Here is a 1,153,433-nt window from a genome sequence, read left to right as displayed (position 1 = left end):
AGCGTGGTTTTGATATGCGTTTCCCCGATGATCAGTGATGTTGAGCATCTTTTTCATGCGTCTGTTGGCCACCCGGATGTCTTCTTTGGAGACATGTCTGTTCGTGTCTTCTGTGCATTTTTTGATTGGATCATTTGGTTTTGGGGTGTTGCGTTGTTTCATTTCTTTTTATACATTTTGGATACTAACCCTTTATTGCGTGTCATTTGCAACTATCTTCTCCCATTCTGTAGGTTGCCTTTTAGCTTTTTTGATTGTTTCCTTTGCTGTGCAGGAGCTTTTTAATGTCCATGTAGTCCTCATAGTTTATTTTTGCTTTTATTTCCCTTGCCTTAGGAGACACATCTAGAAAAAATGTTACTATAGCCAATATCAGAGAAATTACGACCCATGTTCTTTTCTAGGATTTTTGTGGCTTCCAGTCTCACATTTTAGGTCTTTAATCTATGTTTTAAAATTTAAAAATTTAAGATTTTTAAAATAGATTTTATATATTTATTTATATATTTGAGAGGGATTGGGAGTGAGTGTAAGCAGGAGGAGGAGCAGAGGGAAAGGGACAAGCAGACTCTGCTGAGCACGGAGCACAGCGCGGGCTTCCATCCTCCTACCTGAGATCACGATCTGAGCCGAGATTAAAAGTCAGACCCATAACTGACTGAGCCACCCAAGCACCCTTTTAATCCTTTTTGAATTTATTTTTGTGTATGGTAAATGATGTGTAAGAAAGTGGCCTAGTTTCATTCCTTTCCATGTAGCTGTCCTGTTTTCTCAACACCATTTGTTGAAGAGATTGTCTTTCTCCCACTGCATATTCTTGCCTCTTTTGTCAAAGATTCACTAACCATATAATTGTGGGTTTGTATTTGGACTTTCTCTCCTGTTCCTTTGATCTATATGTCTACTTTTGTGCCAGTGTCCTACTGTTTTGATGACTATAGCTTTGTAATATAACTTAAAATCTGGGGATCCCTGGGTGGCGCAGTGGTTTGGCGCCTGCCTTTGGCCCAGGGTGTGATCCCAGAGACCCGGGATCGAATCCCACGTCGGGCTCCCGGTGCATGGAGCCTGCTTCTCCCTCTGCCTGTGTCTCTGCCTCTTTCTCTCTCTGTGACTATCATAAATAAAAAAAAAAAATTAAAAAAAAATCTGGAATTGTAATACTTCTAGATTTGTTTTTCTTTTTTCAAGATTGCTTTGGCTTTTTTGGGGTCTTTTGTAATTCCATAAAAATTTCAGGATTATTTGTTCTACTTCTGTGAAAAATGCTGTTAGCATTTTAATAGGAATTGCGTTAAATCTATAGATTGCTTTGGGTAGTATGGCCATTTTAACAATATTTGTTCTTGCAGTCTGTGAGCATGGAATATCTTTCCACTGGTTTGTGCCGTCTTCAGTTTCTTTCATTGATGTTTTATAGTTTTCAGAGTACAGGTCTTTTACCTCCTTGGTTAAGCTATTTCTAGGTATTTTATTATTTTTAGTGTAATTGTAAACAGGATCACTTTATCAATTTTTCTGTTGCTTTGTTATTAATGTATAGAAATGTGATGGATTTCTGTACATTGATTTTTTTATCCTATCCCACAACCTTTTTTTTTTATTTTTTATTTTTTATTTTTTTTTCTTTTTTAAAGATTTTATTTATTTATTCATGATAGTCACACAGAGAGAGACAGAGAGGCAGAGACACAGGTAGAGGGAGAAGCAGGCTCTATGCAGGGAGCCTGACGTGGGATTCGATCCCGGGTCTCCAGGATCACGCCCCGGGCCAAAGGCAGGCGCCAAACCGCTGCGCCACCCAGGGATCCCTCCTATCCCACAACCTTAACTGAGTTCATTTATCAGTTCTAGTAGTTTTCTTGTGTGTGGAGTCTTTAGGATTTTCTGTATATAGTATCATATCATCTGTAAATAGTGGAAGCTTTACTTCCTCCTTACCAGTTGGGAGGCCTTGTTTTCATTTTTCTTGCTTGATTGTTGCGGCTAGGACTCCCAGTAATATGTTGAATAAAAGCCGTGAGAGTGGACATCCTTGTCTTGTTCCCAGGCAGGAGAGATTTTAAGGTCACATGGCAACATAGTGGCAGAAACTGGATGCTGGTTTTTTGACTCTGGAGAAGTGTTCAGACCTGCTGAACTGCTAATTTATAATTAGACTGTAGAAGAAGAGTTCTTCCCAGCTTTGTCACTTTGACACAGGCTGCCCTTGAAAAGCCTGTCTCTCAGAGCACTTTAAGAATGGGAAAAATTAGGGATGCCTGGGCGGCTCAGCGGTTAAGGGTCTGCCTTTGGCTCAGGGCGTGATCCTGGAGACCCGGGATCCAGTCCCACGTCGGGCTCCCTGCATGGAGCCTGCTTCTCCCTCTGCCTGTGCCTCTGCCGCCCCCCGCCCCATGTGTCTCTAATAAATAAATAAAATACTTAAAAAAAAAAAGAATGGGAAAAACCAGAACAGGAGTAGGCACCACCAATTTGGACTCTCTCCCGTCAGGCAAAGGGAAAGTGGTAAATAAAAGCAAAAAAGCTTGTGTTTTCTTCCATCAAGCCTCAGGAAGCAGAAACACTAGAGAGACCTCAGAAGATGAAGTAAATATGGGTACAGATGTAAGTGGCTGTTCCCAGAATAATGTGGCTGTCCCACATTAGCTGTGATCACAGCATCCTGGGTGACTCCGTTGCTGTCACCTCAGGAATCAGGTTGTCGGCATCTCATGGGGAATGTTCCTTTCAGTTTGCTCTCTGCCTCTGGCCAAGGCTGTGTAGACATTTGAACCAGTTTCAGAACAACTCTGCCCTCTTGGCCCCCGGTTGGAATTAGGGGGAAAGTGTGTACTCATGCCTGGGTGGACAGGTAAAGGGGAGGAGCCTTGGACATACCTAAGAAGGGGATCCTGGAGGCAGGAGCAGCTGCACCCCAGAATGTTGGGGTTGTCCCTTCTCTGCCGACCTTGGAAAGTCTTACTGGAGTTTTTAATGCTGAGTAAGCAAGGTGACTGTGCCTACTTAATGTAGTTATTCCTTCATTTATTTATTCAACGAACACGTATGAAGTGCCTACTGGGTGTCTTGAGCTGTTTATAATATCCCCTTATATTCCATCCAGTTGACTCAGTTCCTTCAACTAAATCCAGCTTGCCTGTTCCAGTACGCGACAGGCATCCCCACATACTCTCTGGGTTGCCGTCTCCCTCCCTTTCTCCTACCTCCCCTTCTTCCCTTGGGGACTGTGTCTTACCCATTCCCCACCTCCACTTCTGGTTCCGTAGCCTAGTTCCTTGTATCGTGGAGGCTTCCATTTGCTGTTTGTTTTTTAACCTACTGTATATTTATTTTTTAAATATTTTATTTATTTATTCATGAGAGACACAGAAAGAGAGAGAGAGAGAGACACAGGCAGAGGGAGAAGCAGGCTCCATGCAGGGAGCCCAATGCAGGACTTGATCCCGGGTCTCCAGGCTCACCCTGGGCCGCAGGCGGCGCTAAACGGCTGAGCCACCCAGGCTGCTCTAACCTACTGTACATTTAGTATTAATCTAGAATGTATGTTCCACGAGGGTAGGAATTTGCTGTATCCAGCGTCTCCATCAGGGGCTAGGATTTCACACGGCAGGGGCTCAATATATAGTTATAGAATAAATAACTGAATATTAGAGCAATTTAAAAAAATGCATAGGGCAGCTCCTCTGTTCTCAGAAGGCTTTTTAATTTAAAATTAATATACCAGGATTAGGAGCTTAATTCCCTCCCTTTGAGCATGAGCTAGAATTAGTGACTTGTCTCCCAAGAATGAATATGGAAGAGGGAAAATAGGAACTTTTTGGGGTAGAAACCTGGCAGACATTTTAACCAAGTGCCAAGGTTAATGTCATCTATGTTCACATTAGGGGAGATTGGGTGAGGCATATATGGGAAGTTTTCTGTACGTCTAAAATTGTTCAAAATAAAAGCTTATTAAAGCATAAATGAAGTAGTATATTCTTAGTGTAAGAAATTCAAGGAGTTTGGAAATGAAGTAAAAGTAAAAGGCCCTCACCCCTCTACCATCCTATTATTTCTACCTTAGAAATAATAACCATTGGGAGTTCGGCATCTAATATCCCACATCTTTCTTCATGCCAGTAAGTTTGTCATGTTGCATATCACACAAATAGTTCTCTTGAAATTAAAAAACAGGTTATAGAGAACCAACTGATGGTTACCAGAGGGGGGATGGGTAGAGGAATGGGTAAAACAGGTGATGGAGATTAGGGAGTGCACGTGTCCTGACGGGCCCCAGGTGTCCAACGGAAGGGTTGGATCACCATATTATACACATGAAACTGATATTACACTGTATGTTAGTTAACTAACTGGAATTTTAAAAAGCATGTGTGATTTAAAAAACACTGTCAGGGATCCCTGGGTGGCGCAGCGGTTTGGCACCTGCCTTTGGCCCAGGGTGCGATCCTGGAGACCCAGGATCTAATCCCACGTCAGGCTCCCGGTGCATGGAGCCTGCTTCTCCCTCTGCCTGTGTCTCTGCCTCTCTCTCTCTCTCACTGTATGACTATCATAAATAAATAAAAGATTAAAAAAAATAAAAAAACACTGTCAGGGGCAGCCCTGATGGCGTAGCGGTTTAGCACCACCTTCAGTCTAGGGCGTGATCCTGGAGACCTGGGGTCGAGTCCCGCGTTGGGCTCCCTGCATGGAGCCTGCTTCTCCCTCTGCCTGTGTCTCTGCCTCTCTCTGTGTCTCTCATGAATAAATAAGTAAGTCTTTATAAACAAACAAACAAACAAACAAAAAACCACCGTCAGTGGACCATGGTGTACATATTGTTCTGTTCCTTGTTTTTTTTTCACATTACAGTATGTCTTGGATCTCTTTCCTTGTCTCTACGTATATTGGACTTCAGTGGTGTTAAGGGCTGCACGGTGTTCCGTGGCGGGGAATCAGAGTGGTTAGCACTTGCCTGGTCGTAGGTGTGACTGGATGCAGGTGTGAACTAGTTCAAGCAAGAAGAATGTCTCAGGGCGCTCGTGAGAATGAGGGACGATGGAGCCGGGGCAGGGCTCTCGGCTTCTCTACTTGCTGGTCTTCTCTGCATCTCGGCTTCACCACTCCGTTCACTCTCCCTGTGGCCGGGCCAGCCGTATTTGTCAGGTGCATGGTGTCCGAACTGTGGCTCGAGAACTCCCCAGCTACCTCCTAAGCTTCATACGTCACACCGTTAGACTGGCTCTCTTTCTTTCAATTCCAGAATTTCAGGGGATGTGTCTAATTGGCCTGCTGTGGGTCAAGGGAACCCCATAAACCCCATCATCTGTGGCCAGGAAGGCTGATTTGTTCTAACAAGAATCATGTTTCAGGGGATGGAGAAGCCGGGACACGAGGAACAGTGATTCAGAAAAGTAGCCAATCTGGGCAGGTAGTATTTTTGGTATAGGTGAACCATAAGTTATTTAAACATTCCATCGTTTGATTATTTTTTATTTTTTTTCTGTTACAAATAATGTTGCATCAAATACCCATGTGCACGCGTGTCTGTAAAGTGTGTTAGTATTTTTGTAGTCTGGAGTCCTAGATCGGAATTGCCGGGTCCATGGGTATCATGCATGCTGCCAAATCATTTTCAAAAACGATTGCAATTTTCCCTCCTGCCAGAAGTGTATGGGGGTGCTGCTTCCTCACTTCTCACGAATCTGTTAATTTTCACCAATGTGATTGACAAAAATATATTTCTTTTTTGAAGATTTTATTTATTTATTCATGATAGTCACACACAGAGAGAGAGAGAGGCAGAGACACAGGCAGAGGGAGAAGCAGGCTCCATGCACCGGGAGCCCGACGTGGGATTCAATCCCGGATCTCCAGGATCGCGCCCTGGGCCAAAGGCAGGCGCCAAACCGCTGTGCCACCCAGGGATCCCTCAAAAATATATTTCTGATTTACACTTTAAAATTGATTCATCATCGTATTTGAGCCCATCTTCTTATGTTTATCAGCCATTCGATTTTCTTTTTTGTGATTTATCTATCTTTTGTCAATTTTTTTCAATTAGATTGTTTCTCTTTTTCTTATTCATCTGTAGGAGTATTTTATATGTTGAGGATTTTTAGCCCTTCTCTGATCTGTATGTTGCAAATGTTTTTGCTCAGCCAGTGACTTGAATGGTTGGTTCTCCTCGTACAAAAGTATACATTTTTAAGTGGTTTAATCTTTCAGTCTTTTCCTTTGTGTCTCCTGGGCATTGTGTTAGGTTTAGGAAATTCTTTTCCAACCTCAAGGTTATTGAAATAGTTTTATATTTTCTTCCAGTATTTTTATAGTTTTAGTTTTCATTTTTGAATCTTTAATCTACTTAGAATTTATTTTTGTGAATGGTATATGCATAGATAATCGTCCGTCCCCATACCATTAAATAATTCATCTTTTTTGAGGATCCAGGATCCTCACCTCCAGGATCACACCCTGGGTGATGGTATGTGTCCGCATACCATTAAATAATTCATCTTTTTTGGTTGGAAATGCTACTCTTAGGGTATATTAAATTTCCATTAACTTGTGGTTTCATTTCCGAACTGCCTATCTATTCCATTAATCTGCCTTTTTACTCATGCACCAGCACCATACTTCCTAATTAGCTTAGCTTTGTAGTATGTCTTTTTTTTTTTTTTAGCTTTGTAGTATGTCTTGATCTTATGAAGCATTTCTCAAAATTATCCTGCTTAATTTTGCATATTTATTCATTCAGAATCAATGGCCAAGTTCTTCCCTCCCCCTCAAATGTCATGAATTCTAGATAAATGTAAGGAAAACCCCATCTTTTATGATGTTGTCTTCTATCTGGAAACATGGTATGGCCCCTCATTTTTCAGTTCATCTTTCATGTCTCTTAGTGAAGACCTACAACTTTTTTTTTTTTTTTTTTTAAACAAAGACTTTGCAATTTCTTGTTGGCTCCAGGTACTTCGGTTTTTATTGCATTGTGATTATTATGATTTTTTTTTACCACTACATTTTCTAAACAGGAAAGCTTTTTAAAAAGATTTTATTTATTTATTTGATACAGAGAGAGAGAGAGAGAGCAGGTGCACACACAAGGGATGGGGAGGAACAGAGGGAGAGGGAGAGGGAGAAGTAGACTCCCCACTAAGCAGGGAGCCTGACAGGGGGCTCAATTCCAGGACCTTGGATCCTGAGCTGAGATGAAGGCAGACGCCTAACTGACTGAGCCACCCAGGTGCCCTAAATGGGAAGCTTTAAATTTTCTCGATTTGTCTTGTATTCAACTTCCTGAACTCCATTATTATTCTAATAACTATTATGTTAACTATCCTGAAAAGTTTGGATTGATTATCATAGGGCCTGCAGTAATGGTGGTTTTGACTCCTTTTATTTATACTTCACTTCTTTTTCTTGCCTGATTTCAGCCTTGTCATTGAGTGCCTGGGCATGGGGTCTCTCTTTGGGACAGGACACTGGGTCTCTGCCTTCCTGCTGCAAGTCCCTCAACCGTGGGTGAAGCTCTATTATTATTTTGTGTGTCTGTGTGTGTGTGTGGGGGGGGGGACCCATCCCCTGATCCAGCCTCCACTTATCAGAACATACCCTTCCTGCAAGCATGGCTCTCATACTGTCTTGTGGCTGCTGCAGGATCACATCACACAAGAAAATGAGCAGCCAGTTGAGGAAACACCTGCTATGCCCCGAGTCCCAGAAAACATCTCACTTCCCTTCACACTGCCAGTTTTGCCTTTGCTTCTAGCTTGTTAGTACTGGAGAACTGGGTTGGTCAGTCTGGTAGTCTTTTGCTTCTAGCTTCCTGTCCCCGTTGTCATCTCCTCATGTCCCATGCTCTCTTTGTCTCAACTCTCATTGGCCCACTAGGATGCCAACTTGTGTTTCCATCTTCGGCCACACCAGACTTGAGCCAATGATTGGGAGAGAAGAACAAGAAGGCTGGGCAATTGCACTGGAGTCTGGCTGCAGAAACTGGTGAAGTAGGAGGGATGAAGAAGGAAGGAGAGGTTCCAGAAACTCTTGGTCTGGCTGAAGTAGTTTCCAGTTATGAGGAAAACGTGCTAGGATAACCCAGGGATACCCCTGCTGGCCAGGATCCCCCAAAAGAGGACCTGGAAGAGTCATAGGAGTCAGACAGACACTGCCAAACACCATGAAATCCAAGCTTTCCAGCTCCCCACCCGACCCCACCTTACCCCAGCCGCTCCTCAGCCTCATTTCTTTAGATTCTCTTCATTTCTCTAAGCTCTTCCTTCCAGTTTGGCAACTGTCATGGCCCAAAACTAGCCTGGACTCATCAGACTGTTAATATCACAAAAGACCCTGTCCCCCAAAAGGAAAAGGCGGGGTACTGTTCTAGATTAAGAGAAACTAACCGGGGATCCCTGGGTGGCGCAGCGGTTTGGCGCCTGCCTTTGGCCCAGGGTGCGATCCTGGAGACCCAGGATCGAATCCCACGTCGGGCTCCCGGTGCATGGAGTCTGCTTCTCCCTCTGCCTATGTCTCTGCCTCTCTCTCTCTCTCTCTCTCTCTCTGTGACTATAATAAATAATAAATAAAAATAAAAAAAAAAAAAAAAAAAAGAGAAACTAACCAGACCTAACTAAACATAAGTTATTTTCCTCAGTTGGAATCTTGATGGAGAGGAAAAAAAGTAAAACTACAAAAGGACATTATTAGGACAACTGAAGAAAATCTGAGTATAGATGAACTGGATCCTACTGTTATCAATGTTAAATTTCTTAAATGTGATAATATAGCGTCATGGTTATGTAGGAGAATTGCCCTATTGCTTTGTTCTTTTGAAATAGATTCTAAAATATTTGGGAGTCATATGTCATGATGTCCGTCTGCAACATACTTTCAAATGACTCCGCCAAGTGTGTAAGTGGATGTGTATTAGGGAAGGCAAATGTGACCAACAATTGACAATTGTGACTCTAGATTATACTGAATGGGTGTTCATTATACTCTTCATCTTTTCTGTAAGTTTGAACTTTTCTCAAGCTAGAAATCTGGAGGAATAATATCCTATCTATCTTTGAATCTGTGATCCAAGGCAGTGACCTCCTCTATGAACCCTGTTGCTTGGCCCCAATCGGAAGGAACAGCTCCCTCTTCCATCCTCCCAGAGCTGGTGGAATCGCCTGGTAGTGGCACCCCAGCTGCCCTGGAGTGGGTAAGCTGCAGATGTGTGGGCCCCCTCCTTAGACTGTGAGCCCCGGAGGGCAGTGATTGCAGGGACAGGAGGAGAAGGAGAGGGATTTTAAGGACTTTGGCTCTTGATTATGGAGGCTTCGAAAGTTCAAAAGCATCAGCATAGGCCCGCAGGGTGGAGCCCCAGGGAAGAGTTCAAAGGTGGTCAGGAGCAGAATTTCCTCTCCTGAGGAGTCCGTCTTCTATTAAGGCCTTCGGTTAGCTGGGTGAGGCCATCCATGTTATGAAGGGTAATCTGCTTGACTCAAAGTCCACTGACTGAAACATTAAATTCATCTAAAAACACCATCACTAAAGCGTTCAGTATACAGTCTGACTAGATACACGGGCACTGTGGCTAGCCAAGCTGACATATAAAATTAACCTTCAGCAGCCACTCCATGGCAACTAGGCATCCATACGCACCTCCTTAAATCATACCTACTCTCCAGACAGAGACAGTAACATGACAGGACTATCCTGTATACAACTGAAAATGCACTAACCCTTTCCCTAAAGAGGATGCAAAGTCCTTGGGTGATGTCCACTCTTCTCCTTGGTATCCCATAACTTAAATACTATGCTGTGAGGTTAACAATACTATGGTAAATATGACATAAAGTAAAAAATAGGGGCACCTGGGGGGCTCAGTGGTTGAGTGTCTGCCTTCAGCCCAGGGTATGACCCTGGGGTCCTGGGATCGCGTCCCGCTTAGGGCTCCCCGCAGGGAGCCTGCTTCTCCCTCTGCCTGTGTCTCTGCCTCTCTCTCTTCTCTCTCTCTCTCTCTGTGTCTCTCATGAATAAATAAATAAAACCTTTAAAAAAATAAGTCAAAAATATAGTTTCCTCTATTATGTTACCTAAGGGGATAATAGAGGAAAGACAACAAAGATATTAAACACACATATGTGCGTAACAAAATACAGAAGAACTCCTTATGACAATTACAATCCTTGTTTTCTGTAACTGGTCACGCGGTTGTAGCTGGTATTTATGATTACCCTTCCCTACTGCCCATTCCATATTCCCTTTGTCCTCGGCTGGTTTTACTTCTTTGCCTGGTAAGATGCCCTGCACTTCACTCATGGAGGATCAAGGTCATTGGTAGTCCCGCCTGAATTTGATGGTCATTTTCCACTGACTTCAATCACAGGGTAGGGTAATCCTAAGGGTCACCTTTAAGAGGCCCCCTGTACTCCAGACATACTCCTCCTTACCTACATCGTGATGGTCAAGGGGTATGTTTGGTCCTCCCTTCTCGCAGCTAACCCTGTCCAAAGCTACTTGGCCATCTTGAAATCTTTCTCAGGTTCTGATTCTGGGTCATGCTCAAGGCATTCTCTGGATATTTCCGTTCAGGCCAGTTCCCATGTTCATTTATGCCTACATATACCTGGCAGGAAATGGTTAAGATGAAGTCAGCTGGAGCTGCCCTTTGGCATAAATTTTTTCTTATGTGTCCCTAAGCAATGGCATTTATTCTTGACCCTCTGCTCATCAGAGTGCCAAACTCACAGACATTTTAAGCTTAAAACAAACATTTACAAAGTTGACCTTTGTCTATTTAATGACAAACGCACCAACATCCAGAACTCTAAATATTGTGATTTATCATTAGTTGGTTTTTTTCATATGAACATGAGAATTTCCCTTCCCAGCTAAAGGCGAGAATTGAAATAAGACTTATACATTTCGGGGATCCCTGGGTGGCGCAGCGGTTTGGCGCCTGCCTTTGGCCCAGGGTGCGATCCTGGAGACCCGGGATCGATTCCCACATCGGGCTCCCGGTGCATGGAGCCTGCTTCTCCCTCTGCCTGTGTCTCTGCCTTTCTCTCTCTCTGTGACTATCATAAATAAATAAAAAAAAAATTAAAAAAAAAAAAAAAGACTTATACATTTCGGCAGAGGTTTCCAGAGGTGTGCCTTACACCCTATTAACTGAGCATTAAGAGGATTCCAGGTGTATCTGCCTTGTAGCTTACCTGGAGAGTACTCTGCATGCTGATAGCTGAGGAGGCATTGCTATCCTACCACCAGCTAAGGTGAGTCAACACTGAATGTGAGAACTGTCAACAGAAGGAAAACTTTCAAGTCTCAGGAAGAGCCGGGTGGAGGGGAAGGAGTTGGGGAGGACCAGATATACCTTGGGAAGGAAGCTTTGGGAACCCCAAATTGAGAGGAAGCAGCTTGGCAATTTGATTTCCCTTTTGAAATAGCAGGTTCTGTCCTTGGTAATAAAAAGCAGAAAATATTTTTAAAAATATATATTCATTTGAAAAAAAAAGGAAAAGATATCAATAAAAATAAGCATATGGTTTGGTATCCTGATTTTTAAGAGTGTACTATAACAGTCTTTGAAAAAACAGCATTTGAAGGTCAGGAAATTAAATCAGATTTAGATTGAGAATCTTGTCCCATCTTTTTCTCTTTCAAAGTTCATATGGTCAATTAGAATTGACCTGTAATTACTTTTCCTAGTTGAGGGCATCAGATCTTGGCATCTGTATTGTGTTTGTTGAAAAGAAATGTCCATGTAACAAGGCATTGGAGCTTCTGTGAGATCACTCACCAAAACAGTGGTTTAATGGGTCATAAAAAATTATCTACTCCAAATACTCTTATAAACTGGATTTTTTTTTTAACAAAGCAAGAACCTTAGGACAACTGGTGGTATGCTTAAAGAGAGCCTTGGGGGGCCGGGGGGCACCCGGGTGGCTCAGTAGGTTGAGCATCCAGTTTGATTTCAGCTCAGGTCATGATCTCAGGGTCTTAAGATCAAGCCCCATACTGGAGCTCTGTGCTGAGCATGGAGCCCGCTTGAGACTCTCTCTCTCTAGCCCCCACAGGCTCCGCTTGTGAGCACTCTCTCTAAAAAAAGAAAGACTTTGGAATAGTACAGACTTATGTAGGATCTGTCTCTGCCCCTCGCTAGTTGCGTTGCTGTGGGCAATTACTTGACCTCTCTTGGCCTTAACTTCCTTAGATGCAAAATGGGGGTGATCTTAGGTCACTTTTAAGAGTAAGCAAAATAATGCACACAAAGCTCTTGACATAGTATCTGGTACATAGCAATTAACTGCTAAATTGTGTCGTTGAAAACAGGGACCCAGCATTTGGTATCGCTGCATTCGGAGAACAAAGCATAATGCCTGCGATAGAACACAGCTCAGATGTAGACTGAAAGAAGGAAGAAAGGAGATGTATGGGTTGCTCCAGCTTGGGGTGAATGGGCAGAGGTGGGGACACTGTTTTTTTTACCTTTCTCATACATTCCCTCTTCAAAGGTCCCAGTTACCTCAAAGAAACTTTGTTTAAATTTCCAAACTGCTGGAGCACCTGGCTGGCTCACCTGGCAGAGCATGTGATCTCAGGGCCCTGAGTTCAGGCCCCACGTTGGGCATGGAGCCTACTTTATTTTTATTTATTTATTTATTTATTTTTGCCTGCCATGGAGCCTACTTTAAAAAAAAAAAAAATCAAAAAAAAAAAAAATCTAAACTACTCCTCAGGGCAAACTGTGGTTAAAAAAAAAATTAGTTAAATACATTGTAGTCAAGAGACAGAAAGAGAGTGGGGATGTGGGTGCCTGGTACTTTTCCAGAAAGGTCCAAGCTCTTGTTTTCCTTGCTCTTTCACTGCAGGGAAAAGGCTGGGCCTCCAGTTCTCATTCAGGGGAAGAATTCAGAATTATAGTCACATCACGATCCAGGGCTCTTTTCAGCGCATTTGGATTCTGAGCACCACAGCTTTTAGAATAATCCATTGGGCTTTTTCTTTGTTTCACTGTCTATGATAGAAGAAAGCTGTTCGATACTTTTAAAATTCTGCAGAATTAAGATAAGAGCACATTTCTAGGCCCCCCTCCTTTTTTTTAATCCATTTGTATCCAAACAGAAGCCCTGCAAGGTTTGGAATAGTAAGTGGTTTTACTCTCCTCTCTTCCCCAGCAAGGCTCTGCCTGGAGGGCTGCACAGGTGGGCTTCCAGGGGGCTTCAAGGTGGCTGGCCCAGGGCAGGATTTAACCTGCATCACTTGATATTCAACACTTAATGCTGAGGGCAGAGGAGGCCCAGGGCATTCAGAGACAGGACAGGGCCAGATGTAGAGGGGAGGGCTGGGGCTAGGAAGAAGAGGGAATGATCAGCTTGCTTGGGATTCAGGAAGGGTGTGAACCAGGAGGCAATGAGGAACTGGAATGAACCGGAGCTGTCACTGGGGCTCTGTGCAGTGGGAGCTCTTAAGAGGGCTTCCTTCCAACTGAGAGTCTTTCAGGATGCCATCTCCTCTACAAAGCCCTTCCTTTAGTCCCATTATACTTACATGCCCCTCTTTTAGAGGATTTACAGGACTTCTAATGATTCATTAACTTATGTACATGTCTCATTTCCTTCCTTGAAGGGAACAGCTAAGGGCTGTTTCCCTCCCCAGACTAGAAGCCTTGGTGTTGCTGAAAAGTGCTAGGTGCCCAACACCCGGCCTGACACCTTGTATCTGGGTAGAGAAGCAGCTTTTGCAAGAGGGGAGGGGAAGAGGCGGGCAGAAAGGAGACAGCATGGGAGTGACTTGCATCCCACGTGGCCTCTGCTTCCCTGTTCAACCCCAGGGCTGAGTTTCTCCCGTTTCAAAGTCAGCAGCCAGCACCTTGGAAGCAGGGGAGAAGAGGTTTAAGAGGGGTGCCCAGTGTGACCTTGTCAGGCTCTCACCCGGACCCAGGCCTTGGCTGGCCCAGCCGATCTCTTGGGAGCCCCAGTACTTCCTGCCTGTCTCTGAGAGCTCCTTAGTGAGGCCCTCGAGGGCAGGGCAGCTGGGAGATAAAGGAGCAGAAGCTCAGGCTCAACAAATGGATTCCTCCTTAGCTGACTTGCGAAAGGTCTGCTGAGAATAACCCTGAAAGGTGGGCAGGGATGCCTCTTCCGGGTTAATAATCGGCTTACTCTGGGTTCCCCAGAGAAACACCGAGCAACAATTTTTGGTACAGGTGGTTTGTTTTGGGAACAAGTCGGAGGGAACAGCAGCAGAGGGGCAGGAAGCTCAGGCAAGCAAGGAAGAACAGAGAAAAGCAGTCCAGGGGTGCGGTACTGAACTGAGGACGTTGGGCCCCACCGTGGGCAACCGGGGCTCTGTCCTCTTAGGAGCCACACAGAACGCACCTCAGAACTGTCCCGTCGGAAGACGGGAAGAGGGGAGTATTTCTCCACCAGCTGTTTCTGCTTCAAAGCCTGTCCCCAAAAAGTGTTAGGTTCTTTTTGCACTTGCAGGCACATGCGTGTGTCAGAATGGGCAATGATTTCCTGCTGGGGTCCCTGGCTGGTGTGACCCCGAGGACCCGAGGCAGGACGCCAGGTGCCGCGGAGGCAGGCAAGGTGCTCTCGGGTGACACCTGAATGCAGTGGTTTGCCTCAGCAAAGCTGGAAGAGAAAGATGGGCTGGGAAGACGTGAGGCCAGCGGCGGGCGCAGTTTGATAGACCTTCAGGCCAAGCGTCCTTTGTCCTTTCCCTGTCTTCCATAAATAGAACCACATTTCCATTTCATTCTCGGCCCAGAGTCAGGCCCTCTGGGTTTTTAGGTGGAAATAGAAATTCTTCCTTTAATTAAACGCCTTCCTAGCAACGTATAACCCTCAAAGCAGCAGCCCAGGGTAACGATCTTTGGGCTGTGGCTGTGGCAGGTGCAGGGGGAGCACTCTGCAGAGCGCGCTGCCGCAGGTGGTCTGTAAAATGGGTACAGAGACTTGCGTGCATCCTGCCTTTGTGACCAACACTGTGTGTGTCAGGAGCTGGGGATAGAGCACAGCCACTCCCAAGAAGCTGACAAGTTTTTTTAACCCCCACCGGCCCGCGCTGGCCCCCGGTTCACCTGCGTAGCCCCCCCCCGCCAATCCGCGCTCCTCTGCAATTGGACCCAAACGAAGCTCGGCCACTAATGGGTCCCGGGAGTTCGCGTTCTCTCCTCGGCCCGGTGTTCATTCCGGAGGCCCCGGAGCTGCGGCCTGTTGGCCCCACAGGTCCCGGGGCTGGAGCTCTGCGGCTGCACTGCGGTTAAGGACCTGCGCGGGTTCGCGGCGCGCGCTCTTTAAATGCGCTTCGTGCGATCAAGAGACAAATAGAAAAACCACCCGGTCGCCTCCGACCGGTTCCAACGTCGGCAAACACGCTCGGGAGCTGCAAGGACGCGGGCTCCTCGCCAGGTGTCCCGGGTCCGGGCGCACCTGCTCCGCCGCGCGCGAGCCCGGCCGCTCCCGAAGGCGGTTGGCGCTGGAGGCCGACGCCCCGCAAGGGGTAGGTCTCGGGCTGGGGGCCGGACTGGGGGTACCCGGGGGCTGGCCGGGCCGCGGGGGGCGGGGGGCCGCAGGCGCGGAGCCCGCCCCCCGCGGTCACCCCGCCCTGCGCAGCCACCCCCCGCCGCGCTCCGCGCACCCCTGCACAGCCGCCCTTCCCCCTCCCCGCCCTCCTGCATGGCCACCCCCCTTTCCCGTTCCTCCTGCACAGCCGCCCCCCCTGCACAGCCGCCCCCTCCCCGCCCCCCTGCACGGCCACCCCCCCTTCCCGTCCCCCCTGCACAGCCGCCCCCTCCGCCCTCCCGCCCCCCTGCACAGCCGCCCCCTCCCCCTCCCCGCCCCCTGCAGAGCCGCCCCCTCCCCGCCCCCCTGCGCAGCCGCCCCCTCCGCCCCCCGCCCCCCGCCCCCGCAGCCCAAGGGCGGAGCAGCCGCGGCGGGAGCGCCGACTCGGGGAAGCGCCGTCCGCAGCCGGGAAGCTCCGCCCAGGAGGCCGGGGGCAGGAGGGGCCGCTCCCCGCAGCTCCCCCGCCGCGCCCTCCGCTCGGGTCCCCGCGGCCCTGGGCGGCCCCTGGCCGGGCGGCGGGTCCCGGGGGCGGGTCCGGGTCCGGGGGGCGCCCGCCAGCTCCGTCTGGGTCTCCGTCCCGGCTGACGCGCGGCCCCGAGGCTGCAGGGTGCAGAGGCCCCCCCGCCCGCCGGAGGGACGCCGCCCCGGGCCGCGGAGGGGGAGGCCGAGCCGCACCCGCGGGCGCCCTGCCCCGCCACGCCCCCGCGAAGCTCCCGCCCCCGCTGCGGCCCCGGGAGGTGCGGACCTGGGGCCCGGGGCTGCGGGGCGCGGCGGGGACGCGGGGCCTGGGCGGCGGCGCAGCCTCAGCCAATGGGAGCGCGGCCGGAGCCGAGCCCCCGCCGGGGAGGAGGGAGGGACCCGGGCCGGCGGTGGCGCCCTGGCCTCGGCGTGCGCGGAGCGGGGCGGCGCCTGCGCGTCCGGGGCGTCCCCGGGGGTGCTGGAGCGCGCGGCGTGCGGGGGAGGGGCCGGGGGCGGATGGGCGCTGGAGCGCAGGGCGTGCAGGGGAGGGGAGGGGAGGGCGGGGGGTGCGGGGGAGGGGTGCGGGGGGAGCAGGGGAGCCGGGGAGGGGGAAGAGTGGGTGCTGGAGCGCGCGGCGTGCAGGGGAGGGCGGGGTGGAAGGCGGGAGGGGGGAGCAGGGGCGCGGCGGGTGCCGGGGAGCAGGGGAAGGGGCGGGGTGGGGGCGGGAGGGGCAGCGGGGTGGGGCGGGTGCTGTTCCGGCCGCGCCTGGCGCCGTGCGCGTGGCTGAGCCCTGCGCGCGTCCTGCAGCCGGCGGGCGCCGAGCGGCCTGAGGTCAGCGGCCTGGGGTCCCCCCGGGGCTGGGGTGGGGGCCGGGGCTCGTGCGTCCCTGCGGAGGCGGCCCCGGGCGCTGCTGCACGCGGCCTGGCCCGGAGCGACCCGCGGGGAAGCCAAGCTGCGCCGGGAGCTGGCGGCTTCGCGCTCGGCCCGCGCCGCGTGTGGTCCGACCCCGCCGGGCCCCGGAGCCGCCCCTGGGGAGGAGGGGGCAGTGGCCGGCGCCCCGCGGGGCGCTCGCGGTCCGGGTGGGGCCCGGGGGTCGTGGGGGAAGCTCGCCCGCCGGCGCCCGCGGTACCGCCTACTTGCAGGCGCGGAGGGAGGGAAGGGCCGAGCTGGAAACGCAGCAGCCGGGAGCCCGGGCCTGTAGGTAGGGCCTCAGGAGCAGCATCGTGGAGGAGTCCTCGTGGAGGAGCGAGCTCCCGATCAGGACTTGGCCGTGTGGACAAGTCAGATGTGGCATAGGGTGAGCAGCCCTGGAAAACCGGAGGGTGCGGCGCTTGCTGAGCGACCGCGGGGCAGGTGGGAACGCGGAGACGGGGTTCGGAGGCGCCCGAGGTCTGATGTGTACACTCGGATTTGAAATGTGGTGAGCACTTACGAGTGGAATGGCTCTTTGTCAGTTGTACTAATATTTTTATTTCTTTTGCGTACGCACCGAAAATCTTGGAAATATCTTTTATTTTTTTTTTATTTTTTTTTTTAATTTTTATTTATTTATGATAGTCACAGAGAGAGAGAGAGAGAGAGGCAGAGACATAGGCAGAGGGAGAAACAGGCTCCATGCACTGGGAGCCCGATGTGGGATTCGATCCCGGGTCTCCAGGATCGCGCCCTGGGCCAAAGGCAGGCGCCAAACCGCTGCGCCACCCAGGGATCCCATATCTTTGATTTTTTATTCTTGCACGTCCTCCTCTTAAATTTGTCAGTTAAGGAGCACCTGCGTGGCTCAGTCCGCTGAGCATCTGCCTCCAGCTCAGGTCATGATCGCAGGGCCCTGGGATTGAGACCCAGCAGCCTGAAGTCCACACCATGCTCACTGGGGAGTCTGCTTCTCCCTCTCCCTGCCACTCCCCACCCCTTGTGCTCTCTCTGTCAAATAAATAACATTTATTTAAAAGGCGTCAGTTAAATCATACTGGGCTCTACCTTCCAAATGTAGCCAGATTCTGACCACTTTTTGTTACCTTGGTAGTTTCCACCGGGGTCACGGTCACGGTCAGAGTCGGGGTCGGCAGCCCTTCTATCTCCAGAGAGCTCCTTTTCACCATTCACTAGAGTTGCCGTGCACAACCTTTTTTCTTTCTTTTTTTCTTTTTTATTTATTTACTTTTTTGCCATGCACAACCTTGAAGGCTATAGAGGATGGTCCTGTATGGCCACCCAAGCATATAATGGTCCCCCTACTTCCACTTTGTTCATCCTCAGTTTCTTCTTAACCCAGTGAGACGTGTTAAAATGAAAGTCTGATCACACTAGGCCTCTGCTGAAAACCCCCTTAAGTAATTAACATTTTATGTGCCCACTGTGTGGCGGGCACTGTTAGGTGTTGGCTAGGACAGTGACCAAAGCAGACAAAACCCCCCCACTCTCAGAGCTTACATTCTCCTAGGACTGAAGATAACAAATAAGATAAATAAGTATAATGTATATACTGTTATAATGTAGTAAGCCAAGGAGAGGGGAAAAAGGGAAACGGGAAAGGAGGAATAGAAAATGTCAGGGTAGGGGTGGGATTGATGGACCAGCCAGGGAATGTCTTACTGAGTAAATATTTGAGTAAAAGACCAAAGTGGGAGAATGAGCCCTATGGATGGGGGCGGGGGGAGAAAAATGTTCCAAGTAGAGGGAAAAGTAAGGGCAAAGTTCCCAAGGCAGGAGGTTACTTGTCATGTTCTAAGTATAGCAAGAAAGGCCCTGGTAACCAAGGTGTAGTGAACAAGGTGGGATGAGGCCGGTGAGGTCATGAGGACCCAGATCACGGACGGTCTCGGGGGCAATCCATAGTGATTTTGGCTTTTACTCGGAGCAAGAGTTTGTGCAGGAGGGACATGATCTGCATATTTCACAGGATCAGGCAGGCCACTGTTGAGCAGCGTCCAAAGGGGGACAAAGGTAGAGGCAGGGAGCCAGTGGGTGGCGACTACAATAATCCAGGCAAGAAGTGAAGACGGCTTAGACAGAGATGATCATCAGAGGGTCCTAGATATACTGAAAAGGTGGAGTCAGGATTTGCTAACAGCCTGGCTGTGGAGTGTGCAAAAAAGAGAAGATCAAGAATGAAGAAGAGCTGGAGAAGCAGGTGTTCAGTGCCGTGGCACGGGCTCAGCTGTGGACAGGTGCTTATAACGGATCAGCTGTTGAACATTCCGGTGGAAATGATGGACGGGCAGGCGGATGTGTAAGTCTGGAGTTGGGAGGAGAAGGCCCTGGGAGGTAAACATTCAGGAGTTGGCATGTAAATCCTATTTAAAGCTATGAGAGTTCACCGTAGGGGGTGTGAAGAGCTCACCAGCGGGGCCGGAGACGCCCACCGTTTAGTGCTCCCCGACTCGTACTGAGAGGCAGAATTTGACTTTGGTTTCGATCTGGTTATCCCAGGGATGGAATGCCTGCCTCGTCTGGCAGTTGTCATTGTGATTATGGCAATTTTGACAGCTCTGGTAACACTCGGGGAGGGACAGATGAGAAGTGGAGAGGAAGGGACACGGGTTCCTGGTGTCGCTGCGAGACCCAAAGCGTCGCAGTCCCAGAAGCGGGGAAGCTGAAGAGTCTGTATCAACGCTCCGCGCGGAGACCCGCTCAGTGTAGTTGGTGTCATCTCCCTGCGAGGAGGAGCAGACACCTGAGGCCTATTTAACACGGAGAATAAAGACCTCACAGCCCTTACAGAGCTGAGGGCAGGAGGGCAGATGGTCCCAGAAGCAGCTGTGCCCCGAGGAGGCTGGGGTGTGTTTCTCTTTCATCGCTGCATCCATCTCCCCTCCTCCTCTGCTCCTGTGCTTGACCCTCCTCTCCGCGGACTGGCCTCATCCATCTCTCTGGCCTCCCGCCCTCCCCACTACTGTGGCCGTGTCTGATGGTCTGATGGTCTGATGGTCTCCGTCACACGTAGTCCTAGGAGTCCCCGTTTATGATCAAATGGCAGTGAGATCACCGTCCATCATTAATGCCCCTGTAAAATGCTTCTTGACTTTGGTTCCAGAATAATCCTGTCTCTGAGGAGTAACTGGTATCTTTTTGGGATTAGGGCCTTGAAGGCGGTCAGCTTTCCCCGTGCACGGCCTTGAGGAGGCCCTGGAGCTCACAGGCACCTCGTGTCGCTGGGCTGGGCTGGCACTTCTAGGCCGCTACCAAGTACTCGGAGGGAACCCGAAGGTGATAGCTCTGTCTCTCCGGGTAGGGGTTCCCCACGCAAATGCCCGGGGAGTGCAGGGAGTCAACAATGGTGATGGGGGTAGGCCTAACAGGGTGAGTGTAGGCTTCGCACTGAGGTCAGGAATACCTTAGCTGCCTGGTTATTTAGCCTTTTAAAACGCCGGGCTCCAAACAGCCACGTAGAGCACGGTGGCGGCAGGCTGCGGCTCTCACGCAGAAGCTGACTGTCCTCTGCACCTCGGGGTGGGGCCCTACTCAGATTTCCTGCCGAACCCCAGCCTGGCCTCCTCCACAGGACGGGGCCTTCCCTTCCCACTTGGATGTGCTGAGGCCCGTCCACACTGCATTTCTAGAAACCTACGCTCTTCCCTGCCTGGGGCCTGCCTTCCGGGTGCCTGTTTCCATCTGATGGCTCGCCGTTTCCAAGGATGTCAGCATTGGGAGCGACTGTCCCTCGCAAGGGAGGCCTTGATCCTAAGCCACAGGACCGCAGCCAGCTGGGCCTCTGCAGGGAAGCCTGTCAGAATGCCATGGGGAGCCCTGCTTTGGGCCAAGGATGCGCCCGCTGCTCTTTTTGAAGAGGAGGTGCCTTCCCCAGGTAGCGCATGGGTGATACAGTGACTGTGGAAATGGGGCGCCCTTGAGAGTACACCCAAGTGTTCTCAGTGTCAGAGGAGTTTCTCCCAGATTACAGATGGACGTGTGAGCATCTTGGTTTTGTGTCATCATCTTATAAATTTGGTCACTGGCAGTCCTCAGTGGGGCAGCTGAGGTCAAGGCCCGAGAGACTGTCCCCCACCCCTCCCCACAAAGTCACCCTGCCTCCTTGCAGCACCCACCTCTCACAGCCACCTCCGTTTCCAAACCAAAAGACAAGTGAGAGCTTTTCAAGTTTGAGAACTTCACGTTCACAGAGAAGAAAGCCCAGCACAAGGCATTAAAATTGACGGCAGGCAACTCCCAAGACCGCACGGGCGTCCCACTGCCTCTAGCAGGCATTGCGTTTGCTGTGGAAAAAACACATTTAAGAAACTTCAAAAACAAGAAGAGACCTAAAGCCCTGCCTCTTGGTGTGTAAGCGACGACCTCGTGAGTAGCCAGCTATTCGAAGGGCTGAGTTCTCATGTACTTTTTTTTTTTTAGTTTTCATGTACTTTATTTTTTTTAATTTTTTAAATTTTTATTTATTTATGATAGTCACACACAGAGAGAGAGAGAGGCAGAGACACAGGCAGAGGGAGAAGCAGGCTCCATGCACCGGGAGCCCGACGTGGGATTCGATCCCGGTTCTCCAGGATCGCGCCCTGGGCCAAAGGCAGGCGCCAAACCGCTGCGCCACCCAGGGATCCCAGTTTTCATGTACTTTAAGCTATTTTGACTCTAGCACTTTTTGATACTGCTGACTTGAGGGAAAATAAAAATTGCAAGCAGCCCTCTGGAGAGAATATTGAAGCGGTCTCTGCCGCAGGCACTGAGCTCAAGGGATGGAGGGGCTTTAATTAGAGACTACTGGCTTTGGAGTCACCCGGTGGTGGTGACCTCAGCCTCTAGTCCCAACGGGAGAGGGGGAGATGCGGGGGAGATGCGTGTGCTCAGCCTGCCCAGCCGCTTGGGGGCTGGGGGGGCGCCCGGGGTGGGGTGGGGGGGCGCCCAGGTAAAGATTGAGCCACGTGGGCGTGTGCCTTCTGTGAAGGGCCACCTCGGGCTCCGTTTTGCTGTTGCCTGCCAGGTGCTTGCTATGGAAACTTCCGTTCGGGCCACAGGCTGACTTTCTACTCCCAGCTCATCCCCACCCACGACTCACTGAGTGCCTCCTTTGTGTCCGCCTTCTTCTAGGTGAGAAGGATTTAGTGGTGAACAAGATGGACAAGGCCCCTGGCCCCACTGAGTTTATGATTTAGAAGGGGAGGATGAAGTAAAGAAACACGGTGATTTTCGATTAAAGAGTGGTCTTACAGGGAGCAACCTGCGTGTGCTGCGTGGGGGATCGGGATCCGCCTCCCTTATGTCCAGAGTCAGAAGGACTCAGCCATCTGGAGTGAGGGAAGAGTAAAGGCCGGGGCCCTGAGGCAGGAAAGAGCTTGGCACACACAAGAGGCTTTCAGAAGGTCAGAGTGGCCGTGGAGCAGTGAGCAGAGGAGGGCGGCACCAGACAAGGTTGGGAAGGGAGACAGAGGCCCACTCCCAACAGGCATGGAGAGGAGGGAGGCTTTGGGCAAAGGAGTCGCATACCTTGACTGGTATTTTTTTAAAAAGATTTATTTGAAAGAGAGAGAGCGTGTGTGTGAGCAGAGGAGGGCAGAGGGAGAGCGGGAATCCTCAAGCAGACTCCCTGCTGAGCCCAGAGCCCAGTGCAGGGTTCAGTCTCAGGACTCCGAGATCCTGATCTGAGCCGAAGTCGGACGCTACCCGACTAAGCCACCCAGGTGCACCACTTGACTGGGATTATAAAGATCTCTGAGGCCACAGTGCTGAGGATGGCCTGGAGAGTAGGGAGTGGAAAGAGCCTGCTGCATAATCGGGGAAGACCCACAAGCCAAGGGGTCCCCATTTGTTTTCCTTTCTTGAGGATTAAACGGATTAAATACCTCAGCCTGCCACCCACAGTGAGCAGTGCAGTGCTTGGCTAGATAACGAATATGTTAGAGACCTCGTGGCCCAGGTGGCCGGTTACGGGTTAGGTTTGGGTGGCAGCACAAGGGCAGGAGGGAGCTGCCTCCCGAGCAGAACCGTAGTTCCTGACAAACCACAGGCAGGTGTGCAAAGGGCGGGGGCTCGGAGGGTTCAGCAGAGAAAGAGCAACAGCTCCTCTGGCTGTGATTGCCTTGCTTGGCTCCCTCTTAGCCACCCCTTCCTTCCCCTGGGCCAGGAGGGCTCACTGTTCACCACAAAGGCAACACACCAATCAACAGTTAATAATGCACAACTGGTCATGGTGCTGAGTAGCTGGAAGTGACCCCACGTGGTACATGGCCTGTTGCAGTAAAGTTGATTTGACTTCAGAAGAGACCGGTAGGGTGTTGGGAGGGACTCTGTGTGTGTGTGTGTGTGTGTGTATGTGTTTAAGTTGATGGAAGGGTGTCGTTCTCTAGCTCCCGTCTCCACGTACTAGAGCTACTGATGAATTGCGCCTCAGAGCCAGGCCCTGTCTGTGCTGGGGGCGGAGAGAGAGGTGGAGAGTGGAGTCTGGTCGATCTGTGCCACGGGCCAGAAGAGCAGCCTGTGGAGGCAAGTGGCCAAACAGTGCAGGCTGATGCCCCGGGTCACCACAGATGGATGATCTGGTTATAGGGAACAAGCGGATGGGGCTTATATAGTTGGAATTCCCGGGGGGGTACGGTCCCCAAGTCCTCCCTGTGGTTGCTACTTAACTTTGTTGTAGGATCAGTGGTCTGGTTCCACATGTTACAGATGGGTGACAGCTGGCCCACGCTTCCCCAGGGAGTTGGTGGCACAGCTAGACCTAGAACCCAGCTCCTGACTCTTCTCATCATATGAGGCTGCAGCTCGGTGAAGGCGGTGCCGGAGGACACTGCTGGGTACCACGACCGGGCCTGAGCCCGCCAGCCAGAGCCCAGCTAAGGCTCACAACCTGGAGCCAAAAACGACCCCTCCTGCCTCAGCCCCTGAAGGGTCCAGCCATGAAGGCAACCAGGCAATGCTGAGGGTACATTGTGTGTTTCAGAACCCACCGCGAGGAGGCTGACCATCCCACCTCTTGTGGCCACAATGCTGACCGCCCGCCTCTTCAGACCCCTGTCACAGCTCCCGGGGAAATCTCTGAGGTTCTATGATAGAGGAAACGGAACAAGGTAAGAAACAAAAGGGTGGAGGCCCCCTTGAGGGTCACACCTGCTGGGCAAAACAGCTCTCCACACATGGACGCTGCGGGAGGTAAGAAGGCTTGACTCTCAAGGATGTCGGTCAGTACTTGCTGCCCGCCAGCAGAGGAAACCCAGAGATGTCCGCAAAAGATAAAGACCTTCACAGGGCACAGAAGATGATCTTTCACCCCTGCTTTATGTTTTTCAGCTTTTAATGTTGAAATGACTGCCCTTCTGCAAAAGTTGCAAAAACAGTAGAGGGTTCCTCTATCTCCTTCACCTCCTTCCCCACATGTGAACGTCTGACAAAACCATAGCACAATCACCAAAACCAGGAAACTACTGCTGGTGTAATAGGGTTAACTATCTATAGACTGGATTCAAATATCACCACTGGCCTGCTAATGGCCTACTACTTCCTGGTACCAGGTACAAAGCAGGGTCCCAGGTTGCATTTACTTGTCGTGTGTCCTCAGTCTCTTCCTACTGGGGACAGCTCATGACCTTGACACTTTGGAAGAATGCCTGTCAGTTTGGGTTTGGGTAGTGTTTCGTTGCGTGTACATCGAGACGTGGATGTTGGAAGAGTCGCCCCTAAGTGGGGTGCTGCCCCTCAGGAGGCGTAGGACGTTGATGTGTCTCGATGCTCTGATCACCTGGATAACTGCTCTTTTTCGATCTTACACACGAAACCAGTTAACCAAAAACATCCTGAGGCTTCCCTGGTAGGTTGTGTGATTTAGAGGAAGCATTAAAAGAGCAGCTCTTCTTTGAGAACTTCTGGAATTGCCTTTTCCAAAGGGAGTCCGAGTGCTCTGTTGCCTCATTTTCTTCTTTTGCAGCCAGAGCAGGGAAAGAATAATACACTTTTTGTGCTTTTATATTTGACAGGAGTGAAATTAAGGGTCAGGTTAAATTCAACGGCTCCAAGATCAATGGATATTTTCTATGCCTATGAAGGAGTCTGTCTAGAAGAACATGCATTTAGGCTTTGGGGACCATTTGCTTAAAAGCATTTCCATCGGGGATGCCTCGTGGCTCAGTGGTTGAGTATCTGCCTTTGGCTCAGGTCATGATCCCGGGATCTGGGATCGAGTCCCGCATCAGGCTCTGCAGAGGAAGCCTGCTTCTTCCTCTGCCTGTGTCTCTACCTCTCTCTCTCTCTCTGTGTCTCTTATGAATAAATTGAACTTTTTTTTTTTTTTTTTTAAAAAGCATTTCCATGGGCCACAGAAGCTTCGTAGGAAACGGGCTTCAATTAACAGAAGCCATCATATAAGAAGAGTATAAAATGGCCCTTCCCACATAGGCCACATCCCACTGAAGGGGGAACGGGGCCTGGCTCCCTTGAAGGACTCTGAGCTGACAACCTGCCCTGCCCACTGGCTCTGCACAGCCCTCGGATTTTGAATTTCTGGCTTTGGCAGAAGGCTCTGTCCCTGCCCAGGACAGGAGACTCACTGATGCATTCCCCGCCTCCTGGATCCTGGTTGCACATACAGCTGTGGCTTAACCCCAACGCTCGGCTTTGCGGCCTGGGCAGGACGTGTAGTTCCAGGCCAGCCTGAAAAAGGTGTGGAGGAGGGCTCCGTTGTCCCTCCAGCCTTGGCCCACGGGGATCTGTCGGCAGGCACATCCCTGGCGATTCAAGGTTGACCAGACTACGTTGCTTTCGCGTGTGCTGCCGTGTGAGGCCATATTTCTCCCAAGCTGCACTGTGTCAGTGACATTTGTCCCTCCTAGGCCCCATCTTGTTCGGGTCAGCCTGTTGACTCACTTAATCATGACTCCTCTCAGCAGAAAGCTGGGTTTCTGGCTACTGCTGCTGATTCATGGTGGAAGAGACGCGGCCCGGTAAGACGGAGAGGAAGCCGGAATGATGCCCTGGCCGACGTGGGGTGGCATCTCCAACGTGGCCTTGCAAGTTCCTGATGACAGTGCTCTGGGGCCCAGGTCCTGGCCCGGGAAGGCCTTGGTACCTTAGTTCTCTAACTTTAGTTGACAGGCACCTGGGAAGCTTGTTAAAATGCAGATTGCCAGGTTCCTCCCACGGACATTCTGGGTGCAGCAAGGGGCGGCAGCGAGCTGCAGGTCAACCAGCCCTTCCTCCAGCAGCTGCGCTAGCCTCGCAGGTGGTGCACGTTCAGCTCCGGAGAGTCCGTAGGTTCTCTGAGGGGAGGAATCCCAAAGGGGTAGCAGCCACATTCAGAGAAGAGCTCACTGGCTGTGGCCCTGACCTACAAGTGCAGTTGGATGGGGCCGAGAAGGTACAGTCTGGCCACGTGGAGGTTGGGTGTGGAGGGCTGGAGCTCTGTCTCTGTGCTCTCTAGAGAGGAGCAAGTGGCCATTGGCTGCTGGGTTTGAGCAGCAGAGCCTGCCCTAGCGAGTACACCCACAGAGAGTCAAGTTTGGACCTGAATGTATTTGACAATGGGTTAATGGGTAGGTTAGAAAAAATCTGGCAAGTCAGTTTGAAATAAATTATTTCTCTTGCTGTAACCTGTTAACTTTTTATTTATTGTTTATTTTTTAATTTTTTAAAAGATTTTATTTATTCATGATAGACATAGAGAGATAGAGAGAGAGAGAGGCAGAGAGAGAAGCAGGCTCCATGCCAGGAACCCGATGTGGGACTCGATCCGGGGACTCCAGGACCACGCCCTGGGCCAAAGGCAGGCGCCAAACCGCTGAGCCACCCAGGGGTTCCCTCTGTTAACTTTTTAAAGTATCAAGTAGTACAAAGGGGACTGGCAGCCGGGGAAAGAACACATCTAATCTGGCCCAGAAGAGTCACCTTGTTTCTTCCCAGGGGTCTTGGGAAAACAGCGATTCTCTTTGGATGAAGTCATTTCACTACCTTTGGGTGTACTAACCACACCATTCTGCTCTCATCTGAGACCACCATGCACCAGGACTTAAAATCCAAAGAGATTCTTCTGTGGCAATTCAAAGGACAGGAGTTTACCTTGGTAGACTTTCCTAGGACCCTTGTTTCCGTCTCGTGAGCCCATTGTTCTTTAAGAATGTTGGATAATACATCTTTTTTTTAAAAAAAGATTTTATTTATTCATAAGAGACACACAGAGAGAGAGAGAGAGAGAGAGAGGCAGAGGGAGAAGCAGGCTCCATGCAGGGAGCCTGACGTGGGACTTGATCCAGGGTCTCCAGGATCACGCTCTGGGCCGAAGGTGGGGCTAAACTGCTGAGCCACCTGGGCTGCCCTGGATAACACATCTTTATGAACATTTAAAAAACTTTATGTTTTGGGGGTCCCTGGGTGGCTCAGTCAGTTAAGCATCTGCCTTTGGCTCAGGTCATGATCTCAGAGTCCTGGGATCGAGCCCTGCATCGGGCTCTCTGCTCAGTAGGGAGTCTGCTTCTCCCTCTCCCTCTGTCTGCCGCTCCCCCTGCTTGATCTCTCCCCATCTCTCTGTCAAATAAATAGGTAAAATATCTTTAAAATTTTTATCTCAGTCTTTTTTTTTTTTTAATTTTTATTTATTTATGATAGTCACAGAGAGAGAGAGGCGCAGAGACACAGGCAGAGGGAGAAGCAGGCTCCATGCACCGGGAGCCCGACGTGGGATTCGATCCCGGGTCTCCAGGATCGCGCCCTGGGCCAAAGGCAGGCGCCAAACCGCTGCGCCACCCAGGGATCCCTCTTTAAAATTTTTAAAAGAAAAAGCCAAAAATAAAAATAAAAAATTTAAAAGAAACAAAACCTTTACATTTTCTGGAAGGCAGTCTGACGGTTTCTTTTTTTTTTTTTCTTTTTTTTTTAGTCTGACGGTTTCTTAAAAACTAAATCTGCATCTACTGTATGACCCGGTGACTGTTCCCATGGGCATTTACTCAAGAGAAACACAGATTTGCACAAAAACTTGTACAGGAATGTTCATAGCAGCTTTATTTGTCATGATCCCAACTGGAAACAACGCAGATGCCCTTCAATAGTTGAGTGGTTAGGGACACCTGACCTGGCTCAGTCAGTAGAGCGTGGGACTTGGGGTCTCGGGGCTGTGAGTTCAAGCCCCACATTTGGGCGTGGAGCCTACTTAAAAACAAAAACAAAAATAGTTGAGTAGTTAGTTAAACTGTGGTATCCTCGTGCCATGGAATACAGTCCAGCAATAAAAAAAAGAACAAATTATTGATCCCTGCAACAATTTGGATGAATCTCCAGAGAAATGTGTTGGGTGAAAAAAAAAAAGCAATCTGAAAAGGTCATATACTGTGTGACTCTATTTATATAACATTCTTGAAATGACAAAATGATAGAGATGGAGAACAGATTCGAGGTTAAAGAGGGTGTGTGGTGGCACGGAAGTAGGTGCGGCTGTAAAGGGTAACACGCGGGATCCCTGTGGTGATGGAAATGTTCTAGATTTTCCCTGCATCTGTGTCCATATCCTGATTGTGATATGGGGCCATAGTTTTGCAAAATGTTACCATTGGGGGAAATTGGGTAAAAGGTTGCAGGGCATCCTCCTGTGTTATTTCTTAACTGCATTTAAATCTACAGTCATTTCAAAATAAACATTTAATGAAAAACTCCCAGGGGCGCCCGGGTGGCTCAGTCAGTCAAGCACCTGCCTTCGGCTCAGGCCACAATCTCAGGGCCTGGGATGGGGCCCTGCGTTGGGCTCCCTGCTCACGGAGTCTTCGTCTCCCTCTCCCTCTGCCTCCCCCCTCCCCCCCTGCTCGTGCTTTCTCTCAAATAAATAAAATCTTTTCAAAATAAGGAACTGTCAGGAAGCACCATGAGACCTAGGGGTGAGGATGCTGCGTTTGCAGAACGTTTGTGGACCTCGCTGTACTTCTGGGGGATCCCTGGGTCCCGGCCTGGCAGCCCCGCTGGAGGGCTTCTTTCCTCAGCAGTGTGGTGGCTGTCCTCGGGGCGCGGGGTGGTGAGTGTGCCCTGGTGGCTGAGGGTGCTCCCATCTGCCTGCCCTGGACCGAGGCCCCGTGCGAGCCTGGCCTTTGCTCACTGCTTCCTTCTCTCCTGCAGGCCTGAGCCCCTGGGTCGCGGCGCCCCCTTGCTCCCCGGCAGCCGGCGTGCTTTCTCCAATGAGGTGAGGCCGGTGAGTGCAGCCCAGCCGCCTGGACCCCGGCCCACTGCGGCCCTAACCTCGGCCCTAACCGGGGCCCAAACCTGGGCCCGGTCGCCCTCCGAAGGGCTGCAAGGTTGGGGGTTCAGGGGGGAGGCTCTGGAGCCCCGGCCTGGGTTTGAGCCCCAGCTCCACCACTGCCCGACTCCTCAGGGCTTGCAGGAAATCGGTTTCCCCGCTAACATGGTAACGGGGTGTAAGAGTCCCGCTCACTGTGGGCCTCGCGGTGGGTATTAAACGCGTGCACTGTGCCTTGCACGTGGTAGAAAAGGACAAATGCCGTGTGACAAGGGAGGTGATCATGGGGATTGCGGAGGAGGACACCGAGGTCCAGGAGTGGGGAGTGACGCCCCACGTAGCTCTTTCCCCGGGTGGCAGCACCTGGCTTGGAGCCTGGCCTCCTGATTCTGGCTGCCAGCCTTCTCCGCCCTCCCGCAGTGCCTCTCTAACCTAGAGGCAGGCTGCCGAGTAATCGTTACTGCCCCGAGGATGCTTGGTCGCTGTGCTTGGGATCCTCGGTTCCTAACGTGGGGTCTCACCTTCTAAAACAGGTTGGCAGCAAAGCTGTCCTGGTCACAGGCTGCGACTCGGGATTCGGGTTCTCCTTGGCCAAGCATCTGCACTCGAAAGGCTTCCTTGTGTTTGCCGGCTGCTTGATGAAGGTAAGAGATGCTCGTCTTTGTTATTGTAGGGTCTTAAAAATTATAGTAAAATACACATAACATGAAATTTGCCTTAACCTTTTTTTTTTTTTTTAAGAGAGAGACTGTGGGGTGCGGAAGGGTGGAGGGAGACCTTCTCTTGACCCTGAGATCGTGACCTGAGCTGAAATCAAGAGTCAGACACTTAACCAATTGAGCCACCCAGGAGCCCCTGCCGTCTTAACCATTCTTAAGTGTGTCACTCAGTGGCATTAAATACATTCACGTTGTCGTATGTTGTTCGACCATTACTCCCATCCGTTCCCATAACACTTTTCACCCTGTAAACCTGAAAAATCTATACCCAATAACAATAACTGTCCGTTTCCCCCTCTGCCCGCCCCCCTGGCCACCACCATTACAATTTCTGTCTTTATGCATCTGTCTATGCTAAGTATCCCAGAAAAGTAGAGTTTTACAGTATTTGTCTTTTTGTTGACTGGCTTATTTCACTTAGCATAATGTCCTCGAAGTTTGTCCATGTTGTCGCACATTACAGACTATTTTTCCTTTTTAAGGCTAAATTCCATGACATGTATGTATATCACATTTTGCTTCCTTCATATGTCGTTGGAAACTTGGGTTGCTTCTAAGTTTTAGCTACTATGAATAGTGGCACTTTGAACACCAGTGTACAGGCATGTCTGAGACCCAGCTCTCGGCTCTTCTCACCGGAGAGCCAGAAGTACGATTGCTAGGTCACCCGGTAATTCTATTTTTAACCAAGGAACCACCGTACCGTTTTCCACAGTGGCTGCGTCATTTTTCCATTCTCACCAACAGTGTACAAGAGTCCCAGTTTTTCCACATCCTCACCAATATTCCTTTTTCCGTCGCTGCGTGTGTGGTAGCGATCTGAAATGCCTGTGAGGCGGTATCTCATTGTAGTTTTGACTTGCATTTCCCTAATGATTAGTGATGCGGAGCGTCTTTTATGTGCTTATTGACCATGCATGTATCTTCAAAGTTTGGAGAAGTCTCTATTCAAGTTCTTCGCCCAGTTTTTTTTTTTTTTTTTGGTTTTCTTTTTTCTTCACCCAGTTTTAAGCTGGATTGTTAATTTGTGGTTATTGAGTTTTAGGACTTAGATATTCTGAATATTAATTCCTTATCCGGTATATGATTTGCAAATATTTTCTCCCATTCTATGAATTTTTTTTTTTTTTTACTCCATGGGTATTGTCTCTTGATGAACAAAATTTTAAAATTTTTATGAAGTCCAGTTTGTCCATTTTTTTCTTTTGTTACCTGTGCCTTTGATGTCATGTCCAAGAAATCATTGCTAAATCCAAGGTTGTGATGCTTTTGTCCTGTTTTCTTCTAAGTGTTTTATTTTTGGGGGCCTGTAAACCCCCCACGCACATGCACACACATATAATCCATGAGGTTACACTGACCTCCAATTCCAGTTCAGCACAGTAGCACTCTTCCTCGCTTCCCTCATTCCACGTTGGTTTCTTCCTTTTCCTGCTCTTGGGACCCAGCGCTATCAATCCACTCACTCATTAGGTTGATCCTACAATGCAGACTCCATTGCTTCAGAATCACTATAGTCAATTGCAAACGCGGACGTACTAAGTTGTGTTAGCTTGGTTACTCCAACAAGCAGATGTCAAAATAGGCTAGGATGCGCAAGAGATTGATTCGGGAAGTGCCTGTAATGGCTAAAGGGGAAGAGGGCAGGAAGAGGCAGGACCTGGGGTGCCTGGCTGGCTCCGTGAAGAACATGTGACTTGTGGTCTCAGGGTCATGGGTTTGAGCCCACTCTGGGTATAGAGGTTAGTTGAATAAGTAAAAACTAAAATAAATAAATAAATAAATAAATAAATAAATAAATAAATAGATAGATAGATAGATAGATAGATAGATAGATAGATAGATAATTTAAAAAAATTAATTAATTGCAGTGGCATTCTGTGAAAAGCAGTAGGGAGGAAGGAGGATTAGGTAGGCGGAGTTCTCACTTTGGTTCATCTGAGAGGCTCTTTTGGGACGATGGGGCATCCTGAGGCAAAGCTTACCTGCTAGAGAAGACCTGCCTGGGGCAGGAATGGCCCAGTGTGTCTGCGTGCTCTGCTGGCTGAGAGCAACCCAGGCCAGTGTGGCCTCAGCATGACATTCATGCTGTAGTGGATCTAAAGATGAGGCAGCCAGAGACCTGTCATCTGCTCCTACGGGAGGTTGTCCTGAAAGGAGATCTATTAGAGTAGAGCTTTAAGCTTTCTGTAAAGTGTTTTTTATGTATTGACTGCCAGTACCCAAAGTACTGTGTTTAAAAGTTATCTGGACAATATCCAAGAAATAGTCATAAAGAAACAATCAGAAATACAGCCAGAGATTTATAGTATTTATAGTATTTCAATCATGGTCGAAATACTATTTGTAATAGTAAAAAAATTGGGAATATGGGACGCCTGGGTGGGTGGTTCAGTGGTTGAGCATCTGCCTTTGGCTCAGGGTGTGATCCTGGAGACCCGGGATCGAGTCCTACATCGAGCTCCCTGCATGGAGCCTGCTGCTCTCTCTGCCTGTGTCTCTGCCTCTCTCTCTCTGTCTCTCATGAATAAATAAATAAAATCTTAAAAAAAAAATTGGGAATAACCTAAATGACCAGCAATGGAGGAATCGCAGAATAAACGATGGTAGAGCCATAATGGGAACTATTAGGATCTTCATTATGAAGGAATAAGTGAATGAATGTTACTTGGATTAATTTTTAATTTTCTTTGTCATTATTTTATTCATTTGAAATACAGTTTGATTCATTTATTTGTTTAGATTTTGTTCCCTTCATTCTCGTTGATTTTGGAACATGTAAAACCTTAAGAAGGCTCTAACGTCAAATTACATTAAAAGGTACAAAGTAGTCTTACTCTCCCACTCCATTCTTTCCCCTCCATTCTTTCGTTTTCCCCTCCCCGCACAAGTGTTTGTATCCTGCATGGACTCTTTTGAGCTTTTTAAAAAAAGGCTTTACGATATCTTGGAAATCACTCCCTGTAAGTACATAGAGACTTCCTCGTTTTTTTTAAACAGCATCATTGTGCTCCATTGTGTGGTTAGACCATAGCTTATGCCACCAGTCTCCTATATTTAGGATATAGGAGATAACGTTTAGGGTAATTTTCAGTGTTTTACAATTATACGTAATGCCACAATGGATTACCTTGTGTGTATTTATTTTTGTATTGCTCGGAGTTTATCTTAAGGGTAAATTCTTAGAAGTGAGATTACTCTTATATCAAGGGTTAATAAAATATGTCATGATTTTTTTTTTAATTTTTTTTAAATTTTTTTTTATTTATTTACGATAGAGAGAGAGAGAGAGAGAGAGGCAGAGACACAGGCAGAGGGAGAAGCAGGCAGAGGGAGAAGCAGGCTCCATGCACCGGGAGCCCGATGTGGGATTCGATCCTGGGTCTCCAGGATCGCGCCCTGAGCCAAAGGCAGGCGCCAAACCGCTGTGCCACCCAGGGATCCCTATGTCATGATTTTTAAAGATATCCCCACATTTTTCATCATAGGGGCTCTGTAATTTTACCTTCCCACCAGTAATATATGAGAGTATCTGTTTCCACATAATTTCTTTTTTTTTTAAATTTTTATTTATTTATGATAGTCACACACACAGAGAGAGAGAGAGAGAGAGAGAGAGAGGCAGAGACACAGGCAGAGGGAGAAGCAGGCTCCATGCACCGGGAGCCCGACGTGGGATTCGATCCCGGGTCTCCAGGATCGCGCCCTGGGCCAAAGGCAGGGGCCAAACTGCTGCACCACCCAGGGATCCCTGTTTCCACATAATTTCACCAGCGGTGTATTTTAAGCTTTTGATTTTTGCTAATCTGATAGGTGAGAAATGTATCCCAATGCAATTTGAATTTATATTTCTTCTGTTGTGAGTGCATGCAGTAAGAATCCAGAGAAGGAATTATTTTTATACTAAGCTTAATATCTCTAAAAACAATGTCTGTTCAATGCAAAAATTTCAACAATTAAAAACAAATAAAAATAATAGTCATTTGCATTGCCATGATTTGAACATATTTTCAGATCAGAGAGGATTTATTTGTCCTGTTAATTTTTTCCTTCTTTGGAATTATGAAAATGATACATATTTCTAATAGATTCAAACCACACAGAAGTAGGTGGTATAAAAAAGTGAAGTCTTTTTACTGCAGTCTCTTGCCCCAAGGTAGCTAAAATGTATGTGTGCACGTTATTTGTGACTTTTACTATTATAATCAAAGCCACGGTGAACAGTCTTACTCCTATCTTTGCCTGCTTTCCTTAGTAATCCTTAGGAAAATTTTCTAGGTGTGAAAATATTGGGTAGAAAGGTGTGCAGGTTTTAGGTTTCATTCAGATCCGTCAAACTGCTGCTCCCCAAAGCCATCCCAGTGCTTACTCCCCCTGACCGTGCATGCAACAACCTGCTTTGGGGTGGATTCCCGGGTGATGGGTGGGGCAGGCTGGGAGCTGGGTTCTCTGCATAACGTGGGCCTGCTGCAGCAGGTCCGGGCAGGCGCTGCGATGCCACAGAGTGTTTCATGCCGCCTGTGCGGTCCTGCTGGCTTGTCCGGTGATGCAGGGGCTCCATCCTGACCACAGTGGGGGGCAGAGGCTGCCCAGGGCTGCGGAGAAGCCTTTGATAGAGAGAGAGAGTCAGAGCCTTGGATTCTAGTCCCGGATCAGCCGCGAGCCCAGGGACTAGGCAAATGCTTCCCATCCCCGCCTTTACTTAGAATTAGGGGGTTGGACTGGGTGCGCCCAAGTCCTGCCAGCCTCTAGTGCGGATTCTCCTGTAGAGACTGGTGTTTTCTTTTCTTTTTTGTAAGATTTTATTTATTTATTCATGAGAGATACAGAGAGAGAAGCAGAGACACAGGCAGAGGGAGCAGTGGGCTCCATGCAGGGAGCCCGACGTGGGACTCAATCCCAGGTCTCCAGGATCACGCCCTGGGCTGAAGGCGGCGCTAAACCGCTGAGCCACCTGGGCTGCCCTGGTGTTTTCTTCAAAATACCAGACGAGGTCACTGCCAGATTATGTCTGTTGGTGCTGCTTGTTAGCTATTTTTGTGTCAGGGTGTGTATTTTCTGGTCAAAAGCTAGGAAGTCAATAGGGGTTTGAATTAATTATGCAGATCGGAGAGTCAGAGCCACTGGAGGCCATGGATAAATCTTCCAGCCTGCATCTGCCATATTAGGCCACATGGTGGATTCTGGCTACATCTGTACCCAAAACTCAGCCTGCTTCCTCCTCTTGTGCTTCAGATCGCAGTGCCTTGGGCCAACGCCAGGACTTGGCTCCAGCAGATGTCTCTATTCTCCTACATCAATAACTGCTCACTCTCTACTGGATCGTCTGCACTCACTGACAACCTCACATCCCGTGTGCATTTTTCTGCCCCCCCCCCCCCCCCGATTGTTTTATTAGGTATTTTCACCTATTTACTTCCTGTTTTCTTTTCAACCCATAGGGATTGGGCTTTGGGCCCCACCACTCTGTTCTTTGTTCTTTCATTCATCAAATACCTATTGAGTACCTACAAGAGCCAACAATGTTCTCCTTTGGAGGTACAGCATGTACCAATTCAGTGAAAAGTTCTTGCCCTTGTGGAGCTTACATGGGGGAGAGGAGACACACAGGGAGGTAGATAAATAAGTTAATTGCTTTCCTATGGGATGGTGAGGCTATAGGGGGTCTTTGGTTTTAGAGAAGAAAGAAAGATCTTACCTGGAAAGTGACATTGGAAGGAGTAAGGGAGCAAGTCTTGTGGATAGGAGGGGTAAGAAGGGCAGCCAAGTCAAAGCCCCAAAGGAAAGTGTGTGCTTTTTTTCTTTTTTTTTAAAGATTTTATTTATTTATTCATGAGAGACACAGGCAGAGAGAGAAGCAGGCTCCATGCAGGAAGCCCAACGTGGGACTGGATCCCGGGTCTCCAGGATCACGCCCTGGGCCAAAGGCAGGTGCTCAGCCGCTGAGCCCCCCAGGGGTCCCAGGGTGTGTGCTTTTGTGCTAGACAACAGCAGGAGGCCTCTGTGGCCGCAGTGAGGGGGGTGGTGGTGTGAGGTGAGAATGGAGTTGGGGGACAGATCTTATATCATAGAGGGGACAGATTGCCTCTCTGTGGGTGCAAGGGAAGGCTTGATGGGCCAACGTGGCATCTCATTGCCATCTGGAAGGACAAACGGAGTTCCCCGTGATGGATGGTGGCAGCATATTTAGACAGCATCGGTAGTTTGAGGAAGCTGAAGCCCAGAGCCCTCATGGAGTAAGAGGAGACCAGCTGGGAAAAGGAGGCAGGGCCAGCCCCAGAGGGGCCCAGGGTGCCTCTGACACGGCTTTTATCAAGGATGCCGGTGGCCCCCATTTTGCTAGATCCGTTGGCCACTTCTCAGACCATATTAATACTGACCGTATCAGCAGCTTTAACCAAACAAGCTAGCCTGTGTGTTACACTTTGAGTCGTGACTTTCGGGCGCCCCGTCTTGGTTTTCCTTCGGCTCCCTTGCCAGCTGCTCCTGCTGCTCATCCTGTGACTATTACCGTGGCCCAGGCTTGCTCCTCTTCCGTGTTTCTTGTACATGTGATAGATGCTCACGCTTAACGTGCTCAGTGTCCTCCCTCCTGCGTCGGGGTGCTAGGCCACCTACCAGGGCCTGCCGAGAGTCCTAAACCCTTTCTGCCAGGTTTAGTCCATCACCTGCCTCAATATGGTACGAGACGGAGGTGGAAGAGGCTTGAGAGGTTGGGCAGAGTTGTTAGCTGTGCTGTTTCCCTCTGGTCTTGGGTGAAATGAGGTGACCTTCAAGAAAACCACTTGGAAAAACAGACTCTCCTTAACTTGAAACTAATGGAGCCCTGTACGTTAACTCATAGGAATTAAAATAAAAACCTAGGGCAGCCCAGATGGCGCAGCGGTTTAGTGCCGCTTCAGCCCAGGGCCTGATCCTGGAGACCCGGGATCGAGTCCCACGTCGGGCTTCCCGCATGGAGCCTGCTTCTCCCTCTGTGTCTCTGCCTCTCTGTCTCTGTCTCTGTCTCTGTCTCATGAATAAATAAATAAAATCTTTAAAAAATTATTAAAAAAATAAAAATAAAAAAAATAAAAACCTAAAAGAAAAAAAAATCTGTTAGCTTACCATTTATGCCCTGGCATCCGAAGCTACGGAATGGTAAGCTAATATGCTAATATTTCCTTAAAGAAGTCTAGAGGCCCAGAAATGAGGCTGGAATGGCTCATCTGAAAGTGGAGCAAAGAGAGCTGCGCGGGGGGATCCCCGGGTGGCTCAGTGGTTGAGTGTCTGCCTTGGGCCCGGGGTGTGATCCCGGGGTCCTGAGATCGAGTCCCACGTTGGGCCCCCTGAAGGGAGCCTGCTTCTCCCTCTGCCTGTGTCTCTGCCTCTCTCTCTCTCTGTCTCATGAATTAAAAAAAAAAAAAATACAGATTAAGGAACAGAGGAGGAGGAGCTAGAAAATAGGGAGACAGTCCTCACCACTGCACCCCCACCCTGACCCCGGCGTCCCATGGGCTTCCCGCTGTCCCTCAGGCCTGGGCCAGGGCAGCCTTTAGATTGATACAAGTTTGAGGGTTCGGGTTGTGAGAGCAGGCTGGGCTGGAGTTACTTGATCAGTGGCCTGACGTGGACTCTTTAGGTCAAACAAAGAGACTCTCTGTTGTCTGAGAATGTGTGGAAACACGGCAACAAGTGCCCACAGTCTCATCCAGGGTAGAAAAAAGAGCTTACAGGTGAAAGTTAAAGGGATAATGAAGGAAGTGGTTTTATGGGTGAACCAGCTGCCTAGGCCCCAACAGCAGGACTGAGAGCTTGTCCCTGAGCAGCAGGACAGGACGACGGGGACGGAGGCCCTGGAGCAGGGAGGCCGCAGACCTGGAGGGGAGGCTTCTGTTGTGCGGGGCAGTGGGACTGGTCTGCTCCCTCCCTCCCGTGCCCCCCAACGCGCTCTCCGCGTGACTGTCCGCAGCACCTTCGGCCGCACCTGCCGCGGTCCCCTCGCGTTCTCTCTCCGTGTCCCACTGACCTGACTCGACGACGTCCGCTCCTGGGGTCGGGTCCCCGGCTCAGAGCACTCACGAGGCTGACACACGCCGACGTCCTGTCTTCCTCCTCCCGTGCCAGCCCTGGAGCCGGGAGCAGCCTTTCCCTCTGCCTGGGCCCTGGGCAGCTCCTGCCGTCCCCTGCCGGCTGCGCGACTGTCCCTACGCCGCTACCACCGTCCCTGTCGTTACACTACAGCCGAGAGTGCTGACTTTCACATGCGTTGTAGCTCGTCCCTCGCGTGGAAATGTGGAAACGTGGGTCCCGGAGTTGATGGAGCTGGGTAAGGGAAGCTGCCCCACGCTGGGGACTAACGGGAAAGGCACGCCCGGCGCTCCCACAGTGAACGATGCCGGGTGTTATTCGTGCCCCCCAGTCGCTCACCACTGGCCCCCAGGGAGACCCCTGCCCGCCTCCCCGCCTCCTGGGCAACCTCTGCTCCGCCCGCAGACGCCTTACCTCTCCCTGAAATGTCCTGTTCTCGGGGCACCTCTGGTCCACGGCCTCGGCTGTCACTGCCTTCAGAGGCTGCCCTGTCCCTGCCACCTTGTGGGCAGCGTCCCCCCTCCTGCCAGCTTTCATGCCACAGATACCGCCCACATCATTTGCTTATGCATCTGCCCCCTTATGCGTCTGTCCCCTTATGCATCTGCCCCCTTATGCGTCTGTCCCCTTATGCATCTGCCCCCTTATGCGTCTGCCCCCTTATACATCTGTCCCCTTATGCATCTACAAAAACACGCCTCTTTGAGGACAGGGGCTGAGGTGTTTCTGCCTCTCCAGCGCCTAGCACAGTGCCGGACCATGATGTATGCTGAGTGGTGACCCTTTCTTAGGTTTCATAATACCTGGATTTGCATCGTGCTTTATAGTCTCACAAGTTTTTAGTAAGGATAATTTCCTTATTCCATTAACCTGGGCAGGTTAGGACAGGTGGCAATGTCCTTATTTCTAAGCTGGAAAAACTGGGCACCTGTTGAAGGGCCGTACCTGAGGGCACAAAGCCTGGGTAGTGACCCAACTGGAATTAGAGCCTGCTCTGGCCTCTGGTTATCTTGGCGGTGACGGGCCCTTGACTTAGGACAGAGGTGACAGGCCGGCGGCCCACTAGTCACATGTGGCCTGTGGGTGTGCTCTGGCCTGCACAGTGGTTTTTTTTTTTTTTTTTTAATTTATTTATGATAGGCACGCAGTGAGAGAGAGAGAGAGAGAGGCAGAGACACAGGCAGAGGGAGAAGCAGGCTCCATGCACCGGGAGCCCGATGTGGGATTCGATCCCAGGTCTCCAGGATCGCGCCCTGGGCCGAAGGCAGGTGCCAAACCGCTGCGCCACCCAGGGATCCCCCCCCTTTTTTTTTTTTTTTTAATGTAAGTTGCCAACACTTAAAAAATTGGGAAATCCTAGTTGCCAGCTTCAAATCTGAGCACGTGGCAGGCCCGATTACACCCGCACCCGCACAGGCAGCGGCTGGTGGGGATGAGAGGAAGGTGTGTGCCCCATTCCCAAGCCCCTGCCCTCCCTGTTGTCTGATTCCCACATGCCTCGTCGTCGGGTAGCTACTGACTTTGCAACTTCCGCTTGGAGAAAGCCTCTTGCCAGAGGGGCCAGGGGCCGGGGGCCAGTGTCTCTGGCACTTGGTTTGGCTTGAGACGCTGTCGGCGCTAGGATTGAACAGAACCACGTGCGGTGGCGCAGCCCCAGTGGGTCCCCGGAGCCCGCGGCTGGCCACGGGTCGTTGTGAGTGGGCCGCAGGCTTCGGCAGGGCCCCGGCCCTGGTCCTCGGGCTGGAGGCAGGCGGCGGGAGTGCATCCAGCGGCCCCCCTCTCCTCCCCAGGACCAAGGAGGTGACGGGGTCAAGGAGCTGGACGGCCTGAAGAGCGATCGATTAAGGACCATCCAGCTCAACGTCTGCAAAGGCGAGGAGGTGGAGAGAGTGGTGGAGGTCGTCCGCTCGAGCCTGGAGGACCCTGAGAAAGGTAGGGGCACCCTGGCCAGCGGGGTGCTGCAGCAGCCGTCCTCAGGGCGTCTCGCCCCCCGTTGGCCACTGTCCTGCCAAAAGTCCCCTTTCGCTGTAGTTGAAGCTCTTCCTCTTGCGCAGTGAGGAAATGTGAAGGCGAGGGGTGGTGGGGCGCCCCGACGCTGACCCACTGAGGCAGCGCCCACTGAATGCCCACTCCAGACCAAGTGGTGGGGACGCCCAGACGGCCGGGACGCCGTCCTTGTCCCCAGGGCCCTTCCAGGTGGATGGGAGGCTAACCCAGGGGATTTCCACAGCCCTCTCGGGAAGCGGCCCGGGGCGGAGGGAGCCCGGCTGGGGTGGGGTGGGGAGCCCGTTGTTGAGGGCAGGTGGTGGCGCAGGGCCGGAGGCGATCCGGAGGGGGCAGAGCCAGCAGCGCTGGGAGGCGCACGGGGTGTGCTGGGGGCCGAGGTGGTGACAGCAAGTGCGGGGGAGGAGGGAGGTGGCCCAGGACGGGGTTCCGGGAGAGGGGAATGCTCTGCCAGCCAGGGGAGGTGGCCGAGTGTGGAGGGTGGAGCCTGAGTGCTGGGGCACAGACCTGGGGTGCTGGGGGTGGAGGGGCGGGCGCAGCTGGGGCCGGGTGGTGGATGTGCAGGCGTGGGGGCCTCTCCGATGCCTGGTGCTCTCCTCCTCAGCTGGAGGGGTGTCCGGGTGGAGGGGAGGCTCCGGGGGCAGGTGCAAGGAGAGCCTCCTGGGCACGTGAGCAGTCAGGGGCTGGGGACGGGGCAGGCGGCCCAAGAGATGTCCGGGGGCGCAGGCTGCGGAGGAACGGGTGGGGGGGTGCTCGGGACACAGCACCTGTTGGCCCAGTTGCCACCACCACCCCGAGGCGGGCCGGGTCAGGCCACCCTGCTGTTGGAGGAGAGGCCCCCGAGCGCCCTCCCGGGAGAGAAGGCAGACTGGACAGCGGGCCCACCGCCCGTCCCCGCCCCCCGCCCCGCGCACCCTACGTCGTGGAGATTTACTGTGCCCCGAAGGACCGGCTCCGCAGAGCTGGGCGCTGCTAGACCTCTGCCAGGGACGGAAGCGCCTGCGAGCCGGTGCAGCCGCGGGGCGGGGTGGCAGGCCTGGCAGGGTGCACCACAGGGGAGGCGCCCCCCACACCCCAACCCCGCTCGGGCTGCGCTCAGGCCCCACTGCCCCCCGGTGCAGAAACCTTTCCATCTTTAGCATCTGGAGACACGGCGTTTGTAGACATGCATTCATCTGACAAACATTTCTTGAGCGTCTCCTGTGCCCCAGTGTTGCAGGGATGGAGCCAGGGGCAAGAGGCGGGTTGAAGTTGCATAAAAAAGGAAGAATGAGCCCTGGCTAATGGTTTGGGAGGCGGAGGCTGAAAGCTTCAGCCCTGGCAGGTGGTAGGAGGCCGCTTGCTCTTCCTGGGAAGCAGAGAGGGGTGAGGGCCCCCCTGGAGAGGTCTGCAGGGTGGGGTGGGGGGGTGTAGCGGCTGCATCAGCACGAGGTCACTGGGGGACCTGAGGGCCTGACGCTTCAGCTCAGCTGCTGTGGGGAGTGGGAGTGAGAGCTTCATGAACACTTTGTTAACCAGCAATTTCCTTCCCTAATAAATGTCCTGAATTCCCCATAATTGAAGGAGAAGGCGCCAGAGGTCAGTTGAAGCTTTAATTTGGGTAACGCGGAAGGAAAGCAGCAAGATACCAATTACTCTGTCACTTACACAAACTCATTTCCATGATTAAGTGGGAAGGAGAAGCAGGGCCGGGTTCCCGCAGGCAGGAGGACCCGCTGGAGGACATCTCTGCCCTGAGGCTGCAGGCCCTGCAATCCCCACGCCCCACAAACGAACCTGGACGGCCCTGCAAACAAGGCTGCCCCCTTGGTGCTGCCTCCCCTAATCCGGCTCTGCCTCTGATTTCCTGGGTGCACTGGAGCCGTCCTCTTCAGGGCCTCGGCTTCCCTGGCTGTAAAGTGGTTGCCAAAGCTCCAGGGATCCTTCTAGCACCGGTGTCCACGGAGTCCACAGAAGCCATCTATCCCCTACCTGGTCTTACAGGAAACGTTCAACCCAGGTGTACTCAGTGTACGTGTGCTCCAACGCCATGCTCCACCCGGGACCACACAGGGCGATAGGTGTTCTCTACCTGCAGAGACCAGGTGTATACACGTGGGCTGCGGGGCTCAGCAGTGACAACCGGGACAACGGGCAGATAGTGTGTTTCAGCGACGGGAGATGGGAGAAAGGAGTAATGGCCCGGGGGTCTCCGGATGGAGCAGGACTGGGGCTCTACCTGAGGCCAAGTCTTAGCTGAGCCTCTAACTGCTGCGTGACCTCGGATGCTGGGTCCTCTCCCTGGTCCTCCGGAGACCAGGAGGCCTGGCCTGGAGCACTCCTGAGGTTCTCCTGGCTTCTGGTCGAATGCAAGCAGAGGTGCAGAGGCAGGAATGCTTATGCAGCACAGGGTGCGGGATGTGACCGCGTGGAGCAGAGTGGGAGTGAGCCAGCCGAAGGGGGGCTCCAGGCCGGGGACCCCTGGTGGGCGGGGTCCAGGTGGGTCCCGAGAGTCTGTGCAGGTAGGTGGAGATGATAATTGGATGTTTTAGACTTAAGGGAAGGTCACAGCCAGCACTGTAGGCCTCTCTGTCTCCTGTTGTTCTTGGTGACTCTAGAAAGAGTCCCGAAAGCCTTGGACAACAAGTGGCAGGTTTTGGGGGAAAGGCACAAAAGCGAGGAGGGGAACGGGCTGCAGGCTGGTGCGTGATGTGTGAGGCCAGGCCTGCGTGGTGACTGCGGTCTGTCCCATCCCGTCCAGGCATGTGGGGCCTGGTTAACAACGCGGGCATCTCGACTTTCGGGGAGGTGGAATTCACCAGCATGGAGACCTACAAGGAGGTGGCGGAGGTGAACCTCTGGGGCACCGTGCAGATGACAAAAGCCTTTCTCCCGCTCATCCGGAGGGCCAGAGGTGAGTTGGAAAGGGATGTCCTCCCGTCCCACCTCTTCAGCTTTGCTTAGAACGGAAAGAGGTCCCAGCGGAGCCGACATCCACACCCCAGTGAGGCTGAGCGCAGGACTGTCAGCTGCTGCGCGGGGGTCCTGGGGACGGTGGAGGTGCCGCGGCCAGGCGGGCGGAAGGGGACGTGTGGTTCCAGAAAGGAGGGCAGCCAAGAGGTCAGCAGTCTCAAAGGCTGAAAGCACAGCAGCATCCCACTCTGGGAACCTAATCTAGAACCTAATCTGGGAACCTTGTGCACAGAGCTGTGGGTGTACGTCACCTGTCGATAAAGGTGTGGTTAAGTAAACTTGGGCTCATCTGTTCTATGGGTTACTGTGGCATAGTAACCCCAAAATAAGACAATTGCCGTAGCAGCTAAAATACAGTAATAATAATAATAATCAAGATTAGGAATTTGGAAAAGAGACAAAACACTCAAACCGTGTTAGGGAGCTAAGAAGTCACTTATTTAGATTCCCCCCCCCCCCCCATGATGGCAGAAAGGGGATGATCCATAGATCTCTCCCAAAGGTGCAGCAATGAGGATGAACCCAGAGAGCAGCTGTAGGGTTTTAAAAGAAAACCTGACCTTTCAGTGGCTTCCAACTTCAAGGTTGGAAAAGGGGCCTCCCCGCGGTGCCCAGGATGGGGCTGGGCCCCAGCTTCCTGAATGCACACCCAGGGCCAGCAGGTCCGGGTGTGCTTGGACGTACTTGGATGGGCTCCACCTCCATCCCGCTACCCAAGGCTGGGCCGGTGGGAAAGCCTCTAGAAGTCACCACTCACTTCCAGGGCTGGAGGCTCTGTCCACATGTCCTAGCCCTGAAATCAGATTCAGAACCCTGGTCCTGCCTGCTTGCAGCTGGAGCCCTGGTGGGGGCTGGCAGTTCCCCTCTTATGCTGGGCCCTCCTGGTATGCAGCCCTGCTCATTTCCCTTGCCCTGTCTCGCCTGGCACAGTCAGGGGAAATCAGGGGGGTCAATCCGGACATATGGGCCTGGGCTGTCCTTGATTATTCAATTAGAAGGCCCCCTGACTCTGGGTAGTTCGGAAGGCCGGGCCCCAGCCCAGCAGGTAACGAACCAGGTGTCCAGCCTGGGGCCCGGGTTCCGGCCCGGCCTCTGGAAGCATGCCGGGCCCCAGGAGGGTCCTGAGCAGGTGTTTGCTGTCTTCCTGTGCAGGCCGCATCGTCAACATCAGCAGCATGCTGGGCCGCATGGCCAACCCGGCCCGCTCCCCATACTGCATCACCAAGTTCGGGGTGGAGGCCTTCTCCGACTGCCTGCGCTACGAGATGTACCCGCTGGGCGTGAAGGTCAGTGTGGTGGAACCCGGCAACTTCATTGCTGCCACCAGCCTCTACAACCCTGAGCGCATCCAGGCCATTGCCGACAAGATGTGGGACGAGCTGCCCGAGGTGGTGCGCAAGGACTACGGCAGGAAGTACTTTGATGAGAAGATCGCCAGGATGCAGGCCTACTGCAACAGCGGCTCCACGGACATATCCCCCGTCGTCAGTGCTGTCACCCACGCTCTGACCTCTCGCAGCCCCTACACCCGCTACCACCCCATGGACTACTACTGGTGGCTTCGAATGCAAATCATGACCCACTTGCCCGGAGCCTTGTCGGACAGGATCTACATACACTGAAGAGTGTGCCCCGCCGGGAGGGAAGAGGGATCTTGTGCAGCCACCTCCTGATTACCTGCTTGTGCATTATCCACAGTCCCGGGGGGGACCTACTACCACTTTTAGCGTTAAGCAGAGGAGACAGCCCAGCCCCACCTGTGTGCGCAGTGAGCGGTTTGGGTCTTCTCAGCCAGGTTCGGCATGGTGGGCAGGGTCCCTCAATCTCAGGGCAAACACGGTGCAGCCGTCTTTCTGAAGTTGATCTCACACAAAGAGTCTTGGAAGACCTGTTTATATGAAAAACAGATTTCTTATAAAATCCAATACAAACCCTTTACGTTTTATTTATTATTTATTTATTATTTTTTTAACCAAGTCCTTTACATGTTAAAGCCAAAACATTGGTTCAAAAACCGATTGCCCTTGATCCTTAAACCAACCTTGTAAGGTAAGGAAAAAGGACAGATGCCGCCTTCTGTACGTGAAGGATTTGCGAACCAAAGAGGGTACACGAGTAACCTACTTCTGGCTTATAAATGCTCCAGGGTGGGTGTTTCCGCAGCTGCTGCAGAAGCACTTCCCATTTTGTGTTCCAGGGCTGCTCTGGATCCAGGTGCGTGAGGAGCCTGTGGTGAGCTCGGTGTCCTCGCCTGAGCCGTACATACCGCGTGCCCGGTGCTGCGGTGCGTGTCCCTGGTGCCCTGCGTGTGGTGTTGGCCCTGCGATTCCAAGGGGTGGGGACATTCTGGAAGTTTCCGTCTGAGATTTCCGCAGCCTCTCTTAGGACTCGAGTGGAGGTGCTTGCTGGCTAAGCGGTTGGTTTGTTTCTGGTTTGAGTCTGCTTAGGTTCTCCTGGGGTCGGGCCCTGTTGATGGGGATCCTGGGCAGGAGCCATAGAACAGCCTGCACCTGGGGTGGTCCCGGTTCGCTGCCTGTGTCAGGTGGTGCATGCACATGCACACACACACACGCACACACACTCAGGGGGCCTTCACTGATCCCTTGCCTCATGCTTAATTAAGAAGCAGGTCACTGACAGCCCGTGTTATCACGTCTTGGCTTTGGGGTTGAACGTGCCCATCCCTGCCATGGGCCAGAGCCTGGATGTGTGGACCCGAAGCAACCGTGGCTCCCGGTCGGGCTCCTGGGCCTCGGGGTCCCGCGAGCCCCGCTGGCACCTTGCCCCCCCCGCGAGTGCTGGGCCCCTGCAGTTTCGGGGTGCCCCCAGCAAGCCCGAGGTCGCCATCCGCACCCCGGCGCACCCCGGCCAAGGACGCGTTCCTGCCCGGTGAGCAGCTGCCAGCAGACCCGGGGCGCCGGCGCCAGGGGAGGCCCAAGAGCAGCGGGCAGCCAGGGCTGGGCCCGGCCGGCCGCCGAGAGCAGGGGCGTCACGGGACGAGCGTCTGCCGGCCCTGGGCCTTGGTGGCCGTCCTCAACACGAGTGCCCTGCGAGGGCCGTGGGGGTGACGCTGGCAGGCGGGGAGCCCTCCGGGGCCGCTGATGGCCGTGGGGTCACACCGCAGTCCCATCCTTCTGGGTCACAGGCCTGGCCTTTGTGCGGATGTTATGAGAGATGGACGCCGCAACCCCTGGAGCCCCTCGTGCGCACGGCGCCCCGGGACCCGGAGGGAAGGGGAGGCCGGCACCCGAGCCCTGGCCGGGCCATGTCCTCCTCGGCTGGTCTCCGCGAGTAGGGCCGGCCTGCACATCCTCTTTCCTGCACCCGGGACCCGGGAGCCGAGAGCTCACGCTCCCCGGAGCCCATGCGGCAGCAGGCCGCTCCGGCCCTTGCGAGAGAAGCGACGTGCCCATTTCACAGATGACCTGACTCGGCCCCAGAGAGGGAAAGTGAGTCACGTAGTGTCACAGTGCCTCCGTGACAAGGGTCTGCTGGTCACCCCACAGGCCCTGGGAACTGAGCAGAGCAGGGTCCCCCCACGCAGACCCTCACTGCTCGCCTGTCCGCAGAGCTGCCCCTTCTTGGGGTGGCGGTGAGGGCGGCCCCACGCCTGGAGTAGGAGCAGGAGCTCTGCCCCCCAGGGCTGGACGCTGGGTGAGAGCTTCCCGCGAGATGCTTCTGGCAGGGTGAGCCCGGCTTCCCCCCGGGGCCCAGAGCCTGTGAGCAGCGGGGGTGCGGGGTCCGCTGGCTCCCCACTGGGGGGCCTGTTCGCTCCCTGTATTTCCACCGGGCCCGGCTCTGCGAAGCCGCGAGCTCCTCCGGGTGCAGGTACGACCCGAGCGAGCAGCGGCTCCCTCGGCTTGGGCGGCACCAGGCTCAGGCTGCCGGTTAACAGCGGGCACGGCCTCCCCGGGTCCAGCGGCAGCCCCGGGGGGCGGGCGGAGGCAGAGGGGTCACTGTCTCCTTTTACGCATAAGGAGACATTCCCCCAAGTCTCTGGCCGAGTGCGGGATAGGACTGGGGGGGCCGAGCCAGATCTAACCTCCAGCGCGGAGCTGGCGGCGCACGACGAGCAGGGCAGATGGCACCAGGAGCTAAAATAAGGAGGGGAAAAAATACCTCCTTATGTAAGAGGGTCCGTAAGCGCACGCGGTAGCGCTCGGAGCGCAGCCACATGAGCCTCCCCCTCCCGCCCCCTTTGGGAGAGAGCGCCCCCCGGGAGGGGACAGGCCGGGGGAGCCCGCTAGTGTCTTGACGGGGCCAACGTGCCCCCCGGGCGTCTCCGGGCCTCGCTTCAGGAGCCCCGAGACCCAGCTTCGGGCTCGGCTGTGCTCCTGCGGCGCCGGGGGTGGTTGGAGCACAAGGCTCGAGGGTCCTCAGACCAGGACGGGGAACGGGGCGCGGGGTGCGGGTACCGGGGGCACTGGTCTGTGGGGGCAGCTTCAGGAGCGGGGAGGGGGCCAGCTCCCTGGGGGCGAGGGCCAGGGACGGGGCTTGGCTCAGGCCTGGGGAGGCCGCAGGAGGGAGGGGAGCTGAGCCTTGGAGCCCCGCAGTGATGGGGAGCTCATTACTCCCGGAGACAGCAGGTCCCTGGTTTAGGGCGAATTTCCCCAAAGCCCGAGCTGAGACCGACCTCCTGACGTAGCTGCTGGGGCTCGGGGCCGTGACCCCGAACCGCGCAGACTGTCGGGTGTTGGGAGACCGCCGGGCCAGGGTCGGAGGCCCAGCTCCCTCACTGGACAAGCCTTCCAAACCCCCCCCCGGCACTGGCTGAACAGGGGCTCCAGCTGCGGCCACCCCGTCCTTCGTTCTTGGTGGCACGCAGCAGCTGAATGGCCCCCGTGCCCCCCCAGCAGCAGGAATGTCTCCACCGCGGGAGATGCCGACAGCTTCTGCCACGAGTGCCTGTCCGCGAGGCGTGACCGAGCCTCCTCCCTCCCCTGACCCGCCGACAGCTCGGGGTCGGCTGGCCCCCCGGGCCGCAGATGAGGCAGCCGAGCCTGGGGGGGCCGAGCCCGGGGGGGGGGCCCAAGCCCTGGGGGGCGGTGAACCAGGCCTGCCTTCGGGCCCGGGCCCTTGCTTTGCTGCTAGGCTGCCTCGGTGTCCCCGGCAGGGCCCTGGCGCCGCGCAGCCCGGGAGGCGGTGAGGGAGAGCCCTGAACTCTGTCCCAGGCCGGGCTTGCGGAGGCAGCATGGAGGGGAGGCCGGGCCTCGCGTCCCTGCAGGTGTGGCTGTCGCGTCGGGGCCCGGGCCCTGGGGCAGGCCGGAGGGTGGTTTCCCGGGCCAGGGCTGCGGACTGGCCTGCCTCCACGCATGGGTGGGTGGGTGGGAGAGGGGAGAGCGGGGCGGGGACCCACCCCGGGGGATGTGGGGCCCAGACACACCAGGAGACCTAATTACTCTCGAAAATGGGAGGCTGCTCCCCCTTAGCAAGTCACACACGGGCCTGATTACAGCGCGCTGAGCGACCACGGGGGGCTCATCGGGGCTTCGGCTGCAGCCCCCCAGCTTCTGGGGGCGGCTGGTGATGCTGCGCCGTCGGGGGCCGGGCGCCCTGGGACCCGGGGTGCTGCTCCGGGGTGTCCCGCGCCGGGGCCCGCTCGCCAGCCGCTGCTCCCCTCTGGCCCCACACTCCGGCTGTCGTGGCTGACGCAAGGTCTACAAACGCGCGGTGCTGGCCGAAGCGCGGGCTCCGTGGGGCTCCGGGCACCCTCCTGGGACGGGGTGAAGGGCGGCAGGGCCCGAACAAGGGCCCAGTAAACCCCCGCAGCTGGCGGGATCCACACCCTGGCTCCACGGAGGCAAGAGGCGGAAGGCGTGATGGGGTGGATTCCGGGGCTGTGGTGGCCCCGGAGGAGCAACTGCTGGTGGCCATCCGGGTCCCCTGGCGCCCCCCGTTCAGAGGATGAGCCCCGAGGGCAGTGGCATCGGCTCCCCGTCCCCATCCCCCCGTGTGATTCGTGCCTCTCTGTGCCAGGCCCTGGGCTGAGCCCACGGCCCTCCAGGGGCGCACAGACTGACCCAGGAAGCCAGAACTGTCAACCCGGGGTGACAGGTTAGGGTTAAGGTTAGTTGGAAATTTCATTCTGGGCAAGGTTGGGTAAAAAGAACACAGGTTTGAGAGCCGAATAGACCTGACTTTGAATCCTGTTGGGCAACCTTCCAGGCCTACCTGGCCTAGCTGTCCAGTAACCAGCCCCTCCCGGCCCCCCGCCCTTTGCATCTAAAACGGGGATGACGGTGGGTCCCCTGCAGGGCTGTGGCATAGGCTGGTGAGTGTGTGAGCTCCGGTGTGGGAGGGACCCAGGGGGCTCCCCCGTCCGCGTAGCCAGAGCCTAAATAACCCTCTCCCGTCCCCACCCACATCTCGGCCTTTCAGAGAAACGCATAGGCCTTCGTCCAAGGGTATTTTGGGGCCAGAGACAGAATCTGGGAAACACTCAGGGCTGAACCACCGTGGCCGCAGCCCACCCTCCTGCTCACCGTGCTCCCTCTGGGGCCTGGGGCACGGGAGGTAGCTGCCTCCTCCCAGTACCCCTCTCTGATTGCTAAACACAGAACAAACCCCACAGCCCTACACCTCACCTCCTTACCAGAAATCCTGGAAGGAGATGCTGCTGGATGAAGGAATCCCTACTGGCCAGAAGGGCTTCAGCCTGGAAGTACAGGCAGCAAGTGCATCCCAGGCAGAGGGGATTTCCCGAGCACAGACTCTTGCGGCTGTCCCAGGGGATCACCCCAATCTTTCGGCCTAGGAAAAGAGGACGACGCACCAGTTCCTCCTGCCCCGGCTGTGTTTGGGCTCTCCCTGTTGCCTCTCAGGGATGCCTTAGCCAGGCCTGGCTTCCTTCCCGTCTTTTCTTCCTCTACACCGAGTTCTGAGGGTCGAGTGCAGTCTGGAGTCAGGCCGCAGGGGCTGTGGCGGGGTGCCCTCTGAGCCTCGAGGTGCTCCCGGCTATGTGGGGCAGGGGCCGGCCCCGGGGCCGGGTGGGGGGGTGCTAACCATCGCTAAGGACAGGCCGGGCCACGCCGGGCGCGCCGCCGTTGGTGGGGGCCCGGGAGAGGGAGCGGGGCCTCCTGACTGGACAGGTTACAGGTGCCTCCCCAGGGAGGTTGCATTTCAGCAGCGCCCCGCGAGCGACAGGAGGCGGGGCACTCGGCAAGGCGTGGACGCCCCAGGGAGCGGCGTGGGACAGGCCCACCTGCCCCACAGAGCCTGCGCTGTGCTCGCGTCCTGCCCGGAGCTGCGGGGCCGTCCTGGGGAGGACATCAGACAGGACGGGACTTCCCTGACCCACAGCGGCAGGGCTGGGCTCCCGTTCCGGTGCTCAGGGGCGGCTTGCACCCCAGGAGTGGCTGAGGACAAACGGCCCGTTCCCGTCCCTGTGTCGTAGTGCCCGCGTGCCTGGCCGGGCCCAACCTGGAGCAGGGGCAGAGCCGCGAGAAGTCCCCGCCGTCCACTGTCCCTTCTACAGGAATATGCCCACCAACGGTCAGCTGGACCCCCGGCTCTCCAGAGGGGAGGCCTCATTTCCCAGCTTCCCTTGCTCACGGGGCTCTGGGGTGGCCAATGGTCGCGCCCCAGCTCTCCGGAGCCTTAGGAGCTGGAGCAGAGGCACTCCTGGGCCCCTTCCTCCCTTCCGTCCTTTATTCTGCTGCCCGGTTGGGACTTGGGTGCAGCCGCGTGGGACCCTGAGGTCGAGGCCGCCGAGGTGTTACGGGGCCGTGTCTCGATCCCGATTCCGGCCGGTGGCGAACTGCTTTCCTCCCTTGACCACTCGTTTAGGTTTTGAGAAGCACTAGCCTTCTATCTTTTCTACATTACTGCTATCTTGGGGTTATTTCTTTGCAGGCAAACCAGATCTTAACTAATGCAACCCCTCGACGGACAGCAGACGATAATAATAATAATGGTAGTAATAATAATAATGAACAGTTACTGCGCGCTTCTTCCTTGCCAGGCCCTGGTTAAGCACTTTATATGTGTCATCCCATTTGATCCTCCCAGTGATACTATGAGGCAAGATTTATAATCCCAATTTTATAGATGATTAGACTGAAGCTTAGGTTCAAATACCTTGCCCAGTGAGTCAGAAAGCGACAGGATTCAGAACCAGACTCCAGCTGCTGGGTGCAAGCACTGACCGTTCCTCGGCCAATGATGAGGGTCCCTTGCCAAGCTGACCGTGGCCTCCCTGACCTCACCTGGGCCACTAGGGCCTGAGGCTCAACTTAGATTGGGAGGAGACATTCCTGAAATTGCGACTGCGCTGAACTTGACCATAAGTCAGGCTGAGACCCTGGGCAGCCCAAGTCACAGTCCTACTCCCCGAACAAAATTCTTAGATTTGAAATATTTTTAAGGTCTAACCCCTCCACCGAATGAAAGTGTCCCCTCATGAGCATCCCAAGTGAGATCGTCTGCTATAGCCTGAAAGGGTCCCCCCCTCTCAATTCATATGTTGAAATCCTAACCCCCAAGGCAAGAGTATTGGGAGGCCTTGAAGATGGAGGTACACCAAGCCGTGAAGGTGGAGGTCTCCGGAATGGGATTCGTGCCTTATAAAAGAGGCTCCCGAGAGATCCCTAACCCCCTTCCTGCATGAGAGGACACAGAGGTGCAGCCTGAACCAGGAAGAGGGCCCTTATTGGACAACGTAGTGCTTTGAGCTTGGACTTTCAGCCTCCAGACCCGCGAGAAACCCATTTCCGTTGTTCCTCAGCCACCCAGCCTGTGGCATCTTGTTATAACAGCCCGGGCTGATTAAGCCCCCGTCCCCTGTTGGAGGGCTGAGCTAACAGGGCTCCCGGACCTCTCTTCCTCCACCCCTGCCTCCTCTCCCTGCCTTCCTTTCCTTCTCCCTCCTCCTCTCCAAACTCCCCCTCCTCCTCCATTTCCTGAGGTTCACGGAGGTTGTACCAGGAGCCCCTTATACAGCATGGTCTCTTCCAAATGGGCGTTTGTGTATCTGCAAAGATTTCCATGGAGCATCAACCACAAAATGCCTAACACAGTAAGGAATCATCTAGATAGTCAGGAAACCTTGATACTACTCCCCACTCTACTACCAAGTCTCCTGGCACGCGGGCAAGTCCCTGTCCTCTCTGGGCCTCACTCTCCTCATCGTAAAACCACTCTCTTTCCCATGACTCATGTTCTTTGTGCATTTATATGCATTAATTCATTTAACCCTTATAACAAACAACCCCACAAAAGAGGTACTCTTACTATTCTCATTTCAGAATGAGAATAGGTGTAAGGTTCTGAAGTTGCCCAAGGTCATGCACAACAAGATGAAATGTGAACAGTCGACTTGAAAGAGGAACCCAGGCTTGCGTTTAGTAACAGTCTCCTGTTTAGATGGCATCCCATGCACCCCATGCATCCCACGCACCCCATGCACCCCATGCATCCCATGCACCCCATGCACCTCATGCATCCCACGCACCCCATGCACCCCACGCACCCCATGCACCCCACGCATCCCATGCACCCCGTGCATCCCATGCATCCCATGCAGTGGGGAAGAAAGCAGGGGTCTAAGCCCTCGCGCTTTGGCCTCCCCTGGGCTCCAGAGCAGAGGGAAAGCCACAAAGCTTTCCAGGGGCCTCCAGCTGGAACATCCCGAGTCGCTCACGGCAAGGGGGTCTCAGGGGCTTGGAAGGCCCTGAACAGAGCCCGTGGTGCCCTGCTGTCTCTGCCCTGCCTGGGACCCAGGGCTTGACCAGAACTCATCTGGGAGCCCCCTGCACAATGGTGAACTCCCCCAAATGTCCAGTTTTCTGGGTGAGCAAAGTCTTCACCTCGGAGACCTGGGAGCCCCGGTTTGCTTGACCACAGCTCCTTGCAGAAAGCAACTCTGTTTCAAACTAGTGGCAGCATTTGCACTCCGGTGGGGAGCGGCTGATGGAGGCAGTGACATCCCTTGGACAGACCCTGGGCCGCCCCTCTTCGGACGGCGACGTGGGGCCTGGGTCACAGCCACCGGCCTGGGTTCAGTCCTTGCGGTCCTTGCCTGTCCCGTAGGCCGTGGCCTCCGGTCAAGCCCCTTCCCGTGTGAACACAGTGAGGGGGTTTGCGGGTCTGACTCTGCACCCCCCCCCCTAGGGTGTCAGCTCCCGTTGGCAGGGAGCCTACCCCAAAGGCCCACCAAAATGCCCATCTCTGGCTCGTGGCTCCGGAAAGTGCCCTGGACCATTGGCGGGAGACGCCAGGGCCTTCTGCCCGTGGGTCCGTCCGAGGCTGGCCACGGGCCGCCTGGCCGCTGGTGCTCCAGGGAACCGAGAAGGCAGAGCCGCGGCAGCTGGAAGGAATTTCCATCCGTCCGTTCTTGCCAGGCCTGCGTCTGCTTTATTTCAGCAAGGGGCTCGGTGCTTCAGAAACATCCCGCCACACATTCTTGTTTTCAAAAAAAAGATGTTGACTCGGTGCCTCCCAGCCAGGTTTATGACAACTGGGTCAGTGCATCCCCGTCCTCGGTTTACCTCCTTTAAGGGCCTCCTTCCTCAGGCTGGGGGATGAAGGACACTTTCTGCTTCTCTCTGACGCCACACTGAGCTCGGAATACCTGTGCTGGGGGTTGGAGACCTCCACGGAAGCTGGTTTGAGACAGTTAGGGACCATGGGACCAAAACCCCAATGAAAAACATCGTGTACGTAGGGCACTTTCTGTTGGCTGTTACCTGTTTTTTTCTTTTTAATAAGTAGGCTCCGTGCCCAGAGTGGAGCCCAACACAGGGCCTGACCTCAGGGCCCTGAGATCGAGAGCTGGCCACTTAGCCAACTGAGCCACCCGAGGACCTTTGGCTGTTATCTTCAAACCACCAGTCTTAGCAGAACCGGGATCCGGCCAGGATCCGGCCCCGTAGACAAGTGGATGGACTTAAACCAGGGGACCGTGGCTCCAAAAGCCTCCAGTGAGCTGTGAGAGTTGAAGATATAGACCCATTGAGACGAGGCCCTTCCAGCCAATCAGGACGTGGTCCTTTGTGCCAATCGAGATGAGGCATTTCCCCCCCTTTCCCTTATCAGCACATTGGGTGGGGGAACCTGAGCGCACCTGAGTGGGCCCCGTCCCTATGTAGGCAGGGCCTCCCCGCTGTCTGGGAGGCTGACCCAAGTGGTGTTTGTTGGTATCGGGTCTACCCGCAGCCTGAGTTGTAACCTCAGGACACCCTTGCTAGTACCTTGGATTTTGGGGTCCAGCCAACCCCAACCTTATGAGCTCAAGAACCAGACCCCAGTACGTTCCTTAGGTTTGTTGTGTGCCAAGGGCTTCATTTTCCACGTCTGCACAACACATCAGCGGTGCTTCCTGGAGTCTCAGCCATTCTTCAGAAGTAGCTATTTGCTTTAAGATCTTGTGAAGAAAGTACTCTGTTTAAAAAAAAAAAAAAAAAGCTTGAAAACCACTGACCTAGATGACCTCATACCTGCGGCAAGGAATTGTCTGCTTGGGTTTCTGACTGAAGGCTTTTCTTAGGCTTAGTCACGGGAGGTCCCGGGGCCTGGCGCGTGATAGTGAATGTCTTGTGCTTGATAGTCACACGGTAGAAATTTCTTTTTTTTTTTTTAAGATTTTATTTATTTATTCATGAGAGACAGACAGACAGAGAGAGGAGAAGCAGGCTCCACGCAGGGAGCCTGACGTGGGACTCGATCCTGGAACTCCAGGATCACGCCCTGGGCCGAAGGCTCAACGGCTGAGCCACCCGGGATCCCTGCAATAGAAATTTCTTACTGGGGGATGAGGGACAAAAATGTGAAGTGAACAGCTAGCGGGCCGGCCGTGTCCGTGTCCTACGTTGGGCTGGCTCCTCGAATGCAGCCGTGCCAGTTCTCGTGACCTGGGGCCGTTAGGTGGGGCTTCTTAGGATGTAAAGTATTAATGATGGGAAGATGCACTTTGAGGATCAGGTCATGATTGCGATCATTTGGTTAAATGCGCTACAAACAGTGAAATGAGAAAGATGAAGGGACGAGGAGCATCGTACGACAGAGGGCCTGCTGCCCCAGAGCGGCCCCAAGTAGAGGCAGGAATTCGGTCCTTCTGCAGGGCTCTCCTGCCTCCTGGATTTGCAGATTATTGCTGTGCTCACCTCCTCTCTCTCCCTTCCCGGGCCTCTATCTTCTCCTGCGAGGTAATGACCACAGAACCCTCCCACACCTGCTCTCTCAGGTGACACCACAAACTTTCAATGGAGGTGGGGGACAGGAATTATTCCCCCCATTTTACAGATGAGAAGACAGGGTCAGCGAGGGGGGGATGGAGCAAGGTGACAAGGCAAATTTTTGGCAGACGGGTGTAGGAATGCTGATGACTTGAGGAGAGCCGGGACTCCTGCCAGCTGGGGAAGTGGCTCTGAGACGTTTGACATGGCAAGACGCAGATACCACGTGAGCAAATCCACCCTCTTGAACCTGCTCTAATGGGCTGTGGCATGAAAGGGGTGTGTGTGTGTGTGTGTGACCTCTCTTGGTCCCCTGGGGTCCTCGGAACACCTCCCAGGGCTCCTGAGCCAGGACGCCCCGAGAGATGGACAAAGGTTCCCGGCGGGACCAGAGCGGAGGTAGGAGAGCTGACCCAGTGCCCCGGTGCCCCCGCCGGGCCCGCTACACACTCGCGCTGGCAGTGGCAGGGTCCTCGTCCATGCAGGCCCCGGACCCCGGAGCGCTGTGTACAGAGGGCCCCCTTGGCCAGCAGCCGTGAGGCTCTGAGAACAACCCCGCCCCCCCAGCACTCCTGGCAGCCTCTTAGCTTCCTCTGCTGCCTCGAAGAGGAGCCCCGCACGTCCTCAAGGGACCCTGAGTGGAAATCAGGATTCTGGTCACGTCCCCAGCGTCTGTAATCCCTCCTGCTTGGGCAGCACGTGGGAGTTTACAACCCCCCCCCCCCCCCAGAGGCCAGGAGGTGGGAGGGGAGACCGCGGATAGCACGTCTATCCCCATTTCATGAACTGGACGAAACAGAGGCTCGGGGGTGCACGCGGGGTGTCGCAAGCCCCAGAACCGGAACATGCTATCGTGTGGGGCTGCGGCCCGGCTGGGGCTCTTCCCGCCTTGGCCCATGGGGCCTTCTATGGGCTACGGCCGCGGGAGCCTCGCTGGCACAGACTAGAGCAGACCCATCTCTATTTCCAGCACTTGCCCACGACAAGCTGCACGTCTTACAATCAGAAAAGCGGGGGCCTCGTGAGTGGCCACCAATCTGGTAACTGGCTTTGGAAATAGGCACTTTCCGTGTTCTGTTCTCACGCCCGGCAGCCTAGGCGAGCGGGAGTCAGAGGCCCGGGCGTGCCGTCTGGCTCAACAGCTGACCCTCCGGGGCCCTTGGTCAGGAGGACTTTTCTTTTTCAGTTTCAGGGTTTTTCCCCCTTTGTATGATGGGATGAAGGGCTAGACTAGGGTCACTATTCTCGGACAACTCATCTTAGGATCACCTGGGAAAGTTTGTACCAAACCGAGGTCTTAGGGTGTCACCTTAGATCTGGTGTATCAGCCGTGGGGATGGAGAAGTCTGTGGGAATCCACCACACTGGTCATTAGTTCCCCGGGTGATCGTGAGGCCCACTGATGCTTGAGACCGCACGACTAGCTGGTCCCAAGGGCCTTTCCTGCTCTGACATCCTATTATTTGAGGCATCAGGAAGTGTGGTAAGTGCACTCTGACTCTCCGCTTGTTTCCTTCCATATTTTGTTCTTTATAGTGGACTCAGGGTCCTAGAAGTGGAAAATACCTTGAACAGATTACCAGAGTACAGCCTCTCCAGGAAAAGTACAACAAGTACGAGAAGGCCCAGGAGGGGCAGGGCTTGGCATTCCCACGGGGCCATGAGCCAACTGTGGGTTCTCGGAGCCTCCACCTATCAGGTGTTTCCCAGGCCACCGGTCTGGGGTGTATTAGATGACCTACCCCATGGGCATATCCCAACAACAGGATGAGTTCTGTGATGTGGCCTTCACTCACGGATTTGCAGGAATTCTGATTCATCCCAAAGGCTCCAAAGTCTAGCTCAAAGTGGCCACCCGCCCTCCCTGCTCCTGAGGAGCATCTCACTTCCAGGCTGCCCCATCAGTGCTGCCCACTGCTGGAGGGTCTGCCTGCTTGGCATCCACACGCATGGCTTCACGGAGGCGCTAGATGCCATTGCCCTGCTGGCCCTACACTCTGCCAGTCATGGTTCTTGGCTGAAAACAACAGAAACGGATTCCAGTTGACTTAAGCTGAAAGGGAATTTATTCGAGGATAGTGGGAAGCACTGAGACTCGCCAGCAAGGCTAGAGAGCCAGACTCGGAAAACAGGTAGAAACAAAGTCGGCTACTTCCCATAGAGACGCACGCTGTGAGGATTCCCAAGAACTAAAGAGGGGATTTAGATGCTGTGCACCCCACAAAATGACAAATTCTCTACTCATCTGTAGATGGAGCAGGTGAAAGACTCTATGCTCGGAGAAACACTGGCGATTTTTGCCAGGGCTGGTGCCAATAATGGCATTTCCTATTCTTCTAGAGAAGTTTCAAAATCCCATGTGCATCCCATCTGAGCAGGGTCCTACCGGGAATCATCTCCTTTGCTCTACCCCATTTATTCTTAATGATGCTATAGTCATGTTTTCCACACCCAACTAGTGGAGCTGCTAGCTTCTGGCCTCTGATTCCAGATCAACCCTTGTCCCCCTGCCCAAACACTCATGCACAACCACCCTATCCCATGTTTCCTTGCTCTGCCCCACTGTCCCAGAGGAAGGGCAGTTGATCTCTAAAACCATCAACTAGAATCATACATTTCCCTAATCACTTTTTTTTTAAGATTTTATTTATTTATTCATGAGAGACCCAGAGAGAGAGGCAGAGACACAGGCAGAGGGAGAAGCAGGCTCCATGCAGGGAGCCCGACGTGGGACTCGATTCCCGGACCTCGGGATCACGCCCTGGGCCGAAGGCAGGCGCCAAACCGCTGAGCCACCCAGGCTGCCCCTCCCCACTCACTTTTGTCCTTCATCCAGCCACACGTTAATGCTTACTTGTTAACTACTATGTGACAGTGACTGTGCTGGGTGTTGAAGGATAGGACAACACTGTCTGCGTGGATCTCATAGTACAGGACACGGGCATTAATCAAAGAATCATACCCACTGAGAGAAACACTAGGAAGGGAAAGTTCACCCAAACTTTGAATGTGTTAGTAAGGGGACTGGGGTGCTTCCATGGAAAGGTGACGTTTGACTTAAGATGTAAAGAATGAGCAAGAGTTAGCCAGGAGAAGGGAAAGGAAAGAAGGAAAGGAGGGAGGAAGGGAGGGAGGGAGGAAGGAAGGAAGAAGGGAGGAAGGGGAAGGGAGGGCATCCCTCATACAGGGAGCAGCATGACAACGATTCTGAGGCAGAATGAAGCTTACCTCCTCCCAGAAGTCAAAGGAAGCAGGAGCTCCTGCTGCAAAGGGGAGACTCATGCCCTCTGGGGACTGGAGAGGTAGGCATGGGCTGGACCAGCAGGACATTGAACTCACGTCATGGATTTTAGTTTTTCCCAAAGAGCAACAAGGAATGGTTTTAAAAAAAAAGAAAAAGAAAAAAAAAAAGAAAAAAAAAAAGTAAGGAGAGGTTGGACTCAGCAGAGTGGAGACCAGATTGGAGACAGCAAAGGTGGATGAGGGGGCTCGTGAGGATCCAGGTGAGAAACAATCATGTCTCGGCCTACTGAGTGGTGACTGTAGATGGAACAAGGAGAAGAGATTCAAGACATATTTAGCAAGTGACATTGATAGGACTTGGTGATGACGGGTTATGGGTTGGGGGGCAGGTGCGGGAGGGCATGGCTAAGCTGACTCCCAGGTTTGTGACAACGCCGCCAGGTGGATGGTGTTAGGGGAACACTTGCTCCCCACGCCTCATGTTTCCAAGTGGAAGGACTCCTCTTAGAGGAGCGCTCCCGGGCTCTGTCCCAGTGGCTCCTCCTTGTATGATTGGAGCTTTAGGGACGAGGAACTGGGCTTGTGTGACTCAGAGCCTTCTGGGTTTTCTGGTCACTTCTGCCCGCCCCAGACAAGTGTGATCCAGTATGTTCTTTGAGGCCCCCAGTGAGCTTACTGGGGCCGGCTCTGCCCCCGTGGTAGAAGCCTGAAGTCCAGGAAGCCTGTGCCTGGCCCCAAACCATGGCTCCGACCTGGAAATGGAGCCACTCCAGGCCCAAGCCCCCACAATGAGGCATGTTTCCTGGGGTGGGGAACACGAAGGCTTTGGGTGAGAGCTCACGAATTCAACGTTGGACACCTTTCCCAGCCACTTGCAGTTCTTGACTTTGGCTAAAATGTTCTACTAAATGTGTACACTTTCCCACGTGCCTCTTTATCATCATCATCATCACCACCATCGTCATCATCATCTTTGGGACACGAACTATGTCAAAACAAGGATTTCTAAAATCTTGCTTTGCCGTGGTAGCTCAGTCCAGACTTAAAAATGTGAGCTCAGTCTCCTCTGAGAGGTGGAAACCTTCACCTCATTCTGGAGGATCCTAACAGTACCAGGTACGCTGACTGAGCACGAACCCCCTTCCTGTGCTCGCTGCTAAGAGGACCTCACTTAATCTTCGCCGCACCCTCTGGGAGAACCACTTTTTCAATTCCCACCCTGCAGACGGAGAGACTGAGGCCCAGTGGGGTTAAATGGCCGAGGGCAAGGCCATCTGGTTGGTGCAGCTGAATCCAGAGAGAGATTCCAAAGCTCTTGCCCTGAAGCACTGCTCACATGTAGGATTTTCAACCACCGGTTAAAAGTAAGAAGCACAGCCGTTTTGCACACTCTCGCCCCAGGGTTCCTAGGACCTATTAGCCTCTGCCTCTCTTTCCCCATCCCCGCTGTGAGCCTTTGAACTCCAGGCTCTCCTTTCCTCTCTCCAGGCAATTTCCAGACGTCCCTCTGCTCCTCCAATGCAGAAACAACCTGTCTGGTAAAGCCTCGCAAATCTAGCCAGAATCATCTGGAAGAGTTTAGCAGGCAGGAAGGCCACGGGAAATGGAGTGCGCAGGGACTCTGCCCGAGGCTCTCACATCCACCGTGCAAGGGAATCGCTCTGGCTGTGCCCGCTCCCGCCTAGTCCTCATGTGCATCAGGAAGGTGGGCTACTGGTCCCTCAGCTCCAGGGGGAGGGCACATGGGGCCTCGGCACCCCACCCCCTACCCCGCCGTGGGCAGTCTCAAGCCCCCTACACCCACCCCAGCCGAAGCCGGCAATTCGTGCTGAGCCCAGCTCTGCAGCCTGCGCCCCTGGAGCCCGCGGCCCTCCCTGGAGTCTGCAGCCTGTGGCCTGCGCCCCTGGAGCCCGTGGCCTGCAACCTGCAGCCTGTGCCCCTGGAGCCCACACCCTCCTCCCTGGAGCCCGCGCTCCCCCAGGCCCCCACGCAAAACCATAACTGCGCCAACCCCACGGAGCCGTCGTGAGAGTAAGTGACTTAATGTATGTACAGGCTTTGGGCGCTCAGTGAGCAGTCACAAAATGGGTAGGTGACCTTGTGATTGTCATCGGTGCTCAGGGTCCCACCTTCACTGTTTAAAAAAAAATCAGGGATCCCTGGGTGGCGCAGCGGTTTGGCGCCTGCCTTTGGCCCAGGGAGCGATCCTGGAGACCCGGGATCGAATCCTACGTCGGGCTCCCGGTGCATGGAGCCTGCTTCTCCCTCTGCCTGTGTCTCTGCCTCATTCTCTCTCTCTCTCTGTGACTATCACAAATAAATAAAAATTAAAAAAAAAATTTAAAAAAAGATGAAGAGCGAGTCAAAGCATTTAAAAAATAAATAAATAAAAATAAAAAATAAAATAAATAAAATAAAATAAAAAAAATCAAAACCAAGTACCATATGTAATATTATTTATTTGATACTTTATTTACATGAACTTTAAATAAATTGACTTTTGAAACAGTATCCTCCTAAGCAACGGTATCCTCGAAACCGCAGGTTTGATGGTTTTAGTTACATTTTTATTTATTTAAAAAAAATTTTTTTTTCGGCTTAAACATTTATTTCTCATGGTTGTGCAGGCTGGGAAGTCCAAGATCAAGGCTAGTTGCATTTTTAAAGGCGTATTACAACCAACAAGTGGCATGGAGGTAAAAATGCGTGTCCTGTAGCCCTCGCCCGGCCCCTCGTCGCCCAGCAGGGCTCTTCTGTCCTTGCCCTGAGGCCCCGTCCGCAAGCGCCCAGTCTCCGGTTCCTCATCTGTAAAGCAGGTGCAGCGCGCTGATGACTCTGCTTCCCAGCCTGTTGTGCTGCTCTGGGCATGTTGAGTGTGACCACACGGGAGTGACCACACGGGCCCGGGCCGCCAGCCCCACGTCGGTGCCCTGTGCCTGCTCCCTTCCAGGTTTGCAGAAGAACCGCTTGTCCTAGGCTTCCCGGCTCCCAGGCCTCCGCTTCTTGCAATGTATTGAGCTGTCCCCCAGGGCATAGGTTTTTTTTCTCCTGTGTTTCCTTTCCTCAGGCTAGAACCCCGCCCCCCAACCTATTTTAATCCTTCATTTGCATTTTTAAAAGATTTTATTTATATATTCATGAGGGACACAGAGAGAGAGGCAGAGACACAGGCAGAGGGAGACGCAGGCTCCACGCAGGGAGCCCGACGCGGGACTCAATCCCGGACCTGGGATCAGCGACCTGACCCGAAAGCAGACCCTCAACACCGAGCCACCCAGGCGTCCCCTTCATCTCCATTCTTATCCCTCCTCCTTGTCCTGCCTCCATGGAGGGTGTCAGGCTGTACCAAGGGGAGACCCTCCCCAGCCCGGGTCCCTCCACCTGGCTCTGGAGTCTGCCCCAGGGTTCAGGAAGCAGAATTTCCAGGAGTTTTAGCCCCACTGGGTGAGCCCTCCGCCTAACTCACAGGTCTGGAAACGCCTTTTCTGTGGACCTTTCCAGCAGAGGCAGCTGTTCAAATTCTGCGTTTTCCTTCTGCATGATGACTTGGGAGGCCTTCCCTCTGACCTGGGCCTCTTCCCCTCTTTCCACTTGGGCCAACGGGGTAAATCTCCAGGAGAGGTCTCAGGGTGCCCTCGGCTCCACGTAGAGAAGGCTGAGGCCTGGGGGTGCTGTTCTGTGGGCAGAGGAGAGGATGGGAGCAAATTCTGGGCTGATGCCTGGGATGCTTTGCATTTCTCTGAGCTGCCCTGCCCAGCCAGCACCAAGGCTTCGTAACTGTCCATTTAGAAAGTTCCATCCTCCTTGTGGTGAGGTCCCTGAGACTGTCTGGCCCCCATGAGACACAGGATACATAGAGGAAGTTGGGTATGGCCTTCGGAAACTGATGACACTATGATTCCCTTAATTGTATGAGAGCTAGGGGGGAAGGCCTACAAACAGACCCAGAGGGGCACTGAGCTGGCTCGGTCGGTTAAGTGTCCAACTCTTGATTTCAGATCAGGTCATGATCTTAGGGTCGTGGGATGGAGCCCTGCGCCGGGCTCTGTGCTCAGTGTGGAGTCTGCTTGATTCTCTCTCCCTCCCCTTCCTGCTTACACATACTCTCTCTCGCAAATAAACAAAATCTAAAACCAAACCAAACCAAACAGAAGACCCCAACCCAGGGCTTTTCCTTGAAGAGCGGAAGAGAAGAGCACCTTTCAGTTCTATAGTTTTATTCTTAGCCTATCTATGTACCAGGGATCCGAAGAATGTCCAAAAACAGCCCTTCAAGTGTGAATTGTATCTTCTAAACCAGTCAGAAGTGAACACCAATAAAAAATAAATTTATAAAAAATAAATAAAAAATAAAATAAAAAAATAAACCAGTCGGAAGTGGTGAGGATGGAGATCAGAAGTGGCTCTTTTACTCCAGGAGGGGGTAGTCCCTGGGCCCTCAGCCCTTGGTCCTTTGAGCTAGGCCAAGGTAGTAGGCTGGGTGGGGGGTCCTTCCCATTTGGCCCTCTTTCCTCCCAGCATCCCTTCCCCAAATCCTGCTCCTTCTGACTTTCTTACCCTACTCCTCCCCCTCTGACTTTCTTACCCTACTGCTCCCCCTCCCCTCCATGACTGCATCCTCAGCCTCTAAGACAGGGGAGGCGTTAGGTCACCTTGGACTCTGCTCTCCCTGGGGGCCTGGGCAGGGGCTGGCAGGAGAGACAGGCCATGGGTTCTGTAAGGTGAGCTGAGCTTGCTCTTGGCCAAGCTGGCCTCCTGGGTCTATCCCCTGTACATTGAGGTGCTTATGGATCTCTACTCTTTCTCCCCTTGAGTTGGCCTCACTTTGGTTTGTCAGGCCCCAGGAGAAGGCAGGAGAGTGGGGTGAAGGTTTGTTATCATCTGAATGTCTGTGCCCCCTCCCCCCAGATTGACATGTTGCAATCCTAACCCCCCCCACCTTCCCCTACCCCCCCACCCCTGGCCAAGGGTATGTGTTGGTAGGTGGAGCTCTGACAAGTGATTAGATCCCTGGGGGTAGAGCCTTCATGAATGGGATTAGTGCTTTTATTTTTTTTTAATTTTTTAAATTTTTTGGGTTTTTTTTTTTTTTTTTTTTTTGGATTAGTGCTTTTAGAAGAGTGATCCCACGGAGGCCTCTGCCCCTTCCACCATGTATGGATCTCCAGACCATGCTAGCACCGCGAGCTTGGACTTCCAGCCCCTGGAATGTGAGAATGTGAGCCATATGTATCAGCTGTTTCTAAGCTGCCTGGTCTGTGGTATTTTATTAGAGCAGTCTGAATGGACTCAGGGCTAGAGGGATATAAAACCCATCCTGCCCGGCGCATAGATTTAATTATTTGACCAGAACACTAAATTTCAGTTTTCCACGGCATCTATTTCATTAGATCAGCAATTGTTATCTCTTAATAAATGGGGCTCGTAACTCGTGGGTCCGGCTTACAGAATCCTGGGGAAAAGAGCTTCCAGAACAGTGACGTAGTGTACGTCCCATAAAATTCAACCAGCGGAAGCTGTGAGCATCAGCCCCGTTGTGACAGCCTCAGCTGCTGGCACAGTAGGTGACGCAGGGACACTCCTATGGGAGGTTAGAGCAACAACAGAATGACAGCTCTTGTTATTAAAACACAGACGGGGTGCTGGGCTGTGTCAGATCGTGAGGACTCAGACCTAAACAAGGTAAGAGCTCTGTCCTCAAGGGCTCCGAGTCTCATCATTTTGACTCAAAAGTTTGAAACGCCCCTTCAGATCCAGTCTTCTCCCCCTATCAGCCCAAACGGACAGCCGCCAGCCTGCGTCCGGGGTGGGGGTGGGGCGTGCTGGTCCCGAGGGGTGCGCGCCCTCCCCTTAGTTCCTTCGTGTGTTTCTACCCCCAGACGTTATGCACCTGGTGCGTGTCTGCAAGGCTTCTTACATTTCCATCCACACCAGTTTTTGGGTTTTTTGCTTCTTAGCTAAATTCCCAAAGATGAGAAGGAAGTGTGTTTATTCATGTAAATCACTTTGTGCCAGGATCCGCTCAGCTGAACACCTGGATCATATTTGGATAATGATGATGTTGATGTTGACAAAGCTTGATAATCCAGTAGCTATGTAACGTGTCCTATTTTTCTGAGAAGCCTTGGCTAGAGCTTAACTAAACCTGCAGAAAATTCTGAAGAGGGTTTTTTTTAAGAACACAGCCAAAGGGGATCCCTGGGTGGCTCAGCGGGTGAGTGCCCACCTTAGGCCCGGGGCGTGATCCTGGGGACCCGGGATCGAGTCCCTCGTTGGGCTCCCTGCATGGAGCCTGCTTCTCCCTCTGCCTGTGTCTGTCTGTCTCTCTCTCTCTGGGTCTCATTGATAAATAAATAAAATCTTTTAAAAAAATAGCCAAAGAAAAGAATTTGCAAGCCCACCAGGTGAAAACTCCTCCTCCTGGCAGCTCTGCCCGCCTTTGGCACTGCCTGGGTGCCCCCGCCCCAGAATGTGGCCTCACTCCCTCTGCTTCTGCCCATCGTGGCCCAGGGCCCCTCAGTCCCTAAATGCCACCCTTTGTGCCTCCTGGGCCAGCCGGGGCTTCCCCTGCGAGTCATGCCCACGTGCCGTGACCGTGACCGCGCCGTGACTGTGCAGCAGCTGTGAGCGTCCCTGTGACCTCGGTCGTTAGCCTCGGGGTCCATCCCGACCCTTCAGGAGGAAAGTGCAAGAGGCCCCGGACGCCTTTTCCAGAGCGGACCTGCAAAACCAGAGCTTGGCCACAGATGAGAGCCGCCTGCAGAGCTAAATGCAAAGCCGGATGGATTGGACCCTGACGGGGTCTGTTGGCCAAGCTGGATGCCTGGGTATCAGCCGGTCAGACCCTTGTGTCGGGGCTGCCGTTCAGCGGGTGCACAGGGCGGCCAGCCCTTTCCCACCAGCTCCCGGGTGGAGATGGAAGTCTCTAGAGTCATTTTTCACCACGGGACTTGCAGCAACTCCACAACCACCCCTTAACCGCCCCTGGCCGCGCCCTGCCTCTGGCCGGATACTCCGGGTGAACCAGGCCGTGAAAAGTGCTGGCAGCCCCGGGGTTCTGCACCCCGGAAAGGGACTGGCTAGTATGATACCTGGCACCTCCTCTGCAGACGACGCAAATGTAGGGCAAGGACCTTGAAAACTAAGTTCTAGAAGATAGCGAGAAGAGACAAGTGTAGGAAAAAGGCGAAAAGACAAGTGACCAAGACTGATGCATAGGCCTAGAACCGGTTAGGAGCTGCTGGTCTCCGGAGATGGTTGTTCCGCTGGCTCCGACCCCAAGCCGCAGCTTCTAGGGGACTGGGAAGGCGTCCTGGGCGCGTCCAATGACCTGGGGACCCTCTTTGCTCTTTGCTGGGTTTCAGCTTGAGAAAGAGAAGAAGGAGTATGGCTGGTGTGGAGGGCATGAGTGAGGGAGAGGACGTGGATGTTAAGGGAAGGAATTCCCCAGCTAACACCTGAGATTTGCCACCTGCCAGGCGCAGCCCCGGGCCGAGGGGTTCTGTACACCCCTGGAACGATTCCCATCGGACAGCTTCTTCCCTGGCCCGTATTTCGTATTCCTGAATTCCGAGCCAAGGCAGGGAAGGTGGCAGGTGGACCGGGTGGGCCTGCACGTGGTCTGGACCAACAATCAGAAAGGCTGTGAGTTTGGTGCCGGCTTACACAGCAGTCTAATCTGTCTCTCGTCTGATCCCTGTTGGATTCCCTGGACTTGCTGGAAATAATCCCCGACAGCTCCGGCGTGCTGTGCTGGCTGAAGTAGCCGGGAGGATGGAAATCTGGAGAGCAAGAAGCAGGCCACAGCACTGTCTCGGCCACAGCAAGCCACGCTGCCCGCTGCCCTTGAGGCAATGCCAGTCGTCATTTTTCACTCAGTCCGCTCCGTGGATTACCTGCTGACGGTGGGAACAGACGCTCTAATATGATGGGAGCAGCACATCCTTTGTTTTTGTTCTTGAGAGAGGGAGAAAGGGAGAGAGAGAGCGCGCAGGTGCATGAGCACGTGGGAGAGGCGCAGAGAGAGGGGGAGGGAGACTCTTCGGCAGACTCCGTGCCCAGCGAAGAGCCCGATGCTGGGCTCAATCCCAAGACCCTGTGATCATGACCTGAGCTAAAATCAGGAGTTGGAAGCCCCACTGACTGGGCCACCTGAGCTCCCTCCAGAGCAGAGTTTGAATCGAGAGGATCCCAGAGTATCGGGACCAGAGCTCCTTGACTTACAGATGGGGAAACTGAGCCTCAGGGAGGAAAATGTCGCAGTTACTGGTTCACATCTCTGCTTCCACTAGACCATGCGGGTCCCCAGGCTCAGGACTATGTGTTTGAAGCCTCAAAGCCTAGCAGAGGGTTTGGTCATTAGACAATGCTCAATAAACGTTTGTGCAGAGGAGGAAGTGAGGGAGGAGGGCAGGAGGGCAGGAGGACCAGCCCGAGGTCACCCGGTTGCTGAGGCAGAGCTGGGCCTCTCTCCTGAGGCGTGCTGGCTGCTGGGGCACTGCTCACCCCGACTCAGCCCTGCCCACCCTAGTCAGTGCCCTCAGCAGGTCAGGCTGGCTCCCTCTTAGCCCCCCAGACCCCGGGCGCCTGCTGTTCCACGAGGGGGGGCGGGGTAGGGGGAGGATGGCCCAGCCGGGAGCCTGGTGTCACATGGGAACAAATGCAAGGACTGAGCCTGCTTTTCAGCAACTCTCTTGCCAGGACTAGGCCTGGGGCCTCAAGTCAGGCCGTGTCTGGTGTCCAGTGTCCGCGGCCTGCAGGACCCAGGGCTGGGCCAGGAGCAGCACGGGCAGGGTGGAGCCTCGCAGGGATCCATGCAAAGGGCTGGAGTTCCAGAAAACCTGGTGAGGCAGGACATCAGAGACAGAGGACCAGAGAGCGGAGGGGACAGGTCACACTCAGCCATTATCAGGGGCGGAGCAGAACTAGAGGCAGGGGTGGGGGGTGGTCTCTTCAGAGGAAGAGGTGAGCTCAGAATGGAGAGGGAGAGGGAGCCTGAGCCACAGAGGAAGGGCAGTGCAGCCCAGGGCCTGCGGGCAGGGCAGTGACAGCTTCACCTGGGCTGGGGGGGGGCTGGGGGGGAGCTGGGGGGGAGCTGGGAGGGGAGCTGCAGAGGGGAGCTGGGAGGCAGGAGCTGGGCCATGGGGAGCTGGGGGAAAGCTGGGGGGGAGCTGGGCCTTGGGAGCTGGCAGGGGAGCTGGGGGGGCAGCTGGGCTTCAGGAGCTGGAGGGGAGCTGGGAGGGGGGAGCTGAGTCACAGGGAGCTGTGGGGCAGCTGCGGGGGGAGCTGGGCTGCGGGGAGCTGGGCGGAGCTGGGCCAGTCTGGATCACCCGTGTGCTCTCTGACTCGCCAACCCCGGGAGCGGCCCCCACTTCGGGCGGGAGGCGGCAGGGGCGGGACCCTCTGGTGGGCGGCCCTCAGCCCTGGACCCTGCCAGTGCCCCCCCCGCCCCCCTCCCCGTCTGCAGTCCCAGGGGCCCAAGCATTCCGTGGCCCATGGGGGCTGGGGACAGTCCCGCAGCCAGAGCCCAGCGCCGCCGGCCCGAGGTGGGCAGGAAGGCGTCCGGGCAGCTCCGGCCGTGGAGGTCCGGCTTCCCGAGCATTTTTAAAATTTTGAGCAGTAGAATCGTCGGCCAAAGGAATGTACTGAGGGTGTGGCGACCTGCCCGAAGCCGAGCTGCCGCGTCCCCCCCAACTTAGTGGCGGAAAGTGAATGGAGCTTTACGGCTGGGCCACCTCAACCTTCTCAGGCACCAGCAGGGAAACCGAGGCACGGGGCCGAGAGGCACAGGATCACTTGCTTTCACAAGCAGAGGCGGCTAAGACTGGAGCCCTGTCTGTCCCCTAGGCCAGGGCTCTGGCAGGCGGGGCCCACGTCCCCAGGAGGGCCCAGGCTGGGGAGACTGCGGGAAGGCCTGGGGCGTGGCTGGGGGCCCCGGGGTGCTCAGGTCCAGGCGTCCTTCCTGGCCTTGCAGGCACAGCCCCGCCGGCCCGTGATCTCCTGGGTCCCAATCTGGCACTTTTGAGAAATAGCTGACAAGTGGCTGCCACCATGCGGGGTTAGGGAGACTGGGGATGGCGGCTCGGGTCTGGACAGACAGATGTCACCGGTTAAGTTTTGGTAAATAGATGAATCGGTGCTTCCTTAAGCTGCAGGGGAAATTGTGTCCATTCGTTCATTGCCCTGATGGTGTGGCTTTAATTAGGAGCTCAACAAGGATTGTTAAAGCCCCTCATGAGCGCACAAGTGGTGCAGACAACTAATCAGTGCATTGGAAGCCAGACAAGACTCCCGGCTTCCGTCTTCCCTGCGGGGTCGTCTCGGTCACGCCTCCGGGTGGGGCGCCTCCACCTGTCTTTAGGACAAATCTCAGTTTTGGTTCCCCCGTGGCCCGGAAGGCTAGCTGGGACCTGGAGTGAGGTGAAACATCTAAAATGGGGATCCCATTCGATCCTATTGATGGCTCAGCGGTTTGGCACCTGCCTTTGGCCCAGGACGCGATCCTGGAGTCCCGGGATCGAGTGCCGTGTCGGGCTCCCGGCATGGAGCCTGCTTCTCCCTCTGCCTGTGTCTCTGCCTCTCTCTCTCTCTCTCTCTCTCATAAATAAATAAATAAATAAATAAATCTTAAAAAAAATAAAGTGGGCAGCACATGCATTTCTTCTTCTCCTTTTTTTTTTTTTTTTTTTTGGCTACTTTTTTTTTAATGTGACCAAGCTGAGAATTGCTTATCAAAGAACATCAGTCGCTTGCTAAAGTCTCCGCATCAAACCGCCCCTTCCCAGTCACCCAGGAAAACTGCTCTCTGGAGCCCTGACCTCTGCCCCCCACCCAGCACCACCTGGTACATTATACGTGGGGAGTGCCGTACAGTTTGTAAAGAGCTTTCAGGTGCGATCTCTCATTTGAGCCTCACAAAAGGGCCTGAGGCCAACCGGGCAGGTGTTGTCTTGATTTTAGCAGTGGGAACCGCCAAGGTCAGAGAGGCAAGGACGCTTGCTTGAGATGGTGTCACTAGTTAGCATTTTATTCAACAAATATCCATTGTTTTATTTGTACGTACTTATGAATGATATTTGTTATCCCAGCATGGAGCCAGATCCTCTGTGTTGCTTCTCAGGCCTCTTTCAGCCACACCAGGCCCTTTCTCCTAAGGATATAAATAAAAATGGATTTACCAGTGGAAACGGGTCAAATGACTTAATACAGCCACAGATAATTCAGAGGGACCTGGTAAATCCTAAATGAGTCATGCTTCATTTGAATAACAAACCAGAGGAACTCTCAAGCCTGCAGCAGAACGAAATAGAATTATAGAGTTGGAGGGAACTCGATTATGAAGAGCAGTGACTTTTGAACATTTTTAAAGCCAAAACTCATTCTTAAAATCTTACCATGCAGCTCAATGTGGAAACCTATCAATGCAGCATCTTTACAGAACGTGAGGCCTGGGTATCCTTAGAAAACCCTCTTCTGTGTAGATGAGAAAACAGGCCCAGAGGCCCAGGGAGAGGTCCCTTGGGAAATCGGAGCCTGACTAGGGCTGGAACCCCACTCGCCGTATTCCCACTGGAGGGTCCCCATGAAGGATGAGCTGATTGCCTAACTCACTTATTCATCGTGTCCCCCGCATTACTAACACATCCAGTCCTTTCTGGTCTCCCTTGCTCAAGCGGTTCCTTCTTTTCAGAATGCACTTCAGCTGTGAAACTTGCATTTTGTTCCCTCCAGACCAAGGTCAAAGGGACTTCCCCTCTTCTATGAAGTCTCCTTAAGGACCATAGCGAGAATGCCTCAGTCTCACTTCTAAATCCCTCTGGATGGGGTGCCTGGGTGGCTCAGGTGGTTAAGCATCTGCCTTTGGCTCAAGTCATGATTCCAGGGTCCTGGGATCAAGCCCCGCATCAGCTCCCTGCTCAGTGGGGAGTCTGCTTCTCCCTCTCCCTCTGCCCATCCCCCCACCACCTTGTTCATGCTTGCTCTGTCACTCTCTCAAATAAATAAATAAAATCTTAAAAAAAAATCCCTCTGGAACTCTGATGACAATTTTAGGGTCTTGTGCTTTGTCTTCGAGCCAATTGGGACTTAATCCCACTTCTGAGATGTCATTCTGCTTGAGGGCAAGGGCCTCTTCCCTCTAACAGTGTCTTCTAGCCCTAAAATACTATGAAGCTGTGATCTCAAAAGGTGTTACTCTAAAATAGAGTTTGCTTTTATAAATGGAATTGAGGTGCAGAATCAGCCTCATTACTCAATGCCCAAGCCCTGCCTGGCTGGTTAGACTCTATTAAAGCTAAACCGGGTTCCTCCCCTCTCGCCTTCTTCCCCGTTCTGGAGCCTTTATCACACAGCTCTGCACGAACACGGTCTCGCGGGCCTTGACCAGGGCCTGTGAGACCAGCACGCTGGCTGCCTTCAGGGGCACTGGCCCAGGAGTCCGCCAGGCCGGGGCCCCATCCTGGCCCGGCCATTTCCAGGCGAACCACGTCCTCCCTCAGAGCTTCTTGCCCCTTCGGCTATTAGGCTTGTCCACTCCTGTGAGAAGCTGGAGACAGGTTATAGGTAGAAACATTTATAAACTGCAGGCCGCCTTGATGGCTAGCTTGTTGGAATCAGTGAGAAAAGTTCTAAATTCAGTTCCTAAGATTTTCAGGAACGGCATAATACCAAAGAACTGGTTTATGGGAATGTCTCTTTCTAGCGAGTTGCTTTGGCGTTGATATGGTGACAGACTTCCTTTCATTTGTAGATGGGGTCCTAGGCCCTTGTGTTTGTTGCTCTGCAAATCAGCTTACTGTAGTCCAGTTGAACACATTCATTTGCAACATGTTTTTTGAGCACCTACTATGCCAGGCTGTTATGGGTTGAATTGTGTGGACTCCCCCACCCCCCCAAAGGTATGTTGAAGTCCTAGCCCCCCAGTATCTGTGAATGTGACCTTATTTGGAAATACAGTCCTTGCAAATATAATCAAGTTAAGATGAGGCCCTATTGGAATAGGGCTCCCGTGTCCTTATAAGAAGAGGAGACCCAGACTCAGAGGGAAGAGAACTGTGTGGGAGTGGAGGTGGAACTTGGTGCCATAAAGGAAGCCCTAGGGCTACTAGAAGCTGGAAGAGACAGGAAGGATCCTGTCCTAGGGGATCCTAGGGGATGACCCTATAAGACCTTGATTTTTGATGTCCAGTCTCCAGAATTGTGAGAGAATACATTTCTGTTGTTTTAAGCCACTCCCTCTGTGGTACTTTGTTAGGGCGGCCCTAGGAAACTAATGCATTGGCAGCCTGAGGATCTGATGGAGAATAAGACACACAGCCTGCCTCATAGAACTCACATTCCAAAGAAGGAGGCATGACCGTAAACGTGGAGGAATAAATAGGAAAATGGCAGATTCAGGTACTGAGCCCATTAAGCAGGGACACGAGCTAATTTAGTTCTTACTTGAAGGAAGAGAAGCCTACTGGGGGGTGGGGTGGGGTGGCTGGAGCCAGATCACAGAGGGCCTTGGGTTGGGAAAAGGGATTGTCATGGAGCCAGAGTGGCTGTAGACACACTCAACTGGGTTGTTTGGGCGGATTACGGTGGCTTGGAAGAGGATGCCAGCAACAAAGATGAAGCAAAACGGGCAGATTCAGCGTATCTCATGATGGCAGAGAACCAAAGGAACTTGCTGAGGGGTTGGCTGTGGGCTTGGGAGAAAGAGGGGAATTGAAGACCAATCTAGATTTTTGGTTTAAGCCAAAACCACTTATTTTTGGGTGGCTGGTGAGGTCATTTATTAAAATGGAGAAGATTAGGATAGGCGCGTGTTGGAGTTGAGAGGGAGGGAGTCAAGGGTTCTGTGAGCTCCAAGACGCTCGTTCAACATCTTTGTGGAGATGCTGGCAAGTCACTGGCTCCGTGAGTTCAGTGGCACAAGGTGCCCCTCATCCAGGGTCTTTCTTCCTGTTCGGTGACAAGACACCTTTCCAAATCCCAAGGCCTCCAGGGAGACCGCAGAGAGGACCTTCCTTCTGGAAGAAGCCTCGCTTTCTCCAGCAGTGTGGCGGGGCCTCAGCACCCTGGGAGCTCCGAGTCACGCGTGTCTAGGGAACCTGGTAAGTAGCACAGACGTTTTCAAACTCCTTCACAAGGATTTCCTACTTCAAAAGCTTCCTGCGGAGTCTTCGGAGCTGTGTGTAGCTTCATCAGCAGAGTGAGGTCTCTTGGGGCTTCTAGGATGAACCGGGCGGAGGAGGGGGAAGCTGCAGTGACCCTGGACGGTATTCCCAGGACTCCGGGCTCCAAGCTGCTTGGCTAATTAAGAACGCAGAAGCAACCTTTTGCTTTGCACAGACCCCCTTCCTGCACAAAGAGCTTGGGAGGGAAAAAAATAAAAAAGCCAGAAACGCCGGCACTGGGAGCAGGCCAGGCCTCTCGGAAGGGTGCTGACTCAGAAGCTGACTCAGAAGCAGCGGTTGCTGGCGCTGGAAGCTGGCAGTTGTTGGCACCGTCCAAGATCAATTGGATGCCGTCGTGGGTCGTGGGTCCTGCTCCCCACACCAGTCCCTCCAGGGCGCTGCTCTCACTTTCAGCTCCTCCAAAGCCCTCTCTGCTGCCTTATTAACCTGGAGCCCGGGGCCTGAGCAGTGGGGCCGCACGGGAGGGAGGGGCTCTGCGCCAGGAGCCCGACACCCAGGGCTGGTCCTGGCTCCGCCACCCACCCCCTCCTCTACCCAACCCTGTACTCGTCCTGGGACGGTCCGAGCCACTGACCTCCCCGGACTGAGCTATGCTTCCCCACCTACAAGCAGACCCGCCCTGCAGTCTTGGGCTTGCAGGGGCCACCCTGACAGCCAAGAGGGAGGGCACAGGGCCACACCGTTCATTTGTGAGCTCCTCTCCAAGTTCCACGGTTCCTGTGACAATGGAGCATCCAGGGCAGGGCACCGCAGATATTTTTAACCTATCTTAGAAGTAACCCTAAAAAAAAAAAAAAAAAAAAAAAGATATCCTACTTCTCCAGTTGCAGAGTAGTTTACAGGGGCAGAGAGTCACAATTCCAAAACTCCTAAAGTTTCTTGCCCTTGAGACCGCCTCTCTCCGGCCTCAAGGGCCTAGAGGGGGAGCTGTAAGTGGGTGCCAGAGAATGACCCCAAGAGATGGTTCCAGGATCTTCTAAGGAAGTGTTGCCAGACTGAGCAAATAAAAATACGCGGCCTCCAGTTAAATTTGAATTTTAGATAAACAGCAAATAATTGTTGGTATAAGTGTGTTCCACGTATGGCACGAGATACACTAAAATATTTTCATTGTTTATCTGAAATCGAAATGTAACTGGGCGTCCGTCTTCTATCGGGCAGGCCTGCGGGATCCCCGGCATCCAACAGGGGCTTCGGCGGCCTGGAGGGCGCCCGGGTCCCTCTGAGCGCACCCCCGCCTCCCGCGGAGAGCCCTGCCTTCAGGGAAGGGGGGACCTGGACGCAGTTTGGATTGAGGCCTGGTCTGTCTCTGCTGATTCAGTCCATCTGTTCGAGGCTCCCGCGCGCACACGGCCTCGTCCAAACAGGTGACGCCGCGGACCCAGTGGCCAGAGGCTCAAACCCCAGCGAGTGTGACAGGGAGCCCAGGAGACCAGACTCAAAGGAGAGCCGGGGTGCACGGCCAGGAGGGGGGCCGAGGCGACCCTGGGGACCTGCGCCTGGGTGGGTCATGGGCTTCGGGCACAGGCTCCTCCGTGAGCGGAGGACCCCGGGGGGGGGGCATTACCTCGGGCAAACGCCTCACCCCCAACAGCAGATTGCACAGCCTCCGCGGCCGGGTCGCACGAAACAGGCCTGCGGGGCCCGGTGGGCTAAGCGGCCGCCTTCAGCTCAGGGTCCCGGGCCGGGGTCAGGCCCCACGTGGGCTCCTGCTCAGCGGAGCCTGCTCTCCCTCGGCCCCAAGCTCATGCTCTCTGTCCCTCTCTCTCTCTCTCTCAAATAAATACAATCTTAAAAAAAAAAAACAAAAACAAAGCAGAAAACAAAGAAAAGTGGCCCGTGGCCCTGTCGGATCCCAGACTCAGGAGACCCCTGTCTGGCCCCGGGTCTCCTTCCTGCCTTTCCTCATTGTTTCTGGACCAGCCACCACGGCGGGGCCCTTTCAGCCTCAGGAAGAACCGGGCCAGAGTCCCGCGAATGATGTTTGGAATCAGAGGTAGGAAAGTGGAGAAGGGAAAGGACTGAGGCCTGAGAGGTCATGCCCAGTCAGGGAATCCAGGGCGGCTCCCCGGAGGAAGTGGCGGTTTGTTCCGAGTCCCGAGGACCACGTGGGACTTGGACACATGTAAAAATGGGGGAGAAAGAGGGAAGAGGGCGAGGCGAGGAGCGCAAGCGGAGGAGCCCGGAGCTCCTGAGGGAGGCGGTCCAAGGTGATTTCGGACCGTTTTTAGGTTGGCTTCAGGGGTTAAGCCCGGGGCTCCAGGGGGAGCAAAGTGTCCATCACCTGCGGTGTCGGCGAAACCTTCCGACCCACTTGTTCACGGTGGTTCTCCCTCCCGGCTGCTGGCGGCCTCCTCCGGAGGGAGCGGGCTTCTCTGGGATGAGCCGCCTTGGGCCGCAGGTTGTCCGAGTGGAAGAGGAGCCCGTCACAGCGCAGCCGGGCAGGGGAAGCCCGGGCCCAGGAGGCCAGTGGTGGGGCCACCGGGCGGCAAAAGGGAGAGTTGTTCCCTTCCGACCCCCTCCTGGGTCTGGATGCACCGGCCCGGTGTGCGGGATCCTAGCATTGGAATGCTTTTCTTTGAGTCTTGACACCTCTTCCTTCAGGAGGTCCACCCCCCCCCCCCCCGCTTTTTTTAAAAAAGATTTTATGTATTTATTCATGAGACAGAGAGAGAGGCCAAGACCCAGGCCAAGGGAGAGGCAGGCTCCCTGTAGGGAGCCTGACGGGGACTCGATCCCAGGACCCGGGTCATGCCCTGGGCCGAGGGCAGACGCTCACCTGCCGAGCACCACCCCCCCGCCCTGGCGCCCCGAGAGGCCCCTCTTAAAATTCCCATCCTCTGAAGGGCTGTGCCCGTCGGGTTCCTCAGCAGAGGCGGCGCGATCCTGGGAGCTGGAGGAAGGGGGGGGACCCTGGGGGAGCCGGGGGACAGGCCACGGCTTGGAGGAAACTACAGCTGCTTATTTTGTGAGACCATCTCCTGAGGGGACGTGCGATAAGCAAACGCAATGTCCCTTCTGCATCTAGGGAGGAGGGAGAGAGCAGAAAGGGCTTGCGGGCTCCGGGCTCCTGGGGGCAGCTGGGCCCGGGCCCGCGTGCCTGCACTCCCCTGTGTCCCCTCTGCCGTGTAGGCGGCTGGGCGCTCCGGGATCAGCAGGGACCCGTGGCCAGGGGCAGGCGCCGCCTTAGGCGAGGCCCGGGGGCAGGCCCAGTGTCCTGGGGCCATGCGGCCGACATGTCACCACGGTGCAGACTGGGGTTGGAACACAGGCCCAAGAGCTTCAGGCGATGCTCCGAGATACGCGGTGGGTCTGGTCCCTTGCCTCCCCCTGAGCGGCTCCGCCCAGCCTACAGCTTGTTCTGCAGCAGGTGCCTGTGGGCAGGGGCACAAGCAGGACACAGGCCGGGGGCAGGGGTGGGGGGGTGCGGGCCAGCTTACCTCCCCGGCCCGGGTGGCCGGTGCCTGGGAGCCCCCAGAACAGTCTGCAGACAAATACAACCCCCGCCCCCTCCCCCCCGCAACAGAGAGCATTAAAGGGACTCCTGGGGACCCAGCATTGCTCCTGGCCTGTTCCAGTCGGGACAATCAATAGCTTTTTAGAAACGGCTTCAGGGAAGAAACTAGTTCTGATTAAGAAAAAGGAAAAGCGAATACCTGCTTTCCACGAGGATGAGCGAAGGAGCCTGGATTTCCCCCAGGGAGACCGTGTTCCTACGCTCTCGAGAGTCCCCCGCCAGGACAGGCTCTGCGCGTGGGTACAGACCTTAGCGACAGGACAGATGGATGCTGTAATCCGACTCTCCCTTGCCTCTTCCATCCCTTACCTAGTCCGCAATTCCAATTCCAGAAGAGAAAATACAGTTTTCTGAAACATATTAGGACCTTCTTTCCCACAACATGCAGGAAAGGAAGAAGGCTTTTCAAGCTCTGAGGACACTTTTGAAATGCTGTGTGCTTTCCAGGGGGCAATGAAAGTGGAAACAGGGGATCCCTGGGTGGCTCAGTGGTTTGGCGCCTGCCTTTGGCCCAGGTCGTGACCCCAGGGTCCCAGGATCGAGTCCCGCGTCGGGCTCTCGGCATGGAGCCTGCTTCTCCCTCTGCCTCTCTCTCTCTATGTCTATTGTGAATAAATAAATAAAATCTTTAAAATAAATAAGTAATTAATTAAAATAATTAAAAAAGAGAAAGAAAGTGGAAACCAGCCCGATTCCATCCCACCGGCACGGCGTTCCTCTCCTGCGTGCCTCCCTCCGGCCCCCAGCTCTGCGGCCCTAGGGCTCCCCCCGCCAAGGGAAGCAGACGGCAGCGTTCCGGGCTCTGCGTGGCAGGGGGCGAAGCCCAGGCTGCCGCGAGGAAGCAGGGCCAGTGGCAGGCCGACCTGTTCTCTGTTTTCTGTCTTCTCGATGAAGTTGCTGTTTCAGCCTAGAAGTTGCTGTCACGATCCCTGATCAAGCACCGCACGGCGGAGGCTGTGGCGGGAGGGGGCCGCCGTTTCGCTCACGGAGGGCCACCCCACGGGGGCTGGAAATGTGTGGGCTTGCTCTGCGGCTCACCCCGCAGCACTCGGGCTGGGTGCTCGTCTTCGCCGACAGGCCAGCAGCGCGGCACCCGGTGAGGGCTCCCCTGGGCCTCCCGAGGCCTTCACCCGCAGCCAGGGTGCTGGCTTCACCCCGGCGCCCTAGCGTGGCTTATATCCTGACCTGATGACGCACGAACTCCGTTCCCCTCTGCTACGGGCCTTCCAAGTGCCATCCCGAGCAGGGCCCCGAGTGGCCACTTGGCAGAGGCAAAGGACCGAGCCGTTGGGTGCTGACGCCGGGGCCCGAGGCCCCTGAGGAATCGGTAGCCACAGAGGAAGGCCGCGTCGCATGTGTGCGGCTCCCCGCTTCGGGTCAGACCCCGACGCCCTCATAGCTGTGGGTCTCGGGGCGCCGACCTGCTTCGCCTCGCTGAACTTGGGCTTTCTCATCCGGGAAATAAAGGAAGTGCGCCCTGCCTCAGGGTGCGAGGATTACCCTGTACCCACAGGCACCTTCCTGGCGCCAGGAGCGTTCAACAGCCCGGGCGCCGTCAGGCCTGGTTCGGTTCTGAGTGTTTCTGGGTGACCCTGCCTCATCAGGCTGGAAGCCGCCTCCCTCGTTCCCTTTGTCGCTCCTGTTTGGGCTTGTGTCCTTCGGGAGGGCCCAGGTGGGACCCTGCAGGCATTCCGGAGCACGCCTCCCGTCACACCCCCTGTTCCCACAGGAAGACCCGGAAGCTTCCAGACTGGAGGGCCCAGGTCCCCCATCTGCAGGGTGGGGTGCAGTGGTTTTGAACACACTTGTTTTCTTTGCATATTTTGCTGGGAACCTGAAAGGGCCGAGCCCGTTGCTGATGAGACCGTGTTTTCCATCTGTGTCTTCCCCACGAGGTGTGGCCTGTCAGGCCTGGGGCCGGGGGAAGGGGTGACCTCCAGGGCCTCGCGAGCTCTCTCCGACCTTCCGAACTGGCCAGCAGCGAGTCCTTCAGGGAAAAAAAAATATTGTCAGGAGGAAAAAGAACCAACACGGTTCCTGGACAAGCAGCCCGGCCCTCCTCCCGCCTTCCCCCGAGCCTCCCCACTGCTCCAGCTGCTGTTCAGGTGCCCGCGGCTCACCTCAACGTGACGCACAGGCCATACGTGCTCCCCGCCATGGGTCCCCACGGGGCCACGCCAGCCCCACGAGTGGGCTAAACTCACACTACAGATGTGCCATTTGGGCAGCACAGGATGGGAGTATCTCTGTCCTCTGTTGGTATTGCGGGGGTCACCTGTGGCATTTTACTATTTTATTTTTTAAAAATATTTTATTTATTTATTCATGAGATAGATTGAGAGACAGAGAGAGAGGCAGAGAGAGAAGCAGGCCGCATGCAGGGAGCCTGACGTGGGACTCGATCCCAGGTCTCCAAGGTCATGCCCTGGGCACTAAACCACTGAGCCACCGGGGCTGCTCAGCTTTTTACTTAGAGGCTACATGAGGCCCCAAGTACCTTCCTTTCATGGGCGGAATCATGTCTCCACTCCCCACCCCTACAAATCTATACGGTGAAGTCCTAACCGCAGAAAGTGACTGTATTTGGAGATAAAACCTTTAAAGAGATAAAGTCACATGAGGTCATATGCCTTGTGTCCTCCTGAGAAGAGGAAGGTGAGACACGGGCAGGTACCGAGGAAGGACGCAAGGAGACGCTGGCCAACCACGAGCCAGGGAGAGAGGCCTGAGTCGTAACCCACCCTCCTGACCCCCACTTCTAGCCTCTAGGACTGTGAGACGATGCCAAGGGGAGCCACCTGGTCTGCGGTGGCCTTGTTCCCGCAGCCCCGGGAAACTTCCTCCCCGTTTAGAGGCGCTATCACTTGTGGTCTGTTGTTTTTAAGATGTTATTTATTTATCCATGAGAGACACAGAGACAGAGAGAGGCAGAGGGAGAAGCAGGCTCCTGCAGGGAGCCCGATGTGGGACTCGATCCTGGGACCCCGGGATCACGCCCTGAGGGAGACGCTGAGCCCCCCAGGCATCCCTGTGGTCTGTTGCTTTTAACTGGCAATCTCTCTTTCCCTGGCGTTTGAGGGATATATCCAAAGGGAGCTTGTTTTATTGACGACTAAGGTGTATTAGAAACCACCTCATGAAGCTCTTGGCAGCCTTAGAAAAGGATGAAATACAAGCCTTCTCTCCAGCGTCGGCACATTTGCACCGTAGATCTTAGACCGTATTGATAATCCGGAAGGATGGATCTATTTGTACCGACACAGAAGGTGGTGAGTTTATGAGATTTGTCCTGCCGGGAGAAAAATGAATTATGATAGCCAGTTCTTCATCTTAAATATTGATCTATCAGCATCATTAGAGAACTTGATATTTGTTTCATTTAAACAGCTCTTTTTTTTTTTTAATTTAATGAGAAATATGTTCCTGCCAGTTGTAATTCTAGTTAACCTAATGCAGAGTCTTCTGAGCTTCAGTTTTTCCTTCGGTTGTTGATAATGTGATAAACCTTTATTACATCTACAGTTCTTTCTGGGGCCAGAAGATCCCCCAATTTTTTTTTTATAATAATGACTTTCTTTTGAACAGCGCTTTCAAAGAAGTCTCCTAACAATCCTGTGAGGCAGTAGGAGTATCATGACCAAAAACTAGCGTTTGCGTAGTATTTTATCTTTTACAAAGCCCATTCATATACACTGTCCTGTTTAATTGCCAGGGAAATGCAATGAATTGGTTGAAGATACATAGCGATTTTTTAATGCTGAGCTGGGATTAGAACCCAACCAGAGCTTTCTCCACTACACTATCTTCTTTTCCCTTAGAGTTTTGGCCTCTGGTGGTCTAAAAATCCTGTAACTAATTTCTACCCATCCTTCGAGGCCCAGTCCAGACACTGCCTCTTCCGGGCAGACTGCGCAGGTACGCACAACGCAGATCTAGTCGCTCTTTCACCTGTAGCCCCAACATACTTTCTTGGGTCCTTCCTAAGCGCTCTCACACACCGTCGCTTGCATTCTGGTTATCTGTGTGCTCATCGCACCACCTCGATACACTGAGCTCCACGAGGTCGACAGGAGGACTTAGCCTAACCAACCCAGTACTCGACCGACAGTGCTCAATGCAGGTTTCAGGTGTGAAGCCGAATGGAACTTCCATGCCCTCAATGTCAGGTTCAGGGGCGCTCCTTGGCCAAACAGGAGTGTGTTGCTTCCCCGAATAGATGGGAATGTAGACTCCCCACTCATGGAATTGGATACATGTTGCCCAGTGGGAGGGTGTCTGATTCAAACCACCCTGCACCTGAGCCACCTTCCTGCTACTCCTCAACTGCATCCTTACTTTGATTTCTTCTTCCGTCTTTTCCTTGGTAGGTTTCTGAGGTTCTCCGCACCCATCCTGCCGCCTGAAGCCGCACCCCCTACCCCTGCCCCAACACCCCCGCCCTGGCCCTGTTCTGCACACCTGGGGTGGCATCCAAAATGCAGACCTATTAACCATCAAATCCCAACCTGGGGTCATCGAGGAGCCAGGGGCAGCAAAGACTTGGCCGGGCTGGGCCTGTTAGTGGTGATTACCACTCTATTAATTAATCTCTAAAGTGTAGCCCGTGCTTCTCGAAAATTTTCCCAGAGGGTGGAATGTAACTCACGGTTACCCATTACAGCTGCTCAGTGTTCTTTACCCATATAAATATTTCCCATCGCCGGTCTCTCTATAGTCCCTAGGTTCTCTGAAGGTATTAGCTGGACAATGATAATGGAACAGGCTCTAAAATCCAGAATACTGCCCCTCCCAGGACCCGGTCCCCCATCCAGACCTGACCCCTTCCGTCCCTCAGTCTCCTCAGTCATGCTCCAGACTCTCAATAGCTTCTTTGTTGGGGGGCGGGGGGGGAGGGAGGTTTTCTTAAAACTGCAGGTTGAGCTGCTAGTTCCTGACACACAGGCAGACAGCAGGCGGCACACGACTCTTCCTGGGCGATTCACTCAAAGAGTGATCTTTTTTGAGGCCCCAGAATATCAATATGTGGCTGCTGTGCTAAAATGCTTTCTGTCTCTCACAGTCAGAGAAATCTGCTTGCCTTGAGCTAGCCTCCAGTTTCTTGTTAAGAGCTAATTTTAGAGCTAATTTGGGTTCCATTAGTATATGGTTCTGTTGCAAATCTGACATTAACATTGGCGGCTTGATGAGTAACAAAGGGAGGAAAAGCCTTTTACCGTAACTGCAGCAATGCAGCACATATGGTGCCATTTTTCAAGGAACAGATTTTCGTCTTTCATGCCATTTCAGAGCTGTTTCCCTCTGAAATTACCAGCTCTAATTTAATGCAGAACATGTCTGGATGTCACTGCGGAGATCTAGTTAAACTGAGAGGGCTGGCAGGTCCCACAAATTTGCAAAAACAGTGTTCATTTATACAGTATAATGCTCCCTCAGCTCACGCTCATGGACTGGGAACCAGGGCAAATCTGGGGCTCAGCTCTTGGAATAAGGGCCAGTGAGTGACTCTGTTTCTGAGGCTGGGGCTCTACTTCCGCAGACCTCCATGAGGGGAGGTCAAGGCATTTCCCATCTCAGCCTCCCAGCCAGCGGCTACCCCCCGGCTGCCCATGTGCTGGGGCGCACGTGGCTGTAACTTAGATCCGAGTCCATCTGTGCTGGTGGCTGGGGAGACATGAGGCCCGCTTGCCCTTTGAGCTCTGCCAGTAGCCGGCTGTGGACCGACTCTTCTTGAGCCTCCGTTGCCTCGCTTGCAAAATGCGGGAATCTGAGATCCTCTGATAACTGAGTTCAAGGCACTGGAATAGTAACTGGCATTTATCTCACTTTGCACACGTTTCTTATGTCCTGTGATCATCACAACACCCTGTGAGGCAGGCATTCCTATCTTACAATTGGGAAATTCTGACTCAGAGAGGCAAGGAAACTTGCCCAAGATCACACAGCTGCTGAGAGGGAGAGCTGAAACTTGAGCCCAGTTGGCCTCGCTCCCAGTTCAGAGCTCCCCGAAGTCAACAGATGGAAATCAGAAACCAAGTTTGAATGCTGGGCCTTATCATCTGGGGTCATCTTGGAGAGCAGATAGCCATGCCCAACAGGCCCACGCTGTTCAGACTTCAGATTGCACAATGACTTGGGACATTATATTCCTGCTTTGAGACATGCAGGATCATGAAGCAGCGCCCCAGAAGGGGCTGAAGTGTCAGGGGAAACACACTAGAACGGCTTCTAGTCTTAGCTCTGTTTCAAGTCGCTGTGTGACCTTGAAGCCACTTGTCCTCTCTGAGCCTCAATTCCTAAATGAGACGGTTGTGTAAACTGCTTCCACTGTTTAGACGGATAGGTCTATGGTTCTACGGCTGCGGGTTCAATGCCAAAGGCAAAGAACACAGCAGCAGCGCTAAAACTTTTGGCCAGGGAGTAGCCTCCACGTCTAAGACATTCAAACTCTGAAAAGAAACCCCAAAATGCCCCCGGGCAGTTAAAAAAGGAAGCTGATATAAAGAGTAAGCAAATGCTAAAACAGTGGTTGCGCTCAAATCCTTAATGTCAGAGCCCGACAAGTTTGCAGAGAGAGAGGCAGGCGCGGTACCGCGGGCTCCGGATGACGAGGCCTGTACTCGATGGGCAAGCGCTGCCTGACCCAACGGGACGGGGACCTCGCGGCTCCCGGCAAGTGTTGTCAGGCAGGAATGCAGATGGAGTGCAAACCATGTTCCAATTTTTCGAGAGAATTCGAGATCTGAATATTCATGTGAAATATCCTAATTTTTAAACATTGGAAACCAATCCAGGGACTTAAAAACCTTTTCATGCCAAACGAAATGTGTCTGCTAGCCATATGCTGCCCAGAGCTCCAGTCTGCTAATTCTGTGCTAACATCTTCTGAGTTGGTTTGTGTCTATCTTTGCCTTAAACAGTTCCAGAGGGCCTGTTTCCTGGCCCCACTTGGGTGCACGCTGCAGAAGTGACCTGCTGGTGCCGTGTCAAGTCAACAATACTTTGCATCACACACAAATCTCATTTTCCTGTCCCCGGCATCTGGGGCTGGACCCCTGACCAGGGCGCAGCACGCACGTCTGGTTCCCACTCTGCTGGCCTGAAAACCACCTTCTCCGCAGAGATAAACAACAGGGGGAAGAGGAAAAACAAAACAGGGGGATTTGGCCTCCAAAGGAGGGTAAACAGATGCAGTCATTTCATTCTTAACGTCAGTTCTACTCTATTGGATCACATAACCATTTTTATAGTTAATTTAGGTACAAATTAATTGTGCAAACGAATGAAAACATAAATGACTGCCCTCACCGTGACTTGAAGCTTAAATGCCAATTCCTGGGCCTTGCAATCCAATACAGCAAATATCAGCGCAGCTGTGGGGCACCCTCCTGCCCGGCACGCAGCTCCGTGGCAGAGTGGCCTCCCTGGAGACTCCCTAAGACCCTGAGCAAACCTGCCAGGAGGGTGTGGTGCTGCTGGTCCCCATCCCAGTGCTATCGAATAAAGGCGGTAGAGGATCCGCGGCTACTTTCGGGGACCGCCGCTTCCTCTGGGGGATGGATGGCACTGCCCCTTTACCTGTGCTTGTCTTCCCCGCCACCTGCAGAACGTCAGTCCCAGAGAGCGCTCCTGGGAGGCTCGCGTCCACCCCTGGGCCCGGCCTGGGCACCCAGGACCAGTGTGCGCCCTTAGGTCCCAGCGCACTGGGCTGGAACTCTCTAGCGATTTGGCTGAGTCTCCCCTGAAAGGACAAGGAGCTTCTCGAAGTAGGGGCTGCGTCTGACGCACCTGAGCGCCCGGCCCCTGATGCTGGTGCAGGGAGACATGAAACAAAATAAGTACCCGGCCCCCCCACCCGCTTGATCTGTCTGGGGCCCCTCCTCCGAGTACCCGCCCTAGCTGTATACACTCCAGAAGGTTCCTTCTCTGTATCAGAGACTTTTGTAATTTCCTGCCTAATTTTTGTCATCTTCCACGTAGCAATGAAAGTGAAAATATCCTTCTAGAAATACCTCCTTGGTTTCCATTTGCCAAATCGATCTCATCTCCCCTAGCAAGTAAGACGCGCCTATCTTTTGACCAAATGAAAGATACGGTGTGAACGATGGGATTGAGGAAAGTCCCTTACTGGACAGCGGTCAATACCAGACTCCAGATCAGATCTAATGACTATTTTTTTCCTCATCCTTGAGATTGTTGCATCGGAGGCTGTCTGGAAGTTTTCATGTGGCAGATTTTAGGTTCCCATCACCAAGAACTGAAGGTAAACTGTTTCATTACTAGTTTTTGCCAAACACTATAGCTGTTTGAGAGCTTGTGTAGAATTTAGAGAATTTCTGAGTCACTTGCAGGAAATTTCCTTAGTCTGCATACTTTACATTCCAATAAAAGAGCCCTTACTTTTCGCCTAACGAGGTTTAAAGCACCAATTGTAAGCCAATCATAATGACTTTCTTGTAGTGGTTCTTGATTTCCTTATGGAGGTTAGCTGCATGGGTTTGTGGTCAGTGGGTTTTTTTCTGTTTGGGAATCCTGTGCCCTATACAGAGCCTAGCACAGTCCCATAACATTTGATCAGTGTTTGTCGAATGACTGAATGCCTGAATGAATAGATGAATGTCTTTTATTTATTCCAGAGAGTGCTTCCTTTGATGACGCTGATACAACTCATAGATTTAGGCTGATAGAATGTCAAAGATAAACTAGTGCAGAAATATCTGATTTTTACTTTTCAGATTTACAAAGTGAGATTCAGAGAATTCCAAGATCACCTGAAACCCTCAAGGGGAATTTCAGGAAAATTGTACCAGATTTCAACCTTAAGGTAAGCATGGTTTCCATGGCAACTTAACACAGGGAGGGGGAGGAGGAGGTATTCATTATTTTCTGTTTGATTTTTTAGTTTGGCTGGTTGGTTTTTTTTTTGTTTGTTTGTTTGTTTTTACCTTTGTGAAATTTTCACAAACTGACTGGGCTTCAGAAGTATATGAAATGATTAGTTTGTCAAAGCTCTTAAATACTTCTGATACTTCTTCATCCACCAGTTACTATGGGTTGGAGTTTGGTATTTTGTGGGTCAGATCCCTCCAGGGTTTCTGTTACTAATGCAGGAGGAGTGGATGGAGCTCTGGGTCCTGAGTCAGAAGATGGGATCCAGGACTCAGCCCTGCAGGCAATAGATCCACGCCCCATCCCCATTCATAGAGTAGAAGCCCTTCTTCCTCTCTCCCTGGTGTTTGGAAGAGCCAACGAGATAATGGATGTGAAGATGTCTTAGGAATTGCAAAGCGTGCAAATGCAAAGGTTAAGACAATTCCCCGCAGTGTGTCCCTAGGAACAGACCAGGCCATCCAGAGGGGGCATCAGGCCACGTTGGGGTGCTGTGCCTCTCTGCCGAGTACTGAAAATTGTGAGAATTTATCTTTCTGAGAGTCAAACCAGTGGTTCCCAACTTTTTCCAGGATATGTCCTCCTTTTTATCATCAAAACATTTCCCATACCCATTCCCAAATGATAATGTCTGGAGGTTTATTATCTGTCGATTGAGAAAATACATATTGGCAGAAAGTTATTATGAATTATGACCACTTTTCAAATTGTGTCTTTTCATTAATTGCTATCTCATATGCTTTTGACAAACATTGGTACTAGATTAGAGCAAACTCTGTTAATTATTGGACCTCCAGGCACTTGGGGATGAGCTGATTTCTCAAAACAATTCCCTCAGCTCTCAGCTCAGGGAATTCCCACATTAAACTGTACAATGTAAGGATCCCTGGGTGGCGCAGCGGTTTAGCGCCTGCCTTTGGCCCAGGGCGTGATCCTGGAGACCCGGGATCGAATCCCACGTCGGGCTCCCGGTGCATGGAGCCTGCTTCTCCCTCTGCCTGTGTCTCTGCCTCTCTCTCTCTCTCTGTGACTATCATAAAAAAAAATAAAAAATAAAAAAATAAACTGTACAATGTAGACACGATGAATGGGTCAGAGCCACGTAACGCAAAGGGCCTCGGGTCCAAGTCAGACTCTGCTGACGACATTAACACACGCAGAGAAACAGGGTGTTGGTCCCGAGAAGACTTGGTTGCCAGCAGAAGCTCCAGCCAGGGGCACACCAGGAGCACTTTCCCAGTTCTGCCCAAGGAAGACATGCAGTGACCTGGGGACTCAGTCTCGAGTCCTCTTGGAACAATTTAGGTTTCACTCCAGGCTCAGCTGAGTGCGTGTGGGCAGCAGAGCTCTGGACACACCAGTTGTCATAGTTCAGTGCAGATGAATGGCCTGGCTTAAGTCATGTGACCACGCTCAGAGCTTGGGCCGGGTGAGACTGGCCGGGCAGTGGCTCGCAGAGCAGGCCCGGAGCCTGGCCTGGAGGCCGTGAGTAGCCTCCGAGGCCACCCTCCTGGCCCTCACCTTTTGTTGCATCATCACGAGCCGTGATTCCTCAGCCTCAGCCCGGCTGACAGTCTGGGTCCAACGCTTCTTTGCTTGGAGAGCTGTTCTGCGCAGGTAGGACGGTGAGCAACATTCCTGGGGCCCGTCTACTAGAGGCCAGTGGCCTCCTTCTCCCACCCCCTAGTTGTGATGACCAAAAACATCTCCAGGTGTTGCCGAACATCCTCTGGCGGAGGACAGAATGTTCCCCTGCCCCCAAATTGAGGACCGCAATGACATTCCAGTGACATGTCTACAGGGTGCGACCACACAAGGTTCTCAAAAGAAGTCTTTCCTAAAGGTGTAATACATTCAATGCATATAGTGTTGCCTTCATCCCAAAGGCTGTAGGATTCTGGAAAAATCCATCTCAAGGAGCTTGTGGTTAATTTAGAAAGACAGTCATGCTCTCCTTCCCTATAACGCAGAGGAAATTGGGATTCTAGCAGCTGAGGGAGCTGAAACTCTCTTTTGATGACCTGGTGATTTGAGGGTCATCCTTTGAGCATCAATTGTCCCTGTTATCAAAGTGTAAATAGGGATGGATGGTGCTGCCTAGGAGAGTCCCTGGAAACCGTTCCGTTGTTTTTTAAAAATAAATCTTTGGGGCACCTGGGTGGCTCAGCCGGTTGGGCGTCTGCCTTTGGCTTGGGTCACGGTCCAGGAGGCCTGGGGTCGAGTCCCACATCAGGCTCCCCACTCAGCTGGAAGTCTGCTTCTCCCTCCCCCCTGCCTGCTGCTCCCCCTGTTTGTGCACTCGCTCTCTCTCTGTGAAATAAATTAAAAAATAAATCCTTGATTTGTTTTCAACTCATTATTATATACCTCTTCCTCCTAAAAATAGTGCAAAGAAGATATTCCAGTTACCTGAGAAATTCAGTTAATCTTGTGCTGATAAGTTGAGGATTTTTGCTCAAATGGCTCCGACTTTTCCTAAACTGTTCTTTTTCCTTTTTAAAAAGATTTTATTGGGACACCTCGGTGGCTCAGGGGTGGAGTGTCTGCCTTTAGCCCAGGGCGTGATCCCGGGGTCCCGGGATCGAGTCTCACATCGGGCTCCCTGCGGGGAGTCTGCTTCTCCCTCTGCCTGTGTCTCTGCATCTCTGTGTCTCTCATGAATAAATAAATAAAATCTTTAAAAAAATTAAAAGATTTTATTTATTTGACAGAAAGAGAGAGCAAATGAGCACACAAGCAGTTAGCAGGGAGCCCAATGTGGGGCTCGATCCCAGGACCCTGGGATCATGACCTGAGTCGAAGGCAGACATTAACCAATTGAACCACCCTGGCGCTCCGAAACTGTTCTTCCATCAAAAATTCCTTCATTTGGGACACCTGGGTGGCTTAGCGGTTGGGCGCCTGCCTTCGGCCCAGGCGTGATCCTGGGATCCGGGATCGAGTCCCGCATCAGGCTCCCTGTGAGGAGCTAGCTTCTCCCTCTGCCTGTGTCTCTCTCTTTCTCTCTCAGTCTGTGTCTCATGAATAAATAAATAAAATAAAATAAAGAGCCAGTTGTTAAACGTTTAAAAAAGAAAAAGAAAAAAACTCCTTCATTTGAGGAGAGCATTCCCACCATAGTCAAAGCCCTTAGCAGTGTACGGTCCATCACTACTCCAACTAACAGAGAAATTTCTACCTGGTTCTGTTCAGGTGCAAGGTTTCCCACACCGGTGTCATCCCCACTCCCGGCTCCCAAGGCCTCCATTTGCTGTTTAGGTCCTGAAGGCTCCCGGCACTGACGGTGGGTGGGGGCCACACGGGCCCGGGCTGAGTGCCCTCTCCTCGGCTCCCTTCTTCCTCGACCCCGGCCCACTTCAAGGACTCGGGTGTCTTCACTCCTCCTGCGTGGGCCCCGCTGCCTCTTCGGCTTCCCCGAGCCCAGTTTTGCCTGGGGTTGGGGAGAGGCTGGTCTGGGTCTGCGAGCACGCTCTGGGCCTTTGTGTCTGAGCCCTGGCCCCCCACTTCTGCGAGTAGGCATTTCCGGTCCGTGAGGCCTGGGGCGCCCTTGGGTGCCAGCGAGAGAGCAGAGTGAAAAGCGAAACACAGATGAACTCCGGGAGACAAGGAGATGAATGGAAACCTTTCTGCCGTGAGGGCGCCTGGCGGCTCAGTCGGGTGGGCGCGCGGCCGTGTCTTGACTTCCGCCCGGCTCGCAGTCGCGGGGTGGTGGGGTCGAGCCCCGGGCTGGGCGCTGGGCGTGAAGCCGGCTTGGGTTTCCCTCTCCCTCTGCCCCTCCCTACGCGTGCTCTGTCTCTTAAAACACACACACGCACACACACACACACACTTCACCCCTCCCTCCCCGCCCGACCTCTTGTCTTGTCTCATGTCTTACAAACTACGTGAGACGAAAATGAAGACAGAGAGGGTCGTGGTCAAGGCGGCCCGCGCAGGAAGCCTGTCCCTCTGCGGCCACACGCTGAGGCTCCAGCGTTTCGGGGTGGCTGAGCCTTGAACTCCCCCTGGGGTCTTTCTGGCTGGGGGGGAGGGGAGAAGACCCCTGCTTGGCTCTTGAATCGCAGGACTAGAGATCCGGAGTTGAGGCCCCGTGAATCACCCCCGGGAGAGCCCCGCCGGGGGACGGAGGGTTGCGGGAGCCCAAGCGCAGGCAGGCAGCCCCCCGGAGCAGAGGGGACCCCCAGGCACGCGGGGACTCTCCCCCTCACCAGGGCCTCGGAGGAGGAGGAGGAGGAGGAGACCCTGGCCCGGCGGGTCCGTATGAGCGCTGCTCTGGGAGGTGCCAGCGTCTCCTTCCCCCGCAGGGCGGCCGGGGGCTGGCACGGACACCCAGGGCTGCCGCCGGCCCGCGTGCAGGGGGGACACGGCCTTTGCGCGGGGAAGCCGCCCCGGGGCACCTGACCCGGGAGGGGGGCACCCAGGGCCTGTCGGCATCCACGCAGCTGCTCGGCTGGGCCCCGGGTGCGCGGCCTTTCCCCTGCGGCCCGGCGCTCGGGGGCACCCCCCCCTCCGTGTGAAGCCAGGGCCACCACGGGGTGCCAGATGCTCTGCAGATGGCCGGGGACGCATAACACGGGTGCAGGTGTGAGTGTGTGCATAACCCCCGTGGGCACTCCCAACCGCGTGAAGTAGCATCTCGTGCCCGTTGCACGGTGAGGCGACCGGGACTGCGGCAGGTGGAGCGGCGTGGCCGGCCCCGAGCACCCGAGAGGCTCCCGCCTTCCAGGTCCCCCAGGGCCCGCGTCCGGCCGCCCGCTGAGGCCCAGCTGCGGAGCGTCTCCTGGAGAACCGCAGGGCACACCTGCACCTGCCTTCTGAGATCAAAAGACTCTCCCCTCCGGGGCGCCCGGGGGGCTCGGTCAGGGAAGGGTCGGCCTTGTCCTCCGCTCAGGTCTTGACCTCGGGGTCGTGAGTTCAAGCCCCGGGTCGGGCTCCACGCTGGGCGGGGAACCTTCTTAAAAGCAAGAAAGTCTCCAGTTTGCTTGTGGCCCGTAACGTCACAGTGGTCGGGCCCAGGGCTGAAAGGGGCCCCAGAGGGCTGCAGAGCAACGAGCCTGGCCCTGGGTCTGAGGGAGGAAGCCGAGAGGGAGCAGGAGGGGCTGGGCCGGGCGCGGGGGTCGCAGGAGCCGCTGTCTCTGCCAGGCCGCAGCGGGGAGCGGCGCATCCGGCCGGAAGTGCGCGTCTGGAGCCCGGGGCTCGGCAGCTGCAGCTAGCTGCTCCGATCCGCACAATTAGGATTCTCCAGGCGCTCGGCGCCCACAGGAATCCAGTCACGTGCCGGCGAGCCCAGGCGGAGAGAAAGAACGTTCCTTCCCTCCGAGCCACAGCCTGCCCGCGGCCACCCCTGGGCTCGGGCTGGGCCTCTGGGTCCCGCCTGGGGGCGACCCGAGAAACCGCTTCTCCCGAGCAGGCCTTCCCAGTCTACTCTCCCCGGGCTCTTCGCTGACACGCCCTCCTCTATTACTATTATTATTATTTTAAAGATTTTATGTGCTTATTCATGACACACAGAGAGAGGCAGAGACGCAGGCCGAGGGAGGAGCAGGCTCCCTGCGGGGACCCCGGGGTCACGCCCTGGGCCCGAGGCAGGCGCCCCACGTCCGCCTCCTTGACCTCCTTGACCTCACTTTCGTCGCTACCACAGCGCCCACTTGTCTCCAAGCGAGGGAGAGGTGCCCCCGGGGAACCTCAGGGCTGCAGCCCTGCAGAGGCCGCGACTCTCCTCTCCTGCGGCCCCGCCAGGAATCCGTGGTCAGTCAAGAGGCTAAAGACTTCATTCGAATTTCCTGAATGGAAACCAAGGCTTTGTTATTTCTGGGCTTGGGGCACCGAGGCAAGACCAGCTCCTCTGCCCCCTCCTGCCTCCCCCGGGCGTCCGCTGGGAGGCACTTCCCGGCCGTGAGCTCTCCTCTCTGGTGGGAATCTCCCGCTTTCCCTCCGGCCTTCAGTCCGTTAAGTGAGATACGGGACCCAAGGCCTCGTCCACTCTCGCCTTCCCTGACCGAGCTCGACCTCACCGAGGAGACCTCCCCCCGGCCCCAGCCCCGGGCCTGGCAGCTCTTTGGGGAGGCGATTCGAGTCCCCCGTTGTTTCCCGCTGTTCTGTCGTTCCCAACCGACACCTTCACTCCTGTCAGAAATCACTACTCTCCCGCGTAACGGCCGCTAACGTCCTGTTAGAGGTCCGTGCTCTGCTGTCGGCGACCAGTGCCTTCCCGTCAGAAATCACGGTTGTGTCAGAAAATGACTACTCTCCTTTTAAAAATCACTTTTTAAAAATATTTATAAATATTATTTATTTTTATGATAGTCACAGAGAGAGAGAGAGAGAGAGGCAGAGACACAGGCAGAGGGAGAAGCAGGCTCCATGCACCGGGAGCCCGACGTGGGACTCGATCCCGGGTCTCCAGGATCGCGCCCTGGGCCAAAGGCAGGCGCCAAACCGCTGCGCCACCCAGGGATCCTAAAAAAATCACTGTCATAAGAGAAATCACCACTCTCTCCAGAAAGCCTTGTTCTCTTGTCAGAAGTCCACTAACATCCTGTCAGAAATCACCATTTTCTGTCAGGAAATCCCTGTTTTCCTGTCATAAACCATTGCTCTCCTGTCAAAAATCCCTGGTCTCCTGTCAGAGATTCCTGCTCTCCTGCTCCCTGTTCCTTGTCAGGAGTCATTACCCTCCCACAGGAAATCATTGCTCGTTGCCTGATCCTTCTCTCCACAGGATATCGCTAGGACACAGGCAGCTTTCCCGGGACCTCCTCACTGTTCGCACCTGCTCTGCCGCATCTCCGTAGGCTCAGCGCCGGCCGTGGGCACAGCACGGGGGGTCCACAGTCCCTTATGCTCCTCCCGAGTGATGACAGACAAACCCTTTTTCTCGCCTCTTTGTTAGGGATGATGATGTCACCTGCCCTGCCTGTCTCACAAGGTCATTTTAGAATCCGCGGCGGTTCTGACTTTCAGGAAGCTGCTGCTTTGCTTGGGCTGACGTCTCTCCTCCTACTTTTCACTCAGTGTTGCCCCCGGGACGGTCTGATACTTCTGTGCCGCAGCTTCCGACTCCACCCCTAAACCTTCTCCACCCACTGGAAGTGCCCCCAGTTCTCCCACAGGCAGGTTAACGGGCTCCGTTCCTCGGGGACACGGTGGATGGCTTGGTTCCCAGGCCCGTTACCAGCCCCCCTTCCCCGCCGCCGCTGACACGCTCTAGGACGTCTGGGCTTCCCTCGGAGTGTGGGCGGAGCAGCTCGGGGGGAACAGGATTATCACCCCCTCCTCCTAAAGCAGAGTATTAACGGGGCCCAAGATCGCAGGAGCGCTTGTGCCATTCATCACGTAGAATCTTCCCAGCCAGAAGCTCCACTTATTCAAGTAATTTTTTCCCCTATCAGAGGCTTGTAATTTTCTTTGAATAGATTTTGCATGTCCTTTTAGGTTGATTTCAAAATACTTAATGTTTTGGAGTCTTTAAAGAATGAGATGTCTTTTTTTTTTCATTGTATTTTTTCTAGCCTTCTCCCCTGGACTCTAGAAGTGGCATTGATTTAATTTTAATCTGATAATCTGCAGTGTTGGTGAACAGATCCGTCATGTCTATTGCTGTTCCTAGGATGCTCCGCACCTTTCTGGGAGTCCTGTTCATCCTGTCCAACAATGGGGAAAGCTTTGTTTATGGCGAGCTGGAGCAGTGCTCGGCCTGAGGTATTTCCTCCCAGGAGACTCTCGTAATGGGTGACAGCACTCTCTTCGGCGGGAGTTTGGCTGGCCACACTAAAAGAGTATATCAGGAAAAGAAAACGAGGATGACATTATTAGAGATAATATATGTATATTTTTTAAGTAAGCTCTATCCCCGATTTGAACTCACCACCCCGAGACCAAGATGCTCCACCGACTGAGCCAGTCAGGTACTCCTACCTAGAGGGATAGTCTTTAATTAATTCTGATTTCTATTTTTAAAAATCAATTTTTAAAAGTAAATCATTCAATAACTCTGGTAATTCAACGATTCATAGCAACAGATTGCTGACCACGCACTTCACACCTGGGCACGGATCACACCAAGGTTGAGAACACCGGGCCTGATGACTAAAGCAGGATCTTCACTGAATTATACACTTTCAAAATTGGTGGATTTTGAGGTATGTGAAGTGTACTCCACCACCCGCCATGCACCCACCACCAAACCCACAAAAACACGGGAAAAATAAAAAAACATAGGCTTTGGAGGCAAAATGTTGAGTCTACATCCAGCTGTGCCTCTAATAGGCTCCACAGCTTTAGGAGGTTACTTAGCCAACCGCGTTGAGTCTCAGTTTCATCCATGTAAGTGGGGTTCTGAACTTGCCACCCCTTCGTTCCACTGCTGAAAGAAACTCTTCTCCTGCACCCTGTGGAGATGGGGAGGGGCCGATCAAAACCTCCCTTTTTCCTAGACCTAATGATGGGTGCAGATGTGCTCACAGGATCCAGAGAGGCTCAGTCAAGGTCTCGAAGAGGGCTGATGTGGTTGTTGACTCCGGGGGCCCTCCCTCTAAAATTGTAAACCGTGAGGCTCATGGGATCTGGGACTACTGGATGTCACCTTTTATAATCCCAAGGAAAGAACATACTAGAAAGTAAAGCTAACACAGAGGAGTTGGAAGGAGAGAGAGATTCTGACACCATTGCTTGAGCACGTGGATCCAGATGCGCCAGAGCTAGACAACTCCTGGTGTTTTCATTTCTGCGTGCAAATGATTTCCTTTTTTTCTTCAGCTTGTTTGAGCTGAGTTTCTGTCAGAAGCAACCCAAAGAGGCCTAATTATAAGGCCGTTGTGAGAACTATTTGTGGTAATACACGTAATGTACCCAGTGCTTGTGTACAACACACATTCAAAAATGGAAACTTACTATTATCACCATCAGGACCATGCAACAGAAAGGGTCAATGTTGTGTTTGCTTTCTACCCTGCAGTAGTTAAGACAGTGCTGAGTCTAATATAAAATCTCAATAAACATCCTTATAGACAAACTGATATCTTTCTCTTAATACAGAATTTAAACAATGAATCAATCAGAATTTTTCTCTCTTTTCTACTCTTAAGAGATAGAGACAAATCTACAAAATGGAAAGAGTGTTGAACTGGGGGCCAGAAAACAAGGCTCCAGTTCTTTTTTTCTTTCTTTTTTTAAGATTTATTTATTTACTTATTCATGAGAAACACAGAGAGAGAGAGAGAGGCAGAGACACAGGCAGAGGGAGAAGCAGGCTCCATGCAAGGAGCCTGATTTAGGACTTGATCCCTGGTCTCCAAGGTCTCTAGGGTCACACCCTGGGCCGCAGGCGGCGCTAAACCGCTGCCACCGGGGCTGCCCCAAGGTTCCAGTTCTGAAGATGCTCTTCACATGCCGTGTGCCCTCAGGAAGCCCCTTCCCCTCTCCGGGCCTTGGTTTCTCCATTTGTCAAATTAGGCTCTTGGTGCTAGATGATCCTAGTCCCTTGTGGCTCTAACCCTGAGATTCAGGGGAAGAGACATCAGGGAATTCTTTCAATGCCCCATGGTTTTGGGGAGCTTAACAATTCAGTCTCACGTCCCTTTTGCATCCTTCCCCATGGCCTCCCCCAAGGCCACCTGGTCACGGGTAGGGTACTTGCTGATGACCACTTGCAAGATTCTGTGTCCCTGTAGGAAGATGTAAGTAGTTGGTCCCCTCGCTAATGTAGAAATGTCACTGAATATGTGTCCGGGCGATTTTCAGCCACAAGGCCTGAATATAATGCAATATCCAGAAAAATCAATGGAAACCACATCTATCACTCATCAAGCATTCATTTAGTGCCTTCTAGACGCACAGTGGGCCAAGTACCAGGAAAACAAAGGGACTCAGTCCCTGTTCCTGAGCTCAAGGAGTCTTAAAAGAACTGTTCCCTCAATGTCTTGTTCATCAAGATTTCACTGGAGTTCAGGGGCAAAGAGGGATTTTGCCAACCTTGTTGGCGCCCACTGTGTGCCAGGCACTGGACAGAGCCTGTGTTTGTTGCTTTGTCACTTGGTTATGTCTCCCCTGTGCTTGCACCTCCCAGAAACACTGAGCTGGCTGAGGCACGGAGACGTAATAAATCTTTGTAAACGACCTCTCCCTTCCCACAGAGGCCCTGACCCTCCCAGCCTCAGTCCTCTCTCGCCCGTACTCTCTGCTCATAAATGAAGCTTCCCTCTGTGGTGGAGGCTGGAGCTACCCTCTGTGGTGGAGGCTGGAGCGTGTACAGGCATCTGCAGCCCCAGCTTTGTGGAGGACACGAGGCATCGATTTTTACTCAAGTATTTGACTAATCATTTTTATATTAAAAATAAATATTGATAGATCGTGGAGTAAGCTTCAAGATTTGTGCAAAATTGGGGGCCTGGGTGGCTTGGTCAGTTAAGCGTCTACGTTCGGCTCACGTCATGATCCCAAGATCCTGGGGTCGAGCCCCGTGTTGGGCTCCCGGCTCACTGGGGAGCCTGCTTCTCTCCCTCCCTCTGCCTACTGCTCCACCTGTTTGCTCTCTCTCTCTGTCAAAAAAATAAATAAAATCTTTTTTTAAAAAAGATGTGGACATATTTAAGATTCATCTATTTTTCCCAACAACTATTTATTGAATGACTACTGTGTACCAGGCATTGTCTGAGGCCCTGGGGATTGAGCAGTAAATAATCCAGTTAAAAAAAGAAATTCTCACGGGGCTCACATTCTAGTGAAGGAAACAGCCAAAGAGCATCATGGCATTTCAGGGGCTGGCAAGTGGAGAAGGACAGGGCAGCGAAGGGGCCTTGGCAGGATGTCCGGCTGGCTGGGCTCACCTCCACTGCCTCCGCCGGCTGCCCGGGCTCCCTGTCCTTGCCTCTGTCGCCCACTGCCCGGTGAGCGGTGGCGTCCAGGCTGGTGATGGAGAACCAAGACATCAGCTGGCCTGAGAGAAGCATCTTGAGCGTGTTGACCCGAAGAGCAGAGGCGCAGAGGAAGGGGACACACAACTGGCCCGGATGCACACGCTACGGGGCCTCGCTCTGGCTTGAGCCCTCTTGGGGTCAGCCCTCTTTGTCGCCCTGGGTCGCCATCCTTCCGTCCCACCTCCTGTGGCTACGGAGCCCGGGACCCTCCTAGCATGCCCAGTGGCCGTCTCTCACGGCTCGGGGCACAGGAGAGGGGAGCCTTGCCACACAGGACAGACACTGCAAGCCGGCGGCCTCCACCTTGAGGCCTCAGAGCCACCCGCTTGCTGGTTAAAATAGAGGCTCTGGGCCCCCCACCCTGAGTTTCTGATTCAGTAAGTCTGGGGCCCCAGTGGTTGAGCAGGATCCAGTCCTGGGCTGCTGGGGCTGGGCTGCAGCATGGAGCCCCCTGCCCCGGGCCACCTGGTGGGGCAGGCTGTGGCCTTCCTTCCAGCCCCAGCCTCCTGCTGGGCCCTTCCTTCCCTCTAATTCCTGATCCCTTCTCTCCCTCCGCGGTCCTCCCTTCCGAGGCCATCTGGTTTTCTCTCTCACTCTAAAAAATGCTTTTGGAATGTGATCTGGAAAAAAAAAAAAATCTACTAAGTGGCAAATGGCTGGCCAGAGCCATCGTCCCCTCCAGGAATATTTGAATTTGGACCGTCCAAGAACCCCCAAAGCCAAATAAATAAAACTCTGATGGTGGACTTCAGGGGTCAGCTAGTGAATGGTGGCTGTGTTTGGGGGCCGGGAGCCTCTGACTCGGGGTATGTGGCCACTCATCACACCTCCCGCTGTGTGCCCCCCGGGGAGAGGGGAAACCTCCCCCCCAGGCGGGGTAAGAACTGAAATTCTGTGGCCCTCTTCTCCAGAAGCAGTGAGGCAAAGACGCCTCTACTGAAGGGGAGAGCAACTAATGGCAATAATTAAATCCCCCAAGGAGACCGGCTCCTCAGTGTCCTTTGTGTTCTAGGAGTGTCTCTTGCTTTGGTGGAAAGAAAGAAAATGTGTTGTGACAGGCTCTGATTCCCCTGCCGAGGGAGGCCCCGCTGTGTGTGCGTCAGGGCCTGAGTCTGACTCTGAAAAATAAACAGAACAGGATTTGAAGAATTAAGGTCATGCCTCCCCTACCCCAGGTTTAAAAAGAAAAGAGTGGGCCGGCTCAGAAGGGTTGGGGAGTGATGCATAAAGAAGAGACTGGAAAATAAGGTGCATGGAGGGAAGTCAGCCATGGGCACACCCCTCATCTGTGCAGAACCTCACTCCTGAACTCTTGCCCTCCAAACCTGAAGGGCATGTCTTGGCCTCATTGCCTCTGACTCGTCTCCTGGAAAGAATGAAAATGCTGGTGAGAAAGAAGCAGAGAAGAAGGAGCAGGGTCTGTGGGTGGGCCAGACGAAGGTGTCCCTCCAGGCTGACTTGAGGACGGTGGGTGGCACACAGGTGGCACGGGTGGTAAGCACTGGCCTGGGAGCCAAGGCCTGGGTTCTCGTTCTTGCGCAGCCTGGTGCAAGTCACTGTCCTCTTCACCACCCACCGCGGAGTTGGCTGCGATGACTTCTAAATGTCTCTCCGACCCTGAACTTCTTCTGCCATGAGAGGTGCTTCAGGTAAGGGTTCGTGTGTGAGGACTACTCAGACGACGTGCTTTTTGTTTTTTTTGTTTTTTTTTTAAATGATTTTATTTATTTATTCATAGAGACACACACACAGAGAGAGAGAGAGGCAGAGGCACAGGCAGAGGGAGAAGCAAGCTCCATGCAGGGAGCCCCATGTGGGACTCCATTCAGGGTCCCCAGGATCAAACCCCGGGCTGCAGGCGGCGCTAAACCGCTGCACCACCGGGGCTGCCCTGTTTTTTTGTTTGTTTGCTTGTTTTGTTTTGTTTTTTAGATCTCTTCTCTCATCTCCAGGTGGAATCGCACATGATTCCATGTCTCCACAAAGCATTTCTCTGCTCTGTCTCCAGTGGTTATTTCTGAGCCTTGTCACGTATTGGGAAGCCTGCCTATTCTCTCCCTCTGCTCCACCTCCCACCCCGTCTCCTCCTTGCCATTCTTGTTGGTTTTACCCAAGGACCTCTGCGATCATCCCATCTGTCCTCGTCCGCACCTGAGAAATGCCTTTCCACGGTGCCCTTGACAATCTAGGTTGGAGGCAACCGGAGTCTGAATTTTTTTCATGACGTGTAACCTGGGTAACATGCCTATGTGAGTGTGCATGTGTGTGTGTGCGCACGTGACCAACTCTCGATTTTAGCTCAGGTCACGATCTCAGGGTTGTGAGATCAAGCGCCACATCGGGCTCTGGGCTCAGCAGAGAGTCTGCTTGAGACTCTCTCTCCCTTTCCTTTTGCCCCTCTCCCTCCCACTCTCTTGCAAGGGTGCAAGGGTCCCACCCCTCTTGCATATTAATCAACCTTAAAAAAAATTAAATCCTGCCTCTGCCACTTATTACCTTGGGCAAACTGCCTAACCTTTCTTAGCTTCAGTTTACCTATCTGCAAATTGACAGTGATATGCGCCCTAAGAGTTTGCTGGTGGCCACCTCCCTCTCAGAGCACAGCATTCATGATGGAAGTGTCTTGGGCAGGCCTCCTTTCTTGTGGATGGTAGTACTTCTTTCTATGGCTATTGTCTCTTTGTGGGCCACAGTCCTGTATCCCCAAAGACACCTGGAATTCTGGGCCAAGTTCCCTACATAGGCCATGGCATCCAAGAGGCAACAGAGTGGAAGAGGCCCCTCTTTTCCTGACCTACTGGCCCATCAGATGACATGTCAGGCACGTGCAGATCTCTTTCCTGATGGTTGAGGGTCACTTCAGAGAGTAGGAGCAGAACCCAGGGCACTAGTATTTGGGGACTTTTTTTTGAACCCACAAGGAAAGACTTTGATCTTCCTATGGAGGGCCCACTTGGATGCCATCCCTCCTATGACTTTGGAACCTCAAGTGCAGAAGCCCACTGTCCTCTTTGGTCTGTGCAAGGCCCTGCTCTCTTGCTAGTTACTTATTCCCCTTCTCTCCCTGCACCCCTCCCATCCTCCTTCCCCTATAGGCAGTCGTGGATTTACTCTGCATCGTTTCTACTAATTTCCTGTGATGTGTGTTTATTTTGCATAAATGGTTCCGTGTCATATGGTGCATTCTTTTTTCTCCCTTCTTCCCCCGGCACCATGCCTATAAGGTCCATCTGCGTTGCTGTGCTCTCTTCTAGGCGGTTTACCTCCTCCACTTATCCCACACTGGACTCTGGGTGACCTTCAACTTCCCTGCCACAGGTTGAAATGCTGCAACGAGCTTCCTCTGAGCAGCACCTGCTCCCTCTGCTCACCTGACTCACCTACTTTTAGATTGGTGGGCACAGTCTCTAATCTTGGAGTCCAACAACTCATAGAGAGCGCTCTCTCCCTACAGCCTTCTTGAATCATGAGGACCCTGGGCAGAGAATGGAGGTGTGTGACCCCTTATCTCATAGGGCCCTCAGGGAGGGGACCGTAGACCCGTGGTCCTCAACGACAGGAGCTCTTCAACACAGTCCGTATGTGGCCTCACCCTTCCTTCTATTGGTTGACCATTTCAAGGAATCCCGTCTCCCAAAGGCAAACGATCCCCCCCCCCCCCTCAGAAACAGTCAATGTCTCCTTCATTTGCAGCACATTTACTGTGCTCTTGGGGTCATCTTGAGGAGATGTTGGTTTCTTTTCTGGGGAGAGAGGGCTGGAGGAGGCACAGGTAGTGTTGCTGGCATCTCAGAAGAGCTACATTTGATTTCCATGGCTGCTCTGAGCTCTTATGGGGAAGGGCATTGGCCTCAATTATTCTTTCATGAGTAATTACATTCTAATGAGAAAGGCTCAGTGGTTTGCCAGTTTGTCCCAAAGCTTTATCAGGATTAAATACTGTTCACTGAATGATATCTATTATTAGTCAGCAAACTTTCATGGATTTCCACTTTTTTTTTTTTTTTAATCCTCCTTGTCCTTCATCTTTACTCTGGCTACTTCCTTAGTTTGAGGGAGTGTCGAACTGTCTCTTCTTGGGGGTTCAGAGGTGCTGCGTGAGACTTAAGGAGCACCGCTCAGGGGGCCTTGACCCTGGCCATGCCTCTATATCCCTGGGTATTGGCTTGTGTGGCCCTGATCTATTGGCTTGACCTCTCAAGGCCTCAGTTTTCTTGTTAAAATAAAGTGGAGTGTTGGAGAGTTGAGGCCTCTGGCTCCTGATGTCCAGGGTTTTACAAAGTGTTCAGTATTCCTTGGCATTTCCGACGTAGAGCGCCTTTTCTCTCCTTACATCAGCTGTGCCCCCCAGGCTCAAACCACTATGACCATAGCCTTGTGGTATCAACTCTTTGTCATGTTCTCCTGCCTTTGTAGCCCCCGCGCTTTCCGAGGACCCTGCATCTCTCACCTCCTTCTCCTACTTGCTCTTATATACCTTTCCTCAAGGAATCCCCATCCCTCTCTAGCCTCCCTCACTGAAATGACTGCTCAGGCATGTGGGGTCTGTCCCGCCTTTCCGAACCCTCTCTGCAGCCCCACATTTCCCCCAGGGGTCCTTGCTAGGTAAGAGGAAGCTAGTGTGCTTTAAAGCACTTACCTAGGGACACCTGGGTGGCTCAGTGGTTGAGCATCTGCCTTCTGCTCAAGGTTTGATCCCGGGGTGCTGGGGTCCTGGGATGAAGCCCTGCATGGGGCTCCCCTCAGGGAGCCTGCTTCTCCCTCTGCCTGTGTCTCTGCCTCTCTCTGTGTGTCTCTAGTGATTAAATAAATAAAAATCTTAAAAAACAACAACAACAACAACCACTTACCTTGCCCTAGAATAACCCCAGATTCCTGAGGCTCCTCTTCATCAGAAGTAATCTGGGCTACACTAGGGCCCTCGCTGTCATGCCAGCATCTCAGGCTACCCCAAGAGCCTCTCTAGCTTCCCTAGGCCCATTTCTCAGACAAGGAGAAGACAGGGACCAACAGATCCCTCTATGGCAGACTGATAGGCCTCTTGACTTTTCACCAAGCAAATCAAGCCCACAGGGGTTCACTGTCGTCTAAGAGCTTTGGGCTACTGTGTCTGTGCAGACTTCTTCCTGCATGTTTTCATGTATCACTCATCCATCAAACCTGGGGACAAAAGCAGAGACGGATACACCGCAGAGACCTGGCCTTGCAGAGCTTGAACGGGGACGCACAGATAGTGATGGATAGCGACATGCAGACGGGTCTGTCCCCTGCTCCACATGCCGTGCTTTTTCCTGAAGAGGGGGGACCAGGAGGCAGGCTGGGATTGGGGAGGCTTTGACTGAAGCTCTTCACCTAGCTATCAGCCCTCGATGGCAAGGCTGCTCACGAGAGCACTCCTTCCCCGAGATCCGGTGGCGCACAGCGCAGAGCAGACACCTACCGGAGGAAGAAGCAGCAGGACCGGGCCATGGTGACAGCCAGGCTCATCAGCTTGCTCTTCTGCTGGAGCTTTCTCCCTTCCAGGCTGCCTTGCCTTCCCTTTCTTTCAAGAACCCATCCAACCGCAATTCACAGGGGAGGGCAGGAGGCTGGAAGACACCCCCGAGGGGATACCTTAGCCCCCATGGGTCCCCACGTGGCTCTGCACCAGCCAAGCGGGTGATGTCCCGTGTTCTTAGGAGAATGGCATAGACCGAAGGACTCTTCAAACTTGGTGTCACCTTGGAACCACATGCATGTGCTAGATGTCAGTTTTTCAGAGTTCTAAAGACACCCACAGTTTCTGGTGTCAGCGGGCAGTTTTACCACTAGACCATGCATGGTTTTTTTAAAGCTTTAGATAAAGAGAGAGCAACTACTTGGCAAATATGTAATCCAGCTGCAAGTCTATACACAACTTCTCAGAGAGGAGAAAACGTGGGGTTTTGTCAGTGACTGATCTCCTCTTTCTCCTGAGTCCTGTCCCCGTGGGGAATGGACACAGAAATATCGGTGGTGGCTTTGCCAGTCCACAGTTTCGCAGTCTCCTCCAGTATGGAGAGGCTCGTTGGGGTGAACGCTTTGAAGTTCTGACTCCTTTCTGGCCCCAGGGGGGGCATCCCACTCCTGGATGGCAGCAGGGCGTCTGGCGCATGGCCTTAGAGCCCCTGCTCATCATGCACTGGCCTCCCGGCCCCTGTGGGTGCCTCTTGCGGCCACGGGTCTGACCAGGGTCTGGTTCCCACAGATGCCCTTATGGTTCAGCGGGGCCTGGGTTGCCTCCCTTGTGGCCGGCCCCCTCTTCCACCATCACCCCTACAGCCTCCGATGTGGACCTCACTCCATTCCTCACCATGGAGCCCCCTGTCAGGCCCGCAGGCTTGTACCTCAGCTACCATCTCAATGTTCCCGGGGCGGGGGGGTGGAGGGGAGATGTGGGAGCTCAGGAGCCCTTCCATGGCGCATGGACCTTGAGTTTGGTCTGGGAGCACTGAGGCAGGCCATTTTCTAAAGGGGCCGTTCTTTGCTCTCAATGTGGCCACTTCTGTTAGCAACGGGGGCTGCAAAGCTGATTTCCTCACAGAGCGCCACCACAGTGTAGAAAGCTCGTAAAAAACCTTTGCTTTTGGCTTTCCCTAAATCCTACCTAGCATTCCCACCCTCCTGGATTCCAAACTTGGGGTGTAAGGTGAACTCTAAACTTCCAACCTGATTACTTCCTTCCCCAATTTTAATCTCTCTTCCTTCTCCCGAGGCCCACTGGAGTGGGAGGGGGACGATCTCCACCTTTTCTTCTCGGATTATAGCCTCCGACTTCCATAGGGCAGCCGCCCTCACAGCCAGGCCATCGTGCAGAAAACTGGGCTCTGCTCTACACTTGGAAGGAGTCAGGAGCTGAGGCCCCCGGGCCTGGCTTCAGATGTGGGAGCTACCAGAGAACCAGGAGCTAAGGACAGAAACGCACTGCTTTACCATTCCCTCAGGATCTCCGTTCCGTATTGTATTATGCATGCTCCCTGGTCTTCTCTAGATCAGCACTGCTGCTTAGGCAGATTATATATGTGTGTGTGTGTGTGTGTGTATGTATATATATATATTATATATATTTTTTTATTTTTAAATTTCTACTACACAAAAGTCACTGTGCTGGCAGAGGAGGAGACAAAAGACCAGATGTGTTCTCTGGCCACACAGAACGAATGTTCTATGAGTGGTGATAAATGTAAATCAGCAACTAACCTGCAATAGCAAGTGGTAGGTGCTTGAGAGGCTCAGTGCAATGGCTAAAGCGAAGGGGTCTGGAGAGGACAGGGTGCGCTTCGGATGCGATGCCAGTGAAGAGAGTGTTGAAGCTCTGTTTGACTGAAATTTCAAGACTGGCTTCAAGAGTACAGAGGTTTCTGTGAAGGATCTGCTACCCTCTGCTGCTGGACTTGCAGCTAATTCCCCACCACCCATTGGGCCTGGGTCCAGGTGTTTCCCATGGCTCGTTGCATCTCCTGCATGGATTCACGCTCTGGGTGCCTGACTGGTTCCTCATGAGAAACTAGGTCCATGGCAAAACTTGACTCTTTCGGAGTTTGCCCAAAGGGGAGAAGATGTCTTTAAAGGTGGAGGTAGCCTGTGGGATGTCTCCAGAAGCTACCTCTCCTTCCCCCTAGCAAATGGATCACCTAGCCGCCCTCATCAGTGACGGCAGCAGCAAGAGCTACAGCTACAAATACAGCCATGTCACCCAAGATTGTGGATTATAAAAAGCCAGCAGGATTCCACAGCAAGATGGACCCAGGAAGGTGGATGATACACTCTTTAGACGCTGGTGGTGAGGCTGGGAGGCCCTGGGCAGTTGGGGGCGTGTTAATGCAACAAATATTTACTGAGTACCTACTATACACCAGGCTTTGTTCTAGACATTGAGAACACAGTGGTGAGAGGGAAACAGAAAAGGGCTCTGAATATAAACATTACTAATAAAAAACAGGGGCAGCCCGGGTGGCTCAGCGGTTTAGCGCCGCCTTTGGCCCAGGTCGTGATCCTGGAGACCCAGGATCGAGTCCCACGTCGGGCTCCCTGCATGGAGCCTGCTTCTCCCTCTGCCTGTGTCTCTGCCTCTCTCTCTCTCTCTCTGTCTCTCATGAATAAATAAAATCTAAAAAATAAAAATAAAAAACAAACTCTGAACAAGAATTATAAAAAATCTCAGAGTGGTAAGTGCTACATAAAAAATCAAAGCCAGTGACAGGCTAAAGAGAAGCTAGGCTGCCTCCTTGGGGGAGCTGATCAGGGAAGCTCATGCAAAATGTATAATGGTTCTTGTGGACTTCTGAATTGAGCATAAATGACCCTGTAATTCTTATTGGAGTAAATCATGTTAATCGTCTCCACATGTCCTGGAGCATTTATATGTATTATTCTTGATGTTCACTGTTTAACTATTTAGCAATAGTTCAGTAATAGGCCAAACTCACCTTGTTTTCTTCTAAGCTTCTGTTAGATTGGATTAAGATAGTTCTGTCTACTTCTAATTGATGTGAGTGGAGTTAAGGAAGTTGCTTCTTTGGCTCAAACTGCAAAGAAGTCTGATAGCCTTGCCTAAAGAGCAGTTGCCACGAAGGAAAAAAAATGGGGGAAGCAATCCATCCATTAAAGAATGAATCAGAGGAGAGGAAATGGAGGTGTTGGAGATGGGGACTAGGGACCATACGTTGTGAGCAGTCTTCTGATTTATAGTGGATTAGAACATTACACCTTCTTTCAAATTGGTCATTTGATGGAACCAATAATCAGCCATGGGTCATTTCCACCTAAAATAACCTCTCGTTTTCGCGAAAGGATCCTCTTAAGAAAACACGAAGCGGGATCCCTGGGTGGCGCAGCGGTTTGGCGCCTGCCTTTGGCCCAGGGCGCGATCCTGGAGACCCGGGATTGAGTCCCACGTCGGGCTCCCGGTGCATGGAGCCTGCTTCTCCCTCTGCCTGTGTCTCTGCCTCTCTCTCTCTCTCTCTCTGTGACTATCATAAATAAATTTAAAAAAAAAATTAAAAAAAAAAAAAAGAAAACACGAAGCTCGGTCACTAAGAAGGACTGATGATAACACCCTAAGACAGTATCAGCTGCTGCAACCTAAGGATTCTAGGTTCACAAAAAGAGAAGAAATGAGTGCAGGGATTGGTCGGTCCATGCCAGTCTGGGTGCTGGCCTGGCACAGGCGAGGCAGCCAGCCGTCTCCTCTCTCAGGGCCGACCGCTCCTTTGCTCTGCTCCATGATTTAAAGTGCTATTGATTTGTCTGTGACATTCAAGTATTTCTGAAGATAGGATTTAAAATATTCAATTTCAGAGCATTTTGCCCCAGATGACCAAACCTAATGGAAATTAGAATGATATATAGAAATGAGAGAAGACTTGAGCAGTATGCCTTAAATTGCATTATCCTTTTGATAAACTGCTTAGCGTTCTGTTCAACATTCCATTTAATTTTCTTTTTAGATGGTGAGATCAATAATTTTAAGTATTATTTCTCAAAGTTTCCATCACCAGTGGGAGCCTCAATAAGCAAACAGCTACCACATGCTTAATAGCTTAAACTCACAATACCAGATGGGAGGGATCTAATTCTTCCTTTTTGTTCTATGAAAGGGAAAATTCACTATGACTTCAGAGTGGAAAATCTAGGTCAGGTTTTGCAAAATCCATCTTCTAGTATGAAGACATATTTGTGTTTTGGTTTCTCAGAGCACTAGAGCCAAGCAGAAAGAGGGGGGTTTGATGTGTGTGAGAGAGAGAAAGGGAGAGGAGTGCATGTTGGTCCAAGGAAGCCACCTTCTTCATGCCATTTGAGCCAGTGGTGGGAGACACTCCTGCTGAGCAGGGAGGTAGAGCTGAAGCTCAAAGTGCCAGAGTTGACTCATTGGAAACCTAGGTGGCTGTACATGGCATACCTTGGAGATATTGCGGCTGCCATTCCAGACCACCACAACGAAGCAAATATCACAATAAAGCAAGTCACATGGAGCTTTTTGGTTTCCCAGGGCATGTAGTAAAAGTTGTGTCTACATTATACATAATATAGTCTATTATGTGTGCAATAACATTATGTCTAAAAAAACCCAACAACATAAGTACCTTAATTAAAATACTTCATAGTCATTGAGCCCAGGTGACCATAATGAATATAAATAATAACCAAAAATTCTCAAATATTGTGAGAATTGCCAGAATGTGAGACAGAGACACAAAGTGGGCAAACGCTGTTGGAACCATGGTGCCAATAGACTTGTTCCAAGCAAGGTTGCCTCAAACCTTCCATTTGTAAAAACAAACAACCCCCCCCCCCCACTACGCCCCCCGCACAGTATCTGTGAAGGACAATAAAGCTAAGAGCAATGACATAGGCTCCTTCTCAGAGAATCTACTCCCTGCTAAGACCTCCAATCACCCCTCCCTTATTTCTGCCGCAGCTGATTTGCCCATGAGTAGACAGGTGACCCAGCGGGACCAATCGGGTGCTCTCTCCAGGGAATGTGGAATTGGGTCTCAGAAATTTTGCAGGTTTCTGCCTGGCGCTGGCACTGCTTCAGAAATGAAGCTGGGATTGGGGCTCCCAACCCAGATTGGGTGTGACTAAGTGAGCAGAGGAAGATGATCATGAAAGCTAACACTTGCAAAGTGCCAGACACTGTTCAAAGAACTTTATGTATATTGATGTATTTAATCTCATAATAATCCTATGAGGTAAGTACACAATTACCTTCAATCACACTTTATAAATGATGAAACTGAAGAAGCTTAAGGAACTTGCCCATGGTTATGAGCAATTAAATGGGGGGGGGTAATATTTGAATCTAGGCATTTTGACCGTAGATACTGTCTTTAACCATATGCCAAACTGCATTCTGGAGCAATGGAGGGAATAAGAGAGAAAGAAAGAGAGAGAGAGTTGAGGCATGTGCCCTAGAGTCAGATATAAGAGATAATATGGCTCTAGAGAAAAAAATTTGGAGAGACAAACCAGCCTAATTATCATCAGTTTTGCAGTTTCTGGCTTCAACCCTTATGAAACCTGACCACACTTCCTGCCTTTGGGTTCCATCAGATCCATCTATTTCTTTCTTTCTTTCTTTCTTTCTTTCTTTCTTTCTTTCTTTCTTTCTTTCTTTCTTTCTTTCTTTCTTTTCTTTCTTTCTTTCTTTCTTTCTTTCTTTCTTTCTTTCTTTCTTCTTTCTTTCTTTCTTTCTTTCTTTCTTTCTTTCTTTCTTTCTTTCTTTCTTCTTTCTTTCTTTTTCTTTTTAAGATTTTATTTATTTATTCATGAAAGGCAGAGAGAGAGGCAGAGACACAGGCAGAGGGAGAAGCAGGCTCCATGCAGGGAGCCCGAGGAGGGACTTGATCCCAGGTCCCCAGGTTCACGCCCTGGGCTGAAGGCGGTGCTAAACCACTGAGCCATCCGGGCTGCCCAGATCCCTCTATTTCTAATCAATTTTCCTTTTTGCTTAAGCCAGCTTGAATGGGTTCTGTTCATTGCAAACAAATGATCTCTGACACAATTAAATGGAATAGGAGGGAACATTTTCCAGCAGGGGGTATGAGATTAAAGAAAATTGTTATGTTAATCAGCTAGAGAAGTATGTGAGAGATGTTTTAATTTTGTTCTTTCTTAAATTCACAAAGTATACTAAGCAGAGATGATATAATTGCTTTAATAACCAAGATTAAATATCATACAAAAGTATGGTTCAGAAAAAGGAATGAAATTTCTGCTCAATGACTGCAGCCTAATACAATCATAGCTTCACTTCTATCTGATGAATTGGACCTAAACTATAGGGATGACTTTTTAGAATGACAGTAAACCAAGTACTGATCAGTATACAGATGATACATTCTTTTCTTTTCTTTTTTTTTTTTTTTAAAGATTTTGTTTATTTATTAATGAGACACAGAGAGGCAGAGACACAGGCAGAGGGAGAAGCAGGCTCCCTGCAGGGAAGCCTGATTCAGGATTCAATCCCAGAACCCCAGGATTATGCCCTGAACCGAAGGTAGACGCTCAACCACTGAGCCATCCAGGTGTCCTTAGATGATACATATGCTTAATTATCTTAATTAGTCTTAATTTTTGTTTTTTATTGATTGTATTTTTGATTATTGCATGAATTCCCTATTGCTGCATTACAAATCATCCCCCAAGACTCAGTGGCTTAAACAAATATCACTTTATTCTCTTTCATGGTTTCTGTGGGTCAGGAATTCAGATAGGACAAAGCAGAGATGGCTCACCTTTGCAATGTCTAGGACTTCTGTTGGGAAGATATGAAATTTGGGTGTAACTGGGGACTCTAATCATCTGATTTGTGAGGTGGATCTGCTTTTGTTGCAGGCTATTGGCTGAGACCTCACCCAGCCTGTCATCAAAAGACCTATATGTGACTTTACCATATGACCTAGTTGCTCTTCCTCACAGCATAGCTGCTGGGTACCAAGAGTGAAGGTCTTCAAAGAGGATCTTTGGAAGTCATATAGCATCTCTTCTTTTCTAGAACGTCCTGCCTGCCCAGTTTAAGAGGTGGGAATATAGATCCCACTGTGGAGGGAAGAAATGTCAAAGTCACACAATAAGATTAAATTGGATTGGAGGTATTGTTGCAGACATTTTTGGAAAACTAACACAGAAACAAAGTACAATGACAAATGTTGACTTTAAAAAAAAATATATATATATATAATTTATTTATTCATGAGAGACACACACAGAGAGGGAGGCACAGACACAAGCAGAGGGAGAAACAGGCTCCATGCAGGGAGCCCGATGCAGGACTCGATCCTGGGACTCCAGGATCAGGCCCTGAGCAGAAGGCGGGCGCTCAACCGCTGGGTCCCCTAGTGTCCCAAATGTTGGCATTTTAAAATAGACATTCCATGTACGTCTGTAAACTCTATACTTCAAAAAAAAAAAAAAAGCTGAGCACTTAGTAAATCTTTTGTGGCGATTGAGAATTTCATCACTTGAAGGGAGCAGCTCGCAGCAAGGGGGATTAATAGGTCAGACTTGAGTCTATCAGCAAGGGGGCATCACCCACGAGAGTTCGGGAGACAGTGCCCATTCCACTCCGGCAGATGGACAGCTTCAGACTTTCAACATAGATGATCTCATGGTGAGATCCTCTGAAAGGGAGTATGGCTAAAAAAAGGATGGCTCTAAAAATAAAATTCTGAACCTAAAATTGTGAATGATCCTAATGAGGGAGGAAAGGAAAAGATATCTAAAGAAAACAGCGCTTCTGCTGATGAGCTCCAATTTTAAGAGGACACACATAAAGATGGAAGGATGTGTATAGAAGAATGTCACAAATTTTTCAGTTGTCAGAGGAAAACCATAGCACCTGAGAAGTCAAGGTTTCAAGGGTTGGGGAGAAAACTAGAGATCACTAGCCAGGAAGATTCTTCTGATTATGTAGAGAAGAACAGGGAAAGGACAACCCATTTCCAAGATCGTCAGATAGTCTGTTAAATAGAATTAAGAAGGAAAATCTTCACAAAAAAATACAATTTTGTAAAATTTCCTACAATCAACAGAAAGGAAGCAGAATGTCTTTGCTCCTATTTTGCTTTCTTCTTGACCATCATGGATTTTCGGATTTAGGAAGCCTGTATGTCCTAGGCTGTTTAGGGTAAACCCACCTTACACCTGTGGCCCAGGTGTAAATGTGAATAGGGTCCCATGTCATTCTCAGAAGTCCCAGTGAGAACATAGGATAAAATAGGTTAGAGACAGCTGCATAATTTATTGGACCCCGTGAAAAATTAAAATGTTGGAGACCTCTGTTCAGAAAGTAGGAAAAAATACTGTTAAAAGTACTAAAATATAAGGCTTTTTCCTTTTTTCTGCATCCTCTCTTGTCAGGTTTTCTATGGGCTCTGATGTTTTAAGTAAAGAACAAGTAAAATTTTAAATTATTATTATTATTTTTAATTTTAGATTATTAACATGAATTTTACCTTTCATCTTTATATCATGTAATGCCAGTTTTAAAGGCATTTTAAGAGCTTTTTTTTTTTTTTTAGAAAGAGAGAGCGAGCCTTGGGCGGTGGGAGGGGGCAGAGGAGGAGAGGGGAGAAAGAATCTTCAGCAGGTTCCACACAGCCCGACCTCAGATCTCACCATGCTGAGATCATGACCGGAGCCGAAATCAAGAGTCAGATGCTTAGTTGAGCCCCTCAGGAGCCCCTGAATGCAGCATGAAAGCATTTAGCTGGCACGCATAATGGCCAAAATGACACAATTCCTATTTTGTAGTTCAGACATGTATAGGTCTTGCATTCTTATCCAAACAGTGGAGATGCAGCTAAACACTGAACTGAACTGTTTTTATTTAACCTTTTGAAACGTGCACATTCTACTACTACTCACTGTTGGCTTATTGAGGAGCAAGAAAGGCTCCAAAGGAAAAGGAACTATAAGGTGTCCTATCTTTCCGCTTCCTCCTGTGCCATAATCTGCAGTGTAATTGGCTGATATGGGGAAGTAACATGAGTATAAAAGGGTAGGATAGAGTTCCTTGGTCATTTGTGGTTTTTAAAATACCATTGCCTGGGCACGGGGGTGACTTAGTTGGTTAAGCATCTGACTCTTGATTTGAGCTCAGGTCAGGATCTCAGGGTTGGGAGATAAAGTCCCAAGTCAACTCTGAGTTTAGTGGGGCATCTGCTGGAGGATTCCCTTCTCCCTCTCCCTCTTCCCCTCCCCCCACTCATGTACTCGTGCTCTCTCTCTCTCAAATAAATAAATAAAATCTTTAAAACAAACAAGCAAGCAAACACCATTGTCTTCTTCTTTATTTATTATTTATTTATTTATTTATTTTTCTTTTATTTATTTTTTTCATTGCCTTCTTCTGTACCCAGAGCAAGTCTGGTTCAGAGGGAGAGTGGAACTTCTCAGATCTGTGCTTACCCTACACCCTCAGTCGTGGGCGTTACACACCTTGTACTAACTTGAGTCTGCCTGAACTCTGTGCATTTTGGGTCCATTGGAATTCTGCTCTCAGGGCCTCATGAGCACTATTTGTGAACGGAGGGATGAGAAATAGTGATGGACACACATATGAGGCATATCTCCTTTGTGTGCGTGCTCCACCGTCTCATCAGACTTCACTTGCAAAACGTGAGTTCAAAGGTAAAATCAAGACCGTCAAGACAGTGATAAGGAGATTCATGGTCATAGGCCCATGGAGCCGCTTCTGAGTAAAGTAAGGATTGTGTGTGTTTCCATGACCTCCCGTGTGCATCAGAATCATGCGGAGGGCCTGTGAAAGCACAGGTTGTCGGGTACCACCCCAAGTTCCTGACGCAGCAGGGCTGGGGTGGAGCCAGGAGTTTGCGTTCCTAACAACTTCCCGGGTGATGCTGATGCTGCTGGTCCCAGGACCACACTCTGAGCACCACTAGTTAAGAGCAGGATGTCTCACACTTGATCGTGCATACGCATCATCAGGGTGTTTGTTCCAATGCAGACTCCAAGTAAGCAGTTCTGGGGTGGGGCTGACCCAGCTGATCTCCTGCCACACTTGGAGTAGCAAGGGCCTAGGGTGGATAGGGAGCACCGTAGGACGGCGAGGGGTGGGACCTAAAGCAGGGGTAGGAATTGCTTATGTGACAACGAGGACATAATGTGTCCCAGGCAGGGCAAAGGGGGATGTGTAAAGAGAGGGGGCAGCAGAACAGGGGTAGACGGACTTGGTTGGGGCAGAGGCTCTTACTGGGGAGTAGGAAGCAGGCCGTGCCTGGCGGGGCCGGAATGCGGAGTGTCCACAGGTGGGTTGAAGGTCTCCTGAGAAGGGGCGGTTTGGGAGAGTACGCTGGGGTATGGATCCCCCCAAACGGTTCTCCCTACCAATTCTCATTAAACCTTGAGCTGCTAAGGGGTCAAGCTAGCAGTGCTTGAGGGACCAGACACTCCAGGAGCGTGATTTCCTTTGAGGGGCACGCTGTGTTGAGCGGGAAGGCGGCATGGGGGGTAGCCGAGGCCTGGGTCAGGAGACAAGGCCTCAGGAGCCGGCTAGGGAAGGGTCCTGCTTCTCTGCAGGATTCATCTATGCCACAGGGGGTCTTGGATGACCCTTCAAGTCTCTATAAACAAGAAGTTCCCACATTGGGAACCTTTGTGTTTCACCGCCCCCCCCATCAGCGCCCCATCGTCGTCGCCAGGGTGGGCCCCAGCAGACCCTGCTGTGCTGGCTCAGGCGGGGTAGGGGCATGGGCAGTGGGCTCGGCAGGTGCTCCTGCACTCGCCTTCTGGGTGGGGGGGAGGTTCTCTGCACGAGGAAGTGTTGAGGCCCCAGGGACTGAGCCGGTTCCGCTCTCAACGTTCTCAGGGAATTTACCTTGACCGCCAAGACCTGAAGCAGAGCCAGGTGCCCCCCCCTCCAAGGTGCAGAGGGTGGCAAGGAAAACAAATCGCTGAATGGATGAGGCTGTGGCCTGAACGGACAAGCCCTGCAGCTCCCTCCCCCCTCCTTCCGGGCTCCCCAGGTGTCTCAGGCTCGGGGCCTAGGGGAGCCACCACGCCTCTGGCGGGGCGTTCCTTGGGTTCATCGTGGGTGGGAGTGAAGTGACCGTCATTGACCAGTAACTAAACCTATTCTAGCAACCTCCAGATATTAACTAAAACTGCACAAAAGATCAGAGAATTTCTCTTTGAAGGCTGGAAGACAGAAAATGTATGTCTTCTGCTGCAGGAACAGAGAGAAGTCACCTTAAATCATCGCAGCGCCCGTTGGACTCTGTTCTGCAGTCCTCCAGAAGAGGCTCCCGACCTCCCCCTACAACACCCCCCCAGAGGTGGGTAAACCCACTTCATTGAGGCTTTTAATTCCTGGGGTAATCCCTTCCTTCCGAGCAGGCTGGGGGGGTGAGGAGACCCCTTGCATCCAAATCTTTGATCTGGATTGAAGCAAAAGAGAAAGGCTTCCATAAAACTGTCAGGGAGATGGGGAGGGGCCGAGAGAGAGGGCTAGTGGCGGCCACTTCACCTTTGATCAGTCGCCCTGGCCCCCTTTTTACAGCCTAGGATTATGGGTTGAAGTGCCCTCCGGGTGGCCCCACAGGCGTCACGTGACTCTCGAACAATCAGATTATTCTAAACGTTTAGAGGGATTGTGCACAAAGGACTTTCATTTTCATTAAAGGAGAAAGAAAACCAAGAAAGGGAAAAAAATAAAGCATCGATCCCAACCGTGAAGTTGATTCCTGAGTTAGTAGCACGCTGGAAACCCGGGTGGGGGGGGGGGCTCTTTCTTTCCATGTGATGGATACTGTGGCCTGGCAATTCCGCTAACCTCTCCTAGTGACAGGGGTGGGAGATAGAATTTTATTCCCTGCTCCCCCACCCACCCCAGACAAAGGACACAAAGCACTTGTTGTCTCTCATTGTTGGATTTTTGCTTCGTGCTGTTAAAGTGTCAGAAAAACAGAAACTGAAGAGTCTTTCTCCACTTGGGTTTCAGCAGATCCAGGGCTCCCGATGATTTCCAGTTCACAGGTGGGGCCAGAGCCCTCACGGAGCTGGGGCTCCAGGCCGGCAACCCCCCGCCTCCCTGCGCCCCCGAGCCCCCCAGGCCGCTCGGGCACCTGCTGGGGGCAAAGGTCCCAGCTCTGGAGGCGGCAGGCCGGCCTGGCACCCACCGCACCCAAGCTGCCCATCCCACTCTGGGCCCCTCAGGACCCCCCAGCTTGGAGCCACCTCCCTCCCGCCGAAGCCCCCCCAGACAGAAGGGGAGCCGACTACTCCAGAGGCCGATGCTGAGCCCAGGGCTCCACCTTTTCTGCAGTGGGTCCGGCCCTCATCGTGAATTCACCTGATGTATCTTCATCCTTGAGAGGGGACAGCAAGGGTCTGGGGCACAATTAGGATGCTCTTCCTCATGGTGGGAGGACCGGGGAATGAAATGCTGTCATCATTCCTGCACAAGTGGGCACCACCCTCTTGAGAACAGGGGGGTCCCGCAAACCCAGGGCAGGCCGCAAAGACCGACGGATGGATGATGTGAGCTGCTAGGGACGGGGCCTCTTCAAGGGACCTGATTACGAGAGTCCTAATTAAAAAAATCGTTAAAACTCAGAATTTTCCTTTAAAAAAAAGATATTTATTTATTTATTTATTTATTTATTTATTTATTTATTTATGAGAGACACACAGAGAGAAGCAGAGACGCAGGCAGAGGGAGAAGCAGGCTCCACACAAGGAGTCCAACGTGGGACTCGATCCCAGGACCTGGGATCACGCCCTGAGCCGAAGGCAAATGCTCAACCACTGAGCCACCACCCAGGCATCCCTAAAATTTCCCATTTTTAAGATGATTTTTTAAAAAATTTTTTTAAATGATTTTATTTTCTTCCCTGTCCTTAGCTACGCACATGCTCATCTCATGATTATCAACAAGCACCAGAGATCTTTTTCTTGTTTCTGACCCATAGAGCTTAGTTTCCTATGGTGCAGTGACAAGGAAATTGGGGATTTCTATATACTTACATACATATTTAGATATTCAATGCCTGGGTCTTTACGACCTCAGAAACCTAAGGCAGTTGGAGACCAATCAGTCTAACTAGTCACATATTCATTTGTTCATCTAACAAATAAATGCTGAGCTCGTGCCCGTGCCAGGAGCCACCCAGGGAATACGGAGGCGAAGAAGACATAGACAATTGTTTGGTGACACAAAGATAAGCCCTGGATGAGTGCGTCTGACGTCTCCCATTCTGGCTGCCGCCTTGGCTCTTTAAAGGGCCTCCTTCTGTCCCCAGTCCTGTCTCCACCACAGGCTGTCCGCTCGTGTCTGGTGTGCACACAGTTTGGGCTGCTTGGCAATGGGGCGCATGGCCACTCGCTCTCACTGCGATGGGATCTGTGTGCATATTAGTTTCACATCCTTTCTGCTGGAGGTTACCGGGCATCTTAAGCCTGTGGCTGGGAAGGCAGATTCCAGAATGAGCTCTCAGTGATAGGCAATGAGGAGGCCAGAGGGCTGGATCCTGGCGGGGAGACGATGACAGGGCAAGCTGGGAAACGGGTGCGCTCCTTAGAGGCTGTTATTCCTGTCGAGTCCAGACTCTGCTGGGCTTAACAGAAGTACGACCCGGAGCCCTACGTGATCTGCTCCAGGAGGAGGCATTTTACAGCAAACCTGGGAAGTGAGTCACCCCAGGGTGGAATGGGATGGGAGGTGCAGACTTCCCAAGTGAAAGAGGCAAAGCTGAGTCTAAACCAGAGGGAGCGGCTGAACCAGGTGAGATAGAAGCAAAGGCCTCTCATCCCAACGATCCCTCAAGGCTCGTGGCCCAATGGGACAAGCCTCTCAGGTTCTCACCAGGGAAGGCTTTAACGGCCCTGAGCTGCCATTGGCAGGTTCTTAGTTACGGTGGCTTGGAAACTTGGAATCTTCATCGGGGGATCCTTTCACAGCTTTCTACGGTTAGCGAGTCCTGAGGTCTGTACCTTGGTGAGCAGATGTCCAGGCCCCAGGTCCTGGAGGAGCTGGGAGCCCAGAGGGATCGCACTGTCCCTCATCCTCACCCATGGAAAACCCAACATGCCAATGCCACCATATTGGGTAAACCAAGAGTGAATCCTATCGTGCCAGGATTTGCAACGCAGATTAGTAAATCTTCGTGATTTATGCATTCCATTTCGATTGCAATAGGGGCCAAAAATACTTGCCAAGCACCTGCCTGATAAGCTCTTCCTCGTTCTCCTCCTCCTGTCGGTCCCTGCTCCTTTTCCTGAGAACCTCATTTCTAAGTGAGGGTAGGCTTCCTCACCTCCCGCCAAATCCTCCTACTGTCGGACCTCGCTCCTCCCCATCCGGGCCCCTTGTGGTCTGGGCCCCGGGAAGCTCCTCCACCACACTGTTCGGTCCCTGGTGGTGAAAGCCCTGGCTTGTTTCTCTCTCATCCCCTTCGGTGCCTGTGCGACCCTCGGCAGAGAGCAAGGGGCGCCGTTAAACATTTGCTGGACGAGTGAACGATGGATATCCGGGGACGGGGGCACACGCCGACAGCCAGGTTGGCACAAGGGTGCCAGGTTGTGCCAGGCGCGGTGCTGGAAGGACATCACTGCAGCTGGGATCCCCTTCCTCCCGGCCAGAGGGCTTCCATGCCCTTGGGGTGGCCCCTGGAAGGGTACAGGTCCCTGGCATTCCCAGGGCCCTGGTGAACACAGAATGAATGCTCCGCAGGTGGCATTCTCATCAGTTCCCATTCCAACCGCCCCCTCGCCTGCAAATTAGATTGTCTCTTCTTCCCCCGGGGCATGATAGTCCCTGCAGCAGATTGTTTCCTGTTCCATAAGACAACTCCCTTCTGCTTGCCACATCCCTGCCGTGGCTGTACCTTCTCCCATGGATTTCTCCAGTCCTCTCTTAGGCTCCTTCTTCCTTTTCAAATAAGCCTCTCTGTGCCGGAGTCTGGGCACAGCTCTCCCAGCTGACTCTGGAAATCCCTGCCAGGCTCAGATTAGCATCTCTTGGCTTCGCGTACAGACGATAAAAGGGGGGGTGGGGACGCCTGGGTGCATCCGTTGGTTGGGGGTCTGACTCTTGATTCCAGCTCAGGTCATGATCTCAGGGTCATGGATCAAGCCCTGTGTCAGGCTCCGTGCTCAATGGGGAGTCTGCTTGCGATTCTTTCCCTCTGCCTCTCCACACCCCCTCCCCCCCATGCTCGCGCTATCTCTCTCTCTCTCTCTCTCTAATACATAAAGAAGCCTTCAAAAGAGGAGGATCAACTCTGTCTCCTCATGTGCAATCCTCTCCCTGCCACTTCCCCAAGACTTCAGCTCCGGGATTGTTTGGCCTGGGCAGTTTCTTCATGTAGTTCCCAGCAAACTTGGACAATTAAAGATTCAATCAGAGAACGGGGAGGTTAACATGCTGTCCCAGGGGAATTCGCTTAGGTCTGGACATCTCAGCCTGGGAAGAGTCCCCTGCCCTGCCCAGAACCCCCTGTCATCGGCCTACTATTATCTAGAGGGGCACCAGGCACTTGTATTTGGCCCACAAAGAGAAACAGTCCTGGAGTGGGAGTGGGGTGGGGTGGGGTGGGTGGGCAGATGTGGGGCGAGGTAAAGAAAGAAGAGGCTGGGGTGGGCCGGGCAGGAATCAGGGCAGGATTCGAGGGGTCCAGGCCACCTGCTGCACTGCGGGTCCCCTGTGCAAGGCCAGAGGCACAGAGGCACGGGGGCTCCTACAAAGGGCTAATATTGAAGGAAGCACGTTCTGGGAGGGACTGAGATTGCAGCACATGTATGTTTGTGCACCCACATTGCACACACACACACACACACACACACACACACAAAACTACCGGAATTCACCTCAGGCTAGAAACCCAGATGGAACTGAGGGGTCTGGGTGGGGGGTGCCCTGTGATCGTGCCCACTCGGTCACCGTGGGGGGCCAGGACTGGGCACTGGCTACCCTAGGAAGGAATCGGGTCACCAGGCTGGCTTGGGCTGAAGTCACACAGACGTGCCGGAGAACCACTTGCCCCTCCAGTCACTCTCCCTCCACTGGGCTGTCCGCCTGCCGCCCTCCTCTGGCTTCTGCCCCCCTGGTTTCAGCCGATGAGGAACCTCGGCTGCTGGAGGGAGAGGGGGGCTGTCCGCTGTTCATTATTCAGGCTCCATCTCCCCCCGCTCCAACAGCCTTAGTCTGCTGCTCCCTTCCTTTCCGTGCATCTCCCTTTCCTGGTTCTGGGAGCCTATTGTCCCCCTGGGCCGTGGGCCCATTAGTGGGCGCTGCTGGCGCTGGGTTTCTGACCTGCTTGGTGGGTGTCCCGCCCTCCAGTCTTCCATTTGCCATTGGCCCCTTTATAAATAAAACCTCCTTGATTTATCCCAGGTTGATGGTGCTGCTTGTCTCCTGTTGGGACCCCGACTGCTGCAGATGGAAAGTTGTATTTCAGTAAGATTCTCATTTTATCTCCAAAAATGCAGTCAGAAGTTCAGCTGAGAGAGAGAGAGAGAGAGAGAGAAGTGAGCCGTCAGGTGTGGAATTAGCTGGTTAAAGCAACAATGAGCCCAGATGACAGTCACGGTGTCACACTCTAAGAAGAGGCCAAACCCAGAGGAGACGCTGACCCCTTGTGCTTTGCTCCCCCCGGGGAGGGGCCCACAGGGGGGTACAGGGGTCAGCGCAGGTGTGGGGTCTTCTTGTGGCGGAGGGAGCCCCCCAGAAAAGGCTTGGGCAGTTTTAGGGCCCTGGTGTGGGGCAGGGCTGGGGCTGCAATCGCTGGATCTGAGCCACTGCGGGCCGAGGGACTTTGAGGGCCTGGTGCTCCCTCCAGGGGGAAGCCTCTGCCGAGGCCCAGGAGGTCTGCAGGCCTCGGCCCCCGGAGGGCCGAAAGCGAGGTGGGGGCCTGCCTGGCTGGGGAGGGAGGCCGCGGGCCGCAAGTAGACCCCAGGCCAGTAGGCTGCGGCTGCCCTGGTTCGGGGGTCCTGTCCCCTAGTCTCTCCTAGAGAAACAGTGAGTCACCCATGGACTGTATAGGGGCTTAGTAGCTATAGGGAAAGAGAAAGAGGTGAAATTCGTTTTAATAAATTTTAGTTAAGTCAATATGTTCAAAATATAATTGAAGCATGTAAGTATTTTTTTTTTTTGTTATTAATGATATATTTTCTATTGGGTTCACTTGGTCCCACCTTGGAAGCTCACGAGCAGGAAGGTGCAGCTTGGCACACAGGCCTGCAGCGCGGCGGGCACCGAGCTGGTGGACGAGCGCTCCCTGCACGGCCTGAGCACCACCCCGGCCTGAAGCCACGCTGCCCCGGAACTGGGATCTGACCCACTCGAAAACGTGCAACTCTTTCCAACTAACTCTAGGTGCTTTTCAAGGAATAAGTGGGACACTACGTTTCGGTTCCAGAGACGGAGGGAAAACTCGAAGATGCGGGCCAACTCTGCTCCACCCCAAAAGGTGAGTGTTTGCTGTTGCACTTTGTGATGGTGAAAAAATATATATCACTATTTGCAACAGCATGTGGAGTCCCAAGCTCGTAGGACGCACGGGCAGGTCAGTGAGCTGGTTGGCAGTCTGGCGGGTTTGGACCCAGCGGCCCTGGGAGGCGGGCGGAGAATCGGCCCTGGGCTGGAGGCCCCGTGGAACTAGGATGAGCCCTGAAGTGGACGTCAGGATCCCTTCCCCACCTCTGCGTGCGACCTGGAGCAAGGCTCGTCCCTAGCTGGGATGCCTCGGTTTCCCCACAGACGGGGATTCAGGTTCAGGATCCCAAGCTGATTTCTGAGACGGTTCTAATGAAAGCATTTTATGATTGCCTCTGGAGGAAGCATCGAAGCGTCAGGCAGCCCGAAGGTGAATTTGAAAACGACTTCCAAGTGCGGGTCCTAGGACGGCAGAGGCCAGAGGAGGGGACAGCCTGAGGTCATCATTAGGATAGGTGTCAGGTGGAAAAGCACCGCCCTGGAGCCAAGGACCCGCGTAGGCAGGATTCGGTGAGAAGGGCCTGGGCCTTCAAGGACAGTATTAGCAGACACAATACTGATGATTTTTTTTTCCACTGGAAAAATCCATCTTTGTCTGAGGCAATGTTTTCCACAGTTCCAGGGGGCTGTGGTCATTTCCTAACAAGATTTTTCCTATTTCGTGCAGCTGTGGTCTGGCATTTGGGACACTGAGTGTTTTTAAGCTAAAGCTCCCTTGGGTCCTCCAGGGCTGAGGGCTGGGGGTGAAGGCAGGCCCAGGGCATTCTGGGCTGGGTCCTCTGGCCCTCCAACAGCGGGTACTCCCTTTTCTCCAGTCCCTTGGGACCATGGTGTTACATGTATGAACTTAGAAGGTGACAGAGGTGTAAGGACCTTGAGAGGCCATTTAATAAATTCTTCTTAGTTCACAGGAGGAGAAACTGAGGCCCAGAAGAGGAGAGGGATCTGCGCCAGGCCACGTGGTCGTTAGACAGAAGACAGCCGTCCTGATTCTTGATCTCAGTCCCCTGGGTGCTCAGCCAAGGCCCTTCCTCCTTCGCAGATGTGGGGAGTGAGGTGTCATGGGGAGAGAGAGAGAGAAAGAGAGAGGGAGAGGGAATTTAATTTGCTGGGAACGGTTTATTGTGTTTTGAGATTCTACTCTTGCTTCCTTAGCCCCGACTGCTTCCTCCTCGGTTTCCCCATCACTCCCCTCCCGTCCTGGGGCCGCCCGTGTGCATCAGGGGTGGAACGCGGGGTGCGTGGACGACAGGCTCCGCAGCAGACACTTGCCAGGGGCCTCGCACTGCCGGGGACCCGGGAGAGGGCCCTGTCGCCCGTCCCTGGTGGCCTGGGAGACTTGCCCTTCCTGCGGCCACAGTCCTGGTGGCAGCTCAGCGCTGTCGGGTGGGGACCAGGGACACAGCCGAGCCGTCCTGGGTCGCCAGGGAGAGGCCTCGGAGTCTACCACGGGGCGGGACCCTGCTCCTGTGCCACAGCCGCCGGAGTCGGCCGCGGAGGGCGAGGTGTCCATGTCTAACCTGCGGCCACCAGGCCACCAGGCCCAGGCTCCAGCCCGCGGCCCCTCTGTGACTTCGCAGCCCCCGCGGGTGTTGGGCCCCCGCGCGCCTCGGCTGCCTGTCCCTCCCGCCAGGACCCGCCCCGGAGGAGCGGCCCGAGCCAAGGCCCGGAGGCCGCGTCCCCTCTGCCAGCGGCTGCGGCGCAACTGGGCCGCACTGATCCCCCGGGCCCTGTGAGTGGGAAGCGCGCCTCGGAGGGGGCGCCGCGTCCTGGTCCCTCCTGCGGGCTGTCCCCGCTCGTGAGAGGAGCCCCGCGCAGGCCCTAAGTGTCGGCCTGTCGCCCGTCCGGGGATGCCCGGGCCCCGGGAGGTGACTGCGTCTCCCTCCTTCCCGACTCCTTCCCCTTGCACCTGCCAAGCTGCCGACCCCTTACACACGGCCACGGCCCCGGCTCTCAGCGGCCTTCTGTTCCGGCCGAGCGGCCTCGGCAGCCCCCAGGCGCCAGGTGCCCAGCGACACCCGGGAGAGGGGACCGGCTCCCTCGGCTGTCCTTTAGCTTTTGGGATGTCCCAGCCCCTCCGTAGTGTCGGAAAAAAATAAGCCCAAGGCAGCCAGAGAGCTCAGGGACCTGCCCCTCCCGGGGAAAGGGAACCCGGGCTCCGGCCCTTTGCAGCCGACTGGCCGCGGCCCCCGCGAGCTCAAAGGCAGCAGCTCCGTCATTGTCCTTTGCTCACGTCTCCTCTGCCGCCCGAGTTGTCTTCCTCCAGACACACGGAACCAGGACTTTCTCTCAGGCGCAAGACATGGTGTCTTGTCATCGTAAATCAGCAGAGTAATAGCTCGACATTCGCGGCAATATCAATCTGTGCCATCTGGCTCGCTGTGCGCTGGTGTTACCAGAAACATCTCCAGTGCAGATTATTTTAAATGTGAGAAATCTTTTTTTTATTGTGTCCTGTCCTTTCAGATCACAGACTGATCATTATTGACTATTAATGGACTCCAACGATACTCACAACACATGAGATTCCCACTCAAATATTTCCAAACTACTACTTTAGATGAAACACACATACGGTAACGAGCCAGTTTTAGGAGAAACAGCTTACCCTCCAAGTCTTACATAACTGCACTATAATCTTGGCTTTGTTCCTATCCAGATACTGGGCTGAACACTGAGACAACCAGCCAGCCAATTCAAACCAAGATCTCATTGGGCTGTTTCCCCCTCCCAAGTCCCGACCCCCAGAGCACACACTAAATTAGCACATTTCTCAGGCATCATTCAGAACAATGGTTGTCAATCCTGGCTGCAATTAGAATCATCCGGGGAGCTTTAAAAAAAAAAAATCAATGCCCAGGCCCCACTCCAAATCAATTAAAATAGATTTTCGGGGGTTGGGCCTCAGGCATGGGAATTTTTATAAAGCTTCCCTGGTTATACCAATGTTGAGCCATGGATGTGAATCACAGTTTTAAACACGAACAAAATTTAAAAAAATAAATAAATAAAATAAACATGAACAAAATTAATGATTGTCGGTTTTGTTTGCATAACCAACTGTTAATATTTGCATTAAACTTAACATAGTCATGCTTTAAGTCAAATAAAGCCAACAGGAAGGCCTAGCCATCTAGGGAAAAGTAGAGAGCCTTGCTCCAGTGCGATCTAGATTAGCCAGATCGTTAGAGGTCATAAAACAATAACGTAAACAAGTTTGACCAAATAAGTTTTAGCAACCGGTTTCCTATTTGGCATGTTTCTAGTGGAGCCGGGGCTGTATGAATGTGGGAGGCAGTCATGATTCACTCTTTATTCCCTCCATTGAGGGAGCCAGGACGAAAGCCAATCTGCAGTACAGGGGATGGCGACAACTGAGATTACACTCTGGACACAACTTCTTCCCAGGGACACTGGACCTCAGACAGTCGACTATGTCATCTTTTTGAGATTTCCTTTAAAAAAAAAAAAAGATTTTATTTATTCATGAGAGACACACAGAGAGAGGCAGAGACACAAACAGAGGGAGAAGCAGGCTCCCTGTGGGGACCCCAATGCAGGACTCGATCCTGGGACCCCAAGGTCGTGACCTGAGCCAAAGGCAGACGCTCAACCACTGCACCACCCACGTGCCCCTCTTCTTGAGATTTCAATGACAGCCTAAAGCATCCTGTTTCAAGGATGTTTTCCTAGCTACCGCCTTCCCCCACCCAACACACATCCCAGGCCAGTCCTGAAGACTGTCTCTTTATTGGGCGCCACCACACTCCCGAAAAGACATTCTGGCTGCTGCAGGTCTGCAGCTTCCCTGCCGAGGCACAGCCTGCTTTCCTGAATTTGCCAAATTCACGTGTCCCCAAATGGTCCTTCTCACGGAGAGGTCCGATCTGCAAGCCTTACAACATCTTCATTGCTTTGAGAGAATGGAAGAAATGTCTGCCGCTAATTACCACATTTACAACTCCTTTTTTTTTCTCTCTCTCTCTCTCTCTCCACGGAAAACAGACCCAGCTCCCTTTGAGAACTTGCAAATATTTCACATTTGTTTGGAGAGCAGATTTTTTTCCAGGTTTTTGGAAAGCTGAAGTCACCGACACACGGCTGCTGGGAGATATTGCTGCTGAGTGCAAACATCACTTGTTCCTTGCACAGCCAAACCTGCCTTTGCAGCCCTGCTGGTGTCCGGGAGGGAGAAGCAGGGTGTGGAACAGTCCAACCGGCTGCGGGAGTGGTGTCTCCTGTCTTCTCAAAGACAAGAACTGAACAGGTATATAGTAGTCTGTCTTGAGCCCTGCCCGTACCCCAACTCTGTCCCAGGCATCAGCTGATTCTAGTTCAGACCTCTATTTAGCGTGGGACTGAAGAAATACCTTGTGACCCTTTAGGAATAAAAATGGAATGGCATAGATCCCAGGACATTAGGCCTCTGGTCGTCTTCCGTGTCCATTCTGAGTCTGGTCCCAGTTACCATTCGGCTTCCATTAAACTGTTGGATCCTATTCTATAAAGGGCACCGATAGAGCAAGGCCTAGCCTGGGGTAACTGGTTACTGTTCATTGTTGTGATTACCTCGGTCCCCGGGGTCAAGTGTGCATCAGTGCATATCCGTGGTGATCAAGTGTCATGGGGATTGCAAGACTAGTTAATAGGACACCAGACTGTTAGCACTAGAAGGAACCTCTTATGCTAATGAGGGAATTGTAAGTCTCGGCCAAGAGAAGTGACTTTCTCAAGACCATACGTTAGCTAGTGCCAGAGATAGGGTGAGAACCCAGAAATCCTAACGCCTTTTCTTTCTTTTCTTTTCTTTCTACCGCCTTTTGCTGCCACATTTTAATGAGAACCAGCATCCATGTATGATTTGATCAGCATACTCATTTCCCAGAAGAGAAGGCTACGTGGGGGAAATAACATTTTTAATAGGATGTTATTCGGAATATACAGAAGGCTAGTCCAGGGTTCGTGCTGGAAAGAAACGGATGAGGCCAAGAGACAGGGGCTACAAGAACACCATGGTGAGAAAGCCACCCAGGGAGACGCTCCCTCCCCACGCTGGGCCCAGGGAAGACCAAGGCGGCCAGGAAACTTTCTGTAACTGCAGAGGGTAGTCAGGCGAGAAGCAGGGTTCCAGCAGGCACCTAAATCCCTGAGTCAGAAGTGGAATTGTTCTGAGAAAGAAGAGAGAAACCAACGGAGGGAAAAGTTAATCGCTCCTTAACTGCTCTCTGTTCCTGGACATGAGCTGAAGCAAGTAGGAGGAATTTTCAGCTCAGAGCCCCCAGCGAGAAAAGTGTGGTCTGTCGATTCACTTAACCCACAGCCAGGCCAAGAGAGGAGCACGGCAGCGACTTATAGGAACGCTGCCGTTTTATGGGGAAAAAAACCCACTGTGGGGTGAAGTTACAGTCATGTTTGTTTGCAGGTCAGTCCAGGGGCCACAGCTGGGCGGGGGCGGAGCCCGGGGTGCCGTTTGGGGGACAGAGTTTGCGGGGGCCGCTGGAGGATGTGGCTTCTCCCCGTGGGGCTCTCTGGAAAAATACCAGCAGGGACATCTGAACTTGGCTCTTGAATGGGCTCATTTTGTATATCAGTGTAACCTGAGCACCTGCTGCCCCCCCTCCCCGGGGGCCTGGTCTCGGATGACTTGCCCCTTCAGCAGCTCTGGAGCCTGCCAGCAAGCGCTGGCCACTCCGAGCCCCGTGTCCTCGAGCTGGGCTCCAGGCAAACCAGGGACAGTGACTGTCCCAGCCTGTCCCAGGGGCTGGAGGCCAACCGGAGGACGTAGCCCTCCACTCCAGGCAGGCACCAGAGTCATGTTTGTTGGGATTCCCCTAAAGCCATCCCAGTAAGAAGGAAAATGAGCTCAGAGGAACTGTGTGAGAAGATGGTGAGGTGTGCATCGTCCATGGGTGACGAAGCGGAGCCCCGGCGGCCCGGCCTCGCGGCAGGTGCAGGGACAGGCTGCGCTGCGGCCTCGCCTCGTGTGTTCCGGGGGCTGGGAGGGGACCGGGCTCCCCGGGGCAGCCCGCAGCGCTGGGCCTCAGGACCCGCTCGCCGCTCAAGGCTCCGGCGCCCTGACGGCGGGGAGAAGGCGGGGTGGGGGCCACGGGTCCTCCGGCGGCACCTGTTGTCCTGCAGGCAAACCCCGAGCACCGGGCACCGGCACGGAGGTCCCACGGCGAGGCGCCCGGGCCCGGGATGGTGCTGCTCGGCAGCGCGGCGGTGGCCGGTCATCTGGGCGCCGCCCGGGGACACTGGGGGCCACACACCTCCCGCACCCCGCATCTCCGCGCCAGTGAACCCACAGCTGCAGGGGCCGCAAGGATGGGGAAGGGGCCTGAGGGGACCAAGGGGCAGTGGGCCCAGCAGGGCCTCCCAAGGAAGTGACATAAATCTGAGATCTGGGGGTCCAGGCACAGATGGGGCACCTGGGGGCTCAGCCAGCGAGGCCGGCCTCCCTCTCTCTCTGCCCCCCCACCCCTGGCGCTCTCTCACTCTCAAATAAATAAGATCTTTTTTTTTTTTTTTTTTTTAAGTCATTAAACAAAGGACCGCTGGCAGGGACTGTAAATTGTCCCTCGGTATCCACCTCCTCTGGGTCGGCCTTCGCCGAATTCCCGGCTGATTTCGGGGCCTCTCGAGCGCCGTGTTCCCTGCCCGGCCCTGGCCGGGACCCTGGGGTCCCCGCGGCCCCCGCGGCCCCCGCGGCTGGGAGGAAGCCGCGCACCAGGGCCGGGCTCCCGGGGCTCCCAAAGGGCGACCAGCGTGGCCGTGGGTCGGAGCCATCGTTGTTGTGGCCCCGCCGTAGTGGCCAAAGCGCCACCCTGACGTCTGCGTGGCCCAGGGAACCGCAAGGGCTTCTCCATCCCTTAGTTGCATCTGATGTTCCCAAGAACCCCATAAGCAGGGGTCCTCGGTCAGCAGTTTAGTGTCCCAGAAACTGAGGCCGCGAGAAAGAACCGCCTCCTCCAGGGTCACAGGTGTCAGGACCAGGGACTCCCAACTGGCCTCCATCCTTCCCGCCCGGAACAAGCACTGGGCCGAGCCGCCTCCCTCCCTCCCTCCGGAGGGGCTTCCAACGCCTTCTCCATCGCTGAGATGACTTTTCACCGACCACCCACACCCCACACCCCGACGCCCCCCTGCCAGTCCAGCCCCGAGCAGCCCCACCAACAGGTCGGTGCCTGATGGGCTGGTGTCAGGTCAGGGATGGAAGCCCATCGTCACTTTTCTCAGGGAAGCTCTTACGTTTGCTCCTAAAGGGAGTGCTGGAATGACCCCCACCCCAGCTTCATCCGCCTGCCTGTGTGCGAAGAGGGGACCCAGGGATTCTGACCCCCGCGGAGAGCCCAGGGGACCCTCTGCTCCCCCTTTAGGGCAAGTCGCATCCCTCCTTATTAGGACCGCCTCGACTTCTCCTCCGGGCTCTCCTGAGGACCCCGGTGAGAACCGTGAGAACCGCTCACTGTTTTACCCTTGGTTGGTCCTTGACCGATCGCAAGAGGGCCTGGGGCTAGGCCAGTTCACATGATCCTCAGTTGCCACTCTTCTGAGGCCTCCTCAGGTTATAAGTCACCTCTGGGGTACAGGACCTGAATAATTCAGATTTTTAAACACTGGTTCTTGCTCCTCCGGCCAGGAGACAGCCTCACGCATCACGGGCTCCATCAGGCCATCGTGTGCCCCACAAGGATTTCATGTGGCCTTCAGGGTGCAGGAGAGTGAGCAGCTGGGGTGAGGGGGGCTCGAGGGGACGCCCCTGGGAAGCTTCACGCTGGACCAAGGGGTAGCATGAGGGCCCAGGCCGCGTCCACGCCCTGAGCCCCAGAGCGGGAGCAGGCCTCCTCTGGAAGCCTTCCTCTTCTCTTTCATGAAGTGCCCTTCGTGCCCCTTTGTCGCACCCTGAGGAGTCCGGGCTGTCTCTGCACTGCTGTCCCCTCTAATTCCTCTTCTCGTGACTTGTCACATTGCCTCGGGACAAGAGGCTGCTCTTCATTGCTAAGATTTCTGAGGCACCCAGTGGGTTATTTAAAACATTTTAGGAACCTTCACAGAAGATGACTGGGACCCGCCCATGGCCCCTCCTCTTCCCAGCCCACATCCTCTCCTTGGGTGATTTGCACCCCCCCACAGTTGCACAGGCCCCCCCGGGTCTGCATGGTGACCAGCTCCCTCCTGGAGCTCCTGACCCACACGTGCGCCTTCCTCGTGGATGCGCTGGATGGGCGACCCCGCCACGCCCCCGACGGAGCTCGCTGTCTGCACCCCCAGCTCCCCCCCCCCCCCCGGCTCTCTCCCTCCGATGAGGGCTCCACGCACCCAGTCACCCAAGGCTCAGCGTAGCCACCTCCCCGGTCACTGAATCCTGGCGGCCACCCAGTAACGTCCTGTACGTCTGCTCTCCTCGATGTTTACTTTCCAAGTCCCCCCAAGTCCCTCCCGGCTGCTCTGTCTACAGCCTCCTGGCTCCCTCGAGCCACGTTCCACTCTGCTAGAAGAATCATTTTCTACAATGCAAATCTCATCATGGTGGGATGTTAGGGTTCTTTCAAGGGCTCCCTCATGCTTTCAGGGCAAAATCTAAATTCCTCAGCAGGGCCATCTGAAGCCTTTTCCGACCTGGCCCCGTCTACAGGGCTGTCTCTGGCTCCCAGACACCGTCCCCCCAACTGCTGAGTTCTCAAATCCCCGTGCTTCCGCCTGTGCTGTTGCTCCGCTAGAGCAGCATCCCTCCATCTCCTACCTGGATGGCGTCCTCAGAACTGCATTCGGGCACCTCGCCTGCCAGGGAGCCACCCTGACCCCCCAGGACCCACAGCAGCCTCTCGTACTGTCAGACATACGCATCCCCATCTAGTCTGGGAGATCCTTAAGGTTGGGAACCGTGTCTTGTTTGTCTTATCCTATTGCATGGGAGCTGGTTTAGAAAAATTAGGAAGAATTTTCTGTCAGTAAAAGCTATTCTGTGTTAGGATATGGGGACAGTAAATAAGGGATAACACAGACACTTGTAGAGGAGACTCCTAAAGTGGGTTCAAAGAGGTTAAGCCAAAGGACCTTTAGGTCCTTTCCAAATCTGAAATATCGTCATTTGAAAACAGTGACGTTTGTCCAAAATGTTCAGCCGTCAACATAAGGGGTAAAGTGCTCATTTTCTCTGGAAGGGGAAACAAGCCAACATGGTCACCACGGCAGTTTCACAGCACCTTTACCTTCAACAATTGGGTATGTGGGGACTTCTATATCCCTTGGAACCTAAACCTCGGCTCCTGACCAACTCTACCTCTTCGAAGGAAATCAAAGGGCAAGAGGATGCACCGGTGTTCACGAAAGGAGAGCAACCCACTATCCTCCTGGGCTGAATGATAAGTCCACTTGATAAACTATTCTTTAGCTGTTATAAACAATAAAGAAGATTTCTATATACATGAAAGATATGAGTCAAAAAAAGAGCCAAGAACAGGGATCCCTGGATGGCGCAGCGGTTTAGCGCCTGCCTTTGGCCCGGGGCGTGATCCTGGAGACCCGGGATCGAATCCCACATCCGGCTCCCGGTGCATGGAGCCTGCTTCTTCCTCTGCCTGTGTCTCTGCCTCTCTCTCTCTCTCTCTCTGTGACTATCATAAATAAATTAAAAAAAAAAAAAAAAAAAAAAAAAAAAAAAAAAGAGCCAAGAACAAAGACCAGATATTCTGGGTTCCAGTGTGACTCCTCAACTGACCCAACAAGGAAGAAGGAAAAGAGTGGTGGGGAAGGGAGTTAACATTTGCAGAAAGCCTACTATGAAGGCATTTTATACAGTTGCCAGCCAACTTCTGTCCTTAGAAAGCCTTTAAAAATTTTTTTTAGGGAAAAAAAAAAAAAAAAAAATTTTTTTTAGGGATCCCTGGGTGGCGCAGCGGTTTACCGCCTGCCTTTGGCCCAGGGCGCGATCCTGGAGACCCGGGATCGAATCTCACGTCGGGCTCCCGGTGCATGGAGCCTGCTTCTCCCTCTGCCTGTGTCTCTGCCTCTCTCTCTCTCTCTCTCTGTGACTACCATAAATAAATAAAAAATTAAAAAAAATTTTTTTTAAGATTTAAATTATTTATTTGACAGAGAGAGAGAGAGCAAGCACAAGCAGGGGCGGGCAGCAGGCAGAGGGAGAGGGAGAAGCAGACTCCTTGCTGAGCAAGGAGCCCAGTGCTGGGCTGGATCCCAGGACCCTGGCATCACGACCTGAGGTGTTCACTAGCTGGGCCACTCAGGCATCCCCTCACAAAGCATTTAAACAGCCAGATACAACTATGATCTTCCCGGAACTAAAGGTTTTTTTTTTTTTTTTTTTTAGAACTAAAGGTCTTAAGGAAGGCACAGGAGTTTGCTATCTGGACCCAGAAGGAAACACAATAAACATGGTACCCACGCCAACTCCCGGACCACGTAGCGGGAGCCTTATTTTTCCTGGGGATCCTATTCTCTGCAGAGACTTGTTTGTGGAACCCGAGGCTGGTGTTTCAAGATCTTTCATACAGAGAGAACTGAAGAGGGAATGGTCTGGGCAAGTAAAGGTTAACCTGGGAGTTAGGGCCTGCTGCCGGTCAGAAGGTTCAGAGCAGGGTTTTTGGTCACTTTGATATTCTGGGCTTCTCTCTGTCTTCCCAGATCAACTCTTCTCTGCATCCCAGGATCTTAATCTCTGTGTTCCTTACTTTGGACAGGTAGCCTGACCTTGGGTCCTCAATTGCTTATGGCGTAGAGCTGGGGACTTCGGGGACAGCAGTCAATGTTTGGAATAGCCACCACAGGGAATGGGACCCAAGACCAACTGATAAGCCCATTGCTCTTGTAGTTCTCTCAGGAGCTCCAGTTTTTCAGGGACTGATGGGTCTTGCAGGATCGATTGCACACATTCCCCATTTCCCACTTGCAGAGAGAATTCGCCAGGCCAGGGGATCAAAGTGAGCCCGTTTCCCAGGGGGAGGAGAGTCACCTCCCTGTTCGGGGCCCTCTCCCAGGTGAGCAAGATCTAAGACGTCGCTCTGAGGTCGCGTGTTGCCTCCGTCTTTCGTACCAGCTCTTGTCAAGGAGGGGCATTGGTGTTAGTCGTGTCTACTGCACCTCCTTCGGCTGATGGCTTTGATTAGAATCAAGGGTAGGGACGTTCATGTCGTCGAAGATGAAGAGGCGTCCTGTGAGCAGAGCCATTCTGCCCGGGGGATGCGGGAGCCTTTGTGCAGGTGCCAACCTTTTCATCCCATGGAAGATCGGAGGTGGATGTCCTTTCATTCACAGGTAAAAGCAGGGATCTGTGTGTGGTAGGGCTCTGCAACTTTCCAGTGACTCAGCCTGTGCCCTTTCGGGAGAGATCTCGGAGAAAGAGAGGGCGAAGCACACGGGCTTGCTTCCCCAGGGTTCAAGTGGTATTTGTCGCAGAGGCTTGTTGTAGAGAGCCCGTCGGGACCCGAGGGAGTCTGCGTGCGTCCAGGATATTTGTATCACTGGTTCCTGTGAGAACCCTCTCCTGGATTTATTTATTTCCTTTTACTCCCCATCTTGCCATCCCATTCCCCTCTTTCACACACAATGATTTTCGTGTCTAGTGTTCATCCTTTTTGTTTGCATGTTTTCATACAAACAGTATTTATTTGCTGTATTTTTAATTTACATCAATATTCTATCTCCTTATTTCCTACCTTTTTTCACTGTTTGTCCCCATGTTCTTTCCGCTGCCTCACGCACCCATTTGCTCTGCGCACCCCTGACCATTTGCTTCAGTCCTCCTGCCCAGTACTCCCCGGTGTGTGTTTGCTAGATTTTATTTCTCGGTCTCAGTGCTGGAAACTCAGATGGTCCCTGGTTCCCATCACAAGCAACTGTGCGTGAATCATCTGTACACGTGTCTCCTAACCCGAGTCGTCTGAAGATTTCTCGGGATGTACACCTCGTAGGGGAATTGCTAGTGAGCTACACGGAAAATACGACTCATAATGCCGGGTCAGTCCCCCAGAATGTTCGCCAGCGCACTGCTCTGCTGTCCGTCTTCCCACCAGCAGCGTGTGAGCGCGACCATGTCCCACGTCTCTGCCAATGCTTGGTGTGACCCTCCTTTCTACATTTTGCTAACATAAAAGGCAGATGGTGATATCTCTTTGTTGTTTTAATTTGAATTTTTCATAGTTAATGTAATAAACCTGCTGCTCACGACTCTTCATCTCGGAATCTGCTTCCCAGGAAAATTGGCCTGCACCAACTTATCCACTTTTTGGAGTTCTTACTTTTGTGTGATGTTTATTTACATCCTTTCCCCACTTTTTTATGGCAGTCAGAAATGCATGAGGTCCTTGCATTCTTTGTATCAACCCCTTGTTGGTCTTAAGTGCTACAGATCTCTTTTCCTCTTTTGTCGCCATTTGTTAACATTGTCCAAACGGCCTTGTGTTGATTGGAAACCCTTACGTTTGATGCAATCAAGTTCATAACATTTTTTATTATGGTTTATGTTTTCAAAATTTCATTTTAAAAGAGCTTCCTGGAATCACAAAGATATTTTCCTGCACTTAATTCGACTAACTTTATTTCTACTATTTTTCTTTAACTTTTTAGACTCTGGTCTTTAAACTGCTCAGAGCCCTCTTCGTGTGTCGTATTAAGTAGGGATACAGTTGGGTTTTTTTCTCCAAATAGTAACTCGGTCTCCCAAATGCCATTTACTAAATGTTCTAACCCCCCTCACTGATTTGTGGTGCCACCTTCATTCTGTATTAAGTTCTGACACGTACATGGTATATCTGTGCTCGCTCTTCTGTTCTGTTGGTCTGTTTGTATGTTTTCCTCATGTTGGCTTTATAATATGTCTTCATATCAGAGAGGGTAAGAGCCCCTCTTCTCCTCTTTAAAAGTTGACTTGGCTGTGCTTCTGTCTGACCTGTCTTTCTCTGTCCTGTACTGCCATAATTTGGAGCATTACTTTAGTTTTAGTGTTTTGGTCGAGCCGGGGGCAGTGCGCCTGCCAGTCAGCGGCCAGAATGATGACTTGTGTCATCAGCAGTGCCCACAGAGGCATAGGGAAAAACCCCAGGAAGAAGTCAAGCCAAGAGATGGTATCGGGCCTGCACTGAACACAAGAAAGTCCTGACAGTTCTCTGCAAAGTGGAATCTAATCTGATCCAAGAAATAGTCAAAGGCATACAGGTCTTAATGAGCCTGGGAACCTAATCAGAGGCAGTAATGAATGATAGGAACAATACAGTCTTGCCAAGGAGAAACCCTATCTGCGCCCTCAGTTGCTTGGCCCGTGCCTCTGAGGATTACAAGGGCCTGTCAAAAGGTCAGCTCATTGCTACCTTGTCTCTCTGCTGCTTCTGTAGCTCTTCAAATGCACTGTTCCCAAAACCTCCGCTTGCAGGCATGTAGCATTTTTATTTTGTGATAATAAGGAGACTGTGAGCAGGCCATGGTTAGTCATCCACGGTGTGAAGATGACGGGTGCTCCAGCTCTGGGGGTGCTTACGGGTTCAGACACGTCAGGCTATAAAGACAGAAGCTGATGAGGGAGAATGAGGTGACTCATCGTCAAAACCTTGAAAACCAAGTTCAAGGAGAGGGCTAAGGCTTTCCAAATGTAGAATCTGCTCTCTGGTGGTGCGGAGGCCTCATCGGGGCATGGGTTATGCTGTTAACTTCCATTTTCTCTTCACCAAGGCCAGGAGAATCACCTCTGTTGGGTTGAGTCTGAACAGCTGACCTAGCACTGACCCGGTGCTGCTAAACCTGTTCTGATGGTTTGTATCTGCCCCCTCCCCTCAGCCTCATGATGTTCTCATCCTCTGATGCTGTAGGATGCCCACACTCCTTCCCTTTTTCGGAGCTCTTACTTCTAAGTTCATCCACTTTGAGAACAGACATTTTCAAGTGATTTAAATGAATGCTGTTTCTTCCCCCAAGTGGCTCTACAAAATGCTGGTGTTGGCTTCACATGTTTGCATTAACATGTGTGACACAAGTCTGATTGCTTGGTCCATGGCTGGCTCTGTGTGCGTCCCTGTGCTGCACCCATGCTGAATTCCACACTGGGGCACGGGGAGGCCTACATCATCTGCTCCTTTGGAGAAGGGTCACATCCCGATTGGGGGTTGCCCTGGACAGTGCCCTCATTTGACCTGTGTAGCTCTTCTGAACCCCAGAAGACTGCAATTCAATGGCCTTATTGTTTTGCTTCTCTGCACCTGGGGAATAGAGCAAAGGCTCTACGTCTCCTTAATGTCTCCTTTTCACTAGCTCCTCTTTCTTTTGCTCTGGGTATATGTCAATAGCTCAAGGAAGTCCATTAACCATCCTTCTCTTTCCTTTAAGTCTTCTTTATTTATTTTTATTTTTATTTTTATTTTTCCCTTTAAGTCTTCTTTAAATACAATGGTCAGTATTCAGGACCTCTACAGGTTGCATCAGAGACTAGCACTGTGTCTTGAACAAATTCAGGCTTGGCTTGGCTGAAAGACTTTCAGTGGCCTTTTGGGGTCCTTACTCTGAGGGATGTAGGAGGGCTTTATCCATTGTTAGCCTGCCTGGAGTGACAGAAGGTAGGAAAGGGACTGGGGATGGCTTCCTTTCTCAGAATCAATGAGGGAAGGAAGCAGGCTAGGCTGTATTTTAAGAGACTTAGTATGATTGTCTAGGAAGAGTCGGTTCAGAAGCCCTGGGATCCAGTACACATGTTGGTAAAATATTCACAAAAAGAGATATCTCAATGGGGGGGGGGGATCAAGTGGTTGATTAACCCCGTGGAAAATTAGATAATCCGTTCCCCATCTCTACTCTCCTTCCCCTGATCAGTCCCAGCTTCTCAGGAGGAGAGGAGAGAAGGATTACAGTCTAGCCTGTGTCGGGCCACTGGATAGGATGCTGGGCTGACAGCCTGCCAGTCAGTCTGCCAGTCAGATGCTGAATCAGATGTAGTAGGAAGACAATGATCCTGTTTAGGGCTTTGAGGATTCTGGAATGTTCCTGTACCTCTAAAGACTCTGCTTGTCCACGTGTCTTATTAAAACCAGAGAATCTGAAGCCCAACTCTAGAGGGCTGTGAGTTCACCAAATACTTAGGCAGAGATGCTTCTTATGAAAAGAGCAATTGCATCCCACAAATTGGCTTTCCCATATTTGGGCTTCTCCCAGGGATATTAAATATAACTTTTCATATGTTGTAGGCTTCATGTAGCAGACCATGTGGCCAACAGACTTCTTGGTATGGGCTCTAAATTTGGCCTAGCAGTCCCTGAGGGCATCTCTGAAGGTTAGGCTGTACTAAACCACTCTGAAAAAAGTTGCGTGTGGGTGAAAACAGGTGGGCAAAGGCAGAGATGGGCCCAAGTAGGGGTGTAGCAGTACTCTCCCTCTGGCCCACCATTTCTGCTTCTGGGGCCATCATTTTCTCCCCTCAGCTTCTAAGGAGCTCAGTTCAGCTCTTGTCACTTGGCTGGACCAAATGCAACCAGGAAGATCTGTTTTTCCAGGAGTGGCACTTGGTAGCCACTCAGCTATGTCTTTTGTGAGGTGTGGATGCTGAGAAGCTAGTGAGGAAAGGTACTTAATGTTCCTTTCTGATTTTTGATTGAGAAAGCAGGGGAAAGAGACCTCAGGACAAGAAATCAATGATGATGCATAGAAGGATTGCAGATAGGAAACTATCCACAGAAAGATGCATAGGCTGGCTAAAAAAGAAAAGAAACGCAAAGATAAAAACAAGCCTCAGTCTCCACTACACATTTGCTAAGCTGGTGTCCACTCTGACTCCAAATTTTCAACCCAGGCCAGTCCACCACATACCCAAGGACAAGTGGCCATAAAAGATCCCTCTAATTCACTTTGTCTCATGTGGAGCATTTGTCTTAGCTTCTTCACAGTTCTGCCTCTTGGCTTCATCTTGCAAATCCTATCCCTTGACTCTTATCCTATATTCCTGATGGTTTCAGTCTCCCCAGTCTGACATAACAAAAGTGACTATAAATGACAAAACTCGGTGAAAGCACAGTTCTGTGTGGGGAAAATGGCACATTTAAATGGAGCTGGAGACCTTACAAATCAGTTGCATCTTTCTGGAGAATAATCTGACAATAACAAGAGCTGAGCCCTAGCCATGATCCATTCATTCCATCTAGGAAAGCACATCTGGAACAAATAAACACGAAGGAATAAAAGGACTATTGGTATGAAAATAGCCATGTTGATGTTATTGATACTAATGAACTAGAAATGATACACACATTCACCCTGAGGCAAAGTATGATGTACCCACATAATGGACACAGTATCACACTCAAAAGTGACTAATATGAGGACCTGTGGCACAAAAAATATGCATATGAAATAATATTAGAGAAAAAACTCACTGAGGAATGTGCTCACACCTATTGCACAACGTGAAAACTTGACAAGCATTAGAAGGGCATGAACAGAAACCTAAGCACCTAATAACGTGCAACAGGCTTTTGCCTCTGAAAAAGTTGTATCAGTTCATGAGAAAAAAGTGTCCTGGATAAAATGGAAGGTGGCAGGACAACACCACTTTCTGGTGGTTGTTCCCACGCTGGCATGGTGGGGGTGTGTGGCTCCTTTCCCTTTAAGTTTTGTTTTTGTCCTAGATGTCCTCAGCTCAAGGAGAGGACAGGAGCCTTTGTAAGATCTCTCACCTCAGTGGCACTGCCCTCCACCCTTGGCTTCTGCGACCCAACAGTTTGTTCTGCAGAGAATCTTTGGCTTCCTTTTCCTTCTCCTGAGTCAGTTTTTAAAAATCAAGCTAAGCCAAAGGCGTGTTGGAAAACACCTGAGGATGTTAGTCGGCAGCAGCAGGTGGTGGAGATGGTACCGAACCGGAAGTCAGAGGGCCACGGTTCTAGCCCGAGCTTTGCCGCCAACCTGCTGGGTAGCTGTGGTCAAGTCATTCTAGATGTGAGCAAGTCGGGGCCATGGTTTCTTCACCTGTAAAATGGAAATGTTGGGCCAGGTGACTTCTAAAGTCTTTGAATTTCTAACATTTCTATGGCTCTCTCTTCATTGACCCAGGACTACGGAAAGAGTCCTGAAGTGGAATTCACATCATGCCGAGGCTGAGAAACAACTGTGCCACCCAAAGCCAGCTGCCTAGAAATGCTGGTGGCCGGGGTACCTCTCACTGTAGGTGCGACGGCTCATCAAGGACTAAAAGAAAAGAAAAAAAACACATTTTGCATGTTTTGGTCCTTTATCAATTCATAACAATTAATAATTCAATGTTTCTTAAAAGGGGGAAGTGCCTGAAGTTTCCAGCAAAAAGCAGGTCTCCTGGAAAAGAAGACCAGAAGAGGCCTGTTTGACCTTGAGTTCCCAGACGGAGACGCTGACCCGCTCTGAAACAGCTTATGGGGGGGCCAATTGTCAGTTTGGTGTCAAACTCTTGCTCTCAGTGTGTCTGCCCAGGGAACCAAGCAAGCGACACAGGGGTGGAGCCCAGAAGCTTCAGCCAACCGGAGAACGAGCATTAAAGGCAGGTCAGAATTCTTCCAGACACACGGCGATCAAGAAGAACAAGATGGGTAAGAGGAGGTTAGAAACTAAGGAAAAGTGACTGGCTCTGGTGCCCAGGGAAGGCCCTTACAGCTGCTGCAGTCCCTAAAGCTAATGAGCACATCTGTCTTTGTGCAGGGAAAAGTGGATGATGCAGGGCAGACAAAGGGATGGGAAGAGGGGAAAGCTTTTGTCTGCTTTTGACAGAGATGATGAATGGCCTCTTGGCTGCTTTAGCGGCTGGGCTACAATAAAAGTAGGTAAAGCTCTTCTCGCTAAGGCGAGGGGTGTGGGGGCCCAGAAGTGTCCTGCCTACAGCAAAGATCCTATGGGAACAATGAATAGGGCATATTTTACAGCATGGAGCTGTATGAGTAGTTTTCACTAAGTAACAAATCATCCCCCAAAGTGGCTTGAAACAACAACCATTTATTTAGGTCATAGTTCTGTGGGCTGGCTGGACAGTTCTTGTCTGGGCCAGCTTGGCCGAGCTCTGCTAGGTTCTCGGGCATCTGTGGTCAGCTGGTGAGTCGGCTGGCATTTGAATGATTGAGGATGGCCTCACTCACATGTCTGGCAGCTAACAACCTGTTAGTAAGAGTTATGGAGCAACCGGGCCCCACGCCTCTCATCAGCCAAGAGGCTACCGTGGATTTGTTTATGTGGCAGCAGATTTCCAAGAGCAGCAAGAGAGGAAGCTGCAAAACCCCTTGAGGCCTATGCTTCAAATCTGTACATTGTCATTTCCAAAGTATTCTGTTGATCAAAGCAAGACACAAGGCCAACCAGAGTGACCAACTGTCCCAGTTTGCCTGAGACTGAGGGGTTTCCCAGGATACAGGACTTTTGGTACAAAAACTTAGAAAGTTCTGGACAAATTGTGTCACACTAATGGTCAGCCCAGATTCAAAGAACGGGGAACCGCACCAGACATTTCTCCAAAGAAAATATACAAACAGCTAGTGAACACATGAAAAGATATGCACCCGTCATTATAAAAATGCAAATCAAGCCACAGTAAGAAACCACTTCATACCCATTAGGGTAGCTATTATCCAAAAAACACAGAAAAAGAAGTGCTGCAAAGGATGTGGAAAAATCAGAACTTTGGTGCATAGCTGGTGGGAATGTAGAATGGGGCAGCCACTGTGGAAAATAGTGTGGTGAGTGTTCAAAAAATTAAATATAAAATTACTCTATGATCCAGCAATTCCAGTTGTGGGTATATACTCAAAAGAATTGAGCGCAGGGGCCCAAATAGATATTTGTATGTCTATGTTCATGGCAACATTACTCACAATAGCCAACAGATGAAAGTAGCCCAGGCGTCTAGTGGATGACCCAGGTATGAATGAATAAACAAGATGTGGTATAAATAAATACATGTGCACACTTGGACATCATCCAGCCTTCAAAAGGAAAGAATTTCTGACCACATGCTACAACTTGGTTGAAACTTGAAGACATTCTGCTCGATGAAATAAGCCAGGCGCAGCCTGACATACACTGCATGATTCCACTTACACGCAGTACTTGGAGGAATCAAATGCTCGGAGCCGGAAAGTAGAGTGGTGGTTGTCAGGGGGCTAGGGGAGGAGTTAGTATTTAATGAGTATAGTGTTTCTGTTGGGGAAGATGAGAAAGTTCTGGAGATGGATGGTGGTAATCGTCGTACAATGTAAGTTTATGTCACGCCACAGCGCTGTGCATTTCAAAATGGCTAAAATAGTGAATTTTATGTTTTGTGTATCTTATCACAAGAAAAGAAAAGGAGCAGAGAAATGGGCTCCGCCAGAAACGAGAGGAACTGCAAAGTCTTGTGGCCATTTTTTACCACCTGCCATCGGGGTGAGAAGGAATATAATGAAATAAGGCTGAGCTACTGCAGTAGATCATCGTTTAAAAGCTTTTAAATTAAGGTCTTCTACTGTATTTCCCGGTCAACTGCCCCACTCAAGTCCATGGGGAGAAGTTCTTTTTGGGTGTCACAGAAAGTACGGTGCAGACCAATTCTATCTTCTCAGCTCAGTGATTAAGGTTTAGCTCGCTCTGGGCTTGTTGCTTAACACTTACAGGTCAATGGTGGGTGGGCATGGCTTGCCGCAGGAGGCTGAAGTGCGGGGGGATTAGGTAGGGCTGATGCCATAACCCTCTCCTTTCCTTTTTTTTTTTTTTTTTTCAAGGAGGAAAACTTCTTGGAAAAACCCCAATCGAGAAGCATCTGGTGAATTAATTTATTGATCCAATTGCCTTTTCCAGCTGGGAAGGTTTCAACAATTGGTAAAAGCCAGTAACAAGCCGACTTCACTCTGTGATGTCCAGGACTCGCTGTGGTCCCCTGGGAATCCCAAGATGTGAACCTACACACCTTGATTAGGGACCTACTATGGACGAGTTACCGGAGGCTTTTCAAGAGGGGACAGGTACAGTGCCTGCCCTTGGGGAGCTCACGTCCGGTTGCAGGGGGATCGGGGAGGACCCAACTCAAGACAAGCGGATGAGATAAGGGCTCGGGAGGCACCAAGCCCTGGGTGTCGGAAACACAAGTGGTGAGGGAACCAGCAAACAATCTGGAAAGGCCGGCTCCACCGCCACCACCCTTTCCTCACCGCTTGCAGCGCCAGAGAAAGGATCTGGGGCTCCCTGGGAGGACGACCCAAGGCGCTGGGAGGTGGCGCCAGGGGCTGAAGTCAGCCGGCGGGAGGCCAGACGCAGAAGGGCCGTCAGGCGTTCAGGACACTGGCCCGAGTTGGGAGGACACCCAGGTCCCTGCCGTTTGTTTAAACAAAATAGAAGCGTGTTTCTCAAAAGAGCCCTGAGCTGATAAGCCGGTCCCGCTCGAGTCACCGGGGCTCAGGCCCCGTTCGCGCCCCCTCCTGCCGGTCGCCCCGCCGCCGTCCCACCTGGCCCCCGCGCCCCCCGTGCAGCTGGCAGGGGAAGGCGCCCCGGCCCGAGCCTCCTTCCGCCTCGCGGGGCAGGGGTCGCCCTTGCCGTCCCCACTGTCACGGCCGGCCTGAGCTCGGGGACACGGCCACGTGAGCCGCGGAGGACACCGGGCTAGCCGCCGCCTTACCGGGCCAACCGAGCCGTCGGCCGAGGAGGGGCCAGGTGGGCAGAGGGGGACACAGCACTCTGCCACAGAGTGACCTGAGTGACCCCCCAGGAAGGGCTGGACCCCACCATTTCCCCGAGCACGTTCGGGGCCGAGTCGCTGCCCGGGCAGCCCCGCCTCTCCTGTGTAGTGGGGGAGCTGGCTCTGCCCCCTCATGCCCCCGGGCCCTGGGGCAGGTGCTTGGCATCAGCCGTAACCTGCGGCTCCAGGGGGCAGCGGGCGGCTCCACGGCCACGGGAACGAGGAGGGCGCCAGGCTGGCATCGCTGCACCCGCGGCAGAGCCGACGGGCAGGAGCCCAGAAGGTTCTGCAAGGCCGTTCGCAGGAAACGCTCGTTACAAAGAGAAAGCCACCTGCTGTGCCGCACCGAGGAGCCGGACGTCCCGGGCACGGCTACAGGCTGCGGGCCCCCCGACCGCTCGCGCCAGCACCCCTCCGTCTCCGACCTCGCTGCACACCCAGCTCCCCTTCAGGTCTTCAGCCGAGGAAGGGTTAGGACGGCAGCAGGTAGGGACAGGTGTGGGGGCCTCCCTCCGAGTGGAAACCAAAACCAAACAGTCATGGCAAGGCCGGCTGGGGAGCTGGGCTGCAGCGGTCACCCGAGCAGATGGAAGGGCCCTCCTGGACTCTGCCTCTAACCGGAGCCGTGGGGTCAGCCCAGCTCATGTGGTCCGGAAGAGCCATGGGGCCGCGGGGGACCCAGGACCAAGGGGATGGTTGATCCTGTTTCAGATCAGAGCGATCATCAGAGGTACATTCAAGAGGAAGGCTCCAGAATGGTAGGAGAACCCAACACTAGGGAGATGACTTAACTGAGACCCTGTAGCCCGGTGGACCCCCAGAGGGCCCACGCATTATAGATGCTTAGCATGTGTTGAATGAATGCCTGACTGAAGAAATGAATGAATAGATTTCAGCCACGGCCACGGGAACGAGAAGGGGCGCCAGGCTGCTTTCCTTCCTGCTTTCCCTTGCTTTTCTTCCCCCATAGAGCATGCGAGAGCATGAAACCAATGGCATTGGTGTAATTTGGGCGATTGCCTAAACCCCGTGTGGTTTTTCAGTGTTATAGGTTGAGCATGTGATGCTGATTAAGTCTGAGGTCACAGGTGCCCCACAAACCCCCCCAGATACCAATTTTTTTCTCCTCTGCGGCTACAGGCTCTACACCGCATCCAAGGCGCACCACTGTTCAAAGGGACGACAACTGGCCAACTTTTCCTTAAACATTTTGATAAGCAAGCCTGCAGAGCAAGTCTCTCTGTACTTGGTTACCTCTGCCCTGGCTCACCTGCCTCACCTCTGGGTTTGTGGGGTGAGAAAGGAATGTGCTTCCTAGAAGCAAAGAATGGCGGAGCTTGGGGGTGTGGGGGAGGGAAGGCTTTGATATTTAGAAACCATCTGGCCCTACTGTCCTCATTTTAACACCAGGAAATAGAGGTCAGGAGGGGGCGTGTCCTGCCCAGGGTCGTGTTGTGAGCCACTGAGTGGGAGGAGTGGAACTCCAGCCCCTCGGCTCCTCTTCCACGTCCTCTCCAAGGCATCCAGCTGTCTCCTCCCCCAGCGAAGCCAGCCCCTCTCCAGCCTCCTGCCCGTGGCCACGTGCCAAGGGTTTCTAATGCTTATGACAACACGGCAGAGGAATTAGGCGTACTTGGTTTTCCTTATGTACAGAAGCGTAAAAAAGATCAAAGCATTTACAGTGTGATGATGTTCCCAAATGCAAGTTCAAATTGCTGAGTTAAACATCCAGCAATTTTTTTAGAGGGCTTTCTGGAGTAATTACTCAAGATGGAATTAAACCGTATTTGCATTTGGCTCCTTCCCATCCCCTCCCACTGCCTGGAAAGGGGAAGAGGGCGAACCAGCAAAGAAAAGCTCGGGAGCCTATTGCTAATTACACATTTTTACCTGCCTGATGTTCTTTTGCTTTACACGTTAATTAAATCAAGACCAGGTGTCTCGCAGATGGGCTAGCTGCTGGCTATCGCAGGAGATTAATAGACCCCAGCGAACGGGTAGGGGGAGAAGCTCTCGAGTTTTATGGGTCATTGATGCTGCTTCTCTCAGCAGAAACCAAGAGGGGGGAGAGAAAGAACTTGAGCTGAAGTGGCCTAGTTCGTTAGAGACGCCAGTGGCTGTGCACGTGCTCACCGGCCCCGGCGTCCCGGAGCCCCGAGAAGAGGCAGGTGCCCTGGGCCCCCGGATCTGCTGAAGCCATCAGGTCGGAAGGAAGTCGGACCTCAGGTTCTTGTTTTTTTTTTTTTTTTTTAAGGTTTTATTTATTTATTCATGAAAGACAGAGAGAGAGAGAGAGAGAGAGAGAGAGAGAGAGAGAGAGAGGCAGAGACACAGGCAGAGGGTGAAGCAGGCTCCTTGCAGGGAGCCCGATGTGGGACTCGATCCCGGGGACTCCAGGGTCATGCCCCAAGCCGAAGGCAGGCACTAAACCGCTGAGCCACCCAGGGATTCCCTAGGACCTCAGTTTCTGAAGGAAGTGGGTTCAGGATCTGGGGGTTTGTAAGGGGAGGGGAGGCGGCCCCCGGGGCTCTGGGCGGTGGGCTGGGGTTGTTGCCACGTGGTCAGCAGCCCAGGCCCCCCGGCCTCCTCTCGGGACCCTATTGAAGCTCCCACTGCTGTCGCGGCTCAGAAGGAGGCGATGCCAGGACCAGGCCAACACAGCGCCGCAAAACCCAGCCATGCCCCCGTGCCCAGGGCTTTTGTTCCCCCCCCCCCACCTTAGGACTTTGGGCTACAACACGCAATGACGCCTGTCGCAGCTGTGGCGGGCTCAAGGCGCTGATTCCACGGGCGAGGCCAGGTGGGGTTGCCTTCTGGAGGCCCCGGATCCGCGCTGAGGCCAGGAGCGGGGGAGGCTGGGCAGAGGGAACAAAGGCCACTTACATTCACAAGGGACGCATCTGGCCTAGCGTGGAGCCCCGCACTGGGCCGGTCCCTGGAGCCCTGAGCTCACATTCGCAGACTAATCGGTTCCACATGCCCCTAAAAAATCTGCCTGCTTGGTGCTGACTTCTGATTCTCTGCTGCGGAGACTGATTTCTGGGTGAGGCCAAGGATGAGCGCCCAAGAGGGGCCCCTGAGTCCCGCCCACACTCTGTCTCGGTGTCACACAACAGGAACACACGCTGGTTTGTAGGACTTGAGTCCCTCTCTCCAGGGCCCTGGATCCAGTCCCCCCCAGTGAGTTGCCTGCTCTGGCCTGGCGTCGGGGACGGGGGTGGCTGGTGGAAATGACTAAGCTGTGTCTTGCAGCCGGTAGTCGTGTCGGGTCATTCTTGTTCCGAAAACCAGCAAAGCACTTAAGGTCAGGATTTGGTCTGTTCATTCTTCGGTTTTCTGCCCGTGTCTTCCCAGGACAGGTCCCCTGGCCCCATGACACTTTTGTCCACAAGGGACAAGTGGGCTGAGTTACGTCTTCGAGTCAGGTCAGGGACGGAGCCCGCGGGGCCGGAGGGGGAGCAGAGCAAGGTGGGGGGCAACGGCACCCGGGGCCATCGGAGGAGGAGGAGGCGCCCACCCTGCACTTGCACACCCCTCCCTGGGCTCCGCGTCCTGCGCGCTCACTGGGCTCACCGCGTCGGGCACCCGTGTGGAGGGTAGTTCCAACCCCGAAGGAAGTGGTTTACTTCCCTGGTTCACAAGCCCAGGATGCTTTTTATTTTTTTATTTTTTTTATTTTTTATTTTTCCAGGATGCTTTTTAAAAAAGATGCCAGGGCCACAGTTTCGCCCGGACCAATTAGCTTAGAACCTTTGGGGGTGGGGCCTGGGTTCCCGCATCCCAGGCAACTCGATTGTACGACGACGTGGCTGAGGGAGGCTGCTCCCAGGGTTTGCACGGGGCTGCAGGGCCAGACGGATGGACAGACGGACGCACGCCCCGCTGGTGTGTGCTGCAGTCGGCCGCGGCTGGGGGCCTCCGTGCCTACTCGGCCCCTCCAGGGTCCTCTCTGCCCCGTGAGCCTCGCAGGCCGACCGCAGCCGCACTGCCACCTCCCCAGCCACACTCTCAGCCTCGCCGCCTCTGGGAGCCGCTCCTGGGACACGGCCACAGGCAACCCCGTGGTGGTGGGGACCGTGGAGGGGGTCCCTGCAGACTCTGGAAAGAAGACCAAGTGTCTTCGTCAGCTGAGCGGTCACGTCTGCCCAGGCTGCGACCTGGCCTCTCTGGCCCCCTCCCCTCACCGGCCGTGGAAACCAGGGGGGGCTCCTCCTCCTGTCCCACCTTGTGGGGACCGCTCATTAACAACGTTCCAAAGTTGGGGCCCCCAGGCCTTGAGAAATCCCTATCTACTCAGTGCCTGACCCTCAAGCCTGTCATCATTTGGGGGACTCCCAAAAGTCTAACATGACAGTGACAGCTCAGGAATGGCAGAGATGAGGCCCCCCCCCCAAATGCACAGGGAGCCCCAGAGCAACAGGCAGTATAGGACGGAGACACCCTCCCGACAATATCTCGAATGACGTTGTCTCCACCCACACACTTTGTGCCAAGGGTCACGTCTGTGCGGCGCCTCGGGCAGCATAAGCTGCTGCTCCAGCCCTGCTGGCTCCCTGGGCATCTGGGGGGCAGCTAGAGGGGCTGCCCTACTCCCGCCTCCCACGGGCGCCCCGAGATGAGGAGTGAGTTAAGGGAGGCCTGGGGCCCTGAGGGCAGGGGGTGGGGGCGTCCGGCCAGGACGACAGGGCGCGGGCTCTAAGGGGGTCCTGAGTTTCCGTGAATGTACTTACTAATTAGCCTCCCGAAAGCTCTCAGCACATCTGGTACGTTTTGAGAAAGTTGAAGTCTTTGTCTCAGCTATGAAAACGGAAAAGTGCATGACCCGTGTCTTCTTAGAGCTGGGTGAGCTGTCTGGGCGACGTCATGGGTGCCTGGCTCCCCCTGCACCCCCACCCCCGCGTTCTGTTGCTGGCGATCCCTTCTGCTAACCCTCCCGTCAGAGGCTGGCCCAGGCCCACCCCAGTCTCTCCAGAGGGCCCGGCTCGCCTTTCACTGTTGTCTCCTACCCTGCCCAGCTCCGCCCGCCCCCCCCCTCCCCCGCCAACCACAGCCTGGCAGGGCTTTGTGCCAGCCCACAGGCCCCGTGTCTATAGCTGCACAAATACCACTAAACCCCTTGGGCTTCTAGGAGCTGGGCCTGCACTCCGCAGGAGATTAAGGGGCCTCCGTGATTCAGCAGCCCGGCTGGGCTGGAAGCCCAAGACTCTTGGCTGGGCCTCTATCAGCTGAGAGCTTCCCATCCCCTCCTCGCACCCTCCCCCTCGTGGACCCCTTCTCCTCTTTCCCCCAGAACTTGGGTGGGCCTCTGCCCCTACACACAGCTGCCAGAGTCCCAGTGTGCCTCCCTCCCCACCCCACCCCAGCTCTGGAGCTGTCTTGCCCAAAGCTCTTGATGGTTGGCCACAACTGTAAGGCAGAGAAGCGCAGGCATTCTGGAAGAATGGGGGTGTGGGGTGTGTGCGTACCTCCTCTCCTTGGCTGTGACTCTTTGGCTTCCAGGAGGGAGAGCAGAGTAGCTGCCAAGACTCACCCACAGGCCTTCGGTGCCTACACTGTGAATCACAGCTACTGTACGGTGTCCTGAGTCACCAGGAATCTGGGGAGACAATATAGGCCTATTTTTAAAAGATTTGCTTGTATGCCCAAGGCTCTTACAAAATACTTGATGATTATTGCCAAAAATAAGTATTGGCCTATGGACTCCAGGGCTGCAGCAGGCAGCTCTTCTAATGAGGGGCCTGGACACCACGTGTACAGCCCAACCCTTGCCACGGTGGAAGGGGGTCTGGATTTCAGGAGTAGGGTGTCCCTGGCCGCACCGGGGGTGGGGGGATTGGGGGGTATCAGGGACCTGGCCTTTGCTTGTTGAGGGGAGGAAGGGGAACTACTGGAGAAGCCCTCAGCACCACCTTCAAAGAACAGAGACAGCATCTCTGTGGCAACTATTCTCTGAGTCACCTATTGCCATTGCCATTCAAGGAAGAGAGGAATCTGGTACCTAAGAGTAACTGGTTCGAATTTCCAACTTCTTGGCAAACCAAGAATTTTTAGGGGTCAATTAACAGAAGTCCCCAAAGCCCTCCTTCTTCTGGTGGGGCACGTCCTCCTCCTGGGTCTTCTAGCCCATCAGTGAGCCCTCAGTGGGCTATGGATCATAGTCCTCAGAGCCACCACGCTCCTAGAGATCACCTCATCCAACCCCTCGTGTACTGTTGGGCAAACTGGGACTCAGAGCGGGGACAGGGCTTGTCCAGGTTGCAGAGCTAAAATACCAGGTGCTCAGCCCTGTAGCGAACACCGTGGGGAGGGAGTTGGGTACGACACAGCCTCTGCACTCAGGGAACCCCAGATTAGCAGGGGAAGCAGCCATTGGCTAATCTAGTAATGATATGGATTTGCATGGGAGAGAAAAACGCCGGCTCACTCCTGCACGAGGAATCAGGACAGGCTTCATGGGGAAGAGTGTTACAGTTCACCTTCAAAAAAGGTTAGATGGGGATCCCTGGGTGGCGCAGCGGTTTGGTGCCTGCCTTTGGCCCAGGGCGCGATCCTGGAGACCCGGGATCGAATCCCACGTCGGGCTCCCGGTGCATGGAGCCTGCTTCTCCCTCTGCCTGTGTCTCTGCCTCTCTCTCTCTCTCTCTCTGTGTGTGTGACTATCATAAATAAATAAAAAAAATTAAAAAAAAAGGTTAGATGGACACACAGGGATAGGAGGAGAGGGGCGGGGTGTACAGATGAAAGAAAGGCCTTGCGGTGCCCAAGCAATGTAGGACATTTCGGTTGTCGCACAGGATGATGAAGCTGAATACTGGGCGGTGGGGAAGGGAGTGGGCTGAGGGGCTGGGCTGGTCAGAGGATGGAAGGTCTGGGATGCCCAGGGTGGGAAATTTAAACTTTATCATCATTACAATTGTCTAAAAGCACCGGGTGGCAATGTGCCACGCGTTTTACCGAGCAATATTAATCATGTAGGAGTCGGCACTTTTCTAGGAGCTTAGAATTCAAGACAAAGAATGGAATTATGGACAGACAGTAAAGGTGTGTATTAAACATATGCATAAATCAAACACTATTTAATGCGTAAGTATTTAAGTGCAAGTCGAGGAGTAAGCGCATTTAATGAGCTAGTGAGGGAGGAAGTCATCTGGGGATTTGTTCCTGGAAGGTCTCTCTCTCTCTCTCTCTCTGTCCTCAGCCTTCCCTGTGCTCCGTGGCTCTGAGAAAGGCCCAGAAGGGCCAAGACCTCAGTCTTCATATCAGACACTGGCTTAGTGTGGTGTTGTCTTCCACACGGTGGATTCTGATCCAGAGCTGTCTCTGGAGCCTCCCGCTCAGTCTCATTAATTGATCCAGTTTCCTCCGTGTCGTGCTGAGCCCGCAGCACACGGGCGATGCACTCGGAGGGGGCAGGGCAGGGGCCAGGGCATAGGACGGCGCGAGCGTGGGGGCTGTGTCCACCTAGAGGAGGGGCTGCCTGCTTCCAACCCACGCGGACGCATCGTGCGGCCTTATGGCTCCGACGGGGACGTGGCCGGACACTTGGTTTAGATAATATTTTCTGTCTTGTCCTCCTCTCCGCCTCCCACCATGGGACGCGGGAAAGATTTCCAGCCTGATGCTCTGGGCCGGGGGCCAGCCAGAGATGACGCTCCTCCTCCCGGCTCCACGCCGGACCCTGGCTCATTTCGTGCTTCATTAGGCTGGAGATCTGAGAAAGGGCGGAAGAAAATCTTTGCTTAAGTAAATCAAAGAACCAGAAGAATCCACACACACGCTGCAGGCACCGACTGAGTCAGGCCCTTTCCACAAGCTGTGAAGCAGCCTCCGAGCGTCCTGGTGCTCAGTGGTAGACACAGCACTCAACACTGCAGTACCTCGCAGTTAGGGCCCCTCAGAGCCCCAGGAGGCACCCCCACCCCCACCCCCACCCTGCCAGTCCTGCCTGGAGCCCCAGCCCCTCTGGGTCCGAGCAGCTTAAGTGACCGAGCCCACCATCCCCTGGGCAGCCCCTTCTATTACGAGTGCTCTCCGGCTGTGCTGGCGTCTCCTCTTTGTTCGGCTGCAGCCCGACCCCTCTGACTTCCACTATTAGCTCTGGGTCTTGCCCTTGTTGCCATGCAGATCTGTAGGTAAGAAAGAAAAAGAAAAAAAAAAAAAAAAAAAAAAAGACACCATCCCCAAAACAAACCATTTCTTCTTATTCCTCATGCACCTGTCCCCGAACCAGAAAGTCAAACCCCATAAGAAGCAGCCCTCAATACTCCGGCCAAACCATTGCCTGTTGCCCACGCAATGTGCCGTTCTTTGCCCTGACCTATTCCCTATTCCCAGCTCCTGACTCTTGGGCTGGTTTCCTGATTACAGGCTGGCAAGACTCATTTGGACCTGACCTCCTTGAACATGTGTCCCTCACTTCCTTCCTCACAGCCTCCCACCCCTTTGTTTCTGCTCCTCCGAGCAGCACATGGTAAATACCTTGCCTGGATCAGCAGCAGGGCTTTCATGAACAGTTGCACAGGTTGTGCATTGCTCTGCTGCACATCAGCCTCTAGATCCTACCTTTATTCCCTCAAGGCTGTGCTGTGGCAGTCAGTACCCCCGCGGAGTTCACTGCATCCCTTCAGAGGAGGCAAGATATAAGCAGAAGCAAACGAGAGCTCCTTCTCTGGAATCTCTTGGTCCTCTAACCACCCACCTACTCTTCTCAGATGGGTTGTGAACTCTCGGAGGCGGAGGGTAGAGTACACGCTTACCTACCTCTGGGTCCTGAACAGCAACTTCCACCACCGGGCCCTGGCCTCAACATTCAAGAGTCTTACTTGAATGGCTGGGACGATGAATGAGTCCGTGAGTGACGGAGGAGTAAGATCTGCCTGCGAGGTGACGGCGGAGCGGTTGAACAGCAGGACAGGAATGTGTGACCTCCCTATGCTTTAGAGGCTCTGGCGGCCAATGCAGGGCACCTGGGTGGCTCGGTCCATTAAGCAGCTGACCGGATTTGGGCTCAGGCCCCGATCTCAGGGGCCTGGGATCGAGCCCCACATTGAGCTCCATGCTCAGCATGGAGTCTGCTTGAGGACCCTCTCCCTCTCCCTGCCCTGTTCCCCACAGACCTCTCTCTCTGTCTCAGATAAATAAACAAATCTTAAAAAACAGAGGCCCATGCACTTTCTGTACCAGTATTAGTAAGATTTCAGCAAAGGGCTGATCTAAGACACACACCTCAGAGAAGTAGCTTTCCCATAGGTCAGCGATGAGCAGCTTCAAGGTCCAATGATACCCTTTGTCCCCCAGGGCCCCCCCTGGGCCCCCCTGGAGCCCCATGCTTGTGCCTTTGGCCTGCGTGCTGGGCTGGGTGGCCCGCACGCACCCAGCGGAAGCCTGGGAGGTCTGATTGCGAAGGGAAGCCTCAAGCTGGACCTTTCTGTGGGGTGCTAGGCCTGTCTAACATGCTGGGGATGACAGGCAAGACCTTCTCTGTCATTTCAGCTTTTTCAAGGCCCGGAGGGCGGGCGCCGGCCACCCCATCCTGCGAGCCTGCCCGCCTCCCTGTCCTAATCCCCAAGTGGCTTGGGTTTGCCCGGTGGTTTGGTTTAAATCCCAATTGCTACCTCCCAGGGTCCAGGGGGCAGCGTTGGGCTCCAGCAGAGGGAGGGGGTGCCCGGCCGAGCCCCGGGGGGAGGCCCTGCAGGGAGGACAGGGACGGCAGCGGGGCTCAGGGCTCCCCTCTGGGACTGGGGCCCTCAGTGACCTAGTGGCCTGGCTGTTTGGGGGCCCCGCCCAGAGCCCCTGACTCAGGGGGACCTTGGGGGTCCCCCGCTGAAACCGCCGGGTTCCCAGCTGACTGTGGCGGGAAATGTGGGTGGCCCGGGGTGGCCCTTGCTCTGGCCTCTCTGTCCCCTCTGTCCCTGGGGTGCCGGCGGCCCCGGCCCGGCCAGCGTGCGCTACCCTGGGTGAGGACCCCACCTGGGCGCCCGCTGGGGTGACATCCCGGCGGCTGCAGGTGGACACACGCCCCCAGCCCCTGAGCCGCCCGGCCCCCGGGTCCTCCCCGTCCCCCGCCAGGCCCGCACGTGGCCTGGGAGCAGGACTTCTGGTGATGAGGGCCACTGGCTGCCCGCACATCCCCGCACGTCCCCGTACGTCCCCGCACGTCCCCGCAGAACTGCCACTGCCTGCCCCGCCCAGCCTGGCCTGGCCCTGCAGCCCCCGCACCCCCTGGCTGTCCCACTGTCCCGCTGTCTGCAGCGCGCTCCTGCTGCGGATCCCTCTTCCCACCCCGCCGGCCCTCTGTGCCTTTTCCGTATTTCTGTCCCCCCCTTCCCTCTGTGCGTGCCTCTGTCTCGCTGTCCCTCTTTGAGGTGAGGTCTCCCTGGTTCAGTCTCTCTTCCTGACCAGCCCTCCCTGCCGCTGTCCTCGTCCTGCAGGGACACTGTCCCAACCAGACGTCCAGCGGGACCAAAGCCCCGGGGCCCAGGGGATGAGCAAGGTGGCTCGTGGCCGGTGCTGTCCTGGCGCCGCAGTGGGGCCCGGGGTGCCCACGTGCAGAGCTGGGCTCCCTCCGGCGACAGCAGCACCCCCCGCCCCAGGAAGGGAGGAAGGGCCTGGCGGTGTCCGGTGCCCCTCAACCAGCCAGGTCCCCCCAGGAGCCTGGTGCTCCCACCCTGTGCCCCTTGCTCTTTCCCGGTGGCAGGAAAGACCCGAGACCAGCGTCTGAACGAGATGCCAGCGGGAGAGCCGCAGGTCGCTGCTTCTCTGAGTGCAAAGGAGCAAAGCTGTGGCTGAAAAATGGATAAAGAATGGAGACGTTGTTTTCTTTTAAGATTTTATTTATTTATTCAGGGAGACCCAGAGAGAGGCAGAGACCCAGGCAGAGGGAGAAGCCAGCTCCGTGCAGGCAGCCCGACGCGGGACTCGATCCCGGGACCCGGGGTCACGGCCTGGGCCGAAGGCGGCGCTAACCGCTGAGCCACCGGGCCTCCAAGGCTGGAGACTTTAACGGGTGACACAACGCAGGGCCCCCGCCCGGATCGCTGCGAAGGCCACAGGCGCCAGAGCTTCCGACTTCGCACACTCACACCCCCGGCCGCGGCCTCCCAACCACTAGCATAGAAATCAGAGCAGGAAGTCAGGGTACGGCCGGTCGCTCTTCGTGAGTGACCTTAGTCCTACCAAAAACCCCAGTGCGTAGTCGCCTCTCCATTTTACAGAAGAAGAAACTGAGGCTCAGGGACATTAAGTAACTTGCCCAAAGTCGTAACTAGTGAGTAGAACAGCTGAGATTAGAGCCTAGGACTGTCAGACGCCAAACCGCATGTTGCCCCATTTTTGCACCCAACGAAAATGTTGCATCAAGCGGAGATGGTCCTTTTCCTGAGGACCCTTTCCGCGGGCGGATCAGAACAGAGAAACATCGGGATGCGGTTAAGCATCGGGTCAGGCCGACCTCCCTTCCCTGCCCCAGGCAGCAGGTGGCTTCTGAGCGCGGCCGCGGGCAACGCTGTTCCCAATTAGTCCAGGGAGCAAAGGCCCCCAGGGACGGCTGCGGCGCCTCGAAACATGTTCCCACTTGCTGCGCCTTCATCTTACCAGTGGTCAAAAATGAAAGCCAAAAAAAAGACGTGGAAAGCTGAAGGAAAACGTAGGGAAGAAAAATGTACAATTGATAAAATTGTATTATTTTTTCTTTTCCTTGAATTGGGATAAAACTGCTATGATTCTCGTTGTGATAGAACACTTTTTCCACCAGATTTGATCTCGAGTCAAGAGAGGAGAGAAGGGAGAGAGAAGTCACCCCCTCCTCGCCCCCCCACCGACATCCTCCCAAATTTAGCACCTCTTTGGCTCAGCAGTGAGCGGGGGCCTGATGTGCCTTCCATCTCTCAAGCCAGAGAAATCTTCCGAAACAAGAAGATACGGGGGGAAGACAAGACATTTGACCCATCTCCATCTAGAGTCCCCATTACTTCTTCCAGGGGGGACAAGACTTCCACCCACGGCGACTGCTTCTGCAGAGACAAGGGCGACAGGGCAGCTTGAGAGGAAGCCAGGCCGCGTAACATGCCGCACACACTCAGGGATATTTAAACCTGCCCAGGCCCTCGGAGTTAATCTCCCTCTGCAGTGACCTCACAGGGACAAGCTGTGTACATCTGGTGCCAGGATGAGGCTGTGGTTTCACACAAAAAAAGTTTACGAGGTTTAAAAGAACTCACGTCTCTAATCACAGGGCAGTGACCCGGAGAGGACACGCCCAGAATGGATTTGCGCCCAATCGCCAATTTGGCCATCTTCACTGAGACATAAACTTGGTTCTGTTCCATTCCACAAACATTTCCTGAGTTCCTACTGTGTGCCGGCGCGCTGCACTAGGCCCTGAGGAGGCAGATATAAATCAGCCAGGCCCTCTGACCCCAAAGAGCTCATTAACTCTGGGAAAAGAGCTCAAATAAGGAACTTGAAGAGGGAACACCACTGAACATTCAACAAATGTGTTTTGAGGGCCCACTGGGTGTTGAGCATGCAGAACTAGGGATTCCAAAAAAGGGTTTTGGGAGGATGTCTAATGGCCAATTGACTCATTTTTTTTTTTTTTTAATCAGATAAACCATATTCGGTTCAATTTTTTGGACAAGTCTTATTCAGGAATTTTTAAAAATGATTTTAATGGCTTTTAATTTTGATTTTTAATGTCTTTCTTGCTAGACCGTAAGCTTCATAGAGCTGGGCTACAGATCGGCCTCGAGTGCAGTCTGTCTCCAATGCCGAGATGGTGTCTGGTCTAGGGAGTAGTCAAGAAAATCATGAACCTGGGGAAACTCCAGTCGGGGAATGGACAGGAGACGCAGGAGTGAGGAAGAAAAGTCCTACTTACCAGTTATCCTACGAAACAAGAGTGAATAATAGCAAAGTCTCTCTCTCTCTCTCTCTGACACACACACACACTACAGTCACTTAAGGGCATGGGATGATTGTGAAAATGCCGTGGTCACTGAATATGCCATGGTTTTCAAACTTTGAACCATCAAATGGCAGACACTGGCTGAACCTCTCAATGTCCCCCCTTCAACCTCCTTTGTCTTGTCATCTCCAGCATAGTCTAGACATCTAAAATACTAAACCTACATTCCTGGCAACTAGAGATGGTTACAAGAGGCGCTACAGGATCCTTCAACCATGAGAACAAAGCTGCACCGAGCAAGTCAGGCACTGAGGCAGTAGAACCCCCCCACCCCACCCCAGGGGCCCCAGGAGGCCTTTGCAGAGCTGCCGCACCAGCCCTGGACCACTCAACCCTGGGCATCTTGTCACAGGAGGGAAAAGATCCTTAATTGTCCAAGTCACTCTAGTTGGCTTATTTTGCTCGTGTCTGAGCACACACCTAATACATATAAACTAGCACCGTTGAGCCCTTTACATGGGTCAGAGGCTTTACATTCATCGGCCATCACATTGAGAGGCGCAGATAGCGGACATTTACAGAGCATTTACTTTGTGCGAGAGACTATTCCAAGTTATTTACATGGACCAACTCTTAACCCCTCATTTATTATCAATCCCACTTAATAGACGAAGAACCAGGCCTGGAAACGCTACGTGACTTGCACACATCGGTAAAGAACAGAACTGCTAGGTGAGCTCTTCACCACTCCCGTCACCCTTTGGCGTCTCTTCCCAATCTCTTCAGTGAAGTCATTCTCAAAGGGGGCCCCTCTGGACCTGTAGCATCAGCAGCCCCTGGGAACTTGCTAGAAATGCAAATTATCAATCCCACCAGACATCAACTGAATCAGAAACTCCAGGGGTGGGCCCAGCACTCTGGAGTTTTAACAAGCCCTAAAGGAGCCCCTGATGTGTGTGAAGCCTTGAGGAACCACTGCTTTAGAATACGCGGGGAACCGTTGTTGTTCTCTTCTGGACATTCCTTGTTGCACTTGCTATCTCATTCTCCTTCTTAGGTTCTAAATCTTGCAGCCTTTTCTTGATCCTGGATGCTAGTCGATCTCCACAGCTGTCTGTATGCAGAAAGAAAAAGAATTCTTTGCTTTTATGACCTCAGCTCTACCTCAGACCTCAGGTCTACAGCTATCCCAGCTCCATCCGTGCAATGTCAGGAGCAAGTCCTCCTAAGGTAGCCCAGCCACGTCCAACCCAGGCTGGATCACCTGCTGTCCCAGGCACTCCGATCTCTTTCTCATACTTGCCGGAACACCTTCCGGAGCCCATCTTGGGAAGCCCCACCAGGAACTCCCACTTCCTTCTCAGGTCTATCTTTGGCCCTGGTGGCCTTTATGAGTCTCTGAGTTAGGGTCTAGAGCCACACCGGTGCTTCTGATGTCCAGGTTTTGTGACTTTTTTCACAGCCTCAGAGCTAGAAGGGGCCATCCAGTTCGATCCCCTGATTTTACCAAAAAAACTGAGGCCAAAGAAGAAGCAATAGGTTCACATTTATCAGAAAGTTGGTGGAAGAACGAGGTAGATCCTGAGTCTGCAGGGCAGGATGCTGTGTCTCTGACACCCAAGAGCAGCTTCACGTCACCTACTCAGGACACATGCCTACTAATTGCTCAGGGGGCAAATAGGCCCCAGCTGCTTTAGCTTCTGTTCAGCAATATTCAAGACCAAACCCTGGACTAGCCCACACTTACTGATGCTCCTCATAAGGGCGGAGAGAAATCTCAGGTCAATGGAGCAGAAAGACGTCAGGGCCACTCGCCTGGTTGGGAAGAGACCAAAAGATTTTCTGCAGCGACGATGATTGCCTTTAGATGTAAACTAGCCCAAGTTTGAGCTGTCCGTGGGGAAATAAATGGATATTTATGATGGTGCAGTTAGGAAGAGAATACTGGGAATCATAAGGAAAGGAGACTTTAAGAGAGGGCAAGAGTTTGTTTCCCCCTGTTTGTTTTCTCCAAGGCTGCTGTGAAGAGAAACACAGGCTGTTTCAGGGTGGCTATTGCCTCGATCCCTTAGCACAAGATCCCATTTCTCAAGGTAACGAGGGCAAAGGGATGTCACACCACTAAGGTAAGTCCCAGCAGAGAGGGTCTGCCCTGGAGTATGACTCAACAGAGGCCAAGTTAATTTACTTAAATTAAATTGCCATACCTGGGTGCTCAATGTGATTTTAAAGTGATATGAACATCAGAACCCTTGTTTCTGGGAGGTTACCTAGTCGTGACGCCTGCTGGCATTCACAGGCAGCCAATTTCTTCCTGAAGAATTTCTACTAATCTCTTCTACAGGAATAGACCTTGGCTCCCAAGGCAGTATCAGTAAATTCAAGGCATAGCTTGACTCCAGCCCTAGCATTGCCAACGCAACATACCCCGCTTATAGACAAGTGGATGATTTGCAGAGCCTTCCTCGAGCCCCCCCAAACCAGGATGGTCACAGTGGTCTGTGAGCTTTGGACTCCTCCCTGCTTCAGTCCTCCCAAACTTGGCTCGGGGACAAAACGTCTGAAATAGAAGAGGGTGACAGTAAGGAAGAGTAGAAGTTCATGCACATGTGACAAGCCTTAGCCACTCTGACCTACTTCCCCTTCCTCATCCACCCTTTCTGTGGCAGCTTTCCCACATCACTTGTACTTCACCTTTATGCCAAGCAGTTTAAGCTATTGAGGGTGATTTAGGATCGGTTTCCAGGCTCTGATCCTCCCGGGGAATAAACTTCAACCAAATAGAAAATATAGTTTATAAATTACTCCATTCAGATTTGCTTCCAAATAACATGGAAGAGGAACGCGGTGGGATTACAGATGAAACTGGGTTGTCTCTGAGTTGATAATTGCTAAAGCTGGGTGAGGACATTAGTCACAAACCCAAAAGGTGGAGGCAACTCACGTGTCCACTGACAAATGAAGGACAAACAGAATGTGGTATATGCATGCAATGGGATATTACTCAGCCTCAACAGGGCAGGATGTCCCGGCACAGGCCCCAGCACAGATGGAACTTGAGGACGGATGTTAAGCGAAATAAGCCAGTCACAAAAACAACTAATACTGCTTGACTTCACTTACAAGAGGCACGTATGGTCATCAAATTCACAGAGACAGAAAGGAGGGTGGTGGTTGCCAGGAGCTGGGGGGGCTGGGGGGAGAGAAATGGGGAGTTGTTGTTTCATGGGTAAAGAGTTTCAGTTTTGGAGATTGAGAGAGTTCTTGAGATTGCTCGTGGAGCAGTGGGAATGTTCTTAACACCACTAAACTGCCCGCTTAAAATTGTTAAGATGGTAGATTTTATGTCATGTGATTTACCACAATTAAAAATTTACAAGAAAAATATTTTCAAGCTGAGGGATGGTCACGTGAGTGTTCATTCTACCATTCTGCTTACTTCTGACAGTACTCCGAATTTTCTACGACAAAAAGATAAACACGTTTCATAATACCGACAGAATTTACTTTTAAAATCTAGTAATAAGCTTAAAAAGAAATGTGCAAAGTTTGTATTAAAAATACCATAAAACCTGGGGTGCTCGGGTGGCTCAGTGGGTTGTGTCTGCCTTCAGCTCAGGTCATGATCCCAGGGTCCTGGATGGAGCCCTGCATCAGGATCCCTGCTCGGGGGAGCCTGCTTCCCCCGCCCCCCACTCCTGTGCATGCACTCACTCCCTCCTGTGCTCTCTCTCTCAAACAAATAAATACAATATATTTTTTTTTTACTTTTCTATTTATTTATGATAGAGAGAGAGAGAGAGGCAGAGACATAGGCAGAGGGAGAAGCAGGCTTCATGCACTGGGAGCCCGACGTGGGATTCGATCCCGGGTCTCCAGGATCGCGCCCTGGGCCAAAGGCAGGCGCCAAACCGCTGTGCCACCCAGGGATCCCTAAATACAATCTTTTTAAAAAATACCATAAAACTTTACTAAAGGATATAAATTAGGTCCTGAATAAATCTAGTTATCTTGTTCGTGGATGGGAAGATGTAATCTTGGAGTGATGTCCATCTTTTCTTTATTTGTCTTTAAATTTAGTTCAGTTTTTCCAAAAGAGTCAAAAGGAAGCTATTCTGAGGAAGGACAGGATGATTCTAATATTCCTCAGGAAGAGGATGTGCAAAGACAGAGCCAAGGAAATGTGAAAAAGAGAAGCAAAGGGACATGGGAAAGTGGGAAGACATGCGTTGCCGGAGAGCAAATTTGACTTGGATGCTATGGTGATTAACACTGTGCCGAGGCAGACCGAGCACACAAAGACACCAGAGAAGCTTGGGAAAGAGTGAAGGGGGGATTCTGACCCCTTGCCTTCCATGTGACTCCTGTGCCACCCACACACCTCTTCTGGGCCCAGTAGCTGCAGAGGGCTGCCAGGCATGCCAGGGCCTGCGGCAAACAAGTAGTTGAGGCAGGGCTCCCTCTCCCTAAGAGAGCCTCATGTGAGGTTCTGCAGGAAGCATGACTCTGGCCACATGTACTCAGCCGAGTCCCCACCCCATCCCACCCCTCGCCCTGCCTCTAAGAAGCTAAGGAGGGACCCAACAGGTGAGCCAAGGGTGCAACATCTTTGGGACCTTGAGACCCAGGAGCATTGAGTTCCTCCCGTGACGTCAACAGGAGTTGCCTACCTGTCTGTCTGTCTCCTCCACAACCATCAGCCTTCCGACCACTGAGCCGCAGGGAGCAGGCAAAGAAAGTAAACAACATACCCCAGAGACCTGCCGCCCCAAGGAGAGGAATGTCCCAAATATCCAGAACAGGCATCTAAAGAGCCACCAGAGGTGAAAGATGACAACTTTAACAACAAAAAGACCCTAAAGGAAAACATCCTGAAACCAAAAAAACATGCTTTTTTTTAGGCAAAAAAAAAAAAGAATAATTTAAGAGAAAAGGTATAGAGGAGACTCGAATTGGTTTGGCCTGGAAGATAAAGTGGGAGAAATACCACCAACCACAGAAAAATACAAAGAATTGCAATCATGAAATTTTGAGGGCAGTTCTAGGAGATCAAACGTGGGACTAATTGAATCCTAGAGAACAAAATAAGATGGTGGACAAACATCTACAGACTCTTGGGGTCAAGGAAATGTGAAAGAACAGCAGCCCAGAGATCCTACACCTAGCCAAGTTGTCACTCAACCATGAGAGCTGAAACACACACACACACACACACACACACTTATAAATATGCATGGATTCAAAAATTATAAGACTCCCTGAAGAAACTAGTTTTAAAAAGATATCAACTAAAACCAAATGATTTGTGACAGAGAAGAGAGGAAACAGGATGATGGGTAAATCCTGTTTAACTATGTATGCCCCCATATATATATATATAACCTATGCAAATACACACACATATGTAGATGTGTGCATAGATACATACACACACATATATATAGTTTGATACAAATGGATAATAATAGACTGTGAAAATGTGTAATGCTGAATAAGGATTCTTAAAATAGAGGTGAAATACTGCAAAGGAAATGCTAATAAGATCTAGAAAGAAAAGTACTGTGCAATTTCAGCAAAATCTAAAAGTTAGAGGCAGGGTATGCAGAGTAAAAGCATCTTACAGGCTCTTGGGATAAAGAGAAGAAAATGGGGAAAGTGAAAGTATTCTGAATATCTCATTGGTGGAGGGAAGAAGCACCTAAGGGGAGAGATATAATAAGGGAACAGAGTATCTAAGTGGGAGACAAACATCTCCTTTCCCTTCTTTTAATTTTAAAAACTTTTTTTTTCAAGATTTTATTTATTTATTTGAGAGAGAGAGCGGGAGGGGGAGGGGGAGCAGCAAAGGGACAGGGAGAAGCAGGCTCCCCGCTGAGCAGGAAGCCCAACATAGACCCATAGGGTCCCAGGACCCTGAGATCATGACCTGAGGCCAAGGCAGGCACCTAACCAACTGAGCCACCTGGGCACCCCTCATTTCCTACAATAGCATTTCTGTAATAGTAAAGAAGAAGGGCACCTGAAAACAAAAGGGGAGATAACTATTAATGAGATGGAAAGAGTACATCGGAATGCCCACGTTAGCAAGGGTGGAATGTAACAGCAATTTGAGCAAACTAGGAAAATCAAAGAAAAGGAAAAAGAAAGAGAATCATCACAAGCATAAGGAGGCGAATCAAGTATAATCGTTATTAGGCAAAGGATGAATGAACTGAATTCTCTGTTTAGAAAAACAGAATCTATAGACTGGGCTAGGAAAAAAACCTCAAATCTATCTTAACACTGTTTAAGAGAAACATACTTAAAATGACAGCGAAAATTTAAAAGTCCAGGAGCAGATCCATGTGGGTAGGAAATTTCACTATCTGACAAAAGATACACTTCACACACTCAGAGGATGGATGAGTGTTTCACAGAGTGTTGGGACTCAGATATATACTGAGGAAAATTCAAGGTCGGATCAAAAAGAAAATAGCTTTGGCAAATGAGGCACCCTCAAGAAAATTAAAAGGCAAGCAACCAATTCAGAGAAAATAGTTGTCTAATGTCCAGAATTGTAAAGATAGCCTACAAATCAATAAGAAAAAGACAACTGCCCAGTTGGGAAAAGGATAATGATCAAAGCCAAATAAATGGTCAAGAGCAAATGGAGGAATGCACATTATTACAACACAATGTCATTTTTCTCCCATCAGATTGGCCAAACGGTTAAAGATTTATAACATCAAACCACGGCAAAGGTTTGGGGGGAGTCAAATTGACAATATCTAATGCAATGTTTTTGGTTTGAATCACAGACAATTGTAAAAGTGCTTTTCTTTTGACTCAGAAATTCTATTTTTTTTCATCCTTATTCTAGAAAAAGGCACGTGTGTGCAAGGAGGCATGCTCACAGCAAAACATGGGCAATAACGTAAAGATCCGTGAATAAGGGAGGGGTGAAATAAGCTGCGGCACACCCAGCTACGGAATCTTGCAGCCGTTAGAAAGCACAAGGTACCATTTACCGAATGTAAAGAAAAATGAAAAGATATCTGTGACATACTGTAAAGAGAAGGAAGCCAGCTGCAGAATCATTTATATAGTAAGTAAGTCACTGTTGTAAACAAAATCCCACAAAACCGTATTATACCCCTATTGTACGAGTGTGTAGATGGAGGGGAGGCGCCTGGGTGGTTCAGTGAGTTAAGCGGATGCCTGGATTTCTGCTCCGGTCATGAGGTCAGGGTCCTAGGATCGAGCCCACCTACAATAAAATAAATAAATCTTAAAAAAAAAAAAAGTATGTAAATGGGGAGGGGACTGGGATTGGGGACAGCAAAGGGAGTGTTAGTTTCATCCATATTGTTCGAGTTTTTACAATAAAAAAAGTAATCATGGACCGTGTAGGTGTAACTTAAAAATAGGTTTCCCCATAACAAGAGGAGCTATTCTCATGCTTTGACGGGCAGGTGTGTGCGTTGCCCCATTCCTGAATGCCCGCTGCAGGCCGGTGCTGCCGCCGAGCCCCGCGCGAAGCCTCGCCAGGCAGCGGGTGACGGGTGACAGGTGTCCGCGGAGGCCGGGCTGAGGGCGCTCGCTCCCAGACGGGGTTGGTCCCTGGGGCAGAAGAAGGGCAGAGAGAGAAGCAGGAAGGTCTTCGTGGTGCAAGTGGCGTGAGTGTGCGCGTGAGTGTGCGCGTGCCCAGAGCCCCGGACAGCAGTTGGGAAGGAGTGACTGTTGGGTTGGGAGGGACCGTGGGGGGCCTACGTGTGCAGTGCAGATGGGGGCGGGAGAACAGCGAGCCTGGCGGCGGGGGGCAGCGGGGGCAGCGCTGGGAGACGCGGGCAGGTGATCCTCTGGCCAACACCTCCCCAGAGCCCTGGGCTTCCTGCGGGGGGAGGGCGGGAGCAAGCAATACCTACACAGTTACGCACTTAGCGCCCCACGGTCACCTGTGTGCTTCACTGTAAGGTCCTTGGGGCCAGGCCAAGAGATTTGGGTTCGTTTCACCAAGTGCCCAGAACCACTTTTGAGGGGAGGAGTGCGTGACGTGTGGCAGGCCCCTCGCTCGGCCGTGCGGGCGGGCTACAGCAGGCCCTGGTCCAGCACCGGGCCTGGGGCAGCCGGGGGCGACAGGGAGTGACCGGGAGGACAGGACAGAGACCCCACCGGGCCTGGGGCAGCGGGGAGTGACAGGGAGTGACCGGGAGGACGAGGAGAGAGGAGAGCTGAGCAATAGTAGGAAAGAAGCATCGGCCGGAGGAGGTGAGCCCGGCCTCGGGAGCACGGCTGCCAGGGGCCCGGGACGCCCAGGCAGGCCGACGGGAAGGCCGACGGGAAGGCCGACGGGAAGGCCTCGGGCAGGCCAGCTCCGGGGGAGCACACTCAGAGGTCCTGTCTCGGGGGGAGGACGCGGCGCTGCAGAGGCCGGTCCCAGAGGGCACTTGGTGTGCGACGAGGAAAGGGGGCGTCCCTCTGGAATTTCTTGGGATCTCAGCCGAGCAGAGACGATCCAGGAAGCGAGGCCGGGATTTCAACTACCCAGGAAGGTCACAGGGGAGCTGAGAGAGGAATTCAGTCCTGGCCTCCCCCCTCCACCTCGTGCTGAGGCCGGAGGCCCATGGATTCTGCGGGCCGAGCAGCGCCTGGAGGCTGACCGGGTGACACGGAGACTAAAGGCCTCCACACAGCGCGGAGGGAAGGTGGACACACACTGGACGGTCCGGGCGGAAGGGCTGTGTCCCCGCAGCCTCGGATTAGGGGCCGCATCCCCGAGGTGGTGCTGCCGCTCGCCTTCCTACTCTGGTTCACTGCCTCCCCTGTGACCTGTGGGGGGGCACGGGCCACCCCCAGGCCCCAGAAGAGAAGAAAAGGAACAGACAGCTCTTCCTGCCTGTACGTGGGTGCAGGACTTTGCTTCAGGTGGGCCACAGGCAGGTGGTGAGTGACGGCCCCAGATTGAGGGCTCCTTCAATATATACCTCTGTCTTCATGTCACTCAGATCTCATTTTTCTACGTATAAAATGCAAGCAGAGTCGGCATTCAAGGCTTCCATAGTCTGGTTTCATACTACTTAGCAGTGGCTGATATCTTCAGCTTGGGCCACCATTCTCCATTTCACTCCTGGCCGGAAGCTCCGGAAGGATACACAAGGGAGGGAAGACTGTGAAGTCAGCGCATTACTTCCTTGGGGTCTAAGTGTGACTTGGCTTTATGAGACTAAAGCTTGCCATTGTATTGGTCCATAATTATGCATAGAATGTTAGGTGCAAAACTGAGTATCTATTGAGAATGAGGAAAGGCCTCACGGCAAATTGCAGATTCTAAAAAGCTTAAAAATACCAAAGATATCACTAAATGCAGAAAAAAAGCAGTCTTTTTTTTTTTTTTTTTCCTTTTTTAAGTAGGTACCATGCCCAGCGTGGAGCCCAAAGCCCAACACAGGGCTTGAACTCAAGACACTAAGATCAAGACCTGAGCCAAGATCAAGCATCGGATGCCTAACCGACTGAGCCACCCGGTGCCCCAATGGTATTTCTCTTAATCAATTGTTTGGAAAGCCTCTGTAATACTTTTTCCCTATATTTTTTTAGCAGCACACCCTTTGCCTGTTCATATGACAGCTTTGCAATGTAATTTTCTAGAGACAGAATGGAAATAGGATCCAGTCTTTCCTCTCATAGGTTTGACTGGAATTTTTTTTTTTAATTTTTTTTAAATTTTTTTTTTTTATTTATTTATGATAGTCACAGAGAGAGAGAGAGAGGCAGAGACACAGGCAGAGGGAGAAGCAGGCTCCATGTACCGGGAGCCCGACGTGGGATTCGATCCCGGGTCTCCAGGATTGTGCCCTGGGCCAAAGGCAGGCGCCAAACCGCTGCGCCACCCAGGGATCCCGAATTTTTTTTTTTTTATTGTGGGTGATGTAGAATCATTTCAGTTTCACACGTTACTGTTTGTAAAATCATGTAAAACTTGAGATTGCTGCCCGATTCGGGAAGGTCTCTATCATTTACTTCCATATATAACTAAGATTTAGGGCATTTCAAATTTTCTTGTGCAGGAACTAATCTTAAATACTTTGATTTGCTAACACAAACTAGCTCGTCTGTGATGTCCCTTTAATACTGGCATGTTTATGAGGTTAATGCTATTTTTTTAAAAAAGATTTTATCTATTTGACAGAGAGAGGGGCACAAATAGGGGAAGTGGCAGACAGAGGGAAAGGGAGAAGCAGGCTGGCTCCCTGTGGAGCAGCGAGGTGGAGCCGGAGGTGAGATCAAGACCAGAGCCTAAGGTAGATGCTTAACCCACTGAGCCTCCCAGGGGGCCTGGTTTGTGTTACGTTCTGTGGAGCGCGCTGTGGGGCTTTGCCCGCCTCTTGGGGCCAGCTCGGCCAACCCTCTGCTGCTGGGATATCGGATCCGCGGAGGCCACAAGCTGGTGGGCCGCGCAGTCCTGCCGGCTTCAGTGCCTTCAAGCGTAGCTCCTGAGAGCTTCCTGCACTAAGCCTTCCACATGCAGCTCTCCATGTCACAGGCAGTTTCCAGGGAACCCGATCTAAGGCATCTTTGTACATATCAGGATTTGTGTTAAAGCAGCAAGAAATACAAATCTTTTCCCAATGAGTTCATATGCTTTACTCCTCTTCATCGATAAGACCATCAAAGAGGCGCCTGGCTGGCTCAGTTGTAAGAGCATGTGACTCTTCACCTTAGGGTCGTGGTTCGAGCCCCAGAGCCCCACGCCATGTGTAGAGATTCCTTTTTGTTTTGTTTTTTTTTTGTTTTTTTGTTTTTGAGATTCCTTTATTTTTATTTTTTTTGAGATTCCTTAAAAAAAAAAAAGGTCCTATACTTCTATTTTGCATTTTCTTCCTTCCTTTTAATAAGTCACTGATTTTGATATAATCTGAATTTTTGTAATGCTTACAGGCTACAAATGCCCATGACGGCTGCAAAGCCACTCAACATATGAAGAGTGTGATGGAAGGAAAATGGGATAGAAAATCTCCTACTTTGGCAAAATTTACCCCCCAAATATCAAAAAAACATGTGACATAGGAATATATTGGTAGAGCTCTTCTTCAGGCCTGGGAAGGGGCCCGTGCTGATGTGGGGCCCCCAGCCTAACCTGCCTCTGCCGGATCTTCCCCTCAGGCTGCCTCAAGCTGGATGTGGCCTTGACCCCTTCGTTCCTTCTAAGGCAGCTGCCCTGCGTGATTCCTTCTCTGTGCTGCTGCCTCTGCGCCCAGAGGTCCTCATGGCACCTTAGTACACTACGGTCTGAGGCTTCCCTATGGCCATACCTTTGCAAATAAATCCTCCGCTGGGCATCCCATTCTGGGTGAGCCCTCTGTTGTCCGTTGGCCCCTGGCCAATCATCACTCCCTCCTCCCCACCAAGTACCTCTGCTCCCCTCCAGCTGCTCCCTGATTCCCTCTCTTCCTTACCCCACCCCCAGGCCCTGTATTCCCTTGTGTCACCTCCCAGCCTGCAAATCCTGAGCAAATCCCACCCATTTCGCCAGGCACAGCTCCGTCCCAGCCTCCTCCCCAGGCAGAGTGGAAGCCCTGTGGGGGGGTGAGCGGGTGGCTTTGCAGGCCGCCAGGGGAGGAGGGGCTCCAGGAGCTATCGATTTCCTAATTAACCCCCGGAAAAGGAGGCTCTTTACAGCATCTCTCCTGGAGACTAGAATCCCTGTTTACCCCACCACTTAGTGAGGCCCTGTCAGAGTGAGGGAGGTCCCTCCATCCCCCCATCCCCTCCCCGGGGCCAGCGGGGCAGGACTCCCTGTGTCTGGGAGCATGTGAGTGATTAAAGCGAAGCTGGCCCAGTGCCCCATACAAATCATTTCCAGCCACAGTGCTCCAGGGACTTTGCTGGAATGCAGGCCAGGAACACGGATGGATCCTCACTGGGCCGGTCATGGAGAAGAAAGTCCTATGGGCCCAGAGATCGGGGATTCTGTGGACCGGGGCCAGGGCAGGCGCGGGAGCACCGATCCCCAGGGGGGAGGAGTCCAGGCTTCCTCCTCACGCTCCATGAAATCCCTCAGGGCAGGAAGCTTTGGGAAGCAGGCCTGGCCTGGGCTCTGGGAGCATGGGGGGTGGGGGCCGCAGCTAGGACAAGGAGGCGGGGGCTCCCGAGGGCAGGGCCGCCTGTGTGGTGCTGGCTGGGCCAGGCCTGTGGGGCCCATTCCCCCGGGGGCCACGTCGGCCCACCGGCTGGGAGGACTTAGCACTTGGGAAGGAGCTTCCTGGAAAATAGGATGGAGTTTGGAGCCAACTCTGGTCCCACTTTCCGAGGCTTGCGCCCAACCCGTAGGGATCCTTCAGCCAGCAAAGCGTCCGACGACGTCTGGGGAACGCCTTTCCCTGGCTGAGGCGAAGGGAGGATGGATTTCTATCTCCTTCATAAAGTTAGGGAGCCATCGGCTGAAGGTACGGCAGTCCCCCGAGCCGGGCTCGTCCCACGGAAGTAGGTGGGGGTGAGGCCACCTGAGGTGCGGGGGGGGGGGGCACGCTCTGTGGTTGTCGTGACCAGACCCCACAGGCAGAGCTGGCCGGTGGGCCTGTGACCTTGGGCCGTGACCTCGGGCAGGACCGTGACCTCGGCAGGACCATGACCTCAGGCAGGATCGTGACCTCGGGCAGGCCTGTGACCTCGGGCAGGGCCTTGTGACCTCGGCAGGACCGTGACCTCAGGCAGGATCGTGACCTCCTGCAGGCCTGTGACCTCAGACAGGGCCTTGTGACTTCGGCAGGATCGTGACCTCGGGCAGGACCGTGACCTCGGGCAGGACCGTGACCTCGGGCAGGGCCCCGCCTCTGAGCTTCCGGAGTCTCCCCTATAAATGAAGGACTGGGGCCAGAGGACATTAGCCATCACCTCAGCTAAGATTCCCCGAGCCTCATAAACCCAGGCACAGGTCCGAGGTGGAGATCGTGTAGAATCCGCCAGTTAAGTGAGTTTGCTCTCCCCGGAGCGCTAACAGCCCCGGCTCCGGCCCCCCCGGCCTCCCTGGCCCGAGGAAGTCAGCGGGCCTCCCTGAGCCCCAGGCCCGCCCAGGCCGCCACGTGGGATGTGGCCTCTGGTGACCCGAAGCTGCGCGGGCCTGGCTGCGCGGGGCCGACGGGACAGGATCGGAGTCTCTCTCGGACCCTATCATTAAAAGAAGGTCCATCCTATATCCTGACCTCAAAATGTGAGACCCGCCTCAAAATGTGATCTCCTAGGACTTAAATGGAGCAAACGTCCTTCGAAGTTCTGCTCCAACGCGTCCCTGCCTTCTAGCTGGAGGTCCCCGCCTCTCCCGGGTGGCCACGGGGCTTTGGCTGTCTCGCTCGTCATCGCTTTCACGTTCCACTAGAAAGAAGGCTGAGTATTGCCCCCGCCGCCCACCGGCAGACCGGGAGTGACCACACTGTACGCTCAGAGCAGGACTGACGCAGAGCAAAGACTCAAGGAAATATTCTCGATTAACAGAGGGGACAGAGGGGAAACAAAAATTAACACTATTTGCATACTATGGTGTGACACGCATATTACAATCCCCAATTTACAGGGTAGACCAGGCAGCTCGTGGAAGCAAAGTCCTAGTGTTAGTGGCCGTTCCCCACATCTCCGCGCGCGTCATTTCATTTAAAACACACAACAACCCTTATGATGGCGTGTTATCCCCGTTTTGCAGATGCGGAAACTGAGGCTCAGAGAAGTTAAGTAAATAGCCCAAGTTTACAAAGTTCCCCTGGGGGTGCTGGTGTAAGTTCATAAACTATACCTCAAGTATGCGTCATCGGTGGGATCCTTTTTTTTTTTTTTCCATTGTAACTGATTATTTTGTTCCCAACAGACCCAAATCCCACTGAGGAACAGGGAGGAAAAAAACTAGTTGAGTTACAGCACTCAGAGATTTGTTTGTTTGTTTGTTTTCCCGTTTTCTCAGTTTCTCTTGAACAAGTATTCAAGTAATTCCAGGCTCAAACTTTTCCTACCAAGCTATTTCCCCTCCACCTTCCGGGAAGTTCCCTGTTCTTTTCTCTGGGGTTATCTCGGCGCCAAATTGGAAAAGCCCCTACTGTGTTCACACCGGTAGCTGAAGTCCATGCTGTGGAAGCCTGTGGTCTGTTCCCTCGGCCTGGTTGGTCCCGTTGTGATGTCCGCCCCCTCCTTCCTGCGGCTGGCTGCGTGCACCCCAGCTCTCACTAGTACAGCACACCTGGGTCTCAGCCTGTCCCCTGTGGCATGGGCAGTCCTCATGACAGTCTCTGCTTCGGGTCACTTCCCCCTTGTCACAGAGGCCCACGGCAGGCCTACTGGCCTCTGCTCTCAGTGACCTTATGCATCCCCCACTGGGGGCCCTCGGGATTTTCAGGGCCAGCTGGAGAGCACCAAGCTGAGGGGTAGGTCCCACCTCAGGCCGGGTCTCTGTTCCATGAGCCCCTCCAAGTCATGCAGGGTCTTCTAAAGGTGCTCTCCTGCCAGAGTCTCTTACACAGGAATGGGGTGCAGAACACTTCTCTAGAATCCCAATGAAACGGACTGCTTCTCATCCTCCCCTGGAACCACTTGCTCGCCTTCCCATCCCTCTTCACCTCCCACTCCTCCTCCCTGTGGTGAAAGGGCCTCCCGTCCCTCCCACTGTTTGACTGAGGCCCTATATCCCCTTCTCCTCCTTGATGAATGAGGTGCCATTCATCTTTTTCCCTTAGAGCCATAATGGCAGATGACTACAAGAAGAATTAGTAAGGAAGGCATTTTGAAAAATATCACCTGCATTCCACTTGCAGCTCTAGGAATTAAATCCAATTGTGTCCAATTCTAAAGCTTCGCTTTCAACCACCACACTATGGAGCCCAATACTACAAAACGAGGGTGGGGAAAATCTTGAATTTGAACCCAGATCTAATCCAACCTCAAAATCCAAGCTTTCCCATGTGAAATAAATCAATCAGAGAAAGACAATTATCATATGATCTCACTCATACATGGAATTTAAGAAGCAAAACAGGATCATAGGGGAAGGGAGGGAAAAATAAAAACAAGACGGAATCAGAGAGAAAGACAAACCCGAAGAGACTCTTAATCACAGGAGACAAACTGAGGGTCGCTGGAGGGGGTGGGGTGGAGGATGGGGTAACCGGGTGGTGGGCATGGAGGAGGGCATGGGATGTGATGAGCGCGGGGTGCTATATGCAACTGATGAATCACCAAGCTCTACCTCTGAAACTAATAATATACTATATGTTAAATGAGTTTAAATTTAAAAATAAAATGGTAAAAATTCAAGCTTTTCCATTAAACCATTTTCCTCTTTCTTTGTCCACCAACAGAAAGCATCCTCAGACCTCGCCCCTCCAGATACATCCTGGGGCCTCCATTCCATGCCACAGCAGATGCAGGAGTCACCGGCTCGCTTCCTCCCTCCTGGCCGAGCAGAGTCCGCGGTCCCTCCCGTGTTGGTGTTGGCTCTCGGCGCGTTGGGGGCAGAGATGCAGAAGACCTGTCTTTGAAGGCACCTGCGCTTGCCTGCTTTGGATCCCTTACGGCGGCCTTGAGCAGTCCCTTCAGAGGTTAGTTTGTGACTGGCCTACTCCTCCATCAGGGTAAGCGGACTTCTAGCTGTGGAAAGGAGGAAAGGCAGTCCACGGGCCAAGTGGGGCAGCAGACGTCAGATCAGGCTGAAGGACCTGAGGTTTCCCACCCACCCAGAAACCCTCTTGAGAAACTCACTCTACGGGTTTGGTGCACACCTTGTTTTATTTTGTTTTCCCCTCAACCACATAATCACAATCGGTTTCACTCACCTGGAAAGTGGCATCGTCCTGACCAGCACAGGCTGCGGCTGTTAGCAGGTGGGCCGCTCACAGGTGCCTTCACTGGTAAACGGAAATCCAGAACCGAGACAACTTCCCGGAGCGTTCTGACAGTTATGAACTGGATGTCCCCGAAGTATTTCGGGTAATAATTTTCAGATAGAGGCAAAAGTGACGTATCTCTTGATCAGTTCTTTACTACAGGCTTGGAGAAACCCAGTCTCAGGATTTAACTCAGCAGCCATTTATTGAGTTTCTGATGCAGAAGAGAAAGGGTCTGGGCAGGTGAGCACTTTTACTGCAAAGGCAAAATAAGACACGGTCTTGAACCTCCTGTGGCTTCCGGCCGGTGGAGGTGTGTGTTGGGGGCAGGGGGCTGTGAGACATATAGCGCCTGCTCATTTTAAGAAAACGCTCCATATCTTAACTCTGCTCCCTACTCTTGCTTCCTGGCCTGATTTCTAGAAAGATTCGTTCACGTGCCTTGTCTCCCAATCCCCTCCTGCTTCTGCTCTCTGCTCTAACTACCTGCTTTCACTACCACATTTATATACTTTTAGTCTTTATCCTGCTAGGGATGACATATTTAGCAAATAAAAATAGGGGACATCCTTATACTAAAAATTCATTTCTATCTGAAATCCAGATTTAACTGGGCCCTCTCTAGTGGCTCTGGCAATGCCATGTCTCGTATGACTCCTCTGCTAGCTCTTACCCAGCAACTGTTCCTTGTTGAAATGATTTCCCCTTTAGCAGATGCAACATTGGCCGACATCACTTTTTCCTCATCTTCATCCTTCTCCCTGGGCCACTCCTTCATCTCCTAAATGTCCATCTCCCTCGGAACTCCAGCCTCTATTCTCGCTTCCTCACTCTTCCCGCACACCTACACGGTTGTGGCCCCAGCCGTGGTGGGGTTGTATCGATGAGTCTACTCCCAGTCTAGAGAGCATGCTTGCTGCAGTCACTCCATATCTCTATACCTCACGGTCTCCTGGGCAACTCCAAGATGTTGCAAGCTCAGCATGTTGCAATTTTACTCATCTGTTCTTCTCTATTCCTGCTCCTACTAGTTCAGTGAATTGATAGCGCCATCCAATCCACCGCCAAGCCAGAAATCCAGCACTCAGTTTCGAGTCTGCCTTCTCCCTCCACCACATCCAATTTGTCTCCACGCGTGATGGATTCTATCTTCTAAAGATTCCCCAGCTGACCCCACTCCCTCTCTGCCATTGCCCTATTATAGACCATCATCATCACTCACCTAGATCACTGCAGTAGCCTCCTAATTGGTCTCTCTCCTTCCCTTTCTCTTCGCTCCCATCTTTCTTCCACACTGTCCCCTGAAGGACATTGCCAACACAAAAGTTGCATTATGCCCTTCATTGTTTTATTGGTTTCACATCAACCACTGGGTAGCTTGTCATATCGGCCTCTTCACCACCTGGTGAATAGCCACTTCTCCAAGTTCATCTGCTGACACAGAAAAACCCCAGCCATACTGGAAACACACTCTCTTCCTCGAGCACACACATGGCCTCCATGGCTTTTTCTGCAACGTACTTAACGCTTGAAACCACAGAACACTACTCATCCTCCCAGCCACGGGTCAATCTTTGTCTCTTTGCCGAAGCCTTCCCATATTCTCTCAGAGGACATGGCTGGAAAGGGAAGTGGTGATCCCCACTCTGTGTTCCCTTAGCTGCTGGAGTCTAACACTTGTACTAGCCTTTGTCAGAAAACTCTCTAAGGCAATGATCTGTTTGCCAGGTCTTGAACGTCCTGTAACAGTTTGCACGTTACGTCAGATCCTAAGTTCCTTGAGCGCAAGAACCATACCTTTGGTTTTGTTCAGTTTTGTTAATATTTAGAACTTTAAAAACACCGTATAAGGATACAGAAACTAATACAATCAACCCCCCGTGTTCCAATTGCCCTGAGTTGACCACCATTAATATTGTGTTGTATTTACTTTCAATCTTACCCAGTTGATCCTACTCTCACCCCTCAGAGGCAAAACTGGAAGCAAAAGAAGCAGATGAAGGGATCCCAGAGTCGGTATTTAAGAAGTGCTAGAGTAGGATGGAGGTTGATCTGGGAGAAGCAGGAAATGAATGAATGTAATCAGTTAAGACATTCTTATTATGAGATGTAGAACAGCAGAAATCCACATTTTTCTTAAAAAAAAAAAAAAAGCCCATTTCCCCAAAGACTGAAGGCCCACTTCAGCTGTATACTGGTGGCAAACTAAAAATGTCACATGAAAGAAAAATCTTACTTTATGTGGATTTGACTTTTAAAAAAAAGAGATTTCGAAGAACATGACAACATGTAAAGCCTTAGTGAAGCTAATTTTGACTTTGTTTTGGTGATTGTTCAAAGAATTCTTTCAACCAGCTGAGAAGACTGCACCAAAATATTAACTGTGATTAATAGGACCTGTGGATGGAAGAATTGGAGGTAATTTTTTTTCTGTTTGCCAATTTGCATTTTTTACAGCAATGAGGAAGACAAAAGTTGCTTTAGAAACTATATTGAAGGACAATTAAATAGTTCAAGAAATTTTTTTTCATGAGAGACAGAGGATTTGAAGAGAGGGAGATTCTATGTTGACAGCCTAGAATTTGAAGCTTGAACTTTAATGAGATTTCTCCTTGTCAGTATTGTGGATTGACTGACTGTACCATCCAGGGAACAAACAGCTGACCTCAAATCACATGCCAATAGATTCACAATTAAACAATCACTCAAGAAACTATAAAGCACACAAAATGCATAGTGGCTAAAAATAATAAACAAATGAAGCTTCTGTGTTTTCTTGCCTGAGAACAAGGGGCCTGTTCTTTTAGTATTTATAGTGAAATAGTGACTCTGTGGGAAAAAAAAAAATACAGCAGTTGGTAAATGTTCTAAGTGAAGCACTGCAACTGTGTCATCAGATCTGAGGGCCTCTGACTTCACCTGTGATCGGCTCAGAATAAAGGATTGGCTATGAACACGTGACCAGTGGACCTCCGGATGATCAATTCAATATGGAAAATGACCATCCATCCCGAAATCTCTTTGCTTTTCCTTCTTCATTTTTTCCTTTCTGAATTTTAAAACAGGAGAAGTTTTCCATAAAGAGAAAGTGATTTATTTAGAGTTTTTCCACATATGCTACTAAAACAGGTTGTGCTTTCTCCCCTGAAGGTAACATCTCTGTTCTGAGACAAATGATGAAACGGTTTAGAAAACCTTGCAAAATTTTGAAACATTTTGAAAGCAGAACACTTTTCTCTATGTATTTTGTCCTGTGCATTTGGCATAGAGAGAGCAACAGAGCAAAATGCCCAGTTTGGTTTCTTTTAATTAGATGCTCACTTGGGTTTAGTTGTTTTTAGTTCCCCTGGCTTCCTGGGGGAGGAGAGCTGTGTTAATGCTTGCTATTTGCACATCCAAATGGCGGGGGTAGTCTTTGGCAACGTCGGCACTCACCAGTCCTGAAATGCCTTTGCAGCGTGGGGTCAGACATCCACATTTCCCTGAGGACACTTGCCTGGACAGCTTGCCAGGACGCCACGGGGTGCAACCAAATCCTATAGCGTGAAATGGAAGAAGAATCGGTGGCGGCTCTGGTGTTTGATGAACTGAAGATGGCAGGCCAGGCGGCCAGGCTTCATTCCAAAGGCTGCCCTTTAGAGAGTTGGCCTTCTGGTCGCCAGGCCTTTCTCTGCTAGATTCCAGGTGGAATTCTGGAGGCCAGAGGAAATCATTTAAGGTGTCCATTTGTTTACTCTGTCAGTCAACAAATCTTTCCTGGGCATCTACAAGGCATAAGGCACTAGGAGATACAAATAATTTTACAAGAATAGAAACTGAGACCCGTGAAAGCATTTAATAACTTAGACTGATCTTTCTCACCTGCATTAATTCAAAGAGGATAAAACAGACATGACATGGTCCTCGCTCTCAAAAAGTTTACAATATAGTAGAGGAGATGAAGCTTGTAGATATGTTTCCGCATTACAAAACAGGATATGGTACATGTCATGAGGAAAAAGGAGTGAGCAGCTCTCCTGGAGTCACACGCCAGAACTTTCACGGTTCAGAGAGTTTGAGGGAGGGAGAGGCTGCCTCCAGCTTCGGGTCGGGGCTGCATCCAAGCAGGACTCCATGGTGGAACTTGGACGTATGAATACGGAGGACCAAGTGGCCGCGCTTTTGTTACCTCCCACGTACTTGAAGGTGTGCTCTCTTGGTGTTGAGACTCAACAGCTTTTTCAGGACATTCATACCGACCCTTTGATTGTCTTCGTGGCACCTGTGCTTTGAAAGTTAGGAACATTTTTGGAGCCTAGGAGACAATCATTTGTGGGCAATAATTCATGTAGAATTAGACCTACTGATAGCAGGTCTAAGTCTCACACTTGAGCCATTTCGAAAGCCACACAATTTAAGGGCAGTTGGTGGGGGAATAATTTGCAGCTCTCCGTGGCTTAAATTGTTAACCCAGTCCTAAAATTCACAACTCTTTAATTCATTCTCATAAAGGTTTGTCCTACTGCCTAGGGAATGAGACTTCTCCTGACTAAAAGACAGTTATCCAGTAAACTGGTTTCACTGTTTTATTCTGATATTTGTTCTAATACGGTGTAGAAAGATTTCTTGCTCTGATAATAAGTGTGTTATTTTTTTCTTTGGTGATTCAATATCTTGTGGTGTCTCATATTTCTCATTTTGAATGCCAGTTGCCATTGAACAAGACTTTAAGGAAGATATGGGTATTTTAGGTAAATGTGTACTGATACTAGATGATTCCTTTGGAAAAAAAATTACTAAGTCCCCCCAGTATGAGAGAGAGAGAGAGCTCTTCTTTCTTCCAAAAAGATAACAAAAATTAGAATTTTTAAAATAGTAGCTCATTAGGGATTCTGATTAGTGTGGTATTTTGCATTTCTGACTTTACATTTACTCTACAGCATTCATCTAGTTTTCATGAGTCTCAAGTCCTGAGTGTCTTTGTTTAAGAAGCTGCCTTAGAAAGTCTTCCACACTCTTACACGAAGAACAGTTAGGGGACTTGCCAAGTTCTGGTTTGACACAGGCTTCTTTTCCCAACTGATTGAAATAAACAAACAAAAGTATGCCTCTTAAGAATGTGTACGATAATCTGAAGTCTTAGTTTGATTGCATAAAAAGTACAAATTAGTCATGTCTATTTCCAGATAATTTTCATAAGCTTCAATGCCAAAATCAACTATTACTGCCCGAAGTCAAAAGCCGTGTAGGATGAATTTCGTTCCAGTGGGTCAAAACATTTCTGTTGATCTCTAATACTCTTCTGTGATGAGGCAGAAATGAAGAAGCAAACTTCAGTCTACTGACAAATATAGAAAATGTTTCACGTACCAAATGAGTGTGTCCATGTTTTCCTGTTTCCATCTGGATCCTTTTCAGTGTGATTACTTATTTTTAGGTTGGCATTTTAGAAGGAAGATGAAATGGCTTTAGGAAATGATGTGAAAGGTTAAAAAGATGGATGAAAAGGGTAAGTCGAGGGCCATCATGAAGGAAAATGTAGCCTCACAGTTTAATGCGCAATGTACTTCTTAGAAAAACCAGATACCCTTATTTTTGCTAAATCCATATTCTTGAAGCCTGTAAACATGAGTAACTATGCCAAGGTGTAAAGGACTTCAAGAAAAAAAATGTAGAAATTTAAGCCACATAAGCATAGGGGGAGGCCATGTCACTAAATAATGAGGTGGGAACAGGCTGACACTAACTTTTTTTAAAAAGATTTTTATTTTTAAAAAAAGATTCTGTTTATTTATTCATGAGAGATGCAGAGAGAGAGAGAGGCAGAGACACAGGCAGAGGGAGAAGCAGGCTCCATGCAAGGAGCCTGATGTGGGACTTGATTACAACCTGAGCCAAAGGAAGAAGCTCAACCACTAAGCCACCCAGGTGCCCTGACACTAATTTTTTTTTTTAAGATTTGTTTTATTTATAAGAGAGAGAGTGCGTGCATACACATGAGTATGAGTGGGAGGAGGGACAGAGGGCGAGGGAGAGAGACTCCTTAAGCAGACTCCCCACTGAGCAGGGAGCCCAGTGCAGGCCTCTGTCCCACAACACTGGGATCATGACCTGAGCCAAACTAAAAAGTGGGCTATTCAACAAACTGAGCCACGTAGGCGCCCCAGGCTGACACTCTTTAAAACAGAAATCCTAGGAGTCCTGGGGAGAAGGAGGTATGAACTAGAACAAGATGGCAATTTGGTTATGTTACTCACGTAACAATCTACCAAAGCCAAGTTATATAATCTTCAAAACAGTGTTGAGGAGAGAAGCCCTAAGAATCTGAATAAGTATTAACTATTTTACTAACACTTTGAGGAGTCCAAGATAGTCTAGAAAGCTTCATATTCTTGTAACTCTTACAAAATATGAAGGAGTCAGCCCTGGCTGTGTCTGTAGGTCAGCCATCAGGGGGGCCACATGGACAGGTGAGGGCAAGGAGTGCCTCCCCAACTATTTAGATGCTTCGCATTTGTCTTTGATCATGCCAGTCCTGTCCCCTTCTGACTTCTGGTTCTAGGTTCCTCTGGGTTCCACACTGGACTTCTGAACTGGTTTGGAATCTGTTCATCTTTGGCGGAGTCTGGGCTCTTTGTTAAGACCTCTGTTCATTTTCATCCTTAAAATCTTCCACTACAGATGGCTTCGATGACTTCGTCAGGCCTCCCCATTCCCGGCCTGGCTCTAGTCTCTACACGTGCAGCCTCAGCTGGGCGCACTTGCCCCTGGCAAAGGGGAAGTCCAGCAGGAGTTAGGATTCTCATTGTCTAAGGATGTGGAGTTTCACCAGCGGACCTGCTCCTTCCTTGCCCTCGCTCCTTCCATTACATGGAATTGATCCTGTACACAGATCTGTCATATCTAAACCCCACCTTCTACACTGACACAAAAGAGAAGACACTGTTCGAAGTCAATCAGAGGTTTCTTCCCTTTCTTTGCCCTTCTGTTTTCCTCTCTCCCTATCTGCTTCCTTCCAAAGACCTCTGCTGGGCTCCTCCTATGAACCGGGCCTTATGCTAGAATTGTAAAGACAGTGTTCCTGACCTCTGTAAACTCACATTATGGTGCCTTCTGCCTTGAAGAAATACGACCAGTCAAGACTACATGTTCATAGGTTTGCTCAACATTTGTGGGGTTTGCTTTTGTTTAATATGGGTGGGAATATGAATTGGCTTGCTCTTTCTCTCATACTGGCTAATTAAAGAAGGTGTTTAGGAAGGACCTTGGGGGATAAATGTCTTAGGAGCTTTAACTTCACCAGCCCAACCTGAAGTCTCCAGAAGAGGTTGCTGTTGGTGGTGGTGGTGGTGGTTGGCTGTTTTCGAAATCTCGGGATCCCTGGGTGGTGCAGCCGTTTGGCGCCTGCCTTTGGCCCAGGGTGCGATCCCGGAGACCCGGAATCCAGTCCCACGTCGGGTTCCCGGTGCATGGAGCCTGCTTCTCCCTCTGCCTGGGTCTCTGCCTCTCTCTTTCTCTCTCTCTCTCTGTACATGACTATCATAAATAAATAAAAGTTAAAAAAAAAAAAGATGTTTCCGAAATCTCCATTATGCATGTGTCTAAGCTTTTTATTTGGCAATCATTATAGATCACAGAAAATTCAAAAAATAGTTCATGGGATCCCTTGAACCCAGCTTCTTCCAGTGATGACATTTATAGGACTGCAGTACAATACCAGAACCGGGAAATTGGTATTGGAATGTACTGCTGAGTAGACTACAGACCTCATTCGGTTGTCATCAGTTTTTACACGCACTCATTTGTGTGCATGTGTGGATGTGAACAGTTCTATGCAATTTGACGCCACAGTAGGTAACCGTTACAACAATCAGGATACAAAGCTGTTCTATCACCACAAAGGAACTCCCTTGTGCTACCTCTTTAGAGTCCCACTTCCCTCAACCCACCCCAGCCCCTGGCAACCACTAATCTGCTCTCCACCTCTATAGTTTTGTCACTTGAGGATGATTATAAATGGAATCATATGGCATGTAACCTTTTTAGATTCCCTTTTATTACTAAGCATAATACCCTTAAGATCCTTCCAAGTCGTTACGTATGTGAATAATTCATTCTTTTTTATTGCCGAGTAGTTTGCCATAGTATGAATGCACCAGAGTTTGTTTAGCTACTTACCCTTTAAGGACATTTGTGTTGTTTTCAGTTTTTACTAATATGAATAAAGCTGCTGTGAACCCTCATGTAGGGATTTTTGTATAAACATAAGTTTTCATTTTTCTGGGATAAATGCCCAAGAGTACAACTTCTGAGTATGGTGAGTACGTGTTTAGTTTTAAGAGAAACTCTCTGTTAGCTTTTTAAAAACAGCTTCATCAAGGTGTATCATTGACATATAATAAACTGCAAGATTGAAAGTGTACAATTTTATGTTTTGACAGAAGTTTATATACCTCAAAACCATCACTACAATAAAAAATAATATAAAAATAATAAACTTTATCCACCGAAAGCTTCTTCACGGCTTCATAATCCCTTCCTCCTGCCCCTACTTGCATCCTTCCTCCACCAACTCATCCCAAGGCAACCACTGATCTACTCTCTGTCATGATGGTAAGTTTGCATTTTCTAGAATTTTATATGAATGGGATCATGTTCTTTGAGGGGATGGGGGCTGTCTGGCTTCTCTCATTCAACATAAATGATTTTTATATTCATCCATGTTGCTGCCCATAGCAATAATTAATTCCTTCTTATTGCCGAGTAGTAATCCATTCTACGGATACACCTCAATTTATGTATCCATTCTGCTGCTGATGACCATTGGGTAGTTTGTAGTTTGGGGTTGTTACAAGTAAGGCTGTTAGAATACCGACACACGAAGTCTGTGTGGACGTGCTTTCATTTCTCTGGGGCGAAAGCCTGGGAATGGAAGGGTAGGCTATGTGGCAGACGCGTATTTAATTCTTTAAGAAACTGCCAAGCCATTTTCCCACAGTCATTGTAACATTTTCCCTTTCCCCTGAAAGTATATGAGTTATGCTTGTTCTACATCTTTACCAACACTTGATTCAGTCAGTCATTGTAGACATCCTGGTAGGTGTGGTATTTCATTGCGGTTTTAATTCCCCTTTTCCTAATGGTTGTTGATGTTGAGCATCTTTTCACGTGCTTATTTGTCACGTACATAGCTTCTTTGGTGAAGCCTCTTATCAAATATTTGCCCTTTTTAAACTGAGGTGTCTGTTTTCCTATTAGCAAGTTCTAAGAATTTCCCAAGAATTCCCCTAATAAAAGTTCTCCTCGTCCTATTTTTATTTTCTATTTTTGTTGGCAGATTAAGCTTCTGTGTCTTTATTTTTTTTTTAAGGTTTATTTATTTATTTTGAAAAAGAGCATAAGGGAGTGGGGGAGGGCAGCAAGGGGGATGGAGGGAGACGCTCAAGCAGACACCCTGCCGAGCACAGAGCTCCGTGAAGGCTCCATTCCCTGACCCATGGGATCATGACCTGAGCCGAAATCAAGAGTTGGAAGCCCTAACTAATTCTGACCCCACTCTGTGAGGTAAAGACAAGTAGCATCGTGGAAACTCAGGGAATGAGGAGGCAGCAGATCTCGGCGCCAGGTGAGCCCAACAAGACACCTTCCTTGAGGAGGAGACACCTGTGTGAAGTTTTTTCTGCCTTCCCCACCTGCTTGCTTGCTTGCTTGCTTTTTCTTAGATTTTATTTATTCATGAGACACACAGAGAGGCAGAGACCCAGGCAGAGGGAGAAGCAGGCTCCCTGCAGGGAGCCCGACATGGGACTTGATCCCAGGATCCCAGGATCACAATCTGAGCCAAAGGCAGATATTCAACACCGAGCCACCCAGGTTCCCCCCTCACCTGCTTTCTTTTCTTTTCTTTTTTTTTTTTTTTTAAGATTTTATTTATTCATGAGAGACACAGAAAGAGACAGAGAGAGAGAGAGAGGCAGAGACACAGGCAGAGGGAGAAGCAGGCTCCATGCAGGGAGCCCAACATGGGACTTAGGTCTGGACCTCCAGGATCGCGCCCTGGGGCTAAGGCAGGCGCTTAACCACTAAGCCACCCAGGGCCCCCCCCCCCCCCCAATCTCCTTTCTTGATCTCCTTTTTCCCTTTAGTCTCAGAATTCTTCTTGTATTTAGCCTCAGCTCCTCAGGTTTCTTTCTCCTCGTTCTCTGCAACATTAATCAAGCACCTGCCAGGTGCCAGAAGCTCTGCTACACACCGTGGGGAAAGTGATGGAAAGGGCACCATCGGTGCCCCCCGAGACAGGGATGTACACAGACACCTTACAGAGCAGATGGCGAGGAACTCAAGAACAGAGAAATAGGCCACACCGACGGCCACAGAGAGGAGAGCATCGCCCCGCGGAGTTGGACCTGAGGGTCGAAGGCAGCACAGAGACCTCGCAGGTTTCCCAGAGGCGGTGGGTGAGCTGGGTTTGGAAAACTGGGTGAGGGTTAACAGGGGAGAGAAGGGAAGAGAGCAGAGAGCAATGAGGGACGGTGTGGAATGAGCTCACACAGAGGCGGCTCAGGGAGTGCCAGCCTGGGCCCCAGCGTGGCTCTGCAGGAGGGATGGGCTGGAGCCGTGGGGGGGTGGCGGGGGGGAGGCCTGATGCCCAGACAGCACCTAGAAAGCCCAGCAGAGGAGCCCCGGGAAGTCTGTAACCAGGCCCGTTTCCGATCTGCTATTCCTTTCAAGCTTACCCAAAATAAAATGAGTACATGGAAAATTTAAAATAGTATTTTACCTGCTGTTTTTCTTTAATGTTAAAGATAATGACATTTTTTTAAAAAATCAAGGTAAATCACTTCCTGCGATTTGTAATGATGATCTTTTATTTTTCTTAAGGTTTTCTCTGAATGCTCAAGGAATACGTATATACGTGGAAACTTCAAAAGTGTTTTTTAAAAAGCACGATGACAGCTTCGAGCAGAGATAACGATCGTGTATTGACCTTTTTCTTGTACGTTTCAGCAGGAGCAAGGCCCCCTCCGTGGGTCTCGGCATCACTGTTGCATCCTGTGCACTTCAGCTAGTGCCCTCAAGTCAGGATGATGCTCCCAAGGCCCTTGATCTGAACCTCTGTTGTGCGTGTAGCCTTCCTACCCTGTACTGCAGTCCTTTGTGGATCTGGTCCTCCTAAACTGTGAACTACTTGAGGTGCGTCCTGCCTTCATGTTCTCCCCATTATCCCTTACGCCTGCCCTCTCCGAGATCTAACACGGTATCTCACACAGAGTGGGGACTCAGTAAATATTATTTGCATAAAGGGAAGGATAAAAAGATGTTTTAATTTTATTATAGAGGCCAGTGTTTTTCCCAGTTCTTTGGAGTTCTGGGGTTCAACAGAAGGGCCTCAAATTTATCACGTGAGAGCTAAGGGGCTTGCCAAAGAGCTGAGACTCTGGTGGCTTCACTTTCCCATTTCAACCCTGTTAACCAGATCAGTTCCACTTCTATCTGGGTTATGTAGTTGGGCTCCATATAATATTTCTTAAAAAGATATTCTTCTGCTACAAATAAAAAGTTTTACAAGTAGTGATGTAGATACTGATTGGCTGGTATAATTAATTGAAAAGGGAGAAAAGAAGGAATGAATCCTAGTGCAATCTATACTACACTAGGTATAAATCACTCAACCATTTTTAGACTAGACTGTCCAAAGTTGGAAACGAGGGCTGCAAGGTAACAGTGACACAAGGCTGATTAATGACCAAAGGTGAGGCAGATGTCCCAGGATCATCATAAGACATCTGTGGACTCCCTGCTAGTAAAGGCAAACTTGTTTATGAGAAAAGCACTAGAATCCTAATCGACTACACAATGTCTTTCATGCCCTGGGAGAAGCTAAGATATTAGTGGTGGTAGCAAATATCCTTTAGTCTTCCACAAATAATTTAACAAAGGAATGGAGGCAGGTTCAAGAACTCTGAGAATCTATCAGGTTTGCAGGTGCCTCAAAATTTCTTGAGGCAAAGATTCTAAGCTTTTTTCTGAATGGAAAACATCATAGGTCAATAAGAATGTTAACAAAGAAGTCTCTTAGACTTCTGAGCATATGTGAGTTGGGCCAAGTCACTTAAATATGTCTGAGCTCAATTTTCTCACTTGTAAACTGGTAATAACAATATCTGTCCCAATCACTAGGAAAGGATGTCCCAAAAGTTATGGAGGGTAATGAAGGTGAAAGTGCTTTGTAAACCTCAAAGTGCCATACAGATGAAAGACACTATTGCTGTTGCTTCTGCCCAGAATCGTGTTGTTCTAGATCTCTCTTTGACAGAAGCCTGTATTGCTCCTTCTTACTTACTCAGGGAGTCAGCCCATTCCTGAGCCGGCATCCCGACATGGGAAAAAGCCAGAGAATATGACCTATAACCAGAAGAAAAAACAGTAAATAGAGATAGGCCCATAAATGGCAGAGGATGGAATTAGCAGACAAGGACCTTAAAATAGCTAATATAAATATGCCCAAAGATTTGATAGAAAATTAATGTCATGAGGAGAGAAATGGAAGATACAGTAAAAAAAACCAAATGGAACCTTGTGGAGTTGAAAAATACAGTATCTGAGATGAAATGATTGTAATTTCATGTGATTGACAGCAGATAAGACACGGCAAAATGAAGGGTCAGTGGACTTAAAAACATAGTAATACAAACTTTCTAAACTGAAGCACAGAGGAAAAAAAAGACAGGGGGGAAAAAAATCAAACCAAGTCTTAGTGATCTGTCAGACAATATCAAGCTGTTTAATATACTTGTAGTTAGAGTCCCAGAAGGGAAGGAAGAAAATCATTGAAAAAGCAATGGCCCAGTATATTTCAAATTTGATGAAAACTATAAACCCACGAATTCAAGAAGCTCAACAAATCACAAGACAGAAAAAACGCAAAGTAGACTACACTAGGCCATCTCCTAATCAAATTTCTGAAAACCAGTGATAATCTACTAGAGAAGCCTTTTAATTATCTTTTTAATCAGCCAGCAGCAGAGAAGGCTATCTTCACTCTGGACTTGTTCTGCTTCCATGTCCTCTCCTCCTCAGGATACACAGGAACAGTATCATCTGGGTCCTCAACACTAGCAATAAGTCATCGTGTAGGAGGCAGTTAGCATGTGCTGGGCGCTCACATGATCTTATCTAATTTTCACAACAATCCAGTGAGGTAGGAGTTATTACTATTCATTCTATGGGTGAAGAAACAGAAGCACAGAGAGGTTAATTCATTCAGATCACATAACTTGTTCTGGAAACCCAAGATTTGAATCCAACAGGCTGACCCCAGAGCCCTCCGTGCTTGACACTGCACTATACCATAGGTCGTGAAGAGCATCACACAGTTCCGGGGGGGAAAAGGGAAATACTGCTTGTATTTTTGTACTATGTATCAGTCACAATATAACTCTGTATTATATCACAGCTTTCAGTCACTTTCTTCAAACCATTACCACCTCCTTCTAGCTTGAAAAAAAAAAGTCTGAGAAATGTCTATACTACGCTTACTTATTATGATTAGATCTCAGAGGCTGGTAAATGAATCATCTGTAATTTGAAAAGCAATGAACTTGGAACCAGAAGCCACTAATTATCAGGTCTATGACCTTAAGCAAGTCACTTCTCTGGGCCTCATTTTCTTCATGTGTCAACCAGGGAAAAATAATAACTGGGAATATAGAAGAAAACATAAGTGGAAGTGGCTTATAAACTGAAAAGTAACATACAAATTCAAGGGGACTTTTCATGTTTAATTAGGGAGGACCATTTAAAAATGGAATTGGTATTACTTCATTGAAAATGTAGTCAGCAAGATCTGATCATTTATTTTGTTTCTTATGACTGATGACTTACATAATGCCTTTTACTTCTGAGAAATAATTTTGGTATAATGATATATTTTCTTTGGGGGCAAAGTTTAAAGAGATCACAGGATCCTCAAGCTGCTGCACCCTGCCCTGCTAGTAAAGGGTACCGGAAACAGAGGCTTGACAAGTCATACAAAGGAGCGTTTAGAAGCTTGTGTGTGCACTGTAACACTGTGTATCATAGCCTGAAAAATGTCTACCCCTTAACCTTGTAATTCCACTTCCAAGAATTCACCTTATGAATGGTTACTTGTCCAGCATTGTTTTTTTTTTAATTTTTATTTATTTATGATAGTCACAGAATGAGAGAGAGAGAGGCAGAGACACAGGCAGAGGGAGAAGGAGGCTCCATGCACCGGGAGCCCGATGTGGGATTCGATCCCGGGTCTCCAGGATCGCGCCCTGGGCCAAAGGCAGGCGCTAAACCGCTGCGCCACCCAGGGATCCCTCCAGCATTGTTTTTAATAATGCAAAACTAGAAGCAACCAATTAAGTATAGTTACTTGATAAAATGCAAATAATAAGTCATTCTGTAAAAAAGTAGCTTACTGTTAATCTAGGAAATCATTACTCTGGGGAGAAGAAGTATAAGAAAGCAAAGTTTCAAAAGGAGACAACAAAAATAGAATTATCATAGGATCCAACAATTCCATATCTGGTTGTATAACTCCCCCAAACAAAACCAGGATATTGAAGAGGTATTTGTACATCCATGTTCATAGCAGCTGCATTCACAAGAGCCAAAAGGTGGAAGCATCACAAGTGTTCATCAGCAGATGAACAGATAAATAAAATGTATATACATACAATGGAATATTATTCAGTCTTCAGAAGGAAAGAAATCCTGACACATGCTACAAAATGAATGACCCTTGAGAATATCACGCTAAGTGAAAAGAGTCAGTTACAAGAAGACAAATAATGTATGATTCAACCTACAAGACGCATCCAGAGTAATCAAACTCATAGAGACAAAAAGTAAAATGATAGCTGTCAGGGGCTGGGGGGAAGAGGGAATGGACGGTTGTTCGATGACTAGGGAGTTTCGGTTCTGCAAGATGAAAAGAGTTCTTTTGAGATTGGTTGTGTAAAATATAAAAATGTGAATGTACCGAACACCAATGAGCTATACACTTAAAAATGGCTAAGATGGTACATTTTGTGTTATGTGTATCTTACTACAATCAAAAAAAAAATTTAAAGCAAAGAGGAGTTAATAAGGCATATGGGAAGGAGAGTTTCAGGTAAAAAAAAAATCATGTTTAAAAAATATGCAAACACGGGAGAGCATGATACATTCTGGCAACTGCATGTGATTCTAATATGGCTGCATAGACCATACAATACAGGACCTCATACATCATGTTTAAGAATTTGGATTTCGGGGCACCTGGGTGGCTCAGTCGGTTAAGTGTCTGCCTTCAGCTCAAGTAATGATCTTGGAGTCCTGGGATCGAGCCCCTCGTAGGGCTCCCTGCTTGGTGGGGAGTCTGCTTCTCCCTCTCCCTCTGCCTCTTCCTCCACCCTCACCTCACCCCCTGCAGGTTCATACTCTCTCTCAAATAAATAAAATTTTTTAAAAAATTTAGACTTCATCTAGAAAAGCAATATTGAATTGATTTGCATAAGGTTGCTTATTGAGCCAAGGGCAAGGCATTGACAGGATCACTCAGATCTCTTGATTCCCAGGCTGCTGGGTGTGTATTTGTGTAGATACATGATTTATGTTTAATAATAATCTTAAATGAGTAAACATCTAAATGAAACACTGATACTGCAATGTTTAATGTTTAACCCATCAATTAAGTTGTAGCACATTTTCCAAGGAACAAATATCACTCATATAGATCCTTAATTTTCTGTTATCGTCACTCATTAAGTCCTTTGGAGCTGAAAAGAAAATATAAATTCCCTTTAAAAAAAAGGCTACAGAATAACATGTATGATACTATTTTTGTAAGAAAAGCATATATGCATGACAAATATTTGAGATGTCTACAGCAATGATCATAGTTACGTTTGGGTTGTGTGATTTTATTTAATTTTTGTCTTTTTCCTCGTGCTTTTTTGTTTTTTATTTCTTGGCTGAGCGCATAAACTAGAAAATGTTAGTAATGAAAAAGTAATTCTAAGGCTCATTCTATCAGATGGCAAATTTTTCAAGAATACTTGGGCAACTGTGTCAATCTATTCTATTGAGTCAAAAGCTAATAATCCTCTGGTGAGTCAGCTTGGATCTGCAGAAGTTGGAAATGTCAGAGAACAGCTACTAACCCCAAGAAGATCTCAGGTCTCAATGCCCCCATCTTCCCCTGCTCCCTCCCTTCCTCCCAGTGCGATCCATCCCTTTCATTCTCCTGCTCAAGTAGGTGGTCTTCCTAGAACTAACACCTACTTGATGGGATCCCTCCCCATATAGCCTGACATCAAGGTGTTTAAGGGGCACCTGGGTGGCTCAATCAGTTAAGCATCTGACTCTTGGTTTTAGCTTAGATCTTGATCTCAGGGTCATGAGTTTGGGCTCCCACATTGCTAGGGACCCCCCTGGGAGCAAAGTATGCTGGGAACTCCGAGGCCTCTCACAAACAAGGCCATGTTAGAGAACTACATTGAGCTCAGAATGCTTGAGGTCATTTGGGGGGAGCAAAAGAAAGGGAGTGAAGTAAGATTGACAAAGAAATGTCAAAAGGACTGAGAAGATTATGGGGAAGGAAAGATGGAGGGAAGGGTGAAGCCTGAACCCCAGCCCTGTGCGTATGAGGACGTAGCACTTGCTTTAACAGGGGCTTAGTAAGATGCTGACCACAGCTTCTGATTGTGAAGGTCCATCATTGCTATCATATGTGACTGGAGACACGCAGACTGCCGCTCAGAAAACAGAGAAATGTAGACTTCTAAGGCCCCTCGCTGTGCCTATCTTGCCCCTGATGTCCCAGGGCCTGGTTACTGCCTTCCATCCTCTTTCTACCTTTCTTCCTTTGGCTAAGTTATCCTTCAAGGCTCAGCCTGGGTTTGCTTTCTAATCATGGATCACATTATACTTAAGTTCTTTGTACTGACTTCATTTAACTATAAGCTCCTTGAGGGCAAGAATTGGGTTCTATTTACCTTTGCGGTCACAGTGCCCCAAACATAACAGGTGGTATTAAATACTGCTTGAATCAAATTGACCTGATCAAGGAATGATGGCCCTCTTGTTGCTAACACTTACACTTTTTTAAAAAAGGATTATTTATTTATTTATTTATTTATTTATTTATTTGAGAGCGAGAAAGAGCGAGCAAGAGAGCACAAACAGGGGGAAGGGCAGAGGGAGAGGGAGAAGCAGGCTCCTCCCTGAGCAGGGTGTCTGATGTGGGGCTCCATCCCAGGGCCCTGGGATCGGGACCTGAGCCAAAGGCAGATGCTTAACCAGCTGAGCCACCCAGGCCCCCCACTTTGACATTTCCTATGTGAAACTGGGCAACATTTTCCCTGACACCTGAGCGTGGTACATTGACTAACCTCCAGAACCTCCAGAGACTCAGCCTCCTTCTAGAGCCACCGACAGCACTATCCACTGGTGCCATTCCAAGAGCATCCTGTGCTGAGCCCTTTGGACAGAAGGGTTTTCCTTGGGGCAGGAGGACTCATGCAGTTCTCCTGCTGCTAGCACTAGCTCTGCGCTGTCTACAGCCTGTATTCTATAATATAAATCCCTGACCTAACCACTTCTCTAGGAAGCAATATATTACCTTTAAGAAGACCAGATTAAGAATTTTAAAGCGGCTTCTTCCTTGAGTCTGGAAGATTCCGGAGTAAGACCTTTCTCTGAATAGGGGTCTCTCCCTTGCTCGCTTCTGCACAGCCCTCTTTTGCCATGACCAGGTTTATGAGCTGCTCAATGAGATTCTGTACTCAGAGCCCAGATCCACCCCACAGTACAATTTTGCTGACCAGCCAACTGGTTAGGCTTTGGAGAACCACTCTACTGATCCCCAGTAGCCTGTGTTCCTCAAGTGATCCCAGCCTGAAAAAGTACCTGTGAATAGGCTAACCTCAGAGTCAACCTGGCCTGAACTTGCCCTGGACCTGAGCTGAACTTTCCGGCACTTTGGGCCAAAATAGCACCAGTTACACCCATGTTTCTAGTATAAGGCCATCGTGTAAAAAAAGAGAATCAAAAGCACTGGCCTAAGGAAGTCTTCCTAAATGCTGTGTTGTTTGTTTTTATTCTCTCCTGATTCTCTCCTTAACTTTGCGAGTGTGAAAAGGCAACTTCAGGAACAGAGATAATGAAGCCTAGAGACCAATTATAAGAATTGTATACCCTTGCAGCATTTCCTTGGAAGTTCCCACAAATTAAGCCATGAGCTGGCTTTTTAATTTTATTTTTATTTTTATTTTTTTCCTGGCTTAATGTAGAGTTACCAAACTGTGGAACAAGAATGATTCACCCAACAAACTTGCCTTTCTCTTTCTGGTGCTTCATCTAACTGGCTTATGCCTCAGAGTAAAGCTATTATAATGACATTATCCTTCTAATGAGCAATGGTGCAATGCTTTGCTGATGGCAATACCCAGAATTACACAGTGTTTAAAAGCCACCATGACTTTAGGGAATACTCACTAATTTTTCTATTGCAAATACTGTAGTCATATTCAAAATGAATGAGTGTAATTCTTTTGGCATCTTTTCAAACTTTTAATTCTTTTAATAAATCACAGCTCCCTAAAGGAATAAGCATAGTTCATTAGCAGCGCTAATGAAAATGTCATCTTCAGTAAAACTTACTACAGTATCATCCCCTGGATGTTTTCAGATGCTTTTGCTTGCCAGCTTTATTAATGAAAAACTTTGTGGTCTGCATTAGTAAACTGAACATAATTCTTTGGTGGTGGGGGGAGAACAATCATCCTTAGACAAGTAATTACTTATAAAATTTTTAAAAAACAACCTAACAATAACACAGTAGTGTTACCAACCCTCAGGGGTACCAAGAGATTTTTTTTAAATAAGGCTAGCATGAAACACATTATTGTTAGTAATTCTTTTCTGCCATTAAATTAATTGCCCAGGCCTTCTCTTCATTCATACTTAATGAAGGTACTTCAGAAGTTTGAAGCAAATAGTTTGCCTGCTTTGGACCATAAACAATGACCGAAGATTTGAATTTCTAACTCCCAAGACTTCGGCAATGTAGTGTCTGTCCTTAGATAAGTGGGTTCTAGTGAAATATTATTTATTTTAGTGTCTGGTTCTTATAAGCATGATACATATGCGTTGAACCCAATGAATGAAGGTTCTTTTGAAGTAGCAGACTAACAAGTTATTCCAATATCATTTTTGCTCCTTTGATGAACTTTTTCTTGTCATTGCAGAAATAAATGATGACAACCTATAGATTGAGTATAGATTCAGAGCTTGCTACAGCTTGGGAGTCAGCTACTCTCACCTGTGTTTGGCAAGCACTCAAAGGTAGGCAGAGGAGTGGAAAAACTTCATAACAAAGAAAGGGAAAGCTTCAGCTATGCTTTAACTGGAGGTTGTGGACATGGGAAAGCTGAAAGCAGGATACATGGAAGTAGGACATTTTATATTGATTGGGGGAGCATATTTACTTGTCTCGGGTTAACCCTGAGTTAAAAGCAAGGGGGAAAAATAGGGAAGTGGGCAGTCCTTGAGCAAGTCCTGGTCATTCTAGACCAATTGCTATAGGGATTGTCACCAGCCTCCCTGGATTGGTTGTGCAGAGGTTGTGGCTCAGAGATCTATTGTCATATATAGTCTAGCCAATATCTGTGTGTATATTCACTCTCTCATCATAGATAGCACTCATTGTCTTGAATTGCTTTCTCCTCTCCATCCTTTTTGAAATCTCAAAATGTAGTGGCATGCAAAGTGAATTACCAAGCTATTGAAATCCACTCAGAGGTCCGAGAAGGGGGACAAAAATAGGAATGAAGGACAAATTTTACATTAAGTATATACATGTTTCTCAACTGTTGGAAGTTTTTTTTTTTTTTAACCACAAACAGGTGTTAGTTATATAATTTTAAAATTATATATTTATTTAAAGTATATACTTGGAAAGAAAGCATCAGAATATGAACTAAGGCATACTAATATTTTATTTTATTTTATTTTATTTTATTTTATTTTATTTTATTTTATTTTATTTTATTTTATTTTATTTATCTGGGTGGAGGGATGGGGCAGAGGGAGAGGGAGAGAGAGAATCGTAAGTAGGCTCCATGCCCAGTACAGAGCCCAATGTAGGGCTCAATCTCACAGCCCTGAGATCATGACCTGCCTTGAAACCAAGAGTCAGACACTTAACCGACTGAGCCACCCAGGGGCATCAGGCATACTAATAATTTAATATTGGATGCTAATAAGGACTGATTGTACTTGGAGTTTTGTGATTTTGGGGGGAAGAAATGACATCTTCACTCTCTAAGGATCTACTTGTGTCTAAGAATTTTAGAGATTTATACACATATTAAGTTGGAAAGGTTCTAAGAAGTGATTTTACAATTGTCAACAAGCAGAACCATGTATAAACCTTCCTAGAGAGAACATCAGAAACCCCTAGAAAAGGAAATTCTGTATTCTTGTCACTCTGGTCCTGTGATGGCCACTTCCTCCAGCGGTCTCATTCTTCAGGAAGGACGGCCGTCACAGCAGTGACAAGAACAGACGGCAGCTGCAATTGGAGTTTCCAGATTCTTTACATCTATATTTAGCAGTGGAATTCTGCTTAAGGATTCAATGTGGCTTGGAAGTCAATGTGCATCATTTGACTTCTCTTTATATAGATTTTAAGTAATCTTTATCATGAATCCAATTACTACATGCAAATAGTTTCTTAAGGGTCAAAGAGTGCTAAAGCATTACAGTAATAATAATTTTCCCTGCCTTCTCCCCCTCATCTCACTCTGGAGAAAAAAAAAATCTTCAGTTCTTTTAGCTATTTCTTCTGGAATTTACTTCTATATTCCTAAATCACATAGGAGACTGAGACTTTTGTTCGTCACTTGAAATTATCAGTTGCCTTTCTAGCTATCTATTCTCTATATGAAACTATCAGTTTACTGATTCTCATCCTATCACAGTTCTCTTTTTGTTGCTGTCGAATCAGTTTACTCTATTGCTTTCATTACTCTATTGCTTTTCATTATCGCTACAAAAATATTGCACTTTTGAGCCAAATAGCGTATGGTGATTATAGTTTCTTTCTCACACAACTTATTTTCCTGGAGTGCATAGATGTTTCTGCTTGTTTAGTTTTCCTTGAACATCTCAAGTTTTCCCACACCCTGCGACAGCTCTGAAAAACTCTTGATACGTTTTTACATATGATCAAAACTGTCAACTAGCCTACCAATTCCACATCTATCCTGGATACATTGATTCTGAAGCCCTCCAACCTTCCAATTAGTACTGCTTCCTCCCAAAGTCACGCTCAGCAGCTCCTGGCCTGAAATTGCCTTAAATCCACATTCTGCCCCCATTCTATGTTGGATTCTATTTCTTGGATCCCGTGTCTCCTTCTTTTTTGCTTTACACCCTCGTTTTACTAAAGCACATTCATCCAGAAGCCTCCTAAAAAAGCATGCATGATTCATGGGAGGTCAGTTTTTTGAGACATTGAAAAAACATTTTTTTTTTCAAATTGTACTCAGATTGGGAATCTGGTGAGATATATAATCCTGAGGAAAAGTAATTTTTCCTTAGAATTTTATTTTATTTTATTCTTTTAAAAGATTTTATTTATTCATGAGACACACACAGAGAGAGGCGGAGACACAGGCAGAGGGAGAAACGGGCTCCCTGCCGGGAGCCCAACCTGGACTGGATCCAGGACCCAGGGGACACGACCTGAGCCAAAGTCAGAGACGCTCAACTACTGAGCCACCCAAGCATCCCATCCTTAGAATTGCAAATGCATGTTTTACATTCTCTGATATGTACCTAGTTAGTCTTCTAACTTCCAATGTGATTGAGAACTCTGATGCCATTCTGATTTCTGATACGGTGTACATGGACTGTTCTTTCTCTCTCTGGAAGCATTTAGGAGCTGCACTGCGTTTTGAGTGTTCCAAAATATCACAATGTGTTTTGATGTGGGTCTCTTTTCATTCATTATTGCTGAGGCTCAGAATAACTTTTTTTTTTCTTTTAAAGATTTTATTCATTTATTTGAAAGAGAAAGTACAAGTAGGGAGCAGAGTCAGAGAGAGAGGGAGAAGCGGACCCCTGCTGAGCAGGGAGCCCAATGTGGGGCTGAAGCCCAATGCAGGGCTTGATCCCAGGATTCTGAGACCATGAACCATGACCCATGCCAAAGGCAGGTGCTTAACCCACCGAGCTACCCAGGCACCCCAGGAGACCTTTTTTGCTTTGTAGATTCTTGTCTTTCAGTTCTGATAAATGTCATAGGATTTGCTTGACCTCCTCCCCTTAAGTTATTCATTTCCTGTATTATTAATTTCCTCGCCTGATCTCTCTTCTGGAATACCTATCATTTGATGTCCTTTGTTTACCAAATCTTTCACTTGCCTGTATTTTTTTCTCATTCTTTCCTTCTGGAAATTTATGTAACTTTGTCTTCCAACTTTTTATTGAATTTTATGTTTTGTTTCCAAATTTTAGTTTCAAAGAACTTTCTTTTCATGATCTTTACTTCATGGCTTTAAGATCTCTGAAGATATGAGTTGTAATTTCTTGTTTTTTTCTCTGTTTCTTGCATTGACTCTGAACCATGTTTCTTTTGAGTTTTTTTCCCCTGGGTTTGTCTATTTTTTGGTCTCCATCTTTCGTGATGGAGGCATTCTCCAAATGTCTGGTGATCTTGGTTGCCTCTTGCTGTTGAAAGCTGAGTTGATAGAAGTTCTGTGTATGTGGAGGGGCTTTGTTGACTGGTCACCATTCTTGAAGGGCAACGAGGTAGCCGAGCTGACTTTTTAAAAAAACAGCTTTACTGAAATATAATTCACATACCATACAATTCACCCATATAAAGTATACAATTCAGTGGCTTTTTAGTATATTGACAGGGTTGTGCATTTATCACCGCAATCAGTTTTAGGACATTTCCATTAACCTCAAAACAAAATAAAACAAAATAAACTGTCACCCTTAGCTTTCTACCACCAGCCTCTCTCCTCTCATTATCCCTCAATCCTAGGCAACCACTAATCTATTTTCTGTTTCTGTAGATTTGCCTATTCTGAACATATATAAATAGAAACATATAACATGTGGTCCTTTGTACCTGGCTTCCTTCACTTAACATAACGTCTTCAAAGATTATTCACTTTGTAGCATATATCAGTACTTCATTTCTTTTTATTGCAGAATAATAATTCATTGTATGGATATATCACATTTTATTAAACCATTCAATAGTTTGTGGACTTTTCGGTTGTTTTCACTTTTTGGCTCTTATGGATACTGCTGCTATGAACATCTCTATACAAGTTTTCCGTGACATATGTTTTCAATTCTCTGATATGTACCTAGGAGTGGAATTGTGTCATATGGTAACTATGCTTAACCATTTGAGAAACTGCCAGACTTTTTCAAAGTGGCTGCACCATTTTACATTCCCACCAGCAATTATGAGAGTTCTGATTGTTTCACATCCTAGGCAGCACTTGTTAAAATAACATGTATGTCTTAACAGATATGTCTCTTTTGGTTATAGCTATCCCGATGGGTGTGAAGTGGTATCTCATTGTGGTTTGGATCTGCATTTTCCTGACGGCTCACCCTAACTTTTGTTGTGACCCTCCCAACTCTTAAGTGTGTACTGATCTTTTTTTTGCATTGGCAATTCAGTTTTCAGCCTAGCTATGGCTCCTGGGAATTGAGCTATAGGGGAGGAATGGAGCTTATGAGGGAAACACTCTGTTTAAGGTCCAGATTTCCCCTCAGTCTCCTGGTTTAGTACTACAACCACCATCTTCCTCCATGTCTGGTGTCCCCAAATCTAAAGCCTCTCATTTTCTCCAGTAAATGGAGCTCTTTTCTTTTGAATTAAAGGGGGAAGGTGGTAACCTCTTTGAGTGTGTAGGAACCTAGCATCTAAGCTCTCCTTATATAGATATTTAACCATTCTCGTTTTCAGATCCTGCCCCACCATTCCTACTGACACTTTATCCATCAGTGGTATCTGGAGTCTCTATTTCTTCAACTTCTTTAGGGTTCTCCAAGACAAGTATACCTGTGGTTTATTTTGGGTTTAAATTTTTTAATTAAGAAATATCTCAAATATTCACAAAGTACAGAGGATAAGTAGAAGAGACAATCTTGTATTTACCACAAACATGCTAACATTACACATACACACATACCCCACACACATTTTTTTCTCCCTACTTGGTTGTTGTGGGGATTTTGCACCTTTTTGGGGGGGTATTTATCGCTTCCCCAAATCCCAACTCAGGCATCTACTTTCAGTCCTGTTGGGGTTACTAAGCACTCTAATTTCATTGAAGACAGAGGAACAAGTTTCTTCTTGTTCTAATATTTTGAGAGTGATTTTCTGACGGAAAAAAAGAATAAAGACATACATTAATTCTGTTCCCTTGAATCAAAGCTTCTCTACATTATTATGGCACCGTTTCTTTTTTTATATTTCTTTTTTTTTAAGATTTTGTTTATTTATTCATGAGAGACACAGAGAGAGAGAGGGAGAGGCAGAGACACAGGCAGAGGGAGAAGCAGGCTCCATGCAGGGAGCCCAACGTGGGACTCGATCCCGGGACCCCAGGATCACGCCCTGGGGCTGAAGGCAGATGCTCAACCACTGAGCCATCCAGGCGTCCCAGCAGCATTTCTTATTAAATATTTGTTCCTCCCTTATTCTTAACTTTATTCATGTTCATTAGCAATTGATAATGCCTTCTCCTTTTTACTTCTGTTCCTATAGTTATTATTCTGTTGTTTCCCACCAGTCTTGGGTTTTACTTTTATTGATTCACAGAGTGATTTTCATAGCAAATTTGAAATCATATCCAACGGGGAGAGTTTTTGCAGGATTTTTAAAAAGCATATTTGGAAGTCTCCTCAAATGTCACCCAATTTATCTGAAAAAAAGGTAGAGAAGGTTTTGATTACAAGTAATTAATCTTAGTTGACAAAATTTTCTTTTGAAATAAATTAATCTAATTTAAAGAAAGTGTAAATAGAAAGTAAGATTTAAATGATTCTTTGTCTTTCCAGTTCTTGTGAACTTAAAATAAGGGAATAATAAAGAATTCAGGGTTACAAAACATGAGGAATAGGAAAATTACAGCTCTAGTGAGTGTCATTTCCCAAAAATGAAAGACTGGCCCATAAAGCTTTTGGAAAATTCTGGCAATTTTCTGTGCTCCACGAGATTGGTCACTGGACTCAATTCATGTCCAATTATGAAGAATCCTTTGGATTCTATTGCTTATCAGAATTCTATTAGCCAAGACACATGTCAAAAAATCGAATACAAATGACTTCCTAAAATTCTCATAGTTTCTTCAAATTCCAATTAGGTTTCCAAATTTGTGTTCTCTGCCTATAAAAGGATAATCTGGCCAAGGGGCCCTAACCAGAACCTTCTTTGAATAGACACTGGTAATCCTCTTGGCAGGGAGTAGGGTGAGGAGGTTGTCTCATGTAAGGAGATTTGAGTATTAATCCTAAGGATTTCAATATGAGATCCCACAGTTTGGTCGATATCCCAAGTTCTTCAAAAGCATAATGGCAAATTTGGTTAAACTTAGAAATATATCTTTAGAAAAGATTACTAATGCCATTCTCTCTCCCAGCCAAGAGAAAGATCGATTATTCCTGAAATGCCAGGAGCACGCTCTTATCACTAAAAAGCCCTTTGATAATTGTATGTTGATAATGTTTGGGAGCTCTTCTGGAGCTTACTTCACATGTCTGTCAAATGAGAGGATGGCACTAGACAGTGTCTGAGGGCCCTTCCAGGTTCAATGTCCCATACATTTGAGAAACCTCTCATTTATACTCAAGAGTACTTGTCAGGATAAAGGAAGGAGAGAAGGAAACTTCGGTTGTTTAAATAAATGCTTTTGCATTGAAAAACAACAACTCATTTAGTTGTACCATATAACTAGGACGCGGATACTTATTTCTTTGAGGTCAGAGGCAATATTCCTATTTCCATCAAAATTGTCTCGGCTGTTACAGGCATTTAAATATATGATAAATGAGTAAAGACCAGTCTATTATATGCACTTTATTTTATCAGAATATCTCTGGGTCTAACTCCGTCTTTCATACACACACACACACACACACACACACAGAGCTTCAGTGCCCTTTTTTTTTTTTTTTTTTAAGAAAGGAGTCAGGTAGAGAAAAGGAAACATAGTCTAATGGAAGAAACAGTGAGCTAATGTCAGTCCCACCTCCATTACAGCTGGCTGTAGTGTCCTGCACTGCATTCTTTCTTTCTTCCTCAGTGTCTTCCTCTGCAAATGGGGAGATCATAGCCAATAAATTTATCTCCTAGGTTGCTGTGAGACTACAATGTGTTAAATCTGTCTTTGAACACTATACAAAGGGCTTAGACTTGTATAAAAGTATACGAGTTTAGTCCTACACCCACTTAGGAATCCATTACACCATAATATAGAAATTTGAGGTAGATTATCCATTAAAAAGCATGAGTTCAGGGACTAATTGTCAAGGATGTGAGCAACTGTCCATATTTTAAAGGGAATTTATTTCAACTTGTACCTTTTATTCTGATAAGAATTATCTAGGCAGAAGGAGATCCGTCTCAGTACCACTTCAACTGGATAGCATGGATTCTTGATGTAGATAAAGTGGTACTAATACCACAGCAGAGACTGAAGTTTCAGATGCTTAGAACTGGTCTCAGAGGTCATGGGGAAAGCCCAGCTTTCTAGCCTGAGTATCGACCTCCCTCTGACAAGGAAGCTTTGCTGGATTCTTTTGGTCTCCGCTTGATAGATAACTCTTACCATTTGGGGGTGACTCTTAAGAATTTGGAACAGTTCTAACAAATCACTTTAAAGAAGAACTTTCTGTGTCTCTGTAACTTTAGTCCTGCCCTCCCCCCCAAACACAGAATAAGCCTCTTTGAAGATTGAAGTCAAGATCTTCAGATCCCTCTCTTTTCTCAAAGAAATAACACTAGATCCTACAATTGTTCCCCTTGGGTTAAGGCTTCATATCCCTGATTGTTCTGGCTACTTTCTTCTTTCCAGATGCTAGTTTATGTAGACTCTTCTTAACAGGAAATGCCCTCTGAACAATTTGTGGAGATCTGACCAACATGATTACTCTCGTCATTCTCAGCACTATTTTTTTTTTTTTTTTGTAGCCTAAGCTGGCATAAGCATTTTTTACAGCATCAAATTCCGTCCTTTTAGTGATTGCCTTGGCACAGGCAGTGTACTGGCACTCTGCCAGAGTGAGAGAAAATGATGCAGCAGGGTCTGGCAGGACCTGAACTCTTTACCAGAGGATAGGCTGGGAACCTGAACAGGGAAAAGCACAAAGCCAGAGATGTGAAGTTGTAAGGGTGGCTTGGGTAGAAGAACAGCAGGAGAGGGAAAGTTTAGAACTGACAGACAATATTCTTAGAGATCAACTCTCTGACAACTCAATAGAAGAATCTGAGCTTCAAGCTTTTCCCTGTGATCCTCTGGCTCCTTTTTTTTTTTTTTTTTTTAATTCTTATTTACTGGGATGCCTAGGTCTCTTAGTGGTTGAGCACCTGCCTTCTGCTCAAGGCATGATCCTGGGGAGCCTGCTTCTCCCTCCGCCTGTGTCTCTTCCTCTCTCTCTCTCTCTCAGTGTCTCTCATGAATAAATAAATAAAATCTTTTATAAATATTTATTTATTTTTTTGATCCTCTGACTTTAAGTCTTTTAAGTTATTTGAAAGGAAAGTTAATGTGGGGCTGGAAAGTTTATGTGTTAAATTTTTCTTTAAAATGAGAATGTTAGAAAAGTAATCAGATGCTATATTGGATCCTGTTCCAATAGGCAGCTGGTACCGCATAAAGTAAGGAAAACTTCAAGGAAATAAAAGGTGTTTGGAAAAATCCAGTTGTCATTGCTTTGTGTGTTGTGACGTTGGGGTAGGCAGCCTCCAAGATGGCACCTAATGATTCTTAGGTACTGGTTTTCCTGAGGGTAATCTAAGTAACCAGTAGGTTATGTGGAAATGATAGTTACTTCTGAAATTAGGTCATGAAAGACATTGTGGGTGCTGTCTTGCCCTCTTGGATGACCTGCTCCAGAGGAAGTCAGCCACCACGGCATGAAGATGCTCAAGCAGCCCTATAGAAAGAGCTTCATGGTGAAAAAAGGAGGCCCCCTACCAACAGTCAGCATTGACTTAACAACTATGTGAGTGAGCCACGTTGGAAGAGCCTCCCTTAATCCCCATTAAACCTTTCGATGACTAGTTCTGGTAGACATCTTGACTGTAATCTCTTGAGGCCCTAAACCAGAGAACCATCCAGCTAAGGTCCTCTTGAATTCCTTACCTGAAGAAACTGGGAGACCATGTTTACTGGGGCATAAGTTACTCAGCTACTAAGTTTTAAGCTACTAATTTTTGAGGAATTTATTATGCAGTTATAGATAACTAATACAGAGGAACAGAAAGGAGGAGTAAGGAATAAAGACCTCTCCTTCTAGGTCTGCATTCTTCCTGGCCCGTAACCACGGAATGCTAGCTTCCTTTTGGCTTCTGGACACTGCTGACAACCGAGAGAGCTAGAGGTTGACAAGAAGGAAGGGCTTCATGCCTCTTACCATGCTCTTCCTCCTCCCTCTTCTCTTTCTTTTTTTTTTTTTAATTTTTATTTATTTATGACAGTCACAGAGAGAGAGAGAGGCAGAGACGGAGAAGCAGGCTCCATGCACCGGGAGCCCGACGTGGGACTCGATCCCGGGTCTCCAGGATCGTGCCCTGGGCCAAAGGCAGGTGCTAAACCGCTGTGCCACCCAGGGATCCTTCTCTTTCTTTTTAGAGGGAGACCAGGATGACATTGAGAACTTACACACATTTTGCTTTTGACTTTACAGTGGCCCTTGGGAAAAGCTGCACTTGCCTTTATCCATTTGTTACTAGGCTGTGGTTCCTTGACAGCAGGGCTTGGATCTTAACTATTTCTATCCTCATTGCCTAGCAAGTGAACATATATGAATAATGAATGATACTAAGAGTGAGGGCAAAAATCCCTCCTTCCTCCTGAACTCTGAAGAGATTCCATTCTTAGAATGCTTCCTTGAGTGGAGCAATTCCATTCATAGCCCATCAATAAGTCTTGATAATAATAGCATGCATGCCATCAGCCATTTTCACTATTACAAACCTCCCTAGTCCACTATTATTTATTTATTTTATTTAAATTCAATTAGTTAACATATCATGTATAATTAGTTTCAGAGGTAGAGTTCAGTGATTCATCAGTCTTATATAACACCCAGTGCTCACTACATCACACGCCCTTCTTAATGACCATCACCCGGTTACCCCATCCCTCCCAGTTTACTATTTTAACAATCTCTCTAGTTAAGCTCCTTGTTTTTAGGGGCTTCCTTTCACTTTTTCATCCCATTTCTTCTACGGAATGTTGCTTTCAACTGTTGCTCAATCTCCCAAGATGGTTGAGCCAGGAAAGCATGCATAGACGCCTGCTGCTAATAAATCAACACACCACTGCCAAGTTTTCCAAAATCACAGTGGGAAGAGCCCTGTACTGGAGATAGGAGAACTAATGCTGGGCTACAGGTCCCTGGGCAGGTTGTTTCCCCTCCCTGAACCTGTTTATCTTAAATTGAAATACTGGGTCTAGATGAGGCTCTAAAGTCGTTGGGTTCTGGCAAGTTAGAATTCCAAGGTGCAACCCAAAAGTGAAACCCAGTGGTCAGACTTCTGAGTAAGTGTCATGATTACAGTGCAAGGTTCCCGGGACTTCCCTTTATCAGCCCAAGGATGTGGCCTCAGCCAAAGGCTGGCAGGTTTACAGGGAAGTCTTCCGGTTTAGAAAGACGATCTTCTTCGTGTTTCCAGTTTTGTTACTAACTCCGGGTGACCTTGGGCAAACTCGCTCAGGACCTCAGACGAGGGAGGTCCCTGTTACCCCCCCCCCCCCCAAAAAAAGGTCTGAACTTTGAGAGCTTTTCGCAAAATTTCTCTTCCTACAACCCGGGCGGCTCAGAGCCGGAGCCAGGGTCTGGCCCAGCCAGAAGTCCCCGCTGGGACCTGCGGTCTACACCCAACCCCGCCGCGCGCGCCGGAGGAGGTGGCTCGGTTTCGGTGGAGGTAGCTACAGGTGAGCTCTTAAAGGGGCCGCCACGAGCTCGGGTGACAACCTGAGACGGGTGACTGGGCGAGGAGTGCAGACACGGGCGTGTGGATGAACGAGCAAGGGAAAGAGGGAACCAGGGTTTTCTTCCCTCCCTTCAATGCATTCACGCTTAGACTTAATCAGACTTAAAAACCCTCCAGGAGCAAACGCCTCAAACTCTCAATCTAGTTTACAAGCCCTTCTTTTTTCAACCCCTCCCCCCCAAAAGACTTGTACTGACGGGCGAATAATTTATTTTTTAAAAAAGATTTTATTTATTTATTTATTTATTTATTCATGATAGACATAGAGAGAGGGGGGGGAGGCAGAGACACAGAGAGGGAGAAGCAGGCTCCACGCAGGGAGCCCGATGCGGGACTGGATCCCGGGGCTCCAGGATCGCGCCCCCAGCGATGCCCGAGAGTTTAAAGCATCAGTACGTAGTGGCGGAGAGCGCGCCCCCACCCAGGCCCCGCCCCTTCCCCGGCCAGGCCCCGCCCCCGCGGCGGGCAGGCCCCGCCCCTCCCCGCGCCAGGCCCCGCCCCTTCCCGGCCAGGCCCCGCCCCCCGCGCCCCTGACGTGGGCGGCGCGGTCTACTCCTCCGCGAGACCGCTCCTCGGGGCCGGGGATCCGCTCCCCGGGGGCGCCGGGACCTCGCCGCGCGCGGAGGCGGAGGCAGCACGCGTGTAGGGACGTTACGAGGTGTGTCGGCATGTGTGTCCCGGACCTGCTGTAGGTGAGGTCGCGTCGCGCTCGGAGCCGCGGGCTGCGGCGAGGTGAGGGCGGGCTCCGGGGGCCGCGCCGGGCCACCTGTGGAGCGCGCGCCCAGTCGTCGGGCCGCGGGGCCGCGCCGGGGCCGCCCGTCCGCGGGGAGGCCGGCGGGGCCGCGCGCCGGGCCCCGGCCCCTCCGCGCCGCCTCCCCCTGCCGCCCCGAAGGCAGCGGCGCTCCGAGCCCGGGGTGGGCGCCCGCCGCCTCCTCACTTCCCATTGGCTGGGAGCGCGGTCACGTGGGGCGCGGCCGGCCAGCTCCGGGGCCGCCATCTTGGCGGAAAGTTTGGGGGCCGAGCGGCGAGGGGCGCGGAGGGAGGGAGGGAGGGAGGGAGGCGACGCTCCGGGGGTGGGGCGGCGGCGGGCGCGGCGGCGGGGGCGGCGGCGGCGGCTCCTCCTCCTCCTCCTCCTCCTCCTCCTCCCCGCGCCCCCCGGCTCGCTCACCCCCCGCGTGCTCGGCTCCTCGAGCCCCGGGCGGGGCCGGGCGGGCGGCCCCCGAGCCCGTCCCGAGCGCACGCCGCTCGCGGGAACTTGGCGCCGCAGGTGTGGGGCCCGCGGGCCCGTGTCCCCGCAGCCTCCAGCCTCGCGCCGCTGCGCCCCCGCGCCCCGGAGCAGGTGGGGCGTCTGCACGCGTCGGCCGGGCCCGCGTCCGGGCACCGAGCGCCCCTGGGAGCCGGAGCTGCAGGTCCCTGTGCGGGGGGGCCCTCCCTCGGGGGCAGCTTCCTGGGACCCCCCCGCCCCCAACCCTGCTGTTTCACTTGGGAAAACTTGGGCAGCGGGTGTGGCCCCTTCTTCAGGTACGGCTGGGAGTTTTCCGCGATTTTGAGAGTTCAGGGGAGGAATGCAACTTAGCACCACGATCCTCTTGTTTTGCTTCGGTTGTTCCCTTACTGTGTTTTTTTTTTTTTTTTTTTTTTTAATTTATTTTTAAAATTTTTTTAAAGGTGTGTGCCCTCTTTCCGATACTGGAGGGAAAAACAAAAAACAAAAAACATGCCGGTCCGGAAGCAAGGTGAGAATTTATTTCGGGACCTCTCTTCTCGTGCGGGTGAGTGAGTGAGAGTGTTGTGTCTGTGTTCTGATTTGTGTTTTAAAGATGTTGGATTAGGGGATCCCTGGGGGGCTCAGCGGTTTAGCACCTGCCTTTGGGCCGGGGCGTGACCCCGGGGTCCTGGACTGAGTCCGCATCAGCTCCCTGCAGGGAGCCTGCTTCTCCCTCCTCCTGTGTCTCTGCCCCCCCCCCCCCGCCCCCATCATCTATCTATCATAAATAAATAAATCTATCTTTAACAAAATAAAAATGTTGGACTCTGATAAGACGGCGTCGTCGCCCTTCCCTGCTTGTTAGGAGACCGAAGCCGCCTATCCTGGAGGGGAGGGACCCCTGTCAGTGTCGTTTTCAAACTTTTCTTTTCTGGCGTCGCGGTCTGTAGTGGCTCTCGAGAGGCAGGTTCCTGTTCACTCCTCTGAAAGGTCTTCGTGAAGACTCTTTAATTGGTGTTTTGATATTTTAACTTTATTTATTTATTTATTTTTTGATATTTTAACTTTATGATCTTAGGCACTCTTTTGTGAGCAGTCATGGGAACCTGGCTATAAGAACTGGTGTTTTGAAACAGTTAAGATTCGGATTATTATTATTATTTTTAAAGATTTTATTTATTTATTCATGATAGACATAGAGAGAGAAAGAGAGGCAGAGGCATAGGCAGAGGGAGAAGCAGGCTCCATGCTGGGAGCTGATGCGGGACTCTATCCTGGACCCCGGGGTCATGCCCTGGACCAAAGGCAGGTGCTAAACCGCCGAGCCACCCAGGGATCCCCCAAGATTCAGATTATAATAACAAATTGTAGGTAATCTGCTTTTGCATGTCGGATCGGCTGAAGCTGTGTTAACTGATACTTTGATCAAACAGCCTTGTGTTGTTTTAGACTACTACACATTTATCACCAACTGTTTATCTTCCTCCTTTTTCTGTGACATACATTTAGAAATGTTTCAATTATTCTAAGGAATATATGTGTGTGTGAGTGTAGCAGCGTTGATTGACCTAAAGGATTTGGGGAGGTGTTGAGATGTCTTGTAGGATGATTTGCTGCATAAGTAGTGTGTAATAACTGTATATGTGTAATTTTAATCAAACTCTTGTTTCCTTCCCAGACACCCAGAGAGCACTGCACCTTTTGGAAGAATATCGTTCAAAACTAAGCCAAACTGAAGACAGACAGCTCAGAAGTTCCATAGAACGAGTCATTAACATTTTTCAGAGCAACCTCTTTCAGGCTTTAATAGGTGGGAATTAAAACTTTATTTGTGACCATTATACATCAGCTAGGCTTAATGCTCCTCTGAATTCATTTATTTTATTTTATTATTATTATTATTATTTTTTAATTTTTATTTATTTACTTATGATAGTGACAGAGAGAGAGAGAGGCAGAGACACAGGCAGAGGGAGAAGCAGGCTCCATGCACCGGGAGCCTGATATGGGATTCGATCCCGGGTCTCCAGGATCGCGCCCTGGGCCAAAGGCAGGCGCCAAACCGCTGCGCCACCCAGGGATCCCTTCATTTATTTTAAAACTTAACAGAGTGACGTATTTGGTTCTCTGTAAGGCACTCAGTAACTTGAACATCCAGGGAGTTGTATGTTTGATAGGCCAATATCCTTTCCAAAAATACCTAATAACCAAAAAAGCCATTCAGTGTGATTATTTCAGTGGTCTTTGGTGACAGTGCTTTATATCCCGAGCATTAATTACTAGAAGATGGAGAAGTTGCAAAAATGTTTCAGGATCCAAAAAAATAAAGGCTGAATAACTATTAGGTTGTTTCTATATTTGACCTCTATTTCTCTGGAGTTCCTGAAAATGTTTGAAGAGTTCTGCTACGTTTGAGGATATACATCTCCTTAATATAGACTTCTATTGAAACTTGGCATTCAAGGAGTTAGAATTTTATTTTATTTTATTTATTTAAAGATTTTATTTATTCATGAGAGACAGAGAGAGAGAGAGAGAGAGGCAGAGACACAGGCAGAGGGAGAAGCGGGCTCCCAGTAGGGAGCCGGACGTGGGACTCGATCCTGGGTCTCCAGGATCACATACCTGGGCTGAAACCTCTGAGCCACCTGGGCTGCCCAGGAGTTAGAATTTTAGGCCTGGGAAATTATCATAGAGATGATTCTGTCTAATATTATTTTGTAGACAGGAAAATTAAAACAATATCATTCATAACTAACTTAAATTTAAGGTGGTCCATTGTTTTAAAGTAGGCCTGGGCAAATAGTCAAGAGTCCTAAATTCCGTTCCTTTTACTGCTGTTAATTGAATGATGTTACACAAGTTTTTTAACCTTTTCTAAGTCACTATATTAGTTATAGAATGTGAATGCAATAGAACAATGGTTTTTAGCCCCTCCACTCTGATTTTAAAGTAGCTAGATTCTTTTTTAAAACAAAATCTTATATTTTGTACACAGTTCCCAATTTATGAAACAAGTTGATTTGTTTTATCTCTGGCCTCTCCTCTAGGTACCTAGAAAAGTGTGTAAACCACTGAAGTAGAAAATTTCTCCCTTTCAATTCTGAGAATGAAAAATTTTTAATTAATTGTTGACTCTGTAAATAGGACATGTACTTCATTATATTGCATTTATTTCCTTAGTAACTTCCAAGTCGATGTGACCTAATATTTCTTGATAGAGCAACTTTTGATGAGTTTGTGGACTACCTTCAAGTTAGCGTATTCTGTCAAAAAACTTAATGCTAAATTGATACTCTGCTAAATTTGTTTTAAAATTAAAGAAAGTTTAAGGAAGATCAGTACACCCGAATAATTTTTAAATCTAATATTATCGACTTTGAAAAACCTAAGAGTAGAGAGAACAATATAACTAACTGCCATATGTATAATTAACAATATAACTGTGACCCATCTTAAAAAATTATCGACATTCTGTCTTTTTGGTTTAAATTGATGGCCTTTTTTTTTACAATTGAATTTCTAAGCCCTGATGTTTGAGGTACAAATGGATGATCAAATTAGATTCCTCTTAAAAAAAACAGCAAAAAGGGAAGGGAAACATTTTTAGTTATTTGGTTTTCTAAATCAATGTTAAACCTAGGAATGTTTTATTTAAGAGTCACTGATTAGGAAAAAAATAGTATGACTTGTATGTCCTCGTTTACCTATAAACATAGATGGATGTAGTCCTCTATGTGAAGTCTGAGACTTAAGAAAATTAAATAGTCAGTAAAGTAGCTAAACAGAATCTACACTTCTTAGACTTACTCTGTAGATTGGAGATAGATTTGGAAGGTATGTTTGAAGGGCTTTTTAAAATATATCCTGCCTTGCCTGTTTTGAATGTTTATCTGTTCTTATATACAATTGAATCCTAATAGAATTAGTCCTGTAGTAAGTTTATATTTGTCAATCTCCTTAGTCCTGTGTAATTTCATTGATTGTGAATATACCTTGATATTTGGATTTACTTATGTTTTAATGTTTTATAGGAGGCAATATCAAATTTTGGTCTAAGAAAAGTAAAAGATTTTAGGAATTTTGAAATGGGTAAATTTAGTAGAGATTTTTGTTTCCATACTGTAATTAAATTAATTGTTTACTGAATTAAGTGCATTCTTTTGTGTTTATTGAAATTGAGTTAATTTATTAACCTTTATTACTTTTTTTACGTTGATGAAAATTTTTAGGTCAGTAAGATTTTCTTTTTGCTTTGTACCTGTACCAATGTTCTTGAAACAGCATAGTAGTGTACTTTAAACCTGTACATTCCCCTGAGCTAGCCTAGAGTCTGATGTTCATAGTATGTGCTGAGAAATCCTGGATTAACTGTTTTTTCCTTTAGTAGGTGGCTTTCTGTTTTCTGAGCTGGTACCTGTGGACTATTGGGTTTAAGGAAACGTGGGTCTTTTTTTTTTTGAAACATGGGTCTTGACCACCTGAGTTGTTTAAAAGTCATTTGGTGCTTAGGTTCTTGGCTGCCAGAATTTAGAAATCATTTCCTTAGGCTGTAGTGAATTGTTGTAGTTACTACTTTGGATTTGCTGTCTGCATAATTATTTATTGATTCTTTGAGCTAGTAGTTTGTATTGACTGTTTTCATGCATTTAAAAGAAGTTTGTGTGGGGCCCTGGGGTTTTGGTGTTATAGAAATGTTGATTTATTTTCTCCTTTCCTCCGTAGTTGATATATGTATATAGATGAGGTTTCTGTACCTGGGGGTTATTCAGAGGAATAAGCATGTACATACTGCATCACATCTGTTCTGAGATAACAATTTTTAAATATTTTAATGCCTTTGAATTTGGGATACATTTTACGACTGATGTAGGGAATGATTTTACATTCTTAGTGGCACATGAAATAATGGTGCATCCTGGAATTGATATCCTCAGTTCAATGAAACGACAATCATTGTCCTAGCTCTGATGTTTGTTAGTAACCTTAAAGGATGGCTTGAAGATTTAAAAATTATTGAAAGCAGGAAAGATTTTACTAATTTTGAGTTTCAGCTGATAAGTAGTTTCTTTACAGCTGAATATTTAAAGTTATATTTTTAAAAATCCATAAACTATATACATTTCTTTGAAATTTATTCCCCCAAATTTAAAAAATTTCATTTAAATTAAGTTTGCCAACATATACTATAACACCCAGTGCTCCTCTCCTTTTGTGCCCTCCTTAATGCCCGTCACTCCGTTATCCCTTCGCCTCATCTACCTCCCCTTCTACAACCCTTCGTTTCCCAGAGTTCAGAGTCTCTCATGGTTTGTCTTCCTCTTTGTTTTTACCCACTCAGTTTCCCCTCCTTCCCTTATGGTCCCTTTCACTATTTCTTAATATTTCACATATGAATGAAACCATATGATAATTGTCTTTCACCAATTGACATATTTCACTCAGCATAATACCCTCCAGTTCCATCCACCTTTGAAGTAAAACCTAGGTATTCGTCTTCTCTGATACTGAGTAATATTTCATCATGTATATATCACATTATCTTTATCCATTCATCTGTCGAAGGACATCGTAGCTCCTTCCACAGTTGGGCTATTGTAGACATTGCTGGTGTGAACATTGAGGTGCAGGTGTCCCGGCGTTTCACTGCATCTGTATCTTTGAGGTAAATCCCCAGCAGTGCAATTGCTGGGTCATAGGGTAGCTGTATTTTTAACTTCTTGAGGAACTTCCACGCTGTTTTCTAGGGTGGCTGTACCAGCTTGCATTCCCCCCAACAGTGCAAGCAGGTTCCCCTTTCTCCACATTTGTTGAGACATTTGTTGTTTCCCGTCTTGTTAATTTTCACCATTCTCACTGGTGTGAGGTGGTATCTCATTGTGGTTTTGATTTGTATTTCCCTGATGGCAAGTGATGCAGAGCATTATTTCATGTGCTTTTTGGCCTTGTATAAATCTTCTTTGTAGAAATCTCTTCTGTCCATTTCATGACTGAATTGTTTTTCTTAGGTGTTGAGTTTGATAAGCTCTTTACAGATCTTGGATACTAGCCCTTTATTTGATGTGTCATTTGCAAATATCTTCTCCCATTCCCTGGGTGGTTCTTTTAGTTTTGTTGACTGTTTTGCTCTGCAGAAGCTTTTTATCTTGATGAAGTCCCAAAAGTTCATTTTTGGTGATTATTTCTGTATAAATGGGAGAAAAACTCTGCTTAATTTTAATCTCTGATTAGGTGAGAAAAATGTGAAAACTTAATATATTTGATTGTGTATTCTCATTTTCTGTATTTACATTTGAAAATTTGTAAGTAAAGTAGACTGGATATGGTTTGATTATAGGTCAGAGCCCAGGTGTTTCAGGTCCATATTGGCTTGAGGTTATTTATGATTCTTAGATTTATCTGTAATTTGAGACAACTTTAGTAGTCTACAAAGATTTCATACTAGTCTAGATCCCTGGAGTTATTTACAGGGTCAGGAATTCATCAGCTTTTCTTGCACACAGGAGAAAAACCTGGGCTCAAGATCAGTCTGACTTTAGAGACTTGAGTAAGTTGAATCATGCACATAATTCTAGAATCAGACTCAGTGCAGTGGAGTATAGAGATGCTCACGTTATTACAGGCGCATGAAAATGGAGACTACCTAGGGGAACAGTCTTCTCCCTTCTCAGTTTTAATGTGTGATGTTGACCCATTGGGTTGACTGATAGGCCAGAATTGCCCTTTTTGGTTAAAGGAGGTGCTGAATTTAAATTTGCTTAAATGTACGTAGTGTGCATATACATATTAACTATTCATGTCTCAAAATTTATCATTGGATATCTTTCATATCAGATTTGCACCATCTTAAATGACCGTATTTACACTGTATAGGTGTATTGTAGTTTTATTAATGATTTCCTAGGAGTACTTAGGTATATACTTTTTCTGAATTTTAAACAACGTTGCATTTGTATATGCCTCTTTGTTCTACATTGTTATATCCTTTGGATAAATTCCTGGAAATTAATTGCTTGAGGGATTTGCATTTTTATTTTATTTTTATTTAAATATTTTTATTTATTTGAGGCAGAGCAAGTGCATAAGCAGTGGGGAGGAGCTGAGGGACAGGGAGAAGCAGACTCTGAGCAGGGAGCCAAATGCTGGGAGCCTAACGCAGGGTTTATCCCAGGGTCCCTGGATCATGACCTGAGCTGAAGGCAGATGCTTAACTGACTGAGCCACCCAGGCACCCTGGGATTTTTCGTTTTAAAAAGGCTTTTGGTGTAATTTGTTAAGTTACCCTCAGAAAGATTATATTCCATTTAATTTTTTAGGCAGTATGTGGAATAATGATTTCTGTGCCTTAAACAAAATAGGTATCATCCTTTTTAATATTTTCTATTGTGTTATATGGAATATATTTTATTAATTTTGATGTTTTATTATATATTTGATTGCACAAATAACCCAATGGTATAAGAATTTTCAGTTTTCTATTTTTACCACCTTTTTTTCCCTTTTCTTTTTTGAGTTATAAAAATCGTAGAGCTATAATTTCTACATTAGGGGTATTAATTCTGTCTGCCAAGTTGCAAATAGCTTCTCTTGTTACTTGTTTTTAAACTTTGGTTTTTTAAAAAAATATAGGTTTTTTTTTTTTAATATTTATTCACAAGAGACACACAGAAAGAGAGACAGAGAGAGAGAGACAGAGAGAAAGAGAGGGAGGCAGAGGGAGAAGCAGGCTCCATGCAGGGAACCGGATGTGTGGGACTCGATCCCGGGTCTCCAGGGTCAGGCCCTGGACTGAAGGTGGCGCTAAACCCCTGAGCCACCCGGGCTGGCCCACGGGTTAGGTTTATCAATACTCTTTGTGCTTTCTGCGTTTGGCATTATGCTTAGAAAAGCTTCCTTACCCCCAGGATAATAAGAACATTTACTTATATTTAAGTTCTTTCATGGCATCTCTTTTCAACATTTAAATCTTTAATACATTTGGCAATTGTCATGAAATAAAGTGATATTGCTTGTTTTTTTAAAATATAAGTTGCTTGTTTTTTAAAATATAGATGTTACTTCTTATATACCCCTTATACATTTTGAAAAATTATTAGGTTTTAATTATTATTATTTTTTTAGTACTAGGTTTACAGAAAAATTGAGTGGAAAGTACAGTTCCTTTACAAACCCTTTTCCGTTTCCTCTCTTGTTAGCATCGTGTGTTGGTGTTACAGTTGGTAAGCCAGAATAAATATATTGTTATTAACTGTAGTTCATAGTTTACATTAGGGTTCACTTGTTTTGTTATACATTGGTAAACTTGACATATTTGTTGCTCTGATGTTATCCCTATTACAGTATCATTCAGAATAGTCACTGCCCTGAACATCTCTTGTGCTCCACCTGTTCATCCCTTCTTCCCTCCCCTTGAGCCACTAGCAACCACTGATCTGTTCACTGTCTCCATAGTTTTACCATTTCCAGAATGTCATACAGTTAGAATCATAAGTATGTAGCCTTTGCAGACAGGTTTCTTTGCCTTAACAATATGCATTTAAGTTTTCTTCATATCTTTTCATGGCATGGTAGCTCATATTTTCTTTTATTTTTTAAATACTTTATTTTTTAGAGCAGTTTTAGAGTTCACAGCAAAATTGAGAGGAAGATACAGAGATTGCCCATTTTACCTCCTGTCCCCATTATCAACATCCCCTACCAGAATAGTATACTTGTTATAATTAACAGACTTAACATGGGCACATCATTATCCCCCAAAATCCGTACTTCACCTCAGTGTTCACTCTTGTACCTTCTATAGGTTTAGGCAAATTTATAATGAAATGTACCCACCATTCGTGTCAAACAGCATAGTTGCATGGCCCCAAGAATTCTGTGTATTGTGCTTTTTCACCTCTTTCCCACGCCTAGCCCTGGCAGTCACTGATCTTTTTACTGTCTCTGTTAGTTCGCCTTTTAGAGAATGTCACGGTTGGTGGTGGTGGTGGTGGTGGAGGTGCCTCTGCCAGCTCAGCGCTGGTGTGGATCCCATTGATGCTCTGATGTGCATTTCTCTGGTGACATAAGTGCAGCATCATTCATATGCTTGTTTGCCATGTGAATAATGTCTTTGCTGAGGTGTCTGTTAAGGTCTTGATATTTTTTCCATGAAATAAGATATTTTCTCATAGATTAGAGATGTTGTCTATACTGTGTTAAATTATTACAGATTCTTAACTATTTAGACTTCTTACTCTGATCCTTATTTTTTTTTTTGTTTGAGAAAATGGTCAGAAATGTTTCTGTTTTACTGTTTGGGATGATAAAAGTAATTAAAAGCTAGAAAATTTTTTTCCTCAATCTCCTTTGAGGGTATTTCTGGAATTCTGTACTTGCCTTACTCGTAGTGTTTACTAACTTTGAATTCTTTAAGAAAGTAACAAAGATAAATGAACATGTTTTACTTAAAGTTTTATTTAAATTTGGAGAGTTCTAAAAAAAAATAAAAGTAAATAAATTTGGAGAGTTCTGAAATATGTGACTGTAAGTGATTTCCCCAAAATATATATTTTTTTGGTAATAGGAATGATTCTCTATTCCATTGGATTAGTTTTGTGTGTTCAAATTTAATTTAGAATTTTCAACTCTATAGAAAATTTCTATTGTTCCATTGTTTCTATATTTCTAATTTTATATATCATAAGTGTTGTAGCTTTTATACTTTACATCTTTGTTCAGGAACTGTTTTTCTGGGGACCCGGTTTAGTTCAAAACAGAGGAAGCACTTCCCAGACTATAAATGGCAAATAGGTATAGACTGTTAAGATTGATACAGTAGGATCAATTAAAATTAACATTTTCAATTGTGAATCAACTAAAGGGTAGTTTACTCTGATGCATGTCTTATTATTTCTCCATTTTCTCATGCTTGCTTTAGTGCATTATTTTAGTGTCATTATTTTAAAAAGGAAATAAGTGTTTTTAGAGTAGTAAATAAAAATATAATCAGTCAATTATATGTCTGGTATATATCTGGGTCAGCCTTTCAGATGAGTGGAATTAGTCTTGTCTGTTAAATGGCAGTCATTTTGACTACTTCTATATTCTCCCATTTTCTGTACATTTTTATATTAAAGACTTAAGATTAGAGCCGACTCAAGTGAAATGTTTGCATAGGTTTGTTGAAGGACTGTCATTTTACATGTGATAGTAAATTTAGCAATTTCTGATAAAATAGTATTGAGAGATGGGACTTTTGAAGTATTATTTTGCTGTGATTACATTTTTCAGTCTATATTTTGGTATAATTTTGAGTAGCCCTTATTGATATTGGATATAATTGGCATAGAAACATATAAATAACTTCTATAAACCATAATTGAAAAAGAATTTTTCATTGTCTTATCAAAGAGCTGATTAATTTTCAAAAATTTTAATACATGTGTAGTAATAGAAATTTAAAATAAATGTGTGTAAGGTTCTGTAGCACCTTAAAATACAGTCATCAAGTTTTATAGAAATCTTTTTTTTTTTCCTCAAGATTTTATTTATTCATGAGAGATACAGAGACAGAGGCAGAGACACAGGCAGAGGAAGGAGGAGAAGCAGGCTGCATACAGGAGCCTGATGTGGGGCTCAATCCTGGAACTCTGGGATCACGTCCTGAACCTAAGGCAGGCACTCAACTGCTGAGCCACCCAGGCGTCCCAGAAATTTACCTTTTTTTTAAGTGTTTTTAAATGACGTTCTTTGGTTTTTTAGCGTTAATATATTTTTTTCTCAGTATTCTTCTCTCAGACATTATTGTTATATCTCATCTCTTATTTCTTTTATTCCTTTTCCAAAAAGAGTATTCACTCTGTTAGTATTCATTGATTTGAATGTCTTAAGCGTTCAGAGTAGACTCATTGGTTTAATTCTTTATTTTTATGAGGTTGGTCTTTGGGAATAATTTGGAATTTCAGACTTAAGCACGTTAAACAGGTTTTCAGGAGAGATTGGGATTATACTAGAATTTGTTTTTGTCTTATATTTGACTTCTGTTTGTAGTAGTAACATCTGTTTTACTTTAGGCTAGTTAGCTTAATGGAACTCAATATTATACTCCCCAGTTTAGAAAAATCTAAAGAAGAAGTAGAAAGTAAGGTTTTGAATCTTAAAATGTTATTGTAGAAATATTTTTCTTGTCCTAGTAATAATCTAACTTTTTTTTGCTAAATCTTTTTAGTTATGATCAGTGATACAATTATCTTCTGACATATAAAATGTAGATTATAAAGAATAGTGACTGCTGATAGCATGGGAAATATAAAATATAAGTACTTTGGACTCCTAAGAAAAGCTCGGTCTGTGTCCAGTTTTTCCAGAGTACCCTTTTTGATTAGGTGCACCTTTGAAAAATCTGTACTGAAGTAACTGAATAAATTGTGATGGAGAAATCATTTCTGAAGAAGTGTTATGTTGCTTATCTTTATAGTCTTGAGATATCCTAAAGATGAGGTGTGGTCGACAAATGAAAAAAATATATGGGATGTTGGTCAAGATGAGATATAGGTCAAAATTAAGGATGTGTGTGTGTGTATATTTTAAAGGAAGGCGATAAATAACTGTGACAGATTGTCATATCAGGAGCAATACCACACTATACTACATGTGTTAACTATTTCAGTCCTTTTGCATATGTTTTTAGTTAGCCACGTTTGATAAGTCTCTTTTTAAGTTGGGGATAGATAGTAATCTAGTAACAGTCTGGCAATGTCAGTTATCTTGATCTCAGTAAGAAACAAAGATAACTAAATAGCTAAAGTAGATATTACAGTTCCAACAGACTAAATTCCATGCACTTTACTCACTTAAGCTCCCCTAGATTCTTCGATTCAGCTTACTTTTTGTTGTGATAAATATATGTAACAAAATTTACCATTTTTTAAGTGTACAGTTTAGGGGCATTAAAGTACATTCACATTATTTTGTGACCTTCACCACTCAGTCTATCTTCTGAACCTTTTTCATCATCCCAAACTGAAACTCTGTACCCATTAAACAATAACTCTCCATTCCCACCTTACCCCAGTCCCTCCTTACCCCATTCCTTCCTTACCCCAGTAACAACTTTTCTGTCTCTATGAATTGGAGTATTCTAGGTACTTTATATAAGGGTAGAATCACACAGTATTTGTTTTTTTGTGTCTGATTTATGCCAGTTAGTGTAGTGTCTTCAAAATTCATCCATCCATTTTATAAAATGTATCAGAATTGTATTCCTTTTAAAAGTTGAATAAGGGGATCCCTGGGTGGCTCAGCAGTTTAGTGCCTGCCTTCGGCCCAGGGCGTGACCCCAGGGTCCTGGGATCAAGTCCCACATTGGGCTCCTTTCATGGAGCCTGCTTCTCCCTCTGACTGTGTCTCTGCCTCTCTCACTCTCTCTCTCTCTGTGTCTCTCAGGAATAAATAAATAAAATCTTTAAAAAAGTCAAATAATACTATGTCCTTTGTATATACCACATTCTGTTTTTTAACTATTCATCTGTAGATGAACATTTGAATTGTATTCACCTTTCGGATACTGGGAATAATACTGCTGTGATCATTGATGTATAAATATCTGTTCGAGTCCCTGCTTTCACTTCTTTTGGGTGTATACCCAGGATCTAATGCTGGATCAAATGGTGATTCTATGTTTCAACATTTTGAGGTACCACTCTACTGTATTCCTCAATGCTGCATCATCATTTTCTCCTCCTAACAGAGATGGATGGGGTTTGATTTCTCTACATCCTCATCAGTATTTGTTTCTTTTTCTTTTTTTTAAAGATTGATATATTTATTCATGAGAGACACAGACTGAGGGAGAGAGAGAGAGAGAGGCAGAGACACAGGCAGAGGGAGAAGCAGGCTCCTCGCAAGGAGCCCGATGTGGGGACTTGATCCCGGATGCTGGGATGATGACTTGAGCCAAAGGCAGGCGCCCAACCACTGAGCCACCCAGGCGTCCCTATTTGTTACTTTCTTTTGTTGATAATAGCCACTCTAATGGGTGTTTACTCAGCTTATTTTGTCTTAAGCTTGATATAGTTAAAATTATATGAATATTTGATTCTTCAGTCCGTAAGAGCTCAGATACAGCAAATTAGAAAGGACTTTTTAATAGAAGAATCATTTCAGTTGACAGTAGCAGGATGTGAGTGAACTTTTGGAAAATTCACATAGGGAACGCTTTGTTCCTTGATCTTTCTAGATAGTAAAATGTTACTCCAAATTATACTAGTCTATATCTTTGTTGTACTGTATGATAACTACTAGCTGTAGGTGGCTATTTAAAGTAAACATAAATAAAATTATAAAACGTGTTCCTCATTCACACTAGTCATATTTTAAGTGCTGAATAGCCATATGTAGCTAGTGGCTACCATATTGGAGAGTGCAGCTATAGAATGTTTTCATCATTGTAGAAAAGATCTAGATATTCGTTAGTGATGTTTTTGAAGGTTAATATAGCAGTATTTCTCTTTTAAGTGTAGAATAAAAGGTCACAGAAAGTTAAGATTTCAAACTTGACTTACAGTAATAGAAAATATAATAAAGTTTTTACATAGTGATGTGGGCTATTTATTTTGAGATTGGTAATCATCCAATTAATACTTAGTTGCACAACATTTAGTGCACTTGGACATTTTCATTTTTTTGTAGGAGATAACTCTCCTCTCTATAGATCTATAAAATATGTGTTTCTTATATATTTAGAAATATATGTTCTACTGAAATGTATACCTACTTACACATGTATATCTTCTACAAAAAAATCTCAAGTATTTTCTGGAATAGTCCGTATTTAAATTTCCCTAATTATCACAATCTTTTTTTTTTTTTTAAGATTTTATTTATTTATTCATAAGAGACACAGAGAGAGAGAGGCAGAGACACAGGCAGAGGGAGAAGCAGGCTCCCTGCGGGGAAGCCCGATGTGGGACTCGATCCCAGGACCCCGGGATGACACCCTGAGCCAAAGGTAGATGCTTAACCGCTAGACCACCCAGGCATCCCTATCACAATCTTTTATATCCCCTACTCCTACTCACTAGTCAAGTCTCAGATATTGCAGTTGATTGCTATGTCTTTTTTGATTGCTGTGTCTTTTTTTGTTTCCTTTATACCAAAAAAAAAAAAAAAAAAAAATCCTTTCAAACAATTTTTCTTCCCTTGCATGACATTGACTTTCTAAAGAAACTGGCCAGGGACACCTGGGGGCTCAGCAGTTGAGCATCTGCCTTTGGCTCAGGGCGGGATCCTGGGGTCCCGGGATCGAGTCCCACATCGGGCTCCCTGCATGGAGCCTGCTCCTCCCTCTGCCTGTGTCTCTGCCTCTCTCTCTGTGTCTCTTATGAATGAATAAATAAAACCTTCAAAAGAAAAAAAAACTGTCCATTTGTCTTGTGGAATGTCCCCCTTCTGGATCTGTTTTTTTCCTTATTTTTTGGTGGCATTTTAACTTGTTTCTCTAGCCTCTGTATTTCTTATAACTAGAAGTTGGTTCTGATGGCTCGATTGAGGTTCAGGTTAAACAATTTTTGAAAAAAAAAAATAAAAAATAAAAATAAACAATTTTTGGTAAGAACACTTTGCTCTGATGCTCTGAATTTTGAGTTTATTTTTTCATGATGGTCATGTGAACAGTTTTATTTAGTTACTCATGGTTTACAAAATCATTTCACATGCAGTTTTCTCTAGTAATATTCTTAACACCTTGCAAAGTAGGTTGATACTATCATCTTAGTTTTTATAAACTCTTAGAAAGTTCTACAGTTCTGTTGGTTATTAAAAGGGAATTACTTTGTTTCTATTGTCTTCTGACATTGTTTTTTTAAAGGAGATATTGATCTTTTCATCATAGAAATAAAGTAAAGGTATTTTATCTGAATGTTTGCATCTGTGCATGGTGCTGTACAGGATAATGCCCCACCTTTGCTATTAGAATAATAATTTTTCCCTTTTGAAAAATCAACTCAAAATACACTGCTATGTGAGTAAAGAACTAATCGTGATGAACTTAAACATTATATAACTACCATTCAGAGCTTCTGAATGGCATGAAGAATCAATTAGTATTAATATACTAAGTTTGTATAATTCCAACTGACAGCAAAGTAACATTTTGTGCTACTTTAAGTAAATTTATGGATTCTTTTTAGAGTTTTGTCATGTTTAATCAATTGTTTTAAATATAATGTACAGTCTTTAATTTAGTATTTAACTTTTTTGTTTGCTTTACTTTGGTTAAAAGGATAGTTGAAACTACATGAGGGGTGGGACACCTGGATGGCTCAGCGTTTGAGCATCTGCCTTCAGCTCGAGGCATTTGTCCTGGTGTCTGGGGATCAAGTCCCGCATCAGGCGGACCGGACGAGGAGCCTGCTTCTCTCTCTCTCTGCCTCTTTCTCTGTGTGTTTCATGAATAAATAAATAAAATCTTTAACAAATAATAAAAGTAAAAGTAAATAAAACTACACTATGGGTTTATATTGAGATATTGGTGGTATAAAGGTAAAATACCAGTAATGACTCATGTCTTCAAAATTCATATTAATGATATTAGCTACCATCTGTTGGAGCCTATTATGTGCCATTGTGTACTTTATATGTATTATGCTCAGTCCTTGTAACAATCCACATGGTAAGAGGCAAGTTATCAGAGGTTAAGTAACTTGCTTAAACAGGTAACTAATTTGTGATGGAATAGAGATTTGAACTCAGCACTGACTTTGAAATGTAAAAAGCATATGATTTTTATACTATGCTCTGCAAGTTCTGGTATGATTATAACATACTAAAATGAGAAAACATTCACTGATTAAATATAAGATTAGGCTTATTTTACTAATCTAGACTAAAAGTTTGCTTTTGAGTTTTACTGTTTTAGCAATGAGTAGTTTAATTAGAAAATCTAAATACTTCTGATTTTTTTTTTTTTCCTCCTTTCTGTACCTCTAGATATTCAAGAATTTTATGAAGTGACCTTACTGGATAATCCAAAATGTATAGATCGTTCAAAGCAGTCTGAACCAATACAGCCTGTGAATACTTGGGAAATTTCCAGCCTTCCAAGCACTACTGTGACTTCAGAAACACTGCCAAGTAGCCTTAGCCCTAGTGTAGAGGTAAGATAAAAAAGTTTTCCTGAGGCTAAAATTTTTCAATAATCAATTTATTGGAGTGGCTACGTTTTTTCACTTTATTAAAATGGGTATTATGTGGCAATATGGGATTACAAATAATTTTGAAGAGAAAAGCTCAGAATCTCTGGTGTGCCTTTCCTAACATGTGAATGATTCGAGATCTGAAATACTTGCTTTAGACTCCTAAAAATACTTTGTGTGAGAGACCTCAATGAAATCGTATTTTGAAAAGATGGTTTTGCTCTGGTGTTTTTGTTTGTTTGTTTGTTTTTTAGAAATAGAATATAGTCCTGGGCAGATTAGTTACTACATTTACCCCAAAGATTCTCTGTATTTGGCTCAAAGATTGCAGTATTAAAACTCACTAAAGATTGATCAGTAAATTTTTTTTCATAATAAATTTATTTTTTATTGGTGTTCAATTTACCAACATACAGAATAACACCCAGTGCTCATCCCGTCAAGTGCCCCCCTCAGTGCCCGTCACCTAGTCACCCACCTCCCGCCCCCCCTCCCCTTCCACCACCCCTAGTTCGTTTCCCAGAGTTAGGAGTCTTTATGTTCTGTCTCCCTTTCTGGTATTTCCCACACATTTCTTCTCCCTTCCCTTCTATTCCCTTTCACTATTATTTATATTCCCCAAATGAATGAGACCATATAATGTTTGTCCTTCTCCGATTGACTCATTTCACTCAGCATAATACCCTCCAGTTCCATCTACATTGAAGCAAATGGTGGGTATTTGTCATTTCTAATGGCTGAGTAATATTCCATTGTATACATAAACCACATCCTCTCTATCCATCATCTTTCAATGGACACTGAGGCTCCTTCCACAGTTTGGCTATTGTGGACATTGCTGCTAGAAACATCGGGGTGCAGGTGTCTTGGCGTTTCATTGCATCTGAATCTTTGGGGTAAATCCCCAGCAGTGCAATTGCTGGGTCGTAGGGCAAGTCTATTTTTAACTCTTTGAGGAACCTCCACACAGTTTTCCAGAGTGGCTGCACCAGTTCACATTCCCACCAACAGTGTGAGAGGGTTCCCTTCTCTCCGCATCCTCTCCAACATTTGTGGCTTCCTGCCTTGTTAATTTTCCCCATTCTCACTGGTGTGAGGTGGTATCTCATTGTGGTTGTGATTTGTATTTCCCTGATGGCAAGTGATGCAGAGCATTTTCTCATGTGCAGGTTGGCCATGTCTATGTCTTCCTCTGTGAGATTTCTGTTCATATCTTTTGCCCATTTCATGATTGGATTGTTTGTTTCTTTGCTGTTGAGTTGAATAAGTTCTTTATAGATCTTGGAAACTAGCCCTATATCTGATGCGTCATTTGCAAATATCTTCTCCCATTCTGTAGGTTGTCTTTTAGTTTTGTTGACTGTATCCTTTGCTGTGCAAAAGCTTATCTTGATGAAGTCCCAGTAGTTCATTTTTTGATCAGTAAATCTTAAATTGGTTTCTGCATTTTTCTATAGTCAAAACTATTTAAGTTTTAAAAACTATTTTAATAATCTTTTTTTGTTGTGACATACTGTTGCTGGTGGAGTTAGGTAAAAGTATTAGAGTTAGATATGAAGCATTTTGTAATGAGGATTCTGAGAAACATTAGTCATTTGAATTTTGGTTGTCTGTCTGAATTTGATTCTAGTCCCTTCTAGTTTGTACTAGAGAATTGCCTGGAATATTGAATCAGCCTCTGTTTGGTGAGTAATAAATCAGGGGAAAGTAGTGGTGGGAGCAACCAGACAGCCCTTTGGTAATGAAGTAGACTGTAAGTTTTCTTTTTCATATTACATCACGTAGGATTGTAAAATTTCAGAGCAGGGACTACATCTAATTCCTCTTTCTCATTTTAAGGATCAGGAAATCGAGATCCAGAAGAAAATTAATGATTTGACGTAGCCTATTTAGCTAGTTTGGGCAAGTCTACCCTTGAATTTCTCATCTCTTAATACCCAGTTCACAGTTCTTTTTACTAATCCTGGTCTGCACTTATATATATTTTTTTGATTAGAGAGAGAGAGTCTAGGGTTGTATTGTCTTTGTGTCTTTATTTTTTAAATTACTTTTCTGTCACTCTCTGGGATCATTTCAGTTCCATTCCCTTTTGTTGATATATCATTTGCACTTATGATCGATTCCAAATAGATTTTTTAAATGTTAATCAGTAATACACAATTTATATTTCACATTTATTGTCTTAGGTTAAAAATTTTGCATTTGAGGAAACATGTTAACTTTTAAGAGAATTGAGTTTCTTATTTAATCACTTTCTGATTTTTTTTCTAGTCTGATTTATTATGTTCAACTATGAGTATAAAGCTTAGAGTTCTTATAGTTGATTTGCCTGTTTTTATAGATAATATCTGGCTCAGTAAAAAGTAAAAGTAAATGGTCATTAAGGTTAAATAAGTAAGTGGATAGTTCTGCAAGTTGGAAGTTAATTTCCGTAATAGATTTCAGTCAGAAAGATCAACAATGCGTTGAATTCCATCAAGAGTAGTATTGGAAAATTTCAGGTGTGCCCAGCTGGCTCAGTCATTGGAGTGAACAACCCTTGATCTCAGGGTTGTGAGTTGGAGCCCCATGTTGGGTATAGAGATTACTTAAAAATAAAATCTTAAGAAAAAGAAGTATTGGAAAATTTCAACTTTTATAAAATGAGGTGCTGGTACCTAGAAATGCTCTGTGTGGTGTTGGTTTCTCCATCTCCTAAAAAAGTGTAATATGGACATATTAACAGGAGAATAGGGGAATAAGAATTTTCAGATTACAAATGACAGATTTTACTAGTTAGGAAAATGGATGAGAAGGAAATATGGTTATAAATGTTGCTTAGGGCTTGGCACAATGAAAATGCTCCAGTATACTTGAAATTTATACCCATTCATGGATGGACTTAGTAACAAGAACAGGGAGATGTGTTCATCAAATGCAAGATTTTCTTAAAAAGGGGAAGATCTGTGTGTATCAAATCTGAGTTCAGTTAAAGAGAAAGTAGTTTTGCAGAGAAGACACAAAACCCTGATAGATACTAATCTGAAAAATGTAAGTAGTTTTGAAACTGATGGAGGATAGACATAAGGACTTAGAAAAAAATAAACCTGGAATGTTTAGAGATTTCATTTCTACTTTTTTTTGCAAGTCCTCTAAGAGAAGGAAAGTATAATCCCCTACTCCCCATCTATGCTTAATTTGGACAGAAAACTTGGCTAAGTGACCTTTGATTTGATCTCTTTGGACTCTTAGAGGCATGGTATTTAGGACTAAAAAGAGACTTAGATCATTTAATTCACCTTACTTGTTTTGTAGTTGAGGAGAATCCATTGACCCAAATTAAAACAAATGCAGAGGAAGTTTTTATTTCACTATAACTTGAAAAATAGGAAAATCATGAAAATATTTTGTCTTATACAAAATTTAAAATTTAGGTTTTATTGCACTTGTCCACTAATTCTTGGATAATAAAGTAAGATAATGGGGGCGCCTGGTGGTTCAGTTGCTTGAGTGGCCAGCTCTTGATTTTGGTTCAGGTCATGATCTCAGGGTTGTGAAATCCAGCCCCTAGTTGGGCTCCACACAAGGTGGAGCCTGCTTAGGATTCTCCTTCCCTCTCCCTATGCCCCCCCCTCCTTAAAAATAAATATAGGTAGTAAGGTAATGTTTTGTGACAAAGTTGCATGCAACGCAGTCTTACTGTCTCTCTTTATGTTCGTGTAGGAGTGTCCTAAGGAGGGTTTTTTTTTTTTTTGGAAAAAGTATTTGAGATTGAGCAATTTCCAGGGCATGCTTTTCTTCCTCTCTTAAAGTAAAAATCTTTTGTCTTTTAAAGCATTTGTTCACTTCCTTTCTTGTCCATTTTGTTGTTGTTGTTATAGTTGGTAACTGATCTAACTTGCCAGATCCTCATTTGTCAATTTGTGCCCTTATAACTTTATTTCTTCTATTTCTTTTGATGTAGTAAAATGAAAATTCATGCCATTTATTTTTATAGTGACATCTCATTTTCTTAGAACTTTTTTGTGTTTCGTATTTCTGTCTTCTACTTTGAACATATACCTAGTTGAGATGTTTGGAATAATGTTTGCATTATATTAATGGTTGTTTCTGGGTGATGGGGATTTTTTCTTTTTTTAAACTTTTCTGTTACTTTTTATTTTTTAATTTTTAAAAAGATTTTATTTATTCATTCATAAGAGACACAGAGAAGCAGAGATAGAGGCAAAGGCAGAAGCAGGTTCCACGCAGGGAGCCCAGTGCAGGACTGGATCCTGGGACCCCAGGATCACGCCCTGAGCTCAACTGCTGAGCCACCCAGGGGTCCCTTCTCTGTTACTTTTTAAAAATAATGAGCACTTGTCATGTTTATGGAAACAGATCTATCCTAAAATAAGAGTGAATTTTAGAAATGGTAAGGAAGAGTATTTGAAAGGAAGCATATTTGAAAGGAAGCAAGATGTGAGAGTAGGAGAAATTGCTGGATTTAATGAGAAATTCCAACAGAAAAGGATGCAGTATCCTGTTTTATTTAGTTTCTGAGTTGCTGTAACAATATCACAGATTGGGTAGTTTACAAACAACACAAATTTATTTCTCATAGTCGTGGAAGCTGGGCAGTCCAAGATCAAGTCACTGGTAGATTTAATGACTAGTGAAAGCCCATGTCCTGGTTCATTGTTGGCTCTTTTCTCAGTGTCCTCACATTGAGGAAGGGGTGAGGGAGCTCACTGGCATCTCTTTTATAAGGGCACAATCCCATTCATAAAGTCTCCTCTCATGGCCTAATCCCCTCCCAAAAGCCCCACCTTCTAATGCCATCACATTAGAGTTTTAGCATTTCAACATGTGAATTTGGGGGAAACAATCATTCAGTCTATGGCACTTCCGGTTTTTTTTTTTTTTTAAGACTTTATTTATTCACTAGAGACACAGAAGGGGGCGGGCAGAGACAGACAGAGGGAGAAGTAGGCTTCACACTGGGAGCCCCATCCCTGGTCTCCAGGTTCAGGCCCTGGGCTGAAGGCGGCGCTAAACCGCTGAGCCACCCGGGCTGCCCGGCACTTCTGTTTTTGATAATACTTTGTAGGCCAACCAAAGAGTCAACGGTTTAAAGAAAAAAAAAAAGGTGAAACCATAAAAGTAATCCTATTAATGAATTTTGGATAGGGAAAGCTTTTCTGAGCATGACGACAAAATCCTGAAAAATTAGAAGAAAACTGGATGCTGAGTTTGGAGGCACCAGAGTAACTCAGTTAAGCATCTGACTCTTGATCTCAGCTCAGGTCTTGATCTCACAGTCTAGAGTTCAAGCCCTGTGTTGGACTCCACTTAATAAAATGAAAAGGAAAAAAAAAAGAATACCGACTTTGTGGAATTTATTTGTGGACATCACAAAGTTTGATTGTTTAAGTTTGATCATAGAACTTCTGTATGAAAAGATACATTAAACAATTGAGAAATATACTGGGGGAAATTTGTTACATTTATGAAAAAGGACTAATTTCCAACCTCAATTCAAGAAACCTCTTTACAGATAAATAAGAAAAACATCAACATTCAATAGAAAAGCGACTAAAGGATGTGAATAGGCAGTTTAGAGAAAAAGAAATGCGGCCAGTGGACCAAATAAGTCTTTGAAGAGATGCTCAACCTTACTTTAAAAGCAGGCGTATCACATTGACAATGGGAGTACTTTTAACTAATTTGATTGTCAAAGGTTAATTAAATGTGAGGAAACAAACTCTTTTACTGTGTTGGTAGGAGGTACAGTGGTGCAGCTTTTCTGAAAGACAACAGTATATATTCATATCCTTTAATATAGCATGTGTTACAGCTGCAGTCACATAAATTATTAATATATATCCATATATATGCTTGTTTATTGCAGTATTATTTGTGATATTAACAAAAATCAATGGGGAAACAATCTAAGTGATTATCAGTAAGAAATGATAGGAAACTGGATAGCTCCACATTGGTCATAGAGATTATTTTTAAAAGATTAATTAAAAAAAGAAGTTGGATAAACATTATGGTACAGCCACTTAATGCAATATAAGTAGTAGGCATAAAAATATGGCTTATATATCCTCTATATTTTATTAAATGGTGGCATATTAGGAGGTATAGTATGATTGTAAAAAGAAAAAATATTAAGTTAGGTACATTTGGAAGAATACATACTTTGCTTTCAGTAATACATTTTCAGTTATCCCTGCTGTCTCCAAGCCGGGTGTTTCAGCATTGTGAATATACCAGGTCAAGAAAAAGAAAATGGAATGACTGCTAATGGTTTCCGGAATTAGATAGTGATGATGGTTGCACAACACTTGAGTATACTAAAAACCAGTGAATTGTACATTTTAAAATTTGGTGAATTTTTTGGAATGTATGTTATATTTCATTTTTAAAAAGAAATATTCCTGTACCCCAAAAATCTTCCTTGTACCTTTCTTAGTCATTACCTATATCCTCTTCCTCAAAGGACCATCTTAGTTTCTAACACCATAGATGAGTTTGCCTCTCCTAAAACTATATTTTAACAGATTGGTGCAGTATGTACTCTCTTATATCTAGCGTCTTTTTTCTTGTATTTGGGAATTTCATCCACAAGTGGAAGTTTTTTCATTCTCTCTGCTATATAATATTCCCTTGTATGATATATTGTGGTATATTTATCCGTTCTATTGATGGCTATTTGTGTTGTTTCCAGTTTGGGGTTAGTGCTGCCTTGAACATTCTTTTACAGTCAGTTCTGCCATAGCAAAACATACATGTTCTTAAAAATCAGTTTTTACAATGTAAAATGGTGCAATTAAAAACTATAGGGCTTATGTAAAAAAGGAAGTTAGAGATTCAAAGCTCAAAACTTGGTGAGTGACATATAAAAAAAGGTAAAACCTTAATAAAAATGGCAGCATAGTTTCATACAAGTTAAATGGTTAAGGAGTATGTAAGTACTACAATAAATATGGCATTTTACCTTGAAAACAACTCTTGTTTGCTATGGAAGTGTGTGTGTTAGGACTGTAGCTCGTGAATTGTACAGTGCTGATCTAGGGATTTATTTGACATTGGATGTACAGTTAGCACAACAGGTGTGGATGAACATGAATCCTAACATTCAATAAGCTAAAGTATGAAATATGTGTATTTTGTGTATGTCTATGTGGTTCATTTCATCTGGGTGCAATTTTCTGTTCTTACCTAGTGTTTCTCATGGACAAGATTGAATGTAAGCAAATGTGAAATTTGTGTCACCTAGTATTGTTCCCTAACACATTAGTTGCATTGGAACAAATTTACTTTTTCAAAGTGTTCTAGCAGAACTGTATGTGTATTTTTGGTGCACCTGTGTATGTATTTCTGTTGTTTATATACCTGGTTGTGAAAACGATATGCATATGTTTAGTTTTGGAATATAATGACAGCAGTTTTTCAAAATGGTTGTGCCTGTTTTTTATAATTACCACCAGTATATGCAGGTTTCAGTTGCTTCACAAATTTACCAACAGTTGTTATTGTCAGTCTTTTTATTAATAATTTTAATCATTTCAGTAGGTGTGTAGTAGTACTTCATATTGTTGTATTTGCATTTTCCCTATCATTAACAAGATTAATAGTTAATACCTATTCATGTTTCTTGTTCATTTTTGTTATCTTTTGTGAGATGTCTAAGTTTCTTGTCTTTTTTTTTTTTTTATTATCTTTCATCTTATTCATTTATCTGCATATGCTTCTTTTGTTGGATATATATATATAATATATATTTTCTACTACTCTGAGGCATGCTTTTCCTAATATCTTTTCAATATTTCTTAAATCTAATATAGTTCAATTTCTGGTTAATACTTTTTGTGCCTACTGAAATGTTTTTCAGTTCCAAAGTCATAAAGTTATCCTACTTTATTATTTGTCAAAAACTTTTTATGTTGCTTTTCACGGTTACATACGTAATCCATATGCAATATGCACAATTTCACATGAATCAGTATTTCATTGCATCTCCATTTTGGCACTTTTAGTCTAAACCATCCTCATTTTTTTGCCTAGATTATTGTAATGGTCCCTTTAATTGGCCCATTTGCATTCATACTTGCCCCTTTTGAATTTACGATCACTTTGCCTCCAAGATTATTTTTATAAAATGCAAGTCCTGTCATTACCCGTCTTTGACTTTCCATTCCTCTCAGAATGAACGGGGAGATCCCTAATGAGACTGAGAAATCTTAAATTATTTGAACACTGACTGTTTTCCTACTCATCTTTTAGAACTTTTTCAGTCTTTGGTCCCTGGTTCCTCTTAGCTAAGGGTCCCCACATAATAATAATTACTTTGCATAGGAAGTTTTCTCTTTCCAACTCCTACTCATTTTTAGCATTTTATTTTAAATGTCAGTTCTTCAACAAATATTGAGCCCCTATTACGTATCATGTATTGGACGAGGTTGCTTGAATAAAAGCAAAGATCTCTGTCCTCATGGAGCTTACATTCTAGCAGCAATGCAAATAATAAACAGTAAATTATCTAGTATGTTAGAAGGTGATAAGTAATACGGGAGGGGAAAAAAAGGGCAGCAGAGTGAGGGTATCAAGAATGTCAGAGTCATTTGCAATTTTACAAAGTACATTGCAGTGTACTTTGCAGTTTTTAATAGGGTATTCATGAAGGGCTGATTGAGAATGTGATATTTGTATAGAGAGTTGGAAGTTGATAACAGCTATTTGGGGGAATAACCAGTGCAAAGACGGTAAGGCATAAGGCTGGAATGTATGAGAAACAGCAAGATGCCCAGTATGGCTAGAGCGTAGTGAGTAAGGGTAAAAGTGATGGAAAGTAAGGTCAAAGGGTAAGGCAGGGACAGATATGTAAACCTTCTGCAGGATTTTGGAGTGGAAGAATGACATTATTTAACCAATCCGGCTGTTTTGTTGAAAGTAACTTATGGTAAGAGTAGAAGCAGGTGACCTGTTAGAAGTCTGTTTCAGTGATCCAGTTAAGGATGTATGTAGGCGGGAACCAGAGTGGTAATAATGGAGGTGCTAAGTGGCTGAATTATGGATATTTTAAATGTAGAACACAAGGATTTGGGACACGTTGGAAATGGGGTTGAGAGTAAGATGGAGAGCACTACAAGAGAAATTAAGGATGACTGCGAGGTCACTTCCTGATAGAAGCTGTTCTTTACCTCTCAGTTTGTCAAAGCCTCTATTATAGCACTTTCTGCCTCTGCTTGATAATATTCATCATTATTGTAATTAAATGCTGTGAATTCTATACTGTTTTGTGTTATTTTGGTGCCTCTACTAGACTGTCCTTGCGGTTAGAGACTATCATAGTTACTAATATATGTGTAGTACTTGCACAAAATAGCTGTTCAATAAATATTTTCAAATGAAGTGAGAATTGTGTCTTTTCCATATTGTAATTAAGTAATAGACTGATATTATTATATTTTTTTCTAACTTCATCCTAAAAATCTTCCAACTCCAGTAAAGTCAAGGGAATAGTACAACATACCTCCAATGATAGTCAACAATTACTAACATTTTGTCATAGTTGCTTTTTCTGTGTATGCGTATTTTTGGGAAACTGAAAATCATTTGCAGGCATCAAGCACTTAAACTATGAAAACTTCAGTATATATTACCTATGAGTAAGAATAGTCAAAGCGTTCTCCTGTGTAAACAACCATAGTACTGTTGTCACTACCAACAAAATTAATAATTTTATTTTTTCCTCAATTCATTCTTACAGTTGTCCCCAGATATATAAACTTTACCCTGCCCTTGGAGGAACAAAGGTTTCTTTCTAGTTGACAGGGAAGTTTCCTTTTACAGAAGAATACTAGCTAATAAATACAAATGAGATGATAAAATGGGGTGCAGGGAATCTATATTTTGAAAACTAATGAAATAAGTTATTCAGGGAAGGATCATTAATGGGTCAGTCAAGTAAAAATTCACTTAGTACAAGTTGCTGAAGTGCCCACCTACCTACAGATACTTAATAACTACAAAGAAAAAAACATACCTGTACAATGGAATATTGTGTACTTCTGGGGTGACACAGTATGAAATTGAATATATCATTATGAAGTCTGCTTATCAAAAATGGGTCTAATTGCCCTTTACACTAACTTCCTGTTACCAGAAATATAGGACTTCATGGAATGACTTAATGTGAGGAGACAAATAAAGAATGTGTGGTACTCTAGAAGACAACTGACATGGTCTCTTCAAAAAGTTAATGTCATTTAAAAAAGGAAAAAAAAAAAGATGGGCAGGGTAAAGCTTGTATTTTCTTTTAATGCTATTATATAAAATTTTTGCAATATTCCTTTTATTTTTTTTAAAGATTTTATTTATTCATGACAGACAGAGAGAAAGGCAGAGGGAAAAGCAGGCTCCATGCAAACGCAAAGAGCCCGATAACGGGACTCGATCCAGGACAACGGGATCACACCCTGAGTCAAAGGCTGATGCTCAACCACTGGGCTACCCAGGTGTCCCTGCAGTATTCTCTTCTAAAACAGGCTAATAAGTTTTTTCCTTTTTTGTTGGTCTCTCCTTTTTTTTTTTTTTTTAAGATTTTGTTTGTTTTGTTTCTTTGGAGGGAGGGGCAGAGGCTGAGGGAGAGGGAGAAGCAGAAGCAGACTCAGACTCCCCACTGAGCATGGAGCCCAACACAGCCCGATTCCAGAACCCTGAGATCATGACCTGAGCTGAACCCAGATGCCTAACCAAAGTCCCCATTGCTCTCTTATTGAGTGACTGAGAGATTTTTATTAATCAGTGGTTATAGGACACTCAAGTTATTCCACATTTGGGGGATCCCTTGAAGGGATCTGTGTCCTTCTGACATGACTGCATTAGTTTTTAAGCATGTCCTTGCTTTCTGGCACAGTTTTCCCAAGTTCATTTTGAGCTTCCATTGACTCGGAACAGAATCAGCCAGCAATAATGGCTTCTTTCTGTTCCATACAATTGCCTTCTCTTTGAGGTATTATCTTTGAGAGGTAAGAGTATATAGAGGCAGTTGACAGTCTTCTAACTGTAGCCTTTTGCCCTAGAACTGGTAAAATAAAATTTGAGAAACTTTAAACATTAAAAACATTAAACATTACTGCTCTAAATACATTTAAAATATTAATATTTTAAAACTATTTAATATATTCTTTCTTCCTTCCTTAAAAAACCCTCATGTATGTATTCCATAAGAATGGATAATAATCTTATTTTCAAATTACATAGTTTTAAGAGGGCATGTTCACAGACCTAATATTTTGAGGTGCCATAGGAACATCTAGATTCTTGTATAGTCTCCTAACGTGTATGAGATAAGCCAGGGTTTGGTCTAGTATTTGGAGCTAATACTCACTTTAAGAATTCAGCAAACTGTCTTTCAGGGGTGTTGTGACTGCCCAAACTTCTATTATTACTATATGGAAAAAGAGAACTCAGAAGTTCAGGCTTCAAGGCAGGTGTTTCTATCTTTATTTAATAACTTTCTTGGTAATTGGATTTGTTACCTAGACAAATGAAAATATTGCAGTGAAGTTAATAAAGTAAGGAAAGAGCTGATTAGAGATAGAAACATAATGGAAGGTTTGTTAAAAAATATTTGCAGAAATATTGGACATAAGAAAATGAAATCCTCTCTGCAGCAGTGGCTGCTAAAAATGATTTGGTATAATCTGCCATGTTTTTCTTTCCATATATATATGTTTTTAGCTTGTACTTTTGCAGCTTTGTGTTTCAGCATATCTTAATGTGTTAGATATCTTTCCATATCTATCCACGGTTGTCACATTTTTATTGATTGCTGCCTGGTATTCCTCTAAAAATAGTTGTCTTTTTTGATAGGCATTTGGCCTAAATCTATAATTACCAACTGCTGAAGTGAACCTGGAGCCAATTGTTTAATTGTGTTTAAGCCATTAAGAAAATATCGGCATTTTATTCTAAGATTTTTTTTCTGATAATAGACATTAGACTGATTTAGAATATTTATTTTACTGTCTCCTCTGAAATACAATGGTTTTTAAATTTAGCTTTTAAAACTTTTGCTAAAAAAAATACCCAGAAAACAAGAGCTATTTTATTTTTAATCATTTGTATCACTCTTTCATTTTTCTTTTTTAAAGATTTTATTCATTTATTCATTTATTCATACAGAGAGGGAGAGAGAGGCAGAGACACAGGCAGAGGGAGAAGCAGGCTCCATGCAGGGAGCCCAACATGGGACTCGATCCCAGGTCTCCAGGATCACACCCTGGGCTGAAGGTGGCGCTAAACCGCTGAGCCACCTGGGCTGCCCCACTCTTTCATTTTTCTTTTCTTTTTTTTTTTCTTCATTTTTTTTTTTTCTTTCATTTTTCTTAAAACCACTTCACTGTTGAGAGCTAGGTCTTTAGTTTACAGTAACATTTCTAAAACTCATTACGTTGTAAGCAGGAATAGATAAGTTGCAATTAAGGTTTTCATTAATTTTTAAGGTTTTTAGATGTTAGTTCACACCATGAATTGGGAATATGTATTCAGTTTTCACTGCCTTTTTTTTTCCTCTGAAAGATAGAATTAAACACTGTTCAGTGAGACTGTATTTGTTAGCATAAACTGTTTTGGTTCGTTTTCAGGAAGAAAGAAAAGGAAAAAAATTTAAATAGTTATCTCATTTGCTTTATTCCTTAAAGAAAGTAAGTGCTTAGCTCCTATTTCCTTGGTTAAGAATATTTAAAGTTATACAAATACTACCACCACTACCTTTTACAGATTTGCTTTTGAATTGGAGTATTTGTTTTTCCTTAAATTCTCTGCTTCAATGTCCTTTGTGCCATTCCTTTCAACTAGAATGTCCATATCTTTCTCCATCTTGGACGGCCCAGCTCAGAAACCTTCCATGTGAGGTTCTCAATCCATCTTTTAGCTGAAACTAATCTGTTCTGAATGCCTGTGGCAGGCACTTTGTACCTTTTTTATGGGACTTACATTTTACTGCTATTTGGGCTCTATTTCAGTCTTTCTCTTTTAAATAATGTAGTATTTTGAAAAAAATTTCTATATTCAGAAGAATTGCAAGAATAGTAAGATACACTGCCATCTTGTCACGTTTGTTTGCTTTCTGTACATACACACACATATATAAGCTTTTATTTTTGCTGACCCATTTGAGAGCAAATTGCAGGCCTCACGAATCTTTTACCCTTAAATACTTCATGTACTCCTATGAACAAGGGCATTTTTCTTTAAAAAAAAATATTTTATATGACTATGTTTAAAAACACCTAGTATGCAATTATAAGACAGGAAATTTAAAATTAATATAATTCCATTATCTATACAATGCTATTATCAGTCCATATTCAAAATCAGTACATTTTTAATCTTTGACCACCTATCCTATAATTCTTTATCCCTGAAGCAAACTTCCACTTTAGTTCTTACTATGGACTTTGGAAGACAGCTGACAAAATTTTATAATACAACTTTATGAACCATCACAATTTTTAATCCTTGCCTTTGAAATAATTGGCAGTCAGGTATTGATGATTGGTGCCTTTTTCTATTTCCTTTATCATTGAACTCAAGGTTCTTATCTTTCTTCTTGATGTTCTGTTTTCCTAGCAGATGTCTCTCTCTCTCTGAGACACTAGTCTGAACTCTACTTCACTCTTCTACAGTGTTGTCTCTTTCCAATTTTTAGGCGAAATGTTCTGAAATAAATAGAATATGCGAAATTTGAAATGATGTACAACACTTACGCAAAGCCCCTATAATTAAAAAGCTGATAGGTATACAAGGGAACTGTACATGAGATATCTGCAGGTGATTTTTGATGACCACTATGCTGTTACTTTACATTCACTATTACTTAATATCTTGTATTTTCTTATTTATATCTTAGGACAGTCTTATCTCATCATTTAAGTGATAGTTGCAAGTACTAGAACCGAAGGACATAGCCCTCCTTGAAATGTAACTGGAATATAAAGAAATGCTATGAAAGAAGTGAAACAACTGCCATATTATGCCCAGCTGTTAATCTAGGAGAAAACTTGGCAAAGTTATCCATTTACTAAGAAAAAAAGTCTTTGTTAAAGCTTAGGTATGCCACAGTAGTAATAGATTTATATGCTGCAAGAAGGCGGCATCCCAATATATCTTGAATTATGAGTTATGATTATATGACGTTTTCAGTAGCTAATTTAGGTAATTTTGATTGTTCTATGTATGTGTCAGGATCTGTTACTATCTTCAGTATTAGAACAATGATATCTCCTCTTGTGCTCATAAACCCTGCCCACCCCCTTTTTGGATTAGCAACAAGCTACAAGCTTATTGTAAAAATTGCTAACTTTATAGAAGTAAGTTTTCAATTATGTGAAAGTCACCTTCTCAAATAATGCTAACAGCTTCTGTTCTGCTCTTAATCTTTTTCTCTTTGGAATCTCATTCTCTACTCTCACTTAATATCTGTAACCTCTTTCTCTTTCTCAGACCTTTGTAACTTTCTTTCCTTTATCTTATAAATATATTCAAAGATTCTACTAAAAGAAAAACAGAAAAAAAGTTCTTCTTTGTAGGACCTGAGAGCTTGCTTACCTTTTTTTCCTAGCTAAGCTTCTTGAAAAAAGTAGTTTACCTTTTTTCTTTCTTTCCTTCTCATTCTTAATACACTGTAACCTGGCTTCTGACACTCCTTTTCCACGGTTAACTTCTCTCTTATTTTCAGTTATTTACCTTAAAAAAAAAAAATCTGTGATTACAATAATTCCAGCATATCTTAAAATATACATATACAGAAAAGTGATTGAAAGTCATCTTTTTTAAACATTCTTTCTCTGAGGTAGTCTCTTTTAACCATTTGATACATATTCAGCTAAATCCTATATGTTAATGTATTATTTAGCTCATACATCTTGAAAAATGAGACATATATACATTTGGCTTTCTGAATCTGTGTACTTAGATATATTGCACTACATTGTATAATAGAGAGCAAATTGCTTAATTTAACTTGTTTTAGTTTCATCTGTAAAGAACAGCTCACCTAATATGGCACTTTTAGTACGAAATAGGATAATTTATGCAAAACTTAGATCAGGGTCTGACACACATATTAAGTGTTCGATAAATGATAGATTTTAAAAATAAATCTTTATATCAAAATGTTGCATACTCATTAGTAATTTATTAACGTAGCAAAGGATAAAGAACCTTTTTTTCCCCCCCAGTCTTCTCTTGTGTTATATTTTTGACACTACTTTTCATCCATTAAAGTTTTGTCATGAGGCTGTAGCAGTTGAATCACATCTGCAGACTTCACTTATAATTCTGGTTCTCTTGCTCTTTCCACCACATCTCCAGTTACTTCCTGCACTGAAGTCTTGCTCCCCTCAAAGTCATCCTTGAGGGTTGGAATCAGCTTCTTCCAAACTCCTCTGAATGTTCATATTTTGAACTCTTCCCATGAAGAATTTTTTTTCCATACCACAGAGGTTCTTAATGGCCTCTAGAATGGTGAATCTTTTCCAGAAAGTTTTCAATTTACTTTGCTCAGATCCATCAGAGGAGTCTATCTATGGCAGCTATAGCCTTACAAAATATATTTCTTAAGACTTGAAGGTTGAAATTACTCCTCAATTCATGGGCTGCAGAATAGCTGTGTTATTAGCAGGTATGAAAACATTAATCTCATTGTACATTTCCATCAGAACTCTTGGGTGATCAGGTGCATTGTCAATGAGCAGTAATATTTTGAAAAGAATCTCTTTTTTTCTGAGCGATAGGTCTCAACAATGGACTTAAGATATACAGTAAATGATGTCGTAAAAAGATGCTGTTGGGCACCTAGGTGGCTCAGTTGGTTAAGTGCCTGCCTTCAGCTCAGGTCATGATCCCAGGGTCCCAGGGTCCTGGGATCGAGTCCCACATTGGGCTCCCTGCCCTGCAAGGAGTCTGCTTCTCCCTCTGCTTTTCTCCCCCGTCACCCTCCCACCTCCAAATAAATAAATGCTTTTTTAAAAAAAGATGCTGTCATCCAGGCTTTGTTATTCCATTTATAGAGCACAGGCAGAGTAGATTTAGCATAATTCTTAAGGGCCCTAGGATTTTCAGAATGGCAAATGAGTATTAGCTTCAACCTCAAGTCACCAGATGCATTTGCCCCTAACAAGAGAATTAGCCTGTCCTTCAAAACTTTCAAGTCAGGCATTGACTTCTCTAGCTATGAAAAGTCTTCAATGACATCTTTCTCCAGTAGAAGGCTGTTTCATTAATATTGAATATCTGTTGTTTAGTGTGGCCACCTTCATGAATTATCTTGGTTAGATTGCCTGGATAACTTGCTTCTGTATCCATACTTGCTGCTTCACCTTGCAGTTTTATGTTATGCAGACAGCTGCTTTCCTTAAACTTCATAAACCAACCTCTGCTAGCTTCCAACTTTTCTTCTGCAGCTTCTTCACCTGTCAGCCTTCACAGAATTGTAGAGAGTTAGTAGGGCTTTATTCTGGATTAGATTTTGGCTTACAGGAATGTTGTATCTAGTTTGCTCTTCTATTCAATAAATTTTTTTAAAGGTTTTATTTATTTATTCATAGAGATGCAGAGAATGAGAGAGAGAGAGGCAGAGACACAGGCAGAGGGAGAAGCAGGCTCCATGCAGAGAGCCTGACGTGGGACTCAATCCAGGGTCTCCAGATCACGCCCTGGGCTGCAGGTGGCGCTAAACCACTGCGCCACCGGGGCTGCCCTTGCTCTTCTATTCAGACCGCTAAAACTTTCTCCATGTCAGCAGTAAGGCTCTTTTGCTCTCTTATCATTCATGCATTCATCGTAGTAGGATTTTTTAAAGATTTTATTTATTAGATAATGACAGAGATAGCGAGAGAGAGCACAAGCTGGGAGGAGAGGGAGAAGCCGACTCCCCAAGATCGTTACCTGACCCGAAGGCAGACGCTTAACCGACTGAGCCACCCAGGTACCCCTGGAGTAGTAGCACATTTAATTTCCGTTGAGAACTTTCCCCAGCATTCACAACTTGCTCTTTGGCACAGGAGGTCTAGCTTTTAGCTTGTCTTGGCTTTTTGGCTTGCCTTTGTCACTAAGCTTAATCATTTCTGACTTGATTTAAAGTGAGAGATGTGTGACTCTCCCTTTCACTTGAACACCTAGAGGCCATCATAGGGTTATTAGTTGGCTTAATTTCAATATTGTTGTGTCTCAGGAAATAGGGAGACCCAAGAAGAGGAGAAATGGGAGAATAGGTCCGTGGAGCAGTCAGAACACAACAACATTTGTTAGGTTTGTGTCTTATGAGCTTGTGGTGCCCCTAAACAATTAAAATAGTAACATCAAAGATCAGGGATCACACATCACCATAACAAGTAGAATTATAAAGTTTGAAATATTGCTAGAATTACCAGAATGTAACACAGGATTACAAAGTGAACAAATGCTGTTGGGAAAATGGTGCCAGTAGACTTGCTTGACTTGGGATTGCCACAAACCTTCAATTTGTAAAACAAACAAAAACCCACAGTATCTGTGAAGCATAATAAAATAAAGTGCAATAAAATGAGGTATGCTTATACTTTTCTGACTACTCTACCCAGCCCTGTATATTAGGAGTTTTTCCATTTTCCTTGGCCTTGTGAGAGCTCTTGGGATTGTTCTGCAGTTCATTCCCCACCTATCAAGATCTATGGAGCTCTCTCTGTACAGCTCTCTTCTCCCTGGTACTCTTACCTGTGAATTTGAGACACCTGGGCCTTCCTGAATTCTCATCTCTCTCCTTATCTTAGATTGCTTGGCTTTGTTTATTTCCCCCCATCTGCTGCCTGGAAACTTTTTTCAGGCAGTTATCTGAACCATTTATGGGGCTGACCTCATTTGTTTTTCTTTTCACAAGGATTTCTGTTTTGCACTGCCTTTGTTCAATATCTGAAAATAATTTTTTTCTTATATGTCTAGTTCTTTAGTTTTACGGCAGGAGAGTCGATCCTTTTTCTGTTCTGTCATGGTTGGAAACAATCGCCTGTATATAGAAAGCTGTTGGTATTCTAAAATACTGTATTATCTTATGTGCCTGAATATTAGGTGAGCTGTTTCCATCCCAAAAGGCTTATATTTGAGACTTCTAAAGTTGCTTGTATTATAGGGTAATTTCTAAATTATTTTGCACACAGTTTAAGAAGAACACATTGGCTTGAAATGCCCTTCATGCAAGTTTGGATATTTATAGAAGATGCAGGGAGTGTTGAATATAACAGATTAAATAATCATTTCAAGTATGACCTTAAAAATTGTCAAGTATTGGATATTATATACAAGCTTTTTTGAAAGATTAAAAAGTATATTGATGAGTAATAGTAAATGGTTATATTCTAGAGATTCTAATATAATTTCTACAGAGCAAATGTGGAAAATTGTCTATTATGTGAATAGGTACTGATAGTGGTTTAAGATAAAATGTCAGGTGACATTTTAATATCTGGATTCAAAAAGTGCAGCATCTAAACGACTTACATAAAAGTGAAATTGATGTTTGAGGTCAAAATGATTAGACGATTCAAAAAGTGTCCGTATTACAATGATGACCCTAACATTTAAGGTGAATATGAAGAGCTTGTAATTGTTTTCTGAATGTGAGTGGAAAAAAATATTTTAGCCATATTATTTTAATAATACGTGTTGTTAAATATATACATTTTTTAAAATATATACATTAATAGTCAATTTAAAGTAGGTATTTGATTATTTCATCTATATTCTTTTTTTTTTTTTTTAACTTTATTTATTCATGAGAGACCCAGAGAGAGAGAGAGGCAGAGACAGAGGCAGCGGGAGAAGCAGGCTCCACCCACGCAGGGAGCCCGATGGGGGACTAGATCCCAGACCCTGGGGTCATGCCTTGAGCCAGAGGCAGACGCTCAACCACTGAGCCACTCAGGTGTCCCTATTTCATCTATATTCTTACAGGCTTAAATTTGATTTGGCAAAACAATTTTAAATTGTTTTTAATGGGAAAATGGAGTATCTAATTTTCAGGGTCATTTCAGAACTCTTTAATTTTGTAATCACCAATAGTTTAGATTTTAGAAAGGCTGTTCATTAATTCAACAAATGTTATTGAGCCCCTGTTATATTCTGGTTACCAGGTGCTACGGATAAAGTGCTAAATACATGAGACATTCTTGAGTCTTGCCCCATTGGAGCTTAGAATCCAGTGAATTGAAAAATTGAGACATAGGAATTTTATAAGTGGAAGGTCTCTTAGAAACCACTGAGTTTTATTCTGTTTTTATAAAAGGAGAAGTTGAGGTACACCTCCTGCCCCAAAAGAAAATGACTATTTAAAATTACACAGCCTGTTTCTGACTCTTAGTATTGTGATTTTCAACCTCCACTGTTAGAGGCCTGTCAGACTTAGGAATATGTTCTCTCTGGGCTAGACTATTTTAGATATAATAAAATTTGCACCTAAATATCGGAACACTAAGAGAAACCAGCTGAAGAGTTTCATACACCTCTTTATTTTGCCAATTACCTAAATTGTTTTCAGTATTTTTCCTAAAAATGATAAAGTTTAATTATTTGAGGAGTCATTAGCTTTGAGTGGGCTTTACTCTTTGATGTTCAGAGCAAAAGATTGTTGGGGTGTAAGGAGGGGAAGAAGAGGGTACTCTTTTTTGTGTGTGTATTTTTTTTATTGGAGTTAGAATTGCCAACATACAGCATAACACCCAGTGCTCATCCTGTCAAGTGCCCCCCTCAGTGCCCGTCACCTAGTCACCCCCACCCCCTGCCCACCTCCCTTTCCACTACTCCTTATTCATTTCCCAGAGTTAGGAGCCTCTCATGGTTTGTCACCCTCTCTGATATTTTCCACTCATTTTCTTTCCTTTCCCCTTTATTCCCTTTCACTATTTTTTATATTCCCTGAATGAATGAGACCATATAATGTTTGTCCTCCGATTGACTGACTTCACTCAGCAAAAGACCTTCCAGTTCCATCCACATCAAAGCAAATGGGTATTCATCGTTTCTGATGGCTGAGTAATATTCCATGTATATATAGACCACATAGAAGAGGGTATTCTTAAACTCCAGCCAAGTGTATAATTTCCAGGCTTTCTATTCTGCTTAGGGAAAGGATTTGTTGGCCCATGGTGAAATTTACTTCTGCCCACTCCAAGCCCCTATAGCTACATTTATGTCTATAGATTTATAGCTGTAACTGGCATTTGGTGAGCACTTAACAAGGTTGGCAATGTTTTTAATGGCGTGCACATACTGTTTAATCCTTGTAATAGTACTGTTAGACTCTGTTTAAGGTAAATTTTCACTGGATGTGTCTTAAGTGTACCTTGTTGGGATTGAAACGAGAAGCTATCACCTGAAAGCCAATCAATAATAATAATGATGATGCTTATTATATGATAGATATAAGTGATATGTGTGTATTAACTCTCGTAACCCTTCCAGTGAAAGTTGCTGATGATGTAGCCTTTGGTATTTGAAACATTAGGCATAAGGGGCAAATGGTAACAGTTTAGTAATTTGAATTTGAGGTCCTTCATAATACCTATAGACCATGAGGAAACCTGGTGGACAGAAACTGTTGGTAGTTCTCTTCTTTACTGTATGTTTCTAAAGGAAAGTGGCAAGCTTATGACACTGAAAGCCAGCTGTACCCCTCTGCCTTGTCTCCTAGCAGCCTATCCAGCTCCGTTTCACAGTGATTTTGAGGACAGAACATTAATTCACAATTCATAAGTAGTTAGGTTACTGCTGGGTTAAAAACCAAGTCTTATTGAGGAGTTTGAAATGATGCAAAGTTATAATTATCTTTTTGTGGTGTTAGTTTTTTTATTTTTTTGTAAGGGATTAGGTGAAATGGATTTAGTAAGGCACTAAAGTTAAAATCTGGCTTCATTGGTAAAATGTTGGGGTTTCTTTTTAGTAAAGAGAGAAGAGGTAAGTTTTAGAGATAATATTTTAAATTATTGCATTTTGTTCTCCTTTCTCCCCTTCTGAAAAATACCACATGGAATATTCCATTCATTACTGTCTGAGAAAGTCATTACTTTGCAAGCTGCAGTTGCTGAAATGGTTTAGTGGAAGAAATGTTTGCTTGCATTTGGGTTTTTTTAGTGATTTTTTTTTTTTTTTGTGGTGGTAGTTTTTTGAATATTCAAACTGTAGCAAGCAAGAAGCAGATTTAAATTTATATCGGGAGAAACCTCTTTGTGGAACATTTCATCAGATGACTCCTTGTCAACCTTACATCTTGGAAAGAGGGATTAATGAAATAGCATCTGAAGAAGCAGTGAACTCTTGTGGAATAAACTCTGACATCTTCCACGGTGTTTTATGGGATAATTTCAAGTTCTTCAGATATAGATTACATAAAGAAGATTGTAGGGCACGTGACACATTCTGGTTTCTTGTATTTCAGAGAGTAGAAAAATTGATACCTCTAAGAATGGATCCTGGAGAGATCTGATCACAGTTAGAACTTTTTATCTATGGTTTTATCTCACAACTTAATTTTTAATTTTTTATTCATATGGAGCTTAAAATAATTTGCAGTAAACTGCTTTATGTATAAAATATTGTAATGGTAAAGTAATGGATTGCCTGTGCATTGTAACCACAAAGGTAAGATACAGTATGCTTTCTCCATTTCCTTATTGTGACAGAATGAGAGGCCTTTTTGTTCATTACAGATTTTGAAAATAAAGTGTAACATTGTTATATATTTGAAAATAATTGAATCTGTGTGATGCTTAGTTTATATTCTTTCGGGAAGTAATATTCTGAAATTTGTTTCAGATAGCTAAAAATAGAGTATTGAATGGATTTTTTTCCCCTCAGATCTATAGGAAGCATTTTTTCCCCAACAGCAAAGGTTTAGAAGGCCTTGATTATATTTAAGTCTTGTAAATATATTCTGAAAGCTCTCCCCCTCTATTTTTTTTTCTGCCCCAACATGTCATATTGGTTTAAAGTATAACTCTTTTTGAGAACATTTCCTAGACTCTTCCATCAATTGTAAAAATGTTAATTTTTTCCCAAGAATTAGAAAATAGTCAAGTTCTGATTGTGTTGCCTTTAGAAAGATGTTGATTTGGATTTAAAATGATTAAACTTGTACAACTACTCCTTAAGGAACTACTTGTTTTTAAGTCTGTTTTACTCATTGTCCTCAAAGTGCAGCATACTTTACTTAATCTCTGAGTTTGGTTTCTTTTGGAGCACCAGTTTGTGAACATTGTGTGATTGTGTAAGATTCAGAATGCTTACATTTTCAATTTATACATTGGTTTTTATGGAATAATTTACTTTGTTGATTCTTATTTCTGTACACTTAAGATGACAGTGATTGTTAGAATTGTTGAGATTATAAAATAATGTTCAGTAATAAGAGTAAGTAAATTTGTAAATTCTGAAAATTTACAGGATATGCTGTTCCTGTATAGTGAATTATTGCTTACAAAAGGAAAAGTGAGAAAATTTTTGGAAATCAGTTTTGTTTGCTTGTTGCTCACAGTTATAGTCCAAACAGTAGGAGTTTTAATCAGATACAAACATGTCAGTTACCTGGTCCCATCCTGTTTATAAGGGAATGTGTACCTCTAAGTAAAATTCTTAAATATTTAAAGGGCAATAAGTCTGGAAAACAAGGTATTGGTTTTTGTTTTCTCCACAAGTTCCTTTCATGGTTTTCTGTGGTTAGTTCTTCCTGTGATTCACCTTTTATCACCTCACTCATTTTGGTTTGTATTTCTGATTTAATAGCCAGGTTATTTGAAACGCTTTCTCTCTTTTCTCAGCCTTTTCTTCTTAACAAAAAGTTTGTATTTAATTCTTTATAAACAAAAGAGACTACTATTAAAAAAAAGTTGTATGGAATCAATATCATAAAGTTTTTATAAATTTTTATTATGTAACCGTTAAAGTAAAAATAGAAAAAGGTGTAGGTGTGTAGGTTGGAAATTAGGAAGCCTAAAGCATTATTTGTAGTTACTTTTGAAGGAGCTAAATTAAAATAATTTCTTCTATTATTAGAAATAAAACCTTTGAACATTTAACTAATGACTACAGCAGGAAGAGGAAAATTCTTAATTTTCTTTTCAACTAAATTGCTACATGTTTTCTCTCAAGTCTTTTTTCTGATCTTGAGAGAGCTTTATGGTTTTATATGTGTTTTTAACGTCTGACACTATAGTTGATGTAATTCTATCATGTTAATACTGAAACACCTTTCCAAGTGAGATTTTTTTTCCATCATCCGCCTCCCCTCTCTCCCACTTGTGTAGGCACGGTGAGCTAGGTAGGCAAGTTGCATCACTGCTACCATGGATACCCTTAAGAACAGGCATGTGGGTTGAGCTAAAGCAGTGATGATTAGTTTTCTGGGTTTTTTCTTCCCGTAACTGTATGTTCTTCACAATGAAGACTTTTATTTTAAAACGTTTGCAAACGACTAGGTTGTGAGATGTGATGACTAAATCATCACTGCTACTGAACTGCCAAACCTTGGCCTCTATTTACAGTAGTATTAATGTTGTTTACTAATTTAAGATGATCATAAATAGCTCTACATTCTTTTTCTGATTAATATGTTTTAAACACAGATGTTTGTTTTACCTCTTAGTGAAAATGAAAATATACTTCCCCTTTGCATTTTTAAAAATATTGTTCTGAATTTAGATATTTTGCAGGGGAAAAGATCCTAGTGAGCATTTCTATCAGCAGTATTTATGATTATTGTTAGTATACATGTATAGATTTTTATGTAGTTGAATCAGCTTGGATACAATATTTTGTATTTCACATAATGTCTTTTTAAAAGATTCTTATTTCTGTTTGTAAATTGTGTTCTTAGTAGCTTCTTTGTGATATGTATCAGGTGGAGTGGAATTAATATTGTCAGGGAGCCATGCGATTTTATCAGACTCCTTATCACTGTAGGAAATTAATTTGGAACATACAAGGTCCAACAAGAGTGATTTGGTAGTATTGTAATATATGTTGTTTTCTTTTGTTAGCAGTAAAGCATTATGTAAAAACTATAGCTAAGGGCATTCATATTCTTCAGTGTAGAGGTTTCCCAGCTGTCCATTCACTTCTGAGAGAAGGGAGTTGCATAACTTTAGTACCAGAATTTCTTGCAGTAGAATCATGTCCTTTTCCATCTTTTGTTATACTGCTTCTTTATCAAGTATAAAAAGGATGTTCTTTATCTCTATTCCTTTTAGGCTCATTTAGCAGAAGTTTAGGTGGCTGGAGAAAGACCTGAAAAGAAAATAAATTATTCCTGGATGTTCTTAATTAAGCTTAGAAAGGAGAAAAGAAACTTTCTATTTCAGGAGACTCTCTTATACTCAGTATCTGTTGTTATTTTATTATTTAACTTATTTTTCAAAACTTGGAGTCCATATTAACTGCCATTAGGGTGATATTTGAAGTTGATATATGCAGTCTTCACAGTCTCTTCCGGGTAAGGATTACCAATACATGTGTTTTAGGAGTTGGAGATCAGGTTTTCATTATTTTTGTTATCAGGTCTCCCCCCTTCCCCCCAATTCTTTTGGGGAAAGGTCTTCTTGCATAATAATTTCTTCTTGAGATCTTCATGCATAATGATTTTCTCTGTTTACAAGTACTTACCCCCAAATCTTATTGTTCAGATTCCAGCTTACATATGACTTCTCAAGGAAGCCTTTCTTAATGCCTAAGATTAAATAAGGTTCCTCTACTTCTATAAGTATACTTTACTATTTCTTTATAACACACACTGTATCGTGTATTTATGTGAGTCTTTATTTATTTATGTTTCTCTCACTGTATGATAAGCTTTAAAAGTAAGACTTTTTTCCCTCCAAGGTATCTTGGATGCCCAAGTGTCTGAATATCTATTTACAGTGGATACTCAGTAAATAATTATTGAATGGATGAAGCTTTGGCACAGATATACCAAATTTGTGGATTAAAAAAAGAATATTTTACCTTATAATGGATTTTAAGTCCCATTTTGAATATGGTTACATGTTGACATCCTGGAAAATTGTCACTGAAATTTATCTATTTATAATGGATTCCAAAGGATCCAAAAACTGGCCTATCCTTCCCAGTGTTTTCCACCTTTTTGTTAGTTTATTGTAACATATCATCCTGTTTTGACACTTGACTACTAGTTAATTAAATATTGATAGTATTTGATTGCCAAATCAATAATTTGATTTGTTGGCTGTATATATAAAGTATGTATTTTCTTCATGCCTTATACATAATTTGGGAGAGACAGATCCTTTTCTGGTTTTTAGGGCTTCTGTCTCTAGGCTGAAAATATTAACTAACAACTTCACTCCAATAGAACTTTTGTGCAGTGGTAGAAACGTTATATATCTGTCCAGACCACCAGCACATGAAATGTGACCAGTTTGACAGGGGAACTTAATTTTGATTTTCACTAATTTAAATAGACTTAGTAACAACTATTCCCATCATACTACCAGCCAAATGGACTAAGTAACAGCTATTGCCATATACCAGTCAACCCTTCACTTACCTGTTTCCCTTGACTTTTTAAAACTTTTTTTTTGAGTGGGTAATAAACTTACGTATTACTCAAACTCAAGTATCAAAACTATCATTAAAGAGTTTATATAGCTTTTTCTCACCTCTTTCTCCCCCAGCCCCCATAAGAAACTGTTTTTGTTTCTATTTATCGTCAGTGGGTTTTTTCCTTCCCCTTTTTTTTTTTTTTAAAGATTTTATTTATTTATTTGAGAGACAGTGAGCACTAGTGGGAGGGAGGGGCAGAGGGAGAAAGAGAAGCAGGCTCCACTGAGCAGGGAGCCCAATGTGGTACTTGATCCTGGGACCCTTACTTAGATCATGACCTGGGCCAAAGTCAGACTTGACCGACTAAGTCACCCAGGCACCCCTATCTTGAATGTTTTTATTTCTCCCTTATGCAATAGGTCCTGTGTTTTTCATATTTTTACAATCTTGTGCCCCTCACTGGTTTTACTTACCACACCCCGAAGTTCTCCATTTTAGCACACAGAGCTTTTCCTCATTCATTTTTACAGAAATACAGTATTTTATTGTGTGGCTATATCATACTTTTTTTAATCAAACATGAACTTTTAAATAAATGACATATAACAACTGATTCTACCTGGAGAAAGATGAAAGTTGGATCCACACCTAATACTGTGTATCATGAGAAATTCCAAATACTCAGAAAATATAAATGTATTTTTGTTGGGCATTCTTTTACAGTTTGTAAACAGTGCTTTGGCAAACAACTTTGTATATATGTAATTTTATATTTGTGCAGATGTATCTATTATGATATTAGAATTGCTACATTAGAGAGTTAAGGCATCTGTAATTTTATTTTTTTTTAATTTTTAAAAAGATTTTATTTATTTTTTCATGGGGGGGGGGCAGAGACATAGACAGAGGGAGAAGCAGGCCCCCCCGCAAGGAGCTGGATACGGGACTCGATCCCGGATCCTGAGATCAGGACCTGAGCCTAAGGCAGACACCAAACCGCTGAGCCACTTAGGCTTCCTGCGTCTAATTTTAGTAGCTAATGCCCTACTCTCCTCCATTGGAATTGTGCCATTTTGAATTGCCACCAGCAATTTATCAAAGTGATCATTTCCCTGAAACTTTGTTGATGGAATATATTTTCAAATTTTTGTATTTTTGACAGTTTCTTGGGTGAAAAATGTTGTATAAATATAGTTTTAATTTGCATCTCATATATTCAAGCAAGATTTATTATGGTTTTTCTTTTGGGTTGTTGGTCTTTTTCTTCTCAATTTTTAGGAGCTTTTTATATAGCAAGAAGATTAGTCTTTGTGATAGGAGTTGCGCGGTTCCCCCCGCCCCTTCTCTTTCTCCCTCTCCTACCCTACTCTAGAATTTCATTTTTAAATTTTTGGGCCATTTGAAGATCTTCCTGGTGTATAGTGTTAGTTAGAACCATTTTTCCAGTGATTACCCATTTTCCCAGTGTTTACTTAAAAAATCTGTATTTACTCCCACTGAATTGAGATGCCACTTTTTGACAAATTCTCATAAGCATTTGTGTCTACTTCTGGACATTCAATTCTGTCTCATTGGTCTGTTCATTCATGAACCAACTTGACAGTGTTTTACTTAACAAAGCTTTTTAGTATGCCTTAGCATTCAGTATATTCTCTCTCATTGGTCCCTGTTTTTGAGCTTTTCTTAAGGAAGAGGTGGACTTACCTAGCCAAGAAAAAGTGTTTGGGTATTAGAAATACCTTCTAAATAAGTAGTATACCTTAAGGAATGTTTTTGCCCAGAAGAGAGAGGCAGGAAAGCTGGTTATGTTTGTCTCTTATATACCTTTGCCAATATTAGTATAAACACCCAAGAAGAGGCTGGATGATAGTCTTGATTTCCTAGCCTGGGGAGCAGCATTTTAAATTCATCTCTTAAGAGTTTTTAATAGTTGGTTTTGTTTAATCCAAGGCACATTTCACCTATTTCATAAATTTTGCCTAGTCTTTTGCTCCATGACTTTACCAGTTGACTAAAGTAATCTGCTTTCTGATTAAATGAAATAGATTTATTTCTAGTGCCAACTCTGGTTGGTGTTGGATGCCCAGAGGTCTTTCTGTATTGAGAATTCTAACAGGTTGAAAGGAAGAGTGCTGCCATCAGGCAGTCTCTTCCATGGCTGAGGGATTAGAGAAGTATGGGGGACTTGGCAGAACAATGGGGTCATCTGTATTTAGTATATTTTGAGAATCCTTACGCATTAATGAATGATCACCTAAAGCATTTAAAATGACTCTTGCTTGGATGCCTTATAATTTATTTAATCAGTAAGCATTTGAATTTTTTTTTTTTTCTTAAAATGATGTACTTGATGTTTAATCTGTGACCATAACCATGATTCTTAAGTGAGGAATTTCTAGTATAAAAGGTATGGGCATTTTCAGTGTTTTCATAAATATTGCCACAATATCTTAACTCTTATCACCTTCAGACTTTTCCTAGTTAAAATGCCCTATTTTATATTAAATGTATTTTCATTACATTGCTTCTCCATTTACATCTGGAAAGGCTCATTACAGTTCCTGGTCTTATTCATAATGATTGAATTTCTTTGAACTTTCCAGAATATTTCATCTTGTTTCTTGACTACCTTTTTGTTTATTTTTAATATCTAATCAGTGTTTATCTGGGATTCAGCCTTTTTTTTTTTAAGATTTTATTTATTTATTCATTCATGAGAGACACACACAGGCAGAGACACAGGCAGAGGGAGAAGCAGGCTCCATGCAGGGAGCCTGTTGTGGGACTCGATCCTGGGACCCTGGGATCATGCCCTGGCCGAAGGCAGGCGCTAAACCGAAGGCAGGCACTAAACCGCTGAGCCCCACCCAGGGATCCCCTCTGGGATTCAACCTTATTTGGGACCTACTGCATTGGAATAATAGAGCTTGCTTTTCAAGTACTATCCTTTCCTTTTACAATCGGACTTTCAAAGCAATGAGGATAACTAAGACTTCTGTTTTTTCTATTTTGTTACTTTCTGTTTTAAAATTTCTGGTAGTCTGCATTCTGTAGAATCACTCAACTGAAGTTGTGTCACTTAGCCTGGGCAGAGAGGATAAAGAACAGTATTTAAGAGCTCAGGCTCTGGAGACCTTTGAAGTTCCAGGTCTAATGCTTGATTCCTGGACAAGTCACTTACTCCTGTGTTTCAGTTTCTTCATCCTAAAATGGGGAAAATAATGGCACCTGTCTTACACGGTTTTTAAAGATTAATTGAGCTAATTAATACCTGTTAAGTGTGTGAAATGACAACTAGTACACAGTAAGACTTTACTAATTGTTAGATCTTTTTACTAATTTTTATTAAATAGTAATACAATATATAATATTGTTGTTGGAAAGAACAGTCTTTCTCTGAACCATTCACTTTGTTTTCCCGCTTTTATAATTTGCGTTCCTTCTCTTTTATGACTAGTGTGCTGGTTCTTATTAGGGATGGTGGATGGTTTAGGTACAGCTCTTTAATTAAGGCATTCTGAAAATAGGAATATAAGAATGAAAAAGGGTGAGATTTGAAGATTTTACTTCCCTGTTTGACAGAGAGAGAAAGCGAGCACGCGCGCACACACACACAAGTAGGGGGAGAGGCAGGCAGAGGAGGAGGGAGAAGCAGGCTCCTGGTGGAGCAGGGAGCCCACAGTAGGGCTCTATCCCAGGACCCTGGGATCACGACCTGAGCCAAAGGGCTATGCTCAACTGACTGAGCCACCCAGGCATCCTGAAAAAGGTTGAAATTTTATTAAAGACACTTCTACCCCTGCCTTTGTCTGTTTTATCTACCTCCTCTTTTGCTAATTGGATATTAGAGTTAGGCGAATGCTTGATCTTTGGAGACAGCTTGCTGAGTCTTTGGTTGCCAAAAGTTCATGACTGTAATAACTATGATACTTCTTTTGGTGATTAGTATGTAGCTATCTTACAGGAATAGAGAAAAAGGATTGTCCATATGTGGGAATAGAAACTTATTTTGTGATTCCAGTGGGTACTCAACTATTTGTTTTAACTAGATAACTGATAGAGTGGTAGGAAATAAATCACCAGAGAAATGATGACTTGTTAGCTCATTAATACTTGGGAATTATGAATAGAAAATTTGGCTTCTTTGGGTGAAACAACTGTCTTTTATTTAAATATTCATATTTAGATATGAAAAGTCAGGGCACTTTTTGTTGTGCTAGGTTGTATTGAAGTTGTATGTTAGCCAGCAACTTTGAAAGAAGTGTTGTAAAACTTTTTAAAAGAAGGTCCCATGCACAGATATCAGATTTTTTTAGATTTTTAAAAGCTAAATTTTAATAGTGAATAGAAATACTGCCCTCTACTGTTTGCTCATTGTTTTACTGCCAGGTAAAAATGTTCAATAACTTATAGGATGATTTTTCAAAGTATATATTAGATTGGAGTATGATTGTATAAAACATTCTGATAGTTGTTAAAGTGTATATTTTGCTTAATGCCAACTCCCATTAAATATGTTCATTGTCATTTTGGCTTTTAGAAAAACTTGGATCTTGGAACAAAGTTTAGTTTAGTCTTAGCTTCTTATTTTATGTGGTGAGCTTTAAGTAAGTGGACCGGCAGAGCTGAAAATATTAACTGCCTGGCCCTTTACAGAATATATTTGTTGACCACTGCCCTAGATGAACTTCTGATCCAGTGGGGATGATTTTGAGTTGATGTTTATAAAGGACACATAGAAAAAGTGCCAAGAGTAGTTTAAGTAGAGTTAGCATGCAATAAAAAAACATGCTTTCATTATTAGCACCGTTCCCTCAGTTCAGAGGTATATTAACATCTTCCAGTAATTCCTAGAGATTCCTGTTCATCAACCATTAGCAGTATCTTGCTTCATAGCCTTGTTAGTGTCATCATTGTCATGACTTTTTTTTTTTTTTTTTGTAAAATGCACTAATCATAGCATGCATCTCCATGCCTTTTTAGAACTGTGATCACTATCCACATAAAGATATAAAATATTTACAGTACCCCAGAAGACTCCCTTTGGCTTTTTACAAACTTGTTTGTCCTGTTAATTTGGGAATTTTGATTTCCATTTTGGAGTTATTTTGAATAAAGCTGCTTTGAACATTTTTATACAGGTCTTTTTGTGGACATATGCACTCATTTCTCTTGGGTATATATACGTGGAAGGTAGAGGAGGAGGAATCAAAGACGTATTTCACCTACTTTATAAGTTTGACTCTTCCTCCATTACGAAGTGATAACTTTTCAGTTCTTCATAAACCCTGTGACTAAGATACCTACCTTTTGTCTACATCAAACAAGTTTTATTTATAGTGTCAAGTTTGGTTGATATTGGATGTCTAAAGGTCTTTGCTGAGAATTCTGATGACAGATTGAAGGAAAAAGTACTATCATCAATTAGTAGTCTTTGCCATGACTGAGGGATCAGAGAAGGGTCAGAGACTTGACAGAACAATGGGATCATTTGTATTTAATATAATTTGAAAATTCCTTTATGTCATTGAATACAGTTCTACAGCATTTCAAATTACTTTGTTTTGATATGTCCTAAGACTTCCTTTATTTCATTTATTGTACTTTTCACTTTTAGAATGTCTATTTGCTCTCTTTTGGAAATTCCATATCTTTCTTCTTGTGTTTTTATTTTATGTATTTAAAATTGCCATTTTTGTCTTATGCTAGTTCTGATGTCTGTATCATCTGTGGTTCTAGTGTAGGTCTTCCTTATTCATGTGTTTCTTATTCATGTTTTCCTGATTCTTCTCATATCTTGAAGTTTTTGTTGTATGCTTTACATTGTAAAAAAACTCATCGAGATTAAACTCTTGTTCTTTCCCTTTCAGGAAGCTAGAATGAAACTAATCAGCTAGGAGTTGAATCTGTTTATGACCAAGTTGCTATATTAATTACTTTCTGCTTACTGCTATTCTCAAATATCCTAAGAATAAGATCGGTTGTGAGTATTTCATAGGTCCTTTCAACCAGCAGGACTTTAGGATCTAAGAACTTTGAGACTACAGAAATGTTTCTCTGCTTTTCTAGCCCAACTCCCAGCCTCCTATACTGTAGTACCCTCAGTAAATGTCCCAAGAGCATGATCCAGGGTGTAGGGACAACAGACTCTCCCATTTTCGGCTCTTCTAGGTTCTGATTTGTCATGCCAACTCACATGTCACTAAAAACTCCACTCCTGGGGATGCCTAGCTGGCTCAGACAGTAGAACTTGCAACTCTTGATCTCAGGGTTGTGAGTTTGAGCCCCAAGCTGGGGATAGAGATTGCATTAAAAAAAAAAGGGATCCCTGGGTGGCGCAGCGGTTTGGCGCCTGCCTTTGGCCCAGGGCGTGATCCTGGAGACCCGGGTTCAAATCCCACATCGGGCTATCGGTGCATGGAGCCTGCTTCTCCCTCTGCCTGTGTCTCTGCCTCTCTCTCTTTCTCTCTGTGTGACTATCATAAATAAATAAAAATTAAAAAAAAAAATTCACTCCTTACCCCCCAGCAGAGTTTCTTATCCCAGCCCAGCCAGTCCTTTGCCTCCTTGAGTCTAAATTTGCCAGATACTTCATTTACATAAGTGTCTGCCTTCTTAAGAAAAGGCTCATTTCTTTGGGCTTTGGATTCTTCAGATTAACTTGTATTCAGAACGTTCCTTTTTTTTTCTTAATTAAACTTTATTTTGTGATGATTTATGTGGTGTAATAAATAATAACAGAGGTCTCATGTGCCCTTTACCCAATTTCCTGCAATGATAACCATAGTATAATATCACTAACCAGGATATTAACATTAATACAGTCAAGGTGCAGAACATTTCCATCACTACAAAGATCCCTCAGTTACTTTTTTCTAGCCACACCCACTTCCCTCCCACCCCTATCCCCTTCATAATTCATAGCAATTACTGATCTGTACTCCATTTCTAATATTTTCTTATTTCAAGAATTTTATATGTAGGTGGAATTTTTTTTTTTTTAAGATTTTATTTATTTATTCATGAGAGATACACAGAGACAGAGAGAGAGAGGCAGGCAGGCAGAAGCAGGCTCCATGCAGGGAGCCTGACGTGGGACTTGATCCCGGGTCTCCAGGATCAGGCCCTGGGCAGAAAGGTGGTGCCAAACCGCTGAGCCATCCGGGCTGCCCTGTAGGTGGAATTGTAAGTACATAATCTTTTGAAATTGACTTTTAAAACTCAGGATAAAGGATCCCTGGGTGGCTCAGCAGTTTGGCACTTGCCTTCGACCCAGGGCGTGGTCCTGGAGTCCCAGGATCGAGTCCTACATTGGGCTCCCTGTGTGGAGCCTGCTTCTCCCTCTGCCTGTGTCTCTGCCCCCCCCCCCCTCTTTGTGTGTGTCTCTCATGAATAAAATAATAAAATCTTAAAAAAAAATAACTCAGGATAATTTTTTGGAGATTTCATCCAGAAAATGGTTGTTGTGTATCTCAGTAGTTCCTTTTTTGTTGCTGAGTGCTATTCTATGGTTTGGATGAAAGACTGTGTAACCATTCACCTGCTAAAGGATATTGGAGTTTTCCCAGTTTTTGGCTATTACATATAAAGCTCCTGTTAAACATTTATGTATAGGTTTTTCTGTGAACATAAGTATCCGTTTCTCTGGGTAAATACCCAAGAGAATTTACCCAGATTGCTGAGTCATATTATAGTTGCATATTTATTTTTTTAATAAACTTCTAAACTGCTCTCCAAGGTAGCTGTACCATTTTACATTCCTATCAACAATATATGAATGATCCAGTTTCTCTGAATCCTTGTCAGCATTCAGTCTTGTCACTATTTTTTATTTTAGCCATTTCATAGGTGTGTAGTAATATGTCATTGTGGTTTTAATTTATATTTTCCTTTTTAAAATTTTTTTAAAAATTTTATTTTCTTAATGGCTAATGATACTGAACATCTTTTCTTGTGCTTATCTGCCATCTATATATTCTTCTTGGTGAAATATCTCTTCTTGTCTTTTGCCCATATTCTAATTGGATTTTTTTTTTCTGTTGAGTTTTGAGAGTTCTTTATATACAGAATCTAGTATATTACTCCTGTGTCAAATAAATCATTTGCAAACATTTTCTCCCAGTGTGTGCTTGTCTTTTCATTTTTCTACTCTAAGATCTTTCATATGGAGCAAAAGTTTTTAATTTTGGTGAAGTCCAGTTTATTAACTAATGCTTTCTTTATAGGTCATATTTTTGGTAACAAATCTAAGATCTTTGCCTGGATCCAGGTTCTGAAGATTTTCTTTTTTTAAATAAGTCCATGATTTATTTTGAATTAGTTTCTGTGTAAGATATGGGACTTAGATTGAAGTTGTTGTTGTTGTTGTTTTCCTGTAGATATCCACTTGTTCCACTACTATTTGTTGAGAAGGCTATAAAGTTTCCTCTGTTGAATTTCTTTTACAGACTTGTCATAAATTGGTTGGGTATTGTATAGATCTGTTCAGTTCCATTAATTTATGTGTTTATTCACCACAAATACTACATGGTCTTGATTACTATAGCTACATATATGTTTTGAAATTAATAGGCTGATTTCATCCATTTTATTTTTTCTCAAAATTGTTTTAGCTTTTCTAGTTTTTTGCCTTTCTGGATTTTATAATCTACAAAACATCATGGGATTTTGATAGGATTTTGACTGTGTTAAATCTGTATGTTGAGTTGGTGAAATTGACATCTTTGCTATGTTGATTAAATCTTCTGGTCTATGAACATGGTTTGGCTCTCAACTTACTAATTTCTTCAACATTGTGTAGTTTTCAGTATACAAGTCTGGTACACTTTTATTAGATTTATAAACTAGTGTGTCATTTTTTATTTTGAGTGATTGTAAATGATACTGTAATTTTTTTTAAGTTGGCTTGACACTCAGTGTGGAGCCCAATGCGAGGGCTTGAACTCATGACCCTGAGATCAAGACCTGAGCTGAGATCAAGAATTGGATGCTTAACTTGACAGAGCCACCCAGGCACCCCAATGACACTGTATTTTTAAATTCAATATTCACATGTTCTTTGCTAGTTATATGAAAATACAGTTGACTTTTGTATTTTTATTTTGTATCTTGTGATCTCACTGAACTCAACCTCCTAGTCTAAGAGTTTCTTTGTAGATAATTTGAGAATTTGAATTCCTTTTAGTTTTTGTTTGTGAATTTTTTTTTCTTTTTTTTTAAGAACTTTAACTTAATTTCTTGAAATTCACTTCTTTGGTCGATGAGTTCTCTTAGCTTTTGTTTGCCTGGAAACATATTTGACTTTATTTTTATTTTTTTTTAAGATTTTATTTATTTATTCATGAGAGACACAGAGAGAGAATGAGAGGCAGAGACACAGGCAGAGGGAGAAGCAGGCCCCATGCAGGGAGCCTGACATGGGTCTCGATCCCAGGTCTCCAGGATCACACCCCGGGCTGCAGGCGCTAAACCGCTGCGCCACCGGGGCTGCCCTTGACTTTATTTTTGAATGGTATTTTTGATGAATATAAAATTCTAGATTGACAGATTCCCCCCCCCCCCCCCCAACACTTTAGGGACCTTGCTAGTAATGTTTCTGATGAGAAGTCTGCCATGGTTCTTATCTCTCTTTTCCTATAAACAATGTGTCCTTTTGCCTATGGTTGCTTTAATCTTTGTTTTTGACAGGATTTTAGTAATTTGATTATCATGTATTGGCATATGTATGTAGGGGTGTGTGTTTTGGGGAGAGTGTTCTATTTCGGATTGCTAAGTCCTTTGGAGCACTGTGCTTATGATTTTATAAAATTTGGAAAATTTTTGGCTATTTAAAAAAACTTTTTTCCCTTCTTTCATTTTGTATCTGTCCTGTGATTTCAATTACATGTTAGTTAGATTTCTTTTTTTTTTTTTTTAAGATTTTATTTATTTATTCATGATAGAGCGAGAGAGAGACAGAGACACAGGCAGAGGGAGAAACGGGCTCCATGCCAGGAGCCTGATGTGGGACTCGATCCTGGGACTCCAGGATCGCGCCCTGGGCCAAAGGCAGGCGATAAACTGCTGAACCACCCAGGGATCCCCTAGTTAGATTTCTTAATATTGTTCTATAGTTCACTGTGGCTGTACTTATTTATTTTTGTTTTACTTTTTCTCTGCCCTGCTGTTTAGGTGATTTCTATTGTTGTGACTTCAAGTTCACTCATTTTTGGTGTCTAAACTGTTGTCAGTCTCATCTAACAGATTTTTCTTTCAGATAGTGTGTTTTTCATGACTAGAATTTCCATTTGCTACATTTTTATTTTTGTGTTTGTCTCATTGTGTTGATTTTTAAAACTCTTTAGAAAAGCATTTCAAAGTATTTTGTGCTAATTCCACCATCTGGCATTTCTAGATATGTACCTTTGGACTAATTTTCTTCATGTAATGGGTCAGTTTTATTCTGTTTTGCATGTAGACTCTTTTCATTTTTCATTGGGTGCCAGACATTGTGAAAGTGGTTGAGTGTTGCTGAATATTGTTTTTCTCTAAAAGAGTACCAGGGTTTTTTTTTGGCAAACAGTTAAATCTTTTGCAGATATGGTTGACTTTTCTTTTTTTTTTTTTTTTTTTTTTTTAAAGAATTCTTTTTAGCGGGAGGCCTGCATGCATGGTTTTGTGGTTGAGCATCTGCCTTTGGCTCAAGGCGTGATCCCGGAGTACCGGGATCGAATCCCACATCAGGCCCCCTGCAGGGAGCCTGCTTCTCTCTGCCTATGTCTCTGCCTCTCTTTCTGTCTTTCATGAATGAATAAATAAAATCTTAAAAAAAAAAAGAATTCTTTTTAGGCTTTTTAAAAATTGAGTCTCCTTTTTTGGTGTTGTCTTGCAAATTCCAGCTGCTTCACACTCCCTGAAAACTTGTTTTAGTTTCTTTAATTCAGTGAGATGGTTGTGTGTGTTTGGGTTTCTGCATTGTGTGCCAGGTTTCCAGATCTGCCTCTTGGCAGAAGGCCAGGAAAATAGTAGAGCTCAACATCATTACTTTTTTCTCTCAGGTATCACAATTCTGCAGTCCTGGTGTCTGGAGACTGTTGTCGTGTGTAGTTTTTCCTCATTTTCTAATTGTTTCAGGCAGGTTCTTTTTTTTTTTTTTTTTAACATTTTATTTATTTATTTATGAGAGACACAGAGAGAGAGAGGCAGAGAGAGGCAGAAACATAGGCAGGGAGCCTGATGTGGGATTCAATCCTGGAATCACACTGAGCCAAAGGCAGGCACTCAACTGCTGAGCCACCCAGGTATCCCAGGAAGACAAGTTTTTTTTTTTTTTTTTTTTTTTTATTCATTCATTCATGAGAGACACAGAGAGAGAGAGAGAGAGGCAGAGACATAGGCAGAGGGAGAAGCAGGCTCCATGCAGGGAACCCGATGTGGGACTTGATCCTGGGTCTCCAGGATCATGCCCCGGGCTGAAGGTGGTGCTAAACTGCTGAGCCCCACCCGGGCTGCCCGGAAGACAAGTTTTATACCAGTTATTCCTTTGTGGCCAGACACAGTTTTTCTTTCTCCTTCTCCTCTTCCTCCTCTTTTGATAATTGAAAACAAGAGTGTGTGTGCATGAGCATGGGTAGGGGCTGAGGGAGAGGGAGAAGCAGACTCCTCACTGAGCAGAGAACCCAATGCAGGGCTTGATACCAGGACCCTTGGATCATGACCTGAGCTGAAGGCAGATGCTTAACCTACTGAGCCACCTCCTGACACAGTTTTTCTTATTTTATTTATTCAGATCCTATTTCTTGTCACAATAGATTTAAGATGAACTATTCTGGAGTATGAACTCTTATTTAGATAATTTCCTTGATGAAAAAAATAACATTCTTGTTCTTTTGAGATGAAAGAGGTATAAAAGTAAATGTATATTATTGGAAACTACAGAAATATGTAACGTTGTATATAGAGTTGTATATAGAGTTACAATTCATTTTGAGTACATAGATCTCATTTGTAAACTCAGACTCAATATCTTCCCATTTATAACATTTTGTTCTAGTCATTTTTTAATGTGCATATGTAACCTCTTATACACATAATTAAGGGCTACATATACATAAACATATCCTCTTTGTTCCTCCTATTTGTAATTTTTTTCTTGTAGGAAATAAAGGTTAGAAGAGCTTTCTGTGTTCTTAGATTTTTCTAAAAAGTATATGTGTTTATTGTATCTATTTGTGTGTGTTATAATTGCAGTTTAGGATTTCATTACAGTAATATACAATTATTTATTTAGCCAGTGTGGGACTGATTATGATTAAACATCTGTTGTTTCCAAAAGTAAGAACTTTAGTCAGTAAAGACTAAATTTAATTGTTTATACTGAATTCATCTTTTTATTCAGGATAGTTTGTCCTGAATATATCTGTTCCCTCTTCCCTGAGAAAAGTAGTCTTTGTAGAAATTTGGGACTCATTATGGTTTGAGAAGTGTACTTTTTCTTTTCTTAATTGGATAATCTAGGTTCATAACCTTGTCTATTAGAATCACGTAGGGAGCTTGTTAAAAATAAAGATTGTTAGTTTTTAATTAGATTGAATTTTATTCGGATATCTGGGAATTTTATTCAGATAGCTCACTATTTGGGAACCACTATTCAAAACCTGATCTTTGGTATTCTAGGATTTCTTAAAGGACTCTGTGTTGATCAGTTCAGGAACACATACTGAGAACTTATGATGGGTTTCACTGGTTCTAAACCAGAGCCTCTCTGCTTTTATCTGTTTTGTTTTTGGGGACATCTACCTAAGATATAGTTTCAAAGAAGTTTTATGCTAAAAAGCATATGTGTTTACCACAGATAGAGCTTATCAGAGCTCTGCTTCTGATATGTAATAGGCTTATCTCTATAGAGAAGCCTCTGCAAACTATGTAAGATAGGAGTTTTGGCTTCTTGAAGCTTATTTAAAATTTTTACAATGGTTATGTGAATATGATGTTTCTCAAATAATGTACTCTAAGTTATAATTTTCACTTCATGGTTTCCCTGAGTATACTCAACAAATTTTTCAGTTTTTAAATCTAATTTTTAAAAATCTTTGAATAGAAGTTGAAAAATTATAGTTGCTACCTTTACATGGTAGTTCTTTCAATCCATGGATATAGAATGTATTTAAATCTGTCGTTTACATTAATAATGCTTTTTTATAACTCAGTGTACAGATCTGGATGTTTTAGTACATTTTTCCTACATATTTTATGCTTTTTGATGGTAATGTGAATGGAATTAATATTTTTAATTTCAGATTGTTCGTTGTATATAGAGTTACAATTCATTTTTATATATCGCTCTCGAATCCTATGTCTATATTGAACTTATTTATTCTAGGAGGGTTGTGTTTTTTGTGTGGGGTTTTTTTTTTCTTTCTCTCTTTTTTTTTTTTGTGGATTTCTTAGGCTTTTCTACATGTAGGATCATGTCATTTGCAAATAAAGGCAGTTTTACTTCTTCCTTTCCAATCTGGATGTCTTATTTTTCTTCTCTGATTGCACTGGCTAGAACTCCAGTACAGTTTTGAATAGGAGTGAGTAGGGCAGCCAGGGTGGCTCAGCAGTTTAGCACTGCCTTCAGCCCAAGGTGTGATCCTGGAGACCTGGGATCGAGTCCCACATTGGGCTCCCTGCATGGAGCCTGCTTCTCCCTCTGTGTCTCTGCCTCTCTATCTGTGTCTCTCATGGATAAATAAATTAAATCTTTTAAAAAAAATGAATAGGAGTAGCTAAATTGTACATTCTTAACTTGTTTCTGATCTTAAGGAGAAAGGGTTCAATCTTTGATCATTGAGTATGGTGTTAGATGTAGGTTTTTTCTGTAGGTGCCTTTTATCAGACTGAGGAATTTTATTTTCCGAGTTTGTCAAAAAAATTTTTTTATCATGAATGGATGTTGGATTTTGTCACATGCTTTTTTCTATGTCTATTAACATATTTGTGCAGTTCTTAAGTAGATGTTTCATTTGGCACAAAGAATGTTTTCATGTTTTATTTTTTAAAGATTTTATTTATTTATTTATTTATTTGAGAGGGAGCGCATGCTCCAGCAAGTGTGAGTGGCAGAAAGGGCAGAGGGGGACTGAGAGAGACAAGTAGATTTGCGCTAAGTGTGGAGTCCCACGCAGGGCTTAATCCCAAGACTAGAAATCATGATCCTAGCCAAAATCAAGAGACAGACACTCACCTGACTGAGCCAGGTACCCCTTTGTGTTGTGTTTTTCAACATAGAGGTGGTGAGTTTTTGGATCAGCTGTGCATTGTATATTGTATAGACTTAAATGAGAACCATGGAAGTTGATTTGCTGTCATTCATTCAACAGCTATTCATGAGATGCCTGCAATATGTGTTTCTAATCCGTGCACTAGAGTCCAGTGAACACTAAAGATTTAGATTTACCAGATTAGTTTCAGGCTTGTGAAAATAAAGTTTTTTTCCATGATTCTAATTTTTAGAAAAGTTTAAAAATACCTAAGTAAGTAAAACCTAAGTAAGAAAGAACCCAGTTCCACTTTTTTTCTAAAATAATAGCTTTTTAAAAAATTACCGTGGACAGGGATGCCTCGGTGGCTCAGCTGTTAAGCATCTGCCTTCGGCTCAGGGTGTGATCCTGGGATCTTGAGATCGAGTCCTGCATCAGGCTTCCTGCATGGAGCCTGCTTCTCCCTCTGCCTCCTATCTCTCTCTCTCTCTCTCTCTCTCTCATAAGTCTTAAAAAAGATGACATGGACAGTATCATTAGCAGAGCTCTTATGCATATTTTTCTTGTGTTCACATGGTACTAGTTTTCCTTTGAGAATGCTTTCTAAGGAATAGCTGTATGCACGAAACACGTTGTTTGCAGTTATTTGGTGGTGCTCCTGTAATTCCACTGTCTTACTCTTTTTGGCCACAAACACTGAGGTTTCATGGTACAGTGGGCAGCATACGGATTTGCCCTATTACTTGAAATTGTATGTAGTTATATTTTAATTTGTTCATTTCTGCTAATTGATGGTCTTCAGCTGTGAAAGCAGTTGAAATTCTGTGATTAGTTGAAATCAAAGTAGTGCAGTTTAGTCAAGAGCGAATATACTATTTGTTTTGACATTAGTTTTAATTTTCATTCAACATTTTGACAAAGTAACATTTTAGTATTCTTAATTACAGCAAAATGTATTTTAGTTTTATAGTGCCTTTGCTACATCAACATTTAGCCTTACTTAGAGTTGTCCACATTATTTTCTTTGCCAGAAAAATTTGATAGCAAATTCATGGGTATATGATGTTATTGCTATAGTCTTACTATTTAAAAAAGAAAGCAAATAAGCAAAACCCCAGCATTAATTCTTCCTGTATGTGATTTAAGAAAAACAGTGTCTCTCTAACTCCATTAACCATTTGAATCCCATAATGCTCACTTAAAACATTGTGATCTTAACTGCATTTTCTTTATGTAAAAATTATTAGGCGTTTCTCTTGGAAATAGTTTCTAATGTTGAAATTATCAGTGAATGTTCATTGATTTTTCATGTATGAGTTATTACCATGAAAATCTAGATGTTACATCAACTAGTTATAATCTATAATTTATTTACATAGCATTAAGATGGTGAAAAAATTAATATATATACAGCAATTGGAAAAGTCCTGGCAAATAGTACCATTTCTTAGCAGAGATTCTATTGTCTTCTTTTTTGACAAGCATGAAAATTAAATTCGGATACCCTTTAAAATTTAAAGTTTTATATTTTAGAGGTGGCATCTCTTTATAAGAATTATAGTGTTCATTTCAAAAAAGAGGCTAGTACTGTCTTTAGTGATAGATTGATGTGTCTTAATGTGTTCAAAGTGAGTAGGACAGGGGACTGGGACATGTCAAACCCATCTAGGGGTCTGAAAAAAATGTACGTCTCCAATCATTTAAGGGTTGGTGGTCTAGAAGTTTAACTTCCTGTGTCCTTAATAAGGAAAATTTGTTAGCCCAACCCAGCTGTATGATATTAATAACTCAGCATATTTTAGTAACTAGAATTTATATATAATGAAAGTTTGCATGAATAAATAGGTAAACTCATTTTCCACAATATTGAACTCTGATCTTTTGTTAAGAGTTTGGTTGGATATTCTTCTTGTGTTTTAATCTCTCCCCTTTTTATAAGATTTTAAATGAAAATAAAATCTTAAACATGGAACTGCTGTAATATTTATAAGCATTTTATATCATTTGCTTATTATAAATGTAAACAAGGCAGCTTTGAATAATGCAAACATTTTAATATTATTAGACTTCGCATCTATTATTTTTCTGTTACACAGTATTGAGAAAACCCCAACTTAAACAGATAAGTAACTGATACCAGTGTTTTAAAGCTTGCCTTATAGTCTTAAATTGTCATTCTAGCAGCTAGAAAGAGTAGTAAGAAGTTGACTCCCTAAATACTTAACCATTACTTGAATTTAGTAATTGTTGAAAATGGGCTTTGAAGTCAAACATGATTTTCTTTTCTGCTAGCTGTGACACGTTGGATAAATTACTTAACTTTTGTAAGCCTTGGATTCCTCATTTACCAAATGGACATTATGATAGTTTTTACTTTAAGAGATATTTGGATTACATAAGTTAAATACATGTGTTAAAGTCTCATTTAAAAAATGGAAAGTCATTTCTCTTAGGCAAATATAAAATAAACATGTATAACAAATTATATTTCACCTATTTATTTATTTAATTTTTTTATTTTAAAGACTTTATTCATGAGAGGGGGGAGAGAGAGAGAGAGAGAGCGAGCGAGCGAGCAGAAGCAGGCTCCATGCAGGGAGCCTGATGTGAGACTCAATCCCTGGACTCCAGGATCACGCCCTTGGCCAAAGGCAGGCTCTAACCTGCTGAGCCATCCAGGGATCCCTCACCCATTTATTAATGAGGGAACCAGTATGATGTTAAACCAGCCCAGAGTGCATTGGTGAATCCAGATGTTTATAGGCAATGTTGATATAAAGTTGCTGAGTTAGATTAAGAAATTAGTTGATGTCCAGCAAGATCTTGGACATAATCTTTGTAGTTACCTTGTCTACTGGGCAAAAATGATTTACTTCTCTACTTGATAAAAATCTACAAGTAAACATATAGCTTCACTAAATCTGATATTTTTAGTCAATAGCAGATAGTGAGTTGAAATACATTCCCCTAAATCAAGATTTCTTAATCTCAGTGGTGTTCACACTTTGTGCTACGTAATTCTTTGCTGTGGGGCACTGTCCTATATATTGTAGAACTTTTAGTAGCTTGGCTGCCTTCTAGATGCCAGTAGACTGTCCTTCGCTGAGTTGTGGCAACAAAAAATTTCTGCAGATATTGTCAGATGTTCCCTGGGGGGCATAATTGTCCTTGATGGAGAATTAGTGCCCTTAGATAATTGTAAGTGGCCTTTACTCCCATGCTGAAAGAATATGCACTTATGTTTTCCCTCTTTTCCATGTTTTCGATAATTTTTCTTATACATGTAAAGTATTTTATACAATTTTTGACAAGAGCTAATTATTAAATAACTGCTATTAATAGCTATAAGATAACTGTTACTTGTATTATTACAAATAGCATTTTCCTTGGACAGTTATCTGTGAAATTTTTTTTTTTAACCTGTGAAATTTAATCAGAGTTTCAAAATGGTCAGAATTACATTTTTCATGTTAAGACCCAAATTCATATTTCTCACATTCTCTCTGCAGTTTTAAGTATGGTAAAATATGACCTAGAATATATAGATTGACCTCATTCATTTTATTTGAAAATCAGAGAAGAACCACTCATAAATTTCTAATAATCGTTAAAATAATTATAACACAGTATTATTATAACTCTCTCTCTCAGATGGATAAATAAGATCTTAAAAAGAAAACGTAAACAGTTGTGCTTGTGGGTTATTAAAAGAACAGTGAAAATAAAAGTTTTAAAATGAAAGAACATCGGTGGGACCCCTGAAGCAGTGCAGTGAAATATCCTGAGAATTATAACTTGACAACTCTAGTTCTGATTTAGTAAATATATCTTTCAATATAGACAGTTCACCCTTGAACAGCATGGGGTTAGGGACACCAACCTCCTACATAGTAAAAAATCTGCATATAACTTTTGATTTCCCAAAGGCTTAACTACTAATAGCCTACTTTGACTGGAAGCCTTATTAATAATATAAAGAGTCAACTAACCCATATTTTGTATGTATATGGATTATATAGTGTATTCTTTCAGTAAAGTAAGCTAGAGAAAAAATGTTATTGAGAAAATAAATTTACAGTACTATATTATAAAAAAAATCCTGATATAAGTGAACTTGGACATTTCAAACCTGTGTTGTTCAAGGGTTGACTATAGTCTTCTAAATAGCACAGTTTACTTTTTATTGCCTTAGTTATATTTGACATTTAGCCTTTCATTTAAGTTTCACAAAACTCATGTAATTTGCAACTGTTTACCTATTGGAGTCATTAAACTGGAGAGCCAGCCATTTTTTATGTTGTTTTAGAAATTTAACCTAGTTTAATCTTGTTTTTCATGTTCTTATAAAATTAAGTAGGAATAGAACAGAGTAGAGGATCCTTTAGGAAATTAGAATAAAAAGTATCTTTGGCGGGTTTGGAATTGGACTAGTGATAGATGATAAGGGAGTTGTCTTGTATTTTGGCCCACAGTCACTGGGATGTAGTCAAGTTTACATTTCTATTAAAAACTTATTTATTAAGTTAGAGAAGTAATATCTTTGAGGATAAATATATGAATTGATAACTTTCGTTTTATAAAATTCAGGAGTCTTCTTTAGTAGTTACCCTGGTCATTTCCTGACTGCTTAAAAAGCCTCAAGTAAAGTAGAGAAAGGAAAATAATTGTTACATAGATGAAGTAGTAATACGCCTTTCACTGTTACCCAGCTTTTTGCTGTCATTGGTTAGTACTTCAAAGTTTAAGTAAATATTACCCATTATAATTATAACAAAGCTATGGCATAAAATGTAACATATATAAGATTTTAAATATGAAATATTCTAAGAATGACGTTTTCACAGTATTTTATTTGTTGCTTTGGATATAAATTGGTAATTGTACTTGTCTGCTAATAGGTTGATTAAAAAACCAAAGTACAGAAAACAGTCTTTGGAAGATCAAATAAATCCGTGATACATAAGTGAATTATTGCCTTATTGCATAAGTGAATTATTGCCTATTATTGTATATAGTTGCCTTTAAACTATATACATGGTATGGATATACATCAAAATTGGTTAGTCACGTTTCCAAAAATAATTATTTTGATATATTAAAAAATATTTTTACTTCACTAAGCTTCATTACTTTCCAACTTGAATTCTGTTATTATTGTTTAATTTTGCCAGATCATTGATTTTTTTTTGTTTGTTGCTTGAATGGTTTAGAGAAAGGAATCAAACTACAAAGTATAAGTGATTAGGTACTCTTTTTACCATTGAAATATATTTTAAATTAGCCTACAGTGTTCAGTGTTGTTGTAAGAAAGTATCATGTACAGTAATCTCTGAGCTCATCTCTTATGGAACTTTGTAATAAGTGCCTTGCTGTGCAACAGCTTGCCCCTCCTCCAAAGCAGCCAGCATATATTTGAGCATAGTGGTTCTGCTCATGGTGTGTCTTATTCTCATGGAGGAGATGGCAGTGCTTACATTGCAGTAGGTGGAGCTCCCGTGATGAATCTGATCCTGGATTAAATTTCAAGGATATTAGCAAGGCTTTGGGCCCTTCAAAGTGGTGCTGAATGAGTACTTTTCATTTTGGGGATTTGATTATAATTTTATTGAAACAAAATTGTTACACAGAAAAAGAAACAGCATCTTAATTCCATTCAATAATATGCCTAAAATGGGATGTCTGCTGTGGGGGTAGAAACAGCTGATGAATGCAACATTTAATATAAATCTTTTTATTATTATTTTTAAAGATTTTATTTATTTATTCATGCAAGACACACAGAGAGAGAGAGAGAGGCAGAGATATATGCAGAGGGAGAAGCAGGCTCCATGCAGGGAGTCTGACATGAGACTTGATCCCAGGTCTCCAGGATCGCGCCCTGGGCTGAAAGCAACGCTAAATGGCTGAAGCACCTCGGCTGCCCAATATAAATCTTTTTAAAAGAGTACTTTGGATCTAGATTAAATGTTCAAGACAGCAAGCAACACTTACCAAGGCTTTTTTTTTTTTTTTTTTTGAATTTCACTCTTGAAGTGTTCATGGTCTGAAAATAACTTCTAGCATCAAAAACTTGGATTGTTTTTCTCCGATGTTATGCCACTGTAAAGTAGCATGTACCAATAGCACAATATCCTTAATATTTGGATGTAAGGTGGGTTTGAATACTTCTAAAAAAGCTTAGTTTTAAAATCCAATGGTATTTCAGCAAAGAAATAATTATGATTTAGGTTAGGTGGCTTGATTGACTTTATTTCATGCCATATAATTCCCTGTGATTTGTGTGTCTGACACAAATAAAGGATTGGTTTATGTACAGTTAAAGTATAATGGAAAAAGCTAAAAGCTCTGATTTTTATGAAAGCTCTGATTTTTCTGTGTGTAAAATGTCATCATTCTCCATGAATGAAGATTAATTATTGACTTGGTTTTTATGTTTTGCTATTATGGGGATTATGTATACAGGGAACAACATTGATAGGCAGGACTGGAAATGCCTTCTGATGCCATTTTGATGGGAAAAAAATGTTGGTGGCAGGTTTTATGTTTAACCTAATGCCATTGGCTTTATGATTTGGTACTAAATCAAGAGTTGGTGTTCAGATTGTGTAGAGGGGAAAAAAACAATGAGAAACATTATGTACCTATCCCCTCCCTATAAGTGCAATAGTGGTTGTTAGTGATGTGATCTAAGTAAAGGAAATAAATGCAAAATTTGCCTTAAAATTAAATGGTTTCTTTAAAATATTTAATGTCACAAAGAAGTGATGTGTTTTTTTTTTTTTATTACCTGATTTGTGCAACTAAAAACAGCATGGTTTAAAATCAGGTTCAAAGCAGGAAGAACTTCCTAATGAATATAGTATTTGCAGAATAATTACTTACTCAAAAGTATTATTTTCTTAGTTTTTTGAAACTTCACGGTAACTTGAAGAGGTCTCCAAATTGCCAGTTGACTAAATAAGTTATACTGAAATAGTGTTTTGCCTCTTTACTAAAGAATATATTACTTTTCTGGGAACTTGAATTCCTTTCCATTTTGCTCCTTATTTGAATTCTTCGCAGTGTCAGAGAATTTTTATTTTCCTAGTGATACTTCAGAAATTTTCTGAAAGTTTCCTGAAATACGACACAGAAATGGTTGCACAAGAAAAATATGCCACTTACAGAAACAGATTTTTACCAGTTTGTTTTTAACACTTGTATTGGTTATTTAACTATCAACCAATGTAAAATTCATATGTATGATTTAAATACCTTAAGCTACATTTTTGTTTCCCCCTGAACGTTAAGCCTGCTTTTTCATTTGATATGTACAATAGGATGTCTAGGAAAAGGGTTTAAAATTTTTTAAATAACATTTTTAAAAAGTTTAACCACACTAATTTTCCCTCCTTTTATATTTAGGCAAATTAAACATCTTAATGAAATATTATAAGATGTTTTAAGAATGCTGCCCTTATCATAAAACTAGTTTTAAGACAAATACCATTGCTTGTAATTAATATAATAATTTCTATGAACTTTGAATCTCTACCACTTCCACTCTGTAAACTACTTGAGATCTTGTGTTATTCATCACCAAGTACTATTTGAGGTTTTTGGTTGCCCCCTGGTGGGAAAATTGAAAAAATATTTTATTGAAAGCTGTGGTCCTACTTGGCAATCAAAGGTAGTTAAAAGAGCATCTGCTTATCTTCTCAGGAAATCATTAGATAATTTGTATAGTAAAGAGAATGTTTTTTCTTTGCTTCAACTTTTTTTTGGGGGGGGGGGGTCTTTGCTTCAACTTTTGTGGATAAAATTTTTAGAAACTTTTTTCCAGAATGTTTGAATTTTACAGCAGGTAGCCTTGATAAAAGACTATATGCAGAAATACAGCATCTAAGATTACAAGTGTCCTAGTTGTAGTTTTCATTCATTTATTTTGGTGTATTCAGAATTCATTATTTAAAACTTTGTATTTAAATACAGCCAAATTTAAGTTAAAAATTTTAATATCCAGTCAAAGCAGGACAATTTTGGAAGGGGGAAAGGGGCACTTTAACAAAAAGGGGAAATCATCTTACAACCTTTTGGTTTTAATACATATTAGAAATAGCATGAAATAATAAGGGTAAGCAAATCTTTCTTCTTAGCGCATAAACATAATACCAGTACTGCATATATGCAGGAGGTTTATTTTTTAATACCACTGGTGCTTTAGATAGCAATTACTGTTTGCTTCCTTAGTTTATTGGTGAGCATCAAGTAATCTAGCTATGTAAAGCCCAATCACATTTTAAAATAAGCTTAGTATTTTCATATATGGCTGTGAACTTTTAAAAAGTAATAAAGCACCACCTTGTTTGTTGGAAATGAATTATCTTTGAAAAGCCAGATTTTTGTGTAACTAGAGCTAACGTTTATACTGTTCCATACTAGACATCCATCCAAGACAGTTACATTAATATTAGGCTGTTATGAAGGAATCATCTGTTTACTATATATAGTCAGCACTTGAACAACTTGGGGCTTAGGGGCACCGCCCCCCCAAAGCAGTCAAAAATCCACATAATTTTTGATTCCCCCAGAACATTAACTACTAATAACCAATGTTGACCAGTAGCAGTTACAGATAACATAAACAGTTAACACATAGTTGTATATGACATGTATAGTGTGTTCTTACAATGAAGTAAGATAGAGAAAAGAAAATGTTCAGGAGATCACAATAAAGAGAAAATAACACTTCAAATACTGTCCTGTATTTGTTGAAGAAAACTCACATGTAAGTGGACCCACGTAGCTCAAATTTATGTTGTTCAAGGGCCAACTGTATAATCTTAAAGCCTGTGTGTGTGTGTGTGTGTGTGTGTGTGTGTGTGTGTGTGTGTAGAGGTAAAAAGATAGGTAGAGCAGTTAACACCAAAGAGTTAATTTATTTCTAGTGTCAGTCTTCAGAAAGAGACTTTCTTATCTCTCAGCTCTGCTATTAGAACTCAGAGAAAAGACCCTTGAGGAAGAATGCTGAGGGTCTTCACATTCCTAATCTAGAGATTACAGAGCTGTCTAGGATGCAGTTCCTTGAGGGTAGATGTTAACAGAAATGAGCAAATTCAAAGTGCTTCTAGAGTATGTTAACTGTTTAGGTAGAATTAGCTATTTCAAAATAGTAAATGCAATGAGACCAAAGCCTGAGATTCCATGGGAGTAAATTAACTGTTAGGATCAGAAACCTGTATTTTGTAAGGGAAGTTACTTTGTTCTTCTTTGATATATACTAATTGTCCCTAAGGGTAGCCATCATAAAGCTCTTTGCAGTAGAGAAAGTATATTTGATGGCAGCAGTTCTGAAAGTGAGAGAATTCCAGAGAGAAGGTGACAAACTGAGGAGTTTATAAGAAGTTTAAACCTTGGTGGTTCTATTTTGTTAGAAGAGGTTGCACAATTCGTGTTGCAACAGGAATTGTGCAACCATGCTTCTTGAAAAAGTCCTCCTATAATATCAGTTTTTCTCGAACTTCTTTTTAAATAAGAAAAAGACTTTAAAATCTTATTTTCCTATTGAAACTTGTGATATATCATTTGAGTAGGTTAATTTGTATGGATAATTTGTAAAAGTGTCATTCCGTATGTGGGATTCATATAAAAGATAGGGTTATCAAGAAATATTGTGCATGTAGCTATGTCTTCTCAAATCATTAGAATAATGCTTTGTCTTTTGCTATGAGAAGACATTTAGTGGAAAAGTTTGAGAAGTACTGTTTTAAAGTTATATAATTAATTACTCTGCCCTCCTCACTCCTCCCTTGGGGCAGAAAATCTTACAGCATAGATTTGAACAGTATGGCCCATTTACTTCACTTAGTTCACTCATGCTTAAGATTGTGTTTCCAAATAATTAAATACTAAATTAACAGTGGTTTTGAACAAGTTGGTCTTTATATTTTCCTAACTATAATCAGTTTGGAAGTATGCAGCTGCTACAGCTGCTGACATCTCTGCCTTTCTCTTGGCCTTTTCCTCATTGGAGCTCTAGCCCTAAAAACAGGAAGAAGAGGTGGAGAAGAGAGAGGGATGTGGTTTACAAAACTAGAAAGCATCGGCTTCTATTTCATTTATTACACTGTGTCGCAAGGACCCTCATGGTGGTATGGGAGAATAGGAAACCAACTATTTGGGTATTTTAGCTCCTATAATAGAGGAAAACAAAGAAAATAGATTGTAGGGGCGCCTGGGTGGCTCAGTTGATAAAACATCTGTCCTTGACTCAGGTCATGATCTCAGGGTCCTGGGATTGAGCCCCACGTTGGGCTCCCAGCTCAGTGGGGAGCCTGCTTCTCCCTTTCCCCACTCTCTCTCCTGCTTGTGCTCTCTCTGTCATTCTCTCTCTCTCTCTCTCTTTCTCTCTCTCTCTCTTTCTCTCAAATAAAATCTTTAAAAAATAGATTATAGTATTAGGTGAAGCAATTTACAGTGGCTGTCTTAGTGCTAAGTATTTTTTTTACTGAAGTCTGATTAATTTCAGAGATGCTAATTGATACTGCTAATCAAGTGGTATATCTGTTTAGTGAAATAAAGCAGTAAAGTCTAATTGAGGCTCTTTTTACTTTCACTTTGGTCCAACCTTCAGAAGCAGAAAGCTGCCTTTGGATTAGTTCTGTACATACTGAAGTGTAAGGAACATGTCCAGTTAGTCTTAGGTTATGATATATAGTATCTAAGGCTTTCTTGAAACCAATTTACTAAGCATTAATAGGTGACTCAACTATCTTTAAAAAGAATGGTTTTTTTTTAAGATTTTATTTTATTTATTCATGAGAGACAGAGAGAAAGAGAGAAGCAGGCTCCATGCAGGGAGCCCGACGTGGGACTTGATCCCAGGTCTCCAGGATCACACCCCAGGTGAAAGCAGCACTCAACTGCTGAGCCACCGGGGCTGCCCTAAAAAGAATATTTTTCAAAATAGATTTCAAATTGAGAAATATTCTGTAATGACTAATGACCAATAGCACACTGCTCTTTCTAACTGGATTAGAATAATTTTATTTTTTTATTTATATTTTTTGGATTAGAATAATTTTATTTTATTTATTTTTTTTTAGAATAATTTTAAAAGTAATTAAAATTAAATGCCTTTTTATGCTAAAGCACAAGCTTCCTTTAATATCTTCATCCCTGTTCTAAGATTAAATGTACTTTGTCTTGGCAGTGTTGCCAAACTTTGACATTGAACCAATATCTTTAGTGTACTATTCTATTTTAGAATCCTTTTTTTTTATTGATTGTATGGTTTCTCCAAAAGAGAAAAATTATTCTTCGGTGATTTTGGGACTCCTCTCCTCAGCCTTTTGGGATGCTAATTAAACTCCTTCCTTAAAGTGAATGGATTAAATAATTCTTTCATGTATTGGTAAATAGTTTTTAGTAGCTCTTTACTGATAGCAATGGGCCCACAAACCGGATATAGTTACTTGTTTATTGCTCTCTTACATCCATTTAGGACTATGGTATACTAATAATTAACCTTTTAGTTTAAAAATCTATCACTTTGGAGTGTAGCTTTTCTTACGTTCCTTTAAGAATGTGTTTATGAGGACACCTGGGTGGCTCAGCAGTTGAGTGTCTGTTTTCAGCTCAGGGCATGATCCTGGGTCTGGAATCGAGTCCCATATCGGGCTCCCTGAGAGGTGACTGCTTCTCCCTCTGCCTGTGTCTCTCGGCCTCTCTCTCTCCTTCTGTGTGTGCATGCGTGTGTGTGTGTGTGTGTCCTGAATAAGTAAATAAAATCTTTTAAAAAAGAGAATATATTTATGGAAAAAAATGTATTTATGAGGGCACCTGGGTGGCTCAGTCACATAAGTGTCTGACTCTTGATTTCAGCTCAGGTCGTGATTTTAAGGTCCTGGGATCAAGCCCCATATCAGGCTTCATGCTAAGCACAGAGTCTGCTTGTGATTTCCCCCCTCTTCCCCTGCTTGCACACTCTCTCCCTCTCTCAAATAAGTAAATAAAATCTTTTTTAAAAACCCAAATGTATTAATGAAATGTTCTTTTTCACAATTCTGTTACAAATTGAAAACCTGACAATAAATTTTGAAAGACTATTTCACTTTTTTTTCTTTTTTTAAAGATCTTATTTATTTATTAATGAGAGACACAGAGAGAGAGGCAGAGACACAGGCAGAGGGAGAAGCAGGCTCCATGCAGGGAGCCCGACGCAGGACTCAGTCCCGGGTCTCCAGGATCACGTCCTGAGCCAAAGGCTGACACTTAACCGCTGAGTCACCCAGGGTCCTTCACTTTTGTTTTTTAAAAGATTTTATTTATTTATTTGAGAGAAAGAGAGAGTGTGTGTGCGCAAGCAGGAGGGAGAGGGAGAGAGAATCTGAAGCAGACAACACAGCCTGTGCAGAGCCTGACATGGGGCTTGATCCCACGATGGTGAGGTCCCGACCTAGTGGAAACCAGCGGGTGGATGCTTAACCCACTGAGTCACCCAAGCACCCTTAACATATTTCACTTTTAAACAAATACCACTTGTTTAATATGTAACATTAAAACAGGAAATTATTTCTGGAAGATAAAACAGGATATATGTATTTCTAATTGTTACAAAGAAAACCATAGTCCTTAATTGATTGACTCATTCATTCTTTCATGCAGTTTCTTATCATCCACTCAGTAATTATTGAGCATCTGTATGCTGGGGATATAACAGTAAACAAAGGAAATCTTCATGGAGTTTATGTTCTAATCATATTTCATATTGTAACTTCTTTATAGCTCTTAATTTAGAGATTCCATCAGTGAGAATGTTGGAATAAAAACTCAGGAAAACCTCTACTATGTGCATAACTAGCAGTTCCTTTTTAACCTCTGTATTAGTTTGCTAGGTCTGCCATTACAAAACAGCACAAGCTTGAGTGGCTTAAACAATAAAAATTAATTTTTCTCATTCTGAGAGGCAGGAAGTCCATAATCAAGGTGCTGACAGAATATATTTCCCTTGGCTTGCAGATGACCATCCTCTTGCCACCTTTTCTGTCCTCCTTGTGCACATTGCCTCGCTCTTTCTGTATATTTCCTCTCAGAAGGAAACGAGTCAGATTGGATTCATACCCTATGGCCTTGTTTTAACTTTAATCACATCTTTAAAGGCCCTACTTCCAAATACAGTCACATTCTGATATACTGAGACTTATGTCTGCCACATATGAATTTTGGGAGACAGTTCAGCCCAAAACAATGTTTTTATTAAGGAATAATTAGGACTTCAGAGTTCCATAAGCATGTGAGGGAAGTTTTGAATGTAAATTTTCATGACATACCACATTCTTGAGAAACATTATAAAGTTTACTGAGCATTCATAAACTTGAACATATTCTATCAGAGGTGATTAACAAATGAGTAAGAAAGGGTACTCTGATTTAAGAATATACCATTTAAAAATTACTTGAATTTTCAAATTAGCATAGTCAGTGTGACCTGCTGCTCAGTTTGGCCACCCTATGCCTATTTGCTGCTACCAAAGAAGAAATATCTTGAGCATGTATTTGAGAATAGAAGGTAGAAGAATAGAGAAGGTAGAGAATAGAAGATAGAATATTTTGTATTCTGAATTTTAATTTCATAACCGTATTATCTGTACACATGCTTATGTGCATATGTATATGTTTGATGGCCACCTACGTTTGAATTAATATATACCTCTTGTGCATGGTATTAAGTGGACATTTTATGGCTTGACTTTGGGAATTGAATCATAATATATATTGTTATTTCAAGTTGTTTCAAACAATCTGAAAGTACTGATTTCTGGAATACAACCTATTCATCAATTGGGAATTGTCTCATGCTCCAACAGAAGTTACAGTTCCTGGTTACTTATTAATCTTGCAGAAGTAGAAATTATGATAGCTTTTGTTTGATAGTATGTTTTGAGGAATGAAGCAAATTGTCTATGTTTTTCTTGACTTCAGGTCCAGGAGTGGTTTTGTTCGGACAGTACAGCTATGTGTTTCATTTTGTTTGTTTTTTAAAATCTATTTTAAACTATCCTTGGCATTTGCTGGAGTAAAAGAAATTTTCTTTTAAATTTCACAGCCATTAAGAAGTGTGATACACAGACCTCTAGAAGCTCCTAGCAGAATTTTTAAAAGGTATCCTCAGTTAGTTTTATTTTTTTTTTCTCAGTTGGTTTTAGAAAGAAGAAGCAATGCAAGTTTGACAAATTTTACAAATTTGAAATGCTAAATTACGATTGACATAAATTCCATTATATTCATTTCATTAAAGTCATTTTTATAATTTGCAGAGGAATAAATTACAAGTTTTTATTAAATTTTAAACACAGCAAACTATTTTAAAAATCAGTTTTATGGAGTTAAAATTGCCATAGTATATACTGTAATACCAATAGGGTACAACTGTCCACGTTTTGACATATGTATATATTTGTGAAACCATCACTACAATCAAGATAGTGAATATATCGGGATCCCTGGGTGGCGCAGCGGTTTGGCGCCTGCCTTTGGCCCAGGGCGCGATCCTGGAGATCCGGGATCGAATCCCACATCAGGCTCCCGGTGCATGGAGCCTGCTTCTCTCTCTGCCTCTCTCTCTCGCTCTCTTCTCTCTCTGTGACTATCATAAATGAATAAAAAAATTTAAAAAAAGACCAAATCCTTCCAATTTAAAAAAAAAAAAAAAAAGATAGTGAATATATCCATTACTCCATGTTTCCTCAAGCTTCCTTCTTCTTCCACCCCTCTTCTCTCAGGCTACTACTGGTTTGATTTCTGTCATTATACAGTAGATTAGTTGAAGTTTTCTAGAGCTTTATATAAATAAATAAACTATGTGCAATTTTTTAGATTCCATATTTTGGATTCTTTCAGATTAATTATTTTGAGATATCATCTACATTACTGCCAGTGTCAGTAGGTTCATTCCTTTTAGTTGCTGAGTTGTATTCCATTGTTGTATATAAAACATTTGGTTTTGGAGATACTTTTTTTTTTTTTTGGAGATACTTTTTTTAGTTTTGGTTTTGGTTTTTGAAGATACTTTTATCCAAAATGTGCAATGTAAGTAATCACTCATCAACTAATATACGTGAACATGCAGTATATATCCATTTGGTATATACTGTTTCAAGATACCAAATAGGTTCTGGTTTTCACTTAATATTAAAGCAGGATACTTTTATAAACTTTGATGGCTTGTAATTTTGTAGTAGAGAAGACATTGATTTGTCTTTGATCCATAAGTGCTAAGAGTTTCATTTCATATTTATTTTTGCAGCATTTGTTTTCTTCTGTTCACCTTTGTATATAGCTTAAACATTGGTCTACTTACAGACTTCATGAACCAAATCATGGTGCATAAATCTAAAAAAAGAAGAGAAATCATACTTCTTTTAGAGTGCTGGCATAATCCAAATCGCGACCTCTTAATATTTCTTTAAACTTGATAGAACCAGTTGCTTCTCATGACTTTTTAATCTAGAATTTTCTTGGCTTCTTACATGCTAGGTTTTGTTGTCATATCTTTCAATCTTAATTTCTTTCAATAATATTCTATAATTTTCATGGAAAATATCGTGAACCTCTTTTGTTAAAATTTATTCCTAAAGTTTTTATGTTTTGGAATTTGTGTAAATAGGATCTTTAGAAAATTTTGGTTTCCACTTATTTGCTGTTGGTATAAAAAATATAATTTGATTGATTAACATTGTCCCTATAACTGTACTAAATTCAGCTATTAGTTTTGGTAGTTTTGTAAATCCTTGTGGTCTTCAGTGTAAATAATTGTCATTTGTAAGGAGAGACAGTTTGCATTTTTACTGGCTTTTACACTTTTTATTTCTTTTATTTGCCTTGTAGCCATGGTTAGAAATGAGAAGAATGAGAATCCTTTGCCTTGTTCCCTGTTTTAAAAGGGAGAATGTTCAACATTTCACCATTAGGTGTGTTAGCTATAGGGTTTTATAGGCGCCCTTTATATCAGGTTAAGATTGTTCTGGATTTTTAGTTTGCTGAGAATTGTATCATGAATCAGTATTAAATTGGATCACACATTTTACATATGCCGGTTGAAATGATCAGAGGATTTTCCCCTGTATTCTTTTAGTGTGGAGAATTATGCTGTTTTTCCCCAGATGTTAAACTAACTTACTTAGTCCTACTTAGTCATGGTAAATCTTACTTAGGGGATCCCTGGGTGGCGCAGCGGTTTGGCGCCTGCCTTTGGCCCAGGGCATGATCCTGGAGACCCGGGATCGAATCCCACGTCGGGCTCCCGGTGCATGGAGCCTGCTTCTCCCTCTGCCTGTGTCTCTGCCTCTCTCTCTCTCTGTGACTATCATGAATAAATAAATAAAATCTTTAAAAAAAAAAAAAAAGTAAATCTTACTTAGCGATGATATATTATTCTTTGGATTATTCTTTTCACATGCAGTGTGCTAATTTTAAAAAAGGATTCGTACATATATTCAAAAGGAATATTAGTCCATCAATTTTTTCCTTTTAATGTCTTTATCAAGGTTTAATATTAAAGTTATGCTGATGTAGTTGAGAAATCTTATCTATTTTCTGAAAGAATTTGTGTAAAAATGATACTTCTTTCTTAAATAGATTTTACACCTGGGCCTGGAATCTTCTCTATGGGAGGAATTTTGATAAAAAATTCAATTTATTTAATAGATATGGGGCCATTCAAATTTACTGTTTCATATTATCAGAATATTAGATTTGCTAAGAAGAACTTACAGAAGGAATTTTAAAATTTCATCTAACCTGTTGATTTAGTTTTCCTAAAGTTGTACATAATTATGTTCTTCCTATCTTCTTTTTTTAGATTCATAGGGTTTTTTTAAAAAGTGATAATCTCTCATTTTTTATATTGGGGATTATATTCTCTTTTTTCTGAAAAAAGGCTTATCCACTTTGTGGATCATTTGACTTTTTAATATTCTCAACTGTTTTCTGCTTCACTGATTTCTGCCCTTTATTTAATTTCCTTCTTTCTCTTCCTTTTGGGTTTACTTTAGTCAATTTTTTTGTTGCCTGTTGAGGTGAACCCCTAGGTTACTGATTGTAAACCTTCTGCTCTAGTTACAGGCATTTAAAGCTACAAAGTTCATTCTAAGTACTTGTAAAGTTCAGGAACAACCCACAAGACCACTCTTGTTTCTGACATCAAGTACTAGTTTGGGCATCCCCAAGACGGCTCTTAAGTTCAAGAATTTGATAGGACTCACAGAATTCAATGAATACTGTTAATACTCACAGTTGTGGTTTATTACAATGTAGGATAGTAATTAAAATCTTCCAAGGGAGAGACACATGAGGCAGAGTCTAAGAAAGTTTCAAACGAGGACCTGATCATTATCCTTTCTCTGTGGAGTTATGGAAAACTTTAACATTCATGGCAGCAATGTGGTAATACAGACTGAATATTTCCAGCCAGAGAAACTCGCCTGAGCCTTGGTGTCCATAGCTTTTTGGAGGGCTCAATTACATTTACATGGTTGGCTGCACGTGGTGCCGACCTGTCTCCAGCCCCTCCTGGAGATTGAGCTGGTACTGTGTGACCCAAACTCTCCACCATAAATTATGCAGTTATACCACTTGGCCTGTCCCAGAGTCCCCAAGTAGGCAAAGATACTTTGTTAAGCAGTACAAGAGCTTTGACATTACCTACCAGGAGCCAAAGACAAAAGAGCTCTCTTTGGACAAAGTTAAATTCTTTACTACACAGTACTGCTTTAGCTTCATTCTACAAATTTTAATGTTTTGTTTTCATTATCATTCAGTTCTGAAATATTTCTAATTTTCTTCTTAAGCTTCTTTTTATAAGTTTTTTAGAAGTGTATTGCTTAATGTTCAAATATTAAAAGTTTGACTAGATATCTTATTTGTTGCCAAGTTAATTCTGTTTTGGTCAGAGAATATACTCTGTGATTTCGGTCCTTTTAAATTTGCGTTTTGTTTTATGGCCTAGCATATGGTTTCTCTTGGCGGACATATAACGTGCCCCAAAAGAATACATTTTCTTCATTTGTTAAGAATAGTTTACTATAAAGGTTGACAGTTTGTTTAGATTGTCTGTCTCTCCTGATAGTTGTATAGTTCCTGTCAGTTGCTGATCAAGGAGTTTAAAATCTCTTACTAAGATTATGGAATTGTCTGTTTCTCCCTTTAATTATTTGTGCTTTGATAGTGTATTTTAAGGCTGGGTCTCTTAGGTACACACATTTGTGGTTATATCTTCTTGGGGACTTAGATTTTTATCGTTTTGAAATCTCTTTTTCTTTAGGGTGGGCAATTGCCATTGGAAAATATCACCAGGTAGACTTGCTTGACCAAGATTGCCATAAACTTTGTTTAAAAACAAAAACCTGGGGATCCCTGGGTGGCGCAGCGGTTTAGCGCCTGCCTTTGGCTCAGGGCGCGATCCTGGAGACCCGGGATCAAGTCCCACATCGGGCTCCCGGTGCATGGAGGCATGGAGCCTGCTTCTCCCTCTGCCTATGTCTCTGCCTCTCTCTCTCTCTCTCTCTGTGACTATCATAAATAAATAAAAATTAAAAAATAAAAACAAAAACCTCAGTGTCTGCAAAGCATAATAAAGTGAAGCATAGTAAAACAAGTTATGTGTATACTTATTATATTCCTTCCCAGGTATAGGAGAGAAAATTGGAAGGCTTTCTTTTTCATAGGGTTTTGAGGTTTTTCATATATATTTGTGGAATTAGTCCTTTGGATTAATGTTACAAATATTTCACTCTTGATTTTTTACCTTTTGATAGCTGTCATACATTTTTAAAAAGATTTTATTTATTTATTTATTCATTCATTCATTCATTCATTCATTCGAGATAGAGTGTGCGTCCACAGAGGGGGAGAGAGAGAGAAGCAGACTCCCTGCTGAGCAGGGAGCCCTATGCGTACCTCCATCCCAGGACCTTGAGATCACGACCTGACCTGAAGGCAGATGCTTAACCAGTTGAGCCACCCACGCACCCATATACCTGATCATATTTAGAAGTCATGTTTTTTAGAATGACCTTTTCATTTTATAATATAGTTATATGAATCTCTAAACTGTAGTTATAAAAGATTTGGCTAGAAGAATCTTGGGTTTTTATGTTCGCATTTAAAAAATCTTTTCATGCATTTGGAAATTTTTATGTTATAGCTACCCATTTTTCCTTTTGTTTATTTATTGAATAATCTATCTTTAATCCTGTGATATTGGTTGGAAATGTTACCTTTATCAAATAGTACTAAAATTCTATTAATATAAAGTACTGATTTTTTTTTCTTTTTTTCACTGAACTTTCTGTTCACCCATCAGCAATACCATGTTTTAATGATCAAGGTTTTATAATAAATTTAAAAATTTGTTGAAGATAATTCACACTCATTACTCCTTATATCTAGCTTTTCTCTTTTTATGCTGGTTAGTTTTCATGAATTTTTAGTTACCTCTTCTAAATAAATGTATAAGCGTTTAAATAAATGAATAAATTTCTTGTTACTCTCTGTTGGAATCATGTTAAAAATATTTTAAAAGCTAGGATGAGAGATAATATCTCGAAGTTGATTTCTTCCTCCCAAGAACATGTTATGTCTTCTTTTTCCACTTGGTAGTTGGGACATTTGAATACCTCAAATGTATTTATTCCTGGATGTTTTATGTTTTTCATTTCTGTTGCAGTCTTTTATTTCATTCTGTCATCTGATTGATTGTATAAGTTTATTTATTTTTTAAAGATTTTATTTATTTATTCATGAGAGACAGGCAGAGACATAGGCAGAGGGAGAAGCAGACTCTCTGTAGGGAGCCTGATGTGGGACTCGATTCCAGGACCTGGGATCATGCCCTGAGTGGAATGCAGACCACTGAGCCACACAGGCATCCCTGTTTATATAAATTTAAATTGGGGGTCAGCAAACTTTTCTATAAAGGGCCAGAAAGTAAATATTTTAGGCCTTGCGAGCCATTAACTTCTCGGCAACATCATTGTATTGAGAAAGCAACTCAAAAGCAGCCTCCAAATAACAATAATCAATACATATATTACAAATGAGTATAGCTATGTTACAGTACAACTTTAATTACAAAAAACAGGCGGCAAGTCAATTTTGACAGTAGGTCAAAATAGTTTATAAATCCCTGACTTAAAACTATTGATTTCTATACATTCATTTCTGATTGGATAGCTAACAGAATTTACAGTTTTTCTGCATTTCTCTTGGGTTTTCTGGGGTTACCATTAGTTTGTCTACAAATTGTGATCATTTTATTTTCTTTATAATTTTTGTGTATCTTAATTTTTTTTTCTTAGAATTCCTAGGCAGTGTTAGCAGTAGTTATGATAGTGGTATTTTTCCTTATTGCTAACTTTAATGTGAATGACTTTAGTGTTTTTCCATTAACTAGAATGTTGACTTTTTGGGTGGCTAAAAGGATATTAAATTTGGCAGTGGTGGGAGGCACAGAACTGTGCACAATTGAAAATTACAGAACTTTGACTCCTCAAAAACATAATAGCCTACTGTTGACAGGAAGCCTTACTGATAAACAGTTAACATGTTTTGTATGTTATATGCATTATATACTGTATTCTTACAGTAAACTAGCTAGAGAAAACTAAATTATTAAGAAAATCATAAGAAAAATACAGTACTGTCCGATATTTGTCAAAAATAAAAGTTTATATAAGGTGGTCCACTTTTAAGGATCAACTGTATTAGTGTTGCCAGCATTTTCAGTCATTTGTGCTGTGGCTCTAGGCTGCCTGAACTTCAAAATTAAATCCCTATGTCTTTGTCTCTGAGGCCATTTATTTTGACCTTGAAACTTAAAAGTATATTTTAACTCTTGAAAATAATGATTTGTAGCTGTTAAAGATCCAAAAAGTTGAAGTAATGCTTTTTGAGAAGGAATATAGAACATTTCTGTGGTTTTAAATGAATGTATTTCATTGATTATAAGAGACACCTTTTTTCAATTTTTTTTTGTTTTCCAAAAGTGCATAAAAATAGATTGTGATATTGTTTTCTAAATATTTTATTAAGTGGAAATTTAGATCTTTACTATTCATAAATAGTAAATTTTGAAACTACAAAATAGTTTCCTTTTAAGCAAAAAATTTTAAATAAGAAAAATACCTCTTTTTTCTATTCGATTGTTCTAGAATTGATCATTTTAAAATTCAAGTTTTTGTTCTTCGTAGTTGTAATTTAATAGGTGAAGTGGAAGTTATGACTAGTATAATGACTATCAGATTTTACCTTTTTTCCATCTGTAATAACTTCTCATTACATAAGAATGACTTATTTATATATTGTATTTTAAAATTCTTACACACAGTATTCATACACGTATTTTCCCTTCCCCACCTTACAATTAGCCATTGCTTTTTTTTTTTTTTTTTAAGATTTTACTTATTTTTTCATGAGAGACAGAGAGAGAGAGAGAGAGAGAGGCAGAGACACAGGCAGAGGGAGAAGCAGGCTCCACGGAGGGATCCTGACATGGGACCGATCCCAGGTCTCCAGGATCAGGCCCTGGGCTGTAGGCAGCAGTAAAACACTGAGCCACTGGGGCTGCCCCAGCCATTGCTTCTGTAGCATATCTAAACGTGATCATTCTGGGTCTTTCTCTGATAGGTACAGCAGCTCTTGGCCTTTCCTCTCCATTCCCCCCCCCCCCCCCAAACTTAATTATCCCAAATCTCTTCAAGAAACTGATTAAAACTCTGAACAGTTCTTCTGAAAAATGCTCACAGCTCTTTGCAATTTTCTTTGTTGCAATTTGGGGGAGGAGTTTTAGAAAGATATATATATTAAGGTTTTATTTATTTGAGAGAGAAAGAGCAAGAGAGCATAAGTGGAGGGAGGGGCAGAGGGAGAGGGATAAGCAGCCTTGTGGCTGAGCAGGGAGCATCTGGGATCATGACCTGAGCTGAAGGCAGACACTTAACTGACTGCGCCACCTAGTTGCACCTTTTCTTTTTTTGCTTTTAGAATATAATTTAGAAATGCTAGAAAAATGTTAATGATAGTGCCTTGATCTTCACTTTGTAGAAATGCTTTTAATGTTTCATAATTAAATTTGATGATTGCTGGTAGATGCTTTAAATGTTTTTTTTCTCTATTAATAAGGATGGTTCCCACCCTACTGCCATAATTAGGAATGGATTTAACATTGTGGCAGATACTTAGATTGTTCTTTAAGCATCTACTTAAGATGATCATATGAACTTCGATCTGTTCATATGGTCAAAAAAAAAAGAATACATGAACCATTGTATTTAATTTGCTGCTTTTCCTTCTAAAATATCTTTGTCAAAAAAAATAATAAAATATCTTTGTCTTCATATTTGAAGTAAGATTGGTTTGTTTTAAGGTTCTGTAAACTGTGTAATGAATTTAGAAGCTTTCCATGTCCTCAGGAATGCAGGAATGAGCTATTTCTTGATAGAATTTAAAAGTACTTATAATACATTTACATTTATTATAATCATTCATTTTTTAATTCTTCCCATATTTTATACTTATTGTAGTTTTCATTCATGTATTTTAACTTTCTTCCCATTTCCTAACTTTTTAGTTTCAACCTTTTCCTGCATGCCTGCCTGCCTTTCTTCCTTTTAATTTCTTCTCCTAATGATTTGTGGGTGTTCTTTCTAAACAGGTCTTTACCATTGAATTTTAACAAATATTTGAAATATTTGTATCAACATCTTAAGTTTTATTTATCCCCATATTTACAAACACCCACTGTACCAACCCAGCATGTAAGTTTTTATTGAAATTTAGAAATTGGGTTCCAAATTGGTGGTGGTTCTGTCTCTGCATTCCTCAACACATAATCTTCATCTGTTTTAGAAATGAACATTAAAGCTCACCACGGCACTTAATGCTGATGTCTTACTGTTTTTCTTGTAACAAGTATGTTGGGGAACAATGCTAGGAAAGCATATATGGTGCAAAATATTTCTTTTTAATTTATTACAAGAACAACAAGTATTTATAGATTGAGAAGGTAGGTAAGAGGACATTTACAAACTAACAACTATGTTTATTCTACTGATCAGCATTAATTTAAAAACCTTATACTAGTAATTTAGTACCTTTTTAATTTTAATTTCAGCCATTTTAAATTTTCTAATAGATTCAGGAATCTGCATGTTTTCCATTATCAGAAAACTGATTAAGAAACATTTCTGAAAAATATGTGACAGCAGTGAAGTAGTAACATACTTACATTCCAAATTAAAATAGTTTTCAAGGGGCAGCCCCAGTGGCGCAGCGGTTTAGCGCCGCCTGCAGCCCAGGGCCTGATCCTGGAGACCCTGGATCGAGTTCCACATCAGGCTCTCTGCATGGAGCCTGCTTCTCCCTCTGCCTGTGTCTCTGCCTTTCTCTCTCTCTCTCTGCATCTCTATGAATAAATAAATAAATCTTTAAAAAAATAGTTTTCAAGTCGCAGCAGTCAGTAAGTAATGTTGCCAATATTGTTAACCAAGATTAAGAGCAATGGAAGTTTTGATACTGAAGATACCAACCTTAAAGACATAGAAAACAATGGGGAAATTTCTAAATGGGTATTTAGAATGTTCTTATTGTCATTTTTGAATCTCCCTCCTTCATCGCTAGCTAATTCTTTTCTAGTATAAGTGTTAGCTAAGTTAGACCATCCTTGTAGGAGGCTTAGTTCTGTGCATTCTTCTGTATTAGCAAACTGGTTTTATATGAAATTTTCAGTGTTAAATTTTTTTGGTAATTGGTTGAAATCAACCTTTAAATTATAAGAAGTGCAGATGAATAATACTGTGCAATGTAATTAATGGTGGGCCTGGAAAGCTACTTGGAAATACTTTCTCAATACTTTCCTTGTACCTCAAGGAATCCCTTTTTTGAATCATTAATAAAAAACTGAATTCTCTTTCTGGGAACCGTATATTGTTGTGTTCTTAAAATTGCCAGGTATAGGGGCACCTGAGTGGCTCAGTGGTTGAGCATCTGCCTTTGGCTTGGGTAATGATCCCAGGGTCCTGGGATTGAGTCCCACATCAGGCTCCCTGCATGGAGCCTTCTTCTCCCTCTTCCTATGTCTCTGCCTCTCTCTCTGTCTCTCATGAATAAATAAATAAAATCTTTTTTTAAAAAATGTGCCAGGTGTAAGGGGACTCAGAGTTTAGGAGATTCCTACTGGCTATAAATAAGACAGTTTGAGCTTTCAAAAGGATATTTGCACTGAGTTTAAGCCAATTAGCTAATGTGTAATCCATCCATTTATAGTGATATTTTATTATTTTAAATTTTTTAAACAATTTTATTTGAGTGAGAGAACGAATGCGGGAGGAACAGAGGGAAAGGAAGAAGCAGACTCCCTGCTGAGCAGGGAGCTGGATGCGAGGCTTAATCCCTTAATTCCTAGGACTTTAAAGTCATAACTTGAGCTGAAGGCAGCTGCATAGCCACCTGAACCACCCTGGAGCTCCTATAATAACATTTTAATAATTTTTAAATTAACATATTCACATACCATAACATTAATCCTTTTAATCCTTTTAAATTGTATAGTTCTGTGCACAAGGTTGTGCAGCCATCCTCACTAATTCCAGAACATTTTCATGACCCAAACAGAAACTCCTAACTCACTAGCAGTTGATTTCCATTTCTCCCTTTCCCAAGTCTTTGAAAATCACTAATCTACTTTCTGGTTCTATGAATTTGCCTATTCCAAACGTTACATATAAATGGAATTATACAGTACATGGCTTTTTGTATCTTTCTTCTTTCACTTAGCGTAATATTTTCAAAGTTCCATGTTGTAAAATGTATAAATACTTAATTACTTATTATAGCTAAATGTTCTATTGTATGAATATACCACATTTTATTTATCCATTTATAAATTGATAAACATTTGGATTGGTTTCCACTTTGGGGCTATTATGAATAATAATACTATGAATATTTGTGTGCAAATTTTTTTTTTTTTTTTTTTTTTTTTTTTTTTTTTTTTTTTTTTTTTCAGGTTGTGTGCAAATTTTTATGTGGATGCACCTTTTCAATTCTCTTGGATATATATGTAGGAGTGACATTACTCTTGTCATATGGTAACTCTTTTTACCTTTTGAGGAACTGCCAAACTGTTTTCCAGAATGGCTTCACTATTTCCAGAATGGCTATATTCCCCCCAGCAATGACAGTTCCTGTTTCTTCACATCCTCACCAATGTGTATTATTATTATTATTATCATCAGTTTTTTTGATTATGGCCATTCTGGTGGATGTGAAGTGATAGCTCATTGTGATTTTGATTTGCATTTCTGTGATAACTAATGATGTTGAACATCTTTGCATGTGCTTATTGTCCATTTGTTTATCTTCTTTGGAAAAATGTGTTTAAATCTTTTGCCATTTTAAAAATTGGAGTTTTTATTGTTGAGTTGTAAGAATTCATTATGTATTCAGGAGACTTACCAGATACCTTATGTATTCTAGATATGTTATCAAATACATGATTTGGAAACATTTTCTCCCATCTTGAGGGTTATCTTTTCACTTTTTTGATACACCCTTTGATGAACAAAAGTTTCTCATTTATATCAAGTCAAATTTATCTGCTTGTGCTTTTGTTGTTGTACGTGGGAGACCACTGTTGAATCCAAGGTTCTAAAATGTATATTTGTGTTTATTTCTAAGAGTTTTATGTTTTAGCTCTCATATTTAGGGCTTGATCCATTTTGAATTAATTTTTATACGTAGTGTTAGAATGAGGTCTTATTTAATTATTTTGCATCCAGTTGTCTCAGCATCATTTGTTGAAAAGACTATGCTGGGAATCCCTGGGTGGCTCAGCGGTTTAGCACCTGCCTTTGGCCCAGGGCACGATCCTGGAGTCCCGGGATTGAGTCCCATGTCGTGCTCCCAGCATGGAGCCTTCTCCCTCTGCCTGTGTCTCTGCCTCTCTCACTCTATGTCTATCATAAATAAATAAATCTTAAAAAAAAAAAAAAGACTATGCTTTCCCATTAAATTCTCTTGGTACCCATGTTGAACATCAGTTAACCATAAATATGATGATGTATTTCTGGACTCTTACTTAATTCTGTGCTGTTGATACGTGTCTGTCTTTGCACCAGTATCACAATCGTGATTAATACAGCTTTGTAGAATGTTTTTGAAATTGGGAAGTGTGGGTCCTCCACTTTTTTCTTCTGTTTAAAGATTATTTTGACTGTTCTGGGCCTTTTGCAACTCCATGTGAATATTAGGGCCATCATCTTGTCAAGTGCTGAAAAAAGGCAGAGAGCATTTTGATCAGGATTGCATTTAGTAATATCTAAAAACCTCTTAATTACTTTAAGAGGATGATAGAAAACCATTTTTTTTTTTTTAGTCTTCTTGAGAATGGTAAATAAAGGAACATTCATGTGTGAACCATATCAGTAGGTAAAGAGAAATACCCCATTATTATGTTTGCTATGTTTTTTAAAATGATTTATAAGGGTAGCTAATAGTGGCTAATAATTTTTTGGTTTTTATAAAATTTATTTTGGCTCGTTTGTGTCTTTTTCTTTATAAGTGTGTTTCTTGGGGGAGGAGAGAATATTACAGTTTATTTTGGTTTGGTGTTTATGCATACACATTCTCAGCCTGAGTTGAAAAATATACTTTTATTTTCTTCTCGTTCCTATAATTATGATTTCCTTTACTTTTGTGTAAGAGGTAAGGTAGATTTGGTTTTCTTAAAATTATGTTCCTTTAAAAATAGATTGCACAGAATTATATGTGTGTGAGAGAGTTAGAGACAAAGATTCTCTTGTAGATGAAAGCAAAATACCGTTCCCTAATGGACTAATATTCAATTAAAATTTGAAAAGACTTTTTCGTTTTTATACTAGTTAACTGAATAAGAAAACCAAACTAATTTTAGCCAAACAACTTTGGCTTTTCATTTTTACTTCACTTAACCAATTGTGTATTTAGAAATACAGCATTCAGCTGACATTGGGTTTAGAGATGAGCAAATCATTATTCAGGTTTCTTGTTCACCTAGTTCTGAATTACTAAACTTTTTTCTTTTTTGTAATGAAGTATAGATTACAAAAAATTTACCATTTAACCATTTTTAAGTTTATGGTTCAGTGGTATGAATATACATTCATTCACCTGATTGTGTAACCATTAGAACCATCCATCCCCATAACTGTATTCATCATATAAAAGTGAAACTCTATTAAATAATGTCAAAATTCTCCCCTCCCTGCAGCCCCTGGCAACAACCATTATAACTTTAGATCTTTATGATTTTGACTACAGTTGAGCCTTGAACAACATGGTTTTCAACTGCCAGGTCTCCTGATATATACAGCTTTTTTCAAATAAATACATGGGAAAATCTTTTAGAGATTTGCAGCAGTTTGAAAAAACTCACAGATGAACTGCATAACTTATATTAAAAACACTAAAAGTATTTATGAATGTATAATGTATGTTGATACTAGTGTTTTCATGATTAGAAAATTATAACTATATCATAATTATCCTTTATGATTTTCTTATCTTCTTTCTAGACTTACTGTAAGAATACAGTATATCATACATATGACACATAAAATATGTGTTAAGTGTTCATGTTAATAAACAATCAGTAGTAGGCTATTAGTAGTTAAACTTTGGGGGAGTCAAAGTTAGACACCGAGTTTTGACTGTGTAGGTGATTGGTGACCCTGACCCCTTGTTCAAGAATCAGCTGTACTCTGAGTACTTCATATAAGTGGAATTACACAGTATTTGTCTTTCTGTGACTGGCTTATTTCATTTAGCATAATGTTCACAAGGTTTCATCTCATGTAACATATTGCAGGTTTTTTTTTCTTAGGCTGAAAACACTCCATTGTATGTATATACCACATTTTGCTTATTCATTCTCCATTGATGAACACTTGGGTTTCTTCCATGTTTTAGCTATTTTGAGTAATGCTACTGTGAACATGGGTATACAAATCTCTCGTCAGGACCCTGCTTCCAATTCTTTTGGGTGTATACCCAGAAGTGGAATTGCTGGATTTATATGGTAATTCTATTTTTACTTTCTTGAGGAACCACCATCCTTCTTTCCACAGTAGCTGTACCGATTTACATTCCCAAAAATGCACGAGTGTTCCAGTTTCTCAGTATTCTCATCAACACTTGTTTTCTGTTTTTTGTTTTAAAGATTTTATTTATTTATTCATGAGAGACACAGAGAGAGAAAGGTAGAGACACAGTCAGAGGGAGAAGCAGACTCCATGCAGGGAGCCCGATGTGGGGCTTGATCCCGGGACTCCAGGATCACGCTGTGCGCCAAAGGCAGGCGCTAAACCGCTGAGCCACCCAGGGATCTCCATGTTTTCTGTTTTTTTTAATAGGAATCATCCTAATGGGTCTGAGGTGATATCTAATAGTTTTGACTTGCATTTCTGTAATAATTAGTTATGTTGAGCATCTTTTCATGTGCTTATCCATTCATTTACTTTAGAGGATTCTCTGGTTTAATGCCTATGTTTGAATTGAGTTGTTTGAGGGTTTTTTTGTTGAATTTTAGTTTTCTGTATATTTTGGATATTAATCCTTTAGATTTGCAAAACTTTCTCATTCTCTGGTTTAATGCCTATGTTTGAATTGAGTTGTTTGAGGGTTTTTTGTTGAATTTTGGTTTTCTGTATATTTTGGATATTAATCCTTTAGATTTGCAAAACTTTCTCATTCTGCCAGTTACCTTTTACTCTGTGGAGAGTGTCTTTTGATATGCAAAATTTTAAAATGTTTATGAAGTCCAGTTTGTTTCTTCTTTAGTTACTTGTGCCTTTGTGTCATACCCAAGAAATCATGGCCAAATGCAATGTCCTGAAGCTTTTGTGTACCATGTTTTCTTTTAAGAGTATTACCGTTTTAGGTCTTACATTTAGATCCTTGATCCATTTTGAGTTAATTTTTACCTATTGTAAAAATTAGGTGAGTATCAGCTATGATGAATACAAATGGTGAAGTTAACCTGAAGCAATTACAATTTACATCCCAACTTTCTCCCTTAGAAGTTGTAGGCCTTCAACAGACTCCAGAGTTCCAGAATAGTTTAGGCAGATTCTGCCTGTGTAATTGTTGTCTAAGTGGAAAGACAAATTCTTTGTGCTTCCTACTTGGCCATCTTCTTATAATCTGAATTATTTTTAATAATCAAATAATTTTATTAAAAATTGGCATGACTTTAAAATGGAAGCCTATTTCTCTCAGACTTTATGTATTAAGCCATACAATACACTTTTCATATAGTTAAATATTATTGAGTATTTGGCTTCATTAAACCATGATTTGAATTGAACTCACTTTGCTTTTCAGGATATTTTCATATTTAATCATTTTCTTTACAGAAATACCGGTATCAGGATGAAGACACACCCCCTCAAGAGCACATATCTCCACAAATCACTAATGAGGTGATAGGTCCGGAATTAGTTCATGTCTCAGAGAAGAACCTGTCAGAAATTGAGAATGTCCATGGATTTGTTTCCCATTCTCATATTTCACCAATAAAGGTAAGATGGATAACTTTGTTGCTATGAACTCTATATTACTTTTGTTCCTAGTATAGCTCATGCTCAGAGAGAACTCTTCTTTTGTGTAGAATTTTTACCCCTTGGTGATGATGGTTTATTAGTTAGAAGGAATTTCATAATATTTATTAGCATTCTAAAAACATTTTTAAAGATATATTTTATAAATGAATTTTATTCAGTGATACTATCTTTAAGCCTAATGATGCTATCTTGAAGCCTAAACAAAAGGAAATAACTGTAATATTTCAAATACTTCACAATGAAATATTTTTTAAATGTTTTGAATATTAGTAGGTATAGGGTGCTTGGGTGGCTCATTCAGTTAATTGTCTGCCTTTGGCTCGGGTCATGATCCCAGAGTCCTGTGATCAAGCCCTGCATCAGGCTCCCTGCTCAGTAGGGAGTCTGCTTCTCCCCCCCCCCCCCCAGCTTGTGTGCTGGCACTCTCTCTCTTTCTCTCTCTCTCTCAAATAAATAAATAAAATCTTCTAAAACTAAGAAATAAATATTATTAGATATAGAGAAAGAAAGAGTATTAACTCCCCTCAGAAATAACCACAATCCTGGTTTCTTATAAAGCTCTACCACATATTTAGATCTCCAGTCAATATATTGTTTATTTTGCCCATCTTAAATTTTATATAAATGGATTATACTGTATATAATCTGAACTTGACTTTTTGGCTCAGCATTACATTTCTGAGATTGTTTTCACTGCTCCAGGATTTTTTTTCTCTTACTATTATAATTTATCTTACTTTTGATGGATGTTGAATTATTTTCAGAATATTACTAATATAGAAAGTGTTGTTAAAAACCAGGTTATGGGGACACCTGGGTGGCTCAAGCGGTTGAGCATCTGTCTTGATCTCAGGGCGTGATCCTGGAGTCCCGGGATCAAGTCCCACGTCGGGCTTCCTGCATGGAGCCTGCTTCTCCCTCTGCCTGTGTCTCTGCCTCTGTCTCTCTCTCTCATGAATAAATAAATAAAATCTTAAAAACAAAAAAAAAAGATTCTCTTCTAAAAAAAACAACTAGGTTATGTATACCTATCTTTGTGCTTGTGTATACTTATCTTTCCAAGTGGTTATATAATTTACATTCCAGCAGCAATGTATTTAATGGTTATTCAGGTTTTCTATTCTGTGATACAACCTCTGAAGATTTTCGCTCATTTTTGTCCTTAATTCTTTTTACTAATCTGTACAATCTTTTTTTTTTTTTTTTTTAAAGATTTATTTATTTAGAGCAGTAAGTAGAGGGAAGGACAGAGGGAGAGAGAAAGAGAATCCTTAAGCAAACTCTGCTCTGAGTATGGAGCCCAAGATGGGGCTTGATCCCAGGGCTCTGAGATCATGACCTGAGTTGAAATCAGTAGTCAGCCACTTAACCAGATGAGCCACCTATGTGCCCCTACAAGTTCTTTATATACTCTGGTTACTAATCATTTGTTGGTTGTATGTATTGTGAGTAAGGATAATTTTTTCCTAGTAAAACTTAACCTTTGTTTTATAATTCTCTCTGGGGGATCATTTCTTATTTCTAGTAAATATTTTGATGGTTATAGTACCATTTAGATTTTCTGTTAATACTTTTGCTAGGTTATTTCTTCTAGGAATTTGTCCATTTTATATTTATTTCAAAATATTAATATCATGGGAGTTTTGTCTATAGCTTATTTAGGTATGGCCCCCTTTTTTTGTTCCTAATAATGTTTATTTGTGCCTTGTTTTTTTTTCCCCTTGATCAGTCTTTTTTTCTTTTTTTTTTTTTAGATTTTATTTGAGAGAGAGTATGTGAGTATGAGCAGGGGGGAGGGGTAAAGGGAGAGGGAGGAGCAGACTCCCCACTGAGCAGGGAGCCTAATGATGCAGGACTCAATCCCAGGGTCATGACCTGAGCCAAAGGCAGGCGCTTAACCAGCTGAGCCACCCAGGTGCTCCCCCTTGATCATTCTTGCCAAATAATGTTTTTTTCAGAGATTCATCTCTTTTTCAAAAAGTCTTCTTGGTTCCTTCCCCCATGTGCTGCGATCCCCACCCTCCCTGTTTTCACACATACTTTACCTGCATAACATGTGTTCATGCACATCTATAAATATAAATGTATGGATAGCCTACATATAAATTAAGGTTGTGTTTGGTAGAAGCAAGCTGATCTTACCTTGCAAGACAAAATGAGAGATACAGAGAAGAAAATTTTGGTTGGCTATTAGTGACAGAGACTGTTCTTTTCTCTTTCTTCCCTTCCTTACCATTATTATTTTTTTCTCTTCTTTCTTTGAGTGTATTCTGTTTGGGTTTTTTGGTTTGTTTGTTTTGGTTTCCTGATTTAAGTTGTTTGCTAATTATAATAGTATTAGCCTTTTCTAATAATATTTGATTTTGTAAACTTTTCTTTAAATACCACTTTACTGGGATCCCTGGGTGGCTCAGCAGTTTAGCGCCTGCCTTTGGCACAGGGCATGATCCTGGAGTCCTGGGATCGAGTCCCACATCAGGGTCCCTGCCTGGAGCCTGCTTTTCCTCCCTCTGCCTGTGTCTCTGCCTTTCTCTCTCTGTGTCTCTCATGAATAAATAAAATCTAAAACAAAACAAAACAAAAAAAAACCCCACACAAACCATTTTACTTTATCTCACAAGTTATAACATGTAATGTTTTTTATCGTTCTAACATTTTCTTTTATTCCCTATTGTGATTTTCTTTTGCTCTATGAGTTATTTAGAAGTATGTTTCTTAATTTTTAAACATAATGATACAGGCAGTCTGGATCTGACATCCCAGAAGGGGGTGTCCTGCAGGACCAGCCAAGAGAGTGCTTGGCTTCATGCAGGATAGAAATCAAACATAAGCTGGAGAAAGTGAAAGAAGAAGTGACAGAGAATAGCAAGTAGAGTGTCTGGAAGACTCTGAAGGGAAAGGAGAATGAGTCTCTTTATCATGTGGGGCCCAGGGATTGTATTGGAAAGGGGTCCAGAATAGGTGTTCCTTCAGGAATCCTGGGTAGGGTCCAATCAGAGGCGAATAACAGGTGAATAACAGGTGTTACTTTATAAATCATTGAAGTTAGAAGGTATTGATATTAGTGTCAGCCGCAGTTTTTTCAAAGCTAATGTCCTGGAACATGTTTGGGATTCGACTCTTCTTAGATGTTATCAGGTGTTTGGGGGCCTAGGACAAACTTCAGAGAATGATTAGCTTTCTTGCTTCCCCTCCTTAGATTGGGAACATAACTTCTTTGATTTTTACTGAAATGCAAAATATGGAACATAAGTAAATGGGGCCTAGCAGAAAAACAGCAGAAATGGAGGCTTTCTAAAATGTAGTTCTTTCAGCTTCTCTATCTCAATAGGAGACCTTTATTCTTTTCATATCTTTCATCATAGATTTTTCATCATATTTGCTTGGAAGTTACTTGTTTCTTTTCTTTTAATGATTATCCTAGAAATTTTAATATAATTTTTAACTTAAAGCTGTAAAAAGACTTAAAATCTGAAGTTAATAGTTAATCTTCTGTCCTCGTTCTGAATAACAGGACTTTAAAACACTTGAATTCTAAGCACTGTCCTGCTTTATATGCTGTTCTTGTCTATTCCTATTTTCTCTCGACTGAATTAACATATAACTTTAGTCAAGAAACTCTCCCAGGTTAGTATAATTCTTTGTTTCTGGTGTTTTGTGTTTCTGGTCATTCTGATTGTTACACACTATGCAAAGCCAGTTTGCACACACTCAACTCCTCACTCTTTTGGGTAGAGTGTTTTGGTAGTTACTTCCATGTGTACAGATTCTGACAGGAGTGTGGGTAGTAAGAGTCCCACCTCCATTTTAAAAGCTGAATGTAAACAAACTGGTGAACATTTTAGCAAATTGACAACTTAAAGTAAAAATGAGGAGTCCTGTTAATTTCATTTCAGGAGAAGATTGATAGCCTCTGGCCCTTGGATTCAGTGCTCATGGTCACTGTTTTTTTCTTTTTTCTTTTTTTTTAAAGATTTTATTTATTTATTTATTCATAGAAACACAGAGACACAGAGAGAGAGAGGCAGAGACACAGGCAGAGGGAGAAGCGGGCTCCATGCAGGGAGCCCAATGTGGGACTCGATCCCAGGTCTCCAGGATCATGCTCTGGGCCGCAGGTGGCGCTAAACTGCTGCACCACTGGGGCTGCCCCTCATGGTCACTGTTAAAGAGGTTTAAGACAAACTAGATTATTTGTTCACTTATGTACCTATTGTCTGTTTCCTATAGAAAGTAAGCTTCACAATGAAGCTAGCTTCATCTTCACAACAATGAAGAAGGTTGTGGTAAAGATTAAAAATCCATGTAAAGCCTTCATGGTTGATCATGGCCATTGCTTAAGATTGAATGCACCTATAGCCAGTATGAGTCTCTGGCAGATGTGAACTTCTGCATTGACTTGTCAGGTGTAAAATTTTTTAAACTTTTGATAAAGTTGATTATATGATTTTTGGGAAAAAAACATCTGTTAAAATATTAGTTTTGTTTATCAGGTAAGAACTACATTTAGTAAACATTTATTAAACATCTATGCTAATAGCTTTGTTAGATTTCAGTGATTAGTATTTTTTATGGAGAGATATAAAGAGAAAAAAATTTGGAGTATTCTGAAAAAAAGAAAATTGACATTTGGACAGGGTATTAAAGGTGTGGACAAGATGCCAGTTCAGAGGAGGAGCCAGTTACTGAAGCAAACAAGTATAGTAGCAGGGTGATAATCAGAGGAAACTGTAAAAATGCAGGAAGGTTTATGGTACTGTAGCTTAGGGAACTGTTAGCAAATGGGGGCCTCAGTCCTAAGCTGATAAGTGGCCCTGTGAAGGGTTTGCCACCATGAAATGGACTATGAAATAATCTATCAGGTTCTTGTGGAACTGGTGCTGATTCTCATTACTGAAATAATGAAATAAGATAGTGATTGAAAGTTACTTTATTCAGGTTTTATTTGGCCTAAAGGTACTATGATTTAAGACTCTGAAAGGGAAGCTTTTTTGCCAGAGCTGGGCAGTTTCAAGGAAGAAATTGGCAATATAATGGTGAAAAATTGTGTGGAAGAAAAGGATGCAGTGCGTAAATTTTTATGGTATATAAGAATTCTTTAAAGAAAGCTTAATTTTAAATAGTTACGAATATGATAGTATATCATAATAATAATAATAACAGTGTCAGGATTCCTAAAATTGAAATTGAACTGGGAATTAGGGAAAATGGTCAGAACAGTAAATCAAACAAATAAAACTGAGCCTATTTTAAAATAGATTTAAATCAGGGTGAAGTGACAAAGAAGAGAGTAGGTGCTCTGCTTATTACGGGATGTTGTGTTGAACATTGAGGAAATTAAAGAATTCATATTTGGCTTTTGTTTTCAATGGCAGGGAAAATTATGTTCCAATCAGTATGTGCAAAGTAAACATAGTTAATTAAGCAGGACTTGAAATCAAAGATAGAACAGAGTGTGTGAGCAGATAATTATTTTAAATAAGTATGTCTCCTAGCCTGGATGCATTTCATACAGTCATACTGAGTATACTATCAAATAAGGTCACCAGCACTAGTTGGTAGTTTTTCAAATATTATATGACTTGAGGGCAGCAGAAAGATAGACATAAGCAAATACATGCCTGTTGAATATAGAATCCTTCCCATTTTGAGTATATTAATGGGTACTTTTTTGAAATCAATTTTGTTTTTACATCTCTGGAATATATTAAAATGTTAAATTTTATCTTAGCTTTTTTGGATGGCCCTGGTATATTAAGGTAAGCTTGTAGCTTGCATATGATTTGACCACAAGATGGTGCTCTTACAGAAGGATTTGTGTGTGTGTGTATGTATGTGTATATATATATATATGTGTGTGTGTGTGTATATATATATATATATATATATATATATATATATATATGAACAGAGTTTTTCTAAGCAAATAACCAGTCTGTGTCATAAATCTTCTCAGCTTAGTCTTATCCTAGGAGAAAACTCCTAGAAGAAAACATAGGCAGCAATCTCCTTGACATAGGTCTTGGTAATGATATTTGGAATCTGACACCAAAAGCAAAAGCAGGAAAAGCAAAAACAAACTAATGGGACTACATCAAACTAAAAAGCTTCTGCACAGCAAGGGAAGCCATGCCACCAAGAAGAAAAGACATACTACTGAATGGGAGAAAATAATGACAAATCATATATCTGATAAAGGGCTAATATCCAAAATACATTAAGAATTAATACAACCTCCTAGCAAAAAACTGAACAATTTTATTTAAAAATGCGAGAAGATCTGAATAGAATTTTCCAAAGAAGACTCACAGATGGCCGGCAGATATATGAAAACATAGATGCTCAACTTCATTAATCATCAGGGAAATGCACAACGAGATACTGCCTCACACCTGTTAGAATGATTATTAACAAAAAGACAAGAAATAGTAAGTATCAGCAAGGATGTGCAGTAAAGAAGCCCTCATGCACTGTTGGTGGGAATGTATATTGATGAAACCATTGGGGAAAATAGTATAGGAGTTTCTCAAAATTGAAAATAAAGCTACCATATGACCCAGCAAATCTACTTCTTTGTATTTATTTGAAGAAAATGAAAATGCCAATTCAAAAAGGTATATGCACCTCCATGTTCATTGCAGCATTATTTACAGTAGCCAAGATAGAAACAACCTAAGTATCCATCAATGGAAGAATGAATGAAGAAAATATTGTATATGCGGTAAAAGAGAATGAAATTTTGACATTTGGGACAACATGGATGGACCTTGAGAGTATCATGCTAAGTGAAATAAGTCAGAGAAAGACAAATACCAGTGATATCTTTTATAATGTGGACAAAAGATTGGTGGTTGGTTATATGAGGCAGGGGAGTAGGAAAAGTGGGTGAACTGTATGGTTTTTGTCTTGTTTAAATAAATTGAGTAGAAAAAAATTTTTTGAAGTCTTATATTAGTATAGTTGCACATTTTGAAATTGAATAGGCCAGATCATAAAGATAAGAGTGTAAGGAAAATCCGTTATGTTGCATTTATAGTATATTCGTTACTTTTAGATTATATAATGATAACAATAATAATCCACTGAATGGATGTACTCAGTCTACTTAAGCTTTATTGTTTAGAGTTCTAGTATAGATAATACTATCATTTGTGAAAAAAAGTTGAACTATACAGAAAAAGAATGTATTTAAATCATACTAAAATGTTAAGTTATTCACTGATTTTGACATTGTGTATTTTTTTATTCATTATTTTAAATAAACTTTCCAGATTCAATAATGAGCTTAAATTTTGTTTTAATGGAATAGAGTTTATTTTTCAACTCTGCTATATGAGTAGGGCTATTCTAAAGTAGAAATCAGTGAGGAATTGATCACCTTTCATCTCCCAATCAAATCATATGAAACCATTTGTGATTTACATATGGCTTTGCATGTATTGACTACTGGGTAATGGATGAGATGATGCTAGAATTTTGTAGCACAGGTAATTGGTTATTTTCATAAAGAAACTTTTCTCAAAACTCGGAGTTGCTTTGTCAATGGATTTGAATAGGAAGTCTGTGCACTGAAAAGTACTTAGGTCCCCTGTCAGCTTTAGGATAAGAAATCTCTGTACACAAATGGCTTACTATTCATTGTGTATGTTTTTATTGTTTGCAGTGTGAGTAGGAAATTTGCATTCAGCATTTGTGTACACTATCCTCATCCATACCAATCTATAATAACAGAGCCTCTGTTACTTCTAGGATCCCCCCCATTTCAGGTTTTCATCAGACATGGTTCACAAGGTACATCTTTTGGGGCCAAAAAAATTACTGGAGCATTCGTATAAACTACACGAATCAGTTGTTTATTAAGTACCTGGTCCATATTACTGTTTTGTTTTTTAGGAGGTTTAGTATTTTTCCTTTAGAGGATTTTTTTTTTTTTAAGATTTTATTTATTTATTCATGAGAAACAGAGAGAGGGAGCCAGAGACACAGGCAGAGGGAGAAGCAGGCTCCATGCAGGGAGCCTGATGTGGGACTCGATTCAGGGTCTCCAGGATCAGGCCCGGGGCTGAAGGCGGCGCTAAACCACAGAGCTACCTGGGCTGCCCCCTTTAGAGGATTCTTGATTCTCTGTTTACCCTTTGTATTTTCCTCTGTTTCCTTGCCCCTAAATGGACAGGACCAATCCGTCTAGGGTCACAAAATTGCCAGCTACTATCTGCAGAGGCCTAGGGAAGAAGCAGCAAACTGTGCTGTAATCTCTGTCACAAAGCATCTTAGCTCTCAAGAGTCCCACGTGACAATCAACCCTTGTTGGGTATCTATCTGTATCTTATGGATGGAATAAGAGAGAGGGTATTAGCATCTTTGCTTGCTGAATCAGGATTTGCAGTGGACCTGGAGGTCATAGTTTGCCAATACTACTTTCTAATAGGCTGCATTTAGCTGGTGCTGGTAAACACATAATAAGTAAGTTTTTGTTATCAGTCCACATCTGAAAAAGTAATATGGTCAAGATTGGGACTTGGGATGTGCTTGTATCAATTTGAAAACTAAATTAGTCAACCATTAGTAAATTATCAAGTAACATTTTTATTCATATATTGTTTTAAAATGACCATATGTTGTATGCTAATGTAGCAGTGTTAACAGGACAGACTTAGGAGTCTGTGGCTCTTAAGCTTGAGGTTGCTTAAGAGTCACTTAGGGGTCTTTTTAAAAATGAAAATTTCAAGATCCCTCTTACCCTAAAACATTCTGATGAGGAGGGGATACCAGTCTGTATTTTAACCAGCATCCTAGGTGATTCTGAGGTAGACTATTATGTTGAGAAACACAGACTTAGATATATTAGATATTAGGAAATGTCTATCTAGTAATCAAACAATATTATTTAGTGAACCCCAGAGTATTATTTATGTAGTGTTGGATAAAAATGCTTTGCTGGTTATAAAACAAAAAATTTACCTTTAATTCTTTTGCATTTTAAAAAGTCCGTGACTTGCTTATCTTAGTGTTTATAATGTATGAGAAAGATGATGGTGATAATTCAACAATTATCAAAGCATTATCAAAGCATTAAGAACCAGTATATTATATAAAATGATCATGCCACATTTTACATGGATTTTACTCTAGCATTAGATCCTCAGAGTTGAATGTAAATACCTTTTAAAAAAAAAACTTAGAATCTAATTAATGTGAGCTCCTTCCTGATGTGGAAATTTATATGTGAATGACAAAGCCTCCTTTATTAAAATTATTTAAACAGTCATAACTATTGGCAAGAGAGTCTTCTTGTATTTTTAAATTCAGTTCATATTTATAATTATTTAAGCAGTGAAGATGCCATTGGCTTTTACTACAGACTGTGATTGAAACTTCATAATCCAGAGTTTTTCCCACCCTGTGCATTAAATCAGGCAGCCCCGAATGGTCTTGGTAGTCCAGTGTTTATAACATCCTTCTTTACCTGCTAATCGACCTCACTTCCTGGATTTCATTCCGTCTAGTTATCAGCTAACAAAAGAACAGCTTTTGATTCCTGCAGACGCTGGTGAAAAAATAATCATGAGAAAGACATCAACCTTATGCCGTCTTTTTTGTCTGCAAATATAAACTCAGCCATCATAGAACTAACAGGTACAGAAGGAAGATACAAGCTCTTTCATGGGAAGAAATTACAGAGAAAATGAGCATCATTTTTCAAGGTTTTTATTTTCCCTGATCTACAAGTGATGCTGCTGTAATTCTAGCTGCAGTTTTTACTGATCATTCACCACTCAGCAGCTGGTAGAGAAGTAAGCCTGCTTGGCAACCACCTGCAGGGCTGCAGAGATGAATTACATTTTCGGGAACAACACACTTCTATACTCTCGCGCCAGTCGAGGAGGCAATACTAGCTCTAGCCATGGCTCAGTAGGCCCAAAGCAGAAACATTGGGCAAAAAAGGGCTCATCAGATGAACTGCAAGCTGAGCCAGAACCTTCACGCTGGCAGCAGATAGTTGCATTTTTCACTCGAAGACACAGCTTTATTGACTGCATCTCGGTAGCCACCAGCTCCACCCAGGTAACATACCACTTGTTGAAATTATTTTCAATATATTTTGGTTTACGTTTGCTTTGCAAATGTATTAATATAGATTTCTGATTATTAAAAATAGAGTCTTATGCACTGAAACCTTGGATGCGCAGAAATGTATGTTTTCAGTCCGTCTATTTAGGTCTTCAGCATGAAAGGGGAAACAAAAAATACTTTCCCTTTTGCTCTTATGTAATACCAAACAAAACAATCTCTGATTCTGTTGAGGGATTTCTCTAGAAATACAAATCATTAATACATAAATTACAATGTAAATTAATAATGCTTGTCTCCTTATTTTTAGACTGTTAAATACTATGCAGTATGATGTCTAACCAAAAATTACCTATTTGTTTAGCTTTTGTATGTCATTAGATAACCTTCAGGAGATTGTTATGGTAAAGAAACAAGATAATTTGAAAGATTTTTATTTTTTAGTGTTTTGAGAATAAATTGAATACAGTTGACTTTTGCTACATATATTTACAAAGTTCTACTAGATTATGGTTTATTCAAGGCATTTAATGAATCCTTCGGTTTTTATAAATATATATTATCTAGGATTAATTTAAAAGCATTAAACTTGTGTAATTACACAACGTAGGAATATTTTTCCAAATAGTTGACATTTTTTAAAAAGATGAGCAAGCACTAAAAATCTCCCAAATTTAAAAAAGAAATCACATAAAACCAAGTCTTTTTGAGGAAATGAGTAGTGAAAATAGTGGGGGAAGTAGAAAATAATTAAGTGAAATATTTATTTGGCATTAAAGGAGATTAGGGGACTATTCATATTTTAAAATAGTTTCAATAGATATTTATGAAAGGATAAGAAATAGTCTAATTTAAAAACAAAGGGATTGCTTTTGTCCTTTGACATCAGTAATAATAAAATTTATACACATATTGTGCTTTTTAGAATAAATTTCTTTAAAATCACCTTTTAAAAATAATAAGCAGCACAATAAATATAAACTGTCAACAGTTTCTTGCTTTTGGTTACCAGAATTGTCTTTCAGTAGTTTTGATTTTAAAATAATGTCAGATTTTTTTGAGTAAGATATTATACTTATTTTTCTTACATGTTTGAGAAAAAGGAATTACTGGGCTAAGGAGAGTCATTAATTGTTATGAAGGCACTGATGTTAGTTATAATCAAAACTTCTTCTGAAGCAAGGATATGATTTAACTCTTAGATTGAATACTTGAACTTGATTTTGACTACAATTACACATACCAAAAAAGCATGCAAAGACTAAGGCTTGGTGTTGTTAATTCATTACAAATTAATATTAAATGATAATTTCCATGGTCAGTAGAAAAAGATGTGCTAAAAACTTTTAAAAATTTCCATGTAGTTTATATATATATACACAGTAGTGTATTTGTATATACACACTACTACTAATACATAATTCATCTTATTAGGGGCATACAAATGAAAAAGCAAGCAAAATAGTTCACATAAAAAACTATTGAAACCACAGAATTACATGATAATTACCTAGGAATTGGAGAAAAAGTTGTTGTATTGCACTAAAATAGTCATAATTTCAATAGAAATTCTATTCACAATCCTACAAAACCATTTAAAATTTTATTTTCTTCCCATTTGGTTCAAATCATTTGTCATACTGATAAATGACTTAGTTTTTATTTCTTTCATACTTTTTTTTTTTAACTTTTCATTACCTTTGTATTTCATTTCTAGAAGTATAGACATTAGGTCAAAGGTTTTAGCTTTTTTTTTTCTCCTGCTCTAAAGTATCATCCTGCTATTTTTCATTCGATATATTTTTCTAACTGATGAGTTAGATATATCCAAATCTCTTGTTATAACTCAATGGAATTCACTTTACTGGATAAAATACAGTAGAACTGAGAACATTAGACTGATTTGAACTTTGGTTGATGCTAGAATATGCTTTTCAGTTTGATCTATTGACTCATGGCTGGCAGTTTTTAATTTGTAGCACCAGAAGGATTTGCATATTGTTAAAAACAAGGTGGTAGATTAATGAAATTTCATGATTTATTGAGCATATACTACATATCTGTGAAGATAGTACTATGACAGTGTTTTGTTCTATGATTGATAAATAGCAACAGTGGTTACCAGGTTTTCTATTTCACTGTTAGAAATATCCTTTCTAAGATTTGAGAACAGATTAACTTTAAATCTAATTCCTTGTAAGAATGCGGCATGATACTTTTAGCAGTTTGGAGACTTGCTATTAAATCAAATTTTATTAATTTGAAAGTCATTACTCTGATATAATATCCCCCCAAGTACCCTCTATGAATGAAAAGAAAATTTATTTACTTTAAAGATTCATTTAAATTGCTTATATGTTGGAAATAATCACATTCACAACTCAGATTATCTGCCAGGTTCTACTGCAATGTCTGGAATTTAGTATGAGTCATTAATTTTTTTATGATAAGGAAGCTAAGTATTATAAACTTCTGCAAAATTCCCAGCTTCTAGGATACGACTTGGCATATAGTTGGTGCTCAGTAAATGTTTATAGAATTGATTATTTTCCATTTTAGTCACCTACAACCTTGTTGGCTTAATGGCCTTCTAAAATATAGCACCTAATCCAAAACCTCCTAGGTACCAGTTTTTCTTGGATCCACTTTCCTTCCCTCACCAGTGCCTTTAGTTTTTCCGAATTTTTTTCTCTGCTCTATTATTTTCCTCCATTCTTCGTATTTCCTTCAAGCAGCACAAATCCCCCACGTACCTGATTTCCTCACCCCTTTGGGTCCCCACACAATGATGATAACTGTGCAGCTTACAAACTGGTTCTCATTTTTGTCATTTGGTTATATTATCCCAGAAGTTTACATGGGGCTTTTTTTTTTTTTTTTTTTACTGGTAAATTTAGAGAAGTTTAATTATTTTACTTCAGTGTAAATTTTTTATGTTTTGTGCTTCATACTACTTATGTTCTTAATTTTGAGTAATTATTACAGAAAAAAAGAACCTACATGTTGCCAAACCCTCCTCATTTCCTTGCCTCAGAATTCCCTCTATTCTTGCATTTAAGATCACTTGATACCAGTCTGCCCTGTCCTATTTAGCGCACTCAGCTTTGTTCCAGTCTGGGACTAATTTTTATATTCATGAGGGTTTTAAAGAACTCCAGCGTATTTCTAGTATTTGCTACTTGATTAGTCCTTAGGTAAAAAGTTTTGCCTCTGGTGATGAGTGTTTATTAAAGAATATAGTAGTCATATAAACTTTTTTTTTTTTTTCTTCATATAAACTTTTAACAGCTGTGAAGTGGCAGGTCATTTTGAATGTGTGTTTAGCAACTGAGCCTACATTTTGGGACTACGTGAAAATCCCTGACATGGATCATTATAAATGATCAAAGTCAAACAGGATTCCGCCCTCTCCCAAACAACTGACATGCCATATTGAGCTGCAAACAACAAAATTCTTTTCCTAGGAATGAATGGAACAGACATAATGACTTGTCATAACTGAAGTAGAACAATAAAATTTTCGTAAGGGTTGAATACTCTAAGAGGAAAAACCCTATCCTATCTTAAAATGCAGCAAAACACTTTTCAGATAACCATGTGGAAAAATATGTAGGCTAATTTGTATAAAAAGAATATAATGTGTCCTAAACAAATGCATTTTAGATTATAAAGGATTTAATTTTGTAGAGCTGTACATTAGACATATTGTCCAAAAATGAAGATAATAGTATCAACTTCACTGAGTTAAATATACTAAATGATTTAATATATGTATCATACTTAGACAGTGCCTGGCCGCTATTACTTCATTATATTATTATTATATTTTTATATTGCTTTACTTTTGATAGTCCGTGGACAAATTCAAATATAGATAATTAGGAATTACAGCTCTGGGCAGCCGCGGTGGCCCAGTGGTTTAGCGCCACCTTCAGCCCAGGGCGTGATCCTGGAGACCCAGGATCAAGTCCCACATTGGACTCCCTGCGTGGAGCCTGCTTCTCCCTCTGCCTGTGTCTCTCTGCCTCTCTCTCTCTCTCTCTCTCTCTGTGTGTCTCTCATGAATAAATAAATAAAATCTTTTTTTAAAAAAAGGAATTACAGCTCCTAGGGTAGTGCAGTTGGGTAGGATAGACATTCAGTAAATTGTTGACTGAATAACTCTTAAGTACAGCGATGCACTTTTTTTAAGAACTCCAAACCTCAACACCTTTAACTGTAAGATTTAAGGGGGGCCACAAAAGAGTACTTCACTTCTCATGAGACCACCAGTTCCCTGACTTTGCCTCTCTTCCCATCATTCTCTTTGTAAATTATTAAACCAGTCACAAGTAGACAACTAAATTTAACTGATTATTCATCTTTTACCAAGCTTTTCTAAGTATACCATCAAGACAAATTTTATACTCTATTTTTTTTACCCTTAATCACCACAAAAAGTCCATACTTTCCAGATCACTATCATTTATTTCCTTGTCTCTCAGTGATTCTGGTATATCTCTCATCTGTTTTAAACTCCCATTTCTCTCTGGCCTCCCAAGCTCTTCAGCCTTTCGGAACTCCCAATTTATCGTCAGGAAAATTTCCTTTATTTTCAAATTGGTGTGTGATGGTTCACCCTTTTTCCTCTCATAGACCCCTGACGATACTGTTATTTTTCTCTACCCCACACAAAAGTGGAACTTTATCTGTCATACCTCATGCACCATGGGACCAGCAAGTGCAGTTGATGTCTTGCTTATCATTGATATTTATGGACGATTGTACCATATAAAAAAAAAAAGTAGATGCCATCAGGTAGTATAATTCCTTGATACCCTTATCTCTAGGAATCTTGTATTTTATTTCACTTGACTGTCCTGCTTAAATAGTTACACTTAAGACCTCATTACTATTGACCATATACCACCTACAGAATTTCAGTTGCAAGCATTTCAAACTAACTAGCACTTCCTTTCATTTTAGCTCACTTCCCCTATTACAATGATTTTTTTTTTTTTTTAAGTTATCTTCTGAAGACCTTCAGCCTAACTTTCTAGTATCTATCACTCCTTTTATGCTCTCACTTCCCTCCTTGCCTTGCTCAGATTCCTTGGTCCGTGACTGTAAGTACTGCCTTTCATGATCTCAGCTCTCTTGCCCCTCTGACACTTCATTGGTAAGATTCCACCTTGGTGGATTGCAATTTTCTCTCCTCCACACTGGCTCCAAAGCTGCACATTAAATTTCCAGTACTCATTTCCTTGTCCTCATTCTCAGTTGATGATCTTACTCTGTATTCACCCTGTTAAAACAAATGATCCATCTGTATTCCTATGGCTCACCCTTCACTTCTTAGTCCCTTTGACTATTGAAGGACTTCTGAAATTCTCTTTTGTTCATTGCATTATTGTCTTTCCTCCTATATTGAATTATTCTCATCAGCATATATACCTCCTGGAATACCTCTCATTGAAACAACCAACCAAAAAATCCTCTTTAGGAGTGGATTGTCAAATCCAATGATCAGTTCAGAGTTTTTGTTTTACTTGACCCCACAACAGCTTTTACACAATTGATTATTCCCTCTTTTATTTGTTCTATTTTTATTTAAATTTAATTAGCATATAATGTATTAGTTTCAGAGGTAGAGATCAGTGATTCATCAATCTTATGTAATACCCAATGCTCATTACATCATGTGCCCTCCTTAATGTCCATTACCCAGTTACCCCATCTCCACATTCCTCCAGCCCCCTTCCCCTCCAACAACCCTCAGTTTATTTCCTGTGATTAAGAGTCTCTTGTGGTTTGTCTCACTTTCTGATTTGATCTTCTTGTATTTTTTCCTTTTTTCTCCCACACCTCTCTGTTTTGTTTCTTAAATTTCACATATTAGTGAGATCATATGATAATTGTTTTTTCTGATGGACTTATTTCGCTTAACATAATACCCTCTAGTTCCATCCACATCGTTGCACATGGTAAGATTTCTTTTTTTTTTTTGATGGCTGAGTAGTATTCCATTGTGTGTGTGTGTGTGTGTGTGTGTCCATTCATTTGTCAGTGGACATCTGGGTTCTTTCCATAGCGTTGTTGCTATAAACATTGGGGTGCAGGTGCTCCTTCATATCACTGTTCCCTTCTTTAAACTCTTTTCTCCTTTAAACACTTTTCTGCCTTGACTCTTGAATATTACCCTTCTAATATTTTTCCAACTTCAGTATCTCCACTTGGATTGTCTGAAAGTTAACATGTCAAAAACAAGTCTCTAGTTTTATTGTTCTCCCCATCATCTTTCATCATCACTCACTGAGATGCTGAAGACAAACTCTTGGAATTGATTTTCTGTTATTTTCTCCTTTGGTTTACATTCAGTGTAACAGCAAATCATATTGGCTCTATGTCCAGGGTATATTTATGATCTGACCACTTAATTTGTTGCCTGAACTACAGCAAACCTCTAACGGGTCTCTCTCAACAGTCTGTTCACACCACCAGCCAGAGTCATCCTTTCAGAATGTCCTATCTTGTTTTTAACACTTCTGTGGCTTCCAATCCAATTTTATAAAATCCTAAATCCTTCTTAATCATAGACCAAAACGCCAAATAATCTAGCCCCTGGCAATACTGCCAATCTTCTCCCTCACTTTTTGTACTCCAGCTATACTGGCCTTGTTCCTGTTCTTCAATTATATCAGATGTGGCCATCCAAGAGCCTTTATCTTGATATTCCCTTCTCTCTGCCTGAAACATTCTTTCCCCTAGATACTCTCATGATTCATTCCCTCACTGCCTTCAGATATCTGCTTATTTGTGCCTTTTCACTGGGCCTTCCAAGATTCCTATCTAAGATTGCAAGTAGTCTTTCACTCCAAATGATACTGTGTCTTCTTACGTTGAAAAATTTTTTTTCCTTACAGCATTCAATACTGATTCTTTATTATTATAAATTTTTTATCGGTCTGAATTTCTCCCTTAGACCTTCTATGAAACATACATCACACTTTATCTAATGTTATACTGATCCTCTGACTGATCATTCTCTCCTTATTTACCCATCTGGGAAGAGTTACTCATGAGGTGGTGAGACAGAGAAGGAGAGAGAAACCATTCAATCTCCTTATAATTAGGACTGTGTAAATCATCAACCAAACTGGGGTACTTTTGATGGAAAGAGAGAACTATTAATAATTAAAGTGGGACAACAGGCATAAATATAGACTTACGAGGCAAACAGAGGCATATGGCACATCATTTATAGCTATTTATGTGCTGATTTTTCCCAGCAGGCAGCAGGGTCTCAGTAGTCACACCAGGACATCTTTACTGGGACCATTCTGAATTGGCCTAATCTTCTTCTATATTCTTCTATACATATTTCATATATTTAGATTCATGCCTATTGTATTTTGAAAAGTTAGATCAAATTTATGTATCTTCATCTCCAAGGAATAAAATTGGTTATAGTCAGCAATATAATGCCTTTTTATTAACTACAATATAGAAAAAGTAGGTAGACAGTCCTCTTAAACCACTTTGGAAATGCTAACTATGATAGGATAGTTCCTAGGAGAATAGTTAGAAGTAGTCTTCTTTGGGAATTGACTAACCAAGCAACCAAGATTAGGATAAAAACTCTTTTATACTCGTTATGAGATGCTGCCTCTTGGCAAAGTTTAAATACCTGCTCAAAAGGCCACTAAAGGCTAAATGGTAAGATTGATACCGTGACTTAAATTTAGAAATTAATTGTTCCCCTTTTCACCTGCAGAATATTGTGGTATTTCTTACAGGGAACGTATATGTACCCACTAAAAATTTGTTCAAACGATGTTTAAAACCCAGTCATTTGTACAGTAGGACACTTTAGGAAAGTGTAGAGATGAAGATTAAACAAAAAAATAATTGTTTACAATGGTTATATAAGCCTTTAAAACATACCAAATTGGAGGTGCCTGGATGGCACAGTCAGTTAAGTGTCTGCCTTCAACTCAGGTCATGAACCCAAAGGAGTCTTGCATTGGACTCCTTGCTCAACAGGGAGTTTACTTCTCCCTCTGCCTCAGCTCCTCCCCTTATTTGTACTCGCTCACTGTCTCTCAAATAAAAAAATGTTAAAAGCTATTGTAAAAAATACCAAACAACCATACAGTCCAGCAGTTGCACTCCTTGGTATTTATCTAAACGAGTTGAAAACTTAAGTCCACATGAAAATCTGCATGCATATTTATAGCACCTATATTTTTGACTGCCAGAACTTGTAAGCAATGAAAATGTTCTTCAGTGGGTAAATGGATAAATAAAATGTGGTACATCCCGACAGAGAAATTTATTTATCACTAAAAAATGAAAAAGACATAGAGGAACCTTAAATTCATATTACCAAGTAAAAGGAGCCAGTTTGAAAAGGCTACATACCCTATCCTTCCAACTATATCACATTCTGGAAAAGGCAAAACTATGGAGACAATACAAAAATCAGTGGTTGTCAAGGGTTAGGGAAGAGGGAAGGATGAATTGGTAGAGCACAGAGAACTTTGAGAGCAGTGATACTATTCTGTATGATACTATATCAGTAGTTAAATGTCTTTATACATTTATTAAAACCTATAGAATCTCCAATCCTGAACTGTGAACGTTGGGTAATAGTGATGTGTTAATGTAGGTTCATCATTTGTACAAATGTACCATCCTGGTGGAAAATGTTGATAATGAGCCAATGCATGTATGAGGGCATAGGCTATATGGGAACTCTATACTTAATGCTCGATTTTGCTTTGAACTTAAAGAATAAAACCTATTAAAAAACTAATATCTTAATGGAGATAAGATTGGCTATGCCTCAAGGAACTAAATAAGTGAAATTTGTTTATATAAGCTTTTTATAAATAGGAAGTATGTTGTGTTCATTTTGTAGCTTCTGTAGTGTCATGATTGTTAGATGGCCCTTTTGTCAAGGACAAATAGGTAAAAGGAAATTTCATAAGCTGCAACTTATGTATTTTTAATATATTCAAACAAGTTTTCAAGTTAGCCTTTAAAATGATGTGTTAATAACAGAGCTGAAAAATTACCTATATTCTCATGGGGTCAGGGTAAGAGAATCAGGGACGCCTGGGCGGCTCAGTGGTTGAGCGTCCACCTTTGGCTCAGGTCGTGACTCTGGGGTCCCGGGATCGAGTCCCACATTGGGCTCCCTGCATAGAGCCTGCTTCTCCCTCTGCCTGTGTCTCTGCCTCTCTCTCTCTCTCTGTCTCTCATGAATAAATAAATAAAATCTTCAAAAAAAAAAAAAAAGGATAAGAGATTCAGCCTTTGTAACATTTTTGCTTATATTTCAAGCAGTGCTTGTTTTCATGAGTTTCATGCTTTTTTACTTCATACCTCTTAACTATAATCAGTTTATTTCAGGTCATCAGTTGGGTAATGATTTGTTTAATATTAGCTGCTGAACCATAAGTTTCACAAGAGCTGATAGTACAAGATGTGTATTTTCTTGTATCCCCAGAGCCTTCCACGGTGAATGCACTTGATAAAATTTGTTGGATGAATAAACAGATGTTTATTTTCATTTAATCTGATGCTGGCTATAAGGAAGTTTGGAGCTTTTGAATATGGTTTGGTACTGTAAATTTCCCAAGCCATTTTTATGTAGAACTATGGCTTAAAATTTTTAAAAATATAAAAAAAATTAAAAATCATGTATATTTCAAGAATAATCCAAAGCTCTCTGTGAAAAAAGGCATATGTATTCTTATGTATAGGAAGAATTTAAATTCTTATCATTAAAATTTGACTTAGATTCATTTTCTTTAAAGATTTTTTTCCGTTTTATTCTTTGTACTTCCTGGCACTCTAATTTAGATTACATTTCAGTTTTCCATTTTTATATCAAAATTTAGAATTTTTATAAAGGTAAAAATAGTTGTTCAGACCATGTGGAGAACAGTAGCCTACAATTATCACCTTATTTAACAAACTTTAAATAAACCAACTGATGTAATAATTTTACAGGCATATGCAAATCAATCAAAAAAGACTGGACCTTTTTTGTGCAAGTATAAACCAACTGGCAATGACATCTGGAGGCAGTGGAATTTTAGGAAAGCCTACACACAACTTCTTCCGCCTTTAGCTAAATGTATTTAAAAGATTTTTCTCCCTTACCTCTTAACAGGAGTCCTGCCTATTCTTTATTCTTTAGTAAACCCCAATTTAATCCCACTTCTGGACAATATTTTTTAGTTTTTGTGAAATTTAAACTGTAGGTATTGATTCAGGCAGCTCTGAAGTGTGCAACAGTTGTTGTTATGACAAAATGGGACCAATTAATTGCCTTACACATTTTTTGTTGGTCCTGAGAGGAATAACTAGAGATTATAATCTGAGATTTGGATCAAAACAGATCCCAGCATCATTTTTCTGTATTTAACTCTGACTGATCTTGGTAGAACAGTCTAATGTATCGAAGTGTTATAAATTTGAAAAAGAAATCAGTTTGAAAGTATTTGGAAAGCTAGAGGAAAAACAAGATGCATACCAATTTTAGGAATTAATTGCTTCATCTATCCTAAATACTGTAAGCAGGATTTTGGAGGGGGGCAGAACAAAAATCATGTCATTTTAGTCTCTTTTCCCAAACTGAAAGGCCTAAATTCTTTTGATTATACGAACAGTGCCTTATTACATAAGCCTTTTTTATAAAAATATTTTAGAGAACTATAGATGAAACTTGAAATTTCCATATGTATTATTTGTTTTATTCTCACTTCCATGTTTTTAGGGGAGGAGTTGCATATTTTTATTATCATAGATTAAGCATTGCAGCAGAATTAAAGCAATTATACTTAGTAAAAACTAGCCTGAGTATCTTGAAGTCATTTTCTATTTTATTCACCAATCTGATCAGCCTTTTTTTCTTTTTTTAAATCACCAAAGTGGGAGTCAGCACGAATCAGCCTGCCATGTATTTTTATAAATAAAGTTTTATTGGAACACAGATATGCTTATTTATATATTGCCTGTGGTTATTTTCAAGCTCCTGCAGCACAAAGTTGGATAGTTGCAACACAAAAACATGGCCCATAAAGTCTAAAATATGTATTATCTGGCCTTTTTTGTTTTATTTTTTTAAGACTTTATTTATTCTTGAGAGACACAGGGAGAGAGGGAGAGAGGCAGAGGGAGTAGCAGGCTCCATGCAGGGAGTCCAATGTGAAACTCGATCCCGGGACTCCAGGATCATGCCCTGAGCCTAAGGTTAAGCCTCAGATGCTTAACCACTGAGCCATCCAGGCATCCCAAGAAATACTTCCTAATACAATTTTTAAAAGAGATGAAGGACACTTGGCTGGCTCAGTTGGTGGAAGAGCATGCAACTCTTGATGTTGGGTAGTGAGTTTGAGCCCCATGTTAGGTGGAGAGATTACTTAAAATCTTTTTTTTTTTTTTTTAAGAAAGATGAAAACCTATTGGGCAGATATACTTGAGCAAGACATGTTTCTTTTCAAATAGGAAATTATTAGGCAGTTAGCTATTGCTAAATAGAGAACAACATGAAATACAATTTTTTTGGCAGTTTTATGTTTTTGAGACTTCTTTTTTTTTTTTTTTTTTTGAGACTTCTAAGTTCATCAGGTGATAGAACATTTTGAACACCTTCTAACTGGTAGTGACTACCCAAGCACATAGAAAAATCTTTTAGCAATATCTCTAAGTCATGAAAGAAGTAATGGAATTGAGCCATGTGGATATCTGGGGCAAGAGCATTCTAGGCAGAGAAATAGTAAATAAAAGACTGAGACCAGAACATGTTTAGTATATTTGGAGAACAACAGGGAGGTCAGTATGGGCTGAAATACTAAGTGGTAGAAGAAGAGTAGAAGGCAGCAGAGGCAGGAATCATTAGGGAATTCTAGAAGAATGAATAGGATAGGGTAAATGCATGATTACTAGGAAACATTGAGGGCCCATTTTAAATTAGTAATCATGAAGTCCAGTTTCTCTAACCATTTTCTGGTTTAAAAATCAGGCTAAAGTATATTACAGTTGGTAATTTCATACCCACTTGTTATAATTACATAACCATATCTTTAAATCCAAGTTTAAGGTCTCTAAATTTTTAGTGGTTGTTGACTCATCCTTCTACCAGTACAAAGTGACAAGCTGAATGATGATAGAATACCATCTTTTCATAATAAAAGGATGATAAACTTTAACTCAGTATCATGAATCTTGCAAGCAGAAATAGATTCATGAACTAGGTGATCTGTCTGTGTGAAGCAACAAATTTGTACCCATGTTTCTATAATAGGATTATTAATCACTAGATCTATTTTCTGATCTCCCCTTTGTTATTTTAAAATCAAAACTCTGTAATTTAACAATATTAGTGATTTGTTTTAAAATGTACCTGGTTTGAAAAGAAAATGTACCTGGTTTATTGTTATTTGCTTTTGAGATAATTATGACATGGATGTCACATGCAGCTGTGGGTTCAAATAATATTTTCCCCTGTACCAGTTTATATTGAAGGTGTCTTTTGCAGTAACTGTGGCCCAAAAAAGTCATTTGAATCAAGTGAGACTTAAATAATGAAAAATACCTTTATTCTGAAGATACTAGACCCCTGTTGAGTACAGTGATTTTCAAGCAGAGTTTTGATAAATCTACTGTGCTATATTTTTTCCTTCTATAAACATGCAGTAGGCTTGCCAGGTTTCTTTTCTGTTTTCTCCCCTCTTCTTAGATAGCTTCTTTGACATTTGATCAGAGAAACATATCTCATTACAGCATAAGTAGATCTTTAAACAAAGGAAATTGGATTAAGAATATTAACTATGCCGTGCAAAAACAAAATATGGTACTTTTTGACCAATAGTGACACAAGAGTAATTACTTTTCCTTGTTATCTAAGATAGTAACGAAAGATTTCCTAATTCATGTATTTCATTTTCCCTGAATATGGTATAAATTTATTTAGACCTTATTGAATCTTTGTGTTTATTCTAAGCTCAGTTTATTTCATTCATATAACATGTTAATACAAGATACAATTTATAAGTTATCCTGTAGTATGATTTCAGTTATCTTTCTTCAGTTTCATTTTATGCTATGAAAATCATTTTAATAAATAATTCAGTGAGAAAATGTTTTAAATGTATTCAGATAGCCTTGCAAATCTTTTATGTTTGGATCTAACAATGATGTAAAATATCATTTTTAGTAGCCATTGTGGGTGTTATTCTTAATAGTCCTTCCTCACTCCCAATTTCCCATTAGTCACTAGATAATACCAGTTATATATTTAAAATCTATCTTGATTTGACTACTCATGTACATTTTTACCATCATTACAATTTGATTGAAGCCACTGATGACCTCTCATCTGGATTATCACAGCAGCCTAATTGCCCTTTCTGTCTCTTCCTGTATCAGTCAGGATTCACATGCACATATAAAGAACACTTTAGCTATTTTAAGCAGAATGTAATTTAATAAATGTGGGCTCACTCAGTATACGTTCCTGGGTATGTACTCAATTGGTTACTACAGCTGGATTGGTTATTACCTGTGGCTAAGAAATTGTGTGTGTTGATAAGTCATTTGTTTTTGAAGAGTTTCTCAGCAGGATTTGCCTTCTTCAGGAAGAGGCAGGGGCATTTATTGTTGTATGAATGGCAGTGAAAGAGGGTGGTGCATAGTCATAAATGTTCATGTACAGTGCACATTATGCATCATTATGCATGTGACTGTACCTAATAAAGCTTCAGGCCACTTTAATGAAAATCTGTTATGTTTTGAAAGCTGATTTCATAATTCTAAGATCTTAACATTAAACTTAAAATATAAAATGAAGAAATTTAATAAGAATCTCTAAAAATGATTGTTAAAACACTTTACCAACAGCTGTCAATTTGATACTGGCATAGAAAAAGTACTTTTAAAATATGTACAATCCAATTATTTTACAGGAATTTACAATTTTCTGCAATGTTCTTTGAGACACTGTTAATATTATAGCCTCTGTTGTCATGGAAACAAGTCTCTGAAGGCAGCCTCAGAGGCTAATGATGCCATGGTGTTGCTATGGATAGAAACAACTGAGACTGTTGTTAGTCACATGGTCTTGATTTAAAAAAAAAAGTCTTTCGAGCTGATCTTACTGAGTGATACAAATGGAGCAGGAATAGGATGATGGTATAATAGTCACCATTGTCTAATGAAATATGTATATGAGATTGTTCAGATTTAAAAAGCTTATGCTGAATTCCTCCTTGTCTGTAATAACCCAAATAAAATGGTTACTGTAATTTGCTACCTCATTATTTATATTAGAATCTAAAGCATGACATTTTCCAATTTAGAGTCTTCAACTCTCCAGAATTTTACTCTGCGCTTAAAATATCCTCTCAAATCTAACATCTATGCTGTTCTGCATCACTCAGCCTTCATTTGATTATCTATTTTGTTAGGGGCTGTATTTTTGTTTCAAATGAACTTAATGAATTATTTTGTTGTTCTATAATTCTTTGTCACCTGAATTAGTTATCAGCTATGACTAGGAAGTTATATGTATTTGTTTTTGAAGACTTTCTCAACAAGATTTGCCTTTCTTAAGAAACTGGCAGAAGCATATGTTCTTTTGCAAAGTCCTTGCTCATTGTCCTATAGAGATTGGGGTGGATTAAGATGGCATAAGTTGTTTTAGGATTTTTTAAAATGGTATTCAGATCCTTATCTAAAAAAATAGATTTTTAGTAGAGGCTTAGGGCCAAGGTTGCAGTGAGGTTTAAATGTAATATTAGAAGATTTATAGTTTATCATAAAGGGTTTTGGAGAGCAGCTGCCTAGTGGAGGAAGTTTTTGTGCTTGACCTTGAAATTTAATATAAGCATTTAGCTCTGTCTTATTTTTATGTTAAAATAGATTATTAATCAGCTAATATCTGACCCTACTAAAGAGGCATAAGGAAACTTTTGAGGTGATAGATACATCCGTTACCTTAATTGTAGTGATGGTTTCACAGGTTCATGCATATGTCCAAACTCATGAAGTTGTATACATTGAATATGTGAAGTTCTTTGTATTATACCTCAATAAAGCTGTTTTTAAAAAAGTGAAGTTATAAAAAATAATGATAAACTTTAGGCTTTTTTTTCTTTGATACTTCGGATGACTGCAGCCAGTTATTTTGTAGTGTATCAGTCAATTTGGGTTTGTCTCATATTCGGTGATTGGATTCAAGTTATGCATCTTTGATTGGAATTTCTCAGAAGTGATATGTCCTTATTATATCCTGTCAGGTAGCATGATTTTAATTTGGCCAATTTCTGGTACTGTTAACTTTAAAATAGTATCTGCTAGGCTTCTTCACTATAATTAATAACTGTTTTTAAGAGATACTTGTGTGGGTCATTGTGTCCTATTTAAACTTTCAACCACTGGAATGAAATGGAAGGTTCATTTAGCAACAGTGGAATTTTTACATCTATTGACATTTTTTTAATGCATTTTATTACTATGATGGTTGCCAAATTATGATTTTGTAATTCCATAATTCCTTCTACATCTTTTAGTTGGCATTCTACTATAAGGAAATGCTTTCTCTTTTCATTTATTCTTATAATTATTAAATCAGTGTGGACTCTTGGAATCCTGTTTTTAGTGTATGCCATTGTAATCTTTATTTTGAATTATTTTGAATCTCAAATCTCAAATCGGTCTTGACCGATTAAAAACCCTTCAAACTAACTTCTGTGTCTTTGTCATGCTCTCATTATTCCTTGAGCACTTCTATATTTTCTGGTACAGCAGGATATTTTAGGTTTATATTGCACTTGATAAGCTCTAGCACTGGAATCAGCCATTTCTCCGAAGACTCCTGCTTTTTGTTTTTTGTTTTTTTATTAAAGAATGGGTATTTAGAAACCATGATCTGAATGCTAGGTGTGTTCATACTATTGATATGTTACTGCCCCCAGATCTTTGTGGGCAGAACTAGGGAATATATGTACATATAAACACACATTTATATCTCTGTTCCTTTGTCTATTTACATATATTGAAAATTATGCATTAATACTAATACCTCCAGTTGTATTCTAGAACCATAGGTATCATGCTAATTTTTTCCCTTTCTATATTTTTAACTCCTTTCTCTGACATGAGGAATCTTGTCCCCATTTATCCTTTATATATGTATTTATTAGATCAAAACCTCCTGTATGTAAGCAATCTCCCATCACCATTGCTCTTGGTGGACACCCACCTTACTCTGCTCAGGCTCCAACAATGACCTTTCTACTCCATTAAGGTCCCTACACTTCATGCTAGATGACTACTACTGCCACATTTAGGTTCCAACAAAACACATCAGGCTGCTGCCACTTGCTCTGCCCATATGGACACCTTCCTCATCCTGCTTAGGCTCCAAGCACCCTGAGCTAGCTAGACTGCTGTCATCTTTCTACTGCCTGGATATTGACACTCTCCTCACCCTGCTTGGCTTCAGCAATCGGTACTTTCCTGTTCAAGTCTTTATCTCCACCGAGGTCTTAATGATATTCTGTCATTATTGTCTTCTAGAAATCTACTTTTTGTACTTCTCTCAATTATGTCAGCAAACAGTCTGCAATTAATCTTAAGTGTTGTTTAAGGTAGAGATGGGATTCATTTCATTTTCGGCGGTTCTTTTATTTTTATTTTTTTTAAGATTTTTTTTATTTATTCATAGAGACAGAGAGAGAGAGAGAGAGGCAGAGACACAGGCAGAGGGAGAAGCAGGCTCCATGCAGGGAGCCCGATGAGGGAATCGATCCAGGGTCTCCAGGATCACGCCCTGGGCTGCAGGCGGCGCTAAACCGCTGCGCCACCGGGGCTGCCCTCTGCGGTTCTTTTAAAACTCCTTTTCTCACACTTTGTTATAAATCTGGAGTCAGAACCTCTGGGTTTTCAAACATTTTTTAAAAGTGATATAAGTATTTCACTGAAATTTAGTTGACATTTAAGTGCTTTATTTTAAACTCATAATATAGAATTTAAAGTTTTTTTTAATGGAAACAATATGTAATTAGTGACTAGAGTCCCAAGCCAGACCTATAGACCCCTTCTTACAGATGATTTTTAATTATTGTGTAATACTTAATCTTATGTAATTATAATTATTTATAAATTTAATCATTCCAGTACCTTTGGATATTTAGGATATTTGACATTTCCAGAAGTATAAACAGTGGTCAGTAGAGTGTATTGAGACTAGTAGAACACTGTTTTTTTAAATCATTCACTTAGGGTAGGTTTCCAGAGTTAAGTCTAAGAGCTTAGACATTTTTAAGGTGGTAGATAATAACTGCTAAATTGCTTTTCTTAAAGCTTGTATGAATTTATATATCCAACAGCAATGGGAAAGGATCTGTTTCCATACATTAAAATTGACTTTGAGTTTTTTATTGTGGTAAGATATATATGACATAAAATTTGCCATTTTAACCTTTGATGTATAATTCTGTGGCATTAATTGCATTCACAATATTGCAGCCATCACTCTTAGGTTTCCCAAACTTTTTATCACCTCTGACAGATTATGTAACCATTAAATAATAACTTTCCATGCTCCTTTCTCCTAGCCTGGTAACTGCTATTCTATCTCTATGAATATACCTATTGTAAATATTTCATATAAGGGGAATCATACAGTATTGTCCCTTTATGTCTGATTAATTTCACTTGAAAACATTATGTTTTCAGTATACATCCATGTTGTACCATGTGTCAGAATTTCATTCCTCTTTATGGCTGAATAGTATTCATTGTTATGAATATACCACATTTTGTTGGTCCATTTGTCTGTTGATGGACACTTAGGTTGTTTCTACCTTTTTGGCTGTTGTAAATAACGCATCAATGAACATTGTGATGTAACGTATTCACATCCCTGTTTTCAGTTCTTTCGAGTATATATACTCAGGAATAGAAATGCTGGGTCATATGGTAATACTATGATTAGCTTTTTTGAGGAACGGTCCAACTGTTCTCCATAGCAGTTTACACCATTTTCCATTCCTATCAGCAGTTTTTCAGGATTTTAGGTCTCTGCACCTCCTAACACTTGTTTCTTTCTGTTCTTTTTTTTTTTAATTATTATTACAGCCACCTAGTAGGTGTGAAGTGATATATATTGTACATTTATTTGAATTTCTCTAATGAATAATAATTTGTTGGGTATCTTTTCATGTGCTTATTGGCCATTTGTGTATCTCCTTTAGAGAAATGTCTACTCAAGTCCTTTGCCCATTTTTTAATTGTCTTTTTGTTGTTGAGTTTTAAGAGTTCTTTATATAGTCTGGCTATTTTCTCCCATTTTGTAGGTTGTCTTTGCACTTTCTTGATAAACGTCCGTTGGTGCACAAAACATTTTCATTCTGATGAAGTCCATCTCATTTATTCTTGTCACTTACACTTTTGATATGATATTTAAGAATCCACTGTCAAATCTAAGGTCATGAAGATTTACCCCCATGTTTTCTGGTTTTATGAATTCTAAGAGTATGGTGCTAGCATTTAATATTTCAGTTACATATATATTTATATTTATATTTCAGTTATTGATTAATTTCTCATTAGTTTTTGTATATGATGTGAGAGTGGTAATAACTTCCATTTTTTTGCATGTGGGTATCCAGTTGTCCCAACACCATTGTTGAAGAGAATCCATACATTTTTGATAAATTTTGATTGATTTGATAGACCAAGAAGGTCAACATTGTAATTTTATTTTGTATTTCTTTTGTTAGGAAAAGCATAGTTTTGAGTTCAACAAATTTGTTCTTCTGTTTTAAGTCTTTTTAAATGTACCTTGTCCTGTTATCAATTTGATATTAATGTTTTTCTTGTGCATGTAGGACATGTTATTGGTATAGTAAATGTTTATGAATTAATTCAACTTAGAGATGAGAACAAGTTATGAAACACTTCTTTTGTTTTCCATTTGAATCTTTGTAAAATTAATTGAATCAAGCCAGATAGACTGTAAATCTCAAAGCCTCTTAGTTTCAATTATGTCACTGGAGTTCTTTTTGAATTTTTTCTAGAATATATCTGGCACATAATAGTTACTCAGTGAATATTAGTTGTATTAATGACTTTAAAGGCAATTGTTTTAAAATATTTATTTATTTGAGAAACAGAGTATGCACGCAGTGGGAGGGGAACAACAGGAGAGGGAGGGAGAAACTTAAACAGGCTCCACACTGAATGCAGGGTTTGATCCCACAACCCTGAGATCACTACCTGAGCTGAAACCAAGGGTTGGCACTTAGCTCTTTGTGCCACTCAGGCACTACTTTAAAGGCAATTTTAAGGCAGGTTATTACAATTCTTGATAGTAGAGGTCAGTCAATAGCATAGGTTTTAAAAAATGATAATAGATTCAGTTTTTAAGTCCTTTGAATTTTTTGTGAATTTCTAAGCCTAGGTTGCCTGCCTGATGGGCTTATAAAATTGCTTTTGATTCCTTGACTGCAAGGAGGAAAGTATTCTGAATACTGGAAAAATATTTTGTAGTCTATGAAGTGAGTGTTTTGTCTCCTAGAGGAGAAATATTCTAAGTCATTATCTTTTATTATTTTCATTTAAACATAAAAGTAGTCATTCATTTGAATTACAGTTACTAAAATTATTAATGGTATAATTTCTAAAATTTCTGGAGAGCATTTTCTCATTTACATTGAAGTAACAATATTTTACCTACTTCTCAATTTTATTTCTAAAAACTATAATTTATGACAAAATTTTCTGTTATGTGTTTTTCTTTTATTTGGTATTTTTCCTGATTTTTTGTCATTGATGATTTTTAGCCAACAGAAGCTGTACCTCCCTCTTCTCCCACTGTCCCTGTGATCCCTGTCCTGCCAGTCCCTGCTGAGAATACTGTCATCCTACCCACCATACCACAGGTTTTTATTAGTTTCTTTTTTCTTTATAAAAATTTCATTTGCTTTTAATATTTCATTTGTATTCTTTTCAAACTGTTTTAACTATTTCTTTGTTAGATTTAGTGATTGAGCTTCACTGGGGTTTTTAGGGAATTAAGTATTTGGGATTTAATATAAAATGGGTTCAATATGTGCCACTGTTTAGGTAAACTGAAATAGTACATATTCTAAACTTCATAATGAACCTCCTTAGACTGCTTACCATGCCTTTTGTACATGTAAATCTGTTTGAACCAGTTTTTATTTGCTTTAGGAAATTTTGTTTAATTTCTAAAGATAATAAAAATCTTGTTGTCATATACTGGATGTGTCATTTATGTAACTTTTTATCTCCCAATATATATTTATCTTCTTGGAAATATTTTTCTATCATTTGATTAGAAAATACATGTATTAGTTAAAAATAAGAGCCTGTATGTGTAAAGTATTTGGAAGCTCTCTGTGCTATCTCTGTAACTTTTCTGTAAATCTAAAATTATTCTAAAATAAAAAGTTTATTTTAAAAATGGTTACATGTATGTATACATACACACATATTGGAATATTACTCAATATCAAAAAGAATGAAATCTTGCCATTTGCAACAATGTGGTTGGAGCTAGAGTACATTATGCTAAGTGAAATAAGTCAGAAAAAGACAAATACCATATGATTTCACTCCTATGTAGAATTTAAGAAATAAGACAGATGAACATATGAAGGGGTGGGGGAAGCGAGGGGAAAAAAAAACATGTGAGATTCTTAAAGATAGAGAACAAACTGAAGGTTGATGGAAAGAGGTGGGTGGGGGATGGGCTAGATGGGTATGATTATTAAGGGTAGCACTTATGATGAGCACTGGGTATTATATGTAAGTGATGAATCACTGAATTTTACTCCTGAAACCAATACTGTACTGTATATTAACAAGTAGAATTTAAATACAAATTTGAAAAAAAAATTAAAAGGTAACGTGACAATCAAAAAATAAAATGAAATGCTAGACAAATGTCAAAGATTCTGTAGTTTCAGAGCTTCAATAGTTCCAAGGGATGACTTATATTAAGACATTAACTACCCTATCAACTAAGTCATCCAAAATCAAAATAATGATAGTATTTTTGCATATAACAACTCAGATCTCTGTTGTAAACAATCTCAGTATCATTTAAAGTATAAATAAATGCATCTTTAGCTATTTTTACTATTACTGATCTGTGCATAAGATATAAATAAAAATAGTATGAATATTACATAAGTTCCATTGGGAGTAAAATGAGATATTAATTGTGATTACTTTCTCAATGCCTTTCCCCTCTCCTAAAAATGAAAATCAATAGGACCATTATACAAAATAGGATTCTAGAGGAAATTACAGATCCTATACTAAGACTTCAGTATATGTTATTATATTACTACTTCTACATAATCTTTTGCCGTTTATGAAAATCATTAAAAATTAATCATTGAAAGCCAACAAGAATTGAATAGATCCAGAGAAGAAATTCAATTTATAAGTAAATACAATTCTAAGTAAGTAGCCTGTGTGTTTTGGTAATATTATAATAACATAATATCTCTCCAAGCATCTAGGATTTAGTAGTACAATATATTTTAAGTAGGGGATTTGGAGGTTTATTCTACTCTCATTTCAATTAATCTTTTAATGTTCAAATAGTTTCCTAAAATCCTTTGGAATTTTGTAGTAGTTTCTGTTCTTGTATTCCATAAGGAACCTCTTCTGACTTCCTTACTCCAGGCATCCCTTAACAACATCACATTATATTTGGAAATTGTTCAGACATTACATAGCCTTGTAGTTATAAGTGAGAGGTCTTAGAGGTAGATTGATCTGGTTTGGAATTCCTGTCCTCTACCAGCTGTGTAACTCTGAGCAGTTTCCTTAACCACTCTGAGCTGTTTACTCATCTATATTACTGAAGATGATAGTACTAGTTTGAGATGTTGTTGGAAGAATAATAACATATGTGTAACTGGCACATGACCTTGGCTATTCATATTATTAGTGTTATCTCATATTTTGTTGAGACAGTAATCCAGGAAACAAGTTAGAAGAACAAATGAAGATATGTCCACAAGAGAAAGCCTTATTTATTCTACTTTGCCTCATTTTAAGTTTTAGATACACTATGAAAGTCCATGCAGGGTAGATTAATGACTTACGTTGTATAATGTGAAAAGCCTATAGTTGTGCCTCATTTTCCAGAATCAGTAAAGTGTGTTCTGATTCATCAAGTATAACATGGACATACTGATCAAAATATTATCCTCAAATAAATTTGAAAGCCATACTTAATATATAACCCAACTTTAACATTTTAAATGGAAATAATTTTTCTTCTAAATATCTACTGCTGTACATTTTAGATGCATCAAGATGTAATAGAAGTTGAAGGCATAAGATTTGGAATCTAGTCCTACCTTTGCAATTCAAACAAGTTATTTAATTCTACATTTTATACTCCTTCATCAGTTTAAGTGGGGGATAATGCCTCCCTGACTATTTGAAAATGAGTTTGAGATTAGGCAAATTAGACAGCCTATTTAAAGGTCTATTTATTTGTCTAATTATTTGTAGAAATTTTATACTTTTATACTTCATACTTTTTATACTTTTTTATTGATCTTTTATATTTTATGAAAGCCCTCCACAATAGGAATTACACTTCTTACAGCAGTACAGAAAAAGGCATAATGGCTGCTTGAAATTACATGAAGAGCATAGACTTTATAATGAGACCTGACTGCCTCTTCCTGGTCTCACTCTTTTCTGGCTGTGTGATAATGGAGAAATGACTCAGCTTCTCATAGCCCCATTTCTCCACATAGATACTGACCTATTAAATGTCTTTTTTCACCTCAGAGTAAATCCTATGCTTTAAAACCCAGGTGCGTTTTAGACCTCTGTTTCTACCAATTGTGGGGATTTATGGGGATTTATGTTATGTAATTAAGGTATTGTTGAAAATGCTTTATAACTAATTTGTGCATGTAAAAATCTTTGCACATATTCACATACATAGGTCCTTTGGAGGGATTGGTGTTCATTCAGTTTTTTGTTATTGTTCTAATCGTGTAGCTACTAAGATGAATATAACATTGTCCTTGTCCTCTGGGAGCCTACTGCCTATGCAAGAGACAAGTTAACTCCCACAGACGTAGAAGTAGTTACATTAGGGTTTACCCAGTGCTTTTGGACTATTTAAGTTTCACAAAACATTTGAGTATTGAATCTCAAATCATTTGATCATTAGTCTATCTAAAGTATGACTTGATATATTTTCATTTTACTGGCAATCTTAAACAGAGGAGCATACTTCAAGTTACCTTAATGAGCCTTTTTAACCATACCCTAATATCTGACTGTGGTGCCCTTATTCTGTTTCTATTTTGAGGTTTTTTTTTTTGTTTATTTTACATTCTTTTCTTTTTTTTTTTTTTGAAATTTTTTATTTATTTATGATAGTCACACACACACAGAGAGAGAGAGAGGCAGAGACACAGGCAGAGGGAGAAGCAGGCTCCATGCACCGGGAGCCCGACGTGGGATTTGATCCCGGGTCTCCAGGATCGCGCCCTGGGCCAAAGGCAGGCGCCAAACCGCTGCGCCACCCAGGGATCCCCTATTTTACATTATTTTCAAATCATTTCAGTAATAGTTTCCCATATACCTTTACCAGATCCCCCAATTCTTAATATTTTTACCTACTATATTTGCTTTACCATTTTTCTTTCTATGTAATTAGTTTTTATGAATCGTTTCTTTTTTAAATTTTTTAAAAATTTTATTTATTTATTTGTAAGAGACACAGAGGGAGAGGTGGAGACACAGGCAGAGGGAGAAGCAGGCTCCCTAAGGGGATCCTGATGTGGGACTCAATCCCAGGACTGCAGGATCACACCCCGAGCCAAAGGCAGATGCTCAACCACTGAGCCACCCAGGTGCCCCTATGAATCATGTCAAAAGAAGTTTCTGTCATGCCTCTTTTACCTCTAAATACAAATATTTTATAACACTAAATATTTTTCCTAAGAACAAAAACATTACCATAATACAGTGAACTATATCAGAAAATGAATATTAACATAAAACTAGTATCAGATTAATCTGCAGACCTTAATTATATTATGCCAATTGCCCCAATAATGTTCTTTATGGGAAAAACAAAAATAGGTCCTTTGGCCAGTCCAGGATTTCACATTGCCTTCAGTCTCTTTTAATCTGGAGTAGCCCCACAGACTGTCTCTCATGAATGTGGCATTTTAGAAGAAAGCAAGCTAGTTATTTTGTAGAATATGTTTCAATTTGTCTTTGATGCATTGGCATAATTATTTTGAGGTCATACATTTTTTTCAATTTTTTTTTTAGTTGTGGCAAAATACACATAATGTAAAAATTTACCTTCTTAGAAACCATTTTTAAGTTTACATATCAGTGATATTTTTTCTAAAGATTTTATTTATTAGAGAGCAAGAGGGAGCCACAGGGAGAGAAGAAGCAAGCTCCTCCCAATCAAGCAGAAAGCCCATATAGGGCTCAGTCTCAGGATCATGGCCTGAGCTGAAGGCAGATGATTATTAGCCGACTGGGCCACCTAAGCACCCCTCCATATCAGTGGTATGAAGTACATTCATATTGTTGTGCAACCATCACTGTCACCCATCTACAGAATTCTTTTCATCTTTCATACTTGAAAAACCCACTGCAAACATTGTACTCAGTGGTGAAAGACTACAAGCATTTTAACCTACAGGACTCTCTTTAGCAAAGATTTTTTTTCAGGGCATCTGTACTGGTAATGAACCCACCCTCCACCCTGCCAGCTTTTGTTTATCTGGGAATATCTTAATTCCTCCATCACATTTGTAGGACACTATTGCCAGATACAGGGTTCTTGGTTGACAGCATTTTCTTCTTTTGGTATTTTAAATGTGTATCGATACACTGCTTTCTCACTTCCATAGTTTCTAAGAAACCTGTTGATAATCTTATTAAAGATCCCTTGTATGTTATGAGTCACTTTTTTCTCTCTGCTCTCAAAATTGTCTTTGTCTTTCAACAGTTTGATAATAGTGTGTCTCAGTGTGAATCTCCTTGAGTTCATCCTACCATGGGTTTGTTGAGCTTCTTGGATGTTTGTATTTAAGTGTTGTTGTGTTTATCAAATTTGGGAATGTTTTGGTCATTATTTCTTCAGCTATTTTCTCTGCTCCTTGATCTCTCTTCTGGGACTCCCATGATGTTTGTGTTGGTCTGTTTCATGGTGATCCAAGTTCCCTTAGTGTCTTGTCATTTTTCTTTAGTTCTTTTTTTCTATTCTGAGACTTAATCATTTCCATTGTCCTGTCTTCAAGTTTGTTAATTCTTCTGCCCACTCAAATCTGCCTTTGAGTTGCTCTAGTGAATTTTTCATTTCATTTATTGAACTTTTCCACTCCAGAATTTCCTTTTGGTTTTCTATCTTTCATTGATTTTTCTATTCTTTTGTAAATTTTCCCATTTTTTTTCATTTTGTTTGTCTATCTTCTTTAGTTCTTTGAACGTCTTTAATATGGTTGTTTCAAAGTCTTTGTCTAGTAGATCATACCAGGTTTTTTCAATTTTTTTATTTTATTTTTTTATTTTTTATTATTTTTTTACCAGGTTTTTTTTTTAAAGGCAGTTTCTTTTTTTCTTCCTTTGAATAAACCACACTTTACTGTTTCTTTGCATGCCTTTGGATTTCTTCACTGAAAACTGGATGTTTTACCCTTATGATGCTATAACTCTGGAAATCAGATCCTTCCCCTTTCCTAAGGTGCTGTTTTTTATTTTTACTTTTTTGTTGTTTGGGGGGATTTTTAATTGTTGTAGACTATCTCTCTGCCAAGAATCAGTCTGCAGTATAAACTTAAGGCCTTCCTCAGGCCTTTATTGGGGGTATGCACAGTCATATTCTAATTTCCCTTGTACATGTGACTGCTTTTGAATATCTTAGGTTTCAGTGTCTGACTCTCAAAGGGAAAACGAAAAATGAAATGGTGCAAGTAGATGCTTGCCTTCTGGACGTCACTGCAACCAGAGGGAGAGGGACTTGTATCAATTATGGGCAGCTCAATAATGGCCATGGTCTCTTTGTCTGTACCTCTGTGATCAGAAGCAGCAATGATCCCCTATATTTGGAGGATAATTTTTTTGTTTGTTTTTGCGTTTTTTTGGTCTTCCTGGCTTGTGCAAGTTTTGTGCCAGCTGCTCCAGGAACGCTTGCCCAGCTAGCTGTTACAGGGCAGAGGAGTGGGAGTTCGATAGCTGCTATTGTGCCAAGAACTGAAATTGACTGAATTAACCACAGTTTATCATCTAGTATTTCCCATGGAAGTTGCAAGCCTTCAATAGACTAGTCTGAAATTCAGCAGAATTCCAAAATAGATAAATCACATAGATTCTGGCAATGCGGTTATTATCTAGGTGACGAATTTGTGGAGCTTCCTTTTCTGCCATCTTCCTAGAATCCATCCTTTTTGTTTTTATATTTGCTCTAATTACATTGATTCCCTACGTGATAGCATTTAACTTTTAATGCAGTGTGTCTCAAATTAGAATCCAGGATGTGTTCTCTGGGGTTTGTGAGTTCTTCATATGAAAAACACTTGTTTATAATTTAGTAGGGAAGAAGGAGACAGACATTAAACAAATAACATAATGAAACTTTGATAAATGGTTAAGAAGGAGAAATACAATGCACAGCATAAAAGCATTTTCTTAACTCCTAACTTTGGCCCGTTTTTAAATAACTGGATTTTAGAATTATTTTATGTGTTTGTTTGTTTTTTTTATATAATACTGCTTTCTGAAATTCTTTAAGGATGCTGCAGTGTGTTACAGCCATAATCCCTGAGGCCCATTATTAATGAAATGGAATAGTAAAAGTTGGATGAGCAAAATTATGTTTGTCTTCTTTTAAAAAAAAAAAGATTTTATTTATTCACGAGAAACACAGAGAGAGAGAGAGAGGCAGAGACACAGGCAGAGGGAAAAACAGGCCCCACGCAGGGAGCCCGATGTGGGACTCGATCCCGGGTCTCCAGGATTACGCCCTGGGCTGAAGGTGGCACTAAACTGCTGAGCCACCTGGGCTGCCCTGTTTAAGTCTTCTTACTGATATTTGGTCAAATTCTTTAGGGGTTTGTTAGTTCCTCTTTCTGGAATATCCCTGTCCCTTTGCTAACCCCTGCCCACAAATCTGATTGTGTTATAGGATTTCATTATTGTTCTAGTTGAAACATACACAATGGTAAATATATGATAATAGATTAACAGTAGATTTCTGTGGTTTACAATAAATTTTCCTTTGTATTTGCTGGATCATCACATAGTCGTCCTCTTAGGTGAAGGCATGTGTTGCTGTCTCTTTATAGATGGAGAAAATGAGTTTCAGTAATGCTTGTGACTTACCTATATACTATCTAGTCAGAGTTACTGAATAGTACAGTGAGATAGACGCAGCACTAGAACCAAGTCATTCAGTAGGTGTCACTTGAAGCAAGGTTCAGGGGAAGGGGTTTTTCATTTGAAGTAACTTTCAAGTAGATTCTTCTCAAGTCCTGTTGTTTGATGGACTCCTAAGCAGAGCTGATAATTTCATGTCACCTGTTCTGCTACCTACTGTCCCAGTCACAGATCCCAAGTCTTAAACTAGCCAGATGTTCAACTGTTTTAGTGCTCTTTACCTCAGCTATTTGAGGGTAGTGCTTTCTGTGGGCAGATCTTTGTGTGTCACTCTTCTTTAGAACTAAGTAGCCTAAATAGCTTTGTTGCTAGGGCACTTTTTTTTTTCTGAATTATGTATCATATCCTCCAAACCCATTCAAATTGTTCTATCCATTTACTTCCTACCTCCTCCGAATTGGAGAACTAGGGAGTATTACTTTGTCAGATACCATTTCTGTATTTTGTAATACAAGAACTTAGAAAATCACAAGCTTTTAAATAAGTATAGTTTATTCCAAGTCAAATGTTCTGATTCTATACCTGCTAACACAGTCTTAAATATTTTTATCTTTATTTTAGACAGCTAAACCTGAAACAGATCATGCCACTTGAGCTTCATATAAATAAATAAATTTATTATGAAATTTTTCAAAAATACTTATAGGTAGAGGGAGTAGTACAGTGAACTCCTCCCATGTATACTTATCACCGAACTACAGTCATTAACTCACGTGCATTCTTAAGATCCATAATACCTCCCATTCCTGACTTCTCATGGCCATTATTTTGTTTTGAAGTAGATTTAATGCTTTATATTATTTTATTTGCCTATATTTCAATGTCAAATAGACTTCTTATATAACTAGAATCAAAAGATAACTTCTATAAAATTATGATTAAAAAAAACAACTTTTTCCACTGTATGTTTGGTAATAAATGGGCAAAGGGAACCCAAAGACTTCATTGCCATAGTTTTCGAGGAATATAACTTGCTTTGTAACTTTAAGTACCCATTCCTTTCTTGCTGTCCTCTGTAATTGCTTAAACAAAATAAGGTGAAGTTGTGCCATTGATTTTTATAATGATGTGACAAAACATGAGAGACTCCTAACTCTGGGAAGCGAACAAGGGGTAGTGGAAGGGGAGGTGGGCAAGGGGATGGAGTGATGGTGACGGGCCCTGAGGGGGCACTTGAGGGGATGAGCACTGGGTATCGTACTATATGTTGGCAAATCTAACTCCAATAAAAAATATATATTTTTTTTAATTTTAAAAAAGAAAAGACTTCTAGGAAATGGAAGTTCATAGGGCCTGAATCTAGCTCACTTTTCCCCCACCAAGAGCAGAGTCCATTAAACCTTGTTCCACTTTATGTATGTTAAATAGAGTCGGGTAGATCTGTGGACATTTTATCAGCACCAAAAATCCCCCATGCCATCAGAATCAGAAGACCCTGAGTTTAAAATGACCCAGAAAAGAGTCTTAAAAAGTATATATTAGGACACCTGGGGGTGGCTATATATTAGGATACATGGGGGTGGCTCAGTGGTTGGGTGTCTATCCCAGGGTCCTGGGATTGAGTTCCACATCAGGGTTCCCCCCAGGGAGCCTGCTTCTCCCTCTGCTTATGTCTCTGCCTCTGTGTGTCTCTCATGAATAAATAAATAAACATCTTTAAAATTTTTTAAAAATTTTTTTAATGATGTGAGATATTATCAGTTTGAGGAATCTATAGATCATTGAATAATTTCAGATATTCATAAAATGTCAAATGTCTGTAAGTTGACTAATTTTACTTAAATAATCTTACAAATAGTATTTATATTATGTTAATTGAATTTAAATTAAAAAAATTTTTAAAGCAATATTTGTATTTATTAGGTTCAGTTTTCACTAAATCATTTGAAGATAGATTATTACATTCAAAGGTAGGACCTGCATATAAAGTAGTTAATGTCATGTTTGCATTATATAATAATGTATATATAATAATACATATTGATGTATATATATATAATATATAATAATGTATATAATATTCTCATTTTTAACCTGCTGCTTCATGTAGCCTAAATGCATATAATTATATAACCATGCAACTGTGTTGTCTTTAAGCATTTTATAGTATCATCCAGGTTTAATACTTAGCTAAATATAGTGTAAAACACTTGAACCTTTTAGAAAAGCCCATACACTTCAAGAAAATTGTTATTTTGTATGTTTCTTTCATACCGTTATTTTTTTTCAGACTGTTTTTATGTATAATTCCTTAGTTAGTTGGAATAGCAGAACTTATTAATGTTTATAAACATTTCTCCTAAAATTTCTTTAAAGGACAGTCTTTTTTTTGATTCTCTGAAAATGTCTTTTGATATGGTACTTTCATACTCTTAAATACACAGGAGAAAGATAATTTTGAGGGGGATCACATCAGTTTTCTGATATGTTCTGATATGTTTTTTATTTGATATTTATTATATTTTATTCTTAAAATTTAATTTCACCTATATAATAACTTTCCAGTAACACCAGAAGACTAAGCTTCCTTCAATCCATACTTAATCAGACATGTATTATTCTACTTGTTTTCTTGTTTTGCCTTTTTTTTTTTTTTTTGAGCATTGTTATTCTGTGAGTTGTCTAGAATAAAAGGTAGAGAGCAGTAATTGGAGCTGAAAATAGAATTTGTTTCTGGGAGATAAAAGATTGGAATCTTTTCCATGGTATCCTTGAGAATAGATAAAGGTAATGATTTCTGAGCAATTTGGGAAGCATTCTTATGCAAAGAATATTTGTGGACTTTTTAAGAAGGCTGGTAAACTTTAAAATCTTAAGAAAATTTTGTCTGTTTTCGCAGAAATAATTTGTTTTTCAAATGCAAATTAAATGTAACTGTTTATGTCTGTTTCTTTTCATCTGATGCTGAAAACTGGAATCCTTGATTAACATATGGAAAGCTCATAAAATTATAAAAAGTATAATTTAAGAAATAGCAAATCTTTCATTTGCTTCCAACATGTGTGAACATTGATATGCAATGTGTCAATTTTCCTGTTAAGCTAACACATTTGCAATTCTTTTCTTTAAGGCAAATCCTCCTCCAGTATTGGTCAACACAGATAGCTTGGAAACATCAACTTATGTAAGTTCAATTTCTTCCACACATTTAAGTAATTCTGCTTTTCCTGTTCAGTTTTGATACATACACAAAGATCACAGCTTCATTTTCTCTAATACATTGTACTCGTGCTGTTTCACTGCTCTGTTAATTATTAAAGAAGGTAAAGCAATACTGTCCCTTTCTGGTGGTTTTTTCCCCATACCTGTATAAAGCAGAAATGTTGAAATAGAAATTTATGACTTATTTTTAAATTAAAATGATTAATTTTCACTAAAGGCTATCGCTGACTAATGGTCACTTACACAGTGCGATATGTCCAGTCAGTTTAGAAATCTAGTTGATTGACTAGAATTTTAGTATCCAGGTTTATATGTACGTTCAAATGTTAAAGTAGTTATAAGTTCATATTAAAATGATTAGTGCTTCTTTATAAACTTACTTTGTTAAAAAGCCCTTAAAGATAAGCAGCTAGAACAGCAGAATCTAATCTAACATTTTTTACTCCAAAGGAAAATGCCTTTGGAGATGTTGAAGTAGTAGTAGTAGTTCTCATGCTTTTTTTTTCCCCCCCCAATCAAATGGTACATAATTTTATAGACTGTAAAAGTACTTTTTTCCCATTTTTGAACATAGTTGATTTCAATGTGTACTTTAAAACATTGCCTAATCTGGGACACCTGGGTGGCTCAGTGGCTGAGCGTCTGCCTTTGGCTCAGGTTGTAATCCCGGAGTCCTGGGATTGAGTCCTGTATCAGGCTTCCCATAGGGAGCCTGCTTCTCCCTCTGACTGTATCTCTGCCTCTATGTGTGTGTCATAAATACATACATACATACATACATATTTTTAAAAAATAAAACAAAAACATTGCCTAATCCAAGGTAATGAGGACCCTTAGGTTTTCTTCTGAGAGTTCTGTAGTTGTAGCTGTTAGACTTAGATCTTTGATCCATTTTGAGTTATTTTTATTCTGGGAGGTAAAGGTCCAACTTCATTCTTTTGCTTGTGGATACCAGTTGTCCTGTCCCATCACTATTTGTTGAAAAAACTTCTTTCTATGTTGAATGGTCTTGGCATCCTTGTAAGAAATCAGTTAGTTATAAATACATGATTTGGGGCACTTGGATGCCATGGTCAGTTAAGCATGCAACTTTTGATCTTGGCTTAGGTTATGATCTCAGGGTTGTGAGATTGAGCCCTGCGTCTGGCTCCGTGCTAGGTGTGGAGCACGCTTAAGATTCTCTCTCCCTCTCCACCTCCCCCCCACACCAGCCCCACTCACGTGCACTCTCCCTCTCTTTAAAAAATAAAAATAAATAAAAATAAATAAATAATATGGATTTATTATGGATTCTTAATTCCTTACTAGTGATCTGTATGTGTATCCTAGTGCCAGTACCACATAGTATAATTTTTGAAATCAGAAGGTATAAGTCCTGCAACTTTTTAGGTTTGTTTTGGCTATTCTGGATTCTATGTGTTTTTATATGAATTTTAGGATCAGCTTGTCAATTTCTGCATGCAACAAAAGAACAGCTAGGATTTTGATAGGAATCGATTTGAATCTGTAGGTAAATGTGGGCAGTGTTGCTGTCTTATGGATATTATGTCTTCTAATCCATGAACACAGGATGGCGTTTCATTTGTTTACATCTTTAATTGCTTTCAATAATGTTTTAATTTTTAGTGTACAAGTCTTAGACTTATTTCATTTAATATTTATTCCTTAGTATTTTACTCTTTTAATGCTATTGTAAATGGAATTGCTTAATTTTATTTATGGATTTTTTTATTGCTGATGTATTGAATATACTGGATTTTTAAGAATTCATTTAGAACTATAATAGATTTTGGGGCATCTGTGTGACTCAGTGGTTGAGTATCTGCCTTTGGCTCAGGTCATGATCCCGAGATCCTGGGATTGAGTCCCACATCAGACTCCCCACAGGAAGCCTGCTTCTCCCTCTGCATATGTCTCTGCCTCTCTCCCTCTGTCTCTCATGAATAAATAAATAAAATATTTTTTTAAAAAAAAGAAGAAATATGATAGATTTTGATCTTCTATCCTGAAGCCTTACTGATCTCATTAGTAGTATTTTTGTATAGATTCTTTTAATATTTTTACATAAAATCATGCTATCTGCAAATAGTTTTACTTCTTCCTTTTGTAATCAAGATGCATTTATTTTTGCCTAATTGCTCTGACTAGGACCTCCATTACAGTGTTTAATAGAAGTTGCAAGAGCAAATATCCTTGTCTTGTTCCTGATCCATGGAGAAAAGCTTTAAGCCTTTTACTATTATGTATGATGTATTATACTCAGTATAGTATTAATTGATATAATTTCATTGGCATTGGGGTTGATTCTGTCTCTCTGCATTCCTGTTCTTTTTTTTAAAGTAGTGAAAAAGGTTAAGGGAAGACAAAGTTAAAAACAAAAATTCTAAGTTCTTACTGGTTTTAGTAATAAGATGGAAGTAAAGTAATATGTTGAAATCTCATCTTTTTTTTTTTTTTTTTTTTTTTTTTATTCGAGAGAGAGGCAGAGACACAGGCAGAGGAAGAAGCAGGCTCCATGCAGGGAGCCTGATGTGGGACTCAATCCCGGGACTCCAGGATCACGCCCTGGGCCGAAGGCAGACACCCAATCACTGAGCCACCCAGGCGTCCCTGTTTGTCTTTTTGTTTTTTTCTTAAGACATACTACAAATTACTGATGCTTAGGAAAATTCATTCAATTTGACTTTTGTAGTTTTCTTACATACTAAAAGCTTCTTCACTTTTTCCATATGTGATATAATTGATTACTCCTTATAATTTTAAATCAACATAAATTTGCTGCTCATTATTTAGTAAAATCTTATAAGTAAATTCTTTTGGGGTTAATACTTTGTATTTAGTTATGTTAATTTTTCATTAGGAAGAACATTTTCTTCTCAATACATTTTTATTTTTAGATTCTTACCTTGTGATGGTAATAGACTTTGAAACTTTTAATTGCCTGAGATTATGCATTAATAGGAACTATGAGTCACATGAATGTTGATAGAATATTGACTTTCAATATATTAATCTTATAGTTAGAAAGGAATTACTGAATTGAACCTAAACAATAAGGAATTAGTAAATTGGGCTTCTTTTAAAATCTTCCTTTGGAGAAGTCTTATACTGATTAGGTAATAGAATTCTGTCCTGTTTAAATATATTGGTATAGGCTAATGAGGAAATGAAAATATTTGGGCCTATAAGGGACTGAGGATATCTGTGTCATAAATTTTTCTCTGCCTATTTATGGCATGCATATATATATATGTATATATATATACACACACACACACACACACATACATACATACACACACACCCACAATTAAAGCAAATTGTATTAAAAAGAAAAAATTTGTACAACTTAAAAATTCATAAGTGCTATTCCAGTATACTAGTAATAGTTGTAAATGAGTCCAATAACTCTTATCAACAAAATATAAAATACCTAGCAATCAGCTTAACAGGAAATTACAGTTTTTAGTAAGAAAACTATAAAATTTTACTGATGGCATTAAAGAATACCTAATTGCAGGAAGATAATGTGGAGATCATCATTTTCCCCAGATGAATCTCTAACTTTGGTGTAGTATCCGTTACAGCCTCAAAAAAGAGAGCGAGTTGGGGGGGGGGCAGGAAAGGAGATGGGGAAGGGAGAAAGAAGGGATGAGAGAAACAAAAAGGGAGAATTTTAGGATTTAGTTTCTTTTGCAGTAGCCACATTTCAAGTGCTCAATAACCATATGTGGGCAGTGACTCCTATATTGGATGAGGCAGATTTAGAGAAAATTTTATCATCACAGAAACTTCTGTTGAACTGTATTGTTGTATAAAAAAGTAAAAAGTCCGGGCGCCTGGGTGGCTCAATCGGTTAAACTTCTGCCTTCAGCTCAGGTCATGATCCTGGAGTCAATTAGGATTGGGGAGAGCGTGCTTAGCGGGGCTCTGCTTCTCCCTCTGCCCCTGCCGCTCCCTGCTTGTGTCGTTTGTCTCTCTGGCTCACACTCTCAAATAAAGTCTTTGAAAAAAAAAATAAAAGAAAAGTAAAAACTCAAGTATAGTCAAGTAAAATTTAAAATAAAAGTAATTGTGAGATATTTCCCTACCGGATAATAAAACATATTATAAAACATCTGTAATTAAAGCAGCATACTTATGGTCCAAAACTGGATAGATCAATGGAATACAACTTACTTAAACATATGTTGTATAATCTGACTTTTTTTTTTTTTTTTTTTTGGTGGTTAGGTTTCTTTTAGATTGATTGCTCTTAGTTACAGCTCCGTAGGGTTTTTTCTCCACAAACGTTAGGACTTTATTTTTTTAATATTTAGGAATTTACCACCTGTTCTTAAATGCCTTTGTAATTTGTGCTTTTTACCCAGACTACTGCCATAACTTCCTCACCAAATTACTTTTTTCCAATTGCTCTCCATTTCTGTTCCATACTATCATAGTTCCTTTTCTGGAAAATCTGTTAAACCTACTTGATGCTCAAAAACTTTCAAGAATATTCCTCATTGCTTAGTACCTTTCACAGGCCCCAGTTTACTTCTAGTTTCTGCTCCAGCTTTGATCCCCTACACAATCCCATTTTGCTTATGGGCCTAAATTTAAAAGCTAGAAAATATTAACAATGACAGTTCTCAGGAAGTATTCTAGATCTACTCTCATATTATTAAAGAAGAAAATTATTTTGTCAATAATACGTTCATTTTGCCTGAAGATCAATCTCCTTGGGTTTTATTCCCATGCTAAGTCTCACCCTCTCATGCTAATTGAGAGTAATAAACCTTATATAATATAAATAATACATCAGGCAAGCATTTCATTCCTATTGGAAGCCACATTTTGTAACGATACAAAAGGAAAACTAAGCAAACTATCCATTTTGTAGTCTTGCTAAAAAACATTGCCATATTGCTGTTGAAAATATTACACCGCATTGTTCAGGTTTTTTTGTTTTTTGTTTTATTTTCATTTTTACTGTTACTGAAGTGATACCTACAAAGTAATTTTTGGTTTTGGTAATTAATGTACTCTTGGTATTTTGAAGCCCAGTTTGAGTATGTTTAATGTTGTTATTACATTGTCTCTATATCTGAAATTATCAGGAAATTTCAAGTTATTGAAGGTTCAGCAAATAGTCATTTAAGGTCCATATGGTCTTTCTACCTTTTTATAATCCCTCTATGTTACCTGAAATCCTTAGCAGATCTTGATGACTTAGCATTAAATTAAGCACCAAGCACATTTCCCATATACTTACCATTCAAGAAGGCCTAATGGTGAAACTCAAATTTCTTAGAGATCATAAGGTACAGAAATTTGACTTATTAACACCAAAAGGGCCATATAAGCATAGTTATGTTGAAATGTTCTCCAGAATAAAATTTCAGAGTATTTAGAAACAAACACATGAATAAAAATAGAGCCCAGTGTAGCAGCTTTGGGATTTAGCCAAAGCCATGTGCTGAAGAAAATTTATTAACTTTAATGGATGTTTTTAAAAATAGAAGAGTAATCAGCATAAATGAATTGGGTGTTCAGCTCAAAAATCTTTAATAAAAAGTCTAAAGAAAGAATAAAGAACTGATAAAAATAAAAGCAGAAAGTAATAGCATAGAATGTGATAGATTAATCAGTAATATTAAAACTACTTTGATAAAACAGACTTTTGGCAAGTCTATGCAAAGAAAAATAAAGATGATCAGATAACCTTTACAATAAGAAAAGTGGTATAGCTGCAGGTATGGGTTTTATTTTTATTCATGACAAATGACTTCCAGTCAAGTTGGTAGGAATTCTAGATGCACAGAAATCTGTTAAAGGTTGGGGAGGGACAGTAAAATATCCCATAAACTGAAAAGGCACTTGGAAACCAGAAAACAAAGCAGGCCATGCCATACAGTTTACAGAATTTTATTCAAGGTAACTTACTGACTAGGGGGGAAGTGGGTGAGGGACTCGGATTTTTGACAATCCATGGCAGCTGTATGGCTGTTCTCCATAAAGTCTGGACCTTAGTTCACAGATTTTCTAGGACGAAGGGACTTGCAGAGGGCATTGTAGTGAGATCAAAGGGCTCATGTGCACCTAACTGACTACTAACCTTTAATTATATCTTGTGGCACCACCTATACATCAGGGAGAGAAAAGACTATAATCCCTTAACAGATTCATGGTAGGCCAAAGCAAGCCTTCCCACATCTAGGTTTTAGTGGGCATTTCTAAGGTATGTATATTAATCTCCAAGGGGCATGGAACTTGTGGCCCTGAGAGGTCATCAAGTGAACATATGAACAAGACAAAGGGCCAAAGATGGAGTCAGTATTGTCAGCACTCATACAAAATGAAAGATTAAAAAAATTACATGTGTATATATATGTATCATAACATAATCTCAAAAACAAGAAGAAAAGCTATTTAGATGAGAAAGGAAACAAAGCAATTGGGTTTGAATTGATTAATGCCAAGAAAACCCCAAAAGATGGGCAACCTGGGTGGCTCAATGGTTTAGCGCTGCCTTCAGCCCAGGGCATGGTCCTGGAGACCCAGGATCGAGTCCCATGTCGGACTTCCTGCATGAAGCCTGCATTTCCCTCTGCCTGGGTCTCTCTCTCTCTCTCTCTCTCTCTCTCTCTCTCTCTCTCTCATAAATAAATAAAATCTTGGAAAAAAAAAAAAAAGGCAGCCCGGGTGCTCAGTGGTCTAGTGCCGCCTTCTGCCCAGGGCCTGATCCTGGAGATCCCGGATCGAGTCCCACATCAGGCTTCCTGCATGGAGCCTGCTTCTCCCTCTGCCTGTGTCTCTGCCTCTCTCTCTCTCTCTCTCTCTCTCTCTCTCTCTCTCTCTTCTGTGTGTGTGTGTGTGTCTCTGTCTCTCATGAATAAACAAATAAAATCTTAAAAAAGAAAAGAAAAACAAAACCCAAAAAGAGATGAATTTCAAAAGCCCTCAAGAAAAAACTCCTAAGCCCTAAACTGGACCTGAATTATGGGTGCTTTCTTTTACAGTATAGTGAAGAAAAAGCAAAGTAGCTTACATAGATGTCATTATTCTGTTGATTCAGAATATTCAGAATATTGCTGTATAACAAACCACTCTGAAACTTCAGTGGCTTAAAAAACAATTCATTATTTCTCATGATTTTCTGGGTTAACTGGAAGGTTCTTCTGCTTCATATTGGCTGGGACACTGGAAAAGGCTGGAAGATCCAAAATAGCCTCATTCATGTGACTGGCAGTTGATGCTTGTTGCTGGTTTGGAGTGCAGCTGGGACTTTTGGCCAAGGGCCTTAATTCTCCTTCATTTGAATCTTCTCATGGGCTAGTTGATCTTCCTCACATTATAGCTCCTAATTTCTAAGAAAGTACCTTCTAAGACAAAGGTATATATTACAAGGTATCATATGACCTTTAGAAACCACACAGCATCATTTGTGCCACATTCTTTTTAACAAAGTTCATCTAGCACCTGCCTACATCCAAGGGAAGGATAAATAGATGACATCTCTTGATGGTAGGATGATTTCGTCATGTTGCAAAAGAGCATGTAGGATGGAAGAGGGGAAGCATCTAAAGAAATGCAGTTTATCACAATCCCTATATGACTCCGGTATTTTGTACAGCTTCATATCAGAAACGTTAAAGCAATGGGGCATGAACCTAGATGAATCCAGTCCCAAGGATTATTTACCTTTCACCAATGGCCTTCACTGTGAAAATTACTGCTTCCAGGAGGGAATAGGGAATAAATTGGAAGTTGTAAAATAAAGTGCTTGTCTATAAGATGTGAGCAAGAACTTGAATGAGGAATCAAATTTGAAGATGGAATATATAAGTGAAATTTGTGACAGAGGAAGCACTAAAGTAAGAGGTGGGAACTTACAAGATATGCAAAGGAAGGGGCAAGTCATTTAAATTTGATGGTATGTAACGCTCATGAAAAAGTGAGTTATATCTTTTAGGAATGAAGCTAAGTGAAAGATTGGGGTCAGTTCATACAGAGCCTTGTATGAGAGTTTCTGAAAGTTTTAGAGCAAGTCTGTTATTAGACATGGCCTTCAAAAATATTCATCAGTGTAAACTCTTAACACGTTAGAGTTATTTGGGCAGCAGAGAATACTAATGTAAGAGATTAGGTAGGTTACATTGGCACTTGTCCAGAGAAGATTAACAAAGGCTTCAATCAGGGTAATAAAGATGAGAATGAAGAGGTGATGGTTTTCAGAAAAATTGAAGTATTCGAATCAGTGAAAATTGGCAACTGATTATATGTGTGGATCCAAGGCAGTGAAAAGAGTTTAAGTTCCATAATATAAAAAGCTGTATGTACCCTTTCTGTATTTGAAAGTCATAATATCATGAACGTCAGCTCATTACTCATATTTGTACTCTTCTATTCCTTGAAAATTTTATTTAAAATTATTAAAAATGAAGCCAAATTATATGATTACTAGCACATTTAACAGGTTTGCATTAATAAAGTCATACAAAAATATAATGTCTTGACATTTCAAATTTTATACGCTAAATTTCTATGCTACTTCTTTTCTCCCCCATTAGGTTAATGGCACTGATGCAGATTATGAATATGAAGAAATCACACTTGAAAGGGTAAAAATTTAATTATCTTATATTTTTATGCATAAATCTGTTGCTAAAGAATTCTTTAAATATACTGCTCTTTCACATAGAATTCAAGAGAAAAAAGATTTTTCAAAAACAGAACCATGTAATATTAGTTTCTTTTAGAGGTACCCATATTATAATACTGTGGTATTTTTAGAACATGCTGCTTTTCTTTAATAACCTTGTTTTAAAAAAATAAACTTTTTATTTGAAATAGTTTTAGATTTACAGAAAAGCTATACCAGAAATTTCCATTTATTTTGGCCTCAGTTTTGCCTATTGTTAACATCTTACATTACTAGAGTACATTTGTTTCAACTGATGAACCAATATTGACATATTATAATTCATTAAAGTTTATACTTTATTTGGATTTCCTTAGTTTTTATGTTTTTCTCTTTCAGAGTCCTAGAATACCACATTACATTTAGTTATTTATTTTTTATTTAGTTATTTATTTGGTTATTATTTATTACATTTAGTTACCATATCTCCTGGTCTAACAGTTTCTCAGATTTTTGTTTTTAAATTTCATTTTTATCTTTGATATAAAACATTATTGATTTAAAGCATTAGTATGCTAGTAATATGCTTATTGTTAACAGTTTTCTTCTTTAGCAAAGTGATAACCCATGGTTCTAGTGGACAAGATCCTATTGATAATTTATGTACTCCCCCAGACAAAAATAACTTAAGGGTACGATTTAGATTTGTGAATTTTTCTGAAATATTTACCCCTTAAGAGTATCTGCATTTAGATGATGATGTATTTCAGTAATGTCACCTTGTCTGATGAGCGTTTTTAAGAAATGAATTGTTTCACACAAGAAAATTGCCTAAGTAACTGAATGTTTAAGACTGAAATTCTAGATAACTAGATTAACTTCTTTGTGAAGCCACAGTGGACTCTGAGTGGAAATAGACCTGAAAGGATCTTTTATATGTATACTAGATCTTTGTTGCCCACTATCCAAATTTGGGTTACCTGTTTAAGTAAAATAGGTTAATAACTCTCAAGTGTAATATTAATGTAGTATACATATTTTAATATGATATTTTTTCCAGCTTTATTGAGATATAATTGATATATAATTAACTTTTTATCTTACTCATTTTTCATTCTTTCCCAGTGCCTTTTAAATTCATTTAGCTTAAAAAATTTCATTTAGCTCAGACTGGACATTGTTTTTTTTCTTACTTATAAAACTTGAGTACCAGGAATTGGAGAGATGTTGTTAAAAGATAAAAACTCGCAACTAGGAGATGGATTGATTTCTGAAGATCTAATGCACAGCATTCTGATTATAGTTGACAAGACTAGATTATATACTTAAAAATTGGCAAAAGGCTAGATCTTAAATATTCTCACCACAGAAAAAAATGACAATTATGAGACATGATAGAGATGTTAGCTAAAGCAATAGTTGTAATCATATTGCAATATATAAATGTCAGATCAACACATTGTACACCTTAAATTTATACGATGTTATATGTAGATTTTATCTCAATTTGTAAAAAAGCAAAGAAAAAATCTTTGAGTACCTGAGTAACTTGGTAACATGACATAACTTATTGATTCTATTACCAAATTCTAGTAACTCTTAAAGAGTTTAGACCAAAAAAATTATTAAAATAGAGTTTTAAAATACATCATAGTAGAGGGAATGTTTAAGCTATTTAATATTTAACAGTTACCAGTTTAGATTTATCTGCTTATTCAAGTTGCCTAAAAGCCAGAGTATAGAACATTTTTGCAAAAACAAACATTTTTTAATACCATTGATTAGAACAATTGTCTTTAAAGATTTTTGGTAGCAGTAGAAACTTTTCTTCAAAGAAAATATTGTTCAGAAACCCAGTACGTGAAACAAGTAACAAGTAGCACCTCTTTGGCAAAATTGATTTTGTTAACAAGAAAACTCACCAGTTGGCTTCTCAGGTTGAACTTTCGGAATTAAAAAATGCCGTTTGCTCTCCAGGTATCTTGGTTAAACATGTCAAGGATGATGACTTTTAATAGATACAATTTGGTCATTTTAAAGTCAGCTGATGGAAAGGTTAGTAAAAGAAAAGTAGCACCCTCTACCCCATTTTTAAAAGGCTGAGATAATGTTAGTTTTACCTACTCAGAAATAATTGTACCAGGAAGATCACCTCAGTACTTTTCTCCTAGGAGACATTTGCCTTACCAAACATGAGTGAGATACATTCTAAAAGAAAGAGACCTAATAGTGACCTTGCAGAGGGGTGACTGATCCAAGTATGATCCACATACTTTACTTCAAAAGAACTTAGTACTTACTCAGAAGTAATGCCTTTGAATTCTACATAGAGAAAAAAAAAGAGCTTTCCTTATATTTCTTAATTTAGAATTTTCATATCCCCTATATATACACCTTTATAAATGTGTTCCCATGTTATTTACAGTTCCTAGGTCCTAAAATGACTGGAATCTATCAAGAAAGGTAATTCATATTCAGGCTTAATTTTTTTTTTCCTTTATCTCTAGGGAAATTCAGGGCTTGGTTTCAGTATTGCAGGAGGTACGGACAACCCACACATTGGAGATGACTCAAGTATTTTCATTACCAAAATTATTGCAGGGGGAGCAGCTGCCCAAGATGGAAGATTACGGTATGTTTTGCATTTAATGTTGTGATGGTGAATATACCTTGTATATTTTTCCTTAGGCAGATGGAACCAAGGCATCAATACAAATAAGCACTATCATAATAACCAACATAAGGTAGATACTCTAACAAATGAGACAATTGTACACTAAACATTGTTTCCCTCTTCATTTAGGAATTTGATATTATAACATGTTGAATCATAAATTTGATTATTTTAAATGTTTGTAAGCAAATGTATAGAAATCATAGAATGCCTTTTGTATTTTTAAATATATTCACAAAATGTTTTCCATTTATTTTCTGGGTAAGAAACATGTATACAAACTTAGGATATACAAGCGATGATATATATATATCTGAGTTTGTATCCCATACCACAAAAAGTAAAGATTATGCAAAGTTTAAATAAATTGATACATTTTCTTAATTGAATGAATGAAAGTAATACTGGTCTCTTGTTTAAATGTAGTGTTCCATTGTAGATATCTTCTACAATCATGTTTCCTTAGACCATAGATTATGGCACTTTTCCTGTTCCCTTTTTTGTTGGGGGGTGTGTGTGTGTGTGTGTGTGTGTGTGTGTGTGTAGTAGTAGTAGTAGTAACAGTCTAAAGTAGTAACAGTCTAAAGTTTTAGGACTAAGGATTTCTATATGGTCTGTTAAAAATAACGTCTGGTTTTAAGGTTGTTGATACCTTCTGCAGCTCTTCAGTTTCTAAACTTCTCATTGGATAGAAAAGGTGATATGTTATTAATGAAATCATTTGGATATAAAATTAATAATTTGACCATTCATGTAAATGCAGACAATTCCCAATTGTGTTTTTATTTGTGCTTATGTGAAAATTAAGCACAAATAATTGTTTCACTAAAGAACATACCTTTAATACTTACTCTAACATATAACTGTCTTCACATAAGTTTCTTTCCTCTTAAGAAAGCTAATTACAAAGAAGCTCATCAGGATCAATTTTAATATTTTAATTGGGTTTTGTTCTCCTTCCCTGCCCAGTTTCATATGATTTTTCCCCTTAATGAAATGCTATGCAATTTAAACTGAGACCAGAGCTAGGGGAGAAGTTAGGACTAGGAACAAATCAAACTTTAAAAAAAATATATTACTGTGTCAAATTTAAATAAATTATTTACATGAAGAACCTTTTAATTAAGTAATGTAATCATTAGCTTCATATAAATTTCAAGATATAACTTTTATTTTTTTTATGTATCATATTGAAAAAGCAGTCAAATTATTTTTGGATAAATCAATGAGTTATCTCCACTTTGCCACCACTGTGTCTGTGACCTTAAACTTATTGCTCAATCTGAACCTCAGTTTTCTTTTCTGTGAGTCACAGCTCTATCAGTCATTATCTGGGTGACCTTAGGAAAATTCTAAACTCTTTGTGCCTTACTTTCTCCAGGTTGTCGTAAGGGTTAAAACACTAAAAAAATAAAAAATAAAAAAAATAATAAAACACAAAGAAGTGCTTGGCATGTGGTTAGTGCTAAATAAATATTTGCTATTTTTGTAATTATCTTAATGCTTACACATAATTAGCATACAAGAACCATACAAATTACAGCTATCATTATTATTTAATATTATTGTGTGGTAATCTGTTATCTGCACTGTTTATTTGGTTGGCCCTCAGGAAATATTTGTATTTATTATTTATATGACTATTTGATACGGTGGAATTTAACCTGAAGTTTCTTTGTATATATTTTTTTTGTATATATTTTCTATAGTAAATAATTCTCTACTTTAAAAATGAAAATGACAAAAAATTGTCAATGTGTAAGTTTTATATTTTAATATTTAATTTTTATTTTTAATATTTTGGGTTTCTTCTCAGGGTCAATGACTGTATATTGCGAGTAAATGAAGTAGATGTTCGTGATGTGACACATAGCAAAGCAGTTGAAGCATTGAAAGAAGCAGGGTCTATCGTACGCTTGTATGTAAAAAGACGGAAACCAGTATCAGAAAAAATAATGGAAATAAAGCTTATTAAAGGCCCTAAAGGTATGGAATAGTGAAACCAAGACAGATTATCAAGTAAGAAATTACTGAGATAAATGTAACTATCAAGTTACTAGTGACACACATTCTAAGATTAACAGTACTAGTAATCTACAGAACTTGTGTGGATTTTTAGAATTTCTCTTTAATTTCTGCTGATTTTTGTCTTAGGTAGAATTCTATTTAGCACTTGGAACTTATGTATACTGTTGCTATTAACTTGTAATCATCAATCTACAAAATGTATTAAATGCAGATACACGGGCTAAGTTAAAAGAAAGAAGTAATTATGAGTATGTCATTAGCCTCATCTGTAATGGGGACAGTTAATACTTGATTTCTGAGTTTTGAAAACATTGATGGAATTGAGGATAATTACTTATTCTAATTTGTAACTTTATGGAAGAAGTAGTATTCCAACAAATGAAAAAAAGAATAGAAAGCTACAAATTTGTCTAGTATTGAAGCTATGGAATTTATGAATTACAGAAATTCTTTAAAAAATTCAGAGGGGCGCTTGAGTGGTAGTCTGTTAAGTCTCCAACTCTTAGTTTCAGCTCAGGCCCTGACTTCAGGGTCATGTGATCATGCATGTCAAACTCTAGGCTTAAAGCTCTAGGCTCAAAAAAAGTTCTAGGCTCCACACAGAGGCTGCTTAAGACCCTCTCATACTCTCCCTTTCCTCCCCCACCCCCCATCCCTCTGACTCATGTGTACTTTCTCTCTTTCTAAAATAAATAAGTGAATCTTTAAAAAAATAAAAGTAATTCATAGAATATTGGAAAAGGAACAAAATTATCCACATTGTGAAGCCTATTAGTTCTGCCTACTACCAAAAAATTTTATTATTTTTCTCAATTGTTTTACTCTTATGAAGGTATTAAAAGTGTTAGAAACACAATCATGATGGGAACAAAATTGAAACATAATTTTGTAATGCCTCTTTGAACTAACAAACGCATTTACAAACAGACCTTAAGAAGTAACCTGGGCAGAGAGGACAGAACTTATTTCTAACTGTAGGAACATCTATATAAAAAATTGTTCAATGACTACAAAGTAAACACGTAAGACTTAAAAAATAGGCAAATAGGTGTGCTTGGGTGACTCAGTCACTTGAGCATCCAACCCTTGATCTCAGCTCAGGTCTCGATCTCAGGGTTTTAAGTTCAAGTCCCCCCTCTGGGCCCCATGCTGGGGGTGGAGGCTACTTTAAAAAAAAAAAGTAGACAAATAGATTCGTCTGTATTTAAAAAAAAAAACCAAAAAACATGAGTGTGATAAGACTGTCACCTTCTAGTTTTCAACCATTTCTGGACTTAAAAATACTTTAAATGATGAAATTTCAAAACTAGTATTTTCCAAACAGGTCTTGGGTTCAGCATTGCTGGAGGTGTTGGAAATCAACATATTCCTGGGGATAATAGCATCTATGTAACCAAGATAATTGAAGGAGGTGCAGCACATAAAGATGGTAAACTTCAGATTGGAGATAAACTTTTAGCAGTGAGTATAAGAAAGCTGTTATTTTAAAAATCATTTTCATGTCTCCTCTTTTTTTTTTTTTTTTTTGGAAAAACTGAAATTTTTCTTGCCAAAAATGTTTAAACAATATTTAAATGAATGAACACTAATTTTTAATCAAAACCTGAAAAATGGTTCTTGGTATTATTTGCCCCTTTGTTCCCCCTCTACTAGCTTCTCTCTCTTTTCTTTCTTTTTTTTTTTTTTTCCTTCCTTTTCCTACTCTTTTTTGTTGAAGGGCTAGGGAGTTGGATGCACAGAATTGTTTAAACACAGTATCACCCTTTGTGTGTGACTTTCTTTTTCTTGTTACTTAATTATAGTATAATGAAGACTGCTAAAATCAAAACTAGAATATCAACAACTTGTTTTTTATTCATTTGCTTTTAAAAATTGTTTAATCACATACCTATGCCTAAATATCTTGTTTAATATTAATTTGTTCTGAAAATGTTCTTAAAGGCTGTTGTGAAAACAAAACAAAAAAAAAAAAAAGGCTGTTGTGCTGAATGTAGTCTTTTAAATTTTATTTTTTACTCAGAATTGGTTTACTGAGATTTATCCAGATTGTTGCCTAGAGCTAAAAATTTATTCATTTCACCTCTACATAATATAGCTCCAGATCTATACTGCAGTTTATTTATCCAGTCTTCATCAATAATGATCCTAGTCTATGTTCCCTAGAAAAACATCTGAAGAAAAGGTACCGTGCTAAGGTTTCATTGGGAGATGTAATCTCAGAAGCTAGAGTGAATGAAAATGAAAAGTGAGGGAGAGAATAGGGGAAAGTCAATACAAGGTATTATGTTTCTGAGCTGGCTATAATTTCATAAGAAAATGTCACTAATTGACATATAGGACAGCCTTCCAGTCAGGTGATGTGACACTATTAAACTTTAGATCCAGCCATCCAGGGAAAAGAAAATATTTGTCTCCCTATCTCTTGTTAGATAGAGTCTATTCCATGAATGGTAACTGTCCCTAATTTCTGCACTGTTACTCAGCTACTCTGGGCAAATGCTAGGGAAGCCAGCTCCCATACTCCATGGTATAGCATTTCCTCTGAACTGAGAAGTGATGGAAAGAACCAGAGCTTCAGTGATCTAGACAGACCAGAACACAGGCTTTTGACGTGTTACAGCTCTCATTTCTGTGTAACACATTAGTCATGCCAAGTGCAGCCCTTACCCTAGAAAAGATTAAAAGATCTGGTAATGGTAGGAGACAAGGTGAGAGAAGTGGTAGCCAGGACTCTCCAGTAAGCACACAGCCAAAGCCTAGTAGGCATGTAGGCTCAAGAAAATCTGAAAAGGCACATAAACTAGATCTGATACAGTAGTAAGTTGGGTTATTGCTTTTTTTTTTTTAAAGGATTTATTTATTTATTTATTCGTGATAGAGAGGCAGAGACACAGGCAGAGAAGAAGCAGGCCCCATGCTGGATGCCCGATGCGGGACTCAATCCCGGGACTCCAGGATCACGCCCTGAGCCAAAGGCAGGCGCTAAACCGCTGAGCCACCCCGGGATCCCCATCTTTTTTGTTTTTTTTTTTTTTTTTTTTTTTGGTAGTATGAATAATTCTAGGGAGAGCTGCTTTGTGTCTGGTGAACATGTACATACAAGAGTTTCACTTAACTATTTATCCTAAAGCAGTGGTCATTGAATATCCTCTTAGTAACATTATAGCAAAAACATCTTGTTTTCCAAACCAGTTATAAAAATGTACACTCCTGTGAGCAATATATAAATGATTCCTTTGTTGTACATGCAGTCCATTACTGCTTATTGCTGAAGCAAGGAGATTGTTTTCAGGTTGATAATGGGGAAGAGGAAAGAGCTGACTTTGGACTGCTTTTCTTTTAACCCTAACTCTAGCCCCTAATCCTAACACACACACCCATTGAAAATAGCTGCCTTTTTTCACTGAGTTTTTCATTTGTACTGTTTAATTTCTTAGATACTATGTTTTCTTTTATGGTTTTTCCAGAATCCATTTTAGTGGTTGGAAAGCCAGCAATGTGTCCTGATTGACATTTAGTTAGGCTTTGGTTGTCATAATTCCACTGAAATTACTGAATTCTTAATTCTCAGCCTAATTGCCATCAGGCATTCAGCACAACTTCCATCTTCTTCAGACCACTTCCATTTTCTATAACGGTTACCCTCTTTCTTGATATTCCTCTTATGTCACTAGTCATTCCTTCTCATCCTCCCTTTTGGTACATCTTCTCTCTAACCTCTAAACATTGAAGTGAGAAAGGACTTGGTCCTTGTACGTTTTTTCTTTTTGATAGGTGGTCAAATAACTTACAGTATCATTGCAAATGATAGGCGTAAGTATTATTTTCTGAACTTTTGTTTTTACATACATACACAATACATTTTGTGCTTGGCTAAACTATAAAAATTTTTAACCATGGTTCTTAGCAGAACAGTTGAAAAGCCCTAAGAGATTTCACCTAGTCTCCTTTCATAAATCTCAAGAATCATGTCAAATTTATTATATCTAAAAAGGAACTTTTGGGGTGCCTGGGTTGAGCATCTGCCTTTGTCTCAGGCCGTGATCCCAGGGTGTTGGCATCAAGTCCTGTATCAGGCTCCCCACTGGGAGCTTGCTTCTTCCTCTGCCTGTGTCTCTGCCTCTCTTGCATGAATAAATAAATGAATAAAAACTTTAAAAAATAAAATAAAAATAAATTTCTGAGTTTCATCCTAAGCCTCACCCACCATCCTCAAATCCTGTTCGTTGCACAGTCTTCACATCTGTTTACCCAGGTCTAAAACTTCAGGCTCATTGTCCTTTTATGCTCCATATTGAATCCCTTGACAAATCTTGTCAGCTCTTTATCTGTTATCTAATGCTACTTAAGAAAATACAGAAATTAAAAAAAAAAAAAAAAAAAGAAAATACAGAAATTAGTGGCTAAAACAACAACAATAATTATTTGCTGACACTTCTGTAATTTGGGTAGGGTTCAGCCAGGACAGCCTCTGTTCTGCATAATGTCACCTGGTAGCTCAACTAGAGATCCAGGAATCCACTTCCAAGTTCACTTATATATGGCAGACAAGTTGGTGTTGGCTCTCAATTGGAGCTGTTAGCCAGTGGCCTCTCCACGTGGCTAAGTTAAGCTTCTCAAGGATGGTGACCAGGTTACAAGAGGGGCATACCAAAAAGGCAGGCTCCAGTGTGTGGCATTTATCAATCCTCTCTTTGCATCACAATTATTAATGTCTCATTGGCTAAAGCTAGTTACATGACCAAGCAAGGTTCACTGTAGGATTGGATTTTATAGGGTCGTGAACACCAAGATGCAGGGCTCCCTGCAGACCACCAAAGGAACAGTATATCACAGCTGTATATTTCAAAATCCAAGCGTCCTTCACTTACATGGTAGTGTGGGACCATAAAAATGACCATATGGCTAAAACTTTGTGAAGCAGTATTATAATCTGTGGCAAAAATTAATGATTGTTCTGTGATCTTTAAAAATTTTTGTCAGAACATTAAAATCTTTCTTGTCAATTATACAGGTACAAATTAGGGAAATGAAAAATATACTAAAATGAGTATTTGTTGAGTACATTCGAAATTTAAAACATTAGAAATATTTTTAGTGTTTTATTTCTTTGCAAAAAAAAAAATTACCAAAAAAAAAGAACAAAGTTAACCTAAAGCTAGCAGAAGGGAAGAAATAATAAAAGATTAGAGTAGAAGTTAATAAAATAAGGAATAGGAAAACCAGAGAGAAGATAAACCAAAACCTGGTTCTTTGGAAAGGTGAACAAAATTGACAAACCTTAGCCACACTGATCAAGAAAAAGAGGAGACATAAAGAAATACTGGTATTTATGAATAGGTATATGCCAGCATATTAGATAACTTAGATGAAACTGGACAAATGTCTAGAAAGCCACAACTACCACTTTTATTCTGACTGTACTGAAGAGTCTAGTCAGGAACAAAAAAGAAAAAGACATTCAGATTGGGGAAAGATTACATCTGCAAATAAGTTTTACTTATATATAGAAAATCCTAAGGAACCTACTGATAAACTAGTAAGTTTGGCAAGACTGCAGGGTATATATCAGTTATGTTTCTATAACAGGAGATAGATGAATGATTAACAAATAACTGAAAGAAGTCTCAACTTGAGTATTTAACAGTGAAAGTGAAAACGTAATAATCTACAAATTGAAACATGCTTTTTTATAAATTGATACTGTTCAGTGTTGGCAAAAACCTGAGTAGATGGGTATGACATTCTCACATTCTATGACAGCATAAATTTACTACAGTCCTTTATTTAGAACAGTTTAAATATCTGTTAACTTTGGAATGGCTTAATAAATTATGATATAACCACACAATGGTGTACTGAGCAACAGTTTTTGGGTTTTTTTAAGATGTTATTTATTCATGAGAGAGACACAGAGGCAGAGACACAGGCAGAGGGAGAAGCAGGCTGCATGCAGGGAGCCCAATGCAGGACTCGATCATGGTATTCCGGGATCACGCCCTGGGCCGAAGGCCAGTGCTCAACTGCTGAGCCCCCCAGGCATCCCTTGGGCAACAGTTTCTTAATTCTGTGTGTCCCAACATGGAAAGATGACTTAAGATACCTTATATTATAATTCCAGTAGCAGAATAAGAACTTTAGTCTCATTTTCTTAAGAAAAAATCTAAAATATTCCCACAGATACTCATAAATACCTAAGAGTAAAAGGAACATTAGGCTTGGGTATTGGGAGGAATAAGGACTGGAATTAAGATTGGCTATTCCATTAACATACATAAACAACTTCCTGATGTGATGGACGGTAAAAATGGGTATTTTCTTTTCACATACCTTTATATTCCTTAAATCACTCCTGCTTTTTCCCTGTGTTTTGGTAATTATTTATAACCAAAAAGCAGAAAGCAAGTGAAAATGTCCTAAAACAAATGTCTTTGGAATTTTCTTTTAGGTGAATAGTGTGTGTTTGGAAGAAGTTACTCACGAAGAAGCAGTAACTGCCTTAAAGAACACATCTGATTTTGTTTACTTGAAAGTGGCAAAACCCACAAGTATGTATATGAATGATGGCTATGCACCACCTGATATTACCAACTGTAAGTGTGTTTGCTTAAATCTATCTTATTTCCCTATTTTTAAATATTTTTAAGGAACGATATTAAATATTTTAACCTAATCAATTTTAAATCAGAATCTTTATAGTAAGAAGGGTGTCCTTTTTCAGTTTTATGTAGGTAACAGTCACCAAAGATATTTGCTAGTAATGCACATCCTGCTTTGTTCTAATAGTTCTGGAGTGTAGAACAGAAATTTACTCTAACAAGTAATTCTTTTAATAACCAGGGCAATTTTGACGCTTCTGATATTAAATATTTCTAAAACTTGGGCTTTTCTGTGCTCTGTTATGTGAGCACAGATACTACTTCTGTATAAGTTCCTAATGTATTACTTAACTATATTTGTATACCGTACAATTGTGTTGCCTAGAAATGAACTGTTACATGAAAGGTACTAACGTAATTTTAAGTTTCTTATGTGATTCAGTGTTATTTTGATGTACAACTTAGCATAAGATTTAAATAATATGCATGTATTTATTGAAAATTTTATTTCTTTGGTGCATTAAGTTGATATTAGAAGCACTTGCACCCATGTGTCCCAGAGATATTAAATATACTCTCTGTAGTGTGCTTTTCCAAGTTTTCCTCATTTAAATCATAGAAATTTAGAGAGATTTGTGGTTTTATATATGGCAAGGTTCTCAATTTTATTTTATTTTATTTTATTTTTTTAAAGATTTTATTTTTTAATTCTTATTTATTTATGATAGTCACAGAGAGAGAGAGAGAGAGAGAGGCAGAGACATAGGCAGAGGGAGAAGCAGGCTCCATGCACCGGGAGCCTGATGTGGGATTCGATCCTGGGTCCCCAGGATCGCGCCCTAGGCCAAAGGCAGGCGCCAAACCGCTGCGCCACCCAGGGATCCCAAGGTTCTCAATTTTAAAGCTGTCAAAGTTCATTACTGTCACTGATCATTACAAGTTAAATATCAGTTGTATTTTGAAATGAATATACTGTCTTCCAGTGATACATCTTCATTATCTGCCCATTGATTTATTAATTACTCAAGTGTAACTGAACTTTCTAAAATAGTATTCAGTCTCTTTAATGGAGAGGGATGATGTCTTTTTTTTTTTTTTAATACTTCATTTGTGTCAGAACAGAACTTAGCAACTTGATTAGAATTCTCACATACAGTTGGTCTTACACACCAACTTTATATGTGGGCTTTATGTATTTTTATTTGTAATTAGACATGCTGATTCACTGATAAGCTATTTTACACACCAGTGTAAGTATCAGTCTTATTTATCATGCTGCCTTACTTGTAACAGTTCTGTGAACTGAGAATTAGTGTCGTAATTCTAACCAAATATACAAATAATCAGGCTGCTTCTTACAAATATGTTGAAATGAAAAAAAAATTATTTTTAATTGAATTATCCCCTTTTATATATACTAACATGACATATAAAAAATGGAAGAGCTTGTCCTAAAGAGTAATAATTAAATAATGATTGGTTGTTTTCCCTATAGGTATAGATAATAATCTTTTTCTCATCTATTGAACTAATAAAACATTGTGAAAAAGTTGAAGTTTACCCTTGCTAGTTGACTTCTTTTATAAGATTCTATTTCCATTTCCCCTCTTCTTAGGTGACTGTGATTATACATTTTGTTATATACTTCCAGCCCATGTTCATACTATATATACTGTTCATAAATAATTTATCTGCGTATTTTTAAAAGAGCATTTTTTTAAAGATTTTATTTATTTATTCATGAGAGACACACACAGAAAGAGAGGCAGAGACACAGGCTGAGGGAGAAGCAGGCTCCATGCAGGGAGCCCGACGGGGGACTCGATCCTGGCTCTCCAGGATCACGCCCCAAGGCCGAAGGCAGGCGCTAAATCGCTGAGCCATTCGGGCTGCCATAAAAGAGCATTTGTCATTTGGGGTGCCTGGGTGGCTCAGTTGGTTAAGTGTCCAACTCTTGCTTTCAGCTCAGGCCACATTCTTGGGGTCATGAGATCCAGCCTGTGTCGGGCTCCATGTTCTCTCTCTCCTAATAGATAAAATAAATCTTTAGATCTTATCAGTATCTTCACCACCTCAATTCTTTGACTGCACACCTCACTTCATTTATCCCTGTTGTAACAATTCATCCTCATTTTGACCTTCGATCCTTTGACACTACAACTTGATTGCCCCCCTGTGTCTCCATTTGTCTGTTGTTTTTTTTTTTTCATTTGTCTGTTTTTTAGCTGTGATTTGTCATAATACTCTCATCCTTGCACATATCTTCTATTCCTTTGCTCCCCCTCCTACTACTTCCTCCTTGGTAGAATCCCAGTTGAGTTTCAACCTGCTGTCTTTCTCCATTCCTGCTCCCTAAAAAGCAGAACATGACTGGAGAGAAAAACAAAATTGTTAAGTTATGACCATAAATTTCAGATGGGGCCATACTTTTGTGGTTGTAACTGAAATAGAGATAAGAACCAAAATAGGGTACCCAGGAATAAAAGTTTCTTATTGAAGAGGGAAGTAAGTCCATTAGATCTAACAGTAAGTCCATTAGATCTAATAGCTGACATTAGAATTGTGATGCATTTCATGTCTTCTCACTTAAAAAAAAGGGGGGATCCCTGGGTGGCGCAGCGGTTTGGCACCTGCCTTTGGCCCAGGGCAGATCCTGGAGACCCGGGATCGAGTCCCACGTCGGGCTCCTGGTGCATGGAGCCTGCCTCTCCCTCTGCTTGTGTCTCTGCCTCTCTCTGTGTGTGTGACTATCATAAATAAATAAAAATAAAAATAAAAAAGAAAGGCAAAGAGGCATTTAAAAAAAAAAAAGATTTATTTATTTATTCATTCATGAGAGACACAGGGGCAGGAGGGCGGGCAGAGACACAGGCAGAGGGAGAAGCAGGCTCCATGCAGGGAGCCCAATGCAGACCTCGATCCCGGGTCTCCAGGATCACGCCCTGAGCCAAAGGCAGGAGCCAAACTGCTGAGCCACTCAGGGATCCCCTCTTCTCACTTTTAATTTACATTCTTTTCAGCTGGAAGGCCTTGTTAAACTTCTGATTCGGTCATTCTTTCCACTTTTACTTCAATTACTTCCACTTGTTTCTCCAAACCTTGGAGAGCTTAGATCATTAACCTTGATACCTAAGAACAAAAAATTAGGCTCCCATGTTTTGTAGTTCTCTGGGGAGTCTTTTTACTTAGGATTTGGGGTATAGGAAATAACATTGTTTTATCTGATCCTTCTCTGGGGCTGTCATTTCTTTGATAAGAACATCAGTTTTCAGTCACTGCTATATTGAGACCTTATGCCTTACGTGTGAGAATGACTCTTCCAGAAAAGATTCATTGAATAAAGGCACAGTCTGGATATGGCAGGGGGAAAAGTATCTCTTCTGGTTTGGGCAGTTGACTGAACTTCTTGTCCAGTTGTATTTTGTTGTCATTGTTCCAAACAACTGATAATGTGGCAAAGAAATTTGAGTCAACAATCAGAAACTCTAGACTTTAAATGCCAGTAATTGTAGAAGTTCACATGAGTGTCTGTTGTTTTAGGGCAACATGGCTAGTTCCCTTGAAAAATCACAGTTATTCTTGCATTATCACCCAGGAAAGACTTTTTGACTTTGAAAGTCAAGAGCCACGGTAGAAAGCCATTTGGCTTGAATGTAGAAGAACATCTTTAAATATGAACTAGATAGGAAACAGTTACCATCGGACACTGCAAACCTCCAAAATGAAAGATACACGAAAGTCCCAAACCCTATACTGTCAATAGACATTGTAATGTTTTCCTTTTTGTATGATTAGAGAGAGAGAGATTCACATGCTGATAGAGCATACATTTTTTTCCAGTATGCCATGGTTGTGGTTATTAATGGTTGTCTTTCACATAGGTCACTTCACTTCTTTTACCTCTCAAGCCATTATAATAATTCAAACTAATTATGCTTACATTTTTGTACTCCTGATGTGTATTATAATGCTTTGTGCATAGAAAACAGTATACAAAAAAAAGAAAACAGTATACAATGAAAGAAGAGACAATCATAAAGCCTCATAAGTTAAATATTGCTTTCAGTGTGCTTTGATAAAGATGCAAATAATTCAGATGTGTTGTGTTCTTAAAGCTACAACTGAAATGTGTTGCTTACCTAAAAAGGAATAGCTTTGTAGTTTTTTTTACAAAAAAAAAAAATTTGTGATTTTTTTTTTTCTATTTTTTTTCTTTTTTTAGTGAGAGAGAGAACAGGCAAGTGCAAATGGGGGAGAGGCAGAGGAAAAAAGAATGTCCAGCAGACTCTATTCTCAGCATGGAGCCTAATATGGGCTTGATCTCATGATCCTGAGTTCGTGACCTGAGCCAAAATCAAGAGTCAGGCACTTAACTGACTGAGCCACTTAGGCATCTCTATAATTTTTTATTCTTATCTCTCACTAGAATTACAAGCTATGTATGACATTTATTATTACTAAAAGGAACTAGTAGATAATTTTTGCTTATTTTTTATTTCTGCTTTGTACCAAGTTTCCAGTCTTTTTGGGTGCATTAAAAAGAATAATTCTAGGGGTGTCTGGGTAGGTCAGTTGGTTAAGCATCCATCTCCTGATTTCAGCTCAGGCTGTGGGATCAAGCTCCACATTGGGTTTTGTGCCCAGTGAGGAGTCTGCTTGAGATTCTCTCCCTCTCTCTCTTCCCCCCACTCCCACTCATGCATGACATGTGCACACATATTCTCTAAGATAAATTTTTTTTTAAGAAGCATAATTATAAAATTGAGTTGAAAGATCAGAGCTGGTGTCAGGGCATAGACTTTTTTTTTTTTCATAGACTTTTTTTTAATAGAGTTTATATTTTAGAGCAATTTTAGATTCACAGAAAAATTAAACAGAAGGTATGGAAATTTCCCATATACCACCTGCCCATATCCATGCATAGCCTCCCCTATTATCACCATCCCCCAAAAGAGTGATACATTTGTTACAGCTGATGAACCTACATTGCTATATCTTACAGCTCAGGTTTTACTTTTAATTGTACATTATGTGGGTTTGGACAAATATATAATGATCTGTATTCACCATCATGGAATCATACAGAGTAGTTTCACAGACTTAAAAATCCTATACTGTACCTGTTCCTTTCTCTCCTCTAACTTGTAGCAACCACTGATCTTTTTACTGTCACCATAGTTTGGACTTTTCCAGAATGGTGTATAGCTTATGTTATACAATATATATAGCCTTTTGTGGTTGACTTACATACATAGTATGCGTATATAGTATGCATACCCAGCAGTATGCATCTAAGGTTTCCCGTACCTTTTCTTGGCTTGATAGTGCCTTTCATTTTAGTGCTGAGTACCTCTTTGGAGTGACTGCCATTTATTTATCCACTCACCAATGGAAGAACATCTTGGTTTCCTCTAAGTTTTGGAAACTATGAGTAAAGCACTTTAAATATCTGTGAGCAGGTTTATGTGTGGACATAAGTTTTCATCTCCTTTTGGTGAATACTGAGGAGCATGATTGCTGGATCATATGGTAAGAATATGTTTAGTTTTGATAACATTTTCCTGGTGACATATGGTGGGAGCATCTTTTCATGTACTTACTCGCCATCTTTGGTAAGGTGTCTCTTAAGGGTCTTTGGCACATTTTAAAATTGAGTTGTTTGTTCTCTTACTGTTGAGTTTAAGAGCTCTTTGTATATTTTGGCCAACAGTTCTTTATCAAGTATGTCTTTTGCAAATATTTTTCTCCCAATCTATGGCTGGTCTTTTAATTTTTTAGACAGTGTCTTTTTCAGAGCAGGAACACTTTAATGAAATCTAGGTTTTTTATTCTTTTTTTAATGGATCCTGCCTTCGGTGTTGTATCTAAACAGTCATTGCGGGCAGCCTGGGTGGCTCAGCAGTTTAGTGCCGCCATCAGCCCAGGGCATGATCCTGGAGACCCGGGATCGAGTCCCACGTCAGGCTCCCTGCATGGAGCCTGCTTCTCCCTCTGCCTCTCTCTGTCTCTCTCATGAATAAATAAAATCTTTAAAAAAATAAAATAAAATAAAATAAAAAATAAAATAAAATAAAATAAAATAAAATAAAATAAAATAAAATATAAAATAAAATAAAATAAAATAAAATAAAATAATAAAATAATAAACAAACAGTCATTGCTACACCCAGAGTCATCTAGATTTTCTATGTTACCTTATAGGTTTATGTCTAGATTCTTTTTTTTGCATGTGGACATCCAGTTGTTTCAACATCATTTGTTGAAAAGGCTCTCTTTGCTCCATTATATTGCCTTTGCTCCTCTGTCAAAGATCAGTTGGCTATGTTTATACAGGTATGCTTCCTGACTCTCTGTTTTGTTACATTTATCTATTTTTCTATTCTTTTTCCAATACCACATTGTCTTGATTACTCTAGCTTTATAGGAAGTCTTGAACTCAGAGTCAGTCCTCCAACTTTGTTCTTCAATATTGTGCTATCTGTTGTGGATCTATAGCCTCTCTGTACAAACTTTAGGATCACTTGGACAATATCCATAAAATAATTTGCTGGAATTTTGATTGGGATTGTATCAAATCTGTAGATCAAGTTGAAAAGAACTAATATTTCGACAATATTGGATCTTCCCACCCATGAACATGGAATATCTCTCCATTTATTAACTTTTTTGCTATCTTTCATCAGAATTTTGTAATTTTCCTCACATAGATCTTTTATACATTTTGTTAGATTTATACCTAAGTATATTGTTTGGGGGGTGCTGATATAAATGGTATTAGGCTTTTAATTTCAAATTGCACTTGTTCATTGCTGTTATATAAAAAGCAGTTTAGGGCAGCCTGGGTGACTCAGTGGTTTAGCGTCACCTTCAGCCTACAGTGTGATCCTGGAGACCCAGGATCAAGTCCCACTTCAGGCTCCCTGTGCGAAGCCTGCTTTTCCCTCTGCCTGTGTCTCTGCCTCTCTCTCTCTCTCTCATGAATAAATGAATAAAATCTTTTTTTATAAATAAATAAGCAGTTTATTTTTTCTTCTTTTTTCCTTTTTTTTTGGCAATTGAATTTTATGTATTGATTTTGTATCCTGCAAAAATGATTGCTTACTAGTTCAGTTTTTTTTTGTCGATTCTTTTCAGATTTTCTACATAAATGATGATGACATCTACAGACAAAGAGTTCTATTACTTCTTTCTCAATCTATATATCTTTTATTTCCTTTTATTGTCTTACTACATTAGCTAGGACATTCTTCACTTGTTCCTGTTCTTAGTGGTAAAGCTTCAAGTTTCTCACTATTAAGTTTGTAGATACTCTAACAAGTTGATGATACTCCATTCTGTTCAGAGTCTACTGAGAGTTTGTATCATAAATTGATACTGGATTGTATCAAGTGCTTTTTCTGCATCCCTGCATCTGTTAATATAATCATGTGACTTTTTTCTTTAGCCTGTTGTGATAGATCATATTAATTGATTTTCAAAAGTTGAACCAGCTTTGCATACCTGGGATAAATCCCATATGGTTGTGGTGTACAGTCCTGTTTATACATTGTTGGATTTGATTTGCTAATTGTCTGTTGATTTTTCCATATATGCTCATGAGAGATACTGTTCTATAGGGTTTTTTTTCTTTGTAATTTCTTTGTCTGGTTCTGTTGGGGTAATGCTGACCTCCTAGAATGAGTTAAGAAGCATTCCCTTGGCTTCTGTCTGCTGGAAGAGATTATAGGGAATTGGTATAATTTCTTCCCTAAATATTTGGTAGAACTCACCAGTGAACCTAGCTGAGCCTGGTGCATTCTGTTCTGGAAGGCTACCAATTATTGATTCAGTTTCTTTAATAGATATAGGTTATTCACATTGTCTGTTTTCTGTGTGTGGGTTTTGACAGATTGTATCTTTCAAGGAATTGGTCCATTTTATCTAGGTTATCAAATTTGTAGGCATAGAGCTATTCATAGTATTTCTTTGTTATCCTTTTAATGTCCATGGGTTCTGTTGTGATGTCCCCTCTTTCATTTCTGATATTAATGTTTTGTCTTTTTCTTAATTAGCTTGGCTAGAGGCATACCAATTTTATTGATTTTTTTTTTTTTTCAAAGAACCAGCTTTTGGTATTACTGATTTTCTCTATTGATTTCCTATTTTTTAATTTCATTGATTTCTTCTTTAATTTTTTATTTCTTTCCTTCTGTTTATTTTCTTGCTCTTCTTTTTTAGTTTCATAAGGTAGAAGCTAAGATAATTCCTTTTTATAAAATGGAATATATTCCATACTATAAATTTCCCTCTTACCACTGCTTTCACTGTATCCCACAATTTTGATCCATTGTGTTTTCATTTTCTCTTAGTTCAAAATATTTTTTAATTTCTCTGGAGATTCCTTTTTGATCCATGGATTATTTAGGAGTATACTATTTAATAACTGCATTTTTGAGATTTTTCAGCTATCATTTTGTTACTGATTTCTTTTTATTCCATTGTGATCTGAGAGCAGACATTGTATGATGTATTTTTTTTTTAATTTGTTAAGATGTGTTTTATGGGCCAGGATGTGATCTGTTCTGGTGATTGTTCCATGTGAGCTTAAGAAGAATGTACATTGTGTTATTGGATAGAATAGTCTACAGATATCCATTATATCCTGTTGATTAATGATATTGTTGAGTTCAACTATGTCCTTACTGATTTTCTGCCTCATAAATCTGTCCATTTATAAGGTAAGAGTGTGGATCCATCTGTTTCTCTTTGCAGTTCTGTCATTTTGGCCTCGCATAACTTGACACTATTGTTAAGTACTTACATGTTAAAGATTGTTATGTCTTCTTGGAGAATTGACCCTTTTATCATTATGTAATGCCTTTCTTTATCCTTCATAACTACTTTTGAGTCTCTCTGTCTGAAATTAATGTAGTTACTCCCACTTCCTTTTTGGTAGTGTTAGAATGGTAGTACCTTTCTCCATCCCTTTATTTTTCATCTATATGTGCCTTTATAGAGTGGGTTTCTTATAGAGAATATGTAATTGGATCTTGTTTTTTAATTGACTTTCATCATCTGTCTTCTAATTGGTGCATTTTTAGACCATTGATGTTCATAGTGATTATTAATACAGTTGGATTAAGATCTATCTTGTTACTGTTTTCTGTTTGTTGCTCTTGTTTCTGTATTTGTCATCACTCTTTTTCCTTTTTACAGTTTTATTCAAACATTTTATCCCATTTTCTCTCCTTCCTTAACAGTTATAGTCTCATTTTACTTTTTTCCACTGGTTGCCCTAGAGTTTGCTACATACATATCAACCTATTTAAGTCCACTAACAATATACAGGTTCATAGGTACTGTAAGTACCTTAAAATAATGCTTATTACTCTCTCCCATCCCTCGTACTGTACCGTTGCTGACATTCATTTCACTTATATATACACGCACATATATACATAAGCTAGTATAGTTGAATACAGTGTTACTACTATTAGTTTCTGAAAAGTTAGATGTAACTCTTATCTTTGTACCTCTATCAGTATAGTGGGTTTTTCCCCTGTGACTTATTTTAGGATTTTTCTCCCCACCCTCAACCCTGCCTTTTTTCCTCCAGTTTGAAAAAGATATTTCTATGTGTAATTTTCTTGGCATTTAACCTAATTGGTGTTTCCTGATTTTCCTAGGTCTATGGTTTGATGTGTGACATTAATTTAGGGGAATTCTTAGTGATTATTGTTTCCAAATATTGGAAATATTTCTTCCATTTTTTTCTCTTCTTTTATATTTGGTATCCCTATTTTATATATGTTACACTTTTTGTAGCTGTCTCAAAGTTCTTGGATATTTTGTTTTGGGTTCCTTTTGTTTCATTTTTTTCTCGTTGCTTTTCTCAGCATTAGTGGTTGCTAATTGAGATATCCTCAAGTTCAGAGATTCTTCTCTCAGCCATTGCCAGACTACTAATAAGTCCATCAAAGGCATTTTTTATTTGCTGTTACCATTGTTTTTGATCACTAGTATTTCTTTGTTTCTTTCTTAGAATTCCCATCTCTGCTTACATTGCTCTTGTTTTTGCATACTATCTGCTTTATCCACTACAGCCATTAGCATGTTAATTGTTATATTTTTTAAGATTTATTTATTCTAGAAAGAGTTTGAGCAGAGGGGAGGGGCATAGGGGGTCTTAAGCAGACTCTACACTGAGCATGAGCAGAACGTGGGGCTCAATCTCGTGACCTGAGCTCACAGCCTGAGCCAAAACCAAGAGTTGAACATTTAACTGTACCCCTAATCATTGTTTTAAATTCCTGGTCTGATAGTCCAAGGTTGCTGGTATATCTGAATCTGTTGTCATGCTTGCTCTATCTCTTCCAACTGTGTTTTTGCCTTTTTTTATGTCTTGTAATTTTTTCCTGATGGCCAGATGTGATGTTGTACTGAGTAAAATGAACTGCTATAAATAGACTGTTAGTAATGTGACGATAAGGTGTTGGGGAGGGAAAGTGTTCCTAGTCCTGTGATCAGGTCTCAAGTCTTTTAAGAGTTTGCACCTCTGGAATGTAGTGCTTTTCAGTATTCTTACTTTCTTCCTTCAATGGGATAGGATGACTAGAGCGGACTGGAGTTGATTATTTCCCTTACCCCAGGTCACTAGTCCCTGATAAAACCCTAGCAGATTAGGTTCTGATAGTTTCTCCTGAGGGCAGATTCTGTTAAGAAAAACAGAATGCTCTTGTGTATTTCAAATTGTTAGTTCTCCCTTCCTCCTGCCAGAAGCAAAAGAAGATTTTTCTCCACTATTCACTGTGAAGTCCTGGTAGAGTTCCAGGAGGTAAAACTCACAAATGTGTGGGCTCCCCCAATAACGGGGTCCCTGAGGAGTGTTTTCACGCTCAGAGTTGCCCACATTGAACCTCCAGCAGTTTGCCAGTTACAATTCAGGTTTCTCTACCCTAGCACCTACTAGTTCCCGGAGGTTTCTGCCCTGGTAAGTTATAATTCTCTGTATTAGCCTATCATTTTCTCCAATTTGGGGGGCAGTGGTTTGCCCTGTGATCCCCCTTAAGGATCTAAGAAGAGTTGTTGATTTTTTAGTTTGTTTATTAGCTTTTTAGTTGTTAGGACAGAGAGTGATGACTTAAAAATTTACTTGCCAAACTGGAAGCCAGATGTCCCTTAACTTATTGTAAAATTTTGTCAAGCGTAGTCTTTTTGAGCCTGTTTTTAAGCATTTGGTTTTCGTTATTCACAATCAAATTTTAAGTAATATGATTTTTTTAACTTAATCTACAAAATGACTTCTTAGAAAAATTAGGTTACTGTACTTTAGATTTTTTATTATAGTCTTTTCTAGGACAGTCTTTTAAATGACCTTTCCTGAATTTAACTGTGCATATCAGTTAATGTAAAACTCCATTTTAGTTCTATTTTCTAAAGAGAAGCCAGTTGGTGTAAGTTTGCTTTACTGATCTGAATGTCTGACCTAGTTTTCACCTGGAAACTTGAGCTTGTCTAATTTTTTACCTGATAAGTCTTTTCTGCCAACTTACATAAATAAGCAGATATGACTTACACATTAACTAGCCTTGAAATTGATAATTCACAAGTGCAGTACTGAGTGGTTTGTTTTACTTAAAGTGTTTTTTACTTTATTTATTTTGAAGCTTCTTCTCAGCCTGTTGATAACCATGTTAGCCCATCTTCCTACTTGGGCCATACACCAGCATCACCAGCCAGATACTCACCTGTTTCAAAAGCAATGCTTGGAGATGATGAAATTACAAGGTAAGGAACTGAACATTCATCCTTCTTAATAAAGCCAACTGTTAAAAGGAGTTATAATCAGCCAAGTAAGAAAACCACAATTTTCAGGACTAAAAGATTTTACTGACAGATAATGAACTTAAACCTTAACTTTTCGTTGGAAGGTTAAAATATAAAAATATTTCATATGCCAAATAAATGACTTTTTTAAAAAACATATTACCTTTTTTTTTTTCAGGAATGGTAAATTGTGCTTAGAAATTAGCATAGGCTAAAACTAAGTTAAGAATATACTAATGTAAAGCTAACCTTTCATATATTCCTATTTAATATATATCATAAAATTTGTTAAGGCAATCATTTGGTTCATGTTTAGAATTCAACAAATGATATTTTCTTTGCTTGATATGTATCCTTAATATCCTCACTCTTAAAATTTACCTTGATCTAACTTTACTGTTCTAAATAAAGTTTGTAGATTAACTATCTTTTTATTCCCAAAAAACTCTCGACTAGGTGAGGAAAAATAAGTGAAAAGTATTTTAGGTCTTTTTCACATTATTCAAATTAATAATAAGACATTAAGTTTATACAGATTGCTTTATAATTTGTACAAGTATTTCATATTATAACATTTAACATTAAATATCTGCCAATTAATGTTTATTTTTATGTTTTTATTAATTGCATTATTGTTGGTGTTACTATTTTTGAGCTTTTGTAGTTATAATTATTCTTGTCAGACTCCTGACTCTAGGCGATGATCTCTTTAAGGTCAGATAGGAAGAAATATTCATCTGTGTCCTCTTTTTTAAGAGTTAGCAATATTGAAAACTTATAATATTTGCTCAGTGTGTTTGGAGTGAAAAATAGCAGAAAAAAACAGTGTTTGTGGTTATTTCTTTGTGACACAACATTTCAAGGCTGTCAGTCTTTAGGCTGTGTTCCTATACTGATCTGCATGGTTTTGCTGTTTTTGCTAATAGTGCCAGTTAATTGAAGTAAAGAAAAATAGATAACATCTTATCTAGTCTTTAATCTGCATATTTTTCAAACTAAAAAATGCTATCTTGGTGTCTTGATGTTCCTCATCTTTTTTCAGTATATATATTTTTTCTAGAATATTGTATCAGACTTTTTTAGTATTACACAACAGATCTACCTGTTTTCTGTACTTTTCTGTGAAAATCAGGTGGCTGATTACTGCATATGCTTTCCTTTTTTTTTTTAAGATTTTTATTCGTGAGAGACAGAAAAAGAGAGGCAGAGACAGGCAGAGGGAGAAGCAGGCTCTTCACAGGGAACCCGATGCAGAACTCAATCCCAGATCCTGGTATCACTCACTGAGCCGAAGGCAGATGCTCAACCGCTGAGCCACCCAGGCGTCCCTGCATATGCTTTCCTAAAACGTGTTTTATCACTCCCTTTTGATGATCACACAACTTTGTCCAGATAATGAAGTACAAAAATCTTTACCCTCACATTAGAAGTTCTCCACAATTTGACCCTAAGAAATCTTTCAGAAGTTATTTCACATTACCATTTTAAAAAGAAAAAGAGGGGCGCCTGGGTGGCTCAGCGGTTGAGCGCCAGTTGAGCATCTGCCTTCAGCTCAGGGCATGATCTCGGGGTCCTGGGATCAAGTCCCATATTGGGCTCCCTGTAGGGAGCCTGCTTCTCCCTCTGCCTGTGTCTCTGTGTCTCTCAAGAATAAATAAATAAAATCTTAAAAAAAAAAAAGAAATCTCAACATACAGAATATTGATTATTCTAAACTTCATTTTTTAATAGCTTTATTGAGGTATGATCCATATATCATACACTTCTCCCATTTAAAATAAACTCAGAGGCACCTGGGTGGCTCAGTCTGTTGAGCATCTACTTTAGGCTCCGGTCTTGTCGAGCTCCCCGCTCAGCAGAGCCTGCTTCTCTCCCTCCCCCAACTTGTGCTCTCTGTGTTGCTCTCACTCATTCACTCTCTTAAATAAATAAAATCTTTTTAAAAAAATGTAAACTCAGAAGTTTTTTATATAAATGTAAACTCAGTGATTTTTGATATATTACATTATTAATTTTTTTAAATGTGTGATTCAGCGGCATTAATTGCATTCACAGTGTTACACAATCATTACCATTATCTATTTACAGAACCTTTTTACCACCTCAGACAAACTGTAGCCATTATGCAATAATTCCCATTTCCGTCTCCTCTCAGTCCCTGGTAACCTCTAGGCTAGTCTACTTTGTGTCCTATGCATTTGCCTAGTCTAGATTGTTCATAGAAGTATAATCTTACAATTCTTTTGTGTCTGACTTCTTTCATTTAGCATAATGTTTTCAAGATTCATCCATGTTATAGCATGTATCAAAACTTCATTCCATACGGCTGAGTAATATTCCATTATGTATATATACCACATTTTATTTATCTCTTCATCTGTTGATGGACATGTGGGTTGTTTCCACCTTCTGAGTATTGAGAATAAAGCTCTGATAAACACTGGCTTGCACATATCTGCTTGTATCCTTGCTTATTACTTCCTTTGGATATATACTGAAGAGTGAAATTGCTGAGTCACATAGTCAATATATGTTTATGTTTATGAGGAACCATTTGTTTTTTATAGCAACCACACCATTTTACATTCCCACCTTCAATATATGAGGGTTCCAGTTTCTCCACATCCTCACCAGTACTTGTTTTTTCTGTTCTGTTTTATAGCCATTGTAGTAGGTGGGATGTATCTTGTGATTTTTCATGCATTTCTCTAATGGCTAATGATGTTGAACATGTTTTCATGTGCTTATGTTATTTGAAAATTCAGAATTTATTTTTCTCTGAAAGACTGTTGGAGTTTTAGTAGACTATTTTAAATTATTATTTGCAAATATAAAACTAATTCATATGTATGTGTGGTTTTTTGCTTCGTACATATATATTTTTTAAGTTTTTCTTTAAATTCCAGTCAGTTAACATACAGTGTAATATTAATTTCAGGTATAGAATTTAGTGATTCATCACATACATACAGCACCTAGTGTTCATCACAAGTGCTATTCTTAATACCCATCATCCATTTAAACCATTCCTCCCCAATATATATTTTAAAACATAGTAGAAACCCTAAACTATGATTCCGTCATCTAACAATGAAAACAAAGCATCTCCAATATAATGAAATACAATGAAAGCTATTTTGTGCCCTGATCCTACCCTGCCTTTCCTACACTGCCTCACCAAGTGAACTCTTTTCTTGAATTTGGATTTATTATTCCATTTTTTCTTTTATATATGTGTTTAATATTTCCTAAACAATTTATTATTTGGTTTTACTATTTTTGACAAGAAAATTTAATTTTGTTAACTCTGTAAGTAAACTGGCAAAGCTGATTAATGATGAAAACCTGTGAATGACTAGAAAATGCCAGTTTGGATTTTTAGCAAATACTTAACATTAATTCTACATTATATGGAAGGATCTCAAAAATTCATTTTTTAAAACAGTTACCTCTGGCAATGCCTGGATGGCTTAGCTGGTTAAGTGTCTACCTTTGGCTCAGGTCATGATCCAGCCCCATGTTGGGCTTCCTGCTGAGCAGGGAATCTGCTTCTCTCTCTCCCTCTGATGCCACTCCCCCTGCTTGTGCAGGTTCACACTCGCTCTCTTGCTGTCTCTCTCTGTCAAATAAAATCTTTTTTTTTTTTTTTAAGATTTTATTTATTTATTCATGAGAGACACACAGAGAGAAAGAGAGAGAGAGAGAGAGAGGCAGAGGGAGAAGCAGGCTCCAAGTAGGGAGCTCGATGCGGGACTCGATCCTGGGACTCCAGGATCACACCCTGGGCTGAAGGCAGGCGCTAAACCGCTGAGTCACCCAGGGATCCCTTCTGTCAAATAAAAATCTCTTTTAAAATATTACTTTGTTAAGCATTTTGTTACCAATAGCTTTTTGAAATGTTCTAGAAAAATCCAATTAAATTTTAAAATATTTACCAAATACGCATTCTAATTTCTTTTTTTTTTTTAACATTCTAATTTCAAATGATGTTCTCTGTATCATATCTGCTGCTGGAAGTTTCATGGTCTCTAACTAGAGTTATAAGTGGTATTCATACAACTATTTATAACTGGGAGCTAAAGTAAAACCTTAGTAGTGGTAAGATATATTCTGATTTCAGGGATTTTATTTTTTTATTTTAAAGGTTTTGTTTATTCATTCATGAGAGATACAGAGAGAGAGGGGCAGAGACACAGGCAGAGGGAGAAGCAGGCTTGTCGCAGGGAACCCGATGCAAGACTCGATCCCCATACCTGGGATCTCACCCCAAATGGAAGGCAGAAGCTCAACCACTGAGCCACCCAGGAGTCCTGATTTCAGAAATTTTAAATGGAGGTTGTGGGGAAAGGCTCATCTTAAAATGGATGAACAGCAGAACAAGAGTGAGCGAGATGTGACTTAAGAAGTAAAAATATTTATTTTATATAAAAGGTTCAGAGATGGGCAGTTCCCGCATTTGTATAGCAACCCTTAGGTCCATGGTGTATCTGAGACTCTTCTGCTCTTACTTTCATGATTATAATATGTCTAAACCAGTAATGGGATTTTAGTGTTCATTTTTTGTTCAAGGTTATCTGTGTGTATGGGGTTAGTATGGGTGGGGAAGGGCACAAAGGTACTTTGGTATGGGGACAAAAATGTGCTTTTTTGTTAGGATCTGTCTTTGGGAAATGACAGTAAAATTTACCTTTATTTCCCAAAGGACAGAATAGCGTCTTAACCTCAACTTAGCAAAGAGGAATGAGATTGCAATGACTGACTTAGGTTAGTCATCGTGACTCATCCTTTTGAGACTGGAAAAAGGACCTGGCCTACCTTTTCTAAGACAAAGGTTTTTCTGCCTTATACAGGTTCTAGGTAAGGGCAGGGACTGCTTTCTGGATAATAAAATACGTACATTGACTTTCCTTAAGTGTATATATTTCTTGAATAGGTTCTTTATGTCATTTTTTTTAAAATACCACATTGTTTTCTCCTTTTTTGTTTCATGTTTGTTTTTTTAACAAAAATCATTGGTTTTTAACATGAGCATTTAGTTTTATATAAAATTAGAATTTTTCCTTTTAATTTCTAAGCCTAATTTGTAGGCTTAGAATCTCTACTCATTGTTTTGAAAACCATTTTAACTTTGATCTAGCTTTCTTAATAGTTGGATAATATAAGAGTTATGAATAGGGAATTCTCACTGATAGTATGTCAAATTCTATATGGATTTTCTAAGGTGTTCGATATTTTCTATTTTTTTTTAGGGAACCTAGAAAAGTTGTTCTTCATCGTGGCTCAACAGGCCTTGGTTTCAACATTGTAGGAGGTGAAGATGGAGAAGGAATATTTATTTCCTTTATCTTGGCTGGAGGACCTGCTGATCTTAGTGGAGAGCTCAGAAAAGGAGATCGTATTATATCGGTAGGATATGTTAATCAAAATAATGTTTTTATTGTTATAGCTATGACCTATCATTAAAAGTTTGGTTTTTTTCATCCTAGTTATAAGAGATATTTTAGTTATTTTCTTACCATTTTACAACTTAATTGTAGCATTGCAGTGTTGTCAGAGAACATGTTTTGTAGGATACATTTTCTTTTGATATTTGGCTTATTTATAAGGGGGTCAGTCTTTATAAATGTGCTTGAAATAAAGTACATAGTCTCTATTTCTTGACTGCAAGGTTATCTGTATGTTAACTACATACATGGTGTAAATCTTCGTTATACTCTCATCTGTTTTCTTCTTGATTTATGATTAAAAGAATTTTTTTAAGCTGTCTGAATGTAATGGTAGGTTTAGCAGTTTGTTCTTACAGCGATTTTTAATTTTTATATCTTGAAACTATGTTATTAGATGCATCTAAGTTTAGGATCTTTATTCCTTCCTGGTGAGTTGAATTTTTTACCATTATGTAATAATACTCTTTTTAATAATGGTTCCTAGAAGCTATATTGCCTGATATTAATGTGACTCTTTTTTGCTTGATATTTTGCCTTCTCCACTTTTTACTTTCATTTTGTGTGCTTATGTGGTTATTGCCCATACATTTTTAGACTTTAAACTGATCAGTAGTCCTGCTGTCTTCCCTAATGACACATAGACTTTGGGAAACTTTTAATTCTAGTTGCACTGTTTCTAGTATTTTACTAAGATTTTAATTTTATGTCCCCCAAACTTAGTCATTTTGATTTTTGTTTTTTAACAGTTAATCCATATGTTCTATTTTGTTGTTGTTATCATCTCTTCTTATATCTCACTTCTTTCTTCGTTTCTCAGTAGGCCACTAAGAGCATTGGGATTGGATTTCTTGTGTAGGACTATTTTGTTAATTGTAGAAAATTTAGCTTTTCTAGCTTCCGTCCTCTACATGGTAGTAGAATTCCCTGGTCATTTTAAAAAGCAAAAATATTTCTCAAATATCCAAATGTACCCTAATGGGAGCCCTTGGATTGTTTTTTCAGCAATAATTTCTCAATGATAAATACTCATAGAGTTTGTCTGAAATTATCTTTATTTCACCTTCGCTTGTAAATATAATTGTGTCTTAAGTACTAGGTTGACAGCTGTTGTCCTGCACTACTTTGAAGATACTGTTTTATGCTGTCTTTTGTTGCTAATTTAACAAAAAAAAAATCTGTACTATGTCTTGTTTGCAAGTGATTTGGTTTTTCTTTTTTTTCACTGACTGTTTTTTAAGGTCTCTTACTTTTTGACAAGAATTTAACTAACGTGTTTATGTCTAACATTTTATTTATTATTTTGGGGATTCATTGGATCAGAGGAGTCTTGTCTTTAATCAGTTCTGGAAACTTAGCCAATATTTTTTCAAATTTTGCCTTTCCCACATTGTGTAGCTCTGTCCTTCTTCCTGTGAAAGGATATTATCCTTCTGTTCTGCATGTCTTTTAACCCAATTTCTTATTTCTTTTAACCAATTTCTTATTTATCAACTCTCCTTTTACTTAATTTTCAGTCAGATCTGTTTTCTAGTTCATAAATTGTCTTCATCTGCTCTTTAAGCCAAAATGAATTTTTAAGTTGCAGAGTACTCTTGGCTCTCTAGAAATTCTTTCTACTTTTTTTAGTCTGCCTTGTTAGTTTTTGTGGAATCTTTGTTATTTATAGTTTCTAATATTCTTTTAGGTTTTTTCTTTTAAACCTATTTATCTTAAGTACCATAAATAATAGTTCTATTTTTTGAAATTTATAGGTAACTAATACATGTGACTTGTGATAAATTGTTTTCTTTTATTCTAAATTTTGCATTGTGAGTTTATTTTCAGTAGTAATTGATAGAGTGATTGGGAGAAAGAGAATAGATGGGGATGAGAGACACCAGCCAAAACTTTACCTAGCGTGTAACGGCATCATTGGACTAGAGAAACTAAAAAACTCTAGGAAGCCACAGACCAAGTCTTTTTTTTTTTTTTTTTTTTTTTTTAAGATTTTATTTAGGGGATCCCTGGGTGGCTCAGCAGTTTAGCACCTGCCTTCAGCCCAGGGTGTGGTCCTGGAGTCCTGGGATTGAGTCCCACGTCGGGCTCTCTGCATGGAGCCTGCTTCTCCCTCTGTCTCTCTGTGTGTCTCTCTCTCTCTCGAATAAATAAATAAATTAATTAATTAATATCCTTTTTAAAATTCTATAAAAATAAAATAAAGATTTTATTTATTCATTAGAGAAACAGAGAGAGAGGCAGAGACACAGGCAGAGGGAGAGGGAGAAGCAGGCTCCACACAGGGAGCCTGATGTGGGATTTGATCCTGGGACTCCAGGATCACGCCCTGGGCTGAAGGTGGTGCTAAACCACTGAGCCACCCGGGCTGCCCCAGACCAAGTCTTAAACCTATCTGTCAACTCTTTCCCGTTGGTCTTCACTTAGTGCTCAGATGCAATAAACCAAAGGTTGGGAACCAACAGAAAAGAATTGAGAAAAAGTCATTCCTGAATCATACAAGGCACCTGCTCAACAAAAATAGGGGACCTTGGGCAGAAGATCTGTAAAAAACAGGCCTGGAACTCTGCACTTGAGCTGTTAAGAGATAGAGTAGGAGGCAAGAGAGTTGAGAAAAAGCTCTCTGAGACTGTGTGGATGGAATGGTATCTCCAAGACACAGCAAGCCTGGGACAGATCTAGAAAACAAAGAGAAGTTACCATCAGCTCAGAAAGCTGGCAGCAGGTTTATAAAGCATTCAGTTTTAAAAGTCAGTAGGTCAGGGGATCCCTGGGTGGCGCAGCGGTTTGGCGCCTGCCTTTGGCCCAGGGCGCGATCCTGGAGACCCGGGATCGAGTTCCACGTCGGGCTCCCGGTGCATGGAGCCTGCTTCTCCCTCTGCCTATGTCTCTGCCTCTCTCTCTCTCTCTCTCTCTCTCTCTCCCTCTCTCTGTGACTATCATAAATAAATAAAAATTAAAAAAAAAAAAAAAGTCAATAGGTCAGCTGTAAAATACTAAGTGATCCTGGTAATCTCCAGGATCTAGTGCTAGTATTCCTGTCTTATATCCCTGAGGGGAAAGAGTCTTAATCTTGCTCTCAAAAGATATGAAACTAAACTTAATTAAAACTACAATAAAATGCAGTTTCAGCTCCCCCACGGTCGTGGCCCAGACACAATGGTTTAAATATTATTTGTTTCAGCCTCTCTTGTTATTTTATCTGAAATTGTCTACTTTACAATTAAAAATTACAAGACATGTAGAAAGGAAGGAAAGATTAGTCAAGACAGAAAGCAGTCAATAGAATTAAATCAAGAGAAGGTTCAGATGTTGATTTTATCAAACAGGTACTTGAAAATAACTACGATAAAATCATGATGACAATGATAAAAATACTAAAGAATATAGGAATAAAGGTAGAAAATATGTATGAAAAGATTAGAGAATTTAGACAAAGACATTACTACTACAAAAAAGAATCCCAGGGATCCGTGGGTGGCTCAGCGGTTTAGCGCCGCCTTCAGCCCAGGGCATGATCCTGGAGTCCCGGAATTGAGTCCCGCATCGGGCTCCCTGCATGGAGCCTGCTTCTCCCTCTGCCTGTGTCTCTGCCCCCCTCTCTCTCTCTCTCTCTCTCTCTTTCTCACGAATAAATAAAATCTTAAAAAAAAAAAAAAAAAGGATCCCATGGAATGTCTAGAAATTTTAAAAAACTACCACAAATGAAAAATTTTTTTAAGACTTACTAGCACACTGTCAACAAAAGAAAGAATCAAAAAAAAAAAAAATCAGTGAACTTGAGCATAGGACAGATAACAGTTTCCAAGGTGAAACATAAGAGGTGTATAGAAATTTGGGAAGAGCAAGCAGACCAGAGTATCCAAGATCTATGGAACAGTATCAGTCTAATAAAGAGGAGACAGTCTTTGAAGACAATGACAATTTTCTGAAACTGATGAAAAATACCAACCCACAGGTCTATGCAGCTCAGCAGACTAGACCAAGATACATCATAATTATAGTACTAGAAAGCTACACTAAAGATCACTTGTTAAAAGCAGTCTTAGAAACAACCTATTACCTACATAGGAACAGTACAAATGACAAGTGACCTCTCGATAGAAATATTAGAAGACAGAGCCAATTGAACAATATCTTTAGAGTGCTTAAGGAAAAAACTGTCAACCTAGAATCCTATATCCAGTGAAATTATTTATGAGAAATGAAGTTAAAATAAAGACATTTTCAAACAGACAGTAGCTTAGAGAATTTGTCCCTGGCTAAACTACAAGAAATTCTGGAAGAAATTGTTCTGGGTAAGGAGAAACTATACAAGATGAAACCCTAGATCTGCAGAAAGAAATTAAGAATAACAGAAAGGGTACCTGAATAAATACAAAAGATACATTTTTAAAATTTTTTAAAAATAATTATAGATATTTTATAAGACTTTAGCTATTTAAAACAAAAATAATTGCATTATATACTACGGGGTTATGACATGTAGAAGTAAAATATAAGGGCACTAGAGCACAAACTGACAGGGAAGATGGACTTATACTAGTGTTTCTTATACATTTGTGAAGTGATACAGAATTCTTTGAAAGTGGGCTATCATATTTACATGTTATTTCTGGCGGAAGCCCTAAAAATACTTTTAAGGGCTATAGTTTTAAAAATTCAGTACAGGAAATAAAATGAAATATGAAAAAAAAATACATGCTTCTGACAAACAAAGGCAGAAAAGGAGGAAAAATGGGGTAAATAAAAAGCAATATGACAATGTGAAATTGAAATTCAACTCTGTTATTATCTACATTGCAGTTAACAATTAAGATGCAGAAATTGTCAACTTGGTTCAAAAAAAAAAAACTAAGACCCAAATATATACTCTTTACCAGAAATTTACTTTAAATATAAAGACTCAGGATGCCTGGGTGGCTCAGTGGTTGGGCGCATGCCTTCAGCTCAGGACATGATCCCAGGGTCCTGGGATCGCGTCCCACATCAGGCTCCCTGTAGGGAGCCTGCTTCACTCTCTGCCTTTGTCTCTGCCTCTCTTTTTGTGTCTCTTATGAATACCTAAATGAAACCTTAAAAATAAATAAAAATTTGTAAAATAAATATAAAGACTCCTGTTCTAGATGAGTAAAAGAAAATAAATTATATAAACAACATATGAAAGATGATGTGACATATTCCTGTGAGGCAAAGTAGAATTCAAGACAAATAGTATTATTGATAGATTTTTATAATGATTAAAAAAAAGACAACAGTGTTGAATGTGCATGTGCCTAATAATCCTTTCAAAATATATGAAGCAAAAATTGCCAGAACTAAGGAAAGAAATCAAAAAGTCTACAGTCACAGTTGAAGATTTAAACGCCTTCCATAATTGAATAAGTAGACAAAAGAAGAAGAAAAATTTGTGTCCTTACCACTCGTCATCTATAAAAATTAATTTGAAATGGATGGTAGAACTAAATTTCTAGGAAAACTACATGAAAACTTAGTAAACTTGGATTAGACTAGGAATTCTTAAATAGGACTAAGGGGCTAAATTCTGTGGTGAAAAGAGAGTCCTTTTTTTTTTTTTTTTTTTAATTTTAGAGAGAGAGAAAGTGCAAATGGAATAGGGGAGAGGGATAGGAGAGAATGTCAAGCTGACCCTGCTAAGCAGAGAGCCCAGTGCAAGGCTCGGCCTCACAACCCCAAGATCATGACCTGAACCGAAATCGAGTCAAATGTCTAACTGCCAGAGCCATCCGGACACTCGGAAAAGAAAGTCTTTTTAATAAATGCTGCTGGAACAACTGAATGTCTATATGGAAAAACATGAACTTCAACCCAATCTTACTCCAGATGTAAAAATTAATTCTACAAGGATTATAAATCTAAATATAAAGCCCAAACCATAATCCTAGAAGAAAACATAGGATATCTTTGCAACCCTGCAGTAAACAACAATCTCTTGGACAAGACACATACAATACTAACCATAAAAAAGATGCATTAAAAAACCAAATTGGCAAGCAACAGAGTAGGAAAAAATATTCTTTAAAAAGATGCATTAAAAAACCAAATTGGCAAGCAACAGAGTAGGAAAAAATATTCTTAGTGTCTGTGTGCCTGACAAAAGTCTTGTATCCAGAATACATAAATATCTCCTACAAATAAACAATAAAAAGATATGAGTAACCCAGTTTTTAAAATGAGCAGAAGAATTAAACAGATATTTCACAAAACAATATATATGAATGACTTACAAGCACGTGAAAAGGTACTTAACGTGAGGCATCAGGGGAGTGTAAAAAAAAAACAGTGAATAAAGGTGTTCATAAGAATTTGGATGGGAAAAAAATTTTTTTAAAATAGAATTTGGATGGGAGTGATTTAACTTTTCTGTGTCTTGATTGTGACAGTGTCTGTGCAACATGCAGTTGTCAAAACTCTTAACTGTAAACCAAGATTAATTTACTGAACGTAAATTATGCCTAAATGAGATACAGGTGATTCTTGAACAACACAAAGTTGAACTGCACGTGTCCACTTATATCCATATTTTTTTGATAAATACAATGTAGTATGGTAAATGTATTTTCCTTATGGTTTTCTTTTAAGATTTGTTATTTTAAAAAACAAGCAAATGCATGAGTGAGGGTGTAGCAGAGAGAGGGAGACAGTCAGACTTCCCACTGAGCAGAGAGCCCAATGCAATGCAAGGCTTAACATGAGCTGAAATCAAGAGTCAGATGCTTAACCAACTAAGCCACCCAGACCCCACCACCACCACCAATTTTCTTAATGGTTTCTTTAGTTTATTGTAGGAATAAGGTATGTAATATAATATATATAACATACAAATTGGTAAGACTTCTCATCAACATAGGCTATTATTATTAAAGATTTAGGAAAAGTCAAAAGGTATATGTGGACTTTTAACTGTGGGAGATCAGCACATATCCCATATCCCACCCAGTTGAATGGCTAAAGAAAAAAAATTGATGACAAACATTGGTGAGGATGTGGAGCTCTGGTAGCTTTCATTCATTACTGGTGGGCATATTGTACAATCACTGCAAGAATTTTGGAGGAAGTTTTTGAGAAATTAAACATAGAACTAACCATATCACCCAGATTTTACCCAAGAAATCATGTCTACAGAAACACTTAACAGAAATGTTCATAATAGCCTTAATAATAATTAAGATCTAGAAATGACTCAAGTGTCTATCAGTAGTAAAATACCTAAGTAAATTGGAGTACATTTACACAGCACTACTCACCAACAAAAAGTAACAAACTACTAAAACACAACTACCTAGATAACATTATAAAACATTACATTGAATTAAAATACCACAAAAATACATACAGTAAGATTCCAGTTACATGATAATCATGAGTAGACAATAATTTCTATTGGTAGAAGTCAGTTGCTGATGACTGTACTGATTATAAAGAGGTACGATGGACATTTCTGCATTGGATGATGGAAAAGGTATATATCTTGTTTGGAATCGTGGTTTCATGGGTGTATACAGTTGTTGACACAACTGAACTGTTCACATTTTTACATCTTACTGCAATTTTTTAAGTAAGTTATAGTATGATAAGGACAAATTGTTGGAAAGGAATGAATTTGTTAAAAATAAATGTTAGACAAATTAGCTAGTTGTTTAGGGGAGTAAAATTAGCTTAGAGCCTCACTTCACACCTTGTGTTAAAATAAGTTTTCAGTTGGCTTAGAGTTAGGTGCAAAAAATTCAAAGCAAAAATAGATGTTTTTTTAAACTGTCCACGTGGGACAACTTTATATGGGTCACTGACATACTGCTAGACTATTAGCCTGACCAACACAAACTCATTCACCCAGAACTTTCCCAGTTTTAGCACTGAAGGCACCATGTCTAGAATTGCCTTTAGTCTCAATTTTAAAACTGAAAATCCCAGACACTCCAGGCCACTTGCTCACCCTTATGTGAGTGTAAGTTACATACAGCTTTATGTTAGACCGTAAGCATTAGTAGTCTTAAAATTTTAATGTTTACTAAGCTTCTTTAGAGAAATACCCTGAAAGCAATAGGAAAAACCTCAGGAGAAAAACTTGAGAAAAGATATTCAAAACTAAAGCCTTGTTAGGAACAAACTAATTTAAGTACCTCATTAGACAAAATTTAGCTGTTTTCAGTCTGCAACTTGAATCAGGTTCACCTCCAGGCCTTGTCCAGGCCTTGTTAAAAAACAGATTCTTAGACTCCATCCCGGAAGTTTTAAATTTACTATGACTTGGGTAGGATTTAAAATTCTGTATTTCGGGATCCCTGGGTGGCGCAGCGGTTTGGCGCCCGCCTTTGGCCCAGGGCGCGATCCTGGAGACCCAGGATCGAGTCCCACGTCGGGCTCCCTGCATGGAGCTGGAGCCTGCTCCTCCCTCTGCCTGTGTCTCTGCCTCTCTCTCTCTCTCTCTCTCTCTCTGTGTGTGACTATCATAAATAAATAAAAATTAAAAAAATAAAATAAAATTCTGTATTTCAAAAAAAAAAAAAAATCTGTATTTCTAACAAGTGTTCAGGAGATAACTGATGTTGCTATTCCCAGGACCAAACTTTGTGAACTACTGCTCTAAAGACCTTCCCTCAAATTGATGTTCTTAATGATAACCCACATCACTGGGAAAATTATAAATAAGTTATTTAGAAAAGCATGGAGGGACCCCTGGGTGGCTCAGTGGTTGAGCCTCTGCCTTTGACTTAGCGCATGATCCTGGTCCCGGGATTGAGTTCCACATCAGGCTACCTGCAAGGAGCCTGCTTTCCCCTCTGCCTGTGTCTCTGCCTCTCTCTGTATCTCTCATGAATAAATAAGATCTTTAAAAAAAAAATTTTTTTTTTAAAGGAAAGCATGAGGGGATCCCTGGGTGGCTCAGCAGTTTGGCGCCTGCCTTTGGCCCAGGGGCGTGATCCTGGAGTCCTGGGATCGAGTCCCACGTCAGACTCCCGGCAGGGAGCCTGCTTCTCACTCCTCCTGTGTCTCTGCCTCACTCTCTGTGGCTATCATAAATAAATAAATCTTTAAAAAAATAAAAGGAAAGCATGAAAATAAATCATAGGTTTTATAAAATATTCTTTTTGATAAATTTAATGTTCTTGAAGAAAGAAGCTTTTGAAATCAAGATTCATTACAGATATAGAACACTATAGTTTTCAGTATGGTATAAATTAGGTATTACTGTTATTTCCAGTTATGACAAGTATGATATAGAATAATTTACATGTGCCAGAAATTTTGATCTAAGAATCTTAGATCACAAGTGACTCAAAAGACTTCAACAAAAATTCTCTTCTCTGAAAGTGAGAAAAGTGGCCCAAATTCAGAAGTTGTTCAAAACTTGAAATTAGGGGATCCCTGGGTGGCACAGCGGTTTGGCGCCTGCCTTTGGCCCAGGGCGCGATCCTGGAGACCCGGGATCGAATCCCACATCGGGCTCCCGGTGCATGGAGCCTGCTTCTCCCTCTGCCTATGTCTCTGCCTCTCTCTCTCTCTGTGACTATCATAAATAAATAAAAATTAAAAAAAAAAAATTTAAAAAAAAAAAACTTGAAATTAACCAAAGGCTTGCAGCAGTTTAGGAAGTTTATTTAAAAAAAAAAAAAAAGACTGAATCTTCATAAGAGTGAGCTTTTGGAGTTTTAACTTGCTTAAGTCCCATCCTCTGCTCTCCAGCATCACATTAGCCTTGAGAAATAGTCCATATTTATAGTGAAAACCAATAATCTTACAGCCACTAGAGAGCAGGATGGGAATAGAATTTTCAGAGCCTCTTTCCCGGAGAATTGTCATAATTTGACCTGTCTGGCGGTTCTTTAAAATCCCACATGCAAGGCTCTCTGTATTGAACTGAATCAGTGCCCCAACGCAAAAGCCTTTTTCCCCTTTGGTACTTGTCAAAATTATAGGCACATTATGGCTGCCTGAGACATTGGATGAGGCAAACAGTAGGTTAATCAAAAGCTCAAAAGGATAAATGGGAATGGGCTCTCCATTAGGGCCTTTGATAAACTCCGACATATGCTCTTTGGAATCTCCCAGACACATGTATGTCCTGGACTCTACATACTCAGGAAAGACCTAAAAAGGTCCTAACTCACCTGTGACTGACCATGAGGCTCTCAGTAGACAGGAAGTGACGATTAAAGCAGAGTTAACAATTGCCTACCTGCATTTTAAAGGCATTACCCAACATGCACACAGAGCCCTTCAGCAGAGAGATTTAACAAAATCTGTTTCTAGTCGTTAACTGATCACCGAGCTAAACTAGGCAGAGGTTTCATTGGCATACACATCAAAAAATACAAACTTCATAGAATTTAGAAAGATCACCAAAAACAACTATAATAAGCAACAATAACAAGCCCTGGCAGGAAGACAGATCTGATTTCCAGAGTTCCAACATTATATAATTTTAAGTGTCTAGTTTTCCACACAAAAATCATGAGACCTGCAGAAAAACAAGAGAATATGGCCTTGTACACAGGGGAAAAAAGCCATCAATAGAAACTATCCCTAAGGAAGCTAAACATTGGGTTTACTAAACCAAGACATTAAATCAGACATTTTAAATATGTACAAAGAACTAAATAATGAGAGAGGAGGGAAAAAGGAACAATAGCTCAGCAAGTAGAGAATACCAATAAAGAGATTTCTATTATAAAAACGAAATAGAAATTCTGGAGCTGAAAAATATAATAACTGAAATGCAAAAATGCTCTAGACAAACTCAACAGTGGCTATGGCTAGCAGAAGAAAAAATCAAACATTTTTTTCTTCAAGATATATCTCTTGAGATTATCAAGATGAACAGGAAAAAAAATTAAGAGCCTCAGAGACTTGTGGAATATCATCAAGTATACAACAAATACATAATAAAGTCACAAAATGACAGGAGAGATAGGAAATGGCAGAAAGATTATTTGAGTAAAGAATGACCAAAAACTTTCAAAATGTGATGAAAAGCATAGTATATATCTCTGAAGCATATTGAACTCCAAATAGAATAAACTTGAAGAGATCCATATCATACACCTATTATAATCAAACTGTCGAAAGACAAAGATTGAATCTTGATAGTAGAGAAAAATAATTCATTACATTCTGGGGATCTACCATTCACATTGTGAACCACCATTCACAAACAACAAATCAAGACATTCCCAAGTAAACAAAAGCTGAAAAAGTTCATCTCTGCTAGATCTGTCCTACAAGAAATACTAAAGAGAATCCTTTAGATTAAAATAAAGACAATAGACAGTAACTAAATCCAAATGAAGAAATTGAGAGTAATTAAAGGTAACTACATAGGTATATGTAAAACAGTGTAAATGTATTTTTTGTTAGTAACTCCTTTTTTCTCCAGTCTGACTTAAAAGACCACTAAATAAAGCAATATAAATCTGTGCTGATGGGCACACATTTTATAAAGCTGTAATTTTTGTGGTGATAGTATCTCAAGGCGAGTAGAGGGACAGAGTTATATAGGAGCAGAGTTTATATACCAATGAAATTAAGATGGTATTAATCCAAAGTAGATTATTATGTTGTTTATAATCCAGAGGAACCACTAAGATAACTGAAAATAAATATAATAAGGAAGTTAAAACGGTACACTAGTTACTACTTGTTTAACAAAAGAAGGTAGAAATGGAGGAATAAAGGAACAAAAAAGATCAGATGTGAAGAAAACAAATAGCAAAAATAGATGACATAATTAACTTTTTCAATAACTACATTAAATGTAAATGAACTAAACATTTTTTTAAGATTTTATTTATTCATGAGAGATAGAGAGAGAGGCAGAGAGAGAAGCAGGCTCTTCGCAGGGAGCCTGATGTGGGACTCCATCCCAGATTCTGGGATCACGCCCTGAGCTGAAGGCAGACGCCCAACCACTGAGCTATCCAGGTATCCCTGAAATAAACATTCTAATTAAAAAATAGAGTAGATGTTAAAAAACATGATCCAGGGAGCACCTGGGTGGCTCAGTCAGTTGAGCTGACTCTTGATTTTAGCTCAGGTCACAATCTCAGGGTGGTGAGATTGAACCCTGTGTTGGGCTCCGCACTCCCTGGGCAGTCTGCTTGAGATTCTCTCCCTCTTCCTCCACCCCTCTCCTCCCTTGCACACGAACTTGAGTGCTCCCTCTCTCAAACCTTTAAAAAAAAATCAACTATATACTATGATAGACACAATTTTGATTCAACAGTGGTTTACTTTTCAACAAAGATTAAAACTAAAAGGTTGGAAAAAATATACTATGTAAGCAGTAATCAAGAAACAGAGTGACTATACTAATATACAAAGAAAGCAAAGATAAAAATTGTTATTAAAACCAGGGACATTTATAATGAATGTGTTCTATAGATTATATAATGTATATATTATATATACTATATATATATCATTGTTGATTTATTTCTAAAAAGACAAACTATTAAAACTGACTCAAAAAGAAATAGAAAATCTGTATAGTTCTGTTACAATTAAGGAGACTGAATTGATAAAACACTTTGCAAAGATAAAAGCTCAGAACCAGATGGTTTCACTGGTATGGTCTACCAACCTTTAAAGAAGAATTAACACCAGTCGTTCACAAACCTCCCAAAAAAAGGAATAGACATGAAGAGTCTTCCCAACTCATTTTATGAGCAAAATATTATTGTTTTATCAAGCCAAGGACCTAATGGGAAGAGAAAACAACAAACCAATATTCCTTATGTATATAGATGTAAAAATACTCTTAAATGTATATATATATATATATATATATATATATATATATATATATATATATTTTAAAGATTTTATTTATTTATTCATGATAGCCACACAGAGAGAGACAGAGAGGCAGAGACACAGGCAGAGGGAGAAGCAGGCTCCATGCAGGGAGCCCAACGTGGGATTCGATCCCAGGTCTCCAGGATCGCGCCCCGGGCCAAAGGCAGACGCCAAACCGCTGTGCCACCCAGGGATCCCTTAAATATATTTTTATACAAACACACACACACACACACACACACACACACACACAATGGAATGTTACTCAGCCATAAAAAAGAACGAAATCCTGCCATTTGCAAGACATAGACGAAGCTAGGGCAGCCCGGGTGGCTCAGCGGTTTAGTGCTGCCTTTGGCCCAGGGCATGATCCTGGAGACCTGGGATCGAGTCCCACATCAGGCTCCCCATGGGAAGCCTGCTTCTCCCTTTGCCTGTGTCTCTGCCCCCCCCTCCCCCTCTCTCCCTCCCTCTCGAATAAAGAAAATCTTAAAAAAAAAAAAAAAAAGACGAAGCTAGAATATTATGCAAAGTTAAGTAAGTCAGTCAGAGAAAGACAAATACCTATGATTTCACTTAAACGTGGAATTTAAGAAACAAAACATGAGCAGAGGGAAAAAGAGAAGCAAGCCATAAAACACTCTTAACTACCGAAAACAAACCGATGATGGTTACTAGAAGGGAGATAGGCAGGGGGATGGGGTAAATAGGTAATGAGGATTAGGAAGTGCACTTGTGATGAGCAATGGGTATTATATAGAAGTGTGAATCACTAAATTGTACCCCTGAAACTAACATTACGCTGTATGTTAACTGGAATTTAAATGAAAACTTTCTTTATGTGTGTTTATTTTAACTTACCTGCATAATGACATCCTTTGTAGATAATATCAAATATCTGGTCTTTATATGGTTAAAGTGTTCTTTTATATAAATTTTATAATCCCAAGAATTTCTGGACTCCTAGTCATTTTTTCCAAAATTGGTATGTGGTCTTTAACAGGTTTGAGACTTGATGTTGACAAAACATGCTTTCATATAAGAATTGCATGACAGTTCTTCCTTTCCAAAAATATTTGATCAAGGTTTCAAGCATTATTGTAATCCATTCACTGCTGGTTTTTAGAGGGAAAAACAACTTGATTTTAAAGTTACTACCATTTGAATATAATGCTACCATGAATTTCCATTTAAGTTTTGCTAATAGTGGGAAAGGTACAATGTCTTAAGGTAGTGTGCTTGCAGTATATACTAGGTATCAGCAGCATTTCAGAAATAAGAATGAAGTTGTTTATTCTTGAGTTGAATTGATCACTAATTATTTCACTCAAGGAAGTGCTCTGTCTTCAAAACATGTCTCCTTGTTCATTTAATAATATTTACTCTATTTAAATATCAGTCCCTGAAATCTGAGCTGTATTAATACTTTTAAATACTTGCCTTCTTGTTACTCCAAAAGAATGGGACCTTAGTTTGAGAATTGGAACTGAAATGAGTAGTAGGAGTGAAAGTAAGGCAGAAGTCAAAAGGATGCTGCATACAAAATGAAAAACCCTCCATTGCTTGAGTTTCTAGTGAAATGAACTAGAAATGAGTTTCTAGTGAATGAGTTATGTATGAAATAATGACATTTATTGAGATTTCATGTTATCAAATTAAGGTATTTTTCCCAAGAGATTGGTAGAGGACTTCCCAGAAAACCTAGAAGAAAATGTTTCGGCATTGCTGACTTGATGTTAAGCAAAGTACTCTTCGTGAATAAAATTGCTTTCATTGATAGTAATTTTATCTGTGCTTCTCAGAATGTAGGCTATTGTGGTTTCTAATCAGTGTGAATAATTTCTTTGAAATTTAAGATTTGATTTGATTTACAGGTAAACAGTGTTGACCTCAGAACTGCCAGCCATGAGCAAGCAGCAGCTGCTTTAAAAAATGCTGGCCAAGCTGTCACGATTGTTGCACAGTATCGGCCTGAAGGTAGTAAAATTCTTTATTGTTTATTTCAGTTTTTAGAATTCTTCCTTTTAATAATGTTTAACTTTCCAAGCTTAACTTTTTTTATATTTTGATCTCTTTTATTAATGTAGCATTTGTTTAGTCTGAACCTATAGTTCACTACCCATGTCAAAGTGTGGTCAGTAGGCTATAGGAATTTGAGTATTTCACTGTTATTGGGTTAATTTTCAAGTGTTTATTTTTTAAAATCTGTCCTCTAATCAAACACATATCCGTGTTATTAACTCAGTGATCCCAAAGGATCATAAAAACCATATGCAATGATAGGTAGCATTGCCAAAGAAAATTATGTCATCCCCTTTTCTGACTTTTGAATTAGATTATATTGTTTATATCAAGATTTAAGATATGTTTTTAATAGCCCTTGTTGCTGTTTAAAATAAAGAGAGAAAAATACAAGTTTGGAATGTAATATGTTTCTAGATAATGAAGTATCGTGGACGTGACCTAAGTTCCTAGGGAAAGAAAGTGGTAATGGAAAATTTGAGGTCATGCCATGTTTAAATGTATGTAAAACTCTAGTGTACATCAACATAACCACTTCTCCAGTAAAACCTCAGTGGAATTTTAAAAGCTTAAACACCCAGAAGAATACATAGCATAGCAGGTAATGTTCACAAACAACAAGGTGAAGAAGGAAGGGATGATGTGACTAAAGGAGTCAGTGAAATAATTTCTGATTTAGCAACTGTTAATATTTATTTTTTTCTTAGGTCAGGATTTATTTTTGTAACAAAACCAAATAAATTTTTTTGGCTAATCAAAGTAGCATATATGGCTTTCCTTGCTATTTCATAATATGTATTGTTGTTAACCTCAGCATTTTAGGTCCATTAACTGGACAGAGATAAATCCATTTACATAATAGATAAGTTCCAAATAAATTCACACTAACCAAACAGAGACTAATATATGAAATCAGAATGTCAATTTTTTAATTCAGTGAAAAACAAAACCTCCATTGGGACCACACATGCCTTTAATCTTCTGGCCAGCACATTCTTGCCCTATAGGTATACTATATGGAAGCCAAGTTATCAATATGTACTAAGATACTGGCTTCCCAGTGTAATAGAAGGCCTCTCATTTATATATGTGCATAAGGAATCTAGACTATTTAGGTATGTTCAAAGGTAAGTCAATATCTGGCCTCAGAAAACATATAAAAGCAACAAGGAAAATAAAATATACATGCTCTTCTGATACAACTCCACCTCACATTAAGCCCCCTTGACAACAAAATATAGGCAAAAGCTTGCTTATGCAACTTGAGATCCAGCAGAAGCTACATAGAAAGAGAGAAGAGTAAAAACATGGAATGCTGAGAATTCTCAGTGGTGGCAGAACTTAGAAAACGACAGAAAATTACTCACTCTAAAGGTGAGGAACTTTTTTTGAGGTATAAAAACCTCATCCTTTGGTTTTGGCAAGCTTCATGGGAATTGGAGTGAACATGCTAAAACAGAAGCCCATCCTTGATGTGGTTTGGTTTAGAGAAGAAGAGTAGTTTTGGAGTAAAGGAATATGTCTTAATACAAGTATCAGATAATGTGACAGTCCTTTGGTTTCAAAGGCCATGAAGATACTGTGCTTCCATCCTTCCTGCACCCCTTAACTTTCTAGTTCAGCTACCATAGCTGGTCCAGCAAAATCCACTTATTCAGTACTAAGCAGTTAAAAAGTAACTGTCCCTGCATTCATACAAAGATATTAATAAGAACCGGTGAAAACAAACAGCAAAACTTAGCAACACATAAAAGTTAGTTACATACACACACAAAAAGCATTGGCATAGATGAGATAAAAATTTGATCTTAATGTTTTCAACAAGTAATGCATTCATTTCTTTGAGAGAAGACCACTAAATAGAAGTGTAAGAACTGTATGGAAAAATGGCTTCACAACCCAAGAGATTGATTTTGAGATAGCAAAACCCAAGAAAGAAGAAGAAAGTAATTTCTTAAATTGAGCTCAAAGACAAAGAGACACTGCAGAAAAATCAATAGAGGATACAGGAGGAAAAATAAAATGAAACAAATAAGGAGATTTTTAAAAGATTAGAAAATATTAGGCAATGGAAGACAGGCAAGGATATATATGAAATATATACATAATTAGACTTTCTAAACAAAATTTTGTAAAGAAGAGAATAAATGCTTGAAATTATATGTTCAAGAAAACTTTACTGAATTAAAAGGAAGTGAATCAACACGATAGAAAATTGATTCAAAATCATCTAAATTCAGACATTCTATTTAATGTTTATCAAGAAAGAATCTTCTGAGACCCAGGTGAAAATACTGAGTTGTATTTAATAAGGAGTTAAAAATTGATGGAAAGAAGAGCTATGCTCTGATGTTTGGTAAGCATAGACCAGAACCAGGATAGTTAACTTTACCATTTTTTTATGTTTAGCACCTTTTAACTAAGCCTAACTTCTATCTGTCTGCACTAGATATACTTGGCCATTGATGGTTGGGAAGGGTGGACTACTGTTTTCCTTGAATAGTTATTGATTGGGCCCAAGAATCTTCCTTTTAGATTATCTTTTTCTGTGCTTGTACTCTAGTCTTCTTCTCTTTTCTTTTTTGTGATTTCTATATGAAATCTATATGAAGCTTCTATATGAAGCTTTCTGATTGATATTTTAGTTGATACTTTTTCTTCAGTTGTAATTAAAATTTAAACTGTTCTCTTGATGGAGCCATTCTTTTATCAAGGAGATTTTGCATTCTACTTTGATTATTCAAGTAGCTACTGTTCAGTTGGTGTTTCTCTTTCTAGGCTAGACCCTTATGTTAGTTACTCTTATAGATGTGGAGTTTTTTTTTTCTGAATATCTCCTGAGTGCCAAACTTACTATTATCTTATTTGATGTCACCAGCTGTATTTCTCTATGGTGTTTGCAATTGAGCATGCCTGAAACAATTATTTTACCATTTCAGTCCATGACACTTCCACTGATTCTTAAGCCAGAAGCCTCAAGGTCTTCCTTGACCTCCCTTTCCTTTCTGATCTCTGTGTCAACTAGTTACTTCCCTAGCCAAACCACTATCCTCTCTTACCTAAACTATTCTAATAGCCTCTAACAAGTTCTTTCTTGATTTTCTCCAATCCTTTCCCTGCTCATTAAGCAAAATGATCTTTTTAAATACAAAGTTTGTGTGTCATTGTGTCATTTCCCATTTAAAACATTTTCATTGAACTCTGAATAAAATCTAAACCCTTTAATAGGACCTGCAAAGAAGGCACTGTGTGACTGAGCACATCAAAACACGTGTGATCACTGCATGCCCTCTATTCCTTCCTTTTCTTCTTAGGCTCTAACAGTACGGGTCTTCTTTCAGACCCTTTATCGCATCATATACTATCCTAATTCTCGGATCATCCTGTACTTTCTTAGAGTCTTCTTTTTCCCTGTTCTTTGTATGGCTGGCTCTTTCTCATGGTTCTATTTCTGATAGCACTGCAGTATTTTTCTTATAACACTTAACACAGTTTATAATTCTATGTTTAGGTGCCTGTTTGTTTATTATTTATTTAAAGCTTGCTCTAGAGCCTTATTAAATATGTAGCTGTATCTCTACATACAGATAATGAGATAGACTAATAACAAAGCTAGTAATAGGATTCAGTCCTCTATCTATTACCTTCAAAATCTAAATACTTTTCACTGGGAATATTTTAGTGAGTGCTTAGTCTGGCAGTGTTGACATTTACTGTATTCTTTTAACATAGCTATGGTACTGTTGCCTGATAAAAACAAGGTAAGTACCGATAGAGCACAGAAGGCAGCCTTTGCCTTAGGAATTCAAGGAGAAGTACTTTATGTTGCCAACATGAGAAAAGAGATCATAAAGTAGGATTGGGGTTTAACTGGCAATCTAAAGAATGGATAGGATTTAGATGGGCAGAGAAGAAATGACATCATAGATTAAAAAAAAAAAGAAGACCAAAAATAGGAGTTAAAATTTAAAACTTTTGGGTACTTTGAAAGCACCTGTCTCCTCCTTGTTGTATTGCTTCTTATACGTTTGTTTATAAGGCAGTAATGGTATAGTTTTATGTTTCATTTTATTATTATGTATTTTTAATAAATGTATTTTTGTTGTACAGCACTTTATAAAAATATATATTCCACATCATCAATGTGTAACTGCTATGAAGGCCAAAGATATAAGTTGAAGGCTCAGATTTCTCTCTTACTGACCATTTTAAGAAGTATAAAGTAACACTGATAATCATTCATCTCTCTGTAGTTAGTATCTTCACTTTACTAATGATGAATCCCTTGGGATTCTCTGCCTCACTGATAGTCTGACATACATGTATTCATACAAGCAGACAAAGAGCAAAGAGGTAAGCTTTTGGTAGGAGTAAGTTTTTATCTTTCAGAATCTATAGCTCTAATCAAACACAGGCCCTGGAATTACTCTGCTTGTTTTTGACTCCATATTCAGAAGTTACAATATTTTGGCAAATAGTTCCTGATCTGTCAAGAACTTCCTATGAGTTAAGTAATAGAATATAATAGAAAAAAATTGTATGCCAAATATGGTGCTAGCCATAGTTACATTGTTACATTTATGAACTCTTTTAATTCCCATGAAGCCTATAAGGTAGGCACTGTTTATCTCCATTTTACATTACAGATGAGTAAACAAAGGCACAAAAAGTTTAAGTAATAATGGCAGTTACACAGCTATTAAGTGGTTAAGATTTATTCTAGCCTCTTTGTAGAAGAGGAAAAACTTGGCTCTCTAACCTTTTAGTTTCACTTGCTGGGGCCTGCAGCTTAAACTGACAGAAGACAGATTCACATGAGAAAGGATTTATTTTATATGCCTAGGAGGAGCCAGCAAAAGAAGGTAGGGCTCATTCGTGGCTTATATACCTAACTTAGTATGGAGAAAAGAGTGGAAAGAAAAACCTTCTACGGTATAAACAAATAGATTTTTAGAAGAAAGTTTGTGATAATGTTTGTCTGTATACCTAAGAGTAGTCTTTCCATCTCAAAGCCATAGTACTCTCCAGGAGAAGGGATTTATGACTGCCTTACTTCCCAAAGTTGCTTCTTTTGTTTAGATAAGGGAAGCTCCAGGAAAGCTTTTTTGTTTTTATTATTATTATTATTATTATTATTATTATTATTATTCGTTGAATCTCTAATGTCTTCAGTTTAAAATAATCTTTATGACAACTCTGGGTTCCAGGTGGGTCCTCACATCCTGAAAAGCCCTAACCTCAAATACTCTATCTTGTTGTTCCTCAAGTGTACTAGTACTATATCAGTTTTCAGACCTTTAATCTATATTTTTGGTTAAAAAAATAATTGATTATATTGCAATGACACTATTAAAGGAAAAAGAGATAAAAATAATTAAACTTAACATGAAACTTACTTTTTCTTTCCTATTGGTTGTCTTAATTTTTTTTTCTGCAAGAAAAAAACATTTCTTGAAGTTTATATTATTCCTAATTTTTAAATGGCTAAAACGAAATCTAGAAAAATTGAGAGGTTTAGTTAGAGCCACTTGTCTGAATTCCAAAGCTTTAATTTAAATCTCAACTGCAGGGGATCCCTGGGGGGCGCAGTGGTTTGGCACCTGCCTTCGGTCCCGGGCGTGATCCTGGAGTCCCGGGATCAAGTCCCACATCAGGCTCCCTGCATGGAGCCTGCTTCTCCTTCTGCCTGTGTCTCTGCGCCTCTCTCTCTCTCTCTCTCTCTCTCTCGAATAAATAAGTAAAATCTTTAAAAAATAAAATAAAATAAATCTCAACTGCATAAATCAGCCAATCTCAACTGCAGAAGTAGAGTTTTAATCCCAGCTTCCTCATTTTATTTCCCTTATTCCTTCTGGTAACAACCAAAGAAAGTCGAAGTACAGACTAAATGGAAAGGTTTTATTGTGGACCAGTGGCATTTCTTTGTAAAAAAGCATTTGTCATCTCTTATAGTGATTTCCTATAGTGGCTTCCTAATTAAGTTTTGTTTTAGTGTCTTACTTTCCTTCCTATATCTTTCTACTACCTAAGCAGCCTGCTTTCTTACTCAAAACAGTTCCCTTTTTCTTTCTTTAAATCAGTCCTATCTATTCTCTGAGAGGTACTGCTCTCAGATGTTAAGTTCTATATTTAATTAATATATTTCATTATAGAGTTTTTAAATTAAATAAACTCATTAATGAGTTTTATATTTCATAGTTGGGATTGGAAGTTTCAAAGAGATTGGGGGAGGTACAATTTATTTCCACTCTCTTCCCCTAATTTCTTCCATCTTTTCACTTCTGGCAGGGTCAAAACAAAGATTAGAAGTTGAAAAGGGGGGGGATCCCTGGGTAGCGCAGGGGTTTAGCGCCTGCCTTTGGCCCAGGGTGTGATCCTGGAGACCGGGGATCGAATCCCATGTCGGGCTCCCGGTGCATGGAGCCTGCTTCTCCCTCTGCCTGTGTCTCTGCCTCTCTCTCTCTCTCTCTCTCTATCATAAATAAATAAAAATTAAAAAAAAAAAAGAAGTTGAAAAGGGGAATAAAATGCAGACAATCATCTATTAAACATTATCTTCTCCTCTTATAAGCATATATATTATTTAACCTGTAGCCAGCAGTTCAGAGACTTCCCTAAATATATTTGATGACAAAGTTCGGAAATTCTGGAATATTGAATAGAGAAAACTTTCTGTGTAACATTTCAACTCTCTCCCAGTGGTAGCTTTCCTAGACTAAGTTGTGATGTGATTTTAATAGTAAGTAAAGAAGATCTGAATAAAGTAAACACAGTACTAAATTTGAGACACAAATTTAAGAAATTAACAAAATTGACTTAATACTCCAGTATCTTAAATGTTGAATATCTGAGACTTTAACTGCTACTTGTAATAGCTTAGTTACTTCTTAGGAAAGAGTATTCTTTACTATAAAAAAAAAAGAATGTGGGGGAAAAAAATGTGTTCTTTTTACAGAAGGTTTTTAAATTTCTAAAATGTATAATGTTTTAAGTCATTAGAACTCTCATTAATTCAACTGGCAAAATCACTGAAAACAACTAGTAATGCTGTATGAAATATAATGAACAAGAGCTGTTAAGTCAGTAAGGGATTATCAAGCAAAAGTGAAGGAAAACTAGGAACTCAGCTAAAGAAGCACAGACATCGCATTTGTATAAGAGCTGTGATACAATGGCTTACAAGAGCCAAATTGTCAGATTTTCGGGAATTGTGCAAAGTAGTTGTTAAACAGAGTCATTATTAAAAATGAAATTATGGGGCAGCCCCAGTGGCGCAGCAGTTTAGCGCCACCTGCGGCCCGGGGTGTGATCCTGGAGACCGGGATCAAATCCCACGTCGGGCTCCCTGCATGGAGCCTGCTTCTCCCTCTGCCTCTCTCTCTCTCTCTCTCTCTCTCAATAAAATTTTTTTTAAAAATCCTTAAAAATGAAATTATGGAGAACCTGGCTGGCTTGGGAGAGCACGTTAACTCTTGATCTCAGTGTTGTTAAGTCAAGCCCCACATTGGGTGTAGAAATTACTTAAAAAATAAAAGTTTTAAAATGAATGAATGACTGAGTAAATGTACAAATTAGATATTTAAAAGATTAGAATAAGGGCACCTGGATGGCTCAGTGGTTGAGCATCTGCCTTTGTCTCAGGTTGTGATCCCTAGGTCCTGGGATGGAGTCCTGCATCAGGCTCCCCACAGGGAGCCTACTTCTCCCTCTTCCTATGTCTCTGCCTCTCTCTCTCTCTGTGTCTCTCATGAATAAATAAAATCTTTTAAAATTTTTTAAAAAGATTAAAATATTAAAAACAAAAGTATAAATATTGAAAACTTACCATTTCCTAATCATTTTCTAGGACAATCACTAAACTAATGGATTAATAGAGCAGTGGGACAAATAGAAAATTAAAAATAGGATAGTAGATTTAAAGTTGAATTGCCCAGAACTACCGCCTCCCCTATTTCCAGGAAAAAAAAAAAAAAAAAATGGATAGCAAAACCAAAATTTATTAACAGATCTCTGACAAAACTAGATAAAAGGATATCCCCATGAGCCCCAAATACAAGCAAATATAAACAAGTTCTCAACAGCTGTGAGACCCTATATTACCAGGATCTGTACAAGGGGAAGCAGCACAAGAAGCCCAAAAGCCAGTCAGTACTCACTAGAAAAGGCAGTGCCCAATTTGAGAACAGCACCTACAATTGTAAGGGTTTTTGCACAATCTACATTTTAAGCACAGGGGATCTACAGTAAGGTATAAGAGAGATGGAACAGTCTGGGCCCTCCAACACAATTAACCAATGATAGCTCCATTTCAGTACAAAACCCCAAATCAAGGGAAAACTTCTAAGAATAAAATCCAGATTCAGGAGTATAAGGATAATAGAGCCAAAGGAAACAGAAGGTACAGACAAGTAGGAGGAAAATACACCACTAGGAAATCTCAGTGTGAGATAGTATCTTTGAACATTTGTCCGAAACAACAAATGAGGGAACTCCAGACCTGTGAAGACAGAAAAGGCATCCTGATCCAAAATAGGCTTATCTAAAAGTTCAGAAAAACTGAGTCACCTGGGTGGCTCAGTCAGTTAAGCATCTGCCTTCAACTCAGGTCATGATCTCAGGGTCCTGGACTCCAGCCCCATGTTGGGCTCTCTGCTCAGTAGGGGTCTACTTCTCCCTTTCCTTCTGCCCTTCCCCCCCCCCTTGTGCATCCATGCTTGTGTGCTGTCTCTCAAATAAAATATTAAAAAAAATTTTTTTTCAGGAAAACTAATTTCACGTAAAAATTAACAACAGAAACAGACAATTGAATCCAATTGTAATCTGTTGGAGGGCAGCCCAGGTGGCTTAGTGGTTTAGCGCCACCTTCAGCTGGGGTGTGATCCTGGAGACCAGGGATCGAGTCCCATGTCAGGTTCCCTGCATGGAGCCTGCTTCTCCCTCTGCCTGTGTCTCTCTCTCTGTCTCTCTCTCTGTCTCTCATGAATAAATAAATAAAATCTTAAAAATATATATATAAAAGCATGCTAAAAAAAAAAAAGAAAGAAATCTGTTTGAAATATGAAAATAAGGATCAGAATAACATCTCCACAGTGAAAGTATGCCAGAAAAACATGCCCATGAAATAAATGAAAAGTGTAACCTTAAGTATGGAGTATTTGAAAGAACAATGTAAATGAGTTGATAAAATTTTGAAAATTATTAAAAATAAAAATGTTATTTCAAAAATTAAGTTTAACAAAGAGGAGCATGATATTTCCTTAAAGTAAGTAGGTAAAAATGAGGATATTTTTTAAAATCAAAAATAAGAGCTCCTTACCTTCCATATCCTGATCAACTTAGTCATAAAAGCCATTAGTTGGAGTATAGTAGGGTAGTTATCTGCATTACAGATTTGGGAGTTTGGAGACAGCTATGGTGACCCATTAGGACTTAATCATGAAGAGAGGACTTCTGTGTGGGGTATTGCTCTGGTGTGAGGAGTCAGAGTCTGAGCAGAGTGAGGAGGTAACACATGAGACTGGTTAAAGCCCAGTCAAGGTAGTAGAGACAGAAGACTCCTTACATACAGAGAGTGATCCAATGAATACATATATGCTGAAGGTAATGTTATCTGTAATTTTCATTTTTAGAATAGTGCTAAATATGGAAAGGGAGAAAACTTAAATATAAACCTATATTAGATTAGAATTGGAGAAATTGGTATAAGCATGTTTTCAATTTATATAAACATAACTATAGTTATAAATGTGTGTCTATTTTACGTGTGTGTGTATAAAATTCTCTAGCCCTATGCAGTGAGAGAGCCTGCGACCAATAGCAGTGAGTACACCTAACACTCAGATCTTGGCCTCTAAATACTCTTCCCCAAGGCTGTTTGGATTAATGGCCAGTTCCAGGGGTGGGACAAGGAAACTACTAGAATTACTCTGTAATATTCTGTGCCAGAGAGCAAAGAAATGCTCGAGGAATGATGGAGATATGTCAAAAGGACAGAATACGGGCAGCCCTGGTGGCGCAGCGGTTTAGCGCCGCCTGCAACCTGGGGTGTGATCCTGGAGACCCAGGATCGGGTCCCGCATTGGGCTTCCTGCATGGAGCCTGCTTCTCCCTCTGCCTGTGTCTCTGCCTCTCTCTCGCTCTCTCTGAATGAATAAATAAATAAATCTTTAAAAAAAAAAAAAAAAAAAAAAGGACAGAATACCCAGTTTGAAAGTGTTCACACTGGCTAAATTGAGCAATAATTTGAGGTTATACTGTACTAAGTAAACTTTGAAATCATGAGTCTTTACTAATAAAAAAAATAGAATTAGCTGGAGGTTTGATGAGAATGGAGGAAGTGTATATGATTTCAGTGACTTGTCATTTGCAAAGGGAAAAAGTAATTTCACAGAGAATCAAGTGCTAAAAGTTGATAACATTAGTAATGAGACAAAAAAGAATTGTAAACTACCTGCTAGAGTGCAGTGGGGAGAACATAACATCTCTTCCATGATTCCTGCCAGATTTGCATAACCAGAATCTAGTCATGTGGAAACATCAGACAAACCTAAAGTGCGAGACAGTCTACAAAATAATTGACCTGTAATCTTCAATAGTATCAAGATTACAAAGCCAAGGGAAGACTGAGGAACTGCTGTGTCTGAAGGAAACTAAAGAGATACGACAACTAAATGCTCATATGCTCAGATATGACAACTCATGGTTTCAAACTAGGCCCTTCTGGGCAGTCCGGGTGGCTCAGCAGTTTAGCACCACCTTCAGCCTGGGGTGTGATCCTGGAGACCCAGGATCGAGTCCCACGTCGGGCTCCCTGCATGGAGCCTGCTTCTCCCTCTGCTTGTGTCTCTGCATCTCTCTGTCTCTCATGAATAAATAAATAAAATCTTTAAAAAAAATAGCCCCCTTTGAGGCACAGCGCATTCATCATTGGGGAAACTTTAGTGGGGTGTGGGCATTAGATGTATTAATGTTACTTTTTTATTTTGATGGCTTTGTTGTTAATATAAGAAAATTTCCATTATTTATAGGAAATACATAGTATTTCCTATAAAGTATTCAAGGGTGATGAGACATCAGGGAGGCAAGTTACTCTCAAAATGTATTAATTTTTAAAAGCAGGGAATTAAGAAAGATATGAGAATGACAGATAAAGTAGGCAAAGAATATTCAACATATATGCAGAAGTCTCATAGGAAAAAACTAAAACAAAGCATATAGGACAAATACTAACAATGTAAAAACAAGAAAACCTTCCTAAAATTAAATAAAAAACAAACTATATATCAAAAAGATATTCTATATACCTAAGATGATAACCAGCACTGAGAAATATTCTCATAAAATTATTGGAATTACAAGAAAAATACACACATCCTGCTCTCCAACCTCCAGCAAGCTCCTCAGCCTCTCTGCTCTTCCTTTTCTGCTGAGTTCCAATCCCTGGGATGCTTTCCATCTCCCTTCTCCCAGGACTGGTCTGTCCTGTTCCATCTGTTCAGGACAGCAATGAAACTGAAAACAAATTGGGAACAAACCAAAAATTGTATGGCAGCTTTCAATTTCTATCACTCATTTTTAACTTCACAAATAAATAATAAAAATCTCAAAATAAAAAAACAAAAATTTCAGTGGAATTCCAGGCCAAAGGTTTAAAAAAAAAAAAAGCTCTTTAAAGGAAAGAAAATGAGATAGTTATTAGAATTTCATCAGCAATAGCTTATAGGAAACAGTGGGAGTCAACATACTCAAAGAATCAAAGAAATTGAATAGAATAGACTCTCACATATAAAGGCGGAAGTCAAATGTATAAATAACAGATTGATATTCAGTGATAATTGTTCATATAAACACTCTGAGAAGAAAATAAATTTCAGACACCCAGAATGATAGAGATGCTGATCTCTAAGGACTAGTGCTAGCAATTAATATAGTTGTAAGGAAGAGAGTATATGATATGAAAAGACTGTATGCTTTGATAGTTTGGATACAGTACAATTATCAGAAAATGGGGAAAATTTGGAGATGCTATGAAAATAACATAAGCTTTCTAATTACTTTAAAGTTTTAACTGTATATAAAAGGATATTTCAGTTTAGCTCTGAGAGATTGCTCATGGTGAAGGGGGCAAAAGCTAAACAAAAGGTTACCATTAGAAGAATAAACTTCCCTAATTTTATATTTATGTATTTATTTTTGAAAGTGTATAAAATTTATTTAAATCTGTTTTATGAAATATCTGAATATTTTATAAGAACAAAATATTAATGTTTGAAATTACTTAATACATTTATAAAATGTATTTATATAATTCCTTGTTTTAGGAATTAATGTATTTTTAAATTTAGGAAGGCTTCTTCTTTTGTATTTGTGTGTGTAAACAAATGAAATAGACTGCATAGCAAGAGTATGTTCTAGTTACTATTGTTTCATAACTTGTCCAAAGCTTAGTGTATCAAAACAGTAACCATGTTATGGATTCTGTAGATGAGGAATTCAGTCACGGTTTTGTCTGGTTGGTCTTTGTGGCATAGACTGATGTCACTTAATGGGATTCAGCTACTGGATGAGGGTCCAAAATGGGTTTACTCCTTTTGTCTTGAGCCTCGGTGATAACTGGCTAGAAATTTGGGCTCAGAACACCATCATGGGACCTCTGCAGCATGGTGCTATGAGGGTTCTCAGACTTTTTCCATATTATCTGTCTTCCCCCAGGTCAAGCAAGCATCCCTAAAGAAACAGGCAAAAGATTTATGGCCTTTTCTAATCTTATTTTGAAAGTCACATTTAATCATTTCTACCATATTCGTTTGCTTGTGAGTCATAAGGCCACCCCAAATTCAAGGAGAGGGTGATTAGACTGCACCCTCCTGATGGGGGAATGTCAAGGCCACATAGTACAAGAACATGTGGGATACAAGCACATATCTTTGGAGAATAGAACTGAGATCAAACAACTTCAGTCATATCAAAAGTTATCTTAATTGTTCAAAGGAAACAATTTTCAAATTTACTGATAAACCAGAATCTGACTCTTTACCATATTTTGTTGTAAGTAAGAGATAATGGTTTAATGCAGAAGAACTATACAGCTATTAAAAAAGAGTGAGAGGCATCTATATATGCTACTATATACAGTGTCCTTACTATTAGTAAGACTACTGCTATACTTACTGTTAAGTAAAATAAGCATATTGGAAGAAATGTGTAGGTTACTGTTTAAGAAAGGAGCCGTATGTGTATGTATGTGTGAATAAGAAATGTATATATAATTACATATTACACATATTGTGTGTAAATATATTTGCATATACATGTGTATCTGCTTCTGTTACTTAAAATGGAAGAAAAAAACTTTTCTTTTTTCTTTTTTCTTTTTTTTTTTTTTTTTTTTTAGAAGGAGGAGGCAGAGGAGGGTTTGGAGGGCCAGAGGGAAAAAGAATCTTAAGGAGACTCCCATGTTCAGCAGAGATCCCAGTGCAGGGTTTGATCTCATAACCTGGAGATCATGACATGAGCCAAAATCAAGAGTTGAATTCCCAGCCAGCTGAGCCACCCAGGCACTCCTGGAAGAATAAACCTTTCTGTAAATGTCTATATATAATGAAGACAGAGTAGGGTAGGAGAGAACTAGAAGCTAAACTTTTTTAATATCTTTATTTTACAGATATGACCTTGGAACTATTTTACCTACCTATTAAAAACAATGAAAAACTTAAAAAGCAACCCCTAGAAATTGAAGGTGGAAATAAATAAGAACAATGAACGTAAATATTATATCCAGTTTGCAACAGTAATACCTAGGGAGAAGCTACTCTGAGTAATTTAGCCATTAAGCTGTTTGTTTATATATATATATATATATCTCCCTACTGGACCATGCTCTAAATAAGATAATAAGTAGGGAAAGTAATATCTCCCTACTGGACCATGCTCTAAATAAGATAATAAGTAGGGAAAGTAAATAGCTGTTTTCAATAATGATGTCATGGTCTTAGTTGTTGTTATTTTAAGGCTGCTGTGAGTGTAATATTGGATAAAATGAAGTCACCATCCAGTACTCTGTTATTCCTAGTGTCTTGGGAACTAGGATAATTCTTATGCAATAAAGCACATACAGATATAAGAGAGAATAGACTAAGTGTTAATTAGAAGAACCAGTATAAATAAGGGCACCTGGCTGGCTCAGGCAGAGGAGCATGCGACTCCTGATCCCAGGGTTGTCAGTTCAAGCTCCACCTTGGGTATAGAAATTACTTAAATAAATAAAACTTTAAAAAAAGAACTAGTATAAACTAGTTCAGAGTTCACTTTATATTTTTATCTATATCTCCATCAATCTGTCTATATCTTAGCTGTGTCTACACAAACCAAAGTTTGCCATGAATTGTTAATTGTTGAATTATAATGGATACATTATACAGTCTATAACGTTTATATTTTATTTTATTTTTTTTTTACGTTTATATTTTAATTTCTACTATATTTTAAAGGATGATAAAATAGCATTTTATTATATATTAATGTGAGCTTTTAAATGTTTTTGAGTTTTTGATGAATTGTTGATTCAGTTAATCTTAGTATCCACAAAACAAACTTGGTGACTATGGTGAAAGGAAGAATAACTCCACAGTAATCATACTTATTCTTACTCTATAAGAGTATACAAACTATGCAAACTCCCAAGCAAGGTATTTGCTCTTGCTATAAAACCAGTTTTACAAGAAAATCTCATGAGATCTACCCAAATTTCTAGAAAATAATTTGCTTATTACAAATAGAGAAGAAGATATAAGAGTGTTAAGTGTGTAATTGCAATGTATTTGAAAAAGTGTTTAAGGTTTTACTAATACTTAGTAGTTTTTATTATGATGTAGTTTTTAAAATAGTTCATCTTCCAAATCATACTTGTTTTTACATAAAAACAATCCTAAAATGTCTATTCAAATTACTTTGTGTCTTATTTTGGCATTTTGAAAATTTATAAATTATAAAATGAGTTGAAGTAAATTTAATTTTTTAATTTTTATGGTATGTTTTTGCTATATTATTGACTACACACAAATTCTGTGTTTAAGCACATAGAAGTAATGATTTCCTCAAGGGGAAAAAGGCAGTAAACAAAGCATTGGTTACAAATCATTATAGAATTGTTCTTTTTAAGTATAAAAATTAAAATTATGAGTTTTAATTTTTTAAAGTTACAGTTAAATCGACAGTAATACGAGATTGATATTAGTATTTGATGAATGAAAGTTGTCTTTTAATTGATTAAATGTGATAAGAACTTTAAAATAGCATATGAGAAAATTCTAATTCAGCCAATTCTAACTTACAGTACATTCAGAAAATTGTTAATTTTTTTTTTGAAATTTGCATTTTGGCCAAAATCTTATACAGGTTTTACTCTTTTAAGGTTCTAACCACATTTAATCAAATATAAGATAGCTAACATATTTAATACTTTAATTTCAAGTAACTTATTTTTTAGATTGTAAATATAAATTTTTTTTTCCCATCTAGAATACAGTCGTTTTGAAGCCAAAATACATGACTTACGGGAGCAGATGATGAATAGTAGCATTAGTTCAGGATCAGGTTCTCTTCGAACTAGCCAGAAGCGATCCCTCTATGTCAGGTAAATTTTTTTACTTCTAACTATGACAGTCCTTTTATGCATGCAAGAAGTCTTCACATATTTTACTATGACTTAGTTTTAATATAGAAAAATACGTTGCAGGGGCTCCTGACTATACTCCATTGCACTGGCTCAGTCACTGGAGCATGCAACCCCTGATCTTGGGGTTGTGAGTTTGAACCCCGTGTTGGATATAGAGATTGTTTAAAAATAAAATTTTTAAAAAAGAAAAATATATCACATACCAAGGAAACATTATTTTATGATTCATTTCCTATATGTGTCTTTCAAGAGTTGAAATGTTATTATTATTGTATTAATGAAAGTTATACAACCCCTTGAATAATAGTGAGTGACTATACTGTAGTTTGGTATGTCATAACATCCAATACTTACTTTTATTCTTTATAATGTTCTCTGAGTAATTATGATTAGATTTCTATGGCAATTTCCATAATAGCAAAGAGAACCTATGTAAATAATAGTTTAAAATGTGAATAGCCTCAGTAAATAACACAAATTCAGGAAATTTCTGCATGTATTTTTTTTTTTAAGTACTTGGGAGAAGACAAGCATGTTATTTTTCTATAATAGATTAATGTGATAGCATAAATCTAATAATAGTAAACAGATACCATTAGTACATAAACTGTTCTTTTTTACTTCACTGGCTAATAGGACTTAATACAGATGACCAACTTGTATTCTGTTTACTTTTTTTTTAGCTGAGCTTTTATTCAGTACTTTATTATACCATTATTTTAATTTTAGTTGATGACTACAGGTAATCTGTACCATTCTTCATTATTTTTTCATTCCTTCTGATCCTATTGGGGAACATTTCCTTGTGTATTTTATCTATTCTTCTGATTGGATGTGTTTCATAAAATAGACACATATCCCATATATGTTTGTATATGTGTATAAAAATATCTCTACAAACAAGGAGTGTATTTATTTACATATGACATTATATTGACATTGTCTCAAATAATACTATTCTGTGATATATAATAAAAGGAAACTTCTATCACTTTCTTCACTTGTTCTTTTCCTACCCCTTTCATTCCTTCTGCCCTAGCAATGTTCTGGGAATCCTCAGTGTATCAGATTTTTCTCTCCTTCCACCAATTCTTGCAATATTTATTAAATTCTTCAGTTCCAGAGTCCTTAAAATATTTTATGTGATTTTGATATCCACAGAAAAAGGAAAAACTTTTTTTTTTCATTTTCTTCTTGTCGGTATTTTCTAATCTTAGTATAATTAGGTGTTGCCTTTAATAAGTGATTCATTAAAAACTTATAAAGCCATAAAAATCAAAACATTAGGTTGTATTTGTTTTAGGTACATTTAATGAATCATCTTTCCTTTTTGTTTTTTTCCTTTTTGTTATTTTTTAAAGAAGTAAATATTTTTGCAAATTATATATTATCAAAAAACTTAATGAAAATAGCTGTCACCTCTCAAGAATCCCCAATTTCATTTTCTGAAAATAATCATCCTCCATTTTCTTAGCATACCCCCTTGCTTTCCCTCCACGTTTCTAAATGTGCATATATTGCTGCTTTCAGTTTACCAATTTTGGACATTATGGACTTAACTGCCATAGTACATAACTTTCTCTTTCCATTCTGCCTCTTCCTCTATCACTCAAGCATATAGTACCATCATTGTTAATAAAATTAATAGCATTTAGAGTCATGTGACTGTGTAGTATCTTCATTACTCAACTAGTATATTATGACCATGCTTCCTTTCTTTTGAAACTTTTCCTTTTTCCTGGGCATAATAATTGTGTTATTTGCTTAATTGTCCATGTACTTATTACTAAGTATCTTTCTTTATTTTACAGTAGACTGTATAGTTTTTCACATGATGAAACCTGTGGTTGCACATATGATCTTATGACTTCAGATTTTTTCCTTTTGTTTTTTGTTTTTTGTTTTTGTTTTTGTTTTTGTTTTTGTTTTTGTTTTGAGAGAAAGAAAGAGGAGATGCGTGTGAGAGCCCCAGGCAGCAGGGAGGGGCAGAGGATGAGAGAGAGAATCTTAAGCAAGTTCCCTGCCCACGTGGAGCCCAATATGGGCCTTAATCTCACAAAAGAAATCTGCCCATGAAATCAGTAGTGGGATGCTTAACCAGTTGAGCCACCCAGGCACCCCAATTTTTTCCATCTTTCTGCTCCAGTCTGGACTGGTTGCTCTATAGACTTGCTGTATAGGTCTCACATGGGACTTGCCTTTGCCACTGTTGTATTCCTTTTAGCTCTCTGCTGGGTCCGTCTTTTTTTAGATGCTAAATTTTCTTTCTCAGTTTACTTTTATTTTACCAGAGCACATTCTCTAATAAAGTCTTGAGGAAAGGATGTGGGAGGGGATACTTTTTGAATCTTAGCATGTCTGAAAATGACTTTAATTTGCCTTCTCTTTGATAGAGAATTTGGGGTATGGAGGAGGGCCTGATAACCTATTTTATATTCTGAGAGCCCCATTTTATTTAACCCTTTTTTTTTGTCATCCTCTTTTTTCAAGGACACAATATCTTCTCATGTTTCTCTAGTATTTTCTTCTGCTTCTCTAATTCTCTGCTTTCTCTGTATTTCTTTTTTCTAGTTTACTTGTTTTCTTGTTTTTTATATGTGAGGCAATCTTTAAATATTTAGTGATCCTTATGACTAGAGAATGAAGCTAGTGTATTTAACTAAAAAATAATTATGTTTTTGTTTACTGCCCTCTCCCACCCCAGGTCATTCTTTTCTTTGGGATCATTAAATATCTCTAGAAAAGAATCCTTAATCCCTTACCTACAGGATAAACCAGGTTGCTAGAATTTCAGTCTTCAGTGTGCAGATTTCTTTTTAATCTATCTGTTTTTAGCCTAGCACCTTTCCCCTCCCCACCAAGTTCCAGAGTATAGAGCTGCTCAAATTCAATTTCTTTAGAAACTAAATCTCATCTTCTATGGATTTAGGAACAGGAGAAGGAATCTGGAAGGTGTAAGTGCTATATGAAGTGTTTCTACCAGTTCTTCTGTTTTCACTGCTGTAACCTATCTCTGCCTACCTGGATTCTGTACATTTCTACTTCCTGAGCATTTCTAGGGTTTTAGGGAGTAAATCTTATTTCAATATCCCTCTCTTCAGACACCCCATTTAAGCTTCCTCTAATCTTCGACAATAAAGAAGTCTACGGGGATCCCTGGGTGGCGCAGCGGTTTGGCGCCTGCCTTTGGCCCAGGGCGCGATCCTGGAGACCCGGGATCGAATCCCACGTCGGGCTCCCGGTGCATGGAGCCTGCTTCTCCCTCTGCCTGTGTCTCTGCCTCTCTCTCTCTCTGTGACTATCATGAATAAATAAATAAAATCTTTAAAAAAAAATAAAAAATAAAAAAAATAAAGAAGTCTACGATCCAGCAGTAACACTACTAGGTATTTACCCAAAGAATACATAAATACTAGCTTTGTAGCAGCATTATCTACATTAGCAAATTAGGGACACAGCCTAAATGTCCATCAACTAATGAATAGATAATGAAGTTATGGGGTGTGTGTGTGTGTGTGTGTGTGTGTGTGTGTGTGTAATGGAATATTACTCAGCCATAAAAAATCAAATCCTCACTTTTTGCAACAACGTGGATGGAGCTAGAGGGAATTACATTAAGCAAAATAAGTTAGAGAAACAAATGCCATATGATTTCACTCATATATGGAATTCAAGAAAGAAAGCAAATGAATGTGGGCCAGAGGCAGGGAGCTGGGGAGGCAAACCAGGAAACAGACTCTTAACTATAGAGAACAAACTGATGGTTACCGTAGGGGAGAAGGTGGTGGGTGGAAGGATAGGTTAAACAGATGATGGGGATTAAGGAGTGCACTTGTGAAGAGTACAGGTGTTGTATGGAAGTGTTGAGTCATCTTATTGTACACCTAAAACTAATATTACATTGTGTATTAACTAACTGGAATTTAAATAAAAACTTCAAAAAAAAGACAGTTTTAAAAAGTTGGTTAACACAAAAAGGAATATGATTTGTATCCTAATTTTTAGTTGCCAAAGTAGAACCAAAAAATGAATAAATTATATCATAAATGTAATTGCTGGGATTCTTTCCTTGAGAGAACTACTTTGGATAAGAATTTAAGCATTGTACATTAATCAAGTAATAGAACACTTTTTATAAAATTTTTAAAGATTAACATTCTGCAAAGTTTTTCCAAAATATTTGACAGCGGTTAAAGTCATCTGTGGTTAGTTTTTATCATTGTTATTGACTCTGAAAATTCTATTGATGCTAGTTTTGTGAACAAATGCAAGAAATAATTAACTGACAAAATAATCACTCTGTTAATCCAGTCTCATAGTCTGCAACTAATGAATCCAGTCTCGGGGAGTTTTATTTTCCCCAGTGTGTATAGCCAAAATAAAGAAAAGAGTACCTCTTAATATTTACTTCTTGTTTATTAATTTAGAGTAACTCTCTAGGTTTGCTTCATTTTAGAATTCAATATGGCTTGCCATTATTATACTAAAAGCATTTTTTTTAATTTCTCATTCAATATTGGGAGAAATAAGGTAGTATACCTCATTTTAAAAACCTACCATAAGTCAGTTTGGGTATTTCTCTTTTGTCTGTCTTTCTGTATATAGTGCAAATTCTTGAGCTTGGCATTATTTTGTATACCATAGTATGTTGTTTAATTATTTACCTGGATTATATACACTTTGAGAATCCTATGTTAACTTAATATTGGTAATATGATAACAATTTATCATGGGGGCAGCACCTGGGTGGCGCAGTCCGTTGAGCATCCAATTTTTGGTTTCAGCTCAGGTCATGATCTCAGGATCATGAGATGGATTACCTTGTTGGACTCTGAGCCCAGTGAGGAGGAGTCTGCTTACTTTAAGATTCTCTCCTTCTGCCCCTCCCCTCACACATACACTTACTTTCTCACTCTCTCTAAAATATAAATAAAACTTTAAAACAAACAACCAGCAAAATAATCATGCACTTTTTTCTTCTTAATCTCTATAGAGCCCTTTTTGATTATGACAAGACTAAAGACAGTGGCCTTCCCAGTCAGGGATTGAACTTCAAATTTGGAGATATCCTCCATGTTATTAATGCTTCTGATGATGAATGGTGGCAAGCCAGGCAGGTTACACCAGATGGGGAGAGTGATGAAGTTGGGGTAATTCCCAGTAAACGCAGGTAAGTAGAAGTCTATTACAGTCTTACCACTTGAAAGTACGGCAACATAAAATAATTGTTGATTTTTTTTTTCAATACTTTTACTGAGGTGGTAATTTTATGCTTGGTTTTCCATATTGTGTTTCACAGTCATTTAATTTTGTTCACCTTATATGTAACCAGTGATATAACCAAAGAATATAATGCCCCCAAAGAGAAATTTCTTTAGAGCTCCTACTAGTTGCTCAGAACAAAATAAATATATTTAAGTAACTTTGCCATTTATTTGTACTATTGGTATAGAGATTTGAAAGCCTCTTTACTTTTTCCATATAGTTGGTAATGAAACGTACTAAACTTTCCGGATTTTTGGTTGTGTGAATTGCCTCCTTTAGACTTAAAAATTGAAAATGTAAATCAAAATTTTTAGAACTATCTGGTAATTTGCTTCACATCTCTTTTTTCTTAACTTAGGAAGTATTGGTGCATTCACTGGTCTTTCCTCTTCGCTTTTAACCATTTATTATAGTGATTCATACTTACTGTCTACTGGCAAAGTGGTAATAAGTAGATATAGTCTTGGAACAGGATGCTCCCAGCATAAAGAACCCTCTCTAGATCTATGAAATGCTGCTGAATGTCCCTACTTTTGTAGGAAAGGTGTTAAAACGTCAGTTCATAATTCTCCCCTAATAGCTTGTGAGATCGGGGATCCCTGGGTGGCGCAGTGGTTTGGCGCCTGCCTTTGGCCCAGGGCGCGATCCTGGAGACCGGGGATCGAATCCCACGTCGGGCTCCCGGTGCATGGAGCCTGCTTCTCCCTCTGCCTGTGTCTCTGCCTCTCTCTCTCTCTCTCTCTCTCTGTGTGACTATCATAAATAAATTTAAAAAAAAATTTAATAGCTTGTGAGATCGGATTCATGCAAATCATTGCCTGAAAGTCTTAAGTTTTAAGATAGCAAAAATCATTAATGAGACATTAATGTTTACTCTAGCTAATTAATTCACTTCAAGTCAAGCTTGTGATGTAATACTTACGAGTCTATAATTGAGAAGTATGCCAAATCATATACCTATTTAAAGACCTCTACCAATATATATTTGTATAACGTGTATAGAATTTGAAGAGTAGGAATATTAAAGTATTACTAAGGTTCGTAGTTGTGGTTTTGGGATTTATGACTGTTCTTGGCTAGATCCATATATTTAGCAAGATCCAACTATTTGGCTAGATCATACATTTGGTGGCAACTCCTCTTTTAGCAATGCAGCCCTCAGCATAACTTTTTTCCTAGAATAGAACCTAGTCTGCTTAAAATTCAGAAATGCTTCCTCTGCCTCTGTGCCTTGTTGAGTCAGTAAAAACCTCACATCTTAAATATCAAAATCAGAGTTCCTAAAAATTGTCTTATCCTTTGGCACCTCCTATCTTGCATAGGCTTTATGTGTGCCTGTAACAAATGAAAAATACATTGACTTTGGTGGAAAGAGATTCTTTTCATTTTGTATAAAACTTCTATAAAGTTGGGTTTTTAAGTCAGAAGTGATGTAAGAGACTTAAGACCTTTAAGACCTAAGTTTCCAAATTCCTAAATTATTATAGAATTAATTATTATAGAATATAACTTTCTTCCTTAAACTACAGTATGAAACCACAACTAATGATGCCATTTCATTCTTGAATGTATTCAAAATTTGTATTTTCTTAAGTAGAACTATCTCTTTCTTAGACCCCTTTACTTCTAATAAAAGCACAAGGAATTGTAGTCATAAGAATTCTTAGCTTTTATTCAGGAACAGTATTTACAAATTGACACAATTTATGTCAGTCAGCTATTTAGTGAACAAGATACTGCTGAGAAAACAAAGCCATTTTGAGTTGTTAACATTTACTCACTAAATAATAGTTTTGCAGTGCCCTCAGTAAATGCCTAGGCAAAATTACAAATTAGTTATTCATGTCGTGGACGTTCTAGTCCTGTCATGGATTGTTCTAGGATAGTAAAAACAAGTTTTAAATCCACGACTGCGGGCAGCCCCGGTGGCGCAGCGGTTTAGCGCCGCCTGCAGCCCAGGGTGTGATCCTGAAGACCCTGGATCGAGTCCCACATCAGGCTCCCTGCATGGAGCCTGCTTCTCCCTCTTCCTGTGTCTCTGTCCCTCTCTCTCTCTGTGTGTGTCTCTCATGAATAAATAAATAAAATCTTAATAAATAAATAAATAAATAAATAAATAAATCCACGACTGCAAAGGTTCTTCTGTACCCACAGTAAAACTGTATCACTTATCACTAGATAATAAATGAATTTATTCGTAGACTATTTTGGTAAGGTTTTTTGCTATATGCTAACATAATTGCTGTGTTGAAATTTAGGATTTATAAAAAGCTTAATTTACATGAAATTTTACAAGGTTCATATTGATATTACAATCTACATGAGACATTTGTTTTCATGTAGTTTTGTTGGCTTGCTTATTTTGAGTAGTTAGCTCTTTAACAAAGTTCAAAATTCAGAAGATAGAAACTCTATATAGACTTCCTCCTAACCATGTACTCCTGGCATCCTTTTCATTTTTAGAGGATAATGAAGGTTACCAGGTCTTGTATATCCTTCAAAAAATATATTTTAAAGCTCTTTAAAATTCTTTTTGTGGTACTATAACTGGTTACTTTATGTATTTATACAAATCTATCACTGGAGTTAAATTTTGTTTTTCCAATTTTTAATTACAAATTTCAGAGCTACAGAAAAATAAGTACAAGAGGAAGAGTAGTACAGGGAACACTCACATATCCTTCATCTACTTTCACCAGTTGTTAACATTTTGCCCTGTTTGCTTTCTCCCTCTATGCTTAATTTTTAGCATATTTGGATGCCCCATGCTAAGCTAATATTTAAACAACAAATCAAACAAAATCTAGAAAATTGCTAAATTCAGAAGTTGGTTCCTCATAATTTCAGTATAATTACGGAATTTGAGTGCATTTATAAATACACATGTACAGTATTTTGATATAAGTGGTTTTGTTTCATAATGAGCCCTGTATTTCATTTTCAGAAATTATAATTAATTTTGGGATGCAAACTTAAGATTACTTCTGAAGATTTTAGAATATAAAAATGCCACATACTAAAGTATCAGTTCTGACGATTTCTAGTTAGACGCTTAGATATTTTGACATACTTTAAAAACAGCATTTTATACTTTGACAGAGTTGAGAAGAAAGAACGAGCCCGGTTAAAAACAGTGAAATTTAATTCTAAAACAAGAGGAGATAAAGGGGTGAGTATATGAAATGTCTTTTTTCCAGATATTAATAATTGAGGATAAAAGGCTTTTTCATAATTCTTGCCAGAACTACACTATTAAAATCAGAAGGATTTTGCTATAAGAGTTAACTATCAACAGCTCTTGCCATGATGCTTTGTATTAGTAGATGCTAAAGTTAAGTAATAAATTAAAGCACTCATTTTACATACCTTTCCAGATTATTGAAACTTATTTGATATATTCTTAACAACATGCTTTGATGAGGTTATTTTTACAAGTGAAACAAATTTGGCCTTCATTCAGATGTCCAGTTAGAAACTTGGATTAATCATAACTAATTTAATAATGTATCTTCTAAGAAAATATGCCCCAAAATATTATTAGCTAGGTCATAATACAAGTTTTAATTTCCCCTCTTCATGCCTAATATAATTTATTAAGAGAATCCATGCTTTAAATATTTGAATCAATATGAATTTTTATTCTGAAGGAATAAAGAAAGGGACAGTCAAGGACTTTATAGACGTCAATAAATACTTCTAAATTCTTTCATATATAATTTTAAACGTGTTTTTGTTTTCATTTTTAAATTCTGCTTGAATCTAATAGATGCCAACCGGTGAAAGAGATACTACAGGCTTTGTCCTGTACTATGGTGGTGTTACTACAATACAATATTGTAGTAATAAGCTTGAAGAAATAAGACCATATGAACACATATATTGTCTTGAAATACTAGTCATAGGAGTGTTTTATGTTTGTTTTTTTATCTAAAGCAAAAGTTTTATACATTTTTTGGTCATATTTCAAATGAATGTGGAAAGTTAACTCAGCAAATTAATTAACCCTATCATCTGTACTTCTCTGATAGAACTAAGGACTCAAACGCTTAAAATTTAAGAAAAGAACTATCCTTCATCAAAGAAATCTAAGTAAATTATATAATGTATTCAGTTATTTTAGAAATGACAATTTCCTTTAAAATTGCAGCTTTCAGAAAATAAATTACATAGTGTTATCTGAAGCAATATTTAAAATAGAAATTTGGGAGAGGAAAAAATCCTGAGTAAATGCTTAGGATTTGAAATATATATAGTAGTTTTTGTGGTTGTTTATATATGTCTTTAAAAATAACTTAGTAAAATACATGGTCATTGTATTGAAAAAGAGGTTGCATGTTGTAACTTTTCCTTCATACTGTAAGAAGTTAACTGAATTAACGACATATTTAAATCTTAGTCTTGTTTGTTGACTGTAACCAAGCTTATACACAGTCACTGTGTCCTAACACAGCACCAGAAGGATGCATGATACTGAGTGGGGTAAAAATACGCTTGCCATTGACGCAGAACTGCATTTCTTTTGTACTACCATTTCCCATTCTGAGTTCCTCTTTTCCTTTCCTTACATGGTGGTTTATGGACTTATTTCCACTGCAGACTTATAACATTTCAGTTTCTCGTTAACATTTTTAACATTCATTTAGCTATTTTGACATATCACATATAGAAATTATATATTTAATATATATTATGAATTTGACATTTTATTCTTATATTTATTACACTAGCTCTCTTGCAATATAGCATTAATAACAATAAGTAAATAGAGTATTTTTGTATTGAAAATGTAGAGAATCCAGGGGTAGTATGTTTCTTCAGTTTTGTGTTTTCTCTACACATATTTGTCTTCTTTGCTTTGTGTTTTCACTTTTAATACATTCTTCACCTGGAAGACATTAAATGTAATACAATTAATTCTTTTCTTAACTAACAAGCATTTCTTTCTGTCCTGTATTATGATATCTTTATGATATCTCATTTTGGCTAACTGCGAAGATATCAAAAATCAAAACATTTTAAACTTCATGTTTCTTTTGGTTGTTTGCTGTGAAACTGACTCTGACCACTATATATGCAGTAGGAGGGATAAATACCTTTATTAAAAACATCAGTTTTATTCAATACCATAAAAATTATGACTAAATTCAGTAATGATTTTCATGAACAAGAAGACTCAGTTCTTCCCTAAATTAGATTACCATAAATTTTTCTCTGTGGAAACTTGTTTTCTTCTATTTCTCTTTTCTAAAATTTGGATTGAAGCAGAGTTTTATTCCAAATTTTTTTACAGTATTTTTCTCATCAGCTTAATTTTTAACCTCTGCTTAGCATTATCAGAGACTTCAAATTTTAGGATTGAAATCAAGACAATCTGTTGGACTAATGAACTATGAATTTATTAATCCTGAATTATTGATTTGAAAAGGTAAAAATAAAAGTTTAATCTTGTTTTTGTGTTAAGATTCCTACCAAAATAAGTCCTTTCAAGTAATAGAATTTGAGCAAAAATTGCCTTTCTCTACCTCAGCACCTTAATCCCCTGGCATCATGTGCTTCAAAATACAGGCATGCCAAAACATACTTCCTGGTGAGGATATACTTCAGAATAATGATAGCATCTTATGACATGGATTAAACTCAAGAAAAGTCAGAACAAGATTTCTGTCTTTCATATTGTCCCTACTTCAAAAAGTAATAATCCCTACTGTCATTGGTAGGTCAGACCATTTCCTTCGAGACAGGGATGTCGTGACAGAAATTACAAAAGAAGTTATTCCTCTTTAATGACATCACCTTTCTTTATGCAACATGGTTTTAAATCTCTAAAGGCACAAATGGGACATTGAAGAAGGGCAAAAATCTGTTTCCAACATCTATGCAGTAAGAAACATCAAATCAGCTATGTAACTCCTCCATAGCAGTTCTATATAAACTATTAGAATTTTTTTTAACTATATTAGAATCTTAATTGCCTTTTTGGCTTTTATAAGCATCTAACTTTTTATTCCCTGTTCAGGATATGATGCCAATAACTAAACTGGTTCTAGTTTATTTATATATACTTTAAAAAATAAATATAGTAGAGCTTAAAAACCAATAAATGAGTTAGGATGGCATTCAAGCTGGCCAGGAGAGCTCTGACTCTTTCTTAGATAGCATCGATAAATCTTTTTGCTGGATTCTGTGTGCTTGATGGACCCCTCTTAGTTTTCTTATTTTCTGATTCGTACCATAGGCATTTCGTTACCTTTTTTCTCTTCCAAAAAAAATAAGATTGGTTAATTGTTTTTAAATATTCAGAACAACTTTCTCAATTGTTTTGGTTTTCTTTTTTAATAGTGGCTTTTTGTTAGTTCGTTGAAGCCACACAAAAGGGGAGGGAGGGAATATGCTCAAGCCAGAGGAAAACGAAGATTGTTACCTACTGCATAAAAAAATACTTGAATAGCTAGAGTAACAATTTAAAATAACTTGCTACAGAGCACCTCATACCTGGGAATCTTCAAGAAGAATATGGATTGATAAGAACAGATGTTAACTGGTTTGTACTATATAGTAGTAACTATTTTGAGTTACTTACTCTTCCCTTTTTTATCAAGTAGCACTTACTCCTTATTTCTAGGTATTCCTGAATTACACTGTGAATTTTTTCAATATTTTCAGTGGAGAAATGTTAGAATTAGAGGAGTTAATACAAAATTAGAAATTCACTTTGTGATTAAAAATCATATACAAACTGCACACTGTGGTCACAAGAGTCAGCTTCCACAGAGCTGCTAGGCTGGGCCTTTGTACACACAGATAGTAGACATCCCTTTGTTTTGCCCCTCCTTCTCTTCTTCAGCAGTCATTCAATGACAAGCGTAAAAAGAACCTCTTTTCCCGAAAATTCCCCTTCTACAAGAACAAGGACCAGAGTGAGCAGGAAACAAGTGATGCTGACCGTAAGTATGTGGATCCAGTGGTCAACTGAAAATAAATGTAGAGGGACCTACTGCCCTGCAGTTGGTTGTTACCATGGAGACAGTTTCAAGAGCTGCAACAGGTTACTGATTGTCTTAACCAGGATCAACTTAACAGACATAAATTAATTTGTATGCCAATCTTAATTTTTGTGACACCTTAGGAATTCTTGATTTAAAGTAATTTTTCAAGTTATGTGTTTAAAATAGAATTATTTGATGTAAGTGTTCTTAGAAGAAACACTTAGTGTAACCTCTGTATTTTAGAGGAAAACTATGGATACCTGAGAAGCTACTTACTGATTTCTAAGTATAGCATTGACAGTCTTAACAATAGATCTCCTGGAATCATTCCATTTTATCCTATGTCTTCACTATATGTAGACAACATGAATTTTACTTTTAAAATAGCATAATAATAGGAAACTCAAATTTTGCTTCTCTACCCTAAATCAGCCTCTAAGCTAGAACTTTCATTTCTTTAGTACCTTACATTCAGCTGCTAGCTTATTTCAAACTTTCAGAAATCTACAAAAATGCTCTAAAATATGTGCACCTGTAATGGTCTTGGAACTGTCTCTTATTGTAGCACCAATTTTATGCATTACTGACAACTATTTTCTTTGATTATCTTTTTATTGCTTGCTCTCTGGGAACTACTCTCTACAGGAGATCCCTGACGACATGGGATCAAAAGGCCTGAGTAAGTGATCAAAATACTCCCAAGTTATTTTTTAACCTCCATCTACAGACCTACCTTTTTCAGATACATTTTGAGATTCATGGTAGTGCCTTTCTGGCATGAGGAGGTATATGATTTAGATTGCTTTTAGACTTTTCATGTTAATAATGTGCTTGGGATTTTTATTTCTATAGTACATACCTTTTGTTTTTCTAATGCTCCATTTTTCACATGTCATTTGAAAAACTCATAATTACATTTTCCTTTTTGTAATTTTTACGGCAATTACTTTTGCTGGGGATTTTTTTTTAAATAAAAGACTTTTTTAAGCTTTTTAAAATAGTACTACCTGCCCTCATTATTAGAATGTAGAAAATAATCTTGCAGTTTTATGTCCCCAGGATTTTTTTTCGTTAAAACAAGTTAAAATCACTTTGGGTCTATGTTAGAAAAGCATTGCTATAATGTGAAACTATAAAATGCAATGAATCTTTAGTTAATAGAGAAAAATTGTGGGCCTCAAATTCAAATAGCAGTCAATATAGGGAGGTAGAAATTGTAGATCTCTTTTTCAAGGAGGTTGTAAGTTAGGGAAAGAATTATAAGAAATATTATCCCTTGTTTTTCCTTTAACCAAGATGTTGTCAGTGGTTTAGGGTTTTGTTTTGTTGTTTTTGTTAATTTTTTAACTGGTACTTAATCTATCAGATAAAACTTGGTAAAGTCATATATAGGAGTCATTCAGCAAATGAAGTGACTGGATGAAACAAGTCATTTTTAGCAAACAAAATTTTAAATTTAGGTGTTCTCAAATTGATTATATATGAAAGTTTACTGAATATTACTAAGTTATTTTAGGTGACAGTGACTCATAGAAGTAATCTCTTAGGCTAAAGATCTTTCCTATTTCCTAGGTAGTTCCTTCCATTTGGATTAGTAAGCATTTTGAAAACTTACTTTTGTAATCCACTGGTCATTAAAGATATAACCAATATTGGGGCACTTCGGTGACTCAGTTGCTTAAGTACCCAACTCTTGATTTTAACTTGGGTCTTGATCTTGGGGTTGTAAGTTCAGGCCCCACATTGGGTTCCATGTCCAGCATGTAAAAACAAACAAATGATATCACCAATATCTTTTAACTTTTCTAAGATCTACATTAATAAATGTTATATGGCATAGAAGGTTTTTTCCCTTGATTTATGCTAACTTTATACTGGAATTTTAATCTAAGATCTAGGTATTTTTATTCCTTAGCACTTAAAGGTTTGTATTAGAGTGAAGGCAGTATGCTTTATATGTAATTATTTCTGTAAAGACACACTTGGTTATTTTTGCCTATGCTTTTTTGGGAATTTGGCAAGAACCACAAATTTACTATCTTTGGGGAAATAATCAGTTAAAATCTTTAAAACTGGAAAATATTTCCATAGATTCTTAATGCTATAGAATTTACTTTGATAATGTATTTTAGAGGTAATAGGAATCAGCATAAGGACCCACAGATTTTTATTATTTGCTGAATCATTTGAGACCTGTAGAAAATTCATTGGAAAGGAACTAAATGAAGAATTTATTTACCTTATTGATATTGTTATGATGGATAATTACACCTTGACCACATCTTATTTGCATCTCTCATTTTGACAATTAGAACTTGAAAAACCTGGGATCCCTGGGTGGCGCAGCGGTTTGGCGCCTGCCTTTGGCCCAGGGCGCGATCCTGGAGACCCAGGATCAAATCCCATGTCAGGCTCCCGGTGCATGGAGCCTGCTTCTCCCTCTGCCTATGTCTCTGCCTCTCTCTCTCTCTCTCTCTCTCTCTCTCTCTGACTATCATAAATAAATAAAAATTTAAAAAAAAAAAAAAAAGAACTTGAAAAACCGTAACTGATTATCAGACAGTATCCTTTAGAAAAGCATTTAATTTTCTGGACACAGTCTTAAGATCCCTTAAATGATGGGTTTTGTGCTTCATCTCATAGGAACTAACACAATTTATTCACCTGGTAACTTGATGATCAAATCAAGATTTAATTTGGAAGATACTGAGGGAGACAGGAAAATATCAGCAAAAATTTTAAACCTGGATTAAACAGATGACTGGCAGTTGACAGGGTGCCCATTATTATACAAGGGAAAATGCTGGGTAAGGGTGGTCAGGGACATTATTTGTAGCCTCGGTAATCTATATTCTAAAGTTCCAGTTACAAGAAATAAACTAAGCAGAATCCTGTGAGATTTTAATATAAAGAAATAAATGTGAGTTCTATAGGTATTCATCAAGCTTTATTGGAACAGGACTTATGAAGGGACTAAGACCAAAAGTCATAAATTATTTCAGAGAAACAAACCCAATGATGAAATGGAATAACACTGAATATAAAGAAAAATGTATGTCTATATGTAATTTCATATAACTTGTGAAAAAATAGGGTATTTAATTGAAGAGGAGAGAAACGAAAATGATACCCTAGAGCACTTATCATAGACATGAACTCCATGATTCTACAAAAAAGAGAGCTAAATGAATCATTGATTTGCCTTGTTAAGAGTGGAGGAAACAATGAGAAAATTTGCGTTTCTGATCCTAATTTTGACTAACAGACCTAAGTAGAAATCTGAGAGAATGCAAGTAAATCATCATAGCTTGTGAAAAGCTAGAAATAGAAACATGTGCAGCTTGTATGTCTTAAGAAGGCAACTTTGAAAAAGATCAAAAGGAAAAATGTAAGATTCCTTTAACAGAGACTAAAAGGAAATAAGTTCAGGAGGGGGCTAGATAGGGTGCTTAGAGGTAAGATCATGTATACAGTTTTAGACGAGATTTGTACTTTACAAGCTCAGTTTTTATAGCTTTCCATTTTGTAGAACACCTCAAAAACTCTGTCAGACATGTAGGAAAGAAATACGTATTTGGAAGCCTTTCTTTTCATCTCAGAGACTTCTAGAAACAAAGTTGTGTGAGCTCTTAGATGCCCAAACCAGACTTATTTTTATTTGTATAAAGAATAAGAGTAGTAGTATTGCTTGAGATTGGTGATGTGTAGGTAGTAGTTAAGGAGAACAAAGAGAAAAGACATGATACATTCTCAGGAAGGAGTGTTTGATTAGAAGTGAGACTTGGTTAGAGAAATTTGAAATGGTTGTGGTCATGCAACATCATAAACAAAATCAAAACTAAAACTTGAAGAATATACCATGTATGTCAAAGGGATAATATCTTTACACAATGAATTTCTAACAGATCAATAAGAAACAGACTAATTCTTCATTTGATAACTGAACAAAGGCTATAAGAAGAACACTCAAAAGATAACAAATGAAATGAGTGTATAAAAATACTTAATGTCCCCAGTAATCAATAAACAAAATGATAGTTTCTATCCATTATCTTTACAAACATTCTTTTAAAGGAGAACTCAGTGGTAGAGTTGTATGGAATGACTAGTTTTAATATATTACCATTATGCATATCTTGGAAAGTGCATCTTTTGACCTACTAATTCCTCTTCAAGGAATTATCCTAAGGATGTAACCAGAGATAGAGATTAAGGTTAATATATCAGGAAATTTATTTTAATCTTATTCAGAAATTACAGTCAAAAAAATTTTTGAAACCATCCTAAAATGTCTTACATTTGGGAAGTTATTAATGAATTATTTATTCATATTTTATCATACAACTTTGAAAATCATATTAAAACATGACATTGTTTTAAATGCTCATATAATTGAAAAAATACAAAACTATGTGTATTATCTCAGATTTATAAATAAACCTATATTTAGGGCTATTTTGAATAATGCTGATTTGAACATTCTTGTATTATGTCTTTTGGTCAACATATATATGCCTTTCTGTTGGGGAAATACTGGGAAAGGAATTGCTAGGTCATGCATACTATACATCTGTTGAGCTTTAGTGTAGGTACTGCTAAATAATTTTCCACAGTGGTTGTACCAATTTCGCCACCCCCACCAGTACCAATTTTGCCACCCCCAGCCCTTACGAGTTCCAGTTGTTACATTTCTTTTCTGTATTTGGCATATCTCTTTATTTTTTCATTTTAGCCATTCTGATGGATGGTAAAGATAGCCATTTTGGCTTCTTTTTGCATTTCTCTGATAAGTAATTATAGGGGAAAATTACAGGAAAAACTTGCACACCTTTTTATATGTTTATTGGATATTTGAATACCTTTTTTGATGAAGTTTCTTTAAAAATGTATTTTTAATTATCAAGGAAAAAAAGCATTTTACCTTTCTAATAAACTCCCAAGCCGTGATGATGAAGGGCCATGCTTTGAACAGCAGAATTTTATTATAGAGTTGCATGAAAAGATGCTTGAAAGAACTTGAAGAATTTGATTTCATAGCAACTATTAGTATATTTAGAGAACTTGAAATGAGTAGAAGACAGAAAAGAGATTTGTAGTAACTAACTTTTTACTATATAACATAGCCAAATATATTCGATAGTAGAAGAATAGTAAAATAAACCCTATTGAGTATTCAGTTGTCAACTCAGAATTTTGTTAATTTTGTTTCTTCTATACTTCCACTTTACCTTCCCCCTTCACTCACTCCATTGCAGTAACAAATGTTTCTCTCTTTTACATATTAGAGATTGTAGTATAATACTAATCCTACTATAAATTTAAGAATTTTGTGTGTCGTTCCTACTTCAGGGAATGAACTTTAAGGAAATGGGACAACGGATAAAAAGCTGTATAAATGAAGACATTCCTAATAATTACTGATGTTTGTGGAAAATAAAGCAAACTAAAATGTCTGAGTAATAAGTAGTAAATTATGATTTATCAGTTCAATAGAGCATTATACAACAATTTCAGATGATTGTTTTAAAATACATGTGATAACATGGGAAGAAATTTTTAAATATAAACTTTTAAAAAACATTTTACATGTGCCTGTCATGTTGTACAATCATAATTTTTAATGTCTCTGCTGTATTTAAAATATACATAATCATAATTAAGAAAGTTACATCCTTAACCTGAAACTAAGACAATATCTTATGTCAACTATACTGCAATTTTTAAAAAGCGAGAAAGAAAATTATATCTTGTTTTAACAGGTTAGAATAGCAGACTTATTTTTCACTATGACAGCAATTCAGGAACTATTACCTTCATTTGAAATCTTTAAATTCTACCACTCTCAGAACTTTTCAGTAGTGCATCTTGATTTTAGGAGATTCTGTGGGTGGTATGATACAGCAGATATTTCTCCTCAAGCTGTTTCCTTATCCTTTAAAATTTTTTTCCCTGCCTCATGTAAGAAATGTAAATTTCTCTTTCTCCTATGGAAAATTTTGTTTCTTAGTTTTTATAAATAATTTTTTTATACTCAACGGAAGATACTTATTGAGAGAATCAAGATTACATTTATATGGGGAAAGTACCTGGTATTTACCAAACAAGTTATAAAATGGGGTTGCTTTCAAGGAGATGCCAGGCAATTTACAAGTAAATGTATTTGCTTAATTTTTTTGTTTTGCAAAGCAGCCATTGTCAGTTTCATCAAAACAGAGTTTCTCAGAAATACTAGTCTGTTTTAAAATACAATCCCACCTTCTATAATTACCTTCCATTTGACTTTTTTTGAAGTATATGAATCTATAACATCTAAAATGTGTTATCCGTATGATCTCAAAAACAAGGATTTCATTTCAGGAACAAGAAAGAAGCTGAACTTAAAAAGCAAAATAAGATCACTTATTTTTTAAGATATCCCTTCATTAAAATGGGTATCTGCTCAAATATAACTTGTCTCTCGTCGGTCATTACTGTTTCATAAATCAAATGGTGTCAACTGCATTTTCTCTTTTTGGGTTCTGTGTCTACATTTGGACTAATTTAGGATCACTTTGCCCTGTTATATTCTACTGGATATTTGTCATAGATTTTGTTCATAAACTGTGTTGTACAAAAATGGAGCATTGTCCTTAATCACAGGTTTTTTTCCTTCCTAATTCCTATTTATTTGGGGGAAAAAACTTTTCAAAGAAAATCAGAAATGCTTTTTAAAAATTCTTTGAGTATGTGTGATTTATATCTCAACATTTGTAATGTCGCCTTGTGTTTATCTTGATAATTTGCTTTTTTAATTTTTTCCATTGTCCTCCAATTTCAGAGCATATAACTTCTAATGCCAGCGATAGTGAAAGTAGTTACCGTAAGTGTTTTAAGTTACTTGTTCTTTTGTAATCAGAAGTAATATATATCCTTTGGGAGGTTTTTGTCTTAGTGATACATTCAAAAAACTGAACATTAGATGCTTAATATTTTAAAATCAGGGAAAGCCAACTAATATCTATACTTGAAAAATAAAGTCATACTATATGTACAAAAGTTAATTTCCAAAATTTTAATAAATCTCTAAAATCCTTTTTACAAGCAGTGCTATTTGTGTACATAGTACACATGTGTGTATGTGTGTGTGTATCTTTTACAAGAAAATATCTAGTTAAATGAGAAATAAACTTGTATTTTTGCCATTTTCTTTAGTAATTGTTTTTAATTTGAGAATTAAAGTGTTTTTCAGTAGTGCTAAATTATAGTTAGCTTTATTTCCTTTTTTATTCTTTGTCACCAGTATTGATCTAGATCAAGTTCTTGTTTATTACCAGCTTCTAGTGAACGTAAAAGATGAAGGAAAAATCTTCAACAGTTGCTCAAACAATAATACTGATATCTTTTTTGGTATCCTATGTTACATTCTTGTATATAATATTGTTAAGTGAACTATACAAGCATGTGAAGTTTTTTTAACAGGTTTGGGCATGGGAGGAGGGGGGAAATACATGAATATTATCAGTTGTGGTATCTTAAAAATTAAAATTGCTTTTCTAACTTTTTTTTTTACTGCTGTCTAATATGAAAGTAATCTTGATTACAGATGAGTATGGCTGCTCAAAAGGTCTACCCTGTTAACATCAGTCTCTGATATTTTTCATGTTCACAATATATACTTTTAACCCTCATTTGATTGGTAGTTATTTTTTGCGTTATAGTTACATAATTTTGGTTTTTTGGTATGGGAATGTGATTTATTAGTGTTTTATTAATATATAATTAGAATTCACCACAGAGTAGTTGAGTAGCTTTCCAGACTAAAAAAAAAAAGAAAGAGGTAATGAAAGTATATATTGTCTGTCTCATCATTTGCATGAATTATTAGGTGTGGAATTTCATATTGCATGTTTTTGTAATATGTAAACCATGTTTTACATACAATATTTTTTCAAGCAACTTGTAAGTATATATTTTATATATTATGATAATAAAACAGTAAAACACACTTTTAAGACAGGAAAGGACACTTTTAAAACAGTAAAATACACTTTTAAAGCCAGTATATACATTTAAAAGATCTACAGCTGCATATATATGATATAAACCAATGCCAAATTTAGTGAAAAATTTGCTGTGGAAGCTCGATAATCAAGGAGAAAATCCTCAAATATGTTATCCAACATTGTTTTCATTGAACCACTTGAAGTAAAAGTCCTTCCTAGTTTGTTTTCTGTACGTGTGTGTGTTGAGAATTAGCATTTTTAACTCGTTGAGTTCCTTTTACTGAGTCCAGATACAATTTGTAAAGTTTTTTATTGAGTATATTCTTAAGCTCTAAACCTTTAATTTAATCTTAGAGGACTTAATTTCTAAAGTGCTTTTAAATCAAAGCAAAATCTACTTTATTTCATTTACTATCTTATGTGATTCGTAGTTGGAGTTGAAAGGAAAGGATTTAGTTTTATCCAAAAGGTTTGGGTTGTTATTGATGTTTTTGAAGATCTAATTGGCCTTATTGAGAAATTCATAAATTGTGAGCATCCCATTCTAGAAGAAAGGAATGCTCTTATCTAAAGCTTTTTAAAACTCATTTTAAATGTTATTTTTAATTGAATAAATGAATTATTAGAACAATTAGTAAAGTTTTTTCATCAGTGAAATAGTAACAATAGTTTGACCTTTACATTAAAATTTCTTATTATAAGATAGCTGTAATTACAAAAATATGTATATATATCCTATTAAATATTATATCTGGTGGGATCAAAATAGCAGCATATTCTTAATAGCAGTAAATTACATAAATACACACTTATGTAGAACTGTTCTTTAAAGTATTAATCTTTAAGAGATTTAATAGCTTCTAAATAAAGTAGTATCATGACATCACAAATTAAGGTTTAAATGGATCTAATTAGAATTTAAAAGACAGAATAACAGAAAAGTAGTTGTTAACACAGTTATATTTTGTTTTTACATTTATCAAATTTATGACTTCATAATTTGCCACTTCCTTCTTTAACTTAATCTTGCCACAAATAATTTATAAAGTATCTTTTTCCACATTTTTGCTATTTTCTCAGGAAAGTCCTAGTAATTTATATGTTACATATGAAGAAATAAATTAGCATTAGTTATCTTAATAGACTTTCTCATCTGTATTTTAAACTAATAGGTGGTCAAGAAGAATATGTCTTATCTTATGAGCCAGTGAATCAACAAGAAGGTTTGTGAAGCCTTTTGATGTTTTATAATCTAGAAAAATATGCCTCTTAGCTTAGAAAATAAGTCTGACACCTCAAAATAATGTTTTATTAGAATTTTGCTGTATATTTTTTTCTGTATATCTATAGAAATTTGTTATATGTATTTTATGAAACATGGTTTAGTTCACAGTAAGTTAGATCTGGTCATTTTAACTGTTTTATATTGCTATTTTATTTCCTCAGCAACTTCTTTCCAGTGCTCATGATTGCATCACTGCCCTTCAGTGACCCTTGTTCAAAATTTTGGAAACATCTTTGATCTTTCTCTGTTTCTCCTCTCCCTTGTCCAATCACTTTCTAGGCCCTATTTATTCTTCTCTCATATCTTCCTTACTTAAAACCTTCTTTTCATCCCTGCTACCATAATGTTAATTCTGATTCATACTGTCAATCTCCCTGCTTCTAGCATGATTCCTTACAATCCAGTGTAAAGTGTAACCCACTTTTTCCCCCCTTCTTTGATCTCCTTCCTAACAATTTCTACTTCAAAAAGGATCAGTAAACAGTAAACTGTCTTCTCATTTGTAATGAGATATTAGCAATGTATAGAAACACTATCTGCTAAAATTCTTAATTTAACTTGATTGAATTATCAAATGTGTGACTTCCAATAGGAGAGATTGACTTAAGTTTAAGATCTTAGTAAAGGGGAACACACCTGGGTGGCTTAGCGATTGAGCGTCTGACTTCAGCTCAGGGCGTGATCCTGGGGTCCTGGGATCAAGTCCCACATCAGGATCCCTGCATGGAGCCTGCTTCTCCCTCTGCCTGTGTCTCTGGCTCTGTCTCCTGTTGTGTGTCTCATGAATAAATAAATAAAATCTTTAAAAAAAAAAAAAAAAAAAAGATCTCCGTAAAGGTTTATAAACTAGCAAGTTAGGCATCATTGGTGGAGAAAGAAAAACATTTTTTTATAATATCTAAGGATACTTTTGTTCTCTAAAGTACATTGTTGTTTGTTGAGTGTTTACTCCTTTTAACATGCAGTTTATCTTTATAGTTAATTATACTCGACCAGTGATCATATTGGGACCTATGAAAGACAGGATAAATGATGACTTGATCTCAGAATTTCCTGACAAATTTGGATCATGTGTTCCTCGTGAGTAAACCACATAAAAATTCTTAATTATTTCTTTATCATTTCGTCACCATGTATGGTAAAAAGAAACAGTACCATTTCTTTAATGATTTTATGCTAAGTTATCAGTTAATTCCTCCATATTTTGCTTTTAAGTTTCAATTAATTCCCATTGTGTTGAACTTTACAAGACAATTATTGAAGCAGAGAATGGATTTGTTGTGTTTTTAATACTAAACACATCCTCAAGTTATTTTCTATTAAAGATACAACTAGACCAAAGCGAGACTATGAGGTAGATGGAAGAGATTATCATTTTGTGACTTCAAGAGAGCAGATGGAAAAAGATATTCAGGAACATAAATTTATTGAAGCTGGCCAGTATAACAACCATCTGTATGGAACAAGTGTTCAGTCTGTGCGGGAAGTAGCAGAAAAGGTAAGCACCAGGGGTGCCTTACTGCCTCATTTGGTAAAGCTTGCGACTCCTGATCTCCAAGCTGTTAAGTTTGAGTCCCATGTTGCGTGTAGAAATTACTAAACATAAAAACTTTAAAAAAAAAAAAAAAAAAAACCACCAAAGTGATCCCAGAATATATTTTCTTTTTTTTTTTTTTTTTTTTTCAGAATATATTTTCTAATCAGATATGTTTTTGACAGTATAAAAGAATGATGGCAGGATCCCTGGGTGGCTCAGCGGTTTGGCGCCTGCCTTTGGCCCAGGGCGCAATCCTGGAGACCTGGGATCAGATCCCACATCGGGCTCCCGGTGTATGGAGCCAGCTTCTCCCTCTGCCTGTGTCTCTGCCTCTCTCTCTCTCTCTATCATAAATAAAGTTTAAAAAATTAAAAAAAAAAAGAATGATGGCATAGAAACTTTTAATTCATTTTTTTAAATATAAATGTTATAGCATTGATCATTTTACTTAGGGTAATGAATTTATTCAACTGAATATTTAATTGTGGTGGCTTAGAAAAATGCATACAAAATAAAGTAGATCCAGGGGTACTTGGGTGGCTCAGAGCATCTGACTCTTGATTTCAGCTCAGGTCATGATCTTAGGGTCGTGAGATCAAGCCCCATATCAGGCTCAACACTGGGCATGGAGCCTGCTTAAGATTCTCTCTCCCTCTGCTCTTACCACCTCCCCACAGAAAAAAATAAAGCAGATAAAGATTAACAAAGAAAATGAGAACAGAAATGGTAACATGAATTTAAGAAGCGAGGTTATTATTTTAAGGCCTATACATTGCTAGAATAGACCTTGTATTTAGCAATAGCTTTCCAACATCTAGCATAATTAAAGAGCTAAGACCAACAGTGTTCATTAATAAAAATGAACCAGATGTTCAAGATACATGTAGTTGCTCCTGTCCTGAGACTACACAAAAATTCCTCCTGGATAGTCACACTTAATTAACAACAGTGTAAAAAATACTCAGCAGCACTGTAACAGCAACAGATTTTCTGAAAAATCCTTCAGAGTAGTCTGATGATATTAACATTGGGTTAAAGCAATTTTATGGTAAAGCCAAAGCATTGTACTCCAGGCACACTGCTATGGTTAAATTATTCTTTGGGCCTAGAAAATAAACATCAAAAATATTATTTTATACTGGGACACCTGGGTGGCTCAGTATTTGAGCGTCTGCTGTTGGCTCAGGGCGTAATCCTGGGGTTGGGATTGAGTCCCACATCGGACTCCTTGCTGGGGGCGTGCTTCTCCCTGTGTCTGTGTCTCTGCCTCTCTCTCTGCGTGTCTATCATGAATAAATAAAATATTTAAAAATATTTTATACCTTTAAAACTAGTAGTTTAAGACTCAGTAATGGAATACCTATAAAACATAAAGCAGTAATTCAGCATCTCAGTTTCCATCTATAAATACTTCTTTATATAAGAGGTTTAATTAGCTCTGATAAGTTTTAAAAATTGAAAAAATGGAAATGTCTAGTGATGCCAAGAACTTGGGAAAATAGGAAACTTAGGTATTATTAGTGGGGATATAGTATATGTGCTGCCGAAGCGAGCACTATTAGTGGGGATATAAATTAGTAAAACTTCTTTTAAGACTTTGGCAGTATCTAATAAATGCTCATACCCTATGAGTCAAAAACTTCTTTTTTTTTTTTTCTAAGGATTTATTTGTTTATTTTAGGGAGAAAGAGAAAGCATGAGCAGGAGGGGCAGAGGGAAAGGGAGAAAGAAACTCAAGCAGACTCCATGGTGATTGTGGCTGCTAACTCAGGGCTGGATCTTCACAACCAACCTGAGCCGAAACCAAGAGTCAGATGTTTAACAGACTATACCACTCAGACACTCTCAAAAATTTGCTTTCTTGGTATCTAAGTAGAAATTTACTCAAGATGAACATGTATAAAGATGTTCATAGTAGTTCTTTATAATAGTAAAAAATTGGAATCAACAAAGGAGAATGATAATTGTTACTTATTCATGCAGTGTGCCGTATAGCAGCTGGAGTGCATAAACTAGATTATTCACTAGTGCAACATATCTACATTAATAAATCTCAGAATACAATGGTGAATGAATAAAGTTGCAAAGAAAATATACAGTATGATACTATTTATATAAACTAAAATAACAACAGGCTATACAGTTTATGGATACATATTTAGTAACATAAAAACATGCATGGGAATGATACACATCTACTTCTGAAGTATACAAAACCATTTTGCAGTGGTTTTTCTTTGGGAGGTGAGGGAAGGAATTTGTAGCTTTAGCTTTATTTATAATGTTGTGTCTCTTTTAAATTTTTAAAAAATGTAAAAAACCACATCTTCACCCTACCTGAAAGATAATGTTCAAACTTCAAATTACTGACAAATGGAAAAGTAAACAAATCACAGCAAGCTATTTTTTTTCCTTTAAGGTTTTTTTTTTTGTTTATTGTGTTTTGTTTTGTTTTTTGACAGAGAGAACAAGCAGGGTTAGTGGCAGAGGGAGACAGAGAAGCAGTCTCCCTCCTAGCAGGGAGACCAATGTGGGGCTTGATCCCAGGACCAGGATCATGACCTGAGCTGAAGGCAGTTGCTTAACTGACTGAGCCACCCAGACACCCCACAGCAAGCTGTTTCTTACGCAGACCATGTAGAGAAGAAAATATTAGAAAGTTCCACAAAGTTAGAAATATTATAAATGATTCGAAAATCAAAAACAGTAAGGCAGGGCAGCCCTGGTGGCTCAGCGGTTTAGCGCCACCTGCAGCCCAGGGTGTGATCCTGGAGACCCGGGATTGAGTCCCACGTCAGGCTCCCTGCATGAAGCTTGCTTCTCCCTCTGCCTGTGACTCTGCCTCTCTCTCCTCTCTGTGTATTCTCATGAATAAATAAAATCTTAAATAAAAAAAAAAATGTAAGGCATAGCAAACTATAAATTTTAAAACTACCTATTAACTCTTATGTGAAAGAAAATATAAAATGAAATTATAGATTTTCTTAATGAAAATACATACCAGAATCCACAGGATACATTTAAAACAGTAATCAAGGGCACCCAGCTAGCTCGGTTGGTAGAGCATGAGACTCTTAAAACAGTAATCAAAGGAAAATTCATAGCCTTAAAAACTTTTCCAAACAAAATTGAATAAGAATAAATGCCAAGTGTAAAAGGCTAGAAAGAGAGAAATGGAGGACATACTGTAAATAAAAACAGAAACTATGTAATAAGCAGACGGAAGAAATAATAAAAATCAGAAAAACATAAATAATGAAACCAAAAACTGGTTGAGATCAAAATAATTGATAAACCTTTAACGAGACTGATCAGGAAATAAAGAAAAGACAGCAAATTACCAATATAGGGAATGAGAGAGATGATAGAATATATAAATATTAAAAGAAAAATCAGAATATTAGGAGCAACTTTATACCACAAAGTTCAACAATTTAGATGTAATGGATAATATCCTTGAAAGAAACTACGTAAGCTCACATAAGAAGAAGCAGACCACTTGAATAGACCTGTCTACTAAAAGAGATTGATTTCATTTACATTTAAAAATCACAACAAAAAAATCTCCAGGCCCAGATGGCTTCGCTAATAAATTCCACCAAACACTTAAGGAAGAACTAATACCCATTTTTCTACCATAAAATTTAAAAAGAAGGAATACTTCCCAATTCAGTCTCTTGAGTCCAACATTACCTAACTTTCAAAACCTGAAAACACAGATGCAGAAATTCTAAACAAAAATTTAGCAAGTTGAATTTTAACAATATATTAAAAAGATAATATGCCATGACCACGTAGGGCTTATGCAGTGAGTGTAAGGTAAATTTAAACATTAGAAAATCAGTTAGTGTAACTCACCATATTAAACTAAAAAGGCAATCATACAGTCATCTCCGTAGTTCAAGAAAAGCATTCAACAAAATCAAACACCCATCAGAAACATGTCAAGAATATCCATTTTTACCACTTGTTTTCAGCATTATACTATATACTAGAGGCCCTAGCCATGCAGTAAGTCAAGAAGAAAGAAAATTTGTTCAGATTGGAAAGGAAAAAGTATAATTGTGTTCATTTGCAGATGATATGATTGTCTATGTAAAAAATGTGATAGAATCTACCCAAAAAAAACTACTAGAATTAATAACTTTAGCAAGAATGAAGGATGTAGTATCATTCATTATACAAAAGTCAATTGTATTCCTTTGTACTTAGACCAGCCATAAGTTGACATTTTGAAAAACAGCATTATTTATAGTGGCATCAAAACATATTAAATACTTAGAAATAAATCTGCTTTAAAGACCTCAATACATGGAGAAATACATCATGTTTGTGGTTTCTAAGCCTTAATATTATTCAGATGTCAGTTACCTCTGATTTGAACTTTTAAATTTAGTACAACCCCAATCAAAATCTGAGACCTTTTTATAAAAAATGACATACTAATTCTAATTTCATAGGAAATGCAAAAATCTAGAATAGCCAAAACAACTTTGAAAAAAATTAAAGATCTGAAGGATTCACAGTACTTGATTTTGAGACTTATAAAAATACATTAATCAGGATACTATGGTACTGGCCTGAAGACAATTAGATCAGCAGAACCTACTTCTAAGAGAATCCTTAAATAGACCAGCATATATATGGACAACTGTAGACAAAAGTGCAAAGGCAATTCAGAGAAAGTGATTTCAATAAATCATTTCAATAAATGATACTAGAATGATTGACTAGCCATGCCTCACATCATATACAAAAATTAACTAAAGGGCAGCCTGGGTGGCTCAGCGGTTTAGCGCTGCCTTCAGCCCAGGACGTGATCCTGGAGACCCGGGATCAAGTCCCATGTTGGGCTCCCTGCATGGAGCCTGCTTCTCCCTCTGCCTGTGTGTGTGTGTTTCTCTCTGTGTGTCTCATGAATAAATAAATAAGATATTTTTTAAAATTTTTAACTAAAAATAGATCATAAATGTAAAGCCTAAAACTATAAACCTTGTAGAAGAAAACATAGAAAAATCCTCAGGACTTTGGGTTTGGCAAAGATTTCTAAGATAATATATACTGAAAGCACAATCCATAAAAGAAAAAAAATAAATTGGATTTCGTTGAAATTAAAACTTCTGTTCTTGAAAAAAACTCTTTAAGAGAATAAAAAGACAAGCCATATACTAGGAGAAAATATTTTCAAATCATGTATCTCATGAGACTTGTATCCAGAATATTGTAAAGAACTCTTATGGGACGCCTGGGTGGCTCAGCAGTTGAGCGTCTGACTTTGGCTCAGGGCCTAATCCTGGAGACCCAGGATTGAGTCCCACATCAGGCTCCCTGCATGGAGCCTGCTTCTCCCTTTGCCTGTGTCTCTGCCTCAATCTGTGTGTGTCTCATGAATAAATAAATAAAATCTTAAAAAAAAAAAAAAAAAAGAACTCTTAAAACACAGTAATAAAGACAGCCCAACTTAAATGGGCAAAGTATTCAAAAAGGCATTTCTCTAAAGACAATGGCCAGTAAACACATAAAAAGACATTCAGCATAATCAGTCATTAAGGAAATAAAAATCAAAACCATAATGAGGTTCCACCACACACCCATTACAATGGCTAAATTAGGGCAGCCTGGTGGCTTAGCAGTTTAGTGCTGCCTTTGGCCTGGGGTGTGATCCTGGAGACCCGGGATCAAGTCCCATATCGGGCTCCTGCATGGAGCCTGCTTCTCCCTCTGCCTGTGTCTCTGCCTCTCTCTGTGTGTATGTCTGTCATGAATAAATAAAATCTTAAAAAGAAATAGAATGGCTAAATTAATTTTAACTGTCTGTTACCAAGTTTTGACAGAGACATGGAGCATTTGTAACCCTCATACTCCACAAGGTGAGAATATGAAATATACATCCACTTTGAAAATCAGTTTGAGGATGCCTCAGTGGCTCAGTCAGTTACACGTCCGAATCTTGATTTCAGCTCAGGTCATGATCCTCATGGTTATGAGATTGAACCTGACATCAGCATTGGGCTTGCACTGGGTGTGGAGCCTGCTTAAAATTGTCTCCCATCTCCTCCACCTTTTCTCTACCCACCCCCCCACGCCTGCATGCACATGCTTTCTAAATAAATAAATAAGATATAAGAAAAACAGTTTAAGCATACACCTAGCTTATGATCCACTTCTGGATATTTGCCCAAGAAAAAGGAAAGCATATGTCCATACAAAGATAATCTGTGATAACAAAAAGGAGACCAGCAGTTGCTTGGGAAGGGACTCGAGGGAGAAGTTGCAAAGAGGCATGAGGAAACTTTTGAGGGTGATTAATATATTATCTTGATTTTGATGATGATTCCAGGGTACATACATATCAGAACTTATCAAATGTGTACTCTAGGAATGCCTGGGTCGCTCAGTCAGTTAAGTGTCTGCCTTCTGCTCAGGTCATGATCTGGGGTTCCTGGGATCTTGCCCCATGCCAGGCTCCCTGCTCCAAAGGGAGTTTGCTACTCCCTCTGCCCCTCCCCCACTTGTGCTCACACTCTCTCAAATATAAAATATTTTAAATTGTATACTTTTTTTAAAGATTTTATTTATTCATGAGAGACACAAGAGGCAGAGACACAGGCAGAGGGAGAAGCAGGCTCCATGCAGGGAGCCCAATATGAGACTCAATCCCAGGTCCCCAGGATCACACCCTGGGTGGAAGGCGGCGCTAAACCGCTGAGCCACCCGGGCTGCCTGATATTCTTAGTTTTAAATCCTTAATATGAGAAATACAAGGCAAAATACGAGGCAATTCCATTATTGAGGAACAAGACAAGGATGTGTATGATCTCCTGCTATTCAGCATAATACTCAAGGTATTCATTGTACTTAAGGTGTTAGTCAATGCTGTTAAGGTTGGAAAGCAATTAGAGGCATAAAAGTTGGGAGAAGTAAAACTAGTTCTATTTTCAAATTATAATATACCTGGTAAACCATACAAAACCTATCATAAAATATCATGAAATTTGTTTTGTAAAATATTTTATAATTTTATAAATTCATTATAAAATTAAAGACTTATAAAATGAAAGACATGTTTAAAAAAAAAAAAAAACAGAATAAGGTGGCAGAAGGTAAAATTCAGATGTAAAGCTCATGGGGCGCCGGGGTAGCTCATTCAGCAGGTGTCCCACTCTTGATTTTGGCTCAGGTCATGATCTCAGGGTTGTGGGATTGAGCCCTGCACTGGGGTCTGTGCTGAGCAACGGAGCCTGCTTCTCTCTCTCTCTCTCTCTCTCTCAAATAAATAAATACAAACATACATATATACATACATAAATAAAACCTTAAAAAAAATGATGTGCTCACCTTAGCAGCACACATACTGAAATTGGAAAATAGAGATTAACATGGCCTCTGCACAAGGATGTCACGCAGAATCATGTGGATATGTAAAACCCCAGAAGCCACTCTGTGGAGCCCCCATGCGGCCAACTCTGGGTAACTTGAATGTTAAAATAAATGATGATGATAACTGATTATAACATAAAGAGTAAAATATGGATCCAAGAGTCCATAATGGTATCATTGCATATACACATGAATAAATAAATGAGATAGAAGAGTAGCTTCGCCTTAACATTAGAATATCTCCTAATAAAGGTAGAAGGAATGATGATATTGACAACCACTGTGGTAAAAACTGTTTCAAGCAAGAACTCTCAGTGTGTGATAATAAAATCAGTTAGTGAATTAATATCTAATGAGAAACAGGTTATTTACATCTCAACATACCCTCCCAAAAAAAACTTACTAGTTACAAAGGGGAAAATACTAATTTTATAATAGAGAGGCATGGTAGATAAAACCTTAAACAGGTGATCAAAATTAATATCACTAGTGGGATCCCTGGGTGGCGCAGCGGTTTGGCGCCTGCCTTTGGCCCAGGGCTCGATCCTGGAGATCCGGAATCGAGTCCCACGTCAGGCTCCCGGTGCCTGGAGCCTGCTTCTCTGTCTGCCTGTGTCTCTGCCTCTCTCTTTCTCTGTGACTATCATAAATAAATAAATAAATATAAAAAAAATTTTAATATCACTAGTAATGGGACAAATAGATATCATATGCCTCTTGATCTGAAAGATATGGCATCACTTCTGTGGTATTCCTGCCAAAATGTGTAACATGTCATCTGATGGGAAACATCAGGCACACCTACGTTGAGGCATATTCTTTGAAAAAAAATAATAATACCAAGATCATGAAAGACAGACTAAAGAACTGTGCCAGCCTGATAGACTAACAAGACATTATACAACTAAATGCGGTGTATGATCTTGGATTGGATCCTGAACCAAGGATTTTCTTTTCTCTTGCAGTAAAGGACATTACATGGCCAACTGAAATTATACTGTGGTTATGTAAGAGATGTCATTGTTTTTAGGAAATAGGGGATGAAAAAGTATTATGTCTCCAATTTACTCAGACTGCTTTGTACATATATAGGGAGGAATAAAATAAAGCAAACATGATAGAATGTTATTGTTTCAGTGTAGGATTTTTATAAATTTGTACATGATCGTGTAAAATATTAATATGTAATAAAAGGTGGTAGGTTCGTGTGTATCTATTATTTTCTCTGTGTTTGAAGTCTTAATAATTTTTTTATTTTAAATATTCCTACTGGGACATGTGGGTGGCTCAGGTGGTTGAATGTCCAACTCTTGGTTTTGGCTCAGATCATGATCTCGGGGTTGTGAGATTAAGCCCCACCCTGAGCTCCCTGCTCAGTGGGGAGTCTGCTTGAGATTCTCGCTCCTTCTCCTTCCTCTCCCCACCTGCTCTTGCTCTCTAAAATAATAAATAAATATATATTAATATATATATTTATATATATTTATATTAATAAATATATACTAAATTGAAATTGTTCATTAAAGTATACCTAAGCCCTTGGATCACAAAGTGCATTATGAAGGGTACCTGGGTGCCTCATCTGGTTTAGTGTCCAGCTCTTGATTTCAGCTGAGGTCATGATCTTAAGGTCCTGCAATCAATCACTGCATCAGGCTCCACACTGAGCAGGGAGTCTACTTGAGGATTCTCTCTCTCTATCCCTCTGTCCTTCCCCCAGCTCATGCATGCTCTTATTCTCTTAAACAAATGAGTCTTTTTTAAGAAATGTATTATGAGGCAGTACCTGATTTAAAATGTTATAATAAAATTTATTTGGTAAGTTATGATTACTATTACTACCCTATTTAACATGGAAACACCCCTCATAAAGATAAAAATCCACACGGCCTTTGTAAGTGAATATAAGCATGTCAGAAAAATATCTTAAATCCAGAAGTGGGGTTCCCAGTTGCCAGTGTATGCTCAAGTTTTTGCTAGTCCCCAATAAAATAAGAAAAAATTAGTGGTAGTGAGGTTTTATAAATTTAAATGTATTTAATTTTAAAGATTCTCCTTCGTTTTAGGCTTTTTACTGTCTTGTTGATTGTATATTCTTTTATGAAATTATGGTAATGGTAAGGTAGCTTAGGGTAGTTGTTTTTCTTGGCAAAATAAAAGTTGGAACCCCATATTTGTTGCCATTTTGAGATTGGTCTGTGAAAGCTAAAAGTAAGGTAACTATATTTTCATTCCTTTTTAAATGTAATATTTGAAAATAGAAATTAATTATTCATAGCCATTATTCATTGTCTTTATTTCCCCTCTGAAATTTGCTAACAGAAATGACAAGTTTGCTTAAAGTGAACAGGATCCAAACATACCGTAATCCAGATTTTGTACCTGTAGGAAGTGTACCTTTAATATCATTGAAAATATTTGGTTCACTTGTTTTTCTTCTTTATTTCCTCTATTTTAGGGCAAACATTGTATCCTCGATGTGTCTGGAAATGCCATAAAGAGATTACAGATTGCACAACTTTACCCAATCTCCATTTTTATTAAACCCAAATCCATGGAAAATATCATGTAAGTGTAAATGCCTAAGGCACAAGCCTCTAAGTATAAATCCAATTTCTGTCACTTTTTAGATTGGATAGTTTACTTACCTTCCCTGCATATCAGTTCCCTTATCTGTAAAATGGAGATAGTATACTCACTTCATGTAGTTATTGTAAGGATTAAATAAGTATTCTGGGGTATTAGCTATCATTATCCATATTAATATATTAAAGTACGTAAGGTAACGTGATAGAATTTTAAGTCTAGTCACATGTGGCTCGTAATTACTGAATTGGGACAGTGTAGCTCTGGGTAACCACTAAAAGAATAAAATAATGTATAACTACTTACTAATAGAGGGCAAATATCTAATATAAATAAAAACTAAAAGAAGAAAAAGATCAAATAGAAGCATTGAACAGATGGGATAAAACGGATACAGATAGTAAGATGGTTTAAATGAATCCAGATATTTCGTTAACTAAATATTAGACTAAATGGTCTGATTAAAAGACAAAGATTAGGAGCACCTGGGTGGCTCAGTCGGCTAAGCATCTGCCTTCAGCTCAGGTCACGATCCCAGAGTCCTGGGATCAAGTCCCGTATCCGGCTTCCTGCTCAGCAGGGAATCTACTTCTCTCTGCCCCTGCTCTGCTCATCGCACTCTCTCATGTGTTCTCTCTCTCTCTCTCTCTCTCTCAAATAAATAATCTTATTTTTAAAAAATAAAAGACAAAGATTGTCAGAATAGTTGGAAAAAAATAACTAGATGTTTTTGTAGGAGAGAAAAAAATTCTTTTCTCTTCTAGGTTTTCACTCAGACCTCTGTAACAAAAGACAGATTAACATACAAATCTATTGAATTCAAGTTTTATATGAGCTGGGAGCATTCATAAGGAAATGACCCAAAGAATCTGAGCATATACTAGGTTTGATGACAAATGGGCAGTCATGGGAAAATGTGATAGTACCAAAGAATATAAGCTAAGAGTAGCAAACTAGGGAAACTTAGCAAGGTCTGTTTGTTCAAATTCCTCTTGGTGTCCCTCCATCTTTGTGAAGATAAGGATGTTTGTTTCCTCCAGGTAGAGGGATGCCACTCTCACATGAGGATCTTTGACTTGCTTCAGGGAAGGTCAGAGTCCTTCATATGCCTGCCATTGCCAAGGTGCCATATTTTGGAATATGATGCCAATCAACTATATATTGCTTTTATAAGGCACACCTTAAATACTAGGCTATGGAAAAGCTAAAAATGAGAGACTAGAAAAAAAAGATACACCATACAAACATTAACCAAAAGTAAGTTTGTTTATATCACCATCAAAGTGTATCTAAAGGCAAGAAATTATTACTGCAGATTAAGACAGACATTTCATAAGAATAAAAAAATGGTTCACTCCATCAAGAAGGTATATTTATACATTTGTCTGTACTTAATAATACAGTCTCAAAATATGTTAAGCATAAATTGATAATTATATGGGAAACAAATAATTCCAGAATCCTAATGGAAGAACTTAACAGGTCAGGAAATAATAGAATAAGAAAACAAAAAATCAGTATGTACATAAAACAACACAAAGTAAAAAACTTAACATACGTAAAAAAATACTGCATTCAACATCTGCAAAAGTTTACACATTAATTTCAAAAACATATAGGACAGTTACCAAAACTAATTATGTGCTAAGCCACAAACTTTCAGTGATTGAAAACAAATATTCTCTGAGCATGGTAAAATTAAAATAGAAATAAGTAATAAAAAGATCACTAAAAAATCCCTATATATTTTGAAATTAAGCATTTTACTTTGGTTGGGTCAAAAAAGAAATCACAACATAAGTTAATAAATGTTTTGAACTAAATGGTAACAGAGGGATGCCTAGGTGGCACAGCATTTGAGCACCTCCCTTCAGCTAAGGGTGTGATTCGGGAGTCTGGGGATCGAGTTTCGCATTGAGCTCCTCACAGAGAGCCTTCTTCTCCCTCTGCCTATGTCTCTGCCTCTCACTCTGTGTGTCTCGTGAATAAATAAATAAGCTTTAAAAAAAATAAATGGGGGATCCCTGGGTGGTGCAGCAGTTTGGCGCCTGCCTTTGGCCCAGGGCGCGATCCCAGAGACCCAGGATCGAATCCCACATCGGGCTCCCGGTGCATGGAGCCTGCTTCTCCCTCTGCCTGTGTCTCTGCCTCCCTCTCTCTCTCTCTGTAACTATCATAAATAAAAAAAAATTTAAAAAAAAATTTTTTTTTTAAATAAAAAAAAAATAAAAAAATAAATGGTAACAGAATTGTCAAGTAAATGAATTTGGAATATAGTAGCCTTGGTGATGGAAAAGCCACAGGTTTAAATATTAGGAAAGAATATAGGAAGTCAAATAAATGTTAGCAATCTAAGGTCTTGAGAAATTAGAAAAAACTAGTCAATGAAATGCAAAGAAAGTAGAAATATATTGAAATAGAAAACAAACATGGTAGGATCAATAAAATCAAAAATGTCTTTAAAAATATTATAAACTGGGGCGCCTGGGTGGCCCAGTTGGTTAAGCGTCTGCTTAGCTGGGATCAAGCCCTGCATTGGGCTCCCTGCTCAGCGAGGAATCTGCTTTTCCCTCTGCTCCTACCCCAGTTCATGCTCTCTCTCTTTAATAAATAAATAAAATCATGATCCCTGGGTGGCGCAGGGGTTTAGCGCCTGCCTTTGGCCCAGGGCGCGATCCTGGAGACTTGGGATTGAGTCCCACGTCGGGCTCCCGGAGCATGGAGCCTGTTTCTCCCTCTGCCTGTGTCTCTGCCTCTCTCTCTCACTCTCCCTCTGTGACTATCATAAATAAAAATACCTTTAAAAATAAATAAATAAATAAATAAATAAATAAATAAATAAATAAATAATATATCTTTTTAAAAAAATATACTGTAACCATTAGAAAGATCAAGAAATGAAAGTACAAAAGGTATAATTAATATCAGGGATGAAAATGGGAATATCACTGCACATCAAATGACCTTAATAAGGTTAACACAAATAGGACGCCTGGATGGCTTATTAGCTAAAGTGAAAAAGAAAATAGCAGTTGTTAGCAAGGACATGGAACAACTGAAACTCATAGTACTAGATAGATGTATAAATTGGTACATCCACATTGGTAAACTGCTTACAGTTTAAAACTGAACATTCACATAACTAAAGATCCAGAAGTCTTATTTCTAGATATTTACTCAACAGAAATGTTTACATATATTCACCAAAGACATGTACTATAGTGCTGACAGAAGTACTATTCAAAATAACCAAAAAGGGATCCCTGGGTGGCGCAGCGGTTTGGCGCCTGCCTTTGGCCCAGGGCGCGATCCTGGAGACTAGGGATCGAATCCCACGTCGGGCTTCTGGTGCATGGAGCCTGCTTCTCCCTCTGCCTGTGTCTCTGCCTCTCTCTCTCTCTCTCTCTCTCCCCCTGTGTGACTATCATAAATTAAAAAAAATAAAATAAAATAACCAAAAGCACTATCCACGTGTCCATCGGTGAATACATAAATTACGACACACACAATAAAATATTCTACAGTAATGAGAATGAGCAATCTCTAACTACACGCAAAAGTATGGAAGAACGACACAAACATAATTTGAATGAAAAAAGAATTCCAAACCTAGAAGTATATGTTGTCTAGGATTCCTTTATACATATCCTGTGATTCCAATTTAATCATTGCTTATAGAAGTCAAAGGGATGTTACTCTGACAGGGTAGAGAGCACACCCAGATTCTAGGATATTGGCATAACGTTCTAGATCTTGATCTAGGTACTAGATGGTACACAGGTAAGTGTAAGTTGGTTCAGATTCATACAGCTGTATATATACAATATTTTTCTGTGTTTGAAAGTTATACTTAAAAAACTTTTTTAAAAAGTCTAAAAGAGGGCAGCCCGGGTGGCTCCAGTGGTTTAGCACCGCCTTCAGCCCAGGGTGTGATCCTGGAGACCCGGGATCGAGTCCCACGTCAGGCTCCCTGCATGGAGCCTGCTTCTCCCTCTGCCTGTGTCTCTGCCTCCTTCTCTCTCTCTCTGTGTCTCTCATGAATAAATAAATAAAATCTTTAAAAAAATAAAATTAGAATTAAAAACTAAAATAAATAAAAAAGTCTAAAAGAAAAGGAAAAAATAAGATAAAAATCTAATCCTGTTCCTATTAAAGAACTTGGAACTCTCTTATGAAAAACCTTCCCAGAAATAAAACACTAGCCCAACAGGACTTACTGAATTCTACCAAAGCTAAGTAATATGACTCTTACACAAATTCTTCAACTAATTTTATGGACATTAATTTAATACCAAAACCTCACTGAGACCATGTAGGAAATGAAAATGGTAAGCCAATCCTAAGAAGAATATAGATGCAAAAATCTGAACCAAAATACAAATAAAATGAGTTCAACAGTTTTTTTAAATAAGGTAAAATATAACCACCAAGTTAGATTTATTCAAGAATGCAAGGAAAATGGGCAGCCCTGGTGGCTCACCGGTTTAGCGCTGCCTTCAGCCCAGGGTGTGATCCTGGAGACCCGGGATCCAGTCCCACGTCGGGCTCCCTGCATGGAGCCTGCTTCTCCCTCTGCCTGTGTCTGTCTGTCTGTCTCTCTCTCTCTCTCTCTCTCTCTCTCTCTCTCTCATAAATAAATAATAAATAAATAATAAATAAATAAATAAATAAATAAATAAATAAATAAATAAAATATTTTTTTAAAGAAAAGACTGCAAGGAAAATTAATCAGTGGTAGAGCTAGAGAGAAGATGGAAGCACCAAGAATCCATTCCGCCCCCTAGACACAATCGAATTTAACAGAATCTGTCAGAGGTAACTACTTTGGAACTCAGGAATCTGTTGAAGGCTTACAGCTTTGGGTGTCTAATTGTGGTTAATTTGAATGGTCAATTTTGGTTAATTTCAACTATTAGCCTGATAGTAGCAATCTCCCCACCTTTAGCCCATAGCAGGCAGCCATTCATGCCTTTCTTGAGCAGCTTGTGGAGACCAAGGTGGGTAGTAAAGTTTGGTTTTCTAAATTTCAGATGCAACAATTATCAGCTATAAACTAATCTTGTGGGCAGCCCTGGTGGCGCAGTGGTTTGGCACCGCCTGCAGCCTGGGGTGTGATCCTGGAGACCTGGGATCGAGTTCCCACATCGGGCTCCTTGCATGGAACCTGCTTCTCCCTCTCCCTCTGCCTGTGTCTCTGCCCCTCTCTCTGTGTCTATGAATAAATAAATAAAATCTTTAAAAAATAAAATAAAATAATCTTGTTTCCTCTATCCCCCTACCTCCCTACCCATCCACACCAGATTATTTTGAAACCCCAGACAGTATATGATTTCACCCATAAATTTCAGTATGTATTTTGAAAGATTAAGAATTCTGTTATTAGAAAACATCTCTCTGGGGACGCCTGGGTGGCTCAGTGGTTGAGCATCTGCCTTGGGTTCAAGTCGTGATCCATGGGTCCCAGGATCGAGTCCCGCATCCGGCTCCCCACAGGGTGCCTGCTTCTCCCTCTGCCTGTGTCGCTGCCTCTCTGTGTATGTCTCATGAATAAATAAAATCTTCAAAGATAAAAGAAAGAATATATCTCTCTGATATCACACTAACATGATTTTTTATGTCATCAATTCAAATTTTCCTGATTGTCTCATAAAATTTGCTTACTTTTTTTTTTCAATTTGTTTGAATCAAATTCCAGATAAGAGCTATTTGTGACAATTAGTTTTTTAATTCTTTTAATTTATCGATTGATTTTCCCTGCACATCTTTTTTTTTTTTTTTTCCAATTTATTTGTTAAAGAAACCATGTCATTTCTTCTACGGAGTTCTCACCAGGCTATATCTTACTAGTTGCCTTCTCATGGTGCTGTTTGATATGTTCATGTGTTATCTTTGTTATCTGTAAATTGGTAAATAGGTCTCTAAGCTATATCTTTTTTTTTTAATTTACTTATTATTTATGATAGTCACAGAGAGAGAGAGAGGCAGAGACACAGACAGAGGGAGAAGCAGGCTCCGTGCACCAGGAGCCCGACGTGGGATTCGATCCCAGGTCTCCAGGATCGCGCCCTGGGCCAAAGGCAGGCGCTAAACCGCTGCGCCACCCAGGGATCCCCTCTAAGCTATATCTTAATATGAAATTTTCATCAAAGTAAAAAATACCAAATTAATGCTTAGTTTTTTAGCTGCTTTGAGCCAATGCAGAAAATGTGTTGAAACTCTCTGTCATTCCAAGCTTAAAGCTATATACTTGGTGACTGAATCTAATTTTTAATGACATATTGTCAGCAGAGCTCAACTTTTCATGATTTTATGTTTTATGTGTCTCTTCTCCTTTGTCATCTTCTTTCCAAAAAGTATTATATTAATTGCTAATTTCTAAATTTATTTGTGTAGGGAAATGAATAAGCGTCTAACAGAAGAACAAGCCAGAAAGACGTTTGAGAGAGCCATGAAACTGGAACAAGAATTTACTGAACATTTCACAGGTTGGCATCATGTGTGTCAGTGCCCTGACAGGATTTTGATTTGAAGCCATATGAACTGACGCATTGAAATGCACTTTGAACGTATGACCACATCTACCAGTAATTAATTACTATGTAATTAATACTATGGTTTTCAGAATAATTCATCTAACCTAGCCAGTGATGATGAGGAATCTTAAAAGTTAGTGTTTCTTAAGTGGTTGATTAAGACCTACTAGACTGGAGAAAAATAGAATCAGACTTGCTTTCTCCTGTGAAACTGACTTTTTCCTTATGCTTTATACATTTTGATCTGTTTTAAGATATTTGTTTAAAAAGAAACAAGTGGGTAGCAATGCCCAGTGAATGAATCTCTCATTCATTTTGTCCTTTAAATTATTTTTCAGGTGTTCACACTAAGTACGTCAAATGCCATGGTGTTATAAACCATGTGCTTTTTTTTCTTTTCTTTTCTTTTTTTTTTTTTTAATAATTGAGACTTCTAGAACCTTCAAAGAATAGTGCCAGCAATTCTCATATACTTATCACCCATATTTTCAAAATGTTAACATTTTGCCACGCTTAATTTTTTTCTGAAACATTTAAAGTGGCAGGCAGATGCCCATTTGCCCCTAGGTACTTTAGTGTGTAACCTCCCAAATATATAATACTAAGTAAAAATCACCAAATCTCACTTTTTAATCAATATTTAAAATAAAAATTCTTGTGGTTTTCAAATAAGAAAATTAATGAAATGAGTGGTTATTACTAAGCAAACAATATGTAAGCAGTCTCCTGCTAGATGAGTAACTAGTTCTAAGACTTAGCTTCTACTCCACCAGTAGTTGTCATGGTAAAGATAGACAGCGGAGGTTTCTAATTTTGTTTCTGTTATTACAGCTATTGTACAGGGAGATACGCTGGAAGACATTTATAACCAAGTGAAGCAGATCATAGAAGAACAATCTGGTCCTTACATCTGGGTTCCAGCAAAAGAAAAGTTATGAGGACTGATGTTTCTGTTTCTCTTTTCCACAATCTCATTTTCTCTGACACTTCTTTGCCCTTTCCTTTTGGAGTCTGTCTGCAATACTCCTTCCATGTTGAATCGTATCCCACTCATCATGATCTACAGTTGTGCTTAGTTTTGACAACTAGCGTCTCCTTCAAGTTGTAGCATCTGTATTATTTTATGTCACTATTGGTTTGTGGCCATTTTTCAGAACTGAAGATGGAATGGCCTGACCAGCTATTAAGGATTTGGGGAGACTGGGAAATTGTGGTAAAATTCCTTAATGTTTAAGGGAAAGTAACTTTAAGAGATTTTTCAGAAAAGCTTTATATACATTCTTTTCAAATTTCAGTATAAATGAAAGAAAAGTGGTGTTAATCAGTGATTTAGTAAACTTTGAGCAACAGTGCACGCTTAACTTTAATAGCATGGTTTGGCCAATATATTAACTTTCAAGTCCTTTTCTCAATTGACTTGTGTTATCAAAGCAAATATTTCATTATAGACAAATAAGGAAAATGTTCTTTAATTTCAAAGTTAATTTCTGCATTAACTTTCATAATTTCACAAGGGATACTCATTTTTCATAAGAGTTCTTCATGTCTTACTGTTTGAGGGGTTTTTTTCTCAGTACATTTGCTAGGAATAGCAGTGTTATAAATGTTTTTAATCTACTTGTGCAGGACTATTTATAGTGTCTTACAAAAGTTCATACATAATGATCACATTTTCTGAATTGAGGCCATGTTTAGGTGCTAGGGGAGCTCACCTTTTACACACAAGGTTGAGAAAATTTCATAGACATAAATACAGAGAGAGAACAGACATTACAGTGGTGATGTAGTAATCATTATGGCAGTGGAAAAGGAGTCCAATTCATAGTCTAAAACTTTAAATGTATTCTTAGGGATCAGATTTTAATGAATATTTTACCCACAGTAACTGCCTATTTTGTTATAATAAAATATATATATATATAAATATATATAAAACTTTCTTTAACTAAACTCTGTAACTATGGGAATTATTTTCTTTACATAGTTGCACACACACACAAACATATATATATATTTAAAATATATTTTTTTCTTTTGCCACCTACTCTTAACTTTTTGTTTGGTTTTTAAATTAAATATTAATTGATTAGACTTTATCTTCCTTAATCATGTGAACTGAAAATGGGGGTATGGTGGTTGTGGAAAGAAACCTCTAGGGAAATTAGATTACATACAGAAGTATAGGCGTGTTCTCCTCTTTTCTACAAAAATTTTCAAATGGTTCCTGGTTTTGTTTGGGGTTTTTTTTATTACTGTTGTTCTTGTCATTGGATTTGGATTTGGTCTTCTGCCTCTCTTTCCATTTCTCCTTTCACTAATAGGCAAATAAGCAAAAGCCTCATGTGTGTTTGTTTTCCCCTCAGACTGCACGCCTTTCACCTCTTGTAGCTGCTCTGTCCTAGAGTTGCACAGATCTTCATGGTGAGGAATTTTAAGAAATTTTCGTGAAAGGTAGATACGATTTCAGAAATCATCTTCTCTGGTCTTTTAATAATATTGTTTGGCTTCCCTTTGCTTTTTTGGAATTGTTGATTAAATATGTGTTTTTGACAACCTCCTCATTAGAGTTTCTTAAATGAGTACTGGTTTGTAAAGGATTATCAACATTATCCATTCCATTTATGAAAAAGAGGAGAACAGCTAATAAACTTTATTGTAAAATCCATATGTTAAATGTGTCTTGAATTCTGAGAGAAGATACTATTTTACAAGCTAACGCTTTTTTGAAACATCTTGGAGCATCACGGGCCATTGGGGAACATAATCAAATTTTCTTCTGTAGGGTTTGGAATTGAGTATGTTAACACATTGAAATACATACTATGGCTATAACAATAACTATAGTAGGTTGTTACCAAACATAAAACAACGAGAAGAATATTATTATGAAATGATCTCTAGAGTCCCAGATCACTCTACAGCAAGGCCCCAGCATAAGCCATTTTGAAGTACTTAACTGGGGATCCCTGGGTGGCGCAGCGGTTTGGCGCCTGCCTTTGGCCCAGGGCGCGATCCTGGAGACCCGGGATCGAATCCCACATCGGGCTCCTGGTGCATGGAGCCTGCTTCTCCCTCTGCCTGTGTCTCTGCCTCTCTCTCTCTCTCTGTGACTATCATAAATAAATAAAAATTAAAAAAAAAAATGAAGTACTTAACTGGTTACATGTTCTAAAATAACAGGTGATTCCATTTATCTGTTACAATATGTATTACATTGCTTTTGGATGTCCTTATTAAGTGATATTTTTGTAAGAAAATACAAACTTTAGTGCAGCTTTCTAGATTGTATAGAATCATTAATAAAAGTACTAATTGCTCAGTACTACTGTGTAGACAACCACTTTAGTATATTATCATTAAATTTTAAAAGATAAGAATGTAAGAGTTCCTAGCCCCACTGTAAGGCTTAAGCGAAATCACTTGCCCAAGATCACTTAGCTAGGAAGCAGCAGTGCTTAGTATTTGTATCCAAGTCTTTCTGACCCAAGTTCTTTCTAAATAGCATGCTGCCTTGTTTTTCTCAGCCCCTACTATGTAAGGCACTAGGACGTAAGCTATGTTATGTTAGTGCCGCTTTACAAAGACAGACTTAGATGAAGGCCCTTGCCTAGAGTCACACAATAAGTAAGAACGGACCCATAGAAGAAGTCATTCCCGTCACAGCTGAAATAAATGACTTTCTGGGAAGGAAATCAGCCTACCATCATCTCAGTGACATACAAAAAACTTTTTGGAACCAAAAGCAGGGAGGTGTTGTGGGGGAGGGGAGGAGTGGACAAAAAGAGAACAGTGTTCAGTATATGTGCTGCTGAAGCGAGCACTGGAACAGTGTTCATTAGGAAAAAAGCCCATTAGTCCAATACACAGGGAATTACAATATTTCTTTTTTTTTTTAAGTTTTATTTATTTATTCATGAGAGAGAGAGGCAGAGACACAGGCAGAGGGAGAAGCAGGCTCCATGCTGGGAACCCAACGCAAGACCCAGTCCCGGGACTCCAGGATCGCGCCCTGGGCCAAAGGCAGGCGCCAAACCGCTGAGCCACCCAGGGATCCCCAGGAATTACAATATTGCAAATGTTTTATGAGATACTCCATGTTTTTAATGTTCTTCATGTTTTTAAGTTGGCAAAAATAAAAGTGCCCCTTAAATGTGACTACACATTTCTAGCTACTTTTCTATTCCACATCTTCCCAGGGCTCTTCCAAAATGATGGAAGCAAGCTTGCAGAAGAGACTCTAATAAACACCTGGTAACCTGCTACATAGAATTTAAATTCCAGGGACACCTGGATGGCTCAGCAGTTGGGCGCCTGCTTTCGGCTCAGGTCGTGATCCCAGGACCCGGATAGAGTCGTCCATCGAGCTCCCTGCAGGGAGCCTGCTTCTCCCTCTGCCTGTGTCTCTGCCCTTCTCTCTCTCTCTCTCTCTCTCTCTCTCTCTCTCTCTCTCTCTCGTGAATGAATGAATAAATCTAAAAAAAAAAAAAAAAAAAAATTTAAATTCCAAAGATGGCAATTTGCGGGCTTTACTCATGAGAAAATTTTGTTTTCTGAAGTATCAAAGTAAGCAATTTACCTTCCAAAATTCTGTCTTGAATACTCTTCATTTACATGCAGTAAAACAAGCCCAGAGATCCCCATGTCTTAACCAGAGTTACACTGCAAAACAGAAACAGAGCCAGCATTAGAACCTTTGACTCCTGGCTCCTGGCACAGTGGTTTTTTTACCATCCAGTTCCTTTTCTTCCCATGCTATAAGATGAATTAGTGAGTTACTCAGTTCCTCAAGGAACTTTAAAAAAAATCATTTTTTAATTACCAATTAAAAGAAAGTACCCATAAACTTAAGAGATTTTATTGAGGAGCTTGAATTTGAAAGATACCAGGGAAACATAAAAATGGCACTTTTCTGACCTAAGGTTAGATTATCTGGTTTTCTAGTCCAATGTCAAAGATTGCATTTATCTCCCTCCAGAATTGCACAGCATAACTCTCATTGGCTTTGGCAGTGGAGTACTATAATGTGAAGAATGTGGGCTATGGAATCAGAGCTTGATTTGAATGCCAGCTCCACCACTCACTGGTTATGTAACTAACTTTGGACAAGTCATGCCATCCTTCTTTCTGTTTATCTCTAAAATGGAGATATTTTGGGCCATCTGGGTGACTCAGTCGATGAAGCCCAACTCTTGGTTTTGGCTCAGGTCATGATCCTCAGGGTCACGGAGTTGAGTCCTGCATCAGGTTCTGTGCTCAGTGGGGAGTCTGCTTCTTTCCCTCTGCCCCTCCTTCTGCTTGTATGTGCTCACTGTCTCTCAAAAAGTCGTTTAAAAAAAGAAAATGGAGATATTTTGAGAATAAGATTATAAATAAAGGAGCTTAGCACATAGTACATTCTAAAAGTTAATACCCCTTTCCTTAGGGATCCAAAGCCTGTAATTGTTGCAACTCACTTTGTATAAATTACCTTGAGCCTTCAATTTGCTGTATTTTTTTTTTTAAGATCTTATTCATTTATTCATGAGAGACACAGAGAGAGGCAGAGACACAGGCAGAGGGAGAAGCAGGCTCCATGCGGGGAGCCTGATGTGGGACTCGATCCCCGGTCTCCAGGATCACGCCCTGGGCTGAAGGCGCTAAACCGCTGAGCCACCTGGGCTGCCCAGATTTGCTGTATTTTAAATGGGATTTGAATGACTATACCTTACAGGATTGTTAAAAGCGTTAAAGTAATGTGTCCAAAACGCTGATCACAGCATCTGATACTTGGCTCTCACGATCTTGCTCTGGAGTATGTTTATGATTGGTAGAAGACAGAATAATACGATCCACCATTCTTCATCAGCTAGAAATTTTCTTTGATGGACTTTAAAGAAATTGTCAGCCCCTACGATCACGTTTACTCCTCTCTTCTAAGTATCCCTACTCTGTCAGAGATGTAGCTACTCTACCTCAGCCATGAAGCTGGAAGACCTCAAGATTGCATAAGCCATTCCACATCTGCTAGACCCAACAGTCCCTAGCAAATCTCCAGAATGTTCCTGACAGTCTAGAAACAAGCCTGGAAAAGATTACTTAGATCAGCCAGGTAAGACATGTTTTCTTTTATTCAGTTTGACTTGGAAGAGTCCATACTTACCAGTGATTACTTTGTGGCTTTCCGCTATCAGCTCTTTTCTTCATTCCACCGCAAATATGGCTACCTCAGCGTTGGCAAAACATCCTCATCTGCCAAACAGCATTAGGAACAGTCAGGTAAACTGATGTTGTTTGAAACTTTTAGGAACAGGTACCAAACCTGACCAGGAAGTTTCACACTACAATTTTTCTAACAGTTTCTATTACGTATAGTAGGTATACTGGTGGAGAAGGCGAGAGGAAGGAGACTAGAGGACAGTGAAGGCTGGAATTCTCTCCCGTTGTCTTCTGTTGTTGTTTACTTGTTACTGAAGTATAACATATAAAATGTAGGAACAGGGATCCCTGGGTGGCGCAGCGGTTTGGCGCCTGCCTTTGGCCCAGGGCGCGATCCTGGAGACCTGGGATCGAATCCCACATCGGGCTCCCGGTGCATGGAGCCTGCTTCTCCCTCTGCCTATGTCTCTGCCTCTCTCTCTCTCTCTGTGACTATCATAAATAAATAAAAATTAAATAAAATAAAATGTAGGAACATCATAAATGTACATATACCTCGGTGAATTTTTAGAAACCAACACCCGTGTAATAGCATGAAGCTCAGAGCATGACCAGCACCCCATGTACCCTGCCTCATCGCCCAGTCGTTCCTCCAAGGGAAGCCATTATCCTTTTTTTTTTTTTTTTTTAATTCATTTTAGTGAGAAAGAGGAAAGGGAGGGAAGCAGGCTCCTGGCTGAGTGCAGAACCCCATTTGGGGCTCAATCTCACAACCCTGAGATCATGACCCAAGCCAAAATCAAGAGTCGATGCTTAACCGATTGAGCTAAACAAGCACTCCCCTAACTTTCTTACATATCTTTTAAAATTATGTACAGTAAAATCCTCTGTGGTGTCCAATTCTATGAGTTTTGATCCATGTATATAGCATGTAATCATCTCCAAAACTAGTCCATAACTCCGCCTATTCCCAACTTCTGATAACCCCTGGTATTTTCTCAGTGCCTATAGTTTGGCCTTTCCCAGAACGTAGTATAAGTGGAGCCATATCCTATGGAGTATTTTGGGTGTGGCTACTTGGACTTAGCAAAATATATCTGAGGTTCGTCCGTGTTGCTGCAGGAATCAAGTTTGTTATTTTCATTGCAAAGTAGTAGTCCATTTAATGGTTGTATAATTCATTTATCCCTTCACCGGAGGGTTTTTGGATTGTTTTCAGTTTTTTCCAGTATATTTTTGTGCTTCTTTGCAAATTTAGGTCTGCAGGAACAAGGATCAGAACCAGAAACAAGTTTCTGATCTGACAGCTGTGACAGGCCCTCCCCCACTCCACCTCCCTCTACTGTGAGCATCCACACATTTGGGCAGTTGCACAGGAGCTTATTATCCTAAAACAAACTTTAAATGCAGGATAATATATCCCAAGAGCCTGTTTATAGAACAAAATTACGACTAGAATAATAGAGTACATGAATAAGCAATTTGAAGTTTTTAGAATTTCAAATTCCCAGGAATAACACTCAAATGGTCCAAAAGCTGGATGTGCCGGTGACCAGTGCCAGATCCTCATTGCTAGTGTCCTATGGGAAGTAAATGTCTACTTAGGACAGTAGTAAATGAGAAGAAAATAGTCTGAGCAACAAATAAAAACAGCCATTTGTTAAACCGGAGACTTAATAGCCTTACAATTTAGAAAACAATCCATGGAGACAGTCCTAATCTTTCAAGAAAATCTAGTTTGTTGACCACCAAAGGATTGTAGCTTGCTTTTTAAAATTAATAACTACCAATTTCCTCTAGCTGGTATCTTCTCTGTATATTAAAAATTACTAATATTCTGTAGTTAACAGAAATCTAATTCTAATGCAACATATTTAAGGAATCCTTGAACCAGAGCAGCCCATCCCCTTCCTTGATGGCATGTGGATAGCACAGTTGGCCTTGTCCATGTTTTCCATTCGCACCATAATAAGACTTGATTTCTCTTGTGTGTTTTCAAAAACAACAATAACAACAACATTAGGTCATTCCTCTTAATTGGCGCTAAACTAAACCCTAGGAACTACTGGTGTTACCCAAAACAGAAATAAACTATTCACCCCTGTTTCTGCAAATCAGCCATTAATGACCAATATCATTTGGATAGTTTTTACCTACGGTAGAATGATTTTTTTTTTTTAACTGTATAGAAGTCTAGGCCCAAAACAATTGCATGTGAAACAAGACATGGTGAATTTTCTGATGGAAGGAAAGATTAGAACAAGTGATGTAATCTTTCTTTAGGATGTCTAAAATCAGGTTCATTCACCTCACAGATGGGAGGGCTAAAGACAAGATGAGAGTCCCATATGTTTCACACTATGAATCTACGAAAAGGTTTTCTAAATCTTGTGACAGTCATTTGATCAAAAATATCTACTTCCCTAGTGATATTTAAGACTAGAAAAGATATGTCTTAATAATAGATCCCTTTCTTTCTCTGTGAAAGTTCAGTGCTTGCTTCGGATCTAGTTTATCTGACATTCCTCACTTACTAGGAAAAAACTTTACTAACTTTTTAACTATTTTTCTACCAGTAGCTAAAAATGGTTGTATTTCTTAGAATAGTCTCTCCATTATCCACATTTTAACCTTAATGCTTCTTGACATTTATCTTCCCCAAATATTCAGCCACCAAATACTGTTGATTATTCCTTGATGTCATATTTCTCTTGCTGTTATTTCCACTGTCATCACTCTGTCCCTTAACCCACCTTTACCCCCAGGCCTGGATTGCTAAGGTGGCCTCTTCGATCATCTCTCAGCTTCTAATTTGCCCGCTTGCTGACCGAGCCATCACCAGATGAGTTTTCCTAAAATACAGCTTGCTTGGATTGTGTTTCTCCTCAGTAACCTTCATGGGTCCTAAATACAAACTAATTAACTGTCTAGTGTAGTTCTGGAACATCTCCCACCACCTACCTCTCCAGCCATACCTGGGCAGTTCTTGTCTTGTGACTGTTGGTCATATAAATTCCTACCTTTTCTTCAAGGCCCACCCCGAATCCCTCCTCCCTACGGAAGACTCCTCAGTTACGGCCCACGAAGCCTGAACTCCTGCGGTATATACACTGGGTGTCCACTTAGCACTGAACATGTTCTCCCTCCCTGCTTTTACCTCTTTAAGTGTTTGGTTTGTCTCAGATTAGGTGGCCTACTTGTATTCCTCTGCTCCAGTAAGTCACCCATGGCAGGCTAGGACATCCTACTTGTTGCAGGCCTCTGGTACAGCAAGACTGTCTTCACTGCCTTGGCTTTTCATGACGTGAAAACATCGTGGTGTAAGGGTTCCTTAGCAGCCACTCCATTTGCAAATTGGTAGAGTTGGGATGGAAGAGTGGATGGGAGTGGATAAAACAGTCTGACTACAAATCTCTAAATCAGACAAAAAAAAATGTTTTAAGATTTTATTTATTTATTCATGAGAGACACAAAGTCAGAGATACAGGCAAAGGGAGAGGCAGGCTCCATGCAGGGATCCCAACGCGGAACCCAATCCTGGGTTCCCAGGATCACACCGGGGACCGAAGGTGGCACTAAACCACTGAGCCATCCAGGCTGCCCCAGACAAAATGTTTAATTATAGTCCTTTCCTCTCTGGTCCCTAGTATGGTAATCTTCCTTCCTGAATATGCTCTGTGATTTTTCACTTTGTATCAGTGAATATGTTTTCATGATAAGTCATCTGAAACCCTCCTTGAAAGTAGCTGGGGTAGGAATAATTTCTCCGTAAGTCTCAGTGACAGAGCCAGATATACTACTCTTGGTTTTATCTCTTTATTCTTTAGCTCCTTTTATACTGGCTTCTACTCATTAAATCTTATATTAAGTGAAACAGATGGAGCTTTATTAATGGCTTTAAAGCTGTATCTCCAGGGCTAATCTCAGAGCCTTCTAATCCTCTACATTTTATATTTTGGGTTGCAAGGAAGTTTTCGGGGGGGGGGGGATATTTCTTGGTTTGATATTCATACATCAAGCTCTGAGATGCTGGACTTATATTTGAATGCAGGTTTGACTCAGAACTTTTTTTTTTAAGATTTTATTTATATATTTGAGAGAGAATGTGTGAGCAAAAGAGCACAAACGGGGGGGCGGGGGCAAGGGGAGAGGGAGAAGCAGACTCCCCACTGAGCAGGAGCTTGATGCAGGGCTCGATCCTAGGACCTGGGATCATAACCTGAGCTGAAGGCAGATGCTTAACCAATTGAGCCACCCAGGCGCCCCAACTTTTCAACCCCTCTGCACTCCACTCCAAGGAAAAAGCATTCTCCCTTTTTCCCTTAAGATCAGCTTTTCTGCTTGTCCTCCTGATAGTCCTTACATCCTCTTTTCCTATATCCTTAGTCTCCTTCCTGCATGGGCTACTTGTGCTCTATGTGATCAAGTCTCTCCTATAAAAACTTTGTTGACTCCAAATCCCTTTGAACCAACCTCTCTCCCCTGCCTTTCTTAAGCCAGGTATCTTTAAGACCTGCCCACTTTCCACTCATTCATAATCATACTTTGTTGACTACCTACCGCGTTCTAGACCTGATGCTAGGCATTGGGCGTGATGGCGGGCAGGACAGCACCGCGGCCTCGCGGAGTTCAGCCTCCCGGCCAAGGCTGAGCCCTCGCCAGGCCACCGAAACTGCTCAGAGCTGTCTGTACCCCACATTCTGTGGCTCTTCTCAGCCCTTCCCCGTCAGCGGCACGAGGCGCTTGAGCCATAATCAATAGCACCCTAAAACTTAACAGGAATCCTCCTCCTGGGATCCCTGGGTGGCGCAGCGGTTTGGCGCCTGCCTTTGGCCCAGGGCGCGATCCTGGAGACCCGGGATCGAGTCCCACGTCGGGCTCCCAGTGCGTGGAGCCTGCTTCTCTCTCTGCCTCTCTCTCTCTCCATGTCTATCATAAATAAATAAATCTTTAAAAAAAAAAAAAAAAAAAAAAAGGAATCCTCCTCCTTGCTCAGGGCCCTGCGATGAGTACAAGAGAACAAGCACAGAATCTACCTCCAAAGGACATACAAGAGCATCGCGTAGCCCAAGTGGAACAGGGCTCTGCCTAAGCGAAGCTTCACAGGGAAAATGCTTTGTTTTTTAAAGATTGTATTTATTTATTAATGAGAGACACACAGAGAGGCCCAGACACAGGCGGGGGAGAAGCAGGCTCCCTGCAGGGAGCCCGATGCGGGACTGGATCCCGGGACCCCAGGGTCAGGCCCTGGGCTGAAGGCGGTGCTACACCACTGAGCCCCCTGGGCTGCCCTGGAAAATACTTTTAAAGAGGCAAAAGCTTGTATTCACAAAACTTGCTCAGTATATCCACCATGGATGTCGGTAAACAAATTCAGATGTATTAACCCGTCAGCAAGTACGTGGTGGATGATCTCAGGAGTAGGCGCGCAATACCTCATAATAACACATTTACTGCTGCAGATGTTCGCCACTAATATTCTGTAACCTGCCCTTCCAAGTGTCCTCCAAATAAAAATTGTTGGGGCTTGTTCTTAATTAGTCAAAGACATTACAGCTCATGGAAATAGGTAAATATAAATCATGGTTTATAGTGATGAAAAAAATATATGAATTTTCCTAAGATTCTGGGTAAAAGAATTGTTCCTATTTTGCTGGCTCATTAGTCCATAACTGTCAACACAGGTTTCCTACCCCCTGTCAAAGGCCCCCTCTTCTTTCTGAGTCCCTAGAAATTATCTTTCACGTCCTCCATCCCATGGTACCTGCTGCTGTTCCTCAGTTTCCTGGCAAGCAAGCTCCATGGTTGGGGCCTGGGGGGCAACCTGAATCCTTGGAGAGCCAGAGCTGTGTGTTTGGCAGAGTAGGGGAGAGCTCTTTGTATCTCGTATTCTGGAATAGAGTTGGGAAGAGAGGTGGTCCCAAAACAGTGTTGTTTAGGTCCCCACGCCTTCTAGGAGTCTCCGTGAAACTAGTTCTTGTTTCTAGAAGGAAGCTCGGGGGCACTCTCCCTCTCCTCAGTGGGAGTCCAGAAAGGGACCAGACTATCCTGCAGCCCTTCTCCTCTATAAAGCTCTTTCCAGGGGCAGCCCCGGTGGCGCAGGGGTTTAGCGCCACCTGCAGCCCAGGATGCGATCCTGGAGACCCGGGATCGAGTCCCACAACAGGCTCCTTGCATGGAGCCTGCTTCTCCCTCTGCCTGTGTCTCTGCCTGTGTCTCTCTCTGTGTGTCTCTCATGAATAAATAAATAAAATCTTTAAAAAAATAAAAAAGCTCTTTCCAGGGCCCCCGAGTGGCCCAGCGGCTGAGCGGCTGCCTTCGGCCCAGGGCGTGACCCCGGGGTCGTGGGATCGAGGCCCACGTCGGGCTCCCTGCATGGAGCCTGCTTCTCCCCCTGCCTGGGTCTCTCATGAATAATGAAGCCCATTTATCTATATGAAGCTCTTTCCGGGTTGAGTGACCGGCCCCGGATGCTCCGATTGCCTCCCGACCGTTCCTCCGACCCCCGAAGTGGCAGGCCCCAGGCCCAAGGCCCCAAGGCCAGGGTTCCCCGTCTCGCCGAGGACCCGGGTGCGTGTGTCATGGGCAGCCCCTCCCGGCTGAGGGCCCGGCAGAGCGGGGCGGGGGGTCTCACCGGTGGGTCACGGCGGGGCCCAGGCATAGGGAGGGGCCGCGTGGCCGAGCCGCTGCCTGGACTCCCGGCGTGTGTCCTCCTGGACGGATCGTGGGAAGGCCGGGGGCGCTCAGGGTGGGGGCGCCCAGGAGGCTTGCTCCCCCGGGCCGGGCCAGGCCACCGCGGCCCCAGCCGGAGACCCCGCTCGACCCCCTCCCCGCGGGGCGGGGCAGCCCCGGGACGCGCACACGGGCTCCCGGCCTCCAGCTTCCTGGGTCCTCGACGACGCGGGTCAGCCCCGGTGCGGCGGGCGGGGGGGACCGGGTCAGCCTGGGGTGCGGCCTGGGGCACGGCCGGCAGGGGGCGCAGCGGGCCAGGACCCGGGCAGCCCCGGTGGCGGGACGGGGACGGGGACGGGGACGGCAGGGCCGGCGGGGCGGGGGCCAGTCCCGGGGGCGGGGCGGGGCGGGGCGGGGCTGGGCGCGCACTTAAGCGGCGGGGCGGGGGCCTGGCTGCGGGGCCGCGGAGCCCGACGGCGTCATGCGGGGCCCGAGCGGGGCCCTGTGGGTCCTCCTGGCGCTGCGCACAGGTGAGGCCGGGCCGCGGGGCAGGGGCAGGGGCAGGGGCGGGGGCGGGGCCGAGCGCAGCCGGGGGCGCTGGGGGAGCCCAGGGGGCGTCTGGAGGGCTTCCCGGAGGGGGCGGCCTGCGCCTTCGAGCGGCGGGGGCGGGGCGGGCAGGCCCGGGAGCGGCCGCGGAGCCCCGAGGGACGGGCGCCCCAGGGCGGTCTCCTGGGCCCTCGCCGTGCGTCCCCGAGGGAGCCGGGACCTGGGCGAGAGGCGCCAAGAGGGGCGGGAAGGGCCGGAGCCCACGCGCCGTCGCCGGTGCCCCCGGGCCAGAGAGCAGGGCTGGGCTGAGCGCGGCCCCGACCCCCGGCCCCTCGGCCCCCCCCCGGGTCTGGGACGCCCCTGTGGCGCGGACCTCCCAGGGGAGGGGCAGGGCTGGTCGCGGACTCGCTGTGCACGTCCGCGGGTGACCCGGGAGGCCGCGGTGCTGGGGCAGTGGGCAACCCCCCCCCCCCGTCCCCCAGCCCTCAGCGGGGCGCAGGTGCGCAGGTTAGGGCAACTGGACCCCCCCCCCGTCCCCCCAGACCTCAGCGGGGCGCAGGTGCGCAGGTTAGGGCAGCTGGACCCCCCCCCGTCCCCCCAGACCTCAGCGGGGCGCAGGTGCGCAGGTTAGGGCAGCTGGACCCCCCCCCCGTCCCCCAGCCCTCAGCGGGGCGCAGGTGCGCTGGTGCACCACCTCAGACCCCGAGCAGCGCAAGTGCGGCGACCTGAGCAAGGCCTTCGGAGCCGCGGGGATCCAGCCGCCCGTCGGGTGTGTGCAGGCCCCTTCCGCCGACCACTGCATCCGGCTCCTCGCGGTGAGCGCCCCACCCGCTGGGCCGGGGGGGGGGGGGGGGAGGGGTCCGACGGGGCACCACAAGGGCTCCATTCACGGCGAGGCTCCGGGTGGCCCGAGTCTCCAGGCAACGGGGCCAGGGCTTCCTGGCCAGCCGGTCCCGCCCAGGTGGGGCCCGGGCACAGTCCTCCCTCCAGGAGAGGCCCCTGCGACAGTGGGGACGCTGGCACCGGCCGCACACCCACCCCGGAGGGGCCCCGGGGGCGCCAGGAGGGCTCGTGCAGTTTCCCAGGAGAGGGCTGGTGGCAGCCCCGGGCGCAGGGAGCGGGGTGCGGGGTGCAGGGAGCGGGGTGCCAGGGGCAGGGAGCGGAGTGCCAGGGGCAGGCAGGCGACCTGGCCCAGCTGGCACCGCCCCTGCGAGCTTGGCCCTCAAGGCCCGACTCCGGGCAGGCACGGCCGGGGGGCCTGGGTCCCCTTGTACTGGGCCCTGACTTCTCTGCAGACCTAGTGCAGGTCCCACGCGGGCCACGGGCTTGCGTGAGGCTCCACTGCCAGGTCCCCCGAGCTAGACGCCATGGCGACCCCAGGACGCTGACAGCATCCTGCCATTTGTGTTTTAGGAGAAAAAAAAAAATGAGGAGGGCATCCGTGGGCCTCGGTCTGCGTCCTAGGAAACCTGAGAAACGGGTTAACAGCGGAGTCGGGGCTCAGAAACAGGGAAACGAGGGAGATTCACCATCTCGCTATGCACCATTTTGTACCATCTGATTTATTCATTCATTTATCCTTAGTGTGTAAAGCCATTAGAAGCCCTAGAAAATTAATAATTTTTAAATGACATAATTAGGAAGCCAAGGCAAGCCTTGACCTAGGAGAGCTGTCACCTGGGACCTGGTAAAGGGTGAGCCCCCTACTCTCGGGGTGCAGGCTGAGCCAGGGCAGGGGACCGGGCCAGAGGACCAGGAGGGACGTCCCGGCAGGCCAGCGGATGGCCCGAGCAGCTGGTCGCGAGGCCCAGGCGGCCGGGCTGGCCTGACCACGTGTCCCCGGCAGGCCCAGGAGGCTGACGCCATCACCCTGGACGGAGGAGCCATCTACGAGGCCGGGAAGGAGCACGGACTGAAGCCCGTGGTGGGCGAAGTGTACGACCAAGGTCAGCAGGCGAAGCGGCCTGGGGGGCGGGAGGCGAAGAGGCTGTCCCCGCAGCGTGTCCCTGCTGGGCCCCGCACAGCCTGCAGCCCTCAAGCCGGTCGGTAGCCCTGTCCCCATAGCAGTCCTGGGGTCCAGGCCAGACTGACCTACACAAGCCCCCCCCGCTCAGAGCAGGGGTGCCAGAGACACAGAGAGCTGACTCGAGTCCGTTCTTCCTTGCGGGAATCCCATCACCCCATAACTTGTAAAGTGGGGAGAGCGGCCTCAGTCCTGTCCCACAGACTAAATGAATCAGCAGGTGCGCACCTGATGCATGGTATGTGCATAGGACTGGGAGTTCCTTTGCCCCAGTCCCTGCGCCTCACACCCCCACATGCTCTAACCCGGCTGCCCCCTGGGAAGCTCACCCAGGACCTGCACGTGTCCAAGGGCTAGCCCCGGTCACGGCCCGGCTCGCTGTCACCTCTAAGGGTGACCCCTGACCCCTCCCCTGGCCCGAAAGAGCTTCTCTTTCCTGTTTTCCCGGAGCTCTGACCCACTCTATCAGGATCCCATCTTCTGTCCTGTTTTCTCTGTCCCTGGCACAGTGGGCCCCTCGAGGAGGGCCTGGTCCTCATCTTTGACACCCCTAGGTCCCTGGTATCCCGCGCAGGCGCTCACTTGGCCCCTTGGTGAATGGGTGACTCAGATGGCTCAGGACACAGCCTAGCGCCTGCACTCAAAGGCCAAAGCACACCCTGCCTCACTGGCCCCAAACACCGCTCTTCCTCTTTAATTAATTCAGCACACTTATTGAGCACCTACTGTATGCCAGGCATGAGCACAGAGTGGTAAGCCCAAGAGAGCAGCCATCAGGTAGTGAACAAATGAACACAAGGAAGCGTAGTTGTGACCATGGAAGGTGCTGTGAAGGAGGTAGAGCCCACGAGGAGGAAAGGAAGGCATGTGGAGGAACCTACTGGAAGGGAGCACTCGGGAAGGCCTCTCGAGGAGGTGGCATTTAACCTGGACCCTGACAAGGGCCCCAGGGGGGAAAGAACTTGGGAGGTTCGAGGAACCGGGAAGAAGGGCACGGTGGGTAAATCAAAGGACGGCAGCAGGCCAGGCTGCTCAGGTGGGCAGAGGCTAGCTTGGGGCACGGGACAGAACCCCGGCTTTATTTTCTAGAACTCAACGGCATTCTGATCGTAGGCATCCCACCGTACGGGGCGCACGGGGGGCGGGGGGGATGCGATGCCCGCTGGTCATCCGTCCCCGTAGGTAAATCATCCCCATCTTGTCTGAATGGCCCTTGTGGGTCCCCTTCAGCCCGGGGAATCTTTTGCAAGGCTGGGGACCCCTGCCCGCCCACATGCACCCCATTCAAGTTTCTGGGTGATTCGGGACCGCACTGCTAGCTCCCCGTACACTCTCGCGCCCCCTCCCTCCTACCACCTCAGCACCTGTGAGCCCCTCTGCCCATCTGGGTGACGATCCTGCCTGCCCCGCCTGCACCTCCCACTGCTCCTCTCCCCATGACCGTGGTGCCCTTCCCCTGAAGGGCCTGGACTCAGGAAGACACAGGACTGGGGGCCCCCGTGTCCCCCGCCAGCTGCAGAGCTGCAGCACAGATGCAGACCCAGCTGCAAGTACCGGTGACTGGCAGGGAAAGGGGAGAAAGAGCCTCTCGGGGGGATGTCCACCGCGTGAGACCGGGAGCCTGGGGTCTCGCGATGAGCCATGTGGGTCGTACCCACGCGCTCTCTCGGGAACCAGGAAGCGTGCACACACGGGTGTACATTCATGCACACATGCGTGCACACACACACGCACGCACGCACGCCTGTCTTCCCTCTCGGCTGCTCCCCGGCCGCCCTCACGCCTCTCCCGTCCCTCCTTCTAGAGGTCGGCACCTCCTATTACGCCGTGGCCGTGGTCAAGAGGAGCTCCAACGTGACCATCAACAGCCTGAAGGGGGTGAGGTCCTGCCACACGGGCCTCAACAGGACAGCGGGCTGGAACGTGCCCGTGGGCTACCTGGTGGAGAGCGGCCGCCTGTCCGTGATGGGCTGCGATGTGCTCAAGGGTAAGGCTGCCCCGCGGGGCTCTGCGTGTCCTTCCCTGCTGCTGCCCCGCCCGCCCTCACAGGGGACTCCCTCAGGCTGCCCTCACAACACACGCAGTGCAGGCGTGCACACACGCACAGGTGCGCGGTCCGCACATGCACATATGCACAGGTGCATGCACACACGCACACACACGCACAGGCGCGGTCCACACATGCCCACGGACAGGTGCATGCACACACGTGCACACGCACAGGCGTGGTCCACACGTGCCCACAGACAGGTGCATGCACACACGTGCACACACGCACAGGCGCAGTCCACACTGCCCGCGGACAGGTGTGGACGTACCTGCTGCGGCAGCACTCGAGGCCAGCCCAAGCCACAGGGCCTGGACGCGTGTCCTCCGGGGTTCTGGGTGCGCAGGGTCGGGGGGCCCGCTCCTGCAGGCTCGGAGCCGGGAGGCTGGAGTGGGCCAGGAAGGGGAGCCCCAGTGGGGACCCCAAGCAGGGAGCCGAGCTGGCCCGGGCCATCCTGCTCCCCCTGCAGGTGGCGGGGACTGAGGCGCAGGGTAAATACTTGCCCACGGGGGGCCACGGGGCCTCGGTGCTGGCGGGCACCCCGAGCCATGAGGCGCCCCCCACCTGGCCCGGGAGGCCCTGTCACCGTCACCTGCCCTCCCGTGTTGTGAAACGCGTGGCCTGTGAGGTCATAGTCGCGACGTGGCTATTCCTTTGCCGCCCTCATCGCACGGAGCTGGCCTGGGGGGGCGCGGGGACGGCGGCCTCTGCAGCCCTGGGGACACGGGTGTTCCTCCCCGAGCCACTGTCAGCCCCACCACGGCCCACCGCCACCCCCCCGCTCCACCCCCCAGCCTGCAGGGCCCCGCGGGTGGCCTGGACTGAGCCGTCCGGGGCCTGGGCCCGCCTGTGGCTCTCCGGCCTCCCTCCCGGCCTCCCTCCTGGCCTCCCTCCCGGCCTCCCTCCCGGCCTCCCAACCTCCCTCCCTCCCGGCCTCCCTCCCAGCCTCCCTCCCGGCCTCCCTCCCGGCCTCCCTCCCGGCCTCCCAACCTCCCTCCCTCCCGGCCTCCCTCCCAGCCTCCCTCCCGGCCTCCCTCCCAACCTCCCTCCCGGCCTCCCTCCCGGCCTCCCTCCCGGCCTCCCTCCCGGCCTCCCAACCTCCCTCCCTCCTAGCCTCCCTCCCAGCCTCCCTCCCGGCCTCCCAACCTCCCTCCCTCCTAGCCTCCCCCTCCCAGCCTCCATCCCGGCCTCCCAACCTCCCTCCCTCCCGCAGCCGTCAGTGACTACTTTGGGGGCAGCTGCGTCCCCGGGGCTGCAGAGACGGGCCATGCGGACTCCCTGTGCCGCCAGTGCAGGGGCGATGCTGCCGGGGACGGTGTGTGCGACAAGAGCCCCCTGGAGAGATACTACGACTACAGCGGGGCCTTCCGGTGAGGGACGGGGTGGGGGGACACACAGCGGGCACCAGGCCCCAGGGCGGTGGCGCCCCAGGGCGGTGGCACGGCTGCAGCTCGGCCTGCCCAGTTGGGGGACCCCCGCCCGAGCACGACCCGCGGAGCGCACTTAGGGGCGAGGGCTTCGGAGGAAACGACAAAAAGCACCTTGCCACCCTCCTGTCCTCTCCCTGATGCCTCGGCCGGCGGGGAGGGAGGCGGGGGCGGGGGGCGGGGGGGCAGGAGCCCCCAAGTCCTGACACCTCGAGGGGGCTGGGCCCCCGATTAGGGCCGGCCCTGCCCTTCGGAGCCAGAGGAGAGTCCCCACCGGCTGGGGGCGGCCGCCTCGGTCCGCAGATGAGGGAACAGGCTCAGCGGGGCCGGTCGGAAGCCTCCGGAGCCCCTGTAGCCGCCTCGGCCTCCGTGTCTCCACCTGGACGCGGGGAGCCTGCTAGTGCCCCTGCCCCGGGTGGGATCCGCGTAAATACGGCCTGGGGCACGAAGAGAGGAGCAGTCCTCGGTCCTACAAGCAGCAACTTGGGCCCCTCGGTCCCGGCCTCGCCCAGGGGCCTGGGCCTGCCTCCCTCCGGGCAGTGAACCCTGCAGGAGGGAACACAGAAGTCCTGGTCCCTTCCACTCAGGGGCTTGGTGTCGCATGAGACGTCCTGTCCCATCCCCTCCCTCGAGGCCGACTCCTCCAAACACCCTGAGCCTCACAGCTCTTGACAACGGCAGCCGCCCTCCACCCGCTTAGGGCCCCAGGCGGGCTGTGCAGCGTCCACACTGATCATAAAGCCGCTCTCCCTGTGCGCAGCGACTTTCTCCCCACCACTGTCCAGGTGGTAGAGGCCCTCCACGACTTGGCGAAGCCCCACAGGAAACAAAGCGGGGACCTAGGCCCTGGGACCGACCCTCCGGCCGCGCCCCCCACGGGCACCCCGGGAACAGAGCTCCAGGGGGCGGATGCGCTGGGCCGGCACTCACGGATTCCCCCTCTGCAGGTGCCTGGCGGAAGGGGCGGGGGACGTGGCCTTCGTGAAGCACAGCACGGTGCTGGAGAACACTGACGGTGAGTGCCCCCCGCAGCCCAGCCTAGGCCCTGGAAGTCTCCCCGAAAGGAAGCAGTGGGTCTTAGGAGTGGAGTGCAAGCTGCTCCGCGAGGGAGCTGCTGGAGGTGGCTCCACCCTGCTCTGGTTTGGGCTCCGAGTCTCAGCAAACTCTCACCCGCTCCCACCCCCAGGGAGGTCTTAGTAAATCGGGGCAGTGCTGCATGTACAACCATTAGATCGTTGTCATTTAACATTTTTTATTTTGCAATAATGGAGCTTTGGAAAAGTTGCGAGAATAATTCAACTCCCATTTATTTTTTTTCCAAAGATTTATGTATCTATTTCTTTTAGAGGGTGGGGAGAGCAGAAGGAGAGGGAGAGGGAATCCTCTCTCGACCCTGAGACTATGACCTGAGCTGAAATCAAGAGTCAGACCCTTAACCAACTGAGCCACCCAGGTGCCTGCCCCCCTCATTTATTTGTTATCCAGATTCCGACTTTTAGCATTTGCTGTATTGGATTTATCATCCTTTCTATACTTGCGTATATTCTTTCCTTATCGTTCTTTCCACACCTGAATGTATCGTTTCTGGGGGAGTACATTAGCCTGCAAGGCACCCTTCAATATTTTAGTGTGTAGCTCCAAAAAAACAAGGAGATGGAGACCTGGCTACCGTATAGTTACGATTTCCAGAAACGTAACATTGACATAATACTATTATCTAGGGATCCCTGGGTGGTGCAGCGGTTTAGCGCCTGCCTTCGGCCCAGGGCGCGATCCTGGAGACCAGGGATTGAATCCCACATCGGGCTCCCGGTGCATGGAGCTTGCTTCTCCCTCTGCCTGTGTCTCTGCCTCTCTCTCTCTCTCTGTGACTATCATAAATTAAAAAAATAAAAAAATACTATTATCTAATCTGCAGCCCGTATTCCAGATTCATTAACTGTCCCAATTCTGTCCTTCGTAGCAATTTTTGTCAGGACCAAACCTGTGATCACACATGGTTTTTAGTTGTTAGGTCTCTTTACTTTCCTTTAGCTTCTAAGCAGTTTCATAATCTTTCTTTGTTTTTGCGGCATGGACATGTTTGAAGAGTGAGGCCAGTTATTTTATAGAACATCCCCTAATTTGGATTTGCTTAAGGATTATTTATTTCTTTAAACTGAGGTATAATTCACATGCAGCAAAATGCACTCTTTTGGAAATAGAGTTCCATGCGTCTTGCCCAAAACACAGTTGAATAACCACCACCACAATCAAGATGGTGACCGTGCCTGACCTTCCATCCAGAAATCTCCTGATGCTCCCTCGTGGCATTCAGCAAACACTTCTGACTATAGTTTTGCCAGTTCAGTAATGTCTGATCATTGTCTTTTTTTTTATCCTAATCTTTTTTTTATCATGACCTTTACCTTTAAAAGCAGAAGGTCCATCATGTGGTCTGACATTCAAGAAGGCAAACAATATGAACCAGATTTGAAAAAGAGGGGAAAAAAATGATTTGAAAAAGGAGGAAGCACATAAGATTAGCTCCAGAGCAAGATGTTCCTACAAAAATGGGCAGCTGGGACTTGGGTCTCAAGATCAAGCAGAGGAAAATGTTAAAGGTGGAGAAAGAATAGGGATATATTGGGTTAAAATTAGCTCTTTTATTTATTTATTTTAAGGAGGGAGGAGGCAGAAGCCGAGAGAGAGAAAGAATCTCAAGCAGACTCCTGCTGAGTGCAGGGCCCAACGTGGGGCTCGATCCCACGCCCCCGAGATCATGACCTGAGCTGAAATCTAGAGTCAGATGCTTAACCAGCTGAGTCACCCAGGGGCCCCTAAAATTGGCCCTTTTAAAATGTTGATGATGGGGCAGCCTGGGTGGCTTAGTGGTTTGAGCACCTGCCTTCAGCCCAGGGCGTGATCCTGGGGTCCCGGAATCGAGTCCTACGTCAGGCTCCCTGCATGGAGCCTGCTTCTCCCTCTGCCTGTGTCTCTGCCTCTCTCTCGCTCTCTCTCTATCATGAATAAATAAATAAAATCTTTATTTTTTTTAATTTTTTAAAATGTATTTATTCATGAGTGACAGAGAGAGAGAGGCAGAGACACAGGCAGAGGGAGAAGCAGGCTCCCTGCGGGGAGCCTAATGCAGGACTTGATCCCAGGACCCAGGGATCACACCCTGAGCCGAAGGCAGATGCTCAACCACTGAGCCACCCAGGGGACCCATGGGGGTTTTGTTTGGAAATAGCTTCAGAGTGAAGAGTTTTCATAACCCCACAAATTATTTTTACCCCTCCTATTTCCTAGCAGAGGCTTATTGTTCTCATTTGAAATTTTTTAAAGTCATAAAAATATTGTTGTGTAAGACCATCTGTTGAGTTACAGTCTTAAAATTAGTCTTCTTAATATTCCTATCTGGTGTTGCTGTTCACTCTTTCAAATAAATCTGCCTATTATAAATGAGCTTTATGGAAAATTTCCAGAAGGGTGGGAAAAAGACTTTAAAATGACAAATGAGGGATCCCTGGGTGGTGCAGCGGTTTATCGCCTGCCTTTGGCCCAGGGCGCGATCCTGGAGACCCGGGATCGAATCCCACGTCGGGCTCCCGGTGCATGGAGCCTGCTTCTCCCTCTGCCTGTGTCTCTGCCTCTCTTTCTCTCTCTCTCTCTCTATGACTATCATAAATAAATAAACTTAAAAAAAAAATAAAAAAAAATAAAAAAAATAATAAAATGACAAATGAAAAAAAAAAAAGTCAGATGCAAGGGTCCCCTGGCTGGCTCAGTCCGTGGAACGTGCGACTCTTGATCTTGGGGTCATGAGTTCAAGCCCGATGTTGTGTGTAGAGATTACTTATATAAATAATTTTTTTAAGCAGTAGGGCACCTGGGTGGCTCAGTTATTTGAGCCTTTCTTTGACTTATGATTCTGACTCAAGTCATGATCTCATGGGTTGTGAAGTAGAATCCAGTATCAGGGCTCTGTGCTCAGCAGGGAGTCTGCTCAGCACCCCTCCCCCCCAGACTCTCTGTTTCTCTCTCAAATAAATAAATAGATCTTTTATCTTCTTTTTTTTTAAGATTTATTTACTTATTCACAAGAGACACAGAGAAAGAGGCAGAGACACAGGCCGAGGGAGAAGCAGGCTCCCTGCTGGGAGCCCAATGTGGAACTCGATCCCGGGACCCCGGGGTCATGCCCTGGGCCAAAGGCAGGTGCTTACCTGCTGAGCCCCACCAGGCATCCCAATAAATAAATATTTAAAAAAAAAAAAAAAAAGAAGAAGAAGAAGTAGGATGCAAGAATGCCAATCAGGTGTGTCCTTAACCATGTTAGAAATGGTTAGAAAATAGAAAAAAGGACTTGGGGGAAATGTCCCAGAATATCAGTAGGTGACTATTGGATTAATACACGGGCTGACTTTGGAGAGCCCCCCTTTGCTCTGGGGTGCCGCTCTGGGCCGGTGTGTCCGGCTGGGCCCTGCCCTGGCCCCTGCCCTGCCCTCTGCTCAGAGCCAGATTCAGCGCCCCGGGCAGCAGGGAGCTCCCGGTGCATCCCTCTCTCCCAGCCCGAGCTCCTTGGATTCTCTTCTCTTTACAACGTTAACGCGTAGTCCTGTCCGTCTGTCCGTCCGTCCGCTCCCTCAGAGCCGTGTCCTCGGGAGAAGCTGTGGGGCAGGAGATGCCAGCAACAGTCCCTGGAGACCCGGGGCCCACGGGGCCAGCTCCCGGCCCCTCTGCCTCCTGGGTTCTGGGTCTCAAGCTCCTGGAAGAGGTCGCAGCCTCCGCGCCCGGCCTCCGCGGCCCGGCCTCCACTCCCAGCCTCGGCTCCTGGCCTCCACGCCCCAGCCTCCAGGCGGCCGGGCCCTCCCGCAGCCCCCCGCGCACAGATGCTGGCTCACACGGGCTTCCCGTCTCCCCAGGGAGGACCCTTCCGTCCTGGGGCCGGGCACTGCGCTCCCAGGACTTTGCGCTGCTGTGCCGGGATGGCAGCCGGGCTGACGTCACCGAGTGGAGGCGATGCCACCTGGCGCGCGTGCCTGCCCACGCGGTGGTGGTCCGGGCCGACACGGATGGGGGCCTCGTGTTCCGGCTGCTGAACGAAGGCCAGGTGGGTCAGGCGGCCCGGGGGCTGAGCCACAGTCGGGGGACCGGGCGGCTGAGTGACGAGGGGAAGCCCCGGGGGCGACGGAAGGGGGTGGCGCGTGCCCTGGTCCCCAGAGGGCGCAGGAGGGGGCGCTGGCGGGGACCTGGGAGGGGGGGAAGGCCTCAGCAGCCCCCCGCCCCCCAGCGCCTGTTCAGCCAGGAGGGCAGCAGCTTCCAGATGTTCAGCTCCGAGGCCTACGGCCAGAAGAACCTGCTCTTCAAAGACTCCACCTCGGAGCTGGTGCCCATCGCCACACAGACCTACGAGGCCTGGTTGGGCCGCGAGTACCTGCACGCCGTGAAGGGTCTCCTCTGTGATCCCAACCGTAAGTCCGCCTGTGTCGGGTCCCAGCGGCACAGCCCGGCGCCTCTGGGGAGGCCGCTGGCAAAGGACACTCACCCCAGGAGCGGTGCCCCTTGGCCTCCGCGAGAACCAGTTGCTTCCACCTCCTGCTTCTGGGGTTCTGGGGAGGAGGCTGCTCCCGAGTTGCATGGGCTGCTGTATCCCCGATGCCCCATATGCTCCAAGGGGTGGGATCCGGACCACCCGGGACCATCTCGGGGAGAGGCCCTTGCCCTCCACGCGGAGCTTGGCAGATCCCAGCATGTTCTCCGCTCAGTGCCTCACTCCTCCTCCTCCCACCCTGCAGCCAAGGCCCTGGCTCAGGGGTTGACCATTGCAGTGGTCTACAGATGGGCCTCCCGCCCCCCGCCCCCCGCAGCCAGGGAAGTGCCGTGACCCTCACCCTCGGTTAGACACGCGACGGCCACGATCTGCCTCAGGCCCTCTCACAGCGCCTGAAAGAGGCACAGTCCTCCCCTTTCTGTAAGAGGAAACAGGCTCGGAGCGTCAGACAACTCCGTCCAGCCAGGGTGGGGGTGTGCGGGGGGAGAACCAGGACTTCCGACGGGTCCTACGAGCTCCTGGGCCGCAGGCCCCACCTCACAGGCCGGGCTCGGGGCAGCCCCTGCAGCAGGCGAGTGACCGCAGCTCCACACGCAGGCCTGCCCCACTACCTGCGCTGGTGTGTGCTGTCCACTCCTGAGATCCAGAAGTGCGGAGACATGGCCGTGGCCTTCAGCCGGCAGCGGCTCAAGCCAGAGATCCAGTGCGTGTCGGCCGAGTCTCCCCAACACTGCATGGAACGGATCCAGGTGGGGGCCGCACCCGGACGGGCAGGGCAGGCCGGTGGGCGGGCAGTGGCAGTGCCAGGCCCTTCGCTGCTCTCCCCCCGAGCCCCCTGGTCTAGAGCAGACAGCCGCCTGGGCAGGAGTGTCCTGGGACAACCCCACAGAGAAGAGGGGAGGAGGAAGGACTGGCAGGGGCAGGGCGGGTGGGGCGCGCAGAGAGGGGGAAGGCTGCTTCCTTTCGGGGGCTCCAGGAACCCTTCCTCGCTGAGCGGGGGAGGTAAGGAAGCTTCCAGCTCTTGGGTTGGGCCCAGGTCATGATCTCAGGTGAGATGGAACCTCGTGCTGCCCCTTCTCCTTTTTTTTTTTTAATTTTTACTTATTTATGATAGTCACAGAGAGAGAGAGAGAGAGAGAGGCAGAGACACAGGCAGAGGGAGAAGCAGGCTCCTTGCCGGGAGCCCGATGTGGGACTCGATTCCAGGACCCCAGGATCACGCCCTGGGCCAAAGGCAGGTGCTAAACCGCTGCGCCACCCAGGGATCCCTGCCCCTTCTCTTAAGAGGAAGGAAACTGAGGCTGGCCAGCGAGGCCCTGCCGTCGCGAGGCCTTCAGTGGCAGGCCTGGAGCACACCACACCCTGCTGTCTCCCATTGTGTCCTGTCCTTGCCTTTGTCTCTAAGCTGTCACGGCCCATGGCCTTGGTCCGGCTCCCACTAACATGCTCCCCACTGGGAGTTAAGAGCACTGGCCCTGCTGGAGGCCCCTGCGGCTCGCCTTGCTTCGCTTCTCAGCCTAGGGGTTGGGACCAGGACTTGCACCTGGCCCTGGGGCGCTGCCGTCAGGATGCTGCCGAGCTCACGGGGGTCCCAGCAGCCCCTGGGTTCCTGGGCTCCTTCTCCTTCCTCTTTGTTTTTTTTAAGATTTTACTTATTTTTTTAATTTAAAAAAATTTTTTTTTAAATATTTTATTTATTTATTCATGAGAGACACACAGAGAGAGGCAGAGACACAGGCAGAGGGAGAAGCAGGCTCCATGCAGGGAGCCCAATGCAGGACTTGATCCCGGGACTCCAGGCTCACCCTGGGCCGCAGGCGGCGCTAAGCCGCTGAGCCACCCGGGCTGCCCCTTATTTATTTTTCTTAGAGAGTGAGAACATGAGGGGGGGGGGGGAGACTCTCAAGCAGGCTCCTCACTGAGCCCCGCACCTGAGGTCACGACCTGGGCCCCACCCAAGAGTTGGAAGCTGAACTGGTTGCACCACCCAGGCTCCCTCCTCCCTTAAGGGCAAGTCGGTGGGGCCTGTGGTCAGGAGCCCTTCTCCGGGCCACCCCCAAGTGCAGGCCACGCCAGTGCCACTCAGGAGTGTCCGCGCTGCCCCAGCCAGGCAGCCCGTGGACGTCGAGGAATAGCAAGAGCCAGGATCGGGGCAAACGACACCCCGGGCGTGCGATGCCATGTACCACGCGCTGTGCTAAGACTTCCCGTGGACCCTTCACTTACCCGCATGGGGCCCTGGGGGCGGGTGTGATCACCGTCAGGTGTGGAGGCTGAAGCTGGGAGAGGCCGGAGAAGCAACCCGCCCCCGGGTGCCCTGGCTCAGGGTAGGGGGGCCGCTGGGGCGGGGTGGACGCGGCTGGGACGGGGGAAGGGGGGAGACAGGCTGGGCCGCCCCCGGAGTGGCTGGGTCACAAGGTTCAGCGCCTGCAGGCAAGGGGACGGCTCCTTAGATGGTTCTGGGCGCAAACAACAGGCCGGGGGGCTGCCCAGCAGGAGCGGGGCGGCCGGGGCGCTGCCAGCCGAACCCCAGCCACAGGCTCAGACACGCTGGCTCCCAAGGCTCTGGGAGGCGCCCAGTGGCTCGACCCCCCGCAGCCGCCAGCCCGAGGCCCAGGAAGGGAGCGGCCGCTGACTGGGTCCCGGTGGGGTCCTGGGTCCGCGGCCCCAGACCCGGCCCCTCCAGGCTCAAGGACCCACGCCGCTGCCTGTTACTGCGGCCGCGGACCTCGCAGCCTCGCGCTGGGCCTGAGCAGCCTGGGGCACCTGCCTGGGCGCGGGCGTCCCCCCGCCGCACGCCTCCCCTGGGGCCTGGACGCTGCAGCCCCTCTTCGGGCCCAGGGGCCTCCTACCCAGAGGCTCCGGGATGAGGCGGTGGAGTGGAGCGTGGGAGACGCGGGGAGCCCCGGGAGGACGGGGGGGGGGGGGGCACACCTGGGGCCGAGCTCTGACCACCGAGCCGCAGCCGCAGCCTCCTGAAATGTGGCCGGTCGCGCAGCCGCTGCACACGTACACACTCGGCGCACACGTCCTGCGCCCGGGCTGGGGGTGCCGTCCGGGCCCCGGGCGCTGGCCTGAGAACCCCCCACCCAGGCGTGAGCCCCGGGAGGGCGCAAGAGTCTGCTGGGAGCAGGGCCTGGCAGCGGGCGATAGCGGCCTGCGTCCCTCGGGGGGCTCCCGAGCAGCACCTCTCCCGCCCACACCTGGGGAGGCTCCCCGGGGCGAGCACCGGCGCCCTCCCTGGTCTGTGACCTCTCGATGTGTCCCTCAGGCCGGGCAGATCGACGCCGTGACCCTGAGGGGCGAGGACACCTACCTGGCGGGACAGAAGCACGGCCTGGTGCCCGCGGCGGGGGAGCGCTATGCCCGTGAGTGCGGTGGCCGCTTCCTGCACGTGCCCGGGCCTCGGGCCTCGCAGGCCGCATGCGCCTTCTCCGGTGTCCTTGGCTGTGTGACGGCCCCTCGCAATTATAAAGACCCCGTAGTGGCCTCGCCGGGCCACCCGGAGCAGGCGAGCGTGTGGCCACCCCAGCAGGTGCCTCCCCGGGCTGCGGCCCAGCCATCGAGGCTCCAGGGAGGGCCCAGCCCCCTCCACGTGGTGACCTCAGGGATGTGGCAAGTCCCAGGGCTTAGGAAAGCTGCTCCTGCGGGAGGTGAGAGAAGTCCCACCGGGGTGTCAGGAAGGACAGGCCCTCGGGGAGGAGCGTCAGGACGGAGGCTGGTGGAGACAGAGCCGAGGGCTGGGGTGGCCCTGGGGACCAGACAGGCCGGGGCCCACGGCAGAGCCCACAGCGGAGCCCACGCAGCTGCAGCTCCGTGGCAGGAGCCACCGAGGGGCAGGGTGAGGGTGGCAGGGGTCCCTTGCGCCGAGGCCCGGGGAGCACGACCGGGGCCTCACTGGCGTCCCCTCCTCACAGCGGACGACACGAGCAGCTCGTACTTCGCCGTGGCCGTGGTGAAGCGGAACAGCTCGGACGCCTTCTCCCTGGACGAGCTGCGGGGCAGGCGCTCGTGCCACCCGGGCTTGGGCAGCCCCGCGGGCTGGGACATCCCCGTGGGCGCCCTGCTGCGGAGGGGCTTCCTCCGGCCCAGGGACTGCGACGTCCTCACAGGTACCGCGGCCGCAGGGACGCACCCGGGCCAGCTCCCTCCGGGGTCCACGGGGCTGGGGGCGAGGGCTGGGCCGCCTGTCCCCACGGAATCCACACGGCAGGCCCCCCTCCTGGGAGGGGGCCAGTGTCCCCTGCTCTGCGGAGGGGGAGCCGGCTGCAGGGGGTGCAAGGGGCCCAGCGGGGTCACCTCCCGGCGTGGGGCTGTCCCCGTGTCCCAGCAGCCCCCGGCCGCCACCTGCACGAGTGCCGAGGAGACGCGCTTGCCAGGCAGCCGCCACATGCCGCCCCGGGGCTCCCCGCGTGCTAAGTCACACGCAGTCGTGGGGAGAGGGAGGCAGCAGGAAGCTGGCACATCCTGGGCTGACTGTGCGCGCACCTCTGTCCCGTCTGGCACCTCACAAAAAACCCACGTTTCTTCCTACCCACCTCGGCGAGCACCCAGACAGGGAGCGTTAGGGCTGCTCTCCCGCTCCCACGAGGAGTAGCTTACAGGTAGTGAGCTCCCCATCCCCGAGGGAGCCCAAGGGAGGGCTGGCCGACCACCAGCGGGGGCCGCCCATGGGGTTTGTGTCCAGAAAGCCTCCACGTGCCCGCTGTTCCCGCAGTCACCGAGGAGAGGTGCCCCGCTGCGCTGGGGGAGCGGGTGGGTGGGCGCAGGGCCCACGGCCCCCCGCGGCCCCTGACCCAGCGCCCCCCCCCCCCCCCGCCCCAGCCGTGAGCCAGTTCTTCAGCGCCAGCTGCGTGCCTGTCAACAACCCCAAGAACTACCCGGCCTCGCTGTGCGCCCTCTGCGTGGGGGACGAGCGCGGCCGCAACAAGTGTGTGGGCAGCAGCCAGGAGAGGTACTACGGCCACCGCGGCGCCTTCAGGTACCGGCCCGGTGGGTGGGCTGGGCCCGCTCGCAGCCCGGGGGCCCCCCACCGCCCCCGCCACCCCCACCTCGGCCTCCCGCCCGCAGGTGCCTGGCTGAGAGCGCAGGGGACGTGGCCTTCGTCAAGCACACGACCGTTTTCGACAACACAAACGGTAGGTGCGGGCGCCGGGCCAGAGTCTCGGGGGCCGCCGACGTGACCCGGCCCCGGCCTCCCAGGCGCCCTCGGGCGGAGCAGGCCCCGGGCCCCCAAGCCCACACCTGGTCCTACCGGGTGCCTCATCCCCTCGTAGCGCCTACGCCCTCTTGAAGACCAGAGACTGTTTGCTTCCAGCACCTGCTGGTCGCTCCTTCTCTGTGCCTTGCCCCCAGCCAGGCTCTGAACCCCCGATGCTGGGGGTCCAGTCTTCTGCACTCAGAACCTCCCCCAGAACCTCAGGGCAGGAAGGCACCTTGTGCCCCGGTGGGGGTTGGGGCTCAGCGGTTCAGCCCCTGCCTTCGGCCCAGGGCCTGATCCTGGAGACCCAGGATCGAGTCCCACGTCGGGCTCCCTGCATGGAGCCTGCTCCTCCCTCTGCCTGTGTCTCTGCCTCTCTCTCTCTCTCTTTCTCTCTCTCTCATGAATAAATAAATAAAATAAATCTTAAGAAAGAAAACCCCACAGATTGCCAGGCCCCACCCCTAGACCTACCTTTGAAACTGCCATCTCACAACTTGATGTTGTACCTCGTCCAGTTTGAGAACTTGGGCTGTTGGGGGAAGAGGGCAGCCACCTTCAGAAGCGCCCCCCACACACCCACACACACCTCAGGTCCAAGACCTGGAACACACAGTTGGGGCTCTTGGCCTGGGAGGGATTAAGAGTCTCAGTTTTCCCTCCTGTGAAATGGGGGTGACCACGCTCATCTGACGTTACTGTCTTGAGGACAGGGCAGGTGCCCGTGAAGTACCTGCCCCGTTACAGGTACCGCCTCTTCCCTCCAGCGGTGGCTCCTGCCAGGGTCATGGCCCTGCTGGGTCCGCGGGTCCTGGCCTAGAGCAGAGCAGCCGGGGCATGGAGTTGGGAGCTGGCCAGGCTTTGCCACCTCTGCCCTGGCAAGGATCTGGGGATCCAGGAGCAGAGCGGCTTGTGTCTTCCCCTGTCGTTCTGCTCCATCCCCTCAGGCCACAACTCTGAGCCCTGGGCTGCTGGGCTCAGGTCCGAGGACTATGAGCTGCTGTGTCCCAACGGGGCCCGGGCCGAGGTGTCGCAGTTCGCAGCCTGCAATCTGGCCCAGATACCACCCCACGCCGTCATGGTCAGGCCGGATACCAACGTCTACGCCGTGTACGGGCTGCTGGACAAGGCCCAGGTGAGCCGGGGCGGGGCGACGGCACCGGGGGGTGGGCGGTGAGGTGACCCCGGGCCCTGCGCCTCGGTTTACCTGAAACAAACCGAGGAAGCCTGGGGGAAAGTTCCGAGGTTTTCACTTCGTCAAGCCTCTCCTCCAGCTGTCCCTCTGTGTCCGCGCCGTCCCCCCTCAGCGGCCGGTTCTCACCAAGCTACAAGCGTGCCGTGGTCTCTGCCATCCTTAAAAAACAAAAACAAAGGAGCGCCCTCTTGGTTCCATCCTATAGTGGCCATGACCCCCCCTTAGAGCAAGGCTCCTTCGGGAGTCCTCTCTCGAGTGTCACCTGCTCCCCTCGGGTCCCTCTGCTCCAGACGGGCCCTCACCAGGGCTCGAACTGCCCCGAGCAGTGCAGTGGCCCGTGGGGCTGAGTCCCATCAGCTCCCTGACCCTAGCAGCACTGGCCCCAGCTCCCACCTGCCAGAGGAGCTTCCCCCCACCCCGTTCCAGGTCCACACCTGCCCGGGGCTCCTCCCAGGCAACTCTAGCTACCCCTCCCGTGCCCCCGCCCCCACGGCCTCCCCACCGCCCCCGAGCGCCCCTGGGCTCAGTCCTACACCCTCTTCACCTGTCCGTGCCCTCCGGTTGGCATCACCCAGCCCCGGGCCCTTAACAGCCGTCTGTGTGTGGACGTCGTGGGCCCTGCCGTCACCGCCCCCTCCGTGTGGACAGCTGCCCACCCGACTGCCCGGAGTGGCCGCCTCAGACTTCCCGTTTCCTCAGAGGCCCTCCTGAGCTCCTGTCCTTCTTTCACGGCCTACATCTAGTCCCCCTGCAGATCCTGTGGGCTGCACGCATACCTGGAAGGGCCCGGCTCCGACAACAGGGCCCTTGGTTCCCAAGCACCGGGGCCCCACCTCCCCACGGCCCCTCCTCTCTCTCATCCCCCCCCCCCCCCCCCCCCGCCCCGGAGTGATAGGTGACGTGGGGAAGAACTTTGTGTCCGTGCACGTTTTCCTGGGAAGAAGGCCGACCTGGCATCAGATATTGGAGCGTCTGTGAGCCCCCGAAGGCCTGATGGCCACTTGGACCCCTCATACTGTGGCACTACCGTCGTCTCGTTACTCCAAGTCCCTTTGATGCCGGCTTGAGCTGACTGGTTGGGCTTAGGGTTTCCAGTCGGCCCTGGTGCCCCGAGGTCCCCTGCTCCTGGGTTCACTGTCTGTAGAGCCCCGCGTGGCAGCCAGCAGCTCCTGCATGAGCCCTGCTGAGGCCGGAGGAAAAGCAGGTCTGCCTGTGGTACTTTCAGGACCTGTTTGGAGATGATGACAATAAGAACGGGTTCAGGATGTACGACTCCTCCAACTATCACGGCCAAGACCTGCTCTTCAAGGATGCCACCACCCGGATGGTGCCTGTCGGGGAGAAGGCCACGTACCGGGACTGGCTGGGCCCTGACTACGTGGCAGCTCTGGAAGGGATGCTGTCTCAGCAGTGCTCGGGCGCAGGTAGGGCCTGGCTGCCGGGTGGGCAGGTTCACGCGTCACAGGGGAAGAGAAGGTGCCCCGCGACCCCGCGTCCCGCCCCACAGCATCCCTCCCAGCCTTCCACCCCAAATCCTCGAGTGCAGGGGGGATGCTCCGGGGGGTTACCGACCCTCCAGGTGAGGCGGGGGTGGGGAAGGGGGTGCAGGGTGGTGAGGACAGGGAACACCACAGACAGCAGAAGCCGGGCCTGTGTGACCCGGACGGACCTGGATCCAGGCTGTCGGTGCCAGACGTGGCGCGGAGAGATTATGGCAGCTGCATAGATACACCGGGAGGCGCATTTTGAAAGGAAAGGGTCCGCGGGGAAGCAGGGGGAAGAGCAGTGGTGCCGGGGCAGACAGGGAGGCCGGGCGCGGGGCGGGAGGCGCTGCGGGGGCTCCGAGGCCCTGAGCGCCTGTGCTTGGTCCCGCAGCGGCCCCCGGGCTGTCCTCGCCGCTGCTGCCTCTCCTGCTGGGCCTCCCCGCGGGCCTCCTGCACCCCGGCCTCTGACGCCGCCGCCCGCCAAGCCCGGCCCTCGGGCCCTTCCCGGCCGCCGCCAGGGACCAGGAGGTGGCCGAGGACGGAGGGGCCCCGAGCGGGTGGGCGCCAGGGAGCCCAGCCCCCGCGTCCCCTCCCCGCACCCGAGGCCCACGGGTGCCTCCCGCCCCACCCCCGCCGGGCAAGGGCCAGTCCCCCAGGGACCGGGCTTCCGCGGCCTCCCTGCCCAGGGCCGTCCCCTGCTGTCCCCTTCCCCTCGTCAGGCCCCCCCCCACCGCCACCGGCCTCCGTCCTGGGACGCGGGCTCTGTCCCGGGGCGGCCACCGGGGAGCGGGGCCCACGCAGCGCCGCCCTCTGCCCGTCTGCGGCGCTGGCCACGGCGCTGCCCACGGGGCACCCGGGTGTGCGGGGCCGGGGGGCCGGGCTGACCGCGGGGCTAAGCCCCCAGGGGGTCCTCCGACAGGCCCCGCTCCCCAGGGCGCACCCCTCCTGAGCGTCCGTCTCGGCACCCTGGGGCCCCCACGACTCCTCGGCCACCCCCGCGCCCCCAGCAGAGCGGCTGCCTCCAGACGGGGCCCGGCCTTGAGGACCGCCCGGGGAGCCCTGGAGCAGGGCCAGGCCCCCGAGGCCGCAGCGGGAGCCCCCCCCGGGCGAGCAGGGGAAGGGCCGCCTTCCACCCCCGGAGTCAGGGTGCCCGTTTGGCCGCGGCTGTCTGGGGAGCCAGGAAAGTTTCCAGAACTGCCAGCGCTGCCTCCGAATTCTCCCCGAGAAACGAGAAGCAGGAACAGGAGCAGCCGCCCTCGCAGCAGCCCGGGAGCCGCGTGGGCCTGGAGCTATTTGCGTCGCGGTCTGCGGGGGCCCCGGGGACGCCGATGACAGGCCGGCTCCTGGCGCTTCGCCCCCGTCCGCGCCGACGACACCCCCGGCTCCCCACCGAGGAGGCCCCTGGCAGCGTCCGGGCCGCGGTCCTGCCACCGGGGAGGCCCGGTCCCCACACCGGGAGCCGCAGGCCGCCCACCGCCCGCACGCGAGGCCGCAGCCAGGCTTGTACCCTCTTCCCTGACGGGAGCCAGTGACTCTCGGACCTGAGGATCCTTTGATTTCTTTTCTTTAAGGGAGATTTATGCGGGGGCGGGGGGGCCGGGCTCGTGTGCGGCCAGGTGTGCAGCGGCGGCCGTGGGCACGGGAAGAGCGGCCTGCGGATGCCAGCTTTCCGGGGACAGGGCCCCGCCGTGTTAGTGCAAATAAAAGATAAAGAGATGCTGGTTGGTCGGTTGTGTTTTTTTGCAGTTTTATGGTTTTATTAACACGAGTACGACACGCACATAAGCTGTCTGTTGGTCTCCCTCGCTCCGCAGCCTGGCTGGGACTGGTGACTCGAGCGGCCTCGGGCCTGGGACATGTGGCGCCTCAGCCGCGCTTCGAGCTCCCTGAGCGGTGCCCTAGGAACCTCCGGGAGCCTCCGGGCGGCAGCACGAGCTGTTTTCTCGTCGCTCCCGTGACCCACGTTGGGCACCAAGATCTGGCCCTTGAATCCCCTGTGGTCAGTGCCTCGGGGTTTCTGCCAGTTGTGCCCGATTTTGACACACCGGTGTGACGGGTGCCCGAACTTCTAGGTCCTCTCCTCCGCGATCCTGGGCCTCACCGGGGGGCAGAGGGCAGAGGGCAGAGGGCGGCCGCGATGCCCAGCGATCGATGGCTGCGCCCGGAAGAGCGGGTTGGCTTTTTAAATAAAACCAAAGAACCCGGAACCTGCTGAGGCTTGGACTCTGCGAGACGCTCGGCGCCGCCGGTCTGGGGGGGAAGCCGGCCTGCCCCACGCCAGCCCCGCCGGCCCGGCCCTGCTCGGGGCCCTGCTCCAGGCCTCCGGCTGCTGAGCCCCCCGCCCCCTCCGAAGGGGCCCCCCGCACACCTCGGCTGCCCCCTGCCCCTTGGGCATCTCTCCTGGGGACCCGACAGGAGGAGGCAAACTCCTGCACCCCCACCCCCCGCGTCTCCAGAACAAGCGCCCACACCTTTGCTTTGGCAAGTGGGCTGCTAAGTCCCTGGAGGGGGGAAGCCGCACCCCCCGCCCCCACCTGCCGCTCGGGGACGGGAGGCCCCCGGGTCCCCGGCACCCCCAGGCCTCTCCAACAGCTGGGGGACCGTCCTCAGGAGCCGTCTGCGGCACTTGGGGGGCGCCGGGAGGTGGCGGGTGGCCCTGCAGGCCCCGAGCCTCCCCGAATGCCGCTGTGGCCTCGGCTCCGGGCGCCTGGCGGGCGGGGCGGCCTCGGTCCCAAATCCCCGGGAGAGGCCCCGGGGCCGAGGTGGCTGCGCTCAGCCCCTCCGGGGGAGGCGGGGGCCCTGGCCGGGGACAATGAGCCACCCAGAGCGGACCTGCACAGGGGCCGGGGGCGGGGCCGGGGTGGGCCTCGGAGCCGCGCCGTCCAAGCCTCCGTGTGCACGTGCGTGTCCCGGGGCCAGACTGTGACCGCTGGCCCTGAGCGAGGCCGTCGTCGTCGTCGTGTCACCGGCGCTCTGGCGGGGCCCACCGGCCGCCCCAGGGCCGCGCTGGGAGAAGCAAGGTGACAAGACGGAGGCCGCCGCACCCCGCCTCTGACCACGCACCACCCACGGGGGACAGTCCCGGGAAAGGCCGTGGTCCCCGAGCCCGTAGCCACCTCTAGAGCAGGCTTTCGACTTCTTGTCCCGAGGGCCCCGAGCCAGCTCCAGGGTTGCGACTGGTTCAGGCCCCCCAGAGGGTGGGCAGAAGGTCGCCGTCCGCCAATGGGTGAGCTCACCTGAGGGCTCACGCGGTCCTCGAGGAGTGGGATGCAGCCTGCGTGGGAGGGGGCGCAGGTGAGCCACGCGGCGGAGCCCGCTCCCTCGGAGCCTCGTACCCCGGTGGGCCACGTCTTTATAAGGGACGGCCGGTCAAAGTAGAAGGACAGGTGCCATCTTCTTTAAGTTTTCTGCTTTGTGACCCCTGAATCTGCAGCCCCGTGGGAGGAGCCCCCGGCAGCTCTCTCGTCTCAGGCCCAACCCAGGGCCGGGGCAGCGGCCTGCTGTGCACCGACCGTCCTGTGCCCGCGGCCCCGGAAGACACGGGACGTCAGGGTAAGGCCCGCTGCGCCTGCCCTCGCCTTCACCCCGAGAGGCCACAGCGCTAGTGTGCTGGAAACGGGGACAGTGACCGTATGAGCGACCCCCTCGCCTCCCGGGGGACAGGCGGGTCCTGCAGGCCCTCAGCGCGTCCAGGTGAGGCCTCACCCCTACCCTCGCCTCCTCTCCAGGGCCTCCTTGGCAGGCTTACGTCGAGGACGGCGCCTTGGGGCCAAGTCAGCCAGCAGGTGCCTGCTCAGGTGTAAAGGCCATGACTTTTTTAAAAAAGATATTTCAAGTTGGATAAAAGGATAGATCACTTACCTCGGGTTCAGGAAACTTGCCTTCTGGTCCCACTTTTGCTGTCACCGTAGTCTCTGCTGCCCCGAGCCCAGCTCCCAGATCTGAGCACGGGAGGTCTGGGCGGCCCCGCGGCCTCGAGCCCCCGCAGCTCTTCTCGGCCCATGTCGGCCCGGCCCGGAGAGCGCTCCTCCTGCCCCTGCTGCTCCCGCTTCCCGCCGGGAGTCGGTGCACCTGCAGCCCCAAACCCCAGCGCGTCGGAACCACCTGGAGGGCTTGTTAAAAGGCAGGAGCCGCCCCCAGCCCCAGCCCCTGACCTCTGAGCCCAGGCCCAGGAATGAGCACGTCTGGCCGCCGCTGCTGTGACCAGGCCGCCCGGCTCTGAAGGGCGACCTTGCAGCCCCGAGGCTGGGCCGGGCAGAGGGCGCAGGGCCTGCCGTCGGGGGGCAGCCGGTGCCGACGCCCAGCCCGGGCCCAGCCAGGCAGCCAAGGGCCTGAGCTCAGTCCCCTCCCTCTGGCCGTGCCCCTCCGGCCGGCGGCCCTGGGGGGGGGGGGGGTCCCCGCAGGAGAGGGCAAGGTCAGAAGGAGGCCGTGCCCAGAGCGGCCCTCTCCCTCCTCCCAGCTGCCCACGGCCCGAAACCCCCAGCGCGGGAGGCCCGCTCTCCCCTGGCCGCCGCAGCTGCCTTCGGGCCCTGGGGGGGCTGCGGACGTCCGGGCAGGGCATCCTTAGCCAACACCCCCCGCAGCTCCCCGCGGTCTGCCCGCGGCCGCCCCCTCTCCTGCTGGCACCTCCTTGCTGGCAGCTCCGAGCCGGCCCGCGACCCACTCTCCGTGGCTGAGGCCGCCCAACTCTGGCTGAGGCAAGCTCCGCGCAGCTCCAGGGCGTGGGCTGCAGGAAGGGGGGGCGGAGGGGGCTTTTTGTTTTTTTAAGATTTGTTTACTTGAGAAAGCATGTGAGAGCATGAGCAGGGGGAGCAGAGGGAGAGGGAGAAGCGCCCCCCCCTGCCGAGCCAGGGCCCAGGTGGGGCTCGATCCCAGGACCCCGGGATCCCCAGCTGAGCCGCGGGCCGATGCTCAACCGCCGAGCCGCCCAGGCGCCCTGGGAAGGCATTTAAAAAGCAGCAGGGTGGGCACGGGCCCCCCTTCCCTGCCCAGAAATCAGCCGTGAAAGCCAGAAAACGGGGCGGCCGCCTCCTGTGCGGGCCGCAGGGAAAGGGGGGTGAGCAGAGCCGAGGGGAAGGCGGGGCCCCGGGGTCACGCAGCAGTTCCCAGGCCTCGACTGGTCTAATCCGATTCCCCGACTGCTGAAGGGTGTTGTGTCAGCGGAATGTACCCCTGATGTTGACACCGGTGGAAAGGCCACGATGGGCCCCGGGACTCGTCCTGGCTGTGGGGCAGGCTGTGGGACTCCGGGAACGTCACAGGCCCTCTCTGGGCCCCTGTTTCTTCATCTGTGGGTATGAACCACCCGGTCTGCGGGGCCTCCGGGGTCCCTTTTCTGTGGCTCAGAATCAAGACCCAGAGCCTGTCCCAGAGGAAAGCGCTGGACATCAGGGGGGGATCTCAGGGACAGAGCAGGCCGTCACCTTGGGAATGGTGACATCGTGGGGTTTTATCAGCGTCAGCCAAAGGGAAATCCTAAAACAGAATGAGGGGCACCTGAGTGGCTCAGGCAGTTAAGCACCAGACTCTTGATTTCAGGTGGGGCCGTGGTCTCAGGGTTGTTGGGACGCAGCCCTGCGTCGGCCCGTGCTGGGCATGGAGGCTGCTCGACATTCTCTGTCTCCGGGTGGCCCGGTCAGGTGGATGCCCGACCCCACGGTCTCAGGGTCGTGAGACCAGCCCTGCACGGGCCCCACACCCAGTGCACAGTCTGTGAGGGACTTTCTCCCTCCCTCACCCCCCTCCTCTCTCCCTCTCGAGTTAATGAATTAAACACAGAATGAGAGGTGTCAGCACTAATTCAACACGGCATTGCCAAGGGGGTCACATTTGTCCCTGGAAGAAGCCCTACAGGAGCTTTGTAGGCCTGTGTGCCTCTCCCACGGCCCCCGGAGACGGGTGGGTGGCCGTTCAGGGACAGAGCCTGCGGAGAGAAGGCAGAAGCCGAGGCCCTTCTGACTTGTGTCGGCCAGGTCACGGGTCAACCCCTGTGCCGTGCGGCTGGCTTAGGACCCCGGGGGTCCCTTACCTGGAGCTGCCCAGGGACACAGGCACATCCCAAGCGCCCGTCTCTGCGGATCCGCCCGGGAGGGAGGCCACTGGATCCGCAGGGAGGAGCCCTGGACAGCAAGACTCGGCTGCTGGAATGAGGCCACGGGGCTATGAGAGTCTTTGTCTAGGATCAGCCTCCTAGAGTGTGCCCGAAGATGGGCATATTCCAGGTGGACAGGTGGCCAAGAAGACACGTAAGGGTGCTCAACCTAGACTTTCTGTGACAGCGTGACATCGGAAACCAGGTAAATCCCGGCCGTAGAGGGTTGGGTCCGCAAGAGATGGTGCGTCCTTTAATATGCAATGAAATACACTGGATAGTCTGCAGCCGTCACCCGAAGGATGGAGCTATATTTACTGAAGTGGAAAGATTCTGTGACATATTGTTGAGTAAAAAGAGCAGGTTATGAAACAGTATATGATCCCATTATAAAATCACACACACGCACACACGCACATGCACACGGAGCCGTCTGGAAATCTGTTCACCAAACTGTTAGCAGTCTCTCCAGTTGGTGGAATTTAGGGTGATTTTTACTTCGTTCTTGAAACTCTACATTTTGAAGTTTAAGGATTCAAGATACCTAATCATTTTCACTTGGGAATGAATAAGTAACCGGCAAACAGAAAACAAAACCAAACCTGCCCCTGCCCGGGTCACTGTCCTACTGCATCACGGCTCCTCAGGCCAAGCCATGCGGTTGTGCGCCGGCCCCAAGCGGGAGGCGGGGGCTGTCTGGGAGCCAGGCCCGGAGCCACGCAGTCCCGCACGTGGATGTGGATGTGGATGTGGCTCCAGCAGCAGCTGTGACAACGGTTCAGAGCCTCCACTTCCTCCGTGAGCGTCTGCTTCTTGGGCTGCTTAGGAGCCGTGACTCAGAGGAAGGTCGAGAGCCCATGTGGGCCTCGGGCTAGGACGCAGCAAGGCCCCGGCCTGCCCTGGCCAACCCAGGAACTCGAACTCAAGGCCTCACAGACCAGAACCAGAAGCCTTAAGCATCGGGTGTCTGTACGATTGTTGGCAGTAAAGTGTGGACCGTAGTTTTGAGCTTTCCGACTTTTGCAAGTCCCTGTGACCCTGAGCCCACGGCCTCCCGCGGGCTGTGGTCAGGCACGGGGGGAGGAAAGGGAAGTCTGAGAGGCCGAGGTCATCCTGAAGGACGGAGATGAAAATCCAAGCTCAGCAGCACCAGCCGCAGGTGCCCGGGCACCGGAACCCGCTGGAACCGGGAAGGACTGGGGGACACGGGGGTGGGGGCTGAGGGGGGCCCGGAGCCCAGGATCACACAGGCGGCCTCAGGCTAGGTGGGCCCCTCCACCCAGCACCCCGATTATTCACACCCTTGGCTCCAGGGTACTCCCAGCACATGCCAGGCCACCCCAAGCTCGGGGCTGGTGGAGGATGCGGGGAGTGGAAGGACTCGGGGAGCCCGCCGGTCCGGTCCGTTTGTCCCCCCGCCTCCTGCTCAGGACCCAGGCGTCCCAGACTCAGGGCTTCGCGCTCCAGGCTCAAACTCCGAGTAAAGGGCCTCGGCGCAGCGACCTGCGTGCCCGGGCCGGGCCTCCCACCGGCATCCCGCCCAGGTCGCACGGGAGACCGCGTGTGTGGGGCCCTTGCGGCCAGCGCACCCAGGACATCCGCACCAGGTCCCATTCTGGAGGCGGGTCCCGGGATCCCCCGGCCCCACTGTCAGAGGTTGAGCTCCCAGCAAACCTCTGAGACGGAGATTTGCGCGCGGGTGTTTGGAGAGCACTTTCAGCGGCGACGGGGACCTGCGGCGCGCAGAGACGAGCCCACGTGCAACACACCCAGGGGGCCCCGGCTAACCCCGCCCGGAGCCCCACGTCCCTGCCGAGGGGTCCTGCCCCGGGGTGCAAGGGCCTGGGTTCGGGGCCTACCTCCACCATCCAGCGGGCACAGTCGGGAGGAGGCCGTGCATTAGCCCAGGCGGCTGTCTGCGGCCAAGGGTAAGTCCCCGAGAGGAGCCCAGCGGGACCACTAGTCACAGCACCCCAGCAGCAGGGGATGGGGGCTCTGAGCAGCAGGTCCCTCGGCCACCACGCACTGGGGAGCAATGAGCCCGAGATCACTCGGAGTGAAGGGTGGAGCTGAATTCGAATCCAGATGGCCGAAGCCCACAGTTGATCCCAGTAATCACATGAATGTCTGACACTCAAAGGGTGTGCGTGCTGGCCCGGGCGGCGCACTAGACACCTCCTGTAGGTCACGGGGTCGGCCTCTCAACCCCCCAGCGTAGGTGTTAGTATTAGAGCCACGTTTACAGAAGAAGACACTGAGGCTCGGAATGTGAGTAAATTGCTCAAGGTCATTCAGCTCATGAGCCGGGGAAGGGCCCAGGCCGCGTGGCCCCAGAGCCACCACGACAAGGCCATGGCGCCCCCTTGCCTGGCCCAGGAGCGTGTGCAGGACGTGCATTTTCCTGAGAGCGTGGCGAACCTTGACCTCCGCGGGGTGCCCACTGCTCTGCAGACCCACAGCCCACGGAGGAGGCCGAGGCCGCCCTCTGCCCGCTGCGCGCCTGTGGCCACGCCGCCCCTAGAACGAGCCGGGATCCTGCAAGGCACCTGCTGGGTGAATGAATGAATGAATGAATGAATGAATGAGAGAAGATGCTGATGATGCTTTTGGGAAGGCCAGCCCCTCCCAGGGGGAGTTCCGGGTGCCAGGTGGCCCAGTCCTCCCTGGTAACCCCCGGGCTGTGGCGCAGGTACGGAAAGGGTCTGCTGGTCTCCGGCTGGCCGCAGCCACCGCGTCCTATCAGTCCCCAACATTCCCTGTCACCTCATCTTCTCCCTCCCTGGGGCCCCACGCGTCTTGCCCCCATCCTACGAGAAGCTGGGCCCTGGTGGGACGTGGGTGCAGGCCCAGGCAGCCCCGGAGCACGCGGGGTGAGTCTGCCAGCGTCAGGCCCCCCAGCATCAGCCCAGGGCCACAGGGGTGCCTGCCTGCAGCCGCGGGACACCCCAGCCAAAGTCCGGGTGCAGTTGCCCTTATCGCCCGTGCTCCGGTGCTCCAGGTCCTCGTGATCATCTCCGTGCCCCAGTCCAGCGGGGGGGGGGGGGGGGGGGGGCCCTGGCCCTGGCCCGGAGCGGGAGGCCCAGGGAGGCAGGTGGCAGGGCCTGCACTCGATGGCCCAACTGAGGCTGGAGAGGGCTGTGGAGCCCTGAGCCCGCTTGGAGGGCTCAGATTTCGGCCCGCCCCCCCCTCCCCCCCCCCCCCCCCCCCCCCCGCAGGGGACACCAACCAGAGCCCAGAGCACTTTCTGCCTGCAGATCTGCTGTGCGTCAGCCCTCCTGGCGAGGAGTCTTGGGCCCACCCCAGGGCGGAGCTGGCTAGGGAGGGGGAGCGGCACTTGCGCCAGCTACTAAGGCCCAGGACACGGTTTGAGTAGCCCATGTCGCAGGCATCCGGTACACAAACGGAAGGCCGGACACCTGTTCTCCAGGCCTTCCTCCCGCAGGATGGAGGAGCTGGGTCCTGCTCGTTGTTCTTCCCATTCCCATTTCCAACAGAGGCTAAAACAAGCCTTTATATATTTATTTTCTAAAGATTTATTTACTTGAGAGAGGAAGGGAGGGAGAGGGAGAAAGAGGGACAATTCTCAATCAGGGGCCCTGATGAGCACGCAGCCCGACTCGGGCCTCAATCTCATGACCTGAGCTGACATCAAGAATTGGCCGCCTAAACCCAGGCGCCCCTAAACAACCTTTTTTTTTTTTTTCTTTTAAAGATTTTATTTTATTTATTCACAATAGACATAGAGAGAGAGAGAGGCAGAGACACAGGCAGAGGGAGAAGCAGGCTCCATGCAGGGAGCCGGATGTGGGACTTGATCCCGGGACCCCAGGATCACGCCCTGGGCCAAAGGCAGGCGCCAAACCTCTGAGCCACCCAGAGATCCCCTAAACAACCTTTTAAAAGCCAGGCTTCCTCCCTTGCTTCCCAGCCCGACCTCAGATTTCCTCCAAGACTGAGAAGGACCCCCGGCGGGGGGGGGGGGGGGGGGGGTGCCTTGATTGAAATGCATCTGCTTTGCACAGTCTCCTCTTAGTCACCTCTGTACTTGGTCACGGTGCTAGACTATATGAACATAAAAACTTGCCATTTCAACTATTTTCAAATATACAGTCCCGTGGCAGTGATCACGTTCACATTGCTCTGCCCCCATCACCACCGTCCATGTCCTGAGCTTTTCCATCTTCCCAACTGAAAGTCTTTCCTGTTACACACGGTCTCCCCCCAGCCTCCGGGAACCACCACTCTGCCTCCCGTGTCTATGAGCCTCAGCGGTTGGGCACCTGCCTTCGGCCCAGGGTGTGATCCTGGAGTCCTGGGATCGAGTCCCCATCGGGCTCCCTGCATGGAGCCTGCTTCTCCCTCTGCCTGTGTCTCTGCCTCTCTCTGTGTCTCTCATGAGTAAATAAAATCTTTAAAAAAAGAAAGAAAAAGGGTGGGGGGGATAAGTAACATTGCACTGTCTGGACATACTACGCTTTGCTTGTCCATTCAGCTGTTGGTGGGCCCTTGGGTTGTGTCCACCCTTTAGCTGCTGCGAGTAACACTGCTGGGAACACGGGTATACAAATACCTCTTTGAAATCCGGCTTTCAATTCTTTTGAGTATATACCCAGAAGCGAAATAGCTGGATCCATATGGTAATTCTATGTTTAATTTTTTGAGAAACGACCATACTGTTTTCCACAGTGGCTGCCCCATTCTACATTCCCACCAGTCATGCACAATGATTCTAATTTCTCCATGTCTCCTCCAACACTTGTTATTTTTTCTTTTTCTTTTTTGTAACAACCTTCCCAATGGGTGTGAAGTGCTACCTCGTTGTGGTTTGCATCTGCATCTCCAGGATAGTGATGCTGAGCTTACTGGCCACTTGGATATCTTCTTTGGAAAAATGTTTATTCAAGTCCTTCAGGAATTTTACGTTTTTAAGACTCCTCCTCTCGGGGATCCCTGGGTGGCGCAGCAGTTTGGCGCCTGCCTTTGGCCCAGGGCGTGATCCTGGAGACCCGGGATCGAATCCCACATCGGGCTCCCGGTGCATGGAGCCTGCTTCTCCCTCTGCCTGTGTCTCTGCCTCTCTCTCTCTCTCTCTCTCTCTCTCTCTCTGTGACTATCATAAATAAATAAATAAAAATTAAAAAAAAAAAAAGACTCCTCTTCTCGGGGCGGCTGAGTGGCCCAGATGGTTCAGGGTCTGCCTTCTTTTTTTTTTTTTTTTTTTTCAGGGTCTGCCTTCAGCTCAGGTCATGATCCCAGCGTCCTGGGATCGAGCCCCAGCCCCACATCGGGCTCCCTGCTCAGCCAGGAGCCTGCTTGTCCCTCTCCCTCTACCTGCTGCTCTACTTGTGCTCTCTCTGTGTCAAATACATAAAATCTTTTTAAAAATAATAAAAATATGAAAGACTCCTCTTTTTGATGCTCTGCTAGTTGTCACTTGGGACCATTTCTCTCTGAGATGTCTTGCCGGACCTACTCCTCACTCGTACCTTCCTGTGGGGACAGAGGTGAGGCAGAGGGAGCCGCGGGAAGGAGCCTCACCCACCTGGGAGGCTGGCCTGGAGGACTTTGCTCTCAGGATTTCCCACTTATTGCTCAAGAAACCCAAAAGCTCAAGTTGAGCCAGAGTCAGTTTCTGGATGGTTCCAGCTCAGCATGTGTGGTTCCCGGAGACAGAGAGGCACAGTTTGAGAGGACTTTGCCTGGGCTGGGAGGGCAGCTGACCCAGTGCCTGGGGCCTCCAGAGCTGCATCTGGGCCCCCGTTACTTGTGATTTTCCAGGGAGGATTTGGGGGTCTGAAGGTCACGTGACTGCTAGAATCATTTACCACAAGCACCAACCTTTCTGCTGACAGGCAAGATTTGCAACCAGGTACGTGTCGGAAAGGACAGGGCTGAGCTTATCACCGTCCTCAGCTCAGAGTTTCATACCATCAGCTGACAAGGCCCCTGTCCTGTGCTACTTACTTATCATCTCCCTTTATCTCTTGGCCCAATTCCTGGGGAACTCCTCCCCAGCCTCACCACGGGCATCCGGTCTGATATGCTCAAGGGGCATCTTTGCATCTTTGTAAAGCAGGCATCTTTTTGTGTGCATGTGGTTTTAACTAACATACCTTGTCCCGGGCTAATAAATCTCATTCTCCTACTCACTTTATCTTTCATTTAACACGATGTTTTAATAACCAGTCCATATCTATAATGTGTTTCTAATCCAGAGGATCCCATCCTGCCTTTCGCCCCTGGGAAATGGACAGTGGTGCCTCCATCTCTCGATACAACTTCATTCTTAAGATTATTAACGGAGTCCATCAAATAGTGTATATCTCCCTCTGCCTGTGTCTCTGCCCCTCTCTCTCTCTCTCTCTGTCTCTGTCTCTGTCTCATGAATAAATAAATAAAATCTTTAAAAAAAAAGGTCTCAGTTTTGGTAAATGTGCCACGGTCACGTAAGATGTTAGCGTGAAAGGACACTGTGCTACCTGTACTGTCTTTACCATCCTTCTGCAAATGTGAAGTTCTTTAAATAAAAGTTTTAAAATACAGCTATATATAAAAAGTTTAAAACAATCACGGAAATGAGAAAATAAAGCAATCACAGATCATCAGACACGAACAGATTTTTAAGAAATTTTTGAAATGAAGATATAATTCTTATAATAAAGCGCCAATTAGGCACAAAGACAGAATGGGGGAACCGAGAGTAAATAAATGAGCCAAAGGCAACACAGAGACAAGTAGAGGGGAAACATTAAGGATGCTCTGAGTAAGAGACAGGAAGGTGAGAGCACGGTGCTCTAATAAATTCTATGTACATAACCTCAAAAACGGAGAATAGTGAGAATGAAGGAAAAAAGTATTTTTTTTTTTTTTTGGAAAAAGGCATTTATTTTTTTATTTTATTTTATTTTATTTTTTTTGAAAAAAGTATTTAAAGAGATAATGGCCATGAGATTTTCAGAACTGGTGGAAAACATGGTATCAGGGGTCTAGAAAGGAAAACAGGATATACTTAGCAAGATAAAAACCAATCCACACCCAACCCTGCAAAACTGAAAACTGAAAACAAAGATAAGGAGAAGATGGTAAAGATAGCCAGAAAGAACAGGTCACCTGCAAAGAACAATTAGAAGGACAGCCAACCTTTCAACAGCAACATGTCCGAAGACCGTGAATACAATCTTGCAAATATGGATATAAGATAACTGCCAACCTAGAATTATGAACTCTGTGAAACTATCTTTAGTTTGAGGGTGGTAAAAATTGAGAATTTATCATCAAGAAACCTACTGTATAGGGGAAAAATGATCTCAGAAGAGCAGTCTGCGATAGAAGATAGAGGAGGGACTGCAGAGTATATGTATGGAAATAATGTATATAAACCAAAACTTGTTTTTAAAAATAATAATAGTCATTGTTATGGATATTACAGAATTGCAATCCTCAGAGATTGCCCTGATTGACCAACCCACCGACAACACGTGGGAATACTCATTTCCTCTTCTCTCTGACAACCTATTGCAGGACTTTATGATTTTTCCTCAACAGAGAGGTAGAAATGGCACCTCAGTGAGTTCTAATTGCCATTTCTCATTGATATGTGCATGATTCCTTTCTAGTTTTTTGACTTTGCCTGTGGCTGTGATGTCTTTTGCTGTAGTGAATTTCTTCCCTTGTAGGTGGCACTGCCTTCTCCTTTTCTTTCAAGGCTTACAGGTGTTGTGCCACACTTAGGAGTGCTTCCCCATGCCCAAAGTTATTTTTTTAAGACTTTTATTTATTCATCAGACACACACATACAGAGAGAGAGAGACAGAGAGAGAGGCAGCCACATAAGCAGAGGGAGAAGCAGGCTCCATGCAGGGAGCCCGATGCGGGACTCGATCCTGTGACCCCGGGATCACGCCCTGGGCCAAAGACAAACGCTCAACCACTGAGCCACCCAGGCATCCCCCAAAGTTACTTTTTAATTCTTTCATTGCTGCTTCAGTATTTTGTAGTTTCCTGTTTTAACATTTACATATTTGGTCCATCTCGGAATTATTTTGCTGTGGAGTAGAAGTTGTTGATACAATTCTGTTTTTTCAGATGACCACTCTGTTTGCCCAGAAGTTTTAGATTGAATAGTTTTCCTCCACTGATGTGAAATGTTACCATATCCTAAATTCCCTTGTATTTCAATCTATTCCTGTACTTTCTCTTCTGTTCCACTGATCTGTCTGCTGCTGGCCCAGTATCACACTAGTTTAATGATTTTAGCTCTATAAGATAAGGCACTTTTATCTCTAGTAAGCCTGGTCCTTTTCTTTTGTCCTGGATAATTTTAGTTGTTTGGTTACCAAAAAAAGATCCTGTTGCTATTTTTATTGGACTTGTTAAGTTCATACAACCTAGAATAAATGGACTTTCTAAAAATGGACTATGTCTTTCAATTTGTTCAGATCATCTTTTGTATCCCTTAGTAGAATTTAAAAATGCTTCTATAAATATAAGGCATAAATCATATTAAGTTTAATCCCAGTTGTTTCATTTTGTGGTTGCTATTGTTTGTTTTTGCTTGTTTTTGTTAGTATACGTAGATTATTTTTTTCCATTAGTTTTTTTAACTAGCTATTATTGTTTGTAAATGTGAAATCCAAAGTTTCTGAATATTAATTTTTTTAATATTTCATTTTATTTTTTCTAAGATTTAATTTATTCATTCAGAGAGACAGAGACCAAGACAGAGGGGTAGGGAGAGGGACAAGCAGACTCCATTCTTGTGTGTGGAACAAGTCAAGTCAATTTCTTAAAAAGTAGCTATCTTCCAGAAATAGAAGAATAGTTTAATATTAAGAAATCTATCAATATCATTTACCATATTAATAGATCTAAAGAGAAAAATCATATGATCACGGACATAAAATGCTGACAAATTCAACAATTTAATCTTGATAAACACGTTCATTCAGTAGGAATAGGTATATGCTTCACTAACACGATAACATTTATTTTGGTATCAAAGGCAAAATTGTGCTTAATGGGGCACACTTCTGGCTCTCCCCATCTCGAAGTCAGGAACTAGAGAGATATAGTCCTTCCTCCAGCTATTATTTAACATTTTTCTGGATGTAATAGCCAATGTGATTTGATAAGGTAGAACACAGAGCTATAGAAATCAGAGAGGAAGAGGAACCATACTATTATTTGCAGATGGCAAAATTTTATACCCGGGAAACCCAAAAGATCTGACTCAAAATCTATGAAACATCAAGTGCTGGTGAGGAGGTAAAGCAGAAGGAACTCTCATTCATTGCTGCTGGGAATGCAAAATGGAACAGCCACTTTGGAGGACAGTTTGGTGGTTCCTTACAAAACTAAGCAAAATCTTATCATAGCAATTGTGCTCCCTGATGCTTACCCAAATGAGTTGAAATGTACCCCATAATAACCTGCCCGTGGATGTATCTCGCAGCTTTATTTGTAATTGCCAACACTTGGAAACAACCAGGATATCCTTCACCACGTGGATGCATAAGCAAGCCGTGGCACATCCAGACAATGCAGCATTATTCAGAGCTAAAAGGAAATGAGCTCTCGAGCCATGAAAAGACACCGAGGAAGCTGGAATGCATATTGCTAAGTGAAAGAAGCCGATCTGAGAAGGCAACTGCATAGCATTCTGAAAACGGCAAAACTATAGAAATAGTAAAAAGACCAGTGGTTCCCTGGGGGTTCATGGGAGGGAGGGATGAACAGGTATATTCAGGATTTTTAGGGCAGGGAAACTTCTGTATGATATTACAAGATAGATACATGTCATTGTACAAACCACATCTGAGGGTGGTGGTGGTACAACCACCATCGTACAACCGCACTGTACAAACCACATCTATCCAAACCCACAGAACATGCAACACACAGAGTGGCTCCTAATGCAAACTATGGACCTTGGCTGATAACATGTCAATGTTGGTTCATCAGTTGACATTGATGGGGAGGGAGGCTGGGTGTGGTGGGGAGGGAAGGAAGAGAGGGTTTGTGGGGTCTCTATACTTTCCATTCGATTTTCCTATGAACCTCAAACAGTTCTAAAAAAAAATCTGTTAATTAAGAAGAAAATATTACAAAGAGCAAAATGATTCAGTAAGATCAAAAACTTTCTCATCTGAATGAACTCTTGTCTCTGAAAAAAATGCTAAATGCACAAATACGGAAAAGCTCCTATTCCTTCAACAGATCCAAGTTCATCTGTAGATGAAAACCTGGGCCCCCTTTCGCTGGAGACCCACAGAGCGAGGGCCCAGGGGACACCCCCAATCCCATACAAATATGGAGCTTTGCTTAGCTTTGGGTCAGACAAGCTGGGCTCTTTGCCTGAGGACCTGCCGGGCCAGGAGCCTCACCCACCCTTCAGGTGAGCCGCTCCCACCTCTGAGGGTCACCAGTCAATTCTGTTAATGATCTAAGATCTTTCTGTTTCTCAACTTCTTTCACAATGCTGGAGGTACAAGGCCAGCATCCCTCGTGAGACACAGAGAGCACGGGAAGCAAGGGACAGAGGTCAGGGTCACCAGGGCTTGGCGTAGAATGTAGACGGGGGACCTCCCTTCTGCAGATCAGGTCCCATGATCCCCAGCCTACCACCTCTCTGTGTCTGGCTCCGTCCTTAAGTCTGATGCTATCTTTCTGGCTCCCTTTCCAGTTTGGATGGGTCCTTGACCCCAAGTTTCTAGCAGCAATTCCTGGCTGGCAGCGAGTGGGGGCACTCCACGGGCTCAAACAGGGGAGCCCAGCCTTCCTCCAAGCCTCAGGGGGCGACTCCCCATCCAGGGCCGGGGCCTCGCTGAGACCAGCCAAGATGAAACAGCGGGAGCAGCCGGGCGCACAGCGCGGGGTGGAGCTCAGGGGAGCTGCTCATCATCCTAGGTTTTGACCTCCAAAAGCTGCGCAGCTCAAACACAAAAGCTGCCTTTGAGCAGGAACCAGTCGCAGAATCAATCTGCGGTGCCACCCAGTGGCCGGAGCAGGTGTCAGCACTGGTTCCCTTAGCGGGGTGCCCTGCAGCAGCCCCCACTGCAGCCTGGGGTCAGGAGCCCCGCAGGTGCCCCTGGCAGGAATGACTTACTTTGACGTGCCCCGAACAGCTCCCCGGTAGGCCGTGTCCCCACCGTCGAGGGGAGAGGGACGAGGCCCACCCAGCCCCGGGGGCGGCCCAGCTCCAGCCCCCAGTCGCCCTTCGCATTCAGCGGTTTCCCTTCCCTCCCAAGCTGGAGACCCGCACACAGGAGCAGCGGAAGAGGCAGCAGACCCAAGACAGGCCATTGAATTCATAGTGTTTAGAAACTATTGAAAGGGGGCGCCTGCGGGGCCCAGTCGGTTAAGCGTCTGCCCTGGGCTCAGGTCATGATTCCAGGGGGTCCTGGGATCGAGTCCTGCTCCCTGCTCAGCAGAGAGCCTGCCTCTCCCCCTCTCTGTGCCGTTGCCCCTGCTTGTGCTCTCCTGCCCACCCCCTCCTGTCAAAGACATAAATAAAATCTTTAGAAGAAAAAAAAACAGACCGTGAAGGCTAGTGCAATTCTTTAAAAAAAAAAAAAAAAACCTGTATTGAAAGGAGTTCATTAAGGCGTGCCCGGGGGGGGACTCAGCTCCTCGAGCACCCCACTCCTGATTCCAGCTCAGGTCATGGCCCCGGGGTCCTGGGAGGGAGCCCCGAGATGTGGAAGTCAGGCCCCTGCTCAGCAGAGTCTGCCCCTGCCCACGGCTCACGCTCGCTTGTTCGCTCTCTGCTCCCTCCCTCCCTCCCTCAAATAGATAAATAAAATCTTTTTTTAAAAAGAAACTTAAAAAAATGTCTTTTAAAAACATAGTTCGTCAAAAGAAAACTATGCTAAGAAGAACATTGATCGAAGCGGCCGAGATAGCTCAGTTGGAAGAACATTGATCGAGTAATTGTCAGCTTCGTCAAGTTTGCTCTGGAAGATTCTCTGTCCAAACATTAATCCATTTTTGCTTGATTTGGATTAAATGTGTTAACTCAAATCTCCCTTGGGGGTGAAAATGTCTCACGAATGAGATGGTGTGTCCAAATGGCCGGGTCCAAACATCTCGGGCCCTGCAGGGAGCCTGCTTCTCCCTCTGCCCGTGTCTCTGCCTCTCTCTGTGCCTTTCATGAATAAATAAATAAAATCTTTTTTAAAAAATGTAAATTAAAGCAGGAAAGACTTCAGTTTCGACCCAAAAAACTGAAGGGCGACAAACGTTACCCTGACAACTAGAAAAACGAAGATCCCCGGGGGCAGGTGCCTGAAAGCTCCGAGGAAGGGCTTGAGCCTGTGCCTCCTCCTACCCTGGTGCTGTTCCCATGGATCTACCACTAGACACTCCCAGTGGTTCCTAGCCCTCGTAGGGTCCCAGACCCCTCTGAAATTAGGAACCATTATGCACCCCAGGAAAAATAATACAGATATATGCATGCATGCAAAACTACCCATTTAGGGATCCCTGGGTGGCGCAGCGGTTTGGCGCCTGCCTTTGGCCCAGGGCACGATCCTGGAGACCCGGGATCGAATCCCACGTTCAGGCTCCCGGTGCATGGAGCCTGCTTCTCCCTCTGCCTGTGTCTCTGCCTCTCTCTCTCTCTGTGTGACTATCATAAATAAAAATTAAAAAAAAAAAAAAACTACCCATTTAATTGCCTGCGTCTTGAGACCCCACATTAGGAACCACTGTTCCACCAACCAGAATGTTTTTCCAACCTAGAACCTTTTTTTCTGAGATTCAAGCATTCAACTGTCTTCTGCAAACCTTCCTGGCAATCTCCCAAGTGCCAGGTAGCCAAAACCGAACTTAATATCTCCCCGCTAAAACTGCTCCCTGGGAACCCTGGGTGGCGCAGCAGTTTAGCGCCTGCCTTTGGCCCAGGGCCCGATCCTGGAGACCAGGGATCGAATCCCACGTCGGGCTCCCGGTGCATGGAGCCTGCTTCTCCCTCTGCCTGTGTCTCTGCCTCTCTCTCTCTCTCTCTCTCTGTGACTATCATAAATAAATAAATAAATAAATAAATAAATAAATAAATAAATAAATAAATAAAACTGCTTCCTCCCCAGACTCCCTACCGAGGACCTGGAACCTTCTTAGTTCATCAGTTCCCTAAGTCTCCAAGACTTGCCATCAGCCTGGACCAGTGGTCCTCAGTGCTGGCTAGGAAACTGGATATTCAAGTGGGGGGAAAAATGAACCTTGATCCTTACCTCCCATCATATACAAAAATAAATAATTTTTATTTATAAAAATAAATAAAATAATAATAAATAATAAAATAAATAAATAATTTAATAAATTATTAAATTATTATTAAATAATTTAATAAATTAATAATAAATAATAAAATAAATAAATAATTTGAATGTATCATAGACATAAACAAAAAGCTAAAATTATACAGTTCTAGGAGAAAATCTTTGTGAGGTAGCAAGGTAAGCAAAGACTTCTCACGGCAAAAAACATAAACCACCATGCAAAATTTTTTATAAACTGGGCACAGCCATAATTAGAAACTCTGGCTTTTTGCATTTAAGAAAATGCAGAAATAGGGATCCCTGGGTGGCGCAGCGGTTTGGTGCCTGCCTTTGGCCCAGGGCGCGATCCTGGAGACCCGGGATCGAATCCCACGTCGGGCTCCCGGTGCATGGAGCCTGCTTCTCTCTCTGCCTCTCTCTCTCTCTGTAACTATCATAAATAAATAAAAAAATTAAAAAAAAAAAAAAGAAAATGCAGAAATAGTCTGCAATGGATTTTCACGCATTGCTAGTGGCAGTATTAAAATAGTGTAATCAGGGTGCTTGGGTGGGTGGCTCCGGAGGTTAAGAGCTGACTCTTAAAAAAAAAAAAAAAAAAGCTGACTCTTAATTTGGGCTCAGCTCAGGTCTCAGGAGAGAGGGCTGACCTCAGGGTCATGAGGTGGAACCCCGGGTTGGGCTCCCCGCTGGGGATAGAGTCTGCTTAGGATTCTCTTTCCCTGTCTCTCTACCCCTCTGCCCCCCGCTGCCCCGCCTCACACACACACACACATACACACACTCTTTCTCTAAAAGTAAATTAATAGTATAACCACTTTGAAAAGCAGTTTGACAGTGTAGAGAGCAAGATGGGGCCACTCATGTCAAGCAGAAGCCTGTGTCAATGGGCAGCCCCAGTGGTGCAGTGGTTTGGCGCCGCCTGCAGCCTGGGGTGTGATCCTGGAGACCCAGGATTGAGTCCCACGTCGGGCTCCCTGCATGAAGCCTGCGTCTCCCTCTCCCTCTACCTGTGTCTCTGCCTCTCTCTCTGTGTCTATGAATAAATAAATAAAATCTTTAAAAAAAAAAAAAGAAGCCTGTGTCAAGCAACAGATGCAGGCAGTTACGACACTGCAGCTATGAGCTATCACTGAGAGCAGCGTCAGCTGACACCCCAGAGCTTCTAATAAGCAGAACCAGAGGCTGCGGGAGCCCAGCACTCATCAAGTCCCTTTAAAAAGGGGAGGATTTTTGCAGCAAACTGTCAGGCTCTTCAGACACGACCCCTCTGTGTCTGACCACTTAAAAAAGACAGCTGCCACCGAGGCCTCCGAGGCCCGATTGATCTCGGGACAGAACTGAGATCCTTCACTGCTTGAACATTAGTGCGCAGTTAGCGCCGGGAGCTGACCCAGCCGGGCCGAGGCCTTATCTCAACCGCACGCTCGACTCACTTTGAGTTTGGTTCATTAACCTCCTACACCCTCCTGTTATCTTGTTGTGTGGCCTGTCCAGTGTTCTGCTCTGCGTGCTGCGTAAGAAGCCAAGTTAGTCACATGGTGAAATGTCATTGAGTTTGGAATCGTGAACCTCCTTTATAATTATGTTAACTTTGCTTTATGGTTGAATAACGCTGACGTCGCAGAAAGACCCACTCCTGTGTATGCCTCCACGAGTGCCCAAGACAAGACAGCTTCCTCAAAAGGTAAAAACGCCGTACAACCAAGGCCTCCTACCCACTTCCAGGTATTTTACCCAAGAGAAATGGAAACACAGGTCCACAGAAAGACTTTTTTAAAAAATATTTATTTATTTATCTATTTAAGAATGAGAGAGAGAGAGAACACAAGCAGGGAGGAGGGGCTGAGGGAGAGGGAAAAGCAGATTCTACCCACTGAGCCCGATGCAGGCCTCGATCCCAGGACACTGAGCCAAAAGCAGAGGCTTAGCCAGTGGAGCCACTCAGGTACCCCAAAGACTTTTTAAAAGGGATTTATCTGTTTGAGAGAGAGAGAGCACGCATGAGCAGGAAGAGGGGCAGAGGGAGAGGCAGAGAAGCTGAGTCCCCAGGGGCCAAGCCCAATGCGGGCCGATCTCACAACCCTAAGATCATGACCCTGAGATCATGAGCTGATCTGAAATCGAGAGTCGGATGCCCAACTGTGCCACCAGGTGCCCCCACACAAAGACTTTTATAGGAATATTCAAGGCAGTTTTATTCACTAAATCTCAAAACCAGAAACAGCTCAGATGTCCCACAAGAACCCAAGTGTCCTTTGGGATCCTCGGAGGATACCTCCCACCGGCCAGCTGGGCCTCCCAACCTACCCACCAGTGTCCAAGAGGATAAACAGCTTATGGTGTATGGGTACAAACTTATACTACTCCTCAGTGGGAGGAGGCAACCACTGGTACAGGCAGCCACGGGGAGGACTCTCAAAAGCAGTGTGCAAAGCGGAAAGACGCCGGGCACGAAAGACCACGACCTGTATGGTTTTATTTATGTGAAATTCCTGGTAAAACAAAGAACCGTGATAGAAATCAGATGAGTGGCTACCTGAGCCCAGGGAAGAAAGGGTAAAGGATCGCCTGCGAGGGGCTGGAGGGAACTTTCTGGGTTCTTGGAGCCGTGCTGTAGCTTGAGCTGGGACAGGGGCAGCCTGGGGTTTTCATCTGTCAACAGCTGTAGAACCGTATGCAGTATGTGAAGTTTCTGGTATTTACTGTATGTGCATCAAATCCCAATCAAGCAGGGGTTTTGTTCTGTTTTGTGTTTAATGCGAGGGCTGCTGTGGGCCTGAAGGAGACCCCAGGTGAGGGGCCTCCGCTAGAGGCCTTTCCCGCGGGCACCGGCTTTGGAAAAGGAGGGAGGGTCTCCTGCTCTCCTGGGCGCCAGGGCAGCCCTGACCCCGGGCTGAGGGGAGCCTCCTCCCCAACCCGGGCAGCGCCGCAGCCACCGCGCCCCGCACCGGGCCCACCGCGGAGGCCACCAGGGCAGCCCGCGGTGGGGCGCGCTCCCCGGTGGCCGGCAGGTGGTGCTCGCGCTCCCGCACCGGCTCCTGCACGCGCACCGGCTCCTGCACGCGCACCGGCTCCTGCACACGCACCCGCTCCTGCACATGCACCCACTGCTGCACGCGCACCCGCTCCTGCACGCGCTCCCGCACCCACTGCTGCACACGCACCCGCTCCTGCACATGCACCCACTGCTGCACGCGCACCCGCTCCTGCACGCGCTCCCGCACCCACTGCTGCACGCGCACCCGCTCCTGCACGCGCACCCGCTCCTGCACGCGCTCCCGCACCCACTGCTGCACGCGCACCCGCTCCTGCACATGCACCCGCTCCTGCACGCGCTCCCGCACCCACTGCTGCACGCGCACCCGCTCCTGCACGCGCTCCCGCACCCGCTCTGCACATGCACCCGCCCCCGCCGCCGCCCCCACCGAGGACCCGGTGTCCCAGCAGGCTCCCGGGCCCAAGATGCCCTCGGCCGGGGCGGCGGAACGCGGGAGGTGAGCGGCGCCCGCCGCGGAGTGCGTGCAGGGGGCGGGGGCGGCTGCGCCCGGGTTGGGGGGGTCCCGGCCTCCGCTCGCTGCTGCGGCAGGGCCGGCGGAGAGACGCGCGGCGCCCCTTCCTGCGAGCCGGCCTCGGGCTCAGCCGCTCCCCGCCCGCAGGGACCCAAGGGCTCGCTGTGAAGGACGCAGCGGGCCGGCCTGGAGCGACCTCCGCGCAGCGCGGCGCCGGGCGGGGCTGCCGTGCCAAGGCCCGGGGGCCCCCGCCGCCGCAGCCCCCGCGGGGACCCAGGGCGCGCCCCGCCCCGCCCTCCCCGCCCGGCGCCCTGCGCGGAGCCGAGGCCCGGCCCCCAGAGCGGCTGCGCGGAGGGCCCGCCGCACCCCTGCCCCCCCGGGTCCGCCGGCCGGGCGCACCCCAAGCGCGGGCCTCGCGGGGGCGACGCCGTCAGCGCCGCAGGTGCAGCCCGAGGCCGCCGCCGGTGAGTGGGTCCGGGCGGCTCGGGGGGCCTGGCGGGGGGCGGGGCGCGGGCTGCCGAGGCGGCGGGACCTCCGGAGGGGAGAGGCTGGGGGGCTGGGCGCCCGGATGCAGGCCCGGGCCTCCCGCGGGCCTCCTGGGCTCCTGGGCCTCGGCCCGGCCCGCTCCGCTCCGCTCCCGAACGACGGAATCAAATGCCGCGGCCCCGGCCCCGGCCCCGGCCCCGGCCCCGGCCCCAGCGCGGAGCAGGGCGTCCGGGGGGGCGCGGCCGGCGGTGGACTCCGCGCACAGTGCTCGCCGGGGCCGCTGCTGCGGGGGGGGGGGGGGCAGGGACGAGGCTGCCGGTGCGGGAGGGCGGGGCGCGGACGCCGACCGCGGGGCGGGGGGACTGCAGGCGGCCCCGGCCCGAAGGAGGGGAGGCGCCGCCGCCGCGGCAGGTGCGCTCAGGGGAGCCCCCGGGCCGGGGCCGGGGTTCGGGGCGGGACGTGGCCCGAGAGGAGAGCGCCCCGCGTCCTACGCGGAGATGCCTCCGGCCCCTGCCCCTGCCCCTGCCCCTGCCCCTGCCCCTGCGCGGCTCCGCTCCAGCAGCCCCCGCCCTGCGCCCTCGGCACCTGCTCCATCCCCGGAGGCGGAGGCGCAGAAGGGCCAACCCTGGGGCCGCCTCCCTCCCCGTCAGGACGGAGTTTAAGTTTGAAGGGACAGACATTCCTTGGAGGAAGCCCCCGCACGAGGCGCCCCGGCCGTGACCCCAGGCCCACCCCACCCCCATCTCCCCCATTTCCCCCATCCTCCCATCTCCGCCATCTCCCATGCTCCCATCTCCCCATCACCCATCTACCCATCCCTCCATCTACTCTATCCCCCATCTACCCCATCCCCCACCCCCATCTACCCAATCTCCCCACCCCCATCTCCCCACCCCCATCTACCCCATCCACCATCTACCCCATCCACCATCTACCCATCACCCCATCCCCCATCTCCCCATCCCCCATCTCCCCATCCCACATCTACCCCATCCCCCACCCCCATCCCCCATCTACCCATCACCCCATCCCCGTCTCCCCCATCCCCATCTCCCATCTTCCCCATCCCCCATCTCCCCCATCACCCCATCCCACATCTACCCCATCCCCCACCCCCATCTCCCCATCCCCCATCCCCACCCTGGGGCGGGCTGCCCAGCCGTGGCCGTGGGGCTGGGCCTCCACGCAGGTGGCCCCTCCCCCTCGCACACCTGGACTGGAGGTCCAGCCCTGCGCCGGCCTGCCCTTGGGTCTTTCTTGAGAACCTCCTGTGAGGTCCAATGCCCTGTTAGGTTGTCACCTCCTCTGGGGAACCTCCGACTCTGTCGTTGACCCTGGACTCAGAGTAGCCCCAACAGGTGACCTAGAGGGGCTGAGATAGATAGGAACGGATCCCAGACAGAGTTGCGGTGGGGGTGCGGGTGCGGATCTCAACGCGACCAGGCTGAGAAGCTCTCAGAAGGCGCCAGGGGTGGGTGCGCACGAAGCCCAGGGTTCTGTAGAAGTGAGACTGCTGAGGACTTCTAGGGGCTCTCAGCGGCTGAAGCACAAAAAATAACGAGAGAAGCCGTTAGGTTTGTTTTTCACGTTTTCTTCACAACAGCTAACTTCATCTTACAGATCGAGTACTCTTTTGCCACGAGCAAGTGACAGCAAGGATTTGAAGCGGCCTACGGCGGCGCCAGAGAGGGTTTCAACCCTTATGCGAGAAGCATATCCAGCAAAGGAAGCAGCATGAGCAAAGACGCTGTGGTGAGAAGAGGGTGAGAAAAGAGTAATGTGTCTGCAGGCCAAGTTCTACAGGCACAGAGGTGAGGGTGGGGCAGGGGAGGACCGGCGGGCCTCAGGGTGGACGTGGTCCTCAGGGTGGGAGGGTGGGAGAGGGGCTGACCCCCCCACCCCCACCCCAGAGAAATGAATGCTGGGCTCTGGCTGCAGCAGGAGGGCAGATGCAGTTAGGGGAGGGAAAGGACAGCTGGGTGCCATCTACTCTAGATCTTGTCTCCATATTTTCCTTATTATGCATTCACAGAAAATGATTCCTTTCTGTATGACACGTGGGGGTAAAATGGGAAGAGGCTGTTTGTAGCTAAAGGCAACCAACCCTGGGGTTCCAGCCACCTGCGGTCCCTGCACAGCCACCCCTGGGGCCGAGGAATCTCAGGTAGCATATACCCCAGTCACAACGGACCCAGCTTAGGACAGGAGAGGACCAAGCACAAGAGGTGGATTTAAGAAATGCTTAGAGGGTTGCCTGACTGGCTCCTTTGGCTCAGCATGCGACTCTTCATTGTGGGCTCATGGATTTAGTGAGTTCAAGCCCCACCTTGGGTGTAGAGATTACTTTTTTTTTAAAAAAAAGGGAAAGAAAGAAAAAAATGATTAGAAAGCAAAGTTAGTATCATTTAGTGAAGGGGTGAAGAAGGAAGATGACTCCTAGATTTCTGGACCGAATAATCAGACAAACCGTCATTCGCCCACTGCTGCAGGGGATGTGGGGGGCAGGGCTGGTTCATGGGAAAGTGAGGAGTTCTGTTTGGCTGCCCTGTGTTTGAGGTGGGTGCAAAAGCCCCCACAGACAGTGGCTCAGGGCTCTGGAGTCAAACAGACTGGGTCCGACTCCTACATTCATCAACCTACTAGTTCTATCACCTTGGGCAAAAAGCTTGACCTCTTTAAACCTGTTAGTTCATCTATCAAGTAGGAATAGGAATAGAATTTTAGGGTTGTTATAAAATGAGACAATGTGCAGTGTCTGGAACACAATAAGTCTCTAAAAATGGCAACCCTATTATTGTTGTTATTATCTATTATCAGTAAATCTGCAGCTCAGAGAAAAAGCAATGTCAGAAAGTCATCAAATGGAAACTGAATCCATGAGAATAAATGAGATGACCCAGGAAGAGTGTAGATGCTGAGCAGGGTGAAAGTTGAAAACCAGGAGCACCGACATTTCAGAAGTAGGCAGCAGAAGAGGTACCTAAAAGTAAATGGTTAGAGAAGAAGGAAGGAAGCCACCAGAAGCTGGTGTCATGGAAGCCACAAGCAGGAGCCACACAGCTCACCCTGTCTTACTTCCTCCTTCCTAGCAGAACCTCATGTTGTTAGGGGTAAACACCCTCTGGATTCTGTGCATCTCATAGGAGGCAGCCCGCAGCCCCAGCCCCAAACCAGGAGGTCAGTGGCCACTGATAATCCCAGTGCCCTTGCCAGTGACTGCGGGTGTATGAAGGCGTATTTGATCCCTTTCTGGCCAACAGGACTTGATGGAAAGTCTATTGAGGGACTTCTGGAAAAGATTTCTTTGATTAAAAAAAGAAAAAAGATGCCCGTGAAAATCAAAGCCACAATGGGATACCACTTCACACTCACTAGGATGACTAGAATCAAAAAGCCAGATAACATCAAAGGTCGGCCAGGATGTGGAGAATTCAGAACCCTTATACACTGCTAGTGGGATCGTAAAAAGGAACAGCTACTTGGGAAACAATCTTGCAGTTCCTCAAACGATTAAATGTAGAGTTACAATATGACCCAGCAATTCTACTCCTAGGTCTACGCCCAGGAAAATGAAAAAATTATGTCCCACAGAAACTTAGACACAAATGTTTGTGGTAGCACTATGCGAAATAGCCAAAAGGAGGAAACATCTTGAATGTTCATCAGCAGATGAATGGATACACAAAATGTGGTACATCCATGCAATGGACTTGTATTTGGCCATAATAACTAATAAGAACTGATACAGTCTATAACATGAATGAACTTTGAAAACTTTTTTTTTAAGATTTTATTTATTTTATTCATGAGACACACAGAGAGAGGCAGAAACATAGGCAGGGGGAGAAGCAGGCTCCATGCAGGGAGCCTGATGCGGGACTCGATCCCTGGACTCCAAGGTCATGCCCGGAGCCGAAGGCAGGCGCTCAACCCACTGAGCCACCCAGGTGCCCCAGAAAACATTATTTTAAGCAATATAAGCTAACTACAAAAGGCCTCATGCTGGATGATTCTATTCATATGAAAGTCCGCAACAGAAAAATCTACACAGAGAAAGTAGACTAGTGGTTGCTTAGGGCTGCGATGGTGGCAGGAGGATGGGAGATGATGAAGTAAGGGGTATGTGTTTCGTTCTTGAGGGATCAAAATGATCTAGAATTGACAGGGGTGATGGTTGCATATATCTGCGAATATACTAAAAACTATTGAACACTTTTCTTTTTAAGATTTTATTTATTTGAGAGAGAGAGAGAGGAGAGAGACAAGCAGACTCTGTGCTGAGCAGATGCGGGGCGCGATCCCATGACCCTAAGATCATGACCTGAGTCAAAGGCTTAACTGACCGAGCCACCCAGGCAGCCCCGAATTGAATACTGTAAATGAATGAGTTCTTTGTTAATTATGTCTCATTAAAACTGTTTAAAAAGGAACAACCAAAAAGGTGAGTGACCTAGAAATAAACTCTTCCATCCCCAGAGGACTGCAAGGAATCCTGAAGCTGATGGAATCTGGGTGCCGGTGAGGGAATCTCCCCTGAGAATGTATAACCACGGGCCTGCCCTCGTAGAGATTTTCAGCCTGAATTCACATGGCGACGCACCACCTCCCCTAAAAACAAAAAAAACGAGCCCCAGACTTTTGATGCCCCCAGGCCCCTGACAGAAGCAAGTGTGAATCCCTGTCAGTGGAATTCAGAAAGTTGCCTTCATCACTGGCCCCAAATCATTCACACAGGTTATGTCCAAGGAATACATAAAATAATTTGGTAAATATAGAAGTAAACAAGGCACCATGAGTGAGAACCAGCAGAAGCAAGACAGCAGATTCAAACCTAAAAACACTTTAGATGTTGGAATGACCAGATCTCCAATACCAAATAAGTGTGCTTAATGTAATATAATGAAAGGGGCTTGAGAATATGACACAAGAGCAACAACTGTGGAAAAATCGAACAACTCATAGGAAAGAAAAACATAAAATTGAAATGTAAAATTCAATAGAAAGGTTTAAAAAAGAACAAAAAGATTTTGGGACGTCTGGGGGGGCTCAGTGGTTGGGCATCTACCTTTGGCTCAGGTTGTGATCCTGGAGACCCAGGATTGAGTCCCGCATCGGCCTCCCCACAGGGAGCCCGCTTCTCCCTCTGCCTGTGTCTCTGCTTCTCTCTCTCTCTCTCTCTCTCTCTGTCTCTCATGGATAAATGAATAAAACCTTTAAAAAAGAGAGAAGAGATAATATTTGGAAAAAATGATGGAAGATTATTTTCTATAGTTGGAAAAGGACCGTTGTCCACATAGTCAGGAAGCCAAAAAAGTTTCCAAATGGGCTAAAAAGAAATGCCACCCAGAATCCTAACATAATGAAACCACAGAACATAGCGTATTAAATATTATGGTAGTGGCCCCTGCTGGCAGCCCTGGGGTGCCCCAGCCCCAGAGGAGCTGCTATGGAAAGGCAACGCCAAGAGACTGAGAAGGAGCCAGAGAAGGAAGATGACAAGGAGCTGGATGAGGCCATCAGAGAGACTGTGGGGACCTACAGATGTTCTCAGAGAGGGGCCTGTCTACAGCTGGAGCCACTTTTAATCTGTCATCGTGGCCCAACGATTGTACAGATTTTCTAGGGTAGCCTTGTGGGTTGGGACCACTTCCTGCACGATCCCAGTTCTCCCTGTTGTCCTGGAGCCTGAGAAGTCTCAAGTGGAGTAGCAGCAGCTACAGCAGTGGCCGATACTTTGTAGTCCTGACCTAGGGTTCCCAGGAGGCAGGCCGGGGCCTCTACCTTCACTTCCTGGAAAGATCTAGATTGTTACTGCTCTATGACTTGTCTTGGTGGGACAAGTCTGAAAATTCAACAGCATTTGAACTTCTCATTATTTGGATTTTTTTTTCAACTTCGGCACGTTGATCTATCTATACCTGGGGGGGATAATTCTCCCCAGTGTCCCACAGAGCCCCCCGACTTGCAGCTGTGCCCTCCATGCTGTCCCGTTTCTTCTGTCCTCACTTTGATACCAGAGTGCAGCAATGCAGACGGTTACTCCACCGCTGGCCATCCCGCCTCCTTCCCTAAGTAACTCGGTGACGGGAAGATCTAACTATCCCAGGGTGGCACAGGAACTGATGCCATTGGGAAGGGTGTCCCTCTGGCCACTTTTGTTTTTAAGCATGGAGACGTTGGGAAGGGACACGCACACAATATGAAATATGTAATGTGGGCAGCCCGGGTGGCTCGGCGGTTTGGCGTGGCCTTCGGCCCAGGGCCTGATCCTGGGGTCCCGGGATCGAGTCCCACGTCGGGCTCCCCGCATGGAGCCTGCTTCTCCCTCTGCCTGTGTCTCTGCCTCTCTCTCTGTGTCTCTCATGAATAAATAAAAAAAGTCTTTTTTAAAAATAAATTTTAAAAATAAAAATTTAAAAAAATAAAAATGTATAACCTTAAATATTTCTCATAGAAAATGGGCTCAAAAAATTAATGAGCTCAAAAATAAAGGCTCAAAATTAATGAACTAAGTGTCCATATGAAAAAGTTTGAAATAAAACAGCAAAATAATTTTTCCAAGAAAGTAAACAGAAGGAAAAAAAATAAAGGTAAGAAAAATTAATTAAAAGGAGATGAAACAGAAAAAAGATGAACAAAGCCAGAAGTCAATTTTTCAATATAGATTCATAAAATTGACAAAATGCTGGTGGAAAGGATCAAGAAACAAAAAGAAAGCATAAGAAACCAACATTATAGGAATAGAAATGAGTTGAGAATGCAAACCACAAGTTGGAAAAGGATTTTGCCATGTAGGAATATAGAAAGAATTCCTACACAGAGTAAGAAAAAATGATCAGAAGAAGTTCCACAGAAGAAACAAAACTGTTCCACCAACATCTGCAAAGGTGTTCGGCTACATCAGTGATCAGAGAAACACATGTAAAAAACCCACAAGATTCACAAAATCAAAATGGTAGAGTGTCCCAAGCATAAACGAGTGCATGGAGCCGTGGGCACTGAGCCATCTGCTGGCTGCCAGGACCTTTGCAGAACAGCTGGACATTGTGTAATGAGGTTAGAGGGATGCACACCCAAGACCCAGGGATTCCATTTCTAGGAATGTACTTCAGGGACCTGTTGTGTAAGAATGTTTGTAGCAGCATTCGCAGGAAAAGAAGGATTTGTCGACACCTGGAGATGCCCTGGCAGATAAACAACAGTAAGAAGGACGCCTAGATTGCGGTGTAGTCATCCAGTGCCGACCACAGAGCACCGAAGAGGGCCTGCAGCTACGGGACCAGCAGGAAAGCCATTAACAGACTCTTGAGTAAAAGAAACAAGCCACGGGTAAGTTACATGAAGAATCATCCCATCGAGCTAAAATTCAAACACAGAGGGGCGCCTGGGTGGCACAGGCAGTTAAGCGTCCGACTCTTGGTTGAAGCTCAGGTCCTGATCTCGGGTCTTGAGATCAAGCCCCGAGTCGGGCTCCACACTCAGCGTGGAAGTCTGCTTGAGACTCCCTCTCCCTCTGCCCCTCCCCTTACTCTCTCTCCCTCTCTCAAATAAATCTTTTTTTTTTTTTAAAGATTTTATTTATTTATTCATGAGAGAGACAGAGGCAGAGACACAGGCAGAGGGAGAAGCAGGCTCCATGCAGGGAGCCTGACATGGGACTCGATCCCAGGACCCCAGGATCACACCCTGGGCCGAAGGGAGGCTCCAAACCACTGAGCCACCCAGGGATCCCCTCAAATAAATCTTTCTAAAGTGTACATTTAATTTTTTTAAAGATTTTATTCTTAAATAAATAAATACAGATTTTATTCTTAAGTAATCTCTACACCCAGTGTAGGGCTCAAACTCACAACCCTGAGATCAAGAGTCACATGCTCTATCAACTGAGCCAGCCAGGAGCCCCTCGAAATCTCTTTTAAAAAAATCATAAATAAAATTGAAATACAGCCATAAACCCTGAATTATTTAGGGCATGTTGGTCAGTTTTTTTTTTTTTTTTAATTTTTATTTATTTATGATAGTCACAGAGAGAGAGAGAGAGAGAGGCAGAGACACAGGCAGAGGGAGAAGCAGGCTCCATGCACCGGGAGCCCGATGTGGGATTCGATCCCGGGTCTCCAGGATCGCGCCCTAGGCCGAAGGCAGGCGCCAAACCGCTGCGCCACCCAGGGATCCCTGTTGGTCAGTTTTTTTGTGTCAACTTGCCTAAGCGATGATCCCCAGCTGATCAAACACTAAGCTGAATGTTGCCGTGAAGGTATTTTGTAGAAAGTGCACAATCAGGTGACTTTAAATACAGGAGGTTATTCCAGATAATCTATGTAGGCCTGATGGGATCGGTTGAAGGGACTTTAGAATGAACCAAGGTGTTCCTGAATTAGAAACTGCCCTTTGTGGAGGCCGCCTCCCATCCTGCCCCAGCCCTTCCTAAATGCCCTTTAGGTTTCAGATTTGCCTAGCCAGCCCCCCAAATGCATAAGCCAATTCTTTTTTTTTTTAATTTTTTATTTATTTATGATAGTCATACAGAGAGAAAGAGAGAGAGGCAGAGACACAGGCAGAGGGAGAAGCAGGCTCCATGCACCGGGAGCCCGACGTGGGATTCGATCCCGGGTCTCCAGGATTGCACCCTGGGCCAAAGGCAGGCGCCAAACCGCTGCGCCACCCAGGGATCCCCATAAGCCAATTCTTAACAAATCTTAGTGCATATCTCCTACTGGTTCTCTTCCTCTGGCTGAACCCTGACTCATACAGATTTTGTTCCTGCAAATGGTTCTAGAGGAACAGGATCTCATGGGTTTTCTGAATAGGGGTTCTGGGTTTTATGGAACTGGTTCCCTATACGGATTAGATCTGAAGGCACTAATGACTATTTCAAGTGGGAAGGGGGGCACTGGGAGTGCATGGTGTGCTGTGGCATTAGAGGGCCCCCAGGCAAGGCTCTGGGTGACCATGTACATGGTACCTTTGCTGGGCTTCAAATCCCCAGTTCAAGGTCCTCATAAAATGACCTCTGTGTGCCCTCAAAGAGACCCTTATCTCCTCTTACTTGCAGGGCTGAGATTGCTGAAAACCAAACCCACACTCTCATCCTGTGAACTGCTAAATTACAATGCACTTTGAATTCCAGCCTGGAAGGAAAATTAAAGTGAGGGCATGTAACCAGGCTGAGGGGTGCAAGCGCCCCTGGCTCCAGGGCTCCCAACAGACCGGTTCAGCCACTCACTGCTGACAAAATCCAAAGAATCCAAAGACAGAGAGACAATTGGTGGTGAAACAGGAAAGGAATTTATTTCACGGAGGCCAGCAGCGGGAAGACACTGGACTGACGCTGTGGGTACGTGCAGGTGGGCAGGAAAAGTCAGGTCGATCATTGTTTCGGGGACAGTCACTAAGGGTCTTGCTGGCTCAGGGCAGTCCTTATTGCTTGAAGGGGGAAGGGGTAGGAAGGTTTGATTCCCATTAAGGGACGCTTTGCCCACAGGGCCTTTTGCCTGAGTTAAGAGATAAGCTGGAAAGAAGAATTAATTAGTTATGGAGTACAGACTAAGGTCAAAATGGAGGAGATTGAAGTTCTCTTTTAGGCATTGCTTGGGAAGGAACGGGTCCTTGTTTGACCTCATCTTACCTCGATTTTTTTTCTAAAGATTTTATTTATTTATTCATGAGGGACAGAGAGGGAAGCAGAGACCCAGGCAGTGGGAGAAGCAGGCTCCCTGCGGGGAACTTGATGGGGGACTCGATCCCAGGACCCCAGGGTCAAGCCCTGAGCCCAAGGCAGACGCTCAACTGCTGAGCCACCCGGGTGTCCCAAACTCATCTTACATCTAAAAGTCAGGATATTCATTCACTGGCTCTGGAAAAAGAATCTGTACAATTCAGTCCGAAAGCTCAAGCAGAGACTGCAAAAGCTATCTTCAAACTCCTTGATGTGTTTAGTTTTTTGTTTGTTTTTGTTTAACAGATTATTTATTCATGAGAGACACAGGGAGAGAGAGAGGCAGAGGCACAGGCAGAGGGAGAAGTAGGCTCCATGCAGGGAGCCCGACATGGGACTCGATCCCGGGACCCAGGGGTCACCCCTGAGCCCAAGGCAGGCACTCATCCGCTGAGGACCCCCCACTCCTGACCCGGCGTCCCTCGAGGTGTTTACTAAGTATCAGGAGGCTCCTTGTCCGCATCTGCTGGAATCCTATTCTGTTGCTTTACGCTCTCATCCCCTCGGCTACGATCTATTCCACTGGAGGACAATAGCTGTTAAGATCAGGTTTTAAGGGCCGCCGGGGGGCAGGGGAGCTCAGTGGTTTAGCGCCTGCCTTCGGCCCAGGGCATGATCCTGGAGTCCCAGGATCGAGTCCCACGAGTCCCATGTCGGGCTCCTGCATGGAGCCTGCTTCTCCCTCTGCCTGGGTCTCTGCCTCTCTCTCTCTCTATTTCTCTCATGAATAAATAAATAAAATCTTGATATCAGGCTTTAAAATAGCAAAGTCAGGAGCAAACAGTCACCGTCTGTGTTCTTGGGGGAGAGTCGGACTGTTCCTGTTCACCGGAGATGATAGGGAAGTCCTGATGTCTGGCACCTAGGTCCTGTTGGGCAGCGGGCTCTGATTCCTACAGATCTTAGGTCGGGGGCGTAAGAATCCCCACCAGGGGAAAGTATCTCGTGTGCTCAGGCTTCTATAACAAAATACCACAGACTGGGGGAGGGGGGGGCTCATAAACAAGAGACATTGATTTCTCACAGTTCTGAAGGCTGAGAAGTCCAAAGTCAAGGTGCCGGCATGGTGAGGGCCCTCTTCCTCCTACTGTGTCCTCACGTGGTGGAAGGGGTGAGGGACTTCTATGGGGTCTCTTTTATAAAAGCACTAATCCCATTCAGAGGGCTCCACCCATGAGGACTCCCTCCCAGAGGCCTCCCCTTTCTGACTCCATCACATTGGTCATTAGTATTTCAGCCGATGAATGGGGTAGGGCACAAACCTTCCGACCATAGCACTCAGTTCTCAGGACCTTCCAAAGGGAAATTTCAGGGTGTGTGAAGGTTGGAGGGAGCGACTGGCGACAATGGGGTCAAACATAGTTTATTTTTGCAGGGAAGTGGGTGGAATGCGTTGAGGATCCAAAGTTCTCAGAAGGGCAAGAGACAGGCTACTGTGCTTGCCCGTGGGCAGGAACTGGTGAGCAGGATGGGGCTGTGAGACCCGTATTTGGAGGCCACCCTAAACCCTATGTGCAGATGTCATATTTAGACACTTAGCAAATATGGTTAGCAGTAACCAGGTCACTCAACAGAGGCCTCAGTTTCCCTATATGTAAAATGGAGATAGGAAGACCCACTGCCCCAGACTGTAGAAAGGATGAAATGAGATATGCACGGGACGCTCCTGCTGCCTCGTGGGCCCATTTTGTGTTCGTATAGACAACTGGACATATTATAATTTACCTATAACAACTAACCGGGATGCCTGGGTGGCTCAGTAGATGAGCATCTGGCTTTGGCTCAGGGTCCTGGGATCGAGTCCTGTATTGGGCTCCCTGCAGGGAGCCTGCTTCTTCCTCTGCCTGTGTTTCTGCTTCTCTCTCTGTGTTTCTCATGAATAAGTAAATAAAATCTTAAAAAAGCAAAAACAAACGCAACTAAGCAATGCTATTCTCAGCAGATGCAGGTCTGTGGAACCAGAACAGCATCTGAGGCGACCGAGAAGCCATTGGAGGCGCCTGGCACAGGGTCTTGGCCACAGCTGGATCTGAAGATGGCCCTCAGGGTGCTGTGGGGCAGCCTGGGCCTGCTCCGCCTGGTGTGGTGTCTCCTTCCACAGACGGGCTACGTGCACCCGGATGAGTTCTTCCAGTCACCTGAGGTCATGGCAGGTAAGGCCCCTGTGTGCCGTTGGGATAAGTTGCAGCAAAGTCTGGGTGGTTGCCGTTTGGAGAGTCAGTGGGAAGCGGGGAACCACGCCTGTGTGGCTGAGCAGTAAATCCGTGAGCCTCTCCGGAATGAGAACTCGCCCGTGGGGATTTCACATCTCCTTCCTGACCCTGTGACATTGACCCTCTGGATGGGACGAATGAAATGCCAGCCTCTTTGGTGTTTTGCTGCTTGGACCAACAGTGCTGGCTGTTCAGAGTGGATGCTGTTTTGTACTTCTCAGCAAAGAGATTTTAGAGTCGGGCCTCCTGAGTGCTTGGGGACACATACACACGGCTGTGGCCTGAGGTACTGAAATTTGTCTTCTCTAGGTTTGTCTGAGAGCTGAGGGCATCCAGGCCTGGAATGCTCACTGGTTAGAATTTATCTGCCGAAGGGCGTAGGATACAGCCTGAGGGTGGTTGCCAGGGACTGTGAGGCTTTTCAGATGCTGTGGGCACTTGGCTTCCTCCTCATGGTTCAAGATGGCTGCGTTAGCTCCAGCCATCAAGTGTAAAACCAAGTCTTTCCAGCCACTGGAGAGGTGATGGGCGTGAGCCCTACACCCAGCACAGGGCTCAAACTTACAACCCCAAGATCAAGAGTCACATGCTCCTCCAACTGAGCCAGCCGGATGCCCCTTTAAGGGCATATTTTGAATGTCATATACTTTTTGCTCGTTTCCATCCAGTTGGTCAGAATGTATTACATGGACACACCAGCTGCAAAGGAAGCTGAGAAATAGTCTTTATGGCTGACCAAAGGCCCAACTAAATAAATGAAGGAAGGAAGGAAGTGATGGATACTGGGGAGACAGACACGCAGCTGTCTCTGCCATAGGGCTCACAGCTGGGTTTGTTTCTTCAGGTGAAAGTTTGTTTTTTTTTTTAAAGATTTATTTTTATTTATTTATGATAGACATAGAGAGAGAGAGAGAGGCAGAGACACAGGCAGAGGGAGAAGCAGGCTCCATGCAGGGAGCCCGACACGGAACTCGATCCCGGGACTCCAGGATCACGCCCTGGGCCAAAGGCAGGCACGAAACCGCTGAGCCACCCAGGGATCCCCCTGCCCTTTTTTTTTTTTTTTTTTTAGGTGAAAGGTTTTTAACCTGAGCCAGTAAAAAAAAAAAAAAAAGCAGCCAGATTGATCTGACCTTGATTTTGTTTCCCTTTCACCTTATTTTTTTAGATTTATTTATTTATTTATTCATTCAATCAATCAATCAGTTATTCATTCATTTCAGAGATAGAGGGTTGAGGGGGAGGGGCAGAGGGAGAGGGAGCCCCAATCTCAAGCAGACTCCCCACTGAAGGCAGAGCCAGAGCTGGGCTCCATCCCAGGACCCTGAGATCATGACCTGAGCCGAAGTCAAGAGTCGGGTGCTTAACTGACTGAGCCACCAGGCGTCCCTCCCTTTCACCTTCTGACATAGAGAAAATGGCCAAGAGGGCGTGGGGATACACAGGAGAAGTAAAGAGCCCCAGGCAGCGGGCCGGGCTCCAAGCCTGAGGTGTGGGGCCTGGAGCTGAGATGCAGAACTTAAGAGCCCGATGTCTGCCCCCTGCACACCCCTGCCCCCGCCTGCCCCTCAGAGCTCTGAGACACCGCAGCACGCAGGCACAGGCCGGCCCCAGGCTTTTCATTGCGTGACTACCGCCTGAATGCATCCTCCTAAACATCCCACGTGCCACAGACGACACCATAGCCGCTTCTGATCGTAACCGCCATCGCTCGTTCCCTTCCCTGGTCTCACATGCGTGTCCTGGACGACAGCCACCGTCACAGGGATGGGTTTTCGACCCTGACTGTGACTCTGCCTCTGCTCTTGCACCCCAAGGAGAGGACTGGAGCCTCCCCCTGCCACTCCCCACACCTGGCCCAGGGCACACTGTCCCCTGACTTCCCGGGCGCCGTCCCTCCTGGCCTTGGAAGGCCTGAGCTTCCCTACACTCGCCCATCGCTGCCTAACCAAGCACGTCCGTAATCCAGAAGGCAGGTCCGGGCGCTCGCTCAGGCCACATCTCAGGCTCGAACTCGAGGCCTGGGCGGCGCCGAGCACCCGTCGGGAGGCCACGGGGACTGTGCCGCAGAGCCCGGCCTTCCCTGCTGCTGGGGGCCTGGGGGCCACCCGCGTCCCGCCCGGGCCCCTCGCTCTCCGAGCCAGCAGCACGCTCAGGCCCTCGGGGTTGGGGTCCCGGGTGTCCTCCCTGCCACCAGCTGGGCTCGGGTGGCGGCATCGGGCCCTGGGTCCCTCCCGAGGCGCAGCTCACCGAGCAGGAGGGCCCATCGCCCTCGGGCCCAGGGACCGCCGGGCAGGCCGGGGGGACGCGGCCGCTGCGGCCCGGCTCACTGCGCTTCTCCGTCCACAGAGGACATCCTGGGTGTGGAGGCGGCGCGGCCCTGGGAGTTCCAGGCCGCCAGCTCCTGCCGCTCGCCGCTGCTCCCGCTGCTGACCTCGGGCTGCGCCTTCTGGCTGCTCCGGCTCTGGGGCCGCTGGGGGCTGGGGCCCGGCGCGGCCAGCGGCTACGCGCTGCTGGTGGGCCCGCGGCTCCTGCTCACCGGCCTCTCCTTCGGCCTGGACCTGGCCGTGTACCACCTGGCCCCGCGCTGGGGGGCGGAGCGCTGGCGCGCCCTGGTCCTGCTGGCCGGGTCCTACGTCACCCTGGTCTTCTACACAAGGACCTTCTCCAACGCCATCGAGGGACTGCTCTTTGCGGGGCTGCTGGTCCTGGTGTCCCCCCGCGTGGCTTGGAGCCCCGCACCCCGGAAGCCTGCCCCGGGCCCGCGGTGGTGCGGCTGGCTTCTCGGGGGTGTCGTGGCTGCTGGCTTCTTCAACCGGCCCACGTTTCTGGCCTTTGCTCTGGTCCCGCTCTTCCTCTGGAGCATTTGTACCGCCACCAGCCCTGGCTTCAAGTCGCCGATGAAGGAAGCCCTGGTGCTGCTCCCAGGGGCCACCCTCGTGGCAGCCGTGTTTGTGGCCGTGGACAGCTGGTACTTCTCCAGTCCATCCAGAGCCAGCGCCCTCGTTCTTACACCTGCCAACTTCCTGTACTACAACCTGGATCCTCAAAACCTGGCGAGGCATGGCACACACATGCGGCTCACTCACCTGGCAGTCAATGGTTTCCTGCTCTTCGGGATGCTGCACGCCTGGGCCCTGCAGGCGGCGTGGCAGCAGCTGCAAGCCGGCCTCCAGGCCTTTGCACAGGCGGGCTTCCTGAGGGCTCCGGGGGGCTGGAGCCTGCTGTCTAGCCCCAGGCCCTGCCTCCTGCTCCTCTACTTCACGCCTCTGGCCCTGCTGTCTGCCTTTAGCCACCAGGAGGCCCGGTTCCTGATCCCCCTCCTGGTCCCCCTGGTCCTACTTTGTAGTCCACAGACCCAACCTGTGCCCTGCAAGGGCACTCTGGTCCTCTTCAATGTCCTGGGTGCCCTTCTCTTTGGCTGCCTGCACCAGGGGGGCCTAGTGCCTGGCCTAGGGCACCTGGAGCAGGTGGTCCATGCACCTGCACTCCCAAGCAGGCCCACCCACTACACACTGCTCTTCACGCACACCTACATGCCCCCCCGGCACCTTCTCCACCTCCCAGGCCTGGGCTCGTCCGTGGAGGTGGTGGACATGGGTGGGACCGAGGACTGGGTCCTGTGCCGTGCCCTGAACAACCTCACCAGACAGCCAGCCTGCCAGGTGGCCGGTGGGCCGTGGCTCTGCCGCCTTTTTGTGGTGACCCCTGGCACCACCAGGCCTGCCACAGAGAAGTGCCACTTCCCTCTCAAGAGTGAGACACTCCTGTTTCCCCACCTGACCCTGGAAGACCCTCCAGCCCTGTCCTCTCTGCTGAGTGGGGCTTGGAGGGACCATCTCAGCCTTCACATCTTGGAACTGGGGGCGAAGCCTGACAATGTGACAGAAAAGCCACTGGCCAAGATTCAGCCGTAGGGGAAGGCGCCACTCCACCGCTGTGGGTAGCTGGGCTGGGACACAGCCCTGACTCTCTTCCTTTCCTTTCCCTTCCAGAATTCCCACTACTGCCTCTCCTGTGCATAGGCTTTGGCTGCTCTGCCTTCTGGGTAAGCTGTCACCCTTTCCCCCTAAAGACCAAAGATCTGAGCAGTCACAACCCTGATGAACCCGTGGCCCATGCCCGGTGGCCATGCCCGGTGGCCAGTCCGTGCCTGCCCCGCCCTTTCCAGCCTCCGTGATGTTCCGAGGTGTAACAGCAGCTGTCATGGAGGCAGATCGCTACTGGCGGTCCCGAATGACCTCCCTCAGTCCCCAGGAGGCCCTACCTCTTGCGCCCGACAACCCTCTGGCGTCCTGGGTGGCCGGGAGGGCGCGACCGGCGAGGTGCGGCAAGGAGGCTCCGAGGCCTGAGCCCGGGAGCGGAGGAAGGCCCTTCCCCTCCCGAGCCTCAGTGCCTAAGAGCAGCGGCGAGGGCCCGGCGGCTAGCGCTTGGTCCCCCGTGTCGCCGTGCGGCCGTTATCCGGCCCTCCTGCTCCTGGCCCGGGCGCGGGCCGGTTCTGCACCTCGCCGCTGACCTCGGCCTCCGGGCTCAGGGGCCACTGGGGCCGGGAGCCCGCCCGGGCCCGGGAGGAGGCAGGAGGCGCTGCGGCGTAGTGGGCGGCCTGGGCCCCGACACCCGCTTCCCCCTCGGGGCGCACGGCCGGTCGCCAGCCTCCCTCCACGGGCTGAGAGCGAACCCGCGCTGCCCCCGGTGGGCACCGGCTCCGGACGGGCTGTGGCCTGACGCTGCCCGCGCTCCTCAGCTTCAAGTGCCCCCGCTCCAGAGATTAAGGGGCCCCCAGGCACTGCAGTCCTGAGCTGGGGACCACAGTCCTGCTCCTGCTGCTCGGGTGGGCCCAGCTCCAAGGCCGGCCCTGCCGCTCCTGCCGCTGCAGCCGCACTCAGCTCGCTGCCTCCTCGCGACTCCAACCCCGAGCAACAGGACAATCAGCAATATGTTGGTAAACGGTTAGCACCCCGCTCTCTGGGGGCAGAAACCCCCATCTGTAGCACTGGCTGATTGCCGCGGCCTAAATGCTCCCGCCCTGGCTGATGTCAAGCGGCCAACATGACGTCACTGACCTCCAAGTTGGGAAGAAATGCCAAGAGCTGCTCCCAGGAGCCAGCAGGGGTTGGCCCAGGGCGCCGGGGAGCTCAGCTGGCTAAGCGCCTGCCTTTGGCTCCGGTCATGATCTCCAGGTCCTGGGATCGAGCCCCACATCAGGCTCTCCGCTCAGCGGGGAGTCTGCTGCTCCTTCTCCCTCTGCCCTTACCCGTGCTCGTGCACGCGCTCCATTAATAAATAAAATCTTTTAAAAAATTCTATAGCACTCACGTCAATTCATTTCTCTCGTGCTTTGTTTCTATGAACGCTCTAATTTGTCTTCCTGTCCCTAGTGCTTAGCATCATCTCTGGCGTACAGTAAGCACTTACTGTTTTCTGCCGCCAAGTGCCATCTTGTAGACGACACCCCAGACTCTAGAGTTCCGAACTCATTGGGGCCTCTTGCCTCTTCCCTCTTCCGGTTGGATCCACACTCTCAGAATTCCCTGGAGGAACTGTTAGTGTTGCAGTCCATGTAGATTGTTGATGGTCTGACCTCTAATAAACGTGTCTATGGAGTATGTAGGTCTATGTAGGGTCAAGGGGTGAATCCGAATTGCCCTGCAAGACAGCAAGATGAGTTGCTCCCCTGCTTTGCTCTCTGGCAGAACTCAAAAGCTTGACAGGCGTGCTGGCAGATTGCCACTGGGGGTGGTGGGAAGACTTTGATGTTTCTTTAGTGACAGGGTGACTGGTGGGACGGCAAGCCCGTGAGGACAATCCCCGGAGGCGTCTCCAATGAAGCAGGAGGCATGCGCGTCACCTGTAGCTGGAGCACAAAGGACCCAGTCTTCTCTCTGCTCTGAGTCCCTCTGCAAAAATGGAGGGAGCTTAGTTCTTGCACACTTCTTCCACGAGACATGAACAACTGCCCCCTTTTCTTGCTTTCTCTCCTTTCTTACCAAAATGACCAGTTTAGGGACGCCCAGGGGGCTCAGTGGTTGAGCGTCTGCCTGCAGCCCAGGGCGTGACCTTGGAGACCCGGGATCAAGTCCCACGTCGGGCTCCCTGCATGGAGCCTGCTTCTCCATCTGCCTGTGTCTCTGCCTCTTTCATGAATAAATAAAATATTAAAAAAAAAAAAAAAAAGACCAGGTTGTCCAGGAGCTTCATTGCTCCCTATGCCGCTTCCCTTCTTGCCCCTGCCAGTCTGGAAAAAGACCTACAGGTAAGCGTGCTTCCCTGTGTGGAGGGTGGGGAGTCAAGCTGGGGACTGCTGACACTCTGCAGCTCTGAGCCCCCGAGACCAGCGGGTGGGATGGAGACCAGGGCGGCAGGAAGGCCGGGATGGGCCAGGGGCCTCTGGCTCCTCACTGGCTGCCCCCAAGGAGAATCCAGAGTTGCCTCTGGTCTGGGAGGAGCGTCTGGCCTTTGCCAGAGCAGGGAGGGGGCAGGATGCCAAACCCGGCCTTTGGTCATTAGAAACGGTGGGGCTTCCGGCCTTGCAGGCTGATGCGGCATCAGAGCATAAGAATGAACGTTAGGAAGGTTTTTTTGTTTTGTTTTGTTTTGTTTTGAAGGCTTTATTTATTTATGCATGAGAGACACAGGCAGAGGGAGGAGCAGGCTCCATGCAGGGGGCCCGACGTGGGGCTTGATCCTGGGTCTCCAAGGTCACGCGCTGGGCTGCAGGGGACGCTGAACCGCTGAGCCACCCGGGCTGTCATTTTCTTTCATTTTTTAAGATTGTATTGATCTGCTCATGAGACACAGAGAGGGGCAGCGACGCAGGCCAGGGGGAAGCGGGCTGCACGCAGGGCCCCGACGCGGGGCTCGATCCCGGGTCCCGGATGCACGAGCCGAGCGAAGGCGGGCGTCCGGGTCCGCGGGCTCCACGGTGTCCTCGACGGTGCCCTCGACGGTGCCCTCGACGGTGCCCTCGACGGTGCACGCAGGCGGGGGGCGGAGGCCTCGCGGGCGGTCCTGGCGGGGTCGGAGCCTAGGCCTGGGCCTGGGCCGGGGCCGGGGCGCAGGCGCAGCGCTGTCCGCGGAGGGCGCACGTGCCGCGGCCGGGCAGGTGCGCGGCGTCCTTCGCGCGAGCCCCGGGGGCGGCTCAGGGCGGGGCGCCCGGGCCCCTGCGGCTCCGCGGCGGCGACCCCGGGCGCTCCCGCAGGTCGCGGCGCAGCTCCTGGGTGAAGGCGTCTCGGAAGCGGGCGGCGCGGCGGCCGAGGGAGCCCGCGGGCCCGGCCGCCAGGGCTCGGAGGCGCCGGGCCGCGTCCTGGCCGCGCAGCTGGGCCCGCAGGAGCGCGAAGGCCGTGAGCTGCGCCGCGCGCCGGATGGGCCTCGACTCCGACAGGCGCTCCACCAGCCGCGGGCTGTGCAGCAGGGCGGCCAGCAGCCGCCGCAGGACCATGGCGGGGCGGCCCGGACCCCGCAGCGCGCCGCTCTCGCTTCCGGCCGGCGACGCACGCCGCCGGACCGCGCCCCCCGCGTGACGGCGCTGCTGCTCCGGGATTGGGCCGCGCGGGCCGCCCGCCCTCCGCGCTCCCGCCGCTTCCGCTTCCGGCCTCCGCGCGCTTCCGCTTCCGCCACGGCCCCGGCGGCCTCGGCGTTCCGGGAGCGGCGGCGTCTGCGGGCGGCCCTCCGCACGATGTCCGGCGGCCTTCTGAAGGCGCTGCGCAGCGACTCCTACGTGGAGCTGAGCCAGTACCGGGACCAGCACTTCCGGGTGAGGGAGGCCGAGCGTCGGCTTCTCTGGTCTCGTTCTCCGGCCTCAGGAGACGCGAGGCGGGGCCGCGGCTGACGGGGCGTCGGGCTTGGGGGGGCGGCCCGACGGACGGCGGCCAGGCCTGGCTGCTGGGGCCCCGCGGACGGCCTGCGCCTGCGGCGTGTGGGCGGCGGCGAGGACGCCTGGGAGATGCTTGCGCTGGGAAAGGAGGCGCGCGCGGACGGTGGCTGTGAGGGGCGTTCGCGGCCGGCGGGGCGGGCGAAAGGACGTGGGGACGCCGCACTGAGGCCTACAATTTATGGGGCCGACTAGGGGCCCCGCGGTTAGCGCCGCCTGCAGCCCGGGGCGTGACCCCGGGGTCACGGATCCAGTCCCACGTCGGGCCCCCCCGCAGGGAGCCTGCTTCTCCCTCTGCCTGGGGCTCTGCCTCTCTGTCTCTCAGGAATAAGTAAATAAATCTTTAAAAATATATATACGTAGTTTATTAAGGTAGCTTTTTTTTTTTAACTTATTTATGATAGTCACAGAGAGAGCGAGGCAGAGACACAGGCAGAGGGAGAAGCAGGCTCCATGCACCGGGAGCCCGATGTGGGATTCGATCTCGGGTCCCCAGGATCGCGCCCTGGGCCAAAGGCAGGCGCCAAACCGCTGCGCCACCCAGGGATCCCTTAAGGTAGCTTTTTTGTGAAGATTTTGTTTATTTGGGAAACAGAGCACAAGAGGGGGAGGGCAGAGGGAGAGCGAGAAGCAGGCTCCCCGCTGAGCAGGGGCCCCAAGAGACCCCGGATTGTGACCTGAGGGCGCCCCGTCCCCCAAGGCCGCCGTTTTCCAAACGCGTACGTATGCCCAGCGGGGGTTTCACTTGGATCACTTTTTGCAGTTGTCACCACTTTAGGAAGTTACACATCACGACCATGTTGAGTTTCAGGCATCTTAGCAGAGTGAAACCGAAGGGTTTCAGCTTTCTGTTATTCACCTGCGCAGTCCAAGGCCCGTAGCGGTATTTAGATGGGAGTAAACCACCCCCCAGAGGGACGCCGAGTTCCCGGGAGACGCCCCCAGGCACCTGGGCCACAGTTGTCTTCAGCGATGGGCTGTCTGTCTGGATTACTCACATGTGTGGGAAAAGTGGAAGGAAAGAGAAGAGGCCTCCTGGTAACTCTAGTAAATCATTAGCAGCAGTGAGAGAAATAAGGTGAATCTACTTTATGCGTTGTCTCATTGCAAAGTCGTGAAAACTTGTTTTTAATGTAGAGTGACTCTTGCCCGTGGACCTGTTAAGGAACTACGGGATTGAGCATAAGGCTGGCTTGGGGGTGGAGGGGTGGGGTGAGACCGAGTTGGGCTTCCAGCTGCAACAACTGAGTAGCTGTATGACCTTGAACAAGCTGCTTAATTGTCCTAGGTGTAAAATAAGGTCAGTAAATTAGGACCCACCTCATTCACTGTTTTTTTTTTTTTTTTTTTTTAAGATTTTATCTATTTATTCATGAGAGACACACAGGCAGAGGGAGAAGCAGGCTTTCCTGCAGGGAGCCCGATATGGGACGTGATCCCAGGACTCCAGGATCATGCCCTGGGCGGAAGACAGGAGCTAAACCGCTGAGCCCCCCAGGGATCTCCAAATGCAATTTCATACATGGAATGTGGCTCCTTGATTCTCCTTAGAGGAAGACCTATCTATTTCTTGTGTATGAGATCTTTTATACTCATACTTTTAAAGATATTGAGAAGCAGGCTCCCCACTGAGCAGGGAGCCTGACATGGGGCCGTATCCCAGAACCCTGAGATCACAACCTGAGTCAGAGGCAGACGCTTAACCATCTGAGCCACCCAGGCGCCCGTGTATACATACTTTAAAAAAATAACTTGGAGCATACCTTTCACGTTGTTCTGTACCTTTTTTACTACGCTATCTCAGAGATGTTCCTTAGCACGTGAATGTACACTTTTCTTGGTGCTGCATAGTTTTGTATTTATTGACATACTATAATTTATTTCATCATTTTCCTTTTGATGTGAGTTTAGATGGTTTTCTCTATCCCTCCATTCTGCCGCTGAATGAGATCCGTTAATCTGAGCCGTGTGCAACAAAGCTTTCAGAGACAAGTAATGCAAAGTCTTGTTCTAAGAATGAAGATTATATACAGAGCAGTAAATGAAGAAGCGAGGCCTCTTGGGAAAGTGCTCTAGGGGCCTGCGTGGATCTATTCAGCTACTTTCCAAACTGGAATATACTGTATGGTTGATGTTAGAGCCTTAACCTGAGAGCATGTCAGTGGGTAGGCCTTCTATTTAGTTAGCATCTGTCCTCCCAATGTGGAGGCTAGAAGTGAAGGTCTGAGGATTACCAACTGGTTTCTGTGCATGTGTGTAAAATACCATACCTAGCCCATGATGAGCCCCGGGGGATTGTCAGTTGTATTCCTGTCTGTAGCTTCATCTTGTCTTCCAAATTAGGAAGCCTGTCAATGTAAGCTCTAGTTTTTAGTGATCACTACATTTTCTCCTAAATTCACAAAAATATATGAGCATCTAAACCATCTAAGCAGTTATTGTGAACATCCTCTATGAAAATATTATAAGGGATACTGTATCTCTGAAAATACATTTATTTTTCACTTTAAAAAAAGTCCTTTCTTAGTATATTGGTTCAAGGTTCAGAAGTTAAACTCGAGCACAAGAGGAGGTTCTGGTGCTGAGGATACCGAGTGTGCAGAGAAAAGGCATGCCCTTTTGCATGGCAGTATGGCACGGGAGGGGACCTACACGCAACATGACTCTTAAGCAGTGGCTTTCTCCTGAAAGCAGTCTGGACATGCATCTGGACATGCAGAAGTGCTTCATAGAATGTGACTACCTTTTTCTTTTTGGTAAAGGATTTGCGGTAGATTGGGATGATGAGAGAAGCTGATTCCCAAATCAGAATTAATTATACTTTTAGTCATCCTTGGGAATACTATTTAAGCAGGATTCTTCTTAGATTGTGTTGCTTAATTTTTTCTCTATTTGACATTCCAGGGTGACAATGAAGAACAGGAAAAATTACTGAAGAAGAGCTGTACATTGTATGTTGGAAATCTTTCCTTTTACACAACTGAGGAACAAATCTATGAACTCTTCAGCAAAAGTGGTGACATAAAGAAAATTATTATGGGCTTGGATAAGATGAAGAAAACAGCATGTGGGTTCTGCTTTGTGGAGTATCCTTCCTGTGTGTCTGGCTTAGCCATTGTATGAGGGTGGGGCCAGAAGTGGCTAGTCACCTGTTTAAAAAAATGAGTGAGGCCATCTAATCAGTGTCCCTATCCTCTCCCTCTCCTTCCTTCATCTGTCTCTTACCTTCTGCCCCATGTGTCTACACTCTTGTGTTGTGAAAGCTAATATTTATATTCTGTTCTGAACTCCATGCTTGGTTTATTATTGATTCTTTAAGAAACGGTGTTTTGAAAATGTATGTTCATGATATTTATAGAAGTACAAAAGGGTTTAGTGAAAACAAAATCTCTGTACCTTTCTAAACCTAGATAGTTACCAGTCTCGGTATCTTTCCAGAAGTGATCCTATGGATGCGTGGTGGCATAGTACATGCACGGTTTTTTCCCCATCTTGGAGATTGTTTTATGTTAGCATGTGTAGGTCTACCTATTTTTTTAAATGGCTGTATGGTATTTCATTACGTAGATGTATACAGCTTGATTTTTTTTTTTTTTTTTTACAGCTTGATTTTATATAAGGTCAAAACCAAACTATTCTCTCCCTGGAAATTCTGTAAATATTAGACCTGGATTTTTTGTTTGGGGCTTTTTTCTCCTGATATTTTTTTTGGCCATATTGTTTTATATTTTGAGAGATTTCCCAGACCTCATCTGACATGTTTAAAAATTGGGGGGGGTGCCCAAATTACCTGGATATTTGGGGGGGAGAAGGTTGTATTTGTGCTGTAAATTTTCCTTTAATGTCTGGATTTCCTATCGTAGTTAGGGAAAAGAAAACTAACTTGAGGGCCCTGGGCAGATCTCTCAAGTTGCTGCCTTGCCTTTGGGATATGTGGTTTTCCCAGATGCCAGAATGAAAAGAGATTCTATTTTGACTTATTAACATTGAAGACACTGCTATATGGGGTTCCTCTAGACTTCTCAAAACTCTGTCATTTATTTTTATTTGCTTGGGTCTAAGTGCATTTTTGCTAGCAGGTTGTCTTCCCACATACAGACCTTTAATTTAACCCTATTTGCTGGGACGCCTGGTGGCTCAGCGGCTGTCTGCCTTCGGCTCAGGGTGTGACCCCGGGGTCCCAGGATCGAGTCTCACATCAGACTCCCTGCATGCAGCCTGCTTCTCCCTCTGCCTGTGTCTCTGCCTCTCTCTGTGTTTCTCATGAATAAATAAATAAGGTCTTTAAACAAAAACAAACAAATCCTATTTGCTGTCTCACACCTTCGTCATCAATTTTGAATTAAAAGCCTCATCTCATGCACTTGTTTTCTTCTTCTTTAAGCACCTTGAAGAATATTTCAAACTGACTTTGTGTTATAAAACGGTTGACACTCTGACATGGCGTTTCTTGAATCTCTAGTTTGCTGATGGCCTCTTTTATTCTTTGGGTATTTGTACCTATTCTGTCATTTTACTGGGGTCTGGAAAAGGAAACCAGAAATGTGTTTGCTCTGTCAGCTTGAACTGGAAGCCCTACTTTCGAACCTATTCCAGACTTTGGATTTTGATGTGTGATTTCTGGGCTCTGCAAGCTTCTTCCATTTTCCCTTCAGACACAGGGAACAAGAGTGCCCAGATTTTACCTTTGCCTCAGGTGGCAATAAGATAAACTTTCACAGGGTACAGAGAGAACGGTGAGAATACAAAAAGCAAAGGAAATCTGCCTTTTAGGTAATAGTCTCTGAGAACTGGAATGCTTGCTTTTGCATTTGTCTTGTGTGTCAGAGATCCACAATCATAATAGCAAATGGTTGCCAAAAGAAAGGCTGCCATTGCTAGTGTTTTTTTCTTTGCCTTTTTATCGTGTCATTCATCCAGCAAAAAATTATTAAATGCCTATTGCGTGCTACGTATTGTGTAGGTGTTGGGGCACTGGAATTTCAGCAAGTGCTTCCCTACCTGTGTAATTGAAGACATAGGGGAAAAAATCTAGATCCGCATTTCCCTGAACCCAGCTAATGATCACAATTGCTTATGGAGTTTTTTTTTTCTTAATATCACCCCAAAGAAAGATGGAGCGGATCTAGTTAAATGGGTTTGAGAACAATTAACCTGAGTGACATGATACTCTTTCCTTTTAATGAACTGCAATGGCAATTCCATATGCACTGTAACTTTCTTTTTTTATTAAGGTTATTGAATATACAGTTCAAATTTGGATGCTTTTGTTTCCTTGGATAAGAAGTTTGCAGTTTGTGCTCTAAACATATTTATATTTTACAAGATTGCTGAGGAAAATCACAGTCAGCAGCCATGGATAAATCATAGTTGACTCCGTCAGTGCCTCCAGACCAACCTCAAACAGGCTTGTGCAAACCCGAGTTACTGTCCTTGAAATCCATCTGGTTGGGTTCTTTTTTGTACTCTTTCTTATTGCAGCTTCATTGAGATGTTGCTTCCTGTATTTCCAACAATGTTTGGAGAAATGCTATATAGTGTTCCTTAATACCTACACTTAAGATACTACTCGAGAGCAGATGCAGAAAATGCCATGAGGTACATAAATGGAACTCGTCTGGATGACCGGATCATTCGCACAGACTGGGACGCAGGCTTTAAGGAGGGCAGGCAGTATGGCCGTGGGCGATCTGGGGGCCAGGTATGCAGGAAGGTTCTCTTGGCTCAGTCTTTGCCTGGTGTTTCAGTCCTAGTGACTACGACTTTGTCAATGTGTGTTTGCTCTTTTAGAAAATAATTTTGTGCCTGTAACCCTGGCTTGAGGTGAATCTGAAAACTACCCATTAGGATTGGTAAATTATAGATTCTGTACATTTTCATAAGCAACCATTATTGGACTTCTGCTAGAGGCTTTGCACCTGCAAGTGTCTAAAACTAAAGGAAAATGCACTGAAATTGAAATAAGTTTTAAGTTTCTATTTTAAAATAGCCCAACTTAAGTACTTATTTTTTGGAATATGCTACTTTTGAATGCTGGTATGAGCATGATGTATGGTAAAAACAAACAAAAAACCCCACTAGTAGGGGCACCTGGCTGCCTCAGGTGGTAGACCATGTGACTCTTGACCTCAGGGGTCACGAGTTCAAACCCCATGTAGTTTTATTATTAAGTAAGCAAAAGCATTAGGTCGTCTTAGATAATTCTGTAAAGTAGTTGAGCTTTATGTCCATTGCTCAAAAAAATGTTATGTCCTGCTTGCATGTTTTCATTATGACATCTGAAAAGGCTAAACAGTTTGCCTGCTGGTGTGTTTGTGGGAGGCATGTCCATTACACCAGTCATCTCTATAATGTAACTTATGTTCTTTTCAATTAAGGTACGAGATGAGTATCGGCAGGACTATGACGCTGGGAGAGGCGGCTATGGAAAACTGGCCCAAAACCAGTGAGTGGTGAGAGCCCCATCATGAAAACTCACTTCTTTGGCCTGTTGAATTTGCCATGCATTACCCAAGGTCTGCGAGCCTGCCCATTTCTGCCATGCTTTGATCAAGGTCTCTATTGAGCTGGAAGCCTTTTCATGGTTTTCCTTTGAAAACTATTAAAGGACAGAATTCAAAAGAATGCCTTTATTCTGTAGTCTTAGAATCTTGGCTGTAGGTCAGATTACTAGAATGATTTTATGTTACCAGGTCAGAATTTGTGCATCATGGCAACAGATTCGATCTATTGGCCCAAAACCCTATGCTTCTTTTAGGAAGATAGGAAATTTTTAAAATTGATAGTTGGTTCATGGTCTTAATTGGGACCTTAAAATTTGTGTTTGCAGGAGATAAAATATAAGTGAGGTTTTGCTATGTTGTATAGCTTTGCTCTAAATTAGATGTTTGACAACTATTTGTTTTCTGTGTTGAGTTCTAATCTCTGATGGCAAACTTATGAGTCAAGGGAACTTCCTAAATTGTTGGTGCAAAAGTAATTAAGCCTTAGACTGTGCCAGGAGGTACCACCAGCTTATGTGTTTTATGTATTAGGACTTGGATTTACTCTATACATTTTCAAAAGATGTGTTGTACCTAAAAATTCATTGTCGGAGTGATCTTAGGAATGGACTAGGTTTAAAAAGAGCTTGAAGATCAGAATACTTAACGAGAACAATCAGAATTGCTTCCCGCAGGAAAGGTGTCTTAGCCAATTCTCATCTGAACTCTGTCTTGTTTTTTCCCTATTTGTGCTGAGTTTTGGAGCCTGGATAGTGAGCTACTTGTCTTTACAGAGAAGGGGTCTACCAAATTTATTATGCATTTGTAAGCAAAAGGTGATTTTTCTAATACTAAACTAATTTAGTCTAATGTAATTTTCTCTTACATAAGTGAGATTTTTTTTCATCTAGCAACAGATTATCTCCTAACTTCCACTAGAATCTCAGTGTGAACATCTTTCACGTTACAGTAAGTATAGGTTCCCTCATTAAGTTCAAGCTGATTATTTGGATTATTAAGAGCTATAACTAGTTTTAAGTGCTTAGGAAAGAACCATTTGCAGATGTTTAATGAGGACAATCATTGTGACATAAAAATTCTTTTACACTAGTTTGAATTAATTTATTTTATAATTTTGTAGTAAAATAGAACTCCAATTTCTGCAGGCCTTAAAACTACAGACAGTGGTTCCTGTTTGAATTGTCAGACCAAATTATTGTCTCTCCTCATTATCTCAACCTATAAGAGACATTAGAACTCTTACTCTTAATTATTTATTAGTAATAAGGTACAGATTTTGATATGAATGTGGTAGCTACTAGCAGTGCTCAGAAAATTGAGCCATCATTGCAGAAAATGCTGTTGGGTAGTGTTATTTAAGAGTAGGCTGCTTAGCATCCATCTGAGAAACTACTCAACCAAACAGTACATGTTATTCAAGAGAACACACAAGTTTATAAAGGCATTTAGTTTATTTTTCAAAAAAATATTTTTGCTAGAAGGTTTGAGTAATTTTACATGATCACAATCTTTAAATAAATTCTTTTTCTGACCAAAAGGTACCATTTAAGTGAACAGCTTATCTAGGCCTGCCATTGTAACACTCGAATACAATTAGCATTTCTCTGATGGTGTATTCCCTAGGTCTTAAGGCAGAGCCTCGTATATAATAAAAGCAGGTGCTTTACAACTGCTGATTAGTTCGGTTTCTTAAACATAATTAAGCAGAGCAGGTAGTCAGTATGGTAGTCAGTATATTACCACGCCTGAAGGTTCTGATTCGCCCAGAGCTCTCCCAGTCAGCCCTTCTGACCCAGGGAAGCAGTGAACCAAGACTGCAGAGAAAAAGGGCAGCTCCTAGACTAGTGCTGCTGTGTCCCAGTTAGGGCTGTAGTTTTGTTCCAACTATGAATCCAAGATGACTGGTCTCACGCATATTCCGTAAGTAGAAAATACAATGCAAAACCAAAAAGTGACTTGGGGATTTGGGGCAGTAACTGCTGCTTTTTCCCTTAAGGGACCTCAACTAAAAGTTGAATTAAATCCACATTGCTATATATGTAACATAAGGACAAATCACTGGAAAGAAGTTTGTTGATGGACAGGACTGGGCACAGCTTGAAGGCACATCATAAGCAGCTTTTAGTTTGTACAAGGCCTGCACTTAACCCCAAAAGCCTGCCCATCTTGTGGGCACCCAAACAATTCAGTGCCAAGCTAGTGACAAAACAATGCCCACCCTCTTCCACCAGCAGCCCAGACTACATTTCAAAAATGTCTTTGCTACAAGGAAGCAGATGTTGCAAACATTAGGATAAAGGCCCTTCTGATGTAGGACTTGGGCTAAATAGAAGTTTACACCTAATCACAAGAGTAGGGGGGAAAGCGACTGTGTGCTAAAACCAAGTTTCATGAACAGAAGAAACATTTGAACCAGATGTCTTCAAATATTTGACATGTAGGGAAAAGCATACTAGACAACGCACCTCAAGGTGCCCTATCAAACCAGAAGTGAAAAGGGAAGCTGGACAGTTTAGTTACCTCTGTGCACCCCTGCTTGACTCAGCACTGAGAGGGCGACCATTTCTATTTCTCAGACTGGCGGAAACGGCAAGTCAAGTTTTGGGCATGAAAATTCAGAACACAGTTCTGGTCTTTCCTCCATGCCTGGTTCTGTCAGTGAGGAAGGGAGATGGACCTCTAAAATTAAGACATTGTGAATCCACAGTCTAGTTATACTAGCCACTTGGTGTAACTACTTGCCTCCCCACAAAAGTTAGGCAAATGTCTTACATGTAGATCTGAAAAAAAAAAAAAAATTCATTTGCGTAATCATGTCGGAAAACCTCAAGAATATCTCCCCACTTAAACTGTCATCTTTGCTCATAATGCTGACACAACCCTAACTGTAGCAGCATACAGTGCCTCTGATCTCAGGCCTTTTAGTGACTTGAAGCACAGTAGGAAATACTGACCTGGCTTTACAGTAAGTCCAGAAGACTCTGGAGAGTGCTGGGGCTTTCTACATGTAAACACTGGTATGGGTGCTTGGAATGTCTGGGGATGGGAACCCTGCGTGTAAACATGTTCTGACTCTACCCTCAACCACTGGCAACCTTACCTTATGGCCAAATTAAACTGCACGTTTAGCTTTTTATTTTCAATACCCCACACCTAACCAGGCATACGTCTAAGTATGTTGTCATTTACTGGGTATTCTGTGTAAGCGTCGTGAGATTCTTACATACACCTTTGTACTTTTTTCTACCTCGGTTCAGAAAAGATAATTGGGTAATTTAATATGCATCCTTCCTCATTTCCTTTCTTTTCAAATATCACAAAAGGCTAGAATAAAGATGCAAGGTCCATTACTTCAGTCCTAATGCAGCTAAAAGCATCAGGACAGGGTCACTTCTGCTTTACCCCAGAAGATGAGGTTGATAGAAGTGAAAAAAGGACTCCAGCACTGGAGTCTGAGGGCTGGGCAGGAGAGGCCAAATGAGGAGCCCCACATGCTGCCGAGATCACTAGAGGTAAGAGCAAAAAACCTCGAATAACATCTGCTGTGTGCTCCTATGCTGTCAAGTCTTGTTACTCTTCCTCTTCTCTCCTCCCCCACCCATCTGCAAAAGACCTGGTCAGTCTTCAGGTTTGAAAATTTATATTTTAAACACCCTTGGGGGGAAAATAGGTGTTTGGCAAATCTTAATTTCTTCCAAGGGGAGGCCACACGACGGTAGTGACAACCTGTAAATTATTCTTAGGAAGGCTGAATTCTCAGATGTTCGACCACTAGCTTGATGGATATTAATGTTTTTAATGGGCCAAAGCCAAAAAATCCAGAGAATTCAGTGTTCCAGCAAAAGCCTTTTGTAAGATGATCAAAGTTTCTCATGTGTTCATATAACTAGCCCCAAAGTTGTCTTTTTCTCACACCTTAACTCCTCTCAAAGTAGGCACTGCGCTTATAAGTGTGCCCTCTATAAATGGAACACAGTAGTCAAGTTTTGACCACTATCTTCTCACCCCTCAAAAGGAATGCAACTCATTCTGCAAGACTCACTTGGAGAGGGAAGTCAGTGAAAGGTGCAGCAGGTAAAACAGGACTGGCTTTGTCAAAACCACCACTCCTAGCTACCCTTTATGCCCCAGGGAACAACTATCATTCTCAGAGTTATATTGTATTGAAAACATTCTGCACTTTTAGGTTCTGGGATTAAATTTTAAACCTGTATTCAGTTCATGTCTAACTAAGTTTCAAAAGCCGCACCAAATCTACTAGGCTTTTTTTTTGTTTTTTTGTTTTTGTTTTTTAATACTCTGCACTGCATGCTCTGTCTATATGCATGCGTTTGGATAATAAATATTAAATATGGGGGGAAACACAGAATCCATAAAATTAAAAATGAAACCAAACTGAACATTAAAAAATAGTACACGGTAGCTAGAGAAATGAATAGGGCAAAAAAACAAATTTGAGGTAACAATAGTGGCCCAACACCACTGATCTGAAATATCTGTAAAAATTCAAATAAGTGTTTGGAGATTCAAGTAACAAACCATCTGCTTCAACTTGGTCAGACCTCCCAGAGTCCCTGCTGAGTTTCAGTCCATGAGCCGGCACTCACACAGCTCCTTGTAAATCCTCTTCCGCACTCGGGGCATGTCCTCTTGGGAAAACTGGAAAGGCTGCTCTAAGGCGAGGCACTTGCAGTACTGTAAAAGTCCCAGAAACGCTTAAGTGGCATGTGGAGCTATGAAGCAGCCCACTGTATTTTCCCAGATGCAAACCTAATAGACCAGGCTCTAAGGTAAAGTTTTAAAGTTCGGTTGTAAGACACGTTGCTTTAAAACATTTACCTCCAAATCATAGTCCCCTTTCCAGGTAAGTATACGGCTTGGGGTCTCCCCTCTTTCCCAACACAATACTGAGAAGCAGAAACTGATGAAGAGGCTCCAATTCTAAAGCTGTAACGGCAGCTAGACCTAAGGTCTTTAGGGGAGAACCTCTGTTTGCAAACCCCAGGCATTCCTGAGTCAGAGGAATGAGCCCATCTTTCATGATCTGCAAATCTCTAAGCTCGTGGGTTATATACAATTTCCTTCATAAATATAATGTCTAATAAAATTTTTCACATTAGCCCTTTTTTTGGACCATTAAGAGAACGCACAGCAAGAGCAGTTTTTGAATGTGGCCCTTATTTAAAATGTAATTAGTTTTTACTCTGTAGTTAAAGACCACCTGCCACTTTAAGAAAATATAGTTAGTTCTGCAGTACCAAAGGTCTTCAGTACACAGAGATTCAGGTCAGTCTCTGGTGTGCCTTACTAACAACCTTTGATAAGACGTGGATACCAGTTGTTCATTGTTGGCTTTAGAAGAAAGTACAAAAGCTACAGCTCCCCAGCAGCAAAGGAAGGGAAATAGACTTAATCTGTTTCTAGTGCCAGGTACATACACCACAGGGGGTCCCATCTGTCTAAGCCCACCAAACCTAATCCACACATTCTAAAGTCTGGGAAAACAGGTTTCTCTTTACCTGGAGCACAAAGACTCCACAGTCACTGTCATTTTTCTGTTGTGGAATACACTAAGGAGAAAAACAAAAGGACTGTTAAAATAAGACCCAAGTACTTGTCTTCATGTAATCTGTTTTTATGGAAATATGAGCAAGAGACCAGAAGTCTGTCTCTGTCCACGACAGCTGGTGTACTGGTATATACCTCTGGTACTTAAAGTGGGATTTTATGGAGGCATCTAGCCACATCAAAAGAGCAAGCAACCAACTGTAATTGATAGAACATTTTGCCTAAATGGCAGAAAATAGGCAATCAAAATCCTAATTTAAAACTTCCATTTGGATAACTAGTTTTGATGTCAGATTATAGACCAGAATCAAAATGGAATTGTGAATCAGAAAGCATATGCCTGGACTCTGATTACTTACTAACAATCCTGCTTAGCAGTCTGCTTTTCCTCTCCTACTACACAACTCTTACTCTTTGAAAGAAATCCTAAAGATAAGCAGTATTTTCCAAAAGAACTGGTTATGTATCCTGCCTAAAGTGGGAATATGAATGCTGACTAAATTTAGAATATCTGGGTATTCTAGTTGAGTAAATTTAGAAAATTTACAAGTTCAATTCTGGTTTGAACTAAAAGACAACTGTAGCATTTGGTGTAGTTCAAGGATGAACAGATCTGGTCCTTTTGGGTTTGGGTTAAAGTTTGTTTCAAGACTGCCTCTTTAAGGTTTGTGTTCAGTGGTCCAAAAAGACCTGAGTTCAAGGACCTGATTCTAGCAATAGTTTTGGTAGCCTTGGGAGAAGGTCACACCTAGGCTTTGGTTTTCTCATCTATAGAAAAGATGATGCTCATCCCTAAATGACCTGCCTACCTCACAGATTCTAAGGATGAGATGAGATCACACTTAGAAGCACACTTTGAAAACAATAAAGCAGTGACCATAAAATAGGACCCTGGTAATCTGTGACACCAGTGAGAAAATGTGCCTGGGCACTCCCCCCCACATACAGCCTAAGTGTCTACAGGGCAAACATGGTGCTGCTTTCAGGCTGAAACACTCGCCCAGTACACTTGCTCCCTTAGTGGATCCAAATGGTCATTTCAGCATTTCTCTGGGTCTTTGTGGTTCATCTGGAAATAAGAGGCAAGAGGCAGGTGCCACCAAAAGAAAAAAAGTTACATATCTTTTTTCCCCACTGTAACAACCATATCATTAGCAGCTGCCCCAAGGATGAAATGAGTGAATTGGTTTTCCACAAGCACTAGGAAACTAAACAGATGATCGATAACTAAATGGAGGTTTATTCTAAGCCTGCCTGTGGCCTCCAGACACTCACCGGTATCTCCATAACCAGTCTTTGAAGCTTTGAAGCATACTTCTAAATGCTTCTATACACCCACCCCTGAAGTGATTCCATCCCCTTGACATGCCTGAGTTTTCATTTTTATCACATACTTACTTACCTTTGTAACAGCAGTCTGCCAACCCTGAAGAAATTCAGGTCTATTTTTTTCTCTGGCTTCAGTCAGCAAATACTTTCTTATATTCTGGTTAAAAAGAAACCACAACACAGATGCTGTGTTCCATCAGTTGGTGAAAAATGGAACCTGCCCACAGCAGATAGAAGCAAAGGAGGAGGCTGTGGTCCCACCATTGGGCAAAGTCTGCATTAAAGAGTTTAAAGCTGGAACTTTATTTCTGACCTTTTGCTTCATAGTGTTAAGGACTCAGACCTTCTATACTCAGGTATGCACTCAGGCTATGGACAATCCATGTTTTAATTAGAACTTTTTATAAGATGGTCAGGCTTTTCCAGCAGTAAGCCAACTTGCTGAATTTGAAATTTAAATAAATATTGGCAAGACAAAAAGAAAATCTTGATTACTGTCAATGCTCAATACAAAGGAGGAACCCAGATCAGAAATCGGTAACTGGAACTAAATAAAAAACATTCCAGCCTTAGATATACTCTGTATTTTGAGGGCTGTAGGTAAAGGTATCATGCAGTTTCTAGAGAGTTCTACCACGACCCATTCTGGATACTAAATGCAGTCAAGTCCCCTGCTGAAATTTACCAGGATGAAGCCTATCAGACTTTAAGATTTTCCTTTATGCCCTCTACTTCTTTGCCTATCTCTGCATCTCTTCCAAGGGTGAAGTCAGAGGTGATAGGACTTAAACTAACCCCCACTGAAGATGGAGAAGAAGTATGTTTATATATACAACTGTGTGTTTATACACACACCCACACATATTACACTGCATCATTCTGCAACTTGCCTTTTAAAATCCAATGTCTTTGAGATCTTCCATTTTAGGACATGGAAATCTACATCCTTTTTAACTGCTATGGTCAGTTTAATAGTATGAGTATACTATAGTATACTTAGCTATTCTGTTGGTAGAGCTAAATTTAGGTGGTTTTGATTTTTTCCTATCAGGAATACTGCAGCGAGCATCCTGGTGCATGCCCTATCACTTTGCACATACACTTAAAAGTATTTTTATGGAATATATGCCAAGAAATAGAACTGGCATGCAATTTTTTTTTTTTTTTTTTTTGAGTAGGCTCCAACATGGGGCTTGAACTCGTGACCCTGAGATTAAGAGTGCATACTCCACCGACTGAGCCAGCCAGGCACACCTAGGACGTACATCTTTTATAAACTTGTAAACTGACCAGAATTAGAACTGACCAGAATTTTAACCACCCCCCCCCCCAATTTACTAACTCCCCCAAGTTACTATGTCACTTCATAAGCTCCATCAGAAAATACAAAAGCTGGTTTCCTTATACCCACATAAACGTGAATACCATACAAAAATGGAGTCCTGATAGTTTCAAATTGCATTTCCCATATTTTTGGTAAGACTGAGCATCTCTCCACATGTTGGAAGGTCACTTGCATTTTCCCTAAAACTTAGTTTAACTTTTATCCATTTCTATTAAATCATTTTTATTCATTGGTAGGAGTTCTTTATATATTCTGGATAGTGATTATTATATGTCACAAACATGTTCTTCAAGTCTACCCTTATCTTTGAACTTTATGGCATACAGAAGTTTTAAATCATGATACGGTCCAATTCAGTCTGTTCCTTTAGGTCTTTTTTTGCCCTTATGGTTCTGTGTAATTAGTCCTTCCCTAATCTAAGAACTTAACATTTTCTGTACTTTATATTTAAGTCATTATTTTATGTGGCATTTGTTCTTATAAACAGTATGAAGGAGCTGTATTTTACTTTTCCAAATGACAGCTGCTTTTCACAATGGCACATATTGAATAGCCTATCTTTTCCCAACTTTATCTTGTATCAGGTTCCCTCATATACATGAGTTATTTCTACATTCTCTGTGCTGTTCCTCCACTCTACTTGTCTATGCTAATAAGTGTACAGTTTTAATTATTAAAACTGTGTGTTACAGTTTGATATCTAGTAGGCCCTAAGGATTCCTTCCTTCACTGTTCAACCCGTGAATACTGCAATAGGGATTCTAGGATGAGCTTATCAAGTTTCATTCAAAATCCTCTTGGGAGATTGATTAGGACAAATTGGTATGTATTAGTTTGAGAACTGATATCTTTCCAATACTGAGTCTATCTTTCCATCTGCTCAGCGTTCCATTTTTAATTAATTAATTAATTTACTTTCAGAGTTCCTTTAAATATAGAGCTTTCATCTTAACTCCACAATTTTTGCTAGGGTATACTCCTGAGCAATTTACATTTTACATCTTTGTTGCTTTTGAAAAGTGAATCCTTTGTTTTCAGTTAAATTTTCTAACTGGTCCTTGCTAGTGAAAGTTGGGAAACCTATTGATAGTTCTTGCTTTGCTTCCCACCATATTGAACTCCCGTTAGTTGAGCTCTCATATCTTGCCAGCTGATTCTCTTGATTAGAATTCATTCTATGTAAGTTATTTTGAAGATACAAGCCAATTTTAGCTCTAAGAAAAACCAAAGACCATGATTTCTATCCACATTCAAACTGTAGCTTTATAGGAAGGCAAGAAAATCTGTGACAAAATCTAAACAGGGCATGTATCTCAGAGGGGGGATCCAGATCACAGAGGGCTGCCTCCCTAACCTGGGGATTCCTCTTCTCTGCCAGCATCTCGGGACATTTTCACGACAGAAACTGATCCTCTAGGAGACTGCTTCTGCTGTTCTGAGCTAAGATACTGCGTGATCACAAGAGAAGTGAAAAAATACAGGCAGGCTAGTAACTTACCTCTACACAAAACTTAAAATGAATGCCTTGGGAATCATAGAATGAAATAATTCGATTAGAGAGCGTCACAGTAATGAGAGACCAGTGGACTTCCAGGTGAATAGGAATCAACAGAAGACTCTTTTTAAACAAATCCACCTGATCAAAAAAAAAAAAAAAAAAAAGAGAAAGAAATGCAGCCATCACCATAGACTGTCCAAAACAATGGCAGCAGCTTCCACTTACTGACCTTTGATCTGCCCGTGGTCATAAAAGCAGAAAGTGGTGAAGCCAAAATTTGAACCCAGGTCTGAGTCTAAAGCCCATGCTTGTAACTACTAAGCAATAATAAACAGGAAGAAAGCGGAAGATCTAGGAAGCACCATTTTGCACTTAACCTGACACACCTCTGCATACATCTTTGCAAGTACTTAATGTGACCTGGCCTCATTTTTTTTATTTTGGCCTCTTATTTTTATGCTTAATTATCTTGTGTACAAATTTGACCTTGACTCAATTCTTATTTAGGAAGGAATCATGGGATTAGAAAACATCACAGGTTATAAGCCTTGTATCTTTCTATAGACTCAGTATTATAGTTAAGATCATGGGTTCTGGAAGGGAGTCTGGTCAAGTTCAAATTGTGCTTCTTCCACTTACTAGCAAGAGGACTTTGGCAATTTTGTAGCTTGTTTGTACCTTGATTTCCTCAACTATAAACTATAGATAACCACAGTACCTACCTTATGAAGTTGAGAGTGATAATACATGTAAGATGTGTAAAATTGCTTTCACACATTATATGCAGCCAGTGAATCTTAAACTATAACCATTATTACTACATCAGGTCTCCCAGATGTTGAAATTGAGAATTAAAGATATTTATCTTTAATAATTCTTTACACATGCTTTACAATCTAGAAATAGTACTCTTCCACTCAAAACCCCAGTGTGGATTGGATAACAAAGTAGTAGGTGCTCAACAAACGTCTAAAAATACGAATGAATGAACTTTTTTCAGGTTTTTTTTTTTTTTTAAGTCTTACAGTTTTATTTATCCATGAGAGACACGGAGAAAGACACAGGCAGAGGGAGAAGCAGGCTCCATGCAGGGAGCCCGATATGGGACTTGATCCCAGGTCTCCAGGATCACACCCTGGGCCAAAGGCAGGAGCTAAACCGCTGAGCCACCCAGGGATCCCTTTTCAGGTATTTTTTTGAGGTTTTCTTTTTTTAGTGATTCCTTGGGTTCAAATAATCACAAGGCTGTTTTGAACTACGTCAGATTCTTAGAAGGTATTTTTCAAGCCTTCCTTGCGTTCTGATATTCAGATAATGTCCTGCTCTAGATGTATCTTCCACTGGTCAACATGATCTTGGAGCAGAGCACTTTAGCACTTCTACTTTTCTAGTTTCTACATTCATAAACCGGAGAGGTAGGGTAGATAAAAGAAAATATAAGGACAGTTGGTCCTTTCCAATGCATTAATTCTGAGCATCTAAAACAAGGAACCACACCTAAAATGTGGTATTGAGAGGCGTCTGGGCGGCGCAGGTGGTTAAGCACCTGCCTTCGGCTCAAGTCATGATCCCGGGGTTCTGGGATCAAGCCCTGCATTAAGCTCCCTGCTCAGGAGGAAGTCTGCTTCTCCTCCCTCTGCCTACTGCCCCCCCACTCCACCCCAGGCTCATTCGAGTGCTCTCTCTCTCTCACTGGGTATCTGTCTCAAATGAATAAATAAAATCTTAATTTAAAAAAAGGTGGCGAGATCCCTGAGTGGCGCAGAAGTTTAGCGCCTGCCTTTGGCCCAGGGCGCGATCCTGGAGACCCGGGATCGAATCCCACATCGGGCTCCTGGTGCATGGAGCCTGCTTCTCCCTCTGCCTGTGTCTCTGCCTCTCTCTCTCTCTCTCTCTGTGGCTATCATAAATAAATAAAAATATATTATAAAATAAAATAAAAAATAAAATTAAAAAAGGTGGTATTGAGACCAAATTTATATTCTTTTCAAAAAGAAACTTTCTTAAGAATTTTTAAATAAAAATTAAAACATACAAGGCAGCCCGGGTGGCTCAGTGGTTTGGGGCCGCCTTCGGTCTAGGGTGTGACCCTGAAGACCCGGGATCGAGTCCTGCGTCGGGCTCCCTGCATGGAGCCTGCTTCTCCCTCTGCCTGTGTCTCTGCCCCCCCCCCCCCTCATAAATAAATAAAATCTTTAGGGCAGCCTGGGTGGCTCAGCAGTTTAGCACCACCTTCAGCCCAGGGCATGATACTGGAGACCCGGGAGACTGTTGGCCCCGAGACAGGATCGGGTCCCACGTCAGGCTCCCTGCCTGGAGCCTGCTTCTCCCTCTGCCTCTCTCTGTGTGTCTGTCTCTCATGAACGAATAAATAAAATCTTAAAAAAAAAAAAAAGATCAATTTGTAGCAAACATTTAAAAAATTCTGTTTATAGCAGTTTCAGAAATGAAATCCTTAGGGTTATATTTTTTTAAATATGTGCAAGACCTGTATACTAAGAATTATAAAATTTTGCTGAGAAAAATTAAAGCCTCTAAATTAAGGAAACATAAGCCATGTACATGGATTGGAAGACTTAGTATTGCTAAGAGGTCTGTTTTCCCCAAATGAACATACAGACAATCCCAATCATAATCCAGCAGATTTTCTTTAAAAAACATAAACAAGCTAATTCTAAAATTTATATGAAAATGCAAAGGACCTAGAATTCCCAAAACATTCTGGAAAAAGAATAAAGCTGGCCAACTTAACGCTGATTTCAAGACCTAGTATAAAGATTCAGTAATCAAGACAGTGTGGTATTAAGAACAGAGATCAATGGAAGAGAACATAAAGTGCAGAAATATATATAAAGGAAATTAGTTCTGTGACATTAACGGCAATTTTTTTCACCACTGTGTCTTTTTATAGTACCCCTTTTTACGTGTTTTGGTGGGTTTTTTTGAGAGTGTGTGTGTGCATGAACCTGAGCTCAGGGTGGGTGGAGGGGGAGGCGGGACAGAGGGAGAGAGAATCTTAAGCAGGCTCCAAACCCAGTGTAGAGCGTGCACATGGGACTTGATCTCACAACCCTTAGATCATGACCTGAGCCAAAGTCAAGACTGAGATGCTTAACCAACTGAGCTACCCAGGCCCCCTACACTGCTCCTATTATAAATGCAGTTATTCTTCTTTTTATGTAACCAAATTAATTCATTTTTCTTTTATAAACTTTTAAGTTGTATACACAATGGACTTAGCTATCCTGAGATTATTTTTTAAAAGTTCTTTCATGGATTTCCTTAGTACTTTAATTACTTATTTTTGTTACATTCAAAACCTTGATCATTCTGTAATTTATCCTGATGTAATCTGATTTAGTGAGTACTTAATTCTTCTATTTTTCATTTTTTTCTTTAATGATAAAGGCATTTATAGCCATTAACTTTCTTCTCAAACCAGGTTTCATTATGTTCCACAGTGCCTGGTAAGATGTGTTCCCCTTTCTATCCCTTTTTAGATAGTTTGTATATAATTCATTTTTTTATTTTAGATTCAGGCGTGATATATCCAGTAATATGCATATCTGTAAAATTTTAAGATTGTTTTTTTTTTTTAAATTTTAAGATTGTTAAGGTTTTTTTGGCCTTTTATTTATTTTTTACTGAATTGTGATCAGAGTATAACATAGATAATAATTTTCTATGTGGCCAAATGCATAATCACTTTTTACAAATTCTAGTATATAGCTACTAAACCAAATGTATTATTTTTTATGACTTTATGTCAACCTGATCTGTCCAACTATGAGAGGCCTCCTGCTATCACTATTTTTTCAAGATCTCTTTGCTTCTGCAATTTTGTTACATCTTCTATATACTGGAATTTTATCACATAGTTTACTTTTTACCTTAATATCTATCTTATCTGCTCCTAACACTGCCATTCCTTACCACTCTTTTTTTTTTGGTTTACATTTGCCTAGTACTTCCTTAACTGTCACTTTATTTTAAACCTTTTTTGTTCACTTTGTTTGTTATATGGAGCATATAAAGGCATACCTCAGGGATACTGTGGGTTCAGTTCCAGACCACTGAAATTAAGGGAGTCAAATGAGTTTTTTTGTTCCCCAGTGCATATAAAGCTTGTTTTCACAAACTGTAGTCTATTAAGTGTGCAGCATTAGATCTAAAAAAATATACATACCTTAGTTAAAAAATACTTTACTGCTAAAAATGCCCACCATCATCAGTGCTAACTTGCTTTCATGAGCTGTAATCTTTGCTGGTGGAGGGGTCTTGCCTCAATGTTGATGGCTCCTGACTGATCAAGATGGTAGTGTACTGACGGTTGGGTGGCTGTGGTAATTTCTTAAAATTGGAAAACATTGAAGTTTACGGCATCGATAGCATCTTCCTTTCACAAACAATTCCTCTGTAGCAGGTGATGCTATTTGATAGCATTTACCAACAGACTTTCAGAATTGGAGTCAATTCCCTCAAATCCTGCTGCTTTATCAACTAAGTTTATGTAATAGTCTAAATCCTCTGTTGTCATTTCAGCAGTTTTCACAGCATCCTCACCAAGAGTAGATTCCATCTTAAGAAACCACTTTCTTTGTCCATCCATAAGAAGCAACCCCTGGGGGTGCCTGCAAGGCTCAGTCAGTGAAGCGTCTGCCTTTGGCTCAGGTCACGATCTTAGGCCTTTGGGATTGAGCCCTACCTTGGGCTCCCTGTTGAGCAGGAAGTGTGCTGCTCCCTCTGACCCTCCCCCTGCATGTGTGCTCTTCTCTCACTAATAAATAAATACATAAAATCTTTTAAAAATTAAAAAGAAAGCAACTCATCTGTTCCAGTATTATCATGGGATTGGAGCAATTCAGTCATGTCTTCATGCTCTACTTTTTAAAAAGATTGTATTTATTTGAGAGAGAGTAGGGGGTGTGTGTGTGTGCAGAAGCCTCTCAAGCAGACTCTGCACAGAGCCGGATATGGGGCTCCATCAACAGATCATGACCTGGGCTGAAACCAAGAGCTGGATGCTTAACCAACTGCACTGCACCACCCAGGTGCCCCCTTCAGGCTCGACTTCTAAATTCTAGTTCTCTTGCTATTTCCCCCACATCTCTAGTTAGTTCTTCCACTAAAGTCTTGTTTTTGTTCCTATTTTGACCTTCTCCCATGAATCACAAATATTCTTAATGGCATCTAGAATGGTGTTTCCAGAAGATTTCCAATTTACTTTGCCCAGATCCATCTGAAGAGTCTATCTATGGCTGCTACAGCCTTATGAGATGTATTTCTTAAATAATACAACTTGAAAGTTGAAATTTAAAAAATTAAAAATTAAAAAAAAAGAAAGTTGAAATTACTCCTTGATCCAATGGAGGTTATGCAGGCATGAAAACAACAATCTTGCTGGACATCTCCATCAGAGCTTTTAGGTAACCAGGTGTGTTATCACTGAGCAGTCTTATTTTAAAGGAATCTTTCTGAGCAGTAGGTCTCAAGAGTGAGCTTAAAATATTTATAGTAAACCATGTTGTAAACAGATGTGCTGTCACCCAGACTTTGTTGTTCCATTTACAGACACAGGAAGTAGATTTAGCATAATTCTTAAGGGGCCTAGGATTTTCAGAAGGTAAATGAGCACTGGCTTCAACTTCAAGTCACCAGCTGCATTAGCCTCTAACAAGAGAGCCAGCCTATCCTTTGAAGCCAAGTATTTCTGACTTCTCTCCTTTTACCATGAAGGTCCTAGAGGGCATCTTCTGCCAATAGATGGCTGTTTCATCTGCATTGAAAGTCTGCTGCTGAGCATAGCCACCTTCATGAATTATCTGAGCTGGGTCTTCTGGATAACCTGCTGCGCCTTCTGTCACAGCACCTGCCGCTTCCCCTTGCACTTTCATGTTACAGAGATGACTTCTTTCCTTAAACCTCATAAACCAACCTCTGCTTGCTTCTAACTTTTCTTCTGCAGCTTCCTCACCTGTCAGCCTTCATAAAATTGCAGACTTAGGGTCTTGCACTAGATTAGGCTTCGGCTTAAAGGAGTGGTGTTTCTGGTTTGATCTTCTATCCAGACCACTAAAGCTTTTGTTAAAGCAACAATAAGGCTATTTTCACCTTCTTGTCATTCATGGGTTCACTGGAGGAGCACTTTTCATTTCCTTCAAGAACTTTTCTTCTTTCTTCACGCTTGGCTATTTGGCACAAGCAGCCTAGCTTTCAGCCTATCTTGGGTTTTGACAAGCTTTCTTCACTAAGCTTAATCATTTGTAGCTTTTGATTTGAAGTGAGATATCTGACTCTTCCTTTCACTTGAACACTTAGAGGGTTAATTTCACTTGAACACACTGTGGTGTTACTGGCTTAATTTCAATATTGCTGTGTCTAGGGAATAGGGAGGCCCAAGGAGAGGGGAGACAGAGGAAAAGCCGCTGAGTATGACAGTCCGAACAGACATAATATTTATTAAGTTCACCATCCTACATGGGTACAGTTCATGGCACCCGAAGACAATTATAACAGGAACAAAGATCCCTGATCACAGATCACACTATAAGGAATAAAAAAGTTTGAAATACTGCAATTACCAAAATGTGACAGAAAGACGCATGTGAATGAATGCTGTTGGAAACACAGCGCCAACATACTTGATACGGGGTTGCCACAAACCAATTTGTAAAAAAATGTATCTGTGAACTGAAGTGCAATGAAAGAAGGTATGCCTGTATGTGGCTTGTACCACTGGACAGGCTGTGCTGGTGTTTATACAAGAAAAATTAAGGATAACTATTAAGGGATTGGTCAAATTAAAAATAGGTACCCATATAGTGGGATCCTACTTAACCAAAGAAGAGTGATGTAGATGAGGAAAGAAGATGATCATATCCTGTACTTGAAAGTCCTTTCACATTTCCTTCTCCATCCCCATAATCTGTCACCCAAGTTAATTTCCTAGATCATATTCATACTTATGTACATATCCCATCTGTCCTACCATTCTAATCTAAAGTACCATCAACGGTACAACGGCCTCCTATATATCCACATCAGCTCTGCTCCCATACTCACCCATCATCTTCACAGTGCTGCTACATCAAAGACTATAAACTGGATGATGAAACCCTTCAATGGATTACTATACATTTAGGGTAAAATTCAAAACCCAAACCTCTGGATCAGGTCTACTTCATGCCACGCTCTTCTTTGCTCTCTGGCTTCCAGCTACACTAGCTGCCTCACATGCTTCTACCATCATAATGATTATCACTGTGTGTTTACCATGCACTTAAGGGTTTATAAGAATTATTTCATTTAATCCTCTCAATAAGGTAAGTAGTCATGATACTACCATTTGACAGACGAGGAACTGAAGCTTAGAAGAATTCAGCAATCTGCCCAAGGTCCTACTACTAGTTAAGTGGCTGGACTAGTTAAGTGGATAGACTAGGATCTGAATCCAGCTCTGAGTCCTGAATTCATTCTGACTATTCCCCTAGATTTGCACTATTCAACGACATTTCATTTATTTGGACATTACTGATGATGCTTTGCACATATTACTTAAATAGCAATGTTCAATCAGGTGTTTCTATGTAGCAAAAAATTACTCAGCTACTCAAGACAAGACTTTTAATTTCTATAACCCACCCAGTATAAAAAAGTGAAATGCTACAGTATTTCTAGAATTATGACTGTGGAATTTGAACTCACTGGCAATTTTGTTAAAATATCAGAAATAGAATGTAAACAGGCTTTTAAAATAATATTTCTGGCATCAGTCAATGACTAGAGAGAGAAATTAAGGTCGGAAGGAGACTTCGGAATTATTGACTTAGCATTTTGTTTTATAAATAGCATTCTAAAGCCCAAATCATCTTGTCCAAGCTGTACAGCAAGCTAACAGCAATGCTGGAACCATAAACTTTCAGCTTAGTGTTTTCAGTTAGAGAATATTTCAATCAACTGGATAGACTGAGAATTGTACTAGTATCCTATGTTTCAAACAATAAGATGTAAAAAACAGGTAATATTAAAGAGGTTTTTTTTTTAAGAGTCTGTTTCCAATTAATACGCTATTGACTTTAAAGTTATCCTTCTATTTGCATTTGACTTATTTGCATTTAAAATTTAGAATAAAAAGAAATAAAGGAATACCTTTTTAGTCCATCTTTTTACTCCATTATATCCTTTGGTTACCAGCTGTCTGTGAAAAAAGCTGTTGAAGAAGTGAACCTAGAAGAGACATTAAATACAAGCACCCAGATTATATTAAGCTATCCCCAGATTTAACTTCAAAAAGAAAATGGAAATTTAAAATCCCTTGTATGTAAGGCAGACCAAAAGGTGAGGAAAAATTTCTTCTATAGAAAATGCATTACATGATTCACAAGATTCTGTTCCAAATTTTCTTAGAATAGCACTGTGGTCTATAGCCAGAACTGGAATGGGACAGTAAGGAAATAGATCACCTGAATTCAATCAAGTAGAGAAGCAACCTGACAAATCTCTCCAAATTAGGTGATAAAACTGAAAAAGGCTGAGAAAGAATGAGGTAACAGTACCTTGAACTCAAGGGGTATGGATTACAAAACTAACCTCCTCTGAAGGATGTGGATTTGCAGACTCTTTTTATATAAAAACTGTAATAAGGCCTTAACATGATCACTTCTAGCACTGAAAGAATTACCCAGTCACATGGAACTTCATGTCCTGGCTTCGAATTTCTGGCTTATAAATTACGATCAGCTCATCTGAAATAGTAAACATCTTGGGTCTTAAACTGTTCACTCAGTAACTCTGATCTTCTTGAGATGAAAAAACATTCCTAGTGCTGAGATTATCAGGGTGTGGTTACCAGATCAGCAGTTTCAGCATCACTTGGAAACTTGCTAAAATGCAAATTTTCAGGCCCCACCCCAGACCTCCTAATGCAGAAACTAAGGGTGGAGCCCTGGAGCCTGGTATGATAAACCTTCCAGAAGATCTGAATGCATATTTGTTTTTAGAGCTCTGCAGCTTTGGGGTGCCTAGGTGGCTCAGTAAGTTGACCTCTGCCTTCAGCTCAAATCATGATCCAAGAGTCCTGGAATCCAGCCCCAAGTTAAGGCTCTCTACTCAGTGGAGTCTGCTTCTCCCTCTCCCCACTGCTCATGCTCTCTCTCTCAAATGATATCTCTAATTAAAAAAAAAAAAAAACTGCAGCTTAAGATATCAATAAAAAGAGCTTGTAGTAGCTATTTCTAGAGCAGTGATTCTCAAACTTTGTGTGCATCAGAAACCTAAGGGCTGGGCAGCCCCAGTGGCTCAGCAGTTTAGCATCACCTTCAGCCCAGGCCTGATCCTGGGGTCCCGGGATCCAGTCCCACATCGGGCTCCCACGTCAGGCTCCCTGCATGGAGCCTGCTTCTCCCTCTCCCTGTGTCTCTGCCTCTCTCTCTCTTTCTCTCTCTCATGAATAAATAAATAAAATCTTAAAAAAAAAAAAAAAAAGAATCCTGAGGGCTTGTTAAAACAGATTGCTAGCTTTTGATTCAGTATAGGTGGGCTAGAGTTCAAAATTTTGCATCTCTAGTAAATTTCTAGGTAACACTGATGCTGCTGGTCTGGGGACTACACTTTGAGGACCACTGCCTTAGTAAGTGTCCTTTTAATCCAGTTAAAGGTTCAGAATTAAATGTAGAAGTAATGAAGGTAAATTATACCCTTGAAATTAATACTTTTATGTTAAAAATCATGTGTGTTTAGGTTTAAACTTTCTGGTGATTAAGAGAATTTCACATAAGTGAGAAGTTATAAGACATTTTGTATATTCATAAAGTGTTGAAATCTCAGCTGCATTTTATTTACCTGTTTAAATGATTAGATTTATAAAAGTTTATAAAGTACTTGGAAAGGTTTTGTATGTTGAAATCAAAGGCTGCCCATCAGGCAATCTGGATACTCTGAAAAATTAACACATTAAATTAAAAAAATATTTTTAATAGTAAGTAAGCTCTTATGGGAATTGAGAGGCTAAGGGAGGGTTGGTTTGTATCTGAACACAGTATCAAAGATTAATCCACAAAAAAAGTGATATTTACTACATCTTTAAAGAGAATTAAGACTAAGTTAAATTTAAAAGCCTGACACAGGGCAGCCCCGGTGGCCCAGCGGTTTAGCGCCGCCTTCAGCCCAGGGTGTGATCCTGGAGACCCGGGATCGAGTCCCACGTCGGGCTCCCTGCATGGAGCCTGCTTCTCCCTCTGCCTGTGTCTCTGCCCCTCTCTCTCCCTCTGTGTCTCTCATGAATAAATAGATGGAATCTTTAAAAAAAAAATAAAATAAAAAAATAAAAATAAATAAAAGCCTGACACAAGTAATACATCCCTTTTGTGCATCTCCCCACTATTAAAAAAGAGAAAACAAGCTCAAAATGGAATCTTAGTGGACTTACGCTTAGCCCATGTCACCAAACCCAAAATACCTAACCTAATTACAACTTCAGCCTCTCCCAGAAACATAGTCTTAATAGAATTACCTGATCAGACTAAAGAGATAATCTGCCCATCAGACCCCCCGTCTTCCCCTAAAGGAAGGTAACTTTGCTGCAATCTACTCTTTGCTAGTAACTTCTTGTCCTGCTCCCTTCTTCCGTACAAGTCTTGCACTTCATACAGCTCTTCAAAGCTCCATTTTACTTGTTAGTGAGATGCTGTCCAATTCATGAATCATTTTAATAAAGCCAGTAAGGTTTTTAAATATACTCAATTGACTTTTGTTTCATAAGACCATTTATTTAAAAAAATGGGGCGCCTGGCTAGCTCAGTCAGTGGAGCATACAACTCTTGATCTTGGGGTTGTGAGTTTGAGCCCCATGCTAGGTACAGAAATTACTTAATGTTGGCATCTGACATTCTTATGCAGAAATATTTTGTAGAACTTCTGCCCAGCCCTAGCACCTGAACAAGACAAAATCGAACCCTTTTAAAAATCTAAGGAATACCAAATAATTACATAAAGTTAAAAAAAAAAAAAAAAACATTTCAATACACAAGGAAGGATTCCCTCTCCTGAAGAAGAGTAACTTTTCACTTACTTTGTCTGGGACTGCATCCATTATCAGCTCACCATACATATTAATGACCTATAAAAAGTCAACATAAAACCAGCTTACTACAATTCTGAACATCCCACACAGAGTGAACAACACTGACAACATTAACATTTGGATACTGGGGTTGGTGAATGAGTCACTTTACTAAAGGGTAAAGAATCCTACATTCCAAAAGATAACTGTGAGGCCAACCCAAAGGTTAATTATATTTTATTGTCCAACATCCTCCACAACTTTTCCACACCGAGAACCTACAATATACTAACCTGGTCATTCAACCAATTCTGACCATCCAGAGTTGCCAGATCATCCATATCCAGCATGTGCTTGTTGTAGAAGATGCGGAAGTTGCATTTTTGATGTCTGGCCCGATAGTTTGTTATTTCTCTATTGATAAATGGTTTTCTGAAAAAGATTTTGAAAGAAAAGAAACATGAGTTCCACTTCATTTATTGCTAAGTATCTTATTTTTTTAATTAAGAGTAAAGTCATATATGCCAACAATTTTATTTTCAAGAGCTTAACTTAAACGTCATTGACAAACCTATTAGAAAAGTCTTCGTTAAAGACATCTTTTAGTCTTCCAAGGACATCTTTTTCACTGAGTGGGACCAAACTGCCATACTTCTTCATAACCTCATCTAGGAATCCTTAAACAAAGGAAGAAAATTTACAATGGAAAAACCATTTTCAGAAAAAGTCATTCTCCCAATACTTAACCTATATATTATGCTACAAAGAAATCTTTTTTTTATTTGTTTAAAATATTTTCATTTATTTATTCATGAGAGACACAGAGAGAGAGAGAGGCAGAGACACAGGCAGAAGGAGAAGCAGGCTCCATGCAGGGAGCCCGACGCAGGACTCGATCCCGGGTCTCCAGGATCACACCCTGGGCTGCAGGCGGCGCCAAACAGCTGCGCCACCGGGGCTGTCCCAAAGAAATCTTTTAAAAGTTATGTCTTATAGAGGATAAAATAAATCAGGCCCTTACCATTCCAATCTAAAGAGAAGTTCCCTAAGGTATCATTTTACATTGGCTTTTTTTTTTAAGACTTTATTTATTCAGGGAACCCTGGGTGGCGCAGCAGTTTAGCGCCTGCCTTTGGCCCAGGGTGCAATCCTGGAGACTCGGGATCAAATCCCACGTCAGGCTCCCGGTGCATGGAGCCTGCTTCTCCCTCTGCCTATGTCTCTGCACCCCCCCCCCCCCGCCTCTCTCTCTGTGACTATCATAAATAAATAAAAAATTAAAAAATTAAAAAAAAAAGAACTTCCTTTAAAAAAAAAAGACTTTATTTATTCATGAGAGACACAGAGAGAGAGAGAGAGAGAGAGAGGCAGAGACACAGGCAGAGGGAGAAGCAGGCTCCATGCAGGGAGCCCAACGTGGGACTCGATCCAGGGACTCCAGGATCACGCCCTGGGCCGCCGAAGGCAGGCACCAAACTGCTGAGCCACCCAGGGGTCCCTTCACATTGGCTTTTTAAGCTACTGATGCACTGTTAGAGAAGGAATGGCTAGCTCAAATGAAAGACTGACATCTTTCAATAGCTTAACCTTGAATGAAAACAAATCTTACCTCCTGAAGAGTGCAATCTAAAGAGTTTAATCACTTGGTTAAATGTGTATCACATTTGGTAAGTGAAGGAGTTATCTTTTTAAAAATCATAATTGTTGAGATTGCTGTCACTGTATTATTTGTTAAATGTGTGTAAATTTCACATTTCATAGCAAGGGATAAATTCTAAGGTATTTTTAGTATCATATTATTTGGTGGATTATAGTTCTGATACTTAATAACCCCATCAGGTGAACTGAGTAACATCTGGTTAGGCACATTTTAAGAGGGGAAACAAGGGTGTGACCTCTTGGCCAGAACATAGGATAGTCTTCAGGTGGCTTCCAAGAGGATCCACTGAAGAAACATACCTAAAAAAGTCCTAGGAAATAAAACCAATACAAAAGAAACGGAGGAAAGGCTGAGAGGCTCACAAAAGTGCTGACTTAGGGTACCGATGATGCTGAATGGGGAGAGCAACAACTTAGTTAACCATCAGTCTGACAAGTCTCCAGAATTCAGATGGGAAGAATGAAGAGTTAGCCACTTATTTTACCCGGCTCCCTTTCTAACTTCGAGAATGGCCTCTGGTACACATGGATACAAAATGGACAGAAAAGAGAACAAAGTGATTGTCCCGGGAACGGAGTGGTGTATTCTGCTGTTATTTTGAGGGGGGGGCAGAAAAAGGGTGTGAAAAACCTATCTTCCTTCTGTTAGTCTCCCAATTTGAAAGAGGGCTCCCAATTTGAAAGACTTAAGAGCAAAGGTCAAGGGCAGCCCCAGTGGCACAGGGGTTTAGCGCCGCCTGCAGCCTATGGTGTGATCCTGGAGACCCGGGATGGACTTCCACGTCAGGCTCCCTGCATGGAGCCTGCTTCTCCCTCTGCCTGTGTCTCTGCCTCTCTCTCTCTGCATCTCTATGAATAAATAAAATCTATAGAAAAAAAAAAAAGAGCAAAGGTCAGGATATAGTAGACAGAAAGGGACCCTTGTTGTAGCTTGATAAGAGTAGGAATAAAAGATTTAGGGCTTCTAAACTAGAAACAGAGCATGTATTTGCCTATGAGTGTTTATAAGATACTGTAGTTACCTAAGAACAGCCATGTGTCTACTGGGGAGAACTGAACAAAGATATGGAATCCCAACATCTGAGATACTGCGTTTGAGGAAATTTCATAGAAAATACTGCCACTAATAACAAAAGATTAAACTGTAGGCCCAGCAACCTTAACTGAGATTCCTCAAGTAAGAAAGCAGTCTCTATCAAAGGGATACGGACCCCAATTCTAAACCAGTAAAATGGAAAAGAGGTGTTAACAACAGTATTTTTATCTATGGATATTAGTGTTTGGGGATATTATTGTTTTCTTCCTCTTATCTGCATTTTTGTTTTCACCTTCAGATGACAAACATGGACTTCTAATGTAGTAGAAAGGCCCTACCTGGATCTTCAAGAACCCTTCACAGAGATACACATCTTCACTGGGACCAGAAGTAAAATGGCAGTCAAATAGTACGATCATAAACCAAGCATTAATACATCTCATTTCCCCCTTTTATCTACCCTGTGTTAGATAGCATCCCTGTTTTCCAAATGGAGATAGGAAGCTTAGGGAGGTTAAGGAACTTTCCCAAGGACCCTTAACTAGAATATGGCAGAGTGAAGATTCTGATTGTGGTTATGTGGGTTTTTTTTTTTTTTTTTTAAGATTTTATTTATTTGGGATCCCTGGGTGGCGCAGCGGTTTGGCGCCTGCCTTTGGCCCAGGGCGCGATCCTGGAGACCCAGGATCGAGTCCCACATCAGGCTCCCGGTGCATGGAGCCTGCTTCTCCCTCTGCCTGTGTCTCTGCCTCTCTCTCTCTCTCTCTGTGACTATCATAAATAAATAAAAATTAAAAAAAAAAAAAAAAAAAAAAAAAAAAAGATTTTATTTATTTATTCATGATAGAGAGAGAGAGGCGCAGAGACACAGGCAGAGAGGGAGAAGCAGGCTTCACGCCGGGAGCCCGACACGGGACTCGATCCTGGGACTCCAGGACCGCGCCCTGGGCCAAAGGCAGGCGCCAAACCACTGAGCCACCCAGGGATCCCCTGGTTATGTGGTTTTAACCACGGAAAGTGAACCATTAACTATTATGCTGTACTATATCCAAAGCAGGAAAGACGTATTAGCTTTTCTCTATAAAAGCAGCTTGTTCTTTATCTTTCCCTTTAACACCTATTGGCCAAGAAGTACCCAGAAAACTTCTTAAAATGAGAATTAAATCCATTATTCTTTACCCACTTGCATTCACCAAATAAGCCAAAAAGGAAAAATGCATCTGGAATACATAATTTCTCTTACTCTCAAAGTGCTAAAACTTCAATGTGACCAAGAACCAAAGGACAAAATGTTAGGGGGGGGGGGGGGACTAGAATTCAAATTAGAGTCCATCCTGCAAGTACAAAAGGTAATGATATTGCTCTTTTCTTCACTGGCTGATTGAAGCTTGGCCTTGGCCGCCATCATGAATGATACAGTAACTACTGGGACCAGAAAGTTCATAACCAATGGACTACTTCAGCTGAAACAAAATGGTCACTGTTCTTCATCCCAGAAAGGCAAGAGTACCTTAGACAGAAATTTGGTAAACACTAGCCAAAATGTACAAGACCACAACAGAGGTCATTTTGCATTTGAATTCACAACCCATTTTGCTGGTGGCAAGACAACTTTTGGTAAGATTTATGATGCCTTAGATTATGCAAAGAAAAGTGAACCCAAACAGACTTACAAGAAATGACCTATAGGAGAAGGAAAAAAACCACTCAAGCAGACAGCAAAAGGAACACAAGAACAGAATGAAGAAAGTCAGGGGGACTGCAAAAGCAAATGCTGGTGCTGGCAAAACGGAGTAAAGATTCTGCAGTGACTTTATCTGTGCTGACTGTGCAGATTTTTCATGAGAGGATTAATAAACTAAGAACTTAAAAACAAAACAAAAAACCCCCACAAAAGGTAATAATATGAAAAACAAAACCTAAAGTGTCATTTCAGAAGTTAAATTGTTCGTGTTTGGGAACCCTGGATGGCTCAGTCGTAGACAGTCTGCCTTCGGCCCAGGGCATGATTCTAGAATCCCGGGATCGAGTCCCGCATCAGGTTCCCTGCATGGAGCCTGCTTCTCCCTCTGCCTGTGTCTCTGCCTCTCTCTCTCTCTCTGTGTCTCTCGTGAATAAATAAAATCTTTAAAAAATAAAAATAAAAAAAATTGTTCATGTTAAACCAACTGTATCGGACAGTTTTTTGTTGAGGCAAATGCCAGATCACATCCCACCATGAATGTGGAATGGGATTCACTGTGTTGTGCATACAAGAAATGTCCTATCAAAAACAAGGAAGGTGGGGGGTGCCTGGCTGGCTCAGTTGGTAGAGCTTGCAACTCTTCATCTTGAGGTTATAGGTTCAAGCCCCACATTGGGTGTAGCAAGAGATTACTTAAAAACAAAATCTTAAAGTAAAATAAAAAAGGCATGAAATATCTAAGACTAAACTTAAGGAACATGCAAACCTAAATGAAAAGCACAAAATTCTAGTAAAGGACATTGGTCAAAAATGCAGTAATTCTTTGTTTTCAGACCAGAAAACTCAGTATTGTAATGACTGCAATTTTCCCTAAATTAGCCTATAAATGTAATGCAATACCAATCAAAAGCCATTATTTTTGTTTATTTAATTGAAAAAACAAATCTTGGGGGGACCTGGGTGGCTCAATAGGCTAAAAGCACCTGCCTTCGGCTCAGGTCATGATCCCAGAGTCCTGGGATCAAGTCTCACATGGAGCTCCCTGCTTGGGGGGGGGGGGGTCTGCTTACCCTTCTCTTTCTGCCCCTCCTCCCTGCTTATGCTCCCTTCCTCTCTCTTGCTCTCAAAATAAGTAAATCTTTTTTAAAAATGTGAAAGGAGGGATCCCTGGGTGGCGCAGCGGTTTGGCGCCTGCCTTTGGCCCAGGGCGCGATCCTGGAGACCCGGGATCGAATCCCATGTCAGGCTCCCGGTGCATGGAGCCTGCTTCTCCCTCTGCCTGTGTCTCTGCCTCTCTCTCTCTCTGTGTGACTATCATAAATAAATAAAAATAAAAAAAAATGTGAAAGGATTAAAAAAAAATGAAAAAACAAATCTTGGGACCAAAATGTGAGAAATTCCTAGAAATTTTTGAAAAGGATTAATGAGAAGAGATGAATAAGGGAGGACAAGAGAGAAGGAGAGCCTAGTCCCATCAAATTATAAACCTAACTACTGTAATTAAGGCAGACTAGTGGTAGCACAGAAATAGAAAAACCAAGTCAGAAAGAGACCCAACAACAGGTAACTATTCATAACCACAAGGAAAAGATGAATTATTCAACTATTAACTAAATCTCTTATTTACAATTGGAATTCATTTTGATGTGAAGAATGTGGTAGGGATCCATCTTTACCTTTTTCCATATGGCAAAATGTAAAAATTACACATTAATAGTCTAGAAGAAAACAGGATTGAACATTTTTATAAACTTAAAATAGGAGCAAGCTTTCATTTTAAAATTAAATTTTAAATTTTATGACTTGTTATATGTCCAAGATTTTAAAGTTTATGGAGTCAAACTGGTATACTGCTTCTGAGTTTCCTATCTATACTTTAACATATATTATCAATGTAAGATTATAAAATGGTCTTATATTTCTTTTTAATAGCTTTATTGAGTTGTGATTTACATCCACAAAATCACTCCTAAAGTGCACAGTTGTGTCCCCCCCCCTTTTTTTTTTGTATATTCAGAGCTGTGCAACGGTTACTACCACCTAATTAAAGAACATCTGCATTACTCCACAAAGAAAATGTGTACCCGTTAGTCACTCCTCATTGCTCCCTCTCTCCAGCCCCTGGCAACTATTAACCTACTTTCTCTATCTCTATTTGCCTGGACATTCCATATCAATAGAATCATATAATATGTAGCCTTTTGTGCCTGATTTTTTTCACTTAGCATTTTTTCCCCAAGGTTCATCCACACTGAAACATATAGCAGTACTTCATTTCTTTTTATGTCAGAATATTCCATGTAAAAATGCCGAATTTTACTTATCAGTTGATGGACATTAAGGTTGTTTCTACTTTTTGGCCTTGATGAACAATGATACTATGAATATCTGTGCACAAGTGTGGCTGTATTTGTTTCTAACTAAATTTTTAATACATCAGGAATATATTGACAGAGGAATCTATTTCTTTTCCTTCCAAAACCAATTCTATGCAAGATTTCATACAATTATAGAAACAATAAGTAAACTGTAGTAAGTATAACTGGCTCATGAGAAATGTATCCATCTACTGCAGTGAGCCTAACTTGCAGTTGTATTAGAGAAGAGCCAGCATTCAGCATACCGTGGACTTACTATTAGCCAACGCTATAGAAGTCCGTTAAAGGAGCATCTACTATACTGCTGGTCCCATATTGATTTCCATTCTAATTGCTCTCTTAATCCTGATTACTCAGGTCCTTTTATTTGTTGAATTAGTCCTTTTCATTGTGCTGCGTTTCCTCAGATGTTTGGTGACAGACTGTGGACTTATCTCTACTTGGATAATTTGCTGATGTGGGGATGGCTGTGATGGACAGTAGCTTATTGCTCTGCCTTTAACTCTTTCCAGCAGGCATGGAAATGCTAATAAGCAAACCCCCAAAATGGTGCTTCTGGTTCTTCTTTTTCTCCTTTAACCTAATAAAATAATGAATTACTTTACAGATCATCATGTGTGCATTCTGTAAAAATTCCTATTTCCTCATGTCATCCTATAGTTTCACGGATGCCACAGCCAATGTATCAATTGGAAGTGCTACATCTCTATAGGTTAACTGTTAATTGGTGTCTGTGCATAAATGCTCACTTTTCCAGGTTCATGTATAACATCATAGTTCTGCTAACTTTATAGTAGGGAAATTTGTCTTTCCCTATTCTAGTACAGTATAAACACCAGAAAGTTTTGTTTTTAAAAGATTTACTAGGACTCTTTTGTGGAGAAAAAATTTTTATACACATTTAAGGGTTAGGAAAACAAAATGTTCAGAAATGTTTAAACTACCAAGAATTAATTATCCTAACTCTCCAGAAAAAGCCCTTTATAACAATTTGATAGGGCCGCCTGGGTGGCTCAGTCAGTTGGGCACCTGACTCTGGGTTTCCACTTAGGTTGTGGGATCAAGCCCCATGTTAGGCTCCAAGCTCAATGGGGGAGAGTCTGGTTCCCCTCTCCCTCTGCCCTTCTGCAGCTCTAAAATAAACAAATCTTTTTAAACATTTAAAAAAGGGGATCCCTGGGTGGCGCAGCGGTTTGGCGCCTGCCTTTGGCCCAGGGTGCGATCCTGGAGACCCGGGATCGAATCCCACATCAGGTTCCCGGTGCATGGAGCCTGCTTCTCCCTCTGCCTATGTCTCTGCCCCTCTCTCTCTCTCTCTCTGTGACTATGATAAATAAATAACAAAAATTTTTAAAAAATAAACATTAAAAAAAAACTTGATATCTTTCCAGCTATGACACATACAAATGCACATGCACACATATACTTATCCTACATGTATGCATCTATCTCTTAACAAAATGGCATCATTCTGTTTTGCAACTTGCTTTTTTTCCCTTTATATAGACAGCTTTCAGTTTCAAAATATAGCCTGAAGTTTTTTCTTTAACAGCTTTGTAGTGTTCTATAGCCTGGATGTGCTCTAACTTATACTTCCAGAGAAACTTTTCTTTTTTGGTTGTCTCCAGTTTTTTACTACCAGGAGAATACTCTAAGCCATACTGTCTTCCAAAAATGTTTACATCAGCTTACTCATGGGGCAGATTTTGACAAGAAAATGTTTTTAAAGTATGATGTAAAAGCTAGAAGCCATAAAGACAGATAAATTTCACAATGAAGAACTGATTTCCTTTAAGCAAAATTCCTCCATACAAAGTCCAGGTACTTTTACCTTTGGGAAAGGAAAAACTTAAAATTCTTATGATATTCATTATAATTAAATTTTAACATTTCAGAATGATGCCAAGATCCAGGAAGGTAGGAATCAGTGCTCACTGCTTAGGACTAGCATTACAATGCCTGGCATATTAAAAATTCCCATAATCAAATAAAATATAAATAACCCAAAAGAAAAACAGGCAAAGGAATTTTATATACAAACAAAAAACGAAAACAAAAACAAAAAATGGCCAATAACACAGAAAAGGATGTTCAAATTTTAAACTTAAAAATGCAAATCAACAAAAACAAAACGCAAATCAAAACAACTCTTGGGGCACACCTGGGTGGCTCAGTCAGTTAAGCATCTGACTCTTGATTTTGGCTCAGGTCATGATCTCAGTGTTGTGAGATGGAGCCCCACATCAGGCCGGAGTCCATGCTCATAGAGGAGTTTGCTTGAGGTACTCGCTCTCACTGTCTTTCTGCCTCTCCCCCGCCCCCCACCTAGCAAATACAGCTCTCGCAAATAAATAAAATCTTTAAAAAACAAACTCTCATGATCTAGAAGATTAATAAAGTTTAACAAGTGTAAACTGGTTCCAACTTTTTGGAGGGCAAGGTCACAATTTTCTTTAAGTGTGTTCTTTCACCATCAATTCCCCTACTACAAATTTACATTAAAAAGTATGCGGAAATAATTTCATTGCACCATCATTTATAGAAGGAAACAAATGGAAGCAACACAAATGTCTATCAACCGGTACTTAAATTATGGAACATCTACATCATACAGCAATATAGAAGGCTTCAGAGAAAGTCTAACTGCTTTAAGGGATATCCATGTGTGGAAGGAAAAAACAGGACTCTTCTAGAAAAGATAATGGACAGCAATTGTGGGCTGGAGGTTGGGGGAGAATAAAGGAAGAATGCATACCAGAAAGGCAGATTGATAGCTGCTCATCATCCACTGGAGAGGCTTTCTGACTGTTCTTCCCACTTCCTGCTTGATTTTCTAGTTTGAGTCCACTGCATGTCAGAGGAGCCTCCAGTGGACTTTTACAGTAAGGGTGGTCCAGCAACTTAGAACTAAGAATGTTCTGCTTGAGAGATCCATCCTCATCCATCTGGCATGAGCTCTCATTCTGAACAGTCTTTTCAGACACAGGCCCATCTACACTACTCACAGATTGATCTGCCCCACACACTGACAGTTTTACTCTGTCATCACTGACAGTACTTGTCCGATTTTCCTGACCCAGAGTCATGACTTCTCTTTCGGTTTCCGAGATAAACACGTTACTAGAATGATGTTCTGGTAAGGGGATGTCATGAATCAGCTCTGTACACTCCCACTTAGGAGAGGAACAGGGGGAGTGGTCCCAGGTATATGTGGCACTGCCATTCTGTTGGTCAGGGAAGGTTTCATCTAAACTAAGCTCCTTGCCCAAGAAAGGGCTTCCTTTAGTGTGGCCATCAGGCAAATGAGAGTTCTTTCCCTTCACCACAGCATTGCTGTCCATATCTGGAAAGTACGGTTGATGCTGACAAGAAGGGTCTTTAGGTTCTGGGGAAGGGAATGGGCTGCAATTGCCACCCTCACCGTTTTCCCTAAGGGTCTCTTGATGGTCCCCAGTGACCTGCACCCAGCTTCGCTGGGCTTTTTTTAGCTTGCAAACTTTGCTTTTTGTTCTGAAGTGCTGGGATCTGAGAATCCTGTACCGAAATCTAATCATGGATAATTTCTCATACATCATAAAAGGAGATACTTTTATTCTTCTATGTTGGTTAAGTTGAAACTTTTTTGGAATTAGGGGTCCCCCATTCCTGTGGTGCTCCAGACCTTGGTAGCAGCCATAACAAAAGCGCTTTCTCTTATGGTTGCTCAAGGTGACCACAATTGTGCCACTCTCACCTGGACTTTGGCTCTCCCCATTGAACTTCATAGGAAAGTCAGAAGCTTGTGGCTCCGTCCTAGGTCGGTGACCATTGGCCTGACCTAAAACATTATTTGCTGGTAAGTCAGCAACAGCCTTCAAGATACTTTTCTCTCCACAGTATTCATGGTCAGAGTTCTTTGCTGATGGCAGCAGCCTCTCTGCTTGGAGTCTCAGGAGGGTCCTTGAGGACGAAAATAAGTGTTTAGAGTTTTTCCTTTTCACTTTAGTGGACAAAGTACTAACATTTTGAGCAGCCACACTGGACTTTGTCTTAGCAAAAAAAGGTGCATCCTGGATCCACGTGTTCTGGATTTGAAGGGCCTTCTTTCTGCACTGAAAATGCCTCAACTGTCTGCTGCAAGTAATTGGCCTTCCCAATTTGGCTTTCAGAATGCACAAATGTTGGTGAAAGCAGAACTTCTTAAAACCTCCAAACCCTGTATTCCATTTCTCAGAAAAGGCTAAATGGATTCCTTTCCTCCATAGAATTTTCTTCTGCTTTCTCATTTTTCTGATGCATAATGAGATCTTGATGCAGCTGTGAAGAAGAGAAAGAAAAGTTACACTTCTACCCTAATAATACGGTCATAAGGATATAATCATAGCAACAGAAGATGCAGAATTCAAAGAAAAAAAAGGGCATATGAAGTTCAATTTGGACTACCAGACATAATGAAATCCTTACCTGATCAAGGTTTTCCCCATAGTAAAAACTGGAAACATGAATACTCTCACAAGACCCCATTTGGTATAGCTGCCTCTGACAGAAATAAATTTCAAGAATCATTTCCATCAACTTTTGATGGAGTAAATAAAGCAAGGTAGGGAAAGCAGAAGAGAATCTTTAATTATTGGCAGTACTTCTCATTAGCTAAATGACTTTAACTAAGTCACCCAAATTCTGTGTTCTCATTTATAAACTGAAGGATGGGGAAGGGAGGGGGAACCACAAAGCATTTAAGACTGATTCCATATCAAAACACTTTGTTCCATACATCAAATTTTAGAAAGGGCAGGTACTTTTTGCTGTGAATAGACATCCAGAAGCAGATATTCCATAAATGCATGCAGTATCAGTATTTCAAGAGATCAGCCTCCTCTTTGTCAGTTAGTCAAAAACTTTGAGTGACTATGCAGGGATGAGTGTCTATTAGGTGCTTTCACATGGTTAGGGTTCTGGCTCTCAAGTGAATAGAAGTAAAAAAGCACACCTGTGTGTGCGTGCATACACAAACCCTGGGAACACAGTTATTAGGAATGGTAGCTGAAAATGACAATCAAAACCAAACAGAATTTCCCCTACAATTTAATAAGATCTAGTATTACTGGGCAGCCCTGGTGGCCCCAGCGGTTTAGCGCCACCTTCAGCCCAGGGCCTGATCCTGGAGACCCGAAATCGAGTCCCACGTTGGGCTCCCTGCATGGAGTCTGCTCCTTCCTCTGCCGGTGTCTCTGCCTCTCTCCCTCTGTGTTTCTCATAAATAAATAAATAAAATCTTTAAAAAAAAAAAAAATCTAGTATTACTGAAGTCTCTTCAGCATAGAAAGAAAAAATGCCAGCTGCTAAAGGTAGGACAGAAGAAAAACTAGACTATGAATCAAAGAAACAGTACTCTACTTTCAGCTTGCTAATAAGTTATTAAGAAAAGTTGTACTACCTTTCTGTGCATCAGTTTTCTCGGGGGTGGGGGGGGAGAACTGAGCAACATTTATCCCAGTTCCCTCTCCAAATCTCATTAAGATGACAGAAATGGAATTTTAAGAAAGGCAAAAACTCTCAAAGAATTAAAAAGGAAAAAAAAAAAGAATTAAAAAGGAGACAAGAATAATACAATATTGAAAGAAAACCTATAACTGAATGATCACAGACTTAGCAGGCCAAGAGAGTGAAAACTCTAAAGCAGCAGGAGGAGAGGCCCAGAAGCAAGTCACAGGACCTCAGAAAAGCTCAGGAACTGAAAGCAACAATACCCATGAAGGGCAAGATTAGAAGGAGCTCAAGAAGGGAAGGAGGGTTTAAAGTTTGGATAAGAAGCAGTTAGGGCATCCCTGGGTGTCTCAGCAGTTTAGCCTTCGGCCCAGGGCATGATCCTGGAGTCCCGGGATCAAGTCCCATGTCAGGCTCCCTGTGTGAAGCCTGATTCTCCCTCTGCCTGTCTCTGAATAAATTCTGAGTCTCTGAATAAATAAATAAAATCTTAAAAAAAAAAAAAAAAAAGAAGAAGAAGAAGAAGTTAGACCCCACCATGCACACTCTCTTTATCCTGACAGTTTTACTTTCTGGGGAGGACAAACCAGGATAGTCAGGCACATCATGTACTACGGGGGGCAGGGTTACAACAGGATATAGGACTTTATACAGTGAATTCCTTCCCCAGCCCCTTTCCCCATTTAGCTCCCAGAACAGAGGTTATAAGCCCCAAGGAGATTAACCCTGAGGCACAGATACTGATATTTGGGGATGCTTCAACTAAACAGGCCTCAACAATTACAGTGTACCCCAAAGTTTAAGAAGCAGTGAGACTGCCAAATCCCTCCCCCAACTCCATACAGCAGGAATTTGCCCCTCCACTCCCCAAGTCTGTAAGTTTATTCTTCAAAAAGGGTAAAACTGAAGCTCTGCAGCCACAGGGATCCCAGGCATAATATCAACATAGAATAATACACTGAATATAAGAACCCCAACACTTTCCCACTCATATCTCAGAACCCTGGTAGTTTGCCTTGTGCATTCAAGTAGAAGATTAGAAGATTCTTTTCTGGAGAATGTGATTAGTCCACCAAACAATACATAAATACAGATATCCCCCCTGACTGGCCCACAATGGGCCACAGTACACCACAAAGTTGTGCACCACAGGTCCCATCACATGCTCAGAATTTCCAAGCAACCTCTTAGTGGTTATTCTTTAAAATAATAGGATAACAAAGATTCACCAGACTTCTAAGGCTTGAAAAGTAGACCAGAACAAACAGATTGTAGAAGTTTTAGCATTTTTTAGAGAAGTCATTTTGAAAAAACGAAGGGGAAAGGGGAAGGGGAGTTATTGGTTAATGGCTACCGAGTTTCAGTTTAAGAAGATGAGAAAGGTTCTGAAGATGGATTATGGCCATGGTTGCACAACAATGTAAATGTATTAATGCAACTGTACACAAAAATGATTAAAATGGTAAAAGTAATGCTACGGATATTTTACCACACACACACACACACACACACACACACACACACACACACAAAAAAAAAAAAAAAAAACAGAGGAAAAAAAAAAAGAAACTAACACTATCTACAAAGAAAAATAAACATCAGGATCCCTGGATGGCTCAGTGGTTTAGCTCCTGCCTTCTGCCCAGGGCGTGATCCTGGTATCCCAGGATCGAGTCCTACATTGGGCTCCCTGCATGGAGCCTGCTTCTCCCTCTGCCTGGGTCTCTGCCACTCTCTCTCTCTCTGTCTCTTGTGAATAAATAAATAAGATCTTGAAACAAAAACAAAACATCCACTGGGGGAGAGACAAAGAATAAGCTGATATATTTTTTAAGGCACAATCAAAAACAACAAAGTGACCTTGGAAATTTAAAACAGAATTGAGGGGGATCCCTGGGTGGCTCAGCAGTTTAGTGCCTGCCTTCAGCCCAGGGCATGATCTTGGAGCCCCGGGAATGCGTCCCACATCGGGCTCCCTGCATGGAGCCTGCTTCTCTCTCTGCCTCTCTCTCTGTGTCTCTCATGAATAAATAAATAAAATAGAACGGAAAAACTCAATAGAAAGTAAACGGCTGGGACACCTGGATGGCTCAGTCAGCTAAGTGTCCTTTTCAGCTCAGGTCTTTGGATCAAGTCCCGAATCAGGTTTGTCTCTCCCTCTCCCTCTGCTCCTTTCTTTCTCTCTCTCTCTCTCTCTCTCACACACACACACACACACACACACAAAAATAAATAAATACATCGTTAGATAAATAATTTTTTCTTTTTTCTTTTTTTTTGGAAAAGGCAGAGGGGTATGCCCAGGTGACCATCAGTTGAGCAACCGACTTGATTTCATCTTAGGTCACAATCTCACAGTGGTGAGATCGAGCCCCACATCAAGCTCTATGCTCAGTGGGGAGTCTGCTTGATTCTTTCTTTCCCTCTCCCTCTGCCCCTGCCCACACCCCTGCTGCATGTGCTCTCTCTAAATCAATCAATCTTAAAAACAAAACCAAAAAAAAAGCCTGATGGAAAAATGGGAAAAAGGCATAAGGAGACAATTCACAAAGATTTTTAAGTAGCCCTTAAACATAAGATGTTAACTTTACTCAAAAAAAAAAAAAAAAAAAAAAAAAAAAAAAAAAAAAAAAAGGATCCCTGGGTGGCGCAGCGGTTTGGCGCCTGCCTTTGGGCCAGGGCGCGATCCTGGAGACCTGGGATCAAATCCCATGTCGGGCTCCTGGTGCATGGAGCCTGCTTCTCCCTCTGCCTGTATCTCTGCCTCTCTCTCTCTCTGTGTGACTATCATAAATAAATAAAAATTTAAAAAAAAATAAATAAAAAAATAAAATTTTTAAAAATTTAAAAGATTTTTAAAAAGGGCAGGAGTGGGGGTGGGGAGGTGTACAAAATGGGTAGAGGAGGTCAAAAGGTACAAACTTCCAGTTATAAAGTAAGTCATGGAGATGTACAGCTGGGTAATACTTTGTAATGCTGTACTGTATATTTTAAAGTTGCTAAGAAAGTAAATCTTAAAAATCCTCATCACAAGAAAAAAAACTTTACTACCATGCATGGTGGTGGATATTAACTAGACTTATTACAGTGATGATTTTGCAATGTATATAAATAGCAAATCATGTTTTACAAGTGAAACGGACATAATGCTAGATGTTAGTTATACCTCAATAAAAACACATGCAAAAATTATGCCCATACATTCTGTTGGTGGGAGGAAAGAAACTTCCATACTTTGCTGGTAGGAATACAAACTAATAAAATCCTTTTGGAAGGGAATTTGGTATTACCTAACAAAACCAGATAAGTATTTGCCTTTTATTTTATTTTTAAAGATTTTTGTTTTATTTATTCATGAGAGACACAGAGAGAGAGAGAGGCAGAGACACAGGCAGAGGGAGAAGCAGATTCCATGCAGGGAGCCCGACGTGGGACTCTATCCAGGGTCTCCAGGATCACGCCCTGGGCTGAAGCTGGCACTAAACGGCTGAGCCACCGGGCTGCCCAAGTATTTGCCTTTTTTTTTTTTTAATTTTTATTTATTTATGATAGTCACAGAGAGAGAGAGAGAGAGGCAGAGACACAGGCAGAGGGAGAAGCAGGCTCCATGCACCGGGAGCCCGATGTGGGATTCGATCCCGGGTCTCCAGGATCGCGCCCTGGGCCAAAGGCAGGCGCTAAACCGCTGCGCCACCCGGGGATCCCAGTATTTGCCTTTTAATCCAGCAACCCCACTTTTAGTAATTTATCAAGCTACACCTCCAATAATAGTGAAAAGACATAATACAAGGTTATTCACTGCAACACTGTAATTGCAAAATACTGAAAACCCACAAGAACAGAAGTTCAATAAAGTATGGTTCTTCCATACAATGAGTGAAGCTATAAAAGAGTAAAGATAGGGGCATCTGGCTGGCTCAGTTGGTAGACATGCAACTCTTGATCTTGGGGTTGTGAGTTCAAGCCTCACGCGGGGTGTAAAGATTACTTTAAAAAAAAGAATAGGGATCCCTGGGTGGCGCAGCGGTTTGGCGCCTGCCTTTGGCCCAGGGCGTGATCCTGGAGACCCGGGATCGAATCCCACGTCGGGCTCCCGGTGCATGGAGCCTGCTTCTCCCTCTGCCTGTGTCTCTGCCTCTCTCTCTCTCTCTGTGACTATCATAAATAAATAAAAATTAAAAAAAAATAATAAAAGTTTAAAAAAAAAAAAAAAAAGAATAAAGATGAACTCTATGAACTAACATGGAATGATTTCCAGGTTAGGTGAAAAAAGTAAAGTTCAAATAAGTACTGATAGTATGCCACCATGATAGTGGCACACAGATACCAACTGCAAGCTCAGAGAGTTCACAAAACCACCCTCAGGTTTGGTAATTTGCCAGGACTCACAGAACTCATCACTATTATATTCACAGTTATGGTTTATTAAAGTTAAAGAACATGGATTAAAATCAGCCAAGTGGAGAACCACACAGGGCAGAGTCCAAGGGAAGTAACAAATGTGGAGCTTCCACTTGTCCTCTCACCATGGAGTCAGGACAGCTTTACCCTCATGACAATAGTGTGTGACAATACTGCCAATCAGGAAGGCTCACCTGAACCTTGGTATCCAGAGTTTTTATTGGAGTTTTTAGGCATAACTGATGGCCCACATGACTGAGCTCAGTCTTTTAGCTACTCTAGAAATCCACTGATACCAAAGTCATTTCCCTAAATCATACCATTGGTCTCTCCAGCATGGACAACCCCCAAACTCAATCATGCTGTCCATTAGACTATTGGTGATCCAGGGCTCCCCGGCAAAATCTGTTAGACTGCTGGTGATCCAAGGCCCTCAAGCAAATATGGACATTCTAATCAGACATGACATTCCAAGGGCTTAGAGACTACCTCCCAGAAGCCAAGGATAAAGGCTTTCTTTTGGGGCAAGGTTAAATTCTTTATCAAGCAACCACCTTTCATAAAGAAAAAATAAGAAAACATTTATCTGCCCTTTTGTGCACCCCCCAAAGACAAAACAAAATAGAAATACAAACATGAAGAGGATAAACCAGAAACTAATAAGACTAGTAACAGAAGGCATGGTTGATGTGAATGAGATGAAAAGAATGAGGAAAAGGAAAATGGTAGAGGTATGAGAGAGGAATGGTACTTCTCTACGCCTTTTTGTAAAGTTCTGACTTTAACAACCACATTAATGCTTCATATACTTAAAAAATATACAAATAAGATCAACCAGAAGGCAAAAGGGAATCTAAATTGAAATACAAACAAATTAACCTAACTATATGACAAATACATAACTACATTGAAAAAATAGGAAAAAATTAGCCAAATTTTAGAAATATTTTGACTGTACAGGACCAGAATCAAAAGAACTGTATACAAACACTGTCCTTTAGTCAGCAATTTATCTTCACAGAGCAATGAGTTAATTTTGAAACTACTTTGTTGGGATCCCTGGGTGCCTGCCTTCAGCTCAGGCTGTGGTCCTGGAGTCCCGGGATCAAGTCCCGCATTGGGCCCCCTGTATGGGGCCTGCTTCTTCCTCTGCTGGTCTCTGCCTCTCTCTCTTCACCCCCCCTCCCTGTGTCTCTCATAAATGAATAAATAAAATCTCATAAATGAATAAATAAAATCTTCAGAAGGGAAGGAAGGGAAAGAAGGGAAAGAAAGAAAAGAAGGAAAGAAAGACTACTTTGTAAATATTCTATTTTTTAAAATTTATTTTTAATTAAGTAGGCTCCATACCCTATGGGGCTTGAATTCACAACCCTGAGATCAAGGGTCGCACAGTTTACCACCTGAGCCAACCAGGTGCCCCAACTTTGTAACTATCCTAAAGTTGAGTAAATAGGTAAATACGTTATAGATAATTAGAGTTTGATTTCTCTCCATTGGGCAGCCTAGGTGGCTCAACGGTTTATGGCCCGCCTTCAGCCCAGGGCATGATCCTGGAGACCTGGGATTGAGTCCCGTGGTGGGCTCCCTGAATGGAGACTGCTTCTCCCTCTGCCTGTTGTCTCTCTCTGCCTCTCTCTGTGTCTCTCATGAATAAATACATAAAAAATCTTTAAAAAAAAAAAAAAAAAAGATTTCTCACCATTGATGAAAGGTGTTACAAATAATGAACAGAGTGAGACAGGTTTGAATCTATAATGACAGAATGAAATCAGAAGTATCGTACAGAAAAATAAAGTATCGTACGGACTCAAGGTTTTATATACACATATACACATGTGTATTTATTTCCTAGCTCTGTCCACTTAGCCTAGAAGCAATAACATCCCAGTAGGAATGGGCACCCCTAGCACTCAGATCTTGATTTCTAAATATTATTCTCCACTTTAAAGAATGGCTAGTTCCAGAGCTGGGACAGAGAAAATAGATGAGCCTGGAGTATCATTATAATGCCAGAAAGTAAAAAAAGTGTTAAAGAAATAATGACGTATCAAAAGGACATAGGAGCCAACTTGAAGAGACTCATAATGGCCAAAAACTGAGCAACTGTATCTATAAGAACAGTAAAAGACTATAACTCAAGAATAAAAGAAATAGGGATCCCTGGGTGGCACAGCGGTTTAGCGCCTGCCTTTGGCCCAGGGCGCAATCCTGGAGACCCGGGATCGAATCCCACGTCGGGCTCCCGGTGCATGGAGCCTGCTTCTTCCTCTGCCTGTGTCTCTGCCTCTCTCTCTCTCTCTCTCTCTCTCTCTGTGTGACTATCATAAATAAATAAAAATTTTTTAAAAAATTAAAAAAAAAGAATAAAAGAAATACCTAAGTTTGTAATAATATAACTGACTAAATAAATGAGAAGGGACAGCTCTTCCTTACACAGAATTTCAACTTAATAAAGGAAGAATGGAATCAGAAAAGTTACAATGTTAAAATTTGCAGCTCAGAAACAACTGACTCAGGCAAAAAATCAGATGCAAAAATACAGTGACAAGATACACACACAGTCTCAAAATATCTTCCACAAGATACTTAAAATAACAAAGGAAAAACTGCATCTTTCAATGGAAAGGCCTGGCAAACATCACCTTAACCCAGTGATTGAAGTTAACATCACTACTAATAATAAGACAGGACATCCATATGCCTCCTGATGTGCACAATGTCACTGGTAGGACATATAAACTGTAAGATATAATAAATGTATAACCTGAATTTAATTATAAGGAAACAGATAAACCTACGTTTTAGGGGTGGATACTCTTTAGGATAATTGGCCAATACTCTTCAAATGTGTCAAATAAGGTCACGAAAGACAAAAAGACTGAGGACCTATACCATATCAAAGACCTAAGACTAAGAAGACTGGGCAACTAAGGCCTGAATTGGATTCTAGGCCAAAAAAAGGAGCTTTGTAGGACAACTGACAATCTGAGTAAAGCTTTTAATTAAGTTATAATTAACAATATTATTATCCAATGTTAATTTCCCAGTTTTAATCCACTGAAATTACATAGTAACACCGGGAAAAAGCTGGGTGAAGTGTATATAAATTTTTTTTAATTTTTTGAAAATTTAAAGTTATTTCAAAGTGAAAGTTAAATTTTTTTCTTAAACATTTAAAATTGTGAGGAAATCTCCCAGAAAGCACAAAATGAGAGATAAAATAACAGAGAAAGGAAAAATTAAAGGATCAGGCCAGGAGATCAAAATACAAATGAAAGTTCCAGAAAGATAAACTAAGAAAGCACAGAAGGAGGGAGGTGTCAACTACCTAATTCAAAATAATTCTCATGGGATCCCTGGGTGGCGCAGTGGTTTAGCGCCTGCCTTTGGCCCAGGGCGCGATCCTGGAGACCCAGGATCGAATCCCACGTCAGTCTCCCGGTGCATGGAGCCTGCTTCTCCCTCTGCCTATGTCTCTGCCTCTCTCTCTCTCTGTGTGACTATCATAAATAAATAAAAAAAATTAAAAAAAAAATAATTCTCATAATTAAAGGACATGATTTCATACATGGAAATAACCTATTAATAAATGAAACAGACCTATACCAAGGCATATCAACTATGAAATTTCAGAACACTGGAGGCAAAAATAACCTCCTACAAGCTTTTGTGGGGGATGGGGAGTGATGAGTTGGAAGTAATGACATATATATGTGTACACTGTGTACACATACACTATATATAAAATAGAAATATATAGATTCTGGTCCAAGATGGTGACCAAGTAAGATCCTGAACTCACCTTCTCCAGAGACAAACGAAATCTGCACTGATTTATAGAGCAACATCTCCTCAATAAGAACTAAAGGCTGACTGAGGAGCTTTTGCACAACAAAAGAAGAACGTAAGACAAATGGAGACCAGGTAACAAGGAGAACCCCCTACTCCAACAGGGTGGGAAGAGATAGTATGAGAGACCAGGAGCAGATTCAGCTGCCCAGGGGCAGGGGGAAAAAAAAGAAAAAAAAAAAAAAAAAAAACACCACCACAGTTTAAAAGAGAAACCAATAAATAAAAGATCAAGCCCTAGAACCGTGGCAAACATTGGGGAAGCTGCTGGAACTCTCGGAGGCTAGCAAGTCCCATGGTTTACACTTCCCCCCTCCACCTTGATTGCACAGACAGGAGCAGGGTCTGGGTGCACAGCCAGCCTGCTGTCTCAGCGAGCCTAGGCCCTTAGCCCACACCAACCCCAGATGCCCTGAGGCACAAACTCTGTTTAAAAGAGCAACTATAAAAAAAGAGCAACTATAATATAAAAGGAACTAGCCCAGAACACTGTGAAAGGTGGGGGAGCTGCTGGGACTCTGAGATGAGGGGACTAGCTCCTGCCAGTTTACAATCCCCCCGCCCCCGTGACAGCATGGATGGGGTCAGGGTCTGGGTGTCCAAAAATATTCTACCTGGCAAGATTACAATTCAGAATTGAAAGAGAAGGTTTCCCAAACAAAAGTTAAAGGAGGGGCAGCCCCGGTGGCACAGCAGTTTAGCGCCGCCTGCGGCCCGGGATCTAGTCCCACTTGGGCTCCCTGCATGGAGCCTGCTTCTCCCTCTGCCTGTGTCTCTGCCTCTCTTTCTGTCTCTGTCTCTATGAATAAATAAATAAAATCTTAAAAAAAAAAAGTTAAAGGAGTTCGCCACCTGGCCTCACAAGAAACGTTAAAGAGACTTAAGTGGAAAGGAAAAGCAATCATTAAATATAAGAATGAATTAAAAGATGTAAAATATAAAAACATGTACATCAAATGTGGAAGGGGAATACACTTAATCTTAGCCAAAAGGCCAAGAAGTGATGTGGAGGGGGAATAAATCAAGTTCTTTTAGAATGTGTCTCAACTTAAATGACCATACTAATATATGTTGACTGCTATATACTCAGGATATACTTATATATAATCTCATGGTAATTACATACTCAAAATCTTTAAGAGACATACAAAAACATAAAGAGAAAGAAAGCCAAATATAACACCACAGAAGTCATCAATCAAAAAGAGCAAGAAACAGAACTACAAAAATAATCAGAAAACAATTTTTAAAATGGCAATAAACACATACTTACCAATAATAATTTTAAATGTAAATGGTCTAAAATGCTCTGAACAAGACACAAAATGGCAGAATCAAAAAAAAAAAGACCCATCTATATGCTGCCTACAGCAGACTCATTTCTGACCGAAAGACACATACAGGAGCACCTGGGTGACTCAGTTGGTTAGGTGTCCAACTCTTGATTTCAGCTCCGGTCATGATCTTGGGGTTGAGGGATCAAGACCCAGGGAGGGCTCAGCACTCAGTGAGGAATCTGGTTGAGATTCTTTCCCCCTCACTCTGCTCCTCCCCCCATTCTGTCTCTCAAATAAATAAATAAAATCTTCTATTTAAAAAAAATACAGGGCACTTGGGTGGTTCCCTGGGAACGAGTCCCGAGTCCCACGTCAGGCTACCTGCTTGGTGGGGAGTCTGCTTCTCCCTCTGCCCCTCCCCCCACTCTTGCTTTCTAAAATAAATAAAATCTTAAAAAAAAAAAAAAGACATATACAGGGGTGCCTGGGTGGCTCAGTGAGTTAAGCAACTGACTCTTGATTTCAGTACAAGTCATAATCTCAGGGTTGACAGATCAAGCCCCACATCGGGCTCTGTGCTCAGAGCAGAGTCTGCTTGAGATTCTCTCTCTCTTCCTCTCTTTCACCTTCTGCTGCTCCTATTCATGCTTTCTCTCAAATAAAATTTTTTTTTTATTTTTTTTTATTTTTTATTTATTTATGATAGTCACACAGAGAGAGAGAGGCAGAGACACAGGCAGAGGGAGAAGCAGGCTCCATGCACCAGGAGTCCGACGTGGGATTCGATCCCGGGTCTCCAGGATCGCGCCCTGGGCCAAAGGCAGTTGCCAAACCACTGCGCCACCCAGGGATCCCTAAAAATTTCTTAAAAAATAAAAATAAGACATATACAGAGTGAGGGATCCCTGGGTGGCGCAGAGGTTTGGCGCCTGCCTTTGGCCCAGGGTGCGATCCTGGAGACCCGGGATCGAATCCCACGTCGGGCTCCCGGTGCATGGAGCCTGCTTCTCCCTGTGTCTCTGCCTCTCTCTCTCTCTGTAACTATCATAAATAAATAAAAAAAAAATTAAAAAAAAAAGACATATACAGAGTGAAAGTGAAGGGATGGAAAAAGATATTCAATGCAAATAAAGTGGGAAGAGAAAAAAAAAAACAGGGTAGCAACACTTATATCAGACAAAATAGATGTTAAAACAGACTGTAGAGGCGCCTGGGTGGCTTAGTCAGTTAAGCATTTGCCTTTGGCTCAGGTTATGATCCCAGGGTCCTGGGATGGAGCCCTGCATTGGGCTCCCTGCTCAGTGGGGAGCCTGCTTCTGCTCTCTCTGCTGCTCCCCCTGCCTGTGCTCTCTCTCAAATAAATATCTTATAAAAAAAAAAAAAAAAAAAAAAAACCTAAAAACAAAGACTGTAACAAGAGACAAAGAAGGGCATCACATAATGATAACCATCAGTTGAAACAAGAGAATAAAACAATTGTAATTATATGTATCCAATACTGAATGCCCCTAAATACAAAAAGCAAATATTAACAGACATAAAAGGAGAAATGGACAGAAATGTAATAACAGGAGACTTTAATACTCCCTCTTAAAGTTTTTTTTTTTTTTGTTTTTTTTTTATTTATGATAGTCACAGAGAGAGAGAGAGAGAGAGAGGCAGAGACACAGGCAGAGGGAGAAGCAGGCTCCATGCACCGGGAGCCCGATGTAGGATTTGATCCCGGGTCTCCAGGATCGCGCCCTGGGCCAAAGGCAGGCGCCAAACCGCTGCGCCACCCAGGGATCCCTAATACTCCCTCTTAACATTAATGGATAGATCATCATTACCCTGATACCAAAACCAGACAAAGACACCTCAAAAAGAAAACTACAGGCCAATAGCCCTGATGATCATAGATGCAAAAATCCTCAACAAAATATTAGCACACTGACTTCAAGAATATGATAAAAGGGGGGTGCCTGGGTGGTTCAGTTGATTAAGTGAATATCCTGAGCTGAAATTAGGTCCTGGTCTCATGGGTTGTGAGATGGAGCCCTGTTCATGGACAGGCTCCATCAGGTTCCTGGACCAGGCTCCATGTTCAGCAGGAATCTGCTGGATATTCTCTCCCTCTGTGCCCTTTCCCCCACTGTGTGCACGTGCACTCTCTCTCAAATAAATAAATAAATAATATTAAAAAATAAGAATATGATAAAAATGTCATTAAGCATGATCAACCAGAACAGGTTCTGGGGAGGCAAGGACGGTTCCCATATTTGTAAATCAATCAATATGCTATACCTCTTTAGCAAAATGAAGGATAAAAATATGATCATCTCAATAAAGAAAGAGTATCTGACAAAATTTAACATCTGTTCATGATAAAAAAAAACTCTCTACAAAGTGGGTTTAGAGAGACCATACCAGAACACAGTAATAGCCATACATGAAAAACTCAAAGCTAACATCATATTCAATGGTGAAAAACCAAGAGCTTTTCTTCTGACCAGGAACAAGACAAGAATGTCCACTCTCACCACTTTCACTCAACATAGTACTGTTAATTCCCAGTCACAGCAATTACACAAGAGGTAAAAGACATCCTCATTTGTAATGAAGAATTTAAACTGTCACTATTTGCAAGTGACATGATACTACACACAGAAAGTCCTAAGGACTCCACCAAAAAGTTTTCAGAATAAATTAATTCAGTAAAGTAGCAGAATACAAAATTAACACACAGAAGTCAGCTGTATTTCTATTTACTAATAACAAAGTATCAGAAAGATAAATTAAAACATTTACAATTCCACCAAAAAGAATACCTTAGAAATAAACTTAACCAAGGAGGTAAAAGACCTTACTGTGAAAACTGTAAGACACTGATGAAAGAAACCAAAGATGACACAAACAGAAAGATATGCCATGCTCATGAATTGAAAGAATATTGTTAAAAACAAAAACAAAAACAAAAAAAAAGAAAGAATATTGTTAAAATGTCCATACTACCCAAAGTAAACTACAGATTCAATGCAATCCCTATCAAAATACTAAAAGCATTTTTCACAGACCTAGAACAAATAGTTAAATTTGCGTGGAACTACAAAAAACCTTAAATAGTCAAAGCAATCCTGAAAAAGAAGAACAAAGATGAAGACATCATAATTCCAGATTTCAGGATATACTACAAAGCTACAGTAATCAAAACAGTATGACACCAGCACAAAAATAGATCAATGGGACAGAATCAAAAGCCCAGAAATAAATCTAAGCTTATACGGTCAATTAACCAACAACAAAGGAGATGAGAATATACAAGGGGGTGGGGTCTCTTCAATAAATAGTGTTGGGAAAACTTGACAGCCACATGTAAAATGAAACTGGACTACTTTTTATACCATACACAAAAATACATTCAAAATGGATTAAAGACCTAAATGTGATATCTGAAACCAGAAAACTCCTAGAAGAAAACATAGACAGTAGTTTCTTTGACATCAGCCATAGCAACATTTTTCTAGATGTCTCCTAAGGTAAGGGAAACAAAAGCAAAAATAAACTACTAGAAGTACACCAAAATAAAAAGCCTTTGCACAACAAAGGAAGCCATAAACAAAACATAAAAGCAATCTACTGAATTGGATAAGTATTTACAAATGAAATATCTAAAAAAGCCCAAGATCACTAATCAGCAGGGAGATAGAAATCAAAACCACAAGACCTATCACCTTACACTTGTCAGACTAGCTAGGAAAAAACAAACAAGAAATTACAAGTGTTGGTAAGAATGTGGAGAAAAAGGAACCATAATGCGCACTGTTGGTGGGAATGTAAATTCGTATAGCCACGGTAGAAAATGTATTAAAATTCCTCAAAAAATTAAAAACAGAACCACCATAAGATCCAGTAATTCCATTACTGGATATTTAACCAAAAAAAGTAAAAACACTATATGGAAAGACACAGACATCCCTTTTTACTGTAGCATTATTTACAATAACCAAGATAGGAAGCAACCCAAGTGTCCCACTGGTAGATGGGCAAAGAAGATAGAGTCAGTATACATGTGTACAGACACACAAGAATAGTAATCAGTCATAAAAAGAATGAAGTTTTGCCATTTGTGGCCAGCCCCGGGTGGCTCAGCGGTTTAGCGCCGCCTTCAGCCCAGGGCCTGATCCTGGAAACCCAGGATCCTGGAAACCCCCACGTCGGGCTCCCTGCGTGGAGCCTGCTTCTCCCTCTGCCTGTGTCTCTGCCAATCTATCTCTCTCTATGACTCTCATGAATAAATAAATAAAATATTTAAAAAAAAAAAGTTTTGCCATTTGTGATGATGTGGATGGACCTAGTAGGTATTATGCTACATGAAATAAGTCAAAGAAAGATAAATACCACATGATTTCACTTATATGTGGAACCTAAAAAAAAAAACAAAGAACAGAAACAGACCCATAAAAACAGCAAACTGACGGATGCCAGAGGAGAGGAGTCAGGTAATAAGTAGGAGATAGAGGCTTCCAGTTACACAAAGAATCACTCAGGGGAATAAAAATCACAGCATAGGGAGTAGTTCATGGTATTATAATATTATGGGGATAAATGTTAGCTACACTGGTAAGCATAATATATAAACTTGTTTTATCAGTGTTGTATACTACCTGAAACTAACATTATGTGTCAACTATACTTCAATTAAATTTAAAAATATAAAAATATATATTTATATACATATATAATTTACGCATAAATTAACTTACTCATTAATGTTTATATAACTATTATTATACTATAATTCATATATATTTATGTATTGCATAAACTTATGTAAATTTTTTATTTGTATATAAAATCAAGAATAATGGGATCCCTGGGTGGCGCAGCGGTTTGGCGCCTGCCTTTGGCTCAGGGCGCGATCCTGGAGACCCGGGATCGAATCCCACATCGGGCTCCTGGTGCATGGAGCCTGCTTCTCCCTCTGCCTGTGTCTCTGCCTCTCTCTCTCTGTGACTATCATAAATAAATAAAAATTAAAAAAAATAAAATAAAATAAAAAATAAAATAAAATAAAATCAAGAATAAGAATGGCAATGAACTTAATAGATTATAAACTAGAAGATAGGGACACCTGGGTGGCTCAGTGGTTCAGTGTCTGCCTTTGGCTCAGGGCATGATCCCGGGGTCCTAGGATCAAGTCTTGCATCGGGCACCTTGTGGGGGAGCCTGCTTCTCCCTCTGCCTATGTCTCTGCCTCTCTGTGTCTCTCATGAATAAATAAAATCTTTTTTAAAATGAATAAACTAGAAGATAAGGTATTAATGCTTTCAAAGGTCTGAGGGAAAATTAGTTTCAACACAAAACTTGCAACTCAGACAAATCATTGATCAAAACAGGGTAAAAGGGGATCCCTGGGTGGCTCAGCGGTTTAGCACCTGCCTTCGGCCTAGGGAGAGATCCTGAGGTCCCAGGATCAAGTCCCACATCGGGCTCCCTGCATGGAGCCTTTCTCCCTCTGCTTGCATCTCTCTCTCTGTGTATCTCTTATGAATAAATAAAATCTTAAAAAAAAAAAAAAACGGATAAAAAAAATAAGGTTTTAAGAGGTAAATTATCAAAATACAGAACTACCATCCACCTTTTTCTCAGGGAACCACAGAAGAAAGTACTCTGACAAAATGAGTAAATCAAGAAAGACCTGAAACTCAGGAAATGAGATCCAAAACAATATGCAAGCAAGAAAAATACTAAAGAAAATAGTCAAAGATCACGGAGTGACAACTGTGTCTCAGTCCTAGAGAGCCACCAATCCAGAAGAGGTCAAAAGGATTTGGGAGAGAGGTCTCCAAATATGTGAAATTCATAGAATTTCTAAATTATCTGAATGAGGAGCACCTGAGTGACTCAGTGGTTGAGCCTCTGTCTTTGACTCAGGTTGTGATCCCCTGGGTCCTGGGATTGAGCTCTGCATCAGGCTCCCTCTGACTGTGTCTCTGCCTCTGTGTGTCTTTCATGAATAAATCCTTAAAAATTTTTTTAATTTAAAAATTTTTAATTTTTAATTTAAAAAAAATTTAAAGACAAAAATAAAGTAAGGTAATTAGAGACATGCTAGTTATACTAAAAGAACAGCCCAAAGACTTGAAAGAGGCTGCCTCTGGGAAACAGAAAATGGTGGAAAGGGGCAGGATTCGGGGAACTAAGTCAGGAAAGAAGGCCACAGGTCCTCTTTCAGAATGTATTTTTCTACTTAGTCCCTTTATATAGTACTCTATACCTCATTCTCAACTAGGCATGGTTCTCCCAGTCCAGAGACTGTTTTACCCTCTCCACACAACTAATCTTCAGTTATCCTGTTTTTTTGTATAGGGAGAAGAAAATGTCAGATCTGAAAGTATTTTTTTTCTTTTTTTTGGAAGTACTTTTCTTAAAAAGACTTTCAGGGGTGTCAATGTGGCATAGTCTGTTAAGCATCTAGCTCTTGGTTTCAGCTCAGGTTGTGACCTCCAGATAGTAAGATTGAGCTCTTCAACAGGCTCCATCGTGTGCACACTCTCACTCTCTAAAATAAATAAATCTTTGGGGGGGCGGGGGACGATGACTTTCAATCCCGTATTTTTTTGTGTCACCTTCACCTCCACTTCCATTAGTAAGACACAACTAATCCTGAAACTTTTAAAAGGTTCTGAAAACAAACATGACTACTTATTGGCTTTCTCCACTTGTTGCTGTAGGATTCAGCTTTCTCAAGTCGGCTAACCAGTAACCTCCAGTCTTTTCTGCTTTCTAGCTTCCAGAATGTTGTTATTCTCACTGTTCCCATTCTTTGTCATTTGGGTTTAAAAAAAAAAAAAAACACTACATTTTTTTAAGTAAGCTCTATACTCAACAAGAAACTTGAACTCACCACCCCAAGAGCAAGTCCCATGTTGCACCAACTGACCCAGCCAGTCACCTCTCACTTTTCCACAACTTTAATGGAGTTTTCAGGCTGGTGAGGAATTAAATGTGTACATTCAACCCAACTTATCATAATATACTGTTGAATGAAAAAAAAAAGTTGCCAAACAATATATGAGCCCATTTTTGTTAAAAGAAAAATAATGTATGTATAATTTAGATATTTACAGAGGGAAAAAATGTCTAAAGAATTTACACCAGGGATACCTGGTGGCTCAGTTAAGCATCTGAATCTTGGTCTCAGCTCAGGTCATAATCTCAGGGTCATGAGATGAAGCCTCATAAGTCTCCTTGAGAGTCTATCCCTCCCATTTGCTATCACCCAAATAAATAAATTAAAAAAATAAAAAGGAATTTACACCAAACTATTAATACTTCAGGCCCACAATTCCTTTTTTTTTTTTTTTTAAGATTTATTTATTCATGAGAGATACAGAGAGAGGCAGAGACATAGGCAGGGGGAGAAGCAGGCTCCTTGCAGGGAGCGCGATGCAGGACTCGATCCCAGGATCACGCTCCAAGCCAAAGGCAGACAACCAACCACTGAGCCATCCAGGCATCCCAGGCCCACGATTCCTAAACAGTGTGCCAAGGTAACCTGAGGTTCTGCAGTAACTTCACGGGGATGTTATAGGCATTTCTAAATCAAAGGGAAAAAACGATATTCTTTATCTATCATACCTGTCAAGAACCCTACAAATTACCAGTTTAATATAGTTCAGTTTCAAATTAGATCCTGGTATATTCATCTTTGTGACATCATATCTTTGCAAAGCTGAGGTTTTGTTGGTTGCTGTAATGACTAAAAAAAAAAAAGTACTATGCAAAAATCTATTTAGAACAGGAAATGTGGGTGGGTAGTGTCTAATGATTCCAAGGTTTGAAGTTCTGTAGTGCCCAACGAGTACATTAATTGTGGTTAAGAATGAACTAAAAACCCAAATTGCCTTTTAATTTATGTGTATTTATTTAAAGATTTTATTTATTTATTCATAGACACAGAGAGAGAGAGAGAGAGAGGCAGAGACACAGGCAGAGGGAGAAGCAGTCTCCTCACAGGGAGCCCGATGTGGGACGGATCCCAGTACCCGGGATCACGTCCTGAGCCAAAGGCAGATGTTCAACCACATAGCCACCCAGAGTCCCCAAATTTATGTGTATTTTTTAAACAACTATTGTTTTGCTAAACATACTAAGTTATTTAGATCTAATTACCTAATGCATTACTTTACTACGCCTAAGGACACCATGAAAAAGACATTAAGGGGACCATGCACAAAAAAAGTTTGGCAACCTCTGGTTTAGGGTACTCTATTTTACTTCTTTATCAATGGAAAAAGAAATTTAAAATAAACTTCTCAATATGAAAGTCAAATACATTCTGTGTACTACCAACATAAAAGGAGATTTGGAATTTATTCTTCATAATACTTAAAGGTAATATAATCACTGGAAAAATCTTATCAGTAAGATATTTATTCTATAAACATAAGCACACAGCACCTGGGTGGCTCAGCTGGTTAAGTACCTGACTTCTGCTCAGGTCATGAGCTCAGGGTCCTGGGATGGAGTCATAGTTGACTCTGAGCTCAGCAAGGAGTCTGTTTCTCTTCTGCCCCTGCCCTGCTCGCTCTCTTTCAAATTAATAAATAAAATCTTTAAAACACACACATAGCTGCATAATTATTAGTCCATAATAAATTTTTTTTTTAAGATTTTATTTATTTATTAGAGACAGAGAGAGAGGGGAGGGGGGCAGAGGGAGAAGCAGGCTCCATGCAGGGAGCCCGATGCGGGACTCGATCCCGGGTCTCCACTATCACGCCCTGGGCTGAAGGCAGCGCTAAACTGCTAAGCCACCAGGGCTGCCCCAGTCCATAATAAATCTTGATTGAAGAAAGGGGAAGAGAGCATATAATTAAGATTTTAAAAATCCTACCAAATTTGAGAAACCATCTGGATTGTACCTTAAAAAGTTAACCGCTCTAACTTATTTTTTTTTTCTAACTTACTTCTGATGTGGTTACATCACCAATAATGCTGAAATTGTAAAAATGTACACACACCTTTTAAATTTCAATTCAATAAATGAATTTTTATAAACATGATAACATCTGAGCATCCAAAAAAATATTATAGTCTAATGGAAAAGTCATTTGAACAGGTATTCACAAACGTGATGAAGAGAAGGTAACATTCAGAGTTTTTTTTTTTTTTTTTTAAGATTTATTTATTTATTTATTCATGATAGACATAGAGAGAGAGAGGCAGAGACACAGGAGGAGGGAGAAGCAGGCTCCATGCTGGGAGCCCGACACAGGACTTGATCTGGGGACTCCAGGATCATGCCCTGGGCCAAAGGCAGGCACTAAACCGCTGAGCCATCCAGGGATCCCAACATTCAGAGTATTACGGGAGTATATGGCAAAAGGGTCAAGAAAGACCTTTCTAAAGAATGAGCCAAAGGATGAGAGTTCTTAGTTGAAGAGAACAGATCAACAAAAGCCCAGGAGACGGAATGCAATAGTCAAAGGAACTGAAAGAAACTTAGTATCACTTAAAGGAGAACCTAGAGAGGAACAGAAAAGCTAAATTAATGATACTGCTACTTAATAGAAAGGTAGTGTCAAACTACTAAAAGACAAAAAGGGATACAAGACCAGATTTATATACTTAAAAGGTTCATTCTACTTGCCCTGTACAGAATGGCTAGCAGAAAACCAAAGCAAAGGAAATCTGTTAGGAGGCTGTTACAGGTAAACGTGGGCAAGGTGCAATAGCCACTTAGATTAAGGGAAAATGGAGAGAAACAGCGAGTCAATCTTCAGACTATTTAGAAGACTATACATGGAAAGTAAGTTTTGCTATGAGCTACTAGGCAGATGGCAGTAAAATTTATATGGAACAAATGGAGAAAGATTAGAGGAAGGTTATACTGGCTGTGCCTTTAGTCTTAGACATGTTAGACTTGAGGGGACTGTAGGAAATCCAAGTGGACACATATGGGTCAGGAAGTCTAAGAGGATACCATAGGAATTCCAGCTTAAGCCATCAGTTTATAGTAACTAAAGCTAAGAAACTGATAAACTCCCTTAGGGAGAATCTGTAAGAAGTAGGAGCAAATGCACCGTAAGGCAGTATTCTGAGGAACTCTAGGATATAAGAGTGAGGTAAAGGAAGAATACTGCTTAGCAAAGGGAAGTGAGAAGAAATGAACAGAGAAAGAGGCAGAAAACTAGGTTAGTGTGGTGTCAGGAAAACTCGAAGTTTCTAGAAGGAGGGAAATAGTCAAAGGCTACTGAGAAGTCAATCAAAATAAGGATTGGGTTCCTGGCTGGATCAGTCAGTGGAGCATGTGACTCTTGATCTCAGAGTTCTGAGTTCGAGCCCAGTGATGAGCAAGGAGATCACTTAAAAAAAAAGGCAAAAAAAAAAAAAAAAAGGCAAGATAAAGATTTAAAAGTCTTCATATGAAAATAAAATAAAATAAAATAAAAGTCTTCATATGATTCTCATTGACATTTGTAAGAGAAATTTTAATACAATGGAGAGGACAAAACCAAGATGGAGTGAGGGAGACAATATATAAAACTGCTCAAAAAAAAAAAAAAAAAAAACTGCTCAAGAAGCCTAAGTAAATATGAGATCAGAGTGTTTTTAAAGGGAGACAGTTGTACATATTTAAATGCCGATAGCGTACTTTACTTATGGAAAAAAGATGGCAGACTGAACACATTTTACTCTTCCTCCCTCCTAAATCCCATTAAGATGAAAATAAAGCATCATTTTAACATCATTTTTTAAGATATAATTTATATATAATGAGATGTACAGAACAAAGGGTTTGGGTTTTTTTAAGCTTATGTATATAAAACGAAAGAGAAGACAACAAAACCTTTTGGAAGTTGGAATGGGAATTGACTTAAAGACTGAAGAAAGTTAATCTTAAGCTTACAATGAGGAAAGTAATCCATTTTATACAACAGTGCCTCAAAACAGGTCAAAAATTGGCAGCAGCAGGTTCTATAAAAGGGATGTGAACACAGTGCTAAAAACAAGATTGGTCAAATCATTTAGATACCCTCCTACTCCCCACAAAAACCAGCCAACTACCCCTACTCCACCGTTGCAGAAGCATGGAACACTATCTTCTAACTAGAACAGTACTGTCCAATAAAACTTCTGCAATGATAGAAATATTTTATATCTAACCTGTTCGATATGGTAGCCTCTGGACAGATACACATACACATACACATTGACCATTTGAAATGTGTCTAATGCAAATGAGGAACTTATACTTTAATTTCAATTATTAAATTTAAGTTGGTACATGTGGCTACTAGCTACCATATTGGACACTGCAGCTCTAGAGGGTACAGCAATGGACTATAAAACAATCCTGGATTTGGAAAACACCTGGTCCAGTTGAGAATGAAAATATCATATTGAAAATAGTTGAGTTAAATGAACGTAAGGGAGTTTACACACTAAGGGCTAAGACTTCTCTCTCAGACTGCTGGAAGCCAGGTTATAAATAAGCTCCCAGCAGGAGATCTGAAGATTCTTTTTTGAGGAATCAACTCACTTAAGAGAAAAGCCAAAGATACCACTACCAAAGGTTCTCCAATAAGAGTCCATCTAGTATGCCCTAAAATCAACAAACCCCAAGATACATCAGAGCACATATAATTAAAATTAAAAGCAATCTCGGCAGGGGGGCCCTCTACATTTCTACCCCAGTATTCTTGGCACTGCTGTTCTGTGTTCATGTTCACTAAATACCAACATTTGTTCAAATATAAAACACAACAGGAAAAATAAATAAATAAATAAATAAATAAATAAATAAATAAATAAATAAATAAATAATAAAATAATAAAATAATAAAATAATAAAATAAAATAAAATAAAATAAAATAAAATAAAATAAAATAAAATAAAATACACAACAGGGGCAGCCCCGGTGGCTCAGCGGTTTAGCATCGCCTTCAGCCCAGGGCCTGATCCCGGAGACCTGGGATCGAGTCCCACGTCAGGCTCCCTGCAATGGAGCCTGCTTCTCTCTCTCTCTCAATCTCTCTCTCTCTCTCTAAAATAAAATCTTTAAAAAAGAAAAAACACAACACACAAGGAAAACAAAAACGAGCTTTCAACATTTACGAGATACTAACTCCAAGACAGCCCTAAGTCTGAACAATCCTGAAGGGGTCCAATATTTGGGTAAAACTGCAGTGCAAACACTGTACAGATTAACGCAAGCAGCACTCTGAAAAAGTTCTTTTTAGCAGTTAGTAAGACAGTAATAGCTGTTCTATAGCAAATAAACAGGGGTGGGGTCACTCACCCCAGAAAAATGAGAAAATGAACAGCTTATAGTAGAAAACAAGATTAAAAACAAAATAAAAACAAATAATGCCCACTGGCATCAGGGAATATGAATGAACTATAAAAAAGCTCAAGATTGAGAACTAGAGGGCAGCCCCGGTGGCACAGCGGTTTAGCGCCGCCTGCAGCCCGGGGTGTGATCCTGGAGACCCGGGATCGAGTCCCACGTCGGGCTCCCTGCATGGGGCCTGCTTCTCCCTCTGCCTGTGTCTCTGACTCTCTCTCTCTCTCTCCGAATAAATAAGTAAATAAATCTTTAAAAAAAAAAAAAAAAGATTGAGAACTAGAGACTTACACATTTATGGTACCTACTGGTGATATTTTCATCACAGCCACCAGATAAAAAGTAGATTAAGTATCCAGTTTTGGTCTCAAGTCCTCAGACATATAGAAGACTGCCTCAAGGTCCAGCAAATGACTTTCACTGGGTCTTCAAATTGTTACCCTCATCCTGCATCTTTTTCTATGTTACATCTGTAATATCAGTTTAGATTGAATTTGGAACCCTGGGTCCACATTTATCCTTTTTAAGTACCTCCTCTTGAAAAGATCGCTCTATCAGAATCTGAAACACAACAGTTTGTAAAACCTCAGAATTAAGGTATTTCAGAAACAAAAATAAATAAAAAGTTTAGAGACTTGGGGTACCTGGGTGGCTCAGCAGTGGAGCGTCTGCCTTTGGCTCAGGTCGTGATCCCTGAGTCCTGGGATCAAGTCCCGCAATTAGGCTCCCTGCATGGAGCCTGCTTCTCCCTCTGCCTGTGTCTCTGCCTGTGTCTCTCATGAATAAATAAATAAAATCTTAAAAAAAAAAAAAAGTTTAGAGACTCAGTGACCTGGCCTTTCATTTCAGACACATACCATAGGTCTCTAGACTCAGATTTATGGACTACGTATTTGTTAACATGGTTTGTCTCATTTATTTATCTAAGTAATTTCTGCACTCAATGTGGGGCTCAAACTCACGACCCCAATTATCACGAGTCACATGCTCTACCAATTAAGCCAGTCAGGCACCCTGTTAACACTTTTTTTTTTTTTAATTATTTATTTATTTATGATAGTCACACAGAGAGAGAGAGGCAGAGACATAGGCAGAGGGAGAAGCAGGCTCCATGCACTGGGAGCCCGATGTGGGAGTCGATCCCGGGTCTCCAGGATCGCGCCCTGGGCCAAAGGCAGACGCTCCACCGCTGAGCCACCCAGGGACCCCCACACGTTTTTTTTTTTAATCAGCAAGTTTAGAATACCCTTTGTCATCTGGTTGTAGATAGTTAACATGCTATAAACAGGGTCACTTTTAGAAAATAATTCAGCATCCTCCTCGGGAGGATTTGTGATGTAGGGTCCATTTCTGGCTCTAGTAATAACACAAAATAGGAATACTAAAGCAGTAAGGAGGTTACTGAAGAATAATTTGAGAATAAGTGTATCTCCGTAAAAGAGAATGTCCAACACTTCCTGAATGGCCTAATACCTTAGTCATTCTGAAAATATTACAAAAAAACAAAACAAAACAAAACCCAGTCATGAGGCTTTTCCACTATAAGAAAAATACACATGAAACACTGTTACCACCTAATCAGTTGATCCTTTCCAAGCATCTATCAAATACTTTTTTTTTTTTAAGATTTTATTTATTTATTCATGAGAGACCCAGAGAGAGAGGCAGAGACACAGGCAGAGGAAGAAGCAGGCTCCATGCAGGAAGCCTGATGCGGGACTCCATCCTAGGCCCCCAGGATATGACCTGAGCCAAATGCAGACTCTCAACTGCTGAGCCACCCAGGCGTCACTCTATCAAATTCTTTAAATCAGTGGCACATTATAACTAAACCAAGAAAAGAAAAAGAGACTAAAAATTCAAGGACTAGCTTAAACTGAAAGCCTCCAGTTACATTAAGTGTTTACAGGCAGTTAGAGACCTTCACAGAGCCCAGCTCTCAAACTGCATTCCACTGGAAGCTGACTAGTGATACAAAGTGATCATGCATACCAAGATGGAAGAAAGCGTTTAAAAAAAAAGGAAAGAAAGGGAGAAAGAAAAAAGCAGCCTGTGTAGAGTGCACTGGGTTTCTGATAAGCCAAAACAATAGCAAATTTTTCTTAAATTGGAATTTTTCCATGGCTCATGAAAGCATGGCATAAAAGCTGATTTACAAAGTGATATAACTTTTATATAATTATGCCAAAAAACATCCAGAGCAACATTTGGTAGGAAATTTTACTGTAAAATCTAATACTTTCATCAAAAAGCTTTAAGAAATTTTAATGCATAGGAAGCCACAAAAACAAAATTATATTGAGCTATGTATGACTTACCGGATTTACCTTCTGGGCTCAAGGCGGTACAAAACCTGAAAGTATTTATTACCTACTGATTCAAGTAAAGTTACTCGTTAAGGGCATTACGCTTCACCTTGGAGCCTGTTCATAAATATGTGAAACCTGCTGTACATCTGGGTCTCCAAAACATGAGTATCACCTGAGAAGCTATTTAAAAAAAAAAAAAAATACACACAAACACCCAGGTCCTACTTTAGATCTACCGAAGCAGTGCCCAGGCACCTAGAGTTCTGTATTAATTCCACCCCCTCAAATGATTCCGATGCCCAGCCAGGTTTTGGAACCACTAGATTAGAAGGCCCTCGAGTTCCCTTTAGTATCCATGAGTTAAAACTCCCAATTGATAATTCTGTATCAAAGGAACTGGAGAGGGCAGCCTGGGTGGCGCAGCGGTTTAGCGCCGCCTTCAGCCCAGGTCGTGATCCTGGAGACCCAGGATCGAGTCCCACGGCGGCTCCCTGCATGGAGCCTGCTACTCCCTCTGCCTATGTCTTTGCCTCCCTCTCTCAATCCTCTCTGTGTGTTCTCATGAATAAATAAATAAATAAAATCTAAAAAAACAAAAAAACAAAGGAACTGGAGATTGTACTTGGCTAGGATGCGAAACAGCCATCATCATCATGTTCCACTGAGGAAAGGAAAGCATCCTTGGTTTGGCTGACCAAGCATTTGTGAGAACAGGTACTACTCACTCAGATTACTTGACTGCATAACCCCCCCCCATCTCCCCCAACACCCCACTAACTAGGGTCTATTAAACTTCAGAGCGCGGTACGGTTTACTCTCTCCAATGTAGAGAAAGGCAACTCCACAGGTTAACTCAGAACTGTGATGTCCAGCCACCCGGAGTCAAGCTCTTGTATTGACTCTCTGCGCACTTTCAACGAACATGAAGTGTTCATTGAACACCGTTAGAAGCAGAGGGCAGGGGTTCTATAAATATATGCAGGGGATCCCTGGGTGTGGCTCAGCGGTTTGGCGCCTGCCTTAGGCCCAGGGCCTGATTCTGGGGTCCTGGGATCGAGTCCCACATCGGGCTCCCTGCATGGAGCCTGCCTCTCTCTCTGTGTCTATCACGAATAAATAAAATCTTTAAATATATATGTGTATATATATGTGTGTGTGTGTGCGCGCGCGCGCGCAAAGAAGCAAAGAAGCCCTTCTAAAGTGGGCCAAGGGGCAAATGAGGCCCCTCCAGCTTTATTTATTTATTTTTCTTTCTAGATGTGGCCCACTGGGCAAAATGATCTCGGGGAAGAAGCAAAACTGATTCAGGTTATTGCTCAGATACCAATAATGTTTTATCAATCAGCACGAGACAGGGGGGGCGGCTAGCAGACCCTGACCTCTCCCTAACGCCGCGCAACCCAAAGCGGGCCCTGCAGTTAGGCTCCAACCACACTCCTCCTTGCCGAGCTTGGTTATTCTCAGTTAAAGACGTAATTAGGGACCTACCATCAGGTGTCCAGGATGTTCTTAAATCCAAAACCTTTAGTGGCGGACGTTCTGCTTTCTTCACTCCCCTTCGTTCTCCCAACTGAAAGGGGCACGAAAAAGCCCCGCTTTACGAGCGGCTAAAAAGGTGGACGGCTCTCGCTCGCGAGGAAAGCCGCTGCGGGCGGGCGGCTAGGATCTCAGCTCCGCTCCGGAGCCTCCGGCGCGGAACCGCATCGCCCCTCCCGTCCGAGGCCTCCCCCGGCGCGGCGGTCCGGCGGAACCGGCTGGCGCGGCCTCGGCGAGACGCAGGCAGAGACCTGCTAGGAGACGAGCCCCCGTTACGGGCGCCGCAGCCGTGCGCCGCGACAGGCCCCAGGAGCGGGGCCCAAGAGGCCGAGGGCAGGAAGGAAGCGCCACGTTCCGAGCGGACCAGCCCCGGCTTCCAGAGCGGCGGGCGCACCTCCGCAGCCTCCGGAAGGGCGGCCAGCTCAGGCCGCAGAGGGAGCGGGAGGACGGCGGGGCCCCGGGCCGAGCGCCCCGCCCGCCCCCGGGAGAGCGCCGCGGGCTCGGGCGTGGGGGGGGGCAGCGCTCGAGGCCTCCAGGCCCGGCTGCTGAGCTGGCGCGCAGGGCGCGGGAACGGCCAGCCCGCCGGGTCCCGACCCGACACCCGGACCCCTGCTCACCTGGGTCCCCGGCTGCCGGCACCTGCCGCACCGCGGGTCCAGACACTGCGGCAGCTCAGCCCGCGGCCCCGCCTCCGCCCGTTCTGGGGAGCCCCGTCAGCGAGGAGGCGCCCGGCCTGCTCCCAGCGGCCACGGCCAGCGAGCCTCCGCGGGGCCGCGACGCCGGCGCCCACTGATCGCGTCACCGCGCCCCGGGCCCTTCCGCCTCGGCCCAGCCCGAGCGGAAGAGCGAGCCTGCGCCGGCGCCGGGGCGTGGCTCCGCCCCCTCCGCCCGCTTCCGCCCCCGCCCCCGCCCCCGCCCCCGCCCGGAGCGTGGAGGCGGTGGGAGCAGAGCCCTCGGCCTCGCGGAGGCTGACAGGACGCGTAGGAGGCCGGGCCGCCGCCCTCTCAGTCTTAAACCCGGAAGGCCGGCGCCGCCCCGAGGCGCTTCCCCCGAGGGCGCAGCCCGCTCTCCCCGGCGGCCCGAGAACTCGCCTCGTGAGACGGGAAGGGGCCTCAGCCTGGCGTGCGGAAGCGGCCGCCCCTCGCGCGGCGTCTCTGAGCGCGGCCGTGAGGCGCCCCTTGTGTCGCGAGGCCTCGGTCCGTGGGCGGGCGGAGCGCGGCGCTGTGGGACCGCGGCTGGACGGAAGCAGCGCCTCCCGGAAGAGGACGCATCCGGTGGGGACGGCCGGGCCGTGAGTGCGGCGGCGCGTGCACCTCGCGCCCCGGGGGGCGGCCCCGGCCCTGGTCTCGTCACGTAGACTTTTTAAAAAGTATATTTTATCGATTCATGAGAGACACACAGAGAGGCGGAGCAGCAGCCTCCACGCAGGGAGCCCGACGCGGGGCTCGATCCCGGGACCCGGGGTCACGCCCTGGGCCGCAGGCGGCGCTAACCGCTGAGCCCCCCGGGCCTCTCGCGTCGACTGTACTTTCGGCTTCATCCTCTCGCCCCTTCCTCCGGGATTCCAGCCACACGTGTGACACCCCTTGACCTTGTTCTTCGTGTGTTTTGATATTTTGTACCGTCTTTGTCTCTTATTCACTGGATGCTTCATTCAGTTCGATGGTTTTCTCTTGGCCTGTCTCTGAACGTCCTGATTGCTCGCTTCCGGGGTCCTCCGCCATCTGTCAGATGTATACACGGAGTTCTTAATTTTTAACTCTGTATGTTCAGGTTTTTTATTTTTAAATAAATTTTATTTTTTTTAGTGAATTTCATTTTTTTGTTAAAGATTTTATTTATTCATGAGAGACACAGGGACCCCGAGAGAGGCAGAGGGCACAGGCCGAGGGAGAAGCAGGCTCCACGCAGGGAGCCCGACGAGCCCGCCGCGGGACTCGATCCCAGGACCCGGGGTCACGCCCTGTGCCGAAGGCAGGGATCCCCTTAAATAAATCTTAGATTCCAGTTACCTGTTGAAAGTCCCCATCTGTTCATTTTGTTAATCAATCTTGTTTTCTTTTGTTTCATCACACCTTCACACACACACACACCCCATCCTTGTTTGCTAGGACATGTGGTCATCTGTTGGTCTGGGTCAGTGGTTCATTAATCTCTCTTGATTATCTGCCACATTTTCCTGCCACTTCACCTGTTCGGTAAGGTTTTCTTAGGAGCGGGACACCGTGAGTGAAAGAATTGCAACATTATCCTCCGCCAGTGGGGATTCCCCCTCTTCTGTTAGGTTGTCGCAGGGGCTGATCACTACAGGTCAAGCAGGGATTGACCTCAGTCTTGGCAAGCTTGCCTTCTTTATTTCTTTTTAATGTATGATAGTTCATCACAGATGAGAGGCAGAGGGAGAAGCAGGCTCCATGCAACGGGAGCCCGACGTGGGATTCGATCCCGGGTCTCCAGGATCGCGCTCTGGGCCAAAGGCAGGCGCTAAACCGCTGCGCCACTCAGGGATCCCGCAAGCTTGCGCTTCTTAGACTCGTTCTTCTTGTTCTTCCCTCGGGGACAGCCCAAGCTTTTGGTTTAAAAATCTGCCTCCTGAGCCCTGAGAGACTACAGTGCTTCCAGTTCATTCCTCTGGGGCTTTGGGCCTCTCTTAAGCTTAACTAATTCTGCTTCAAAATAGGAGTCCTGTCGGGGCACCTGGGTGGCTCAGTCAGTCAAGCAACCGACTCTTGATTTCGGCTCAAGTCAGGATCTCAGGGTTAGGGAATGAAGCTCCCTGCTGGACTGGAGCCTGCTTAAGACCCCCCCACCCCCACTCATGCGTGCATGCTCGCTCACGCACTCTCTCTCAATAAATCTTGTGAAAAAGATAAATGTCTTTATGGTTTCTGAAGGTTTGTTTTATTTGAGAGAGGGAGAAGCCGACTCGCTGCTGAGCGGAGAGCCTGATGAGGGGCTCTATCCCAGGACCCTGAGTTCATGACCTGAGCTGAAGGCAGAGCTTAGCTGATGGAGCCACCCAGGCACCCCAAGAGATGAGAAATGTCTTGAGGCAGAGATTAGCCATGCGATTGAGGGCCATGTCCCTCTAATGGGGTATAATTTCCTAAGCACTGTGACTTTTTTAAAATTGTGGCCCAGGAGCACCTGGGTAGCCCAGTCGGTGGGCATCCGATTCTTGGTTTCAGCTTTAGTCATGATCTCCGGCTGGTGGGATCAGGCTCTGTGTTGGGCTCCATCCTCAGCATGGAGTCAGCTTGGGATTCTCTCCCTCTCCTCCCCCGCTACCTCTCTCCAGACTTGTGCTCCTCTAAATAAATAAATAAATAAATAAGTAAGTAAGTAAGTAAATAAATAAATAAATAAATAAATAAAGTTTTGGCTCAGTTCCATAGCTTCCAAGCAGGTCTCAAACTCAGAAAATACCCCACATGGAAAACCAGCCATGCACTGGAGATCATCTGCTTTCCAGTCAGGCCCAGTAGCCGATTAAAAGTTCCTCAGGGGGGATCCTTGGGTGGCACAGTGGTTTAGCGCCTGCCTTTGGCCTGGGGCACGATCCTGGAGACCCAGGATCGAATCCCACGTCGGGCTCCCGGTGCATGGAGCCTGCTTCTCCCTCTGCCTATGTCTCTGCCTCTCTCTCCCTCTCTGTGTGACTATCATAAATTAAAAAAAAAAAAAAAGTTCCTCTGGGTTTTCTTTGCCTGCATAGACTCCCTCCAACTAGGTTGAGACAGATTCCCAGCCTGCCTGGACCTAAAATTAGCAAATGTTTCCAGAAAAATAAAACAACCAACTAGTGATTTTTTTAAATTTTTTATTTATTTATGATAGTCACACAGAGAGAGAGAGGCAGACACAGGCAGAGGGAGAAGCAGGCTCCATGCACCGGGAGCCCGACGTGGGATTTGATCCCGGGTCTCCAGGATCATGCCCCGGGCCAAAGGCAGGTGCTAAACCACTGAGCCACCCAGGGATCCCCCAACTAGTGATTATTAATCCACTTTAGAAGGGCTTTCCCCTCTCTGGAATTTCGTTTACCTAAAATTCAATAAACAAGTCCTCACTTCACAGCTCTCTAATATATTTTAACCTATGATATTTTTAACTCCTGCATTTTTTAGGTTGTTGGAGCAGGAACGTTGTCTTCCTACTACATCCTATTCAGAAGTAAAAGTCCCTTGTAAAACTCCATTATATCATGTCTATAATGCCCAAGGGTATAAATGATACCTTCTGTTTATAACCATAGTTCTCAGATTTCTTTAAGACTTAGACATTTATTTAAATTCATTCCTCACTATAAAAGCTTTTCTCCATAATTTTACTATCCATGGTTTCGTTGACTTAAATTTGTCCTCTAGATTTTTTTAGAGGGTCTAAAAATTTTTTTAATTTAAATTCAATTTAGTTAACATATACTGTATTATTAGTTTCAGGGGTAGAATTTAGTGATTCATCAGTTGTGTATAATGCCCAATACATCAAGTGCCCTCCTTAATGCCCATCACCCAATTATCCCTTCCACCCACCCACTTCCCCTCCAGCAAACCTGTTTGTTTCCTATAGTTAGGAGTCTCTTATGGTTTGCCTCCCTGTTTTCATCTTATTTCATTTTTTCCTTCCCTTCCCCTATATTCATCTGTTTTGTTTCTTAAATTCCACATATGAGGGGATCCCTGGGTGGCTCAGCGGTTTAGCTCCTGCCTTTGGCCCAGGGCGCGATCCTAGAGACCTGGGATCGAATCCCACGTCGGGCTCCCGGTGCATGGAGCCTGCTTCTCCCTCCTTCTGTGTCTCTGCCTCTCTCTCTCTCTCTCTCTCGCTCTCTCTCTCGCTCTCTGACTGTCATAAATAAATAAAAAAATTTTTAAAGTTAAAGTTTAAAAAAAATAAATCTTAAAAAAAATTCCACATATGAGTGAAATCATATGGTATTTGTCTTTCTCTGACAGGATTCTTTTAAATAAATAATCATGAGGGGATCCCTGGCTGGCTCAGTGGTTTAGCGCCTGCTTTCAGCCCAGGGCATGATCCTGGAGTCCCGGGATTCAGTCCCACATCCGGCTCCCTGCATGGAGCCTGCTTCTCCCTCTGCCTGTGTCTCTGCCTCTCTATGTGTGTCTGTCATGAATAAATAATTTTTCTTAAATATAAAAAATAAATAACCATTATTGGTGTACCTGGGTGGCTCTGTTGATTAGGCATCTGACTTCGGCTCAGATCATGATCTCAGGGTCCTGGGTTGGAGCCCTGGGTTGGGCTCCTTGCTTAGCAGGAAGTCGGCTTCAACCTCTCTCTGTGCCCTCCCCACTACTTGTGCTCTCTCTCTCTCTCTGATAAATAAATCATTTAAACAAAAAATAAGAAAACATTTTATTGTTTTATGTCTTACATGTCTGTCTATTATCCGCTTGTAATAAATATTTGAATATGGTGTAATGGTGGGGTTCATCTTCATCCTTTCACATGTGGGTACTCCATTGTTTCAGTGCCATATGTTGAAAAGACTATTCTTTCTCTTACTGAATTGTCTTGGCACCTTTGTCAAAAATCAATTGAGCACAAATGTGAAGATTGATTTATGGCCTATATTTTATCCTATTGATCTTATGTCTATTTTTACGCCATTACCACACTTCATTGATTTCTGTTCCTTTTTGTATATTGTTCTTGCATCCTGAAACTTTGCTGAACTCTTTTATTCTAATATTTTTCTATTTGTGTGAATTCCTTAGGATTTTCTTTCCTTTTTCAGATTTTATTTATTCATGAGAGACACAGAGAGAGAGGCAGAGACACAGGCAGAGGGAAAAGCAGGCTACCTGCGTGGAGCCTGATGCAGAACTCGATCCCAAGACCTTGGGATCATGACCTGAGCCGAAGGCAGACACTCAACCACTGAGCCACCCAGGTGCCCCTCCTTAGGACTTTCTTCTTATAAGATCATATTATCTGAGAATGGATATAATTTTACTTTCTTCGATAGATGCATTCTGGGATAACTTGGGGGCTCAGTGATTGAGCATCTGCCTTTGGCTCAGGTCATGATCCTGGAATCCTGGGATGAAGTCCCGCATTGGGCTCCTTACAGGGAGCCTGCTTCTTACTCTTCCTATGTCTCTGCCTCTCTCTCAGTGTCTCTCATGAATAAATAAATAAAATCTTTTTAAAAAAATAGATGCATTCTATTTCTTTTTCTTGCATAATAACCCTGGCTAGAATATCTAGTACAAAGTTGAATGGAAGTGGCAAGAATGGACATCTTTGCCTTGGAAAACTTTCAGTGTTTCACCATTAAGTATTGATGTAAGTTGTGGGTTATGTAAATGGTTTTATCAGGTTGAGGAAGTTCCTTTTTCTGTTCCTAGTTTTTTTAGTGTTTTTGTCATGAAGGAATGTTGAATTTTGTCAAACACTTTTTCTGCATCTACTGCAATGATCATCTGGTTTTGTTACTTTGTTCTATTAATATTTACAGACTTGATTTTTATGTTAGACCAACCTGATGTCTTTCTAGGAATTTACCTATTTCACCTAGGTTATCCAATTTGTTGGCATACAATTGTTCATGATATTCCCTTATAATTCTTTTTATTTCTGTAAGGACAGTAGTAGTGTCCCTTCTTTAATTTCTGATTCTATTAATTTGATCTTTTTATTTGTTACTCTACAATAAGATTTGTTTAAATGATTTATTTATCAGAGAGAGAGAGAGCACAAGTAGTGGGGAGGGCACAGAGAGAGGTTGAAGCCGACTTCCTGCTGAGCAGGGAGCCCAACCCAGGGCTCCAACCCAGGACCCTGAGATCATGGGGGGCTCAGCGGTTGCGCATCTGCCTTTGGCTCAGAGCGTGATCCTGGAGTCCTGGGATCGAGTCCTGCATCGGGCTCCCTGCATGGAAACTGCTTCTCCCTCTGCCAGTGTCTCTGCCTCTCTCTCTGTGTGTCTCTCATGAGTAGATAAAATCTTTAAAACCCAAAAAACAGAAGTCGAGAACCTACTTAATCACAAAATATCCTCGTTATGGAAGACCATGGTACTCTGTAATCTGAGCAAGGTCAGTCTTCAAAACTGCCTTTTCCTCTATCTTCCCCTACCCACTAATCCATCCTAATCCAATGCTAACTAGGGTATATTGCAACAGACCCTCAACACATTTAGAGCTACATTATTGAAAATCCTTTTAACTAGAAATAGATTTTTAATATTTATTTATTCATGAGAGACACACAGAGAGGCAGAGACACAGGCAGAGGGAGAAGCAGACTTCCTGCGGGGAGCCTGATGTGGGACTCGATCCCAGGACCCCAGGATCATGACCTGAGCCAAAGGTAGAAGTTCAACCATTGAGTCACTCAGGTGTCTCTGAACTAGAAATATTAAAGCTTTCACTAAATCATCTTGAAAGGCAGAGGGTAGGAGTAAATTACAACATCCTTTCATTTCTACTGGACTCTTCTTTTTCTCTTCCTTTCAGCAATAGCCCGAAATCTCAATTAGAATAGGCTGAAATTGGGCAGCCCGGCTAGCTCAGCAGTTTAGCGCCTGCTTTCGGCCCAGGGTGTGATCCCAGAAACCTAGGATCGAGTCCCACATCAGGCTCCCTGCATAGGAGCCTGCTTCTTCTCCCTCTGCCTCTCTCTCTCTCTGTCTCTCATAAATAAAAATCTGAAAAAAAAAAAAAAAGGCTGAAATTTACAACCTTACAAAGTTGAAAAAACTGTTGACATCAAGCCAAGACCCTACCTACCTACTTTGTCAAGTTTGAGAAGACAAAATTTGTCAATGCCCTATCATCTCTTTCAAGAATATTGCTCAATGTTCATCTTCTAATTTACACGCAGTACTGTCAAGGTCCTCCTTATCTTGATGACCTTCATACTCCAAAATTCCTTTCATCCATTCTCTGAGAGATTAATGAAGGCTCAACTAGGATTTAGGTTAATGGATTAATGAAAAGTGGAGAGGGGGAACCCCTGGGTGCCTCAGCAGTTGAACCTCTGCCTTTGGCCCAAGGCGTGATCCTGGAGTCCTGGGATCCAGTCTCGCATCGGGCTCCCTGCATGGAACCTGCTTCTCCCTCTGCCTGTGTCTCTGCCTCTCTCTGTGTCTCTCATGAATAAATAAATAAAATCTTTAAAAAAAAAAGTGGAGAGGGGAGGTGTCTAAATCCTTTAGGAGATATTTGCAACAAAGAGAAGCTCATAATCCAAATATCTTTTTAAATATTTATTTTAGAGAGAGAGTGTGTGAAATGGGAAGGAGGGGCAGGGGTAGATGGAGAGGAAGAGTCTTAAGCAGACACTGTACTGAACAGGGAGCCCAAGGTGGGGCTCAATTTTAGGATCCAGAGATCACGACCTGGCCAGAAACCAAGAGTGGGAGGCTTACAGACTGTACTGGGACATAATTTCAACACTCATACACCAGAGGAAAATACCTGAAGTTATTTTTTTATCATTAATCATTACTTCATCTCTTTTTAGCAAAAGACCTCAGAGCCTCCAATAACAAGTGAGAAGAGGCTTCCAGAGTTTAATCAAGTTTCTTGACTGGTGGGATGTTTAGCAGCCAACAAGGTGTGGCTCCGTGGAAATCAGTTTCCCCAAAGAACTGGGGCTGGCAAATGGGTGGGTACATTCCTTTTTTTTTTTTTTTAATTTTTATTTATGATAGTCACACACACACACACACACACAGAGAGAAAGAGACAGGCAGAGACACAGGCAGAGGGAGAAGCAGGCTCCATGCACCGGGAGCCCGACGTGGGACTCGATCCCGGGTCTCCAGGATCGCGCCCTGGGCCAAAGGCAGGCACCAAACCGCTGCACCACCCAGCATCCCCGGGTGGGTACATTCCTTTGGCTGAATGGCACATAGAAACCAAAACTACTGTCCAAAGGGGTCAGAGTAGTATACAAGCCATGACTTGGCTTCTAGGAAGTGTCATCTTATACCAAAATTCAGGGGAATATACAGTTCTAACTTTGAATCAATGTTTGATTAATTTGGGTTAAAATGAATCAAATTGTTTCACACTTTTTTCTTTTCAATGTGCACAGTTGAAACTATCTCATCTATAAAGCAATTCCCAATCCCAATTTAAAATCTTTCAATAAAATCTTCACATTCCCTTTATAAAGTTTTTTTTGGGGGGGTATTGCTTATTTCTAGGTACTTTATATCTTTGATCTATTATAAACGGTAGATTTTTAAGATAACTTCAAGAGCTTCTTTCATATAGTATATTCAATGATAAAAATAGAATCCTACTAAAAGCTTACCAAATCTTTATCATATTTTAGACCTTAACCGAAAATAAATGTCATAGCATTTATTATTTTTTTTTTTTTAGGAAATTTTATTCATTTGATAGAAAGGGAGGGAAGGCGCACGCAGAAGCAGGCAGAGCAGCAGGCAGAGGGAGAAGCAGCTGAGCAGGGAGTGGAACGTAGAACTTGATCCCAGGACCCTGGATCATGACCTGAGCTGAAGGCAGATGCTTAACTGACTGTGCCGCCCAGAAGCCCATGATCATAGCTATGACCCTCCCTCAGCCCTCCCCCCCAAGCTCTGTAATAAATAAAATCTTAAAAAAAAAAAAAAAAAGCTAGGAATGAAAGTTCTCTATTCTGCAGGAAGACATCTGAGAAGGGTAGAACCTTAGGAATTCTGAAAACCCCCCAGGAAGCACAGTAAGCACCAGCCGAGGGAGTCGTCTTTCTTGATGTTCTTGAGAACTGCCTGGACATTCCGTGTCAGTGGTCATGTTGGTAAGAGTAGTTTCAGTGATGTGCTGAGGGCAGATGCAATATGATAATGAAGAGAAAAACAGTCGCAAAGATAAAAAACTACAACATTCCAGCAGTGGAGCAGAAGAAAGTGTTGGAACGATAGATAAAGGAGTTGAGGGTCATCAGAGTTTAGAGAAAAAAGAAAAAAGATCTAGGACCAAAATGAATAATTGGTGAATGACACCAAAAGCCCAGCTAAGAATTGAGAAAAATCAATGTGTACCTGAGTATGTGTTGGGTGCAGTGCCAGACAGTGCGACACTGGCGGTGTTAGAGACAGCGTTAATCTGCAAGTATGTACCCGACGTGTAAAAAGTCTAAGTGAAAGACGAAATCAAAAGCAAAAAAGAACCCAGAAAAAACACACAATCCAGAGATAATATGGCGTGAATGTTTTGTGCCCATCCCACCCCCCACCCCCCAATTAGTATGTCGAAATCCTAACTCCCACTGTATTGGTATTTTCAAGACGGAGGCTTTGGGAGGTAATTAGGGTTAAACATTGTGAGGGTGGGGCCTCAGACGTGATTAGTGTCCTTCTAGAAAGAGACACCTGGGACGCCTGGGGGGCTCAGCGGTTGAACGGCTGCCTTCAGTTCAGGTTGTGATCCTGGGATCCTGGGATCGAGTCCTGCATCGGGCTCCCTGCGTGGAGCCTGCTTCTCCCTCTTCCTGTGTCTCTGCCTCTCTCTCTCTCTGTGTCTCTCATGAATAAATAAAATCTTCACAAAAAAATAAAAGAGACACCAGAAATTGCTCTCTCCTCATGTGCACAAAGGGTTCTGTGAAAACAGCAAGATGATGGCTGCTTATACGCCAAGGCCGCAGAATGAAATCCACTTTGACTAACAACTCAATTTTAAACTTCGGAGCCTCCAGAACTGTGAAAAATAAATTTTTGTTGTTTAAATCGTTCAGACTACTGTATTTTGTTATAGCCCGGACCAAGAAAAAACTCACAATTAATACTTCAGGAAAGATATTAACTTTATTTATTTTTCTTAAAGGTTTTATTTATTCATGAGAGACACAGAGAGAGGCAGAGACACAGGCAGAGGGAGAAGCAGGCTCCATGCCGGGAGCCCGACGTGGGACTTGATCCCAGGACCCAGGGGTCACGCCCTGGGCCAAAGGCAGGCGCTCAACCACTGAGCCACCCAGGAGTCCCAAAGATATTAAATCTGTGAAACAAGGGCAGAAGAGTATAAAAATGAAGATCAGAAAACAAGAATAAGCTTTTGGAGATTAAAAATCTGGTAGTTGAAGGATGCCTAGTGGTGCTTATGGTTGTGTCTGACTCTTGGTTTCAGCTCAGGTCATGATCCTTGGTTTCAACTCAGGTCCTGACACTGAGCCCCTCATCAGGCTCTGCATTTAGCATGGAGTCGGCCTGAGATTCTCTCCTTGCCCTCTGCCCCTCCCACTCCTGCTCTCTCAAATAAATACATAAATATATATATTTTTTAAAGATCTTATTTATTTTTTCATGAGAGACACAGAGAGGGGGAGAGAGGCAGAGACACAGGCAGAGGGAGAAGCAGGCTCCATGCAGGGAGCCTGATGTGGGACTCGATCTCGGGTCTCCAGGATCAGGCCCTGGGCTGAAGGCGGCGCTAAACCGCTGAGCCACCCGGGCTGCCCCAATAAATAAATCTTTAAAAAAATCTGATAGTGGGCATATGTTCGAAAAACGGTCAGAGATCAAATCAAGGCAATTCTCCCAGAAAGTTAAAAACAAAAGGCAAAGAGGGGCATCTGGTCAGCTCAGATGGTTTGGTGTCAGACTCTTGATTTCGGCTTGGGTCACGGTCTTGGGGTTGTGGTTCTGTGCTGGGTGTGGAGCCTGCTTAAGATACTGCCCTCCTTCCCTTTCTCTCTCTCTAAAAACAAAACAAAACAACAAAAAGGCAAAGAGATAAAAAAGCAGAAGAGAAAGGTAAGAAAAATAATGATTAATGCTGGAATTCTAGAAAGAAATAATGGGGGGGAAAGTGGCAATTTTTAAGAAAATGCAAGAATTTCCCAGAACCAAAGAAAAAGGAGTCTGTTACCAAGATGGCTTGCCATATATGCCCAAAGTTAATGAAAACATACACACCCTCACCAAGGCACTTACTGATAAAATTCCAGAAGCTGAAAAATGGCTACATATAAACATCAGAAATGGCAGTTCTAAGAAAATGAAGTAGTGACTTTAAAATCCTCAAGATGATTTCCAACCTAATATCCTGTATTAGTAATTAAATGTGAGCGTTTTCAGACACGCAAGTTCTTAAAAACCTTACCTCTGTGTACTCTCTCAGGAAGTTAGTGGAAGAGGTACTTCTTGGAGATGAGGAAGTCAAGCAAGAAGATATGGTGTCCAAGAAACGAAGGATCTAACTCAGAAGAAGAATGAGGTTGACTTTCGGATGCCAGAGGGGCCTGCAGAGCCACAGTCGACAACTGCAGCCCCAGTCAAGTTCCAGGAAAGAAAAAGGAACTGTCATTGTCTGAGACATTTAATTGTACAGAACACAGTCTCCAGAGGGCTTCTGCAATTTTGTGGCGAGTCGGGGATAACTCAGTTAGTGGGGACATAGGAAACTGCCAGAGGAATCAATATGACAAGAAAACTCACAATCGGAGAAGCAGAGTTGTACAAGAAATACGTAATGTAGTAGGCTACTTAGTGAACATTTGCACAGTCCTAAGAGCTGACTACTGGGGCGCTTGGGTGGCTCAGACAAGCCTCTGCCTCGTTTCAGCTCTGGTCACGATCTCAGGGTGGTGGGATCAAATCCAGCGCCCCCGCCGAGGGTTTTGGTCTCAGCACGAGTCTACTTGACTCTCTTTCTCTCCCCCTCTAACCGCCCCCTCCCACCTCTCTCTCTAAAATAAATAAGTCTTAAAAAGAAATAAAAACTGCTACTTGAATGAAAGATTGCTACCGCTTATTCTTTTTAAAGTAGACTCCACGCCCAGTGCAAAGCCCAGGGCAGAGCTGAGATCGAGACCCAAGCGGAGATCAAGAGTCAGGCACTCAACAGAGCCACCCAGGTGCTTCCAAAAATCGTTGCTTCACTTAATGGGAGACCAGACAGAATGAAATGGGGAAATGGGATGCTAGGACAGCATGCAAATTCCCAATGGCCGTAACAAGAAATTACTGAAGTGAAAGATCGAAATGTCAAGAAATACTTAAGTATAGAATTTAGAAATTTGAAGATTAATGCTGCTAAGAACAGCCCAGAGTTAAAAGGAGCATCCTCTGTGGAGTTGGACTTGGCAGTGGGAAGTTTAAAACTGGGGACTGACACTGTTAAACTACTTGAAGATTATTTGAATTTTTAGTCTATGTACATTGCCTTGTTAAAAACTAAAATAACTAGGCCTAAAAAGACATTTCCCTTCATTGTTCTCCTTTTTAGAAAGATAAAACTTAAGTGACTGAGCATAGAAAATAACTCCCTAAAAAAAAAAAAAAGAAAAAAAAAAAAAAAGCCACAGGGACCTCTGGGTGGCTCAGCAGTTGAGCGTCTGCCTTCAGCCCCAAAGTGTGATCCTGGAGTTCTGGGATCGAGTCCTGCATTGGGCTCTGTGTGGAGCCTGCTTTTCCCTCTGCCTCTTTGTCTCTCATGAATAAATAAAAAATCATTTTTTAAAAAAAGAGCCACAAATACCAAAGTATTAAAGTAGTAGTAAAGCATGAAGCTCCTAAAAATATCCCAGAAGACTCTAAATATTTGAAGACAACCCCCCCCAAAACCTCCTACTAATAGTGCTTTTCAAGTCATTAAAGCCTTTCAGTGGTTTAGCGCCACCTTTGGCCCAGGGTGCGATCCTGGGGTCCTGGGATCAAGTCCCCATCGGGCTTCCTGCAGGGAGCCTGATTCTCCCTCTGCCTGTGTCTCTGCCTCTCTTTGCAGGTCTCTCATGAATAAATAAAATCTTAAAAAAAAAAAAAAAAGTTCTGAACTTTTCTTGGGCAAATGTTTTAGAGGTTTGCTGTAATTAAAAATATACAAATGTCAGAATAGCACAAACAACTTTATAGTTTAATATACTTCAAGTAGTCATTACATATATTCCACTCCTTGCTAAAAAATATGTAATTTTAGGTTTTGCTTTAAAATTTTATCTATTCATGAGAGACACACACACACACAGAGGCAGAGACCCAGGCAGAGGGAGAAGAGGGCTCCATGCAGGGAGCCCAACGTGGGACTCGATTCTGGGACCTCGGGGTCACACCCTGGGCTGCAGGCAGCACTAAACCGCTGAGCCACCAGGGCTGCCTTAAAACTAATTTTAGTTTTTGATAGTAAACTCTTATTGCAGCTGTTCTCCACGTTAGGGTATCCAACATTCCATATGAAATGCATATAATGGGGCGCCTGGGTGGTGCAGTTGGTTAAATGTAGGACTCTTGGTTTTGGCTCAGGTCATGCTCTCAGGGTTGTGAGATGGAGCTCCACATCGGGCTCCGTGCTGGGCATGGAGCCTGCTGTGGATTCCTGCTTTCCCTCTGGGCCGTCCCCTGCTTGTGTGCTCACTCTAAAATAAATAAATCTTTTTTTTTTTAATTTTATTTATTTATTCATGAGAGACACAGAGAGAGGCAGAGACACAGGCAGAAGGAGAAGCAGGCTCCATGCAGGGAGCCCAACTCGGGACTCGATTCTGGGACCCCATTCTGGGACCCCAGTATCACACCCTGGGCTGAAGGCAGGTGCTAAACCGCTGAGCCACCCAGGGATCCCCTAAAATAAATAAATCTTAAAAAAAAAAAAAAAGGGATCCCTGGGTGGCGCAGCGGTTTGGCGCCTGCCTTTGGCCCAGGGCGCAATCCTGGAGACCCGGGATCGAATCCCACGTCGGGCTCCCAGTGCATGGAGCCTGCTTCTCCCTCTGCCTGTGTCTCTGCCTCTCTCTCTCTCTGTGATTGTCATAAATAAAAAAAAAAAAAAAAGAAATGCAAATAATGACATGATGCATTAAAGTGCTTACACTTTTAAAGATCTCTTGGTGTATTTAACACAGAAATGCTGGTAAGATTCTTATCTCAGTGAGGTAAGCATTAGAATTTCAGGCCAAGTTATTGGAGGTATGCAAACAGATCAGAAGTGTTTCCCTGGGTCTGACAGTCAAAACATTTGTAAGAAATGTACCCTAAACCTGACTTAGAAGAGGGAAGGCTCATGCTTACTAGTCATACATTTCTGGAAACTTCTAATTCGGAGCTCTGAAATACATTCAAAATGGTGCCATATTTAACAAATGTTCATCCTTAAAAATACTAGAATGCTTTTTAAGATCCTATAATATTTATTCTTTTTAAAAAATATTCTGATCTAAAGAAAGAACTGAAGTTTAGGAAAAGGAAAAATGAACATTAAAAAAAGTTTATTTCTAGCCCTGAAAGAACAAAATTATTGAACAAAGTCATCAAATACAGCAGTTAATGTCAATGTAACAATTAAATAATTGAATGGGATTAAATTAAAAGTCAATATAAAATTTGAAGACAAAACAGAAAAGACAAACTACTTTCACTTAATTCCACTTCTATCTATCAAAATAAGGGGGACAAAAAAGTAACACATTCCTACCAAAGATGTCCAATTCCAAATATAATTCTTTGCTTTTCTTAATACAGAATGAAAATTTGACAGAATTATACATTTCTTTCTCCCTTTCATTTGGCAACATTCTAGAATGTGAGTGAAAAGGACTTCAGCTCTCTCAAGGCCCGGCCAGTGCTTGATTCCCCCTTGTAATTCCCACAATACCTACCACAGTGTCTTTGCCAAAGTGGTCAATAAATGTGCTGAGTGATTAGAAAAATGTATGTGTATTCTTTCCCCCTTTTTTATACACACACATATACACACACTGTGGAAAAACGATTTTAATTGTTTTCCTCATCTACTGTGGAAGCAATGGAAATAAGGAAGACAATCTTCATTTTATGTAACTACGAAATTCTACTATACAAAACCCAAAAGGAGTATGAATCTGGATTTTTAGCTATAATTCTACAATGATTTTTTTGACATTTCACTAGATATGGATCTCATTATATTTAAAATTTTTAGATTAAAACACTGATGCAAATTCTTTAAGCACCCATTTTTTTCTAACTATACCTACAGCCCAATTAGATTTAAAATTGTTCTGGCTAGAATACAGTATATATAAACAGACATGTATTTATGTGAACCCTATAAAGAAATACTCATAGGTAGTTTTAAATTGCTTATTAAAGGCACAGGTTCATTTAGGACTGGTGGTATCTAGATACACTTTAAGCAGCGTAATATTTATGTGTGGAAGGGAAGAGAATTTTACTATGTGCCAGGCACTCAACACATGAAGACAGAGTTGTGTTAGCTTTTGTTTCTTACACTATCACAACTACTCACTTATTTACTATTCTCAGGTAGGACAAAATACTCAATAATTTCATGGTTTCCCAGTTTTAACTGTCCGTAAAAGCAGCAAAAGGAACAAGAGGAAAAGGAAACTTTAAGACCACCAGAGAGTCTGAAATATAATAAATAAGTACTACAGTAATATTATTCTAATAACACAAGAGGACTAAGGTAACTTTTAGATTTAAATGGAAATTTTCATTCTAAAGTGATGACAAAAAGGGTGAATACAAAAGGTAGTTATTAAAAAACATGAATCTTGATTCAGATATAATTTTTCTTTCAACAAGATCTGAACATTTTAATTTAAAATTAACTAATAAATCACAATTCCATATTGCTTTTAGGATTTTGTTTAAAAATGACACATTTCAGAATTAACCAAAGTATACTTCTATTACAAGTTAGTTTATCCAAGTAAGTAAAGAATAAACCACAGTGTAGCTCCCTTAACCTAGGAGTCAGGTTTTAATGACAAAGTCCGTTGCCAGCAATGGACGTGCAGGTAACTCTCAAAGAAGTTTTAAATACAAATCCCAAACTGCTTCTATAAACTGAAAAGACCTTTGTTGAGTCACAGGCATAAAAGTGGGGCATTGGCACTGTATTCAATGAATATGGTCTTTATGACATATGTATGGAAGGGCCTTCTAGAGTGGTCATGATGATCACAGTCTTAACATCTAGTTGTTTTCTATTTCATTGGTAGCATCTTCTTTATCATAATCCATCCAAACTATTTACACAGAATGTTCAAATCTGAAACTCAAGATGCACTGTAGATTTTCATCAGAAATAAACCAGCTTGTTTCTGTAATTTAGTAATACCTGTAGGTGGTTAATATAATCCAGAGAAAAATGAAATCAAGAATAGAACTGGAAACAGAGATCATTAAGTGCTCTAGATACAAGTTTCACTAATTATTTTTCTCAGTTTTGTGAAAACCTTCTTGCATTATCAATTAAAAACATGAAAATGATAGGAAAACTCTATTAGTTCCTCTAAACTAGTCCAATATATCAAAATTATTTTTATTCATGATCTGTACTACTGTAGGATGGCCAGTAGGTATGAAGTTAAATAGGAGTGGTGGTGGGAAACAAAATCCCTAAACCAAATCAATTTTTTTTCTTTTATGTGGCTTGTGGCATGTCAAAAGGGATGACACTACTTCCACAAGCAAAATAATAAAAAAATAAGGGAGACAAGAGAACAGAAGGGGGGTTCGGAGAAGAGAGGGCACTCTCATAATTAATGCTACAGGTCACAGACCTTCTTCAAATTTTTAAAATAAGAAAAAAGTATTCCTATCAATAAGCACATTTCATTTTTCTTCTCCAGTATTTTTTTTTACATGATTCTATTTTTGAAAAACAAACAAAACTAATGTAACTCAACATCTCAAATCATGAATTTACCAAGTACTTTGTCACTTAAGTTTTCAGAGAGTAAAATATTGGTAATGGGTTGGAAACAATGTTTATAACAAATCTCTACAGTTTACTGGTCAGAAGCTGCATCTCTATGTAACCATCATTTCTCTTTCAAGAAAATAATCTAATTATTTAAGAGCTCACCAAAGTTCTAGTCTCTCACTTTGTTTCTGCTAGCTCCAAGTATTTTTCTCCTTTAAATGAAAAAAAAAATTAACTTCTAAATTCTGAAAATTCAATGGTTATTATATTATTTACCGAAGGGGGAGGGGTAGAGTAAGGTGAGGGAAGGTTAATTAAAAAACAAACTAAGTAAAATTACAACATATACAGAAACTTATTTCCAAAATGAAGGTAAAAGAAGGAGGGGCAAAGTAGCAGTACCAACCAGTCACAAAGCCCAAGTTGGAACAAGAAAGAACTAATCACTTTGGTTCCTGAAGCCCAATCTGAAGAGGATAGAGTCAGAAAAGAAACAAAATTGTAAGGATGTATAACCAAGGGATTCTTTTTCTGTCTCAATGATTTAGTTATAAATATAGATTATTAGTCTCTCTATACATGTAATAAATGCCAAACAACTCACTACTGTGAAATTTCTAAAATTGACTCTTTCACATTTGTTAAAAAAGGTAAAAATCACATATTTTTCTTCCCTTCCTTCAGTTCAAATTATGAACTGAAATACTACATGTAATAATAGCTGGTCCTAACTTCTATACAAAGCTGAGTTTGAGCTCCTCTGCCAATATAAGGAGCTACAAAATTTTTATTACATTTGCCTTGATTAGGCTCAAGAAGAATCTTTCACTTAGCAACTCAAAAGGAGCAAGGCAAGGAAAAAGAAGGCTATGAAGAAGAGAGAAAAGACGACCAGCAGATGAAACAAATAATCTGAAAAACTCGAATCTGCCATTCAAGTATTGAAAATACTCTCCAAAAGGGACAATGAATGGGATTTATTACGATGAAGTCAGCAAAATAAAATGCAAATCTCAAGCATGATAAATGGCCCTGATGGGCTATCTGCTGAAAGAAGTAAGGCTATTGATTCAGTCCACAATTCCTTTTGGACCCTATAAAGAAGGGAGTCAATAGAGAGTTGTCATTCTGTTTTGCAATTTTCTCTTGGTTGTCTTCAGGAAGTAGTAGCTTGCTTTTCCCTCCATGTTATGCAGACCATTTCTTTAAACCCCAAAAGAGTAATAATTTTCATATATTAAAAGATTTCTTTTAGAAAATGGAAGAAAGAATATGAGGCCATGGCAATGATGCTAACGGTTACTCTTCATTGCTTCTTTAGCTGCCATGATCAGTGGTGTCAAGCTGGACAAAGGTTTGGCCAGTTTCAGGAAGGGATGCTGCCAGAGAGAGGGGAAAATATGTATCAATGTCACCAGTTCAGAAGCTAAATACTTCCTTTCAGTTAAGTCCCAAAGACTATTTTATGGATTATAATTTAACAAATACATATTTCAGTATGTGTGTAAATTCAACATAATCAATATATCACTTTTACAGTTGAAAGCAGTCCTTTTAGTTCATCTAAGAATATTATAAAATCTCACCTAAATTGCAGACATACCCACGCCAGCAAATGAACTTGTCTGAGAACTGACAATACGCATAAGCCTCATATACTTGATTTTAGTATTATAGCTACTTTACTCCCAGCAGATAAAATCCTAAACTCTAGCAACTGCGATGCTGCTAGTGATAAATGAAGAGTGAAATGTTATTAACCCAATGTAAACTTTTTGTTGGTTACTCAAAGAATCAACTTTATCCAAAAATAGTACTATTTCTAAATTCACCTGTAATAATTCTTTGGCCGAACCCCTTTTCTCCACATCCATCTCCAAACAACGGTTTAAGAAATCCCGAAATATTGGGGAAAGCTTCTCTGGATTCTGAAGTTCTGGAGTTCCATTAGTTGCTATCAGGTACAAGGCCTAAAAACAGAAGAGTATCTTTGTCATACTTAAGGTAGCACAACAAAATGAGACAGCACTTTATAAACTTTATGGATGTTTCACTTCTTTTTTTTTTTAAACATTTTTTTTTAAAAAGTAATCTCTACATTTAACATGGCGCTAGAACTCACATCCCTAAGATCAAGATTTGCATACTCCACTGCCTGAGCCAGCCAGGTGCCCCTGGATCTTTTACTTCTTTAAAGACAATCACCAGAAAAAATAAATTGAGGTTTAGTATTATTTCTGCCCATTTGTATCAGGTATTTTCCCTTTACTTTTAGATGTTAAATTCCCCTAATTTCTTTTTCAGATATTAGCCTCACCTTTCAGGGAGGGCTTATAAATATAATACATATATAAGGGTATAAAGAAAAATAAGCACAATCCCACTCTCGACCTATAGAATCCATTTACCTTTCTCAAGTTTTCCCAAGTCACATCAGATTTCAAAACAATGGGATTTGTTGGAAACTTTTATTTCGGGCAGCCCACGTGTCTCAGCGGTTTAGCGCCTTCAGCCCAGGGCCTGATCCTGGAGACCTAGGATCGAGTCCCACGTCAGGCTCCCTGCATGGGGCCTGCTTCTCCCTCTGCCTGTGTCTCTGCCTCTCTCTCTCTGTCTCTCATGAATAAATAAATAAATAAAATCTTAAAAAAAAAAAAAAGAAACTTTTATTTCCCCCCAAGTTTTTGTTTACATTCTAGTTAGTTAACATATACTGTAATATTGGTTTCAGGAGTAGGATTTCGTGATTCAGAACCCCCTCCCCCTGGCCTTTTTGTAAACTAACTATATCTATACAGCTATAGGTGAAACAGGCAGCATGAGGATTTTCAGGCCAGTGAAAACACTGTCATAATGGACATATGTTATTCATTATACATTTGACTAAACCCATAGAATCGTACAATACCAGGAGGGAACCCTAATGTAAACCACAGACTCAGTGATAATGATGTACCAATCCAGGTTTTTTTTTTTTTTTTTTTTAAAGATTTTATTTATTCACGAGAGACATGGAGAGAGAGAGAGAGGCAGAGACACAGGCAGAGGGAGAAGCAGGCTCCATTTAGAGAGCCTGACGTGGAACTCAATCTCAGGTCTCCAGGATATGCCCTGGGCTGAAGGCAGCGCTAAACCGCTGAGCCACCCGGGCTGCCCCAGGTTCTTGAGCTGTAAGAAATGTACCCTTTGGTGAGGGAGGTTGATAATGGGGGAGGCTTCTTAACATTAATATGGTACACTTGCTACAAGGATGAGCCACTACTGATACACTTTTAATTTTTTTTTCGTTTCAAGCTTTTATTTAAATTCTATTTAATTAACATATCATGTACTTCATGATATGGCTTCAGGGACAGAATTTAGTGATTCATCACCTGCATATACTATCCGGTGCTCATCCTTAATATCCATCACTCATTTAATCCATCCCCACACCCAAATGACTCCCCTCCAGCAACCCTCAGTTTCTTCTCTATCATTCAGGGTCTCTGATACTCTTTTCTTTTCTTTTCTTTTTTCTTTTTTCTTTCTTTTCTTTTCTTTTCTTTCTTTCTTTCTTTCCTCTCTCGCTCTCTTTCTCTTTCTTTCCTTTCTTTCTCTTTCTTCTTTCTTTCTTTCTTTCTTTCTTTCTTTCTTTCTTTCTTTTCTTTCTTTTTCTTTCTTTCTTTCTCTCTCTCTCTCTCTCTCTCTTCTTTCTTTCTTTTTTTTTAAAAGATTTTATTTATTTATTCATGAGAGACACACAGAGAGAGAGGCAGAGACACAGGCAGAGGGAGAAGCAGGCTTCATGCAGGGAGCCCGACGTGGGGCTCGATCCAGGGACCCCAGGACCATGCCTTGGGCTGAAGGCAGGCACTAAACCACTGAGCCATCCAGGGATTCCCTCCTTTTTTTTTTAAAAAAAGACTTTATTTATTTATTCATGAAAGACACTGAGAGAGAGGCAGAGACATATGCAGAAGGAGAAGCAGGCTCCCTCTGGGGAGCCTATAGGGGACTCAATCCCGGAACCCCAGGATCACGCCCTGAGCCAAAGGCAGACGCTCAACCGCTGAGTCACACAGGCGTCCCTTCACATTCTCTATCAGTTATTATTATCCATCTTTTTTATTACAGTCATTCTTGAAGGTATGAAGCAGTAGCTCGTTGGGGTTTTGATTTGCATTTCTTTAATAACTAATGATCCTGAGTCATATAGTAGACACAGGGGACACCTGGGTGGCTCAGCGGTTGAGCATCTGCCTTCAGCTCAGGGCGTGATCCTAGAATCCCTGATCGAGTTCCACATCAAGCTCCCCGCAGGGAGCCTGCTTCTCCCTCTGCCTATGTCTCTGCCTTTCTCTCTGTATCTCTCATGAATAAATAAATCTTAAAAAATAAATAAATAAAATAAAAGTAGACATAGAAGGGAAAAAGCAAGCAAGCAAGCAAGCAAAAGACAGACAGGGGACACCTGGGTGGCTCAGTTAGTTAGGCATCTGCCTTCGGCTCAAGTCATGATCCCAGGGTTTTGGGATAGAGCCTTGCATTGGGGCTTCTCCCTCTAGCTCTCCCCTCCCCTACTCGTGCTCTCTCTCTCTTAAAAATATCTTAAGAAAAAAAAGACAAAGAAAAAGAAAAGAACAAACTCCTAATCTCTCTACCTCCATTGCTGAAATATCTAATTTTGTAGTCTACTAACCCCATCTGTATGTAACTCAGGGCCCTGACTCTTTTGTTTGAATGTGAGCTTTAACATTGCCTTCTACACAGCTTTCTTTCTTTTTTTTTTTTTTTAAAGATTTTATTTATTTATTCATGAGAGAAAGAGAGAGGCAGAGACACAGGCAGAGGGAGAGGGAGAAGCAGGCTCCATGCAGGAAGCCCTACGTGGGACTCGATCTTCGGTATCCAGGATCGCGCCCTGGGCGGAAGGCAGCGCTAAACCGCTGAGCCACCCGGGCTGCCCTCTACACAGCTTTCTCATAGATGTGATCTTCTTTTCCTCTTCTGTATACCTGACAGTATAGAGGCCAAGGTTCAAAGCTGACAATCTGAAGAATACACTTAGAGATTCTTTGTAGAAAAGTGAGCAAATTCTTGCTTAAGTGTAAAATTTAAAACCATACAGCTTACTAAGATTCTACAAACTTTTTACCTAACACATTCAACTCAATAACCCAGAAGCAAATAATTTTTAGATGTAGAGACCAGGTTATATCAACTTTGTATCCTAAATTTTTGCCCAGTGTCTGGCACAATCAGATTCTAAATAAATGTTCTGGGGCAGCCCTGGTGGCCCAGCGGTTTACCGCCGCCTCCAGCCAGGGGTGTGATCCTGGAGGTCCGGGACTGAGTCCCACGTCAGGCTCCCTGCATGGAGCCTGCTTCTCCCTCTGCCTGTTTCTCTGCCTCTCTCTCTCTGTGTCTGTCATGAATAAATACATAAAATCTTTTAAAAAATAGATAAATCAATAAATGTTCTAAAGAAATGAATTTTTCCAAAAATAAGGCTGGTGGTGTTTAATTGGTCTTACCCTCAAGGGATTTTCATTGAGGTATGGCGGCTCTCCTTCTATCATCTCAATAGCCATGATACCCAGAGACCATATGTCCACTTTAGGGCCATAAGCTTTCCGTGTAACCACCTCTGGTGCCATCCAGTATGGCGTTCCAACCATGGTACTTCTCTTGCTCTGCTCAGGGGTGATCTGGGCACAGAACCCAAAGTCAGCTATAAAACAAAACAAAACAAAACAAAACATATCTAGGGTCAATGATGTTCATGGACAGTTTCATTTAAGAATTAATTACATTTGACTACTCAGCCTCTTCTTTTTTAAGATTGTATTAAAAAAGTAAAATAGGGGCACCTGGCTATTGAAGATTCCACAGAGCATGTGACTCTTGATCTCGGGGTTGTGAGTTCAAGCCTCACAACAGGCTTAGAGCTTACATTAAAAAAAAAAAAGTAAACCAGAATGGGTTCACAAATATTTTGATGATGTTACCTACTCTGACTTATTTACTTTTATTTCCCACAAGCAAAGGACAAATTATGAGAAGGTCTTTTATTCTAAACAATTATCCTAAAAATTTTAATAAAGTTGAAAAGATCTAGAAGAGAAAGTTACCAAAAGGTGAACACCAAAACTAATTTTTGTAAGATAGGTAAAAAGGCCAGGAAGTGGGAACTATTTTTGAAGAAAATAAACAAAAGCTAGAATTACTAAGTATCTGACTTCTTAGAAAAAGAACAGCTTTAACTGCAACTGTAACTAACAAGGTCCTCCGCAACATTACTCTACTCCAACCACCTCATTTTATAACAGGAGCAGAAAGCCTATGTTAGCACTCATTGTTAACCTACCTAGTGGAAATGCTGGGATGAAAATCTTGAATTTTTTCCTCCCTTCTACAGACCCATTCTATTTCAAATGTAACCACTGTTAACATTTAGGTTTTTAAGCTTTGAACTTTTCATTGTAAATTTATATAGGTACAAATATTACCTGTGAACTGCATGGTTTATTTAACCTAGTTAGGATACTTTGTAAACTGTTTTTTTTTTTTTTTTTTTTCCTTAAAGTAAACTCTACTCCCAACCTGGGGCTTGAACTCACCACTGAGATCAAGAGTCACATGCTCAACCAACTGAGCCAGCCAGGTGCTCTAGTAAATTGTCTCTTAAAATTAATTTTTAGAGATTTTTCCACCTTTGTACATTGATCTACCTCATTACTATAACTACACAATATTACAAAATAACAAAATTATAGTTTACCATTCCCATACTGCTAGACATTTAAAGTATTTTTTGTTGTTTACAATATTGAAGAGAACAACTTTGTATTTATTATTGTGCATGTGTTCATTAATTCTACCCCAGAGAATACTAAAAGAACAACTGTTTAGTCAAATCATAATATTTATGGCTAAAATGAGTACTTGTAACAAACCAGGTACTGTTTCAAGTACCTTGTAGGAAGTAAGATAACTAACCCTCACGATGACTCCAACAGGTACATTTATTAGTATTGCTCTCATTTTACAAATTGGGAAACCAAGGCACACACATTGTTAGATAACTTACCCGAGACCATTCATCTAGTATGTATCCTTGCAAGAGCAAGGATAAAATATTATCCAAAGAAGTCTAATTCAGCTTACAGGTGTATCCACCAAAAAGTACGAGAACGTCCATTTCTATTTTGCCTGATTAACATCAGTGATCCTGTGTTTTTGACCATCTAGTAGAGAGCCCCTTCCTGTGGTTGAATAATCCCTGAAGCAAAAATCTTAAAAAAGAGATACTGAAAAAGGAGCCGAACACTTTAGCCAAACAGAAGGAAAAAATTTTGGTCTCTTGTTCCAAGACATGCCTTGAATTTTGCATCGTTGAAGGACTCTCAACAGAAGTTCTTGACTCCCCTAGGGGCCTGGTTTAAACTGACAGATTAGAGCCAGCAGAGGAAAAGAAGTCTAGGACTTTGCCCTCCATGACTCTATCATGTCTGATACAGAAGATAATTAGGAAAAGAGGTTTTGTTCCTTGTCATCTCTTGGTCAGGGCTGTGGAGCCCTCCCCCAATGAGGCCATGCTCTACCAAACCCAAAGAAAGCTGAACAGATCTACCCTAACAGCACAGACAAATTCAAGTTTATCTTTGGAAGACAGCACCAACATTATGACAGTCCCAGGCACTGTTCCTCAGTGCTTTTTACATTTTTAACTCTCAGAAGAGTTCTCTAAGACAGTAACTATTACTTTCCTTATCATCTACTTGAGAAAATAAACACAAAGAGATTAAGTAACTCACCACAAATTATTCAGCAAGTAGCACAGCTGATCTATTCAAACGTAAACTGTCCAATTGACAGTCTATAATCTTTACCATTTTTCTCCCTCTCCCTCCAAATATTGTCATAAACATATTAATAGGTTTCTTTTTACTTAAACAAAAGGCAGAATTATAATAACAAATAAATCTCATTTGTTACTCACTAAGTTTAACTGATCCTTCCATCCCCAAAAGCACGTTGTCACTTTTGATGTCTCTGTGGATCACTTGATTAGCATGTAAAAACTCCAATGCCTGTAAACACTAAACAAGAAAAACACCTATCAATGAAACAGTCCCTGAGAAGTCTAAGGGAAGTTCACATATAGTACTTTTGGCCTGGTAATGCTTCGAAAGTCTAAATTAGCCACTGAAAAGTGGTAAGATCCTGGGAGGTTAGTTCCATCCAGCTGTTCACGGATGTGATGTTAAGATGTTTTCTTCATTTCTTTTACAGTGGATTTTACATAAAGCTTACATCCACAATCTAGACACCACAGATAAAAGAGTAACTTTCCTCTTAGGCCATGTTTCAGAAAGCACAGAGTCGAAGTGAGGAAAAACAATCCCCCTTCCTTAAACACAAGAACAAGATTAGAGTCTTAAGATCTGCTTGCCCCTATGTTTTTTTAATATAAACTGAGTATAAATTGTAAACTTAGAAAAAAATCTGTATTTTTATTTATTTATTTTTTAAAGATCTTATTTATTTATTCATGAGAGACACAGAGAGAGGCAGAGACATAGGCAGAGGGAGAAGCAGGCTCCTCACAGGGAGCCTGATCTGGGACTCGATCCCCCAACTGGGATCACACCCTGAGCCAAAGGCAGATGCTCAACCACTGAGCCACCCAGGTGTCCCTGTATTTTTTTTACTTCTTAATCCCCAGTAGAAGAGAACAACAAAATTAAGGCTGTACATTATGAATAACAACTAAAAATTTCATTTAAAATATTCTACTATTGGGTGCCTGGGTGGTTCAGCAGTTGAGCGTCTGTCTTTGGCTCAGGGCGTGATCCTGGACTTCCAGGATCGAGTCCCACACTGGGCTCCTTGCGTGAAGGGAGCCTGCTTCTCCCTCTGCCTGTCTCTGCCTCTCTCTCTCTCTCATGAATAAATAAATAAAATCTTAAAAAAAAAATTCTACTATTCATTCAAGGAAAACAGATACACTGTGTATTACTGTACTACATTTACCAAGCATTTAGGCAGATTGTTGAGAAGAACAAATCCTTCCCAAAACACTTGTACAACAGAAACAAATTTATCACAATTTGAGAAACTTCTAAAATAATTTTTAAAAGTTATGAAAATTATGAGAAACAAAATAAGTTATAAACAAATTCTTAAGTTTTTTTTTTTTTTTTTTTTTTTATGATAGTCACAGAGAGAGAGAGAGAGAGAGAGAGAGGCAGAGACACAGGCAGAGGGAGAAGCAGGCTCCATGCACTGGGAGCCTGATGTGGGATTCGATCCCGGGTCTCCAGGATCGCGCCCTGGGCCAAAGGCAGGCGCCAAACCGCTGCGCCACCCAGGGATCCCCAAATTCTTAAGTTTTTGTCAGCTCTTAAGTGATCACTCTTTGTTAGAGATATTATTAAAATACCATATTCATAACTATTAAGGAGTTATTTCCTCCCCTCCTAAAATAGCCAAAGGAGAGCAAATTAACCTAGAATTTCATTTTTCAGTTTCAGCTTAAACTTAGGCAATTTGGCAGAATTCTATTGGCTTAAGCAACAGTATGTCTAAAAATTCATTAATGAATATCAAGAAACAACCAGTTTTGATGAGATTAATAAAGCCAGAAGCAGACTTTAATACTTAAGGTGAACAAGTGTCTGGTTTCACCTGAGACACTCCTTGTGTCCACTGTTGAGTGACACTCCTGTTAACTCTTAAAAGTACCCTGTTGGGATGATAAATTTCAATGATCACCTCACTGAAATTTACCTCTGAGTTGGGCTCTTCAAAAATTCATGCTTTATTCGGAAATTATCTTACACATGAAGGAAACGGTTTAAATTCTCATATAGGATAAAACGGTATGGAGACAACTTGAAGAGAATATGTATAGACAAAGTATCTCATGTTGTAAAAATCACCTGTGTACCCATCCGCCCTCCCCTTTTATTTTATTTTATTTCCCGCCCCCCCTTTTAATCTCCTGGTAACTACACACTGCTATAACTTATTGGAAAGGGACTCAACTGACCTCTCTGCATACAGCAGCAATCTGTGCTTCATCCATGCAGGTTTCTGTTACAACATCAGTAAGTGATCCCCCGGCAAGGTACTCCATTACTACAAACAATTCGTCTCCCATCAGGTAACTAAAAACACATTAAAAACACAAAAAATACACTCACATTTTTACTCTCACCTACCCTCTGTGCTGAAGAATTCAAATGTCAGACACTCTAATCAGACACTAGGAAGCTGGCAGCTGTGACGGCCAGGAAGAAAACTGGCAAGCTGTAGTCCAACTGTGCAGAAAAGTAACTGAGGGTCATTAGGATTTTCCTGAGTGACTTCAAAGTTGGCCCACAATGGTAACTTGATTGTTTCAATTAAAATAATACTGTCAGGTAGGAATCATTTGTCCTGTCTTACAGATCAAGTGATTGAGGCTGGGGGTGACTTATCCAGGTTCACCTAGCTAGTAAGTGACAGAATCAGAATGAGAAGTCAAGTGTAACTGATCCCAAAGCTTTGGCTTATTTTACCCATCATGTGATACTAACTTGACATAGTATTTTCAGAAGTAGGGAAATATACCTGGAAAGTTGATTTTTATGAACATGGCCCCCATTACTAGGGTTAAAATCTAAAAATGTATTATCTTTTCCCCATTCTAAACACATTAAATGTAGAAATAAGAAAGTCACCTATAATCTCTATCTCCAATATAATCACTATTTTAATTTTTCTATTCTTCATTTGCATATATGTAATTGCTTAAAAATCCCCACATAATAGTACAATATATAATTTTCCATTCTGTTCTTTATTTTTATTAAACATCAATTTCTAAATTAAATGAGGTTTTGACATATACACTATTTGCCCATGAAAGACAGCATTTGAAATAAAAACTGATCTAAAAGTTTAAAAACCATGTGGCCAGGCACTGCTGCCAGTCAACACATGAATCACAGCTTGTTTCCTTAATGTTTCTGTTACTAATCATTTATAATTAATATAAGCATCAGCAGCAATGTCCTTCATTTAACTGCTTTCCCTCACTTGGCAGGTGATATATATGCAGAAAAAGGCCTGCTAAACTACAATGTGTTATTTTTTTGGGGGGTGGGGTGTAAAGATTTATTTGAGAGAGCACACGCTAGGGCAGGGGGGTGGGGGGAGAGTGAGTGGGCGAGGCAAGGAGGGAGGAGCAGAAGGAGAGGGAGGAGGAGAGAATACCAAGCAGACACCTGCACTGAGAATGGAGCCCAAGGCTGGGCTTCGCTTGGGCTTGATTCCATGACCCTGAGATCATGACCTCAACCGAAACCAAGAAAGAGTAGGGCCTTTAAACTGACTGGACCACTCAGCTGCCCCTGCAATGTGCTATTTTTATTTTTACCTCTCCTCCTTCAAGCTTACTTTTCAACACTGACATCCTACTCTAGCCTAACTCAAGTGCTTGAGCTAGCCCACAAAACCATGAGACTTAAAATTTCCACATTTTTGCCCACTGTTTAAGAAATATTCACATTTACCTGTCCAAGAAGTTAACTATGTTGGGATTCTTTAATTCTTTCATCACCAGAATCTCATTAATGATTAATTCCTTCTTTGGCTGTTTCTGTAAATTAATCTGTTTGATAGCAACCTATGATGGAAACAGAAAAAAAAAAAATCAGAACAAGTTTCCTAATTCTCTTAGAAAATTACAAACACCAATCAGGTAATAATTTAATTTATTGTGTATCTATTGTATTATATAATGAGATTGTAACTTACTCACAGGTAGTATTCTTATTTCTACACTGCCTATGCACAATGCTTTGTAATAATACATGAAGCCTAATTACTTTTAGATTTCGCCTGAAGCTGATCAACCAACCCAAGGTCATCCCAATGCCAGGAAATAATCCTCTTTGCATTCCAAGCTGAGAAAATAATTTTTTAAATATATGCTTATTTATGAAACTCAATGCATAATTCCTTCTTTTTTTCTCATTAAGAAAGGTATTATAAAATACATAAGAGTATTTCAACAAATTCAACTGAAAAAGAAAAAAAAAAGATTCCTATTGATTATTCACAGGTTTATCTAGTTTCCTCCTATACTAAAAGCTAATGGTAACACCCAGAAGTATGAAAAAGTAGCTACCTCCTGTCCCAATGCCACATCAGTAGCAGTGAAAACTGTACCAGAAGCCCTAGGGGAAAAAAGACATAACCAGATTTAAGGTTTCTAAATCACTATCATTTATATATCTGAAAACTTTATACCTAGAACAACTGGAAAAGAATTAAAGAACATGTAAGACTTAAAGAAAAAGGCAATCCTTGTGGCCAAAGTTTATGTTAGAAATTTGTCATAAATATCATACCTACAGAACTGTAGAAAAAAGATAAAGGGAAGAAAAATGTTATACTCCTGGATCCATTTCCCTGCTTAAGAAACAAAGAGCAACAAATAAATTTGAAGTCCTTGTATGTGCTTTCCCAAGGTATCCATCCCTCTTCTCAAAAGTAACCTGTATTTGGTGTTTATTTTGTAGATGATACATATCCTTTCCATGAATTTGTCTACACTTTAACTATTAAGGACATAGGTGTATATCACTATAAAATATATTCAACATAACTTTTAAACTTCTTATAAACAGTTTCATTTTATGTATTTTTCTGCGATTTGCTTTCTAATTATTTATTTTATTTTATTTTTTGCTATTTGTTTTTTAAATTCAACATTAGATTTGGAATAGGTCTTATGCTTGTTTACTCATAATTATTATTTGTATTATTCAATATATTATAATTTATCCATTATCATGCTCAAGAATATTGATTTTCAATTTTTGTTATTAAACCATTGATGCAACTAAATTTAGTTTTCTTTTTTTTTAAAGAGAGGTAGAAGTGGGAGGAGGGGCAGAGAGAGAGGGAGATCTTTTTTTAAGGTTTTATTTATTTATTTGAGAGAGAGTGAAAGAGAGCACAATCAGGGTGAGGGGCAGGGGAAGAAGCAGACTTCCTGCTGAGCAGGGAGCCCAACGTGGAGCTCAAGCTGGATCCTAGGACTCCGGGATCATGACCTGAGCTGAAGGCAGATACTCAACCGAGCCATTCAGCTGCCCAGAGAAAGACAATCTTGCTTTTTTTTTTTTTTTTTTTAAGATTTATGTATTTATTCATTCAGAGAGAGCAAAGAGAGAGGCAGAGACACAGGCAGAGGGAGAAGCACGCTCCCTGCAGGAAGCCTGACATGGGACTCGATCCTGGGTCTCCAGGATCACATCCCGGGCTGCAGGCGGCGCTAAACCGCTGCGCCACTGGGGCTGCCCGAAAGACAATCTTTTAAGTAGGCTGCATATCCAGCAAGGAGCCTGATGAGGGGCTGATCTCACAACCCTGAGATCATGACCTGAGCGGAAATCAAGAGTCAGATGCTTAAGTGACTGAGTTATCCAGGAGACCCATTAAATTTAGTTTTTAGAAAGAAATTCTTAAGGAGGTGTTCAAAAAAGACTCAAGCTCTCCTTCTAAATGCAGAGAATACTTTCCAGAGATTAATAACATTAAAAATTCAATATGTTCATTTGCTCCCAGGCAACAGAAAGAAAGTGTAGTTTAAAAATACAAATTACTGGATAAAATTAGAAGATCAGTAGACTCAAAAATCAATACTCAATGATGTGATTAAATACATGCTTTTATTACCTATCATCTTGTAGTAAATGTTCTTATTGTCTTTTAAATATATTTGATGGGCAATTTTCCCATCTAATCTCTTAACCACCAATGGGAAATAACATTTAAGAAAGAACAAGAACTGCTCATCAGTAGTTTTTTTTTTTTATAGTATGTAGAAAGGCATCATGTATTTATATAGATCCAAGAATACCACTCATAGAATGCCATAACTGCTCAATGTCAACAGGCAGAAGAGACATCATACTATACTGTACACCCAGAGATTATTATATACTGTGTAGTATAGTCACAAATACTTACCCTTGCCCAATTTTTTCGTATCTTGTGTATTTTTTCTTAGGGTCACCTATGCTCACAATAGTTCCTATTTTAAACAAAAAACAACAAAAAGTTGGAAGCACAGCCAAGCATTTTAAAGCTGTAAACTAATTCTATCATTATTCCTTTTATTTTATTTTTATTTTTTTAAAAAGATTTTATTTATTCATGACAGACACAGAGAAAGAGAGAGAGAGGAGAGAAGGAGAGAGAGAGAGAGAGACAGACACAAAGGCAGAGGGAGAAGCAGGCTCCATGCAGGGAGCCCCACGCGGCATTGATCCTGGGTCTCCAGGATCACACCCTGGGCCGAAGGCGGCGCTAAACCACTGGGCCACCAGGGCTGCCCTTATTTTATTGTTTTATTTTTATTATTTTTAAAAGATTTTATATATTTATTCATGAGAGACAAAGAGAGAGAGAGAGAGATTGAGAGAGAGAGGCAAAGACACAGGCAGAGGGAGAAGCAGGCTCCATGCAGGGAGTCCGACATGGGACTCGATCCCGGAACTCCAGGATCATGCCCTGGAGCTGAAGGCGGTGCTAAACCACTGAGCCACTTGGGCTAAGCTCATTCTTCCCTTTTTTTTTTTTTTTTTAAGATTTTTATTTATTTATTCATAGAGACACACACACACATAGAGAGAGAGAGAGAGAGAGAGAGAGGCAGAGACACAGGCAGAGGGAGAAGCAGGCTCCACGCTGGGAGCCCGACGTGGGTCTCGATCCCAGGCCTCCAGGATCACACCCCAGGCTGCAGGCAGCGCTAAACTACTGCGCCACAGGGGCTGCCCTAATTATTCCTTTTTAATAAACTCTACTGATCTTAGAACATTGGTTTTCAAAACCAATGTTAAGTTTCAAAAATCATGTATGTTTCAAACAGAACACTAATGAAACTTAATAAGAAAATATCAGAAGCAAGAAGACATATTATTTCCATGAGGTTAGACCTCCTAACTAATGTCTTAATTATCCTCTCACCTTTTCAAAATAAACACACTTTAAAAATGACCAACTGTAAGTGTGCCTGAGAATAAAGGATGTGGGATGTTTAGTCTTAATTGGGACATTTCTGGGGAAGGATAGATTGGTCATTCTACTTTTCATACTACACTGATTTCAGTATTAAATTAATGGTAAGTTAGGAAACTACTTACTATCAGAAATAATAAATAAATGATATCCAAATGAATAACCCTAAATGGCCTGACTCTTCCCATATACCTTCTATCTTCCAATATATTTTGGAAATCACTTATTTCTATAAAGATTACTTTAGTATGAACTAATCAAACATCTGTTTTAGGAAAGTTCACAGTCATAACTAAGAAGCTGTTTTATAATTAGGATTTGGAATATAAAACTGTAACTTAATATGTTTTTATTACCAGTAAGCCAAAACATGAGAAAACCTCACTAAGTTGTTACTTACTCAAGGTAAAAGGAGATATGATTATATCAAGGAAACTCATACAAATATTCCAATTTTATATAGGTACCCAATTTCTGGCCTACAGCCACTCTAACTGTAATATTTTTCCTTGATCCCTCTATGTCAGTGTTCTTTACAGTTGCTGTAGATTTATAATCAGATATTATTGCTACCCTCTCTCTGGTACCATGTGTTCGTTATTTCCAATGGTTGATTCAGGCCAATGAGAGTTGATGGATGAGAAGAGGGAAAAAAAAAAACACATCATATATCTATACAGGAAGGCCATATTGTTTAGTTATTTGGGGACTTTTTGTATTCTCATATTGAGAAGCTATAAGTATAGTTAAATATATACCAACTTCCTTTGATAAGGTTTCTAACCATGACCCTTAGATTTGGCCGTTTGGAAAAAAGTATTGCTCCAGATGGTACTGACCACTGCAAAAACATTACTCAAGAGTTAAAAATGATGAACAAGCAAATCAGAATATAATCACATAAAGTAAGGAAGACAAGTCAAATATAATAACATATTAAAATAGAACTCTTTTTTAATATACTTAAAAACACGTATTTCTTTAATAGCTTGTTTCAAAATGATAAAATCTCACTGGTTCTAATCTAATCACAACATTAACCAGATTTTAATTGAACCAATTGTTCCTAAAAGGAAACCAGTTATTATTTATGTCTTAAGTCAAAACATAAGGTATAAATTAAAATCCATCTGAGCTAAATGTTTCAAGAGCTATTAACAATTAAGAATAATGTAAATGTAGGCAACATACTTAATTTTTCCATAATCTCTTCATCTGTCATTTTGGTCTTCTTTTTCTGTTTGTCAGAAGACTTGGCACCGCTATCAACATTAGAATCACCAACTGGTGCAGGAATAGGGTCAATTACAGACCGTGTATAAATCTGCAGAGAGATAGTTAATTATTGAGATCTGAGGAAAAATATTTTTAGACATTCTTACTGGCATACTATTCAGTTCTTTGATTTTTAACCAAAACTACTTTTCTCCAATGTTCTAAAGAATGAGCATATTTTCAGACTTCTCTTATAAAAGCCTTGTAACTAAGAAGAATAAGTAAGAAAAGTGTGAAACACTTTTCTTTAACACATGATATATAGATTTTAAAAGTCTGTCTAGCAAAATAGCAGATCTGTGAATGAAATTTAAGTTTAACCAATGATATGCTAGCAATGAAGCAAAAAGTACAAAAAGTAAAAATCATGTTCTTACTACAAAAGAGAAATGAACAAAATTATGGAAACCATAATGTTCATATACAAAAAAAATTGCATATTTTTCAGACCACAATGCTATGAAACTTGAAATCAATCATAAGAACAATTTTGGAAGACCACAAATACATGGAGGTTAAAGAACATCCTACTAAAGAATGAACAGATTAACCAAGAAATGAAAAAAGAAAATAAAAAACACATGGAAACAATGGAAAATGGAAACAGGGCCATCAAAAACCTTTTGGATGCATCAAAAGTGGCCATAAGAAGAAAATGCATAGCAACACAGGCCTACCTCAGGAAGCAAAAAAAAGTCTTAAAAAAAAATCTAAACTTACACCTAAAGGAGTTGAAAAAGGAACATCAAGTAAAGTCTACAACCAGCAGAAGGGAAATAATGAAATTAGAACAAAAATAAATCACATTGATGTGGAAAAAAGCTCAGCAGAACAAACCCATGAAACTAGAAGCTGAATCTCAGACAAAATTAATAAAATTGATAAGCCTCTAGACAGATATATCAGAAAGAAAAGAAAAATATCCAAATAAATAAAATCATGAAAGAGAGAGGATAGACCACAGCCAACATGACAGAAATAAAAGAATTCTAAGAGAAAATTATGAAAAATTCTATGCCAACAAATTGTTCAATCTGGAAAAAATGGATAAAGTCCTAGAACCCTATAAACTATCAAAACTGAGATAGAAAAAAATATTGAAACAAGAAAAATTCAAAATTTGAACAAATACAAAAGCAGCAAAGAAACTGAATCAGTAATAAAAAAAATCTCCCAACAAACAAAAGTTCAGGACCAGATGGCTTCCCAGGGGAATTTTATCAGCTATTTAAAGAAGAGTTAAAACCTATTCTTCTCAAACTATTCCAAAGAATAGAAATGGAAGGAGAACTTACAAACTCATTCTGCAAGAATTAACTATTAATTCCCATAGAAACTTATACGCAAAGATGATTTCTACCATTTCATTGTAAACAGCCACTTCTAGGAGGTAAAAGAGGAAAACAGCCCTTCTCTCTCATTAGATCACGACCTAGCGGCAGGCCTCAGAGCCCTTCCTGCTTACTGTGCCAGCATTCTACCACACAGAACCTTCTCCCCCTTTCCTTGTATTGGCACAGGGTAAGAGACAAGACTCTTCCTGTCTCTATCTAAGGTTATTATATTTTTTAAATTCTCCCCTAGCCAGTTGGGAATTTCACTCTCAGAAGCCTCTTGAATGACACCAGGGCTTTAAGAGAAATGTAATCTGGGAGATTATATACACAATTTGGGTGAGAAGTAAGATTTAAGTTTTATTTTATATTATTTTTTTAAAAAGATTTATTTATTTATTTATGATAGACGCACACACACAGAGAGAGAGAGAGAGAGAGAGAGAGGCAGAGACTCAGGCAGAGGGAGAAGCAGGCTCCATGCAGGGAGCCCAATGTGGGACTCAATCCCGGGACTGCAGGATCGCGCCCTGGGCCAGAGGCAGGTGCCAAACTGCCGAGCCACCCAGGAATCCCAGATTTAAGTTTTAGATATAGTAGTTATCTGCATTGAGATAAACAGAGAAAGCCAAATAGATGAATTCTCTGGAAGAGAAGGTGTAATATAGAAAGAAAAAACAATGAGGTAACCATTTTAACTTTTAAGGAAGTCATTTAACTTTAATTTTCAAAAAAACTAGTTTTTTGATGAATGATTTTTAGGTAAAGATCTTCTCGTCAAATTTCCCCACACTGAAGGATTTTGAAAATTAACTACTGGAAGTTAAATACAGATTGCTGTTTTTAAAAAACTCACGTGCCCAGATACCCACAGCCCAATTACTAAGATACCCACAGCCCAATTACTAATCAGTCACGCACTGATTTTGTATGATCCGGTCGTGGGGCAATAACAGGAGGAGCAGCCTCTTCATCATCATCATCTTCCTCTGCTACTACTGCTGCTGTTTCTGAACCCTTGGCACTCAGCTACATTCATCACATGAACAAAGTAAGGAAGACAAGTCAAATATAATGATACATTAAAATAGGATTCTCTCTTTTTTAACATACTTGAAAAAATGTATTTCTTTAGTAGCTCATTTTAAAACAATAAAATCTCTTTGGTTCTAATCTAATCTTTTAAAAATAAAGGTAATTCTATAACTTATAGAAAAGTTTATAAAATAAATGTTTACAGTAAATATCAATTTTTTAAAAGATTTTATTTATTCATGAGAGACACACAAAGAGAGAGAGGGGCAGAGACACAGGCAGAGGGAGAAGCAGGCTCCATGCAGGGAGCCCAATATGGGACTCGACCCGGGGTCTCCAGGATCACACCCTGGGCTGCAGGTGGCGCTAAACTGCTGTGCCACTGGGGCTGTACAAATATCAAATTTTCTTAAGAGAAAATTTATAACTTTTTTTTTAAAGATTTTATTTATTTATTAGAGACACACAGTGAGAGAGAGAGAGAGGCAGAGACACAGGGAGAGGGAGAAGCAGCCTCCATGCAGGGAGCCTGGGTCTCCAGGATCATGCCCTGGGCTGTAGAAGGCGCTAAACCGCTGAGCTAGCAGGGCTGCCCAATTTATAACTTTTTTTAAAAATTTTTTAAAAATTTTTATTTATTTATTTATTTTAATTTATTTATGATAGTCACACAGAGAGAGAGAGAGAGAGAGAGGCAGAGACATAGGCAGAGGGAGAAGCAGGCTCCATGCACCGGGAGCCTAACGTGGGATCGATCCCGGGTCTCCAGGATCGCGCCCTGGGCCAAACGCAGGCGCCAAACCGCTGCGCCACCCAGGGATCCCCAATTTATAACTTTTATATGAGAATTTTATGCTCCTTAAACAAGCCCTAAAAGGAAGCAATTATTTTATTTGTTAAGACTAAAAACTCAGGATGCCTGGGTGGCTCAGCAGTTGAGTGTCTGCCTTTGGCTCAGGGCGTGATCCTGGAATCCCGGGATCGAGTCCCACGTTGGGCTTCCTGCATGGAGCCTGCTTCTCTCTCTGCCTGTGTCTCTGCCTCTCTCTGTGTCTCTCATGAATGAATGAATGAATGAATGAATGAATGAATGAATAACTAAATAAATAAATAAATAAATAAAATCTTTAAAAAAATTAAATTAAAATAAAAGAAGATGTTAACTTTTACACAGAGCTTATTATATACCAGATGTGTGCTAGGTGGGTACTTTACATATTACCACATTTTGTCTTCATATAACTCAAGGAGATTGTTTCTTCCTAATTGAGGAAATTCTGTTTACTTAACATGGCTTCTCTTATCCGCTTAATCAGGTGGCTAGCTTATAAGCATGACTTATAAGATGACTATAATTAATTTTAGAAAGCAAAATAAAAACTGAGATCTGAGGATGCCTAGGTGGCTCAGCGGTTGAGCATCTGCCTTCAGCTCAGGGCATGACCCCGGGGTTCCGGGATGAGTCCCACATCAGGCTCCACGCATGGAGCCTGCTTCTCCCTCTGCCTATGTTTCTGCCTCTCTATGTGTCTCTCATGAATAAATAGATAAAATCTTTTAAAAAAGCAAAAGTGAGATTCGTTTTGGGTAACTTAAGTTAGAACAAGAGCTATAAGAAGTAATATATTAACTTACTGCGGGTGTTCCAGAAGGGAAGCCATCTTTCTCTGAATATGAAACAGAAAATAATGCTAAGTCAACAACTCAAAAAATAAAAACAACTTCTATATATTAAGGGGAAGAAAATACAATGCAGAGCAAGTAAATGTTCTTTGCTTTCATTTTAGGATGAAGCAAATCTTGAGAAAAATGATAATATCAGTATTCAAATAAGAATTTATTCAAGATTGTGCTACCAAATCTCAAATCTTAATGGAACTCTAGATTTACCAAAAATCATTGACTTGTATACTTCAAATGAATGAATTTTATAGCATGTGAACTATATTTCAAGGCAACTATTCAGACAATGGTAATTGTGCAAAGGAAAATTCTTAACATAAATTTTGATCAGTAAAAAAGCATATTCCTAAAGGCAAAACATAGTTCATAAAGACTAAATATCAAAATATTCATTCTGGAGTTTAGAAGAGCAAGTTTTGTTTTTTTTTTTTACTTTTCAAAAGGCCCAGAGACTTTTACATTTTTATACATATATAATATATGTTAAATAATATTAATATAACTATAACTTATGGCTATATTAATATTATTTAACATGTATATTAAAACAACATAAAACATTACTTATATAATATAAATATATAGGTATTTACACAAATAATATATAGTTTTATTAAAGGTACATATTTAATATAACTAACATATATATTAAGTATGCAATATTTAAATAGGGTGAAAAGAATATACCATTTTCTGGGTCAAACATTGACTTAAAAAAATACTAATTTACACAGACTTACTAACAAACACAAAGGCTTTAGGGATGAGTCTGATCTTTTGCTAAGGATGTAAAGGTCAAGATCTAAGTTAAAAAGTCAAGATCATTTGGCCAAGTGGTCTTTATTTCTTCCTTGAGCAAAGACCTTATTTCTGTGAAAATGCAATCAAATTACGTACAATTTTTTTTTTATTTTTATTTATTTATGATAGTCACACAGAGAGAGAGAGAGAGAGGCAGAGACACAGGCAGAGGGAGAAGCAGGCTCCATGCACCGGGAGCCCGACGTGGGATTTGATCCTGGGCCTCCAGGATCGCGCCCTGGGCCAAAGGCAGGCGCTAAACCGCTGCGCCACCCAGGGATCCCAAATTATGTACAATTAATTAAAACTACACGTATGATTTTAGGGGTCAAAGAAACATATTAAAAGATACCCTGGGGGGATGCCTGGGTGGCTCAGCAGTTGAGTGTCTGCCTTTGGCTCAGGCCGTAGTCCCAGGATCCCAGGATCAAGTCCCACATCGGGCTCCCTGCACGCAGCCTGCTTCTCCCTCTGCCTGTGTCTCTGCCTCTCTCTCTTTCTGTGTCTCTCATGAATAAATACATAAAATCTTTAAAGGATCTGTGTGAGGGAGCCTGAGCATCAAAAGAGATTCAAGAGTACAGCAGTCAACTATCATGTACGGACTTTATTCTGATCCTGATTTGAACACATAAATTATTTTTAAAAAACTACTATACTTCAATTCTTATCTAATGATACCCTAATTCAAAGGTATAAAATCTTTTAGTTCTAATGCTTATTTTATGTTTATATATTTGATAAGTTTCAAGTTTTGAGTGGACTTAAGCATTTTTTTACTTTTAAAGTCTGTGTATTTAATATAGCAAACAATCCTCCTGTCCTACTAAAAATAAATGTATTTCTAATTTGAACATGCCTAAAAATCATGATGTGCCTTTCTCTTCCATTGTTGGGAGTCATTCCAAAGCAGTGACACACACACACACACACAAACCAAACAGAAGGCGAAAACACCCACTTTTGGCAAAACTAAGAGATTAATATACTCCCCAGACTCTGAATTCTACCCCAATCAGTTTACAAAAGGCAGATCTACAAAGGGGCAAGAATAAAGACAAAGACCATAGCTTAGCTTTTTATTTTTCCAGAGACATTCTTTTTATGACAATACTGCAATTCCATTTGAATCAGCCTTTTACCATTGTATGACGTCTTACCAGTAGGAGTAAAGCTCAGGTATTTCTGCTTCACTGTGTTGGAGTCATAGAACTTTAAGACATCCAGCACAGCCTGAGGATTCTTCTTTTGCTCTAGTTTGGTGATATTGGAGGTCTGTAATAATCGAGCCCACTGTTCTGGCATGCCCTAACAAAAAGACAGTCAGAAATTAGTTGTTTTGAGTCGCTCCAATAAAATCAACTTCCAGAGGTAAATGACAAAATACATAAAAATACAAGCCAATCAATTATAGGCTTGACTACATTGTAAAAGGTCTTCTTTTTCTAATGGTCTATTTTGCTAAATCTGTTTTGCATTATTTTAACTAATGGGCTCATCTCCCTAAGACAAAGATATAGCAAACCACAACCCCTTTGTAAGAGAAAAGCACTAAGAATTCACAGTTAACATGTAGACAGAAAAGTTAACTTGAAACAATATTACAAGGGAAGTTTTGAGTGCTAATACATAAAGGAGTCCCAACTGGGTAAACTTACAGTAAATTCTCCCGTAACCGCATCAAAGCCAACATGGATGGTATGCTCAAAATCAGATGGAGGAGAAATTTCTGGCCGTTCCTTTTCTTTCTTCTTACTTCCTAAAGGGCATGAAAAAAAAGAATCATTCTATTTAAACAAGATTAATAATAAAGTTACTCATAATCATGTTTCTCCAAAATTAATTAGGAAAAAATTATTCTAGAAGAGATTTCCCCGTAAAAGACACTGGCTTATAGGAAACCGATAAAAGTAAAGTAACCTATTCTGTCTTCAAGCAGGGGTGGGGACAACCACAACTGTGTCCTGATTAAAGAGGTACCTGGACTGACCCTGCACCAGGACTGAATAAAAGAGCACAGGACAGAAGAGATAGCTCTTTAGAACACTGGTTCTCATAAACAGAGGCCTATACTTTCCATACTGAGCAATCTGGAAAACAAAGTCTATCAGATTCTATTTCCATTTGGCTATATTCATCCCAAAAGAACAACTTACATTACTATGACCATGTAGATAATATAGACTGTATAGACAAAGTTTACAATGAGCATGCCATCTTTCTTTAACAACTCTAGTCCTTCCTCTTTTTATTAAAAATAACTGCTACATCTTAAGCCTTGTTTTTCCATGGTTCTACCAATTATTTTTGCTACATTTCTGACACACATCAATAATATTCTCTGTAATTCAAAAACATTTGTTCCTCTCTGCCCCACTAGATGCTTCAAGTCCCCTGGCCATACCCTCCCACACCTCCGCCTTGCTCTCAGATCCTCCTTGCTCTCAGATCCTCCTGTTCTAATCTGCAGTAGTTTATGCCTAGGCTTCACAGTTGTTCTAGGACATTCCTTCTACCCTTGCTAGAATCTATTTTCTGGATATTTTGTTTTCTTCTTTCTGGTTTACCCCTTGATACTTCTTGACCATATATATACATATTTAGGTTGAAAATGTTTCCCCACCTCAGAACTTCTAACTTCCAGTGCTGCTATTCAGGTCAATGCCATTTTGAACTACTGCTGAAAATCAAAATCAATTGTCCATCTATGCCTGTGTCTATTTCTAGATGCATAACCTTGTTGCAATAATTTATCTTTATGCCAAATACGAGCCTGCCTTGACAGTTGTAGTTTAAAAATAAGCATTGAAACCACATAATATAAGCCTTATAATTTTTTCCTTTTTCAAAGCTGTTTGACTACCCTAGGTCCTTTGCTGAGATTTTGATTGGAATTATATTGAATCTATAGATCAATTTAGGGAGAACTGATTTTTTAACAATAGTGAGCTTTCAGGACACCTGGGTGGCTCAGTGGTTTAGCACCTGCCTTTGGCCTAGGACGTGATCCTAGAGTCCCAAGATTGAGTCTCATATTGGGCTTCCTGTGTGGAGCCTGCTTCTCCCTCTGCCTGTCTTTGCCCCCTCCCCACTCCTCTCTGTCTCTCATGAATAAATAAATAATAAAAATCTTTTAAAAAATACTGAGCTTTCTAATCCATGAACACAGTGAATGTCTCCATTTATTCAGGTCTTTTAAAACTTCTATCAGCAATATTTTATAGTTACCACTCTACAGATCTGTCACTGCTTTTGTCAAATTTCTGCCTCGGTATTTCAAAATTTCTGTTGCAATTGGTTTTGCATTTGCTTCTTTATTTATTATACAACTTTAGGTATTGGTGGCTTTAATGTCAAAACAGGTAGGGAGTGTTCTAGTTTTTAGAATGCAAAGTACTAGCAATTATTGAACTTTGGAAAGGTTTTCTGGTTAAATATGATATGTTTTACCAGTTAAAAATATTCTATGTAAAAGCACTTGGTCTGGGGGGGGGGGTCACTTTTTTTTTTTTTTTAAATAAACTCTACCTAAAAGGAGGCTCAAACTCATGACCCCAAAGAGTAATATGCTCTACTGACTGAGCCAGCCAGGTCCCCTGCAAATGGTACCGCTTTTTAAATTTGGTTTTCAACTTTTTCTTTTTTAAGATTTTATTTATTTATTTGACAGAGGGAGAGCACAAGCAGGAGTAGCAACAGACTGAAGGAGTGGGAGAAGCAGGCTCTCTGCTAGGCAGAGAGCCTGATATGGGGCTTGATCCCAGGACCCTGAGATCATGATCTGAGACAAAGGCAGACACTTAACTCACTAGGCCACTCATGTGCCCTGGTTCTCAACTGCCCATTGATGGTATAGAGAAACACAACTGATTCCTGATACCGATATACTGAAATCTTACTTTATCTTTTTTAGCTCCAGCAGCTTCTTTGTAGCTATCACAAGATTTCATATAAAAATTCAATCATATTTTTTTGTGAATAAAGGTTTACTTCTATCTCATTCTGAATTCCCTTCATATCTTTTTCTTGCCTTACTTCACTGGCTACAACCTCTAGCACACTACTGAATAAAAGCAGTGAGAAGAAAAATCTTTGCATTTTTTTGGATCTTAAAGGGAAAAGCCTTTTTTTTTTTTTTTTTTACTATTAAATTTGATGCTAGTGTAAGTTTTTCAAAGATGTTCTTTATCAGGTTAAAGGCTTTTCTTTGTATTTCACGTTTGCTGAATGTTTTTATCAGAAAGGAATACAGATTTTGTTAAATGCTTTTTCTACAACTAATGAGGTGAACATACATTTTATCTTTCTTATATTGTTAATATAATAAATTATACTGATTAACTTCCAAATGTTACACCAACCTTGCATTCCTGAAATGAAAACCACTTGGTCACTGTGTACTATTCCCCCTTTCATATACAGTGAGATTCTAATTGCTAAAATCTTTTTTTTTTTTTAATTTCTATTTATTTATGATAGTCACACAGAGAGAGAGAGAGAGAGAGGCAGAGACGCAGGCAGAGGGAGAAGCAGGCTCCATGCACCGGGAGCCCGACGTGGGACTCGATCCCGGGTCTCCAGGATCGCGCCCTGGGCCAAAGGCAGGCGCCAAACCGCTGCGCCACCCAGGGATCCCTAATTGCTAAAATCTTGCTAAGATTTTACATCTATATTGATGAGAAATATTGGTATCTAGCTTTCTTTTTTGTAATGTCTTTGGTTGTGGTATCAGGGTAACACTGATCTCATAAAGTAAATTGGGAAGTATTCCTTTCCATTCAATTTTCTGGAAGATTATGTAGAACCGTTGATAGTTCTTCCTTAAATGTTTGGTACAACTCACCAATGGAGCTGTATGGGTCTGTTTCTTTGTGGAAGGTTGTTAACTACAAACTAAATTTTCCTAGAGATGTAGTGTTTTTAGGTTATTTCTTCTTGAATGAATTTTGAAAACTTGTCTTTCAAGAAATTTTCCTACTTTATCTAATGTGTTGAATTTGTTACCTTATCATTTTTAATATCTGTAAAAATGCCACTTTTCTTTTCTTTTTTCTTTCTTTGATATAAAGAGAGCATAAGCAGGCAGAGTGGCAGGCAGAGGGAGAGGGAGAAGCAGGATCCCCGCTGAGCAGAGCAACTGATGTGGGGCTTGATCTCAGGACTTCAGGATCATGACCTGAGCTGGAGGCAGATGCTTAATCAACTGAGGCACCCAGGCGCCTTTCATTCTTTTTTTAAAGATTTTAGTTATTTATTTATTCATGAGAGAGAGAGAGAGAGAGAGAGAGAGAGAGAGAAGCAGAGACACAAGCAGAGGGAGAAGCAGGCTCCATGCAGGGAGCCCGACGCGGGACTCGATCCCAGGACTCCAGGATCACACCCTGGGCCAAAGGCAGGCGCTAAACCGCTGAGCCACCCATGGATTCCCCCCTCTTTCATTCTTAATACTGATAATTTGTGGCTTCTCCCCGCCCCCCCCCATTTCACTTTGCCTAGGTTTATCCATTTTACTGATATTCTCAATAAATCAGCTTGTGGTTTCACTGATTTTTCTTTTTATTGTATTGATCTTCACTTTGAATTTTGTTCTTTTCTTCCATACATTCAATCTCATTTGCTCTTCCTTTCTAGATTATTAAGATGGCTTTGCTTAAGTCGTTGACTTAAAATCTTTTTCTCTTCTCATACTATAAATTTTCTTCTAAGTACTGCCTTAGCAGCATCATACAGATATTGATGCTGTGAATTTTCATTTTCATTCCATTTAATATACTTCCTAATATCTTTTTGATTTCTTCATTTATTTGGAAGTGTGTTTTTTCCCCTGAATATTTCCAGAGATTTTTCTGTTAATTTTTAATTTAATTACATTGTGGTCATACAATATACTTTGTGTGATTTGAATTCTTCTAAATTTATTAGACTTTTAAAAATCTCCCTAGAATGTGATCTCAGTTAAGTGTTCCATGTTCACTTAAAAAAGTATATTCTCAAGGTGGAATGTGCTATAATGTCAACTGGTCAGAGTTGATTGATAGTTTCAGCAATTTTCTGTCTACTGGCTCTACCAATTACTGAGAGAAGTATACTGGAATCTCCAACTATAATGGGATTTATCTATTTCTCCTTAAAACTGTATCTGTTTTTATTTCATGTATTTTAAAGCTCTAGTATTAAGTGTACAAATGTTTACTTCTATTATTTCCTCTTCATGAACTGACCTTATTACCATTATAAAATAACCTATTCCTTACCTTTATCCCTTAAATATTTAGAGTAATATTTTTTGCTCCAAAATCTATTTTATCTGATTTTAGCCAGTCCAGGTTTCTTTTCACTGTTAGTATGCTTAACAAAAATCCTGTTATTTGACCTATTTCTTGGTTTTATGTTTTTAAAGTGGATTTTTATAAATAGCATATGATTAGTAATCTAATAACCTCTGCTTTTTAATTGGGGTGCCTAGATCAGTTACATTTAATGTGATTATTGACATAGCTGGACTTACTTTTTCTTTTTCCTTCCTTCCTCCTCCCTCCCTCCCTCTCTCTCTCTTTCCTCTCTTTCAGTAGGCTCCACCCTCAGTGTAGAGCCCAATTCAGGGCTTGAACTCACAACCCTGAGATCAAGACCTGAGCTGAGATCAAGAGTCGGACACTCAACCAATTGAGCCACCCAGGAGCCCCTGATGTAGCTGGGTTTAAACTAGCCATTCCATTGTTTTCTAATGGTCTCTATTCTTTGTTTACATTTTCCTCTTTTTTTCCTTTGGATTAAAAGTATTTTTTATAATTCCCCTTTTATCTCCTTTGTCGTTTAAGCAATAATTCTTTATATACCATAAAGTTCATCTGAGTTTTAATATACAGAGAGAGTTGTGTAACCATTACCACAACCTAACTGTGGACATTTTCATCATCCCTAAAAGCAACCTTGTACTCATTAGCAATCGCTCCTCATTGTTTCCTCTCCCCTCCCAAGCTCTGCGTAACCACTAATCTTCCTTCACCACACATTTGTCTATTCTGGCCATTTCATATAAATAGGGCCACACAACACGCAGTCTTTTGTAAATGGCTTAAAAAAAGATTTTATTTATTTATTCATGAGAGACACACAGAGAGGGGCAGAGACACAGGCAGAGGGAGAAGCAGGCTCCATGCAGGGAGCCCAATGTGGGACTGGATCCCGGGACTCCAGGGTCACACCCTGGGCCAAAGGCAGGCACTAAACTGCTGAGCGACCCAGGTATCCCTTTACTTATTTTTGAGGTTCATCTATGTGATAGAACATATCACAGGACTTCACTTCTTAAATAGGGACTTCATTTCTTAAAAACTGGATGTTTTTTAGAGATTTAGATTGGGAAAAACATTTTACCATTTTTAGTGATTTTCATTTCTTTCTTTTTTTTTTAATTTTTATTTATTTATGATAGTTACACACACAGAGAGAGAGAGAGAGGCGCAGAGACACAGGCAGAGGGAGAAGCAGGCTCCACGCACCGGGAGCCCGACGCGGGACCCGATCCCGGGTCTCCGGGATCGCGCCCTGGGCCAAAGGCAGGCGCCAAACCGCTGCGCCACCCAGGGATCCCTGATTTTCATTTCTTTATGCAGATCTACATTTTCCTCTGACAACATTTTCCTTCTGCCTGAAATATTTGGTTTAATATTTCTTATAGGGCAGGTCTGCTGCTGAAAAATTCTTTCAGCCTTTATACATTTAAAAATCTTTGTTTCCCCTTCATTTTTGAGATATGTTCACAAGATACAGAATTCTAAGTTGATAAGAGTCTTCCTTTCAATACTTTAAAAAATTTTTTAAAAGATTTTATTTGTTTATTTGGGAGAGTGAGAGCACAAGCAGGGGGAGGAGCAGAGGGAGGGGGAGGAGCAGACTCCCTGCTGAGCAGGGAGCCCTCCAGCCCAGGGGCTTGAGAGGGGCTCTATCCCAGGACTCTGGGATCATGACCTGAGTGGAAAACAGATGCTTAACTGACCAAGCCATCCAGGTGCCCCTCTTTTAGTACTTTAAAGATATTCCTTCTTCTATGATGCACTGTTACTTCCATGAAGTCCACTGTCATATTTTGTTCCTTTTAGGTAATGTGTCTTTTCTTTCTGGCAGCTTATTTTTGGGCTTACAAAAATAAGCTTTTTTGTTTTTTAATCGATTTTTTAGAGCAGTTTTAGGTTCAAGAAAATTGAGCCAAAGGTCTGAAAGCTTTTAAAATTTTCTCTTTATCGGGATCCCTGGGTGGCGCAGCAGTTTGGCACCTGCCTTTGACCCAGGGCGCAATCCTGGAGACCCGGGATCGAATCTCACATCGGGCTCCCGGTGCATGGAGCTTGCTTCTCCCTCTGCCTATGTCTCTGCCTCTCTCTGTGTGACTATCATAAATAAATAAAAATTTTAAAAAATTTTTTTCTCTTTATCACCTGTTTTAAACAATTTGATTATGTGCTGTGGTTGTAGTTTTCATCACGTTTCTTGTGCTTGGAATTCACTGAACTTCTTGAATCTATGGCTTTACAGCTTTCATTAAATTTGTAAAGTTTTCAGCTTTTTAAAAAAAAAGTTTTTTTTTTAAACATTTCCCCTTCCCATTTTTTGGAAACTTCAATTACAGTTTTATTACGTCTGCATGCAATTTGTCCCATAGCCATTCATTTTTGTTTCTGTTTTTTTTCTTCTAAGTTTCATTTTACATGGTTTCTATGGTCTTCAAATTCACTTATCTTTTCTTCTAAAATGCCTAATTTACTGTTAATCTTGTCCATTGTATTTTCGAAATCTAGAATTTTGATTTGTTCTTTTTTCTATCTTCCAGCATTACTTCTAAATATGCTGAATCGTTCCTTTGGGTTCTTCATATGGAATACAATCATTTCACCATTTTAATGTCCTTGCCTACTAATTCTATCAACTGTATCACTTCTGGATTGATTCCAATTGACTGATTTTACTCATTATGGGTCTTTGCATGCCTGGAAAATACTGAATGGATGCCAGACACTGAAAACTGTTCCTTGGTAATTGCTAGATATTTTTGTATTCCTATAAACATTGGTGAGCTTTGTTCTGAGACACAGATAGGTGATTCTTAGCTGTTTACTCATAGAGGGGAGAAACAAATTTAGAAACAGTTGGCGCGTTAGGTATTAAAGTTTTGTTAGGCAATATTGGAGCAACATTTAATCTAGAGCTAATTCTGCCCCAATTCGGAGGAAAGGTCTCTATTCTATGATTCTTATTCTGAATGGTGGGAATAGGAAATATCCTGTGCCCTGTGTGAGCATTGCAGATAGTTTCCTCTCATCATTCCCAGTGGTTCCTTTTCCAGTCTGGGTAGTTATTCTCACATACATGTGCTACTGAACACTCAAGGGAGACCTCTACAGATTTTTCTCTCTGTGTGTATACAAACTAGCTGCCTTGACGTCACCCAAATTCCAGCTCTCTTTCTTAGCTCTAGGAGACGACCTAATTGTCCCTCCCTGTGCTGCAACCTGGCAACTCATTCCAAGCAGTAAGCTAGGTCAATTGTAGGACTCCCCTCAATTGTTTTCCATCTCTTGGGATGGATTTCCTTTATTTCTGATATACAACATCATGAAAACCATTGCTTTATTTTTCCCCAGTGTTTTAGTTCTTTCAATTGGAAGGGCAAAATCTAGTCCCTGTTACTCCATCTTTTTTCTTTCTAGTCCCTGTTACTCCATCTTTTTTCTTTTTTTTTTTTTTAAAGATTCTATTTATTTATTCATGAGAGGAGAGAGAGAGAGAGAGAGAGGCAGGCAGAGACACAGGCAGAGGGAGAAGCAGGCTCCATGCAGGGAGTCTGACGTGTGACTTGATTCCGGGTCTCCAGGATCAGGCCCTGGGCTGAAGGCGGTGCTAAACCGCTGAGCCACCCGGGGTGCCCTCCTGTTACTCCATCTTGACTGGAAATATAATAGGTTTTGCTGTCATATCTGTGGTATTATGAAATTTCAGGATGATATGATTTGATGTGGTCTTTACTCTTTCATTGTGATGAAGATTCAGTGAATCCCTTCCATTTGGAAATCATATTCTTCAGATATGGGAAATTTGTTCTATCATTTCTTAGATTATTTTATTCGTTCATTAAGTTTTATCAGCATATCATATATTTCCTCTCATATTTTCCATCTTTGTAGTTTTGTTTAATAATCTGGGAGAATTTTCTTGATTGTCTTCCAATCTTCCACCTATTGATATCTTTTTTTTTTTTTTTTTTTTTTTAAATTTTTATTTATTTATGATAGTCACACAGAGAGAGGGAGAGAGAGGCAGAGACACAGGCAGAGGGAGAAGCAGGCTCCATGCACCGGGAGCCTGATGTGGGATTCGATCCCGGGTCTCCAGGATCGTGCCCTGGACCAAAGGCAGGCGCCAAACCGCTGCGCCACCCAGGGATCCCTATTGATATCTTTTGTTTTGGTAATATTAAATGTTGACTTCCTAAGAATTATTTCTCATTGCTTCTGATCGTTCTGACAATACTTTCCTTGTTTCATGGATGCCAGTGATCTTCTCTTTGAAGATTACACAGTTTGTGTGTATAGATTGGTTTTCTTCACCCTACATTGTCTGTTCTAATTCCTTTTTATCCTCTGTTGTTTTGTACTCTCTTCTATTACAGCAAGGGTTTTCTCAAATGTCTGGTAATTCTTTGCTATATATTCATACAGAGGAATATTTGTTTTTTAAAGATTTTATTTATTTATTTATTCATGACAGAGAGAGAGAGAGAGGCAGAGATGCAGGCAGAGGGAGAAGCAGGATCCATGCAAGGAGCCCGACGTGGGACTTGATCCCAGGTCTCCAGGATCACGCCCCGGGCCAAAGGCAGCACTAAGTCGCTGAGCCACCTGGGCATCCCCATACAGAGGAATATTAAAAAGTTAACTGAGAGATATATCAGCCTTTTCATTAAAGATGGGTGGGGGGTGGGGTACCTAAAGTATTTTTTTTCAGAGCATTCTGTTTATCCAGAGAAAAATCTTCCAATCTCTAGTCTGAGGGCTTTGAGTCAAGCTACAAGTATTCTGAAAGCAGGTTAGAGGAAACAAATTTAATGTTAACTTGCATTGAATCTGCCCTTCTTTTCTTTTTTCAGTTTCAGAATTCAGTGATTCATTAACCATCCACCACATATAATACTCAGTGCTCATTATATCAAGTGTCCTCCTTAATGTCCATCAACCAGTTATCCCATCCCCCACCTACCTCCCTTCAAATAACCCTCAGTTTGTTTCCTACAGTTAAGGAATCTGCCTTATTCTGGTGACTCCTCTGACAAGAATGAGGGGCTTCTTGGTTTAATTTCTCCTTGAATACAAATAAACATCAGTTTGTTCTTTTTTTCTACCTGAGGATGGGACTTAAAAACATTTTCATTGGCTACATGGGGTAAAGAAGGGGTCCTAAGGGGCTTCTGATTCCTCCTACACAGATTTTCAACTAATTCCTCCCCCTTTTCAGCCTGTGTATTATATATCTCCCCCACTCCACCACACACACACGTGATGTTGTATGTCTCTAAACCCTAAGCCTCTGAGATTTTTACAAGGAAAATTGTTCACTTCTCACAGACATTCCCATTTGCATATGCAAGTGGATAGGTCCTCATCTGTTCAGTCAGTTGCCACTTTTCCACCCTTCTATCTTTCAAGTATGTACTGAAATCTCTTGTATACTATGTCCCTTCTATTTTCTTTGCTCTTATGATATTAAAAGAAAATTTGTTATTTTACTTGGGTCTGAGGAGGGATAGGGATAGCAAATAGAGGCATGTGGTCAGTTTGCTATGCTGTCAATCTGCTTAAATTCTCCTAATATAAAAGCTAAAAGTCATGTTCTTTGATAGGTCTGCATATCTACAGTTGGAATGTTACTGTACACCGCACCACTCTCTGTTTACAAGATGCTACTGACCTAGCACTAGTGGGAAGCATACTATTTTTTTTGACTAGTGAGGATAAATTTGTGACTAATGTCCATCTCCTTTCTAGGTTTCTTCGATACATATTTATTTACAAGAGATCTGACTATGGTAAGTGGGCAGGGTGCATTAGGTGTGGCAAGGAGCAGAGGGAAATGCAACTGTTAAACCTAGTATAAATTTTGCCATCTCTACTGAAATGCACAATTCCATCTATCAAAAATAACTGCTCATTTTCAACTACACTATGAGTGTTCTGATATCATGCTCTCTACTTCTCTTTTAGAAGATTCTTTAGAAGTCCCTAGACTCATAACTCAGTATCCTGCATAGAGGAAATATTTATTAACCAACTATAAACTAATAGTTTACTTTTTATATGGCTCTGAACTGATGACAGAAAAACAACTTCATGCATTATAAAAGTACTCATTTCCTCTTCTTTAAAAAAAAAAAAAAAAAAACCTGCTCAGTATTCCACTTCTGATATACATATGGTTGGCAAAGATACTATTTTATTAAATGACCTTGATTATAGATGACTGGTCCAAGGTAGGCATGAAATTCAAGCCAGGTCAGCCATTGTTCCAATTCCCAGGCAATTAGATTGGTTTAGGAGTGAATACCTAAACTAAGCCAGAATTAACGTCTTGAGAATCAGTCTTTCACTAGTGAATGGAGTTATAAGATATAAACCCCAAGAAGTGAAGTGTTGAGGGTTGTTTCCTAACATACAGAGAAAAAAAAGTCTGAAATTAAAAAAAATAATAATAATAAAGGTAACACAGAAACAGACAAGATATACAGCAAGAGAATTCCTGGTTCCATCTGTGTCTAAGGCCCAGCCACATTTTCAACCTAGGAATGCTGAGTTTAGAAACGTATATTGGGGGATGCCTGGGTAGCTCAGCAGTTGAGCATCTATCTGCCTTTGGCTCAGGGTGTGATCCCAGTCTGAGGATTGAATCCCACATCAGGCTCCTGATTGAGGAGCCTGTTTCTCCCTCTGCCTGTATGTCTCTGCCTCTCTCTGTGCCTCTCATGAATAAATAAATAAAATCTTAAAAAAAAAAAAAAGATGTATTGAAGAAAGTTTCACATATATTAAGAGTACAGAATAAAAAGTAAAAGAAGTAAAAATGATTAAGCAGAACTTGATACACATTGATATACAACAGTTCACTATAAAGGAAATGACCCAGTATCTGAAAATCTATGTAATCCCATTTGTTTTTATGTAACACACACAGATACATACAAATATTCCTTGTATGTTAGTTGTCTTAGGAAAGGAAAGGGATATTAAAAAAAATACCTAAAACAAAAAGATGGTGAAACATGTCTCAAATCAAACAATGTGCGAGAAGGGAGAAAAAAAGATTCTTGGAACCACTTTCCAACTTCATCAGACAACAAAACAAGCAGGCAGGCAGCAACTTTCAGCTAAGAGGTGAGGCCCTTAAGTCATGTGCTTAAAAAGAATCGTTAGGTATGACACTGCCATGTTCTTTAAGGCCACCATCTTTTTGGCTACATTTCAGCTAGAATCTAAGGCTAAAAAACCCCCATCTCTTTAAAAGGAAGACTCTTCTATTTCTACTCTAACAGAATCAGTGATTACTGATTACTCCCTTGTTATTTTGACCCAAAACAGCTTCAAATTAATGAAACTTTTTGTTTCATCACAAAGAAGGGTATTCTCTAAAAAGTAGGAAAAATAGGTATGGGCCACTCTTATTAATCTCAGAATTTGATATTTAGATCAGAAGGGATATTTTCAGTTCTGTCATCTTCATCACTAACCAGAAGTGAAGGTGCATAACATACTTGGTTAACAAGTACTATACCATTCAATGCTGACTAAATAGAGCTTTTAAAAAATAAGCCAAGACAGTGGCTCACTGCCATTTTTACTGACAAACCTACTGGACTTGTTAAGCCATTTCTCACCTGGACTACTGCAAAATCCTAACTAGTTTCCATTTTTAGTCTTAGGCCTCCAACAATACCTACTTTCTATATAGCTGCTAGTTTCTCTTATTTAAGACAGAAATGTGTCCAGGTCTTTCCCCAATTTAAAGTTCTGAAATGGTTCCCTAGGAAACAGGATAAAATCTGAGCCCTGTAGCATGGAATACAAGGCCCATTATGACCTACTCCCTTCCCTGCCTACCTATTTAGCTTCTTCTCCTGTCTGTGGTTTCCTCCACACGCTACACTATTATTCTTTCCCCTTCCCTGCTTTCAAGTCACACTGGACTGTACTCAGCTCCATAAATGTGCTATGATCCCTCCTGGAGCTGGGCCACCGAAACTCTTTTCTAGGCACAGAACACATATTTTTAACTATTAAAATCCTCCTAACTATTTTCATTTATTTATTCTTTAGTCTCCAGCTCTACTGTCACTTCTTTAGGAAGCCTTCCCAGATAGGACAGATGTCTTACACTATCCATATTACCACTTTACATAGTTCGTAATTTTATTGGTTAGTGTCCTGAGAGCAGGGACACCATCTGCTTTGTTTATCCCTATCTTTGATCACTCACAGGGTACAGATGATACATATATATCAAAATGTGAAAAGATTTGCTCAATCAACTTGTCATAAAAAGTATAATTTCTAATTTTCTTTTATTTTTTATTATTTTTTATTATTTTTTTAATTTCTAATTTTCTTAACTCTTCCAGTAACATTGATAAACCAATAATGAATAACTGAAGATGGTCTTTTTTTTTTTTTTAATGAAAACATTCGCTGTCTGTTAGTAAGGACAGGAATAGGGATGTATATTTCAGTACAATAAAATGAGTATCTCTAGATCAGGTTTTATATTAGAGATGGCAAAAATCTTAGGGTAATTTTTATTTCTTAAAATAAAAATACAATTTTTTCCCTTCTAGACTCATTTTTGAAGATGATAGACTAACCACATACTGTATAGCCCTTTCCTTTTAGGACAAATCTATTTATCATAGAACAGAATCAGTGAGAAATGTCTAAAGATGAAAAGCAATTCAGTTAAGACTAAGGAGAGGAACAGCTGCTCAGGATGGAGGCAGGAGAATGCCAGTTCAGAAATGTTGAGGGTGGTTAAGCAGGTAGATCTCTGTGTTCATTTAAGCATGAATGTGCATACCCACACACAGGGGACCCCTCTCCTACTTCTCAAAGCTTCAGGTTACAGTTACCTCAGAGATGTCAGCTTGCAGGAAGGAACAGTAAGTGTGGGAGGCTGGGTTGGGAAGGGAGGGAAGAGCCCCAGGGAATGAGAGGAATTAAGGAGCACCCATTCCTCCAAACATTCCAGCTCTCTTTCTCTTTCTCTCCCTCCATCTAGGCTATACAAAGTGACTCTGCAGGTGTTCTCTCAACTACAAGGCTGTATATAATTCTAACCAAAATATCAACAGGTTTTTTTTTTTTTTTTAAGATTTTTATTTATTTAGGCAGAGAGAGAGAGAGGTGGGGGGGAGAGGGAGAGACACAGGCAGAGGGAGAAGCAGGCTCCATGCAGGGAGCCCGACATGGGACTTGATCCTGGGTCTCCAGGATCACGCCCTGGGCTGCAGGCAGCGCTAAACCACTGAGCCACCGGGGCTGCCTCATCAACAGGTTTTTTAAAAAAAAAGTACATGAAAAAAAAAAAAAAAGTACATGATAAATTCTCAAATGTATAGAGAAGAGCAAAGGGCCAAAGATCATAAAGAAAAACTTCACAGATTTTCTCTCTTAGGTATTAAGAATTACAGGCTATAGTAATTAAGGCAGTACAGTATTAGCTCAGGGACAAGTCAGCCAATGCAATAAAGTAGAGAACACATAAGTAGATCCTGGCTTATGAGGAAACCTGATAGATAATAGCTAGTATTGCAGGTCAGTGGGGAAATGATCAAAGTTTCAATGAAAGGTATGGGACACTGGTTTTTTGAAAAAAGTGAATATGGATCTCTCTTTACAGAAACATAAAAACCAAATCTAGATAGTTCAAAGATTTAAACTAAACTTTTAGTAAAACATATGAAAGTATCTTTGACCTCTAGTTTGGCAAAGATTTCTTTTCTTCTTTTTTTTTCCCCCTTAAGATTTATTTATTTATTAGAGAGAGGGGAAGAGAAATCTTTTTTTTTTTAATTTTTAAAATTTATTTATGATAGTCACACAGAGAGAGAGAGAGAGAGAGAGAGGCAGAGACACAGGCAGAGGGAGAAGCAGGCTCCATGCACCGGGAGCCCGATGTGGGATTCAATCCCGGGTCTCCAGGATCGCGCCCTGGGCTAAAGGCAGGCGCCAAACCGCTGCGCCACCCAGGGATCCCGGGGAAGAGAAATCTTATGCAGACTCTGCACTGAGCGCAGAGTTGAGCCCAGGGCTGGATCTCAAAAGCTCGAGATCACCACCTGAGCAGAAACTAAGGGTCCAATGTTTAATCGACTGCACCACCTAGCTGCTGCCACTATAACAGAATTTTTTTTAAGACAGAAGAAAAAAGGAACTAAGTAGAAAGGCAAAGTTGTTGTGTCTTTTAAAGAGCCTGTAGGGGTGCCTGGGTGGCTCAGTTGGTTAAGCCTTGGACTCCGGGTTTTGGCTGAGATCATGATCTCAGGATCATGGGGTTGAGCCCCACACGTGGCTCAGTGCTCCCTGCTCAGTGTGGAGTCTGCTTGGGGTTCTCTCCCTCTCAAATAAATAAATATTTTTTTATATAAATAAATATTTAAAAAATAAAGAGCCTGGAAAGTTTTAAGATCAGCTCTGAAAAATTATTAGATCTTGAATGTGATAAACACAAGAAAACAAAAGATTTCGGAAATTACAAAAACAAAATTTAATGGATGTTAAATACAGATCTCAAGGGCTGATAAACTTAAATGCCATCAGAGTTATCCTAAGTACCCTCACCCTCTCTTTGTGAGGGGGGACCTTGAGTTAGTAATAGCTGATGAGTGAGTTAAGAAGCTAAAACTGGAAGAGTCTCAAAATGATCAGAGATGGGTATGCTCTTTTGAATTTATGTAAATGTATATTCAATTTGCTCACAAACCCTACTACCATTACCCATTTCATTTTGTTTGCTTTTTGCCTCTACAAAGCTGTCCCTAAGTACATTTTATCCCAGCTTGAGCATTACCCTACTCTACTTTTTTTTTTTTTTAAGATTTTATTGTTTTAAGTAATCTCTATACCCCATATGGGGCTCCAACTTACAACCTCAAGATCAAGAGTCAACATCCTCTTCCCTTACCCCACTTTGCATTTTGCTCTCCATTGGCAAGTCATTTCAATCCTGTCAGCAATTTCTTCTGGTACTAACCTTCATAAATTTGTTTTCTATCCCCCATAATTATAAATACTGTGTCTACACTTTTAGGTTTTCCTACTTTACATACACCAATTTACTACTATGGAAGATGAGCATTCAGTATTCTCCAATACACACACTTCCCTGCCCTCTTCCCATATATACTTAAAAAACATACTTCCATGAGGGTTTTCAGTTACAATCACACATGAAATCTTAAAAGCAAAACTATAGTAAGAGATACACAATAAAAGGAACAGGTTTTTATCGGTCTCATGATTACATACTATTAAATTCTCAAAGACTTGATTCTTTATTAATATTAAACATATTACCTCATTCAAATTATCACTGATTATGTATTCTTAAGTTAAATGTGTATTTATTATATACAAAGCACTATTCTCCCATTTGGGTTTACTTCTCAATGTTAACCTACTACGTAAGTGGAAATATATCTTTATCTTCACATAGATCTATTACTATCTATCAGAGACATATTGCCATGCCTAATGTAATTAAATACATTAATTTAATTCTTATTCTGAAATCCATTACCAGTCCATAATCTAATTCTAAAAAACTGTGAAAACCGTAAGTTCTTTCTTTAGGTTTGACACCAAAACAAATTCAGTGACTTCAACTTAGATGACCATTTAGAGTCTTTATCCCACTTTGTGTGATTAGGCTGGTGGTTCTTACCTGGAGGTGATTCTCCCCACAGAGGATATCTGGTAATGTCTAGAGACATTTTTAGTTGTCATAGCTGGGTGGATGGTGCTACTGACACCTAGTGGGTAAAAGCTAAAAAATGGCTTATAGGATGTTCTATAATGCACAAGACAGATCCCTGCACCAAAGCGTTATTTGGCCCCCAAATGTCATTCTTACTGAGGTTGAGAAACTCTGGACTAGATTAATGTTTGTAGAAGACACATTAATATACTGATTAATCAGTGCTGCCACAGAGGCTTCTAAGGGCACAACAGAATACATGACAAAAAGTACTAAGTATTACTACTACTGAAAAATCAGAAACTCTATTAGGCCTTTCTCAAATATCCAAATCTCATTGATGCTGAGAAGCAATAAACTATGGCCCAAGTCTTAGAAAATGAAGATGGTTACAGAAATTCATTGGTTATAACAAGTATATGAGCAATAAATTTAGTTTTATCCTTTTTTATAACAGGTTAAGAGACAATAGCCTTTCTAATAGTGTCTATGTACCACCATCAATAGTTTTCTAGGATCTATACTGTTTTCACCATAAAAATCTCAAATTACTACATACTTCAATTTAAAAGACATAAAAATTGGTAACATAAAATAATAACTGAGACTCTTGAAATGACAGTACCTACTTACCTTTCTCTGTGCCGGAGAATATAGAGATGATTTTATTCCTGGGCTTTTTTTCCTCTGGAACGGAGGGCAAAGGTTTCAAACTGTGATTGGCTGACAAAGGATCTTTGCCTCCAGTGCTAAAAATGGTACTGCTCATTCGCACAGGAGGTGCTGGAGGCTTGTCTTCCAGTTCTCCGTTATCGGACATGATTTAGAATTATGATACTGCCTGAAATAGATAGGCAAAATCATACAGTTAATAACAAGGTAAAAAAATAGTAGAGATAAGCACAAACAGTAATAATTATCCTCTTTCCAGCTCTGAATTAGAAAATATTATCTATTTAGAGTGCTTTGTAAAATTTGTAAAACTCCATGAGTTAAGAGATGAAAGTGGTTATTAATTTAGGTAATCTCCCCTATTAAAGTTGGTAAATAGTTAGCTGAGGGAATGTTTGAAAAGTGAATTCCAGTTAAGTTTTGAGGAAACATGCAGATACTAATATATCATAAGATATTTACCTAATCAATTGATTCTAAGAGGATATATTCCAATGAAAAGACAGACAACATGGAGTCTTTTAAAAAAGAGAATTCTGGGATCCCTGGGTGGCGCAGCGGTTTGACGCCTGCCTTTGGCCCAGGGCGCGATCCTGGAGTCCTGGGATCGAGTCCCACGTCGGGCTCCCGGCATGGAGCCTTGCTTCTCCCTCTGCCTGTGACACACTCTGCCTCTCTCTCTCTCTGTGTGTGTCTATCATGAATAAATAAATAAATCTTAAAAAAAAAAAAAAAGAGAGAATTCTGGGGGATCCCTGGGTGGCTCAGCGGTTTAGCGCCTGCCTTTGGCCCAGGGCGCGATCCTGGAGACCCGGGATCGAGTCCTGCCTCAGGCTCCCGGCATGGATCCTGCTTCTCCCTCTGCCTATGTCTCTGCCTCTCTCTCTCTATGTCTGTCACAAATAAATAAAATCTTTAAAAAAAAAAAAAAAAAAGAATTCTGCAGAGGAAGATAATTGTTCTGACGAATCAATCAAAAGGTCTCTGACAGTCACTTCTCTTCTTTTTCTTTCTTTCTTTCTTCTTTCTTTCTTTCTTTTTCTTTCTTTCCTTCCTTCCTTCCTTTTCTTTCTCCCTTCCTTCCTTCCTTCCTTCCTTTTCTTTCTTTTCTTCCTTCCTTCTTTCTTTCCTTTCTTTCTTCTCTCTTTCTTTTTTTTTTAAAGATTTTATTTATTTATTTGACAAAGACAGAGAACAAGCAGGGGAAGCAGCAGGCAGAGGGAGAGGGAGAAGCAGGCTTCCCTCAGAGCAAGGTACCCAAAGCGGAGCTTGATCCTAGGATCCCAGGATCAGGGCCTGAGCTGAAGACAGACGCCCAACCAACTGAGCCACCGAGGTGCCCCTCCGATAGGTCCATTTCTATAGCAGAGATAGAATGTTTGCTATTAAAGACATTAACCAACACCACTCCCCACAAAGCATCTGACTCCATGTTCACTAGCCCTGTGATTACAACTTAGCCTTCATATAAACTTGCCTAACAGATGAGAATGTGCCACCGTTGCAATATTTGGTTTCTCTGAAAATCTGACATTCTAACTACATTTGCTAGTCCCTTGAAAGCTTTGCAGTCTCACAGAACTTGATCCATCCGGGAACACTGACAAAAGTAAATCCAGGGTTTGGCTGAAAACCAGGGTATGGCCAAATCCCAAGACTCTGTCATCCTGTGATGCCCTGACTAGGCAGGTTAAGAAACCCCTTAATCCACATGACTAATTCAGTGGAAACTTCAACTCTGTTTACATATATATTAATGTTATATAAAATATATATATATATATAGTTTTTATTTTATTTTATTTATTTATGATAGGCACACAGTGAGAGAGAGAGAGGCAGAGACACAGGCAGAGGGAGAAGCAGGCTCCATGTACTGGGAGCCCGACGTGGGATTCGATCCTGGGTCTCCAGGATCGCACCCTGGGCCAAAGGCAGGCGCTAAACCGCTGCGCCACCCAGGGATCCCATATATATATATATATAGTTCTGATGCAAAAATATACATTGGAAAACAACACATTTCCTCAGTAAATAAAATTTTGATTAGTAATTAGATGCTGATTACAGTCATTTAATGTAGGTGAACGAAACTTCATATATGTAAAATGAAAAGAATGCCAATTGTATTTAGATAAAATTAAAAAGAAATTTTTTTAATTTAGTTTGAATGTTAGCACCTGAAGAAAAGTAGGTATAATTTGAGAAGAATGGAGGAATGAAGAGATTATTGTACTTAATTCCACTTCAAATCTTACAGCTTCGGTTTTTCCTGATAAAAATATGCGTCACTAGAACCCTGTGTATTTTATCTGCCACAATGAGAATTATTTTAGCCTTCAAATGAGCAAGCAGGAGAGAAGGTTAAGGAGGAAAATAAACTTTTCTGGGGATAACTAGCTGGAGGGGGGCTGGGACAAGAGAGTAAAAGAAAAAAAAAAAGATCTCTTATCTGTGTGTGAGAAAGACTGCCTGAAGTGAAATTACTATTGGTGGTCAAAGGAAGAAATGAGGGCAGCCCGGGTGGCTCAGCGGTTTAGCGCCTGCCTTCGGCCCAGGGTGTGATCCTGGAGACCCGGGATCGAGTCCCATTGTCGGGCTCCCTGCATGGAGCTTGCTTCTCCCTCTGTGTCTCTGCCTCTCTCTCTGTCTCTCATTTTTTTTTTTTTTAAAGATTTTTTTTTTTTTTTTATTAATGATAGTCACAGAGAGAGAGAGAGAGAGAGAGAGAGAGAGAGAGGCAGAGACATAGGCAGAGGGAGAAGCAGGCTCCATGCACCGGGAGCCTGACGTGGGATTCGATCCCGGGTCTCCAGGATCGCGCCCTGGGCCAAAGGCAGGCGCCAAACCGCTGCGCCACCCAGGGATCCCTCTCTCTGTCTCTCATGAATAAATAAATAAAATGAAGAAAGAAGAAGAAAGAAGAAAGAAGAAAGAAGAAAGAAGAAGAAGAAGAAGAAATAATAATGAGGTTGGAATCTAGGAATGTGATGCAGATGATATAGTCTGATGATTCTTCCAAACCAAATGGTCACAACATGTGGGGTTTGTTTTGCTTTGGATTGAGAAGCAACTGGTTCTTCTGAAGTGTGGGCTGTCTGGTGTACATCACCAGAGAAGACTTATCTACTGCTACAAATGGAAGAAGGATAAGGTTAATAACAGTATTTGGAGGATTACTTGAGAACTTGATAAATCAAGGCAGATGTTTACTTCTTATGTGACCATAACATCAAGGCAAAACAGATTAACCTTACAGCAACTCACTTTCATCTTAATCACCAGGTACAACAGACACAGCATGTTCAGATTTTGGTTACACTATGAATGCTCCACATTTATGCATATTAAATTTAAAGATCAGGGTAATATGGGATGTCTGGGTGGCACAGTTAAGCAGCTGGCTTGGGTGGTAATCTCAGGGTCGTGAGATCAAGCCCTGCATCTGGCTCTGCGTTCAGCACGGAGTCTGCTTCAGATTCTGTCTCTTTCTCCCTCCACTCCTCCCATTTGTGCTCATGCACTTACACATGTGCGTGCTCTCTCTCTCTCAAATAAATACATCTTTTAAAAAAATCAGGGTAATATAACAAAATTTCAAAATACATTTGCATGCATTCAAAGAAAGAAATACACCAAAATATTAGCAGTGATTATCTGTGGCTAAAAGTAATTTTAGCTTGATAAGCATCAGACCTGTGGTTAAAATAAAAATCGATATAAAACAGGGCACAATAAGGGCACCTGGGTGGCACAGTCAGTTGAGTATCTGATTTTTGATTTTGGCTCAGGTCATGGGGTCCTTGAAGTCCAGCTGCATGTCTGGCTCCACACTCAGCATGGAGTCTGCTTGGGATTCTCTCTCCCTCCCTCTCCCACTCCTTCCCACTCGTGCTCACACTCTCAGAGCACAATAATTACTTAATGTAAACTGACTACAAATTCTATCCTTAAGGCTGGTTCATAGATGGAACATGACTAGAAACTGCCAGTACACCTTCAGCTGCATGCAGTCCAATGTTGTGATTAAGAGCATGGGTTGTGAAATCAGATTCCCTTGGTTGGAATCCTGGTTCCACCATTTACTTCAATGTGTGACCCTGGGTGAATTACTTAATTGCCCCAAGGGCTCCTTGAATAGCTGGTTCCATCCAGGCCTGGGACAAGAAAAATACAAAATGAGCCTAGAGTATCTTACATTGTCAGAAGATAGGAAGTACTTAAAAAGAATGAGGAACACAGGGAAAAGTTTTCAAAAGCCAATGCTAGAATGATTAGAGCAACAAAATTAATAAAGTAGCATTATATTTAGCCCAATGTATAAAATATATACATTTCATATCAAGACAAGTAAATGAAGGGGCGCCTGCCTGGGTGGCTTAGTGAGTTAAGCATCCGACTCTTGATTTCAGCTCAGGTGATGATCTCAGGGTCATCAGATCAAGCCTCACACTGGGCTCTGCATTGGGCTCTGCATGGGGTTCTGCATGGGGCATGGAGATTCTCTCTTGCACTTTTGCTCTGCATTCCTCAATCAATCAATCAATCAATCAATAAAATGATGGGATGCCAAATCATTTTTACAAAAGAATTCCAAATAATAAATGTAGATAAATCTTCTAGGAGTTGGAATTTAACTTCCCTCCTCACTTGAATATAGGCCAGACCTGGAGACTCATTTCCGAAGAGTAAAGTATGGAAAGGGAAAAATAACTTCATGGCAGGAAAATCTGGCAAATACTGCCTTAACCAATGATCAAGGTTATCATCTCCAGTAGTTATGTTGACACTGACATCACTTACCACCTGCTCTAATGAATAAGAAATATACTTCACCTCTATGGTATTCTTTCCCAAAATCCATAACCACAGTCTAATCATGGTAAAAACATCAGACAAATCCAAATTGAAGGACATTCTACAAAAATTCCTGACTAGGGATCCCTGGGTGGCGCAGCGGTTTGGCGCCTGCCTTTGGCCCAGGGCGCGATCCTGGAGACCCAGGATCGAATCCCACATCGGGCTCCCGGTGCATGGAGCCTGCTTCTCCCTCTGCCTGTGTCTCTGCCTCTCTCTCTCTGTGTGACTATCATAAAAAAAAAAAAAAAAAAAAAAAATTCCTGACTAATATGCCTTAAAACTATCAAGGACATGAAAAACAAAGACTGAGAAATTGTCATAGAGCAGAGAGGTCTAAGAAAACATGACAGCGTTATACTCTCGAACAAGAAAAGAATATTAATAGAAAAACTGGTAAAATCAAATACAATCTAGAATTTAGTTAACAGTAATGTACTAAGGTTGGCTTCTTGGATTTGACAGACATTTTAGAGTTTATGTTAATATTAGGTATATGGGAAACCTATGATCTCTGCAACTTCTCTGTAAATACAAAATTATTCCATGATAAAGCCTATTTAAAATGCAATTATGGGGGTGCCCTGGGTGGCTCAGCAGTTGAGTGAATCTGCCTTTGGCTCAGGGCATCATCCAGGAGTTCTGGGACTGAGTCCCACACATCAAGCTCCCTGCATGGAGCCTGCTTCTTTCTCTGCCTCTCTCTGTGTCTCCCCTGAATAAATAAATAAAATCTTAAGAAAAAAAAATTATGTAATAAAATAAGATGAAATCAGAGAGGGATACAAACCATAACAGACTCATAACAGACTCTTATAGTTAAAAACTGAAGAGGGGAGGTAGTGGGGGATGGGGTAACTGGTGATGGGCATTAAGGAGGGCACATGATGTAATGAGTACCAAGTGTTACATATAACTGATGAATCGCTAAACTCTACGTCTGAAACTAAAAAATATAAATAAATAAATAAATAAATAGGAATTGTATAATAAATTCCTCAAAAAACTAATTATAGAATTATCAGGGTGCCTGGGTCTGCCTGTGGCTCAGGTCGTGATCCCAGAGTCCTGGGATTGAGTCCTGCATGAGGCTCCCTGCAGGAAGCCTGCTTCTCCCTCTGCCTATGTCTCTGCCTCTCTCTCTGTGTCTCTCATGAATAAATACTTTAAAAAAAATTATAGAATTAAAAAATTATAGAATTATCTATTATATGACCTAACAAACAATTCCACTCCCAGAATACACCTAAGAGAACTGAAAACATATGTCCAAGGGTGCTTGTGTGGTTCAGATGGTTAGGGGTCTGTGTTTGGCTCAGGTCATGACCCTGGGACCCTCGGACTGAACCCTGCATTGGGCTCTGCTCAGTGGAGAGCATGCTTCTCCCTCTCCCTCTATTACTCCCCCTACTTATGTTCTCTCACTATCAAATAAATAAAATCTTTTTTTAAAAAGATTTTATTTATTTATTCATGGGGGGGGGGCAGAGACATAGGCAGAGGAAGAAGCAGGCTCCATGCAGGGAGCCCGACGTGGGACTCGATCCTAGGTCTCCAGGATCATGCCCTGAGCTAAAGGCGGTGCTAAACCACTGAGCCACCCAGGCTGCCCAAAAATAAAATCTTAAAAAAAAAAAAAAAAAAGAAAACATATGTCCACAAATAAACTGCATATAAATGTTCACAGCAGTATTCATAATAGCCAAAATACAAAAGAACCAAAATATCAACAAAGATATGCAAAATGTGGCATATCCACACAATGGGATATTTGGCCACAAAAAGGAGTAAAGAACTAATAAAGGCTACAATGTGGACGGACCTTGAAAACATAAATGGAAAAAGAAAGACAAAAAGGCCACATACTATAGGATTCCATTTATATGAAATGTCTCAAACATGTAAATCCACAAGGACAGAAGGTAAGATTTAGTGGTTGCTAAGAGGGGAGGGGAACGGGATGTAACTAATAATGGGTATGGAGTTTCTTTTTAGGGAATTAAAATGATTGGCATTAGACATTGGTAATGGTTGCACAATCTTTTTAATATCTTAAGACCACTGATACACTTTAAAGTAGTAAGTTTCAGCTATGTAAATTATATCTCAATTTTTAAGAAGGAATAAAGGGGCGCTTGGGTGGTTCAGTCGGTTGAGCAACTGCCATAGGCTCAGGTCATGATCCTGAGGTCCTGGGATTGAGCCCTGCTCTGCATCAGGCTCCCTACTCAGTGGGGAGTCTGCTCCTCTCTCTCCCTCTGCCTCCCTCGCCCGCTCATGCTCACTGTATCTCAAATGAATAAATACAATCTTAAATTTTTTAAAGGTATTAATATTTACTTCATAAAGACTAAGTGAGCTAATAAAGACTGAATACTGCCACTACTATCATGATCCTTAATGTTTATAAAACACTATGCTGTAAGTTTGAGAAGATATAGGAGGATCTAGTTCTTCTCCAAGAGTTCATAAGTTACTGGGAAAGATCAACACAATTAAGGTCATGCATGCCCTTTATCAACAACTCAACACATGCATATTAAAAGTCATTTACCTTTTTTTTTAAAAAAGATTATTTATTTATTCAGAGAGAGAGAGAGGACGAGAGAGGCAGAAACACAGGCAAAGAGAGACGCAGGCTCCACGCAGGGAGCCTGACGCCAGACTCGGTCCCAGGTCTCCAGGATCACACCCCGGGCTGCAGGCGGCGCTAAACTGCTGCGCCACTGGGGCTGCCCACTTACATTCTTCAAAAGGTAGCAGTTCTTAAAACATTTTGACTTCACCCTTTACACTCCTAAAAATTAGGATCCCAAATAATTTTTGTTTATATGTCTATATTTTCTATATGAGAAATTAAAGCAAGTTATTCAAATACTTATTTCATCAAAAAAATACTGAATACAGTTACTATAAATATATATATATATTTAAATGTTTTTAAGACTTTATTTATTCATGAGTGACAGAGAGAGAGACACACACAGAGAGAGGCAGAGACACAGGCAGGGGGAGAAGCAGACTCCATGCAGGGAGCCCCACGTAGGACTCGATCCTGGGACTCCAGGATCACACCCTGGGCCAAAGGTAGCGCTAAACGACTGAGCCACCTGGATGTCCCTATATATATACATACATATATAATTTTTTAATATTTTATTTATTTATTCATGAGAGATACACAGAGAGAAGTGAAGACATAAGCAGAGGGAGAAGCAGGCGCCTCGCAGGGAGCCCGATGTGGGACTCGATCACCAGACCCAGGATTGCACCTTAGCTGAAGGCAAACACTCAACTGCTGAGCCATCCAGGCATCCCAAATATAAATATTTTTATGGAAGATAGTATTTTCCAAACAAAGTATTTAGTGACAGAGTGGCATTATTTTACAGTTCTGATAAATTTTTAAAATGTCTGGGTTAGTAGACATGTAGCTGAAAAAAGGTGTATTTTAACAGCTAAATGTGGATATTCTTTCTTTGATATTACACTAATCTCAACCTTCCTAAAGATTAGTTGTGTAATCTGAAACCCAGCAATAAAGTTTCTACTCTATTAAACTCACTGCATCTCTTATACTTTGAATGGATCTTTTTATCCATGCATGAATTTTATCATGTTATGAATTGATTATTTGGAAAATGTTGGTTCACTGAATCATGAAGATAATCCAAATGTTGATACATTTTATTACACAATAAAAATCAAATTCATTAATATCTGATCTCATCAGAAAACTATTGGGAAATTGTCAAATTCAAGAAAAGTAGATAGAAGTTTTCTAAAATTACTTTCTTTATTTTTTAAGTAGGCTCCACACTCAAGCATGTAGCCCAATGCAGGGCTTAAACTCATGACCCTGAGATCAAGACCTGAGCTGAGATCAAAAGTGGGACACTTAATCGACTGAGTCACCTACGCACCTCTAAGTTTTCTAAAATTCTAACTTTCACTTGAAAGCTTATATTTTATCAATTAATAGCGGGTGTCTGAGTGGCTCAGTTGGTGAAGTGGCCAACTCTTGATTTCAGTTCAGGTCATGATCTCAGAGTCCTGGGATTAAGCCCGGCATCAGCCTCCTTGCTCAGCAGGAAGTCTGCTTGAGGATTCTCTCTCTCTATTCTCCCCTCTGTCCCTCCCCTTGCTCTCTCTAGAGAAATAAATCTTTGAAAAAAAAGTTTTAAAAAAATCAATTACAACAAATCCTATTACTCCATTTTCAAGGAAGGTCTACTAAATACCTAGTCTGAACAACCAGAGTTTGTGGGCCAGTTGTTCTTTCAAATAAAAATGGTATTCCATGGAGCTCAAGTGTAAAACAAGTCAGTTAGAGAAAGACAAATACGGTATGATCTCATTCATATGTGGAATTTTAGAAACAAAACAGATGAACATAGGGGAAGGAAGGGAAGACAGAGAGGCAAACTATAAGAGACTCTTAACTATAGAGAACTCAGGGTTGCTGGAGAAATGGGAATGGGATGGGCTAAAATGGGTGACGGGTATTTAAGGAGAGTGCTTGTTATGATAAGCACGGGATGTTATATGTAAGTGATGAGTCACTAAATTCTATTCCTGAAACAATATTACACTCTATGTTAATTAAAATTTAAATAAAAACTTGAGACAAAAGTTCTTACATGGTGTTCCATATAAAAGGGGCTAGTTTATTAGCTCAATCACCTAAGTGGTTTTCTGCAACAATTCATATTTTGTAAGTGCTTTATGAATACTTCCCATTTTGCTACAAAAAAATGCCTTAAAAGTGAACTCAGGGTTCTGGGATGCAGCCCCGTGTTGGGCTCCCTGCTCAGTGGGGAGTCTGCTTCTCTCTTTCCCTCTGCCCCTCCCCCTGCTCATTCTAATTCTCTCTCTCTCTCTCTCTCATAAATAAAATCTTTTATTTTTTATTTTTTTTAAATTTTTTAAAAATTTATTTATGATAGTCACAGAGAGAGAGAGAGAGGCAGAGACATAGGCAGAGGGAGAAGCAGACTCCATGCACCGGGAGCCCGATGTGGGATTCGATCCCGGGTCTCCAGGATCGCTCCCTGGGCCAAAGGCAGGCGCTAAACCGCTGCGCCACCCAGGGATCCCCTAAATAAAATCTTTTAAAAAAACCCAAAACCTGTAAGTGGGGGTGCCTGGGTGGCTCTGTCAGTTAAGTGGGACTCCTGGTATCAGCTCAGGTCATGATCACAGGGTTCTGAGATGGACCTCACATGGGCTCTGCAGTAGACATGGAGCCTGCTTAAGAGTGTCTCTTTCCTACATGGCAATTCTGCTCCTCCGCCCCCAAACAAAGAAACCCCATACAGCAGCACAGCCACTAACTTAATTTCTGTTAAAACACAGTTTTACCTACCACTACTTTTGTACCAACAATGCAAATTTCAGCAGTATGAAGAGCAAAGAATATCTTAGTATTATCATAAAAATAGATTTGATCTCGTAGACCCCAAAAGTACCACAGAGCGCACTTTGGGAACTGCTCCCTTAGAGCATATCCCAGCTCCATACTTCACCCTCATACCCCTGAGTTTAATGTATTATTTGGATGGCAGAAGACCATATTTATTCATCCTATACTCTCCACATTTTAAATATAGGAAATGGTAATAAATGGCTAGATTTCAAGTTAGGGCATATAAACCTAATCAAACCTTTAACTTGGTTAAACAAGGTTGAAAATCTATATACATGAAATGGTATTTACTATATTGTTTTTTTTACAACAAAAATCAGAAAGATCAGTAGGCTATCCTGGGTTAGCCAGAGAGACTAATTGCCATTTGTATGTAAAACAACACAAAATCTAAGCAAAGAACACTACGTGGCAACTTTCAGAACACAGCCTTTCCTTATACTTTGGTTATCCAAAAATTTTCTTTCCTGTTCTATTTTAATATACTGCACAGCAGCTTTTTAATTTGCTCAACAAATTCAGTCCAGTAGAACTAAAGGGGAACACATTTATTTGTTTCAGAACATCCTTCTTGGTGATTGTACACTATAGATAAAGCTAAATTAGCAGTCTCAAGGAAATCCCAATTAACATGATGTACCCTGTAGGCAACACATGTCTATATAAACCCAATTTAACATTAAACATATGGGCCAAAGACATCCTTAATGAAATTACTCAAGATAACAAATATGATAGTGATGATTTTAAGTAATAGGCCTCATAAATTATAGATCTTAGTAATTATAAGCATGATCCTTGATACTCTGACACCAGCTTAGCTGAAGACAACTTCACTTCATCTCAGGATTTCTCTAACTAGCATCTCTATCTTCAGCTGCTGCTCAGAGGAAGAAGACAAAAGTTCTAACTAGCTTCCTAAAGAATTTCATTCCATTCAGGTTTTGCTAGAGCTACCTATGACCAACAGACTGCGGATTACACTCTGATATTTAAGGATATTTATTACTGAATCAATCTGACATATGAATGCACCACATAAATCATATGCCTCATGTTGCCCAAATACACCAAGGAGTTTCCTGGCCGAAATCATCTTTGTGTATGTATTTCTCCATTTTTAAATATTTTTCATCCTTTTCTCTAACCAAATCTTCAATGCTCAGCAATAATTATTTCCTATGTAAGGTCATTCCTGTCTCTCTTCAATATGATCCTTCACTTCCTCTGAAGAAGAATTACCCTTCCAAAAAAAAAAAAAAAAAAAATCTGACAACAAATTACACAGGAAAATAAATTCAGGAGGCAGTAACGTTGGATTAGAATTTATCTACTCTATTTTCCTTATTTTATATGAGAAGGACCTGACACTCCAAAGAATAAGCAGTTTGCCTAAAGTCACACAATTCTAATTACTAACAAAACTAAGATCAGAATTCAAGGTCACTTACAACTCTTAATCTCATGCTGTTTTTTTCCTAATCATGTTAATATACTGGCCCACTCTTGGGGGCATCTGGCTGGCTCAGTCAGTAGAGCATGTGACTCTTGATCTCAAAGTTGCAAGTTAAAGCCCTATGTTGGGTATACAGATTACTTAAATATCAAATCTTAAAACAAAACAAAACAAAATCCTCCCCCCTTTTATATATATACACACATATATACATAAGGGACTACTCTGGCAATGAATTTTAACTGTGGATCATTTAATACTTTAGGTGTCTTGCCTACTCAAGATTTCAAGCAAGTGAAAGGTAGGGATTATACCACCACCACCACTATTATTATTATATATTGTACTATCTCCTTTAATGTTTAAACAGAGCCTAGCATCTATTAAGACACTAAGATTTCCTGAATTATGGTACTACACTGTTGCCAGATGAAATATTATTCTTCCTAATTTATTAGTTCTCTGTCAAACATTTCATTAGACAATATATAAACTACACAATATTAACAAAAGTATCTTTGGAAAGATTTATGCTTTTCCTCTAACGTGGATTCATGGCCTTAGTCTTTGATCCTTTGATCCTTTTCCATAAGACAGTTTTTTTGTGTGTGTGTATTGCTTCTACAGATGGTGTCAAATACCTAAAAAGTGCTAAATGAGGATATAAGATTCTTTACATCTTATATTTTAGTCAGAAACAAAGATTATAAAAACAATTGATGATAAAAATCTGATTTAACAGTGTTTTGCTCCATCATTATCCAAAAATGTTTTATTAAATAATGATAAGTAGTGCCTCTCTCTAAATCTGTTGAAACACTTTTGCTACTTTTCAGTGAAAAACAAGTAGGCGAAACAAAAAGCAAGCCCAAAACACGCTGTACTCTTCTAACAGGCCCATTGTTTAATTGTGACACGACTCAAAGACAAACAATTCCTCAATTGTCTACTGAAGGAGACTAGGGGAAGCTAAATATACAACAGAAATGAAAAAAAGAGTGGTGTCTGGAACCAGTCAAACTAGTAAAAATTACTAAATTTTTAATAATCTAACTTGGATCAACTATGGTACTTCAACTACACATCAGTATTACTGAAAAACATGAGGATTTGAAAAAGCAGTTTGCTTTACGTTTTACTTACATTTCATATAAATAACAAATGAACCTTAATTTTTCAGTACCTTATGAATGTAATACAACACTCTTTAAGACTTCTAGCAATCTTTCAAAAAGTTACAAGAGCTCCCAAACCACTGGCCTCTCTTCCCCTCCATTCCAAAAAAGCCTCAAATGCCTTTGAGAGTGAAAGTGTCAATTAAAAATATCCCAAATGGGGTGCCGGAGTGGCTAGGCTGGTTGAATGCCCCACTCTTGGTTTTGGCTCAGGTTATGATCTTGTGGTTGTGGGATCAAGCCCCGTGTAGGGCTCCATGCTCAGTGCAGTCAGCTTCAGATTCTCTCTCCATTTTCTTCTCATTCATTCACTTTCTCTCTCAAATAAATAAAATCTTAAAACAAACAACTTAAATCACCTCAAATGGACAATACACACTATGAAAGGCAAGTTCACAAATTAGAAGTAAAGGATTGTTTATATTTGGTGGCAAAGGCCGTAACATCAGGCCTATTTAATAGTGGCAAAGCCAATAAGGAAAGAAGAAAGAAGGAAAGAAATGTAGAAAACACAACCAGGGCACTGGAAAAGAATAAAGAAGGAAAGTGGAAAAAAACTGCTTCAAACTCAAATAAATAAAGGAGCGGATAACATATCAAATCTATAAAAATGCAAGGATAGGCCAGTTAAGATGAAAAGGACATTTCCATGGAGCCCAGGGCAAAATGAAACCAAGAACAAGATAGTAAGCAATTTACTAATCCAGTTATTCTTTTTTTTTTTTTAAGATTTTTATTTATTTATTCAACACACACACACACACACACACATACACAGAGGCAGAGGCAGAGGCAGAGGCAGAGGGAGAAGCAGGTTCCATGCAGGGAGCCTAATGTGGGACTCAATCCCTGATCTCCAGGATCAGGCCCTGGGCTGAAGGCGGTGCTAAACCGCTGAGCCACCCCGGCTGCCCTAATCCAGTTATTCTTTAGAGATTTTTGACTAACCCTTGGAGACCTTAAACTTCCACTATGATGACTGTTAGAGGCGGCAGGTGATAACAAAGTCTGCCTAAATTGAAAAATCTAACAGAAGTCCTTCCACATAAGACCAAGACCTAAAAAGTATAATCTGTGTAAGAGTAAATCAGGGATAAATTCCTCTGGGCCAAAGAGATCAAGAAAACCTTAAATATTTGGAGTCCAGTGATACTGTGGGGGGTGAGGGTGAGGATCTCTGACAAATCCTAACAACAAGATGCGTGTTTTTTGGTCTGAATTCATCCCAACTCAGAGGTCTCCAAAATTTCCAAATATGTTTAACTGAATATAATCACACTGGGGAATGGCAAAATCAAATGAAAAGAACTGTAAAACAGATCTCCAAATAATACTCAAAGATAAAATTCTGAGGAAAAGGAATATCTCATAATGAAAATTCAGAAAACAAAACAAGGCACCAGGATTAAGGCCTAGCCAAAACAGCCTAGTGAAATAGATGTGGAATGATTTAATATAGAATATTTATAAGAAGCTTGAAAAAAGGCAGAAATCCCTGGGTGGCTCAGCGGTTTAGCACCTGCCTTCGGTCCAGGGCATGACCCTGGGGTCCTGGGATCAAGTCCCACATCAGGCGCCCTGCGTGGGGCCTGCTTCTCCCTCTGCCTGCATCTCTGCCTATCTCTGTGTTTCTCATGAATAAATAAATTTTAAAAATTTAAAAACATAATACCTAAAATTGGAACTTGACATTTGAAGTAAAAAGGAGTATAGATGAAGCAGAAGAATTAGAACTGGGAGATGTATGTACCTTTAAAAAGTCACTTTAGAAAGCAGCATAGAGGGGGCACCTGGGTGGCTCAGTGGTTGAGTGTCTGCCTTCCGCCCAGGGAGTGATCCTGGGTACTGGATTGAGTCCCACATCAGGCTCCTCACAGGGAGCCTAGCCTGCTTCTCCCTCTGCCTCTGTCTCTGCCCCTCTTTCTCTGTCTCTCATGAATAAATCTTAAAAACAAAACAAAACAAAACAAAACACAAAAACCCCAGCAGCACAGAGAGGGGTGCCTGGGTGTCTCAGTTGGTTAAGCATCTGCCTTTGGCTCAGGTCATGATCTTGGAATCCTGGGATTGACCCAAGTCAGGCCCCTGCTGGGCGAGGAGTCTGCTTCTCCCTCTCCTTCTGCCTCCTCCCCCCGACTCATGCTCTGTCTCTGTCTTAAATAAATAAATAAATAAATAAATAAACAAACAAACAAATAAATAAAAGGGCAGCACAGAGACAAAGAGAAAATATGAAAGAAAAGGAAGATGAATATGTTGGATGGACTAGGATAGAACTATTTGTGGAGTTTCAGAAGGAGAGGACAGAATGAATTAGGGACTGGTTTACCAGATAAATCAATAGCTGAGAAATTTCTACAACTGATAAAGGACACAAATCCATAAGAAGAAATCTAATAAATCAAAAGCAGGACAAAAAAGTAATCAAAGTAAAGATACATCATAGTGAAATTAAGGTCAAAAGCAAAGAGTTCTTAAAATCAGCCAAAACAGGAAAAAGGGCAACTGGACATTAAGCTGACTCCTTGATACCAACAATGACTGCCAGAAGACATTGGAACATTCTCAATGTTCTGAGAGAAGGTGCCAACATACTACAGATTGAACAAAACTCTCTTTCAATAACAAGGACAAAATAAAAAATACAAGAAAATTGTCAAAAGATTAGAATTACTCTATACTCTTAACCAAAGTCAATCAACTTGGAAATCAATAACAAAAAGATAACTAGAAAAATACTCCTTAAGTTTGGAAATTTTAAAACACCTCTAAAAAACTTACGGTTAAGAAAAGAGATAGTAATGGGATGCCTGGGAGGCTCAGCAGTTGAGCATCTGCGTTTGGCTCAGGGCATGATCCGAGAGTCCTGGGATTGAGTCCCACATCGGGCTCTCTGTGTGGAACCTGCTTCTGTCTCTGCCCCTCTCTCTCTGTGAGCCTCTCTCTCTCACAGAGCCTCTCTGTGTCTCTCATGAATAAATAAACAAAATCTTAAAAAAAGAAAGAAAGAAAAGAGATAGTAATGACAATTAGAAGATACTTAGAATTGAATAAGAATGAAAAAGCTATGTATCAAAACTTACAGAATTGGATAAACAAATACCACTGTAGAGCATATTCATCTTTAAAAAGAAATTAAATTTGATATGTGCTCTAAAAAGAATGAACTTTGAAAACATTAAGCAGAATGAACCAGACATAAAAGGGCAAATACTATATATTTGCACTTCCATGAGGCATCCAAAAAAGTGGTCAAATTCATAGAGATAGAAAGAATAGAGATAACCCAGGCCTGGCGGATAAGTGAAGTGGGGACTTGTTTAATGGGTACAGAGTTTCTGTTTGGGAAAATAAAACAAGTTTTGAAAATGGCAAATTTTATGTTATATATATTTTAACACACACACACACACACACACACACACACACACACTGTAGGATGTGATTAAAACACTTCTAGTTCTAAAGTTTTACTTTAAAAAAAGAACGAGGGATCCCTGGGTGGCGCAGCGGTTTGGCGCCTGCCTTTTGGCCCAGGGCGCAATCCTGGAGACCCGGGATCGAATCCCACGTCGGGCTCCCGGTGCATGGAGCCTGCTTCTCCCTCTACCTATGTCTCTGCCTCTCTCTCTCTCTGACTATCATAAATAAAATATAAAAAAATAAATAAAAAAAAATAAGGGAGCAAATGTGAATTCTCCCCCACAAATTAAAAAAAAAAAAAAAAAAAAAAGAACTAAAAATGAGTTAAACATTTAGCCTAAGAAGCAAAACAAGGGGATCCCTCGGTGGCTCAGTGGTTTGCTGCCTGCCTTTGGGCCAGGGCACAATCCTGGAGTCGCGGGATCGAGTCCCACGTGGGGCTCCTGGCATGGAGCCTGCTTCTCCCTCTGCTTGTGTCTCTGCCTCTCTCTCTCTATCATAAATCAATCAATCAATCAATCAATCTTAAAAAAAAAAAAGTAAAACAAAAGCAAAGTAAACCCAAAGAAATAGGAAGAAAATAATTCAGATAAAAACTTGAAATTGCTAAACAGAAGACTATTGTACATACAGTGGAGATCAATAAAGCTGAAAGTTGGATTTCAGACAAAACTAGTACCTCTGACAAATTTAATCAAGAAAACAGAGAAAGGGGATCCCTGGGTGGCGCAGCGGTTTAGCGCCTGCCTTTGGCCCAGGGCGCGATCCTGGAGACCCGGGATCGAATCCCACGTCGGGCTCCCGGTGCATGGAGCCTGCTTCTCCCTCTGCCTATGTCTCTGCCTCTCTCTCTCTCTCTGTGTGACTATCACAAATAAAAAAATAAAAAATAAAATAAAATAAAATAAAAAATCAAAAAAAAAAAAAAAAAAAGAAAACAGAGAAAGCACAAATAAATACCCAGACGATGAAAAGGGGTTCTAAGGGCACCTGGGTGGTCAGTTAGGTGTCAGCTCTTGATTTTGGCTCAGGTCATGATCTCACAGTAGTGAGATCAGGTTCCTGGGGAGTCTGTTTGGGATTCTCTCTCTCCCTCTGCCTCTGCCCCTGCTTGTGAGCGCTCTCTAAAATAAGTAAATATTTTTAAAGAAGGCTCTACCAGGAGCACCTGGGTGGCTCAGCGGTTGAGCATCTGCCTTTGGCTCAGGGCGTGATCCTGAGGTCCTGGGATCGAGTCTCCCTCTGCCTGTGTCTCTGCCTCTCTCTGTGTCTCTCATGAATACATAAAATCTTAGGGAAAAAAAAAAGAAGAGGGCTCTCTACTGGTATTTAGTGAGCAGATGACATAGATACCATCATTCTGTCATGTGCCAGCTAGTCTTCACAACTCTTTCTATAATTATTTTTATTTATTTTTTAAGTAGGCTCCATACCCAGTGTGGAGCCTAGTGGAGGGCTTGAACTTACAACCGTGAAATCAAGACCTAAGATAAAAAAATCAGATGTTTAATCAACTAAGCCACCCAGGCACCCCATGTCCTCACAACTCTTGAATGTCCCACCATGTACTGATTTATAGTTAAAATATATATATACATAAAATCTGAATATAGAACATAGTTCTAATTTGCATACAATAAAAGATATTTTTTACAGTTTCACATTGAATTTTCCAGCTATGCAACTACAATGAAACCAAGAGCTTGGACTTTGTCTTGCTCAGTTCACTTTTACTGAGAAGTTTATTTACCATTTTGAGTATCATATCACTTAAAGCAACATGCTCATGCTGGTGGAGTTATCAATGGCAGTACGTTTGCATGAGACTGTATTAAAGCCAAGCCTATGAATACAGGCACTTCATACTGATTGTTAGAGGATTTATTATCAAAGATTTACATAGAAATACATATTTTATTAAAGTTTTCCCTTTATTTTTTGTTATATGAATTTCCCCCTCAAAACTAAAAAACAAAAAAAAAATAAACATATATAAATAACAGGCTATTATGTATAACAGCAAAAGACTAGAAACATCTCAAATGGCAATAGGAGGCTGATTGAATTAGCTGTGATGTATCACCCACTCAAGTACTATGAAAGTGTAAAAAGAAATGAGGAAGTCAATCTACACTATGGAGTGATCTCAAGATATATTACTAATGAAAATGCAAGATAGGAGAAAAATATACGTATGGTATGCTACCAAGGGGAAAGGAAAGGCATGTCAACACACAGACATGCACACATACACACACACAAGTTTATTAGTATTTTTTAATAGAAGGATAAACCATAATTTTTTCAATGGTTACTGAGGGGAAGGGAGGGAACAAAATGGATGGAACTGAATTAAAAGACTTCTCTGGATATATCTTGCTTCATATATTTGATTTTAGAACTTTGGAAGTTATATTTAATCAACAGCAAAAGTAGAATGACTACTACTAGTTGAAATAAATATCACAGATGCCCAATCTAATAATACATGGGCCACTAAAAATATGCTTACACTGGGGTGTCTAGATGGCTTAGCTGGTTGAACACCAACTCTTGGTTTCTGCTCAGATCATTATCTCCAAGTTGGGAGCCTGAGCTCCATGTCCAGACTCAGCAGGAGTCTGCTTCTCCTTTTCCTCCCCTCCCGACTCACTCTCTCTTTGATATAAATCTTAAAAAAAAAAAACAAAAACCTTGCATTTTTCATTTCATAGACAATACATGAACCTTACTTAGTTTAACTATTAAATGAAATGAAGACCACTAAAGAGAACTAAATGTAAATTGGCAATGGTTGAAAATTCCCATTTTCTTTTGCTGTTACATCTTTAGGGACAACAAAATCTACAACGGGAACTTCCTACATTATTGTATGTATCACACATTTATCAAATCTTCATTAATCAGATTATGACACTGCTTCATAATAGCTAAAAAGCTATTATGATGTATCGTATTTCCTCTACTGAACTGTCTTTGTGAGAAGATACTAATTTTTATCTCTATTCCCCAATAGCATCTAGCAAAGTGTTATTTATATATATAAACACACACATATATACACATCAACAGGGTAGAATTTCAAAATGTTTTTCACCTAAACAACGTTTACTGGATTAGGTAAATACACTACTGAACTAATCAAGTTGTATACTGAAAGCCAATTCATTTGTCTTTCTAGTCCCTCAATTCAATGAGCTAGAAAAGGTAGTGATACTTGAACTACTATTTCCACAGCAAGTGGGGATAGGAGAATGCAGGATGTGAAACATGCTTTGAAAAATTTTATCTGGTGGGCAGCCCGGGTGGCTCAGCGGTTTAGCGCCGCCTTCAGCCCAGGGCCTGATCCTGGGGTCCTGGGATCGAGTTCCACGTTGGGCTCCCAGCATGGAGTCTGCTTCTTCCTCTGCCTGTGTCTCTGCCTCTCTCTCTCCTTGTGTCTCTCATGAATAAATAGATAAAATCTTTAAAAAAAATTTACCTGGATTTGTCATTTTTTCCTTTTTCTCCAATGTTTTTGCTATACTAGAAAAAACAAGTATCATTTACTGCAAATAATAAGATTGTTTACAAAATGCAAACAAAACTATGATAATTTTTTTTTAATTTATTTAATTCTGGTTAACAGTATAATATTGGTTTCAGGAGTAGGATTCAGCAGTTCATCACTTACATACAACACCCAATGTTCATCAAATTAGGTGCCCTCCTTAATCCCCAACATTCATCTAGCCCATCCCCCTCCCCATCAATCCTCAGTTCCTTCTCTATCCTTAAGTCTTAAGTTTGTTGCCTGCCTTTTTTTCCCCTCTTCAATATGTTCACCTGTTTTGTTTCTTAAATTCCACATGTAAGTGAAATCATACAGTATTTGTCTTTCTCTAACTTATTTCAATTAGCATAATACAGTCCAGCTCCATCCACACATCACTGCAAATTGCAAATTTCACTTAAAAAAATATTTTATTTATTCATGAAAGACACAGAGAAGCAGAGACACAGGCAGAGGGAGGAGCAGGCCCATGCATGAGCCCAATGTGGGACTCGATCCCGGGACCGCGAGATCACCCCACCCCCCAGCCAATGGCCGATGCTCAACCACTGAGCCACACAGGCGACCCGCAAAATTTCTTTTTTTTTTTTTTTTTTTCAAAATTTCATTTTTTGATGGCTGAGCAATAATTTGCAGTGTGTGTGTGTGCCCCCCCCACGTGCCCAACGCAGTGGGCTCTTTCCATACTTTGGCTATTGTGGACATTGTTGCTATAAACATTGGGGTCCATGTGCCCCTTCAGATCACTATGTTTCTATTCTTTGGGTAAATACATAGTAGTGTAATTGCTGGATTGTAGGGTAGTTCTATTTTTAACTTTTTGAGGAACCCCCACACTGTTTTCCAGAGTGGCTGCACCAAGTTTGCATTCCTACCAACAGTTCAAGAAGGTTCCCCTTTCTCTGTATCCTCACCAACACCTGTTGTTTTTGTGTTGTTAATTTTAGCCATTCTGACAGGTGTGAGGTGGTAGCTAAAAAACTATGATAAATTATTAAGATAAACGCAAATTTAGCAAATTTTACAAGATAAAGAGAAATATACAAAGCTCAGCTGCATTTTTTTTTTAAGATTTTATTTATTTATTCATGAGAGAGACAGAGAGAGAGAGAGGCAGAGACACAGGCAGAGGGAGAAGCAGGCTCCATGCAGGGAGCCCAATGCGGGACTCGATCCCAGATCCTTGGATCATGCCCTGGGCCAAAGGCAGACGCTCAACCGCTAAGCCACCCAAGTGTCCCAACTGCATTTTTGTATACTAAACAAAATGAAATGGGATGGGGAAAAGATACCATTTACATAATGTAATTTTTTAAAAATGAAGTTCCTAGAAGTTCCCAAACCTCAATTCATGATACCCTTGCTATTCTCAGTAATTGTTCACAATGCCAAAAGAAATTTCTAAGTTTCATTTATTTAGTAGTTAGGCTGAAACAACTTTATTAGTATTTATATCCTAAAAACTTAGTATTTAAAAAAGCAATACAAATAAACTGAACATTTTTTTCATTTTTAAAAAATATTTTATTTAAATTCAATTTGCCTGAAAATTTTTTTTAAATTTCTTTCTCAATCACCTACGAACTGGAAACATGCACCTGATGGGCACTGTACAATAGAAGACCTCAGACACTGCCCACCCTTATTTCCTGTTTCACACTGATTTCTATACTTTTAATTACAGCAAGTGCTCCATCAAAGACAGACATTATCAAATGTATCACAACTTAATGTTGAAACTGTGGAATTCCCTAGAGCTAGAAGTCCACGTGGTGTTCAACAGATGTCAACTATGGATTCCCTCTAAAATGTAAAATCCCACTGTGTCTCTGAGCTTAGTGAAGTATTGCAGGGTGTGTTGGTACAGTATGGGATCCATGGAACTAGAATTTTTACAGGAAGAATATACATTCAAAGATATTAAGGAGGGGACACCTGGGTGGCTCAATGGTTGAGTGTCTGCCTTTAGGTTGTTGTGCTCCTAGAGTCCTGGGATGGAGTCCTGTATCGTCTTCCTGCAGGGAGCCTGCTTCTCCCTCTGCCTGTGTCTCCACCTCTCTCTGTGTCTCTCATGGAAAAAAATAAAAATAAAAAGATATCAAGGAGAACTAATAAATGGAGAGATACTTATGTTCAGGAATTTAAGACTTTTATATAGGAGGATATCTTTATGTAGAAGAAGAATATATAAAGAATTCCTATAAATAAATAAAAGACAAACAATCTAATCAATAATAAGCAAATGACACGAATGGGCACTTCACATAAGATGATAAAGTGAGTAAGTACATGAGAACATGCTCAATCTCATAAAAAATCATGGAACTATAAGGTAAGGCCATTAGCAGATGCCATTTTACACCTTCTTGATTGGCAAAAATTAAGAAAGGCCTCATAAAGGCCTTACACCTTCTTGATTGGTAAATTTTGATTACCAAAACCAAATGTTACCAAGGATGCAGAGCAAAGAGAACTTTCATAACTGCTAACAGGAGTGCAAAGTAGCAAAATTATTTTAGAAAAGAATTTGGTAATAGCTTGTAAAGTAGATGTTCTATCCTTAACATTCTGCAACTCAGCAATTTTACTCCTCGATATAAATCCAAAAAACTCTTGCACATGTGCAAATTATGAGAATATATAGTATCACTGTCATACCAGTAAAAAATCAGAAACAACACTTTGTCGGGCCAGGCTATGCACTGGTAACAAACATATCCCAAAATCTCAATGTTTTAAAACCATGAAGGTTTATTTCTAGTGGACACTAAATCTGAGAAAGTTAGTTCTTCTCTTTAAGATGATTTATGGACCTAGGCTGCTGTGATCCTAATGTTCCCCTATCCTAACAAGTTGCCACCAAAATGGAAGACAGAGACTGAGGGGGCATGTCTCAGTCTACAAGTGACATAAGTTCACTTCCCACCTCATGGTTCAACAGAACCTGCCATAATATACAAGGCAATCCATAAATATGTGCTGGATGAATGCATGAGTATGGAGGAGTAAGAGATCACTTCTATCACTTTAAAATGATTTGTGAGGGATCCCTGGGTGGCTCAGAGCCTGCCTTAGGCTCAGGGCGTGGTCCTGGAGTCCTGCGATCTTCGGGCTCCCTGCATGGAGCCTGCTTCTCCCTCTGCCTGTGTCTCTCTCGCTCTCTCTCTCTCTGCCTCTCATGAACAAATAAAATATTTTTTTATTTTTTTTATTTTTTTTTAATAATTTTTATTTATTTATGATAGTCACACAGAGAGAGAGAGAGAGAGAGAGAGAGGCAGAGACATAGGCAGAGGGAGAAGCAGGCTCCATACACCGAGAGCCCGATATGGGATTCGATCCCGGGTCTCCAGGATCGCGCCCTGGGCCAAAGGCAGGCGCCAAACCGCTGCGCCACCCAGGGATCCCCATAAAATATTTTTTAATTAAAAAAAAATAAAATGAAATGATTTGTGAAACAGCATGACATTGACTTGAAAAATGATGTAAAGGATAGTTTCCACAGATTAAAAAATGGAGGAAGGATATTCCAGGTACTACTATAGATCCCAAATAGCCAGCAAGCTTCACTTCACAGAGCTACTCTGAGTGATCCTGAGTGGCTAGCTGCCACATCTTCCTATACACTGGGATGAGAATTCTGAGGCTGCATTTCACTTATGGCAGAGTGTGAAATAAAATAATCCAGCAAAGACAGAGGAGATGCATAAAATCCCTCCTTGCTTTAAGAAAAATGTTTTTTGAAAAATGAGGTAAATTAAAAAATATATATTCCTAAACTATATCAAATGGTGTCTAGAGGTTTAAAAAAACCTTTAAGGGCATCTGGCTTGCTCAGTTGGTAGAGCATGCAACTCTTACTAATCTCAGGGTCCGAGGTTCAAGCCCCACATCAGACTTGGAGCCTATCTAAAAACAACAAAAAGCTGAACACTAAAAAGTTTTCCTTTAACCCCACTTCTCTCTCTCTTAATCCCAGCTAGACTAAATGGCTAATGACAATTATGCCTTATTAGTATTTGTACTGCTAGAACATACATAATAGAGTTTGGCAAACAATGTGCTCAATAAATGCATACTAAAATGAATCACGATTAGGTATGCAAGTAAGGTTATAAAAACAGACATTACTGAGGAATATGGATTTTTATTTTAAAATTTTTTAGTTATCTCTGCCCAACACAGGGCTCAAGCTCATGATCCCCAGATTAAGAGTCACACGCTCCAACAACTGAGCTAGCTTTGGGATATGGTTTTTTAAGATACCTTGAAAGAAGAAATGGATCTTTATCAAATTTTACTAATTACATTAGTGATATGAAAAAAATTTTCAAAATACATCAAATTAAGATATTTGGGGAATATGGAATACCATCATGTAGAGAGGTTGACCCTCAATGCGAAGTTGTTTCTAAAATCACCTTCAAATTACTTGTTTTCTTTAAAACTTGTTTCCTTACATTCTGTAAACTGTGCCAGCCAATATGGGTAGACATACTGGCCATAGATGGCTATTTAAATTTAATAAAAATGCAATAACATTCATTTACTTAGTCACATTAGCCATCTATCAAGTGCTCAGTAGTCACATGTGGCTTAAAGGTTTAAATTGTGGCTTAAAGGTTTTAAAAACTAAACTTACATTAAAGTTTTAATATTTGTTCTTAAATGTGTAAAAATGAAAAGCAAACAATTCACTTCTGTACCAACTTGGTTAAAAGGCTGGTAATTCAATAGGAACTAGTCTGGATTTAGTAGGAGAAGTAATTTCTCTGAAAATGGGCCTACTATCATGTATCCTGTCCATTTATATGATCCCAGTTGTGGGTTAACACCCAAGAACTTTGTTTTCATTCTCTAGAATTACTGTCCAACTTTTAAAGTAGTAATGCCAATAATCAATGATGTGGTATTACAAAGTCTTTCTCTTTCATGAGCATTCTTTAGTCTTTGATATTCAGGGGAGGATTAATCCCTACACCTCAACAAGGGCAAGATTTAGTTTTCAATTTGTTTTCCCAAATTAAGTCTGCTAGAACCCTGTTCCTGAGAGGAACATTCATATGACAATATTTGAGCAAAGAGAACAAAAGCATGATGACTTCTAAGATACAACATTCTATCAATGTGATTATATTGTGATCACCTTCCTAATGGTCACTTAAAGGGCCCCAAAGTGATGTCTAGTGATTGCCTACTTGACAAAATTCTTAAAGTTACATACATAGTACATCAAAACAAACAAACAAAAAGGTTCCATACAGCAAATGAAAACAAACAACAAAACTAAAAGACAACATACTGAATGGAAGAAGATATTTGCAAATAATATAGATGATAAAGAGTTAGTATCCAAAATATATAAAGAACTTATACAGCTCAACACCCAAAAAACAATCCAATTTAAAAATGAGCAGAAGGGATCCCTGGGTGGCGCAGCGGTTTGGCGCCTGCCTTTGGCCCAGGGCGTGATCCTGGAGACCCGGGATCGAATCCCACATCGGGCTCCCGGCATGGAGTCTGCTTCTCCCTCTGCCTGTGTCTCTGCCTCTCTCTCTGTGTGTGACTATCATAAATAAATAAAAATAAAAAAAATAAAAATAAAAATAAAAAAATAAAAATAAAAATAAAAATGAGCAGAAGACGTGAACAGAGATTTCTCTAAATACCTACAAATGGCCAACGGACACATGAAAAGATGCTCAACATCACTGGTAGATGCAAATCAAAACCATGAGATCCCAACATCTCACACCTGTCAGAAGGAGAAAATAAAAAACACAAGAAACAAATGTTGGCAAGGATGCAGAGACAAAGGAGCCCTCATGCACTGTTGATGGGAGGGAATGCAAACTGGCGCAGCCACTGTGGAAAAGACTATGGAAATTCCTCAAAAAATTAGAAAAAAAATTACCATATGATCCAGCAATTCTATTGGGTACTTACCCAAAGAAATTAAAAAGCACTAATTCAAAAAGATATATGCACCCCTAGGTTTACTGCAGCATTATTTACAATAGCCAAATTATGGAAGCAATCCAAGTGTCCATCAATAGATGAATGGATAAAGATGTGGTATATAAATACAATGGAATATTACCATAAAAAAGAATGAAAGTCACAAAAAAAGAATGAAATATTGCCATTTGCAACAACTCGGATGAATCTAGAGGATAGAAAGCTATGGGAAATGAATCAGACAAATATCATGACTGCACTCCTACGGGGAATTTAAGAAAAAGACAAAGAACAACACGAGATTTTTTTTAAAAACCCAACAGACTCTTAAATACAGAGAAAAAAACTGATGGTTACCAGAGAGGAGGTTGGTGGGGGGAATGGGTGAAATGAAATAGGTGAGGAAGACTGAGTACCCTTACTGTGATGAGCACTGAGTAGTGCACAGAACTGTTGAATCAGTATACTATACACCTGAACTAATACAACACTGTATATTAATTATACTGGAATTTTAAAAATAATACAATTCAAACAAAAAAATAAAACACAAAAAAGTTTAAGAAGAACTTACATAAATTTCATATAAACACTAAAGACAAAGTTCCTCAAAATGCTAGTATATATCATTTAGTTATTTATTTTTAAAGATTTTATTTATTCATGAAAGAAACACAGAGAGAGAGAGAGAGAGAGGCAGAGACAGGCAGAGGGAGAAGCAGGCTCCATGCAGGGAGCCTGACGTGGGACTCGATCCCGGTTCTCCAGGATCACATCCTGGGCGGAAGGTGGCGCTATACCACTGAGCCATCCGGGCTGCCCTAATATATATCATTTAGCATTCTTATATTTCAAAGCCAGTTTTTTCTGTAAGCAAATAAACAAAAGCAGCAGCAAGCACCATCACAGAAAGCTTTCCCTCCCTACTATCTCCTCTACCTAGTCATAGTTTATCAAATCATTAACACTGGTTCTCTTTATGGGTAGTAGAGCTGATTGCCTTTTCCATCTTTCTATAATATACACAAGTACAAAAATATTTGTCTATGATTTTTATAAAATGAACATGTGCTGTTTTTGTAATGAGGAAGAACGTTGTCATCTTCAATTAAAAAAAAAAGGGATCCCTGGGTGGCGCAGCGGTTTGGCGCCTGCCTTTGGCCCAGGGCGCGATCCTGGAGACCTGGGATCGAATCCCACCTCGGGCTCCCGGTGCATGGAGCCTGCTTCTCCCTCTGCCTATGTCTCTGCCTCTCTCTCTCTCTCTCTGTGACTATCATAAATAAATAAAAAATTAAAAAATAAAAATAAAAAATAAAAAATAAAAAGAACCTTGGGCAAAAAAAAAGGTGAAGGTGAAAGGGATTAAGAGGTACAAACTTTAAACACCTGGGTGGCTCAGTGGTTGAGTGCCTGCCTCTGGCCCAGGGTGTGATCCTGGGGACCTGGGATTGGGTCCCACGTCGGGCTCCCTGAGTGGAGCTTGCTTCTGTCTCAGCCTATGTCTCTGCCTCTCTCTCTCTCTCTCTCTCTCTCTCTCTCTCTCTCTCTGTCTCTCATGAATAAATAAATAAAATCTTTAAAAAAAAAAAAAAAGAGGTACAAACTTAGGATGCTTGGGTGGCTCAGCATGAGCGTCTGCCTTTGGCTCAGGGCATGATCCCAGGTCCCGGGATCAAGTCCCGCATCAGGGTTCTCTCATGGTGCCTGATTCTCCCTCTGTCTATGCCTCGGTCTCTCTGTGTCTCTCATGAAAAGTCACAGGAATGAAAAGTATGCCACAAGGACTATAGTCAATAATACCGTAATAACATTGTATGGTGACAGATGGTACCACACTTAATGTGGTGGGCATTTCATAATGTATAGAAGTATCAAATCACTATGTTGTACACCTGAAAGTAATATAACATTATATGTCGACCACAGTTGAATTAAAAAAAAAAAAAAGCCCTACTGATCTTATAAAAAAGCTCCTTCTTATACTACTTCTTCAACTATCATAATCTCACAGGAGCTCTACACCTATGAGCTCTGACAGGATTACTTACCATTTTCATGCTGGTTACTAATTTAGTGTCTCTCAATTACACGTTCAATCTTTTTGTCTACTCTGAAAATGGATCTGGGACCTTAAAGTGTTTTTCCTTGGCCAACTGGCACGATATTAAGCTTTATCAGTAGAGGGCGCAGGAGAGACAACATAGGAGAAAAGTTTCGCTTCCTGGTTCTGGTACGCTTGGCTCCCCAGATTCCTACAGCACCAGACATCTTTATGGCCAGGTGATCGCCGGGGAGCATACCCAGTAGCTTCTCCTCACTCTCTTTTTGGGAGCTTTTGTAGTGGAGTTAACACCTCCCCGTCAACAGATGCTCTGGTACCCTAGAGAGCAGAAATGTCCAGCAAGTTCCATCCACAGAGAACCTCTGCCATTCAGGGATCCACAGCCATGCTGTCTCCAACAAGGTCTAGATCTCAACTCTGGGGGAAGGAGGGCTCCTTCCAAGGTGCTGAGATATGAGCCCTAGGGATAGCAGTTGCTCCTTATCTATTCCCATATTCTTTAGAGTTCTATTTACTTCTTACTAGCTCAGCCCTCATTATCCCACTCTTGTTATAGTCAATAATTCTTTCCATGTTCAAGTTACTGTGTGGTTTCTCTCCTGATTGGACCCAGAATGATACAGTGCCATCCTCAGGTTTTATACTTACACACTTCTTTGAACGTCCATCACTGGCATCTAACTTTTCTTCTCTCTTTCTACAAGATTTTAAATTCCTGCCTGGCAAAGAACACTTTCCTTAATTTGCTGTATCAATCTGAAAATAATCCATTTAACACAGAAAGACTAACAAATGTTTAAACTCACTTCAAATGATTCATAAATATATATCCTCATTAATTTTGGTCCACTATAAACAAATAAGACACTTTCTAATGACCCACAATTGTTTCAGAATTTCACCACCAAAAACAAATCATCAGGAGAGCATAAGAATGTATTCCTTGGTGTCCCTAGTCTATATGGTTTCAGAGACCGGAATAGCCTGAATACTTAGAACCCCTGGACCTTATAAGACAGGAAATAATGAACTACTCATGCTCACAAACTGTTCATGGCTACAGGGTCAGAAAGAGGCTGAGGACATATAATGTTTATTTTTCTATTAACTACAAACAACGAGGTAAGAAATTATGCTCAGAACAAGGACATTACAGCCAAGTGATAAATTATTTATTTATAAACAAATCAGGTAATTTGGAATTTCAGGGTTACATGGTTGAAGTATACCAGGCTTTATGGAAAATCTGCCTTCTGGGCTTCTGAAAACCCAGAGTAACCCCCTTTTCACAAGCACAGTGTCATCAACATTGACAGTATCTCCTAGGAAGAAAACTGGGAATGGGTCAGAAGGTTGCCTTCACTGGCTGCAAACCTCATGTGCCTTATCTTCTGCGGAAACTGAACCCTCAAGCTTATCCCAATAAAACATAACTTGCTTGAGTAAAATCTGTATGAAATGCTTGATGATTTCATCAAGCATTTCATCAAGTCCTCTGTGGGATTACCTCAACAGCAAGTTAGAATTGGGAATCAGAGTTGGAAGTACAGAAAATACAAGAAACAAGTAATTGCCTTGCGTTCCAACACAAGAAAAGCTGCACTATTTTTCAAATGCCTTTTAGTAATTTAAAGCAGTACCACTCAGAGTGTTAAATGGACTGGCTTTTTTTTTTTTTTTTTAATTAGTACTCAGTGAACAGAAATTGAGAAAAAAGACTTCAGCAACTTTCAGAGCATTTGACACAGTAATCTGCTGTTGACCCTAACAACAACAAAAGGGGCTTGTATTTTGTATGTCTGGTTTCTCTTTCATTTCCATTTTATAGTATTTTACAAAAGTTACTAGTCCATCACCAAAAGATACTGAGAGAGGCACTGTTCTAAACTGCTCAACTCTGAACATAAAATACTTTCCCAAAGGATCTGAATACATATTTCTAAAAAAATGTACAAATGGCCAATTAGCCCGTTAAAAGATACTTGACATCCTTGGCCTTTAGGAAAATGCAAGTTACAACCACAATGAGATACCATTTCACACTCAGGAGGATGGCTACAATCAAAAAGACAGAAAGTAACAGGTGTTAGTGAGGACAGAGAGAAATTAGAATCCTCCTCACACACTGCTGGCAGGACTGCAACATGGTACAGCCTTTGGATAACAGCCTGGTAGCTCCTCAAAAGGTTAAACGTGGAGTTACCCTATGACTCAGCAATTCCATTCCTATGCATACACTTAAAAGAAATAAAATATGTCCACACAAAAACCTATACACAAACGTTCAGAGGCACTCTTCATCTAACAGTTAAAAAGTGAAAGCAATCCTATTTCCATTAACTGATAAATGGACAAATTATGGTATACCCATACAATGGAATATTATTTAGCCATAAAAAGAAACGAGGTATTCATACATGCTACAATATACATCAACCTTTTTTTTTTTTTTTCAGTCTTTCTAATAGCCACCTTGGGCCTTCATACATGACCTTCTGGGAAGATTTTCTGTTCACTAATCGTTTTACTTCCCCCAGACACCAGACTTTCAACATTAAATGCAGGAAAGCCCTCAGCAAACTAGCATTGAGTTGGTCACCCTACTCTCTGTCCACCACCTCCACCTGTCAAACGTCCATTTCAAGTATTGGCCTGAAGGTCACTTTCTCAGAAAACCTTCTCTGACATCTCCTCATTCCCATCCCCTGCATATTACTTTATTTCCTTTGTCATAACATTCATCACACTGGATTTGCTTTTTTGATGTCTATCTTCCCTAATACGTTCTAAACTCCACAAGCATGGACCCAGTGAGTATTTTGTTGACCACTACTTCATTAACACCGAGCATTGTATCCAGTTCATCTGTCTATGTGAGTAATTGCTGAATGAATAAATCAACCGATGGTTTATCCGTGATGGCATCAGAGTCAAGTGGAGGTTTTTTGTTTTTTTTTTTTTTTTCTTTTCTAGGCTGGAGGGGATCCAGCAAAATTTGAAGAAAGTCACTATTTTGTCTTAAGATCACTATTCTAGAGAGCTATGACAACTAAATGCTCTATTTACAACTGATAAAAACTGATCCAGGAACCTCACCTTAACCACCTTATATTCAATATAACACCAACTGGACACTAAATAGTCTAAATTCTCACTACTCAATCCCTATCACAATCCGCAATTTACAACACATCACATTCCCAACCAGGAGATGGGATTTTAGACAATGGGAACAAGTAGGAACAAGTAAGTGTGATCTAATCCATGAGACAGCAAGGAGATAAGAGGGTATATGGCAGAAAGTAGAGAAAAATCAGACAGTGGAGTGGGGCAAAAAAGTCACAGGTGCTAGGCAAGAGGAAGCACCTGGAAGTTTGAGAGGTTTATTTTTTATTATCATTTCTTGTTCTCAAAAATAATGCCTGATCATTACAAAAAATGAAAAAACCCAGACCAGAAAACCTAAACAACAAAAAAATTATAACTCCAATTCCAGAAAGACCTGGGTTTTTTGTTTGTTTGTTTGTTTGTTTTTTTGTATTTCATATTAGAAGTAGGAAAATGACACAGTTGAAGGGAAAAAAAATCTTACTCTATCCTAAGTCATTCAAATATTTATTTTGTGCCTACACTGTGTCAGATGCTAGAGATCAAAGATAACCATGATTCAGACGCAGTGTTCCCTCTGAGCTGGCCCTCAGTGGGAAAATAACAGATGACTACTCTGAAATAAGGTAAGAACTGATAGGGATGAGTGGAATGCAATGGAAAAGAAGACCCACAGCTCCCATTTCTAGGAGTAATTAGGCCAAGAAATTAGACTTGGCCTTTGAAGGATGAGAAGGAATTTGCCAGGCAAGGAAAGAGAGGAAGGTCTCTATATACAGAGGAAGCAGTGTGTGTAAAGAAATGTTGTAATCTAAATGTGATCTTTATTTTTCTTCTTCCTCTTGGCTTTCACCCAATCACCATACTGGAAAAGTGAAACAATGACCAAGCATGAAAGGGGCAAGACTCAGAAAATACTTCAAAATGCCTGTAACACAGGGAATGGGGAAATAAAGAATAAAGTTTACAAAGAAAAATAAAAGCTTTCATCACAAACCCCAAATGGTGATTCAAAATGAAAAAAAGCAGCTGAACATATGAAATATGTTCAACTTCAAGAGAAATGCAAATTGAAACAAGATACCACTGTGATAATAAAACAAGACCTTTTACTGAAAAATGACTAACAGCAGATAGATTACTTGATTCCTTCAGTGGTTATCTAAGTTAAACAAAACTAGAGCTGGCTTATTTTACTCCCCCTCCTCCAAAAGTTATCAAATCAGAAGCCACTTGTATAGACTATCCCAAATTTCCATAAAAACAATTTATATTAGATCTTTGAAGGATTTCCACTAGCTATAAAGATTTCCATTCATTCTTAACTGAAAACATTCATGACCCAGCCATGCTCTGCTTCATGAAACAAAATTCAACATCCGCCTAAGATATGAAGACACCTTGTTCCTCTCTGCTAGCCATCCTTTATTAAGAGACCCAAAGTCGGCCTCAGAGAAACAAAGGAGTCAGCCACCCTTGTTAAGCCGTTTCTTGCTATGGAGAGACGGGTTTTGTGGCAGCCAGAGCTCCTTATTTTCCCCTCTGATCTTTCTACAGACATTGAGTCTACCATGCAAGTTCCAGAAAAAAGCAAGTGTCTATGTGCCTGGGTGTATGCAAAGTTCAGATGGAGCTGTACAAGCACAGAGAAACACGGACTGGCACACAGCTTCCTCAGAGGAGTCGTCATATAAGCAAAGTGTTGTTATCAGTATAAACTTGAATCAGGAAGAGTGCTAACAGCACATGTTAGAAACCAGGGTAGGATAAGATCCCACCAGAACTACCATATTAGATGAATGTCTATTAATCACTGGAACTCGGGCTAAGAGCTATGTATCCTTCAGCAATACACCTAAAAAGAGGTTTCAACCAGAATCCCAGCCAACTGTAGCAAGGATAATCCACAAACACAAATGTGCATCAGAAAATATATAACAGTTATAATTCAAAGATGAAGATGCAGAAAAAACATTCAACAATTTTTGCTGATCCCAACAAAAAATAACGTAGTACAAGAAGAGATAATTACCCGTCACACGAAGCAGAGCCTGACCTAGATGATGAATCACCTCAAGACACAAGCTGGACTTCCAAACAGTCTGACAAACTCTATGAAACTGGCATATATGGAGAGGAAAGACCAAGATAAAATGAGAGTCATTTAAGAAGAAAAGGGAGTGGCATAAATTTTTAAATTTATGAGTGGTAAGGACAAACATCTGAGAAGCTCACACAAAGGACAGAAACAACAAGCCAACCTAATTATTACAAGTATCTTTAAGAAAGAAAACAGAACTAAAACAACCAAAAATATTTCTGGAAATGAAAAAAGAAATACAAGGGTTGTAAGGAGCTACCGTATCAGACATTAATGAACATGTATAAAAGACATCATCTGTCAAAATATTTCAATAAAAAGAAAAAAAAAGGGTGCCTGGGTGGCACAGTTAAGCATCTGCCTCTGGCTCAGGTCCTGATCTCAGGGTCCAGAGATCCAGTTCCACCTCAGGCTCCTTGCTCAGTGGGGAGCCTGCATCTCCTTCTCCCTCTCCCTCTGCCCCCTTCTCCTTGCTCATGCTTTCTCTCTCAAATAAATACATCTTTAAAAAAATTAGCTGAAAATACTAGTTGACAAACATGATGAATAACCTTAAATGTAAGACTGAGAAAAATGGCAATGAGCACCAACTCCATCTAAATAAAGTTTAATGAGTAAAAAATATACTAACAATATGAAGTTCCAAAGTTCACCATGGAGAGGAAAAGCAGATAAAGTGAGGGTGGATTATGAGGAGAAGCTAGTCTTCTAATATAGGGGGAGTCAAAGTATACTTTTCTCTTTCAGACCGACAAACCAGAAAAATTTATTTTTTAAAATTTAGATTTACGTTTGAATTCATTTAAACTATAAATTAGTAGACTTAAAAACAAGATGCATAAATTCTAACTAAATGAGATAAAAGCAACAAATATGTTACAAAGTAAAACCTAGAAAACACCAACAGATAACTGGATAAACAAAATGTGATATACAGGGGCAGCTCCGGTGGCGCAGCGGTTTGGTGCTGCCTGCAGCCAGGGGTGTGATCCTGGAGACCAGGGATTGAGTCCCACATCGGACTCCCTGCATGGAGCCTGCTTCTCCCTCTGCCTGTGTCTCTGCCCCTCTCTCTCTGTGTCTATGAATAAATAAATAAAATCTTTAAAAAAACATGTGATATACAGCTGTTTCTTGACAACACAGATTAGAAACTGCATTGTATGCCAGTTTTTTTTTTTTAAAGATTTTATTTATTTATTCATGAGAATACACAGAGAGGAGAGAGAGAGAGAGAGGCAGAGACACAGGCAGAGGGAGAAGCAGGCTCCATCCAGGGAGCCCCACGTGGGACTCCATCCCGGGTCTCCAGGATCACACCCTGAGCCGTAGGCAGAGCTAAACCGCTGAGCCACCAGGGCTGCCCATATGCAGTTTTTTGATACAGCACAGTATTTTCCTTATGATTTTCTTGGTAACATTTTATCATAAGAATACAATCTATAACATATATAACATATAATTATGAGTTAACTATTGTTTATATTATTGATAAGGCTTCTGGTCAACAGTAAGCTATTAATTAAATTCTGGGGCGAAAGAGTCAAAAGTAAACACAGATTTTTGTGTGTGCAGGGGTTGACACCCCTAAACCCTGCATTGTTCAAGAGTCAAGTGTATATATACAATGGAGTATTATTTATTCAGCCTTAAAAATAATGAAGTACTAATACATGCTATATAGCAAGGATGGAAACATTATATACTATGTGAAAGAAGCTAAACACAAAAAGACAAATATTTTATGATTTCCCTTACATGAATCATCTAAATAAAATAGGCAAACTCATAAGAGACACAAAGAGGTTACTAGGGGTTGGGAGTAAGGAGGAAGGGAGAGTTAGTTTTTAATGAGTATAGAGGTTCAGTTGGGGACAATGAAAAAATGGTGGGGATGGGTGTACAGCAATGTACATGTACTTAATGCTAAAGAATTGTATACTTAAAACTGCTTAAGATGGTAATTTTATCTATTTTACAATTAAAGCAGCAGCAATTAATCATTCAAAAACAGAAAACATTATATAAAATGATAGAAACACACCCTACAGAATTTATTATGACAATAAATAAATGTTTAAAGCATTCACTTGGGGATCCCTGGGTGGCGCAGCGGTTTAGCGCCTGCCTTTGGCCCAGGGCGCGATCCTGGAGACCCGGGATCGAATCCCACGTCGGGCTCCCGGTGCATGGAGCCTGCTTCTCCCTCTGTGTCTCTGCCTCTCTCTCTCTCTCTCTCACTGTGTGCCTATCATAAATAAATAAAAAATAAAAAAAAATAAAGCATTCACTTGAAATAGAACAAAAATAAACTATAGGGACACTTGGGTGGCTCAGTTAGTTAAGCATCTGACTCTTGGTTTTGGCTCGGGTCATGATCTCGGGGTCGTGGTATCAAGCCCAGCATTGGGCTCCAGGCTCACTGAGTCTGCTAGGGACTCTCTGCTTCTTCCTCTGCCCTTCCCCCTGCTTGTGTGTGTGTGTGCGCGTGCGCGCACACACACACACACACACACTCTCATTCTCTCAAATAAATAAAGTCTTAAAAAAACCCATGTAACTAAAAAAAGACAAAATGGCATGGACAAAGTTGGATAATTCATTGAAAAAAGAAATTCAGTACAGACAGGAATTTAAGTAAAATACAAGACTCAGTAAAGTATGATGATTACTGGAGTCCCTGGATGGCTCAGTTCGTTAAGCGTCCACCTTCAGCTCAGGTCACGATCCCAAGGTCTGGGGTCAAGCCCTGCATCCAACTCCCTGCTCAGCGAGGAGCCTGTCTGTCTCCCTCTACACCTTCCCCCCACTCATGCTCCCTCTCTAATAAATAAATAAAATCTTTTAAAAAGTATGATTTTTATTAAGTATAATCAATAATGAAGATCTTTAGTAGCAGTAGAGAACTTATACATGCATCAAATAATACTGCATCAGAATATATGATAAAAATCATTAGAGTTGAGAGAATGAGAGACAAGCCACAGACTGGGAAAAATACCTGCAAAAGAAATATCCCAAAATATACAAAGAACTCTTAAAACTCAGCAGTATAAACATTAAGAACCCAACTGAAAAATGTGCATAACTTTTAAAATGATACCTCTCCAAAGATGATACACAGATGGAAAAGATGCTCAACATCAATCATTAGAGCACTACAAATCAAAACAATGAGATACCACTACATACTTATCAGAATAGCTAAAATCCAGAACACTAACATCAAATGCTCACGATAACGTTGAGCAACAGGAACTCTCACCCACAGGTGATGGGAAAGCAAAATGGTATAGTCACTTTGAAAGACATTTTAGAGGTTTCTTATAAAAAAACTAAATATACTCTTACCATAATCCAGCAATTGTGCTCCTTGGTGAGTAACTTATATCCATACAAAAACAAAACACAAATGTTTATAGTAATTTTATTTATACTTGACAAAAGTGAAAGCTACCAAGATGTCCTTCAGCAAGTGAATGAATAAACAAACTGCAGTACATCTAGTCAATGGAATATATTATTCATTGCCATCAAAAGATACGTAAGAAAATGCATATTGCAAGTTGAAAAGATTACATGCTTTATAATTCCAATTATAGAACATTCTGGAAAAGACAATACTATGGAGACAGTAAAAGCACTAGTGGCTGCCATGAATTAGGGAGAAGGGAGGGATGAATATGTGGAACACAGGGGATATTTAGGGCTGAGAAACTTCTGTATGATACTGTAATGATGGATACATGTCAATATCCACCATTGTCCACACCCATTGAATGTGCAATATCAAGAGTGAACCCTAAACTATGGACTTTGGTTGATAATGATGTGTTAGTGTTGGCTTATCAATTAAAACAAATTACCACATATGAAGAGATGCTGATGGTGGGGGAAGGGATACAGAGGTATGGGGGAGCTTGGGTAATTAGAGACTCTGTACTTTTTACTCAATTTTGCTGTGAACCTAAAATTGCTGTATGAAGTCTATTAATTAAAAAGTTAAAAATCACCAGACATAAAAGAAACTGACACTCAACCAGCATATACTTACTGCATACCCATAAGCAAAGAGAGAAACAAGAAAATGAAAGGAATCAAATAACTTCAGATGAAAGTGCTATGAAGACAGACACAAGCAGACAGACACACACAGAAAGGCAAGAAGTCAGATACCGGAGGTAGGTGGAGGCTATTTTAGATGACTGATCAGGGAAGACCCCTTCAAAACAATGATGTATGATGACAATATTCAGGCAGAAGAAACAAAAATGTAAAGGTCCCAATGTGAGAACAAGCTCTTAGAAACAATGCTACCTTCTTAATATTTGACAAATTAAGATTTAAAAATTAATGAAGACTGGGATCCCTGGTTGGCACAGCGGTTTGGCGCCTGCCTGCCTTTGGCCCAGGGCGCGGTCCTGGATATCCGGGATCGAATCCCACGTCAGGCTCCCGGTGCATGGAGCCTGCTTCTCCCTCTGCCTGTGTCTCTGCCTCTCTCTTTCTCACTGTGTGCCTATCATAAATAAATAAAAGTTAAAAAAAAATTTTTTTTTAATTAATGAAGACTGGGTCCCTGGGTGGCTCAGTCAGTAAAGCCTCTTGACTCTTGATTTCAGCGCAGGGTTATTAGATCTAGTCCTGAGTGGGGCTCCATGCTGAGTGTGGAGTATACTTGAGACTCTCGCTCTCTTCTCCCTCTACCCCATCCCCTGCTCACAAGTGTGCTCTCTCTCTAAAATAGATAAAATCTTAAAAAAAAAAAAACAGTAAATTTGAAAGATAGTTTAAAAGACTATAGTCATTGACAACAATGGAAAAAAATAGAGCAAAGAGAATTGTCCTAAATACCTCGAGTCAAAGAGGAAATCAAACTAGAACTACCAACTATTTGGAAAGTAATTAATATAAGAACATGATTCATGTAAATTATAGAATGCAGCCAAAACTGTAATCAGAGGCAAATTAAGAGTATTAATGTTTTGAGATGCCTGGGAGGCTCAAAGGTTGAGTGTCTGCCTTTGGCTTGGGGCATGATCCTGGAGTCCTGGGATTGAGTCCCACGTTGGGCTCCCTGCATGGAGCCTGCTTCTCCCTCTGCCTATGTCTCTGCCTCTCTCTCTGCGTCTCTCATGAATAAATAAATAAAATCTTTAAAAAAAATAATGAGTATTAATGTTTTCGTTACTAAAAAAAAAGAAAAAAAAGGAACTAAGAATTTGAGTTAGAAAAAAATTAACAGGGGAGCCCGGGTGGCTCAGTAGGTTAAATGTTTGACTCTTGATTTTGGCTAAGGTCATGATTTCAGGCTTGTGAGATTAAGCCCTACATCAGGCTCCACACTGTGTATGGAAACTGCTTAAAATTCTCTCCCTCTCCCACCTCACCCCCAGTGCTCCCCCCAAAAAATAACTAAATAAATAAATCAAGCAAGCAAGCCAGCCAGCCAGCCTAATCCCCCTCCCAAAAGAAAAGATGAAGAAAAGCAAAATAAAGCACAAAGTAGAAATCAGGGAATCAGAAAACCAACAAAATAAATCTAAAAGTGGGTTTGAAAACAACTATGCAGATGAACATTTGGCAAATCAAATCAAGAAAAATAACAAAATCACTAATAAAAGGTGGAAATAAACACCACAGATTTTAATGATATAATATTTTAAATAAGATTTTTATTTATTTATTTATTTATTTATTTATTTATTTGAGAGAGAGCATATGCGAGAGAGAGCATGAGAGAGCACAAGCAGGGGGCAGTGGCAGAGAGGGAGAAGCAGGCTCCCCGCTGAGCAGGGAGACCAATGCTAGACTTGATCCCAGGACGCTGGGATCATGACCTAAACCCATGGCAGACGCTTAACCAACTGAGCCACATGGGTGCCCTTAATAATAAAATATTACATACATTCATGTAACAAATTTGAAAATATTTTTAAAAATTTCTGGAAAGGGTCGCCTGGATGGCTCAGCAGGTAAGCATCTGCCTTCGGCTCAGGTCCTGACCCCAAGATCCGAGATCAAGTTCCACACCAGGCTCCTTGCAGGGAACCTGCTTCTCCCTCTGCTTGTGTCTCTGCCTCCTTCTTTCTCTCTCTGTGTCTCTCATGAATAAATAAATAAAATCTTTAAGTGTAAATTATCAAAACTGATACATAAAATAGTAAGGATTCCTCAAGTTTCTACAGAAGTAACCACAGAAGTTACCATATGGCCTGTACACTCCTATTAAACTAAATTTCTGAGATTTTTTTTTCCTACTCTTTAAATAAATTCTGTATACTTGAGTGATGTGAGTGGGGTTTTGGTTCCTGCTAATATGTGCCTTAAGGTAACTTTGGCTATTAGAAAATTTATTAATATATACCCTTAGTAGTAGTTAAAAGAAGAAAAACCTTATCACTTAAAGGAGTGTTATAAAAACATTTCATAAAATTCTGAAGCCATTCTTATTTTTTGTAAAGTCAGAAGAGAATTTCTCTCTAAAAAATGTCTAAAACCAACAGCTGCCATCATCCTTACTTGTAAAAATATCAGAGATATTCTAAGATAATTATCACCTCTCTTACTGAACCATGTCTTAGAAATTCTGGCCAATGTAATAAAGTCCTAAAATAGAAATAAATATTGTGACTATTGGAAAGGAAGGAAAGGTTCCTATATTTGCAGACAAGACAATGAACCCGGAAAACAAAAGTAAATAAAATTTTATTGAAGACCGGTAAAATAATAAAAATATTGAACACAAATATCTAGTTACGTCTGTGTAATTATCAGAAATAAATCAAATTAACTAAAACAAAATTATCATTTAAACAAGAAATGCAACTTAAATTATATTTTTTACTTGCCTAACAATAAGGAAATTTTATTAATCTCATTAAAAGTGACGGCTGTTTCATTGAGGATAGTAATAAAATGGGATACACACTGCTGGTGATGATACACAGCAAACTTTTCTGAAGGATAATTTAAGACTGTTAAATGCTTCTATCTTTTCATTCAGCAATTCCACATCTATGAAAATATTCTAAGATAACAATCAGGGATGAATAGAAAACTATTCATTATAGCATTATTTTTATATGAAATATTGGAAATAGTTGCACATTCAGCAATAGGAAAAGAGCAAATATGACACAGCTGTACAATGGAATGTTAGGCAAATATTAAAAAATTATTTTAAGAGAATTTTTAGGAACAAGGGAAACTTTCAAGATTTACCAAGATAACAAATTATATAGAACATGATTCCAATTTTATAAAAGTAAACTATGTACACACACATACATATAAAGAAGAAAAAGTACTGGCAGGAAGCATACCAAAATATCAACAGTTATCCATACATAATGGATTATGGGTTAAAAAAAAAAAAAGGCAACTTTATTCTTTTCAAGTACTTAATCAGGAAGGTGAAAAAAGTTCAGGAAGAAGTTACAATAGAGATACTTTATCAAACATCTAGCTCTACTTCCACTATTTTTTGTGCCAATGTAACTTGTCTTCCTTTAATAATTTGCTCTTTAGAGCACCTGAAATTTTGTTTAAATGCTTTACCCACACCTCTTCTCGCTCAGTGTTTATTATATAACAATTTTATTTCATTTATAAGCTTATAAATCACTAATCTCAAAATTAGGAACAGTAATTAAAAGTTTAGAAGTTGAAAATATACCTTAAAATACACCTTATTCTCCCTCTCCCAACCCTGTGTGGAGCCCAAAGCGGCTCTTGAACTCAAGACCCTGATATCGAGACCTGAACCAAGATCAAGAGCTGGATGCTTAACCAAATAAGTCACCCAGGTGTCCCAAAATATACCTTTTCTTATGAAATCAATACAAGGCCAAAATAAAACCTTCTAGCTTTCCAGAACCTATTAAACATTCACATGGAAAAATATCATTAATATAATAGCTTGACCAGAAAGATGTGAGGAAGAACTCACTAATGTGAGTTAAAAGTGCTCTGCATGCATGTGTATGTATGTGTATCACTTTTAACCAACATTAGTGAGTTTCCTTGCACCTCCCTCTTTGATTAGTTTGAACTGGCAAAAATTGAGAAACTACTCTCATTTCCAGATTCATAACTCTTATTTTCAGCACACTGCAAATAAGGATCATGGATTAACATGGTAAGAAAATATAAAAGAAGAATATCTATATTATAGTGGAGATCAAAAAAGACTCCCAAAGAGAGCTACACTCAAAGGCAGAAATTTGAAGGATGAGGATAAAATCAGTAGATGACAAGAGATAGGAGTTAAGGCGGGGGCTCCTTTTTCCTTTTCAGATGTGATGCTGACAATAAAGCCATTATAATATTACTCCCTGAATCTCTAAAATCGACTTTTTTCACAGCAACCGAAGCCTCCAAAAATTTTTTCTATACCCATATTTTTTTTTTTTAAGATTTTATTTATGAGAGACACAGAGAGAGAGGCAGAGACATAGGAAGACGGAGGAGAGAAGCAGGCTCCATGCAGGGAGCTCGATATGGGACTCGATCACCCGATGACTCCCAGGATCACACACCTTGAGCCAAAGGCAGATGTTCAACCGCTGAGCCACCCAGGGATCCCTCTATACCCATATTTCATTTTGGTAGCCAAGCTACATTGTTAAAACTCATATCTGCACCCACCATGCACACACACAAATCTCAGAAGGATTAAGGTTAAAATACAATAATTATTATTTTTTAAGTTTTATTTAAGTAACCTCTACACCCAACATGGGGCTTGAACTCACAATCCTGAGATCAAGAGTCACATGCTCCTCCTACTGAGACAGCGAGGTGCCCCAATACAGTAATTATTAAGACTGTTTTTTGATAAAGGTGAAATGGAAAGATCTTCTTAAAGAGAAGGCTCTCATGTATGAAGAGCTTCTACAATTTGATAAGGAAGTACAGATTGATAGAGACAGCTGGACAGCAATTTGGTATATATCGAAACAAAATGCACATTTCAGAATCCTTTTTATAGAAATACTTGTATACGTATACATGTGCACAAAGATATAAGGAAGTTCAGTAAGGCTTCAGTTTTACTTGCTCAAAATTGAGAATACAGACTGTCTCTGACTTATGGTTTGACTTAGTTTTTTGACTTTACGAAGGTGTGAAAGTGAAGTTTCTGCATTCAGTGGGAACCGTAGTTTGAATTTTGCTCTTTTCTAGAGCTAGCAATATGCAGTACCAGACTGTCTTGTGACACAAAGCAGTGGCAGTAAGCCCAACAGCTCCCAGTCACGTGATCAAGACGGTAAACAACTGATACACTTAAATCCACTCTACTTTTCACTCTCAGTACATTATTCAATAAAGTACATGAAAAAAAAAAAAAAAGTACATGAGATATTCAACACTTTAATATAATATAGGCATTGTTAGAGGGTTCTGCTGAACTGGAGGCTAACCTAAGTATTCTGAGCACTTTTAAGGTAGGCTAGGTAAGTGGTAATGCTTCGACTTAATGCCATTTCAACTTAATAATGGATTTGTCAGGACAAAACTCCCTTATAAGTTGGTGAAGATCTGTACATTAGTCTCGTCTTCCCATGGTTTCTCTTTCTGTAGTTTCAGTTACCAGCAGTCAACTGCCATCCTGGATTCCACTTCTGAGGTATCATCAGAAGGTCAATAGTAAGCTACTGATATATCACACTGCCTCCATCATTCACCTCACTTCATCTCATCATGTAGGCATTTTATCATCTCACATAATCACAAGAAATGTGAGTACAGTCTAATGAGATATTTTGAGATCAACCACATTCATATAACTTTAATTATAGCATATTGTTATAATTGTTCTATTTTATTATCACTTATTGTGGTTAATCTCTTACTGTGCCTAATTTATAAACTAAACCTTATCACAGGTATGTACATGTAGGAAAAAATACAGTATATATGGGCTTCAGTCTATCTGAGGCATCAAGCATTCACTGGAGGTCTTGGAACATATTCCCTGTGAACAAGGGGGGATTACTCTAACATAAATAACCATGAATAATTAAAGTACAATAGGCTATATCATAATGGTTAAAAAGATGAAGTGCAACTATATGTATTGAAATAGAAAAGAATATGTAATAATCAGATCTTTTATTTTTAAAAATTGGTTAAAACCACACACACAGTGCTTATTTTGAATTGCATTAAGACAACAAAATTGTTTACAGAGGGAACCTCTAAGGAATGGTTCTAGAAAGTGAGGAAAGAGCAATTTTCACTTTTTTGTTCTAAATAATTGAGTTGCTTGAACCTTTTATAAGCATGTGCTACCTTGGGATTTAAAAATAAGGAAAAAAATTTTAGTCTGTTACCTCTTAGAGCTGAGGCAAAAGTGATTTTCATCCTGTTTCTTAATAATCTTCGCTACTTTCCAATTTTTCTATGAGAGATATGCATACTTTTTTTTTTTTAAGATTTTATTTATTTATTCATGAGACACAGAGAGAGAGGCAGGGACACAGACAGAGGGAGAAGCAGGCTCCCTGCAGGAGCCCGCTGCGGGACTTGATCCCAGGATCCTGGGATCACAACCTGACCCAAAGGCAGACGCTCAATCACTGAGCCGCCCAGGTGTCCCTGCATATTTTTTAAAATTTGAAAAACTTGTGTTTTATATCAGGGGCAAAACTTTTTTCCCCCTGAAAAATAATTTTTAATTTAACAGTTATGGTCTCAGAAAATTGGTCCTGAGATTCCAACCTCTCCAGAAAGCATTGTTTTTTTCTTATATACATTTTTATTGAAGCTCAATTTGCCAACATATAACATCCAGTGCTCATTCCAGAAAGCATTCTTAAATCTAAGTTTGGGGGCACAATATTTGCTACAGAAGCAATGAAGGGGCACCTGGGTGGTTTAGTGGTTGAGTGTCTACCTTCAGCTCTCTTGGTGATCATGGGGTCCTGGGATCAAGTCCCACATCCGGCTCCTCACAGGAAGCCTGCTTCTCCCTCTGCCTGTGTCTCTGCCCCTCTATGTGTCTCTCATGAATAAATAAAGCAAGCTTGGGGGGTGAAAAAAAAGGAGCAATTAAGTATAAAACCTACTTTAGAATGGAATAGTAACTAAGCACTGCATTTGCAAAAAAAATTTACCTGCATTATCTCATTTGCTTTTAAATAGCCCCATGAAATTTGTATTATTATTATTATTATTATTATTATTATCATCATCAATCCCCCTTTAACAGAAGAAAACCAAGTCTTGAAAAGAGTACATGTCTTACCCAGGGTAAAGTAGAGAGTAATGATTCAAACCCAGGTCCCCAGCACCTAACCATTTGAGACACATGGAATGGTAAGTACTATTGTACCTCGGAGATAATAATAGGCTAGAACTCTGAAATCCTACATGAATGTTCAGAAGGACTATCCTTAAGTAGGTTAGTGATCCTAAAATGAAGAACTAGTGAAAATTCTGATCACAGAAGGAAACAATCAGTATTTTCTTCAGGGCAAGGGGGGCTATTTTTCCTTCTCTTTCGGTTTCTACCCAGGTACAAGGATACAAGTGACAACTCAGATTCGTAAGTAACTTACCCACCTTCTGACTAGTCTGGAATTAGCCCTCTAACTAACTGGAAGGGCCTTTGAAAACAAACTGATCAGAATCCTGAAGCCTTAAAGCACTGAACAGGGCTTAGTTTCAAGCTTAAATGAAAAGGAGAAATTTCAATAAGTCAAAGAAACATTATACTCGAATAGCAGAATAATCGATATTGACAGAAGAAACATAGGGAGGATTTTAAAGTGCCTACTTACTTTATTTGAACAAGTTCTCTTTATTAAAAAGTATAATCGAAAGTTTATCCTTAGCTACCTGAGCCAGTTCTACTCTTTTTTTTTTTTTTTAAGTATATATAATTAAGAAGAAATACACACCACTGTTAACCATGCCTATTTGGAAAACTGCCTATCATAAAGATCAGAGAACCACAGGAACCCCCCTATTCATTTGTTTAGCAGATACACCCCCAGTACAAACTTATTGTTCCTTTATGATTTGGGGTTTGCAAGGTTACTATTAAGTGTCACAAAGTCCAAAAGAATAACTCTTTTTGAATAATGGTAAACCACGAATCAAATCCCTATGTGAAGAGGAATATCCAGTAACTCTTCCTTGGTAAAAGTACCCCCTTGTTGAAGAACCGGCAGAGAAACTGACATCAACAGACCGAATTTCACACTCCCAACATTTCCATACCTTAGCCCCTGTGGCACACAACACCTCTCAAGTTAAGGAGAAATGACACCGTCAAATGCTAACAGTATTACATACAGCTCAGTACTCAGTCACTTAGGGAAAGTTGGGAGGATCCAGTGAAAACAAAATTCCCTGAATGTAGATCAACCTCTTTACCAAACCCTGCAGTGGGCTTAGGGTCTACATATATCACAGCTCAAAAACATTTTAACATTCATTTTTCATACGGGAAGTCAGTATTCTTGGCTAAGCGATAGCTAGAAAGGCCTAAAAGCCAAGGATGAAAGAGCTGCCTTAAATCAAGACCCCATATTAACAGAACACGAACAAAGCTTTCAAATTCATAGGTCTACGCCTATATAGATTTTCCGCATATACATAAAAGTCATTTAGAAGTTACGGGACGCCTGGGTGGCTCAGCGGTTGAGCGTCACCAGCCTTTGGCTCGGGGCGTGATCCCGGGGTCCTGGGATCGAGTCCCATATGGGGCTCTTTGCGTGGAGGCTGCTTCTCCTTCTGCCTCTCTCTCTGTCATGAATATTTAAAAATCTTTAATTAAAAAAAAAAAAGAAAGAAAGAAAGAAAAAGTTAAGTGTGTGTTTTAGAAATGCCACAGAGCTTCTGGCAAAGTCGACAAGTTCTAACCTGCTTTAAGAATCACTACTCAGGGCAGCCCGGGGTGGCTCGGCGGTTTAGCGCCGCCTTCAGCCCAGGGCGTGACCCCGGGGTCCTGGGATCGGGTCTCACGTCGGGCTCCCTGCGTGAAGCCTGCTTCTCCCTCAGCGTTGGTCTCTGCCCCTCTCTGTGGGTCTCTCATGAATAAATAAGTAAAATCTTAAAAAAAAAAAAAAAAAAAAAGACTACTCACTGTCTTCACCCCAATCTAATTTCATTGAACGTAATTCTCCCGGGTGACCCCACGAAAACAAAACCCCCGAGCAGATCCTCGCACACCTCCACATCCTGCCTCCTTCTAAGGGCGGAAGAGCCCGACAGAGCAGGGGAAGAAACGTGACGCGCACAACCTCGGTCCAAAACACCGCTCGCCGTGGTCTAATTTTAGGCCTAACCGTTCCGATGCGTTTTCGCCAAAGAGGCTAAAAAGAAAACGAGTGCAGGTAACGCGCGGAGGGGAACCCGAGCAGCCACACCGACGGGAGCGGGCAGGACCCGCCGAGGCGGAAAGCGACGGCGCGGCGGGCGGCGGGGAGCGGCGGGCTGAGGCCAAGGCGCGAGGAGGGCGCAGCCCCGCGCCGCCCGCCCGCCGCGGGGGCGACTGCAGCTGAGGGACGCGGTCAAAAGGTCGCGCCCGCCGACGGCCCCGCGGCCACGTCGCGGGCGTGCGGTGGTGTTTTGGAGGCAGCCACGCGCGGGGAAGGGCCAACCTTGACCCAGATCACCGGGAGCCGCTGAGGATCCGGGGGCTCGGGAGGCCGGCGAGGCCCGCACGCGCTCCGACACCGAGGCGTCCGCACCGACGCGCACTCGCCGAGGCCTGAGGGGGACGCGGAGGTGCGCGGCGGCGGGAGGGCGCCCGCGAGCGGGCAGGGCCGGCGCCAGAGGAGCCGGGCCGCGCCTGCCCAGCGAGCTTCCCCCGCCGGCTGCCGCCGAGCGAAACCGCCCTCGGGAGCGGACAATGAGCCGCCGCCCCAGGCCCGCGGCTCCGGGCGCGCAGGTGGCGGCCGCCGGCAGGCCGCGGAGGACGGGGAGCGCGCCCCGGCCGCCCTGCACTTACCCGGGCGCCGAGAGGTCCCCGCCCCAGCGAGGCGCCGCGTCCCAACTCCCGGCGGGCTCCGGAGCCGCCCCGGGCAAGCGCCGGCGCGGGGCGGGCGGGGAGGCCAGGCGGCGCAGGAGCGCGGCCGCGGCGAGCGTAGGCCGGGCGGCAGCCGAGCCCCCGGGCGCCGGGCGGGGAGGCAGAGAGCCTTCGGCAATGGCGACGGGCCGGGCCGGAGGGGAAGCGGAACAGCCGCCGCCGCCGCGCGTGGCCAGGCCTGGGGGAGGGCGCCGGCGGGGCGGGGGCGGGGCCAGGACACCGCCCCTCGCCGGCCGGGCCCTGAGCTCCAGGGGCGGAGACCCGCCCCCCGCGGCCGGGGGCTCGCGCGGGGGCTGCCGGGAGTTGTAGTTCGGACGCGCAGCCCGCTCGCCTCGCTTTCCCTCGCGCTCTTTTTTTCTTCTTGGCGGCGGAGGGCGTGGCGGGGGGGGGCGGTGTTCTTTGAATTGAAAAAGAGAATCATGCCCCTCGTTTAATTTAGCGTTGTCTCCATTCTAGTCTGCGCCAAAGACGCTGACCCACACACTGCTATGTGAATCTGTTTCAGGACTCTTATTTCTGGAAATTCATCCCTTATCCATTTTGCATTTTATTTACAAGCTCTTACTATGTTTTGCTGCTAAAATCCCACCTCCTTGAAAATTAAGGCCTTCATTTTTTTTTTTTAAGAATTTATTTATTCATGACAGACACAAAGAGAGGCAGAGACACAAGCAGAGGGAGAAGCAGGCTCCATGCAGGGAGCACGACGTGGGACTCGATCCCGGGACTCCAGGACCACGCCCTGGGCCGAAAGCAGCGCCAAACCAGCTGAGCCACCCGGGCTGCCCGGCCTTCATGTTTTATCGAAGGAGGAGTTCATTAATGTATTCACTAATTCTACAAACACTTGAGCATCTAAAACGTATGATATTAAGGCATCAAGGATACAGGGTGAACATGAGTCACTTTGCCTTTGTAGAGCTTAGAAATATGCAAGCACAATAATTAAACTAATGATATCTGGTATGAGAAGATAACTAGGGAGATTATTTTGGATTGGGCGGCCAGAGAAATAATCTTTAGGGAGGCAACATTTAAGCTGAGAACAGGAGAGAGACAGGAGACACTCCTAGGAGATAGCATTACAGACAGAAGGAAGAAGAAAAGGGCTTGCTTGCTATGATCAGTTAAGACGAACTGTGAAGCTTGAGCTCGGTGCAAGAGTAGTGTACTGTGAAAAAACACTAGAGTAGACAAGATTCAGGTCAAGGAGGATCTTGAATGCCATGCTAACGAGTTTGGACTATTACAGCGTTTCAAGCAGGAAAGTGAAGTTATCTGACTTATACTTTAAGATCAATAGATTGCTTGGTGGAAAATGTAGTATACAGATGCAAGAATAGAAGGGAAATGAACTAGAAAGGCAGTAGTCATGACTGATACTAAGGAGATAGTGGACATGGAGAAAGGTAGCTAGATTGTGCTTATCTATAGATGTAGAATAAAAACCCAATTGATGCAGAGAGAAAGGAATCAAAGACTAATATGGCACATTATTAATTAGATAACCTGAAAAGCAGTCCCATTACTAAACACACTGAAATACTGGATAAAATAGAACATCCTTTCAAAAGTCATAACTATAAGCTCTCAAGAAAGAAAGAGAGAAAGAAGAGAACGAAGAGGAAGGAAGGAAGGAAGGAAGGAAGGAAGGAAGGAAGGAAGGAAGGAAGGAAGGAAGGAAGGAAGGAAGGAAAAGGAAAGGAAAGGAAAAAAGAAAAGAAAAGAAAGACCGACCTCTGATAGTCTTCCAAATTTCACTCAACCCAAAGAGGCAGCATGAAACCTGAGTGGTAAGCAGGATACTGAAGCTATGGTTGTGCTGAGGGTATGTACCTATCTTAGAAATTTCTGTGATTTTACTGGCTGCACGGAAGACAAGGCCTTGGGCCTATTCAAGGCTGGGAAACCCATAGGGCTATACCCTCCTAGATGGGGGATAAAGAAAAAATCCCCTGTACTAGCCCAAACATTAGTCTGTTTTAGTCTAGACTTGGCATGGAGAGGGAAACAATGTCCCTTTAGAATTCATAACCACAAGCTTTCACCCACATGGGTTTTAAAGTTCAAATTTATAGTACCTACACTGTCCAGGAAACCTCAAGTCAAGAACGTGGTCTTAGGCTGGTAGTACTTGGTGGCCTGGAGGAAACAAATACAAATCCTCCCTGCACAGGTTCACTCAACCCAGGACTAAAAGGATTTCCAAAAGTAAACAGGATTTCAAAATCTAAATATAAGCACTCAAAATGTAATTATAGTATACCTGAGGAAATAAGTCACCATGAATGAATCAATACAAATCACAACCAAATTAATGAAGTTTGTGAACTTTAGATAATGGAATTATCAGCTATAGAATATAAAATAGGTTGATTAAATGATTAAACAAAATACAGGAGTAAGAAACAAGATACTTCTTTTGAAAAATGACCACGCAGCTTTCAGAAGTAACCAAGTAGAACTTTTACAAAGAATTTAATCATTGCAAGCAAAGCCAATGTTTGAGTTATACACACATTGAAGAGAGAATTAGTAAACTGGATGACATATGTAAAGAAATTACTGAGAGCAGCCCAGAGACCAAAGAAACATGAAAGAAAGATCAAGAGACATGGGGATAGATTGTGAAGGTCTACCCATATACCTAGCAAAAACACAGAAAAGAGAGAAAACAAGAGAGACAGTATATGATAAGATGATGGCATGAATTTTCCAGAATTGAATAAAGACAAGAACCTTCAGATTCAGGAAGCAAAGTGAAGCTCAACCAGGATATGTAAAAGTAATCTTTTCAAACACAATAATGTGAAACTGCAAAATACCATAGATAAAGCAACTAGAAAGAAAAGATATACCCTACAAAGAAACAACAGATTTCCAAAGATTTCTTAACTGCAACAGTGGGTGCCAGCTGACAATGGAAAACTATTTTCAAAGTACCAAGATTAAAAAAAAGAGACCTACTAAAGGAACTCATTAAAAAGATATACTTCAGGAGGAGACTGAGTCCAGAATTAAGGTCTGAGATGTAAGAAATCAGATAAATAGCTAAACCTACCCATACTATCACTGGTTAGGACAATCCTGAAGAGCATACCTAATCCATATTATCTCAGTCTCTCACAGCCTACCAAACCCTGTATTTAACTACCTGCCAGTAGCATATTTTGTAAGTCTGGAGGATAATGGAGATAGGTGTTGGTCAATTCACCCAAATTTATCTCCATATTTTAAGCACCAATTATCAAAATACAAATGAGTACCTGAAACAGAGTATCTCATATAGACAGTCCTTAAATTCATTATATTCTGAAATCATTAGAGCCACAATAGATCCTTCCAGTTCCCAAGCTATATATGTACCATATTCCATAAGATCTACCTAAATAATCTAAATTCCTGGTATAATGGCTTAGATACACACACACACACACAGCTCCAACATCACCCTTAATTGAGGTAACCTATATCTCTGTTATGTTTATAAAAAAAAAAAAACATAACCTAATACTTTAAGAAAAATACACCATAAAAATTCAATAAATACTGGAACAAAATGACCAAGAAGACAGTATCCATTTTCTTGGCTTTAAACAAAAAAAGCAAAAAAAAGAAAAAAAAATTAAATTAAATTATAAATAAATAAATAAACAAAAAAAGCCATACACAGAATTACAAAACTGATTTTAAAAACACAGTGCTTGGGGTGCCTGGGTGGCTCATTCATAAAGTGTCTGCCTTCAGCTCAGTTCATGATCCTGGGGTTCTGGACTTAAGCCCTGGGTTGGGCTCCCTGCTCAAACAGGGGAGCCTGCTTCTTCTCCCTCTACCCCTCCCCCTCACTCATGCACACATGCTCTCTCTCAAATACATAAATAAAATCTTTTTTAAAAATTAAAAATACAGTGCTTAGGGGTGCCTGGCTGGCTCAGTTGGTAGAGCAGGCAACTCTTGATGTTGGGGTCATGAGTTCAATCTCACATTGGGCACAGAGCTTACTTAAAAAAAAAATAAAGTGCTTACTCATTTTTTAAGTATCCAAAGAAGATAATAATAGAGTTCAAAACCAGAAATGTTCTATCAAATGTGATGCCAAAAAACAAGTGATGTCATCTGCAACCACTTATTAGTACTCTTCATTCACTTTTCACATTTTTATTACACTTCTGAATACCTGTATAAATGAGTAAATGGCTGAATCATGTTCCAAGCCACCATCTCAAGTATTAACTTGAAAACTTGTTTAAATACTGATGAAACTTGGTTCCAATATGCAAAAGAAAAAAATATATATACATATATATATACTCTGCCCTCTCCCCACAATATACTCTTAGGAGGTACCATGTTCCCGTCTATTCATACTTTAATATGCTGCCTATTGATGTTACTGAATTTTATTACTTTTTTAAAGATTTATTTATTTATTCATGAGAGACATGCAGACAGGCAGAGACAGAGGCAGAGAGAGAAGCAGGCTCCCTGCAGGAACCAGACGTTGAACTCGATCCCAGAACTCCAGGTTCAAGCCCTGAGCCCAAGGCAGCCGCTCAACCTCCACCCAGACGTCCCATGATGTTATTGAATTGTAACTGACATATAATTTCATTTCAGTGCCACTAATATTAATCCCATTGTGAAAGAAATGCTTGTAAAAAAAAAAAACACCATAGAATTCTTCCTTATAAGAAAATATTAAACAAGTATAAAATTAGACTGGGCTTGAAATTTTAGTCATCTCTAATATTTGTTTTACGGCATTTGATTGCCTTTTTCAATTTTTAACTTCTTTTTTTTTTTATTTTTTTTTTATTTATGATAGTCACACACAGAGAGAGAGAGAGAGAGAGGCAGAGACATAGGCAGAGGGAGAAGCAGGCTCCATGCACCAGGAGCCCGACGTGGGACTCGATCCCGGGTCTCCAGGATCGCGCCCTGGACCAAAGGCAGACGCTAAACCGCTGCGCCACCCAGGGATCCCTCAATTTTTAACTTCTTAAATACACCTTCAAAATGAACTGTTATGACTAGTCAGGTCATACATGTCAAATTATAAATGATTTATTCTCATAAAAATACCAGAACGTTTTAGAAAATTAAGCAGTACTACCATATATAAATGTGTATCATTCTATTATTCTATGAAACAAACATTGTCAATATGCCCTGGTTAATGGCTTCTATTTTAGAACATGCTTGTCCTGAATGCATTGCTCTATTTTTTATTTATTTTTTTTTTAAATTTTTATTTATTTATGATAGTCACAGAGAGAGAGAGAGAGAGAGAGAAAGAGAGAGAGAGGAGAGAGAGGCAGAGACACAGGCAGAGGGAGAAGCAGGCTCCATGCACCGGGAGCCTGACGTGGGATCCGATCCCGGGTCTCCAGGATCGCGCCCTGGGCCAAAGGCAGGCGCCAAACCGCTGCGCCTCCCAGGGATCCCTGAATGCATTGCTCTAAATAAGCAGGACATACTTGCCTTTTTATTTTTTTCAAGATTTTATTTTTATTTTTTTTAAGATTTTATTTATTTATTCATAGACACAGAGAGAGAGGGGCAGAGACACAGGCAGAGGGAGAAGCAGGCTCCATGCAGGGAGCCCGACGTGGGACTCGATCCGGGGTCTCCAGGATCACACTCCAGGCTGCAGGCGGCGCCAAACCGCTGCACCACCGGGACTGCCCTCAAGATTTTATTTTTAGGTAATTTCTACACCCAGTGTGGGGTTCAAACTCACAATCCCGGGGATCCCTGGGTGGCGCAGCGGTTTGGCGCCTGCATTTGGCCCAGGGCGCGATCCCGGAGACCCGGGATCGAATCCCACATCGGGCTCCCGGTGCATGGAGCCCGCTTCTCCCTCCGCCTGTGTCTCTGCCTCTCTCTCTCTCTCTGTGACTATCATAAATAAAAAAAAAAAAAAAAAAAAAAAAAAAACACTTAAAAAAAAAAACTTAAAAACAAACAAACAAAAAAAAACTCACAATCCCAAGATCAAGAGTCACATACTCCATTGACTCAGCCAGCCAAGTGTCTCTTGCCTTTTTATTTTTTAATTAGCTAAGGGCACTTTTCCCCCTAGTTTCCGCCCCCCCCCCCAAAAAAAATAGTAGAACAAGAGCTTTTGTTTAAAAAAAAAATCACTGAAAATACAAAAAAGAGGGGTGTCTGCCTGTCTCAATTGGTAAAGCATAGGACTCCTGATCTCAGGGTCATGAGTTTAAGCCCCACATTTGGCATGGAACAAAAGATACAAAAAAGATATTTTTTGTAAATGTACAACTTAAAACATCTTCTAAAATGACAATCTCAATGGTCTTCCTGGCAAATTCAGTATTAAATCAAAACTCTTCGTACTTGGTTTCATCTAGCCCTTTGCCAATTCATATATTCAAAAGAGTATAATAAAATACAAAAGGAGAGGGACATCTGAGTAGCTTAGCGGTTGGTTAAGTGTCTGCCTTTGATTCAGACCGTGATCCCAGGGGCCAGGATCGAGTCCTTCATCGGGCTCCCTGCATGGAACCTGCTTCTCCCTCTGCCTGTGTCTCTGCCTCTCTCTCTCTCTGTCTCTCATGAATAAATAAAATCTTAAAAAAAAAAAAAAAAGGAATAACCAAACTTGATATTAATAATTTCTTAACTTTTCTTTTTTTTTTAAAAGATTTTTATTTATTTATTCATAGAGACACAGCTAGAGAGAGAGGCAGAGACACAGGCAGAGGGAGCAGCAGGCACCATGCAGGGAGCCTGATGTGGGACTCGATCCCGGGTCTCCAGGATCACGCCCTGGGCTGCAGGCGGCGCTAAACCGCTGCGCCACGGGGCTGCTCCAGTAATTTCTTAGCTTTTCTACTTTACTTTCTTTACACTCTGGATGATAAACTTTAATATTCTCATACAATTAATGTTTAAATAAACTGATTCATCCAAAATATTTTATTTATTTATAATGATTTTCTCAATTTTTAGTTGAAATTAAAATGTTTTTATTCATAAAATGAGAGTAATTTGTCTCTAATACATACTCATTTTCGTAACCGAAATTAAGATAAAATCACTTCTCACAAAATAAATATTTATTTAACAAAATTAAGTTTCTTCTATTGGCACTTGCTTGAAGATTATTAAAGGTCTCTACCATAGAGGACTAACTTTTGGAATTGGTTTAAAATCGGTCCAAAATTTCCTCTAGGAGACAGAATTTTAGCCATAGATAAAGACAAAAATAATGACATAAATCTAAAAGAACACTTCTAATCACAAGTAAACAGGTCTTATTTAGATTTATGGAAAGTAAAAAAAAAAAAAAGAAAAAAAGGATTTATGGAAAGCATTTAACTCCATAAAACTATAAAACTTATAGGGAAAAATGGCCATATTTGAAAATAGCCAAAAGGATCAAAGTAGAACACAGGATGGTAATAAGCAGAGTCACAGAACATACTAAAGAGGTATGTATAGTCAGTCCCACTGGAACCTGTAGAGTCACATTCTTAAATACCTAGAGAAAAAAAGAGAGAGGGAGATGTTAGAGACATTTAAAATGCATGCCCTGAGGTGAGACCACTATTTCTTTGATTTTTAATTTTTTTCTTTTACTATCTTTCACCCAATGCTACACCAGACCCAAGGCTACACCACATGTAACATTATTGTTTGAGTGATTCTTTTAGATTTTTTTTATTCTTTTAGATTCAATATTTCATTTAATGTAACAATCAGACTTAATTCCCACAATAATCCTTAAATTCTCATTAGTTTAGACTTTTTTTTTTTTTTTTTTACTTTCTACCAGATGCTGGCTATCTCCCATTGTCACCTCTGTAATCAATATGAACATTTACTTCCTTTTACTATATTTCATATTAGAATACAGAGTTCTCTCTCAGTTAAAGCTCTAAAGGAAGAACATTAAAACAACAACAAAGCTAAGGTATCCATTCACTCCTGTTTTGCTGTTTCTCTCTCCAAAATAGCTTTTAAAAGTCTGTTATTCACAAATTACAGAACTGAATGTGTCTTTTACTGTTAAAACATCAAAGTTGTTGTCGGCCTGCCCAGCAATACAAGTTCTCCTATGTTCAACTTAGTCTCTATTTTCCCTTGGTTTTGAAAATAAAGGGGTCAATTAGAAACTCTAGAAAATTTTATGGTTTAAAATAGGTTTTTAAAAACATTAAAATTTAGGTAACTTAGGAATGCTTTTATTTTTGGTTCCTTTTTATAAATATCTGGAGTATAATTTCACATCCAAAACAAATTTTATCAACATAATCTGAAATTATGTTGATTGTTAATCTGAAATTCATCTTTTAAAAAAATAGTGTCTTAAACCAACAAGCCTTAGTGTAGATCACTACTTTAGTAATGGTCACGTAATTTTCTGGTATATATATATAAACAAGAAATGTTAACACACACACATACTTCAAAGGGCTTAATTATGACCTCTTATTTCAAGTTACATAGTCTAAAAGACAAATGAATTCAGAATGTTTTAATAAGGTAATTACTTATTTTGTCATAATGCACACTACCAGTATATTAATAAATCGTAAATACTAATTATACTCTTCAAATAAGAAAATCACATGTTAATCTCCAGATGTATTTTAGAGTTTGAAAAAAGATTTGGGTTCCATTTGGTAATGGAAATCTACTCAAAAACAACTTTACATTGCAAAAGATATTAGCACAGTCATACGTCATACCAATTGTCATTTCTCAGAGTTCCCCACTGCAAAATAGCAGTGGTTTGTAGGGAGCCTTTAGCTTAAGTAGTTGTTTTCTAAGCTAGCTGGTAGACAGACTTCAAAACAACGCCAAGAAAAATATTATATCCCCAATAGCACGTATGAGCAAATCTGCTTTATGTTTATCTGACAGGCTGTCTGTTGGTTTCATTAACATTTTAAATGTATTTTACTTTTGTTGCAGACTCAATTTGATTCCTTATAAAAGTAAATTGTAAAAATGATGACACTGATTATGCTATTCAATCAAAGAAAGGAGGCCTTAGAATTAGGGACAAAGAGAAACAGACATTAAAACTATCAGTTAAAATGCAGCTCAAAAAAGAGGAAGGAAAGGACAGATAAAGGAGAGAAAGAAAAGAGATGGCTGTGTAAGATTTGCCACTCTGAAGAGAGCAAAGACAACCATGTTAACTAAAGAAGGTAAACAGAAAACTGTACACTCCTTAGACAAAGCCACTGTTAATGAAGTAAGAATACTTACCTAATTTATTAACTGAAAACAGGGCTGGAGATCAAAAGTATAAAAATGGCCAGCCACAACCTGGATTTAGATATATAAATAGCAATACAACTATGTAGAAACTTTATCACAGTTGTATTACTACTACTTGGGAGTCTTTATTTTCCTTTTCTCACTTGTTCTGTTCAATATAATGAAGTCAACTAATTTATTTTGTTTTAAAATTAATAAATAGTTCTAAATAAAGTTGTATTAATGAAGTAGAACCAAGAATGAAATTGGACCACTTTCTTACACTACACATAAAAATGAACCCAAAATGGATTAAAGACCTAAATGTGAGACATGAAACCATCAAACTCCTGGAAGAAAAAATAGGCAGTAATTTATATGACATCAACCATCGAAACATTTTTCTAGATAATGTAAAACCTGGACAAACCAGTGTTTTTCATTGCCACCCCTTTAAAAAGCGTAATATAGTATTAGCTATACTAAGACTCTAGACCAATGAGGCATGAATTAACCCTAAAGCTCCAGTCCCCAAATTAAATGACTCTATGATTCTCTAGAAATGAGGAACCACTGTTGCCATTAGTAGCAAAGGAACAACATTAAAAACAAATAGAACACAACTTTCAAAGGTAGAATATAAAATGCTAATCCCTTAAATGTGGAAGAAACATTGAGTTTTAAATAATGCAGTATGATCGAAAAACAACATAAAATATTAACTTACAGATTTATATTTCATATTGTTCCACTGGCAGATATCCTTATTCTTCAAAGTACAAGGAGCTGCTACTTGTGACTGAGCCCAGCATTTCAAAATTGGCAATTCTGAGAAAAAGTGGTAGATCATCATATCAGAAAACCTGTATCTGGACTAGATGCTGGGTGAGTCTTTCATGTTGAGATATAAGTAATCACTTTGCTACACAATGTACGTGACCTGAATCCATCCATCACGTGCTGTTTTATTTCAGCAGCCTGTTATAAGTGGATGCCTAAGAAATTACAAACTACCAAGATTGTGCAGAAGTTAAGCATGACATCTTAACAAATCCCATTTAGTAGGAGCTACTTTTTAAAAATGTTAACTTAAACTTTTTTTAAAGTTTAACATATATTCAGAAAAATGAACATATCCTAAGCACACAAATAAAAAATTTCCAGACTAAACAGACCCATATAAAGAACATTCAGACCAAAACACATAAACAATATCAGAACCCCAGAGGCTCTCTCAAGAGAGGACACTTTTTTTTTTAAAGATTTTATTTATTTATTCATGAGACACAGAGAGAGGCAAAGACATAGGCAGAGGGAGAAGCAGGCTCCACGCAGGGAGCCTGATGTAGGACTCGATCCCAGGACCCCAGGGATCACACCCTGAGCGGAAGGCAGATGCTCAATCTGCTGAGACACCCAGGCGTCCCAAGAAGGCACTTTTTCAAACTTTAAAGTAATTAAAAGAAAGAAAACTAGGTTGGATGAACGAATCTAACAAAATTGAACATTTTACATTTTTTCATCATGAAATGTATGATGGCAGCAAAGTATGATTAAAACTTCCTATCTCCCAGTCTTTAATGCTACTGATTTGTGAATATTCTAATCAACCCAAATTTGGAGATACAAAGAACCGAAATCTGAAAGGGGCTTCTTAAAGTCTTGATTCCAGGAGGAGTGAAAATGGGGAAGCATAGTTGTTTTTTTTTTTTTAATTTACTCAAATGCACACATAAAAACAGAACAATTACACCTGAAACCAAAAACTCATGGCCAACATTTATAACCAAATTAGGTGTTAAAGTATCCCCTCAGGGCAGCCCCGGTGGCACAGCGGTTTAGCACCACCTTCAGCCCAGGGTGTGATCCTGGAGACCCAGGATCCAGTCCCACATCGGGCTCCCTGTGTGGAGCCTGCTTCTCCCTCTGCCTGTGTCTCTGCTTCTCTCTCTCTCTCTTTCTCTCTGTCATGAATAAATAAATAAAATATTTTAAAAAAAGATAAGGGATCCCTGGGTGGCACAGCGGTTTAGCGCCTGCCTTTGGCCCAGGGCGCGATCCTGGAGACCCGGGATCGGATCCCACATCAGGCTCCCGGTGCATAGAGCCTGCTTCTCCCTCTGCCTATGTCTCTGCCTCTCTCTCTCTCTCTCTCTCCCTCTCTGTGTGACTATCATAAATTAATTAATTAATTAAAATAAAATAAAATAAAATAAAATAAAATAAATAAAATATCCCCTCAAACACAAAAATCTATGCAAGTGGAGACAAAAGCATCATCAGCTGCAAGTCCTGCAATTCAGCATGAAGAGAAAAAGCAGCACAGGGGCAGAGGATCAATGGTCAAACAAAAAGAAACACACCATTGTATGTGTGGTCATAAAAGAACACAGCACCACCTAGTTTTGTCAAAAAGATCAAAGCTGAATCCGATCACACCTCTGGAGCCAGCAGCCAATTTCCAGGAAATATAGATGAACAGCACAAGTACAATCACCAAAACTCCAACTATGAGAAACTAGATAGGTCAAATGACCCAGGTTTCTAGACAGGTGAATTTAAAAAAACAAAGGGTAAGAGGAGGAAACCTATAAATTAACAAACAATGGAAATACACTTCTTTAAATGGGGAAGACGAAGCTTTACTAAGAATGCCCACTTGGGTGAAAAAAGTATAAAGAAACATAAATAAGTGATTAAAAGTCAGGATGTGGGTTAGTCTTAAAGAAAAGGAAGAGGTTATGATTTAGACAGGACACACAGAACTGCAACTAGGGTGAATGGCAAAGTTCTATTTCTTTACCTGGGTGGGAGTTACAAGGGTATTTACCTTATAATAATTTACTAAACTATATGTGAAGTTTTTTCTTTATCTATGGTTTATTTTACAATCAAAAAGTTAAAAAAGAAAGAAAAAAGAAACTTGCATTTGTCATCCCTGTCCTGGACTTCAGACTTGCCACCATACCTATATTTTTATTTTCAACTCTCAGAAAAGACTTGCAACCCTCACCTTGGTCACAATACATCAATAAATCAGGGTTATTGACCACAATAAAGGTTTCCCCATCTTTACTATGTGGCCGATGATAGCGGTAGTGCACAGGCAAAAAAGCTTGGAAACAGTCAATGCACTGTGAATCTTGTCTGGCGTAAATTAGAACTTCAGATTCCTTGGACAAATAATTGGGAGCTTCTATATTAAAATCTTCCGAAACCATCACAGCCTGTCAAAAAGAAAAGAGATATTAATCCAGAAGAAGAAATGAATGGGGAAGATTAATAAATAAAAGAAGACTGCTATACAAATGAACAGAAATGTCAAATTGACTATCCTCACAAATAATTTGTTTCATTCTATCCTCAATTTTAAATAGAAAACACAAGATGTGATCTGTGTTTATTAAAAGTTTGTTTACTGGGATCCCTGGGTGGCGCAGCAGTTTGGCGCCTGCCTTTGGCCCAGGGCGCGATCCTGGAGACCCGGGATCGAATCCCACGTCGGGCTCCCTGCATGGAGCCTGCTTCTCCCTCTGCCTGTGTCTCTGCCTCTCTCTCTCTCTCTCTGTGACTATCATAAATAAATAAAAATTTTAAAAACAAATAAAAAATTTAAAAATTTAAAAAATAAATAAAAGTTTGTTTACTAAAAGTAAACTGAGAAAATCGTACTCTAGAGTATGAAATTTCTCCATAATAAAAATTATGTATTTGTAATATTCTTATCAATTTTTGTTTAGGTAACAAAACAGGTACTATGAAAAGAAATTCTGTGAATATAGAGCATTATTTAATAAATATGAAAACTATGACAAAAACAGTTAACCTAGTATTAGTTTGCAATGATTGGTATCATTCTGGTAATTTCCTGTTCTTCAGAGAAGCAGGCAAGATGGCAGTGAGTAAGACAGAGCACTGTGGTCAGGAAGTCAAAGCAAAGGTCAGCACTCTTCCTCTATTAGGTATAAAAAGTTTATAGAAAAATAGTAAATGGTTCTTTGCAAAATTAATATGGTCAAAGACCATTTTAAAATAGGTATTCTATGGGGTGCCTGGGTGGCTCAGTTGGTTGGTTAAGCATCTGCCTTCGTTTTTTTTTTGTTTGTTTTGTTTTGTTTTTTAAAGATTTTATTTATTTATTCATGATAGACATAGGGGGAGAGAGAGGCAGAGACACAGGCAGAGGGAAAAGCAGGCTCCATGCAGGGAGCCTGATGTGGGACTTGATCCCGGAACTCCAGGATCGCACCCTGGGCCAAAGGCAGGCGCTGAACCGCTGAGCCACCCAGGGATCCCCAAGCATCTGCCTTTGGCTTAGGTCATGATCCCAGGGTCCTGGGATTCAACCTCACATGGGGTTCCCTGCTCAGTGGGGAGCCTGCTTCCCCATCTCCCCTCTCCTCTGCCACTCTCTCTCAATAAAAATAAATAAAATAAATACAATAAATAAAATAAAATAAAAAAGGTATTCTACAGGCACCTGGGTAGCTCAGTTGGTTAAGTAACCAGCTGCTTTTGGCTCAAAGTCATGATCCCAAAGTCCTGGGATTGAGCCCTGTGTTGGGCTCCTTGCTCAACAGGGAGTCTGCTTCTCCTTCTCCCTCTGTCCCTCCCTGCTGCTTGCTTTTGCTCATGCATGCTCTCTCTCAAATGAATAAAAAAATCTTTTTTAAAAAATGGGTATTCTACACTAAAAGTAAAAAATGCATATACAGCAGAAATTAGTCCTAAATTATAATGTGTGTATATATTATATTTATATATCATTCACACATATTTATGTATAAACACACAGACACATGCACACTTATATGTATTTACACACACATATATAGGCACTATATCATCTATGAGTGTGTGTACGTGTGTGTGTACAGAGGTATAAATATACAATCTGTCTCTAGATTCTCTATGTGAAACCCGACATATCTCCAAGAAAAAATAAGAATTAACTTCTTCCCATAAGGCCAAACATTTCAATTCTCCTGTGATACCAAGTGATGTATTTTTTCACATGTTTTTCCTTCTCTATTAATCAAAGGAATAAAAATATTCATTGGCAAGGGCCATAAAAAATTCATTGGCAAAGGCCAAGGAGTTATATAACCTTATGAGTCATAATAAACTAAAGGTGATCAAATTAAACCACTGTCCCAATGAGGGCATTGTTTAAGGATCCAGTCACTGCTAGAATACTGTCAATGACTAAGAGGGAGGTTATTACTTTGAGTCATATCATTTTATCTACTGTTAAAAGGTTATTCCTTTTTCCTTTTTTTAAGATTTATTTATCTGAGAGAAAGAACAAGAATGGTGGGGGAGGGGCAGAGGGAAAGGAATAAAGTCCCAAACATTCCTGGTGCTGAATATAATCCCACATCCTGGAGCTTATAACCTAAGTGGACACCAAGAGTCAAAGGCTCAACCAAATGCACCACCCAGGCATTCCCCTATTCCTTTTTTATAAGTAGAAATCTAATGTTCTGGCCTACAATATTCATAACTGTCCTTATTTACAGTATCTACAATAAATCTGTTCCTTCTTTCACTAAGGGACACTCAAACATCTCCACTAAATTTTCTTGCCCTTAGAGAAATAGTCCTGGTTCTCTTGGGGTTTTTGTGTTTGTGTGTGTGTGTGTGTGTGTGTGTGTGTATATATATATATATATAGTATATTTTTTATATTTGAATTATTGGGAGTTCGATTTTGTATATATTATATTTTTATATTATTGGAGTTCGATTTGCCAACGTATAGTGTAACACCCAGTGCTCATCCCTGTCTCTTGGGTTTCTTATGACATAGTTTCCAAATCATTTATCATATTAGTTACATTTGGAAACACTCAAGGAACACAGTAGTAATATTCTTCTTTTTTTTTTTTAATTTTTTTTTTAAAGATTTTATTTATTTATTTATGAGAGAGACAGAGAGAGAGGCAGAGACACAGGCAGAGGGAGAAGCAGGCTCCATGCAGGGAGCCCGACGTGGGACTCGATCCCGGGTCTCCAGGATCACACCCCAGGCTGCAGGCGGCGCTAAACCGCTGCGCCACTTCTTTAGCCAAAAATTGCATTAGCTTTTTAGCAGTCTTTTTTTTAAAGCTTTTTAGCAGTCTTATTTCTATGAGATATTTATCTATATATAGAAGATAAATATATATACTTTTTAAAAAATATTTTATTTATTTATTCATGAGAGACACAGAGAGAGAGAGAGAGAGAGGGAGACAGAGAGAGACATAGGGAGAAGCAGGCTCTATGCAGGGAGCCCAACGTGGGACTCGATCCCATGTCTCCAGGATCACTCCCCGGGCTGAAGGCGGCGCTAGACTGCTGAGCCACTGGGGCTGCCCCAATATATATACTTTTTTAAAAATTAAGACTTAGGGCAGCCCCTGTGGCTTAGCAGTTTAGTGCCACCTTCAGCCCAGGGCGTGGTCCTGGGGACCCGAGATCGAGTTCCACATCGGGCTCCCTGGATGGGGCCTGCTTCACCCTCTGCCTGTGTCTTGACCTCTCTATCTGTGTCTTTCATAAATAAATAAATAAAATCTTAAAAAAAAAAATTACACGTAAATCAAAGAAAACAAACAGCCCAAATTTTTCTAAATCTTGCGAACATCTAATTTTCTACCTTATGTATATATGACTTGATAATAATAAAGATATCTTTCTTTGAGTACTTCTTATATTGATAAGTATTTCATTAAATGGTTTATATACATTATATACATTATCTCTTTTCACAAGGACCCCATTTGGTAGGAACTATTAGCCCTATTATATAAATGAGCAAACAAAGTATCAAAGTAAACAATCTAGTAAGTAGAGGAGCCAAAATTCAAAGCCAGGTCAAATGGACTCCCTTATTCAACTAGGTTAAACAAAACAAAATAGCCTAGTTTGGCTACAGGCATACCTTAGAGATATTATGGGTTTGGTTCTAGACCACCAAAATAAAGTGAGGCAGATGAATCTTTTGGCTTCCCAATACAAATAAAAGTTACATTTATACTATATTGTAGTCTATTAACTGTGCATTATGTCAAAAAAACAAACAAACAATGTACATACCTTAACTTAAAGATAGTTAAATATCTTTAAGAAATTCTAACTAGGATCTAAACTTTCAGTAAGTTATAATCACTGATCACAAATCACCATAACCGGGGCAGCCCTGATGGCGCAGCGATTTGGTGCTACCTGCAGCCTGGAGTGTGATCCTGGAGACCTGGGATCAAGTTCCACATCGGGCTTCCTGCATGGAGCCTGCTTCTCCCTCTCCCTCTGCCTGTGTCTCTGCCTCTCTCTCTGTGTCTATGAATAAATAAATAAAATCTTAAAAAAAAAATCACCATAACCAATATAATAATGGAAAAGTTTGAAGCATTCCAACTGTTACCAAAATGTGACAGTGGGACATAAAGTGAGCAAATGCTGTTGGAAAACTGACATTGATAGGTTTGCTCAATCACAGTTGGCCACAAATCTTCAATTTGTAAAAAACAAAAAACAAAACCTCCCCCCACCATATCTGCAAAGTGTAATAAAGTGAAGCACAATTAAGGGAGATATGCCTGTAGCTAAAATTAAGCATAATAAGTAGAAATGGCATAATGTATATTCCTGATTGTGGTATTTAGAATTTATGATGGTACTATGATCTTCAATTTCTCTAAATATTGAGGTTTTTTATTTTTTACTTATTGTTTATTTTTTCCATAGAAATAAACATATGGTAACTTCCCAGAAATGGAGAATTTTTTAATGTGAATTGAAACTGGGATATAGGGGATCCCTGGGTGGCTCAGCGGTTTGGCGCCTGGTTTCAGCCCAGGGCATAGTCCAGGAGACCTGGGATTGAGTTCCACTTTGGGCTCCCAGCATGGAACCTGCTTCTCTCTCTGCCTGTGTCTCTGCCTCTCTCTCTCCCTCTCTGTCTTACATGAATAAATAAAACCTTTAAAAAAAAAAAAAGGAAACTGGGATATAATGAAAATTAGGCAGACAGAAAGAGTAATTTGGCCTTCAGAGAGGGCTATGCTGGTCAATGAATTATTTGGTGATGGTTCAAATACACTGGGCATCTAAACCTCAAAAATCAGCCCTATATGGGTTTCTTTGCAAGTACTAAAAATATTCTAGAATTAAATAGTTGTGATTGTTGTACAATTTTATGAATATACTGAAAACAACTACATTAGGGGCACCTGGGTGGCTCAGTTGGTTAAGTGCCTGACTCTTGATTTTGGCTCAGATCATGATCTCAGAGTCGTGAGCCCGAGTTGGGCTCTGTACTGGGTATGGAGCAGGGTGCTTAAGATTCTCTCTCTCGGGCAGCCCCGGTGTCTCAGTGGTTTAGCACCACCTTCGGCCCAGGGTGTGATCCTGAAGACCCTGGATTGAGTCCCAGGTCGGGCTCCCTGCATAGAGCCTGCTTCTCCCTCTGCCTGTGTCTCTACCTCTCTCTCTCTTTCTCTCTCTCTTTCTCTCTCTCGTTCTGTGTCTCTCATGAATAAATTCTTAAAAAAAAAAAATTAAAAAAAAAAAAGATTCTCTCTCCCTCTGTCCCTCCCCTCCCCCATCTCTAAAAAAAAACACCTACTAAATTGTACATTTCATAAGGGTGAATTTCATGTATGTGACTCGTATCTCATTTTTTAGAATGAGAATCATTTTTTTTACGTGAACTTCAACAAAGACTCAAATCCATTTTAAACAAAGATCAATTAAGAACCCGCACAAGCTAATCCACAAACAATTTGAGTTTTGACTATGAGTTTCTTAAAACCTAGCTACAACAGGAAAAGGGAAAAATTGTACAAGTACGTACATCATTGATATGTGATCAAAAACTCAGAGAGCTGGTGTGTATGTCATTTAGATTTAAAACAACAGAAAAAGGGACACCAGGATGTCTCAAATATCTTACTCTTGATTTAGCTCAGGTCTTGATCTCAGGGTGTTGATATAAAGCCTTGTGGTGGGCTCTGCACTAGGTGTGGAGCCGCTTAAGATTCTCCTCTCTCCCTCTGCCTTCCACACCCAGTCATCTGCACACGTGTTCTAACTAAACTAAAATAAATAAATAAATAAATAAAGTAACAGAAAAATATTTTTGGACATCATACTCTGACAATTGAAGGTAAACTGGACAATGTCTGGATGCCAGTAGATTTCCTAAATATATGCCAAAACCACCAGTGCAAGGTTCATGTGTATTGTAGCAAATGGCAGGATTTTCTTCTTCTTTATAGGTGAATAACGTCCCATTGTATATATTCACGTACATATTTTCTTATCCACTTATCTGTTGATGGACACTTAGGTTGCTTCCATAGTTTGTCTATTGTGAATAATGCTGCGAGGAACATAGGGGTAGAGATTTCTCTTCAAGATCATTCAATCACAGGTGTAGTAGGCCATTTGAAGTTGTCCCACAACTATTACTTCATTCACTTTTTATGTTACTATTTTTTTGTTTTAGGTAGTTTCTATTGCTGTGTCTTCAAGCCTATTAATCTTTTCTTCTACAATGTTTGAGATGCCATTAATTTTATCCAGAATATTTTCTCTCTCATATACTATAGTCTTAAACTTCACAAGTTTAATGGTATCCTTTATCTTCCACATCTATACTTAATTTTTTGAACATATGGAATACAGTTATAATAACTGTTTTCATGGCTTGTCTGAACATCTGGGTCAGTTCTGGATTGGTTTTGATTGGTTCATTTATCTCCTCTTTACAGGCCAGATTTTCCCCCCATCTTTGCATCTAATTTTTTGTTACAATCAAGAAATTGTGATCTTGATCTTGTTGGGGGCTGGATATTTCTACATTCCTATAAGTATTCTTGATCTTTGCTTGTATGCAGTAAATTTATACTTGCAAACAGCCTGATTTTTTGAAGATCGTGCTTTTACGATTTATCAAACAGGACTGCCATGATCTTCAGTCTAGGGCCAGTACCATTCACTACTGAGTAAAAGTTCTTCTGTTTACCTAATGCCCAAAGAATTATGAGGCTTTTCTTAGCATGACTGCTGGGAACAGACACTACCACCGGCCCCATGTGACTGTCAGACACTGTAACCTCTAATTCTTTCTATTTTTTTTTTAAAGATTTTATTTTATTATTTGACACAGAAAGAGAGAGAGAGAGAGAGACAGAGACAGAGACAGAGGCAGAGGGAGAAGCAGGCTCCATGCAGGGAGCCTGACATGGGACTCAATCCCGGGTCTCCAGGATCGCACCCTGGGCTAAACCACTGAGTCACCTGGGCTGCCCAACCTCTAATTTTTTCATATGTTTTTTTCCCCAGCAACAAGTACTTTCCTCACATACATGCACTAATCAATACTCGACTATGTACTTGAGGGGAACCTTTTATGGATCTCTGGAGTTGTCTCTGTACAATTTTCTTCTCTTTACTACACTGCCTTGTGAATTCTAGTGGCCTTGGTCCCCCAGAATTTCACCTTCATCTTCTCAACTCAGGAAGGTCACCAGGCTCTGCTTGGGTTCCTGTTCCCTGTACTACAGCCTGACACTCTCCAAAGCAATAAGCTGAGACAGTCATAGAGCTCACCTTATTTATTTCCCATTTATTCCAGATATCACTGCCCTCACTGCCTGATATTCAATTATTTTTTTCCATTATTTCATATATTTTGTCTATTTCTTGGTTGTTACAAATGGGATAGTAAATCTGGTCCCTGTCTTCCAACGTGGTCAGGGTATAAGTCCTAATACTACCTATTTTAATTGAGTAAAACAGGATTTCAAAAACATAGCATTTCCATTTTGACTTATAGAACACCAATTTCATATGCTTCAATCTAATATTATGCTGTTTTCAAAGAACGTGAGAGATTTTGAATACAAATATCAAATAGCCCTACCTAAAAATGCAAGGAGATTCATTTGAAGTACCTTACTCATGGTACCTCTGTTTAAGGCTTGTCTTTATTTACAAATTGCTCACAAACCATCACAAACTCCTTACAAAACATTTTATTGCTACCATCACTCCTTTAATTTGAATCCAGTGTTCTATTTGCTGTAGTCAAAAATTTTATCTCATGGAATATTCAAGATCTCAATCTAAATTATAAGTACCAATCATTCCTTACATATAAATTTCCTTCTATCCAGTCATACCCATCATTTAATACCACTTGTTGAGACAAAGTTTCTCTGCACAAAGAATTGGACCACGGTCTCAACTCAGCTAGACAGAAATAGCACCGCAAATATCAAGAAATCAAATTCCGATTATCTGTGTATCACAAATGAGACATCAATTTGAAATGAAAAAAGTTAATTCACTTAAGAGGCTTATAATTACAATTAGAAAATTAGGAAATAGATAAAAGCTTGTCAATCAATCCAGAGTGGCATTCTTTGCCTACCCAGTTTTCTTGTTACAATTAATCTGTACATACCTCAATCTCATCCTACCAAAAGAGTAGGCATGTGATCTCTTTTTGGGTACTCCTATGCCAAAAAATTCCTTTTATTAAATATATATTTGAATTTACAAAACAAAAAATATTTTATTTATTCCTGAGAGACACAGAGAGAGAGGCAGAGACATAGGCAAAGGGAAAAGCAGGCTCCCTGTAGGGAGCCCGATGCAGGACTCCATCCTGGAACTCCAGGATCACACCCTGAGCTGAAGGCAGACGTTCAACTCCTGAGGCATCTAGGCGTCCCAAAATTCCATTTTCTTAAAACATGGTAGGCAATTTTATTAAAGTTTAAATATGATTCCAATCCATGTCATACAAGGCAAGAACCACATTTAAATTTAAAACCTATTATTTGAAATTTTAAAAGCCTCATTCAGAATTTATGACTCAGTGAAGGAAAGAAACATATGAGGAAAAAACCAAAGAGGTCTTTCGACATGTGTACATGTACTGGGACTGCCATATGTGAACATATTTATGTAAACTGCTATATATGTGCAAAAAAATTGAACACAGGAAGAAACTAATAAGTAATTAATTAATTAAAACAGGTGAAGAAATTGACCTAAACCACAATTAGAAATAAACTGATATCATAAATGACTCCAAATATATTTTGCCTCTTTTATATTTATATATAGGTTATAATCTTACGAACAAAGATGATGTTTCCCAAAATTTAATAGGAATCATCTGAGTTGTTAAAAACAGACTTTTAGGTCCAATCTAGACCTGCTGAAGTAAGCTCTCCCAGGAAGACATAATCTGCACACAAAGTGGCCCAAAGTGATTCTTGCCAAAAGGCAAAGAACCCTATAACTAAGGGATAAAATTGATTTCTGGGAAGAGCAACAACTTTGCAATTAGACAAAACTAGATTTATCTCTTGGCTCTTCCATTTACCTATGTGATCCTGGATAAGTTATCTGGCCTCTCTGTGCCTCAGTTTCCTTATCTATAAAATGGAGAAGTAATACTTCTAGGGTTGTTATGAAGATTGATCTATGCAAAGGGTATGGGACCTAATCTTTCTCTAAGGCTTAATCTTATCTTGCTTCATTAAAAAAAAAAAAGATATTTGGCATACAGATATCCGATAAATATCAGCCTCCTTTCTTCCCACAGCCAAATTATATAGATATTAGTGTATATGTCACTCTAACAATACTGTTAAATGCTGCTGAAACAGTATTTATTAATCATAAATCTTCTCAAAGACATATAATTTTCTTAGTCACAAAACTAGGAACCATTCTAACAAAAAGCATTTAACTAGCTCAGTTTAGTCGGCTTATTACTAACAAGTCTGACACATATCAATCACTTTTTAAAGAATACAGCCATCCTACCTAAAAAAAAGTTACTTTATACACTTTAACAAAATTAATAAACAATAAAATGCTGTCCTATTATTTTTCCTTAATCCAAATTATAGCATTCTTTTTTTTTTAATTTTTATTTATTTATGATAGTCACACAGAGAGAGAGAGAGAGAGAGGCAGAGACACAGGCAGAGGGAGAAGCAGGCTCCATGCACCGGGAGCCCGACATGGGATTCGATCCCCGGTCTCCAGGATCACGCCCTGGGCCAAAGGCAGGCGCCAAACCGCTGTGCCACCCAGGGATCCTCAAATTATAGCATTCTTAAAATAATTTCTCTCTCAAAAAAAAAAAATCCTCTAATAGTTGTACCTCTGTTATGTTGCTCTCTTGTAATGAAGCCAATTCATACGGATCCACAAGAAGTCCTGTCGGGATGTACTGTTTAATTAAGAGTCGGCAGGTCTGTAAGTCCTCAATGCTCTCTCCAAATTTCACTTTTATTAAAAGGTCTCTGTAAGACAAGTATGTTTAAAATATATATTTTCAATTATTTTTTTCATTCAATTATTAAAAGACACAGCATAATATTACATCCAAATTAGTGCAAACATGATATTTCAAATTCAAAATCTATTTTGCTTAATGTTCACTTAAAAAAAATAAAAATAAATTAAAAAATAAAAATAAAAAAAACAAAACAAAACAAAATCTATTTTGCAAAATGTTATAAAGCCAAATGAAATATTTATATCAGAACCACTCATTAGATCTTTTGTAAATTCTTGTCAAGAGTCACAGTATAGTATTAGTGTGAAAACAGATAACCATCAACAGAAAGAGAGTCCAAAGACAAACACATACACATACATATGGCAATAAAGATACCCACATGATTTGATGGAGAAAGGAGCATCTTTTCAACCAAATGGTACTGAAATAACTAGATATCTATTTGGAAGAAAAATGAACCTCTTTTTTTAAAAGATTTTATTTATTTATTCATGAGACATGGCCGGGGGGGCAGAGACACAGGCAGAGGGAGAAGCAGGCTTCATGCACGTAGCCCGACATGGGGCTAGATCCTGGGTCTCCAGGATCAAGCCCTGGGCTGAAGGCAGCACTAAACTGCTGAGCCACCCAGGCTGCCCGGAAGAAAATGAACCTTGACCTCAACTTCATACCATAGACAAGTATTAATTTGAAATAGATTATAAACTTAAATGTATAATTGTCCCAGCTTTCTGTCTGAAGGCACACCATATGCAGGGAAGGAAATCCAGAGCACCACATGGTGGTTTTGCTTAATTATAACACAGAGACAGAAGTTAAGGGAGTCTTGAAGTAGCTGGAAGTCAAGGTGCTAAATTCCAGAGAAGAGGGAACTATTTAGAAAGAGTTCTATAAATCTGTTTTGCATTCCCCTTGAGTTTTTGTTGAATACTAAGAAAAGCATAAGTAAAGTATAACTCCAAAAGATTGGGCAAAGAATGACCAGGGCACAAAAAAATGAGAAATTCTAAAGTTTCACACACTGTCAAGAGAAATTTGCATTCCAACCAACCAAAGTATACAGACCATAGCTTTTGGTAGACATACCAATAGGACAAGGCCTTAGCAGTTAAATTAGCCTTGCAGTAAAGGCCACTTTAACTTTAGGTCTATACAAAAAAAAAAAAAAAAGTTAAAAGGATCAAACCGATAAACAAGTAACTGCTAACAGAAAAAATAAGCCAAAAGATTAAAAAATCCTCATATCTAATCTACACATTCACAATGTTCAGTACCCCATCAAAAGTCACTAAACATGTGAAGTGTCTGGGTGGCTCAGTCGGTTGGGCATCCATCTTGGTTTTGGCTTGAGTCATGATCTTGGGGTCATGAGTCTGAGCTCCGCGTTGAGCTCCACATTCAGCATGGAGTATGCTTGGGATCTTCTCTCCTTCCCTCTCTGTTCCCCACTCAAGCTTGCTCTCTCCCTCTCTCTCTAAAATAAATAAATAATAAAATCATTTTTTAAAAAGTCACTAGGGGCACCTGTGTGGATCAATCCATTAAGCATCTGCCTTTGGCTCAGCTCATGATCCCAGGGTCCTGGGTTCCCTACTCAGCATGGAGTCTGCTCTTTTCTCTCCTTATGTCCCTCCTCCCCACTTGTGGTCTCTCTGCCTCTCCCTCAAATAAATAAATACATCTTTAAAAAAATTTTTTTTAATTTTAAAGGTCACTAAAGATGCAAAAAATCAGTGAAATGCCACAAGTAACCAAGGAAGAAATCATTCAATAGAAACAGACCTAGAAATGACAGAATTGACAAAATTAGCAAAGGACATTAAATTGAATTATGCCCAACATGTTCAAAGGTTTAAAGATCTACATGAACACTGTGAGGGAAAGAGAAGACATTTTATATGCACAAAGAACTGAATGCAACTTTGAAATGAAAAACACAATTTCAAAATAAAAAAAAAAACTATCCAGATATGATTAAAAGCATTTACATACTGCAAAAAAGAAAAAAAAGATCAGTAACTGTGACAAAAGCAACAGAAACTATCCAAATTGAAGAACAGAGAAAAAATTGGGGGAAGAAAATAAAGAAACAGTTTCAGTGACCTTTAAACAATATCAGGTGGTCTAATATATGTATCAAATTAGAGTCCTAGAAAAAGAGAAGAGAATGTAGTAGAAAAAAATATTTAAGACCTAATGGCTGAAAATTTTCTGAATTTCATGAACACAGTAAGCCCATAAATCCAAGAAACTCAACAAATCCCAAACAAGATAAACACAAAGAAAACCACAGCAAGATATATCATCCAGCCACTGGGAAAAATATCTTAAAAGCCATCAAAGGACAAAGAAACATTATGGAGAATAACAAAGAACAAGCCAGAGGACAATGGGACAACGTATTTAAAGTATTAAACAAGAAAAGGCCATCAATATAGAATTATATCCAAAGTGAAAATCCTTCAAAAATAATGGCAAAATATAGACTTAAACAAATATGAACAAAGAGAATTTGTCACTTCAAGAAATGGTAAAGGAAATTCTTTGGGCAAAAAGAAAATGATATCAGATAGAAACAAGAATCTACAAGAAAGACAGAAGAGCACAAGATAAGTATATGAGTAAATATAAGAACTTTTTATTTATTTTTAAATTGCTTTAAAATTTGATTAATAGAGAAATTGGAACCCTGTGCATTGTTGGTGGAAATGTAAACTGGTACAGCCAGTAAGGAAAACAGGATGATGATTCCACAGGAAATTAACATGGATGAATCTTAACCACCTTACATGAAATGAGCCAGTGACAAATAATGTATGACTCTGCTTATATAAAGTATCGAGAGTAGTCAAATTCATAGAAAGTGAAATGGTAGTTGCCAGGGGCTGGGGAAAGAGGAGAATGGGGGGCTTTAATAGGTAGAGCTTCAATTTTGCAAAATGAAAAGAGTTCTGTGGATAGATGGTGGTGATGGTAACACAATAATGCAAATGTCCTCAATGCCAGTCAAGTATACAATTAAAAATGGTTAAGATGGGGGATGCCTGACTGGCTCAGTTGGTAGAGCATGTACCTCTTGATCTCAGAATCATGAGTTCAAGCCCCATTTTGGGAGAAGAGCCTATTTAAAATAATTTTTTTTAAGTGGCAAATTTTGGGGTACCTAGGTGGCTAGTTGGCTAAGAGTCTGCCTTTGGCTTAGGTCATGGAGTCCAGGTCCTGGGATTGAGTCCCTGGTTGAGCTACACACTCAGCTAGGAATCTGCTTCTCTCTCTCCCTCTGCCCTTACCCCCACTTGTTTGTGCTCTTGCTCTCTCAAATAAACATCTTTTAAATAAATAAATAAAATAAAAAATGGTAAATTTTACATTATGTATTACCATAATTAAATAATAACAAAAAGATATGACTATTTGAAGCAAAGATAACAGTAGTAGGGTTTATAAGTAAAATATAAAGTTGATATATGTATGGCAACAAAAGCACAAAAGAGAAGGGAGGTATGCCTGGGTGGCTCAGCGGTTGAGTGTCTGCCTTCAGCTCAGGGAGTGATCCCGGGGTGCTGGGATCAAGTCCCATGTTGGGCTTCCTGCATGGAGCCTGCTTCTCCCTCTGCCTGTGTCTCTGCCTCTCTCTTAGAGTCTCTCATGAATAGATAAAATCTTTAAAAAATAAAAAAGAAAGAAAAGAGCAAGAGGGGAAAGAAATTCCGATATTCTGATAGAAGATTCACACATCATTCACAGTATGGAATAATATTGGAAGGTAGACTATAAGTTAAAACTGCCCACTGTAAATCCTTGAAGTGACCAATTAAAAAGAGAGGTAGGGTTAATAAGCCAAAAACGGAGATAAAGTAGAATGCTTTAAATTATTCAATTTACCTAAATAAGTCGAGAAAAGTTTAGCCAGGACAAGTGGAAAAGCAAATAGCGGGGTGCCTGGGTGGCTCATGTGGTTGAGCCGACTCCTGATTTCATCTCAGGTCATGATCTCAGGGTTATGGGATCATGCCCTGAGTCGGGATCCATGCTGAGTAAGGAATCTGCCTGAGACTCTCCTTCTCCTTGTACCCCTCCTGCCACTCTGCCTCTCTAAAAAAGAATAAAAAAAAAAAGAAAATCATATGGAAAAAAAGTAGCAAGATGGGTGTATTTAAACCAAACCAACCAAATCAATATTTATAGTAAAAGTAAATACTCTAATCACTCTAATTAGAATGTAGAGATTAACAGACTGGATAAAATAGCAACAATTATATGCTGTCTATAAGACACACATTAATAATAAAAATATGGAATGGCTACATTAACATAAAATATGCAGACTTCAGAACAAGGAAAATTATCAGGGATAAAGGACATTATACCAAGATAAAAGGATCAATTCATCAAGAAGCTACAATAATCCTAAATGTGCTGTATGCACCTGTATGCTGTATGCTTCAAAATATTCGTGTATTTTCCTTCACAGCAAAAACCTGGGAGAACTTCAAGGATAAATAGACAAATCTGCAATCACAGCCAGAGATTTTAATACCCCTCTCTCAATAATGGATACAATAAGTATAAAAGCAGTAAAGATAATAGAAGGCATGAACAATCTTCAATCATATTTATCTGACATTCATAGAATGGTCTACCAAACAAAAGCACACTATATAAGAAAAACTATATTCTGGGCAATAAAAGAAGTCTCTAGAAGTTTCAAAGGACTGAAATCATGTTGAGTATAATCTCTAACCACATGGAATTAAGTTAGAAATCAAAAGAAGACGACACTGCCTTCACCAAAGCCACAGCCTCAGGTTCAGTCGTCTTTGACTACTATGCCTGGCATATGCTGCCTGGAAGCTCTGGCTTCATAGGTGCTTGTGTAATCTCAGGTTTCTTAACCCCAGAAAGAAAAAAAATTGGTACCTCACACCCTGAAAATTCATTTAGAAGACTGAAATTAGGGACTTCTTTTAAATTTGGACATGGCTAACTGAGGAGCAACAAGATCCAACAGGCCAAATGCTGTAAATAAGACATGCCAGTTCAAACTAGTACTTCGGGGAGAGTCTGCTGCTGGCAAATCAGTCCTAGTTGTTTCCTGAATTTCAAGACAGTACCATTGTGGCTACTTCTATAACCCAAAATGTCTATCATGGTAATACAACAGTGAAGTGTGAAGTATGCAATGCAGCTGATTGAGAATGATACTATAGCCTAGCACCAATGTACTACAGGGAAGCACAGGCAGCCATAGTTGAATATGAGAGCTCAAGTGAGAAGTCCTTTACAAGAGCAAAAAACAGAGAGAATTTCAGAAGGGGCACCTGGGTGACTCAGTGGTTGAGTGTTTGCCTTTGGCTCCGGTCATGATCCCAGGGTCCTGGGATCAAGTCCCACGTAGAGCTCCCTGCATGGAGCCTGCTTCTCCCTCTGCCTGTGTCTCTGCCTCTCTGTCTCTCTCTGTGTCTCTCATGAATAAATAAATAAAAAATCTTTAAAAACAAAACAAAACAAAGAACTTCAGAGGCAAGCGAGTCCTAACACTGTCACAGCTTTACCAGAAAACAAAGCTGACCTAGAATAAAGGAGCTGTAGATTTCCAGGAAACATAGTCCTATGCAGATGACGAGTTTATTTATTTATTTTTTAATTTTTATTTATTTATGATAGTCACAGAGAGAGAGAGAGAGAGAGAGAGAGGCAGGCAGAGACACAGGCAGAGAGGGAGAAGCAGGCTCCATGCACCGGGAGCCTGACGTGGGACTCGATCCCGGGTCTCCAGGATCGCGCCCTGGGCCAAAGGCAGGCGCTAAACTGCTGCGCCACCCAGGGATCCCCTAGATGACGAGTTTATTATTCATAAAGACCTCAGCTAAAACATCAATGAATGTAAATGAAATATTTACAGTCATAGCTAAAAAGCTGCCAAATAATGAACCACAGAATCCAGGAGCAAATTCTGCCAGAGAAGAGTAGCAGAACTTACTGAACCCAGACAGCCAACCAGGGGTCAGTGCAATTAAACCACCAGTTTGAGCTAGCTGGAATACTCTCCTGCTTCCTAAATGTTAGTAACAGTGAAATTGGTGCACTTAAACCAGTCCAGTATGACTTCTAAAAAGAGGCAGTCAAGTTTCTAATACAGAATTATTTTTATTTTTATTTTTTAAAAGATTTTATTTATTCATGAGATACAGAGATAGAGAGAGGCAAAGACATAGGCAGAGGGAGAAGCAGGCTCCATGCAGGGAACCCGATGTGGGACTTGATCTTGGGACTCCAGGATCACGCCCTGAGCCAAAGGCAGACACTTAACTGCCAAGCCACCCAGGTGTCCCCAGAATTATTTTAAGTGTTTTGAAATTAATTTTTAATAACATGGATGTGTCCCTCTGCCTATTACAGCAATAGGAGGAGAAAATGAGAGTTGTGTGTCCACTTACTTTATTCAAGGGCTCAGGAAAATCATTTCTTATCACCAGAGATGTAACAAATGACTATCTGGACCCTCAGTTAACCAGACAGTTCTATGAAAAAGTCTGTGAAAAACACTTTAAACTTACTGATTTGGACTTTGCGAAAATATGTTTTAAAAAGGAAGTTCTAGGGCAGCCCCAGTGGCGCAGCGGTTTAGCACTGCCTGCAGCCCAGAGCCTGATCCTGGAGACTGGGGATCGAGTCCCACGTCGGGCTCCCTGCATGGAGCCTGCTTCTCCCTCTGCCTGTGTCTCTGCCTCTCTCTCTCTCTCTCTCTCTCTATCACAAATAAATAAAAATTTAAAAAAATAAATAAATAAATAAATAAAAATAAATAAATAAATAAAACGCAAAATTTTAAAAATCGATATATCAGAATTTGTAAATCAAATATCAGAATCATTTCAAATTAATTACCTTAAAAACTCAAAGTTTGGGAAGTTTTCTTACAGAACAGTTGCTATGACTTTTTATCAGTCCTTTAAATATCTTCAATACTGGCAAATATTCATTATTGAGAATATATTTATTTATTTTTTTAGTGGGCAGCAAAGCAAGGTTTATTGAGTGCTAATAAAGTTTAATGAAAGATAGAGTACAATGCTCCCAGAGAGGGAGGGGACTAGAGAGGGTTGCCTGAGAATAATATCTATTTTGGAAACAGCTTGGTCATTTGGAACTAAGTCTTATAAATCAGAAACAGTGATTTAGGGTGATATAATATCTTAATATGTGAGGTCACGGCTTTGGAGTATGATAGTCATAAATTTGAGTCAGAGCTCTACCCTGATTTCTACTAATTTAAATTCGCTGAACCCTACTTCTCTCATCTGAAAAGCGAAAAAGGCAATCACTTCTTGGCTTTCTGGCTAAGATCAAGTGAAAATCAAGAAAGTTATATCATTATAGCCACTGTGAAGATTAAGTGAATCTTCTATATAGTGATGATTCACTATATAGACTTCAAGTGAATCTGGCCATATATAGGAAATAGATAGATAGATAAATAGATAGATAGATAGATAGATAGATAGATAGATATTACACACGGTAAATAACAAACATTTGCTTTCTCTTCTCTACGGTCATTTTAATCATTATTTCAAACTGTGAGCCACAAATGATAAATCTGTCACTTATAACACTTGTAAGAAAGAGATTTTCAGTTTATCCATTTCCCAGTTATTGATTTTTGCCCTAAATTATATGAAACAGTATTCTGACATAAGTAAAAGTCAGTGGGCAACTTACCTGTGGAAGCCATCTTTCAAAACTTCTTGCCTCAAAATAATTTCAGAACAAGTGGCCTTTTTGCCTATAAGAACCAGAAGACTTTTTACATTCAAATAAGCACTTAAATGAAAGAATATTTACATAATTAGAAAATAATTGTTTGAATAGGCCTTACTTGCCTGGAAAATCTAACCAACCTATAAACAAAACAAAGGCTTTTAAAACTTAAGCAATCTGAGCTACCTAAAAAGCTATTTCTAATACAGCATAGGCATTAAGAACATTGACTTTGGAGTTAAACTGCCTACTTTCAAATCCCATTCTGTCACTTAAAGCTATGTGACTTTGGACCATATAGTTTATCTCTCTGCTACTTGTCATGAGAATTTAATACATGTAGAAGCATTGGGAACAGGGTTTATCACACAGTTAAGAGCTCTATATAAGTGTTTGTCATTCATACTATTTTATTCAGATGATCCCAGGACACCAAAAGGAACAGAATGCTAAAGACAGGAATTTTCAGATTTAATCCTAGCTCACTGAAACTGTGTTTCACATACATATTGCCAACTTCTGTATCCTACCATCCACACCTGTAAAACTGAGAAGATGGAACATTTATACCTTGTGAAGATGTTGGGAATGTTTAAAACAGAGAAACAAAAACTTGAGGCTTTTCAAAGATTCAAAGGATTCCTTTTAAACTTAGAATAACCTAAAATCTCACTGTACTAACATCATGCAGAATTCAGATATTAAAACTATCACCCAATGTCAGCATCATAAAATTAAAAATTCAGAGGCGCTGGGTGGGGCGGGGGGGAGGGGTACTCAGTCAATTAAACATCTGACTCTTCATAGGGTTCAGGTCACGATCTCAGGGTTGTGAGATGAACCCCAAACAGGCTCTGCACTGGGTGTAGAGCCTGTTTAACGTTCTCTTTCTCAAAATAAGTAAATACACGATTCAGCTACTAATGACCATCAATTCTGCTAGGTGTCTTGCTATGGAACTTTACTCCATTTTCAAAAGCCAGAAGGAAGTACATGGAAAAAACATTAAAACAAACAAAGAAAATCATACACTACTGTGTGATGCTAAGTCTATTAGATTTATTCCTGAAAAGTCCCTTGAAATAAAATGATATGAAAATGAAAACACTGCAATATCCAAGGGAAGGTAAAAAGTATGGAAAAATAATGTTTATTAAATGATAACCATGTGACAAATCCTCTACTTGGGGCTTTTATGTGTTTTAACTTTCATAAACTAGCAAAATAGGTAGGCAATATTACTGCCATTTGCACACAGGAGGAAACTCTAATAAATAGTTCTAACTGGCTGTGGGCCATAACACTTACTCATCAGAAGCAAGATTTACCAGAGTTTTAAAGCCTAAGATATTTTCACTTTCCTAGCTATTTAAAAAAACCCTTATTTGCTTCAGAGAAACATATATAATCATTTCCAAAAAATAACTTTGGGTAGCCCTTGTACAAATCCAGATGTTTCATTATGTTAAATTTTAATAGGGGTGGAGAGTAAGGATTTATATCTAGCTATAGATTAAATTAGGAAAAAATGGTCAGATTAATAGGCTTAAATTCTATTGGGACATATACTAGAGAATAGTAAATCACATTCATCTTGGGGTGGTAGAAAGACTAAGTTAGAAATAGTAGAGCAAATAGATTACTTATGATTTTTAAAGCCAAAATACCATTATCAAAATTAATTTGTTGCATCTGAATTGACCTTCGAGATTTTTCCACTTAAGGACGCCCGGGTGGCTCAGTGGTTGAGCATCTGCCTTTGGCTCAGGTCGGGATCCTGGGACGGGGTCCCACATCCAGCTCCCCCGCAGGAGCCTGTTCCCCCTATGCCTATGTCTCTGCCTCTCTCTCTCTCAAGAATAAATAAAAATTTTTTAAAAAGATTTTTCCCCTTAAATAGTACTTTATGGTGGCTTGAACTGGCTCTGGAAATGGACCTCTTTCTATTCATAAAATGTCAGTCCTGGGGCAGACCCGGGTGGCTCAGCGGTTTAGAGCCACCTTCAACCCAGGGTGTGATCCTGGGGTCCTGGGATCCAGTCCCACGTCGGGCTCCCTGCATGGGGCCTGCTTCTCCCTCCGCCTGTGTCGTCTCTGCCCCTCTCTCTCTCTCTCTTTCTCTCTGTCTCTCATGCATGAATGAATAAAATCTTAAAAAAAAAAAAAAAATGCCGGGATCCCTGGGTGGCTCAGTGGTTTAGCACCTGCCTTTGACCCAGGGTGTGGTCCTGGAGTCCAGGGATCAAATCCCACATGGGGCTCCCTGCATGGAGCCTGTTTCTGTCTCTGCCTCTCTCTCTGTGTCTCTCATGAATAAATAAATAAAACCTTAAAAAAAGAAAATGCTAGTGCTGGAAGTCTTTCCGTAGCACCAAGTCCAGTTGTCTAAAAATTCACTTTGGCTTCATAATACTTCAAATAAATTTGGAAACCTAAAATGTGAAGACAAAAGCAGGGACTGGCTAGTCTAATATCCTCATTCTACAGATGGAGAAAGTTACCTAATTTGTATGGACTTTCCTGATTGTAACGACTACTGCACGTCCCCACTACTCTGCAAGCTCCACGAGGGCTGGTCCACAGCAGCCAGCACACACTGCGACCCACCAACTCGCTTGCCCGGCCTGTGGCCATAGAACAGCTCCAGCCCAGTCCAACGAAGCACCAAAGAAGTTTGTAAAACAAAACTAGTTGTCCTCCCTGCCCATGCCTTCTCCGTGGCCTTGCGGGGGCCCCTGGGGACCAGGCTCCACGCATCCGGACACGTGACGGCCGCAGGTCTTCAGGACCGCTCAGGTGGAGGGCGGCCAGTACCACCTCTGAACCCCGAAGCCCGGCTCTCCGGGGGCGGCAAGCACCGGGCCGGCTTGTGACCACCGCGGGCTCACCCCGCAGGCGCCCGGGCCGCGCGGAGGCCGGGAGAAGTACAGCGGGACGAGGCGCCTCCGGCGCCCCCCTCCCCGCACCCCCCGGGGCCTCCAGCGCCCCCGCGTGCTCCCCGCGTACTGCCCCCAGCGGGCCCTCCAGCCCCGCCCCCGGACCCTCCGGCCACGCCCCCTCGACCCTCCGGCCACGCCCCCGCGAACCCTCCAGCCCCGCACAAGTCCCCCCAACCCCGCGGACCCTCCAGCCCCGCCCCCGGACCCTCCAGCCACGCCCCCCGCGGACCCTCCGGCCACACCCCCGCGGACCCTCCAGCCCCGCACGCGTCCCCCCCACCCCGCGGACCCTCCAGCCCCGCCCCCGGACCCTCCGGCCACGCCCCCGCGGACCCTCCAGCCACGCCCACGCGGACCCTCCAGCCCCGCACGCGTCCCCCCCCCCGCGGACCGTCCAGCCCCGCCCCCGGACGCTCCGGCCACGCCCCCTCGACCCTCCGGCCACGCCCCCGCGGACCCTCCGGCCACGCCCCCGCGGACCCTCCAGCCCCGCACGCGTCCCCCCAACCCCGCGGACCCTCCAGCCCCGCCCCCGGACTCTCCAGCCACGCCCCCCGCGGACCCTCCGGCCACACCCCCGCGGACCGTCCAGCCCCGCCCCCGGACCCTCCGGCCACGCCCCCTCGACCCTCCAGTCACGCCCATGCGGACCCTCCAGCCCCCCCCCCCCACGCGGACCCTCCAGCCCCGCCCCCCCCACGCGGACCCTCCAGCCCCGCGCGCGTCCCCCCCCGCGGACCCTCCAGCAACCCCCCCCCGTCCCCTTCCTTACCGGCTCCGGCGGGGGCGGCCGGTGTGCCGGAGAGCCCCGCCGCCTCGCAGAGGAGCAGCCAGGCCACCGCCTGGACGCCCACGGCCCTGGCAGCCAGGACGCCGCAGAACGCGCTCCCCCACGGAGCACGCGGGGACGAAATGCGGCCGGAGGAGCCTGCGCGCGCCGCCCGCCGCTCCTAGAGCGCGCCGCCGCGTAGCGAGCGACCGGGACGGAAGACGGCGCCGCGCGCCTACGGCCCTGGCGTCCGCGGCTTCCCGCAGCCCCGGAACTTGCGGGGGACCCGGGCTGCGGGGAGCCGGAAGCCCCGCCGCGTTGGCTCGCCGCCCCGCCCCTCGGCTTCCGGCAGGGGGCGGGGCGAGGGCCGGCGCACGCGCTGTGGCGGACGCCTGCGCTGTTGCTGTGGGAACGACCGGCGGGGCGGGGACCCTGACGGTGACCCTGGGCCGCGGTGCGGGCCGCGACCTCCGACGCCGTCCCGCGAGCCGGCCCGGCAGTTTCCCGCCGCCGCCTCCAGGTACTTGGGGTTCGGCCCTTCGGCGCGGGAATTCGCTTTACAGTCACGTCGCCGGGACTACGGCTGCGGCCTCTCCCTGCAGCGCCAGCCTCCGCCGGCCCCAAAGTCGAAGTCCGTGCTGCTCCGTGCGCTGCGCTCGGGTGGGAGCAGCCCCTTCGCGGCGGCCTAAGAGCCTCCCGTGCAGAAGATGCACGTTCCGTATCTTCTCTGAAGGGCAAGGTCAGTCTTGCACCAGCGGGGTCGTGAGTTGGCAGAAGGATCGTCCTTCTGTTGGCAGAAATCCGTACACTTTTCGGTGCTGTGGGTGTTTAGCAGAATCATGGGGTCACCGACGCCCGGGGAGTTGGGGGAAAGGGGTCCTCCGTCTTAATGAGTTAAACTGAATGTGTAAGTAGACCTAGGTGCAGATTGGAGCTAGGACAGGTGTCTGCAAGAGGAAAGATGTCGGATTAAAAAAAAAAATTTTATAATAATAAATTAATTAAATTTTTAAAAAGAGGAAAGATGGCGGATAAAAAAATTTTAATAAATAATAAATTAATTGATTTGATTTGATTTAAAAAAAGAGGAAAGATGTCGGATAAAAAATTAGATATTAATAAATAAATAATAAAGAGGAAAGATGTTGGAAGGTGCAATGGAAAACTGAAAATAGCAGTATAAACGTGGCGTTAAGAAATACGGAGATAAATTTTGGGAGAAATACTTAAAAGAACTGAAACTGGTTGCCTCTTAAAAGAGGGAGGGCGGGATCCCTGGGTGGCGCAGCGGTTTAGCGCCTGCCTTTGGCCCAGGGCGTGATCCTAGAGACCTAGGATCGAATCCCACGTCGGGCTCCTGGTGCATGGAGCCTGCTTCTGTCTCTGCCTCTCTCTCTCTCTCCCTCCGTGTGACTATCGTAAATAAATAAAGATTCAAAAAAAACATTTGAGGTCACCACAATAGCAACAGGAGGTGACTATGAAATTAAAAAAAAAAAAAAAAAGAGAGGGAGGGCAGGGGACAAGTTTTTTTTTTTGTTACAATTCTCAGAATTAGTTTACATTTTATATGATATAAACATTAATACAAATAAAAGTTAAATTTTAAAAAGAAAGACTCTGTAGCCAAAAAGACTACATTGTTATCAGTTGCATACATCGAGCCATTTGCTCGAGTCTGTGGAATTTATATTGTGCTCAGTGGGATCTCCTAGAAAGCTTACTAACAGACCAGATTTTAATGATGTGGGAGTAGTAGTTGTGAAGAAGAAGGAAGAGAAGGAAGAAGAGGAGGAGGATCATTTGCATCAGATCAGAGCACAGTAATTTGAAAAAGTAGTTCTTTATAATTAATTTATTTTTTAAAGATTTTATTTATTTATTGAGAGACACAGAGAGAGAGAGACAGAGACACAGGCAGAGGGAAAAGCAGGCTCCCTGCGGGGGAGCTGGCTGGGGGATTCGATTCCAGGACCCGAAGATCATGACCTGAGCCAAAGGCAGATGCTCAACCACTGAGCCACCCAGATGCCCCTATAATTAATTTCTTAATAGTAAAAATTCTGACATCTAACAATAAGGAGCGAATGGTATATCCATAGGACAAAACACTTGACAGTCATAGAAATGTCCACATTAGTAAAGCATCTGAGGACAAAATCATGTAAGTCATTAAATTTACAAGGCAATAGATAGATGTATAATATAAAAAGTAGTATACTAAAAAAAAACTATATGTGTAGAAAAAAACAATCAAGGATCATTTTATATTTGTTTCCTCCTCCTCCTCCTCCCTGACCCTGTCCCCAGTTTTCTCCAATGTACCATGTTCCTTTGATAATTCTCTAGCAGAATCAAGTTTGTGAAGATATCATCACCCTGTGCTGCTTTACCTCTAGGTTCCTTGACATTTGCAGGTTTTCCTGAGGATATCATAGTCCCATCTAAAGCAGTCCCTATAATTAAGTGTATTTTGGCATTGGGGACCAGGAAGAGGGAATAGAAAGTATTAACTACAAAATAAATAACTGTGTTTCTTGTAACTGAAGAAACATTATGAGACAAATTAAGTTGAAATAAAAACCATGTCAACCTTATTGCCTTGTATATGTAGAGGTTCAATCTGTAATGGGTTTGCATTTTTTTTATCAGACCTATAAACACCTAAAGGTTATACATGGGCTGTGTCTTATATTAGTACATTAAATTATTTTAAAAGATTGTATTTATTTATTTACTTACTTACTTGAGAGAGCCAGAGCAGTCTTGTGTGAGTGAGGGGAGGGCCGGATGGAGAGGGTTAGAAGCAGACTCCGGCTGAGTACAGGCTTGAACCTAAGCTCCATGACCTGAGCTGAAACCAAGAGCTGGCTGCTCAACTGTCTGAGCCACCCAGGCGCCCCAGGACATTAAATTAAACAAGTATGTATGGTATTTTGCTGGGATATTCTGGTGAACAGTGGATATGTTCCCTGCCCACATGTGGCATATAGAATAGAAGGAAAGATAAATCATTTAATAAGTAATCATAAAAAACTTGATGAGTAGGGACACCTGCATGGCTTGGCGGTTGAATGTCTTCCTTCGACTCAGGACGTTGATCCCGGGGTCTTGGGATCGAGTCCCACATCGGGCTCCCTGCATGGAGCCTGCTTCTCCCTCTGCCTGTGTCTCTGCCTCTCTCTCTCTCTCTCTCTCGCATGAATAAATAAATAAAATCTTTTTAAAAATTGATGAATAAAATGATTAGGAAAGTACAGAGAAGACCTGGTCTGATAAACTTCTAAAGACATAATGTTTAAGGTTAAATAATCTTAGTATCTTGCCATAGAGGATGCTTGTACATACTCATTTAATTGGTAAATAAAAAAGATCCTAAAAGTTGATTCTTAGGCTGACTCAGGGGCACATGTACAATCTTTGGTTAAGAGGGCAGTACATGGAGAGGTCCAGACTGAACTACATTTCCAGGCTCATGTGTGGACAAAGCTGCATGCCTCACTGAACGAGGGATCCAACAGACTAAGGATAACCCAGGGCTAAACTGAACTTTCAGGTAGCTCTCAAATATTGAAATTTGATACGCTGAGCATGCATCTCTAGAACTGGATGGACTAGAGCCAAATCTGCTGGGGAGGACGGGTACTGGGGATCGTGATTTATCCAACACTTAAATTTTTTTCCCCTTTAGCAGGAAGTCATTATGTGACTAACACATTTTCATCAGATTTCCTCTGATTTACCCTGAAGTGTATGTGAGAATGATGTGCACTGCCAAGAAATGTGGAATTAGGTTCCAGCCTCCAGCTATTATCTTAATCTATGAGAATGAAATGAAGGAGAAAAGTCGCCAACGCATCATGCCAGTCCGAAACTTTTCAAAGTTTTCAGGTACCTCATGTTTTATCTTGCCTCCTATCTTAAATATTCTCTAAATCACTTAGTACGAATGATTTGTCTCATAATGGAGTAACTTGGCCTTCAGAGTTGTACAGGCCTTGGTTCAAATCATGACCATCAGGGTAAATATGTGAGTTCCAGCTAAATTACTTATTGTCAGTGAGCTTCACTGTAAATGGGAATTGATAATACCACCCTTTCGGAATTGTGATGAGTTAAATGAGATAGCATTATTTAATAATATTGACTCCCTTTTCTCTCTCCAAATGTGTTTTTTATTTGTAGTCTTGATATTTTCTTAGTACCAGTACAAATATCTAAAACTGTAGTACTGGGAACCCTGGGTGGCGCAGCGGTTTAGCGCCTGCCTTTGGCCCAGGGCGCGATCCTGGAGACCCGGGATCGAATCCCACGTCGGGCTCCCGGTGCATGGAGCCTGCTTCTCCTTCTCCCTCTGCCTATGTCTCTGCCTCTCTCTCTCTCTCTGTATGACTATCATAAATAAATAAAAAAAAAATATTTAAAAAATTAAAAAAATAAAAAAATAAAACTGTAGTACTATCTTTTCATCTCAGATATTTTCTTGAGTTACAAGTGTTTAACATCTCCTCAAAGTGATACTAAGTCAAGGAAATAAAAAATGCATCCCTCCTACCCCCACACACTCAAAGCTCGATATAAAGGAATAATTACAGTTCTGCAAAATAATTCATTCTGAAAAAGTCACTTAGCTGCTTGGCTCTAACAGCAGATAATGCTTTCAGTAGTTTGTGGTGTATGTGTTGCGTGTAGTATATGGTTTTGTTTTCCCTCCTAGATTGCAGCAGAGCTGCTGAACAATTGAAGAATAATCCACGACACAAGAATTACCTGGAACAAGTGCCCCTGAGGCAGCTAGAGAAGTTATTCAGTTTTTTACGAGGTTACTTATGGGGGCAAAGTTTGGCAGAAACAATGGAACAATTTAAACGGGAAACAACAATTGATCCTGAGGAAGACCTGAACAAACTAGATGATAAGGAACTTGCTAAAAGAAAGAGCATCATGGATGAACTTTTTGAGAAAAATCAGAAGAAGAAGGATGATCCGAATTTCGTTTATGACATCGAAGTTGAGTTCCCACAGGATGAACAACTGCAGTCATGTGGCTGGGACACAGAGTCAGCTGACGAGTTCTGATATCAAGAACTCAAAGAATTTATTGAGCTAGCAGAAAATCCATGTTTATACAAAAAAAATGTATCAACATGGTTCTAGAAAAATATGTAAAGAACACTAAATGTATATGTTGGGTCAAGTTTGGATTGACCATGTTACTTTACAAAACCAGGACATGTAGAGTATCTACTATGTAGATGCATGAGGAATATATGAAACCTAGACTATAGGAACCTTTAAGGAGCTTACAATCTAATTGGAAGATAACTCAAAAACTTGTGAAAAACTAATTTAACAGAATTAGGCAGCAAAAAGAGCCAAATGCTTGATAAAAGTTAAAGAGGGTCAGAACCTAGATTACCATAGGGTAGAACAGTCAAGGAAGACTTTGTCCTAAAGTAGAGAGAGAGGGGACTTTGGCTGGCCCTTGTAATGGTAGTGTTTGGTTAGAAGTTTCTATAGAATTCCAGATGAGAGAAACTGGGAGGAAAAAAAGGGGCGGGGAAATGGGGTGGAGAGGGAGGATAGTGGTAAACAGATAGGGATTAGAACATTTTATTTGAGGAACAGTAAGCAAATTATACTTTGGTGAGATCGGAGGGCATATATGGTTACCAGGCGGTTATCCTCTAGGCTTTATGTCTGTATGTGTATTTAAGACTGTTTTCCGTGTTCTTAACTTTGGAGGAGAAGAGTAGCCCTACAGAATGCCCTGCAGCTGCAAGGGGATGTCATTTGATAGACAGCAGGGGAATTCTGCTGCTCCAGGATCAGGAAGCCTGTACTAAAAGGCATGCTAAAACCCTGAAAGCTCTTCCCATAAATAAAGAGGTTTGTTTGTAAAAAGGGAAATCTAGCCATGATGAATGAATAATAGGCATTTGCCAGCTTAGGCCTATTCGTGAGTTTCGATCCAGAAAGAGAAGATCTTTGTTGAGCCAGGTTATATGCATACAGATACATCTTTCTTCTTATTACAGTATTATGTAATTGGCAGATATTCTTTGTTTTCTGGGAGGAGATTAATACTCATTACAGAAACCTGTAAAAACTGGTCACAATTTTACCTATCCATCCCTTCTCTCTTTACCATTAAAAGCCCCGTTAAAGGGATCATTCATTTTATTTTATTTTATTTTATTTATTGATTCATGAAAGTCAGAGAGAGAGGGAGAGGCAGAGACACAGGCAGAGGGAGAAGCAGGCTCCCTGCAGGGAGCCCGAAGTAGGACTCAATCCCGGGTCTCCGGATCAGGCCCTGGGCCGAAGACAGGCGCTAAACCACTGAGCCCCCCGGGCTGCCCTAAAGGGATCATTCTTAACAGTGGTATCAACAGGGGCTTAAGTTGGTCATGTGCCATATGTATATTTGCCAAAGGTAGCAAAAACATTTTTAGAATCAGAGATTCTTCTGTATGTACATAGTATTCCATTGTATAGATGTAGATGATATATTTTAAAAGTTGACCTTAGGTTGTATTTCCTTTCACTATTACAAAAAATGCTGCATAAATAACCATTCTCTATTTTGTGCATTTGTAAAACGGTAAGTAATGCCTAGAGGGGAATTGCTGGGTATGTCTAGTCTAAATTTTGATATTGATAAGTTGTTCTTCAAAAAGGTTCATTCATTCATTCATTCATTCATTCAGTGTATGTACTTAATGAATACCTATTACATGCTGAGCCTGTGCTGTTCTGGAGTCTGGGTATGCAGCAGTACACACAACAAAGTACTTGTCTTTACAATGTTACAGTCTAGTGGGAGAGGAGAGACAATAAACATAAATGCATAGAATAATGTCACATGATAAGTGCTTGGAATTCAAAGCATGGTAAAAAGAGAATGATGGAGGGGTTGGGAGCCACTTTTTTTGATAGTAATCAGAGAATGCCTCACTGTTAGAGGTGACACTTGAGTAAAAACCTGAAGGAGGTGAGGAAAAGTTGATGTGCATTTCATGAATAGTAGAGAAAGGTAGGTGCATAGGCCCCCAGGGCTGAAGTGTGTTGGCTTACTTGAGGAAGAACAAGGACACAAATGTGGCTAATATAGACTGAGCAAGAGAAAAATGGTAAGGAGATGACACTGGAGTGTATTTTACCAATCAATTTTACCAACCTTCTATGAAGGTTGTACCACTTAAACTATCAGCAATACAGGAAGGTACTTGTTTTCCCCACATGCTCATCAACAGATAGTACTATCAAACTTGTTGATCTTTGCCAATTTTATAATTTAAAAAAGGTATCGCATAGTTTTATTTTGCATTTCTTTTATTATGAGTGAGATTCAGCATTTTCATACACTAAAGACAATTTTTTAAATATATCTACATCATTTGCTCATTTTTCTGTTTGTTACTGGTCTTCTCACTGATTTGTAAAAAGTTCTTTATTAAGGAAAATAGTTCTTGATCTGTGATAGAGTTGTAGATATTTCCACCTTTGTCATTTGTGTTTTGACTTTTCCAGGCAGATTTTTTTTAAGTCAAATTGATCAATATTTTCCTCTGTGCTTCTGCATTTTTGTCATGTTTAGAGAGGCATTCCTCCAAGATTTTATTTTTTTAATCCCGTGATTTTTTCCACACAGGAATTTATTTTGGTATAAGATACAGGATATGAATCCCAACTTTACTTTTTCCCAGATGCCCATCTACCTGTCCTAACACTTGTATATACTGAATTACCTGTCTTCTCTCCAGTGATTTGAAGTGCAGGCTTTATCATATACAAGTTCCCATATGTATCAAAATAGTTCTTTTATGTTAATGTCATCTGTACCACACTTTCCCAATTTATGTTTTTTTTTTTTAATTTTTTTATTTATTTATGATAGTCACACAGAGAGAGAGAGAGAGAGAGGCAGAGACACAGGCAGAGGGAGAAGCAGGCTCCATGCACCGGGAGCCCGACGTGGGATTCGATCCTGGGTCTCCAGGATCGCGCCCTGGGCCAAAGGCAGGCGCTAAACCGCTGTGCCACCCAGGGTTCCCCAATTTATGTTTTTTAATGTTTATTGAGCACATCTTGTGTTCACTAAATTAAATTTGTATCTACAATAAGTAAGATACAAAATGAGCCATAACTTGTGCGTTTGGGATATTAACATAGTTTAGCCAAAACAAGAAAATGAGCCTATATGAGCTAGAGGTACCAACTAACTAAAGCAGGAGGGAAAGATCATGTGAGCTGAGCAGGTGTGGATATTTTTTTTTATTATATATCTTATCCAAAGCTAATGTTGCTGAGCTTTTTTAAAATGTTTCCAGTATAAAATGAATACATAGTCAATACCCATTATTTTAAAAATTTAGACAGATACCAGAGTGTAAAAGCAAAATGGGAAAATTCTCTCCTCAACTTCACTGAATTCCAACTCTGCAGAGAATTTGGCTTCCCTCCAGGGCTCTGGATCCTATCTTCTCCTGTGACCTTGCTTCACCAATATTCTCTCTTTCTCTCTCTCTGCCTCTGTCTTTCTCATTTTCAGCTTCATTCCCTTCTGGCTCATTCTCTACAGTCTAAACATGCAGAAGACCTTGCCGTATTGGGACTACTTGGTGGCTTAGTTACAAATCTGCCTTCAGCTCAGGTCATGCTCTTAGGGTCCTGGGATGGAGCCCCATGTCAGGCTCCCCACTCAGCAGGGAGTCTGCTCCATCGCCCTCTGCCTGAAGCTCCCCCTGCTTGTGTTCTCTCTCCCACCCCCATCAAATAAATAAATTTTAAAATCTTAAAAAAAAAAAATGACCTGCCATATTAAAGCAAGAAAACATGGCCTTGTTTTCTTTACCTAATACCATATCTAAACAAATTGTAGCTCATCTAGTTGTTAGATTAAATCTAACCCTTCTCCAACTGCTGGCCCCTTTAGCAGATCTGGCTGCAGTCTGATTCAAGAGTAGACTGAGGGGCGGGGGGAGCGGGGGGTGGGGTCCTCATCGGTTTAGCGCCACCTTCAGCCCAGGACCTGATCCTAGAAACCCGGGATCGAGTCCCACGTCGGGTTCCCTGCACGGAGCCTGCTTCTCCCTCTGCCTGTGTCTCTGCCTCTCTCTCTCTCTCTCTCTCTCATGAATAAATAAAATCTTAAAAAAAAAAAAAAAAAGGAGTAGACTAGACATGCTCTGCCTGTGAAACTCCTACTTTGAGAGCTGCCCTGAAAGTTCAGTTTGGTCCTGGGTTATTATCAGTGTGTTGGACCCCCTAAGAATCTCCAGTTCGTTGAGAGCAATGGGTTTGTTTGTGACTGATATAACAAAATACCATTAACTGGGTAACAACAGAAATTTAGTTCTCATAGTTCTCATGACTGGAAGTCTGAGATGGGGATGCCAGCCTGGCCAATTTCTAGTAAGAACCTCTTCCATGTTGCAAGCTACCCGCTTGCAGAGCATAGTAAGCCAGCTCTTTTGTGACTCATTTTAAGGGCACTAATCCCATTCATGAGAGCTCCACCCTTCTGACGCCATCTAATTCTAATTACCTCCCAAAGGACCTACCTTATTAATATCATCACTTAGGGCTTCAACATGAATTTTGGGAGGACATAAACATTCAGTGCTTAACACTAGGTCTAGGCAAAGAGGTCTTAGAATTGACACCAAAAGCTTGATTTATAAAATAAAAAATATATATATATATATATTCATCAAATTTTAAAATTTTGTACTCTAAAGACAAAGTTGAGAACATAAAATATTCATGGATCATATGTCTGAAAAAGCACCTGTGTCCAGCATATGAAGAGAACTCTTACAATTCAGGGTACCTGGCTGGCTCAGTGAGTAGAACATTCAACTCTTGATCTCGGGGTTGTGATTTCAAGCCCCACATTGGGTATAGAGATTACTTAAAAATAAAATCTTACCAAAAGAAGAAGAAGAAGGAGGAGGAGGAGGAGGGAGAAGGAGGAGGAAGGAGGAGGAGGAAGGAGGAGGAGGAGGAAGGAGGAGGAGGAGGAAGGAGGAGGAGGAGGAAGGAAGAGGAGGAAGGAGGAGGAGGAAGGAGGAGGGAGGAGGAGGAGGAGGAGGACTCTAACAACTCAATAATAAAAGAGAGAACCCAATTTAAAAATGGGCCAAAAGACTGGGATGCCCAGGTGGCCCAGTTGCTTAAGTGTCTGACTTCTGATTTCTACTTAGGTCATGATTCTGGGGTCATGAGATTGAGCCCCAAGTCAGGTTCTGCGCCTGGCTCAGAGTCTGCTTGGGATTCTCTCTCTCCCTCTGCCCTCCACCCTCATGCATGTACTCTTTCTAAAGAAATAAAATGTTTTTAAAAATGAACAGGGGCACCTGGGTGGCTCAGCGGTTAAGCATCTGCCTTTGGCTCAGGGCGTGATCCCAGGGTCCCGGGATCCAGTTCCGCATCGAGCTCCCGGCAGGGAGCCTGCTTCCCCCTCTGCCTGTGTCTCTGCCTCTGTGTCTCTCATAAATAAATAAACATTTATAAAATCTTTTTAAAAATCCCTTTAAAAAATAAAAAAGGAACAAAAGACTTACATAGACATTTCACCAAAGAAGGTATGAAAAATGATTAATAAGCACTTCAAAAGATGTTCAATATCATCGACCATTAAAGAAATGCAATTAACGGGCAACTGGCTAGCTCAGTCAGTAAAGCATAGGACTCTTGATATCAGGGCTATGAGTTCAAGTTCATGGAGCCTACTCAAAAAAAAAAAAGGCAAAACTATAATGAGATGCTACTTCACACCCACTAGAATGTCTATAATAAAGATAGATGATTACAAGTGTTAGTGAGGATATAGAGAAATTGGAACACTGTTGGTGGGAATATAAAGTGGTACAGCCATTTCAGAAAACAGTTTGGCAGTTTCATAAATGTTCCGCATAAACTGGGACGCCAGGGTGGCTCAGTCAGTCAAGCGTCTGCCTTCAGCTCAGGTCATGACGCTGGCGTCCTGGGATCAGGTCTGTGTCTGGAATCCCTGCTTGGCAGGGAGTCTGCTTTTCCCTCTCCCTCTGCCCAGTCCCCTGCCTGTCTGTGCTCTCTCTCTCAAATGGATGAGCGAAAAAAAAAAAAAAGTTACATATAAACTTCCTATACTACCCAGCAGTTCCACCCTTGGAATCTATGCAACAGAAATAAAGACATCGGTCCATAGCAGCCTAAAAAGGTAAAGATTCTAATTGCCCATCAGTTGGCAAGTGGAGAAACAAAAGTGTAATGTGTACATGATAGAATGCTGTCCAGTAATAAAACATTACGCTAAATGAAAGAAGCCAGACACAAAAGACTACATATCATATGAGTCATTTATATGAAAAAGCCAAAAAGGCAACTATATGCATAGAGACGGAAAGCAGACTAGTGGTTACCTAGAACTGGGGCTGAGGAATGGAATTGACTGCACATGGGTCAGTGGAGGATGGGGGTGTTGGAAACACTCTAAAACTGGATTTTGTGATGTTTGCACAATTGTGTAAATCCACTAAAAATTCTTGATTTGTGCACTTAAAAACAGGTGAATTTTATGGTGTTTATATATTTAAGTATGTACATTTTGCCTCAATAAAGCTATTACAAAATAGGGAGGCACCTGGGTGGCTCGGTTAAGCACCCGACTCTTGGTTTCAGCTCAAGTCCTGATCTCAGGGTCGTAAGATGGAGCCCCCACCTTGGGCTCCATGGTCAGCATGGAGTCTACAGAAGATTCTTTCCCTCTCCTTCCCCTTCTACTCCTCCCCAACCTTGTGCATTCTCTCTAAAATAAATACAGAAATAAAATCTTTTTTTATTTTTATTTATTTTTTATTTTTATTTTTATTTTTATTTATGATAGTCACACAGAGAGAGAGAGAGAGGCAGAGACACAGGCAGAGGGAAAAGCAGGCTCCATGCACCGGGAGCCCAGGTGGGATTCGATCCCGGGTCTCCAGGATCGCGCCCTGGGCCAAAGGCTAAACCGCTGCGCCACCCAGGGTTCCCTAAAATCTTTTTTTTTAAAAAGAAAGCAACAGAATTAATGTCAACGGAGCATTTGTTCTAAAAATGAACAAGAGGGTTAAAGATGTGTGTAAAACCTCTATAAACACACATAAGAGATGGGAATTGAAAAAGATTAGAGAGGAATGGAATAAATGCATTCATTTAATAGACACTTCTTGAGTATACTTACTCTGTGGAAGTTTTCCAGGGGGTCTGAAAAGGACACCTGGGTTTAAAAGAAATGGAAGAGTCAGAAGACTGATAGGGACTGGTTAGGATGGCAAGAGCAGGCTGCAGTTTATGATTTCAGTCTTCTCCTTAATGAACCTGGCAGAGCCGTCTGATTATAGTGAGGAGGAGCTAGAGGAGAGAGTGAGGGAGTGGGGTAAAAATGAGAGGTGAGCAGAAGAACTTTTGTTCAGATTTGGAAGGGTAGTATTGGATGTTCAACATAGAGAAAGTAGAATGTGGGGGTTGAATGAAAATCTACAATCTAGGAGTTACAAACTAAAAAGGATGTTCCACATCATTAACCTCTTCTCCCCTAAAAACAAAATTACTTCTGGTGGTTGAGTTTATAAGAGTGTTGATGACGGAATTAACATCAAACCTCAAGCTCAAAAATTTTAGCTTCTCTCAATGGTTCACCATATCACACTATAGCAGATACTGTGGATTACCTTACCCAATATCCTTCTCCCCTTCATGGCCTGCAGAGGCCCAATATTATTTGTTCAGATATAATTCCTCCCACATAAGTCACAGATCCAGAGGTAAATTTTGATTGGTCTCAATAAATCCCAGGGGTCCCATTTCTTTGTCTATGATTGGTTTAGAGATGGGCATGTTACTCAGTAATAGCCAATAACATGTACAGAGGATCCACAAGGACTCATGGAAAAGACGTTCTGTATTTGTTGGAGAAAAGTCCCCTCTAGTCCTCTGGACACGATTATATCTGGATGTGACACCTGGAAATACTATAGCCAGCCTGAGGATAACACTAATCATTTAATGAGAGCAGAACAAAGAGAATCACGGAAAGATGGAGCCAGAGCCCTGGCATATGACACCTAGAGTAATGGACTCTTGTGGAATTGTGGAGTCTGGAGGAGCAAGGAACAGCTCAGATGTTAAAAAGTCCTGGGAACACCGATGAGGGGCAGAAGGCAAAAGAAAATCAGCTAGATCCTAAAATCATTGAGTAGGTACAAAATGTTTACTATGCTTTGGGACAACAGCATCAATAATTTTTTTTATAAATTTTATTTATTTATTCGAGAGAGACACACAGAGAGAGGGGCAGACACACAGGCAGAGGGAGAAACAGGCTCCACGCAGGGAGCCAACATGGGACTGGATCCCAGGTCTCCAGGATCATGCCCTGGGCTGAAGGCGGCGCTAAACCGCTGAGCCACCGGGGCTGCCCCAGCATCAATAATTTAAAGAAGAAAATGCAAAAGGACAGAATTAATAGTGGATGTGTGGGTGGCTCAGTTGGTTAAGCGTCTGCCTTCAGGTCAGGTCATGATCCCAGAGTCCTGGGATGGAGCCCCGTGTTGGGCTCTCTGCTCAGTGGGAAGTCTGTTTCTCCCTCCACCTTTCTGGCCCTACTCCTGCTCTCCCTCTCTCCTCTCTCTCAAAAATAAATAAATAAATAAATAAATAAATAAATAAATAAATAAATATTTTTTAAAAATTTCTCTCTGGGGACACCTAGGTGGCTCAGTGGTTGAGCATCTTCTTCAGCTCAGGGCATGATCCCGAGATCACGGGATGGAGTTCTGCATCAGGGTCCCAGTAGGGAGCCTGCTTCTCCCTCTGCCTGTGTCTCTGCCTCTCTGTGTGTGTCTCTCATGAATAAATAAATTTTCAAAGAGAAAAAAAATTGTTTAAAGAATTTTTTTTTCTAAACTATACTTTGACACCTGATAGCCCATATGATAAAAGAATTAACATCTTTTTGGTCTTTGGGGACATATTTTGATGTAATGAGCTGACATATTTTAAACTTTAAACTCTTGACATTTCCACCTAGGAGAGGAGCTGGGAACAGGAAACAGGCAAAAGATGAAGAGGCCAAGTTGAGAAGTCAGACAAATAAAGGACAACTGCCATATGAGGGGTCACCCCCTTTGGGTTCCAGCTGGCCCTAGCAAGCAAGTGCTGTCACTCTCTTCCTGACTTGGTCTCTGGGCAGGCTTACCTTAGTACAGCCAACTTAACCTGTGGGACTCCAGAATAAGAGTGCTGGGGGCAGCAATCTGGTGGGAAAGGTTGGGAAAAGGATAGTAGCCAGGAGAATTGTCTTGAACATATGTAGCAAGTGTATTGTACATCTTAAAGTCCTTCCCTGGCAACTCCTTGGCTCTGCCATTATGACCCTCAGCCCTAGTTCCATCTTAAGGGAACTAAGATACTCAACTATTACTGCTAAAGTAAAAAACAAAAAGCCCCCACGACCATTAGAGGGCAGTGTGAGAGTGAGAGTGTGTGTGTGTGTGTGTGTGTGTGTGTGTGTGTGTGTTTAATTTATCAAAAGGCAGCTTTGTCTTGGCCCTGGAAGGATGTTAGTAATATTTTCTTAAAATTTAAGCAATGTCCCTACACTCACATCCAAAGTGAATCCCGGGGTGAACCTTGCTCAGTCTTTACATTGTTTTTAAATAATTGTTTTTAAATGCTAGGTTTTCTGTTGTATACTTAGATTCATTCATTTTAAGCACCTAATATGTCCTTAATGCAGAGGAGAACATGGCTGATAGGAATCCACATTCCAGGAGCTCACATTTCAGTGGGGAGAAATAAGTAAATAAGAAAAACATCATATGACCATAAATGCTGTGCAGACACATTAAAGTAGGGCTGTATGGGGTTATCCTTCCCTTAATCATCCTTCCCTCCTACAGAACATAGAAAGGAAAGCAAGGAAAGAAGACTCTGTGAGCCTGATAAAGCCACGAATGCAAATTCCAAGATCATGTAACTAAAACACCTGTAGGACGAAGTGACATTTTATAACATTTTATGCCCAATAAACTTTGCTTTTAAAGTCCAACTTCAGGGGCGCCTCGGTGGCTCAGTGGTTGAGCATCTGCCTTTGGCTCAGGCCATGATCCCAGGGTTCTGAGATCAGGTCCTACAACTGGCTTCTCACAGGGAGCCTGCTTCTCCCTCTGCCTGGGTCTCTGCCTCTCTCTCATGAATAAATAATTAAAATATTTAAATAAATAAATAAATAAATAAATAAACAAACAAATAAAATCCAACTTCATCTTTTCCTAGCTGTTTCTAATCTTTGTCCTTCCTACCCCCAACTTCTTGTCCTTCGAAGGGCTAACGAGGTGCCAGGTGCCGGGGTTGTTTTTCTGCTCTGCCTCCCAGTCACCTGAGCTCTTCAGCCACAGCTGAGCCAAAGGCTCCCTTTGGGGGAGGCTGCTGAGGCCTGCGTGCCCTGGAGAGCCTGCATGCTCAGTTGTCTCGCAGACCACTGACAGACCAGAAAGACCCCTAGGAGAGCAGAAGGCCTTCATCTTGGCCCTTCCTCTCCATTTCCTCATATGTAAAATGGGGTGTTAGAGCTGTTTGCACTGGGACAGCGAAGGTGAAATAAGGCAGTGTGTGCGCAGTGCCGTATCTGGCAACGAGTATTCAATAAATGGAAGTTTAAAAAATTGTCTCTTGCCCTCCTGCACCGTTGGTGGGAATGTACACTGGTGCAGCCATGGTGGAAAACAGTGTAGAGGATCCTCAACAACTTACAAATAGAAATACCATATGGTCCAGTAATTCCACTACTGCGTATTTACCCAAAGAAAATGAAGACATACTTTGAAGGGATACATGCACCCCTCTGTTCACTGCAGCATGGTTCACGATAGACAAGATTTGGAAGCAGCCCAGTGTCCAGTGATAGGTGGAAGGACAAAGAAGGTGTGGAATATTAGCTTTAATGTACAATGGAATACTAGCCATAAAAAAGAAGGATCTTGCCATTTGCAACAACATGGATAGACCTAGAGTGTATTATGCTAAGTGAAATAAGTAAGGGAGACAAAAACAAATATATGATTTCACTTACACATGGAACCTAAAAAACAAAAGGAATAAACCAAAATATAAACTAAAAGCAGGGATCCCTGGGTGGCGCAGCGGTTTGGCGCCTGCCTTTGGCCCAGGGCGTGATCCTGGAGACCCAGGATCGAATCCCACGTCAGGCTCCCGGTGCACGGAGCCTGCTTCTCCCTCTGCCTATGTCTCTGCCTCTCTCTCTCTCTCCCTGTGTGACTATCATAAATAAATAAAAGTTTAAAAAAAAAAATTAATAAAAAAAAAAAATAATAAAAAAAATAAACTAAAAGCAGAAATAGACCCATAAGGGATGCCTGGGAGGCTCAGTGGTTGAGTATCTGCCCTCGGCCCAGGGTGTGATTCTGGGGATCCAGGATCGAGTCCCCCATCAGGCTCCCTGCATGGAGCCTGCTTCTCCCTCTGCCTATGTCTCTGCCTCTGTGTGTGTGTGTGTCTCATGAGTAAATAAAATCTTAAAAAAAAAAAAAAAGACATAGACCCATAAATAATATAGAAGAGAGGCTGATGGTTACTAGAGGTGAGGGGTATGGGGGGATTTATTAAAATGAGTGATGAGTGGGAGATACAGGCTTCTGGTTAATGGAATGAGTAAGTTACAGGAAAAGGCACAGCGTAGGGAATATAGTCAATGATTCTGTATTAGAGTATTAGAGCTGTACGGTGACAGGCGGCAGCTACACTTGTGAGTGGAGCAGAACACATGGACGTGTCACATCACCATGTTGTACACCTGAAACTAATTCAACATCGTGTGTCAACTATACTTCAATTAAAAAAAATTTTTTTTAACTCGGAAAAAAAAAAGGCTCTTGCCTCTAGTGCTCTCCTGAGCTCCAGACATAAGTCAGTGGGGTACATCTACTTCCAGATGCATAGAAGGAACACTAAAATTCAAGGCAACTGAGGTTGGGCAGTAATAGCTCACTGAAGAACAGAATCAAGATTTTATAATATTTTGAATGACTGCACTAAAACCAACAGGATGAAATATTATGGGTGTCCAAGTAACCAGAGCTTATATTAAGAAATATGAACTGCAGGAGCACAGGCTGGGAAAAATTCACTTAACGGCAATCAGCGTGAGACAGAGGGGGTTTAATTGACAGTAGATTCAGTATGAAGAGGCTGCAGAGCGGCTGCCAGGGAAGCTAATGGAAGCCCATGCCACACTAATTGAGGTTTAATGTCCAGACCAAGGGAGAAGGAATGGCCCATTGTGTGCTGCCCTGGCCAGACCCTGGCTGGAGCCGCTTCTCTTTCAGGAACCTCATTTTAAGAGGGACATTGACAAACTAGACCATGTAACAGGAGAGTCTATGGGGAGACAGGATGAGTTTTTGCCTGGAAAAGAGAAGATTGCTCTTAATGCATAGTATTTAAAGACTAATTTTGTATAGAAGAATGTCACAGTACTTCCAGAAAGCAACTCTAGGCACAGTGGATGGACATTTTAGGAGCAGATCTCACCTCAATAAAAAGAACTTTCTGAGGATCAAAGTTTCCAGCAAAAGGAAGGATGACTTTGGTTAAGTAAGTATCTGACTGTCCCCAAAAGCAATCTAGGAAGGCGTTTGGTTGGGAGGTTAACTAGATGAGTGTTTTTCTTTCCTTCTTCTTCTTTTTTTTTTTTTTAAGATTTTATTTATTTACTCATGAGAGACACAGAGAGGCATAGACGTAGGCAAAAGGAGAGGCAGGCTCCATGCAGGGAGCCCGATGTGGAACTCAATCCCTGGACCCCAGGGTCACGACCTGGGCCGAAGGCAGACACTCAACTGCTGAGCCACCCAGGTGCCCAGATCAGTGTTTTTCAAACTGCTTTCTATGGAGTGGCATCCTAGGGAGCCAGGGTGGGCGAGGGGAATGGTAACTGTCCAGAGTGATGGGAAAGAAGGACACTAAGGAGGTGGAAATGAGGCCCCGACTTTAACCACAGCAGCTCAGTTCTAATGTATTAAGTTTTCCCCATTTCTGAGTTCTCCTTGAGATATTTGTCAAGGGCTCTGCTATTAAATCAAATATTGAAAATCACTGGAGATGATAGTTTTCTCACCAATTCAGGGCTCTTAGGCCCACGACTGGTCAGAGAGCCTCAGGAACAGAGTCTTCATAAGTCTTAGTTTTGTCTGAAATTCAGTCACTTCTGGAGCTTTCTAAATGGTCCCTCCCTTCCTTTAAAACAAAACAAAACAAAACAAAAAACAATGCAGTCTTAGTTTATTGGTTAGCGGCCCTTGAGTCCTTAAGGGCCTGACTGTGCTGGATGTGAAAACACTAACCTTTAAGCTTTTGCCCACATGCCCCCTTCTGCTTGCTTCCTCCTGTCCAGCCTCCCCCATCAACCTATACCTCAGGCAGACAAGGCTTGCCCCCCTCTCCCCCCCATCCAAAGGGGAGAGCACTCCTGGGGCCGAACCGCAATCAGAGCTCTAGTTCTGGACATCTGTGCTTGTCCTGTCCCGGAGGCCTCCAGGGGCCATGGCCCGACCAGCACAGCCCCTGGATAGGGGCTCGCCAGGCAGGAGGGTTCCTTTCTGCTCCCTGGGGTTTCCCAGCGGCTGCAGGCTGGAGCTCTCTCCTCCCTGCTCAGAACCTCCTCCTTACTATTATTTATACCAGGACTTCCCAAAGCAGGCTTTGACAAAGTTGAGCAGCTTTGGGACACCTGGGTGGCTCAGTGGTTGAGCATCTGTCTTTGGCTCAGGGCATAATCCTGGAGTCCTGGGATCAAGTCCCACATTGGGCTCCCTGCATGGAGCCTGCTTCTCCCTCTGCCTGTGTCTCTGCCTCTCTCTCTGTGTGTCTCTTGTGAATAAATAAATAAAATCTTAAAAAAAAAAAAAAAGTTGAGCAGCTTTTTAGAAGTATAGACCCAATAACTCCACAAATGTGCTGAATCAGAATCTTGCAGGGTGGTGATGTGGGAAACAAAGGCAGAAAGGAAATTATTGAATTTCCTTACTGCCCACAGCCCATTGACAAGTCCTTGAAACAGGCAGAGTGGCCTTCCCCTAGGGACTCTTCTGTCTCGATGTTAATACTTTGCTAAGGACAAAAGGCAATTTTAGCCTGATCCCCAGGAGCCTGTAAGTCTACCATAAACCCAAAATTTCCTTTAGAAATTTCCTTTATCTCTAAACCCTCCAACATACATCTTGGCATGTCCCCCAAGCACATAACCCGATATACATCTGAAGGGTCTCATGACTCAGGTTTGATTAGATGGCAATAAATGACCTTTTCCACACAATAGCTACCCCCTCAAGGTCCCAGAAATCTTGCTTCCAAATTCCTTAGAGACTTATGCTATCCCCTAACCCCTCCGAACTTGAGAGTATATAATGGGCCTCCCCTCATGACCCTGGTAAGCTCTTCCTGCCCACAGCTCCTGTCCCCACGCTTTAATAAAATCACCTTTTTGCACTAAAGATGTCTCAAGAATTCTTTCTTGACCATCGGCTTCGAACCTTAATGTCTTTTCCTACATTAGCTGGAATCTAGGAACCTATGTTTTTTGTTTTGTTTAGTCTTTTAGATGTTATTTATTTATTCATGAGAGACACAGAGAGAGGGAGAGGCAGAGACACAGGCAGAGGGAGAAGCAGGCTCCCTGCGGGGACCTCAATGTGGGACCTGATCCCAGGACCCCGGGGTCACGATCAAAGGCAGATGCTCCACCACTGAGCCACACAAGTACCCCGGAACCTGTGTTTGCAATAAGCTGCTCCCAAGGGATCCCATTTGGGAACCAGTGGAATCTATCACCCTCCTTAGCACGGAGCGCATCTGACCCTGCGTGACGATTGCTACCCTGTTCTGCATCGTGTCTTCCCTTAACATGAAGGACCCTGTGTCACTTGGATTTATTCCCCCACGTCCCCCACCAGGTCCCGAATGCAGCCGCTGGAGGCCGCGGGGAGCGCAGGTAACATCTGTTCGCTGGCTTTAGACTCACAGGACCCTGGATCGAAGTCTCTTTTTGGCCACAAGGCTCCTCAAACTGCCAGGTGCATCAGACTTACCTGGAGAGTTTGCTAAAACACCGATTGCTGGGCCCGTTCTATTGTTTCTGATTCACTGGGTCGGGGTAGGCCTGAGAATTCGCGTTTCTAACCAATCCCCCGGACGGCTCCTGGAGAGACTTCTTGAGACTTGCTTTCCTTCTTTTTCGTCGTGGATGTTCCTGTGTCTAATCTCTGATTCCCTGTGGCTCAGATTAACTCCAGTATATTCCAAAGTGTCTCTCTGCCTGTTGGCCTCTCCTCGTGCAGGAACACAACCTCTCTGGGGTTCACGTGCCCTGTGGCCTTCTCTCCGGAGCCCTCCCACAATCCCTGGTTCAGCAGCCAGGGGCTCCCCTTCACAAGGGGCTGTGCGCTTAGGTCTTCTTGATGAAGAGATTCAGAGAAGGGGAGGATTAGCCGGAGCACCTGGGAAAGCTCAGAGTTCAGGTCATCCTCAAAGGGAGATTCGTCCGTTTAGAGTGGGTTGGAGGAGGGACGCCTGGGGCTCAGCGGTTGGGCGTCTGCCTTGGGCCCAGGTCATGACCCCGGAGCCCCAGGATCGAGTCCCACATCAGGCTCCCTGCAGGGAGCCTGCTTCTCCCTCCACCTGTGTCTCTCATGAATAAACAAATCAAATATTAAAAAATAAAAATAAAAATAGAGTGGATTGGATGGGAGGCTGAAGGGGAGGCTGGGTGGCTCAGTTGGTTAAGCGTCTGCTTTCGGCTACAGGCCATGATCCCGGGGCCCTGGGGTGGACCCCCAGTCGGGCTCCCTGCTCAGGGGGAGTCTGCTTCTCCCTCTCCCTCTGCCCCCTGCCCCTACCCCCACCCACTCGAGTGCCCATGCTCTCTCCTCTCTCAAGAAAACCCCCATAAAACCAAACTAGAGTGGATTGGAAAGATGATTCCCGACAAGTGAAGCAATAGCTAATGACCCCTGAAAACAGACACCTTTGTTGGGATGACCCTGACAGACAGGCCGACCCTGGACAGAGCGGTGAGGTATCCCTATGGGAGGGTACAGGCCCGCGGCTTGAGCTGTTAGAGCTTAGGAAGTGCAGTCACCTGCACCGAGGCCAGGTGAGGTTGATTTTGTTGAATCACGTTGCTGAGCCGTTGAGGAGCCTCAGGGGCAGGGGTGCTGTGAGGCCAGGCGTCAGTGAGCCTGTTTACTCCTGAGGCCCAGGAGAGAGAACTGCACTTCTCCTTTCCGTGGAAAAGCCCCCACCCCTGCAGGGTGTGGCAAGAGCAGACCTGAGGAAGAAGGTTTGCTCAATAGGAAATGAGCTCCTGTGTTGAAATGCGGAAGCCCTGCTGGGCTTCAGCTGGACGGTGTTGAATTACAAAAAGAAAAGAATGTGTAAAAAGTGAACCTGAGAGTGGAAAAATGCAAGTGACCCAAGCATCCATCAGGAAGACATTGGTTGGGGATCCCTGGGTGGCTCAGCGGTTGCGCTTAGGCCCAGGGTGTGACCCTGGAGTCCAGGGATCGAGTCCCACGTTGGCTCCCGGCATGGAGCCTGCCTCTCCCTCTCTCTGTGTCTCTCATGAATAAATCTTTACCAAAAAAAAGGAAGACATTGTCTATTTATGTCTCTGTTCAGGGTGCCAAACAACAACAATGTTGGTTAAGTAAATTGTAGAGTTGTCCATGCTGTGGCATATTGTGACGTGCATAGGATAAAGGACGTAGAGCTGGATGCAGTGACCTGGAAAAATCTCCTACTTACACAGTTGAGTGAGAACAACAAGCCGGCAAAGGGAGTTTACTATGATCCCATGATTTGAAAAATATATACTATAATCCCATGGTGCCCTGTGAAGGATGATCACAGGGGAACGTTAACGGTTGCCTGTGAAGAGGGGAGGGAGGTTCACATGGGAGGTGAGGAGCTTGGGAGTTGAGGTGGGATTTTTAATTTTTAAAATTGAGTTTCTGAATGGTTTGAATTTTTTTACATGTAAGTTGAATAGATACTAGCTAATGCTTACTAAGGGACAGGCACTGTTTTAGACCTATGAATTTATTTAATCTTTCCCATAAATCTATGGAGGGAGGTATTATTAATTTCCCCCTTGTTACAGATGAAGCGTTTCAATGGCTACCAAGGCCACACCGGTAATAAATGGAAGAAGTGGGATGAGAACCGAGGTCAGCTGGCTGCAGGATTTGTGCGCTAAACCTGCTCACCAGTACATTTCTCATCGGACCACTAGCTATACCTGCAGGGGGCCTGGTGGCTCAGTCAGCTAAGCGGCACCTTCAGTTCAGGTCAGGATCCCAGGGCTCCCTGCTCCGCGGGGAGTCAGCTTCTCCCTCTGCCCCTCTCCCCTGCTCATGCACATGCACGGTTTTTCTCTCAAATAAATAAATAAAATCCTTAAAACAAAAACAAAAACCCTATGTGTAATAGGATACTAACTAAAAAACAAACTATACATATAGAAAAAAAATGGAATTTAGGTTCTCCAAAGCTGTCCTTTTAAAATACTGATCCAAAGATTCATTCTGAATTCCGGCTTAGATAGGATAATCCAGGCATAAAATAAGAGATTTCAGAGCATGGGAAAGCCTTGCTTCTCTTCCCTACCACAAACTATTGGTTAACATTTATTGAATAAGGGCCAAATACTTTTACTACTCAAATAGAGATAAGGTTTAATATGCAAATATTTCTCAGCAAGATGTAACCATTTCAAATTTAATTGTATAAATCTCAGATTTAATACTACTTAGGTGTGTATAGCAATTATATATAAAGAGCAGGTAGTGATAAGGTAAGGGTTTGAAAGACAGGAAGACGAATCTGAGAGCACTGTAGGTTGATATAGGGAGGCTAGAGGCAGCAGATTATCTGTACTATTTTTTTGTTGTTTTTTTTTAAGATTTTCTTTATTTGAGAGAGAGAGAGTATGAGAGAGGGAGAGCACAAGTCAGGGCAGGGGTAGAGGGAGAAGCAGACTCCCCGACGAGCAGGGAGCCTGATGCAGGCCTCCATCCCAGAACCCTGGGGTCATGACCTGAGCCAAAGGCAGACGCTTAACCAACTGAGCCACCCAGGCACCCATATACTATTTTTAATGCCACTACTTTACAGTGATAAGAGCCTTGCTTTTTATAAGTACTTGCCCATGTACTTTACACATTTGATCTTTACAGCTTCCTATGCACTAGAGACAAAAGATCTACCCATTTTACAGATAAAGAAATCAAGGCTCCAGGAGGTTGTGGCTTGGCAAATTATCAAATTGGTGCTGGAGTCCCAAACTCCTAATTGTCCTTCAAGGACTCTTGAATCACACCCAGATGCCTCAGCCACATCGTATCCAGGGCTAGGCCCGAGTCAGCATTAGTGAAAGACAGTCTAGTCCATAAAAGCTCTAGATGTTTAGGTCGTGATAGGGTCCCAACCAGGACCTGCCGGGGGGTTTCCAGGTGCGGTGACGGAACAGGAGCCCTGGTCAACCAAGAGGTGAGGGTGCCAAGGTCTTTGCTCTCACCCCTTCCAGCACAGCACCCCCATTTCTGAGATTTTCCTCCTACTCCTTTCCCTTCTGCCTTTGCTTCCTGTCCTTCCTCAACCCCAAATTCACATACACAGTCGTGAAAAGCAGGAAAATACATATTTTTAAGAAAGGAATTTGTTCTACCAATGGGGTTGGATTTGTAATCCTATTTCCTTGATCCCAGTTAAAAGCCCTAATAATTCTTTGAACTTCTTTCCACTTAGTCACCTAATTAGGATGGGTAAAGTTCCATAACTCAATTGCTTCACTTTTTGATTAAATTCAATTAACCGATTTACTGCTTTGTTCAATCTTGAATTTTTCTCATAGTCTCTCTACCTGCTAGTGCTACCAGAGCTTTATATATTTAAATGAGCTCCAGATGGATTCTATCTCCCAGGGTTCTGTTGGACTCTTGGCCACACCTCCTACAAAGGCCATGCTAATGACCCAAAGACAGGGCTCTGTTCCACCAAGGCCTGCGAGCTGGAGGAGAAGGAAACACCCAAACCCAAGGAATGTACTCAGCTCCAGTGGGGTAGGGCCCGGCTCCCCAGCTTCCCTGCAGTGTGTGGACTTCGAGCAGTAGGAGGGAAAAAGCACCGAGGAGCAAGAAAATTAACAATCAAAAAGCTAATGTGCATTACAAGGGAGGCTGCTCGGGTTTTCACGGTTTCCACGTTTTATTTGGGCCTTTGCCACAACCGGCATGGTTCCAGAACGACCACCAGGGGGCAGGAGTGTGCCTACGCCGGCTGCTTCAGTCTGGGGGATTAGATTTCAGAGAGGTTCCTCACAGAGGAGTTTCTGTTCAGATTTTGCAGATTAAGGGACCAAGGCCGAGTGAGGCCTACAGTAGGCAACCTAGCCTCGGGGTGGCAGCGGCGGGATTTGAACACTGGTCTCAGTGATCCACCCAAGAGGCTCTTTTAGAACTCACCTGACCTTGTAGCTATGATTTCTGCATTTCCCCCTTTACAAAGCAGACTTTAAAAAAATTTTTTTTAAATATTTTATTTATTTATTCATGAGAGACACACAGAGAGAGGCAGAGACCCAGGCAGAGGGAGAAGCAGGCTCCCTGCAGGGAGCCCGACGTGGGACTCGATCCCAGGACCCCGGGGTCACGCCCTGGGCCCAAGGCAGATGCTCAACTGATCAGCCACCCAGGCATACCGAGTCAATGTTTTTTTTAAAGAAAAATCTTTAATTTTAAGTAATCTCTACACCCAATGTGGTGCTAGAACTCACAACCCTGAGATCAAGAGTTGCATCCAGCCCAGCATATACCCCAAGTACATCAATTTTATTTTATTTTTTTAGATTTTATTTATTTATTTGGCACAGAGAGAGAGAGAGAGAACACAAGCAGAAGGAGCAGCAGGCCGAGTGAGGGAGAGAAGCAGACTCCCCACTGAGCAGCAGCCCAATGCAAGGCTTGATCCCACCAACTGAGCCACCCAGGCGCTCCTCAAGTGCATCTATTTTATTTATTTTATTTTATTTTATTCATGAGAGACACAGAGAGAGGCAGAGACACAGGCAGAGGGAGAAGCAGGCTCCATGCAGGGAGCCTGACGTGGGACTTGATCCCGGGTCTCCAGGATCACACCCTGGGCTGAAGGCAGGTGCCAAACCACTGAGCCACGCAGGGATCCCCTCAATAGTGTTTCTTTGATGACCAGTCTTAATTTTAATCAATCTAAAGTATCAATTTTCTGGACACCTGGCTGGCTCAGCAGTTGAGCGTCTGACTTTTTTGGCTCAGGTTGTGATCCCGGAGTCCTGAGATGGAGTCCCGCATCAGGCTCCCGGCATGGAGCCGGCTTCTCCCTCTGCCTGTGTCTCTGCCTCTCTCTCTGTGTCTCTCATGAATAAATAAAGTCTTAAAAAAAATAAAGTATCAATTTTCTTCTTTTGTGTATTACCATGTATGTCTGCATAAAAAATCTCTGCCTACCCCCAAATCATAATGACATGCTCTCCTTTCTTTTAGAAATTTTATTGTTTTAGTTTTAGTTTTAATGTTCAGGTCTATGATCTATTTCAAGTGAAATGCAGATGATATGAGTTAGAGGATCGATTTTTTTTTTCTGTGAGAATATCCAATTGCTCTAGCCCCATTTATTGAAAAGACCATCCTTTCCCCATTGAATTTCAGTAGTGTCCTTGTTATACATCAAGTGACAGTATGTGTTAAGTTTATTTCTGAATTCTCTGTCCTCTTCTATGGATGTATTTGCTTGTGTTTACCCCCATAAAATGCAGTCTTAATTAACTGTAGCTTTATACTAAGTCTTAAAATCTGGTAGTGTAGTTCCTCCAGCTTTGTTCTTCTTGAATATATATATATATATATTCATATATATATATTCATATATATATATTCATATATATATTCAATATATATAATAAAGATTTTATTTATTTATTCATGACAGACACACAGAGAGAGGCAGAGACACAGGCAGAGGGAGAAGCAGGCTCTCCAAAGGGAGCCCCATGCAGGACTCGATCCCAGATCCCGGGACCATGCCCTGAGCTGAAGGCAAATGAGCCACTCAGGCGTCCCTCTTTTTGAATATATCTAGAGTCTTCTAGTTCCTTTGGATTTCTGTATGAATTTTGGAATCTTTCCATCAATTTCTACCAAAAAATTCTTGCTAGGATTTTGATTGGGATTGCATTGAATCTATAGATCAATTTGGTAAGATGCAATATCATAGCAGTATGAGCTTTCCAATCCATGAACATGGTATATTTCTCCATTGATATGGGTCTTTAATTTCTCTTAGCAGTTTTGTAGGTTTTAGTATAGGGCTCTTGTGCATCCTTCATTATATTCATTTCTATATTTGGTGTTTTTATATTATTATAAGTTCCATCTTTAAGATTTTCACTTTCTAATTGTAAAGCATATAAGAATACAGTTAATTTTTGCATATTGAGCTTCTATCTAGCAATTTTAATCTATTTATGAATTCTAATAGTTCATTTGCAGATTCTTTTTTATTTTCTACATATATTATCATATCATCTGTGAATAATGACACTTTTAGTTCTTTATTTCTCATTTTATTCCTCTGTTCTTATGCTGTATAGTAATTGCTAGAACCTCTGGTACAATATTAAATATTGGTGGTGACAACACCACCAATTAGTCATGTTTCTTTTTTTAAATCTTTTTTTTAAAGATTTTATTTATTTATTCATGAGAGAAGCAGAGACACAGGCAGAGGGTGAAGTAGGCTCCATGCAGGGAGCCCGACTTGGGACTTGATCCGGGAACTTCAGGCTCTGGTCCTGAGCTGAAGGCAGATGCTCAGCAGCTGAGCCACGCAGGCATCCCTAATTTTTCTTTTTTGATATCAGGGCATCGTAAAACAGATTGGAAAGAATTCTCTTTTACTCTTTGAAAGTATTTGAGCAATATTTATATTGTATCTTTCTTAAATATTTTGAGTAACTCACCAATGAAGCCATCTAGACTGGGAATTTTCTTTGTGAGAAGATTTTATTTTTAATTTTATCCTTAAAGATTTTATTTATTTATATGAGATAGAGAACGAGTAGTGGGGAGGGGCAGAGGGAAAGAGAGAGAGAGAGAGAAGATTCCACACTGAGCAGGAAGCCCGATGCTGGGATAGATCCCAGGACCCAGGGATCATGACCTGAGCCAAAGGCAGACGCTTAACTGACTGAGCCACCCAAGCACCCCCTGTGGGAATATTTTAATTACAGAATTAATTTATATGACTATTCAGATTTTTTTCTTTCTGCTGTACCAGTTTCATTTATTTGTATTTTTTAAGGACTTTGCTAATTTCAGCTAAATTATTAAATCTATTGTACAAAGATAGTTATCATCTTACTATCTTTTGAATGTTGTAGGATCTGTAGCAATATTCTTTTTTTGTTGTTTTAGATTTTATTTATTTATTTGTGAGAGACACAGAGAGAGAAGCAGAGACACAGGCAGAGGGAGACGCAGGCTCCATGCAGGGAGCCCGACGTGGGACTCCATCCCGGGACCCCGGAGTCACACCCTGGGCGGAAGGCAGATGCTCAACCGCTGAGCCACCCGTGCTGCCCCTGTAGCAATATTCTTATTTATATTCCTGATATTGATAATTTGTGGGTTTTCTCCTTATGAGTCTTGCTAAAAAACTTCTTACATGAAATTTTTGTTTTAGAATAATTTTAGATTTATAGAAAAGTTGTGGAGACAGCACAGAAAGTTCTTATACCCTTCCCAATTTGTCAAAACTAAGAAACTGACAGTGGCACATTACTATTAGCTAAACTCTAGACACTCATATTTCACCAGATTCTGTCATTAATGACCTTTGTCTTTTTTGGAAATCAAACCAGGGTAATATGTTGTGTTTAATTATTAGTTTCTTAGTCTTTCTTTGTTTTTCATGACCAGGAGGTCTTGAGGAGTATTTATAGAATGTCCCTCAAGTTGGGTTTGTCTTCTGTTTTTCTCATGATTAGACTAAAGTTATGGGCTTTTGGAAAGAACACCATGGAGATGAAGTGCCCATCTCATCACATCATATCAGCGGGTGCATAATATCCACATGACACGCCTGGTGATGTTAGTCTTGATCACTTGGTTAAAGCAATACCCGCTATATCTCTCCACTGTAAAGCTGCTACTTTTCCCTCTCCATATTAAAAAAAAAGAAACAAACAAAAAAAAATAACCAAGTGGGGATGGGAGGAGGCTGAGTTTTGCCTGTTAGAGTGGGAGATATCTACATACATTATTTAGAATCCTTCTGTAGGGAATATTTGTCTCTTCTTCTTCATTTATTTATTTACTCAATCATTTCCTTATGTTAGCGTAGATGGATCCAGAGCAAAGCAGGTAAAAGTCAAGGGATTTCCAAGTAGTATAGACAGGCAGCTGACTGGCACCAAGGCTCAAGCCAGTATTACTTGTTTCCTAGTTTATTTGAGATTCTGAGGCTCAGAGCCAGGACTAAAGTATCTTTTGGATGACTGGACCTGTGAGGGACTGAGATAAGCTGATGTCGGTGTCACCCAGCTTCAGGATCAAGAATGGAAACAGGCCCCTGTGAAGATTTGTATTATGTGGCAAATGCATGGTTAACACAGGAACAGAAACTCTTTCATCTTTCAGGAGTACAGTGAGAAAAATGAAGACACAGAAAAGAGCATATGTTATACTTGTAACACACTCTTTTTGTAACCCCCAAATATGGGAAGGAGCACCTCAGCCCTGTACTCACCAGAGTTGTTCAGGACTCAGGTCTCCGGGATATTGAGGAGAATCAAGAACAGTGGAAGGGGGCACCTGGTGGCTCAGTGCTTCAGCATCTCCCTTCAGCTCAGGGCGTGATCCCTGGGTCCTGGGATCGAGTCCCACATCCGGCTCCCTGCAGGGAGCCTGCTTCTCCCTCTGCCTGTGTCTCTGCCTCTGTCTTTGTGTCTCTCATAAGTAAATAAGTAAATAAAATCTTTGAGAAAAAAAAAAAAAAGAGCAGTGGAAGGCTGAGGAGAGGGAAGTGAAGACAAGTAATTATAAACGGCAACCAATAAGAAGAAAAATAACTGTATGTATCCCCAGAGCCACGTACTGCCTGGCACATAGCAGAGCTCACTAAATACCTACTGAATAAATGAATGTCTCAGGATCCGTGCGCATTTCCTCATTGTACAGCAGTGAGGGGCATGGAACAAAGAGTTAGGTGTTTCTGGGCATTTGAACTTGGTACGAGCCCCAAGCAAATGAATGACTATTATGAAAATTTAAACGAAACTAAAATGTCTATGTTGTTGAAATCATAGGGAAGACACTGAGCTAATTCCCTGATTAGGACATCAGATTTGAGGATGTGACAGTGGGTGATGAAGCTCGCTTGCTTGCTTGCTTGCTTGCTTTCCCTCTTTCTTTCTTTCTTTTTTTTTTTTTTTAAGCTCCAGTTGACTGATACCAAGAAACTTGTGGGCAGTCCTCCAGCAGAGCACCCCTTGTCATGCTTGGTAACTTCTAACCTTCCTCTTGCCCTGTTCTCTTCAGTTGCTGTCAGTTGGTTTGTGGCAGAGGGGAATTCCAACCCATTTTAGGGGCATTAAGAGAGAGGTTTCTGGTCACTATCCATTAGGTAAATCCTGGGATTATGAAAAGAATGGTAGAGCTCAGACACACCAGTCTAAGGGTTACTGGGCCAAAATTGGCTAAAAGCTTCACAGACAACAAACAAAAAATCCATATAAGTGTTCTCAAAAACCCAGAAACTCACAGTTATACACAAGATAAAGCGTGTAGCAGAAGCTAAAGCTGCTTCATGATCATCTTTGGGTTATCAGCAAACCAGCACCTTTATACCACTTCACTTCTTACCTAAGCTGACCCTTCAAATCTTCCTTATTTTGTTTTTTAAATTAATATTTTAGGGGCGCCTGGGTGGCTCAGCGGTGGAGTGTCTGCCTTTCGGCCCAGGACGTGATCCAGGTCCTGGGATCGAGTCCCGCTGCTTCTCCCTCTGCGTGTGTCTCTGCCTCTCTCTGTGTCTCTCATGAATAAATAAACTCTTTCTTAAAAATAAAATTAAATTAGTATTTTATTTATAAATAGTTATAATAGTTGCTTGCTTCATTCACAAGGTCAGAACCATGGAAGGTTGGACTTGCAGAGCACTACCCTGCAGAGCAGAGTACCTCCTGCTTTTGCTTTTTTTTGTTGTTGTTGTTGTTGTTATTTGTGATAGGCACACAGTGAGAGAGAGAGAGAGAGAGAGAGAGAGGCAGAGACACAGGCAGAGGGAGAAGCAGGCTCCATGCACCGGGAGCCTGACGTGGGATTCGATCCTGGGTCTCCAGGATCGTGCCCTGGGCCAAAGGCAGGCGCTAAACCGCTGCGCCACCCAGGGATCCCACCTCCTGCTTTTGTAGGTGAGGAAGGCGAAGTCCAGGAGAGCAATGTATGGATTCAAGGGGACACATGAGTTAGAAGCCACACTGGGACTACAGCCTCAGCTATATCTCCCTGTCTAAAACTCTTGCCCTGCTGCTGCTCCTCTGCTGATTCAACAGCCAGACCCGAGACTGTCCTGCTTTCCTACTATCAGTGCTCAGGAACTGAGGTGGAAAACTTTATCATTAAAAGGTTAAGTTAAAAAAAAAAAAAAAAAAAGGTTAAGTTAAAAAAAAAAAGTCATTTGTGTAGAAAAGAATAGCTTGGGCTTGGGAAGAAGACTATGTCCCATGAAAGGTAGAAATTGTTAGTCATTGAGGACTCAAGGGAGCAGGATCATCCAAACAGCAACCCTCCCTCATTTGATACAAGCCCCCAGAAGAGACCATACTCAGTCATCTCACAGGAGGTGATGAGCAAGCATCATCACTCACCACCAGAAACTAAGCAGGATCTAGAATTTAATATTGAAACCCAGTAATATGAGTACCTAGTAGTTTCAGCTAGCAACTCAAACTTAAGTTGTCCTCTAAAAATGAGCAAACCTTACGGAGATGAAAGTTCAGGCATCAGTTAAGTCTTAACAAACGAGCCATGACAGTCACCATCTTGGTTACCAAGCAACAGAAATACATCTCCCTAAATGACTCAGTGATTAAAACTACGAACAAAATACAAAAATAAACAGTAAGAAGTCCAACATTTTGCAAGGGTACAGAGACTTACATTTATGGGACAAATAAATCAATGGAGAGCTAAGCCCCCCAAAAGAAGCAAAATTTGATCTTGAGCTCACAAAAATACACCCAAGGAGAGCACCTAAAAATGTAAGAAAAGGGAGGTGAGTGGGTTCAGACTGGTGGGGAAAGATTAAATAAATCAGGAAGGGAAAAGATGATAAATTCTGAAAAAACCCAACAGAATTCAATGCCAGCCAGCAGAGGCTGAGCTCAAATAAAGTATCAGCAATATTCTTCCTTTGGGGACTGAGAAACTGTACCTGTCTACAGGGTCTTAAATGCCAAAAAAGGGGAGAGTACTCAAGTTAATAGTCATCCGAAGAAAATAAAATTGAGTCGTTAAGAGATTTCACCATTTGTCTGAATTAACTTAGAAAGTACTAAGTGGTACCTCTTAGGGGAGGGCGGTGGGGTGTAGGAACCCCCACAATTCAGAGAAAGCTGAACAGTTGCAGGAAATCCTCTCCCCTTGAGAACCTGAATAAAAGTACCAGCAGCCAAAAGTAGACAAAGTATATTTTATTTTATTTTTTATAATGTGAGCATTTTTTAAAAAAAGATTTTATTTATTTATTTGACACAGAGAGAGAGAGCACAAGCGGGGGGAGCGGCAGGTGGAAGGAGAGGGAGAAGCAGGGAGCCCAGTGCGGGGCTCCTTCCCAGGACCCTGGGATCATGACCTGAGTGAAGGCAGGTGCTTATCTGGCTAAGCCACCACCCAGGTGCCCCCAGACAAAGTATATTTTAAAGAATCTGTGCCTTCATTCCTTTCATGTACATGATTCTATTCCAGGAGTGACTTCACAAATAACCAGTCTCTCCGTTGTGAACACACTATGCAAACAGTCCTTTTTATTATTTTTATTATTATTATTTTTTTATGATAGTCACAGAGAGAGAGAGAGAGAGAGGGAGAGACACAGGCAGAGGGAGAAGCAGGCTCCATGCACCGGGAGCCCGACATGGGATTCGATCCCGGGTCTCCAGGATCACGCCCTGGGCCAAAGGCAGGCGATAAACCACTGCGCCACCCAGGGATCCCAGTCCTTTTGTTTTTTAAAGCAACTATCTTTATGAAATCCAAGATCTTTATTTTCTTCCCCTTCTAAGTTTTTTTTTAGTTATCAGTTTGTCCTATTAATATCTCCACTGCACTATTTCCTATTACTGTGCCTTTTGTATTTCTACTGTTCTGTTAAACTTTTATCCTTTAATATTTATAAAATGGTGATATACCTTCTTTTCTTTCTTTTTTTTTTTTTAAGATTTTATTTATTTATTTATTCATGAGAGACACAAAGAGAGAGAGAGAGGCAGAGACCCAGGCAGAGGGAGAAGCAGGCTCCATGGGACTCGATCCCGGGATATCCTGGGACTCCAGGATCACGACCTGGGCCAAAGGCAGATGCTCACCCGCTGAGTCACCCACGCGTCCCAAGTGTATTCTTTTTTCCATTTTTGGACCCTCTTTTGTCTCCCCTTCACATATAATTTCTTCATCAGTCTAACCTCATACAATATCCAATTGGCATTATAATCCATATGAAATTGGAACTTAGGTAAAGGTCTCTGTGTCCACCTTATCTCGGGCAACTGCTTTGCCTAGATCCGTTAGACACATTGATCTTGCTCAACAATTTGTCACATGAGCTGCAGTGTGTTTTCATTTCTACCCAATCCACACAACCTTAAACCTTTTTTTTTTTTTTAACATCATAATCATTTAAGCTTTCAATCCCTGGACTATATCTATATAGTATTTCTTTCTTTTTTTTAAGATTTTATTTATTTATTCATGAGAGACACAGAGAGAGAGAGAGAGGCAGAGACACAGGCAGAGGGAGAAGCAGGTTCCGTGAAGGGAGCCTGATGTGGGACTCGATCCCGGGTCTCCAGGGTTACACCCTGGGCCGAAGGCAGCCTTAAACCGTTGAGCCACCTGGGCTGCCCTATATAGCATCTCTCTCTCTCTCTCTCTCTTTTTTTCCCTATATAGTATTTCTCTTTTTTCTCTCTCTCTCTCTCTCTTTATTTCTTTCTTTCTTCAGTAGTCTCCACGCTCAGCGCGGAGCCCAGTGTGGGACTTGAACCCTGAGATCGAGACCTGAGTTGAGGGCAGATCTGGTGGCTCAGCAGGTTAGCACCTGCCTTTGGTCTAGTGCGTGATCCTGGAGACCCGGAATCGAGTCCCACATCAGGCTCCCTGCACGGAGCCTGCTTCTCCCTCTGCCTGTGTCTCTGCCTCTCTCTATCTCTCATGAATAAATAAATAAAATCTTGGGGAAAAAAAAAAAAAAAGGCCTGAGCTGAGAGCAGAGTCAGATGCTTAACCTACTGGGCCACTCAAGTACCCCTAGGTTTTCCTTTCTTTTTAAAAGATTTTTTATTTATTTATTCATAGAGACACAGCTAGAGAGAGAGGCAGAGACCCAGGCAGAGGGAGCAGCAGGCACCATGCAAGGGCAGGGAGCCTGATGTGGGACTCGATCCCGGGTCTCCAGGATCACGCCCTGGGCTGCAGGCGGTGCTAAACCGCTGCACCACCGGGACTGCCCTAGGTTTTCCTTTCTTAATGAACTACTTGCATTGTATTTGTTTCAATTAATGCATTAGTAGAATTTGTAGCCATTTTTGCAATTAATGACAGTTTTTTGTTTCAATAGCAAAAAAGGGAAAGAAAACTTAACTTGGTCTTTGTCACAGTGCTGCTCACTCCCAAGGAGAGCGGGCTGAGAGAGCCGGGCGCCTCCCTCTGCAGACCTTCTGCACTTCAGGTTGTCCCTTGATAGGAACATCAGGCCTTTTCTCTGGAATATGATACATATTGCACAACAGCCGATAATCTTTCGGAACCGTCAGCCCAGAAGATAATTTAAATACTGTTGGAGTTTCTGGTAAAGAAGAGTAGAGTAAGGTAGAAAAACATTCTCTTTAGAAACCAAGTTGCATGTAACAAAAAAAGAAAGCAAAATAATGCTGGCAGTCAGGATGTCTGTGTCTCTGCCTCCATCATCACATCCCAGGCAGCCAATACTTGGCCTGTTAGGAAAACTGCAGGACATGCAGTTGGGGGATTACAAACTTAGTCATATTTCAAGGGGAAAGTATGACAATTTTGAAAAGTTAGAAAGTCAGAGGGAGTTTCCTTTTCTAATCGACTGTTATGATCATGGTGGAATTTTTGTTGTTTTTATCTCTTTCGGAGGAAGGATGTTCTGTGATGTGAAGCACAGGCGGTAGAGGAAGATAATGTTTAAAAAATCTAGTTCAGGAAAGTCAGGGTTGGCTTGAACATTTAAGAGAAGCTTCTCACATCATCTCTCAAAGTCTTAGGGGAGGTGGTATTAGCAGACCCCAGTTTGAGAAAAGCCTTTCCCTCAGATCTCCAAAAAACATGATCTAAGAGGAGGGCTTGGAAGGTACGTGGCCAAAGCAGATTTTAATGGGAATAAAACTGGACTGGCTTTGTGAAGAATTGAACCAAAAAGCTGACCAGTGAAAAAGCCAGGTGAGGATAGGCTATTTTGCTAAGTGATAAGTTATCTGATGATACAAATAAAAAAATAAATGTATGTGTATGGCCACCTGCTGGCACCACCTCTTTTTACCTCCAGGGCCAGGCTGTTATTTCAGCTAAATCTCATCAAGTATCTCATAGTTGGCTAAGATGCTCACGGCAGCAAAACAAAACAGAATCCGATCCTTTCCAACATTGCAAAACACTGGGGATGAAGTCTGACAAACATGAGGGCACTAAGGCACGGGGTAGGTGTAGGTCTTTGGCAGCATCTCCCCACACACATTTCTTTATTCTTCTTTTTAAGATCTTCTTTGTTGGCTACTCTGTTGGTTTTCAGAAAGGTCCTTTTCATAGAGAGAGATTATTTTCTGGGTCCTGGTTGATGTGAGATGCAGCTGACATCTGGGATGTGCCTTTTCCTTTACGTCTCCAGGAAAAGGTGAGCGGTGTTTCCTCCTGGGGACTGGTAGCCCCGACCTAGCCAGAGGAGCTTCCTATTTCTTCCTCTTTTCCCCATTTTTAAAAATTTCTAACTTGCATTTTGCAGCATTGGTAAGACAACAGGAAGCTTGGGGCTTCCTCTCCAGGGCATTCAGCTGAAGGGATGTGCTTACCGCATCGATAACAGTAGCCCAGTAGCCGGAAAAGAAAGAAACACACCCACCCTCCAGAAAGCATGACCCTCCTGCTCACTCTCTGTGCCCTCCCCAAGTTTGGCCCTACTTCTCCCTTGGAGGCCCAGAGGCCCCTTTGGGGTTGCACTTTTCAGGCCAGTCCAGTGTTCAAGCCAATTTTACCTCCACTTAAATTTGGCTTGGCCAAGTACCTTCCCCAAGCCCTCCTCTTAGATCATGTTTTTTGGAGATCTCTGGGAAAGGCATTAGCAGATCCGAACTGTGATCTGGATTTGGACCTGTGATCAGTTTGGATCTGCTAATGCCCCTTCCCCTAAGGCTTTGAGATGATATGAGAAGCTTCTTTCAGTCTCAGCGACATGGGGCGGGGGGGGGGGGGCCTCAAGTAAGTAGTGGTTAATCATTGTGACACAGACTCAGCTGGCATCAATGCTGCAGTGCGGGGTCTTGTACGTACAATGGTTGGCGTTGCCCTTTATCAGCTACACACTCTTGAAATAAGCAAAGAGAGAGACTGTCATGTCCCGGGATAAGAGTTTTATTTTTTATTTTATTTTTTAAAGATTTTATTTATTCATGAGAGACAGAGAAAAGGAGGCAGAGGCAGGGAGAAGCCGGCTCCCCATGGAGCAGGGAGCCCGAAGCAGGGCTCGACCCCCGGACCCTGGGATCACGACCTGAGCCCAAGGCAGCTGCTTAACCGACTGAGCCACCCAGGGGCCCTCATAAGAGTTTTAAATATGACAGGGGTTTGGGATCTAGTTTTCCATATTTCCCACATTAAGAGATCTGAGGGCGGCCGGGGTGAGGCCGAGTCCTGAGAAATGTCCACCGACCGAGGGCGGTGGGAGGCTGCTGAGGACATCATCGCACTGACAGGGAGATGGGACGATTGGCAAAGTGGGAAAGCCCCACGCAGCTCTTGGGACCAGGCGCTAAGGAGAGTTTGAGGAGCCCTGAGAAGTACAGGGCGAGCCTCCAGCAGGAGGTGAAGGACTGCGTGTGGCAGTTCCCCTCTGCATGTTCTTTATTTTTTTAAAGATTTTACTTATTTGGGGGGGGAGGAGGGGCAGAGAGAGAGGGAGAAGCAAGGCGCCCCCTGAGCAGGGAGCCCTATTCGGGGCTCCATCCCAGGGCCCCGGGATCATGATCTGGGCCAGAGGCAGATGCGAGACCCACTGGGCCACCCAGGACCCCTGCCCCCCGTTGGTCTTTTCTGGGGTTTGGTGGCCCTTGTCACCACGCTTGATAGCGCTGGGATCAAGAGCTGCGTGAGCTCCCAGAGACCTCCAGGAGGGAGGACGCGCTCCCCTGGGCCCCCTGCAAGCCCCTAGCCGCTGGCCTGGTCCTGCGGGGCCGCCTGTGGGGGTGCTGTCCACGGACGGTGTGTGGACTTGACAATCAACCTGCCAGAGCTCTTCTCTCCCCCTGATGACTTGGGCCAATCTGAAGGCTCTCAGCCTGAGCTTTTCCCAAATTAAGTGAAATTCTCCATATAAAAGCTTAGTCCAAAACTAAGTGCTTAGTAATTGATGATAAGGATGGAGTGAAAAATAACCTAGTTAGTGAGTAGTATTTTCCTTTTTCTTTTCTTTACAACACTTTTTGAGGACGCCTGGGTGGCTCAGCGGTTGAGCGTCTGCCTTCAGCCCAGGGTGTGATCCTGGAGTCCCAGGATCGAGTCCCACGTCGGGCTCCCTGCATGGAGCCTGCTCCTCCCTCTGCCTGTGTCTCTGCCTCTCTCTGTGTCTCTCATGAATAAATAAATAAACCTTTAAAAACAAAAACAAAACAGCCACCGTTTTCCCTAGCCCTATTGCCTGTTTTCGTTGGTGCCATGCCATCACAATACCCATACTTTTAACATATCCTATTTATGTATTTATTTAGTGCAAGCAGGAGAATTTGGGGAAGGGGCAGAGGGAGAAGGAGAGAGAGAACCTCAAGCAGACTCCACACTCAGCACAGACCAGAGAGCTCAAGATCATGACCTGAGCCGAAATCAAGAGTCAGACCTTAACAGACTGAGCCACCCAGGTGCCCCACGATACCCACACTTTTTAAAAGAGGGTCACCACGCCTGAGAACATCTCCCTCTCCAATTTGGGTCACATCTGAATATATCTGTAATATGATGAGGGGTGCCATCTTCCTCATGCCCATTCACAATGGACCGCAGAGACAACCATGTCCCGGGCACTTGCCTCTGTACCTCTGGCTGGATCCTTAGCCTTCTGTGGTTTTCCGACACAAGTACCGAGACTTCTCTGGTTCAGAATTACTAAACAAGTAGCCAACTGCCTTGCTCAGGGTCCCAACAGGAAACAGATGGTGAATGTGGGAATCATATTAACCCAAGGATGGCTCGAGGAGGATTTAGAAGGAGACTGTGTATAAAGGGATGGGCAGGGAAAGGCAAACCACAGGCCTGATGCAATGACCTGGGGCTGGTAATGACGGAGCTGTTACCCATCTTTAGGCTCCTGGAACCTCGAGGCAGAGGTTTGTGTAGAAAGGGGCACCTTAAGGGGAGTGTGAACTTTGGTTGTAAGTGCTGCCAGTTTGAGACAAATCTAGAGGGAGCAGTGGGAGAAAAATACACCCTGACCTCACCACCCTTCTTCCCTCTGGTCTGCCAAGGGCCCTTCTTAGCCAGTTACAATTGGAAACCAGAGAGTAAGGGGGGCCCATTGAGGTCAGCCTCCTGGAGCAGGACAGAGAAGCGTGGAGAGTGGATCTGCGGGGGTAAATGGAAGATACTTGGTACTTGGAACAAAAGTGGGCCCTGTATGGATCTGTGAAGACAAAAGATGACCGGTAATATGAAACAAGGATTATAGTTTATCCTTTTTTTTTTAAGATTTTATTTATTTATTCATGAGAGGCACAGAGAGAGACAGAGGCAGAGACACAGGCAGAGGGAGAAGCAGGCTCCATGTAAGGAGCCTGACGTGGGACTTGATCCTGGGTCTCCAGGATCAGGCCCTGGGCTGAAGGCGGCATTAAACCGCTGAGCCACCTGGGCTGCCCTATCGTTTTTTGTTTTTTGTTTTTTTTTCAACAGGGGCCTTAAAAAAAAATCAGTTGACCCTAGTAACCTATTTTGGACCTCCAGGAAAATCTTAACTCTTGTTTTAGGACTGGATTTTCAAAATCTGGATTATTATCACTCAGGTTAACAGTTCAATCGCTGACATTATTTTTGATTCTGAATATCCTGGCATGTGGCAACTGGAGGTGAACTCCACTTCCCACCCACTGAGGAAGAACTACTTGCTGCCCAATCTGGCTGTCTGGGAGGCCTTAGGCAAACACCATCTGGTCCTGCCAGGGAACCTGAAACAGGCTGTGTGGGTCCTTGTGCCTGTGGCCTGCTCAGAGTGGATGGTAGAGTACACTCTTCTCCTGTAGGCAGAGGGAGGGGTGGGCAAAGGAGGACAAAGGTACAGAATTTGCTGGTGAACCGTAGCTCAGGACTGGATGCAGAAATCCACCTGCTGCTCTCATTCTTCTCACCATACTGAAAGAAACCTAGGCAATCACCTTTGGACTCTCGTGACAGACGATCAATTTAGGAAAGGCCACAGCCTTCCACAGTCACTACCACGGGCAAGAGTCGGGCTCTGTCCCAACATCTTTGCAATTTGCCACTCTGCAAGGGTAGGCCCTAAGCACAGGTGGAGTGGGTGGTGAGCTACACGCTGTGACCTGAGTGGTTCTGAAAGGCCTGCCGACCCCAGACTAGGTGTGAGGGTGTGTCTCAAGTTCCCATCACTAGAGTCACTCCTCTAGGCTAAGAATGTGCTTCAAGGAGTCCTCTGCTCATGCACATGCTGCCTGAAAGGGTGTGCTGCACATTTGTCTTTCTTTTTGCCTTCTCAACATTGAACTTCCCTTCCTGTTTTAAGAACTCCACCCCTTGTAAGTATTTATAGGAAGCAGAACCCATTTTCTACTGCCAGGGCAGGGGCACATGACCTAGGGTCAACCGACCGGGTCCACTTGCCCCAGACTGTGTCAGGAGCTAGTGATACAAGACGGCGGAATTTGGGAGGCCATTTATTTTGGCAGTGGGTGGCAGCAGCGGCAGTGGCCCTGTCCAGAGCTGTCCACGGCACAGGGCAAACCGTGGTGTCCAGCAGGAAGGGGGTGGCTGCAGTCACGTCCTCATGATTATCGTCTATGGGATGATTTGGGCTGCGGTCCCAACTGCTGGGTAGCATCCTGGCTCCTGCCCGTTTCCCAGCTCTCTTCCTCAGCCTTCCTGGAGAGTCTGGAGCTTCTCACTAGCCTCTTACTAAAGCCTCACGCTGCCTAAGAGTCATCCTCAGTTGCAAGAACCTAAGACTGTTACCTCTACGAGGGGGGGGGGGGGAGAGGCACAAATGAACTCAAGGAAAGCCATAAATGTACAAACCACACATAGATTTGTTCGTCGAATTAGCTGGTTGTTACCTCGGGAAACAGCAGGACCCCAGAAAAGTGTGTTTGTATTGATGGGGACAGAGGTTCAGGGGAGTCTGGTCTTATGGGCACGGGCTGACGGGGTCTCCCAGAGCGACACTGGACAGAGGCTCCAAGGGAACCCGAGGGACGTGCAAGGCCTGGGGCCAGGGCAGCGCTGGCCAGGGAGAGCCGCGCCGGCAGGAGGGGTGGAGGGTGGGCCTCGCCGAGTGGCCCTTCTGCCCTTGCAGGGCAGCCCAGGGAAGTTTCTGCTTTGTCAAATTAAGACCACTGTTCATATCTCTCTGATTTGCCTAAACATTTCTGCTGACATCTAGTCTCCATGGTAATGTGGGCTTCCCGTCCCCACCCTCCCCTCCCCCCACGCTCCCCCTGCAATCGGCCCCTCTCTGGGTTGAGAAACAAGGATAGAAAGTGCAAGGCCAGCAGAGATTGAGCTAAGGAAAGGGCAAGGCCTGTGTCTTCGTCGCCTTTCCCCGAGGAGCCCAGCAATTGCTCTCTACTCACCGTGGAAGGAGAAGGAAGGCAGGGATGTCCTGGGGGTGGCTGCTCAGCCTCGGGGGAGTTGTGGTTTTGGGGAAGAGTGGGGGTACACAGGTTAGCAGAAGCCACTCCTTCCTCCATCGCTCTTTCCTTTCCCTCAGAACAACGACTGTGCCTGGTGCTCGGTTCCTTGCATGAATAATCTCGGTCGGGTTATCTTAACTTTTCCATGCAGGGGGGTGAGGGGGTGAGACTGCAGGTGTGAGTGCAGGGCACTCCGAGAGGGCGGTGCCCGAGGCCACTCAGGCTGCACTTGGCAACACGGGCAGTGACAGGAGGCCACCGGAGGCCAGGAGGACTCTCATCTCGGTGCTCCTGCCCTGCTCTGCATTTGCCATCCTTGGTGACCCCTCAGGGCACTGTCTCTCGCCTCCACAGGACATGTCTTGGAGTGGTTCTTGCCCTAGGATGGCTCCAAACTGCCCCCCTGGAAGGAAGGAAGGAAGGAAGGAAGGAAGGAAGGAAGGAAGGAAGGAAGGAAGGAAGGAAGGAAGGAATGGAGGAAGGGAGGGAAGGAAGGGAAGGGAAGGGAGGAAAGAAGGAAGGGAAGGAAGGAAGGGAGGGAGGGAGGCAGCCCGAGTGGCTCAGTGGTTGAGCATCTGCCTTTGGCTCTGGGTGTGACCCGGGGTCCTGAGATCGAGTCCCACATCGGGCCCCCCCTGCACGGAGCCTGCTTGTCCCTCTGCCTCTCTGTGTCTCTCGTGAGTAAATAAATAAAATCTTTATAAGAAAGAAAAACAGCTGGAAGATGATGGAGATCAGGGAAGTTAAGCAATTTACCATATAAGGGACTTTGAAGACACGCAGAATCCTAGCTCTCTGTTACCATATGGGACGAGCGGTTTCTATTTCTAGGTTTACCATGTTAGCGGTCTGTGACTGTGGGCAACTTAACATCCCTAAACCTCAGTTTCCTCATCTGTAAAATAGGGTCTAGGGGTGCCTGGGTGGCCCAGGGCGTGATCCTGGAGTCCCAGGATGGAGTCCCACGTCGGGCTCCCTGCATGGAGCCTGCTTCTCCCTCTGCCTGGGTCTCCGCCCCTCTCTGTGTGTGTCTCTCATGAACGAACAAAATCTTTAAAAGAAGAAAGAAAACACAAGCCGAGTCTCACTTGAAAAACATTTACGCGAGACGCTGTTTTATTGTCGCGGGGCACCGCTTAATAAATATCTTCCCAGGGCGACGAGGGTGGCGCACAGTGTGGGAAGGCGCGCCCGGGGACCGCCCGGGGGCCACCAGGGGCTTTGACTGAAACCTCGGTTCGCGGGGCCTGTGGCCTGCACCGGGCCGGCTCAGTAGACGGACGGCCAGCGGCAGCGGCTCTTGATGAGGCGCAGCAGAGGCTTCCTGAAGGTGAGGGAGAGCACGGTGCCGGCCACGAGCAGGGTGAGGCCGCTGGGGAGGACGAGCACGAGGTACAGCAGGCCCGTGTCCACGCGCTCCCACCGGCAGTCGCGGGGCGGGCCCCCGGGCAGCTCGGCGAGGCGCAGCACCTTGGAGGACAGGCTGCAGGTGACGGCGGCCAGGTCGGCGACGGCGTGCAGGCGCTGCAGGGCGGCCCAGCCGTCCAGGCCGCAGCAGTCGTAGGGGTTCTGGCTGAGGTAGACGGTGCGCAGGCCCCGCGCCAGCCGCTCGGCCACCGCGCTCCGCGGCAGCGCCGTGAGGCGGTTCCCGCGCAGGTCGAGGCGCCGCAGGGCCGGGCCGCCGAGCCGCGGGAAGGCGCGCAGCGCGTTCCCCGACAGGTCCAGGTCCCGGAGGCTCCCGAAGCCCGTCAGGTCCAGCTCCGGGAGGCCGCGGCCCAGGCCCACGTTCCTGAGCGCCAGCACCTGGAGGGTGGCGGCCACGGCCCGCAGCGCGCCCACGGAGCCGTTGAGCACGCCGCGGTTGCCCGACAGGTCCAGGTGCGTGAGCGCCGTGCCCCGCAGCGCTTGCTCCTGCAGCGGCGGCAGCCCGCAGCCCTCCAGCGCCAGGCTCCGCAGCGCCGCCGCGTTGCGCAGGTCCACGCAGGCCGCGCGGCCGCGGGGCGCGGGGCACAGCGCGATGCGGTTGTGGCTCAGGTCCACGGCGCTGAGGTTGGCGGCGGCGGCGAAGAGGCCGGCGGGGACGCCCGCGAGCCGGTTGGAGCTGAGGTTGAAGGCGCGGAGGCCCGGCAGGCGGCCGCGGAGGCCCGGCGCCACGCGCAGCTCGGCCAGCAGGTTGTGGCTCAGGTCCAGCTCCGCGAGCGCCGCGGGCGGCTCGCGCGGCCGGAAGTGCAGCGACGCCAGGCAGTTCCGGCGGAGGCTGAGGCGGGCCAGGGCCGGCATGGCGCGCAGGAAGCCGTCGGGCAGGTACCGGAAGCGGTTGTGGCTCAGGTCGAGGACGCGCAGCCCGCCCAGGTCGCCGGCCGCCGCCTCGTCCCACAGGCGCACGGTGCGCACGCGCGTCTCGTTGCCGTCCAGCAGGACGAACTGCGCCACCGCCTCGCGCGGCGCCGACGCGTTGTCCAGGCGCGCGTAGAAGCCCAGCAGGTTGTCGCGCAGCAGCAGCGTGCGCAGGCGGCCGCAGCCGGGCAGCAGCGGGAAGAAGAGCAGCTGGTTGTGCGACAGGTCGAGCGTCTCGAGCTGGAAGGCCGCGCCGCCCGCCGCCAGGAACCACTCCAGCGCGTTGTAGCTGACGTTGAGCACCCGCAGCTGCGTGAGGCGGAAGTCCACGATGCACGGCAGGTTGTTGTAGGCCAGGTTGAGGCGCCGCAGCCCCGCCAGGCCGTCGAAGGCGCCCGCCTCGATCTCGAAGATGTAGTTGCGCTGCAGGTCGAGCTCCCGGAGGCGCCGCAGGCCCTCGAACACCGACTCGTCGAGCCGCATGATGGCGTTCCGCGCCAGCGCCAGCGACTCCAGCGACGCCACGGGGCGCAGCAGGGCGGCCACCATGTCCTCCGTCAGGGCGTTCCCCGACAGGTCGAGCGTCCGCAGAGCGCGCAGGCCCCGGAAGGCGGCCGCCGCGTCCCGGTAGCTCTCGCCCAGGCGGTTGTCGGGCAGCGCCAGGCTGCGCACGCGGGCCTGGCCTCGGAAGGCGGCGCGGCCGATGCGCTCCAGGCGGCAGCCGCGCAGGCTGAGGCTCTCGAGCGCCGGGTAGCGGCCCAGCGAGTGGTTCCACAGGGTCCCGAGCGGGTTGGCGTCCAGGAGGAGGCGCCGGGAGGAGGCCGGCAGGTCGGCGGGCACGGCCTCGAGGTTCCGCCCGCGGCAGTCGGCCCCTCCGTCAACCTAGGTCCCCGGACACAGCGGTCAGCGCGGAGGAGGCCCCGGGGCGCGCGCCTCCCGCAGGGACCCGCGCGGCACCGCTGCCAGCGGCCCTAGACACCCTCTTTGCTTCTCGGGAAAAAGGACGGGGAAATGCAGAACGAAAGGGGAGCTTTGCTTTGTGCAGACGGTCAGCTCGGCAAGCCGTCCAGTAACCTACCTCCACGCCCCCCGAAGTGCCCACAGACACACCGCCAGGGCAACGGAAATAAACCCCATCCCATCCTACTAGGCGCCCGGCTCTCAGCGCCCCCTGCGCCAGTAGGAGGGCTAGCGCCGCGCTCGAGAGCAAGCATCCTAGCGGCAGCCCCTTTCGGCTCTGCTTTTCATCAAACGGGTGACTTCGGGCTGGTTCCCTAACCGTTGGGACCTTTGTTACTCCACTAAAATGGAAATTATGGTTTTCTCATAGAGGCTTTTTTTTTTTTTTTTCCTTGAGGACTCAGTGTGATTGTTTATGTCAAACAATACAGAACCCGGCCCCTAAGTGCTTGATAAACGTTAGCTCCGATGGTTAGCATGACTCGATTAATCTATTGTTGAGCGTTTGAGCGGTTTCTGATTTCCAGAGGAACATCGGAAAGAATGTGTCAACTTCCTTTCACACTTCCCCTCCCCTCCAATGTCTTGGGCATCTTGATTGGAATCGCATTATAATTATGGGTGAATTGGGGGGATAACTGCCATCTTTACAAAGCTCCATCTCCCCACGCAGAAATAAGGTGTATTTCTTTCTTTGAGGAAGTGCTGGCCTCCTCCTAACAGGGACTCTCTGGAGAATGTTGCGGTCAGGGGCTTTCTTCAAGCTGTGAGACCCTGTGAGATCCTCACCACAGCTGCTGCAGCTATGGCGTCACACCTTTGCGATTCCCTGCACCCCCACGGAATGGCTGTCAGAGCCTGAGACCTCACCGTGTTCATTCTCTGATAACATGGGGCTTAGGCAAGGGAGGCACCTGAGCTCTCAAACTCTCAGCCTTCAAAGAGCCTCACCTAATCCACTCCTGGAGCTCCCTGCCAGCGGACCCCTGACCCCTGCTCCTGCGTGCCAGGCTGGAGAGGGTCAGGCAGGGGGTCTAGCCTGAACCCTAAAAGGCTTTCCAAGAACTCACACTTTATTGCCTCCTCTTTCCCGAATTTTTTTTTTCTCTTTTTTTTTTTTTTTCTCTTTCCCGAATTAGCCTCCCTTCAGGAGAGTTAATCTTCCATTGCTTCTGTAAGGGAATAATGGAAGACTGTAGTAGCGCAGCCTAACAACAAGAATAACAGATAAGACACGCAGCTGCTACTACATACAAGGCCCTGTTCTGGGAGCTTTATATACACTAACCCATTTCATCATCATGACAATGCAGTGTTAGGGTATCATTGGTTGGTACCACTACTCCATATCTCACAGAGGAGGAAACTGAGACACAGAGTACCCCTCCTGCCACTGTCACCAGCCAATAAGCTGGGGTTCAAACCTGGTCTGGCTCATAACCCCCACTCCATACTGGAAAATACCACACAGCATAGTGGTTAGAGGTTACTAAAACTAGCTAAGAATCATGACCAGCTGGGTTTTTCAGATTTATCAGCTTTAAGAACATATTTTCGAACGTAGGTATTAACCCCAACATTCAATTTGTCTTTCTAGTGCCTAATATATAACAGGACCTACCTGAGAAATGTTTATTAAATGTATGTCTCCCAAGCAGACTTTTGATATCATGGACTTATAGGCAAGGGAGAAATTTTCCAGAAATGTGCTCAGTTGTTATGAGCCAAGTCTGTTTCCACATATAGGCTGAAAGCCCCGGAGAGGGTAAACTGGAAAAGCTCAGCTCTCCACTCCCTGAATCATTTTAAGCCTGAATGTGATCAAGGATGTTGGTCTGCAGCACAGTGAGGGCAGCTGTTTGCGCGTCTGCTGTTGGCTCATAGACAAGCTCTGAGTCAGGGTTTACCCAACTTTACTACTACGCCCTAGACAGGGATTCTGATACCATTAGTGGAGCTCAATCATCCAGATTTTTAACAAGGTGTTCTTGTTCTGAATATCTGACCTAGGCCTGGCCCTTCCCAGGTATCATCTTAACCTTTGGTTAAGGAGCAGCTTGCACACAGCATCGTGCCAGCCAGCTACAGAGTGATTTCAGGTTTCTTTATTCCCTGCCCTCTTTGATGGACAATCCACCGGTTTTCCAAACGGACCAATCCTTGTCAGGACAGAAGCAACAGACAGCTCAGAGTTCCCTGGAAAACTCACCAACTCGCAGCCGCCTTGGGAAGCTGCTGTGGCCATTCCACTTTGATTTCTCCATTCCAAGGTCAAGAAGTGAAAACCCAGGCAGAGCCAGAGGGGCAGTAACTCCATCTCAAGTGCAGCACTGTGGACAGAGGGCAAGGAAAAAATGGGTAAGAGAAGGACATGCTCAAAGGCTGCTTTGCGCTCTTGGTAGAAAGAGCCAGTTCCCAGCTATGTCTGGTCTTGGAGGCCCACAGCTATAAGGAGGTGGAAACCCACAGATTATTCAAATACCTCGTTAGCCAACACTTTCAAGCTTTCATGGCAACTTATTTTTGTTTTGCCTCTACATTTGATGTACAGGTGGCTGAACACTGAAACTTTAAGATCCCACCAACAGAAGAGAGAGGCAAAGGACTTGAGGAACCAGGTCTGAGGTCACCTGGAGCTTGTCATGTTTTGTAGTTCTGCTGAAGTTTTCCTCCCAGACCTCAAATCTGCCTGAAGCGTTTTCTGAGCTCCATAAATATTTGCCAAATGAATAAATGAGTGAAAGAATGCTGAAATGGGATTGAAACATTAATTGTAGCTTCTGGTCCCGTAGAGTTAGTAATTACTATGTTGACATGAGGTTTTTAGGAGGGTAGATCTCATTTGGATACAGCCCTCTGGAAAAAAAAAAAAAAAAAGGACTTTGGTATTTTGCCTGAATAAAAGAAAACACTGAGGGGCAAATGAAAGGTAATCTTCAGATATAGTAAGTATTATTGATGAACTTTGGTCACCAGCCCTCTTACCTGGCCAGTAAATACAAAACAGGAACCATGAGAAGGCTTAAAATTACACATATAGCAACAATTTTAGAACTGAGAGAAACCATGATGGAAATCTATACCCTCTGCCATCGCAGCTCTAGAGGAGAACATTCAAAGGCCCAGAGACAATAGGGTCTTATTCAAGGCTCCAGATCAACTTAGGAGCAGGGCTGAGAGCAGACCCCAGGGTCCCCCCTCTGAGCTCCAGGATGAGGAACCAGCATAGTTTCTCTCCCTGAAAGTGCTGTTGAACTGACTGCCCTCCTGTTGGGAGGGCTTATAGCCCAGTGGCATTTCCGTCTCAGCTCTGCGTTCCTCACAATCAGAGGCAAGTGCCTGGCCCAGGATTTCATCTGCCCCGTCCTCTCCTTGCCATCCGCCTCTGGAGGGACCACAGGGCCTGTTTCCTAGTCTCTGAAGCCAGCAGCACGAGCACTAATCTGAACCTCCTCACCTATTCCAGGGGACCCACATCCAGGCCACCTTGGGCCCCTTCCTCTTTCTCTTTCTTTGAATGAGTTTACACATCTCTGAGGCTAACTTTAACTTCCTAGTCAGATCTGAATACTCAGCAGTGAAAACAGACTAGCAGAAAAACAAAGTGAAACCAGGTAAATCAACTTTAGCCTTCACTTCAGGTCAGGTCAGCTCTCCTTACCACAGAGGGAACCTCTAATTCAGAATGCATCAGTCTGTGCCGGACACTGGGAATCCCCTTCCTAGCCCTCCTTCCGCTTCTGCACCTGTGCAGGAACTACTACCTCAGGGCATGTACAGGGCACAGATGGCAAAAGGAGAGCCATATGGGCTCTGTCCTTAGGATCATCCCAGGAAACACACACAGGCACAGGAAACAACCTTGGGATCACTGCCCACCTTGAGATAAGGTTGCCAGATTTAGCAAATTACAGGATGCCATTTGGATGTAAGATAACAACTTTTTTTTTTTTTTAAGATTTTATTTATTCATGAGATACACACAGAGAGAGAGAGAGGCAGAGACACAAGCAGGCTCCATGCAGGGAGCCCGACGCCGGACTCGATCCCAGTTCTCCAAGATCACATCCCCGGGCTGAAGGTGGCGCTAAACCGCTGAGCCACCTGGGCTGCCCCAAATAACTTCTTAGTGTAAATATGTCCCATGCAATATTTCGGTCATACTTATACTAAAGAAATTCAATGTTTATATGACATTCAAACCTCACTGGGTGTCCTGTATTTTATTGAAGACAGACAGGGACGCCTGGGTGGCTCAGTGGTTGAACACCTGCCTTCGGCTCAGGGCATGATCCTGGTGTCTCTCTCTCTCTCTCTCTCTCTGTGTGTGTCATGAATAAATAAATAAAATCTTAAAAAAAAATACAGGGAATCATAGACTTGTCCCCTTCCTTCCTCCCTCACACTCTCTGTCAGGCTTGGGATGGTACATGCTACTGTGACAATGACCCTTCCAGAACAGACAATTTCAATTTATACTGAAGACTGGAATGCTAGATAGGCCTGATGTCATGCCCAGAGTATGATTTTAATTTCTGGGTCAATGAGAAAATTTCTGCAAATTTAAAATCTATTTTCTCCTTCCTCCTAAACTTAGCCAACCAGCAAAGAAAAATTATTGCCCTTCCCTCTGGGCAACTCTTTCTCTCATGAGGCAGCATGGGAAAATTATGGGATTTAGAATCAGACAGACCAGGGTTTGAATTCTGGCTCCAGTATTTGTTTTTTTGTCCTTGAGCAATTCATTTAAAGTCTCCAAGACTCAGATAATCCTTCTATAAAGTGGGGATAATAATAACTATTCAGAGTTTTTATAAGATCAAGCAGTATATGTGAAAGTGCTTCATTAACTATGAAGGTAGTTAATAACATAATTACCATTTATGAGTTTTAAACACCATTGAGCCCGTTGACTGGTTGTTATGTGTAATCTCCAGGGTTATTTAACAGTTGCACAAAGAAGGGAAAAGAATGAAAAATTTGGATGGAAGAATAAATATATCATTATACCAACTGAATGTGTGAAAAGTAAGCAGAAAGATTGCATTTCAATTCTGTTAATAAATTATTTTCTATGTTAATAAATTCTATAACAAGGTTAATCCCAGTAACAGATGAGTATGCTGTTGAGAGCTGTTTGTCCTCAGATAGATGTCTTACCCTGCTCTGTATCACAGGGAGCTGACTTTTTTTTTTTTTAAGAATTTATTTATTTATTCATGAGACACAGAGAGAGGCAGAGACACAGGCAGAGGGAGAAGCAGGCTCCACGCAGGGAGCCTGACGTGGGACTTGATCCCAGGACCTCGGGGTCACGCCCTGAGCCAAATGCAGCCGCTCAACCACTAAGCCACCCAGGCGTCCCCGTCCTTGAGCTTTTACTGGTGACTCCTAGACTCCAGTAACATCTTCCTGCCTTTACCCTTCCCCTACCTAGGGCAGATCACAACTTCCTGAAATTGCTAACCTCTGAGTTGACTACTTGCCAGTTACCTTCTCGGCCTTTTCTATCAGGTGAAGCCAAGTTCCTGTATTAAATTTTCTCTTTAGAGACGCCTGGGTGGCTCAGTGGTTGAGCATCTGCTTCGGCTGCGGTCGTGATCCCGGGGGTCCTGGAATCGAGTCCCACATCGAGCTCCCTGCAGGGAGCCTGCTTCTCCCTCTTCCTGTCTCTGCCTCTCTCTCTGTGTCTCTCATGAAAAAATAAATAAAATCTTTAAAAAATAAAAAAAATAATAAATTTCCTCTTTAAAAAATAATCTAGGTGTTTCTGTTTCCTGGTTGGACCCTAACAGATACAATGATGTAAGTGAGAATGGCTTTGGATCAGTCCTAAACAAAAAGGCATACAATGACTCTGAAAAGAATAAAAAGCTTTCAAAATTAATAACCATTCAGGTTGAGAAACACTATTTCAGGAGTATATAGGATTCCTCGAAGCCATTGCACTGCAAAGAGTACAAGATGAGCTTGGATGCCAAATGTCACTGAAAATCACATGAACCTTCTACTGTGTGCATACAACTGCTTCCCCACACACACACCCAAAATTAACTTCCTTTGGGTGAGGATCACTCAACAGAGTCTCTAGCTATTAACAGAGAATCTAAGCTTGTGGCAATAATAACTGCCCCACTTCAATCTCTCTGACATCTTCTAGAAAATACATCTTTTATAAAGTCAAATCATCTTAACTACATATTTGGTAGAGAAAGAGAAGTGAAAGGAAAATAATTATAATGGAGGGCATACATGGCAGTATTACATTAATAATTTAAATGAGATAACCTGAAACCTCCCCTCACTATAATTAAAAGGGCCTGGATCCATGGATCCCATTTCATGGACTGTGAATCATTGCAGGAGCCACAGAGGAACTGTAGCTACAAGGAACTGCGAATCAACCCAAGTAGGGCTTGAATAAGTATCACGTCTCCTCCTGGTCTGGGTGACCACTGGGAAAGTCCCCCGTATAAAAGCTGAGGTCCTGACACGAGAAGCAGATGGCATTAACAGACTCTGCTTGTATCTTCTTAAACCAGGTAACAAGATCGAAGAGTTCCTTCCAAGTGTGAAGGCAAAAAAATGGTAAGTCCTGCTCTCTTTTATACACAATCGACAATTCTATATTCTTTTATTCAGTTGACAATTTCTATATGGTCTCTATATTTTATCCAGTCATGGTTTTCATGATCATGGCTAATGCCAGAGACTGCGAGCTTCTGATTAATGAGAAGCTTTGAAAGACAAGGCACTATGGAGCCAGGTGCTAGCAGGACAAGCACTGTAGCATGTCTGTAAACACATCTCACTTGGAGATATTAAGATTATAAATCCTACCTTCTGGGAGAGTCACGTTCTCTTAGTATTACATTTATATTTCTTCTTCATCTTCTAACTACTCTGTGTTCAGTCATCACAAAATGTTCTTGTCGGTTCTTCTCTACGAATTCCTTGCAATATCAGGACCTCCAATGCTTCATGGCATCCCCTATGCAGTCATTAGTCTTGAGACTAAGCATTCTAACTGGCTATCATGGAAACCTGTGATTTGACCCACATCAATCCCATGTCTATACAGTGTTTCTTTTTAAAAAGTTAATGTATTTCCGCTGCGCCACCCAGGGATCCCAAAAAGTTAATGTATTTATTTTAAGGGAGCTCCATGCCCAACGTAAGGCTCAAACTTTGGACCCTAAGATCAAGAGCCGCACACTCTACCAACGGAGCCAGCCAGGTCCCCCTATACAGTGTTCCTTTTTATTTTTTATTTTATTTTATTATATATTTTTAAAGATTTTATCTATTTATTCATGAGAGACACACACACACACAGAGGCAGAGACACAGGCAGAGGGAGAAGCAGGCTCCATGCAGGGAGCCCGATGTGGAACTCGATCCGGGGTCTCCAGGATCAGGCCCTGGGCTAAAGGCGGCACTAAACCGCTGAGCCACCCAGGGATTCCGCCCCCCACCCCCCCCACCAGTGTTCCTTTTTAGTCAGAAATACAATATAGCTTTTTATCTGGTTCTTCTCTGTTCACACCTAGTTATAATAAATAAGTGGTGAAAACAGATTTATTTCATAAAAACAATATGAATCAAGGCTTTATAGAATAAGAGAACACTAATAGTGAGGAAGAATGCATATCAGCCATAAAAATTCCTCTTTGTTATAGAATGTATGCTTGTTTGCCTTTTCTCTTTCCACAAAATAGTAGGAGAAGCTTCTGCTTCACCGAGCCACAGAAGGGGAAGGAAGACCGAGTGGATGGTCCTTGCAGACTGACAGGGATGGGGACATTTACTCCTTTTGGACAGGGTGCCCAGATCTGGCCAGCAGCAGCTTAGCTGTATGCTGGGTGAGCACTTTCCATATGCATCCCCATGACCACATCAGTTCTGGGCTCAGGACCACTTGAATGGAAGAAGATGGCAACATGCAGGCCAAGGAATGGCTTCAGTGAGGGGACATGCGGGTTTTGCTTGCTTTTGCAATGGATAGGGAAGAAAGTTGTGAGTGCAATCTTTAAACAGGTCTCTGCTTCTTGAAGTCCTGAAATTTCCATGTTCCCACCATCACAAAATTCAAAATTGTTCAGGGGGTGCAGCAGCATCCCTAGTTTTGTTAGATCATCTAACACTTAAACATATACGTATACTACTTTTTTCCCCCAAACGCATGTAGATTTTCCTGTATTAATAAAATAAAACTTTTTTTTTAAAGGGTAACTCATTCCAAATATTCTTAATCAGTGGGTAGTAAAACACAACCATATGGAAAGGCCAATCTACAGGTATTTTTGTCCATAAAAAGATCTCCTCAGGGATCCCTGGGTGGCGCAGCGGTTTGGCGCCTGCCTTTGGCCCAGGGCACGATCCTGGAGACCCGGGATCGAATCCCACATCGGGCTCCTGGTGCATGGAGCCTGCTTCTCTCTCTGCCTGTGTCTCTGCCTCTCTCTCTCTCTCTGTGTGACTATCATAAATAAATAAACAAATAAATCTAAAATAAATAAATATATATATATATATCTCCTCAAACTAAAAGTTTGGGAATACTAAGTAGTAAGTCTGACTTGAGTTTTGATTTTGTTGTGTGGGAAGGTTTTAATTCCTTTTCAGGAAAGGATGCTGGATTTATAGTATTCAGGGGCACCCTGAATATCAGCTCACTCCCACATCGTCACCTGCCCACCCCCTCTCACCCCTGCTACTACAGAGCTGGGACTGCACCCTCTTTGCTAAAGGCGCTATTGCTAAGTATTAAGAGTGTTAAAATACATTAGCATGTGAGTGTTAAGAGCGTCATACATACATTAGCATGTAATTGAGAATTTTCTCCTCTAAATAATCAGATAAGCTGAACAAGCTGTAAACAAAGGGGTCTTGGAGAAAGCTAGTAACTCTCAGAGGTGCTATGTCAGAAACAAATCTTTGTAGACCGGTCTGAGGGGAATTAATCTCTAGAAGCAGAGAAGTGCGGGGTGTGAATGTGTGAGGTTGACACACCCCAGTGAACTGTCAAAGGTACGGGTGCTAGTGAGAGGTCTCCATACAAAGGGAATCTGCCTTTGTTTAAAAATAAAAGAGCAAATCCCACCTGGGATCCTGGGAGAAAGGGAAGGGCAGCTGGTCACACACCACAGAGACTAGATAATAAAGAACAGAAACCCCAGTCTGTGACCACTTCAAATAATTCCTACTACCAAGAAGTATTTGAAAGCCCCAGACAAATAGCTTTGGTCTCTTTGATCCACAGCAAAAAAATTAGAGTGACTTTAGCCTTCACCAAATGTTCAAACTTAGCATCTCCCACGGTGAGACCACCTGACACTCTGAGCTTCCAGGTGTGGCACCTTGGGAAACATAGAGCCCCATGTCGGCAGATACCTTTGCTGGAAATGTTTGCCCCGGATCCAGTCATAGGGAAACAATCAGACAGACCCAGGCTGTACATTGTCCTATAAGCCCTAGCTTGGGCTCTTCAAAGAAGTCAAAGTCTTGAAACACAAAGAAAGGCAGTTAGGAAGAAAAAAAGGAGATCTGGTTACAAGTGACTAAGAAGCATAATAACCAAGTGTAATGAATGTACCTTGAGTGGATTTTGGATTTTTAAAAATCTCTAAGAGAAAAATTTGAGACAACTGAGGTAAATTTACATGGGTACTGAATGATGTGTTTTCAGATGGTATTACGTAGAAATGATATTATCAGATTATTGCTAATTTTCTTAGGTATGAAAATGACTTTTTGGTTATGTAGGAGAGTGCCCTTATTCTGGAGAAATGCATATTGAAGTATTTAGGGGTGAAGTTTCATGATGTCTATAAGTTATGTAATCTCCTTTCACATGGCCTGAGAGAAAGAGAGGAAACAAATATGACAAATGTTAACAGCTGGTGAACAGAGGTGAAGAATTTATGGGAATTCTTTTAGTTATTTTTGCAACATTTCTGCAAGTTCAAAATGGTTTCAAAATTTAAAATTGGGATCCCTGGGTGGCGCAGCGGTTTGGCGCCTGCCTTTGGCCCAGGGCGCGATCCTGGAGACCCGGGATCGAATCCCACGTCAGGCTCCCGGTGCATGGAGCCTGCTTCTCCCTCTGCCTGTGTCTCTGCGCCTCTCTCTCTCTCTCTCTGTGACTATCATAAATAAATAAAAATTAAAAAAAAAAAAAAAGAACTAAAGTTGTTCTACAATTTAAAAAAAATTAAAATTATGAAAAATTAACACATAAACGCACAAACAGGGATGCCTGGGTGGCTCAATGGTTGAGACCCTACCTTCCACCCAGGGTGTGATCCTGGGGTCCCGGGATCAAGTCCCGCATCAGGCTCCTTGCAAGGGGCCTGCTTCTCCCTCTGCCTGTGTCTCTGCCCCTCTCTCTGTGTCTCTCATGAATAAATAAATAAAATCTCTCTAAAAAAAAAAAAAGATTCTCTCTCTACACTCCCCACCTGCACCCTCTGTAAACAAATAAAAGAAAAATAAAGGGATCCCTGAGTGGCGCAGCGGTTTGGCACCTGCCTTTGGCCCAGGGCGCGATCCTGGAGGCCCGGGATCGAATCCCACATCGGGCTCCCGGTGCATGGAGCCTGCTTCTCCCTCTGCCTGTGTCTCTGCCTCTCTCTCTCTCTCTCTGTGACTGTCATAAATAAAAAAAATAAAAATAAAAAAAAATAAAAAAAAACAAAAAAAAAAAAAACAAAAAAAAAAAAAAGAAAAATAAAGGGGATCCCTGGGTGGCGCAGCGGTTTAGCGCCTGCCTTTGGCCCAGGGTGCGATCCTGGAGACCCAGGATCGAATCCCACATCCGGCTCCCGGTGCATGGAGCCTGCTTCTCCCTCTGCCTGTGTCTCTGCCTCTCTCTCTCTCTCTCTGTGCGACTATCATAAAAAAAAAAAAAAAAAATTTAAAAGAAAAATAAAAAATAAAAAGTGCACTCTAACGAGATTCTTATAACAGGAAAATTGACCTATTTGCATACTGACAAATCATCGTGTTAGATAACTGTAGACATCATTTCTGTTTTATCTGCACATAAAACTAACTTGATTTGCAAGTTTTTGCTTGGAGAAATTGTACTGACACCAAGCAAATGGTTTATCAAGGTATATTTATTGCTTAAAATGTAGTCTGGAAAAGGAAAGAAGAAAGGGAGGGAGAGAGGGAAGGAAAAAAAAGAAAAGTCAGAATGACATTTTGGGTCAAACTTTAAATTCAAGACGAGAGGGGCTCAAATCCTCTGACTGAGGCCCTAAAGAAAAATGAATGAATGAATGAATAAATAAATAAATAAATAAAACTATTCAACTCTTGAATAGTGAGTTTAGGATTACTTTGATAACTAGCTATGAAATCAAAGAAAAATGCCTAAAAAATTTAAAGACACTTTATGTTTTCGTATAAATAAGACACAAGATGTACTTTTCAAATTGGTATATAATTCACAAAGCATCTAATTCACCCTTTTAAAATGTACAATTCAGTGTTTTTAGTATATTCACAAAGTTGTACAACCATCACCATTAATTCCAGAACATCTGCGTCACCCCACAATGAGACCCTATACCCATTGGTAGTCACTTATCCCATCCCTTGGCAACCACCAATCTACTTCCCATTCCTATGGATTTGCCTATTCTGGACATTTTATATATATTGAATTGTACAACATATGGCTTTTTTATGTCTGGCTTCTTTCACTTAGCCTCATGCTTTCAAAGTTCATCCATGTTGTAGCATGTATCAGTATTTCCTTTTATGGCTTCATAATATTGTGTTGTATGGAAAAATTTACCACATTTCTTTATGAATTCACTAATTGATGAACATTTGGATTGTTACCACCTTTTGGTTATTATGAATAATGCGTCTATGAACATTCTCATACGAGTTGTTGTGTAGCCATGTTTTCAATTCTCTTGAGTATACATCCTGGGAATGAAATTGCTGGGTTGTAGCATAATTCTATTTGATATTGAAAGACTGCCAGACTGCTTTCCAGTTTCTACATCATTTTACATTCTCACTGGCAGTGTATGAGGGTTCCAGTTTCTCCTCATCCTCATCAACACTGGTTATTTCCTGTCATTTTTAGTCCAACCATCCTACCAGGTATGAAGTGCTATCTCTGGGATTCTGATTTGCATTTCCCCAATGACTAGTAATGTTGAGTATTTACATGTTTTTATTGGCCTATTTCCACATCTTCTTTGGATAAATGTTCAAAATGTATACTTTTAAATCCAAAGATTTTTAAAATTTGATTTTGGTTTCATATGTGAAAGAAAATGAAGAATAGTTATAAAAGTAAAGAACCAGTTGTAATATTTGGTTGAATTAGTATATTCCTATATTTTGCAAAGAATCAATGTTCACATGGTGAATACATCCAAAAAGAACTTGCAGGGTCGCCTGGGTGGCTCAGTCAATTGAGTGTCTGCCTTTGGCTCAGGTCATTATCCCGGGGTCCTAGGATCGAGCCCCTGCATCGGGCTCCCTGCTCAGTGGGGAGTCTGCTTCTCCCTCTCCCTCTGCTGCTCCTCCCTACTCATGCTCTCTCTCTCTCTCAAATAAATTTTTTAAAAATTAAAAGAACTTGCATACTGAGGATTGGGGTAACATGGCATTTAGAATTTTGATGTATGAATTCAGACCTCATAATTTGCTTCTCTGGCTTTCTCTCTTTTAACTTGTTAAAACATAGGCAACAATGGCTTTTAAGGACCCTTCACCCCCAGAACTGTCTTATACCCCGAAGATGGGAGAGAAAATTGGCACACTTTTTATTAAAGACAATTTTACAAAATTTATCAAAGACTGAAACCGTAAATTACTTTTGATTGAATAATTCCATTCCTAGGGGTTTATCCTAAGGAATTATAATGTATGCAAAAATATTTTTACAGAGATATTCAGTACAATATTAGTAATAATTTTAAAAAGCAGAAACCATCTACAAGTCCAACAATGAAAGGATTGGCTAAATATGTTATGATACAACCATATGATGGGGATAATGTGCTGCAATTAAAAATGCTTCAGGGATCCCTGGGTGGCGCAGCAGTTTGGCGCCTGCCTTTGGCCCAGGGCGCGATCCTGGAGACCCGGGATCGAATCCCACATCGGGCTCCCGGGGCATGGAGCCTGCTTCTCCCTCTGCCTGTGTCTCTGCCTCTCTCTCTCTCTGTAACTATCATAAATAAATAAAAATTTAAAAAAAAAAAATAAAAAAAAATAAAAATGCTTCAGTGGCAATGTATTTAGCCACATGGAAAGATGTTCAGGAGCACCTGGGAGGCCCAGTCAGTTAAGCATACCTTTGGCTCAGATCATGATCTCAGGGTCCTGGGATCAAGTCCTGTGCCAGGCTCCCTGCTTAGTGGGGAGTCTGCTTCTCCATCTTCCCAACCCCAGCTCATGCTCTCTCTCTTCTCAAATGAATAAAATCTTTTTTTAAAAAGAAAGATGTTCATAATAAAATACTAAGAAAAAGAGAAAGATGCAAAAAGAGAATGCACAGTATAATCCCAAGTTTGCAAAGAATATGTGTTCATCTGCATGTGCACAGAAAACAGTTGAATCCACACCTGAATCTCAACAGTGGGGGAGAAGTCCACCTGATATTTACTTTTATCAAATCTGTATTTTTGCTTCCTTGTGTTTTCTTTTTTTTTTCTTTTTTCCTTGTGTTTTCTAATTTTCCAACAATCAACTTTAATTACTATATTAAGACAAGTTTTTAAAGAATGAAATTAATCTATTATTAATTAAAATATGTTATAATCAGAGCCTAATAAATATCACTAAAATAGAGAATTTTTTAAAGATTTTATTTGAGAGGGAGAGAGAGAGAGAGAGAGAGCACGAGTCCGAGCATGAGTGGGGGAGGGGCAGAGGGAGTAGCAGACCTCCCGCTGAGCAGGGAGCCTGATGCTGAGCTCAATCCCAGGACCCCGGGATCATGACCTGAACTGAAAGCAGACGCTTAACCGACTGAGCCACGCAGGTGCCCCTAAAAGAGAAAATTTCTTATAGGTACTTAGAATTGAAATTATTTTGAGTGTGCTTAAAATGACCATATTTGGAGTTAATGGAAGAAAAAAATATTGACTAGTAACTAAAGTAAGTTGTTTAATGACATTATTTTTCTTTTTCAGGGTCCAAGGGATTTAGATTTGGGGCCACCCAGGCGCCCCAAGAACTGCAGCATTTCTGAAGGGACTACCCACCAGTATTTGGAGGTGCGAACACGCAGGCCATGGAGAGGAGATGGTACGTACAAGGCGCCGCCGGGAACGCGGTGCAACGGCTTCCAGGCACTGGTTTCAAATGCAGAGGCCTTGTTCCCACCGCAGCCCAGCACACCTGACCAGCTAGACTCCACCTGACCTTGGGAGAAGAGCCTTCACCTGGGAGGGGCTGAGGTCCGGCTGCACCTGCGCGGAGGCTGCAGGCCACAGCAGATTTTCTTCTCTTGGGCTCTTCCTATGACAACTCGGGGCAGCCAGAGTGTGGAGTGATGCTGAACTCTATCCTGCCAGACTTCGTCTCAGGGCTGCGAATGAGCCCGCCGGCTTCCCTAGGTGCTCAGGGTCAGCCCCCTAGAACCAGCGGGAGGGGACGCCTGGGGGGCTCAGCGGTTGAGCGGCTGCCTTGGGCTCAGGTTGTGATCCTGGGGTCCCTGGATCGAGTCCCACATCGGGCTCCCCGCAGGGAGCCTGCTTCTCCCTCTGCCTGTGTCTCTGCCTCTCTCTGTGTCTCTCAAGAATAAATAAATAAAATCTAAAAAAAAACAAACAAACAAACAATGGAGGTCAGTCAGTTCACTCTGTACTGTTCCAAGGTCACAGGTTTTTAAAAATGCAAATATGCTCCCTCTGGGGCGGCAACACCTTGCTCTTACGGGGCTGGTGGTGGGAATGAGTGTGTTGTCACCTTTGTTTACGAGAGACCCACACAATCTCTGTGGACAGGCGCCCAACCAATGATGCATTACTTTCAAACCTGTCATTTCCTTTCAGTATCACAGGTTTGTTCTCTCTCACACCGCAGTGGGGCCGGAGGTGCCTCGCTGACCTCACAGGGTTGTGGGTTGTGTCACGAATGAATGAGAGAATGGGTGCAAGAAAGCTCGATATAAGGGAATGTGGGGACTTCACTGGTAAGACAAAAGTAGTGTTGGGACTAAAGGGGAGGCACAGTTCCTCTGTGCAAATAGGGAGCTGGTATCGGAATAAAGAAGACAGAAGAGGGGATCCCTGGGTGGCTCAGCGGTTTGGCACCTGCCTTTGGCCCAGTGTGTGATCCTGGAGTCCCGGGATCGAGTCCCACATCGGGCTCCCTGCATGGAGCCTGCTTCTCCCTCTGCCTGTGTCTCTGCCTCTCTTTCTCTCTGTCTCTCATGAATAAATAAATAAAAAATATTAAAAAAAAAAAAAAAGAAGAAGACAGAAGAGCAGCAGTACATTCCCCCATCCGTCTGCGCTGTGGGGTGTGACCTGGGGACGTTGGGAGGAGGACACACCACTCAGTCTGTGGGAGACTCTGGGCAGGGAAGGGGTTAGAGTGAGAACCAAGGCCTTACTGCCGCCCCTCCAACCTGGGTTCCCTTGAGAAGGGGCTCAACGGGGGAATGAGATGACACAGCATCCAGATAGCTGACCTGCGCGACAGGGTAGTAGTCAAGCTCCCAAATTGCTTCCCAGGCTCTCAGTGGCAACAGCTAACGTTCATTGAGCGCTCACCTAGGGATAAGTGCTGTGCCAGGTGCTCGACATGTAACAGTCCTCCCCGAATCCCAGCAGGTAAATGTTATCTCCATTTCACACATGGTGAATCGAGGCTCACAAAGGCTCAGGTGATGGAGCCAGAGAATGTCAGAGCTGCTGCAGTTGAAACCCAGTCTGTGAATCCAGCAAAACTCAACCTCAACCACAAGCCCCAGCCGCCCGCGGACACTTGCTACCCATGACTAAATCGTGTATTCTCACATACTGGTTCCTCTGTGGGAAAGGCCCTTTCTCTGGTCTTCTCCAGCTGCCAACCTCCTATTCATCCTTCAAGGCCCAGTGCATGTGCCACCTCCTCATCACATCCTAATAGTTCAGATGAGCAATGATCCATATAATAGCATAGAAAGTTGCAGCTCTTATGGAAGTTCTTTTTATCTTTTTATTATTTGCTTTTTATGTTTATGAAAAGGAATATGAGCAGTTACTAGGTATTGTTAGCGATTTAATTTTCCCCCAATATTTTATTAGGAACATTTTAAACACACAACATAGTTGAAAGAATGTGGCAGTGATTGCTGGTATATCTACCACCGAGATTCTACTATTAACATTTTACAAAAAAAAAAAAAAATTTACTACTCTTGCTTTTTCCACACAGCTGTCCATCTACCTATCCTTCTATCCATTCTTCAAACCATCTTAGTTTTTGATGCATTTAGAAATAGATTGCAGTCATCGCCATTCTTCCCCCTAAATATTTTAGAATGCACATCAAGTGATTTAACTAAAAATAAAGTTACTCCTTGTTCAATCTTCTGGATCGGTTTAGTTAATTTAATGTCAATTTATTGAGATTGCAAAGTCAGCTATTTGGGGAAAAGTTTGTCTTGTTTAAAAAAAAAAAAAAAGATTTGATCATCACTGCCTTACTGTTCTCAGCCAGAATTAGGAAGAAAGTAGCTTACACTGCAGTGTGAGTGGCTGATACCCTCTTTAACGCACTGCTCTGTAATAGGTATTTGGATAGGTAATGGTGAAAAGTAATAAAGTTTTCATGGTACAGTTTAAGGATGGCAGCATGTTCTAAAGCTGCTTTTTTTTTTCCTTTAAAACCTATTTGAATTCACGGAGGAAAGGGAGCAATATGATTTAAACAACAACAACAACAACAAAAACTTCCCTCCCAAAAGAACAATGATTTTTAGGGAATTCTTGGATAAAGCCAAAACAAGTGGATCATAGCTTATTGCTATTGGGTAATAATAGCACTTGAGGTTGCAAAGGTTTCTCACAGACCTTTGATCTCAGGACTCTGCAACATTTTTACAGAATAGGCATTATTACCTCCAGTTTTTACTGGGTTAAAATACACATATAATCTGCCATTTCAACCCTTTTTGAGTGTACCACTCAGTAGCATTAAATACAGTCACACTGCCATGCAATCTCACCATCATTCTTCTCTAGAACTTTCCAGCATCCCAGGGTGCCTGAGTGGCTCAGTGGTTTAGCGCCACCTTCAACCCAGGGCCTGATGCTATAGACCTGGGATCGAGTCCCACATCGGGCTCCCTGCATGGAGCCTGCTTCTCTCTCTGCGTCTATCTCTCATGAATAATACATAAAAAAATTTTTTTAAAGAAACTTTCCAGTATCCCAAACTGAAACTCTGCCACTAAACAACAGTAACTCTCTGCATCCACTCCCCTCAATTCCTAGTAGCCACCGTCTTTCTTTCTCTATACATTCTCCTATTTAGGCACCTCCTGTAAGTGGAATCGTGTCATATTGGTCCTTTTGTGCCTGGCTTATTTCATGCAGCTTATTTCATGTTTCCAAAATCCCTCCATGGGGATCCCTGGATGGCTCAGCGGTTGAGCATCTGCCTTTGGCCCAGGGCGTAGTCCTAGAGTCCCAGAATCGAGTCCCACATGGGCTCCCTGCAGGGAGCCTGCTTCTCTATCTGCCTGTGTCTCTGCCTCTCTCTATCTCTCATGAATAAATAAATAAAATCTTAAAAAAAAAAAAAAGTCTCTCCATGTTGCAGCATGTATCAGAACTTCATTCCTGTTTATGGCTGAATAATGGTCCCATTTTATGTATAGATCATGTTCTGTTTGTCCCATTCACCTATCAGTGTGATCTTGGGCTATTTCCACCTTTTGCCCATTGTGAAGAATGCTGCTGTGAACATGGGTATAAAACATCTATGTTCAAATCCATTTTCTCCATTTTACAGATAGGCAATTCAAGGCTTCACTAATTGCTCAGCAACACCAAAACCAGAGATGAGTTTTGGCCCAGATAGGGAGTGCTGGATATGCACCTGCCTGGGAGGAATATATGTTGAGTGAAAGCTCAGCTGGGTTGCACAGGTTTGTATTTGTTGGTAAATAGGTATCCCATGAGCCTGGCCCCTCTCTTGGAACTGCCAGACCCCCACCATGATCCAGCAACCAAGGAGGTACCCACCTGACCCAGCAGGGGCCCCAGGACCCTGCTTCTTTTTAAAAAAATTTTTTTTAAAGATTTTGCTTATTTATTCATGAGAGACACACATAGAGAGAGAGGCAGAGACGTAGACAGAGGGAGAAGCAGGCTCTATGCAGGGAGCCCGACGCGGAACTCGATCTCGGGACCCCGGGATCACGGCCTGGGCTGAAGGCGGCGCTAAACCGCTGAGCCACCCAGGGATTCCGGACCCTGCTTCTAATGACAATGTCCATTCCGATTGGACAGTGTCTGTACACGCGGTGTTTGATGTTCTGAATGGCACCCCTGAGTGTTCATGGGGCCATGGTCTTCGGTGGGGATGAGGTAACCTGTGTCAATGCCATGGAGTGTACCTATGACAAAGATGAGGTTCTGCAAAAGGAGCTAGAAAGCCTAAAAAAATCTGGGTATTTAGAAGAAGTAAGAAGCCAGTATTATTAAAGAGAGTAATTAGGGATTGGAGGAGGGGCTTGAGAAACTAGAACAAGAGAAAGGCCACCAGGCAAGTCCCAGGAGGAGGTCTCAGGTGTCAGTCTGGGCAGTGATAGGGAGACCATTAACGTATCTGAAGCTGAAGAAGGTGACCCAGGGCCAAGCATGGAATGACCTGAGGAGGAGAGCCCAGCCTTGGCATCGGGTGGGACCCGCAGGGAAACATCAGGAAGGCAAGAGAGACCCAAGGACTATGATAGGTGGACCAGGAGGGGCCAGTGTCCAGCCTGACATCTAAAAAGGGGTCACATGAGGTTACTGGAGAACATGATGTGTATGTACCCCAAGACGAGCCCCTGCTGGCACTGTGGGTGCGGGGCTGCCTCAGATACTTAGGTCCTGCTTGATCAGAGTCAAGGTAAAAAAGAGCCCAAGGGCTAACTTCTGTGGAGAAGCCTCCTCCCAATTCTCTTCTTTCTTGGGGGCACAGCCGAGTTTCTTGGGGCACGCAGCTAGCACCTGAGCACAGCGACGTTCTGGGCTGGGGCTGGATGGAGGTGTCCCTGGGTCCTCTCAGGGCTTTGCGGCCACATTCAGGCCATCGCAGGTACCAGCCTGCTCCTCGCGTCCACCTTGCTACTGAGAACATGACAGGGTTCTACTTCCTCCTTCATTCCCTTTGTTCGGTCTGAAATCACTCATGCATTACGGTGAGAAGGCACATGCGGTTTGCTCTGGAAATCAAGTTGGTTTTTCCTACCCACATGCATTTCTCCTTCTGGTAACAACTCCTCAATTCCCCTTTAAGGAAACAACCCTTCCTTTTTCTTTATCTCTTTTTTTGATTTAAAAAAAAATTATTTATTTATTTAGAGACAGTGTGCAAACCAGCACGGGGGAAGGGGGGACAGAGGGAGAGGAAAGAGACTCCCAAGCAGACTCTGTGCAGAGTGCCAGGCCCGGCGCGAGGCTCCATCTCACCCCCCTGAGACCATGATCCAAGCCGAAACCAAGAGTTGGATGCTTGACTAACTACACTACCTGGGTGCCCTTATTTTTTATTAATTTTTAATTGTAAAATACACATAACATAAAATTTACTATCTTCTCCATTTTTAAGCATAAAGCACAGTATTGTGAAGTACATTTACACTGTCACACAACCAACCCCCTTCCTTTCTTAAGAAGTCCATGTTTGTTTGGGTTTGACCTCAATCCCTGGCTCCAAGGAGGGGCCTAAGCACCTGGGTGGGCCCATCAGAGCCTTTTATTTCCCCGATCACGTGACTGGCTTATAATGGGTACATCACAGACCACAAGCCCTGAGAATCAACAGAAGGACTGTTATTAGAACTATTGGGAAAGAAGCTTTCTGTTCCTGTTCCGGATGCCAAACTAGTGGGAACTAAGATTGGAGCTGCAGTTCTTTGAATTCATAGAGAAATGGGAGTATCTTTTTCACCAGCTTTAGGACCTGCCTCATAACAGAAAAAGAGGCAAAGCTGGCAATGTTTGAGAACCTAGATCCAGCCATGCCTGAAGTTATTCCACATAGACTTTCCGGTTATCTAAAACAATAAATCTTTTTTTTTCCTGAAGCCAGGATGAGTTGGGTTTTTGTCATTTGCAACTAAAAGACCCCTGACCTCAGGTTTACAGTTGCTTGTGAAGCTTGATAAGATCCAAGTACCAGTGTCCTTTTCTGCTCTCCTCACCTCTCTGAGCTTTCAGAGATCACAGTGTAACCTAGCCCAGAAGCCTCCCCCACAAAAACAATGGACACATAACATTTGTTCAACGATGTTGAGAATAGTTTGTCGGGTGGGAAATGAGCATAATAAAGAAGTTCTATCAAAGGCAAACATATTTGTCACTAATCTGCACACGTGTCTGTAAGCATCACTGAGCACACAGCATGTCCCGAGAAAGATGACATTTGTTGGTCGTGGTTGAAAGCCCAGTGTCCTCTGACTTACGTGGTTATAATGTGGGTCAGGGGACAGTGTGAGGCACATCTAGGTGTCCATCCAGAGTCTAGCTTACACCGTGTGGCCTGAATGCACACTGCAGCCAGAATGAAGGTTATCATCCATCCGGGCATCACTCTTCTGGGATGAAGAAGGAGGCCGGACAGACGAGGTCCTGCATTCCTGACCCACCGGGGGCCAAGGCCAAAGCCCGCAGGCCCTGCTCTCTGTTTGGGATATTCCTGCTTTTGGAGGAGGCGGGCACGCAGTCTGTGGGATCAGGTTTGCATGGGTTTTCCTGACATTCTAGGAGGGCACCTACTAGATGAAAGCAACCTCCTGTGAAACAGGCTTTTGTTTTGGTTTGTTTTTGACCTAAAGGCAGGAATCAGGGTTTTGTTTTGTTGTTCTATTGGGGTTTTTTTCCCCCCTTGGCCCGGGATGGCCTAATGACCTCTAGGAACTCTTAGACCTACGCCCCGAAGCCATGGTGTGTGCGGAGGGGACAGTCGGTGTGGGGGGGCTGCAGGGCCGTCGGGGGAGGCGGCTTCGGCCCCTCCCCCCCACCCCCCCCCACCCCCGCCCCTGCATGTCCGGCCACGTGGCCACCTGTCCGCCCGGCGGCGGCCCCCACGTCCGTCGGTCCGTCCGGCGGGTCCGAGCAGGATCGGGCCCCACGAGGTCCCGGGGCGCTCCGGGGAGGGGGCTTCGCGGGTCTCGCCCCACTTGGCCCCCAGCACCGCGAACACACGCGCCATCGGTGCCTGGCGGGACCCGGGGAAGCTCGGGGAAGGCGGCGGCAGGCCCGGCAGGTGCAGGCCGGCAGGTGCAGGCTCGCGCTGCCCGCAGCGCCCCGCGGCCCATTTCACAGATGAAGACGCCGAGGCTCCGGACCCCCCCGCCCCCAGCGCCCTCCGCAGCTCCGGGCGCCCCCAGCCCCCCCCGCGGGCCCCACTCACGGCTCCCGCGGGCGCAGGCGGCTCCGCGGGGCGCATCCTCTCGGGCCGCCGCCTCCCTCCTCGACAGCGCGGGCCGCGGGGCTGCGCCCCTCCTCGCCGGGCATCGGCTTATTTTAGCGCGTGCGGAAGGGACGGACGGAAGCTGAGGTCACATGGAGCGCGGGCGGGGGCGGGGGCAGCACTGGGGGGCGGGGGCAGCACTGGGGGGCGGGGGCGGGGGGCTCCCCCCACACACACACACACACCCCCGGCGCCCCGGCCTCCCGCCGAGCGCGCTCCCCAGCCCCCCAGCCCCCCAGTCCCCCAATACCCCCATCCTGAATCCCCGAATCCCCAATCCCTCAATCCCCCCAATCTCCCAATCCTGAATCCCCCAATCCCGAATCCACCAATCCCCCAGTCCCCCAGCCCTCCAATTCCCCAATCCCTCATCCCCTAATTCCCCAGTCCCCCAATGCTCCCAATCCCACCAATCCCCCAATCCTGAATCCCCCAATCCCGAATCCACCAATCCCCCAGTCCCCCAGCCCTCCAATTCCCCAATCCCTCATCCCCTAATTCCCCAGTCCCCCAATGCCCCCAATCCCACCAATCCCCCAATCCTGAATCCCCCAATCCCGAATCCACCAGTCCCCCAATTCCCCAATCCCTTATCCCCTAATCCCCCAGTCCCCCAATGCCCCCAATCCCCCAATCCTGAATCCCCCAATCCCCCAGTCCCTCAATCCCCCAATCCAATTCCCCCAACCCTCCCACCCCCCATCCCCCAGTCCCCCAATCCCCCAATGCCCCCAATGCCTCCAAATCCCCCATCCCCCAATTCCCCCAACCCCCAGTCCCCAATCCTGAATCCCCAATCCCGAATCCGCCAGTCCTGAATCCCCCAATCCCCCCAATCCCCATGACCTGTTTGATCCCCTCCACACACCCCTCCCTCTGGTAACCCTCAGTTTGTTAAGAGTCAGTTTGTTAAGAGCATGTTCCCTGGTTCGCTTCTCTCTCTCTTTGTCCCTTTGCTCATCTGTTTTTTTAAAATATTATTTATTTATTTATTTTTAAAGATTTTATTTATTTATTCATAGACAGTGAGAGAGAGAGAGAGACTGAGAGGGGCAGAGACCCAGGCAGAGGGAGAAGCAGGCTCCACACAGGGAGCCCAATGTGGGACTCGATCCCCGGTCTCCAGGATCACGCCCCAGGCTGCGGGCAGCGCCAAACCGCTGCGCCACCGGGGCTGCCCTGCTCATCTGTTTTTCCCTGAAATCCCACATATGGACGAGATCACATGGTATTTGTCTTCTGACTGACGGGCTCAGCCCCACACTCTCCAGCTCCCTCCGTGTGGCTGCAAACCCCAGATCCCCGCTCTCTTGGGGCAGGGAGCAGAGAGCGGGTTCCCACCTGCCGCCTCCACTCGTGGGGGCACCTGGGCTCCTTCCACCTCTGGCCCAGTAACCCCGCTGTGCAGTAGGGACGCGGCATCCCTTTGAAATAGTGTTTTGGACTCTTGTACTGGGATTGCAGGATCATAGGGGAGCCCTACTTTTTCTTCTCTAACTTTTTGAGGAGCCTCCATACCGTTTGCCACGGTGGCTGCAGCAGCGCCCGGGGCTTCCTTTGTCTCCCCATCCTCACCGACACTTGCTGTTGCCTATGTTTTTTATTTTAGCTGTTCTGGCGGGTGTGGGCAGCGTCTCACTGCGGTATTGATGCCGGTTCTCTGATGAGAAGTGATGATGAGCATCTTTTCATGTGTCTGTTGGCCCTTGGTATGCCGGCTTCTTTTTTTGAAGATTTTATTTATTTATTTATTTATTTATTTATTTATTTATTTACTTACTTACTTACTTACTTACTTACTTACTGTAGAGAGCGCTGGCAGAGGGAGGGGCAGATGGACACGGAGCCCCTCTAGCAGACTCTGTGCTGAGCACAAGCCTGACAAAGGGCTCAATGTCACAACCCTGAGATTATGACCTGAGCTGAAACCAAGAGTCAGACGCTTAACCTACTGAGCCACCAGCCACCTCCATCGCGTGTATTCCTTGGAGAAGTGTCTGTTTGTGTGTTTTGCGCAATTTTAATTGGATTCTTTGCTTTTTTGTTGTTGAGTTGGGTAAGCTCTTTATATATTTTGGGTGCTAACCTTTTTCAGATGTCATTTGCAAATATCTTCTCCCATCCAGGAGGCTGGGTTTTAGTTTTGTCGATTGTTTCCTTTGCTATGCAGAAGCTTTTTATTTTGACGTTGTCCCAACAGTTTATTGTACTTCTGTTTCCTTTGCATCAGGGGACCTAACTAGAAAAATGTTGCTAGGGCCAATATCAGAGAAGTTACTGCCTATGCTCCCTTCTACGATTTTTATTGTTTCAGGTCTCATATTTAGGTCTTTAATCCATTTTGAATTTCTGGTCTTGGACATTTTGAGGGGTGACGAACCGTTTCCTCTGAGCTCTGCTGATCCAGAAACTCTACTCTAAAGATTAAGGGGGAGCAGACTTAGGGAGTGGGTAAGACATGCATTTTTCCAAACAGGAGAGAGTCCACCTTTGGATGAGTCATCACTCAGATAATCTTTACTAATAATCTCCTTTTATGTGTCCTGCATGTTGAAGAAGAAAGAAAGAAAGAAAGAAAGAAAGAAAGAAAGAAAGAAAGAAAGAAAGAAGAAAAGAAAAGAAAGAAAAGAAAAGAAAAGAAAAGAAAAGAAAAGAAAAGAAAAGAAAAGAAAGAAAAGAAGAAGAAAGAAGAAAGAAGAGATATTGCTCTGTGGTGGACTTTCAGAGTGCCATGAACTCTTGATCTTAGGTTCATGGATGAGTTTTTTTGCACCTGAGATGTACAACATTCCCTGCCAGCTCTTGACAAGGGGTCAATAGAGTAATAGAATTAATAATAGCCGCCATCACAGGGGTGCCAGGCACTATGGTTAAGAGCTTTATGTGCATTATCTCACAGCTCCTGTTCTCAAGGAGCTTGAGTCCAGTGGAGAAGGCAAAATATTTACAGCGTCTGCTGCCTCCCAAGTGAGAAATGCAGGCAGCCACCCTCGGAGGGGCAGAGAAGGCATCTCCAGTTCTGTTCTTTCCCATCAGAGCGAGAGGGCTGAAGTATCCTGGAGGGCTGGCTTGCATCGCTTGGAGCCTGTTGATTTGTGATTCCGTATGGCATTATTATCCTTGGAATGTCCATCCTAAGAAAACAAGAGCAAGTCCTTCCTGCTCCAAACACCCAGCAGATTGTCTTTGCTCCCCCCAAATATTTATTCATAATGGTAATAATGATGATGTTGATGAAAAAACTAAATAAAAGTCAAATGAAAGAGAACAAAGACTCTCTTCCAGGCCTTTTTCTTTGTGTGGTATGCATTTTCTACTCCTATGTCTTTTGTGTCTACCTACATCTTGATAACTCCTGGATTATAATCTCTAGCTCCGACATTCTCTCCCAAGACCTTCCCAGGAAGATCCAGACTTATATTCTTAACTGTCTGCTGTTGAATCAACTCCTCCCAGAGTGGCTGCAACACAATGTATCCTAAATTTATTTATTTTTTATTTTTTATTTTTAAAGATTTTATTTATTTATTCATGAGAGACACACACAGAGAGAAGTAGAGATACAGGCAGAGGGAGAAGCAGGCTCCATGCAGGGAGCCTGATGTGGGACTTGATCCCAGATCCTAGGATCACGCCCTGAGCCAAAGGCAGATGCTCAACCACTGAGCTACCCAGGCGTCCCTGTATCCTAAATTTAATTCCTAGCCAGTGTCTCTCCCTGTATGGTTATCACTGTTAATGTTATTAACATCCTGCCTGCGTCCAGGACGTCCAGCCCCTGAAGACTCCACCACTCACATCCAATTGGTCACCCATTCCTGCTGATTCTAATTCAGAAATCTTTTCTTAAAAAAAAAAAAAAAAAAGATTTTTATTTATTTATTTTAGGGAGAGAGTGTGTAGGTGTTTTTGTACACATACACACACTCTTGTGAGCCGGGGGCACGGGGCTGAGGGAGCGGGAGAGGAACCCTAGCAGACTTCCCACTGAGTGTGGAGCCCGACACAGGGCTCGATCCCACAACCCAGAGATCACACCCCGAACTGAAATGGAGAGTCGTTCGCTTAGCTGCCCGAGCCACCCAGGCACCTGAGCTCGGGAACGTTTCTTGAATCCAAACCAGGTCTTCATGCTTTCTGCCGCTGCCCTGGGTCTAGAACCCTCGGCCCACATCTGGACTGTTCCGGTAGCCACCTTCAACGGGGCTATCTCCAATGTAGGTCCCACCCGGCAGCCACGGGCATCTTTCTCAAGTGTATATAGGATCGCCCTTTCATGGCTTGCCGTTGCCTTTCTTACCTGAAAACCAGGTTCAACAGGTTTGGGGGGTCCTTAGGTACCTAAAGACTTACCCGTGGGACTCCAGGCAATCCGTCCCCTCCTTACCCCAAGCAATTCCACTTGTAAATGTTTTATACGTTTAGGATCTTCACAGAATCTCTTCTGAGGACGGGAGCTGCTGCCCCTCAAAAAAGTCCTTAGAAAATAAACGGTCCTGGGGATCCCTGGGTGGCGCAGTGGTTTGGCGACTGCCTTTGGCCCAGGGCGCGATCCTGGAGACCCGGGATCGAATCCCACGTCGGGCTCCCGGTGCATGGAGCCTGCTTCTCCCTCTGCCTGTGTCTCTGCCTCTCTCTCTCTCTCTCTCTCTGTGTGACTATCATAAAAAAAAAAAAAAAAAAAAACGGTCTTGATGGATGAGCGGGGACAAGCCAGGCTGTGGGCAAACAGCACCAACGTCTCCGTCCAGTCGGGAGCAAGCTGAACGGACCTACGACGACGAGAGCTGACATCAATGAAAACGACACTGTTTTCCTTCCAGAAGGCCGTGAGCCCGGCTGCACAGCCCAGGGCCGGACCCCCTCCCGAGCAGGCCGCTCAGGGCAGAGCAGGTGAGGGTGCCTCCCCCGGAATCCACCCCGGCTGCGAACCCCCTGCCCAGCCAGGCTCATCCCTCCTTGGGGTGCTGGGAGTCGGGGGACCACGTGCCTTTTGCCTTGAGCCCTCTCCGTGTGCGGGGCCTGTGCTCATCTCCTCAACCGTGACAAAGCCAAGTTTTGTGTCAAGCAGGACACCAGGATTTCCGAGGAGCCTGAGGTAAAAGCAAGGACCTGGGTACTTCTCAACTGGAGGAGAAAGTCCAGATGCCTCATGGAGCCTGGTCTCGCCCGTGGCCTCTCCTCAGTGTTACCTTCCATTCTTCGACGTGCATCTACACGCGGGTTTCATCCAGTCTTTTTTTTCTTATTTGAAAGAGAACTTCTCATTACTTTTCTGCACAGAAGATTCAACCAGCGTCCGCTCAGCCCAGTTTGGAGGCCAGTTCTTTAGCCTTTGTCTTTTCCAGCTTGGCCGTGTGAGCCACCCCAGTGAGGGTGGACATCGTATCTGTCGTGCTTGGTGCCGACGGCTTCATCAGCTTAGCCAGAGCTCCTCCGTCTTCCGAGTTAACCTGTGTGAGGGCGACAGAGGGGCAGGTCTTCACGGGGACCAGGCGCCCCTTCCCGGCGCTCCCCTTGCTAACGCGATGGGGACCCCATCCCACCACGCAGGACAGACAGGAGGACACCAGCTCGATGGGATCCACGTCACGTGCAATCACTACCAGCTGAACCTTCTAGCGACAGTTGGATCCCAGCCTGGAGGACGGCAGCCTCTGAGTGGAGCAATGTCTTTGCCCACAACTTTCTTCTCAGCCCAGGCCAACGACCTCTGCTTCTTCCTCGCCTCGTCTGCAGTCGGGCCCGGCTGAGGCAGCTGAGTGGCCGTTGGCGGTGCACGGCCCGGGTGGACTCACGGGAGACGCTTGTGGACGCGTCTGGAGACCAGCCCTCTGGCGCCGCAGCTCCCGTCGTGAGGCCAGTTGGCGAGGCAGGCAAGGCCCTCTTGGGCCGCAGTCCTGTCCCAGGCCAAGACTCTCGGGCCTTTTCTCCAACAGGGGACTGGCCGCCTTCTCGGCCTCCTGCTTGTTCATGGCGTCAGGGCCGGGCCGCCTCCTGTCCCTCGGCCTTCCCTCCTCTCGGCGTCTGCACGGCTGGGGCTGGGGAGACGGCGGCTCCATCCAGGCCGATCCGCTCAGTTTCCCTAAACACGGAGCAAGTGTTGGCCCCTCCGACCTCCCTTACTTGCAAGGTCTCTCCTCGGCGCCGCAGCCCTCCCACCCCATCCCCATCCCCAGGGTGTCTTGGGCCCCCCTTCGGGGAAGGCTCCCGAGCGACCTCCGCCTGGGGTGGCTCCCCCTTCACCCCGCCGCCCCCCCTTCGGCCTCAGCACATGACCCGGAGGGGATTTCCTTTGGGGCCCGAACTGGGAATCGTCCTCTTGCCCCACGTCAGCTGGCGGCTGGGGGAGTCTTCAGGAGTTTCATTTCCCTCCTGGGGAACGAGCTCATTTCCCTCCCTAGGTTTTAGGAACCCAAAGTCAAAGACCGAAAGACGAGAGGCCACGGCCCGCTGGGCCCGCTCAGGCCTCGGCCGCCCCTGGACAAGCTCAGGGGTCAATGCAAGGACACAGGGCAGGGAGGGGCCGGCCCGTGCGCTCCTCGGGGGGCCGGCTCACCCCCCTCCCGGGACCAGGAAGCCGCGGCCTCCCTCAGCTGCTACTCCGGTGTCCGGCTCAGTGTGGACGCCGCCCCTTCCTTTCTGGAAACACTGACACGAGCGACATCTGATCAAAGATTCCGTGTGGGGCAAAGACGACAAGATTCTGGACAAGATCCCCGGGGGGCTCAACGGTTTGGCACCTGCCTTGGGCCCGGGGCATGACCTCGGGTCCCTGCGTGGAGCCTGCCTCTCCCTCGGCCTCTCCTTCGGCCTCTCCCTCGGCCTCTCCTTCGGCCTCTCCCCGTGTCTTTCATGAACGGACAGGTGAAATCTTTAAAAAAATAAAAAGATTCTGCCGAAGTGTCCTGCCAGTGCCGGCGGGGAGCACTGGGGCGATGACGGGACGGACCATGCACACAAGGGCACGCGCGGTTCAGGCCAGAACCGGGAGAATTGGGGCGCCCGGGGGCTCAGCGGTGGGGCGTCTGCCTCGGGCCAGGCCGTGAGCCCGGTCAGTCCCTGCAGGGGGCCTGCCTCTCCCTCGGCCTGCGCCTCTGCCTCTCTCCCTGGGTCTCTCATGAATTAAAAAAGAACTGGGGGGATCCTGGAAAGACAGGAGTGAGGTGCTGGGAGAGTCACACGAGAGGCACCCACGACCAGGGGGTGACCCTGAGGGAAGCTGTGGAAGAGGCAGGGTCCGAGCTCCGTCCTTCCAAGACGGGACTGCGCTGGGGCCACAGACTGAAGAAGAGACGAGGAAGATGATGCTCGGATGAAGCCGCGGCCAGGAGAGGCCAGAGGGGCGGTGGCGTCACCTCTGTGTCCCCACAGGACCCCGATCTCGCTCCTGTTCCTGTTCAGGCTCTGCACTCCCGGCGGGGGCCTGGCCGCAGGGCCTCGGCCCAGCCGCACTGCTGTGCGCCCAGTGAGGCCCGTCCCAGCACCCCGGGGGACCCGCATGCAATATTGTATTCGTTTCAGGGGTACAACGTCCGGTTCAACGTGTGTATACGTTAAGAAGTGACCACTGTGAGGGCCGCCTAGACCCTGGCTCAATTGGTTAAGCGCCTGCCTTCAGCTCGGGTCATGATCTCAGGGTCCTGAGCTGAAGGAAACCCAGGTGGGACCCCAAGTCCGGCTCCTGGCTCCAGGCTCAGTGGGGAGTCTGCCTCTCCCTCTCCCCCTGCCTCTCCCGCTGCTCCCACTGCCCTGCTCCTGCTCCCTCCTTCTCTCCTTCCTCTCACCCCCAAGAGGAAAAAAAGTGGTCACGGTGATAGGCCCAGGCCCAGCTAGCGTCTGTCTTCGCACAGGTTGTGGATATTGTTACCGACATTCCCTACGCTGTATACGACATCTCCTTGGTTAGTTTATCTTAAACCTGGAAGTTTGTGCCCTTTAATGTTACCCATCTCCCCCAACCCCTTCCTCTGGCAACCGCTAGGCTGTTTTCTGTCTGTTTTGTTTTTTTAGCAACAACAATTTCTTAAATGAATGAAGGTTAAAGTGTCCTTTGCTCTGGAGTAGTTGGAGAGGTTGAAGTTTTGAGAACGACCACTCGTGGGTCATTGAGGAATCCTTTTTTCATAATTGATGAATACAAATCTGAGTCCTTACCAGGGGCTCAAGGCCTCGCATGATCTGGTCCCACTGGGGAAGGCGATGGAAAAAAGACATGACCACAGACTGGTCTGCGAGCTGGACCTAGGGACCCCGGGCTCCTTGCCGCCGCCGCTGTCCTGGGCACGTGGGTTCCTCTTGCCTTTCCGCCCCCAGAGGCTGCCCTGGGGACTCGGCCTTGAGTGGCTCCACGATGTTGAAAACCCCTGCAGGGCATGTGAGGCTGGGGAGGTCCCCTTCATGGGCTTTTAAGATTGGAGCAGGCCCAGGGATCTACTCATCCTGCTGCCGCCCAAGACGAGCCTTGTACGTGGGGTCCCGGTGCTATTATTAAAACCGCCCCCACCAAGCCTGCCTCTGCCCGGGGAGTTTGTCTCTCAGCAACTCTGTCAAGTCGGCACTGATGGTCTCAACTTACAAAACAGAAAATCGGGCTCGGGTTGATCACGTGTTTTGTCTGAGACCACACAGTCAAAAGTGTGGGTACCAAGTTGTTTTTAGTAACAGTGGTTTAAAAAAAAATTCTGTTATAAAAGAATTACATAGATCCTGGAAAGGCTAAAACCAGAGGCACCACAGAGACAACTCCCTATTAACATTACGGGAAGCTGCATTCCAAGCTTTTTCTATGCATAAGGAATATCTTTTAATATAAACTTAAGATCAGATTCCATGTGCTCTTTTTCAAATTTACATAAATAATTTATAACAATCTGCTGGAGATGTTTTCCTATGTCCTTAAGTTTTCACGGATTTGCTTTTGATTAGCTCCGTAGTACTGTGTCACAAGGATGTCTAGAATTAATTATCCAGTCCTCTTTTGTGTGGCATTATAGGACAGGGCCAAAATGACTGTATCCTGAAAGTATTTCCAAAATCATAGTTTTTCATGATTTACAAAGGTAACACGGTGCACGTGCTGACTCCTTCTTTCAATGGGGTCTAGGACCACACTCCCAAATCAACACATTTTTTTTAAATTTTTTTTTAATTTATTTATGATAGTCACACACAGAGAGAGAGAGAGAGAGGCAGAGACACAGGCAGAGGGAGAAGCAGGCTCCATGCACCGGGAGCCTGACGTGGGATTTGATCCCGGGTCTCCAGGATTGCGCCCTGGGCCAAAGGCAGGCGCCAAACCGCTGCGCCACCCAGGGATCCCCTCAACACATTTTTTTGGCAACAAACATAAATAAATATTCATACTAAGTGGATAAATGATAAAGTGAACAAAATAGGCTTTTGTCAGTTCAGGTCAGGTTTTGCAACCAAGTAAGTTGGTGCCAAACTCGCCAAAAAAAAAAACAAAAAAACAAAAAAACAAACAAAAAAAAAACCCACCACCTTTGGTTTTTCAGAGCTTTTTAGATTTCAGAATGGTGGACACCCATCAGGATTTGAAGTCTGGCTTGTTCCATGGCCTGGCGGTGTTTCCCAGCAGCTCTGGCTAGAAGGAAAGAACGGCAGCAGAGGGAAGGCCTCGAGCAGGAGCACGAAGCCAGGCTCCGGGGAGCTGAGAATCCCCAACCCCAAGTGGCGGTGGGATGCCCTCCTCACTGGGAGGGCTGCAGGCCTGGAGGTCAGCTGCAGAACACAGCAGGGCCCTGGAAGTGAGGGAGTGCATGGGGGGAAGGAAGTGCTGGTTAGGGAAGCCAAAGGGGCCTTGGCAGTGGGGCAAAGTGCAGGAGCCCCCAAATTCACTTCACACACACACACGCACACGCACACACCCCCAGAAGTTCCACACGTCAAAAAGCAAACTGCCACGGGGGGGCCCCTGCCAGGCCTCCTGAGGCCCTGGGAAAAAGGAAAGAAAGGCAGGAGCCTCAAAGAAGCTGCTGGTGTGGGAGGAGAAGGCAACCTGTTGACTTCAGAGAGGGGCAGAGCAGTAGGCCCCATCTCCTCCCTGTTCCTGTGTCAAGTGTGGTTTTCTGTCAAGTGGTAGCAGGTTCAGCCACAGTCGAGGGAGGGAGTGGGGAGAGGCCCCAGAGAGCGAGAGGCCCAGGGGTGGGCGCCCTGCAGCTGGAAGGTGATTTGCTACAGCTGCTCTCAGCTGGGGAACAGAATGAATGGTGGGGACTGGGGCTTTGGGTTGTGCAAGGCATGCTGGGAAGTGTGGGTTTTAATTGGCAGTTGGGCAGTTTAGCCACAGGCTGGGGGCAGGGTGGGGTCTGCAAAGGAGGGGAAGCCGGTGAGCCGGAAACAGAGAGGATCTTTTTTTTTTCACACCAGCACACCAGGGGATGATTGATATATCAGAACCAATTATTATTAGCCTAACACTGAGCGCCAAGGCCGACCCCAGGCCTGTCTCCACCCTGAAGGACAGGGTGAGATCATATAATTGTCTTTCTCTGATTGACTTATCTCACTTAGCTGATACCCTCTAGTTCCATCCACATCGTTGCAAATGGCAAGATTTCAGTTTTGATAGCTGAGTCCAACTATCAACATCTTTTTTTTTTTTTAAGATCTTTATTTATTTATTTGAGAGAGAGAAAGTACAGAGGGAAAGTGAGACGGAGAAGCAAGCTCCCCACTGAGCAGGGAGCCCAATGTGGGGCTCCACCCCAGGACCCTGAGTCCATGACCTGAGCTGAAGGCAGACGCCTAACCGGGTGAGCCACCCAGGCGCCCCAGCCACTGTCAACATCTTAATCCTCAGAACATTATACATTATACTAAGTGACAGAGTGACATAGTATTTGACCATACTATCTTGAAAGCGTACAGAATTTCTCTTCGTAACTCTGGAGTATTTTGAGTATATATATTCAGCTTTCCAAAGTAAAAATATTTCCCTACTATAGACCCCTCCCTTTAAAATCTATTTAAATATTTTTAGATGTTATATTTTGAAGATTATGAAGTTATAGATTTCTTATTTATCATTCCAGTGTTAGTATATGTGCTGCCTCAGGGAGTGCTATAGATTTCTTATTTAAAATACAATTATCCAGGGATGCCCAGGTGGCTCAGCGGTTTAGCGCCGCCTTCAGCTCAGGGTGTGATCCTGGGGTCCAGGATTGAATCCCACATTGGGCTCCTGGTGAGGAGCCTGCTTCTCCCTCCACCTGTGTCTCTGCCTCTCTCTGTGTCTCTTATGAATAAACAAATAAAGAAAATGTTAAAAAATACAATTATAAAAAAAAATTAAAATAAAATACAATTATCCTTGCGGCACTTGCGTGGTTCAGTCGGTTGAGAGTCATACTCTTGACTTTGGCTCAGGTCATGGTCTCAGGGTTGTGAAAATGAGCCCTGAGTGGGGCTCCATGCTCAGCAGGTAGTCTGTTTGAGATTCTCTGCCTCGCCCTCTGCTCCTGCCTCTGCTTGTGTTCTCTATCTCTCACTAAAATAAATAAGTAAAATCTTTAAAATACAATTATTCATAATCTTATGTTGGAGATGGTTGCTAAGGAGATCATTAATGCATATTAATTATACCATATTGGCTTATTATCCAATTATTTTAAGTATAACATAAAGATTAAAAACATAAATATTTATTAAATTATACAACTTAATGTAAAAATTAATTATATATCATTATATATCAGAAAACTCCAGGGAGGGGAGCCCGGGTGGCTCAGCAGTTTAGAGCCGCCTTCAGCCTGGGGTATAATCCTGGAGACCTGGGATCCAGTCCCACATCAGGCTCCCTGCATGGAGCCGGCTTCTCCCTCTGAGGCCTGTGTCTCTGCCTCTCTCTCTCTCTGTGTCTCTCATGCATAAATAAATAAAATCTTAAAAAAAAAAGAAAGAAAGAAAAAGAAAACTCCAGGGACGCCTGGGTGGCTTAGTGGTTGAGCATCCGCCTCCAGCTCAGGATGTGATCCCGGACTCCCAGCATTGAGTCCCACATCGGGCTCTTCATGGGGAACCTGCTTCTCCCTCTGCCTATGTCTCTCTGCCTCTGTGTGTGTGTCTCTCATGAATAAACAAAGTCTTTAAAAAATAATAAAATAAAATAAAAATTAAAAAAAAAACTCCAGGCAGCTGGTATTCCTTGTTAAAGGGAAAGGGGCACTCATCCCTCTGAGAGCAGAAATGACTCCTTTCTTCCTTTTTTTTTTTTCAAGACTCTATTTATCCATTGATGAGAGATCTACAGAGAGAGACAGAGATACAGGCAGAGGGAGAAGCAGGCTCCCCGCTGGTAGCCCGATGCAGGACTCAATCCCAGGACCCTGGGATCACGACCTGAGCCGAAGGCAGATGCTCACCCACTGAGCCACCCAAGTGCCCATTATTCCCTTCTTCTGTTTGGGGAAAAAAAGACTATGTATCTCAGGCTTAGATCCATAATAGTATTTGCTGGGTTGTTTGAGGAGTGGTTAGCATCCAAACCCCCTTACTATGTAAGAGAGTCTTTCTTTGCCTGGTGTTGGTAGGGAACAGAGCCCCATCCCTTGGAAATTAAGGTATGATTGCATGATCCGCGCTCAACCATCTGAACCTGTGCTAAGAACCATGGGTCTGTAGTAAGTGACATGAAGAAGCTGACTGCTCAAGATGATAGGAGCAGCCTCCGATGTCTGAGGCAACGATGGCAGTAATGCCAGGAACAGTGTTCAGCAGCCACAGTGACACAACTTTCCAACCAGGCTGTCCCCATGGCATGACCATGGCTGTGGTTACGGCTGCCCACTTCCCCTTGGTGCTGCTTACTTGCTCATCAGGATCTCCGGCCTTCACATTGACGCCTACCTACTATCCTTTCAAGAAGCCCTTTCCTGCTCAAAGGAGCCAGATTCCGTTTCTTTGGGTGCAATCAAGAATCTTTGTAGTCAAGAACCCCTCCAAATGGGAAGAAAAAAATATATAATAAAACCCTTAAAGTTGGAAAAGTTGATGGGGGAGAGAGGATGGGCAGGGGAAGGAAGGAGGTATTGCTACTTAGAAAGGTAAAAATAAGGTTTTTCCTGGAATTAGCAGAAAACAATGACAGCAACAACCCTTGTTAGAATAAGAGCACATTGAGGGGCTTCTGGGGCGCTTAATCAGTTGGGTATCTTTCTCTTGATTTCAACTCAGGTCATAATGGCTCAGGTCATGATCTCAGGGTTGTTGAGATCGAGCCCCGTGTCGGGCTCTATGCTGGGTATGGAATCTGCTTCAGATTCTCTCTCTCCTGGGGCACCTGGGTGGCGCAGTAGGTTAAGGTCTTGTTTTGTTTTAAAACATTTTATTTATTTGAGAGAGAGAGTGCATGTGATGAGTGCAAGTAAGTGAGAGAGTGAGAGCAGGGCTGGAGAGAGAGGGAAAAGCAGACCTCCCCGCAACCCCTCTTCCTCTCCCCACCCACCCCTGCTCTCTCTCTAAAAGAAATACATAAATCTGGAGAAAAAAAAAAAAGAACGTCTCTCTTTTCCTCTCCCTCTGCCCCTCCCGCCCTTCTTTATCGCTCTCTCAAGAAAAAAAAAAAAAAAAAGGACTAAGAGCACATTACATACAGCTAAACAGAGCTGCTGGACTCCCAAGGAAACCAGGGCTGCAATTCAATTGGCACAAGTGAAAAATCTGAGTCCAGCACCCTAGAAGGAAATGAGTTGTGTGAGGGATAGGACTCTTTTCATAGAGTTGTGTCTGGGGTTCTGAAATGGTGTTTTTGGTGGGTAAACTTTCAGGTAAGTTAGGCCTGGAAACACATCAAAGAATAAGAGTTAAATATTAGCCAAAACTTGATAATAGTACAGAAAAACTGACATATTTATTTTTTTAAAGATTTTATTTATTTATTTATTTATTCATTCATGAGAGTCACAGGGAGAGAGGCAGAGAGACAGGCAAAGGGAGAAGCAGGCTCCATGCAGGGAGCCCGACGCAGGATTGGATCCCAGGGCCCCGGGGTCACGTCCTGAGCCAAAGGCTGACAGTCAACTGCTGAGCCCCCCAGGCACCCCCTGACCTAACTTTAGAAGAAAAAAAAAAAAAGCAGAGCTGTGTAGAGGAGGAGCCGCATGAATAAGCATTCTCCTGGGCGGTCATTCTCGACCTGAGAGGCCGGGGGCGGCCCTGTGTCCCCCAGCAGCCCCCTGATGGCAGGATGCTCCATCAGCAGGGGAGGCAAAAGCGTTTGAGAAAAGCCTCTCAATAAAAAATAAATGAATAAATAAATAATAAAAATAAAAATAAAAATAAGAAAAGCCTCTCAGCATGACTTGTCCCAGGAAGGGAGGAAGGCGTCCTGGGAGGCCAGAAGTGCAAAGGGCGGCAGATTGGAGGTGTCGAGGATCGGAGGCTGAGTGTGGAAGGCGAGGAGAGATCCAGAAGCAGGCCGCCAGCCTGGCCCCATCTCAGAAACCTGCAGACGCGGCCGAGGCCTTGGGGCGAGCTTCAGCATTCGGGCCGCTGCCCTGCATCCAGCTGACCCGGGCTGGGCCACGAGCTCTTTGAACCAGAGACGGAACTTGGGCACCGGAGTCAGGCTCTGGGCCTGGGCCTGGGCCTGGGTCTGGGTCTGTGCCCCGGCACCTGTGGGGGAGCAGCTGCACGTCGCGGGCCTCCGGCCTCCCGCAGCCAGGGCGCCCCTTGCACAGCGGGCGCTCGCCCCTGCCCTTAGCCGTTGTTGGTGCTTGCTGGCAATTTTCATCTTCCAGAGAGCAGGGGAAGTAGGAAGGGGAACTGCCACTCTGAGCCTAAATTTGGCCAAAAGGAGGAATTGGTTGGCAGAGTGGAAGTGACAGGAACCTTGCCAGGAAGCAACGATGGCTTCTTGAAGTTTGTGATGGTGAGAAAAGTGACAGAGCAAGGGAGATGCACTCCTTTGATTTTGATGATTGAAAGAAAATCCATGGCTTGAGATTTTAGAAAGATGCTCAAGAATTTAGTAACTTTGGGCAGCCCCGGCGGCCCAGCGGCTTAGCGCCGCGTTCAGCCCAGGGTGTGATCCTGGAGACCCGGGATCGAGTCCCACATCGGACTCCCAGCATGGGGCCTGCTTCTCCCTCAGCCTGTGTCTCTGCCTCTCACTTTCTCTGTGTCTGTCATGAATAAATAAATAAAACCTTTAAAAAAAAGAATTTAGTAACTTCTTAAGAACAGTCACTTTACCCATAAGACCCCAAGTCAATGACAAAGGGAAAGGAGCCTAAAGAAAGCACGTTGGTACGACACGTCGGAGCGTGTGAGACAGCAGCCCAAGGTGAACAGGGAGGCGCATGACCGTTGGTGAACACGAGACCCTGGAAGAGATGCCGAGCATCCTTCTGAGAAAGTGAAAGCCTCACACGAAGGAGGCCCCTTACGGGCTCCGTAAAGTCATATTCAAAGCAAAAAAGGGATACGCTGTTTGTGGTCAATGTTGTCATGTTGGTGGGTGACAAAGAGAAAGCAGAACTCCTCAATTTATGTTTTGCTTCTGTTTTCTCTGTCAAAGGGAATGTTCTTAGAATAGAAACACCCAGAGGAAAAGTTAACCCAAGGAGGGAGAAAAAGTTGCAAGAGTCAACCAGTGTCTCCCTATGAATTCCAGGAACCCGATCGGACAAATTATCTTCCAGCACGTGGAAGGTTTGCGAGTGAGCTACCCTTGAAGCGTCATCTAAGGGACAGACAAAATACTGAGAAAATCCAATTCCACACACCCCAAGCCATTGTGTTCATTTTGATTCCTAGAACCCAAATGGATTATTAGTTAGATGTTCGTGGGCACCTGAAAGGGGGCAGTGGTCGCTAGGAGTCAGTGCAGGGGACTAGAGAACATTTTGATCCTTGCCATCTTGTCCCCAAGGATGTTGTGCCATGCACACTTCAAATGAATTATATCAACATTGATTAATTTTCATCAGGAAAGTGTTTTCTGGAACAAACACTAAGTCACTTTAATGCTTCGGTCTTCTCTCTATGACACTGAAACATTTCCCTTTTATCTGTTTTTATTTTTTTATTTTTAGTCAACTGAAACATTTTTCACCAGGATCAATTCTTCCTCATCTAATTTTTTTTAAAGATTTTATTTATTTATTCATGAGAGACACAGAGAGAGAGAGAGAAGCAGAGACACAAGCAGAGGGAGAAGCAGGCTCCACGCAGGGAGCCCGATGCAGGACTCGGTCCCGGGGTCTCCAGGATCCTGCCCTGGGCCGAAGGCAGGAGCCAAACCCCCGAGCCACCCGGGGATCCCCTTCATTTAAATTTTTAAATTCAGTTTTGTTTCATTGCTTGGCTTCTTGGTGTCAGATCTGTATCAGATTTTACAAAAGTTTATGTCATTTTAGATGACATTGCAATTGTGTCTTCCCTTACCACCACCACCACCACCACCCACCCCCCCCGCCACACCTATTTCCTTATTCCTAGTGACTACCCCAACTTCTGTCCAGGAACCGTATCTCCTCCAGGCAATCTGGGAACTTCGAGGGAAGCTAACTTCACTCCTGGCCAAAGCAGTGGGATATTATTATGGCAGGAGGTAGGACATGACTTAGTTCAGGCCAATGAGATTTGAAAAAGCTTTTTGTGGAGGCTTCTAGGAAAACAGTTCCCTACTTTTCCCTGCCTAATGTGGTAGGGAGATGCAAAGCCTAGAAACACTGAGGCCATTTTGTTGCCCTGAGGAATCCCGGCTAAGGACTAAGCCATCACACACAGAGGAGACTAGGACATGGAGGCCTGCATGGAAACTCTGACCAAACTAAATCTGAAGGAGTTATTTATGGGCTTTACTGTTGTAAGAGGCATCACATTCTCTCTCTGTTCCCCCTTCTTTAGCCAGTTTAGTTGAGCTTTCTATTCCTTGCAACTGAAACTGCCTTAACAACTATTGTGAATTGTTTAAACAGCCATTGTGTATGTGAAGTCCACATTTTCTTAAGGTTTATTTTTCTTAGTAATCTCCACACCCAATGAGGGGCTTGAACACACCCCCAAGACCAAGAGTTGCATACTCTTCTGACTAAGCCAGCCAGGTGCTCCTATGAAGTCCAAATGTTCTTTTTTTTTTTTTTTTTTTAAGATTTTATTTATTCATGAGAGACACAGAGAGAGAGGCAGAGACACAGGCAGAGGGAGAAGCAGGCTCCATGCAGGAAGCCCAACGCGGGATTCGATCCGAGTCTCCAGGATCACGCCCTGGGCTGAAGGCGGCGCTAAACTCCTAAGCTACCCAGGCATCCCAAGTCCAAATGTTCTGACTCAAATTTTGCAGGCCTATATTTTGTTAAAATTTTTGTTTTCAATGTATAGTTGAATTTTTTAAAATGTTTCATTATAAGGAATTATCAGTTTTATCAGTGATAGTCTATATGAATTGGATAAGAGATTAAAGGCAATTTATATTTTTTTGGTGAATTCATGAGGATATTGCAAGCAATGAGTCAGAAAGAAAGAGGGAGAGAAACAGGTAGAGGTAAGTGCTGCGGGCATACGGTAAGAATCTAAATGCAGGGTGTCTGGCTGACGCAGGCAGTTAAGTGTCCAACTCTTGGTTTCAGCTCAGGTCTTGGTCTCAGTGTCATGAGACAGAGCTCTACATCGGGCTTTGCACTCAGAGTGGACTGTGGTTGAGACTCTCTCTTTCTCTCTCCCTGCCCTCTCCTGACCTGCACTCTCTCTCTCTAATGAATAAATAAATCTTAAAAGAAAAAAAAAAGAATCTAAATGCATGCAGCAAAGGAAACAGTCAACAAAACTAAAAGGCCACGTACAGAATGGGAGAAGATACTTGCAAATGACACATCAGATAAAGGGCTAGTATCCAAGATCTAGAAAGAACTTATCAAACTCAACACCCAAGAAACAAATAATCTTATCAAGAAATGGGCAGGCGACATGAACAGACATTTCACCAAAGAAGACATACAAATGGCCAACAGATGTGAAAAAATGCTCAATATCACTTGGCATCATGGAAATACAAATCAAAACCACAATGGAGGGGAGGCAGCGGGGGGGCTCAGTGTCTGAGCATCTGCCTTTGGCTCAGGTGGTGATCCTGGGACTCTGGGATCAAGTCCCACATCAGATTCCACAGGGAACTTGCTTATCCCTCTGCCTGTGTCTCTGCCTCTCTTTCTGTGTCTGTCATGAATAAATAAATAAATAAAATCTTCATAAAAAAAAAAAAACCAACCACAATGAGATACCACCGCACACCAACCAGAATGGCTAAAATTAATAGCATGGGAGACAAACAACAGATATTGGCAAGGATGCAGAGAAAGGGGAACCCTCTTACACCAGTAGTCAGGATGCAAACTGGTGCAACCACTCTGGAAAACAGTATAGAGTTTCCTCAAACAGTTAAAAATAGAGCTACCTTATGACCCAGCAATTGAACTAAGTATTTATCCAAAGGATAGAAATGTAGTGATCTGAAGGGGTCCCTGCACCCCAATGTTTATAGCAGCAATGTTCACAATAGCCAAACTGTGGAAAGAGCCCAGATGTCCATCGACAGATGAATGGATATATATATATTTACCACACTAGGATACTACTAGGATACACACTAGGATAGGATACACACTAGGATACTACTGCTCAGTCATAAAAAAAAAAAAGAAAAAAAAAGAAATCTTGCCTTTTGCAATGATGTGGGTGGAACTAGAGGGTATTATGCTAAGCAAAGTAAGTCAATCAGAGTAAGACAATTATCATATGATCTCACCTATACGTGGAATTTAAGAAACAAAACAGAGGAGCATGGGGAAGGAAGGGAAAAGTAAAACAAGATGAAATCAGAGAGGGAGACAAACCATAAGAGACTCTTAACTCTAAGAAACAAACTGAGGGTCACTGGAGGGGAGATGGTGGGAGGATGGGGTAACTGGGTGACGGGCATTGAGGAGGGCACATGATGTAATGAGCACTGGGTGTTATATGCAACTGATGAATCACTAAATTCTACCCCTGAAACTAATAATACACTATATGTTAATTAAATTGAATTAAAAAAAAATTTTTTTAAGTCTCAACGCATGTAGGGAGAGTGAGGTTGGAGAACTCTTTATTCATAAGGGATTTGAACATGTTACTGGTGTTGGGGATAGACTAAGTATTCAGAACTTCAGAATCCCAGCCCTAAGAACATGATTCTATGAAGGTCAAATTGCACAATGACATATTCGGGGAGGGATTAACTACGGGGTTGGTATACCACCTGCAGCACCAGTCCAGGGCTTCAGCTAAATAATGTCTTTGTCTGAGCTGGAAGGAATGCCCCTCCAGCCAGACACAGCGCCCCCTCCCCAGGAAAACAGAGGGTAGATTTTAGCCTTCACCCCCCTGCTCTTCTCAGTGCTCTTTGCAAGAACCCAGCACAACTATATGGTATGACTCTTGGCTTGGCAGAGGCTTTGGCCCCTGGGCCAAGTGACTGGGAGCACCCAGCTGAGGGACCCAAAGCCTCAGGGACATCAGTCTGGGGGTTGAAGGGATAATATGATGAAGAAAGAAGCAATGACTGGCCAAGTAGCCCGGCTCAGGGCTGTGTAGCCTCCCAAGAACAGGGCAAGGATGAAGAGGCCCAAGCATTGGTCTGATTTTAAGTATAGATTAAGTATTAGATCATTGGAATTAGTTTTGCTAGGTATTATATTTTGATTTCAGCTCTGCCAGAAAATATTCTTATGTTTTATTCTTTGAGGATATTATTTATTTATTCATGAAAGACATGGGGAGAGGGTGAGGGAGAGGGAGAAGCAGACTCCCTGCTGAGCAGGGAGCCCGATGCAGGACTGGATCCCAGGACCTTGGGATCATGCCCTGACACTAAGGCAGACACTTTGCCCTTCAGCCACCCGGGCATCCTATTCTTATGTCTTAAAGGCATATAGTGAAGTATGTAGGAGTAAAATGTCATGATGCCTTTATTTTTTTTTTAATTTTATTTATTTATTCATGAGAGACACAGAGAGAGAGGGGGGTGGGCAGAAACACAGGCAGAGGGAGAAGCAGGCTCCATGCAGGGAGACCGATATGGGACTTGATCCCAGGACTCCAGGACCACGCCCCGGGCCAAAGGCGGGCACCAAACCGCTGAGCCACCCAGGGAGCCTGCCATGATGCCTTTAAATATATTTTTAAGTGTTAGAAAAAATGAATAAAGTGAGCTGAATATGGAAAATATTCTTCCCAGAAGTGCTGGGCACACAGGAGAAGGAAAAGGCAGCGTGTCAAGGTCGTAGCAAACATCAGGGTAAACCCCAGATCTCCTGGCAAGGAAAGAGCTCACTAGGGGCATTGTTCTCAGCATTTCCTTCCCATTTAGGTTCCTGTCTCCTTTGGGTGTGCGAGTTTCTGAGAAACTCATATTCTTAAAAGGATCTTCCCGGGGCTGGGGGTGGTGGGCCTGGAGACTGAGGCATCCTCAAGGGCTGTCCCATGGAGAGAGGGCAGGAAGGAGAGCAAGAAGCAGATTTCAGCTGGATAAAAGGCAAAATGAAGCGGATTTCTTGGGGAAGCAGCAAAACTCCCATCTCTGGACGTATCAAGCACAGGCTGGAAGGCCTGAGAGTGTGGGCCTTGACTTCTACTGTCCCTCACCAGGGCCCAGGGACGGGGTGTGAGGGCTGAGGTGGTGGGAACAAGGCCGAGCCCATAGGGAAGGAGCGGCGGGGCCAGGCCCGCCCAGCTGGGCCTCGAGCTCATTCTCTGGTTTCCCTCCTGGACCCTGCCTCTCCTAGAGCTGCTTCCTGTCTCTCACAATCTGAAGAGGCCAATTTCCTTCAGCGGCGGATTTCATTTAATAAGGAAAGGGAGGGGAGTCCACGCTAAGGCATCATGGGGGCTGTCCTTTGGCAGACTCGGAAGATCAGCCTTTCCAGTTTCTACTTCCATCCCACTAGGTCCTCAAAGGAGGGAGAGTTAGGAAAGAAGTTGCAAGCCAAATTACTGCAAGGTTTGCTTTGAGCTTTGCAAAAACTGTATTTCAAGAATGGGGACCAGCATGGGACTTGGGTGGCTCGGTCAGTTAAGTGTCTGCCTTTCGCTCAGATCATGACTCCAAGACCCTGGAATCGAGCCCCACCTCGGGCTCCCTGCTTAGCAGGGAGGCTGCTTCTCCCTCTTTCTCTGCACCCCCCCCCACCTGTGTGCACCTGCATGCTCTCTCACACGCGTGTGCTCTCTCTCTAAAAAGACAAAATCTTAGGGACGTCTGGGTGGCTCAGCAGTTGAGCGTCTGCCTTCAGCTCAGGGCGTGATCCTGGGGTTCAGCATTGAGTCCTGCATGGGGCTCCCCGCAGGGAGCCTGCTTCTCCTTCTGCCTTGTCTTTGCCTCTCTCTGTCTCTCATGAATAAATCTTTTAAAAAATAAAATAAAATAAAATCTTAAAAAAAGAAAAAAGAATAGGGACCATCCTATTTTCCAGCTCTGGTGAGGACAGAACAATACATACCAGGTCAACAAACTGGGCCCCAGGGCCATTTTGTGCTGGGCTTAAATGGGATATGAAGATGAATAGAAGCTTTCCTTCCCTCAGAGCATTCAAAACCTTCCACTGCAGCCAAAGGGCAAAAATAAAATATACAGACTCACTATAAAACATACTTAGTTCTGAGCTACCAGGAGAGGATATGGAATTTCCCCAGAAACACCTAACAAACCGACTATCTATCTGCCATATTCTTTCTTAGCCATCTGGGTAGTTGAGGTGCAGGCTAAGGTAAGGAGCAGGGAAATGGCCTAAGACTAATGACTCTGTGGTGGTCTTGTCCAGACCAGAATTCTAGAGGTAGGTCTCCCTATTAGTCTTTCTTGGCCACAGGGGGCAAAAAAAAGAAACCCCTTCTCTCAGAAAAGACTGGAAGCCAAGTCCCTAGAAATAGTCCCACTCTGCTCTGTGACCCGCCTTGCCTCTCCATAGCCCTGGAACCTTCAAGAATCCAATTTGTCCCAATATCTAATTCTGTGCCTGTGAAACAGGAGCCAAAGAACTCTTGAGAAAGAGTCATGATAAATGATGTTTTGAAAGATTCCTACTGTTTATAAAACCATAGCATATCATTATCTTACGTCACTATCTCAATTCTGAGGTAGTTGCGGAGGGCATTATTAGCTGCCATGTGCAGATGAGAAAACCAAGGTTTGAAGGTAAGTGATTTGCCCAAAACCACAGTGGGAAAATCAACATATGATTTGTGGCCAAGTCCCACCAGGCCCAAGGTGATAAACTCCCATGTGCTTTCCCCCCACATACCTCTACTGTGATATGCCAGGGTAGAGATACTGTAGAAGGGCATTGCAACAGTGCTTTGGGGGGAAAGCAGTGAAAAGGCACTAGGGTCATATTCTTTTGGAATCTCTGCAAAACTATCCCTCACCAAATCCACATGTTCCGTTCCCCAGGATCCCCGGGGATATTGGAATAGACCAAACTACAGGCCAAAGGACAGTCGGGTTACCCACATTCTCATCCTGTTTCAGCAGAGGATCCAGCAAGTGAGTGAAGATGTGTAAGAGATTGTCGAAGGTCTTTGATTAGAGGTGATTAAAGTCTTGAAGAGAAATGTGGTACTTCTGGGGGGAGGGGAAAAGCTAGAGGAACAGCTGGCTTTGCCCTTCCTCTCACTGCATCTCTACTACCCAAGGGACTGGGTGTCAATAGGTGATTATGTAGCTTGGTTAATAATCATGGCAGGGGAAATGAAAGAACCAGGGAAAGAAAGCTTGAGGAACTAGAACTTTCATGGGCAAAAGCAGAAGGTAAAGAATTGGGAAAAGCAAAGAACAAAAAGGTTTTCACAACTATTGAGCATCCTCCTCCCTCTAGAAGAAACTGTCAGCTTTACAGAAAACATGGTGTTTGTGGCTTTACCCACCACAAGGGTGTGTGTTTGGCTCTGAGGTGGGAGTGAGGAACTAGTTAACTTTTTCCACTCTATGGGTTTCCTCCTACAAGCTCTTCCCCACAGGGCCCCTTACAACACCTCACCCTCCCCAGAGCACCTGAAGTGTGCCACTGCTGCCCCCTGCTGGGAGAACCCTGCTGGACTCGGGGAAGGGAGGTGCCTTGGGAGGGTGGCCCCTTTCCACATCAGGGGCATTTAAAATACTTCAAGGAGTAGGAAATAAAACACAGTAATTTATTTTATTTACCTTATTTTGTTTTATTTTAAAGATTTTATTTGTTTATTCATGAGAGACACAGAGAGAGGCAGAGACACAGGCAGAGGGAGAAGCAGGCTCCCTGTGGGGAGCTTGAAGTGGGACTCGATCCCAGGACCTTGGGATCATACCCTGAGCCAAAGGTAGATGCTCAACCATTGAGCCACTCAGGCATCCCCAGATTTTGTTTTCTAAATACCATTCCCTACTAAAATAAACCGGGGCTCCTTGTTAAAACAATTGACTCCAGTTTGGGGCAGGAAATGTGTAAGATGAACCTAGGACATCTTGTTCTGCCAAAATATATCCCATGTGTATTTAAAACCACACATGTACAAGGTTATTTATTACAGCATACCTATAATAAGGAAAGACAAGGAATAAGCTAAATGCCCATCAATAGGAACTGGGTAAATAAGTGATGGGTCATCCATACGATGGATACCATACATTAGTGTGAAAGAACTTTGTGTGGGGATTTAGTGTGTTGACTCTGGAATCAAACTGCCTAGACCAGAGCAAATTTCTATTACTTTCTAGGTTTGTGACCTTGAGCAAGCTACTTAAACTCTTCATTGCCTCAGCTTCCCCATTTAGAAGGGAAATAATAACAGTGCATAGCCCATAAGATTGTTCTAACATTGCTGAAAATGAGGCCATCATAGATAAACCAATAGAATTCCTATATACTGTTAATAACCAATGAGAAAATGTAATGGCAAAAGAATTCTATTCTTAATTTAAAGAAAGCAGACCCCTTAGATAACCTGCAAGAAAGAACACTTCTTTCCTACTTGTAAGATTTTCATCCATTTGAAAGGAACTCTACTGGTGGGACACTCTCTCTCTGTTCCTTTACTCATTCTGCTCCTTGGAGGACAGGGTGACACACATTTAGGAAGAATAATCTGGGTATGTCAGGTTCAGTTCTGCTTTTCTTCTTCTTGGGGAGCAAACTGCCCTATATATAGTTAACCCAATTTAGACTGTTTGCATACATCTTTAGAATGCCTACTAATATTTGTTGGCTTGATCTACCAAGCACTTGCTATCTAACCTAAAGCCATATCCTCCAACCTGGTCTCTATCAGCAGTGAAGATAATATTCTGGCCTCCCAGGTACTACTCCTTTTTTTTTTTTTTTTCTCAATTTGCTCCAAATCTAAGCAGGGAACCCTATTCAATTATTGTATCCTCAAAGATAATATTGAAAGATATAAAAGATGGTGAGATGTACCATGATCATGGATAAGAATACACTTTACTATAAAGATAACAGTTCTTCCCAAAGCTATCTTTTTTTTTAAAGATCTTACTTATTTATTCATGAAAGACAGAGGGGGAGAGAGGGGCAGAGACACAAGCAGAGGGAGATGCAGGCTCCATGCAGGGAGCCCAACGTGGGACTCGATCCCGAGTCTCCAGGATCAGGCCCTGGGCCAAAGGCGGCGCTAAACCGCTGCGCCACCCGTGCTGCCCATCACCAGAGATTTCAAAAAGGAAGAAAGAAGAAGAAACTCATTATTTGGAAGCTTTGGTGAATAAAAAAATCCAAATTGTTATAGATTCTACAAATAGTTAAAAGAAACAAGGTTTTAGTGAGTTGATCATTTTACGAATGGCTAAACTGCTATTTATGAGTTAGTGTTCAACAATCTGATTTTTAACAAATTGAAAGACATTTGGGCAGCCCGGGTGGCTCAGCAGTTTAGCGCCACCTTCAGCCCAAGGCGTGATCCTGGGGTCCCGGGATCAAGTCCCACGTCAGGCTCCCTGCATGGAGCCTGCTTCTCCCTCTGCCTGAGTCTCTCTCTCTCTCTCTCTCTCTCTCTCTCTGTCTCTCATGAATAAGTAAATAAAATCTTTAAAAAAATTGAAAGATATTTAAACACTATTTATCCTTTGATAACTCTCCTTTGTTCAGATGACACCTCCTCCATGAGGTAGCCGGGATTGAGCCCCTCCCTTCCCTCCAAGAAGCCCTCTTCCTCCTCTGAGGTCCCACAGCCTGCTCCCCACACTCCCCGCCGTAGCATTTTCTACTGCCTGTTACAGGTGTTTGGGCAGGTGTCACTTCCTCGCAGGGCCCTGGGATCCCTGGTCTCTGCCCGCCTGGGAATGTGGTGCCCGGGCAGCTCCCTAGAAACTGCCTGGACAGAGACTGAGAGCTCTGCCCAAGGAAAGAGTCACTAAGTACAGACGCAAACTGAGGGGTGCTTGTAACAGGCTGTGCCTCGGGTTTAGGCCCCGGCCTCTGCTGTCTCAACACCTATACCCCTGGGCCGCCTCCTGTGAGTCCCTCCCCTGCCACAGCGGGGGGGCCCCCACCTGCCAGGGCAGGAGCGCCTGTGTGGGGCCCCGGAGCCCAGCGGCTGCAGCCAAGGGGCAGGCAGGCAGGGCACCCAGAGTCACCGGATTTAGGGAATCAAACTACAGGACACCCAGCGAGATTTGAATTTCAGAAAAGCACCGAATAATCCTTTTGTGTCCTTGTATCTCATGCGACCTTGGGGGGCAGACTTAACCTAAAAGAATATTCCTGCATCTAAATTCCAATCTCGCGGGGCACCCGGTGGCAGTTGGAAGGCAGCAGAGGCCGGGGATCATGCGGTAACCGCTGATGATGGTGAGCAGGCCGGCCCCCAGGGAGCCGCTAGTTGACCAGAATGTGCCCTCAGGGCAGGACCGTGTGTCCTGTGTCCCACGTGTCTCCCAAGCCCAGAGAATAAAACACCTGCGGGGGCCCCGGGCTCCCCAAGTCGCATGGGCATCCTTCAGGTCCTCTGGGGACACGTCTGCGTCCCCCTTGAATGGGCAGTGACCCAACTTTCGAGACAGAGATCTGGGTTCCGATCCGGATCCTGAAACATAAGGCTGTGGGACTTGAGCAGGTCACTTATGCACTGAAAACATCGGGTTTTGTCTCCTATTAAAAAATGAAAAGTGGGCGCACCTGGGTGGCTCAGTGGGTGAGCATCTATCCGCCTTTGGCTCAGGTCGTGACCCCCCCGGGGTCACGGGATCGAATCCCCATCGGGCTCCCTGCGTGGAGCCTGCCTCTCCCTCGGCCTGGGTCTCTCTCTCTCTCTCTCTCTCTCTCTCATGAATGGATAAATGAAATCTTATAAAAAGTAAAATGAAGAGCATCAAAGCGCGTAAGGCAAGAAGATCTTGTAGGTAAAGTACATGGCAGGTGCCCAGAGGCCTGAGGCCCAATGCCCGAGGCCCTGAGCGCGGGGCCTCCTTCCAACCCTGCCCTTTGTCCCCAGCGGGGCGCCCGACACAGGGACAGAGGCGCGGACCTGGAGGAGGGACCGAGGTGGGGGGGGGGGGGCGGCCAGGACCGCGCACTGCAGCGCAGGCCCGGCCCTCGGGCTCAACCGCGGGTCATGACCCGGTGGACAAGGAGCTGCGGCGGCCCCGGCACCACTGTCCACAGCGGTGGCTGCTAAGGGTGGGGGAGGCAGGGCCTGTGCAGCCCAGGCACGGAGGGGCCCAGTACGTCCTGGCTGCCAGCAGGGCCCTGGGAAGGGCCTGGATCCCCCTGGGGCCCCTGGGGACAGCAGCCACCCCAGGTCATGCGAACCAGGGCCCACAGCTGGTCTGGGCAGGGCGGGTCCTGAGAGCACAGCAGGTCCTCCTGAGCCACCCAGGGCAGCTGCCAGCCCTCGGCCCTCCTCCGTCCTCCTCTGTCCTCCTCCTCCTCCCCCGTCCTCCTGCTCCTCCTGCCGCAGGAGCTTCTGTCTGGTTGAAGCAGCAGAAGATCCCAACGAGGTTTCCTTGCTGTCTGTTATGGACTAAATGCTTTCTTTTCTTTAAAATTTATTTTGAATTTTTTAAAAAGATTTTAAAAATGTATTCATGAGAGACACAGACAGGCATATAGACACAGGCCCAGGGAGAAGCAGGCTCCGTGCGGGGAGCCTGACATGGGGCTCCATCCCAGGACCCCGGGGTCACACCCTGGGCGGAAGGCAGATACTCAACCGGAGCCACCAGGCACCCATGGACTGAACGTGTTCTACCAAAACTCCTGTGTTGTAACCTTAACCCCCTCCTCAAGTGTCAGTACCAGGAGGTGGGGGCCTTTGGGAGGTGATTAGGATTAGAGGAGTCTCGAGGGTGGGGCCCTGGGGATGGGATTGGTGCCCTTCAGAGTCAGGGGAGCACTCGCTCCCTCTCTCTGCTCTGGCCTGGCTGCCCTACAACAGGAAGTCTGAAATCTGCAACCCCAAGACGGGCCTCCCCAGAAAACAGCTGTGCTGGCGCCCTGATCTCAGACTTCCAGCCTCCAGAACTGTGAGAAATACATCACTGTCATTCCTAAGTTGCCCTGTTCTGGTATTTTGTCATCATTGCCCCATCTGACTAAGATGCTGTCCTTTCCGTAAAATCTTTCCTCAGTGTACCCCATCACCAAACTCCCCTCCAGACTGTGACCTTCAATTCACTGCAGTACGGGTGAAAATTAAACTATGGGGTCTTCAGAAAGGAATCCAGTGAAGTAGGTAAGCATAATGTCCACCAGAGGGGGAGCAACGTATTAACAATGCAATTACCCTCATTTTTAATGCTCCTAATGAGCAGCTGGTGAGGGGCTGGATGACCAAGATCGGCCACTCAAAGAGCAAATCACTGAACTGCCTTTCCTCTGAATTTCCAACTCATCCTCCTTTTCTCTCTCTCTCTCTTTCTCAAGGGAACAGAAGCTTCAGCAAGACGCACGCTGTCTTTTTTTCAAGATCCAGAAGACCTGAGCTTTTTGCTTTTGCCCTTGACGCAGTGGACCAGCTCCTGCTGAGATGCAGCCCCGCCGTCCAGGCCCAGAGGAGTCTGGCAGCAAGAAGCGGGCCGTCTCCCCGCCTTTCAGCCTCCTTCGCCTTCCCTTGTTCTTGGATCCTTAAGAAACCCGGTACATCCAAGCAGCGGTATCCAGGCCGCCCCTGCTCACTACACCACGCCCTTGCCACACCCCCGCCACGGCTCCCGGCCTGTTACAACAAACCACCAAGCTCAGCATCCAAGTTGTCTCCAGAGAGAAACAGCAGAATCGGTAGAGGGAAAACTCAGCAGGTGTATTATTAGTCTCCTCGGGCTGCTAGAGCAAAATGCCCCACACCGGGGGCCTGTGACAACACAAATATATCAGCTCACTCTCTGGAGGCTAAAAGTCTGAACCCAGGCGTGGGGAGGATGGTTCCTTCCGGGAGCCGCGAGGGAGGAATCTGTCCTGTGCCTCTTTCCTAGCAGCTGGGGCCTGGCTGGCGATCTCTGGCATTCCTTGGCGCCTACTGCAGCACACCACCCTCTGCCTTCCTCTTCACGTGGTGCTCTCCCCATGTGTTCGTCTAGTTTCAAATATCTATCTATCTATCTGTCTATCTATTTATTTATTTATTTATTTGACAGAGAGAAAGCATAAGCAGGAGGGGCAGAGGGAGAGAGAGAGAGACTCTCAAGCAGATTCCACACAGAGCGCAGAGCCCAACACCAGGCTCGATCCCATAACCCCAAGACTATGACCCAAGCCAAAACCGAGAGTTGGATGCCCAACTGACTGTGCCACCCAGGCACCCCAAGGACACTGACCTCTTTTAAATGACTCATAAATGTAGCTCATTAAGGGCCATAGAAAGACCAACAGAAGAGATTAAATGCCGTCAGTACTAGCTCTGGTCCTGCCAGGGACTTGCTCTCAGCACGTGGTTAGTTGTTTTTTTTGTTTTTATTTTTGCTTTTCTGTACATATTTTCCTGGTCATAAAACAGATTTTGCCTCTACTCTCAGGATCCTCAAAAGTCAGTCCTGAATGGCGATCTCCTAGTTCAAGGGAAGATTTCCTGGGAACTTAAAATGAAACGAATACTAATGCCCAAGTGCATCCCCCATGCCATCTAATTTCATTTGCCTGGGTATCCTACTTTTTATTTATTTTTTTATTTTATTTTATTTTATTTTATTTTTTTAGATTTTTTATTTATTTATTTATTCATGAAAGACTGAGAGACAGAGAGAGAGAGAGCACCAGAGACAAAGGCAGAGGGAGAAGCAGGCTCCATGCGCCGGTAGCCTGATGTGGGATTCGATCCTGGGTCTCCAGGATCGCGCCCTGGGCCAAAGGCAGGCGCTAAACCGCTGCGCCACCCAGGGATCCCTACTTTTTAAAAGCTTCCCAGGGGGCACCTGGGTGGCTCAGTTGGTTAAACGTCTGCTTTGGGTCAGGTTATGATCCTGGGGTCCTGGGTTCAAGCCCCATATCGGGCTCCATCCTCAGCCAGAGGTCGGCTTCTCCTCCCTCTGCCTGCTGCTCCCCCTGCTGGTGCTCTCTCTCTGTATCAAATAAACAAATCTTTTTACAAATAAATAAAAATAAAAGCTTCCCAGGTATACAGTCTCTTGATTGTGATGAATGTATACAGATGTCAAAACTTAATCAGATTGTATGCTTTAGGGGGGTGGCTCAGCGGTTGAGCATCTAACTTTGGCTCAGAGTGTGATCCCCGAGTCCTGGGATCGAGTCCCACATTGGGCTCCCTGCGAGGAGCCTGCTTCTCCCTCTGCCTGTGTCTCTGCCCCTCTCTGTGTCTCTCATGAATAAATAAATATTTTTTTAAAAAGAGATCATAAAAAAAGATTGTACACTCTAATATGTATAGCCTATTATATGTCAATTATATTTCAATAAAGCTGTGCAAAAAATTAAAAGCCTTCCAGGTGATTCTAGTGGGCATCTCAAAATGAAAACCATTGAACTGGGACAACCTCCTAAGTTAAGCAGATAAAGAAATGGCTATAGGCGGAAGAAATCTGCTTAGGCCTCATGTCGTGGGGAACAGCACTGCCGGGACTTAGAACCTAGGACTCCTGTCATAGGTGTCATCGCACCTATGTCATTGCACTGGTGTCTATTGCACCAGTGTTCTTGCCTGAAAACCAAAATGATAGGAATTTTACAAATTTAAAATGAGGCACTAAAGAATTTGAAGTGCTAGGATTGTTCCTGGAGGCGCAGGGCACACAGAGCTCAACCCACCACAGCCTTTACCTGGTAAGAGTCTCCACCCGGAGGGGCAGCGGCCGTCTTCTCCGTGTACTCTGGGGGTCCCACGCCTCGCTTTGCCCACGGGGTGGTGGGGCCCTGCGGGGCCAGTAGAACCTGCAAGGAAAGCAACGTGTCAGCAGCTCCCACGGGCCGTACAGTGGCTGGTTGGCCGCCTCTTTCCTTAAGTCCAGACTTGGCAGTTCCAACAGCTTGTTGAGTATTTCTACCTCAGAGTCAGTGTGTTCAAAACTGAACTCATCACCTCCTGCTCCAATCCATTCCTCCTTTTCAATTTCCTAGTAGAGTACCACGAGTCTCCCAAATATCCACACCTAAAAGAGTCTCATCCTCTACACCCAAGCGGGTGTCTATCTTCCTGAAGGTCTCTGAAACATACCCTTCATTTACATCTTTATCTTTGGTCTTAGGTCCTCCTCATTTCCTGCCTAGGCCTCCTGACTTATCTCCCACTTTCCTATCACTGCCGTTTGCAGCTGGAGTAATCATCCAAGAACACAGGTCATGCCGTGCGCCCCCTTAAAAACCTTTAAACAGCTTCCCCATGATAAACAGGATGAAACCCGAGCTCCTTAGGATGGCAGTTATGATCCGGCCCCAAGGGCCCTGTTCCATATCCTCCCCCACCACTCCTCTAGTATGCAATGTTTTCATACCTTCTGGATCCACGGACGCCTCTGTATCACGTACATGCTATTCCACGGGCCTGCAACACTGGATCTAGCCCCACTAAATTGCATTCGTCTTCTAAGGCTTAGTCTAAGTATCACACCAGGTTAAGTCAAATATTCCTTCTCCCCCATGCCACACTGTCCTCATACTAACTCCATGAAAACAATTATTCCACTCCTTCATGGTAGTCTATCTCTAGACGCTTTCCCACTAGATTGTGAACAACTTTTATTTTAGATTTTTTTAAATAACTTTTTTTTAAAGATTTTATTCATTCATGAGAGACAGAGAGAGAGGCAGAGACACAGGCAGAGGGAGAAGCAGGCTCCATGCGGGGAGCCCGACGTGGGACTCGATCCCAGGACTCTTGGATCACGCCCTGAGTCGAAGGCAGATGCTTTCAACCACTGAGCCACCCAGGCATCCCAATTTTTTTATTTTTTTTAATTGTTTTTTCAATTTTTTGATTTAAATCAAAAGGGTGGATGCCTCTGGCTGCTCCCCAAATATCCGCGTAATCAGTCTCTGCTACTAACATGACTTTCAGCAAGCAGCCATCTGTCCACACCCTTTACTGCTCTAGGCAGGTTGGTCATTAACTGTATCACTGGCCTGCTGTTGGAGGAGAGAAATCACTGACCACTCTAATTCCAACTTTTAAAGCAGCCTTTCCCTCAAAGGTAAAAGGGACCAACAAAGGGGCACAGATGAAAGACCTTTTAAACACTGGTTGGAAAATGTGAACAGGTTAGCTACACTAAAATAAACAAAGATTTCTGGCCTATTTCCATTATAATATGCCTCTAATTAGTCTGACTTTGGATATTAGTATTTTAATATATTACTTCAAGGAGCCTTTCTCAAGGGAGATAGGACCTCAAAACCCATCCCCATAAAAAAAAAAAAAAATCCCCATTACTCAATTTTATCCCTTATTTGTTTATAGAGGAAAAAAGCCAACAGAAACGCAATACAATTTGCTAAATATCATAATGCAGACAAGACTTGATTTCCCTAAACTTTCTTGTATGTTTTCTCATCTAAAGAGAAACAAATTAAAGGACTGTCAACGGGGCAACCTAAAAAGAACTCCCTAAATGAGTCTTACTTCCTAAGTCACTCATGAAATCCTATATACACAAGCTAATTAACGACAATCTTCAATTCTGAGGAGCTATTTCTTTTAACGAATCATAACCTGAAGAGGATAGAACATGCTCTCAAAAATATTTTAATAACTACATTAAATAAAAAGCAAATCTTTGGGATGCCAGGGTGGCTAAGTGGCTGAGTGTCTGCCTTTGGCTCAGGGCGTGATCCTGGGTCCGGGAATCCAGTCCTGCATTGGGCTCCCTGCATGGAGCTTGCTTCTCTTTCTGCCTGTGTCTCTGCTTCTCTCTCTCATGAATATATATAATTTTTTTAAGGCAAATCATTCAGGGGGAGAATCCAAAAAGGAAATTTAGAGGACAATAGACTGGTAACTCTCCCTAAACAAAAAGAGAAATTTTACAGCTCCTTTTCTTTTTCAGGAAATTAAAACCCTTTGTAAAATTTGAACCTATTAAAAAAGGTTGATAATTTAAGCAACTTTTAGCAACATGATCAACTAATTCTCTCTTAAGCTTTTGGATCATGGGAGCAATTTGTTCAGCCATGCCTGCCTCCAGTAACTCTTGGCAAACAACATTATCAAACTACTTGGGGTGGAGATGGCAGGGGAACAGGATCCCAGTGAATTACTATTCCTTGTTCACCTTCCATTCTAAACATGGGAAATGTGGATTCCATTAAAGACATGCAATTTATACGTAAATTCCATCACCACATTTAGCTACCCCAGTTTTCCTTTCCGACCAATCAATGTTAAAGTTGTTTTAAATGTAAGCAATCACAGGTGGTTTATGTTTTAACTTTTTATTAAGAAACTAAAGCAAAACGACAGAATTTCAAAAAAATTAAAATACAGAATTCTAATTTTAATTCTAAACAAATATGAAATCTACACCAAAAACTAAATAAGTATATCAATATTTAAGAATAAAGGGGAATGGCTAAAATGCATTCACAGTCATTATTTCTTCCTTATTAGCCTTAGATTTCTATTCCGTTCCTTCGTGCTTCATTTCAACACGATACAGAATTTCTTTCCCACCTATCTTTTGTTATGGTAATTTCAGAGCAGCTTTAGTCTCCCTACATAATTTCCTTCAGCATCTTTGTGAGCACCTGCCTACTGGGCTTAGATGATATGGGCATAAAGATGAGTCCATCAGAGATCCTGTCCTAAGATGTTGAGAGGAGATAAGACACCAACAAATAATAAATATAAATAAATATATACAAGGTATAAAGTAATATAGCATGAGTTAAGTTAAATATAAAAATAGGGAAATTTCAAGGAAGCAAAGATTACATTCAGCTAGATAAATCAGGAATGCTTTATGAGGGTAGTATTTGGATTGGTTATGGACTGTTCCTTCCAGGAGGGCTTCAGAGTGGTCCTGATGGTGACAGTCTTGGTTTCCAGAAAGTAATTCTTAAAACTCTTTACATTTCTAGTTCTTCAAAACTTTTTATCTTTTTAAAAAGATCAAAAAATATTAGCATTATAGTCTATATAAACAGCAGTTTGGGAACTTAAATTAAAAAGTAATTGTAATACCTTTTATATGATTTAGGGCTGTTATTTTCTCAACTCTCTTTCCCAGGTCAAATCATATCTAAAAGACAGAAGATGCCTAATCACTGAGCCGCGAATTTAAGTATTCAACCAGGCAATACCGACTTGCTTTAGGTGCTTTATAAAATCTATACCTAAACCTACATAGGAATGAAGATGAAATAAATGGCTTAACATTCAAGTCAGATAATGAAAAAAATAATGGCAACTATGAAATGATATTAACCACAGAACTCCTTGTACGAAAAGTTTTAATGAATTGTGAGCCATTGGCCATTACAGACTTTAAGCCTCAATATTTCTTCCCTATGTAGAACCAAATAATTAAAACAGCCTATCTCAAGTTTAACAGAAAACCATAGTATGAATAGTAATAGTCTGTTTACACATCTGCATGCTTCGCTAAAGAACCGAAGAGAATGCTCCCAGTTTCCCAAGTCAACAAAGTAAATTCAATTACACATTTTTCTTTCCTGATCATAGTTTTAGTTGAAATACAACTAATACTGTTTTGCCTTTCAATTGCACATTTTATCCAGCATACAAGTATTTTTCCCATTATTTTCTCCTTTGCCCTCAATATGCTTGTGAGGTAGTGAAGGGAGGGAGCAAGGATTTTTTTTTTTTTAATTTTGCAGATGAGAAAACTTAAGGTGAATTTAAAACTCAACCTTAGCAGCATACTGAAATCACCCAGGAAGTTTAAAAAAATCCTTATGATCATATCATACCCCAGACTAACATCAGAATTTTAGGATACATCAATATTTTTCAAAATGCACATGACTCCAAAGCTAAGTGTGAGAATCACTGGTTTAGAAGATTTATACTTAACCTTCAGGTACAACTGTATTCTACTTGAAAGCTCTCTCAGTATCAACAAGAGATTCCTTTTCCTTAAACATTGTAACAGTTTAATATTCTCTATACAACTACTATTGGTCTCCAGTAATAAAATAATCAGGTTATAAATGAAGGCTCTTGATTCCCCTGATGTTTATTCTAAATATGAACCTCCATTTTATAAAATCTGCAAATAGCATATTAGAGAATTTAAGTCTTTGAGATAAGAATGGCTTGTTGTTAAATACTTAGGCAATTATTTGATTCTAGGTTCAATGTGCAATAACCATGTGTTTCTGTTTTCCATTCAGCACCTTCCAAACTTTGTAACAAATGAATGTTATACTAATAGGACAAAACAGAAGTTATAAACAAAACTCAGCAAAAGCTCTTGGAATTGGCTATATCACAACACCCTGAAAAAACACCAAGCACATAAGGGACTTCATTGTTTCATCATTTATCAATCTGCATCCTGAATCAGTTCTTTTCTTCAAATTTTAAACTTTGCCAAATTGAGTTGTTCTACACCAAGAAAAATCAATTTCTGTAGCAGCTATATTCTCTAATACATTTAACATATAATTTCACTCTGTACTACTAAATATGGTTTCCAGGAGGGTTCTTTTTGACATGGATATTAAAAAGGATCTTTAACAGATTTTGCTTTTAAGCAACATACCAAATACACAATAAATATTTGTAAACCTGTCAGGTGGCAAAAATAGATCTTTGTTCATGACTGAAATTCCCTGCTTCATAAGAATATTGATAATCTTAACTCTCAAGGAGCAACCCAAAAGCCCCAGCCAGCTGCTTGCTGTCCCTAATTTGATTAGATTTAAAACAAAATTACACACAGCAATAAGCTCAAAGGCAAAGATTATACCTGCACCTGCCTTAGTCAATTCTTATCACAAAGATGTATCTGAAACCATGTATTTATATACTTTCATACAGAAAGATGATGGTTGTTTCTCTTATAAAAGAAAATCTCAGCTCATATATGTTATTAATTCAAGAGTATTAGTGAAATCAGATTTATTAGTCAAAAACTCAGAATAGGAATTAATGTCAAGCTCTTCTATAAGGAAACCTTCAAAACATTGCCAACCTGAAGTTTACAGCACAAGGTATTTTATTTCAAGTCCCATGGGGGCAATTATCTATAATGAGATTAAGAACATTCTTAACCTGGGTTCAGGCTGGCACTGTTTCAGGTGGGTGAGTAAACATTTTCTTGATAACCCCAATGAAGAGTTTGAGGCTTAGATTTTGTTGCCATGATGTAAACAATATAAAATTTAAAAAAAAATTATAATATCTACAGCATTATAAAGTTACAAAATAAAAGAACCATTAATCCTTTTCCTTAGGTCTGTGACTAACAGCTTTCATATTTGAGGCCTGTAAGAGCAAATGGCAATGTTCTGTGTTGTTATGAGACACTTTCTCAAAAGGCCAAAAAATAAAACCAGATACTAGAGGACGTACATTATCATTACTACTACTGACATATGTATAATTAGAAATAGATTTGCCTTGCCTCAATCTTAAACTAGGAGACTGAGGGATCTTTACAATAATTTTGATCATTAAAAGAAAAATAACCAGACTGTAATAGCTATGGAAACTGTAAACAAAACTAATTTAAAAATGAGCCAATATAACACATCTCCTCTTAAAATCCTCTTCTTTGTAGTTACCTAATTTTCCCTAAATGTTATTCTAATTTTGTACCATGTAGTGGTTTTTAAGAAATTGAACTAGAACAAAGCAACCCCTTTGTCCTATTTTTTTTACAGTTTTTTTTTACACACTTATTATATATACAACTTTTAAAATAGCTGCACAATTTTACATCTCACTGTTAGAGAAGTGCAGTCCAGGCAGACCATGCTTCTCAATATATTAAAAATATTAAATAAAACCCAACCAGTTTCATACTTTTCTATTAGTCAAGCTGGCTGGGAAAAAGGGTCTGGAGAAAAAACAGGCAGTTGTAAAACAGGATCAGTCTTTCTTCACAAACACACTACTTAAAAATCTTGCTATTTCCTTATCTTATCCCTTTTATAGCATCTCTAAAATCTCACCTTAAAAGTTGGAAATTAACACATTGCTAACTTAGAGACCAAATCTGTTGCAACATGCATATGTCAACTGCCCACTCAACCAACTGCAACCCTGAGGATTTTTCTGGCCCAGTAGAAAGAGGATACACTAAGATAATCTCTGCTGTAGAGTTGCTTCTCCAGTTAACAATTTCATGTGTTTTTCAGGATGTTTCTTGGGCATGCATGTATGACACTGTCACTTCATGATTCTACTTTCCATAAGCAGATATCTCTTCCATTCTGTCTTTCATTCCAGAAAAGCCACTGTCATCCATCCAAAGGTTTTCCAAGGTAAACCAAAGTCACTTCTGTGTTGCCATATACAGCAGAAACTGCTGGATATAAGCAGACCTTTGGAAGTCCTCTAAAGGCAACCCCCAGGAACTCATATCCACGTTCAAAAGCTAAAGTCTTATCTTCCATGTCCAAGATGACTCGAATTCTTTCTCCTATCTGCAAAGAGACACCAAAAGGTCAGAAGGAAACTCACCAAGTGCATAGCTAGAAGAAATAAGATACAAATCAACAAGCTGAAAACATTAAGAATAGAGAAATGGGAAGTTACTGTTTAATGGGCACAGAGTTTGTGTTGGGGAAGATGAAAAAGTCTTAGGTATAGATAGTGGTGACGGATAAACACATTGTGAGTATACTAATGTCACTGCATCGTACACTTACAATTAAAACAATAAATAACGTATATATTTTATCACAATAAAAAATTACTATAATAAAAACACATAAAGTTTATAAAGCAGTTCTACATACACTTTGGAACTTACATAATCATGAAGAGTCAAACCTGACTATAGATTCTACAGATGTAGAATAAGCGTATTAGTCATTTTATGGGTCACTGCTTTGAAACACCGTTTGTTATAAAAACAGCAGCACTGATTGTTAAACTAAAGCAGAAGCACAATATATCCAAATATTTTCCCACATGGAAAACTAAGCAGACAAATAAGGATGTTTTATTTTTATAATTGAATCTACAAAAGGCTGTACATCTATATACTTGGAGGAGAAAGTCCTAACATTTGCAATAAAAAAATCAAATTTAGTACTTCCCAATTATGTTAATTCCTGTTGTTGTTACTTTCCTTCACTGTATTTTCTGTCACAGACAACTACAAACAGCTGCTTCTTTCTTCCCTTTGCCTAATTTATTAATTTACGCCCCATTTTATGGACCTAAGAACATCCTCGTCACCATCATCACTATTGCCACCAACAAAACAAACAACAAAAAATAGAAACGAAAAGTTAATATTTTGCTGGGTATTCATTTTGCGGTTTATGTGTATTATCTCATTTAATCCTCCCATCTATCCTAAGATTTATCCCTACTTAACAGAAGATGGAAACTAAAATGACAGAACCACTCCTGGTGAAATTTGCAAGTTTGCTTCACCTTTGATTGAGCGTACAGCATGCACATGCCAGAGAGCAAAAGCAGAAATTATACTAGCTTTAGGTGTCAGAGGTCAAAACCTGGGAGATGGCAGAGCAACTGGAAACAGAGGAAGAACTCTAGAAGCAAGAGAACCACAAAGAGGATGAGCCCCAAAATCTGAGAATAAATTGACCAAATCATTGTGTGATCACAGTCTTACACTGACACAGGGAAAATCTCCAAAGAATCAAGCTGGAAAAACAGCAGCTAGAAGCCAACCCCTCTTTCCCTAAAACCCCCAAATCTGAACAAAGACATAAGCTGCTGTACACCATGGGGCAGACAAGGGTTTACAGTTTGATGAAGAATCAAATCTAGTAGGCAAGTTAACTAGAACATCTAATTTTCAGAAAAATAAAATGATCTCTAGAAATAAAAGATTCCAGTATTTAATACATATTATCTAGAATTTCCAATTTAAAAATGATTGGATATGAAAAGAAACAGAAAAGTGCAATTCATACTCTGGGGGAGAAAAAGAGTCAACAGAAACAGACTCCAAGTAGGCCTACATGTTGGATTTGGCAGACAAAGAATTCAAAGCACTTATTATAAATATGTGCAAAGAATTAAAGAAAAATCTAATATTGATGGACAGATACAGATTCTCAATAGAGAAATGAAAACTACAATAAAGAACCAAATGAAAATTTTAGAGCTGAAGAGTACAATAACCAAAATTCACTAGCCTGGCTTAACAGCAGAACTGAAATGGTAAGAAGAAATAATCAATAAATTTGAAGATGGAGCAAGAGAAATAATCTGGTCCAAAAAACAAGGAGAAAAAATATTTCTTAAACAAGAACATAGCTTCAGTGATAGAAAGACACAGACCACATCAAGCAGTCCAACAACTACACTGAATATAAATGGGTTAAACACTCAAATCAATAGGCAGAGATAATAAGATTGGGTTAGAGAAGACCCAGTTATATGCCCTCTAGGAGGCCCATTTTAAAGACAAAGATAGATGATTAAAGTAAAAGAATGGAGAAAAAGAGATACCTTGCAATAGTAAGCTTAAGAAAACTAAAGTTATATTAACATCAGACAAAAAAAAAAAAAAAACATCAGACAAAACAGACTTAAAAACAATGAGTACTGAAATTTCCAACTATACTTGGTAATTTATCTATTCCTTCTTTCGGTTCTGTAAGTTTTTGCTTCATGTGTTTTGGGGCTCTATTATTGTGTGCAGATATATTTACAGTTGTTATATCTCCCTATTTGATTCTCTTATCATTATGAAATGACTCCTTTAAGTCTATAATTCCTTAAAAATTTCAATTTCTTATCAGATTTCTGTGTTTTAAACTCCGTTGACCCTATGGTAATCATATGGCTTTTACAAATAGGAACTATAATTTTGACCCCAGAATCAAATGAATATGGTATAACATTAAGATGAAAAGAATAAAAAAATGCAGTGGTTTGCATGAATTTGCCTGTCTTATAGAAATCACTGATACCTCCTGAGGCCTTGAATCCATAAACAGATTAATGAATAGCAGAGGGTATTTGTATGCATGTGCATAGGTGCATTTATGGGAGTAAGAAGTCTAGAGAAAGTAGATTTGGATGTGCCACGATATAGAAAAGATGACAATCTAGAGCATGAGATGGGAAACTATGGTCATTGGGCCAAGTCTTGCCTGTGGCCCATAAATAAGGTTTTACTATAACACAGCTATGCTCACTCATTTACATATCATTTATGGCTGCTTTTGTACTATTAACAACAGACTTGAATAGTGGTGACCACAAGTCCTGAAATGTTTACTACCTGCCCTGTACAGAAAGGTTTGCCAACTCCCAACTTAGACCAACAGATTGCTCAAGGTCAAATATGTATCAGGAAACAGGGAAATACCAAAAGATTATTAGAGTAGAAAAGAAAGGCGAGTTACACTATTTATTTTTAAATTAAAAGAAATACATACAAAGCTGCTATATAAAATTGTGTAAATTTAGAACAAATCAAGGTATGATTTGACAAAGGCCCACAATTGAGAAACTACCCAGTTTCTCACCTGATATTTTGGTGCATTGTTGCATTGTGGAAAACTGCCATTCACTTCTCCATTATGTAGTAGATTATTGTCCACCAGATTCCAGCCCCAGCTCTGGTCATCACTGCCCAATAATGCCACATAACCTTGGCACTGCATGGGGGCCCGTTTTGTGGCAATTCCAATCACTGCCACAGTGCCCAGAGGGCCTTCCCACCACACTTCCCATGCATGGCGGCCCTCACTGAAACCAATCTTGGTCCTTGCACCATCAGTACTTTGAGCAATGGGGTTTCGATGTAAAGTAAAGCCATTTTTCTTAATGTAGACATTCCTGGAGCAGTCATTAGTGCTGAAGGCATGCTGGAAAGCACGTACCTGAAAAGACGAAAAACACACCAAAGAAACAGAAATTTGATTTTTCTTAAACGTTAAAAAGTACCCAAACTTTAGGGGCACCTCAAGTGGCTCAATCAGTTAAGCATCCAACTCTTGACTTCAGCTCAGGTCATGATCTCAGGGTTGTGAGATGGAGCCCTGGGTTGGGCTCCACCAGCCCAGGGTAGAGCATGCTTAAGATTTTCTCTCTCCCCACCTCTCTGTTCCTTCCCCATCCCCACTCCCACTCATGCATGCTCTTTCTCTCTCTTAACAAAAAAAGTACCCAGACCTTAGGCTTCATGTGTTTGAACAATAAAAGGATATATATATTTTTAAAATTTACATTGTTTCATTTTTTTTATTTTAAAGATTTTATTTATTTATTTATTCATATCTTATGAGAGAGAGAGAAAGAGAGAGGCAGAGACACAGGCAGAGGGAGAAGCAGGCTCCATGCAGGAAGCCCCATGTGGGACTTGATCCCAGGTCTCCAGGATCAGGCCCTGGGCTGAGGGCGGTGCTAAACCACTGAGCCACCTGGGCTGCCCTACATTGTTTCATTATTGATCAAAATTCTGAACTATAGTATAACTTCTGCAAATCAACTTCTTAAAATATCAAAAGATATACACAAGAATCCTTATGTTTTAGAGATAATACTGAAATGTTTATGGATGACAATATCTCAGAATTGCTTTGAAAGTGGGTGGGGTAAACACGTAATTACACGGTCCATGAAATTTAATCACTGGTAAAGTTTGGTGACAGTTTGGGAGGTTCATTAAACTATTTTCTCTAGTCTTGTTTATATTTAGTATTTTTATATCAAAAAGTTAAGGGAAGTACAGTTTATATTGGCAATGCTGTCATCAAAAAAATACTTTAATAGAGAACTTAGTCACAGCAACTCTAAAGTTTATGAAAAATTTTAAGAACCACAAACTATGTTAGATCCTCAGCCTCCTTCCTAGTTATTACTCATACGTTGCTGCAGCACCACTCTCATTTTACCAAATCAAATAACCCCATAAATATCATGTAGTTTCAAATACCAGAATTTATAAGGAGATAGTCATTAAGTGTAGCCACCATTGATAGGACAGGTTAGTTGACCTTCACTAGTCAGTTTTTTAAGCTTCCAAAATACAGTATAAAAATTTCTATCTGTACAAATACTAAACACTTCTCATGCTTTAATAATTTAAAGTTTTTTATTTGGGGGAGGGAAAAAATTAAGTTTCTGATTTGTATGTTTTCTGAAAATCTCTTATTTACTTTATTCAAACTACCTCAAAGCAATCAAAGGCTGCGGACTACTGCTTTAGTTAACCTGAGCCACCAACGTCAGAATCATAGAATTTCATCATTAGGAAGGGCCTCAAAGAAACAGTGCAACACAGGAAGGAGGACACAGACCTAAAAGTCAACAGCTAGTCAGAGCAAGAAGTCAGGTATTCCTTCATCAGTGTTCAGTTACTACTAGCCATTACCTCACTGCTTCACTGTTGCCCTGCACAGCAGAGACATTAAAAAACACACAAAACCCATGCTTGATTTAGAAGACTATAATACTGAAGTTTTTCTACATTTTTTCCTATCTCAACAGATAGGAAATTATATCACTCACTTTTAAGCACATACAAATCAGAACATAAGATCAAATGGGAGAGTAAAATGTCCCCAAAATATTAAGTATTAAAAAACTCAGGGGTTTAACTAAAATATACTTTATAAAATCTTCATTATAAAATATTTAAGTGGGATCCCTGGGTGGCGCAGCGGTTTGGCGCCTGCCTTTGGCCCAGGGCGCGATCCTGGAGACCCGGGATCGAATCCCACGTCGGGCTCCCGGTGCATGGAGCCTGCTTCTCCCTCTGCCTGTGTCTCTGCCTCTCTCTCTCTCTCTGTGACTATAATAAATAAATAAAAATTAAAAAAAAAAATATTTAAGTAATACTTACCTATGCCTAGTCCCCAATTCTTATAATTACCCATTGTTTTTCTCTATCCTTCTTCTCTTTGTCACAAAGACACTGTTGCCAGCCTCTTCTTCAAACTGCTAGGACTTCTTCCTATTACTCTGGACTCATCTTTCTTCACTGTCCTCTTTTTTGGTGACCATCCTACTTCTGCCCCCTGAAACACTCCAGAACTCAGTCCTTAACTCTCTACCTAAATTATTTCCAGACCAATCTTTCTAAAACAGCACCTTTATAATAGTTCATCCCAGTTCAACAACCTTTGATGGTTCCCTAACAACTACCATATCAACTGTAAATTATTCTTCCTGGCTTTCAAAACCCTCCTCCAAGTCTCATTCCTTGTACTTCCCTTTCTAACTTCTTACCTACTTTCCTCCTCTAACATATCCAATATCCTCTAAGACCAGATCTAGTCTTGCCAACTCTATGAAGGTATTCTAAACAGGACCACCTAAACCACAATTTCTCTTTCCTAAATTCTTATCCACTATCATTGGCACCACAAAACATTGAAGTCTGTATCTAACCCTACCACTTGATTCTAGTATAAAATATACTGAAAAACAAGAACACCAACACTAATCTTACCTAAACTGATCAAACCTCTCTCAGTCTAGGACAGAAGGGCATGTTAAGAAACACTATGGGAATAAAATCTACAAAGTTTGAAAACTCTAGAGGGTAAATAACCTGGTTTCTTCAAGAGAGATGTTGCAGGAATGGGAGTTAGGGGAGATGGAGGTTGAATTTGTTGGCTAAAATAGCCTTAAGAGATGTATCAATTGCTTGCCATGAGAACCTTATACACATCTTGGTTAAATAAACTGAAAATTAAAAATATAACATTTGACATTTATGAAACAATTGGAAATTTGAACACTGTATTGTCTATATTAAGGAATTGTTAATTTATTTATATTTTATTGATACTGACATTGTGATTATGTTAAGTGTCCTTAACTTTCTGATAATTTTTCTTTTTACTTATATCCTTTATCTTTCAGATATTCATCTGAAAATTTCAGATGAAATGGAAAAATAAATAAATCACAAATTAGCAAATAAAAACAATCCATAGCTCCTGTCTCATAGTCTCATATACAACCTAAACTTTATAACAAACAACTTTAAGACCTACTTCAGGGGGATCCCTGGGTGGCTCAGTGGTTTAGCACCTGCCTTCAGCCCAGGGCGTGATCCTAGAGTCCTGGGATCAAGTCCCACATCGGGCTCCCTGCATGGAGCCTGCTTCTCCCTCTGCCTGTGTCTCTGCCTCTCTATCTCTCTCTTTGGGTATCTCACGAACAAATAAACAAAATCTTAAAAAAAAAAAAAAAAAAAGACCTACTTCAGAATCTAGGTCTGAAAATTAGAGACCATATTATATATACTTAGATACTAAATATGACTGGAATAATTGATGTTCCTTGGTGACATGTAAAATATGAACTTTTAAAAAGAAGACAAATCCTAAATAGACTGGCAACTCCAAATACTTTCCAGTTTTATGCTATCCCACGCATGTTTCCATCTTCCTCTTAGTTACATAAGCTCCCTGGAAATCCTATCTGACTCTTCCTCCTTCCTCATCTCATTCACCCCCAGTCAGCTGTCCACCTATGTAGATTTGTACCTTGTGATAGCTTTCCTAGCCTTCCTCTTCTCTCCTCTACATGCTTGTTCAGGTCTTTTTTCTTTTTTTTTTTTTATTTTTATTTATTTATGATAGTCACACACACAGAGAGAGAGAGAGAGAGGCAGAGACACAGGCAGAGGGAGAAGCAGGCTCCATGCACCGGGAGCCCGACGTGGGATTTGATCCCGGGTCTCCAGGATCGCGCCCTGGGCCAAAGGCAGGCGCTAAACCGCTGCGCCACCCAGGGTTCCCTTGTTCAGGTCTTAAGTATCTCTGGTATAGGTACTAACCCCTGCTCTGTCCAATTCATCTTATGGCCTAGTTTTTCTAAAGCACAGCTCTTATTTATCACTCCTCTGTTCAAACTTCTATGGTTTACAACAGTAGAACAAAGCCCAAACTATACACTGAAGGCTATATGCCAAGAACAACCAAGATATATCTAGTTTCAACTTACCTTTATAATCATATTTCCCACTTCTTCAATTCAATCTCACTAGATCCTTTTATATCTTTAGCCCTTCCTCTAAGCTCCAAACCGAACAACTGCCTATCTGAAATCCCCCAGATGTCTCAAAAACACTAAATTCTACTCTACCAAAATTGAACTCTTTGCTATGCCTCCTAAATCTAGCCCAGGTGATTCCCATAATTATATAATCTAGATATCTAGAAGTCATTCTTAGCACCTCCCCATCCCTCACCCCTATTTCCAATCTATTGCCAAGTCCTGTAGATTTTACTTCCTAAATCTTTCCTAAATTTCTCCCCATCTCCTCTACTACCCACTTCCTAAATGATCTACCTGTATTTCTAAGGTCCTCCTCCAATCTGTTCTCTATATCGAAGTCAGAAATAACCTCTTAAAAATGCAAAAAAAAAAAAAAAAATCACATCACCAAACCCCCTCTTGCTTACAATTTAAAATGGCTTCCCTATAGTTTGGCCTCAGTCCACCTCTCTCATCTTCTCTCAAACTTGTCTCACCTTGGCTCTCTATGATCTAGCCACACTGATGTATTTTCTGTCCCTCATTCTCATCAATCTCCCTCCTGGAAGGTTCTCTTCTCACCCCTGGCCTTATTGTTCAAGTCTCTGATCACGCGTATTTCCTCAGAGAAAGCCTTTCTTGACCTGCATACCTAGGTCAAATCCTCCATTACTAACATTCAGAGTATTGCGCACCTCTCCTTCATAGTACCTGTCACAGATGCAATTTTATAACTGATTATTTGATTAATATCTATCCACTCCCCCTCCATTAAACTATAAGCTCCACAAACAAGGCATCCATGAGTTTTATGTCTGTTTTTATTCACCATTGCATCTGCAGAAATGAGCACAGTGCCTCGGACTCACTATTTTTTTTTAAATAAAAATAGATGCTGTATAGAGCCTTTGCTTTCTTCTTGTCTTGCTCTTGTTCTGGGTAGTAGTTCTTAGTAAAATGTTCAAACCTTCCCTATCCTAAAATTCAGCTCAAATATAATCCTAACCTCAAACCTTCTCCAAGATTCATTCAACTTGTACATCTCTCCTTTCACTGAAATTCTAGTGTGTGTATATATATACTTCTAGTAGATACTGTATTTATATACATCTCTAACAGAAGCAATTTGTATCATGTGTTAGTTATTACTATACATTTTTCTTCTCCTTTACTTGACTGAGGACTTCCTTAATAGGCTAACTTCTTTTGAATTAACCTTTTTATCCTCAAGACATTCAAGAAAAGTTCCCCAACATCTGAACGAACACATGATTAGTACATATCACAGGTGTGGTAGAAGGACATATACAGTGTTAAAAACCTAAGAAACTCAAAATATCTCTCTGGAAGGATACAAAATAAACAGGTAACACAGGTTGCCTCCAAGAAAGGAAACTAAACTGGGTAGCTGGCAAAAAGGGCAAAAGGAAGACATTTTGCTGATATTATTTTGCTTCTTTTACTTGTTGACTCACATGAACACATTACCTAACACACTGTTTAATGAATCTTGACTCATGTAAATATATCTATTACAGACCAGTTACAGATAGGTCTTAATTCAAAATAAGTAAAAACAGTAAGCTTTATGAAAAAATAAAAACTAAATAAAATGGGGCAGCCCAGGTGGCTCAGCGGTTTAGCGCCCAGGGCGTGACCCTGGAGACCCAGGATCGAGTCCCGCATCGGGCTCCCTGCACAGAGCCTGCTTCTCCCTCGGTCTGTGTCCTGCCTCTCTATCTCTCTGGTCTCTCATGAATAAATAAAATCTTTTAAAAATAAATAAATAAATAAATAAATAAATAAATAAATAAATAAATAAATCGTATGAAGCCTACCTGTTTTTAGGCAAAATAGGACAAAACTGCAATGTTCTGAACAAAACTCCCCCCTGCTTGGCAGTCTAGTTTCAAAAGGGGTATCTACCCTTTTTAGTTATTAATGTTATTTCTTATGTTTACACATCCTAGGGCAGACTTCATCCTCTCTCCTATATGCTCTGGGTGACTGCTACACTGAAGAGCTGTTATCCATCCGACTGAATTCAACCTCAAGGCCTTTGTTTATAGGACATTGCCTGAAGAATCTTCTCAGCCCTACCATAACCTGTTACTTGAGATTTTTATTTGTATATGAAGGAGGCAGGAATATGCCCAAGAATCTAGGAGGAAAAAAGGCAGCAAAACCAGAATGAGCACATTAGAAGACAGATGGAACAGAAGAGGCACAGCAGCAAGAGGTGAAACTATGAGAAAGTTGGCAGGGAAGTAGCCAGTAACATGGGGACAAGGCAGCATTAGGACGGTTCAGTGGTGCGCGTGGGGCGGTAGGGGACGTTTTATTAAAGGCTGTGTGGGGCAGCCCCCTGGGTGGCTCAGCGGTTTAGGCCGCCTTCAGCCCTGGGCGTGACCCCGGGGTCGCTGGATAGAGACTCGCATAGCGCTCCCGGCATGGGGCCTGCTTCTCCCTCTGCCTGTGTCTCTGCCTCTCTCTCTGTGTGTGTGTCTCTCATTAATAAATAAATAAAATCTTTTTAAAAATAAATAAAAATAAAGCCTGTGTCTTGGGATCCCTGGGTGGCTCAGTGGTATAGAGCCGCCTTCTGCCCAGGGCTTGACCCCAGGGTCCGGGGATAGAGTCCCACGTCGGGCTCCCTGCATGGAGCCTGCTTCTCCCTCTGCCTGTGTCTCTGCCCGAACCCCCCCCCCCCCGCCCCGTGTCTCTCATGAATAAATAAATAAATAAAATCTTTAAAAGTAAAATAAAAGGGATCCCTGGGTGGCGCAGCGGTTTAGCGCCTGCCTTTGGCCCAGGGCGTGATCCTGGAGACCCGGGATCGAATCCCACATCGGGCTCCCGGTGCATGGAGCCTGCTTCTCCCTCCGCCTGTGTCTCTGCCTCTCTCTCTCTCTGTGTGACTATCATAAAAAAAAAAAAAAAAAAAAATTAAAAGTAAAATAAAAATAAAGCCTGTGTCTTGGGATCCCTGGGTGGCTCAGTGGTTTAGCGCCGCCTTCGCTTCAGCCCAGAGCGTGACCCCGGGGTCCCAGGATCGAGTCCCACGTCGGGGCTTCCCCGCATGGGGCCTGCTTCTCCCTCTGCATCTCATGAATAACTAAATAAAATCTTAAAAAAAAAAAAAAAAAAAAAGCCTGTATCTTCAAAGTTAGCAGAATGTCTAGGACCACACTCACCTATAAGCCTGAAACGTAATGGAGGGAATTAAAGAAAACTTGGGCGAAAACAGGAGGGAGGGAGGGAGGGAGGGAGGAGAGGGGAAACAGTCACAAATCAGAGGCTGGAAAAGGTGAGGTGTTAGCAAAGATCTTAGCAACTAAGCCGGTGTCCAGGGAGCTGAGATGATCTAACAAGAAACGGGGTAAGAGCACTGAGGGGGACGGTGGTGGCGGGGAGGGCCTGCCCGTCTCCGCGGGAGAGGACTGGACGCTGGAAGCAGTGATGGATGGGGACCGGGGACTGCCAACTGTCCGACCCTTTAAAAAGTGTGCAGCGCGGAAGTGGGGCGGGTTACGGAGCACGAGTTCGCAGAGAAGAGGCTCTCTGCGGACGGGGAGCGCAGCGCTCCCGGGCTCGCGGGAGAGGCGCCGCCCCGGGCAGCCGGCGGCCGGGCCCTCACCTTGGCCTTGTAGCTGGGCAGGTTGCAGAGGATGTCCGTGCGCAGAGCCTCCTCGGCCAGGCTGCGCGCGCAGAGGCTCCGCCACACCTCGCTGTTCTCGTCGCCGTGCAGGCAGCGGTACCAGTGCTTGCACACCAGCGCGCAGCTCCGCAGCTCCGACAGCTCCAGGTAGGAGAACACCAGCTCCAGCACCCGGCTGGGCAGCCGGCCCCCCGGGCCCCCGCCGCCGCCGCCCGCGCCCGCGCCCGCGCCGCCCACCGCGCCGCCGGAGGCTGCCCCAGGGCCCGGGGCCGGCGCCGCCATCGCCTCACCAGCCGGCCCGGGGGCCGCCGCCGCCGCCGCCGCCGCTCCCCCCCGTCGTCGCGGCTGCGGACGCCGCGCCTCGCTCGCCGCCCCTTTCTCAACCGGCCGCCGGCCCTCCGCCGCTCCCGCCCCTGCCCGGGGGCGTCCGCCGCGCGCCCCGCCTCCCTGAGGGCGGACGCACCGGCCGCACCGGCGTCCCCCGCCCCTCCTCCCCGGCTCAGCGCGGGCGGCGCCACCGCCCGACTCGCACGGCCTGCCCGCGGCGCGCCCGGGGCTCCGCCATACTGGTTGAGGGCACGCAGCGAGCGCGCATGCGCAGCTCTTCCGCGGCGCCCGTCGGCCCCGGATGTGACTGTCGCGCCGGCGAGTGAGGTCATCTCCGGGCGCCGAGGACGGAGGCGGGAGGCGCAGGTAGGAGGCTCGCGCTGTGGCTGCGGGACTGTCCTCCGCTTTGGTCTGGAGTCGCCTTGCTGGGCCCCTTTCCCCGTGAGGTGTCCCCGTGAGGGCCGCTGCCTCAGATCCACCCTCCCGCGCGGAACTGCCCTCTCCTCGCCCTCCGGCCCCCGGCCCCGCCGCCGTCGGCCGCAGTCCGAGCGCCTCCGTGACCCGCAGCCGCTGAAGCCGCCTCCTGGTCCGGCCCCTTCGCGCTCGGCTCGCACCGGTACTTCTCAGGACACGTGTCCCAGCGCGTGTTCGGCAAGTCGGGTCGTCGTTAGGAGCCCTGCCCCCCCCCCCCGCCCCCGCCCCCAGTGCTCGCGAGCCCGTAGGTGCTTCATTCTTCTGCACGAAGTGGGGCCTTCCCCGGCCTCTCCTGCTAACCCGATTCGTGGGCCGATGAAGTAATCGTGTTTTGATATAATGAGACATCCCAAGAGGGAGGATGGTGTGGGGGCTGTGGTGCTAGATGGCTCCTGGAAGCGGAGGAGTTGAAGCATCATTTGGTCGCACTGCGTTCTCCAGGCGGCCGAGAGCTGTCTGACGCCCTGTAAGGGATGCTTAGGGAAGCAGTGAGCATCCTGTGGACGGGCACTGCGTTAGGCTCCTTCACCTGGGTCTTATATATGATGTTTTTTTAAGACTTTATTTCTTTATTCATGAGAGACACAGGCAGAGGGAGAAGCAGGCTCCACGCAGGGAGCCCGACGTGGGACTCGATCCCGCGACCCCGGGGTCACGCCCTGGGCCGAAGGCTGGTGCTAAACCGCTGAGCCCCCGGGGCTGCCCTTCTGTATAATTCTCAGACAACTCTGCAGTGATTAGTATCGGGTCCACAGACTCCCTTGGTAGTGAACTCCACTGTGTTGCCTGTATGTAATAAGAAATATTTCCAATAGTTCCCCTGCCATGTATAATACATTTATAGTCCTTCGCTTAAAAGAACAGCTACTACCTTTTCTACTCTCTGGTAAATGGTGTTTGATGATTATTTGCCAGTCCCTTCCTCCCAGATGTTTTTTCACCCTCAGGTGTTTTGTTGTTTTTTTTTTTTTTTCTCCCAGTTTAGTAACCCAGATTCTTTACTTGACCAGTGCTAATAACCACAGCCCTTCAATCTTTTTTTTTTTTTTTTTTAAGATTTTATTTTTTTATTCATGAGAGACAGAGACACAGGCAGAGGGAGAAGCAGGTTCCATGCAGGGAGCCCGATGTGGGACTCGATTCCAGGTCTCCAGGATCACTCCCTGGGCCTAAGGCAGATGCTCAACCCCTGAGCCACCCGGGCTGACCCCCCTTCAATCATTTTGGTTGCTATCCAGCTTTTCCACATCTGAACCAACTTTGGAAAATCCAACCATGTGAAGAAAAGTTAACTTAGACTTGCTATAGTGATAGTAACTACCTTATATTATTTGAATGTTAGTATAATCTCAAGTTTGGGAGTTTTATTCATTATTTTCTCTTTGTTGTTGTTGTTTTTTTAAGATTTTTAGCTATTTGAGAGACAATGAGCATGCATGAGCAGAGGGGGAGAGGGAGAAGCACACTATCCTCTGAGCACGGAGCTCAAGGTGGGGGCTCCATCCTGGGACCCTGAGATCATGACCCCAGCTGAAGGCAGCTGCTTATTAACCAACTAAGCCAACCAGGCGCCCCTCATTATTTATTTTTCAACTTTTAACTATAGGACATCCAAAGAAGGATGTCCTAATTTTGTCTGGGAAGGCACTTAAATTTTTTTGTCTTTTTTTTTTTTTTTTTTTTTAAGTAGGCTCCACACTGAGTGCAAGACTCAAACTGATGACCTTGAGATGAAAACCTGAGCTGAGATCAAGAGTCTTACTTAACTGACTGAGCCACCCAGGTGCCCTTCTTTAAAATCTAGAAGAAGGGGATCCCTGGGTGGCTCAGCAGTTTAGCGCCTGCCTTTGGTCCAGGGCAAGATCCTGGGGTCCTGGGATGGAGTCCCACATCAGGCTCCCCCCATGGAGCCTGCTTGTCCCTCTGCCTGTGTCTCTGCCTCTCTCTCTTTGTCTCTCATGAATAAATAAATAAAATCTTAAAAAATAAAAAAATAAAAATAAATAAAATCTAAAAGGATAAGTAGAATTGGTCCATCTGCGAAGGGGACAAAGAACCAGGCAAAATCAACAGACTTAGAGGTATAACACTTGAAAAGGATATGTGGGCACATGGAAGTATAACTAAAGCAGTATTTGGAGATCATCAGTTATTAACAACTTTGGCATTTATCCTGCCAGTCACGGTATAGGTGAGGAAGGATCTGATGAGATATTAATCTAGTCCAGTCATTGAGGTGCCTCTGTGGCAAAGTACCCCCCCCTCCCCAAGTGGCCCAGGCAAAATTTCAAAATAGGAAAAGATTTTTTTTAAGTAGGATCCATGCCCAGGGTGGAGCCCAACTCGGGACTCAAACTCCTGACCTGAGATTAAGAGTCAGATGCTTCACTGACTGAGCCACCTAAAGATTTTCTTTAGGACTGGATCCTTTTGTTTCTACAAATCACCCTCCTGACCTTGCCCTTCCCCCATATTTAATACCCTTTTGCCCTCTGACCAGAGTTTCCATGTTTCCCTCCACCCTTTCTAAAAATGCTCTCAAGATACCCCACCTTTCCCTGCCCACTCCATGATCTCACTAGGTGTTGAAGGAATCTATTATCTAATTACAGTAATTCACAATAGGATATGATTAATTGCTGTGCTTGACCTTTTAGACATTACCTATGAGCAGCTTGTTGACCTGATACCTGAATATGTAGATAATGTCACTTATATGTATTTTCTGGCTTTCCACTCCCAGTAAGAGAAAAACAAGAAATAGTGGCTGGACAGCTCATTTCTGAAAGATTGTTTTGATTTAACCCAGATTTAACTACATTTTTTTTCCCCACTGTCTTCTACTACAGTAGTCTTTTAATATGTTTTGATGATGGTCTTTGGGTATGTTTTAAATAATAAATAATTCTGTAGACTAAACAAGTGATTTGAGGGGCTCTGGTTGCTTGGTGATCAGTAGTCTACATGATAAGATTAGAGATCTCTTTTTATTTTTCTGACTAGGTTGGTGATCAGTAAATATCCATGTGATGTAGAGATTAGAAGTTTAATTTATATTTTACACTGGTCCATAGAGGTTAAGGTAGAGCTGACCTTGGCCTTGTGATATTAATAGATACTACTGGTTCCATTGTGGAAAAATTTATAGGAACAGTGCTTTTGCCTATAATAGTTCCTTTAAGTACAAGATCCATATATTGCCTAATTTCTCGCACTTTGGGGTAAGCTTTACCAAATGTGTCTTTAAAGTTGAGTTCATCTTTCCCGTTAAAAAATACTATATTAGGAAGAAAACCTGCTAAAACTTGGTCTGCCAGTCAGCATTTACGTAGGTCCCCTTGTGGGTTGATATGTGATGGAGAAATGGAAGTACTAGAAACTCTGTCTCATTCTTGTCCCAGATAAAACCTAAAATCCCAGTAGGGATCCAAAACCTCTCTGCACACAAAATCCTAAAGCTGTAGAGGGCTTCTGGACTTTAAAGTTGATTCACTGTAGAAAAACTAAAACTAATGTAGGAAAAAAGTGATCAGTCTCAAGAGTTAAAATTATTTGTAACTTAAGTGGCCTTTTGAATGGTTACCTCAAACTTATTTTAAAGTAGTGTATTATCTATATTATGTGACGTCGGTAGTCACCACAGGTGGAAGTCTCTAAGCCAAAATATTAGTACTTTTCATTTTAAATTGTGCTAACTGTCCTTTTTTCTTGGCCTATTTTGAACATTTGGCAAAAGTCTTCTTTTGTGGTAGAAAATTATTTAACTACTATTTCATTACTTGTCAGCAAAAATCAAACCTCCAGAGTTCCCTGTCTTTACCTCTCTCTGAGTCATTTCCTCTCCAAACCTCTCCTTTAAAACTTACTTGCTTTGGTCTCTAATTAGTTTCCTCTATAAACTAATTCAGTGCTTCTACTGAAATAAAGTTATCTTTTGTCTTTCCCATTTTGTCATCTTTCTGAAGATTGCTATATATGATTTTGTGACCATGTTTCTGTTACTCCCCTCCTCCCCTCAACCCTTCTGTTATTTTGATTACTGAAAGATTACAGGTCTTTTTAGCAGTCTACTTAGTGATTTTGTATATGTGTGAATGCCTAAAAATGGGAGGAAATAGCTTTTGTGTTGGGAATAGAAACTTTAGGCAGATTGCCAGTATTTTAAATTATCTTTCAAAACAGTATTAGGAAATATTGGACTAAATACAGGTATCATATCTGAAACTATGAAGGCAACTATGGCAGTTTCTCACTAGGGAAATTCTCCCTTGGCTTATGAAATGAAACATTATGTTTATTCAGATATAGATTTGTTTGCTTCCTTTTGTCTGAACATTTGGAGTTATGTAAATTGCCCTTATTTCCTTTTTCATGCTTTACCCAACAGGCGGTTGAGGCAGGGTAGTATTAGGTGGCAATTTCATTGTATAAATCTGAGATGCCTAGTGTATCAGGAATCAAAATTGTGCACCTAAGTACTACTGTTAAGTGTTAATTGGTGATAAGGTAATTAGAAAGATGTGAGTATGGAGTCCCTGGCTAGTTTAGTCATTAGAGCATTAGAACACTCTCGATCTCAGGGTTGTGAGTTCGAGCCCCATGTTGGGTGTAGAGATAAATAACTATAACTATAAAAAAAAATAATAATAATAGGGCAGCCCCGGTGGCTCAGCGGTTTAGCGCCACCTTCAGCCCAGGGAATGATCCTGGAGACCTGGGATCGAGTCCCATGTCAGACTCCCTACATGGAGCCTGTTTCTCCCTCTGCCTGTGTCTCTGCCTCTCTCTCTGTGTGTGTCTCATAAATAAATAAAATTTATTTTAAAAATAATAATAATAAAAATACGTGAGTACATTTAAAAGCAATAATGAATTATTCGTGGTTTTGGTTTTTTTTGCTGTACTTTCAGGGAATACTAACTAGTTAGAAAGTATTGTTAAGTGGAATTGTTAGAAAACAGTCTTTATTATTTAAAAGTTTGGGATCCCTTTATATTGGATCCCATGTACAAAGGCCAGATGACTTTGGTCAAATTATTTAACATCGATGAAACTCAAGTTTCATTATCTTTAAAATGGAATAATACTAAACAGAGTGTACTGAATTAGTCTCTGGGGGGTAAACCAAAGGTCTACATTTTTAACCATTTCCCTGGATGATTATTGGTAAAGCATTCTCACATTTTAGCATACATCAGCATCACCTGGAAGGCTTGTTAAAACATGTGGCTGGGCCCCAACCCCAGCATTTCTGATTCAGTTGGTCTAAGAGGGTATTAGGCAATTTATAGTTCTTATTAGTTCCTAGGTGGTGCTGCTGGTCTGAAAGCCATACTTTGAGCACCATTGGTGTAGATCTGTGATGCTACTTTGACCAGCCTAATAAAAATAGGAAAAGTGAGGGGCCCCTGACTGGCTCAATTGGTGGAACATGCAACTCTTTATCTCAGGGTTATGGGTTTGAGCCCCATGTTGGATGTAGAGATTATTTAAAAATAAAATCTTTTAAAATAATAGGAAAAGTAACACTGGTAATACTTGCTGAGCACTCATGTACCAGGCACAATTATATGTGCTTTACATATATTATTTAATTTTCTATCCTATAAAATGGTACTATTATTACCACCCTCATTTTATACAAGTCACCCAGCTAATAACAGGTAGTAGAGTTATTCAGACCCAGAGAATCTAGCTCCAGAGCTCATTTTCTAAAACATTATTCAAATAAGAGATATATCCTGATGATTTTTTAAAATATTTTATTTATTTATTTTGGGGGTAGAGAATGAGCAAGGGAGGTAGAGAGGGGCAGAAGGAGAGGGAGAAAAGCAGGCTCTCCACTGAGCAGAGAGCCAAACATGGGGCTCAATCCCAGTACCCCAGGATCATGACCTGAGCCAAAGGCAGACACTTAACCAACTGGGCCACTCAGGTGCCCCAATAATGTTTATTCTTATGTGGGTCTCACATCAAATGCTGGTAGACCAGGTTTGCCTGGGGCTCTGATTATAAAGAAAGCCTATTTATACATACGCCAGCCAGGTGCCCCACAATCCTGTGTCCAATTAGGCTTTTGCAGACTTGATTTTCACATGTCTTTTTTTTAGATGTCTTTTAAAAATATTGAAGTGAAATACTGCATATTGCACTTGTTTGCTACCATCTAGTTCTTAAATAAGAGATGATAGTTTTTTCCCCCTCTTCACAGAGTCTCCTGGGCCATAATGGCTGTCAAGTGGACTGGTGGACATTCTTCTCCTATTCTCTGCCTGAATGCAAGTCAAGAAGGGCTAGTGGCTTCTGGAGCAGAGGGTGGTGATCTCATGGCTTGGGGTGAAGATGGGACTCCTTTAGGACATACACGCTTCCAAGGGGCTGATGATGTTACCAGTATCTTATTCTCTCCCTCCTGTCCCACCAAGCTCTATGCCTCACATGGAGAAACCATTAGCTTACTGGATGTCAGGTCCCTCAAAGGTTCCTTGGACCATTTTCATGTGAATGAAGAAGAAATCAATTGTCTTTCATTGAATGAAACTGAAAACCTATTGGCTTCTGCTGATGACTCTGGGGCCATCAAAATCCTAGACTTGGAAAATAAGAAAGTTAGCAGATCACTGAAGAGACATTCCAATATCTGTTCCTCTGTAGCTTTTCGGCCTCAAAGGCCTCAGAGCCTGGTATCATGTGGACTGGATATGCAGGTAATGCTTTGCAGAAAGTACTTGGGTAATTTCTGTTCCCTACTAACATGTCTTTTCTACGTTTGCATCATAAGCCTTACTTCTGCATGTTTAATACTAAATTGACAAAGCCTTGTAGGTTTCATTCACAAAGTGACTATTTCTCCGTTAGCTCTCCTTTCTTTATGCTTAAGAGTCATAAAATCTGGGAATTCAAATATTTGATTCTAAACATCTTTTTAAGGGTGTCTGGGTGGCTCATTGGTTAAGTGTCTGCCTTTGGCTTAGATCATTATCCCAGGGTCCTGGGATCAAGTCCCACATCAGACTCGCCCCAGGAAGCCTGCTTCTTCCTCTGCCTCTCTCTGTCTCTCATGAATAAGTAAAATCTTTAAAAAATAAAAGAAACATCTTTTACACAAAGGAGCATGCTGAAGGCAGACTTTTATCACCTGCGCTCTACAAACTGTGTATTGTGTTTTGTTGTTTTAAAAAGAGGGACTGAATTTTTTGTTTTTACTTTAAAATTCTGTTAAATTAATTGAAGTACTGTGTATTGGTGACCAAGATCAGAGCATTGCATTAATGAATTTTGAAAGTAACATCACAAATTAGGCCAAATTCAGAGGAAAACCATCAGGAGAGTAGATATACCTAGAAACTCCATTTTTGGGGGGAAATGAAAGTGTTTAATTCTTGGATTCTGTAAGAGGAAAAAGTGAAATGTGCTAGTCTAAATAGAAGTCCTAGGGAAGCAGATTTTGGTTTAATAGAAAGCAAGCTTTCAGATAGCTTGAACTTTCCCATAGCAGATGTACTTCTTAAAAGTAAATCTTGTATCACTAGAGTGAGACTGATCATGGCTTCTCTTTGGTGAGCACTTAGTACTTGCCAGTGCTTCACTATATAGTAGTTTCCACTCTAATCACACCCTGATAGTTACTATTTTCTTTTTAGAAATGAAACTGAGGTTTAAATTAAGTGTCCACATAGCTGTCTGAATTAAGATTCCAAACTTCAGTCTCTGGTTCCAAAGCCTGTTTTTTCTGTGACACCAGAGATATTGAGCAGTATATATCAATAGTAATATGGTAGAAAAGGTTCTTGGTCTGGGAACAGGCGACTTCTAGAAAAAGAGCCATTGTTTATTAATGACTTATGTGCCCTGTACTGTTCTAGGCATTTAATTTACATTCTTAACCATGTACAGTATCTTTCAAGACTCTGATTCCATTAATAGCATCAAAGATTTTGTCTTTCTACCTTTTTGGCCAGGAGTCTTTACCACTCCGTTCTCTACCCTCTGCACCCCCTCATAAGTTAGAAATAAACACGGCTGGTTGTTGTTTTCATAATGACTGCCATTACCCTCCCCCAAGCTACTAGTATTTAGTAGGCAGAATCAGGGGATGTCTTACAGTGCTGGGACAGTCCCTAAACAGTAGAGAATTGTCTAACCAAAAATGTCTGTAGTCCCTCTATTGAGAATCATTCTACACTGGAGGTGCACGGTGACCCTACGACTTATAAACTCCTTTTCCACTCCCTATGTCTTGACTAAGGCCTTACAAACCCGCATTTTCTACCCTCATGGGTGATAATCTGCCTGCTGGCTTGTGCAGAAAGACCTACACCTCCAGGTGGCTCAATATTTTAAGTAGATAGATTGTACAGTATCTCTTTGACTCATCATTCTTTCATCCTTAAGCTATACCTATTGTCAATCACTGGTTCATTAATTTACTAGGCATGGCAGTAAGCAATTAGGTGCAAAAAAAGACCTATATACTTTTCAGATTAGCTAAGAAATGGACATCCAGAATTTATCATTTTGCCTCCAGTTCTAGGAGAGAAGTCACAGTGGCAGGCAACTGCTAGAGAATAGTATAGGATATAAATATTTTTTAAAAAAAGGATATAAATATTTTGTGAAAGGGAGGTTTAGGTAATTGCTTGTTTGATTAGACGTGCTAAAAATTCACCGTAGATTAATTTCTGCATTGGGTTGTGCTATGACAACAGCGATAAGAGAGTACAACTTTGCTTTTAGAAAATTATTTTCCTTGGGACACTTGGGTGGCTCAGCAGTTGAGTGTCTACGTTCGGCTCAGGACGTGATCCCAGAGTTCCAGGATCAAGTCCCACATCGGGCTCCTGCATGGAGCCTGCTTCTGCCTCTGCCAATGTCTCTACCTCTCTGTGTGTCTCTCATGAATGAATAAATAAAATCCTAAGAAAAAAAAAAAAGAAATTACTTTCCTTAATTGAGGTTGAAAGTAATATCTTCCACAGTTTGCTTCTTAAAACCTGGTTACCCAGTATTTTTCTAAACTTTAAGACTAGCCAGTCTATGGAGGAGTCTAAGAACGTAGGCATAATTATGAAAGGGAATTCTTATAAGGTTAATTTGGAGAGCACTTTCTCTCTGAACAAATATTTTATCTCAAGGTAGGAATTGAATTATTGCCATACACAATAAATATGTTCAGTGTACCTACCTTTGTCATTATTAAGATTACAGTACCTAGATAGGTTTAATAATTAGACAAAGCACACTTAGTGGAGCAGGGACCTTAAAGTGATTTATTTATTTATTTTAAAAGATTTTATTTATTTATTCATGAAGTACACAGAGAGGCAGAGGGAAAAGCAGGCTCCATGGAAGACCTGACGCAGAACTTGATCCCAGGACCCCAGGGTCAAAGGTAGATGCTCAACCACTGAGCCACCCAGGCATCCCTAAAGTGGTGTGTTATTAAGACATTTGGGACTGCTTAATTTTTGTTAAGTAGCTACTAAATATATGTGTAAAGTATAACATTAAATAAATACATGGATAACCACCACTCAAATATAGTTTTCTCATGTAAAGACCTTTGGAATTTTAAGACCATCATATATTTCTGTGGCATACACATTGATTTTTATTTTTATTTTTTTTTGTCCTTCCTTTGTCTTTGATACTATTTTGTCTTTAGCCAAATAGCTACTGCTAGCCACTTAGTATAGTATTAATAAATCTAATCCAAAAGGGGTTTCAGTGCTTTCCTTGATAGAAATAGAATATAAGTGTTATTAGATGTCACTTCTTTTGGAAGCCTTAGTTGAAGGAAGTTACCTTCAATTAAAAAACAGATGCTTAATGTCATCAGCAGTAGTAATCTTGTCAGTTCAGATCTATGCTTTTGACTGAACACAGTCATGCTTATCTTAGTGTCCATTTTAAATTGTGAGTCATAGGGATCCCTGGGTGGCGCAGCGGTTTGGCGCCTGCCTTTGGCCCAGGGCGCGATCCTGGAGACCCGGGATCGAATCCCACATCGGGCTCCCGGTGCATGGAGCCTGCTTCTCCCTCTGCCTGTGTCTCTGCCTCTCTCTCTCTCTCTCTCTCTCTCTCTCTCCCCCTGTCTGTGACTATCATAAATAAATTAAAAAAAAAATTAAATAAATAAATAAATTGTGAGTCATAATTAAGGGCTAATACTAGATAGTAAAATATGGAGTACCTGGGTGGCTCAGTCAGTTAAGCATCTGACTCTTGGTTTCGGCTCAGGTCATGATCTCAGGGTTATGGAATGGAGCCCTACATTGGGCTCTAGACTCCATACAGAGTCTGCTTGAGATTCTCTCCTTCTCTCTTTGCCATTCCCCGCACTTGTGTGTGTACTTTCTCAAATAAATAAATAAAATCTTTTTTAAAAATCCTATATGGTAAAATAAAGCTGTTTATTCTCTTAAGTATGAAGAATATTTTCCTTTTCAGATTAGTTGCTGTGGGAAGAAAATGAAATACTAGATTAATAGAGTAAATTCACAAAGCTTTTTGTTTTGTTTTAAACAGGTTTTAATTAGCATTTCATTTATTTCATCTTTTAAAAGATTTTATTTATTTACTTGAGAGAGAGAGAGAATGAGCAGTGGGAAGGGGCAAAGGTGGAGAGAGAGAGAGAGAAGCAGACTCCCTGCTGAGCAGGAAGCCTGATGCAGGGCTCCATCCCAGGCCCCAGAGATTATGACCTGAGCTGAAGGCAAAGGCTTAACCAACTGAGCCGTACAGGCGCTCCTAGCATTTCATTTAAATTAACTTAGTAGGTCCAAAATCGTGGTATGGAACAATAAAAAACTACATATACCAGGATGTCGAATTAACCAACAGATAGGTATGGAATTTTTTTTATCTTTTCTAGGCATTAGCAAAGATAAACTAAATATCGGGGCACCTGGCTGACTTAGCCAGTGGAGCACACTACTCTTGATCTTGCAGTCGTGGGCCCACATTGGGCATGGAGTATCCTTAAAATTTTCAAAAAAGAAGAGTTAGGGCAGCCTGGCTGGCTCAGCGGTTTAGCGCCGCCTTCAGCCCAGGGCCTGATCCTGAGGACCTGGGATCGAGTCCCACGTCAGGCTCCCTGCATGGAGCCTGCTTCTCCCTCTGCCTGTGTCTCTGCCTCTCTCTCTCTCTCTCTCTCTGTCTATCTATCTATTTCACGAATAAATAAATAAAATCTTTAAAAAAAAAAGTTAAATCTCAAGAAAATGACAAGCTAGTAGTATATGTTAATTAATAGCATACAAATTAAATATGGGAAAGAGAGAAGTGGGCTAGAATAGTTAGGAAAGCCTTCCTTAGAGGGATAGGAACTTGAGGTAAGCCCCTAAAATGGGTAATACAGGTAGTGTGAAGCGAAAGAGAAAGCATTCTAGATACAAATTATTTCAGTAATAATCTAGATTTCATTTATTTACTTGACAGGCTTTTTGACTTGTAACCAGCATAGACTAAAATTAATAAATTTCATAATCTATTTTACTTGCAGAGATGAGTGTACAATGACTTAAAGAAACTGGCAACTGCTTAAGAATATTGGTTACACTTTATTTTTTTTTTAAGACTTTATTTATTTATTCATGAGAGACACACAGAGACAGGGAGAGAGAGAGAGAGGCAGAGACACAGGCAGAGGGAGAAGCAGGCACCCTGCAGGGGGAGCCTGATACAGGACTTGATCCTGGACCCTGGGATCACAGCTGAGCTGAAGGCAGACTCTCAGTGCTGAGCCACCCCAGGCGCCCCTGTCAGACCCTGTCAGACTACTTTGATGACTGTGTTAGACGTGGAATAACCATAATAGTTGAGCAAAATAGCTAGACCTCTCTTTGACTACGTAACTCACTCTTATTTAAAGGTGATGCTGTGGAACCTTCAGAAAGCGCGGCCAGTCTGGATTACAAATTTGCAGGAAGATGAAGCAGAGGAAATGGAAAGCCCTCAATCACCTGGTCAGCTTTTAAACCCTGCTTTAGCCCACTCCGTGTCTGTGGCATCATGTGGCAATATTTTTAGCTGTGGTGCAGAAGACGGTAAGGTTCGAATCTTTAGGGTAACGGGAGTTAAGTGTGAACAAGAACTGGGGTTTAAGGGACACACTTTGGGAGTATCCCAGGTCTGCTTTCTGCCAGAATCCTATTTGCTGCTTACTGGAGGGAATGATGGGAAGATAATGTTATGGGATGTAAGCAGTGAAGTTGAAAAAAAACAGAAGAGTCCTACAAAACCTACCCACAGGAAGAAAACTAAAAGAGCAGCTTATACCAAGCAGAGTGGAAACACTCATGTTCCAGTAGCAGGTGAAGAAGAACATGGCAAGATTATACCAAAGCTAAGTATTGAACATGGAGAAAAGGTGAACTGGCTCTTGAGTACAAAAATAAAGGGGTACCAAAATATATTAGTAGCTGATCAAACTAGTTGTATATCTGTGTATCCCTTAAAAGAATTTTAAATCCAATAAAAACATTTGAAACTGCAGCAACTTTTTTAGGTTGAAAAAAAATCCTGCTTCTTCATTTTTGTCATTCTTAATGTTTGTCATATATAGAACAGTACTGTTCCACTGTATAAATCATAAGGCATTTGAGTGAAAGATAATTGGGTAATACTTTATATAGTAAATGACTTCTTAAAATTTGCTACTAAGATTCACTGAGTAATGACCATATGCCAGCCATTTTACATGTTTCATTTCTTCCAATCCATGATACGGGTGATTTCCTTCATTTTATTGCGATAGTAATTGAAACTCCAAGCAATTAAGTAACAAGGAACCAGGAAAATTGTGGGCATGATTACTTAAGGATCTTGGTTGTCTTGTCAAGCCTCCTGCCTCAGGGAAGCCCACGTGTGATCTAGTCCAAATGTAGTCACATTAGTTATAACTAGTTATTTCAGATCCTGGGACGTCATAAGGAGCCTTTCCAAGTTGAAAGAGGAAACCTGTTCTTGCTTGTTCTGTGTAAAACCCAGAAGGTTTTCAGTGTAAAACCCAGAAGCAATTACTTTTTGTTGTTTCTAAGAAAAGGGCTTCAGGGTCAAATCAATTTAGGATAATCCAATCTGTGGTGCTAATAGAACCTAGAATAAGCTTGAGGTTACAAATAAGAAATTCTGACTAAGAAGTATGAAGTAGAAAAGAGAAAGGGTAAAAAATACGGGGCACTCAGGTGGCTCAGTAAGTTGAGCATCTGATTTTTGGTGTTGGCTTAGGTTATGGGATTAAGCATGGTGTTGGGCTCTGGGCTTAGTGCAGTCTGCTTGGGAGGTTCTCCCTCTTCCTCTGTCCCTCCCCCTGCTTGTGTGCGATCTTTCTCCCTTTCTCTCAAATCTTTTTTTTTTTTTTAAGATTTTATTTATTCATAAGAATCACAAAGAGAAGTGCTGAGATGTAGGCAGAGGGAGAAGCAGGCTTCCTGCAGTGAGCCTGATGCGGGACTCGACCCTAGGACCGTCGGGATCACGACCTGAGCTGAAGGTAGATGCTCAACCACTGAGCCACCTGGGCATCCCTCAAATAAATAAAATCTTAAAAAAAAGTAGATAATAGAAACCAACATAGCATATATATATCAAGAGTAAGTTCCTTTTCATCAGGGACACTCAGTCTCACAACCCTGAGATCATGATCTGAGCTGAAATCAAGAGTCAGACACTTAGCCAACTGAGCCACCCAGGTGCCCCTATACTAACTGCTCTTAAATTCCAAGTTTTGAAGAGACTCTAATTGTTACCATTATCCTTGTTTGTGGAGAATCATTTGATAAGTACAATTTTAGTCCAAACACTTGTTGCAAGTGAAGAAACTACATTCAAATTGGCTTAAGGGAATAGAAAGGAGGATTTTTTGGTTCACATAACGAAAGTCCAAGGATAATCCAAAATGTACTGCTGAGGTAGCTTAGCAGATAGGATGTGAGTCTACAGGTGCCCCCCTTGTGGAAAGTCTTTCCTAGGGATAGAGAGAGAATACTCAGTGATTTTGAGCCTGGAAACAACCATACCTGAAACAAATATATTCCTAGAGCCTTTTATTGTTTTTTTTAATTTGCAACTAAGAGTCCTGACCAATTAGATGGGCAGTCAATAGTTATTGTTGAATGATCTCACTTGAAATTTAAGGAAAGGAAATTACCATCTTGGCCCTAAAAAATTCATTGACAGAGGCACATAGCTGGCTCAATCCATGGAGCATGCAACTCTTGATCTCGGGGTCATAAGTTTGATCCCCATCATGGGCATAGAGATTACTTAAAAAAAAAAAAATTTCATTGACAAAGAGCCTTGGCTTGAGTATTGACAGAAACAAGGTTCTAATTCCACCACTGGGCAAGGCTCTTGTCCAATTTGGGCTTTAGTTTCCTTGAAAATTCCTGCCCTGCCATTGCTTAATGAAATGAAAATGCCATCATCATAAAATTATTCTTATCCAATGATTCTAATATTAAAATGTCAGGAAGGACTAATGCTCATGGCTAGTCTCGGTATGTTTCAGAGGGCTCTTTTGAAAAATTAACCAGATATAGCATCATTTTAACTATTGAGCCTGAATAAATTTATGGGAATAAGGTAAGAACTACTTAAACCAGGGTTAAAACATCAGTCCTAAGCTGCTTTTGTGGCTGATGAGCCCACTCAGACTGGCTAAGCAAAAAGGAAATGTACTCTCAGGGCATGGGAAGCAGAATTCTCTAGATTACTAGAGCAGAAATGTAACTTGGCTTCACTTGAGTTTCTAATGAGGGAAGTCATTAAGAATCGAGGCAGGTGTGTCTCTGCCTCTCTCTCTCTCTCTGTGACTATCATAAATAAATAAAAATTAAAAAAAAAAAAAAAAAGAATCGAGGCAGGGACTCCTGGGTGGCTCAGCGGTTGAGTGTCTGCCTTTGGCTCAGGGTGTGATCCTGAAGTCCTAGGATCAAGTCCCACATCAGGCTCCCCGTGGGGAGCCTGCTTCTCCCTCTGCCCGTGTCTCTGCCTCTCTCTGTGTGACTCTCATGAATAACTAAATAAAATCTTAAAAAAAAAAAAAAAAAAGAATCGAGGCAGCTGGGATAACTGGGTGGCTCAGTTGGGTAAGCATCTGCCTTTGGCTCAGGTCATGATCCCACCATGGTTTGTTGGACTCCCTGCTCAGTGGGGAATCTGCTTCTCCCCCTCCTACCCCTCTCCTTGCTTGCGCTAGTACATGCTGGCTCTTTCTCTCTCAAATAAATAAAATCTTTTTAAAAAATCAAGGCAGCTGCACTTTGTCTCTTGAGTTCCTGTGGTCACGTTGTCTCAGCTTCCCTCTACATCATGGCTTTTACTCGGCAAAAGATGGGCTTCTCGGGCTATATCAGTAACCGATTTCAACTCCAGAAACCAAGTGACCAGTGTCCCAAGCCTCTGAAGAGAATATGAGTGGTCCAACTTAGATAGATAGATAGTGCCTATCTTTGATCCAGTCATCTCTGGTTTAGGAGGCTATTGTCATTTACTATCAACATTTCAAAAAGGACCTACACCCATGATCCCAAAAGAGCTACAACTACTGATATTTGGGTAAAATGAACTCTTCTTAGGTCAGCTATTGTGTTACAGTTTGACCCTTTCAATTGGCAAGCAACAGAGACATTCCCAGGTTAGTTAATGAGAGTTTGAGGAAACATAATGGTAAAATAAGCAAAAGAAGGCACCTCACCATGGGCTTACAGAGAATCATACCATTCTGAATATAGCTTAGCTCTAGGAGCTAGCCAGGTGCTTAGACAGCAAATAACTTTGGTGATCACCCCGTAAAAGTGGGCTTTCTGAAGTCCCTCATCTGTAGTAGACTGAAAATGTCCCCCAAAGATATCAGGTTCTAATCCCTGGAACCTGTAAATGTTACCTTGGTAAAAGGATCTTTGCAGATGTAATTATGTTGCAGGTAGTAAAGGATTATGTTAAACAGTCATGGTAATTGTGTACCTGCTTTTCTATTAGAGGGTAAGATGTTTGAGGGCAAGGATTCTGACCTTTTAATTTCAGAGTTTATGGTCTAGTCTATCCTGGATCCCCCCAACTCATACAAATAGTATTAATATTAAATATTAAATGAATCAAAGGGGGTAGAACTATTAAAAGATGTAGATAGATAAAGATCAACCTGAAGGGAGCTGTGTGTGGCGGGGTTCCCTGGTAACCAGACTGAAACTTTTTTGTGTGTCAGGTTATAATTTTTTAAAATATTTTTTAAATTTACTTTTTATTATTATTTTTTTCACGCAGCCCCAAAGGGGCATAAAAATATTTTTAAAATCTATTTTAGGGGGATCCCTGGGTGGCGCAGCGGTTTGGCGCCTGCCTTTGGCCCAGGGCACGATCCTGGAGACCCGGGATCGAATCCCACGTCGGGCTCTCGGTGCATGGAGCCTGCTTCTCCCTCTGCCTGTGTCTCTGCCTCTCTCTCTCTCTCTGTGACTATCATGAATAAATAAATAAAATCTTTAAAAAAAAAAGTTTAAAAAAAAAAAAATCTATTTTAGGGAGAAAGAAAGCACCTGCAAGTGGGGGGAGGGGCAGAGGAAGAGAATCTCAAGTAGACTCCTTACTGGGTGCAGAGCCAAACACAGGGCTTGATCCTATGACCCCAAGATCATGACCTGAGTTGAAGTCAAGAGTTGGATGCCCAACCAACTGAGCCACCCAGGCTCCCCTGGTTATTTTTTATGACCAGTATCAGGGCTACACATAGCTCTCCAATCAGTGCCCTATTTACAGACACCCAGACATGCTCATTTCATATTTAATGTTCCCTCTCCATATTATAATCAGTTTGTGGTCCAGGATGGACAATGCAGAGGCTGATGCAGTGGTATGCCATTCTCCCTGCCAGAAGCAAAAATACCTTTAGGGGAAAAAAAAACCTTTAGGATGAATCAATTACCCTCTGGCAGAGTTACGTATAATCCCGGTGCCTTAACCTGTGAACAAATCCCCCTGGGCCCCAGTTTTTCTGTTTTACAACTAGAAAATTAGTGGAAGACAGAGTAATACACTGTACGTGTGCTGTGTGTGTATGCATTTGGTTTTCCCAACTATTTGAAAGTGAGATACCACAACGCTTCATCTAAAAATACAGCAGCACTCATTTCCTAGAAAAGACACTTTCCAAAAGAACCATAATCCTAATATCACATCTAGGAAATTTAGCAATAATTACATTCTTGCTCTTGGCCAGTCAGTTGTGACTCATACCATCCTTACTGCACTAAAGTCTTGTAGTGGCAGGTGGCAGGCAGGGCTGCAGAAGATGGGCCCCTCATCCCTGGGTAATACTTACAGAGGTGAAAGGCTGAAAACAAGAGGAGCCTTGTGGTACAGTCTGGGGTCTGAGCAGAAGTGGGTCTCCTTTGTATACTACCCTCTTCCTGTGATGTGTCCCCAGTGAGGAAGATTGCCCCTTCCACTGGGCTAAAGTTCATTTTAGAGACTAAGCTATCAGGCCAGAGGGACACTGAGAGAGTGAGGATAGGAGTCTCAGGGTGAACAAAGTGCTATGACCTCCATCATTTGGACCATACTCCAGCCAGAGGAGCGGGATTTAACCTATGCCCAGGAGAGCCCCTGTCATAGCCTGGTACTCTCAGTGGGGGAAGGGGCTGTGCTGATGTTTAATAGAGCCCCTGTCAGGTCTTCCTCTATGGCCATAAAATACATTTGGGGGAGTGACCACCCCCATTCTCGGCATGATTATTCTGTAATCCTAGGCAATGAATGAAGAAGCATCCAGAGTGTGGAGTGGTCAAGTGAAAACAAGTCTTAATGACTTATAAATGTTGCCGCAGTAGGTCACAGGTGCGCCTGAAAATTGAGTGCATCTTTGAAAATTTATTTAGCTGATTTGTTTAATCTTAGAATCTCTACAAATACCCCACCAAATATGTGATTCATTTTTAAAATACAGTGAGTTTGTTAGATTGTATGCCTTCTGAGTTCATAGACTAACAAAATCTACATCTACTTCTGAAACCTGAACTTACTCATAAATGTATGTTGTACTGTCAGTTATTAGATTTATTAAGTGTTTGGGATGAACAACATTGTTAATTGTGTTATAAGCCAAGGTGCAGCCAGATAACTGCAAATGTTAATACTTTTGTTAAAAATTTTTAGGCTATGGGCAGCCCCGGTAGCTCAGTGGTTTAGCGCCGCCTTCAGTCCAAGGCGTGATCCTGGGGACGCGGAATCGAGTCCCTGCATGGATCCTACTTCTCCCTCTGCCTGTGTCTCTGCCTTTCTCTGTGTGTGTCTTTCATGAATAAATTTTAAAAAAATTTTTTTTAGGATATTATAATAAGTAAACTGGTTCAGCCACTATGAAGAACAGCATGGAGATTCCTCCCAAATTAAAAGTAGAACTACCCGGGCGCCTGGGTGGCTCAGCGGGTTTAATGTCTACCTTCAGCTCAAGGCATGATCCCGGGGTTTCAGGATCGAGTCCCGCATCGGGCTCCCTGCGTGGAGCCGGCTTCTCCCTCTGCCTGTGTCTCTGCCTCTCTCCCCCCCCCCCTCTCTCTGTCTCTTGTGGATAAATAAATAAAATCTTAAAAAATAATTAAAGTAGAACTACCATACAATCTTGTTATCTCACTTCTGGGTATATATCCAAGGGAAATGAAAATATATTATTGGGGATCCCTGGGTGGCACAGCGGTTTGGCGCCTGCCTTTGGCCCAGGGCGCGATCCGGGAGACCCGGGATCGAATCCCACATCGGGCTTCCGGTGCATGGAGCCTGCTTCTCCCTCTGCCTATGTCTCTGCCTCTCTCTCTTTCTCTCTCTGTGACTATAATAAATAAATAAAAAAATTAAAAAAAAAAAAGAAAAGAAAATATATTATTGAAGAGTCATGTGCACTCCTATGTTTATTGCAGCACTATTCACAATAGTCCAGGTGTGGAAACAACCTAGGTGTCTGTCAAAGGATGAATGGGTAAAGGAGATGTGACATATATATGAATTTATATATATATGTAAATGAATGATGGAATACTATTCAGCCATGAGGTAAGAAATTCTGACATTTGTACTAACATGGGTGGACCTTGAAAACACAGTAGATGAGATTGGTCAGAGGAAGACAAAATACTGTGTAATATCTCTTGTATGTGGAATCCAAAAAAAATTTTTTTTAGAAAGTGAAATGTTTATGAGGGGTTGGTTGAGTAGGGGAATGGTACATACCTGCAATGAGTAGATAAGACCTGGAGACCTAATACACAGTACAGTGATTATATATCGCAAAACTGTATTATAAACGAAGTTGTTGAGAGACTGGATCTTAACTGTTCTCACCACTAGAAGAAATGGTAATTATGTGATATGATAGAAATGTTCACTAATGCTGCAATGGCAATCATATTGCCATATAAGTGTATCCATATTTTTTATACCTTAAACTTCTACAGTGTTGTGTATCAAATATATTTCAATTAAAAAATTAAGATGTAAAAAAAAAAATTAAGATGTAGTAGAATATATTATGACAGACACAGGGGCTTATATAACTGTGGACTGATGAGTAGAGCATTTTTCTGTTGGTTAGTGTGTATTCATGAAGGAAGCAAAGTTGAATAAGTGGATATTTGAACTGAGATCATATTTGAAGTAGTATGTAAGCAGAGCCATTGCACAAGATCCTAGGACCTTCATTTTGCCATTTTGTGGGGCCTCTCTGCACTTCTGTTTCTCCATCTGAAAACAAAGTAATAGGTGCCCCCCCACAGCCCAGGATCTTTTTAGCTCATAATCCTTTATCAGCCCAAGCACTGGGGCTGCCCTGGGTGTTCACAAGCATCTCAAATATACATCTCAGATTCAGGAGCTAAAGACACTGCTGCAAAAAGTATGAGCATATGCTGATATTGTGAATTATAAAGACACAGATGGCAATTTCCTCCCTTCTTGATTATATCTTTATTCTTTTATATAGCTCATATTTGGAAGAAGGAATTAAACCTATGAAAAAAATTTATTTTTTTAAGATTTTACTCATTTATTTGAGAGAAAGAACGAGCAGTGGGCAGAGAGAAAGAGAGAGAGAGAGAAGCAGACTCCCCGCTGAGCAGGAAGCCCAATGCAGGGCTTGATCCCAGGACCCCAGAGATCATGACTTGAGCAGAAGGCAGACGCTTAACTAACTGAGCCACCTAGGCACCCTGGAAAAAAAATTTTATTTCTAATATAAAAATACCGAGTGATATGCAAGAAAAATTTGGAAGGTCATGCGATTGAAGTTCTTATCATGAAGGATTTTGCAAAACAGCAGTCCTCCACATTCTCACTGGTAAGTCTGCAAATTCTCCATTATACTTTTTTACTTTAGCTTACTATTTCTTATGCAATTGAAGTATCAGTAAAATGTACTAAACAAACCAAACAAACAAAAAAGAAACCTTTACTAAACTTTTTAAAAATCTTTGTTTGTGTGTGTTTTGTGGCTTTAGAAAAGGTTTTACTTTGATAATGTCAGAGAAGAGAGAGCTGGTGTTTTAAACTGGAAATAACAGTTGTTTTATGGTGCTGGTAGAAACAAGAGTATAGCTTTAGGGAAAAAAATGTTAAATCAATAATTACCTTTTTTTATATTTAAAAAAAACTATTAAAGTATAATTCATGTATTATACAATTCACTCACTTAAAGTATATAATGGTTTTAAGAAATCGACAGTGTTGTATCACCATCACCACAACCTAATTTTAGAGAATTTCTCTCTCCACAAAAGGAAACCCCATACCCATTGGCAGTTACTCCACATTTCCCTTTATACCACCACACCTCACCCATTTTAGGCAACCCTTAATCTGCTTTGCAGCTCTGTAGATTTGCCAATTCTGAACATTTCATTTAAATGGAATCACATAATAAGTGGTCTTTGTGACTGGCTTCTTTCACTTAGCATGTTTTCAAGATTTAACCATGTTAGGGATGCCTGGGTGGGTCAGTTGGTTGAGCATCTGCCATTGGCTCAGGTCATGATCCTAGGATTGTAGGATCAAGCCCTGCATCGGGCTCCCTGCCCAGCAGGGGGTCTGCTTCTCCCTCTGCCCCTACCCCACCATGTTTGTGCTCTCTCTCTCAGAAAAATAAATAAATAAATGTTTTTTAAAAAGATTTATCCATGTTATACTATGTATAAGTACTTCATTCCTTTCATGGCATATTCCTTTAATACTCCATTGTACATATAAATCACCTTTTGTTTACTTATCAGCTAGTGGATGTTTAGGTAGTTTACATTTTGGAACTATTATGTATAATGCTGCTATGAACAAGTGTATACCTAGGAGTGGAATTGCTGGGTCACATGGTAACTATATGTATTTAATATTTTGAGGAACTGCTAGTTTGTTTTTCAGAGTGACTACACCGTTTTATATTCCCAGCAGCAAAATATGAGGATGACTATTTTTCCATATTCTCACCAACATTTGTTATTTTCTTTCCTTTTTATTATAGCCATCTGAGTGGGTGTAGAGTATCTCATTATAATTTTGATTTGCATTTCCCTAATGACTAATGATCTTGAGCATCCTTTCGTGTGCTTATTGGCTTGAACATTTATGGCAAATTTTCAGCAAAAGTGCCAAGGTAATTCAAAGGGAGAAATTATGGCTTTTCCAACAAATGTTGCAGGAACAATTGGATATCTATCATATGCCAAAAAATGAACCTCAACGTTTATCTCACACCATAAATAACATCATAGAACTAAAAATAAAAAGTAATATAAAATGTAGGAAACATAGAAAAAAATATTTGTGACCTTGGGTGACAAAGATTGCTTAGGATAAAAAGCAAAAAAAAAAAAAAAAAAAGGACATAAAAAGCATGAATCATAAAAGGAAAACATTGACAAGTTGGATCTCATCAAAGTGGTAAAGTTCTGTTCTTTAAAAGAAAGAAAGAGGGCTACCTGAGTGGCTTAGTCAGTTAAGTATCTGCCTTTGGCTTGGGTCATGATCTTCAGGTCCTGGGATCCAGCCCTGCATCAGGCTCCCTGCTCAACAGGAAGACTACTTCTCCCTCTCCTTCTTGCCCTCCCTCCCTGTTCATGCTCTCTCTCTCAAATAAATAAAATCTTTAAAAACTATATCACAATGTTATATCTAGACACATCTATTAGAATGGCAAAAATTTAAAAGACTGACAATGTTGGTGAAGATGCAGAGCAATTGGAACTCTCGTATATTGTTAAGAGTGAAAAATGGAACAGCCATTTAGGAAAAAAGTTTGGCAGTTTTTACAAAGTCAAACATATACTTACTATATGACCCAGCAATTCCACTCCTGGATATTTACCCAAAAGAAACAAAAACTTATGTCCACACAAAGATCTTTACTCAGAGGTTTATAGCTACAAATAGCAAGTTGAAGACAAATTAAATTGACTGTCACCAGTCCATCAACTGGTGACTCTGAACACATTGTGGTATATGCATACAATAGAATACTACAGAGCAGTAAGAGGAACAAACTGATATATACAACAACATAGATGAATTTCAAAAACATGATACATGAGGGAAGCTGGACATAAAATATTGTATGCTACTATTTATGAGATATTATAGAAAAGGCAAAGGAGAAAGATCAGAGGTTACCCAGAGGTCAGAGGTAGGGTATAGGATTGATTCCAAAAAAGAGAACTTTTGGCAGTGATAGGGGTGATGTTCTGAGATCTTTATCATGATTGTGGGGTGGTCACATGACTAAATATTTGTGAAAACTCAACAAGCTATACTTCTATAATTACTGAATTTTGTTGTATGTAAATCAAATCTCAAAATGGATTTTTTTTTTAAAAGGCTACATGTTATAAAAGTGCATTTTCAAGACAAGTGTCTAGGGCTCTTTCCAAATCTATTACCACCCAATGCCCTTGTATATAGAAAGTTTAGAGCTCTCACACTGTTAATGTGTGTCTTTATCGCCTCTAATTTTTCACTTAAAATTAGTATTAAAAAAATTAGAATTTTTTTCCTTAGGTTTCATAATTTAATGTTTTTTCCATCGTTTTTCTAATTGAAAGTTACGATGTTAGAAATTAATACAAACAAGAGTTTAAACTGGGCATGTGTGGGAATTCCTGGGTGGCTCAGTGGTTTAGCACCTGCCTTCGGCCCAGGGTGTGATCCTAGAGTCCCGGAATCAAATCCCACGTAGGGAGCATGGAGCCTGCTTCTCCTTCTGCCTGTGTCTCTGCCTTTCTCTCTCTGTGTGTCTCTCATGAGTAAATAAATAAAATCTTCAAAAAAAAAAAAAAAAGACATTTCTCCAATTGAATTACTTGCACCACTTGGTTCATGCATTCTCTATAAATTTTAGATTTAGAGAATTTTGTAAAAAAAAAAAAAAAACCAAAAAACTTAAACATTGATACCAGCTTTTAATTTAAAACATTTTATTTATTTGTTTGTTTGTTTATTTATAAGCAATCTCAAAAAAAAAAATATATAAGCAATCTCTATACCCCACATGGGGCTCGAACTCACAACCCTAAGGTCAAGAATTGCATACTCTTCTGACTGAGCCAGCCAGGTACCCCTAAAACATTTTTACATTTTATTAGTTTTTCAAGCCAAAGATTCTCTATGACATGATAAATCCTTCCTGTTAACTTCTGCTACTGCTGTTAGTGGAAAGCTGATAATGCAACATTGGAGAAGAGGTTTATTGACACTTATATAGTGACTCTATTGGCTCCGGTTTCTCAATAGCGAATCAAAATGTTTCTGTTGAACACATGTCCGGTTTATTTATTTATTAAATATTTTATTATTAGCATCTCCCTGTGAGACTAGGACAAAGTGATGCTCCTGGGAAATGCGGGGAAATAGCAAGGCTGGAACCAATAGTTTGCTGTGGAAGAGGCTATTTTGGAGAAACAGATTGTTCAGAATAAATTCTAAAATAGCCAGATAAAAAAAAAAATAAAATAAAATAGCCAGATAGAAAAACTAGTCACATTTATCAGTAGGAGGTATTAGAGTCAAGAATGAAGCCCCGAGGGGCAGCCTGGGTGGCTCAGCGGTTTGGCACCTGCCTTTGGCTCAGGGCATAATCCTGGAGTCCCTGCATGGAGCCTGCTTCTCCTCTCTGTGTCTCTGCCCCGCCCCCCCCTCATAAATAAATAAATAAATAAAATTTTTTAAAAAATGAAGCCCAGGTTTTTGGTTTCAAGTGATGGGGTGGATCCTAGGGCCATAAATCCAGACAGGAAGCATAAGAGGCCAGGCAGGTTTGACTACTTAGACCTACCGTATGTGCCCTGACTGGTCCTCACCGTTCTGGTGTCATTACCATCAGCTCTCCAAATGGGACAGAGCTGTTATTAGTCAGGAGTCTGGCTGCACTGGAGAGGCAGGGGAGACTTGGAGTCTTACTGTACTAAGCCAGACTGGGGACGAGGCAGTCATTTCTCTTTCTCTTTATTTCCCTTAAACCTCTTACTCTTAGACTTGCTCCTTTCTTAATAATATACTCTAATTTGCTAACTGATGCTATTCATGAGGCATTACTTTTTTTTTGTTGTTCTTAGAATTTTCAGTGCTTTCTTTTCCTGCATTGCTCTGTAGAGGTTCAGCGCCCCCTAGAGACATAATTCACAACTTACCTGGTTTTCACAGATTTTTTTTTTTTTTTTTTTTTAAGATTTTTATGCTTTTGGGCAGCCCAGGTGGCTCAGCGGTTTAGCGCCGCCTTCAGCCCAGGGCATGATCCTGGAAACCTGGAATCGAGTCCCACATCAGTCTCCCTGCATGGAGCCTGCTTCTCCCTCTGCCTGTGTCTCTGCCTCTCTCTCTCTTCTCTGTGTATGCTCATGAATAAATAAATTAAAAAATATATTTTTTTTTATACTTTTTTTTCATGAGACACACACACACACAGAGGCAGAGACACAGGCAGAGAGAGAAGCGGGCTCCATGCAGGGAGCCCGACGTGGGACTGGATCCTGGGGCTCCAGGATCACGCCCTGGGCCCAAGGCAGACACTCAACCACTCAGCCACCCAGGCATCCCTTTCACAGATTTTGATGGCCTCAAATTAGTCAAATAACGATAGTCCCTACCTGACTTTTTTTCTATTTTTTTTCTTTTCTACGTGAGTTGGACACTTACACATCTTATCAGCTAATTTTCTTTTTTTCTTTATTATTAAGGAATTCTTCGTGGCTCTAAGTATTATTTAGATTCCAATATTTAAAATTATTTTTTGGGCTAAGTAGACCTCTTTAATCCATTTTGGAGATGGAGAGAAATTAAAATAAAATTAGTCTTTTAAGTTTTCAAAAGTTGTTTTTTTTTTTTTTAAGATTTATTTATTTATGATAGACATAGAGAGGCAGGCTCCATGCCAGGAGCCCGACGCGGGACTCAATCCCGTGACTGCAGGATCGCACCTTGGGCCAAAGGCAGGCGCCAAACCGCTGAGCCACCCACGGATCCCAAAAATTCAAAAAATTATTCGCACAAAATATTATTTTCCAGGGTTACAGAGTCCTTGTTTGTATTTATGAAATGTCATTCAGCTCTACTATCCTATCACATATTTTCACTGTGACATTCCCATTATTTGACATGGCTGTATCTTCAAAGGATGACTTTTCCTTCAAAGTTGTTTTCTATGAGACCAAGATGTCTCCATAATCGTAGCTGCAAATCAGATTCACCAATGAAGATTTTAAAAATATCTAGATGCCTGAGTCCTATCCCTCAAAAACCCAACTCAGTACCGATTAGAAGTTCAATATGTTGCAGATCAGCTTAACCCTTCAAAAATACTAAATAATGTGGGGTTGCCTGGCTGGCTCCTTCAGTCAGTAGAACATGTGACTCTTGATCTCAGGGTTGTGAATTCAAGCCCCACATCAGGTGTAGAGATTACTAAAAATCATTTAAAAATACTAAATAATCAGGGTGCCTGAGTAACTCAGTTAGTTAAGTATTTGCCTTTAGCTCAGGTTCTGATCCCGGGGTCCTGGGATGGAGCCTCTGCTCAGCAGGGAAACTCCTTCTCTCCCATCCCCTCACCCCTGCTCATGTTTTTCTCTCTCTCTCAAATAAATAAAAATCTTAAAAAAAAAATTTAGGGCAGCCCCGGTGGCGCAGCAGTTTAGCACTGCCTGCAGCCCAGGGTTTGATCCTAGGGACTCTGGATCAAGTCCCACGTCGGGCTCCCTGCATGGAGCCTGCTTCTCCCTCTGCCTGTGCCTCTGCCCCTCTCTCTCTCTGTCTCTCTATGAATAAATAAATAAAATCTTTTTAAAAAATTTAAATACTAAATAATATGAATGAAATATTTTTAAATTGATTTGCACACCTATCACAATGGCTAAAATAAAAAATAATGACAACACCAAATGCTGGTAAAGAATGTGGAAGAAACTAGATATCTCATCTGTTACTGGTGGGAATGTAAAATGGTATAGCTATTGTAGAAAACGGTTTGGCATTTTCCTACCAAAAAATATGCCAGAACCATATGACCTAGCAATTGCTCTCCTGGGCATTTAAACATGTTCGTGGGCAGCCCGGGTGGCTCAGTGGTTTAGCGCTGCCTTTAGCCCAGGATGTGATCCTGGAGACCTGGGATTGAGTCCCACATTGGACTCCCTGTGTGGAGCCTGCTTCTCCCTCTATCTGTCTCCGCCTCTCTCTCTCTTTGTGTCTCTCATGAATAAATAAATAAAATATTTTTTAAAAAAGGAATTTATTTAAAAAAATAAACATATGTTCACATAAAAACTTGCACATGAATGTTTATAGCAACTTTATTCATGGATGGCCCCAAACTGGAACTAGCTCAGTTTCCTTAAAGAGGTGAATGGCTAAACAATCTGTGACATATCCATACTGTGGAATACCATTCAGAATAAAAAGGAACAAGTTATTGATACACAGACAGCAAACTACATTTTCAAATTATTGTCATGAGTTTTTCTTTTTTAATTTTATTTTTTTATGCATGAGAGACACAGAGAGAGAGAGAGAGGCAGAGACACAGGCAGAGGGAGAAGCAGGCTCCATGCAGGGACCCGAACGTGGGACTTGATCCCTAGTCTCCAGGATCAGGCCCTGGGCTGAAGGCAGCGCTAAACCGCTGAGCCACCGGGGCTGCCCGAGTTTTTTTTATAATACTCTCTTTTATTAGTCTTGTCAGGAGGGGGTTTTTTTGCCTTTTTTTTTTTTTTTTTTAAGTAAAAATAAGGCAGCTTATTATATTATATAAGAAAATGCAAATGGTCTAGGGATGCCTTGGTGGTTCAGAAGGTCTAGTAGCCAGCTCTTGTTCTATTCAGGTCATGATCTCAAGGTCCTGGGATCAAGTCCTCTAACAAGCTCCCTGCTGACATCTCCATCCCAAGGGAGCCTGCTTGAGGGTTCTCTCTCTCCCTCTCTCTGCCCCTCCTACTGCTCTCTCTCTTTCTCTCAAATAAATAAATGGATATTAAAACAAAAAAGGAAATATAAATGGTCTATAATATCCCAGATAAACTTGAAGAACAGAAGTGGAGGACTCATACTATATAATAGTTATTATAAAGCTACAATAACTGGGACACCTGGGTGGCTGAGCTGTTGAGCATCTGCCTTTGGCCCAGGACGTGATCCTGGAGTCCTGGGATCAAGTCCCACATGGGGCCCCATGCATGGAGCCTGCTTCTCCCTCTGCCTATGTTTCTGCCTCTCTCTCTGTGTCTCTCATGAATAAATAAAGTCTTAAAAAAAAAGAAAAAGAAAAGGACTGTCTTTGCAATAAATGGGATTTGGTCAGTTGTATATCCATATGGAAAAGAAATGAGTATTGATTCTTTCTTTACACTAATCCAAAAATTATTTCTAGGTGTGCTTTGGATCTATATGTAATATATATAAAGTAATAAACCTTCTAAATAAATTTTTAAAAAGAATATTTCATAACCTTGAGGTAGGAAAGATTTCAAATAGACATCAAAATAAAATTATAGGGCAGCCCCGGTGGCTCAGCGGTTTAGCGCCACCTTCAGCCCAGGGTGTGATCCTGGAGACCCTGGATCAAGTCTCACGTCAGGCTTCCTGCATGGAGCTTGCTTCTCCCTCTGCCTGTGTCTCTGCCTCTCTCTATGTGTCTCTCATGAATAAATAAATAAAATCTTAAAAAAAAAGAAACTATATGAATGAAATGAAACTGATAAATTGGACTACATTAAAATTAAGAACCTCTGTTCGGGATCCCTGGGTGGCGCAGCGGTTTGGCGCCTGCCTTTGGCCCAGGGCGCGATCCTGGAGACCCGGGATCGAATCCCACATCAGGCTCCCGGTGCATGGAGCCTGCTTCTCCCTCTGCCTCTCTCTCTCTCTCTCTCTCTCTCTCTGTGACTATCATAAATAAATAAAAATTTAAAAAAAAGAACCTCTGTTCATCAAAACACACTGTTAAGAAGGTAAAAAGGCAAGCCACAGAGTGGAATAAGATAGGTGCAGTATGTATAACTGACAAAGGACTGAAATCCAGAATGAAAAAATAACTCAATTGTTTAACTGATCAATTAATAAAAGGAAAAAGTCAGACAATGCAATAGAAAAATGGACAAAAATATGAATAGGCCAATAGACATACAAAAGGGCAATAAGCATATGAAAAAATGATCGACTGCATTAGAAACCAGAAAGTACAAGCTAAAACACACTCCCCAGAATGGCTAACATATAAAAGTTGGCAATACCAACTGTTGAGGAAGCATGGAGTCACTGGGACTCACTGCATGAAAACTGCTATAACTATTTTGCTTAACTAATTGGCAGTATGTGTAAACCCGACTATCTGCATAACCTATCCAGCAGTTCCATTTCTAGATATATACCCAACAGTAATTCATATACCAAAAGACATGTACAAGAATGTTTATAGCAGTATTATTTATAATAGCTCTAAAATGGAAACTACTCAAATGTCAACAATAGATTGATTGTATAAATAAATTGTGATATATTCAGTTATAGAATACAATACAGAAATAAAAAGTGAGGGCAGCCCTGGTGGCTCAGCGGTTTAGCGCCTGCCTTCAGCCCAGGGTGTGATCCTGGAGACCTGGGATCGAGTCCCACGTCGGGCTCCCTGCATGGAGTCTGCTTCTCCCTCTGCCTGTGTCTCTGCTTCTGTGTGTGTGTCTCTCTCTCATTAATAAATAAAATTTAAAAAAATAAAAACTTAAAAAAAAATAAAAAGTGAGCTAAATATTTCATTCAATAAGCATGAGGGGTGCCTGGCTGGCTTAGTAAAGCATGTGATTCTTAGTCTTGGGGTTGTGAGTTCAAGACCATGTTGGGGGTAGAGAATTCTTAAAAATAAATTAATTTTAAAAATATGTTTTTAAATTAAAAAAAGCATGCATCTCACAAACATAATATGGGATAAAAAGGAATCAGTCAAAAAATAATACATACATCCAAAAAATAATGACAATAATACATACATCCAGCCATGACAGAGTAACTAGTATCAGACTAAACCTCCTGTCATACACAACTAGATAACTGTACAACAAATGTGAATAGTTATTCAGTCATTGGACCACAGGCAGCACAGGACAATAATTATGAGAAAAGGAAGAAAAATATAGTGAGCTCTACAATTTCCCTAGTGTTCTTGCTGGTAACATTTACCAAATATCAGCATAAGAAGGAGGATCCCAGGATATCTGTGTGGCTCAGTCAGTCAAGTGTTGGGGTCTTGGTTTCCACTCAAGTCCTGATCTCAGGGTACTGGACTGAAGCCTCGCATCAGGGTTGATGCCACACTCAGCATGGAGGCTGCTTGAGATTCTCTCCCTTTCCCTCTGCCTCTCCCTTTCCTTGCTTGTGTGCACTCCCCCCTCAAATCAATAGATAAATCTTAAAAAAAAAAAAAAAAAAAGTAGGATCCCAAGTAAGGCATAGCAGACTAGAGCTGAGGAAAAAGAAAAGTCAGAGCCTGTAGAAACTGAAGCAGCTAAAAGCCATAGAGCAGAACACCAGAGAGATGGGAACTATGCAGAGAATGAGATCCAGAAATCTGCATAGGAATTTCCTTGTGTCTTTGGCCAAATACAAAGCAGGGAATGCAGGATGAGACCCCATGAGGCTAAGCAAAGAAAATCTGGAAAACTGTAAGCTGAATAACCATCAGAGAAACCTTGGTGTTAAGAGTTCTTGTGGAGGGATCCCTGGGTGGCCCAGCGGTTTGGCGCCTGCCTTTGGCCCAGTGCGCGATCCTGGAGATCCGGGATCGAATCCCACATTGGGCTCCCGGTGCATGGAGCCTGCTTCTCCCTCTGCCTGGTCTCTGCGCCTCTCTCTCTCTCTCTTTATGATGACTATCATAAATAAATAAAAATTAAAAAAAAAAAAAGAGTTCTTGTGGAGAAACATGTTGAGAGACTTTGTTGACCTGATTCATTCAGTAAGACTAAGTTAGATCTGCTGTAAAGTGTACTCTAGGGCCATCATCACAAAACTTAACGAGCCTGAAAAGGACCACTCTAATCAGACTAAACAACATACCAAAATAAAACTCAACATTTTTTCCCCTGAATCAGCGCCTTAGACCACTCAGCTATCCTACTGTTTTTAAAAGAGCTGTTATAAATGTCGCCAAGGGGGTGCCTCTGTGGCTCAGGGGTTGAGCTTCTGCCTTTAGCTCAGGTCATGATCCTGGGGTCCTGGGTCAAGTCTCACATCCAGCTCCCCGTGGGGAGCCTGCTTCTCCCTCTGCTTATGTCTCTGCTTCTATCTGTCTCTCTCATAAATAAATAAATAAAACCTTTTTAAAAAATAGAAATAAATGTTGTCAAGGATTTAAGGAAAACATGAACAAGTAAGTACACAAATGAAAACTATTTTAAAAAAACTTGTAATGAATTGAATTGTTCCCCCAACATTCACAAATTCATATGGGGAAGCCTTAACTTGCAATGTGACTGTATGTGGAAGTGGAGACTTTAAAGACGTAATAAAAGTTGAGTGAAATCACAAGGGCGGGGCCCTAATCCAATAGGACTACTGTTTTTTTTTTTTTTTTTAAGATTTATTTATTCATGAGAGACACACAGAGAGGCAGAGACACAGGCAGAGGGAGAAGCAGGCTCCCTGCAGGAGCCCAATGTGGGACTCAAACCTGGGACTCCAGGATCACGCCCTGGGCCAAAGGCGGATGCTCAACTGCCACCCAGGTGTCCCATGACTTCAGTTCTTATAAGAAGAGACACCAGGGAGGTGCTATACAAGAGAAAAAGCTATGGGAGGACAGAGTGAGAAGGCAGATAGACATCCGCAAGCCATAGAGAGAAAGATTTCAGGAGAAATCCAATCTGGGACACCTTGATCTTGGCCTTCCAGTCTCCAAAACTATGAGAAAATGAAATACCACCCAGCCTATGTGTATTTTCTCCATCCTATTGACAAATACTTGAGATAGGCAAAATGCAACATTCCTCCAGGAAACTCCCTCTTTGCTGTAGGGAAAAACAATCTTAGCTTGACAAAGCAAGGCCTCCAGGATCCTGGTAGTCTTCGTTAGCATATGAAAGTCCTTTTGGAACTTCCTTATCTTTGCTTTTCCCAACCCCAAAGTATATAATTCAGTTACCCCTCACAATCCCTGAGGTGGCCGTAGCTCTTTCTGCCCACAGGTCCAGCCCCCATGATTTATTTTTTTTTTTAATTTTTATTTATTTACTTATGATAGTCACAGAGAGAGAGAGAGAGGCAGAGACACAGGCAGAGGGAGAAGCAGGCTCCATGCATCGGGAGCCTGATATGGGATTCGATCCCGGGTCTCCAGGATCACGCCCTGGGCCAAAGGCAAGCGCCAAACCGCTGCGCCACCCAGGGATCCCCAGCCCCCATGATTTAATAAAACCACCTTTTTGCACCCAAGATGTCTCAATAATTATTTCTTGGCTTTGCCTCCAGACCCCAACGATACTCTAAAAATTCACATCAGTAGCCACAGAAGACGAACATATCTGGCTAAACCACATTTTATTTACCTATTCATCAATTGATTGGCAACATTTGGGTTGTTAAAACGTTTTGGTTATTATGTATAATGCTGCTATGAACATTTATTACAAACTTTTATAGTATGTATTTTTGATCAACCATCTTGAGTATAATTTACATAATTAAAAATTTAAGTACATAGCTCAATGAGTTTAACAAATGTTTGCAACTATTTACCTGCGTAACTATCATAGAACTATTCTCTCATGATGGATTAGTTAAACCTATTTTCAAGCTTCAAGAAAATAGAATCCCTAGCAAAGTATTTTTGAAATTTGTAAATTTTGTTGTATTTATCCATGGTATATTCAATTTTAATGCTGAAGTAATATTCTATTGTATGAATATACCACATTTTGTCAATCGATCCACTTATTGATGAAAACCTAGCTTGCTTCCAGATCAAGCGATTATAAATAAAGCTGCTACAAATATTCATATACAAATATACTTGTGGATATACATTTTCATTTCTTGAGGGACCATGGCCTATTACTTTCTTAGGACTGCCATAACAAAGTCCCATAAACTGAGTGGCTTAAGGCATAAAAGAATATGTCTTAAGGATTTTCTGGAGACTAGAAGTCTGCAAACAAGGTATCATCAAGGTCTGAAGCCTGTAGGGGAAGATCCTTCCTTATATCTTCCTAGTTTGCAATCCTTGGCATTCCATAGTTTACAGCTTTTAGGATTACAATTTGCATTACATCATATGACAGTCTGCCCTTGTATATGTCTGAGTCTCATCTCTTCTCATAAAGGCACTTTTAGTCTGAATGTATCCTCCTAAATATAACCCCAAAGGGGACGCCTGGGTGGCTCAGCGGTTGAGCATCTGCCTTTGGCTCAGGGCATGATCCCCAATCCCGATGGAGTCCCGCATCAGGCTCCCCACATGGAGCCTGCTTCTCCCTCTGCCTCTTCTCTGCCTCTCTCTCTCTCTGTGTCTCTCATGAGTAAATAAATCTTAGAAAAAAAAAAAAAAGGTATTAAGAGGTGGATCCTTTGTAATGTGCTGAGGTCAGGAGGGTGGAGGCCTTGTGAACGGGATTAGTGCCTTACTAAAGATACTCTAGAGAGATCCCCAGCCTCTTCCACCCTGTGAAGAACTGTAAGAGATAGGAACACCTGGGTGGCTAAGTGGTTGAGCACCTTCCTTTGGCTCAGGTTGTGATCCTGGGGCCCTGGGATCAAGTCCCGCATCCGGCTCCAGCTCCCTGCATGGAGCCTGCTTCTCCCTCTGCCTGTGTCTCTGCCTTTCTCTCTGTGTCTTTCATGAATAAATAAATAAAAATCTTTAAAAAGAAAAAAAAACTGTGAGAAATAAATTCCTGTGGTTATAAGCTGTCAGGTCTGTGGTATTTTTTTATAGCTGCCTCAAAGGACTAAGATAATACTAGTCATATTGGATTAATGATCCACCCTACTGCAATCTTATCTTTCTTATTTGCAAATCTCTTTTTATTTCACCTTCAGTTTTGAAGGATATTTTTGCTCAATAGACATTGGCAGGTTGGTAATTTTTTCCTTTTGCTTTTGTTTTATTTACTTGTTTTCAAATGACAATACAATTTCCTCTGGCTTGTATTGTTTCTGATAAGGAATGTTTATTTTTGTTTCCCCGTATTTAATGCATCTTTTTTTTCTTTGATGCTTTTATGATGTTCTCTTCATCATCATCTTTCAACCATTTGATTTTAATGTTTTGGTATGCTTCTCTCTTTTTCTTTTAGCTTTATTGACGAATAAAATTCTAAGATATTTAAAGTGCACAATGTGATGATTTGATATATACATGCATTGTAAAAGGATTCCACCCATCAAGTTAATTATCACATCCATCACCTTACATATTTATCATATTTATCCTTTTTTTTTTTTCCAGTGAAAACATTTAATTTCTACTCTCTTAGCAAATTTCAACTACACAATACAGCGTTACCAACTACCGCCATCTTTGCCATTGCTTTTTCTTAGGTGTATGCTGCTTGGGCTTCTTTGAACTTCTTGGAATTATATGTGTCATCAAATTTGGAAACATTTCTTCATCAAATATTTTTTTCTACTTCCTTCTCTCTCTTTCTAGAACTCTAATATATATGTATGTATGTAAGAACTCTTGATATTGTCTCACAGTTTGCTGAGGTTCTGTTAATTATTTTTCAGCCTTACTTTGCTGTGCTTCAGTTTAAAGAGTTTTTGTTGCCCTGTGTTCAGATTCATTGATCTTTTTGTTATAGAATTTCTTTTCCTTTAGTGCCTATAGGTTGTGGTCATCTGGTTCTTGACCACACTGCTTTGAAGAATGAAGATATAGACCAGATAGAGTGGCGGGCAGCCAAGCAAGGTTTAGTGATAGTACAAAGATCTGGAAGAGGGAAGAGACCCAAGAGCGTTGCCATCAGCGTTTCTAAATATAGGGGCTTTTATGGGCTCATTGGCAGGCTGTTTCAATCTGCTTAGCCCTCCATAAGCCTGTCATCCAATCAGGTTTTTCTCCTCTACTTTTCACATGGGAAAGTGTGGAGGGCTCCTTCCAGAGCAGTATAAAATCCTTTTAAGGGTGGTTTCCTCTTAGGGCAGGGGGCTCCTTATCCCTGCCTGCCATTCTTCCAGAGATCCTTTTTTTTTTTTTTTTTTTTTTTTTTTTTTTTTAAAGTTTTTTTTTTTTTTTTTTTTTTTTTTTTTTTTTTAATTTTTATTTATTTATGATAGTCACACGGAGAGGGAGAGAGAGAGGCAGAGACATAGGCAGAGGGAGAAGCAGGCTCCATGCACCGGGAGCCCGACGTGGGATTCGATCCTGGGTCTCCAGGATCGCGCCCTGGGCCAAAGACAGGCGCCAAACCGCTGCGCCACTCAGGGATCCCCCAGAGATCCTTCATTATTTTTTCATCTCTAGCTCCTGATTTATCCAGTGCATTTTTAATTTCAGATGTTCCTTAAATTTCAGCTCTATAATTTCCATTTGTTCTTATTAGTTTGTTAGGCCTGGCATAACAGAATACCAGAGAGTGGATGGATTAAAAAACAAAAATACATTTGTCACGTTTCTGGAGGCTGGAAGTCCAATATCAAAGTTTATGTAGATTTGGTTTCTCCCAAGATCTCAATCCTTGGCTTGCTAATGGCTGCCTTCTCATTGTGTCCTCATATGGCCTTTTCTCTTATGCATGTACATCCCTGGTGCCTCCTTTTCTTGTAAGGATACTAGTCATATTGGACTAGGCCCCTACTCTATGACCTCATATAACCGTAATTACCTCATTACCTTATTTCCAAGTACAGTCACACTGGGGGTAAAAGTTTCAGCATATGAATTTGGGGGGATACAATTCAGTTCATGGCACCACATAATGGGATATTATTCAGCAATAAAAAGAAATGAAATACAGGTACATGCTATAATATGGATGAATCTTGGACACGTTATGCTAAGTAAGAGAAGTAGTCACAAAAAACTATATGTTGTATGATTCCATTTATATGAAATGTCCAGAACAAGCAAATCTATAGCGACAAAAAGTAAATAAATGGTTGCTAGTATTGGCACAGGGGGTGGAGGGATTAGGAAGGAATTAAGAGTGACTACTGGAGGGTATAGGGTTTCTTTTTGTGGTGATGTAAATGTTCAACCATGAGTTATATGAGGGTTGCACAACTCCATGAGTATGCTAAAACTCTTGAATTGCACATTTAAAATGAGCCTATTGTATGATATATGAATTATATCTCAATAAAGCTATTAAGAACATACTGATGATTCCATTTATAAAAAGGTCAAAGATAGACAAAACTAATATATAATGAGACATAATAATTATCTTTTGGGAAGAGAGGGAAAGCAATTATTGGGAGGGCCATGAGGTCCAGCCAGTTCTGGGACCTTGATTTAGGTTAAAGTTACATGAGGGTATTCACTTTGTGATAAATCATTGAAAGGAAAAACACCATTTCCTCTCTATACTCAATACTTGTGACACCATGTGTGTGGGATTTTCCACACCAAGCAATTCACCAATTCTTGGAAGACTCTGGCTAAGTGTCCTACAATTTAATACAATTCTAAAACTAATTCCCCAGAGTTAGCACAGACCCTACAAACTAAGGACTTAGTCCCACAAGACTGTCCCCATTTCAGAAACCAATAAAAATTCCCAAGTTGTCGCATGTACTTCTGACTATAAATCTGAGGTTACCATTACCTCTTCCTCAAACTTGATAATTTGTTAGAATGGTTCATAGAACCCAAGAAACAGTTTAGTTATTATCATTAATTTATTACAAAAGACATATTAAGGAATATAAATGAATAGCCAGATGAGAGATACATAGGTGAGGTCCAGAAGGGTCCTGAGCATAGGAGCTTCTGTCCCTGTGGAGTTTGGGGTACACCACTTTCTTGACTTATGAATGTCTTCTTATTAACCAACCCAGAAGTTCTCCAAATCCTTTTGGTCAGGATTTCTTTGGAGGCTTCATTATAGTAGGCTAACTGATTAAATTGTTGGCCATTAGTGATTAACTTAAACTCCAGCCCTCTTCCCTCTCCAGGAGTTAAGGTTCCAACTCTCTTAATCACTTAGTGGTTCCTGTTGCAACCAGCCCTTATCTTTAGGGGCTTTCTAAAAATTACCTCATTACTAAACTCAGACGTGGTTGAAAGGGGCTTGTTATCAATAAGGCACTCCTTTCACTTTTATCACTCTGGAGCTATTTCAGTAACTAGAGATAAAAACCAAATATTTTAATGAAATCTACTTCTTTCGCCTGTTTTAGGAGCTGGGGACAAAAAATAAAATCGTAATAGATGCTCTTATGGTTCTTATCACTTAGGAAGTGACATGAGGGATCCCTGGGTGGCGCAAAGGTTTAGCGCCTGCCTTTGGCCCAGGGCGCGATCCTGGAGACCCGGGATCGAATCCCACGTCGGGCTCCCGGTGCATGGAGCCTGCTTCTCCCTCTGCCTGTGTCTCTGCCTCTCTCTCTCTCACTGTGTGCCTATCATAAATAAAAATTAAAAAAAAAATTAAAAAAAAAAAAGATTAAAAAAAAAAAAGGAAGTGACATGAGTTTTATTAGCTCTGTGTGCAGAACTGGGACAAAGATCAAATATAAATCTCTTATTATATCACATCATAGTCATTAAGCTTATGATATACAGCTTTCTGTGTATATGTTATACTTCAATTTTTAAAGTGTCTTATTAATTGAGTGCTTGGGTGGCTCAGTAGGTTAAGCAACCGTCTCTTGATTTCAGCTCTGGTCATGATCTCAGGGTCATGGTATAGAGTCCACAGACTCCACACTCAGTGGGGAGTCGGCTTCAGGATTTTCTCTCTGTCTGCACCTCCCTTCTCTCTTTCTAGAATAAATAAATAAATCTTTAAAAAATAAAAACAAAATGTCCTATTAATTTTTAAAAATTCAGTGGATTTGAAGTAGGTAAGCCATTTGCATGTTTTTGTTTTTGTTTTTGTTTAGCATTTCCTTAATGGAAGTTTCCATAAGAACTCCACTACCTATGACTATACCTATATGTGTAAAATAAAATCGAAACTAACACAAATTTTGGGATTAATAGCTGATCTATCCGGTAGGATCTGCTAAGGTTCTCTGAGATTAATACTTGAACAAGAAATGTGACACAGACAGTAAGGGTGTAGTCTTAATTTAGCTTACCCTAGAGCAGGACCTAAGATGAGAATTGCACAAATTTCCAAAATTGTGCAAATGAGAATTGAAGTCATTCCAGGAAGTACATATAGTACAGAAGTAGAAAAATGAGATAGAGAAAGGAAGGAACCTGCCAGAGTACCATTAAGCAGTAAATTCCCTCTGTGTATAACGTAATCTCTGGCACAAACTCCTGGATCTTTTCTCTGAGTTAGAAGCCTCTGGAAATAATATTACTCTCTTAGTACCTGTATTTTGAATTCAGCACTCAAAGTATGGTGCTCAAAGTGTTCCATTGTTAGTACTTGATTCAGCTCTGTAATAAATGCAAATATCTGCTGCTTTAGATGTTTGTTCCAGCAGAGCAGAGTACCATTTATTTCTTGGCACCGCTGTTCTGCTTTTGAGCACAGCATTCTTTTAAAGATCAATACCCTGCAACAAAAAGCAGGCAGGAATCCAGGCTGCAGCTTTGTTATGAAAGGTTTATGGGAGAAAATATTTGAAAAATCGGTAACAGGGGTGCCTGGATGGCTCAGTCAGTTAAGTGTCTGCCTTCAGCTCAAGTCATCATCCCAGGGTCTTGGAATAGAGCCCCATGTTGGGCTTTCTCCTCAGTGGGGAGTCTGTATCTTCTTCTCCCTCTGCCTGCCACTTTGGCCTGCTTGTGTTCTCTCTCTCTCTCTTATTCTCTGTCAAATAAATAAATAAAATCTTTTTTTTTTTTTTTAAGATTTTATCTATTCATTCATGATAGACACAGAGAGAGAGGCAGAGACACAGGCAGAGGGAGAAGCAGGCTCCATGCAGGGAGCCCGATGCGGGACCCGATCCTGGGTCTCCAGGATCACGCCCAGGGCCAAAGGCAGGCACTAAACCGCTGAGCCACCCAGGGATCCCTAAATAAATAAAATCTTTTTTAAAAACCTGAAAAAACAGGCAGCCCAGGTGACTCAGCAGTTTAGCACCTGCTTTCAGCCCAGGGCCTGATCCTGCAGTTCTGGTGGAGTCCCGCATCAGGCTCCCTGCATGGAGCCTGCTTCTCCCTCTGCCTGTGTCTCTGCCTCTCTCTCTCTCTCTCTCTGTCTCTCATTAATAAATAAATAAAATCTTAAAAAAAAAAACCCTGAAAAAGCGACAATAGATAAATATGTAGAGAACCCTTGAAACTCAATAATAAAAAACAAGCTGATTTTAAAAAGGGCAAAACAACAAAAATAAATAAATAAAATAAAAAGGGCAAAACAGCTGGACGGATACTTCACCAAAGAAGATATACAATGGCAAGTAAGCCATGAATTTGTCATTGGGGAAATGCAAATTAAAACAATAAGATAGGGGATCCCTGGGTGGCGCAGCGGTTTGGCGCCTGCCCTTAGCCCAGGGCACGATCCTGGAGACCCGGGATCGAATCCCACGTCGGGCTCCCGGTGCATGGAGCCTGCTTCTCCCTCTGCCTATGTCTCTGCCTCTCTCTCTGTGACTATCATAAATAAATAAAAATTTAAAAAAAAAAAAAAAACAACAATAAGATAGGGCAGCCCGGGTGGCTCAGTGGTTTAGCGCCGCCTTCAGCCCAGAGCGTGATCCTGGAGACCTGAGATCAAGTCCCACATCAGGCTCCCTGCGTGGAGCCTTCTTCTGCCTCTGCCTGTGTCTCTGCGTCTCTCTCTCTCTCATGAATAAATAAATAAAATATTTTTTAAAAAATAAAACAATAAGATACAATATACACCTATTTGAATGGCCAAAATCCAAAACAGTGACAACACCAATATGCTGGCAAGGATGCAGAGCAACAAAAACTATCATTACCTGCTGGTGGAAATGCGAAGTGGTCCAGCCACTTTGGAAGACAGTTGGACAGTTTCTTACAAACATACTCTTACCATGCAATCCAACAATCATGCTTCTTGTTATTCGCTCAAATAGACCAAAAATTTATGCCCCCACAAAAATGTGCACTCCAATGTTTATAGCAGGTTCATTAATAACTGCCAAAACTTGGAAATATTCAAGATTCCTTCAGTAGGTGAGTGAGTAAAGAAACTGGTACATCTGAACAATGAAATATTATTCAGCCTTAAAAAGAACTGAGCTATCAAACCATGAAAAGACATGGAGGAAACTGAAATGCATAGTATGAGTGAAAGAAGGCAATCGGAGAAACCTACATACTGTATGGTTCCAGCTATATGACATTCTGGAGAAGGCAAGACTATGGAGGCCGTGAAATGATCAGTGGTTACCAGAGGTTGGGGGTGGGGGGAGGCAGACAGGGGAAATGAATCCACAGAGCATAGAGGATTTTTAGGACAGTGAAACTCTTCTGTGTGATACTACAATGGTGGATACACGTTATTATACATTTGTCAAAGCCCGTAGCATGGACAAAGCCAAGAGTGAACCCTAACGTAAACTGTGCACTTTGGGTGATAATGACAAGACAGTGTAGTTTATCAGAAATAACTAATGTAACCACTGTGGTGCAGGATGTCTGTAGCTGGGGAGGTGGGGCCTCTATGAGGGCAGGGATATACCTTCTGTACTTTTACCTAAAACTGCTCTAAAAAATAAAGTTCACTATTAAAAAAAAAAAGTTTGGAAGGCAGTATGACAGGGGAGGGTCTGAAAGATGAGCCTGGCAGATGAGATCAAGAAATTACGAGTTTGGACAGAGAAAAGGAAATCAGGCAATCAAAGATGGAGTGATCAGCAGGTACTGTTCAGGTCTGCATAGACAAGTGCAAGCGGGGAGAAGGGAACAAACACTGGATCTCCATAGGCAGGCAGCCCCTAGAGGAAACAACACTGGCGGGTGGAATTGGTAGGCTCTTTTTTTTTTTTTTTTTAAGATTTTATTTTTATTTATTTATTCATGAGACACACATACACAGAGAGGCAGAGACATAGGAAGAAGGAGAAGCGGGCTCCTTGTCCGTGCTAGGAGCCCCATGTGGGACTCGAATCCGGGAACCCGGGATCACGCCTGAGCCAAAGGTGAACGTTCAACTGCTGAGCCACCCGGGGGTCCCAGTTGGTAGGTTCTTACCCCAAGCAGAACTTTTTACGCTTTGCCCTGCTCGCAACATTTTTCTGGGGGCAGGGTCCCCGGTGCCTTATTCTGAGATACCAGGTTAAATGAGTGTTCAGCATTCTCTCCTTCCTTCTCTGTTTTATTTTCTTGTCAAGGTTCTGGCCACTGATCTACCCATAAGAAAACTAATGAAGGGTTTCAGGAGAAATCTCAGCAACGAGGAACCTGATATATAATGTATCCTTCACTGAACTGTTAACTCCTTAAGAGAAGCCCAACTTGGGCAGACCTGGTGGCCCAGCAGTTTAGCACTGCCTTGGGCCCGAGGTGTGATCCTGGAGACCTGGGATCAAGTCCTGCATCGATCGGGCTCCCTGCGTGGAGCCTGCTTCTCCCTCTGCCTGTGTCTTTGCCTCTCTCTCTCTCTCTGTCGGTCATGAATAAATAAATAAAATCTTAAAAAAAAAAAAAAAAAAAGAGAGAGAAGCCCAACTGCAAAAGGCTTAATCAATAAGGCAAAGTTACTCCTTACAATAAGTACACCAGCAATGGAATGATTCTAGGGGAGGTTACTTTGGTGACAAGTTTTTGTTTTGTTTTGAATTTTTTTTCCTTTTTTTTTTTTTTTTTTAAATGTTTTTTTTTTTTTTTTAATTTTTATTTATTTATGATAGTCACAGAGGGAGAAAGAGAGGCAGAGACACAGGCAGAGAGAAGCAGGCTCCATGCACCGGGAGCCCGACGTGGGAATCGATCCTGGGTCTCCAGGATCGCGCCCTAGGCCAAAGGCAGGCGCCAAACCGCTGCGCCACCCAGGGATCCCTGAATTTTTTTTCCTTACCCTTTTGCCAGACTCTCCCTATTTCCCCCACTCACAACCCCTGGCAACCACTTTTCTACTTTTCTGTTTCTGGGTTTGACTTCTTTATTTAGATTCCACATATAATAAGTGATAGGCTGCAGTATTTGTTTTTCTCTGTTGGGCTCATTTCATTTAGCATAACGCCCTCAAAGTCCATCCATATTGATACAACAGCAGAATTTCCTTCTTTCTGGACAGTTAGGCCATTTCCATATCTTGCCTATGGTGAGTAATGCTGTAAGGAGTGCAGATACCACTTGCACATCCTCTTTCCATATTTTTATTTATTTTTAAAGGTTTTATTTATTTATTCATGAGAGACATACAGAGAGACAGAGACACAGGCAGAGGGAGAAGCAGGCTCCCTGCAGGGAGCCCCATATGGGACTTGATCCGGGGTCTCCAGGATCACACCCTGGGCTGAAGGCAGTGCTAAACCACTGAGCCACCTGGGCTGGCCCAGGAGACTTGTTTTATGTCTGTTTTTATTTTCTTATGTATGTATGTATGTATGTATGTATTTTTAGAGAGAGAGAGAGAATCTTTTTTTTTTAATTTTTATTTATTCATGATAGTCACAGAGAGAGAGAGGCAAAGACATAGGCAGAAGGAGAAGCAGGCTCCATGCACCGGGAGCCCAACGTGGGATTCGATCCCGGGTCTCCAGGATCGCACCCTGGGCCAAAGGCAGGCACCAAACCGCTGCGCCACCCAGGGATCCCCGGAGAGACAGAATCTTAAGGAGGCCCCACACCCAGCTCTAGGCTTGATCTCACAACTGATCATGACCTGAGCCAAAATCAAGAGTAGGATACCTAATAGCCTGAGCCACCCAGGTGCCCTCCGTCTATTACTTTCAATACTTAATCTAATAGCAGAAGCTCTCAATAAATATTTGCTAGTTTCTAAGGATGACTAGGTTGAGTAATTTTTCATCAAATTTAATCCTAGTATATGTATATATTTATATATCCATATATACATTTATCAGAATACATATAGAGCCATGATTATATCTGATTGTTTTGCTATGTTGATGTACTTACAGTTCACTTTACAAAAGCAAATATTATAGTGCGAAAAAAAAAGAAAAAAATATTATAGTGCGTTTTAGGACACCTGTGTTCACATGATCAGTTCTTTGAAACTATATTTGGATGTACAAGCTATTAAAAGCTTCTTGCACTGAGTGACCTTTCAGGCAGAATTTAGATCAAATACTCATACTACTGCTGCCTGTTGCTGAGTGGAAGACAGCAGAAAACCCTGGATTCAAACCTCCCTTAGGTTTTTGTTTTCCTTGTTTTGTTTTCTTTCATTTTGCTTTAAGAAGATGAACAATGAAACCACAACCCTGATATCCTTGAAGAAGGCAATGAAAAGGTTTCTAAGGGCTACAGGGTGGGAACAAGCATAGGTCTGCTTTTTTGGGAAAATGGGTAAGAGAAAAATAAAAAATAAAACTAGGCAAAGAATTACAGGCATGCTGATCAGAATTCTGTCTCTGTTTAAAGTGGTTTAAGTCTTCCAGGTTAAAAATATATATAAAGTAATAATCTAAAAAAATTACTCCCAGGTGAATTCCATTCAATTAATGCATGTGCTATATTCTAGGTATACAAAATAAGTAAAATAGGTTTCTGTCCTTGAGGAGCTCAAAGCCTATAGGGATAACAGAAGTATTCAAAAATAGTTAGAATTTAATGTGATTGACATGATGGTGATATTCCTAAAGGGCCATGAGAGCATGAAGAGAGGATCAATTAAATTTGCCTTGTACACTAGGAAAAGGAACCCTTCCCAGAGAGAGAAGCTGAATCTTAAAGTGTGAATAACAGGTTATGAGAAAGAGAAATATGGGAAGGAATTCTAGGCTGAGGAACTGTACATACTATATGGAAGCCACAGAAGCCTGGAATCGTATGCTGTGTTCAGTGCGCTGCTAGATGTCTCTCGTGATTCGTGATTAGGATACGAGATGAAAAAAAAAAAAAAGATACGAGATGAGGGATCCCTGGGTGGCTCAGCGGTTTGGCGTCTGCCTTTGGCCCAGGACATGATCCTGGAGTCCTAGGATCAAGACCCACATTGGGCTCCCTGCATGGAGCCTGCTTCTCCCTCTGCCTGTGTCTCAGCCTCTCTCTCTCTCTCTTTCATGAATAAATAAATAAAATTTTAAAAAAAGGATACGAGATGAGTGGCAAAAGATGGGAGCAAAGGGCTAACTAATGGCTTTATGTTTATCTTCCTGAGGATATCTAGTTTGGCTCTAACTATCAGTGGATAACATAGATAATCAGTTGAGTTACATGATCAGAATTGTGTTTTATTTTATTTTTTAAAAAGATTTTATTTAAAAAAATAAAAAATAAAAAGATTTTATTTATCCATGAGAGACACAGAGAGAGAGGCAGAGACACAGGCAGAGGGAGAAGCAGGCTCCCTGCAAGGAGCCTGATGTGGGACTCGATCCCAGATCCTGGGATCATGCCTTGAGCTGAAGGCAGACGCTCAACCGCTGAGCCACCCAGGCGTCCCAGAATTGTGTTTTAGAAGCATATTTCTAGAGGATGGATTAGAGGTAGCAGAAATTGAAAGCAAGGATTTGTAATCCTAGGTCAAAATGAAAGATAGTTATTACCTGGTTTAGTGGTGATGGAGAGGAAGGGATAGTTTAGAAGCATTAATGGAGAGGAAGAAAACAAAGGTCAAAATTATTCTGAGATCTCTAGTTTAAAGCAATTGATGGTGATGTCCACTAACAAACCTGGGAAATTATAGTAGAAAACAGACTTAGATTTGCAGACATGTTGTTTAGGATTTGGAATGGTGTGGGAATGTCTTTTGGTCAGAGCCTTCCAAAGAACTGTTAACAATTGTGAACTCATATACTGACTGAGAAACTAGAGCTCCTCTCTAGAGTTCAAGCTAGAGATGACCTATAAGCAATATAGTCTTAAAGATGTCAAAGTTAACACAAGCAGTATGCCAGATGACATTGTTTTGACATGTAAACAGAGATTGTTGGCATGTTAGGTCATGCAGGCTTACACTCCTATGAAACACAACACATTTCGTAGTGGGCCTTATCTATATGTAAACAAAATACCCAAAACAGTGAGTAAATACCACCATAGTAATTTCTGAAGATGAGAGAGGGGGAGAGATAGTAGGTTCAGTTTAAGACAGGAGAGTTTGACACCTCCATCCAGGTGGAGATGCACAAAACATAAAGATACAGGTCTAGTGCTTAGGAGAGAGCTGGTACCTGAAACTAAATTAGCCTTGAGATAAAGTGAGGAGCAAGAAGAGAAGACGGCCAAAGACAGAACCTGGGCAGCCACAACAGCATTCAGGTCCCTGAGGACATAGAAGCTCAAGAAAGTGGTATGTGTATTTGTATACCACTTTCATGAAAAACAATTCAGGCAAGTGAGTTGTGTTGTTTCAGTTCTTTGTGATTCAGTTTGACATAATTCTGGTGTCACAGCACCGTCTGATGATTAAGCCTGTTCAGAGCTATCCAAATGCCCATGTTGGGTTACACAGCTTGGCATCTCATTCACATTATAGATGTTGATCATATGAGACATATTTTATTACTTCTGTCTAAGACCTTTGCTAGGTATTGGGAGACAGGTATAAGGATGGCCAAGAAATAGTCTCTGATTCCCTCCAACAGCTCACAATTCATTCATGAAACGGTAACCCTAAAAATAAAGCAGAGGGGGCCTGAGTGGCTCACTGGTTAAGCATCTGCCTTTGGCTCAGGTTATAATCCCAGGGTCCTGGGATCGAGCTCCATGTAGGGCTCTCTCCTCAGCAGGAAAGCCTGCTTCTCCCTCTCCCCATTGCTTGCTGCTCCCTCTGCTTTTGCTTTCTCTCTGTCAAGCAAATAAATAAAATCTCCAAAATAATTAAATAAAAATAAAGCAGGAGGTAGGGAGTGACAGGTAGTGGAGGAGGTCCCTCTGAAAATTAAGTAGGCAGGGTGATCTCCAGGCTTAAAGTCTAGTAGATTCAAGAGAATAGTGGAAAATGAGCTTATCCTTGAAGGTGGGAGAGGATTCCAGAAGTCAGACCAGAGAAGTGCACCTTATTAAATACTGGTCCCAGCACCTAGCTAGCATGACATTAGGTCTCAATCTTTTGGAGACTCAATTTCTTTATCTATGAAGTCTATTTTTAAAAATAATCTTGGGGGCAGCCCAAGTGGCTCAGTGGTTTAGCACCGTCTTCAGCCCAGGGCATGATCCTGAGTCCCAGGATCGAGCCCCACATTGGGCTCCCTGCATGAAGCCTGCTTCTCCCTCTGCCTGTGTCTCTGCCTCTCTCTCTCTCTCTCTCTCCCCCCTCTCCGTGTCTCTCATGAATAAAAAATTTAATAAAAATTTAAAAAAATAATCTCTACACCCAATGTAGGGCTTTAACTATTACCTTGAGAGCAAAAATCCCATGCTCTTCCGACTGAGCCAACCAGGTGCCCCTCAATTCCTTTACCTGCAACATGATAAAAATGACTGCTTCACTTCTTCTGGTTGTTGTGAGAATCAAAGTAATGCTTGTATTTAAAGTCCTTTTTTTTTTTTTTTTTTTTTTTTAATGTAGGCTCCAAGCCCAATGTGGGGCTTGAACTCAAGACCCTGAGATTGAGAGTTGCATGTTCCACTGACTCAGCCAGCCAGGTGCCCCTAACATACTATGTAAAGTATAAAGTACAACACAAAATCAAGTCGTGGCAGATAATTCAAGTAATTAGACAATTCAATATAAGACAATTGGCAATATAAGGAATATAAGAACTAGGATGATGGCTAGAGAGAATGGCAAATAGGAACATCTGCTCATAATCTTAAATTTAAATAGCTACCCCAATTTTTTTTAAGGATTTTATTTATTTATCCATGAGAGACACAGAGAGAGAGGCAGAGACACAGGCAGAGGGAGAAGCAGGCTCCATGCAGGGAGCCCGACATAGGACTCGATTCCCGGATTCTGGGATCATGAGTTGAGCTCAAGGCAGTCGCTCAACCGCTGAGCCACCCAGGGGCCCTCACTACCCAAATTAATAGTGGTTATAAACAATGTATTAGAGTCTTATCTTAGGCAAAACCTTAGCTTTGTCCCTTGTCCTAAAGTACCCCTTGATTCTTTTATCTATAGAGTAGACCACAAACTCCAAGCTTTAGAAGCACAGTTTAAAGAACTGGACTTCATCAAGGATAGTTTGACACAGAAATTTGAACATCATAGCAAGGCTTTGGCAAGCCAGGCAGCCCAAGATGAGCTGTGGACAGCAGTTCTGGCACCCAAGTGAGTATCCAATGATAAATCAGTGAAATTTTGTGGCTTCATGAGAGCTTGCAGTGGTCATGCTAAACTTGAATTTCAATGGATTGTGAAGAAATCCTATTTCCTTATGTTAATCGATTCAAAAAAGATTAATTTGAGCACCTGTAGCTACGCCAGCACTGCCATATGCATTTCATCAGTGTCTCTTGTTTGCCAATAGCTTACTAACACAGAGATGGTTGACGTAACTCCTCTGCCGCTGAGAAATGTGTAGTGTGAGTGGCCTGAGACCTAAGCTATCCAGCATAGTGTAGGCCCTTTCTAAAGTAAGTATTTTCTAAAATACAACAACTGGTTCTTGTAGTGGGTTTGTATCCTGATGGAATTCACTGTATGTTTGTACATAAAGAGTCCTACTGATTGAGCAGCTCTCCACATTTTTTGTAGATTCACTTCAATGGAACTGAATATTTTACACAGCTACGTTATTGATGTACTCGTCTGCTTGCACACCCATGTGGTTGAGAAGCTGCCAGACCTGGTGAGAGGTCTTCCCACCTTGGCCTCTGTCCTAAGACGAAAAGTCAAGAACGGGCGCATTAGAGCTGTGTGGGAGTCTGTCCTGGAGGAGTGCGGGCTGCAGGAAGGAGATATCAGGGCGCTTTGCACCTTCTTTATTGCACATGGTAACAAGACGGAATACTATGTTGCTAAGGTGAGGCACATGTATATCAGAGATGTCAGCGTCCTGATCACTAACATGGTAAAGAACCAGTCTCTGCAGGGCGGTTTGCTGAGGGCTGTTCAGGTCATTGAGAAGGGGAAAGCAGTGAGTGCTCCCGAAGAGCCGAAGTCCTCCCTGAAAGAGTTGATACCATCTGTCAAAAACTAACTTTGATGACCAAGAGATTCTTTTTCTAGTAGTTTATCTTGTAAACAGGGGAAGACGATGTATGTACAATGTATTACAGGTTCATTTTTTTTTTTTTTAATTTTTTATTTATTTATGATAGTCACACAGAGAGAGAGAGAGAGGCAGAGACATAGGCAGAGGGAGAAGCAGGCTCCATGCACCGGGAGCCCGACGTGGGATTCGATCCCGGGTCTCCAGGATCGCGCCCTGGGCCAAAGGCAGGCGCTAAACCGCTGCGCCACCCAGGGATCCCTACAGGTTCATTTTTATAGCAAAAGTGAGGGGAGCCCAAACAAAATATGATAAATTGGATACTTTTAAGTAGTGGATACTTTCTGTGTAGCAATATAAGAGAATGAAGAGAATGATGTGGAGCTATCACCAAGATGCGTTATTTTAAAATATTTCCGATATATTGTTAAGTGGAAAAAGAGGGCAAAAATACACACACACACACACACACACACACAGCTAATATATCCATAAATTTCATAAGCTGCTTCTGGAGAGATATGTTACAAAGTAAGAACATTGGTTGTCACAGGGAGAAAAATGAAGAGGCTAGAGGTCAAAGGTAGGAGAAATTCTCACTCTCAATCCCTTTTGTACATTTTGAATTTTGAACCATGTGAATGTACTATATATTAAAAGGCAAAAAAAAACAATAAAGACACCTAATATATATTGTATATTGTGCATTTTCACTCTGGTACACTACCACAGTTATTTTACACTGGAAAGGGAACTCTTAGACACTGACTATATATGAAAATATTTATTGGGGCCCCTGGCTGGCTCATTTGATAGAGCATGTGATTCTTGATCTCAGGGCTGTAGGTTTGAGCCCCATGTTGGGTACAGAGATTACTTAAAAATAAAATCTTAAAAAATTAAGAAGATATATTTATTTTTTTTTTTAAATTTTTATTTATTTATGATAGTCACAGAGAGAGAGAGAGAGAGAGGCAGAGACACAGGCAGAGGGAGAAGCAGGCTCCATGCACCGGGAGCCCGATGTGGGATTCGATCCCGGGTCTCCAGGATCGCGCCCTGGGCCAAAGGCAGGCGCCAAACCTCTGCGCCACCCAGGGATCCCAAGAAGGTATATTTATTGAACACCAATTCCAGGTGCTAGGTGCTGAGAATAACAGAAACATTTAAAAATGTGGACCCTGTCTTCTAGGTAAAGGTTAAGTGCGTGCGTGTTTTATTTGGGAGGTACAAATTCAGATCAACCAAAATGAGGTAACAGGAGACACAGGAGCATGTTTGGCAGATAAGTGTACCCAGTCTTGGAGCACCTGGCTGGCTCACTTGGTAGAGTATTTGACCCTTAACCTCAAGGTTGTAGGTTTGACCCCCATGTTGGGTGCAGAGATTACTTAAGATTTTTAGAATAAAATCTTAAAAAAAAAAAATCTACTCACTGTCTTGTCCTCTCCAGGCACACTGTTTAGAGAAAACATGCCTTGGAAGGTAGATGGAAAGGGAATTTCTCTGTCATGCTCGCTTAGTCTACGGTTTCCAGTGGGCCAAAGTTTGTTCTACGGGGAGTGACCCTCCCACCATACTTCCAAGATGCATCATCTAAGCCCTCCCAGTCAGTGGAAATCCAGTGCCTGCATTGCTCAGCGCAGTGTTTCATTGGAGTCCAGAAGTGATAGGAAGAGCCAGAGATTCTAGAAATGCAACAGGTCAGCCCCAGGCAGAACAGGGACTGTGGGTTCAGAAAGTAAACAACGCCAAGGAAACCTGAGGAAACACATAATATGGATCTACTACACAGACATAAATACACATAAATACCTGAACACAGAAATCAAAATGCAAATCTTAGAAGATAAGACTATAATAAAAACCACTATCACTAGGCAATATATGATTGGGTGAGTTCAGAGGAGGTCACTGTGTGGTTAAGGAATATTTCCTGGAGGAAGTACAATGAGTTGATCCTTCAAGTAGGCAAAGCAACAAAGTAATTCATTAAAATGAATTAAGATTTCAGACAATGGTCTGAAAGCACAAGATTTGGACGCCAGCAACTAGATCATAGTTCAATCTTTAAAAGAATAATGGGAGAGGGGCACCTGGGTGGCTCAGTTGGTTGGGTGTCCATCTCTTGGTTTTGGCTCAGGACATGATCTCAGGGTCATGGGATACAGCTCTGAAACGGGTTCCACACTGAGCACAGTTGGCTGGAGTTTATCTCACTCTCTGTGCCCCTCCCCCACCATGCACACAGGCGCATGCACCTCTCTCTCTCCCACCTCTCTCTAATAAATAAATAAATCTTAAAAAAAAATGGATAATGGGAGATTCCACAGGGAAAAGCAGGTTGGGACCATATTAAGGAGCCTGCAATTTTAGGCTGAGGTGTTGATATCATGGACAAGTGGATGACAACCAAAGATTTCTGAATTCACATTAAAACAAAAGTTCCCAAAGCTCTCTATCAAGGGCCCATGACTCCTTGCTTTGGCTCCCTCTGGAAACCATGCAGCCAACCTGAATGGCTTAGCAAACCCAAAACACCTCAAAGATTGTATTCATGCACAGTGATATTTTTCTCTACCTCCACATCTATGCAACATTTCCTCAAGAACTCAAGCCTGACTTTTTTTTTTTTTTTATGATAGTCACAGAGATAGAGAGAGGCAGAGACACAGGCAGAGGGAGAAGCAGGCTCCATGCACCAGGAGCCCGACGTGGGATTTAATCCCGGTTCTCCAGGATCACGCCCTGGGCCAAAGGCAGGCGCTAAACCGCTGGGCCACCCAAGGATCCCTCAAGCCTGACTTTTATTGCTTTTCTTTTTATTTAGTTTTGGTTGTTTTTCAAAAATTTTTCTTATTGCGGTAAAATATGCATAAAATTTACCATCTTAATCATTTTAAGTGGACAGTTCAGCGTATTAGATACATTCATAACACTGTGCAACCATCACTACAGTCTGTCTGAAAATAAACTCTGTAACCATTAAACAGTAACTCTGTCTCTGGGCTTTAGTAAGTGCTAGGGGTGAGTCTATTTAATCCCTGTATTTTCTCTAGCCCAAACCTACTTTTTTTAAAATAAAACAAAAATTTTTTTAAGTAATTTCTACATCCAATGTGGGGCTCAAGCTCAAATGGGATTAAGAGTTGCATGCTTTACCAACCAGGCAGCCAGCCAGGCATCCCCAAAACCTACTTTTTTCATAGAATTCAAAACAGTAGGATCAGTTGTCAGCACAAGAATTTCTTTCTTTCTTTCTTTCTTTCTTTCTTTCTTCTTTCTTTATTTATTTATTTATTTTTTTTATGATAGTCACACAGAGAGAGAGAGGCAGAGACATAGGCAGAGGGAGAAGCAGGCTCCATGCACCAGGAGCCCGACGTGGGACTCGATCCTGGGTCTCCAGGACCGCGCCCTGGGCCAAAGGCAGGCGCCAAACCACTGCACCACCCAGGGATCCCTATCAGCACAAGAATTTAGTATCAAAGTGGAAAACTCATTTCAGAGTGCACAAAATACTAAAATATTTTTTTACTTCTTTCGTAGTTTTGGTTGCTCTAGATTGGAATTTAATAGTACAGGAGTACATTACAAATGATGCATGTGACAGCTAAGCCCCAGAATCGAGGCAATCCTGTAGTTTGTCTTCCCAAGTCCTATGAAACCTCCATAGAAATGGATGGAACTGAAGACGGACACAGTAATGGTTCATCAAATCTTGACTTTGAACTGAACAAATTTTTCTCTTCCTCATTCTTGAGGCCTCTCCCTCCCTTTCCCTTTTCCAAGAATCTCTTTTCCAAAAATTGGGTACGGACGTTGATAGTAACAAGACTTGGATGCAACAACAACAACAACAAAAAGTCTTGGGTGGCCGGTGGCAGCGCTGGTCCTGAGGCTGGAGGCTAGAGATCCAGGGCCTTGCAGGGCAGCTCACACCGGATTCTCGGGGAAACCGCCCTGATCCGGTAATTCCCTATGAAGACCCCCACCCCCCTGCAGGGAGCTGGATGCAGAACTCGATCCCAGGACCCGGGATCACGACCTGAGCCAAGGCAGATGCTCAACTGCTGAGCCACCCAGGGGCCTCGGGAAGCATTTTTATTTTTTTTTATTTTTTTTATTTTTTTTTTATTTTTTTTATTTTTTTAGATTTTATTTATTTATTCATGATAGTCACAGAGAGAGAGAGAGAGAGAGAGGCAGAGACACAGGCAGAGGGAGAAGCAGGCTCCATGCACCGGGAGCCCGATGTGGGATTCGATCCCGGGTCTCCAGGATCGCGCCCTGGGCCAAAGGCAGGCGCCAAACCGCTGCACCACCCAGGGATCCCCACGGGAAGCATTTTTAAAATGACTGTTGAGTCTTTCTTTTTTCTTTTAAGATTTTATTTATTTATTCATGAGAGACAGAGAGAGAGAGAGAGAGAGGCAGAGACAACAGAGACACAGGCAGAGGGAGAAGCAGGCTCCTGCAGGGAGCTCAAGGAGCGGATCCTGCGACCCGGGGTCACGCCCTGGGCTGCAGGCGGCGCTAAACCGCTGAGCCACCTGGGCTGCCTCCTGTTGGGTCTTTATTTTTATTTTATTTTTAAAAATATTTTATTTATTTATTCATGAGAGACACAGAGAGAGGCCGAGGGAGAAGCAGGCGCCTTGCAGGGAGCCCAAGGTGGGGCTCGATCCCGCGACCCGGGGTCACGCCCTGGGCTGCAGGCGGCGCTAAGCGGCTGAGCCACCCGGGCTGCCCCCTGTTGGGTCTCTAACTTGTGTCGAGGTTTCCCTTTCTGTGCCGCAGCCCACGCTCGCGACCCTCCCGGGCTTCCGCAGGACCCGCGAGCAGCAGCCACGCGGGGGAGGCCGGCCGCAGCCCGAGCCGAGCGACAGCTGCGGCGCCGCAGGACCGAGCCCCGGCGGGCGAGGCTCCGGAAGCCCCCAGGACCCGGAAGTCCCGCCCCGCCGCCGCGCGGCCCGGGGGCGGGCCTGCGGCTGTGACGTCACAGCCCCTGCCGCGTCGCTGCGGCAGCACCGCGCCGACGAGCGTTTGCGGCTGACGAGAGGAAGGGGAGCGCGGTGTCCTGCGCCGGGAGCCGCTGGAGGCGCGCGGAAGCCCGAACGGGGGCTCGCGGGGTGCGCCTGCGACAGCGGTAAGACGGAAGTGCTGCCGCCGCGCTTCCCGCCTGCGCGGCCTGGGGCGCGGCCGCCGCGAGCCAGCGGGGCGCCCGGCGGGTGAGGGGGGGGCGGGGCCGTCGGCGCGTCCCGCCCGCCCTGCCGCCGCGGCTGTGGTGACCCCGCAGCCTGGCTCCCCCGGCGGCTCCGTGCGGCTGCGCGCCCGCGGTCGGCCTCAGGGCGCGGGTGTGAATCCCGCGGCGCCGGCTGCCGGGCGGGACGCCTCAACGGCTGCAGGGCGGCGTCCGCCGCGGTGGGGCCCGCCACGAGCGCCTTTGTCTTGCAGGGGTCGATGGCGGGGGGGCCCGGCTAGCTTCCGGAAATGGCGGCCGCCCGACGCGCCGTCCCCTCCCTGTCGGAGTGCCAGTGCCGCATCTGCGTGGACATCCTCGTCGAGCCCATCACGCTGCCGTGCGGCCACACGCTGTGCAGTCCGTGCTTCCAGGCGACTGTGGAGAAGGCGAGTCTGTGCTGCCCGTTCTGCCGCCGCCGGGTCTCTTCGTGGACCCGGTACCACACCCGAAGGAATTCCCTGGTCAACGCCGAGCTGTGGGCCGTCATCCAGAAACACTACGCCAGGGAGTGCAAGCGCAGAGCCTCGGGGCAGGAGCCGGAGGACGTCGGTGAGTCACACCCGGCGTGTGTGGAGTCTGCGGGGAAGAGAGAAAAAAATAAAAACCCTTTAAAAAGTGAATCCCTGGGCCCCCCCCCCCCGGTGGCTCAGCGGTTAGCGCCGCCTGCGGCCCCAGGCGTGACCCCGGGGGTCCCCGGATCGAGTCCCGCGTCGGGCTCCCTGCGTGGAGCCTGCTTCCCCTTCTGCCTGTGTCTGGGCCTCTCTCTCTCTGTGTCTGTCATGAATGAATAACTTACAAAAATCTTCAAAACAAAACAAAAAAAAGCGAACATCCATTTGTGTTCCACACACTAGAAACCAGTTGATAGCATGTCTAGATTTTTTTTTCCTCGAGGGTTTGGGTTTTATGGATCCCAAAATGTCGAGGTCGACGGTTAAGATTTTGTCCATTGTTATAATGCCCAGGCTACTGTTCAGTTGGGTTAAAAATGAAAAGTTAAGAAACAACCAACACCCCAAGAATGGCCCACATAGAGCTTTCCGTTTTGTGAAGGTGACATAAATATTGACAGATGAGCAGTAGTCCGCGGAGCAGCAGCAGCACCGGAAATACAGAAACTTACCTGGCTGTGCATCTCCAGTCATTTAATTCTTAAGCATGCAGTGAACCTAAAAATAGCTTTCAGTGACCGTTTCCATTTAGTTCAGTGATTTTTTTTTTTTTTTTGCAGATTTTATTTAGTTATTCATCAGAGACACCGGTGTGTGTGTGTGTGTGTGTGTGTGTGTGTGTGGAGAAACACAGGCAGAGGGAGAAGAAGCAGGTTCCATGCAGGGAGCCGGATGCTGGACTCATCCCAGCACCCCAAGATCCTGACCTGAACTGAACGCAGATGCTCCACCATTGAGCCACCCAAGGGCCCCTAGTTCAGTCATTCTTTATTTTAAAGATTTTATTTATTTATTCATGAGAGATAGAGGGAGAAGCAAGGCTCCCTCTGAGGATCCCAATGCAGGACCGGATCCCAGGACCCTGAGCCAAAGGCAGCTGTTCAACCACTGAGCCACCCAGGCATCCCACAAATGGATACATGTGAAGTTCACAGTTCAGTGGCTTTGGTATTTTACATCATGAGGTTTTTTTTTTTTTTTTTTTTTTTTTTCTTTTTCAAAATCGTGGTGAAATCTATAAAGCATAACATTGGCCATTTTAACCATTTTAAGTTTGTTAAAGCGTATTAATGGTATTTTTTAATTTAATTTAATTTTTTTTTATGATAGTCGCACAGAGAGAGAGAGCGAGAGAGGCAGAGACACAAGCAGAGGGAGAAAAGCAGGCTCCATGCACCAGAAGCCTGACGTGGGATTCGATCCCTAGTCTCCAGGATCGCGCCCTGGGCCAAAGGCAGGCGCTAAACCGCTGCGCCACCCAGGGTTCCCCTTAATGGCATTAAAAAAAAAATCTATTCGTGAGAAAGAGAGAGGCAGAGAGAGAAGCAGGCTCCATGCAGGGAGCCAGACGTGGGACTGGATCCCGGGTCTTCAGGAACACCCTGGGCTGAAGGCGGCGCTAAACTGAGCCACCCGGGCTGCCTAATGGCATTAATTATATTCACGGTGTACAACTTTCAGCACTGTTTCCAAAACTTTTTCCTCACCCCAAATTCTTTAGCTATTAGGCAATGGTTCTCCATTCTTCTGTTTTCCCACTCTTTACTCCTGTGTTTCTCTTTCTTTTCTTTCTTTTCCTTCCTTCCTTCCTTCCTTCCTTCCTTCCTTCCTTCCTTCCTTCCTTCCTTCCTTCCTTTTTCTTTCTTTTCTTTTCTTTTCTTTTCTTTCTTTCTTTCTTTCTTTCTTTCTTTCTTTCTTTCTTTCTCTTTCTTTCTTTCTTTCTTTCTTTCTTTCTTTCTTTCTTTCTTTCTTTCTTTCTTTCTTTCTTTCTTTTTCTGATTTTTATATATTTATTCAAGAGAAAGGTAGAGAAGCAGGCTCCTCACAGGGAGCCCGATGTGGGACTCCATCCCAGGACCTCAGGATCACACCCTGAGCAGAAGGGGTCCTCCCCATGTTTCTGTCTACTTTGTCTCTATGTATTTGCTTGTTCTAGGTATTTCATACAAGTGTATTCCTACAATATGTGATCTGTTGTGTCTGGCTTTCACTTATGTTTCAAGATTATACACAGTTAAGTATCAGTACTTCCTTCCTTTGTAGAACTAAATAGTATTTTATGGATTGTATTATTATATTTTGTTTATCCTTTCATTTATGGATGAACATTTGAGTTGTTTCCATCTTTTGCCTATTTGAGTAGTGCTGATATGAATATTCATATATAAAGTATTAGAATGTTTCCAGTACTTTTGTATATGTACCTAGGATTGGAAGTACTCAATTTATACGGTAGTTCTCTGTTTAGCTTTTTAAGGAACTGCCAAATTTTTCCACAGGGCTTTGCCATTCTGCATTCCCACCTACAACGTATAATGGTTCCAGTTTCTCTGCATCCTCACCAACACTTGTTATTTTCTGTTGTTTTTTTTTTTTTTTTTGGTGTGTGTGCATTTTTTTTTTTTTTTAAAGATTTTATTTTTTTGGGAAGCCTGGGTGGCTCAGTGGTTGAGCGCCTGCCTTTGGCCCAGGGCATGATCCTGGAGTCCCGGGATCAAGTCCCACATCAGGCTCCCTGCGTGGAGCCTGCTTCTCCCTCTGCCTCTCTCTCTCTCTCTCTCTCTCTGTCTCTCATGAATAAATAAATAGAAAAAAATAGATTTTATTTATTTATTCATGGGAGACACAGAGAGCCAGAAGGAGAAGCAGGCTCCATACAGGGAGCCTGATGTGGGAGGCTCCGAGGTCGATCCCAGGACCCCGGGATCACGCCCTGGGTTGAAGGTGGCGCTAAACCGCTTAGCTACCGACGCTGCCCGGTGTGTGTGCGCGTATTAAATAGTCATTCTAGTAGATGTGAAGTGGTATCTTAGTATCTGTGTCTTTTAATTGTAGTCAAGCATGCATAAAAATTTATAATTTCCACCATTTTTGACTATACAGTTCGGTGGCCTTAAGGATAGTCACTCTGGTGTGCAACCATCACCACCATCCTCCTGAACTCTTTCATCTTCCCAAACTGAAACGCCATACCCATTAAACAATAACTCCCCAGTTCCCTCTCCCTCCAGCCCTTTTAACCATCATGCTACTTCGGGCTTCTATGAATTTGATCACTTTAGGTATCTCATATAAGTAGAATCAAAATATTTGTCCTTTTGTATCTGGCTTATTTATTTCACTTAGTGTCTTCAAGGATCTTCCGTATTGTAGTTAGAATTTCATTCCTTTCTGAAGTTAAATGTTTGGCTCTCGATCTCAGCTCAGGTCTTAATCTCAGGGTCAGGAGTTCAAGCCCCTCACTGGGCTCCATGGCCAGCATGGAGCCTACTTAAAGAAAAAAAAAGAATTTTATTCCTTTCTATGGCTGAATAATACTCCATTGGAGGTATTTACCACATTTTGTTTGTCAGTGGACACTTGGGTCACTTCTGCCTTTTGGCTGTTGTGTATAATGCTGCTATGAATGGTGGCGGGCAAGTATGTTTTTGAGTTCCAGCTTTCAACTCCTTTGAGTATGTACCCAGAAAGAAATTGCTGGATCATGTTATTTCTGTGGGTGTTTTTTGTTGGTTTGGTTTGGTTTTTTGTTTTTGTGGAATTGCAGTACTCTTCCATAGCAGTTGCACTCTTTTACATTTCCACTAGCAATGTGCAAGGACTCCCATTTTTCCATATCGTTGTCAGCACTTGTTACTTTCTTACTTTTGGGTTTTTTTTTAATAAAGCCATCCTGGGCAGTCCAGGTGGCTCCGGTTTAGCGCCGCCTTCATTCCAGGGCATGATGCTGGAGACCTGGGATTGAGTCCCACGTCGGGCTCCCTGCATGGAGCCTGCTTCTCTCCCTGCCTGTGTCTGCTCTCTCTGTTTCTCATGAATAAATAAGGTATTTAAAAATAAATAAATAAAACCATCTTAATGAGTATGAGATGCTGTCTCATTTTGGTTTTGGTTTGCATTTCCCTAATGACTAATAATTTTGAACATCTTTTCATGTATTTTTTTGGTTGTATATCTTTGGAGAATTGTTTATTCAAGTCTTTTGCTAGTTTTAAAATCAGATTTTTTGTTGTTTAGTTGTTGGTGTTTATATATTCTAGATTTTTTTTTTTTTTTTTTTTTTTTTTTTTTTTTATGATAGTCACACACAGAGAGAGAGAGAGGCACACAGGCAGAGGGAGAAGCAGGCTCCATGCACTGGGAGCCCGACGTGGGATTTGATCCCGGGTCTCCAGGATCGCGCCCTGGGCCAAAGGCAGGCGCCAAACTGCTGAGCCACCCAGGGATCCCTATATTCTAGATGTTAACTCCTTATCAGATAAGATTTGCAAATATTTTCTCCCATTCCATGGGTTGCTATTTCACTCTACTGATTATGTACTTTGATGCACAGAAGTTATTAAGTTTGCTATAGTCCTGTTTATCTATTTTTGCTTTTTGTACTTGTGGTTTTGGTGTCATACCAAGAAATTATTGCTAAACTTCAATGTCATGAAGCTTTTTCCTGTTTTCTTACAGGAATTCTATAGTTTCAGGTCTTATTCTTGAGTCTTTTATCCATTTTGATCTAATTTGTTTAGTATGGTGTGGGGTAAGGGTCCAATTTATTTCTTTTTTTATATGTGAATATCCAGTTTTGTTAGTGCCCTTTGTTGATGATGACTGTTTTAAAGTTTTTAGTAGGAAGTCTGATGTCTGGACTTCCTCAAAAATAGTTTGTTAATTTATTTTATTCCTTTGAATTGTCCATGCTTCCTTGTTTCTTTGTATGCCCTGTGACTTTTTTTTTTTTTTTGAGAAAATTGGACATTTGAATGTTACAATGTGGTGACACTGGAAATCAGATTTCTTCCTTTCCCCAGAGTTTACCATTTTCTTCGATTGTTGAATAATGGTCCGTTTGTTTACTAACTTTACCAAACTATTTTTGCAAAGACTGTATGCCTTGTTGTGTGTGGTCACCTGAGTCTCTGTGCCTTAGCTTCTGTTCAGTTAGCATTTTGACAGATGTCCTTTAATGTCAGGAGCTAAAGAAACAAAACAAGAAAGCACCTTTTTGTCTTGAAACATTGGCTCAGTGTGGAGGCAGTTCTTCAGCAGTTAGCCAGGCTTGCACTGAGCCTAGGGATCAGTGAAAGTTTGGGGTCTTGTTGTGTGTTTTTGGAGCATGTGTCTTGCCCTGGGTATGTTCCACCCCCTCCAGAACCAGGAACCAGTGTCCCATTCTGAGAATGTGGATATCCTTGTTCAAGACTACCACTACACTGAGGACGTGAGGCAAGAGCAAAAGTGCCACAAAACTTTCCTACTATTTTGAAGTTGCTTTTTTTCCCTGATTTGCCATTTTCTTGGTTGTTGTAAACCTTTGATCGTTTTCTAGAGTTCTAACGTCCCACTACCCAGCTAAATAATAAGGAGCCTCCATTTCAATTGAGGTAGCCAAGCCAGGACTCCCTGTCTCTCCAGCTCCTGGTAAAGGACTGTAGCATCCCTCTGGGAAGAACAAACTGCCAGCATGTCTTATCCCTTCCAGCTCACTGTTGCAGAGGCTCAATTCCAGATGAGTGGACCTGAGAAACTATGGGTTCCCTTTCTCCATCCATTTCAAATTTTTTTTTTATTAATTTTTATTTATTTATGATAGTCACAGAGAGAGAGAGAGGCAGAGACACAGGCAGAAGGAGAAGCAGGCTCCATGCACTGGGAGCCCGACGTGGGAATCGATCCAGGGTCTCCCGGATCGGGCCCTGGGCCAAAGGCAGGCGCCAAACCCCTGTGCCACCCAGGGATCCCCCTCCATCCATTTCATACTCAGAGAAAGGAAGCGTTTGTTACCTCGGCAAAGCAGGTAGAGAATATTAGGGTCCCCTTGCCTTCATCACAGCTCACTCATAGGGCAAAGGTTCTAGAGCAGGAAAGCCAAGAAGACTGTGGAGGCTACTATGCCTGCCTAATGACCTGTTCATAAGGAAAGAAGTAAGCTATAGTCTTTGCCTTCCAGCTCTAGAGCAGTAACTCAGATTTTGCCCAGGGAAAGAGGCAGACCATAAGAACTGAGAGCTCCAAAGATCTCCTGCAAAGAAAATGGCTTTATTTACAATAGACTGTAGAGAAGTCCAAGCATAAGGGCATTCTTGAAAATGATGCCAATTTTAGTGGTAAGTACTTAAAAGAAGGCTGATAGAGTGCTGTCAGAAAAATGGCAGGCAGCTCCAAGCTGTCAACCCTCCATAGAAACATCAAAAAACAAGTACAAACTATCGTAGCCAACATCATTAGTTGGCCACCCCACTTGAAATGGAACCAACTTCTTATTTGGCTTGGGGAAGGTGGGGAGAAGGTTGTGGTTCAAGTGCTACAGATTCTCATTTTTCTTACTGAGATTTAGTAAATTTTTTGGGAAATATTTCTTCATTTGCTATATGTTCCTAGGACAATTTACAGGGATATTTGTTTATTATTTTTTTTAAGATTTTATTTATTTATTCATGAGAGAGAGGCAGAGACACAGGCAGAGGGAGAAGCAAGCTCTATGCAGGAAGCCCGATGCGGGACTCGATCCCGGGTCTCCAGGATCACACCCTGGGCTGAAGGCGGCGCCAAACGGCTGACCCACCCAGGCTTCCCGATTTGTTGATTTTAATGTTAAAATCATACTGTTGATTCCTGTGGCTTTACAGAAAATCTTGAAGTCACATAGTAATAGATCTCCAGTTTTATTATTATTATTCATGTTTGTTCTGGGTATTCTAGGTCCTTTGTATTTTCATGTAGATTTTTTTTTTTTTAAGATTTTATTTATTTATTCATGAGAGACACATACACACAGAGGCAGAGACACAGGCAGAGGGAGAAGCAGGCTCCATGCAGGAAGCCCGATGTGGGACTCGATCCTGGTCTCCAGGATCATGCCCTGGGCCAGAGGCGGTGCTACACAGCTGAACCACCAAGGCTTCCCTCATGTAGATTTTTAAATTTAATTTAATTTTATTTATTCATGAGAGACACAGGCAGAGGGAGAAGCAGGCTCCATGCAGGAAACCTGTGGGTTTCCCGAGAACCCGGGATCATGCCCTGAGCCAAAGGCAGATGCTCAACCGCTGAGCCACCCAAGCGTCCCCCTCGTGTAGATTTTTAAATCAACCTGCCACTTTCTACCAAAAGTGTAGTAGGAGTTGATTTGGGTTGTGTTGGATCTTTGGATCAATTTGGGGAGAATTGATATGTTAACACCATAGAGCCCTTGTACCTGTGAAAACAGTCTTTCTCTCCATTGATTTAAATCTTCAATTTCCCTCAGTAATGTTTTATAGTTTTTCAGTGAAGACCAATTACACGTTGTTATATGTTGAATTGTGTCTCCTTGGAAAAGAAATGTTTAACTCCTAACTTCTATACTTCATACCTTATTTGGAAATAAGATATTTTTTTGGAAATAAGATCTTTACAGGGGTAGTCAATTTTAGGTCGTTAGTGTTGTGGTTCTTAATCCATTATGACTGGTGTCCTCATAAATGGAAAATTTGAACAGAGACAGACACACAGAAGGAGAATGATAAGAAAACCCGTAGTGGGAACACTATGTGAAGACAGAGGGTTAGAGTAATGCACCTACAAACCAGTGAACACCAAAGATTGCTGGTAAACCACCAGAAACTAGAAGAATCAAGGAACCCTACTTCAGGCTTCAGAGGAAGATTGGATGAGCAAATTTTTTTTTTTTCATTATTGGGTGAGCAAATTTAATTGGAAGAAGAAAACTATTTCTGGCATGATACAAGCAGAATCAAATTGAGTGATGAAAGTAATGTAATTTTATGAATGACTTAATTGCTCAAGTTAGGTTTATTGTGATCTTTTATTTTGGTCCAGTATTTGGACATTCAATTCTTTGATTAACTTGGAAGGAAAAGGAGAAGCTGACTCCTTGATGAGCAGGGATCCCCATGTAGAGCTCGATCATGGGACCCTGAGATCATGACCTGAGCCAAAGGCAGATGGCAATTAACCAGCTGAGCCACCCAGATGCCCCTAAAGTTAGTTTAGATATTAAATCTTCATTTACTTATGTGGAGCCTTAAGTGTCTCCATTTTAGCCCTGTGGTTTTCTTTTTTCTTTTCTTTTTTAATGTTTATTCCAAAGCCATTTTAAATCGTCAAATGAAAATCCAGTGTTGCCACCCAAGGCATTAACCATGGGTGATGATCCACGGTGGCTTTTTTTCTACAAAATGACCACAAAGAGGGCAGCCCTGGTGGCGCAGCGGTTTGGCGCCTCCTGCAACCTGGGGTGTGATCCTGGGGATCCAGGATCGAGTCCCACATCGGGCTCCAGCATGGAGCCTGCTTCTTCTCTCTCTGCCTCTGTCTCTGCCTCTTTCTCTCTGTGACTATGAATAAATAGATAAAACCTTTAAAAAAAAAAAAATGACCACAAAGAGTATGCTACTCTCTAAGGGGAAGGAAACAAGCCATCCTCCTGTAGTTTTCTTTTTATTTATTTATTTATTTTTTGATAGTCACACACACACACAGAGAGAGAGAGAGTCAGACACAGGCAGAGGGAGAAGCAGGCTCTATGCACCGGGAGCCCGACGTGGGATTCGATCCCGGGTCTCCAGGATCGCGCCCTGGGCCAAAGGCAGGCGCCAAACCGCTGCGCCACCCAGGGATCCCTTTTTAAATATTTATTTATTTATTTATTTATTATTATTATTTATTTTTATTATTTCTTATTTATTTATTTTTTATTTTATTTTATGTAGTTTTCTTTATAACAAGTTTTGATTTTTGTTTTTTTATGGTGGCAAAATACATTTAACAGAAAATTTGCCATTTTGATTTTTTTTAAGATTTTGTTTATTTTAGAGAGAGTGACTTGGGATAGGAGCCAGAGAGAGAGAGAGAGAGATCTCAAGCCGACTGTCCTCTGAGTGTGGAGCTTCAAGCAGGGTTCCATCTTGCAACACTGAGATGATGACCTGAGCTGAAATCGGAGTTGGACGCTTAGCCAACCCAGGTGTCCCCATTTTAATTGTTTCTAAGTATACAGTTCAGTGGCATGGAGTGCAGTCACATTGATGTGCAGCCATCACCACCATCCATCTCCAGAACTTTTCATTCTCCACAATTAAAACTATAGCCATTACACAATAACTCCCCAATTCCTCCTTCCCGTAACCCCTGGCAACCACCATTCTACTTGCTGTCAAATTTGACTACTATAGGTACCTTCATATAAGTAGAATCATAATAGGTATTAGTTCTTTTGTGTCTGACTTTTTTCACTTAGCATAATATCTTCAAGGTTAATTATTGTTATATAGTATGTCAGAATTTCATGGGGTACGTGGTTGGCTCAGTTGGTTAAGCGTCTGCCTTTGACTCAGGTCGTGATCCTGGGGTCCTGAGATTCAGCCCTTCTTTGGGCTGCTTTGCCCTCTACCCTTCCCCACATGTTTTCTCTCTCTCAAATAAATTAATTTTTAAAAATCTTTTAGAAAAAAACCAAGAATTTCATTCCATTTTATTTATTTATTTTCATCCCATTTTATAACTGAATAATATTCCTCTGTATTTACCACATTTTATTCATTTATCTGCTGATAAACACTTGGATTACTTCCACCTTTTGGCTGTATGTACCCAGAAGGGAATTGCTGGGTCATATGGTAATTCTCTTTAATTATTTGTGCAACCACTATATTGTTTTCCATAGCTGCTGCACCATTTTACACTTTTATGAACAGTGCATAAGGATTTCAGTTTCTCCATCTCCTTGTCAACACTTAAGTTTTGTTTTATAGGGATCCCTGGGTGGCACAGTGGTTTGGCGCCTGCCTTTGGCCCAGGGTACGATCTTGGAGACCTGGGATCGATTCCCACATCGGGCTTCCTGCATGGAGCCTGCTTCTCTCTCTGCCTGTGTCTCTGTCCCCCCCCCCCCCCCCCCCCCCCCCCCCGTGTGACTGAATAAATAAAATCTTTAAAAAAAAAATCTTAAAAAGTTTTGTTTTATAATAACCATCTTAATGGTTATGAAGTGGTATCTCTTTGTTGTTTTGATTTGCATTTCCCTAATGACTAGTGATATTAACATCTTCTTATGTGCTTGTTGGCCACTTATGTCGCATTTTTTGAAAAATGTTTGAATCCTTTACCCATTTTTTTATTATTTTTTTACCTTTTCTTTTTTAAGATTTTTATTTTATTTTATTTTTTTAAATTTTTATTTATTTATGATAGAGAGAGAGGCAGAGACATAGGCAGAGGGAGAAGCAGGCTCCATGCACCGGGAGCCCGATGTGGGATTCAATCCCGGGTCTCCAGGATCGTGCCCTGGGCTGAAAGTGGGCACTAAACTGCTGAGCCACCCGGGCTGCCCCTTTACCCATTTTTTTAATTGGGTTTGTTTTTTGTTGTTGAGTTGTTGGAGTTCTTTATATGTTCTTGATATTAATGCCTTATCAGATAAATTATTTGCAAGTATTTTCCTCCTGTGGGTTGTCTTTTAATTTTCGTAATATTTTAGCTGTTTTTTATTTATTTAAGATTTTAATTTGTTTATTCATGAGAGACGCAGAAAGAGAGGCAGAGACACAGGCCAAGGGAGAAGCAGGCTCCTTGTGGGGAGCCTGATGTGGCACTTGATCCCAGGACCCCAGGATCATGACCTGAGCCAAAGGCAGAGGCTTTACCACTGAGCCACCCAGGTACCCTTAGCTATTTTTATTTTTTACTAATAAGCAAACTCTTTAAGGGTAAAATAAGCAAAAATTTCCCTTTTCAATGCCTGTAATTTTTTAATGTTCACCATACCACTACACATGTATACACACATAACACATAATTTCTGAGAACTTTGGGGTCCAGAGGCCAAATTTGACCTTCATCTTTTTTTGTAAATGACGTGTTATTGGAATGGAGGCACTCATCTATATCAATGGCTGCTTTTGTGCTTACAATGGCAAGAGTTGAGTCATTGCAGTAAAGACCACCTCACCCACAAAAAATATTTATTATTTTGCCCTTTATAGGAAAAATTTGCCACCCCATAAGCTGTCACATCTGATATTACACTACCTCTCTATACATACCCTATCCTCCTTTATTAGTAGTGCTATAGTTGAAGTGCTGTTTCTCCTGTCTTCGCTTTGTTTCGAGCCTGTGCTTTTTTCTCAGGAGCTTTACACTGTATTTCTCACTGTATTGCCTCAAATGAATCCTCAAGAGCTAAAATGAGAATTTAGTGTATTTCACTGCTACCTACTACCTACTATAGAGTTATATTACTGTTTTTAGTTACTCTGTGAATTTGCAAACTACTGGCTGCAAACCATACAAAGCCCACAGACATGTTTTGTTTTCTGTGACCCATTCAGTGCCAACATTTAAAATTGGGAGATTTCACATTAAAATGGATTTCTGAATTGTCTTGAAAAAATCAGAAAATATGGCAAGGACAGACCTAAGTTTCCTGGTGGCAGTAGTCAGCTGGAGTTTAGTAATAGCTGTCCCTATAAACAAGCAGTTGTGTTTTTTCTGAATTTAACTCAAGATGGTTTTATTCCCCTCTTTGTGGCTTAGTGTTTCTTTAATGCTATAGATTTGTTTTAAATGTCTGATGATCCTTGGTTTTGCTTTTATATTTAAAAATGAGGCCCTTCAATCAATCAGTCAAATCAAACTGAGGCCCTAGAATAACAGTCCTTGTGCATACTTTGGCATTGGTGACTGGTGGACAGTTTGAGGTTATGTTTGGCATTTATGCTTTCCCACCCTTAAGTGCCAGATTTTAGAAGGCTTACAGGCCATCACCTCTCATATTAGCTGTGCTGGCTCTGTCCAGACAATTCAGTTTCTTTCAAAAAATGACTTTTGAGGGGCACCTAGGTGGCTTAGTGGGTCAGGCGTCCGACTCCTGATTTTGACTCAGGTCATGATCTGAGGGTTATAAGATTGAGCCCCTGGTCAGCTCCACATTCAGTGGGGAGTCTGCGTCTGCCCTCCCTCTGCTCCTGTGCGCAGTGGTATGTACACGTACTCTCTCTCCTTCTCTAATAAATACATCGATAATCGATAAATTTTTTTTTTAAGATTTTATTTATTTAATCATGAGAGAAAGAGAAAGGCAGAGACACAGGCAGAGGGAGAAAGCAGGCTCCATGCAGGGAGCCTGATGTGGGACTTGATCCCAAGACCCCAGGGTCACACCCTGGGCCAAAGGCAGATACTTAACCGCTGAGCCACTCAGGTGTCCCCAAATTTGTTTCTTGTTTACCGATTGACCCTTCCCCTAATCTCTTTGCTGTTGTAAGATGACTGTTTAAAATTTCCTTTACTGTTATTTTAATAGATTGTAGAACATGAGTTAAGTATATGTATTCATGTGCCGTTTTGAACCAGAAAACCTCTGGACTTTCTATTTTTCTTTCATTCTTTTTAAGTTTTTTTATTAAACTTAACCCAACATGGGGCTCAAACTCATGACCCCAACATCCAAGAGTCCCATGCTTTATTGACCGAACAAGGCAAGCACCCCTGGACTTTCTTTTAAAATGGAATTCCAGGGATCCCTGGGTGACACAGCAGTTTGGCGCCCGCCTTTGGCCCAGGGCGCGATCCTGGAGACCTGGGATCGAATCCCACGTCGGGCTCCCAGTGCATGAAGCCTGCTTCTCCCTCTCCCTGTGTCTCTGCCTCTCTCATTCTCTCTCTCTCTGTGTGACTATCATAAATAAATAAAAATTTAAAAAAAATTAAAAAAAAATAAAATGGAATTCCAGGATACCTGGGGGCTCATTTGATTAAGCAGCTGCCTTTGGCCCAGGTCATGATCCGTGGCCTGGGATCAAGCCCCACATTGGGCTCCCTGCTCAGTGGGAGGCCTGCTTCTCCCTTTCCCCCTAGTTTGTGCTCTCTCTCTCTCTTTCTCAAATAAAATCTAAATAAATAAATGAATGGAATTCCAGGGGCTCCTGGGTGGCTCAGTCATTGCTTGGGTTTGGGTCATGATCTTGGCCTGGGGTTCTGGGATTGAGCCCTGAGTTGAGTGGAGTCTAGTCTTCTCCCTCTGCCTCTGCCCCTTCCTTCCCCTGCTCATGCTCTCTTTCTCTCTCAAGTTAAAAATAAATCTTTAAAAAATAAAATGGAATTCCATAGGCAGGCGCATGGCTGGCCATAGTAGAAAGTGTGACTGTTGATTTTTGGGTTGAAAGTTCAAGCCCTATGTTGAATGTAGAGATTACCTTTTTTTTTTTTTTTTTAAGATTTTATTTATTCATGAGAGACACAGAAAGAGAGAGAGGCAGAGACATAGGCAGAGGGAGAAGCAGGCTCCATGCAGGGAGCCCAATGTGGGACTTGATCCTGGCAATCTGGGATCAGGCCAATATAGGTTTATTTATTTATTTTTTTAAACTTTATTTTTTTTTAAAGGCTTTATTTATTTATTCATAGAGACACAGAGAGAGGGAGGCAGAGACACAGGCAGAGGGAGAAGCAGGCACCATGCAGAGAGCCTGACCTGGGACTTGATCCAGGGTCTCCAGGATCAAGCCCTGGGCTGCAGGCTGCACTAAACCGCTGCACCACTGGGTCTGCCCCAACATAGATTTAATGAAAGACCAAAGCCAGCCTTAAAATTCTGTATTATCTGTAATAATATTTTCTTTCTTGATCTGAAACAGTTGATGACTATCAGCCAGTTCGCTTATTAAGTAAACCTGGAGAATTGAGAAGAGAATATGAAGAGGAGATAAGCAAGGTAGGTACTAAATAGTTATTCTTTTTGGGGAACATTCTTCAGTTTTCAATTTCAGATTTTGCTTACAGTTTTGTGGGGTTTTTAAAAATATTTATTTTTATTTATTTATTTTTATTTATTTATTTTTAGAGATAGTATGCATGTGCCAGGGGTTGGGGTGAGATGCAGAGGGAGGGAGAGAGTCTTAAGCAGTCTCCATACTCAGCACTCAGCATGGTGCTTCTCGAGGGGCTTGATCCCACAACCCCAAAATTAAGGGGTTGTGGGATCTGAGCCAAAATTAAGAAGTCGGAGGTTTATCTGCCGGAGCCACCAAGGTGCCATATATATGCCTGTATAAATAATATATATTGAAATATAAATTAAAAATGTACTTTACAAAGACTCTATTTTTTACATGTGTTCACAATAGTTACAAACTAGCTTTAATTTATTTATATATAATTGGTGCCCTTATGTAATAGTGATTTTTTTTTTCTATTTTCCCATCCCATCTTTATGGATTTCTTTGTATATTTTTGAATGTGTAGGATTTTAATATGCATCCAAAAGTAAAAATTATATAAAAAGTTATTGTCAGAGAGGATACTCCCTCCGGTATCTTACCTACCCTGTGCCCACCACATTGTAGATAACCAGTTTTATCTCTGTGTAGTTTATCCTTCCTTTTGTGTTTTTTGTAGAGATAAACAAGGCAAGCACCCCTGGACTTATATGTAATTACATATTACATATAATATGTAATATTATATGCTCTTTTGAACCTTCCTTTTTTTTCCTTGGTAATATTTCCTGGAAATCACTCCATATCACTCAAGAGAAAGAAAAATAGTTTCCAGTATTTTCTAACTACAAATAATACTGTGCATACATATTTTAATATTATAAGTATACCTTCTGAGTAATTGCTAGACATGATATTGCCAGGTTGAAGCATAAATGATACTGTAGATTTCTTAGAACTGCCAAATTCTCCTTCGTAGGGATACCGTTTTGCATTTCTGTTGAGAATGCCTATTTCAAAATACCCTTGCCAACAGAGTACTCGCAGACTTTTGCATTATTGCTAATCTGATGGTTGAAAAATGGTATTGGCATAGTTTTTCTTTAAAAAAAAAAAGAAAGCTTTGTTGAGGTAGAATTTATCTATGGTAAGGTTCAATATAGGAAAATTCACTGATCTTAGCTATAAATTTTGATAACTTTGCTTAACCCAAAAGTCACAAAAAGTTTCTTCTAGAATTTGTTTTAGTTATGTTTAGATTGATAATCCATTCAGTTAGTTTTTGACTATGACATGAGGTAGGGGTTGAGGTTGATTTTTTTTTTTTTTTAATTTTTTAAATTTATTTATGATAGTCACACACACACACACACACACACACACACACACAGAGGCAGAGACATAGGCAGAGGGAGAAGCAGGCTCCATGCACCGGAAGCCCGACATGGGATTCGATCCCGGGTCTCCAGGATCGCGCCCTGGGCCAAAGGCAGGCGCCAAACCGCTGCGCCACCCAGGGATCCCGATTTTTTTTTTTAATTTCATACAAATATTCCCTTATTTTATCCCCATGTATTATAATGAGCGTCTTTTCCCCAGTAAATTGTCTGTAAACTATTTATTTATTTATTTAGGATTTTATTTATTCATGAGAGACACACAGAGAGAGAGAGGCAGAGACACAGGCAGAGGGAGACTCAGGCTCTCCACAGGGAGCCCGATGTGGTACTGGATCCCAGGGCCCCAGGATCACTTCCTGAGCTGAAGGCAGAGGATCAACCGCTGAGCCACCCAGGCATCCCTGCCTGTGAACCTTAGAATATCAAGGGACCGGAAGTGTGTTTTAGCTTCCACAGGTGTTAGGTTATGTTAGCTCCAGGCTTAAAGCCAGGAGGAGCAGTTGGTCTGATTATGTTCACTCTATCTCCTTTGGTAGTTGCTTATTGTATAATGTCCAGGTTTTAAACTTGTTTTCTGTTGGAAGAGGTCTTCCACCAGTGTTTTACTCTATCATTATTAGTGGCTGGAAGTCCTATCTCTGCGTAGTTTTACTTGGTATTTCTCTTATTATGAGAAAGATTGTATTTCATATAACTAAGGGACATTTTTATAATTTGGGGGTGATGAACTTTCTGTGTCTTCTGCCAATTTTTTTATCATTTTTGTCTTCTCATCTGTTAAAACTTCTAACTGGTTATTATTTCTGTATGTGGATGCAATTGAGTTTTGCATATTAATTTTATATCTTGCGAGCTTGTGAATTGTTCATTGAATTAGTTTTTGTGATAGCAATTATTAAGCATTTAATTGTGAAAGGTTTTTTTTTTTTATTTCCCTGAAGCTTTGAGTTTAAAGCATGGAAAAAAGGTGGTAGATTATGGGTATCTTCTTCCATTGGGGCTGCCATAACAAAAATACTGTAAACTGGGTGGGTAAACAAAAAGCATTTATTTCTCAGAATTCTGGGTCTGGGAAGTCAAAGATTGAGACACAGGCAGATCTGTTGGATGAGGACTTGCTATCCTGGCTTGACCACTGCCTATTCCTTGTGTCCTCACATGGCAGAGGAAGAGATTATTTCCCTCATATTTCTTCTTTTTTTAAAAAAAGATTTTATTTATTCATGAGAAACAGAGGCAGAGACACAGGCAGAGGGAGAAGTAAGCTCCCTGTGGGGACCCGGAGGCAGGACTCGATCCCAGGACTCCGGGATCACATCCTGAACACCCTGAGCCGAAGGCAGATGTTCAACCACGGAGCCACCCAGGTGCCCCAGGAAGTACAGTTTAAATTACCACAAACATGGCCTCGAGTCTTAGAATTTGAGCTGGAGTCTCTACTCTGCCATGAGCTCAGAAAGTTATTTGCAGGCAGCCGTGGTGGCCCAGCGGTTTAGCCTTCAGCCCAGGGTGTAATCCTGGAGATCAGGGATCGAGTCTCATATTGGGCTCCCTGCATGGAGCCTGCTTCTTCTGCCTGTGTCTCTGCCTCTCTCTGTCTGTCATGAATAAATAAAAATCTTTTTTAAAAGAACCTTTAAAAAAAAAAGTTACTTGCTTTTCTGTCTGCTCATCTGTAAATCACATAATCACCATTGTGGTTGCTTCTTCAGCAACCACTCCAGTCCCACCCACTGTGCCTGGGGGCTTCCTCCTAACTTCAGGATAACAGTGTAGTTGAAGGTGTGGTAGGTGAAGAGGAGTGGAGGTTTGATGAAGATTTCATAGGGCTGACTGGGGAAGGCTTCCTGTTTTGTAGGAATTTGCTTTCATATTTGTACATCATTTGAAACATTGTAATTCCTGCCAATTTTTTCTTTTTTTATTACTTTTGCTGTTCTTCTCAAGAAACGTTGCAAGTATAGGAGCACCTTAGTGGCTTGTTTGGTTAAGCATCCGACTCTTGATCTCTGCTCAGGTCTTGATCTCAGGGTCATGAGTTCAAGCCCTGTGTTGGGCTCCATACTGGATGTGGAGCCTACTTAAAAAAAAAGTTAAATATATTAAATATTTAAAAGTTCAGAGAATTGTTCTTTATTAATCATTTTTAAGGTGGAGGCAGAGCGACGAGCTAGTGAAGAAGAAGAAAACAAAGCCAGTGAAGAATACATACAGAGATTATTAGCAGAGGAAGAAGAGGAGGAAAAACGACAGGCAGAAAAAAGGCGAAGAGAGATGGAAGAGCAACTGAAAAGTGATGAGGAACTAGCAAGAAAGCTAAGCGTTAATATCGTAAGTTTTAGGAGAGAACCGTGAAGTATTGATGTTCCTATTGCTTTGACTACATGGTTTTTGGCTTCCTTCCTTCCTTCCTTCCTTCCTTCTTTTCTTTCTTTTCTTTCTTCTCTTTCTTTCTTTAGGATTTACTTATTTATTTTAGAGAGAAAGAGAACACAAGCAGGAGGGGCAGAGGGGGAGAGAGACTCCAGCAGACTCCACACTGAGGGTGGAGCCCAACCTGGGGCTCCATCTCACAACCCTGAAACTACGTGGGTTTCAAAGATCTGAGGAAGTTCACCATGAGTAGAAGTGATTTTTAAAGATTTATTTATTTATTTATGATAGACATAGAGAGAGAGAGAGAGGCAGAGACACAGGAGGAGGGAGAAGCAGGATCCACGCCGGGAGCCCAACGTGGACTCGATCCCGGGACCCCAGGATTGCACCCTGGGCCAAAGGCAGGTGCCAAACCACTGAGCCACCCAGGAATCCCCTACTAGAAGCGATTTTTGACATATATGTTCTAATTAAAACAAAATTTTTTGCGTATTATTACATTTTTTGCATGTTATGTATTTGCTCTGAAGTACATGTGAAAAAAATCCTAAGTATTTTAGTAAATTCAGAGTCTGTAGGAAAGTTATTCACAGTGAAAGCTTCCTCTGTCCCCTCCCACCTCCATATTCTCCTTCCTTTTCCATTACCTCAGTCTCCCCAAAGGTTAGCACTAAACAGTTCCTTAATTTTTCTTATTCACCTAAAAATAATGTATCAGTCACACTCCGTTTTTTTCTTGCCTGTTTTCATTTGGTATATCTTAGAGATTGTTCCTGTAGCTACACAGTCTTATCTAAATCTTTTTAAGAGTGGCAAAAACATTAAATTATATGGATGCAAATCACTTTTTGAAAGTGAAGCACATTAAATAAAATCTTAAAAAGAAATGGAAGTGAAGCACATTAAATTTTTAAGTAATACGCTAGACCTGGATTTTATTATTTTGCTGTGTAGTTAAATTACTGCCTTGGGAAAGATGAATAGAAGGATGATAAAACCATACTTTGAGTCCTGAGGGTACAGTGCGATCCTGACAGAATCACCAAAGGTTCTTTTAAAATACAAATTCCCATACTTTTTCTTTTCTTTTCTTTTCTTTTCTTTTCTTTTCTTTTCTTTCTTTCTTTCTTTCTTTCTTTCTTTCTTTCTTTCTTTCTTTCTTTCTTTATTTATTTATTTATTTATTTATTTATTTATTTATTTATGATAGTCACAGAGAGAGAGAGAGAGAGGCAGAGACACAGGCAGAGGGAGAAGCAGGCTCCATGCACCGGGAGCCTGATGTGGGATTCGATCCCGGGTCTCCAGGATCGCGCCCTGGGCCAAAGGCAGGCGCCAAACCGCTGCGCCACCCAGGGATCCCTCTTTTTTTTTTTTAATTTAATTTTATTTATGTAATCCCGAGAGACAGACAAGAGGCTGAGACGCAGGCAGAGGAAGAAGCAGGCTCCCTGCAGGGAGCTGATGCGGGACTCGATCCCGGGGTCACACCCTGAGCACCTGACCACCTAGGTGCCCCCCATACCTGTTCTAAGTCTACTGTATCAGATTCTCTGGGGGTGGGATTCTCGGAATACCTTTCCCAGAGGCATCTAGGGAAGCCTGGTGTGCACTCAAGTTTGAGAGTATCTAAAAACAATTCCTGTTTATAAACAATAAATATCTTAAAATATACTTAACAAAACAAAATATATCTAGAATTGAGTTTTTTTTTTTTTTTTGGAGAGGCCTACTATTCATAGTGTACCCAAGTTTTAGATTATATATCCTCCCCCTTTTTTTTTTTTTTCAAGAGGGGAAAGTGGGTCAGAGAGGGGAGAGAGAATCTTAAGCTTCACACCCAGCACACAACCCAGAGATCATGACCTTTGTGAAGTAAAGAGTCAGAAACTTAACCAACTGAGCCATCCTGGCACCCCTGCCCTTTTTAAAAAAAAAAATTTATTATTTATTTATTTGAGAGAGCACAAGTCAGGGGGAGAGGCAGAAGGAGAAGCAGACTCCCCTCTGAGCAGGGAGCCCAACACGGGGCTCAATCCTAGGACCCCTGAGCCGAGGGCAGATGTTTAACCAGTTGAGCCACCCAGGCGCCCCACCCTTGCCCTTTTTAATATATTTCTTCTTTTTAAAATTTTAGTGGAATAGTTTTAAAAAGGTACACAATCAGGAAATTTAAGACATTGATCAATAGAATAACAAATGACATAAGTAAAAAAAATACACCAGAGAGGAGAATCTGGGGTCATCTCTGCCTGTAAAGAGTCTTGTTCTAATCCTTCTTGTTTTTAATAGGGATTAAAAGAGTAGATCTGTTGATATTTTAGAATACTTGGTTTACTTGAGAAAGTTAGGCAGTCCAAAGCCAAATGTCTGCCACCACCAAGTATATTAATTCTTCTGGTAGTATAGTGAGAAACTTATGAGACTGGTACAGCAAGTAAATATTTATGATACTGGTATTCTCTTTAATCCGTAGGTTAAATTATTTCTACCCAAAATTACTTTTTATTCCAGATATATCCACAACTCTTTTGAATTTTTCCCTGTAGATTAAGGTAGTTAAAATTACATGAAGCCATTCATTAACAAAATGATTGTTAGTATCATCATGCCCTTTGATTTATAACATAGACTAAAAATGTCATTAATGTAGACCAACTTGGATGGACTTAATCCTACTTATAATAATTTTTGCAGAGTCAGTATTATTCAAAGGATGTATAGAATTTATATGTGAGTATAAGACCTGAAAAATTCTGTTGTGGATTCTGAATTAGTCAAAATAATAGCTTATTTTATTATAATTGTTTTTATTAATGTCTGTTATGCTTTTTTCTGTTATTGAAGAACAATTCCTGTGATGGAAATGTCTTGGCTTCTCCCTTGAATTCCAGAAAATCTGATACAGTCACAACCAAGTCCCAAAAGAAAAGTAAGAACAAACAAACAAACACTGGAGATATTCATAAGTAAGTGGACATGTTGATTGATTGATTGATTGATTGATTGAGAGGAAGAGACAGAATGTGTGTGCACAGACCAGGTTGGGATAGCAGTGGCTTTGGGGAGGGCCAGAGAGGAAGAGAAAGAGAGAGAATCTTAAGCAGGCTCCATGCCCAGAACAGAGCCTGATGTAAGGCTCAGTCTCACAACCCTGAGATCATGACCTGATCCAAAATCAAGAGTCAGATGCTTAACCAACTGAACCACCCAGGCGCCTCTATCAATTATTTATTTATTTATTTATTATTTTTTTTTTTAATTTTTATTTATTTATGATAGTCACAGAGAGAGAGAGAGAGAGGCAGAGACACAGGCAGAGGGAGAAACAGGCTCCATGCACCGGGAGCCTGATGTGGGATTCGATCCCGGGTCTCCAGGATCGCGCCCTGGGCCAAAGGCAGGCGCCAAACCGCTGCGCCACCCAGGGATCCCTCAATTATTTATTGATTACTTACTGGATGCTGGTGTTTTTGCTCATATGGTCCACTGATTGTCAAAATTTGGTCCAAGGACTTTGCATGAAAAGTCTCCAGATGGTCTGAGATGGTCTGAGCTGGGTGAAAAGTGAAAATAAGGATGCTACTCACATGGCTTAGATGTCTGGTTATCATGAAGAGAGATCTAAAGTCTTGTTTAGTTTTAAGAGAGATGGAGAGAGAAAATGGGGAAGGGGTAGGCAGAGGGAAAGAGGGGAGAAGAGAATCCCGAGCAGGCTCCATGCTAAGTAGGGTACAGGGCTCAATCTCATAACCTTGAGGTTGTAACCTAAGCCAAAATCAAGAGTCAGATGCTTAACCAATTGAGTCACCTAGGTGTCCCTGAAGTTTTTCTATCTTGATGCCTCAGGATTTTCATGTTCCCATTTTCTCAGAATTAGCCAATTGGATTTCTTTTTCTCTTGGTTTAGATTCAAATTAGAAAAGCTAGTCCCATTGAGAGTCATCCTATAAAGGAGCTTATAACTTGGCATCTAGGTCATTCCCTCATCTTTTTTTTCCTCAGTTTATATTTCTTCTCTGCTATACAAAAAGCACATGTTAGGTAGTCAGTACTGGAGTGATTTAGACTCCTCGCAATGTCCCTCCAACAGCAGGTAGAGTTGATGATTTTATGAGGATATAAGCTTTCTCATAGCATTAACAGTTGGGAAAGTTTAAGAACCACCTAGAGTTTAAAAATAGGGGCACCTGGCTGGCTTAGTTGGTAGAGCATGCAACTCTTAATCTCAGGATCATGAGTTCAAGTCCCATGTTGGGCATGTAGCCTATTTCAAAAATAAATTAATGAAAATATGTAAGGGCTTTTGGTTTCAATTGAGTAAATACATGCAGGTAATTTACCACCTTTCAAAACTCATAGAAATTTTTGTTTGCGGGCAGGGGGAGGGCAATTTGGGGGGCAGTTAAATGAGATTGTTATTAAAAGAAAAAAATAGATGACTTAGTATCAATATTGTTAATGTTGATATTATGCCAAGTAGAAATCAAGAGAAAAACCATTAAAAGACAAGCAGAGATATTTCACATTGATCTATTACTCTTCCATATAAAGGATGTAACTATCTTGAATCTTCATGTATCTAAATATATATTTTGAAATGTCTGAAGATAAAAATTTATTAGAAATATAAAAATGGACAGATGAATTTAAAAATAGAAATTGAGAAACTAGTAGATTAAAGTGAAAGCAAAGTTAAAAAGAGTTAACGTCTAATCTCTGGAATATATGAAAAATTCCTATCCAATTTCAAAATGAGCAAAGGACATAAACAGACATTTCTCCACTGATGTACATATGAAAAGATGCCCAGTTTCATTAGTCATTAAGGAAATGCAAATCAAAACCACAATGAGATACCATTTTACATCTAGGATGTCTTTAATCCAAAAAAAGGAAAATAACAAGTGTTGGCAAAGATTGGAGAAATTGGAATCTTTTTTTTTTTTTTTTTTTTTAAAGATTTTATTTATTTATTCATGATAGTCACACAGAGAGAGACAGAGAGGCAGAGACACAGGCAGAGGGAGAAGCAGGCTCCATGCTGGGAGCCCAACGTGGGATTCGATCCCGGGTCTCCAGGTTTGCGCCCCGGGCCAAAGGCAGGCGCCAAACCGCTGCGCCACCCAGGGATTCCAAGAAATTGGAATCTTGCATTGATTACTAGTGGGAATATAAAATAGTGCAATTTGGTAGTTCCTCAGAATGTTAAACAGAATTCCATATGACCCAGCAATTCCACTCCTGCCCATCTACTCAGAAAATTTGAAAACAGGAATTCAAACAAATACTTGTACACAGATGTTTGTGTCAGCACTTCAGACAGCCAAAGGATGGATAAGCACAAATGTTTGTTGAAGGAAGAATAGATAAACAAAATGTGGTATGATCCATACAACAGAATATTAGCCCTAAAAAGGAGTGACATACTGATACATGCTGTAACGTAAATGAACCTCAGAAACCGGGATCCCTGGGTGGCGCAGCGGTTTAGCGCCTGCCTTTGGCCCAGGGCGCGATCCTGGAGACCCGGGATCGAATCCCACGTCAGGCTCCCGGTGCATGGAGCCTGCTTCTTCCTCTGCCTGTGTCTCTGCCTGTCTCTCTCACTGTGTGCCTATCATAAATACATACATACATACATACCTCAGAAACATGCCAACTGAAAGAAGCCAGACAAAAAGAGTTGTCAAGTATATGATTTATTTGTGAATTAAATTTATTATGAAATAGCTGAAGTAGTTAAATCTATAAAGACAGGAAGCAATTAGTAGTTGCTCCTGGCTGGGGAAAGGTGGGAATGGGGGAGTTACTCCTTAACATATGCCTGGTTTCCTTCAGGGATGATGAAAATGTTTTGGAACTAAATAGAGGTGATGGTTGTACAACTTTAAGAACATACTAAAGTGCCACTGAATTGTCCATTTTAGAATGGTTAATTTTATGTTATATGGTTTTCATCTCAAATTTAAAATGATTAACGAAAAGACTACTCAAGTGCTTGAAAATTAAGAAAAACTCTTAAGTAACTTAATGGTTAAGGAATAAATCTTGATGGAAATAATAGAACTAAAAGTATTATACATTAAAACTTTGGGAGGTGGCTAAAGTGCCATATCAGAAAATGCCAAATCTGGGCAACCCTGGTGGTTCAGTGGTTTAGCGCCGCCTTCAGCCCAGGGAGTGATCCTGGAGACCCGAGATTGAGTCCCACATCGGGCTTCCTGCATGGAGCCTGCTTCTCCCCCTGCCATGTCTCTGCCTCCCCGACCCCGTGCCTCTCATGAATAAATAAAATCTTTTAAAAAAAGGAAAGAAAATGCCAAATCAGAAAAAAGGGAGAAAGTCTGAAAATTAATGAATTAATTAATGGTTTACATGTCTTTTTTAAAAAGGTTTTATTATTTATTTTAGAGAGAGGGAGCGGGACAGTAAAGAATCCCAAGCAGATTCCTCACTCAGCACAAAGCCCCATGCCTGGCCCTATCTCAGGGCACTGAGATCATGACTTGAGCCAAAAGCAAGAATCTGGCACTTAACCGATTGAGCCACGTAGGTGCCCCACGAATATTATCTAAAACGACAATTCCAAAAAAAAAAAAAAATAAAATAAAATAAAATGATAATTCCAGGAATAGATTGCTAGCTTACTATTAGAAGATGATTTAATGTTAAACTTATTAACTTAAAAAAAAAATTTTTTTTTTAAGATTGTACTTACTTATTCATTCATGATAGACATAGAGAGAAAGGCAGAGACACAGGCAGAGGGAGAAGCAGGCTCCATGCAGGGAGCCCGATTGCGGGACTCGATCCCGGGTCTCCAGGATCAGGCCCTGGGCTGACGGCAGCATTAAACCACTGAGCCCCTCCTGCTGCCCCTCACCTCAGCTCAGGTTTTGATCTCATGACTGAGTTCAGGCCCGAGTTGGGTTCTATGCTGGGTGTGGACCCTACTTAAAAAAAGAAGAAGATAGTATAACTTGTTTAACTGAAAAAAAGGTAATGTACTATTAAAGAAATATCCACTGCTGAGTAAGAAAATGACTAGTAGAAAAATAGGTAAATTTTGACTATATAAAATGAAACCTGAAAGTTAATATATTTTTGAAAGGATATTGAACCTTATTAGTGGTTAAGGAAACACCAAATAACAGTGAGATAGCATTTCATACTCATCCTATTGGAAAAATTAAGCTATCTAGAAGTATTCAGTGTTGTATATGATAAGGAGCATTTACATGTTCAGCGGGAATATAAAAGGTTGATATTCTTGGACTCTACATCTACTTTAGCTGTAGATGGCAGAGCAACCCCAGATGATATGTACAGGCATGTTCCCAACAGTGCTATTCATAATAGTAAAGAGTGAAAGCGACCAGCTGTCCAAAAGTAGAACTAAATACTATCCCAGCAGTCCAAGTGAATCTAGCTGAGGACAGCATGCATGAATCATGAAAATGGGTGAAGAAAAAAAGTTGTAGAATACATGTAGTATGATTCTGTATATGTAAAAGTCAAAATCATGCAGTTGAAGCAACATACTTAGGGATACAAATGTATGGTAAAACTTTTTAAAAGTAAGAAATAGAAAACTCAGGATAGTGATTGTCTGAGCTGGGTGACAAAGAGGAGGGCCCATAAGGGATTTTAAAATCAATGATCTTTCCCCCACCTTTAAACCAGGTGGTAAGGGCAGCCCTGGTGGCGCAGCAGTTTAGCGCCGCCTGCAGCCCAGGGCATGATCCTGGAGACCCTGGATCGAGTCCCACATCGGGCTCTCTGTATGATGCCTGCTTCTCCCTCTGCCTGTGTCTCTGCCTCTCTCTCTCTCTGACTATGAATAAATAGATAAAATCTTAAAAAAATAAATAAATAAACCAGGTGGTAAGTATACGCGGGTGGTTTTTTATTTTTATATTTTTAAAGATTTTATTTTTATTTATACTTAAGAGACACAGAGAGAGAGGCAGAGGGAGAAGCAGGCTCCATGCAAGGAGCCCGATGTGGGACTCGATCCTAGGTCTCCAGGATCACGCCCTGGGCCGAAGGCAGGTGCCCAGCCGCTGAGCCACCCAGGCATCCCTGAGCATCCAAGTCTTAATTTGACTCAGGTCATGATCTCAGGGTTGTGGGATCGAGCCACATGTCCTACACTTTGGGCTCTGTGCTGGGCATGGAACTTGCTTGCGTTCTGTCTCTCCCTCTGCCCTTCTCACCTGCACGGATGTGTGCATATGTTCTCTCTCTCTATGTGTATTTGGATTTTTTACAGTTTGTTAAATATATTCTCTCATTACTAGTCCTTTTATTCCCTCCCTTTCTTTCTTTCTTTCTTTCTCTTTCTTTTCTTTCTTTCTTACACACACAGAGAAGCAGAGACACAGGCAGAGGGGGAAGCAGGCTCCCCCACAGGGAGACTGATGTGGGACTCGATCCCAGGACCCCGGGGTCAAGACCTGAACCTAAAGCAGCTGCTCAACTACTGAGCTACCCAGGCATTCCTCCCATTTTCTTATAGCATTTTTCATCATATTACAAGTTTCGTGTTTTCAGTGGCATACAGCCTATTAATGGTGCTTAGAAGTTTAGAGATAGGCTCTTATGCTGATGTCTTGATATATCTCTATTTCTACAGGCAGACAGTTGGTACAAAATGTGTATCTAACAAAATCTCTATACATAGTGGTAGAGAATCTAATCGTGAACTCTTTCCCAATGGTAGATATTAAAAATATAGTAAACAGCCAGATCTGACATTAAAAAGAAACTAACAACAGCAACAACAAAAATTAAAAAGAAACTAACATCTTGTCTTGATTTAAAATGTCATTTCCATGACTTTTGGAAAGACTTTATAATCTTGTCTTGACGCTTATCTACCTTTTGAATTTTTTTTTTTTTTTTAGAATTAAATGTTTAGATTTGACTTTTACTTCCTTTCCTATTGTTTTCCATAAAATTTCAGAATTCAACCTTTTAAGTTTTGCTCTGGAATTTGGCCAAAATTCCTGAGACCGAGAGATGAAATACACTCTGATCAATCATCCAAGCAGCAGACCAGGCAACCTTCATATAAATAGCTAATCTGGTTTAATAATATTGGTTACATGCTACTTGTCTGTTAAAGCATTCAAACTTTGGTAAGCTTTTTTTTTTTTTTTTTAAGGTATTTGTCACCTAAACCTCAGTTTGGGTCAGCATCACAGTCTGAAGTTGTACAAGAAAGCAGGGAAAACTCCATGTCTAAGGTATGTGGGTGCTAAAGATGTTCTTAGTTTTTACTAATTTTTACTAGATTTCCTAAGGCTAGAGATTGAATACTTGTCATTTCCTAACTTCTGGGTTTTTTGTTTTGTTTTATTTTTTGTTTTTTGTTTTTTTTTTTTTAGTAATATATGGAATACCCTTTCTTAGTCATATTCGGCTCACCTAGACTAGGAGTCAACAAACTTCTCTTTGTGGCCATATGGTCTCTGTCACAACTGTTACACTGTTTTCCTGTGAAAGGATTCGTAGACCATATGTAAACAAATGGGCTTCTCTTTGATCAAGTCAAACTATGAAAGGAAGCAGGCTGAATTTGGTTCATGGGTCATGGTTTTGTGGATCCCTGCCGTAGGCGTTCAAACTCGCAAAATCAAATAGGCTACCCCTGGTACCGGCTTCACTTTATGTGAAAATTACAGGATGAGAAACAAAGCATGCTAATAGGGTAGCATCAGGCATATCAGTGCAGCGAGAGTCTTCACAGGAGAGCCAAGTCACCGCCTGGAAATGAAACAATGTGGAGTGTGGTAACCATCCTGGCTTAGAGACCCTATGCCGCATAAGAGTTATTGTAACAAGCCATGGGTGTACCTTCCAGGGATCCTGGTAAGGAACACATCAAGTCAAAAGAGTTATAAGCCACAGAAGTCCCTAGATTTGGTTTCCCATTGGGTGCTTATAGATCACTCATTCATGGTTCTGCTTGTATAGATGTAATTCACCAATAAGGTCATTTTTACCATAAGCTATGTGGCCTAGTAACACAGGTGACATTTCACCTTTATCAAGTTTCCAGGAAAATAGAACTAGGAAATGTGAGCTGACACCAAGGTTGATTTCTTACAGAGAAGTTTTATTAACCCTTTACTAAGAGGTTCCTAGATTTTTAAAAACTCTGCTAGGTAGTTTAAAACCTATCATTTAATTGACATTTACCATATGCCAGATTATGTATTATTTCCTTCAATCTCACAAGCACCAATTCTATAAGGTAGGTATTCATTCTTGTGCCCATTTTACAGTTAAGAATTAACTAAGGCACATGCAGATAAGAGACTTGCACACAGTCCCTTAAAAAAAGAGATGATAGAGGGAAGATTCAAATCCAGATGGTCTGGCTCATACTAGAACTGAGGATGAACAAGGCATTGTAGGGTGGGGTATTTGTCCTACTGTGGTGTTCATATTCACAGCAAAGCTAGGTGGGCAAACTGGAATTTATCCAGTCCAAACTGGACTGACTCCCAAGAAATGCTATAAAAAATGATAAATGCAAGGATATAGGTAAAATAACATATTTAAGGTCTCTAACAACAAGGAGTAATTTTTGTTCTGAGGCAAATTTTCACCAAAGCCTTTCTTAAGGCTTTTGTATGATGAAAACTAATAGTAGGTCTTTACTTAACCTAAGACCTATTAAGTGACAAGAAAAATACACGGGCCAAAGCCGGGATTCTTTTTTTTTTCTTAGCTTGCTTTTTTTTTTTTTTTTTTTTTTTTTAATTTTTTTTTAAAGCAAGGATTCTTAACCTAAGGTCTAGATCTGTGGTTAGAATCCAGAGAGTACATATGAACTTAAATGGAGGAAGAGGTTTATCTTTACTTTCACCTAACCTCTCCTTTAATTATGAATGTATGTATCATTCTTGCACAGGGGCTATGCTAATCTTCTCTGTATCGCTCTAATTTTAGTATATGTGCTGCCAAAGCAGGCACGAATGTAGGTATCAAATCATAATACTGTTAGCAAAAGCTGTGCCTTTGATAATCAGTGGAAAGCAGTTTTTTGTTTTGTTTTGTTTTGTTTTTAAAGATTTTTATTTATTAATGAGAGACACACAGAGAGAGGCTGAGACACAGGGAGAGGGAGAAGCAGGCTCCCTGCAGGAAGCCTGGTACAGGACTTGATCCTAGGACTCCGGGATCACAACCTGAGCCAAAGGCAGACACTCAACCGCTGAGCCACCCAGGCATTGGGAATCACAGATTTTTATCACAATTAGTTTGTGGCAGGTCTCTTCAAATATCATTGGTACTCATCCCTACTTCAGTATTACAAGTTATTAGACTTGTCCCACTATATCTTATTATTTAATGTATTAATAGATGTATATTACAACATAAAATTTTATTTTTTAAAGATTTTATTTATTTATTCATGAGAGACTCAGGTAGAGGGAGAAGCAGGCTCCACGCAGGAAGCCCAATGTGGGACCCGATCCTGGGACTCCAGGATCACACCCTGGGCTGAAGGCAGGCGCTAAACCACTGAGCCACCCAGGCATCCCCTGCCTGGGGGATAACATTTTAATAATTTTAATAACATTTAATAATGGGGTTGCTATTAATAAATTATTCCCAGGGATCCCTGAGTGGCTCAGTGGTTTAGCACCTGCCTTCAGGGCCAGGGCATGACCTGGAGTCCCAGGATGGAATCCCACATCAGGCTCCCTGCGTGGAGCCTGCTTCTCTCTCTCTCTCTCTCTCTCCTTCTCTCTCTCTCTCTCTCTCTCTCTCTGTGTGTGTGTGTGTCTGTCTCTTATGAATAAATAAAATCTTTAAAAAAATAAAAATAAATTATTCCCTTTGTGATCCTACATATTTATTTTTATATCTTAAAATATTCAGAAGAGGTCTCCCTCTGCCCGTGTCTCTGCCTCTCTGTGTGTGTGTGTGTGTGTCTCTCATGAATAAATAATAAAATCTTAAAAAAAAAAAAAATAAACTCGGCTAGGGGAAGTTTATAAGGTGAAAGAGAGGTCAGGTCCTGGTGCCCGCTTTGTTGCCATACATAGAATCCAGTTTGTGGGCTTTAACCTATAGGTTTCCGTGGGAGTTAAAAGGAAGGAATTCCTTAATCTAAGTTGGCACACAGAATAAAAATACTATTAGGAATTAATATTAGTTATTAGTAGTGATGCTGGCTATAGTGAAAAGTCAGAGTATCACTGTAATTTGACTTCTGTATTATGACTTGCTGTTTTTCCCATGGTTCATGCAGTCTCTTTCTGTTTTCTATAGGAAACTGATAGTAGTGTTGTAAAAAGCCCTACACAGCAAGATACAGAAATTGAGGAAGATATGCCAACACTTTCTCCACAAATACGCATTGAAATGCAAGAACAGGGTGAAAAGTCTTTAGAGTCACCTATGCCTCAGTTACGTGCCAATGGTAGAGAATGGTGCCTTGAAGGAAAAGTCCAAATGAGTACAACCAATCATGATAAAGAGTTACATGTCCTAAATCATGAGGGACCTGAAGCCAGAGTTCCTTGCTCTGGAGAAACTGCAGTTAAGCCTTATGGCAAAACAGAGAGTGGGTGCACTATATCAGGTATGACACAAATAATTGGAAGTAATACAGTTGAGACAGAAAATGAAGAGTCTTGCCTACCGATCAGTAAAGATATTTCCAAAAGAAAAAAACAGGAATCTTTATCTGAAGCAGCCAGGGATCCATGCGTTTCTGCAAAAAGAAGAAAAAAGTTCCCCAAAGCTTCCTCAGACCAAGAGGAAACAGAAATCAACTTTACCCAAAAACTGATAGATTTGGAACGCTTACTTTTTGAGAGACATAAACAAGAAGAACAGGACAGGTTATTAGCGTTACAGCTTCAGAAAGAAGTAGATAAAGAACAAATGAAGCCAAACCGGCAAAAAGGATCCCCAGATGAGTATCAGTTACGTCCTACATCTTCACCTCCAGACAAATTGCTAAATGGACAGAGGAAGAATTCCAAAACTAGGAACTTCAAAAAACAGACTGATCTAGAGCATTCAAAATCTCGGAGAGGCTCCAAAAATGAAAATTGGCAGGCATCTTTCAAGATCCAGTTGAAACATTCAGTTAATGGAAGAAAGATGCCAAATTCTTCTAGAGATAATTGTAATGTATCTAAAAGTACTCATTCCCTACAGCCTAGTAAGTCACAGAAAAGTATTTTTCAGATGTTCCAGAGGTATACAAAGTAATTCATGGGGAAGAGGGAGTATTTTATAATCTAGTAAAGCCGGATTATGAAGCTCTCTTCTTTATCATAGAATCTTTATAATTGTTAAACTCATCATCTATAAAGGACTGTGTGATCACAAGGGAGGAATATAAATATATTTCTGCCAAACTCAGTAAGCAGGAGTCCCAATCCTTTCCTTTTTTAATAACTGTGATGTACTAAGTTTGACAATCCTTATGGATATAAAAATGCCTTGGTTGAACTCCCAAGAAATCTTCAAGTGCCATTCTGTTTCCAAAAAATGCATGTTTTATGACCTTTGCTTCCCTTTTGTCCTAACTAGTAGTAATCAAAGCAAGATCATAGTGTACCGAGTAGTTAAGAATCCAGGCAGGGTAATTTTTCATGCTACTTTCTCATATATTTGCAGAGCACTTGAAATGCATCCTGCATGACACTAAAATAATCTAGTTTTCATCTCCACTTTAATTATTATAGCTGTTATAGCATTTTCTTTTATATAAAATGGTTTATGATCAGTGTGAAATCAGAAAAATCAGTTTCCTGGAAAATTAGGAATTAGTTGACAGGAAACTAGGCTCTTGACGCGAAAGGAGTTAGGAGTTAAGTTGCACCAAATTGACGATTTGGAAGCATTGGAACTGACTGCATGATCAGAAACTGGGTCCAGGACAGAGGAGCAGGTAAAGTTTGGTAGAGGGTTCTCCATCCTTTCTTTGCTAAATGACATGGAAAACGTTTGGGTTTTATAGCTTTTCACACCATAGTAACTGGTGTCAAAATCAAAATCAATTACTAAATTGCATGAAATTTGGGAATTTGACATTTCTGTTAATCTGCTATTCCAGGAAAAAAAAATGGGACTTTACTGTAGGAGAGTTAAATATATCTTTTGTTGTAGGACCTGAAATATAACCATGTATTTATTTCCTTATATTATCATTTGTATAGATACTTTTATACGTGTTTATGTACAGAAAAACAAAGTCTGATGCTTGGGTTTTGCCGTGTTACCCCTGAAAGTTAAATCAGAAGGCAGTGATTTCATTTAGTGAAATGTAACTTAGAGACTATTAATCTTTTTTTCATTAATATGAACAACTTTAGGCAAATAGCGGTTTTAACAACATTTCTGCTGATCTCTAGTTATCCATCCTTTTAAGATAAAAATAAAATGTCCTAGAGCTAATTCTAGCTTAAATTTGTCAATATTTTTGTACATTATTAAGATTTTTTTCCTCCAAATTTTGTAACTGAAATTCTGTTAGTGTTTGCGTACTTAATGGCATCTATTTCAATATTGATTTGGTAATTATGGGTAGAATTCTGATGCTAATTTAAAGTTTAATTTGCCCTTTCTCAAAAAAAAAAGGTGATTGCCCTTTGAATAATGATTGAAATCTAGTCAGAAACTAACCAAATTTGTTCAAAATACAATAAAATCTGTCTTCTCATCAAACCAGTATTATTCTCAGAGCGATTTCACTTTATATTTTAGAGTAGACACTGTTGGAACTCCTCAACAGTTGTATAATTAAAATTTCCTGGAATAGTCCTTGACCAAAAAGGAGGAAAAAAATAGTGTGACGTATAGAATTTACACATTTAACCACTTAATTGTCTGTGAAGAAATTTTCCTGACCTCAAGATAAATTTTAATTTCCCTATTAGTTTTTCTGATAGTCTTAGCTTATATGCCTTATTGTTAGAAACTAATAAATGCTTTGTGTCAGTCGTTAAGAGTGTATTGCTACTTTTTCCTCTCATTTTTGTGGAGGGAGATGAGAATGTTTAACTTCTCAGGGAGCACTGAAACTGAGCAGAGGTTGAGAATCTGAAAATTAATAAAAATTAAAATGGCCTACTACATGTATTTTACCACAATTAAAAAATAAAAATTAACTACATGAAAATAAAAAGTTCTGTATAACAAGAACTACTACCATAATGGAAAATTGGGAGACATGGCACATGGCAAATGAAGGGCGGGCCGTGGAGATGTAGAAGCAATTAATCACAAAGAGCTCGTTTCCTTTAAAGTATATGCTGATACATTATGAAAATGACTAATAATTCAAAAGGAAAATTAGAAATGTTTTCAAGAAACATAGTTCCCAGGAAAGGAAAAATATGTGAAAAGATGCATAATGTGACATACTAATGTTTATAAATTTTTCTCTCCTTCAAATTAGTTAAAGTAAGCCGCTTTTTTGTTTCGTTTTTGTGTATGTAGGTTTTTTTTTTTTTTTTTTTGTAGGTATGTTTTAATCTTGGCAAGAGTGTGGGGAAATATGGACTGTTGCTTGGTATGAATAGAAAATTTAAAATCCCAATTCCCAATTTGGCAGTTCTATCTCTAGGAATTTCCTAAAACTGTCTTTACATGTGTGTAGAATGACAGGTACAAGACATTTTTTGTATGGCATTGTTTATAATCATAAGCTTAGAAACAACGTTATTGTCACATCAATAGATAATAAATGATGGTGCAGTGAATGGTACTATATAGCACTTAACAGTTACAACAAAACCACTTTACTGATATGAAAAGATAAACACATGTATTTGCAATAAAATGTCTAGAAAGAGAAGGAGTAAATGTTGCCAGCACGGAGAGACACTGCACAGCTAGAAGATAGGGGTGGAGTAATGACTTTTCACTCAATTTTCTTTTATCCTTTTTGAATTTTCAATCATATTGAATATATTATCTAGTCAAAATTTAATTTTTTTAAGATTTTATTTGTTTATTCACAAGAGACACAGGCAGAGGGAGAAGCAGGTTCCATGTAGGGAGCCCGATGCAGGACTCGATCCTGGATCCCAGGATCACTACCTGAGCTGAGAGCAGGCACCCAACCATTGAGCCACCCAGGCATCCCTATATTTTTTTTTTAAGTCTTGAAATCAGCACATAATTTATCAGAACACATTGTTTCTAAAACTTATCCTTTTTAAATTTTTTTATTCATTAGAGACCTAGGCAGAGGGAGAAGCAGGCTCCATGCAGGGAGCCCAATGTGGGACTCGATCCTGGGACTTCAGGATCCCACCCTGGAACAAAAGGAAGGCGCCCAACCACTGAGCCACCTGGGCATCCCAAAATTTAAATGTTTTTAAAATGTTGCAAGATAAGAGCGCCTGGATGGCTCAGTTGGTTGAACAACCAACTTTTGATTTTATCTCTCGTTATGATCTTGGGTTCTTGGGATCAAGCCCTGCAATGGGCCCTGTGCTCAACAGGGAGTGGGCTTGGGATTTTCCCTCCCTCTGCCTCTATCTCCACCCTCACACTCTCAAATCAACAAATCCTTTTTTTTTTTCTTTAATGTTGCAGGATAGGGACACCTAGCTGGTTCAGTGGAAGAATGTGAGACTTGATCTTGGGGTTGAGTTTGAGCTCCACACTAGATATTAGAGATTACTTAAAAAAAAGAAAGAAAGAAAAGAAAAAAAAAAACCTAAAAAGTATATTGCAAGATAAAAGGAGCTTATTATTCTCAATCTGCACCACTCTGAAGGGCATCTTTTGCCTTTAAATTTTAATCATGGGCAACCCGGGTAGCTCAGCGGTTTAGCGCCGCCTTGGGCCCAGGGCCTGATCCTGGAGACCCAGGATCGAGTCCCACATCGGGTTCCCTGCATGGAGCCTGCTTCTCCCTCTGCCTGTGTCTCTGCCTCCCTCTCTCTGTGTGTCTCTCCTGAGTAAATAAATAAAATCTTTAAAAAAAATTTTTTTAAATCATAATTCAGGAAGGGAGGTTTTTTTCAGTGTGGAAAAAACACAGCATTGTGAGTTGATTTTAATGTATTTAGCTTTAAGGTACTATTTTTAAATTATTTAAAAAGCAAGATTTATGCTTTCTAGGTAGCATTGCAGCTACATTTCTGGCTAAAAGCAACGAGAAAAGCCTGATAAAAATAAAGATTGCCGACTGAACAGCACCAGAGAGCTCCTGAAACAGTGAAGACTAAAATTGGGGCTAAGATTCTAGAGAAGGGAGTCTATGAAAAGTGAACTGATATTTGCAGCCAAAACGTGGTTTTGCTGGTAGTTTTGCCTGTTCTGAATGCAGGCCAAGAGTCAGGGTTGCTGCCAGTGAGCAGCAAGTGGTGTGCTTTGGCCTTCTGATGAATTGGAATGACGATATTGGACACAAGGCCAATTTTCCCATCAAGATAATGGCAGAGTATTGAAACTGCTCAGGGCAGAGGCTAAAAGGCTGAAAAACTGCAGAGCAGGGAGTTGTCATCAGGCTCACGCTGCTGAGGAGACCAAAGCATTCATGACCTACCAGGGGAAGGGAGCCTGCTGAGCTCCAGCACAGGGTTCCGTAAAGTACATCCCAGGTGCCAAATCTGCATACTGCCTGTTTTCATAAGGCTTGTGGGCTAAGAATGTTAGGGTTGTTTTTGTTTTGTTTTTGTTTTTTGTTTTTTGTCTTTTAAGTAGTCTCCACACCAGTGTGGAGCCCAGCACAGGGCTTGAACTCAGGACCCCGAGATCAAGACCTGAGATCAAGAGCTGGACACTTACCAGACTGAACCACGCATGCACTTCTAGATTGCCTACTTAATTTGGTCTCTACTTGCATGATCTTAGGTGAACTACTTAACCTTTCATTACTCCCCTCCCCCCCTTTTTAAGATTTTATTGTTTATTTATTCATGAGAGGCAGAGACACAGGCAGAGGGAGAAGCAGGCTCCATGCAGGGAGCCCGACATGGGACTCGATCCCGGGTCTCCAGGATCACGCCCTGGGCTGAAGGCAGACGCTCAACCGCCGAGCCACCCGGGTGCCCCATCAATACCTCCCTTTCTTACTTTGTAAATGGGAATCAACATTACCAACCCTGTTGCTCTCAAGAGGTAAGCACCTGGCACAGGCCTTCATTAAAAAGAACCAGAGTAAGTGATGGTTCCTCCCCCTGGCTGTTGTCTGCCCCCACTACTCTACAGTCTCACTTCTGGAAGAGTCTCACTTCATCCAGTGATTTTTGCGCTCCCACAAGTCTCCAGATGTGCCGTCCAATAAGCTGCAATTATCTGTCTACTGCTGAAGACTCCACTCGCCTCTGCCCAGTGTGTCTGTAGCTCTATCGCAAGAGACCTCTGCCTGTAAGGCCCTGAGGTCACAAGAACCCTTCGCCCCAGAGGAAACTAATCCTCAGAAATCCCTAGTGGCTTCTGCAAATCCCTGCTCACAGTTGGAGTGGATAAGGGTGTGAGAAACACTAAAAACTTTGAGACAGAAAAGCTGAGAGTTGAGCAACTACTGTACCCATTATTCCTGCATAAAAGTCTTAATAAAAAATTAGGACTAAATTTTGAGTCTGACTTCTTTTCCCCCAGAATATCTCGCCTTGTCTTGGCAGGACTTGGAGCAACATGAACCTTGAGTTCCAGCTGAGGGGACTCTACATTTTACTTATTTTAACCTTTCTCTTCAACTTTGCTTTTGTCGTCCCAGATTGCCACAGTTAGGCTCTGTCCCTGGAACCAGTTCAATTCAGGAGACTGTCAGCTGGGGATCATACACTGGGTCTTCACTTTTTGTGTCACTCCTCTCCCATCTCTTCAGTCCCTCTAAGTTTGTGTGTCTGCTTTCTACTGCAGGTTAGACTGACTGGCCGCACACTTTCCTGAGTCCCAGGCCGAGGAGGAGAACCGCACCCACTGCTCAGTTTCTACTGGACCGATGTGTAGTGATCAAGGTCCAGTTATAAAAAAACCCGCAATCAGTATTTCAACAGAGGGCATACAGGGTAGGGAATGGGTTAGGCAGGTGTTGGAGCCAAGGAGAAGGAGCCCCTGAGATAACCCAAAGAGGGCAACTGCAGGAAGTGGCTACTGCCCTCAAAGAGGCAAACAGGAGGAAAGAGTTTGGGTCACAAAATGGGGCACTTAGGAGGTGGAGGAGGGTGAGCCATGCAGAGTTGGTGTTCGGACCTTTGAGAAAGAAACCTCTTAGATGCTGCTGGTGCTCTGAGGGGTCCAGTGAGTCTAATCCTAGAAGAGTTGAAGGAATTTGGAAGCTGGAGCCAAGTGCCATTGCTGTAATACCACAGGGATCTCCTTTCTTCCCAGTACTTAGGATAGAGCCCAGGGGCAAGCTCGCTGACAGAGGAGCCGAGTAGAGCCCTGGGAGGCATCTTGTAGGGACCTGCAGAGTTTGGGACAGTGGGCTTGGGGCTGAGAGAAGCGGGGAGAACCACACCAGACCCGGTGTCCCTCAGTGGGTTTTGGGACTAAGATGCCTTGAAGTTTCTAAGGCCAAACCATGGGAAGCTCTTACCCTGACAAGATAGAGTAAGTGTGGGAAATGATGCTGAGATAAGCAGAAATAAGCAGAAGCAGAACTGTGTTAAGGATCTACAGAAGTAGGGATCCCTGGGTGGCGCAGCGGTTTAGCGCCTGCCTTTGGCCCAGGGCGCGATCCTGGAGACCCGGGATCGAATCCCACATCGGGCTTCCGGTGCATGGAGCCTGCTTCTCCCTCTGCCTGTGTCTCTGCCTCTCTCTCTCTCTCTCTCTCTGTGTGACTATCATAAATAAATAAAAATTTAAAAAATAAAAATAAATAAAAAAAAAGGATCTACAGAAGTAACCTGTTCCACCTACTGAACCACCTGTTCAGTCTCTGTTGCCCCCCTAACGTCGTCCCCATCTCGATCAGAGTTGATGGTTCAGAAAATTACGCACCTAAAGGCCCCAGTGTCCTGACTCCCTGCAGGCCTCCCCGGTCCTCGCCTACAGGATGCTGAGAACCCAGCTCTAAGGTTTCTTGTCTGGAAAATTAAGACCTCGGGCATCATCACTAAATCCCCAGAACTCCTTGGAATGTATTTCTGGGTACATCTCAGAAATAATAGCGTTAGAACATGTGGACAAAATTGAAAGGAGGGCATTTCAGTAATTGAAGTAGATCATAATGAAGTAACTCTCCAGAGTAAACCTAGATTACAAAAAAGTCCGATGACAGAGGAATTGTATAATTTTAGCAAGAGGCACTAAGAGAATACTAGATCAATTTGGTTTTAATGTGTGAGAGAATTGTTCCACTTCCAAAGAGCTAGGACTGCTGTGGTTTATACAACCGTATTCTGAATTTACTGAATTGGAAACTTAAAAAATCTCAGGATTTCAAGAATGACTGTTAGCAAAAGCATCTTGTAGACAAAAAGATTACTTGATTCCTTCTATTGGCAAATGCTTAGCAAACTGCTTATTTAAAGCTTTTATTTGTATAAAGCTAAAAATTACATTAATGTAACTGGCTTACAAAAATAGGAGATTTGGGCAGCCCCGGTGGCGCCCCGGTTTAGCACCGCCTGTAGCCCAGGGCATGATCCTGGAGACCCAGGATCGAGTCCCACATCAGGCTCTCTGCGAGGAGGAGCCTGCTTCTCCCTCTGCCTGTGTCTCTGCCTCTCTCTCTGTGTGTGTCTTTCTCATGAATAAATAAATAAAATCTTAAAAAAAAAAAGAGAGAGAGATTTGCGGGGGGGGGGAGGGGGGGCTGCTGATAAGAGCAGGTCACAAACCAAAAAATAGATGAGGCCTAATTACCTAAGTCTTGGGCGGGGGCGAGGGGCAGGGAGGGAAGAGAAGCAGCAATTTTAATGCTACATAATAGCACAAGAAACAAAAAGAATGAGAGCTGAACCCAACCATACCACTTTTCCTTGGCTTAAAAAATTCTTGGGGCGCCTGGGTAGCTCAGTTAAGTTTTTGCCTTTGGTTCAGGTCATGATCCCAGGGTCCTGGGATCCGGCCCCACATCAGGAGCCTGCTCTCACTATCTCTGTCACTATCCCTCTCTCTATCAAAATCTTAAAAAAAAAAATCCTTAAACATCTTTGAGTATCATATATTTTCCCGAAACATTTATTCTAAGTTTTTTTTTTTTTTTTAAGATTTTATTTATCGGGATCCCTGGGTGGCGCAGCGGTTTGGCGCCTGCCTTTGGCCCAGGGCGCGATCCTGGAGACCTGGGATCAAATCCCACGTCGGGCTCCCGGTGCATGGAGCCTGCTTCTCCCTCTGCCTGTGTCTCTCTCTCTCTCTCTCTCTCTCTCTCTGTCTCTCTCTGTGACTATCATAAAAAAAAAAAAAAAAAGAAAGATTTTATTTATTTATTCATGAGACACAGAGAGGCAGAGACGCAGGCAGAGGGAGAAGCAGGGTCACTGCGGGGAGTCGTATGAGGGACTCGATTCCAGGATCCTGAGATCATGCCCTGAGTCAAAGGCAGATGCTGAGCCACCCAGGCGTCCCATTTATTCTAAGTTTGGTGGCTTTTGCATTAAATTGTTTTTAAATGTCAAAAAGTTATTTTGATTGAGGGAGAGAAAAAAGTTATTTTGACATTTTACCTTCATTTTATGGAATGTGGTTTGCATTTTTCTCCAGAGTCTGAAGAGAAGTTACTATAGAAAACACTTATTTTGAATGAGGTCGAGACGGGTTTTCTTTTTTTCATTTTAATGTTCTAAGAACAGTATTTTTTGTTTGCATTCTTATTTTTCTATTGAACTGTTGGATTTTTCTTCTCAATTTCTAGGGGCTCTTTATGTATTGGGAAGATTGACTCTTTCTCTGTAATAAGTTACAAAGAAAATTTCCCAACGGGAATACGACAGTCCCCCCCACACACACTCTGAGAGAAAGATTGATTGTTCCATAGCCATGGTAACAAGTAACCTTACCAGAGCAGGTTATAAGCCTGTCTAATCAATCAACGACACCCTTGGCTCATTGACCACACCTCTGAAAGCCAACCAATCCGTGGCAGCCCTATGCTTTGGAAGTCAGCTAATCAGCGGGGGTCTGCTGCCAGTAAACCCTTGCCAACACAATCAATACTCTCACCCGGGCCTGCATGAGATTGGCAGTTTGCTTTGCGAATCGGTGATCACATGACCACCAACAGAACTGTCCATTGAGGTCTTAGCTATTGAGTGTTAACCTTACATTTTTACACCAATTTGTCATTTGACTTTAGTAGGCTTTTTTCCTGCCATGCCAAAATATTTTATCTTTATATAATTTAATTTTTCAACCATTTTAAAAAACGAATATTGATTTTCTTTTTTGTTAAAAAGATTTTCTCCACAGCTATAAAGGTGTTCCCCTTCCTCCCCCCAAACGTGTGTGCATGTCTTATATTGCAATGTCTAACTCATTTGATGCTTAACCCAGTGTAGGCAGAAAGTATGGTCCAACTTCTTTTCCCCATTGTCTATTCAGTTTTCCTATCACTGTTTTTTTTTTTTAAGATTTTATTTAGAGAGAGAGAGAGGGAGAGAGCACAGAAGTGTTGGGGGTAGTTGTGCAGAGGGAGAGAGAGAAGCAGGCTCTCCATTGAGTAGGGAGCTGGACGTGGGCCTTGATCCCAGGATCCAGAGATCATGATCTGAGCTGAAGGCCTGAGCCACGCAGGCACTCCTCCCATCACCATTTCTTTAAGTTTTTTGTATGTTTGTTTATTTATTTAGTAATCGCTACACCCTATGTGGGGCCTAAACACATGACCCTGAGATAAAGAGTTTCATGCTCTCCTGACTGAGCCACCAGACACCCTCCCATCACATTTTAAAAAGCCCATTATTGTGACTAATCTGAGATGCCTACTTACCACTTGCTAAACATATTAGGGCCCGTATCCGGATTTCCTGTTCTGAGTCATTGTTGTGCTATCCATCCATGTGTGGATAGCACACTGTTTTGATTACTGAAGTTTTATGATGCAGCAAGTCACCCCTCGTTGCTGCCCCCCCCCCCCCCCAAATATCCTGGTTAGTCTTATTTTCCCATTTAAACTACAATCCCATTCTGTTTCTGGCAGTCTCTTGTCTCCAACTGCTTCCTTTCCCTCAATCACAGTGGCTGCTGCTAAGGGGAAAGCCTCTGCTTTCTAAGGGGATTCCCTCCCAAAGTCACCACCACTAGACTGTGATTTTTCTCACCTTTCCTCCCCACCTGCCTCCCCTGCATCTCCCTGCCTCCCCCTGTGATGCTAATGCCTGGCCCTGTTGGTTCCCAGATCTGCGCCCAGGAGGTCTCTGCCCATAGGAGCCCCTCACCTTGTAAAGGTGAAGCTTGCTGATGGTTTCCTGAGATCTGCCACCTGCAGGGCCCCCTGGCATCGCCGCTTCTTGCCCAACAGCACCCTCCAGACCCGCTGCACCTTGTTGGCTTCTCAGGTTGGTTGTTCTGGCGAAGTGTGTGAAACCATACTGGGGAAACTCACGTAGCCGGCAGTGTGAGCGGCCTCTGGGAGCTGGGGACAGCGCTGAACCAAGAGGCGGCAAAACCGAGGCTCTGGGCATTACAGGGCAGCTGCAGGGACCGTGTGCTGCCGACAACCATGGAAGCAGGGAAGTAGATCCTGCCCTCAGTGGAACCTCCGAACGAGAACCCAGCCCCGGCCAACACCCCGATTGCAGCTGGTGAGCCCCCCAAGCAGAAAATGTAGCGAAGCGGCGCCCAGCCTTTGACTATGTAATAATGTGTGTGTCGTTGTTTGAAGACACTGCGGTTATGTTGCTTGCACCTGTAGTTAACACACATAAATCATGGGGCCTGAGAAACTGCTGAGTTTGCAATGGCCTTTCCTCCCCACTCGCCATCCCCCCAAAAAAACCTTCCTCCCACAAGAGGTCTTCTTACTTTTTCCTTAAACTCACTTATTAGTATAACACATTTTCTGATTTCCCCTCCAAATTTTACTCTTCACTCTTGTCCTAGGAATGCCCTGAGAAGATAACCTGTAAGGGGCCTTGCCTACCCTCTGACTTCTAGTTGGATTATATTTAGCAGGACTAAGAGGGACAGGGGAGTATGATTGGAGGACCTCTCTCCCCCACCCCTCTGCAGGATCCCCCGCCCCCAGCTGGCCACCGGCCGCACCTCTCCACTGAGTCATAGCTCCCCACACAGCCTCTCCTTCCTGGGTCTGGGAACGGCCTCTCCCTCTCCGCCCTTCCAGTCTAGGAGTGGTAACAGCTCGCTGGCATTGCTACAGGGAACCATCTTGTGCTTTCCCCACACTATGCCCACGCCTTTATAAATAATCCCTCTTCTCAAATTATCTAGTTTTAACTGAGCCATCTATCTCTTGCCAGTCCCCGGGGTGGTACTGTTAGCTAGACGAGGAAGCACACCAGCTACTGGAATTGATGGAAATGTTCCATATCTTGGAAATTCATTGAACAGTACACTTAAAATGTATGCATTTTATTTTTTTTAAGATTCTAACATTATTCACTTATTTGACAGAAAGATAAGAGAAAGCACAAGCAGGGGGAGTGACAGGTAAAGGGAGAGGGAGAAGCAGGCCTGAGCCACCAAGGAGCCCCAAAATGTATACATTTTATTGCATGTAAATTATATCTCAATTTGTCATTAATTATTTAATATCTCAATTTAAAAAAATTATTCCATGAAATCTGTAGCCCATGCCTGTTGGTTCCCATGGGTCACTTGATAACCCTTCTCATGGCGCCCATATTACAGGACACCCCTGCCTACATGCTCCCCTGTGTCTCAAGAGATCTTTGAGCCACAGAGGAAAATAGTTAACAGGGAAGAAAAAAAAAGTCTTTATGGCTTCCTCAATTTATTATACTAGTTCCACATATTTGTTCTGAATAAAGTTTTTTATTACCACAAAATTATTTAAGCTTCTAATTTTAATGTAATAAGAGAGTTGAACCTCATCTTTTTCTCCATCCTGTGTGCAGATCATAGTAAATGACAGTTTCACTTACATTTGGAGACTATCATCTATTTACTATCTCCACCATCCCTCATTTTAGCTATTTTTAACCATTAGTGAGGAGGAGAGGACACCTATTCACAGGTACTATTTTATTTTATTTTTTATTTTTTAAAGATTTTACTTATTCATGAAAGACACACACACACACACAGAGAGAGAGAGAGAGGCAGAGACACAGGCAGAGGGAGAAGCAGGCTCCAGGCAGGGAGCCCGATGTGGGACTCGATCCCGGGACCTCGGAATCACGCCCTGGGCCGAAGGCAGACACGCAACCACTGAGCCACCCAAGCCTCCCTACTATTTTTTTGTTAAAGAATTATTCATTTATTTTAGAGAGGGAAAGCATAAGTGTGAGTGTGAGAGGCCCAAAGGGAGAGAATCTCAAGCAGACTCCCCACTGAGGCTGACGTGCGCCCTGTTAGGAGCCCATCTCACGACCCTGACATCACAACCTGAGCCAATACCAAGAGTTGATGCTTAACTGACTGAGCCACTCAGGCACCTCTGTTCACATGTACTATTATGTGACTACTTAGTGTGTCCAAAATATTTTTTTTTATTCATTTCGATGACAAAATTTCAGTTATTTAAAGACAAGTTTAGGGATCCCTGGGTGGTGCAGCGGTTTGGTGCCTGCCTTTGGCCCAGGGCGCGATCCTGGAGACCCGGGATCGAGTCCCACGTCAGGCTCCCGGTGCATGGAGCCTGCTTCTCCCTCTGCCTATGTCTCTACCTCTCTCTCTCTCTGTGACTATCATAAATAAATAAAAATTAAAAAAAAAAGACAAGTTTAAAAAGGGGGGGGGCACCTGGGTGACTCAGTCAGTTAAATGTCCCACTCTTGCTCTCAACTCAGATATTGATCTCAGGATGTGAGTTCAAGCCCTGAGCTGGCCTCCATGCTGGGCATGGAGCCTATTTAAAGAAAAAAAAAAAAAAATCAGAGCTTTTCTAGAAAGGCTGTTAAAGAGAGACCTTATCTGGGATGATCCCAGCATCCATTCTCCCCTCAAGTCACTTTCTCCAGAATTGTCTTTTTTTTTTTTAAGATTTTATTTATTTATTCATGAGAGACACACACAGAGAGAGAGGCAGAGACACAGGCAGAGGGAGAAGCAGGAGCCCGATGTGGGACTCGATCCCAGACCCTGGGATTGCGCCCTGAACCAAAGGAGACCGTCAACCGCTGAGCCACCCAGGTGTCCCTGTCTTTGCCTTTCAAAACACCTTTCCCATTTATGCCTCCTATGGTACGGGGGCTCTAGGTGAGGAGGAATGTAGGAGCAGTATCAAGGAATCATGTGATCTTTGGATGTATTGGGTCTTTATTATAGCTTGGACATTAGTTAAGGACAGCACTACTAATAGCACTACTTTGGGGTATAAAGGTAAACATGTTAAATTCAGAAGCTATTAGCTTCCTCCACCCTCACTCTAAAATATTGGCTTATTGGGGTGGCTTGCTGGCTCAGTGAGTAGAGCGTTTGACTGGATCTAGGGGTCATGGGCTCGAGCCTCACATTAGGCGTAGAGCTTACTTAAATAAATAAAATTAATAGGTTAACTTATCATTATATGTTAAAAAAAAAGTTCCAATTACAGGCATCAAATGTCTGAGTTTTGGATTAAGATACTCTTGTGAGTCACACTCAGGAGTCTAACTTATTCTATTATTAACCTTGGTAAAACGTGTGCCAACTTACTTGAACTATTCAATTTCATTCATCACCTCTAAATTACGTCTTGTTTGGGGACAATTCTAGAGTTGCAAGTAATCAAAACTGAAATATGACTGCCTAAACGTATGAGATAATATTTCTAAGTTAACCTATGGGCTAGGTTCTGTGCTAGGCACTTAACATCTCATCTAATCCTTTCAACAATTCTCTGAGGTAGATGCTATTATTATGCCTATTTTACAGATGAAGGAACCTGAAACTTAAAGAAATTGAGTAATTTGCTCAAGGTCAGAGAGAAAGAATGAGGCAGAGGAAGGATTTGAACCCAGGACACTTGACTCTAGAGACTGGACTCTGACTCTATTCTTCAGGAAGGGAATAAGTGATAATCTAATTTAGAAGGAAAAAAGGAAGGGATTGTGTAGAGTTCTAGATTGCCTAATAAGGGGATGGTATGCCCCCTTCTATAGAGGAAGCACCTGAGACGGGGCAGTTGATGCTTCCCAAGGGGATTCTGACAGTAAGTGGGAAAAAGTCAGGATTTATATCCAGATCAGAGTCTAAAGCCCATTTCTTTTGAGTAAAATATGCTGCTTGCTTTTTGTTTTTCTTCTGTTTGTTTGTTTTGGTGTTGGTTTTGGTTTGTGTGTTTGTTTTGAGTAGGCTCCACACCCAGCGTGGAGCCCAGTGTGGGGCTTGAACTCACAACCCTGAAATCAAGACCTGAACGGAGATGAAGAGTCAGATGCTCAACAGACTGAGCCATCGAGGAGCCCCAAAATGTGCTGCCTTGTTATACACAACTGGACAGGAAATAAATATAAGGATTTAATGTATTTATATAACACCTGAAATGTGTAATTCACATTTATTTCTGGTGCTTAAAGCTGAGGCTATGGTTAAGATTTCCTGTCCTACAAAGGTCCTAGGGCAGGCCTGAGGACATAGTGAATGGCTACGGGAGAAGAACACACCGCAGAGGAGAGAAGGGGAGGGCAGGACAGAGAGGAGGGAAATCAGCAGGTATGGTGCCTTGGAAGCCGAGAGTGAGACTGTTCTAAGAAGGAGCAAGCAAATACTAAATTTTACTGAAAATTTAGTTGAGATAAAAACTGATAACCAGGGATCCCTGGGTGGCGCAGCAGTTTGGCGCCTGCCTTTGGCCCAGGGCGCGATCCTGGAGGCCCGAGATCGAGTCCCACATCTGGCTCCCGGTGCATGGAGCCTGCTTCTCCCTCTGCCTGTGTCTCTGCCTCTCTCTCTCTCTCTCTCTCTGTGACTATCATTAAAAAAACAAAAACAAAACTGATAACCATCTTCAGGAATTAGCAACTTTGAGGTCTTAGGTGACCCCAGTAAAAGTGGATTGGATGCAATGTGAGCAGAATTCTGAATGGAGTGGTTCTGGAATGAGTTAGGAGGAGAGAGAAAGGAAGTGGTTGTATGGACAGCAATGTGGGGAAGTTTAGTTTTGAAAGGAAGTGGGGAGTGATGAGTGTGTAGCTATGATGGGCTGGGGCATGTTCACATGCCAGTGGAGAGGGTCCAGTGGCGAAGGAACATTAGGAATACACACATAGATGAAAGGAGGGATAGATCTTGAGCAGGAGGAGAGTTGGCTGTTCTGTCGCTGGAGTGACATGTCCGTATGGGTGGGTGTAGTGGCCACAGGTCAATGGAGGTCTTGCTGGAGGGCTGCAGTCTTCACTCCACTCTCAGTGGAGAGTTGAGCCAGGAGGGTGGCTGCACAAGATCTGGGGAGAGAGAAACATGGTAGGGACATGTCGGTATGTCTTTGGATTCCTCTGGCTTCACCTGCCTCTTATTCCAGCCGCTGTTGCAGCAACCAGTTTAGCCTGGGCTCCGAGTGGCCCCATGTGGCCGCCACCTGGTACCTGGCCTCCAGCCTGCGCACGGTGTCAGCTCTGCGATTTGATTTTCCCCTCCTTACAAGCTGAGAAGTGAGCCCATTAGTGTTTCCCAGATGCTGAAAGCCCCGAGACTGCTGGGTCAGAGAGAAAGGACCTCATTATTCGTGGCACAGCAGGCAGCGCAAGCATCAGTTTTGTGGCAGTCCTCCTTGCCGAGGAGGATACACCAGCTGGCAGCGATACCCAGTAAACTTGTTCTTGAGCATCTACGCGAATCTTCTTGGGAGACATTTTGAAGGGCCTGAGATCTTGTGAACAAGTGAAGGGTGACCTGGGTAAGTGCTAACGTGACCTCATTTCCAACCCCAGGCTTGGAGCCTTCTGGTTACACTTCCCAATGCCTGTACATAGTACAGGGTGACACGGCAAGACTAGAGTTCTAGAATCAGACAGATGTGGATTCAAATTTACCTTCTAATTGTCAAGTCCTAACTGTGGGTTTCCTCAACTGCAAAATGGATAATAAACCCCTTCTCACAGAATTGCTGAGAAGGTGTGCTGATATGGCCTATGCATGGTAGGATCAGTTTTTTGAAATATTAACCAATACTTGACTCTGCCCTTGCATTTTTTTGTTTGGTTACATTTAGTCATCAAAGCTATTTGACGTTCATTCCTTCAGGAAAAGCTCACTTAGGAAAAGACAGAGGAAAAAAGAGTTACTTGTAGGCTTTTAAGTCTCACATCTAGCCCTCAGAGAGAACTCAACACGAGAACAATAGATTTGTAAGAATACCTAATGCCGAGTGAGGGGGATCAGAATTTGCCACCGCAAAATATGCCACTTAGTATAAAGAGTATCTTAGGCTGAAGACTTTTGAGATTCAACAGTTGCAGAAAAACAGCCTTCTCAGAACTTTCTTATGTGACTAAAAGCAACAACATCTAAGAAATAAGGCTGCCATAAATCACTCTTCAGGGAAGATTTACTCCCGGAAGGGAAAACAAGAACAAAACCCACCCCAAATTCCTTCTCCAGGGAAATTTTATGGCCCTGAAAGAGGCAGAAAGACCACTCATAACTGTATAGACAAGCATTATTACAGCTTTTTTACCTTGTTTGTTCGCCTGAGAACCCAAACTTTTTTTTTTTTTTTTAAGATTTACTTATTTATGACAGACATAGAGAGAGAGAGAGAGAGGCAGAGACACAGGAGGAGGGAGAAGCAGGTCCCATGCAGGGAGCCCGACGTGGGACTCGATCCCGGGACTCCAGGATCGCGCCCTGGGCCAAAGGGAAGTGCCAAACCGGTGAGCCACCCAGGGATCCCCAGAACCCAAACATTTTTTATCTTTCTAAAAAATCATTTAACTTCCTGTGAGTGCCTCTCTCCCCACTCCTCTTTACCTGTTAAGGCTGTATATAAGCCCTAAATTCTAACACCTCCTATGAGTTACTTATCACTAAATTCTCTGGCATGTATGTGTGTTGCATGTGTAAATAAACTCTATTCTCTTATTAATCTGTTTTTTGTCAATTTAATTTACATAGTCCCAGCGCAGCCCGGATAGCTCAGTGGTTTAGCGCCACCTTCAGCCCAGGGCCTGATGCTGTAGACCGGGGATCGAGTCCCACATCGGGCTCCCTGCATGGAGCCTGCTTCTCCCTCCTCCTGTGTCTCTGCCTCTCTCTCTCTCTCTATGTCTATCATAAATAAGTAAATAAAATATTTTAAAAAATAATAATTTACATGGTCCCTGTACAAGAACTAAGAGGGTAGAGGGGAAAATTTTTTCCTCCCCTGCATGAGTAAGTCAGGATTCCCTGTTCCCAGACTAAATAAAGAATCTCTAGGCTTGTAGAGGGGGAGAAGGAGTATTACAAGTATAGGTAATATGTGTCCTTAGAGAGAGACCCCGTGCCCCAGACCCTGATATGTCTCAGAAACATGTTTCAAAACAACATGGAATAGAAGAGACAACCTTAGAGCTTCCATTGCTCCATTTGTGGATGGGAGCAGTAAAACATTTCCTGCATGCTCCAAGGTGACACACCTTTGGACCCAAAGACATTCTACAGATGGGAACAAGGGCCAACCCCACTGTGCCAGGCTGTGCCAATGTCTCAGAGATGCTGATGTGCAGAGATGACAAGCAAGGGGACATGCATCCCCCCTGGGGACCTAATGCAAGACCCCTTAGAACTTAGATACAATTTAGGTAAAGCATGAGGAAACCAACTTAACAACTTAAGTGAAATGAAATTTTGCCCCTCCAAATGATAGGGGCTCTCAGTAGAAATTAAATTGAATTATAGAGGAACAATGCTGGTGTACAACTACTGTGGTTCATGATCAGTATTGGCTATTTGTGGGGCTCACCCAGGATGTCTTAGAGTTCAGAGTAGCCTATATCTGCTTGAAGACTGAATACTAACCCTAGACCAGGGCTAGAACCGGGTCATCCTGAGACAAAGGCTGTTGGATCTGCTTGGCAACTCCGTGTGAAGGAAGAATGCCGAGTTAGGACAGAAATGGGGACCGGAGCTGTAGAGCTATCGGCCAAGAAATGTCAATGAGTGGAGGTAACACTAGAAGCTAAGAGTAAGGCATGGAATACATTCTTCCCCAGAACCTTCAGGAAAGTGTGGTCTTGCTGATACCCTGATTTTGGACTTCTAAGCCTCCAGAACTGTGAAAGAATAAATTTCTGTTGTTGAAAGCAATCCAGCTTGTGGCATTTTTTTTTTTTACAGCAGCTCTAGGAATTTAATACAGCCACTCTAATACCCTTATCTCAGGATGAATTTCTGAAATATTGAGCCTCTTTTTAGGAAAGAAAGGAATTTCAATGGCATCTACCCTGGTTGCCAGACTAGAGAAGCCCAAAAAATCCTTTCTAAACTGGCACACAAAGTGAGTTTTGGAGGATGAACCTAGTCTCCACAGCACTGTCTAGCTCTCCAGACCCAGGGGTGGAGTTATAAGGAATTATTTAGGATCTTAAGATTGCTACTATGAGTTTAGGGAGGTGCAAGCACACCTCTCTCTCTCTCTCCCCCCCCCCCCCCCCGCCTCTCTACTACTTAGTGGCTAAAATGGGAGATTTCTAAATTCCCAAATAGCTACTCATGTAGAAGCTAAGTCAGGGCTTCGGGAAGACATTGCCTCAGAAGCCAGAAAACAACCAGAGAGTCTCCACAATGGCCACTTTGGTTGGTACCCATTCCTGCTTCGTGTGAGAAGGAAGATGGCAGATGGCATGGCCAAAACATCAGCTCCTGTTGCCTTTAAAGGAACCAATGGCTCCACCCTTCCTTCTAGGCCTACAAGGCCCATTAGAGGGTTCACCCAGCTCAGAGGAAGCCCATATCTTGGGGAGTGGAAGGAACGCAACCGAAGCCCCAGGAGGAAGTCCACTCCGGGGCTAGCAAGGAGGTATCATTCAGAGGGACACAAAGCACATGGCCTGGATGCGGGCTTCGCTAAGAATCCGAGGAGCCCAGAGGCAATGTAATGGATCCCTATGTAGCAAATTGCTCAAGACTTAGTGACTTAAATGACAATAAACAGTGATTATCTCACATAGTTTCTGTGGGTCAGAAATTCTGGGTGGTTCTGCCCAGGGCTCTCAGGTAAGTCACAACGACGTCAGTTGAGGCTGCAGTCATCTGAAGGCTTGACTGAGGGGCACCTGGGTGGCTTCTGTCTTCGGCTCAGGTCTGACCCCGAGATCCTGGGGTCCTGGGATCAAGATCCGTGGCCGGCTTCCTGCTCAGCGGGGGGTCTCTTCTCCCTCTCCGCTCGGGCTCTCTCTATCTCTGTTGCTGCCTGTGGTTCTCTCTCTTAAATAAATAAAAGCTTTTTTAAAAATTAAAAAAAAGAGAGGCTTGACTGAGGCTGGCAGGTCAGTCGGCGCTGGCTGTTGGCAAAAGACTGCAGTCCTCTGCCGAGAAGGTCTCTCCACAGAGCTGCTTGAGTGTTCTCCTGACATGGCCGCTCGTTTCCGCCAGGCGAGCGATCCAAAGGCGCCCGCACCTTCCACGACTTCGGCTGGGACGTCTCAGGCTGCCACTTCTATCACGTTCTTTCCATTAGAAGCAAGTCATTAAATCTGGCCCAACCTAAAGAGGAGAGTAATTAGTTGCCATTTTTTGAAGGGAGGCATGTCCAAGAGTTTTTAGATACTTTTTAAAACCACCACAAGTAGCGTCATGAACACGCACCGAGCTGCTGGGTAAGAGGGAGTTCGTATGTCGTTGAATCAAATCTGGGACAAACACCCAGGTCCCATCATCGTGAAGGTCAGGGACTTTGGGGTGAGGCGTCATTTTCTGTGATTATGCCCTACGACACCATCACAGCCAATGAGAAAAACACCAGCGTCTGCTCGAGGTTTCCAGGCAAGTTTTTGCTTTGTCCTCTTTCCTCCTGTCTCAAGCATAGATGTGATGTCTGGAGCTGCAAAAGCTATCTTGCAAATATGAGAAAAAGGCCAAGGGTTATCAGCCCTGCCTACCAAGCCAGGACCAGCCTGCCTGCTCTGGACATCCGGTTGCGTAAGAAAAACAATTCCTGTTCCTCAAGCCCCTGGTATCCAACTCTTCTGCTATTGACAGAAACTGTTCCTAATTAATGCCTAGACACAGAGGAAGCAGGAAAAAGAAAGGAGTCACTTGGGTTCTGAATTTTAAAACCTAGGCCTCAGGATGGTAAAGGAAAAGAAAATTAAGAAAATCCTCGGAGTGTGGTCTATAGATCTGGGAGATTGATGATTGATGATTATTTACCAGGCTACTCTCCTTCTGGACTACAGGAAGATCCCTGGTCTGGAAATCGTAAAAATTAAATGGAATTATGGAAAAATAAAATTATGTTTTTTTGTTCTAGAAGTTTGTGCGCTAAGATTTATACTTACTATACGGTAGCTGTCATTTAACTAAAAATGTTATCCTATCTCACCCTTGGATGTCTTGCGATCACTCTGGTCATTTTCTCTGAAAATTCACTTTTCTTCTAGACTTCTTTTTTTTTTAAGATTTTATTTATTTATTTGAGAGAGAAAGAGAGATAGCTAGAGAGAGCACAGAGGCAGAGGGAGAAGCATACTCCCCACTGAGCAGGAAGCCCTACAACGAGGTGGGGCTTGGTCCAAGGACTTGGGGTCATGACCTGAGCCAAAGGCAGCAACTTAACCAACTGAGCCACGTAGGCGCCCCAACTGAAGGACTTTAACAATAGAAATTCATTGTCTCACAGTCCTGGAGGCTGGAAATCAAAGGTCAAGTTGTTGGCAGGTTTGGTTGAATTCTGAGGCCTCTCTCCTTGGCTTGCAGGTGGCACTGCCGTGTCCCTGTGCCCTCACATGGTCTTTGCTCTGTGCATGGGATTCCTAGTGTCTCCTTTGGTGTCTACATTTCCTCTTCAATAGGAAACCAGTCAGATTGGATTATGACCCACTCTAACGGGGGTCTCATTTAATCACCTCTTTAAAGGCCGTATCCCCCCACCCTAAAAAAAGAAGGCCCTATCCCCAAAGGCAGTCACATTCTCAGGTACTAAGAGTCAGAACATGAACATATGAAATGGGCAGGGAGGTGGACACAGTTCAGCCCGTTAAAGGGGTATAATATTAAACACTCCCCATAACATTAGGACCCCTCTGATAAGAGAGAAAGAACCAGAAATAAATATGCTTTCTACCTCCTGTCACCACAGGGCTGCATGGAACTTGCCTTGGAGATGGGTAGTGGAGAGGGGTGGGGCCGTCTGTGAGAACATGTAGCCCCAGACCAGCTCTCACATGCTCACTTGCAGCCCTAATTCATATCACTTGTGTGGTGGTATTACATTTAACTAAAATTGCTCCCAGTATGGTGGTGCCCCTAAATGGGTGGGAGGAACCAAAGGAAATCTCCTTTAGAGAAACGTGCCTTCAGCTTAGACCTCAAAGAATTCCCGCAAATATTTTTGCAAGAACTGAGTACCTCACAGTAAAACAAAACAAAACAAAAAACAAGGCACACACACACGGAAACCCAGGTACTGTGTGTGCAAAGCAGTGTAAACAACAGATAGAATGAATAGATACTGGAATTATCAGACATGGATCAAAAAATAGCTAGGATATAGCTAGGATTATCATGTTTAAAGAAGTAAGATACTAGCCTGAAAGCAGCTTCGAGAAACAAATTGTTTTTTAAGAAATGACTAATCAGATTTTCAATATAAATAGAACTTACAAAAAAAAAAGAAAAAAAAATAAATAGAACTTACAGAAATGAAAAAATACGGTAATTAAATTTTCTCAGCTATTTGAGGTGCCTGGCTGACTCAGTTGGCAGAACAGGCGACTCTTGATCTCGGGGTAGTGAGTTTGAGCCCCACTCTGGGTGTGGAGATTACTTAAAAAAAAGTAAATTAAAAAAAAAACAAAATTTTTTTTTCTCAGCTATTTCATACAGGTTTCAAAATACAGAAAAGTTGAGGGATGGCTGAGTGGCTCACTTGGTTAAGTGTCTGCCTTTGGCTCAGGTCATGATCCCGGGGTCCTAGGGTCGAATCCTGTGTTGGGCTCTCTGCTCAGCGGGGAGCCTGCTTCTCCCTCACCCCTGCCCTTCCCTCCCTTCTAGTGTTCTCTCTCTCTCTCAAATAAATAAAATCTTTTAAAAAATACAGAAAATTTGAAAGAACAGTAAAACGAACACCTATATATTACTTAGATCCAACAATTGACATTTTATCACAGCTATTTTTTAGAATGCTGAATAATTTAAAAATAAGTTACAGACATCATATTTCACCTCTAAACATGTTAGAATGCATTTCTGAGAAATAATACTTCTTTTATAATTACAGTGTTGTCACATCTAAGAAAATTAAAAATTTCCTAATATCATCTCATACTGATTTCATATTAAAATTTTCAGTTTGCCCAAAAAAGTACTTTATAGCTGTCTTTTGGGTTTTTGTTTTTTTGGTTTGTTTGTTTAGATTGAGGATCCAATCAAGGCATTGTGTTTAGTTGTAATTTTTTTTAAGCTTTTATTTATTTATTCATGAGAGACACAGAGAAAGAGGCAGAGACACAGGCAGAGGGAGAAGCAGGCTCCATGCAGGGAGCCCAACGTGGGACTCGATCCCAGGACCCCAGGATCACACCCTGAGCCAAAGGCTGATGCTCAACCGCTGAGCCGCCCAGGCGTCTAACTTCCTCCTCCTCCTCCTCCTCCTCCTCCACCTTCTTTTTTAAGTAGGCTCCGTGCGCAACATGGGGCTTGAACTCACAACCCGGAGATCAAGAGTCAGATGCTCTACCAACTGAGCCAGCCAGAAGCCCCTGTAACTTTTTTCTTGATTTTCGTGTATTTCTTGTAGTCTGAAAATTAGATCTAGAAGCTTGATTAGATTCAGGCTAACAATTTTGCCAAGAATATGTCATAGGTGATTCTGTGTATCTCCTAACACATCACAATAGGAATACAAAATATCAAGTTGTTTCATACTTAGGTAATATGAAGTATGATCACTTGGTTAAAGTGATGGTTTCAAGACCTCTTCTTCAAACTGAAATTTAAAAATTCCTGGACAGTTTATCAGATTCTTATAAAGTCAAACATACATTCACCATACCACCCAGCGATTCTACACTTAGGTATTTTCCCAAGAGAAGTGAAAACTTATGTTCACACAACAACTTACATACGCGAGTTTGTGACAGCTTTATTCATAAATTGCCCCTAACTGGAAACAACCCAAAGACCTCCAACTGATGAAAGGATAAACAGATTGTGGTACATCCTGACTATGAAATTTTACTCAGCAATAAAAAAGGAATGAAATACTGACACAGCAGCAACATGCATGGCTCTTAAAACACATGATGCTAAGTGCAAGAAGCCAGACTCGAGAGGGTATATCCTGTATGATTTCATTTGTAGAACATTCTGGAAATAATAAAAACCATAGGAATAGAAAACTCCAACCTTACACCAAAATACCAATTTTAAGTCTCATATTAGGAGATAGAAGTTTCCAGTGATTAATATACCGTTATACCACTGTCCTGGTATCAAGAAGCCTGGAGACAGGTTAATTGTCACTCATTCGGTTCTAGGTAAAGGTAGAATCAGAACAAAGGGGAAGTAGAGGAATATTTCCTCATGCTCTGAGTGAAGCTTTATGAATGGAGCAGACTCTGATGATTCCCTAATTAACATCCATTCCCCTCCTTCTTTCTTCCTAGAAGCACCAGACTTTAAGGAGGAATCCACCTTCCTCCACAACACCATATGCTTTACTAAACCAGTTATGTTTATCTCGCATCCCTTGGCAGGGATGACTCCAGGAACAAAATTGTGACTCAACTCAAACTGATAAATTCTGAAGCGAAATCTCCCCAGGGGACTTTTAGAAACTGTTTCTCAATTAAAAAAAAAAAAAAAAAAAAGACCTGTTATAAGAGATAAGGTAAGGAGTTCTTCCTCTGGATGTTATTGTATCTGAATGTGACCCTTGGAACTACTGCTGCTATCTTGCTGGCAGCACAGGACAGAGCTGAGACAGGTGAGGGGAAGTCAAGACAGAATCAGAGCTGGAGCCCTGTGCTCTGGGGTACACACCTGCCCTAACTTTTCTTATTTAGGCCAGCTGAGCGGGGGTGTCCTGATACAGTACATAGAACCCTAAAGGACTTCATGCCTGTCTCACAATAACATACCTTTCTGAAGGCAGTCACACTGGGTCCACCTGAAAGATGCTGAAAAAAATCACCGAAATATTTTTACTTGTTGGATTTTCTTTTTATAGTTCCTGTACACACCACTTCCCAGAATTTGTCAGCTCATTTTTGTTTGGGTTTAAATCCAATCTTACCCCTTACGTTACAGACATTTGTCATTTTAACGTTGTCAAATTGATCATTTTTTCCCTTTATGTGATTTTATATCTTCCTTAAGAAATATTTCCCTTCTTTGATCAGGCTTTTGTGACCCCCTTGAAGGCTTTCCTCCCAACCACCTTGTGTTCCACGTGAATGGCGCCCCCTGGAGTGCAGAGTCCATGGCATCATCTGAAGTTGTGCCAAGCTGTTCCACTTGAAGTCTTTCCCATACTCCTATATTCTCTTCTGAAGGTCGTAAAGTTTTGTTCTTCTACTTAAATCTTTGATAAATATATAATTAATTTTTGTGTCTTATATGGAGGTGGAACCAATTTTATTTGGTCTTGTGGTCGTTGATGGGTTAATTCATCCTTTCCTTCACTGATCCGCGTTCAGCTCCCTCAGTGTCCACAGATGCCTATGTCTAGTCCCCCTCTCTGTCTGCAGTCTATTTATCTATCTCCCATCAATCCCTCACACATTCAGTTACTATTCCTTTATAATAATTCCTGGTATGCAGTAGGGTAAAACTTATCCCTTGTTCTACTCCAAAACTGTCTGGACTATATTGTTGGTCCTTTGTTCTTGAATTTTAAAATCGCCTTATTAAAATACTTGAGAAACTGTGGTATTTTGATTGGAATTATATTGAATTTATTAATATATACAATATTGACATCTTTATAATATTGTGTCTTCCCATACATGAATATAGATTTCTTCATTTAATGCTCATCAATAAAGTTTTAGCATTTTCTTCATAAAACTTTGTGCATTTATTTATTTATTTATTTATTTTTACTTTGTGCATTTTTGTTAAAACTATGCTTAGGTACATACTTCATGTGAACATTCTTAGTTGCTATTGTGAATTGTGTGTGTGTGTGTGTGTGTGTGTGTGTTTAATTACAGCTTCAGGGTCGCCTGGGTGGCTCAGGTCATGATCCCAGGGCCCTGGAGTTGAGTCCCCCATAGGGCTCCTTGCTCAGCAGGGTGACTGCTTCTCCCTCACCCTTTGCCCTTGTGTGCTCCCTTGGTCAAATAAATAAATAAAATCTAAAAAAAGTTAAAATGACAGCTTTAAGGTATTTGCTGCTTATGTTTAGGAATAGAGTTTTAAAATATGTATACTGGGGGGAGCGCCTGGCTGGCTCAGTCAGTGGAGCATGTGACTCATGAATTCAAACCCCACATTGGGTATAGAGCCTATTAAAAAATAAAGTATATGGTTTTATATCCAGAAATATACCTGAACTAAAAGAGATAAAATTCTTTTACATATTTTTTCTTGCTTACTCCCAAGGCTAGACTTTCCAGTATATTGGTTCACTGAAATAGTGACAGAGTGCATACTTTAAATGTTTTATTAAGTATAGTGCTGTTTATCTGTGCTTTTGGTAAATATATTTTATTAGGTTGAAGAAGTTTCTTTCTCTACCTAGATTATTAAGAAGTATTTTTGTCATTGTTTTATGAAGGGATATTGATTTATACCATTGATTTTTCCATATCTGATCAAACGGATCAAATGGCTTCTCTTAGTTGCTCTACCCATGAATTACATTGAAAGATGTTTTTTTTTTTAAATTTTTATTTATTTATGATAGTCACACACAGAGAGAGAGAGGCAGAGACATAGGCAGAGGGAGAAGCAGGCTCCATGCACCGGGAGCCTGACGTGAGATTCGATCCCTGGTCTCCAGGATCGCGCCCTGAGCCAAAGGCAGGCGCCAAACCGCTGCGCCACCCAGGGATCCCCGAAAGATGTTTTTATTGTAAAATTATGCTTACATTCCTGAGATAAATCCAATTAAAAAATAAATATATATGTGCATGCATGTACGAGGGTATGCAACTGGCTTTCTAAATTTTTATTTAATATTTTTGTATTATTTTGAAACCTTAAATGAGGCTGAACTTTTATTTATTTTTAAAGATTTTATTTATTTATTCATGAGAGACACACAGATAAAGGCAGAGACACAGGCAGAGGGAGAAGCAGGCTCCATGCAGGGAGCCCGATGTGGGACTCAATCCCAGGACCCCGGGATCACGCCCTGGGCTGAAGACAGGTGCTAAATCACTGAGAGCCACCCCGGGATCCCCTAGGCTGAGCTTTAATTTACTGTTTTGTTTGGTTTTGATATTAAGGTTACTAGCCTTATAGAAGGAGCAATTTGTCCTCTTTGTTTCTCTCTCTGGAATAATTTGCATATCATTTATGCATAATAATTGCATGTTAGGATTATCTGTGTCTTAATTTTTTTATAGAAACCACCTGTAAAATCATCTGGATTTGGCTGTTTATTTGTATGCTGGATTCAACATCATTTTTTTAAAAAAGATTTTATTTATTTATTCATAGAGACACATGGAGAGAGAGAGAGAGAGGCAGAGACGCAGGCAGAAGGAGAAGCAGGCTCCATGCACCGGTAGCCTGATGTGGGATTCGATCCCGGGTCTCCAGGATCGCGCCCTGGGCCAAAGGCAGGTGCCAAACCGCTGCACCACCCAGGGATCCCTTCTTTTCTTCTTAATATAATTTGCCAAAGGATTTAAATTTTGGTGTGCAGATCCTCTGTTTTTTTTTTTTTTTTTCTTTCCTTTATTGACTCCTGCATTTTTCCCTTCAAATTTCCCTAGGCTTACTCTGTTGTTCCTTTATTAACTTATTTTTTTTTAAAGATTTTATTTATTTATTCATGATAGTCACAGAGAGAGAGAGAGAGGCAGAGACACAGGCAGAGGGAGAAGCAGGCTCCATGCAGGGAGCCCGACGTGGGATTCGATCCCGGGTCTCTAGGATCACGCCCTGGGCCAAAGGCAGGCGCCAAACCGCTGCGCCACCCAGGGATCCCTAACTTATTTTTTTGAAACATTTTATTTATTTATTTTTACTTGAGAGAAAATGTGGGCGGGATGGGGGTGCAGAGGAGCAGAGTGAGAAGGACAAGCAGACTCTGTGTTGACTGTGGAGCCAGAGACAAGGCTCAGTCCCACAGCCCTGAGGTCATGACCCGAACCAGAATGAAGAGTCAGGTGCCCAACCGACTGGGGTACCCAGGTGTCCCGTCTTTTCTTCTTCACTGAATGTTGAGCTACTCATTTTCTAATCTTCTCTAATATAAATATTTAAGTTTACATATTTTTACTTTAGGTACTGTGAAAACTATACCCCACAAATTTTGATGTATATATTTCCGTGATCCTTCAGTTTTAAATATTTTCTATTTTCCATGAGTGCCTATCCCCCTTGCCCCTTCAGACCCACTCGCTTCCACCCTCCTCTACCCTGCTCTCGGGCCCACAAGCTGCCCGTATAGACACCGGGGGGCTGCTGTGCCCTCTGTCTTCCGGTTGTTTCTGCCCGTGGGGATTCCTGGCAGGAGATGGAAGAGGAGGAGAGCAAAGACAGAGTAGTTGTTTCCTTGGTCTCTTCTCTGAGATTGCCTTAGGCTGATTATATCCCTCGACAGGTCACGCTTTGTAAAAGGTGGCCTGTCCTACAAATACAATTCTCTGTCCTTTGGGATTCTGGTAACAGCTCTCTCATCTCTTTGGACCTACAGGTTGTGACGTTTCGGCTGTTGCAAGTCCCAGATCCTCCACTATTCCTTGAGTCTCACGTTATCCCACCTACACCTTTAAGATTTGCTCCTTTATAAATCATTTAAATGACATCTGTTATCTGTTGGTACTCTGGATAATCCAGCATTTTTATTTTTATTTTTTATTATTATTTTTTTATCCAGCATTTTTATTTTGTCTTTGATCCAGAAGTTATTTAGAAGTTTATTTATTTTTTATTTATTTATTTATTATTTTTTTAAATTTTTATTTATTTATGATAGTCACAGAGAGAGAGAGAGGCGCAGAGACACAGGCAGAGGGAGAAGCAGGCTCCATGCACCGGGAGCCCGATGTGGGATTCGATCCCGGGTCTCCAGGATCGCGCCCTGGGCCAAAGGCAGGCGCCAAACCGCTGCGCCACCCAGGGATCCCCTAGAAGTTTATTTTTTTATTTTTATTTTTACCTTTCCAGGTATATGAGTTTCTTTTTAAGTTATTTATTTTTTTAAAATATTTTATTTATTTATTCATGAGAGACACACACAGAGAGAGGCAGAGACACAGGCAGAGGGAGAAGCAGGCTCCCTCTGGGGAGCCTGATGCGGGACTCGATCCCGGGACTCCAGGATCACCCCTGGGCTGAAGGCAGACACTAAACCGCTGAGCCACCCAGGGATCCCCTTTTTGTTATTTTTAAATAATTTCTCTGCTATGTATTTAGAGAACATGTTCTATATTATGATTCTCTGACATTTGTTGAGACATGCTTGCAATCAATTTTTATTTTGTTTCACATATGCTTGAATAGGGTAAGCATTTTCTGTATCTTTACTACTTTTGCCAAAGAGAAAGGGGTTAAGTAATTGCATATTTATCAAATTTCTTCTGTAAACATTAATTTTTCTTTAAATACCCTTGAGACCACGTTATTGGATGCATACAGGTTTAGAATTATTTTATCTTTCTGGTTGTTCTTGTTGTAATTATATAGTGACCCTCTTTATCTCTAATGATACATTTTGCTTTACAATCTATTTTAAAAAATGGGCTTGGCCCAGTGTAAAAAAAAATCTATTTTATTTGAAATTAATACAGCTACTCCAGTTTCATTTCCTTAATATTACCTCTATATATCTTTTTTACTTTTCCCTTCAACCTTTATCCTTATGTTTTAGGTATGTCTTGTGTCAACAGATGGATTTTTTAAAAAATCTTATTCATGAGAGATACAGAGAGAGAGGCAGAGACACAGACATAGGGAGAAGCAGACTCCTCGCAGGGAGCCTGACAGGACTCAACCCCTGGACCCGGGATCACACCCTGAGCCCAAGGCAGACGCTCAACTGCTGAGCCGCCCAGGCATCCCCAACAGATGGACTTTTAAGAGCTATCTAATATAGTCATGTTTTTTAAACAAAAGAAATATTCTCATTTACAATCAAAGTGTAGTACATCTGTCTAGGATGCAAGGGATTTGGATTCTAGGCTCTATCCTACCATATTGTAACCTTGAGGAACTCTTTTAAACTCTGTATCTCAGGAGAGTCATGATAAAATGCAAGTGTTGAATCAGATTATCTTGACTATACCTTCTAGCTCATATACTCTGTCATTCCATTAAATTACAGTAACATGTTACAAATTGTCTTGATACAAGGAGTCTTAAAATCAGACCTAAAATTAAAAACAAAATCCTAGTATAATTTGGTGAAATAATTCAAATAGTAACTGATGTTTAGCTTTAGGATATTTGCTCTTTGTGTTCTAAAATTTTAATTTTTCATTATTCAATATATAATATTTTTGCAGTTTCTTTTCTGAGGATAGTCCATTTTTTAAAACATATTTCCCATGATTTGAAGAATGTATTTTTTTAAATTCACCCTTTTTTTAAAGATTTTATTTATTAATGAGAGACACACACGGAGAGGGGGGAGAGAGAGAGACAGAGACACAGGCAGAGGGAGAAGCAGGCTCCATGCAGGGAGTCTGATGTGGGACTTGATCCAGGGTCTCCAGGACCACGCCCCAGGCTGTAGGCGGCGCTAAACCACCTTCAGGGGCTGCCCTGAAGAATGTATTTAAACATATTTTCTTATGAATCTAAGGATCTTTCATATGCGTTAACAATTCAAAAAGGCTTTTCAAAGTTGTGTTATTAATTTCCTGCCTCATTTTATTTTTTAATCTCCACAAAATCTTTTCTAAAGTTGTGGACAGCACAAGCTTGACCACTTTTTGACAAGATTAATTGAAAAATCACATCATCATATCTGAATTCTAAGATCTTGGAAATAAATTTCCAGGTTCCGTAGTAACAGCAGTAATAACCGCACCTAGTTTTTGTAGTCAGTGGTATTATACCATTTTACCTGGAGTTCGATTTTACATGGTTGCCCATAGTGATACAGCCTTTAGGATTAAGGAAGGCCTTTAGGAAGGGAGAGGATAACATGCCTGGCTGGGTCTGTCATTGGAGTGTGAGGCTTTTTTTTAAAGATTTATCTATTTATTTATTTTGTTGGTGGGGGGAATGGAGAGAGAGCACAGGGAGGAGAGGCAGGGGAGAAGTCAGAGTCTTGGAGCCCGGTGATGTGTGGTTCTGTCTCATGACCCTGAGATCACGATATGAGCCATAGTCAAGAGTCAGATGCTTAACAGACTCAGCTACCCAGGTGCCCCATGGAGTATGCCATTCTTGATCTCGGAGTTGTGAGTTCTAGTCCCACATTGGGTACAGAGATTACTCAAAAAAAAAAAAAAAGCTTTAAAAAATAGTAAAAAGAGGTCAAACTGTTTCTTGCCCTTGTTTTCCTCTCCTTTTTTGCACTTCTGTGTCAATGTGAGTCAAACAGCTTCCCAAATCCGTTACTGGTCCTTAGGATTTCTCAAACATCCAGAGAATTGCAGCAACCTGGAGGTGGTCCTAGGACCAATCTTTGTCATTTAACTGACAATATTCTTCATCAGGAGTCAGTTTTCTGATATATTATCAATCATATCTTCATCATATCAACCATATTTTCCTGAAGCTTTAACTCTATACCTGATTTGACCTGGTTATTTCTTAATTCACCCCAATAACACATTTACACACTCTTAGAATGGGTCAGTTTTCTTGTCTCATCTTTTACTGGACCATTTTCCTATGTAGATGAAAAATACGTGGGTAGGAGGTTAGAACCTAAATTGAGTCTCCTTAATTTTATTCTTATAGAGGGAGGGATCATCAGATTTGAGTGCACCCCATCATTGTTTTATTTTATTTAAGATTTTTTATTTATTCATTTGAGACAGAAAGAGAGAGAAAGCATGAGCGGGGAAGAGGTAGACTTCCCACTGAGTCCGGAGCCAGGTGGGGCTCCATCTCAGGACCCAGAGATCATGACCTGAGTCCAGGAAAGCAGAGGCTTAACCACTTGAGCCACCCAGGCACCCCTCCATCATTGTTTTAAAAATATAAAATATAAGTAATATACTAATAATATTATATTTATTTATTTATTTATTTATTTATTTATTTATTTATTTATCTTTATTTAAAAATAAAAGAGAGGGGGATCCCTGGGTGGCGCAGCGGTTTGGCACCTGCCTTTGGCCCAGGGCTCGATCCTGGAGACCCGGCCTGTGTCTCTGCCTCTCTCTCTCTCTCTCATGAGTAAATAAATCTTTTTTTTTTTTTTAATTTATTCATGAGAGAGAGACACACACACACAGGCAGAGGGAGAAGCAGGCTCCATGCAGGGAGCCCGATGTGGGACTCGATCCCAGGACTCCAGGATCACGCCCCGGGGCGAAGGTGGCGCTAAACCACTGAGCCACCCGGGCTGCCCAAATAAATAAAATCTTAAAAAAAAGAAAAAAAATCTTTTAAAAGAAAGGGATAAAAGAATCCTCAAAGTCCCCTTTTGCCATCCCCTTTATTGCTCCCCTCTCTAGGGGTCACTAGCATCTTTTTAAGAACAACTTCTCGGTGCTCTTTCTATGCACATATACCCATGTTATATATATATATATATATATATATATATATATATATATTTTTTTTTTTTTTTTTTTTTTTTTTTTGCATAGATGACACCTCTTCATTTTATAGGCGAGGAAACCGAGACCTAGAGTGGAGACATGGGTTGGCACGTTGACGGAAGGGAGGCGGACTGGACCGTCATTTATTCGAATCCGCTGCGCGTCAGGCTCCGCGCCGGTGCTGGGTCGGCCCGCGGCGCCGGGTCCTGGACTTCCCTTGGACGGGTCGTCGCGCTCAGGGTGGCTCCGCGGAGCTCCCTCCCGTGCGGCGATGCGCGATTTGCATTTTGACAGGAGCTGCAGGACACGTCGCAGAGCGCTTTGGAGCTGCAGAAAAAGACGGGAAAACGGTCACCGGCGGCCGGGTCTGCTGGTGCAACCGGCGAGGCCGGCACGCGGAGCCGAGACGCCGCACCTCCGAGGCCGGCCCGCGAGCGCTGCGCCCCAAGGGGCCGCGGGCCGCCAGCCAGCGCGCAAGGCGCTCCCGGAGCGGCCCGGAGCGCGCGTGCGCCTGCGCCGCCGAGGGGGCGGGGCGGGGGGGCGGAGCCTGGGGGCGGCCAGTGCGCCTGCGCGGACGGCGCGGCGAGGTGGGGGAGGGCGGCCCGTGTGTGTCTGTGTTGTTGTTCGGCGGCGGCGGCGGCGGCGGTAAGATGGCTGCCCACGGGGGCTCCGCGGCGTCCTCGGCGCTGAAGGGGTTAATCCAGCAGTTCACCGCCATCACCGGTGAGAGACGCGGTTACCGGAAGGCGGGGAGCGGGGCCCGCCGCGGGCGGCCGTTGTGCCCCGGGCTGCCCCGCGCCTCCCTGCGTGTCTCCCTCGGGCTCTGCCGTCCGCTCGCGTCCTCCCTCCTGAGGCGGCGGCGGCGGCGGCGGCGGGTGTCGGGGTTCGGGCGGGAGGCGGCCCCCCCGCCGCCGCGCGCACCGCCTACCTCGGTGTCGGGGTCCGCGCGGCGTGACCGAGACGCCCCCGCGCGCCCCCGCCGCCCGCCGGTGCGCCGGGACCCGGGGGCTGGGCCGAGCCGGCGCGGGGACCCGGGGGCGGGCGGGCGCGCGGGGGGGGCGCCCCGGGGCACCGCCCTCCGCCTCCCGCATCACCTCCCCGGCCCCGCGCGGGCCTGGGGTGCCGCGCATCCTCGCGCCGCGCTCCCCCGCGCCCCGGCCGGGTCGCCCTCCCCCAGCCCCCGCCGGCCCTTCCCCTCCCTGGGCCCCTCGGAGCCGTCGCCGCGGCCCTGGCGTGCGCGGGCCCTCCCGCCCGAACGGCGAGGCCGGTGGGCTCGGCAGTGCCTCGCCGGCCCGGGGGGATGGGCCGCTGCGCCGAGGGCGCCCGCCGAGGACTGCCTTCCACACCGAGGTTCTCCGAGAAGAACGAGGGGGAGCCCCCCTCCCTCCACCCTCACACAGAAGGCCTGCACGAACCGTGGGTGGCGTTTCCCACCTCCCCATAATAAAAATCATAAAGCCTGGGACGATGGCGCCGGAGCCTCCTGCTGATAAAATAGGGATGGCGGCAGAAACTTCTTGGAGAGAAAGTCAGCTTCGGGGGTGTCAGCATCCCCCAGATGTTCGGCGATTCTTCTCCCTCTGGACCCCCCTCCCTCTCCCCCCGCCCCCCTCCACCCCTGCGAAGGGCACACGCAGATCCTCTTGCCGCCTGGAGGAAAAGGCCCTGAGCCATTCTGCGAATTCTCCTCTACGCCTTGTTTCTCTCTGATGGTGCTGAACTTTTTTTTGCATGAGTTATTAGAGGGCGGAGCAAATGATGAAGTTCTCTGTGGAGTGATTTGAAGGGGAAGAGTACTCCATGTGCCTGAGTGTGATCTCGCCGTCCTAGTTTTGTCATTTTGGAAGGAGGCTTGGAAATGTTCGTGGCCTCCCCGAGCAGACCCGTGCCTCACCCGGCGGTTTGTTAGGTGCTAGGGAAGGATTCTGCTGGTAATGGAGCTAAGAGCCCGATGTGTAAGAGCTGTCTGGTCGAGTAAGATTTCACATTGTTCTAACCAGACAGGCCGTATGCAGGTTGCTGTTTTATCCTTTAAAGCTTCGTTTGGCCTTTTGCTTTGCAATGACTAAAGGCTTGATGCATTATCTCGCTGGTGGGCATGAAACCTCGCGTCAAAATTGGTGAAGTAAAATTCGCAACAAAATTGGGATGAAGGGGGATCGCTAGGTGGCTCAGCGGTTGGTCGCCCGCCTTCGACCCAGGTCGTGACCCCGGGGTCCCGGGATCGAGTCCCGCGTCGGGCTCCCTGCATGGAACCTGCTTCTCCCTCTGCCTGTGTCTCTGCCTCTCTCATGAATAAATACATAAAATCTTTTTTTTTTTAAAGGAAAGTGTTTTTTTTTTTTTTTAAGATTTTATGTATTTATTCATGAGAAACACACACAGAGAGAGAGACAGAGACACAGGCAGAGGGAGAAGCAGGCTCCATGCAAGGAGCCCGATGTGGGACTCGATCCTGGATCTCCAGGATCATACCCCAGGCTGCAGGCGGCGCTAAACCGCTGCGCCACTGGGGCTGCCCGTAAAACCTTTATAAAATAAAGTACTTGACTTAGTATTGTTTCTAGAGTAGCGGCAGAATTGGAATCGGGGGGATCCCTGGGTGGCTCAGCGGTTTAGCTCCACCTTCCGCCCAGGCCATGACCCTGGGGTCCTGGGATCGAGTCCCGTGTCGAGCTCCCTGCTTGGAGCCTGCTTCTCTGCCTCTCTCTCTCTCTGTGTGTGTGTCTCTCAGGAATAAATAAATAAAATCTTTAAAAATAAATAAAGAAAATTGGAATGAAGAATGGAATCATCAGCTTTTCTTGATATTTTAAAACTTTTGTGATTGGTATGTTAAAGATGTAATGCATTTCCCAGTGTCTAAGCAGATCAGTGTTACTGGGAAAATTACAAAATTCTTGTGTATGCAAGTTAATATTGCAGCATTACCTTTTTTACAGAAAAATATTTGTAGTGAGTTAGATGTAGAAGTGGTTATTATTATTTTGAAAGATTTTATTTATTTATTTATTCATGAGAGACACAGAGAGAGAGAGAGAGGCAGAGAGAGAAGCAGGCTCCATGCAGGGAGCCTGATGTGGGACTCGATCCCGGGTCTTCAGGATCACGCCCTGGGCTCCAGGCGGCGCTAAACCACTGAGCCACCCGGGCTGCCCAGAGATAGTTATTATTCTTTAAGTTTCTCTAGAGTTGGCTTAAGATGACACCTATTTAATTTCAGCTTTTTTTATATTAATTACCACCACTTCAGCAACTCAGGCCGTTTTTATGTTAACTTCTACCCCTTCAGGAACTCAGAACCTCACATTATTTCTTCTAAGTAAGCATTTTTGTTAGATATGGACAAACCCAAAGTGTGGTGAGATAAAATGGCTCACTCATTTGCTTTAATTCTGTTTCTGTATATTAGCTTACATGGCTTATTTCTTGGCCACAGGCCTTGCTATTCCTGAATCAGGTTGGAGACTCTTAGTAGACAATGGTATCTGGAATCTGCAAAACGGAAAATACCTTAAATTTTTCTTGATGTATTATGAGTTTCTGGCAGGCTCAGTCAGAAGAGTATGCAACTCTTGATCTTGGAGTCATGAGTTCGAGCCCAATTGGGTGTAGAGATTACTTAAATAAAAAAAACTAAAAAAAATAATAACTTTGGGGATTTTTTTTTTGTGAGATAATAATTAACTGTTATAAACACATGATTAACCCCTATCATCTTTTTCACATATTTAAAAAAATAATTTGGGGTCTGTATACATATATTTTATTTTATTTTTTATTTTTTTAAATTTTTATTTATTTATGATAGTTACAGAGAGAAATAGGAAGGCAGAGACACAGGCAGAGGGAGAAGCGGGCTCCATGCACTGGGAGCCCGATGTGGGATTCGATCCCAGGTCTCCGGGATCACGCCCTGGGCCAAAGGCAGGCGCCAAACCGCTGCGCCACCCAGGGATCCCTGTATACATATATTTTAATTGTAGTTTTTATGTGAGCCAGACTTTCCCTGTAACGCTTAGAAATAGAAAACTGAATTTTAAGTCTTATTTCACTAAGTAGAACAAATCTCTCTATATATGAGTATGAAGTAATGACTGATTTCTTTTTAGTTGAGTACAACTAACTATTATATTACCTTCAGCTATAATGACTCTGATTTTTATTTTATATTTATTTAAAGATTTTTTATTTATTTGAGAGGGAGACGGCATGTGCCCGAGTGTGAGTGTACATATGTGCAGGTGCCTGCATGAGGAGGAAGGGCAAAGGGAGAGGGATAAGCAGACTCTCATATGTTGGGCTCCATCCCAGGACCCCAAGATCATGACCAGAGCGGAAGGCAGACACTTAACCGACTGAGCCACCCAGGCGTCCTTATTTTTATTTATTTATTTTTTAAGTAGTCTCCACTCCCAATGTGAGGCTTGAACTTGGAACCTTGAGGGTTTTTTTTTTTGTTTTTTTTTTTTAAGATTTTATTTATTCATGAGACACACACAGAGAGACAGGGAGAAGCAGATTCTCTGCAGGGGAGCCCAATGAGGGACTTGATCCCAGGACTCTGGGATCATGACCTGAACCAAAGGCAGAGGCTCAGACACTGAGCCATCCAGGTGCCCTGCAACCCTGAGATTAACAGTCACATGCTTGAGGCACCTGGGTGGCCCATTAGTTGAGCGTCTGCCTTTGGCTCAGGTCGTGATCCTGGGGACCTGGAATTGAGTTCTGCCTCGGGCTTCCCTTGGGGAGTCTGCTTCTCCCTCTGCCTATGCCTTTGCCTCTCTGTGTCTCTCATGAATAAATAAAATCTTTAAAAAAAGGGTCATATGCCGTACTGACTGGGCTAGCCAAGCACACTGACTCTTGAGTTAAAAAGGAAAACCCTTAAAAAAAAATCACACACACACACACACACACAAATCATAGCAACATGAAATGATTTTGAAAAAAGCAAAAACTAATCCCTCACAACAGGAATATTACTTATTTTATGTATTTCAATTTTTGTTTGCATACTTTTAAAAATTCTTACATTATGGGCCATAGTATACATAATTTAGAATTCTAAGATTATTCAATTAATATTACATCATAAATATTTTTTCTGTGATCAAACTCTGATAAGCAATTCGCCAAGGGAAATGACAGTCTTTGAAATACTCACATTGATAGACTATATACCTTTACCATTGATGTTGTTAAGAGTCATTTGAAGTTGCATAGAAAACCAGTCCTGTTACTTCATAGTTCACTACATTTTACAGTATTACTCAGTTTGATCTCCCTGATATTCATCATACTTGGGTTTGAATGATTGTTGACTGTTTTCAAAAGTCGTATCAGTTCTGAAAACATGAGGAAAGAATGTGCTGCTGGATCTGAATGTAATTCCAAGTAATCTCTACACCCAATACAGGGCTTGAACTCATGACCCCAAGATCAAGAGTTGCATGCTTCTCCAACAGAACCAGCCTGACAGCCCCCAAAAGAACAGTTTTTAAAAATGTTTTGACCCATGGCGGTATCCCATTAACACCAACCTAGGCTGACATCCATCTACACATAGACAGAATGCACAGATGTATTAGAATAATTTCATGAGATGAGGGATCTATAGATGCTATAGAATTGGTAAAAATAAACAGGCAATAGAAGATAAGGACAAAATGTGAGGGAATAGAAAGTGGAGGCCCAGAAATACTAGAGTTTGTTGGTATAGATTTCCATAAAGCTTTGTGCATAGTAGACATTCATGTACTTAATGAAGTTATACAGTCTCAGTTACAGAAGAGACCTTAGTTTAATCTCTCTCTAAAATTATCAAATGAATGTGCGTTAGTTGATGTTAGAAACTGTGGTGTGGGTAGTAATTGGCTTTGTGGCCAATTTCCATTCATATTCTTTTCTACAATACATTTCTCTTGGGTTAGTATTAAAATGTGTTAAAGTTCTCTGTCAGGAAAGATGGTGGTAAGTGTTCTAGATATCAAGAGAAAACTCTTGGAATTTTAAGAACTATTTCAGAAGGTGATGATGTTTGAGCAGAATTTTTATTACAGAGAGGTAATAAGTTTAGAGTTGTGAATGGAATCTTACTAATAAATTCAGTATTGATAGACTACTATGTGCCAGGCATGGTTCAGATCCTGAGGATATTACTGTGAGCAAGACAAGGTTTCTGTGCTCAAAAAGCATAAAGTTTAATGGGAATACAGACACATAAATAGGTTATTATAATACAGTGGGAGAATGGTAGGTAGCTGTTATGGGAGCATAAAAGATGGAGGTAAAGAAAAGTTTCCTAGAAGAAATAATTTCTTTTTTTTTTTTTAATTTTTATTTACTTATGATAGTCACAGAGAGAGAGAGAGAGAGAGAGAGAGGCAGAGACATAGGCAGAGGGAGAAGCAGGCTCCATGCACCGGGAGCCCGACATGGGATTCGATCCCGGGTCTCCAGGATCGCGCTCTGGGCCAAAGGCAGGCGCCAAACCGCTGCACCACCCAGGGATCCCCTTAGCTAAAACTTAGAGGAGAGATATTTCTGACAGGAGGAACATGTGTAAAGGCCTGGAGGAGAGAGGGACAGATATATACACATACCGAGACAAGAAAGGAGAGACAGTAGGTTTAGGGAGTTGATGATAATTCCAAATAAATAGGGCATAGCTAGTTGGAGATGCAGTAAATTGAGCTGAAGAGATAAGTGGGTGGGTGCCAGATTACGAAGGGCTTTATAAAACCCATGTTAAGAAATGTTGGCTGTACTCTGTAGTGGGGAGTCCATGAAAAATTTAATTGGGAGTGACAAAACCTGATTTAGATTTTTTTAGGAAGAACTATTTGGTTATAGTGGAGAAGAGAGGCATCGAGACCAGTAGAAAACTTGTTTTAATCCAAGAAAGACACTGGTGTCCTTACTGAAGTAAGTTTGTGGCAGAGAAGTGGAAGTTAAGGGAAGAAAGATATGGGAAGAAGTCAGAGGAGTCAGAATGAACCTTAGGTTTCTGTTTTGGGCATTTAGGTGTATATGTAATGGTGCTATTTGTGAAGATTACGGTATAGTAGAAGAGGTTTGAGGAGAAGATGATTCAGTTCAGTTTCAGATCAATTACTGCCTGTGAGACTTCAGAACTGTTCAATAAGCAAATGAATATTTGGGTCTAGAAATAGGAGTAACACCTGAGTTGTGGCGATGGTGGTTGAAGCTGTAAATGTGAATGGCACCTTGCAGGGGAGAGTGTACTGTGAGGAAGCAATAGGCTCCAGGACACAAAGCTGAAGGAACTCTTAACATCTGACACACTGCAAAGGAAGTACAGAGAAGATTCCAGAGAAACCAGATTTAGGAGGAAAACCAGGGGAATGTAATGGTACTTCCAATATCAGGAGTATGGTGATAAGTCAGATACTCTGTAGGCACTTGAAGAAACCAGAAATCATTGAATATTCATAGTTTTTTTTTTTTTAAGAGGGAGGGAGAGACCGTGAGAGAGGGTGAGAAAGAATCTTAAGCAGGCTCCATGCCAACAGCGCTAGATGCTGGTTGGTTCTCACAACCCTGAGATCATGACCAGAGCCAAAATCAAGAAGTTGGCCCAAGCCACCCAGGAGCCCCCTGGGCTGGAAGATATCTTAAAAACCATCTTGAAAAAAAAAAAAAAAACTTGACCCATTTCTGAGTTATTCAAATGAGAAGTAAACTGTTATATGTCTAGGTCAGTGCTCCTCAAACTTTCTTGGAGGAAAAGGACTCCTTCCTTCCTTCCTTCCTTCCTTCCTTCCTTCCTTCCTTCCTTCCTTCCTTCCTTCCTTCCTTCCTTCCTTCCTCTCTCTCTCTCTTTCTTTCTTTCTTTCTTTCTTTCTTTCTTTCTTTCTTTCTTTCTTTCTTTCTTTCTTTTTAAATCTAGTCTTTGTGGACTAGTACTTTTATAAAATACAATAAAAATTAGTTGCTGGAAAAATGAAGTAAAAATAAAATATAAGCCCAAATTCTTTTTATTTTATTTTTTTTATTTTTTTTATTTTTTTTTTCCAAATTCTTTTTAAAGTATAATTTGGATGCAGTAAAATTTGCCCTTTTTAGTATGTATTTTTGAGTTTTGATGAATGTGTACAATTTTGTAACCTCAGTGAAGTTGCAAAAACAGTTCTATCATCCTCAGAAAATTCTTCCTGCCCCTTTGTAATCAATCCCTCCCTCCACCTATAGCCTAATCTTTTTGTCTATTGTTTTTCTTTTCCAGAATGTCATATAAATGGAATCACAGTATGTAGCCTTTTGAGTCTGGCTTCTTTCACTTAGCATACTGTATTTGAGATTCATTCATGTCATTGTGGTATGAGTATGAGTAGTATTGGTGAATAGTATATCTTTGAATGGGTATACTACAATTTATTTATCCATTCACTGAATGTATAATTGTGCTGTTTCCGGTTTGGGAGATTATAAGTAAAGTTGTGCAAAACATTAGTGTACAAGTGTATGAATATAAGTTTTCATTTCCCTTGGATAAATTCCTAGACTGGGATAGTGGGATAATGGATAATATGATAGGTGTATTACTTTAAGAAATTGCCAAGCTGTTTTCCAAGGTCATGATTACCATTTTGCATTCCCATCAGCAATGTATGAAAGGTCAGTTGTCCTTTTGGTATTTTTATTTTTTTATTAATTATTACTGTTATTTGTCCATTTGGTATTTTTAAGTTTTGGTAGTCATTTTAACAGATGTGTAATGGTATAGTAGTTTTAATTTGCATTTACCTAGTGACTAATGATATTGAGCGTTTTCATATGGTAGTTTGCCATCTGTAAATCTTTCAAGCCTGAACTTTTTTAATTATTAGATTCCACAAAAATAAAATAACTCTATCAAATTGTTACAGAAGTTTCTAAATGCTTACACTGGAATTTCTGTTTTAATCTTGTCATGAACTAGAGATGAGATGGCTGGTCTGAGGACCATACTTTGGATAATACTGGTTTTAGGTAATGGCACAACAGGGCCTAGAATTCTGTTGTCTTTACTCCTAGGCCTATGCATTTTTTTACCATATTACTCTCACTATAGTTTACCTTTTGTTGATCCAACAAAAATTAGCTTTGTTAATCTGTCCCCTAACTCATTTCATTCCTCTTATATTTACTAAATGTAGTTTTCTGGATATAAAGGTTTCTTTGTTTCGTTTTATTTATTTATTTTTTATTTAATATTTTCTATTCCTGAATGCTTAAAACTAACTTCAGGATGGGAGACTGATGAGGTTAACTTTTACCTTACTTTTTTTTTTTTTTTTTTTTTTTTTTTTTTTTTTTTTTTTTTTTTTTTATCTTATCTTTTACCTTACTTGTTACAACTATCACTCCTTCCTGTTTCCTAGGTGGACGCCTAGCTTATTTTGTTAGCATTTGGGAAAGGTAGAAGTAAAAAGCAATCTCTTTGGGTCTTTATCATTTCTGTCTCTATCCTTCTGAGATAATAAGGGCTCTATAGTGGGATTCTTTCTTTTCTATTTATCTTTTCTATTTCTCTGACTTCTCTAGTTCTTTGATATTAGTGGAGAGACTAATTTTTTTGGCACTGAAAGTGATGCAGAAAATAGGCATAAGGGGCTACTATAGTTTGGAAAATCTCTTGATTCTTTCTTCCAACTGTGGTGGAGATGTGGACTGCATTATAGGTTTTGGGCTATTTCCTATATTAAGTCATTAGGGAGAGAGTGTGAACTAAGAGGCAGCAGCAAAGAAATGGCCACTGGTAAATTGTATATCACAGGCTGGGTAATCATACTTTGGTGCCATTAGCAAGCTTAAAACGGAAGGGAAAAAGATAACAGGTAAATAAAAAGGATGCATATAGTGAGAAATAGTAAAGTGGAGCTCCGGCCACAGATTATAGATTGAATTTTTGTGCCCCCCCCTCCACTCCCTATATGTTGAGATCTTAAGCCCCTGATATGGTGATAGCAGGAAGTGGGGGCCTTTGGGAGATCATCAGTTCTTGAGGATGGAGCTCTCATGAGTGGGACTAGTGTCCTTAAAAAAGAGACCCCAGGAAACTCCCTTGTCCCTTCTGTGAGGATACAGTAAGACAACTGTCTTTGTTCTTCTTTTTTTTTTTAAATATACTTTTAAAAAGTTGTATTTTTTTTTAAGTAATCTTTACACTCAGTGTAGGGCTCAAACTCACAACCCCAAGATCAAGGCTCACGTGTTCTACTGACTGAGCCAGCTAGGTATCCCAGTATAGCTGTCTTTGAACCAGATAGCGGTCCTGTACCACACACTAAATCTGCTGGAGCCTTGATCTTGGATTTCCCAACCTCCAGAGCTGTGAGAGATTTGTTGTTTAAGCCACCCAGTCAAAGGTATTTTTGTAAGAGTGTCCTGAAAACACTAAGACACTGCATTAAATTAAGCTATCCTATTGCTGGCTGTAATATTGAGACCTCAAAATAAGCCTATTTACTTTTATTTTTTATTTTTTTAATTTTATTTATGATAGTCACAGAGAGAGAGAGAGAGGCAGAGACATAGGCAGAGGGAGAAGCAGGCTCCATGCACCGGGAGCCCGACGTGGGATTCGATCTGGGGTCTCCAGGATCGCGCCCTGGGCCAAAGGCAGGCACTAAACCGCTGCGCCACCCAGGGATCCCCTACTTTTATTTTTTTTTAAGATTTTATTGATTTATTCATGAGAGACACAGAAAGAGAGGCAGAGACACAAGGAGAGGGAGAAGCAGGCTCCCCACAAGGAACCTGATGCAGGACTTGATCCCAGGACCCGAGATCACACCCTGAGCCAAAGGCAGATGCTCAACCACTGAGCTACCCAGGTGTCCCAAAATAAGCCTATTTATTTATTTATTATTTTAAAGATTTTATTTATTCATGAGAGACAGAGAGAGAGAGAGAGGCAGAGACACAGGCAGAAGGAGAAGCAGGCTCCAGGCAGGGAGCCCAATGTGGGACTCGATCCTGGGACTCCAGGATCATGCCCTGAGCCAAAGGCTCAACTGCTGAGCCACCCAGGCGTCCCAAAATAAGCCTATTTAAACAAGTGTACAGGGATCCCTGGGTGGCGCAGCGGTTTGGCGCCTGCCTTTGGCCCAGGGCGCGATCCTGGAGACCCGGGATCGAATCCCACGTCGGGCTCCCGGTGCATGGAGCCTGCTTCTCCCTCTGCCTATGTCTCTGCCTCTCTCTCTCTCTCTGTGACTATCATAAATAAAAAAAATAAAAAATAAAATAAAAAAATAAACAAGTGTACAGATAGTTTAAATATGCAAACCTGTGTTATTAGTCCACCCTTTAAAAAAAGATAGATTTTTAAAAAAGATGTTTTTTATGCTGAATATAGTAAGGTAGAAGTTGAGGTCATAGCTGACCCTTCAAAAATAGTTATTACTCTGAATATATAGGTAAAACTTGCAACTTGATTAAATTTGTTGATCACTTTTCCTTTCTCCTATATCATTTAGATCTCCATGCTTTCCTCTTTCTTCTCAGTTAACCTTCACTTCTTCATATTTCTGTTTGTTCAGTGAGAGTGTTACTAGCATTTTGGCTGGGACAGTTTTTGTTGTGTAGGACTGTTCTGTCCATTTCAGAAGATTTAGCACTTGTGTTTATTTCCTATGGCTGCTGCAGCAGATTACCACAAACTGCATGGCTTAACACACATTTATTCTCTCATAGTTCTGGAGGTCATAAGTCTGAAATGAAGGTGTGAGCAATCTTTGAGGGAAGGGAGGTCTTTTTCAACATACTACAGCATCCCTGGCTTCTCTCCACTAAACGCCAACGGTGCTCCCGCAGCCCCCGGATATGGAACACCAAAAATGGTCTCTCACATTGCTAAATGCCTCTACTACTTCCCGACATTAAGAACCACTGGAACCTTTAATTATCTCTCCATTGTCTTCTGTTTCTAAAATGATGCACTAAGTGATACATGCAATACATTAAGAATGATTATACAAGCAGGATGACTCAGATAAGTTGGCTTTATTTAAGAAAGTGAATGGAGTACTTTGTTTCTTGGGCCCCTCTCTAATACTACCTTCTTCAGTCTTGCCAGGATTTAGCATGTGCTTCCTTTAAAAGAAATATTCGTAGGTTCATACGTAGGCCCCTCCTTTTTTTTTTTTTTTTTTTTTTAATACTCTTAGAGGTCACTGTCCTGACAAGCACCAGTAATGCAAGTTATCCTGTCACATTGTCAACTGAGATATGATAGGGCTGTCTCTGGGATATGCTGCCTACAGCTTAGATTCTAATGTTAAATGGTTAAGTGAGGATTATAAATAGGATGGCAGTTCTGGGCCTTGAGTGTTGATACCATCTGCCTTCAAAGTATCACAGTTATTACTTCCTTTATTATAGTTTTATTTTTGTATCTTAAAGTCATTCCCTGTAGAATCTCTTTTAATAAATTCTCTTTTAATGTATAGTTCAATAAACTTGTTGACCTAGGAAATTTTGGAGTCCTTACTTATACTTTTATTAAGTTTTCTACTGCCTCTACATCACCTCCTGGTACTTCTCAGTCATACTGGAATGCTGCTTAGTTACAGATTTCTTTGAAGCCCATCTTTTAGTATTGTTTTATACTTTATAGCATTCACTTTTTTCTAGAGTGATATTTCTTGTTATACTCCTGCTTAAAAAAAAAAGTGTTTAACATGAATGAAGCAAATGTTCATAGCATCACATGAGTGAGGAAAAGAAAACTGTGAGATGTCTTACTCTGCCTGCCTATTTGCCAATAAAGAGCTGTGCCAATTTCTTTAATGTGAATTTTCTTAGTCTGTACAAGCACTTCATGAAGTTGGTAATATCCCCATTTTATAACTGAGGAAACTGAGAGCTAGAGAAATTAGTAACTAGATCAAAGTCACATAACTAGTGAGTGAAAGAACTAGAAGTTTGACTAGTCTGAGTGGTATCCAGGCTCGTAATATCCATACTATATTCCCTAGCCTGAGAACTGGTGGGAACATGAAGAATGTTTTCTCTTCCTTATGGTGTATAGGACTGGCCAAAGGAAAAATTTTGATACCTTCATTCCAGTTACTTGTTGTCGCTATCCTCAGGTACCCCATATCTTTTTCATGCTCTGAGGTACCTCCCACCCCAATGCAGCACTTCTTGTAGGCCTTTCTTAGCTGTCCTCCAAAAGACACTTGGGTGCTAAAGCTGCCTCTATCTCTTTTTTCCAGACCCAGCTCCCTTAATCTCTTATCCTCAATTTAATAGGGTTTTAGGGAGTAGCTCAACATCTAATGAAGAAGCTAATAAAGAATGGGGCACCTGGGTAGCTCAGTCACTTAGACATCCGACTTTTGATTTTGGCTTAGGTCATGATCTCAGGATTGTGAGGTAGATCCCTGCATCAGGCTCTGTACTCAATGTGAAATCTGTTTAAGACTCTCTTCCCCTTTCCCTTTGTTCTCCACTTCTAAAAATAAAATAAAAATAAGTATGTTTGTTTACCCAGATTAATCTCTTCAGTGGTTGTATTTTAGACAGTATAATAAAGTGAAAAAAAAATTTAGTCAGTTAGGAAAGACTTTTAGGATAGGCAACCATAAAAAAAAAAAAAAAAGGATAGGCAACCATATTGTTGACAGGCAAGCTTGCCTGAGGATTGGTTTTATAAGTTCCCAATTTTCATAAAATCTTTTTTTTTTTAAGATTTTATTTATTTATTCATGGGAGACAGAGAGAGAGAGAGAGAGAGGCAGAGACACAGGCATAGGGAGAAGGAGGCTCCACGCAGGGAGCCCGACATGGACTCGATCCTGGGTCTCCAGGATCACACCCTGGGCTGAAGGTGTGGTGCTAAACCGCTCAGCCACCCAGGCTGCTCCATAACATCTTTTATTTTAGTTCAGAGCCCACAAATTATTTATAGGGTTCCCATGTCAGTGGTTTTAGAGTTCTGATAGTTGGAGGGTAGTAGAGAGGATGACAACAACTATTTGTATGCAGCGGTCATTTTAAGTTGAATTTCCTTATGAATACATTTCAGAAGGAGTGAAAGCAGCCAGCATTGGTCGCTGTTATGGCAGAGGAAGTTTCACTCCCCCACCAGGATGTTTTTTGTGCTTTTTATGGTGATTTAGTGCAGTGTGAGCACCTAGAAAGATGAGAGCCAAAAATGATACAAACTCAGCGATTTAATTCTCTGAAAGGAAAAGATTAGTAGACTTTGTGAAGCTGGTTTTAGGGTTCATTATGAGGTAAATATAACAGTTCATGCATCTTGGCTAAAACAGGTAACCAGAGTGGTCTACCTGTGGGAACCTTTTAACTTTTAGAAATTGCTGTGTATGTAAGTTAAATGGAGCACAATAGACACTGAACTTTTAGACTAGCATTTAAGATGTATAATGCAAAAATACTAGGAAGGTACTAAACCAAAGCTTCAGGTTTTATGCCAAATAGTATGGAAACACATGAGTCTCAAAATTGTTCATCAAATTTATGCTGGTTTTGCCTCAGGATTACCTAAGGTTGGCTATTGGGATAGTTGAACTTCTCCTTCCCCTCAAAAATTTGCATTTGTTTGTGTTGTGAAATTTCTTTCTCTCTCTCTCTTTCTCTCTCTTTTTTTTTTTAAGATTTATTTATTTTAGAGAGAGAGCCAAGTGAGGGAGGCAGAGGCAGAGAGAATCTCAAGCAGGCTTCCAGCTGAGTGTGGAGCCCAATGCAGTCTGGGGCTCAATCTCACGACCCTGAGAGCATGACCTGAGCTAAAATCAGAGTCGGATGCCCAACCAACTGAGCCACTCAGGTGGCCCAAAATTTCATTTTTTAGAAGTGTGTTTCCTAATGGTGAGAATGTAAATTTGTACCTACTCGTACTTGAGTTCAGCTTGATTGAGAACTTAGGGAGAGAAAACTGATATGAGAAAAGTGAAAACTGGGCAAGTTCAAGGAGTTTTTAAAGTTTTCAGGGTGGAAAAGCTAGCAGGACAAGGATAGAGAATGAGACTAAATAGAAAAGTATACATTTATTCCTATATCTCCTTCAGAGTGAGGAAGAAAGGAGGAAGGTCCAAAACTTAACAGAAAAGTGGGTATTTGGTATGTTAAGAAAAATGAGGGGACTGATTTTATATAACTATCCATATTTTGCAAAGGCATGGCATTTTAAAATAACACCAAGGGATCTGCCTAGATTACCTAGGCCTGTGTGGGTAGAGAGAATGGTATAGTGGTGAGATGAGAGCAGAGGGGTATCATTTGGGAGCAGTATATAGGAGCCAAATCTTATTGGCAGCTTAAGAGAGATGAAAACTTTTAGTCAGCAGGGACACCTGGGTGGCTCAGCAGTTGAGCGTCTGCCTTCGGCTCAGGGCAGGATCCCGGGTGACAGGGATTGAGTCCCATGTCGGGCTCCCTGCATGGAGCCTGCTTCTCCCTCTGCCTGTGTCTCTGCCTCTCTCTATGTGTTTCTCATGAATAAATAAATCTTAAAATAAAACAACAACAACAAACCCTTCTAGTCAGCAATGCAGAACTATGGATACAGAGGAGACCATCAAATTTACATTATTTAGCAGTGTATAAGGTCTATCAAAAGGAGCATGAGCAAGAGCAGAGAGATGCAGTTAGTTCACATAAGAGGTAAAGGCTTGAGCAAAGACTATAGCAATGGATATAGAGCGAAAAAGATGGGTCAGAATGGGTATATATATGGTCATTTTAGTTACATAGACCCAGGGAGTCTTTTTCCTTTAAAAAGGCTTCATATATTACTCAAATTTAAGAAACTTTAAACCCTTCTCTGTCTCCTTCAATTGGAAACATAAGATCAACCAACAATTCCTACAGTTTCCATCTAACTGAAACCATTCTAAGTTTATTAGACATTGATTGTGTGCAGGCAAACACAATGCTAAGTGTTGGGGATACCAAGACAAAAGGCAATCCCTGTGTTCAAGAAGCTTCTGCTCTTTCCTAGAAGCCAGAAAGTAAACTAGCATTTACTGCTTGGTAGCATATTCATGTATATAATAAGAGTATCATAAGGTTGGGAATGGGGAGATAGTATAGAGAGTGCTTAGCACATAAATTGACAAAGTAACACTTAGGGTGGTTCTTGAGCATGCACAAACTAGATGGAGGGGAGATGAGGATAAGGGCATCCCAAGCATGTAATTCAGTATTACTGTACTGAGTTGTGTTAGGATGAGGAAGAGGAGAGGGAAAACCAGAGAGATGGGCTGAGGCTTGATCACAAAGGACTTTCCTGATCATAAGGATTTGGGAATTTATACTGTACACTGTGGTGTGAGAGAGCCAGTAAAGACTGTGTGAGAGACAGAGGGAAGGAGGGAGAATGAGAATCAGACTTGTATTTTGGAGCATAACCGCAGCAGTAAGGTGGAAGATAGAATGGTGATCATTTAGGAGCTTGTTGTAGTAATGCAGGTAAGAAGTATTGTAGGCTTCATTTAAAGCCTTAGAACTTGATAAAAGATAACAATCCTTACATAGTGAAAGTGCGGTGAATCTCAAGAATAAGTAAAATCAGCCAAAACAAATCAGAGTGAAACTGCAGAAGACCAAAGAGAGAAAATCTTAAAAGCAACTAGAAAGAAACAACAGATTGCTATAAAAAGGATTTTTTTCTGGTCTGGCAACTGATTTCCCAGTAGCAACACCAGAAGCCAGTGGACATTGGAATGCTGTCTTTACTGAGGGAAAATAGCTGTCAGCCTGAAAATAGCAAAGCTGTCTTTCAGGAATGACAGCAAAATAAAGACATTTTCAGACCAAACACATAAACATAAACACACAGACACAGACTCTTTAGAAGGAAGTTATAAGACTACGTGATTCTTGTAGAAGGAAAGTCATCCCAGATGGAAAAACCTGAGATACGTTTTAATGGTCACAAAATGTTCCATCATATAGATTCTATAATTTAGATTCTAGTACTATTGGAATTTATGTTTCCAGTTTCTTTTTCTTTTTTTTTTTAATTAATTCATTTATGATAGTCACAGAGAGAGAGAGAGGCAGAGACACAGGCAGAGGGAGAAGCAGGCTCCATGTACCGGGAGCCTGAAGTGGGATTTGATCCCGGGTCTCCAGGATCGTGGCCTGAGCCAAAGGCAGGCGCTAAATCACTGCGCCACCCAGGGATCCCCTATGTTTCCAGTTTCTCAATATTAATTGAAACTATACTGGACATGTATATGGACATATTTATGCACATAGTGTTTGATATGTAATAAATGAAAGAATAAATTGATTTTTGGCTCAGTTGATTAAGTGTCCAACTCTTGGTTTTGGCTCAGGTCATGATCCCATGAGATTGAGCCTCATATTGGGCTCTGTGTTCAGCATGAAGTCTGCTTGAATATTCTCGCCCTCTGCCCCTTACCCTGCTGCTGCACACACACACAGACAGACTACACTCACTCACTCTCAAAAAAAAAAAAAAAAAAAAGTTTTTTGACCATTTGACCATAAGCGCAAATTACTGGGTCAAAAAAAAGGAGTACTTTTTTTTTTTTTTTTAAGATTTTACTTATTTATTCGAGAGAGAGAGAGAGGGAGAGGGAGAGGCAGAGACACAGGCAGAGGGAGAAGCAGGCTCCATGCAAGGAGCCTAATGTGGGACTTGATCTCGGGTCTCCAGGATCACACCCTGGGCTGCAGGCGGTGCTAAACCGCTACACCACTGGGGCCGCCCGAAAGGAGTACTTTTTGATACATGTCGTAAAATTGGTTTTGTAAAGGGCTTTACCAATCTACATTGCATCTAACAGACAATACTGGCTTTACAAATGAATAAATATATGTAGCGTCAGTTTTAAATGATGAAGATTGACATCTCCCCACCCCCCTTTTTTTTTTGAGAGAGAGAAGGAGAACTCAAGAGAGTGGGGTTAGGTGGGGGGAGAGGGAGAGAGATAATCTTAAACAGGCTCCACACCCAGCACTGAGCCCAGTGTAGGGCTCAATCCCATGACCCTGAGATCATGACCTGAGCTGAAATCAAGAGTTTGGACACTTAACTGACTGAGCCACCCAAGTGTCCTGAAGACTGATATGTTTTCTTAAGGTTTTATTTATTTATTAGAACATGCACAAGTGGGGGGAGTGGCAGAGGGAGAGGGACTGACTCCCTGCTGAGCAGTGAGCATGATGTGGGGCTCCATCCCAGGACTTGGTATCATGACCTGAGCTGAAGGCAGATGCTTAACCAGCTGAGCCACCCCTGAAGGCACCCCTGAAGACTGACATTTCCTACCAGATTTTGACTTGGTTATGTTTTTGACAAAAATGTCCTATCTCACTTTTCTCCCTTTATTATTAAAAAATGCTTTCTTTTTAATGGAAACAAATGCTAACTGAAATGCATTCTTTCTAACAAAATATTTCTAACTTTCTAGAATGTAATCTTTAATCTTTTTTTTTTCAGTTTATTAACAGATATATGGTTGGTCCATTTAAAGACATGCTTTATTTAGTTTGGTTTTATTATGAAGGACGAGCACTATTTTAATGTTGTCAGTTTCTTTTCTAGCTTTGTATATTTATTAATCAGCTAACATTGTAAAAGTATGCAAACAGGTTTTTAAAAAGAAGCCATTCATCCTAAAAGGAAAAAAGATATTATTCATTTGCTTGGGAATTCTATTTTTTAATATGAACTGAATATAAGATGTCTTTTTTTTTTTTTTTTTTTTAACTTTTTCCCTGTCTTTTTTGCTATTTCAGGTGCAAGCGAAAGCGTAGGGAAACATATGCTTGAAGCCTGCAACAATAATCTGGAGATGGCAGTTACTATGTTTTTGGATGGTGGAGGAATTGCTGAAGAGCCCAGTACCAGTTCAGCAAGTGTTTCCACAGTCAGACCACACACAGAGTATGAGTTTATTATTTATTGTTAGGAGGTACCCCTTGCTTATATTGAGCAGTTGCATTTTTATCAGTTAGGTTAATTCTCTGATTTTGAAAAAATTAGGAGTTGAAACCATCTGAGAAAGTGTCACATGGACATTTTAATGCTTATATACTGTAAGTTCTGTAGAGCACTGTCATGTCTATTATTTAATGTTCAGAAGAACCCTATGGGATGGCCTTATATCTACATTTTATAAATAAGGAAGCAGAGGCATAGCCATTTTCCCAAACTAGATAGCAGTTACATAGCAGAAGTAGCAACAAAGCCCAATAAAGTTCAGATTTCTCAATTCTGGATTTCCTTTCCTTTCCCTTTCCTTTCCCTTTCTTAATTCTGGATTTTCTTACGTTGTCCCAGGAGAGTTTTCAGTTGCCACAAAAATTTTTGAAAAATAATTCTAGTCCTTTATACCTTAATGATAGTTACATACATGTAGTTAATCATTAGAAACATCTTTAGTATATGGAACTGTACTCTGTAGAGAATGATAATAAATGGTGAACAGATTTGGGTGTTTTTGCTCTTTACATTGGATACCAATGAGAATTTGAAATCAATACCTTAGGGACAAAATTCCAAGTCTTTGGAAAATATTAGAGATAAATGCTACTGGAAGGAAAACCATTGATTTTTGAAACAAAATTAAAGAGATCTTTAAATAAGACTTTAATGCTTACAGCCCTTTATAACTCTCAGGGTTTATAACATGAGATACTAAACAAGAGGAATTTTAGGGAATAGACTAAAAGACATAGGTATTAAAATTAGAGATAGATTTAAAAAGCCAAAGAACCTTCAAGACATAGTTGCCTCTTTTGTTGATCTAGTTCCAGATTTTAGAGTACTAATTGTTTCCAAATGAAGAATGAACTTTAGAGATTATTATTAATACTTCATAAAGTTTTTTCTTGTCAGTGTTGCCTGTATATTTCAGATGTTGGTATCCCATTCCCCCCCAACATAGCTCAAATTTTTCATGGAAATCAATATGAAAACATGATTTAGTTTATAGAAACTTGAATAACAGATATTCACAGCTGATTTGGGGGAGCATAACTGTTCTCACTGTTTAAAACATGTTTTCTTAATTGTGTTTAAAAATAATTTTGAGGGACTTCTGGGTGGCTCAGTGGTTGAGTGCCTGCCTTCAGCCTAGGGTGTGATCCTGGAGACCCAGGATTGAGTCCCACGTTGGGAACTGCATCTCTCTCTGCCTATGTCTCTGCTTCTCTCTCTCTGTGTCGCTTATTAATAAATAAATAAAATCTTAAAAAAATCCAACTTAAAAAAAATAGTTTTGATATAGGGCGCCTAGCTGGCTCAGTCAGTAGAGGATGCAGTCAATGCTTGATCTTAGGGTTGTGAGTTCAAGCCCTATATTAAGTGTGGAGCCTACTTAAAAAAAATTAATTAAAAAGTTTTCTAAATGAATGTCTTTTCCTACTGAATTACATTATAATTTGACTTTTGATAATGACTCCTAATTCCTAAACTATAATTTTTCATTCTTTGCCATTCACTTTTTTCTGATCCATTCTTTCATTTTGTTAGGTAGCTAACAATCTTGGAACAGATACACTCAATCAAGTTTTTCTGTATAGGGACTACTACTTAATCCAACCCCCTGATTGATTTGTTTTCTGAGTTATACACACACACACACACACACACACAGACTCTAAGTATAAAATCAGATATAGCAATAATGGATTGATTGATTGATTTTTTTTAATTTTATTTTTTTATTCATGAGAGACACAGAGAGAGATGCAGAGACACAGGCAGAGGGAGAAGCAGGCTCCATGCAGGGAGCCGATTGATTGATTTTTTTAATGGATTTATTTAGGTTAAAGCTATCTTCTAAGTTCTTAGTTTTCTTTCTTTTTTTTAAGATTTAGTTATTTGAGTACAAGAGAGAAAGAGGTACACAAAGGGGAGAGTGGGGCAGAGAGAGAAGCAGACTCCCCCCACTGACTAGGGAGCCAGATGTGAGGCTCAATCCCTGGACCCTGAGATCATGACCTGAGCCAAAGGCCAAGGCTTAGCTGACTGAGCCATCCAGGGGCCCCTAAATTCTTAGTTTTTTTTTTTCTTAAAGATTTTATTTATTTATTCATGAGCGACAGAGAGAGAGGGGGTTGGGGGCGGAGACACAGGCAGATAGAGAAGCAGGCCCCATGCTGGGAGCTCAACGTGGGACTCTATCCTGGGTCTCCAGGATCACACCCTGGGCTGCAGGCGGCGCTAAACCGCTGCACCACCAGGGCTGCCCAATTCTTAGTTTTCGTAAGAAAATAGACTATCTCTTTGATGAAAGAATATTAATAGAGCTTCCTCTTATAGATGCATTGTCTATCCTTCAGATTACAGAAATTTTGTCTGGGAGCTGTGACTGATGTACTTAGCATAATTTTGAATTACCCTTTATCCTCCATCTTTTGGCTTTATTGTGGATTTCTTTGTCCATCTAATTGTTCTTTGATTATAGTATGTTTTGTTGACAAATGAATATTCATACCTTATTTCATTAAGTATATTTTGGAGTTCCAGCTATTAGATATAAAAAATAGGGCCTTAAACTCAGTTAATATTATTAGAAAACACCTGAATGCAAAACAGTAGGCCTAACTTAAATTAACATTGTAAGCAGGACAGTAATAAGTTTGGAACATAACTCTTCCTTGCTATAAACATTAATCAGCAGAGATTAATATTTGAGTTAAAACTATAAAATAATTAAATTGGTATTTAAAGGAACATACAAAAAAAATAAAGGAACATACACCATTTTTACAGTATTTCTAAATGAGTATTTTCTACAGGAGGAGGTGGTTTTTTTTTTTTTTTTGGAGGTGGGTTTTTAATAAATCCTCTGGAGGTAAACTATGAAGAGTTTATAGGCTTTTAGGAGATGAGTTATTACCTTTTCTGTTTTGTGTGTATATTGGAGTCTATTTAATAAATAATCCAAGGTAATACCTATATTAACTATCTTCATAACTAGCATAAAATTTGCTGCTTGTTTATTTAAGGTATTTTAATATCTGGGTGATTTAATGATCTATTATGTAATGTAATACTGCTTTTATTATGCCTGTATTCTTCCATTAATTTTTTTTGTCTGAGGTTTTTTTTTTTTTTTTTTTTTTGTCACATCCCTTTTTTTTTTTTTCTTTCCTGAAAAGAACCTAGGGTAGGGAACTTGAGAGGAAATGGGAAATATTTTTTCTTTTTCTGTTTGTTCTATTTCTTTATAAATTATATGAGCTATCTATGCCAGGTACTTTTATTTTAGTTGACTTCTTTATAGAAACCATCTAACAGTCATTTAATACCGTGATTCCTAAAAGTCACTAAGTTTAGTATTAATATTACTTGTTAATTTGGATGTTTTCACAATAGTTGTAGAGAGAACATGAAGCAAAAAAGTTTTCCTTTTGATATTTTCCTACTTCTTTTGATAGAGAAGAAGTTCGTGCCCCAATTCCTCAAAAACAGGAAATACTGGTGGAACCAGAACCTTTGTTTGGTGGTAAGTTCATCTTTTTCCTTGGTTTTATTGGACTCTGTTGTTATCTTTAGGGTTTTTTTTTTTTTTTTTTTCTTTAGGGTTTTAATGAAGCTATCAAAAGATATGAAGGCTTCCTCAGAGATTCTTACTTCAAATGTTGTACAGTCAGGTCTTATCCTGTAATTCTGTACTCTCATTGGGAAAATTGCAGAGTTGCTTCTTTCCAAGGAGAGAACCAGATTAAAATATTGGTATTTGTTGTAAAAGGCCAAAAGAAGAAAGTTAGCAAAAAGAACTGCTGCCTTGCAATGGAAACAAAGCTATCATTAAATAAAAGACAGATTACTTTTTATTTTGGGGAGCACTTACTTGACTGCCATATTCTTACTGTCTTGATATGTCTTTACTCTTTCTAAATTTCTAAACGTTCTATCCCTATTTTGAGCAAGGGAGAAAATAATACCTACTCCATGCAAAAAATTGTGATATCAATCTAGATGCATAGAAAGATGGTAGAAAATGGAACATATAATTAGATTTAAAGAAAATTTAGTTTTAGTTTAATAAGCACTTTAATTTACCTTTTGCAGGCTAAATATTTTAGGCATTAATAGATATATTAAAAAATAGAAAATAAAGTTATAATCTGGGTGGGCAGTCATAGAAATGTATTATATTGTACATATGGAGGCCAGTAATGCAGAGTAATAAGTTTTGTAGGTAAATTTGAATAAAGGAGAAGAAATAAATTATAAGAAATGGATGAAGAAAACAATGTAAATGATGTGTTTTAATTTGAAAAAGCACTATAATTGAGAGCTTTTTTTCCCCCCAGAGATTTTATTTATTTATTCATGAAAGACACAGAGAGAGAAAGAGAGACACAGGCAGAGGGAGAAGCAGGAGGCTCCATGCAGGGATGTGCAACTTGATCCTGGGACTCCAGGATCATGTCCTGGGCCAAAGGCAGATGCTCAACCGCTGAGCCACCCAGGTGTCCTGAGAGGTTGTTTTTTTTTTTTTTTTTTTTTTTTTAAGATCAATATTTGACTGGGCAACTTTGGAGTTTACTGTAGTAAGAAATAACAGAATATACTGTCTAGATTCAGAAATAAAAGTGGGGTGAAGAAAACTCTAAGAACTGAATATTGAAGTATAATATAGGCTTTCTGGACTTTGATTCAGGCAGTCATTGTGCTTATTATCAGAACTAGTAAAGCATTGTTCATCATTTGTTTTTTCATACAAATGTTATGGATGGATTTTGGAATTGAGGGGTGATGCCTTTGGAAGCTTTATCTTTTCTTTATTGAAGGAATAAGGCAGGATTTCAGAGTGGGGTAAATGACAGGAAATAAATTCTATGCTCTCTTACTGTTGTAAAGAGGCAAAACTGTTCTAATTTGAAATCCCTTTCCTTTTACCTCTGGTTTAATAGACATTGAAGAAGGGAATGAGAATGACTATATACAGTTAGGAAGTCAGTCCTAACTTTCATTATTACATCTTTTTTTCTTTTTTTAAAAAACATTTATTTATTTGAGAGATTATGAGCAGGGGAAGGGGTAGAGGGAGAATCAGACTCCCCACTGAGCAGTGACCCTAATGCGGGACTTGATCACAGGACCCTGGAATCATAACCTGAGCCAAAGGCTTAACCAGTTGGACCACCCAGGCACCCTCATTGTTAGATCTTACTATATCCTGATAAAGGTCTTTGGAGAACTATTTTCTTCTTAGGACAGTATTGATTTTAAAGTGTGATTCTCAAAGTGTGATCTTGGGTCTGTAATATGAAAACTATTTTCATAAAAATTTTCAGAAGAAGTTATTTGCCTTTTTTACATTGTTGAGATTTGAACTGATGGTTCAAAAACAATGATAGATCAGACTGCTGCATCTTAATTAAGTCAGGGCAGTGGCACCAAACTGTAAATTCTTCACAGAATTAAAAAAAAAAAAAGAAAAAGCCTATTTTACTTAATAATGTTCTTGATGAAGCAATAAAAAATTGATTTCATTAAATCTGGATTCCTGGGTTCATATTTCTAAACTATTCTTTTCTATGAAATAGAATGTATACATAAAGCACTTCTGCATACTGAAGTATAGTGTGGTTACTTTAAGGAAAAGCACTTGTATAGTTGTTTGAGTTGTGAGCTAATTAAACCAGCTGCTTTTCTTGTGGAACTTTATTTTTACTTGGAAGATTCTGGAAAAACTATGGTTATTTAGGCATTTGGCAGACATTTTCTTGGAGATGAACAAAATCCTATTACCACTTTGAGACAGACAACTGGCATTGTTACCAGTTATTCTGGCAAAAATTAGAATTTTAGAAAGTTTATTTCCCACAATTAGGAACTTGGTAACTTCCTAATCCTTAAAGGCTTTCTGATGAGATTAGTGGTGGCATTAACAGGTGTTGATTTATTATTATTATTATTATTATTATTATGTAATGAAATGGTCGGTGTTTGAAATGTTTGTATATCTCAGTGAACAAACATTTTTTCTCTTTTTTTTAGAGAGAGGGAGGGGGGTTAGGGAAGGGACAGAAAAAGAGGGAGAAAGAGAATCTTCAGCAGGCTTCACATCCAGCAGTGAGCCCAGTGCAGGGTTGATCTTACAACCCTGAGATTGTGAACTGAGCTAAAATCAAGAATCGGATCCATAACTGACTGATACCCTCAGGCACCCCTGAACAAATATTTTCAGGTGACCAGTACACCATATTACAAAATTGCACATAGGTAAAAGATCAGACAGTAAGATGAATCACAGATGTATATTAGTTATCTATTGCTGTGTAACAAATTACTCCAAAATTTAGCTTCCTGAAAGAACAAATATTTATTATTTCATGGTTTCTATAGTTCAGGAATCCAGGTGTGGCTTAGCTGGGTATCTTTAGTTAGGGTCTCTCACAAGGTATAGTCAAGGTGTCAGCCAGCTCTATAATCATCTTAGAGCTTGAATAGAGGAGCATCTCCTAAGCTCACTCACGTGGCTATTGGTTCCTTACCACAGAGCAAATGAGAACAAGAGAAGGAAGCTCATTTTAGAAGCCACCATCTTTCTTAGAAGTGACAACCCATTATATCACCTCTGCCACATTCTATTTGAACTTGCCCGAATTCAAGATACTCACATACAGGTAATGAATATTGGGAGATTAGGATAATTGGAGGCCATCCTAGAGACTGCCTACCACATAGACCAGTGGATTTTAATGGAGCAGATAATGAAAAGTGCATTGATAAGATTTTAGATTTCATGCTACAATTAACCTTTAAGAAACTACTACTGGTTGAGTTTTGGTGCAGTATCAAAGAAGAATATTCACTGTGTTCTTTTTTTTTTTTTTTTAGAAGATCTTTTTTTTTTTTTCCTAAAGATTTATTTATTTATTCATGATAGACATAGAGAGAGAGAGAGAGAGAGGCAGAGACACAGGAGGAGGGAGAAGCAGGCTCCCTGCAGGGACTCCAGGATTGCACCCTGGGCCAAAGGCAGGCGCTAAACCGCTGAGCCACCCAGGGATCCCCCTATTCACTGTTATTCACTATGTTTTTTTTTTTTTTTAATTTCTCCATGTTGTTATATATTCTATTTTTTTTCTTTTTCTTTTCTTTTTTTTTTTTTAAGATTTCATTTATTCATTCATGAGAGACACACAGAGAGAAAGAGGCAGACACACAGGCAGAGGGAGAAGCAGGCTCCATGCAGGAAGCCCAATGTGGGACCCGATCCCGGGTCTCCAGGATCACACCCTGGGCCAAAGGCATTGCCAATCCGCTGAGCCCCCCGGGCTGCCCTATTCACTGTGTTCTTAACACTATTTTTTTTTTTTTAAGATTTTATTTATTCATTCATGGGAGACACAGAGAGAGGCAGAGACACAGGCAGAGGGAGCACAGAAGCAGCCTCTGTGCAGGGAGCGTGATGTGAGAATCGATTTCGGGATTCTAGGATCATGTCCTGGGCCAAAGGGAGGCACCCAACTAGTCCCTTAAAAACACTATATTTAAAACAAAACATGGGATCCCTGGGTGGCTAAGCGGTTTGGCGCCTGCCTTTGGCCCAGGGCACGATCCTGGAGTCCCGGGATCGAGTCCCACGTCGGGGTCCCAGCATGGAGCCTGCTTCTCCCTCCTCCTGTGTCTCTGTCTCTCTCTATATCTATCATGAATAAATAAATAAATCTTTAAAAAAAACAAAAACAAAACAAAACAAAAAAAAACACTATATTTTTTCTTTTTTAAGATTTTATTTATTTATTCATGAGACGCACACACACACACAGAGAGAGAGAGAGGCAGAGACACAGGCAGAGGGAGAAGCAGGCTCCATGCAGGGAGCCTGATGTGGGACTCGATCCCTGGTCTCCAGGGTCACATCCTGGGCTGAAGGTGGCGCTAAACTGCTGAGCCACTGGGACTGCCCCCTTAAAAACACTATTAAAATACTCCTCCCCTTAGGATGCCTGGGTGGCTCAGTCTTTGAGTGTCTGCCTTTGGCTCAGGTTGTGATCCTGGGTTCCTGGGATTTAGTGCTGCATCAGGCTCCTTGTAGGGAGCCTGCTTTCTCCCTCTGTCTATATCTCTGCCTCTCTTACTGTGTCTCTCATGAATAAATAAAATCTTAAAAAAATACTCCTCCCCTTTACTACTATGGATCTGTGTTAGGTTGACTTTTAATTTTATTTACTTGAGTTATAGGAAAAACAATAGATTGAATGCAGAAGCAGATCTGAAAATCTAGATGTCTTCTCTTAAGCCAGTTATTTTTTTTAATAGAAAAGGCTTTTTTTTTTTTAAAGATTTTATTTATTTATTCATGAGAGACACAGAGAGAGGCAGAGAGAGAAGCAGGCTCCGTGCAGAAAGCCCAGTGTGGGACTTGATCCCAGGACCCTGGGATCACAGCTTGAACCAAAGGCAGATGTTCAACCACTGAGCCACTCAGGCATCCCTTAAGCCAGTTATTTACAGGGAGTTGTGAAAATGTGATGAAGTGCCATTTTTCTGACTAAATTTTATTTCCACCTGCCCCACCTCCCCTATTCTATGAATCTCCTTTTTTTTTTCTTTTGAAGATTTTATGTATTTATTAATGACAGACACAGAGAGAAAGGGAGAAGCAGAGACACAGGCAGAGGGAGAAGCAGGCTCCATGCAGGGAGTCTGAGGTGGGACTCGATCCTGGGTCTCCAGGATCACACCCCAGGCTGAAGGTGGCGCTAAACCGCCAGGGCACCGGGGCTCCCCTATGAATCTCCTTTTGAATCTTTTATTAGCTCTTTGTAGCTTAGCCTCTTTGCCCTCCGTTACCAGCATTCCTGTTATGTCAATAGAATGAGAATACAAAGGACTGATGTTTGCTATATAGCAGATGGCTTGCAAGAGTCAGGAAACACCTATTGAAGTGGCAGGTGGAAGTGCAGGCATGCCTTGTTTTATTGTGCTTCACAAATACTGCGCTTTTTACAAATGAATGGTTTATGGCTACCCTATGTTGAACAAGCCTGTTAGTGCCATTTTACCAACATTTGTTCACTTTATGTCCCTATATTACATATTGGTAATTCTTGCAATATTTCAGATGTTTTCATTATTATTATATTTGTTATAGTGATCTATAATCAGTGGTCTTTGATTGTAGTATTGTAATTGTTTTGGGGTGCCACAAACCACACTTATAAGATGGTGGACGTAATTGATAGGACTGATTGACCAGCCAGCCACTCCCTGTCTCTCCTTCTTGGACCTCTGTATTCCCTGAAACACAGCAATATTGAAATTAGACCAGTTAATAATCCTGCAGTATCCTCTTAAGTGTCCAAGTGAAAGGAAGAGTTACATATCTCTCACTTCAAATCAGAAGCTAGAAATGAGGGGCAGCCTGGGTGGCTCAGTGGGTTAGCGCCTGCCTTCAGCCCAGGGCGTGATCCTGGAGACCCAAGATCGAGTCCCATGTCGGGCTCCCTGTGTGGAGCCTGCTTCTCCCTCTGCCTGTGTCTCTGCCCCTCCCCCCCGTGTCTCTCATGAATAAATAAATAAAATTCTTAAAAAATAAAAAAGCTAGAAGTGATTAAACTTAGTGAGGAAGGCATATTGAAAGCTGAGATAGGCCAAAGGCTAGGCCTCTTGTGTCAGTTAGCCAGGTTGTGAATGCAAAGGAAAAATTTTTGAAAGAAATGAGAAGTGCTGCTCCGTTGAACACATGAATGATGAGAAAGTGAAACAACCTATTGCTTGCTGATCAGGAGAAAGTTTTAGTGTCAGGATCAAAGATCAAACCAGCCACAACATATCCTTAAGCCAAAGTCTAATCAGAGCAAGACTGACTCTCTTCAATTCTTTGAAGGCTCAGAGAGGTGGGGAAGCTGTAGAAGAAAAATTTGAGCTAGCAGAGTTTATTCATGAGATTTAAAGAAAGAAGCTATTTCCATAACATAAAAGTGCAGAGTGAAGTAGCAATTCCTGATGTTGAAACTGTAGCAAGTTATCCAGAAGATCTAGCTAAGATAATTCATGAAGGTAGCAATACTAACCAACAGATTTTTCTATGTAGACAAAACATTCTATTGGAAGAAGATGCTGTCTAGGACTTCCATAGCTAGAGAGGAGGAGTCAGTGCTTCAGATCTTCAAAGGACAGGCTGGCTCTCTTGTTAGGGACTAATGCAGCTGGTGACTTAAAGTTGAAGCTGATGGTCATTTATCATTCTGAAAATCCTAGAACCTTTAAGCATTATGCTAAATCTGCTATGCTTGAACCCTATAAATGAAAAAACAAAGTCTGGATGACAAAACATCTGTTTACAACATGGTTTACTGAATATTTTAAGCCCACTGTTGAGACCTCCTGTTTGGAAAAAAGGATTCTTTTCAAAATATGACTGCTTAGTGACAACACACCTGGTCATCTAAGAATTCTGATGGTAGGGCAGCCCCGGTGGCACAGCGGTTTAGCACCGCCTACAGCCCAGGGCGTGACCCTGGAGACCCTGGATCAAGTCCCACATCGAGCTCCCTGTATGGAGCCTGATTCTCCCTCTGCCCGTGTCTCTGCCTCTCTCTCTCTCTCTGCATCTCTATGAATAATAATAATAATAATAATAATAATAATAATAATAATAAAAAGAATTCTGATGGTATTGTCAAATAGGAATAATGTTTTCATGCATGCTAACACAACATCCATTCTGCAGTGCATGGATTAAAGGGAAATTTTTATTTTCAAGTCTTACTATTAAAGAAATACATATTGTAAGGTGATAGCTGCCATAGATAGTGATTCCTTTGATGGACCTGAGCAGCATAAATTGCAAATCTCATAGAAAGGATTCACCATTCTGGATGCCATTAAGAACCTTCACAATTCATGAGGGGTTCGAAATAACAACATTAACAGGAGTTTGAAAGAGGTTGATTCCAACCCTCATGGATGACTTTGAGGGTTTAAGACTTCAGTGGAGGAACTAATAAGTGTAGATCTGGGTAGAAATAACAGAACTAAAATTAGAAGTGGAGCCTAAAGATACAATCGGATTGCTGCAGTCTCTTGATAAAATTTAAATGGATGAAGAGTTGCTTCTTACAGATGAGCAAAGAAAATGGTCTCTTGAGAACTAATCTACTCCTGGTGAAGATGCTGTGAAGATTGTTGAAATGACAACAACAGATTTAGAATATTACATAAATTAGGGGATCCCTGGGTGGCTCAGCGGTTTAGCGCCTGCCTTCCGCCCAGGGCGTGATCCTGGAGACCCAGGATCGAGTCCCACATTGGGCTCCCTGCATGGGGCCTGCTTCTCCCTCTGCCTGTGTCTCTGCCTCTGTCTCTCTCTCTCATGAATAAATAAATAAATAAAATATTTTTTAAAAAGGAATATTACATAAATTAGTGATAAAGCAACAGTAAGACTTGAGAGGATTGACTCCAATTCTTTAAAAAAAATTATTTATGTATTTATTTAATTTCTACACCCAGTGTGGGGTTCAAACTCACAACCCCAAGATTGAGTCTCATGGCCCACCAACTGAGCTAGCCCTGGTGCTGCTTAGTTGATTCCAGTTTTTGTTTGTTTGTTTGTTTGTTTAGATTTTTAAAATTTATTTATTCATTTGAGACACAGAGAAAGAGGCAGACACATAAGCAGAGGGAGAAGCAGGCTCCCAGGGGAGCCCGATGCAGGACTTGATCCCAGGACCCCAGGACCATGACCTGAGCCAAAGGCAGACACTCAACTATTGAGCCACCTAGGTGCCCCTTGACTCCAGTTTTTCTTTCTTTCTTTCTTTCTTTTTTTTTTTTTTAAGAATTTGTGTATTTATTTATTCATGAGAGAGAGAGGCAGAGACATAGGTAGAGGGAGAAGCAGGCTCCCTGTGAGGAACCTGATATGGGACTCGATCTCAGGACCCCAGGACCATGACCTAAGCCCAAGGCAGATACTCAACCACTGAGCCACCCAGGCGTCCACTGACTCCAGTTTTGAAAGAAATTCTGTGGGTAAAATACTATCAAACAACATCATATGCTACAGGGAAATCTTTTGTGGAAAGAAGAGTCAATTAATACAGCAAACTTCATTATCTTAAGAAGTTGCCACAGCTATTCCCAACTAGAAGCAATCTCTACCATGATCAGTCAGCAGCCTTCAAGCAAGGCCCTCCACCAGCAAAAGATTACAACTTGTTGAAAGCTCCAATGATGGTTAGCATTTTTTAGCAATAAAATATTTTAAATTAATGTGTATCTTTTTTTTAGACATAATGCTATTGTACACATAATGGACTACAGTATACAATTGTCCCTTGAACAACTTTCAGGTTTGGAGAGCTGACCTCCAAACAGTTGAAATCTGCATATAACTTTTTACCCCCACCCCAAATTTAACTAATAGTCTGCATTTGACCAGAAGCCTTACCAATAACATAAATAGTCAATTAACAGATATTTTGTATGTTATGTGTATTATATACTGTATTCCAAACAATAAAGTAAGTTGGAGAAAAATGTTTAAAATCATAAGGGAGAGAAAACACATTTAAAGTACTGTACTGTATTAAAAAAATCCACATATAAATAGACCCATGAAGTTCGAATCTGTATTACTCAATGGTCAGCTTTAGTGTAAATATAACTTTTATATGCACTGGGAAAATAAAAAATTCATTTGACACCTCTTAACGTGATACTTGTTTTATTGTGGTTGTCTGGAACCAAACCTACATTATCTCTGAGGTATGCCTATAATAATGGTCCTAGGGCTAGAGGTGTTGTGAGTGGCCTGAGGAGAGGTTCTTGGTTAGACTGAGCATAAATGAAGAGGAAACAAATGGGAGCAGGTTATGAGCCCAGGAAATAAAAGGGGTTGAGTCTAAGGGTAGCAAAAGAGGAAATTGGAGATTCCCTGGTATAGAAGGGCTAAAGTGGGAAGAAAAGTGGGTGGGTATGTGTGAAATAATAGAGTATTGAGTGGCCTGCCTTGTCATTTTCAAAGTAGAATAAAACTTTGATGTACTACTTCCCCAATAATCACATGCTCTGTTGAGGCAGCCATTCTATGCCTTATCCTCAGATATCCTTACTTTCTTAATTGTCATGGTTAAAAAGTATCTGCTAGTGAGTTTTAAGAAGGTATTATTTGAGAGCCCATATTATTCCTGCTAGAAACATACACATTTGAAATAGGAACTCTTAATTAAAAATAGTTACGAGATTGAAAATAATGCATTCCTTGCTGGTGCTTTATAAAGGAAAGAAGGGAGAGAGGAAGTGAGGAGAAAATAATGCAATATTTAAATTTTAAAAATTTCAGTTTAAATAAATTCAATATAAATAAAATTCAATACAGAACTAAAACATGAAAGTTTCTTTTTCCCTTTTTTATTATTTATGTATTTATTTTAAAGATTGTATTTATTTATTCATGGGGGGGGGAGTGGCAGAGACACAGGCAGAGGGAGAAGCAGGCTCCATGCAGGGAACCCAACATGGGACTCAATCCTGGGATTCCAGGATCACGCCCTGAGCCAAAGGCAGATGCTAAACCACTGAGCCACCCAGGTGTCCTGCCATAAGCCAATTTTTATAACTGTTATCTATTTGAAAGAATGGTTAAATGTCCTTTTTTATTATAGTGTATGTAAATGATCTAGTTTATTGTAGTGTAAATAAATGGTCTGACAAATCATATGAACATGTATATACATATAGGAAGATAACATTTTTATTAATGCTTTCTAGACTTTATAAAATACTTAAGGATTGAGTAATAGATACACTATATTGGGTATCAAAAGACTGTGGTTCTGTTCATTTTTCTCTCACTAAACCATTGTATAGCTGTGGAAAAAGATTTTCTTCCAAAATTAAAAATATATTTGGTGTTTATAATTCTACATGTGTATCCATTCACTAAGAAGCTGTTCTTAAATATTATGGTTTAGAAGGTAGGTTGTTTTTCACTCTCAAGTGTTAAACCAAAGGATAGTGAGATCCCTTAGGCTAACCTGAATTAGAAATTTGTAGCATATATGTAGCTTCCTCACCATGGGGAATCATCCTCAAACCTTCTTTCTTCCTGTCTTTTACACAAGTTTGGGTAAGTCTCTTAACTGGTCCTTGATTTTCTTATTTGGAAAACAGTATGGTTGGGCTGAAGAATGTTGAGTTAATTATATATGAATGACTTGAAGATTTTTAAATATTTTATTTTTTGAAGGAGGACACCTTTATAAATCTATGAGTGTTTTAAAACAAGAAATGCTTACAGATAAAGAAGTTTTTAGAATTACTGCAAAATTAAGGTTTAAATTTTTATATGATTTCTCTTTTTTTCCCTTAAAGCTCCTAAAAGACGACGGCCTGCGCGTTCGATATTTGATGGTTTCCGTGATTTTCAAACTGAAACTAGTAGGTATCTTGGACCATTTTATTCTCTCTCTCTCCCCCCCTCCTTCTCCTCCCTTCTTTCCTTCCCTCTCTTTCTCCCATATAGAAAACCGCAAGATGGAAAAGCACCCATATACTTCCCTATAGGTCAAGATCCTGGTTTGTTTTACATAATTTTTGTTTCTTTTTTTAATAATAAATTTATTTTTTATTGGTGTTCAATTTGCCAACATATAGAATAACACCCAGTGCTCATCCCGTCAAGTGCCGCCCTTAGTGCCCCCGCCACCCAGTCATCCCCACCCCCCGCCCTCCTCCCCTTCCACCACCCCTAGTTCATTTCCCAGAGTTAGGAGTCTTCCATGTTCTGTCTCCCTTTCTGATATTTCCTACCCATTTCTTCTCCCTTCCCCTCTATTCCCTTTCACTATTATTTATATTCCCCAAATGAATGAGACCATATAATGTTTGTCCTTCTCCGATTGACTTATTTCACTCAGCTACATAATTTTTCTTAAAAAGATGTTTAATATCAGACCTAATTACTTAGATGAGTTACCTTATTTTAAAAGGAAATTATGAATTCAGTCTGTGATTGATTGCTACTAACTTCCCTTTGAGCCGAATTGTTCCAAAGTGCTAACCTAACTGATGATAGGATAAGAAGAGTGGTAGAGAAATACAAGAAATCTGGTAATTTACAAAGTTAATTAGCTTTTGAATGAGCACTTAAAAGCTGACTTTAATAAAAGAAAAAGATGGTTTCCCTCAAGATCCTGATATCTCACCTCACATAAGTCAGAATAGCCAGTATGAAATAGACAAGAAATAAGAAGTGTTGGCAAAGATGTGGAGAATAGAGAATCCTTGTGCACTGTTGATGGGATTGCAAATTGATGCAGCCATTATGGAAAACAATATGCATGTCCTCCCCCCAAATTAAAACTAACAATACCATATGACCCAGTAATTATAGTTCTGGGTATTTATCCTAAGAAAATGAGAAATACACACCTCTTTGTTTATTGCAGCATTATTTTTAGTAGCCAAGTTATGGAGGCAACCTGTGTCCATCAATAGATGAATGGGTAGAGAAGATGTCGTATTATGTACATAATGGAATATTAGTCATAAGAAAGAATGAAACCTTGCCATTAGCAGCAACGTTATGGACGTTGAGGATATTATGCTAAGTGAAATAAGTGAGACAAAGAATGACAAATACTACATGATTGCACATGTATGTGGAATCTAAAAAACAAAACAAGTGAAAAGGAGACCCCTAAGTATAGAGAATAAGTTGGTGATTGCCAAAGGGGAGTGGGAGGATAAGTGAAATAGATGAAGGGGATTAAGAGGTACAAACTTCCAGTTATAAAATAAGTTATGGTGATGAAAACTACAACATTGGGAATATAGTCAGTTAATACTGTAATAACTCATACAATGACAGAGGGAACAGAGGGTAGCTACATTTAACAGTGGTGAGCATTTTATAATGTGTATAATTGTTGAATCACTATATTGTACACCTGAAACCAAAAGAGTATTGTATGTCAACTGCACTTGAATTTAAAACAATAAATGTATAATCGGCAGCAAAAAGAAATCTTGATATATGTCAGTTAAAGGAATGACCACAATGAAAATGGTTATTGTAGGGGATTGATAAACAGAAGAGGAAAAAGCCACACTACCCAAAGCAGCCACTCTTAACATTATGGCTACAGTTGTTTGCAATAGGTTTATATCTTTCTGTGAAATAAGTTAGGATGAGTGAGATTCTTGGCCTTGTACCTTTAGAGGATTTAGTAGTGATTTAGCAATGGAATCTTAGAAGGAAAGTTGCCTAGAGAATATCTGAAAAATTGTTGGACTCTGCTTGATTTTGTAGTTGATTTATAGTGAGCTCATTGCAGCACAGATAGGTTTTGTAACTTTGGAATGAGTTAAAGGGGAAACCAAGCTGATACAGGTCATCCAGGGACCTGTGCCCTTCCAGGAAAAGGTGACAACATGTGGTCGGTCATTCTCCCTCACTGCCAGAATTTTTAAAGATTGGGAATGTACCTACACAAAACAGATAGATTTAGAATCACTTTCAAACTGGATAAATGGAGATGAAAATTTTCACCTGTGTTTAAATTGGCTTGGAATATGAAAGGGAGATACTGTGATTAGATGATGCTACTGTAACTTTCAGGTTTTGCCTTTATCTTTGGCTTGAGAGCACCACTAGGTCTCAAGAGACCCTCCCCATCTTGCTTTGTATCTTTTTCAGAGTCAGCATTAGATATTTGCATTTGCATGAGGTTAGTAGGCACATTGTTAAGTAATTCTTAGAGTTGATGCATGTTCTTTTTATTTTGAGATTCGTGGCTTTTATTTTCTGGCTAACTGAAACTTTCCTATCCTCCTGTGTTGCAGTTCGGCAAGAACAGGAATTAAGGAATGGAGGAGCAATAGATAAGAAACTAACTACCCTTGCAGATCTATTCCGGCCACCCATTGATTTGATGCATAAAGGCAGCTTTGAAACAGTAAGTTGTTGGAAATTGTAAGCCTTAGCTATAAATTTTTTCATTTTCAATACCATTTTTATCTAAGAAAAAAAAATTTCCAACTTACAGAGAATTGGCATCTTAAGTATGACACCAGTATGAAGTACTTAAAAGGTTGCATTGATTTATATTTCTACCAGCAGTATAAGAGATTGTTTCATAAAATCCTTTTATTACCCTTGTGTGGTATTGCTTAGAATCTTTGTCATTTTGGTAGTTTCTGAAAAAAAAAAAAAACTTAATTTTTTTTAGTAGTTTATGTTTCTTTGATGACTATTGAGAATAGTAGGCCTGTGTTTATTGGCCATTTGTGAATTGTAGGTATCTTTTGCCCATATTTCTATGGGGATCTTATTGTATTTTAAAAGAATATCTAAATAGTTGTAGAAGGTATTATCCCTCAGTTCTTGTTTTTATTTTTATTTATTTATTTATTTTCAAAAGATTTTATTTATTCATGAGAGACAGAAAGGTGGAGATACTGGCAGAGGGAGAAGGGAGCCCGATGTGGGACTCGATCCCCAGGATCACACCCTGAGCCAAAGGCAGATGCTCAACCCACTGAGCCACCAGGCATCGCTCAGTTCTTGGTTTTAATTTGGCTAAAGCCAAAGGAAAACTTGCCAGGGCACATTTATTTGATTGTCTGCTAAATTATAAGCTTAATGAAGGCAGGGATAACATGTTTCTTTTTATTTTGGTAATCCTTGGTACCTGGTTTCTAGTATTTTATAGAAACAAGGTATTTGTTAAATGAATAGGTTTGGTTACAATCTTAAATATTCTTCTGTTGAAGTGTTCAAACCACAGTTGCTTTTTTGTGTTGAATAACATGTTAACGCTCTTTTGAGTCAGAATAGTATTTTTACGGATGGAAATCACTTAAATTTCAAGTAAATCTTATGTGTTAGGATAAAGTAGGCTAAACACTAATCATAAAAATGATGTTTGTAGCTGCATATTTGGAAATGAGTGATTATTGTTTTTTAAAAGATTTTGTACTTTGGGATCCCTGGGTGGCGCAGCAGTTTAGCGCCTGTCTTTGGCCCAGGGCGCGATCCTGGAGACCCGGGATCGAGTCCCACGTCGGGCTCCCGGTGCATGGAGCCTGCTTCTCCCTCTGCCTGTGTCTCTGCCTCTCTCTCTCTCTCTCTCTCTGTGATTATTATAAATAAATAAAAATTAAAAAAAAAAAGATTTTGTACTTTGACAGACTCTTAGAGTAGCCTAAATGAACTACTGAGGATTAAAAATGTAACTGTAAACCTCTTCTTCAGTTTTAATTTTCTGAATTGTAAAACCTGAAAGTGTTTGACTGAATGTAAATCAAAATCAAAATCCACATGATGTTGATTTGACCAAGCCAGTATTTCATTTTTGTCATATAAATAAGACTAGAGTTGAGAGAGTCTTTGATGTTCATTAGTCAGGTCAAAGGTGTTTTCTTTTTCTTTGCCTGGTGATCTAAATATGGCAGCTGCCTATCCTTTCTACTCTTCTGGTGATAATTCAGCCATTCAGAGAGAATAGCAGCAACATGAAAGACAAAAAGGATCTGAGTTGGTTGTGCCATGTTTTCCATTTTTTAGTAGCTACTGAGTTGCTGTAGGGCTTAATGAAATAGCTGTGAGCCTGATTTAACTTCTATCACTTTGGGTTCATAAAAGCAGTTACTCTGCTGCTTGTTCATTGAGGGAAAATGTGAGTCTTTTTTGATACTGTCATCTGAACTTTTATTCATTTTGTTAAGTTATATCACTTTTTGCTTTTTTTTTAAGATTTTTGTTTATTTATTCATGAGAGACACCGAGAGAGAGAGAGGCAGAGACACAGGCAAAGGAAGAAGCAGGCCATTAAGTACAAGTGTGCTTACTCGTAAATTGAAAGCAAAATTGATTTTATAAGTTTCACATATGTTTGTAGTTGTGAGGGGACAGAACTATTTTAGATAGGGAAGATTATGAAAGGATGGGATTTGATAGAAACTTGAGTGAGGGAGTGTGACTCATGGAAAGGTCCAGGGAAAGAGTAGACAAAACGGTTAAGTGTAAAGGTACTGATGCTGGAAAGACCTAGGCCTAGTTCAGATACAGCCAAGAAAACCAATGTAGCTGGAGCTGAGTGAGCAAAGTACTTAGAATGAATGATCTGACCTGGGCAATGGAACATTTCTTAGGTTTTCTTTTTTTTCTTTTTTTTCCTAGTAGGCTCCATACCCAGCATGGAGCCCAACACGGTCTTGAACTCAAAACCCTGAGATCAAGACCTGAACTGAGATTCAGAGTAGGATACTCAACCAACTGAGCCATCCACAGGCATCCTTTAGGTTTTCTTATTTTTCTCCCTAGCCCTTAAGTTCTGTGAACACAGGGACTTTGTTTTATTTACTGTTCCACAGTGCCTGGAAGGGTTTCTGGCACATAGTTGGCCCTTGTTAAATCTTTGTTAAATGATTGAATGAATGGTATAATCTGGAGTATATTATACAGAAAGAATCAGAACAATTTCCTTGATGTTCCTTACTTTAATAAATCCATATTTACTAAAGTTGTCAGTTACACATGTACCTATTCCTAATTAATAAGAGTTCTTTATTAATTTCAAAAGTACTTATTATAAATGTGGGTAAAAATAATTAACATTTCCATAAGAAAGTATTTTGATATTTTTTTCTTAGCTTTATGCATATATATTTATTATTGAAGTATTGTTACTTTCCTAATCTGTCTGGGACTGAGAGGTTAGTCTTTACTGTTTCCCCCTTGTCATGATAAATCCCATCACAACCTCTCTATTTGGTATAGCCACACTTGCCCTTGGGTCTCCCTATAATGGCTTTTTTCTTTTTTTTAAAGATTGTATTTATTTATTCATGAGAGACACAGAGAGAGAGAGAGAGGCAGAGACATAGGCAGAGGGAGAAGTAGGTTCCTTGCAGGGAGTGGGACTCGATTCCAGGACCCCGGGATCACGACCTGAGCCAAAGGCAGACACTCAACTGCTGAGCCACCCAGGTGCCCCATGGCTTTTGAATATTGACTCAGAACAGCCTAATAGATTCCAAGAGGGAAGATTCATCATTGTCCCATGGTCATATTCACCTCTAGTCCTTGACTTCATATAATTTGTATTATTTAGTGAGATTTTGTTAAGGCTCTTACAGTTCGTCCAGACACTGTTGCTTTGCATGAATTTTATATCTGCTTTGGCTCCTTCCTTCTAGCAGTAATTTCTTAATAGATCTTCGGGTATTTTTGCTGGTATAAGGTTTTGCCCTGCAGTGTAAGCTTCATGAAGGTGGCAGGGGTTTTGTGTTCTGATAATTGCTATAGCACACCATCTAACTGCCTGAAACATGGTAGGTTCTCAGTAAGTACTTGTTGAATGAATGAATCTGAATTAATGAAAGCTTCATTTTAGTTCCTATGCAGAGGTTTGAGGTAGCATTTGCTCATTTGCTTTCCTGCCATTCTTTTCCTATTTGACAACATTTCTAGGTCTTTATGGTAATGAGGAACTGTGAAGCAAAAAGTACACACACATGATTTATTTGTACCATACACAGGGGAGTCTTGGAGATCATTCTGAAATATTCTGTGATCCTGTGATCTCATGTTTTGAAATTCACCCTTAGGAATAACAACCTTAAGGAGAAGCATCCTGGGCAGCCCAGGTGGCTCAGCGGTTTAGTGCCGCCTTCAGCCCAGGGCCTGATCCTGAAGACCTGGGATCGAGTCCCATGTCAGACTCCATGCATGGAGCCTGCTTCTCCCTCTGCCTGTGTCTCTGCTTCTCTCTCTCTCTCTCTCTCTCTCTCTCTCTGTCTCTCATGAATAAATAAATAAAATCTTAAAAAAAAAAAAAAAAAAGAAGGCATCCTTGGTGGCTCTTACTGAAGTATTTGGGTGATTCTGTAAAATAGATGCCTTATAATTGAGAAGAAAATAGTATTTGGAACTATGTATACAAAACACATTTTGAAGTATTTATAGACGTGTATGGGATTTTTGAAAAAGAAAACAAAGTAACACACCTACTGCTTTCATCTGTTTAAAAGGAGGGATATTTATGAGTAGGGATTGGAAGAGATTACAATATAATTATATGATTTGTTGACCTTGTTTGTGGAATCATTTTTTTAAAAATTTTTTTAAGATTTTATTTATTCATAAGAGACAGAGAGAGAGAGAGAGGCAGAGACACAGGCAGAGGGAGAAGCAGGTTCCATGCAGGGAGCCCGACATGGGACTGGATCCCGGGTCTCCAGGACCATACCCCGAGCTGAAGGCGGCGCTAAACCACTTGGCCACCCGGGCTGCCCTGGAATCATTTTTAGGGAAAGATATTTAAATGTACAGCACAAATCTAGCCATTAAGCAAGTAATGGTGTATAAATGAAAAAAACAGTTAATTTAAATTTGAAAAATGCTGAAAATAGGTGGTACAATGATATAGAAATATGCAAATTAATGTAAATAATGTATAGATACTGAAAATTCTAGATGTACTTCAGAAAAAAACTTACTATTAATATGAAGATAGCTTCTGAATTGTGAAACATATCAATTACTAGTAGAAAGTATTTCTGACAAATTATATATAAATTTACTCTTACAGGCCAAAGAGTGTGGCCAGATGCAAAATAAGTGGCTAATGATAAACATTCAAAATGTACAAGACTTTGCATGCCAGTGCCTCAACCGTGATGTGTGGAGCAATGAAGCTGTGAAGAATATTATCCGGGAACATTTCATTTTCTGGCAGGTGAGGAGGAGCATTAATCAAGATTTTTACGGTATTTTACTTTTATAATATGGGATGTTGGGGAGGAAGCATTAGGTTATAAAATGGGGGAAAACTAATAACAGTTAAATTGTGACATATGAAAAAGTAAAACTGCCCATAATGGCTGAAATAATAAGGACAAATGAAAATAAGGGCAGCAGTGAACTCCTAAGGGAAGGAGGCGAAAAAGAACCAAGCCATATAAACCATGTAATACTCCTATCTCAGAAAAGTTTATATATTTTGATGGAATGTACAACTGTACTGTTTAGAAGAGATATAACATGAGCCATATAAGTAAAGTTTTTTAGTAGCCACATTTAAAAAGGTCAAAAGGAATAAGTGGAATTAATTTTAATATATTTCTAAAATTGCTCTCTCATATAAAACTAATACTAGGGATCCCTGGGTGGCGCAGCGGTTTGGCGCCTGCCTTTGGCCCAGGGCGCGATCCTGGAGACCAGGGATCGAATCCCACATCGGGCTCCCGGTGCATGGAGCCTGCTTCTCCCTCTGCCTGTGTCTCTGCCTCTCTCTCTCACTGTGTGCCTATCATAAATAAATAAATAAAAAAAATTAAAAAAAAAAAAAACTAATACTAAAATATTGAGGGGTTTGGGCAGCCCCCGTGGCACAGTGGTTTAGCGCCGCCTGCAGCCTGAGATGTGATCCTAGAGACCCAGGATCAAGTCCCACATTGGGCTCCCTGCATGGAGCCTGCTTCTCCCTCTGCCTGTGTCTCTGCCTCTCTCTCTCTCTCTCTCTCTCTGTGTCTCTATGAATAAATAAATAAAATCTTAAAAAAAAAATATTGAGTGTTTGTTTGTTGGTGTTAAACCTTAAAGATCTGGTGTGTATTTTATACTTAGCAGTATCAGACTGGCAACATTTCAGGTACTTCAATACCACATGTTCTAGTGATTACTGTAATTGACAGTTCAGATATAGAAGTTCTTGAAGTAATGGAAAAGCATTTGACTTTGACTAAGGCTTGGATTTTAGCTTGAGTTTGATACTCCCCCATCCATATGTCCTTAGGGTCTTGCTGATTGTACTTTTAAAAAATTTTTTTTTATTTATTTATGATAGTCACATAGAGAGAGAGAGAGAGAGAGAGGCAGAGACATAGGCAGAGGGAGAAGCAGGCTTCATGCACCGGGAGCCTGACGTGGGATTTGATCCCGGGTTTCCAGGATCGCGTCCTGGGCCAAAGGCAGGTGCTAAACCGCTGCGCCACCCAGGGATCCCTGTACTTTCTTTTGTATAAGTTATCAAGCTAAAGTTAGATAACCTTACTCTAATTTTTTATTTATGAAAAATTAACTGAAAACAGAAACTTATGAATGACCTTAATTCTTTTCCCAATGCAAGATATGCTATTAGTATTATTCATTTGCCTTCTCATGTGTTGTAGGCCACTAAATTCAATATGATTTTTCTGAATGGTAACCTTTTATTCAGCACCTGTTGGTTGGCTATCTCTTTGTCTAGCACTGTGCTAGGTACTCAAGCATATGATCTTAATATATTGTGATTTATTAAGATGTATATGGTTGAGAGTCAGGAATGACATAGATGGACAGACAACTTAAACAGGAAGGGTAATACCTCTTTTGTACTGGGAAGGGAGGAAGAACAGATTTCTATGTTTCTGTAAGTTTCCCAAGGGATTCAGGGCAAGAAGTTGAGAGAATTCACACCAGATAATTTTCATATTCTGTTTAATGCAGGAGTGAGATTCTAACATATACCAAAGGTATATTTGGATAATTAGTTGCTATTCGTATATAACAAGGAGATAGTTGACACTTTTTTAAGAAGCTAACCTTTTTTGTAATATCAATGATTTAACAGGTTTATCACGACAGTGAGGAAGGTCAGAGATACATACAGTTTTATAAGTTGGGGGATTTCCCCTATGTCTCCATCTTGGATCCACGGACAGGTAAGGTTTATGTCCCTTTATAGTCTTTAACCTCTTATTTATCTTTCAGTTATCTCAATAATCTGTAATATTTCTCTTGGATCCAGTTTCAGAAAAATTTGTAATAATTTAGTTAAAGCGTTTTGTTTGTGCCCTTGAGAAATGTTTAAAAATCTGTGAAGTATGTATTTCGGTCTGTTTCTAGTAACATTAGGAGATGGTAGTATTTTATATTTTTGTACAGTTCTGTCCTTTCAAAGAATAGCTGTTTACCTTTCTTGTCCTTTTATAAAGGATTCCCTTGGGTTTCCTATTATTAAAATGTTAATATTGTTCAATTATACGATATAATCCCACCAGGGAAGCAGAGGGTAGAGCTAGTTTTATTATTATTATTTTATTTAGATACTGCTTTATCTGAATCTCTTCTTAAATGGCAAAAAGTGATATCAGCAGATAAAGTAGCAGATAAAGTAGCCCTGTCATGATACCTAGGAGTCTCTTATGTTGGTTATTATTAATGTATCCCCTAGTTTATGGAAGCTTTATATAACTTATGCTGGTGAAGGATGGAATGTATGTTCCTAGTAAATTTTAATTATGCATATGCCAAAAAGAAATACTTAATGAGAATGTTCAGAAAGAGTATTGATTTTATTATATATCCTGGTTTTTAATTTTTAGGTCAGAAGCTAGTAGAGTGGCACCAGTTAGATGTATCTTCTTTCTTGGATCAAGTGACAGGATTTCTGGGTGAACATGGGCAACTGGATGGACTTTCTAGCAGTCCCCCCAAAAAATGTGCCCGTTCAGTAAGTATGCCTGAGAATGGTGATGGGCAGTTAAGTCTAACTGTATAATAAATGTCTTGTGTAAAATGTTTTGAGCAAAGATACTAATATAAGTTTTGGACAGAGTTTGCAGCTGCACAACATCTTAGACACCCTCCTTGTATTTTGATAATTTGCTACATAAGGGTTCAGTCTTCTCAGTGAAATTACAAGATTCATATTCCCAGTCTTCCTTGCAGTTAGGGTACAGCCAAGTGACCTGAGACTTGGATTTAGAAGTAAACAATGTATGTAGCAGTAGACAGGAGGGACTGCTATGGCAAGCCAGGTGACAGAGTAAGCTACGTCTTCAGGGGCAGCACTGCTAGGACTTTTGGTATCCGAGTCCAAGCAGCAGTGGAAACGCTCTTTTCCATAGACCACTCTGATGATGGTATAGCTGGGCATTATTACTGGCTATATAGCTCTGGGGCTTGGCTCTCTGGCCCATCTAGAGATATTTCTATAATATGCTATTATGAGGCAGACCTGTTTGATACTTAGAATCAAGATCAGTGGTAAGTAAGAGAGCTTCAAAGATACAGGAATCACACATTGGTTGTAGGTGCTATTTGGATTTGATGGCAGTGACAATAAAATTAGTTTTAGAGGATATGACTTAAGCAGTCATATCATGCAGTTGTGAAACAGTTCCTTAAGTTATCACTTAGAATAAAGTACCCCTCAGGCACAATATGCTTTGGGTGCTTGCCAAGGAGTGGTATAGAATTCTTATTCCCCTTTAGAGAAGTTTTATTTAGGTAGACAAAGTAGTGCGGAATTAAAACATTGTTTCATCTTTATGAATAAACACAGTATTTTGGGAGGTTTTTGGTTTTTGTTTGCTTTTTTCGTTACTCAGAGAAGTGTTTGCTTGCTTATTTATTTATTTATTTATTTATTTATTTATTTATTTATTTTTGAGAAGTTTTACTTATGTAGAACCCTTAAAAAAATTTTTTTTTAAATTTATTAATGAGAGACGGGTCGGGGCAGAGACACAGGCAGAGAGAGAAGCAGGCTCCGTGCACAGAGCCCGACGTGGGACTCTATCCTGGGTCTCCAGGATCAGGCCCTGGGTTGAAGGCAGCGCTAAACCATTGAGCCACCTGGGCCACCCAGAAACCTTTTTAAGGCATAAAAAAACTCAGAGAATTTTTTTTTAAAAAGATTTTATTTATTCATTCATGAAAGACACACAGAGAGAGGCAGAAACATAGGCAGAGGGAGAAGCAGGCTCCGCGCAGGGAGCCTGATGTGGGACTCGATTCCAGGACTCCGGGATCACACCCTGAGCCGAAGGCAGTTGCTCAACCACTGAGCCACCCAGGTGTTCCTTCAGAGAATTTTTATAATTGCCCTAAGCATTTCTTACCCTTGGTAGTCATGAGGCTGATATTGTCAAAAACCAGAGCCTGAGCTTGTGAGTTTCTGAATTACAATAACATAAATTGAGTTTACAACTTGATTGGGTCTCTCAGAAAAGTAAGGCTTTTAGTGGGGAAAGAGTGGGACCATAACATTGGACAAATACATAGGGGTGATTTGGGTAACTAGTACCTAACTCAGACTCCATTTCTGATACTAAATTCTGTGTTACAAATGTTCGTGAACTGTTTGCAAGAGAAACCCCAACAATAATGACTTAAACAAGGAAGATACCTACTTCTCTCAACAAGAAGTTGAGGCAGGCAATCTAAGACGTGACTCCTGTGGACGTCATCAAGGAACCGGGTTCCTCCTCTTACCCCCACCCCCTCCTCTATCCTTAATATTGGCTTTTGTTCTCATGTTTACAATATAGATGCTGTGCTCCCAGGCATTATATCCAAGCATGGACAAGGAGGAAGGAGATAGTGCCTCTATATAAAAGTAAACAGCCACAGATAAGAGTTCTGCTTATTTTAGCTGGACACATTTCTTGCCCAAATGCAATTGACGTTAAGGCAAAGAAGATTGTGTGATAGGAAGCTAGTAGTGTCCATCATAGTGTCATTCTTTAAAATCAACCTTATATGGTACACAGTGTTATCAATGGTCAGTCCAAGCCATTGCATGTCATATAGGCACCTCTTTGCTTTTGTGTATGTAATAAGTCAGCCTCAATTTTATTTATTTGTTCATCCATCCATCCATCCATCCATCCATCCATCCATCCATCCATTCGAGAGAGAGAGAGAGGTAGAGACACAGGCAGAGGGAGAAGCAGACTCCATGCAGGGAACCTGACGTGGGACTTGATCCTGGGTCTGCAGGATCATGCCCTGGGATGAAGGCGGCGCTAAATCGCTGAGCCACTTGGGCTGCCCAAGTTTATTTTATTTAAAAAAAGTTATAAAAAAAAGTTATAGGGTTCATTTTATTTAAAAAATAAATAAATAAATAAAAAATGTTATAGGGGGTGCCTGGGTGGCTCAGTTAGTTAAGCGTTCGACCCTTGGTTTCAGCTCAGGTCATGCTCTCAGGATTAAGATTGAGCCCCGCACTGGGTTCCTTGCTCAGCACAGAGTCAGCCTGGGATTCTTTCCCTCTTCTTTTCCTTCCCTCTTTTCTCCGCCTACCCCCCACCCCCCCGCCATGCTCAAGCACATGTTCTCTCTTTGTCCAAAATAAAATAAGATCTTTTAAAATAATTATAGCTTTATTTTAAAATTTACAAGTTGATATGAGCATCTTTTCACATGCTCTTATGCTATCCCTCTTTTGGTAGTGTTTACTCCGATCTCTGGCTCATTTTTTTATTTTCTCTTATTAGGTTGTAAGAATTTCTTAGATGGTAAGCCTTTGTTGGGTATGTGGTTTGAAGATACTTTCTCTCAGTCTGTTGCTTACTTGCTCATTTCTTAATTGTCTTCTGAAGAGCAAATTTTAAAATTTTCATAAAATCCAAATCAAACTGTTTTTTTTTTAAGACTTTATTTATTCATGAGAGAGAGAGAGACAAAAGCAGAGACACAGGCAAAGGGCAAAGCAGGCTCCATGCAGGGAGCCCAACATGAGACTCGATCCCAGGTGTCCAGATCACGCCCTGGGCTGAAGGCAGCACTAAACCGCTGAGCCACCCAGGGATTCCCCCAAATCATAAACTTTTATACTTTGTGCTTTTTCTCTCTTATCTAAGAAATCTTAGCCTAACCCAAGATTTTATCCCATATTTTTTGCATTTTAGTTCTTAAGTCAACCATCCATTTTAAATTAATTTTTGTATATGGTGTCAGAATAGGATTGAGTTTGAGTTTTTTGTTTATCTACATATGGCTGTACATTTATCCTAGCACCATTTGTTGTTTTTTTATAGGTTTCTTTTTATTTTTTTGAAAGATTTTACTTACTTGACAGAGAGCACAAGCAGGAGGAGCAGCAGACAAAGAGAAAAATGGGTCCCCCTGCTGAGCAGGGAGCATGATGCAATGGGGCTTGATCCTGGGTTCATGACCTGAGCTGAAGGCTGTCGCCTTAACCTACTGAGCCAGGTGCCCTCCCCAGCACTTTCTGTTAAAAACACATCCTTTTCCCATTGAATTGCCCTTTATACCTTTGTTAACAAATGGAGATGTATATGTGCATTTATGGACTCTTCTTCTTCTTCTTTTTTTTTTTTTTTAAGATTTTATTTATTATTCATGAGAGACACAGAGAGAGAGAGAGAGAGAGAGCGGCAGAGACACAGGCTAAGGGAGAAGCAGGCTCCACGCAGGGAGCCTGATGTGGGACTCGATCCTGGGACCCCAGGATCAGGCTGTGGGCTGAAGGCGGCGCTAAACCACTGAGCCACCCGGGCTGCCCATAAATTATTTATTCATGAGAGACACAGAGAGAGGCAGAGGGGAGAAGCAGGCTCCATGCAGGGAACTCGATGTGGGATTTGATCCCGGGACTCCAGGATAACGTCCTGGGCTGAAGGCAGATGCCCAACTGCTGAGCCACCCATGCATCCCTGGGCTCTTTTCAATTGATACATCTTTCTTTACACAAATATTTTTGTCTTGATTGCTGTAGCTTTATAAGTCTTGAAATTGCATGGTGTAAATTCAACTTTATAGTTATTTGGTTATTTCAGGCCTTTTATGTTTCCACATATGAGTTTTGCTTTGTTTTTTTAATTAAAAAATTTTTAAAAAAGATTTATATAGGGGATCCCTGGGTGGCTCAGCGGTTTAGCGCCTGCCTTTGGCCCAGGGCGCGATCCTGGAGTCCGGGGATCGAGTCCCACGTCGGTCTCCCGGCATAGAGCCTGCCTCTCCCTCTGCCTGTGTCTCTGCCTCTCTCTCTCTCTCTCTCTCTCTCTCTCTCTCATAAGTAAATACAATCTTTTTCTAAAAGAAAAGATTTATTTATTTATTCAGGGGAGACACAGAGAGCAGCAGAGACACAGGCAGAGGGAGAAGCAGGCTCCAAGCGGGGAACCCGATGGGGGACTCGATCCTGGATCCCAGGATCCAGGACCTGAGCGGAAGGTGGTGGCTCAACAGTTGAGCATCCTGCCTTCAGCTCGGGACATGATCTGGGACAGAGTCCCACATTGGGCTCTCTGTGAGGAGCGTGCGTCTCCCTCTGCCTATGTCTCTTCCTCTCTCTGTGTATCTCATGAATAAATAAATAAAATCTTAAATTTTTTTTAACATGGGAGGGATCTATGACAGAGAGATCCACATGAGCTTGCTTGCTTATTTAGTTAGTTCTTTTAGTAAACTATACATCTAATGTGGGGCTTAAACTCACAACCCTGAGGTTTCCAATCTCTATGCCTTTTTCTCAGGTAAGACCTCCAGTACAAAGTTACATAGAAGTAGTGAGATTAGACCTCCTTTTTTTTTTTTTAATTTTTTAAATTTTATTTATTTATGATAAACACACAGTGAGAGAGAGGCAGAGACATAGGCAGAGGGAGAAGTAGGCTCCATGCACTGGGAGCCTGATGTGGGATTCGATCCTGGGTCTTCAGGATCGCACCCTGGGCCAAAGGCAGGCGCCAAACCGCTGCGCCACCCAGGGATCCCAGATTAGACCTCCTTAATTTGCTTCTGGTGTTGGGGTGAAAGTCTTCACTCATTCACCATTAACTTTGATGTTAGCTTTATTTTTCTTATAGATACAGTTTATCAGGTCGAGGGAAGTTTCCTTCTATTCCTAGTTTGCTGAGTTTTTATCATGAGGGAATTTTGTCAAAAGTTTTTTACGTCTGTTTAGATGAACATTGGGTTTTTTTTTTTTTTATCGAATTCTATTGGTTGGCATCTATCTATCTAACTATCTATCTGAGAGAGAAAGAGCATGAGCAGGGGCATTGGGAAAGGGAGAAGCAGACTCCCTGCCAAGCAGGGAGCCTGACATGGGGCTTGATTCCAGGACCCCAGGATCATGACCTGAGCGGAAGGTGAATGCTTTAACCAACTGAGTCACCCAGGTGCCCCTATTGATTGGCGTTTTAATCTTAAACCAACCTTGCATTCCTAGGCTAAAAAAGTTAGGCTTAAAAACCCAGGCTACTTGGTTACTGATGGATTGCTCTTTTATATTTTGTTGGATTTCATTTGCCAAAATTCTGTCAAGGATTCTTGGGCCTATATTCATGAGGGATATTGGTTTGTAGTTTCTTTGTCTTTTGTCTTCCTTGTAATGTGTTTGTCTGGTTTTGGTATTAGGGTAATGCTGGCTTCATAATGAATTGGGAAGTATTTCCTTTGCTTCTGTTTTCAGGAAGAGTTTGTGTAAAATTGATACTTTTTCTTCCTTAATGTTACATGACATTTACCAGTGAAGCCATCTGGACCTAGAGCTTTTTTTGCGGGAAGTTTTTAAACTATAGATTCAATTTAATTAATAGATTTGGAATTATGTATTTCTTTTTTTAGTAATAGAAAGTTTGATTACTACATAAAGTTAATAGGATATAATAATTTGCTATAAAAATTTACATCTTTATTTCATGGAAATAAATTTTTATGACAGTGATAATACATATTTCAATATTTTATTTTCTTCAGAAATGGTCACTAGGTTTGACATTCTTGTGACATTGAAGGTCTTTAGCAGATTAAAGTATTATTTAAAATTTTAAAGCAATCTCAAAATTAGAGAAAAATGCAATTATGGCACAAAGCAGTTCTGAGCCATTTAAGATTAAATTATCCATTTCTTCTCTGTTTTTTTTTAAAGATTTATTTATTTGAGATAAAGCACTAGAGTGTGCGAGTGGGAGGGGCAGAGGGAGAGGAAGAGAGAGTCTCAAGCAGACTGTGCTGAGTGCAGAGCCACGAGGGATATATCCCATGACCCTGAGATCACCACCCGAGCTGAAACCAAGAGTTGGATACTCAACTGACTCTACCACCCAGGCACTCCCACTTATGCTTTAATGAGCTTTAGTAGGTTTTGTCTTTGTAGGGATTTATCCATTTTACCTTAGGGGTTGACTATATTGACAAGTTGTTCATTATTATTTCCTTGTTATTTCTTTAATGACTATAGTATTTGTAGCAGTCATTATTAATCCTTAATAATACTATTAATCCTGTTATTGATAATTTGTAGATTCTTTTTTTCCTGACAGTCTGGCTAGAGGCTTATCAGTTTTATTGATTTTAAACAACTAGCTTTACGTTTTAATGATTTCTCTTCTGTTTTCTAGGTCATTGATTTCTGTCTTTTCTCTTTTTCCTTCTGTGTAGTTTGGGTTTGACTTAATTTTCTTTTTCTGTGTGGGTGCTTTTTTAAGATGGAATCTTAGTCATTAATTTCAGACTTTTCTGTTATATCTGTGAGTTCTATAATTTCTCTGTAAGTGCTTCTTTAACTCCATAACACAATTTTTTTTTCTAGCTACAAGAGAAACTAATAAATGGAATTTTTTGGCTGGACATATTTTCTTTTATAGACATCATTAGGATTCTATAAAAAATCAGAAGAGAATGGATATTGGATAGGAAGTTAGTAGTGTCACCATGGAGACAGTCTTTAAAATCAAGCTACATGGGCAGCCCCGGTGGCTTAGTGATTTAGCGCCACCTGAAGCCCAGGGTGTGATCCTGGAGACCCGGGATCGAGTCCCATGTCAGGCTCCCAGCATGGAGCCTGCTTCTCCCTCTGCCTGTGTCTCTGCCCCTCTCTCCCTGTGTTTCTCATGAATAAATAAATAAATAAATCTTTAAAAAAAATAAAAAATAATAATAAAATCAAGCTACATGCTGTGCATTGTCATTGTAAACCTACAATCCACCTAAAAGCCATTGAAGGTCATGTGGGCATTTTACTTGCCCTTTTTTGTTAGTAGATTAGTCTTAAATTTATTTAACATTTTTCCTTTAATTTTTTTACTATATGATTAGCAGATAGTAAAAGCCAAAATGAGGTTCTTTTAGTTTTTTGTTAGCAACACATACATTTTTTACCTTTTTATTGTGGAAAATTTTCAGCATGTTCAAAAGTAGAAGGAACCTGGGACACCTGGGTAGCTTAGTCGGTTAAGTGTCTGCCTTTGGCTCAGGTCGTGATCTCAGAGTCCTCGGATCAAGCCCCCATCAGGCTCCTTGCTCAGCTGGGAGTTGACTTCTCTCTCTCCCTTTGTCCCTCCATATCCCCTGCTCGCTTTCTTTCTTACTAATTCTCTCTCTCAAATAAATAAAATCTTTTTTAAAAAACCCAGAAAACAAAAGTGGAAGGAATTAATTGAGCATCTATGTATCCGTTAGCCAATTGCAGTAATCATTGTACATGACCAGTCTTGTTTCATTTATACCCCATTGTAGTCACATTATTTTGAAATGAATCTCAGAATTCATCTTTTCATTCATTAATACTTTGGCATGTATCTTTAAAAGATAAAGACTCTTACTTTTTTAAAACACAATCATAATACCAGTAACACACCCTTTAAGAAATTAACAGCAATTCTTTAATATCATGAGATGTCTAGTGTTCAACTTTTGGTTTCCTTACAAAAAAATTTTTTTAAATAATTTGAGTTAGGGTCTAAATAAGTTCCACTGAAATAACCGATATTTTGTGATTCAGTCAGTTTAGTGATATTTGTGACAGAACTTTACATAGGGGACAACTGTTGAAATTTGCATTTCTCATGATCACAATGAAACCCTTCATTGTAATTAAGCTTGGGAAAACATAGCTGTCATTTTTTCATATTCTATATGCTGTTTTGTTTTGATTTGAATGTTAGATTTTTTTGCAAAATGATGATTACTGAATTTATTGATATCCTTCTCTGTCGGAGCGTTGCTATGTGAAGAACATAGTGATAAGCAAGGTAGACATCCTTTCCCATGTGGAGTCATTTTAAAAACTAATGTTTTCGCTGTATATTTAAAGCCTGCTTATATTTTTCTGGGCTGAGAATAAACTATTTTCTTGATTCTATTCATTTTGACAAAGAAAACCTGTGTTTGCAACACCATTATGCCAGGTGGTATAATTATTAATATATAATTAAAAACCAGGTGGTTTTTATTTTTGTTTTTAAAATATACATTCCATCTTGGCTGTGTAAGACAAAGTTGTAGCACTCAAATAGCTTAAAATTTAGGAAAGAGATATACTCAGCAGAAAAGAATATTGGCAACCTGGTTCTGTTTCTTATTTCCTATTTGACTTTATCTGTTTTTTTGGTTTAACTGTTTTCTTTTTCTTTTTACCCATGTTTTATGACTGCATCTCGCAGGAGAGCCTTATAGATGCAAGTGAAGACAGCCAGCTAGAAGCTGCCATCAGAGCCTCCTTGCAAGAGACACACTTTGATTCAACACAGACAAAACAGGATAGCCGCTCAGATGAAGAATCTGAATCTGAACTTTTTTCTGGCAGTGAGGAGTTCATATCCGTTTGTGGCTCTGATGAAGAAGAGGAGATAGAAAATCTTGCCAAGTCCAGAAAATCTCCCCACAAAGATCTGGGGCATAGAAAAGAGGAGAATAGAAGGCCACTGACTGAGCCCCCAGCCAGAACTGAGCCTGGAACAGCCACAAACCACCAAGGATTGCCACCTGTGGATTCAGAAATATTAGAGATGTCACCTGAAAAATCAGATGGAATAGTGGAGGGCATAGATGTAAATGGTGAGTTACATTCTAGACCTGCTTTATTTAAAACTTGAATGTTGCTGAAGGGGTTGATTTGTTTAGTCTTCTGTCTTAAGCTCTTACTATCTTTTTTTTTTTTTTAAACCTTTCCTTTAGGACCAAAAGCACAACTGATGTTGCGGTATCCAGATGGGAAAAGGGAACAGATCACTCTTCCAGAGCAAGCTAAACTGCTGGTAAGTATATTTAATTGACAGTGTTTACTCGAAGCATAGAAACTTACTTAATTGGCATAATTGGCTTTATGATTCTTTGATGTAGATGGTAGGTATTCAGTTTGGCCTCTAACTAGAAGATTGTGGTGAATCTTCATTTGGGTAACTTTATTTCCTTCTCAGATTATCTTATGCAAGTCACACAGGGTTTGTCCAGTCAAGGATTTTCTATCCTATGGCTGCATGGGATGGAAACCCAACTGAAATTATTACTTGGGAAAGAGGAGCAGGATTGTTTGAAGATTATAGTGGGGCTCCTGGGTATCCTAGTAGCTGAAACTGCAAACTGGTTAAGAACCAAGATTGTTTTCCTGTGTATTTTTCTCATGGGATCTGTTTTGTTTCCCTTTTCCAATTTTCTGCTTCACATCATTCTTCTCTCTACATATTGGTGGTTTTTGTTTACCTCTAAACTTACACATGGTTTATCGAAGTGATGCTGAGGGCATCAGCCTTTACGTCTAAAGTCCACAGCTGATGGGCCTTCCCTCTGTTTCTAATTCCTAGAAAAGAGAATGGGTCTAATTAGCTTAGCTTAGCCTATGAGTGAATCCCCCTTGGGTCAGGCCACTTGCTGTGGCTGGAGATAATTAATATGATTCTTCAAGACTGTATGACTGAAGTACAAGAAGGTTCTGGTCGCTGGTGCTGATACCCAGAACTGTCTCCCTGGTCTAGTATTTGGAAGGGAATGGGAGAGAGATAGTAGATACAGCAGGTTTGTTTGTTTGTTTATTTTTTAAAAGATCTTATTTATTTATTCATGAGAGACACACAGAGAGGCAGAGACACAGGCAGAGGGAGAAGCAGGCTCCATGCAGGGAGCCTGACGTGGGACTCGATCCCAGGTCTCCAGGATCAGGCCCTGGGCTGAAGGCAGACGCTAAACCGCTGAGCCACCCGGGGATCCCAATACAGCAAGTTTAGATCACTTTTTTGAGAAGTTTGGTTTTGAAGCTAGAGAGAGAGAATGGGCAATAATCAGAGGGGAAAAAAATGATTGAAGGAGCAGCTGAGCATGTTTAAGTTTGATGGGAAGCATCTATAGAGAGTGAGATGTTGAAGATGTGTGTCAAAGGGGTATTGTAGTGGGATGGTTTCTGAAAAGGCAAGAAGGAATTCAGTGTACAGGTGGCAGAGATGTCTGTAGGTGGACTGAAGAACATATATCCAAAGAGTTATATTGGCCCTTTCACGAGGGTAAGCTTTGGTTATGTGAAGAGTAATTTGAAGTTCATATCTTATCTGATATAAAAATGAATATAAGATATTTAATTCTTTAAATATTCCTTCTTTTTATTTCCATCTAACAGCTTTGTCTTTCTCTTATTTTTCATAGGCTTTGGTGAAGCACGTCCAGTCTAAAGGATATCCAAATGAACGTTTTGAACTTCTCACCAACTTCCCTCGAAGGAAACTCTCTCATCTGGACTATGACATTACATTACAGGAGGCAGGCCTTTGTCCTCAAGAGACTGTCTTTGTACAGGAAAGAAATTAACATCATGGCCTGACCTCTCTCAGCTTACCCCTTTTTCCCCTTTTCCTGTGAGATACCATGTCACTAAGTATGCATTTTGGCTCATAGGACCATAGAGCCAAAGTTGGGCAAGCAAGTCACCTGCCTTCTCTTTTATTTCTTGCTTTCTTCTATATTCAGTCTGTTTACCCCCTCCCTCCACCTTTTCACTCCTCTTCTATTTTCTTCTTTTTCCTACTATTCTTTCTTTCTTACCTAATCTGGTGACCAAATGGAAGTATAAGGATTAGACCTCCTAGTACTGGCAGCAGGAAATGTGTGTTCCAATAAGTGGTCTCTTGCACGGCACTTTTTTGGGATCAAATGATAATGTTACTCCTCAGACTCCTTGGGTAAAGGAATGGCTACATTCAGAATAAGAACAACCTTCCATTTTTGTAAGCCCCATTTTTGGTAGGGAAATGAAACTCTATATAACACGTTTTGTTTGTTGTTCATGTAAGAAATATCATGTGACAAAATATCCAGGCTTTTGTTTTCATGGAAAAAGCATCCCTTATAATTATTGCTCATCATATTTAAAATTTTTTCAATGGATTCCCATGTTCCCAGCTAGAATTATTTCCATGGTGTGTGTTATTGGCAGAACGAGTGTTAAATGTAGTAGGGTGAGTAGCATGGGTGGCTTTCAATATCCTAGCCTGAAACAGCTTTCTTCATTATTACTTTATAAACTGTATTGATCCTGCTAGTCCTGAAATGGACATTTGGTGAGGCTATTATGGTGAGTAAGATAGGAAGGTGCTTGCTGTTTTTGCCAGTACAGCATATTAGTTCCTTTGGCCCTTCCATTGTATGGGTCTGCACGTGATCTATGGGAAGGCAGCTGTTCAATAATCATGCAGTACAACGGCTTGTAGTTGTAACCACTGTGGTTATTGATTGTCCTATGTGCTTTAAGGCATACTTATGTATGTCCTGGGGGGAAAAAGAATACGCGGCTGAGAGTTGCTAACCATGTTCCTACGGTTAGAATGATTCATTTTTTTACCCCTGGTTGGAATAGTTTCTAAAAGGCTCTGGTGACTGAATGAGTTTATTAATTCCTCTACTGTTTTCTTGCAAAAGGTGTCAAAACTGAAAGCCTCTGTAAGGGGAAGACCTTTAAATTCAGTTTATAAGGGGAAGACCTTTAAATTCAATTTATAAGACATTTAGTAAGGGAGGTGGAGAAGATTATTGGCAATCTTCAGATGTTGTGGGGTTTTTCTGTCAACAAAAGCCACATTCAAAATATAGTTGGTGAAAGCTTTTTTTCAGTATTATTTAGAAGAGACCATCGTGAATCTATGTAATACTGTTTGACTTATCACCTTCACTGTATGCTCAATTCTTATTTTGAGCTTTAAATAGAGTCCTCTGAAGGGGTAGTAACTATTCTGGTGGCAAAATCAGGACTTTAACCTTGTTATATAGAATGGGCCTATTTTGTCAATTGGGAATTTGGATCAATTGATTCTTCTGCTTGAGGAACATAAATTGCGATTGCTCAGAGACCTTAGGTTCCCATGTACTTTAAGATTGCTTTCTTGGCAACGGGGGGATTAAAAAAAAAGATGCTTACGTGTTGCTAGTACACAATTAGAGAATATGGTTTCTAATGGTTGGATTTAGAGGGACCCTTCCTAAAGAATGAGTTGTGTATCTCCTCAAGGAAATCATGGAAAATTCTGTTTATTCTTCAGTGAGTCCTTTTGAATTAATGTTCTTACATTTTTTTCTAAGTCTGTGTAAGTGCTTATGTATAAGTATATAATTGTATAAATATTTATAAATATATTTATATAATTACAATTTCATTTATACCTTGAGTCAAAGTTCTCTCTTTAGATTGGTGACTGAGTGATACCATTTTGGTGTTTTTTCATAGGCTCTCGAGGCTAACTAGCAGCTTCTGATTTATTGAGGAAACATGGTTTTCATGTTAATTCCTCAGTTGTATCTCTGAACTTGGATAATACATTTGCTATCTGAGGAATAAAGCTATATACTAGCAAAGATGCAGTAGAGGTTTAAAAACTGTTGGTAGTAGACAAGGTCAGAAATCTTAAAATTCAGGAAGGCACAGGGTAAGAACTGAGGGTATGCCCAGCTTTGGTGCTATGATGGCACCCATCTCCACTCTCAGCAGAGTCACAGCTAAAGCCCAAATCTGTCAGAAATGTGAAGTCAAGAATTTTCCCTGTGGGACTCTTTCATTCTTTTACCTACTAAGTTCTCTTTATAAAACATATCCCAAGAACCTGAGGCATGTTCATTAATGATAGGATGTAGTTCTACTTTTTTGATGAGGTCAGCCGTGGCATATCCATTTATGAGAAACCAAAGTGACTTTTTCAACTTGGATTACAGTGAGATGCCCGAGTATATATAAAATGATTTAAGTAAGCATATCAGAGACACAGATCATGAGATATTGATCCAACTTAGATACAACTGGTGTTTAGAGTACAAGATGTAGGGGATTTTATTTTATTTTGAGGCAGAAATGTAATTATCCTGGGCTTGATGCAGAGGCCTATGGGGGAAGGGTTATAGATTCTATGGGAAGAGTAAGGACTATTGCTTCGCTCATTAACAAATTCACTAAGTAGTAAGCTTCCTCCAGTTTGTCTTATTTCCTCTGTAAATTCCTTTGCTCTGTGGAGGAGAGATTTTATTGAATAGATAAAATGAGACTAGTAAGATTAGTTAAAAATAGTCATTCTTTGTAGGTATTGGAAACAGCTTGAAAGAAAACGTGGAGAGGAAAAGAATGAGATAGACTTTAAGAGTGACAAATACAGGGAGATGGAATGAAAACTAGTGGGGAAAAAGACAGGAAACATCTTTTGAATTTGATTTAGAAAGCAATCAGAGAAGAGGACAGCCAAACGTGGGAAGAATGGGGAACTAATTTTGAGTAACTAGCATGTGTTAGGTATTTTCTGTGTGTTTTTTCCCTTAATCTTCCTAAGAACTCTGCAAAGTACATATTCTCACCATTTTATAGATAGGATGAAATTGAAGTTTGGAGAACTTTCTCAGGATGTCACAGCTAGTAATTGGCAAAATGAAAATTGACATCCAGAGTCCATTCTTTCTTCACTCTCTTGCTGTTGTCCCCTACAACAGAGGAATCAGTTTACGTAAAAGGCTATCTTCCTGTTGTTTGAATCTGTAAATTAACATTTGGTTTTGTTTCCTTAAAGCTTGTGGGATTTGCACTATGCCTATAAATTCTTATTTACACCACTGTTTTGAGGGACTGATTATTGCTTTTTTTAAAAAAAATGATGCACTGATGAAAACGTGAAAGGAAAATATGTGGCATTATTTGCCAAGAATAAATGGAGAGGATAAAAAAAATAATTTTATCTTTTTTTTAACCTTTTTGGAGAAAAGATATAATTTTCTTTGTCCCATCCATACCAGATTATTGAACTCTCTATGTGTATGTTTTTAAATCTGTAACATTCTACTTCCTTGACTTTAGAAGTCAATAAGTATTTATTGAGTCCTAGTTCCACCTTTTGTAACTACTAGACTTAGGACATGACTTTTATCAGTAAGGTACACCCAACACCCAAACAGAAAAGGATTATTGATCCTACAATTAAAGATTTTAGCTAGCGAGGATCTCAGTTGGACACTTATGGAAATACCTGAGGGAGCCACTGGCAACTGAAAGTGAAGGAATGATTTAATTTCTCTACCCCCCTACAAATTGAATGTATGTATAAAGAAGCACTATATGTGGGCATAAGTGCACTTGGGTGACAGTCCTGCTACTAATAGAGAATTGGACTAGATCAATAGTTCTCTGTCTTCTCAAGTAAAAGGACTATTAAAATCTGGCAGGAGTGGGGAATTGTGGGGTTAAGTATTAATAACTAAGTCCATAGATAAAGAAAATGTAAATGTGCATATGGAATTGCAGACCCTTTGCAAAAACTCTAGGAACCCACAGATTGTAAACCACCGATTAGAGTATCTTTGAAGTCCTTTCCACTCTAAAATTTTATGCTTCTAGTTTCTCTTCTCTTTATTATCCCTGGGCTAATTAAAAGTTTACTTGTTAATCAATTCCTCTGCTTTTTTTCTGTGTCCAGGTTTCATTTGCCCAATAACTTTATGTAACCTCACTGTGATGACTGAAATCTCCAAAAAAGAAGAGTATCATAGTTCTAAATCTAGTAATCTATCTATCTATCTTTCTTTTTTTTTTTTTTTGTTTTTTTTTGTTTTAAGGTTTTATTTATTTATTCATCAGGGACAGAGAGAGAGAGAGAGAGAGAGAGGCAGAGACACAGCCAGAGGGAGAAGCAGGCTCCATGCAGAGAGCCTGATGTGGGATTCGATCCCAGGACTCCAGGATCACACCCTGGGCTGAAGGCGGCGCTAAATCGCTGAGCCACCCGGACTGCCCTAGTAATGATCTTTTAAACACAATTCATTAATTTAAAAAACTTCATGCTGTGTTTCTAATCGGTATTAAGTATGACTAAAATGTAATTAATGAGCTAAATATTTCACTGACAACAGAGTTAAATTTTATTTTACCTGTGTGCTTAACAAAGCACTGTACTTGCTGAGCAATTGTTGATTTGTATAAGTTGCAGAATTTATACTTGGTTTTGGCAGAAACAACTTTTTCAAGATTTGGTGAGGTTGACTTTTAAAAATACTTCCTATCTCACAGAATGTATCTCCATTATGCCATTCATATTGTCTTTCTTTGGCTCTCTTTCACTTAGCTACTCAATAGTAAATCATAGGATGCAGGTTGATGAATAAGTGATGACTTGTGTAAAACTAAATGAGAGTCGGGAGAACCAACCCTGCTGATGAATGTGGCAGTTTTCCAATATTACAAGCCTTGATGAAAAGCCTACTTAAAGACAGCTGTGTCCTATGAATATTCAACTTCATTGATTTGCCTTGCGTAGCATATCAACTTGCCTTGAAACTTAGTATTGCATTGTACACGGTTTAGTGGCAAAAATGTTCTTCTGTGCAGAGAATAACCAACCGAATACCAAGGCACTATCTTGATTTCTCCTGTTCTATAGAAATTTAGTATTTCGGTGACAGTGATTTTGGTCTTTGACTCACCTATGTGTCAACACTGCTGGATGGCTTAGAATCAGGAATATTTTTTTTATAGAGATTATGATGACCTTGATTGTTTTCCCATGAAGTGAACTTGTAATTAAATTATTGGATGTGATGATGAGACTGTTAATGAGAAAATCTTTTCATCTTACTTTCTCTTTTACTTTGCCATTTTCTATTCTCGTCTTTTTAGACATTCTTTCACTGAAAACTAGGTATGATTTTTAATGAAATTAGCTGTGTTTTTAAAATTCCATTTCTATGTTTGAGTATGTAACATTTTAAATTATTTTCATAATTTAATGCATAAGGGAACAATTTGAAGCAAATGTTTTTATAGCTCATTTTCTCTGTCTACCTAAAAATTCTCTTGTTCCAAATACAGAATGGCTAACACCAGGAGACACCTTCCCCTTCTTTGGCCTACGGAATGCTGTTGTACTGCTTAGAATCTCAGTCATTGTCACAAACACGATAATTTTTGGTTCATGCCATTCTTTGCCATACGATCTCCTACTAGAGTTGAGCAATCCAATATGAACTACTTCAATAAAATGAGTTAGCATTTCTGAAAAGTATTTTCAAGAGATGGCCAGATTTACTTGTAGGATTAGAGATACAAATATCAGTAATAGTATTTTGCCCAAGAACAATCCCACATTAATCTCTAAATATGGGAAGTTGCTTTGTTGTACTTAATTCTGTGGCAACAAACTTTTGTTGTTGCTTATTTCCTGTACAGAAATCAAAATGCCCTGAGATTTTATATCCCTTACAGGGTCACTTAAGTTTTCAAATAGGAAGAATAGTCCAGCTACACTGGACTGAACATAAGGAAATTTTATATGTATCAAAACGAGTTATTTATCTAACTGGGCTACCATGAATCATTGATTTATAAGATGTAAATAAAATGGGAGCATTTCAAATCATTGGATACATTCTGACCTGGAATTATTCTCCTTTTCTTAAAATCTTTTTTATTTGCTTCTTTCATAGACTCAGTATGAGCATCTTAATTAAGAAGGGAGAGAGTCTTGATCTGGAGCTATTCCCTGCCCTTCTGTTTTTTTTTTTTTTCTTTTCTTCTTTTGTCAAGCTTGCTGGCTCTAGAAGAGTACATGTTATTTCAAATTAATGACATTGGAATGCTGATGCTCAGTTGAGTATCTTAATGTTTTCAACAAAATGGTTTGATAGTATGTTTTTCTCAGATTTCTGTGTTCTTAATAATGGAAAAATATCAATTAATTAAATGGTGTGATTCGAAATATAAATAAGTTTTTTTCCCTAATCATATGTTCTTAACTTTTTGATGATTTATTTCCCTCTCAGCTAAACCTCAGTGAAGTTACCTTTGCCACCAGAAAGTCCCCTTTTACTTGCTAATTAATTAGAATGAAAGTAGTATGTAACCCCCACTTTTTAGTTACTGAGTGTAGCAGGCTTGTACCAGGGGCTGTTTATCTTACCCATTTGGGGACTTGGGCCTTGTTACTTTCTTATGTTTGTCCCTTCAGTTTTGGAAAGGCTATTTAAAACTCTTGGTGGGAAACAGACAGTAAAGCTATGATATAATCCTCTAGTCTTAGATATAGAGAAATGAGTACCAGTTGATCCAGTTGATGCTAACATGATACTTAGACTTCTTTTTTTTTTTTTTTTTTTTTTTTTTGATACTTAGACTTCTGAGGGGCTTTCATCCATGCTTTGGCATGAATCTGTTAGATACAGTTTTTTCACTCCTTTAAAAATCTTTTTTAGAACAGTTTTCCTTTTGATTGTTAACAACTTCTAAGCATCTGGTGTTTCTCTCTTTTTTTAACCCTTTAATTAAAGTCCTTGTTTGAGTAGATTCTGATTGTTCCATGGATACTCTCAGGAGTGTTTGTAGGCTCTGTGCATGCTTTGTATGAGTTCAGTTTAAATAATGCGTTTTGAATCATCTGGGATGTCCCAATTCCGGCATGTCCTCACTAGTTGTGTTTTTTAAACGTTTTTCATGTCATTTTCCAAACTTCACTTTCCATCTTACTCAGAGAGGTTAATCAAGGAATGAAATTTGTTTGGGGAATAGGGAAGGGGGTGGGGTGGGGACTCGAGTGACGTCAGCTTGGGGTATTTGCTTTAAAGTGTTTCTCAAGCAGTTCCTAACAGTATTTAGAGATTCCCTGGGAATCCTTATTCTGGACTAAGTGGCAGTCTTAGTGAGATTTGCATTTTTAATGCAGGACAGGCTCTAAATTTAATTTGTAGTGTAACTTTGTTACTGAATCCAAGAAGATAATGGACAGAGACAGCGCTCCTACTGTAGTGTTTCTGGCAAGTGCTCCCTAAAATGCACATACAGTTCTCAGTTTTCTGGGCTTTTAATCCCATGGTGCTAGGAGATATTTGTTTCTGCAGCTCTTCTGCAAAGTGGGAAGAAGGGTTTGGGACCAGTGAGCAAGGATCATCCACTAAATTTTTTTTGTTCACAACACACTAGAGACCCTCCTGTACATCTAGTTGGTGAAAATTAAGGTGCTAGGGAAAGCCTTAAATGTGAGGACCGGAGGCAGTGGAAAATGTATACTTGGAGGAAGAGAAAAACATGCCATTAGATAAAGCAGAGCTGTACTGCTGGCTAAGACTCAATGGAACTTCCACTTGCTCTAAAACCAGGGAGATCTTAGATAACTGGGTGTGGTATATCTATAGATACACATACTCTACAGGTAAATAATTTCTAAAAGGAGGGTTTTTCAGTTGGTGATCCTCTGGTTTTGGCTGTACCAAATTGTGAATATATTTGCTGTGTTGTACCCAGTTGCTTTATATTGGTACTGCAACTTGAAGGGGGGGTGGGGAGGGGCACTCGGGGTGGGGGAGGGAGGGGAGTGGGATAAATCTTTTGAAGACATCAGCTCACTGTGCTGAGAGAGGGACCAAACTCAAGGAAACCTCTGATCTATAAATTCAACTGCTGCATTTTTTTATAAATACATGTAAATGTCCTGTTGTAATATTTGATCTTGGAAATAAAATCAAAAACTTTTCAGTATTAGTTTTTTTGGAATTGTTTTTGTGAGATAAGACTCCCTTAATATTATTTTAATTAATATAATTCAGGGATCCCTGGGTGGCGCAGCGGTTTGGCGCCTGCCTTTGGCCCAGGGCGCGATCCTGGAGACCCGGGATCGAATCCCACGTCGGGCTCCCGGTGCATGGAGCCTGCTTCTCCCTCTGCCTTTGTCTCTGCCTCTCTCTCTCTCTCTGTGACTATCATAAATAAATAAAATAAAATAAAAAAAAATTAATATAATTCAGGCTTCAAAAGCTTACCCTCCTAATGTTTAGGACACAAGTATTTATTGACATAAGTTAATTCATAGTCGCATCATCAAGGATGACGTTTGCTCGCTTCTCTGCTACTAGTAGTATGTTGAACATTGATGGTAATGCTCCATGAATGTTGGGCATATTGTCAGGAAATCGTTGGGTAAGCTTTTTAGGAAAGTAGGATTCTGTAACTCACATTCGGACAATTCCAGCATGTAATCTTTCAGACCAGGAATAATGACTAAGGATTCAAAACAAGTGAAGGAAAAAAGGAATTACTAAATTAATGGGAGAAAAACCAGGAGATAGGATTTTATTGTGTTATAGAAATTGAGACCACTGCCTAGCCCACAGTAACCCCAGGAACCAGTTTGGGCTGTTCTTTTCCTCTTGTGGAAGTGTCCTCATCCCTATGCTTCAGCAACATATCCTGATGGGACTTGCCATCTTCTTCCAAGACTGTGTCTCCCTGGCCGCATCGATGGACCAAGGTTTGGGCATAAATACTACATTGGGCTGAAGTATCTTTCCCATTCCTCAAGCCACAGAATAAGTAGCCTCACTAATGTGCCAACTAATACAAACATGGTGATGAGCAAAGCCTACATAGCCCTGTCCTCAAGGAACTTATTTTCAGTTCATACAGACAACCGTTGAGAAAATAGATGATTCAAATACAGTGAAAAAAATTGAGCAGATAGAGAATTCTTTATTATTTTTTAAAGATTTATTTGGTTGAGAGAGAGAGAGAGAGAGGGTGGCAGGTGGAGGAGCAGAGGGACAGAGAAAGAGTCTGACATGGAGCTTGATCCCATGATCCTGAGATCACGACCTGAGCTGAAACCAAGCATTGGACACTTAAGCGACGGCGCCATCCAGGCGCCCTGAGAATTCTGCTTTAAATAAGATGTTGGGAAGTTAACATTTAGGCTGAGACCTGAAGGATGCAAAAAAAAGTGGCCGTGCTAAGATGAGGAGGAACGCTGCCAAGCCGAACAACTGCAAAGAGCTGGGGAGGAGGAAAGTGTTTGATGTCTTGGAGATGTTTAGGGAAGGCAAGTAGGTCTGGTGTGTAGTGAGCAAAGGGAGTGGCACAGAGTAAGAGCCAGATCACACGAGGCCTGATGAGACCCTGCTAAGGAGCTCCGGTCGCGGTCCAGCTGCAATGAGAAGCCGTCATGTGGACAGTGGACTGGAGAGCCAGAGTAGAGATGTTGCAACGATCAAACCGTAAAACAGAGGTCACCTGCACCGGAGGAGGCCGCGCACCCGGGAAGCCGTGTATAGATCAGAGCTGCGTTATGAAAGACGTACTGCTGCGTGAAACGCGAGGGATGAAGGGACGCAAAAATCAAGAACGACTCTTTTCCAGCAGGGGCCAGGGAGCGGTGTGGTTACTGAGGCAGGAAGCTGTGAACAGGCAGGTTTGGTGGGGAAGAAATCATCCTGGATGTGCTCATCCAAGGAGAAAGTCAAAGAAGGGGATCCAGGACCTAGGTCTGGAGATCACCAACAGAAAGAGGTCCAGTTGAGGAGGGACAGTCCGTGAGGGAGGAGAAACACCAGAGCAGGGTGTCAAGGGAGCCAAGAGCAAAAATTTCAAAAAGGACCTAGTGGCCCGCTATGGCTAATTCTGTCTTGGAGCCTAGTAAAAAGGATAGTGAAGTGTCTGTTAGATGCAAAAAGTCATTGAAGACCAAGGACAATCTCCGTGTGCTGTTGGAGACAGAAGCCTGGTGGGAGTGGCTTGAAGCCTGTGATATTTTTATACTAATAAAAAAGAAAACCAATACTTCCCCTTCAGCGGACGAGTATAAATGGCAATGCTTGGAACGCCTCTGACCTTCCCTTTTTTCCTCCCTCCAATTAAGGGAATGTGCTCTCTTGTTTTGTCAGCTGTCAGCTGAGGTGGGGGCCCACCCACAGGAAGCTGATTGCCCGTCACTCTTATTTGGGGAACACTGGCCTGATGCTCATCTTTTCCCCTTCCCTTCAACTTCCTCTATTCCTGGATTGAATCCCACCGCCAGACCCAACAGTATCCCTCAGAATGGAACATCTGTCTATCCTCTTCTCCTAAACCTTTCAGTCTCGGTTTATGGCACCAGGCAAATTGCTTTCCCACCCAGGCTCCGTTCTTAATTTGTGCCCTTCCTAGACGCCTATTTGCCTCTCCCTAGAGATATCACCACCAAAGTGATAACTAGTAGCTGTGTCTCCAGTGGAGCCACGTTTTTTTTTTTTGGTCTGTTTTTTTTTTTTTTTTAATAGGCTCCACCCCCAGCGTGGAGCCCAACACGGGACTTGAACTCAGGACCCTGAGATCAAGACCTGAGCTGAGATTCATAAGAGTCCCACACCTAACCAACTGAGCCACCCCGGCGCCCCCAGGGGAGCCAAATTCTATGATTATTAGCACATCTATAAAAAGGTAATGCTTTAGTTCTTTCGTGGCACTCATCAGGCCTCTGTTACCGTAGAGGTTTACTGCAAGGAGAGTGAAGAACTTGACCTACAACTGGCCTGGCCTAGTAAAACTCTTTATCGCAAGTATATAGTTTCTTAAAGAAGTGTCTTGTTTGTAAGGCGAACCGTTGAATTAACTGTCTCACGTTTACCCTAAGGAAGAAAGGCCTACAGCTGCTAGCACAGCCCCAAAGAAGTTTGGTTCTTCAAGGGGTTAAAGCCTAATTCTACTGCTTAATTCCCCTTGTTCCACGAACACCACTTTCCTGGTACCCGTGAGCGAGGGTCTGCCGTCAGACACGCCACTGCGTTGGGAACGGAGGTACCCTCCGAGATCTCAGCCATCAGAGCATTCTAATCGTCTAAGTACGAGATGCTCTCACGGGGGTCCCGTGTAAAATCCTTCTGCTAAGCTGAGATCCAAGAAGAGCAGGAGAGGACTAACCTATTCTAGGCCTCTCACATCCTAATTTTCAAAATAAACTTACAAGGTAGGCATCATTTTATATGAAAAACAGGCCCAGGTTATTTCTGGGGCTCCGCGAACTACCCAAGTGCACATAGCTGATAGGTACCCGTAGCAGGCACGGGGACCCAGGCCCCTCCGGTGCCAAAGCACCCCGGTACTGCCTCCAAAAGAAGACTTTAAGATAGTTGGGATGTGGGTTGGGGAGAAGAAAACACCCCCGGCATCACTGGGTGGGGCCGTGCGGCGCGTCCTGGAGGATGAGTTTCCGCGGCCTCCTTCCCTGGTACTCCGAGCAGGGCTAGGTCCTCTGCACCACCATCCCTGTCTGCGTCTCAAGGCTGACCGAACGTTTATGTCACTTGCTGGAAAGTCTGCTGTAAGGATCTAATGAAAGAGTTTGTAAATGTATTTTATAAGGTGAATGAGTGTCTCTTCTTATTACAAAGCTTTGTGAGTGCTCAACCTAGTATCTCTTATCCAAATTCGGTTCTCTGCAAAGACCCAGGAATTCACATAGGCTCTAGATGATTCTCTTTTGCAGTGAAAATGAAAACTGGATTCTACTTAATGAGCTTTTCAATAGTTGTTTACCAGCTTTTGCTTCACGCACATACACATCTGCACACAGAGACAGCAGCCGTCTGTAGTCCACAAGGATGTAATAGCCAGTTGTAACCATCCCTTCTCAGGGCACCTGCGGGGCTCCGTGGTTGAGCGGCTGCCTTCCACCCAGGGCGTGACCCCGGGGTCCCGGGATCGAGTCCCGCGTCGGGCTCCCTGCATGGAGCCTGCTTCTCCCTCTGCCTGTGTCTCTGCCTCTCTCTCTCTCTGTGTCTCTCTCTCATTCTGTCTCTCATGAATACATATCAATAAAATATTAGGGATATTAAATATAATATTGATATTAATATTAGCAACAATGAAGTGCCTAACTCGGAGTGAAGAAACCAGGGAAGACCTCCTGTGGACGTTGAGCTGGATCTTGAATGAAGGCTTGTCAAGGGGCTCAGAGGCCTCCCAAACCCAGCAGCACTCCGTGCTCAGCGCTGCGGCGTGACTGGCACAAGGTGACGCCAGCGGGGAAGTGGCGCACATGCAGGGAGGCGACAGGGACAAGATGGCTGCTGTGCTTGGCGAAGCTGGTTTTCCGCAGAGCCCCAGCTGGGCAGCGGTGGGGCAGCTGAGGGCCGCCAGCTGGGGAAAGGGTCGCTGCTCTGGGGAAGAAGGGAGGGTGAGGTACTTCTCGTGGGTGCTCGTCTGACTCACCGAGACGTCGGCTCACGAGGCCTTGCCTCCTGGTTCCTTCCAGGGTCACATGAAGACGTGGGTCATCCGGGGAGGGCTCTCCGAGGGAGGCCAGCTCCTGCCGGGGGCCGCACAGCCGCTCACATAAGGGCTGCCCTGCCCTCGGGCTCCCACCAGGGCCGCCGGGTCCGGGCCTCCCCGGAAGGCCAGCGCTCCTCAGCCGCTCTCTGTCCCGTCGCGCTCCTGCCCTGGGTCGCAGGTAAGCGGAGGTGAGGCCCGACGCGGCGCCAACCAGGCGGCTCGCGCCACCTCACTTGGCCCAGCCTGTCAACCTGGGCCTTCTGCCCCCGCCAGACGCCTGTCCCTCCTCGGCTGCGTCTGTGGGATGCCTCGCTGTGGGGGAAGTCTCGGCTTGGCCCTCAGCCTTCCAGGAGGCGGGCCTCGCCTCTGCGGGGCGACATGAGGTGACGCTGTGGCCTCCGTCACCTTCCCTGGACACCTCTGCTCCGCACTGGCCCAGGGCTTGTGGGCCCTTAGGCGTAGCCCCTCAGGAAAGGGCCGGGGCGTGTTACCTGAGCCCGCCTGGCCCCGGGCCTGCGGGAGGCCGTGCCCACACTTCCCCGGTTCCCGGGTGGCAGACGGAGGGATGCGAGCCAAGCCGGCTACGCGGCCGCAAGGAGTGGGCCCGCAGACAATCTGCAGCGTGTCCCCGCGGCCTCGCCGGTCACTTCTGCGGGGCCCCGCCGGCCCGGACCTCGGGGGGGAACAGGGCCCGGTTTTAAGGCTTCGCCTCATGATCCCACTTTCTCTTGGAGATCAAATTAGCCGCACTGTTTGCTCGTCTCCAGGCTCACGTTCGTGGGAGTGTTTCTGAGGATGGTCCTGCGTCCTGCGTCCTGAGTGATTTCCTGTGGGACAAGGTCAGGGAGGGGAAGTGAAGTTCAGACTGACGTGACTCAGTTGGCTCAGTTGGCGCAGCGGCCAAGCCTTCCCAGGGCAACGCTCGGCGGGAGTCTGGGATTCCCTCCCCCAGGCCCGCCCAGCTCCCTGCTTGGCCCTCACACGTTTATGCTCTCAAGCCTCCCCTACAAAATTCTCCCCTCATAGAATTTTCCATAGGAGAGACCGTGGGCGGGGGGGGGGCTGCTCTGATGTCCCTGCCCACGGGCCTTCCCCGCAGGTGGGGTGAGGCGCTCCTGGCGCCGCCGTCTCCAGGCCCCGCTGCCGTCCAGCCGCGCTCCGGTCCTTACCCGGGCCCCTGACACAGTATCAGTCATCCGGGAGGGCGTGTGGCTTAGACTCACTGACTTGCCAACACCGTCCATTGCTCCAGCACAGGGACATACGGGAGCTTTGCCCTCGTGGGACAGTGGGAGGGGGCCCAGCCGTGTGCTTACACCCCAGAGGTTGCCGGGCACACTGTGGCGAGGGCTGGCTTCCTCCAGGCGCCGGGCTCCTGACAGCAGGGCCCGTTCATCACCCTGGGGGCTGGAGGACGAGGACCCAGCAGCCAGGATTTCAGGAAAAGGGGCCTCCAGGAGTGCGCCATCTGGGAGGGGGCGGCTAGGGGGAGACCAGCTTCCCTCCTCGTCCCTGGTCCCTACCCTTCCCTCCAGCCTCCTCCGTCCCTGGGCTAAGGGTCACTGTTGCTTCATATCCTTCCCGCACCCCCCAACGCAGGCCCCTGTCCTGGAGGCCTTGCCTTTGGGGGGCGAGTTCTCATGAGAGACGGGGCTTAGGGAGCAAACACTGCGGGGAGGGCACAGAGTGAAGGCGACTCTTCACACGGAAACGTTAGCAACTGCAGCCGAAGCTCTCTGCTGGGAGGAGTCCCAGGAGGCAAGCGCGGACTCTGGGACTAGGGGAGGGAAAGATGGGGATGGGGGGTGCGGAACAGACCCCCAGCCACCTTGCTCTCGGCTGTGCCTGGCACCAGGCTCTTCACCCTAAGATAAACAGATAATGCTAAGTTAATCAAGTTTTCCCTTTTATTTTTTAAGAGACTTTATTTATTCATTTGAGACACACAGAGAGAGAGAGAGACAGAGACACAGGCAGAGGGAGAAGCAGGCTCCATGCAGGGAGCCCGACGTGGGACTCGATCCTGGGTCTCTAGGATTACGCCCCGGGGTGAAGGCGCGCTAAACCGCTGAGCCACCTGGGCTGCCCTCTTTTTCCCATTTTTAAAATCAAGTTGCTTGTCTTATTGTATAGTTTTAAGAGTTCTTCATATAGTATAGTTACAAGTCTGTTATCAGATGTGCATGTATTCACATTCACCTACATATTTGCAAAATACACATTGTATTGTCTTGGTCTGTGGGTTTCCTTCATTTTCTTTTCTTTTTCTTTCTTTCTTTCTTTCTTTTTTTTTTTTTAAGAGAGAGAATCTTAAGCAGGCTCCATGCCCAGCTTGGAGCTGTATGTGGGACTTGACTCCACGACTCTGAGATCATGACCTGAGCTAAAATCAAGAGTTGGATGCTTAACCAACTGAGCCACACAGGTGCCCCCAAAGTGTTTTGTGAAGAGCAAATTAATTTTGAAGTAAATTTTTAAATCTTTTTTTTTTTATTTTTTTTATTTATGATAGTCACAGAGAGAGAGAGAGAGAGAGGCAGAGACATAGGCAGAGGGAGAAGCAGGCTCCATGCACCGGGAGCCCGACATGGGATTCGATCCCGGGTCTCCAGGATCACGCCCTGGGCCAAAGGCAGGCGCCAAACCGCTGCGCCACCCAGGGATCCCAATTTTGAAGTAAATTTATCACTTTTAAGGATTGTACTTTTTGTCTTTTATCTAATAAATCTTTTCCTAACTTAAGATCCCAGGGCACCTGGATGGCTCAGTATGTGGAGCATGTGACTCTTGATCTCAGGGTTGTGGGTCTGAGTAATAATCATTACTCAGGGTCTGTGGGTAATAATCATGGTATATATTTTTTGTTTTGCATATAGTTTGTTCTAGTGCTGTTGGAGACTGTCCTTTTCCCACTGAAACAGTATCTTTTTCAAAAATCATTTGCTCATGTGTGTATGTCTATTTCTGAATTCTCTAGTCTGTTCTAGTGGTCTGTATGTCTTTATATACCAGTACTTTACTTTTTGTAACTTTATAAATGTCTTAAAATCACATGGTGTAAGTCTTCCAACTCTGCTCTTTTTCAAAAGTATTTTGGCTAATCTAGGACCTTTGCATTTCCACATCAATTTAGATTCAATTTGTTATCTACAACAAAATGCTGCTAGGATTTTGACTGAGACTGTATTGAATCCACACATCAATTTAGAGAGAATTGACATGTTAATGATAGTCTTTTGATCTGTGAATGTGGTATATATGTCTCCATTTATTTAGGTCTTTAATTTTTCTCAGCGATATTTTGTTATTTTTAATGTACAAGTCTTGCACATATTTTGTTAAATTTATCCATAAATATTTTCTATTCTTATGTTACTTATTTTTTTAAAGATTTTATTTATTTATGCATGAGAGACACAGAGAGAGAGGCAGGGACATAGGCAGAGAGAGAAGCAGGCTCCATGCAGAGAATCTGATGCAGGACTTGATCCCAGGAACTCGGGATGACAACCTGAGCCAAAGACAGATGCTCAACTACTGAGCCACCCAGACATCCCTATTCTTATGCTATTTAAATATTGTTTTTAAAAGTTTTTATAATTTATTATTACTTGTATATAGAAATATAAGAGAATCTTTGTATATTTATTTTTATTGTGTTACTTGCTATACTCACTAGTTCTAGTAACTTTTTGATAGATTCCTTTGGATTCTCTACATAGATAATCATGTTACCTTCTTTCTTTCTTTCTTATCTATATTTCTTTTGCTTCTTTTTATTTTATTGTACTAGATAGCACTTCTTGTACTATTGAATGGAAGTGCTGGCAGTGGACATCTTTAAAATGACATCTTTTAAAGACAGTTAAACACCTTTAAACATTTTTTCCTGCCCCAAATACAGATAATCACTGGCTGTATAAAGGTATAAGCAAAATATGATGGGATGAGTGGGGGTTGGCAGAAAATGGAGAATTTAAATCCTATCCTTTGGGGACTATTTATAAAAAGCAGAGATTTTTTTTTTCTTAAAAGCAGAGATTTTAAGAAAGTTCTTTGGCTCTTCTGGATCTAACCCCAGGAGGTGACAGTATCTGTAGTCTGTTTCCCCCATCCCACACTTGCTATGGGTGTTCCCTTTCCTGATGCTCCCAGCAGCAGAGCTACCATGACCCTCCATCCATTGGTTCCAGGATGCTGTCGTCTCCTGATGTGATGGCATGCTCACGGACCTGCTCTTGCATCCTGGGGCTGAGCCTTGGGACTACTGCCCTGTGTGCTGCTGGAACCAACATGGTGCTTCTCTTTCCTAACTGGGATGTGACCTACCTGTTGAGGGGCCTCATTGGCAAGCATGCCATGCTGGGCTCTGGGCTCTGGGGAGGAGGCCTCATGGTAAGTGTTTGGAGTTCCCTGGGTGTGAACTCCCCAAACACCCCTCAGGTGGAGCAGGGAGATGTCAGGGAGGTAGTGTTTGGGTTCCTTGCAAGAATGCTTGATCTTGGGGTGCCTGCCTGGCTCAATTGGTAGAGCATGTGACTCTTGATCTCAGGGTTATAAGTTTGAGCCCCCCATTGGGTAAGAGATTACTTAAAAATAAAATCTTAACAAAAAAAAAAGAAAAGAAAAGAAAGAAAAGGATGCATGATCTAGCAAACTAGTCTTGGGTCTATGGCAATTCCAAGGAATGGGAGACCCTAGGAAGACTTGTCAAGTCTTGTTGGTGAACTTTGGCTTGGGACTAAAAGGCTGGGTGTAAATGTTGCCATCCAGAGTCAGATCAGGCTAGTCATCCAATTTGGTCCTGATAGTCAAAGCCAAACCCTCTGGGGAAGATACAGGATAATCAAATCCATGTGAGGTGCCCAACCAATCTATTTCAACAGCCACAGGTGCAGCTAGAAATGTCAGTTACCCAATGTCTTCTTATCATTCTTCTCTCCTCTCCCAGGTACTCACTGCAGCTACCCTCATCTCCTTGATGGGCTGGAGATATGGCTGCTTCAGTAAGAGTTGGCCCTGCCGAAGTGTAAGCAGCAGATTCTACTCTCCTAATACCCAGAATATACCCCCATTCTATTACTCTACAAGTAGAGTGGTAAAGAGGCAATTTCAATCTTGGGGCTTGAAGTCAGGTCCTGACTGTACCCCCTTAATAACTCTAAGCTGCTGGGCAAGTTCCTTAATCCTTCTGAGCGTCAAGTCCTCATCTATAAAATGGGAGTGAACAGGATCAAATTAAGGGAATAAGTGCTTAATGAGCCAGAAATGTCTATAAACATGTGAGGAATTGTTACCATTATTTTTAGCCTATTGAATAATATGGACATGAGTTAAGTGCACTGCAGTCATGTGCCATTGATAGAAAATTTCCTGGGGTGCCTGGCTGGAAATGCACTCAATCTCTGGGTTGTGAGTTCAAGTCCCACACTGGGTGTGAAGCCTACTTTTTTTTTTTTAAAGGTTTTATTTATTTATTTATGAGAGATACACACACACACACACACAGAGAAAGAGAGAGAGAGAGAGAGGGGGGGGGGGGCAGAGACACAGGCAGAGGGAGAAGCAGGCTCCATGCAGGGAGCCCGACGTGGGACTTGATCCCAGGTCTCCAGGATCAGGCCCTGGGCTGAAGGCGGTGCTAAACCACTGAGCCACCCGGGCTGCCCTGGAGCCTACTTAATAAAAAGAAAAAAAAGAAAACTTCCTGGCTATTTTTTCTTAGAGTTGAAAGGTTTTCCAGAAATCATCTAATGACTTTATTCTAGTCTAACTCCTCCATTTTACCGAAAATGAAACTGAGGCCCAGAGTAAATTACAGTGGCATTTATACATATCTGAAAAATCTCAGTACATATATATTGCTTATTCAGTCTCAGACACACGAATTTGTGGACTCCTTACAGTAACTCCTTACAGGCTACAGTAGGCTGTAGCCTACTTTGATATCTGCAGCCCACATATTGGAAACCCCACTGATTCAGAATTACATGTTGAAGAATTAAATATAAACACCCACACATTTCATTCACTATCTGTTCTCAGTCTGGTCAGGTTTTCCCTGGGCGAGTGAGTGGTTCTCACACTTGTGTATCAGAATCCCTGCAGGGTTTGTTAAAACGGATTGCTGGGCCCCACCCCAGACAGTCTCTCTCTCTCTCTCTCTTAGGATATATTCTCTGAGGAAAGGAGAAGGTAGGAGAGATGAGAGTTGACTATTTTTTTTAGAGGGAGGGGGCTGGAGCAGAGAGCTAGAGGAAGAGAAAGAATCTGAAGCAGGCTCCAGGCCCAGCACTGAGCCTCATGTAGGGCTTGAACTCACAACCCTGAGATCATGACCTGAGCTGAAATCGAGAATCGGACGCTTAACCTACTGAACCCCCCTGGTGCTCCACCCCTAGATTTTTCTGATTCAGAGGTTGGTGTGAACCAGAAAGTGTGCATTTCTAACAGGTTTTCAGGTGATGTGATGCTGTCAGGGCCAGGATCACATTTTGAGCATTTCCCTGGCTCCTCCCAACCTCCAAACCAGCCTGACATCGTGGGAAGAAGACTCCACGATTCTGTATAAAAGCTATATATACACACACACACACACATATATATATACACACACACATATAGCTTTAAATAAACATATATATGTGTGTATATATATATATGTTTTATTTAAATTCTTAAAATATGTAGTCTTTGGAAGGGATAAAATGACCTAGTATTCTCAGAAAGAAGCCAATTTAAAAGCAAGCTAGAATCCTGCCAAGGAAATGCACTCGTTTTGTTTTGGGAGGGAAGTGAGTGGTGCACAGACTAGAAGTACAATGACACAACTGGAGTCACTTCAGAGCTGACTGTAATTTCTGTCTGTCTCCCTCCTTCCCTTCTTTTCTAACCCCTTCCCTCCTACCTCCCTTGTTTCCTTTCATGCTTGATTTGAGAAAGAGAGGAACTAGGGGTAGGAGCTTGGAACTTTTGAGAATACAGCTTTCCCTTCTAAGAGTCAGAAATGGGAAGGCGATGACCATCCAACCCTTCTACCCAGAGGCTATGTAAAAGGTTTTTTCCTAAGATTTATTTATTTGAGAGAGAGAGAGAGAGAGTGCACATGCATGAGTGGGGAGGGGGTAGGTAGAGGGAGAACAAGAGGGAGAATATTAAGCAGATGCCATGCTTAGCCCAGAGCCTGATGCAGGGCTCTATCTCAAGACCCCGAGATTGTGACCTGAGCTGAAATCAAGAGTCGGTAACTGACTGAGCCTCCCAGGCGGCCCCTGAATATAAAAGTTTTTTATGCCAACCTGGAGAGCCTACTGGGCCAGGGAGACTGAGGTCCAGGTTCCACTGCTTCCCCTTCTCAGGGCTTTCTCTCCCACCCCTCCCGGCTCTATCCACTGACCGCTCATCAGCCACCCTGCCTTGGTTATTCTTTAAAGGATGTGCCAGGGGCAGCATTATCCCCATGTGATATGATGGGGAAGAGCCTGAGTGCCAGGGAAGTTCGACTTGTCCAGATCACTCCATCACCTGGTCATGACCCTGTCTCACCTTATGGCTTCTCTCCCTCTACAGATACTCACTGCTCTGCTGTCCAGTGGCCTGGCTTCTCTTGGAGCCTTGATTTGCTTTATCACTTCCGGTGTAGCCCTGAAAGATGGTCCATTTTGCATGTTTGATGGCTCACCCTTCAATCAAACGCAAGCTTGGAAATACGGTTACCCATTCCAAGACTTGCATAACAGGTAAGTGGATGGAGACCTGGATTTTCAGTCTTTTCAGAGAGATACAGAAAGACAGACAGAAAGACACACAGATGGACTACAAACTCCTCTTGGTCACGCGTTCTAGCACCCCCTTCTCTGATGCTCAGAATTTTGCAGATGCAGCCACAATAGCTACCCTGAAGAGTCTAGGCCTATGACCCTGGCTGGGGAAGGCCCCAGGTTTTTTTTTTTTAGGCCCCAGGTTTTTATTGAGGTTGTTTACTTGGCTTTTCTTACTTATTCCTCAAACCCCGGTCTCCTTATTTTTTGGGATAGGAATTATTTGTATGATCATTCACTCTGGAACTCTGTCTGCCTGGAGCCTTCTAAAGCAGTCATTTGGCACGTGTCCTTCTTCTCCACCCTTCTATGCATCAGCCTCCTCCAGATTCTCCTGGTGGTCATTCATTTGATCAACAGCTTCCTGGGCCTTTTCTACAGCCTCTGTGAGAAGTGATAGGTAATGCCCTCTCCTGTGTGAGAGTTTTACTCAGAAGCTGCCTTGAATCCTTTCTGCAGTATGGATTATAAACAAACTTTCCTTTTAGGTATTCCTGTAGTAATAATAACAGTAACAGTAATTCCTTGTACATCTGTTGAAGGATACATACGTTTTAAGTCACATTGTAAACTGCAAGATGATATAGTTGTAGAAGGAATAATTAAATCATTACCAGGTGCAGGAATTTATAGTTCACAAAATGTCCTCCAGCCACGGTCTCATTTCAGCCTCTCAACGACTCCATAAAACTGGCCACATGTCACAGAAGTTGAGGTTTGGAGAGCATAATGGATTTGCTGCCTAAAAGCACTCAACTGGGTTCAGAGAAAGTCAGTACCTGAGCTCTTATCTTCTAAATTCAAGTTCAACCAGTTGTTATGGATGGAGTTTTGTGTCCTTAAAACTCATAGGTTGAGGCCCTACCCCTCAATGTGACTCTATTTGTAGAGAGAACCTTTAAGAACCTAATTAAGGTTAAACGAGGTCATAAAGGTAGGGCCCTAATCCAGCAGGACAGGCATCCTTGTGGGAAGAGGATGAGATACTCTCTCTCCACACAAGCACAGAAGACAAGGCCACATGAGGAAGCAGCCAGAAGGTGGCCACCTGCAAGCCAAGGGTGGGAGCCGCAGTAGAAACTAGCTTTGTTGGTACCTTCATGTTGGGACTTCCAGCATCCAGAAAATAAAGATCTGTTGTTTGAGTCACTCGGCCTGTAGTATTTTGTTAGGGCAGCCGGAGCTGAGTAATCCACCAGTGCTCTTTTCTTTACTCTTCTGTGCAATTCAGTAAGTGCTGAACACTGAGTATCCACTGTGGATCCAAAGATGATCGAGACATGGTCCTTGGCCTTGGGCCCTGCCTTGTCCTTGAAAAGCTCATGGTCAGATCTAGGGGAACAAACACACCCACAGAGAATTTAAATGTCATATGGTAAGGGCCATGTTAGAGGTCAGCAGGATGCAGAGTTCCGAGGAACAGCGAACCTCCAAGGAGGGGGTCTTTGAGAGATGAAGGAAGGGTCCCTTGTGTCTGAACTGATTCTTGAAATAGCCCAGCAAAGAGGGGTGGAAGAGATTCCTCAGTAGAGGGGAGACACGGGGTGGGGGGTGGGGGGTGGGCGTGGAGAGCTGTGGTGCCAGCGGTTTCTCACGTGGTGCATCTCCTACCTCAGGGCGGTGGTCAGGCCATGGTGCCGGGTGGTGCCTGGGGTCAGCAGAGGGCTGGAGGGGAGCGGCTGGGGCAGCGGCCGGGGAAGACACGGGGAGACACGGGGAGATGGGTCTTGGCAAGGGAAGGGGCTGGCGCGCCCAGGGCTCTGGAGCCACAGAGCGGGCAAAGGCAGGAAGTGAGGGGGCGGTGCCCAGGTGCCGCGGTCTCCCCTCCACAGCCCCCTGGGCCCCAGCGCTGTCCCCGCCCTGCCCCAGGTCGCGGAGAAGCTCCAGATGCCTCCAGAACACAGGAATCCCTCCATTACCAGGGGAGGGAGGGCGGGGAAGAGGAGGGGAAAGCAGGGATGCAAGGGGAAGGGGCAAGGAAGGAGCTGGGGCCCCCCCACGGAGGGCTCCAGTCCCCCCACCTGGCTGTTGGCTGCCCCTGTGGGACTCCAGAGGATACCTGCGTCCCCTTCCTTCTCCCACGTCCCAGGACCACCTCACATTCAGAATGGGCTTTCACCCTGGCTGTTTCTCCTCAGTTGAAAGCCACGACTAGCTCTTGGCTTGGCCTCCAATCAGGTTTTGGGCCAAGGGGTTTATGTTAATCTGTTTGTCAGGACAGGGTTAACATTTTGTTAAGAAAACAGTTGTCGGGATCCCTGGGTGGCGCAGCGGTTTAGCGCCTGCCTTTGGCCCGGGGCGCGATCCTGGAAACCCGGGATCGAATCCCACGTCGGGCTCCCGGTGCATGGAGCCTGCTTCTCCCTCTGCCTGTGTCTCTGCCTCTCTCTCTCTCTCACTGTGTGCCTATCATAAATAAATAAAAAAAAAAAAAATTAAAAAAAAAAAAAAAAAAAAAAGAAAACAGTTGTCTGTCCCTTACCTTGTATGTGCCTCTTGAGCATCATCAGGGGATAAAGAGGACGTGGCTGGGACACTTGGATGGCTCAGTGGTTGAGTGTCTGCCTTTGGCTCAGGGTGTAATCCTGGGGTCCCTGGATGGAGTCCTACACCGGGTTCTCGGCAGGGAGCCTCTGTCTCCGTCTGCCTGTGTCTCTGCCTCTCTGTGTTTCTTAAGAATAAATAAATAAAATATTAAAAAAAAAAAAAGAAAGGAGGACGTTGCCTTGTTTATGATCACTCTCAAGAAAAGTAAGCCCATCTTGGGAACAGGTTGTCCTTCAGCTTTCTGTTATAGCAATTGGTGCTTCACTCAGCCCATTCCTCCCCAGCAAAATCTGTTCACTCTTTAGGGCAAGATCTGGGTTTTACTCACTTTTGGATCTATAGGCCCTAGCACAGATGGAATAATAAAATATTTATTGAATTAAATTATGCATCTAATCTGTGTTTGTAGTTGGACCATAGTAGATAGTAGATAGGATGAGAAAAATATAACTGAAGAAATCAGAAACGAGGAGAGAGTCTGCATATTAGGAGTATGATTTGCGGGGCGGCCTGGGTGGCTCAGTGGTTTAGCGCTGCCTTCAGCCCAGGGTGTGATCCTGGAGACCTAGGATTGGGTCCCACGTCAGGCTCCCTGCATGGAGCCTGCTTCTCCCTCTGCCTGTGTCCCTGCCTTTCTCTCTCCCTGTCATTAATAAATAAAATCTTAAAAAAAAAAATAGGAGTCTGATTTGTTAAGGCAGGTGCAACAGCAAGGAGCAGACACTATCTGCCCCCAGGGGACACTGGGTTTCTGTGCCAGGCTAGTCAGTGGCTGCACAACTGCAGCAAAAGATGCGGCTGGTGCTGCTGAGCCAAGGGGCAGTGAAAGCGGGCAGAGTTCAGGCAGCGTTGAGCTGATGCTGGCTGCACACCTAGCCCAAGGCCCTGGCACCCACCCCAGGCTGCTGCTCTGCTGCTCAGTGCCAGGGGAGGGCTCAGCAACCTGGCCAGATCATGAGAGGTCTTATTTGGAGTGGATGCTGGGGAGACGGTCATAAGGAACCACTGAAGGATTTTCAAGCAGAGTAGCGACAAAGGAAAGCCATTCTGGGGACAGGGTGCCGTGTGGACTGGGAAGGTGAAATTCAGGGGACTTTCCTGGAGTCAGGGAGACCAATCTAGGCTCTACTATCAAGAAAACGGATTTTTTATTTTTTTAAGAAAACGGATTGTAAGCCAAAACCCTGAATAGTAAAATTAGTTGGTCTCTCCTGGGCTTTTACAGAAACTACTCCCTTAGCATCCCGATAGGAGGAAGTTTTGCAATTTGTTAACCAACCCAGAGGAAGCCCAATGCATAGTGTGGGGAGTTTCTTTTCCTAGTTTTTGAGGCGTGTAGAGGCTAGGGTGCTGCAATCTTTTAAAACAGGACCAGCAACTGGGGGATACACCTCGAGTCTGCTTCTTTCTGAATCTTGCACTGGATGCACGAGGGGCGACTTCATGTGCAGTTTTCGCGTGTCACGAAATATTCCTTTGATTTTTTTCTCCGATCACTTAAAAATATAAAACCCGTTCCTAAGTCGTGCAGAACGAAAGCAAGGCTGCCCTCGCGCGCGGGTCGCAGCTCGGAGATGGGTCCGGTCCCCGCCCCCCCCCCGGGCCGCCCCGGGCCGCCCCGGGCCGCCCCGGGCCCGCCCGGCAGCTGGTGCGCAGGCGCGGGGAGGGCGGCGGCGGGAGTGCGCAGGCGCGCGGCCGCCCCGGTTGCCCTGGCGACGGCCCCCGCTCCCGCCGCGGAGCCGGAGCGCGGCCATGGCTGCCTCGGCCGGGGCGTCCTTCTCGGTGGGCGCCGCCGCCGCGCTGCCGGGGGCTGAGAAGAACTCGGGAGAGCCCGAGAACACCTACAGTCTGCGGCCTGTTTTCCAGCAAAGGCGGGTAACGGACGGACGGGCCGCGAGGAAGGCGTCCTGCTCCCAGCAGGTCCCGGGTCGTGCGGGCAGAGCTCGCCTGAAGCCGGGGCGTCGGGAACAGGCGCGAGGGCCCGGAGGGAAGGAGCTGGGGGGGAGGGAGGGGAGGAGCTGGGAGAGGGAGGGAGGGGAGGAGCTGCCGGGGGAGGGAGAGGCAGGGCTGGGGGGGAGGGGAGGGGCTGCGGGAGGGAGGGGAGGGGCTGGGGGGAGGGAGAGGCAGGGCTGGGGGGAGGGAGGGGAGGGGCTGGGGGGAGGGAGAGGCAGGGCTGGGGGGAGGGAGGGGAGGAGCTGGGGGGAGAGAAGAGGGGCTGGGGAGAGAGAGGAGGAGCTGGGGGGAGGGAGAGGCGGGGCTGGGGGGAGAGAGGTGGGGCTGGGGAGGAGGGAGAGGAGGGGAGGAGCTGGGGGAGAGGAGGGGAGGCGCTGGGGGGGGAGAGGAGGGGCTGGGGGAGAGAGGAGGGGCTGGGGGTGAGGGAGAGGAGGAGCTGAGAGGGAGGGAGAGGCGGGGCTGGGAGGAGGGAGGGGAGGAGCTGGGGGGAGGGAGGGGAGGAGCTGGGGGAGAGAAGAGGGGCTGGGGGAGGGAGGGGAGGGGAGGAGCTGGGAGGAGGGAGAGGCGGGGCTGGGGGTGGGAGGGAGGGGAGGAGCTGGGGGCAGAGAGAGGAGGGGCTGGGGGAGGGAGAGGAGGGGGCTGGAGGACAGGATGGGAGGGGGGAGAGGTGGGGCTGGAGGGAGAGGCGGGGCAGGGGGGGAGAGGCGGGGCTAGGGGGCGGGGTTAGGGTTGGGAGAAAGGTACTGGGTCGAAGTGGAGCGGGGAGGCAGGGTGGGAGGGAGCGGGGAAGGGGATCGGGCCGGGGCTGGAGAGGATGCGGCTGGAGAGGATGCGGCTTGGCGGTGGGGGTGGGTGGGGGTGGGGGGCCTGGGAGTGGGAGGGCGGGGAGTGGGGGGGCGGGGAGTGGGGCCCGGTCCTTGAGCCTCCAGCCGCTCCGTGCAGCTGAGGACCGACCTGCTGCAGTTGCAGTGCTAGGGCGCCAGGAGCGCTCAGGCTGGCGCAGTGGGGAATGCGTGGTCTGGGACACCCAGGGACACGGGCAGAGGAAAGGAGATGCAAGGAATAGAACCGTAAAGAAGTGCCTGGCGTCGACTGCCATTCAGCCATTTCCCAGGGTTAGTGTGTGCATACGTGTGCGAGAATACGCCTACACCTACGGGGTATGGGACTTGTGTGTGTGCGAAGTCTTAGCCAGGGGTCGTCTGGATGCTCTTGGCGCACCACGGCAGTAGCTTCCCAGGATTCAAGTACGCGGTCTATTGCGCAGGGCCGTCTGCTAGGGCTGTAGGGTCTATCACTAACTTCATTTTCACAAGATAAAAAAAATTAAATAGAAAAATAAAGCCCCTCTCTTGCTTTGAAACCAGATTGCTGAATCAAGTGCTTGGAAAATACTGGAAGCCAGGAACTTTGGTTATAGTGCAATAAAAAGTTTCATGCAGTAGTTTTCTTTTGGGTGGAATGGACATAAAAAAAGATATATTCAGTTATCTTGGTAAAGGTTTCTAAATGCATAGAATGCCTGCAATTCTGCCGTAAAGCAGAACAAGATTCGTAGGAATAATCCTATGAAATTATTTGTGAATTGTTTGAAGAAAACTTTTGACATTTCGCTGAAGATGAGAAAGGATTAAGGGGAAGAGCCAGATACAATATATTTGTAATAGGAAGACCCCTTTCTGAACAGATCAAATCCTGGAAATTTGTCTATGAGTCAAAAGTTCATCTGTGACAATAACTAGGAAAGAAAGCAAAGAAAATACTGTTAAAAAGTAATAAGGGACCACTAGGATTACCAAATTACATATACCTCAAAATCTAAAACATTCTAGTCGCTGGGCACATAATAGACACAACAACTGATACAGTATATGGCCCAGAAAATGAACCTAGTGTTGTAATATATGATAAATAAAACTAAATTGTGGATGGTGTTGTGAAGGTGGGGAAATTAAGGGAGATTTTTTTTTCTCTGTCTTCATTTATTCAATAATCCATTCCTTCCAAACGTATTTATCGCCTACTGCGTGCTCGGTGCTGTTGTAAGAAACGAGGTGATAACAAGTGAACAGAACAGATAGAAATCCCTGCCCTCGGGAGCTTATGTTCTAGCTAGGTAGAAGGACAACAAACAATAATTACAGAAGTGAACTATATAGTGTATGAGATAGTAATAAGTACCAGGAAGTGAGATATAAAGTGATGTGGTAGGAGGGCAATTTGAAGTTTTAGAGAAAGAGGCTAGGGAAAGGGACTTGCATAAAGACTTGAAAGAGGTGAGGGAGGTAGGTGTGCATGTAGAACAGGCTGGTGCTTCAGGCGGAGGTTAAAAGCAAGTGCAGAAGCACTGAGCTTGGCATGCCTGCCGTGGTCAGAGAACATAGGGAAGGCCAGTGGCTGGAGTGGGGAGAACTGGCAGGAAAGTAGTAGAAAACAAGGTCAGAGAGTTTGGTGCGGTAGGTCATATGGGACTGTGCAAGTCACAGTTAGGATGTTGCTTTTACTCTGAGTGAGGTGGGAAGCATTTGGGGTATTTTGAATAGAGGAGGGCCACGATCCAACATGTACTTTAACAGGACCAGTCTAGTTGCTGTGGTGACAACAGGATATGGGGGCAAAGGCAGAGACAGAGGGACTTGTTAGGAGCCATTGTAATCCAGACAGGAGGTGATGGTAGCTTGGATGAAGCTGGTGGCAGTGGGGTGGTGAGAATGATTGAATTTTAGAGTATTCTGAAGGTAGAACTGATAAAACTTGTTCATGAACCAGGATGTAGTTTGTGAGAGAGAAAGGCAAGACTGACTTCAAGTTTTTTGGCCTGGACAACTGAAAGAATGGAGTTACCATTGACTGATAGAGTTTTGGAGAGAGGGGAGGGTTAGAAGCTCAGTGTTGGATGTATGGACTTTGAGTTGTCTGTTAGACACCCAGATGGAATAGGTGTTGGGATTTGTGGTCTGAAGTTCAGGGGAAAGGTCCAGGCCAGAGGTATAAATCATGACTATGACAGTGTTCTTAATTTGTGTATGTCACTTTAATAAGTACGAAAAAGAAAGATTAGATTGTTCTAGTGACAAAAAGCTGGGGGCAGTTCAGCTGTGAAGGTAAACTGGAGTTTTGAAGTTACCAACTAGATGTTTCAAACTGTTTCATTTAGGTTCAGACCCTCTGTGGTTAAAGACTGTATCCATGCCGTGCTTAAGGAGGAGCTGGCAAATGCTGAATACTCTCCAGAAGAAATGCCTCAGCTCACAAAACGGTTATCAGAAATCATTAAAGACAAATTAAAAGGTAATTTCTTCCATGTCTGGTCTTCTCAATTATTTGGTAACTTTTACTCATGTAGGTTTTTGCAGAGATGGTGTGAAATAAAACATTGTATGCAAGCACCATCTGAGAAATTCCAGTATGGGAAACCCAGAAATTATAAGGGCTCCTTTCTCCCCTCATTCTTGGTTGTTTTTCTCAGCAAAATATCAATTCCTTAGCCTGTCATTCATACCCTCACTGTGTGACCTCAGCCCTTCTCTTCAGCTGAGTCCTTAATAGTCGCCATACTTAACTTGTCATGGCTTGATAAGCAAGCCCTCTACATCTACAAAATACCTCATGCTTTTTCTCTGTTCTCTTTATCTCTGTCTCTCTCTTTTTAAAGATTATTTATTTAAGAAAGAGAGCTCACACATATGGGGGGAGGGGTAGAGGAAGAGGGAGAGAATCTTCAAGGGGACTCAGTGCTGAGTGTGGAGTTGGAGGTGGGGCTTGATCTCATGACCTTGAAATCATGACCTGAACTGAAACCAAGAGTCAGATGCTTAACTGACTATCTCCCAAGTGCCCCTCTTTTGTTAGTAATATTATACCATCTGAAAAGTCCTTTCTATCTACCTTTTTAAAATAGAACTTTTTTTTGGAGGGAAGAAAATGTCTTTGTAGCAGTAATACATTTTCATTGTACTAACCTAGACAATCTAGAAAAAGTACAGATTTAAGTTTTTTTTAATTATATAAAATTCCATTACCCAAAGGTAGTTATTATTAATATTTTGGCATACATTTTTCTTAATTTAAGTTTTACAAATTAAAAATATACAAGAGTACAAAGAAAACAGCAATTCTATGTATTTCTATCACCTGGAATTAACCGGTTTCTATATTAGCATTTTTATTTTCACTTTTTTTAAAAAGGAGTTTTTATTTATTTGAGAGAGAGAGAATGAGTGGGAGGAGGAGCAGATGAAGAAGGAGAAGCAGACTTCCTGCTGAGCAAAGAGCCCGACATGAGGCTTGATCCTAGGACCCTGAGATCATGACCTGAGCAGAAGTCAGCTGCTTAACTGACTGAGCCACCCAGGCACCCCTTTATTTTTCCTGTTTTTAATTTGAGAGAGAGAGAGAAAGAGAGAGAGAGCATGAGTGAGGGCAAAAGGAGAGGGAGAAGTAGACTCCCCACTAAGCAAGGAGCCTGACTTGGGACTCAATCTGAGGACCCTGGGATCATGACTGAGCCAAAGGTAGACTCTTAATCCACTGAACCACCCAGGTGCCCCTGCTGAGTTATTTATTTTAGTTCAGATATTACCTGATGAGATTTTGTTGTAAGTTTTTTGAGGAAGGGCTCAGAAATGCTACATTTTCTGGGATTTTTCATGTTTTAGAATGTTTGCCTTTTGCTTTTAAGCCAAAATATATTTTGGATGAATATAATATTTTGAGGTAACAACTTATTTTCTTCAGAGTCTTGTAGACTTTGTTTTTTTTTTTTTTAATTTTTTTTTTTTTTATTTATTTATGATAGTCACAGAGAGAGAGAGAGAGAGGCAGAGACACAGGCAGAGGGAGAAGCAGGCTCCATGCACCGGGAGCCCGATGCGGGATTCGATCCCGGGTCTCCAGGATCGCGCCCTGGGCCAAAGGCAGGCGCCAAACCGCTGCGCCACCCAGGGATCCCTAGACTTTGTTATATTGTCTGGCATTGAAAGTTACTGTAGAGAAATCTAAGGCCACCTGATGTCCTCTGCCTAAAGAATCCCATCCTTAACCTTGATGCTCAATAGCTTTTTTAGAATGTCACTTGATAGTGAGCATTTCATATCTTTCAATCTGTGGTGGTTGTTTTTTTTTCCATATCAGGGAAGTTTTCTTGTATCTCTGAAAACATTTCCTGTTCCATTCATTAGATTCTCTTCTTCAGAACGACAAATACTGATATGTTGAATCATCTTTATCTTCCATATCTATGAGCTTTTCTGTACCATAGTTTCTTCCCTTTCTTTTGATATTTACTTATAATTGTCTTAAGCCAGTAACTCAATTTTCATTTGTGACTGTTCTGTCTCTTGCCATTTTCAATTTATTAGGTCTGCTCTGATATTGTGTGAGTAGTTTGTTTCTTAGGGCTGTGATCTTTCTTTTCATCTTTCTGTTGTTTATAATCTTTTTTTTGTTGTTGTTTATAATCTGATTGAATTCTTATTTTGTTGAATTTATGAGCTGTTTTGTTCTATACAGTGAATCAATTGTGAGGAGTTTCTCTTTGTTTCTTGGTTTATATTATATCCTAAGTTGAGAGGTTTTTTGGTTTGTTTTTGTTTTTTGTCTTTGTCTTTTAAACAGTATGTTTGTTTCTTGTTATCCTTTTGTTTTTCTTGCTGCATTATTGCATATTGCCAGTCAGCTTCTTTCCATTTTACTCTGATGTGGTGTGGTTTTCAGATCTTTTAATTTGCTGTTTTCATAATTGCTCTGACATGGTATGGGTGGATTTCTTTTGTATTCTCCCACCATATCTGAGATTGTTTTATTTTTTCCCTCTACTATGACTTAAGGGTTGGGTATTTAATATTCTAGCTACATGGATATCAGAAAAAGAAGAAGAGAAATGAGTAGAGAAAGGAGGAAGCTCCATGGAGCTGTGTACAGTGTTTTGGGCTCTGTCTCCTGAGATTTTGTTAAGGGTCCTGAATTAGGGTTCGTGTCTCACCTGGGAGGGGGCCTGTAGTCTTGAGATCGTTTGCCTAATTTACTATATAATCCTGGAGCCTTTACTTTGATCAAAAAGAGTTGGCTGTGTTTCAACTTTGTCCATTTCCTTTACTTTTTCTTTTCTCCAAATGTTTCTATTATTCCTTGGTTAGAAAAGGAGGAAGATAAAGATACTCAGTTTTCTTTTCTCCAAATTTGAGGTTAGTGAAAATTTTTGGGATTTTGCCTCTTTAGCAGTATGGTTTCTGGGGAAGCAGCGGAGTTGTATTGGGCTATACCAGTATACTCCAGAATCTCATGTTGTTTTCTTTTCTCCTTTACTGAACAGCTTACAGTTTTCTTTTCTTTCTTTTTTTTTTTTAAAGATTTATTTATTTATTTATTCATGATAGTCACAGAGAGAGAGAGAGAGAGAGAGAGAGGGAGGCAGAGACACAGGCAGAGGGAGAAGCGGGCTCCATGCAGGGAGCCCGATGTGGGATTTGATCCCGGGTCTCCAGGATCGCGCCCTGGGCCAAAGGCAGGCGCCAAACCCCTGCGCCACCCAAGGATCCCTACAGTTTTCTAAATACTCCATACTCTATGCCTTTGTACATGCTATTTCCTCTCTGTAGAATGAAGACTTTGTCTGCCTGATAAATTCCCATTTGTCTTTCAAGGCTCAGCTCATTTATCACATTTTCCAAGAAGTCTCTTCTGGTCGTCCCTTCTCCACTGTCCAGACAAGGGAAGGAGATGCCAGCTCTGTGTTCCTATGTATCTTATACATGCTACTCTTGGAATTATTATTATTATTATTATCATTATTTTTTTTTAAGATTTTATTTATTTATTCATGAAAGACACACACAGAGAGGCAGAGGCACAGGCAGAGGGAGAAACAGGCTCCATGCAGGGAGCCTGATGTGGGACTCGATCCCGGGACTCCAGGATCACACCCTGGGCCAAAGGCAGGTGCTAAACTGCTGAGCCACCCAGGAATCCCTATTTTTTAAAGATTTTACCTATTTATTCATGAGAGACACAGAGAGAGAGACAGAGACATAGGCAGAGGGACAAGCAGGCTTCTTGCAGGCCCGATGTGGGACTCGATCCCGGGACTCCAGGATCATGCCCTGAGCCAAAGGCAGACGCTCAACTGCTGAGCCACCCAGGCGTCCCTACTCTTAGAATTATTAATATGATGCTTTTTCATTTTATTCCTCATGTTTGCCTTCCCAAATACCATATGTTCTTCAAAGCAAGAAGAGTGTCTTGTTTATCTTTGTGTTTTGAGAACCTACCAGCACCTGACTTAGAGTAGGAGAGAAAGGAAGGAAGCTGAGATCTATTGAGAAACTAGTACGTATCAGTACTGTTCTAGATGTTTTACATATTACTTATGAAAATCAATGAAGGGCAACCTCACTAAAATGGAGCTGGGAAGCCAAAAGGGGGAGCTCTACTACTGTACCACTCCTTATCAGCCCAACAGGAAGAAGTTTGTACTTTTTACGGTCCCAGCAGGAGGAAGAGAGATTTTCTACTTGCCCCAGCAATAGCCCTGCCAATGAGAGACTGTCACAGTTCCAGCAATGAAAAGCCACGACACTTTCAACTCCTGGGTGACTTTTTGTCTATAACAAACAAAACCTCCCAACCTCCTCCTTTCCACTATGAAAGAATTAGCTGCTTCTTTGTTTTGTAGACTTGCCTATGGTTTTGCTGTAACTTTCATTTCCTGAATAACAATTCTTTGCCCTTCCTGACTAAATCCATTATTTTTGCTGGTAAAATAACTGAAGTTTTATTTTTAAGGTCAGTGTACTAGATCTTATCTCATCTCACCTCACAACATCCCCCAGGAGGTAGGTAATAATTTTCCTATTTAACAGATGAGGAAGAGTTAAGCCAAAGAAGGTAAACAACTTGTCTAAGGTTACGTACTTGGTAAGATAACTGACTTACTTACCAAATAAAATTTGTCCTCAAGTCCTTCTGACTCCCAAGCTTATCATCCTACTCAGTCAGTGCTTGTGGACTGAATGCCTATGTCCGTTTCTAGGCAAATTTACCTTCATTAAATAACTTTTACCACTTTTACTTATAGATACCTTTCTTATTTTTCTTTCTAGAAATGGGATTTGACCGATATAAAATGGTGGTACAAGTAGTGATTGGAGAACAAAGAGGTGAAGGAGTATTGTGAGTACTTGGTTTTTCCTTCTTGTTTTTATTCTTAAATGTTTCTTTTTTTTTTTTTTAAAGATTTTATTTATTTATTCATAGAGACAGAGAGAGAGAGAGGCAGAGACACAGGCAGAGGGAGAAGCAGGCATCATACAGAGAGCCTGACGTGGGACTCGATCCAGGGTCTCCAGGATCATGCCCTGGGCTGCAGGCAGCGCTAAACCGCTGTGCCACCGGGGCTACCCCTTAAATGTTTCTTATTAGATATTCTTTCTCCTGACAAGTTAGTAAGATTGTGTATTTGTAAGAGTGAGAGGGAAGGACAGCATAACAAAATGCGGCTGTGAACCAAAAAGATCCTGGTACTGAACAGTGTGGTTGACAGTGTGGGTGAGCTCCGTGAGGTGATTCACTTTTTGTGCTATCTGTGGGCCAGTACGTCTTTTAGGGTTTATGTATATTATGCTCCTAAGTAGAGTATGGCAGTGTATATATATACTTCTTCTTAAATTCCTTCTTGCCTGGCTTTTGTGCCTGTCATTCCAAATGAATTTTTTTAAAATTGTTTAAGACCTCCTTTTTTTTTTTAAAGTATATCCTTTTTTTTTTTTTTAAGATTTTTATTTATTTATTCATGAGAATACACAGAGAGGAGAGAGAGAGAGAGGCACAGGGAGAAGCAGGCTCCATGCAGAGAGCCCGATGTGGGACTCGGTCCCAGGTCTCCAGGATCATGCCCTGAGCTGTAGGCGGTGCTAAACCGCTGAGCCACCCGGGCTGCCCTGTTTAAGACCTCCTTATTAGCATCTATAGTAGTCCTTAGCTCTGTTCTTGACCTGGGCTTCTATTTCTTTCTATTCATTCTAGGGTTTTTTGGCTCTGATTTCACTTATCTAACTTGTTTCTCTTCTGTTTTTCTAACTGATTATTCTCCTTCCTTCCCTGGTTCCTCTTTCTCCGCTACATTGCCAGCTGTGAGCTTTCTTCAAGGCTCAGTTCTTGTTCTTTTGCTCTGCTCAGTGCTTTTTCAATGAGCTCATTCATTCTCATGACCTCAAACTGTCGTTTGTGTATTGGTGAGTTCAAAATCTGTATTTCCTGCCTTTTTCTATGCCCAAGTGTTAATCTCCTGTTTCCCAGGGCCCTTGGGTGGCTCAGCTGGTTAAGCATCTAACTTTGGCTCAGGTCATGATCCCAGGGCCCTGGGATTGAGCCCCATGTCTGAGCAGGGAGCCTGCTTCTCCTTCTCCTTCTGCCCCGCCTCCCCACTTGTGTGCTGTCTCTCACTTTGCTCTCTCCCTCAAATAAATAAATAAAATCTTAAACAAAAAAATAATCTTTAAAAAAATCTCCTGTTTCCCTTTGCAAACAGTACTTTGTATAGTATTTTATAAGAAAGTATTAAAATATTTGTTGAATGAGTTTTAAAAATACCTTGTGGATATTATTACTGAGAATTTTTACTATAGAATATTAATTTGGAAGGGACTGTGAATATGTTCTAGTGTCTACTCCTCTTTATTTTTTTTATTTATTTTTATTTTTTTATACTCCTCTTAATCTATAGATGATGCTTAGGAGGGTCAGTATGATTTTCCCCAAATTATTTATCTGACTGGTGTTAGGTAAACTAATAGAGCCTAGCCTTCTGGCTTCTGGCACAGACTCTTCACCATTGTTCCCCCTACCATTTGGTCAAAAGTCTTCAGGAGATTTTCACCTCAGAGACATCACTTCAGATTCGACACGTTCAAATCAGTTGCACCATCAGTTAGCCTGCCATTTCTCTGTCTTTCATGGTCTTAGAAATATTGTTAACTTTGGCTTACAACCTTGACTTCCTCTTTTGTCATAGTTAGCCGTTACACTCTCCCACTGCATGCACTATGATCTGGATGCCAAGGTTATGTAGCAGCCCCTTATCAGCATTGCCAGACTCTGGTCTGTCTCCTCTACAATTCATTTTATATACAAGACCAATCTCTCATTTTCTTTCTGTAAACTCTTTAGAGTTTATTTTAAGCCCTGTCAAATATAAACTCCTTAAACTGGTTATGTTTCACTTTGCTAAACATGATACAGCCAAACTCTAAAGTATAGTATTCAAGGCCACCCTGCTCCTTTTTTAAAACTTTTATCTAAAATTTCAAACATGCAAAAGTACAAGGGCTAAGGAACTCCCTTTTACTATTACTTAGTTTCAAAGTTTATCAGCAAATATGGATGCTGTTTTATTTATACCTACTCTCCTTGTCCCACCAGATTATTTTGAAGCAAATTCCAGTCACCATACCATTTCATTTGTAAATACAACAGTATACGATATCTCTAAGTTATAGGAACCCTTTTTAACACAACAAAATACCATCACATCTAAAATATTGTTGATCCCTAATATTATACAATATTCAGTTAGTGTTCAGATATTCCCAGTTGTCTCATATACAGTTGACTCTTGTGCACAATATGGGATTTAGAGGTGCTGCACAGTCAAAAATAACTTTATATATGCATATAGCTTTGACCCCCCCAAAACTTAACATTAATAGCCTACTGTTGACCGGAAGCCTTACTGATAACATAAATAGTGGATTAATACCTATCTTATATAGGTATTATATACTGTATTCTTATAATAAAGTAAGCTTATGAAAAGAAAATGGTATTGTTATTTAAAAAATCATAAGGAAAAGAAAATCATAAGGAAGAGAAAATACATTTACAGTACTGTGCTGTATTTATTGAAAAAACATCTGCAATATAAGTGGACCTGTGCAGTTCAAACCCAAGTTGTTCAAGGATCAACTATGTATATGTATGTTTTTTTTTTTTTTTTACAGTTTGTTCAGATCAGAATCCATGTAAAGGCCACACACTGCATTTAGTTGATACATCTCTTACATTTATTTTAATCAATTATTTTCTTTCTCTTTCTCTCTTTTTAACCTTGCCATTTAATTGTTGAAGAAGTTGGGTTATTTGTCATGTAGAGTTTCCTACATTCTGACGTTTGCTGATTTCATCTCATTTATTTATTTTCAGGATTTTTATGTTTTAGATTGTAATCTAGTACTACTGTATTTATTTTATTGCTTCATGTTCTAACTTTGGCCATGGGCAGCTCTTTTGGTGGCCTCTTGTGTCCCTTTGGTATACCCTAGTATTGTGGGTGGTTTTTTTTTTTTTTTTTTTTCTAAGATTTAGTTTAATTTAGAGAGAGAGAGCAAGGAGGGGGGAGGTCAGGTAAATAAAGGGAGGGAGAGAGAGGAAGAATCGTTAGGTAGACTCTACACTGAGTGCAGAGTGTGTTGTGGGGCTTGATATCATGACCCCAACATTATGACCCAAGCCAAAATCAAGAGTCAGACACTTAACCAACTGAGCCACTCAGGTGCTCCTATTGTGGGGTTTTTGAGTACTTCCTTACTTTTTGGCACTATAAGATGCTTCTCAATCTTATTCATTCCCTGCCCCAACCTTATAATCAGCCATTTCTCCAAGGAGCTCTGGTTCATTTTATTGGAAAATGACATTAGAAACTAACATCTGGACACTAGATGTGGCCGTTAATTTTTTAAATATTGCTTCTGCTCTATTTGCTCTTTTTGTCCTTTTTGGACTCCAATCACCTATATTTGGATTGAGATGCCCTTTTTACTGTATTCCACATGTCTCTTATACTCTAAGTTTTTATGTTTTTTTTCTCTGTGCTTCCTTTTGGATATGTTTCTATTGATTTTTCAGTTGACTAATTCTCTTTTCTGTTGTGTCTTCTGTTATCCAGCCCACTGACTGAATTCTTAATATCAGTTATTATATTTTTCAGGTTGAGAATCTCCATTAATTCTTTTTTATAGATTCCATTCTCTAGTAAAATAATAATAATAATAATTTAATTATTTAATAATAATTTTATTATTATTATTGTTATTGAATACCACACAGCTTTATTTATTTTTATGTTTTAAAGAGATTTCTTTGAGAGAGAGAGAGAGAGAGAGCATGAGCAAGGGGAGGGAGCAGAGGGAGAGGGAATGGGAAGAGAGAATCTCAAGCAGACTCCCCACTGAGTGCAGAGCCTGACGTGGGGCTCTGTCTGAGGACCCTGAGATCATGACCTGAGCTGAACTCAAGAATCAGGTGCTTAATCAACTGAGCCACCCAGGCACTCCTATATGAGGTTTATTTGAAGAATTTATGTAAGAGATTTCTGAATTTGCCCCAATGAGGGAAGAAGGGGCCTTTCTCTCATGCCTGTTACTAAAGTATAAATAAAGACAATTGCTGATCAGGGGTGCCTGGGTGGCTCAGTCAGTTTTGTGTCTGCCTTTGGCTCAGGTCATGATCCTAGGGTCCTGGGATCAGGCCTCACATTGGGGATGTGGGGGGCTTGCTTTTCCCTCTGCCTACCACTCCCCCTGTGGCCCCCCCCCCCCCCGTCGAGTAAATAAATAAAAATCTTTAAAAAAACAAAGACGATTGCTGATCAAACTTACACACTGTTGACAAATAGTTTTTAGCCCCTATTTTAGTTATTGTGATTATCAGAGGAAAAGAACTTTTCCTAAGACACTAAACTGCAAAGGGCAGGCAGTGTTGGAATGAATTCCCCTCAGTGATACCAGACCACTCTGGAAAATACATTTTCAGGCTCCTTCTCATCGCCCAAGGCAGCAGCAAATCCTGTCACCTCCTTTTGGCCAAAGCAGCCAAAGATTTAAAAGTCTTTGGTTCATAGATGGCTGGGTCCACTCTTAGCTCCACCTGGCATTTAATTGACAGTGAATGTTGGGTACTTCAAACCATGTTCCTGGGAGACAGAGTTCAATGAATCCAGTGTCCTCACGTTCCTCTTCTTTGGTCTGCACTTTTGTGCATTTCACGAATACTATGGTCATGGTTCTGACCACTGGCCTGTAGCACTGCACATGCTGCATCACCTCCTGGACCCACCGGTAGCAATCAGTGAGGCCAGTGAAATTATTTATGTTTTTCATCCTCCGTCTCTCCTCCGTTTATACATTTTGGTCAGAGCAGTTATTTTAAAGTCATTGTCTGCTTACTCTAGTATCTTTTTTTTTTTTTTTTTCACTTTAGTATCTTGATCATGTGTGATTCTTTCCATTGATTTTTTTTTCCTTGGTAATTCTTTATGTGGCTCTGTCAGCATGCCTGGTTTAAATCTTGGACCTTATGTCAAAAAATGGTAGAACCTTCAGATAATGTGATTTTCTTCCAGAAAAAGTTTCGTCTTTCCTTTTCTATTCAGGTAGACTATGGACTGCTTACCTTAATCCAGTCAGGTACTAAGCAGAGTTGAGGTTAGGTGGCAATTTTGATTCGAGGTTCCCTCTACCTTCAGTTCACCTTTCTTTCTTGAATGTAGCCCTCCAGATCTTTCAACTAAGAACCTGTCACGCCCATTGAGACCCCCACTCCCATCAGGTACCAACTTTTTTCTTTTTTTTTTTTTAAGGTACCAACTTTTATACTTGTCTCCTCATTATAAAACTACTCTTTACTTCAAAGTTTTTTTTTCATTCAGTGTTTTGGTTTCCTATTGCTGCTGTAAAAAATTATCACTGACACCTAGCTGGTTCAGTCGGAAGAGAATACGACTCTTTATCTCAAGATTATGAGTTTGAGCCCATGTTGAGTGTAGAGATGACAATAAACAAATAAGTAAATAAAATTATCACAAACCCTCTAGCATAAACATATTATTTTACATTTCTGGAGATCATAAATCCAAAATGGGTTTCGTTCAGCAAAAATCAAGGTATTGGATTGACTGCATTCCTTCTGGAGGTTCTGTGGGAAAATCCATTCCTTTGACTCTTCCAGCTTCTAGAAATAGCATTCTTTAGCTTATAAACCCTTCCTCCATCTTCAAAGCCAGCAGCATAGCATCTTTAAATGTTTCTCTGACTCTCTCACCTCCTTCTTTCTTTTATAATATGGACCCTTGTGATTACAATGAACCCACCTGAATAATCCAGGATACTCTTCCCATCTCAGGATCGTTAATCATATATCTGTAAAACTGTCTCTCTTTTTTGCTATATAAGGTAACATTCACGGGTTTTGGGGGGCAGGACATAGATATATTTAGTGTGAGGGCCATTATTTTGCCTGCCACACTTGGCTATCAGTTTCAGAATTCAGCACATGTCTTGAGAGGAAAACCAACCATGTGAATGGCTTTCCAGTGATCTTGGTCCCTCAAGTCTCCAATTTATCTCCCTAACCCTGCAAGTCTGCCAACAGTCCCGCTGGTTTCTTTTTCCCGAGTAGTTGATTGTCTAGCTGAGCCAAGCCTGGGTTCTTAGCTTCTAATCCTGTGCCTGGACTTGGCAAATGCCCCAGGGAGAATTCTGATGCAGGAAAGGAGCTTAACCTCCTTGCAGTTCACCTCTCTCTGGAATTTTGGCTCCCCTAGTCTTACTTGCTTTAGCTGCATTCTGATTCATTTTATCCAGCCTTGCTAATTAATCTTGGTGGGAACATTGGCCTGCTACAAACCGTTCCATCATGTTTCTTCTGAGTCCTTTTGACACAAATATATATATATATACTTGAATTATAGCATTTTTTTTTCTGTAGAGTCCAGGCTTTGAGTGTGACTCAAATATCATAATTTCCTCTACCAGTTACTACTGTGCATTTAAGTTGTTTCCATTATTTATTTATTAAAAAAATTGTTTTTAAGTTATCTCTGTACCTAACATGGAGCTGGAACCCACAACCTGGGAGATCAAGAGTTGCATATTCCACTGACTGAGCCAGCCAGGTGCCCCATCAATTGTTTCCATTTTTATTTTTTTTATTTTTTTTTATTTATTTATGATAGGCACACAGTGAGAGAGAGAGAGAGGCAGAGACACAGGCAGAGGGAGAAGCAGGCTCCATGCACCGGGAGCCCGATGTGGGATTCGATCCCGGGTCTCCAGGATCGTGCCCTGGGCCAAAGGCAGGCGCCAAACCGCTGCGCCACCCAGGGATCCCTCCATTTTTTAATTAGCTTTTGTTTTTGCATAACATTCTTATTCAAGATTTGGGGAGAGAATGGCTAATTTGAGAATTCAGAAGTACATAGGAAATCTGTAGAGATAATACTGGGTTTATTTTATTTTATTTTTATTTTTTTAAATTTTTATTTATTTATGATAGTTACACACAGAGAGAGAGAGAGAGAGAGGCAGAGACACAGGCAGAGGGAGAAGCAGGCTCCATGCACTGGGAGCCCGACGTGGGATTCAATCCCGGGTCTCCAGGATCACGCCCCGGGCCAAAGGCAGGCGCTAAACTGCTGCGCCACCCAGGGATCCCTAATACTGGGTTTAGAACTAGTTAGAAGATTGAGTTCTAGTTCAGGGTTTGTCCCTTTCTTTTCTGGAACTCTACAAAATTATCAGGTTGATATAAATAATCTATTGGGTACTTTCCAGACCTGTTTTTTCATATTATGCAGGATGGAGCCCATTTGAGTTGTAAGTCTTAGGTATTACTTCCTCTAAAAGTTATACAAAAATATTTTGGCTGAAGTAATCTGTAACAGCTTCCCATCCAGGATTTCAGAGTATTGACCCCTGAAGCTGTCAGGCAGCTGGTCAGAGTCTGAGATTGCCACAGCCCCTGGGCTGTCACTGCCAGTGACATCTATGATTCCAATCCCTTCTAGTTTACTCAGTATATTCTGCTGTAGGAACAGGATTTTCTGTGTGCCACCCTGTGAAAAGTTGGCAGCATTGATATATAAGAATGTATCAAGGAAAACTTTTGCTCATGGCAAATAGGTGGTACAGTTCAGATCCCTGTTATATTACTTACAGTTTTTCATTCTTGTACTTTTCAGCATGGCTGCTCGCTGTTTCTGGGATGCTGACACTGACAACTACACTCATGATATTTTCATGAATGTAAGTCTATTTGAAAGCCTTTTTTTTTTCCTTTCCAAGGACATGTGGACATTTCAAGTCAAATTAATAAGATATGAGGACACTTTAGTTTTAGATGTTTGTCTTAGACTCCTTCTAGATGAAATGATTTTGCTGTTTCTTTACTGTGTTACTAAAGCAGAAGAAAAAAATAAAGCAGAAGTATGCGCTGCTGATAGGCAAGGAGACTTGTAGGTGTACAGATGATATAACTCTTCACAGGTTTGATTTTGAGAATATCATATAGTTTATTTAGTGCTAACAGACATGTGGCACTTGGCTAACTATAAAGATAATGGGGTGGCAGGGATTCACGAGCAAAGGTGATTTTCATTAAGTAATAAAATTATTTTATCTTAAAGCTGTTTCTCAAAACTAAGCAAAAATAAAGAGAAATTTTTAAAAAGAGGTTTCACTTAAACATAGGTATGTTATTGACTGAATGTTTTATTTATTTTAATCATATGCTGTTATACTTGCCTCCAGAAATGATCCCTTTCTCTATCCAAATGCTCTTAGGTTGTGAATTAATAGAGTCAGAATTGAAGTATAGTAGAATAGAACAGAAACTTGGTTGAGTGATTAGGAAAGGGGTTCCATTTCCAGCTCTGTAACTTTCTAATTGAATGACTTTAGGTAAATCATTGGACTTTTCTGATTCTATCAGTAACATTAGGAAGCTGTACTGGATTTTCCCAAAGAATGGCTGTGGCTATCTAAAAATAATTGGGGAAACTTGCTTAAAATACAGATGCCAAGACTCTACTCAAGTAGATTCTGATCAAATAAGTGTTGAATCAATGAATCTGAATTTTTAAAAAAGTTCTCCACATGATTGTGCTTACTGCCAGGTTTGGAAGCTGCTTATGCCAATGATCTCAAGATACCTTTTAGCTCTAAAACTCTATGGTCCTACCAAAGTTTCATTTTATACTCAGCTCCCCTAGGGATCAAGGACTGAATAGTAGAAAGTACTATCCACATACTAAAAAGTATGAATACTAAAAAGTACTATCAACATAAGCATTGTTGAATCGCTGCACTCAGAGATCTCCATTTATCAGATCTCTAAGGGAAGGGTCAAGCTAAGGTGGTTTTTCCTGCTTTTTGGAGTTATTGAGTCCTTATACAATTCATTCAGCAAATATTCTTTTTTTAAAAAAATATTTTATTTATTTGAGAGGGGTGGGGGCAGAGGAAGAGGAAGAGGCAGAGGCAGGCTCCTTGCTGGGAGCCTGATGTGGGACTCTATCCCAGAACGCCAGGATCTTGACCTGAGCCAAAGGCAGATGCTCAACCACTGAGCCACCCAGGTGCCCCCATTCAGCGAATATTTTGAGCTCCTATTAGGTGCCATCCTCCCCTGGAGGTGCTAGGGATAAAGTGATGAATAAGACAGATAAGGAGGGTAGCCCGGATGGCTCAGCGGTTTAGCGCCTGCCTTCAGCCCAGGGCATGATCCTGCAGACCTGGGATCGAGTCCCATGTCAGGCTCCCTACATGGAGCCTGCTTCTCCCTCTACCTGTATCTCTGCCTCTCTCTCTCTCTGTCTCTCATGAATAAATAAAATCTTAAAAAAAAAAAAAATAAGGAGAATTCTGGGCAGTGCTGTAGAACGGTGGCCAAAGTGGGATCCACAGACCAGTGCCAGTCCTTAGGCTGTTTGTTTACAGATCCTTCTTGAGAAAAGTACATAAATAGAATGTAAGAGGTTAGAAACTCTTACAGGAATTTGACAATTTTATATTGATTAAATCTAATAGTAAAATGTTGAGGCTATACTTTGCATGTTACTTTTTTCATTTCATTTTCCTACTTAGCAATTTTTATTGTATCTTACAAAAATATCAGTCCATAAGGGCCAGGAAATTAAAAATAAAAACAAGTTTCTCTCCACAGACAGCACTGTTGTAGAACACAGCTCACAGTTATCCCACCCAAGGAGGCAGGGACCTGGGCTAGCCAAAGAATTTTATTTTGGCTGGTAATCAGATACTTGAGTTCAGATTTTTTTTCCCAATACACCAGGCTGGAGGTGAGATTTGCTGGTCTCTGAGGCAGGTGGAACTCCTATAATAATTACCTAAAAACTGTTGTAAAAAGTTTAACTGGGATCTGGAAAACATTTTGTGAATCTGAGTTAAAAGATGGCTAAATGAATTTTATCAATTAAGAATAAACACCCAGAAACCATTTGCCCTTACCAAGAATTTATGACAAAGTGCTGTTATGTTTTTTTAAGATTTATTTGAGAGAGGGAGAAAGAATGAGAACACACAGGGGGAAGGGCAGGGGGAGAGAATCCTGAGCAGACACCATGTGGTGCGTAGAGCCCATTGTGGGTTTGGGCTCGATGTCATGACCCTGAGATCATGACCTGAGCTGAAATCAAGAGTCCATGCTTAACCCACTGAGCCACCCAGGCACCCCAACATGCTGTTATTTTTAGCTGTGATGTTATAGTTACACATTTACTCCAGGAAACTCAAAGCATTTTGTAATTGTTATTTCTGTGATAAATCAGGAAAAATGGGAATACCTATGAGTATGAATTACAAAAAATTCATTACTTTGCATTTTACTTCTATCTTCAGAAAATCTAATTTTTCACCCATCCTACCCCTTGAGCAAGCAAGCAACATTATAGCTAGACTCTGGGAACCCTCTGCGTATTGAAGAAGTTAAAAACCTTCATGATTGAAAATTGGCGGGATCTGAGATGATGTTCATTTCGATTGCCTTTGCTGTCCGTAGCACTTCATTAGTACTAACATTCAGGATTTGTGTGTGTTTTCTGTTTTGTTTGCATTTTAGGACAGTTTATTCTGTGTTGTAGCGGCATTCGGCTGTTTCTACTATTGAATCTTTGAAAAGTTGGATAAAGATATGACCATGAAGAAATATGAACTTTTTTATGTTGTTAAGATCTCAACAAAATAAAGGTAATTTGGCATTTTGGCAACTGAGTCTATTCAGTTTTAGGTCTTCTATTTTAGTGTTTTGTTATAATATGTTCTTATGGTATTTGGAAAGTGGGGAAAAAAAATCTGTATTTCAATTGTTCAGGCATAACCAATTGTAAATATTTGGGTGTGTTGTCTACCAGCGGTTTATTTTTTTATTTTCAGAGTTCAAAAAAAGCATCCACACAATTCTGTACCCTGATTTTTCACTCCTCATGACACCGTGTGCCAGTATTCATGTCATTTTATTTCCGTCACGGTTTTCATAAGCATTGTTGAGTCGCTGCACTCATTCCACTGGGTCATGCCGTTAGTTTTCTTTGCCATTTCCGTACTGAGGGACTGATTATAAGTTCTCACTCTTCTAACTCAACACCGAGATGACTCTGCGCATCAAGGCTCTTTCGCACGGCCCTCACGGCCCTCACGGCCGCCGCCGCCCCGCCCCCGCCCCCTGCCCGTGTCTGCCCGGCTCCTGCCGCGGCGCCTCACAGCGCTCACGGGTCGAGGGGAAGGGTCCCGGCTCCGGCCCGATGCCTCCCGGGGCTCCGGAGCCGAGGCAGAGGGAGCGGACGCCCTAAGACGCCCTGGCCCGGGCCCGGCGCGAGTCGCGCGGAGTCCAGGGGGCGCCTCCGGCGCTGCGCCGCCCCGCCCCGCCCCCCCGTCGGCTCCCGCCCCCGTCGGCTCCCGCGCGCTCCCTACCGGCGTCCTGTACCGCCCGCCCTCCTCGGGGAGCCGCTGGGTGGGCCCCGGTCGCGGGGGTCGCGGGGGTCGCGGGGGCCGCGGGCCTGAGGCGTCTGCCCGGCCGTCGGCGAGCGGGCGCGGCGGTTCGCGGCCGGATCTCCTCACGCGGAGGCTGCCGCAGCCCCGCCCCGCCCCGTCCCGCGCCCGGTGGTTTCCGCTCGGCCACGCCGTCCCCGGGCCTCCGTGGCGGCGGAACTGCTGTGTCAGGGGTCGCGGTTTTCGGGGAAGCGTCGTGGGCGGATTGACAAGGGGGCGGGCGGGGGGCGGGACTTCCGGCGTGCTCTTCCGCCAGCTGCCTTTCCCGGGCGTCTCCCCGCAACCTCCTCAACGCCCCTGGTCCGCGCCGCGGCGCCGCGGGGAGAGCGGCCGGGACTGGCGCCGGGGGAGCGTGCGCCGCAGGTGAGGGGCCGTGGCGTGCGTGTCCCTGCGCCTCTCCCCGGGAGGACGCGGGGCGCGGGGCGGGGGGCGCCGCCCGCGAGGGGGCTGTGAGGGGGCGCGCGGGGCTGCTGTGACCCCGGGGCCGTGACAGCGAGCGGCTGTGACCGAGGAGGAGCCGCCCGCGAGGACTGAGCGGCGGACTCTGACCCCGGGGCGCGGGCCAGGGGCCGCGGGGGACTCGGCGCGGGGAAGTGAGGCGGCCACGGGCGCAGCCGCGGCTCGGCGGGCGGTGACGGGAGCGGGAGCGGGAGCGGGAGCGGGAGCGGACGCGCCGCGAGGGCCCGGCGGGCGGCGGCGAGGGGGCGTTGGAGCCTCGAGCGGGCCTGAGGGGCGGACGTGGTACTGCGGGGTCCGCGGGCGGGCGGGGAGCTGGCGCCGGGGCCGGGCCGGGCTTCGCGGCCGCAGTCCCGGGGCGGGGAGGCGCACTCGCGCCCGAGCCCCGGCTTCCGCGCCGCCCCTGGGAACCTGCGGCCGGATTCACGGCTCCTGCCCTGCGGGCTCCGGCCTGCTCGGGGTAGCACCTCAGGCGGTGGGCTGCTTTTCTATTTTATTTTTTATTTTTATTTATTTATTTTTTTTGTAAATGGAGCACAGCAGGGAACCTCTGTGTGTCCACGTAGGAACCGTGTTTGATGCAGCTCGCTTCAGGTCTGCGGGCGTGAGGCGCTGTGAGGTGGGTCCCAGGTGCAGCCCAGGGCACGCGGGGTTTCTCTCGGCGCGACAGCCGCGAACTCTGCTGGGGGGACTGTTGAGAAGCGCGGAGACTGCGGGATCCCCGGGGGGCTCGGCGGGGGGGCGCCTGCCTTGGGCCCGGGGCGTGACCCCGGGGTCCCGGGATCGAGGCCCGCGTCGGGCTCCCTGCATGGAGCCTGCTTCTCTCTCTCTCTCTCTCTCTCAAATGAGTGAAATATTTTTTAAAAAGAAAAAAAAAAAAAAGTTGGGAGACTGGCTGCGTGGCTGGGGGCAGGTTCCACCAGGGGGGCTTACCCGGAGAAGGCGTCCCAGAGGTGACCGAGGACCCGAACCCCAGGTGCCAGCCGGCGGGACCAGACCTCCCGCGCTGAGGTGGGGACAGCGCTATCTGTAGAGGCGGTGAGGATGCGGGGCTGCGGGCGGAAAGACTGCCAGGAACAGACACGGAGAAAGGGGCAGCTTTGCGGAGCGAGGGCAGGGCCTGGGAAGGGAGCCCAAGAGAGCGACAGGGCGCTTTCTGCCCGGAGCAAAGCGGGCTTGGGGAGATGGGGCCGCCAGGATCCTTCACCTTGGTAGTCGGTGGTCCCGCAGGGGCGCAGGATTGCTGCTAACTGAGATCCCGGTTGGGCAGCCCAGCCCGGTGGCTCAGCGCTGTAGCGCCGCCTTCGGCCCAGGGCGTGACCCTGGAGACCTGGGAGGGATCGAGTCCCACGTCGGGCTCCCAGCATGGAGCCTGCTTCTCCCTCTGCCTGTGTCTCTGCCTCTCTGTGTGTGTGTGTGTGTCTCTCATGAATAAATAAAATCTTAAAAAAAAAAAAATCCCAATTGAAAATGAGATTGGCGCAATAATCCGTGGTAAGGCCGATGGCAACCATCCCGGGGAGAAAAGGGAGATGCTGGGAAGGCCAGCAGTGCTGACAGGAATGCCACGTGGGAGAGGCTTTGAGGTCTCTAACTCCCCAGCTCGAAGACTCACCGACCAGAGGCCAAGGCTGACCAACAGGGAATAACACCAACACCGCGGGTAGCGCGGGCGATGTTTCACCAGGTGGCTTTATCCCCTCCTGATCCCCATTGAGGAGCATGGTCAGCAGAGCAGATGAAATGAACTAAAGTGAGTGTCATTCCCTCCTCTCTACAAACCTTTGTAGAAGGTGCTACCGATTGTACCACCCGGTGTTTTTTTAAAGCGATATTTAATAGAAAAAGCTTGAGGGATCCCTGGGTGGCGCAGCGGTTTAGCGCCTGCCTTTGGCCCAGGGCACGATCCTGGAAACCCGGGATCAAATCCCACGTCGGGCTCCCGGTGCATGGAGCCTGCTTCTCCCTCTGCCTGTGTCTCTGCCTCTCTCTCTCTCTCTGTGTGTGACTATCATAAATAAATAAGAATTAAAAAAAATAGAAGAAGCTTGAGGGAATTTTGATTGATCTGGCACTGTACGAATTTGTTGACCCAATCGTCCCCCCCCCCCCCCCAGCTCCTACACACACATACACTTTGTGATAGAGGAAGGGAATTCAGAAAGATTCTTGAATGGTAAGCTAATGAGTTGTGATTGACAGGGGAGACTCTGTTTAGCTAAAAAATGGCTAGTTATACCTTTTTCTAAAACATTAGTAACTGAAAGGGATTACTCAAGAATTTCTGTAATGGAATACAGTTGACCCTTGAGCAACACAGGTTTGAGTTGCAGGAGTGAGTCCACATATATGTGGATTTTTTTTTTTTTTATAAATACAATACTGTAAATGTGTTTTTTCTTCCCTGCCTACTTTTCCTTTCCTCTCCTCTCCTCTTCTCTCCTCTCCTCTCCTCTCCTTTCCCCTTTCCTTTTTCCTTTCCTTTCCTTTCCTTTCCTTTCCTTTCCTTTCTTGATTTTATTTATTCATGAGAGACACAGAAAGAGAGGCAGAGACACAGTGGCAGAGGGAGAAGCAGGCTCCTTGCAGGGAGCCCAACATGGGACTGGATCCAGAGACTCTGGGATCACACCCTGAGCCAAAGGCAGACGCTCAACCACTGAGCCACCCAGGCGCCTGCCTGCCTGCCTTCCTTCCTTCCTTCCTTCCTTCCTTCCTTCCTTCCTTCCTCTCCCCCTCCCTCCTTCCTCCCTCCCTCCTCCCTCCCTCCCTCCCTCCCTCTCTTTCTTTCTTTCTTTCTTTCTTTCTTTCTTTCTTTCTTTCTTTCTTTCTTTCTTCTTTCTTTTTCTTTTCTTTTCTTTTCTTTTCTTTTCTTTTCTTTTCTTTCTTTCTTCTTTCTTTCTTTCTTTTTCTTTCTTTTTCTTTCTTTCTCCTTCCTTCCTTCCTTCCTAGATAGATAGATAGATAGATAGATAGAAAGGTGGAGTGAAGGAGCAGAGGGAGATGGAGAAGAGAGAATCTTTAGCAGACTCCATGCCTAGCTTGGAGCTGACTTGGGGCTTCATCTTACAACCCTGAGGTAATGATTTGATCTAAAATCCAGAGTCAGATGCTTAATCAATGGAGCCACTCAAGTACCCCCTTATGATTTTATTTTCTTTTAAAGATTTTGTTTATTTACTTAAGCAAGGAGAGAGAGAGAGGGAGAAGCAGACTCCCTGACCTGGGGCTCCATCCTAGGATCCCAGGACCATGACCTTTTCTCTAGTTAACTTTTTGTAAGAATACAATAATATGTATAACATCCAAATAAGTTAATCAACTATGTATGTTATTGGTCAATAGTAGACTTGTTTTGAAGGAGTCAAAAGTCATATGCAGGGGTGCCTGAGTGGCTGAGCTGGTTAAGCTTCTGCTTTTGGCTCAGGTCATGGTCTCAGGATCCTGAGATCAAGCCCCACATTGGGCTCTCTGCTCTGTGGGGAACTCACTTCTGTCTCTCCCTCTGCCTGTCACTCCCCATGCTTGTGCTCTCTCTCAGTCTGTCAGATAAAAAAAAAAAAAAAAAAAAAAAAAAAAAAAATTTTAAAAAATGTTATATGCAGATTTTCAACCAGTGTGTGTGTTGAGGGACAGAACCCCTAATCTTTGTGTTGTTCAAGGGTCAGTTGTAAATGCTTCAAAGTAACTGACTTGTAAGAGAAGACATTTAGGCTTGGGGATTGCAGCACTGCCTTTGGGGTCCTTTTGTTTGTTAAAGGATTCTTTTTGACCTTCCCTGCTTTGCAAATTCCCTTCAAAAACCAGTTATAAGGGCCTGATTGATAAAGAATGATCTTTAATTCTTTACTGAACCTATGATTTCTCTTCCTGTAAGTAGGTGAGGTTTTATTTTTCTTGGGGACTTTCTCTTTGGATATGTGATCCCTTAGGGAGAATAATCTAATCAGAGCCTTAGATTTAGAAATCCCAGGTTACTTTATCTGATGTTAACACTGACTCACTCTGTGACTATGGGAAGAATTGTTTGCTTTCTCTTGTTTTAGCTTTTCTAACTATGGCAGAGGTAACTGTTCTTCCGCTTAAAGTCTTTTATAATCTGAAACATAGGTGTGCTCACCAAATTTTGTACTCAGTCTCGTGGAGTTTGTAAACCACCAGACCCCATTCATGATTCCCCTGTGGAGCTGTCTAAATCTAGGTTAGACCTGATTTTCCTAGGGAGCTGAATAACTTTTCCATGTTATAAATGCTGATAAGAATTAATTTCTAAAATATTTATAGAAAAAGCAAACATAGTAATTTGCTATTGTTATTAATGTTGGATAATGACAAAATATCTGATAATGTAATTTTCTTATGCTTTTCATATATTTGCATAACTGATCTGAAGTCAGATCTTTTGGCTTTTCTTTTTTTTATTTTATTTTATTTTTTTAAGATTTTATTTATTTATTCATAGAGACAGAGAGAGAGAGAGAGAGAGGCAGAGACACAGGCAGAGGGAGAAGCAGGCATCATACAGAGAGCCTGACGTGGGACTCGATCCAGGGTCTCCAGGATCAAGCCCTGGGCTGCAGGCGGCGCTAAACCGCTGCACCACCAGGGCTGCCCGGCTTTTCTTTTTTTTTTTTTAAATATTTTTTTAATTTATGATAGTCACGCACAGAGAGAGAGAGAGGCAGAGACACAGGCAGAGGGAGAAGCAGGCTCCATGCACTGGGAGCCCAACATGGGACTCGATCCCGGGTCTCCAGGATTGTGTCCTGGGCCAAAGGCAGGCGCCAAACCACTGCGCCACCCAGGGATCCCCTGGCTTTTCTACTAATAGAGAATTCCCTCTTCTACAATTCTTTCAGTAAATTCAGGGAATATACATTTTTTTAATATACTCTATATTACAGCATGTGCCATGAACTCCATTCCAGAAGGGAAAAAAAGAAATGACTGTTTGTGAGTCTCTAACAAATATTTGGTACTATGTTGTTTACCTACATTACCTCATTAATATAAATAATTGAATTGTTTGTATTTTACTGTTTGCAAAACAGATTAGTAGATAGATATATAGTTGGCTTTTTTTGGTTTCTGTTTTTTTCTTTTGATAACTCTCTTGTTAAAAGTTATATTAATTTGATACTTTCTGTATTTGTACTAGAATGACTGCTAATGAGCCAGGGGAACCCCTGGATCGGCCAGGCTGTTATATCACATTCACAACTATTTGGAAACCAGTTTGAAGTGAAGGCTGGTAAAAAAAAAAAAAAAAAAAAAAAAAAAAGTGACATATGGTCTTTGCTCTATGCTAGAGAACAAAATGGGTGTGTGCACTTAACAGAAAACAGGTAGTTTTTTGTTTTTTAGATAGTTTTTTTTTAATCTAAAGAGAATTATCTTAGATGTGATTATCTTTGTTTATTTTTTGGCCCTAGACTAGAAATCTTAATTTTTTTTTGTGCCACGGGCCCCTTTGGCAGTATGGTAAAACCTTGTGGATTCCCTTTTGGAATAATATTATTACACCAAGCTAAAGGAAACTATTTTGAAATATAGTTATCAAAATGTTTTTAAAATGTGTGATATAAGGGACACCTAGGTGGCTCAGTCATTTGAGAGTTGTGAATTCAAGCCCCATGTTGTGCTCTATGCTCAGCATGGAACCTTCAATCAATCAATATAATATAATACCAAATATGATTTTTATTAGCAGAGTAAATAATATTTACTGTCAATGGATCTTATGATCATATAATTTAAAAATGATCATATATTTAAACACTATTTCAAGATATTTCTAGTAAGTGTAACATCATCTGAAAATACCTAAGATTTCTATTAGTGACAAAATCTATTACTGTTGTGGCTTATCTTCATAATTGAAGGAAATAGTGAATTTGCCAGAGGTTAGTAAAAATGAAGATATAAATATTTTTGTTAAAATCCCAGACTCTCTGAATCTGCCTTAGAGCTGTATAAATTCCATAACCCGCTCTAGGAAGAGCAGAATCTTTTAAAAAATTTTTTTTAAATTTTTCTTTATTTATTCATGAGAGACGCAGAGAGAGAGAGAGAGAGAGAGAGGGGGGGGGGGCAGAGACACAGGTAGAGGGAGAAGCAGGCTCCACACAGGGAGCCTGATGTGGGACTTGATCCCGGGACTCCAGGACCACGCCCTGGGCCGAAGGCAGGCTCTAAACTGCTGAGCCACCCAGGGATCCCCGGAAGAACAGAATCTAAACACAGGGTTTACTTACTGAATTTTGTAGTGGGAGAGCAAAATTATTCAACCAAGTGTCCCTTGTGGTTTTTAGGATAATCTCTTTCCTGAAATGTTCTGTTGTGTGGCCAGGCCCAAATATAAACTTTATTTTGGGGATCCCTGGGTGGCGCAGCGGTTTGGCGCCTGCCTTTGGCCCAGGGCGTGATCCTGGAGATCCGGGATCGAATCCCACGTTGGGCTCCCGGTGCATGGAGCCTGCTTCTCCCTCTGCCTCTGTCTCTGCCTCTCTCTCTCTCTCTCTCTCTCTCTGTGACTATCATAAATAAAAAATAAATAAATAAATAAATAAACAAACAAACAAACAAACAAACTTTATTTTGTTCCAGGGTGAGCTCAGGGTCTGGCACAGTGTAAGTGCCCACTCAGTGTTTGTTGAATAAAGGTTTCTCTGAAGAAATTAGAGGGAAGAGATCAAGTTCAAAGCTAAGATCTTAGATGTGGCAATTTAGTAGCCTCCAATATTGAGCCGTAATATTGAGCTCTGGTTTAAAACTAATCTGTCAGTGTGGGTTATATTGTGACTTTTACCTTTCCATTTAGAATTTCCCAAATCAGGCATACTTACTATGACTTATTCTATACAGTGTGATAATATACAGTTCAGTGACATAAAACTGTAGTAGTCCTATATCAGAAAGTTACAGTCCAATTTCAGTTTCTTGAAATAATCATATTCCTAACACTGATTTCTACTTTATAATTGTTTGCATAATCTAAGTAGGATTTGCTACCAAATTATTAATAAAACTGGTTCCTTCTTCATTTAGTATAAGAGTTGGCAAACTTTTTTCAGTAAAGGGCCAGATAGTAAGTATTAGGCTTTATCAGTCATACAGTGTCTATTGCTAAGTACTCACCTCTGCAGTTATAGCACAAAAGCAGCCATAGACAGTAATACATCAGTGAATGAACATGGTCATGTTCCAATAAAACTTTAGTTACAAAAGCAGGCAGTGGGCCAGTTTTGGCCTGTGAGGTCTTCATGGCTTGTCAGTCCAGCCCCTCTCCCTGCTGTGGGTTAGACATATCCTCCCTCCAACTTCAGAGGCCTTTACACAGGGGTAACATGATTGCACTCATCTTCCAAATGGCCTAAGCGCACAGCAGATGACATTATTAATGCCATGAGTGTTAGATGCACTTTGACCTAGGAGTCCACAGAGCTTGCCTCTTAAGAGCACCACTTTTTTAAGCTTCATAATGATGGAAACAGGTAAGGATCCAAAATATAAAGTATGCTTGCTCACTCAGCTTTGAAACTGGACATTGGTTTGCCAATAGAAAATTACTGGGCATATGGTTTCACTGAGGAAGATAATGTCCCAGAGATGGAAGAAGAAGGAATAGAATGCAAAGGAAAAATTCATGTCTCCTCCTTTTGTGGATAGTTCCCTGTAGTACTCTGTCAAATTTGAGTTCAGTTTTTGAAACTCGAAGATTATATGTGCTTGCAACTTGCTATTACTTAGGTTGTTGCATAGGTTAGGAAGCAGAATCTACCTTCTCTTTCATACTAGGTGCTTACTAGATCTACTAGCAATAAGGAAGTAGAATAAAAGAGGTTGGATGGGAGTCCTTAAAACTACACTTGTAGGAGCCTTTCATCTTTAAAACACAAGCATATGGGGCACCTGGGTGGCTCAGCCAGTGAAGTGTCTGCCTTCGCTCAGGTCATGATCCCAGGGTCTGGAATGAGCCCCATCATCAGGCTCCCTGCCTGGTAGGGAGTCTGCTTCTGTCTCTGCCCCTCCCTTCCACTCATGTTCTTTTCTCTGGCTTACTCTCTCAAGTAAAGAAAATCTTTAAAAATATAAAATAAAATACAGGGATAGGCATACCAGTACCCAAATTTTATTTCCTTTAGGACACTTATATTGGAAAAGTGCTTATTCACTAGGTTTATCCTCAGTATCTCCTCACTGCCACCCTTCCCACCTCACACACATTTCCACTTCTCTGTATTTCTTAGCAAAATTGAGGCATGCAACCAAGCATTTATTGGAACATTGAAGAACAAGGCAAGCAGTGTGTATTGGGAGGTGAGTCAGCAGAAATGGAGCCAGATTTTGTGAATCCGAGTAAAAACTGCAGGCACAGATACTACATTCTGTATCTTGAAAGCAATTTGGAAACACAAATTCACTTAATAGGCATGGTGGTGGTCTGGTGGTGGTGGCAATTATGTCTTTATTTAGAATCTGTGCATCAATGGGGATTTTGACTAAAGATAAGGTGACTAGGGACTGAAGAGGTAGCAATGTTAGGAAGATCAGGCCTTACAAATGCTGTCAGCTCCCTTTGTCTCTTTTTTGTTATAGTTTCTTTGACAAAGAAACTTTTTTGTAGGATAAACCACTAAGGAAGCAGGGAGCTTTGGCACACGGTAATGAGCTTAAGAGGGAGGGAGGCTCTGTATCCTATCTCCAACTACTTTCATTCTGACTCATCCTAGCTTAACGTGCATGCGATGGTTGGAAGCCATAGGTAATTCCCGGCTTCCCATCCCCATTTTGATCTTATACTATATTGGCTCTGAGGAGGTGCCATTTTTATTTTTTCTCTCTTGAATGTAGATGTTTAAAGCCACCTTCTTTTTCCAAGGAAATCACTGCATTTTTACATAATGTATTGGTTGATTACAAAGGTGCAGTTATCATAAACACAGTTTGTTTCTTATTGTTGGAGGAACTGGGCAATTGTAAATGTTGTAAAAGTGATGTGGTTTTAGGTATACTAAGTTGCAGTATAATGAACTAGAAGCCAACATGTATTTACTATCCTCACTATGCCTTCATCCTCCCACTACTTTTCTCACTAGCAAACCTGATGTGTCCTGGCAGGCATCTTTTGTAACTTTTGGGGAACTGGTAATTTTTTTCCAGAAAGGCACAAATAATTAAATTATTCTATATGCTTTCATGGTGTCTAAGTTAGTAGATGTGAGGGAGCATGAGGATGGTCTGAGAGAGCCAGTGAAAAATAGTATTTTTGAGAGACCTATAGAGTCAAAATTTTTAAAAATATTAGTAGTTCTAGAAGGAAGATGAGAGTTACTCTCTTTATAATTTTAAAATTCTTTTGGTTACTGTTAAGGAATGTGTGTGATCTTGGTGTTGTACTGTTTCCTAAGTAAATAGATGAGATACAGAAGTGTTTTACATAAAACCCCAGAAGTGTTAGGTGTATTTGTTCCAAATCCATAGAATCTTGGGGCACCTGGGTGGCTCAGCGGTTAAGCGTCTGCCTTCGGCCCAGGGCGTGACCCCGGGGTCCCGGGATCGAGTCCCACATCGGGCTCCCTGCGTGGAGCCTGCTTCTCCCTCTGCCTGTGTCTCTGCCTCTCTCTCTCTCTCTCTTTCTCTCTCTCTGTGTGTGTGTGTGTATCTCTCATGAATAAATAAATCTTTTTTAAAAAAATCCATGGAATCTTAAGACCTGAGTTTAATGTGTAATGTTCGGTTTAAAATATAATGAAAAATACAGTGTTAGACAAAAAAGTCATCTTTAGAAAATAGAAGTACTGTATGTAAGCAGATAAGGAAGAACACTTTCAACAGGATGGGAGCTTTGTTGTGCCATCTTTGATACACTTATAAACAGACAAGAACTTGACTCCTTTCCATCAAAACAAAATAGTAATGGATAAAGTGCTTTTCAAAATTTCAAGGAGGTTTTCTATACTTAGTATTATTCAAATAGTAATTGAGTGTGCCTACTATGTGCTCATTGCTAGGTATTAAATGCACCAGTTATGATTTTTATGGTTTCAAGTGATAAGAAACCCAGTTTAACTTTTTTAAAAAGATTTTATTTATTTATTCATGAGAGACACACACAGAGAAGCAGGAACCCATGCAGGGACTTGATCCCAGGACCCCGGGATCACGACCTGAGCCGGGGGCAGATGCTCAACTGCTGAGCCACCCAGACATCCCCAGTTTAACTAACTTAAGCAAAAAGGAGGATGTATTGGTTGGCACAATTAGTTCAGGATCTGAATTCTCCTCCTCATCAGCTTGCTTTCTCTATGTTGACGCTTTCAAAAAGGCTCTCCTGGTGATAGGATTGCCACTAGATTGTCACAGGATGCTTCCCAAAGCCATGGCTCTAGGTTCAGATCCACAAAGAAGTGATAGTCTTTATCCAAGCGTTTCCATCTGGTGAGTTCTGAAATGTACTCTGATTGGACTGGCTTAGGTCACCTATTACCGTCCCTTCTCCTTCCCTCCTCATATCTGTGGTTGGGGGAAGGTAATATGCAGATTGGTTTAAGTTTGGTACATGTGATCTGATGCTAGGGTTTGAGGTTGAAGCTTAATGTAGACCAAGTGAAAGTGAGTCTCCAAATGAAAATGGGCTCTTTTCAAAGCAGGAGGAATGAACAGTGGGAAGACCAACAACATATCCACTACATCAAGGGATTTATAGTCTAATTTCTCATTTGATCCTTAGCATGACTTAGAAATTAAGTATATTATATTAGAGCCCTCCTTAATTACATGGAGAAACTCTAAGAATCAAGGGACTTACCTTAACCTAAAGTTAAGATACTGGAAGGAGCTAGAATTAAATTCATTTGATATGATTCCTAGTTCAGTGTCTTCTCTACTCTTCTACTCTGGCCCAAACCAAACCAAGTCCCTAGAGTTCTTGAGTAGTTTGCCATTGATAGGCCCTGTGAGAAAGGAGCCCATTGTTTATGAAAGATGAAATTAAATTCCTGACAGTGTAATATATGGTTTTTTTTTTTAAAGATTTTTTTTTAATTTATTTATTCATGAGAGACACACAGAGAGAGAGAAGCAGAGACACAGGCAGAGGGAGAAGCAGGCTCCGTGCAGGGAGCCCGACGTGGGACTCAACCCCGGGTCTCCAGGATCAGGCCCTGGGCTGAAGGTGGCACTAAACTGCTGAGCCACCCGGGCTGCCTGTAATATATGTTTTTCATTAAATTCATGTATGATCATTTTATATACTAGACAACATTGTGGTGGTATTAAGTGCAAAGACCCTAGAGTCAGAATGCCTAGGTTCAAATCCTTTTTTCCCTGTCCTTGGTGTGTGACCTCAGTCATTTAATTTAGCTGTGCCTCAATTTCCTCATCTTCCAAATGAGGATAATAGTATTACCTTATAATATTTTTGTAAGGATTAAATTATTTAATATATGCAAAGGTTAATATTTCCTGACGTATATAGGTCAGAAATTATAGCTAAGTGTTAGCTATAATCATGATCATTATAATCTTTGGTATTTTGATAGAGAACTGTGGATAGGGTGATAATGCAATAAAATAGATTTATATCTGATTGAATATCCTAATCATTAAGAAATCTAAATATATTCTCCATTCTGTTTTTTTTTTCTTTTTTTTTAGATCTTATTTATTTATTCGTGAGAGACATAGAGAGAGAGGCAGAGACATAGGCAGAGAGAGAAGCAGGCTTCATCCAGGGAGCCTGACATGGGACTCAATCCTGGGACTCCAGGATCATGCCCTGGGCCAAAGGCAGACGCTCAACCGCTGAGCCACCCAGGCGTCCCTCTATTCTGTTTTCTAAAGATAAACTCTACTGTGTTTTACATCATACTATAAGAGTGGATCTTGGGGGCAGCCGGGTGGTGCAGTCAGTTGGGCATCCAACTCTTGGGTTTTGGCTTAGGTTGTGTTTTCAGGGTTGTGAGATTGAGTCCTATGTTGGGCTCCGCGCTCAGCGTGGAATCTGCTTGAGTTTTTCTCTGCATCTCTGCATCTGCCTCTGTCTCTCCTGCTCTCTCTATAAAATAAATAAATATTAAAAAAAAAAAAGAGTGGATTTAATGGAGGGGGAGGGATCTGGTGGTAGATCACATTGGTGTATGGTGACATATATCTATCCTGATCAATATTTTCAGTAGTGACTTGGATGGAGACATAAAAACCTTTCCAAGTTTATAGACTGCATAAAATTGTGATAAAAAGCTGATACTATAGGTGGCAGTCAAGATTTGAAATTATGTTAACAGATTGGAATAAGCAAAAAGATCAACCAAGATGGATTTTAATAGGATAATGACAAAATGAATAAATGTGTTTCTACACGACCTCTGCTTCAATGTCCTGGTGTGCCAAAATGAAATGCCTCCTGATGTAACCCACTCTTGTTTCAGATAACTCTTTTTCCTAAAAAGGTTTTTATTATATTTAGTTAAGATTTATAACTCTGCCTCTTCCAACCAGTGATCCATTTTTTGTTGTCTGGATGTTGCTTTATCCAGCATGACAAGCATTCAGATATTTAGAGATAGTTACCATGTGCCTTCTTGTAATAGTATGGTATATAATAGTATGGTATATATCATATTATATACTATAGTGGTTAGGGGTGTGTAGTGTACAGCCAGGCTGACTGAATTTGATTCCCAGATTCTCTCCTTACTAGCTGTGTGACCTTATCATCTGTGCCTGTTTTCTCATCTGTAAAATAGTGATAAAAACGATAGACCTATGTCAAAAGGTTGCGAACATTAAGAAAGTTTTAATATTTTTAAGGTATTTAGGCATACAGGTATTATGTAAATGCTCACTGTTAGTAGTAGTAGTGATAATGTTTCTTTCCTCATCATTGCTTACGATCAGACTCAAAGAGTTCTTGTGACAACAGTGATTCTTAAATGGGGTAAGGGTTGGGGAGATATAGCATACTTTATATTTTACCATATTTTTACATTAAAAGTGTACTTTTCATAATAGTAATATTAGGAAAAACGACAATCTTTTTGGATATACGGGATACACAAAAGGCAAATTTTAAGGCAGTTGATTACAACTACTATTACTAAATAATATAGTAGCTAATACTTACGAGTACTTATTGTGTGCTAGGCACTGAACTAAGGCTTACATTACTCCATTTGAACCTTATTTGTTAGGTGATGCAACTCTGGAGATAAAGGAACTTGTCCAAGTTCTCATGGCTAGTAAGTAGTAGAGATGGGATTCATATTTATATATTCTGATTTTAGGCCCTGAACTCAATCATTAAACTATGCTGATGGAGTGAGGTTACAATTCCTGTATTTCTTAAAATGGAGCATGTGTAAAAAATATTGAGAAACACTGCCTTGGACATCTGATTTAAGGTGCTTATATAAGGCAGATGGAGAGATTTTGTTATATATACTCAATTGAAATACAGGTAAAATATATTAGTATTACTATTATTTACCAAAGGGCTTTGTAACATAACAGTAACCACTTGATTCATGGTTTGTGGATTTTACTTTATTTTTTTAAAAGATTTTATTTATTTATTCATGAGACACACACACACAGAGGCAGAGACACAGGCAGAGGGAGAAGCAGGCTCCATCCAGGAAGCCCAATGTGGGACTCGATCCCAGGACCCTAGGATCACGCCATGGGCCAAAGGCAGGCACCAAACCGCTGAGCCACCCAGGGATCCCCAGTAGATTTTACTTTAGCTTTAATTAACTAATCATAGAAATCCTCTCTCTTGCCTTGAATTCTCATTGTGATATTTTATGTTTTTTGTATGCTTTTTAATCTAGTGGAATAGATCCAGTGTCACAAGGTCCAGTTACCCCAGATAACAATTTGGCTTTCAAATATCTTAAAACCACACTGGCAATATTTTAACTCTTAGAAGGAAAGCCTTTGCTTCTTTCTAGTACTATAATATCCACATGTTTGTCTAGTTAAGTTGAATCATACGACAAGATGGTTCAGTACTTCAAGAAGTGGTAAGCAGGGATCCCTGGGTGGCGCAGCGGTTTGGCGCCTGCCTTTGGCCCAGGGCGCGATCCTGGAGACCCGGGATCGAATCCCATGTTGGGCTCCCGGTGCATGGAGCCTGCTTCTCCCTCTGCCTGTGTCTCTGCCTCTCTCTCTCTCTCTCTCTCTCTCTATCATAAATAAATAAAAATTTAAAAAAAAAAAAAAAAAAGAAGTGGTAAGCAGTTAGAAAGCAAAGCAAATTTTATGTATATTTTGCCACAGTACAAAAAACAAAAAAGTAAATCAAAGTTGAAGTTTAGGGAGGGATGGACTCTGATGTGGCATGAGGAAACCTGAGAGTGATAGTTATGTTGATTATCTTAATTCTGATGATTTACAGATATATAGATATGATAAAACTCATTAAATTATACACTTTAAATAGTTTATTGTATATCAATTATACTTCAATATAGCTGTAAAAATGTAGCACATGTACCTTCCCACACACACCCCCCACATACATACACAAAGACTTCTTTTTTTTTTTAAATTTTTTATTCATGAGAGACAGAGAGAGAGAGAGAGGCAGAGACATAGGCAGAGGGAGAAGCAGGCTCTTCGCAGGAACCCGATGTGGGACTCAATCCTGGATCCCACAGGATTGAGTGATCCCAGTCCAGGATCACGATCTAAGTGGAAGGCAGCTGCCCAACCACTGAGCCACCCAGGCATCCCAGAGTGAAGAATTCTGAACAAGTTCCTATAAATGTGTCTTTGGATGTGTTGAATAGTTTTCTATTAAACATTAAGGAATTTTAATTTGAAGTTATGGAAAATAATTGTTGAAAATACAATGACATTTATCCCCTGGACTTATTATGGCATCCTTAAAACTGTTTTGTATCATGAATGGAAAGTATAGTGCCTTTAAAATGCCACCTATTGGAGCATTTTATTGAGCCTGGGTGGCTCAATGGTTGAGCATCTACCTTTGGTTCAGGTCATGATATTGGGGTCCTGGGATCGAGTTCTGCATCAGGGTCCTCCTCGCAGGGAACCTGCCTGTGTCTCTACCTCTCTGTGTCTCTCAAGAATAAATAAAATCTTTTTTAGAAAAAGTAAAAAAATAAAATGCCACCTATTTGTGGCATATTTGTAATGTCAGAAGAGGGAGAAACAGATATTAAATCTTTATTGACTAAGTTGAAAGTTTATAAGAAAATCCTAGCAAAACTATCCAGTAGGAAAGATTTGCATATCTGAATAGCTGACAAATTGGGCTGCCTTTGAATCAGGGCAATGGCCACCTCAGTTCTGTTCGATTGGTCCTGAGACCTTGCTTACCTTTAACTGTGACCTTTTATTTTACTGTACAGTTAGGACTGACTTAAGTCTGAAAGAACTTTAAGGGACTTATGCCATAGAATGTTCTTGACAGAAGGAAGCAGCAGAATTGATGATGAAACAGCTTCTTTTTAAAAATCTTGAATTTCAGGCAGCCTGGATGGCTCGGCGGTTTGGTGCCGCCTTCAGCCCAGGGTGGGATCCTGAAGTCCCTGGATCAAGTCCTATGTCAGGCTCCCTGCGTGGAGCCTGCTTCTCCCTCTGCCTGTGTTTCTGCCTCTCTCTCTGTGTGTCTCTCATGAATAAATGAATAAAATCTTTAAAAAATAAAAATAAAAAAATAAAAATCTCGAATTTCTGGGAGACAGAAGAATATAGTGGTAAGGAATTTGGAATTAGACAAATTTGGATTTAAATCCTGGCTGTCCCAAGATGTGATCTTTTGAATAGGTTACTTAACTTCACTGTTCCTTAGTTTTCTCATTTATAAATTAGGACTAATAATACCTGCATCTCAGTTTATATGGGTTAAATAAGAATAATGTATATAAAGTGCCTAGCATAGTGCTTGGCACGTAGAAAAAATTCAAAAAAGATAGCCATTATTATGACTGTTGTTGTTATGAGCTTACTTCCTTGCAAGATGTTTACTAGAACATACACTTCTTGGAATATTTGTATCATTCATACTAATTCAAAGAGTTTAGAAAAAGAAGGAATCAGTTTCTAGAGAACCTGAAAGACAGTCTCATATGAGAGCCTATCTGTGTGGAAAATTGTTATAGGATATTTTAAAATTAAAACTTTTCATTTGAAAAATATAAAGTCTATAGAAAAGTTATAATAATATTAAAATTAACTCCTTTATGTCCATCTAGTTTATACATTGGTAACATTTTGCCATATTTGCTTTACTTTTTTATTTTTTAAAAATATTTTATTTATTTATTCATAGAGACACACACACAGAGAGAGAGAGAGAGGCAGAGACACAGGCAGAGGGAGAAGCAGGCTCCATGCAGGGAGCCCGATGTGGGATTTGATCCCAGATCTCCAGGATCACACCCCGGGCTGCAGGCGGTGCCAAACTGCTGTGCCACTGGGGCTGCCCTTTTTTTTTTTGGTTTTCATTTCTTAAATTAAAAAAAAAAAAGATTTATTTATTTATTTGAGAGAGAGCGTGTCAGTTGGGGTAGAGCCAGAGGGAGAGATCTTCAAGCAGACCCCGTGCTGAGTGTGGAGCCCCGTCCATGGGGCTTCATCCCAAGACCTGTGAGATCATGACCTGAGCCCAAACTGAGAGTCAGATGCTTAAGTGAGAGCCACTCAGGCGCCCCTACTTTGCCTTTTTTTAATGTTACATAATTTAGACAATTTTCTTCTTCTCTCCCTCTTTCCCCACTCCCCTCCTCCTTTCTTCTTCTGCTTCTTCCGCTGCTTCTGTTTCTTCTGCTGCTGCTTCTGCTTCTGCTTCTTCTATTTTTGCTTCCTCTTTTCTTCTTCTGCTTCCTCTTCTCCTTCTGCTGCTTCTGCCTCTTCTGCTTTTGCTGCTTCTGCTGCTTCTGTTTCTGCTTCTTCTGCCTTTGCTTCTGCTGCTTCTACTTCTGCATCTGCTGCTTCTCCTGCTTCTGCTGTTTCTGCTGCTTCTGCTTCTTCTGTTTCTTCTGTTTCTTCTTTTGCTTTTGCTGCTTCTGCTCCTACTGCTGCTTCCTCTATTTCCGTTTCCTCTTCTTCTCCTGCTTCTGTTTCTTCTGCTTCTGCTGAGGATAAACTGCAGAAATCATGACCCTATATTATAGCCCCAGGTGCTTCAGCTTTTATCTCCTAAAAATAAGTACAGTCTTTTATATAACACAGTATAATTATCGAATGTGTTTCAACATTGATATGTGTTATGATTTGATACACCGTCCATATTCAAATTTTACTGATTATCTTTTTTTTTAATATTTTTTTCTTTATTTATTTATGATAGTCACAGAGAGAGAGAGAGAGAGGCAGAGACACAGGCAGAGTGAGAAGCAGGCTCCATGCACCGGGAGCCCCACGTGGGATTCGATCCCAGGTCTCCAGGATCGCGCCCTGGGCCAAAGGCAGGCGCCAAACCGCTGCGCCGCCCAGGGATCCCTTTACTGATTATCTTAATAACTATCCTTTATAACAATTTTTTCCCCAATCTAGAAATGAAGTTGTCTTTTCTTTGGAACAGTCCCCCAGCCTTTCATTGTTTTTCATGATTGACATTTTTTGAAGAAGAACAGGTTACTATTTTATAGAATGTCCTTTAATTGAGGTTTGTTTGTTTGTTCCTCATAAATCCATACAGGTTGTGTCTTTTTAGTTGGTAATGTGTCTTCAGTGCCTCATATCAGGAGACATTATTGGTGATGTTAATTAACTTTGAACACTTGGGGATCCCTGGGTGGCTCAGCGGTTTGGCGCCTGCCTTTGGCCCAGGGCGCAATCCTGGAGTCCCGGGATCGAGTCCCATGTCAGGCTCCCGGCATGGAGCCTGATTCTCCCTCCTCCTGTGTCTCTGCCTCTCTCTCTCTCTCTCTCTCTCTCTGTCTATCATAAATAAATAAATAAATCTTTAAAAAAAAAAAAAACCTTGAACACTTAGCTAAGAGATTTTTTTCATTTCAAAGGTAACTCTTTTCACTTCAAAGGTAATTAATAAGTAATCTATCCTGATTACTTCAGAATACTTGGAGATACTTTGAAACTATGTAATCCTGTTTTTAACAAACTTTCCCCCAGTGGTTTTAGAATCCTAAGGAGCATTTTCGTATCATAAGCATGTGGTTTCCTCAGCTGAATTGAAGTCTTCTTTCAAAATTTTTTACTTCAAATGTAGTACCTTATACATCGTTAAGTTCTCACTGGTGACTGACTACCTAACCTTCAACTGCCTGATAAAGGATTGCTGATTGCATTTCTCATAATGGATTTTGTCTGCTTACCCTGAAAAGTTAATAGATACTTAAGCAAAGTCCTATTGTATGCAAGTCAGAAACGATAACTAGTTGGACTGATTAGGTGTTTTTAGTTAGGCTTCCCTGACCAGTGAGATAGGAGTAGTAATACAACTTTTGGATATTTTGAAAGAAAATTGAATAACAGTAATGAAGAAAAGCTCTCATCGTCTCTGGAAAACTTGGTGATGTTTAGTACCTTTATTCCATTTTAATTTGCATTTGTGACAAAAGGAAGTTTCTGGGTGGTGTTCATCTATCTCTTTAGACTTTGATATGTTTCATATCAGCCTAATACTTAGCTATGACTCATGGATGTCACCTTCAGTCTCTAAGAATTAGGTCAGGTTTCTTGTAGATCTTGTCACATTGCCATTTTTTTTTTTTTTTTTTAAGATTTATTTATTTACCATAGACAGAGAGAGAGAGGCAGAGACACAGGAGGTGGGAGAAGCAGGCTCCATGCCGGGAGCCCGACGTGGGACTCGATCCCGGGACTCTAGGATCGCGCCCTGGGCCAAAGGCAGGCGCTAAACCGCTGAGCCACCCAGGGATTCCCGCCATTTTAACTAGAGGAAAGAAAGTAAGGCTAGAAGCTCTGCGAAGTAAGACAGTAATAAGTCACTTTTCACTGAGGGAAGCAGCTTGGGTGAGGTTTTGATAGTTGGAGGCTCTGAACAAGATTAAGGTGCTGACTCTGAAAGAGGAAGGGGAAATGGGTAGTAGAAAAGGAAGAAGACGGATATTTAAAATATTCAGTGTACTTCACAGTTTTCATAGATCTAATCCTAATGGTGTGGTCTCTGAAATCTACACAGCATTTAGAGTTGAAAAATCCAGCTTTGGGATCCCTGGGTGGCGCAGCGGTTTGGCGCCTGCCTTTGGCCCAGGGCACGATCCTGGAGACCCAGGATCGAATCCCACATCGGGCTCCCGGTGCATGGGGCCTGCTTCTCCCTCTGCCTATGTCTCTGCCTCTCTCTCTCTGTGACTATCATAAATTTAAAAAAAAAAAAAAAAAATCCAGCTTTGTTAAGCCAGGAATTGGTGATGGCCTGTCTCTTTGAAAAAAAGCTCTTTTTCCATCTGCACCAAAAACATACCTTTCACATTTCCTTGTACTTGTCATATCTCCAGATACACCAGGGATGTTATAAGGGGTAGTGGTAAAAATCTGTATAACTAATTTTCTCAGTCACGTTATTCCAGTCTTTTACATTTAGTCAGGTTATGAAATTAGCAGTTAGTATACAGGTTATGTTGGTCAAGGTAATAATTTCCAAGGTCAAGTGATTAATTTTGGCTCTTGTTCCAGAGAGGCATTTCAGTGTTTCTATTAGAGCATGCGTTTTGTGAAGCTTTGTTGTTTTTGCCAGATGCAGTTGGCTTATCTTGTGAAATATGTGCTATCATTTGCTGAGTGTATCTGTGTTAACATCTCTGAAATACTGGTAACAGACTTTTTTTCCACTTCAGTGAGAAAAAAATTTTTTCATTTTCTATGACCAGTTAAAAGAAGATGGATGCACAGAGTTCAGCCAAAATGAACACAAGAAAGAGGAGAAAAGAGGTACCTGGACCCAATGGGGCAACAGAAGAAGATGGAATTTCTTCAAAAATGCCACGCTGTGCAATTGTAAGGAAGAGATTTCTTTGTTGAACACTTAACCTTGCAAGGGAAGGTAGAAACTGATATAGAATTGATGATGTCAGTATGACAAGTCTTCTAAGATAATGGAAAGAATGAATAGTGTAAATAGTATTTTCACAGTTGTTGGAGATGTTATGCTTTCTTACCAAATTGTAGCTCCCAGCTCAGTTATGAGAGAGCTTTACATTGGGACGGGAAAAAGAATGTTAGGGGAAAAAAAGAATGTTGGGAAAATTTGGAATTTGTGTATATATTAGGCTAAAGATCAAATTAAAACTAATGGAATAGAGAAATTGGAGCAGTCATCTGATCTCAGTATCATCTCATGGTGTTTAGTTTTCTCCAGTATCATTCCTTCACTCTATTACTGCTAATGTCTTAGATGAAAGCCTTTTTCTATTACTGCCTACCTGTAATTCTTTGTTCCTGGGATAGTATCTTGTATTTGCTAACTACTGCCAAGCTTTCGATGAAAGACCCCACTCCAAACTGCTCATCCTGTCTCAGTTTGGTATCTTTCTTTTTTTTTTAATTTTATTATTTTATTTTTTTAATTTTTAAAAATTTTTATAGATTTTATTCATGAGAGACACAGAGAGAGAGAGAGAGAGGCGGAGACACAGGCTGAGGGAGAAGCAGGCTTCATACAGGGAGCCCGATGTGGGACTTGATCCTGGGACTCCAGGATTACGCCTTGGGCTGAAGTCAGGTGCTAGACCACTGAGCCCCCCAGGGATTCCCCAGTTTGGTATCCTTAAAGCTTCCCATAAAAAACATGTCAAAGAACACATATATAGTTGAAGTTATTATTAATATATAATATATATTACTAATATATAATTTATAGAATATATATGATAATACGTAATGATAATATATGTCATTGTTAATAAAATGAAATCCATCTTTTAAAATTCCAGTGAAAGGATTATATGTTTCTGTGTTTTCTTTACCCATGTTGACCATTCGCCATTGATCAAACTGCAGTTTCCACTGGTTAGTTCTGGAGCTTTGTGTAGTGCAAAGGGAAAAACATTTTTACTCTGACACAATTAATATTTGTTCCAAATCAGTACTCTATCTTGAGCAATAAAAGCACTTGGACTCCATCAATAGGAGGCATATGCTTTAGGCCTGATATTGATGATGATATTGACGGTAGGGGCAAGTGTATTCGTTTCCTATTGCTGCTTAACAGCACTAAATTTAGTGGCCTAAAACTATACAGATATTATCTGATAGTTGTGGAGGTCAGAAGTCTGAAATGGGTTTCAGAGGACTATAATCAGTGTCAATAGGACTGGAGGCTCTAAGGGAGAATCTGTTTTTTTCAATCTGTCTTTTCCAGCTTTTAGAGGCTGCCCTCATTGCTTTCCTCGTGGTGCCAGCCAACAAGCATATCACTCTGACTGCTGCTTCTGTCATCACATCTCACTGATTCTAACTTTTCTGCCTCCCTCATTCACTTACAAAGACCCTTGTGATTACATCGAACACACCTGAATAATCTGGGATAATCACCCTATTTCAGAGTCCTTTAATTTAATCATATCTGCAAAGCCACTTTTGCTATGTAAGGTAATTTGGTCACAGGTTCTAGAGACTAACATGTAGACATCTTTAGGGGATCATTATTCTATATTATTCTATACATTGTAGCAAGTATACTCAGAAAATCATTCAGCTGTAAACAAAACAGAACATTGTTAATTTTTGAATGTTTCTTAGAGAATTCAGGTTAAGGAGATCAGTGGTAAGCACCAATTCAGCAATCAGTCTTGGAGTAGGGACAAGTTATAACCAAGTAGGTGATACTTGTTGACAGTCACAATAGCCAGGGATAGAGCAAAATCTAAGTCAGTCTTAGTGGAATGGTCTCTGAAAAGACTTAAATTTATTGGTCCTTAGAATTTAGGAATTTCAATGCTTTTTTTTTTTTTTTAAGATTTTATTTATTTATTCATGAGAGACACACACAGAGAGAGAGAGGGGCAGAGACACAGGCAGAGGGAGAAGCAGGCTCCATGCAGGGAGCCTGACGTGGGACTCGATCCCGGGTCTCTAGGATCACACCCTGGGCTGCAGGCGGCGCTAAACCACTGCGCCACCAGGGCTGCTCGGAATTTCAATGCTTTAAATTACTTTGCTTTATATGTTCATGTCACAAATCAGTTGAGTGACTTGCTACTTATTGCACATTCCTCTCTAGTACACACTGGCTATTTAGCATGGGCTAATGGTCAAAGATTCACTCACCCAACAAGCTGTACCAACCCTAGTAAGGAGTGTCTGCTAAATAAACTCGTCTGTCATCTCCATTGTATACTTGTGTTTTCTATCTCTAATTCCTGTTTAGCTCTGTAGCAAAAGTAAAGATTTTTTTTATAACAACTCTACTGAGATCATATAGTCCACCCATTTAAACTGTACAAGTCAGTGGTTTGGGGCATATTTAGAGTTGTGCAACAGTCATCACAACCAGTTTTAGAGTATTTTCATCACCCCCCCAAAAAAGGTCCCATCCCCATTAGCAGTCACTTCACATTACCTCCTAACTTCCCCAGCCTCTTGAAACCACTCTTTCAGTATCTGTATTTACCTATTCTGGGGATGCCTGGGTGGCTCAGTGGTTGAGCGTCTGCCTTTGGCTCAGGGCGTGATCCCAGGGTTCCGGGATCAAGTCCCTCAATGGGCTTCCTGCTTGGAGCGTGCTTCTCCCTCTGCCTGTGTCTCTGCCTCTCTTTCTCTCTCTCTCTCTCTCTCTCTCTCTCTGTGTCTCTCATGAATAAGTAAATAAAATCTTAAAAAAAAAAAAAAAGATTTGCCTGTTCTGGACATTACATGCAAATAGGATACATACAATGCATAGTCTTGTGGCTGGCTTTTTTTGCTAAGCATGATTTCAAGATTCATTAGTGTTGTAGGCATGTATTAGTACTTCATTTCTTTTTGTTGACATCTAATAATCCATCACTATCCATATAATATTCCACATACCACATTTTACTTACCCACTCCTTAGTTGACATTTGAGTTGACCAACCAAGATTTTATTACATAAAATGTGTCAACATGGCCAGAAGATGCTAGCAGTATAAATATAAATAAGACCTTCCCTTTGAGAGATGTGACCCTAAGATGGAGCTCAAAGCTCAGAAGAGGCTTTTTTTTTTTTCCAGGCAAAGGAGAGAGAAATTGGAAGGATCAGCAAATATTAGGTAGCTGGGTTGGTGGGTCAGAATGAATTGGAAAGAAGAGAGAAAAGAATTAAAGAGGAAAAATGAAAGGATAACTTTATGGCTAGTTTTTTTTATAAGTATAAAGAATTTGCTGATACAGATGTTTCTAAAGGTACAATAAAAAAATCACAAAAATATGGAGAATAAGACTTTTAGCCTATCTTAATATTTATCATATGTATGAATAAGTCACAAATTGGAAACAGTTCCGCTAATGGAGATAGAGCGCACAGTCTCATATATTGGGAAAATCTGTGTGCCAGTTGCTATGCATTGTAGGTGCAAAGATGAAAAGATGACCTTGCCCTTAAGAAGCTCACAGACAGGGGAAATCAATAAATAATTAAGATACAGAATGAGGGGTGCCTGGATGATTCAGTAAGTTAAGCATCCAACTCTTGGTTTTAGCTCAGCTCATGATATCAGGCTTGTGAGTTTGAGCCCCATGTCAGGCTCTGTGCTGAGCATGGAACCTGCTGAGAATTCTCTTTCTACCTCTCCCTCTGCCCCTCCCCTGTTCGCATATTCTGTCTCTTAAAAAAAGAAAAAAAGATAGAAAATGAAAAGGGGCAAGTAGAAGAAAGTTAGAGGTACAATGGCTGCCTAGAGGAGCAACAGATTAACTTTGATCTAGGGGTAGAGATAGTGGTTTTGGAAAAGCTTCATTGAGGAGATTATTTCTGAACTGAACTTTGAAGGATAAATAGGAATTCAAGAAATGAACAAGGGGCGCCTGGGTGGCTCAGTTGGTTAAGCATCTGACCCTTGATATCAGCTCAGGACTTGATCCCAGGGATGTGAGTTTGGCTCCATGCTAGTTGTGAAGCCTACTTTAAAAAAAAAAAAAAAATAATAATAATAATAATAATTTATCCAAGAAATGGACAAGAGATAGAATACAAGTTCAAGTGTGAAATAATAGTATGTTTAGTAAACCATGAGTAATATTACTAGCGTTTAAAGTTCAGAAAAATAACCTGCAATACATAGGTAAGCAAGGGCCTGATTATAAAGGATCTTGTATTCTTTGCTAAGGAGTTTAAATTTTATCCTTTGGATAATGTGATCAGATTTGCAATTTAGAAAGTCGTCTTGATTGTTTGGGGAAGGATAATTTGAAACAAGGATTGACAGAAACCAAAGGTCTAGTTGTGAGATTGTTGTAATGATCCAGATTGGATATAATGAGAATTTAAACTGAAATTTTAAGGAATAAAATAGACAATTCTTGGAAACTTGTAAAGGATGAGAGGTGTTGAAGATGACTCCTAGATTTCAGTCTTAGGTAGATTGTGTAGATGGGGTGCTTCTTACTTAATGTAGAAATACAGAAAGAAGAGCTGGGTTAGGAGAAAGGTGATGGGTTTAATTTAGTACAAGTTCAACTTACAAGTCTAGGAGAGGGACACCTGGTGGCTCAGTGGTTGAGTGTCTGCCTTCAGCTCAGGGTGTGATCCCCGGGTCCTAAGATTGAGTCCCACATTGGGTTCCATTCAAGAAGCCTGCTTCTCTTGCTGCCTGTGTCTCTGCCACTCTGTGTGTGTGTGTCTCAAGAATAAATAAATAAAATCTTAAAAAAAAAATCTTAGGAGATATCCAAATACTGGTTAGATAGATGAGCTCATTGTTTACATTCATTGAAATGGCAGTAGGAGTCAGGGAGAATTGTTTTCTTTTCTCCCTCTCTCCCCTCTTTTCTTCCCTCCCCCAGGGAGTGGAATCTTTTTGCTCTTTTCCTTATCCTTTCTTTCTCATACCATGTGGTATTCCTTTTTACTTTACAGCCAGCCTTTCCTTTAACATTATGGAAAAAAATTGGATCTCAGTAAGACCTATTACCATTTATGCAGCATGTTTGGTAAAAGGGAAATGTTCCTCTGTGTCGTTCTGAAAGCTTTTGCTGAAAAATGTTTAAGAATCCTTGGAAATAGAGTACTAGGAAGCCAGTATCAAATAATGGTGTTACTCTGAGTTATTTCCATTTCCTATTCCTAAGGATGCCAGAATCTCTTCTCTTTCACTGGAATTTGGAGGAATATGTAGTTAATATATGTGAACATAATCAGGAAAAGTTTTTATGATAGCAGTATTGCATTCAGAAAATCATTCATAATTTGGGGATGATGATCATTAATCATAATATCAGTTATAATTTATATAGAATTAGAAACTTTATATAGCATCTAGAATCTAACCTCTTAGATTAATACAATTTAGTTAATTTTGTTGGCATAATGAAACCTGTGTTCCACAGAACAGGAGAGAAAACGAGCTCATGTTGATGATGACCCAAACTTGTTGAGTGCCACTATATGTGAAACATTATGGTAGTTACTTACTTGCATATGGTCTTTTATTTAATCCTTGTAGTTCACCTTATAGGGCAGGTATTTTCCATTTTATAGAAGATGAAAGCTGTGATTCCATAGCTATTAAGTAAGTGATAGAATTGGGATTTAGATCTAAGTTTTTTCAAGTTGCAATCTATGCCCTTTCATTTATGCTTCACAACCAGATAGTCAAATGACTTGAAAATAATATTCTGTAAGATTCCCTTGAGGTTAAAATGAAGGAGGTATGTTTTAGGAGAATTAAGTAGAAATACTTAGTCCTACTTTTATAAGGCTTAGCTTCTAGAAACACTTTTTAGAAAGATATTTTTAGAAATACTATTCATTCTAACTGGAGGCAACTCTAGACAGAGAAAGATTTTGCTGATCTGTTGTAGTTGAACCTTAGGTTTCATTTTCTATACTTAGGAGGAATTGAAACCTTAGCCAGGAGGGACATCTGCATTTGCCTTCTGCCTTGGAACATACATAGTATACAGAGAAGATTGAAGAAACAGTTATTAAAGATAGGACATTAAAAAAAAATTTTTTTTAGGAACTCCTGGGTGGCTGAGGAGACGCTCAGTGGTTGAGCGTCTCACTTCGGCCCAGGGCATGATCCTGGGGTCCTTGGATCGAGTTCCACATTGGACTCCCTGCATGGAGCCTGCTTCTTTCTCTGCCTGTGTCTCTGTGTCTCTCATGAATAAATAAATAAAAGCTTTAAAAAAATTTTTTTTAAATGTTCTATCTTTAATAACTTTCTTTTTATTTTAGACAGGAGGTAGGGAGGATAGAGGGAGAGAGAGAGAGAGGGAATCCCAAGCAGACTCTGTGCCGACTGTGGAGCCTAATATGAGGCTCGATCCTAGAACCCTGAGATCATGACCTGAGCCGAAATCCAGAGTTGGATGCTTACCTGACTGAGCTACCCAGTACCCCAAAAGATAGGATACTTAAATGAATCTTTTAATATTGAGATAAGATTCATATAACATAAAATTCACCATTTAAACCATTTTAAAGTGTACAATTCAGTGGTTTTTTAGTGTATTTACTATATTATGCATCCATCACCACTAATTCCAGAAAGTTTTCATCACCACAAAAAGAAACCCCATATCTATTAGCAGTCACCCCCTGTCCCCTCAACCTACTCCCTGGCAACCACTAATCCACTTTTTGTCTCTAAGTATTTATTTGTCTATTTTGGACATTTCATATAAATGGAATCATTCATACAGTATGTGGCCTTTTGTATCTGGCTTTTTATATTTAACATACCGTTTTCAAGGTCCATCCAGGTGGTAGCATGTATTAATACTGCATTCCTTTTCACAAGTGAATTATATTACATATAGAGGTGCCATTTTGTTTATCCATTCATTAATTGATGCACATTTTGATTGTTTCCACTTTCTGGCTATCATGAATAATGCTGTTATGAACATTATTCATGTACAGGTTTTTAAAAATATATATGTGTTTTCAGGGGCGCCTGGCTGGCTCAGTCAGTAGACCATGTAGCTTTTGATCTTAAGGTCATGAGTTCACTAGAGCCTACTTTAAAAAATAATAAAAAAAAAATCTGTGTTTTCATCCACTTGGTTATATACCCAGGAGTGTAATTTCAGGATCATTATGGTATTCTGTGTTTAACATTTTGAAGTTTTCCAAAGTTATGCACCAGTTTACATTCACAGCAGCAGTGCATGAGGGTTCCAGTTTCTCCACATTCTTGCTGTCAATGTTATTGCCTGTCTTTTTGCTCATAGCCATCCTAGTGGGTGTGAAGTGGTATCATTGTGGTTTTGATTTACTTTTCCATGATGACTAATGTTGTTGATCATCCTTCCACATGCTTTTTGGCCATTAGTATATCTTCTTTGGAGAAATGTCAAGATCCTTTTGCTCCCTCCCATTTTGTTTTCCATGGCCTCACCTAGGATCTTTCATAGTTGCTCTTCCTAGACCTGTTAACTCAGCCTTCTCTAGGTTAATGTTTCTAGCTTGATCTAGGCTTAATACAGAACTCAGTAGTCCGGGGGATCTCTGGGTGACTGAGTGGTTTAGCACCACCTTTGGCCCAGGGTGTGATCCTGGAGACCCGGGATCGAGTCCCGTATTGGGCTCCCTGCATGGAGCCTGCTTCTCCCTCTGCCTGTGTCTCTGTCCCTCTCTCTCTCTCTCTCTCTCTGTGTCTCTCATGAATAAATAAATAAAATCTTGAAAAACAAAACAAAACAAAACTCAGTAGTTCCATTAGTCATTTGGTATTGCTCTGGTACATTTCTCACAGCAGCTATTCCACATATTTCCTACTTTCCTCAAGCATCCAATCTCATTTCAAACTACCTGTTTTTCATAGGACATTTTTTTCCCATAGGACATTTATGTCCTTCTTACTATACTGTTAAAATCAAGGACATCAGATACACATTTGTGTATCTTTCCTCCTTTACATCTAACATTGTCCTTTTATCACCTTTCATTCTGCTTTTAGAAAACGGTGGTCTTTCTTATTTCTGAGGCTAATACTTTCCCCACTGCTTTCTTTTGAAGCCGTTTCCTGCCATTTCTTTAGACTCTTCTTTCTTCCTTAGATATCTATTTTTTCCTTCTCGATATTTTCAATCCCTTTGGCTCCTTTTCCTCTGTCTTTGACATGTACAGATCTCCTTAACTTAAAAAAAAAAAAAATGCCACTAGATCTTCCTAAGTACATTTCAGTTTTTCTCATTCCTTTTATGGATGCACATCTCTACTGAGAGATTATTACTAATCTATTTCCTTTTCGTCTAATTTTCTTAAAGGCACTGGTGTTCTTTTATTAATATATTCTAGAAGATCTCTTAATAGTCATTTGAATCTCCAAATTCAAAGACTTCTCAGTTCTCATTTTCTTTGATCTCAAGTCCTTTTTAAAAAAACTTCTGGGCAGCCCCGGTGGCTTAGCAGTTTAGCACCACCTTCAGCCCAGGGTGTGATCCTGGATATCCGGGATCGAGTCCCAGCATGGAGCCTGCTTCTCTCTCTCTCTCTCTCTCTCCCTGTCTCTAATAAATAAATAAATAATCTTTACCAAAAAAAAAAAAAAAAAAAAAAAAACTTCCCCATTCCTGCTACTGATACTACAATCTTATTTTTCTTCAGTTCAAAAATTCATTGTAAATGCTTCTTCTCAAATTCAAATGACAACTTTTTTTCTTTTTACCATGTCCTAGCCATTCTTCCTTCACAAAGTTCATTTTCTTCTCCCAATAATAATTCTTGAACTGGTCTAAGTATGCAAAATAATAATAATAGTAAATAATAATAAAGTGGCTCCCTGTGGGGGGAAAACACTGAAATGTAGCATTTGCCAATTTCTGTGGCTGAGTTCAGACTACCAATGATTTAATAACTGCTCCATAAAATTCCTGAATACTTAACAGGCAACTCCAGTACACCATTACTGATAACTTTCAGAGACACAATAAAGCTCATCTTTGAGCTACATGTACTATTGTTAATAAACACTTTTTTTTCTATTTGTCTTACAGATTTTTACCTGATTTATATATAAATATATATGCTTTATTGAGAGATAATTCACTACCAGTATAATTTACATGCCCATTTAAAGTGTGCAATCCAAGCAGCCCGGGTGGCTCAGCGGTTTAGCGCCACCTTCAGCCTGGGGCATGATCCTGGAGACCCGGGATTGAGTCCCACGTCGGGCTTCCTGCTTGGAGCCTCCTTCTCCCTCTGCCTGTGTCTCTGCCTCTGTCTCTCTCTCTCTGTCTCTCCTGTCTCTCATGAATAAATAAATAAATCTTTTAAAAAAATAAATGGAATCATACAATAAGTGGTCTTTTGTGGCTAGCTTCTTTCACTTAGCATGTTTTCAAGATATCAGGATCCATGTTGTAGCATGTATCAGTATCACATTCTTTTTTATACCCAGGTGTCATTTGTTTTCCTGAAGTATAACTTATATAAAGTATAGTGCATAAACCTTAAGTGTATATAAACCTTAAGTATAGTGTATAAACCTTAAGCTCAATAAATTTTTATGTATGTATATATCCATGTAATCACCAGTATTCCCAGAAGACTCTCACATCCCTGCTTGTCATTATCTACTTTCCCTAAACTCCCTCCTTTTCCTGTGGCTTCTAGTCATCATCAATTAGCTTTGCCTGTTTTTTAGCTTTATATAGATAGAATCATAAATTTATTATTTTGTGAATACCATATGCTTTTAGAAACACAAACTACTGTTAAGCAACTATTTGAGTACTAACTTCTAGAGGATAAATTGTCTTCTCTAATCTGTAGAGAAATCTCTATTAACTACAGAAAACTATATTTTTGGGTCCTCGGTCTATTCTTATCTCCTTTAAAAATGTTCTTAAAAATGATAACACACACAATGTACCCATGTCTCCTAAAAATGAATGTTTTCTCTTATAACTTTAGCGTATCTTAAACTAAACTTATAAGTGTTTTTTAAAAAGAAATTTTTTTTTAAGATTTATTTCTTTTTAGAGAGAGAGTGTGTGTATGGTGGGGAGGGACCGAGGAAGAGGGAGAAAGAGAATCTTAGGCAGACACCCTGTGAGTGGGGAGTCTGACATGGAGCTTGATCTCATAATCCTGAAATCATGACCTGAGCTGAAATCAAGAGTTGGATGCCCAACTGACTGAGCCAGGTCCCCCCAAAAGAAATCTGTTTAAATTGTAAAACCTAATCTTAATATTTTTTTAAGATTTTATTTATTTATTCATGAGAGACACACAGAGAGAGAGAGAGAGAGAGGCAGAGACACAGGCAGAGGGAGAAGCAGGCTCCACGCAGGGAGCCCGACGCGGGACTTGATCTCGGGTCTCCAGGATCACACCCTGGGCTGAAGGCAGTGCTAAACTGCTGAGCCACCCAGGCTGCCCTAAAACCTAATCTTAAAGGGGTATCTGGGTGGCTCAGTCAATTGAGAGGCTCAGTCTTGGTTTCTGCTTGGATCATGATCTCATGGCGAACCTGCAGTCAGGTTCTGCACCCAGTAGGGAGCCTGCTTGAGGATTCTCTCCCTCAGCCCCCTCCCCCGACTCACACTTGTTCTCTCTCAAATAAATAAATCTAAAACCCAATCTTTAAAAATTCATCCTTATCTAAAAATAAAACAGTGTTTTCCTAGTGCCTGGATTCAGCCCAATCATGATGTAATCTGTTTAGAATTAAAAATTTTAAGCAGACATCACTATAACCCAACAAAAATTAAAAGAATTATAAGAGAATATGAACAACTAAACACCAAAAGTTTTGACAATTTTTTTGTTTTTTTTTATAAATTTATTTTTTATTGGTGAGTTTTGACAATTTAAATGATATAGACATTCCTAGAAAGAGGCAAATTACCAAAAATAACCCAAAATGAAATAGAAAATCTGAATGGACCTATCCCAGGTTAAAAAAAAAAAAATCAAATTAGTCTCTAAAAATCTTCTCACAAAGACAATACCAGTCCCAGATGCTTTATTGGTGAATTCTTTCAAACATTTGAGGAAGAAATAGTTTCCTATTTTGAAGAGTTTCAGAAAAGAGAGAATACTTTCTATCCCACTTTATGAAACCAAACATCAAAGCCAGGCAAAAATAAAGCACAAGAAAAGGAAACTATTGTTCAAAATTTCTCACAAACTTAGATGCAAAAGTCCTTAACAATATATTAACAAATTAAATTCAGGAATATATAAAAAGATTTATATAGCATGACCAAGGGGGATTTCACTCTGGAATACAAAGCTGGTTTAACATCCTAAAATCAATTTAATCTAATATACCATAAGTAACAAAGAAAAGGCATGTGACAAAATCCAAAACCTACTTATAAGACAAATTGCAACAAATTGCAAAAAGAAGGGCCAATTCCTCAGTTTTATGATAAACGACATCCACAAAAGCCCAACAGTTAACAGAATATTTAGTGGTAGAAAATTTCATAGATCACCCCTAAGATTGGGAAAAAGGCAAAGATACTTGTCCTTGTTACTTCTTTTCAACATTGTGGTAGAGATTCCAAGTAAGGCAATAAAGGATAAAAAGGAAATTAAAGACATCCAGATTGGTAAGGAGTAAATAAAACGTCTTTAGTCACAGATAACATGATCTCATATGTAGAAAATCCTAGGGAATCTATCAAAGTGCTAGAACTAATAATTGAGTTTAGTAAAGTCAAGGACATAAGGTCAATATACAAAAATCATCTGAAATTACACACACAGATGCAACATTTGCACATATAAATCAGTTTGCATTTCTATATACTAGCAAGGAACTGGGACGCCTGGGTGGCTCAGTGGTTTAGGACCTGCCTTTGGCCTAGGGCCTGATCCCAGAGTCCCAGGATTGAGTCACACACAGGGCTCCCTGCGTGGAGCCTGCTTCTCTCTCTGCCTCTATCTCTGCCTCTCTCTCTGTCTCTTGTGAATAAATGAATAATAAAAAAAATACTAGCAAGGAACAATCCAAAAATAAAAGCAATTCCCTTCAAAATAGCATCAAATAAAATATTAAATTTAACAAAAACTCTTAAGTCTTTCCTCTACAGAGGAAAGAGCATTCTTGCCTTCTTTTTTTTTTTCACAAAGGTTTTATTTATTTATTTGAGAGAGAAAGTGCCAGTGAGAGAAAAGAGCACAAACAGGGGGAGGAAGGACAGAGGGAGAGGGACAAGGAGGCTCCCCACTGAGCAGAAAGCCCAACAGGGCTTGATCCCAGGACCTGGGATCAGGACCTGAGCCGAAGGCAGATGCTTAACCCACTGAACCATGCATTCTTATTTCATCTTTGCCTCTGAGTAATTGCATATAATTCATATGCAGTAATTCATATAATTCAAGTTTCTTTGAACCTTGTTTTCCTCACCTTTAAATTGAGAATTATTGTACTTCTTGCCTCACAGGGCTGTTATGAGCATTAGAACATATCTACAGTGTAAAGGATTATACAATGATAATCATACTTTAATAAAGCATACAAGTGCCGTTTGCCTTCCTTAGTTGACGTGGTGTGAAAATGTACTTAAAAACCTTGGCAATTTCATTACGTAGAACAGGGTCGGATGTTCTGCTGTAGGGCAAAGGAGCCATTATTCTGGACCCAGTTAGTTGGGATTATGCTTAGTTTCCCAGCCACCTTGCTCAGTGTTACCCCAAATCATCAGCAAGGCACTTATTTATCTTCCATATCATGATTTACCAATTTAATAATTTGGTAAAAGGTTGCAACTCTCACTTGTCATTTTGAAATTCTTTTTTTTTTCTTTTGTATGTTACAGTTTTAGGAGGAATCTAATCACCAACATATTGAATAACTGATTGTACTTTAAAGCTGCCATGTTTTTAGTATTTCAGTCTGTACCATTGAATTTAACTTTCTTTTCCTTCACTTTCCTCTTCTTAAGGGCTTACAGCAGCCAGCTCCTTTTTCTGATGAAATTGAAGTAGACTTTAGTAAGCCCTATGTCAGGGTAACTATGGAAGAAGCCAGCAGAGGAACTCCTTGTAAGTAAATGCCTAATTATTTTGTTGTTTTACTCTTGTTTGTAGCATTCAGTTGTACTTTATCAAATATAAATGTACTTTTTATATTCTTTTCTCAGTTTACCTGTAAAGGCTAGTTGGGGGGCAGTTTCCACCCATCTCCCAGCTATTCTATTTGGGAAGATAACTGTATTCCATAAAGTTTCATTTTTTCTTATTATTATAAACTTGTTTCCTAGGATGTTGTTACAGCTAAGAGCTATAGTTGTACACACTTGCTTCCTGGGCTACTGTAAATAGCTATGAGGTATAGTGGAACAGAGATATAATAGGATATGAGGCCAAGCTGAATTAAAATCTTGTCTGTTTTTTACAAAGGTCCAAATAATATGTCAGGATGTCATATTTTTAATAACCTTCAGAATTGTCCTCCAGATCTCCCTTTCTATAGGTTACTACCCTAGCTATGATGCTGTTGATTTATAGAGGACAAAAATATCCTAAGTGGGGAGATGCTTATCACTTAACTTTACTGATACAATTTTTTAGGATTTTTTTTCCAAAGACTCACTTTATTATTTTTAAACCCTGTTTCTCTATTTGCATGCCTAGTTTACATCATTAATTAGCAATTTTTGACTACATGAATTATTAAGATGTGTTCTAGATACTCTTCCTGTTTTGGACAAGTAGCTTTAGGGATCATCCTAAAGAGAAACTTCCTTGAGTGTTAGGAATACAAAGTCCTATAGGTAGCTGTCCGTACTTATTCCACAAATCTATGCATTTCCAGTGTGTAGAAGGTATTTGTGATTACTTCTTAATCACATACTTAATGTGTTAGTATGTTTGCTCTCGGTTGTAATTGAAGAGTAGGGAAATATGAGTAGACATGAATACTGGACAATTTCAGGCAGGGATCCCAATACTCCTTAGCTATATCTTGGCTATATGGAGCATAGTTTCTGAGTCCTCAGAATTCCAGAGAATGCTTTCTTTTTACAGAAGTGTTTAGCTGTAGCTTATATTGATCACAAACCTTCTGACTCACAATAAGGTTATTTTGGGCTTGGGCTTGGCTCCCCTTGAGTAATAAGCAGGCCAACGGGGCACGGTAAAATGACAACAAAACAGTGTAGTGGTGGCAGGTCAAATTTCACAATGCCATCAAACAGTTCAAGGATCACGTTCAGATGTGATAATAGAGCCTGTTGAAGGCAAGATCTTTGCATATGCTCTCTAATAACACACATTCAGAATGCAGTACCTCACCCAGATCTGATTGCATTAGCCATATTACCCAGCTTTTTGCTAATCTATCCACAAAGATCACTGTGGTACATAAAATGTATGTGTGTACATATGTACTATTCCCAAGATTTAAAGCTTATAATTAACAAGCACTAACTAATCTAATGTTTAAAATTTTAGAATTAATAGAATTTTATAAATAAGTCATTTTTGAGATATCCACTGTGTATCATCTCTTCGTTATATACATGAAGATATTGAAGTTCATAAAAACTAAGAAGTGAAAGCTCCCCTATAGTAAAACAAATGATAGTGATAGAATTGAAACTAAAATCTTAAGTTTTTGCATCTTTGTGTTCTTTTTACCCTGGAGTGATGCTGCTCTTTTTAGACATTAACTGTAAATAATAAAGAACCATCGGCAAATTGATTGCATTTTAAGTGGAACAAAAAGTCACAGATTAACTTGTAAAGTTTGCTGGTCTAATTTATCTCCAGTTTTTCTCCTATATCTCGTTCCGTCTGTCCAGTCTTATGTTAAATAACCAAGTGTCTGTTCATGCCAGTGTTGGACAAGGAGTAAACCAATAAAGAATCTACACATGCCATAGTTCATGAATTTTAAACCAATAACTAGTACAAGGGGCATCCCTCCCCCCCATGTTTTCACTAGGGAGGTTAAGGGAATACAAGAAAGGAGTTGGTATAATCTGGGAAAAAACTCACTACCCAGAGAAAAAACAAATACAGCTTGAGAGATGAAAAGCTTATTTCTTTTGGAAGATGAAAGAAAAAAGTCAGCTATATGTTTTCTAGGAGAAAGGAAAAAAGGCAAAATCTGAATGGCAATGGAATCTGTTACGGACAAAATGTTTTGGTGATAGATATTTGAGAGAATATATCAAAAGATACAGTAAACTGAAACACAGGTCTGTTCTGCCTAAAAAAGAGCATATATTTATTTAGCCAGCAGTAGTGCAAGGCCCATAATTTATACAAATCAGGACCATTTTGAAAATGAAAGAGGGTTGCACTTAACACTATGTGAAACAACATATAAATCAGGGTTTGGGTGGCCATCCTGGCCAGTTAGCCACTTGGTAAGAGAATAGATAACTTGTGCTTTGTCCCTACATTTTCTCATTTAACAGTGGCCCCTCCTGGCCATTTGTTTACTATATTAGCCTGGATTTGCTAAAGACTTGGCGGGAGGCAAGTCATGGGGAATTGAGAATTTGGGTGGCTGGGGAAACACTGAAGAAGGCAAGAAGTATGTCTGGAGATGGTCTGATAAAGGGTTTGGTGGTGACTTGGCCTGATACGGAGAATTCACGCTGGCAAACAGCCAGTTGATCAACAGCATTCTGTACTATTTCCGCCATCCTGTAAATGTGTTTATGGAGCTAAACCCACCTCCCCATCTTGCTCTGCCCCTTTGACACTATTGTCAAAGAAACAATAACAAAATATTCTTAATTTTTGTATTCTATGCTTTATCTTTTAGGATAAAAAAAAGTACGATCATAGTCATGCTGATTTGTTTCAGAAAGATAGAAGTATGTTAGTTACTTTGTGGTCATGATTTCTAGGATGTACAAGACAGATTATTTTCCTCAGATTTTGTTTTGTTTTATAAATAAGGAAACTGAGTCTTACAGTGGTTAAGATTACAGAGGAAGGAGGCTGGTTATTAAGTTGGAACTGTAACCTTTCTGACTCTTAAATATTTTATATTATTTGTTTTTCATTATATTGGCAGATCTGTTTTATTTAAAAATTTTATTTCCTGTATTATAAAACCAACACATTCCCATGGCCTAACATTCATAAAGTACAAACAGAGTACAGAGTGAAATTATCACTATCTCACAGCCACCCAGTATCCCTCCCTCCCACCCTTATAGTAGGTGTATCATGGTACATTCAGTCCTTCCAATGATATTTAGGTTGTTTCCAAATTTTATTATTATAAACTGTGTTGCAATGAATAACATACATATTTACAAATACATCTGTGAGTTAAATTCCTAGAACTGGAATAGTTGGACCATTGTAGAAGATAAGAAAAGATCTGATGACTTTAGGTACTTTGCAGAAAAAAAAGGGTAAAAGCATTTATTTGTCTTTTGAGATATTGTCTAATTGCACCTTTTTTTTTTTTTTTTTTTTAAGATTGAGAGAGAGCTAGAGGGGGAGGGGCAGAGGGAGAGGGAGAAGCAGATTCCTCACTGAGCAGGGAGCCCAAGGAGGGGCTTGATCCCAGGACCTCAGGATCATGACCTGAGCCAAAGGCAGAGTCTTAACCAATGAGCCACCCATGTACCTCTCTAATTGCCCTTCTTAAAAATTGTACTAATTTTATTTCTATCACCAGTGTATGATTCCTCAGTTTAAAAGCTACAGTTTAAAGATATCTGGAAAGAGAAGTCCACATACCTTCTGAGAACCAGTTTTCTCCCCCTTGATTCATTGTCTTCAAGATAGGAGGGAGAAGATGTATCTTATCCCTACCTTCAGTATGGTATATTTGATGAGGCTCCCCTTCTTTCCCAGAATGATGTAGCTGCTCTGTTATTTTCTGCTGCTATAGTGGAATACTCTTATTCACATACGGAAATATGTTACTAGGACTTGTTAGATTTATTATTTGAAACACGATGAACCATTATGTCAATTCCATTCTCAACGTATTTGTTTGGGTTTGGTATTAGTCTTGTACCCCTAGAGATCATTTCCTGGTCTTTCTTTCATAGTCCACTACTACTAAAAATAAATTGGCCATCTGTTTTCTATTATTCCTACTAAGGGAGAGGAGAAGAGGAAAAACTCTAATATAAAGTCCTATAATATTTATATTTGACTTTCAAATACTTAGTATATCACCCTCTACTGAGAAAGTATAACATCATGCTCGCTGTCCAGGAGAAATACTTGAAGGAATCCCATCTGTAACCACAGGTATTGAGGGTGAATCTGGGACTGAGAAGCAGTAAATTGGTAACCTACCCTTTTTCTCTATCTCACCGCTCTGGATCACTTCTTACTCACTGGGCAATTGAGGGGAGGTTTATTTTCAAAGCAAAGTTTAGTTATTAGTAATTAAGGTAGCCTGAAAATGAGAGAGCAAGCAGCCAGAGAATAGCTTAACTATACTCTTTTCAAACATGACTGAAATTTAAAAATAAGCTGAAGGTGAGGATTTTGAAGTTTAGGACACATATGTAACTGTTCCCATTCACTGACTTCTAACTTCAAGAAAAAGCAATCGTGAAATCCAGTTACAGAGCAGTTTGGTGAAATCAGGCTAACAGAGTCAATGGATGTGATGTCAAAAGGTCTTTGTAGCCAAAAAAATCTGTGATGTTACTCCTCACAACTCCAACCAATCCTTCCATTAGGGTGAATATCTAGAGAACACCTTGAGAGAGGGGTATGCAAGGATGGAACACAGTGCCATTTCCATTTGTCAAATAAGAGGTTTTGAATCTCAGTGTGGTTTTGTGATACATTCTTTCCTTTGGATTTAGGTGATCGGCCTGTGAGAGTTTATGCCGATGGAATATTTGACTTATTTCACTGTGGTCATGCCCGGGCTCTAATGCAAGCCAAGAACCTTTTCCCTAATACATACCTCATTGTAGGAGGTAAGAAAACATCTTATGACTTTAGGTGCTTTCCAGAAAAAAAATTATAGTAGCATTTTTCTCCTATTGTAACATAAATACTGGTTTTTATTTTGGTTGTTTTTGTTTAGTTTTGTTTTTAATATTTTATTTATTTATTCATGAGAGACACATAGAGAGAGGCAGAGACATAGGCAGAGAGAGAAGCAGGCTCCATGCAGGAAGCCCAATGTGGGACTCGATCGCGGAATCCCGGGATCACACCCTGAGTCAAAAGCAGATGCTCAACCGCTGAGTCACCCAAGCGTCCCCTTATTTTGGTTTTTAAATAAGAGATATAGAATAGCCTCTCTAAAACATGAAGTATATGAAGCTCCAAGCTCTTTGACATGAGATGTCCAGTTTTTATCTGTGTTTTTAGCTGTTTCTATTGCCTACTTAAGAACAGCATTTATTCTAGATTTCAGTTTATCATTTTTTTTCTTTTTTAAAAATTTTTGTTTATTTATTCCTGAGAGAGAGAGGCAGAGACATAGGCAGAGGGAGAAGCAGGCTCCCTATTGGGAGCCTGATGTGGGACTCAATCCCAGGACCCTGGGATTATGACCTGAGCAAAAGGCAGATACTCAACCACTGAGCCACCCAGGCGCCCCTATCTTTTTTTTTTTTTTTTTTTAAGATTTTATTTATTTATCTGAAAGAGAGGGGGGTAGGGGTGAAAGAAGCAGAAAGGGAGAGAGAGGGACAAGCAGACTCTGTGCTGAGCCTGGAGTCTGACTCGGGGCTCAATTCCAGGACCCTGAGATCATGACCCAAGCTGAAACCAAGAGTTAGATGCTCAACTGACTGAGCCACTTAGGCATCCTTCAGTTTATCATTTTGAATTAGCTGAAGTACAGAAGTCTGTTAAGCAAATGTGATGTGGTCCAGTACAGTCTTAGGAAAATATAATAAAACATTTTTAAAAACTTAAGTGATGCAGAAATTCACAACAGGTTAATTTCAAAGGGACCTTAGTCCCTTGTTGTATCCTCTCCTCTCCAAAGTGTGAACATACTATTTAGTGAGTATTGTTCCTGAAAGTGTATCTTGGATTAGGAAAAGCATTGTTACCCCAGACTGAGCTATATCCAGAAAATCCTTCTCTAGGTGGGGCGATTGGTTACAGTTCTAGGAAATGGGAGAGATTGGTGACTAAGGAATGGTTAAGCAAAGGGGACTTGGACTTACAACTTTATGATGTGGTGAACTCAGTTTGCAGTGATGAGCTTACACACAACTTCAAAGGCTTCACGGTGATGAATGAAAATGAGCGCTATGATGCAGTGCAGCACTGCCGCTACGTGGATGAGGTGGTGAGGAACGCCCCCTGGACCCTGACGCCGGAGTTCCTGGCTGAACACCGGGTAAGATGCTGAGCATGCGTTCCCATCCCTGTTCTGGAACCCCCCAGCTCTCATGACTTCTGGGACTTGGAGTACTTTTCTGCTACCCTTATTTTATTTCTGCCTTCTATGTACTTTTCATATAGAAGAGATGACAGTGATATGACGACTACTGATATTCATACTACTAATGACATTTATATCCCTAACATTTATATGGGATTTGGTGGTTTATAAGCACATTTCCATACACTATATTTCATTTGCTCCCCAAAACAGTCTTATTGGGTAGCTATTATTTCTACTTTACATATGAGAACAGAGCCAGAGAAACCAAATAACCTGATCCAGGATACATTCTAGCAAGGCTAGAAATTGAACTCTTCAGGTAAGTGATTTTTATACCCCCACACTGTGGATGTGTCCATCCTCCTAACATACCAGTCCTTTAGGATATGCAGAGCCTCAGTTATGCTCCCAAGGAAATAAGACATAAACACAGACTTTTCTTGTATTGACTGAAATCTAGTTTTAGGGCTTTGATTTTGGGCTAGAAGCTGTGTGGGATCAGAAACCAAGAGGTTTCGGGCAGCCTGGGTGACTCAGCGGTTTAGCTCCACCTTCAGCCCAGGGCGTGATCCTGGAGGCCAGGGATCGAGTCCCACATCGGGCTCCTTGCATGGAGCCTGCGTCTCCCTCTGCTTGTGTCTCTGCCTCTCTCCCTCTCTCTCTGTCTCTCAGGAATAAATAAATAAATAAATAAATCTTTAAAAAAAGAAAAGAAAAAGAAACTGGGAGGTTTCTCATTTTTACTCACTGAGCTACAATTGTAAAATAAAACCCCTCACCTCCTTTTAATTTTCATGTGTTAAAGAAACAGGTTTCCTATAAAAGGCAGGTATAAAAGGTGAGGATTTATTAGGTCAGGTCCAAGGCCCCGCTCCTAAGGTTGAAGAACCAGCAAGCAAGCATATTGTCAGTTCTCAGGAGGAGTGTGTGGAATGTTAAAGGTGAGTTGTTCAATGAGGCAGAAAGAACAAAAGTAGTCAAAGTGCTTCAAAAGCAATATTTGGGGGTAGACCTGAAGCTAGAGGATATTTGTTAAGACCATATCAATACTTGGCAGCCAGTGGTACCAAAAGTGATGAATAAGATTATTCTCAGCAACGCAGCCAGGCCGGCCCAGGCACAAGAGGTTAAAGGAAGTTTTAACTTCCCTTTTCTCCTTGTTAGCAGTGTATCCTCAACCAGTATTCTTATTTGCCCACCATTGTTATTTTCACTTTGTTGCCTATCAATCCCTGACAGATTGTTCATAGGTAATCAGGATATTAGCCAAGAGTCTCTGACACAGTCCTGATTGGCATCCTTCAGAGTACAGTGGCTTCTGGGAATTGGATATAGTCGTGTTAGCAATTACATTAATGAAAGGAATATAGCCTACTCAGGAATGACTAAGTAAGGTTAGCATATCTCTCTGAAAGATTCTTGATCCCAGTGCTATTGATCTCTTCTTACTGTTGCAAAAGGTATTGACAGTAGTCAAATGATAGAGCCCAAGATCTGAAGGTCTTTTATGGCTTGGAGTTTTACATTCGTCAGGAGTATAGATGTTTCTATTCTATTTAAAGGGCTCCTGGTTGCTATTTTTATATTTCCACTCATCTCATGGACTGAGAGAGAAACCAGCTAAGGAAGAAGTGACCACCTCTTTTGCCTATTTTTAGAAACCCTTATTTGACCAATCCTTATAGACCCAGGAGGATGGGGTGATTTCCTTTCTTCTTTCCTCAGCTCTGGCTCAGGAACTAACTAACTAACTAACACACCAGCAAATCTTTCAGTCATTTACTACGGCATGGTGACTGGTGTGCAGTGTGAGGGTAGCACGTCTAGTAGACCAGGAAAATTAGCTAAAAAAAGAAACTAGTCAACTTCATATTTATGAGTGATAAATAATTAGATTAGGTGGCTTGTGAATGAATCACAGAATTTATGAAGCAAAGCAAAGAGAGATTTTTTTAAAAAAAAAAAAAGGTCCATTTGAGGCCTGGCATCTCCTTGTCCTTTGTCTGGGTCTGGGAGAGTTTTTTCTGGGGGGAATATTTACTTATTCTTTCTGATGGCAGTGATCTTGGGTTTTAAATGATGTTTCCTTATTTCAGATTGATTTTGTAGCCCATGATGACATCCCTTATTCTTCTGCTGGGAGTGATGATGTTTATAAGCATATCAAGGAAGCAGGTGAGTAAGCTGATGTACATCCTCACTTTACGGAGTCTCAGGGGCAGCGACAGAGATTCAACATCGCTATGTTATAGAGGAAAATGTATACCTAAAAAAAAAAAAAAAAAAAAAAAAAAAAAAGAAAATGTATACCTTAGAAATTCAACATCTACTTTCAGTTGCATATCAGATAAGAGGTTTAGGTGAGCATAGTACTGACATCCATCAATTCTCAGTCTAAACACCTAATTTTGATATCTCTTTTAAATTTTTTAAAAATATTTTATTTATTTATTCATGAGAGGCACACATACATACACACAGAGGCAGAGACACAGGCAGAGGGAGAAGCAGGCTCCATGCAAGGATGGATGTGGGACTCGATGCTGGGTCTCCAGGATCACACCCTGAGCTGCAGGCAGCACTAAACTGCTGTGCCACCAGGGCCGCCCTATCTCTTAATTTTAGGAAACTCTCCCTAGGCCCGTATTTTTCTTAATAATGGGGCCATATAGCTCCTCCCTTCCTTACTCCTAGTGTTAGATTCAGTCCTCCTCCTGTATGTCAGTATCTCCAAACTTCACTTAGTAATAGAAGATTATTTTTTGAGGAAAAGAATGTTGCTCCCAGTTTCCATCTAGTCCTACTGCCTGAGTTAACCAGAATGTCACAGTGTTTGTATATGTTCTTGGATTAGGCATGTTTGCTCCAACACAGAGGACAGAAGGTATCTCTACATCAGACATTATCACCCGAATCGTCCGGGACTATGATGTGTATGCCAGACGGAACCTACAGAGGGGCTACACGGCAAAGGAGCTCAATGTCAGCTTTATAAATGTGAGTTCCAACTTCATCCCAGACTTCCCTGGTCCTATAGGACACATGTTTGCTTCCCAATTCATCCGAGCTAAAGTTGCTTTTCAGTCTGCTGTAATTATCACTTCCAAAATTCAGTGAATGCCTCTTTGCTGATTACACTGTGCTAAGCTCTTTACAAAGAATAAAACAGAGGCATGCATTCTCTGCCTTTATGGTCTAGTATCAACACATTGATATAAAGACACACACCCAATTATGTAAGAATATGTAAGTTATGTAAAAAAAAAAATATGTAAGTTACATAGTACAGTGTTTATGTCAAATATATTTAAAACAGCAGTTCTTGACCATTTTGTTTTTTGTTTTTTTTTTAATTGGATGGTCTTTGGAAAATCTAATGAAAGCTATAGATCCTGCCCCTGGGTAGATAGTGACACATTTTACATGCAATTTCTCATGGCATGTGGACCTACGTTTTAAAATTTTATTTATTTATTTATTTATTTATTTTTAAATTTTTAATTAATTAATTAATTTATGATAGTCACAGAGAGAGAGAGAGAGAGAGAGAGGCAGAGACACAGGCAGAGGGAGAAGCAGGCTCCATGCACCGGGAGCCCGATGTGGGATTCGATCCCTGGTCTCCAGGAACGCTCCCTGGGCCAAAGGCAGGTGCTAAACCGCTGCGACACCCAGGGATCCCCTAAAATTTGATTTATAAAAGCAAAGTCTATCTTAGCTTAAGATTGCATTTTATTTTTTTTAATTAATTTTTTTTAATTTTTTAATTTTTATTTATTTATGATAGTCACACACAGAGAGAGAGAGGCAGAGACATAGGCAGAGGGAGAAGCAGGCTCCATGCACTGGGGCCCGACGTGGGATTCGATCCCGGGTCTCCAGGATTGCGCCCTGGGCCAAAGGCAGGCGCTAAACCGCTGCACCACCCAGGGATCCCAAGATTGCATTTTAGAAACAAACTGCTATACATTTTGTATATAAATTGTATCTTAATAAAGTTGATTTTAAAAGAAGAAAGCTGTTCATTATATCTCCTACATAAGTGGTTTACCATATTCCCTTACCTGCTGCCATTTCTGTGAATTATGAATAGGTGAAGTGATTTCATCTAAATATGATTTATCTTTGTAGATAAACCCTAGCTCTTGTTAACGACCTACTACGAAATCTTTTTCAGGTGTTTAGAAATACCAAACCTATTTACTTCCCCCTTTATGATCTGGAAATTGTGTATGAAAAGACTTTTCCTTTGGCTAAACATCTTCCCCATCCCCAGAGGGTTCATACCGTTTTCTCTTCTGTTTAGAAAAGTTTGTAAGACCAAAAAGCATCATCCTCATTTTGCAAATGAGCAAACAGACCTCCAAATATTAAAAAATAAAACAAACAGCTCTTCTAAAGTCATAGAGTAAGCCAATGATAGAGGGAAAACAATCCAGTACAATAGACAAATTAAGTAAAAGATCTGCTACTTCAACCTATTATAGCTCTCTTATTCTTGGCAAATACTGTGCAATAATCCTGTGGCTCTTTATATATCTTCATCTAGAATGGGGTTTGGGTTATTTTGGGCATGTTTATGTTTCAAGTGTATGTTTTGTCTTTAAAAAATCTGACTTCATTTGGCTATATGCCCATCGGTTACTGAGCCTGCTTTATGTATTTAGTTCAGTTTGGGCTTCCAGAATGTTCAAATTATCACACTTTTGTGTAAGATGACCATCCAGTATATTTAATCTGTTATTATGCTAGAGAAACAAGGGATAGATTAGGGTGAAGTGAAAGTCTAATGATAGGAAGTCTAGTGTCAATAGAGTGCCAAAACTTTTTTTTTTCTCCTCTCTTTGGAATGGAGGTCAGAGTATTATTTCTCAAAACAATTAATTCTTTACTTAGGAGAAGAAATATCACCTGCAGGAGCGGGTTGACAAAGTAAAGAAGAAAGTGAAAGACGTGGAGGAAAAGTCAAAAGAATTTGTTCAGAAGGTCGAGGAAAAAAGCATTGATCTCATTCAGAAATGGGAGGAGAAATCCCGAGAATTCATTGGAAGTTTCCTGGAAATGTTTGGTCCAGAAGGAGCACTGGTATGTTCTTTCCTATTGGACAATTTTGGGAAGGAATTTCAGGAGAATTTAGGGAAATTCTCATGCTGTGGGAAGAATTATAGCATTGTAGAAAAGGACATCAACACTAAGAAGTTACCTAATCTGTTCCTTATACTGGGCAGAACTATATTTCAACTACCCCCAAAAAGTTGTTTGAAGTCTTTACAGAAAGAGGTTACACATTCTCCTAAATAATTTTGCCAGCTTTTGTCAACTTCCAAATCTGGTGGTAAGCAAGTAACCTTGCCCAGCTTGCTTCTATATTATAGCTCTAATTAAAGGAAAAGAAAGAACAAAGAACAGTAAAGAGAAAGCTGCTTCCACTACAAACAGCTGCTGCAGAGCTGCTGGGTAAGGTGAGAGTTCTGTCCTTGAGAAGTGACAAGGTCTTTTCAAACCAAATAGAAGGTGAAGTGTAGTTAGCAAGTTAGTCCTAAGATATCAGGGAGAATCTAACTGTGAAAGAGTCTGATACCAGAATAGATTATTCAGGGAGAATATTGAATTTCCTTTTCAGAAAGCTCTAGAACTAGGATAGGTACCCTTTTGTCTGAGTTAGTTTTTTTATTTTTGCCTGGAGCCTGGGCTGCAGACCAAGTAGCCATTTAAGAATTCCTTTGACATAGAAGTTGAGAATTGGGTGACCGTGGATAGTATGTGGGAACCCTTAGATAAGTAGTATAGTGCTGCTTTAGGGATGAAATTGCTTAAAATTATAGATATGTCCCTCCCGTATCTATTTGATCACTTTTGACATTGCACAGGGCACTTGTGAAAATTTGAAGTATCAGACCTCCAGTGATGATTTAGTAAGATCCATAGGTTTCTTCTAATTCTTCTTTTTGGTTTCCCCAGAAACATATGCTGAAAGAGGGGAAAGGCCGGATGCTGCAGGCCATCAGTCCAAAGCAGAGTCCCAGCAGCAGCCCCACGCGGGAACGCTCCCCCTCCCCATCTTTCCGATGGCCCTTCTCTGGCAAGACTTCCCCACCTTCCTCCCCAGCAAACCTCTCCAGGCACAAGGCTGCAGCCTATGATATCAGTGAGGATGAAGAAGACTAAGTTTTCATCCCTCTTTTCCCCTCCCCTCCCTCTGTCCCATCACCTTCGGAAGATCTCTGTTGAATTTCAAATTGTGATCCCAACACTAAACCTAAGGACAGCTACAAAGGAAAGAAAGTTGGGGCAAGAGGACCTAGGATGGGCTCAGACAACCCATCCTCCAAGAGCCATCACCCATCCACACCAAGAAGGAAGCTGACTACACCTCAGAAACCTGTTTTGCATCCATATGCCCTCCCTACAGACTTTGCTTTACTGTTTATGTTCATGTGATCTTGACAGGGAAATTGTCATTTTATTAATTTTTTAAAAATTAATCTTTCAAATGTTGTAAGTAGAACTAATTTTTTGCCCCTGAGGAGTGGGCAGAAGGACGTGGTGTATTACCCAGAGGCCTTTTCTTCCTGATATACTATAGTGTTTGCCTTCTGTTCTGAGGCAAAGTGGCTTGCCAAGCCCTTCAAGCAATGAGCCATGCTGATGAGTGATTTCAGGGGGAAGGGAAATAGCATAATTTTGGTGTCCTTAAAAAAAAAACGAAAAGCTGAGTAAACTCAGTCACGAATCCCCTAGATGTACTGCTAGTCCATGTGTCAATGTGGCTATGAGAAGGAGATCTGAGCCTAACTTTTCTTACTCCCTGAGGAGTTTCTTGTTGGACCCAATGGGGTCCATGGAAGACACTGATGGGGATGGAACCAGACCACATGGCATCAGCTGCGGTTTTCTGCTGTGTTCATCTTCTCAGAAAACTCTGTTGCCCAGTTATTTGGGAGCTCTTGTCAATCTCTTTCCTATAGTCTACCTTTGAAGGAAGGAACACTTTCAGGTTTATTGTGATTGGGGAGGAGAGTGGGACGATACTCAATCCTATACAGGGTCAGGTTAGGTTAATTTTCCCATTTGGGAGTAAGTCCCTGGCCCTGCAATTTCAATGCTTATTACCTAGCTTTCTACAGAGTATGCTTTGTAAATGTCTGCAGTTTGGATATGATCTGTTAATCCATGTTGCTCAAAGCCATGTTGAATATTTAGATTTGCACAAAATTTAAACACAAAAGTATAAGGAAACACCCCCCTTTCTAAAGCCTTATCTTGAACTCTGTCCCTCTCAAGAATGTTTTTGACTAGAACTAGTGCTCCAGGTCACGTTTCTTTTCCTCTGAGAGTTGCAGCTGGCAGGGACCTCCCTCTGCTGCCGCTAAGCAGGCCACAAAGCATGGGTTCACATACAAGAGTACGGCAGGTTCTCTTGCTTTCCCGCTTGTGCCTAGTGGTTATGGTCCCACTTCCCCTGTTAGGTTGCCCAGGGGGATTCTTCACATCAGAAATACTAAGCTGCTCACATGGCAGTTGATTGTGAGCTCATTTTAAGCCTCTGGCATCCTGCAGCTACGTGACCGAGCAGACTATCTTCAATAATCCTGTAGCTAAAAAAAAATAATAATAATAATCCTGTAGCTACGTTTAGGGGAAAATTGCTTATGTCCAGGCCCCACCCTGTCACTCATAAATACCCCTTGTGGGGGTGGAGTTTTGGTGTTTTCAGCTAAGAAAACCACATTTTATCTTTTTTTGCCCCTCTGCTAGAGCTGTGAGCATCTCATAGCCTCCTCCCTAAATACTCTGGTAAAACCTGCTCTTCTGCCTGAGGATCAGAGGCTAGAATCACTGCCTGCCTGCACAGCAGGACTACCTACTTTCCTGAAACTCTGATCACCCAGAGAGTAGAGACATAGGAGAGGGAAATCTCTAGTTGTCATGGTGGCTTAGGAAAACTACATTTCTGATTCTTCGTATGAAGTGCTATCTTTGCTATCAAATCTGATTCAGTTTACACGAGCTTTGGCTTGGAATCCTTTTTTGGGAACAGTTCAAATCACTGTTTTCCTACATTTTTTTTTTAAGATTTTATTTTATTTATTCATAGAGACAGAGAGAGAGAGAGAGAGAGAGGCAGAGACACAGGCAGAGGGAGAAGCAGGCACCACACAGAGAGCCTGACGTGGGACTCGATCCTGGGTCTCCAGGATCATGCCCTGGGCTGCAGGCGGCGCTAAACCGCTGCGCCACCGGGGCTGCCCTGTTTTCCTACTTTAACCAGTTTCATAGGATCACATACTTTAACTTCTCTGCTTCAGTCTTCCCTCTTTGGGAATTCTGCGTATTTCTGCTTTATTCTCCCTCGTACAGAAAGGTGAGGAAGTCATCACTGAAGCTCACCTACCTGTTCCCTCAAAGAACATATTAGCCAAGTGTATTTGGCAGGGGAGATGCTCAGAATGTGGTTTTCCTCCCTGCACATCACTCCTCTCAAGTCTACTGTCTGGGACTGCTGCCTCCGCTCTGTCCGTGGGCTACTTTTGGCATTCGCTGCCCTTGGAGTATAACTGCTGTGTTGATCAGCTCTGTGAGACTGCCCGGCCCGCATGTGCACATGTTCTTGGAAAGCCCTCTCACCCCTTGTGGTGAACCTCTCTGGCCTCACGCTCCTCTAACACTAGTGCATCTTCAAATAATTTTGACTTCAAGCTGTCAAACTTTAATGGTGTGGCACATGAGCTACTTTGGGATAAATGTGATCTTAGGTGCCAGCCAAGGATAGGTGGAGGGAGGAAGCTGTTGGGATGATGTATTATTTGATCATTTGTGCCTAATTAAATGAAGTTAGTGGTTTGCCTACCATGACCATGCCTGTGATCTGTAAATCTTCTAATATTAATTTTAATATTAACTGTTAATACTGATTTCTAATATTACTATTAATTAGCTATTTCCCTGAATCCCCCACACAAAGCAATAGGCCAAATGTAGCAGAGATGGGGGAGCCTTAAACACTGGTTGGCTTCAGAGCTCAGTTTGCAAGACAGAAGAATGGAGACAGACGCTGCAGCTGGCACTGAAGAAGTGCCACTTCAGTTACCTTGAGATGGCTGGGCAGAAAGTTTGCTCTTCTCTTATACTAACTAGTAACACTAATGAATAGAGATTGAAACTTTAGAGGAGTAGAAACAGATTGTCTGCTGCAGCTGTCTCTGGTAGCCAGAGCCAAAGACTGTTATTTCGCTGAGGCTTGAGGAAGAAGGTTGGGGATATGAGGAGGCTGAAGATCCTAAATAAGAAAAAATATGAAGGAGGTCAAGAGAACTTATTGACATTTTCTGATTGCTGATAACCCAGCACCTGTTTAGATTTTTCTTATTTTACTTGGGATCACACAACTGGTCAGGCGGCCTCGGGATGTTCCCTCTGCGATGGTTCTTCACAGTGTTTTTGTGTCTCTGGGTTATCTTGATTTGTGGGTAGCTTTTGTTATTCTGAGCTCATTGCCTTTTTTACCGTTTCAGATCTCCTGTCTAAAATCCTTCCAAATCAATTCTATTTTGCTGCTTTTCTTTAATTCCCTAAAAGCCATACATAGTGTCTACATTTTCTGTCAGCTCACACTTTCACCAGAAGTGGAACTAATACAGGTAGGAAAAAAAAGCTCCCTTAACAATGTTTTTAACTAATGGTAATTTTTTTTAAGCTTACCAATATAAGTATTTTTAAAGGTTGTATTTTTCAAAGTCATACGATGATTGTTCTTGTTTTCGCTCATAGAATAGATTGTTGTGGGATAAAGAGTGGTCCCTAGCTTCTATTTTTCCAATTAAGTAGAACATGTTCTTGGGATTATACTATTAAATGTTAATTTTCTTTAAAAGAAAGAAGAAAGATTTCTGTCTGCCAAAGTTTTACGTTAATACTCAGATTGGGGTAGAAAACAAAAAAGTGCTAGGTTTAACACTAGGATGACTCAGGTTGTGTTCCTCTAGGTTTAAAAAGGGTTTTCCCACCCTTCTTAGGGGGGCACTGACTGTTTTAAACACAGAGACTTGATTGGTTGGGTGGTTTTGTATTGATTATCCTGAAAAAAAAAGCTGTTGGGAAGAAACGCTGGCCTTGGTGTGAATGTTAGCCCCACCCCCAGTGCCAGCATCCACAGGGCGTTTTCCTCAATCGGTGTTCAGTATATTGTTTTCCATGTGAATGTTATTAATTGGTTCAGTTATTTTGGCCTTTGTCATTTAGCCAAATAAAGGCAAAGTGGTTTTACCTAATGTTCCATTTCCTGTGTTTCTGACCTGGTATACATGTGTATATGTTTTATGTATTTGGGGCCTTTACCTATACTCTCAGTTCCTTTGCTTTTGCATCCTAATTTATCTTCCTCAAAACTATTCCATGACCATATTATCAGGGAAATCCTTTTTTTTTTTTTTTTTTTTTTTTAGTGATTTTATTTATTCATAGAGACACAGAGAGAGAATGAGAGGCAGAGACACAGGCAGAGGGAGAAGCAGGCTCCATGCAGGGAGCCTGACGTGGAACTCAATCCAGGGTCTCTAGGATCACGCCCTGGGCTGCAGGCAGCGCTAAACCGCTGCGCCGCTGGGGCTGCCCTATCAGGGAAATCTTTTTGCAGCTTTGCACAGAAGGCTCAAAAAGCCATCATCCCTCAAAGGGAAGCTGATCCAGATCTATGAGGTGTAATGTCATCAGTGCCCTAATGACACATCTGTAAGGGAAAGAATACCTTCCATCTGTTCTTCAAAAGTCTGCTTTCTTTTGAGACTTTAGGTTTGTACTACTTTTACCTGGTTAAGTTGGCTTTTTGTTGTTTTTTTGGATTTTTTTAGTTGACAAACTGTCACATTAGTTTCTGGAGTACAACTTAGTGATTTGACAAGTTTATACATTGTGCTATGTTCACCACAAGTATAGCTACCAACTGTCCCATTGTACTGCTATTACAATATAATACACTATAGTCCTTTTTTTTTTTTAGGATTTTATTTATTTATTTGAGAGAGAGAGAGAATATGCATATATGCATAGGGAGAGGGAGTAGTGTTAAGCAGACTTTGCACTTAGCATGGAGCCCGATGTAGGGCTCTGTCTCATGACCCTGAGATTGTGACCTGAGCCAAACTCAAGAGTCAGATGTTAAACTGACTGAGCCACCCAGGTGCCCCTCATTGACTGTATTCCTTATACTCTATTCTTACGACTAATTCATTCCACAGCTGGAGGCCTGAATCTCCTACTCCTCTTCACCCATTTTGCCCAGCTCCCTACCCCCTCCCTTCTGGCAACCATCAACTCTCTGTATTTATAGTTCTGATTCTGTTCTTTGTTTGTTTACTCATTTTCTATTAGATTCCATTTATGAGTGGCATCATAGTATTTGTCTATCTCAGGCTGACTCATTTCACTTAGCATAATATCCACCCAGGTCTATTCACGTTGTCTCAAATGGCACAATCTCATCCTTTTTCGTGACTATGTAATATTCCATTATATATATATACACACATACCACATTTCCTTATCTGTTCATCTATTGATAGACACTTAGGTTGCTTCTATGTCTTGGTTATTGTAAATAATGCTACAATAAACAGAGGTTTGCCTGGTTGACTTCTATTCCTGTTCTTATAACAGGTAAACTACTGTATACTTTCTCCCCTTTGTTGGCTTTGGGAAAATTCAGAGTGACCTTTCAATATATAAGCATCAAAGGCTAATAGTATCACCCACAGAGGCAATGTATGCAATTATAGAATTTTAAACTCTATCCTGTTTATTATAAAACTTAAAATAACTTCTCCAGGCAAGATCCAAAATAATTGCCTATTATTATGGAATTCCTATTCCATAATTCTCCTTTGCCCCTATAGTCAAATGTAATCCGCCAGCTGGTGCTGAAAATGAATTCATCTCCATTTGGTCAAGGTTGAGGGACAGTGAGGAAATCCTGTGCCCATTTAATGTGTAGAGTCTCTTTCAATGTCCAAACCATCTATCTTGGACTTTGAAGTCAAATCCAGGTCTGAGGAAGAGAAAGGCTCATATCCAACCTTACTGTCTTTCCTTCGGTAGTACACACGTGTCAGCACAGTCATTAGAAAAGTCTCCAGTACGAGCAGGTGGCAGTTCATCACTGTAGCATGCAATGAATTGATATAATATGAATTATGCTAAATTGTATAGATGGTATCCCACTAGTAGCCCTGGCATATGAGTTGAGCAACACTTTCTCCAATTTGTCCTCAAACCAAACCTAGAGATATTAAGCTTTCATAAGTAACATAGCAGATTAATGGTAGAGCCAGAACCAGAACTTGGCTTTAACTTCTGCAGTCTGAGGCTAGCATTAAGCCCCATTTTTTGGTGTGTTTTATCAGCGTGACCTTTTTTTAGAGAGAGAGAAAGTGAGTGGGGGGACAGAGGGAGAGAGAGAACCCCAAGTGGGTTCCATGCTTGTGTGGAGCCCAACATGGAGCTTGATCCCACAACCCTGAAGTCATGAGTCAGATGCACTTAACCAACTGAGCCACCCAGGCACCCCAATCAGTATAACTTCCTGCTTTCAGACCCTACCCATTACTCTCCCAGAAGCTGAGGATGGCTTCCTGGGTTGCACATGAGGACTGGCCTCAAGCTATGGGATTGCTGGTCTCCTCTGTGTGGTCAGAGAAGTCACTGTTTCTTATAACCTCACTAGGATTTCCCTTTCTGAGTATTCTGAGCAGAAACCAGGCTTGCCCAGCTTCTATTCTAAGGTCATCTCTTCCCTGACCCTCCCTTCTCTCATTCTGGAATGAGAAGAATTCATGTGCTCACCTTGAGACCTGATTTTAGAAGAAAAGGGAGGTGAACAAGCAATCTGCCCGCTGCTGGCCAAGACTGAGAAGATGGATGGCTGCAGAGCAGTCAGGATGAGGAGCGTCTGCAGAACAGAAGAGAAACAAGGGCAGACTTGGCCCAGTACCAGTGGCACTGGGGCCAGCTGCCCCTCTGCTGTGCTTGTCTCTCCACAATCCATTCTGCTGGACTTGCAGTCTGTGTACTTACAGAGGGCTGAAACTCACTTGAGTAAAATTTTGTGGAGTTTTAATCTGTAGGCAAATTACAGTCTTGTCCTCTACCCAATATTTTATGAGAATTGGTGACAAGAAACAATGACTAATCGGGGATCCATGTTTATTTCCCTATCTCAGCCATGGCTACTAATAGTCACTCATGGATGAAAAAGGTAGATGGTTAGAGAAGACTATTTCCATCTGGCTCAAGGACCTGAGATCCCTGCTCCTAGAATGATGGGCAATTGGCCATGAAGGTGCTCTTTGAAAAATCTCTACCGTGCCACGGGCTAGGCCGAAGGGGGAAGGGGAATTAATGTTCAATGGGTACAGAGTTTCTGTGTAGAAGGCGAAAAAATTCTGGAAGTTGGTGGTGGTGATGATTGAACAACAATGTGAATGCAGTTAATGCCACTGAAATGTACACTTAAAACTAGTTAAAATGGTAAATTTTATATATATTGTAATGTTATGTGTATTTTAATACAATAAGAAAAAGAATCTGTCCAGAGGCTTCAGCAACACCATTTGTCTTAGTACTTGCCCTCACTGAGTGCACTTTTCTGAAGCATCAGCCTCTTCAAGGCAGACTCAGCATGTGCAGGCTTCCCCATGATAGTCACTGGCAGGCTCGGCAGTCACAGAGCTTTGACCTTGTGGCGTGACCCTAAGAGCTTCTGGGGCCCAGATCCTTTCTGCCCTTTCAGTCCCTGTCTCATTTTGGCTCTTCTGGCCTCTCTCTTCTTCAATTCTACCTACTATTTGCCCAGAAATCCACATTTCAGAGGCATCTGCATAGATCAAATGAGAATTTATGCGAAATCACACTATTAACTATAGTGCAGTCACTAGGCCATGGGAATAGAAGGGCCTAGCAAAGGAACAGAAGGAATAGAGAAGGAAAACAAGATTGGGCCAGAAGGCATCGCACTTGGTGAAAATTCTCTGGGCTTAGAGAATGGAAAGTGTCAAAAGTGAACAAACATGCCTTGCAGAGAACTTTCAGAAGGTGTGCAGGTGAAGAGGCAACCTGATAAGGAATGCAGATTTGGGAGTCAGACAGTTGGAGGTTTAAATTCTAGCCCCATACCTACGTACCTGGAGCAAGGCTCATTGGTACAATAGAAATAATAATGACTCCTAAGATTATTGTGAAAATTTAGATGTAAGGTATGAAAAGTCCCTAACGTGTGGTGTGGGTAGTTCATAACTATGATGAGTTATAGAGCTTTAGGAAGTACTGGGTAGAAAAAAGAAAAAAAGGAAAGGTAGAAGAATTTAAGGTCGATAAGACACATTTTATGAGTTGAAGTGGGTCCCCTGAAATGGTATGTTGAAGTCCTAACCCCCGGTACCTAAGTATAGAATGTGATCATATTTGGAAACCGCATAATTAGGTGTCATTAGTTAAGGTGACGTCATGCTGGAGGAGAGTGGATCTTTATTCTGATATACTGTTGTCCTTATAAGAAGATAGAAAGAGACACAAGACACATGCCATGTCGTGATGGAGGCAAAATCAGTGATGCAGCTGCCAGCCAGGGATTCCTGGCAAACCGCTGGAAGTCAGGAAGAGGCAAGGAAGAAATCTCCCCTATCGTTTCAGAGGGAGCATGGCCTGGTGGACACCTTGATTTTGGACGCCTAGCCTCCAAAACTGAGACAATACATTTCTGTTGTTTTAAATCACCCAGTTTGTGATACTTTGTGAGGACAGCACCAAGAAACTACTACAGCACAGGAAAGCAAAAACTGGGAAGGAACAGGTGACATTTTCTAAATCTCATAGAAAACCTGGGCTTAAAAAAAAAAAAAGGTGGGGGGAGGGGAAAAAAAATAAAAATAAAAAAAGAAAACCTGGGCTTAAGAAGATACCCAGACCCACTTTTGGTCTTTATTAGTCTCACTTCCTAACCCTAATTGTTTGTAGCTCTAAAATTACCCATCTTTTCTCTCTCAGGGTATAATTACCTGAAAGAGGGCAAATTTGGCTCCCATATTCTGCTCGCCCAGGTGCATCTTGGCTTGACGGAAAATGATGGCCAGGGCCCAGAGAGCCAACAGGGTGGACACACCAAGCACAGTATTGATCCACAGAGCTGTGCTCCCCTCCGAAATCTGGTGGCAGATCAGAAAGTAGTCCGTGAGGGAGGCAAGCCTTTTCTCCTCCTCCTATTTCTCCTCTTCCACAGTGGGAAAGGTAATGAAAAAAGCCCCAAAGCCTTGGCCTATTCCACACTCTTCTCCCCCACCAGAGTCTCCAAGCCTCTACTTTTCCACAACCACACATTGCGGGGCCTCCCCTGTCTATGGGGCCCCATTGCAGGGGATGTTGGCTCTGGCTCTTCCTTCCAGAGCTCAGAGGTACTAAGTGAGTCTGGAACTTTGCTGCCCCTTGCTCCTGGCTTACATCTGCTGGGTCATAGATGCCATCGGGGATGAGAAACAGGCCCACCAGGCTCAGTGTTATCTTGAAGAAGGCATACTGGAATGGGCCTAACATCAGCAGCTGAAGCTTTTTCCTGAAGGAAAAGGAGAGTTGGAAACATGAACCCACAAACTGCCCACCTCAAGAACACCTTCCACCTCCCTCACCTGGGCTCCTTGAGCTGAGGCTTGGCTGCCATAATAGATAACGAAATGGCTAAATGGATGGGGATATAGGAAGAAGCCGGAATGTTGAGAACACTGGGAACCCTCGTCTTGCCTCCCCCTCAGCCCCAGACCAGAATTCTGCCTTTTGAGCAGGAACTATCAGAATGTTGACCCCAGCCTCATCAACCAAAATGGACAGCAGGGACAAGTATGTAGACCAAAGTCCACTTTACTCCATGTAGCTAAAGTTTGTAGGCAGCAGTGAGCTTAAATGATGGAAATTGGAGTTCCCTTTCCTCCCTCTGCCATCCTCACCCCTGAACGGGTGCCCAATGTGTGGATGTTGGCTGTGGGATGCCCACCCTTTCATCACCGGCTTTGTTCCATACAAGCCTGATCCCAAGAGGCTTGAAGCAGGGCTGAGGGGGCCGGAGAGGCTCTTGGGAGAGTGCAGGTAGAGGCCAACCTGTTCTTTGAAGGAGCCTCTCCCTCCCACCTTACCTGGTGAGCATGAGTGGAGGGCAGCAGGGGCAACAGCAGCAGCAGGGACCTGTGTGGATCATCATTGGAGTGTCCTTCAGTGTCCTCAGTACTGCCTCCTTCCCACCAAAGCCTTCCACCATGGCCATCATCATCAAGTAAAAGCATACCGAGTAAAACCTGGAGTGGGAGCAGAGGTGGCCTCACAGAGTGGGAGGTGGCAGCCAGCTGAGAGGACACCACACACCAAGAGACTGGAAAGGGTGCAACAGAGGGGGTGCTCACTGAGGGGGTCACAGTAGGGCTCACGCATTCAGACCATGTGACCCAGCAAGAGGGAGAGAGAGGACAGGGTCTAGGGGCTGAGAGAGAGGGGAATTGGGGCCCATAGGAGCAAAATGGTTGACGGGATGGACAGCACCAGAAGTTTAAGAAGTTCAACCTGATTAGCAAGTTTCCATCCCAGTGGTTGCAGGGATTTGTGGAAGGGATCTGGGATAAAAGAAGAGATGGACTCTGGAGTCCTGGGTGAGTGTGGAGCAAAAGGGTACCCAGCTCAGAGCTGGGGGCGGGGCAGGACACTCACGAGGTTATGGCCATTTCCACGAGCATGAGGGAACGAGGGATCCAGAGACCAAAACAGCAGAACACAGACACCACCTATTTGGAGAGAAGCAAGAAGCTGGTTGTGGCAAGAAGGGAGCCTCTGTGCTCACCCTCTCAAACCTTTTGTGGCAAGGGCTCAAGGAGGCAAAACCTGAACATGTGAGGCATCATTACTTAAAAGTGGTCAGCTGGAAAAATAAATCAACTAATTTTTTTAAGTTTTGGGTTTGTTTTTATTTATTTATTTTTAATTCAGTGTTCAGGGAGCACCTGGGTGGCTCAGTGATTGAGCATCTGCCTTCGGCTCAGAAGGTGATCCCCGGGGTCCTGCTTCTCCCTCTGCCTATGTCTCTGTCTCTTGTGTGTCCCTCATGAATAAATAAGAAATATTTTGTTTATTTATTCATGAGAGACATACAGAGAGAGAGAGAGAGAGAGAGGCAGAGATGCAGGCAGAGAAAGAAGCAGGCTCCCTATAGGGACCCTGATGCAGGACTTGATCCCAGGACCCCAGGATCATTCCCGGAGCAAAGGCAGACACTCAACCACTGAGCCACCCAGGTGCCCCAAATAAAATCCTAAAAAAAAAAAAAAAAAAATTCAGTGGTCAGTGTCTTCTATATCTAGGATTAGAGACAGCAGGTCACCTCAAGTCAGGTGCTCTTTTTTGTTTTTTAAGATTTTTATTTTATTTATTTATTCATGACAGATACAGGCAGAGGGAGAAGCAGTCTCCTCGCAGGGAGCCCGATGCAGGACGCGATCCTGGGACTCCAGGATCACGCTCTGAGCTGAAGGCAGACGCTCAACTGCTGAGCCACCCAGGCGTTCCAAGTCACGCACTCTTCTGAAGACTATCTCATCCTTTATCCCTGGAGTAGTGTAGGTAAGTTCATTTTTAGGAGGGAGTGAGTCAAGATCCAACCCTTCCGTTTCAACATCGCATGTTACTAGAGCATCTCTGAGGACTTGAGTGTCCTCTGCTAAAAAAAAAAAAAAAAAAAAGGACCTCATGGGCTCCATTTTCTAACCCAGACACACACACACGCAGACCTTACCACGGAGGAAACGAAATCCAGTCTTATGGCCTGGGAGCAAGCCAGAGACGTATATAATGTCTGTGAGAGTGAGTTAAAAAGATCTACTATGTAAGGGGAGAGCTGAATATGTCCCCATGGAGGAAAAAAAATCTTTCCCTCTTTCCCCTCTGAGGAACACTGCTTTCCTGTCCAGGAAAGAAGCCTGCTTTTAACAGTAATAGTGTGGTGGAAAGTAGTGAGTGCGGCTGCTGGTGGCTGAGCAGCTTCTCCAGCTGTCTCTTGGCTCTAAGAATTCAAGCTCCCTGTCCCACTGCCCGTTGGCCTTCCAAGCATAGGGTCCTGACTGCAAATGGAAATCACATTACAACTCCCCATTCTAAGAGTGTAGAAGCAGGCAACCCTTTGCCAACTTGAATTGCTGAGTTTAGAGGAATTCTCAAAATGGTTGCTCTGTCTTGTTGAGTTCCTCCCAAAGGGCAGCTACAAGGCCCTTACCGTGGGTGCAGAGCTGCCCCAGAGCAGAGTCCTCCTCTTGATGGGGCAACGGGTATTCTTGTATAGGTAGACAGCATCCTCCAGGAAGATGACGACCGAGCCCAGGGTGAACAAAGTCATAATGATGGTCAGGGCAATTTCCTCAGGGCCCAGTGCTAAAGCGGGAAGAAAGGGCAGACTTTCCTGAGCTAAAGTCCAGGACTGAGGGGAAGCAGATATGGGCTTCTTCATTTGGATCTAAATTGCTTTGCTGTATCTAGAATTATCTGGTCTAGGCTCCCACCCATGCAGAAGAATGGCATTCTCTTAGACTTAGGGTATCCAACACGGAGCTGAAAAGTAGTCATTCTTCTACATGGATGAGAGACTAATTCTAGGCATGGTAAGGCTTAGCTCAACCAGGAGATAGACACCCAACAAGCTTTCACTTCATTAGCAAACATTTTGAATTAAGGGGCAGCCCTGGTGGCTCAAGTGGTTTAGCGCCACCTTCAGCCCAGGGCCTGATCCTGGAGACCCGGGATCAAGTCCCATGTCAGGCTCCTTGCATGGCTCCTGCTTCTCCCTCTGCCTGTGTCTCTGCTTCTCTCTCTCCTCTCTGTGTATTCTCAGAAATAAATAAATAAAATCTTTAAAAAAATTTTTTTTTGAATTAAGAGGTTGGCAGTGCCTATTTAACTTTACTACTTCCCAGTGAAAGGTGTCATGCTAGCAGACGTGGACCAATTAACATTATAATTAAAGCAGAATGTAATTAATGGTATACTTTAGAGCTGTTTAAATTTGATTACAAAAATTATGTCATGAAACTGGGACATTAGGAAGGGATTTTAACAAAAGAGAAATGGATACAAGTAAAGATTCCAAGGACTTTTGACTCGTGTTGGCCTTATAATTAGTCTTACATTAAATGTGGTCCAGTAACTTTTTTTAGTGTTTATTGCAATCATTTGAATAGTTTTCTTTTTTTTTTTTAAGATTTTATTTATTTGAGAGAGAGTGAGAGAGGATGAGCAGGGTGAGAGGCAGAGGGAGAAGCAGATTCCTCACTGAGCAGGGAGCAGTTGTTAAAAGCTAGGTGTCCAAGTCCTACCCTCAGAGATGCTACCTCAAAATCTTTGTGAAGAATGTGTACTATTTTTAAAAAACTCATTAGCACTCAAAAAACAAAAAAATTATTAATAGACCCACACATATATAGTCATCTGACTTATGACAAAATTCTCCTACAATTTATGGGAAAAAAAGATTTTTTTTTCAAGAAAGGGTTCTGAGCTAATTGAATATTCTTTGGCAGATAAAAAAGAATATTGGGAGCAGCCGGGGTGGCTTAGCGGCTTAGCGCCCAGACGTGATCCTGGAGACCTGGGATCCTGGAGTCCCACGTTGGGCTCCCTGCATGGAGTCTGCTTCTCCCTCTGCCTGGGTCTCTGCCTCTCTCTCTCTCTCTCTCTCTCTCTCTGTGTGTGTGTGTCTCTCATGAATAAATAAATAAAATCTTTAACATAAAAAAAAGCAAAAACAAGACATAAAATTGGAGGTATGGTATGATTTCGACTAATGTTAAGTAAAAGCAAAAAAAAAGAAAGAAAGAAAGAAATACCATCAAGATATTTGCAGTGCCTCTCTCTGAGTGATGGGAATATAGTTTTTTCCTTTGTCTACTTTTCTGGATTTTCAGATTTACTGTACCTGAATTATTTTTACAATAAAAATATTTAGTTAAGAAAATACACACAAAAGGTAAGTCCAGATAGGCAGAAACCCAAATTAATTCAGTAGATTTTTTTAAACAATATATTTATTTATTTGAGAGAGAGTGAGAGAGAGAGAGAGAGAGAGAGAGCACACGAGGTGGGGAGGGGCGGAGGGTGCTCCGCCCTCCACTGAGTGTGGAGTCGTCCCCCCCCAACACGGCTCAATCTCACGACTAAAATCACAGCCCTGAGGCAAAATCAAGAGTCCTACGGTCAGGGATCCCTGGGTGGCGCAGCGATTTAGCGCCTGCCTTTGGCCCAGGGCTCGATCCTGGAGATCCGGGATCGAATCCCACGTCAGGCTCCCGGTGCATGGAGCCTGCTTCTCCCTCTGCCTATGTCTCTGCCTCTCTCTCTCTCTCTCACTGTGTGCCTATCATAAATAAATAAAATTAAAAAAAAAAAAAAAAAAGAGTCCTACGGTCAACCAGCTGAGCCACCCAGGTGCCCCAATTCAGCAGATTTCTAAAAACCACTGTCTGTTGTGGGAAGGCTGAATCATCCTCTTCTGAAGGGACTTGCCCACCCCTGCTTGACCCTTGTCCTCACCAGCTCAGGGAGAGCCAGGAGTAAAAGGAGAGCGGTTCCAAAGCCATTCAAGGCCAGAGACTTTCTCAGTCTTCACTGTCTTGACTGCTCCCTCCTCTTTGAAAAGCTGCCCCCCTCCACTGCCAGATGAGATCGGGCACGTTCAGGGTGGTATGGCCATAGACCCCCCTCCACTGCCAGAACCACAGTCCCCCTCCTGGGCTCTGACCCTTGGTCTCCTGGGCTGATCCCTCATCCTCTCCCACGCCCTGTGCTCCTCAATCTCAAAGACGGCAGCTCAGCTCTTCCCTGTTTATTGAGGTTGAGGATTTCCCTACCACTCCTTCAGCCTCCCAATAATCACGTAAGCTGTGCCACCCCCAGAACTTGATGATACTTGGTTTCTGCCCATTCAGCTTTTCTCCCTGGGCTCCCAGTGGCTGGCTTCTGCTCATCAAGCTCTCTGCTCACATGCCCCTGCTCAGCCAGCCTTCCCTGAGTGCCCAGTAGGACACTGCCCCCCATCCGCCCCCAACACTGAGTTTGGTTACATATTTATTTAGGTGCCTATTTTCTGCTGCCCAGCCCTAGTCCTCCCCTTCCAGTAAACTCCAGGAAGGCAGGGACTTTGTCAATCTTGTTTGGTCTCTGTTCCACCTCCAAGTGCCTGGAACAGCAATGGTGGCCATTTGTTGAATGAAAGAACTTTTTTTTTTAAACACACAAAAATCAATTGTATTTCTGTAGACCAGCAAGACCAGCAAGGAACAACTGGGAACCAAAATTAGAAAAACAATACCACTTACAATAGTTCCAAGAAAATAAATACTTAGCTATAAATCCAACAAAATTTGTCCAGGATCTGTATACTTAGACTATGAAATGCTGATGACAGAAGCCACAGATGTAACTAAATGGAGAGACAAGTCACATTTAGGGTTTAGAAGACTCACTATCATACGTGATTCTCCTTAAACTTTATAGATTTAATGGAATTCCAATGAAAATCCCAACAACACTTGTGTATATATTAGCTCGTTCTAAATCTTACATGGAGAGACAAAATTGGTAGAAAAGTTAAAATAATTTTGAAAAGGAAGAATAAAGTTACAGGAATCACACTAATAGATTTTTAAGATGGATACAAGCTACAGTAACTTTGATGATGTGGTATTGGTAAAGGGAGAGACTCAGATCAATGGAAGAGAAGAGAAAGTCCAGACATTGACCCGTACAAATCTGGCTCATTGATTCTTGACAAAGATACAAAAAGAAATTCAGTGGAAAACAAAGTCTTTTCAACAAATGGTCCTGGAACAATTGGACATATAATCCGATGCCCCCAAAACCAAATAAACCAAAAACATAAACCTCACACTTAAGAAGAAACATAAGAAGAAAAAACCCAGAGGTTCCTGTCAATTTTGCTGAATTTTCCAAGAAGTGCTCTAAGAGGTGGAAGACAATGTCTGGAAAGGAGAAGTCGAAATTTGATGAAATGGCCAAGGCAGATAAAGTGCGCTATGATCGGGAAATGAAGGATTATGGACCCGCTAAGGGAGGCAAGAAGAAGAAGGACCCTAATGCCCCCAAAAGACCACCATCTGGATTTTTCCTCTTCTGCTCAGAATCCCGCCCCAAGAGCAAATCGACAAACCCTGGAATCTCCATTGGAGTTGTGGCGAAGAAGCTCGGGAGATGTGGAAATAACTTAAGTGACAGCGAGAAGCAGCCTTACAACAAGGCAGCCAAGCTGAAGGAGAAGTATGAGAAGGATGTCGCTGACTATAAGTCTAACGGGAAGTTTGATGGTGCAAAAGGTCCCGCAAAAGTTGCCTGGAAAAAGGTGGAAGAGGATGAAGAAGACAAAGAGGAAGAGGAGGAGGACGACGACGACGACGACGACTAAAAAAACTGTTGATCTGTCAAAAAAAAAAAAAAAAAAAAAGGAGAATTCCTATTGTCATCTCCATTTCATAGGCTTTTCCAGGAAACTAGGCTTAGAGAGTTGAGCACCTTGCCCATGTCATTCAGTCTGGAAGTCATGGGACTGGGCTTGAATGCAGGAGTTTCTGGCGAAGCCCATCTTCTTAAGTGTTTGACACACTAGCCCTTGGTGTGTGTTCACATAGCTATGGAAGGAAATGTGGAACAATCAAATGCAACCCTAAGAAGTTGTTCAAGTTTATGAAGCTGGGGTGGGGGCATATGTGACTGTCCAGTACAGACATGGTTTTGCAGCCTCTTATAACTGCTGGCTGTGCCACTCTAAGTTCTCTTCTTTGTAGTATCTACAGGACATAATATCCACTGCCACAGCAGGAAGGCTAAGAAAGGGAGAAGTTTCTTAGCATCCATAGCCTGATGCTATTCTTCTCCATGAAGCTCATTTATCTTCTTTGAAGATTGTCCCCTACCTTATGTTTTCTGCATCTTAACAGATTTTATGGGACAAAAGTATCCTATGGCCAGAGGATTTTTGGAAGTTCCTTACACAAAATTAAACCTGCTTCTTCCCATGCTCAAGTTTTTAATCGGATTTACACTGTAATTTCCTAGTGGAAGTTATAGAATACAGCTTTTACAAAACTTTTATCTCGATAGATGCTGTGTTCATGAAGCACTACTTGAGGTTAGTATCCCGAGGGATACACTTTGGGAAATGCTTGTCTAACTGACCATTTTGAATTCAATTACACCTTCAGCAACTAGCAAATTTCCCACTGTGTCACAAATAGCAAAGATTACTTTTTTTAAAACAATGAAAACAATATTAGAGCATTACAATTTTGAAAGAGTATCACCCATAATTCCAGCCAGTCAGTTCCTAACCAAAAGTTATTTTCATTTTTGCACATTTGTCCTCATGGGAGTGAAGGGCATAGGCTCTGGAGTCAGAGACGCCTGAGTTCAAATTAAAGTCCCACTTGCTGTTTGCTGTTGACCTTGGACAGGTTATTCATCCTCTCATTAACCTCTTAGCACAGCACTTGGCATGTATTATTTGTTCAATAAAAAGTAACTTTAAAAAAAAACCACCCTGGTTAAAGGGCATACCTATTGTATTACTGCAATTATACTATAAAATTGTGTACATTTTTAACTAGCATTTCATCACAGCCTGTCAAAAATGATTATTTCTAATTAATTTTTAAGTTACAAAAATTTCAAAAAGAATAATAGAGCATGGGGGAATATGCCCATGACCCATTTTATTTTATTTTTAAAGGTTTTATTTATTCTTGAGAGACAGAGACCTAGGCAGAAGGAGGAGAAGCAGGCTCCATGCAGGAGCCCAATACTTCGGGAGCCCAAAGCAGCAGGACTCGATCCTGGAACTCCGGGATCAGGTCCTGAGCCGAGGCAGACGCTCAACCGCTGAGCCCCCCAAGCGTCCCGCCGTGACCCATTTTAAAGAGTGTTACAATGTTGCCAATTTTGCTTCAACAATTATTTTTAGAAAAATAAAACACTACAGATATATTTGAGGGCCCTCGTACATACCTCCTGGATCATTTTCCCTTCCCTACTTCACCTCCCAGAGCGAACTACTGTTCTGAAGGCGGTGTATATCTTCTTTGCTTATGTTTTAATTTTCACAACATAGGTACATACTCAACATGCTATATTGCTTTGCATTTTACAAAATCTACATAAATGGGGGCACCTAGGTGGCCCCATCGGTTAAGAGTCTGCTGGAGGCTCAGGTCAGGATCCCGGGGTTTTGGGGTGGAGCCCTGGGATGGAGCCCCGGGTCTGGCTCCCTGCTCCTTGGGGATCCTGCTTCTCCTTCCCCCTCTGCTCCTCTCTTCACTCGTGCTCTCTGTCCCTCTCTCTCTCACTCCGCTCTCTGTCTCTCAAGTAAATAAATAAAACCTTCTTTAAAAATTCTGCTTAAAAATAAATAAATAAATAAAAAATAAAAAAATAAAGATGCTTAGATGGCTTCATTCTGCAAAATGCTTTTTCCACCCAACATTGTTTTCATGATACTATTTTCATTATATTCTGATATTCATTATGATCATTATAATGATCTATTTTCATAATGATATATTTTCATTATGACAAACAAATGCTTCAATAAGTATTCTTGGACGTGTCTCCTTAGCACATATAGGAGAGTTATTTTATGTGGACACTTAAAATCAGATTTTCTGAGCTGGAGGAGATGAGACTCTAGTGCTGCAGAGAGCTGATCACTCTCCGCGTGGCTCTCCCACTTATACTCCCACCAGTGGTCCGTGAGCCCTCGCTGTCACCTCAGATTCACCGTAGTGAAATATTGTTTCATGCACGGCTCCCTAATTCCTAACCAAATAGAGTATTATTTTTAATATTCTATTTATCTGTTCATGAGAGACACAGAGAGAGGCCGAGACACAGGCAGAGGGAGAAGCAGGCTCCCTGCGGGGAGCCGGACCTGGGACTCGATCCCGGGACCAGGGTCACGCCCTGGGCCAAAGGCAGATGCTCAACCGCTGAGCCACCCAGGTGCCCCTAGAATATCTTTTTGTACATATATTGGTCATTTGGGTTTCTTCTGCTTGAACAGTCTGTTCCCATATTTTACACACTTTGCATTGGGTGATTTCTCTTACACTGTCTACTTATCCCTTGTTAGTTAGGCTTGAAAATACCTTCTCCCAGTCTGTGGTTTGGCTTTTAACATTGCTTCTAGTGTTTTTAACTGTAGAGAAGTTTGTTTGCTTACGGAGTCAATCTCCACGATCATTTGTGCTTCCTTGCGTTTTATTTAAGACATTTTCTCTACTCCCAATCATAAAGATATCTTTCTGTATTTTCTTTTGTAAAAACATTTGCATTTTACATTTAGGTATTTTCGCTGCCCGTATTAAAGCTGCCATTGGAGCTATCTTTACATTGGTTTATTCGCCATAGGCACAAATTGTCCAGATCGCTTCAAAAGTGTCTGTTCTGCCCTCTAGTGTGTGTGGCATCCCTTCACAGGGTGCGTCCCGAGTGGGCTCTATTTCCAGGCACTCTGTTCTGTTCCATTGATCTACTTATTAGGCCTCTTGCACTTACTGCTTGTTGCTTAGTCTTATTATAAATCTTAATCCCTGGTGGGGCAGGTACCCTCCTTAACATTTTTCCAAAGCTGTCTTGGCTTTTCCTTGGCACTTCACTCTTTCACAGAAATGTTTGGATGAGTCCATTTTTTAAAAAATCCTGTAGGGATTGTAATTGCAATCATATCACAGGGATTTCAGGAACAGGTTCAGGAGTCCTCCCCCCGCCATAGCTCCTCCTTAAATGGCATCTGATTTAAGGTGCAGCGGTTAGTCTTGCCAGATCTCAGGCAAAATCCTCAGATCTTCCTGGCTTTCCTGTTTCTCAGGGTCATCACCACTGCCCTCGCCCTGCCCACATCCCCAGGGTGCTGCTTACAGTCTCCCCTTCCTGCTCTCACCCCATCTGGCTATTTCCCAGATGGCCTGCCCTTTCTTTGGCTTGCCTGTGTCCTCCGACCTTCCCTCCCTTTCCCTGACACTGTTCCGGCTCAGACTCTTGTTCCTCCTTCTGGGCTGGGGCGACAACCTCCAGTGTATACCCCTGCCTCTCACGGCCCCTCTTCCCCGACGTCCACCCTGTTTACTGATTAATTATTTTGAAGCACCGTCCGGCCGCTCCCAATCTCAGGGCCCTCAGCGGCTCCCTCCGTCTACAGGATAAAGTACAGCCCCTCTGCCAGACGCGCATCAGGCCGCACCTCACCTGGCCAGGCCTCCAGGTTGTCCCCTGCTTCCCCAGCTCGCTACACTATCAGACCCACAGTGGTCTCCCTGCCCTGAACATCCCTGGTGCTTCTATTTGCACGATCTGTAGCAAAGCAATGTGACATCCATGTTTACTGCGTAAGGCAAGGTTTCTCGGGCTAAAAAGCGCTATGGACACGTTGGCCAAGGTAACTCCTTATGGTTGGGGTGGGGGGGTGCTTTCCATTGTATTCATGGCGGCATCCAGGGCCTCTCCCCACTATATGCCAATGGCACCCTCTAGTTGTGGCAACTGAAACGGTCTCTAGCCGTTGCCAGAAATTCCTTGGGGGACAAATTTACTTCTGGTTGACAACTGCTAATGTAAGGGAGCACTTGCACCACAAGCTGCGCTCTAAGCAAGAGGTTCCTAGAGCTGGATATAGCAGCTACCTACTGGCACAAATCCTTGAACAGCTGCAAAGCCTCTCTGGACACTGGCAGTTGTCATTCACTCTGAAACCAGACTGAATGTTGTCCAAGCACATGCCCGTGCCTGCCTCCTGATTCGACCAACCACATCCTGTTTCAGAAAGTCTGCTTGCTCACTGAGGTGACAACATCAGGAAGGAGGTTGGGAAAAAACGTTAAAGATACCGTAGAGGGGGTGCCTGGGTGGCTCAGTCAGTTAAGCATCTGCCTCTGGCTCAGGTCATGATCTCAGGGTCCTGGGATCCAGCCCCGCATCAGGCTCCCCTCTCTCTCTCAAATAAATAAATGAATTCTTAAAAAAAAAAAAAAAAGATACCATAGAGACATAGACTCTTATTCATCAACGTCTAAGAGGTGCTTAATCACGCAGTAGGAAAACAAAATGAAATCTAGATGGGAGCCACAGTTGTGAAGATGCTCGGGTCATTTGGTTGTCATATAGGTGGCCAGGGAATAAACTGGGTCCCATCTTCTGCTTTTCACTTTCAGAAGCAATTCAGTATAAGAATAAGATCTAGTTGGCCAACACTGTCAGAATACTTTTACAGGTTCACCTAATTTTTAAAAAAGATGTCATTGATTGATTGATTGACTGATTTGAAAGCAGAGAGCATGAGCAGGGGGCAGAAGCAGAGGGAGAGGGAGAAGCTGGCTCCTCGCTGAGCAGGGAGCCTGATGCCCAGACTCCATTCAGGACCCCGAGGTCATGGCATGAGTTGAAGGCAGATGTTTAACCGACTGAGCCACCCAGGTGCCCCCAGGTTCACCTGTTTTAAGAACATTATTCATAATGACCACCTCTCTAGGGCAGGCTGGGTGGCTCAGCGGTTTAGCGCCACCTTTAGCTCAGGGTGTGATCCTGGAGACCCAGGATCGAGTCCCACGTCGGGCTCCCTGCATGGAGCCTGCTTCTCCCTCTGCCTGTGTCTCTGCCTCTGTGTATGTGTGTGTCTCTCATGAATAAATAAATAAAATCTTAAAAAAAAAAACCACCTCTCTAGAATGATGTAGACACTTTCCCGAAGAGGCTATATGCAGGCCCCAAGGAGATTCTTTGGGGCTTGGATCATATGGACACCATCTTGAATCCTCTGGATGGCTCTGGAGTTTGAAAAATGCTCCAGGCCAGTGTCTGCAATGTGAATGAGCCTTGAGGCTGGGATTCATGGGAGGTCCAGCATGCAGCTTTGTCTCCCTGGCTAGGTTGCCATGGTCCTCTTTCTGAGGCCTCAACCATGAGAGATAGACCCTGTCCAGGCTGGCCAGCTCAGGACCACCTCTCCTCAGCTTCACCCCACTGTCCTGGCTTCCTGCTGGGATGCTCATCTCTCATTTCCCTCTGGGGAGGGCCCCCGACTCACCCCTCAGAAGCTGGGCTGCAGTGGGAGCGTGAGAGAAGCAGGCGGAGGGGATGCTGTAATTGGTTGTCAGCAACTCCAGAAGATCTGCTGTGTACCTGTAGAGACACCAGCCTACACTAGAATATGGGGACTTGGGGACATGGACAGGGGAGTGGGGGAGTACCGGAAGGAACACCAATTATTTGACACTCCCTCAAAGCCTCCTGAGTTCAGGGTGTCTGTACATTTCCCCTCGACACCCCAATTCTTGAGGAAATAGCAAATTAGCTCAGGCTAGTGTGTAAGGCAGGTGCCACCCAGGCTATGACAGGCCTGGCTTTGGTGCCCAAAGAGTCCACAGTCCGTTCTCTCCACTTCCACTGGGGCAGCAGTGCAGGGACTGACCAGAAAGAGCAGGGCCCCAGAGGAAGAGTGGTCCCTTAGCACCAAGGTTGAGTCTCCTGCTGCCTGGGGCTCTGTGCCTGCCCCACACCACCCCTGCCTCTGGAGCTTTCCTCTTCCCACTTGAGATGCAAAGCCAAGGCTCTGAAGAATCACACTCCGGCCCGCAGGACCTCAAGGACAGCCAGACCACTCTGAGTCGGCCTCATTCTGTGTCCTGAGAACCAGAGGCCCTGACGAGGAGATAGGGACCGGCCAGCGTGTTAGGGGCCACTGCTTAGCAACCGGCTCCTGGCTCTGGGCCTGCCGGCCTCACTCACCTGGGGTCAAGCTTTATCTGAGTCCTGTCTGGCTCCATGGTCTTCTCTCCCTCTCTGGTTTCCCAGCAAGCTCTGAGGGGCAAGGAGGGGCAGGCAGGTGAGGGCCCCGAGGGAGGCTCCCGCTGGTCCTGCTGCCTGCTGGCCTTGGTCAGAGCGACACCTGGGCCACGTGTAAGTGCAAAGACAGGATCTTCCCCTCTGGCTCTCTTTTCTCAAACTTCGCCTGCCCACAGGTCTCTAGAGACTGTCTCAGAGTTCACCCCAGAGGAATTTGATCCCCTTGGCTGGCTGAGTTCCCTGGTTCCTGACTCCTCCCTCTCCCGAGGTGTGGTCCTTCCTCCTCCCTCCACGAGTGCCTTTGGCCACCCTTTGCCACCTGCCAGCCCTCATCCTACATCCCCTCTAAGGAATCATCTAGGGTGGTGGTAGAATGAAGTTGTCTATCCTCCCTACAGTCCCACCAGCCCTCAAATCCGGTCTCCCAGAACCTGGCTGAGTCAATGCCAAATCCCCGGTGGCATTGGCACCGTGGTTCTGGCATGCAGAGGGGAGAACTAGCTGGAAAAGCCAGACGAGGCCCATGCGGGTTTCCTAAATCTCAGCCCTCCTCATCTCGATGATGGGCTTATCCTGCCCAACAGCAGCCAAGGATGTAGCAAACCTGCAGGTGTACGTAAGGGGCAGAGTTGCTGAGTGAGATTTCAGAGCTTTTGCACAGATTCTGAAAAGCTGTGCCAAATTACCTGTTTGTGATTTCTCTTCTCTCTCCAAGTAGATTCAAAGCATTGAGCCCAAGCACAGTACCCCTGGGTTCCTGGCACAGGGCCCGATACCCACGGAGTGCTCTTTAGAAGAGGCCACGTGACTGATGAACTAGTGAAAGCTTAACAGCAGTAGCAAATGTTTGTTGAGCATTTTGGGTGCCCCCAGTGCTGTAGAAAATGCAGCGTATTCCTTATCTCGTGGAAACCCTACAACTGCTCTTGGGACATCAGTACTGTCTTTATTCCCATTTTACAGGTAAAGAAACTGAGGCTTGGAGAGGTTCTAACGCCAGCTTGGGTAGAAAGCCACGAAGAGTGTAGAGAGAGGCAGAAGGGACCCAGGTTAGGAGCTCTGCTGAGACTCAGGTAAGAGTTTTGAGAGTAAGAAAAGGGCCCTTGAGAGGGTCAAGAGAGTGGATTGTGGGCTAGCGAGGAGCTAAAACCAGAGGAAGCAGTTACTGGTGTGGTACCAAGGGGACACTCATTCCTGTCCCCAGACACCTAATATGTCTCCCAAGGGTCGGGCAGGGTTCCGCCCCTCTTCTACCCTCCTCCCAAAGCAGAAGTCTCAGGACAGGACAGTCTAGTGATCCAGGAGTCCTGGATACCTCCCGAGGTCGGGGGCGGGGAGGGCACCCTAAGGAAATCAAGGGCATTGACCCAGCAAGGATGGCTCGCCTTGGCCCCACCCCGACAGACTCAGGCTGACTCAGCTGCCTCAACTTGCTCCCTGGGTCATTCATCTCTGGCTTGGTGAGAGGCCTTGAGCTTAATTGTCCCAAGCCCTGAACTTTAGACTTCCCAGAGCAGATAACAGGGCGCCAAGGATGTTCTCTGAAACTTCTTCAGGACAGAATTGGGAAGAGAGGGAGGCAGGAAGGAAAGGTGGCAGGACAGACGCTCTGTGTCTGCAACTGGGCAGCAGAAGCTGGGAGGCCGCGGCATGCGGAGGGGGGCCCAGGCTACTTCTTAGGTTGGATGATGGTGGAGAGAGGAGCGTTGGGTGCTGGTGAGAGGGAGGACCTTTCCTCTGAGGGGGTACTTCTGCCGCATGCAGAGTCTCTATCTTCCAGAAGGTGTGACCCACAGATTAGTCCAGAGCCATCATGGCCAGGATGCAAGGCCGGCCCATCCCTAGCTAAGGTATGGCTGGAGAAGATGAGCTGGGACATCTTCTAATTTTCAGATTCTTCTAAATTTTGGACAGCTGCAGTCAAACACTGAGTTTTAGACCCAAGAAGAATGAATCATTCTTCATTTTTTTTTTTTTTTACTTTAAATCACAAAATTGTATGATTACATAGATAGGACACCTGTCACTTCAATTTTGGCCCTCTCAGTGCAAGGATCATTTTGTGAAAAATCAAAAATTAAAAGCCCATAAATTTCATCCGTTTTCCTTAGGGGTCCTCACCATTTGACATATTTTTAAAGATTTTATTTATTTGAGGGATCCCTGGGTGGCGCAGCGGTTTGGCGCCTGCCTTTGGCCCAGGGCGCGATCCTGGAGACCCGGGATCGAATCCCACGTTGCGCTCCCGGTGCATGGAGCCTGCTTCTCCCTCTGCCTGTGTCTCTGCCTCTCTCTCTCACTGTGTGCCTATCATGAATAAATAAAAATTAAAAAAAAAAGATTTTATTTATTTGAGAGAGAGCACAAGCAAGGAGAGAAAGAAGCAGACTCCCCACTGAGCAGGGAGCCCGATGTGGGGCTTGATCCCAAGACCCCGGAATCATGACCTGAGCCAAAAGCAGACTCTTTACCCACTGAGCCACTCAGGCGTGCCAATCATTTGATATTTAAAGGCCATTCTCTTTTTTAAAAAATGTCTTGTTGAGACAAAATTCAGGTAACATAAAACTCACCTGTTGAGTCGTTGTAAAGTCTATAATTCAGGGGTTTGTACTGTATTCATAACATTGTACAACTATCACCATTCATCTAATTGCAGGATATTTCCAGGAGCCCAAAAAGAAACCTCCTCCATTCCAATTTTTCCCCTTCCGTTGCCTGGCAACCACTAATCTACTTCCTCTCCATTGATTTGCTGATTCCAGACACTTATCTAAATAGACACTTATCACACAACACATGATGTTCGGTGCCTGCCTTCTTTTATTCGGCAGGTTTTCAAGATTTGTCCATGTTGGAGCGCACAGCCACAGCCGTGCTCCCCTCTTTGTGCTCCCCTCATTCCGCGGTGTGGCTAGGCCATATTGTGTTTCTTTGTTCATCAGTTAATGGGCATTTGGGTTCTTTCCACGTTGGGGCTGTTACGAATGATGCTGCTACTTTCCTGAACTCATTTATTAGCTCTGATTGTGTGTGTGTGTATTCCTTAAGGCTAACTATACACAGATTTGTGTCATCTGCAGGTGGAGGTTTGCAGTGTGGGTAGTTTCTTCTTCTTCTTCTTCTTCTTCTTCTTCTTCTTCTTCTTCTTCTTCTTCTTCTTCTTCTTCTTCTTCTTCTTCTTCTTCTTTCTTCTTCTTCTTTTTAATCTAATTGCTCAGGCTAGAACTTCCAGTATAATGTAAATAAATGAAAGTGATAAAAGCAAGTGTATTTGTCTTGTTCCTGATCTTACAGGGAAAGCTTGCAGTCTTTCACCATTAAGTATGATGTTAGGCTCTGCGTTTTCCATAAATGCTCTTTCAGAAAGGTCCCTTCTGTTCCTAGCCTATGCAGTATTTTAATGATGCAATGGTATTAGATTTTGCCAAATGCCTTTTCTGCATTAAGAGGACCATCTATTAGGGCCCCCCGGGTGGCTCAGTGGTTCAGTGTTTGCCTTTGGCTCAGGGCGTGATCCCAGGGTCTTGGGATCGAGGCTCACATTAGGCTCCCTGCATGGAGCCTGCTTCTCCCTCTGCCCGTGTCTCTGCCTCTCTCTCTTTCTGTGTCTCTCATGAAAAAAAATAAAAATAAAAATAAAAATAAATAAATAAATATCCTTAAAAAAACATGGTGAATGTACTTAATGCCACAGAACTGGACACTAAAAAGTGATTAAAATGGTAAAATTTATGTTATCTATATTTATCACACAAGAAAAAGAAAAGTACGCCAATCCTTCCACATGGAGATGTGAGCAAGCAAAAGAGGTAGAAGGGCAATTCACAAAACAACTATAAGGAAATGACCTCCAGTTGTAGGAGAATACTTAATTTCATAAGTAATTCAAGGAGATATAAATGAAAAGATCAAGGTGTCATTTGTCACATGTAAAATTTGAGAACTTACTTTATGTTACTATTTACTGTGTTTGTGTTATGATACGGTTATGCTCATAACAGTAAACGTGTATAAACTTTCTGGAAAGCATCTTGCAAATTATGCAAAAGATGTTTTAACTGTTCACATTTATTGACCCGAGATCCAGCCGTGAGGAGTGTATTCTAGGGCCGGGGGGGGGGGGGGTGGGGGGGGTGGGCAGGGGGCGGTGCAGCATAGGGGCGCTGGGAGAACAAAGCACTGGGTGAAGTGAGTTAGCAGGCTCTGCTGCAGAACTCCAGGGAAACAGGAGAGGAAGTGTGAAGGACCCAGGATGGGAGCTGCAGGTGTGTCAGGAACAGCAGGGAGGCCCGTGTGCCCGAGCAAGGGGCTGGGTGTTAGGAAATGAGATCAGAAAGCTAGAGGAGCCAGGTCAGGGAAGGCGGCTGTAAGGACTTTGGACTTTATTCTGAGTGAGGTGGGCAGGAGTTGGGGGGTTCTGACCAGAGGCCATGATCTAAGTTCTAGAAGGAGTGCTGACCACTCCAGAGTCTACTGAAAGCCAAGGACAGGGGTGTCTGGGTGGCTCAGTAGGTTAGGCGTCTGCCTCCAGCTGGGGTCATGGTCTCAGGGTCCTGGGATCAAGTCCCGCATCGGGCTCCCTGCTCAGTGAGGAGTCTGCTTCTCCTTCTTCCATCGCCCCTACTCCCTGAATGTGCTCCCTCTCAAACAAATAAATAAAATATTTTAAAAAATAATAATAATAAAGACCAAGAACAGAAGAGGCCCAGGCCAGTTAGGAGGTTATTGCGATACCCAGGCAAGGAAGGGTGGTGGCTTAGACTTGTGAGATTCTATTTTGATGGCAGAGCTGGTGAACTGGATGTGGGATGTGAGACAAAGCCAGGAGTCAGGCGACTTGGTGGGTTTGATCTGAACAATAGGGTGAATATAATCCTAATTACTGGGAGGAACAGTAATTAGCTGGGGGAGAAGCGGGTTTTTGGAGGAAGGAATCCACAGACTGACTCTGACAGCGAGGTGTCTGCCCTGCCGGTCACGTCAGCTTTTTCTAAGGAAGTCTGTAATCCTGTGTCTATTCCCTGTATCCCTTTCTGTCCTTCTTTGTTGTTCCTTCCAGAAGACCTGATTTCTGCTCTGCAGCTTCTAGCGGGGACTTTCAGACAAAAATAAGAGGAGCAGAGAAACCGTATGTGGATGACAAGGCACGATAACGTGTTCTAGCAGCTAATGTTATCAGAATGGAGGGGAGTGGAATCTCTACTGGGGTGAGCTACAGAAGTGATGGGTCCCCACAACTGTTCCATGAAGACTTCACTGATAATTGGGGCACCTGGGGGGCTCAGTTGGCTAAGCGTCTGCCTTCGGCTCAGGTCATGATCCCGGGGTCCTGGGACTGAGCCACTCACCTTGGGCTCCCTGCTCAGAGAGAAGCCTGCTTCTCCTTCTCCCTCTGCCCCTTCTCCCCGCTTACACTCTCTCTCTCTCTCTCAAATAAATAAAATATTTATTTTTTTTATTTTAAAGATTTTATTTATTTATTCATGAGACTACACAGAGAGGAGAGAGAGGGAGAGGCAGAGACACAGGCAGAGGGAAAAGCAGGCTCTGTCCAGGGAGCCTGACGTGGGACTCGATCCCAGGGCTCCAGGATCACGCCCTGAGCTGAAGGCGGCGCTAAACCGCTGAGCCACCCGGGCTGCCCTCAAATAAATAAAATCTTAAAAAAACTGTTGCTATATGAGAGTACAGGTGCCTGAGATAGGAAATAAATAGTATTTGCTATATTATTAATCAGACTAACAGTCTTACATGGCATAGCAGAAGGTAACATGACAGCATTTTCAGTCTTTTTAAGAGGTGAGCAATCTCCTATCATTCTATTTATTTGCTTATAATTGTCAATGGTCATAAAATTCCCCCAAACAAAAAAGCATATAAGTGAATAGACCCCATTAAATCATTCCTTTAGGTTAGGTGAGATCATGATTCTCTACCACTGAGTAAGTTTGGCAGAAAGCACATAATAACTTTTTATTGCATCATGTTGAAAACATCATGTTGGGGCACCTGGGTGGCTCAGTAGTTGAGTGTCTGTCTTTGGCTCAGGTCATGATCTTGGGGTCCTGGGATCGAGTCCCTGTGGGGAGCCTGCTTCTCCCTCTACCTCTCTGTGTCTCTCATGAATAAATAAATAAAATCTTAAAAAAAAAAGAAAACAGACTGTTATGCAAAGATCATTTCCAAGCTCAATTCTCTCCTATTATAGATATACTGGTAAAAAATTAATTAATTGTAATATATATCAATATGTAGGTATTTTAAATGTGCATACATACAGTTATATTTAATTAAGACAAATGAAAATAGCTAAAATTTTAAACCATAGTATTTGAAATACAATCAAGTATATTATAGTATTCCCTTTTTTTAAGATTTTATTTATTCACTAATGAGAGACACAGAAAGAGAGAGAGAAAGAGAGGCAGAGACACAGGCAGAGGGAGAAGCAGGCTCCATGCGGGGAGGCGGGTGCAGATTCAATCCCGGGTCTCCAGGATCACGCCCTGGGCTAAAGGCGGCGCTAAACCCCTGAGCCACCGGGGCTGCCCACATTCCCTTTTTTAAATGTTTTATTTATTTAAGTAATCTCTATGCCACAGGTGGGGCTCAAACTCACAACCCCAAAACCAAAAGTCAGCGGTCTTCTGACCGAGCCAGCCCAAGTGCCCCTTAAAAAATAGCATTCTTACTACATTGATTTTAACCCGGTAATTTGAATGTCATGAAGAAAAACTATGTTTCTATAGACAAGAAAATATAAGTAACAATAATTGTGCATTGACGAGGGACTTTTGCTCTGTTTTTAGTCAAATTAATTTCCCCAAAATGTTCCAGCTCATTTAGTCCAATTCCTACTTAGTCCAAAGTAGATCTCTTAGAATTGCATATTTTTTTAAAGATATATTTACTTATTTTGTAGACAGAGAGAGAGAGAGAGAGAGAGAGAGAGCATGAACAGGAGAGGCAGAGGGAGAGAGAGAGAATCCCAAGCAGACTTCATACTCCCCAGGGAGCCTGATGCAGGAACCGAGAGCCAGATACTCAATGGACCATGCCACCCAGGCACCCCCGGCATTGCATCTCTTACCCATGTTGAAGAATAGCACAATCACTGTTGAAATTGAAGTGACCTTCAAAAAGGCCATTACACTTCAACACACAGAGCTCTGAAAATATGTGCACTTGCTGGATCTCAGAAGATTTCCAACTTGGTTGGTGGTGGCAGTTCTGAGGCTAATTGGTGGCGCTGGGTCACAGGGCTATTCCCCAGCTGCAGGAGAGGCTTTGAATGTGAGTATCTGGCAGTTTGGGCTCCAATTGATACGGGGAATGGTCTTTGCCCTTCATGAAGACGTACAGTGTGGGAATCCTCCAAGCACAGAGGGGTTCAGATGCTCAGTAGCTAAAACAAATGACAAATGTCGGCTGCATGTAACAGAAAACCCAGTTATCCTCTCATATAATAAGTAGCCCAGAGAGAGCCAGTTTAAGTCTGGGCCAGGGACTCAACGATGTCATCCACGCCATTCTGTGTACCGTGTTGCCGTTGCCGTTGCCTAATGGGTTCAAGATGGTACCGCCAGCCAGCACATGTGGGTTCAAGACCAGAAGAAAGGGACAAGGCAAAGCTTTTTTAGAAATCCTCAGCAGACCTCTAATCATGTCTCTTGCCCAGAATTGTGTCATGATGCCAACCCTGGAAACGAAGGAACCTGGAGAATTATTCAGCTGCCCCTCCATGGTGTAATGACAAAAAGGAAGACAACGGAGATAGGGTGAACAGCAACCACCGTCGCTCTGGCTGGCACCACGCCTGGGAGGATGAGTACAATCACCCACCTGCTCCCCGTGTGTCCCCCTGATCTCAGGCGTCTCAAAGCCAACCTCACAGGGGGAGCTCTCACTCCCTGGCACAAGTGAGGGGGGTGCAGTGGTGACGGTGGCGGGGGTTGCTCTTGGAAGCAGCCCTCGGCGCCTGCAGGCGGTTCTGCCGAGGGCCCTGGCCTCCCTTCTCCTTGGCCTCTGTGATGTCACACTGGAACTTCTTCCCTTCCACCCTAGGCTGTGGCTTCTGAGGCTGCTGTGGCCATGGGGCTCCTAGAGCCGGCGGGGGCGAGGGAGCCTGGTGGCCCTGGTCTCCCCTGGAGGCGAGGGCGGTCGGGCCATGCCGCTCCTGAAGGCGCCCCATCTGCCGCCTCGGGCCCCGCTTCCCTGGATCCTCCCAAGCCTGTTTGCCGCCTTCAACGTCGCGCTGCTGCTCATTTTCAGTGGCCTCTTCTTCGCCTTCCCGTGAGCCTCCCTCCCCGACAGGCTGCGGGGTCCCTACCGAGGCAGAAAATGGGAGCAGGGAGGCAGGGGAAGTGCGGGAGGGGGTGAGGGGAGGGGGTGCTCCAGGCCGGGGTTACGCATGTGCAGAGGCCTGGGGGCCCTGCTTGCACCCCCGGGAGCTGCGGGTGCCGGTTCCGCCGGTGACGATCGGTGGGGTGTCCAGGGATCTGTCACCAGCCTGGGTACTTGGAGCGGGCTCCGGCGTGTGTGGGTTCTGACCCAGTGACGGGGTCCGGGGCTGGGGGCTTCAGGCCCTCTGGGTCAGGGCTGAGCGCCGCGCTGGTCTCAGTTGCAGGTGGCTGGCCCAGAACGGGGAGTGGGCCTTTCCCCTGGTCACGGGCCTCCTCTGCGTCCTCACGGTCTTCAGTCTGGTTTCACTCAATTTCTCAGACCCCGGCATCCTGCACCAAGGTGAGGCGCTGGGCCTGCGGAGGGGGTGGCCCGTCCTGGGGCTCCTGCCGCCGCCCGCCTCGGCCTCAGCACCCTTCCCCGCACACCCTCATATGCCGGGGCCCCGCCTCTGGCACTTCCTGCTGTGAGCCACGGACACGCCACGCGGCAAAACAGATTTCGGGAGGTTCTCCCGGGGCTTCGCGGCCGCTGGGGCGGGAAGCCGGCGCCCCGACACCCTCACTTCCCCCTTCCTTCTCCCCACCGCACCGACTCAGTTTCGAGGGGCTGAGTCCTCACAGAACTCTCCCGGCTGGAGGCCTACCGTCCCTTTGATGCCCTCTGCGCTTGGGCAGCTTGCTCAGTGGGGACCGGGACACCCCGCCCAGCTCCCCCCTCCACCTCCCTCACCCCCCCCAGCTGGCCTCCCTACCCCAGCAGCACACTGACCCGAGGGCCTCCTGCTGCCGCTGTCCTCCTCCCTCCCAGGCTCCAACGAACAGGGCCCCACGATGGTGCACGTGGTATGGGTGAACCACAGAGCCTTCCGCCTGCAATGGTGCCAGAAGTGCTGCTTCCACTGCCCGCCCCGGACCTACCACTGTCCCTGGTGCAACATCTGTGTGGAAGTGAGTGCCCTCTTCATGCTCACCCCGGGGCCCGCGGCAAGTGTGGAACCACTCCCAGGACGGCTAGAGGCCAAGGGGGCCCGTAACTCCCAACCGCTCTTGGTCACTCGTGCAGGCCACTACCTGTGCACCTGCACCTGTCCAGGGAGGTGAGCCCCTGCCTGTGCACATGCTGACACTCACGGACGCATGACACTCTGCGGGGCCTGCTCAGTCCAGGGGGGTCAGAAGGCCACTCCCGTCGTACCCCAGGCTTGCTGGCACTGGCTGCCCGAGGGCCTCGGGCTGGCTGGAGGCCTGGCCAGGAAAGCTTCGCCTGGCTTCTTGTCGCGTCCAGGCCAGAGGCTCTCCTGGGCTCTGAGGGCTTGTCTGTCTCATGTCACAGCCCGCAGAGGTTTGCAGATGTGCTGTCTTCTCCGGTCCCTACAACCAGAGGCCGGCTGGGAAGGGTACTGTTACCCTCATTCAATGGATGAGGAAACAGAACCCAGAGATGTTCTATGTCCAGCCCAGTCACACGGGGATGTGTCCCCCAGAAGACCAGGCAGGCTCTGCGTCCAAAGGCCGCTTGCCACGTGCCCTCGTGGGCCCCAGAGACAGCAGCGCTGTAATAGAAGTGCTGGCCTTAGGGACCCTGTGGCTGGGTTTCTCCCTAGGGATGGGAGCCAGTTTGGGGGCCAAGGCCAGGTGGCCTTTGGGAACAGGGGTCAGGGAGGGGGTAGGGTCTCAGATGTGGGGGTGCCCTCCACTCCTGCTCCCTCCCTCTTACCCAGGACTTTGACCACCACTGCAAGTGGGTTAATAACTGCATTGGTCACCGCAACTTCCGCTTCTTCCTGCTGCTGGTCCTGTCCTTATGCCTCTACTCGGGCGCCATGCTGGTGACCTGCCTCATCTTCCTGGGGCGCACGACCCACCTGCCTTTCTCCCTGGACAAAGCCATGGCGTATCCTCCGGGGAGCCTCCCAGGGAGCGGCTGGGGGGCAGTCAGGGGCAGAGGCCCTGGTGGCCGTGGGGGAGGGGGGGAGGAACTATGGGGGGGACTGCAGGTGGGGGGGACTGCAGGTGGGGGGACTGCAGGTGGGGGGAGGGACTGCAGGTGAGGGGGACTGCAGGTGGGCGGACTGCAGGGGGGAGGGACTGCAGATGAGGGGGACTGTAGGTGGGCGGACTGCAGGGGGGCAGGCTGCAGGGGGTCGGGACTGCAGGGGGCCGGGCTGCAGGTGAGGGAGACTGCAGCTGGGGGGGACTGTAGGGGGGCGGGACTGCAGCTGGGGGGGACTGCAGGGGGGCGGGACTGCAGCTGGGGGGGACTGCAAGGGGGCGGGACTGCAGGGGGGGTGGGACTGCAGGTGGGCGGACTTAAGCTGGGGGGGACTGCAGGGGGGCGGACTGCAGGTGGGCGGGCTGCAAGGGGGCAGACTGCAGCTGGGGGGGACTGCAGGGGGGCGGACTGCAGCTGGGGGTACTGCAGGGGGGCAGACTGCAGGTGGGCGGGCTGCAGGGGGGCGGACTGCAGGGGGGCGGACTGCAGCTGGGGGGTACTGCAGGTGGCCGGGCTGCAGGTGGGGACTGCAGAGGGCGGGGCCGCGGGGCGGGGCCAGGACGGGGGCGGCGCTGCTCCTTAGCTGGCGCAGCCTCGTGGTGGCGGTGCCGGCCGCCGGCTTCCTGGTGCCGCTGTCCCTGCTGCTGCTGATCCAGGCGGCGTCGGTGAGCGCGGCCGAGCGCTCCTACGAGGGCAAGGTACGCGGCCCCCGCCCCCGCCGGCCCTCCCCGCCCTGGGCCCCGGCGGCCTGACCCCCTCGGGGGCGCTGCTGCACCCAGACGCGTCTCGGGCCCCACCTGCCGGGAGCTCGAGCAGGTGCGCCGCCCGCGGGGCCTGGTTCTGGGCGCGCAGGTGTCTGTCCGCGCCGACCGTGCGATCTGAGGAGCACCTACCCGGGGCGCCCGGGGCTCAGCGGCTGAGCACCTGCCAGCGGCCCAGGGCGTGACCCCGGGGCCCGGGATCGAGTCCCGCGTCGGGCTCCCTGCGTGGAGCCTGCTGCTCCCTCGGCCTGGGTCTCTGCCTCTCTGTGTCTCATGAGTAAATAAATAGAATCTTTTAAAAAAGAAGAAGAGCTGGGATCCCTGGGTGGCGCAGCGGTTTGGTGCCTGCCTTTGGCCCAGGGCGCGATCCTGGAGACCCGGGATCGAATCCCACGTCGGGCTCCCGGTGCATGGAGCCTGCTTCTCCCTCTGCCTGTGTCTCTGCCTCTCTCTCTCTCTCTGTGTGTGACTATCATAAATAAATAAAAAAAAAAAATTTAAAAAGAAGAAGAAGAGCCCCTGCCGACGCGGTGGGGCTCGGGGAAGGGCGTGTGCTGGGCGGAGTTCAGGGAGCAGCGCGGGCGGGCTGGTCCCCCAGGTCCCCAGGGCTGCGGGCTGCGGGCTGCGGGCTGCGGGGCGGGACACGGTGCTCACGGGAGCTCAGACGGGCCTGGGAGGTCGAGCGGCGGCCCGGGACTGGCCAGAGCTGAAACGCCTGGAAAGTCAGGTGGAGAACAGAGTCTTGGTTCAGGGGAAGCCTGGGAGCCACGACCGGACTTTTTTTTTTTTTTTTTTTCCCTTTCCTTTCCTTTTTCTACATGCAGTAAAATTCACCCTGTTTCAGTGCAGCTCTATGAGCTTTGACCAACGCACAGCCCTGCTCTGTAGTTACCACTAGGGTCAAGGTTTACAACAATTCCACCCACCCAAAAAAATATTCCCGCAGGACCCTTTTTTTTTTTTCTAACGATTTTATTTACTCATGAGAGACAGAGAGAGAGACAGAGGCAGAGACACAGGCAGAGGGAGAAGCAGGCTCCATGCAGGGAGCCCGAAGCGGGACTCGATCCCGGGACCCCAGGGTCATGACCTGAGCCGAAGGCAGATGCGCAACCGCTGAGCCACCCAGGAGTCCCTCCCTCAGGGCCTTTTGTCCTCAGTTTCTCTCCCTGCTCGCAGCCCCTGGCAACCACTTGATCTGTTTTCTCTCCCTTTAGTTTTTCCTTCTCCAGAGACTCCTGTGAACGCAGCGGTAGCCTGTTGAGTCTGGCTTCTCCGGCTCAGCATCTGCCGGCCATCCGAGTCGCTGCCGGTCCCCATCCCTGTGGCTAGTGTCTTGTTGATCCACTTCCCGGGCTGAGGGCTATGTGGGTGGTTTCCAGTTTGGGGGATTATAAATAAAGCCGCTGTAACCGTCGGTGGATAGGCACGGGAACGCGGGTTGTCATTTCTCTTTAGGCAAATACTTAGGAGTGGCATTGCCGAGTCCTATGGTGACTGTATGTTAAACCTCATGAGACCACCATAGTGTCTTCCAAAGTGGGTGCGTTCCCATGGTGCTGGGTTCCCGTCCCTAGAGGCAGTGTCGCTCACATTTGGTATTGTCAAGATTTTCTGTTTTTTTTTTGTTTTTGTTTTTTAATTTTAGCCAGCCTGGTAAATGTGAAGTGATACTTCACGGTGATTTTTTTAATTGGCCTTTTCCTAACGAAGAGTGATGTTGTGAGCATCCTTTCACTTTCTTATTTGCCATCTACATATCTTTGACTAAATGTTCCAATCTTTTACCCATTAAAAAAAAGTTGGGATTTTTAAAACTATTGAGTTCTACGAGGTCTACTCTGGATTCAGAAACGTATTTTGCAAATATTTTCTCCCAGTCTATGGCTTGTCATCACAATTTTTTTTAACGGTGTCTTCCAAAGATCAGAAGTTTTAAATTTTGATGAAGGGCACTGTTGCTTTTTTTCTCTTATGGACTGCGTTTTTGGTGTTGTAATTAAGAAAGCTTTGCCTAACCCGAGGTCACAAAGATTTTCTCATATTTTCTTCTGGAAATTTTATAGTTTTAGATTTTATATTGAGGCCTATGATTCATTTTGGGCTAAATTTTGTATGGGATGCAAGGTATTGGTCAAGATTTATTACTTTTGCATAACTCCAGCATCATTTGCCGTAAAGATTATCCTTCTTCCATTTACCTTTGCACATTTGTCAAAAATCAGTCGACTAAATAGTTGTGGGTGTATTTCTGGACTCCCTACTCTTTTGCCAATACCTCACTGTCCTGATCAGTAGGGTTTTTTTTTTTAATTTTTATTTATGATAGTCACAGAGAGAGAGAGAGAAAGAGAGAGAGAGAGAGAGAGAGGCAGAGACACAGGCAGAGGGAGAAGCAGGCTCCATGCACCGGGAGCCCAATGTGGGATTCGATCCCGGGTCTCCAGGATAGCACCCTGGGCCAAAGGCAGGCGCCAAACCACTGCACCACCCAGGGAACCCCTGATCAGTAGGTTTGTATCAAGTCTTGAAATCACACAGTGTGAGTTCTCCAAATTTGTTCTTCTTTTTCAGAGTTCTTTTGGTTATCCCAGGTCCTTTGATTTTCTTTTTACCTTTTAGAAACAGCTTAATTTCCACAATTTGCTTTTTATTTGGATTATGTTGAACCTATAGGTCAATTAGGAAAATTGACATCTTAACAATATTGAGTGTTTGAACCCATGAACCCCTTTCCACTTATTTGCTTCTTTGATTTCTTTCATCAGCGTTTTGTAGTTTTCAGTATATAGATCTTGCGTACATTGTGTTAGATCTTTTCTAAGTATTTTGTTTTTGTGCTATTATAAATGTCTTTAAATTTCATGTGTATATGTTAATTATTGTAAAAGATACAATAGATTTTTGTTTATTGGTCTTGAATCTTGCAGTTTTGCTGGACTCACTCTAATAGCTTTTTTGTTGATTCACATAGAAAATCATGTCACCTATGAATAAGGACAGTTTTATTTTTTCCTTTCCAACATGTATGGATTTCTTTCTTTTTCTCTTCTTACTGCACTGTCTTGGATCTCCAGTACGGTGTTGAGTGGGAGTAATAAAAGTGAACATCCTTGCCATAGGATTCCTTTAGCAGGACAATGACTTGACTAACGGTGGTTGTTGTTTTAAGTAGGCTCCACAACCAACGTGGGGCTTGAGCCCTGAGATCATGAGTCGTGTGATTCATGATCTGACTGAGCCAGCCAGGTGCCCCAACTAAAGGTTGTTTTAGGAAGAGTGTAGTTAGCTGCCTTGATGGGGGAGGGGGGCTGAAGACGGTGAGAGCTGAAAGGACAGAGGCACTGGCGTTGCCCCACCACCTCCCATCCCTACAGCCAGCACCCAATCACTCCAACCTACCCCTGTTGGCTCCCAGCCCACCTGTGACTCTGCTCTAACACATTAGCCCTACTCGTTACCTTCTGTGCAGCCTTCCCTCTCCAGCCCCAGCGCATCTTTTCAGCCTCTCTGGGGCAGCACTCTCCCTTCTCAAATCCCAGGGGCCTTCTAGTCCCTGGTCACACCATTGGCCTGCCCTCTCTCCACTGCTCATCATGGGGCTTTCCCAGTCTGTGGTCTCCAGTCTTTTTTTTTTTTTTTTTTTTAAGATTTTATTTGTTCATGAGAGACACAGAGAGAGAGGCAGAGAGAGACACAGGCAGAGGGAGAAGCAGGCTCCACGCAGGGAGCCCAATGCGGGACTCCATCCCGGGTCTCCAGCATCAGGCTCTGGGCTGAAGGTGGCGCTAAACCACTGAGCCACCGGGGCTGCCCTATGATCTCCAGTCTTAAGAAATCTAAATGTGGTCTGCACTCTGTGAGTCACTGTATTCTGTAATGAATGGGATTCATTCATTCAGGGCTCCTTCCTGTTACCCGCAGAACCCGTTTCAGGCATTCATTCCCTTCCTACCTCCATCCTCGAGCCACATCTCCTGGGGCCGCTTGCTTGGTGGTTGATAGCAAGGGCTCTGGAGCCAGGCTACAGAAATTCAAACCAGAGCTTCCCAGCAGCAGGGAGATCTTGGGTCTGTTACTCAGCCGCCTGGTGCTTCAGTCGTCCCATTTGTAAAAGGCAGCAGCGTGGGTCGATAAGCGTAAGACACACACAAGAGACGCCAGTACAGCGAATGCCCTCTGTATCGCTGCTGTCATTACCTTCCTTCCCGTCATCGTCATCACCGACAGGCATTCATGTCTCTCCATCTTAAATGCAAAGCAAACACTCCTTTCCATCACAAGCCTCCCTTCCAGCTGTTGCGCTCTCCCCTCCAGCAGAGCCATCTTTCTTTTTCTTTCTTTCTTTCTTTCTTTCTTTCTTTCTTTCTTTCTTTCTTTCTTTCTTTCTTTCTTTCTTTCTAGATTCTATTTATTCATTAATTCATGAGAGAAACAGAGAGAGGCAGAGACACAGGTAGAGGGGGAAGCAGGCTCCACGCAGGGAGCCTGATGGGGGATTCGATCCCAGGACCCTGGGATCACGCCCTGAGCTGAAGGCGGATGCTCAACCGCTGAGCCACCACAGGTGCCCCCAGAGCCATATTTCTTGAACGAGTCGGCTGTGCTCACCGGCATCATTCGTCACCTTCTCCAGCCCATGCGGCGGCTCCTCTGCTCAGGGGCACACTGAGGCCGTGCTCTCCAAGTGCTCCCCAGCCTCTAACACTAATCTCTCCAGGCTGCACACAGCAGTGTGGTGCTGCATGCACCTGCAGGGGCCCTTCCCCAGCCCCCTAGGGCCCAGCTCTCTACTCTCCAGGGCTGCTGCTCCTCTGCCTGCACCTTAGAGTCTTGGCACCGGCTCCCTGCTCCTCTCCCTCATCCCCTCTCCGCGCTGCCCTGATCACTCCCCTGCTGATGGTGTGTCCTCATCCCCAGTGCAATGCCTCGGACACTGTTGAGGCCCCAGAATATTTATGAGCAAATGGGTGAATCTATACACAAAGAAATTGGTAACTGCTTTGGGAGAGCAAGAGTGAGGGAGAGAGAGAGAGGAAAGCCTGAGGCCCTGATCCTGGGGAAGACAGGCGGAGAGCAGAGGCAGCCCGGAGGCGCAGGGGATGGGGCGAGAAGGCGCCCACCTTGGTCACTGTCCTGTGGGACGCGAGCGCGTTTGAGGTGGGGACCGGGAGCAGGACAACTGGGTCTGGAGCCAGTGAGAGAGGACAGTCAGGGGACTTCTGAGCTGCTGGATTCTGTTCACATCTGAGAGGCTCTCCTGTAGGGAGGGGAAAGTGCTGCCCTTCTCAGTGAGTTCTAAGGAGTTCTTTAGGCAACTGTCTGTCACTCCTTTAAACGTTGAACAGTCAATGCCTTTGTAAACTTCATGTACATCTAATAAGTCAAAGTTTTCTCTAAATTTACAATTCTAATGGTAAATGTAATCAAACTCTTCTAACCATTTAGTTAAAATTGCAAATAGAATATCAGGTTCCCTTAAATGCTTTAAACATGGTAAAGTGGGCAGGACTCAAAGTATCTCAATGGTTAGTGGTGCCTTTTGGCAGCAGTGGAACATTGTGGAGGCATCTTGACTTTTCCTCCCGTAGGTGTCATGTTCTCTCCATGAGGTCCTGACTGGTTTTCGTGGAGAATAGTGGTGAAGGTCAAAATCTTGGTGACAGGGGCATGGGACACGGGGGAGCTGGGGGTGGCCTGTGACAGACATTTTGTAGCTGAGGCTCTTGAAGTCAGGGAGAGAATCAGCTGGTGCTGGGGAAGAGGAAGAGGGCGAGGCTGTTGGGTGGGTTGGGGGAGAACTTGGTTAAGTGTGTCCAGGAGATAGGGGCACCTGGGTGGCCCAGTGGTTGAGCTCAGGTCGTGATCCCAGGGTCCCAGGATTGAGCTCCCTGCGTGGAGCCTGCTTCTCCCTCTGCCTATCTCTCTCTCTCTCTCTCTCTCTCTCTCTGTGTGTGTGTCTCTCTCATGAATAAATAAACAAAATCTTTAAAAAAAAAAAGAATGTCCAGGAGAGGACTTGACCTTGGCCTTGCCCTTCACTGCATTGGTGCTCAGGAACTTCAGTCCAGATTTCCAGGGCCAAGTTATTTTGTTAGGGAAGTATGACTGGGGGCCCCACGCAACCGCCCTTCTAGCTAGTGAAATTCAGTGAAGACACACGTTTGGAAAAAATGAGAGGTGGGGGGGGGGGCGGCACCTGGGTCCCTCAGTTGGCTCAGGTCATGATGTCAGGGTCCTGGGATGGAGCCCTGCATGGGGCGCCCTGCTCCCCCTGCCTCTGCCTGCAGCCTCCCCTGAATGTGCTCTCGGGCACCCCGCTCTCACTCCTGAGCAGTGGGGAGGGGCAGAGGGAGAGGGAGAAGCAGACTCCCCACTGAGCAGGGAGCCCCATGTGGGGCTCCATCCTAGGACCCTGGGATCATGACCCGAGCTGAAGGCAGGCACTTAACCGACTGAGCCACCCAGGCACCCCAGTAAATGACATCTTTAAAAAAAAAGAGAGAGAGAGGTGGGCAAGTAGGGAAGTTGCGGTAGGGGTGCAACTGTCTTTGGAGCAGTTTAGCAACAAAAGAAAGATCTGAAAGTACATCTGGAAGCAGGAGGACATGGTGTGGCCAAAGGAAACAAAAAAGGGGGGATACTGCAAAAGGGGGTACAGGTGACGGGGCAGGGGCCCTGCGAAGGCAGGAGAAGTGGGTGCCTGCAGAGAGCTACTCAGAGGTGGGTTGACAGAGCCCTTGGCTCACTGTCCCTGCTTGTCTGCCCTTGGAGCTACAGCCCTGGGGGGAGGGGGGCGGGGGGGGCTGCCCAGTCCTGCTGGATCTGAGTTCCTTCCGGCCCTTGCCCCCATCTAGGGCCAATACCTGCAGGGATACAACCCCTTCGACCGCGGCTGTGCCAACAACTGGTATTTAACGATTTGTGCACCGCTGGGACCCAAGTGAGTTGGCTGACCAGAGGCCCGAGGGGTGGCCCCTGGGGCTGGGGGGCAGGATGAAGCCGAGGCATCTCCCCTGGCCCTCAGCCCAGCTCCCAGGCCCTTATATGCCCTTCTTCTTTCAGGGTTTTCTGCAGGGCAATGTGAGAGCCTCTGGGATCCCGGCTTCCTTGCCCTTGTGGGTTCCTGCCCCAGGTTGTGGGGTACAGGGGCACTGTAGCCTGGATAAGATGGTCCCAGCTCTCTGCAGGGCCACGCCTTGGGCTGTGTGCTCCCCAAGCTGAGGGGGACCAGGCCGGGGGGCCATGACCCCTCTCATCTGGCTTGTTGCTCCCCAGGTACATGGCCGAAGCTGTCTGGCTGCAGAGGATGGTGGGGTCCGACTGGGTGCCCAAGCAGAACCTGCACGTGCCACTGTGCCCCTCGGCGCTCCGTCTCCCAGCCCTCCCAGGGCCCGGGCCTGGCCCCCAGGCCCAACCTCCCGGTCTCTGCAAGCCAGGGACGGGTCCCCCAGGGAGTGGTGAGGCTGCGGCCCTCCAGGAGGTGAGGAGCGTGTGTGTGTGTGGGGGGGGGGGGGGGGGGGGGGGCGCCTGCAGGCAGTGCCGCCCCTCGCCGCACCCCCGGGCCTCTGCGGGCGGCGGGCGCCAGGCCCTCGCCGTGGGGGGCAGCTTGCGGGGCCCGGGCTGCGGGCGGGGGGGGGGGGGGGGGGGGGGGTCGGGGTCGCGGCGAGGGCGGGGCGCGGGGCGGAGCCCCCGCTGTGCCCCGCCGCACCCCCGTCCACCTGCAGGGGGCGCCCGCCGCCGGGAACTCGCCGCCCCGGGCCGCCTCGCCGCAAGGGGCCCTGGGGTGGGGGGGCTCAGGCTGGGAGCGGGCCCTCTGGGTGCCTGTCCCTGGGGGGCCCCTGGCTCCTCATCCCTGGGGGGCCCCTGGCTCCTCATCCCTAGGGGGACCCCCTGGCTCCTCACCCTTGGGGGAACTCCGTGGCTCCTCATCCCTGGGGGGCCCTCTGGCTCCTCACCCCTGGGGGGACCCTCTGGCTCCTCACCCCTGGGGGGACCCTCTGGCTCCTCACCCCTAGGGGGGCCCCCTGGCTCCTCATCCCTGGGGGGCCCTCTGGCTCCTCATCCCTGGGGGGGACCCTGGCTCCTCATCCCTGGGGGGACCCTCTGGCTCCTCACCCCTGGGGGGGCCCTGGCTCCTCATGCCTGGGGGGGCCCTGGCTCCTCATCCCTGGGGGGACCCTCTGGCTCCTCATCCCTGGGGGGACCCTCTGGCTCCTCACCCCTGGGGGGGCCCTGGCTCCTCATGCCTGGGGAGGCCCTGGCTCCTCATCCCTGGGGGGACCCTCTGGCTCCTCATCCCTGGGGGGGCCCTCTGGCTCCTCATCCCTGGGGGGGACCCTGGCTCCTCATCCCTGGGGGGACCCTCTGGCTCCTCATCCCTGGGGGGACCCTCTGGCTCCTCATCCCTGGGGGGGACCCTGGCTCCTCATCCCTGGGGGGACCCTCTGGCTCCTCATCCCTGGGGGGACCCTCTGGCTCCTCACCCCTGGGGGGGCCCTGGCTCCTCATGCCTGGGGGGGCCCTGGCTCCTCATCCCTGGGGGGCCCCCTGGCTCCTCATCCCTGGGGGGACCCTCTGGCTCCTCATCCCTGGGGGGACCCTCTGGCTCCTCACCCCTGGGGGGGCCCTGGCTCCTCATGCCTGGGGGGGCCCTGGCTCCTCATCCCTGGGGGGACCCTCTGGCTCCTCATCCCTGGGGGGGCCCTCTGGCTCCTCATCCCTGGGGGGGACCCTGGCTCCTCATCCCTGGGGGGACCCTCTGGCTCCTCATCCCTGGGGGGACCCTCTGGCTCCTCATCCCTGGGGGGGACCCTGGCTCCTCATCCCTGGGGGGACCCTCTGGCTCCTCATCCCTGGGGGGACCCTCTGGCTCCTCACCCCTGGGGGGGCCCTGGCTCCTCATGCCTGGGGGGGCCCTGGCTCCTCATCCCTGGGGGGCCCCCTGGCTCCTCATCCCTGGGGGGACCCTCTGGCTCCTCATCCCTGGGGGGACCCTCTGGCTCCTCACCCCTGGGGGGGCCCTGGCTCCTCATGCCTGGGGGGGCCCTGGCTCCTCATCCCTGGGGGGACCCTCTGGCTCCTCATCCCTGGGGGGGCCCCCTGGCTCCTCATCCCTGGGGGGACCCTCTGGCTCCTCATCCCTGGGGGGACCCTCTGGCTCCTCACCCCTGGGGGGGCCCTGGCTCCTCATGCCTGGGGGGGCCCTGGCTCCTCATCCCTGGGGGGACCCTCTGGCTCCTCATCCCTGGGGGGGGCCCTCTGGCTCCTCATCCCTGGGGGGGACCCTGGCTCCTCATCCCTGGGGGACCCTCTGGCTCCTCACCCCTGGGGGACCCTCTGGCTCCTCATCCCTGGGGGGGGGCTCTCCATGGCAGGACAGTTCTGCAGCCCTTCTTGCCAGTGGTGCCATCCTGACGGCTGCCTCCTGCCGGGGGGTCACCTGCTGGTCCCAAGCCCCCGGGTCGGAAGCGGGCTCAGGGGCGGGAACCACCTCAAACTGAGGCTTCTCTCTGGCGGCCAGTGTGTGACTTTGGGGATAGAAATGGTGGCACTTCCTGGAAGGCCATCAGTGGACAAAGCAGGGGGCGCGCCAAGCGGCAGGGGTGCGGTGGGCACACAGGGAACGCAGCGCTGTGGCTGTGGCCTTTGCTCCGCCAAGCAGCTAACAGGGTGCTCGTGCTCTCCGAGGGCCTCCGCCCTCGAATCACGGGGTCCCTGGAACACTGACCCGAATCTCGGGGAGGGGGGGCACAATCCGAATCTGAAGTCTTGTCAAGGGCCCCTGTGATGCTGCCACCCTGAAGTTCCAGAGCAGCCACACTGCTTCCTGCCACCCTGGCGTCCGGGTGGAATCAGGGTGTGGTGACGGTGAGAGGAAGGGATGTCGCCGAGGGATCATGTCCTGTGGCGCGTGTGCCTACGTGCGCGTGCTCGTGCTTGGGATGGGGGTGAGGGGCAGGAGCCCACCCTCCGGGGGCGTCAGCCCAGCCTGGAGAGGTGGGTGACCCGTGACGGAGACATCGGTGTTCCGTGTGCGGGGGCCCCTCCAGGCCGCCCTTCCTTCTTGCTCCCACCTGGAATGTTCCTGGCGGCCTCGGCCCTTCCTCTCCAGCCCCCACTTTTCCTTGGCTCTGGCTGTCTGGGCTCCCCACCCAAGCCCAGGGCCTCCAGCTCTTTCCTGTCCTCTTTGCCCTGGTCTCAGGGCCTCTCCGTGCCCAGGCCCCTCCACGTTCAAGCCTTTCCTCAGCTCTCCTCCCCGCTGAACTCGGGTTCTTGGGCTCCGGAAGGGGTGCAGGGTACTCCCCGGCCTACGGAAAGGCAGCCTGGCTTTCGGCCTTGCCCCAAGCAGCTCCCGCCGCCTGCTTAAAACGCTTGGGCCCACGCTATAAGCGGAAGCCGTCCTGTGTGTCTGGAGAGCCTGCCGTCCCCGGTTGCAGGTGGAGAAGAGGGCGCGAGGCCTCCCGAGCCCCCGACCCCAGGATGGCACACATGTCTGTGTTTGTCACCTGGCTGGGGGGTTTCAGAGGACGCAGCTCAGCTCAGGTGGCCCAGCAGTGAGGACAGGCCCAGGCTCCCTCCCAGATGGGCGTCCTTGGGCTGGTCTGAGCCTGGGCCAGAGGGGAAGAGAAACCAGGAACCCAGGCCGAGGCCTGGATGGGGAGATGTGCAGGCAGCTGGCTGGGTACCCAGGGGGTGCCGGCCTGGAGCCCCAGACCCTCGGCCTGGTCCTGCTTGGCCCTCCTGCCTTCTCCCTGCTGCTCTACCGGGTTTCAGAGCCCTGTGACCGGTCATCAGACTCTGCCAACGGGGTCTGCACCTCCAGCCGCACAGGGGACTCGGCCTTCCAAGACTTAGGGCCTTCCAAGTCTTTTTTTTTTTCCTTAAGATTATTTATTTCAGAGAGAGGGCAGGCGTGAGCTGGACCAGATGGGAGGCGGGGAGGAGGGGCAGAGGGAGAGGAAGAAAGACGCTTTAGCCGACTCCGTACTGAGCATAGGGCCTGACGTGAGGCTTGATCCCAAAACCCTGAGATCATAACCTCGGCCGAAACCGAGAGTCGGCCGCTTAACTGACTGAGCCAACCCAGGTGCCCCAGGGTCTTCCAAGGCTTAAGCCAAGTGTGAATCATCTCCCAGAAAGCCTGGGCCCTGGTTTCCCCACTGGGCAAGGACAGAATCATAACTTTTCTCAGGTTCTCAAAGGTGGCCATAACCCCTTCTGCTCTGGGACGTAGCTTCTGGGTCTGTGTCAACCCCCCAACCTGAGGTGCCTAGGATTTCTTTAGGAAGGCCCCTTGGATCAGGCTTCCCTGCTCCTCAAGGGACCTAGGTTGCCCCTTCCTTTGACTCCCACTACACCAGTCCCTGAAGCCTTGGATGTGCCCTCAGGGAGTCCTTCCTTCCAGGCTGGAGGTCTCAGCTGGCCTGCACCCCCTTCCTTCTTCTGCTGAACCTGCCCTTGATTCTCAGACACACCCCCCTTGGAGCCCTTGGCCCACTGATAAGAGCAGGGCTATTATCTGGGCCCAATTCTGGGGCCAGCTCTCCACACACCCAGGAAGCCCTGCCGTCCCTGGACAGGAGCCAAGGAGTGAGCGCCCACCCAGTAGGGTGCCAAGTCCCCATGGGTCTGGAGCCCCTCTGAGATGTTCCCAGTCCACACCTGGAGCCTGATGGTGTGGATCGGATCTGGGATGGGGAGCCCGGAAGCAGCCATCCCTTCATCTGCAAACCTTTCCTCCACAGGCCTTCTAGAAGGTCAGGGTGTCGGGCCGGGAAGCACACTGGGCTGGGGGCCACTCTGCTACCAGCTGGTCTGCTACGGGACGGAGTGTCTTCCCTCTGCGTGGCCTCCTCCCTGGTGGTTGGTTGTAGGACCCTAACTCTTTAGAGACGCACGGGGCTCCGGGGTGACCCTCCTCAACCCCCCCAGTTTCACAGGCAGGGACCCGGGAAGGAAGGGCTTGCCCATAATGACATGGTGTCCAAGCCGGGCCGCGCTCCCTCTGTTTGCCAGACTGCCTGGCGCGTTCCTGCTCCGGGGACCGTTCCAGAAGAGCAAGGAGCTGGGCAGCCACCCGGGCCCCGCCTTGCAGCCCCCCATCCTCGGGGCCAGCAGTGCACTGCGGCGCAGGGCCTGGGGAGCGATAAGAGGGCCCGGCGCAGCCCTGCCCACAGCCCTGCGCCGGGGGTGATAACGGTGCCCGCCGCCCCGCCCGGGGCCTGCCGCTGAGGGGGGTGCTGGGCGCCGGAGGCTCCTCCGCGTGGGGGCGGGCTGCGCCTGCCGGGCCCCAGGTGCGCAGCCTGGCACCCAGGGGTGCTCCCCTGGAGCCCCAGCCCGGAGCGCGGGGTGACGGTGTGCAGGGCCCCGGCAGGAGTGCCCCGTCCGGGCCTGTGCCCCAACCCCGAGCTCCCCGCAGGTGCCCCGCTGCCTGGAGATGGGGGAGCAGGCCGCCTCCTGGGGTGGTGGCTGCCCCGTGACACGCGGGCCCGGGGCTGGGGGGGCACCCACCGGGTGGTCCCGGCCCTGGACTCCGCGGGGGGGCTGCCCTACAAGCCATAGGGTGTCCACCACCCAGGGCCCCCCGGGCTGCGTCCGGGTCTCGCAGACCGTCCCACTGGCTGGGGTCAGCCCCCGAGGCCGCCTGAGCGGTGGCGTCAGCGCTGCTGTCGGGCTATGCGGCCTCCTGCCGGCCCCTGGCCCGGGCAGCTGAGCCCCGCGACCTCGGACGAGGATGCTGCTGCTGTGGCTCCCACTGGGCTGGTCCCCTGCTGGGGAGCGGGGGGCATCCTGGGGACCGGCCCCGGGGGGCAGGGGTGGGGCCGGCTCAGCACCCCACAGGTGCTTGATCCAAGGGTGACCACGGCCTCCCCAGTGGAGGCTGCAGGAGGCTGTGGGAGGCTATAGGATGTGCCGGCCGGGCGGCTGTGGGCTCCCCGCTGGCGGCTGCAGGGGCGTCCGCGGTGCCCCCTGGGGAGCAGCCGGCCTTGGTGTGTCTGGGCCAAAGGAGGGGAGGCCTGCGCGTCTCCAGGGACCGGCAGGATGGCCCCCACGGGCCCTGCCTCCCGTGCTGCGGGGTCTCCCGTTGACACCACGTTGCTCCTATTCTGTGACCAGTGGCCCAGGAGAAGGAGGCCGAGGACTCAGTCCCCCGCGCCCTGTGGGGCTGCTCAGGGCCACGGCCCGGCCTGGCCTCCTCTCCCGGCAGCCTCTGCACACGGGGCAGGCGGCTCAGTCTGGCTTCAGCCCTCCTCGCTCCTGCTTCTTGCCTTTCCCCTCGTGCCCCTCTCTGCCCTGCCCCCCCTTCACCCCCCCGCCCCCCGCCCCCCCTTCCTGGACTGCAGCTTCCAGGAACACAGAGCTAACTGTCTGCCAACTGTCAAGTGACACCTTTGCCTGTGGTTCTTGGAAGCCAGGCGGGTGGGGAACCCGCAGGCTCTGGGCCCTGCCAGGGGCGGAGCAGCCTGGGGTGGGGGGGCTCGGCAGTGTGGCGGGGGGGCCCCCTCCTCTCCCCAGGCCCGTACTCTCAGCAGTCCCGCTGTGCAGCTGGAGGCTCCCGGCCCCGAAGGCTCCCTCCTCAACGGCCAGCTTATTTCCCAGAAGAAACCCAAAGCACCAGGTGGGGGGGGGGGCTCTGCAGGGCACCCCCAGGTTGCCTCCTACCTAGAGGCAGGTGAGGCCGGGTTCCAGCCCTCCTCCCTCTGACTCCTCCTGTCACCCCACCTGCACAGCCAGGTGGGTCAGAGGCCTGCGTTGTAGAGCGGGAGGCACCCTTCCTTCCAGAGCCCTAGGGCCGTGGCTCCGGTGGGCAAGATCGTGAGGACACCAGGGACAGCGGCGGGCTGACTGCGGGTTGCTCGGCTTGCAGGGTCTCAATCCTTAGACGACTTGCGAGGAAGGTGCTGCTATTACGTCTGTGGACGTGACCCTGGGCCTCAGGCCTCTGTCTTCCTGTCTACAAGGACAGAATTTTCTGGAGGCTCCTTGGGCTACTCTTGCCCTGACCTCCAGTTTATGACGCAGTGACCAGGAAGGAGGGTCCCTGGCGTGGGGACAAACCCTGAGGTGGACAGGGCCCCTGGCAGGGCTTTTTGAACGACACATTAGGGTCCTTTACCTGAAACTCATCTGTCCCCCCGTTGCAGGGGCTGCATTAGGTCACCAAACAAGGGTCCTGATCCCTGGGCAGGACCGTTGGCCATCTGCTCTGCAAAAATCCCCTGCCCGGTGTTCACTAGATGACTGTTCCTTAGCCACTGACAAGACCCGAAAGGCTGTCCTGCCTGCCCTCTTGCTGTCCGGGCAGTGGGACGATGCAATGGACAGAGCACAGGCTGGGCATCCGGGGGCTGAGTTGGAAAGCAGGCCCTGCTGCTTAGGGTCCTGTGGCCCTGGAAAGCCTCTAGCCTCTCGGAGCCCCTGGTCCTGTATCTGAAGGCACCTCGCGGCGTTGTGGTGATGGTCCCCACCTAGCATAGGCCACAACCCAGCGGCTGTGGGGTTGCTGTCAAGAGAGCAGGAGGAGGGCCTGCTTAGGCTCCAGTATTTGTCTCCATTTCCCCTCCTCGGGCCTCTTTCTCTAGCTTTTTGGGTCATTTGGAAATGACCAGAGCCAAGAATGGACCACCTGTTTCCAAATCCCAGGCAAAGCCTGGGTTGCCTTCCTTGGGTGACTTCTCAGCTCCCTGTCTTCCCCACCAAGTATCTGGTCCCTAGGGGGCGAGCTGGCAGGACTTCGGTTTGGGGCAGGGATGTGGCCCCGTGCTCTCTGCTCCCAGCTGGCACCACCATCCGTCGGTCCGTCTGGGCCCCTGGAGTGGAAGCCCGGGCAAGGTGTCAAGGTCTGGTCCGGCCGGGCTCTCTGATGCTGTAGCAGACACTCGGGCTGCACCCCGTCTTGGCCAGGAGGCTCTGTCTGCCTTGGACACAATTCAGACCAAAGAGCAAAGGAGGTTTGTTCCTAAAGCGGAGACCAGAAGTAGGCACACAGAGGCCTCTTTGCTTTGGAGTTGAAGCTTCTAAAGATTTGTTTTCTTTGAATATCCTGCCACAGGAAAGAGAAGCCAAAAATCAAACATGACTGAGACGTAAATATCAGGTGACTTTAAAGGAACAATTTGTTTAGTTTCCGTCCCACCCTGTTTCTGCTCAGTAGGGTCTCAGGGACTCGTCCCTGGGGTTGGGTGGTGGGTCCGCACCCTCCTGGGTCCACCCGTCCAGCCCCACCGGGAGGTTTCCTCAGTACAGGATCCAGCCAGAGGGCCTGGCCCCGCGCGTGGTCCCAGGGGCGGACCGTGGCCACCCAGCTCAGGAAGCGGAGGCAATTGCCTCCATCCTCCGCCGCGTCGGCACCCTTGGCCATGCCCTCTTCCCTGAAAACGCTCCCTTTATCCTTGACCTCGGGGAGTGGACACACCTGCCTCCTCCCGACTCCGGCTCTGCCTCCCGCTCACCTCTACCAGGCTCTGTCCGGCGCCCCCTCTTGCAGAGCTCACGCCCTTGCCCTCCATAGCCCTGACCCTGCCCGTGCCCCGGCTCCGGCCTTCCTTTCTTTTCCTTTTTCCAGCTTTCCTGGGGGTATATATAGGTGACAGATATGATTATAAGGTATTCAGAGTGTACAACGTGGTAGTTTCTGATCTGCCTGCACTGTAAAAGGATTCTCCCCATTGAACTGGCCTTACTTTTCCGACTGAGTGATCCCGGGGCCTGGGATCGAGTCCCACATGGGGCTCCCTCTGCCTGTGTCTCTGCCTCTCTCTCTGTGTCTCTCATGAATAAACTATTCCGGTCGAATGGTTCCCTTGGGGTCCCACCAGAGGCTCAGGGCCTCTCCATATCCCGGCACAGTGGGCACAGGAGAGAACGGCAAGACGAAGTCAGCCATCGAGGGAGAGGAGCTCTTTGTTAGCCGGAGGGAACAGCTAACTGAGCAGGGTTCCAGGGCCTGGATCCCCGGAGACGGCGTCTGGGTGTCCCCGCCTGTTCCCGAGCCGAATCCAGAGGGTGTCCCATAGCTGGCCTCGAGCAAGAGGGAGCAGAGTGGGAGGAAACCTCTGGGCAGCCTCATTGGCCCTCTTTGCCTCCAGGGTCCCTGTCGGGGGGCGGAGGGAGGGTCCGGGTGAAGGAGCTTCTAGAGGGGAAACCAGCTGAGGGCTTGGCGCTGTCATCCAGGGAAGAGCTGCTAAACAAAACTAACCAAAAAACCGAGGCCAGACCTGGGATAGTGGGACTAAAACTTCATTCATTCAGCAAATACTGAATAACTACAGTGTATTCAGGAGGTCATTTAATGATTTTTTTAAAAAATGTGTTCAGGGCACCTGGGGGGGCTCAGGGGTTGAGCATCTGCCTTCTGCCCAGGACGTGACTCTGGGGTCCCTGGATCGAGTCCCCCGTCGGGCTCCTGCATGGAGCCTGCTTCTCCCTCTGCCTGGGTCTCTGCCTCTGTCTCTCTCTGTCCCTCATGAATAAATTTTAAAAAAAGGAATCACACCCCTTATCTCTTTAGCCCCATTTTGAATCATGAAAGGCCTCCCGGATCCTTCAATTGTGGCCTCAAGGCTGGGTGCAAGGGGGGGGTGACAGAGCGGCTGCCTTCACAGCCTTGGTGGCCTTGAGGCCTCTGTCAGGAGGTGAGGCACCAGCCAGGCCAGGGGAAGGTGTGTGTATGTGTCCCCTGCGTGCCCGACACCCACTGTCCGGGTCATTCGTTCCCCACCGCAGCCCCGCGGGGAGGTTTGAGTTACCACCATCCCCTCGTGCAGCAGCAGGTGAGGCTGGTGGCAGAGCTGGGCCGAGGCAGGGGGTCCCTGGGCCGAGGGAGGGGGTCCCCTCCGGCTGCCTGCAGACAGTAGCAGGGGGTTAAACCCATTTCTGATTACGCCAGTTGCAAACCCGTTTGTCTTCCCCTAGAAAATCCCACTGTCAGAATTGCTTCTCCCCTCTTTGTTCTGCAGCCTCTGAGTCTCCCAGACTCCCCCGCAGTTAGCAGGTCCTCTCTCGTGTCATCTCTGTGATGAAAGCAGCCTCCTGGATGGGAGAGGATCTAGGGTCCCCAGCCCTCCCGCCACCCCCCTCCCGCTGAGCTGGCTCCAGGGACCTGCTGCTTCCTTTCGCAGCTTCCCTATTTGCTTCCCAACTGTCTGCTTCCCCAGCCTGCTCCCTGCCCCCCACACAACCCTCTGTCTTCTGATTCTAAAATAGGACGGCAGGGGGAAATTATGTGCATTCCCCTATCTGGCCTCAGATCTTAGGCAGGCATTGGAGAGAAATAAAAAGTACTCGATCACCTTCCTGTTTTGACTCCGGCACCAGTAATATTTTTCTGAAAGCCCGCTGCGGGCGTTCAGGGGTCTGCGGGTTAACCGGCCCTCGTCAGGCTAACCCGAGGACCTACGTACCCTACAAATCCTGTTTCAGGGTGAAGCGTCTTTAGACCCCACCTTGAAATACAATCGACTTGGAATTCGAGGGGTGCCTGTTAATTCTTAACAAGTTCAAATCTGCTACGTCTTGGGAGGGATCCCTAACCTTGCTTATTTGGCTGCTCATCCAGACTTCAGGATACTGTTCTAGGGAGTAAAGTACCCACGCTGTTCACCACTGCATGCTGTCCTGGGGGCTCAGGCCTGAGCCTCTCTGAACCCCAGCTTTTTCCTATGTGAACCGGGTCAACAGTCCTGGAGTGGCTCTGACCACTTCAGAGGTGGCAGTGAGGTGCCAAGCACAAGGTGTGGACGTACTTTCTATGCTGAAGGTGCAGGGCACCATTAAGAAATTGCGATATGCGTGCCCCCATTGCACCACTTAATTGACCTTTTTTTAAAAAAGATTATTTATTTATTTATGATAGACACAGAGAGAGAGAGAGGCAGAGACACAGGAGGAGGGAGAAGCAGGCTCCATGCAGGGAGCCCGACGCGGGACTTGATCCAGGGACTCCAGGATCGCGCCCTAGGCCAAAGGCAGGTGCCAAACCACTGAACCACCCAGGGATCCCCAACTGACCTGTTTTTAAAGAGTTAAAGCTCCAGTCCCCAAACTTTTTTTAAAAAGATGTTGTTTGTTTATTTGAGAGAGAGAGAGAAAGAGCACAAGCAGGGGGAGAGGGACAAGGAGACTCCCCACGGAGCAGGGAGCCCGACGTGGGGTTGACCCCAGGACCCTGAATTCATGAGCTGAGCCAAAGACATGTCTGAGCCGACTGAGCCCCCCAGGTGCCCTCCAGCGCCCAGCTCCTGAGTTCCGGTTTGGCCAGGCCCCACGGAGCTCAGATGTCCTAAGTTCTGAGCTCACCGACTGGCAGGAGGTACGTGCTCTGACGGTGGCCTGAAGGCAGGACTCCCAGGATGAGCTGACTTCTCATGGCACGGTGAGGCCCTAGCCTTGTCCTCTGCACCCCTCTCCCAGTGGAGCAGTGGGGGACCTGGTCCTTGGCCTCCAGCGGGGAGCCAGTGAGTCCTCCAGGCAGAGGTCCTCCTGCCCACAGCCCCTGCACACCTGCTGCAGTGGGTGTGGCCTTAAGCTGCCCACCTCTTACCTCAGGGTCTCCCAAAGCGTGCTGCCGCGGCCCGCTCGTCTCTCCCCCAGAGGACTTTGGATTTCAATAGGTAAATATTTATTGTAATGGCCATGGGAGAAAAATACATATCTAGCTCAAGAGAAGCCTGCCTTGACCAAGAATAGAAGGATTTGGAGACTGAGTTTTGTTTGTTTTTTTGAGATGGGGTTTTTTATTTTTATTTTTTTATTTTTTTAAAATATTTTATTTATTCATGAGAGACCCAGAGAGAGAGAGAGAGGCAGAGACACAGGCAGAGGGAGAAGCAGGCCCCCTGCGGGGGAGCCCGATGTGGGACTCGATCCTAGGACCCCGGGGGTCACACCCTGGGGCAAAGGCAGATGCTCAACTGCTGAGCTCACTGGATGTCCCAAAGTGGGAGTTTGTATAAATGGGTTATTTAAAAGGAACAAGAGAGGCTGCATATATTAACCTATCATTGTGGGCTCTGTGGGTTTTTTTTCCAATATATATATTTAAATTTAAACTCCATTAATTAGCAGATCATGTATTATTGGCTTCAGAGGTAGAGGTCAGTGACTCATCCGGCTTACATAGCACCAGTGCTCATCCCATCACGTGCCCTCCTTCATGCCCATCACCCCGTGCCCCTTCCCCCCATCCCCCTCCCAGGCTCTGTGTTCTTTAGCAAAGTATATTTTCCCACAAAATGAGGTGGTTTAACATTGATTTGATGGCGCATCCCAAGTGCAAGGTAGAGCAGGTGATGTGCAGGTATGGAAACCCTGTCTCAAGTCGGGGAAATGCTGTTTTCCATGCGATGCTCTCAAGCATCGGGAGGATGTGTCGTCGACCCCTACCCGGGGCGAGGATGGGCGCAGAGTGGCGGCTGCCCCGTGGCGGGGCGAGGGAGTGAGGGGCCGACCCAGCGGAGCCAGGGCAGGTGCCGGCGGGCTGGTCCGCGAGCAGGGCCTGGGGCAGAGCGGCCCGCGAGGGTGGTGGGCACGAGGGGGCCGCGGGGCTCCCCGAAGCTGACCCGACGGCGGGTGGGAGGACTGGAGGCCCGGGCGGCTGCACCGGCGCAGGTGCGCCCCACCTGCCGGGCTCCCCCACGCCGTCCTGGGGACGGCACCCGCACACCCCCGGGGGGCTCGGGCGGGGACCTTCCTGCTGGAACAGCCATCACAGTCCTTGGGCCTGGTGCCTCTGAAAACACTGCCAGCAAGGGCTCTCACCTGGGGCACGCACGGTGCTCACCTGCCCGATGGCCGCGCCTCGCCCCGCACCTGCCCGGGACGCAGACAGGCTCCCAGAGCCGGGGCCGAGCCCCGAGCGCGGGCGGCCTCGGTCTCCCGGGACGGGGAGCCTGCGCGAGGAGCCCGAGGTGACCGCCCGCGGCCAGCCGCCTGCAGGGAGGTTTGAAGGCAACAGGCCACGGAGGGGTCATAACCGAGGGCACGACGCCCCGGCCCGGAGGCACCTGCAGGCGAGGGCAGGGTGTGAGCCACGGCCCCTCTCCCGGGAGGCCGAGGGCACGCCTGTGTGCAAGGCTTACTGCACACCGCGTGCGGGGGGCGGGGTAAGGGGCCCCCAGACAGATGAGGGGCGCGAGGCCGGGAAGCGTGGTAACCCCCTGGGCACCGGCTCAGGCCCTCGGCCAGCGCCCGGACCCCCAAGGGGATGCCAAGGGAAGACGGCCCCGGGGCCGGGGAGGCACAGGTTACCCCGGGCCGGGGGAGCAGCTGGAGGAGGAGCAGCGGCCGGTACCCCGACCCGGTGAGGCCGGGGCGCAGGTGCAGTGGCGGGGCACTGGGCGCGGGTGGGAGGCCAGGGGGTTGCGCTTGGTTGGGAGAGAGGGACCTCTGGTACCGGCTAAGAGAAGCCTCCCGAAACCTTCAGTTCCAGAGTTAGCTTTTGGTTTCAGAGATTACTCAACCCTCCTTATTTTTATCTTCAAAAAAAAGTAAAAAAGCTTTTCTTAAGTCAGTTCTCTTCTTTGTAATACCTGGGAGCTAGGATGGGGGGAGCAGCAGGTGCCGCTCCCGGGTCTCCACCGTGCGGGGCCTAGGCCGCTGGGAGCCGCCTGCCTGGGCCGGAATCCCTTGGCCGCCGGCGGAGGCTGCGGGAGTCCTCCCCGTGTCATAACTGGGGAAACCGAGGCACCGAATGCTCAAGTCCCCGGCTCCGGGCCCCTCAGCCAGCAAAGGGCAGAGCTGGGGTGCGACAGGTGCTCCCTCCGGGCCGGGCTCTTCCAGCCCCGAGCACCCAGCATCCCCCCCACGCACAGCCTCGGGCTCCCCCGCTGCCCCTCTTCCCAAGGTCCCCGCAACTTGGAGACGGCTCTTATGGCGACGGAAACGCTTTTTTCTCCTGACTACAGAAGTGGAACATACCTATTTTGGAAAATTTGTAAAGTATAGAAAAGAAGAAAATGGAAGTTCTCGGTAATCCCACAACCCAGAACTAATCATTGGTAACACTTTGGGGAATAGCCTTCCCGTCTTTCCTCCGTCTATCAAGAGGCATATGTAATAAATATCACCACCACACAGGTTTTGTAGTTTTTAAAAAAGAAACCTATTTATTTGTTTGTTTGTTTATATATTTATTTATTTATTTATTTATTTATTTATTCAGAGAGGGTGTGTGCACAGGTGACAGAGCAGGGTTGGGGGAGAGACTCTCCAGCAGACTCCCCACTCTCACAACCCTGAGACCATGGCCTGAGCCAAAATCAAGACTGACTGAGCCACCCAGGCACCCCTTGTTTCATCATTTTTAACAGCTATTTAGAAATATAATTGACTGGGCAGCCCAGGTGGCTCAGCGGTTTAGCGCCTGATCCAGGGCATGATCCTGGAGTCCCGGGATCGAGTTCTGCGTCGGGCTCCCTGCATGGAGCCTGCGTCCCCCTCTGCCTGTGTCTCTGCCTCTCTCTGTGTGTCTCATGAATAAATAAAATTAAAAAGAAAGAAATCACTGATGTTTAAGAAAAAAATATAATTGACTAAACTGGACATATTTAAAGTGCACGATCTGGGGCGCCTGAGTGGTGCTGCCGGTTAAGCGTCCGGCTCCTGGTTTCTGCTCAGGTCATGATCTCAGAGTCGTGAGATCAAGCCCCATATCGGGCTCTACACGCCTCACAGAGTCTGCTTGAGATTCTCTCTCCTCCTCCCTCTGCCCCTCCTGCTTGTGCTTTCTTTCTCTCACTCACTCTTTCTCTTTAAAGTAATAAATTAATAATAATACAATGAACAATCTGGTAAGTTTTGCCACACGCGGAGGTCCGGGAAGCTGCCGCCACAATGAAGACACAGCGCATGTGCAGCGCCCGCCAGCGGTCCCCAAGCCCCTTTGGTAGCCTTGCCTCCCTCCACTCCTACCCCAGGGCTCACATCCTGAACCGGGGAGTCCCGCCCGTGTTGGCAGGAACCCGGCCAGGGCCCCATGTCATCCCTGGCTCTGTTTCACGGTGCTTCAAGGAGCACGAAAGATAAACCTGCGGGTCAAAGGGTGCTCGATCTTGTCAGCTCCGGCCTCTGCTCTTGGGCCAGTGGGCCTGCTCCTGTCCCTCCAGCTCTTGGCCCTCCCCCTCCGTTACTCAGATCTGCCTCCCCCTCCCCCTCCACCCTCCCTGCTCCCTGGACTTGCCTCCCCCCTCCTCGGGTTCTGTGGCCTCTTCTGGGAAGCCCGCAGGCGTCCCTGGTGGCAGGTGCCAGCAGGCCTCTGGCTGCCTGTGCTGGTGGAGCGGGCCCAGGGATGGAGCTGCCCCAGGTGGAGCGGGGCCCAGGGATGGAGCTGCCCGTGCAGGTGCAGGTGCAGGTGGAGCGGGCCCAGGGAGGGAGCTGCCCGATGGCGAGGAGGTGCGGCAGGCCCCTGTGACGCAGCCTCGCTGGTGGGCCGCCTTTGACAGACATCTCCGTGGCTCTCACCACTCTAGCGCTTCCGTGAGCAGCATTTCCTGAGCGTCACTCAATCTTCTCCCTATGACTCAGGCCAGACTTGCAGCATCGTCCGCTCATGTAAAGTGGCAGGTGCAGCGGGCGGCGTGGGTGGAGGGGGAGACCAACCGAGCTCTTTTCCTGGAACCTGCTTTCTTGCAAAGGCCACACGTGTCCTCTGCTCAGAAGGGGGACAGCCGTCGTGTTTCCGCGCGGCCTATTGGCGGTGGCCCACCCAACACGCCACCGGTTAAGGGTGGGCAGCAGCCCGGGGCTTGCTCGGTCTCCCTCCGGTGAGATGAGCCGCATCTGTGCGTTGTTTCCAGTCCTGGGGCCGCCGTCTCTGCTCGTGCCCCCTGTTCTGACCTTGTAATGACCCGGGTGCAGCAGCCCCAGAAGGGAGCCCCAGCTCGGCGGGCGGGCCTGCGAGGGGCGAAGACAAAGCCTAGAGCGAGCGGGAGCCGGGCCGGCTCCGACGAGGATCTCCGGAGGGAGAGCGCTGACTGCTACAGGGAACACGTCTCCACGTTAAACTGAGAAGCTGGTAATGATGTGCCCGCGTGGGTAAAGGGATTGTAACAAATGCACCACGGGTGGGGGGGGGGCGCCGGTGGTCTGGGTGCAGTGTGGGACGGCCTGTACCCTCTGCTCTGTAAAGCCGAAACTGCCCTGGAAAATAAAGCCTCTTCGGGGTGCATCGGCCTTGGGCTCAGGTCATGGCCCCAGCGCCCTGGGGTCAAGCTCCGGAGCTCCGCATCACTGGGGTCCCTGCCCAGCAGGGAGCCTTTCTCCTTCTCCCCTGCTCTTGTGCTCTCTCTCTCTCAAACCAATAAATAAAATCTTTTTTTTTTTTAAAGACACTCATAAATAAAGCAAAAAATGTGAAATAAGAGAACATCCTAGCAACACATAAATCAGCGCAGGATTAGGGTCCAGAATACATGAAGAACTGGAAGTAAGTAAGAAGAAAAGACAAGGAACACGCGACCATGTGTTTTGCAAGAGAAAACATCGTCAGCCAACACGGAGAAAGATGTTTAGCTTCCTTAGGAATCAGGAATATGCAACTTGAAGACACCGGGAAATACCACTTTCCAACCACCAGGCAGGCCAAGGGTTTAGCCGTTAGGATGGCCTCGCCACGCGTGCTGCTGCTCTGACTGCTGCGCCAGGACCCAAGGGCCCGTCCCCTGTAGGGCCCCGCATGGCGGGATCGGGGATGGGGCCGCCGCCCTTTGCGCCGTCAAAGAGCCGGTAAGTGAGCCATTTAGCTTTTCAGGGTAAATGGATAAACCGGGTAATACCGTATAATGGGACGGGGAGGGGAAACGAGGAACCCTGGGCCCCGTTCAGCCTCATTCGTTAACAAGTGCATGTCAAGAATATGGTAGCGGATGACGTATTCATTTCCTGGGGCCACCATCACAAAGTACCACGGACCAGGTGCCCTCTCACGGTTCTGGAGGCCAGAGGTCCAAGGTCAAGGTGCTGGTGGGGCCGCGCTCGCTCTGAGGGCCCAAGGACGGATGTGTCCCACCGTGATCTCCTGGTTTCTGGTCGCACCTGGGCCAGAACTCCAGTCTGCATGGGACGTTCTCCCCTTATATGTGTCTCTGTGTCCAAATGTCCCCCTTTTATAAGGACACCAGTCATGTTGGTGTAGGGCCCACTCCGGTGACCTCTGCAAAGGCCCTATCTCTGTAAAAGATCTTCTACAGATCACATTCTCCGGAGTAGTGAGCACAGGACTCACAGCACTCTTTTTTGGGGGGAGGGGCACAATTCAATCCACACCAAATAAAAAAGTGCCAGAACACATTACAACGAGATGCCCTTTATAAGAAGTTTAGGGATCTTTAAATACCTAAAAGGTCAATGGAGAGGAGGCACCTGGGTGGCTCAGGGGTTGATCTGGTCATGATCCCGTGGATCAAGTCCCCGCAGTGAGCCTGCGTCTCCCTCTGCCTGGGTCTCTGCCTCTCTCTGTGTCTCATGAATAAATAAATACAATTTCAAAAAAAATCTTAAAAAAAAAGGCAGTAATTCATTAATAAGGGCACATTTTAAAAATAGAATCAGAAAAAAAGGACTTGAAGGAGAGCTTAGACAACTCTGCAGGAATTTTGCCCTGGAGGAACCGGGTGGTGTCTGGAGGAAAATGAGGGCAGGTCCCATTGTCGTGCAGGGCTGGGTTCGGGGGGTGCAGTGGTTCCGGGCTTGTTCTCAGCCCGCGGCCGCCAGCTCCGTGTGTCGTGCTTCCCCACCACGGATTGGCCCTCGGCCGGCCTGTCCCTGTCCCAGCAGGACTCGGGGACCGCGCTGCCACCTCCTGACGTCCTCCACTGACCTGCGCCCGCTCGCCCCGCACCGTGACCTGAAACCCGCCTGCGGACGTGTGTGTGATCACATGTGTCTCTTTTACTCTATGACGTGTGTTGGGGTCCTCATGAGCGATGAGCGGGCTGGCACAGACACGGGGGCCACCACGGGGGGGACGGAGCAGCGCACGGATGCCCTCCAGGTTCTGTCCCCGCGCTGTGGTGACAGGCAGCGGCCACCTGCGGTGGGCAGGGCACAACGTACAGGGCTGTCAAGTGACCACGGTGTATGCCTCAAACTAATGCAACACATGGCAACTCGACTTCAACAGAAAGTTATTTTGATTTAAAAAATAATAAATAAATAAATAAACGAGCCTATGGGGGAAGAAAGAACACTGCGCTGTCGGAGGGCCAGCGGCGCCGCGGTCCTCACTTGCTCTCAGGTCGACATTTGCTCGAGTTCTTGACCTTTTCCGAGCCTCATCTGCCAACGGGGCAAATGCCTGCCTGGAAGGGCCGCGCTCGGGTCGGGGGCAAACCAGGACCTGGCCCACGGCAGCTGCTCGGCGATGGGGCCTCCTGTCCCTGTCCTTCCCTGCTCTGTGTCCTGAACAGGCAGGCCTGGGTCCTCTCTGCTCCTCACTGGCCAAGTGCAGACCCCACAGCCACAGGCCGGCCCATGTAGGGCTGCCAGTGTCATCCGTCTGGGACCTGGCTCCCTGAGTTGACTGCAGGGGGGCCGAGCTGCTGTCCTGGAGAGAGTTTTATGGCTCCTGAGTGGTCACCAGGCAGCTGTCACTCAGGCTGTCAGAAGGTGGCCTCAGCTGCCCCCACAGCTGTTATGGAGCCTGGCAATGCAGTGAGCTGCAGATTTTGCTCCCTGCTGTGACCCCAAACCTCGCTGGGGCGATAGGCCAAGTTCCATTTTAACTGTCCATCGAGCTAAGGGAATATCATCCTCCTTGTGTGCCTAATTTTCCTGCTCAGTAAAATGACAGGGTTGGATGAGGCCATCTCTCTAAGTCCCTTCCCACGACGGATTCTGGACTTTTTGTAAGATGTTTGAACCTACAAAGTTAAGCCCAGAGTGACACAGGGGTCCTGTTTTACTTCGCCGAAATCCCAGAGCATCTAGTTCCCCAGCACCTGCAGGAGTCAAATCCAGTAGAAGTGAAAGGAGAGAGAGTCTCCAGTCTCGGCGGCCCTGGCAGGGACAGTGGGGAGCATAGGGTGAGCCCCGGCCCTGGGAGCCGAGACAGGGCTGTGAGGGAGGGCCCGGGGGGGGGGGGTGCCACCACCAGGCTCAACCACGCAGCCTTTTTCTTCTTTTTTTAAGATTTTATTTATTTATTCATTCATGAAAGACAGAGAGAGAGAGAGAGAGGCAGAAGGAGAAGCAGGCCCCATGCAGGGAGCCCGACATGGAACTCGATCCCGGGGCTCCAGGATCATGCCTTGGGCCAAAGGCAGACGCTAAACCACTGAGCCACCTGGGGATCCCCCACACTCAGCCTTAAACTCAGTAACTTCACCTCTGGGAAATGATTCTAAGGAAATGACTGCAAATTTGGACAACAGTATATACATAAGGATGTTTATCACAATATTGTTTAAAATATTGAAGAACTTGGAACAACCTAAATGCTCAGAAATAGAACAACAGTTGAATAAATTGTGGTTATGTCCATATGATTAAAATATCAGGAAGCCATAAGACGTCATGTTATAGGAGATTTCAGAAATACTTAGGATGCATTAAGTGAAAAGGTGGCATATATAATCATACCTATTGAATGCTGTAAATTATAGACGGACAGAGATGTATACGCATGTATATGTTCAAATGCAGAAGGAGGTCTATCGTGTTATCAAAAGCAGTTGTCTCTGGGTAGTGGGGTTGTAGTAGTTTTTTATTTCATTCTGAGTTTTTTCATGTAATATATGGGATATATTGCATCTTTGTCTCTTTGAACCTTTGTATAAGGTCAAGAATTTTATTTATTTATTTTTAAAGATTTATTTATTTATGATAGACATAGAGAGAGAGAGAGAGGCAGAGACACAGGCAGAGGGAGAAGCAGGCTCCATGCACCAGGAGCCCGACGTGGGACTCGATCCCAGGTCTCCAGGATCGTGTCCTGGGCCAAAGGCAGGCGCCAAACCGCTGAGTCACCTGGGGATCCCAGGTGAAGAATTTTAATAAATATTTGCTTTATATGCAGAAACAACAGAATGTTGTTGATATTTTTATTTTTAATAGTGGCAAATACTTTTAATAGTGGTAAAATGCAACATAAAATTTACCGTCTTAACCACTCCCTCTTTTTTTTAAAGATTCTTAAATTTATTTATTCATGAGAGGCACAGAGAGGCAGAGACACAGGCAGAGGGAGAAGCAGGCTCCAGGCGGGGAGCCTGATGCGGGACTCGATCTCACCCTGAGCCAAAGGCAGACACTCAACCACTGAGCCACCCAGCTGCCTCCCATCTTAACCACTTCTAAAATGTAGAGTTCAGTAGTGTCTTTTGCTGTTGTTATGTTTATTTGTTTATTTTATTTTTTTCATCACAGTTAAGTGTGCTCTTTAATACCCATCATCTATTTCCTCCGTCCCCTGTCCCCTCCACCAGGTTCTCTCTGGTAACCATCAGTTTGTTTTCCATAGTTAACAGCCTGTTTCTTGGTTTGTCTCTCTTTTTTCTTTTTTTAAATTTTATTTATGATAGTCACACAGAGAGAGAGAGAGGGAGAGAGAGACAGGCAGTGGGAGAAGCAGGCTCCATGCACCAGGAGCCCGACGTGGGATTCGATCCCGGGTCTCCAGGATCGCGCCCTGGGCCAAAGGCAGGCGCCAAACCGCTGCGCCACCCAGGGATCCCTCTCTTTTTTCTTTTGCTTGTTTGTTTTCCTTCTTAATCTCACACAGGAGTGAGGTCATATGCTTATTTGGCTTTCTCTAACTGATTTATTTCCCTTAGCATTATGCTTTCTAGCCCCATCCATGTCGTTGCAAATGGCAAGATTTTTTTCTTTTTTATGACTGAAAAATATTCCATTGTGATATATACCACATCTTCGATCAGTGGACATCGGCTGCTTCCAAATCTTGGCTATTGTGAATATTGCTGCAATAAACCTAAGGGTGCGTGTATCCCTTTGAATTAGTGTTTTCCTATTTTGGGGGTAAATATCCACCAGTGCTATTCCTGGATTGGAAGGTAGCTCTATTTTTAGTTTTTTAAGGAACCTCCATACTGTTTTCCGCAATGGCTGCACCAATTCGCATTCTCTGCAACGGTGCATGGGGGTTCCATTTTCTCTGCATCCTCACCGACGCTTGTTGTTTCTTGTGTTTTTTTTTATTTTAGCCATTCCGCCAATTGTGGGATGATATCTCATGCATAATTTTGATTTGCATGTCCCTGATGAGTGATGATGAGCATCTTTTCATGTGTCTATTGGCCCTCTGTATGTCTTTTTTGGAGAAATATCTGTTCATGCCTTCTGCCCATTTTTAAATTGGATTATTTGGTTTTATATATATCGATTCTTTATGTATTTCAGATACTAAGTCTTTATCAGAAATAATACTTGCAGGGGCACCTGGGTGGCACAGTCAGTTAGGCAGCCGACTCTTGGTTTTGGCAAAGGTCATGATCTTAGGGTCTTGGGATCAAGCCTCGTATCAAGCCCTGGATCAGGCTCCTTGCTCAGGCAGGAGTCTGCTTGAGGATTCTTTCTCTTCCTTTCCTTGTGCCCTCCCCCAATTTGTGCTCTCTCTCTCTGTAAAATAATTTTTTAAATCTTAAAAAAAAGAAAGATAGGGGCAGCCCGGGTGGCTCAGCGGTTTAGCACCACCTTCAGCTCAGGGCACGATCCTAGAGACCTAGGATCGAGTCCCACGTTGGGCTCCCTGCACGGAGCCTGCTTCTCCCTCTGCCTGTGTCTCTGCCTCTCGTGCTCTCTCTCTCTCTCTGTGTCTCTCACGAACAAATAAATAAAATCTTTAAAAGAAAAAAAATCTTAAAAAAAAAGAAAGATAAAAGATATTCACAAATATCTTCTCCCATTCCATAGGCTGCCTTTTAGTTTTGTTAATTGTTTCCTTCATTGTGCAGAAACTTTTTATTTTGATGTAGTCCCTATAGTTTATTTTTGCTTTTATTTCCCTTGCCTCAGGATAGATGTCTAGAAAAATGTTGCTACAACTGATATCAGAGAAATTACTGCTTGTGCTCTCTTCAAGGATTATTATGGTTTCAGAGCTCACATTTAGGTCTTTAATCCATTTTGAGTTCATTTTTGTGTGTGGTGTAAGAAACATGGTCCGGTTCCTTTCCTTGCATGTGCTGTCCGGTTTTCCCAGCACCACTTGTTGAAGAGACTGTATTTTCCCATTGGATAGTCATTCCTCCTTTGTGGAAGATTAACTGACCATATAATTGTGGGTTTAATTCTAATTTTCTGATCTGTGCATTGATTTTATTGATCTGTGCATCTATTGTTATGCCAGTGCCGTACTGTTTTAATTACTACCGTCTTGTAATATAGCTAGAAATCTGGAATTGTGATGCCTCCAGTTTTGTTTTTCTTTTTCAAGATTGCTTTGGCAATTCAACGTCTTTGTGGTTCCAGAGAAGTTTTAGGATTGTTTGTTCAGTTCGGTGACATGATGCATATTCACATGGTCGTGTAACCAATCTCTAGAACCCTTTCATCTTGAAGCCCTGTACCCATTGAATAAGAACACTCCATTCCCACCCCTGACAACCACCGTTGTACCCTCCGTCTAGGACTTTGGCTCTTCCAGGTACCTGATGTAAGTGGACGCGTACAGTATTGGCCTTTTCCCGACTGGAGTATTTCACTTTGCGTAATGTCTTCCAGGTTCATCTTTGTCGTAGCGTGTATCATAATTTACTTCCCTTTTCAGGCTGAATGATATTCCGCTGTATGCGTATGCCACATTTGGTTTATCCATTTGTGTCGAAGTGGACACTTGAGTTGCTTCCCCCTTTTGGTTCTTGTGAATCTTACTGCTGTGAACATGGGTCTCCGCATATCTCTTCGAGATGCCAGTTCTTTTGGAAACATACCCAGAAATGGAATTGCTGGGTCATATGGTAAGTTTAATGTTCCGAGGAACCACCGTACTGTTTGCCGTAGCAGCTGCACCATTTTACATTCCGCCAGCGGTACACGAGGGGCTCAGTTTCTCTCCACGCTCTGGCACATGTTATTTTCCTGGTTTTTGATAGTAGCCAAAAAATGTCATTTCTAAAGAGGGCAGGCCACGCTGAAATCTTACCTTTACCTTCTGAGTTCCCGATGCTGATTCCCGGGCTGCACACAAAGGGGATACACAGAGGCTCACTACAAGCCCCAGCGTCCAGCTCCCCTGCAGCTTATAGACGAGCCAGGAGACCCGTCTTGGCTGTGAGCCATCACTCGGGATGCCACTGGAGGGACCTGGCTGTGTGCCCTAAACTCATTTCAAAGTAGGGGCATTCAGGATGTCCTCATGCCAGAGCTGAGGCTGCAGAGCAGGGTTATAACCCTTTCTGTACGTGAGGGCTGTAGAGGGCAGAGGTCAGGCCTGACCTGGCAGGTGCAGCATGATTAAACATGGTACGCCTCTTATTTCCTTACGTGTGGCATCACTCCAGGAGGATCCCATGCCTAGCCGTATGTCCTTCTGGCCTGACGTCTGGCATGGAGCAAAAGAAGTGGAGCTGGGTTGCCTGCAGCTGCTCCCAAAGGCAGTGCACGGAAAAAAAAAGGTCCTCAACCAAACTGAGGCATCAGCAGGGACCTGTTTTGGGTTCTGAAGAGGGTCAAATAAGTCAGAAACGGGCAGCAGAGCAGCGGGCAGGAAGCAGCAACGGCAGCCCCGTGCATCCCCGCACCTGTGAGATGGCCTCCCAGACGACTACTGCCCCAGTGAGGTGGAGCATCACAGAATTTTCTGTTTTTGCCTTGAAATAGCTAGAGGCAGAGGGATGGCCTAGTTGACCTTCGGAGGGCCCAACCAGCAGCACAAGGATGTCACCTGATATCTCACTTTTATGCTGGTATCAAATAAATATTTATGTATTTTATGTGTATTATTTATGACGGTCCTATTTCAGTTTCCGTGCATGGCATCTGTGTCTGAGGACAGAGTGTCCTTGGAACTTTCACGTTAGGGATTGTTAGCATCAGTGGCTCCCATCGCTTTTCCTGGCTCCTGACCTTGGGCTGGTAATTTGTGGTGATGGGGAGAAGACACAGTGAGGGGCAGGCCATCGTCAAGCACCCCGAGACAGCTGCAGGGTGGCTCTTTCTCACGGCGAGGAAATTGC

At 43.2% G+C, this 1,153,433-nt stretch overlaps 23 protein-coding genes, 10 long non-coding RNA genes, 1 other non-coding gene and 1 pseudogene across 142 annotated transcripts; 20 read left to right on the top strand and 15 right to left on the bottom strand.

The window, feature by feature from the left end:
• Window positions 1–15,326: 15,326 nt before the first annotated feature.
• BDH1 (3-hydroxybutyrate dehydrogenase 1) lies at window positions 15,327–44,846 on the top strand. 14 transcript variants are annotated; one of them, XM_049105313.1, is made up of 10 exons: window positions 17,723–19,236; window positions 20,086–20,213; window positions 20,567–20,811; window positions 23,899–24,025; window positions 29,046–29,118; window positions 29,697–29,807; window positions 39,743–39,884; window positions 41,940–41,966; window positions 42,697–42,849; window positions 44,061–44,846. In XM_049105313.1, exons 3-10 carry the CDS (start codon window positions 20,622–20,624, stop codon window positions 44,528–44,530), a joined length of 1,293 nt encoding a protein of 430 aa, XP_048961270.1. In that variant the 5' UTR covers window positions 17,723–19,236; window positions 20,086–20,213; window positions 20,567–20,621; the 3' UTR covers window positions 44,531–44,846. The 14 variants fall into 14 exon arrangements, with proteins under 14 accessions (XP_048961276.1, XP_048961280.1, XP_048961275.1 ...); XM_049105314.1 differs by lacking the exons at window positions 17,723–19,236; window positions 20,086–20,213; window positions 20,567–20,811 and adding exons at window positions 17,105–17,301; window positions 23,306–23,441; XM_049105320.1 differs by lacking the exons at window positions 20,086–20,213; window positions 20,567–20,811 and adding an exon at window positions 23,306–23,441.
• Window positions 44,847–139,342: 94,496 nt separating this feature from the next.
• Window positions 139,343–148,609, top strand: LOC125754278 (uncharacterized). The gene is made up of 2 exons (XR_007408058.1): window positions 139,343–141,677; window positions 148,163–148,609. It is a non-coding gene; the product is annotated as an uncharacterized LOC125754278 (long non-coding RNA).
• LOC125754277 (uncharacterized) lies at window positions 143,072–144,462 on the bottom strand. The gene is made up of 2 exons (XR_007408057.1): window positions 144,182–144,462; window positions 143,072–143,549 (listed from the first exon to the last, which is right to left on the bottom strand). It is a non-coding gene; the product is annotated as an uncharacterized LOC125754277 (long non-coding RNA).
• Window positions 148,610–152,906: 4,297 nt separating the features above from the next.
• Window positions 152,907–159,597, bottom strand: LOC112641133 (uncharacterized). Its single transcript, XR_003124525.3, has 4 exons — window positions 159,488–159,597; window positions 154,783–154,915; window positions 154,103–154,170; window positions 152,907–153,469 (listed from the first exon to the last, which is right to left on the bottom strand). It is a non-coding gene; the product is annotated as an uncharacterized LOC112641133 (long non-coding RNA).
• LOC118353175 (uncharacterized) lies at window positions 153,543–173,895 on the top strand. 4 transcript variants are annotated; one of them, XR_004811572.2, is made up of 6 exons: window positions 153,543–153,719; window positions 154,371–154,481; window positions 159,215–159,439; window positions 161,743–161,869; window positions 167,673–168,440; window positions 173,363–173,895. It is a non-coding gene; the product is annotated as an uncharacterized LOC118353175 (long non-coding RNA). The 4 variants fall into 4 exon arrangements; XR_007408055.1 differs by lacking the exon at window positions 154,371–154,481 and having other exon boundaries at window positions 161,746–161,869; XR_004811571.2 differs by lacking the exon at window positions 154,371–154,481.
• A 25,058-nt stretch (window positions 173,896–198,953) lies between these two features.
• DLG1 (discs large MAGUK scaffold protein 1) lies at window positions 198,954–435,842 on the top strand. 30 transcript variants are annotated; one of them, XM_025473488.3, is made up of 27 exons: window positions 198,960–199,102; window positions 200,113–200,216; window positions 201,330–201,461; window positions 215,618–215,784; window positions 285,035–285,199; window positions 315,151–315,249; window positions 325,848–325,901; window positions 334,492–334,542; window positions 337,070–337,194; window positions 339,053–339,222; window positions 340,589–340,725; window positions 345,713–345,857; window positions 357,509–357,629; window positions 362,918–363,074; window positions 377,800–377,902; window positions 393,467–393,581; window positions 398,617–398,793; window positions 401,988–402,057; window positions 405,733–405,832; window positions 412,692–412,733; window positions 413,442–413,477; window positions 415,029–415,079; window positions 416,120–416,221; window positions 416,467–416,639; window positions 426,517–426,626; window positions 433,038–433,129; window positions 434,009–435,842. In XM_025473488.3, exons 2-27 carry the CDS (start codon window positions 200,162–200,164, stop codon window positions 434,113–434,115), a joined length of 2,856 nt encoding a protein of 951 aa, XP_025329273.1. In that variant the 5' UTR covers window positions 198,960–199,102; window positions 200,113–200,161; the 3' UTR covers window positions 434,116–435,842. The 30 variants fall into 30 exon arrangements, with proteins under 30 accessions (XP_048961555.1, XP_025329273.1, XP_048961549.1 ...); XM_049105592.1 differs by having other exon boundaries at window positions 198,961–199,102; window positions 200,113–200,180; XM_025473548.3 differs by lacking the exon at window positions 405,733–405,832 and adding an exon at window positions 406,520–406,553 and having other exon boundaries at window positions 198,961–199,136; window positions 200,113–200,180.
• Window positions 424,009–424,109, top strand: LOC112641756 (U6 spliceosomal RNA; annotated as a pseudogene).
• A 1,379-nt stretch (window positions 435,843–437,221) lies between the features above and the next one.
• On the bottom strand, window positions 437,222–439,568 carry LOC118353173 (uncharacterized). The gene is made up of 3 exons (XR_004811569.2): window positions 439,317–439,568; window positions 437,754–437,836; window positions 437,222–437,649 (listed from the first exon to the last, which is right to left on the bottom strand). It is a non-coding gene; the product is annotated as an uncharacterized LOC118353173 (long non-coding RNA).
• A 6,824-nt stretch (window positions 439,569–446,392) lies between these two features.
• MELTF (melanotransferrin) lies at window positions 446,393–467,159 on the top strand. The gene is made up of 16 exons (XM_025473613.3): window positions 446,393–446,514; window positions 447,191–447,345; window positions 448,377–448,476; window positions 450,358–450,540; window positions 451,814–451,970; window positions 452,975–453,042; window positions 456,935–457,122; window positions 457,303–457,483; window positions 458,161–458,312; window positions 460,835–460,931; window positions 461,481–461,675; window positions 462,388–462,544; window positions 462,634–462,701; window positions 463,711–463,898; window positions 465,184–465,382; window positions 465,834–467,159. The coding sequence occupies exons 1-16, from the start codon at window positions 446,466–446,468 to the stop codon at window positions 465,908–465,910; spliced, it is 2,214 nt and encodes a 737-aa protein (XP_025329398.3). The 5' UTR covers window positions 446,393–446,465; the 3' UTR covers window positions 465,911–467,159.
• Window positions 467,160–467,164: 5 nt separating this feature from the next.
• Window positions 467,165–472,403, bottom strand: LOC125754276 (collagen alpha-1(I) chain-like). Of its 3 annotated transcripts, XM_049105590.1 has the most exons (6): window positions 471,471–472,403; window positions 470,613–470,917; window positions 470,069–470,168; window positions 469,304–469,513; window positions 468,679–468,716; window positions 467,165–467,620 (listed from the first exon to the last, which is right to left on the bottom strand). In XM_049105590.1, exons 2-5 carry the CDS (start codon window positions 470,828–470,830, stop codon window positions 468,687–468,689), a joined length of 558 nt encoding a protein of 185 aa, XP_048961547.1. In that variant the 5' UTR covers window positions 470,831–470,917; window positions 471,471–472,403; the 3' UTR covers window positions 467,165–467,620; window positions 468,679–468,686. The 3 variants fall into 3 exon arrangements, with proteins under 3 accessions (XP_048961547.1, XP_048961546.1, XP_048961545.1); XM_049105589.1 differs by lacking the exons at window positions 470,069–470,168; window positions 470,613–470,917; window positions 471,471–472,403 and having other exon boundaries at window positions 469,304–470,060; XM_049105588.1 differs by lacking the exons at window positions 470,069–470,168; window positions 470,613–470,917; window positions 471,471–472,403 and having other exon boundaries at window positions 467,165–468,716; window positions 469,304–470,060.
• A 15,556-nt stretch (window positions 472,404–487,959) lies between these two features.
• Window positions 487,960–506,040, top strand: PIGZ (phosphatidylinositol glycan anchor biosynthesis class Z). Of its 16 annotated transcripts, none has more exons than XR_007408051.1 (5): window positions 487,960–488,304; window positions 490,426–490,557; window positions 500,463–500,676; window positions 503,086–504,784; window positions 505,481–506,040. XR_007408051.1 is itself a non-coding variant. In XM_049105584.1 (5 exons), the coding sequence occupies exons 4-5, from the start codon at window positions 500,466–500,468 to the stop codon at window positions 504,651–504,653; spliced, it is 1,779 nt and encodes a 592-aa protein (XP_048961541.1). In that variant the 5' UTR covers window positions 488,287–488,304; window positions 490,426–490,616; window positions 497,861–498,142; the 3' UTR covers window positions 504,654–506,040. The 16 variants fall into 16 exon arrangements, 15 of the variants coding, with proteins under 15 accessions (XP_025329504.3, XP_048961539.1, XP_048961541.1 ...); XM_049105584.1 differs by adding an exon at window positions 497,861–498,142 and having other exon boundaries at window positions 488,287–488,304; window positions 490,426–490,616; window positions 500,466–500,676; window positions 503,086–506,040; XM_049105583.1 differs by lacking the exon at window positions 487,960–488,304 and adding exons at window positions 488,698–488,783; window positions 497,861–498,142 and having other exon boundaries at window positions 490,426–490,616; window positions 500,466–500,676; window positions 503,086–506,040.
• Window positions 500,683–501,853, top strand: LOC125754275 (uncharacterized). The gene is made up of 2 exons (XR_007408054.1): window positions 500,683–501,022; window positions 501,632–501,853. It is a non-coding gene; the product is annotated as an uncharacterized LOC125754275 (long non-coding RNA).
• A 1,585-nt stretch (window positions 506,041–507,625) lies between the features above and the next one.
• Window positions 507,626–508,228, bottom strand: NCBP2AS2 (NCBP2 antisense 2 (head to head)). Its single transcript, XM_035710023.2, has one exon. It carries the CDS (start codon window positions 508,172–508,174, stop codon window positions 507,875–507,877), a length of 300 nt encoding a protein of 99 aa, XP_035565916.2. The 5' UTR covers window positions 508,175–508,228; the 3' UTR covers window positions 507,626–507,874.
• Window positions 508,229–508,318: 90 nt separating this feature from the next.
• Window positions 508,319–540,767, top strand: NCBP2 (nuclear cap binding protein subunit 2). 9 transcript variants are annotated; one of them, XR_004811565.2, is made up of 7 exons: window positions 508,328–508,489; window positions 511,511–511,692; window positions 514,169–514,307; window positions 514,984–515,051; window positions 516,000–516,057; window positions 538,902–539,012; window positions 539,991–540,056. XR_004811565.2 is itself a non-coding variant. In XM_035709907.2 (6 exons), the coding sequence occupies exons 1-5, from the start codon at window positions 508,412–508,414 to the stop codon at window positions 516,025–516,027; spliced, it is 495 nt and encodes a 164-aa protein (XP_035565800.1). In that variant the 5' UTR covers window positions 508,328–508,411; the 3' UTR covers window positions 516,028–516,057; window positions 538,902–539,205. The 9 variants fall into 9 exon arrangements, 6 of the variants coding, with proteins under 6 accessions (XP_048961544.1, XP_025329636.3, XP_035565800.1 ...); XM_035709907.2 differs by lacking the exon at window positions 539,991–540,056 and having other exon boundaries at window positions 538,902–539,205; XR_003146566.3 differs by lacking the exon at window positions 516,000–516,057 and having other exon boundaries at window positions 508,329–508,489.
• On the bottom strand, window positions 515,889–575,083 carry SENP5 (SUMO specific peptidase 5). 13 transcript variants are annotated; one of them, XM_049105571.1, is made up of 12 exons: window positions 574,456–574,650; window positions 573,791–573,872; window positions 545,421–546,961; window positions 536,480–536,585; window positions 536,202–536,340; window positions 535,918–535,965; window positions 532,998–533,075; window positions 524,850–524,987; window positions 522,080–522,163; window positions 520,629–520,679; window positions 519,717–519,804; window positions 515,889–517,889 (listed from the first exon to the last, which is right to left on the bottom strand). In XM_049105571.1, exons 3-12 carry the CDS (start codon window positions 546,928–546,930, stop codon window positions 517,822–517,824), a joined length of 2,310 nt encoding a protein of 769 aa, XP_048961528.1. In that variant the 5' UTR covers window positions 546,931–546,961; window positions 573,791–573,872; window positions 574,456–574,650; the 3' UTR covers window positions 515,889–517,821. The 13 variants fall into 13 exon arrangements, 12 of the variants coding, with proteins under 12 accessions (XP_048961528.1, XP_048961530.1, XP_048961536.1 ...); XM_049105573.1 differs by lacking the exons at window positions 573,791–573,872; window positions 574,456–574,650 and adding an exon at window positions 574,930–575,083; XM_049105579.1 differs by lacking the exon at window positions 573,791–573,872 and having other exon boundaries at window positions 546,399–546,961; window positions 574,456–574,651.
• A 2,695-nt stretch (window positions 575,084–577,778) lies between these two features.
• Window positions 577,779–587,588, top strand: LOC112676530 (uncharacterized). Its single transcript, XR_004811566.2, has 2 exons — window positions 577,779–582,475; window positions 585,943–587,588. It is a non-coding gene; the product is annotated as an uncharacterized LOC112676530 (long non-coding RNA).
• A 1,419-nt stretch (window positions 587,589–589,007) lies between these two features.
• On the bottom strand, window positions 589,008–678,679 carry PAK2 (p21 (RAC1) activated kinase 2). 4 transcript variants are annotated; one of them, XR_007408049.1, is made up of 16 exons: window positions 678,425–678,679; window positions 631,302–631,509; window positions 614,318–614,418; window positions 613,820–613,967; window positions 611,811–611,842; window positions 610,062–610,169; window positions 607,723–607,855; window positions 605,479–605,542; window positions 603,629–603,677; window positions 603,012–603,124; window positions 601,505–601,622; window positions 599,453–599,552; window positions 596,985–597,181; window positions 593,301–593,438; window positions 591,631–592,847; window positions 589,008–590,880 (listed from the first exon to the last, which is right to left on the bottom strand). XR_007408049.1 is itself a non-coding variant. In XM_025473919.3 (15 exons), exons 2-15 carry the CDS (start codon window positions 631,486–631,488, stop codon window positions 592,761–592,763), a joined length of 1,575 nt encoding a protein of 524 aa, XP_025329704.1. In that variant the 5' UTR covers window positions 631,489–631,509; window positions 678,425–678,679; the 3' UTR covers window positions 589,008–592,760. The 4 variants fall into 4 exon arrangements, 3 of the variants coding, with proteins under 3 accessions (XP_025329704.1, XP_048961526.1, XP_025329714.1); XM_025473919.3 differs by having other exon boundaries at window positions 589,008–592,847; XM_049105569.1 differs by lacking the exon at window positions 678,425–678,679 and adding an exon at window positions 666,552–666,934 and having other exon boundaries at window positions 589,008–592,847.
• A 6,747-nt stretch (window positions 678,680–685,426) lies between these two features.
• On the bottom strand, window positions 685,427–714,956 carry PIGX (phosphatidylinositol glycan anchor biosynthesis class X). Its single transcript, XM_049105490.1, has 8 exons — window positions 714,914–714,956; window positions 712,524–713,338; window positions 711,314–711,899; window positions 708,774–708,837; window positions 700,908–701,049; window positions 690,747–690,960; window positions 688,461–688,561; window positions 685,427–686,006 (listed from the first exon to the last, which is right to left on the bottom strand). The coding sequence occupies exons 1-8, from the start codon at window positions 714,954–714,956 to the stop codon at window positions 685,863–685,865; spliced, it is 2,109 nt and encodes a 702-aa protein (XP_048961447.1). The 3' UTR covers window positions 685,427–685,862.
• Window positions 712,905–719,379, top strand: CEP19 (centrosomal protein 19). Of its 4 annotated transcripts, none has more exons than XM_025473989.3 (3): window positions 712,905–713,259; window positions 716,271–716,411; window positions 717,238–719,379. In XM_025473989.3, the coding sequence occupies exons 2-3, from the start codon at window positions 716,282–716,284 to the stop codon at window positions 717,597–717,599; spliced, it is 492 nt and encodes a 163-aa protein (XP_025329774.1). In that variant the 5' UTR covers window positions 712,905–713,259; window positions 716,271–716,281; the 3' UTR covers window positions 717,600–719,379. The 4 variants fall into 4 exon arrangements, with proteins under 4 accessions (XP_025329774.1, XP_048961525.1, XP_035565799.1 ...); XM_049105568.1 differs by having other exon boundaries at window positions 712,941–713,040; XM_035709906.2 differs by having other exon boundaries at window positions 712,948–713,040; window positions 716,212–716,411.
• A 34,720-nt stretch (window positions 719,380–754,099) lies between these two features.
• On the bottom strand, window positions 754,100–780,519 carry NRROS (negative regulator of reactive oxygen species). 4 transcript variants are annotated; one of them, XM_049105566.1, is made up of 4 exons: window positions 777,904–778,006; window positions 770,550–771,102; window positions 758,522–758,642; window positions 754,100–756,234 (listed from the first exon to the last, which is right to left on the bottom strand). In XM_049105566.1, the coding sequence occupies exons 3-4, from the start codon at window positions 758,627–758,629 to the stop codon at window positions 754,285–754,287; spliced, it is 2,058 nt and encodes a 685-aa protein (XP_048961523.1). In that variant the 5' UTR covers window positions 758,630–758,642; window positions 770,550–771,102; window positions 777,904–778,006; the 3' UTR covers window positions 754,100–754,284. The 4 variants fall into 4 exon arrangements, with proteins under 4 accessions (XP_048961523.1, XP_048961522.1, XP_025329728.3 ...); XM_049105565.1 differs by lacking the exons at window positions 770,550–771,102; window positions 777,904–778,006 and adding an exon at window positions 779,482–780,519; XM_025473943.3 differs by lacking the exon at window positions 770,550–771,102 and having other exon boundaries at window positions 777,904–778,042.
• Window positions 780,520–783,266: 2,747 nt separating this feature from the next.
• LOC112641527 (60S ribosomal protein L7a-like) lies at window positions 783,267–784,025 on the bottom strand. The gene is made up of 2 exons (XM_025418651.3): window positions 783,675–784,025; window positions 783,267–783,581 (listed from the first exon to the last, which is right to left on the bottom strand). The coding sequence occupies exons 1-2, from the start codon at window positions 784,023–784,025 to the stop codon at window positions 783,267–783,269; spliced, it is 666 nt and encodes a 221-aa protein (XP_025274436.3).
• A 19,507-nt stretch (window positions 784,026–803,532) lies between these two features.
• Window positions 803,533–806,873, top strand: LOC112676571 (uncharacterized). The gene is made up of 3 exons (XR_003146597.3): window positions 803,533–803,801; window positions 805,580–805,683; window positions 805,875–806,873. It is a non-coding gene; the product is annotated as an uncharacterized LOC112676571 (long non-coding RNA).
• A 3,935-nt stretch (window positions 806,874–810,808) lies between these two features.
• Window positions 810,809–826,481, bottom strand: FBXO45 (F-box protein 45). Its single transcript, XM_025474082.3, has 3 exons — window positions 826,142–826,481; window positions 818,037–818,393; window positions 810,809–815,003 (listed from the first exon to the last, which is right to left on the bottom strand). Exons 1-3 carry the CDS (start codon window positions 826,442–826,444, stop codon window positions 814,818–814,820), a joined length of 846 nt encoding a protein of 281 aa, XP_025329867.3. The 5' UTR covers window positions 826,445–826,481; the 3' UTR covers window positions 810,809–814,817.
• On the top strand, window positions 826,177–839,458 carry WDR53 (WD repeat domain 53). Of its 8 annotated transcripts, none has more exons than XM_025474020.3 (3): window positions 826,717–826,855; window positions 833,175–833,670; window positions 838,836–839,458. In XM_025474020.3, exons 2-3 carry the CDS (start codon window positions 833,191–833,193, stop codon window positions 839,430–839,432), a joined length of 1,077 nt encoding a protein of 358 aa, XP_025329805.1. In that variant the 5' UTR covers window positions 826,717–826,855; window positions 833,175–833,190; the 3' UTR covers window positions 839,433–839,458. The 8 variants fall into 8 exon arrangements, with proteins under 8 accessions (XP_025329839.1, XP_025329805.1, XP_025329850.1 ...); XM_025474038.3 differs by lacking the exon at window positions 826,717–826,855 and adding an exon at window positions 826,957–827,105; XM_025474045.3 differs by lacking the exon at window positions 826,717–826,855 and adding an exon at window positions 827,002–827,140.
• A 30,281-nt stretch (window positions 839,459–869,739) lies between these two features.
• On the top strand, window positions 869,740–875,770 carry SMCO1 (single-pass membrane protein with coiled-coil domains 1). Its single transcript, XM_049105564.1, has 4 exons — window positions 869,740–869,988; window positions 873,769–873,918; window positions 874,345–874,868; window positions 875,069–875,770. Exons 1-3 carry the CDS (start codon window positions 869,939–869,941, stop codon window positions 874,787–874,789), a joined length of 645 nt encoding a protein of 214 aa, XP_048961521.1. The 5' UTR covers window positions 869,740–869,938; the 3' UTR covers window positions 874,790–874,868; window positions 875,069–875,770.
• A 4,011-nt stretch (window positions 875,771–879,781) lies between these two features.
• On the top strand, window positions 879,782–913,186 carry RNF168 (ring finger protein 168). The gene is made up of 7 exons (XM_025474099.3): window positions 879,782–879,950; window positions 880,259–880,595; window positions 894,346–894,422; window positions 897,978–898,157; window positions 901,050–901,171; window positions 907,372–907,453; window positions 910,494–913,186. The coding sequence occupies exons 2-7, from the start codon at window positions 880,295–880,297 to the stop codon at window positions 911,442–911,444; spliced, it is 1,713 nt and encodes a 570-aa protein (XP_025329884.1). The 5' UTR covers window positions 879,782–879,950; window positions 880,259–880,294; the 3' UTR covers window positions 911,445–913,186.
• LOC112641722 (U6 spliceosomal RNA) lies at window positions 909,082–909,188 on the bottom strand. Its single transcript, XR_003124790.1, has one exon. It is a non-coding gene; the product is annotated as a U6 spliceosomal RNA (small nuclear RNA).
• Window positions 913,187–943,230: 30,044 nt separating the features above from the next.
• On the bottom strand, window positions 943,231–946,023 carry LOC118353171 (uncharacterized). Its single transcript, XR_004811560.2, has 2 exons — window positions 944,671–946,023; window positions 943,231–943,582 (listed from the first exon to the last, which is right to left on the bottom strand). It is a non-coding gene; the product is annotated as an uncharacterized LOC118353171 (long non-coding RNA).
• UBXN7 (UBX domain protein 7) lies at window positions 943,821–1,002,763 on the top strand. The gene is made up of 11 exons (XM_025474117.3): window positions 943,821–943,978; window positions 962,003–962,150; window positions 965,654–965,721; window positions 976,563–976,628; window positions 979,035–979,147; window positions 983,786–983,932; window positions 985,808–985,898; window positions 986,562–986,689; window positions 995,382–995,775; window positions 995,896–995,975; window positions 997,354–1,002,763. Exons 1-11 carry the CDS (start codon window positions 943,906–943,908, stop codon window positions 997,513–997,515), a joined length of 1,470 nt encoding a protein of 489 aa, XP_025329902.1. The 5' UTR covers window positions 943,821–943,905; the 3' UTR covers window positions 997,516–1,002,763.
• A 9,372-nt stretch (window positions 1,002,764–1,012,135) lies between these two features.
• Window positions 1,012,136–1,042,383, bottom strand: LOC118353170 (uncharacterized). The gene is made up of 3 exons (XR_007407996.1): window positions 1,042,308–1,042,383; window positions 1,020,533–1,020,721; window positions 1,012,136–1,019,382 (listed from the first exon to the last, which is right to left on the bottom strand). It is a non-coding gene; the product is annotated as an uncharacterized LOC118353170 (long non-coding RNA).
• Window positions 1,022,334–1,041,584, top strand: DYNLT2B (dynein light chain Tctex-type 2B). Its single transcript, XM_025474187.3, has 5 exons — window positions 1,022,334–1,022,468; window positions 1,025,708–1,025,841; window positions 1,030,650–1,030,719; window positions 1,038,560–1,038,623; window positions 1,041,457–1,041,584. Exons 1-5 carry the CDS (start codon window positions 1,022,350–1,022,352, stop codon window positions 1,041,502–1,041,504), a joined length of 435 nt encoding a protein of 144 aa, XP_025329972.1. The 5' UTR covers window positions 1,022,334–1,022,349; the 3' UTR covers window positions 1,041,505–1,041,584.
• Window positions 1,042,384–1,062,676: 20,293 nt separating the features above from the next.
• Window positions 1,062,677–1,092,504, top strand: PCYT1A (phosphate cytidylyltransferase 1A, choline). Its single transcript, XM_025474155.3, has 8 exons — window positions 1,062,677–1,062,797; window positions 1,075,827–1,075,926; window positions 1,080,684–1,080,800; window positions 1,082,034–1,082,185; window positions 1,084,330–1,084,408; window positions 1,085,088–1,085,230; window positions 1,087,130–1,087,318; window positions 1,088,195–1,092,504. The coding sequence occupies exons 1-8, from the start codon at window positions 1,062,681–1,062,683 to the stop codon at window positions 1,088,399–1,088,401; spliced, it is 1,104 nt and encodes a 367-aa protein (XP_025329940.1). The 5' UTR covers window positions 1,062,677–1,062,680; the 3' UTR covers window positions 1,088,402–1,092,504.
• A 1,492-nt stretch (window positions 1,092,505–1,093,996) lies between these two features.
• SLC51A (solute carrier family 51 subunit alpha) lies at window positions 1,093,997–1,120,267 on the bottom strand. Of its 6 annotated transcripts, none has more exons than XM_049105480.1 (11): window positions 1,118,684–1,120,266; window positions 1,118,235–1,118,549; window positions 1,111,085–1,111,156; window positions 1,110,384–1,110,478; window positions 1,100,526–1,100,680; window positions 1,098,971–1,099,044; window positions 1,098,406–1,098,564; window positions 1,097,720–1,097,831; window positions 1,097,281–1,097,427; window positions 1,095,071–1,095,176; window positions 1,093,997–1,094,387 (listed from the first exon to the last, which is right to left on the bottom strand). In XM_049105480.1, exons 3-11 carry the CDS (start codon window positions 1,111,120–1,111,122, stop codon window positions 1,094,212–1,094,214), a joined length of 1,062 nt encoding a protein of 353 aa, XP_048961437.1. In that variant the 5' UTR covers window positions 1,111,123–1,111,156; window positions 1,118,235–1,118,549; window positions 1,118,684–1,120,266; the 3' UTR covers window positions 1,093,997–1,094,211. The 6 variants fall into 6 exon arrangements, with proteins under 6 accessions (XP_048961437.1, XP_048961438.1, XP_048961439.1 ...); XM_049105481.1 differs by having other exon boundaries at window positions 1,118,987–1,120,266; XM_049105482.1 differs by lacking the exon at window positions 1,118,235–1,118,549 and having other exon boundaries at window positions 1,118,987–1,120,267.
• Window positions 1,103,282–1,104,719, top strand: LOC112641117 (high mobility group protein B3-like). Its single transcript, XM_049105241.1, has 2 exons — window positions 1,103,282–1,103,316; window positions 1,104,194–1,104,719. The coding sequence occupies exons 1-2, from the start codon at window positions 1,103,282–1,103,284 to the stop codon at window positions 1,104,717–1,104,719; spliced, it is 561 nt and encodes a 186-aa protein (XP_048961198.1).
• ZDHHC19 (zinc finger DHHC-type palmitoyltransferase 19) lies at window positions 1,119,209–1,153,199 on the top strand. Of its 6 annotated transcripts, XM_049105479.1 has the most exons (9): window positions 1,119,209–1,119,436; window positions 1,119,765–1,119,886; window positions 1,120,355–1,120,494; window positions 1,121,268–1,121,440; window positions 1,122,132–1,122,237; window positions 1,129,158–1,129,243; window positions 1,129,579–1,129,783; window positions 1,152,026–1,152,215; window positions 1,152,759–1,153,199. In XM_049105479.1, exons 1-8 carry the CDS (start codon window positions 1,119,312–1,119,314, stop codon window positions 1,152,032–1,152,034), a joined length of 966 nt encoding a protein of 321 aa, XP_048961436.1. In that variant the 5' UTR covers window positions 1,119,209–1,119,311; the 3' UTR covers window positions 1,152,035–1,152,215; window positions 1,152,759–1,153,199. The 6 variants fall into 6 exon arrangements, with proteins under 6 accessions (XP_048961436.1, XP_048961435.1, XP_048961434.1 ...); XM_049105478.1 differs by lacking the exons at window positions 1,119,209–1,119,436; window positions 1,119,765–1,119,886; window positions 1,120,355–1,120,494; ... (2 more) ...; window positions 1,129,158–1,129,243; window positions 1,129,579–1,129,783 and adding exons at window positions 1,130,133–1,135,921; window positions 1,137,356–1,137,400; window positions 1,140,158–1,145,314; window positions 1,145,628–1,146,024; XM_049105477.1 differs by lacking the exons at window positions 1,119,209–1,119,436; window positions 1,119,765–1,119,886; window positions 1,120,355–1,120,494; ... (2 more) ...; window positions 1,129,158–1,129,243; window positions 1,129,579–1,129,783 and adding exons at window positions 1,130,133–1,137,254; window positions 1,137,356–1,137,400; window positions 1,140,158–1,145,314; window positions 1,145,628–1,146,024.
• Window positions 1,153,200–1,153,433: the final 234 nt, after the last annotated feature.

The sequence above is a fragment of the Canis lupus genome, chromosome 33 (assembly GCF_003254725.2).
Source record: "Canis lupus dingo isolate Sandy chromosome 33, ASM325472v2, whole genome shotgun sequence".
In the NCBI taxonomy this organism is placed as follows: Eukaryota; Metazoa; Chordata; class Mammalia; order Carnivora; family Canidae; genus Canis; species Canis lupus.
The sequence above is the reverse complement of the archived record's forward strand: the minus strand, read 5'-3'. Positions and strand labels throughout refer to the sequence as shown.

Coding starts and splice junctions, on each gene's coding strand:
- BDH1 (XM_049105311.1), top strand. CDS start 19,115: ATGAAGAAGAGCTGGAGAAGCAGGTGTTCAGTGCCGTGGCACGGGCTC. Junction 29,808..39,742: donor TTGCCGGCTGCTTGATGAAG/GTAAGAGATGCT, acceptor TCTCCTCCCCAG/GACCAAGGAGGTGACGGGGT. Junction 42,850..44,060: donor GCTCATCCGGAGGGCCAGAG/GTGAGTTGGAAA, acceptor CTTCCTGTGCAG/GCCGCATCGTCAACATCAGC.
- DLG1 (XM_025473488.3), top strand. CDS start 200,162: ATGCCGGTCCGGAAGCAAGGTGAGAATTTATTTCGGGACCTCTCTTCT. Junction 200,217..201,329: donor GGACCTCTCTTCTCGTGCGG/GTGAGTGAGTGA, acceptor TTTCCTTCCCAG/ACACCCAGAGAGCACTGCAC. Junction 363,075..377,799: donor AAGGAGATCGTATTATATCG/GTAGGATATGTT, acceptor TTTGATTTACAG/GTAAACAGTGTTGACCTCAG.
- MELTF (XM_025473613.3), top strand. CDS start 446,466: ATGCGGGGCCCGAGCGGGGCCCTGTGGGTCCTCCTGGCGCTGCGCACA. Junction 458,313..460,834: donor ACTGCATGGAACGGATCCAG/GTGGGGGCCGCA, acceptor TGTGTCCCTCAG/GCCGGGCAGATCGACGCCGT. Junction 460,932..461,480: donor GGCGGGGGAGCGCTATGCCC/GTGAGTGCGGTG, acceptor CCCTCCTCACAG/CGGACGACACGAGCAGCTCG.
- LOC125754276 (XM_049105588.1), bottom strand. CDS start 470,003: ATGCCCTGCCCGGACGTCCGCAGCCCCCCCAGGGCCCGAAGGCAGCTG.
- PIGZ (XM_025473719.3), top strand. Junction 500,677..503,085: donor GTCACCTGAGGTCATGGCAG/GTAAGGCCCCTG, acceptor CTCCGTCCACAG/AGGACATCCTGGGTGTGGAG.
- NCBP2AS2 (XM_035710023.2), bottom strand. CDS start 508,174: ATGGTCCTGCGGCGGCTGCTGGCCGCCCTGCTGCACAGCCCGCGGCTG.
- NCBP2 (XM_025473851.3), top strand. CDS start 508,412: ATGTCCGGCGGCCTTCTGAAGGCGCTGCGCAGCGACTCCTACGTGGAG. Junction 508,490..511,510: donor ACCGGGACCAGCACTTCCGG/GTGAGGGAGGCC, acceptor TTGACATTCCAG/GGTGACAATGAAGAACAGGA. Junction 515,052..539,990: donor GGAAAACTGGCCCAAAACCA/GTGAGTGGTGAG, acceptor GGCTGATTGAAG/CTTGGCCTTGGCCGCCATCA.
- SENP5 (XM_049105573.1), bottom strand. CDS start 546,930: ATGAGAAAGCAGAAGAAAATTCTATGGAGGAAAGGAATCCATTTAGCC. Junction 533,076..535,917: donor TGGATGCAGTCCCAGACAAA/GTAAGTGAAAAG, acceptor TGTCTCTTCTAG/GTTCACTTCTTCAACAGCTT. Junction 517,890..519,716: donor GAGGATTTACAAGGAGCTGT/GTGAGTGCCGGC, acceptor TTTTTTTTTCAG/ATCTACATGTAAGACATTTG.
- PAK2 (XM_025473919.3), bottom strand. CDS start 631,488: ATGTCCGATAACGGAGAACTGGAAGACAAGCCTCCAGCACCTCCTGTG. Junction 613,968..614,317: donor CGGTTACGGGAGAATTTACT/GTAAGTTTACCC, acceptor TCTTTTTGTTAG/GGCATGCCAGAACAGTGGGC. Junction 607,856..610,061: donor GACCGGATCATACAAAATCA/GTGCGTGACTGA, acceptor ATCTCTCTGCAG/ATTTATACACGGTCTGTAAT.
- PIGX (XM_049105490.1), bottom strand. CDS start 714,956: ATGATATCCTCAGGAAAACCTGCAAATGTCAAGGAACCTAGAG. Junction 711,900..712,523: donor GGCCGCCCCCGCCGGAGCCG/GTAAGGAAGGGG, acceptor GCGGGGCTGGAG/GGTTCGCGGGGGCGTGGCCG. Junction 686,007..688,460: donor ACAATATGAAATATAAATCT/GTAAGTTAATAT, acceptor TTTTTTCTCTAG/GTATTTAAGAATGTGACTCT.
- CEP19 (XM_025473989.3), top strand. CDS start 716,282: ATGATGTGCACTGCCAAGAAATGTGGAATTAGGTTCCAGCCTCCAGCT. Junction 716,412..717,237: donor AAACTTTTCAAAGTTTTCAG/GTACCTCATGTT, acceptor TTTCCCTCCTAG/ATTGCAGCAGAGCTGCTGAA.
- NRROS (XM_025473943.3), bottom strand. CDS start 778,007: ATGCCCGGCGAGGAGGGGCGCAGCCCCGCGGCCCGCGCTGTCGAGGAG. Junction 758,643..777,903: donor CGCCTGCGCCCGCGGGAGCC/GTGAGTGGGGCC, acceptor CTCTGTCCACAG/TGCTGCACTTGAGATGGAGT. Junction 756,235..758,521: donor CCCAAGGCGGCTGCGAGTTG/GTGAGTTTTCCA, acceptor CCGGGGACCTAG/GTTGACGGAGGGGCCGACTG.
- LOC112641527 (XM_025418651.3), bottom strand. CDS start 784,025: ATGGAGCCGCCGTCTCCCCAGCCCCAGCCGTGCAGACGCCGAGAGGAG. Junction 783,582..783,674: donor GAGGCGAGGAAGAAGCAGAG/GTCGTTGGCCTG, acceptor AACTGTCGCTAG/AAGGTTCAGCTGGTAGTGAT.
- FBXO45 (XM_025474082.3), bottom strand. CDS start 826,444: ATGGCGGCGCCGGCCCCGGGCCCTGGGGCAGCCTCCGGCGGCGCGGTG. Junction 818,394..826,141: donor TGCCCAGCTACAAGGCCAAG/GTGAGGGCCCGG, acceptor TCGTCTTTTCAG/GTACGTGCTTTCCAGCATGC. Junction 815,004..818,036: donor ACAATGCACCAAAATATCAG/GTGAGAAACTGG, acceptor GTCTCTTTGCAG/ATAGGAGAAAGAATTCGAGT.
- WDR53 (XM_025474011.3), top strand. Junction 833,671..838,835: donor CATGTGGACTGGATATGCAG/GTAATGCTTTGC, acceptor TCTTATTTAAAG/GTGATGCTGTGGAACCTTCA.
- SMCO1 (XM_049105564.1), top strand. CDS start 869,939: ATGAACAATGAAACCACAACCCTGATATCCTTGAAGAAGGCAATGAAA. Junction 869,989..873,768: donor TTGAAGAAGGCAATGAAAAG/GTTTCTAAGGGC, acceptor TTTTATCTATAG/AGTAGACCACAAACTCCAAG. Junction 873,919..874,344: donor ACAGCAGTTCTGGCACCCAA/GTGAGTATCCAA, acceptor CATTTTTTGTAG/ATTCACTTCAATGGAACTGA.
- RNF168 (XM_025474099.3), top strand. CDS start 880,295: ATGGCGGCCGCCCGACGCGCCGTCCCCTCCCTGTCGGAGTGCCAGTGC. Junction 880,596..894,345: donor GCAGGAGCCGGAGGACGTCG/GTGAGTCACACC, acceptor GATCTGAAACAG/TTGATGACTATCAGCCAGTT. Junction 901,172..907,371: donor AACACTGGAGATATTCATAA/GTAAGTGGACAT, acceptor TTTTTTTTTAAG/GTATTTGTCACCTAAACCTC.
- UBXN7 (XM_025474117.3), top strand. CDS start 943,906: ATGGCTGCCCACGGGGGCTCCGCGGCGTCCTCGGCGCTGAAGGGGTTA. Junction 962,151..965,653: donor ACAGTCAGACCACACACAGA/GTATGAGTTTAT, acceptor TTCTTTTGATAG/AGAAGAAGTTCGTGCCCCAA. Junction 995,976..997,353: donor CAGAGCAAGCTAAACTGCTG/GTAAGTATATTT, acceptor TATTTTTCATAG/GCTTTGGTGAAGCACGTCCA.
- DYNLT2B (XM_025474187.3), top strand. CDS start 1,022,350: ATGGCTGCCTCGGCCGGGGCGTCCTTCTCGGTGGGCGCCGCCGCCGCG. Junction 1,022,469..1,025,707: donor CGGCCTGTTTTCCAGCAAAG/GCGGGTAACGGA, acceptor TGTTTCATTTAG/GTTCAGACCCTCTGTGGTTA. Junction 1,030,720..1,038,559: donor CAAAGAGGTGAAGGAGTATT/GTGAGTACTTGG, acceptor TGTACTTTTCAG/CATGGCTGCTCGCTGTTTCT.
- PCYT1A (XM_025474155.3), top strand. CDS start 1,062,681: ATGGATGCACAGAGTTCAGCCAAAATGAACACAAGAAAGAGGAGAAAA. Junction 1,062,798..1,075,826: donor AAATGCCACGCTGTGCAATT/GTAAGGAAGAGA, acceptor CCTCTTCTTAAG/GGCTTACAGCAGCCAGCTCC. Junction 1,085,231..1,087,129: donor TCAATGTCAGCTTTATAAAT/GTGAGTTCCAAC, acceptor TTCTTTACTTAG/GAGAAGAAATATCACCTGCA.
- LOC112641117 (XM_049105241.1), top strand. CDS start 1,103,282: ATGCCCCTGCTCAGCCAGCCTTCCCTGAGTGCCCA. Junction 1,103,317..1,104,193: donor CAGCCTTCCCTGAGTGCCCA/GTAGGACACTGC, acceptor CTCACACTTAAG/AAGAAACATAAGAAGAAAAA.
- SLC51A (XM_049105482.1), bottom strand. CDS start 1,111,122: ATGGAGCCAGACAGGACTCAGATAAAGCTTGACCCCAG. Junction 1,100,681..1,110,383: donor TGCAGCCCAGCTTCTGAGGG/GTGAGTCGGGGG, acceptor TTCCCGCTTTAG/CACTGGGCCCTGAGGAAATT. Junction 1,099,045..1,100,525: donor GGGGCAGCTCTGCACCCACG/GTAAGGGCCTTG, acceptor CTCTCCAAATAG/GTGGTGTCTGTGTTCTGCTG.
- ZDHHC19 (XM_049105478.1), top strand. CDS start 1,130,546: ATGCCTGGGGAGGCCCTGGCTCCTCATCCCTGGGGGGACCCTCTGGCT.